At 38.3% G+C, this 1,127,498-nt stretch overlaps 8 protein-coding genes, 5 long non-coding RNA genes and 3 pseudogenes across 43 annotated transcripts; 8 read left to right on the top strand and 8 right to left on the bottom strand.

The window, feature by feature from the left end:
• Positions 1-52,635: 52,635 nt before the first annotated feature.
• Positions 52,636-66,509, top strand: LOC139045774 (uncharacterized). Its single transcript, XR_011504866.1, has 3 exons — positions 52,636-53,988; positions 57,766-57,887; positions 62,033-66,509. It is a non-coding gene; the product is annotated as an uncharacterized lncRNA (long non-coding RNA).
• A 64,246-nt stretch (positions 66,510-130,755) lies between these two features.
• LOC106843394 (Y-box-binding protein 1 pseudogene) lies at positions 130,756-132,037 on the bottom strand (annotated as a pseudogene).
• Positions 132,038-171,288: 39,251 nt separating this feature from the next.
• Positions 171,289-309,947, bottom strand: MIB1 (MIB E3 ubiquitin protein ligase 1). 2 transcript variants are annotated; one of them, XM_070513386.1, is made up of 21 exons: positions 309,567-309,947; positions 294,245-294,416; positions 292,350-292,479; positions 279,447-279,551; positions 276,397-276,463; positions 274,874-275,078; positions 268,948-269,131; positions 262,220-262,364; positions 260,512-260,645; positions 250,419-250,526; positions 227,612-227,809; positions 224,885-225,036; positions 203,169-203,301; positions 200,301-200,387; positions 198,699-198,860; positions 195,974-196,155; positions 193,883-194,075; positions 189,231-189,309; positions 184,865-184,978; positions 176,955-177,055; positions 171,289-173,645 (listed from the first exon to the last, which is right to left on the bottom strand). In XM_070513386.1, exons 1-21 carry the CDS (start codon positions 309,793-309,795, stop codon positions 173,505-173,507), a joined length of 3,021 nt encoding a protein of 1,006 aa, XP_070369487.1. In that variant the 5' UTR covers positions 309,796-309,947; the 3' UTR covers positions 171,289-173,504. The 2 variants fall into 2 exon arrangements, with proteins under 2 accessions (XP_070369487.1, XP_070369488.1); XM_070513387.1 differs by lacking the exon at positions 309,567-309,947 and adding an exon at positions 295,265-295,376.
• Positions 212,755-227,887, top strand: LOC106843396 (uncharacterized). Of its 3 annotated transcripts, none has more exons than XR_011504520.1 (4): positions 212,755-212,936; positions 213,465-213,596; positions 214,653-214,885; positions 227,605-227,887. It is a non-coding gene; the product is annotated as an uncharacterized lncRNA (long non-coding RNA). The 3 variants fall into 3 exon arrangements; XR_011504519.1 differs by having other exon boundaries at positions 212,800-212,936; positions 213,422-213,596; XR_001401192.3 differs by lacking the exon at positions 227,605-227,887 and adding an exon at positions 215,153-215,990 and having other exon boundaries at positions 212,800-212,936; positions 213,422-213,596.
• LOC139045674 (uncharacterized) lies at positions 269,008-272,994 on the top strand. Its single transcript, XR_011504521.1, has 3 exons — positions 269,008-269,163; positions 271,408-271,584; positions 272,825-272,994. It is a non-coding gene; the product is annotated as an uncharacterized lncRNA (long non-coding RNA).
• Positions 309,948-328,805: 18,858 nt separating the features above from the next.
• ABHD3 (abhydrolase domain containing 3, phospholipase) lies at positions 328,806-365,823 on the top strand. Of its 3 annotated transcripts, none has more exons than XM_044773547.2 (10): positions 328,806-329,123; positions 329,676-329,839; positions 330,858-331,040; positions 343,350-343,395; positions 355,585-355,697; positions 359,938-360,111; positions 361,465-361,513; positions 361,845-362,010; positions 363,804-363,905; positions 364,958-365,823. In XM_044773547.2, exons 1-10 carry the CDS (start codon positions 328,962-328,964, stop codon positions 365,134-365,136), a joined length of 1,338 nt encoding a protein of 445 aa, XP_044629482.1. In that variant the 5' UTR covers positions 328,806-328,961; the 3' UTR covers positions 365,137-365,823. The 3 variants fall into 3 exon arrangements, 2 of the variants coding, with proteins under 2 accessions (XP_044629482.1, XP_014715892.1); XR_011504518.1 differs by having other exon boundaries at positions 328,807-329,123; positions 363,393-363,905; XM_014860406.3 differs by lacking the exon at positions 363,804-363,905 and having other exon boundaries at positions 328,807-329,123.
• Positions 365,824-368,450: 2,627 nt separating this feature from the next.
• Positions 368,451-369,582, bottom strand: LOC106843398 (heterogeneous nuclear ribonucleoprotein A1-like; annotated as a pseudogene).
• A 9,447-nt stretch (positions 369,583-379,029) lies between these two features.
• On the bottom strand, positions 379,030-389,276 carry SNRPD1 (small nuclear ribonucleoprotein D1 polypeptide). Its single transcript, XM_014860409.3, has 4 exons — positions 388,964-389,276; positions 384,295-384,371; positions 380,702-380,893; positions 379,030-379,214 (listed from the first exon to the last, which is right to left on the bottom strand). Exons 1-4 carry the CDS (start codon positions 388,975-388,977, stop codon positions 379,138-379,140), a joined length of 360 nt encoding a protein of 119 aa, XP_014715895.2. The 5' UTR covers positions 388,978-389,276; the 3' UTR covers positions 379,030-379,137.
• A 2,773-nt stretch (positions 389,277-392,049) lies between these two features.
• On the top strand, positions 392,050-469,358 carry ESCO1 (establishment of sister chromatid cohesion N-acetyltransferase 1). 10 transcript variants are annotated; one of them, XM_070513378.1, is made up of 14 exons: positions 392,187-392,486; positions 395,325-395,514; positions 409,433-409,535; positions 414,502-414,604; positions 414,835-416,977; positions 422,120-422,234; positions 423,359-423,419; positions 424,564-424,678; positions 428,174-428,305; positions 447,297-447,386; positions 449,739-449,882; positions 452,290-452,477; positions 462,035-464,328; positions 468,976-469,358. In XM_070513378.1, the coding sequence occupies exons 5-13, from the start codon at positions 415,430-415,432 to the stop codon at positions 462,180-462,182; spliced, it is 2,541 nt and encodes an 846-aa protein (XP_070369479.1). In that variant the 5' UTR covers positions 392,187-392,486; positions 395,325-395,514; positions 409,433-409,535; positions 414,502-414,604; positions 414,835-415,429; the 3' UTR covers positions 462,183-464,328; positions 468,976-469,358. The 10 variants fall into 10 exon arrangements, with proteins under 10 accessions (XP_070369477.1, XP_070369486.1, XP_070369485.1 ...); XM_070513376.1 differs by lacking the exon at positions 395,325-395,514 and having other exon boundaries at positions 392,050-392,486; XM_070513385.1 differs by lacking the exons at positions 395,325-395,514; positions 468,976-469,358 and adding an exon at positions 446,634-446,757 and having other exon boundaries at positions 392,050-392,486; positions 462,035-463,201.
• GREB1L (GREB1 like retinoic acid receptor coactivator) lies at positions 469,010-709,776 on the bottom strand. 15 transcript variants are annotated; one of them, XM_044773549.2, is made up of 36 exons: positions 709,636-709,773; positions 611,384-611,487; positions 594,898-595,005; positions 582,671-582,990; positions 580,125-580,284; positions 579,716-579,913; positions 570,768-570,944; positions 565,795-565,971; positions 564,892-565,014; positions 542,628-542,756; positions 539,980-540,096; positions 538,960-539,079; positions 537,779-537,916; positions 535,938-536,123; positions 531,355-531,681; positions 530,179-530,307; positions 529,497-529,631; positions 526,482-526,679; positions 508,510-508,690; positions 506,529-506,721; positions 497,904-498,037; positions 494,703-495,042; positions 490,536-490,651; positions 489,631-489,875; positions 486,376-486,953; positions 486,065-486,167; positions 483,564-483,719; positions 483,135-483,274; positions 481,092-481,253; positions 480,760-480,967; positions 475,781-475,946; positions 474,580-474,807; positions 473,456-473,597; positions 472,345-472,545; positions 470,434-470,572; positions 469,010-469,173 (listed from the first exon to the last, which is right to left on the bottom strand). In XM_044773549.2, the coding sequence occupies exons 5-36, from the start codon at positions 580,279-580,281 to the stop codon at positions 469,010-469,012; spliced, it is 5,907 nt and encodes a 1,968-aa protein (XP_044629484.1). In that variant the 5' UTR covers positions 580,282-580,284; positions 582,671-582,990; positions 594,898-595,005; positions 611,384-611,487; positions 709,636-709,773. The 15 variants fall into 15 exon arrangements, with proteins under 15 accessions (XP_044629484.1, XP_044629486.1, XP_044629489.1 ...); XM_044773551.2 differs by lacking the exon at positions 582,671-582,990 and adding an exon at positions 686,624-686,712 and having other exon boundaries at positions 709,636-709,752; XM_044773554.2 differs by lacking the exon at positions 582,671-582,990 and having other exon boundaries at positions 480,760-480,964; positions 709,636-709,776.
• A 53,619-nt stretch (positions 709,777-763,395) lies between these two features.
• Positions 763,396-768,637, bottom strand: LOC139045773 (uncharacterized). The gene is made up of 3 exons (XR_011504865.1): positions 768,528-768,637; positions 768,342-768,427; positions 763,396-768,249 (listed from the first exon to the last, which is right to left on the bottom strand). It is a non-coding gene; the product is annotated as an uncharacterized lncRNA (long non-coding RNA).
• A 23,764-nt stretch (positions 768,638-792,401) lies between these two features.
• On the bottom strand, positions 792,402-822,579 carry LOC123287086 (uncharacterized). The gene is made up of 4 exons (XR_011504514.1): positions 822,450-822,579; positions 796,952-797,031; positions 794,753-794,867; positions 792,402-792,551 (listed from the first exon to the last, which is right to left on the bottom strand). It is a non-coding gene; the product is annotated as an uncharacterized lncRNA (long non-coding RNA).
• LOC106843403 (proteolipid protein 2 pseudogene) lies at positions 804,893-806,765 on the top strand (annotated as a pseudogene).
• Positions 821,664-981,865, top strand: ROCK1 (Rho associated coiled-coil containing protein kinase 1). 2 transcript variants are annotated; one of them, XM_014860419.3, is made up of 33 exons: positions 821,664-822,659; positions 856,685-856,766; positions 886,278-886,378; positions 886,926-887,063; positions 890,179-890,354; positions 891,454-891,538; positions 892,803-892,947; positions 893,281-893,419; positions 894,801-894,892; positions 904,683-904,842; positions 907,494-907,554; positions 910,960-911,048; positions 913,512-913,560; positions 920,474-920,609; positions 921,929-922,020; positions 922,116-922,362; positions 931,452-931,558; positions 933,249-933,399; positions 937,774-937,934; positions 939,517-939,701; positions 941,223-941,292; positions 943,871-943,965; positions 949,757-949,922; positions 951,009-951,102; positions 951,557-951,645; positions 960,165-960,353; positions 961,493-961,652; positions 967,650-967,720; positions 967,926-968,014; positions 977,487-977,565; positions 977,723-977,984; positions 978,642-978,849; positions 980,331-981,865. In XM_014860419.3, exons 1-33 carry the CDS (start codon positions 822,567-822,569, stop codon positions 980,332-980,334), a joined length of 4,065 nt encoding a protein of 1,354 aa, XP_014715905.1. In that variant the 5' UTR covers positions 821,664-822,566; the 3' UTR covers positions 980,335-981,865. The 2 variants fall into 2 exon arrangements, with proteins under 2 accessions (XP_014715905.1, XP_014715906.1); XM_014860420.3 differs by having other exon boundaries at positions 821,670-822,659; positions 910,963-911,048.
• A 56,758-nt stretch (positions 981,866-1,038,623) lies between these two features.
• On the top strand, positions 1,038,624-1,073,993 carry USP14 (ubiquitin specific peptidase 14). Its single transcript, XM_014862976.3, has 16 exons — positions 1,038,624-1,038,756; positions 1,043,347-1,043,492; positions 1,045,613-1,045,645; positions 1,054,010-1,054,114; positions 1,054,889-1,054,992; positions 1,056,114-1,056,172; positions 1,059,008-1,059,138; positions 1,060,369-1,060,449; positions 1,060,797-1,060,882; positions 1,061,590-1,061,704; positions 1,064,344-1,064,409; positions 1,064,564-1,064,656; positions 1,065,812-1,065,940; positions 1,069,680-1,069,740; positions 1,070,102-1,070,209; positions 1,070,865-1,073,993. Exons 1-16 carry the CDS (start codon positions 1,038,741-1,038,743, stop codon positions 1,071,014-1,071,016), a joined length of 1,485 nt encoding a protein of 494 aa, XP_014718462.1. The 5' UTR covers positions 1,038,624-1,038,740; the 3' UTR covers positions 1,071,017-1,073,993.
• On the bottom strand, positions 1,071,645-1,126,855 carry THOC1 (THO complex subunit 1). Of its 2 annotated transcripts, XM_014862972.3 has the most exons (21): positions 1,125,387-1,126,855; positions 1,123,179-1,123,252; positions 1,123,025-1,123,085; positions 1,121,717-1,121,783; positions 1,118,296-1,118,414; positions 1,117,784-1,117,832; positions 1,117,278-1,117,373; positions 1,110,852-1,110,934; positions 1,108,665-1,108,738; positions 1,103,623-1,103,731; positions 1,102,041-1,102,172; positions 1,087,749-1,087,849; positions 1,085,743-1,085,809; positions 1,085,494-1,085,544; positions 1,085,332-1,085,402; positions 1,084,820-1,084,915; positions 1,083,961-1,084,026; positions 1,078,590-1,078,673; positions 1,075,646-1,075,793; positions 1,074,789-1,074,864; positions 1,071,645-1,074,285 (listed from the first exon to the last, which is right to left on the bottom strand). In XM_014862972.3, exons 1-21 carry the CDS (start codon positions 1,125,669-1,125,671, stop codon positions 1,073,990-1,073,992), a joined length of 2,205 nt encoding a protein of 734 aa, XP_014718458.2. In that variant the 5' UTR covers positions 1,125,672-1,126,855; the 3' UTR covers positions 1,071,645-1,073,989. The 2 variants fall into 2 exon arrangements, with proteins under 2 accessions (XP_014718458.2, XP_014718459.2); XM_014862973.3 differs by lacking the exon at positions 1,102,041-1,102,172 and having other exon boundaries at positions 1,073,878-1,074,285.
• Between the last annotated feature and the right edge of the window lie 643 nt (positions 1,126,856-1,127,498).

Genomic DNA, 1,127,498 nt, shown 5'->3' with positions numbered 1-1,127,498 from the left:
TTCCTGCTGTGGCTGACCTCCTGGCTGCCTCACTGTCCCCTATTTGGCTGCATAGCCATTCCTTCACCATGTAACCAATTACTGGCACTGAAGTCCCTCTGGTGGAAATACTCAGAGTGGATCCTGTCTCCACTGGTTGGACACTCACCCTGGCAGGAACAGTGGATAACATCTCAGGGACCTTCTGTCCTGTGGGAAGAGACTTGTCTGCACTGGAAGGACCATTTGGACAAGGAGGCCTTCCAGTGAAAATCAGCCTGGTGGCTGGCCACATCTGCCTCATGACTGGAGCATTGAAAACCGCTGTCATGCTGAATCACCTCACACGTGAAGACATTTTATAACCTACCTGCAGGAACACGGTAGAATGTGGTGGCTAACGTTTTTTAAAGCCTGTTAAGATTTTTCTTCTGAGAAATCTAAGAAACCCTGGAAAAATCAGTTCTGTAGCTGACTCTAGGGAGACTGCCACCTGAATTCAGTACCACTCACAGCCACCCCTGAAGACTTTCCCCTCGGGGAATCAGCCTTGGCATCTCATGGGTCAGAGCTTGTTCAGCAAAGGTTCAGTGTGACCTCATGGAGGAGGAAGGAAGGCAAAGGAGTCAGGGAACCATTTAGGATGAGCAAGTACACTCCAGAGCCTCTGGAGAAGGAGCCAGGGATGGCCTCCACCACCTCTAGCCTTTGCAGCCCCAAGAACAGGACTTGAGGGAAGCAGGTGGCCCCTCGGCGGCCAGGACACCGAGTCTGGGTGGTGCACCTGGGAGACAAGAGGAGGCCTATTCTACCACTGCAGATCTCCTGGACTGGGAGGAACAGCAAGTGCAGGATCAAATGAGTTTCTCCTCCTCTAAAGTGCTCTGCTGACTGAAGATGTTTGACGCCAGGACCCAGAGGGCACATTTGTCAAGCTCTCAAAAAATAGAAACCAGGATCAAAGCAGAAGCACTTTCCAAATATAAACATTTGTCACCTACGTTCACTTTTGATGTGCCCCATTTTGAATACGTTTCTCCTTTATAAGAAGGACAGCTTAATCTTTCCGTACACAGACTTGGGTCCTTCAAACGGAGCCCGGGGACAATTTGGGGTGGGTGGGGGGAGGTGAGAAAGGAAGTTCCAGCCGGGCAAAATGAAAGAGAGGAGGAGAAAAATCCCTCCAGAAGAGCGAAACAGGAAGGAAAGACGGAAACTAGCATTTGTGGAGCCTCTGGCATTCTATACATTACCTCACATTTTCCTGCAGATTACCTCTGGAAAGAGGGCATCATTATTCCCATTCTGTAAAGAGTTTAAATCACATATCCAAAATAGCTCAAGCTTGTAAGAGTGGAGTCAGAATTTCTTCCTGTGTCTGACCCTGCAGTCCTTGCTGCCACCTGGAATGTGGCCTCAGCTGAAGAAAGGTAAGTGACCTCAGGTGGGCAGAATGTCCGTTGGACACTCAGTGTCCACTCACATCTATGTATCTGGAAGGCACCATGCGTTTTAGAGCTGGAAAGCACCTCAATGGCCCCCTAATCCAGCTCTGACCTGAGTGTTCTGCCCAATGTCGGCATCCTAGCGTTTCAGTTCTACCACCCAGCTCTGCCACATTTCTACAAAATGGCACAAAGGACCTACATCTATAAAATGAGCACATACCTGCCATCTACTGATAGCATGATATTTCCCTCATCTGGAACACTCCTTCCTTGCCTGTCCAAACCCTACTCACTCTTTTTTTTGTTTTTGTTTTTGTTTTTTTTGAGGAAGATTAGCCCTGAGCTAACATCCACCATCAATCCTCCTCTTTTTGCTGAGGAAGATTGGCCCTGAGCTAACATCTGTGCCCATCTTCCTCTATTTTGTATGTGGAATGCCTGCCACAGCATGGCTTGACAAGCGATGCATAGGTCCACACCCAGGATCCGAACCAGTGAACCCTGGGCCGCTAAAGTGGAATGTGTGTACTTAACCACTGCACCACTGGGCCAGCCCCAAAACGCTACTCACTCTGGAAAGCCTAGCTCAAGGATCATCCCTCTCCACAAAGTCTTTCAGATCATTTCGGCACCCATCCCCACCCACTCTCCTTTTAAATTCAGCTGTCCTATGTTTGTTCTCGACTGGTTTTCATGGATTAGCCCTTATCCTTTAACTGGCTTGTAAACATCCTGAAGCAAGTGGAGCAAAGGGAAAAAATTCAGCAAGGGATGTAGGCCGTTCCCTTCGCAGAACCAGGCTGTGTGGTTGGAAGCCACTGGGAGTTGCTGCTAAAAGGAACGGAACGAACAAGAGCAGAGGATGAGCGGTGAGCGCTCTGCCCGCCCTCGGAGTTAAATGGAGTCACTGCCAGGGGCTGGCTTCTCCTACTGGCCTAGGCAAAGGAAAAAGAGGAACTAATCTTCCCTCTCATAAGTCATGAACCTTGAGAGTCTCACTTCCAAAAGAAAAAGAGACAAGGAATTAGGATCTAGAATGGGCCAGAGGGTGGGAGGAAGTTTCCCCCATCTGTCTCTCTGACCAGCACCGGTTCTGGTCTCAGCCGTCCCAAATGAGAAACCTGCTTCTCTTTGCTTCCCCCGAACTGGGCAACAGCCTGCAGATTCATTTAAAGGCCAGCACAGAGAGACTTACACTCCCCTCGTTGTGAGCTACATAATTATAACAAGAGATCAGGCTTAATTTAGGAAATTTGGTAATTGTTGAGTGTGGTAAATCATCTTTAAAGCAAACACACTTACAGTCTTAGAGATAAAGTTCATTCCCCTGTGATGAGGTCGTTTCATGGAATGCTACTAGGTCCCGGGCAGGGTTTCAAAGCCGCTCGGTTCCCCTAGGTGACATAGAGCTGCTGGGATGGATGGGAATGTTGGCACCCAGGTGACGCGCTGGATAATCTTTAACAGAGGAAGTCTGTCTGGTGCCTGCTCTTTGTTCCAACTCCACTTTCATATTTGAGAACCCTTGTGATATACTTGCTATTCACAGCCACGTTTTGGACTGTCACGAGCATGGTCTGGCGTTGGATGCTGAGCAAATAAGGCGCCACCGGCCCGAGTCTCCCTCCCTCGAGGCCGACAAGGCAGGGGCGGAATTTGCTCTCTACCCAGTGACATTCTGCAGAGGCTGTGGGGTACCTTTGCTAAAACATATTTTATATAACTTGCTTATTTTCTTAGGTAAAATATGATACATTTAGGGCACAGAACATGTTTTGCAAGTTTGGCTGCGGGTGTCACACAAGGTATCTCTTGTAGAGGGCAGTTTCTCCACGAGCACATAAACTCTCATCCAGACAGTTTCTTGAAGATTGTTAATAGAAAGGAGGCAGGAGACAAGTCAGTGTCCTCGTAACCAATAGAAGACCTTGGAAGAGTGTTTGAGATGCCAAGCGATTTGATTTGAAAGCTTTGAGTCTTTCTCTCCCCTGCAGGGAGAAATTTTTTGAGATACACAGAAAGTGTAAATGGGGAAGGGGTGATTAAACCATAAAGGACTAGACCAGCCATTACTTTTCATCTACACATTACATAAAGCCAGCTGTACTTTTTCAATGGCAGCGACAATATCCAAGATGACTTTGAACCCAATGTCTCTCTCCCAGTGCCCGTCTGGTGAAGATGAAGCCACTGGTGAGCACATTTTGATTGAGTTACTCGATTCCATTTGTCCTATTAGTTAACTGGAAGTCCTTTGACAGCAGGGTCTGCATTTCCATCACTACTCTGGCACCCCCATAGGATGCGCTCGACCACTGCTTACTTAATAAATGATTGAAATGAAAGGCATGGATATTTTTCACAGACTGAAATGGTCAGTTAGCATCACTTCTTGCAACAAACATCAATTAAATGCCCACCCTGGGTTAAACACGGGGATGCAGAGATAAATGAGAAGCGATTACTGTCATCCGAGATCTCTGTGGGGGCAGGCAGATTGGGAAGCAGCTGTGAAAGAATTGCTACAGGAAGTCCAGGCGGGGAGTCGGGAAGATGGCCCCTCTCCCTGGAGGGAGAACATGGCCAAACTCACCAGTGGGTTCCTGGGCCTGCAGGGTATCACCCTTCTCACGGAGGAGACCCCCCTGCAGACAGCATTAACAGAGGCTGAGGCCTTGCAGCTGGCGCCAGTGGACAGAGCCAAACGCTGTCAGCAGCCACAGAGCCAAGTGGAGCAGGAGAAGCCAGACTGTCACACTGAGCACGTGAGCCCACACACTTGTGCCTTGAGTACCGGGAAAGCCAGCACCATCAACACTGCCCTCAGGGCCCCTGATGCTCCACCGCCCCCTCACTGCACACCAGATGCTCTCCTATGGGGTGAGACTTCGGGCAACTAGGGGACAGGGAACTAAACCTACAGGTACGGACACCTCTGAAGGGTCAACAGTAGAGCGAGACCCAGCACAGCCCCAGTTCACTGAACATTCAACTAGATGCCCCGGGGAATAACGACCTTCCCCAACAACAAACTTTTATCAGCAAATGACTTTGCTACCAAAGAAAATAGAGTCATTATGGAGGTAATTTAAGGGTTTGTTTCCTAAAGGGGTTTTCACTAGACCACCAGTTTGGTAGAAAAATAAGTGTATTGCTTACCTATCAGGCATAGGTGAGTCCTGAAGTTTCATAAGACAAGCCTTCGTGCTTCCTCAACTGTACACCTGCTGGGCTCAGCACCCTTGTGTGTGAGCTGAAGGATTGAACTGGGCGATCTCTGAGGTCTCACATCTAATCTATTAGCTTCTCTGCCCTAACAAATCGTTTCCCCAAAACCTTCTATCAGCAAAGCCCAATGTTGCCTTCTCATTCAACCACTATTTGTCTTCATCACTAAAGGCCTTTCTCAAAGACAAAGAAAACTTATAGGAAAGAAAAACTAAGGAAAAGGAAAAAAGACCGAATAATCTCCTCACCCAGCTATTTATCCATCAAGGTGCTTTATGTAGAGAGTGATTTCCCTGTTATATTTAGATTAGAATCAAACTGTAAAAGAACTGTTATCTCTCTCTTCCTGCTTTTTACTTTAAACTCTGAGACCTTTGTCCTCCTGTATTAGAGAAGCTGTAAATACTACAAGAGAATGTTTACATTTTTGAAATCCATTTTCCTTGATCATTTGTCGAAGGAAGAAAAAAATCTTTGTACTAACACACCCATTCATTTTGACTTTGTAAAAACTGTTTCCCACAGAAATTACACTGCGCACAAACGCACCAGAAGCCTGCCCTTCCGTTCAGCAGCATGTCCTTCCTCCCAGAGGCTGCTCTCCACACAGTAATCTCTCATTTCTCCCAGCTCCTGTCATAGTTTTGCTGTGTCTCTCTCCCAACCTTTCATCCTCTTGCCCTTGACGAGTGTCTGATGGAGCTGCACGCACCCTCCAAGTTGGGACGGAGAAAGGCAGAGGCTGCCCTTGGGAGCTTGATCACACCCGTGACTTCATGACACGTATGGGGACTGGGAGTTTGTTGTGTCCTAAATTTGTAAGTAGTGTTGGCATGGGATTTATTTCCAGCCTTTTTTAAAACAGCTTTGGTAATCCTTCCTAAGAATTAGAAAAATCCCAGTCTGGTTATCAAGAAACCAAATAGCAGCTCTCATTTGGTCGCTGGGAAAGCAAACACCTAAGAGAAGCCTCTGACGGCAGGGGAAATCGGAGGGGAAGACCAGCAGAAGAAGTCCAAGGAAGGGGTTTGACAAGAGCCTCCGCGTGACTTCCGGCCGTCTCAGGAGGAGACCTGTGAAGGTCTGTACTTACACTCCCCACATGCGCCCGCTCAAAGTGGCAACACTCCAGCAATTTCTATCAGAATATTCAGCAACACGTGTTCGCACAGAACGCTGACCCTGGCAGGAAATAGCCACGTGCAAGTCACATGAAGTGAGTGGAGGTGGAGGAGGCAGAATGGCAGTGAAGTCATCATAACTCCGTTGCCAAACTACTCAGATCCTCGCTGCCACGGAAGTGACTCTGGAAGGCGTTTCTTATCCAAACGCAGAAAGTGGCACTATGTGATGAGCCCTAACTGGAGGCTTCCCTGCATATTAAAGTTACTTTCCAACCTTCTGTAGATGGCATGCCTTGAAGAGTTTTGATAGGTCAAAATAGATATCTTTATCCACATCCAGGAGAACATTTGTGCCCCACTCACATTACTGAGACTACAGTCACATGCCACATAACAACGTCCCGGTCAGTGATGGGCCACATATGTGACAGCGGTCCCATAATATTAGCACCATAGAGCCTAGGTGTGTAGCAGGCTATATCATCTAGGTTTGTGTAAGTACACTCTATGACGTTCACACAACGACAAAATCCCCTAACAACACGTTTGTCAGGACATATCCCAGTCATTAATCGGCACATGACTACTGTTAAAAAGACCCAGTTCAGTCAACTACATTATTGCATGTGACCCTACGAAAAGCCCTGTTCTTAGAATGAAGGGCACAGGAGAGACAGGAAAAGGGACAAGACTCAGTCACTGTCCTCAAGAGAATAAAACAAAAATAATTATAATATAGAATGAGACCATGGATAAATGAATCTGGCACATATTTGGTGCTCAATAAACAATAACAGAATGAACGAGTGATTAAATAGTAAGAAAATAAGTATTTTAGAAGCACAGAAGAGAAAGAGACTATTTCTGGCTGAGGACATCCAGGGGCTGGCCTTGAAGTTTGACCTTGAGTAGTAGGTAAGATTTCCTCAGTGATAGTGTGAAATGCATCCCAGGTTAGGGAGGAGTGTGAGGACAGAGTAGGGACTAAGAATGTCATTCACAGCAGAGCAGTTGGTGATTTGTTAAAGAGGAGCCGTGGAAACTGGTTAAGGTAATGGTAGGCAGCTCTGAGTTTGAAAAAGGAGGCTTCAGAGGCCAAAGCAATTGGGACGTGGGAGGACTTTTTCTTTATTGAAGTACAGTTGACATGCAAATGTTATATTAGTTTCAGGTGTACATCATAGTGATTCGACACTTATATACACGGTGAAATGATCACCACCGTGAGTGTAGACACCACCTGTCACCATACGATGTTGTTACATTATTATTGACTATATTCCCTGTGCTGGACGTTCAGTTTTCCCTTCCCCTCCACAACCACCAGTTTGTTCTCTGTATCTATGAGTCGGTTTCTGTTTTGTTCTTTCTCTGTTAGGATAAAGTCTTTGAGGTTCATCAATTCATCAACTGATCAATTTATTTGTAAAACAGTGTTTAGTTCACTGCTGTAGTCTCCTCATATGTGTTGGCCTGCACCATTCTAAGGGCATTCCGAGGCCCTCAAAACAATCCTGTAATGAATGTTGGAGCCAAACTGGACTTACGGCAGTCAGTGTGTCATGAAGGGCGAATTATCAGGGCAAAATAGGAAAAGGTGCAGCCTCCTGGCCCAGCGTGGATGAGGAAATGGAGGGTCTAACTCCCTGACAACCCCGAAGCAGCTGAGGCTTCCACTGAATCCAACCTCATTCATAGTTATTAAAAACCCACAATACTCTGGGCATTCTGATCTATGCTACCAACGGCCCTCCAGAAGCCAATAGTCTAGCAGGGGACATCCATCACTAAGAACCAATAATGAGCCATCATGACAGTGGTCCAAATGGAGTGCCATCCAGGGTCACACGAGAGGACCATTTGGCTTTGGGTGCCTTGGGAAAGAAGTTATGAAGTAAGCAGCACCTTTTAGGCAGGAGCCTGGGACCTTCCGTTAGGAAGTCCAGCAAAGGCCAAGGGTGGTGGTCCTCAACACTGGCTGCACATTAGCATCACTCGGAAGCCGTCAAAATTACTCACGCCCAAGGCCACCCCAGAAATTCTTATTCAAATGATGTAGGGAAAGTCCTTGGCATCTGAATTTCTTAAAAGCCTGGTGATTCTCATACATAGCGTGGGTTGATAACTACTTCTGTAGAGCAGGAGCATGCTGGGGACTTTTGAGGACTGAGCTGCACTGTTTGGAGAACTTGGGCATAAGAGGTGAATGGGGAGGGCAGAATCTGCAGAGTTGGGGACACATTGGTGTTAGTGAGGCTTGGTGCCTGTGATCCCATCCTCAAGTATCGAAACCATTCTTCTCCTTGGACACATCTCTTCCCTGTTGTCTAGGACAGAAAACAGAAGAAGCAGCTGTTTTCCACATCTCAACCCTAGAGAGAGCCCTAAGTTGGTAATTGCATGGTGTATTCCACCACTTTTTCTAACCAGTCCTTCCAACCAGCACTCATAGATAGAAGGAGAGTAGAGAGAAAATGCAGAAAGATATTTTATTTTTTATTTATCTTAGCAAAAGGAGAAACAGCATGCATTTTGTGGAGAGCTAGAGAGATGAGTATCCTAAAAAGTACTCTTCCTCTCTCACTCCCACCCGCCACACACACCACCAAACAATGCATATCAGAGCATGTGTACCCTCTTTGGAGTGGCTCTTCCTCAGTATTCCAGAGGAACCAAGGCATTGATCTGATATTAAGAGGGCACCTGTAGGCTTCACACTACCTCACATTATATCAGGCTGAACTTATGAGCCACAGGCTCTACAAGTCAGGGAAGTCTTCATTCAGCAAAATTACTGAACAGTGCTGTGTGCCAGGCTCCGTGTTTTAGGGCCTTGAGAACACAGTGCTGTGTAAGTCTTGGCCCTGCCCTCAAGGAGCTTGTCATCCGGCGGAAGAGACAGACGTGTAGACAGACACAGAGTTTCTCCTGTGATTGGGGTAGCACAGGATTTTTACTGGGGCACATGGCTGCAACAGCTGGTCAGTGAAGAAGGCTGACAGGAAAACTGATTCATCTGAAACACAGTGGAGGAGAGCTCTACATTCCCTGGACCGTCGGAAAGATGAACAAGTGGGTCCTGGGGCAAATTAAGCCTGAACTATCGCTGGAGGCAAAAATGACAAAACTGAGGCTGTCCTACCTTGGGCACTTCACGAGTGGGCAGGGTTCTTCGGAAAAGACAATAATCACGGGGAAAGTAGAAGGCAGCGGGAAAGAGGAAGATCAAATCTGAGATGATTTGACTCCACAAAGGAAGCCACAGGCATGAGTCCACAGAGGCTGAGCAGGGCTAAGGACAGGACGCTGTGGACACCACTCATGAACAGGGTCGCTAGGAGTCGGAGCCGACTCGATGGCATGTAAACAGCAAGATGGGAGACACACCCCAGCCCGGCCAGGGACATCAAGTAGTCAGACAAGGAAGGGGAACTGTATTCATCTAGGCAGAGGAGACAGCAAGAGCTAAGGCATATGAAACGTGACAGAGGACACAGGGGTGACCACTTACAGGAAATAGAAACAGTTCTGTTAAATGCAACAGAACTTAGAATTCCAAAGGCGAGCTTATTTTTAAAAATGAGACTGGAGGGGTCAGCCCCACGGCCGAGTGGTTAAGATCGTGCACTTGGCTGCAGTGGCCCAAGGTTTCACCAGTTCGAATCCTGGGCTCGGACATGGCACCACTCATCAAGCCATGCTGAGGTGGTGTCCCACATGCCACAACTAGAAGGACCCACAACTAAAAACACACAACTGCGTCCAGGGGGCTTTGGGGAGAAAAAGGAAAAAAAAAATCTTTAAAAACGAGACTGGAGAGAGCAGCAGTGTGAGGTCTAAACTTCACTCTTGGGCAGTGGGGGGCCAACAAAGGTTTTTAAGTAGGGAAATGACATGACCAAGGTTTGTGTTTCGAAATATAACTCTGTGGTTTGGAGGATGGATCGAGACTGGAGGCAGAGAGAGCAACAGGCAGCCAGCCAGGGAGAAGAGAACCCGCAGGCGCCTCCCCACCACCCCACACACAGATCTCTTCATTTGACCAGCAGGGGTTGAGGGTAAGACCGGTGGGGACTACTTTCAGAGAGCCTATATTTTGGGGGGAATTATTAAAAATATTAAACAAATGATTACACAAATAACTAATTACGCTTATGATAAATGCTAGGAAGGAGAGGTGCAGCACGCAGAGAAAAACGTGCAAACAGGGTGCCCCAGCTTGGTGTGGGGTATCGGAAGAAGCTTCCTGAGGCAGTGACATTTAAACTAAGACTGAAAGCCGGTTTGGCAAAGGTGTGGAGGGGGGCAGATGAAAGCAGAAGGGCCTGGGGGGTGAGGTGTTATAGCAAAAGAAGGTACACGTGCAAAGGGCATAGGGAAGAGGGGACCGCCCCAGGCACCCAGTACAGCAGAACTGGGACCACAAGGGGCATGGGGGCAAGATGACTCCTGAAAGGTATTGGAGAGCCTGATGGGCAGGACCTCATGGCACGTTCAGTGAAGACTGTGGTCTTTATCCTAAGAAGGAGGGGTGGGTTTGGTGGAGTAAAGAACGACGCTCTCAGATCTGGAGCTCACTCCAGCTGCCGGGTGAAGAGAAACCAGCAGATTTGGAAATATCAAGGAGCTAGAAGTGGTCAGAGGAGAGCCTAGGACAAACACCAAGAAACAACAACGTGGAAAGGACTATAGAGGAAGAGAAGCCCATGCAGGAGACGGTCAAGCAGCGACTGGAGAGGCCGGAAGAAACCCAGAGAGAGCGCAACCTAGAAGCTAAGGGCAGAAGGCTCATTGCGAAGTCAGGGAAGATAGGGACTGAAAAGGATCTGCCCGATTTTGCCCCAGGCAGGCCAGAGGTGACCTTGGCCAGAGCAGTTCCAGCTGAGTGGTGGGTCCAAACCAGATTCCTGCCGCTTGAGGTGTAAATGGAATGGAGGAAGCAGGGACAAGAGTGTAAACAGGACTTGCCTGAAGCAAGGCGATTAAAGGGAGTCGGAGATAGTGTGATGGCCCCTTGTGAGGGTCAAACGGGATAATGCATGTGAAAGGGTCACGCAAATCTGCTCGTGACACTCTGGCTCTTTACTCTTAGAGCCTGAGCGCTAACCTAAGTGTATCTTCCTGCGCGCCCAGGGGGGCTCGGTGCCGGCACAGCCGAGCTCTCCATCACTCGGCGCAGCCCTGCGACCATGGCAGGATCGCTAATCCACCAGATAGATGATAACACTGAGGCTCAGAGAGGCACTGGCCCTCACGGTCCTCGAGTTAGTCAGGATTAAACCCAGGTTGGTGAGCCTATGAGGTCTGTGTTCTGTGCATTATACCCCACAAACCCCTGCCGCTCGATGGGCTTGCGACCCCGCACCTTGACTCCGCTCAGCCGCTCTCTACCAACGCAGGTCGGGAGGTGAGGCTCTGTGGTGGGGACATGCGTGAAATGGATCCAGCCAGACCTGGGTTCAAATCCTGCCTTTGTCACTTATTATTGGGGCTTTAATTTTCATGTTAGTGGGGGAAAAAAAGAGAATTAAAAAAAAAAAATCTGTCGGTTTTGTGAAGAAAATTTAAATCATGGGCTCGGGCAGGGGAATGTTTATAAAGCGTTTTGCTCGGTGCGGGCACAAGAAGGACGCAGTAAATGGCAGTTTTACTGTGTGTCGTGTTTCTCCGCAGCCACACCTGCGCATGAACCGGGACCCAGACCTCCCCAACAGCGTAAGTGACAAGGACAAAGCGCAGCTGCAGGGCCCGCCACACCTCAAACACGAGTTGTTTACACTCGGACCCACAATGGCCACCTCACAGGTCATTTCAGGGAAGTCCCCTGATCGAAAGAGTCTCTTTCTCCATCACCTTCCCCACGGGCAGGCTGTGACTCTAGTTCTTGGACAACCTTCCCCATCTTCCAGAATCCCCTATTTGAATACAGTGAAGGCAGGATGGTGACCTCTGACAGACAGAAAGCAGGCAGGAGGCACAGAGAAACCCCTGTGTCAGTGCCAATAATGTTAGAGCTTTAAGGTCATGCAGTCTGACCTTCACTACCCCATTGGACTGGGGGTAATTCAGCTCTCAAGCCGCTCCAAAAAATGTACAGCTGACGATTCCCCTCACTCTTCTCTGTGTCCCATTCCTGGGAGTGAACAGTCTACCACCTGATGTGTATCTCTCCAGACCTTGTCCTACACACGGAAAATTACATGCAGATATTTAAGGGTGATATTGTTCAAATTTTCCTCCAACTCGTTTCCTCACCCGATACCATGGACATCCCGCCATGTCAGAAATACAAATCTACCCCCTTCTTATTAATAGTTACATCATTTTCTGTGGTGTAAACTTCCTGGGTCTTTTAACCATCAGCTCCAATGTCTTGTTCTCAAAAATGGCATTTCCGTGAGATAGAATCCTGGACGTAGAATTCTTTGGTCAAACTCATTTTTAAAAGCTATTGGTTAGTGCAAGAGGGCCCTCTGAAAATGCTTTCTTTTCCTTTCCAGGTCTGGAGCCGAGGACGCCAGGCCCAGCTTCCACAACGTGGAGGTGCAGTCAGGACTGAGCGCACTCTCTTCTGGAAAACAATGCAGCCAATCAAAAGTAGTTGAATATTGTCCAGAACACTTTGTTTAAGAAGGCACATGACACGTACTGGGAAGATTTCTATTTAAAATGACTGAGCAAACAATTACTGAGCACCTGTATTTTGCCACCTCTGTTAGGTACTGGGGACAGAAAGACAAATAAGACAGCATGCCTGGGGCCGGCCAGGTGGTGTAGTGGTTAAGTTCGCACCCTCCGCTTCAGCAGCCTGGGGTTCACCAGTTCCAATCTTGGGCACGGACCCACACACTGCTCATCAAGCCACTCTGTGGAGGCGTCCCACATACAGAATAGAGGAAGATTGACACAGATGTTAGCTCAGGGCCAATCTTCCTCACCAAAAAAAAAAGACAGCATGCCCATCCTCATTTATTCGGTCTAGAAGAAAAAGCAGATCTGTTCGCTTTTTGTTGTGCGGGGCTGCAGGAGAGCATAAGACAGCCAGAGACATGTTGCAGAACAGACTTGAAGAAATTTGGTGTGTGAGGGACACTGGATAAGAAAAGAGAGAGGGAGGAACGTGCCAGATCCTTAAGAACTCTGAATGTCATATAAGGACATTTACCTTTTACCTTTCCCCCAAAACTACAGGAAGCTGTTAAAACCTTCTAAGCTGAGGAAGGACATGCAGATTTTCATTTTAGGAGACCCACTCTGGCTTCGGGCTGAGAATGGATTGTAGGGAGGCCCGACTAGACATGAGGAAGCGAGCTAGGATGTCACAGGTTCTGCATATAGGGACCCGCTGAGGGACCCTCCAGCCAAACTGGAGAGCTTTCTGGGCAGAAGAGTGGTGTGGATTTCATGCCTCATTGGATGGGTAGGTGGGGGCCAAGAGGGGGAGATGCAAGGGATAAAGAGCTTCTTGACAGGGTACGCTTTAGGTCTCTGGGAACTATGCTGACCTTACTCATGTATGTAGTGTATTGCCCTGGATGCAGCCGGACCAGGGAGGAGCTGCAGTAGGTCCTTAAAGACTGCTGAAAGAAAGTCTGGTGAGCATGGGGCGGCAGCACCTCTTAGGGCAGAGCCCCAGGGGGACGAGCGGGAGGGACAGTTCCTGGAAGACAGTGGAAGGAGATTCTGGCCCGGGGCGGGGGGAGGGTGGGGGTGACAGGGACGGGACTGGTCTCAGTCCCCTCTAACCCGGCTGACCTCGTGATCCAGCTGATGGCTTCCCTTTACTCACTTTGTAATCCCTTTAGCAGGACAAAGGGCCTGAAATGCCCACAACATTTCTGCAGGGGGGAAAACAAACCACAGCAAAACAGCTGCTGAAGTTTTCCCACGTAAGAGACCGTTGCTACGATTAAAGCGATTGTGGAGAAATGTGTGCTTTAGCCCCGCAGATTTCAGTGTCACGTACATTTTGGATGAACTCTTGGACCCCAGTTTTCCGGGGACCCAACTCTGAGAGACGCTGCCCTCAACTCACCACAAGGAGACAGTGGGCTTCTCATCGAAGCTGATGCCAGAAGTTTCCCTTCTGCCCCAAACCTAGTCAGAAACTTGTTTTCTGAGGCCTAGGAATGAGCTCACCCTCCAAGGGTGTAATTCAGTATCACACCAACCGAGAAGGATCACAGGGCACCCTCGAGCATTGGCCAAGCGCTGCCAACACACCCCAGAGACTAACAGAGGCCAGCATTGTAGTTCCCATGCCCCAAAAGATCAATAGGAGCCAGTCGGCGTAAACAGATCCTCCTCTGCTCCGATGAAGCCACACGGGAGCATCCAAAGGAGCGTTAACAAGGCTGCTTTGTGAGGCTGCTGGCGTGGCGCCATCTTGCTTCTCACTCCCAAGGGGCGGTGAACAGTGCAGGCTGCATATTTGTGTGTAAGCCTCACTACACATTTGGGAAATGTCCACAAGCTATTGGAGTAGTTCATTTGGGGCTGCAGGTTCCCCCCAGGCAGAGGCCAAAGCCCCACATGGTGGCACGAGTGTTATCTCTCCTCTCTACAGTGGCCACGTTTTTATGCAAGTGAACTGGTGTCTGGTCTCCTTTCAGTGAAGGAAAGCAAAAATACATGAGTTGAGGCAGGGGGCATATGGGGCGGCCTCCTGTGTCCTTTTCCACCCTACAAGCCTTGAGCCTCACACAAAGACCCTCCTTTAGGCAGCCAGTCTGTGCCAAGTTGGTTCTGTTTTCACACCTCTGTTTAGAGATAAGAGGTAATGCTTGGGAATCACATAACCAAGTTGCGAAATGAACTCAATCAGCTAAAATTGACCATTTTAGGTGCCAAAGTGGGAGCTAGTTTGGTAAGACCTCAATGGGGCCCCTGTTTTCCTTCCTTCTCACTGAAGAGCAGCGCATTTCTATGAGCCTCTGGTTGGCAGGCCCATTGGCTGAGGCTGACAGAATGCAGGCGCTTTGCTCAGTCAAGTGCACCAATGTTCATCCATGGCCTTTTGGAAAGCACTGGGGCTAGCTAACACCAGGAAGCTTGCCTCTGACACTCCCAGAAGTGCAGGCAACTTCCCCATTGGCAGGCAGCACCTGTTAGGAGCTCAATTAAGTTTAGGGGTTTTAGGGGACAAAGGCCAGATGTTGAAGAGTTTTTGGATTTCTGATGTCCTGAGTACTACTCTCTAGGACCTCCACAGCTCAGAAAAACATTATGTGTAAGAATCTTGCACTCAGGACCCACTCCTGATCTATACTTGGTGCACTGACTGTACCAGGATGGGAGGAGCTGATATCCAGGTGTGGAAGCAGAAGCTGTAGAGAGGTGCATCCCCAGGAGAGACAGGTGTTTCAGTCTGATGCTGCTCAGACCACTTCTTTAAATCTAATCCCAGTTAGAGACTTGCCTCCTCCTGGCAGCACAGCTGCCTGCCCACTCCCGCCCTGCTCCTCTCCTGGTCAGTCAGGCTTAGGGGCTTCCAACCCCGGGCTGAAACTGGCTAATTACAGTTCATCACTGAAGTTGTACTAGTATCAGAATCATCGTTCCCATTACTGTCATTGAGGCTGTATTGCAATGTTTAGGGCAGTCTCAACTTCGCAGACCTTGGACTCAGAGACGGAGGCCTCCACCATCCCTTGCACAAAGAACATTTGTTGAGTGAATTAAGGAATGAAGGAATGGGAAATGGGTGGATGAAGAGTCTTTCCTATCATTAAAACTGGATGAGATTAAATGTCATCACCTGCACAGAGCTCACCTGAATGTGGCTTCCCTGGGCTGGGAGTTGGATGGGGGCAGGCAAGGGAGGTGAGTTTCTGGCTGCTTAGCTTGTCCTTGCAAACACAGTACTGCTCATGCGTCAGTCAATGGGTAGGTACCGACTAATGCCAAATTTGGATAGGAAGCCTGATGGAGACTCAGAACGTCTTCCTAAGTTTGGTTGCAACTGGTGACTGCCACTCAAAGACCATCAGAAATGAGTAGCACAACACCTCTGCCTCATCTTCTTTTCTGCCAGATTCCATGGTCTTGACCACGGCCCTTCCTTGGGTAGAAGGTGACTCTGCCAGGTTTAGACCACTCTCCCACATCCTTATTCCGTCTTGCTTAGCAGAACTTGATTCTCCTCTGAATTATTCCACAAACCTTTTAGAACAGAAGATCCCAATCTTTGCTCAACCACTATCTTTTGTTACTATTATTATTCTTATTATTACTATTCCATGGACTCCATGTACTGAAGATCCTGTCTACCAAACAAACCACATTTATTAAGAAATACCTCTTTGCAATCAGCATAGGTGACCCGTGTCACCACGTTGGGTAAATACAATTCTAGCCAAAAGCAAAGGATCTGAGTTTCTTTAGCCTATGCCTCTTATTCCGGACCAATGCGTTAAATTTGTATGCAAATTTTGTGATGCAAAATTTTGGTAATTTTATCTTTTTACATTTTTCCATTTGTAATATTAAAATGACTTGGAGAACTCCTCTCCCCCGCCCAGCGACCCAATGCTGCCTAGAGATCACAAGGTAGAACTGAGGACAATCAGTTGAGCTCCTCTGTAGGGAGTGAGCTGTTTGAAACTTGTGGAATGGAAAGAATTCTTTTCTTCTGGTTTTCTGGGATAAGAAAAGCTAGTGGGCTTAGAGAGAGATCTTGTGGAAAACCGGCCTCCCAACTCCTCAGCCTTGAGGTGGACCTAAGCGAGTTCTTTATTTTTTTTAAAGATTGGCGCTTGGGCTAACATCCGTGGCCAATCGCCATCTTCCTCTTTTTTTTTCTTTCTTCTTCTTCTCCCCAAAGACCCCCAGTACATAGTTGTATGTTTTAGTTGTGGGTCCTTCTAGTTATGGCATGTGGGACACTGCCTTGGCGCAGCTTGACGAGCAACGCCATGTCTGCGCCCAGGATCCGAACCAGTGAAACCCTGGGCCGCCGAAGCAGAGCATGCAAACTTAACCACAGGGCCAGCCCCTAATCAAGTTCTTTTATATATCAGGCTACCTCCTCCCCATCCAACATGACCCAAGTGCCGGCTTGCAGAAGGGGGTCCCACAGAGATAGACTCACTTAGCTCCTGTCTGCCCTAAACGGCCCTCCTTCCCCCACCTCTTAAGAGGAGAATTTGTGCCTCAGGTGGCAGTAGTGACAGTAGCAGAGACATTAGCAGCATTTAAGGCCCTCTTATCTGGTCCTAACCTACTTTCTAGAGGAGCTTATCTCTCCCCACCCCCAACACCACTTACTTTGTAATCAATGGTCTAGGGGAAAGCAGGGCCCTGGCTGCGGGGGAGACAGTGGTGGGGAGGGGAAGGTTCAGAACTTCTGGGAAGGGGTGGGTGTAGCCTGAAAAACATAGTTAGTATGATAATTTTATATGTGGAAGATGAAAACAAACACCTATTGCTGCCCCAATATAAATTACAGAAAGAAAGCTCCATAAGACCTTGGCTAATGGAGATCTATAGAAGATAACTAGGGACCAGCCCAACTGAGAGGAGTAAATCAGTTTCTGCAGGAGATGTGTGGGAGTGGGGAGACCGTCCAAAGTGGGCAGGGTTGAACAAGACCTTTGTCTACTCCATGGGGTCTACTCCCAGTCCCGGGGCACACCTTGCATATTCCTCCCTCCAGCATTTACTCAGGATCTGGGCTTCTCTCCAGCCCTCCACCCCTTCTACCAGCCCCCAGGCTACCCTAGCTCCCCTCAGCTCTCTGAGACCTCAGCCCTCCTCTGAACCTTGTATCAGCTGATCTGGCTGGCCCTCAGAGCGCACTTGCTGCCTGGCGTCGTCATCACTCCCGCAGGCGTGGAGGGCATTGTGGAACACTTACGTAAGTGTTCGTGGTTGGTCTTCCCAATTTGACTTTTAATTTATTCAATATTTTAAACACCTCTAAAGTCCTAACAATAAGCCCCCAGAACAAGTTCAGAACCTTTTAAATGATCTCATAGCACCCTATACCTTTTCGTTTGTAGCACTGATTTTGATAATTAAACTTTTTTGTACACTTATTTGTCTAAGGTTATCTCTTTCACCAGACCACGAGGATTTTCTTTGTTCCCGTCACCAGTATAGCAAGTTAGTAGTTACCATTTACCACAGGCTCATTGTATATACTCTGGGTCAAGTACTGCACACAAGGAGCTTTGCACACATTATTCACATCAACCTATGAATTAGATATTATTTTCATTTTGCAGCCTAGGAAATTCAGTCTTTAGAGAGATTACTGAAGGCCACCCAGCAAACACGTGTGGAGCCAGGATGGGAGCTCCAGTCCACCTGATCCCAGGGCCTTGGCACTTTCCCCTGTGCCATCTGCCTCTTGTGCCCTTGGCCAGGCATACTGTATTTATTTATTTATTTATTTATTTATTTATTTATTTATTATTGAGTTCACGATAGTTTACATCGATGTGAAATTTCAGTTGTACATTATTTCTTGTCTGTCACCACTTGAGTGCTCCTCTTCACCTCCTGTGCCCACCCCCCCCATCTCCCTTTCCCTAGTAACCACTGAACTGTTTTCTTTGTCCATGTGCTTGTTCATATTCCACATGTGAGTGAAATCATCCAGTGTTTGTCTTTCTTACTCTGGTTTATTTCGCTTAGCATAATTCCTTCCAGGTCCTTCCATGTTGTTGCAATGGGATAAATTTTGTCTTTTTTATGGCTGAGTAGTATTCCATTGTGTATATATACCACATCTTCTTTATCCAATCATCAGTCGATGGGCACTTGGGTTGTTTCCATGTCTTGGCTATTGTGAATTGTGCTGCAATGAACATAGGGGTGCATATGTTACTTTGGATTGTTGATTTCAGGTTGTTTGGTTACATACCCAGTAATGGGATGGCTAGGTCATATGGTATTTCTATTATTCATTTTTTGAGGACCCTCCATACTGTTTTCCATAGTGGCTGCATCAATTTACATTCCCACCAACAGTGCACAAGGGTTCCCTTTTCTCCACATCCTTGCCAACAATTATTATTTGTTGTCTTTTCGATAATAGCCATTCTGACAGGTGTGAGGTGATATCTCATTATTGTTTTGATTTGCATTTCCCTGATGGTTAGTGATGTTGAGCATCTTTTCATGTGCCTGTTGGCCATCTGTATGTCTTCTTTGGAAAAATGTCTATTCAAGTCCTCTGCCCATTTTTTAATCGGGTTGTTCATTTTTTTTATATTAAGTTGTGTAAGTTCTTTACATAGTTTGGATATTAACCCCTTATCGGATGTATGGTTTGCAAATATCTTCTCCCATTCAGTAGGTTACCTTTTCATTTTGTTGATGGTTTCCTTCGCTGTGCGAAAGCTTTTTAGTTTGATGTAAACCCATTTGTTTATTTTTGCTTTTGTTGTCCTTGCCTGAGAAAACTGGTCTGAAAAAATATTGCTGAGATTGATGTTAAAGAGCTGACTGCTTGTGTTTTCTTCTAGGAGTATAGTTTCAAGTTTTACATTCAAGTCTTTAATCCATTTTGAACTTATATATTTTTTAAGATTTTATTTTTCCTTTTTCCCTCCAAAGCCCCCTGGTACATAGTTGCATATTTTTAGTTGTGGGTCCTTCCAGTTGTGGCATGTGGGATGCCACCTCAGCATGGCTTGATGAGCAGTGCCACGTCCGTGCCAAGGATCCAAACCAGTGAAACCCTGGGCTGCTGAAGAGGAGCGTGGGAATTTAACCACTCGGCCGTGGGGCTGGCCCCTGAATTTATTTTTTATATGGTGTAAGATGTGGTCCAGTTTCGTTCTTTTGCATGTGGCTGTCCAATCTTCCCAATACCATTTATTTATTGAAGAGACTGTCTTTTCTCTATTGTATAATCTTGCCTTCTTTGTCATAGATTAATTGACCATATATGTGTGGGTTTATTTCTGGGCTATCTATTGTATTCATATTTTCAATCTACCTTAATGATAGAGTGACTAGAGACTAGAGACCTTGTTCTGTTTCTTACTGTTGCAACCAACACTATGCTTTTTAAATACATTCTGGTGTATCTATATCAAATTTCTTACTTCTAAATGCTGAACAGAATTCCATAGTTTATATCCACCAAAGTTGATTTATCTCATCCCCTAGTGTTTGACACCTCAGTTACCATTATTCTCCACCACCATACATATTCCCCAGTGCCCTTTCAGTCCCGTTTGAGGCAGGCTGCATTTTCCCATGACCATGTCAGGCAGGGTGCATCTGGGGATGTGAGGCTGGGGGAGCAGGCTGCCCTCTGTCCTCTGACATCTGGGACTGTGACAGGCAGGATAAGGAGTTGTTTAGTAATCCTTTTAGTTTTGTGCCCTCAGAATCTGAGTCTCCAAGGAGAGCTTCAGAAAGAATTTCTATTGCATGGTGTGATTTTTCCTTTCTTGTGCATATGAACCTGTTCTCTGTATTACTAGAAGGCGCTGTATCTTAGTGGTTATGTGGTCAGACTCTGGAGGCTCACCACCTGGCTTCAAATTCGAACTTTACCACTTGCCAGCTGCACTCATTTCTCCCATCTGTAAAATGGGGATGCAATAATATAGTACCCACCACACAGGGTCGTTGCATTTAGAACAGAGCTGGGCAGTAGAAAACACTTAATAAATGTTGGCCCTCATTGTTTAAAACACATATAGAATCTGAACCCACAAAACCATATACATAATTTCTGTTACTATCAGAATAGAAAAGTTAGGACATTAAAAGGAAAATAAAGAGAAACAGAAGATGTGTCTGGCTACACCTACGTAATTCTCTTTGTAATCTCTAATGACAAGGCCTTTACAGGCCCATTTTGGTCTTCTAAGACCAAACACTTCAGTGTAAACAACAGAACCCCAGAGCAATCTGCTCCCCTCTCTCCGTCTGGTTCTGAGAGTTTTACAGCTAAGCAGTTCTGGTTGCAGGAGGACCTGTTCCCCCTGGTGTGTAAGATGTTCTTGGCTACCACCATTGGTTTTCTACTTCTTAGCCTCTTTCCCATGCTGGAACCTTGAGAGTTTAAGCTGGATTCAGAACAGACGGGATCAGCCCCCGGGGACTGGAGAGCTGACCCTGGCTGTAGAGAAGAGCTCCTCCTCTTTCATGTTGTGACTAGAGAGTGACTCAGTCCTGACAGCCTTGATTTGGACCGTATTTAGGAGGCAGCTCTGGTGGGGCTCAAGCCTGAAATTTATGGCTTGTTTGTCCTGGATCCATGCAATATTTTTTCTCGCCTTGAAGATGAAAGGGTGACTATTCCCCACACTTCCCCCACCCCCTGCATTTTGTAACATGTAGGCTTCTGCAGTGTCCCTCTTATAATCTGGAGAATTAACTTCTAAAGGGTACGCTTGTCTCCCTAACCAGCCATAGCTGAGGACCTTGAAATATAAGACCCTAAAGGGACAGTCGATGGCTTTCTGAAACACATCTTCACGTTTACTCCATCATGTTCTTTCTACCCCTACAATTATTATTTGTATTATAAAATTCATGGAAAGACCTTTAAGTGGACAAAGAAAAGCCAATCCTTCTACAAAGTTATAAATTCCTTGAGAAAAGGGCTCAGCTCACCTTTTGTATTTCTTTGATCCCCTCCTAGCACAGTGTCTTCTACATAGTAGATATTCAAATATTTGTTGACTGATAAGATTCTAAGACTTAGATCAGAGTGAATGGACGACATTTTTTCTAAGGAAAAATTAATGGTTTCATACACAAAACTTCTAATTCTCCTTATCAGGAGGAATCAAAATTCTAATTTACACTAAAATATTTAAATGTAAAATTGCGATTTTCATGAAACATTTTATAAGTTTTGGAATCTGCCTTGTGAGGTGAAATTTGTTTGTTTGTTTGTTGACAGACATTTATCAAGTTCCCGTACATGTCAGACACTATTCTGGACATTAGAGAAACAAAGATGGGGACAGCTCCTGCCCTAAGTTCTGAGTGGAGACTGGCAGGCCAGCAAGCAATTAAAATATTATGAGGGAAGCACTTTCATGAGGCGCCAGTAGATGTACAGGGGAGAGTGCAGTTGAGGTTCTGAGGCTCAGGAGCTGATCCAGAATTGACTTGCTATCGTGTGGAATCAGAACGCCTTGGTGTTGGCCCAGCAGAAGGATTGAAAGCTAGGGCCACAGTGGACTGACGCCAAGCAGCAGCAAACCTTGGGGAAGCCACTGAAACTTCAAACCGAAATTTGCTCATTTTAAAATGGGATGACAACTCCCAATTCCTAATTTCCTGAGAGAATTAAAATTGCAGTTTGAAAATTGTAAACCATACACAAATAAACTATCTGAAAAAGAAGTATGCCAACAGGACCTACCTTGGAGAATTGTTGCAAGGATGCACTTATTTCATGCGTGTGAGGGTGCTCAACACCTTGAATAACTACACAAGTGTCCGTACCATTCTAAAATGCATTAACTTCCTGCCGGCTCGCCTTCTCCAAGGTTAAAGCTACAAGTCAATGGTGAAAAGCTGAATGTTGTCCCTTTCAAAGTGCTTTATTTTTGTGCAAGACAACAGGATTCAGAGCTTGGCCAGATCTCAGGGAGGAGAGCTGGATGTGGCCGACACTGGATAAGCTGACAATGGCCCTGGTTAATATATGTAATCTACTCTCTCTGCTCGGCGAAGATAAAAGTCCAAAAGTCACACGAACTCATCTCAATACTAATCAGGTTGAGTGGAATTTCATTCGACACAGCCTGATTATTTGAAACGCACAGTAATCTACAAAAATAAAATGAAAGAACGAAGTAGAAAACGGCTTTAGATTCCAAGCCCACAGCTACAGCTGTGAGTCAAAGTGATATATATCCTTTTTCCGGATTGAGACTGAGTCCTTGCGTCTTTTCCTAACCCGCGTCTTTCTTGTTGCTCAGGTATCAAACACGGGCCACTCCCAAAGGGATTCTTCACTCACGTTCCTTCAGTATCCTGACTGAAGGGGTGAGCCCCTCAAAAGTAGGCCAGCCAGGAACAGCGAAAATTAAATGCAGGCGTTGAAGCTAGTGAATTGTTTGTGCTCTCCACCCTCTTCAAGTTAGAAAACAGTAAAGGATGAAGAGAAATGGGCTTAAATTAAATCAAATGGACTTGCTAACATGCCCCCATTTTCCCCATTTCCTAATCCTTTTATAAATAGCATGGAGATGGGATTTGCTTTTAGACTGATTATGTGGCTTAAAAATCAGCATAATTACAAGATATTTCTTGAAAGGAAATTCCTCATCTTGGCTGTTTGGTTTCCTTTCCAGTGTTGAGTGGTGAATGACCCGGCTGGAACCAGTTCCATCTGGGAGCTTCCGAAAGCATCCCAGAGGTAAGGAAGACTCACCATGATCTTGTAATTTTTAAATTAAGAAACCAGGACCCAAAAGAAGACAGATGATTTTCCCAGTAACTCAGTGGCAAAGCCAAAAATGGGGTTTCTTTTTTTTTTAATGAGTTCATTTATTAACATTAATTATTGTTCACGTGAAGCTGGAGAATGGGATCTTGAAAAAACTAAATTTAAATATAGTATCACAGAGCCAATATTTCAACAGTGATAGGAATCAGGTAATAAATAGCTCCCTTTGATCAAGAATGAGGCTCTCGACCAGAACTTTTTTGGATATGGAAAGCACAGCCTTCCTCCGTATCTCCACTTCCTTTTTGGCCTCAGAATGGATCTACCGGGATTTTTCTTGTTCTTTCTTTGGTCCTCCAAAAGGGTTCCAAAATTTCTAGCATCCATCATCATTGTATCATCAACAACTATCACTTGCTGATTGCCATAAATGACCTTTGTACGGGCCTGAAAGAGGGAGCAAGATAAAGTCTTTCACAGAGCTTCAGCTTGGATAACGTGACCTGGGATTAGGGGAGACATTTATAATAGTAAGAATAATAAATTTGATGGAGCCAAGTGTTATGTGCTTTATGTGTTTATCTCTTCTAATCCTCACATTAAACCCTACACCCATTTTACAGGTGAGGAAACTGAGACCTGCTCAGAGATCACAGAGCTTCCGCACTAAATGGTATGTCCCCCACGGGAGGATGGGCGTGGGCAAGGAGGAGGCCCCAGAAAAAGGAATAATGTGAGCTCTCTCCTCAAGGAGGGCCCTAAAATATGCTATGTCATACATGCTATTTTATAGTTATTATAGTAATTATACAGTCTCATCTTACACCCCAGAAAATAGGAGTTTTTCTCAGTAAGGATCCTCACTAGGAAACAAAGCCCCTCTTCACAACACCCCTTCACGTGGATTGGATATTTTAATCTATTGATGTTTCCTTTGTGTGCACAGATCCATCAAAGACGTTTTCAAAATTTTCCTCTGATCCCTGATTAATTTATTGAATACATATAACGTTTCTGAGTACCAAGCACACTTCTAATCATCTAATCCTCACAACAACAAAAAGAGGGAGATATTTTACCATCTCCACTTTGTAGATAAAGAAACTGAGACACAGAGAGGTTAGGCAACTTGCCCAGAGTTACACAGCTAGTAAGTCATGATACCAGATTCACACCCAGGCAGACAGGCTCCTGAGTCCAGACTCTAGCCACCACATCATGTTGCCCCCTACCTGTAATACAGCTGCCTGGGAAATGTCAGACGCTAACTCATGCCTCTGGGCAATCGAGTTGCTTTGCTTTACAGAGTTGTGTAGAGTTGGGAGATGGTCCGTAAAACTGGCACACAGAGCTGCTTTCTTTTTTTTTTTAAAGATTTTATTTTTTTTTCCTTTTTCTCCCCAAAGCCCCCCAGTACATAGTTGTATATTCTTCGTTGTGGGTCCTTCTAGTTGTAGTATGCGGGACGCTGCCTCAGCGTGGTTTGATGAGCAGTGCCATGTCCGCGCCCAGGATTCGAACCAACGAAACACTGGGCCGCCTGCAGCAGAGCGCACGAATTTATCCACTCGGCCACGGGGCCAGCCCCAGAGCTGCTTTCTAACCATCCTCACTCCTGCTGCCTCCTCCACAGCCCCTTATAGAGCTTGGATGTCCAGTCCGTTCTTACTAAAGAGAATCTGAAGTGAATGAGCCAAAATGTTTGTGAAGGTCAATGTTGAAAGAATGGCCCTTCAGTGTTTCCTTTTTTGCGTATTTCTTCTGCAAGTAAACAGATATTTGGATCACAAAAAGCAGCTGGGAATGTGGACCAAGGACAGTCAGGGTGCAATTCAACATTATTGAGAATGTTTTAGGTGGAAAGCGTTTTGGGTTTCTTTTCCTTTTTTTGGAAGAAAATTACCAAATAGCTTAATGCATAGTCAAACAGGAACAACTTTTTCATTCTTCTCTTGTAATGCTGAAAATTTGCCAATTGATTTCTGGTCACTTCTAAAGGTTTGAAATCATTTAATCTTTCTGGAAGATAACTTTCTTATAAATATCTCTAATCATCAGGACTAATTTGTTTTTACACCTTCAGAAAATGGCTTCACAGTGTAAACCAACTTTACTGACAATTGCTTGACTGAGTGACTTTGTTTCTTTTTCTTTCTTTCTTTCTTTCTTTTTTTTTCTAGGAAGATTAGCTCTGAGCTAACATCTGCTGCCAATCCTCCTCCTCTGTTTTTTTTTTTTTTCCTGAGGAAGATTGGCCCTGAGCTAACATCTGTGCCCATCTTGCTCTATTTTATATGTGGGACTCCTGCCTCAGCATGGCTTGATAAGTGGTTCATAAGTCTGCACCGAGGATCTGAACCGGCAAACCCTGGGCCACCGAGGTAGAGAGCATGAACTTAACCGCTGTGCCACTGGGCCAGCTCCTTGGCTGAGTGACTTTGTGATTATCAGAATATCCATGAAATGTTGAAACAACATTTGAAAACAACACTTTACTCACATTCTAACTCAAATAGGAGAGGCAATGAGGAATCAGGAATGGCTGGTTTTCTTTCTAACTCGGCGGTATGTCAGGGATAATAATTCTTACCTACTCCCAACTTTATTCCCAAGATGCTAGAAGTGACTAAGACATCAGACAGTAAAATATAATACTCAGGAAGTTAACCAGTGACTTGTGTGTGTAGACTCTTCGGTAAAATAGACAGGAGCACCTGAGAGAGAATTTCCTATGGCAAGGCCTCACCTTTTTGTTGGTTCTTCATGAGAAAGTGTGGAATGGGGAGAGAGACAGAGAGTTTGGGGTTTAAGCTGATGCCTGAACACTTATAGCCTAGGAACCAACAGGGAATTGAATACAGAGGCGGGGTGAAAGAAGCTCAGATAACTGTGTCCGGGTTAATAAATATGAGGAAGAATGATATTTTCTGTGATATGTAGAATTGTGAGGGGCAAGATGGGCTTTGAACATTATGTTCAAGACTACGGTTGTGGTAGATTGTTTGCAAAAAGGGCTGAGCGTTCATACACCCCTTGTAATGTGACTTTGCCACTTCTTCCATTAGAAGTGAAGTGCCTTTCCCTATCCTGGGAATCTGGGCCAAACTTGTGACTTGCTTTAACCAACAGAATGTAGCAGAAGTGACATTGTATTACTTCTGCGTCCAAGGCTTGAGATGCCTTATTGCTTCCACTCTTGTCCTTTGTGAAGCTGTCCCTCTGGAGAAGCTCAATATAGCCTCTCTGAGAGGCCGTGTGGAGAGGGAGGCCCAGCTGCTAGCCAACACCAACCGCAGGCACTCGAGTGAGGCCATAAGGGCAGCTGGTCGCAGCTTACCCACCCTCTGACTGCACTCACATGAGTGACCCCAGGTGAGACTAACAGAAGAACTGTCCAAGTGAGCCCTGCCCAAATTGCTGACCCACAGAATTCTGTGCAAATGGGTGGTTAACTTTTAAAGCCACTACATTTTCGGAAGGTTTGTCATGCAATAATAAACAACTGATATAGAAGTTGGGACAAGAAGTGGGGTGTTGCCATAAATAACCCAAAGCAAGAGGCATTGGTATTAGGACCAGGTAGAGGGTAGAAGCCAGAAAAGTGATAAGGAAATTGTTAGTGAACTAGCTGCACTAGGAATGCAGTGAGGAAACTGCTATAGGAGACTGGAGAAAAGACAATTTACTGTACGTAGTGACAAACAATTGGCAAAATGTCACTTGCAGTAACTTGGAAGATAGAAAAATGAACTGTGGATCTGAGTAAGGAGATTTTGTCTTGGAGAGAGAGTAGCTCAAGAAGGAACTACTCAGTTTGCGGGCAGAATTTAGAGGGAATATAGAAGGCCCCGTATGTGCTTGATTGAAAAATAAAATCATTTTTTATCTCCAAGTGTCTCCAGTTGTCGAAAGAGTCTCAGCGTAAGAAATGTCTTCAGGAAAAAATTAAACCAAAGGTATGGCTTAAAAACCCTATGTCAATAGCCTAGTAGACACTCTCAGCTGGACAAAAGAGTTCTACTAATCTTAAAGTCATTTTCCTACAGCTGTTTGACTCTCTGTCCAAAGTAAAGAGACGTCTATCTACTGGAGTGAACTACAATCTGATATACTGGAAATCCACACCGTTCTTAAGGGATTCATACTGTACTAGACTAAAAGAGACAGAGTCTATTCAAAATGAAAACAGATTTCTGAGTCCTCAACTTTCTATGGGCAGGAAGCAAGCTGAGAAAGCTATCCAGCTGAAAACCTGGGCAATTCTTAGAGCAAAGAAAATAACGTCTCAGAAGATGGAGCCCAGTGCCCAGTGTGGAGAACCATGAGTCAAGGAGAACAATGGACTAGGGGACTACTTCCAGGAAACAAAACTGGGTCTTAATCAGGAAAATTCCCTGCCCTTAGAGTAGAGGGACCTGAAAATATGTGTCAAGCTGGGTTTCAGAATTGTCACGGACCAGTGACCGCCACGTGTCCCTAGTTCTCCCCCTTTCTGAATGGGAGTGTCAGCAGTGGTTGTCTGACCTCTTTCTCATCATAGCATGTTTAGGGGCAGAATTGTGCAGATTTCTGTAAACTAAAAATACAAATTCTCTGCCCTATTCTGCTCCTAAACATACTATGGTGATTTTTATGATGTACCAGAGGAGGCTAATTCAGATCTGGACCTAATTTTAATGACTGTGTCCTGGGCTTCAAGCCTGATGCCCTAATGGAATGAATCTTTTGGGGATGAGTGTTTTTTATGGAGAAGGGACGTGACTGATTACGGCCAGAGGTGGACTTTGGTAGATTATTTGCAAAAATGGACAGAATAATTTCTTCCATCTCTGTACGTGCACTCTTTTGTGGTAGGACTTGGCTGTGTTTCTCATCAAGAGGCAGAGCCGATTTACCCACATTTTGAATCTGAAGAGGCCTTCAGTAGATTGTGGCAGAAGAGCAACATCCATGTCTATGCTTTCAAGAGGCCTGGCAGCCTCTGCTTCTGCCTTCTTGGAATGCTGCCACCTATGAAAAGCCCAGGCTAGCCTCCTTGAGGATGGGAGCACCTGAAGAGAAAGGCCCAGATGACAGCCAGCACCAACTGCCATACATGTGAGTGAAGCTGCCTGAGACCCTTCGTCCCAGCTGACCCACAGTGGACCCAGGCAAGACCAGCAGAACCATCTAACTGAGCCTAACCCATGTTACTGAGTTATGAGTAAATAAAAATGGTTATTGTTTTAGGCCATTTAGGGTTGATTTGTTACACCATAGTAGATAACTGATATAGGAGGGAAATGTCGATCACAATTGTAAGACTTTTTCTCACCTTCCTTCAGAACAGTTCCTGGCTCCTGGCCGGCCCCGTGGCCTAGTGGCCAAGTTCGCACACTCTGCTTCGGTGGCCCAGGGTTTCGCTGGTTCGGATCCTGGGCGTGGACATGGCATCGCTCAACAGGCCATGCTGAGGCGGCCTCCCACATGCCACAACTAGAAGGACCCACAACTAAAAATGCACAACTATATTCCAGGGGGCTTTGGGGAGAAAAAGGAAAAATAAAATCTTTAAGATAGTTCCTGGCTCGCCATGAAGTAGACAGTTCGGAGGGACTTGGGCCTGAGCAGCAGGGCGTGTGCCCATGTGTGGTTTGAGTTTCTCTGACTCTCCCTGGAGGAGCCCACGTACCTCTCCATTAACTCCTTTTGAGATTCAGGACTTCCTCAATAGCAGGTAATGATGATAATCATAACAACCTGAGCTCTTATTAGTGTCAGACGCAGTGCCAAGCATTTCCCCTGGATCCTCTGCTTTCACAATAGCTCCCATTGTACCTATTTTCAGCTGAAGTAACTGAGCCTTAGAGAGGTTATTTTGCTGGAATTCAAACCTAGTCTCACACGAGAGCCTTAATCCCCGCTTTGCTGGGGCACGGACACAAGTGTAGAGGCAGATAGGAAATGGTAATTCACGTACGGTCAGAGGTGCTGAAGGTTGAATATGGAAAAGACATTCAGAAGATTCTTAACTTAGGTCATCTCTTTTCTCTAGACTCCCAAACCTGGTTATTTCACCAGTCTTCTGCAGCTGTGACATCTTTCACAAATTCCTTCTAAAACTTCAGTTCAAATTTAGAAACTCTGGGGATTCCTACTGTAACCACCAGGTAAAGAAAATGCAAGTCAGGGGCAGGCTTGGTGGCGCAGCGGTTAAGTTCGCGCATTCTGCTTCTCGGCGGCCCAGGGCAGCCCGGGGTTCCCCGGTTCAGATCCCGGGTGCAGACATGGCGCCCCTTGTCAAGCCATGCTGTAGTAGGCGTCCCACATATAAAGTAGAGGGAGATGGGCATGGATGTTAGCTCAGGGCCAGCCTTCCTCAGCGAAAAGAGGAGGATTGGCAGTAGTTAGCTCAGGGTTAATCTTCCTCAAAAAAAAAAAAGAAAAAGAAAATTCAAGTCAGCCTGAATTGTAGAAGACAACTGTTCATTTATTTCTCCAACACAACCTTCTCACCAACTCCCTGTCACTCTTTTGGTTCTTTTGCTCCTTGTCAACTTACCCACGACTAGAAAGACAGCCACCTCTATTCGAGGAGCAACTATTAAAATCAAAGTGTGAACTCAGAATCCAGAACAAAAGCATGGACCTCAGAAAACTCCACAGTCTCTCGCGCTGGCAGGCTTTGTTTTAAAGCAACGTGATATAGAGTATAACCCAGGCTTCCGGCTGTGCTCTGGGTCAAGTTCAAGTTCTCTGACCTACGGCTCCCAGGGAGAATAGCAAGAGAGAAATGGATAGGAGGAGAGAAGTTTAGTAGTAGAATTAGGAAAAATAGGGAAAAAATAAAAATTAGGAAATAGATAAAAAGGAGATGATGGGAGAAAAGTTAAAGAAGATGAGAACAGAAAGGGTCCATTTAAAGAAAAACGTGAAATAAAGAAGTGAGAGAGGACCAGCCCCATAACCTAGTGGTTAAGTTCAACATGGTCTCCTTCGGTCGCCCGGAGTCAATTCCTGGGCATGGACCTATACCACTCGTTGACGACCGTGCTGTGGCAGTGACCCCGCATACAAAATAGAGGAAGATTGGCACAGGTGTTAGCTCAGGGCCAATCTTCCTCATGAACAAAAAGTGAGAGAGAGAGAGAAAATGTGGCACACTGGAAGGGGAGGGGAGGGAGCAGAAAGAAAAACAGGCTTCAGTAATGTGGCAATTAAAATACGTTTTCAAAAATAAGTCATGAGGACGTATTGTACAGCACGGTGACAATAATTAATAATACTGCATTGTACATTTGAAACTTGCTAAGAGAATACGTCTTAAAAGTTCTCATCCCAAGAAAAAAATTTTTGTAACTATGTGTGGTGATGAATGTTAACTAGACTTACCGTGGTGATCGTTTCACAGTAAACACAAATATCAAATCGTTATGTTGTACACTTGAAACTAATATAATGTTATGTCAATTATATCTCAATAAAAATATAGTTTTTAAAACTCTGTTCTCCACATTTCCCCCTCCCACCACAAGGTACAAGGCTAAATGGAAATATAGATCAGCATCTTCCGCTACCAACACACACCACACACACACACACACACACACACACACACACACACGGTGATGGGGAGGGGTCAGGGAGCCTGGATTCTGTGCAGATGTATTTTGTGGTCTAATTCCCTGATGTTCCCTTTCGTCTCCAAGAGACCCAGAGCCATCCAGGTCTCCTGAGCAAAGGGCAGACACGCTCGTCTCCGCTGAGCCCTCTCATGTTATCGTCTCCCAAACATTTTCGTAAGACAGCAAGTTAGGGACCATGTGTTCAAAGCGAGGATTTAGTCTATTTACAGATTCCTATCAGTGGGTGGTCAACTTAGTCTGAATCTTGGTAGAAGAAAGGAAATCAAGAAGGCTCGCTGGTTCAATCAAAGGTTGTCAAGTATCATTTGGAAAATACATGGAGTTTTGAGGAAAATCCCAAACATATTTTCAGAGTCTGCTCCTCCATTCTGAGTTCCACGTGACCCTCGGTTAGCACTGTGTGCACCTCAGATTTTACTTTTCTGAGGCTTAGAACAAATGACAGAAGATTCTGCAATAGCTACAAAGGACTTTTTAACAAACATTTTTGGCAGTTTAAGGAGCTATTTTTGTCTTTCCCTTAAAAAAATGTATTTCCCCAAAAGAATTGAAAACAAATACCAAGAGTCATATACTAAGTTAGAGCACTAAATCCTAGCACCTTCATCCTCCGACTTTCAACGTTGGCGAAGTTTGGGCACTTCCACTGAAGTACAGCTTGTAAGATACTGAAATTACATAATTTTTTTAAACTTTCCAAATGTCCAGAAAACACAGCAAGCAAAATAAGAAATCCCAACAAAAAGTGAAAACAGGGGTCGGCCCCATGGCCGAGCAGTTAAGTTCGCGTGCTCCGCTTCAGCGACGCAGGGTTTTGCGGGTTCGGATCCTGGGCGCAGACATGGCTCCACTCATCAGGCCATGTTGAGGTGGCGTCCCACATAGCAGAGCCAGAGGCACTCACAACTAAAATATATGAGTATGTACTGGAGGGCTTTGGGGAGAAGAGGAAGAAAAGAAAAAAGAAGATTGGCAACAGATGTTAGCTCACATGCCAATCTTAAAAAAGAAAAAAAAAAAAGGAAAAAATATCCTTGATGTCCTTGTTTCCTCTGTCACCCTCCATCCGCCCCCCTCCATCCCCAATCCTGGCTTCACGATAGTAGACGAAGAGAGGGATCTGGGTGTTGACCAAGATTCTGCCTTTATAATCAGAGCAAATAGAGAAACACCACCACCATCTGGGTTCCACCCAGAGTCATAACTGGAAGTGCTGGTGTGCTGTCTAGGTTCCCACTGGCCTTCAGCAAACACCGCCTTATTCATCCCCACGCTCATGTGAGCAAAGGGAGCAGAACCACTAGGATACTCTTTTCCACAGGAGGAAAAACAAAAACAGAGTGGCAAGGAGCTGTGTCAAAGGTCACACACACAGTGGGAAGCCCAAACTAGTGGCCGTGGTGCAGAGAGCTAAGGCAGGAGCCCAGGGCCCGGGCACTGAAATGAGCAGTCGCCAGCAGCATCAAGCGCTCCTGTTACCTTGCAAGTCCCCACCTTGGGCCGCGTTACCCGCTCCATTTCCTCAATGAGAAGACAGTACTACTTCAGAGTGCCCATTAACTCAAAAGTACAAAAAGAGGAGAAGAAGGGAAGGAGGGTGGGCACTGGCATTTTTGTGCAAGGCTTTTAAATTTTCCCGTCCTGTTTGAAACAAACGTTTTGTGTAATTTTCCATTGACCTTGATTAAAGATGTTATATAATTCAATGTAACTACAGCTTGAAGAAATTAAAGGCCATGCCAGGCTCAGCAAATGTTTGCATCTGGCTGGAGATCCAGAAACAGTAAGCACTCGAGACACGGCCAGCTTATTTCTGTGGAGTCTCTTCCTTCAGGGTCTCCCCTTCTTTGCCTGGTATTCAAGGCCTTTTATAATCTGTCCCTGCTCTACCTTTCTCACTGTCCCAGTCACTGCCTGCTGGTATATCTCATTCTCTCCAGCCAGCCTGCTGGCACAATCCTGCCCCATTTCCAGCTCTCTCTCACCTTCTCTGCTTATCTGAGTCTGGCTCCTTCAGAACCTAGTGGACATGCTCCTTCTTGAAGAAGCTTTCCTTTGCCACCCTAGTCCTCTGAACTCCAAACATTTGTCCTAGTCTAGATCAATCCCTGGCCAGCTGGTAACCTGGGTGTGTCCTTGGCTTCTCTGAGCCCCTTCCTCCTTAACATGACATCGCATACCCTCCTCAGTGGAGTCTTGTGAAGATAAAGTGAGGTAGTCCACGTAAACGGCCTAGCACGGTGTCTGGAATGTTGCTGGGCTCCCCATAAATGCATTTCCCATCCCTCTGTCAGGCCCAGCATGAGGCACAGGGAGAGGGCACGGTACGTGCCTGACATTGCATATGGGCAATGAGTGCACTCATTTGAGCACGTTTTCTCATTTCTCTGTGCCTTCTTTTCCTCATCTTGAGAATGGGGTTGTTGGTAGTATCACCGTTATAGCCTACCTTATGGGCTTAAAGGAGTTAATGCCTAGCGAGGGCTCAGCCCTTTGCCTGGGCCGTAGTAAATATTCACTGAGGCTCAGCTATGATGCAGATGGGGCCCGAGGGAAGATCATGGTGAGCAAGACAGATGGGGTTTCTGTCTTCGTGGAGTGAGTAGAAGATAAGACACAAATACTTTTGCTCTACAATACAACTCATTTGGCATTTGTCATATGTTATCTTGAGTTGTTAGTTATCTATTTGCATGTATGTCTTGTCCCCTATTGAGATGGTGAGTTTATTGAGGGGGGAGGGCCTGGACTCAATTCTCCCCTGTCCCCTGCACTGCCCAGAGTGTCGTACGTATGGCAGACATTCAATAATATTTATTACCTCAGAGATTGATCTTTCCTCCGCAACAAAACCTTTATTATGAAAATGCTATTCATCAACAAGGAACTCTGGCTCTCTCGGTGTGTTCAAAGCAATGCGTGAAAAATTAACACACAACCACTGTCCGTGGACACCAGCACCTGCAAGTCTCTCCCACCCATAAACCCATCACCATTTGGGTCACTCGCACGGAGCTCAGACACCATCACTCTACAGCTAAAGTTGACCACTGGTCCCCATGAATTGCATTTTCCATGAAATAGCAATAACGACACATTATCACATTTAACCCTGACACTTCCCTAAGAGGCAGGGACTGTTACCATCCAAATTTCCTAGGTGGGGAAACCGAGGCCAAGAGAGCTCAAAGCCACGAGTGAGTGGTGGAACGGAGATTTGACCCCAGGCAGTGTGGCACAAGGTGGGAGCATGCTACCCTCGGCCAGCCTACCTGATCTGGTGACAGAAAGACAGCCTGGCCTCCTCTAACAAGACACACAAGAACTAGTAACAGGGCAGAGGCCCCTCTGCAAGCCCCCATGGGAAGACCTTTATGGCAGAGACATCTTTGCTCTCAGCCGTGGTGAGAAAGACAGCCCATGTCGCAGTGGCCTTCTCATGGGGCTCACGGCAACTGGGCTTCTCCTGCTTGTCCGGGGAACCCCGGCTCAGCCTCTCACCCGAGGCCCCCACTCAGAGTCCCCACCACAGCCCGTCACCTAGGGCCCCTCCGACCCAAAGCCCTCACTCAAGGCCCTCATCAAGGGCTCCCCAGCCCCCCACCCCAGGACCCCCCACCCAGGGCCCTCTGAAGCAAGGACACTGACCCACTTCTTCTCTCCTTCCCCTTGGACTGTCTCTTGTTGGTTTTTTTTTAATTTATGATTTTCAGCCCAGCCGGTTGTTAGCCTGCTGTGTTTGGAAATGGTAGATGATTAAACCTCCTGGCCAAGTGTGAATGCAACCTTTGTCATCTGGAGGCTGGGAGAATTACCTTGCTGGGCTGCAGCCTCCCTCCAGCTCCGAACCTTCTGTTCCAGCAGATCCTCCTATAGGCCAAGGTCTGCAAGGTTTAGGCCTCCCAACTGATTCCCTGCTCTGAGCCGAGACCAGAAGCCAGAAATTTCAGATGTATCAACATGGCCGCAAGAACACTCAAGGGAACCTAAAATTCAGGGAAAACATCAGGTGTCCTTTTTCTCTTCTTTTTTTTGCCTAGGGAATTTTTACCAGGTAAATAATAAAAATATGTAATCATTGACTAGGCCTTTCAACCTGAACTGAAGACACGTTTACATTTCTGTTGCCAATGAATATTTCCTCTAGTCCCTTACTTTGCCTCAGTAGCCTCCTTGTGGCCCTCAGGGTCCACTTGTCCACTCCTCCACTCAGATGTGGCTTCTGGCTTGAGCCCCAGGGAGCTACAGCCAGGTAGAGAGGTGAACCAACCCCATAGCAGCAGCTGGAGGAGGCCACTTCTAGAAATGGGTCCACAAGCTCCCTCTCTCAAGGAAACCCCTACAGTGCGCATCAAACCCTGACCACAGGCCTGCGAGAGGGAGAGGCCGAGCCAGCGCTCTCCTGCTGTGAAATTGCTAAACCGAGGACAGGAAGTTCTGCACTGGCCTTAAGGGCATCAGCAGCCCAGTGCTCCTGAAGAATCAGCCAGAAGCCTTCTGTTGACTTTTTCAGGCTGAGTTCTCACCAACAGACATGTACTCAGGAAGGCTATTGCTGAACAAATAGCACGCAGCGAGCGGGCTTCCCGTGCACGTTCCCAGCACGCTGGGCTTGGCCAGGGCTCCAGGCGAGCTGGAGGCAGCGAAACCTGCTCCTGGGCTGCCCTGGTCTGTCAGAGGCCTGCTTTGGGCACTGGGCGGCTTCCACTGAACTTCCCTGTAGTTCGGGCAGAGAAGGAAGTCTTCTCTGTAGGCAGTACCTGAATGTTTGTCAAAGGCAGAATGAATAAATCAATTAATCAATTCATGTGTGTTTAGTGAACACCACCCTGAGCGACACTCTGTGGGAGACTCGAGGACCCTCCAGCCGTAGCGGACAGATGGGGAGACAAAACTGGCATTCACGCGATCATCTGGACCAACCCTATGCTAAACTATTACCCCTGCGCTTAGAAATTTGATTTAACTTCATTCCATTTTGGACTTGGCAATTTATGTTACAGATCACATGGCTCTGTGAATTTTGCAAAGGCTTTTGATTGAAAGCAACACAATTTTAACCGGCATTCTGCAGCAGTGGCGGGCACCTTTGATATTCAAGCAAAGAAAGGAGAAGTGAGAAGGGGTTGGAGTGGCTGGTTAATGGATGGCAGGAGGCAGATGGCGGAGAGGAGAAGGGAGGCCCTCAGGCAGTGCCGGGAGCTGCAGGGACAGGAGCCGGCTCCCGAAGGAAACTGCAGGGAGGGGCTTCTCTCAGGGTGGAGTAAGAAAGGAGGATGCAGGGTTGGGAGGAAGCGTACCCCTCAGGGCCTTGAGGTTGCTAAGGTTTCTTTAACGGGAGGGGCGTCATTAAAGCTGTGTTTGGAGGACAGGCCCATGGCCATATGCAGAACTGATTGCAGAGGACAGAGATCAGCCTCCAGATGTAAAGTGACAGCGTGGAAAAGAAATATCTCAGAGATATTTTGAAGAAGCAAAAGACATAATGGTGACAGAATGGGTGACAGAAAGGATGTAGGACAGAGTGGCAAGGGGAAGGGAATGTCACACTGACTCCTGAGAGACGGGGTGGTTGGGACGACAGGATCAGGGTAGATGGGAAGGGACGACAACAAGCAGGAGTGGGGACTTGCTCGGACGTCTGCTGAGATCTCGGCGCCTGGGGTCCTCTGAGCAGCCAGGACCCCCCAGCCTTGCTCTCCCCTACTTCTGGCCTCGGGACCTCCTTTATTCCTGGTTCTCAAATTAACCTCGTTTTACCCCAGATTTCTCTCCTATTCAGTCTTTCCTCCTCTTCAAATGACTGGTTATTCATTTTTGAGGAAGAGACGATATTGCTGAACAAAAGACACCAAGACTGTTCTCCACACGGAAACCACAGCCTCAGACGCCGTGGGGAGGATCATCTTCGAGAATGTCAATGATCTGTCTCCAAAAGACCATCCCGCAGAGCACACTAGACTTTTATACAGTGAAAACCCAAATGAAAAGATGGACAAGGGTGTTCCAAAGCAGGAAAGAGGCAGGAAGAAACACCCCGAGGAGCTGTTCAGGAAGGAAAGTAGGGGCTTGGATGGCAAGCAAGGGAGGGCTAAGACTTTAGGCGTGGCACAGCCCCCAGGAAGGATTTTCGTCTGTAAAGTCCCTGCACTGGGAGGGAGGGAGATGAGGAAAAACAGATCCCAGCCTGGCAGTGGGCGATTGAAGGAACGAAGGCAGTGAGGGGGAGTGGCGTTAACGTTAACATTAATATATCGATCCAGGCATCTTCAGTGCCAAGCACTGTGCTGGGGTAGAGGGCACCTATCTAGAAAAAGAAAACACAGCCCCTGTGCCATGGGGACGCACGGTTTACTTGAAGAGACACAAAGAGAATCCCAACAATGTGAACTGTCTTGTAAAAGAGAGACGTTTTAACAAGGGACCGTTTCTCCCTGGAGGAGCTGGGAGACTCCATGGATGAGGAGACGTCTGAGCAGGGTCAACGGGGTAAAAATATCCATGCACGCGTACACACGCGCACACACACACACAAACACACACAAACGCACATGGACATACATAGACATCCACATACACACATAAACACACAGACATATACACATACACGTATAAACACAAGCAAACACACACACACAACAAAGAAGCATGCAGAACCCACCGGGTCAAGGGTAGATGGAAGTACATTGCAGGCCATATGCTTGGCACATACAAAAGCAGGAAGGTATGACAGAGTCTGTGATGCTCACAGAGAACTCTGGAAAGTTCTGAGAGGCTGAAGCATTGGGTGTGAAGAGAGAAAGCCAGGGAGGAGACTGGCGGTCCTGGATGCTATTGACTGACAGTGGGTACACAGGGAAAGCAACCTGGATGGAGTGGGGAGATGGTGGCAAGAGAATGAATTCTGTTTAGGACAGGCTTGTCTATCACCACCTGTCTCTTCCTCCTCCACCCACAGCAGCCAGAAAGACCCCCAAAGACTTGTCCCTGATCTACCACATCTTCCAGAGCAGAATGGACAGTGGAGCAGGAGACAAGGTTATCCTTGGGGGGGGGGGGGGGCGGCGCCCAGTGTGGGCATCTTAATTTACAGCCATTCTTCACTTTAGAAAACAACTCCAAAGTGGTTGGTATTCAGCACTGTCCTAAAATGTGGCACTCCTAATCTTCAGTTTAAAGTTATTGAGAGACTCTGGCAAAGGGACAGCATGACACTCTCATACATGCTATAAATTCGACAAGTGAAGGTGGGCATTAAACAAATGTTTGTCAAATGAGTGCCTGCAGTGACTTCATGCCAGGCCCTGTACGAGATGTACAACAGCAAAACACAGTCCCTACCCTCAAGCACGTCGCAGTCTAGAGAGAAAGACAGGTGTGTAAACAAATTGTCACAGTGAGATTGCTGTCATATAGGAGAAAAAGCAGACATAATAAGAGCTCTTTATTGCTGAAGCCTAGGGGCAAGGGGACACGTGGCCCAAACCCACCGAGAACAGGCGCCAGGCTGAAGAGGCTGACGTCCATCAGGGAGGCAGCAGGGAGCCTGGCAGAGCCTTAAGCTGAGGAGTGACGTTGTCAAGACTGCGTTCTGGAAAGATCACTTTGGCGGCTCTTCAGGCAATAGCTTAATCAAAGAAGATTGGAGAGAAGCTAAGCCAGCTGGGAGGACGTTTCAAATGTCCAGATGATAGATGTTGACTTTCTGAACCAAGGGTGTCCCAGGAGGGGACAAAAAGGAGGGCACACACTTAAGAAATATTCAGAAGGTAGACATGACAGAGCTTAGGGACTCATCTGGTACAAGTGAAGGACAGGGGCCTGGCGAGGGGCTCCCAGGTTCCTCGTTTGGGTAGCTGGATGGTTGCTTAAACGTTACCAAGAGAGGAGTCCCAAGACAAAACACAGTTTTAGCAGGAAGGTGAAAGGCAGGAAGGAAAAGAAGGAATTCCAATTTGGACATGATGAATTTGAGGAGCTGAGAGTCACGTAAATGGAGGGGCTGAGAGGCAGCTGGATATTCGAGACAGCAGCAGACACCTGGGCCAGCAGGACTCACTTGCTGCATCACCTTGAGCAAGTGCCTCAGCCCCTCAGCCTCGGAGTCTTCCTCTGAACAACGAAGGAGCAGATTTGTGTGTGACTCTAGTGAGCGTGGAAGTACATCCCTGGGCTGCTGGTGGATGCCCACAAATGAGGTTTCCCTCACATCAGAGAGAGGGTCCCAGACCCACTAACCCCTTCTCACACTGTGCCACACACAATAGCATTTTCAACCATATCTTTCACCAGAAAGAGCCCTAAATTCCCGTCCCCAGGCCCCTGACGGGAGAGATGACATGTCACTCAGGATGCCAAACTATTTCTTACTCAGCCCTGACACCGTCACTGGATCCCACACTGGCCCCCAGAACCCCAAACGTTGCTGGCTCTCAGGTGCCTCTTCCGTGAGCCCCTGAAAGGTGCTCTGTGTGGGAGTCCTCCCTCTTGGCAGCCTGCAGGTAACCTGTTGAGTAAGAGGAATGCTGGTGAGCTCTGCAGACAACTGCGTGGAGCCGGAGCCCTCGCGCAGCCCCTCCCGGGCTCATCCCCTCCTGCCTCATCCCCTCCTGCCTCCAGCAGAGACAATTCCCAGTCTTTACTGATTCACTAAGTATTGGAACTCATAAGCTGCCTTTATGTTTTAACAAATAGAATAGAAACAATTGGATATCCACATGCAAAAAAATGACCCATACTTTGCACCATATACAAAAATTAACTTAAAAAGATCATAAATCTAAGTGAAAAACCTAAAACTACAAAACTTCTAAAGGAAAACATAGAGGAAAACCTTTGTGACCTTGGGTTAGTCAAAATATTCTTAGGTAGGATGCAAAAAGTACAAACCATTTCTTTAAAAAGTTCATAAGTTGGACTTTATTGAAATGTAAAATATCTTCTCTTCCAAAGAATGTGGTTAAGAAAATTAAAAGACAGGTCACAGACTGGGAGAAAATGTTTGCAATGACATAGCTGGTAAAGGATTGGTATACAAAAAACATAAAGAACTCTCACAATTCAGTAATAAGAAAACAAACAACCCAGTTAAGAAATGAGCAAAATATTTGAACAGACACTTCACCATAGAAAATATATAGATGGAAAACAAGCACATTAAAAGGTGTTCAGCATCAGTAGTCATTAGGGAAATGCAAATTAAAACCACAATGAGATACCACTGCACCCTTATTTGAATGGCCAAACCAAAGAAAGAATGAAAGAAGGGAGGGAGGGACAGAGAGAGAGAAACAGAGACAGAAAAACAAAGGAAGAGGAAGGAAGGAAGGAATTCACACAAAACCACGTACAGGAATGTTTCTAATGGCTTTTGTTCACGACAGTAAGAACCTGGAAATAATCCACTCAACTAGCGAATGGATGAAAACGCGGTGGTATGTCCATGCTCACTTCCATTCCACTTCCATCCACACTACTCAGTGTGGGTGCATGCACACTGTGGGTGCAGGCACACTGTGGATGCATGCAGCAAGATGATGGATCTCAGATGCATTACGCGAAGTGAAAGAAACTGAACTCAAAGGTCACAAACAGTAAGATTCTATTTATGAAACATCCTGGAAAAGGCAAAACTGTAGGACAGAACACAGATCAGTAGTTGCCTGGGGCTAGGGGTGGGGGTTTGATGACAAAGGGCACAAAAGAACTTGTAAGACTGATAGAAATGTCCTATATGTTGATTGTGGCGGTGGTTACACACTGTGTGTATGTATCGAAACTGATGGGACCATTTCCAAAATGGGTGAATTTTACTATATATAAAGTATATTTCCGTAAACCTGACTTATGGGAGAGAAAAATACACCAAAAAGCACTTTCAAGGGATTTCCCTTTTTCTTCCTTCTTCTCCCCAAAGTCCTCCAGTACATAGTTGTAGATCCTAGTTGTGGGTCCTTCTGGTTGTGGCATGTGGGACGCCGCCTCAGCATGGTCTGATGAGCCGTGCCACGTCCGCACCCAGGATCTGAACCAGCAAAACCCTGGGCTGCCCAAGCGGAGCACACGAACCCAACCACTCGGCCACGGGGCCGGCCCTGGGATTTCCCTTTTCACTTCCAAGATAGTGTGTTTATGCTCGTTGTCACCGAACTGCCCACATCAGTTGGGACAGTCAGAGTTTTATATTCTTCTTTGCACAATAGGATGGACACACAGAGGCTGGAAAGCTAAGCAATGAACTCCGAGCAAGCCTAATCTTAGCTCATTCTTCTGAGGCATGTGCCTCACCTCAGGAAGCCATGTTATGAAACCTCAGATATGTGTTAGCACACACTCACACACCACAGAGCTTTGGGTCCAACAACCAAGCAGTGTCTTCACAGCCCCTCTCCTGCACTGCTGTTAGAAACATATATGGGTACACCCTTGTTGTATTAAAAGCACTACAAATGCTCGAACACATTCACCCTGAAATTTTCCTTTATCCTAGAGAATTAATCAGTGTACAGGAAATAATAGTAAAAATGGTACCCTCAAAGAGTATCAAAATACCTAAAAGCATAGTCAAGCTAAACTGCTGGTTTGAACGTAACTCTACCACTTACTACCTGTGAGACCTTGAGGTAAGTTACTGAACCTCTCTGTGCCAGTTTCACTATTTGTGAAATGAGGGTAATAGTACCTACATCTTAGAGTTGTTAAGAGATTAAATGAGATGACATATATAAAGCAATCAGCACAGTTCCTGGCCCATGCCAAGCCTTCTAAAAATACTAGCTATTGTCACAAGCTGAATTGTGTCCCGCCAAATCCGCATATTGAAGTCCTATCCCCTAGTACCTCAGAATGTGACTGTATTTGGAGACACGGTCTTTAAAGAAATAGTTAAGTTAAAATTAGGTCATTAGGTAGGTCCTAACCCACTATGACTGGTGTCCTTAGAAGAAGAGGAAATTTGTACACCAGGAGATACAGAGAAGCCCACGTGAGGACACAGGGAAGAGGCGCCATCTAAGTGAAGGAAGAGGCCTCAGAAGAAACCAGCCCTGCTGACACCTTGATCTCGGACTTCCGGCCTCCAGCACTGCGAGGAAATAAACTCCTGTTGCTGAAGCCCCCCCCCGGTCTGTGTACTTGTCACAGCCACCCCTGCAAATGAACACAGCTATTCATTCACCAAATAGGGGAACTGGCTAAATACACTGTGGTGCAGTCATGCAATGATATGCTGTGTAGTCATTGAAAACAATGCTCTTGGCATATATTTACTGAATAAAATAATATAATAAAACATTGTTAAACTGAGGAAAACAAGCTATAAAATAATATGTATTGGATAACATTTTTTGTTTATATATGTGTGTACATGTAAATAAATAAAATATGGGAAGCATATTATCTTTGAGAGGGAGAATCACGTAGAACTTCTTTTCTTTTTGCTTGTTTGCAGTTTCTAATTTTTCTATCATGAACGAAGATTGCTCACACATTACAAAAATATAGAGAGAGAGATATACGTATACACATATATTATATATCTATATATACATATCATATATATATATGCTTTTGGAGCCAGTTACCCTGAGGTGGGCCAGAGCTGATATAAGTCAACAGGGATCCCCAGACATGAGCTGGAGGAAGACCAGAGTCAAGAGTCAGTGGGTTGGTGCCTGACTTCAGGGTAGAAGGATGCAAGCAGGTCAACTTCATTTGAAAAAAACTAATCAATCAATCTGGAGAATTCATTTGTGACCAAAGATTCCAGCACAGATTCTAAATAGAGCTGCTCCCCCTTCTCTCTGTCAGTGCCACCAGCCCCTCCCTCCCCACGTTCCTGGCTTTCTGGAAAGCCCACGGGTTATAAACACAGTGTGCCAGGCTCCAGGGGCCAGGAGCAGCCTGCAAGACATTTAGATTTGCCCCTAGGATTAATGGCTTCAAGAAGCCTTTGCCAGGAACTCTTCAAAGCTGGAAACAGAAGCCCTGGAGCATTAAATATAAATAAATACTTAGTCGATTGGTTTCTTCCTTGCTTTTCAAAGGGCAATTTACTTCCTGGATTATCATTACAGTAGTCTGCTCTCCGGAAACCAGGATTATTCAAGTGCCACAGCTCAGAGTTGGGGTAAAAGAAAAAAAATCTAAAGATCCCCTTGTTGTAGAGCGGCCATGTGCTGTATTTCCTTGTAGTGAGCCTGCATCAGGAAGGGCAGGAGCAAAAGCGTTATTGTAGTGCCAGCCGCCCCCGAAGGCGTGTTGTTTCCCACCACAGACTGTGTTTTCTTCCCTTTGAGGTATATTAATTTCATTTGAGAAAAAAAAGCCCAGTTTCTGTATGTTAACAAAAAAGCAGTTGTCCCTGTAGCTAAGGTGGGGATTCCATTCAACAAATATTTAGGGAGTTTCTAGAATGTGCCAGAAACTGTGTTGAGGCCAGGGAGAATACTGTGATTGAAGACCTGGTGCCCATTGTCAGAAAATTTGCAATCCATTGTGCAAACCCGAGCCACGCTACAAGGCAGAGGCAATAGTTGTCACGACATCACGGCTTTTAACAGAGGCCAGCAGATGGGCCCCTGGTCTGTGGCCTGCAGACGTTGCAAGAAAGCTTGCATGTGAGGGCCCAGAGATCCACCTGGAGGAGAGGCCACGCAGTCCTTGGTTCTCAAAGGGCAGTGGCACCCACAAGGTGCGAGACTACTGGAACAGAGATGGGGCGATGCATTCTGACATCCCTTGCCCCCTAAGCACGTTGGTGGTGAAGTGAAGAATCACGAGGCAGGAGCGTGGGGAGCGTGGCTGTTCAGTTCAGCTCAGGAAGAGTTCTTCCGTGTTCTGAGAGTCCTCACGGTGCCACCTCCGCACCGGCCGTCTGGGAGCTGGCAGCATTACATCTTGCCCTCCCAGCAAAGTGCCCTCGTCCGCGTTGAAAGACTTTGGGGTAGTTTTTAAAAGGTATTCTGGACTCCTGGCAATATCACTGCTGCTGTGAAAGGCCTCACTGCCTTCCTTGTGTTGGGTATTTCTTATGGAATTTTGACCCACAGGAAGAACATAGTCCCGGAACCACAGAAGCCTAGCCATCGTTTTAAGGTGGTTTTCCTTACCCCAAAGAGTATTCCTGAAACTCCAGGTGAACTTTGGAACGTGCCGCCAGAATTGCCCTGGCCGTCTCCACGGTCCTCTTTCCTAACCCTAAATGGCACGTGCTGGGGATGGATTCGTTTGGTGGTCTAATTGGCTAGGACAGGAGACAAATCACACCCACAGAAATGTTCATTTGGGGGCTTTAAGTACAAAAGAGAATTCTTGACCTCCAAGAGGTTAGAAAAACTGGTCTTCCCAGCTCGTCAACTGTATTTTTCATTCTCCATCCAGCAAATAAATACCCTTTTCTTGGAGATTTTCCACATGCTACTTCATTTACTTAGAATGCCTGTTCTCTTCTTTCTGCTGACCTGTAAACCATTTTTCCTTTGAAATCCGACTCATAATGTTCACTCAGCAAACACTTCAATCATACCTACCCACCTCTGATCACCCCTCATTGAAGGCTTACGCTCGTTGAAGGTTCAGCCGCTCCAAATCCACCAGAAGGAGTGGTTCCAGCACATCACTCATTCATACACCTTTATTAGCAGTCATTATGTGCCACACACTGAAACAAGGAATTTTATTTAAATTCAACATCAACATCAATCCTACAAGGTAGGGTTATTATTACTGTTTGACAGATGAGAAAACTGAAACTCACAGAGGGTAGAAAAATAACCTAAATCCAGACACCGAGGCCGGGATGCAAACCCACCCAAGTCTGGTGGTCAAAGTAACAACCTAGGCCAGTACTTAGTGTGGCCAGGCACAGCCGAAGTGCTTCACCCGTGCTTACAAGAGCTCTGTGAGAGAGAACCATTACTATCCCCATTTTACAGCTGAGTAAACTGAGGTAGAGAGGTTACATACTCAAGGCCACATAGATAAGACCAGGAGAGCTGCAGTGAAACCCAGGCTGTCTGGCTTCAGAGTTTATGCTCTTGACCACTGCACACTTTGGAGACACAGCTTCAAAGTTCGTCCTTCTTCCTCTAAACCACAATATTCATTTTTACTCCATCTGTTGTTTTGTGAGGGAATAAATTCCTTGTAACACACATTTGCTCTGTTTCGGTGACAAAATCACACATTCCTTCATGTATTCATTCCCTTCACAGGCCATATTAAAGGCCGGTGGTTGCCCAGGCTCTCTGGCAGGGGCTCATGCGCCAAGCCCACCATTTGCTGAAGGTTCCAGGACTCTATGTTGGGGCCTCCCACAGAATGCAGCAGGGGTGGAGCACAGCAGCCCTCCGGAACAGCTGTAAGGAGAGCTGGGCTGCTGCCTGCAAGGAAACGTCCTGGAGAAATAGGACCAGTCGGTGTAGCGGCTGGTCCAAGACCAGGGAAGAATGATCCAGTTGTCCTTGGAGAATTGCTTTCTTTTTCTTGATGGATTTCTCTTAAAACACAATTTTCATTTTGTCTTTCTAAGGAAAAAAGCAAAGAGGCTGCATATTTTGAATTGTATGAGTTCAAACTTCCATGCCAGCTTCCACACGTGGGCACTGCACTGGCACAGACTCATCCTGTACGACCCCTCGGTGTGAACCAGGAGTTTGCTCATTCATTTGTTTATTTATTCAGTCACTCAACAAATATTTACAGGGTGCTTACTTTGTGCCAGGCACAAGTCTAGGCACTAGAGATACAGTGAACAAAACAGATAAAGTCCTCGCCTCACTGAACTTACGTTCTAGTTCGGGGAGACAGACAATAATCACATAAATACGATGCTATGCAAGGTGATGGTAGGTGTTATGAAGACAAGTTAAACAGAGGGAAGAGGGAACACCGGTGCTGGGGATGAAGTTGCTATTTTATGTGGTATAGTCAGGGCTCTCTGTCTGAGAAAGTGATCTTTAAGCAGAGATCCAAAAAGGATGAGGGAGTAAGATGTGCAAATCTGTGGGAAGAGCATTCAGGCATCAGAAACAGCAGTTGCAAAGGCCCTATGGCAGGAGGGTGCTTGGCCTGCTTGAGGAACATCCAGGAAGAATGTGTGGCTGGCACAGGGTGGGCCACAGGGAACAGACCCAGTGGAGCCTGGCAGGCCACTGAAAGGTCCTCGGCTTCTACTTTGAGTTAGCGGGGTCCAAGCAGAGGTGTGGCCTGCCCCAGCCGGCCCCTGTCTTCCAGGCCTTCTCAGAGCCTTCATTAACCTGAACCATTTCTCCCACCCACTCCCAGCCCACAGATCTGGGGGACGAGCTCTTCATTACCATCCAGATGGAGTTATCGTTTTCTCTTTCTAGTTCACGCTAACCGTTTCTTTTTCTGAGCTCCTGGTAGACATGCAGTCCAACCAGCGATCATTTCACTTGTGGAATCACTGATCAGATTATGAGCTCCATGTGAGCAGGGACCACTCTTGTCATCTCTGGCCCACCTGGTGCCAAGCGGTTGTCAGCCATGGCCTGTAATAGGACTGTAACGGTCCCATTAGCAAGTTCTTCTACTATCGACCTGAGAGCCACGTCCCTGTGACTTCCACCCTCAGTTCCAGTTTTGGCCTCGGGAACTGCACTGGGTATGTGCAAGTTCTCTTCCACGTGGCAGCCCTTGAAAACTCCTCTGGTCTCCCTCTTTTATGCATGTAACCTTCCTGGTTGCCCCAGTAAGCTGATAACTTCCACCTCTAAGCCCCCAGGCCAGACCCCACTCCGGGGCCCAGCAGACAGCTTCATTTAGATCTGGTCCAGACCCCTCACCATCATCACGCCCAAAGTCAGGCTCATCAACTGCTTCTTAAAATGTGTTTCCCTGCATATTCTTTATTTTGGTAAAAGGCTTCATGCAGTCAGCCCCCAGGGGTGGGGGACAGCCTGGGCCACTCTACATCCGCTTCCTTCCATCCCGCACATATCCTCTCTCACCCACTTCTCTCCACCCTCCCTGCTGCTGCCTCAGCTGAGCCCTCACCCACTCTCCTCTCAAAAGAGAACCTGGTTACCCTCTCCGGTATCGTGCTTCCCTCCAATCAATCCCTCCCTTGCTCCTTGGGTGATGTTTCTAGAAGGCAAATCTGCCCTCGTTACTCGTCTGCTCAAAGCCCTTTAATGGCTCCCTATGACTCTCAGAGTAAAGACCAGACTCCTTAGTTTGGGGGGAAAAAAAAGGCCTCCAGGAGCCAACAACTCTGCTTACTCAGAATTGAGTTTCAGCATCTCAACAGAGTAGAAACATGGAATAAAACTGAAAAAGGAAACTAAAGGGGAAAAAGTCTCACACGTGTCCTGCATTAAGGTATAAACTCAAGCGGAACAGAATAAGGACAACTTGGCTTCATAGCTATTCCTGAAAAACAACTGCCCCAGGGCTCTCTGACACCCATAGATTCAAGGTGTGGCAACAGCATGACGTCACCATCCACAAGGCTGCAGCTGCCTCTCTGGGGTGACACTTTTTAAATGGGATGTTGGTATCCTGGAGTTTTCCCAGAGGAGGGTGGCTAAGATAGTGAGAGTCTGCAGACCTGGCCAGCTGGAGGATTTTTCACTCGTTTGAATTCCGTTCAAGCCAATTAAAGTGTGTCCTTGGCCATTAAGGGCTGTGCATTAAATCACAAAAGTACATTATGATACTTAGAGAGCTTCAAGGTCACCCGCCTGCCCCCCGCCCCCGCCCCCCAGGCCCCAGGACTCTAGCTCCCCCTTTCCCTGCTCCACCTTCCCCCATTCTCCACAGCGCTTATCTCTTTCTGACAGACTATGTGATTTCCTTATTTGTGGTGTTTGTTGCTGTCTGGCTTCCCCCGCTAGCTCATCACCTCCATGAAGGCAGGGATCTTGGTTGGCTTCATTTGCTGATGAATCCCAAGTGCCTGCAACAGTATCTGGCACAAAGTAGGTACTCAATATATAAAGCGTAGATATAACACACATATATATACATACACAACCACAGAAGTGAGAGTCCAGCGGACACGGACACGGAATTCTGCCCACCAACTGTACTAGCTCTTCCTCTCAGCAAAATTGAAAAATACACCTTTTATAGTTTCACCCAAGTCGCTAAATGTTGGAAAGTATAGGGCCACACGTATGCTCCAAGAAGTACGCACAGGGACATCCATGGCCACAAGATCAGATATAGCAAAAGATTCCATGCACCTGTCAAAAGGCCTGGTATGTTCACGTCATAGACTGTCACGCAGTAATTTTTTAAAAGCAACGAGGCAGATCTATAGGTACTGACTTAACATGAGCTCCTAGACGTATCATTCGATTAAAAAGTGGATTTCCTTCTTTTTTGTGGCTGATTAAATCCTGCCTTTTGCAACAACATGGATGGAACTTGAAGGCATTATGCGAAGTGAGGTAAGTGAGACAGAGAAAGATAAACACTGTGTGATCTCACCATATATGGAATCTGAGAAACTCAAACTCTAGAAACAGAGAGTGGAATGGTGGTTACCAGGGGCTAGGGGTGGGGAGAAGGGGAGATCGTTGGTCAAAGGGCACAAACTTCCAGTTATAAGTTGAATAACTTCTGGAGATCTAATGCACAGCCTGGTGACTAGAGTTAATAATACTGTATCATATATTTGAAAGTCGCTAAGTAGATCTTAAATGTTCTCATGACAAAAAAAGATATTTATGTGAGGTGATGGAGGTGTTAACTAACGTTATTGTGAAAATCATTTCACAATATAAACGTATATCAAATCACCACATTGTACACCTTAAACTCACACAGTGTTTCATGTCAATTAGATCTCAACACAGCTGGGAGGAAATGGAAAGTACATAAGAGCATTTATTACACTTCCATGTTCTTTAAAAACCTGAAGGAATTTCTCTATCGGCCTTGCCCCTGCTTTTCCCTTTGCTTTGGTTTCTCCGCTTTGGTTTTGATGGTCACATTGATATTTATTTAATGGATTTGTTTAGGGATAATTGAACAACCAAAAATTAATTGAGCACCATGATACGCCAAGCAGGTGCTAGAAACTTGAAATACCCTATTTCCTTAATCCTATGACATAGTGGTCACTATTCCTATTTCACAGTTGAAGAAATGGGGACTCGGTGACTTGCCCAGGATCACAGACTCCTGGGTTCTGCTGGACCTTAAAGCCCTTCCACCCTACTCTGTCTGTCAAGTGCAGAGTTTGCCCGTGCATATCTCTGCGTCTCCTCCCGCTACCCAGACTGTGCCGGGGGCCATCGCCCTGGAGCATCATGGCCTTCAAGGAGCTCTGGCTTCCTGGCTTGGAGGAGCCTGGCCAGCTCATCCGCTGTCCCCTGCAGAGGTGTGGAATGACGAGGTGTTGTCACAGCCCTGTCAGAAAGCAGGAGTCCACAAGTTTGTCTCTCACCTGCCCAGGACACAGAGCCTGGCAGACATGCACGTCCGCCCACCAGGTGGGAGAACAGCTACCAGCCCTGTGACACGCAGGAGGCCTGGGGTGGCTGTTCTACTGGCCTCCCCACCAGCAGTGGGGTTTCTTCTCCTCCTTCAGGGCTACAGGGAGGAGAGAAGCCTCATCCCATCGGGCAGCATCAATATCAAGGCAAGCTCTGTTATGTCTAAAGCAGAAGGCTGGAATTTAGTTAATTTTATCATTTTAGGTGATTCAACCCTTTTAATAAAAAGAGGGGACCTTGGGGCTGGTGGCGTCACAGATAACGAGTGTGGACAGCAGCAGCAGATGGGTGACCTTGTTCTGCTCGCTAACTCCTTTCCTTCCCCTCCGCCCTTCCACACCCCCTCCCTTGATTTCGTTTTCGAGTCCAAGGTTTTAACACCAGGAGGGGAAGGAACAATTAGACAGCCAAGCCTTGGGAAAATGCTGCTTCAGGGCAATCGGCCTCTGCTCATCCGGGTCTGCGGCCTTCAGACAGGGCCCGACTTCGGGCCTGGCATCCACAGGAGGAAGAGGGCAGCCAGCCCGGCCCCCCAGGGACGGAGGGTAAGGCGGGCTGCAGGGCCGGGCTGAGGCACGGCGGGAGGTATTAACCCAGGTGGCTGAGGAAGTGAAGGAGCACTGCTAATTCAATCGCAGTGGAGAAACATTTCTCGAGCGCCTGTTATGGATCAAATTCTATGCTAGGAGCTGAGGATTTGAAGAGGAGTGAGACCCATCCCCACCACCCACCAAAGAACCAACCCGTGATTGTCTGGGTCGACAGAGCCCAGCAGGTGACCTACCTAGGGACCAGAAGGGAACTATTGGAACAGACTAAGAGCAAGAAATGAGCCCAAGGACCCGAACTGGAGGGACCACTTGTCCTTCAGAAGCCAAGGTCTGCTCAGTTAGTGGGAAAGAGCCGCACCAGGCGAGGACGTGGAAAGGCTGGGAGGGTCCAGCAGTTCTTTGTACTGTAACTGTCCTACCCCGTTACCCTCTTAAGGACGTCTGTATTTCTCATCTGATAGGTCCTAATTTGTGACTTGAAAATATGTTTTCTTGAGATAAATGGCACATGAAAGGGTGTGTGTTTGCTTGAAATGTGCTTGAAAACTTACTGCGTCTAACCAGTTCCGTTTCCGACCTGCACCCTGAGAAGTTTATGCCCACACACCTTCATTAATTCCATCCATCTCACTGGAAACCCGCTGTGCAAAGTTTCGAGGGTTCTGCACCCAACATATTTAAAACATGAGACAACTCCATTGGCTTACATGTAAGCAGATTATTATATACTCTAAACGGACTTTTCCAAAAACAACCATATCCCGTATGTAAGCAATATTCCAAGTCATTGTTGGGGTAAATCCCTGGAAGTTTTCAAATAAGGGAGTTTCCTTTATTTGGCATTATTGGTTTACAGTCTGTTCCACACAAGTGCCTGCACAAAAACTTTGTTTTAGCTAAAATATGCTTTCTAAAATAGAGTGTGCTACGCGCTATCTCAATGACATGGGGTATTATTAATTACATAATGATTGCACTCAACGTTGTGCGACATGAGGCCTCCAAGTGCTACTGAAGGGCATCGAGCTGCTTTCCTTTACACTGACACTGAACTTATTATTTTTATTTTTTTGAGGAAGATTAGCCCTGAGCTAACATCTGCTGCCAATCCTCTTCCTTTTGCTGAGGAAGATTGGCCCTGAGCTAACATCCGTGCCCATCTTCCTCTACTTTATATGTGGGACGCCTACCACAGCATGGTTTGCCAAGTGGTGCCATGTCCACACCCGGGATCCAAACCGGTGAACCCCGGGGCTGCATAAGCAGAAAGTGCGAACTTAACTGCTGCACCACAGGGCCGGCCCAGGCTGTAACTTTTAAAAATTGCTTTTAGCATTCCAATTTATAGCACCTACTTTGCTGCTGATATTGATAATAGTAACAAAAATGCTACTATTAATAGCTATTTATTAGGAAGTTACATGTACATGTGCTAACCTCTTCAGGAATATTTCTTCATTTAATCCTTATAGGTAATATTATTACTTTCCATTTACAGATGAGAACACAGAGGTTTAGAGAGAGAAATTAACTTGCCCTTCTTCACACAGCTGGAGGCGAGAGGGGAAGTCCCGCTGCCTGAGCTCAGAGCTCATGGTGTTCATCACATTGTTCTGAGTTCTTCTGTGGCCTGGCTTACCAAACAACTAAAATCAGTTACAAATGCTTCTAAACTAAGAGTTCCTAGGCTCCAAGTGAGAATCTAGGAAGCTCTCCAATTCATAATGCCCCTGAGCTTTAGTGGATGTCCTTTCTTTGCTGACTTCTTCATCCTCAAGCATAGTTCAAATAGCTGAAAAAGCTTTTAATGGCTGAAAAAGTGAAGCTGGCTAACTAACGTGAGTTTTTTTTTTCTAGAATAATATCTTGCTTTTACATAGCACCAATTCTAGAATTTGTTCAGAAACGTACACATTGAGCACCCTGTTTATCTTTACAACATCTCTGTGATGTGCTCTTGTTAGTAGGTATGATTATGACAGCTTTACAACTTTTAAAATGAAGTTAGAGACACAAAATGCCAAAATAAGAATGCACAAGAATCACGGGTGTTCACGCTGACCCCAACATCTCCTTGACCCATTGTCCCAAACTATAAGACCACTTGGTCCTCGGAAGCCCAAGATCTGCTCAGATACCAGTAGGCAAATATTTGCTCTCCTTTTCTGTTCTTTTTCACTTTTTTCCATTGCTTGCTGACATCGTGTGCGGCCCCATGCCAGGTGCCAAAGGTGGCTTTCTTCCCTTCCATTCCTTTGTGGTGTCACTGGTGCATGAGATGATTTTATGTCTTCACCTTCTCAACAAATGGCTATTCCATTCTCCCAGTTGCTCAGGCCAAGCCCTTGAACTCATTCCTGACTCCCCCCTTTCTCTCATACACCACATCCAATCCACGAGAAAATCCTGTCAACTCAACCCCTCGAAATATATCCAGATCTGATCCCTTAGCATGCCCGTGGTCACCACCAGGTCCTAGCCATCCTCACCTTCCTACATTGTGGCGGTGGCCTCCCAGGTGACTCCTGCTCCTACCCATGCCGCCCAGTCTATTCTCCAACAATAGCCAGAGCAATTCTTTTAAAAGTTAAGTCAAATCATGTCACTACTCTGCTCAAAACTTTTCCATGGCCCCCAACTCATGTAGAACAAAAACCAAGGCCTTTCAAAGGCCTGCACCTCCCTCCCTCTGCCCTCCCCTCCCCTCCATGCCCGGCTCCTCTCCCACCACCTGCCTCCTCTAGGGCGCCCACTGGTGATGGCTGTATATGTGTCTTTCCAATGTTCAGGGTTTTGGTTTGTTTTTTTTTTAATACCAAGCTTTTGAAAAGGAACACGGGAACACTGTAAAGAGCTGCACAGGGGTCCTCAGAGGCCTCGGCCATGCCTGGCTTTCCTCACGTACCCAGCGAGGGCCCTGACAAGCCCCCACCCTGGGCGCCGGAGTCTTCCCTGCACCAAGCAGGCGTGCTCGCCGCTCCCCGGCAGGACACAGCAAACACTGGTGGCGACAGTAAGGGCACATTTTCTTTTTCTATTTGCTGTAGGTGGCAGAATGCCCAGGACCAGCCCAGCACTGGCATTTGGGGGAGAAATTCCAGACTGAGGAGACAGCTAGAGAAGAAGGGAGGCATGGAAATCCCTACAGGTTTCAACAGTTATCCTTCAAAGCAGACGCGAAACTGGGGATGTTAACAGGAGGGCGGGCTCAGACCGAAACCAAGCCAGAGCAGAAACAAACAGCCAGGCATCTTCGCTGGCCAGCCCCACCAGGTCAACATCTGGGTGCCCAGCTGCTTTCTGCCTGCCAAGGCCATGTTCCTTCTCCTCCGTCACCACTTCTCAGTGTCCTGGGTTAGGGAGGGGTCGGTCTGCCGGCAGACCAGGTCTTCTCCCGTTCTACATCTCAGCCCCATCACACTGCACATGGCACACAGGAAGGGCCCCCTGCATGCCTGCTTGTGGAAGGGGCCATTGAAAGCTGGCCCCGCCTCCCACCTCCGGCCTCCCTGCTCCCTGCTCCGACCCTCTTTGCTTTTGGTTAGGAACCCCGGGCCCCGCCTCTTCTGTGTTCTCAAGGCCTATTCCTCTAGCGACAAAAACCAACCACTTCCCCCTCTCGCCTTCCCGTCCTTTTGGAGGCACAAAGGGCCCTGCTCCCAGAAACACTGTCTCCTGGAGCCAGGAGAATTTCTGGAATGGGCAGGGACCTCGCCTGAAAAAGAGAAAGGAGAACTCTAGGGGAAGGCAGAGGGGAGCAAGGGCTAGATCAAAGAGAGCCTGGACAGGGTCAGGAGTGGGGAGTGCTGGCAGGGAGACAAATGAGGCTCCCAGAGGGGTCAGCCGAGGGACAGGCGTGCCTGCGCTCAGATGCACAGGGGCAGCGCAGGAGCACCACGGAAAAGACTGGCCATTGCAAAGAGACCATAGATGGAAAAGATAAGGTAAGGTGCAAATTAATGGAGAAAAGGACTGACCGGAGATAAGGGCATCTCCCTGTAATGGCAAACGCACAGCCTTGGTATCTCCAAGGTTGGTGGCGTCCCAGACTGTCCCATGTCTGAGCTGGAATGGGAGCTAAGGCCCAGGAGCGGCAGAAATCAGACCAGTTAATGATTAGCTCCCAGCTGAAGGTTTAGAAGCTGACTCATCCTCATCCCGGGCAGGAAGAGCGCCTGAGCCAGTTACCTGAGACAAGGTAAGTGCTCAACTCAGGAAGAAGCCCATAGGAACCTCAGGCTTCTGACCAGGACCCCATCATCTGAGGTGGGCCGGGGGAGGCCATTCTTCGATTTTTCAGCTTTCTGTTGTTGTTTGGTTAACGTGGTGGTGGTTGTTTTTAATTTTGGTTCTAAAATTCTAAGATTTGTCTCAAATATTGATTGTATTTGAACTTTTTTTTCCCTTCGTCTTCTTGCAAAGCCCCCTGGTACATAGTTGTACACTCTAGTTGCGAGTGCCTCTGGTTCTGCTCTGTGGGACGCCACCCCAGCAGGTCCTGATGAGCTGTGCCATGTCCGCACCCAGGATCCGAACCAGCGAAACCCTGGGCCACCAAAGCAGAGCATGTGAACCTACCACTCAGCCACGGGGCCAGCCCCTGTATTTGAACTTGATTTTGCTGGTTCCACACCCAAAAAGTGTGCTGAATGGCAATTACCAGCAAGATTGTCTGCCTACACTCAGAGCTAATCAAATAGCAGAATGGGAAAGACAATAGATTCTAGAACCAGGCCGCGTGGGTCACGTCCTGCCTTGTCCACTTGCTACCTGTGACTTAGGACAAGATACTCGACCTCTCATGGGTGCTCTGTGTGCCTGCTACATAGTAAGCACTCAACAAACGCTAGCTGTTATCATCACCGTCATCATTTTAATTATTACCATCTTTCCCCTACAACCTGGGAGTAAAGCCCTGAAATAAGTGCAGACCTCTTTTCAAAAATCTCATTGCCTGGGGCCAGCCTTGTGGCACAGCAGTTAAGTTCACACGTTCCACTTTGGTGGCCCGGGGTTCACTGGTTCAGATCCCGGGTGCGGACATATGCACTGCTCATCAAGCCATGCTGTGGCAGGCATCCCACATATAAAGTAGAGGAAGATGGGCACGGATGTTAGCTCGGGGCCAGTCTTCCACAGCAAAAAGAGGAGGATTGGCAGCAGATGTTAGCTCAGGGCTAATCTTCCTCAAAAACGAAAAATCCTATTTTGTGTGTAAGCATTTCAGAGCCCTCCTACTCCCCCAGCACAAATGCATGTGGACGCATCCTAGAACGATCCAGGAAACCAATATCTCACGTGTCAGTCGTGGGGCTGGGAGAGGTGACTACAGACTCCCATGCACACTGTCTATAAATTCCTGCATCCTTCTCCCTCACTCCTCACATCCAATCCTTCATAAGTCCTGTCCGGTCTACCTCCAAAATCAACCCTGACTCCGTCCCTTGTCTCACCCTCACTGCTGCCCTGCTCCAGTCCCAGCCACCATCATCTCACCTGCTGCCACAGCCCTCTGACCGCCCTCACCTCCACTCCTACCTGCGCCCCTAACGTGGTTTACGTGCAGCACGCACGGCGATGTTTAAAAGCTAGGACTATAGAAACCATGTCACTCTCCACTCAAACCTGCCCCCGCCAACGGCTTTCCCTTGCACTTCAGATAAAATCTCAAGTTCTCAGCTGGCTTAAAAGACCCTGTATCACTGCCCCTGCCCACCCGTCCAATCTCATCCGGAGCCGTGCTCCTCCTTGTCTGCCACACTCCAGCTTCACCGGCTTCCTTTCAGTTCTTCAAACACTCCTTCCTCCTCTTCAAAGGGCAACTCCTTTTCAAGTCTTAGCGTCAGTGGCATTTCTTCAAAGAAGCCTTCCCTGGCCACCCTCTCTAAATACTGCCCAACTCCCCTCTTTTACTCTTTCACAGCATTATATTCATTTTCTCCAGTGTATTTATTTCTGTAATTAGATAGTTATTTGTTTCTTAATTTGTTTTCTTCTTTTTTGTTTCTGTCACCACGCTGCACCAATGTGAAAAAAGAGGTCTTGTGTGAACAGTGAAGAAAAGCGAAATATGATTAATTGGATCTCCAGGATTTGAGATCCTGGCGGGAAGGAAGGGAAGGGAGGGAGGCAGGGAGAGAAAGTTATCAATTGCAAAAATTTGATTCCAGGTCCTGGCCTGTGGCCTAGGGGTTAAGTTCGGGGCACTCTGCTTTGGCAGCCTGGGTTCCATTTCCAGGTGTGGACCTGCACCACTCATCAGTGGCCATGCTGTGGTGGTGATCAACATACAAAATAGAGGAAGACTGGCACAGGTGTTAGCTCAGGGCAAATCTTCCTCAGCCAAAAAAAACAAAAAGAAATTTGACTCCAAAAAGGAAAAGTAAAGACGTTTTCATTCACTTCTCTTCTCAAAATATTTTTTTAATCTCGAAACAATGGAAAAAAACTAACATGTAATTAGAAATTCAATGAAATTACGTGATTTATAGCTTCAAATGAAAACGTAGGAAGAGCAAAAGTTGATGAAGAAATGGTGAGTAACTCAGCCCAAAGAAGAAAATTCAAATGTAAGTATTTTGCAGGGTTTGGTATATGGGATAGGCAGCAATCCTATTAATTTTGCCAAACACCAGAAATGCTCAAATACTAGAGATAGAAGTTAATACAGAAGATGGGCATGAGACTAGTGCTGAAAACGAGGCGATCACTTGAATGTCTGTGTAGGCAGTTCCCCACCTCTACACTGTGTAGTCAGGCACGTACTCCTCACTGTCACCATTCCTCTGTCCCATACTTCCCCATAATGACACTACAGAGTCATTCTCTGGTGAAGTCAAACAGAAGAGGTTTTTTTTTTAAAGGTTTGTTTTTTTTTTTTTTTTTTTAGATTTTTTTATTTTTTCCTTTTTCTCCCCAAAGCCCCCCGGTACATAGTTGCGTATTCTTCGTTGTGGGTTCCTCTAGTTGTGGCATGTGGGACGCTACCTCAGCGTGGTCCGATGAGCAGTGCCATGTCCGCGCCCAGGATTCGAACCAACGAAACACTGGGCCGCCTGCAGCGGAGCGCGCGAACTTAACCACTCGGCCACGGGGCCAGCCCCTCAAACAGAAGAGGTTTTATTTAGAAAGTTCTACTTCCCAGTACAAGGAAATATATAAAAAAGAAAGTGAAAGTGTTATGGGCTGAATTGCGTCCCCTCAAAATTCATATGTTGAAGTCCCAGTATTTCAGAATGTAACTGTGTTTGGAGATAAGATCTTTAAAGAGGTAATGAAGTTGAAATGAGGCCATTAGGGTGGGACCCTAATCTAATATGACTGGTGTCCTTATAAGAAAAGGAAGAGACAGCAGGGATACACAGGCACAGAGGAGAGGCCATGTGAGGACACAGCAAGAAAGCAGCCATCTACAAGTCAAAGAGAGAGGCCCCAGAAAAAACCAAACCCACTGATGCCTTGATCTTGAACTTCTAGCCCCCAGAACTGTGAGAAAATAAATTTCTATTGTTTAATCTATCCAGTCTTTGGTATATTGTTATGGCAGCCCTAGCAAACTAATACGGGAAGGGGGGAAATTATCAAAGAAATAGCATAAGAAAATTTGGAAGACAGGAGTCCCTAGATTGAAAAGTCTAATACCAAGCACAAAGAATGAAGAAAGACTCATATCAAGACACAGCATCACCAAATTTCACAAAGAAATGTATAGAAGATTCTAAAAGCCTCCAGAGAGGAATTGTAGGTCATACTTAAGGGATCACGTCTGAGGCTAGAATCAAACTTTTCAACACCATCATTTGATGTTAGAGGATAATGAGGTAATATACCCAAAATTCCGAGTATAAATTATTTTCTACTTGGCATTTTATACCCAGTCAAGCATCAATTAAGTGTGCGAGTAGAATAATGACATATTTTAGATGTTTAAAGAGATGGAAAAAAATGTACTCTCTACTCATCCTTTATCATGAAGGTACTGGAGAATATGTTCCACAAAAATGAAGAAGTAAATCAAAAGAGAATGAAAAATGGATCCAGCAATCCTGGAATTCAGCAGAGAAGAGAAGGAAGGAAATTCCTAGGATGAGAGTGAAGGTGAGTTACATGACACCAGCTGTATAGCCGCAGGCCAACCAACCAAGCAAAGATTTCAGATTGAAGCAGAAAGTCAAAAGCTTCAGTAGAAAATGTTATTGAGAGACATTTACACTTAAGAGTGAAGATGGGTAAGGGAAAACTTACACATTTAAAGAAAACTAATTAGATAAAATAAACCAACCATTATTAACTCCAAGAAAAACAAAACTTGAACAGGAAAGGAAATGTGATCAGAGTACACAATTTGGTTTGGCCATAAATAGGATTTACAAATCCAAAATAATGAAAATTTGAATACAAACAAAATCAGAATTAGGACATAATTATATTATGAGAATAAGGAGAGGAAGAGAGGAGTTTAAATGAGCTATTATTCCATAATAGGAAGCCAATAGTTAATGTCTAAAATTGATGAATTAAGTATATTCATATTGCTTAGAAATATGAACACAGAAGACAGACTTCCAGTTTGATCACAATTAAACAATAAGTTTTGGACTTACTCTATAACCTTAAACAACTACAAAACTAAACAAAATATGCAAAACAACTCCTTTTAGGCATCAGACAATGGCACAAGGATGTGGTCCTTGAGAGAAGGGAAATACACAAAGTTAGGTCCACATCCATCCCAGTTTTCTGCTGGAAATACCTTCCAAACCAAGGCAAAGAGAAGTAGAGCCAAATAGAAAGCAACAGTCTTTCTGGGTGAAAGAAAGACAGTGGAGTACAAGGCTGCTGAGGCAACTAGAATTTTCACGGAAGGGTAGCAGAGGGGAGGTAACTGCGCAGAGGAGAAGTTCCATAAATCTGCACAGGACTTCCTTGAACCTTCAGCTAAATATTGTCATATGTACACAGGGTGAGATTCTGTGAGACATAGCAGACAACAGTTCAGGGGGGATATGACCTGCACAGAGAGATCCTGGAGATTACATAGTGCTGGGAGAATTATCCCAAGCATTCAGTTCAGACTCCAGAAGATCACACTTGGAAAAATGGCAACTCTAGTCTAAGAATAAAGGCTTGGCTAGACCTACCCTAACAAAAACTTAACCTAAGCCTTAATATGATCCCACTGATCCACCAGGAAAGTAATTGCCTTCCAGAACAAAATTCAATGTATTTTAAAAGAAAACAACAAGTCTAGACTACCATAAATAGAGTTCACAATGTCCAGTAAACTGTCAAAAATTATTAGACATGTAAAGAAGCAGGAAAGTGTGACATATAACCTGGGGAAACAAAGTGTACGGAAACAAACTCAGAGATGACACTGATGTTGCAACTGGCAGACATGTACTTTAAAACAGCTATTGTAGGGGCCGGCCCTGTGGCCAAGTGGTTAAGTTGGCATGCTCTGCTGTGGTGGCCCAGGGTTTCACCGGTTCAAATCCTGGGTGTAGACATGGCACTGCTCATCAGGCCACACTGAGGCGGCATCCTACATGCCACAACTAGAAAGACTCGCAACTAAAAGTGCACAACCATGGACCAGGGGGCTTTGGGAGAAAAAGGAAAAATAAAATCTTTAAAAAAATAATAATAATTTTAAAAAATAATAAAACAGCTATTATAAATATGTTTAAACATTATAAATAAAAGATAATACAATGAGTGAACAGATGGGGGAATCACAGCAGAAAAATGAAAACTATAAAAAATAACCAATCAAAAATTCTAGGGGCCAGCCCCATAGCCAAGTGGTTAAGTTCGCGCGCTCCGCTTCGGTGGCCCAGTGTTTCACCAGTTCAGATGCTGGGAGTGGACATGGTACCACTTATTAGGTCATGTAGAGGTGGTCCCACATAGCACAACCAGAGGCACTCACAACTAAAATATATAACTATGTTCTGGGGGACTTTGAGGAGAGGAAAAAAAAAAAAAAGAATGGCAACAGATGTTAGCACAGGTGCCAATCTTTAAAAAAAAAAAATCTAGAACTGAAAAGAAATTAATACCAATTTTAAAATGGAGACTTCACTGGATGAGTTTAAATCATATTGGAAACTACAGAATAAAGCATTAGTGAACTTGAAGACAGGTCAATGGAAACTATCAATACAGAATAGAGAGGGGAAAAAGACTAAAAAACATGAACAAAGCTTCAGTGACCTCTGGGACACTATCAAGTGATCAAACATAGAGGTAATCAGAGCCTCAGCTATAGAAGAGAAAGAAGAGAAAAAAAATTCTAATGTGGAATGGCCAAAAATTTCCTAAATTTGATGACAAATTCAACCTACATATCCAAGAATGTCTACAAACCCCAACCAGGATAAAAACAAAGAAAATCATACCGAGGCACAGCATGATCAATTTGTTGTAAACTAAGGAATAAAGAGAAAATCTTAAAAGCAGCCAGAGGTTGGGGAAGTGGAGGGGAAAATGATACATGATAAACAAAGGAACAACAATTTATCATAACAAATAAAGTGAGCTAGGAGACAACAGAATAACATAAAGTGCTGAAAGACAAAACCTGACAACCCAGAATTTTCTACCCAGTGAAAATATCCTTTAAAAATACAGGCAAAACAAAGACATTTTCAGACAAACAAAAGCTGAGAAAATATAAAAACAAAAAGTTCTTCAGGTGAAGGGAAATGATACCAGATGGAAACAGATCGAGACTGGGGAATGAGGAGCTCTGAAAATAGTAAATAAAAAAGACTTTTATATAGATAAATATAAAATACTTTTTTCCTCAATTTTAAATTTCTTTAAAATACAATCAGCCATTTAGTGCAAAAATAACGACAATGCATTGTGAGTTTACAACATGCATAGAAGTAAAATACATGACATTATGTGTAGTAAATGTATAGTGAATAGCAAAGGATAGAAGGAGGATAAATAAGAGTTTAATACTATTCTAAGATTCTTAAATTATACATAAATGGTACAATAATAATTCAAGGTAGACATAAGTCAATGTTGCATAGCAACCACTAAAAATGAAACAATGACTTATAGCTAAAAATCCAATGGAGGCAACAAAATTGGATTTTAAAATAAACTTGATTATTCCAGAAGAAGTCAGGAAAGAAGGATAAGGATAATAAAGAATCAATGGGACAATTGAAAACAAATGGCAAAATGCTAGCCTTAAATCCAACCAAATCAGTAATTACATTAAATATAAATAGTCTAAACACTCCAATTAAAAGGCAGAGACTAACAAACCAGATAGAAAAAGTAAGACTAACAGTATGCTCTTTACAAGACAGACATAAAATATAGAAACAATGTAATTGCCAGAAGAAAGACCATGAAGAATAGAAAGTGCCTCTGAAGAGGGAGAGAGAAAAAGAGAAACTATTGTTCTTAATATAAACCTTTTTAACACTATTTGTACTCTTAAATAATTTGCTTGTAATACCTTTAAAAAGAGTTTTAGAAACTGAAGAAATTGTTCTGAGAGCGCTTCATAAGTTGACTCTTATCCTTTGTGATTTTTCGAGGCATTTAAAACTTGCAGTTGAGGTATAAAAACAGAAGAATAAAACCATTCTACCCTGAAAGGCAGATGGATCATAATTATAATATTATTTGCTCACAATTTCTAGGGAGAGAGGTTGAGGTACAGGCTAACATAATGACTTCATCAGAAGCACATAAACCCAAAAACAGAACCAAGAGTGTTTCTTCTTCAGTTCCTCATGCCAGTTGGAATCCAGTGAGGGTCAGGCCATAATCACAGGTGTTCTTACTTAAGCCCCAAGCTACTCCAGTGGTGGTCAAGTCTTACAGATGCTAGGGTAACCAATAGTTTTTGAATACCCATTATATGCAAGGCCCTGGGCTAGGCATTACCTGGGGGACACAAGCATAAGACACATAAGTTCAAAAGGATTTCCATCAGTTTTACTCACTTACCTTTTCCCCTAATTCACATATAGTATAATAAATTTTTTCGCCAGTCATTGGATGATGCAGTAGATTGTTACAGTAATGGCCCCCAAAGAATCATGCAGCCCTGTATCCATATCCTTTATGAGCTCCTTCAACATTGACTGTATGCTTGGACATGTGGTTTGCTTTGGCCAACGGGATGCTAGCAAACATAATACAAACAGAGGCTTGAAAGGTCCTTGTGCATTGAGACTTATACCCTCTCTCTTGCTGCTTTTGGAACACAGTAGCATACGAAGAAGCCCAGGATAACCTGCTGGTGATATGTGACCCAGCCAACAACCAGCACTAACCACCACACATCTGCTTGAGGCTATCTTCGACAATCTAGCTCCAGCCAAGCTGGTGAGTCCGCCTAGGTGATACCAGCAGAAGAACTGCCCTCCTGGGCCCAGCAAAAGTTCCTGGTGCACAGAACTGGGAGCAAATAAAATGGTGTCTGTTTTATGCCAATAAATTTGGTAGGTTGATTATGCCACAATGGTTAACTGATACAAGTGGGATGATCTGACTGGCACAGCAACAGGACTGCATGTGTCAAAGGCCCATCTTTTCTCTTAGAAGATTCTAACTTCATACAAACTGAGCTGTATGTGACTTCCCCTGGAGTTTTGGAGCAGCTTCAAACCTTCCCAACTTGAATCCAGGCTCTCTTCCTTCAACACCTAACATGACCTGAATAGTAGGACGCAGTCTCTGACTTTTAAATCTCTACTTTAAAATTTCATTTAATTTTTGAGTGGGTAATGCATAAGCATGTTGAAAAGTCTAACAATTCTGTGTTAGGGTTCAATCAGAGAAGCAGAACCATTAGGAGATACATACACACACACAATAAGGGATTTGTTATGTGCAATTGCAGGAGCTAGTTATGTAGTCTCTGTAGGGCTTTTGTCATCATATCTGTTGCTAGAGTTTGAAGTCCACAGGAAGATGGATGTAGAGTTGGGGAGAGCAAAGAGAAGCAGGAACCCACAAGTATGTGCTAGAACCCATGAGGATGAACAGAAATATGTCAATTCTCACTGCCTCTGATGTTAGTGTCCTGCCAGAGAAGCTGATGCCCTCATCATGAAGCTAAACACAGGATTCAGAGTTGGCCCAGAAGTCAGAAAAGCTGAAAAAGGATCCATTGAAGGCCTGGCTGCTGCCCCACACCAACAAGGGCAGCCACAGACAAGTGACAAAATATTGAGCTATAAAATAGCTTCTGTTTCACTTCCACCATCCAAAGCTTACTTGATAACCTTTTTTAGGGACTACTCTAACTGGAACATACAGGAAAGGGAATTCTTGGAAATATGGTTCAGCTTCGCCAAGTTGACACGTGACAAAGCTGCTACCCACATGGGGTTCACATTGAAAAATGTCTTCCTACCCCTCATTCTCTCAATTGTCCTCCCCCACAAACGACCAGTTATTAGTATCAGTTTCTTGTGTTTTCTTCCTGAAATATTCTACACACATATGAGTATACACAAATATCTAGTACTTGGAGCATTTTACACGAAAGATCACCTACTACACCTGTTGATCAACCTCTTGCTTTTTTTAAAACTAAACAACATATCTTGAAAATTTTTCCGTATCAATAGAGGAATTGCTGTCTTTTTTTCTTTAACAACTGCATAATATTCGGTGTGGATGTACCATGATCTGTTTAACTAGACCCTTATCAACGGACATCTAGATTTTATTGACATTTTGCTGCTTTAAATAATCCTACAAAGAGTGGTCTTGCACATGCACGAATGTACTTATAATTAATGCTCATTGTCAATGTGGTGTGGTATCAACCAAAACGGGCCGGAAGGAGCGACTGATGGTGCCAATCAGTGCACATGGGCTGCTGTTGCAATGAAATTTCTTTCGGATACTCAATCCACTTTAATGTCCACCATTTATAAATTTATTTTACACCTTTTGTGCATCTGCATCTTTTTCTGTCTCTCTCCTTGGTCATCAGCTGCATCTGAGACTGTTGTGTGAGGGCCTGATAAAATAATCTAACTAGTGAGTTAATATTTACAGGATCACCCTCTAAAATGCTCATGAGTAAAAATGTTCTTAATGAGAGAGCTGTAATCATCAAAAAAAAGTAACACGGAAATCTATTGACAGACAAAACAAGTGGTTGACAAAGCTGAAAATCATTCATTCTTCTGCCATCTTAATGTTACATTTTCCAGTGGCAGACTTTGCAACTATCAGATGGAAGACAAGCTATTTGAGCAAAATGTGAGACCCACAAAGAATGACAGCTTGGACAGGTTTTTACCTAAGAACGTTTTCATTGATTTTTCCATTATTGAGTGTTTGCTTAAAGGCCATTTCACCCTTCATCCGCAAGGGTTTTATAAACATCACATTTGCTTCATTCATACTTTAAAGATCTGGACTTCTCTGGAGAGGAAATATTTTTCTTTTAGGAAACATTGTTTTAAAATATAAGCATAGAGTGTCTTGACTCATAGCATAATGCTGGCGGCGGGAGGGCAGAATAAGACACGTACACAAAAGAAGAAAGTTACTCGCAATTCAAAGAAGAGTTACTCGCAATTGTATACCCCAAAGTGGTTTGTCGTGTTATCTTAAGGAAAACCCTCAAAGAGCAGTGAGAGATCTGAGGAGGGTGGGCTTCCTGTCCAAGAGCATTCCACCTGACTTCCTTGAGCCTTTTCTGATCCTCCAGGTTCCTTCTGTCTCCAACAGCCTGTGGCTCTAGAAGGCATTTACTGGACAGTATGTCAGAAGGTCCAGATTCCAGAGAGTCAAGATTTTGAGGCAGAAAGGAAAGCAGTCTCAAGAAATAGTATAAAGTCCCTTTCAGCCAGAACAGACTATAGAAGCATGGAAATAAGAGAACTGGTTTGGAGTTGGATTAGAGAGACCTTGAAATGCCAGATTTGTAAGAAGAGAGTGAAGTTACTCCACACAAGCATAGGCCCCAAAGAGTTCCTCAATAGGAAAACGCCTGACTAGGGACCTTGGGAAGGAGCTAATATTAATAACCATTTTATAAATGGATACACTCAAATCTGGATGAGGATTATGAGAATTAGTACTTGAGAGTGGCTGATTTCCAGGTCTGTGCTTAAGTGATCTAGTGAGTTGGGCTACTTACAGAGCTCAAAAGATTTACAAACACATTAGGAAGGCTCAGCAGAGTCAAAAGCCAGTGGTGCTCCCCAGTCTCAGCCTCGGGCTCCTTCATGGAAAGGCTGCAGCAAAACTGAACCATTGGCCCCTGGCCACGTAATGAATCAACTAGAGTAAGCATGCCTCATGAGCGGAGTCCAAACAAGCTCCCATCGGGGCCTACTGACAGCTCCTAATTAATAGACTTCTGGTTCACAAGTGAGAGTAAAAATGTTTGCAACAATAAAAGGAAGACCGTGATCACAATGGGGGAGGGGGCTATGAAGAAAGCAGAAGGGAAAATTATGATGGGAAAATGGACCCAGGTCTACAGTTAGCTGGCTGAGCAATAACTCATACCTTTATTTATTTGTTCAAGTCAGATGTGAGCACCTACATACATTTGATTCCTAGTTTTGAAATCAAGTCTACAAAACAGAATATGAGAAAACAACAATGTTGATAGGATTCAAAAATACTGACAAATCTCCATCAGTTCATATTTTGTGAGTGCCAGCTTGCTGCACTATTAGTGCAGAGGCTGGGAGAAGTCACAGAGAGGCTGGGGCTACCAGATAGATCAAGAAGTGAGAAGTTATGGAGGAAAGAATTAGCAATTTGGAAGATGGCAATATAGAATTGTTGCAGGCAGAGGAGGAGAGAGAAGCAAGACTTAAAAGAAATGAAGAAACTCTCCGAGAATTATCAGACACAATTAGGAGATGCAACGTAAGGATTATAGGTATACCAGAGGGAGAAGAGAAGGAGAAAGGGGCAGAAAACCTATTCAAAGAAATAATGGCTGAGAACTTCCCAAATCTGGTGAGGGAGATGGATCTGCAGGTGACAGAAGCCAATAGATCTCCAAACTTTATCAATGCAAGAAGACCAACTCCACGACATATAGTAGTGAAGCTAGCAAAAGTCAACGACAAGGAGAAAATATTAAGGACAGCCAGGCAAAAGAAACTAACCTACAAAGGAACCCCCATCAGGCTATCAGCAGATTTCTCGGCAGAAAGCTTACAGGCTAGAAGAGAGTGGAATGATATATTCAAAAATCTGAAGGACAAAAATCTACAGCCGAGAATTCTCTACCCAGCGAAAATATCCTTCAAATACGATGGAGAAATAAAAACTTTTCCAGATAAACAAAAATTAAGGGAGTTTATTGCCACAAAACCTCCTCTTCAGGAAATCCTCAGGAAAACCCTCACTCCTGAAAAATCCAAAAAAGGAAAGGGGCTACAAAACCAAGAGCAGAGGAGATAAGTAGAAGGACAACAACAGAGAGTAGCAGCTCTACATCTGAACAGATTAAACCATGGGACGAGAAACAAAGGAAACTGAAGAAAACCGGAAAACAAGACACAAAATGGGAGTGGAAGGCCCCCACGTCTCAATAATCACTCTAAATGTAAATGGATTGAACTCCCCAATCAAAAGACACAGAGTGGCAGGATGGATCAAAGAACAAGATCCAACAATATGCTGCCTCCAGGAAACACACCTCAGCCCCAAAGACAAACACAGACTCAGAGTGAAGGGATGGAGAACAATACTCCAAGCTAATAACGAACAAAAGAAAGCAGGTGTCGCTATACTAATATCAGACAAGGTAGATTTCAAAGCAAAACAGATAAAGAAAGATAAAGAGGGACAGTATATAATGATAAAAGGGACTCTCCACCAAGAAGACATAACACTTATAAATATATACGCACCCAACACAGGAGCACCAAAATTTGTAAAGCAACTCTTAATAGAACTAAAAGAAGACATCAACAACAATACAATAATAGTAGGGGACCTCAACACACCATTAACACCAATGGACAGAACATCCAGACAGAAAATCAACAGGGAAATAATAGAATTAAATGAAAAATTAGACCAGATGGACTTAATAGATATATATAGAACACTTCATCCAAAAACAGCAGGTTACACATTCTTCTCAAGTGCACATGGAACATTCTCAAGGATTGACCATATTTTGGGAACCAAAGCAAACATCAATAAATACAAGAGAGTTGAAATAATATCAAGCATCTTTTCTGATCATAATGCTATTAAACTAGAAATCAACTACAAGAAAAAAGCAGAGAAAGGTGCAAAAATGTGGAGACTAAACAACACGCTTCTCAACAAACAATGGATCATTGAAGAAATTAAAGAAGAAATCAAATATTATCTGGAGACAAATGAAAATGAGAACACGACATACCAAATCATTTGGGATGCAGCAAAAGCAGTCCTAAGAGGGAAATTCATTGCAATACAGGCTCACCTCACTAAACAAGAAAAAGCTCACGTAAGCAACCTCAAACGACACCTAACAGAACTAGAAAAAGAAGAACAAACAAAGCCCAGAGTCAGTAGAAGGAGGGAAATAATAAAAATAAGAGCAGAAATAAACGATATTGAAACAAAAAAGACAATAGAAAGGATCAATGAAACAAAGAGTTGGTTCTTCGAAAGAATTAACAAAATCGACAAACCCCTAGCCAGACTCACCAAGAAAAAAAGAGAGAAATCGCAAATTAATAAAATCAGGAATGACAGAGGAGAAATCACAACAGATACCAATGAAATACAAGAGATCATAAGAGAATACTATGAAAAACTATATGCCAACAAATTGAACAACCTGGAAGAAATGGACAAATTCCTAGACTCCTACAATCTCCCCAAACTGAATCAGGAAGAAATGGAGAATCTGAATAGACCTATCACAAGTAAGGAAATAGAAACGGTAATCAAAAACCTCCCCAAAAACAAGAGTCCAGGACCAGACGGCTTCTCTGGAGAATTCTACCAAACATTCAAAGAAGACTTAATACCCATTCTCCTCAAACTGTTCCAGAAAATTGAGAAAGATGGAGAACTCCCTAACACATTCTATGAAGCCAACATCACTCTGATCCCCAAACCTGACAAGGACAACACAAAGAAGGAGAACTACAGGCCGATATCACTGATGAACATAGATGCAAAAATCCTCAACAAAATTTTGGCAAACCGATTACAGCAATACATCAAAAAGATTATACACCATGATCAAGTGGGATTTATACCAGGGACACAGGGATGGTTCAACATCCGCAAGTCAATCAATGTGATACACTACATCAACAAAATGAAAAACAAAAACCACATGATCATCTCAATAGATGCAGAGAAAGCATTCGACAAGATCCAACACCCATTTATGATAAAGACCCTCAGTAAAATGGGTATAGAAGGAAAGTACCTCAACATAATAAAGGCCATATATGATAGACCCACAGCAAACATCATACTCAACGGACAAAAGCTGAAAGCCATCCCTCTGAGGACAGGAACAAGACAAGGGTGCCCACTTTCACCACTCCTATTCAACATAGTACTGGAGGTGCTGGCCAGAGCAATTCGGCAGGAAAAAGAAATAAAAGGAATCCAAATAGGTAACGAAGAAGTAAAACTCTCATTGTTTGCAGACGACATGATCTTATACATAGAAAACCCCAAAGAATCCACAGAAAAACTATTAGAAATAATCAACAACTACAGCAAAGTAGCAGGGTATAAAATTAACGTGCATAAATCAGTAGCATTTCTATACACTAGCAATAAACTAACAGAAAAAGAACTCAAGAACTCTATCCCATTCACAATCGAAACGAAAAGAATAAAATACCTTGGGATAAACTTAACCAAGGAAGTGAAGGATCTATACAATGAAAACTACAAGACTTTCTTGAAAGAAATTGACGATGACATAAAGAGATGGAAAGACATTCCTTGCACATGGATTGGAAGAATAAACATAGTTAAAATGTCCATACTACCTAAAGCAATATACAGATTCAATGCTATCCCAATCAGAATCCCAAGAACATTCTTCACAGAAATTGAACAAACAATCCTAAAATTCATATGGGGCAACAAAAGACTGCGAATTGCTAAAGCAATCCTGAGCAAGAAAAACAAAGCCGGCGGAATCACAATCCCCGATTTCAAAACATACTACAAAGCTACAGTGATCAAAACAGCATGGTACTGGTACAAAAACAGGTCCACAGATCAATGGAACAGAATTGAAAGCCCAGAGATAAAACCACACATCTATGGACAGCTAATCTTCGACAAAGGAGCAGAGGGCCTACAATGGAGAAAAGAAAGTCTCTTCAACAAATGGTGCTGGGAAAACTGGTCAGCCACATGCAAAAGATTGAAAATCGACCATTCTTTTTCACCACACACCAAAATAAACTCAAAATGGATCAAAGACCTAAAGATTAGGCCTGAGACAATAAGTCTTTTGGAAGAGAATATAGGCAGTACACTCTTTGACATCAGTTTCAAAAGAATCTTTTCGGACACTGTAACTCCTCAGTTGAGGGAAACAATAGAAAGAATAAACAAATGGGACTTCATCAGACTAAAGAGCTTCTTCAAGGCAAGGGAAAACAGAATTGAAACAAAAAAACAGCTCACTAATTGGGAAAAAATATTTACAAGCCACTTATCCGACAAAGGGTTAATCTCCATAATATACAAAGAACTCACACGGCTTAACAACAAAAAAACAAACAACCCGATCAAAAAATGGGCAGAGGACATGAACAGACATTTCTCAAAAGAAGATACGAATATGGCCAATAGACACATGAAAAGATGTTCATCATCGCTAATCATCAGGGAAATGCAAATCAAAACTACACTAAGATATCACCTTACCCCCGTTAGATTGGCAAAAACATCCAAAACCAAGAACGACAAATGTTGGAGAGGTTGTGGAGAAAGAGGAACCCTCATACACTGTTGGTGGGAATGCAAACTGGTACAGCCACTATGGAAAACAGTATGGAGATTTCTCAAAAAGTTAAAAATAGAAATACCCTATGACCCAGCCATCCCATTACTGGGTATCTATCCTAAGAACCTGATATCAGATATCTCAAGAGTCCGTTGCACCCCTATGTTCATCGCAGCATTATTTACAATAGCCAAGACGTGGAACCAGCCTACATGCCCAGAAACTGATGATTGGATAAAGAAGATGTGGTATATATACACAATGGAATACTACTCAGCCATAAAAAAAGACGAAATTGGCCCATTCACAACAACGTGGATGGACCTCGAGGGCATTATGTTAAGCGAAATAAGTCAGTCAGAGAAAGACGAACTCTATATGACTCCACTCATAGGTGGAAATTAGTATATTGAGAAGGAGATCTGATCGGTGGTTACCAGGGAAAAGGGGGGGTGGGGGGAGGGTACGGAGGGGGAAGTGGTGTACCCACAATATGACTAACAAAAATGTACAACTGAAATCTCAAAAGGTTGTAATCTATCATAACATTAATAAAAAAATAAATAAATATAAAAAAAAAAAAAAAAAAAAAAAAAGAAGTGAGAAGTTGTGGCCCAACAAGATGGATTCCGAGATTCTGGAACTCTAAGATTTCTCATGCACGAGGCTTCTCAGAATTCTTTTCTTCTTCTCTTCACTTTTAGAGGTGCAGGACCACAGACTAGAGAGGGCTTGGGGGTTGCTGTCTAAATCACTGATAGATTAGAAGAGATGATGCCAAGAGCACAGAAGACAAGAGAGTAATTTGGAATAATCAGGAACAAGACTTCAGAAAATTTGGAGTCTTCCATTTGTTTTGACATTTGATATATTGCCTGTTGCCCATTTTTAGCATAAATTTTAGCACACTCCAGCCTGATGATGCCGTTGTGTACCAGAGAAATTTGTGATAAGGAATGTTAATCTTCAGAGACAGCAGTACAGTCAGTACAGACAGCAGTCCAGACTTCCGTTGGCAATTTGTTGGTGTTCTTAAAACGTATAAGTTAGCTTTTTGGAACCTGTAACACCTCTTGTAATAGAAACAGTGTTATAATTGGAGATTATTTCCTTGAGCTAGCTCATAAAGACTATTTAATAAAGTTCCTAAATGTGTGTATTTGCAATGAAAATATATAATATTGGAAATGACTTTTTGGCAAATGATGGTATTTTAGTTACGGGTTACACTCAAAGTAAAATTACAAAGTCTACCCTGGGAACTTAACTTGTAAAAGTGTTTTCAAGGCAAAAGGTGTTCTGAATTCCACCTTAGAACTTGGAACTTCGGAGTTACACACACACACCCCTCCCGTGCGCTGCAGCAGAACACACCCACTGAGGGAATACTGCTTGCTCTGGCGACCTCCAGTGTGAGAATAAAGCTGGTGGTTCTCATGTATAGAATGTTTCCATGTCAGGGATTTTTAATGCGGAGAAAAGCCTATTTGATTTCTTAAATGGTAAAGGAAAATTTAAGTCTAATTCATATCTTTCCTACATTTCCTCTTAAATTTTATTTTATTACCATGCCAGCCAGGCTGGCCTTTCCATTAGGAAGGATGCTGGGAACTGCACCCCTCGGAGAGCTGAGTCCTGCTACCGGTTCAACTCTTTGCCAGCTGTGTGACTTCGGACGGGTACCCTCACTTCCTTGAGCCTTAATTTACTCAAATTAAAAATGAGGGGGTGCCAGCCCCACGATGTAGTGGCTAAGTCTGGAAGGCTCCACTTTGGCAGCCTGGATTCGCAGGTTTGCATCCCAGGCGTGGACCTGCACCACTCATCAAGCCATGCTGTGGTGGTGACCCACATACAAAACAGAGGAAGACTGACACAGATGTTAGCTCAGGGCTAATCTTCCTCCAGCAAGAAAAGAGGAAGATTGGCAACAGATGTTAACCCAGGGCCAATCGTCCTCACACACACACACCCACACACACACAAATTGAAGACAATAACATCTTCCTCACAGAGTTGTGGTGAGCACCAAATAAGATAATAATACTGCCTCCTTTTTGTGTAATACTATAGCTTTTTTGACGTGTTCACATATTTTACTCTATCGCCAACTCCAGAGCGAAATTCAAGTTTTAGACTTTAACATCCTTCATTGAGATGAAAACAGAAGAAAACATAAGAATCCCAGGGCAGTTGGCAACTCACACAGCCAACCACCACACCTGTCTCTGCCTGCTCCCATCCCTTATTGCCTTAATATCAGCTGGTACCAGGAAAAACACTATTTTTTGTTTCTTCCTCACTCCTAGTGAAAGTTCATAAAGGAGCCCAAAGTTTTGACTGTGGAGAGAATTAAGCAGGATATTATCTCCACTCAAACACTTTTACTGATTTTTCCCTACGTCTCCAGCAACACCCACAGGATATAACCCAGTTATGTCCATTCAAGTATTATGTGTTTAATGGGTCCCTGTCAAATCAAAGAGCCCTCTGCTTTCACCCAGCGACAACATGCAGGGCTGCCCTGATGCCCGTGATAAGGTAACTTCTTGCCTTACTTTCTCTGTGGTCACCCTCAACTCCCGCCTGGATGGAGACACACCAACCACACAAAGGAGCCGTGACTCAAACACCAGTCAGTGAGACCAAACTCAACAGTGTAGCCACTTAGTTAATCATAAATCACCTTTCTTTTCTCCTACTCTGTAAGACCAGAGTTCGCCCTTCCCAAAGCAAGTCCACGTCCTCCTTTTGAGTAATGGGTTTGACAACCCCAACTCAAACACAAGCCTGCCCTGGGCACAGACTTATCAGGGCTGCTTGGAATGGACAAGGGAAGGCGAAGAGGGAGAGAACAATGGCGCCCTGACTGGAGGGGCAGGCGTTATCCGCCGCCATCGGAACAGGGCCGGCACTTGTTTTCCTTTCTGCTGAGCGTGTGAGCTGGTTCCAGTGTACAGTACCAGGCGGTGTAAAAGGCCACTGCTGGGCCCCTCTGTTTGTGAGGGCTGTTGACACAAGGTGGAGTCCAGCTGATGGAGGCTGATTCCCACCCTATTTTTCCGATAGCCATAAATGAGAGGAACACACCCTGCGAGCCCTTTCACCCAGGGCTTGACTGTTCCATCTTTTTGGAGATGGAGGGTTTGTGCATCCTGGGAAGAACCGTGCTTTCCCTTCCAGTGGAATGACATGCAAGGTGACTGGAGAGAGCACGTTACGAAGAAAAGGTATTTACTGAAATATCACATACAACTGATACCAAAGGGAAAAGAAAGAAAGAACTGAAAAATTGCTACAGAACTTGAGACCTAAGGCTCTTCCACCAAACCCTCATCCTATCGTGAGACCTACCAGACAGACCAAGGAAGGGCCTGGCATCCACCCAAACTTGAGCTTTAAGGCCAGACTATACCTTGAAGTAGCCCCCATGTCCTGTAGCAATTCACACGACCCATGGATTTGTGAGGGATCCCACTGGAAGCTACTTGGATTTTTCTGCCTATGGTCCCTCTGGGAGAAATAAATATTCCAATTCAATTAAAGATTCCTTACAACCCACGTCAGCTGATTCAGGGCCCTTTGGCACTTATTTTAGCAACTAACCTTATGCCTAGTCTCAACTTCATCCTATTTCAATATCCCGTTCTCTTGTAGTTCAGTTGTGTATTTGTAAGCTACTTGAAATTCTTATTGGAATGAGGTAAGACATAAGTCAAAATAAAATACTTTTAGAAAGGAGCTTTATGTGCTCTTCCAGGATGGGATTTCAGACAGTTCTAGGGGGAGTTTCTTCAAACCGTTTGACGACTTTATGACGGAGGAGTTTGGAAGTGGAACCAGGTTTTAGGGACTTTGGGAAATTGAGAGGAGTGTAATTTTCCTTTAGGTAAAATACAAACCATGAATCCAGGTCATTTCTGAGCTAGCTTGCACTCTGGTCTCAGGCTGAAATCCCAGCTTCTTCACTTCCTACCTTGTAAAGTTGGACAAGAGGCTGAACTTCTCTGAACCTCAGTTGTGCCCCCTGTGAGTATGTAGGTCACATCCACAGAGAACCACGAGCATTAGTGGGTTCGTGCATGTGACTGCACCTGGCCCAGCATGCAGTGGATTAGCAGACGCTCGTCTCCCCTCTCTTCTGTCTTCAAGCTACTCTCTCTTCTTCATCCTGCAGCAGTGCATTTTCTTTAAATTATATCAGAGAATCAGTCCAGAAAACAAACAGCACATATGTTGCCAGTCAATGAAAAGAATAGGAGCTGGCCCAGTGGTGCAGCAGTTAAGGTCACATGTTCTGCTTCGGTGGCCCGGGGTTCGCTGGTTTGGATCCCGGGCGCAGACACAGCACTGCTTGGCAAGCCATGCTGTGGTAGGCGTCCCACATATAAAGTAGAGAAAGCTCAGGGCTGGTCTTCCTCAGCAAAAAGAGGAGAATTGGCAGCAGTTAGCTCAGGGCTAATCTTCCTCAAAAAAAAAAAAAAGAGTATTTTGTTCATTGTTTTTTTAGCATGGGAGTTAATGTAGTGGTCAAAAGAAAAATATATATGTGGAGCCAGTTGGTCTGAATTCAAATTCTAGCTCCATTTACAAGCTCTGGGCCTTGAGCCGATTACTAATCTCTCTGGGCCTCTGTTTCTTCATCTATAAACTGGGGATAGTACTGTACACATCGCATATGTTTGAAGAATTAAATCAGATAATCCAAGTGAAGTGCTTCACTTAGTGTGTAGCGTGTAATAAGCACCCAATTCATGTCAGCTATAGCTGGTATTTACTACATCATACTTATTGTTGTGGTTGTTGTTGATTTTATTGTTACTGTAATCATCACCATTATCCAGATTGGTATCAACAAGAAATTTATTCAACTCCTTGAATCTCAAATTTATTGTCTTCATATTTATTGATAGTAGTAGTGATATCTAGAATGGTTTTCCCTCTCTACCTCCTGTTGGTTATTAGCTGTGATAAAAGTACTCGTTATTATTTAATTGGGATCAGGCACGTTCTAGGTACTTTCCATGCATTTCCTCGGTGAATCCTCATAACAACCTAGGAACTCAGGCACTTTTATTTTCCCATTTCACAGCTGAGAGAAAAGATTTAGTGAGAGGAGATTATTTAACCTAGATCACACTATAAGTGGCAGATGTGAGAAGTCCTAAAACTAGCTGGGCTTCAGGGGCTAAAAGGATTAGCTCAATGATAATTCCTAAAATTCCCTTCCAGCTCCAATGCCCATTATTCTAAACTGATCATAATTCTGCTTTATTATCATCTGCCGAATATGCAAATATATTACATTGGAGCAAATGTACAAAACTACTGTGACTTTCATAAAAGTTTCTGTTCTAGCAGATTCTATGTAAATGGGCTCAGTTCTGTCTGTGTCTCACCTGCTTTTGCTCTAAAAGCATTTAAAGAACTTTTCCTCCATCTCAGGCACTCCACCCTTTCTCATACTCTTCCTGCCTTTCCAACTTCTCCCTTCTGCCAGCCTCCCCTCCTCCCTCTGCCATACCTGCTCCCAGACCCGCCTCACATTCCACCTGCCACCAAGTCCTAATGGCTACTTCTCTGAACATTATCAAGATCCAGTTCCAACAAGCACTCTGAGTCCAAAGTCACTTCAAAAATGCTGAAAAGCACTCCACAAATGCAAGGTGCTGCTCTTATCCTCTCCCCATAGATACATACGCTGATTACTCCTTCCTTGAGGACAAGGATTCTTAAACGTTAACATGCATGCAAATTATCTGGGAATCTCATTAAATGCAGATTCTGTTAAATGTAGATTCTGATTCCTGGCTCTAGGGTGGGGCCTGAGATTCTGCATTTCTACAAGCTCCCAGGGAGGTGCTGCTGGTCCCTGACCACACACACCTTATCTCAATTATACCTCTCAACATCCCTTAAAGGAAGGCATATTGCTCACATCTTATAGATGAGAAACAGGCTAAGAGAGGTTAAGGGACAGACGCAAGGGCCCAGAGCAAGTGAATAATGGAAGAGAGACCTGAAAACCGTCAGATCTTCCTGACTCCATATAACAAAAAAGAAAAAAGAAAAAGAAAAGAAAAAAATATATATATACACAATAGGTGTGTATATGTATATAATGATATTTAAAATATTTAATTATCCATTTTATTTCAATAGCATGAACACTGATAAATGACAGGAGAAAACTTTCCTGCACGTTGTCTGCACTTAATAAACACAGATATGTAGGTGTGAGTAGGAACGTATGGAGACCTGTTACATGGGAGACCTGTTCCTTTCATTATGAGCAGACCCCGTGGAGGCCTTTCCAGAAATTTTTCCTTGGAACTCCACACTTTACTTACATCACTGATTAACCTTATTGACTCTAACACCTTTCTTTCTCTAGCAAACCTGTCCCACAGAGAACCCCACAAAGGCATTTCATAACTAATTTGAATTATGAAAGTAAGAGTGTGAATAATAAGGATCATTAATGGTGAGTCACTGCCAACTCACAAAGTAGAAATAGGATGTTGTTAAACCAGCATAAAAGGGGATGTAGGTTTTGCTCCTCTAAGGGGGAAAGCTCTGCCGCAGCCATAAGCTGGCTCCATGCTGGTTGCCTCTTGGGGGCCCTATAATCTAGTTGGAATATGCGTGCAGGGTGAGAGAGAGCAACAGGAAGATACAAATTAAACAAACAGAAAACGCAGAGGATAAAGCAGCAAACGCACAAAAGATTACCAGTGAGCAGCACTCCTGTGATTGGAGACTAGACGTCATAAGAGCCAAAGGGAGCAGCTTGTGGGGGCGGAGGAGGACAGGAAGGGACAGCGAGCAGGCAGGACTTCAGCTGGGATTTGAAGAAACCATGAGGTTTGGAAGGAACAGCATTCCAGACAAAGGCCCAGGGAACTGGGGAGTGAACGAGGGAATCCTCAGGAAGGAGAGAAGAGCGAGGAGAGACCCCTGCCCAGCTGACAGAACAGAGAAATCTGGGTGGGGAGGCAACCCACCAAGTGGAGGGCTGAGTACCTGCGGGCCTTCACCAGCCAGGCCAAAGAGTGTGGCCGTCACAAAGTAGGAGCGTGCCTCAGGAGAGGCAGTGCGCAGGGTGATCAGTAGTAAACAGGACATCTGCAGGCAGGAACAGTCAGGAAGAGGCCCCCGGCTTCACCGTTTACCCGGTGAGACATGGGAAGAATCACGCCTGTTTGAGCCTCACACACTTTCATCTGTAACTTCGGCATAACAACTGTTCTCACGGTATTTGTCCTGCAGCCCTAGTCTAAAGTAATAACCATAAGTAACAGAACTCGGTGAAGGGGATGCGAGCTGTGCAGAGGAGGGGTGAAGCGATGGGCAGCTGCTAGGCTCTGACACACGGGTCATTTTCAATTTGGCGACTTACGTCCTGGTCCCAGAGCTGGTCAAGAGGGCACTGGGTCAGATGCCCCCTGTCTGGTAGATCCCCGAGGGGTAGGGGTGGGGAGAGCAGGTGAAATAGTCTAGGGCTTTCATCAGAGGGGCTAGCGCTCCAGTGACAAGCTCATCCTGGGGAAGGGGGAGGAGCCAAGTCTAAAGAGCCCCGAAGAGGCAGAGACGCAAGGCCCCTCTGCCCTGCCCCTGCTCCCTGCCTGGGGCCTTCCGAGGGGCCAGAGAGGAGCAAGCACAGGCAGAGCAACAGGCCACGACAGGCAGGACACTGCTCCTCTGTGGGACATGAGCCAGGCGTCCAAGTGAAGGATATAGAGTGTGCCCTTTTGCTAACAGATGAGATGAACAAATAGCACAAGGCCTCCCAGAACAATGGGCCTAAGAAAGGGCTGGGCCAGAACAGACAGGAGTGCAGGCTTTCTGCTCCTAAACCCAAGGACCGAAGGCCACCTGGGCGAAAGGTCTGCAACCGGGCAGGGAGTGACCCACAGCGGCTCAGGCCCGCTCCTTCTGGGGGGATTTCAAAGGCTGCTCCTGGCCTCCAGGCTCAGAGGACGGTGTGTCTTCAATGATTCACTGTTCAGTAAGAACTCAGATTCTATTCAGAAAACAAACGTTTCCTGCATATCCATCCAAGTGGGAGGTGTTTGCATAATTACACTACTTATCATCACAACAACACTCTCATTTAGTTATTTCTAATCCCCATTTTACAAATGAAGACATTAAGGCTCAGAGAATTTGCTCCAGGTCCCAGGATGCTATCCCCAGGGTCCCTCCTGCCTAGCCCACCATTTTTCCCATGATGCCCCAGTCAAAGCTTTCTCGCTTTCATTTTTTCACAGCCACAGGCAACTCTCAGGAACTTGTTCTAACATGTTTCCTCCTTCTGTGTTTGCCCATCAGGACACATCTACCATTATGTCTTGACTCCCTTGTGCTGTTCCCAAGGAGCAATATTACCACCATCGGCACTATGACAAATAAAAATGGCTGTCATTCATTGAGCATCTACTGTGTGCTCAGTACAGAGTTTATATATACGGCCTTATTTAATCCTTTAATCATACCTAGTCTACATTAGGATACTGAAACACAGAAAGGTAGACCCACTTGCCCAAGATTGCACAGGTAGTAAGTGGTGAAAGTGGGATTTGAACCCAAGAACTTTGAATCCACATCATTCCATTTTAAGCACTGAATCTGATGCACACACATACACACCCCAACCTGTTCTCCCTATTTCCTGTCTTGATCATTTTGGAAATGCTCATAAATGACAAGAGAATGACATTGTGGAAATGATCAAAACAGGGAATAAATACGTGACAAATAAACTTACGCCAGGGCCTTTCTGTGCGAAATGGCATCACCCTCTACCCAGTTGCTCCAGCCAGATATCTGAATCATCTTGATTCAGTATATTTTCAGATAATCATGAAACAAGCAGAGTCTTATTTAAACTAACCCGTGATTATTCTATGCAACAGAATTTGAACTGTTAAAATGGTGATTAGTCTTCCTGAGCTGTAGACATCAGTCTCTATTCCGTCTTTAGCCGCGAAATGCTTCATATGCGTCATGCTAAATCTAACGCTCTGTCAACAAGCACCGTCCGTCCTCCGAACAAGCGAGCTATCCAGCCTAAAATAAATAGAAACTTTTATGAATAGCCACATTGTTTTCACTTCTAAACAAACCTACAGGAAGAACGCCCATTACCGACGTATTTGTCAATTGTAAACTGCCATCATTAAAACCAACAAAGTTTAAATCTTTCAACCATTTGGAGTTTAGAATTTGGGGAGTTGGGATGGGGGTTAGAGAAGGAGGTGGCATCCAGAAAAAGAGTATGGAAGAAACCTCCATTTAATCTAAGAAAACTTTGTTAACCTTTAATGATCCGTGTATATCTTAGTGAGAACAGCAGAATACAAAAAAATACTATGATTCTAAAATGTATCCACTCAGGGAATTGAAGTGGAAACTGGCTCACCCATCACGGCTCAGCTCCCCAGCTTGGCCAATGGGTAGGGCATTCCTGCGTCCGTGTGGTCTCTGTGGCACAGATCAAGGCTCGCAGCATCCACCCAACAGCGGCTCTCAGTGCCCCAAGCCCTTATGTTCCCAAGACTCACCCTCCACATCCTCTACAAACTGCACAGATTGATACAAAGACACTGTCTGACTCTCCAGTGCTCTAACACCAGCCTTGCCGTGTTTACTTTCATCCATATTGCAAACATTCCCTTTACTGAGCTGAAACCTTTCATTTTAAAGTGTTTGGAGGCAGGCAGCCTTCCGGTGTCAAAGACCCGAAGTGCTAGAAGAAGCTACTGCTTCCACTGAAACAAGCGTGGTCATGGTCTGACTTTGAAAAGCTCTTTGGCTCATGACTTAAGAAGCCCTCAGAGGCTAGAGAATGGAGTTGCCAAATGGAATAAAAACAGCAACTGTTCTATGCTGTGACACCACTATTTGCTCTGTGGTTCACCGTGCCCGTGAATGATGCCCGCCACCTAGAGCGACAAAAGCAGCCGACCTTAAGGTGTGCACAAAGCCGAGCTGCTCAGAAAGTATATCAAGCCCTTTTCTCTGAAAGCAGTGTTTTAAAGTATTCATCAAACTACTCTTATGCATTTTCTAAACTTGGCAAAGATATTTTCACGTTACAGAGATGTTCATGTTAACAGTGAAAGAGCATTGGATTCTGCAAGGCATTGCTCCACTAAATCTGTTACAGAATACTTGACTATGATTTTAAGTATAAGAGGCAATCTCAAAAACCAAGAGCCATCTTAAAATGAAGATAAGTACTCTATCTACAAATAATCAGAAGATCAGTAGGTTTTACAGATATTAACACTTCTGTCCTTTCCTCAATGCTTGTTTATTTAGCTGAAGGCCTATATGTGTGACGTCCCATTAGCATGTCAAAAGAGGGTTGTTTGTTTTTTAACTGGCACAGTGATGAATTCTACATTTTCATTCTTTTGGGGAACGGGAGGTGGTTTAAGTATGGTGTAGTGGAAAGAGGAAGGGTTTTGAAAACAGAAGGCTCTTTATTCAAATTCAGATTTGACCATTTCACTCTCTGTGGTCTGGGCAAGTTAACTTCACCCCTCTGAGCCACAGTCCATCTTTCTACAAATCGGTGTCACAGGTTTGAAGCGGAGATAAAGTAACATGACCAGTGTCGGGGCCGCCGTGCAGTAGGAGCCCCGTACTTTCGCTAATCCTTTCTTGTGGAAAGCGTCCCTAATCAGCTTCACCCTTGGTTTTGGAGTCTCCCCATCACCCGCAATCCTCTGACCTGAGAACCCGGTTCACGTGAGGCCTGATCACTCAGGGCGGCGCTGGCCAGGCCCAGCATTGCAGAGATTCCTTCTATTATTCCCAAATTCTTCTCATTTTTTAACACTCTCTGTCCCTTTCCCCAGGTCAAAGGAAAGGGTATGATCTCCTCCATAAAAAACAGGCTTGCGTTTTCCATCCGGCCTGCTGAATACGCCCTCATTGCCCGCTGTGTCCCGAGGAATGCTGTGAGCACTCCTCAAGAATTCCTCCCCCGGCTTTCCTACCTTCCCTGGCTGAAACCCGGGTTGGTCGTTACAACTGTTTTTGTGGGATTTTAAAAAAGATGATCTGAAAACAAACAAACAAATAGCTATGTGTTTGTGCTGTCCTCGGATTGCTATGGTTAAAAAGAGACGACAGGTTTCAGTTGCACCTTCCTGCGTCCTCTCCCTCCCTCAGGCACTAGCTGTGATATTGTGTAGACTCCGTGGTCCAACCTATTGACCCAGGTCCTGAAGTGCCCACGGTCCAGCGGGAAGGGCCACCCTTCCCACTGGCTTTGCAATCAGGGGCTGACAACTAGCCAGACAGCCAACCGTCCAAGTCCCTGCTGGTGACTCTCTGCCCAGCAAGCTGCCTCCCTTCCCCCGCTTTCCCAAACATCTTGGGCGTCTCAAACAATCCCAATTACACTCAGGTTGTTTAAACAAACAGCAGCACAATTCTCCAGCCCAGAGCCCAGGGATTCCCTTGGGCCCACTCTCACCACCTCCACCCCCCACCCCAAGCACTTTCAGGCAAGAGCAGCCTGAGCAGAAACAATGGCTCTGCATTAACAGTGGGCAGTTTTACTCATCCCAGTGTTTGCAGACACTTGGTAAAGTGTCCCAGGCCAAGTTTCTAAGGGACAATACCTCCACGCTGCGTTTGTTTAAGCAGGCAATCCCAGATAAGAGGGGGGTTGCCTCCCCTCTTCAAAAGCCAAGAATGCAAGACAGAGGCTAGAGGCAATGCTGTGGGAGGTTGGGGCAAATTCCACTTGAACAGGGAATACCTGAGTTCCTCTCTCCACTCCCACCCTCCCTTCAAAGAACAGACTTCACCTACCAAGAATGTGAAATCAGGGAGCTGGTGGGATTTTTTAAGTTTTTCCCAACTAAGACAAGGGTGCAATTTTCAATTCCGCAGATCCAGGGGTCCCTGCGGAAGGACTGAGTGTACCTTCCCCATTGGGCAGCCCACACTATGTGAAACCCCAGTCAATGCCCAAGACTTTACATTTCCTGTTGGCACGTTGAAAGGGAAAAGAATCTATCGTTCTGACCTCCGAGCGTCCCCAAGTCATTTCTGCAAGGGCTGCCACCAAACCTGTAAGGACCAACTGACAGTTTCATGGGTACCATTTACAATTCATTTACTCACCCAACAAACATTTATAGATTTCCTACTTAGACCAAATCCATAATACTACAGGGGTCAGGAACAAAGGTAAAGTCTAGACTCTCACATATGATCGAAAGTGATAGGTATCTTAAGAGAGGAGCAAACAATGGCGCTGGGAGTTCAGAGAAGAGACAACTTCTGGCTGAGCGGAGGTGAGCTGACAGGAGAAAGCACTGGGGACAGAGGTGCTTGAGTCGGTGCTTGAATGGCTGGGCTCAGTGGAGCCAGCTCCGCCAGCTGCCTGTGCTCTTCCCCACTATTTCTAGTTTTTGCTACTTCTCCTTGATCCTTTATCCATTAAAACAGAAGTTCTTATATTTTCTGAATCACAGACTTAGAGAATCTCTTGGCCTTCTCTCTCTTCAGAAAAAATGTACATATACTAAAATACAGTGCACAGTTTCATAAGATGCCCAGATTTATGCAGGACCCCCGTGTCAAGAGTCCGTAGGATTGAATGTTGGTGTTGGCAGCCCCATTTTTGATAGGAGAATTGAGAGGAAAACAAAACATCATCTATCCACCTTTACATTTTCATCCATATTTTTTTCAGTTAAATAATATATGTGGTCTCTGAAACCATAAAGAAGAAAAAGGCGTCTTCACTCTTTCCGTGTCATAGGAAAAGCCCATTGATCTGAAGAGCAACGCCTTGGGAGAAACTGGAGAGCCACCCAGATACAAGGCGGTCATAGTTCACTTACAAGAGCCCGTCTGACCTTTTGTACCTTCTTTGGGTTGCAAATTCTGAAGCAGGTTTTTCAAAAGCCCAAAAACTGACACTCTGAAAATGTCTTTCACAAAGGAATTCAAATCAGACTTCAGCATTTCTCTTCTACCACATCTGAGAGCCGTGTGATCAGGGGTAGAGATTCTGACTGAATGGCAGTCCAACAACACGCGACAGTGTGTGGTTCCCAGCCTTGTTCAGGCCCGCACACCATACGTGTTGCATGATTGAAAAACAATCAATTATTGAGGGAGTGGCTGACAGGTTTTATGACAGAGCAAATGGGACAGCTATACACGGGATTTTAGTGAGAGCACTTTATACTATAATTCATTCCAGAACATTCTGTGTAAATAAAATAGATGCTTTAAAGGTTAATTTGATTAGCTACTTAAAATATATATACCAGGCAAGCTCATAATTTAAAGATGTTAGACTGTAAATCCTGATAACAGCGAAAAATATTTTCAATTAGACTTTTAAGATAAGTGTAGATTCACATGAAATTATAGGAAAGAATACAAAGGGATCCTGGCATACTCCCTACCCAGTTTCCCAGAATGGTAACATCTTGCAAAACTGTAGCCCAATATCATGACCAGAATATTGACCTCATTACCGTGAAGATACAGAACAGATCCGCAACCACGAGGATCACTCCTGTCGTTCTTTTAGAGCCCCGCCCTTTTCCCTTCCCCCCTACCACCCCCTTAACATTTCTATAATTCACTTCTATAATTTTGTCATTTCAAGAATGTTATCTAAATGGAATCATAAAGCCTTTTGATATTGGCTTTTTCTTTCCACTCAGCATAATTCCCTTGAGATCCATCTGAGTGTTGTTTACCAGCCACCTGTTGAGTAGTATGTCATTGTGTGGATGTAACACAGTTTGCTTCACCAGTCACCTGTTGAAGGACGTGTGGGCTGCCTCCAGTTTGGGGCTGTGAGGACTAGAGCCGCTGTAAACATTCACGTGCAGGTTTTGATGTGAACACAAGTTTTCGTCTCTGTGGGATAAATGCCCAGGAAGGTAATTGCAGGGCCACATCATATTTACTTCTTTAACAAACTGACAAACTGTTTTTCAGAGTGGGTGTACCATATTGCATTCCTACCAGTAACGTATGCACATCTTCACCAGCAGAAATAGTGTTGTCACTACTTTGTATTTAGCCATTCTGACAGGTGTCTAATGATAACTTGCTGTGGGCTTTTTTTTTTTTTGAGGAAGATTGGCCCTGAGCTAACGTCTGCTGCCAATCCTCCTCTTTTTGCTGAGGAAGGCTGGCCCTGAGCTAACATCCGTGCCCTTCTTCCTCTACTTTATATGTGGGATGCCTACCACAGCATGGCTTGCCAAGCAGTGCCATGTCTGCACCCAGGATCCGGACCGGCAAACCCCAGGCTGCCAAAGCGGAACGTGCGCACTTAACCGCTGCGCTACCCAGCTGGTCCTCATTGTGGTTTTAATTTGGATTTCCCTAATGGCTAATGACATTGAACATCTTTTCATGTGCTTATTCACCATCTATACATCCTCCTCTGTGAAATGTCTCTTCTTGTCTTTTGCTCATTTTCTAATTGGATTGTTTTGTGATTTTATTGTTGAGTTTTGAAGGTTCTTTATATATTCTGGATCCTAGTCCTTTGTTGAATTATGTGTTTGCACTATTTTGTCCCAATCTCTAACTTGTTTTTTCATCCTTTTCACATCATCTTTCACAGAGTAAAAGTTTTTAATTTTAATGAAGTACAATTTGTCATTTTTTAATAGATCATGCTTTTGATGTCAAGTGTAGAATTCTTTGCCTAGCCCTAGATCTTGATTATCTCTTATGTTTTTTCCTAAAATTTTTATTTTTTAAGTCTATGTCAATTTTGACTTAGTTTTTATATAAGATGTGAGACCTAAGACGAGGTTCTTTTTTTTTTTGCCCATGGATATCCAATAGCTCTAACACTATTTATTAAAAAGGCTGTCTTTCTTCAGTTGAATACTCTTGCACTTTTGTCAAATATGTGTTGGGTGCATTTGCCTGTCTATTTCTGGGTTCTCTATTCTGTTACATTGATGTATGTGCCTATCTCTCTGCCAGCACCACACAATCTTGATTACTATAGCTAATAAGTCTTGAAATCAGGTAGACTGGTTCTTCCCTCTTCTTTTTTTTCAAAATTATTTTAGCTATTCGAGTTCCTTTGTCTTTCCATGTAAATTTTAGAATAATTAAATCTTGCTGGAATTTTGATAGAAATTGTTTTGAACTTGTATTTCAATTTGGAGAGAATTGACATCTTTACTATGTTGAGTCTTGCAATCCGTGGGCATTGTATATCTCTCCATTTATTTAGATCTTGTCTGATTTCTTTCATCAACATTTTGTAGCTGTCAGTATACAAGTCTTGTGCATGTTTTGTCAGATTCACACCTAAGTATTTATTTTTTGAACAAATATAGTGTTGTATTTTTATGTGCATTTTCATTGTTAATATATGGAAATACAATTGATTTGTGTATGTTTGTCTTGTATCCTATAACCTTGCTGAATTATTATTTAGAGGAAGAGTTTTTAGATTCTCTGGGATTTCTCTGTAAACAATCATGTTATCTGCTAATAGGGACAGTTTTATTTTTGACTTTTTAATGTGTGCCTTTTATTTCCTTCTCTTGCCTTATTGCACTGGGTAGAATTCCCAACACTATGTTGAATGGAAGTGGTCGCAGTAAACATCCTTACCTTGTGCTCAATCTTATAGGGAAAATATTCAGTCTTTCCTTGTCAAATCTAATGTTAGCTGTAGGTATTTTATAAGTGTTCTTTACCAAGTTGAGAAAGTTCTCCTCTATTTCTATTTTTCTGAAAGTTTTTATCACAAATGAGTACAGAATTTTGTCAAATATGTCTCGATATAATCATGTTATTTTTCTTCTTCAGCGTATTAATTCAGTAGATTACAGTAGTTAATTTTGCAAATATTGAACTAGTATTGCATCCCTAAAATAAATACCACTTGGTCATGGTGTATAATTATTTTCATATATTGATGAATTCCATTTGCTAACTTTTTTTTTTTAAGATTCTATTTTTCCTTTTTCTCCCCAAAACCCGGGGTACATAGTTGCATATTTTAGTTGTGGGTCCTTCTAGTTGTGGCATGTGGGATGCCGCCTCAGCATGGCTTGATGAGCGGTGCCATGTCAGCACCCAGGATCCAAACCTGCAAAACCCTGGGCCACTGAAGTGGAGCACAAGGACCCAACCATTCCGCCATGGGGCCAATCCCTTATTAATTTTTTAATTTGTATTCATGAGGAATATTGGTCTGTAGTTTTCTTTTTTGTACTATCTTTCTTTGGTTTTGGCATTAGGGTGATACTAGCTTCAGAATATGAGTTGAGGGGGCCAGCCTGGTGGCGCAGCAGTTGGGTTTGCACCTTCCACTTCTCAGGGGCCCGGGGTTCACCGATTGGGATCCCGGGTGCAGACATGGCACCGCTTGGCAAAAGCCATGCTGTGGTGGGCGTCCCACGTATAGAGTAGAGGAGGATGGGCGTGGATGTTGGCTCAGGGCCGGTCTTCCTCAGCAGGGAGAGGAGGATTGGCAGTAGTTAGTTCAGGGCTAATCTTCCTCAAAAAAAAAAAAAATGAGTTGGGAAGGGTCCTCTCTTCTATTTTCTGGAAAAAATTGTTTAGAATTGGTGAGAATTCTTTTTTTTTTTTATTTTTTTTAACCTCCCCCCCCCCCCGCCCCCTGGTACATTGTTGTATATCTTAGTTGTAGGTCCTTCTAGTTGTGGGATGTGGGACGCCGCCTCAACGTGGCCCGACAAACGGTGCCATGTTGGTGCCCAGGATCCAAACCCTGGGCCACCGCAGTGGAGTGCGCGAACTCAACCACTCGGCCACGGAGCCAGCCCCAATAATTCTTGTTTAAACATTCAATAGGATTCTCCAATGAAACCATCTGGGCCTAAATATTCTTTTTTGTGGGAGGACTAATTATAAATTCAATCCTGTAATAATTACAGGGCCATTGAAATGATCTGTTCTGTGATGAGTTGTGGTAGTTTGTGTTTTTCTAAGAATTAGTCATTTCATCTAAGTTGTCACAGATGTAAATTTGTGGATGTAGAATTGCTTATAGTATTCTCTATGGTCTTTTTGATGTCTTCAGGGTGTAGTGATAGCCCCTATTTCACGCCTGATACTGAAAAATTGTGTCTTCTCTCTTCTTTTCCTTGTATCTTATGCTAGAGGTTTTTCAACTTTATTGATCTTTGTAAGGAAACAGCTTTTTGTTTCATTGATTTTCTCTATTGTTTTTCTGTTTTCAATTTCATTGTTTTCTGCTCTTATCCTTACTATTTCCTTCCTTCTGTTTGTCATGGGTTTATTTTCTCTTTTTTTCCTAGTTTCTTGAGGTGGGAGCTTAGAGTATTGATTTAAGACTTTTCCTCTTTTCTAATGTAAGCATTTAATGCTATAAATTTCCCTCTCAGCACTGCTTTAGCTGTATCCCACAAATCTTATTATATTGTATTTTCATTTTCATTCAGCTCAATATATTTTTTTATTTTCCTTGAGACTCCAAAAAAAGACTTAGCTCTTTTTTTTTGGTTTCCAAATGTTTAGAGATTCTCCTGCTACTTTTCTGGTCTTGATTCCTAGGTTGATTCCAATGTGGTCATAGACACTTTGTAGGATTTCAATTCTTTTAATTATATATATATATATATATATACTATAATATATATATATTTATCTCTACATGTATCTTTCAATGCATCTTTACACCTATCTTCAAATGCTTCTTTACTGTATTATATATTTTGTAAATTGTGTTTACTTAAAGTGGTCTGCCAATATCCCTAAGAGCTTATTTGTGAGCATTTACAGCTTCCTATTTATCTGAAGACACTAGCCCCTTCAGACTTTTTATAACATAAGGCTATTTTCCAGAGCAAGCAACAGAATCTTGGATGAAAAAGTCTTTTTAATCTGCTGTCTTGAAACAAAAAAAACCACCATCAACTCTAAATGTCCATCGTTTGATGTCACATCTTCTTCTTGTACCAGACTGCCCTCCAAATAAGAGAGAATTGGAAGGTGGCTAAGCAGAGGGATCCATGGGAAGGTTAGGGTCTTCACTTTGCTAACTATCAACCAAAGAGGGCCGTAACTCATACTCCGACTTTCACTTCTCTATCAATCTTAAAGAGCCAAGCACGAGAAAGAACATTTAGGATCATTCTCCAAAAAAAAGCCACTAGTTTGTATGGAATGTAAAACTGAGGAAATATTTTCCAAGAAAATTGGTTAGATCAAGGAGAGGGCTAGGGACAGGAAAAATTTCCCATTCCTTCAATTGGCTCTTCTAATTTTGGCTGCCACAATTCCATAACACAATCTGTTGAATCACTCTGGGCTCTGAAAATCCCTTGATTAAGTCTGAAGCCCCAGTAAGCCAGTCCTGCACCCCCTGTAATCTGTATTTCCAAAAGAACTTGTTTGTTAACTCCAATGAAAAACAGAAGCCTGTGCCCATACCCTTACTGGATTACTCAGAGAGAGAGGGGCACTGATTCACTTCCAAAGGCTCTGATGAGCAGGCCAGGGGTGTTTTCCCAGTAGAGACCCACCCCTCTGCCCACAGCCCCTCCCGCTTTTTCCCTCCCAGGATAAACACAAAGCAGAGACCAAGCTCCCAGTGGGATGACCTATAAGTGACCCTTGGACTGACCTAACACTCTGGTCACTCTCACCGACAGATTTGTTTATCTTGGAACCTCGGAGCCTGTGCACCCAAAAGCTTTGGCTATAGACTCCAAGTCCTCCCAAGCGAGCTGTCAGTCACAGCTTAAGTGCGCAGGACGCTTGCATGATAGCCTGAGTTTATTTACCAAAACCTGATGTTTATGCTGTCCGGCAATGAGTAGGGGCCTTGGGCTGCTGAGTTTAGTAATTGGGGAGCCAACTAAACATCTCCATCAGGCATTAGCCCTCGCTCTACAGAATTATCAGTGGATCCTGATAGCACGTCCCTCCCTTGGAGACTAAAGGTCCCAGAGTGATCCAAATTTGGCATCTCCAAAGGAGGGGTCTGGGGTGAGGCCATTCCCCTAGAGCTCACTTTAGTGAAACATAAGAGACACAGCCGCAGCTGAGGGAGAGAGGAGCTGGGGCTTCTAACCCCAGAGCATCACGCTGTGGCTTGTCTGATTGGACAACAAGCAAACTTCACTCATGATAATGATATGATATTTACCTAAAAAAAATATCGGTGTTGTTCCTAGTTTGGGCACTGGATGGAGTGATGATCAATAAATCCAAAAACAAAGGTGTGCGTAAAAATTTTACTAAATTAGCTTTTTAAATAGACTTTATTTTTCCGGATACAATCACTTAAGGAACCCCAACTGACAGGCAGAATCCTGTACTCCTGTTCACATTTCAGCGGTAATCCCAAAAGGATTAAGCCTATTCAGAGGACTGAATTCGTTCTTACTCAGGCCCATCCCTACGGTTTCTTTAAGGACGCCGTTTTCCAACGGTTAAGTAAGGCAAACACAGAGTTTAGATAAATGAAGCCAAACCAAGAAAGATGACTGGGTCGATTAGAGAAATGGGCTTTTTCTCCCTCCTGGCAGAAGATTTCAAATAGATCTGAATCTTCAAGGAATGCTTTTATTTGGTGGAGCAGACGAGGAGAGTGCGAACAGTCCCCTGAGAGGGCAGTGTAGAAAGAGGGCTCTCCTCCCCTCTCATCCCATTAAAGTCCCGCTGGTCAGTGACTGGTCAGGCCCCTCTATTATCAGCCTTGGCTTAAATAAACCTTCTGCCTCTGCACCCAGCCGCCTCCCTCCAAGCTGCAGGTCCTATCCATCACTGTCACCTTTGCAGAGTGGCTGCCATGACAGTTCATGATCATTAACCAGCCCTGGTGTGCTTTGTGTTAAAGTTAAGACACATCAAACGCGGAAACTCCGCAGTTCCCTAAAGTCACCCAAGACATGGATGCGCCAGGGCTGACTTCGGCCAACCTTGACACACAGCTTTGACAAAAGGTGAAAAGGAGCCCTGGGTAAGAATGCCTCAGTACCCCTTCTCACCAGCTCCCCAGCTCCACTCTCAGGAGCAGAAACCAGGCGCAACAGGAGCAGCGTGAGAACTGGGCTACAGAACCCGGAGGAAAAGAACGTGAGCAGAGGCGGCAGCCCCAGGGCTCCGTAAACCGCCCCCGGCCCCCCACCCCCACCCCGCGGAGAGGCTGCCCCTGCCTGCTCTCCCTACGCTCTCGTCGTCCGAACTGCTTCACAAACCTTCTCGCTCCTGGGCTCAGATCCCTGAAAGCCACCCAAGTGGAGCCGCATCTCTTTCCCTTTCACAAAGGTTTATCAGACACAAGTAAGCGTGCGGGGAAGGCTCTGGGGAATTCCGGGCATCTGCTGACTTTTCATGACTTCTCTCCAGGCCCACTGTTTAATTAAGACCTTTGCTTTTCTTATCGTGACTTCTCTGCAACAAGGCCCAGCTTGGGGAAATGACCTTGAGAGGCAGTTTGACAAGAAAGGGGGAGCTGACTCTGCCAATCAGTATTTAAAAATTAAATGACAAAAAGAGAGAGAAACAAACAAACCATAGCCGCCCTACCGTCAAAGCGGAGGAGTAAGCGTGCAGTTCCTGTCTCCCCTTATTCATTCGAATGGCATTTATTCAGTCCTTCCCAGGCGCCCAGCCCTGAGTTATGCCCCAGATCATAAAGAACAAAAAATGGGTTATAGCTTTTGAGGAGCTTAGTGTCTATAAAGATAGACAAATAAAATGGTTACAATGGGGACAGGCACTGGGGGAGCCAAAAATGGAGGGAGATCAGGACAGGATGCCTGAAGAAGGCCTTCCAGGGGATGTGGCTCATTGGCTGGGTCTTGAGGTATGAGCAGGAGTTCAACAGAAAAGGAGGAGGTGTGCCAGCATGTGCAAAGCACATTAATGATAGCTAGCACTGTTAAGCATGGGCTGAAATCCAGGCGGTATGCCCTGCGTGCTCCAGGCCTTGCGGCAGTCAGGGGCCACAGTACTTGTAATGAGGCTGTTCTGAATTGAGATGTGCTGTAAGAGTAAAATACACAGAGGATTTCAACTGCCTAGCATGAAGAAGAGTGTAGAGTGTCTCAGTAGTCATCTTTATGTTGACTACATGTTAAAATGATAATATGTTGGATGCAGTGGGTTAAATAAGATATCTTATTAAAATTAGTATTTCTTGTTCCTCTTGTTTTTTAAAGTGGTTACTGAAAAAATTTGAAATTACATACGTGGCTCCCCTTTTCTACCATCGAGGACCGACTCTCTTTAATCTTCCCAACAGCCATGTGAGTTGTGTCTCTTCATTTTTCGGATGGGAAAATGCAGCCCTGGTGAAGTTAACAGCACTTACAGCCGCAGCTGGAACAGAGCAGGGAAGAGGACGTGTCCAAGGCTTCAGTCCACATGGGCAGTTCCCAGGCTGCAGCGTGTGCTGTGGAGCTAGAAGGGCGGGGAAAGGAGCAAGAGCGAACACAGCAAAGCAGCCTCAGTGGATATATTTACATGTGTTTTTTGTTTAAAAATTCAAACAGTATCAAAGAATAGAGTGACATGTAAGGATCCTGCCACCCTGACTCATTTGCCACCATTTTCTTGGTTTCCCTGAGAGGGACTCAAGGCACAAGCATGTAGGTGGTACTTGTATTATGTATATGTATGTATTACACACATAACAAGTATATATACATGTTCTTTTTACTTGTATAAAATCTCCCATCTTGTGCAAATGGTCTGGCTCCTTTTGTAACTATTTTATGTATGGAACTAATAAGATTTTGCTGAAAAAAAAAGTTTCCTCTTCTTTAAAAACCCTTTTAGGGGTCAGCCTGGTGGTGTACTGGGTAAATTTGCAAGCTCCACTTTGGTGGCCTGGGGTTTGTGGGTTCGGATCCCGAGTGTGCACCTACACACCGCTCATCAAGCCATGCTGTAGAGAAAGATTGGCACAAATGTTAGCTCAGCAACAATCTTCCTCACTAAAAAAAAAGCTTTTAAAGCTACTTATTATATTGTCTCTGAGGCCCCTTTGTGCTCAAAACTCCTTTGACTTTGGAGTACAATTTTGTTGTTTGGTTCTGCTCTGCCAGCATATTGTTGGTCATCGGTTTGATTTATTTGATGTGAAATTCTCAGCCAAGAACAGGGCCCTTCACTCCAACATGGCCCCCGTGGGAAAGCACGATTCCCTCTGCAGTGGGTCACTTTAAGCTATGGAGCGGCTCCCTTGAGCATAAAATGCTCAGTTGCAGAGTTTTTCCCCTTTGTATTTATTAATACAATGGAAATCTAAACGAAATTATTTCTTTTTACTTAAAAAGAAGAATTAAGCTTCTTGCTGTTCAACCTCATGATGGCTTTTGCTTTACCCTGTGTGTTGATGCCTTTCAAATCCCAGCCCAGCCTCTTAATAGTTCAGGGGCCTTGGGTACATTCTTTAACTTTTCTCTTAGTTTCCTCACCTAGAACATGGGGATAATAATATCTGCCTCATGAGATGATGAGGAATAAGTGAAATAATAAGTGTAAAGATGCCTTGTTCAGCTCCCTGAGTAAAATAAACACCAAATAAATGTAATTTACTACAATTATTATTATTATTACTGTGCTTATATTTATTGACCTCTACTATGTGCATGACGTGTAAAATGGGTAAATTTTATTGCCTATCTCATAGGACTATTTTATGGATTAAAGGAAATCATACAAATTAGGCCCTTCTGGTACCAGGGGCATGTAAGCACTCAGTATTATATTATATTCTAGTAACTTGCATCTTATAAACTATAAAAGCGTGACGTTATGTCATCCTGTATACTTACAGTATGAAATGTAAAAATGATTCATATTATCAAGCTTACATTCTTAATGTTCTTCTAAATTGTTGCTACTCTGTGGGAGTACTCTAGCACCATGTTTGACTTTTATGCTCATAAAGGTGATAGTTATATCAAATCAATTCTTCGTATATCAAAGAATACACATTGCTTTCCCACGCCACTCAAAGTCCTCAAGCATAGCACCTCCTTAATTAAAACCGTCATCATAGCTGAGACCAGATCAACTCTAAACACTGTTTTACAGCAAGAGAAACCAAGGGTCTGGCTCATCTTGGGCATAATTTAGGAGTCCTTCAACAAGCCCCTCACCCCACACCTCCTTCACCACAGGCCTCTGGGCTTAGAAAAGTGGTTCTCAGACCCTGGTTCTAGTTTGTAATTGACTCTAAAACAGCCTGCTTGCGGCTGCAGTATGACAGGGCAGAAACTGGAGTAATTCAGGAAGCTTCGGTGGGCCACACCAGGTCCAAGCAGGTCCTGAGAAGCCGCTGCACAGCTCGGGGGCCTGTGTATCAACCTTGCCAAGGGTCGTGTGGTACAGAGTGGCGTCCATAACTACATCCAGAAAAAAAATAATGTTTTTATTTACCAACAGGAAAACACATTACTGTATCTTCCATTCACTCTATTTTTAAAGGACAAAACTAGAGCCAAGAATCAACTGCTCCAGGTTGGGGCCTCCCCAGAGAGGGGCAGCAAGGCAGCACCACGCCTGCTGTCAGAGCCACAGGGGCTCGTGCTGGGAGGGGCCCAGGAGGACTTAGGCCCTCACCAAGGTCCAGGTGGAGTCAGTCAGCTGGGGGCCACCGGACAGTGGTTAGACAGCATTGAGGATGCTTGCCCGAAAATCTTAATAACATATCACCCTAAGAGAGGCCTAGCTCCATGGTAAGTACGACAAATGGACCTTGATGAAACTGGTAAAAGGTGGGACAAGGGGAAAGATTCTTTTCTGTCCTCAGACTGCAGACACAGCCAAATGAATGAACGGAGCTTCCAGCCGCAAGTGGCCGTGGGCTTGAAACTACACCCTGGAAAGTCTGAATCCAAAAGGAGAGATACCAGGCTTCAGAATGAGTGACAAGTCTTTTACTGACATTGTGACATCCTATTGTGGTGTCTTACCCAGTGCCATTATTTACGGAGCTGTACGTTTAAGTGCGGACTTACGTATATTTGTACCTTTCGTCCCAAAGGGATTTTCACAAATCCTAAGAGCATCCCCCTGAGGCAGGAGAGCAGAAGTGCTCATGCAGTGTCCAGTGTTAAGGTGCTGTGGTCAACCGCAGGGGCAGGGGGAGGGCAAAGGGGAGACAGTGCCCCTACTGTTGCCAAAGGGAAGCTCTGAACCTCTGCCCTTAGCAACCAGGACACAGAGGGGAGAGGTGAAAGGTCAGGAGGTGAGCATTACCTCTCCCTGGCCCCTGGTCACAGAACCATTCCTCCTACTGGGCCAGCTCAGGGAAAATGAAAGAAGCCACAAAAACCCAGCCACACTCACCATGACACACTTTTGGTAGGTCTGGAAAGAGGTTTAACCATTTTGGAGGCAATTTGGCAAGGGGCTACCAGAATGTAAATATGCGTTTCTTTTGACTCAGCAGTTCTTCTGGAAATTCTCTCTACTGGCATGCTCACCTAAGTGTATAAGAATATTCCCTACGGGGCCCGCCTGGTGGTGTAGTGGTTAAGTTTGCATGCTCTGCTTTGGCGTCCCGGGGTTCCCGGGTTCACATCCCGGGCGTGGCCCTACACACCGCTCTTCAGGCCACGCTGTGGCACATATGAAATAGAGGAAGATTGCCACAGCGACAGTCTTCCTCAAAAAAACAATTTTCCCTACAGCATTTTATTTACTGTAGCATCTTTTTGTATGAGTAGAAACTAGAAACAGTCTAAACGCCTATCAATAAAAGAATAGAGTTAAATAAACTATAGTGCAGATAAATCTATGCAACTGTTACAAGGAATGGAAAAATCTGTATCGAGAGATAGGGGAAGATAATTGAGACTGTTCTAAAAACACATTCAAGACTAATAAGTCATACTCTACTACTCCTGCGGTTACACTATTTGCATGTTAATAGAAGGCAAGGGTGCCTGGAGCAAGAAGATGTGACCCTCGATGTGTGGAATTTGCAGATGTCCTCAGGCAACAGGCAACAGAGAGGCAAGAAGCTGAGTGGGGATAAGACACTCCCACAGGAGGCAGGAATCCACGCAGGGGAAGGAACCCTGCTCTGCTGACCCCTAAGTGAGGCTTCTTTGGCTTCTTTGGGGGTGTAGGACGCAAGGAGAAACTGCAGGAGCAGAGTACCCGATTAAGAATGAATTGTGATCCTGGTTCATAACACTTTCTCTTCATTGGCTCATGTACCTGCTGTTATTTGGTTAGTTATTTTTAACAATGTAATAAGCACCCTCAAACTCACCACCCAAAATAAAAGCAAGCAGCTGGACAACAACACTCATCTAACCACATGACCCCATCCTAGCCCCTTCCTGCCCAACTGACTTCCCAATTCATGATGCCCTCGCTCCCCTTTATAAATAGTTGTATTCACTCTATATGTATATTTTAGTTTATTTATTTATTTATTTATTTTTTGAGGAAGATCAGCCCTGAGTTAACATCTGCTGCCTATTCTCCTCTTTTTTTTGCTGAGGAAGACTGGCCCTGAGCTGACATCTGTGCCCATCTTCCTCTACTTTATATGTGGGGCGCCTGTCACAGCATGGCTTACCAAGCGGTGCCATGTCCGCACCTGGGATCCAAACTGGCAAACTCGGGCTGCCGAAGCGGAACGTGGGCACTTAACTGCTGCGCCACTGGGCCGGCCCCTATATGTATATTTAAAAGTATACGCTTTTATTTTAGTTGTTTTTAATTATAAAAAAGGGTATTATGCTGTTTGTAATCTTTTGATACTTATTTCTTCCCTTAATATATGCAGATTAATTCACATCGTTATATATTGTTTATTTCATACATCTGACTGCTGTGTAACATTTATTCCTCCACCCTCCCGGTGTTTCCGGGTTTTTGCTGTTGTGAACGGTACTGTTTGATCATTTTTGTGCATACCTTTTATTGTTATTATTGTTGTGGTAGTTATTATCATGATGATGGTGATGATGAAAATGACGACGACGACAACAACGATGATAATGATGATGCAAGAATTACTTTTTGGTCTATACCATAGAGTGGAACTGCTTGGTCATAAACTTTATAAATGTTCCCTCTTAGGAAGTAATGCCAATCAACTTTTCAAAGTGGTTGTACCAATTTACAGTCTCATAGTTATGTGTTACCGATCCTTTCTTTAGATCTGCATTCTCTCCAACATTTGGTACAGTCAGACATTTTCATTTTTGCCAGTTGAAAGGATGTAAAATGGTGTCACATTGATTTGCATTTCATTGACTGCTGAGAATATGGGCGATCTCTTTATATGTATATTGGTCACATGCATTTTCGTTTCTGTGAAATGCCTGTTTTTGTCTTTTGCATACTCTTTTCATGGGTTATTTGTGGTCTAAGTCAGTCTTGCTGGTACCTGAAATGGAAATTCCAGGGCAAACATTTTTATTTTTATTATTTTATTTATTAACATTTCTTTTTGTTGAAGTATAATTGATATAATATTATATTAGTTTCTGGTGTACAAATAGTGATTTGATATTTTTATACATTATGAAATGATCATCATACTAAGTCCAGTTCCCATCTGTCACCATACAAAGCTATTACAATATTGTTGACTATGTTCCCTGTGCTGTGCATTACATCCCCATGATTTATTTATTTTATAACTGGAGGTTTTTACCTCTTGATCCCCTTCACCTATTTTGCCCACATGCTTACCTCCTTCCCCTCTGGCCACCATTAGTTTGTTCTCTGTATCTATGAGTGTTTCTATTTTACAATGTTTGCTCATTTTTGGTTTTTATATTCCACATATAAGTGAAATCGTGTAGTATTTGTCTTTCTCTGTCTGACTTATTTCACTTAGCATAATACACTCTGGCTCCATCCATGTTGTTGCAAATGGCAGATTTTCATTCTTTTTCATGGCCGAGTAATATTCCATTGTGTGTGTGTGTGTGTGTGTGTGTGTGTGTATAAATACCACATTTTCCTTTTTTTTCAGATTGGCACCTGGGCTAACAACTGTTGCCAATCTTTTTTTGTTTTTTTTTTTTCTGCTTTATCTCCCCAAAACCCCCCTGTACACAGTTGTATATCTTAGTTGCAGGTCCTTCTAGTTGTGGGATGTGGGATGCCGCCTCAACGTAGCCTGACAAGCAGTGCCATGTCCACGCCCAGGATCCAAACCCTGGGCCGCTGCAGCGGAGCGTGCAAACTTAACCACTCGGCCATGGAGCCAGCCCCTAAATACCACATTTTCTTTATCCATTCGTCTATTGATGGATTCTTAGGTTGCTTCCATATCTTAGCTATTGTAAATAATGCTGAAATGAATATAGGGGTGCATATATCTCTTTGAATTACTGTTTTCATTTTCTTCAGACAAATGTCCAGAAATGGAATTGCTGGATTGTATGGTAGTTCTATTTTTAATTTTTTTAGGAACCTCCATACTGCTTTCACTAGTGGTTGTAACATTTTAAATTCCCACCAACAGTGCACAAAGCTTGCCTTTTCTCCACAGCCTTGCCAGCACTTGCTATTTCTTCTCTTTTTGATAATAGCCATTCTAACAGGTGAGAGGTGATCTTTCACTGTGGTTTTGATTTGCATTTCCCTGATGATTAGTGCTGTTGAGCATCTTTTCATGTGCCTGTTGGCCATCTGTATATCTCCTTCAGATAAATATCTATTCAGGTCCTCTGACCTTTTTTTAATTGGATTGGTTTGTTTGTTTGTTTATTGTTTTTGGTTTTGCTGAAGAAGATTCGCCCTGAGCTAACATTTGTGCCAATCTTCCTCTGTTTTTTATGTGGGCCACCAGCACAGCATGGCCGCTAACAGAGTGGTGTCCATGCCCAGGAACTGAACCCAAGCCACCGAAGTGGAGGTGCCAAACTTAACCACTAGGCCATGGGGCTGGCCCAGATTGTTTGTTTTTTTGATATTGAGTTGTATGAGTTCTTCATATATTTTGGATATCAACCCCTTATTGGAGCTATCCTTTGCAAATATCTTCTCCCATTCAGTAGATTGCCTTTTCATTTTGTTGAAGGTTTCCTTCACTGAGCAAAAAGTAATAAATTTAACCAAGAAGGTGAAAGAGCTATACTCTGAAAACTATAAGACACTAATGAAAGAAATTGAAGAAAGCACAAGCAAATGGAGAGATATACTATACTCATGGGCTGGAAGAATTAATATTATTAAAATGTCCATACTACCCAAAGCAATCTACAGATTCGATGCAATCCCTATCAAATTACCCATGGCATTTTTCACAGAACTAGAACAAATAATTCTAAAATTCGTATGGAACCGCAAAAGACTCTGAATAGCCAAAGCAATCTTGAGAAAAAAGAACAAAGATGGAGGTATCACACTCCCTGATTTCACACTATATTACAAAGCTATAATAATCAAAACAGCATGGTACTGACACATAAGCAGACACATAGATCAATGGAACAGAATAGAGAGCCCAGAACTAAACCCATGTTCATATGGGCAATTAATCTACGACAAAGGAGGCAACAATATACAATGGGGAAAAGACAGTCTGTTCAATAAATGGTGTTGGGAAAACTGGACAGCTACATGCAAAAGAATGAAACTGGACCACTTTCTTACACCATAAACAAAAACAAACTCAAAATGGATTAAAGACTTAAATCATAAAACTCCTAGAAGAAAGCAAAGGCAGTAAGCTTTGACATCAGTGTAGCAATATATTTTAGATGTGTCTCCTCAGGCAAGGGCAACGGAGCCAAAGTAAACAAATGGGACTAATTAGACCAAAAAGTTTTGGCCGGGGAAACATTTTTAAACACAGCTCATTTTCACCTGCCAGGCGATGGGGCTGCAGAGACACACAGAATCCTGAGAGGCTGATTTTGGTAGAGTTCGGCAAAACTCGGAGCGTGACATCCTAAGCAGCCAGAGACCCAGGAGGTGAGCAGGACCGGAGGGCAGGGACGGCCGGAAGGTTAGACCGGCTGTGTCAGATTCTTCCCCTTTCCTGCAAGTTCTTCCCCTTTCCTGCCTTGATACCTACAGCAGCAGCCAATCCCCGGCGCCCTGTGCCAGGTGCTTCCCTGCACTTTCCACAGCACCCTGCCAGGAGCCCTCAGCACCTATGTGTTTGGTGTCATTTCCGGTGAAAGCAGAACAGCGAGTTCAGATTTCTACCCAAGTCATTTGGCAACCGAAGCAATAACTTTAGTTGTGCTCTCCAGCCATTAGGAAATGAATTTCTAGAGGTTTCTGAGTAGTGAGAGAAGAACAACGTACGCAGACACAAATTTTTCAATTCATACATAGGAAACTGCAGGCCCAGTTCTTTCAAGAAAATAGATGGAAATTCAAGAGGAGGTAAATAAATTGGAGCACGGATTGCACCACTCCCAAGAATGACCGCTTCCATCTCTGCTCTAGACTAAAACTTTTTTTTTGAGGAAGATTAGCCCTGAGCTAACATCTGCTACCAATCCTCCTCTTTTTGCTGAGGAAGACTGGCCCTGAGCTAACATCCGTGCCCATCTTCCTCTACTTTATATGTGGGACGCCTACCACAGCATGCCTTGCCAAGCGGTGCCATGTCCGAACCCGGGATCCAAACCAGCAAACCCTGAGGCCCTCAAAACGGAACTGCACACTTAACCGCTGCGCCACCAGGCCGGCGCCTAGACTAAAACATTTTAAGCATCACAAATCACTCCCGCAGGCTCGTCTGCAGTTGCAGCTTATCCATGCTTCCAGGAGCCATGCAGAACCTCCCCAGAGCAGCCCTCTTTTGGATCTGAAGGGATCACTTCCTGTCCTTCCCAAGATCTCTCGTCGCAGTTGTGTCTACCAGCTGTGATCTTTCTTTAATCATCAACTAATTTCTTCCTGATGACCTTATAGGGCTTTCTCCCCATCCCAGTCCCACAGACTCCCATTCCCATTGCTCCCCGTTTTGCCAACACCTCACATAGCCCCGTCTTCTCTGGCCACAGGCAAGGTGAGGTCAGAGTGACCTGCCTTTGACTTAGCTCCTGCGCACTGGGTCACAGACAGCCTGGGAGGGACATGAACCACGACGGAAAGGCAAAGGGAAGGTGAGGCTGGAATTGACAAAGGAGTATTTGGTGTTCCTAACTTTAAATGGAAATCATAAAAGAAAGTGCTTTGAGTAGCAATGTGTGTGTGTGTATGTTTTTATTGTGGCAAAATATACATAACATATAATTTACAATTTTAATCATTTTTAAGTGTACAGTTCCGTGGCATTAAGTACATTTACAATGTTGTGCAACCATCATCCATCTCTAGAAATTTTTCATCATTCCAAACTGAAACTCTGTACCTATTAAACAACAACTACCCATTCTCCCGTCCCTTCAGCCCTGGCGGTCACCATTCCACTTTCTATCTCTATGAATTTGACCATTCTAGGTACCTCATATAAGTGGGATCATACAATGTCTGTCCCTCTGTGTCTGGCTTATTTCACTTAGCAAAATGTTTCCCAGAGTTACCAATGTTATAGCAGGTATGAGAACTTCATTCCCTTTTAAATCTGAATGATATCCCATTGTGCATCTATACCACATCTTGTTTTTCCATTCATCCATTGGTGGACATTTGGGGTGTTTCCACCTTTTGGCTATTGTGAACAATGCTGCTATGAACATGGGTGTACAACAATCTGTTTGATGAGTAGTATCTTTAAACATTTAAAATTATGTTTTTCTCCAATGCACAAACTACCTTGCGCCTATCTGAAAAGCTAGTAAAAACTGACCAGTGTCACCCTGTTACAATGAGATCAGTTTTAAGATAGGAGCCAAGAACTGTGCATTTTCTGGGTTCTGCATGGTTTCCATCGTGCTCAGCACCTGGTACATCCAGTTACTATGGTCTGCTGGGGACGCAGGCAACACACATATCACATGGGTCCCTGCCAAGGCTAGACCTCACAGAGGGCCCGTGAGGCCCAGGTTATCAGTTCTTGCCATGGCCCAGCCTTATCAACAGGTTATTTAGCCCTCATTTGGATTAGCCAAGTCCTTTATAATCATTTTTTAATGGATCTTTTCCATCATCAACAGCCATCCTCCAATATGTGGAAATGGAGCATTCGGATAAGGAAGGACCCAATACCACATGGGGTTTATATGGAAATATGGGTGCAACCAGAGAGACCAAATTTACTTTGCTCTTTAGAAATAATGTTTCAATTTAGCTAAGCATAAATATTAAATTTGCTGTACTGTTAATGAAGCCATAGTCCCGAGGCTGGCGTGTGGCCCACTCTACCTGGGCATGGAGTTCAGAACCCACCGTCCAAAAGGATGGCACAAAGATCCTGATGGCACAGGAGCCTGCACAGAGTCCTCTCTCCACCCTCCTGAAACCTCCTTAGAGCTTAGAGCTCATACTGGGAAAAGGACGATGCGGTGAGGAGTACGGCCCGTAACAGCTGATCCCCAAGAAGGTGAGCCCAGGTGACATAGCCGCTGCGCAACCTGCCATGATGACCTCATAAGACCATCCTGTCACTCAATAATGCCAACATGTGGGGCTTTCAAATTCCACTCCACACTGCAAACTCCCAGCCTTTTACTGATCTCTGGCGTGTGGGATCATACAGAGTGTTAAATTCCATTTTCTAAAATGAACATATGTTATATTTTAAGTGAAACAAATGTAATACTTTTTTTTAAATTTGAGTTCATAATGGTTTGCATCATTGTGAAATTTCAGTTGTACATTATTTCTTGTCTGTCACCACATAGGTGGTCCCCTTTACCCCGTGTGCCCACCCCTACCCCACTTCCCCTGGTAACCACTGAACTGTTTTATTTGTCCATGTGCTTGAAACAAATGCAATACTTTTTAAAAGATTTTTTTTCCCTTTTTCTCCCAAAGTCTCCCAGTACATAGCTGTGTATTTTTAGTTGTGGGTCCTTCTAGTTGTGGCATGTGGGATGCCACCTCAGCATGGCTTGATGAGTGGTGCCATGTCCAAGCCCAAGATTCAAACTGGTGAAACCCTGGGACGCCGAAGCAGAGTGCACGAACGCAACCACTCGGCCATGGGCCGGCCCCTGTAATACATTTTATTTGAATCATTTTTAACATATAAAAACCCCTTGCACTTGTGATCATATTAATTTTTACACCACGTATATTACTTATGCATTTTACATGTATAAACTATTTCACAAATTTAAGAATGAGTTTGCATGCATTAGCTGTACTGGTCCTCTTATTTTTTCCATTTTTTGGCCACAATATTCCCATTACACATTTCCATATCATACATTGAACTAGTGAATTTTCTCGTTAATTCTATTTACACATCTCTGCCCTAAGGAACAAGGCAACAGAAGTTAGTAAGCAGGTGACAAAAAGTTCACTTATACAAAAATTATAACACATTCTTAATTCACTATCTGAAACAGAAACTGAAAAGACAATATAAGATTGTTACTTCGTAATGGAGAATCTGCACTTTGCAGATTATGAGTGACCAAATTTCAATAACCTCATTTAGTACACTCATTTTTTCGTTAAGCATCTATTCAGTGTCTTTTATGCATGAGGTCCTGAAGCTGCCGAGATGAGTAAGGACCCTGCCCCAAGGAATCTCACTGTCAAGTGATCCTATACGCCAGCAGTTGGCAAACTTCAGCCCACAGGCCAAATCCAGCTCGCATCTTGGTTTTGTAAATACATTTTATTGGAACTTGGTCATGCTCATTAGTTTACATATTGTCTGTGATTCCTTTCCTGCTACAATGGCAGGGGAGAGTAGCTACAACAAAGACCATATGGCCCAGAAGCATAAAATATTTACTATCTAGCCCTTTACAAAAAATGTTTGCCAACCCTTGCTCTTGAGGAAGGAACCAACTATGGATACGCGAAATTTTAGAAAGTTCTGAGAAGACTTGGCCCCGCTCCCAAATGCTCTGAGAACTGAGAGAAGATGCTCTTTCTACTCAAAGTGTCATCCACAGACTCAACATCCTCTGGGAATTTAGAAATGCAGAATCTCAGGTGTCACTCCAGAACTACTGAATCAGAATCTGCAATTGAAAAAACTCCCATTTGGGATTCATCTATACATTAAACGATTCCTATATACATGAAAGTTTGATCAGCACTGTTTGTGTTAGTCAGGGTTCTCCAGAGAAACAAGATCAACAGGATGTATGTATTTATAGAGAGAGAGATTTATTTTAAGGAATTGGCTCATGTGATTTTGTGGGCTGGCAAGTCTGAAATCTGCAGGCAGGCATGCTGGCAGGCTGGAAATTCCAGCAAGAGCCAATGTTGCAGTGTTGAGTTGAAGGCAGTCTGCAGACAGGATTCCTTCTTTTTCTAGGGACCTCAATCATTTCTCCTTAGGTTTTCAACTGATTGGATGAGGCCCACCAACATTATGGAGGGAAATCTGCTTAATTCAAAGCCTACTGATTCTAATGTTAATCACATCTAAAGAAAGTCTTCATAGCAACATCTGGACTGGTGTTTGACCAAACAACTGGGCACCATACCCTAGCCGAGTTGACACATAAAATCAAGCAGCACACTTTTCTAGGTGGAAAACTTAAAGGTCAGAGAGAAACAGGGGTAGACTCGTGACCAACATGTGAAATTGGTGAAAGTGGGTCTCCTGTAATTGTCAAATATCCTGTCTTAGAATCTACCTCAGGCATGCAGGTCTCCTCCTTGGCCCCGTACCAAGTACCTCATGAGGTAGAAAGAGATTAACTCTGAATCTACACCGTCCAATACCATAGCCACCAACCACATGTGGCTATTGAGTGCTGGACATGTAGCTAGGCCAAAATGAGATGTGCTATAAGTATAAAATACACACCAAATTTAAAAGACAGTATTAAAAAAACTCAACAATTTTTATATCAATTATATGCTGAAATGATAATATTTTAGGTATATTGGGTTAAATAAAATAGATTATTAACATTAATTTCACCTATTTCTTTTTTACTCTTTTTTATTGTTGCTGTTTTATTTTATTTATTTATTTTTTGGAAGATTAGCCCTGAGCTAATATCTGCTGCCAATCCTCCTCTTTTTGCTGAGGGAGACTGGTCCTGAGCTAACATCGTGCCCATCTTCCTCTGCTTTCCATGTGGGACGCCTACCACAGCATGCCTTGCCAAGCGGTGCCATGTCCGCACCCGGGACTCGAACCGGCAAACCCCAGGCCACCGAAGTAGAATGTGCGAACTTAAGCACTGCGCCACCAGGCCAGCCCCTCTTTTTTACTTTTTTTAATGTGACTACTGGAAATGTTTAAAGTATATACGTGATTCACGTGATATTTCTATGGCCAGAACTGCTCTAGACCCTTGCTACTTGTTACGGACTGAGTCGTGCCCCCCAATTCGTGTGTTGAAGCCTTGACCCCAGCATGGCTGTATTTGGAGACAGTGGCTGAAAGAACTGATTACAGTTAAATGAGATCAGATGGATGGGGCCCTGATTCAATAGAACTAGTGTTCTTAGAAGAAGAGGAAGAGACCTCAGGGACGTGGGGGCACAGAGAAAAGTCCATGTGAGGACACTGTGAGAAGACAGCTACACACAAGCCGAGGAGAGAGTTCTTACCAGAAGCCAAACCCTGCCAACATGTTGATCTTGGACTTCCAGTGTCCAGAACCGTGAGAAAATACATTTCTGTTGTTTAAGCCACCCAGTCCGTGGTATTTTGTTACAGCAGCCCTAGCAGACTAATACACCCTCAAAGTGTGGTCCACGCACGGACCAGCAGCATCAACCTCACCTGGGAGTTTGTTAGAAATGTGGAATCCCAAACCCCACCCAGACCACTGGGACCAGAATCTGCATCTTCACAAGGTCCCTGGGTGCTTTGAGGAGCCCTGCTCTGGAACACAGGCCAGCTTTCGAGACGATGGAGGACATTTGTCAGGGATTTCTCAAAAGGAGGAAGAAAGGATATGGGAGAGGCGTGTGGTGGGCTGGAGAAGTGGGAAAGCTTTGTCTGGTGGCCTCTATCTCCTCATCGGTAGCTCACGCTGGGGAAGAGCCCTAGAATTCAAATACGCAGCCCAGGGAGCTTTTCTTTTCCTGATCCTAATGATTAGAATCACTGCTGTTTAGAGCTGGAGGTGAGCCTTCAGAATTACCTAGTTCACATCCTTGAGGGGGGCACTATGGCTGATCCAAGGCCATCAGTAGGGATGAGAATCAGGCCTCCTCACTCCCGATCTAAAGCACTTTGCTACTGTTTAATTTAAGGCAGCATGAAAATCCTAACAGTCACAATTCCAAGAGCCCCACGGGTTGAGATATTTTTTTTTTCAATTCAGAGAAGCCAGTCCTGAGCTGGCCTTGGGAAAGGAGAGAAAACAGTCCAAGTCCCGTGGACCTGAGGGGTGATCGCACAGTCTAATATCAACCACATGTTCTCTGCATGTCTGATAGGGTTCCGCACTTCTTGCTGCAAGTTTTCTACTAAAGGTTACCATATGCCGTAGGAATGTTTCACCACCACAAACTGGCCATATAAGCTGAGAGCTTTAAATTACTGCATAGGCGGAGCGAGTTAATCTATGCCTTGATTATCTGCGTGTCTGGCTATCTAAAGACATCCCTGGCATGGAGTTGTAACTCATGACTGACTTGCTAATTTGAAATATAGATGCGTGCATCCCTTCAAACCCCCTCCTTGTACACACACACACTCAGAGGTGCATTACCGTGGAGCTTGCAAATGGATTGAACATAGTCTCAACTCTGTCCTCCATTAATTCCTATAGATATATTGCTGCCCCAGATGGGGAATAACCACACAGTTGAAAGTCACAGAGGGGAAGCTTGTAGAAGGGGAAAGAGGGTAGAGAAGATGTTGGAAAGGGGCAAATGAGAAGTAGGTGAAAAGTAAATAGCTACGGCTTCGGTGGAAGACTATTGCTGCCTAGAAGCTGGGCTGAAAGGAGGTTTTAGAGTGGGCACAATTAGATTCAGATCTCAGCTTTGCCTCTTGGTGAGTGAGTGAACCTGGGCGAATCATTTAATCTCTGAGTCTCAGTTTACTCACCTGTAAGAATAGCAATAAGACTTTTCTTGTGGATGTTTTTCAAGAATTAAATGAGAAGATATATAGAAAATGCACATGTTAGGGTCTCAGTCAATGTTGATTTTCTTTCTTTCCTTTCATCCTTCCTTCTCTTATCAAAACTGAGATGTTTTCCACACACAATGCTGGCAAGATGAGGTTCTTTTCTCCCGCCCAGTAAAAGGAGAGATTATGGACAGACACATACAACAAGATGGTCTTCAGGGACATTGATTGCTTTGCTTTGATTGTTTATTGAGCTACTCAATATTTTTCGGTCATCAGAGAACACAATTACCACAAGTGGTAAACAATGGAGATCTGTTAATAAAAAATAAAAGTAGCAAAGAGAACAATAATAATGTAATCATTGCTTTGCACCAAAAATATAGCTAGTGATCTTTATAGCTGAAAGTTTCATGTACTTCGTACGGACATCTCAAGGTCTGGCTATTTCTGTTGACATAAATCTAGAAGGTAGCACTTGCAGAGACCTTTAGAACAGGCAGGAATTGTTGTTGTTGTTTTGTGAGGGAGATTGTCGCTGAGCTAACATCTGGGCCATTCTTCCTCCATTTTGTATGTGGGACGCTACCACACGTGGCTTGACGATGTGTAGGTCCATGCCAGGGATCCAAACCTGTGAACCCTGTGATGCTGAAGCGGAGTGCACAAACTTAACTGCTGTGCCACCAGACCAGCCCCAGCAGCAGGAGATTTTTTTGAAATCTTAATATATTTTTAGACTGTCCTTGACAAACATGCTCTGTCCAGGTATAGCATATTCAAATATTGCTCTATTATTTCAGGTGTCAAGGACACTTAGATGAGAAATACAGTCCCTCCCTGCATGACCATGCTGGTTCTTGGTCAGCTTTGTGGCTCTCTGAGTGGAGGATAGTCCAAGTGGACCAAGAGCCATGGCCAGGGCCAGAGGAGGAACGCTGGCCTGTCAGCCCATCCCTGGATTTTGGGGCCTGGGAATCCAGAGGCTTTCTCTGGGGAGCTGGAGACAATAAAGAACCCAACTGAAATCCACACATGCCTCTTTCCATCTGCTTCTGCCAATTTGTCTCTATATCATCAGAAAAGAAAAGTAATACTTACTATTTATTGGGCCCTAAACTATGTGCCAGAAATATGTTAATTAATTCAACGCTCAAAATAATCCTATAAGGTAGGAAATATGGTGTCCGTACATAGGTTAAAAATTGGGAGAGGTTAATTAACTTGCCCAAGTTCACCCAGGAGCAAATGGTGAGCTGGGAATTGAATTCAAGTTTGGCAAGATGCTGCTGCTTCCCAGATCAGAGGCATTTCCTCAGCTCCTTAGAGTTTTAGTTTATACCTGTTTTACAAACTTATTATACTTTCCTGTTATCTCCTTTTCCTTCAGATAAGAAAACATCCAGGATGCTTTTCAAAATAGTGTCAACACCTTCACCTAAATCATAAATGACTACTCTCTTTTAGCTAAGAAACTTTGGTGATCTCATTCCATTTTGTAAACATTCTTGCATTTTTTTAATAGCTACATTTCATCCTCTTTCTTTTACTTCTCTAGTCTCACAAAGCTGCTGCCTTGGCCACCATCTGCCATAAATTTATTCATTTATTTGAATGTCCATTGAGGGTCTGCTCTGAGTCAGGCACACTGTCCTTCTCTACAAAGACAAATGTTAATAAGATCCCACCCTCAAGGTGCTCCCAGTCTAGTGGGGACAACAGTCATGCAAGTGGCCACTATTATACACTTTTATGCACTTACAGTCAAAGCTGGAGAAACACAGAGGACCCAGCGATGGCATCAGCTTGGCAGCATTGGCGAGTGGCTAACATTTCAGTTGGTTCCTAATGGTTGAAAAGGTGATGGCCAGGTATACGGTAGGGAGCGTGCATTTCGGTAGGAGCAACAAGGAAAAGGCATGATCGGGCCTGGAGTATTTCAAGAATTGCCTGTGGTCTTTGGGATAGGGGAGCAGAGGTGCATAGGTGATGGGAGAGGAGTTAGGAGAAGAAGTCCGGGACAGGTATGGCAGGCCTCATGTCCTTCGCTCAGGAGTCTAGACTCTATACTGTGGGTGAGGAAGTACCACAGAGCTTTTACAAGGGGAGTAACTTGGTGAGATTCTTCTTTTAGGAAGATCCCCTGGCTGCAGGGAGAGCTCTTGCCAGGAAGAGAGAGACTCACGAGAGGGAAACTAATAACATGGCTAAGCAGCAGTCCAGATGCAAGAGGTGTTTGGTTAAAGGGAATGGAGATGGGGACCATGTTTGAACACATTTCTGAGTTAGCATTGACAGGATGGAGAGTAGCCTGAACGTGAGGGATTTGGGAGCTGAGCTCAGGCCGACTCTGACATGTCCTACTCGGGAGTCTGGTGGATGGTGACAATATTAAATGAAGTGAGGCATCCATAGGAAGAGAAAGTTTGAAGGATTGGGGAATAGGGTAAGGAGTGTAAAATATAAAAGAAAAAATTTAAGTATTGATGCCTGGGTCATACTCCCAGGATTCTGATTTAATTTGTCTCAGGTGTAGTGTAGACATTGGGATATGTTATTTAATCTCTCTAGGTAATTCTAATGAGAACCCAAGCTGAGACCCACTGTTATGAAGAGATAGGACTGAAAAAGAGAAGACAGAATTCTCAGAAACACCACAATTTAATTGGCAAGAAGGATAGCCCAAGTGTCTATTAATAGGGTATTGATCAAATGAACTGTGTGATTGAAAACTCAGCCCCAGGTTCCAGGTAGGAGGCAATGAGTACACTCCACCCTGTCTCTCCCACTGAACGCAGCTGTAAACCTGGGCAGAAGGCACGGGGCAGCAACCGGAGGAGTCTGCAAAGTAAATAGTGGCAGATGGATTGGGAAGGAAGACTAGAGTTCAAAGTAGCTCTGAACCAACAGTGAGCTCACCACATTGTTAGCTTCGGTGCAGCCCAGTCGAGACACAAAGTGGCCTGAAACTGGACGTGGACTCCAGGAGAAACCCTCGGGTTCTGGCTCAAAGGACAGGAAAGGGGTCTCCTATTGCTCAAAGAGAAAGGGAGAAATCTCCTGGGTTTTTTTGTTCGTTTGTTTTTCTTCTCGATGGAGGACTGAAAAGGGGACCCCAGGAACCAGAAAGTGCCAGGGACGTAGCAGCGAGGAAGGAGCTTGGGAAAGTGACCTGATAAAGGTGTCTATAAATCCCTAGGCTCACCCCTAAGTGGCACAGTGTGAATCTGACGCCAAACAGTATACCAAAAGCTCTGAGAGGGAACCACAAACTGTAGACCACCACCCACGTCCCACTCTGGCCACCAGGTGGCACACATGCAAGACAGATCTGAATAGTGTTGCAAAGACTTTGAAAGTAGAATGGGCCCTGAAACCACAACTCATAAAAGGCTGGTTGGAAGCTGCAGCCTGAACCCAACTGGGTCAACTGCTTACTAAAGCAAAAAATCAACATTTGCCATAGGATTTAAATAAGACCTAGAGACTCATGATCCAACAAGTAAGGACAAACTTTCTTTAAATGAATGGAAGATAGACACTCGTAGCAAAGAAATAGAAAATATAAAGAAAAGTAAAACAGAAGTTTTACAACTGAAAAATACAGTAACTGAAATTTTGAAACTCACTGATGGCTCAGTGGCAGGATAGAGATGTCAGAGGAAAGAATCACAGAACATGAAGATAGATCAATAGAATTCTCCAATCCAAACAACAGAAAGAATAAAGATTTGGGGAAAAAATAAATAAGCCTCAGGAACTTGAGGGACAATACCAAAAGACCTAACATTTGTGTCATCAGAGTTGCAGAAGCAGAGAAGAAAAGGTGCAGTGCAGAAAAAAATTGAAGAAATAATGACTAAAAACTTTCCAAATTTGACAAAACACATAAAACTTACAGAGTTGAGAAGCTCAGCAAATCATAAACAGGATGAGCTCCAAAAAAATCCAGGTCCAGAACGTTATCATCAAACTACTTAAAATTAAAGACAAAAATGAAATCTCACAGACAACCAGAGAGAAACATTCGACTTATAGGGAACAATGATCCAGACAACGGCAGGCATCTCATCAGGAATCGTGGAAGCCAGAAGGAAGCGGAACAGCATTTAAAGATACTGAAAGGACAGAATTGTCAACCCAGAATTCTATATCCAGCAAAAATATATTTGAGGAGTGCAGTGAAATAAAGTTCTTCTCAAAACAAAGAAAGTAAAATTTGTTGCCAGCAGACCTGTTCTAGAAGCAACTTCTTCAAACAGAAGGGCAATGTCTGCCAAGTTCCAGGCAGAAACTTGGAACACCAGGAATGAAAGAGGACTAACAGAGGTGCTGAATGGATGGGCACATATCACAGCCCTTCTTCTCTGAAGTTCTTTAAACTCTGCTTGATGGCTGAAAACTGAAAATATAACACTGTTTGATACAATGTATGTAGGTGTAATACATAAGACAATTACAAATGAAGGTGGGAGAGCAAAGGCCCTTTGTGGTAAGCTTTCTGCATTTTGCTTGAAGTGGTAAAATATCATGAAAAGGTAAAGATATATTTTGTAATTCCTAGAGCAACCACTGAAGAGATACAGTAAAATAAATAAGTAAGTAAATAAATAAATAAATAGAATAGAATACTGAGAAGATTCAAATAACCCAAAAGAAAGCGTGAGATGGGAAACAGAGGAATAAAAAACAGAAGAACAAATAGAAAATAAAATGATAGGCTTAAATCCAAACATATAAATAATTACATTAAATGCAAATAGTCTAAACAAGTCAATTGAGATTGGCAGAATGGATTTTTTTAAATGACCAAATTACATGCTGTTTTATAAGAAACTCACTTATAGCATACGAAGGTTGAATGTAAAAGGATGTAGCATCTATCCTGGAGAAATGAAAACTTATGTCCACGTGAAAACCTGTGAATGAATGGTGATAGCAGCATTATTCATAACAGGCCCGAACTGGAAACCCAAATGTCCTCCAAACAGTGAATGGTTAAACAAACTATGGTGCATCCATACTCGGCAAGTAAAAGGAATGAGCTATTGATACACGCAACAACTTGGATAGGTCTCAAGGGAAATGCGCTGAGTGAATAGAGCCAATCTCTAGAGGTTACATACTATACAATTTCATTTATATAGCACTCTCGAAATGACAAAATTATAGAGATAGAGACAGATTAGTAGTAACCAGGGGTTAGGGAGTGGGATGCGAGGGAGGTGGCTTTGGCTATAAAAGAGTAGCATAAAGCATCTTTGCGACGGAGCAGCTTTGTATCTTGACTGTGGTGGTCATTACATGAATCTGCATATGATAAAATTTCATGGAACATACACACACCCATATGAGTGCATTTTAAATGGTGAAATCTGAATAAGGTCAACAGATTATATCAATGTCAATTTTCCAGTTGTCATTGTACTATAGTAATGCAAGATTGCAGGATGTTACCATTGGGTGGAACTGGGTTAAGTTTATTAATTTGCTAGCTGCCATAACAAAGTGCCACAGACCAGGTGGCTTAAACAAAGGAAAATTAATGGCTCCTCATTCCGGAGGCTAGACATTGAAATCAAGATGCCAACAGAGTTGGTTCCTTCTGAGGGCTGTGAGGGAGAATCTGTCCCAGGTCTCTCTCCTTGGCTTATAGATGGCTGTCTTCTCTCTCTGTTGTTGCATCACCTTCCCTCTGTGTCCAGATTTCTCCCTTCTATAAGGACACCAGTCATGCTGGATGACCACTCTAATGATCTCACTTGAACTTGATTATTTCTGCAAAGATCCTATCTCTAGATCCTCACATTCTGTGGTACTGAGGGTTGGGACTTCAACATATGAATTTTGGAGGGGACACAATTCAACCCATAATAGGTATATGGATCTTTCTGTGCTATTTCTTACAACTGCATCTGAATCTACAATTATTTCAAAATAAAAAGGTTTTAAAAAGAGGAAAAAGATTGAAAGAACTGAATTCATACAAAGTGTTCTCTGACCATAATGGGCTTAGTCTAAAATCAATAACAGAAAAATAATAGAAAATCTACAAATACTTGGAAATTAAAGAGTATACTCCTATATAACCCTTTGATCAAGAGGAAGTCTCAGGGAAAATAAAAAAATATATTGAACTGCCTGATAATAAACCTACAGTATATCAAATTTTGTGGGAGGCAACCAAAGCAGTGCTTAGAGGGAAATTTATAGCATTCAAGGCTTATATTAAATAAACTATGTTACATCTAAACTGTGGAATATCATCTAGATGTTAAAATACTGAAGATATAGAAGGAACTCTAGGATGTATTATTAGATGTGAAACTGTAAAAAATTATATATAGCATGCTACTTTTGGTGGGAAAAGAGGGAGAAAATCAGAATAACTCAATCTGCTTGTTTCCGCATAAAGAAACACTGGCAGGCTACACGATGAACTAATTAAAGTCATTATCCACATGGGCGGAGGAAGATGAGGCAGATGGGGCAGAGGCAGGAGTAAGATTTCTCAATGTACACCTTGTTAATTGCTTTCCCTTTTTAAAAAAATTGTGGTAAAATTCACATAACATAAAATTAACCATTTCAAAGTGTACAACTCGGTAGCATTTAGTACATTCATAATGTTATGCAACCATCACTTTATCAAATTCCAAAACTTTTCATCACCCCAAAAGAAAACCCTGTACCCATTAAGCAGTCACTCCCCATACCCCCTTGCCTCCAGGCCCTGGTAACCACCAAACTGCTTCTATCTCAATGGATTTACCTATTCTGGATATTTAATGTAAGTGGAATCATACAATATTTGTTTTTTTTGTGTCTAGCTTCTTTCATTTAGCATAATGTTTTCAAGGTTCATCCACATTGTAGCATGTATCAATACTCCGTTTCTTTTTATGACCAAATGATATTCCGCTGTATGTATATATCACATTTTGTTTATCCATTCAGCTGTTAATGGCTCTTTTGGCTACCGGGAGTAACACTGCCATGAACATTCATGTACAAGTATCTGTGTGAGTCCCTGCTCTCAATTCTTTTGAGTATAGATCTAGGAGTGGCATTGCAGGGTTGTATGGCAATTCTATGTTTAACAATTTGAGGAACCACCAAACTGTTGTTTTCCACAGTGGCTGCACCATTTTACATTCCCACATCAATGTACTAGTCTTCCAATTTCTCCATATCTTTGTCAGCACTTGTTATTTTCTGTATTTTTCATTACAGCCATCCTAGTAGGTGTAAAGTGCTATCTCGTGTTTTGATTTGCATTTTGCTAATGACTAACAATGTTGAGCAGCTTCTCGTGTGCTCAGTGATCATCTGTATACCTCCTTAGGTATCTTTTTGTGTGTGTGTGAATCCTATGAATATGTTATCTATTTGAAACAAAAAATAAATCAATTTTACAAGGAAAAAGAGTCAAGATCAGAAAAGAAGGAGAAACTAGACCATTATGGTAGGTGGAATAATGGCCCCCAAAGATGTCCACATTCTAATTCCTGAAACCTGTGAATATGTTACCTTACGTGGCAGAAGGGACTTTGCAGACGTGATTAGGTTAAGGATCCTAAAATGGGGAGATTATCCTGGATTGTTGGTGGGCCTGATGTAACCACAAGGGACCTTACAAGAGTGAGGCAAGAGGTCAGAGTCAGAAAAGGAGATATGACGATGGAAGTAGAGATCAGAGAGAGACAGAGAGACTTGAAGATGCTATCCTGTGGGCCTTGAAGATGAAGGAAGGGATCCGTGAGCCAAGGAATGCAGGCAGCTTCGAGAAGCTGGAAAAGGCAAGGAAATAGATTCTCCCCTAGGGCCTGCAGAAGGAACACAGCCCTGCTGAGACCCTGATTTTAAGACTTCTAACTCCAGAATTATAAGATAATAAATCTGTGTCATTTCATGCCACTGAGTTTGTGGTAATTTGTTACAGCAGCAATAGGAAACTAACACAACCACAAAGGTCCTGTTCCCTCCAGAACAAAGTATTGCCTAATGACCTTCTCATCAGTGCTTCACTCTCAGGAAGCACAGCTGAGTCTCATATGTTTTCTAAATCCTAGAGGGGGAAAAGCGAACCACAGAGGGCAAAGTTGCTTTGTCCTGTGAGGTGTGAAAGATGTCGGTGGCAAAGCACCCCAAGATCTGTCTCCTACACATCCTCAGAGGGAATGCTGAGCTCTAACTCTTGTTGGATAAATGTACATGACAGCAAGGACCCCAAAAGTCTTGTAAAAGATGTAAGAGATCATTACCCTTCACAGAGATTGAGCAAGATCTGCAGGAACCAAAGCCAAGGGACTTCTTTTTATCCCCAGTGGCAGTGTTATCACCTTCAGGTGGGAGCTGCAAGACTAAGAAGTTTGAAAGCAGCCCTCCGTTTCATTCCACCTCCCTACCCCTCTCCCAGAGCTCAGCTGTAACTGGCAGCACCTGCCCATCCACAGGTCATTCATCAGCTGAAATGTCTGCATGTGGTTTTGCTTCACGTCTATCCTCTTTCAAAACCCTAAATATGCTTCGCATCTAATGCATCTAATATGTTGGCTTCGTGCAGTTGGCCCACAGAGGTGACTCCGTGTGATAAATGACCCAATAGTGGGCTGGGTGGCAAGTCCAAATAGCTGATGGCCTATAAATTTCTTCCACCTCTTTCTTCTTCAGATGGATGAGGATACCACCGTCACTATTACCACCTTCACAGAAAAGACAGCTCTGGATCAAGGCCAGCTATGACCTAAAATCCACTTAAAACTCATTGAAGAAGCACTTGAAGAATGTGGATCTATGACCAGGGGATAGGCCTGAATAAAACAACGTAATATTTCTTAGAACCCAAAAAACAATGGTTACTATTTAAAGAGGGGAACTACTCAGTATAGCCCTAAGGAAACTTACTCTCCAGAGTGTGGAATTTCGTTATTGATAAAAACAATAAGACTATCTATTGGGCACCTGCTGCAGTAAACCTGTGGTTGTCTTGCTAGCATGAATTACACCTCCTTCCAGGCACGAAGTTTGGGTAGGATTTACCCAAATCTACCAAATTTACACCCGTAGCTCAAAGTGTGAGCCCTGATTGGTCAGAGCCAATCTGTTATTTCACGCCCCTTGTCACGGTGACAAGCACCCAATGCAGACCTGAGCCAATGAGCACGTGGCATTTCACAGCCACTGGTTCAGGATGTGACAGCACATGACCAAATACAGATTCCTTAGAAGGGAGCCCAGGAGTTTTGATCCGTGGTTGGGGGAGAGACATCCTCTCTTTCTTTCTGACTACGACAAACAGCATGCAGTCTGGCACAGCGAGGGTACCCATCTTGCAGGAAGGAGGGAGGCAGTCTGGCATGAGGCCAACATCTTGAAGGACCTTTGTGACATGATTGGGCAACTGGATTAAAACAACCCTGAAGGCTGCCCTCTGGGTTTTCAATGACCCAAAGCAATAAACTCCCTTGTTATTTAGACCAGTGCATGTCAGGGGTTTTTCTGTTTACAACTGACCGCATCTTAGCTCACGCACCCACTGTATGTCAGGCGCTGTGTGGGGCGCTTTCACATGTTCTGTCTCAATTAATCTTCACCATGGCCCCGTGATGGAGGTTTTACTGTCCCCTTTTTACAGATGTTGGGTGTGCTATCCAACTTCAAAGGGCTGATGAGTGGTGGAGCCAGGTCTGCCCATCCCCCAGACTTCTGCATTCCACCCCGCTCTCTTGGCTCCAGCCAGAAGACCTGCAGGCACAGGGCTTGGGGGAGACTCCCCAGCACCGCCCTCTGCAATAATTCTACAGATGAGCTCCAGAAGAGATTGTTCCTATTTTCACACCAGCAGCTGTATTTCATATCTGGCATCTTGTTTCAGCAGTTGAATATTTCTGATGAGTGTTGATGAATTACTGCAAAAATGGTAGTTAATACATCCTTCCTTACAGAGGCGCCACAGAAAGATCTAAAAGAGCTCTCAATGGCATTTTAGGGAGCAGAACCTAACTCCAAGATTCCCAAAGTAACCCTCTGTCTAATATGAGTGTATCCAACCTTAAATCTAAATCTGCTACATAAGAAGTCACTTAAAATTGTTTTCCCATTTGAAAGTTGGGAGTTAATGACATGACTCTACTTCAAACTCAGGAAGGTTGGTGAGTAGGAGCAGACTTTGAGAAAAGTAACTTGAATAGAAGCTAAGGGCTCTGTTCTTTGCAACATCAGACTCTGAAATAACACTACGTGCATGATGAGATGAGCACTTCTTCCAATGGGGCTGATCCTGTCCCTGGGTTGTTTAGCCAGAGTTCCCAATGGAAACACAAATAAACAAAAAATTCCCTCTGCAAAATGCACACATGTATGTATAATTCCTTGAATAACATTCAAGGGGCTTTTCAGCCTGAATGGGAAGGAAAGGGCTTCAGAGGCTGTTGATCCAAACCTAACGTCCACTGCTAAGACAGCCCGGCTCCCACGTGGCCACCTCCAGTGATGGGAGACACGCCGTATTCATGATGACCAATACTTCTGTCAGACATTTTCATCTGGTCCCAAGTGCTCCGTATGATGAACCCAAATCCGTATCTCCATAAGAAACAGGCTTTGAAGTTAGTCAGACCGGAGTTCAAATGACTGTTCACCAGTTCCTCCCGGGTGACCTGGGGCAGTTGCTCAATCCCTCCGAGCCCCAGGCTCCTCAGCTATAAAAATGGAGCTGGTAACGCCTACTTCCGATCATTAATATAAGGTTCAAAAGAGAGATGGTGCATAAAGCGCATGGCAACTTTTCCTGGCACAGAGGCAGCCTCCACAAGCTATAGCTATTATTAACTAGCACGGAGAGCACCCTGAGGCTATTGAGTGGGGTTGCCAGATGTAACAAACAGAAATACAGGAAACCCAATGAAATTTGAATTTCAGATAAACAACCAATAATTTTTTTATTTTAAGTGTGTTCCATGTAATATTTGGCAAATACTTACACTAAAATATTATTGTTCATCTGAAATTCAAATTTCACTGGACATCTGTTTATCTGGCAACCCTACTACTGAGCCAGTGGGACCATCGAGGTTGAAGCAGGGATGGGACAACGAGGGAAAAAATCATGACGTCAGAGAGGGGAGGATACAAAAGAACCAGGGATGTGGCAGCAAACCCATAAACTATGTGCAGAGGCACTCACCTGAGGGTACCTGTTGCCTGATGTGGAACCAGCCCCAGTTGCTTAAATGCATGCTCAGCCATATGTGGAAGTCCATAATTCACAATGGTTCATTTCCTCTCCCTTTGAAAATTTTTATTCTTTTTTTGAAGAAGAAGATTAGCCCTGAGCTAACATCTGCCACCAATCCTCCTCTTTTTGCTGGGGAAGACTGGCCCTGAGCTAACATACGTGCCCATCTTCCTCCACTTTATATGTGGGACACCCACCACAGCATGGCTTGCCAAGTGGTGCCATGTCCACACCTGGGATCTGAACCAGCAGACCCCAGGCCACCAAAGAGGAATGTGCAAACTTAACCGCTGCACCCCCAGGCCAGTCCCTGAAGATTTTTATTCTTGTAAAAAATCAACCTTAATTATCACCACTTATGTTGGATCACTATATAACTTACTATTTATAACTCATATTAAGGAAACTCCAGCACAAAAACTTATCAAGTGTCTACTTTTTCCAGATCCTTTCATCAAACCTTTCAAATATTTATCAGGCACATAACTCATCTCACCTATAGTGGTCATGGTGGAGGATACAGACTGAGGCTAAAACAGGACCTCCATGTTCAAGGGCTCCACTCATTGTCTACTGCAATGGTCTCCAACATTTTTTTTTTTTTATCATTTTCCCCATCAGTTAAAAATAAATTGAGCAGATGGGAGCATACCTCCCCCTTTGCTCCAATCCCAGTCTGGAAGCCATTGGGCTAGCAGATAAGAAAGATCTGTAAGCAAATAATTTGCATACAATGTGGTAAGTCCTGTAACAGGATATAACTGGGATGTTAAAAGAACAGAGAAGAAGGAGTGGGGAGCTCTGCTGGAGGAGAAGGAGGAAGGCCCCATGAAGGAGGGGACCTCTGGGTGAGCCTTGAAGGGTGAGCAAGGCTTTGCCAGAAGACTTGGGGACAGGGGATGCTTTTCAGGCAAAGAAAACAGCCTTTTTGAAAACACATGAGTATGAAAAAGGATCATGTACTCAGAGGACCAGGAGCAGCTGGGTATGGTTTAAGCATAGAGTGTAGCTGGCAAAAGAAGAGTTAAATGCAGTGAGAAGAATGGGTTCCAGAGCATGCAGTGTAGACGAAGGCTAGGAAACAATGCAAACCTGGACTGTGAAACGATATGCTCACATCTACACATTAGAAGGATCGCTCTGATAGAGATGAGAAAATTCTAAATGAAATCTGAGAAAATGGAACTAAAACAGTATATTACATAATAGGTTATTATGTCCAAATAGCATGTATCCTAGGATTACTCAGATGGTTTAATATTCGAAAATCTATTAACATGGAAACAGATTACTTTTTAATAAAGAAATATTCACTGCAATAGATACTAAAAATCTGTTCAATAGATTTCCAACTTGGAAAACTAGGACACTCTTACACAATAAAGAGTATCTAGCATAAACACACAGCCAATATTATATTAAAAGTATTTCCATTAGGGGCCGGTCCGGTGGCGCAGTGGTTAAGTGTGCACTTTCCGCTTTGGTGGGCTGGGGTTCGCCGGTTCGGATCCCGTGTGTGGACATGGCCCTGCTTGGCACACCATGCTGTGGTGGGTGTCCCACGTATAAAGTAGAGGAAGATGGGCACAGATGTTAGCTTAGGGCCAGTCTTCCTCAGCAAAAAGAGGAGGATTGGCCGCAGATGTTAGCTCAGGGCTAATCTTCCTCAAAAAAAATAAAAAACAAATTAAAAAAAGTATTTCCATTAAAGTCAGAAATAAAACAAAAATACCAAATAGTAGCATTAACATGTCACATTCTGCTAAAAATTCTAGTCGATGCAAACGACATTAAACAAAAACAAGGGCTCATAGCTCGTAAGTGGAAAAGCTGGGCCTTAAACTCAGAGTCTTCCCACCTAACCACTCCAGCCTGCCTCATAAATAGACCCACCCTAGGAGCTGTGAGGATGCAGAGAAGCTTAAGGCCATGGCCTCGAAAACTTAAAATACAGGTTGGGCAAATATGGACACATCAAAGGGTAAGAAACAGTACAGTTCACTGAATGCCATTAGGCGCTTAGCCTCACACCTGGTACCTTGAGAGCGCACATCCATCCATTCATTCACTCACCAACAAAGATTTCCTGAGCACCTACGATGTGCCAGGCATGGCGCTGGGCACTGGTGGAGAGTCTGAACAACATGGTCTCCACCATGTCATTGAGTCTGGGAAGGAGAATCAGACAGAAAACCTACATAGATAGAAACTAATTACAAATTGAAGTAATAGAGAGGGAAAGAACAGGATGTGATGAGAGAATGCGAGAGGGGATGTATTTTGGGCCCAGGCGATACAGGGATGTCAGGGGACTCCTCTCCGAGGTAGCTCCATTTGAGAAGGGAGTCCTAAAGGATGTGTGAGAGCCAGCCAAGGGAGGAGCAGGAGAGAGCAGAGGGGCCTGAGAGAAGGGGAGGACCAGGAGAGTGCAGGGTCAAGGAAGGCAGGGAGAGAGGGGGTCAAAGGGCAAGAGACCAGCCTGCCAAATGTGCCACTCAGCTGGAGACTGGAGAGTGCCCCTAAATGTGGCCGCTCGGACGTCCCAGAGACTGGACTAGAGCAGTTTCAGAGGTGAAGCACGTCTGGAACTGGAGTTCCTGGCCTCATCAGAAAAGCTATTACAGGGGATACTGAAAGGAGGTGTGGAAACTCCAAAAAAGACAGCAGGAGCAGGGGGCACCCCTCGAGGAGGGGAGAGGGCGTCATGATTCAGATCAAGTAAGATGACACCAGCTCAGCCCCATTCAGTGAACCCCGGCCATCCACCCCTGTCTTGGTCGCCTAGAGACCAAGTCCCAGGCCAAGACCTTTGGCGTGGGGCCTTGAAATAGGCATCTGAGTCTACACAGACAGAAAACTCTTCACAAGTCTTAACACATCAGTCAGACGGTCAGAAACCTAGAGTCTGCACCCTGATGTCTCCTGGCGATGACAGCACAGCATCAGGTGTTGCACCCCCGCACTTTTTTCAACCAGCTGCAGCAGCTGGCACTATGCGAGAGGGCTCCAAACCCACCCCGTCCCCACCTCGGAGGCCCCGTCTGGGCTCCATCCCACTCACTCCTGGGTAATTCTGAGTCCGTATTCGAAATCAATGTGGACTTCGTTGCGGGCATGGTCTGGGGCTTCAGTAACAATCTCTGGCAACAATTTGTGTTCTCTGCTGGTCCTCAATCCTGGAGTTGTGGAGACCTTTGGATTTCAATACCTTAAAGAGACCCAGCCTGTGTGCCCTTGAGCAAGATTCCTGTGTGAGGGGCCGGCCCAGAGGCAGAGCAGTTAAGTGTGCACATTCCTCTTCGGTGGCCCGGGACTCGCCGGTTCGGATCCTGGGTGTGGACATGGCACCGCTTGGCAAGCCATGCTGTGGTAAGTGTCCCACATATAAAGTAGAGGAAGATGGGCACAGATGTTAGCTCAGGGCCAGTCTTCCTCAGCAAAAAGAGGAGGATTGGCAGCAGTTAGCTCAGGGCTAGTCTTCCTCAAAAAAAAAAAGATTCCTGTGTGAGAAACAGCCGCAGGATGTACCTTAAGAGAGGCAGTCACTACAGAAAAATACCCACCTCCTCCCCTCAGTAGCTGCACTTCACTGGGGCCAGAAGATCGCCTTGACATTTCAGGTGGAGGAAGTGGGATGACGGGAGGCAGAACGATGAGCGATGAGCAGGCAAAGGAGGCCAGAAGCCACTGGAGAATGGCACTTATCTGCGATTTTGCACAGGTGATTAGGTTTGGGCCGGCTCTGTCTGCGTGGGTGTCGGATCCCAGTGCCAGACTCTCTCCTCTCGCAGGTCAGTTGGAATAATGAATGAGCTGACACCTGGAGCCTTGGTGACAGCCCTTCAGAAGGAAGTAGGGGAAGCAGGCTGCCACCCGTAGAAAGGAGTCTGGGTGACAGACACCTTTTCAGAGAATTACCAGCACCAACGAGCTGTCAACCACCTTTCCCAGAGAAGGCCTCGAACCCTGGAACTGGGAGGCTGGGGAGAGGCAGGGAAACCCGAGGCCCCTCATGAATTACGAGCTGGAAAGGCTCGCCACTCCCCAGCCCTTTCCCCTTCAGACACTGGCCTCATTGTTAACCAGCCGTTTGGCAGTTACTCTAAAGTGGCTAAAATTTGGCACATCCTCCAAGGCCTTTCCTGGTCAGATCAGGTGACCGTTCCCCTCGACGTGCAGAGAAAGAAAGGATTACCTGCCACCTCCCCTCCCCCTCGGAGGCAGGTGAGAGTAAATCCAGTTAACTGACCAGGCTGTCAGTTAGTTTACAAATAAAACAGAAGCTATAAAAGCCACCTTTGTTCAACTGAGGCAGCCATCCTGGCGGGGAGGTCAGATTAGCAATTTGTCCTTTGTCAGAGGATCAGCAGAGCTTCATTGTTTTCATGTTTATTTATCAGTTTGCATCTTCTAGTAGTTTCAGCCTAACTCAAGGCCCAGCTCTGGTGTCCCGGCTCTTTTCATCTCCTCGGCCAAAGGGCTGACAAAGCTGGATTAGAACACACCCACCATGAAACGCATGCGGACCCCCTACCTTTCCTTCTGCCCAGGTTCAAACCCCTTGGCCTTCCCTGGGCTGCGAAGCAGAAATTACAGCCCTGGCAGGGGAGAGAAGAGGTGGTTCATCCAGACAAAGGGGCCCTTCTCCTCACCTGTAAACGTGCCATCTCCGACACAGACCTCCACACTCCATTGACGCTGCATCGACGCTGCGGGATACATGCAGTCCTACTTTTGATGCCAGTTGGTCCTGGGGTGGTTGCACAGATCTCACCACGCCTGGGGGTTTCCTTTTGATTTTGCTGTGGTTATGAAGGATTTGAGAGGGGTGAGGATGACCTCCACAAAGCTGACAGTGTGCTGGACACAGTTATCTGGAGGGGCTGACCAACTGTTATCGCATTCCTCCCAGAAGAAGATGATGTATTAAGACCCAACAGTACACGATGCTCTACAGGGAGAACTATGCATCTCAGTACCTGCTTACCTAGGATGCTTTGGCCTGAGACTTTAGCTCACTCCTTTGCTTTAAAAAATATAGTTTATTTATTTTAAAGATCTATTATTTTTTCAAAGGTGCAAAGTTATTTTTCCATATAAAAGCATATGTAGGGCCAAATTTCATGAAATAAAATAAGCAAACTGTTCTCCTACATTGACCCCCCCCCCCCAACCCAGGGTATCACAGAGGAGTGCTCTGGCTCTGCGGGACACAGTTTGAAACTTCTGGATTAAATAAGGGGGTCTCCATGCCTTCCTCCAGCTCTCACAGGTCAGGCTAGTCCTTCCTCTGTCCATTTTCCCCACCTGCCACGCATCCCACCAGATAGCAATCCTGGTCTTCCTAACTCCTTCTTTAGATTTTCTAAGCATCATCAGACATTCTGGAAAGACTTCTTTCAAAATTTTCATCATGTCACCTCTCCACCTTTGGTAAGACATTCAAAGGCCCTCACAACTTGGCCTCACCTTATTGTTTCAGTTTTGTCTTTCACTGACCCCTAAACAAAACTTTCGCCTCCTGCTGGTCTTAACCACTCACCTGCCTTAAGCGCACTTGCCGAGACCTACCTCCTTGTCTCTGTTCAGGGCCACTCTCACGCTGAGGACGTCGGCTTGTCCACTTGCCACCAGCCCCAGATCACTTCAGCATCTACAGCCCAGCCCACGGACTCCTCAGACTCTTGCTGCTCTGTGGCATTCCACAACCACTCTGTGTGCTGATGGTGGCTCACGGTGTAGCGCGTGTTTGGGGATCCGGGACTGTATATTCATATTCTGTGGGGCTTTATCTGTGGAATCCTGTGTTGATGGTATATCCCTCCAGATCCATTTTGCATTTGCTTCTCCCAAGTGCCCCACGGGTAATATCACTATTTTTGCATTAATCTGTTGGCTTGGTGGGGGAGGCTCCTGGGCCACATATTAATATCTGTTCAACCCCAAACCCTTGTGAAGGGCCTATTGTTATGGATTCTCACAAGACACAGCTGATTATACCCTGATTCAGGCCAAATTCCCCTGTCGTTTTACTTTGCTGGCAGGTTAATTCAATTCCTCTTCAATTCCCTCTTCAATTCCACCCTTTCACTGAGAGTGTGGCCCTTTGAGTGTCCCAGATCCATGTAGGTCTCAGATCCCCTCCAACCCTTGAGCATTAGAAGCCATGTTTTTAGGTTAGGGAGACCACCAGCCCCCTATCCCCAGGAGAGCCCAACATCAACTCAAATGTCCCCCACTTTGTCTTTCAGATTCCTCTTCTTTTTGGACCTTGGGAATTTCCTTTATGTTTTTATGAGCTCACTTATGCCATTTACAATATTTCTGTTATATTTTATCCAGAATTTTCAAGTGTTTTGTAGTGAGAGGGGGGCAGAATTCAGACTGTTAAATTTGCAATATTTGTGTGATTGTTTCTTCAAGTGGAGTGTAAATTCCCACATTATTTTCTGTATTATACACATAGCATCTAAAACTGTGCCAAATGCATATCAAATGATCAACAAACATTTGATGAATGAATGAATGAATGACACTCATGCTATCCCTTTATAGAAAGATGGCTCTGCTATAGAGTCATCAGGATCAACCCTGACTCTCCTACTAACCAGCTGTATGATCTTGGGCAAATTACTTCTCTGAACCTCAGTTTTGTCATGTGCAAAATGGAGACAGTCCCTATCTTACATGGGAGTCGGGAGGATTAATGTATTTCATGCAAGTGCCTGGCCAGCACTCAGTTATAATGTGGGCCTGGAGGACACACTCTGAATGTTTCCTACTTAGTGATAAGGGTTAAGTCTGATACATAAAAAAATCCTTCTGGTATTCGTTGTAAAAGTCTTGCCAACACTTGTGGCTCTAGACTGGAACCAAAGAAACAAACACTTATGGAGGGCCTACTAAGAGCCATCATACATATTTTTAAATTCCCTCCAAAACCTGATCAATCAAGTGTTATTCTTTTTCTTTTCAGAGAACTTCAGTGGGGTAAATGACTTTCTAGGCTTGCCCAGTAAGGCAGAAAGGAGCGTGGAAGCCCAGATCACCACCAAATCTCCTGTGCCATCCGAAATTTCCCCCAACCCCAGGCAACCTAGCCTTCACAAAGGCCAGGCTCCCTGAGGCATCCACGCATCCTGAAGATCTCGAAAGCTGTGGCTGAGGTGTTGAGATGGTTGTCTCAGCTTGCACTTCTCTCCAAGATGTTGGCAAGGTATTTTGCCATCCATGATAGGAGACGAGAGGTTGTGGAAGCAGAAAAAAAAATAGGGGTTTGAGTTTCCCTCCAAACCCAGATTAAAAAGAAAGTTAGCTACAAGAATTACTGTACCATATTTGTGATTAACCACATTAATATGAGAAGACGTATTAGCAATCTGGTTAAGAGCAAGTCTTCAGATGCAGGCGACCCTGAGTTTGAATCCTGGCTCTACCACTTATAAGCAGAATTATCTAAGTGAGTTACTGAACCTTAGTTTCCTTACCTATAAAATGAGTCTAAGGATATTCATCTCACAAGGTTGTTGTAAGGATTTAAATAAGATAACATATGTGAGATGCTCTTACTAGTACCCAACACTTAGTAAGCATTCAATAAATGGTAGCTATAATACTGATAATAATAATAGCTAACATAGGAAATTTAAAGAACTTTACATACACTAACTCATAAGTCACTATGAAACATCCCTATGAAATAAAGACTATTACCTCTGTTTTACAAATGAAATACTGAGGCACAGAGAGGTCAGGCAACTTTCCCAAGGTAACAAAACTAGTAAGCAGCAGAGATAGAATGTAAAGCCAGGTAGTCACCTGCAGAGTCCAGGCTATGCTGTGTTGCCTCTCAGTTCTCTTGTTGCTGTTATTATCATTGTCATTATCAGTGTTGATATCCTTCAATGGTGTTGAAACTGGGGAGGCAGAGACAGATATAAGCCAGCAAAGAAAACAAGAGCTCTAAGTCCATCCGCTGGGTGTCATCAGACTAAGCCAGGAGACCATAGTAATGGGATGAAAGTCTGGACACACCCAGCCAAGCCTCTCAGAGAGTTCAGAGCCTCTAAAGCTGGGAGGCCTCTACCCACCCATAAATTATATCTGTTCTCTAAAAAAGCTGAAACAGGCTCCAGACTTCAGGAAGACGGCAGAACAGTCCCCAAGTATTTGTGAGCAAATGTACGTGTTAGGTATTATGTTAAGTACCAAGTGAGGTTTCCAAAGGCATTTAACTAGAAGGAGAACCTTAGAGGGGAAACATGCCATCACCCGTGAAAAGTTAGTGCCTAGAGAGAACTTCTTGGCGAAGACAGGGTTAAGCTGGCATTCAGCACAGGGGGACAGCGGACCAGTAAGCATGTTCGGATGGGCGCTTGGTAGTTTCCTTTTGAGCTGCCATCTCATTGCTTCATTGGTTCACAGAATGGTCCACTCAAGGCAGCAGGAGAATTACCCAAGATCTGCCCTGGGTCAACAGAGTCACCTGGTCTGAGACACATCAAATTCCTCACTTCCTTAAGAACATCACTGGGAGACACTAAGGTGAAAGGTTGATTTGGAAATAACTAGGTTCCTGGCCCTGGAGTTTTTTGACAAGATGGATTCAGGAAAAATAAAGTAATCTGTGCAGCAGGGTCAGCTGTGGGACTACGAAAGAATGCTGGCCTTCATTGCAGGAAGGGAAAGTGCTCAAAAGCCACTCCAATGAGGGCTCAGGGCTTCAGGAAGCACTGTGTCTTGGCCTCTGCCCCTCCCCACCCCTGTCGTTAAACCGGGAGGGGCGGGAAGGTGGCCCCTTGGTTTTCTCTTCTGTACTGTGTTAGACAGTGAATATTCTTGTTTACTCGCATAAGGAAATCTTGGTCCTATTTTAGTGGAGAAAGAATTAAGATTGGAAATATTTTGTTTCAGTAGAACTGAATCCAAATACATCTTGGGAAATTCTAAAATTCAGCTTGGAGGAAATGGATTAAAATTATACTTGATTAAAGCAAGAAAGTAAAAAAAATAGTAATAATTTAAAGTCCAAGAACTAGCTCCTTTCCCTTTCCTCTGAACTGAGAAAGGTTCCAGGAAATGTGGGAAATGTTCATGTGCAACCAATGTATTTTTCTATGTTATAACTATGTTTTCACTCCTTTAGGACTGGGTTATTATCACCAGGTATTTTCAAACTCGACACTAGAAAACAGGAAGCATATTCAAGGAAAAAGCAAATCAACTGCTTCTCTGGAATCAAGATGTCCTCAGAACGCTTAGCCCTACAGCCAAAGGAACTGTGGGTAGGATGACCACGTTCTGTCGTCTGGCAGTGGGACAGAAGAGTGAAGCAATGTCATTGTCCTACCAGCTGCGTCTACACTTTTCCCTGGAATCTTCAGTAGAGACCAGAAACCCCAGAGAAAAGAAAGGAAACTCAGATGGAACAATTAAAAATGTTCTAAGCGAAGGGCTTGGAGAAGCTAACTTATTTTTTTTTTTTTTTTGGAAAAATCATTAGTACGCCAAGACAGAAAGTGTAATCCCTAAAATGCATCTGAATTATTAACTTAGTAGGATTAAAGAAAAAATATTTATTTTGTTTCTCATTCAAATTTAGTAAATTACCCGTCAGATTACAAAGCAGGCTCCCGAACCTGAAGGAGTTGAGTGGATAAAAAGCTAGATGGGAGTGTGTGGGCTGTGTTTGAAAGGTTCTCTCAGCTGGCTAAATGTGCTGCTCCCCAGGGAAGGAGAGGACTGGAAGCCACAGCAACCCCGTGGCCCAGGATTTTCCCAAGTGTACCACACAGCTCAACGCGAATGACAGAGCGGGGCCGACAAGAAGCTGCAATTGCACCGATATATCTCATTGGTTCTTTTTTTCATTGAGATATAATTTACATACATTAAATTTACTCTTTTTGTGTACAGTTCTGTGACTTTTGCCAAATCTATATAGTCATATGACCATTCCCATAATAAAAAATATAGTACAGTTCCATCAATCCAAAATACTTCCCCAGACCCCCTTGTAGTCAACCACTCTTTCCTCCTCCCCAGCCTCTGGCAACCACCAATCTGTATTCTGTCCATATGTTCTACCCTTTTCAGATTGTCGGATCAATGGAATCATACAGCACACAGATTTTTTTTTTTTTTTTTTGGTAATTGGCACCTGAGCTAACATCTGTTGTCAATCTTCTTTTTTTTCTTCTTTCTCCCCAAAGCCCCCCCAGGACCTAGTTGTATATTCTACTTGGAGGTCCTTCTAGTTGTGCTATGTGGGATGCCCCCTCAGCGTGGCTTGATGAGCAGTGCCATGTCCGCGCCCAAGATCTGAACCGGTGAAACCCTGGGCTGCTGAAGTGGAGCCCTCGAACTTAACCACTCAGCTGTCCGGCCAGCGCCAGGCACATAGCTTTTAAAGGCTGGCTTTTTTCACTTAGCATGAAGCTCTTGAAATTCATTGTGTTATTGAGTATATCAGGAGTTCATTTCTTTTTCTTGCTGAGGAGTATTCCATGGTATGGATGTACCACAGTCTGTATAACCATTCACCAGTTGAAGAACATTTGAGGTTTTTTTCAGTTCAGGGCAATCACGAATCAAGGTGTTATAAACATTTCCATAAAGATTTTGTGTGAACATAAGTTTTCACTTCACCTGGGTAAATACCTAGAAGTGTGATTGCTGGGTTGTATGGTAAACATAAGTTTCACTTTATGAGAAACTGCAAAACTGTTTCCCAAAGTGGCTGCATTGTTTTGCATTCCCCCCAGCGATGTATGAAAGTTCCAGTTGCCTTTGCATCCTCACCAGAGGTTGGTACTGTCAGGGTTTTTTGTTTTGTTTCCTTTTCTAATTTTAGCCATTATAATAGGCGTGATATCTCATTGTGGTTTTAATTTGCATTTCCCTAATAACTAATGATGATGAGCATCTTTTCATGTGCTCATTTGCCATTGTGTATCTTCTTTGGTAAAGTGTTAAAATCTTTTGCCCATTTTTTAATTGGTTTGTTTGCTTGTTTTCTTATAATTGAATTTTGAGGCTTTGGAATATTCTGGATACAAGTCCTTTATCAGACATGTGATTAACAATATTTTTTCCCAGCCTGTGGCTTTTCTTTTTATTCTCTAACCTGTTGAACAAAGATCTTTTTAATTCAAGTTACACTAACTTATGATACAATTCATATAAGGTGTGTGGTTTGGGCTTGCTCTACTATGTTCATGACAAAGACTGGAAGAGTTGGTCAGCACAAGTGGCAGTGGCAAGTTGTTCTCTTTTGGGAGCACTGTCTTGCTCCCATTACACCCTAAGAGGCAGCACACCCCCTGATACATAGTGGACACTCAACAAAGAGTTATTGAATGAATGATTGAACGAAGTATGGGGCCAACCTCGGGAGTGTAACGGGAGATAGAGGTGGAGAGGGAGGCAGGAGGCGGAACTTAATTACCAGGCTAAGAATTTTAAACCTTATCCTGTAGGCAGTTGGGAGACCCTGAAGGGTTTCAAACAAGGAAGTAATGAAATAGGATTTGCATGTTTTGAAATATCATACTGGAAGTAGCATAGAAAATGGATAAGAAGAAGAGTGACACTAGTAGTGAGACTAATGAGGAAATCACGGAAATTTTCCAAGTAAGAGATGATGAACAGCTGAAAACAGCAGAGACAGGCAGCAAGGGCAGACACAAGGGATATTGAATCAACAAGATTCATTTTGTCCCAACATGACATGAATTTGAAAACTTCTGACCAACTCATAGCATTATGAGAAAGAATGGAGGCCCGAATGTGCATCATATAATTCTTCCTCCCAGACCCCATGAAAACTTAGACACACCGCCTCCTAATTATCCCCCCATTAGTCTTCACAGCCAAGCTGCCTTTCTAAAAAAGTGTCAACTTGCTTTTTCCACTTCCTCATCTTCATTTTACGCCTCTTGAACTTGATGTGTAAATAAATCAAAATTTACCTTGACTCAGAAGCCCAAGTATGTTCTGCTAGGATAACAATATTATTGAAATTAAGTAGGTAATTTAATGATCCATGTAGGATAGATTGAACACGAATAGATGAAACAAGAAATCCCCTCTTTTTACGCTGCCCAATCAAATCCTATAATCACTTCTCCCTGCCCTTATCTGCTCGCTCAACGATTGTTTAAATGCACACAAACCTTGACATTTGAAGTGTCAGGGCTCAGGGCACATGCGGTTGGGATGTTGCCTTGCAGATGTCAGCTCTCAGTGGACTCTAAGAAAGCAACAGAAAGTGTCAGGAAGTGGATGTTGCTCATAAAATATCTTATGCTAGGACTGCAGGAAATCTTTAGGGGGACAATTATTGTATTTCCAATTTAAGTGTCTTTGAGCCAATGCCTTTGACACTAGTCTTTTTCTGCCAGCTGTTGAGACCTGGTTCACTATCAAGATAACAGCAAAGGAGTCTAGTCCTGGCTCTGCTATTCATAACTCTGAGAAGTTACTTAATCCCTCTGGCCCCAGTGTCCTCACCTACAGCTGGGATTAGAGTCGAACTAGATCATTGTTAAGGTTCCTGATTAAATGAGATTCTGGTTATAAACTTCGGAGGAAACACCCTAATTTATAACCATTGATCTTAGTGAATTGGGGCAATAAATGTCTCTCTAAAGATTTAAAAGAATGAATGCTCCTTTAATGTGCCAGTGGGGCAAATCAATACTTTTATTGATCCATTTACAACTAATCATCCAGAACAAAGAAAAAAAATCTGGTGTCTGTTAACAAAGTCACCATTTTAAATGTATATTTGTACATTTTAAATGTAAATGCATCCAAATGTATATTTGCCTGCCAGCCACAGCTAAACAGTTGCTACTTAAAAGCCAAACAAAAGAACACTATTTACTCTGAAATTCTCTCCAGCCATCATACCACCTCTATCACTTACTTAATAAAATTTCCAAAATCCCCTCTAAAAGAAACTTCAACACACACACACACACACACACACGCACACACATATACATACAACTGTTTCAGAACTTGGAGACATATAAACTATGTAACTTTTTTTCCTCACAATAATCTCCAATGAAGAATTGTTTTATAGGGTCTGTTAACTTTCCAGATTGTAGAGATATGATTTCTAGAGACATAATCATTAGAACAAAATCCCATTACAGCAACTCAGCTATAATTATGTAGCTATAGATATCTAGATAGGTATAGTATATACAGATACGTTTGCGTAGACTGAGTAATAATAAGATTTCACCAGTCCTCGGCAGACAAAATCCAGGACCTGAACATTTATTTGACCTTAAAATGACATGGAGAAAAAAATTTAGTGTTATCAATGTCATACAGAGACATAAAACATTAAAAATTGTTATACATTCAAATCTGTTCACTTTTTTCTCCTTTATTATTTCCAGGTTTCCAAATTTCCTTCAAAAATTTTTCCCAACTTTAAAATTATATGTATATTCTACAAAATTTTCTTCTAATACTTTAATTTTTTAACTTTTTTTTACAATTATTTAAGACCTTTATTAACAGGTGCTTGCAGTTTGTTGACTTTTTTGAAAAAATCAAGTTGTAAACTTTTATTGCAAATTAAAAATGAGGTTCTTAAAAATCTCAACTTGACTAGATATGAAACAATTTAAAAACCTTTGAAGGTGTATTGAGAAAAACCAGGCTTTTTAAAAAAAAAAAAACACGTTTGTCATTACCAAAAAGAGACATCTTTAGGTAAAAATAATAAAAACCCCATGCTGCACAGATAATGCAGATAGTTCTCGTTATCTGGTCAACAGGCAAAAAGCAAGCACTTAAGGTCTTCAGCTCCAATCTTTTGTTCATTTCTTATTGCTGTAATTTCATATTCATTTCTTCTTCTTGGATGACTAAACCGGACGATGGTAGAGATGGTAAGCCGGCATTTACTCAGCCCCGCCCTGCTCAGCCTGGGGAGCGGACGAATTCTCAACTGGTGGATCGGCTGCATTTGTCTCTTTGCCATCTTGTGGTTTAGGGTTTTCTGGGCGTCTGCGTCGGTAATTGAAGTTGCGGCGGTGCCGACGTTGAGGTGGCTGCTGACCTTGGGTCTCATCTCCTTGATTTTCCTTATCTTCATTGCCAGCCTCTCTGGGCTGTCTTTGGCCAGGAGGGCCCCTGCGGAATCGTGGTCTATAACCCCGATACATATTCTGCCTCACTGGTCTACCTTGTTCTCCTGCACCCTGGTTGTCAGCATCCTCCATCATCTCCTTGCACAGGAGGGTAGGAATACTGTGGTCGACGCCCATAGGGTCTCCTGTAGGGCCGGCGTTGTTGGGCCTGGCCTTCGGGAGCGCTCTCCGATCCCTCATTCTTTTCCCCACTCTCACTATTCTGGTAATTCTGCTGGTAATTGCGTGGAGGACCCCTGCGACGTGGATAGCGTCTATAATGGTTACGGTCTGCTGCATATTTACTGCCTTGCACTGGAACTCCACCAGGGCCTGTAACATTTGCTGCCTCCGCGCCCTTTTCTCCTTCAACAACATCAAACTCCACAGTCTCTCCGTCTCCTACACTGCGAAGGTACTTCCTGGGGTTATTCTTCTTTTCGGCAGTCTGGTGTACAAATACATCTTCCTTGGTGTCATTCCTGTTGATGAAACCATATCCGTTTCTTACATTGAACCATTTTACTGTTCCCAAAACCCTTGTTGCGATGACCTTCTTGTCCCCGGCGGCAGGCGCCGCCGATGTGAGGCCGCCCTGGCCGCCGCTCCCTGCGCCGCTGCTGGGGTGCCCGGCTTGGTGTCTGCAGCTCTGAGGGCGGGGGCGGCGGGCGGCCGCTGGGTCTCGGCCTCGCTGCTCATGGTTGCGGTGATGGCGACTGGGGCCGGCTGGGGCAGCTGCGGCTCCTCCCGGGGTGTGATGGTAACTAGGCCGGCGGCGGCAGTGGGGCTGCTCAGGGCTCTCTGGGGTCCGCTCTCCGCTCCCTCTACCGATCAAACTCGAACTTTTTTTTTTAAGATTGGCACCTGAGCTAACAATTGTTGCCCATCTTTTTTTTTTCTGCTTTTTCTCCCCAAATCCCCCCAGTACATAGTTGCATATTTTAGTTGTGGGCCCTTCTAGTTGTGGCATGTGGGATGCTGCCTCAGCATGGCCTGATGAGCAGTGCCACGTCCCCGCGCAGGATCAGAACAAGCGAAACCCTGGGCCACCAAGGCAGAGCACGCGAAATTAACCACTTGGTCACGGGGTCGGCCCCTAATTTCTTTTTTTACACTTAAATAATTGTATCTAGAGCTTATTTCTGTACATAATGTAAGAAAGAAGTATAACTTTTTTCCCATATGGAAATTGTTAGTATGCTAGCATTATTTATTAAGTAAATCACTGTTTCCCCACTGAATTGAAATATTACTTTTATGATGTATCAAGTTGCTGTATATTCTTTGGGCTATTTCTGAACTCTATCCATTGCAACTGAGCCAAGTATATTTTTTGCAGTATTGCTTATATTTATAAGAACTAGAAAAAATTGGTAGAAGAGTGGATAAATAAATTATGGAACATCCGTATCACAGAATGTTATTTACCTAGGAAAAAGGATGAGTTTATAAATATTGGTCTGGACAGATAGCCATGCATACTATGCTTTCTTTTAATAAGCAATTTCCAGAGTAATGATTTGAGAGCCAGACCCCGCTATAATTTAATATATTCGCCAGAAAAGTGTTTACATCAATCATTTCAGAGATTGATGATGGGGAAAGGAAAGAATATTAACTTTACAGATATCCGAATTGCTTAATTTGTTGAAATAAGCAAATGCGAACTTTTGTAATTTAAAAATCCAGTAACAAAATTTTAAAAAATCCTTGTTTGTCTATGTGTTACAGGCTTTCTTATTTATTTGCATCACTAAAATTAAGTAGAGGCACAAAACCCAGAGACAGCAGTTATTCTCAGGTGAACATGAGCCCACAGGAACAAATCACTAGACATCTGAGGTGAACTTCCTTAATTGACAAAGATTAAGCTAAATAGTATATACCATGCAAAGTAGAATTGAAGCAAGTGGATTGAGAATTTTAAATATGTGTTATACACAAGGAGATATTGAATTATGTTACAATCAAAAAGTAAGAATTAAAAGTCATAAGAAAACAAGCAGAAAAGTTAAATATGAAATACACAAAAACTGAAATAAGGAACATAATAGATAGAAAAAAATAACAGAAGAAGAAAATTAGATAGAGGAAATTTACCAGCAGGCAACAGGAAAGGATGCAGACACATTAAAAGAAAAGCTAAGCTATTTGAGGGATAGACAGTACATCAATGTCTAATAAGAGTCCCAGAAGGATGGAAGTTATTTTAATGAAAAGCAGGAAATATGTAGAGAAATGATGAAGATAAATACTAGAATTTTTTTAAAAATTAACTCTCACCAATCAAAAGACAGAGATTCTAAGATCATATTTTAAAAATAAGATCAAAAAATATGTTGGCTATAAAAGAAACATTTAAAACAAAAAGACACAGAAACATTGAAAAATAAAAATGTAGAGGCACGTATAAATTAAATATGAATCAAGAGAAAACTGAGGTAGCCATATTAATACTAAGAAAATACAATGTAAGGGAAAAAATATCAGAAGAGAAAAAGGAGAGTAATATATACTGAAAACAAGGAGAAGGAAAAGAAGATATAACCACTAAAAACATAAACACACCTGACAATACAATCTTAAAATACATAAAGCAATAACTGATAGTACTGTAAGGAAGAATAGACAAATCAACAATTATAGTTGGAAATTTTAGCAGAGAACTCTCAGGAATTAATAGATGAAGCAAAAAGAAAATAGGAAGACATTGAAGACTGGAATAGTAGAGTTACCAACTTCAAGCTATGAGATATATCAGAACTCTGCATTCAACAAACAATAAAACGCATCTTTTTCTTTTAAAAAAATTTTTTTTTATTTGAGGTAACATTGGTTTATAACATTATATAAATTTCAGGTGTCCACGATTATATTTTAATTTCTGTGTAGACTATGTCATGTTCACTACCCAAAGACTAATTACCATCCATCACAGTACCCATGTGCCCTTTTACTCCTTTTACCCTCCCCGCTTCCCCCTTCCCCTCTGGTAACCACTAATTTAATCTCTTTATCTATGTGTTTCATTGTTGTTGTTATTGTTGTTGTTGTTTTTATCCTGCACTTATGAGTGAAATCATATGGTATTTGGCTTTCTCCATCTGACTTATTTCACTTAGCATGATACCCTCAAGCTCCATCCATGTTGTCACAAATGGCACAATTTCATTGTTTTTACGTCTTTATCCATTCATCCATTGATGGGCACTTAGGTTGTTTCCAAGTCTTGGAGAGATGAACATAGGGATGCAAATATCTCTTTGAATTGGTGTTTTCTGTTCTTTGGATAAATATCCAAGAATGGAATAGCTGGATCACATGGTAGTTCTGTTTTTAATTTTCTGAGCAATCTCCATACTGGTTTCCATAGTGGCTGCACCAGTTTCCATTCCCACCAGCAGTGGATGAGTGTTCTCTTTTCTCCACATCCGCTCCAACATTTGTTATTTCTTGTCTTGTTAATTATAGCCATTCTGACAGGCAGGAGGTGATATCTCATTGCAGTTTTTATTTGCAGTTCCCTAATAATTAGTGATGTTGAATATCTTTTCATGTGCCTGTTGGCCATCTGTATATGTTGTTTTGAAAAATATCTGTTCAAATCCCTTGCCCATTTTTTAATTGGGTTGTCTGTTTTTTTGTTGTTGAGTTATATGAGTTCTTTATATATTTTGGATATTAACCCCTTATCAGATATATGATTTGCAAATATCTTTTCCCAATTGTTAGGTCATCTTTTCGTTTTGTTGATAGTTTCCTTTGCCTTGCAGCAGCTTTTTAGTTTGCTGTAGTCCTATTCATTTATTTTTTCTTTTGTTTCCCTTGCTTGGGGAGACATGGTATTCAAAAAGATACTGCTAGGGGGCTGGCCCCATGGTGTAGTGGTTAAAGTTCGGCACACTCTGCTTTGATGGCCCGGATTCACAGGTTTGGATCCCAGGCAGGGACCTAACCCACTCATCAGCCATGCTGTGGTGATAATTCACATATAAAGTGGAGTAAGATTATTAGCTCAGGGCTAATCTTCCTCAACCAAAACAAGAGGAAGATTACCAACAGATGTTGGCGCAGGGCTAATCTTCCTCAGCAAAAGTAAATTAAAAGAAAAAAAAAGATACTACTAAGACCAATGTCAAAGAGCACACTGCCTATGTTTCCTTCTAGGAGTTTTATGGTTTCAGGTCTTACATTCAAGTCTTTAATCCATTTTGAATTAATTTTTGTGCATGGTGTAAGATAATGGTCTACTTTCATTCTTTTGCATGTGGCTGCCCAGTTTTCCTAACACCATTTATTGGAGAAACTTTCTTTTCTCCATTGCATGTTCCTGTCTCCTGTGTCAAAAATTAGCTGTCCAAGGGGTTGGCCCCATAGCCTAGTGATTAAGTTCAGCATGCTCCCCTCCAGTGGCCTAGGTTCAGTTCCCTGGTGTGGACCTACACCACTCATTGGTGACCATGCTCTGGTAGCAACCCACATACAAAATAGAGGAAGATTGGCACAGATGTTAGCTCAGGGTGAATCTCCCTTGGCAAAAAATATATATATTAGCTGTCCATGGATGTATGGGTTTATTTCTGGGCTCTCAGTTCTGTTCCATTGATCTGTGAGTCTGTTTTCCTGCCAGTACCATGCTGTTTTGATTACTATAGCTTTGTAGTATATTTTGAAATCAGGGAATGTGATACCTCCAGCTTTGCTCTTTTTTCTCAGGATTGCTTTAGCAATTCGGAGTCTCGTGTTTTTCCACATAAATTTTAGAATTATTCATTCTATTTCTGTGAAAAATGTCACTGGGACTTTCATAGGAATTGCACTGAATCTGTATATTGCTTTAGGAAGTATAGACATTTTAACAATGTTAATTCTTCCAATCCTTGAGCATGGAATATCTTTTCATTTCTTTGTGTCTTCCTTGATTTCTTTCAACAATATTTTATAATTTGCAGTGCACAGGACTTTCACCTCCTTTGTTCAATTTATTTCTAGGTATTTTATTCTTTTTGTTGTGATTGTAAATGGCATTGTATTCTTTTTTTTTTTTTTTTTTGAGGAAGATTATCCCTGAGCTAACATCTGCTGCCAATCCTCCTCTTTTTGCTGAGGAAGACTGGCCCCGAGCTAACATCCGTGCCCATCTTCCTCCACTTTATATGTGGGATGCCTACTACAGCATGGCTTGCCAAGCGGTGCCATGTCTGCACCCCGGATCTGAAGCGGTGAACCCCAAGCTGCTGAAGAGGAACTCGAGAACTTAATTGCTGCGCCACCAGGCCGGCCCCAATGGGATTGTATTCTTAATTTATCTTTCTGCTATTTCACTGTTAGTGTTTAGAAATGAAACTGACTTTCGTGTGTTGATTTTGTGCCCTGAAACTTTACTGTATTCATTTACTATTTCTAATAGTTTTTGGCAGATTGTTTGGGATTTTCTATATATAGAAACATGTCATCTGCGGGCCAGCCCAGTGACTCAGAGGTTAAGTTTGATGGCCCGGGGTTTGCCGGTTCGGATCCCAGGTATGGACCTACACGCCACTTGTCAAGCCATGCTGTGGCAGGCATCCCACATATAAAGCAGAGGAAGATGAGCACAGATGTTAGATCAGGGCCAGTCTTCATCAGCAAAAAGAGGAAGATTGGCGGCAGATGTTAGCTCAGGGCTAATCTTCCTCAAAAAAAAATCACGACATCTGCAAACAGTGACAGTTTTAGTTTTTCCTTTCCAACTTGGATCCATTTTATTTCTTTTCCTTGACCAATTGCTGTAGCCAGGATTCCAATACTATGTTAAATAAGAGTGGCAAAAGTGGGCATCCTCGTCTTTTTCCTGTGCTTAGAGGGATAGATTTCAGTTTTTCACCATTGAGTATGATGTTAGCTGAAAACACGTCCTTTTCATGTCCATGTGGAATATTTACCAAAAAAGGCCATTTGTTAGACCATAAATATGGCCTCAATAATTCTGTCTACTGCCATAATAAAGTTAGAAATCAGAAACAATATAGTTTCTCAAAAATACTATTTGTAGTGAAACCAAAAAGCATATTATAATACTATGTTTTGTAACTAAATAGCATTTTAAATAACACAATTTTTAAAAAACTAAATATTTAAAATTTAATAACAAAGCACTATATGTCGAATTGTGGTGAATACAGCAAAAGAAGTGCTAGAGGGAAATCTATATTTTTAAACACATTTATAAGAAAATGAGAAAGATTATAGGAAAATGAGATAAGAATTCAACTCAAAATATTGGGGAAAGCATAGTAGAAAAAATTCAAAAGAGCAAAAAGGAAGGAAATTATACTAAAGATAAGGGCAGAAATCAATGAAATGGAGAACAAAAATAAGAGAAACTTAACAAAACTAAAGGTCATTTTCTTCTAAGATTAGTAACACAGCAAACCTCTTGCAGGATTGATGAAGGAAAAAGAATATTCAAATGAAGAAAATATTAGAACTGAAAAGGATAGTTAACTGTAAACATTATAGATTGGAAAATAATAATAAAAGAGTATTATGAACAACTATACACTAATAAATTTTAGACCAAAGTGAAATGGATAAATTCTGATGGAAAAAAATGACAAAACTGATCTAAGAAAAAATAGAAAATTTGAATAAGCCAATAAATAGTAAAGAAATTGATGAGATAATTAAAAACCTTCCCTCACAAAAAGAATGTGCCCTAAATTATTTACAGATGAAGTTTACCAAACTTAGTACAGTTGTTCCTACATTATATAAGTTGTAGCAGAAAATTGAAAAAAAAGTGACAGCTTCCTGGTTCATTTTATGAGACCAGTATAATCTTAATTTCAATATGAGATATAGACATGAAAAGAAAATTATAGGCCTCTTTCACTTATGAATGTAGTTGTAAAAATATTAAAACAATAGCTAATGGAATCCTAATCAAATATGGTTTATTCCAAGAATACTAGGATGGTTCATTATATGAAAATCTATCAAATTAATTCACCTCATTAATAGGCTACAAGAGGCAAATTGCATTATCTCAAATGATGCAAGGAGAAGCTTCTGATAAAATTCACCACTCATGCTTTTTTTAAGTCCTAGAAAACTAGGAATAGAAGGAAACTTTCTTAACTTTGTAAAGGTCATATACCAAAGCCTTCAGTAAACATTATATTTAAGAGAGAAATTTTAGATGCATTCCCTTCAAGACAAAAGCAAGATAAGGATGCCGACTATCACTATGTCTGTCGAAGATTACAGTGGAGATCCTGCCCAACTTTACAAGAACAAAAAAGAGGGGTACGAATGAAAAGAGAAGATATAAAAAATAGCATTATTTACAGATGATATAATCGTCTATGTAGAAAAACTAACAGAACAATCAACCGAACCATTAGAACTAATTAGAGAGCTCAGCAAAGTTATAGTATAAAAATGTAATTTATATACATTGATAGCATTGTTCTACACCAGGAATTCAAAAACTAAGACCCTGTGGGCCCAATGCCCCCAAGGCCTGTTTTTATAAGGCTCCATACGCTAAGAAGGATTTTTATAGTTTTAAAAGTTTGTGAAAAACTAAAGAGCATTCAACAGAGATCTTATGTGACTACAAAGCCTAAAATATTTACTATCTGACCCTTTACAGATAAAGTGTGCCTCTCTCTGGTCTAAACCAATGACAACCAACTAGAAGACCTCACTTTTAAAAATAGAGTACTATTCACATAGCAACAAAAATCATAAAATATCTAAGAAGAAACTAAATCAAGAATCCACAAGTCCTCTGCAGAAAAAATTTTTTAACTCTAATAAGGAGTGTATGCAATGATCTGAATTAATGGGAAGATATTCCATGTGCTTGGATGGATTGCCTGAATTTGCCCCAAATTAATCTACAAATTCAGTGCAATTCCAATGGGGCTTTTTAAGGAATTCAATAAACTTATTCAGAAATTTTTATGGAAGAAGTGTCCACAAAAATAGCTCAGTGGATTTATAAAAGATGGAAAGGGGGCTGCTCTAGTATGTATTAAGATATATTTAAATGTGATGATGAAAGCCGTGTGATAATGTACGCATGAACAGACAAACTGATCAATGGAACAGAATTAGAGACTTCAGAGATAGACTCACACATATATGGGAACTTAACATATGATAAAGGTGGCACCACAAATCAATGGGGGAAAAGTCTGATTGCTCAGTAGATGCCTAGGGAAAACTTGCTCACTCTAGGGAGAAAAAGCCCACCATACAGCACAAACGAAAGTGGACTCAAGATAATTACCAACCTAGGTATAAAAAGTAAAACTGTAAAGTCAACAGAGGAAAATATGGGAGAAAATCTTTGTGACCTAGAAGCAGAGGGCTTCTTAAAGAAAACTTCAAAAACATGAGCTATCAGGCAACAACAACAACAAAATCAACTTAATTACATCAAAATTAGGCATATCTGCTGAACAAAAGACACTACAGACAAAGCCAAAAGAAAGGTAAAATGGGAGAAGATACTTGCAATGTCTAAAACCAACAAAGGGTAAATATCTGTGTATGTGCGTGAGACGATACAAGAGGGGAATGTGGAAAAAAGGGAAGAATTAGATAATAAAACAAGAGCTAGGCCTACCACAAAACGCTGGTGAAAACGTGACGTGAACCGAGAGTTATAATTAACCTCACTCTCTGCATCTGAGGTCCATGGAGAAAAAATATATTTCACCAAATCTGAGACACTTTTTGATTGTAAGATGTCCCATTATTTTATGTCATTAAGAAAGGAAAACTACCAAATAAACCATAACACAATGCTTTCTTATCACGCAAAATTTTATTTTCTACCTTTGCAAGTGCTTTTCCACTAACTTGGAGAGTTGTTTTATTTATTTATTTATTTATTTATTTATTTATTTATTTTGAGAGACATTAGCCCTGAGCTAACTGCTGCCAATCCTCCTCTTTTTGCTGAGGAAGACTGGCCCTGAGCTAACATCCATGCCCATCTTCCTCTACTTTATACGTGGGACGCCTACCACAGCATGGCTTACCAAGCAGTGCCGTGTCCACACCTGGGATCTGAACCGGCGAACCCTGGGCCGCTGAAGTGGAACATGTGAACTTAACCGCTGCACCACCAGGCTGGCCATGGAAAGTTTTTTAATATTATCTTTGTCATATATAAAAAGAAAGAAATATTAGTAAAATAAGTTGGTTAAAGTAGTCCTAAAACATTGTTATATTCAGAATCCAACTCTTCTGGATTACTTTTTAATTCAGACTCATCAATGCTCAAGCCGTTGCATGCAGTTCCATCCTCATCAAGAATGTTAGTGATGCAAATTTTCTTCTAAGAGGAACCAAATGAAATTGCTGACATTTGACTGTGACCAAAAAATGGAAATTTCATATGTCTCAACCTAATAAATGAGTGCTCCTTTATCTCCAGCATTTTCTTCCAAGCATCTGATATCCATTCTGCAAATTTTGATGCTAGCACTCTCTCGTTGTCCCCAAAAGATACCAAAGGAAGGTTTTCGTTAGACAATGATCAGGATATTACTTTTTACAGTGGTTCTTAAATACCTTTTGGAATGGAAACATCAAGAGATTGTAGTTGTCCAGTCATGTCACCAAGAACAATATCCAAGGTCATTCATGCACAGGCAAGGAAAACTCTGTCACAACCACCAGCTGGCCAAGAATGATTGAAAGATGTCCTGTGGATTATGAGTGGGGTTCTAACTTTAGACATGTTGAAATGGAGGAGATCCATCTTAGAGTTGATGAATAGTAAAGTATTAATAATCAACAAATAGAAATAAATAGATAATATGGATGAATAATAATAAATTTTTAAAGCATTCAGTAGAAGTTTTAAGCATGGTGGATGCTGTCAGTGCCCACCCATTACCCCCTGCACTCCACTTTCCAGCACGTCTCTTGCTGTACCCTACACCCAGTCTGTGCCTGCTCACGGGGCAGGGCAAAGATTGTGGGGAGATAATAACCCTGGGAGCAGCTTTCAGCCAAAGATGGATGAGAGTTAGAGGACAAATACCTCAGCTTTCTTGCCCTTCAAGGCAGTGACTCTGAGGCTGGTTCTTTATCATCTCCCAGAGATCCCAGGGGGCTTGAGGTCCTGCTGCCCAAAGCAGTACCTGCTCAGACTCACCCTAGAGTGGCTTCCTCCTCTTCCCTCTATCCCTTCTGCACTCTCTAACTGATGCTTCCTGAGATGTCCCCCCAAATAAACTACTTGCACTCAAATCCTAGTTTTAGTGTCTGCTTCTAGGAAGGGGCAATCTAAGACAGTGAGCAAATCTCATTCAAGAACCTCGTAGGGTTCAGCCACCATCTGACACAAAATGTTCATGAGCATAGCCTCCCCTCCCCCCACAAAGAGATCTCTTTCCTGGGATTTGAACCTGAAAGTTGCCTCCTCCTGTGTTCTCCCTGCAGTCCACGCCCGTTCTCCCCTTTGACGTCTCAGCTTCCCCCCTCCCCTTCCCATTCCACCACTCCACCTTCCCATCCCTCCTCTTTATAAACACAACTCTGCTTCTTTTCCCTCTAGTAACTCCAAGAACTGCATTATGGGATGCAATGAGCAGAAAATTCTCTATACAGAGCCTGACCCCCTGTGGTGGAGAAGAAGTGTGTTCACAATATTAAATTAAATATTTAATATAATTAAATAATATTAAATGAACAAGTAATTTTACTCCTAAGACACTCATGTTTAATGGTCAACATACATCAGAGATGTTCAGAATGTCTCCAAAGGCAGGAAAAGTTTGCAAGTAACCTGCTAGCAAGCAAATCTCCTTAAGTGGTCAAGTAGAATTATCAGAAGGTATGGAGGTACAAAGACGTCGAAAAGCAGTGGAGAGATATAGCAATGGACAACAACCATATGTAAAGATGTTCAGCATCACTAAAAATTCAGGAAAGGCACATCAAACCTAATGAGGTGTGGTATTAGTCATCTCAGACTGCCATATCAAAATACCACTGACTGAGTGGCTTATCAGCAATATTTATTTCTCACAGTTCTGGAGGCTGGAAGTCCAAGATCAGGATGCCAGCATGGTCAGGCTCTGTGAGGGCCCTTTTCCAGGTTGTTGATGGCTGCCTTCTTTATCCTCACATGATGGAAACAGCAAGCTAGCTCTCTGGTCTCTTCCTATAAAGGACAGTAATCCCATTCATGAGGGATCCACCCTCATGACCCGATTACCTTCCAAAGCCCCATCTCCAAATACTAGCACATTGGGATTCGAATTTCAACATGTGCATTTGGGAGGAACAAAAACACTCAGTCCGTATCAGGTATCACCTCAAACCCCCTAGGGCAGCTACTATGAAAAAAACAGAAAATGGTAAATGTTGGCAAGGACATGGAGAAATTGGAACCTTCGTGCACTGTTGGTATGAGTCTAAGATGGTGTAGTTGCTATGGAAAACAGTATGATGGTTCCTCAAAAAAGTAAAAATAGAACTACCATATGTTCCAGCAATCCCACTTCTGGGTACCCAAAAGAACTGAAAACAGGAACTAGAAACAGATACTCGTATACTCATGTTCATAGCAGTATTATTCACAACAGCTAAAATGTGAAAGCAAGACAAATGTCCATCAAGGGAGGAATGGATAAATGAAATGTAGTGTATCCACACAGTGGAATATTATTCAGCCATAAAAAGGACAGAAATCCTATTACATGCTACAACGTGGATGAAGCTTGAGGACATTATACTAAGTGAAATAGCCAATACAGAGGGACAAATACTGCATGATCCCACTTACACGAGGCATCTAAAATAGCCAAACCCAGAGAAACAGAGAGCAGAATGGTTGCCAGGGGCTGAAAGGAGGGGGAAGCAGGGAGCTGCTATTTAATGGGTACAGAGCTTCAGGTTTGCAAGATGAAAACTTCTGAAGACTGCAGAACAGTGTGATGTACTTAACACTACTGAACCGTACCCTTAAAAACGGTTAAGATGGTAAATTTTATGTTATGTGTATTTTACCACAATTAAAAATAAAACTAAAAAATGCAATGACACCTTTTGAACTGAAAGAAGAGGACCTGAAAAGTTAAAATATTTCTTACCCTCTTTTCTGCAATTCTGCCTTAATATTGATAAACAGGAAATGTAGTCAGTGAGCCCCTGAGACACTCTGTGCAAGCTCTGCCCCAGCCCTGGGTCTCGGTCTAAAACAGTAAGAAAGCTCAGAGAGCACAGAAGCTCTTCCGAGCAGAGACTATTTCTTCTGCCTGCTTCGTGCTCCCTGCAGCCCTGATCATTTATACACACTTGGGGTTAATAAAGGTAACAGGGGCTATTTTGCTTTTTCTTCTACTAGAAGAGGAATAACTCACAGAAAGAGCGACTCTGGCAAACACATTTGGTTAGAAAGCTCTTATTAAAATACAAAACTAAAGCAAATATCTTTTTTGTTGTAATGATCCAGTAATATAAAAGGCCACAAAATTAAAAGCACACAATGGCTTATTGCTGCACCTAAACCAAGACCCGATGTTTATTGAATTATTAAATAAGCAATTATGATAACCTACGATATTAAAGACGGAGTTGTGTTGCTGAAGACTAAGGCATTGTTCTCAGGGGAACCGCCCCAGAGGAGGGCCCTCGCCAGCTTTGTGCCGGCACAAATGGATCCGGCCACACAGATGAGCTCGTCCACAAGTGCCATATTCAACAAAAGAACAACTTGTATTTATTCCCAAAACTTTGTTAAAAAAAAATAATAAACATCTTTGCATTTCCATCCCACCAGGGAATAGAGTTTTAATGAACATACGGACCAACTAGGTGACATCTTTATCAGCCCTCATAAACCTTGATTGAACACACAGCGATAAGGCCTGTTTAAACTGTCCTCCTCCTGATAACAGGCCTGGAGTCAGCGCGGCCTTAGCAACGGGCCAAAAGAGGCCTCTCCAAAACCCAGAGAGCAGCCCCGTGGGCACAGGGAGCCACAAGCCCCGAAAGCTCTGGGCGGCTGTTTTCCTTGGGGGTGAGGGTAGGGCGGTGGGTAGGTGGGTGCAGGCCCTTCCTCCTGGTTTTCTTGGAAAGAGATTTTCTTCAGAACCAGCTTTGGCCCCCGGGGGTGAGAAAGACCCTGGAGAGAAAGGGGTGCTTTAAGCCCTAGTGACCTTTAGCGTTTTCATCTGCAAACACAGAGAACTCCAGAGGAGTGGTTTTAGAGGCTTTGGGAACGGCCAGCTCTGGTTTTCTTTCCACGAGCATCATAAATGAGTGAAAGGTACAGACATCTGAAAAGAACAGGGAGCCATGGGATTTTTCTAACAAGCTTTCAGTCTGATTCCTGTAGCCTTTTCCTTTTAGGCTGTAGCACATCCAATCACTACTCGCTTCTTCAAAGCCCATCCCCTTGCCCTCCACCTTTCCCAATCCAGGGCCCACAGCGCCCCCCACAGGCTTCGGCAGCCAGCGCCGTCAGTGGGGGAGGCTATAATTCTGCGAAACACTGGAGGCTGGCGTCAGCAGCCACAGCCAGAGGAGAACATTCATCCTGGAGGCCCGCTGAAGATCCACCTCACGTGGGGTGGTGGAAAATGCTCCGAGCTGGGCTTCACAGCCCCTGGTTCCAGTCCCAGGCTTCTCCCACTATCTGGCAGTCCTTGGGTACATCTTCTAACTATTCTGGACCTCCCTGTCTTCAGTCGAAAAAAGAGACAGTTGGACTGAAAGATCTTTCAGGTCTATAATTAAATGATTCCATTAAAAAGCATTTTCCCATATTCCCCTAGGCATCCCTCTCCCCCAGCTTTTGATAAAATTTAGTGACCGCGGTGGGTTATCTTACAGGTCAGGACAAAGCATACACTCGGTTATTTCCTACATCTCTAAGATAGAGGTTTTTCACAATAACCTCCAATAAATTTCCCCTCTGCGCCCTCCATCCCCCACATGGGACATGCCTCCACTGAGGGCAAAGTCAGGCCCCTAAGATGCCTTCCTGAAGGCCAGTAACCTCGAGCTTTGGCAGAACAGTAGTGGAAGGAAGTTTTACAGCTGGGAAATTCCACTGTCCCACGGAAAACACCTGGCCTCTGCGATGTCCAGGGACTTACATCTTCAGATGAGTTTGCAAAAGAACTTAAGCTCTTTTGACCCAGGAAGTAAATAGGAAGCAAGGGCATCTCTAGGAAAACTGGGCTTTAAGATAATACCCTGTCTTGTGAGCTATACCCAGCACGTGCTCCATGCCAGCAATTTCCTTTGAACAACTTACAGGGAATTTTACGTTTGTAAAGCGGTTTCCCAACACTTTGCCGTAAGTCTACATCCCCACAAGACTATGGTTAATATTATTGACAATTTTTTATAAAGGAAAGATCTCATGTACACAAATAAAAAGCAAGCAAAGTGACAAAACTAATAAATACAGTCGTCCCCCCTCATCCATGATTTTGCTTTCCATGGTTTCATGGTAAACCATCGTCTGAAAATATTCAATGGAAAATTCCAGAAATAAACACTTCATAAGTTTTAAAGTGCATGATGAAATCTCACATCGTCCTGCTCCATCCAGCCAGGGACATGAATCACCCCTTTGTCCAGGGGATCCACGCTGTAAAAGCTACCCAACCATTAGTCACTTAGTAGCCCTCTCTGTTATCAGATGTACTGTACTGAGGCAAAGATTCTGGTTTTATTGGTGACAATTTTACATACATCAGTACACTGTATATTTTTCAAACCCAAAGCTAGCGCATGAGATGCGATGACCGTGGATGTGCTTTTGAGGGCAATGTAGCAGAATAACTGAAACGCCAGCTCCCTGGGGCAGTCTCAAGTAGTCACCAACCTACAGGAGTTCCTGGGAAGCTCCCAGAGGAGAGAGGACACCTGGGATCCGCTCTGCAGACCAGAGACACGGGGGCAGTCAGCAAACTCCAGTACAGAGCCATCATAATGTTCATGCATCAAAATGGAAAGAGGTGGACCCCGAGGGAGACCAGGTAATCTAATACTATTTCTTATGCTCCCCCTAGCACTCAGAAAGCATGGCTCTTTCCACACCATTTCTAGAGTTAGGGTGCTAATATAATTTATCATCCAAACAGGATATTTGAAAAGAGGACCCTATTAGTAATTACAACAGGCATCAGCTAGGATTGGCCCAGGCAAACAGGACATCCAGTCACCCTATCTACGCACCTGAAGGACCCTGGAACATTCATTCCTATCCCTTGGAAGCCATGCCTCACACAACTCAACCTAGATTATTTTTCCAGATTTTCCTCTTCTTTATGAAAATTCAATATGTCCAGCTCTGGACTATTATGATTTTTATTCCTTCCTTCCTTCAGCGAATATTTATTGATCCCCTACAACATGGCAGGCACGGTGGTATCTGCTGTGCCCTCGAGGAGCTTGTAGTATAGTGATGCATAGATTGGGATTAGGATCCTTGCTCCACCATGAACACAACGCCTAGCTTCCCTGAGCCTCAAGTTTCCTAATCCATCAAATGGGGATAATAAAGTAACTACCACTTACGCTTGTTGTGAGGATTAAATGAGTCTGTGCAGGTACAGTGCCCGGCAAAGAGGAAGTGGTATGTAAGTGTTACTGTACTCAACAGGAGCCACCCGTTTCTGACCTAACCACTTCGTTTATATTGCTCTTTCTCCCTATACACATAACACAGCCCACAAAACACTCCCTTCGTTCACTCAGCTCAGTCAGTGGCCACTGGATGCAGGACACTGGGGAAGACACAGGAAGCCTAAGAATGTAAATCTCACAGTGAATGGAGGAGGGAAGACATTCATGACTGGAAATGAAAACAACCACATGAGCATTAAAAAGTCAGTGCTTAAACACATGAAAAAAAAGAGAAAAGATCAGTGCTTAGTAATTCTGACTACACATGAGAATCATATGAAGAGGTTTTTTTAAGAAGCAAGGACTCTACCACTTACCAACTAAATGAGACTTTCTAGGGGTAAGCAAATAACTCGGAACACTGATAAAAGAAGCGCTTCAGCGGCCAATGAGTGGGGCATGGATAAGCTGTGAAGCCTTTGCAAGACTCAATAGGACAGTCTCAGGTAAGACCTTTTTTTTTTAAAGATTGGCACCTGAGCTAACAACTTGCCATTCTCTTTTTTTTTCCTGCTTTTTCTCCCCAAATCCCCCCAGTACATAGTTGCCTATTCTAGTTGTAGGTCCTTCTAGTTGTGGCACGTGGGACGCCGCCTCAGCGTGGCCTGACAAGAGGTCACATGTCTGCGCCCAGGATCCGAACCAGCGAAGCCCTGGGCCAGGGAAGCGGAGCGCCCAAACTTAACCACTCGGCCACAGGGCTGGCTCCCCAGTTAAGATTTTTTGAGAGTTCACTGTACCCCTGTTGTACCAAGAGCTCCATGGGTTGTTTGGGTTCACGATTCATGGAGGAAGGACTTGAGCTAGGACTGTGAAGGATGGTCGAATTCAGAAAGAGGAAAAGAAGCAGGGCTCTCCATGACGCAAAGGAGACAATTTTAGCAGTGGAGGTGGAGGGTGGTGAATTTTTGGACTGTGGACAAATCGAAGAACGAACAACTTTAAAAGTAAAGCAAAAAGTTTTATATGTAGTTCACATGTCCTCTGTAGCCTGTAAGTATTACTAAAAAGGAGCATTCATCCAAAAAAGGGAAAATTTTTATCTTAAACTACAAAATGTATGGCTTCCTAAACATAAACAAGCAGGCCAGCCTAAGCTCCCACTTCACGCGGCTTCGTGTGAGCGACCATATTCACAACACAAGCTACAGTGAAACCCCATGGAAAGTAAAGCAGGAGTAGAGCTGAGTCCATTTCTGCCACTTTGCCCTTCCTATCTCCTGACCTCTGCTGTGATCCCTACGACACCAGCAGCAAGTTCTCAGGGATCAGCCTGGAAGCAGCACTTTGGAATCTTAAATGTGACTTTTAGATAAACAAGAATAAAAGAAGAACAATCAGAGAGTGAGACAGAGAGATGGAGATTATTAGATTTTAAGTTACAAAAATAAAATAAAAACATGGCCTCATGCAATGCAGACTCTCTCTCTCTAAGAGAAGTTATATGAACTAGGGTGTTAGTTAGAAATGGAACAACTGAGAGAAAGCCAAGATTAAACAGGCAGGAAATAAACCCATCATGTCACACCATAGGATTTTTAAGATAAAAATTCTTCATTCAGCTTTATTCCAGGGAAACCCAAATCTCCCTCCTTGTCCCCCACGCGGGACTGAATTAGACAGGTAGGCATTTCCTGATTTGTTAGACAACTACTTTCTGGGCACCTACAACGTGTAAGACCGTATTCAAGGCAAGAGGTGGAGAGGAGCCCAGCATATGCCACCTATGAGACACTCTTTCAGTTAGAGATTGCATTTCTTCTACTATCTTCTGTTGCAGTCAACTTTTTCTTATCATCTCACTTTGATTAAAGTACTCAGGGTAACCCACCGGCAGTGCAATCACTCATGTACTGTGCAAAGTCTACGCCAATTCATAGATCACTTGAAGCCCCTATTCATAAATAACACTGGAATTTCACATCACAGACCAAGTGTCTCTACACGATCCTCACAGCAACCTTATGAATTAACCATCACCATCATCGCCACTGGACTATAGGAAGACAGGTTAAGTGGATGACTGAAGGCCACTGGTAAATTTGGCACAAAGTTCCAATTCTAAATCTCATTTCTTCCCACTAAATTATTGCATTCTGCCTCTTTGGGGGAGTACTTAAATTTCTCTCATGTTGAGGTGAGCAAGATAGAGAAAGAAGCCATATTTCAGAAAGTTCGTTTTGTTACCATTTGTTGGCTTCCACTGACGTCTCTCACACCAGTGCTAACAATGTGAGCTATCTGAAAACTTTATCTCTGCTTTCATGCACTCCTTCTCTCCTTGCTAATGTGGAGGATTGTGTCCGCTCTGCTGGCTAATCTCTAATACTCCCGCTGCCCGGGGGCGGACCCTGCAGAGGTGATCCGTCACCTCTCCCCACACAATGACGAATTGTCCCAGAAGTGTGATGGACCAATTTCAGGAGCCAAAAGAACAAAAACCCAGTGAATTTAGTAATCCTGCAACCACAACAAAAAAAAGCAAACTCCAAGTATTATCAAGGGTCAGGCCCAGGCGTGGAGACACTCCAGACTCTTTGGTGCGTTGGAATTCCCATCGAGACCTTCAGCCGTCCTCGCTGGGGTTTCAGTCTTTAATGTCTTACAGATTTCAGGGCTGGCCTCTGACAGCTCTGACATATCTGAACTAAGGCTAACCTCAGCTCGTTACTCGAAAGCCTGATAAGTTATACTATACCTGTCAAAGCCTTTCTCTGCTGAGATTCTCTCCCCTTCTCCAATGGGGCAGCAAAAAAGAAGAAGAAAATGTATCTTCTTCATTTGAGTGGCATTACCTCCTATGCATATTATAATTGCTGTTATATTATTCCAAATCCTAAATCGTAACAAAAAGAAAATGCAGACCGCTTAGTTGAGGGGAAAACATATCAACTCAATTTCCTCCAACTTTACAAGACTTGTTGGCCTCTCTTAGAATATAAATTCCAGATTTGAGCTGGGTGGGAGAGAAAAGAAGCAATGTACACATTGTCAAGAAATGAGACATATCAATTTGCCCTTCCAAAAATTTGACAGGTTCTCTCTAATATTCCCCACAGTGGAAGTCATTCCTGCAGATTGTCACCCTTCGTCACCCATGAGAGGTGACAGCAAATGCTCACCCCAAACACCATCCTCATGGCTCTGCACATTGGTGGCCTGAGACAATATCTAGTAAGGAGTCCAGAAGAGATCAGTACGAAGGCCCTGGAAGAAAGAAAGAACCCACTTCTCCACTCATCTCTCCCCAGTCCTGATTAGTGAAGAGATTTTACTTTAGACTATGGAACATTTAGGAAATTAAACACTCACCCACGCCCAGTCAGGCAGTTCAATAATCATTCATGAGTCAGATCAGTAAAGACTTTTGGAAAAGGAATACATCATGAAAAAACTAAAATCGTAAACAAATTTCTACCCTTTGCTAACTATCTGCCATTATAAGACCTTGAAAAGATATTTTTCATCTTTTTGTCACAATTCCTTACCTATAAAAAAGAGAGAAGCCCACACTTTCCTTTCAAGAGTACTGAAACAGGAAGTAATTTTAAAACACCATCACAAGAATTGCATAAGTGTCATATCACAATGATACCACAAATGGTTTATTTCTCAGCAAATAAAATTACCCCAGCTAGACAAATACAATCACAAAAAGAGACTTGTAAAGAGTGCTTTCAGGGGGGCTGACCCCGTGGCCGAGTGGTTAAGTTCGCGCGCTCCGCTGCAGGCGGCCCAGTGTTTCGTTGGTTCGAATCCTGGGCGCGGACATGGCACTGCTCATTAAACGACGCTGAGGCAGCGTCCCACATGCCACAACTAGAAGGACCCACAACAAAGAATATACAACTATGTACTGGGGGGCTTTGGGGAGAAAAAGGAAAAAATAAAATCTTTAAAAAAAAAATTAAAAAAAAAAAAAGAGTGCTTTCAGGTTAGGTCAGCGCAAATATACTGCTGTGCCAGGGACGTGGGGCTGCAGAAGACGTCCCTGCCCTCCAGAAGCTTCGTCCCAAGATACGTCACTTGCCTAAGAATTTTTGTTTCTTACGTGAATACATTCTCATTTTAAAATATAAACTAAAACTTTTTTATTTTTCTTCTTCTCCCCAAAGCCACCTAGTACATGGTTGTATATTCTAGTTGTGGGTCCTTCTAGTTCCGCTACGTGGGACACCACCTCAGCATGGCTTGATGAGCAGTGCTAGGTCCATGCCCAGGATCTGAACCGGCAAAACCCTGGGCACCCGAAGTGGAGCACGTGAACTTAACCACTGACTAGGGCTGGGCCCAACAAAAATGTTTTCTAAAGCACCCCTTTTGCCCCTCCCTCCTACTCCCGCCTCTATTCTTCCCAGCCTACCTGCCTTCCCAAATGGAGTCCCCTTAGCTATTTGCCGTGTGCCCTGCTGGGCCACGTCCGGGGCATTTATTTGCAAGAGTGTATATACTATCCAACTTATAAATATACAATTTCTTTCTCAAGGATGAAAGTATGTGACCTGAGGCACTTAAATATTAATGTGAACCGCTGGATAAGAATTTAATCTCTGCAGCTGGCTTGTACACAGTAGAACTTTACACAGTAGAACTAACTCCAGGTTAATTAGAAAAGAAATCGGAACTAGAGTTAACTCGCAATTATCCGGGGACTCCTTTTCCAGTCTGGGAACTCCTGAGCCCGCTCTGCTTTTCCAACTCGACTTTGGTACCCACGTTTTGGCTGTTTTACCTCTCACCAGACCTGACCCAGAAACTGTTATATACTGTGAGTATAACAGTTGTTACTTATTATCCCTTTCATCAGTGCATTCAAAAGCAGAGAATTTGGAAATTATTTTTTCTCTGATTGTCTAAAAAAAGTTTTGAATTGGCCTGCAAATTCTACTGACTCACACCCCGCGGCACCTTGCCTCCGCTGCCCACGAACACCACAGACAGTCAAGGTTTGGCTTTGGTTGAGATTTATAGGGGAACATGTCTGAATTTCCCTCTCTACCCGGGTCTGCTAATGTCCAGTTGGCTGACGTTCAGGGCAAGGTGCCAAGCCTATATTTTGGGGAAGGATCATCCAGAGAGATAGGGGCGGATGTGATTTGGCGGCCGTGTGAGATCTGGCGTGTGATTTTACGTGCTGAGGGGTTGTGTTTCTGAAACCCGGTACATGCACTTAGAAGGCTGCCCATCATCGTCGCAGAACAGCCAGATGGTGCCGACTTGGCACCAGAGGCATCCTGAATGTCTTTTCAAAATAATATTTTAGTGAGAGGCCCAGGAAGTGCTTAATGGAGTGGCACTGTGATACTAGTGTTAAGCTGATCCTGGCATTTCATAGGAAATTAGGATATTTTCCTGTTTCTGACAATCAGAAAGAATTCTGGTAAGACGTAAGCTACATTTTATAATTGTTTTCACTTATTCAGTGAAAACAATGGCAAGCACATATTTTGAAATAAAATGATATTTCTTGGGCAAATAAAAATGAAGAGGAGAAAAGAAATTCCTGTTAGAACTTTGTCTTCATGCTGCTTTTCTTCCTTTCTTATATGATTCACAAGTGGGGAAGAAGAACATTTTTTACCACTCCTCTGAACAAAGCTGTCTTGCCTGCTGCTTGAAAATCTTTTTAGGAATATTTTAAACCCCAGGTTTGGGATTTCTGACTTGTGATGATAGATTCTGGCAGCAGGTTTTTGGAAGATGTATCTCTGTACCGCCGGACAGTGAAAGCCCAGCGCTTCCTTTAGCCAAGTATGCTATTATTTTGCTGTCATCAGAACAGATGCCCGTGTATCACTCAAGAGAATAATGGGGTCCCACATATTTTTTAAAGGATCCAAGTAAAGCACCTGGGATCAGTTTTACAGGAAAAAGTCAGCAAATATGGAGCAAGTGTGGCCCTTTGTCCCTTAAAATCATCAAGTGCCTTACAAGTTCAAGAGGGGTTGATGAAGTGTGTGGTTTGTCTTCTGATTTTGGACGAGGAGTCTGGTTAGGAAAAGTAACGCCTTCCCATCGGGAGATCGCCTTCCTGAGGGCTGAATTTCCTCCTGTCAAAAGAAGGGGGCAAACTCACAACCTCAAAATCCTCTTCATATCCAGAATTCTCAGGCTGCCAGCGGGGTGTACCCTCGTTGGCCTTTATCCCAGCAGCAGAGTTATCAGAAGATCAGTGGGCGAAGGAGGAGTGAAACGAGACGGCAGCGTGTTTTCGGGGGCACCATTCACTTCACCCCGTGTCTCGTCCACACGGAGCCCAGCCTGGTTCAGAGAAGTTGGTTTGGGGAAACAGACACAAGGCTGACACCACAATGCCATGTTTTTTTAAACAATGACAAGTCATTCCAGGTGTATGTTTGTAGCATTTTAACCAACTGGTAACTATTTTCCCTCTTCTTCTTCAATACGTAAGTTACTAAAATAATTTCTTTGACTAAAAGTAATAAATAACAATAGGTATCTCTCACCCTGTTGTGGGGATTAAATGAGGTAATAATGTATGGAACCCCCTTAACATGGTGACTGGCCAGAGTAAACTACGAATAAACTAAACGTTAGCTATTGTTGGGCTGGTGACAACTCACTTTTGCATATTCCCTTTAACTCACGAAGCAATTTCACATCTTTGTTCCCTTAATCCAGTCTTTCAACACATATTTAATGAATGCCTCCTATGATGTGCCAGGCTCTGCTCTGAGCCCTGAGAATACAAGAGTGAACAGGGAGGCAAGGCCCTGCTCTCACAAAATTTATGCCTGATTGGAGGAGAAAAGTAGTAAACGAGAAAATACGGTAGGGTGAGGGGATCGGGGTAGGTCGGGCTGAGATTTGCTGTGGTATGTGGAGGCATTGGGGAAGGCCTCACTAGGAAGGAGGCATTTGAGCAGATGTCTGAAAGAAGTGAAGGGAGTGAGCTCTGTGGAATCCACGGGAAGGGCATTCCTGATGGAGGGAACAGCAAATGTAAAGGCTCTGAGGCAGGAAGCTGCTTGACATGTTCAAGAAAGAGACAGGAGGCCCTCGGGCTACAGTCAGGTGGGGGATAGTGAGAGACAGGGGAGAGAGGACGCGTGGGGCTGGAGAATGGAGTGTGGAAGGATTTTGTTTTTCTGAGCGAGATGCAGAGCCTTTGGAGGGTCCTAAGCACAGAAGACACTTGATCTAATTTCCATGTTAAACAGCTCATTCCAGCAGTAATGTGAAGAATGGACTGAAACGGAGCAGGGGCATAGGGCAGACAACTAGGGAGGACATTGTCAATCCGGGAGGGAGAGGCTGGCTGGGTCCAGGTTAGCAGTGGAAGCAAGGAGAAGCAGTCCAATTCTAGATGCATCTTCAAAGGAGAACCCACAGGATTGGCTGATGGGTCGGAGTTAAGGAAGGAGAAAAAGAGAGAAGTCAAGGATGACTGACACTGAGGTTTGGGTCTGCCAATGGGACGGTAAATTTGCCCTTTACCAAGATGGGTAAAACCCCCCTGTCAGGCAGGTATCACGAACATGCCCATTTTACAGATGAGGAAGCTGAGACACAGAGAGGTTACCTGACTAGCCCCAGACAAAGGGATCCTCAGTGACTTAAGACATAGACAAGGACCCAGCAAATGGCAGAGCCTCATAAGCTCAGACTTTAAATTAAATTAGCAAAACAAAATATTTTTTAAATTGTTTCATAAAAATCAGGTAATGCTATTTTATTTCTGAAGCCCGCTCATCGCTGTTAGATGCCCACCCCCATGCCAGGAGGGAAGATGACTTCCCGGAAGTCTTGGCACTTCCGGTTCTCCTCGCAGGACCACTCTTCCCTCGTGGAAAAGGAATTAACGGAGCTCCGCCTAAAAATACCAAACCAGCTCCTGGATCCCGGTACAAGCCACGGCTGCTGGAGCCCCAGCGTTAGGATAAGAGACGAAAAGTTAACAGCTCGGGAGCTTGCAGAGACTGCAGGGGCAAATGCAGAGACCGCAGGGGTGTGTCTGGGTGAAGAAACCCACAGGGACAGGAATTGGGAGACAGAGAAGAGAACCTGCGCGAACAGAGAACAAATTCATCAACTGAACGACTGAACGACTCATCAACCGAACCATGCGGTGAATTGTGTTACCATCCCCCATTTCCAGAGGAAGAAAGCAGGGCCGGGGGAGGTGAGGGGACTTGGCCAGGCCTCCCTTGGCCCATGAAGGCAGAGCCAGCACTAAAGCAAGGCCGGGCTGAGACTCAAGTCTGCTATTCCCACGTTTCTACGCTGCCTCCCAGGATGGAAACAGGACGAGTGAAGGAGGGAAGTCCCCAGACGCAGCATGACTGCTTGCATTAAGGGATACTGAGCTTTATCCAGCTCCAAGTGCCCCCAAACCTCGTAACCTCACAAAGTAAGAAATTTAGGGGGCGGGGTAGGAGATCAGTAACTAGATTTGAACTGCCATCTTGTCAAAAACCAAAGTTCCTAACCAGTTTACTGGAGAAGGAAAGTTGCTTCAAATACGGGCTGCAGAGTATCAAGAGCCCATTAGCAAGGTTGGAGGAACTCCATTAGAATTTCTTCAGGAGATAACTCTACCTTCTCCACCCAGTTAGGGAGTCTCCAGTCTACTTAGGAGGAAGTTGCCAAGAGGTTTGATCCTCAGAGAGGAGACAGAACCACATCAATCAAGTAAGTATTTATTCAGTGCTGACATGACCAGAACTGTGATAGGCCAGCAAGAAATCCTGGTCCCTGTCACCAATTTGTTTATAATCTGGCTAAACAGAGATGGACTCACATAAAATGCTTTGTAAGCAATCCGCTAAGATTTAACCAAAGGCTAGCCCAGAATGGGTACTTAACAAAGAGTTGTTTCGGGAATTGTTTGTTCAAACTTGTAGGAGCTCAGATAGAGGAGAGATCCGAGGGCCTTGGAGCTGCTGGGAAGGCTCCATGGCTTGGGGTTGGAATGTGAGATGTGTGCTGGATGGAGATGGTTTTAGGCAAGGGAAAAGTATGAGCAAAGCTTTTATCACTACTGAGTCCTGGGGAAAGTGGATCATTGACCCAAGATGGCTGTCCGTTCTTAGGTCTCAGTTGCACACTCACTTCTGTTGTGCGGTGGACATCCCCTGATCTTCCTTACTGATGCAATGACCCATGGCCAAAAAACTGGACTTTATCCACAGCAGAACCTGCCATATTTGGTGGGTATTGGGAAATCCTGTGACTTGTCTGCCTACAGTTAGAGAGGTCCTGTCACTAGATGGAGAAGCTGTCCTTGTTAGCAGCAGGATACGAGTGTTTCTTTGCTATAACCTGGCACATACCCTTTGAGCTGTGAGTAAGGCTGGGGTGTGAGTTAGTTCTCTCTAAGGATGTATACAGGGGCATTCACCCTAAAGCTAAAGTAACTTAAGCTACAGGGCTGTCACTAGACAGGTCCCTTTCAAGCCTGGGAAGGGTCCAGGAGTGTGTTCATATGGTCACATTATTTGTAAAATATGTAAAAGTGATACATTTTAACCACAGTCAGTTCTGACCACTTTGTTTCCACTCCCACTTTTCTTTTGCTTCTCTGTGCCAGGTGGCTATGGGGTAGCCCCCCGCTTTTGAGAAGAGGCAGGTGAGGCTACACTGAGGATGCATTTATTTGGGATTAGTTGGCTACATTGATGTGGCTTGCAGGTACTTTTGTGTATATCTAAGCTATTGCTAAGCCACCCTGGCATAGACATGGCTTCCAGAAACACTCTCTCTCTCTCTCCCCACCTGGTGGTGTGATGGGAAGAGGCAGGGCGACCGCGGGTATGGCAACATGCTTGTGTCCTATGGCGCCTGGCACCTGAAGTACATGGGTCACAGAAGAGAAAAGAGGTTTGAAATGAATGCAGCCAGAAGCTGGCCTGCGAAAACTCCTTCCAGACCTCAGACATGTAAATGATAAGCCAAAGATTCAGTTCTCATTAACACCTAGTCAAAATGGACATTCTCTCCTGTCAAGATAGGGGGGTGGGGGAGGAGCACTAGATGTGTCAGGGAGTTCCTCAATAAAAATATGCCTTTCTTCCTGGATTTGGAGCTGTTTGTAGTCTTTTTTCTAATTATTTTCTCATTCTAAATAAACATTTACTCAAATGTCTACATTTGTATTTGTGATTTTCTATTGTTTTTCTACAGAGGGTATAAGCTACAAGCCCCACAAAATCTCGATCCACCTCTCGAATGCCTGTAGTAGCTTCTATACCTGAAAATCACTCTTGCCGGGACCGTGGGAGACACTGATTCTGTCTCTGGTGGAGAGGCAGTGTGTCAACAATGGTTGGGGTCACGGACTCCAGGGCCAGACCGCCAGGGTTCAAATGCCAGGTACAGCATGAACCAGGGAGCCTTAGAAGGCACTTCATAGGTCTTAAATATATTATTATTGCTTTAGATACGTCAATTCCTGTTCTAAATACTTATTCAGATATAACGATTGCAAGATACAGAATTATAAGAAACAATTTGTAACCATATTTTACGTAGAGTAATTTTTAACTAAAACACTACATTAAAAGTAAAGAATGAACTGAGACTTTGTGCTCATTGCATTTGTTTCACACTACATGGTAGCATGAGGATAGAGTGCAGGTGTCAGGTGAATTCAGCCCGAAAAAAGCAGCGTGATAGAGAGAGAAGAGTCGATGTGAAGGTCAGAGGTCCGTTCAAGAATAGAATGATCCTCTTAGCTGCCGCGCTAAGCCGCAGAGGGGTTAAGGGCACCAACAGGTCTGCAGTTCACTGAGAGGGTTTTACTGACCCCTCGTGGGAGAGAGAGGTTGGTGCATCCAATGAAGATCCCAGTTTGGAGAACTTCTCTCCCTACAATCCTTTAGGGAAAAATTTAAGGAGGAGGGTGAGAGGTACGTTACTAACTGCCCCGGTTCTTTCCGTTCAACTTGAAACTCACTTACGACTACTTCTCACATCAGCTTTTTCCCTGACACCCTTCAGAGCTCTCATCAAAGGCAGGAGTCGTGTGATATCAAGAATATGGCCTTTGGTTGTTTAAAGAAAGGGATGGAGGAAGGAAAGGAGGAATTGGGGGGAGGAAAGATTAAAAAAAAAAAAAAGACCAATTTTGGATCCTAGCACAGCAACTAACTAAATGAAAAACTATGAGCTATTTGTTTAGCCTCTCTTAGCCTCTCCATCCTCATGGGAAAAATGAAACTCATAACCCTAGTGACTGAATCAGATGATACGTGTAAAGTGCCTGTGTGTAGCACACAGTAGGAGCTAAATAAGTGTTTATGTTGCTATCATTAAACATAATGATGTCATATTTATTCATTATCCTGATGTTCATTAGACAGTTACTTCACCTTCCTGTATAGAGCATCTTTTAAAGAGAGAAAAAATTAGAAGTTTCTCTTAAATGAAATTTCCTCATTTGAGACCAAGTTTGACACAGTCTCTGACAATACACACAGTTCTTGTCTAGGAAGCTTGGCTTCCCTTGTGCAAGCAGAATTCCAGAGGAGGGAGGGGATTGGAGGTGGGCACAGAGCACAGCACCTCCCTCCCTCCCCCCCCCCCCCACCAGGTGGAGCCAGCAGGACGATCTTGGGCTCTCCTGTGTGTCTTCCCATAGGAAATGCCTGAAATCCCACTCAGAAGTAAATGCTCTTTGCCATGACAGGAAGGAGACAATTCCTATTTTCCCAGCCTGAAGTTGTAGGTTCTTAATGTTTTGGAATAGGAAGCCCTCAGCATTCCTGGGAGGATGGGCTGTCCCAAGCAGGGAGGTAGTAAGACGGAGGAGGTGGGCATTGGATGAGCACATAAGCTAACTTACTTTTCCCCATGGAAGGTACCATGGGCTGGGGGATGCCTCCTCACTCTTCTTTCCCTTTATTCCCAGAGGAGGGGAGACTGGGGCTGAAGGATAACAGACACTGAATTAAACTGAAGAGACTGGGTTAGAAGAAACCAACCTGCCTGGCTTGGAATAACGTGGCCAGACCCCTGGAATTATTCTCACAACTGTCCAGGCAACCCTGACCTCCAATTCGTCCAGCCAGGGCAGCCCAGAACCATGACTTTCTAGGCCACTCTCCCAAGGTCCCTATGCCCCACAATCACAGCTTCTCTTACTTTTCCTTTCTTTGTCTCCCCCTACACATCAACAGAAAAAAAATATCTTCTTCTATATGGTAAGGTATTAAAAGTCATTATTATTAAAATGTGAGAGGTTAGGTGGAGACCTCATGCACAGTATGCATATTTATGTTTTAAAAAAGAAAGGGGGTACTGATTTATACATGTGTATATTTCCTAATATTAAAAAAAATGGAGGGTAAATAAACCAAATATTATTTATAGATGAATGGAGGGTGGAAGGGACAGGAATACAAGCCAGACCTCTTTGAATATATCTTATTTTGTAGAACTAACTTTGGAACAATGTACATATTTTATCTAATTTAAAATGAAATTAGATACATTAATGGATAAAGCAATTCCTAATATCCAAAAGTAAATCTGTGTACCCAGTTGGCAACATAACTACACAGAAAGAGCTGTTCTAAGGGACTTAAAAACAGTCATCTGACTAAATATCCACAGTGGAATACACCCTAATTAAAAAAAGAACTGCAAAAAAATTTTTTAACTGTTTTCAGAAAATCATATTGTTGGGGATAACATTAATATTGTTATTGTGCAATAAAGCAGATACATTTTTAAATGGTTGAAAAGAGATGTAGATATAAAATCAATGAAGCTAAATAAATAGCCAGTAGTCCTGAATTTGAATTGGAAGATTCAGTTTGAACTCATGGTATATTTTTTCTTAAAAGTATTCCTAGCTCTTTCCACTGTAAAGACCAAAAACAATGCCAACCCCAAAGCATTGACACCCCCAACACCCAAATTGTGGCCTATGTATGCCATTTCTCACTAAACAGATCAGGACTCCTTGGAGAAATGTTCCATTCCAAATCAGTGCCGAAAATGTACAAGACGAGACTGGAAATCTTGTCATTTCAGAAAGCGAGGAAGCTCTCAAAGATGAACAGGTCTGTGTCAACAGCACTCAGGATCCAATGTGAATAACTTCCCACTGTTCAAATATGGGACAATCAGAGTATCAATGAAGACAATAACTGTAAGATATTAAAACATATAAAATATATTTAAATCCATGAATTTATAATATTTATAAAAAACTTTTTGATCATCTTTGGAAAATGCTAAGGACTAACTCATTAATCAATTAAACCAGAAATAACTACTCCTTGACTTTCTTCAGCAGATCTTACAAGTAAATATACCAGGTTGAAGCAAAGCCTTGCTTCACTGTAACAACTTTGGAGGAGAGGTACCATCTGATGGCTGGGAAGAGAGGGGAACCGAATAAATCCTAGTTAACAGGTTGGGCAGGTTAAGATGATGCTTTGAGTCTCACAAACTTTCCATTTCCTTCTGAGGAGCCTTGGCAGGCAGGGACTCTGCATGATACTTGTGGGGGTCACTAATATTCTTTTCTTTTTTTAAAACTGAAATATAATTCACATACCATAAAATTCACCACTCTAAAGTGGACTGTTTGGTGGTTTTTAGTATACTCACAGAGTTGTGCAACCCTCATCACTATCTAATTCCACAAGTTTTCATCACCCCAAAAGGAAACACTGTACCTGTTCTCAGTTATTCCCCATTTGCCCCTCCCCCAAGTCACTGGCAATCACTGAAATCTATTCTCTGTCTCCTCGGATTTGCCTATTCTGGACACTTTATTTACAGTCATGTGTTGCTTAACACCAGGGATACCTTCTGAGAAATGCATCCTCAGGCAATCTCATCATTGTGTGAACATCGTAGAGTGTACTTACACAAACCTAGGTGGTATAGCCTACCACACACAGGTTATACGGTACTAATCTTATGCAACCACTGTTGTATATGCGGTCAGTCGTTGACCAAAACTGTTTGCAGCACACGACTGTAAATGGAATCAAACAATACATGGTTTTTTGTGTCTGGCAGTTTCTCAAAAGGTTAAAACATAGTTACCATATGACTCAGCAATTCCAACCTAGTTAGATACCCAAGACAATTGGAAACATATATGCTTGTTTGCCCTATGTATATCTTCTCTAGTGAGGTTTCTGTTGAGATCTTCTGCCCATTTTTAAATTGGGTTCTTTGTTTTCTTACTGTTGAGTTTTAGGAGTTCTTTGTGCATTTTGGATACAAACTCTTTATAAGATGTGTGTTTTCCAAATATTTTCTCCCAGTCTGTAGCTTATCTTTTCATTTTTTAAAGTGTCTTTCACAAAGTAGTTTTTAATTTCTAAAGATTTTATCTTTTTTCCTTTTTCTCCCCAAAGCCCCCCAGAACATAGTTGTATGTTCTTTGTTGTGGGTCCTTCTAGTTGTGGCATGTGGGACGCTGCCTCAGTGTGGTTTGATGAGCAGTGCCATGTCTGTGCCTAGGATTCGAACCAACGAAACACTGGGCCGCCTGCAGCTGAGCGCGCGAACTTAACCACTCGGCCACAGGGCCAGTCCCGTAGTTTTTAATTTTAATGAAGTCCAATTTGTCAATCGTTTCTTTCATGCATCATGCTTTTGGTGTTGTATCTAAAAATTCATAACTAAAACCAAGGCCACCTAGATTCTCTCCTGTGTTATCTACTAGAAGTTTTACAGTTTGGCATTTCATATTTAGGTCTATTAACCATTCTGAGTTAATTTTTGTGAAAAGTGTAAGGTCTGTGTCTAGAATTTTTTTTCCTGCATGTGTATGCCCAGTTGTTTCTGCACCATTTCTTACAAAACTGACCTTTCTGCTTTTCATTATTTTTGTTCCTTTGTCAAAGATCTGTTGACTATATCTGTGTGGGTCTATTTCTGGGCTCTCTATTCTGTTCCATTGATCTATTTGTCTATTCTTTTGCCAATATCACACTGCCTTGATTACTTTAGCTTTATTAATATGTCTTGAAGTCAGGTAGTGTTCATCCTGTAACTTTGTTCTTCTCCAGTATTGGGTTGGCTATTTTGGGTCTTTTGCCTTTCTGAATAAAACTTAGTATGAGTTTGTCGACATCCATAAAATAACCTGCTGGGATTTTGTTTGTAACTGCACTGAATCTATAAATGAAGTTGGGAAGAAGTGACATCCTAACAATGCTGAGCTCTTCTATCTATGGACATGGAATATCCTTGATTTATTTAGATCTTTTTTTATTTCTTTCATCAAAGTTTTATAGTCTTCCTCATATAGATCCTGTACATGTTTTGTTATATTTATACCAAAGTATTTCAATTTTTTTGGTGCTAATTCAAATGGTATTGTTTCTAATTTCAAACTCCACTTTTTCACTTTTGATACATAGAAAAGCAGTTAACTTTTGTATATTAACTTTATATCTTTCAACCTCGCTATAATCACTTACTAGTTCCAGGACTGTTCCTGTCAATTCTTTAGGAATTTCTACATAGACAACCATGTCATCTCCAAACAGTTTTATTTCTCCCTTCCCAATCTGTATACTTTTATTTTGTTTTCTTGTCTTATTGCATTAGCTAGGACTTTAGTAAAATGATGAATAGGAGTGGTGAAAGGGGACATCTTTGCTTCATTCCCAACTACAGGGGGAAAGCATCCAGTTTCTCACTATTGAGGGTGAAGTTAGCTGTCAGATTTTTGTAGATGTTCTTTATCAAGGGGAGGTTCCTGTCTCTTCCTAGTTTGCTGAGTTTTCATCATGACTAGGTTTATTAAAAAAATCCTAAGTGGAGACTTTGTCAAATGCTTTTTCTCAATCTCTTGATATGGTCATATAATTTTTCTTCTTTAGCATATTGATGTGATGGATTACATCAACAGATGTTCAAATGTTGAACCAGGCTGACATACCTGGAATAAACCCTACTTGCTCATATTTTTTTATACATTGTTGGATTCAATTTGCTAATGTTTTTTGTTTTTTTTACTTTTTATTGATATTATGATAGTTTACAACCTTGTGAAATTTCAGTTGTACATTATTATTTGTCAGTCATTGTAGGTGCACCACTTCACCCTATGTGCCCACCCCCTAATCCCGCTTTCCCCCGGTAACCACTAATCTGTTCTCTTTGTCCAACAATTTGCTAATGTTTTGTTGAGGATTTTTGCATCTGTGTTCATGAGAGATATTGGCTGAAATTCCCCTTTCTTGTAATATCTTTGTCTGGTTTTCATATTAGGATAATATTGGTTCTGCTTTTATTTTCTGGAAGAGATTGTAGAGAATTGGTGTACTTTCTCTCTTAAATGCTTGTTAGAATCACCAGTAAGTCCATCTGGGCCCATTGCTTTCTGTTTTGAAAGGTTATTGATTATTGATTCAATTTCTTTCATAGATATAGGCCTATTTAGATTATCTATTTCCTTTTTGTGTGAGTTTTGGTAGATTGTGTCTTTCAAGGAATTGGTCCATTTCATCCAAGTTATCAAGTTTGTGGGCATAGAGTTGTTTATTATCCTTTTAATGTCCCTGGGATCTGTAGTGATGGCACCTCTTTCATTTCTGATATTAGTAATATGTGTCTTTTTTCTTAATCTGGCTAGAGGTTTATCAATTTTATTGATCTTTTCAAAGAATCACCTACTGGTTTCCTTGATTTTTCTCTATTAACTTCCTCCTTTCAATTTCATTGATTTCTAATTTTTATTATTTTTCTTTTAATTACTTTGGATTTAATTTGTTCTTCTTTTTCTAGTTTCCTAAGATGGAAGCTTAGAGTAATCATTTTAGGTCTTCTTTTCTAATGTATACGTTCAATGCTATAAATTTCCCTCTAAGAGCTGCTTTCACTGTATCCCACAAATTTTGTTAAGTTGTGTTTTCATTTTCATTCAGTTTGAAATATCTTTTAACGTCGCTAGAGACTTCTTTGACCCATGTTACTTAGAAGCGTGTTGTTTAATCTCCAAGAACTTTGGGGTTTTCCAGCTATCTTTCTGTCCAGTCTATTGACGAGCCCATCAAAGGCATTCTTCATTTCTGATAGTGTTTTTTATTTCCAGCATTTACTTTTGATTCTTTTTTAGAGTTCCCATCTCTCTTCTTACATTGTTCACTTTTTCCATTAGAGCCCTTGGCTAGGAGTTAAGCTGTGTCACTGTGTGCTGTGGCTGTAGCAGAGGCTAAATTTTCTCTGGTGTCCTTATTTTTGTCTCCCCTATTGTCTTTGGGTTTCCCTAGAGACTTCTTATTAAATAAGGTCTGAGATGTGCCATTCTTTCAGTAGTAATCCTGTTAGTATACAGAAGCCCTATTGATGTGGTGGTAAGAAAGCCTTCTATAGTTCTATGGTTAGGTCCAAATCTTTAGGTGAGCTGTCACCTTCACAAGTCCTTCTCAGCATTTTTCCCCCCTAAGTGAGACAGGAAGGCTACAAGGGGGCTGGAGTTGGGTATCTGTCTTCCCTCAAGTAGAAGCCTAGAGTGTGCTGGAGTTGAGTATTTTGTCAGTCAAGCTCTGACAAAACAGTTTCCGCTAAAGGTAGGCCTTGTTAAGGTGAACAGAATGCTCTTCTCCAACAGAACGGCTACTTTTCCCTTTCTCCTGTTAGAAGCACAAGCAAATTTTTTTGTCTTCACTGTGAGAACCTCGTAGGTCTCCTGATAGTAAAACTTACAAAAGTATGCCCTGTGCACCCCCTCCCGCCCGGAGGTTTTAACCCTCACATTTGTCCTGAGCATCCAGCAATTCATCAAGTACAGTTTACGGTTTCCTACCCTTGTACTGGTTGTAGCATGGGTTTCAGTCCTGGGCTTCTGCTCCAGTAAGCTGTGATTCTCTGTATCTGCCTGTCACTGTCTACAACTTTTGGAGCAGTGGTTTGCCTGTGACCTCAGTTCTCTGATAGATCAAATAAGAGTTGTTAGTTTTCACCTTGTTCATCTTTTGTCTTATTGTGAGGACAGGGGTGTTAGCTTCCAATCTCCTTACATGCCAGACCAGAAACCAGAAGTCCAAACCTGTTTATAAAGGCTAATAACTATCAAGGTAAAATGGAGACAAGATTAAAGTGCAAAAGGGCAGGGCTGGCCCCATGGCCGAGTGGTTAAGTTCGCGTGCTCCGCTGCAGGCGGCCCAGTGTTTCATTGGTTCGAATCCTGGGTGCGGACATGGCACTGCTCATCAAACCACACTGAGGCAGCGTCCCACATGCCACAACTAGAAGGACTCACAATGAAGAATATACAACTATGTACCGGGGGGCTTTGGGGAGAAAAAGGAAAAAATAAAATCTTAAAAAAAAAAAAAAAGTGCAAAAGGGCTGTCACAGGGAGACCAGATAGACCGCTTCTGAAATTACCCAGTTGCTGGTAAGCCCCTGACAAAAGCAGTGGGAGTGGAGATGAGGAGTAGATTCAAGAGATATTTCCAAAGAAACAATAAGAGGATCCAGCAAATAACTAGAGGTGATAAAAGCAGTCAAATATGACTGAAGTTTCTAGTTTAAGAAACTGGGTAATAATACTATTAATTAACACAAGTACATTGGAAATAGTGAATTTAAGGTTGGGACATGTCAGGTTTGAGGTGCCTGGATATCTATTCAAATATGCCCAAAGGAAGTGGGAAATAAGAATCTGGTATCAAATCAGAAATCTTTCAAACATATAGACGATAATCTAGCCGTAGCAATGGTGAGATCATCAATATAGAATATGAAGGTGAATAAGGAACAGCATGTAACATACCAGCATTTTTATAGATTAAGGATATCATTACCTTCTTCTAAAAACAGTCAAAATTTTGAGCCAATTATTTCCTTTGAGATTTATCCCCACATTCATAAACTAGGAACTGCCTACATATACCACTTCCATTAATTTGGGTGGATTTAAGTTAACCTCTCAATGAAATCAAATCATTTCTCTAAATCTGTTGAGAACATTTTCTCTATATGTAGAATAGTTAGTAACACAAGCCCAAATTCCCATCTAAACCTGTAGTGGGCAGAATAATACCCCCTGCCCGCACAGATGACCATTTCCTAATCCCTGGAACGTACGAATATGTTATGTTACATGGCAAAGGGAACTAAGGTTGCAGGTGGAATTAAGGTTGCTTACTAACTAAAATTAAAGAGATCATCATGGATTATCCAGGTGGACCCAATGCTATAAGAAGCGTCCTTAAAAATGGAGAAGTGGGGGCCGGGCTGGCCCAGTGGTGGAGCAGTTAAGTGCACACATTCCGCTCCGGCAGCCTGGGGTTCGCTGGTTCAGATCCCGGGTGCGGACATGGCACCGCTTGGCAAGCCATGCTGTGGTAGGCGTCCCACACATTAGCTCAGGGCTAATCTTCCTCAAGTAAATAAATAAATAAAAAGTAAAAATTAAAAAAATGGAAAAGTGGAAGAGACAATGTCAGAATGATGCAATGTGAGACTCAACTGGCCAGTGCTGGCCCTGAAGATGCAAGGGGCCAAGGAACATAAGCTGCCTCTACAAACTAGAAAGAGCAAAGAAATGGATTCTCCCCAAGAACATCCACAAAGGAACACAGCCCTGACGACAACTTGATTTTAGCCCAGGGAGACTCACACCAGACTTCTGACCTCCAGAAACGCAGGCTCATAAATTTCTATTGTCTTAAGCTACTCTGTTCATGGTAACCTCAAGCAGCAATAGGAAACTAATACAGCACTCTTGTACCCTAACATACATATTAAGAGCATTTAATCTTTCTGAACTTCAGTCTTTCTTCAGTATGATTTGACCATGGTCAGTAGCCAACGGCTCTCTGGTTTTACTGTTTTTCTATGTTTCCAATTAAATCAGGGTTAACTTCACCTATAAAAGCTTTGCCCAAACTGTACGTCAATGCTCTACTCAAGATATTAATTAGTGTTCTGTGGAAATAAGGGAGAGGAAGGGTGGGTAACACTCTTAAATATGAGAGAAACAATTTATATTGACTTAAAAATCTGCCTTTCAGAAAGCTGCCGTATCTGAGAATGCAAGCGCCTGATATGAAGGGGCACCTAGAGCATGAACACATCATTTCTGATTAGGGCAGCACTGACTTGTCTCATGGATATGTCATCACTCATTCTATCTTACAAGCCTGTCGCTGCTCTGCAATGCACCGTGAAACGTTTTCATTCTAAGTTTGGGAAATGATACACTATAAGCCTAAGAAACAATTTTAACTTCTGTAAAAGATGAATAACAGCCAATGATAAGAAATGTAAATCAGATTTTCTAAAATGGCTTTATTTTAAAAACCTATACAGAGTTTTGATTTCTAAAAAATATTGCCATGAAATAGCTAATTATACAGTAACAGAAATAAACTCCCAAAATACAGCTAATTAGAAGTTATCCAAACATAAATTCACAATTTTGAAGCTGGAATACATATGCTTTTTTCAAATAACAATTAAAAAAGATTGTTTCAGATGATCTTCCTCTTAAACATCCGATACATATACTTAATCTTTTGAACTAAAACTAGACAACCTCTCAATAACTTCACAAATAAATGCTTTTATTAACTTGGAAAACAACCCCCAAAGCATTCAATTATTGATTTAGTCACAAAACTCTAATAAAGCCAAACAAATCATTGCTTTAAAATGTATACCTCTTGAAAATGAAATCTACATCTGAGTTGTGAAGAATAAACTTTTTATAGAAAAGTTGAGTCTTCCTGGCTAGTGGATTTATTTCCTAATAAACTTATCCTATTCAGACTCCTTTCTCAACATATCCTAATCCTGAAAGAGTGTGAGGTGTTAAAATATGAACAGCTTCTTTGGCCCTTTAGATGCAGGTGCCGTCACTGTAAACAAGTGCAATGAGAACCTTCTGCAGGCGGCATCTATGTCTTACACGGAGGGGGAGATGTATGTTCTTCTTTCTCAAAGACATGATAATTTCCTTCCCAATAATAAAAGATTTGATGTGCAGAGATTTGTCTCCAACCACCTTAAGAATCAAAATTCATGTATATGTTTATAACGAATAGTTTCAAAAGATCAGAGAAAAGCATTATACAATGCTACTACATCAAAGGTTTTATTAATGGTAAATGTTTGCATTTATTTTTAAAAGCTTAGCTCTTGCTGAACACTTTTTTTAACAAAAGCTAATAAGCAAGAATCATTTGCCCTACAAAAACTATATTGACAAACAAGACTTTAAATTTATTCAAACGAAAGGTAAAAACACTAGAATAATACAAAGCAAAACACTGCTATGAGTCGAACTGCTTTCTATCACTGAATATACTACATTTAGTAGACACAAGCATACTGAACTGAACAGAAAAACAATGTTGTGGATTCAGTCTAAGGAAGACTAGCATTAAGAATGACATGCAATTCGTGATTTCCTTAAAAAAAAATTTTATAACCAAATCATGAGAACAAAAGGTCATTTTTTATTAGAGGGGAAGATAATCTGTTTACCAAACAGCTCCTCCTTTCATACTAAAATGGCAAACTGGATGAACTCTATCTCCTCCTCCAGATGCTACTTATACATGACTTTGCACGAAGACTCAACATACGGTTCCTGTTCTGGTAACAGTGTCATGGCCACAAATAATCAGTTTTTTTAAAAAAAATATGACATGCAAATCTAGAGAATTTCTTTTAAAGAATTACCCAAACCCAGCTCATACGCAGTCCCATTATTACACAAGCTAAGCAATACAACTTGTAAAGGTGTGTGTGACAACATGCGCACTCAAGACCACCTTCTCCAAAGTCCTAGTGCTGCTGCCAAGTTAACAATTCTTTCAAGGCACTGAAGATTCATGTAGATGGATTTTCCAAAATATAACTAACAATTGCTAAACTCTTAAAAAGCCCTGAGTCAGAACTTTCAATAGCTTCCTGAAATTATAGATTTCAGACAAAACGGACATTTGTTTATTTTATAGAAATCACAAGACCATTTTGCTTTTTGGAGCAAAAAAGTTATGTTTATGAAACAAATCAACTATGACTGTGCAGGAAAAGTAAAACATTCAGCAATATTCTTTCTTACACATTTTGTACATGTCAATTATAACTTGTAGTTACGGATTTCGGCACCAAATTCATGTGGCAGGTCACCTTCCTGTACCTGCTGCTTCAAGTTCAACAAAATAAAAATCTCAATTTTAACCTCAGGTTTCCATCTCCTCCTTAGTCACAAAAATGAATAAATGCTGGAAAAGTAATACTCTGAAAGAAAAGGAGGTAGAAAACGCCAGTGTAGCCACTTACAATTTTAATTCATCAGCTCCACTATCTAGTTCATATTTTTATACTCTAGAGTCTCCCACTACTAACCATTTATCAGTAAACTGAGGCTCAATCTAAAGGATTTGCCCCCTCACTGTAGCAAAGCAATGTACACTTGAGACAGCATTAAATAGTTTTTCCTCAAATTTAATGTTTTAAGGGCATACAACTGTAGTTATTCATACTGTTATAGTTGTTTACATATATGTTAAAGTTCCAAGGCCATATATGATTATCAAGTAATATCAGTAAGCATTCCTATCATAATATTCAAGCAAATAAAACTAGGCTGTGTTTTTGAGAAAAAATATTTTGAAACAGTTACAAGTAGACTTAAAGATAACTGACATTTTCAACAACAAGGCACACATAATTTGTGAAAATCGATTACCTTCCCAATTTAGTACAAATTCAAAGCTAACCTAATTCTGTTATTTAAAATGTGTTTCTCCCTTCTGGCTCAAAAAACAACAAACCCTTCCAATTAACAGATATTTAAAACCTACTCAATTATGATCAACGATAATTGGGAAAGTGGGAAGAAACTCTGTCATCCTCCTGAATTTTAGGAACTTGATGTTTACCATGACTTTAGATCTTGCAAACACAAACTATTAAGATAATTTAGGTGTTTCTTGATTTATATTTAATCAAAATTCTATTCCATTGGGGGAAGCAGGAAAAGGGAGTAGTTGTTTAATGGGTATACAGTTATAAGTTTGCAAGATAAGAAACTTCTGGAGACCTGTTTTACAACAACGTGAATATACTTTAACACTACTGAAGTGGACACTTAAAAACGGTGGTTAAAATGGTAAAATTCATGTTATGTGTTTTTATCACAAGAAATTCTATTCCAAAATTCAACTTTTACACAAATTATTACTGTAAAATATTTCAGACACTCTGAGAAGATAAGTGCTTTTCTTTTTGGATTTTTTTTTAAGAAAGCCGCATTAAAAATCTGTAATTTAGAAAGCAACTGTCAATTAAAGTAGACTAAAAATGGGCTGAAAGAGCCTTTTTATTGTTCAATTAAATATAATCTCCACTTAATGCTCTGATGAAATCTACACAATCCCCTTTTTCCCTCTAAACTCAAACACTGACTTTTCTTTCCTACTTGCTGCAACCCCCCACTATTTTCCCTATCCTACTCCATCACTATTCTCTTAGTTCATAAGTTTAACTAATTCCCAGTCCAAAAGGGTCCAAAGTTCATAAACAAAGAACAGCAATTGGGCAACACATAAGTAGGCTGTGTATGTCTCCTACATAAAAATGGCGCAGCCTTGAGATCTGAATTGGACAAATCTTAAGCAGCATGCACTTCATATGCGAAAATGTTCTCACAAGCTAAAGCCACCAAAGATATAAATTTAAGAAAGTTATTTTCAACATTATCAATTAATTTTATGCCTCAGTAGCTAGCTGGTCAATTTGCAACGTTTAAATTTACAAATAACCAAGCATAATTCAGCCAGCTAAACTGAAGACTTGTCTAATATAATATTCCTATACTAATACCAAATGATCTTCTCTTAAAAAACTTTCTTGCTCCCAACAAAAACATGTATATAGTATAAGCAGTAAGAATGTTAAATTATGTGAAGAAAAACGATTAGAATAGCACCATCTGGTAAGTTGTGTATACGTTTTGGGTAACAAAACTAGCAATCTTAGAAGAATAAAGGAGAAAATGTGGTAGGAGTGAGAAGCACAGAGAGGGAATTCAAATACTACTTAATGACAACTATTCTGAAATAGTAGGAAGAAATGTATCAGTACCTTTGAATTCCTTCTTTTTGACTAGAAATTACGTCAAATATACAATGGCTGCATGATCAATTCTGTATGTGCTAAGATGCTGACCATTTTTTTCGATGTTGTGTATCTAGCCCCTGAAGCCCCATAAATAACGTTTTTGAACAAATACATGTTAGTTTTGTCTTCTTAAATGATTCTACAAAAAGTAAAAGCTCTTTTGAGGCATCATTAAAGAAATGGTAATGAGAAGGAAATATACCTAATTGGGAAAATACTGCTGAGAGACACAGAGGTAGCAGTTTCACAGAGTTAGAGGAGAGTTCCAAACAAGTACATTCTTAATCTTATTCTCTCTCACAAACCCAAAATAAATTCAAAATAATTTTTCAGGTGCTTGAAAATATCAATAGAGAAACATTTTTTATTCATTAAACAAATTTCAAAGTGGTACAAATACAGAAAATCCACAAGTACATAGCACTATAATTATAGTGACTTTATGACGTTTTCATAGTTTATAAGTTAGTATATTTTTAATATGGAGGAAACAAACTAGTCTGGAAGGTGAAACTGCCTATTAGGGACATAAGTTTTAGCACTACAGCTCAGAAGACAAATAAAAAGGATTTAAGTACAGTAGAGCTCTAGACCATATAATTCTCTGGTTGCCCAGATGACACATGAGTCAGCCAGGTGCTCCTTCCTTACCAGGTGATCTAGTGGAAAAGAGATGGGTGGCCTACAGCCTGGAAGAAAAGGAAAATCCTGACTTACACTGTTTTCAAATCTGAAAGAAGAGTGTGTTTGTCTTTTTATGTGAACATCATCAGTCAGATGTTCTTTCTTTTTATAACTTCAAAATATGGCTTAAAAAATAGCCTCAGTGACTCTTTATTAGACAACTGAGTAAAGTCAATATAAATTTTCAAATTTAAAATTTGTAAAAATTTTACTGTTCTAAATGACGTTACTCAGCTGAACATAGACATGAAATTACTGAGACTACAAAGTCAGCCAGCAAAATTCACCACTGTTTTCATCAGGACTTGCAAGGGCAGCAGCCAGTAAACAGTGAACAGCCAGAAACTCCTGTTAGGAGAGTAGAGACTTTGTACTTTCAAATTTAGTTGTTGTAGCAGAAAAACTGAAACAAGAACCAGATTCAAAGGGGGAAAAAAACTACAAAAAAGATAACTATCCTTAGGAGTAAGCTTATACACAGTATATAGTAGACACTATTGTAAACAGCTGATTATTTTTATAATCTAGCAGCAATGAACCCCAAAACATTTCTTTACGTGTATATTGATCCTAGACACTGTAAGATTACCCATTCAAAGGAGACAGAATGATTAGATGCTCTAGAGTCCAACTGTGAGTAAGAAGAAAAAAGAATCTACAGGTAACCAGACATATTTCTGTAAATGTCCTGGTCACTCTTTCTAAAGTAAGCATTTATTACTGGCTTATTTACTATGTCTTAGATACTGTTGGCAGTTTAAATAATATCCTCATCTGTAGGTATAGAGACTCTTCTTTACAGTTAAGCCTTACTATTTGAGAGAGTGGAAGCAAGGCTACGAGGAAGGTAGAATCAGTAACACTGTCAGAATTAACAGGTGTGGAGAAGAAAGGATTGCTGCCTTTGGACCATACACTATCCTTCTCAGATCATGGGGTACTATTCAGTACATGAGAAAAGCTAAGTGGAACCTCAGAGGCCCAAATAGGGCAATATCATTTCACCGGTCAGATTAGACCTGGATAAGCAACCACAGTGAAAACTGAGGTACACTTTCACAGATGTTGTCTTAAAGGCTGGCTGAACAAAACAGTGTATGAATTAATATTAGAAAGGGAACTGTTAATGGTCAGTTAATAGGTACTCTTTTATTGGATACTTTCCCCTCCTTCAGTTCCCCACTATGATTGTTTATTTTTCCTTGTCATGTCTATCAGTTATTTTGAAACTGGCAATTTGATTTAAGTTAAGTAATCTTCCTTTTAAATCTAGAAAATGGGCTAAATGTAAAGTCATCCTATGCTTCTATTTACTCTAAGAATTCAGAAACAATCATTTAAATAACTTCATGTTATCTTAAAAAGGGAACCCTCTCTTTAATACTCCCTTAATGATGTAGAACTTGTATTATAATTTAATTACTGAATATATGTGACATGATGGTTTGACCTGCCCCTTCCAGGTGAAGCACGACTTTTCTGAGGACCTGCGTCAGCGCACTGCAAAATCATGATAGACTAAAGGAGAGCTGATCCTAAGGAAGTGTATCTTTGGAGGTCTAACAAATTTAAAACTATAATAAAGACAAAAATAACAGGAGATCCTTAAAGGATTTTTCCCTCTTAGAAGATAAAAGTAAATCACCGATGAATTACATAGATTTGATGTCTCACATTAAAGAAGAAAAAAAGAAAAATCCACAGCTTCAAATGCTGTTTTGTAGAGTTTTTCAATTCTGGTACATTTACAGTCTAATTATACTCTAGCAAAGAAACTATGATATTAAAAATTCATTAGAACCTCCGACTAGCTTCAAAGCTTACTAAGATCTCATGACCAAACGCTTTAGCTAACAAAACACACTGAGTTTCTTAGTTAATACAAAAGAATCCTTCGTTCAATGGCCTTGCGACAAATAGGACATTCGCTCATTCGGTCACCGCAGAGCTGGCACGTTCCATGGCCACAGAGGAATATCATATTCTTCAGACGATCCAAACACACAGGGCACATTGTCTGGAATGTGATAACAAATAAAGTTATACATGCTGAGACATTTTATACTTTGAAAGCGTAACATGACAACTCTAACGTCATCAATTTTCTTTTGTCGTAGTCAAATAATCTTTTGCTGCTTTAAAAAAATTTCTTAAATTTTTAAATAGTTAAAATGTCATCCCTATAAAATAGAAATATTGGTTGTACTGTCATGACAATATAAAAAGGCACTACATAAAATAAATACCATATAGAACAAAATGCAAATACAAAAGCTAACAGGAAATGGGTGAAAAAAGCTCCATTCAGTCTGATTCAGATTCTTCAAATCTAGGTACTACGTTCTTGTGTGAAAATAACACAATGTATCAGGTCCATGGGCAGGGGGAAGCACAGAGATGTTGCTCAGAACATGCCAAACACTAGCTAGATGTGACACAAGCTCTGTCCTATGATCAGCCCTACTTTTAAGAAAAAGAGGAAACTGAGGCAGAGTGGGGTTAAAAACTTGCCCACAGTAAGCCATAATGCAAACTCAGGTCATGTGGCCCCAGAGCTCTCGCTTTTAAACATTATGCTGCACTGCATTACTATCAACGTAGATCCCCTTAGTGAAAAACAATCAGCCTTAGTTACATATTAATAAATGTCACTTCATGAACTCAGAAGAATTTTAAAGTTATGTCAGGTACACTTCTGTGAAAACACTCTAGGAAATCATGTGTTTATTCACAAAATACATTTTATATTTATAAAAACATTTTATCTTAATATATCATAATAGTTCACTCTGAATTATACTTTTCCCAAATAACTCAGAAATGAAATAATTAAACAAAAATGTCTCAGTTAATAAACTAGGCCTAAAATCTATATGAAAATGTAGTTACCAACTTTGACAATACCAGAGATCATTGTGAAAAAGAAACAAAAAAAGGAATTGTAGTCTAACTTGTTAACCCTACTCTTTCAAGGTAAATTGAAGGTAATTTTCAAATTTATTTATCTAAAAGTTTTGAGAAGAAAAGCTGAAAAGAAATATTTGTTTAATTTTAACAAGCCAAATCAGCTTTTTACTGTCATTAAAATAGTTCGTTTTCCATTAAATTTTTCAAAGTTCTACGTAGTTAATTAATAACTCTGATTTCCAAAAGTAAACAAATCTGTGCAGTCTGGGTTGTTTTTTTGAGATTAATATATCTTCAATAGCACACAAGATTAATTTTTGTCTGTTAAAGAGACATTGGGGTAATAGATTGGAGATTTAGAATAAAAAAAAAAGAGAGTTATTCAGATGCTTTCTCTTGGTAACCTTGAAGGAGTCCCTGCAAGAAATCCTATCATTCCCCAGAAAATGAGTTTTGTTATAACTGTTTAAATACTTTACAGCGATAAAACGCGGTAACAAAGATTATTTAAGGAAGAAGAAATTTCTTTAGAATGGTAAACTTTGGATACAAGTAGGCTGAATTATTCTTTTAGGATCCAAAATAGGACTCAATAAGTGTCATTATTCATTATAAGAAAAATTTTAATTGACAATTAGGAGATAAATGCTTTTCACAGAAGCTGTGTTCAAAAATCAGTTTTACCTTTCTATGAGTGTTTTATGGGAAAGGAACTGAGATTCTAAAGAGCTTCAAAATTTTAAAAATGTTTTATTTTACATCAGAATGAGCTAAATATGTTCCTATTTTAATATTCCTACATTAAGAACTTGTAAATCCAAATTTATCTTAACTTATTCACTATATAACAAGTATTACTAGCTGCTGGATTTCAAAAGAAAAACTGGCCCAATCATAGAGTTTTCTTCTTTTCAGATAGGTTTGTTTAAATTCCTAATGAATATACACATTTAATTCGAAATTAGTTATCACAAGGGTCATTAGTTATCCTGGGTTGCTATCTATTGACTATATTGCCTTCTTATAAATTCAGATAGAAAAGACAAGAGTGATGACTCTGACAACTGCATGGCAACATCGACGTGACTGCCAAACGCGAGAAATAACACCCTTTGCTGCTCAATCCTGTAAATTAAGCCAGATTTCATTGCTGGGTGAAATGACAAGGTAAAGAAAAAAAAAAGACTTTCCTACCATATATCTCCAAGTTTTAGCTAACTTCTTTATTTTATTGTTACTTTTATTAGATATTGAGTAGATATAAAAGAGTACTTGTGTTGGTATGTATAAGATATAAAGAACAATATAAGCACCATTCAGTTTAAAGTGTGGAATGCTACCCTTTCTTTTGAAGCTCCTCTACACTATACTCCTTCCCAATCCCTTCCATCCACCCCTCCCTGATAACCCCTATTCTGAATTTTGCATTTCTCTTTCTGTTCCTTTTCTTTGTGGTGTGCATGTATATATACTTACACTGTTGACCACAGGTAACTGAAACCAAGGTATGGCTTTTCTCCTTTTTATTGAATTAGCACATCTATACAGAAATGTGCACAAATCATAAGTATACAGTTTAATAAAAGTCCAGAAACTGATCAAATGCATGTAATTGACACGTGGATCAAGAAATGGAGTATCAGTACTCTAGAAATTTCCCTCATGTCCCTTCTCAGCCATCCCAGCCAAGAAAAACATTACCCTTGATTTTAAACAGCATCTGTATGATTTTTTCCCCCAAGAGTTTGTCCTCAAACAATATCCTATTTAGTTTTACTAGATAATGACAAACTTTTCCAAAGTGTTTTTACTAATGTATATTCTCGCCAGCATTGCATGAGTTATGGGTTGCTATGTATTCTGCCTGAACACTCAATACTGATAGTTTTAAACAGTGAGTTTTTCCCTCAATCTGGCAAGGGGTAAAAAGGCATCTCATTGTGGTTTCAATTTTCATTTCCTTTTTTCCCCTGCTTTTTCTCCCCCAAGTCCACCCAGTACATAGTTGTATATTTTAGCTGTGGGTTCTTCTAGTTGTAGCATGTGAGACGCATCCCCAACATGGCCCAATGAGTAGTCCCATGTCTGTGCCCAGGATCCGAACCAGCGAAACCCCAGGCTGCTGAAGTGGAGTGTGCGAACTCAATCACTTGGGCACGGGGTCCGCCCCTAATTTTCATTTCTTGATACTAATGTGGTTAAGCATTTTCTCATGTTTATTGGTCACTTCTGTGTTTCCTATTTTAGCAAGTGTCTGATTAAATCTTTTGATCCGATTTTACCTATTGCAAATATTAAAATCCTGCAGGTGATACACTAATATGAACCACAGTCACACCAGAAAACACTCATAGTTTTACAGAAAAATATGAAATGCCATTCTTAGAATCATTGTCTATCATAAAGAAATTGTGATTACCTGCTCCTTAATGTCCTGTAACTGCTGCTGCAACTTTTGTACATCTGCATTGACATTGGTATTATCCTTGTCTTTTTGTAACACTGGAATATTTCCACTTGCTATAATATAGATAAAAATTTTTAATGTTATGACAATGATTATTTCTAAAATTATTACTTTTTTAATTTAAAAAACACAATACTATTATTAGAATCCCCCTAAAAAAATTTTCCTGTGTAGACAGACGACAGATATGGTAGTGACACTCAAGTTTACTCCTTCATTTATAATCTTCAAAAGGAAACAGGTTTGCAATTAATTTCTAAATATATTTAGCTCAGCTAGATAGCTATCTACACACAGACTTTTGGGTTTCCAAGGCTCTACTTGCTTTCTCTGGCAACTTCATGAATACATTTTATGCTTGTTTTCTCTGTTCCTAAATTGTACAAACCCAGGAAGGTAAACAGCCCAGCATTTTAGCCAGTTTTGGCAGCAAGTCTCTCAGATGATGACCACGAGAACACACAAAAACCTAGCCTCCTTCCTTTATGCCTGGCTCTCTTTGTTGTTACTGCTCTGAGATGAGAATCTCCATGAAAGAAAGGCCAGACCAGTCCTCTGCTAAATGGAGGGATGCTATTTATTTCACTTTTTCTACTCTCTAGATTCTTGGTCTTTAACTCTAGTTAATCTGTCCCTGGGAATTTTATTCTGCTCTATTGGTAACAAAGACAAAAGGGCCTGGGCAGAAGTGGCTATGCTAATTTTCTTGCCCATCTGTGCACACAACAAACAAATCAAAGATACCATCCAGCTTATGTCTAGTGCAAAGACGAAAAATTCTTTTACACAGCTGTACTATGCAAAAGGTTGAACATAAACAATTCACCTTTCACCTTTCCATTTGTTCACTAGGTCACACTGCAGTTTACAGTTACTCTGTCCCAAATAATTACTATTCCATAAAATATTTAAAAACACTAGGTAAACCTGCTACATAGAGGAATGGGTAAATGCTTGTGTAAACCAAAAAGATAATTTGTAATATGATGTTCCCCCAAGATACACTAAATTTTATCTTAAAAACAGACAGCAGGAGAGTGACATCTGCATCATGGTGGAGTGAGCTGTTTCCTTAGTCTCTCCCCACTAAGATACAATGAAAAGGACATTCATTAACCAACAGAGGACATCCACACAGCACAATGCACGTCTGAGAGATCCACAAAGCCATGCATCTGAAAGTGGAGGTACTGGAGCCCCCAGGAAGCAGTGGAGGGAGGTAAGCAGATCTCCTTCTCCTCCCCAGCAGCAGCAATCTATGGTATGAGACTTCACGCAGCAGCCAAGATGTGATGGGGAGAAAGGCAGCCCTCTGTGGGAACACTCTCACTCTTGGAGTTGCTTCCTAGCCTGCGGGAATGCTCCACACTGAGGTGGCTCAGTTATCATGGGGGTACCTCCACCAAGTTGAGCAGCCCAGGCGAACCACCAGTGAGTGCAAAGCAGGAACACAGGAGGGAAAGAAAGCGTGCCCTCCCCTAATCTTGGTGCACCAGACTGGCCAGTCAGTCAGGGCAGGGGATCCGCGCCAGAGACCCTGAGTTTGCGTATCTGTGCAAACACAGAAAGCCCTATCACTACAACTTCCAACAGACGGGGACAGCTACCAGGAGACACGGCAGGCTCAGAAAATACAGCTCCTGCCCCACCCCCCAGTGGTGGCAGGTGGAATCTGTGACCAGATACTACCACTATGCAGCAGCAAAGGTCCACCCCATCAAACACCATGAAGAAATACATTAACACTCCACAGCAGAAGGAAAATGACAAGTGTCCAGAAACCAATCCTGAAGTCACAGAATTTTACAATCTAAATGACAGAGAATTCAAAATAGTCATCATAAAGAAACTCAACAAGTTACAGGAAAACTCACACAGACAGTTCAATGAGCTCAGGAATAAAATTGATGAGCAGAGGGAATTCCTCACAAAAGAGATTGAAACTAAAAAAAAAAACAGAAATGCTGGAGATGAAGAACACAATGAATGAGAAAAGAAGAATCTGGAATCCTTAAAAAACAGAGCTGACAGGGGCTGGCCCCGTATCTGAGTGGTTAAGTTCGCACGCTCTGCTGCAGGAGGCCCAGTGTTTCGTTGGTTCGAATCCTGGGTGCGGACATGGCACTGCTCATCAAACCAGGCTGAGGCAGCGTCCCACATGCCACAACTAGAAGGACCCACAACGAAGAATATACAACTATGTACCGGGGGGCTTTGGGGAGAAAAAGGAAAAAAATTAAAAAAAAATCTTTAAAAAAAAAATAGAGCTGACATTATGGAGGACAGAACTAGTAATTTAGAGGACAGAAATAGAGAACTGCTTCAGGTGGAGGAGAGAGAACTAAGACTAAAAAGAAATGAAGAAATTCTCTGAGAAATATCTTACTCAACTAGGGAATGCAACATAAGGATTATATGTATTCCAGAGGAAGAACAGAGGGAAAAAGCAGCAGAGAGCTTGTTCAAAGAAATAATAGCTGAGAATTACATGTAAATGAAGTATATAGAACTCTTAATTACATCAATGTAAAATGACCTTCTCCAAGGCATATATTAGTAAAACGAGCAAAATTCAATAACAAAGAAAAAATATTAAGGGCAGCAAAGCAGAAGAAAATAACCTACAAAGGAATCCCTGTCAGGTTGTTAGCTGATTTCTCATCAGAAACCTTACAGGCAAGGAGAGAGTGGAATGATAATTCAAAATACTGAAAGACAAAAACTTTCAGCCAAGAACAATCTATCCAGTGAAACTATCCTTCAGATATGATTGGAGAAACAAAAACTTTCCCAGATAAACAAAAACTGAGGGAGTTCATTACCACAAGACCTGCCCCTGACAAGAAATGATCAAGAAGGCCTTCATAACTGAAAAAGAAGAAAACATTTACAAAGTCTTGAGCAAGGAGATAAACAGACAAAATCAGAAAATTGCAGCTCTCTATAAGAACAGGTTAGCAAATAATTATAACATTAAAGATAAAGGGAAGGAAAACAACAAAAATAACTATCATGACTTCATTTTAATCACAAACTCACAACACAAAACAGAGTAAGATGCGACAACAACTTAGATGGGGAAGAGGAAAGTGATGGAAACTACTTAGTCTAAGGAGATAAGAAGCTATCAGAAAATGGACTATCTCATCTATGAGATCTTTTATACAAAGCTTACAGTAACCACTAAACAAAAAATCAGAATAGAGACACAAATGATAAATAAAGAGAAAAGTGAGAAAACCATCATAGAAAATCACCAAACTGAAATGGCAGTCAGAAATACACGGGAAGAGAAACAAGGGAAATACAGAACAACAGGAAGAGAAGAGATAAAATGGCAGTATCCAGCCCTCATCTATCAGTAATCACTCTAAATGTAAATGGATTGAATTCTCCAATCAAAAGACACAGACTGGCAGGATGGACTAAAGAACACAACTTAACAATATGCTGCCTCCAGGAAACATATCTCAGCTCTAAAGACAAACACAGGCTCAGAGTGAGGGGGCGGAAGACAATACTCCAAGCAAACGGCAAACAAAAGAAAGCAGGTGTTACCATGCTTATATCACATAAACTAGACTTCAAGATAAAAAAGGCAGTGAGAGACAAAGAGGGGCAGTATATAATGATAAAAGGGACAGTCCACCAAGAGGACATAACAGTTAGGAATATCTATGCACATAACACAGGAGCACCAAAGTACATAAAGCAACTATTAACAGACCTAAAGGGAGAAATTAACAGCAACGCAATAATAGTAGAGGGCCTCAAAATCCCACTTACATTAATGGATAGATCATCCAGACAGAAAGTCAACAAGGAAACAGTGGAATTAAACAAAAAACTAGACCAGAGGGACTTAATAGATATATAAAGAGCACTCCATTCAAAATCACAGAATACACATTTTTCTCAAGTGCACATGGAACAGTCTCAAAGATAGACCATGTGTTGGGAAACAAGGCAAGTTTCAATCAATTTAAGATGACACCTTTATCATTATCAAGCATCTTTTCCAACCATAATGTTATGAAACTAGAAACCAACTACAAGAAAAAAGCTGGGAAAGTGACAAATACATGGAGACTAAACAACATGCTACTGAACAACCAATGGATCAGGGAAGAAATTAAAGGAGAAATAAAAAAATATCTGGAGACAAACGAAAAAGAAAATACACATACCAACTCATATGTGATGCAGCAGAAGCAGTCCTAAGAGGGAAATTCATTGCAATACAAGCCTACTTTAACAAACAAGAAAAATCTCAAGCTAGCAATCTTAAACTACACCTAACACAACCAGAAAAAGAAGAACAAACAAAGCCCAAAGTCAGCAGAAGGGGGAACATAATAAACATTAGAGCAGAAATAAATGAAATTGAACCAAAATACAGAAGAAAGGGTCAATGAAACTAAGAGCTGGTTCTTTAAGAAGATAAAATTGACAAACCCTTAGCCAGACTCACTAAGAAAAAAAGAGAGAAGGCTCAAATAAATAAAAATTAGAAATGAAAGAGGAGAAATTACAATGGATACCACAGAAATACAAAGTATTATAATAGAATACTATGAAAAACTACATGCCAACAAATTGGACAATCTATAAGAAATGGATAAATTCTTAGACTCATACAACCTCCCAAAACTGAATGAAGAAGAAATAAAAGAATCTGTATAGACCAATCACAAGAAAAGAGACTGAAACAGTAATCAGGGGCCAGTCAGGTGGCGCAGCGGTTAAGTGCGCACGTTCCACTTTGGCAGCCGGGGGTTCACTGGTTTGGATCCTGGGTGCGGACATGGCACCACTTGGCAAGCCATGTTGTGGCAGGCATCCCACATATAAAGTAGAGGAAGATGGGCATGGATGTTAGCTCAGGGCCAGTCTTCCTCAGCAAAAAGAGGAGGATAGGCAGAAGGCTAATCTTCCTCAAAAAAAAAAAAAAGAAACAGTAATCAAAACCTCCCCCCCAAAAAAGTCCAGGACCAGTTGGCTTCTCTGGAGAATTCTATCAAATATTCAAAGAAGATTTAATACCTATCCTTCTTAAACTGTTACAAAAAATTGAGGAAAATGGAACACTTTCTAACTTACTCTATGAGGCGAAGATCACCCTGATACCAAAGCCAGACAAGGACAACACAAAGAAGGAAAATTACAGGCCAATACTGCTAATGAACATAGATGCAAAAGTCCTCAACAAAATATGGGCAAACTGAATACAGCAATACATTAAAAGGATCATACACTATGATCAAATGGGATTTATACCAGGGATGCAGGGATGGTTCAACATCTGTGAATCAATCAATATGATACACCACATTAACAAATGAGGAATAAAAATCACGTGATCATCTCAATAGACACAGATAAGGCATTTGACAGGATTCAACATCCATTTATGATAAAAACTCTCAATACAACGGGGATAGAAGGAAAGTACCTCAACACAATAAAGGCCATATATGACGAACCCCCAGCTAACATCATACTCAACAGGGAAAAACTGAAAGCCATCCTTCAGAGAACAGGCACAAAACAAGCATGCCCACTCTCACCACTCTTATTCAACACAGTACTGAAGGTTTTGGCCAGAGCAATTAGGAAAGAAAAAGAAATAAAAGGTATCCAAATTGGCAAGGAAGAAGTGAAACTCTTGCTGTTTGCAGGCAACATGATTCTACATATAGCAAACCCTAAAGAATCCACTGGAAAACTATTAGAAATAATCAACTACAGCTAAGTTGCAGGGTACAAAATCAACTTAAAAACTCAGTTGCATTTCAATACTCTAATAATGAGCTAACAGAAAGAGAACTAAAGAATACAATCCCATTTACAATCACAACAAAAAGAATAAAATATCCGGGAATAAATTTAACCAAGCCGAGGTGACAGACCTACACAATAAAAATGAAAAGACATTATTGAAAGAAATTGATGATGACATAAAGAAATGGAAAGATATTCCATGCACATGGATTGGAAGAATAAACATAGTTAAAATGTCCATACTACCTAAAGCAACCTACAGATTCAATGCAATCCAAATCAGAATCCCAATGACATTCTTCACGGAAATAGAACAAAGAATCCTAAATTCATATGGAACAACAAAAGACCCCAAATAGCTGAAGTACTCCTGAGAAAAAAGAACAAAGCTGGAGGCATCACAATCCCTGAATTCAAAATATACTACAAAGCTATAGCAATCAAAACAGCATGGTACTGGTACAAAAACAGACACATAGATCAATGGAACATAGAACCGAAAGCCCAGAAATAAAACCACACATCTACAGACAGCTAATCTTTGACAAAGGTGCCAAAAACATCCAGTGGAGAAAGGAAAGTCTCTTCAATAAATGGTGTTGGGAAAACTGGACAGTCATATGCAAAAGAATGAAAGCAGACCATTATATTACACCATACACAAAAAATTAATCCAAAATGGATAAAGACTTGAAGGTAAGATGTGAAACCATAAAACTCCTAGAAGAAAATACAGGCAGCACACTCTTTGACGCTGGTCTTAGAAGCATCTTTTCGCATACCACGTCTATTCAGGCAAGGGAAACAAAAGAAAAAATAAACAAATGGGACTACATCAGAATAAAGAGCTTTTGTGAGGCAAAGGAAACCAGGAACAAAACGAAAAGACAACCCACCAACTGGGAGAAAACATTTGCAAACCATATATCTAACAAGGGGTTAACCTCCAAAATACATAAAGAATTCACACAACTCAATGACAACAAAACAAACAATCTGATCAAAAAATTGGCAGAGGACATGAACAGACATTTTTCTAAAGCAGATACAAAGATGGCTAAAAGGCAGATGAAAAGAGGTTCAACATTACTAACCATTAGGAAAATGCAAACCACAATGAGATATCACCTTACACCTGTTAAGAGTGACTACAATTACCAAGACAAAAAATAACAAATGTTGGAGAGGATGTGGAGAAAAGGGAAGCCTCATACACTGCTGGTGGGAATGCAAACTGGTGCAGCCATTATGGAAAACAGTATGAAGATTTCTCAAAAAACTAAAAATAGAAATACCATACCCAGCTATCCCACTACTGGGTATTTATCCAAAGAATTTGAAATCAATAATTCAAAGAGACTTATGCACCCCTATGTTCACTGCAGCATTACTCACAATAGCCAAGATGCGGAAGCAACCCAAGTGCCCATCGACTGATGAATGGATAAAGAAGATGTAGTGTGTGTACATACATACAATGGAATACTACTCAGTCATAGAATAAGACTAAATCACCCCATTTGCAACAACCTGGATGGACCTTGAGGGTATTATGTTAAGTGAAATAAGCCAGAGAAAGACAAACACTGTTATCATTTCACATGTGAAAGACAGATAAACACATGAACAAAGAGAACAGATTGGTGGTTACCAGAGGGGAAGGGGTTAGGGGTGGACAAAAAGGGTAAAAAGGCATATATATATGGTGACTGATAAATAATAATGTACATCTGAAATTTCAGAATGTTATAAACTTTTTAATACCTCAATAAAATATTCTAAAAATAAAGAAAAAAACAGCAAATTTTCTTTAAGCAAGAATATAACAATATTCTTTATATCATGCATGCAAGTTTCTTAAAAGACCAATGTTTAAGGTTCTATAATCCTATTGAAAACTAAAAAAAATACAATTTCAGGTTTCTTGTACATAACAAGAGCAAAACCATACCTGTTTCTCTGTAGATTCAAGTCACATACCTTATGTTACAAGGCAATAGTGTACTACACTTAAGAAGAGATGTTCCTGAAAGTCCCAAGAAGAAAGCAAAGTGTGAAAATGCCTAAGAAAATCTACTTACAGATATCATCAGTGGCATCTTCTGAACTTTTCCCTCCACAGCACATAATGAAAGGCACTCTTCGTTCAACTACTGCCCGACACTGCACACACTTTTTCATCAGATTAGCACAGTCTGGAAAATAGCAACAAGGACACTTCTTACGAGAGAAAACATGAATAAGAGGGTCGCCTCTCTCTGCTCATTTTTACAACTTAAATTTAACACTGAGATAAACATTAAGTTATATCAATAAACAATTCTACCTTCTTCAAATGTTATCAAACAAAGAATTCTCCATTGGTAGTCTCTAGAATAAAGAGCCCATCATTATGAAAATAATGACATTTTCTAATACATTGGAATAAATTGTGAAAGGGGGCTTCTCTGTTTTTTTTTTTTATAAGTAACATCATAAATATTTCAAGATGTTAAGGCTTGACAATAAAGGAGGGAGATACCTTTCATAAATTTTAACTAACACTAGAACTATAAGGTTGCTCACATGATAATTTTCTAAAAATACTTCCTATTGTAAATAGCTTATCTCTAAAATTCCTAAAATATGTTGAACAATTGTCTTCCTTCTCTATCAAATTGATGTAATCTAACAAGCAAATTGCTTAGTGACTACTTTTTTAATGTAGTGATCAGGAAAATATCATAATTTTATCATAACAGACTCTTTTCTAATACCTGTATATCAGTAGAATGCTCTCCCATTCCAAGAAGAAAAATCTAGGCACAATTATAGATTATTGATTGTTAATACATTCATGCATCACTTAACAACAGGGATATGTTCTGAGAAATGCATCATCAGGCGATTTCACCACTGTACCAACATCATAGCGAGCACTGAAGGGGAACAAAATTGGCCACCCCAAAATGCGTCTCTTTAACATGAGGATTATTTTAGGCTGATTATTTTTAAGAAACAAAACACTCAATGTTTTCTTGTTATGCTCTCTTAACTGCCTGAAAGAATTCAGATATAAAAACCTACCTTAGGAAGTGAGTTATCACCTTAGCATAACATGAACTAGGTGGTAGACAGGGAGGAACATAGAAAAGCCCGTTTGTTGGGCTCCCTTCTGTGTTCTTCTGTTGCGTGTGGCCAAACAAACTTGTTTACCAAACCTTTGCTCCTTTTCACCTACCTGTGAATTGCCTTCCTTCCTTTTGAAGTCCCTGACTCTCCCGATCCCCAATATCTTCCTTTGTCTTTAGATGAGGATGGTATTTAAGATGAGGGCTTTGGCCAATTAGCCCAGTTACTCGGTTTTCCTGGGTTTTCCCACATGTATATGTTATTAAACTTTTGTTTGTTTTTCTCCTGTTAATCTGACTCATGTCAATTTAATTCTTAGATCAGCCAGAAGAACTTAGAAGGGTAGAGGAAAATTTCTTCCTCCTCTACAGTGCTTACACAAACTGAGATGACACCTAGGCTAATGTTATGGTACTAATCTTATGGGACCACTGTCATATATACAGTCCATCACTGATCTAAATGCCGTTATGTGGTACATGACTATACTACATCTAAAGTTGTTAATTAATTATAAAACAACACATGGTATACGTCAACATACTCTTTCCAATCAGCATTTATTAGGAAAGTATACTCCACATCTTAGGCTATGTACCAAGTGTCTGTCATTTCAAAAACAGAAAAAATAACAAAAACTGTGGCAGGATATCCAGGGATAACTTATAACAAGAAAGTAAACTTTAACAAAGCACAAAACCACTGGTGTGGACAAGGTGGGGCACATGGTTAAAAGTGCTTATGCTGGTGGATAGAGAATGGTTATCAAGGTTGATCTCATGCCAAGGCCTAAAGAGAGATGGGTTTGATGCTGGCCTATGAACGGTGTACTAGGTAGGAGATAATGCTAGTAGAAACCTGGTTTGGGATTTGCCTTCGATCTAGGGGCAGATTTTTTTCCTTAAATTTAAAGGATTAATTTAATTGCCTCAATACATAACCACAATTACCTCAAATTCTTATCACTAAGTTAGGTTGTTGTATACTTTCTATAAAATCTTTCTTCAGTCCCTCCAAAAAGGATACAGACTCTCCTCCTTCAACCTGTCAAGGCACTCTATACTCTTCGAGGCTCCAACACTCCGTTTAACATTGCTGGGACGTGGGCACTAATTGCTTTACTGCATACTCCTGAAGGGAGGGACATTTTCCACCTCAGTTTCATCTTCCCTAGCAAGTAAATATTTAACAACATGTCTGTGAAATGGAGAAAACAATCGACTTCTTAGGGTTGTTGTGAAGATAAATGAGGAAAGACGCAAACAGAGATTAAAATGCCTGGTACGAGTTAAGAGCTCAGTAAAAGTTAGCTGTTGCTCTTGCTACATTTTAAAGCAAAGACAATGTAAAAACTTTGGAAAACTCCTGGGGAAAATACTACCTTAAGGCTCTAGAATCTGTGTTATCAACAACTAATTATAATTAGCTTTCACGTCTCTTTAGGTGTCACTTTGGTCTATAACAGGGGTCAGCAAACTACAGCCTGCAGGCCAAACCAAACCGAAGCAGTCGCCTGTTTTTGTAAACAAAGGTAATGGAAAACAGTCTGGCCCATCTGTTTACATATTGTCTATGGTTGTTTTTGCACTACAATGGCAGAGTTGAGTAGTTACTACAGAAACCGCAGGACGCACATAGCCAAAAATATTTATTATTTGACCCGTTATAAAAAAGTTTGCTAGGGGGTGGCCCTGTGGCCAAGTTCCTGCACTCCACCTCAGCGGCCCAGGGCTCTGTCAGTTTGGATCCAGGGCACAGACCTAGCACCACTCATCAAGCCATGCTGAGGTGGTGTCCCACGCAGCAGAACTAGAAGGACCTACAAATAGAATATACAACTATGTACTGGGGGAACTTTGGGGAGAAGAAGAAAAAAAAAACTTGCTAAGTCCTGGTCTATGAAAACTCAAATAATCAAGCTCTTTTTACTTAAGATAGATTTCTCTCTCTCCGTGCCCTCTGACAGTTGATAACAGCCATTATACCAGTCTTTGGTAAACAGAAACAGTGAACTAATGACAGAATGTTACAGCAGAAAACCTTGATCCTTTCTTTAGTTGATGAACGCCTGTCAGAATGAAAAAAAACACCAAGGCTTAAAGCAAATCTATGCCAATAAGAGTCATCTGTCATACAATTTGTATCTTACATTAGTCAGATAAATATCAACACCTACTGACTGGACTTTGCTACAGTAGGAAACACCATGCTTTACCTTGTGCCCATTGAATAAGTAAGGTGTAAGTTGTTTAAAATTCTTTACTGACAAATGTAGAAAGCAAAGGGGGGGCTGGCCCCATGGCCGAGTGGTTAAGTTCATGCACTCTGCTGCAGGCGGCCCAGTGTTTCGTTGGTTCAAATCCTGGGCGCGGACATGGCACTGCTCATCAAATCACTCTGAGGCAGCCCACATGCCACAACTACAAGGACCCACAACAAAGAATATATGACTATGTACTGGGGGGCTTTGGGGAGAAAAAGGAAAGAATAAAATCTTTAAAAAAAAAAAAAAAGCAAAGGGAAGAGGAGAATATTAATATTGAACAGTGTATAAACTTAAAAAGAACAAGGGGGATATATACAAGCAAAGTTTAAAACATCTCAAACTTCAATATTATCCTCACAAAGAAAAGATTTCTATAAACTCTTTTTTTAAAGATTTTTTTCTTTTTTTCCTTTTTCTCCCCAAAGTCCCCTGGTACATAGTTGTATATTCTTCGTTGTGGGTCCTTCTAGTTGTGGCATGTGGGACGCTGCCTTGGCGCGGCTTGATGCCACATCTGTGCCCAGGATTCGAACCGACGAAACACTGGGCTGCCTGCAGCAGAGCGCATGAACTAACCACTCGACCACAGGGCCAGCCCCTATAAGCTTTCTTGACATAGAGGTTAAGAAAGGTTAAGGTGGCCAGAAATTATAGCCCCAAATGGTTGCTGTGGGTGCCTTAGCAGTGGGGAAAGTATGCGAGAGAGGAATATTAAGGTGAAGACAAACAAAACGTGCTAATTTTATACGTGAAAAAAAAGCTAGACTAAATGTCTCAACATTTGTTTTTGGAAATAAATTTCTACTGTGTGTGAGAAGAGATCTTTTGTGCTAACACAAACGAAATAAAAATTCGAGCTGGTAGAACACAGCATATTCCATCTTCTCTAATGCTCAGTGGCAAGGAGGAAAACAGGTGACATTCTAGCACAGAGAAAGAAATGGAAGGCACTAGAGACCCATCAACTTTTTTGTTTATGAGTTATCAAACACAAAAAAATTCAAAGGTATAATTTGTTTCACTTCCTATTTTTACCATAATACTGAGGAAGTTTTATATAGGCTACTTACTCTCACAAGCACACATGTGTCCACATGGTTGAAAAAGAACAGCTGCTTTCTTGTCAGAGCATACCACACATTCTTCAATCTACAAAAAAGAGGTTACAGCACACGCATGAACTTCTACCGATAAATCTAGTAACTTCCACAGTTCCTTTTGTTTCCAAATATATTTCCTCTGTAAGGAAACTCTCCCAGGCACGGAGGAACGTGCCTAGGCACACACAGTGCTCCATCCTTTACTCTCTCAGTTCCTCATTTTCACATCTTTATAGACCCTAGTTTAACAGGTTCGATTTCCACTTTACTCTCGCTATCTGTCCTAAAGAACAACAGAGAAAAACTCCATTTCCTCTGAGGTCAGGAAGACCAAACTAGACTTCAATTTTCTTTTTTTTTCCCCGAAAATACCTTTGAGAAAAAAATAAAAAGAACAAACAACTAAGATAGATTTCTAATGTTAATAAAAATCTAGCCAGATTAGTCAGATTGCTAAAGCCCAAAGGGGATTTTTCTGTTTACCCACATTTAAGGAACTCTACCTAACACATCCTTTTCAGGACTTGGTCAGTTCTCCCACGCCGAGTGGAGCCCAAAGCTTTGGACTATTCTTTCTCCCTGATCTCTAAAGCCACAAGTCTTCCACAACCTATTCATAATTTCCCTCAATTTTACCTCCTCTTCATCTCCAATTAATCTGAGTTTTGAGTGTGTAACTATTTCTTAGCCTTGGCTCTGGCTCCTTTCACCCCCACTCCACCACACTGCCCTTGGTTTCACATGCATCTTTCGCCTATTCTTCTCTCTGTTAACACACATTCACATTTACCCATATCTGGTGTCACTTAATATTCCTGTTCAGAAATGATGACTACCACTCACCCATAACTTCACCTAAACAACCAAATACTGCACCCGCTTTCTCTCCATGGACTTTCCCAACTTATACCTTGTTACCCACACAGAATTTACATAGTTGTTGTAACAGTGGAAAGCAGTTAAGACATAGTTGGTCAGAATCTTTACATTCCTGGATTCAAATTCTAGCTCCAATACTAACAACTTACCTAACGTTGTTCGGCCACAGCTTTTTTTTAATCTGAGCATTAAAGAACAATCCCTCTTCACAGGATAGTAATAAGTAAATTAAAAGATAGAGAAGTTAGGTGGCCCTAATTCAGGTATACCCTTGAACAATTCTAAATATGAGATAGTAAGGGCATAACTCAACTAAGACATAGTAATACGGAGGAGGAGAAAGAGTTTTGAGAAATATTTAAGACGACTTGGTAACTAATAAAATGTGGGAAACGGTGAAAAAAATCTAATAAGATATCTGCTAAGTTTCTAACTTGACTGTTGATTCAAAACAGTTGAAAGAAACAAATTTCAGTTTCCTACAGCTTCCAGGACTCACAACCAGGGTGTTCTTTCCAACTCTACGATGACACATGCAGGCTTCAGTCCTATTCAAGGTCAGACGACAAGGAAGGGAGTGGTTCCCTTCAGTACACCAATCTACCCCCAGACTGCAAACACGAAGAAGTACACCACCAGAATGGCGCGTGGGGAACAGAAAGAGGAAGACCTTGGAAATGGGCAGCTAAGGGATCTGAGGTAGGTACCCTAATTTTTCATAGCTCCCAACAAACACTTTCCTCTCTCATAAAGGAGATTGGGTAGGGCTGAGGACCACGGCTAAGTTGCAAAGGTATGTCAGTCAGCTATGCGGCTGGTTAAGTAAGCTAAAGAAAAAAGGAGGCACAATCTGGGTGAAAAAAGAAATGAAAATGCCAAATGTTAGCAACTAGAGAGATGGACAAAAGTCTCAAGAGCAATGACGGCAGGGAGGTGAAACTCTGACTGATGTAGCTACTTGTATGTAAGAAGCATTTCCATATAAATATTTTAGGAACTGTATGTGCTAAGTACTGGTCAAAGATTAAAATGTGACAATGAAAAAAATGTAAATTAGATATTATATGTAAAGTGTTTAGCTCAATGTGTAATATAAAATTAGTGTCAAATACATTATAATTTTCTTCTCTCTATATAATGGTGTGCTGGTTTTTAAAATGATTCCCAATTCAATTGTCTATGTATCTGAATTGTTTATAAAGAGTTCAAAATAACCTAGCAAATCAATCTAATAATCATTTACTTACCCATTCCCTTATTTTATATATATATGAAATAGTACATATATATATATAAAATCTTCCTAACCAGAACATTTTCCCCCTTTTGGGTTTGTTCCTTAGGTTATAGTCCCAGAAGTGGAATTACTATATCAAAGCATGTTTATTGTAAAGGTTTGTATATATATTATCAGGATAGTCTCTCAAAAACATGAACCCATTTACTGAACTCACTATCCAACAGTGTTAAGAGAGTACCCATTTCCCACTTTCCTGGCTAGTATTTTTTAAAATTTGTTTTTGCTGATTCGACAAGAATGGTTAATAATAATTCATAGTTTTCTTATTTGTATTTCTTTATTTGCTAAAGAGACCAAGCTTGTTTATTATTCTCCCTCCCTCCAAATACTAATTCTTTAAATAGTTTTATCTTCAGTGAAGATGTTCATTATCTTTTAACCACTTGGGGTCGCTATTTCTTTATATTCAAAGGCTCTGCAACCAAGCTGGCCAATCTGTTTGGTGGATATGTTAGTTTTTGTACTTTCCTACAGGTTTGAAAATCCCATAATTTAAAAAAACAAGTGAAAGCTTACTAATTCTTGGAATTCAGAACTTGTCCAAAAAGGAATGACAGCATATTCCTTCCCCTCTACCTCCCTGTTCCATCAACCCTCTCTTGTAGATATTGCTTTTAATTTTCTCTGTGTATCATAACACAGGGGAAAGAACAGGGACTAAAGAGTCACGAGAACTGCACTGAAGACTCAACTATCAGTGTACTTCTTTGAGTTTCACTTTTTCCAATTGTAAATACCTACAGCTGGACTAGATGATCAATAACGGCTATCTCATATCTGAGACTCCGCTTGTGAAAACCTAGGGCTCTGAACTCACTTTACATCTCTCTGAAAGGACCAAAAACATTCTATATGGCAGAGCAGCTTTTAATCTAAATCATAGTTGTCAAGAGATTGCAAACTTTTAGCACGGAATTATCATATACATCTCTGTCTTGACTACAAAACAAGTGCTCAATAAAGGTTTGTTGAAATAGGGCTTAATCTAACAAAAAGTTTCAAGCACAACAGCAGAATACACAGTCCAATCCAAAAACAAGAGAAGGCTTAAATTTTTTTCTTTCAGATTCTCTCCCAAACTGTTAAACTTTGTAAGCAGGGAACTAAAGCAAATTATGAATACCAAGTAGAATGATCCAAATTAATTTATTAAGTGGGACTGAGACAGATATAATGCATATAAAATACCAACACAGTGCCTGGCATACAGTAAGTGCTGTTAGTCCATCCTCTTCAGCTTCACAAATAGACTAAACAGCTACACACACACTACTACTCCAGTAGCTCTCATCTAAAAATAACTTCCTTGTACTTTTTCCTGCACCAATACTTTTACCAAAGATATATTCATTTGGATCATAAAAAGCATCCAATCTTAGAAGATTCCCTACGAAAATGTAAGACGCACTGGCAAGATAACACCTTTTAAGTCACTGCCAGCTAATTCACTACAAGAATTAGTGCCAGCTCCTTTCTGATTAAGGAAGGCTAATGAACAGCTTAGGCAACATCAAGAGAAAAATGAAAAGAATAAAAAGAAGGGAATGAAAAAAACAGTATAAACTTGATAAATGAAACCAAACAAAAGCAACATATCTTTTGGTTTCAGCTAGTCATCTTGAGAGAGAGCATTTGTAAAAGACTTAATCTCCCTCCACACATACACGTGTGTGCACGTTAAACAACTGAAAAAGGAAACCAACTACTTCAGTGAACCAAAATGAGTCAGACGGTATAGTTATGATAAAGCACCCAGTTACATGGAAAAAGAATGAAACCAGAAGCCCAGAAAAGAGTAACACTTCTCAAAAAGCAAAAGGAGTCAGATGAAGTAAGATCAGAGTGGATTCAGAACTCAGCCATCACTGAGTGCAAGACGATTAGACTTTCTTTGCCTCCTGGTGGGACTTAACATAAAATGAGTAGCATCATCTGTGAAGTTTTTTGGCCAAAAACGTGTAAGCTGACCCTAATCAAGCCATCAGATCTAACTTCCAGTTTATAGGAAATGGAGGATAGAGAATCAAATAAAACAATGCCACGATAAAAACAATCAAATAAATCCAGAACGTGTGACATTCTACAAGAAAAAATCAGCTGGTCTTTTACAAAAATCAGTGCAGTACAACACAGTCCATGCACTCAAAAAAGGTGAAATATACAAGCAACTACATTACAAAATGGAATTAAATACATCTTTCGGTTATAAGAGGCTTTGATAGCAAAATAGCAGACTGCGTTTATTTTTAACTACTATAGTTTACATATAAGAAGTAAACTCATAATTGGTCTCTTGATAAATGTATAAATTATACATTCCTATATTTAATCATTCTTAAGAAGAACAAAATTAAACAGATACATGGCATCATATAATCTTATCATTAACTGTAGTCTCAAAGAACATCATAAAATGACAAAATATTATATAAAAATATATTACCTTTGTCCTGGACTGAACTTGTTCTTTACAGATGAGACATTTCTTGACTCGTGGAGAACATAAAGAACAGGTGGCAATATGTCCACATGGGCCAAAAAGAGTATCTCTCTTCATATCTGAGCACACCATACACTCTTCCAAGGTCTCAGAATCATTACTAATCATAGAAGGACTTCGAGAACCTACCTGACCACTAGTAAAAGAAAATAATTCTAATCAAGCCTTCAGAATATTTGTTACAAATTCATTAATTAAAATATTTTTAAAAACACATAGAACATCAATATTATATGCAAAAACAGCTTTAGTTAGGTCAAAATATTAAGATTTGGCACCAGCCCCATGGCATGATGGTTAAGTTCAGCACACTCTGCTTCAGCGGACTGAGCTCACAGGTTCAGATCCTAGGTGTGGACCTACACCACTCATCAGCCATGCTGTGGCAGCAACCCACATATAAAGTGGAGGAAGACTGGCTAATCTTCCTCAAGCAAGAAAAGAGGAAAACTGGTAACAGATGTTGGCTCAGCAGTAATCTTCCTCACAAAAAAAAAATTAATAAAATAAAATAAAAATTAATCTTTAACATCTGTATATGAAACACTGTATACTATTTTTTTTATTTATAAACATTTCTGCTTCTTTAGGTACTTCTAATACTATTCAAATTTCAAACTGAACAAATCCTCACCCAGTGGAAAAGGGTGGATCTTCTTCTGACAAAGAAATCAAAAACACTAGGTGAAAAAAATTTAACATAAACACAGTTTCACTCTATATAGAACCAGCTGAGGAAGGCACAGGAATCAAACAAAATCCTAATCAGAGTCCACGTTAGTTATCCTAACTACAGACAGAATGAAGCATCATCAGAGTTCACAACTGACAAATAGGGCACTTTGGAAAATATGTCACTGCAGCTGCTGTTCTGACATTTCTTTAAGTGTATCCTTAAAGAGCATAAAATTCTATTATAGAAAGACAGAATGCATCTATAAATATATAGATACAAGACAAAGAAATACATATAAATGACCAACTACTGTTAGAGAAAAGGAATACTCCATTTCTACTACGATCTTTAGAAATTCATGAACACGTGCGTGCACACACACACACACAAAGCAGTTTCATCTTAGAGGCCAGTGCTAAAGTTATTACTACAGTAATTATAGTGCCTTGTATCCATCTATTTTTAGATGCATTCTGTCTTTTTGTAGTAGAACTTTATTCTCCTTGAGAATAAACTTAAAGAAATGTATATACCTCATTGTATTAATTTCTCTATAATATAGCTCTATGCATGGATTCCAAAGAAATGTCATTTCATCACTATCCATAAACTATAAGAGAGGCAAAGGGCACAAAGGTCAAGGGACAACTACTGAAATGTTCAATGACTAGAACCAGGTATATAGAGCAATAATAGTTGTACAGTACCATCTGGGTGAAATAGAAATGAGACTTACCTTTTTGTATGTCTATAATATCTCATAATAAGAAATTTAGTTGTATTATAAATAATAATTAAAGTCAATGACACATTTTACTTTTAGAAAAGAAGACAAGTGTGAAATGATCATTTTTAGAGAAAACATCAGGAATTGGTTCATTCATTTGTTCATTCTTTCAGTCCTTCATAGATATTTATGAAGTGTCTGTCAGGCACTGTGCAAGGTGCTAGAATTATTACACAGTTTGTGTGAGATATACCCTGTTGGTGAGCATGTAGACTGCCACTCTTTGAAAGAGTCTATTAAAATTTTAAATATATATATAATCACAGCAATTTCACTGGTGAGACTTTTCTTACAGATAAATTTCTCTAACATATACAAGTACTGGAAGATAGACTAGTTTAGAAAAGTTTCTTAGAATTTATTATGCATAAAGCGTGATATTTAATAATGTAAAGAATACAACACGAAATAAGAGACATGCTGCCTGTAGGGAAATTTTTAAGAAAGAAAGAGTCAACACAAAGATAGAAGAGGAAAGACAAAGACATTTTCAAGTAATTAAGTTCTCCATTATGAAACCACACGATATTTTACACATAGACTATTAAGTTTTATGATAAATAATACAAACCTGACTTTTTCTTTATGACACTTTGCCAGTGCTTTGCAGAGACTTGGATCAGGACAGAGATCAAGTGGAGATTGACCCTTCTTATTTCGAATGCTAAGGTCAGCACCATTAGCAGCCAAGAAACACGCAATAGATGCTGCACTCTTCTTCTCCGCTCCCTGGGTACCAAGTCCCATTATTAACTGAAATCAAATGAAGTCAGTCATTATTTTCCCCTTAGGACTCTGTTGTCAATTCTTACCACCAAATATACATGTATGTGTCTGTGTGTTTGTATAGAGACAGTCACGTGCTGCTTAAAGACAGGGAAATGCATCGTCGTGAGAAATGTGGTGTTAAGCAATTTCCTCGTTCTGTGAACATCACAGAGTGCACTTACACAAATCTAGGTGGTATAGCCTATTACCACATTGGCTATATGGTACTAATCTTATAGGACCACAATACATGCAGTCTGGTCCGTCGTTGACCAAAACATCATTATGCAGTACATGACTATAAATATATGAGCGTGTGTGTATTATATATAAAAACACATGTCTGGGAAGAACTTACAGACTATATAGATGTGGTGGACATTTGAGTTGCAGTCCTAATAGCCATTGCCCCTTCTCTTCCCTCCCTCTAATCTTCTCAGGCACGTAGTTTGAGGACTGACCGGTTCTCCAGTTTTAGAGGTGGACCAAAGATGACTCAAATCAGTCAGACATCCACCTCATCTATGTGATTAGTTCAGGGATGACACATAACCCAAATCAGGTCAATTTAAGGCCAATAAAACTCAGGAACAGGACTTCTGATTGAGATATTGAGGAAACACTCCCTTTTCTAGCCAATTTGGCTCTGGAGCTGCTAGCAACCAACTTGGAGCAATAAGGGGAGAGACACCGAGGAAAGAACCATACCTAAGAATTAACCAAGAGATGGTGAATGAGACAAACCAGGCTCTGATAGCATCCAAGCTACTGATTTAAATATCTTACTTGAAAATAGTCATAATAATTGTTAACATTTATGGAGCACCTACAATGGACTGAGAACTGTTTTAAGCACTTTCCATGAATTAACTGATTTAATCTTTACAACCTTATGGAGGTAGTTACTCCCCCTCTGTCATTTTAAAATGAGAAAAATGAGACACACATGAGTTAGAGAATTTATCCACGGTCATAGAGAAAGGCAGCAATTCTCAAATACTTGGGTCTTAGAACCCCTTTACATTCTTAAAAATGATTCTAAAACTCATATGGAGAGGTGAAGGACTTACAATAGTCAAACAACTTGGAAAAAGAAGAAAATTAGAGGACTTTACTAATTCACCTCAACATTTATCATAAAGCTACAGTGATCACAACAGTGGGCTGGCGTTACATAGCTAAAGACATAGCCCAATAGAAGAGAATATGGAATCCGGAAAGACACACATGGTTAACTGATTTTGGATAAAAGTGCAACAGGCAATTCAGTAGAAAAAGACAGTCTTTTCAACAAACTGTGCTGGAATAACTGGATATCCACAAGCAAAAGAAAAAAAAGAACTTGATCCGTACCTCATACTATATATACAAAAATTAACTCAAAATGAATCATTGACCTAAACGTAACAACTAACAACTTTACAAACTTCTAGTACAAAACAGGAGAAAACCTTAGCAACCTTGGGTTTGGCAAAGATTTCTCAGATAGGACAAAGAAAGCACAAACAATGAAAGAAAAAAACTGATAAATTAGATCATCAAAATTAAGAACTTCTGCACTTCCAAAAACACTGTTAAAAGAATGAAAAGACAAGCTATAGACTGGGAGAAAATACATGCATATCACATTTCTGATAAAGAATTTGTATTAAGATTATATAAAGAACTCTCAAAACTCAATGGTAAGAAAACAGCTCAACAAAATAATGAACAAAAGATTTGAACAGGTCCAGCCCAATTGCATAGTGGTTAAGTTCACGCACTCCGTTTCAGCGGCCCAAGGTTCACCAGTTGAGATTCTGGGCACCGACCTACACACCACTCATCAAGACGTGCTGTGGTGGCATCCCACATACAAAATAGAGCACGACTGGCACAGGTGTTAGCTCAGGGGCCAATCCTCCTCAAAGAAAAAGATTTGAACAGACACTTCATCAAATACGTGTGAGTGGCAAACAAGCAAATGAAAAGATGTTCAATATCAGTAATCATAAGGGAAATGCAAATTAAAACCACAATAAGATACCACAACATCTATGTGAATGGCTAAAGTTAAAAGAACCATGAAACAACTTTTGGTAAGAATGTAAAGCAATACGTGACTAGTATTTAGTTCATAAACTAAATTTCTACCTATGTAGCTCTGATAAAATATTTTATCAGGTGCCGGCCCACGGCCAAGTGGTTAAGTTCCCGCGCTCCACCTCAGTGGCCCAGGGTTTCGCTGGTTTGGATCCTGGGCGTGGACATGGCACCACTCATCAGGCCAAGTTGAGGCAGCGTCCCAGGTGCCACAACTAGAAGGACCCACACCTAAGAATATACAACTATATACGGGGGGGGAGGATTTGGGGAGAAGACGGAGGAACGAAAAAAAAAGGAAGACTGGCCACAGTTGTTAGCTCAGGTGCCAATCTTTATTAAAAAACTATATATTTTATCAGACGCAGGTTAAATTAGCATAAATATAAGATCTTGCATTAAAAGATGCTTCTGCTAGTACTGAATCAAAGATTATCTTTACTCACTGTGTTTTTGGATGGCTCCCAGGCAGCATCAACCTTCCCGACATCTTGCATATCTTGAAGTTGACGTAGCTGAGACAAGGTGTGATGCCTCAGAGCTTCATGCAAAGGAGTATCCCCATCCTTATCCTGAATATCTAATTTGGCACCTGCACGGACCAAAAGCTAAAAGAGAAACACATCTCATTTTGCTAAAGTATTTACGTCCACAAGAAATTACAATGTATCTACAGTAACAGTGAGAGAGTCCTGGACCTAGCTGAAGGAGCTGCCACTAAAGTTAATTATTTTTATAAATTTGCTTCCCACTACTCTATACCCCTGTGGTTCCTTACAAATAGTGATAAGCCCTGGGTTATTCAAATATTGAGAGAACAGAAAGAAATGAGAACCAATATGTTGCTTAATTTACCTACTCTAAGATCAAGATAACTGGGGGAAATTTAGGACAATTTATTTCACCCTTTAATTTTAGATACGTGAGTTGGGATATTTTAAGTACTTCCAACAGGACCAAACCATAATGTTCAAAATTATTCTATTATGTAAACAAACAAGCAAAAATTATTTATTCTATTCTCTTTGGTCAACTTTATACAAATATGGTCACATAAGGAAAGTCCAAAAACCAGAGAGAAATGAAGAGTTTTTAACGAGAGGAATTTTAAATACAATAAATGTGGAGTGTCTGGTAAACTACAACCTCTTACATAAAATGCATAACTTATATGTTTCAATAGCTATTTTAAGTAGTAAATATAACTTTATTTAAGACTTTGCTAATGGTGCTTTAACAATTTCCCTAATCCTTTCTACAAATGCTATCAGAGTTTTAGAAAAACATCGTACAAAGAAACCAATCTCAAGCATATGGTCTTACGTGTCTTGGCAAATTACCTTCCCTTTTTTTTTTCACTTTGTTCTAAAAAGTTTACATAAACTGCACTCTAGGGCAGTGTTTCTCAAATTAGAACGTGCATCAGAATTACCTGGGGGTCTTGTTAAACCACAGATTGCTAATTCCCACCCTGGAGGTTCTGACTTGGCTGGTCTGAGGTAGGGCCCAAGAATTTATTTTCTATCAACGGCCCAGGTGATGCTGATGCTGCTGGTTTGGCCTCCAAACTTTAAGAATCTCTATACTACAAAAAAATTTTAAACAGATAATCTTTCAAATATTTTGTCTGGAGAAACCAGATTAGTAAAATAAAAATATCTATTTCAGCTTTGCTGGAATCTGCAGCAAATGTCCAGCCAAACCTTTTAATTATAGCTCACTCTCCCTTATACAAATTAAAGAGGGAATGTACTTTTTAAAAACTATTTTACATGTTACTTTGAAATTTTCTGATTTAATATTCCAGGATTTCACAAGTCTGGAAACAAAATTATAAAGACTGAATATCAGAGTTTTAAGATGTTCCCTATTTTAATTAAAAATCTTTGCCAAATTGATACAAAATATTAGCCCAAAATCATAACTTTTACATCTAACTATGCCTTGTGAGAAATCTAACAATGCATCACTTAAATTTTCAAGACATTCTAGAACCTGTCTGCTTAAAATACAACTGCAAGCTAAGAGCCCTGTTAGTGAACATTTACCCTCACGATCTGGGTGTGCTGTCGTTCCACAGCAAGGTGGAGGGCAGTTTGTTGGTTCACATTCTGGATATCCAGGTTTGCATTACCCTGAAGAAGAAGTTGTTTACATAGTTAAAATTTGACAACAGTGAAAAACATTAAAACTGTAACTATTTGTGAAGAATAAATAATATTGGACACTGCTGACCACTTTCCTCTCCTCTGGCTGCTGGGACATTGTTCTCACATGGTCACAGTGGAGGGCAATACAGGAAGAACTGGAGGGGCAGCAAACTTTCTGAAGTAGAACAGCAAGTTTAAAACAATGATTTTTATTGTGGAGACTCCATCCAAGAACAGTTAAAGGACAAAGTGCCGCACGGAGTCAGAGTTTCCTTTCAATCTACTACAGAGCAATGGAGATAATTAGTTCCTTTTAACCATAAAGATTTCCTGAGAAGTTATATTAATGAGTCTCCAAATTGGATTTAGATTTATATTAGTAACCTAATAAGGTCACTTCCTCTTGTTGCATAATTGAGCTCTTCCTCATTCTGTGAAAAGGAACTTTGCTTGAGGGTGACAAGAAGTCAATGCTTAATTAGTATGTAAAGATACTTACTAAAGGAAGAGAAGAAAATCCCATTAGGGTCCTGGGATAGCCAAAGGACTACATGGGAACATGATGCCAAGGACAGAGAAAAGGACTGAGAGGCAAAAGCACTGAGCTTAGCATCTTGGGACCTGGCTTCAAGTGCTGTCACTTAACGAGCTTTGTCAACTTAAGCAAGCACTATACCATTTTATGCCTATTTCTTCAGCTCCAAAATGGTAATAGTACAACCTATTTTACAGGATCAATGTGAGGATTAAGAAAAGTAACATGTAAGACTGCCTAGCACAATGTCAAGTATAATTAAAAAAAAGTGAAATTAAGAAAAGGGCTACAGATTCAGAAGATAAACTTCATCATTCTGTTTCCGTCTTAGACCATTCATGCCCTGTGATTACAGTCTAACACTCACCCACCTGTGCCAGGGCACAGGTAGGGCTGAAGTTCTGGTAACGCCACAACATATTCTGGAAGATGGGAGTGTCAGGTTTCTGTTTACTATTTATGTTTCTTTGAGTGAGATCATGAGGTACTTAGCTTGTTTTCTTATCATGTTTGTTCTCATTTAAATGCAGAAAGCGAGGGATTTCCTTTTTAAGCTTGCTGAACTTTTCCATCATTAACATTTTTCAAAGGAGCATTCATGGTATGGACGTACATAATTTGTTTATCCAGGCACTGGTTGATGAGCATTTGGCTTGCTTCCAGTTTGGAGCTATTATAAATAAAGCTAACTATAAATATTTAGTTTTTGTGTGGAAATTTGTCCTCAGTTCTCTTAGGTACATACCTAGAAGTGGGATTGCTAGGTCGCATAGTGAATACATGTTTAACTTTAAAAGAAAACTTTATAAGAAACTGCCAAATTGTTTTTCAAAGTGTCTGCTTTAAAAAACACCAGCAATGTCTGTGAATTCTAATTGCTCCACCTCCTCATCAACACTTGGTTTTCAGGCCCTGTAGTTGATGATCAGTAGTGTTTCATTGTAGCTGTAATTTACATTTCCCTAATGACATATGGAAATTTAAGCAAGGTCACAGGATACATGGTCAATATACCCAAAAAAACTGTATTTCCATATAGTAGTAATATACAATTAGAAATTGAAATTTAAAACAATTTACAATATCATCATAAAAATTAAAGATAAATCTAATATGTGCAAAAACAAACTACCAAAAGACTTTTTAATAGAAACTAATAATCTGATTCTAAAATATGGAAATTCGAAAGATCCAGAATATTAAAGTAATTCTGAGAAAGAACAATCAAGTTGGAAGACTTCCTCTAACTGATCTGGAGACTTACCACAAAGCAACAATCACCCAGACAGCGTGGTATTGGCTTAAGGTTAGTTATTTGGATTTTGGATGAAAAGGAATTTATCATAATTAATAATACATCTAATAAAAATAATTTTAATAATAAAGGCTTAAAACGGCAGGTGAAATGTGGTTTTAACTTTTGAACAATTCCTTTAAATTTCTGTAGTTTATGGAGTGTCTATCTTATGATCCAGGACTTAGTTACAAATAATGTACTATCTACTAAATTTTTCTGCTGTTTCATCTTCTTAACTAGACTGTAAGTTCCTTGGAGTCAGGGATCACGGATAATTCTTTGGTACCTTCAGTGCTTCTACGTGGCATATGCTTGACTGAAGCATTTTAAAAGTTTTCTGAATATACTAAAACATCATCATAAAACTGCAATAAATAGGTTCCCCAAAAACCCAACTGCATAAAAATGCAGTCATCTTATTTCTGAGATGAATAAAATGACTAAAGTGAGCCTGTGCTGCTTTCCAACCACAGATTCCAGAGGTCCATCAGTAGTCATGAACTGAATCCCCAGATCCTGGCTACAGCCTGGTGTTACCTGATGGCAACAGGCCACACCAGCTTAGATATCAACATGACGGTTCTTAGTCCTGTGGCTGACTGATACTTCCACAACAGTGACAACGATTTGGGGAATCCCTTTTAGTTGATGCCAATTTCATTGCACCAATCCAGGAAGACTGTGCAGAGGCAATTCTGAGCTGACATATTCACCCTCACACACACACACACACACACACACACACACACACACACACACTCCCCCGCCTCCCTTTATTTAAGAGCCAGTGTTAGGGAGAAGACTGAATATGTACTATATCTGAATTTGCATCATCATGGGATTTTACTGTAACCTACTAATAGGTAGTTGATGAAGTAATAAATGAATGGCAATGGTCCAAAATTGTTAAAAATTATTGAACTGCTTTTCCTACCTGATGTACCAACAGTTCAGCCACTTCTACATGATTATTAAGGGCAGCCAGATGCAAGGCAGTATAACCATCATCTTTCTTCTCATCCACAATCCATGGTCTTGGTAATTTAGACAGTAAAACACGCATTGCACTGAAAATCAAATTTACATTATTTTGATATTTACATAATTTGATATTTAATTTAATATTTTATTTTCCTTGGAAAAAATATTCAAAAGGAACTTCTGAAATCAAATGAAAATATACTTCTTTAAAGAAAAGTATGCCCTTAGAGACAAACAGAAATTCAATTTTTCTAAATCTCAAATGCACAACTTTTTGATATTTTAAGACGTAAACAAAATATCACTATTTGGAGAATAGCAGCAAAACAGAATGAGAGTGCTATAAAGGGGAAATATTATGAGAGGGGGAAAAAAACCAAAGGAGAAAAAAAATACCCTAAAAAGGACATAATTTTAGCTTTGTAGAATCTCTCAGGTTCAATTTGAATAGTATATATTAATAAAAGAGTTAATGAAGAACAACCAGGTAACAACAATAACGTAGGAGGAAAAACAGTGATAAGACAAATTTTATGTAGCTGGGAAATTATCACGAATTCTGCAGAATTAAAAATCTGATATATGTAATTTAGTAGTGCCAAATCCAGTTGATAGCAAAACACACAAAACAATCATTATAATCTAATATTTAAGAATTGGTAATGAAGTATTTTCAAAGCCAAAAAGACAAAGTAATCCTAAAGAGCACTAAAGATTAAACCATAAAGGAAGAGGGGAACTAATTATCAAGAAATGATGCTTCTTAAAGAAAAAGCTACCCCATCCCACAAAAAGAAAACAGAAATTAGAAGCAACTTTTCTTAACAGAAAGGTTCTATGTGGAAAACCCATAATACAATTTGGAAAAAAGCTCCCTTAATATATTCCACCAGTTGTTTTTTTTAAGACTGAGACCTAAGGTAATTGCTCTTATAAAGAATGTCGGACTTGGCAAGGACAGCGCTGATAAATATATCAGACACTGAATCTTCCCCCATACCTAAAGAAGGGAAGTAAACACAGAAAAGCTTTTAAAATTGTTCCAACAGTAAAAAAGGTAAGTAAAAAAAGGGCAAGAAATAATAGTAAGATACATATTGAGATAGTTTTTCCTAAGGTGATATATACGAGAGAGAAAAATTTGAATAAAGAAATGTTATAAATGTACGGAGAAACAGCCTGAAGATGCAGAATGTGTGTAAAGGAAACCATTTAAGTCTCTAAAATATTATTGACACTATGGCCCAACATGACACAGAATATGTTTCCTTAATGGAAGTGGTCTATGAATCCCATGTAGAAAGTCCAAAAAGCCTGAGAAAAGGCTTTGGAGTATCCAAGAACCTCTAAAATTGTACTCAAATTTGGGAGTTTATAGTTTTTTGGGGTTTTTTTTTCCCCAAGGAAGATTAGCCCTGAGCTAACATCTGCTGCCAATCCTCCTCTGTTTAGCTGAGGAAGACTGGCCCTGAGCTAACATTCTATGTGGGACACCTACCACAGCATGGCTTGCCAAATGGTGCCATGTCCGCACCTGGGATCCAAACCGGCGAACCCCGGGCTGCCGAAGCAAAATGTGCACACTTAACTGCTGTGCCACCGGGCCGGCCCCAAGGGAGTTTATAGTTTTTATCAGGTTTTTAAACAGGTTTGTGATCCAAAGTATACTGAAAATCTCAGCCTAAAGACACCTTTCAGTGATTGTTACTAAAGTTACAATCATTGTTTAGGGGTGACAGACTTCTTTGGAAATCAATGGAAAGCTATGGGCTCTTCCCCAGAGAAACGCATGCAAAAATCTTTACCTACAATTCTGAGGATGTCTACAAACCCCTAAATCCCATTCATGAACCTCATACAAAGCTAAGGTTTCCTGCTTTAGTTCGTTTTCAGTAATTCTAAGGATTCTAATCCTCCTCATTCAGTAGATTAAAATAAAATACTAGACCTTATGTAGACTTTGTTTCAGATTTTTTTTTTTAAAGATTGGCACCTGAGCTAACAACTGTTGGCAATCTTCTTTTTTTTTCTTCTTCTCCCCAAAGCCCCCCACTACATAGTTGTATATTCTAGTTGTGAGTCCTCTGGCTGTGCTACGTGGGACGCCGCCTCAGCATGGCCTGATGAGCGGTGCCACGTCTGTGCCCAGGATCCAAACCAGCAAAACCCTGGACCGCTGAAGCGGAGCGCCCAAACTTAACCAGTGGGCCTCGGGGCCGGTCTCTATTTCAGATTCTTAAAGGGGAAACGTGCTGGCCCAAGATTATACTAGTGAATGTTTGGCTAGGACATAATCATGACGCTAATGCCATACATTATCGATTATCCTACACATTTGGCCACGTGAAAAACAATATATAGGAGTTTTACAATTCTTTTGGAGAGTTTTGAAGATGTAAGCACTAAATCATGTGAAAAAAGTTTTATTAAAAACAAAATGTAATCATTAAAAATAATGTAAACATAGGTTATTGATTTAAAGAAAAATTGTGATATAACTTTGTTGACAGAAATGGTGGTAACAGAGGATGTTAATAATTTTAAATCTTCACTTTCTGTGACATGAAATCAGTAGATAATGCCTACAACTGATAAATTAAGAAACTGTTGGAGAAGCTGCAAGTTATTTGGTGGGTGGAGGAGGACAGAGATGAAGAGGGATAAAGCAGAAGACAGCTCTCTTTCATTACAAGCTTTGTGGGACTATTTGACTCAGCTACGTATGTGTATTAGTTTCATAAAAAAAATTTAAGTTAAAACACTAAGATAATATTTGAGCTTACTATTTAAATCTTTTTAATTTGCAACTTTACTTCTTGTAGCCAACATATATAAATGTTACACTAAGTTTTAAATTAGAAAGTGGGTCCATGCTAATTTCATCGTTGTTTTTTTTTTTAAGTCACATTACTGAATAGATATTCCTTAGAAGTTGGGTCTTATGGAACCATGTTTCCCACTGTCTTCTATTCCAGTTTCAGAAGTACATTCCCACATTACACTGCCAACACCTCAAAGGAAGGACAGAGACAGAGGAGCGATTCCTCCTCTGAGTATAAGCTGTCTGTTGAGATGGAGCCATCACTTACTTGTTCTTCTGGTCTTGCACTTCACAAGTGAACAGGGGAAAAGCTAGGGAAAGCTGAGGTCCCTCAAAAAGAAGAGCCAATGGATCAGAAAGTTACTAATGCATTTAAATAGAAACAGATATGTATTCTTGAAAGCTTGTTGCCTCTCTGTTCTCTCATTACTTCATGTCTTTGCTTTTTCTTCTCAGTACAATAACTGAACTGTCAGAACAAGGGAAAGGTAGTAATTTCAGGCTACTGTTGGAAGTGACAAAATAATCCTAATTCACTTCTAGATCACAATCTACAAAGTAAATCAAATCCTAATATTAAACTACAAAATTCAGATTTACGGAGAGCAAGTTTTCATTTCAGCACAAATTTATTCTGTTAATTAGTCCTACTTACAGAAATGTGGTAAATTATACAATAGAATAACCATATTAAAATCTTTGTTCTTCTTGAAATCCTGAGAGATTAAGATATCATAAAAATAAGAATTAAAAGATATGTGGCATTAGTTAATCCAAATGCCTCATTTTAAACTAATTAAGTAAATTATATTACTAGCAAAGTGTTTTAAAGACAAATGGTAATTTCTGATTTCTCACAGAAACAGTGTTATTTTGGCAGATGAGGTGAATACATCAGACAACAGTTAATTAGTAAGTAAAAGATAGAGATACCAACTAGAGAAAAAGAGATTTATAGAAGAGGAGACTCAGAAGTCCAATTAGGATAAAAATTAAAAATAACAGAAATCACCAGGATGAAATTACAATAAAAAAATGAAAATTGTCTTTTTCTGGAAAACAATGACTAGTTAAAAAAAAAATGAGTGAAGAAATAGTTTGTATGAAGCCTGGAGAAAGAATGAGAAAAAGAATTTATCAGTGTATCAGCAGCATCATCCACAGAGAAAGTTCTCTGAGAAGCACTCCCAGTATTCTGATCTGCCCCCTAGTAAAATCAGTAAAATGCTATCAGCTTTCAGTACATCATCATATGGAAAGTCACCACAGGGTGATGACATTGTCTATTAAGATCATCCAACCAGGCATCTTGCTCACCAATCATTTTCCAATTTTAATTTAGCTTTTCACAGATTTCTTTTTTCTCCCAGTAGGGGGAAAAAACCCCTGCTGATCAGCTGGTATGAGTACTATAATCCATTTCACATAGTATTTCTTTCTGTAAATAGCAACTTGGCATTCTGATTTATACATCAATCTCCTACAAGTCAATTAATGTTAGTCATCTCAAGTCTAATTACTTCTGGACCTACAAAGCTGAAGTCCATATCCTGGCCCTGTAAAGCCCCAATTACACAATCATAACATTTCTATCTCATATCTCTAACTGCAACAAATGGTCGTGATTCATATCTAGTATCAAAACTTCCATAGAAGTCTCTATAAAATATAAGGTTGCTGTAAGAATTAAATGATATAACGTAGGTAAAACATTTTATTACAGAGTCTAAAACTCTTCAATATAAAGTGTTAGGACAACTCTAAGATTATAACCTACATAGTACAAATCCCCATTTTTTCCTTTCCTCTTCCTATATTCTCGATTTTGGTTATTCTTATTACCATTTAACCGGTCACCCAAGTCAGAAACCTGGGAATCATTTAGACCCTTTCCTCCCTTTTTACTCCCACATTCAATTTGTCCTGTTGATTTTCCCTGTTAAGACTAAAACTACTCTTTTCCATGGACCCCAATATACTCTGCAGATAGGCTTTCATTACCTTTCCTCTGGACATTTGTAACAGCCCCTTCCACATCTATCCTCTATACCCTCCTCCACACAAATCTAACCACTTCACAATTTCCACAAACTCAAAATTATCAGCATTCAAATAAAAAAGGCTTCCCTTTAAATAACTAAATCCTTTTAAGACTGGTCTTGATAAAAATTATTCTAAAATATACTCTCTTGCCTTAATATACTTATAAAAGAACATAAGACTAAACAACATTTTATTGATAACTCAATTTCAGCAAAATCAACTCCTGATTAATTGGTATAAATTGTGGAGAAACACTTCAGATAGACCCAAATCAAAATGAATGCAAAAGTCAACTGTCGATAGCCAGGAGTGAGCTGATTAATTTTTGTTGTTGCTGTTTGTAAAGAAACTTTTTATTTTAGAACTGTTTTAGATTTGCAGAAAATTGTGAAGGTAGTAGAGAGTTCTTCACTCGTATTGTTACCATTTTAACATGAGGACGGTACGTTTGTTACAATTAATGAACCAGCACTGACTGTGATTAACTATAATCCATACTTCACTCCTATTTCCTTAGTTTTTATTTAACGTTCTTTTTCCACTCCAGAATACCACATTACGTTTAGTTGTCAAGTCTCCTTAGGCTCCCCCTAGCTGTGACAGTTTCTCAGACTCTCCTCGTTTTTGATGACTTTGACAACAGTGAGAAGTACTAATCAGGGATTTTGTAGAATGTTCCTCAGGTGGAATCTGTCTGATGTTTTTCCCATGATTACTCTGGGATTATGAGTTTTGGGGAAGAAGGTCATAAAGGTAAAGTGCCATGTCATCACATCACATCAAGGGTGCACACTATCAATGTGACTTATCGCTCTCGATGTTGACCTTGATCACCTGGCTGAGGTAGTGTTTGTCAGGCTTCTCCACTGTGAAGTTACTCTTTTACCCCCTTTCTATACTACGGAACCAGCCTATATACTCTTTGGAAGGAAGTCACTATGCACAGCCTACACTTAAGGAGTGGAAAGTTATGCTCCATTTCCTTGAGGGTGGAGTACCTACATAAACTATTTAGAATTCTTCTATACTGGAGATTTGGGGTAGATTAATTTCAACAGAGGACTACAATGCTCTCATCTTAATTAGAAAGCCACTAATTAATGTTCATTCCTGACCCCCTCCCCCTCCCACAGAAACCAACCAAACAGAAACAAATAATACAAGGCCTCAAAAAAAGAGCCAGTCTTTGAGCCCAGCCCGCAAGGTGAGCTAAGGACAAGTTAAAAAGAACAGTCCCTAGGCCCCTCACCCTCATGTCAAGAGCAGCTCTGAGTGGCTTGTCTCCTTTCTTCCCATGGGATAGACATGATAGAACCACGAAGGCCAGTTGCAGGCTGTTCCCCACAGCACCTCAGTTAATTAAGAGGAATCTGTTGTTATCCTGCAAGCACAGAGGCTCACAGAGTTGCTGGGATGAGGGTATTACCAGTTCAATAAATCAATCATTGTATTAAGCCAACAGACTCTCACCTATGGAACACAGTATATGACATTCGGAGATATTTTCCCTAATGCTCAAACACGCTTCTTTATTTCTCAATCTGGTTGTTTTCCAAGAGGGTAAGGACATGGATGGTTTAAAGATAAGATCTTACTACCAGTTAAGCAGGCATTTGTGAATAGTGCCAAAGAAGCATTAAGTTCCGGAACAACTAATAGTGGTGCCTAGTATAATCCCTGGCACATGGTAACACTCAAACGTTTGCTGAATGATGAACAAATGAGTTCTGAGAAGTAGAGGGGACAAGCAGCTGTCTGCATTGGTATGTAATAGTCAAATGGCACTGGGTCCATTTTTAGGGCCTGCAATGCTTTGCAACTTTTCTTCAGAGACAGGCAACATTTTTCCAAACAAACCATACTGTAGAGGCCTTACATATTACTATTACTTAATGGAAAAAAAAAACAAATAGAATAGCACTATAGCACATATTAGGTGTTCAATAAATGCTTATTAAGTTAATGAACAATCCCTCAAATAACAGTTAAAACATGCTGGTTCAGAATCCAGAAAGGAACTTATAAACAAAGTCGACCAATCCCAAGTAGAAGTTCTTTTGGGCGTGCTAAAAGCAGGTTAGTACGTAACAGGTCTGAACACGTTTTTCTTCAATACACACCCCTATCTGAATGGATGCAGACAAGAAGTCTACGAGGGTATATACCAAAACGCTATCCATGGTAATCACTTTCATAAATTAATACGGATGCTTTTTTCTCTCAATGAAAAAGCTACAGTGAATAGACATTACTTATGTTCTTTTAATTCTTTTTTGTTGTGCTTTTCTTTTTTTCCCCAAAAACTCTTTTTTTGACAGATATCATAATTAAAAGGTCCATTAGTTTAGCCTAAATTCATTTAACAGAACTTTGGTAATGTAGTTGAACTTAGCTCAAAATGACAATACAGGGTGCAGAAGAGTTGCACAGGTGAATACTCGATCATTTTTAAACCAAAGACAATTAAAATTATCTCTTAAATGACCAGCCAGTCCTTATTTTTCCTTCTATGCTCTAGGCTAGGGAAACCCATTTTGCTTATCTTTATATCCCCTTTGTATACCTAGTATAAGAAGCTCAGGTTTTGTTGCATGGAACAAACGAAGCACAATCAAATGAACAATCATCTTTCCGAATATACCCAGGCAAGGATATTAGCAACATAACTGTATTTTTTTTTTTTAAGATTTTATTTTTTCCTTTTTCTCCCCAAAGCCCCCCGTACATAGTTGTTTTGTATATTCTTCGTTGTGGGTCCTTCTAGTTGTGGCATGTGGGACGCTGCCTCAGCGTGGTCTGATGAGCAGTGCCATGTCCGCGCCCAGGATTCGAACCAACGAAACACTGGGCCGCCTGCAGCGGAGCGCGCGAACTTAACCACTCGGCCACGGGGCCAGCCCCAACATAACTGTATTTTTGATGTCTGCTCCAGTCCCCAAGAGTGGTAACTCCCTAACTGAGTTCATCATTACAAACTAGAGCAGCAGCATGGCACGGTGGTGAACAGCTAGGAAGCTGAAGGCAAACTACGTGGGTTCAGACTCTGGCAACAGCAAACTGAATGGCTAGGGACTTAAGCAGGTTACTTAACTTCTACGCCTCAGTTTTCTCATCTATGAAATGCGAGAAGAATGACAAATCTTAGCTCATAGGGTTGTTATAAAAATTCAAAAGGGCTAGAAGAGTGCATGGCACTTAATATATTATATAAGTGCTGGGGGGAAAAACAAAAAAAACCTCTCACTGCTACAAAATGGTCAGTAAATATGGGGCAATTTAGAAACCTGAAAATTAACCTATCTATACTCTGAGACGTGTCATCTTCTCACAATATGCGTAAAATTATTTCAATATCTAGGAAAGTTGGTTCTTTAAAACTGCCAAATATCTAAAGCATTCTTTGTGTCACCGTTTTAAAATAGCTAGCCAAAATAATTAAACTGCTATGTATTAAAGGCTGAAGACAAAAAGGACGTCAAAGACAAATTTCCCTTGTAGGAGAATGAGCTTAGAAAGCTGATAATGGTTTTTCTTGATTCTTAACTGAATGAATACTTAAGAGAACATATTTGCATTAAGAACGAGGCATACAGTTGGTTTCTCTTGGGCACTTTCTAGCTTTGTAAGATCTTAAATTGTATCTCCACAAGTCTGTTGGATTTGATGTGATATTTTTTCTCCTTGGTTAAAAAAATTTCAATATTAAAATTTATTGTAAATACGCTATTAAAATTTAGAGCAAAAGTATTCTTCCTTTGAGACATACACTGTGGCAAAGTTATAGATAGGTTAATGACAATTTTAGTCTGTGGTAAAGTGTGAAATGATCATGCCTAAATAATGTTTCAGAAAATTAAAGAATAATGACACGTAGAAGAGGGGGAAAAACCACTTCACATTTGAAAATGAAATACAATAATAAAACGCATTTTAATAGTTATATATAAAGTTTCAATATAAAAGTACACAATTTCTCAAAAGTCTCCAGACTGTTTTTCACCTAAGCACTAAAAAAAATTAACTAAAATTGACACCAAATTACAAGTTTTAAGTAGCATTTCAACATTTCATTTACATGCTACTGTCTTCGTCCTTAATGATTTCTACCTTTAATATACAGGTTCTACTTACCATTTCTACATATTTTTCAATCAAATATTATTCACTGAACTTAAAAAGCGTGTACAGCAACAACTAGCTCTAAAGATAACACTACAAAAATCCCTTCAGGCCTTTATCTATGTAAAATAGCATTATCCATAATATTTTTTACCAAGAAAGAATCAGCTTATGAAATATATTTTGGCAATGGAGGGATTTTACTTGTTCCTATCTGTGTAAAGACTGTCTTGCTACTAGCCAGGATGATTTTTCCCTCTTTCCTTTTTTCTCTGCAGTGCTTCTAACTATAGTGACAGCCGCATCAGGCTTTCCTAGTCTCGGCGCAAGCTCAGTGAAAATCTGGGAAATGTAAGTGGAAACATGAGAGACCGCTTTATTTGGCAGTGCTTTAAAAAAAAAAAAAAAAAAAAGGGCAGGACAAATGGCAAAGCAGTGTTTGGACCGCAGGATGAACAATCAATAGGCAGAAAGCAAGATAGAGGCTTCCTCAGCTTTTGGATCGACAATCGACAGCTGAGAGACTATTTTTTGCTATGGTTGACTAAATATGGTCAGGGAAGAGAGAGGCACAAGAGAGCCTGTTTGCCTGGGAGTGCATGTTTCAAATGCTTAGCTGCCTATAAAGCTGTAACAGTTTAGCCTGTGGCCACTGAGGGAAGAATATAAGTTAAGCTCTGTAGTGACCATGTGGAAGTCCTGACCTTGCTTGCAGACTTGACCTCTGGATATGACAAGGTAGCTTCAATATAGATCTACCATTTAATCCTGGAAATTAAAAACCAAAACAATCTCAGAGCAAGAAAGATGCAGACTATTTCCTGAGAAGTCAGAAGAACCCAATGTGCTCTGGTGGGCGAAGGGAAACAGGGTGAATGTTGAGTTACTTGGGGGAGTGAGGTGCGTTTTGTTCTTTGGTTTGTCTTTTTTAGATTATAAAATTAACTTCCTCTGAAACTTTTCCCCTCTTCTGAAGCATTTCATCTGAAAAATAAGTGAGGTTCATTTTCTTGGTCATTGTAGCAACCTTCCTTGGTTGCTTAACTTTCTATACAGCAGATACAAGGTACTCATACCTGTGCAATTAATATGACATTCCAAATCAAATGGCCAAGGTTGATTCAATTCTATTGTAGCGTTTTTTTTAAAGTAAGGGAAGGGAGAGGGAAAGATGGCTGATTTATTTTTGTCTGCTCATTTGTTTTTCAAATCTATCTTAAAAGGTAAGGTTCTGTGATCATGATACTTCCCCCTCACTTCCCCCAGCTCATGAAAAGAAGTGCTGAATCAGCGAACAGAGTGAAGAAACAATCAAGATGAGATGGCTGCTGCTGATGTGACTCTCTGGGTCACTCTCTCTCTCCCTGCTGCAAATGCTGCATGACACTAAGCTTACAGGTAACAGAGCAGAAGGCCTGTACTTTTAAGGATGCTTACGACTTCCTGCATGCTTATCTATTATTGACTCGATATGTGTTTTTATTGTTAAATTAAATTCTATCTGGGCATAGCCTAATTTCACAGTTCAAGCAGAGAGCTTACGTAGCGTAAAAAGGAATGTTGTTCAAGTATCACAGCTGATAACTCTGCATCTCAAAAATGCACAAATCCCTTACTGTCATTTACGTTATTAAAGATTTAGCCTTTATTGTTTCAGATTAAATGGTGATTTTGCATCCCTCATAAATCACATCCTGCTTCCAAAGCATGCCATCTTTTAAAAACTATTAACTGTCTATTTCAAGCTTTAGTCAACCAAGAAACTTGGCAGATCTCAAAATACTTTTTAATGCTTACTCTTAGTTGGCCACAAAAATAAATCAGAATGTACATGGTGAAACTCTAACGCTGCACTGCTGGAACTGCTCTAGTCCTGGGCTGTCCACTGCTACGTTCTGATTTGCTCTCTATGAGCTGCACTAGCTTTTTACCACAGGCTGCAGAAATTTCCCTGCCTTTTTTCCCCTCCTTTCCCAAATCTGAACATTTCTTACAGTATCCTTTTAAATTAACCTTTTAATATCACAATAATTAAAGGCGATATACCAACTATAATTTCTTTTCATGCTGAACAATCAAGCTAAAATCCAAGTACTCATAGGCTAACACTTTTCAGTTCTTTTAAGTGAGATTTTGGAAAAGTTCTCTGTCCTGGTAGTTACCCTTTATATTAAAAAAATTAAAGAACTAAACTTACCAAAATTAGATATTTATACATTTATTTGAATTTACAATTAACCTAAACAGAAGCACCAAAGTGCAAAATTCAGGTTAAGTAACTAATAAAGACAAAGGAAACAACAAAGAAGTTTTCAAATGATCATGAATTCTTATCTGTGACCTTAAAAAAACTAACAAAAAATTCATCATCTTTAAAAATTCACTTCACTCACACTCTAAGATATCTAGTTTGTAAAAAGAATTTTCACTGAATTAATTACTATCTATTTGTAGGTTTCAGAAGCAAATTACAAAATATGAAGAAATTCGCTCTGACGACTATCAAGATACACTACACCAGTCTTACCAATTTCTGAAACACACTGCAAAACTCCACCGATTCTACGAATCTCTTGCAAAAAGAACCAAACCAGGACAAAGTTCAACAGATAACTGGTCACTGTTTAGAAGTATATGTCCACCAAGAACAAGGAACCATAAATGGCACTAATAATGTCATGCTTCAGGTAAATCTGTCATCAAGTTTAGTCTTTGACAGTCTCTGCAAATGATCTACCATTGTTCTACATCTGTAAGCTGAATGTTTTACTAACAAATGGGAAAATAAAACATTTCATGTTTTTACAGCTAAGAACTTAGTAATACCTACTCAGAGTACATACTTCTTTATGTACCCATATGAACATACAATGCTATGGAATGTAAAGAAGTATGTATTTTTGGTAGGCAATAAACTGCCAGGAGGGAACTAAACTGCCCCTGCTTCTTTCTAGGTGAATGACCTTCATACGAGAAATTAACCTAGCATCAAAGAGACGACCTTTGGTAATACTAACACCATTAAATGTACCTACTACTTACAGATGGAAACTAAATGTCACTAAGATTTACATTTTGTGAAGAAAGAGAGTTCTACTGACATAGATTTAAAATCATCACGAAACTCCTTTTAAATCTTTTAAGTTTAAAACATACTACATTTTACATTTTTAAATTAAGCACTCATGATTAAAAATTTGAACACAAAGGAGAAAACAGTATTACTAGCACAAAAGAATGAGGGATACACATGACCTATCTTCTGTTTCCACAATTTGACCTTTATTTAATTATGTCATATTAGTAGGGTCGACTGATCTGTTAAGAAAAACAAGATATAACAAAAGCTGACCTCATTTACATTTTTACAGCTATTGACATTTTGATAAATTTATCATTTAATAATATTAGAGGGATTTCTGAAGCAAGTTTTGTAAAACGGTTTTCTTTTTCGAAAGCTATATGTCATAATTCTAAGACTATCTTTTAAGTAAAATTCCACTCCCAAAGAAAAAAGAAAAGTGGTCCTTGTCCTCTTCAAGTTTATCAGATCCTTAACCCAGTCTCCACTTTAAATGCTAAGTTAGTACTTAGAATAAATTAAAACATAAGATTGACGCATGAAAAATGAAAAAATTTGGGCCACAGCTATAAGTCAACAGGGCATGTTGGTAACAGACTGGCAAATATTTTTTTAAAATTTAATTTATTATCTATATTATCCTTGAATTTACTTTCTCCAAAGGGGACACACAAAATGAAAACACTATAGTCAAGAAATCAATTTACACAGATAAAATAACCATCTTTTATTGGTATTATGCAACTACAATTCAATTTTTATAAATGTGATAGATCCACTATTTATAGTATGTTAGAAATATCAAAATACTTTTTATACAAAATTTATTTTGTATAACATTTATATATTAATAAAATTATACATAATAGATACTAGCAACAACTTATAAGCAGTATCTGTTTTAAGCTATGATAGACTTAGAAAATACAAATTCTAATACTAATATTCATATATCCTAATCATTTCTTACTACAAGTATTATTTCAACTGGAATATTTAAATGTGTGTAAAAAGCATAATCATTTTTAAAATTTTTTGTGTCACAAGTTGAATAGAAATGGCTAGAAGGTTAACTATAGTTACTTTTCTCTCTGTTTAATAAGATAACTAGATAGTTAACTGTCAAAAGATGATTTTCATTTTATCAGCAAATTATAAAGAATGAGAGAATGACTATTAGATACGGTAGCATATAAATTATTGTATGTTTACAGAAATTATAAAAAGCTCATTATTTAAAAATTGTATATTTTCAAAGAAAAAAATAGTTCAAAGCTTAACTCACTGAAGCATAGCCGTTTTCTTTTTGGTCATCCACAAACAGAATGGGAATGCTTCATATTCCATTCAAGTTTAACTGTACATGCCCTAAATACCAAAATCTGAAAATACATATCTCAAAAGTAGAGATTCCTCTATAAAACTACTCAAAGGGTATTACTATACCCATGTTTTATAATGAACAACTATATTCGTTATTCTATAGGTATAAAGGTTTTTAATAATTACTTTAAAATACCTCAGCGCCTAAGAATCCTGTGGCTATAATATTAAGAGTATATAATCCTTAGAAAAACAAAATGACAGCATCTGTTATTCATTTAAAAAAAAATAAAATTCTCTACTGACTCTAGTGTTTACAAGTTTAATTTAACACATCTAAGAGTACTTTCAATCACTCCAAAATGTCACACCCATCACTTAGATCAGCTGTTCATTTTTAACTGAGTACATATTAAACCCTGGGCATCTGCTGACACTGGTGTAACTCAAACATTTCAATGTCTCTCTGACAGGGATAACAGATGCTGACATTATCAAATGCTGTACTATTTTTTTTTTCCATGGCCTCTCCTTGCCCCGATATGGCCAGTATACGAAACTGAAGTGCTATCCAAAAGGACACTTGAGCAACTGGATCTGCTAAACAGCTCCCCTGTAACTAGTAAAAATAGAAGCCAGTTTTACTGCTATCTTCAGCACTTAAGTCCAGGCAATTTAACACCTGCTTCACTTCTATTAGAATAAATGATGGAAAGAACTGTAGTTACATTAATTTCACCAATAGCAAGATACTTACCAACCAACAGATGCAGAATATACTTAATATGAGAATTGTTTGAATACTGCCTGAATTAGTGTTGACCTTCTCCCAGTTTAGTTCCAAACAGTAACTATTTCTTTACTCTTTACATTTCACTGGGAGCATTTACCTTATAGGCAAACTATAATTTCTCAAACTTTTATTTTAAGCAAGTATATTTCAGAAGAAATCCCTTCTCAATATTGAAATGCAACACTGAAATCACATTATAACAAAAACCTGCTATACTGAGTTTTAATGGCAGATTTTAACATTCAAATTCATGGATTGTAGCTAACCACCACAAGTCCATGTATTATTAAGCTGAGAATGAGAAGTAACTAAGCAATCTGTACCCAAAATGACAGAGAATTCAGTCAATGAAATAGATCTTTAAAGGGTTAAATTACTAACCGATGATTAGTAACACTACATAAGCAAAAACAAAGAAAAATAAGCTGGCACACATCGTAGTTCCTTTCAACACAAGTCCAAGGAATACACTGACTACACGTGTGATCTATTTATAAACCAAAGGGCAGAGGTACTTTCTTAAGGCCACTCATATTCCTCCACCCCGTCAGCAACTTGCTATTAGTCCTCAAGTAAAACACCAAAAAAAGCAGCAGCGGTAGAAAAGTATGACTAGCAGTACTCTTCCCTAACCTATTAGCTTATTTACTTGGTTTACTGCCTTGAGATAAATGGAAAACATCACTCTGAAACACATCAAGGTCTATTTGTTCCTTTAAATGTTGTTGGTTTTGAAATAGGTTTACTGTCTACATTTAAGAATTAAGCAAAGGTGTCCAAAAAAAGGATGTACATTGATAATTCTTTAATGCATTAACAATGTATTAAATGGTAAAGACTTCTGCACTATTAGAGTAGGAAACAGTAGGAAAAGTGTGTTTAAAATAGAAAATTTTACATTCAATGACTGAAGTACCAATACGAGAATCTCTAACATTAGTAGATGGTCCATAATCATAATTTTACAAATAAAATGCATTTTAACTGTTCTGGATCCCAAAGTGGCAGCACTGCAATGCTTTGCTAGAGCTGGTAAAATGGAACCAAATCGCCTCTTCAATGGATTTGGTCCCCTTCAACCAGCTGTAGCTATGCATTGATTACTACAGGACAACCAAGCGTTTGCATTTCCGAATATCAATCGGACATCAACTAATTTCAACTTATTTAAATTATTCAGACTGTGGTTTAAATCAAATAATTTGTTCCTGTTAATTCTACTTGGAAAAGTCATTATGGTCAACAATGTTTATAAAAAGCTTTATGAAAAATATGTGGATAACTTAAGGATTTCAAATAAAACAATTATACTTATATATGGTCTCTTGGTATTAAATTTCTTATCCTTTAGAAAAGAAATGGTAATGAAATCTAGACTATGCCACATAATAATAATAATAAAAAACTTCCTCGAAAGGAAGAAAATATCTGGGAAGATCACCTGAAACCATAACGGGAATGCCACAGTGTGGTTCACATGGACATGTGCATATTTTAAATTTAAAGAAAAATATAACATTATATAAAATAATACCCTAGAAACGTTGGGTCACTATCTTTCATAGGATTGGCTTTAATTTTACTGCTATTTACCTGAATATTGATGGGTAAAGTGAAAAAGGAGATGATAACGCAGAATATCTTGTAAAGAGACAAACAGTAACTATCTAATTTTTCTAAACCTGAACCAAAAGTTTTTAATCCTCAAAAAACAAAGAAAATGCTAAGCACTGCTACGTTTTACTCGTGTAGATATTTTAGCTCTCCATCCTTGTTTCCATCAGTTGTAAAATGATGACCTCTTCTTTTTTTTTTTAAAGATTGGCCCTGAGCTAACATCAGCTGTCAATCTTCTTCTTCTTCTCCTTCTCCCCAAAGTCCCGCAATACATACTTGTATATTCTAGTTGTAGGTGCTTCTAGTTGTGGCATGTGGGACGCCGCCTCAGCATGGCTTGATGAACAGTGCTAGGTCTGTGCCCAGGATCCAAACTGCCAAAACCCTGGGCCGCCAAAGCAGAGCACACAAACTTAACCAGTCGGCCACGGGGCTGGCCCCTGAAGATCTCTTCTAATAATAACATTCTACAACTCTCCTCACTCTGTCTTCTTTGTCCTTCACAAAAAAATATATACACACAAGCCTCTCTCTGAGTGGAGAGAAATGAAGGAAGAGGAAAAAGAAAAGTGATCCAACATCCCCCTAATTTTCTTACTGACTGCAATAAAACTACAGATATGTAATGTTCTTTAACAGAGACAAACATTCAGAATTAACGAAGGGTTACTGATGGCAAGTAGTATTAGAAACCCGGATGTTCACACAATCCTCAACTTCTGACCACTCTTCTATTTTAAAGCAAAAACCATCCCCTAAAAGAATGTGGGCAAAAGAAGGTATATGTAAAAAAAATCTTACCACTTCATTCAAGTTAATAGGCCACTTTGCTCATATTAATTACATCTCAGTCACATTCAATATATTTATATATTACAGGGTACATAGTGTTTGAGAGTAGATGTATGTATGTATGAACACATATGAGAGAAAACGGACATACTACAAGTATTCTATCATTTAATAGACTCTGAGCTACTTTTTACAGACAGTCACAGACTGCATAACAACATTTTGGTCAACAATGGACTGCACATATGACAGTGGTCCCATAAGATTAGTATCAAATAACCTAGGGGTATGAGGCTACCTCATCTAGGTTTGTGTTAAGTACACTCTTATGATGTTCACACAATGAAATCACTGAATGACACCCCCTTCATTAAACAACACACATGACCATAAAGCACTCAGCATGTTCAGAGTTTATAAGAAAAGGGAAACATTAAACACCAAGATATGGTCCAGATTATCAAATCTTCCTATATTCAACACTGTCTCATTTACCAGACTATATTTCAGAATTTAAAAAGTTAAAGGTATCATAACATTCTAGAGGGAAAATATGAGTTGCTCACATATTCAGCAAGATTTAGTAGGTGTCTTTTGGGAACAGACAGATAAGAAAGAAAGAAATGCCTGTGAAGTTATCCTAGCACTAACCTGAAATCATAACACGTATATCACATCATGTGGTTGACTCATATTTTACTGTTACTTTTCACATTTAATTTATATTAAAGAAAAATTTGTAAATAACATTATATAAAGTAACTTTATAATATTATCAGCACCTCCAAAATACCTATCAATTGTTTTTTGCCAGCTCTGCAGAGAACAATGCTAATTTGTTTTCATTTTAGAGCTTAGAGGGAGCTCTAAAAACTAAAAGGCAGCTAAAAGTGCAACATCCTCACAAAAAGTATCTGCGTAATGTGCTGATTAATGCTAATCCAAAGATATTTAGTTTTCATTTTTAACAATAGAAATGATTTCTGCTATTCATTTAAATCTGAAATTTTAACCATATACAAAAAGAAAAAATAATATGGCTAAACTCTAGGGAAAACATCCCTATAAATATCAACTATCAGAATACGCAAACAGCATTGTTCTTAGTTAAGATTTCTTAAAATAAAAAAAAAAAGCTACTATATTAAAACATTGTAACTGCATTCTAAAATGCTCCAAACTTTATAAAGCATGACCAAAGCACTCAGTGTCTCATAGCAAAAACATAATTCTCTTCCACAATTCTGAAAGAAAAGAAATGGCTTATAACTTCTTTTCTCTTAATGTTTTTATTTCACTTACTGTCATATTACGAGGAAATATCAAGATTAGCTTTGAAATCTGGAATCCATATTCACCTGCAGCTTTGAAATCTAGATCTCAAAGTATATTCTTGAAAAATATAGGCTATCTAGAAATATTTTTGATGACCAGGAAAACTACATTTTCTTTTAGAAAAGCATATTCAATAATTATTAACTCTACTGTGTTATTGACTTATTGCTGAAGAATTATTATTAACTAAAAGAAAAGCTAGGGAATAGAATAATACTTAAATTCCACATGTGTACACATGCACATACAAATTTTGGAAATTTCTCCAAATTACTAACCATAATAAATCAAAACAATTACACATAAATATTTGTGCTGGTATTAAATTATACTCACAATAATGTAAATAATTTATTGTAGAAAAAATATACACATTCTAATTAAAAAAACCCTCAAAAATAGCTAAGAATCATACTAACTAAAGTGCCATCAACTGCAATTAAAATTGACTATACATAAAGTCAACTAAGCCAAGAATCCTGAAGAAGTATAACTGCCACACAAAACAAAGCTCACAAACAACAAATTAAAATGCTACAAGGTCATAGGCTAAGTTACATAAATTATAAAATTTTTATAACAAAGGAGAAAATGTTAGCACATCTGTTAATTATATTCAATATTTTATCTAAAAATGCTAAGTTCATCAGGTTCTGGAAATAATAATGTACTATATCTGGTTTTCTCAAATAAGTGTTAAGGGCAAACACTTTTTTTAAAATTCTGAGTACACCAAAAACGGTTCCTTCTGTCTTATGACATTACTAGTCAGCACAAGGAAAGAAGAGCCAATTTTAAGAATAAGAAATTTGATAAGCAAAAAAGAACTCAAAACAACCCAACTTGTAATTACAAATGATATAAAAGTTGTGTCATCTTCTGATACTCTTTAGTGTCCAATTAAAATCACATTCTCTATCTGGCAAGCTACATAAAATGTCTTAAGGAAATAGGAACAAAGAAGTCATGTAGCTTCAAACTAAAGCACCACTTTGTTGTAGAATGAATTTTTTTTTTAAATATCACACGACACCAATTACCTGGTTGGAGGAGTCACTGTTATAAATTTTCAGAGGAATTCTCAAGAAGTGAAGAAACCGAGGTAGTGTATTTTCTCCTCCTTGTATACACTTAGCATTATTAAATATACTGTGCCTACTCCCAAAAAAGTGAAACAATCCAAAATATTTGAAAGTTACTCATTTCCTAAACATTCCAATTTTCAGCATATCTTAAACTTTATAATTTAATACCGTAACCTAAATAAATTCCCTCAATAAAATCTCTCTCTGACCATTCTAATCTGAAGTAATCGCTCTGTTTGAACTAAGAGTTTTTCTACAGAACTTATTTTGTAATTTATCATAAATATTCTTGTGATAACTAACACTGTGCTATCAAATTAAGACTAACACTTACTCAGTCCCTACTGGAGTGAAAGCATTGTGGGAAATATACAGATGAATACGAGGGCCCACAATTTTAAAAGAAACATAAAAAGGCACATACTAAGGTACAGCACAAAGTAGATTATAAGTGCAATAAAACAAGAACACAGACAAGGAAGTACAGGGCAGAAAGAAAATAATTTCAGTGATGAGATCTAGGAGTTGTGGAAGAAAGACGGTTAAGATAAAGGGGATAAGGACATCCTGATGAAAGAAAATGCTCAAATAAATGAGAGAAGAAAGCTGACAGACTATTTTAGGAAAAGAGTGTAGTGTAATGTAGCTAAAGGGCAAGGTGGGCAGAGAGCTTTTAATTAGTGGGAGATAAAGTTAGGAAGACAGGCACAGAACACACCAGAAGTGGGTCTGAATGCGAAGTCAAGGTGCACAGATTTTATTCCACGTACAATAGGAAGCGACTGAAGATTTTGAAACAGGAGAGGGGAGCTATTAGATCTGCGCTTTTAGAATGACAATTTGGGAATTGCATGAAAGTTAAATCAGAGATAAGACTGAAATCAGGGAGAACAATTAGAAAGACACTGTAATGGTCCGGGTAAAAGTGGTGAGTGCTTAGGTCAGCAACAATGGAAATAGAAACGGAATGGGTTGAAAAGACTTGTAGAATAAATGGAATTTTAGAACTAACTGGAAGTTCAGAATTAGTGACAGAGTAGTCCAAGATAACCCTAAACAAAGAAGCAGCAAGGGGAGTGATGTATTAATACATTCTTACTTAAATCATTCACTGTCATGTGTTTCAGTCTTGCCTCACATATAGACCATAATACAGGAAAGGCAATATAAAGTGGTTAAGAACCACGATTCTAAAGTCAGATAGGCCTAGCTCAAGTTCCAGCTACTCTGCTAGTCAACTGTGTGATCTTGTCTAAGTCAAGCCATCTCTTTGTAAGCCTCACATTGTCATCTATAAAATGAGGATATTAACACCTACCTCAAAAAGCTGTTCAAAGGATTAAATGAGATAATGCATGTTAACCACTTAGTAGAGGCCTGGCATGTGTTAAGCGCTATCGCCATCATCATCATCAACTTCTATTTGAAAAGCAGGGCACATATAATACTGTTTTCTCTCCTTCATAATGTCAGTACGAAGTGTTCAAATATTTGTAATTTGAAAAACAAATCAAGACATAATCTAAAATATGGTCATTTATTTCATCCTACATTATATACCCATTTTTATGGGTACCAACAAGCAATAGCAATAAAATCCTTTTGTTCTCTGTGCCCACCCTCTAGTGGTGATCCTAAGAAGTTAAAAAGTAGCAAAAAGTCAGAAGGAAACATGATAGAAAAACGCAATATAGGAGCAAAGAATAAGATTCATGGTGACTATAGTTAATAATACTGTATTGTCTATTGCACGTTTGAAAGTTGCGAAGAGAACAGATCTTAAAAGTTCTCAACACACACAGAAGATCTCTATGTGCGGTGATGGACTTATTGTGGTGATCATTTTGCAATATATACATATATCAAATCATTATGTTGTATATCTGAAACTAATATAATGTTATATCTCAACTATAAAAAATTCAAGATAAACTATCAAAACAAACTTCAAAGTGAACAATTCCTTCATTCGAGATATGTAGGATTGATTGAACAGAAGACATCTAATGCAGAATTTTCTAAAATGCTTCTCAAGATAGTTATTCTAAAACATTCATTCACAGAAAGTTCTAGCTTAAGCAAAGCTAAGCATTTTCCTTTTCTGTGGGACTTTGCAGATATTTTATGAATTCTGTGACTTCCCAAAAGTCTTTCTCAAACTTCAACCATCAAATACTTTTTTCCGTACACCACCTATTATTATATCAACAGTTGGAGAACATCTACACTAAAGTATAGATAACTAATTATATTAATAAAGAATTAGATAATTTAATAGTTACTTAGCAGCAAGTTAAAAAAAATAATTACTATGCAAATGGATAACATGATTAGAGTGCACCGAGAATGATTTTGAAGAAACATAAAACTGAAGTTTAATTAAATCTTTAGAATATAAGCGAGTATTTCTGATACTTTATATCCATATTTAACATATATTTAAATAGCCATTTCATAATACTTGATTACTTTAACAGTGAGAAATATCATCATATAAAACTAATCTATTTAATGAAGACACAATTTTCACAGACCTTAAAATGACTTAAAATACCTAAGATAGCCAAAATTATTTCCTCATCAGTATCAGAAAAAGAGAACCAGCAAGAGGAAAATATTTTTAAATTGCATATAAAATAGTAAAAGGTGACATCTTTACCTGGGATTTCCTCTTAGTGCAGCGTGGTGTAGAGCATTAAATCCATTGTTGTTTGTAATGGTAACATCTGCTCCAGCTTCCAGAAGAACTGCCAGGATGTCATCACGTTTCTTACTTATTGCATCATGAAGAGGGGTATCACCTTCAGAATCCTTTTTGGGTTTTTTTAAGTTTAAAGAGACTTTCATTAGTTCTTCTTCAATCAATCATCACATATAACATTAATACTTATACTGAATTACTAAACAAAGAAACAAAAACAGAAGCTGTATCCAAAACCATGAATAAAACATGCTGTGTGTCAAATTAAAAAAATGCAGGTGGGCCAGCCCCGAGGCCGAGTGGTTAAGTTCATGTGCTCTACTTTAGTGGCCCAGGATTTCATCGGTTCAGATCCTGGGCGTGGACCTAGCACCACTCATCAAGCCATGCTGAGGTGGCATCCCACACAGCACAACCAGAGGCACTCACAACTAGGACATACAACTATGTAGTGGGGGGCTTTGCGGAGAAGGAAAAAAAAAAAGATTGGCAATAGTCGTCAGCTCAGGTGCCAATCTTTAAAAAAAAATTTTAAATAAAAACATGCAGGCAAGAAACAGCCTCATTATAGTAAATAAACTCATACTCAATCTAGATGGAGATCACAATAAACAAAGAAATATCAAAAAAGCACTCTCAAACATAATTCAGCAAATAACAAAACTTAATGATACGGAAAAGCTGTCCCCAAAAGTTCGTTAGTTTAAAATGGTCTGCTATACCATATTCCTACCATTAATTTCTGTACCCTGAAGTTCCAGACCAAACTACACCAGTCTCAGGGCCCCACAGCAATGAGTCAGTGGTTCTCAACCTCGGCTGTGCTGTAGAATCTGCTGGGGAGCTCTTAAAAACCCTGATACCCAGGCTGTTCTTCAGACTAACTAAACCAGAATCTCTAGGGGTGAGACCCACGCATCAGTATTTTTCAGAGCTCCCCAGCTGAATATATCGTGTAGCCATGGCCGAGAATCATTAATCTAAATGTTTTCAAAGGGCAGGAAAGTAGCTAGTTACCTCAAAGTAAAACCAAATGTAGAAGAAAATTTGGCAGTCTCAGTCTGCCTTTTTTTCAAGATGACTACTTTTTTTTCATTAATCAACTAATTTAGCAATAAGCTGTTAATCATTATCAGTCATCTACACAAATGGATAATTGAGATCTCATTTTTCATAGTTTCATAAATACTATTTTCAAGCCATATATAGCCTAACCTTTGGTGTATACCACGGTGGCCAAATCCAACCTGACATCTATCTTTGCAAATAGTTTTATTGGAATACAGCCACACTTATTCATTTATGTATAATCAATGGCTGCTTTCATGCTACAATGGCAATAATGCATAGCTGTGATAGAAATCATATGAAAACCTAAAATATTATCTGGCCCTTTACAGAAAAAGTTTGCCAACTTTGCAAACTTTTGCAAAAGATTTTGCAAAAAAAAAAGTTTGCATATATTCATCCACCCACGTAAGAAATTCCTAATGCATGTTCAACCCAACAATCCACCTACTTTCCTACTATCTGGTGGCACTAACAATTTCACAGACTCCAATTTGAGACGGACTCTTAACATGGTTGGAATAAACTTCTACAAGCTCTGATCTGTCCTGCCTTTTGGTCCCCACAGTAGCTATTCAAAACCTTTATCACTCTTCTCAATTACCCTTTCTATATCTACCACTCTCCATTCAATCTCAACAGATGACTATGCCTCCCATTTCAGACCAAAAAAAAGTCAGCAGGTATAAATTCCCTCCCTCTCAACAGATTAGCACCCCCAAGTTCCTCCTCCGTCCTCCAACTCTGCCATCCACTTAGAAGCTGGCAGTTCCAAAATGGCTGAACCTCAGAAATTCTAGTCTGTAATAACCATCTAGCTGAACAAAATCTCCAATTCTTTCAGCTCTTCTCAAACCCTCAGTCCTCAGTTGTTCTTCTTCATTACTTTTCTAAGAACTATCCAGTTTAATTCACCTGGTTGCTAAAACTTTGGATGGAAAGAATCACTTCTTAGAGGACTCTTGCTTTAAAAAGTAGACCCTAGGGGCTGGCCCCGTGGCCGAGTGGTTAAGTTCGTGCGCTCCGCTGCAGGCGGCCCAGTGTTTCGTTGGTTCGAATCCTGGGTGCGGACATGGCACTGCTCATCAAACCACGCTGAGGCAGCGTCCCGCATGCCACAACTAGAAGGACCCACAACAAAGAATATACAACTATGTACCGGGGGGCTTTGGGGAGAAAAAGGAAAAAATAAAATCTTAAAAAAAAAAAGAAAGTAGACCCTAGTGTAAATCAACCGTAAAACACTACATATTTTCCAAACAGGAAATCTTCCAAGACTAGACTAATGACTAGATCAAGACTCTAAGATAAATTAAGCTACAATTAAAATAATTTAGACAGTTATGAAGTAACTATCATGAAATGCAGCCAATTACACTTCAAGGCCCCATCCCCATTCCCCAAAATAAAACTATCTACTGACACTTTCTTAAAAAAGGCTTTTCTAAGAAGGAATAGCTGCCAATTTTATTACGTTCTACACCTTTCGTATCATTTACGATGGCTGTACGAAAAAGAACTGATAACAAAGAAATGCTTCCCACAGAACCTAGTACTTCCCTTTAATAGGACTCTAGCAATACCTGCGGAACATATTTTTTTTTTTAAAGGTTTTACCTGAAGACTGGGATGACAGCCAAAATCCAATAAAGTCTTCACAACTTGAAGATGGCCTTTATTGACAGCAATATGAAGCGGTGTCTGTCGGCGCTTGTTGCGAGCATTCAAGTCAGCGCTGCCTCGGTGTAGGACCTCTATCACAGCACCTTCATCTCCAAAGGCTGCATGATGCACGGCTCTATCTCCATCTTTATCCTAAACATCAGCATTTAAACCTGACTTAGTGAATATTTTAGAAAGAAAAATAAACTTGAAGCTATAATTCACCAAGAATCAGAGTAATGTGAGAAAAGGAAACAAAATGGAACCAAGAAAATAATTAGAAATTCACTTGAATAGCAATTAACTCCAAAGATAAATGATGAACCTGGATCAATATATCACATCACACCTATATTGGACCAATAGTTTTATCAGAAGTAGTTCAATTCCTCATTACTCCTAATTTATCAGCCATGACAGTAAGTTAACGTTAGGAAAATGTTAAATTATGATACAACTGTATAAACTTTTTTCCATTTAAAAAAATTTCACGAAGAATTTTTACATTATATACCCTTTTTTATATTCTTCCATACTCCATTTCCAATTTTAACATCCAGAAGTAAGCCTGCTCTAAGATTCTCTCCAGAGCCGTGGTTCTGAACCCACGGTCCCAGGCCCTGGTGGACTCTAGTTCTTGCAAGTGGTCTGAAAATCCACATGGTACTTGGAATTATTTGAACTACTTTTCAAAGATAACACAGATAACCACTGCTGTGATTAAATACATTTAATGTGTTTAAATACATTAAAACAAACAGTTGCTGATTTCAAAATAGTTTTTGGTCTTGGCATATTTTCTCAAACAGATATTAAAAGTAAAGCCACTCATACAGGAGTCCACAACGATTTGACAACCATTCTTGAAAAGGTAGGAAACCACGATTTGGCAGTACTTCCACCTTATGAATATTTCAGCTAAACCAAGTTAGGAGTTTTCTTACCTGTCAACCTTGAGCATAAAGAAACTGGCAAACTATCACATGAAAGATTTAAGATTCAACTCGTGTGCCTCCGAGCAGCAAAAGATTTTGCAAAAAAAAAGTTTGCATATATTCACCCACCCAATATCCCAGAAAAACAAACTTTTCACACACACAAAAAAATTTGTTTTTTTCTTTGTGTGTGTGTGTATCTTAACCTCTTTAGTAACACATTGCAATATTTCAGAACCTTAGATTTAAGAAGATCTTCCTAATCTCCAAACCAGATTTATTTTCTGTTTCACTTTTTTTTTTTTGGTGAAGAAGAATGACCTTGAGCTAACATGTGTGCCAATCTTCCTCTATTTTATATGTGGGACGCCACCACAGCACGACTTGATGAGCAGTGTGTAGGTCCGTGCTCAGGATCTGAACCCAAAAACCCTAGGCCATGGAAGCAGAGCTGCAAACTTAACCACTATGCGACTTGGCTGGCCCTTCTGTTACAATTTTTAAGCCTAACTAGAGTACTCCTTCTGTTAAGAAAGGGATCCTCGGGCCTGGCGCCGTGACCGAGTGGTTAAGTTTGCGTGCTCCGCTTCGGTGGCCCAGGTTTTCACTGGTTGGATCCTGGACACGGACATGGCACCGCTCATCAGGCCACGCTGAGGCAGCGTCCCACATGCCATAACTAGAAGCACCCACAACTAAAAATACACAACTATGTACCAGGGGGCTTTGGGGAGAAAAAGGAAAAATAAAATCTTTAAAAAAAAAAAAAAAGGGATCCTCAATCCACTAGCACTCACTGAATACAAACAGGAATGATGTATGAAGTGTATCATGCATTTACTGTTATTAGAAAACTGCTACTGAAACACTTTTATGCAGGTCCTGCAACAATTTACTTATGTTTAAAAAACCCTGCAAAATTTAAAACCCTAATATATATGTCAAAAGTAAATACACAAGAAAAACTTAAAGATTCTGGAAAATACATACACACACTAAAAAACAAATTTATTTCCAGGTTTTCCTTCTAAATTAGAAAACCTCAGTTGCACAAAGCCTTTAACTGACAGGTTTTGTTGTTTTCTTTTGAATTCATCTTAAGTATTCCAAATAAACCTAAAACATATAGCTCATGATTCTGTCTGATACTGGCACCAGATGAGATGTTGAGGGACAACGTTATAGCTGACCTCCAAAAGGTTACCTAAAGGAGATTTGTGAAGAGGCCTCAAACTAAATCTAAAACGGATCTCCAAAACCTGCTCTTGTTCCAGTCTTCCCCATCTTAGCTGACAGAACCACAGACCACGTGGTCAACAAGACCAGTTTCCGCAAGTCAAGCTCACCTGCTTCCTTTCCCTGCGCCCCTCTATGCAAGCACCAAATTCTGTGGCTTTTACTCCTCAATTTATGCTCATCTCTCTTCTCTTCACCAGTTCCACCACTAATTCCTTCAGGCCTTCATTCTCACCCACCTGACCTATTGAGCTCACCCTAACTCCAGCTTATTGTTTTTTTTCTGCTTTTTCCTCCCCTAGTATATAGCTGTATATTTTTTTTAGTTGTGGCACATGGGATGCCACTTCAACATGACCTGATGAGTGGTGCCATGTCCACGCCCAGGATCCAAACCGGGAAAACCTCGGGCCGCCGGAGCTGAGCGCACGAACTTAACCACTCGGCCACAGGGCCGGCCCCGTCCGCCAGTTTATTTTTATCTCAATCTATTCTTCACACAAAACACAGAATTCTCTCTATAAAACACAAAATTTATGTTTAAAACTCTTTGATGTAACTCTACTATATAGAACAAACATATTTTAAAGCCTACTTCTGTGGACCATTCCAGACTCATCTGCTGCCATGGTTCCTTCACATAAAAAACTCTAACTTATCAACTGATTTTACCCTGTATGTTCATATGCTGCTCTCCAGACTTCAATGCTCTTATTTTTTATCTTGTTGGCTTGAAAATACACATCCTTAAAAACTCAGCTGAAGAAATCCCTCTCCTATGAAATGCGAAGCAAGTTGACAAGAGTGACTCCATTTTGTACCCTGGACTCCATCTTGTTAAAAACATGAAATTGTGCTGACCCTGCTCACTTGGCAAAAGGGAGTTATTTGCTGAGAAAGGGCTTTCTGAAGGACTGTCCAAAAATATACCTTTTCTGGTGGCAACAAAATGTCCTTGAGTAAGCCAATGACCTGTAACATAAATCTACCCTCCCTAAAACAACTGAGGCGACTGGTCTGGGCTCTCCTTTTTGCTAATAAAGACTCCAGACTTTTACTCCTCAACGGGATACTTTTCTGGCTGCTGAAGGAACCTGCGTTCCCCAAATTGCAATTCTAAGACCCCGAATAAATGCTCTCCTTTTGTTCTGCAGTTGCTGCATTTTTCTAAGCTGATAGAAACTTCCCTGACTCTCACAAAATTAATTTCTCTCTCCTTCTATTATCCACTTCTCACATTACAGAATAATTTACTTCCAAGTCTGCCATTTTTTATTGTGACCTTCTTGGCATGTACAACTGTGACTTAATCATCTTTATTCTCAGGACACACCACAGTGCCTACTAACTAGTAAGAACCAAAATGGGTATTGAATTAGATCCTTAATATGCCTTAACAACAAGCATGTTTCTTTTTAATGAGTTTTTTATTGTGGTAAAATACAAATAATATGAAATTTATCATCTTAACCATTTTTAAGTGTACAGTTAAGTGGTATTAATTAAGCACATTCATATTGTTGTGCACCTATCATCACCATCCATCTCCAGAACTCTTTTCATCTTGAAAAACTAAAACTCTATACACATTACACTGTAACTCCCCATTCTCCCGATCCTCAGCCCCTAGAAACCATCATTCTACTTTCTGTCTCTATGATTTTTGACTACTCTAGGTACTTCACGTAAGTGGAATCATACAGTACTTATCTCTTTTTTTTTTCTTTGGAGGAAGATTAGCCCTGAGCTAACATCTGTGCCCATCTTTCTCTACTTTATATGTGGGACGCCTACCACAGCATGGCGTGCCAAGCCCGCACCCAGGATCTGAACTTACGAAACCCGGGCCACTGAGAAGCAGAACGTGCGAACTTAACCGCTGCGCCACCGGGCCAGTCCGAGTACTTGTATTTTTGCGATTGGCTTATTTCACTTAGCACTAAGTCCTCAAGGTTCATCCACACTCTAGCATGAGTCAGAACGTCCTCCTTTTTTAAGGTTGAGTAATATGCTATTGTACGTATATATCACATTTTGCTTAGCCATTCATGCACTGATGGACACTGGGGTTGTTTCCAAGTTTTAGCTACTGTGAATAATGCTGCTATGAATATGGGTGTACAAATATTTCTTCAACACCCCACTTTCAATTATTTTGGGTATATACCCAGAAATGGAACTGTTGCATCTATTTTTAATTTTTTTGACAAACCACCATACTCTTCTCCACAGCAGCTGTACATTTTACATTCCCACCAACAGCACAAAACGTTCCAATTTCTCCACATCCTAGCCAACACATATTTTCTGTTTTTTTGATATAGCCATCCTAAAGGGGATGAGACGGTATCTCATTGTGGGTTTTTTCTTTTTTTTTTTACTTTTTGTTGAGATTATAATAGCTTACAACCTGGTGAAATTTCACTTGTACATTATTATTTGTCAGTCGTGTTATAGGTGCACCACTTCACCCTTTGTGCCCACTCCCCACCCTCCCTTTCCCCTGGTAACCACTAATCTGTTCTCTTTGTCTACTTAAATTCCACTTATGAATGGAGTCATGCAGAGATTGTCTTACTCTATCTGGCTTATTTCACTTAACATAACACCTTCAAGATCCAGCCATGTGGTTGTGAATGGGATGCTTTTATCCTTTTTCATGGCTGAGTAATATTCCACTGTGTGTGTGTGTGTGTGTGTGTGTGTGTGTGTATATATATATATATATATATATATATATATACCATTTCTTCTTTATCCAATCATCTATTGATAGGCACTTAGGTTGCTTCCACGTCTTGGCTACTGTAACTAATACTGCAATGAACATAGGGGTGCATGGGACATTTGGAATTGCTGACTTCAAGCTCTTTGGATAGATACCCAATAGTGGGATGGCTGGGTCATATGGTATTTCTATTTTTAATTTTTTGAGAAATCTCCATACTGATTTCCATAGTGACTACACCAGTTTGCATTCCCAGCAGCAGTATATGAGGGTTCCTTTTTCTCCACAACCTCTCCTACATTTGTTACTTTTTGTTTTGGTTATTTTTTCCGTTCTAACAGGTGTAAAGTGATATCTTAGTGTAGGTTTGATTTGCGTTTCCCTGATGGTCAGTGATGATGAACATCTTTTCACGTGTCTACTGGCCATCCGTATATCTTCTTTGGAGAAACGTCTGTTCACGTCCCCTGCCCATTTTTTGATCAGGTTGTTTTTCTGTTGAGTTGTGTGAGTTCTTTATATATTATGGAGATTAACCCTTTGTCAGATATATGACTTGCAAATATTTTTTCCCAATTGGTGGATTGTTTTTTTGTTTCAATCCTGTTTTCTCTTGCCTTGAAGAAGCTCCTTAGTCTGATGAAGTCCCATTTGTTTATTCTTTCTATTGTTTCCCTTGTCTGAGAAGACGTGGTGTCCGAAAAGATCCTTTTGATACTGACATCAAAGAGTGTACTGCCTATATTTTCTTCTAGAAGCCTTATGGTTTCATGTCTTATCTTTAGGTCTTTGATCCATTTTGAGTTTATTTTTGTGAATGGTGCAAAAGGTCAATTTTCATTCTTTTACATGTGGCTGTCCAGTTTTCCCAGCACCATTTGTTGAAGAGACTTTCTTTTCTCCATTGTAGGCCCTCAGCTCTTCTGTCGAAGATAACCTGTCCATAGGTGTGTAGTTTTATTTCTGGGCTTTCAATTCTGTTCCATTGATCTGTGCACCTGTTTTTGAACCAGTACCATGCTGTTTTGATTATTGTAGCTTTGTAGTATGTTTTGAAGTCAGGGATTGTGATGCCTCCAGATTTGTTCTTTTTTCTCAGGATTGTTTCAGCAATTCGGGGTCTTTTGTTGCCCCATATGAATTTTAGGATTCTTTGTTTTATTTCTGTAAAGAATGTCATTGGGATTCTGATTGAGATAGCATTGAATCTGTAGATTGCTTTAGTTGTTATGGACATTTTAACTTTGATTATTCTTCCAATCCATGTGCATGGAATGTCTTTTCATCTCTTTATGTCATCCATCAATTTCTTTCAGGAAACTCTTATAGTTTTCGTTGTATAGCTCTTTCACCTCCTTGGTTAAATTTACCCCAAGGTATTTTATTCTTTTTGTTGCCATTGTGAATGAGATTGTGTTCTTGAGTTTTTTTTCTTAGTTCGTTGTTAGAATATAGAAATGCTACTGATTTACGTAAGTTGATTTTATACCCTGCAACTTTGCTGTAGCTGTTGATTATTTCTCATAGTTTTCCAATGGATTCTTTGGGGTTTTCTATATATAAGATCATGTCATCTGCGAACAGCGAGAGTTTCACTTCCTCATTGCCTATTTGGATTCCTTTTATTTCTTTTTCCTGCCTAACTGCTCTGGCCAAAACCTCCAGTACTATGTTGAATAAGAGTGGTGAGAGTGGACACCCTTCTCTTGTTCCTGTTCTCAGAGGGATGGCTTTCAGTTTTTCCCCATTGAGTATGATGTTGGCTGTGGGTTTGTCATATATGGCCTTTATTACGTTGAGGTACTTTCCTTCTATACCCATTCTGTTGAGAGCTTTTATCATAAATGGATGTTGGATCTTGTCAAAAGCTTTTGCATCTATTGTGATGATCATGTGGTTTTTGTTTCTTATTTTGTTAATGTACTGTATCACGTTGATTGACTTGCAGATGTTGAACCACCCCTGTGTCCCTGGTATAAATCCCACTTGATCATGGTGTATGATCTTTTTAACCTATTGCTGTACTCATTTTGCCAGAATTTCGTCGAGGATTTTTGCATATATGTTCATCAGTGATATTGGCCTGTAGTTCTCCTTCTTTGTGTTGTCCTTGTCTGGTTTTGGGGTCAGCCATAGAATGTATTAGGAAGTGCTCCATCTTCCTCAATTTTCTGGAATAGTTTGAGAAGGATAGGTATTAAATCTTCTTTGAATGTTTGGTAGAATTCTCCAGAGAAGCCATCTGGTCCTGGACTTTCATTTTGGGGGAGGTTTTTGATTACTGTTTCAATTTCTTTACTTGTGATTGGTCTATTCAGATTCTCTAGTTCTTCCTGCTTCAGTTTTGGGAGGTTGTAAGAGTCTAAGAATTTATCCATTTCTTCTAGGTTGTCCAATTTGTTGGCATATAGTTTTTCATAGTATTCTCTTATAATCTTTTGTATCTCTGTAGTATCCACTGTGATTTCTCCTCTTTCATTTCTAATTTTATTTGTCTTCTCTCTTTTTTTCTTAGTGAGCCCAGCTAGGGGTTTCTCAATTTTGTTTATTTTCTCAAAGAACAAACCCTTTGTTTCATTTATCCTTTCTACTGTCTTTTTTTTGTTTCAATTTCATTTATTTCTGCTCTAATTTTTATTATTTCCCTCCTTCTACTGACTTTGGGCTTTGTTTGTTCTTCTTTTTCTAATTATGCCAGGTGCCGTTTGAGATTGCATAACTGACATTTTTCTTGTTTATTGAGGTGATCCTGTATTCCAATGAATTTCCCTCTTAGGAGTGCTTTTGCTGTGTCCCAAATTAGTTGGTATGGCGTGTTTTCGTTTTCATTTGTCTCCAGATAATACTTGATCTCTTCTTTAATTTCTTCAATGATCCATTGGTTGTTCAGTAGCATGTTGTTTAATCTCCACATTTTTGGCCCTTTCCCAGCTTTATTCTTGTAGTTGACTTCTAGTTTCATAGCACTATGGTCAGAAAACAGCTTGATATTATTTCAACCCTCTGAAACTTGTTGAGGCTTCCTTTGTTTCCCAAGATATGGTCTATCCTTGAAGAATGTTCCATGTGCACTTGAGAAGAATGTGTAACCTGCTGTTTTGGGATGGAGTGTTCTATGTATATCCGTTAAGTCCATCTGGTCTAGTTTTTCATTTAATTCTGCAGTTTCCTTGTTGACTTTCTGTCTGGACGATGTATCCATTGGGGTTAGTGGGGTGTTGAGGTCCCCTACTCTTATTGTATTGTTGTTGATGTCTCCTTTTAGTTTTATTAACAGTTGCTTTACATACTTTGGTGCTCCTGTGTTGGATGCATATATATTCATAAGTGTTATGTCTTCTTGGTGAGGAATCCCTTTTATCACTAGAAACTAACCCTCTTTGTCTCTCTATCTGTTTTGCCTTGAAGTCTGCTTTGTCTGATGTAAGTATGCCAACACCTGCTTTCTTATGTTCATTATTAGCTTGGAGCATCGTCTTCCATCCCTTCACTCTGAGTCTGTGTTTTTCTTTGGGGCTGAGGTGTGTTTCCTGGAGGCAGCATATCGTTGGATCTTGATTTTAATCCATCCTGCCACTCAGTGTCTTTTGATTGGAGAGTTCAATCCATTTACATTTAGAGTAATTATTGAAATGTGGGGGCCTAATGCTGCCATTTTATCGCTTGTTTTCTGGTTCTCTTACATTTCCTTTGTTTCTCATCCCATGATTTTTGGACTACCAATTCAGGTAGGTAGTTTTCTATACTGGCTTTCTTCTTATTTGTAATTTGTGTCTTTATTCTTGTTATTTGTTTAGTGCTTACTATGTGGTTTGTATAAAACATCTCATAGATGAGATAGTCCATTTTCTGATAGTCTCTTATTTCCTTAGATTAAGCTGTTCCATCCCTTTCCTCTTCCCCTTCTAGGTTGTTCTTGTCAGATATTTTTTTTTCTTCCTTCTTGTGTTGTGAGTTTGTGGTTAAAATGACAAGATTATATTTATTCTTGGTATTTCCCTTCCTTTTATCTTTAATGTTATAATTAGTCTTTGCTAACCTGTTCTGATGGAGAGCTGCAAGTTTCTGCTTTTCTCTTTCTACTTACCTCCTTTGCTTTAGGTTTTGTAACCCCTTTCCTTTTGTTGTTTTTTCAGGTATGAGGGTCTTGTTGAGCATTTCTTGTAGGGGATGTCTTGTGGTGATGAATTCCCTTAACTTTTGTTTATCTGGGCAGGTTTTTATTTCTCCATCATGTCTGAAAGATATTTTCACTGGATAGAGTATTCTTGGCTGCAAGTTTTTGTCCTTCAGAGTTTTGAAGATATCATTCCACTCTCTTCTAGCCTGGAAGGTATCTGCTGAGAAATCTGCTGACAGCCTTATGGGGGTTCCTTTGTAGGTTATTTTCTTCTGCCTTGCTGCCCTTAGTATTTTCTCTTTGTCATTGACTTTTGCAAGCTTCACTACTATATGCCTTGGGGTTGGTCTTTATACATTGATAAAAGTTTGGAGATCTGTTAGCTTCTGTCACATGGAATTCCATCTCTCTCCCCAGGTTTGGGAAGTTCTCAGCCATTATTTCTTTGAACGGCTTTCTGCCCCCTTCTCCTTCTCTTCTCCTTCTGGGATACATATAATCCTTATGTTGCCTTTCCTAATTGAGTCGGATATTTCTTGGAGAGTTTCTTCATTTCTTTTTAGTCTTAGTTCTCTCTCCTCCTCTATTTGCAGCATTTCTATATTCCTATCCTCAAAATTGCTAATTCCGTCTTCTATATTATCGACTCTACTGTTTAGAGAATCCAGATTTTTCTTAATCTCCTCCATTGTGTTCTTCATCTCCAACATTTCTGACTGGTTCTTCTTTATAGTATCAAGCTCTTTTGCGACATAGCTCCTGAACTCGTAGAGTTGTCTATCTGTATTCTCTTTTAACTCATTGAGTTTTTTAATGATGGCTATTTTGAATTCATTGTCATTTAGTTTACAGACTTCAGTGTCTTTGGGATTGTTTTCTGGGTACTTGTCATTTTCCTTCTGTTCTGGAGATTTAGTATATTTTTTCATACTGCTTGATGGCATGGATTTGTGCCTCCGCATAGAGACAGAGTTTGGTTACTGCTTCCCCTTGCTCCTACTTGGGGCGGGGTGGGGGGCAGCAGCTATGTAATCTGCACCAACCAGGATCCCTGTCAGCTGTTCCTCACCGAGGCTGGGCCCCTCCTCGTGATCACAGTGGCCCTGTGGGGTCTCTCACCAGCTGTGGGGACAATCGCAAGGGGGCCTCCGGTTGCTGGTGCCTACTCTCACAGACTGCCTAAACACACTCCCTCCTTAGGGTCTGCAGCGGTGTTATGGGCTTTCACAGCAGCCAGGCGCAGGTTCACCTAGACTCGCAGCTCTGCCACCATCAGGGCCCACAAGATCTCACTTGTCCACTATGGGCCGCAGCAGAGCTATGGGTACCTACTGAAGTCTGTGGTTAGCTCACCCAGCTGTGCCACTTCTGCCCCAGGGCCTTCTAGCCTTATGAGTGCCGGGCTGGGCCTCTCCACTGCCAGTGAGCAGAGGTTTTCCCCGTGGCTGCTGTGGGACTGCAGATTTTCTCCCTGGACCAAGGAGCAGTCAGGCTGGGGCTCCAAATTGTCACTGCCCACTCGTGCAGTCCCTCTGGGTGTCCCTTGCCCCCTCCGGGCTGCAGCAGGGCTGTGAGTGTTAAATGCAGCCAAGGGTTGCTCAGCTGGCAACACCCCTTTTTGCCCCAGGGCTTCTCAGCCTTCTGATTGCTGGGCAGGACCTCTCCACTAATGTGTGGCAGAGGCTTTCCCTGCAGCTGCTGTGGGACCATGGATTTTCCCCTTGGAACAGGAAGCAGTCAGGCTGGGGTTCCAGATTGTCACCGCCCACTTACGCCGTCCCAGTGCGTCCCCCTTGCCTCCTTGGGGCCGCAGCAGGGCTTTGTTTGTTAGATGCCCCTTGCCTCCTTGGGGCCGCAGCAGGGCTTTGTTTGTTAGATGCAGCCAGCAGGTTGCTCAGCTGGCCAGGGCTCTTTCGCCCCAGAGCCTCACAGCGGTCTGATGCTGGGCACAGCCTCTCTGCTCCGGTCGAGTAGAGGCTTTCCCTGAGACTGCTGTGGGACTTTGGATTTTGCCCCTGGAGCGAGGAGCAGTCTCACTGGGGCTCCAACTTGTCACCGCCCACTCACATGGTCCCTCTGGGTCGCCCCTGCCCCCTCCTGGTCGCAACAGGGCTTTGTTTGTTAGATGCAGCAGGCACGTTGCTCAGCCAGCCAGGCCCCTTTTGCCCCAGGGCCTCCCAGCTGTCTGATTGCTGGGCGGGGCCTCTCAGCTAAGGCCAAGTAGAGGCTTTCCCTGCAGCTGCCGTGGGACCGTGGATTTTCCCACTGGGCTAAGGAGCAGTTGCAGGGGGCTTAGCGCTACAGTCACCTGTTTCCAGAGTCACCCCACCAATGCATGCACATGCTCCCCCGTGGTGCCGTGGCAATGCTATGGATGTGTCAGCCAGTAGAAAGTCACTTGCAGGTACTAGGCTGTCTGGGGGTCAGAGATTTTTCACCTATCTCCACCTCCTCCTGGGGGGAAGTCCGTACACCTTCCAATGTATAGCAGCACGGGTCTCTCAGGCATCCTGAGATGCTGTGTGGATATCCTTTGTTGACTGATGAATGTCCAATTAGCTGTAATTTGAAGGGGGAGAGACAGAGAAAACTGCTCACACTGCCATGTTGCTGATGTCTCCTCTGTGTCTCATTGTGGTTCTGATTTGCATTTCCCTAATGATTTGTGATGTTTAGCATCTTTTCAGCTTATGGTCCATCCCTATATCTTCTTTGGAGAAATAACTATTCAAATCCTTTGCCTATTTTTGAATTGGGTTGGTTTGTTGTTGTTGAGTTTTAAGAGTTCTCTATAGATTTTGAATATCAATCCACTATTAGATATCGGACTTGCCAATGTTTTCTCCCATTCTGTAGGTTGCCTTTTCATGATGGATAGTATCCTTTGGTGCAAAGAAGTTTTTAATTTTCATAAAGTTCAATTTGTCTATTTCTTCTTTTGTTGCCTGTGCCTTCACTGTCATACCCAACAAATCATTGCCAAATCGAATGTCAGGAGCTTTCCCCTATGTTTTCTTGTAAGAGTTTTATACTTGTAGCTCTTAAATTTAGGCCCCTTAATCTATTTTGTGTTAATTTTTGCATACAATGTTAGGGAAGGGTCTAACTTCATTCTTTTCTACCTGAATATCCAGTTTTGCCAGCATCATTTGTTGAAGAGACTGTTCAACAGTTCAACATTTGTTCAACTGTCCAACTCTTCAACATTTGACAAGTCCCCATCAAATGGTCTTGGGGCTCTTGCCAAAAATCATTTGACTGCATATGCAAAGGTTTATTTCCAGACTCTAGTCTACTCCACTCAGGTTTGTGTGTCTATCTTTATGCCAGTACAACAATGCTTTGATTACAGTAGCTTTGTAGTAAGTTTTGAAATCTACGAAACTACTGAAGAAGAGTTAGTCTTCTAAATTTGTTGTTTTCCAAGATGGTTTTGACTATTAGGTACCTTGAGATGACATACTGAAACCTAAGAGGGATTTTTCTATTTCTGCAAAAAATATTGCTGGAATTTTGATAGGAAATTGCAGTGAATATGGAGATCACTTTGGCTAGTACTGACATCTTAATATAAATTCTTCCAAACCATGCACATGGGATATGTTTCCATTTACTTATGTCTTCTTTAATTTCTTTCAGTAATGATTGGTAGTATTCATTGTACAAATCTTTCACCTTCTTGGTTAAATCAATTCCTGAGTATTATATTCTTCTTGATGCTATTGTAAATGAAGTTATTTTCTTAACATCCTCTACAGATTGCTGTCAGTGTAGAGAAATGCAACTGACTTTTTTGTGTTGACTTTGTATCCTGCTATTTTGCTGAATTTAATTAGTTTTAAAAGTTTTTCATGTAATCTTGCTTTTCTACTTAGAGATCATTTTACTTCTTCCTTTCCAATGTAGATGATTTTATTTCTTTTCCTTGCCTAATTGCTCTGGCTAGGACTTCCAATACTACGTTGAATATAAGCAGAAAAACAGGCATTCTTGCCTTGTTTCTGATCGCAGAGAAAAAGCTTTCAGTCTTTCACCATTAAATATAATGTTCACTGTTGGTTTTCCATATATAGCTTTCATTATGTTGAGGTAGTTTCCTTCTATTCCTAGTTTGCTGGGTTGTTTTTTGTTTACTTGGGTTTTTTTTTTCTTTTGGCTGAAGATGATTTGCCAAAAGCTAACATCTGTTACCAATCTTCCTCTTTTTGCTTAAGGAAGATGCGCCCTGAGCTAACATCCATGTCAATCTTCCTCCATTTTGTATGTGGGTCACTGCCACAGCATGGCCGCCACCAAGTATGTAAATTCAGGCCTGGGAACCGAACCCAGGCCGCCAAGGGGGAGTGCGCTGAACTTAACTGCTAGGCCATGGGGCCAGCCCCTGCTGAGTATTTCTGTCATAAAAGGGTGTTGAAGTTTATCAAATGCTTTTTCTCCATCAATTGAGATGGTCATGTGGTTTTTTCCCCTTCGTTCTGTTAACGTGGTGTATCACACTATTGACTTTTGTATGTTGAATCTTTGCATTCCAGGAATCAATCCCACTTGGTTATGGTGAATAATATTTTTTGATACGCTGCTGAATTTGGTATGTTAGTATTTTGTTCATAAAGGATATTGATCTGTAGTTTTCTTAGAGTGTCTTTGTCTGGCTGTGATATCAGGATGATACTGGCCTCATAGAATGAGTTAGGAAGTGTTCTCTCCTCTTCAATATTTTGGAACAGTTTGTGAAGGATTGGTGTTAGTTCTTTAAATGGTAGAATTCACCATTGAACTCATCAGGTCTAGGGCTTTTCTTCATGAGGAGATTTTTTTTTATTACTGATTCAATCTTCTTACTAGTTATAGGTCTGTTCATATTTCCTTTATTTTCATGATTCAGTCTTAGATGGTTTTGTGTTTCTAGGTATTTGTCCATTTCATCTCTGTTATCCAATCTGTTGACATACAACTGTTTACAGTACTATCTCATAACCCTTTTCATTTCTGTAGAATTGGTAGTAATGTCTTCACTTTCATTTCTGATTTTAGTAACCTGAATTTTCTTTTTTCTCAGTCCATCTAGTTAAACATTTGTCAATTATTTGATCAAAGAACTAATATTTTCTCTATTGCTTTTCATAGTCTTGACTTTGTTTATCCCTGATTGAATGTTTATTATCTCGTTCATTATGCTTTCTATGTGTTTAGAAACTTTTTTCTACTTCCTTAATTTGTAAAGTTAGGTTGTTGATTTGAGAACTTTTTATTAAATATAAGCATTTATAGCTACAAACTTCCCCCTTAACACTGATTTCACTGCATCCCATGGGTTTTAGAATGTTGTGCTTGTTTTGATTCATCTCTAAGTATTGTCTAATTTCCCTTGTGACTTCTTTAATTCACTGGTTGACTAAGAGTCTGTTATTTAATTTCCACAAATTTGTGAATTTCCAGTTTTCCTTATATTATTGATTTCTAACTTCATCACACTGCAGTCAGAGAAGATACTGTGCATGATAGCCACCTTTTTATATCCATTGAGATGTAATTTGTCACCTATCATATAGTCTATCCTGAAGAATGTCCCAGGTGCACTTGAGAAGAATGTGTTTTCTGTTGAGTAGAACATTCTATATGTCCGTTACCTCTAGGTGGCTTATTGCATTGTTCGAGTCCTCTATGTCTTTACTTCTCTTCTGTCTGGTTGTTCCATCCATTAACAAGAGCAGGATGTTGAAATCTTCAACAACCATTATTGCAGAAGCTATTTCTCCCTTCAATTCTGTCAATTTTTGTTTCATATATTTTTATGGTCTATTATTATGTATGTAAATGTTTATAATTATTATACCTTTTGGCTGGATTGAACCTTCTATTAATAACGCCCTTCCTTGTCTCTTATAACCTTTCTGATTTACAGTTTATTTTGTGTAAAATTAGTATAGCTGCCCCTGCTCTCTTTTGGTTACTACTTGCATAGAATACTTTTTTCCATCCTTTCACTTTAAATCTATTGGGGTCTTTGCATCTAAAGTGAATCTCCTATAAACAGTATATATTTAGGACATTTTTTTAAAAATCCATTCTGTCATTCTCTATCTTTTGTAGAGTTTAATCCATTTACATGTAATTACTGATAAGGAAGAACTTCTATCATTTAGCTATTGTTTTCTATATGCCATACAGTTTTTTTGTCTTTCATTTCCTACATTACTGTCTCTTGTATTTAGTTGATTTTTTGTAGTGAAATATTTTAATTCCCTTCTCATTTCCTTTTGTGTATATTCTCTAACTATTTTCTTTGTGGTCACCATAGGGATTACATTTAACTTCCTAAAGTTATAGCACTCTAATTTGAATTTATGCCAGCTTAACTTCAACAACATACAAAAACTCTACTCATTTACAGCTCCATCCCACTACCCCTTTCAGTTACTAATGTCACAAAACTACATCTTTGTACACTGTGTCCCCAAAAACACAAACTAATCCATCAGTCTCTTAAATTACGTAGAAACAAAATGTGGAGTTACAAACCAAAGTTAAAATAAAACTAGATTTTAGACTAATAATTTTTTAAGGCATTAGTCTCTTAGATCATGTAGGAAACAAAAGTAGAATTATATACCATTGTTAAAATAATGCTATCTTTTATAATTGCCCAAGTAATTTACCTTTGCTGAGATTTCTTCAAATGGTTTCGAGATACTGTCTAATATCCTTTCATTTCAACCTGCAGCACTCTCTCTAAGATTTCTTGCAAGGAAGGTCTAGTGGTAACAAACTCCCTCAGCTTTTGTCTAGGAATGTCTTAATTTCTCCCTCACTTTTGAAGGACAGTTTTGCTAGATATAGGATTCTTGGTTGATAGGTTTTTTTCCTTTTAGCACTTTGATTATATCAGTCCACCATCTTCCGGCCCCCAAAGTTTCTGATAAGAAATTGGTTGAAAATCTTAAGAGGATCCCTTGTAAGTGATAGGTTACCTTTCTCTTGCCACTTTCAAGATTCTCTCTGTCTTTTGGAAGTCTGATTATAATGTATCCCAGTATGGGTCTCTTTGAGTTCATCTTATATGGAATTCACTGCACTTTTCAGGTGCTTATATTCATGTCTTTCATCAAATTTGGGGAGTTTTGGGCCATAGTTTCTTCAAATAATCTCTCTGCCTCTTCCTCTCTTTCTCTTTTATGCTTCTAGGACTCCTCGAACATGTATGGTAGTCTGCTTGACAGTTTCCCACAGGTCCCGTAGGCTCTCACCATTTTTCTTCAATCTTTTTTCCCTTCTGTTCCTCTGACTGAATAATTTTCACTGTCCTATCTTCCAGTTCACCGGTTCTTTCTTCTGCCTGGTTAAATGTATCTTTGAATTCCACCATGAATGTTTCATTTAAGTTCTTGTACTTTTCAGCTTTAGAATTTGTTTTTCATTTCTTTCTACATGTTGTATGTCTTCATTGATATTCCCATTTTGTTCACACATCATTTTCTTGACTTTCTACACATCTTCATTTAGCTCTTTGAGCATCTTTCAGACAACTGTTTTAGTGTCTTTGTCTAGTAGCTCTGCCATCTGGTTTTTCTCAGGTACAGTTTCTTTAGGTTTATTTTTTTTCTTTGAATAAGCCATATTTTCCTGGAATTTTTGCATGCTTTGTGATTTTTTTGTTGAAAATGGGACATCTGAATCTAATAACATGGTAACTCTGGAAATCAGATTCTTTCCTTCCCACAGGGTTTGCTGTTTTTTGTTTTGTTTTTGACAGATTTGGGCTGTCTTCGTGCTTACAGCCTGAGGTGTAAACTTAATGTCTTCTCGGGTCTTTTCTGAGCCTGTACTCTTCCTTGGGCACATGCAGTGACTTTCTAATTTCTCTCATACATGCAGTTGCTTTTGAATGTCCTAGTTTTTAATGCCAGGCTCCCAAAAGGAGAAAAACAGAAAAATGGGAGGGCAAAGGGAAAAGGGCACAGACCCTTAAATCCTCTGGAAGTCACTTCAGCTGATGAGGAAGGGCTTGCAACAATGGGAGGGTGGAACTATGGTTGCCCATCTCTGTGTCTGCACCTCCATGATCAGAAGCAGCAATAAGCGATCAGAAAGTAGATCTCAATATTTGTAGAACAGGGTTCTTATTGCCCAACCTGCCTCCTGCAAGCTGGTCCAGGAACACATACTTAGTTGCCTGCCACTGGGCTGGAGGGTGATATGGGTAGCATCTGCTGAGCTAAGAGGTGAAACTGACCAAAAGTAACCATAATCAACCTCCAAACCTTCCCATGAAAGTAGCAATTCTTCAATAGAATTCAAAGTTCTAAAACAGTTATATCAGAATGATTCTGCCAGAGCAGTTGTTGTCTAGATGGGGAGACAAATTCCTAGTACCTCCTACTTCACCATCTTCCCAGAACCCTCTCAGTAACCATCACGATTTTTAACATCAATGCAATTAAACATTTCCTGAACCTACTGACATTTTCAATAAATTAGTACAACTATTTTATTATTTCCAAATATAATATGTAATACTGTACTCCATCTTATTTTCCTTAAAATTTGTTCAATTAATCAAGATGCTGGTATTTTGATCATATTAAAACCTCAACAGGATTGTCTGAAAATGGTATATTCTAGTTCATCCATTCATTCATTCCTTCAGTGAGTATTTATTAGATGCCTACTATGAGCTCAGACTGTTCTAGATACTAGGAGTACAACAATGGACAAAATAAAGTTCATGCCCTCATAGTTTACATTGTAGTGGGGGAGACAGAATATTATAAGCAAAATAAGTAAATAAATAGTAAATGTAACGCAGTAAAAAGTGCCAAGGAAAAAATACAGCAAGGAAGGATTAGGTAAGACAGCCAAGCATGGCCTCCCAGGGAAGGTTTGAGTAAATATCTGAAAGAAGTGAGAAAGCCATGAGTATATCTGGGGTAAGAGAAGTGTGAAGACCAGGGTGGTGGCAGCAGGAAGGGTGAAAACTGTTTAAATTTTAGATATATTGTAAAGAGACAACTTGATTTAATGATGGATTCGAGGAAGAATGTGAAAAGAAAAAAGGAATCAATGATGATTCTTAAGACCCAACCTGAGCAACTAGAAGAATTTATTGATAATGAAAGACTGTAAAACTATCACGTTATCTTTTAAAACTTGACCTTTTTTGTTTGGGCAATCTCAGATTTTAGTCTGCCTTCCTTTTGTAAAAGGCAACTTAAAGACTGTTTTGTGGATCTTATAAATAGAATCTTTCTTTGACATGCCATGTTTTTAATAGTTCCAGTTTTGGGGGGAAGGGGAGTATGGGGTTAAGGAAGTGGGGAAATCTCTAGTCACAACCTGAATTAATAACCCTAGAAACTATGTATACCAATTCCTGGAGCCATTTTATTATTCTGAGTCCTTGCTTGTTGTTTGGTTTTTTTTGTTTGTTTTTCAGATTGGCACCTAAGCTAACATCTGTTGCAGATCTTTTTTTTTTCCTGCTGCTGCTTCTCCCCAAAGCCCCCCAGTACATAGTTGTATATTCTAGTTGTAGGTCCTTCTGGTTGTGCTATGTGGGATGCCACCTCAGCATGGCCTGATGAGTGGTGCCATGTCGGTGTCCAGGAAGAAAACCGGCACAACCCTGGACCACCGAAGCAGAGCATGCAAACTTAACCACTTGGCCATGGGGCTGGCCCCTACTTGCTTGTTTTTAAGAAAATAATTTCCTTAAACTGACCAGTCCTGAAGGCTACTTGCCCTCTCCTTCTCGGTTTTACAATTAAATAAAATGTTCCTAGCTTTGTTTTCACTAACTAGATAAGCAGAATCACACAGAAATAGCATCTGTTTCTTGAGAAACTGTACTAACTTCCACCAGCTGGAAAGAAATGTTTAATAAGAAACGTCAACCAAAAGTAGTAACACCACCTTAAATTCCCATGGTGGTGTATACTATAAATGGTATCTTAATTATTGCCCTTACTCCACATCCTAGCCATTTAAGTTATTATCATAGATGAGGAAACTAAGGCTTATATTAAACTTTTCATGCAATATCATTTTAGACAGCAACAATACCATTAAAACTTGATTTTCTGGCAAAGTCTAGTATTGTTCCCTACTATTAATCCTCTCCATTTGAAACAGTTTTCATTGAGGCCAGCCTGGTGGCGCAGCAGTTAACTGCGCACATTCTGCTTCAGCGGCCTGGGGTTCGCTGGTTCAGATCCCAACTGCAGACATGGCACTGCTTGTCAAGCCATGCTGTGGTAGGCGTCCCACATATAAAGTAGAGGAAGATGGGCACAGATGTTAGCTCAGGGCCAGTCTTCCTCAGCAAAAAGAGGAGGATTGGCAGCAGATGTTAGCTCAGGGCTAATCTTCCTCAAAAAAAACAAAACAAAACAGTTTTCATTAACCTTAAAAGATCAAACCACCCATGGGGCTGGCCCCGTGGCCAAGTGGTTAAGGTCATGCGCTCGGCTGCAGGCGGCCCACTGTTTCGTTGGTTCGAATCCTGGGCGCGGACATGGCACTGCTCATCAAACCATGCTGAGGCAGCGTCCCACATGCCACAACAAGAAGGACCCACAATGAAGAATATACAACTATGTACCTGGGGGCTTTGGGGAGAAAAGGTTGGGGGGAGATCAAACCACCCCAAGTTTCCTACCACCTTCAGTATATATCTGTACTGTATAGGAAAACTTATTGTAAAGGACACACTCTTTAAAACTGGTCTTGCACTCAATCCTCCACACCCTTACTATTATACTTTATTAGTAAGAAAAAGATACTAAGTCCCTGGAGGATCTAAAATTAGCTCATCTATAGCAATATGACTAAGTCCTCATAGTCCTATACATTAAGGAGTAAACAGAAAGTAATCCTGTTGTACTCATTAGGTCATACATGGAGACAACCAACATTCCAAAATAGCTGAGTTTTCCCTAAGAAATAGGAAAAAAGTGTAACCTTATCACATAGTCAAAAGGTATGATATATACTAAATAATTTAGTTTGATAACAGCGTAAGTCAAGTGAAAAAAATCTGCAGCAGTCATCTATACTAGGGGCCAATAAACTTTTCTGTGAAGGGCTGGAAAGTAAATATTTTAAGCTTTACAAGCCATACAGACTCTTATCATAACCACACAACTACTCAATTCTGCAGTTGTAGCATGAAAGCAGCCATACGCAATAAACGAATGAATAGGTGTGTTGTGTTCCAATAATACTTAACAATACAAACGGAGAGCTGGATTTGGCCTGCGGGCTATAATTTGCAAACCATGATCCATACTATCTTGAGCCCACTTCCTAATGCAGATGAAAGCAATGAAAGGTTACAGAATGAGATAACTAAAGAACAAAATATACTATTCTCTTTATTCTTCAGCTAACCTCAAAAATTTTAATAAAATTAGAATTTTAAAAATCACTGTTAATCATTGTTTTTAGGTGTGTTAAAGATATAACAAAGTTTTTAAAAGGAGCATTTAGCGTTTTGGGATACATACTTAAATATTTACAGATGAAATAATATCACATCTGGATCTGCTTCAAAATAGTGCAGTGGAGGGAGTGGGAGGTATGGAGGTACACATAAGACAAAACTGGTCATGAAAGATAATTGAAGTGGGTTAATGAGTACATAGGATTCATTATACTATTCTACTTTTATAAATATTTAAAATGTCCAATAAAAAATTAATAACAAACTGGCTAATGATGAATCACAAATTTAAGTGCATCTTAAAATTAACCATTTTCTCCATCTTTTAAACTGAGGTTTCTTGACTTTGGCATTATTGACATTTGGAGCCAGATAATGCTTTGTTGTGGGAGCTGTGCTGTGCACTGTAGGATGCTTAGTATCATCCTTAGTTTCTACCCCCTAGATGCCAGTAGTACTCTCCCTGCCCCTCCCTGACCAGTTGGGACAGTCAAAAATGTCTCCAGACATCCTACAAATTAAATCTGCCTCCAATGGTTTTTAAAACAGAAAATGCATGAAATGGAAATCCAAATAAGGACGTATGGTAGAGGTCCACATGTATCTCACTGCTCTAGTAACAGACATAGCTTTGGAACTGAAAGATAAATTATTTACAAACGCCTAGCCACCTCAGTCTTACTATGTTTATAGAATCAACTAATCATTTGTTTTGTATTTGAGTTCAAGTAAGGAAAAAGGAAACCTACTCTTAAAAAAGAGGGCCAACTTCGTTCCCATCCCGAAGCTGCATCCCTATTCTGCAGAGCTTCTCATGTGAACAAGAAGTCTTTAGAAACACAAATTTATGGATACTCTCATAGTGCCAGGTTTACTAATTAAATTCTGAATCAGAAAGCATACTTTTTTAAAAAAATTAGGCAAAAAGAAATTTAGTTTTTCAGCCTCTTGCCTTATTAGCTACAATCAGCAGCACTGTGATATTTTAGCAGTTGTTGCTATTGCAGTTTCTGGATTCATTAAATTAAAAATTAGATATTCAACTCAGGGAATTTCACTCCATTTCTCCAGACAAGACTAAAACAATAGCAAAATAAACTAATTGGCTGCCATTTACAAAATACCAAATTTAAGTTATCTTTCTTGCATTACCAAAAAACTTTATAACACATGCTGGGTTCCCAAATTCACAACCAAGAAAGATGTCACTTAAAAATTACTACTGTAAAAGCAAAATCAAATTACATAATCTCATTCATAAAGACATCAAAGTAATAAAACTGTCACACAGTTTATAGATGTCTAATGTGCTAATTTAAAACTTAGGCCAAATTTCTAGAATTTCAACATCAAAGATGACTTATTTACACCTACATCACCAATGACTCTGTACTAGCTATCCAACAGCTCAAAATACAATTAGAGAAGAAAAAAGCAAAAATAAGATACGACTTCTCTTTTCAAATAGGTGTCTTTAAAATTTTTTAATTAGTAAAAACAGGCTGGCCCACCAGTTTTCTCTCAGAAATTCAAGTCCTTATATTAAGCTTCCTCAGATAGGAGCGTCATTTGGACAAAATTACAACATTCTGCCTAGTCTAAATTTGATCAAATTTGACTTATTCTTAAGTAATCTTGCACTAGACTAAAACAAATGTAATTCTAATACATATTTTAGGTAACGCGGTTACAGTTAACTACAACAAAGGAAGCCATCCTTCACACCACTCACAGATTCTCCACTGAAATTCCCGTGATAGTAAAAAGCAGTTATTTCCCTTTAATAAGAATATACTCTAAATTAAATTAAGCTTATATACACATATAGAGCAATAAACATGCAGTGTAAAATCTTCACATTAAGGTCAAGAAACAATAAGACTAAACAAATTCTTATTTACTAGTTCCCTTATGAGAAAAAAAAACAAAACAAAACAAAGACAGGCCTCTGAGTGTTACAGATGAGGAAACATTCTGACTCACATGATCTATATTCCCCTTCCCTCAACTTCCCCAGTACAAATGTCAGATGAACCCAACTGGGCTCCCAACAGCATGGTGGTCCACCAACAGTAATGGAAAACTCAACTCCTCTCTTCACTTAGGGTTATACCTAGAATACTGAAGGATCACAGAAAAATAAGAAATGCTTCAAGTTGTCTTTTGTCAAATTTTTCTTTTCAATCAGAAGAGGCTTAGGTGAGCATTAAATTTTAAGAATGAAAAAATCCATCCCATGATACAGAAGTATCATTTCTAGGACATTAATTTTTACTAAAAATATTTTTCAAGCTTAGTTTAATTACCTCTGCTTCTACATCCACATTTTGCTTCAAAAGTAACTTCAAAATGTCAACATGTCCATTCTGACTAGCAGCTTGCATTGCTGTGTGGCCAGCACACTGTCCATTTACCTAAATGAAAAAAAGGAAGGATGAAAGAATGTCACAAATTAGAAAGAGCCAATATATACACGTAGTGTGGGTTTAAATCTAGCACACTGTAAAATTCTAAGAAAATAATTTCGGCTGGGGTTCCATATAGCCTAATACAGATCACCAGAAATTGTTCTAATCTAGAGAAGGGATGTAGGCTTTTTTTTAAACAGATGTAAGTTCCATTGTTCAAAGAGCTGTGAAAGAACTCTTTAGGCAATCTGCAAAGTTGAAAAAAGAAAGAAAGGAAGGGAAAGACGGAGGGATGGACAAAGCGAAATAAGTCACATTAGTTTTATATATTTACTTCTATTTGGATTATTAAATCTCAGAGCTTACGTTTCAATGAAAAAAAGCAATGAGGTGAATGGAAAACTTTCAGAAAACATATTACCTACTGCCGTATAAATAAATTCAATTTGACAAGTATATCGAATACCAGCTGTAAGCAAAGTACCATGAAGGATCTATTAATGAGGTGTATACCTTATATACATTATATATATAAATGAGCTATATAAAATTATTCTATTTATAATAGAATTTATAAAGCAGTAAATTCCAACCTTTTCTTCACCTTGGATGTTATGTAAATGCATAACTTACTCATGGACATACCCAAGGCTAAGTGCAATTTCTTAATCTCACCACATTCACTCCTATCCATAAAACCATAAAAGACGGTTAAAGATGACAGCCTGACCACACGTTTACATCCCATCCTTCCCGAGACTACCTTAAGAAGATGGTAAAATAATTTAAAACATAAAAAGCCATAAAAACAACAAGAAAAGGAGAGCTAACATTGGAAAACAAGAAAAATAACACATTTTTGAAAGAACACAAGCAAAGAAGTTTTGACTTTATAGAGACAGGGAAGACAAAGGCTGGGAACCCCAGACAAATTCAAAGCGTGCAAACACAAGCACATCAAAGGGCTGACAACAGAGGCCACAGATATAAATCTGATGTGCAATGGGCACACTCCAAGCCCACTTCTCAAATTCAAGCACAGAGTATTAGCTGCCAGGAATCAAGTCCCAAGGCAAGGAAAAGGAGGTTTCTTCCCTCACACAAGTGAATAGCCATAGAGAACAGACCCCTAACTTAATGGCATTTAGGGATCTCCAAAAGCTCTAAGACAAACACCACAACGCAAAGAAAGTCACCAAGTCCGTCCAGGAACAGAAAGCTACCAATGAGCCTTTCATTGTCTTATTCAGATAGGAACGGACAAGCAGAGAGGAGGGATGTGAGGAGGACCTCCAACACAGAAAAAGACAAAGTAAGACAAAGAATTCCAAAACAGAAAGAGAAATGACTCTGGAAGAAACAAATGGAAAGAAGAAAAGAAAACTTATGGGAGAAAAACTTCAATTAGACATATTCAAGAATTCTTTACATCTAAAAATCAAGAGAAAGATGCTGCAAAAAAAACCAGGAAAGCTAAACTGAAAAAAAGTTCCATTAGAAGAGCTGGAAGATGGGTAGATATGAGGCAAGAGACCATCGTTTTTCACCATTATTATGAGACTTCTTAAAAGTATAGCCTTATATTTATTTGTGGTACAATTATATCTCAAAAGAAAAAGCAAGTATACCCTTGGTAAGAGTGTTTTTAAATTAAAGGATGCATTGTATTTGTTTTCATTACCTCCTGACATCTTAGTAAAACAAGGGTACAGTTTTATTTTCTTTTAAGCCTCAAACCTCAAAGATAATCAGAACTAGCAAAACAGAAAACTCACATACACATGCACACATGCTCACCCATACACAGCAAGCTAGAAAGCAGACCTAAGACTGCTGAGAAAAGCCCAAAATGACCCATTCGTCAAGGAAACTCATAAGGCTCAGAATTGATGACTGGATGTCTCTGGATATGGGAACAATGTGGCAGTGGTGCTAAACACAAAAGCACTGGCTGACAGTCTGTTTAAAAGCATTTAGATCCCTGAATTCCCCAACCTTGCAAAGCTGAGCTACTGCTCCACCCTCACACTAACGGAAACGTGAAAGTTCATTCTCTGGAAAGAGCAAAGAGTCCGTAGACTCTAGAAACCAGGCACTGTAAAGGGTGGGGCGAAGCACTAAAAACATAAGTTTTGTGTAAATATGACATGCTGAATGCTAAGAACCTGGACTCTCTTCCCTTAATCTGTATTCATAAGGTTGGCAGCCAGGTTTAGCAGGAGAATCAAGAGACCTTTCCAGGGAGTCAGACCAGCTCAAGAGAAAAACACTCGACGACCAACAGCCAGGAGTAACCCAAGGAAACAGTCAACTGGACCACCCTAAAGTGAAGTCCAGAGTTGACAAATACGCACACACGCATGCCTCCAAACAAGCCTTTTATTACCGCTTTTATAGATGAATGAACAATCAAGGATCACTAGACATCTGATGAATGGCCTCCAACAAAAGAGACCAAAACAAACAGAAGAAAGTAAGTTAAAGAAGACAAAAACTAAGCAGGGACAGGGGGCTGGCCCCGTGGCCGAGTGGTTGGGTTCGCTGCAGGCGGCCCAGTGTTTCGTTGGTTCGAATCCTGGGCGCGGACATGGCACTGCTCATCAAGCCACGCTGAGGCAGCGTCCCACATGCCACAACTAGGACCCACAACGAAGAATATACAACTATGTACCGGGGGGCTTTGGGAAGAAAAAGGAAAAATAAAATCTTTAAAAAAAAAAAAAAAAAAAAACTAAGCAGGGACAATAAAACTTTAAAAAAAACCAAGCCTACCATTAATATACTCAGTGAGTAAAGCATGACATTGCATCCTTTGAATGTGAACATGATACCATAAAAAGGAAAGTGAAAAGAACAACCAAAAAAAGTTTGAAAATTCAAATTCATAACTGATAGAATAATGAAAACCTCAAAAGAAGGGTTAGAAGCTTAAGTTAAGGAGTATCCCAGAAAGGAAAAACAAAGAAAACTATTAGACCATTAGAGGAACAGTCCAAGATCAGAGAAAATAAAAGGAAGGAAAACTACCTGTGAAATAATTATAGTAACCTTCTCTCCGAATGGACAGACCCAACAGGCAGAAGAATAAGTACATTGTTGAACTCAACAGCACCATCAATTAACTGGATATAATTGACATCTACAGACTACTTCATCCAAAAACAACAGAATATACATTTTTCTCAAGCTCACATGGAACACTCACCTAGAAATACCATATTCTGGGCCAAAAAATATACCTAAACAAATTTAAAAGAATAAAACTTATATTATGTCTGCTGTCAGATCACAATGGAATTAAACTAGAAATAAATAACAGAAAGATAACCAGAAAATTCCAACATAAGTGGAGATTAAATAACACACTTCTAAACAATACATGGGTCACAGAAGAAATCTCAAGAGAAATTTAAAAATATTTTTAGGTAAATGAAAATGAAAACACAACTTATCAGAATTTGTGGGACACAATGAAAATAGTGCTTACAGGAAAATTTACAGCATTAAATACATATATTAGAAAAGAAGAAAGATCTAAAATCAATAATCTAAATCTCCACCTTGGAAAACTACAAAAAGACAACCAAATTAAATCCAAAGCAAGCAGATGAAAAGAAATAATTAGATCAGAAATAAATGAAATTGAAAATAGGAAATCAACAGAGAAAAATCAACAAAACCAAAAGCTGGTTCTTTGAAAAGATCAATAAAACCAATAAGCCTCTAGCCAGGGTAACTAAGAAAGAAGACAGAGAAAGGACACCAATTACTAATATCAGAAATGAAAGAGGGGACACCATTACAGATCCCATGGACATTAAAAGAATAACAAGGAAGACTTTGAACAACTCTATGCCCACAAATTTGATAACCTACATGAAATGGACCAACTCCTTGAAAGACAAAATCCACCAAAACTCACACAAGAAGAAACAGACCACCTGAAAAGGCCTGTATCTATTAAAGAAATTGAATCAATAATTAATTACCTTCCAAAACAGAAAGCACCAGGCCCAGAAGGGTTCACTGGTGAATTCTACCAGATATTTAAGGAAGAATTATACCAATTCTCTAAAATCTCTTTCAGAGGACAGAAGCTGAGGGAATATTTCCTAACTTATTCTATGAGGGCAGCATTACCCTAATACCAAAGCCAGACAAAGCCATTACAAGAAAGGAAAACTATAGACCAATACGCCTCATGAACACAGACGCAAAAGTCCTCAACAAAATGTTAGCAAACTGAATCCAAAAATATATATAAAGACTTACACATCATGACCAAGTGGAATTTATCCCAGGTATGCAAGGCTGGTTTAATATTCAAAAATTAGTTAATGTAATCCATCACATCAAAAGACTAAAAAAGAAAAATCACATGATCATATAAATAGATGTGGAAAAAGTATTTTACAAAATTCAACACCCATTCATGATAAAAATTGTCAGTAAACTAGGAATAAAGGGGAACTTCCTCAACTTGATAAAGACTGTACAAAAAAGTTACAGCTAACATCATACTTAATGGTGAGAAACTTGAAGTCTTCTCACAAGAATTAGGGATAAGGCAAGCATGTCCCCTATCGCCACTCCTTTTCAACATTGTACTAGAACTCCTTGCTAATGCAGTAAGGCAAGAAAAGAAAACAAAAGTACACAGATTGGAAAGGAAGACATAAAACTGTCTTTGTGCACAGAGGACATAATCATTTATGTCAAAGATCCAAAAGAATGAACAAAAACACTCCTGGAACTAACACACAATTATAACAAGGTTATAAGGATACAAGACTCATACACAAGTGTCTAACGCTTTCGTATATACTAACAGTAAACAAGTGGAATTTAAAAATAAAAACACAATACCACAACACACCAAAAGAAACCATCAAGAAAACAAAAAGGCAATCTACTAAATGGGAGAAAATATTTGCAAATCATCTATCTAATAAGGGGTTAATATCCAAAATACATAAAGAACTCATATAACTCAACAGCAAAAAACGATTTGATCTAAAAATGGGCAGAGGATCTGAATAGACATTTTTCCAAAGAAGACATATGGATGGTGAGCATGTACATGAAAACATGCTCAACATCACTAATTATAAAATTAAATGCAAATAAAAACACAATACCATTTACATTATCACGCCAAAAAATTAAATACTTAGGTATAAATCTAACACAATATGTACAAGATCTACATGAGGAAAACTAAAAAAGTGATGAACAAAATCAAAGAACTAAATAAATGGAGAGAGACTCCATGTTCATGGACAGGAAGACTCAATATTGTCACATGTCAGTTCTTCCCAACTAGATCTATAGATTCAATGCAATCTCTACTATTCCTGGTGAGTTATTTTATGGATATCAACAAACTGATTCTAAAGACTATAGGGAAAGGCAAAAGACCTAGAGTAGCCAACCCAACAGTGAAAGAGAAGAACAAAGCTGGAGGACTGACACTACCTGACTCATCAAGACAGTGTGGTATTGGCCAAAGACTAGACAAACAGATCAATGAAACAGAATAGAGAACCCAAAAATAGACTCAAAATATAGCCAAATGATCTCTGACAAAGAAGCAAAGACAATACAATGGAGAAAAGACAGTCTCTTCAACAAATGATGCTGGAACAACTGGACATTCACATGCAAAAAAATGACTCTAAATACAGACCTTACCTCTTTCACAAAAATTAACTCAAAATGGATCATAGACTCAATGTAAAACACAAAACTATAAACCTCCTAGAAGATAAAAGAGAAAACTTAGATGATGTTGGGTATAATATGACTTTTTAGATACAATATCACAATCACGATGTATTAAAGAAATATAAGCCGGACTTCATTAAAATTGAACTTCTGCTCTGCAAAACAAAATAGCAAGGTAATAAGACAAGCCATGGACTAGGAAAAAATATTTGCAAAATACGTATCTGATGAAGTACTCTTATTCAAAATATACAAACAATTTTTAAAACTCAACAATAAGAAAACAATCCAATTAAAAACTGGGCCAAAGACGCGGGGGGGGGGGGGGGTGCAGCCCCATGGCCAAGTGGTTAAGTCCATGCACTCCACTTCGGCAGCCCAGGGTTTCACCAGTTCAGATCCTGGGCATGGACCTAGCACCACTCATCAAGCCATGATGAGGCAGCATCCCATGTAGCAGAACTAGAAAGACCTACAAGTAGAATATACAACTATGTACTGGGAGGCTTTGGGGAGAAGCAGAAAAAAAAAATGGGCCACTAAGACCCAAACAGACACCTTACCAAAGAAGACATATAGATGGCATATAAGCATATGAAAAGATGCTCCACACATCATATGTCATGAAGGAAATGCAAATTAAAACAACAATGAGATACTACTACCACCTATTAGAATGGCCAAAATCCAGAACACTGATAACATCAAATGCTGGCGAAGATATGGAGCAATAGGAACTCATATATTGCTGGTAGGAATATACAATGGTACACTTGCTTTGGAAGACAGTTTGGCAGTTTCCTAAAATACTAAATATATTCTTACTATATGATCCAGCAATCACACTCCTTGGTATTTATCCAAAGGAACTGAAAACTTAGGTCCACACAAAAACCTACATGTGGATGTTTATAGCAGCTTTATTCATAATTGTCTAAACTTGGAAGCAACCAATATGTCCTTCAGTAGGTGAATGGATAAACTGTGGTACATCCAGACAATGGAATATTAACCAACATTAAGAAGAAATGAGCTACAAAGATATGGAAGAAACTTAAATGCATACTACTAAGTGAAAGAAGCCAATCTGAAGAGGCCACATACTGTATGATTCCAACAAGGGACATTCTGGAAAAGGCAAAACTATGGATACAATAAAAAGATCAGTGGTTGCCAGGGGTGGGGTGGAGGGAAAAGACGAATACGCAAAGCACAGAGAATTTTTAGGGCTGTGAAAATACTCTGTGTGACATTACAATGATGAATATATCTCATTACACTTTTGTCCAAACCCAAAGAATGTACAAGACCAAGAGAAAACCTTAAGGTAAACTATAATCACTTTGGGTGATTATAATGTGTTAAAGTAGGTTTATCTTTGGTAAAAAAAAAAAAAAATTCCATTCTGGTGAGTGATGCTGATAATGGCGGAGGCTATGCATATGTGGGCAGGGGGTACATGGGAAATCTCTGTAACTCTCTCAATTTTAGTTTGTAAACCTAAAACTGCTCTAAAAAAATAAAAGCTTATATATATATATATATATATAGAAAATTCCCAGATGTGAAAAACACAACTTCCAGAATAAAAAGATAAAACATCTAAAGCAATGGATGAAAACAGATCCACACCAAGGCACATCATTGTGCAAGTTGAGAATATTGGCAAAAAAAAAAGATCTTCATGCTTGAGAGAGAAAAAATTGCTCATATGTAGGATCAGGAATCAGAATGGCTTAAATCTTTCCAACAGCAATTCTGAATGCTGGCAGAAAATGGAATTATTCAGAAGGAAAACGATACCCAACCCAAAATTCTATTCCCATCTAAAATTTAATTGTAAGGTTAAAAAAAAATTAGATATTAAAGGTCTATTTCCCATGAACACTTTCTCAAAAAGCTACTAAAGACTGTACCTCACAAAAGAGAGTAAACACGGATACAAAGAGAGAATACAGAAAACAAGAAATCCAACACATGAGAGAGGGGAAGGGAACCCTCAGGATGACGGGTAAGAAGACATTCCAAATGGACATCAGGTGTAGAGGGCAACCTGCCGCGATAAATCACATCAGAAGGCAGTGAAAGCAATCTCTCTCAGACAATAAAATCAATATGCACCTGACGTGCCTGAATGTCTTGAGAGATTAGACAATTAGAAGTTTGGAGAAAAATTAATTATAACAATACAGATTACTAAGAAATGAAAAAAAACTGGGGGCCAGCCCTGGTAGTTTAGTGGTTAAGTTCGACACACTCTACTTCAGTAGCCCAGGTTCAGCTCCCAGGCACAGACTTACACCACCCATGTGTCAGTGGCCATGCTGTGGCAGCAGCTCACACACAAAAATAGAAAGACTGGCAACAGATGTTAGCTCAGGGTGAAACTTCCTCAGCAAAAAAAAAAGGAGAAAGAAAAATTAATTATGGGGCCAGCCCGGTGGCGCAGAGATTAAGTTCACACGTTCCGCTTCCGCGGCCTGGGGTTTCAGGGTTCAGATCCCAGGTGCAGATATGGCACCATTTGGTAAGTCATGCTGTGGCAGGCGTCCTACACAAAAAGAAGAGGAAGATGGGCACAGATGTTAGCTCAGGGCCAGTCTTCCTCAGCAATAAGAGGAAGACTGGTGGCAGATGTTAGCTCAGGGCTAATCTTCCTCAAAGACAAAAATAAAAAATAAATTTAAAAATAAATAAATAAATTTAATTTTGTCTGGAGTTAAAAGGGACTGCTTGGGAAAAACTACAAGTGAACTTTTCGGAATGAAGGAAATGTTCTACATCTTAATAGGAGTGTGCATTACATAGGTATATGCATTTGTCAAAACTGATGCATGTATTTCACTATATGCAAACTACATATAGTGAATTATTGTTTAAAAAAGAACAATTATGAACAGCAAGGAAAACAAAAAGTTGTGTGGGAAAATACAATATAGTATCCTCCACAGCTCAGATATAGAACATGCACAACTAATTCTAATCTTAACAAAATTACAACACAATATAACCACGTTAAGAAGCTGGGAGGAGTGTGTATGTGTGAAAGTGGGCTGCAGGTGGTGAAATAAAGTTGAATCCTCACTTTCACAGGGAGATATCAAAAGATAACTCCTAAAACATAAAAATCAAGAAATAACAACAGAAGTATGTTATTGGAAGATGTGGAGGTAAACATATCAAGAAAATCAGCTGAAAGAGGTGAAAATAGTTGGCTCTGAAGAATGGGAAAATAAGGTTGAGGAGGAGATGTTGTTTTCCATAAAAAATCTAGTAAAACTATTTTTCCCTTATAATTTTTGCAATGTATGACACTGTTAAAAAATAACTAAAATAAATTAGTAGTCAAATGAAAAAAATTAAGTATAATAAAACGTAAATCTGCTTCACTGAATAAATAAGAAGTCGGACTCTATCTTTCAAACACAAAAAACATTTGGTACTCTAGTATCCGAGAAAAATTACTTGCAATCAATCAAGAAATCACTGTGCTGTGCTGCTGCAACTGCTCTCTCTCTAAGAAACCTAAAATGCCACATGAGGAATAAGATGCTTATACTTTACAATCATAGATCTGATCTTCTTCAAACTGGCTAGCATACTTACATGCAAAGGTGTGGCAACAAAAGCCCTCACAACACAGTGACAATGGCTCAAACTGCCACTCCACCCACAACCTCCTGGTGGGCACTGAACATCACATCAGTGCCAGCACGGCGGCAAAGACAACAGATGACTAAGCAAGAACCAAAATAGCCTATTCAAAATATGGCTTATGTGAATGGTAAAATTACATCAACCATTAACATTTACAAAATGCATAATCTTTAATTCATCTGCATTATAAACTATGAAATAGTCAACCTTCACAGGGAGGGGAGGGGAAAAGTTTAAATGTTTTGAAAAGAGGGATAAAAAATTGCTCATAAAAGTTTCTAAAATACATTTAAAAGACATGACAAGATGGCATTTACATCTTTTTCACTGAATTTCCCAAAGGGACACTAGCCACTTAAAAACCTAAATGTAAGTTTTGTCAATCATAAAATAAAAAAGGTCACAGTGTTAAAATACAAAAACATCAATATCTTTTAGAAATGCACACTGAAAAATGATGTCTGGTGTCTTCTTTAAAACATCTCAGAAAAACAAGGAAGAATGAATAGATGAGGCACCTGTGGTAAAATCCTAATAATTCTTCAAGTATAAGGTTCATTATACTATTTTATTTTTGTGTATGCTTCAAAATAATTTTTAAAATGCTCACATCCACATCTGGTCTTTTTAGCAAATCTTCCACTTTAGCAACATCTCCATTGGCAGCAGCCTTAACTAATTCTTCATTGAGGTCACCAGATTCTTGGGTTTCAAATAATTTCTTCAAGAGTTGGGAGAGTCTTTCTGTAAAGCATCAAATAAAGCTGCTAATAGAGGAGGATCTCAAACCTTAACTACTAACAGACAAGCATTACCCACATGTCTATAACATATACTTTTTCTTCTTTATTATTTCTATCATTAATGTTACTTCTGTATTATGCTACAGAGATCACCCATACAAATTATAACTACTACCATATAAAGCTGCATTAAATTCAAGCTGATAAGTATTCTCAGTTTTATCCAATTCATGTATTTCACGGTAAAATATCAGAAAAAGTAGTTACACAGAAAGAATAATTCAAGAGTTAGAAGTCATACCAAGGGTATTACAAATGAACATACTGCAATGGGAGTATCATAATGATACAAACTTCCTTTCAGGTCTTAAGCATACCACACCAACTCTCGGAGCTCAAAGCTACAGAGCTTAGAATAAATCAACAGATCATTGATTATGATGAATAAGCTATGTAATCTCTATGATATCCAGGGAACTATTTTAGGGACAAACCCAAATTTTCAGTTGAAAAAGGGACATCCAAGTGTTAAGAACAGACTTCAAAGGTGCTAATTGATTGGTTTTGACTAAAACAAGAAAGAACCAGGGATGTATTTACATAGACCCTTTTATAACGTATTTTTTCCTAAACAGCATTAATCAGTAGAGAACCTACTCAGTTCAACTCCTTAATTCTTGGGTCTACTTATTGGAGAGCAAAGAAATCACAAAGTGGGGCAGAGGACCAACACTAAGTCCACATTATTTGAGAGAAGGATATTAATCATCTTTCACTCTTTTAATTTGCATGTAGTGTTATGATGCCATCTAAACTCAAGGTAAAAATCAACACCCCCCGATTTAAACTTCAAGCATACTAGCAAATTACAGCAGGAAAGAAGAGACAAAAGCAAAGGAAGTATCAAGTAGTACAAAATAAAACTGGAGGTCACTTAATATTTTCCTTTTTTTTTTTATTGTTTACAATTATCGTTCTATCTTCTTTTCTGGACAACAACAATATACGTACAGTAATTTGGAATTTGTTGCAAAATGAATTGAGTCTGTGTATATAAAGCTTGAGCATAGAGAGGAAAGACTTTGGGCATAAGCCCACCCAAGCATCCAGCATATTCACATCTCAACATGGTTTTCTACTCATTGCGGCATGTATAACAAAGGGAAAAAATATGGCTGATATGTAAAAATATCCAGAAAGAAAGCCATCTGCTATCAATAATGTTGGAAATATGGAGAAAATAAAGCAGTCTAAGAAAGTGATGGTTCTTTGGCAGAAAACAAAAGCTCTAATTAAAGAGTAGAATGGTGAATTTCAGATATCTCAGATTTGATGTGGAGAAGCCCTTGAACTTTTCCAGGGCATACCTCAGCCAGAAGAAGGGTTGTTGATTGTATGAAAAAGGAAAAAAAACTTCAGTGAAATTTGAAAAGGTAGTTAACATTCAAGTGAGGTTATGTGATCTAGGAGAAAACCAAGAACACATATGACGTTACCTGTATACGAGAACCCGGAATTAGCAGGGGTTCTACTGTAAACCATATCACTTTTAAAGAAACACGACACAAAACATACCACCAGATGCATTGCTAATGGCTGATCCTGCAGATGCCACCTTGGAAACCGCTGCTGGATTATACGTCCAAGATGTTCCACAAACTTCTACCTTTAAATCACTGTCTGAATAAATCTGTTGTACTCGGCCAACTTTACCTAAAGTCTTTAAAAAAAAAAATTAGATTCATGTTTCTAAGTCTAAAGTATATACCATAAAAATCAATCACTAGTTTTTACATGTTTAAAGAATTAATTTTACTTCGTTCCTAATGAAAAAACTTTTAAAGGATAACCATATACAAATGGGTTATTTATTAGTTACAAACTTTAAAGAGTATCTTTAAAAAATATTTTAATAAAACTACTATACTTCCACAAGAATATACAAACAAAAATAGATCATGACAGCCTATCTTCTTCATAAAAGTTCACAAAATTTTGCTTTTTGATATTCAACCCTTCTTTTTTAACACCATAAGATCTATCTCGAGAACTCGTAACTCAAGTAGTCCAAAATCCATCATCAATCCAGCCTAAAAAAAGAAAATCAGATTTCTAAAAATACCTATTTAAACCACAAAGGGCTCAAAGCCTACATCTACGTTTAAATCCTTTTTGGAGGCACGCCTGATTCCATAACAGAAGTGTGCAGAAACAAGATGCTTATTAAATAAACAGAATAAGCAGGGCAATCAGGTGCAGAACACAATCAGCAGGAGCAGCTCTCATCATGTGGCAGAAACTGTTCTAAGAGCTTTATATGCACTGACTCACCTGATATGTACAATCCTGAAAGTTAAGTGCTATTATTAGCCCCATTTCAAACTCAGGTTGCAAACCCATTCTCTTAAGCACAATAGAATAGCAAATAATACTAGAAAATTGGTGAAGAATAGTGATAAAATCTGACTACTTCCTAACACAGAGGAGTGATTGTCCTTGACTTGTTTTTCTCTTTTGACCTCTCCATAGCATGAGACCCAAACTTCTTGAAACTATTCCCTTGATTTCTGGATGACAGTCTAATCCTTCTGCCTGGTCCTTCCTTTTCTCCACTCACTGACCTCCTTTTCTTCTTCAGATCTCTAAATCTGTTCATTCTTCCAAAATTTTATTCCTTAATTTTTTATTCTTCTTTCTTAAAAATTTAATCCACTTTGATAACTATCATCTTATTTTCAAAGACTCCAAAACTATACTTCTCTAGTCCTGTTTATCCCCCTGCTCACCCCCAACACACCCCAATTTTAACTTCTCATTAAGCATTTTCACTTGGAATTTCCTGCCACCGTCTCAAATTCTATGAGGATGCATTCTTTGTTTTTTCCTCCTTAACGATCCATTATGGAAGATCTCAAACACACAAAAGTAGACAATATATATTGAATCTTCACGTACCCATCAACCAGTTTCAATAATTATCAGCTCATGGCCAATCTTATTTTCCCCTACACATTCTCCCTACATTATTTCGTCATATAAACTCTTTTTTTTAAGACATAATACTTATTACCAACCCACCCCAAATTATCAATAACTCTACAATAACATAAAATACCAGTGAGTGTTCAAATTTCCAATTGCCTCATAACTGATACATTTTTTTAGTTTAAATCAAGCTCCAAATAAAGTCTACATATATTTTTTTCTTTGCAAATTATTTGTTGAAGAAACAGGGTTATTTGTTCTATATAGTTTCTTACAATCTGAATTTTGCCAATTCACAGAGTTTAATAGGTTCATTTGTCTCTGAATTGCTAAGAAACCCTTCAAGTGTGGCTGCTAGATCCTTTTGACATGACCTAAAAATCTTTGATAGCTTCCTTGCTATCTAGCATAAGGCTCATCTTCCTGCCAAAGAGCTAGAATTAGCCATTTCTGAGGTCCACTTTCTGAGGTTCACTTCATTTCTGAGGTTCTCTTCCTGAGGCTCACTTCCTGCCAAAGAGCTAGAATTAGCTGTTTCTCCAAAGAGACTTGGTTCTTTACGGAGGGAAATTTCAAAACCATAATCTGGGCACTAAGGTTGGTTATTGTGACTGGAATGGTCATTGTTTCTAGGCCTTTTCATGAACAGAGCTAGGAAAAAGGGAGGATCTGTTTTATTTTGTTTTAAAAGGATGAAATTCTAAGTTAAAATACTTTCAATTCAAATTCAAGAGTACAGGGTTTTTACTTAACCTCTCATATTACATCTGTATCTTTTTTTCCCACTCTGATCATTCTGGTTCTCAAGGTCACTGAAGATAACAGAATTAGAATTACTATATAACAGTCTTTTTTGTCATATTACATACACAATAATCTCAGAATAACAATTGAACCCTATTACAAACAATAAGATTCCTGAAAATCGTTAAATATTTCCTTTTCTATGCAGTTCTGTAGGGTATAGTCCTCCTCTGAGGACATAAAAACAAATGACTATGTTTAAAAGTCACTCTCTGTACAGTTATGACAACAGGAAACACATTTAGGTTCACTCTTTCACTTTACTTTCCACTTTAGGAGTTTCTTTTTTAAATTTAATTTTGTTATATAATTGTATAAAATATATATGTGGTTTCAAATTAAATCATAAAACAACACATATTCAAAGACATCTCCCTTCTACCTTTGTCCCCTATATCATATTGTTTTTATACACATTTTTTTAACTTTATGGTTAATCTTTCCATTGTTTGCTTTTATTAATATAAAGTTTATATTAAAACTTCATATTAAATTATATTGTCCTGATAGTTATATTTATACTTATATATTATATACTCTTATTCCCTCTTTTAAAAAAAAATATATATATATATATATATCATCTATTGGTTCCCTGGTACATATATTGAAATTAGTCATTCATATGTTCTTCCCCTTACCCTCTTTCTCCCCCGATATTGTGATTTAAATAACAGTATTTAGTCCCAATTAATAATTAAAAAGCAATCAAACAGCTTATTAGGGGCCAGTCCCATGGCCGAGTGGTTAAGTTCACACGCTCAGCTGCAGCAGCCCAGGGTTTCGCTGGTTCGGATCCTGGGCATGGATGTGGCACTGCTCATCTCGCCATGTTGAGGCGGTGTCCCACATGCCACAACTAGAAGGACCCACAACTAAAAATACACAACTATGTACGGGGGGGGATTTGGGGAGAAAAAGCAGAAAAAAAAAGATTGGCAACAGTTGTTAGCTCAGGTGCCAATCTTTAAAACCAAAACAAAACACAACAAAAAAAACGCAGCTTATTCAACTTTCCCTATACTCTCCATTCCCAGCCCATTTTTTGACAGTTGTACTTTATCTACATTGTGCGAGGTTATAACCATTATAGACTCTACCCTTTCCTTTCTAACCATTATTTAATCTTGGTTCAACAAAAAAATACACACTCAACAACCACCACCAGTCCTAAGCTGACGTCTCTGCCGTCACTTTGGTTCTCTGAAGCTAACTCTCCAGACTGCTCAGCAGAGGCTCATGGGAACAAGACTCTGACTTTTCACCCCTCACAGCAGCTTGTAGCCTTTACACTTGAAAGTCAGTTTGCTTATATATAAAATTCCTAGCTTACACTTTGTTTCCTTGAGAACCTTAATGAATGTTATTTCATTGTTTCCTGGCATAAAACACTGAGATTAGATTTTTTCTTAACAGCAATCTGATTTTCTTTCCTTTATAAATAACTTGATCTTTTTTACGAGACACCCAAGTAATTTTTTCTTTTCTTGAAGGTTCAGTTATCTTACCAGAATAGGGCTCAGTGTTTGGTGTTCTGGGTCAGTCTTCCCAGATATGCAATGTGTCCTTTTAATATTTAGTTTCAAATCTTAATTTCATGAAAATTTTTCTAGAATTACAAATTTTAGTATTCGTTATATTCCATTGCTTTAGTTTCTGTTACTCCTTTTTGCAAGGCCTCCTAATACACGTATATTAGATATTCTATACCTGCCACTTTCTCTCAAATACATATCTTTTTTATTTTAAAAATGTTCCTTCTTTTTATCTATTTCTCTTAAGACATTATACGTTGTATTTATTTGCTCTGTGTTGCTTCTAGATTACCCTTCATTTCTAAAATGATCTTTTCAATTCTCTCCTAAGTTCTATCACCTCACTTCTTATTATGATTTATTTCATTCTCTCACATCTTTTATCATTTTCTTAATTTCTTTTAGCTTATTTTGAATTATTAGATTTTAGTTTTCTGTGCATATTTTTCCGGTGTACTTTCATTTGTCTGTAGAGAAGTTATTCTATTCCTTATCCTTTTTTTTCAGTAAGAATTATGCATGGGGATTGAACCATGATCCCTTCCAACTTTTATTTGGACCTACTCTTTCCTTTGTCCCTATCGTCTCTATCCTATTCAATTTGGTTTCTATTCCCAGCACTTTCTCTTCAATGGAGAGCTCTGCCCTGGAAGGGAGCTTTGGCTGGTTAGTTTTGACAGTTTACAGACCCAGGCTGCTCCAGTCCCTTCAAACTTTAGCATGGACCTATTGCTCTTACCCCAGACTGGAGTCTGCAAGAGTCCTCTCAGGTTCAGCTGTTGTGAACACACTAGCCAATGAACACTTGTTAGCTATTTTGGAGTCCTCCCATTCTCAGGTCCATCTGATGCCCCACTAATTCTCTGCTGCCATATGGACAGATGCAGACCCAGTAGCTGTCAGTGGTTTATCTCTCCTCATTCATATTTTAGGGTTTTAGGCTACTCTGTCACCTGGCTTTGTTATAGTTGCTTGTGGCTTTTTTTGGTTATGCTAACCTAGTTGTTGACTGTTTCTATCAAGAGGATTTGAGGGGCTGGCCCTGTGGCCAAGTGGTTAAGTTCACATGCTCCGCTCGGCAGCCCAGGGTTTTGCTGGTTCGGATCCTGAGCGCAGACATGGCACACCTTGTCAGGCCACGCTGAGGCGGCATCCTACATGCCATAACTAGAAGGATCCACAACCAAAATATACCACTGTGTACTGAGGGTATTTGGGGAGAAAAAGCAGAGGGAAAAAAAAAAAAAAAAGATTGGCAACAGCTGTTAGCTCAGGTGCCAATCTTTAAAACAAAAAAGGATTTGAGAAGATTCAAATCTACCCTACCACTACTGGAATCCCAGAATTTCTCTCTAGAAATTATTCAGAGGTTTTGCTTATACAATAGCGTAATATGGGAGACAGAGTACTTAGGTTTTTGAGTTCAAATTCCAGTTCAGAATCTTAGCACTGATTTCCTCATCTTTAAAATAAGGATGCCGTTCCACCACCTACTTACAATATTCCTAAGACAAATAAAGTCTGTATATATATGTAGTTTGGGTACACATATACGTATGCATGTGTGCACATGTGTAAGTATATAGCATCTAGCACAGAACTGAGGATAACTGGACATTCAACAGATGGAAGCTGCTAAGTGGAAAAACAAAAACATCTTGTGTATGAAAAATCTTAAAATAGGATATATAGCTCCTATAAAACATATTGAAAGATTACACTTTAAGTAAAACCACACTATAGTGAGGCTTGAAGTATACTGAAACATTTTTTAACTAACTTTAATATCAAAAGTAAACAAAGAGGGATTATACAGAACTTAATTTTTTGACAAAAATAAAGATTCCAAAATACAGTCCTGAAAAACATACACAACTATCATTTATTCAATATTTAACTAAAGCAATAAAAAATAACATCAGCAGTACCTGTAAACTATGGAATGTGTTTGAACGAAAGCACCATAACAACAGAGGGGGTTTTTTTTTGTTTTGTTCACTATTGCATCTCCAAAGCCTAAAATGCATATTGTTTGTGCTAAAATATCTGCTGAGGAAGGAAGGATGGACTGATGGAGGAACAGAACAACAGGAAGGACAGGGAGGGCGGACTGGACAGGATGGGAGGGGGCAGAGGGCTAAACGGGGCATGAGCTGGGGCTGGACAGGAAGAGAAGGAGGTGTTGGCCAGGACGGGGGATGAGACCACACAGCACGGGGGGGATGGGATACGAAGCGGGATGGGAGGGGAGGCACACGGGACAGGAAGGAGGCACTGAACGGGATGGGACTTGGGGGACAGGATTTGGGACTGGATGAGATGGGAGTGGGCAAAGTGGAAGGCTGAATAGGACACAGCAAGGTGGAAGGAAATGGGATACAGAGTAAGGCAACGAGGGGAGTAACAGGATGAGACAAAAGGACAGAGGGACAGACGAAGAAAGAAAAGGATGGATGAAAAGAGGGCAAACAAATTTTTTCATTGTTGCTTAACATTTGATTAAAAATGTATTGAATGAATAAATAATTAAACTGTAGGTCTTTGGGAACAAAGCCACCTTAGAAGGCACACATTCTGAATTTCCCTTCCACATTCTGAGGTTTACAGGGGCAGGGCCCCAACTGAGGAAAGCAGCAGTGGGCCGGCACTGTTAGTGGCATATAAGCATGTGGCTCCCATTCTGGGGTCAAGTACCAGGAAAGTGCCTGTACATTACATTACCTACGTTACCTTCATTACCTTCCCCCATTACCTTTTCCACTAACAGCTCTATCAGAAAATATTAACTATATCTCTTTTTGAACTTTCCCAGACTAATTTAACTGAAATAAATTAGAAAATAAAAGGCATAAGTATGCCTAGCTGCCAAGAGTACAATTCTCAAGAGTATGTTAACTTACTTTCTAAAATTAAAGTACTTTTTAAAACTATATAAGCATGGTGTAATTCTTAGTCCAAAACTATTTGATATATACTCACTGGGAGCATAGCTTCAGCCCATTCTCCATGTCCTCGCTGTAGAAGTTTAATTCTTTCCAGATCGTAACACACTTGTACGAGATCACCCACTTGAAACTGGGAGGTGCCTCCCTCTGCACCCTGAGCAGCATCCCCACTTCGGACAATGTTTGCTTTTGTGAGAACGGCAGGATTGAAGGTCCACCTGAAGATCAAAGCCAAAACTCAAAATGTACGGTAAGTTTACTGAATTTCAACACAACATTCTTAGTTAAACACTGCACGGGCGAAAGCCTTATAACACATCAAAAGAGCAAAGCATTCCTTTGCAACTACATCCTCGATGATCTGTATTTCTTTTTATAATTTTATTATACAAATTTGGGAAAAGAGTGATCCACAATCTCGCCACCCTAGTATGATATGCTTCTGTCTAGTTTTATTCTCTTACATGTTTTAAAAAATTGTTATAAAATACACACTGATTGTATCACTCTTCCTTAATTCAAATGGTCATTAACATTTAAAAGACTTTGAGAGGTCCCAACATACAAAAATCTGCTTATTAAATTCCTGTAATCATGTAAGTAAATTTTTCTTTCTAAAGGAACCACAAAGAGAAAGAAATACTTCTGACCAGTTAAGAATAAAAATCAGACACAAAAAGTTTTCTTTTCAGCCTTATTGATCACAGTGCCCTTCACCTTACTCCCAATATTCCAAAAACTAACTAGACCTATTATAGTGCCTGAATACAGCAGTATTTACTCAAGTTGTTTCCTCTGCCTCCTTCCCTGCCCTGGTAAAAACTGAGTCAATCTTTCAAACTTACTTCAAATGTAATTTTCTCTCTGAAGTTCTCTCTGATTTGCCCAGCTGAAATGACCACTCTTCTTTTGTACCTTCAGAATACCCTGAATACTTACCTATCACAATTACGTACAACATTTTAATACAGTTTTTTCTGGTTTTATCTATCTAAACTAAAAGAGAAACCCCTTCAAAGCAGGGGACCATGTCTTAATTCTCTTTGTAATCCTAGCTCTAATCATAGGGCCTAATACTGGATAAGTACTTAATAAATTTTTGTTGGATAAATAAAGAAAAAAATATTATTATTTTTTTTAAGATTTCATTTCTCCTTTTTCTCCCAAAGCCCCCCGGTACATAGTTGTACATTTTTAGTTGTGGTTCCTTCTAGCTGTGGCATGTGGGGTGCCGCCTCAGCATGACCTGCTGAGCGGTGCCATGTCCACGCCAAGGATCCGAAGCGGTGAAACCCTGGGCTGCCGCAGCAGAGCACACAAACTTAACCACTCAGCCACAGGGCCGGCCCCAAAATATTATTTTCTATAACTCAAACGTCACATTACTGTTAAAACTATTGCCCAAGGAAGAATTTTGGTCAAAAAACATTTCTGCAAGTAATAATCCTAATTTGTGTTAACCTAACATTTCCAAACAACAAACAAGATAATATTTAATACAAAATATGTTAGTACATGCTAACCTGAACTTGTTATGTAAAGATCTGTCCCTTAGCATTAACAGCTTTATTGAGATGTAATTCACATTCCATACAATTCACTCATTTAAAATGTATAATTCAGTGGGTTTTAGTATATTCAGAGTTAACAACCAAGCACCACTATCTAATTTCATTTTCATCACTAAAGAAAGATAGCCCATAGCAATTAGCAGTCATTCCACATTCACCCCGCTCCTCAGCCCCTAACAACCAGTAATATACTTTCTGTTTCTATGGATTTGCTTATTCTGGACATTTTATATAAATAGGATCACATAATACGTGACCTTTTGTGACTGGCTTCTTTCACTCAGGATAATGTTTTGAAGATTTATCTATGTTGCAGCATATGTCAGTATATGCCATTCCTATTTATGGTCAAAAAGTATGGATCCATCATATGGATATATCCATTTTGTTTACCCATTCATGAGTTGATAGACATTTGGGTTATTTCCATGTTTTGGCTGATGCATGAATAATGCTTCTACAAACATTCACGTACAGGTTTTTTGGGTGGACACATTTTCAATTCTCTTGGGTATAAACCTATGAGTGAACACGCTGGGTCATATGGTAATTATATATTTAACATTTCGAAGAACTACCAAATGGTTTTCTAAAGCATCTAGACCACTTCACATTCCTACCCTTAATGTACAAGGGTTTGGTTCTAATTTCTCTACACTTTCAACAACACTTGTAATAATCTGACTTTTTTATTCTAGCCATTCTAGTACGTGAAATGGAATCTCATTATCGTTTTGAATTGCATTTCCCTAATAAGTAATAATGTCAAGCATCTTTTCATGACTGTTATAGAATGAACTGTCTCCCTCCAAAATTTACATATTGAAGCTCTAACTCCTAATGTGACTGTATTTGGAGACAGGGCCTTTAAGGAGGTAATTAAGGTTAAATGAGGTTGTAAAGATGGGGCACTAATCTGACAGGACTGGTGACCTCATAAGAAGAGGATGAGACATCAGAGATGTCTCTTTCTGAGCATGCACAGAGAAAAGGTCATGCGAGGACACAGTGAGAAGGCAGCCGTCTACAAGCCAGGAAGAGATGTCACCAGAAACCAACCCTGACGGCACCTTGGTGTTGGACTTCCAGCCTCCAGAACTGTGAGAAAATAAATCTCTGTTGTTTAACACCCCCAGTCTGTGGTATTTTGTTATGGCTGCCCTAGCTTATTGGGGATCTTAGATCTTCTTTAGGAAAAATGTCTATGCTAATCCTTTGCCCATTTTTCAGTTGGGTTGTCTTTTACTTATGAATTTTAAGAGTTCTTTATATATATTCTAGATACAAGTCCTTACTCAGACATATGATTTGCAAATATTTTCTCCCAATCCATCGGCTGTCTTTTCACTTTCTTAACAGTTTCCTTTGAAACACAAAATTTTTTACTTTTGATGAAGTCCAATTTATTCACTTTTTCTTTAGTTGCTTCTGCTTTGGGGGGTCATATCTAAGAAATCACTGTCTAGTCCAAGGTCACAAAGATTTATGTCTACACTTTGTTCTAAGAATTTTGTAGGTTTAACTTGCACATTTTGGTCTGTGATTCATTTTGTCTTAATATTTGTATATGGTGCATAGCAGGGACCCAATTTCATTCTTTTGCATGTTAATAATCAGTTGACTCAGCACCATCAATTGTAGCTTTATTTTTTTAATTGAGGTGTAATTGACATATAACATTATATTAGTTTCAGGTATACAACATAATGATTCGATATTTGTATATACTGTCTGCACAATTTGTTGAAAAAACTATTCTTTCTCCACTGAACTGTGTTGGACCCTTGTCAAAAACCAACTGACCTTAAATGCAAGAGCTTATTTCTGGACTCTCAACTCTATTCCAGCAACTACATGTCTATTCTTCCATCAGTAATACACTGTCTTGATTGTGGTAAATCTTGAAAACAGGAACTCTGAGTCCCCCAACTTTGTTCTTCTTTTTCAAATTATTTTGGCTATTCTGGGTCCCTTGAATTTTCGTATGAATTTTCGGATCAGTCTGCCAAGTTCTGTAAAAAAGGTACTACATTTTGATAGGGACTGCAATGAATCTGTTGATTAGTTTGGGGAATACTGTCATCTGCTATAGGTTAAATTACTCAAAAATATATTTTGAAATCCTAATCCCCACTACCTCTGAATGTGACCATATTTAGAAATAGGGTCTTTGCAGATGTAATCAAGTTAAAAAGAGATCATAATGGATTAGGGTGGGCCCTAAATTCAAGGACTGGTATCTTTATAAGAAGGTCATGTGAAATCAGCTTTTGATCATTTTCTAGTAAAAGATTTTAGAATTTCCATGAGCTCAATTAACTTCCTTATATGTCTCCTCAGGGTTCCTTCCTCATGGATGGTTAAGCTACAAATGTTGGGTTGATGAAAATAAACTAATGAGCTAGGAGATTGTTTATGTGGCTCCCAGTCTCAAATGATCTCCCTATGACTGTCTGAACTTGACTAATCAGAGACTGATTTGAATGCATCTGAAACTAAAATCTGTACCCAGAAAAAAACAAAGAAGAAAGTCCTGTGAAGACACAGGGACACACAGAGGAGAAGGCCATGTGAAAGACAGAGGCAAAGAAATGAGTGATGCATCTACAAGCCAAGGAACACCAAAGACTGCCAGCAACCCCCAGAAGTGAGGAGAGAGGCACAGAGTGGACTCTCCCTCAGAGCCTCCCGAAGGAACCAACCTTGCCGACACCCTAACTTTTCTTGCCTCCAGAATTGCGGAACAATGAATTTCTGTTGTTTCAAGCCACCTTGTTCGTGATCATTTGTCATGGCAACCTAGGAACTAACACACCATCTAAAGAACATTAAATCATCTGATCCATAAACACGAACTATCTTTCCATTTATTTTGGTCTTCTTTAATTTCCTTCAACAATGTTTTACAGTTTTGAGTGCATAAGTCCTGCACTTCTTGGGCAAAATTTATTCTTAAGTATTTTATTCTTTGTGATACTACTGTAACAAAATTGTTTTAATTTCCTTTACAGACTGTTCATTGCTAGTGTACAGAAATACAAGTCATTTTTCTGTACTGATCTTGTATCCTGCAACTTTCCTGAATTTATTAGTTCTAATAGTTTTTCTGTGAACTCCCCGGGTTTTTCTACACACAAGATCATGTCACCTGTGACTGAGATGGTTTAACTTCTTCCTTTCATTTCTTTTTCTTGTCTAATTGCCCTGGCTAGACCCTCTAGGGCAGTGTTGCAAAGAAGTGGGGAGAACAGACATTCTTGCCTTGTTCCTGATCTTAGGGGAAAAGCACTGTCTTTCACCACTGAGTATGACAGTAGCAGTTGGTTTTTGGTAGATGTCCTTTATCAGGCTGAAAAGTTCCATTCTGTTTCTAGTTTATTTAGTGTTTTCATCACGAAAGGGTGTTGGATTTTGTCAAATGCTTTTTCTTTGTCTCTTGATATGTCATGTGTCTCCTTAAGATTTGAACACGATTAGAGCCAATTCTATACTTTGGTAAGCAACTTAATGTTAATTTTTCTTATTCTACATATAATCCCTCCCCTAAAGAACCTCAGAGAGTTAGTTTCTTTATGTACGTGTCAGTAACAAAGTTTTGACAATTATTCAATTTAACTACTGCTTTTTCTTTAAAATATTGCAAACATACTAGTAAACTGGATATATTTTGGCCCTGAAGTGCAAATAAATAAAAGGCACCAACTCAGTCTCAAAGAAACTCACAACCTAGAGAGTAAATAATCATTTTAATAAATAGGAAACCTAAACAGAAGAACAGCAGAGGGAGGATGAGAGAAGAGGTTCCCAAGAATATAAGCTCAATATAAGATGCAGAGAAGTTAAACTAGAGAAAGAGGGAGAAAAGGAGGAAAGGGTATTTCGCATGGAGAAAGTGGTATGTGCAAAGGTATAGAAGTGAGGAGACGCAAGCAATTCTATGTTAGTGATAAGGATTACTGGGTGCATACATGTCTGTGACAAGGGAGAGCTGTGTTACCAAGAGATAACCCTGGAGAAAGGGACCACAGGAGTTTTAATTTTATCCTTCTCATTCAGGGTAGATTGATATGGTCCATTATGAACACACAATTTTTAGTTATACTTGAATGTAATACTAATACAACGTATTCTGCTCCCTGAAGGAAAAAAAAGTGCACAGAAAATTGTATCATAAATATATTCATATAAATTCACATACATACAACACACACACACACTCTTCTTATCATTTGCTCCACTCCACCTCACTAACATATTCTGGATTTTTATCTACTAAGAGCTAGCTTTAAGGAGACTTTGGTCATATCACATTATTTGCTTTCTTTAAGGCTCTAGTGTCTATCTACTAACTTTATTTGCCATTACTGAAAATTAAGAAATACCACCAACCTATTGCCACTTGGATACTGTACTACAATGTCATGGTCTTCATCAATGCCACAAACAGTTCCAGTTGTAGTTAAAGTCTCAAACATGCCGTCAGTCCATCCTCCATGACCATGCTGCAAAGACTGTACAATTTCTAGGTCAAGATCTATATTTACCAGGTCACCAATCTGCAATCCACCAGGATTCCTGTTGCCATTCTGCTCACCTGTAATTGCAGAGAGAGTTGACAAAGAAAAAGGAAAATCAGAGCAACAACATGCAATTGCATTATTTTTAAACAAGAACGAGCTCTAGATATTTTAGTTACCACCTACCTAATCTTAAAATGTTTTGAGAATACACTGTAAGTATCAGATTCTAGAACTAGAGAGCTTTAAAAAAACAAAACAGACCAAAACAAACATCAGACTCAAAAATTGAAATAACGTGATGATTTATAACAACAAATGAACAGGAGTAGAACCTTTAAAAGATTATGTAACGCTTTATCAGAACACACAGTTCTGGGTGGTGGAAACATTTACTTTTCTGCCTGGATGACTTGTTGACTATCACTGCATCAGAGCCATGATAACTAACTAGAGAATACAAAACAGAACCCTAGAATTATTTTTGTCTTTGAAGCACTTAGTACTATTTTTTACCAAATGGTTCTTCGGATTTTTGCCTAAAGAGCATTTTTAAATATTTCAAAGCCCATTCCCTAGATTATTTTCAAAGCTGGTTCTGGGAAAAAGGATTCCTCATCATAAAACACTACACTGAGGGATCCAGAATGTGTATGTTAACTCTACACTTTTCTTGTGAAGGCAAGACGCGAAAAGGAAATTTTCTGAAAGCAAGAGAAATGGAAGAGCTCATCAAAACCTAAGTATTTCTTCCATGCTCTCCTTTAAAAAAAGAAAACTAAGGTATGTTGCAAGAAAACAGCACTTTTTAGCAAAAAGACAAATCAAGTGATTTGGAAAGAAGAACAGAGAGTTCACATGAGATAGGAAAGCATTCAGAGACTAAAGGCTTGAGCAGAAGAATGTGGTAAATGTTCACCATGGCAACAACAAAGAATCTATAAAATAAAGGTAGTTTTGGTTTTCTTGTTCTTTTTTTTAATGATACATGAAATTATATTTATTATATTACCTTAATCTTGTATTAAGAAGGCAATTTTACAAAAATTCTAAGGAATTCATAAGCATTAAATTCTCGGATCCTATTCTCAGTAGTGTAAGATATATAATATTGATAGTTTAAATTTTTCAACAATATAAATTTATGAAAGACAAACGTTTCAAATATATGACATATAAATGGCCTATCAATTCTCAAGACACGACAATTCTTTCAGAATCTAAATAAATCATTGAAAAAGAAGAAATGCTTTAAAACCAAAATAAAACCAGAAAATTATCTCTTTAAACAGCTTTAATGGTAACTAATTTTTTTTTAAGTCCAATTTAAACATTTTTCTGAGTCCATGAACTCTGAGCTATTACTTAGTAATTTTCTCTAGTCTGCTAACTCACCTAGCACAGGGCAGTGATCTCTGTAGAAAGAACCTCCTTTGGCATCCTGGACACACTTCAGATCAGACTAAGAAAAAGAAAAGAAACCAGAAAAATCACTCTTGAAAACTTCAAGAATGGGTCAATACCTTAAATAAGCAAATGTTCAATCAGAACATACCCTCAGCAGAAGTCAAGAGTAGTTCTGGGTTAAGAGTCAGACTAAACATTGCTTGGAAAAGCACCCATGAAAAACTATATACTTAGGGCCAGCCCTGTGGCCGAGCAGTTAAGTTCACATGATCCACTTCAGCGGCCCAGGGTTTCACCAAACTGGATCCTGGGCACGGACATGGCATCGCTCATCAAGCCATGCTGAGGTGGTGTCCCACATAGCAGAACTAGACAGACCTACAACTAGAATACACAACTATGTACTGGGGGCACTTTGGGGAGAAGAAGAAGGGGAATAAAAAAAAAAGGAAGATTGGCAACAGATGTTAGCTCAGGTGCCAAGTTTTAAAAAAAAAAAAACAAACTATATACTTGATCTTCAGACAGGTCATACTTTACCTTTAGCTTTCTTTTAAAGTTCAAAATTAAAATGCCTAGGGATCAGCCCAGTGGCGTCGTGGTTAAGTTCAGCGCGCTCCACTTTGGCAGCCCAGGCTTGCAGGTTCAGATCCTGAGCACAGACCTACACCACTCATCAAGCCCTGCCACGGCACAGATGTTAGGTGAGGGCCAATCTTCCTCAAGCAAAAAGAGGACAATTGACAACAGATGTTAGCTCAGAGCCAATCTTCCTCATCAAAAAAAATGAAAGACAAAAAATTAAAATGCTTATGGGCCAGCCTGGTGGCATAGCATTAAGTTCACATGCTCCGATTCGGCAGCCTGGGGTTCGTCAGCTTGGATCCTGGGAGTGAATTTACACACTACTTATCAAGCTACACTGTGGCAGGTGTCCCACATATAGAGCAGAGGAAGATGGGCACAGATGTTAGCTCAGGGCCGCTCTTCCTCAGCAAAAAAGAGGAAGATTGGCAGTGGATGTTAGCTCAGGGCTAATCTTCCTCAAAAAAAAAAGAAAAAGAAAAAATTAAAATGCCTAGATCTTTACCATTATAATATTTTCAGAAACACATGTTAAAAATAAAAGGACTGTAACAAATACCTGGTATTTAACATGTACATAAAACATCCCATTTTAAAGATACTTTTAACAAAAAAGAGTTCAACTTATCTGATCTTTCGAATCTATGAAATATACAAGGCAGGTATTAACTCATTTTATGAAGGAAATTATCCAAAACTAAACCACTATAAAGTAGAAAAGGATAGAAACAAATCCGTTATTTGATTCCTTGTCAATTTTCTTATATACATCAACTTGAATCCTTACTTCACCATAACTTGGTTAACTCAAGTTCCTTCCCACTTAGCTTTTATAAGGAAACCAATTATTATTTAAGTATCTGAATGGGGAGGCAGTTGTGGTATAATGCAAAGTACAAAGAATATGAACTTAGAAGAGCAACCATGAGGTTTACTGTGAAAATTTAGAAGTACATTTACTTAAAAGTGCCTAGTAGTACCTGACACACACACACACACACACACACATATATAGTAGGCAATTAAGGAAAGGAGCTCCTTTACACACACACACACACACAGAACCCAACTCTTCTACAGCATTCTTCGCCACCAGAGCACTACATTTAGTTCACTCCTAGCCAAAGAGACACATGGGTCAAACTGTTTTAATGTGATACGTTAACCCAGAAATTCCACTTCTAGGAATCTGTCCTAAGGAAACACACCTGTAAATGTGTAGACACATGCAGAAAAATGCTTACTGAAACAGTGCTTGCAACAACTGAAAAAATAAAAAACCCAACCCAGATACCCATCAACAGAAATCTCATTAAATAAATAATGGCATAACCATATAGAGGAGTACTACTCAGCCATCAAAAAACAAAAAGAAAAGAACGGGATCAATTTCTATATATACTAGTCAGTAAGCACCTGGGCACATAAAGCACTAAGGCACTTGAACGAAGTTAATAATCAGTTGGAACCCTCAAGAATCCACAATTTAAAAACAGGGAGAGGCACAAAGATAATAACGAAAAACTGATAACCAACGCTATATACAATTATAAAAGTTGGCAAGTAAAGTATTTGTTTAGATTAACATGCCTGGCTTTACATATAAATGGAAGAAATTAAAGCAAAGGGACAGTGGGGTATTTTTTCCCTCTCCTAATGAGGGGCATAAAATAGCTGAAAAAAGTTAAATTTAAAGAATTCTTTGAATGAGGAATATATTCAAGATGGAAAGGATGTAAAACACATTAACATTCTGGCATTGATATAATATTTAATTATATTCTATAAATTAAATAGCTGAGGTCAACATTTGAACAATGATCCATGAAGTGCAGAAACAGGGCAATCCATTGAATAAAGCACCATTATTTTCCTAAACACTTAAGTAACTCAAAGTGTTTCTAGGATAATCCTTTTCAATTATCAACTCTACACTTTAAAAATACAGGGGAAAAAAATCTCCTTAAAAAGTAATTTCAACACTTATTGTAATTTATACTTTTATCAGCTACCAGAGCCTAGAATACAAACATACCATAAAAAATCTCATTATAATACCATTCTCAATGTCCATGCCAAGCAGCAGCCTTAGAGATGATTCTAAATCTTTTTGATAGATTTTGGTAAATAAACTCCCGACTTCCATTTATAGGGGATCAGCTCTACACAATCAATGTAGTAATCAATGTATAGTAAGTTACTCAAACATTAACTGAGGGCAAAATCATATTTACCATTAAATAAGTTTAAAGAAACGTAGTAAAAATGTAAAGTTTATTCAGTTTGCACTTTACAGATTTTCCCTCCTATTGCATATCCATGATTCAGATAGCTGTACCCTGAGACAAAAGGAGATGACAAAAGAAAAAAAATTAAAAAAGATTAAGATCTACTGTTATTTCTCTTTTTTCATCCATCCAATATTTTCACCTTTTGTGGTTCTTACTACTTACCATGCCCTCAAAGCCAACTCTGTAAAGATTCTTAGCACCATTATCCCAGAGAACATACGCTGCACTATGCGGGCTTGATGCACTCCAGTCCTGGATTTCTGTTACCTGAGGGAATTTTTGGAGAAAATAATTTTTTAGAAGAGAGAGAGGAGAGGTTAGTTCTATTATATTTAAATCTTAAAAATCATTTCAGCTACTATCATGTGTAATACGATGATTAAAAATACTTATTTGCCAAATATGTCACTTCTAACATATAATGACTTACAGAGACATTTCTCCAGAATTATAAGGTAATTTCTAAAACCACTGTAGAAATTTTAAATTGGGAGCCTTAGTAATTACATTAATAGACTATCATAAAATACACACTTCAATATGAAACTTTAAATCTTTACTCTCAAAGGGTTCCTTTAAAGAAAAGTGTATTCTTTTAAACCCATTACGCGATACAAAATCTTAAATCTTTAACCAAATACCCAAAATGATTCAAGATAAATCTGCTCTCTGATAGCTAAAAGCTGAGAAGCACAAACCTCAACAGCAGTGTTCAAAGAAGACTTGAGTGACTTTGCTCCTCTAGCAGTATCCCTTAGCTGCCCCAAAAGAGCAGACCATCCTAAGCTAAAACACTACACTTACAACAGAAACCCAAACACAATCTGTAGGCCCTATGTGCCTCCAGACTTATTCGTAAGCTCATTTGATATTTAAGGAAAAAAAAAAAAAACACCAGGGTTGCTATTGCTTAAAGGCCAAGAATAAACTTCACAAAAATAACACACAACAAGCACTAAACCTGGGTATTCTCAAGTAAACTAGTTTACGGCTACAAAGGGAAAGTGGCACATATGGAACTCATTACTATTCCCCATCATGACACGTATAATCAGCCACCCTTCATAGTTACTTAGAATGCCAGACTGATGCTAAACATAATTTTTAAGGCATGACCTTAAAAACAGACAATTATTTCAAATAAGATATAACGAACCTTCCATCTTTACCTTGTAATAAAGAAAGTTTTGTAAGCTACGTACTTTATGGTGCTTTTGTAGAGATAAAAATGTTTTATATTTAAGATTTAATCAAACATTTGAGAAATATTTCAAGTTGTTAGTAAATGAGTCCATTTATTCTTCTTAATTTTGAAATAAATTATACATTATAAAAATATAACATACGTAAACCTTAAAGAATAAAAAATGAAAGGAAACCAGCGTAAGAAAAAAAATATTACCAGTATTTTTCAAGACCCCTGTGTGCCCCTTATCAATTCCATCCTCCTGCCTCCCAACATAGGTCACTACCAAACTGAATGTAGAGTCCAGCACGCCTTGCTTTGCTTCATGATTTCTACAAGTAACCACTGTATAACCTGACAAAGCAACAGTTTCTAACACTCTAAAGTGAAACATGCAATCTTGAGCAAAAAATTCCTTCTAATTCTAATACAGTCAGATCCTACTTCACTTGTTTTAAAAAATACAATGCTTGGGGCTGACCCAGAGGCACAGCAGTTAAGTTTACACATCCCGCTTCAGCAGCCTGGGGTTCGCCAGTTCAGATCCCAGGTGTGGACCTACACATGGCTTGGCAAGCCATGCTATAGCAGGCATCCCACATATAAAGTAGAGGAAGATGGGCATGGATGTTAGCTCTGGGCCAGACTTCCTCAGCAAAAAGAGGGGAGGACTGGCAGTAGATGTTAGCTCAGGGCTAATCTTCCTCAAAAAAAAATTTTTTTAATTAAAAAAATATTTAAAAAAAAGCAATGCTAGATTAAATAAGTCTGTATTTTTATAAGAGGGACAAAAAAACATTTGACTAACTAAAAAACAAAGACCACGCATTTTATTTAAATCAATTTCACCCTAAATTTCAAATTACTTTGGATAAAAGCAAGTTCATTAGTCAAGCTTTGAATCACTAAATGAAATTCCTTCATTTGTTAATATAATTTGACTTCTTAGTGAAGGGGAAACAAAGTGGAAGACATAAGAAAATAACTACATTAATTTTATACTTTCAATTCTGATTAAGAAATATATGCAGAATGGCTGCTAAAACCATTAGGTAAAAGGTTGCTGAGAAACTCCATAAAGGATCAAATTGACAATACCTGCATCTACTGATCAATTTTCACATCACTAATAGTAGGCTAATCAAATCAGATTTTATGTGGCTCTTGATGTGTGTGATGCAATAAAAAGTACGCAGCACCACTTACGTACGCTTGCCAAAACAAAACTGAACCTCAATCTAATCAAGTCTCTACATTTAACAACTAGTGTATAAGAAATACAAGGGCTAGAGGCCCAAGTTCAGGAATACCATAAAGAATCAACGGGCCAGGGGCCAGCCCCGTGGCATAGTGGTTAAGTTTGGCGTGCTCTGCTTCGGCAGCCTGAGTTCATGGGTTGGGATCCCTGGCACGGACTGATAGCAATCCTCAGCCGTGCTGTGGAGGCATCCCACATATAAAGTGGAGGAAGACTGGCACAGATGTTAGCTCAGGGCTAATCCTCCTCAGCAAAAATATCAACTGGCCAAATCAAAAGAACCTGGTTTCTTCAACAAATAAATGACTTTTTTTATTTTGAGGAAGATTAGCCCTGAGTTAACATCTGCCGCCAATCCTCCTCTTCTTGCTGAGGAAGACTGAGGAAGACATCCAGGCCCATATTCCTCTACTTTATATGTGGGACACCTACCACAGCATGGCTTGCCAAGCAGTGCCATGTCCGCACCCGGGCCGATGAAGCAGAACACGCACACTTAAGCACTGGGCCATGGAAGTGGAATGTGTGCACTTAACCGCTGTGCCACCGGGCCAGCCCCAAATGACATTTTCTTAAAATGCTGATAATTTTTTAAGTTGGGTGGGTGCATGGGAATTTGTTACAGTAATCTTTCTACTCTGGTGTTCCTAGAAAACATATCTAATGTACCTACACGAAACACTTAACTGAGATACATTCAAAAGCATTTGTAAAATCAAAAACAGTCTTAAAATACTAACATAGGTAATGGTACTTAAGAAACCCTGTAGGAATACACTACACACTTCCACGATGTCTTTACGTCATGTTGGCCAGAGTCTACAGCTGACACGTTTATTTTTGTCTCTGAACACTGTTATCACCATGCAAATCATGGTTCATGTTGGCATGTGGTGGGCCACAGACTGCATCAGTACTGCAACATTAGCCTGGGTTGGTACATATCGCATAATACAGCTCATACTAGCCACACAGTTCAACACATGTAGTAATGGGGGTTGGGTAGGGATCCTAAACCTCAGAAAAAAAAAAAAGAAAAGAATACACTACACATTATTCATGTGGGTTATACCAGGGGATTGGGACAGAGCAGCCAGCACTGAAGGAAAAACGGGGACTTACAAACTCTCCGTTCACACACACGACAAACACAGACGATCAAACTTACATTTGATCTTAAATATGTGCTTAAACAATGATACCCTAAAGATTTATTATCATGTTAAGTTCCCTCACTCACAGACACATGTGCAAGAGGGTTTCATGTATTTTCTCGTTTTGTTCTTAAAATGTAACGTGTATTAAATCGTAACAAACCAAAAATGTAATACTGATCAACCAAAGCCTCAAGAACACCTTTTTATCCCCTAAAAGTGCCAATATAACAAAATCCCAGAAAGTTCCATTTACATGGCTTCAGAACTTAACAGCAACTGCCTTCAAAAGCTGATGAAAATAATAATTTCCAACCCTCCAGCCATATAATTAACTGTGGGGAAGAAGACAAAGTTACAAAGATTTTTAGAACGAAAGTATTAAAAATTTACTTCTCGTGCACTCTTTCAAAAGAAGTTACTAGAATGTGTACTCTACCAAAGGAAAGAGCAAGCTAAGTAAGACAACGTAAGGAAACACAGAAAATATGAGATCTAGCCAGGAAAGAGGCAAAGGCATCCATCAAAGGGAGCTCCCAGGGTGACAGCAGGGCACAAAGGGTGATCAAGGGTGATCTGTCCAAATAGCAGCCACGTGATTCACAGGCCAGACTTGGTTGAAGGCTATCTTCTCACCAAGATCCATACTGTCATTGTACCATTTGATTGACCTGAGGACACAATGCCTAAGTGAGTGTGACCCAAATTCTCAAGTGTACTTGGCTTACGGACTAGGTGATGATGAAGGTCCCGTTCTTGCCTCCATCCCCCATTCTCTGCCATCTAGATGAGCCTGAGGTCTCTCATCTCACTCCACAGAATATTCTGCTTCAACCTACTCCTGAAATTTTGAGGTGGACCATGGTAAGCCCAGAAGCAAAAAATCCATAGCAGAGATCTCATCAAGATGGCAGCGTAGGCAGACACTGAGCTCATCTCCTCCCATGAACACAACCAGGTTACGACTACTTTTGGAAAAATTACCCTGGATAGAAAACTGAAAACTGGATAAAAAGAACCCCCACAACAAGGGACAGTCCTGACTAAGGCGGAAGAGGCAGTAATTCCTGCTGGAGAGGAAAAAAGCCACCTTTGGGAGCAGCAGAGATTCTCAGCTGGCCAGGCAGGAGCCAGCCTAAGGTACACAGCCCTCCCTGGAGGAGTGAGGTCCAGAGCGGGGGCCGATACTGCTATAAGCATCCTTCAGACTCAGCCCAACTGAGATGAGGGTCTTACTGTGTGGCTTCCCTGGCTATTAACTACAGCAAGGAAACCCCCAGAAAAGCTATTGGATGAAAGCTGAAAAGACCCTGGTCTTAAAGGGCTCACACACAAACTCACTCACCGCAGCAACCTAAAATCACCAGAGAGAAGGCTGACAGTCCTTTGGTGCAAAGAGACTCACCTGGTGGGCTCTGGGGGCACCTTGGTGAGAGGAGGGACCTCTCCAGAGACTGAGACATTGGTGGGGGCCATTGTTCTGACCTGGTCAAGGAGTGCTGACACAGACCCCGGTGGATGCCACTGAGATTCTGCCCTTGGCCTGTTAGCCTGGGGTCTGCCACACCCACAAGAGCACAAATTTAATCCACTTCAGCCAGGGCAGGCAGCCTGCCCTAGGGACCAGCGCCACCCAACAGCAAGGACTCAGGCTACTTTTCCGGCCTGCATTGACTGGGTGCCTTGATCCTCTACAGGTAGGTGAGTGTGTCGCCTCTGTGGGGCAGGGCCTGTGTGAGGACCAGGTGAAGTGAGGGGGGCATTGGTGGAGAGGTGGGGGCCTCTGCAGTGTGGTGTCAGGGTATGCTCCAGGGGGTTGGGAAGTGTGCACAGACCAGGACTGTGTTGACGGTGTGTGTGGCCCTGTGGGGGGATGAGGCTTATTAGCGGCAGAAGACCTGAGCTTCATAAACAGCCATAAAAAGGATCAGCCCCACCTTCCAAAGCCTAAAATAATTGAGTGCTCCCTGCCTAGGACTAGCCCCACTCCGCTGCACTCCTGAGAGAACTGACAACAGCCTTGTAGGCCTGAGGCCTATACCAACTGTAAGCCCCAGAGTCTAGCAACCCGCTACACTGGGTACGAACCCAATTAAGAGGAAAACTGCAACGGGAGCATGCTGATAGACTTTGTAGCCAACAGTGCTGAGGCTCCCCAAACCAGATTTACAAACAGCCGACCAGGGAAGGAAAGACTAGACTCCCTGGGTACCAGCAGTAAGAGTAACCCTGCCACAGCAGAAAGACACAAGTAGCCCATGAAAGGGTCACTCCTGCATCATTTGGACTGGCGACAAGAGGGAAGAACACTGCTGGGCCTCATAAGGCGTCTCATACATAAGGCCACTTCTCCAAGATCAGGAGACATAGCTGACTCACCTAATACATGGAAATAAGCACAAAGAAAGAGGCATGATGAGGAGACAAAGGAATACTTTCCAAGCAAGGCAACAGGACAAAACTCCAGAAAAAGGACTAAATGAAACAGAAATAAGCGACCACTCGACAAAGAGTTCAAACAAAATCTCATAAGGATGCTCACAGATATTGGGAGAAGACTGGATGAACACAGTGAGCTCATCAGCAAAGAACTAGAAAATATAAAAAAGAACAAATCAGAAATGAAGAATACAATACTGGAAATGAAAAATTCACTAGAGGGACTCAATAACAGTAGAGGATGCAGAAGAATGGATCAGCGAGCTAGATGAAAGACTAGAGGAAATCACCCAAGCAGAACAGAAAAAAAGAATTAGACAGAATGAGAACAGTCTAAGGGAACTCTGGGACAATATCAAGCATGCTAACATTCAGATTATAGGTGTCCCAGAAGGAGAAGAAAAAGAGAAAGGGACAGAAAATTTATTTGAAGAAATAATAGCTGAAAATTTTCCTAACCTAAGGAAGGAAACAGACCTCCAAGTTCATGAAGCACAGAGAGCTCCAAACAAGATAAGCCCAAAGAGGCCCACACCAAGACACATTATAATTAAAATGTCCGAAATTGAAGATGAAGAGAGAATTCTAAAAGCAGCAAGAGAAAGGCCACAAGTGACATATAAAGGGAAGCCTATAAGGCTATCAGAAGACTTCTCAGATGAGACCCTACAGGCAAGAACAGAATGGCATGAGGTATTTAAAGTACTAAAAGGAAAAAACCTACAGCCAATAATACTCTATCCATCAAGGATATCATTCAGAATGGCAAGAGAGATAAAGAGCTTCCCAGACAAGCAAAAATTAAAGGAGTTTATCTCCAAGAAACCAGTTCTACAAAAAATGCTGAAGGGACTTATTTAAGTGGGAAAGCGATGACCACAAATAGAGATTAAAAAAATTGGCAAAAAAAAAAAAAAAACCCAGGCAATAAAATCATTTGTAAAGGTAAAAATATAGTAAAGGTAGCAGATCAACTACCTGTGAAGATAAGATGAAGGTTAAAAGACAAATGTACCAAAATCACCTATTTGATTGATAAGTGGGGAATAGATAGACACACACTAAACAAGAGACTATGATTTCAAAAACATAAAATGTGGGAAGGGAGTGAAAAAGTAGAGCTTTTAGAAAGAGGTCAAGCTAAAGAGTCTATCAACTCGATACACACTGTTATATACATAGAATTTATATAGGATCCTCATGGTAATCACAAATCAGAAACATATAATAAGTAAGCAAAAAAGTAAGACAAAAGAAATCAAACATACTACTAAAGAAAACCATCAAACCACAAGGGAAGAGAACAAGAGAAAAAGAAAGGAACAGAGACGAGCTACTAAAACACCCAGAAAAAAAAAAGTAACAAAATGGCAATAAATATATATTTATCAATAGCTACTTTAAATGTCAATGGACTAAATGCTCCAATCAAAGGCCACAGGGTGGCCAACTGGATAACAAAACAGGACCCATGTATACGCTGCATACAAGAGACACACTTCAGACCTAAAGACACTCACACAGTGAAAGTGAAAGGATGGAAAAAGATATTCCATGCAAATGGCAAAGAAAAGAAAGAGGGGGTAGCAATACTTGTATCAGACAAAACAGACTTTAAAACAAAAACGGCAATAATTATTGAGACAAAGATGGCACTACATAATGATAAAGGGAACAATCCAACAAGAAAATATAACACCTATAAATATCTATGCACCCAACATAGAAGCACCTATATAAAGCAATTATTAACAGACATAAGAGGAGAAATAGACAGTAACACAATAATAGTGGGGGACTTTAACACTCCACTTACACCAATGGATAGATCATCCAAACAGAAGATCAATAAGGAAACACTGGCCTTAAAGGACACATTAGACCAGATGGACTTAGCAGATATATACACAGAACATTCCATCCAAAAACCACAGAATACACATTCTTTTCAAATGCACATGGAACATTCTCCAGAATTGATTACATATTACTCCACAAAACAAGTCTCAATAAATTTAAGAAGATCAAAATAACACCATGCATCTTTTCTGACCACAAAGGTATGAAACTAGAAATCAACTACAGGAGGAAAACCAGAAAAGCCACAAAAATGTGCAGATTAAATAAAACGCTACTGAATAATGATTAGGTCAATGAAGAAATCAAAGGAGAAATCAAAAAATTCCTAGAAACAAATGAAAATGAAAATACGACATGCCAAAATCTGTAGGATACAGCAAAAGCGGTTCTAAGAGGGAAGTTTATAGCAATTAAGGCCTACCTCGACAAAGAAGAAAAATCCCAAATAAACATTCTAAAAGGGCATCTAAAGGTACTGGAAAAAGAAGAACAAACAAAGCCCAAAATCAGCAGAAGGAAGGAAATAATAAAAATCAGAGCAGAAATAAATGAAATAGAGACTAAAAAAAAAACAATAGAAAAAAATCAGTGAAACCAGAGGTGGTTCTTTGAAAAGATAAACAAAATTGACAAACCCTTAGCTAGACTCACCCCCCCAAAAAAAAGAGAGAAGCTTCAAATAAATAAAATCAGAAATGAAAGAGGAGAGATTACAATGGATACCTCAGAAATACAAAAGATAATAAGAAATACTATGAAAAGCTATACGCCAACAAATTGGATCATCTAGAAGAACTGGATAGATAAATTCTTAGAAACACACAACCTTCCAAAACTGGACAAAGAAGAAGTAGAGAATTTGAACAGATCAATCACCAGTAAGGACATCGAAATAGCAATCAAAAACCTCCCAAAAAATAAAAGTCCAGGACCAGATGGCTTCCTTGGTGAATTCTACCAAACATTCAAAGAAGACTTAATACCTATCCTTCTCAAACTCTTCTAAAAACTTGAAGAGGAGGGGAGGCTTCCTAACTCCTACAAAGCCAACATTATCCTGATAACAAAACTAGACAAGGACAACACACAAAAAAAATTACAGGCTATATCACTGAAGAACATCGATACAAAAATCCTCAACAAAATGCTAGCAAATCGAATACAATACATTACAAAGATCATACATCATGATCAAGCGGGTTTCCTTCCAGAGATGCAGGGATGGTTCAACATCCACAAATCTATCAATGTGATACACCACATTAACAAAATGAAGAATAAAAATCACATGATCATGTCAATAGATGCAGAGAAAGCATTTGACAAGATACAGCATCCATTTATGATAAAAACTCTAAATAAAATGGGTATAGAAGAAAAATACTTCCACACAATAAAGGCCATTTATGACAAACCCACAGCAAATATCATTCTCAACAAAGAAAAACTGAAAGCTATCCCTCTAAGAACAGGAACCAGACAAGGATGCCCACTGTCACCACTCTTATTTAACACAGTACTGGAGGTCCTAGCCAGAGCAATCAGGCAAGAAAAAGAAATAAAAGGAATCCACATTGGAAAAGAAGAAGCGAAACTGTCATTCTTTGCAGACATGATTTTATATATAGAAAACCCTAAAGAATCCACTAAAAAACTTTTAGAAACAATAAATGAATACAGTCAAGTTGTGGGATATAAAAATCAATGTACAAAAATTGTGTGTCTATACACTAACAACAAAGTAGCAGAAATTAAGAACACAATCCCATCTACAATTGCAACAAAAAGAATAAAATACCTAGGAATAAACTTAACCAAAGAGGTGAAAGATCTGCACACTGAAAACTATAAAACATTGTTGAAAGCAATAGAAAACACAAAGAAATGGAAAGATATTCCATGCTCTTGGATTGGAAGAATTAACATAGTTAACATGTCCAGATTTCCTAAGGCAAGCTATAGATTCAATGCAATCTCTATCAAAGTTCCAACAACACTTTTCACAGAAATAGAACAAAGAATCCTAAAATGTATATGGAACAACAAAAGACCCCAAATAGCCAAAGGATTCCTGAGAAAAAAGAACAAAGCTAGAGGTACCACACTCCCTGATTTCAAAATATACACAAAGCCACAGTAACCAAAACAGCATGGTACTCGCACAAAAAGAGAAACACAAATCAATGGAACAGAATCGAGAGCCCAGAAATAAGCCCACACTTTTATGGACAGCTAATATTTGACAAGGGAGCCAAGAGCATATGATGGAGAAAGGAGAGTCTCTTCAATAAATGGTGCTGGGAAAACTGGACAGCCACATGCAAAAGAATGAAAGTAGACCATTATCTGACACCATGCACAAAAATCAACTCAAAATGGATTAACAACTTGAATGCAAGATCTGAAACCATGAAACTTCTGGAAGAAAACATACGCAGGATGCTCTTTGACATCAGTCTTAGCAGCATATTTTCAAGTACCATGTCTGACGGAGCAAGGGAAACGAAAGAATGAACAAATGGGACTACATCAAACTAAAAAGCTTCTGCACAGCAAAGGAAACCATCAACAAAATGAAAAGACAACCTAACAATTGGGAGAAGATATTTGCAAACCATATATTAAAGGGTTAATATCCAAAATATACAAAGAACTCATACAGCTCAACAACAAAAAATCCAACAACGCAATTAAAAAATGGGCAAAAGATCTGAACAGAGATTTCTCCAAAGAAGATATACAGATGGCCAACAGGCATATGCAATGATGCTCAACATCATTAGCTATTGGGGAAATGCAAATCAAAACTACAATGAGGTATCACCTCACTCTGGTCAGAATGGCTGTAACTAAGAAGACAGGAAACAACAAATGTTGGAGAGGATGTGGAGAGATGCAAACCCTCATACACGGCTGGTGGGAGTGCAAACTGGTGCAGCCACTATGGAAAGCAGTATGGAGTATCCTCAGAAAATTAAGGATAGATCTACCATATGACCCACCTATCCCACTGCTGGGTATTTATCCAAACAACTTGATAATGCAAATGCATAAAGATACTTGCACCCCTATGTTCATCACGGCATTATACACAATAGCCAAGACTTGGAAGCAACCTAGGTGCCCATCAAGGGACGAATGGATAAAGAAGATGTGGTATTTATACATGATGGAATACTACTCAGCCATAAGAAATGATGAAATCCAGCCATTTGCGACAACATGGATGGTCCGTGAGGGTATTATGCTGAGTGAAATTAGTCAGAGGGAAAAAGTCAAATACCGTATGATCTCACTCATAAGCAGAAGATAAAAACAACAAACACATAGCAATGGAGACTGGAATGGTGGTTACCATAGGGGAAGGGAGGAGTGGGGAGAGCAAAAGGAGTGATTAGGCTCACATGTGAGGGGATGGACTATAATTAGTTTTTGGGTGGTGAACATGATGCAATCTACACAGAATTCGCAATATATTACGATGTACACCTGAAAGCTACATAGTGCTATAATCTAATGTTACTGCAATTAAAAAAATTAAAAATTAAAAAAAAAATCCATAGTAACCCATCACCTCGGACCATACTCCTGCCTACTGCCCAGAACTTGGCTCATACTTCTGCCCTGCCTGATATCCAGACTGTGCTGCACCCTCAGCACACTAATGACCTTGCCCACTGACTACCCCTTTGGGGAGAAGAAATTAAAAAAAAAAAAAAAGACAACTGACAACAGATGTTAGCTCAGGCAGTAATCTTTGGGGAAAAAAAAAAAAAGAATATAGGTTTCAGGAGAATAAGAACTTCATCTCTTTTGTTATTGCTACATCCCTGATGATTGAAACAAACCTGCACACAGTAAGTGTTTGACAAATATTTACTGAATTTTAAAAAAAGCAAAGGGGCCGGCCCCATGGCATAGTAGTTAAGTCTGGTGTGCTCTGCTTCAGCAGCCTGGGTTCGCAGGTTTGGATCCCAGGCACAGACCTACACCACTCGTCAAGCCATGCTGTGGCAGCGACCCACACACAAAATAGAGGAAGACTGGCACAGATGTTAGCTCAAGGCTAATCTTCCTCAAGCAAAAAAAAAAAAAGAAAAGAAAAGAAAGAGGAAGATAGGCAACATATGTTAGCTCAGGGCAAATGTTCCTCATTGAAAAAAAAAAAGCAAGTTTGCTTCCTTAATAAAAATTAAAGTACTTAAAATATAATAACTAAAATATATCTGACTTTCAAACAATAAAACTAGATATTATTTAAAATGAGATCAATATAATAACAATACTCTGAATTTAGAAAACATCTATTTGAAAAAACAGTTAAAAATCTTAAATTCAAAAGAATCTATACAGCACCAAGTTGTACAAAAAAGGTTTTCAAGTTCCTGTGAAGAGTCCTTCAGACGACAGACTTGAAAATCATCATTCCTCAATGCTAAAAAACAATTTTTTCAAGAAGGTAACAGTGACACTGATAGTGATTGACATCTAAGTCTCAAATGTGAAATGTTACTCACTACATTTAGCATCTAGCATAACAGAGTATACACATTCAATATTTGTTGACTGAATCAATGAATGAATAATCAGCAAAGGCAACATAAAATCCAACACAAATAAAACCAACAACCCACTTACCCTAATACCTCTGGCTATCCCACCCCAGTTAAACAGGCTATACAAAATTCCCCTCGGAACGACCACTATAATTGACCCCTGGACAGCTCTACACACTGCCTGAGGAGGGTCACAGAGTTAAGTGGACTGGAAACAAAGTAGCTGCCTATTACCCTTCAGAAACAGGCCTTTGAGGGAATGCAATATAAAACAAATTCAAATTAAATTTTAATATCAAGAAAGTTGAGAGCATGAGACTGCTTAGAGAGGACTGGTCCAAACAGGATGTTCACCAACGCATTCTGGGCAACCAACAGGACTATGAAGCCTAAAGGTAAAATCTACCCAACAACCTTCTCGAGGAACGCTAATATTTAAAACAGAGCAAGAACAATCTCTTTTCTTTCATGAAAAAAAAGAAACGAAGACTTTAAAAAAATTTTTTGGCAAAGGAAGAAAATGGGCCAAGAAATTCAATTATAGTAGTAATAAAAATCTCCTGAACATACAATATTCTAGAATAACATGAGGAATCAAGAAAAAAATTTTACCTTTCCTCTACGGCCATTTCCTCCGTCCTGATCTTCCCACTGCCAGTCCACTCCTCGTACCACTCTGGCACCTGCAAAGATCCCTCTAGCTGTAATCTTCTTGGATTTTCTACGAGACTCTAACAGAACCCTAAAAATAAAATTATTTATTTTCAAATTTATATAAAATAGGTAACTAATTTACTTTTTAAAACAAGAGTATATAAAAGGTTATTTTGAAAATATAATATTTTCTTTGTTCTGGTTAACACTGTAGCAGTAATGTGACAGGATATAACTTTCCATATTTCCTAGGTGATGATGATGATGACAGCAGTAGTCTGAAATAATAACAGTTAATATTCACTGAGCTTCTACTATACATAAAAGCACTTACAGACGTATAAAATCTGTTACACTCCTTAAGAGGAAGGTATTGTTATATTATTCATTTTACAAATGAGGAAACTGAGTCTCAAACAGGTAAATAATTTGCCCAAGGTCACAAAAGTTACATAGTAATGGAACCAACATATGAGCCCATTCTAACCACTTCAGAATCTCACTAAACTCCTCACTACTTTAGAGATGGCAAACCCAAATCCCTACAACTGTCGGGCAAGTAATATAAATGAGGGCCTTGACAGCACCACAGCAATGACAAACGGCAAATGGCACCTGACCTCAGGTTTAGGAAGACAAGAAGGAGTGGTAGGGACCTCAGTGAACTGCAGAGCACGATCCGTCTAAGGGTGCGGTGCTCCTCTGCTTCAGCCAACTGCTGCCGTGAACAAATGCAGGCCCAATGTTCACAGTCTGCTGAGGTGTGGGCATGTGGGTTCAGAATTCGGAAACTTAGATTTTTGTGTGAAATCACCTGATTTTAAAAGCTTAGCAATGGTTCAAAAATTTAGAGCACTGTATAGGTCGAGTAAAATATATCTGTAGCCTGGATTTGACCTAACTGTCTCCAAAGTATTACACAGCTACAGAAGACTATGGACCTTGAGAAAGACTTCTACACTCAACTATCTGGACCAGCTTGGATCTCCAATGCCATCTAACCTTTATTCTTCTATATCCTTCTCATTCATAAAGTCAGAAAGATATCTCATTATTCCATTCATTTTTAGAATGTCTTTATTATACCCTAACTTTAAAAATTGTTAGCAAAAGACAAAAATAAATAACTTGTTCAAAATTACTTAGTTAATAAATGGCAGGACCAGGATTTGAACCGGGACAGTCTGATATCAAAACCCATTTTTCTATTACTCCTGCTGCCCCCTTACAACTGGCTAGATTCCTGGTTCTATGCATTATCCATAGCTACATGAGAAGACTCAATCACCTGAAACTCTACACCCATACTCCTCTCTCTTTGCTCCTAAGACACTTAACACATATCTCTAGATACCGTCCAAAACATCACATGACAATCACTGTTGATCAAACAATCCCGTAACCTGTAAACTCCTTAAGAATACTGTCTTATTTATCCTCAAATTTGCAGAGGTATAGTAGCTACACTATAGTCTTAATAAATGTGTCCTGATTCAATCAATGGGCCCTAGTGTTCATCTGGTAGCAATTAATAGAATAGAAGGCATAGTGAGAAGCAAATAATCAGCCTCTCTTGGGCTGCCCTTGCATTTCCAAACGTTGAGTAGTACCAAGTCTCTATATTAGAGAAAGAACAGCCCAGATTATCTTGGAATAATTCATACAGTTCCATCTTCACAGAGCTCATTTCTTGCTATATAGCAGGCCTGGTCCACATCTAGCCTGCTATCTGCTAACTCCCGACTAAACTAGCTGTCAAAAACTATTTCCTAATCCTATTATTAAGGCTGGAGAGCATAAAAAATCTAACACACAAAAGGAATTGCAACTGAAGAAAAACTTGTTTCCCATACCGCTCACTTCCTGGTGTAGTAATTCTATAAAAGCGATGCCTTAAATGATGTTTATCTCCATGATAACAAACTGTACACAAATCATAATTTGTACACTCTGCACATTTCCATCGAATGCCAATGATTGGTTGCTGGCGGCAGGTATCACACATGGTTCCATCATGCTTGATGCCTATTAAAACAAGGATACACGCTTAGGTTAATTACAAGTATTATTTGCTTGAATATTACTTCCTAAGGGGAAAAATAAGAACACAGCATTGTATTTCAATAAAGTAGGAAATAATATTTCAAATGTACCATATATAGTTTAGAAACCTAGAAGTCACACGCATGCCCACATGAGCACACATGTACACAGCGTATAAATAGAGAAAACCTGAAAACCCACTCCTAACTGCCAACTGTGGTTGGAGCTGCACAGATGAGGAAGGGGAGGGTGCTTTCACCTTTTGTTCCATATACTTTTGAATTATTTAGTTTTATTATATGCATATTACTAATTTCATAATTTTAATAAGAAAAGACAAGAGATAGCACCTTTATCCTCTCAGATTGGCACAGTTGAAAAATAATATGTCAGTGCATGTGTAGATGGTGTCAAGAGAGCCAGAAAGATACCGCTGAGAGGGAAATATAAACTGATGGAACCTCTACGGAAGGTACAACAAACTGTTTCAAATGCCTTAAAAGACTCTGTACTTCCTTCAAATTTTTTAAAAGGTACATCCAAAGATACTAAATTGTGTGTAGTAAAAATAAAAACTTAACCTAACTGATGTCAAAAATATGGGGCTATTTATGTATAAACTATGATAATCCATAGAGGAAAAATCTATGCAGTTATTAAATTATGTTGTAGAAGAAATGTTACTGACATGGTGAACTACATTCTTCTTTTATAAAGTAGCTTACAAAGAATTACAGTATGCCATTTTGGTAAATACATACACAATACACAGAATATATGTGCACAGAAAAACTGGAAAGATAATCCCCAAAATGTGCTGATGGGCTTACCCGTAGTGGTTTTCCAAGTTTTCTACACTGACTGTGGATTAATTCTAGGAAGCAGCTGGGTGAGCTGGGGCACTTAATATGCAGTATAAGCATCGGAGATGCTGGTATGTGTCACATAACTAAAATAAAAGCTAAAATAACAAAAACATGAGAGACTCTAAGCAAATAGTTATAGAAACCAACTTTCAACTAGTTACTTCAGCAATAGGGTATGTAACCGCTACTTAGAAGTCTTTATTTCTTTTAACCCTTACACTAAAAGCTATTCCATGCTTATAAAAAGAAAATACATACCTTATCTATGTACACTACTCACTGCCACATGCCTGAAGTGAGAGTCTAATCTGTTTTCCCACGGGAAAGCACCATGACCAAAAACATCACAATTAATATCAAATAGCAGTAACAGTGAATGTCCACACAATGGTTAAGTTTCTGAACAAGGTCTAAAATAGGTCTCCTATGTCATCACAAAAGGTAAAACACTCTAAGCGAATCGGTATCCGCTGTGCACTGGGAGGTTCATCCTCAGTGATCTGCGCAGCTCTTCAAATGAGAGCTGGTGAAAGGGGAAGGGAAACGCACCCCAGACTCGCCCGCGGACCAAAGCGAGAGAAAGGCCAGTTTTCAGCTATTCCTCTTTTTATATATTTTTCATCTCTAAGTTCATTCTCCACAAAGTGCAATGATAGCAACATTCATGAGTTCATAATCTGAGCACAGGCTTTCTTTAAAAGGAAGCTTTTAAACACACAATGATAACTGTTAAAAAAAAAAAAAAGAAAAAAAAACAAAAAACCTTTTATGATTCATGGTTTTAAAAGAATACTTCAGGAAAACCATTAATGCACACAAAAGCACATCCAAATCCTTTCTCGGTTCTCATAGTTCCAATGCCAACTAAGCTACTGAACAGCTGTGAAACAGACTAATACCGAGAAGTGGAGAAAGTAAACAAAGCAGCCCATGCCACGACCCAGATGAGCACGGCGGCATGGGGGCATCTTTAATGAGAAGGCAATTAACTTTAAAACAAAAAGTTTTAAACTTTAAAACAAAAGTTGATATTTAAAGAAAACAAAGCAGGAGAAAGGGCATTAAATAAACAAGGCCAACATTTTACTGATCTCTTACATTGGTAGCATTTTAGTTTCCCCTACTACGTCCACCAATTCTTTCTCATCTAAAACATTCCCTCCCAGTCTAAACTTCCTTAGCAACGGCAAGAGTTACTTGGTAAAATTTTCATTTCATAAAATTTAATTCCCTAACTAAACCCATTAGTGCTTTTTCTCCTTCCTATAGAATACCATATCACCCTAGAGAGTTAAGGCTCTTTCCCTTCACTAAGCTTGATCAAGACATCTGCCACCATTAAATGAACCACCTGATGATAGCTTTTGACTCACTCTACTAACACTCAAATGACCATCTGCTCCTCGTTTTAATGGCATCTCGCCTAAATTCTATAACGTAGAGAATTTACATAGCTTAAGTCTTTTTGTTGGAAAATTTAATGAGAACAGTAAAACATGCTAGTCAAGATCAATAACCACAAATTCTTAAGAAAGCCATTAAAACAGCTCCAACTCACAAGGCACTGATTTATTTAAGTAAAACGTTAAATTTCTAGATAGAAAAGAGGACTGAAAGACAGAACTAAAGCTCTCACTACAAGCAGTTCACTCTATGAAGCACTTCAACACAGAACAAGAACATCTAAATTATCACTTTGTGTAACAGCAAAAGAAAAAGTAAACAATATAACTGTTTATTAACAGGAGAACGGAAACATGTATTAGGTATACAATGGAATACCTAAAAGGAATGTTCAACAGCCACATAACTGAACCATCATGCTGAATTTTTTAATTATAGAAGGATACACAATGTTGCAAAGTACCATATATTGTTTTCAGATATATAAAAACAACATAAATGTAAAAAAAAAACCATAGTAATAATAATTTCTAGATAGTGGTTACTTTAGGAGAGGAAGGAAGGGAATGAAATTGGGAAGAAGTACACAGAGTATTTCAAATATATTAGTAATGCTTTATTTCTAGATGGGTTCACAGGTATTTATTAATCAAGGATCTACTTGGGAATCTCAAATACTATGTAATAAATTTTTAAACATTTTTAAAATAAAAAATAAACATCCCTAGTAGACTAGCATGGTGCCCCAATTAAAAGATTTCACCTAACATTAAAAAATAATTCACAAGTCATTAACCAGTATTTAAACTAAATTACTTATTATGGCCTGTTTGTTGGTATCACTCAACCAACCAAGAAATCCTATTTCTGATTTATGGATTCATTCAACTTTAACCCTAAATCAGTGTGACAAAAAGTTTATAGAGATTAAAGAGGACTAACCAACTAAAGTATGCATCTTATTCTCCTGGAACCATCAGACTACATACTGGTTTAGCAATGGTCTCAAGTGTAATTAAAATTCCTAATGAGGGTGAAGCCTTTGTGACCTGCCAGCTGGTTGGTATTCCACATTCCCTACTCTTGAGAAATACTAAATTAATGAAAATATGTTCGTTATTATTAATAATCCTAGCCACTACTCATTAATATCAAGCTTGGTACTAATACATTTTATTTACATTCACATACACTTTATTTAACCTTCCTAACAATACTTTTAAAAAGTAGGCATTATTATCTCGATTAAGGATGAAGAAACTGAGGCTCAGAGAAGTAACTTGCCTACAGTCACACGACATGAGTAAGTGGCAGGCCAAACTTCAAACCCAGGTGGGGCTGATGACAAAGCTTGGCTTCTCATGCTCTTCACTTTACCAGGGTTTTCTTCCTACTTAACTCTGATCTTATTTGAAAAATAACTGCATATCCAGGGCATCATATTCCCCATTCAACCTACTGAACTCAAAATATAAGTGATTAAACTCTATTCAAATATTCAAATAAGTCTCAAAGAGATATATTTTAAAAATTGAAAAGATTATCTATTTTTAATTAATTTCAATAGTGCAGTAGAGTGGAACACCATCTACTGCCAACCAACTCTTGTTATGATTAAGAAAATGTGTTGAAGGCATCTCACCCAAAATCTACAACTCGCATCATACCTTTTCTGTTGGACAAGTTTATTCTCTTCTCTATTTTTGCAGCCTCTGCTATTCTACTGTATTACAAGCTTGCTTAATAAAATTGCAATCACACCCCACACAGTCCAAACAAAAGAAACAAATCGTCAAATTAGGCATACAATGGGCAATTTTAGTATCATTTGTTATTTTCAGCACTTGTTACATAGGGGTAGAAAATCAATGAAGTCAAACAAAATTAAGAATTTTATCCACTTTAACTTTTTTCCTGATAACTGAACTCATTTCATTTTAGAAGCAAAACATCTGTCTACGTACCTTGACCTAATCCAACTTCATTTTACAGGTAAAGAATTAAGGCTCAAAGAAACTAATGTTATAAAAAGGGGGGGTTGGAGAGTGCTGACAAACCGGGATTTGAACCTCCACCATCAACTTGTGAAATCTTGGGCAATTAGTCCACTTCTCAAGGCCCATTTTCTGATCAGTAAAATGAAGGCTATTGAATAACTTGTGTGTGTGTGTGAGGAAGACTGGCCCTGATCTAACATCTGTGCCAATCTTCCTCTATTTTACGTAGGATGCCATCTCAGCATGGCTTGATGAGTAGTGCTAGGTCCGTGCCCAGGACCTGAACCTGCGAACCCCAGGCCACCAAAGCAGAGTGCACGGACTTAACCACTCGGCCACGGGGCTGGTCCCTCAAATAACATTTTTATGAGGATTAAATGAGATAAAGTATCTAAAACATTTATTGTCGTGCCTGACACACGACTGGAGCTCAATAAACGTTAATCCATCCTCCTAGTTAACAGGCCCACTTGATATAATCTAGAATGAACAAATACCTGGATTTCCCTAGTAAACTAGTGCATTGTCCACTACTCCATGAAAAGAGACTGGGGGAGAGGGATGAGCAAGGCACCATAACGTAAAATATTACAACCACCAGCTTTTATGATTTATATCACTAGCCTGCAAAACTCCCAAAATTCAAATAATGATTTTAATATCAAAAAGTTTCCAGTCTATTTCTTGCTTTTTTAGGAACAAAATTATCATCAAGAAGATAAATCCACCCCTGGAGAAAACCAAATACTCATATCACGGGTGTGCTTAGAGAATGTAAACTAATTCTAACCAAAGCAAGTATCTACAAAAGCAAATATCCTTGGGCCAGCCCAGTGGCATAGTGGTTAAGTTCACGCACTCTGCTTCAGCAGCCTGGGGTTCGCAGGTTCCTATCCCAGGTGCGGACCCACACAATACTCATCAAGCCATGCTGTGGTGGCATCCCACATACAAAATAGAGGAAGACTGGCACAGATGTTAGCTCAGCAACAATCTTCTTCAAGCAAAAAGAGGAAGATAGACAACAGATGTTAGCTCAGGGCCAATCTTCCTCACCAAAAAAAGAAGGAAAAAAAAAAAGTAAATGTGCTTAAAAAAAAGTATTCCAAAAATAAAGGTCTGGACTATCTGCTGTGTTCCATTATCTCCTCCACTAATTTAAACCCCACCTTACCTTAGTTGAGTTCTACAAGTTCATTTATAAGCCAGTTGTTTAGAATTCAGAACCCATTATCCCTCAGGAACAAAGTTTTAAAGATAACTAGTACCAGACTATTTCACAAGAACCTATTTACTCTTCATAGAGCTAATCTATGAGCATATAAAGATAAAAATTGTTGCTGTGTTCCTAGTTTCACCTGAGGAGATGGTTCAATTGTAATCCAGATATGATGGTAAAAGAGGCAAGCTACAGAGCGTGGGGACATATGAAAATATGCGAGTAAAGAAATGAGTTAAGGAGAATAAGGAGAATAATCTTAAAAAGTCATTTTCCTACAGGTACTTAAAATGCATAAGCTCCTGCTTGGTAACTTAGAGTAATGGTTTCCAAAGTGAGGTACACGACGGGGATACAGAAGATGATCCTTTGAAATACAAGAGAAAATAACATAAGTCCACAATCTCTCATCTATAATTCCAAGATCCTAAAATTCTGGTTTTTTGTAAATTAGCAGCAAACTCACTTAGTGGTACAGACTATATGCAGTACGTAATCTTTATTTATCTCCTTATTATAATTATTGCTATGCTTCGCTGCAGAAACATTAATGTATTTGATTACAAAGTGCTGCTGTGAGCCTGAAAGTGGGTATTATATACTATGTGGCAAACATACAATATTGGAGTTTTAAACCCAAAAGTTTATAAACTCAGTCCCAAGCATTCTGAATAAAGAGCTGTGGACTTCCATTAAAACATTTGCTTTTATATTTACTTTTTTCTAAAAATCTAAGAATGAAATTAGATTTCACTCATTATAAATGAGTCAGTTGACACTAGCACCCTCAGTAGGTCCCTATAACAAATCACACGTCACACATGGAGCACAAGGTGTACAGAGGGTGAGTGGAATTGACAGCATGAGGGCCTAACACCACTGCTCACCTCTGGCACATTAACACATGCTACAGCTTTTCTGTGCCTGGTTAATCAGATTTGCGGGGTGTATCCTAATGATACAAAACCACATGTTGTTATAATCTTAAGACAAAGTGCTTAAGAGTCAAAATTAAGAATGAGTTCCAGCGCCAGCCTGGTGGCCCAGTGCTTAAGTGCTCACGTTCCACTTTGGCGGCCCAGAGTTCACCGGTTCAGATCCCGGCTGTGGACATGGCACCACTTGGTAAGCCATGCTGTGGTAGGCGCCCCACATATAAAGTGGAGGAAGATGGGCACGGATGTTAGCTCAGGGCCAGTCTTCCTCAGCAAAAAGAGGAGGATTGGCAGCACATGTTAGCTCAGGGATAATCTTCCTCAAAAAAAAAAAGAATGAGTTCCATATTTTTCTTTTACAAAATAATAATGTTCCAAAATTGCACACATTTTCTGCGATGAAAAGTAGTTGTTCGTGGCATGCTGTTTATAAGATTTTTTTTAATTATACCCATTTAATCTGTCCCCAGGTAAAGATGATGCTTGACAATAAATGAGAAAATAAAATGCTGTCCAAAAGAAACTAGAGTGAGCAACGTGAAAATCGAAGCTTGGAGATGTTTCCATCATTATACAGTCTTTAGTGCTGAAGTGAAGGGTATCACCAATAAACTCGCACATCTGCACCCTTAAAAGAAAATACTTCCTACTTCACTTTAAATTCAGAGGATTTTGAATTTATTTATTCAAAACATAAAAATGAAACACCTTCCAATTCATTTGTAAGAAATGATTAGCATCAGAAAAAATGAAAAATTATCAGCTAAATTTCAGTGAAAATTTTTACTTAACTGGCAAATGGGATAGAAAAACAAGATTGAGATTTGGTAAAAACATTGCATTAGTTAAGGGTTCAGTCAGGAGACAGAAACCACACCAATCCACCACCTCTAGAAATAGAGAAACAATGAAAAAAATGAGATTGTTACAATGTAAGAGGCTTAAAGGAACGATCCCACAGGGTTGGGATCCAGATCTGTAAGGCAGGGTTGTGACTGGCTGGTGCTGGTGTTGCTGTAGGGAGGAGAAGCCCGTGGCACATGGATGCTGCTTCTGGTAGTGTTGGAAATAAGCAAACTGGAATCAAATACTGACACTGAAATCCTGCTGAGTGAGATGATACTGACAGGAAGAGCAAACAAAACAGGAAAGAACAAGTCCTTTCTCCCCTCCAGCCTTCCAGTCTCCTTCTAGCCTCCCCTATTGGCAGAGCCTACAGGGCTCCAGCTAGCAAATGAGAAATATCCTGTGCAGAGTCGCAACCCAGCCTCACAGGGCAGAGTACTGAGGGCGGGTTTGAAGCCAAGAGACAACAGCTTAAGTAACCAGCATACATACACCAGAAACACACCTCTTCCCTTTGGATCTACTATCTATCTTTGTTAGGTCTCCTAAAAGGTATAGCATCCAAGAAAATCAAGAATGGAAACAAACTGAAATCAGAATTAGACTTGATTTACTAACATATTAAGCCAAGATTTTCAAAAACAATGAAGAAAAGTCACATTGCTCTCATTTTTTAAAAAAGAATATTTTGATGAGAAGCAAAATACCAAAATACCTCCCTGAAGGTTAGATCCTTTCAGTCCTAGTGTTTATTCTTTTTCTACATATATTTGTCCATAAATAATTTTTAGTCTTCTTTAAAATTTACACAAAAAACATAGCATTATCTACAGTGTCCTGGTGAAACCTATTTTTTCACTCAACATATATTTGGTAAATATAAGCTAATTCTTTCACTTTAACTGCTAATATTTTATCATGAGACCCATGTAACATAATATCCTCATTACATATAAAGTTTGAGTAGTTACCAAATTATTGCTTTTATAAAAATACTGTAATGAATTTCTGTATACATATCTATGGATGTGTGACTGAGAGCTTATGGAACACGTAGAATTTTCTCAGTTGCAGGATATGTGCATTTCCAAAGTTTACAAGACGTTGCCAAACTGCTTCTCAAAGTGGTTATACCAATTTACAATCCCACCAATAACTTGAGAGCTCTGATTTCCCCATATTCTTTGTCAATACATACTATTTTTAGATGTCTAATTTTTGTCAATCTGATTGGAGTGAAAGATATCTTTTTTTAATTTGTTTTTCCCAGATTAGCTGTGGGTTAGCTGTGTGAATAGTTATTAGCTCTTTGCTATTAACATCAAATCAAATTTTCAAAGCTAGAGGAAAATTTATATTTAAATTGATCTAATCCATTTATTTTACAGTTAAAGCAAAAAGCCATCTAGCTGGCTTCTAAGTTCTAATTGAAAGTTTTCTCCCACATCAAGTAATGTAATTATCTATGTTGCCCCTGACCACACACATACAAACATAGATATTTAATAGGCCAATTTTTCTCATAAAACAAAAGAAGCTTGATAAAAGAGGTAAGATTTCAGTGATTTGAATATTGGGTAAGATCTGATAGTTTGGTATAAGATAAGATAAGACAATGTCATATCTTCTGCCAAGGGCAGAGCCTGGCTCCCAGAGTGTGGGACGACTGGGACTTTGAGCCACTGTTTGGAACAAAGAAAACATAAAAGATTAAGAACCCCAACAAAATAAAAAAACAATACCACGATAGTAAAGGCTGACCAGCTGGAGCTGGAGAATCTCACAGCCTCATGTGCAGTCCAATTACTTGCTTTGATAGCAAAAACTCTTTCACAAGACTGATATGTTCTCTAAAGGAGGCTAAATATAATTATATATAATAAACTACCTATCACATATTGTATACACAAACAGAAAAACCACTTATGTCCAACAACAGTGTTACATTAAATTAATCAAATAACAATACTACAGACTAGCATAAGTTACTTAAATTGCTTAAATTGGTGAGGCTTCTGAACTATCCTATACCATACCACAAATGGAGACAGAATGAGAGAGAGGGAAAAGCATCCCTACATCTGCCATTCACCACTTTTATAACTGGACAAGTTTCTTGATCTTGCAGTTTTCTTTTATCTGTTTTAAGATAATACTATCTAACCTCAAATCAAATGAACCAAAAGCTCTTTGAAAAGAGCATTTTATTCAGAAAATATTCATTCAGAGCCATGACTTTGCTAGAAAATGGAGATATAAGGATCACTCACTCATACACATACACGCCTTCCTCAAACTAACAACGTAGTGTAAAAGATAATCACAACACAGCATACCGGTGGTAACAGACAGAAGCACAGAGTGCAATGGGATCACACTGTCTAGCAATTAAAGAAAGTAGAGGAAAGACTCTGGTGGGTAGCCATATGGAAAGACATCTGAAAAAATATATGTCTAATCCAACCAGAGGGATAAAGCAGCATAGAACCAGAAATATATATTAAGATAGTATTTTATTTGCAAACAAATACATACATTAGAAAGCTACTTCATCTTCCTTTATTTCAGATGTACACACTCTTCTCTTCTCCCTGCCTAATAATGTCAATCTCGATAATGGAAGACAGGTATTACTGACAAACAATGAAGGCTTGGAATCAGCTGAAGGGAAAAGGAGACAGCAGAGAGCCTGGGCATCTCACGTGACAAGCAGTCAGCATCCTCCTATGAAGTATGTCCATGCGCCAGCAACATCTGCATCACCTAGGAGCTTGTTAGAACTAATCTCACTGAATCCCATACCGACTGAATCAGCATCTGCATTTCTAAAGGTCCCCAGGAAACCTGTGTGCTTACTAAAGTTTGAGAAGTACTGATATAGGGGTTACTAGTTGACTTCTTGAGGTCCTCAGTTCAACCAAGCTGCAATCTACAGGAAGTATTAAAACTAGATGGACTTTCATGATTTAAAACATTGTTTTAGCGGATGGTGATAAAAAGGGAAAGACATTTTAAATAAGTCTTTAAAATAGGTAGAATCTGTAGGAAAACCAAATTTTCTCCACAAGTGCCATTAGTAAGAAAAATCTCACAATATTTCATCCTTTCCAGGTCTGGCATCCTATTCCCCAAACATTGTTCCCACAAGTCCTGTTTTTCCCTAAGGCTCTGTCCCCTAATAATATTCTTTTCTCCTGTAGCTCTAGAAATAAACCAGAAAAGAAGCAGAAGGCCCCAGTAAGCAAAAGCTAAGGGTTATTAAGTCATTTCATTTTGTATCCAGGGTGAGCACTTTTAGGCCTTCAGTTGAGCACTGACATCTGAGCAGTCTGTCTACATGTGAGCTAAGCAGCACTCTTGGCTAGGGGGTAGAAGAAAAGGACGAAGAGCTGCCCGCAAAATAGCCTGGACCAACAATCCTGAAAGCTGGTTTTGAATAAACCTAATCACCTATACCTCTAACTTTTTGTTATCCATACCCAGGAGTGTAGAAAGCACCTCAATTAGAAACCCAAATTCATTTTCTCCACTTTCTCTGGGAACAATACAACACGGTAGTCAAGTGACCACAAAACAAACATTAAAGTAAAAACCCATTTCTCCCCAAATCCTATAAAATCAATACCTAAAAGATAAAAGGTCAACTATACCTAATTGATAACAAACTTCAGAAAATTAACTCCAAACTAATTCAACAATAACATATATTTCCACAATCTTCTTGCTCACTACAAATTGGCCAAATGCATCTGCATACAAAACAGAAGTTGTACCATTCAAATATATACTAAATGCTCCTCCTCTCAAGGTTTGACTATTCGAGACCATAAACTCAAACTTATCATGTGTCACCTGAAGAAAAAAATAAAGCTTACACGCCAAAATATCACACCCTCATATACAACCCTCAGACAAAATCTCCAACATGCAGTAAGGGAAAGACTCACAATGGCCCAACCACTCCAGAATCCTTAACTTGCAGAAAAGTTTCACAGAATTTATTTTAAAGGTCACCTATTTCTTAATTCCCAAACATACTGCAATAAATTTTCTGTTCATATAATGCGGGTATAAGTAAGGAACAAAGAATGAATAGTCAAAGACAATCTCAGTTGCCCTTCTGGTAAATACCATAAGACTTTTTCAAATTAAATATAAATATGTCAAGCACATAAAAAGGCATAAAAATATAACACACCTATGCACCCACCACCCAGTTTAAAACATAAAACACTACCAAAATAGTTATAGCCCCTGGGGTACTTCCACCAACTGCACTCCACCTCATTCAACATAAAGATATCCACTCCCTTGAATTTGGCATTTATCGCTACTTTTTTGGTATACTTTAACCACACATGTACATATCCCTAAACCAATGAGCATCAATTGGGGGCAATTTTGTCCACACAGAGGATATCTGGCAATGTCTGGAAATATTCTGACTTATCATAACTGCAACTAGTGGGTAGAGGCCAGGGACACGAGCCTACAAAGCACAGAACAGCCCCTACACCAAAGAATTATTAAATCAGCCCAAAATAACAAGAATGCCAAAGCTGACAAACCCTGCCCCCAAAAATAAGCAGTAGTGTTCTGCACTTTAACACACCATAGGTTTTCTTTTTCAAGAAACGTTATTTTCCTGCTTTATTTGCTTATCATTAATTTTCTCTTCTGTACAGAACTCTATTGTATAAATGCACACAGCTCGTTTATCCATTCTCCTGTCATATACATTTAAGTTTTTTCCAATTTTTTGCTTTTGCATACAACACTGCTGTGAATATTCTTATCCAAGCCTCTAATGCTCAATGAGAGATTCTCTCTAGGGCAGTAGTTTTCAAAATGTGCTTCTTGAACCCCTAGGGTTGTCGCCAAGACCCCTTCAGGGGCTTTATGAGGTTAAAGTATTTTCATAATAATACCAAGATACTGTTTGCCTTTTTCACGTTGGCATAGCACTGACGGTACAAAGCAATAGTAAATGAAATGCTAATGATTTAGTCAAGTTAACATTCTCATTAATGAGACATGAGTAGCCTGTACCTCCTGATATAATGCACTAAGAAGGGCAAAACATTACATCTATGATATTCTTGCCCAAAATACATAATCCGAATTCAATTACAAGGAAACATTACACAATTCCAATTTGAGGAATATTCTATAAAATTATTGGTCAGTGTCAAGGTCATGAAAGACTGAGAAACTGGCCCAGATTAGAGGAGACTAAGTGAACCTAAATGCAATGTGTGATCCTAGATTGGATCCTGGATCAGAAAAAGGACATCAGTGGAACAACTGGTGAAATGTGAATAAGGTACGTAGATTAGTTAATAATATTATATTAGTGTTATTTTTCTAGTTTTAATAACTGTATTTTTTAACGTGTTAACATTTAAAGAAAGTGGGTGAAGAGAAAAAGGGAACTCTTTTTAGAAGTTTTGTAATTTTCGTAAGCCTGAAATTATTTCCAAATGAAAGGTTAAATTTTTTATTCTACCTATTAGGTAAATAAATTCAAGTATTGTATATAATAAAAATGTTTACTAAATATTGAGAATGTAATAAAATACCATGGACATTAACTATTAAATATTTTGAAGAAAAAAGGTAAGAAAAGGAAAACACTGCAAGTAGTAGTATAGTTCTAGGGCAAAATCAGAGCCAGGAGCTTGTGATTTGTTCAATACTTTAAAAAAAAAAAACAACACTGAAGAAATTAAGCCACAGAAATTAAAATATATGTCAACAAGCATTTCATAAGAAAGCTAGCTATCCTCCATCTAGAAATGCTTTTAATATGTTTGTTAAAAGAAGTTGATGAAAGAAGATGAACAAGACTAACTGCTACACACAAATTAAATAATCTGAAAAATTATCTTGTAAACTAAGATTTTAAAACAGTTGCCTGTGAAAAACACCTGCTTTTATATAAGATAAAGAAACTATTTATATGACAGATAAACTCCATGCTACAAAACATATAAACATTAATATCCGTTCAAAAATCCCTGTGCTACAGGATATGTTACACTTTACCTTTACCCTGGAAAGATATTTAAATTTCCCCATAAACCTACAATTACTGATCCCAAGATGCCTCCAAATTATTGAGCTGTCGTCAAACCTTAGCTTGAGCTAACATGATGAAATTTTAAGTGTGCAGAAAAAGGTATATGCCTCATACATTGTTGCTAGGAATGTAAATCGGTAAAAAAAAGTCTTCCAGGGCAATGAGTCAACATCTATCAAAATGTTAAATATGTGTACCCTTTCATGCAACAATTGCATGTCAGAAGTACTCAGCATATCCGCACAAGGATGTATGTACAAAGATTTATTCTCTGCATCATTATGAATAAGAAGACCTGAAACAATATAAACGACCATCAACAAAGCACTGGTTAAATAAATTACTGCATCCAGTCACTGGAATACTATGCAGCTATGAAAGAATAAGAGCTAACATGGAACAATCACCAATATGTATTGTTAAGAAACAAAACTGCAGAAGAGAATATAATTTATTACCATTTGTGCTTTAAAAGGGTAGTAGATTTCCAGTATGTTAATATATATGCTTGCAATGAACAGAGTATTCTGTAAGAATACCCAAGAAACTGTAAACAACAGCTGCCCCCTTTTTGCACCGTTCAATCTTTTCTTTTGGTCCTGCTCATACATCCTTCTCAGTGTTTAAAAAGCCAAGTAAGAAACACAATCCTATCAATTGTCTACCCAAAAGGTGACTTGGCTTGTGTTAACTTCCTTTTTATTGTTAACAATAACTACGTACCAACTTCAGGATTTGCCTCAGAAGTAGCTTACTTATGCATTCTGAAAAGTATCACATTTTAAATTTGAACTATTTTCCAGTGAACAGAGTATCAAGGATAAATCTATGTGAAAATGAATTCGATTAAAATAAACGAGATCTTTATTTTGTGAGAGTAAGCCTTCAGGTTATCATATTATATAAAAATTCCGGAGTCAATAATAAACACCCTTGAAATTTTGTGAATCAAGGACAGTGACTCACTGCTGTGTTAATGGATAAGTCTCTGACAATCTTACAAATGAAATGAGACGTTAACAACAACAACAAAAAAATATCAGGCGTCCCCATGCCTATCTTCCACTTGGAAAAAGTATTTAACACAAAGAAATGGTTCAACAGCTTAGACTGTGTTTCCCTCTATTGGTAATAAAGATAGAAAAATGATACAACTCAGATGAAAACTCATTCCACAGGGTCCCAAGTAGCATTCGGCTACTGAACTTCAAGTCTTTCCACGTGTTAGAGGAGGAGGGGGAAAAAAGGTATCTCAACAAACCGAGGGGTAGGAAAGGCCCCTTGGCAATTGTAACCGGTCAACTAAACACCATATGGCAAGGCAAGCCTCCCTTCAGAAGTTATCACTTAGGGGCTGATTAATTTCAATAGCCTATTAGACAGGCCTCTCCAGACCCCTTCCCTGGGGGGAAGGATGGGGGGGGGAGGAAGGGGGGAGGAGGGGAGGAGGAGGGAGGGGAGGAGTGGGGAGGAGAGGAGGAGGGGAACCTTCTGTTGTCTACCCGCCGCTTTGTGCCTTCCAGGCTTGAAAGCATCCTGATGATGGTACTGCCGTCGTTTCCCTTGAGGAGGGGGAGGGGGAGGGGGGTGGTCCTTTTAGGCAAGCTTTTGTGTACCAGACATTGAACCTAAAATTCCCTTTGGCTCGTTCCCTCTCCGCTTACTCCAGCCGGGTGCTGCGGGCGAGGCGTTCCACCGCAGGGTTCTCCTCGGCTGCCCGACGCCCACCCCGGCCTCGCCCCTCCCCCCACGCGCGCAGGCCCCGGGCCAGGTCGCCGCGGCTTACCGGTGGGCGCGCTGTCCAGGATGCGCAGGTCGTAGGCCCCGGAGCAGCGGTAGTTGGCGGCGGTGCCGTTGTCCCACACCACCACCACCTCCTCGGGGCTCTCGAAGCTCCGCACCGTGCCCACATGGCCCTCGCCGCCGTCCTGCTTCCCCCACTTCCAGTCCGGGCCGCGCACTACCCGGGCCCCGACCCCTTCCACCATCACCCGGTTATTCCGGGAATTACTCATTGGGGCCCGAGCGGAGGGCGCCGCCGCCGCCGCCGCCGCCGCCGCCGCTGGGGGGCCCGTGAGGGAGTTGGGCCCGGGCCGGACTCTCGGCGCCGGCGGGGGCGGCAGCGAGCCCCGGGGGACGTGGGAATAACTCACGGGGGCGGCGGCGCGGTCCCCGCCGAGCCCGCAGCCGCTCCCCAGCCGCCGCCGCCGCCGCCGCCGCGCCCCCTGCTCGCACTGGAGGCCGGACCGCAGCGCCGCGGAGGCGGCGGAGGCGGCGGCGACGGCGGGCTGGCAGGGGGGAGGGGGCCGTGGGCGGGGACTCCCCCGCTTCCTCCGGGCTCCCCGGCCGGGCTACAGCGACGGCCGCCAGGAAACCACGCTCTCCCCCGGCCGGGAGCGCGGGGAGCGCAGGGGGCCCGGGGAGGCTAGCCCGGGGGGGACGGCGAGGGCCGCGGGGAGCAAGCTTAACTGCCGGCCTTTTCTCTCCCGGGGCTCGTCGCTCCGGGGTGGGCGCCCGAGCGCCGGCGCCGCCGCCTCCCCCGTGGGCAGCGGTGGTACCTCCCGGCGTCCGACCAGCGCCCGGGCCCAGGGGCCCCCTTCTCTCTGCCCCCGCGCACGCCGCCGCGCTCCGCCCCGCCACAGAGTCCCCGCCGGGCGAGAGCGGCTCCACATCCGGGTACTGCCGCACCCAAGGCCGGAGCAGCACCTTCTCTGAGTGCCTAGCAGAGAGATCCTCAGCAACAGTAGGGTGGGAATGGTTTTGCAGAGCCGCGCGACCCGGGAAAGAAAGGAGAGGAAAAGCGATGCCTAAGCGTCTCTCCAGGGCCCAGGAACAGTGCGCCTGCGCGCGGGCCGGAAAAAAGCGGGTAGACGCCCATCCCCAGTCTCCGGCGATGGAGGGGCGGCTCCAGGAGCTGCCGCCTACCGTTGGTGCGGCGCACCCCATTGGCTGTAAGGAAAGGGGTGGGGCAAGGAATTCCGTCAGGCCAGCCTGGAGGTGGAGCTGGAGGAAGTGAGGATGAGGATGCGACCCAGGCTGCTGAAACTGGGGAGCTATGATGAGGTCAGTCTTTCATTAAGTTCTAGTGTACTTGGGTGTACTAAGGTGAATTTGGGATTCCTTGTTGTTTTAGTCTTCTATTTTAATGGGGCTGGGAATAGGACACATGACTGCATAGATTAAAGGCAACCTGTATTTTTGTATGCATAAATTAAAAACATTTCAAATCAGAGTGGATGATTAGTGATGTTTTTAAGCTGAGCAGAATGGTACTGAATGATATATGTCTTGCCTTCTTGCGGAATCAGGATGGTAAGTAGACTCCAAATAACGCCAGCTCCTAAGAAAGAGTTTACAAGTATCTTGCCTGTTGATAAGTCCCTCACCCACGACAAAATTCTGTCCCAATCGCAAAATACAACCTTGAAAGAAAAATAAGAGGACTGTAAGAGTGGTTTCTGGCTGTTATTATTTAAATGACATTATGGTATGTACGATTTAAGACCGTTGTGTCAAAGCCCAGCATGGATGCGTTGTTAGCACAATGTTGCTTTTCCTGAGTCAAGGTAGGGAGAAGACTCCAATAGAATCGAATAATCAAGAGGAAAGAAAGGAGGTATAAAAGGAAACCAATGAATTATTATGTAGTGAAATAAATAAAATGTCCTTAATTTTTTTTGTAAATAAAAGTAACAGGAAAGTACCAATATGGAGTCCCAAAGGCCAAAGAGAGCTAATTTTAGAAATTAAATGGTTAAAATATTTGCTCAAAATAGACCAACCAAATTTCCAGTCTGTTTCAGACATTTTCGTCCTGGAAATTTTAAATGTGCTATTGCCAGAGCTACTCAACTGCAACTGTTCAGTTAAGGGCACTGTTAAGTATTCCTGCTCTGCCAACTGTTTCTTCTCTCTCTGGGATTTTTTCTGGTTTTCTTCTTTCATTGTTAACCAGTTAAACTGATCACATGAATTAATAAGCTAATAAAAAGATTTTAGAAAAAAATACAGCCACTTCGCAAGTTATACTTGTGGTTGGTTTTGTGAAGTAAGTTAACTCAAGTAAAGGCCAACTGAAATGTTAAACTCCATAGTGTGACCTTGCATTTTACATCAAACACAGTGTATTAATAATGGCTTTCCATTATTTTAGTTGTGTTTAATTGTTTTTATCCTACCCAGGAAGTTTTATACTTACTCAGATATAGCCTAATATATAATATATATAGACTTATTCTTAATACCAGCGATTAGTTGTGACTTTGAATTTTATTTACCCTTAAAAAGGAAAAGGCTCTTAAGAGGTGATCTAGCCCAGTGGTTTTCTTTTCTTTTCTCCCCCACTCCAAACCCTCTATTCTTGCCCTGTACATATGATCTATAAAGGGAGATAGGTGCATGAAGCAATATAGCAAGGCAGGAGCCTGCCTGTAGTCTTTCCTTCCTCCTACCTTTGCAGGGGCTCTACAGAAACTCATCAAAACCTTTAGAGTACCACTGGGCACAAGCATGAAAACCTCAAATTATCCCAATCCCCATATTTGATAAGAAAATGAGGTCAGGACTGATTACGTAACTTGTCCAGGATTACAGAGGAAGTTAAGACATAGAGCTAAAAATGATAACCCACCTAATTCTGGATGTATTTCTCTATATTAAACACTCTCTTATCCATCCATCCCCTTACTAAATACATTGTGAATTTTTTTTTTTTTTGAGGAAGATTAGCCCTGAGCTAACATCTGCTGCCAATCCTCTTTTTGCTGAGGAAGACCGGCCCTGAGCTCACATCCGTGCCCATCTTCCTCTACTTTATATGTGGGACACCTACCACAGCATGGCTTCCCAAGCAGTGCCATGTCTGCATCCGGGATCCAAACTGACGAACCCCCAGCCGCCAAAGTGGAATGTGCGAACTTAACTGCTGCGCCACGGGGCAGGCCCCTTACGTTGTGAATTTATAACACTATCATGTTGCTAAGACTGTTTCAAGGCCGTTAAATCACTACAGTTTGCCAATGGTCTCTAAATGTTTTTGATCGTACATCCTTTCAGTACATAATTTTTGAACACCTAATATGTGTACTTATTAATGTATCAATTATATATGTGTGCTACCATATTATATATGTAATAAAACATACTCAAAAATAGAAATTATAAGAGGATAAGATAAAAAATATATAGAAAACTTTCATACCTTCATCACTCCAATAGATCATCTGCATCCCTACATGTTTAAATTGGTATTCTCCAAAGTAGACACACCCCACTTTGGAGACCACTGTGTCATACATGTGTCTGTCATGTTTAGAACTCAGTCATTTTGCACAGGTGTTTGCTTATCTGCCCATTTGTTCAGAAAAATTTAGAATCATTCAAAACTCGTAAGATTTTTATTCCAACCATAAGGAAGATAAAATAAATCCTTGTTCCATAAATGAAGTAATGTTTCTATTCACCTACTATTCTACCACTGTGAATGAATTTGTGGCTCCTTTACAGTCTACAAAATATAATATTTGGAGAGTAACTTTATTAGAGTAACACTATTTGCTATAACAGATAGACCCCCAAACACATAAAGGCTTAGATACAATTTTTGTTTCCCATTCATATAATAGCCTAACGCTTTCCTCCACATGGTGATTCAGAGACTCATGCTGTTGTTCCACCATCCCCTAAAGTTATCCAAGTCTAACTTAAGAAAGAAGGACAAAGTGTAGAGGAGAGCATACTCACTTCTCAAAAGTCTTGGCCCCCAAAATAGCATATATCACTCAGTCGCATTTCATCATCTAGAATTCAGCCCCATCTAACTGAAAGGGAGGAAAATGTAGCTTCACTGGGTGCCCAAGAAGAAAAGTGTATCATCAGCTAGTGTCCACTGAGGAAAACAGAGATCACTCTAACTATTCAAACAGAAGGAATTTAATACAGCAAATTGTTTGCATAAGTGTTAGAAGGGCTGCAGAAGCAAAAAGAGATTAATGACTACTGGAAAACACTATCCCCCAGGGCTAAAGGAGCAAAAGAGGAAATGATGTTACCCAGGACCCATGATCACTGTGCCACTGAGGCTGCTGATGTTGGAACTGCTGCTGTTTTGCAGTATGCCAGGAGCCCACACTCACACTGAAGCTGCAGTGGACCAGGAGCCTAAAGTTGCCTACCATTGTCACTACCACTGCCAAAGTCAGGGCTCCATGAGTGCAGGGCACACTCTGCCATTGCAGCCCCTGTAACTGCCCTGCCTGATTAGGAACCCAGAAGCTGCTAAAAGCTCCATCAGAAGCAGGAAACAAAAAATGGCTCCTCCTCTCATCAGTTGGTCTCCCATTAGTCTCTAATAACAGGAATAGTCTACGCTTTGGGGCACTCAACACTATTCTCACCATTCTACCATATGTAAACTTCCACATAACAAACAACATCATGCATCTGCCTAACAGGATACAACTATTCCTCTTAAAATGAAGATACCTTCACACCTCCGCAAAAAGAGAAGGCACAAAGTCCCAACCGTTACCATATCCATATCTGGGAGATAATTCCACTTCTAGTTCACCCACAATCCCTCCTGGATACTCTGTAACTTACATTATAAAATTAACAACCACCAACAAAGTTAACAGACATTTTGCTAGACTGACCAAGAAAAAAGAGAGAAGACTCAACCACCCACCCACACTCCTTATGTAAAATAGTAGGGTCCATCGACTGATGAATGGATAAAGAGAATGTGGTGTATATATATACAATGGAATATTATTCAGCCATTAAAAAAGAATTAAATCTTGCTATTTGCAACAACATGGATGGACCTTGAAGGCATTATGCTAAGTGAAATAAGTCAAAGAAAAACAACACTTTATGATCTCACTTATATATAGAAGCTTAAAAAAAAAGCTCATAGATACAGAAAATAGATTGGGTGTTTGCCAGAAGTGGGGATTATTGCTGGGGCAGGGAGGGGGAATGGGTGAAGGGAGTCAAAAGGTACAAACTTCCAGTTATAAATAAGTCATGGAGATTCTTAAAAGTTCTCATCATAAGAATAAAAAAGTTTATAACTATGTATGGTGACAGATGTTAACTAGACTTACTATGGTAATCATTTTGCAATATATACAAATATCAAATCATTATATCGTACAACTGAAACTAATATAATATCAATTATACCTCAACAAGAAAAATAGGGAAATAAGAAAAATAATTGGTTTTATACATAACAAGTGTTGCATGTTGAATTATGGCCTCCAAAAATCTATGTTGAAGTCCTAACCACTCCACCCGTACCCATGAATATGACCTTATTTGAAAAAAGAGTTTTTGTAGATGCAATCAAGTTAAGATGAGGTCATACTGGCATAGAGTGGGCCCTAAATCCAATAGCTGGTGTCCTTACAAGGAGATTTGGACACTCAGAGATATGGTAAAGAAGGCCATTTGACAATGGAGGCAGAGATTGGAGTGATGCCCCTATAAGAATGCCAAGAATTGCCAGCAACCATCAGAAACTAGAAAGAAGCTAGGAAGGATTCTTCCCTGGAGCCTTCAAAGAGCACGGCCCTGCCAACACCTTGATTTTGAATTTCTAGCCTCCAGAACTGTGAAAGAATAAATTTCTGTTGTTTTAATCCACCAAATTTGTGGTAATTTCTTACAGAAGCCCTAGGAAACTAATACCAGAAAGGAACAAAATCAGCATAGCCAAGTGTCAGTCTCCACTTCCAATTGAGTGGAAATATTTCAGTGTCCCCTGGTGGAACCATTCCTCATTTAGGAAATAAGTTCTTTAAACCAGTAAAAAACAAAGTTGTAGAAATAAGAATCAAAAATTTTTTCCAAGGTGGTTATTAATGTAATAGTGAAAAGAGCCATGTCGACCCCTTGATTCCTGAACCTATTAATTCTGACTATGGGAGCACCATATATTGGTCACATGTTCAAAGCAGTTATCTCAGTTGGTATTCTAATGGTCAGCCATTTAGTTTCAACCACAACTCAGGAGCAAACAGGAGCTATTTCACAAAGGCAAAATATTTATTGACAGAAGAGAGCATAATTGTGCACTAAAACCCTAGAGTTTTACACTGGGATTCTATTATCAACATTTGACAGAGGATCCATATAGTATCTCCATCTGTCACAGATACTTAACAACATTGGCTCTGCTGGGTCATATGGCCCACACAGCAGCGAAACTTGCCCTGCAGCTTGGGCCTGCTGCAGAGTTTTCTCTTGCTTTGAGACTGACTCAAAACTGGCTTATAGAACAGATCAGTACAAATGTGATATATCTTGCCTCTAAAATCCAAAGATGCCCAAGTGTTTTACCTTTTTCTTAGCAGTTAAAGGGGCAACTTGCCTTTTATTTTAGAGAAGGTATTCTGATATGCCCCATACCGCTAGACTCCTGGCAACTTCACCAAAGGGATAAGACTTAAATTTTCTTGGAGATTATCTCCCACTCGCTGGCATGCATATATCTTACTAAGGCTCTAGAGTTCTTAACACTTCTGGCCCACCAAGTCAAATCAATATAAGGTCATCACTATAATGGACAAGCATGATGCCCGGTAGGATGGTAAGACAATCAAGGTCTCTATAAATTGAATTATGACAGCAGTAGACTTTACATAGTCCTGAGGAAAGACCTTGAAGTTATTCTGCTGCTCCTGCTAGGTGAAAGCAATGTTTGTGACGATACTTGTCAAGTGACACTGAGAAAAAAGCACTTGCCAGAATAATAGCCACAGTAGGTGGAGCTGCATATTGATATGCTCCATTAAATAAGTACCACATCTAAAACAGTAGCTGCAATTGAGTCACTACCTGATTAAGTTTACAATGATACGCAAGAGCCAGCTTCCTTTGCAGGCTAAACAGAAGTTAAACAGGGAGGTGATAGAAATCACCATCTCTGCATGTTCAAGTCTTTGGTGGTGGCACTAATCCCTGCAGTTCCCCCATGGATGTGGTTTTGCTTTGGGTTTATTGTTTCGGTAAGAAGGGCAGTTATAGGACTTCCATTTGGACTTTCTTACTACTATGTCTTACTCCATACATCAGGGAGCCAATATGCATATTCTTCCAGTTGCTAAGAATGTCTATTCCAACTATGCATTCAGAAACTAGGGAACTAACTGTGGTTATCATTATAGAATGTACTAGAGCCAAAACTGGATTAACCATGTGGCCTCCGTAAGGTACCGTTCTGACCAATGGATTCCAGTGGCTTCTTGGGTGCCCACAAGGATTGGCGTACTCACAGCCGGTATATAGGAATTCCTAAAAAAGAAATGTCCCTTTCCCTAGTGCCCATTCACTCTGGAAAATGGCTACTGGTACCTTTTGGGGAGAAAAAAAGGGGGAGGGAGAGTTATTGGATAAATTTTTGACTGTGTCACAGGGTCCTTTCTCATGAAGACCCAGCCTCCTCTTCATTCAAGGACCTGTGAAATGGCTTACATCCATACACTGGATGAAAAGCCACGGCACTTCACTGTGGTGACCTAAAAGGTCTCTGATGACCAGAGCTAGAGTTTTTCTGATTGTATAGATCAAAAATTTCTTAAGATGCCCATCTATTTAATTCACTGTGGTTAATAGCCACCACCAAAGATCTGTGTGAGTTAAAACAACTGCCTGCCACTCTGGTTTTACTGCCCATGTTAGCAACTGTATTCATCTAGTCTCTGGTGGTTAAGCACTGACACCTGGCCTCTGTTACTCTGGCTTGAAATCAAGGAACCTGTTTCAATGATGAAATCGCCCACCATCATCTCTGACCTGTAGATGGCAGCCGTCAGTGAGATTTTTAAAGACACTGGCTATCCTCTCATCACTGCATTTCTCAATATCTTAGTGAAGAGTGTGTCCTTTGGGACAATTTTTCCTGCTCCCGAAGCTTTTGGGTTCCTTCCTTGAAATTATATCAGGGAAGTTTTGGCATCTCAACCTACTGAAAGTAACCCACCATTAAGTCCAGTTTTCAGTCAACTGACCTGCTGCTTGAGCTACACATTGTATAGAAAAACTCTGCTAAGTGCTCCCATGTTGATAAATTCAACCCAGTCCAATGTTAAGTTCTGTTCTTTCTTGTCTGGCACTTGTAGAATCCATTCCCACACATATTCTCAGGTCTCTGACAAGACAAATTTGCAAAACCTTGAAATTTGGGGGTCCATAATCTATCTTCTCCCAGGTCAGACAAGGAACCACTTTAGATTAATTCACTACAGGATCGTCAATCAAGGGAAGCCTAGTCTCCTCAGACATGGGGAACAGGAGTGTTTTGGTTGGCAAAAAAAGCTCAGGGGAATGAAATACTACTTTTCAATAAAAGTGAACAAAGTTAATGCACACAAGAATTTGGATGGATCTCAAGGGCATTATCTCAAAGAGTTACATACTGTATAGTTCTATATATATAAACATTCTTGAAGTGACAAAATTATAGTGATAGAGAACCATTGGTTGCCAGGGGTTAGAAGTGAGGAAAGGGTGTGACTATTAAAGGGTAACACAAGAGTTTCTTTGTGGTGATGGAACAGTTCTGAATCCTGGTTGTGGAGATAGTTACTTGAATCCACACGTACGATAGAATTTCATAGAATTCTGCACCCCCAGCCCCCAAAAAAGAGTGCATATAAAGACTAGTGAAATCTGAATAAGGTCTGTACCTGAGTTAGTAATATTGTACCAATGTTAGTTTCCTACTTCTTACAAGGTACTATGGTTATGTTAAGTATTATCATTGGAGAAAACTGGGCAAAGTGTACACTGGAACTCTATATTATTTTTGCAACTTACTATGAGTCAAACTATTTTAAACTAAGAAGTTAGTGAAAAAAAAAAGAAAGAAAAGAAGAATCTAAGGGAGATACCGGGGGTTCAAGTTTCTCAGATTTGTCTGAATCTACCTAAATATCTTCATTCTAAGTCTCAGGGTCCCACTTTTTCCCAATCTATGCCCCAACTTTTACAGAGAAGAGATTCTAGGTCCTCACTGATATCATTGCACTGATGAGTTAACCAACCCTGGTACTTCCTTGCTTCTCTGCTTCTAGATTTCTTTTTTCTTTTCTTTTTTTTTTTTAAATATTTTTTATTTTTTTCCTCCCCAAAGCCCCCCAGCACATAGTTGCACATTCTTGGTTGTGGGTCCCTCTAGTTGTGGCATGCAGGATGCCGCCTCAGCATTGCCGGATGAGCGGTGCCATGTCCATGCCCAGGATCCAAACCTGCGAAACCCTGGGCCTCAGCAGTGGAGGGCGCGAACTTAACCACTCGGCCACTGGGCCAGCCCCTAGATTTCTTTTATGTGAGATAATAAATATCCTTCTTTAGTTGTTTTTGTAACTTGAAGCTGAAAGCAATCCTAACATTCAAATTCTTGACTCATAATTAAATACATTACTTAAATTTACTCGAGTGACTTCCATCCCCTTCCTTTCTAAAATCAGTTTTTCTAAACAATTAAAATAACATTATATTGAAGCCAGTCTGGTGGCGTAGCAGTTAAGTTGGCACACTCTGCTTCGGCAGCCTGGGGTTCACAGCTTCAGATCCCAGGCGTGGACCTAGCACTTCTCGTCAAGCCACACTGTGGTGGCGGCCCACATAAAGTAGAGGAAAATTGGCACAGATGTTGGCTCAGCAACAATCTTCCTCAAGGCAAAAAGGGGAAGATTGGCAACAGATGATAGCTCAGGGCCAATGTTCCTCACAAACAAACAAACAATGTTATATTAGTTGGGACCTTTTTATGTCAAAGGAGAGAAAACTCAACTCAAATTGGCTTAACCAAAAGAAGAAATCTATTGGATTATATAACTGAAAAAAACAGAAGTTCTAGATTAATGTGTGTATTAACTTAGGAGCTCAAACAACATCTTTCGGATTCAGTTTTTTCCAATTCACATTTCTCCCTTTCCTTTTCTTGGCCTCCTCTGTAGTCATCAAGTGGCCTCAAGCTCCTGGCTTCAATCACCCTTACTGCTAGAAGTTCCAGCAAAAAGAGTCCCCCTCCCTCAAGAGTCCCAGCAAAAGTCTCCTTGTGACACAATGACTCTGAATGGATCGTATACCATCCTTGAATCAAACTCTAGGTTTCATTCATTTCAAAGGCCTGGGTTCCATGTCACTCTTAAGTTGGGTGTGGTGTCAGCTTTACCCAAAGCACTTAGTCCAAGAAGAGAAGCAAGGACAGCAGCGCAAAGAAAGTGGAATAAATGCTCAAGAAAGAAATGCTTGGGAAAAAGAACACTAATGATTATGCTGGAACGTATCTTGCAGAGTTTAAACAGAAATTGTTTGAATTCTGAGATTCAAACACATTTAGTGGAAATCATCTGACGTTTTAGATGGTGTCAGCCTCTGAAATAGAAAAAACATGGTGGAATGAAATGAGCACTGAAGGCAGAAGACTTTGGTTCTAGCTTAACACTGAGGCTTGGTAGCTCTGTGGGTTTTAGTAAACCCCCTAACTTCTCTGGTCCCAGCTGCCTCACATGTATGACAAAGGAGTTAATAATATTTGTACATATAATGGTTCTTGGTTCATTTTTTAATATATACTAACATGCTTAGGTCTGAGAATTGCCAAGGGTTGCTGTCTGAGAAAACATTTGTGTGACCCAACTTGTCAGAAATGAAAGCATATTAGGGGTCATAATCTTTGACCTGTGTGGCACGCTGGCTCTTGAAGGCACTCTGCCCATAAGTAGGAATAATATCAGCCTCTCCCCACTCGCGACCTGTCAGAACCTGTCTGTGGGAGCTGAGGCAAGTTCACATCATCCTCACAGATTTGTAGCAGCACCTCAAATCCCAACCAACAAATAGCACTTCTTGTCCTTTGTCCCCCCAATACCAACAGTGAGAACTTGAGAGATACAACAAGACTCTTGTGAAATCTGAGACTTGCTTGGTTTTTCCCCAGGAAGACTTTACACAGCAATTTTCACCTTCCTATTGGCATGGAGTCATACACTCAACATAAATTCCAGCAACTCCTCATGTTACCATGGACTCTTTTGAGTGTTTTCAGGCATTCCATCACAGAAAAAGATGCAAACTGGCAGGGAGTACAAAAATAATTCCTAGTGCTGAAGTGTATAAACTTTCTTCTCTGTTACTTCTCTATCTACAGTATCTACCACAATTATAACATTTCAGTGGAATATTCTATTGGGAAGATGAAAAAGTTCTAGAGATGGATAGTGGTGATGGTTGCATACCAATCTGAAGGTAGTTAATGCCACTGAACTGTACACTTAAAAATGGTTAAAATGATAAACTTTATGTTCTGTATGTTATGCCACAATAAAAAAAAGGAACAAGAATTACAATATGATCCAGCAATTCAACTCCTAGGTATATACTCAAAGGAATTGAAAGCAGGCACTCAAACAAATATTTGTATGACAGTGTTCATTGTGGCATTATTCACAATAGCCAAAATGTGAAAACATCCCAAGTGTTTATCAACACATGAATGGATAAACAAAATGTGGTATATACATATAATGGAATATTTAGCCACAAAAAGAAGTGAAGTTCTGATGCTACAACATGGATGAACTTTGAAGACATTATAGTAAGTGAAATATGCCAGACAGAAAAGGATAAATATTGTATGATTCCACTTATATGAGGTATCTATAATAGAAATTCATGGAGACAACAAGTAGATTAGAGGCTACAAGAGGGGTTGGTGGAGGGGGAATGAGTTATTGCTCAATGGTTAGAGAGTTTCTGTTTGGGGTGGTGAAAAAGTTTTGAAAATAGACGTGGTGATGGTTGCACAACACTGTGATTGTAATTAATGTCACTGAATTTTACACTTAAAAATAGTTAAAGTGACATTTTGTTATGTGTATTTTACCACAATTTAAAAAAATGTATAGCATAATATACTAAAAACAATTGAATTCTACACTTCAAACAGGTGCATTGTACAGTATGTTAATTATGCCTCAGTAAAGCTGTTTTTAAAAACAAGACAGTGATTGTCTGAATGAATAAAAAGTAAGTAAAAAACATGATCCAACTATATGCTGTCTACAAGAGATTTACTTTTGAATCAAAGATACAGATAGGTTGAAAAGTGAACGGATAGAAAAATATATTCCATGTGTATTAGTTCCCTATGACAAATTACCACAAACTGAGTGGCTGGAAACAATGGAATTTATTCTCTTGCAGTTCTGGAGATCAGAATTCCAAAATAAAGGTGTCAGCCAGGTTAGTTCCTTCTGGAGACTGAGGGAGAATCCATCCCATGCCTCTCCTAGCTTCTGGTTCTTACTGGCATCCTCAGCATTCCATGGCTTGTGGATGCATCACTCCAATCTCTGCATCCATCTTCATATTGCCTTCTTCTCTGTGTCTCTGAAATATCCATTTCCTTTCTCTTATAAGGACACCTGTCAGTGGATTTAAGGCCCACCATAAAACTAAGATTATCTCATCTCAAGACCCTTAATTATATCTGCAACAAAGACCCTATTCCAAATAAGGTCACATTCACGTGTATCAGGGGTTAAGACTTAGACATATCTATGTGTAGTTACAATTCAACCCACTACAACATGCAAACAGTAACCAAAAGAGAGCTGGGATAGCTAAACTAATAGCAGACAAAATAAACTTTAAATAAAAAGTTGTTACAAAAGACAAAGAAAGACATTATATATTGATAAGAAGGTCAATCCATCAAGAAGATACAACAATTATAAACATACATCTACCTAACATCAGAACCCCCAAAATATATGAAGCAAAAACTGGCAGAATTGAAGGATAACTAGTTCTACAATATGCCAGTTCAGTAATGGATAGAACCACCACACAGAAGATCAATAAGGAAACAGAAGACTCAGACAACACTATAAGCCAACTAGACCTAACACACATATATAAAACACTCCAGTCAACCACAACAGAATAGACATTCTTCTCAACTGCACATGGAAATTTCTCCAGAACAGACCGTACATTAGGCCACAAAACAAGTCTCAATAAATGTAAAAAGACTGAAATCATACAAAGTATCTTATCTGGCCACAATAGAATGAAACCAGAAATCAATAACAGAAGGAGGGCCAGCCTGATAGCACAGCAGTTAAGCGCGCATGTTCTGCTTCGGTGGCCCGGGGTTCGCTGGTTCAGATCCCGGGTGCAGACATGGCACCACGTGGCAAGCCATGCTGTGGCAGGCGTCCCACATATAAAGTAGAGGAAGATGGGCACAGATGTTAGCTCAGGGCTAATCTTCCTCAAAAAAAAATAAAAATAACAGAAGGAAACTTGGAAAATTCACAAATATGTGGAAATTAAACATACTCTTAAACAAGCTGTGGATCAAAGAAAATTCAAGAGATTAGAAAATAATATAAGATGAATGAAAATGAAAACACAACATATCAAAACTCATGGATTATAGCAAAAGCAGTGCTCAGAGAGAAATTTATAGCTGAAAATTCTTACATCAAAAAAGAAGGAAGAGGAGCCGGCCCCATGGCTGAGGGGTTACAGGTCCAAGTGCTCTGCTTTGGTGGCCCAGGGTTCATGGGTTCAGATCCTGGGCGCAGACCTACTCCTCTCATCAGCCATGCTGTGGAGGCATCCCATGTACACAGCAGGGGAAGATGGCACAGTTGTTAGCTCAGGGCTAATCTTCCTCAAGCAAAAAAAAAAAAAAGAGGAAGACTGGCAACGGATATTAGCTTAGGGCAAATCTTCCTCACAAAAAAAGAAGAAGAAAGACAGGCCAGCCCCATGGTGTAGTTGTTAAAGTTCCAAGTGCTCTGCTTTGGCAGCCCAGGGTTTGTGAGTTCAGGTCCCTGGTGCAGACCTACTCCACTCATCAGCCATGCTGTGGAGGCATCCCACATAAAAAATCGGGGAAGACTGGCACAGATGTTAGCTCAGAGCTAATCTTCCTCAAAAAAAAAAGAAGAGGGCCTGGCCCTGTGGCATAGTGGTTGAGTTCAGTCTGCTTCGCTTTGGCAGCCCGGGTTTGTAGGTTCAGATTCAGGATGCAGACCTACACCAATCATCAGCCATACTGTGGCAGCAACCCACATACAAAGTAGAGGAAGACTGGCACAGATGTTAGCTCAGGGCTAATCTTCCTCAAGCAAAAAAAGAGGAAGATTGGCAATAGATGTTAGTTCAGGGTGAATCTTCCTCAGGAAAACAAATAAGGTAGAAGAAGAAAGATTCCCAAATCAATAACCTAATTGTATACCTAAAGGAACTAGAAAAAGAAGAGCAAGTTAAACTCAAAGCTGGCAGAAGGAAGGAACTAATAAAGATTAGAGCAGAGATAAATGAAATAGAGAATAGAAAAACAATAGAATCAATGAAACCAAAAGTTGATTCTTTGAAAACATCAACAAAATGGATAAACTTTTAGCTAGACTGACTAAGAAAAACAGAGAGAAGATGCAAATGCTAAAATCAGATTGAAAGTAAGGTCATTACTGCAGACCTTACAGAAATAAAAAGGATTATAAGAGAATACTGTGAACAACTGTATGCCAACAAATTAGATAACCTAAATGAAATGGACACACTCCTAGACAAACACATACTACCAAAACCAACTCAAGAAGAAATAGGAAAATTTGAACAGACCTGTAACAAGAGATTGAATCAGTAATCAAAAACCTTCCCCCTAAAAAAAGCCTAGGACCAGAAGCCTTCACTGGTGAATTCTACCAAACATTTAAAGAAGAATTAACACCAATGCTTCTCAAACTCCTCCAAAAACTGAAAGAGGAGGAAGCACTTCCTAACTCATTCTATGACACTGGCATTACCCTGATACCAAAGCCAGACAAAACCAACCCAAGAAAGAGAAACTTGAGATCCATATCCCTTATGAACATAGATGAAAAAAATCCTCAACAAAATACTAGCAAACCTAACCCAGCAGCACAGTGAGAGGACTATACATCATGAGCAAATGGGATTTAAAAACCAGGCTGCAAGGGTGGTTCTGCACATGAAAATCAGTGAATGCACTATACCATGTTACCAGAATGAAAGGGAAAAATATATGACTTGTCTACTATGGGTACATTTACTTGTAAACAAGCTATTTGGGGATTAACAGGGCAGGGTGTTTTCACAGATGTCAAGGTGGCCCAAAATATTTCTCTTTTCAACTAAATATGATCAGAAAAGCTGTATTTTGCATGAAGGGGAATTATATTGAAGTTCTATTAAGACAATTTTGACCTCAGCCTTTTCAGTTGAAACCCATATGATAGTTTCCCTCCTTCCCTCCCTCTCTCCCTTTCTTCCTTTCTTCCTGTATATCGTTCTGTCTTAAACAGAGTATGTATTTGGCTTTCTCCTGGGGAAGGAAGAGAGGAAGCATCAACTTTATGTTCCTCCAATTGGGTTATAGTCTGTAAATTAATCCTTTCCACAGGAAGGTGTTCCCAAATGACTCCAGTTACCTTGGAGGAAGCAGGCTAATTTATCTCCCTATTATGGATACTACCTGGCTGCCATACCCTGAATCTAATAAACAGAAATTAACCTTGAGGGAAGCTGTAAGCAGATTTTTGCTCAAGACTCCAATGATAAGTCTAAACAGTACAGATGGGAAGTAGGGGCTGGGGACCACACTCATCTCTCCCCTTGACCACTTCTTAAGCCTTCAAGGAATTCATCTTGCTTCTTCCCTCGGCCTCCAAAGGGGTCCCACACGTACATTCCTCTTCCCAAAATGATTTTTTGCCTGTACTTGATCCCTTCCTTATTTTAACTCCTTTTCTCATTCTGAAGTCTCTGGCCTCAGTTCCTAGGGTACAGTGCTCCTCCCAAAGAAATCAATCAGTTGGAAGTCAGATTGTTAGTGCTAACATTGGGCTTTGTTAGTATTTGGGATTGTTAGTGCTAAACATAGGGCTACAATTAGCACAATGATAAGTATTAGACCTGAGGAGTTTGGGGTCATAGTTTTATTACATAGATTTATTAATAAATAATTTGGTGACATCTGCAATTTTTTATAACAATCCATATAGAACTATAATATATATTTTTTAATTGAATGTAACCTAAATTTTTTTGTTTCTTTAAGTATATTTCTTGTGATTTTCAGTCCTGGCATTCTCTGTAAGTATAAATCTTTCTATCCTCTGCCTGACTTCTGTTGCTGATTTGCCATAGAATTGAGGAGGTTAAGGATATAAGGTGTTTTCTATTACAGAAAGGATTTTGCTTTATCTAAAAATGAAAGACAAAACCCCAGAAACATTGCTAATTAAGAGGTTTAATTCCTCCTAAAAACTCTCAGGGAGTCTACATAAAAGCGTTATACTCTGAACTCATCTTTAAGTTGATGTAAATACAGATAGATACAGAAACAACTATAGGTATGTGTATATGCATGGGTTAGTACATGTAGAAGTGTTACCTAGCTCTGTCAGCTGAGAGGGTGATAACACAATGACACCCCAGTGGCAAGAACCACACCTAGCACCCAGGTCTTGGTTTCTAAATACCATTTCTCAATACAAGGAACCAGGGGACATTACGCAAAATTTGTGAAGAAGTCTTCCTCTTTAAAACTTGTCTTTCATTACATCTTAGAATGTTTTGTCCTTTCTTACTTTTAGCTATATGTTTTTCATGTGATTTACTCCTTTACAATCAGCTTTGTAATTTTTTTAAAAAAATTACTTTGTACTGTTTGAAAAGTAATACATTTTCATTCTGACCATTAAAAAAAGAAATATAAAGAAAAAAACCCAAAAGTCTCTCAATGGGTTTCTTAATTTTGAATATTGATCAAAAGACCTGAAATCTTTAACTTATTTAAAACATTCCTATGATAAATACATTGGTAGGCAAAACTGAGTCATTGATATTTATTAATCTTTGAACGTTTTTGTAGGACCTTTTTATATTCTCTATTAGTTTTCTAATGCTGCATAACAAATTACCACAAATTTAGTAGCTTAAAACAACACATCTATTATCTAACATTTTCTGTGGGTCTGGGGTCCAGGGACAACTCAGCTGGGTCTTCTATTCAGGGTCTCACAAAGCTGCAGCCAAGATGTTGGCCAGGCTATATTTTCATGTGGAGGCTTGATTGGGGACATCTGCTTCCAAACTCATTATTGGCAGATTCATTTCCTTGCAGTTGCAGGACTGAGGGCCCCGTGTTTTTGCTCATTGTTAGCTAATGGCCGCCCACAAGTCCTAGAGGCCATCACTGGTTCCCTGCTATGTGACCCTCTCCATGGGCAGTTTGTATGGCCATCTGCTTCCTCAAGGCAGGCAGGAGAGCTCCAGTGTGCTAAGCTGGACTCAGATAAGGTAATGTAATCACAGGAGTGGTGACATCTCATCACTTTTACTATATTCTTCTGGTTAGAAGTAAGTCACAAGTCCTACCTGCACTAAGGGGAAGGGATTATACAAAGGCATGAACACCCCAATAGTTCACTGGGCGTCATGTTAGGGTCTGAGCTCTCATTTCCCCATCTAAATTGGAAGTAATAGTTTTTGTCTTAAGGAACATTGTGAATGTTCTTCTAACAGAAAAGAAACTTGGACATCTTCCATCTCAACCACCTTATTTTATAGAAAGGAATTGAAACTAAGAAAGAGTAAATGATTTCTCTAAGTTTGGCAGATGGAGTTCAGAGTTGTATACTCCCAGGTTAGCCCACTTTCTACACACCGTGATGCCTATGAGGTAACTGATTTTATTTTATGGTATTTTCACTTTAAATTTAAGCAAAATGAAATATACATTTATTGGTAGGCAGGGCAGAAGGCAGGGCCAGGCATTATAAAGAAAGTCGCATGTAAATTGTCAAGGATGGCAACCCCCATGTGCATTTGTGTTCTGAGTGTGCTCAAGTACAAGAGCCAGTGACTGAAAGAGAATTACTCACCTTGAGGGGAGGCTAGCACATACATTATTTCAGTTAGTCACTACCAACAACTCTATAAAGTCAAAATTATTCTACAGATGAAAAAAACAGGTTCAGTGAAGGTAACAGTTATTCTGGGTACTGGCAACCATCAAGTTGCAGTGAACAAATCAAAGCCTTGCTCACTTCCAGCCCATCCCATTTCCCTATCACTAATTTACATCATTAATTTACAGTCTTGTGAAATTTTTCATAGTCTATACAGCCCTTACCTTTTTCCTTTCGACTAAGTCTTGCTACTCTTGGGGCTTCTTGGTGGGAGGAGCTCATGATAACACTGTTAAATCTTCTAACCCTTTTAGATGCCTATAAGTATCTCCTGGCTTTAGTCATGTTGCCATAAATAAGCCTAGGAGAACCTACTTCATAAATGGTTTCTTGGCCGTATATTAGGTGACTGTGAATTTCCGTGAGTCTGTTAAGTTCAAGACATTAGTGAACCAAAAACAGGTTTTTAAAATTTTTGAATCCCAGTTCCTACTCTTGATCTTCTCATTTATTTTCGGGATCCACTTCTCATTTAAGGCATACTTAGCTACTAAAAAGATTTACAGAGATTTAAAGTACGAATGTCTTCACTATTGAATGTTTATAGAATACATTTTCTCTTCTGATAGTCTTTGGGGCAACACATCTTCCTGGGTGAATGTAGGATTTTTCACTAGGTAGTGCATTCTCCTAACATATCTTGGGCATTAACTCCTCAAATGTTTAAAACCCAAACTGCTAGTTTACAGGAAGGATTAACTGAGACCCGCCGCTGTGCGGAATCGTTCAAGGTCACTGGGGCAGGTGCCCACCCCAGGACCTGAAGGTGGGCTGCCAGGCCCATTTCCTTCTCCGAAGTCGACGCCGGCTCTCTCCCCACTCTCGGGGTTCACTCGGACTGGCTGTGACCTGGCTTGGAGACCCCCGTCCGCCCTCCCGGCGGCCGGCCTTGGAACGGCGCCTCTGGAACGTTCCTGAGCGGCGGGAGGTAGGAGCGGCTCGGGGGAAGCGGGGCGGAGCCGGCGACGACCGGCGGCCGAGCCACGCCTCCCCGGGCCGCTCGGGGGCGCCCGTCGGCGGAAGCCACGCTCTGCGGGCCGGGAGGGGCTCTGAGCTGTGGCGGCCGCGACGCCGCGCCCGCTTGCGCTTGCTTTCTCCCGCTAGCCGGCTGGCTGGCCCCGCGCCGCAGGACCTGCGCTTCGCTTCCCCTGGCCATGCAGCGCCTGGCCATGGACCTGCGGGTGCTCTCCCGGGAGCTCTTCTTCTACCTGGAGCATCAAGTCCGGGTTGGGTTCTTCGGCTCGAGAGTGGGCTTATCCCTGATTCTGGGCTTCAGCGCCGCTTATGCCTGCTACTACCTGAGCAGCATTGCCAAGGTGAGCTAGGGGTGGCGCGAGCGCCAGGCAACGGGCCGCGGGCGGTTTTGCCGGGAGTGACAGCATCGGGCGAAGCCGGAGGCTGCCTCTGGTGGGGGCAGGTAGCTGGGGCCGTCCTGGGACGAGCACGCTGCTCCCTAGTTGTTGCCCTTTCCCCGGCTTCTGGCGGACGCCCCTGGAGCGCTCGCGGGAAAGCCGGCCAGCCCCCGCCGCCTGCCTGCGCATCCGGCCCCGCTCCTCGGACCGCAGCCCGGACCCGCTGACCTCGGCGCGGGCGGCGCTGCCCGCCGCCGTTCGCTAGCCCGGCAGAACGGCTCGGCAGTGCTGTAGCACTTTTGAGAATTATTGCCTTATTCCAACTCGCGCCTTTCCCTGGAGGTTTGATAAACCACTTTTTAAGTCCGTTGTGACTGTGAATTATTTGCGCCGGGCTTCCAGAAGGAGATGTAATCGGAGGGCTCGCGCGCGCGAGGGACGAGGCTGCTCATTTCTAGTTTACGGTTGGCAGAAACTTTGTTCTTGATCCTTCACTGATGCTGGCTTTCCCCACAGAAGCCCCAATTAGTGACGGGGGGTGAGAGTTTCAGCCGCTTCCTTCAGGACCACTGCCCCGTGGTGACAGAAACGTACTACCCGACGGTCTGGTGCTGGGAGAGTCGAGGACAGACGCTGCTGAGACCCTTCATCACGTCCAAGCCCCTGGTGCAGTACAGGAAGTAAGTAAATTTCCGTTTTCGGGCATTTCTTCAAAAACATAGTTTTTTGCATACTCTCAGTTCTTTGTTAATAGAACCTCTGGTTTAGTAAGTATGTGGAAAACAAAGGGAGTGTGAAAATGGAACGTATGTCCCTCACCCTCAGCTGCAGGAAAATATTCAGGTATGGCCTTTCACCATTTTTGCGGGGGGGGGGGGCACTGTGATGTAAATGGTTTATTTCTAGGATGAGAGAAGTGTTTGGGGGTTACTCTTTTCCAATTTGTCCTGCGTCTATCCCTGAGGACCTAGATCCTTCAATGATATGCACCAATTCATTGATGCTGGGATTAGGGCTGGAGGAGAGAAGGCTAATTAATTTGGATTTTGTGTGATGGACTCGTGTAAAGCGCTTCATTTTGATGAGCAAATGGGTTTTTGATGATAATGTCCTTGAGGTGTTAGAGATAGGGTCCAGAATATGTCAGTAGCCAGGAGATTTAAATGGTGCCTGTTATTAATTTCCCTGAGTCATCTAGTCCTTCTGGAGTTCCTTTTCTTGACTGAGACTTCAGTTCAGAGATACTATGTGAGAAGTACTTTGAGATATTCAAGAAGCAAATTTTGTAATATACTCTGTCAAAAGACGGCCTCATTGAGTCAGAGATCTGGAGCAATGATCGGATCAGCATTTTACTTGTTCGTAATTCCCTATTGAATTATTTGGGTGACCTCAATCAAATAGAGGTTAAATGCTGGATATTTTGGAATAATGAGGAAATGATTAAGATAAATATTTGAAGTACTTTGAAGTTCATTTTTATATACTGACTTTTACTGATGTTGCTGGGGATACTTTATGGTACTAATTTCATAACATTCTTGTAATGAAAGAAAATGATATAGGTGTATGTGTTAGTGAATGCTGAAAAAAGTTATTTTGAGATGACCAAATAATGTCATTTATTTATAGAATTAAGACACTAGTATTAAGACAACTTGAAACACTTAATGATATGTCTTGAATTATTTATTTCAGTGAACTTATTAAAACTGCAGATGGAGGACAGATTTTGCTGGACTGGTTTGATAATGATAACAGTAAGTGTTTTATGGATGCCAGCATCAGACCGACTATCTTATTGTTGCCCGGCCTCACTGGAACAAGCAAAGAATCATATATCCTTCATATGATCCATCTTAGTGAAGAATTGGGATACAGGTACCCGTCAAAGATTCTTTCCGTTTTTTCACTTAATTTGTTCTAAGTGAAGCACAAATATATCTCCATGTGTGTGTCAGAAATACTTATTTCTTGCCTGAATTAAGCCATCCTCTAAATTATTATGTTTTCTGCTTTCTCTCTTTTTTCAGGGAAATGCATAACTGAATCATCTCACAGAAAATAGCACTTAGCGTAGTAGGCACTCAACAGATTTTGGTTGAATGAATGAATGGAATTGGAATCACCTAGGAATTGACATAGGAACCAAGTGTGAGAAGCGCTAGGCCCTACTGAAGGGAGTGCTATGGAAAATAGCAATTACAAACCCCTGAGACAGTGGCCCTCATGTCACATTCCTTGTTTGGGCCCTGGATCCACTAATCTTGTCTCATTGACTCAGATCCCAAGTGTAAAAAATATTCAGAATCAGCTTGTAGGTCATGCTTATTTTTCCAAGGTGACTCATGCCTGTTTTGTCCCCCTGAGTTTGCAGGTGCACATGGTTAGTGTCCCGTTGATGATGCCACAGCATTTTTGAGTAACCGTTATTCAACTCGGTCACCAGGTACAACTTAATGTTTTGCAAGTGACTTAGCAACTTTAAGTTTCAGGTTCAGCTCTAAAATCTTAAAGCAGTGTCATTGTTACTGCTTTTCTGTGCCTCAGTTTTTTTAGCTGATAGTAATTATAATGGAACACTCTGAGTTGCATTTGAAGTGAGCTGTATTTTTGTTAAACTGGAAACACTTGTTTGTGTGAAAAATTAATGTTGAGTTTATATTAATAAAAACATTTTGATATAAAGGGGAAAATGCCATAATAGCTCATTCAATTTTAAGAAGTAAGCTCTGATCTTTTACAGAAAAAGCTTATTTTGTCCATGAAGTGACAGGCTCTCAGAAGCTTTGATATGGCGTCCCAGAATTATGATTCCAATGAAATTTACGCTAAGCAATAGCAGGAATTCATTGTTATTCCATGTTTAACTACCATCCTGTTAGATATGAGGCTTGATTCCTATTTTTTGCTAAAACTTAGTCATGCTCAAAAAGTACAGATCATAAAGCCTTTTGTACCTATCTAAATTGCTGATTCTGTGGTTGGCCTGAGCTGTCTCCCAAGACTTAGAAAGTGCTTTTTAAAAACAATGAAGTTGAAACACAAGGACTAAATCTTATAAGCCTTGGATTTGCTAGCACATATGACTTCCTTTCATGACTTGTGTAAGTTGCCGAACTGTATTACCATGGCTATCAATACAATGTGCTTCAAAGCTACTGGAAAGTTCTAGCTTCCCTAAGAATTAAAATCTATTGATTCCAAAATTTTATTGAGAATGTATGATATAAGGAAGGCTTTGTGATAGGTACTATGAAGACGTACAAAGAGTCATGGGCATTTGTCCGTGCCTCAAGGAGTCTATGAGAGGGGAAGGCTGGACAAGTCACTGGTAGCTGCTTGAAGACCCAGCTTATTTGGGTTTAGGGAACTCTAACACTAAATCAGATTGGGCTTGAAGGTAACAGAATGCATGAATAAGCAATGGTCAGTAAACTTCTCAATGGTCTTTGGGCCTATCAGCATTTATTTTTAACGGCAAGGAATCTCTGAATCTAGGTAAGAGAGGGTGTATCAGTTAGCTTTTGCTGTATAACAAACTATCCCAAAACTTAGTGGCTAAAAACAACCATTTTGTTCATGATTCCATAGGTCAGCAATTTGGGCTGAGCTCAGCTGGGTGGTCCTTCTGATCTGGTCGGGGATCATTCATGCATTTGTGATCAGCAGCCAGAACAACTCCATGCTTTAGGGGCCCTCAGCAGGGATGACTCATCTCAGCTCCACGTGGTCTCTCATCCACCATCGGGCTCGCCCCAAGCGTGTTCGTTTGGTGGCAGAGAGTTCTAAGAGTTCTAAGAGTGCACAAGAAAGCTGCAAGGCTTCTTGAGGCCCAAGCTGAGAACTGTCACAGTGTTGTTTCTGCTGCATTCCAATCAGAGCGAGTCACATTCTAGTGAAAACAAGTTACGTGGTCAGCCCAGGAGCAAAAGGTTGGGAAATAGACTCTACTTCTTGATGGGAAGAGATATAAAATAATTTTTTGCAATCTGCTACAGACAGCCGGGTACTTTCACAGGCCACTGAGGTAAAAAATGGATCTGGAATTTTGGCACAAGGCTGGTTTGAGTCCTTAGGTCACAAAACAGATCAAGTTGCTGATACTGTAGTATGGGATCTAGGAGGTAGTAGAGCTTGTGGAAGGCTATGTAATATGGGGAATGTGCGTGGGCTTTGGAGCCAGGCCTGGGTTCACATGTTGGAACTGCCACTTACCGAGTGACCCTGGGAAATTAATTTTTAACTTCCCCAATCACAGTTTCTTATTCACTGCAGACAGTTTAAATGAATTAGAATGGATAAAGTGCTTGGTTTAGTGCCCTGAACGAAGTGGGTCTTTAGAAATGTTTATGTCTTCCTTCCCAGATTTTCTGTTCCCTGATCAAACAGAACATTTTTTATAGTTTAAAGAGCAGGTACAAGCAAAGCTACCTCTTGGGGACTGTAAACATCTAGCTTCCTTCCAGGAGCGCTCGGATACTTTTATGATGTCTCTTGTACAATAGCTTCACAGTCAGCATGAACACCCCAGTATCATGGGCGCACTTGCCTGCAGGCCCCACCTCCTATCTTATGTAAAGGTTGAGTGTTGAGGGAGAGTCATGCATTCTGTCAGGTCATCAGGGAGCTGTTGATGCTTGTGACAAATGATTTGGACATTAGAGAGAACCTAACTTCTGGCATGTGGACAAATGAAACACAAGGGTCTACCATTGTTGCTATTAAATTTTTTTTCCTGTACCTGAATACTAACAAAGAGACAAAACTTTTCTGTTAAGGGTTATTAATTCAAAATTAATAATAGAAGAGATGGAAACTAAGCTAAAGGTCGTATAAGGTAATTATGAGCAAAGGTTTTACTGAGAAGTCAAAGGTAAATAGAATTGAATGGGCAGTACTTGGCCCGCCTGTATGTTGTTCGCCTGCATTGGCAGAGCGCCAGTGTGTACTCCCTGGATAAACTTCCTCCTGAGAGAAGAGAATTGCTAAGCCAGGCAGTCCCAGTCATTCTTCCAGATTTTAGCGTTCTTCCAAATTTTATCAATCAGATAAGTTCTCCATCTTCTGGAGAGCGAGTAAAATGAGAAAGGCCAGGAGTGTGTTTAAAGAGAAGCCTTTGTAGAAACCAGAGGACTAGAGAAATAGTCGTTTCCTCTAATAAGTTACACCCATATGACTGATACATCAGTTAGAAATCTTACCCATTCATTCAAGATTTCTTTTTAAAAAAAATCTCTATTCAGTAACACAACCTAATAGATATTATCTTCCGCACCTGAATAATATCCTGTTTTCTTAAATATTTTCCCCAGTCTCTGAATTAATTTCCAGCACTACAACTAAAAGCAAGGAGAAAAGCAGTGACTCTGAGACCATCCAAATCATCTTTTACTTTGACGTCTTTTGTTGAAAGCCTTCATCTACCATTTTATTCTACCCTCAATTAATACGAAAAAGAGTGACCCATCCAGAAATATGTAATAAGTTCATTGAAATTTAGGTCCGTCATTAAGTATTTTGGTACTGTGCAGTATCAGAACCTATACTCCCAAAGAGCGTATGGTCTAGTTGAAGTGACAGAGTATGCAGTAGTAGTGAAGAAATGCATTAGAAGACCAAGATTGGCTGCAAGTGACAGAAAATTCAAAATAACAGTGACTTAAACAAGATACAAGTTTCTTTCTCCTGTAACAATGCAAGAAGGTGGACAGGGGCTTGTGTAGTGTTCTGTAGCGTCAGGAAACTAAGTTTCTGTTATCATGTTACTTCATAATCCGTGGCTGCTTCAGCTTCAGTCATCACGTCTGCATTCCAACACCCAAGAAGGGGAAAAACGGAGACTAGAGAACACATCAACTTTCATTAAGGATGCTTTCCAGCACTTGTGCACACCACTTTTACTTGTATCACTTTGGCCTGCTGTTTCTTAGCTGCAAAGGAGGCTTGAAAGTGAATTCTTTATTTTGGGCAGCCATGTACCCAATTGAAATTGGAGGCTTCTGTTACCAAGAAAGAAGAGGAGAAAGGATACTGGGAGATAGGGGGCTGGCCCTGTGGTGTAGAGGTTAAATCCAACATGCTCTGCTTTGGTGGCCTGGGTTTGCAAGTTCGAATCCCGGGCACAGACTTAGACCACTGTCAAGCCATGCTTTGGTGGCAACCCACGTAGAAAATAGAGGAATATTGACACAGATGTTAGCTCAGGGCTAATCTTCCTCAAGCAAAAAAAGAGGAAGATTGGCAATAGATGTTAGCTCAGAGTGAATTTTCCTCACCCAAAACAAAAAAGATACTGGGAGATAACTGGCTGCCTCTGACGTTGAGTGGTCAGAGTGTTACAAGTGCCAGGATTCTGGAATATCAGAAAAACCAAATAAGACATTTTATGGAGGGAAGGAATAGGTCACCAGTGTCAGATGACACTGAAAGGGCAAGGAGAACAGGACAGATAAAGCAAAATTTGAGAAGAGTCAGTGTAGCAATGAGGGATGCTGGGGGTTAAGACGACCTCAGGAGACAAGAGCAGGAGGGGATCACACATTTGACTACTTTTAAATGTTCCTTTGCTTTCCAGTTTGGAGATTGTGCCTTCACGTTTTTGATTTAGGGGAAGTGGCACCAGCAGATACTAAGCTTTAGGTGACTTTCAGCTTTTCCTGCACCATTAGAAGTGCTTTGGCAGGTCCTCAACAGACCCTTCCTGAGGGAGGAAGGAAGGAGAGGCTGCTCTAGGGAAAATGAGGCAGTGAAACAAAAAGGCACTTCTGCCTACTCCCCAATCTAAAAACAGTAGCTTAGGTAAGAAGTCATTTTAAATTAACACCAGAATATTTTTATCTAAAAGTATTTTTATCATTTTTTTGTTGTTAAAATAATTTGCTTTTTAAAATTTTGAGAATGAGTCAGTTAGCTGATTATTCATGAGATTGGCTAGATGAAATAAAGCATATTAGAAAGCACTGAATGAAGATATTTCTGGAAAAAGTTATGGTGGATACTGACAAGTGGTCTCCTTCTCTAAGGAACTAATTGTTAGATGTTCCACTATGAAATAATACTTCAATTAACAAACTTTCTGGGACAAAGCTCTTTTTATCACAGTTGGCATGTACTCAAAGGGTGCTTTGTGTTCAGAGCACCCATCTTCTTTGGAAAAAGAGACTTTAATGTTACCAGCTTAAATAGCTTGAGGCAGCATAGGGAGGTAGTTAAGTGGATCCTTGAGTCATTTCTGCCTGGATTCAGATCCCAGCTCTGTCACACGCTACCTGTGTGTCCATGGACAAATTATGTAATCGCTCTGTCCCTGAGTTTTCTCATCTGTAAAGATAACAGTGCCTCATAGGGTTTCGAGAATTGCATGTAACGTATATGAAGAATGTTGGCCCATAATGAACATTTTAAAAAGTATTAGCTATGAAACTTAAAGGAGTGAATGAGGCCATTGTCTGGCTTAGGGAAAAGCCTCATGCTTTTAGTCTGGTCAGATGAAGATGAGATACTTCCTGCCTGAGTCCCACGGGGAGAAAGGGAATGCCCTGCTTGGGGGAAGTGGTCGTTGGGGTCTACATCCGGAACACATATGTGTGTCTGACTCGGTTTTAGGTAATCAAGTTGCCAACAGTGACCTGTGACACTGGAATAATTCCTGTTAGTTCAGAACACTTTTGTTATTAATTAATAACAAATGTTGTTATTAACGTAGAACACTTTTGTTATTAAATAGAGTTTTCTGCAGGCTAGTTCAACTGTGTCTCTAGTTGACAGATTCCACAAAAATACCAAAGAGATCCAGCTAGAATTCAAATGAGTCAGATAAAATATGAGAAAATCAGAGAGCAACTAAGTAAATGTTAGAGAAAACAGGAGAGCTAATGAGAAAAATATTAGAGCTAATGGGAAAAAAAGATTCCAATAAAATGTTGTAAGAGATCACTGAAAGAGAGCTCTTGCTGCTAGTTGTAAAATAAGGTTTTCAGCTTCCTCACATTAAGGATCACTTTGACTCTTTTGTCCCCTTGTGGCCACTGATTTTGAAATATTATGCCTAAAAAATAAACTGCAATAATTAAATATTGAATTGTTGGTCAATTAAAAAGACTTGTTGGTCTTCTTTTAATTTTAATTCCTAGGGCCACTTAGAACTAATGAACAGTAAGAGATAACCAGAATTGCAATTTTGCTTTACTATAATTAAATATAGCTTTGCTAGGGCAGGCCCGGTGGTACACCAGTTAAGTTCACATGTTCTACCTCGGCGGCCTGGGGTTTGCCAGTTCAGATCCCAGGTATGGACCTAGCACTGCTTGGGAAGCCATGCTGTGGCAGGTGTCCCACATATAAAGTAGGGGACGATGGGCACGGATGTTAGCTCAGGGCCAGTCTTCCTCAGCAAAAAGAGGAGGATTGGTGGCAGATGTTAGCTCAGGGCTAATCTTCCTCAAAAAAAAAAAAAATTAGCTTTGTTGAGTGCCTGCCGCATGATAGGGCCCATACTAGGTGCTATAAATAAGTTATCTTATTTAATATGTACCCAATTCTAAGATATATGTTATTATCCCTATTTTACAAACCAAAACAAAACTACAGTGTTAGTAATTTCACCAAAATTAGCGTGAGACAGGGTTAAGATTCAAGTGTACAGCTTTGCTACAAATAAATGTATGATTTCTGTTGGGCTCTTTGAAATGATGATCATTTTTGAAAATTCTTCTTTACTACTTTTTACACCCTTGGATGTCTCAGGCTCTTAGAAACAACCAGCTCCTCAAATCCCATGATTGTTGCCTTTCAGGATAATGTATACCCATAATATCATAGGGCTCAGTTTTATCAGGGAAATTGAAGACATGATAGGCAAACAAGTCATGTTTCCTACTCAGAGAATAGATTTTGTAGGCGAAGAGTTGAAACAAGTGAATGAGATTCTTAAATTATGAATTAACCTTTACTGTTCTTCATTACCATGTGATAATCAGGAGTTGGGTATGTAATATAGTCAGTAATATATTCTTGTTAATTGTGTTTTATTTCTGACACTTAATATTCTAGAAAAAGGTACATGAATTATGTTAATCTGTTTTAATATCTTTATGGCCTTAATGAGGTTGGAAATATTCAGGTACTATCATTTTTTTTTAAAAGAATGTGTATTATGTCGTTGGATGTCATGTTATGTAAATGTAAATTAGGTTAAGATAGTTGATAATGTCATTCAGACTGTTTACGTCTTTACTAATTTTTTTGTCTCTCAACAGAAGGATGTTGTGGATTTTCTGTCTCCATTTAATTCTGTCAATTTTTGCTTCATGTATTGGAGGCTTTGTTATTAGTCACATATACGTTTATGATTGTTAGTCTTCCTTTGCCTTAACTCTTTTACCTTTATGAAATGTACTTCTTTGTCTCTGGTCGTGATGTTTCTCTGATATTACTGTAGCCACTTGAGAATTCCTATGCTTACTGTTTACATGATATATCTTTTTTCATACTTTAATTTTCAAAGTATCTGTGTTTTCATACTTAAAGTGTATTGCTTGGGTCTTGCTTTTTTATCCAGTCTGACAATCTGCCTTTTAATTGGGGTTTTTAGTCCATTTACATTTAATATAATTATTGATATGGTGGATGTAAGGTTTACTATTTTATTATTTGTTTTCTGGTTTTTTGTTCCTTTAGTCCCACCACCAGTTTTCTTTGTCTTTTGTGTCGTGTGTCGATGACTTTTTGTCTTTTCATTCACATTTCAATAATTAGGGATCATTATTTCTTCAAATATTTTTCTGCCCCATTCTTTATCTCCTCTTCTTCTGGGACTGAAATTACATGTATGTTAGATATTTTGATATTGTTCCACAGATCACTGAGATTCTATTCTTTTTTTAAATCTTTTTTTTCTCTCTCTCATCTTTAGACTGGAACTGCATTGTGCAAATCCAGTGACTTTTTTATTTCAGATATTGTATTTTTCTGTTCTAGAATTTACATATTTTTAATGGATTTTATTCCTCTGCTGAGATTTTCTATTTTTGAAATTCATTACAAGCTTGAGCATAGTTATAATAGCTGCTTTAAATCCTCCTCATCTATTAATTAACATCTGGACCATCTCAGAGTCAGTTACCCTGATTATGTTATCTCATCTCATAGGTCATGTTTTTCTGTTTCTTCATGGTCTAGTAATTTTGGATTGTGTTCTGGACATTTTGAATGATCCATTGTAGAGGCTCTGGATTCTGTTATATTTTCTCAGAGTACTGATTTTTGTTTATTTGTTTTATCAGGCAGATAACTGGGCTAAACTCAAGTTCAAACTTTGTCTCCTCTGTAGTAGACAGCAGCTAAAATCTCTGTTCAGGTGGGTTTTTTTGTTTTTTTTGGGTTTTTTTGAGGAATATTGGCTCTGAGCTAATATCCATGCCCATCTTCCTCTACTTTATATGTGGGACGCCCGCCACAGCATGGCTTGATAAGCGGTGTGTAGGTCTGCACCAGGATCCGAACTGGCAAACCCTGGGCTGCCGAAGTGGAGTGTGCAAACTTGACCACTATGTCACCGGGCTGGTCCTCTGTTTAGTTTTTTATCTTTAATTGGGCTGCTTGGAGTCTGCCTCACATATGTATAGATGAAGGGTCAGCCAGAGCTTTGGGCCCAGTTTTTATCCAGAATTTAGGACTTTCCCCTTGTGTCTCTCTCTCTTTTCTGAGATTTTCCCCTGATTTTCTAACTGCTGTAGTTGCACCAAACTCTGTTTTCTGGTTTTTCAAGCCCATTGGACTTCAATCTGACTTTTATCCATCATTGAGTAATACCACCCTGTGCTTCCCCTCAGACGGAAACCTGTAAGAACAGAAAACTTACCCGATGCCATTTTCTTCTCCTAAGTGTCAACTCTCATTCAGTTTCTGCCTGCTTTGGTTGTTCTCCATTGACTTTATAATTTAAGAGTTTATAGTTTTTATTCCAGGAATGGTTGGCCCAATAGAATCTACTCTGACATTTCCAAAAGCAGAACCTCCTTGTCATCTTTTCTTAATCTGGCGTTGAGAACTCTATGTCTATTTTGGTCCTAACCTATGTTTCTATCTTACTTTCTTTCATTACCCTCTGTTTTACAGTGTTTTAGCTAAGATAATCTATTTTCTCATACCTTAGAAAATTTTATATGTGTCTGCCTTGTAGCTTTGCTCACATTGCTCCCTTCAACTCATAATATATCCCACACTTTCCTTCTGCTGAAATCTTTACTAGTTTTCAAGTCGCAGCATAAAATCTATCTGCCTTCTCCAATAATGTTTTCCTAATCAATTTTGCCCATCCTGACTTCATATGGCTTTACTGTCTATACCACTCATTGGACATTGAATCATATACTGCCTTGTACTATCACTTTTGTTGTAGTCACTCAACTGAAAATATGGTGCATCTTTTCAACCTAACTAGATTGTACTCTCCTTGAGGCCAGGAACCTTAAATTTTTATTTTGTTTTATTCCTGCAAGCTCTAACTCAATCTTCAGTTCAGTAAATATTCTGTATAATAAATTTTTGAATGAATGAATCATCCAATATTAATATTCATGTAAAGTGCTTAGAACATGATCAGGCACATAGAAAAGACTAATAAGTGTTATCTGTTATTGTTATTTGAAATCTGTGTAGCAATCTCTGAATGTTCCTCTCACTCCACCCTTTGACTCTTATATCTGTTCTTAGCTCAAAGACTTGTGGAGTCTTAGAACTGGAAAATATTTACGGTCGTCTGATAAAGTCACTTTGTTCTAGTGAATCACTGGGCTTGAGCAGATTCAAGGCTATCTGGTCTATCTCCCTATAACAGTGGTTCTCAACCTAGGGGACTGTAGACAGCCCCCAATCCCAAAGAATTATTTGTTTCAAATTGTCCATAGTGCTAAAGGTTGGGAAATCCTGTGCTGTAGGTAACCCTCAGCTTTTTATTCAACTTTCATTAAAAGGGACTCACCTGCTTCCCTGGTTAACATGTTCTGTTGTCACAGAAAGTTCTTAGTACTAGATCTATTCTTTATTTGGTATTTTTTTCTCTTTATTTATATTTTCCCTGTTTTGAGAAGAAAATTTAAGTAGTTAAAATACGTGGGAAAAATAAGTTTTGGAGAACAACTTTCCTCACATACGTACGCTTTGAAATTGTTTGAGAGAAATTGTAAACATTAATTTGGAGAGCACTTATTACAAAGGTAGCAGAGGCTTATCAATGTCTTAGGAATAGTAGTTGTTTCACAGCAGCTCTTTTAGTTTTATGTGTAGTGCTCCCTGATGACTCTCAGGGCAGAGAAGGGGTTAAATGAAAGAAGAAGTTGGTTGCTTGTCACCAACTGGAGTGGAGAAAGGGACAGAACACAGCTCTCATTCTGCCTTCTTCTCTGGCTGCTTTGCTCCCTCATTCTTCCTTATCTCCCTGCCCTGTTTCCAAGGCTGGAAGTATATGCAGTGATGACTGCTGCTGGTTGAACATTGTCAGGAACAAAGGCCTAGGGAGAGGTCAGTGCAGTTCTTCCTCCAGCAAGAGATACCAGAGCTGTGATCCACTTTTCAAAGTTGCCTAAAAGAAAGTGCAAATATCCCAGTCTGCAGTTTGGAAGAAAATCCCAGGTGTAGAGGCTGCTTTTTCATGAATTTGTAGATGATCTTTTTTTTTCCCCCCACCAGTTCTGTTCCTGTCTCTCAGCGGCAGTCACATGATGATGTCTTGCCCCAGAAGCCATTTTTATTCTTGGGTAGCGTTTGCACTCTAAAAGTGGTTCTTTTCTGAAAGACTAAGATCTTCAAGGTTCAAGGTCACAATTAACTTTATTCCCGATTCCTGTGTTATACGAGTAAATACAAGTGTCTGACTTAAATTTTACTTACGTCTAGCCTGTCTTGCCATTCTTTTTAGCAAGAAAAGATTAAGGACTAACTGACTCTAACTTTTCTGCTTGTTTTTACAGTATATTTAAGATCTTTCTTTGACTAGTCAATAAATTGTAATATTTCTAGCTTTTTCTCAAATCACGTTTCTGAGCTTCTTAAACATTTCTCTTCTTTCTGTTGGACCTAATAAAATTCTCTCTACGACCTTTCAGATGCAAAAAAGAATTCCATTGCAGAAACATATCCTGAATACCACGTTGAGTTCTAAACCCCCGACAGGAGGGTCAGAGTTGTGAATGTTCCGTAGGGCAATCGGTGCATCAGTGTGTGAACCTATGGGGTGATGAGCAGCACCATGAAAGCAGAGAGTGAGAACCTTTAGTGGCCTTGATTGATTGGATAAGTAAACAGAGAAAAACAGAATGGATTTGAATCAACATGAATATAGATTGAGTAAATCAAAGAGAACCTGTGCAGACACAAGTTGGGATTTTGTTTGAGGATGGGAACAAATACAAATCTGGGGTTATGGCTGACTGAAAGTTAAATGAGAGTGAAATATTTTAAATGCAGAATGACTTTTTAGAGCTAGCACGGTGCTACAATTACCGTTGCTACTAACAGCTAACAGTTGTGTACTTACTATGAGCCAACACTGCCCTAGCCCTTTACATGTGATGGTTGACCCGGGAGTGGCAAACAGGATCACACAGGGAGTGTTCCTCCTCTAGGTCACCTGAACACCAAGCAGTAGCCTAGAGGGGCCCATCCTGCCAGCGCGGGTGCCAGGCTCCTTGCAGCTCTGCCTGTGGCAGTGTTTTCACGTCAGGTAAAATTCCAGTCTCCATGTTTGCTGAGCCTTGAGAGAACAAGAGCTATTTCTTAGGATAGGAATAGATATTTATTAATGTTACAAATAGAATAGGTAGAGGACATTTTTTTTTATTTGAGGCAAAACATTTAAGTTTGACTTGTATTTAGAATTGTTTTAATAACACTTATTGGAGGCCTATACGTATGCATAGAAGTTGTAAAAATTCTGCACTTGGCAGGAAAATTTAATATCATGTCAACATGTGGTTTTCTGATTTGAACCCACATGTTGAATTTAGAGAACTGTAAAGGTATTTTTAGTGCATTTAGATGAAATTGTCAGACTTTCTCATGTCTTTGGAACAGATTTTTAAAAAATCTTTTAGTGCTCTAAAAGAGCGCTACTAAGATGATTTTAATATTATATTGTGAGCAAGAATCGTGTGTAAAAATAACAAAAATTCCTTTCCTGGTTTTTAGATGTGTGGTTTTTAACAACAGAGGAATGGCGGGGGAGAATCTCTTGGTAAGTAAACTTAATGACAATAGCTTAATTTTTTAAAAAATTGTTTCTAGTTTTATAACGAAAAGTACATTTTTTTATTTAAAATAACTCTTATTATGTAAACAACACAAATTCATTGTTGAAAAATACAGATGAGGGAAAAAAAGGAAATGTACAAGACCCATAATTACACAACCAGGGAAATCCCCTTAGTCCATGTTCATCTGATCTTATATGCAAATAAAATATATGTAATATATTTATATTTTTATAAAAATTGAGGTTAACATCAATAGATATTTATCTGTATCCCTTCTAATGCAAAGCACCTTTTCTTTAAAAATTAACTAGTAGAAAACAAATTAACCAGTGTATTGATACTTTTTTTTCACTTAAGAAATTTAGTTTTGCCGTGAAACAGATTGACTATGTCTTCTATACCTATTTGCCAGCCAAAGTTTACATAGAGGAAATATTATTTAAATCAGCTTTTCTCTCTCTCTCTAGCCGCTAAAGTTTTTGCTAGGATAGAAATTCGTCCACCTCTTAGAAAATCATTACTCTATCTGATGGTAAACTTATGAGTTGGAATGAGAACTATTATTACACTCGCTGAAATTTTGTTGAAGCTTTTAAACTTTTAGTTCCTCACCATTTCAACAAGTCAAAGGCAATTCCACTAGAATTGCAAGAAACTTTATTTTTGAGTCATTGATGGAGACTATTAAGACTATGACTAAATCATGCTGGAAATAAAAATTTACAATCCTGTCACCAATGTTGGTACTTTATGAGAACTTCGTAATAAAAAGGGCGCTTGCGTTTTGCTTTACAGTGACTTAGGCCCTGCAGGGAATCGAGATCACTATGATTTTAAAAGCTAAAGTTATAAGGTGTTGACAGTCTCATTCAAGTGCCTCATAATAATAGTTTGATGTGGAGGGTCCCATTCCCTTATTTAGTCCAGCCTTTAGGAATCTTATGGACAGAGGGGAGGTACTCTAAAGGGGAAGCTTGAATTTGTCACCAAACAAATTGTTTTTGAGCAGCTCTTGTCTGCTGTCTATCCTTCTACGTGCTTCCAGAACCCAAAGATGGGGAAGACATGGTCTGAGGCTCTCAGGAAAAATAACAGCTGCAAAGTACATTCTGTTAGGTCCCATAAAGTGAGGGACAAAGATCTGTTCATTCAGCAAAGCCGTGTTCTATGCTCTCAACAGGGTAGCTTGCCTTGTACTCCTGTACCAGAGAGTAGGGTGAGGGGTGTACACGTTGTTAGACACAACCCTAACCCTTAGGAGCTTTAACTTAAGTTGTAGGAGAGCGTCAGATACATAAAAATACGTGCAATACAGTGCTACGTATAACCGTAGGAAGACTTTTTAAGGCTCCAGAGCATAAAGGGAAGGAGTAACTAACTGCCTTGGGGAGGTGGGAGAACACTGTAGTGGAGGCGAATCTGAGTTGGATCTTGAAGGCAGTGGTATTGGACCAGGAGGGGGCATAGAGAAGCTTTCTCAGCAGAAAGAGCAAGGTATTAAAGAGCATGGAATAGCAAGTACCTACTTGTGGAGGGATAATGATGATGATAATTCTACTTAATATCTGTTGAGTCCTTAGAAACTATCAGTTATATCTTTTCATACTTAACATTTCAGCAGTAGAAACAACCCCGTGATTTAGTTAAGCATAGCTACCATCATCCCCATTTTGCAAAAGAAGAAAATGAGGCACAAATAGGTTAAGAACTTGCTCTAGCCAAGAAATTCGGAGCCAAGATTCAGACCCAGGTAGTCTGACTATGTGCTTATGTTCTTGTACCCTCTCATGATTCAGGAAGTGACAGAAATTCTTCTAGAAGGGGTAGGACCAGATTGTGAAGAATCGTGTAGAATCCCCAGGACCTAGTATTGAACCAGTGACATTTTTCTTTAATTTCAGCTTTATTGAGGTATAATTGACATATAAAATAATTTGATCCTGGTCATGTTTTAGAAAGAGGACCATGACAGCGGTGTATAGAAAAGAGCTGGAGGGGAAGGAGGCTGGAGGCTGGAGACCTGTTAGAAGGCAGTTACTGTAGACCTACCCAAAGTTTGAAAGCAGATGCAGGGGGGCTGAGGAGGAGAGAACAAAGATGAGGGGTATTCATGGGGCAGAAAGAATAGTATTAATTGTATTGTGGGAAGCGAAGAGAAGGGAGTCGAGGTTAACATTTCTAACTTTGCTAACTTGTAGAAGGCTAATATGGTAAAAGGTGATACTTGCTGAAATAGGAAATTTAGAAGAATTTACAATATTTTGGTGTAATAAAAATAGCAAATTCAGTTTTAGATCTTTAGGGTGCTTTTAGATCATCCAGGTGGAAATTTCTAGTAAACAGGTGGATCTGCTAGACTGGCCCTCAGGAGAGATGTGCAGGCTAGAGAAAGAAATGGATTGTCAGTGCTCAAGTGGTACTTGGAGCTCAGGAATGGTTGAGATTGCTTAGAGAGAGTTAGAGGTAAGGGGAGAGGTCAGTAGATAGAATCTTAGAAAACAACAAATAGGAAGGACAGAAAAAGAGGAAGAGGAAGCTTGAACAACCTTCTACCCTTACCATTTAAAGTTGATCAGAAATTTACTTTGAAAGAATGCAGCAACCCAGTAATTTTAGCCATAAACTTTTTTTTTTTTTAAAGATGGCACCTGAGCTAACAACTGTTGCCAATCTTCTTTTTTTGTATATTGCTTTTTCTTCCCAAATCCCCGCAGTACTTAGTTGTATATCTTAGTTGTGGGTCCTTCTAGTTGTGGCATGCGGGATGCTGCCTCAGCATGGCCTGACGAGCAGTGCCATGTCCACGCCCAGGATCCGAATCGGTGAAACCCTGGGCCACTGAAGCAGAACCTGCAAGCTTAACCACTCAGCCACGGGGCAGCCCCTAGCCATAACCTTTAATTGGATTTTTGAAAAATCTCCAAGCACTCTTTGAGTTCTTACAAAGGGATAGCATATAGATACACTTTTTTATTATTATTATTTTAAAGAATTCACTGAGTTCTAAGGGCATGAGAGTAGCTTGGTCTCTGGAGCCTTTCCAGTGCCCTGCATTGAATTCTGATGAACTAGTACTTCCAGAAAATATCTGTATCATAAAGACTAATGTGATCTAATTTAACAAAGAATAAGAATGTAAAATGGCCAAAATGTAATTATAATTATATCCTTTTAGAACAACTGCTTTAAAAAATAAATTTAAGGGAGCAAATTAATTATAATTTAATATATGCTTCTCAAAAATGAGATGCCAATGTTGATTATTAAAGTTACCTGTGATGTTTAGATCCCTTGATAACCCTTCTTTCTGCCCTAGAGCTATGAACAATTATCGTATTGGACTAGAGGAACTCTCTGTTTATTTAAACCTCACTTTGTTCCAGGATTTAATGTAGTTCAGAACCAGAGTAAGTAAAACCTTAGGTAGGCATAAAAAAGAACAAAAGATGGATCAGCAAAGATCATATAGGAAGGAACTGCCTCTAACTGAAATGAACCTAAAAGAGCTAGCAAACGTGAAATGGGATTTAGGGTGAGCAGTTCTCCTAGGAGTGGAAGAAATGCAAAAGTAAAAGGTTTGCTGAAATATGTTGGTGATAGACTTAGAATTTATACAGATTACTATGGCTCCTGCGAAGCAGAATAAGAAAGTAGAGATTTCCCACCACTATGTTGTCCTCATTTCCACTTAGTCATTGCAGGATTGAAAGCCAAAAACCCTTGCTCACCAAGAAATGAGAAGCCTGCAGTTGCACCCCCTGGGGCTGTCAGCTGTAGGAGACAGATAGTCCTGGTCTCAGCAGACTGATCCTCAGGGTTCTTGGAGCCCTCAGAGTAGGTGGTACCTTTTTTTCTCTCTGCAGATTGGTTTCAAGGATAGGAATCCAGGAATGCAAGTTACCCACAAACTCCCTAATATTAATGATTACTTTGTGAACTGTCGTGTTTCCAGCTTAGTTTAGGAATGATGATTTATAAAGAACTCAGCCAAAATTGAGTTTATTGAAATTTACATGGAGGTCCCTTTCCTTTTGGTTATAGAGTCTTACACACTTCTGTGTCCATGGGCCCAAAAAGAAAACCCTCCTAGCCATTTTGGAAAATGGTCTGGCAGTTTCTCAATACATTAAGCATTGAGTTACCAGTAATCCAGTAATTCTGTTCCTAGGTATATACCCAAGAGCAATGAAAATATACGTTCACACAATAACTTATACACAAATATTTATAGCAGCATTATTGGTAATAACCAAAAAATAGAAAGAATCCAGACATGCATGAATGGACAAATGGATAAATAGAATGTGGTATATCCATATCATGGAATATTATTCAGCATTAAAAAAGAAAGGGAAGGGCTGGCCCAGTGGCTTAGTGGTTAAGTTCATGCCCTCAGTTTGGTGGCCCAGGTTTGCAGGTTCAGATCCCAGGCATGGACCTACACATCGCTCATCAAGCCATGCTGTGGTGGCATCCCACATATGAAATAGAGGAAGATTGGCACAAATGTTAGCTCAAAGCCAATCTTCCTCACCAAAAATAAATAAATATAAATAAATAAAAAAGAAATGGAGTACTGATACGTGCTACAACATGGATAAACCTTGAAAACGTTATGCTAAGTGAAAAAAAGCCAGTCACAAAATATTACATGTTGTATGATTCCATTTGTATGAAATATTCAAAATAGGCAAATCTATGGAGACAGAAAGAAAGAAGATTCGTGGTTGCCTAGGGCTGGCGGAGGGAGGATGACTGCTGATGGTAGGCAGTTTCTTTGTGGGGTGATGAAAATGTCCCAAAATTGTGGTGGTGGTTGCACAACTCTGAATATACCTAAAATCATTGAACTGTACGTTTTAAATGGGTGAATGGTATGGTATGCGAATCACGTCTCATAAAGCTGTTAAAAAGAAAAACCTCCTTCAGGAACTTTCCAGTTCAAGTTAGAGCCGGTTCAGCAGGTAAAGGAGGGCCCACAGGGTGAGTGAAGCAGAAGTTACTTTAAAGCAGTGTTGCTCCAAGTGTGGTTTGTGGACCAGCTTCCACATCTCCAAATCTTCGATAGCGGTCGCTGACAAGATGCAGGGGTGTGACAGAATGTGAACCAGCTTCAGTTCCAAGCACCCTGTTGAGGTGAGCAGATCTATTTTTTTTCTCGTAGCAATACTCTCTTGGTGAGAGAAGCAGCATGCTGATTCGTATTTCGACACCAGCCCCTTATCTCTCCCTGGACTCGCACTTTGATTAGCTCTGCCTCCGAGATCCTCTAATCCTAAAACCCTCATTCGGTAGTTGAGGATTCCTCTGGAGGAGTAGGGTGCCTGGCCTGAGGTCATAAAGCTGATTAGTGGTCTCAGGGCAGACACTCCGACTCTCCAGCCGAATGTCTTAACCTTTCAGCACTGGCTTTAAGTCAAGTCAGCCTGAAAATCGGGGGGTAGAGATAAGGAGTGGTTTCAAAGAGAGGGTTCTTGCCTCAACCTCAGATTCTTTGGTGCTTAATTAAGGACATAGATCTAGAGAAATCTGCTCTTGTTTCCTACTGAGCTTTTTCACCTTAGCTTTTCCATGGAAGCTAGTGGAGTAGGAGGGATGTAGGGCTCTTTCCCTTCAGGGGCCCTGTTTCCTTCAGGAGGCGTTCAGAAGGGATTAAGGACCTCCCTTATGGTCTGAGAGAGGACGAGCATCTAGGGCAGGCTCAGCCTGGCCACAATTCCGCTGTCAAACTTGTGCCTTCAGGCCTCCCCTTTTCCACACCCAATACCTTCCTATTCAACAACCCGTGTCTCCCACCCAGGTGACCCTTTCCTACTTGCTCCAAAAAATAACCTCTCCCACCTCCATGTCCGCCCATCAGAACAACCCAGGAAGGTTGATCTCAGCCAGATGTTAATTTGAATGTGCTGAATCCTTTAGAATTTTCTCCTAACGTTGATAGGTCCAGTTCAGTAATATCAACTGCTATAAGTGGTGAGTACACTGAGGATTGTACAGTTCTCTATATTTAAACAATTTTCAAATAAAAGGAAAAGTATGTTTAAATAATTAAAGAATTTTAGGATGATAATAACAATGATTTAATAGCTAGCTACCATTTATTGAATATCTCGTATGTACCAGGCAATCCTATAAGGAATGAGTTGCTTGGCAGTACTTCCCCCTGCAGTGCAAGGAATCCCCAAAGAACTAGATTTCTCTGGCCCCAAGTCACTCTAGATAGGTTTTATCATTCTTGTCACTGCAGCCTCCTCCTGTCTTGGCTCAGCTCTCACCCTGTTTCTTTATTCTCTTTAAGCAGTTGGTTCTCAACCCTGGCTGCACATTAGAATCCTCTAGGAAGCTTTAAAAAATGCTGATCCCTGGACCCAATCCCCCAAAGATTCTGATTCATTTGGTTTTGAGTGGAGTCCAGGGTCTGTAATCTGTCTTAACACACTCTGGTGAGTCTAATGTGCAGGTGGGGCTGAAAACCACGTGAGGTGATGAGTAGTGCTGGATGTGGCAGCTCCCTTAGGACCCTGGCCCAGGTGAGCTATCTCTGGCCTCAAACCCAGGCAGAGGAGAGCATGAGACTTGCTTCTTAGGAGCCTAGCTGAGGATAACTCCTGTCTGCCTGGCTGACCTGCTCTAAGCCACTAACAAAACTGTGCTCATTTATTGGCGTAGCTTGTGTAACATGACTGCATGAGCATGTCCCATCACCATCTAAAATACTAGTGCGAGCATGGCACATAGGCCATCTTGGCCTCAGCATTGGCCAGGATATTTCCTGGGACCCTTTGCTTTGTGATTGGTTACTTTAAATAATTAACAAAATTCCAGAATTAGAGACTTGGTCATTTTATATGTCTATCAATGACTGGGTGAAATGATTATTCATTAAAGTGCTGGTTTTATTTATGTACACATACTTTCGTTTTCTCTGGCTCCTTATTTCACAGACTCTTCTTCCGAAAATAGATCGATTTCCCTAAGAATTATTTGAGGAGCTTACTAGGTACTGGACTGGGGGTGGCTAGAATGAGACAAAACAGCAATAACAGCAAAAACACACTGTAGGGATCAGTGAAAAAGCATAATTAGTCCTCTTATAAAAGGATTATTTCTTTCGGGGGGCCTACATCCACACAAGAATCACAGAGTACATTTAAGCAGCATCTCATCAAGTATTTAAGTACAGATCATTAAATATTTGAGAGAGGAAGACTATAAGATGAAATATTCTAAACTCTTGCTGATTATCAGGTATTACAATAAAGTAGATGTGAAATTTAAATAATTCTTTTTTTCTTGATAGAAAACTAAAATCTTTTTACTAGATAGCCCAGTTCAGTATCAGATATGTGGTAGGCAGTCCTAGCACTGAGACAAGGGTCCTGGGTTATGGCTTCTACTGCAGATTGGCAAATTAATTTGCTCCCAGAATAGCTAGGGAGTCAGGCTACCTGATCAACAGGGAGAATTTTAATTTGTTTATAGACAAAAAAAATTTTTTAATGAAATTTGCATTTTCAAACAAATAACTTATAAACGAGGACAAGAAAATTCTCTTTCAGGTTGGGGAGAAATCAGTTTGTCTACTTTTTGGAAGCTGACTAAGAAGGGTAAATTAGATGCAGTCCATAGATAAATATAAAATATATGCTTTATTCTTTTCCCATCTATTATGTATGAATAATTAAGAATTATTTTTACTTCATTATTCTCTGTAATGATTTTTTAAAAACTAACCCTAACAGCCATTAAACAAATTACTGTTGTTTCTGTCTCATCATAGTTACAGTTGAGCAATTTAAACAATCTTGGTTTGTAATTATTATCAAATTATTCTATCTAACTTATAAAATATTTATGCCCAAACATCTGCTGGAAGGTTATCTATCTTTTAGATTTTCTGCATTTTTCCAAAATACCTTTCCCATCTTCGTCTCCCTCTAAAAGGCGTTTTCACTGGCCCGCGGAATCCCGTCAGATCCTCCTTCACCTGTTTTCTCTTTATGTGTGGCTTACTCCACCTCTGTTCTGGAAGCGTGGAAAAAGACAGGAATTACTGCAATACGATAGTTGCTGGTTGCATTAGTAGCCCTAGCAACTGAGAATTAATCAACATTTTTTGTCTGAAAAGCTGCTAGTTATACCTTTAGATCTGAAGAAAGTTTCTGCCAGGCCAACAGATTCAGTGTATTGCTCCCTTAGGTGTCTTTGCTGTGTGTCCTAGGTGAATCCTTTCTCTAATGGGACTCAAGTCCTGTGAAGAAAGAAGGCCTATAATGTTTCCTGTTGGAGCCCATCAGGTTGCCAGAGGTTGTGTGATAGAACCACATAGCTTTGCACATCACAAGTTACTAATCAGGTCTTCTCATTTTCAGTCTTGTGTGTTTCAGTTCAATTTGATAAGTATTTATTGACAGTCAGAGATGAGTAAGATAGTAACAGAGATTCACCTAGAGAGTAAAGTCAGGCAGCAGGCTGGCCAGGACAATTAGGCGTAGAGGTCCTGGAGAACAGAGACCAAGGCTTACCTTTTTTTTTTTTTTTTTTCCTGAGGAAGATTAGCCCTGAGCTAACATCTGCCACCAATCCTCCTCCTTTTGCTGAGGAAGACTGGCCCTGAGTGAACATCTGTACCCGTCTTCCTCTACTTTTGTATGTGGGAAGCCTACCACAGCATGGTTTGACAAGCAGTACCATGTTCACACCCGGGATCCGAACCGGCGATCCCTGGGCCACTGAACTAACTACTAAGCCACCAGGCTGGCCCGAAGTCTTACCTTTCGTCTGACATTTTTTGAAGGCCTGATTTTGACAGGCAGAGTTGACAGTGAAGGACATTTGACAGATGATGTTCCCCAGTGGCAAGGATATTAAGAGGCAAGAAGACAAGAGAAGAGCAGTGTCCCATTGGCCTGAATCTATACACGTGGAGAAATAATAAAATACAGAACTGGAAAGCTTGCTTGGCATATTGTGGAGGGCTTTGAACACTTGGCAGAGGAATTTGTACTTAATTCAGTCAGCAATGGAAAGCTAATGAAGCCTTTTAAGCAGAAAGACTGTCGTGATTAGAGCTGGAAGTGTTCTTTAGGAAGATTAATCTGACAGTGAATGGGAGGTATGACTATGAATGGTTATAAGGAAAGGCTAGGAGTTAACCAGATTAACAGGTTATTGTGGCTGTCCATGTGAGAGGTAAAAAGGCCTGGTTGTGAGGGAGTTGATACCTTACCTCTTGGCACTTCCTGTTCCCACACACGCCTACCTGATGATGTCTAGTGGCAAGCACCTGCATCTGTTTGCCGGGGGCCTTCTCTAGCCACTGGAACCTGCTGGACCTGTGCTCAGGGCAGACCAGAAATGCCAGGGAGTAATGTCCTTCAGGAACAGCCTTCAGTCAATGGCTGAAGGGAACTCATGGATCAATAACCCAGCTCCCTTGCCACTTGGCTGGGATAATTTTGAGTCACGTTCAGCACAGTCTCCCAAAGTGGCCCAACGCAATTGATTCCCAGTCGCCCACAGCCGCAAACTGCTTGATAAGATGCACTTTGTTGACTTCCTACCCTTCCTGACTCACTTCACCACTCTCATACTGGCGCTTCTTGGTATCACCTTCCAAATGAACTCCTTGCAGTCACATCCTTGCCCTTCCAATCTAAGGTACCAGGCCTTTACTACAATGGAAAGAAGGCGTTTCCTGGGTTTCTTGCACGAGATACTGAGGAGGAAGAAGCTACAGGACTTGGCAGTGGATTGGCTATGAGGTTAAGGGAGAGAGAGAAGGCACTATCACCTACACCTACTAGGGAAATATAGGTGTCATTTATAGAAAAATGGGAAGTTCGGAGCAGCGTTAGGAGTTTTCATGAAGAGAAAATGATTTACTTTGGGGCATTTTGAGTTTGAAGTACTGACAGAATGTTACAGTGGCAGATTACATTAACGGTACAGTGAAGCTGCCTGCTAGAACTTGGAAATTTGGATCTGGAGCTCAAGGTGAAGGTAACAGTGGAGATGTTATTTAGTGTGTGCATAGAGGTTGTTGATGAAGCTGTGGAAGTGGATAAGACCTTCAGGAATTGGATATTGACCAGAGAAGCAGATGCAGGCCTAAGACAAAACTTCTGGTAATGAATACCCACATTTGGGGTTGTGGGCAGAGTGACAGGAGCTGGGCAGGAAACGGAAAGCCAGAAGCAGGAGGAGAACAGGCTGAAAAGACTCTAGATTTTCTGAGTTTCAGCATTCTGGCAACTTTGATCCACACCAGTATTTACAGTTTTGATCGTAATGTAATCCATTTAGATAAAAACGTTTAAGGAAAAATCAGTTCCTATATCTTAAGGTACCAGATATTGATTTATTTGCTGAATCCCTCATGGAATCCCAGTGCTTTTCAAGAAATAGTTTACATGTAACCCGGGCTCTGCTTTTTTGTGGTCTTTGACAAATTACTCAGCTTTGCTAAGCCTCAGTTTTCTCATGTGTAAATAAGGAACCAGGTGCTGTTATGGTCCTTCCTCGCACTAGGATTCTCTGATCCTAATAATTTTCCATGGGCCGTTTTTCTTGTACCCTAACTCTGTGTGTATGTGTGTGTGTTTATGCATACATACTTCACTTTAAGCATGCCTAACAAGAGTACGTGTTGGTGACTATTCATAAATAATTGAGAAATTTTAGAGCTAGGTAGTGTGAATAGACTCACATGTAATAAAAATGCTGAGTAAGGATGATTTCTTCACCTGAATTCTTGTGACAAATTCTGCAGTCACTATGGATGAGCTTGGTAGTAGATATTGTTCTATTTAGATTTTATATTGAATTTGTGCCCCTTAATCATGAAATATTTTTAAGTGTATCTTAGCGTAGTCACCTACTAGCTGTTATGGTGTTGCAGGAGTCATTTAACCTCTCTATACTCAGTTTCCCATTTATAAAATAGATATAATAATAGGATCTTCTTCAGAGTTTTGTGAACACAAATTTAATTATTCGATAAACATTAGCCATTGTGAATGTCGTCAGGTTAACATTTGTCTTTTGAAGAGCTTCATATTTGCAGATCTCAAAAAGATGACTGTAGGCAATAGGTAGTGTTTTAGGCTTGAGTTTTATTGGAGGGATCCTTGAAAATTGTTATTTTCTCAAGCTACTCATTAGTGATTCAATGGTGGGTGACAGATAACCTTCCTATTGTAATCATGATTTATTGGAATATTAAAATTAGGGTAGTGCAGGTAACTAGTTTCAGTGTTTTTATTAAAGGGACCAGACTCCTCTCCTTGTTATTAAATTTCTGGTTATTTTTCCCGCATGTGCTTTATTCATGCCCACACTCACATATATCTGCAGAGGGCATTGCCTCTCCTCCCAGCTCTCAGATGCAGCATCTGTGAAGCTCTTCTGCTAGGAACAGAGCCCTTATTGAAGAAGTTCACGTGAAAATCACTTGTTTTAATGTATTATGTATTGAGGCATAATCAGCTGTGCATATTTTAGCATTTTAAGAGTCTGTTGCAGTATAGCACAGCTAGAACTATATGGATATATTATTGTAAAAGAAAATATCTAATTAATAAATAAGACTGGATATTGCTGTATCAAAAATGAAGGCGGTGCCAGAAAACCACAGCCCTTCGTTGGTAGATAGCACTCAGGGGAGAGAAAACAGTTCCCCGGGTAGAAAGGAGCCACAATTTAAATTTTTTGTGGCATTATTGGAAAGCCTTTTTTGTTTGCTTGCTTGCTTTTTTTTTTAAAATAAAGAATCACTTTAGCTTTGTCTAGCATAACCTTTTTTTTCTATAAAAAAGTGTAATTCTCCACGTTTTCTTCTTAAATTGACTCTGTTTTGTTAAGTCAGAGAAACATTTGTGTATGGTACTACATGTCTCTTTAATTTAAGGTGTTTGTGTTGGTCTTGCCCCATTTCCATCAAGCCTTCCTTGCATGATTTTGTTAGCGCCAACTCGAATAGTGTTGACTTTAAATGGTGTATATGTGTACTGCAGGATATGAAAATGATAAATTATTATTACTAACAGTATGTGCAGACAAAGGTTATTTCCTCATATTTATGACCTCTTGCTCTTTTTTACATTTGCACATTATACCAATTGTTAACCTCATAACTTGAATATTTGTGCTTTACCTGTTACTGCTTACAGACGCCAAGGACGTACTGCTGTGCTAACACTGAAGACTTGGAGACGGTGATTCACCACGTCCACACTCTGTTCCCTTCTGCTCCTTTTCTGGCAGCAGGGGTTTCAATGGGAGGGTAAGGTTTTTTCTTTCTAAAATGTCTGAGAGGGAAGTGACCTTATTGACTGACTCTTTCAGAAGACTATAAGCAACAAAGACATTTTAAAATAGACATTTGATTATTTGTATCATATTTCACCATATGTGGTTGAATGAATTAATTAATTAATTCAGGTGAATTTTAATAGTTTCCCTGACTACTGGTTTTGTGGTGAAAAGGATACAGGTACCTCCTTGGGGTTCTCAGGATTTTGTGAACCTGAAGGCTTGTCTCAACACCATGAAGTTGATTTCTATCACTCAGAGGCTGCCATGTTGACCTTCAGATTCCCTGATGTACTCCTCCCAGCCATCCCTGTAACTGCTCTCCTGGACCACTCAGGAAGCGGAGCTTGTAGCCTGTCTTCCATCACTCCGATCCTAGAAATAATCACTTACTGCTCTTTCTAACTGAAGAGGCCTTCAGGTGGTGTTCCCCAGGTGGTGTTTTTTTTTGTTTGTTTCCTTTTGTTTTGTTGCTGGGCAAATGGACTTGCTCTGGAATGCTCTTCTAGAAGCAGTGAAATTTTGTTGTTAACTACCCACTCTGGCTGCTATTTTAAGCATATGAATATTATTATAATTTATGCTGCTTGCAGTTACATTGGGCCTCATTTGGAACTTTTATGCCATGTATATATTTAGGCTCATTTCTACTAATAATTGTTTATATTTTTTATTCTAATAATAATGAGGTTAACAAAATCCAAATTTTTATTATCTGGCATTTTACTGTTCAAAGCTTTTTTTTTTGTTTTTAAGATTTTATTTTTCCTTTTTCTCTCCAAAGCCCCCCAGTACATAGTTGTATATTTTAGTTGTGGGTCCTTCCAGTTGTGGCATGTGGGATGCCACCTCAGCATGGCCTGATGAGTGGTGTGATATGCGTGCCCAGGAGCCGAACCTGCGACACCCTGGGCCACTGAAGCAGAGCGCACAAACTTAACCACTCGGCCACAGGGCTGGCCCTCCAAAACTTTTTAAAAATCAGCAAACATGTGAGATAGAAAATGATAATTTTTCTTAATTTTATAATTTATTATCTGTCTTTTCAATTTCCAAAACATCTTAGGAGCATATTAACTTGAAAATGAATAGCTTTTTGCAAATGATAGACTCTGAAAAATAAGCTTTAACCACAGGTTTTTAGATTCTGATAAACATAGAACTAAGAAAAGAATACGTATCTCACATTAGCATGGAAGGTCTGACTTGACCTACTAAAGGAAGAAATCTGAATTAGTGCAGAAAACCCAGGCAGAATCTCTGAATTGTACTTAATGGACAGTAGTTCACTTCTCTTTCCTTTGCCCCTTGATGTGAATCTTAAAGGACAGGCTGCCAGCTGAAGTGTTTTCCCTTAATCATATAAATTCGTGACTTTTTTAAGGCCAGACCTTACATAAACAGGCCCAGATTCTCTATTCAGAAGCTCATGGAAATGCCTATTCATGTCGCATTGAAGCCTCAGTGCCTGAAGGCAGAACTTGACCATTGTGCTTTGCAGCTGGTTGAATATTAATGTCTTGTAAATTGTTTGAAGGAAGCACCCTTTCTAGTTGCCTAGCACTGTGACACGTTCCCAAGTAGGTTTCCCTCTTGGGGATGTGTCCAGCTTGACACGTTTTTTTCTTTTGAAGATGCAACAGACAGAAGCATAGTCTGTCTCCTTATGTCCAGTGCCCCCTGTAGACTGGGGTTATCCTCAAACCTGTGACGCCTGGGGCCAAGTAGGGGCTTTGAGCCAGAACTGAGTCCAGCCAAGGAACTCACACTGCTCTAGATCCAGCCAGATTCCAGTCTCCCGGTGGGTTGGTAAACAAGTTTAAAAAATGTATAGAAAATTCCAAGTATATATAAAAGTACAGAGAGGAGTATAATGATCCCCCGTATATGCTGATCACCTAGCTTCAATAGTGACTCTTATCACGCAGCTTCAATAGTTACCAACTCATGGATAATCTTGTTTATCAGTGTCAGCCCCCATTCCCTCCCAATTCCAATTATTTTTAAATATATCTCAGATACCATAAATATTTGAGTAGTCGTCACTAAAAGGTTGTCTCTTAAAAAAACAAACAAAGAGAGGCCGGCCCAGTGGCATAGTAGTTAAATTCCTGCGCTCCACTTCAGTGGCCTGGGGTTCGCAGGTTCGGATTCCTGGCGTGGACTTAGCACTGCTCATCAAACCACACTGTGGCAGCATCCCACATAAAATAGAGGAAGATTGTCACAGATGTTAGCTCAGGGCCGGTCTTCTTCACAAAAAGAAATACCACAACACTGTATCACTCACACATATCACAATACCATATCACACACACTCAGAAAAATTCCTAAATATCATCAAATATTCACTCAGTGTCACATTTTGCCAAGTGATGATTGGTTGGTTGAATTTGACAGGAGGATTGGATTGTTGGTTGGATTGTTGGAGTCAGGGGCCAGATAAGGACCATACATTGGGATATTCCTCTTAAGTCTCTTAATCCATGAGTTCTTTCTCCATCTACCCCACTCTTTTTTTTGTAATTTTTTTCTTTTGGTGAAAAAATAGAGTCCTTTTCCTTTCAAAATAAAACCACCTTTTTTGGCGTAACGTCTTGACATGATTTTGCTTCAAGAAGTATCACCACCTACTTGGTCATGGCTGCTCCTGGTCCTTCCTACTCCTGAGAGCTTCCCTTGCAACCCTTCCAATTTTCCCATTATATCAGACCTCCAGCCAAAGAATAGGACCACCAAAACTAGGACCCTAGAATGAACTCTTTGCAGGAGAGTAAGCATTCTCCTTTTTTTCCCCCCACAAAGCTCCAGTATATAGTTGTATATAGTACTACCCTTTAAATGGCTTAGTGAACCACAGTACTGTGTACAAGGAGTAGAGTCATTATGAAGAGTCATTTTGAAAAATGAAATCTCTACTTTTGATCTAAAACGTTATTATATTCACCCTGCAAATCATTTGGTTTGGTAAAAAGAATGAGAGAGAATTTTTACCCATTTCTCCTATTTCAGAAGCTGGGCAGGTGGCGAAGTGAAGAACGGAAAATATAATGAGGAGCAGAACTTAGGATAGCATCCTTTCTCTCAGTTGGCAGTGTTAAACTTGAATTTCTAACAATGGGATTAGATATATTCCATTCTTGTCACTCTTACCAAAATAGAACTAGATTAGAATCAGGAAAATTGATAGAACAATAGGAAAAGAGGAAAATATATGATAGAAGATAAGGACAAATAACAGGAAAGAGTAGAAGAGAAAACTAGTGACTTTAGGGGAAACTTGCTCTGCCACAACTCAGAGAGTCTAACTTCAGACTACAAAGCCCTTTAGAGACTTGCTGTAGATGTAGAGAGGCTAGGCAACTGGAAAAGCCCCTCAGGCCGGTTATCCAGAATCTCTGGGTGTGAGACCCAGATATCCGTGATAGTTTTTGAAACTCCCCAGGTGATTCCAGTGCACAGCCAAGTTTGAAAACCGCTCGTCCTGTGCTCTTTCATCTATGCCAAGGCTTGGCAAACCACAGCCCGCAGGCCAGATCTGGCCAGCTGTTTGTTTTTGTACAGTCCAAGAGCCAAGAATGGTTATTATATTGTTAAATACTTGAAAAAAATAAAAAAGAGAATAATATTTCATGACGTGAAAATTATGTGAAATTCAAATTTCAATATCCATATATAATGTCTTTATTGGAACATAGTGATGTCCATTCGTTTGCGTGTTGTCTACAGCTGCTTTCACACTACAGTCATAGGGTTGAGTAGTTGCAACAGAAATTATATGGCCAGCAAAGCCGAAAACATTTACTGTGTGGCCCTTTGCAGAAAAACACTCCTCACGTACTAAACATTCAGCTGTAGGCTGGTGCCCAAGGATATGCGAATTTTTAATAAAGCCCCAGTATGATTTTGAAAAAAAGAAAAAGAAAACCACTCTTACAGTGGATTTCTTTCATGTTTTATTTCATAGAAGGGTACACATATAGTTATGTGTATGCTTTGTCCCATTCACAATAGTCAACTGTAAGATAAATGAGTATATGAATGTAAGTAAAAAATGAAAATACCTGTGTGCTTTCCTGGGGTAAAGGACATAAACTTGCTTTATATTTTTCTTCTCCATAGTTAATGTGAAGTCCATAGTAAAAAATGGGATATCTTGAGAGAGATAACAAATTCATCACTGAGTTTCCTGTTTCTTCTTCTCATTTTAGAATGCTGCTTTTAAATTACCTGGGGAAAATTGGGCCAAAAACTCCTTTGAAGGCAGCTGCAACTTTTTCAGTTGGCTGGAACACTTTTGCTTGCTCGGAGTCGTTGGAGAAACCACTCAACTGGCTTCTTTTTAATTATTATCTGACAACATGCCTGCAGTCTTCAGTGAATAAGTGAGTCATCTCTGAAACCCGATGTTGCCAAAGTTTTTGGATTACATGCCCCAACAGCAAAAAATGTGAAAGCATAACACTGCTAGTATGTGTCTATTTATGTTTACATTATATGCATTTACTACTGCACCAAAATATTCTTTATATTGTAAATATATACAAAAATAAAAAGATTTTAAGTATAAGCTAAAAATATAAATGAAAGTTGTAATGTTTTCTTTCTGTACCCCAGTGATTTATCTTGAACAACCCCTAGAGTATGTGCCCCCACTTTGATGATCACTCTTCTGTTGCTGTTCTAAATTACTCTAAAAGACTGAAAATGTTAGTATTGAATGTGTTGAGTAATATTATGGGCTATTTGCCTGGATTTCCTACTTGTTGCTAATCTTATCAATACCTAATTCTCTCCTAAGTAGTACGTGTTAAGTATTTTCAGTGCTGAATAATATGGTTCCTTAAGCATGGGCTTATGAGCTTAGTATGTTTTAGAGGCTTAGGAGAATGCAGTTCACTTGGGTATTCTCAGCCCCAGCAATTCTTAGTGTTACCAAAATATTGTCTTGGCATTAGTTTTTCAGGACTTGTTTGTGTATTTTCTAACAGTTCCGTGGTGTGGTAGCAAAGAACATAGAGTTGTTTCTGTTTATTTTTTGATGATTGTTACTGTGCATTTTTAAGTGAATTGATAAATTTAAATAGAAACTAAATTAAAAGTGCAGTTAATTTGTGCATCACTTATTGAAATTTGTAGCTATCCTGAAAGTTGACATTAAACCTTGGATTAAACTTAACCTATTTGTTAAATTATAGGTGGTGATTATACAATATTGCTAAAAATACTAAAGAATCATCGTATCATCAATTACTTGTGGTCACTGAAGTGGGGGACAAAAGCAAGAAAAGTAAAGAGAATGATTAGAATTAAAATGCGAGAAAAATTGTCAACATTTGGAAAATAAGTATATAAAAGTCTAAGTTCTAATTTTCAGTATAGCAATTTAAAAAATAATGTGTTCAGATGATTTATCCAATTGTAAGCTTCTGACTTAAGTAAGGCCTTTTAGCCAAATTGGTTTAATAGCAACAGTGCGTAGGTACGATTTGTTATGAAACAACATTTATGTTTATTATTACAGAACTGGTTCATTATTTCTCAATTAAGAAAAAACTAATTAAAAAAAGTCATAAGGATGAATATCAATGTACTCCTGCTATGTCTGATTAAGTAAATATTTACTGAGTACCAACTTTGTGCCCTGTGCTGGGCAAAGTTATTTATTATTATGTATTTTAGGTGTCTTTGAGTGGAAATGGCTTTGATTTTTAACTTTTGAAATCTTTTTCTTCCAGGCACCGGCATATGTTTGTAAAGCAGATTGACATGGATCATGTCATGAAGGTAGGAGGGAAAATTTATGTAATACTTTTATTTCCTCTTTTTTTTTTTTTTTTGAGGAAGACTGGCTCTGAGCTAACTATTGCCAATCCTCCTCTTTTTGCTGAGGAAGACTGGCCCTGAACTAACGTCCGTGTCCATCTTCCTCTGCTTTATACGTGGGATGCCTACCACAGCGTGGCTTTTGCCAAATGGTGCCATGTCCACACCCGGGATCCGAACCCGCAAATTCTGGGATGCTGAGAAGCGGAATGTGCGAACTTAACCGCTGCAGGCCAGCCCCTATTTCCTCTTTTGATTCCAAGAATAGGTACAATCTGCTTTCCTTTTCCAGGCTAAATCCATCAGAGAGTTTGATAAGCGATTCACTTCAGTCATGTTTGGATACCGAACAATCGACGATTACTACACTGATGCCAGTCCAAATCGTAGGCTGAAATCAGTGGGGATTCCAGTGCTGTGTCTGAATTCTGAGGATGATGTTTTTTCACCCAGTCATGGTAAAATTACCATCTTTGCATACATTTGACATGAATTAACTGTTTTAAAATCTTGTCCTTTTTAAGAAAATAGAATAATAATAAATGAAATGTCAGTCATATAATGTTATCCATGGTAATAAACAGAAAAAAATAGCTAGATACTCATAATCTAGTATCTAAATGTCTCAGATTGTTTACATAGACCCTTATCTAATCAACTGTGAGAGCCTCAGAACAAATTATGACTCTCAATATTTTGCTTGTTCTCATTTTTATAACTTTCCTTCTTGTCAAATACACCAAATGACGTTCTTTGGACAGATTCTGTTACAGTATCTTTGCCTCAGCAGCATTGTCTTCACTGGCCTTTTCTTCCTGAGCTTTCTATACAGAAGGCTTTGGAATTTTTCTCCCTTTTTAACCTAGAAGAGAACTTGAGACTTTGTGAACATGAGATCCTTGAATATCTCAATGAGTTTGGCGCAGTCAGACTATAAGGTCATATTTGAAGGGAGACAGTCTTTGTTTTACCCCTGGATAGTGCATGAAGGAAAATTATGCCCAAATTAACTTCCTTTCTCTCTTAATTCAAGAAATATGGAATTTGGTAGCAAAAATACTTATGCATGTGTTTGTACCTTGAAGCAATATAAGGTGATTAGACGTAGTTGTGCTATCTTAAGGATCAGTAGATTTCACCTCTAATTTTTTTCTATTGAAGTTTCACAAAGCTTTTTATAAATCTGTTCTCTTTATTTCCCTTCTAACTACTTTTGAAACATTTTCCCCCAAGTACTTTATTAAAAAAAAAATTATTGTAACTACAAACACAATACACATGGATTGTCAAAATTTCAGAAAATCCCCAAAGTATGTAAAAAAAAAAAATCACGTAGGGGCTGGCACCGTGGCCAAGTGGTTAAGTTCACACGCTCCGCTGCAGGTGGCCCAGTGTTTCGCTAGTTTGAATCCTGGGCGCAGACATGGCACTGCTCATCAAGCCACACTGAGGCAGCGTCCCACATGCCACAACTAGAAGGACCCACAATGAAGGACATACAACTATGTACCGGGGGGCTTTGGGGGGAAAAAGGAAAAAAAAAAATCACCTATCATCTCCCTAGGGGTTATCATTTTATTGTGTGATTTATGATTAATCCCGGGTAATTGTGGTGGCTGGAACTTTTTGCCTTTGACCACAAGTCAGAAAATGAAACTGTGAACTTTACTATCAGTTGAATTACACAGTTTAGCCTATGTTCATTGATTAAGGAAGTCTAGTATTCGTTCACGTATTTTTACATTTCACTGACCCTTGTCCTACCAACAAAAATTGCTCAGCATTTAACCAGACCCGCTTGATGGAAGTTTAAATTCCTTATTTCCTTTTCTCTCTCAAGCCCTTAAGACAGTCTCACTACACTGAAATAGGGGGCGATCGTCTGCGTTGAGAGCACGGGCAGCCGGCGTCCTCCACGTGGCTCGAATGTGGCGCAGCCGTTTGTTCTTCTGATGTGACTCTATCTATCAGTGTTAGAAGTTCCTGAGTGTATCCAGAGTGTGAAACCGGGGCTCTCCATAATTACATTAGAGGAAAATGAAGCACTCTAAATCTAAGCCCTTAAAGTAAGGTGAAAAAGGAAAAGCAAAAATAGCATCAGTCATTTCGCCTGCCCACTCCCCCCAAACCCCCTTAAGCTCTCACACCTGATCCCAAGATAGGAGATGTTTATTTTTAGGTGTGGCTGGCTAAGGAGGTGAGTTCAGGACTCCTTTTAGACAAGGACTAGACTTGCTGGGCCTTTCTTTAGGATCTCTAAGTTTATTCTTCAAGGAGCGTTGTGAAGGATCAGATGAAGAGCATCATCTCAACGGACGGTTTGGGCACGGCAGCCGCTTTGCCTTGGAAGGAGGTCAGTTCTCCAATAGCATGTCAGCCTCCTTTCCTTCCTTAGAAGGGCTTAGGGTAGGGAGATCTTACCTTTAAATAGTTCATTCATCCCTAAGACTTTACCCAAGATATCGGGCAAAGATATTACATCAAGCGTGTTGTCTGAACCAGGGAGATAAGATTTAGTCATATCTGAAATCAAAACACTTCACATGGCAGTTGTGATCCATTATAGGTCTTAAATGAAAACATTTTCACTGTTTGAACTCTAAGCATGGGAGAAAAAACAACTGTAATTCATATCCTTTAGAGTAAAGTTTTTACTCCGGATAAATTTTGAAGAGCAAATGAAAAGACTGTCATTACTGGTGAATTATTTAAATACAGCAACTATATTTTCGAAATAAAGTTTTTCTTTCTCCTGACTATAAATAGAAACAGAGAAGCAAGAAAAAGAAAAAGTAATCAATGTTTCACCACCCAAAGATAAACACTGTTATCACTTGGGAGTATTTTAGTTCATCCTTTTTCGCTATGTATGTTTTTACTGTGTAAATCATATTTATAATTCTGAATCCTTAATATAGCCACCAGTTGGCCCCAGAAATCTAACTTCATGTAAAGTTAACCAGTCTTACATAATGAATTTATGACTCTCACAAAGGTAATAATATTAATTGTATTTTTTTCCCTGCTGTAACACCTAAGTGGGAATCTTGTAGCAAAATGTAAATATTCACCATTTCTTGAATTATCTTGCTTTAATTTCTCAAAATAAGACTGGGCCTATACTTCTATGTTATGATTAAACACTTGGGTTGATTTTTTCCAAAAACGGTGGTCCAGTACGTAACGGGAGACATAAACTATTATAAGACTAAGATGGTTGACATAAATTAGTCAGACTTATTCTATTAGCCATACTCATTAAAAATATTTATTTGTTTAGTGGTGTTTTGGTTTATAATGATTGGAAATGATAAAGGCATACACTTTTCCTAACAAAAACTGGTAGTAATTATGTTTTTTCTCTCTCCTACCTCTCTGTTACCCCTCCCCCCTTTTTTCCCCAAGCTATTCCAATAGAAACTGCTAAGCAAAATCCTAACGTTGCTTTGGTCCTTACTTCTTATGGAGGCCATATTGGTTTTCTGGAGGGAATCTGGCCAAGGCAGTCCACTTACATGGATCGAGTCTTCAAGCAATTCATGCAGGCCATGGTTGAGCACGGACACGAACTCTCTAGCATGTAGTTCTGCAGGTGCATTTTGTCTGAACCACCGTGTAAAGGCAGCTCAGCGGAGTGCACAGATTTCAACTACTGTGTATAAAGCCAATAAACCAGCAAGTGGTGAAGAGGTCCAGAATGACATGCAAAAACTACTTTTTGAGGAATCAAAACAACTTTGTAGCAAGAAATGAAATATAGATTTAGAATTGTAACTTATGTAGATTTTATTTTTACTATGCCTTACCAAGTATGACCTTAAATAAAGTAGTATGAACATGGAATTGCACTTAACCAAAACTATTGTGTAAAAAGATTTTAATTCCTCAGGGTTTTAATTTAGGCTAGTATTTTTTTAGATTACTCATTTTAGGTGAGTTAATGGTACTTTAATAACTGTTAAGAGATTTTGGGTATTTGAATATAAGTTATAAGTTGGCACCTTCCTAAGGGTATTTATACCTAATGATGATAATATGAAAACTGAAACAAGATGAAATACAATATGCTAAATATTTTATGTATTCTAACTTTAAAAGGCAAATGCAGCAATGTTAGAATGACTTCTATACATACTCTTTTACTGTGATAATATTAAATTAAGGCTAATTTATGTTCTATAATGATTATAGTTTACAAGCTTATTTTTAAAATAATATATGTGTGTACATGTATATCATTATATTAAAATAAATTCTACCATTTTAAATTGTTTATGAGTTTTTATCTAAAAAAAAGTAATCCCTAGAAAGTAGTTTCTGATAATTTTATGAAGGCATTATTAGTAAGAAACATTAAAACTCTTTTGTTTCACTATTTCCAGAATATTGGGCTCACACCATTGGTACCAATTAAAAATGCTTTCAGCTGCAGGAAACTTGTCTAACAATGACTTAAGAATAACAATATTTAGGGGCTGGCCCCGTGGCCGAGTGGTTAAGTCTGTGCGCTCCGCTGCAGGCGGCCCAGTGTTTCGTTGGTTCGAATCCTGGGCACGGACATGGCACTGCTCATCAAACATAGATAATAACTTGGATCAAATAGGAAAGACTTCATTGTCAGTTAAGACTGTGACTCAGTGTTAATTTATTACTGAACTATCGTGTATTTGTGTCTTTTATAGATGGTTGTCTTCTCCCCAGAGTTAGACATGCACTGGTACCCAAATTTTGCAAGCAGTATAATAATCATATCTACTCCATATGTTTATTGTTGATCATATTACTCAAGAATCAATACCAGCTGGCTATGAATAGACAGGCTAGCAGTATATTTATTAACAGATCTGAATGACCACAAAAGAGCATTATTCTGTTTTAAACTGTCAACCTACTAATTGGTGTCTGTAAATTTTAAATATACCATTTATCAGCTTTACTTTACCTATGGGAAGACACAAGCATTTCAGATTCTTTTCTCTATTTTTCCAAGCTCAAAATGAAGCATGTGTCATACTTGGACCTGGACCCTGAATACAGTTTATTTCTCTTAATGCCAAAGAAGTGTTCCAGTATGGCCTTTGAAACCATGGCTTTTGAAACTATGGTTTTTTTTACCAGAGTTAAAGGGACCCTTTCAGAAACATGATGTAGAATAAACTATTATATATATTTTCATGATATAGATTCTGGAATATATAAATATATATTATATATAAAAATATATAAAGTAAGAAATGCCTGGTATTCTCTATATTCACCTAGAGCTCTTTATAATCGTTAATTATAGTTCTTAGTAATTTTTTTTTAAGATTTTTAAAAATTTTTTCCTTTTTCTCCCCAAAGCCCCCCCGGTACATAGTTGTGCATTTTTGAGAAAACTGGCTCTTTTTTTTTTAAGATTGGCACCTGAGCTAACATTAGTTGCTAATCTTTTTTTTTTCCTTTCTCCCCAAATCCCCCCAGTACATAGTTGTATATTTTTAGTAGTGGGTCCTTCTAGCTATGACATGTGGAACGCCACCTCAGCATGGCCTGATGAGTCGTGCCATGTCTGCATCCAGGATCTGAGCCTGTGAAACCCTGGGCCACCAAAGTGGAGCGCACAAACTTAACCACTCGGCCACGGGCTGGCCCCTTACTTGTTGAAGAGTACAAACAAAGTAGTTGCAGAATTCCCAACCTCCACCCCTGTGAGAAAAATTTACTAACTAAAATTACAAACTCCTTCCAGTGTGGTTATATGACTCATTTGTAAAACAGTCTTTTGTCACTACCTGCTTTCCATTCTGCTCTCCACATCCTGGTAGATTTTTAAAATTTATGTTAAATTTACTCTTTGTGGCAAACAGTTCTACGGGTTTTAAAAAATGCATAAAGTTGTGTGTCCACTACCACAGTTCTGTATGCAATCTTTCTGTCACTCACCTGATTCCTTCATGATACGTATGTATAGAAAACTATTCCCTCCACTCCCAGACCTTGGCAACCAATGATCTGTTTTCCTCCCTATAACTTTGCCTTTTCCAGAGTGTTCTATAAATGAACTCATCATTGTGTAAGCCTTTTGGGGCTGGTTCTTTCTCTTAGCAAAATCCATTTAAGATTCACATATACTGTGTGGTTCAATCGTTCATTCCTTTTTATTTCTGAGTAGTATTCCACTGTATGGATGTACCACACTTTGTTTACCCATTCACTGGTTGAAGGACATCTGGGTTGTTTTCACTTCTTGGTGACCATGAATAAAGCTACTACAAACATTTGCACACAGGTCTTTGTGTGAGTAATAGTTTTCATTTCTTTTCAGCAGATACCAAGAGTGAGACTGTGGGGTTACATGGTAGGTGTACGTGTAACTCTATAAGAAACTGACCAACCATGTTCCAAAGTGGCTGTACCATGTGCGTTCCCACCAGGAATTTATGAGAGTTCCAGTTGCTCTGCATCCTCACAGCCTTTAGCATTCTGCTTTTCTTTTTTTATTTTAGTCATTCTAATAGGTGTTAAACAGGTAGCTGTTAAAATGAAATGGCAGCTCAAGATAGTCAAATTATGAAGATGTGTAAATTTTGCCATTACCGAAAAATGTGAAAATATTAAAAATAGAAACTGAGAGACAGAGGAAGGTATGGGAATAGTTAATTTAAGATAGTTATTTTTATATTGTTTCATTTTCTTTTTCTTTCATTTTCCTTGTTCAAACTGCTGGAAGGATAAATGGTATCTTTGTAATAAATAATAGGCAACAGTCACTCTGCATAAAAATATAAGAAAATTGAACCAATTGCCCAAATATCTGATACATTCAGCAACAGCAGGAGGGCTAGATTTAACCTAATTTCTCACCACACCAATCACTGGACTCTTTCCACTCATGAAAGGTAAGCAATAAGTGATAGCAGCTAGGCCCTGCCACCACTGTGCTTGGCTGAGTTCACAAATCTGTTGGAACCTGTAGCTTCCCTGTCACTTCTCTGGCTCTCCTCTCCTGCTAAGCTTTGTTTCCTGGCAGTAATTAAAACCTTCTGCCACTGCCATAGCTACTGCTGCTGCTGGAACCGCCATAGCCACCTTGGTTTTGTGGTTTGGAAAAGTATTGGCCTCCACCACCATAGGGGCCAGAGCTTCTGCCTCCAAAATTTCCTCCTTTCATGGGTCCAAAATTTGAAGATTGATTGTTGTAATTTCCAAAATCATTGTAGCTTCCGCCACCTCCAAAATTGCTTCCATCATTACCAAATCCATTATAGCCATCCCCACGCCACCATATCCACCACCACCACGGCTGCCACCAAAGCCACCTCGACCACGGAAGTTTCCTCCACGACCAAAATTGTCATTCCCACCAAAGCCACCTCCATGACCACCGCCAAAATTTCCAGAACCACTTCGACCTCTTTGGCTGGATGAAGCACTAGCCATCTCTTGCTTAGATAGGGCTTTCCTTACTTCACAGTTGTGGCCATTCACAGTATGGTATTTCTGAATGACAATCTTGTCTACGGAGCCATGGTCATCAAAAGTTACAAAAGCAAATCCTCTCTTCTTGCCACTGCCTCTGTCAGTCATGATTTCAATCACTTCAATTTTCCCATATTGTTCAAAATAATCTCTTAGGTGATGTTCTTCAGTGTCTTCTTTAATGCCACCAACAAAAATCTTTTTCACAGTTAAGTGGGCCCCAGGTCTTTGAGAATCTTCTCTTGAGACGGCCCTCTTTGGTTCCACAACTCGTCCATCCACCTTGTGTGGCCTTGCATTCATAGCTGCATCCACCTCCTCCACAGTGGCTTACGTGACAAAGCCAAAGCCTCTGGAGCGCTTGGTGTTTGGATCTCTCATTACCCCACAGTCCGTGAGCGTTCCCCATTGCTCAAAATGGCTCCTGAGACTCTCATCGGTTGTTTCAAAGCTCAAACCTCCGATGAAGAGCTTCCGCAGCTGTTCGGGCTCTTTGGGAGACTCTGACTTAGACATGACTGCAGTGGGAGGGGAGACTAACGATGCTTACTTGGCGGCGTCCAAGGGCAGAAAGCTAAATTCTCTTATGTTTTAAGAAATTATTTATAGGTCTTCAGCTATGCTAAGAAAATAAATGTTAAATGGAATGATTTTGTGATGAAAATTATAAAACTTTCTAAGATCTAGAAAGAAAGACTTGAATAAACCAAAAAACATGTTTCAGCATGGCAAAAAAAATGAATGTTGTCAATTATTTCCAAATTAATTTACAGGTTTAATGAAATCCCAGTGAAAATCCAAGTAGAATTTCTTTAGAAATCAATAAAGCAATTCTAAAAGTCATCTATAAGAAGAAACAATAGGCAAAAATATTTTTAAAAGAATGAGTACCTGTACTACCAGATATTGAAAGGTGAATTAGGTCACAATATCTTTAAACAAGTATTGGTGCAAACCTTGTCAGATCACTGAAACAGAATAAAGAATTAGAAAAAGACCCTATATATATTAGAATTTTAGAAACCAAAAGCACAGTGAGAAAAATGGGCAAAGACATGGACAAACAGTTTACACACATGTGTACAACAATACAATTAGCTCTTACAATAACAGTGATTTTTTTGTTGTTGTTTTTTTGAGGAAGACTGGCCCTGAGCTAACATCTACCAATCCTCCTCTTTTTGCTGAGGAAGATTGGCCCTGAGCTAACATCTGTGCCCATCTTCCTCTACTTTATATGTGGCATGCCTACCACAGCATGGCTTGCAAAGTGGTGCCATGTCTGCACCCGGGATCTGAACTGGTGAACCTCAGGCCGCCAAGCAGAACTTTTGAACTTAACCACTGAGCCACTGGGTGGGCCTGAGAATTATTATGAGCATCAAATTATATCAAGTACTTGAAAATCTCTATTAACCAGAAGAGTGCTATTAAAAATGTTACTTATTAATTAATACTTTTTCAAAATTTATTTTTTATTTTTTTTAAAGATTGGCATCTGAGCTAACATCTGTTGCCAATCTTTTTTTCTTCTTTTTCTTTTCCCCAAAGCCCCCCAGTACATAGCTGTATATTCTAGTTGTCAGTCCTTCTGGTTGTGCTGTGTGGGACGCCGTCTCAGCATGACCTGATGAGTGGTGCCATGTCTGCGCTCAGGATCCAAACCAGTGAAACCCTGAGCCGCCAAAGTGGAGCATGTGAACTTAACCACTCGGCCAGGGGGCTGGCCCCGTAATACTCTTACTGAAGTATTAATACTCCAAAAATTAATATTTATTACCCTTGCTTTCTGAAGGTCAGTTAAAAAAAAGGGAATTTATAATAATTTCTATGGACCTCTCACTTCATGCCAAATACTATGTTAAGTGTTTCACATGTATTTGTTATTTTAATCCTCCCTTTCATGTTTGATAGATGAGGAAACTGAGAAAGTTTAGGTAACTTTTCCAAGGTCACTCAAAAAGTGAGGGCAGTCAGGACCAGACCGGCGGTATAGTGGTTAAGTTTGGCATGCTCTGCTTTGGTGGCCCAGGATCATGGGTTTGGAGCCCGGGCGTGGACCTACACCACTCATCAAGCCATGCTATAGTGGCGACCCATATACAAAATGGAGGAACATTGGCACAGATATTAGCTCAGGATCAATCTTCCTCAAACAGAAAAAAGAGGAAGATTGGCAATGGGTGTGCGCTCAGGGCAAATCTTCCTCACCAAAAAAAAAAAAAAAGGGAAGGGAAGAGCCAGTATTCAAACTCAGAGTCTGGCTCCAGGACTCCCCTTTTTAATCACTATGTTACACACAAGAAGCTGTAAAGAACACAAGAATGAAAAAGAATATGAATGCCGCCTATGAAATATTTTTGACAAAACATTAAACTTGAAGCAGATCAGTCCAACTTGATGGAACTTTCAGTTTACAGGAAATTCAGGGGACAAAGAACATGTTAAAAGATCACATGTGGGTACAATCAACAAAATGAAGTCAGGAAACTATAAATTGTGAGGAAAAAACCAAAACAGAGTAAGAAAACAAAACTGCAAAAATATCATTTATAAGGCAATTGGAGAAATATGAACACTGCCTGGATATTTGATAGCATTTTTGTGCATGAGAATATTGTGATTATATCTTAAAAACAGCTCTTATCTTTCAGAAATACATACCGAAATATTTATAGATGAAATATCTCAGATTTGCTTCAAAATAATCCAGTGGTTCATGGTTGGGGGGTAAGGGTGGGGAGATGGGTGACAGTATAGATGAAATAAGTTTGGCTGTAAGTTGATAACCACTGAAGGTGGGTAATAGCTATATGGGTGTTCAATGTACCATTCTACTTCGCATACGTTTGAAAGATATAGCAATAATAAAACCGGCATATAATTCCCCTAGGGGATACCTATTGTAAGGCAAATGTAATTAATCACCATCTACCGAAATACTTCAAAATCCTGCTGAGAGCAGTCCTTGCGGCAGGACAATGAAACTATTCATCCAGTAGATACAAGCACACTGCCGGTGTTCACAGGCGCCTCACTCCTTAAAGTCCTGGGGATGCACTGTCGCAACCAACTTGCTCTGCTATAATCTCACGTGCTCTTTGACACATATACAAAAGCTTGCGAAACCTTGCTTATTTCTCCAGCAAAAATGGGTTCATTTGGCATAAGCAAAGAACCGCAATTGGGGACGTGCTAAGGCGAACCACAGGCAAATCAGGAGAGACAAAGGAAGGGTTTTGCCTTTATACAGCTAAAGGGGAGCAGGGAGGGGCTGTTCTAAACGAAAGTCCATTGGAGGAAAGTAGCACTTCAGGGTGGCGCCAGCTTCTCCTTAGCTCAGCTGTGGCGCTTTTCATTGACTGTGCTGTTGCAGGGAGGGGAGAGAAATCTTCCTTCCGTAGTCAAGTAGTTGCGCTTCCTGCTGGAGATGCAAGCTTCTATCTCTTCCTGTTTGGAGTAATTGACAAAATATGATTGAGCGTGAGAGCTCTTCCTACAGGCCTCCTCAACTCCAGTTTAGTCAAGGTTTTTTTTATTAATTGCCACAGGATCATTACCTTGATTCATCCTGTCTCTATCAAGTTAGTTGAACAAACAAGATTTGCAGAAAAAAAATTATAGCACAGAGCACAGCTTTGAAAATTATATTTTATATTAAAAAGTACACAGAAATAGTAAGCTACACCACATGAAACTGATGTTTTTATAGATCAAGACAATCAAATGTCAGCAATTTCATATGGATTAATTTACGCACACCCATCACCCAGCTTAAGAAACAGAACACTACCCAGTTAAAACTCATGTGTCCCCATCTACCACACTCCCCTTCTTCCTTCCACCCTCAGGAGTGACCACTCTCCTGAATTTACCAACCATTCTTGTGCACATCTCTAACCACACATGTCAGCATCCTTAAACAACAGTTTTATACGCTCCCTATTTATATAATATTTTTATATAATACTATATGTATTCTGCTACTTGCATTATTTGCCCACTATTGTTTGAAACTCATCCATGTTGAGGCATGAAGCTCTAGTTCATTTTCATTGATGTATTTTACTATATATATAAACAATTTACTTAACTTTTACTGTTGGACATTTAGATAGCAATTTTTTTTACTAATATAAAGAATACCGCAACATCCTTGAATATACCCCCTTGAGTAAATGTGCAGCAAATTTTTAATTTTTGCATTCACTGATTCTAAGGATGCTAGATATCTTTTTTCCCCTTTCATTGGGCTTTCCTATTGTGGGAATGGCCTGTCTATATTGTTTAGTCACTTTTCTATTGGATTGTCTCTCACTGACTTTATTTTGGATACTAATTCTTTATTGGTCATATGCTTTGCAAGTACCTTTTTTCAGTCAGTGAATTGCTGAAACACTTTTTTTTTTTTTCCACAATTGCATTAGTGTATGTCAGCAGCTGGCAAAATAGGTCTGCAAGCCAAACCCAGGCCTGTTTATTTTTTTCTTCCTGAGGAAGATTAGCCCTGAGCTAACATCTGCTGCCAATCCTCCACTTTTTGCTGAGGAAGAGTGGCCTTGAGCTAACATCCACACCCATCTTCCTCCACTTTATATGTGGGACGCCTTCCACAGCATGGCTTGCCAAGTGGTGCATGTCCTCACCCAAGATCCAAAGTGGTGAACCCCGGGCCACCAAAGCAGAACGTGAGCACTTAACCGCTTCGCCACCAGACCTGCCCCTGTTTTTGTAAACAAAGTTTTGCTGGAACACAGGCATACCCATTCATTCACCTATGGTCTATGGTTGCTTTGAGCAGAGTTGAATAGTTGAGAGACCATATGAGCTACAAAGCCTAAAATATTACTATCTGGCCCTTTACAGAAAAAATTTGGTGACTGTTGGTCTATTCTGTAAGTAATTTACTTACCCATTCCTCTAATTTTGGACATACAGAGTTGCTTTCCTTTTTAATTAAGAAATGTGATGAGCATCTTTATGACTAAACTTTTGTCAATTTTTTCACTTGGACTCAAATGGAATCTTGGATCAAAGTAGAGAAAAAAATTTTAAGACTTTTGAGCCATCTTGACAAACTGCTTAGTTTTTCAAATTTACCTTCCCATTAACCTACTTCAAATGGTCTTGCCTTCAAAAGCAGTAATTACTATTAAAAAGTTACTTGATAAATCAAAAATGAAATCTGGCTGAAATTGCATGACTATCAAGATAATTTCCTCTGATTTTAATATTTTACAATGTTTGCTATGTCATAAAGTTAAGTTCCCCCACTCCTGTCTAAGTCTTTGCTAGAAAAATGATGAATCTCCTACAGCCTCTTCATTCTTCAGAATGAACGTCGGAGCCAATTTACCAGTAAGAACATAGGGTTCTTGGACACAGACTTGTTATCCAATTCCCAGCGTTGCTGCTTAGAAACTGTGGAACTTTAGGAAGTTTCCTAACCTCTCTGGGCTTAAGTTTTCTTTCTGAAAACAGAAAACACCGTCTGCTACAGTCTTCTTCTGAGGGTTTAAAGAAATAACATGTGAAGGATTTAGTATAGGACCCAGCAGAGAGAAAGCATTCCAAATGACAGGCATGGTTAATATTGTCCACTAAAAAATATTTTTTTGGCAATTGTACTAAATTATAATCAGAAAAACCTGGCACAGAACGAGCATTAAATACCTATTAGTTGACATACGATCAATAAAAAAGTTACTTAAAAATTCACCAATTGCATTAAACCTATAAATTGGGAGAATTTTTATCTTTACACTGTTCAGTCTTCCCACCCTGGAATATGGCATTATTCTTGGTTTTATGACTCAGGAATTAAAAAGCTGGAAGCTGGAATTGATTCTTGCCACTTTTCCACAAGTGCTTAAAGAGGGGGAAATCACAAAGTTCTGGAAACCACGAAAAATCTTTACTCCTTGCAGATTCACAATGCATGTCGTCCTTCAAAATGGTTGTAACATGGCTCTACTTAAGAGCCATATGAATCACACTACAATTTCCGTAGTTCATCAAATCAATTTTTAGATGCACTTGTTATTTTATCTACTACTAACAAAGAAAAATGCTTCCTGACTTAAGTTTGATACTACAGCTAAATTTATAGCATTTAAGATGCATCTCAATTTCACAGATATTAAAATATATTTTAAAAATCCATCTTAGGTGAAATAGAATTCAATTAGAGTGGGATAAAATATCCTTTCACTACAGTAACAAGATACATAAAATACTTTGGTATAATCTTACCAAAATATGTTAAGTATGGTCAATCTTCTTTAATCTCGGATTCTGTACTTGGGAAGTCACTTTCTTGCTAAAATTTATTTGTAACTCCAAAATCAATACTCATGCTGCTTTCATGGTCATGCATGGACATGCAGAGAGTTACAAAAAATGTCACCTGATGTGCATGTTCCCAGCAGAGGTTGAACAAAGCGTCACTCTGTCTCCTTTCAGCTCTCTTACTGCAAACAAATGTCCTTTTCATGGTCTATTTAGTGCCATAATTTATGTTTTTCTACTTTTGTTGCTAACTTTGTGGTTTAAAATGGTCACCGAGTGTTGTGCTGTTTAGTGTTCCTAGGCACAAGAAGGCTGTCACGCGCCTTTTGAAGAAAATACATGTTAGAAAAACTTCATTCGGGCACGAGTTACAGAGCTGTTGGTTGTTGAGTTCAAGGTAAATGAAACAAAATGTATTAAACAAGGTGTTTTTAAACAGAAACGCATAAAACAAGGTTACGTTATTGATTAGTTGATGAAAAGGTTGCGACCAGAGGCTGAGAAGAATCTAACCCTGGATTTTACCTAGGAGTGGTTCAGCATTCCCTAATTCAGGGTTGACAGCAATTTTATAGAACACGACTACCACAAATAACAAGAATCAATTGCACTTGATATCTAAAGCCTTTGCTAGCATTCTTTTGTAAAACGAATTTCCTATTATATACTAACCCTACCCAAAACATATGAAATACATAAACAAAACTTGAAAACTTCACTGAGAGGAAACGCTGCTGCAGATAAATGAAACATTATGCTCCTACACAGAAAATAGCAAATATTTTAAAATTTCTTTCAAAAGTATCTCTTATTTTGAGGATCCACAAGAATTTTTACATTAAATAACGAAGACCAATATCAGACATACTTTTATGTTGCTGTTTTAATTGGAATGTCTCTACAAAATGTCTTGCTATTGGTTTAAGATGGACTTTCTTCACCATGTTAAGGAAGTATCTTTTTTTTTTTAAAGACTTTACTTTTCGTTTTTCTCCCCAAAGGCCCCTGGGACATAGTTGTATATTTTCAGTCGCAGATCGTTCTAGTTGTGGCATGTGGCATGTGGGATGCCGCCTCAGCATGGCCTGACAAGCAGTGCCATGTCCACGGCCAGGATCCGAACAGGTGAAACCCTGGGTCACTGAAGGAGAGCGTGTAAACTTAACCGCTCGGCCACCGGGCCAGCCCCAAGGCAGTATCTTCTAGTTTAGGTTTTCAGGAAAGAGTGCTGTATGTTATTAAATGTCATTCTGACATCTATTATAGAGGATCATGTCAGTTGTTTGCTAATACATTTCAAAATTCTAAGCTATCCTTGCATAACTAACAGAATTATAATAGATTAAAACATGCTGTGAAATTTGATTTGCTATTATCTTTCTTACTATTTTCTACTTAAACTCATAATAAATTTCTTAAAAAAAAACTGGGGACAGAGGGGAAAGGGGCACATTTGTATGGTGACGGATGGCAACTAGACTTGGTGAACACAATGTAGTCTTAAACAGAAGTTGAAATATGATGATGTACACTAGAAATTTTTAATAAACCAACATTACCTCAATAAAAAACAATATCAGGGGCTGGCCTGGTAGCGCAGTGTTTAAGTTTGCACACTCTGCTTTGGCGGCCTGGGCTTTGCAGGTTCGAATCCCGGGCACAGACCTATGCACTGCTCATCAAGCCATGCTGTGGTGGTATCCCACATAGAAAACAGAGGAAGACAGGTACAAATGTTAGCTCAGTGACGATATTCCTCAAGCAAAAAGAGGAAGACTGGCAACAGATATTAGCTCAGGGCCAATCTTCCTCATCAAAAAAACCCCCCAAAAAACCACAAATAAAATCTTCAGCTTTAAAAGATATCAGATGTGTGTGATATGCAGCAGCACTAAGATCCAATCTATATACCTTTTTTTGGGGAAAGGGGGCAAGAGTAGCATATTATAATCTAGTCTGTTTTCTATTCATACTGTGGTACTTCCTTTATAGCTAGTAATGGCAACCAGCTCAAAGAGCTCTTTCTTCGTACAACTTCTTTTCATGTAGAAATGAAATAATGACCTCTAGTGGAATACACTCAATCTAGTACCCACTGAGGTTTGGTCTTACATTTAAACTGTGTTACTGGGGCTGGCCCCGTGGCCGAGTGGTTAAGTTCGCGTGTTCCGCTGCAGGCGGCCCAGTGTTTCATTGGTTCGAATCCTGGGCGCGGACATGGCACCGCTCATCAAACCACGCTGAGGCAGCGTCCCACATGCCACAACTAGAAGGACCCACAACGAAGAATATACAACTATGTACCGGGGGGCTTTGGGGAGAAAAATGAAAAAAAAAAAAAATCCAAAAAAAAAAAACCACAAAAAAATAAACAAACTGTGTTACTAGACTGTTTCCATACTGCAAACATCTAGACGTTAAAACTCACAAAATAGTTAAAATCTCTTATGTTACACTGGCATTTGACTTAAAATCAAAATGAGCTTAAAATCACAGTGCTTTTTAAAGCAAACAAAATACTAAGTACTCTTTACAACGAGAGTATTTAATTTGCAATCATATGTCAATATTTAACTCTGCTTCCCTTTTAGCCTCTAAGCTCCATGAGGGCAGGAATTAACCTAAGGTGTATCACTCCTTGTGCCAGGTCTTTTCTGTTTGTCCCCTTCAAATCTCTTCAAATCTCCTCTCCACCTTGCTGCATCATGCGGCTGGCTCCCTGGCTCCAATTAATAGGAGCACCAACAGATCAGAGGACAGAAAAGAATGAGACAAACATGCACAACACATACACCCACCCAGACGCACACAAACGCTCTTTCAATTTACATAAGCCTTCTTATAAGAGCCTAAACCTTCTTTTCAGATAACAATCTTTGCATAAAATTTCCTTTTCACTTTAAAAAACAAAACTCCACATGCATGATTAAAGGAAAAAACAGATTTAGTTCTTCCCCATGCTCAAAGTTACGTTTTTTTGTTAGCATATAAATAAATGGTAATAGGCTTTAGAAGGACTGAACACTGAGAAGTATTTTTCTCTAACCTTAATCAATTTAAATGACATTTTAAAAATCCTTATTAATGATCGCAAAGAATCCAGTTTTGCTGTCAAATAAAGTACTTCTTTTTCCTTTTGTTCTTAAAGGACTCATAAAAATATTTGATGAAGGAGACAATGAGAGGTATATTCCACATTAACAGGTTTCAACACTGCTCACAACTGATAATCTAGTGAACATTATCTGCAGTTTCAACTTGGGAAAATGTAAAACTGTATTCTATTGAGAGCCTCTTAAAAAAATTAAACAAAATCAAAAAAACATCAATGATGACAACAAAATCAATGATTCCTGAATTAGAAGATGACTATTACCTTTTACTAAGTACCTAAGTCTCCATGGAGCAAAACTCAGGAAAGGAGAATCAATTTTACAGCCCATTCCATAGGACTTTAGTTTCTGAGGCACCAAAAAGAACTTATTTCACTTATATGTAGATTCCACAGAGTCGAGTCAAAGGAAAGGAAAATGCATTCTTAGTGTACGTGAAGTAAAAAGGTGTATATTTTCTATATATTCATAAAGGACATATTTTAGTTCAAAAAACTAAGTCTGATCTAACAATGGAGTCATTCCGGGACTGCCTAGTACTAATGCTTATTAGCTCTTACTGTGCTAATATCATGAATATATATGATTAAAACTTAATTTGATACAGTCAGTAGACAACTGTCAAACACTTATGTTTATTAAAAACTGACATAAAACGAACAAAACCTGTACAAAAAAGATCCCAAATCACACATCACTTTGAAACAGTAATCTTGAGAGACATTATCGCCGAGGACCCCCTCTTCCTCTGCCTCGGCCGCGTCCTCTTCCTCTGCCTCGGCCTCGGCCTCTTCCTGCAACTGACGGAAGAGGAAAACAAAAAAAGGTAAATTTTCTTCTGCACTGATGTTACCTGGCGACCACAAAACAGCATCTAGTCAAGAAAACTTTAACTCAGCTTCTCTTAAATGTGACCTCAGAGACACCCCTCCCAACACATTATCATGCGGAACCAAGAACTGTTGGCCTACAAGGATACTGTTTCATTTTAATTTATTTACTGTGAAATTCATCAAGTTTAAAAATATTTTTTCCTTGTATCATGTCTCAAATTCACCACAAAATGAAGAGCAAATGATTTGAACCTCTCACAAAGTGGAAGAGAGAGCACATAAATGGAACAGAACATGAATGCCATGTACCAGACTTTTTTGGTCACTGAATAGAATCAAACCAAGTTAACTCAGAGCCAAGAAAGTTTAAAATATATTACATCAAGTAACAACCTCATGACTCTTTAGAACCTTAAATCATTTGATCCCTTCCCAGACTTCTCTTTCAGGGCCCTTGTTAAATAATAGATGGCCAAAGTGCAAGATATTTTAGTAAATTATAATTAATATCCTATACAATATTTTTCAGATAAAAATTACATCCATAAAAGAAGAACAGGATTCTATGAAAAATTATCAGAGAACAAGAAAGCCTGAAGATTAAGTATATGCTAGATAAACAGATAAGGTTAGGGAAATTTCTCAGAAAACAAAACGAAAAGACAAAGAAAAAAAGAGAGAAAAGATAAAGACTTAGAAAATTGGTCAGAAGACCTAATTATTACAAATTCCAGAAAGAAACAACAGAACAAGCAAAAGAGAAGAAATTTATCAGAGATATACAAGTAAATTTCTTAGCCCTAAAAGGCAATATTCATGGGGCCAGCCCAGTGGCGTAGCAGTTAAGTGCACACATTCTGCTTTGGCAGCCTGGAGTTCACCGGTTCAGATCCTGGGTGTGGAAATGGCACCGCTTGGCATGCCATGCTGTGGTAGGTGTCCCACATATAAAGTGGAGGAAGATGGGCATGGATGTTAGCTCAGGGTCAGTCTTTCTCAGCAAAAAGAGGAGGATTGGCAACAGATGTTAGCTCAGGGCTGATCTTCATCCATCCATCCGTCAATCAATAAATGGCAATATCCATACTAAAGGGTCCACCACGTACCCAGAACAACAAAATGGAGGGAAAAGAAGGAAGGACGAGCAAAGTCCATATGCCAAGACATTCAGAGATTTCAGAAAACCAAGAATAAAGAGTCAATCGCCACATCTTCCAAAGTGTGTAGGGGGTAAGGGACCAGGCCAAGCACAAAGGGACAGGAAGTAAGAACAGCATCAGTCTTTTTAAGAGCAACACCAGGAACTGTAATAAATACTATATGCACTTATGGCAAGTATAGGAAATTTTTAAAAAGAAAAAAACTCGTGATGTTTGCAAAGGTTTATATTTTGAATAGTGGATTAGGGTATAAATACACCATTCATAAAAATGTTTATAATCCTTCAAACTCACCAGCTTCTCTTTTCTTAGATTTCACCTTTGGTTCAACATCCACGAGTAGTGTATCCAGAGGTAAGCTGTCTGGCAGAATAAAATAGCGAATGTTATTTCCTCGAATACTCAGTGTTTCCAGCTGTACAGGTTCTCTGTTCTTCAGGATCATTTTCACAGCTTTAAGATGTGTATTCATGCTGACATCTACACCTAAAGGGAAAAAATAGGGCAATTATTAGCATGTAAGGAAGGTAACCAATTAATCTGTCAAAATATAGTAAATACCATATTACAAGAGTACTATCTGTTCTGCTACGCTGCAAGTTTCTATGATATAATTTCATGCAACTGGTAAATGTGGGAATAACGTCAGTTAAAAATCAGAAATCTTGGGGCTGGCCCCGTGGGCCTTCGCATGCTCTGCTTCAGCAGCCCAGGGTTTCGCCAGTTCGGATGCTGGGCACGGACGTGGCACCACTCATCAAGCCATGCTGAGGCAGCATCCCACATGCCACAACTAGAAGCACCCACAACTAAAAATATACAACTATGTACCGGGGGGGCTTTGGGTAGAAAAAGGAAAAATAAAATCTTAAAAAAAAAAATCAGAAATCTTTGGGGCTGGCCTGTGGCGAGTGGTTAAGTTTGCACGCTCTGCTTCGGCAGCCCATGGTTTCGCTGGTTTAGATCTTGGGTGCAGACCCAGTACTGTTTATCAGGCCATGCTGAAGTGGCATCCCACATAGCAGAGCCAGAAGGACCTACAACTACAACATACAACTATGTACTGGGGGGAGGGGCAGGGGAGGGGGAGGAGGAAGAGGAAGGAGGAGTGGAGAGGGGTAAGGGGGGGAAGAAGAAGAGGAGGAAGAAGAGGGGGAAGAAGAGGAAGAAGAGGAAGAAAAAAGATTGGCAACAGATGTTAGCTCAGGGCCAATCTTAAAAAAGAAATCAGACATCTTTCCCTCACAGAGATTTTCCCTAGCACGTTAATGTTTCGCACAATTAACTATGCTTACAGAAGTATACAGCAAGCCATGGAGGAACCCTGACTGGTACATGTCTTACTCCCACTGTCCCCACATATCTTCCTTGTACCTCAGGGTTGGCAATGCTTATCGCATGGTTCCCCCACTGTCTCCGTAACTTTCTTACACCCCATTCCACGAAGCTATCGTCATACAAAGTCCTGTATATACTGCAGTATTTTTCCTTATTACTAGAAGTTTAAAGTCTTTTTTTGGGGGAGGATGATTAGTCCGGAGCTAACTGCTACCAATCCTTCCAGTTGTGGAATGTGGGATGCCGCCTCAGCATGGCTTGACAAGCGGTGCCATGTTCACGCCCAGTATTTAAACCAGTGAAACACTGGGCTGCCAAAGCAGAGCGTGCAAACTTAACCACTTGGTCACGGGGCAGCCTCCTCCTCTTTTTCCTGAGGAAGACTGGCCCTGAGCTAACATCCATGCCCACCTTCCTCTACTTTATATGTGGGATGCCTGTCACAGCACGGCTTGATGAGTGGTGCCACGTCCACACCTGGGATCCGAACCGGTGAACCCTAGGCCACCAAAGCGGGACATGTGCACTTAACTGCTGCACCACCGGGATGGCCCCTGTTAATACTTTTGGTTACCAAGTTGCACAGGTTTTTTTTTTTTTTAAAGATTGGCAGCTGAGCTAACAACTGTTGCCAATTGTTTCTTCTTTTCTTTCTTTCTGCTTTTTCTCCCCAAATCCCCACAGTATATAGTTGTACATATTTTAGTTGTGGGTCCTTCTAGTTGTAGTACGTGGGATGCCGCCTCAACGTGGCCTGATGAGTGGTGCCATGTCCGTGCTCAGGATCCGAACCGGTGAAACCTTGGGCCACTGCAGCGGAGCGTGAGAACTTAACCACTCAGCCAGAGGGCCGGCCCTGTTGCACAGGTTTTGAGAGATCTGCTTCAAATTATTTTCCCCACTAAGCCACGATTTTTAGTATGAGATTTTGCAAAATAAAAGGTTTTCTAGGAAGAATATGGCATTATAGTAGAAACATCTGATTACTGGAACCTGTACCAAGCTATCAGAACAAATGGGAAACTAAAGATCTAGTTAATTCTATCCTTAGAAAGTTAAGGCTGGAAAACGTGAATTCTCTCAACTTTACCAACATTCATCTCAAAACTTTCAGTATTATTAATTTTTTTCTCTTTCCTCCCAGTCAGAGGAAGAAGAGGCTCTCTTCTTTCCCCAAATTAATGTTTTCGATACATTCCATCTCTTTGGGGACCTTGATCCATCAGGACGGGAAAAAAGCTATGATTTATGAGCTCTTTCTATGTTCTAGGAACTGGACACTAAGGCATTTTAATTTAATCCTCCACATCCCTATGTTAGACAGTATGATGTCCCTACTGCGAAGACTAAAATAGTCATATAGTACCCAAGACACTTGTAACAGTCGGGGAGGGAACTGGATTTTTACTGGATTTTGCTCCCCCAATTTACTAAAATGTTTCCCCTGGAGTGTCATTTATTAAGTGCCTACTGTATGTTAGGCAAACCGTGAATTACATTATTTGTGTGTGTGTGTGCCTTCCATCACTACATTTTGAACTCCTAGGAGGCAAGAACACTCTGCTTCCTCCACAATATCTAACACATGGCTTAGGGGAGAGCAGACTAAACCACTGTTTACACTATGTTAACAGGACAACAATTACACTTTCTCAGTTATGGTCACAGACTGTATCAAAACCTTATACTGATACTGACTTCCTTTCACAGTAACCGGTATCGCAAAATTCTAGGGTACTCACACATAATACCAACTTAATACTGTATATTTCTCTTGGTTTATTCAGAGTGGGACCATACGCTTAGACAGAATTTTCCTTCATTTAGCTCATCAATCCTTTTGAAATTTTGCAATTTTTTGGGATAGCCTTAAATATAAAACTAAAGATACAATATACTCATTACACCACAACTAGAAGGACCTACAATTAAAATATAAAACTACATACTGGGGAGATCTGGGGAGAAAAAGGAGAAAAAAAAAGATTGGCAACAGTTGTTAGCTCAGGTGCCAATCTTTAAAAAAAAACAAAAAAAGCCCCAATATACTCATTACAGCAAAGAGTTAGACACATAAGAAAACCAACAAATAAAATAGTCCACAATGTTATGCTAACAGTGATTGTCTCAGTGAGGTAAAAGGATGGTTCCTCACCACTCCCTCCCCATGGCCTACATATGTTTTACCCAAGATAACCAGACATAGAAACCCCATCCTCAATCTTCAAGGAGATTACAATCTAACAGAGAACACAAAATTCTAAACAGTAAAATGTATTTTCAACGAAGCAACATTCCAGGTAGAAGGGCACACACATAGGTGAAGGCAAAAAAGGCAACAAAAGCAGGAAAACAGGGGCCACATATAGTCTGGTTGTAACACAAGTACTTAAAGTAAAGCTCAAGTAAGAAGGTCAATGAAATAATTCAGACAAAAAGGATGAGATCTATACCACAGTATGTTTAATAAGCAAACAAAAAAGAACTCTGGCCTGCAGGGGGAAGAGGAAAAAAAAAAAAAGTGTTATAAAGCAGTCCAACCTCCATACCTGTGATTGTTCCATGGACCTGTGTTCCATTCTTTAATTCAATGGTTACAGTTTCGTGACTCAATTTCATCAAAAATCTATAAAGACAGTAGGAATAAAATGATAAATTTTCACTTTTAACACTTTAAAATCATGTTTAAGTCAAAAGGATGAAAATTCTAGATGTTGAAAATCTGCTAGAGATGATATCTGCAACAATTCTTATTAACAATCTGCAAAACAATTTCAGCTTTTCCTGAATTATACCCTCACTATCTATGAAGAAGCATAATGATGACAGAAACTGTCATCTGTATACCTCTGATTCTCTAAACCATTACATTGGTAGTTTAGTGGTTAAGTTTCAGTGCCCTCACCCCTGTAGCCTGCGTTAGATTCCTGGTCAGGAAACCACACCACCTATCTGTCGGTTGTCACACTGTGGCAGCTGTGTGGCTGAAAGCTATGCACTGGTATTTCAAATACCAGCAGGGTCACCCATGGTGGACAGGTTTCACTGGTGTTTTCAGACTAAGACAGAATAGGGAGAAGGACCTGGCCACTCACTCCTGAAAAAATTGGCCATGAAAACCCTATGAATAGCAGCGGAGCATCATCTGATATAGCACCAGAAGGGAAGAGGAAGGCACAAAAAGACTGACCAAGGTTCCCCTTTGCTAGACACAGGATCGCTAGGAGTCAGAATCTACTTGACAGCACTAACAATAAACCATTATATAGGGGCTGGCCTGGTGGCATAGTGGTTAATAAGTTTCCATGCTCAGTTTCAGTGGCCCAGGGTTTCAGTGGTTTGGATCTCTTGCGCGGACTTACATATTGCTTACCAAGCCATGCTGTGGCAGGCGTCCCACATACAAAATAGAGGAAGATGGGCACAGACATTAGCTTGGGGCCAGTCTTCCTCACCAAAAAGAGGAGGATTGGAGGTGGATGTTAGCTCAAAGCTAATCTTCCTCAAAAAAATTAATTAATTAAAAAACCCCCCACATATTATATATCTTAATCTTCAATCCAGACATACAGATTCTAAAGTCATGATAAGCCACAAAACTGAAATCAGGAAATTAAAATTGGTAGTAAAAGATTACACAACTTATTGTGTGTGTATATATATATATATATATATATATAAATAGAGTACAGTAGTCTCCCGTTCTAAATCCCTCCACGTATGAGAGGATACTGTTCTACATTTTTTTTTTTGAGGAAGATTAGCCCTGAACTAACATCTGCTGTCAATCCTCTTCTTTTTGTTGAGGAAGACTGGCCCTGAGCTCACATCCGTGCCCATCTCCCTCTATTTTATATGTGGGATGCCTACCACAGCATGGCATGCCAAGCAGTGCCATGTCCACACCTGGGATCTGAACCGGCGAACCCCCAGCTGTGGAAGCAGAATGTGTGCACTGAACCGCTACGCCACCAGGCCGGCCCCTCTACTATATTTTTATATGCATTCATAAGCATACACATAAAATTTGTTTTTACATAAATTGGGTCACACTTTAATGACTTCTATAACCTGTATTTCTCATTTGGCAGTTTATATTGAAGACATTTCCATGTCCATATACATATATTTTGCTATTAGAAATCCATTATGCAAATCCTGGTCAATACTAACGTGACCAATCTCCTAAATTTTTACCAATTTGATGGGGGGGGGAAAAGGGCAATTTGCTTTTCCCTATTAATTGTGAAGCTGAATATCTTTTCATGTATATGGGAAATTTGTACTTTTTCTGTGATTACCTATTCACATCATTCACATATTTTCAATTAGGTCGGGTTTTTCTTTTATTTTCTACTAGCTTGCCATAGCCATTCAAGTTTGTTAGTGGTCTTCTTTAGTCATACAAGACTTTTTTAAAATTTTTATGTGGTTAAATTTGTCGATCCTTCTTGGGTATGTAATTTGTTTAGAAAGATGTTTACCATCCCAAGATTGCTAAACGTCTTATTTTCTTCTAGTTTTATATTTAAAGTTTTAATCCACCTGGACCTCATCTCTTTTCTGTGCAGAGTGAGATAGGAAACTGCCTTTATTATTTTCCCCAATTGGATAAGCAGGTGCCTCAATAACGTTTACTGAATAATCCATCCATTCCCCACTCCATCTAGTCATTTGTTCTCTCCTAACTTTTTATTATGAAATATTGCAGAGGAAGAAATGCTGAAGGGTTTAATAATTCACAAATTATTAAAATGTTGCCATTTATATGCCTCCCCTCTTCCACACACACACACACACAACCACATAACGTAGTACACTCTCACCATATCATGTGAAAATAAGTGGCAGGCACTTTAGCACGCATTTTCTAATGAGGACATTCTCCCACACAACCATGACACCACAATCACAACTACGAAAAGGAACAATCACCCCCTCATATGATCTGATATGCAGTTCATACCCCAAATTTCTAGTCTATAACACGTACTTCGTATACCTTATCATACGGAGAAACTATAGATACTACCGATTATTAAGTCAAGAAAACAAGTAGGGAAGAGTTAGGCAGCTTCCTTTCAAGGAGAGCCCCAAGGAGAATTCTCTGTTAAAGAATTCTAGGAGAGCTACTGAAGGGTTTTCATCAATGAAGTGGAGTGCCAGGGTCACATCATATTCACATGTTAAAGAGAACCTGAGGCAGATGTTCAGAAAGACATATTTTTGATGGACAAAAGACAATCTCTGGGGAGACAAATCAGGTGGCTAGAATAGTACATAGGTTAAAGTTACAGTAACCAAGACCCAGGAGCAACAGAGCAATGAAACAGAACAGAGTCCAGAAACAAACCTACAGCTATATAGTTGATTTTCTACAAAGGTGCCAAAGTAGTCCAACAGGCAAAGGAAAGCCTTTTCAAAAAGTGATGAAATTCATAACAACATGGAATAATTAAAAATTCACATAGAAAAAATGAACCTGGACCTCTAACTCACACCACTTACCAAAATTAATTCAAGACAGATCACACCTAAACTTAAAAGCTCAAATTATAAAGCTTTTAGAAGAAAACAGAGAATTATCTTCATAGTTTGAGGGTAGGCAAAGGTTTCTTTGACAGTATGTAGAAAGCAATAACCATAAAAGAAAAAGCTGGCAAATCAAGACTTCCTCAAAATAAACTTTTACTTACCAAAAGACATTACCCATTAAGGAAATGAGCAAGCAAACCACAAGCCGGGAGAAATTATATCTGACAAAGGACTAGTATCCAGGATATATAAAGAATTCCTATAACTCACTAATAAAAACACTATGAAAATAGGACACTTCACAAAGATATATGAATGGCCAACAAGCAGGTGAAAAAGTGCTCAGTGCCATTTGTTATTAGAAAAACGTAAATTAAAACCATGGGACACCACTACACAAGCGCTAAATGAAACAGACCGACAGCAAATGCTCGTAATGGTGCAGACCAAGTTGAATTCTAGTATACTGTTGGTGGAAGTATAAAATGGTACCACTTTGGAAAACGGTCTGGTAGTTTCTTATCAAACTAAACGTACACCTATGCTACAATCCAGCAACTCCACTCCTAAATATTTACCCAAGACAAATGAAAAAGAAAAAAAAAAAGACTTGCACAAGAATGTTCAAAACAGTTTTAAACAAAATACATAACTTTTAAACATACAATGGATTACTTTTCACTAATAAAAAGGAACAAATTACTGATACACGCCACAATGTGGATGAATCTCAAAAATATGCCGAGTAAAAGAAACTTCACACAAGAATGCATACTGCATGATTCCAAATGGAAAAAATTATAAATATATGAAACTATAAATAAATTCAGACTGGCAGGTATTGGGAAAATGTACTTTACACTTTTTCTCCAAAAGTTTTAGCTCAAATAAAAACGGACTAAAAATTAACCTTAAATGCTTTCTCCACAAAGTACACCCTGAATACAATATTCAGGGTTTTATATGTTATTTCAAACATACTGCAAACTAATTGTCTTCACCACAAAACATAAAGTTCCAACAAGGCAGGGACTCTGCTTTCTAAAAAATTCCACTATATCTCAATAAAGCTGGGAAAAAAATCAACTTATTAAGTCAGAAGTCCATCTCCGATTTGACACATTTCGGAAACGGCTTTTGGTATTTCCAGATCAACCTCTGCATCTTCTAAGTACTCTTTTTACGTGGGAGGTTAGTTTCATCACCCAAAGCGGATCAACTTAAACTACTTTGGCAGGGGCATTCAATTTTTCTTTTTTTCGTCTCCCACGTTCCCAAGGAGCGTGGACCTAGTTACATTTGCCGGTTCCGCGAGCCGAAATGAGCCAGAAAAGCAACCTAACCAGAGCACGAGTTCTACTCGACAGGAAAATCGGTAGCTAACCGAGTCTGTAAGCCTGGCGCTGCACCTTTAAGGCCTCTAAGCTACGAGGAGGGGAGAAACGGCTCGGCCTCAAGTCCCCTGTTGGAAGACACGCGGTATCCCCGCGCGATCCAGTCCGAAGCCCACGCCCGAGCGCCCGCGGCCAAGATGGGGCGGGAGCGGCGGGCGCCGGAGGCCTAACGTTAGCAGGCCGCGCGCGCACGCGGCTTTCGCGCCTCCTGGAACTAGCGCAGCCCAGCTCCGGGTCCCGGTCCAAACCGGCCCTTCAGGGCCCCCACCCCACTTGGTCACCTCCTCACCTCACGAGCTTCATCCTAGCGGTGCAGTCGCCCTTTCCGTCCGAGAGTGCAGAGACCCCGACAACGGAGCGCCGAAGGCCGGGAAGTATGAATGGCCGGAAGCGCCTCCTGCCGGGGCTCCGACGCAAAGGGCGCGCGGCGCACTGCGGCGACGGCGGAAACGCCGAGGCGGGCCGGGCCGCACTCCCTTCCGGCGCGAGGAGCGCCGCAGCGCACCCTGGCGGCCGGAGGTGTGCCCTGCGACGGCTGAGGGCCTTAGAGCTAGTCTCGGAGGAAATGTCATGCAAGAGGGAGCTTTGAGGAGATTAAATCCAACTAGCAGGCCTGTCGCCGTCGCCCTTCGGCACGACAGGGCGTCATGTGTTATGTAGCACTAAATATATCACTGAACGAAGGGAAGTTCTGAGAGAAGCCCCAAGGATTATGCTAATTCTGCTCCAACACCAGGAACTTTAGCATTGCTCAATGTACCTGAAGAAAATCACACGATTAAGCTGATTATTTTTACTTTAAATCCCAACCACAAACCTCAAATAGCTACTGCCTCCAGACTGCTATGCTTCTGTAATAAGCTCACAGACTTTTTCACATCTTACTTCTTTCCTCCTTCTGAAACCTTTTACAGGCCCTCTCCCAAATCACTCTCTGCTAATGTTTTCTACTTCTTTCAGAAAACAGAAGCCATCCTTCTGCTTTCTTTCCTATTACAAGGGTGGAAGTATTGTTGCTTCTTTCAAGGGTAAATTCCTTTTCCTTGTAGTCTGGATCCCATCTCTCATTTTCTCAAGAATTTCACTCCTTCAGTTACCCCCTTCTAACTTGAATCATCAATTTCTCCTTCTCTGTTGGATTTTTTCCATCAGCAAACAGATTTATCCTAGAAACAAAACAAAGTTCTCTGCTGCAGCTCCAGCTACCGCCAGATTTCTAGCACAGAGAAACTTCATGAATGAGCTGTCTATAATTGTTTTATCACCTCCAATTCACTCTTCAAACTACACTGCAATTGCTTTTCTAAAGGTCATCAAAACCTCCAAGGCAAACTTCTGTCCTCATCTTACTCTGCATCTCAGAAACATTCAACAGAAACACTCCCCTTTTGAAACACCCTCCTCTCTTGGCTTCCAGGTTGCCAAGCACACCTGGTTTTATTCCTATCCCACTAGTTACTCTTTCTAAGTCTCCTTGGCTGCCTCATCCTCCACTGAGCCATTACATGTTGGAATGCTCTGGGACTTTCCCGGGTATAGTCTCCTTATAGATACTTTTGCCTGTAGCCTAGGTGATATCCAAAACCATGGCTTTAATTTTTATCTCCAGCCAAGACTTCACCTCTGATCAAAATAACTCTTGAGTGTTGTAAGGCAATGCTCATCAAACTTTAATATGCATAGGACTCACCTGGAGGAAACTTTAGAATGAAAATTCTTATTCAGTTGGTGTGGGGTCTGAAATTCTGCATTTCTAATAAGGCTTTAGTTGATAAAGATGCCCCTAGTCCATGGACCACAATTTGAGTAGAGAGACTGTAATGGACATTTGTGTGTTGTCTTCTCATATCTATCCCCCTCTCTTCCCAACAGTTCCTAACAGTCTTCTGGTGATCCCTGTGGTCCTAAGGAAGCTAACTCTACTCTTAACTGTCAATCATCACATTCCATTACTCATCCACAGTGGGCCTGGGATGTAAACTGATTCGATCATTCCTTTGCAGGGAATACTCTTCCCCTTTGGATGTGAAGGGAGGGTGGTAGCCTCTGGAGTTATTGGGAACTCCCTTAGAATCAAGAACCAGTCTTAGGAGAGAATTTAAAAAAAACAAAATCCACGATGATATTAATGAGCCCCTGGATTAAAAACAATGTCTAAATGTGGCTATTAAAATTAATTATATTTATATTTTATATCTATATTTATTATACATATTTAATATATTTAATATGGTGCAACATTTGTAAGGATTACTATGCTCCTGATTGTGGCCAATACAACTATAATGGAATACATCACTCAGAAGCAGAGGCCTATTTTGTGGGAATGGAAACTTGTAAATATGGTTTGTGTGCGTGTATACCAGAATTTAAGTAACTAAAGATAAAGTGGTTTACACACCAAAAGAAATCCCATCAGTTGTCTGACAATCTAAAGGTGAAGGAAAATATAGGTCAAATACTCTTGTAGATAACCAGCTTTAACCAGGTCAGCAGTGTACTCCTGACTTTTTTCCGAACTAAGCCATTTGGCATTATGTCATTAAAATATATACCTAAATCAGGGACTGGGGGTCGGGGTGGGGGCGGTAGACAGGCTTTTGCTAAGTAACATAATGCATGGTGACGTGGGCAACGGCCTCACCCATTTTGTTTTTTGAACCATAGAATCTCTCCAGACTAAAGTGACAAAGCAGCTCAATAAAGTTTTGTGGAAGGCAGAAAAATATCAGGCTTAACAAACTGTATATTTTGGTTGTGCTTGACTTCAAAAAACGAGGTTAGGAAGGGGAGAACCTACCTATGATCACCTCTCTTCAGATTCTCAAAAGTAGGAGCAGCGATTTATCCATCCTCACAGTTGCACAACTAAGAGTAGCATAGAAAGCTTTCAAAAGCAGTGTGGGGGCCACGAATCCTGGTGATATAACACTGGATTCCATCTTTAGAGGCTTCGAAGAGCCAAAGCTTCGTCTGAATACCGCCATGACAAAATCTAGTGGAACAATCTATGATTTCTTGCTGACTCTTGTGGTCTGGTGTACAAGAAGGAAAGCATGCATGGAGAAGGTGAAGTCCTGCATTTTTTGGAGGCCCTGGAGTGCAGTGCAGGGGAAGGAGAGAGAAGGGCCAATTGCCTCCATTTTTCTTTACATTGGCCCATGTCGAAGACTAAAGGGATTTGAACTAGAGGTCGCAGAGAGCGGTACCCGCAACCAACCGAGGAAGCCGGGGCGACCAGTTGCCACGACAAACCACCACCGCTGGGGGCGTGGGTGGCGTTACTCCAAGAGACGACCCCTGGAAGAGCAAGAGGCCGCCGCTAGGGGGCGCCGCTGCTTCCCCGCTAGGCGCCCACCCGCGGGGCGCGCACGCGAGGCTTTCCACCGCGCCTGCGCCGAGGATGGACGCAGGCTCTCTTTTCCCCGACGCCAGCCGTCCCGACCCGGATGAAACACTGCGTGACAGGCAGCGAGCGTGGCGGCCATCTTCGTCTTCTGGGCACGTCAGCTGAGCCGGTTAGGGCCGAAGAGGAGCGTTGCGCAAGCGCGCCCAAGACGGCCACAGGTAACTCCCATCTGACGGGCGAGGCGTCGCCGTCCTCGCCGGAAGTTTGGCGTTTCTGCGCCGCGGGAGAGGGGGCGGTCGCGGCAGAAGCAGCTGAGTGTCTCCTGATACCCGGATGTGAGGCGTTCTGCTGGCCCGCGTTGGATCCTCCGCCAGGAGTGAGGAAGGTACGCGAGAGTCCCGAGCGCCCCCGCCGCCTGCCGTCGCGCCGCCTGCGTCCTCGCCTCCCTTTGGCAGCCTCTCCGGTGAGCAGGACGCCTCTACCCCTTCCTGTCCCACCCTCAGTGTCGTTGCCTCGCGCGCCTCTTCCTCCTTCTGTGGCCCGGGTTCCTGGCGCCCCTGGGAGGGGTGGGAGGTAGCCAGCCTGCGCGTCTCAGCTGCCCAGTCGCCGCATCACCTGCCGCTGCTTGCCAGGCGGTCAGAGGTAATGCCGGGGCCACGATCGGGGACCGGGTCAGGCCGGGGCTTCCGGGGCGGCCGCGAGGGCTTGCAGAGCCCGGAGGGAGTTTGCAGCCATTGCGGCTCCTGGACCTCTGTCGGCGCCGGCCGGCAGGTCGCCCCGACCCTGTCCCCGCCCCCGACGTCTCTCCGCGCCAGCGTTTCCCCGGAGCAGCCCCAGCAGCCGGCGCGGAGCTGCGGGCCTGCGGCTGGCTGCCCTGTCCCCGCCGCCGCTCGCTGACCCGGCCCGAACCCTGAGGCCTCTGCGGTCTGCAGGCCGGAGATGGGCATCCTGGTTTCACGGTCTTTAGACTGGGAGGGCAGCAGTGGCCCGGGTGCAAGTTCGTAGAGCAATTCGGGTTGGACAGGGGTGTCTGGGCACGGGTAGGGCTGCTCTGGAGTAGAAGTGGGTGCATGTAGGGCCATAGTGAAGTTTGTAGAGACAGAGATGCGAGCAGAAGGAAATTGGGTCCTCGATGTTTATCAATATTCATTCTACTACAGGGGTTTGTTTTACTCAGGCAGAAGGGGATAGCAGGTCCAAAAATTAGAGAACTCCCCCATCCCCACACCCCCAACCCCCCCATCCCTCCTCCACCTCTGAATGTTGAGTTCTGAAAACCGAGCATGTACAGTATTTTCCGAGAGGGGGGTGCAGCTGGGAAGGGGAAGGAGTTAAATCGTTGAGATTTGAGAAGTACTGTGAACCTTCCTTTCTGTAGTCTTTGGATAGCTGAAATGGAATTCTTTCAGCAGGAAGTAATTGCAGCACAAAGTATTTAAATAGTGTTATCAAATGATATTTTAGTAAATAGCCTTTGCGGAAATCAATAAATGAATGCTACTTAGTGGAATAGTAGCGTGTGGGTGGGTTTTGTTTTTCCTCCTAAACATTAATTTTTTAAAAACTGGGTAAAACACGGATTTCAGTTTAAAACATTCTGGTTGCACTAAACTATGCTGTGTTCAGGCTCTCTTCTGATTAGGTCCTTAGTTTCTGCTTTACACAGGGCACCAGAACCGATGGAACTTTTTTAAATTGAGAAAGTTAAAAAATTCTCACCGTGGAATTAGGTATGAGGGTAGGATGAAAGTGCTTAAAAAGTGCTTAATTTGGAATCTGCAGATTCAGCCTGGGGCATGTGAGGAAATGAGAAAACTATCAGAGACACGTTCCGCTTTTAGGCAGAATGCAGTGTATGTCCCTTAGGTCAGATGTGTGACTCGGGAAGTACCCTTCTTAGAACAAAACTTGCGCTGGCTTATGAGCTTCTGTCTACCTTATACTTTCCTGGCTGAGGAAAATATGCTATCATTTCTCATGGATCAGTATTATAATTCTGTAGTGAACAAGTAATTTTTTTAACATCAGCCCCATACAAGGTTTTGTGCTAGGCATGTAAAGTGATAAATTATGCTTCCAGAAGAACTGAAAAAGGACCCTAATTAGTGAATGCCATTGACCCCCTTTGCTGGATGGCCCTTTTCAGCTTGGTAATTCATTACAGCACAAAGCTGATTGTGTTTATTCTAATAATGAGGGTGACTAGTATTGTACAGTTCAAAGTAATGGATTTTTTTTAAGACTAAACTTTGTTTTTTTAAAAGATTGTCACCTGAGCTAATGCCTGTTGCCAGTCTTTTTTTTCCTTCTTCTCCCCAAAGCCTTCCAGTCCATAGTTGTATATTCTACTTGTAGGTCTGTCTAGTTCTGCTGTGTGAAACGCTGCCTCAGCATGGCTTGATGAGTGGTGTTAGGTCCGTGCCGGGAATCCAAACCAGCGAAACCCTGGGCGGCTAAAGCGGAGCACACGAACTTAACCACTCAGCCATGGGGCCAGCTGTTGAAGTAATGGATTTTTTTAATAGTTAAATATTTTTTCATGACTTTTATTAACAAATTTATATTACACATAGAGTTCTTTGAATAACCTCTACTGAAGGTGATCAGAAGTTTACATGGTAGTTGTGTAACTCCAGTAAAATTGTTACCATAGATAATTCACTTAAGGACAGTTAAGTCTTCAGAAGCCCAGACTTTTATGTTTTTCTGTGCATCTTTTTTCTTGGCACAGTGAAAGTTCTTTGGCTCTATTTCTGCACAGGTTTTGCATTACAGCTATATTATACTACTGTAGTTACTTTTGGTAAATAGATCATTCTAACTTGAAAATCCTGTCGTTTCTTTCTTGAGGGGGCTATATCTTACACCTGATTGCATTACAGTACATCTGAAGAAAGCAAGATTCGTGTCGTCAGCTCTGTTCATCTTACTTTAAACATTTATGGTTGCGTATGTGAGATTCACAGAGATAACAACTCTGAATATAAATAAAAATGGGGTATTATTACTTTAATGTAGTGGTTCTCAAACTTTTTGGCTAGGATCACTTTACACACTTAATGTGGGACTCTAGATAGCTTTTGTTTATATTGATTATATCTGTTGATAGTTATTGTATTTGAAATAAATTTGAACACTTATTAATTCGTTAAAAAATAGCTAATAAACTAATTATAGGTTAATACAAGTATTTATTTCATTTTTTTTATGAAAAACAACTATTTTCCAAAAGATAAAAAATTAGTGAAAGAAGGGTGGCTGTTTTACGTTTTGTAAATCTCTTTAATGTTTGGTCTGATAGGAGACAGCTGGATTCTTCTCTCAGCTTCTGCATTCAGTCTGTTGTTATATGTTGTTCTGGTTGAAGTATATGAAGAAAATCCAGCTTCACACCTATATGTTGGGAGGAGTACTTTAATAACCTTTTGAGATAATTGTGATATTCTTCTTTGATGCTACAACAAAACTCAACAAGTGGTAATTTCTTAAAGGTTAGTTGCAGTGTGGAATCTCAAGCCATGTCTGTATACTTTTTGTACAGTGTTGCACTAAAGGTTGTCCAGTGTGTTTGTACTTTGAATTCATCTTTTACTTCGCTTATAATTTGGATCTCACACCCTCCCCGAAAGGGTCTCTGGCATCCCCATGCTGCCCATACCACACTTTGAGAACTACTGCTTTAATGTAAATAATTCAGTAATTTAGAATTAATGTAGGTATTGAAGCTGACAGTGATAATTGTAATATGGAAATGGAGTTGTCAAGTAGTTAAGTGAAACCAGGATAACTGAGGTAAATATTTTCTTTTTTATGCTCTTTTCATCAAAAATGTTATTGTATCAGTGATATTATGGCTAATTATTATGGCTAATAGTTAATAAGTGCTTATATGTTCCAGGAGCTGTTCTAAGGACTTTATATTAGGAAATGTTTATGTTGTGTCTATTTTTTTTGGGGGGGTAAGGAAGATTGGCCCTGAGCTAACGTCTGTTGCCAATCTCCCTCTTTTTGCTTGTGGAGGCTTGTTGCTGAGCTAACATCTGTAGCAGTCTTCCTCTATTTTTTTTTTGTATGTGGGACACCACCACAGCATAGTTTGATAAGCAGTGCCTACGTCAGTGCCTGGGATCCAAACCCAAGAACCCCGGGCCACTGGGTTGAGTGTGGGAACTTAACCACACCACCCGGCGGGCCCCCATATTGTTCTATCCTTAGTGACGGTTAAGCGAAAGACTAATATAACAACTTTTTCCCCTACAGATAGTACAGCCTTTCTGACATATATTATTGTTTATAAAGCAGATATACTTCCATTTTAGAGAATACATACTGCTTAGATAATTTCTCTATAAGATATTTGAGAATAAGGACTATATCTATCCTCAGCATCTGTCTCTATATATTTAACATATATACTTTTAGACTATTTTAGACCATCAGAAAATCGAGTTATTAAATAAAACAAATACTAGTAGTTTTTAAGAAGATAATCTTGTTAACTTGAAAATCTGAAACTTACTGTTTTATTTTGTTAAATCATTTCAACTAGTATTTTAAAGTTTGTTGTGACCACACACACTAAGTGAAATTTTTCTTCAAAAACAGAAATAGGTAATAATTTTCAGAAGACAAGTTTAGGCTTATTTTAAAAATCTGATGCATGTTAAAATATGCATTGTTTCAGATTCACTCTTTCGGTAATAGCTTTATGGAGATACAGTCTACCCTTAAAGAATACAACTTAGTGGTTTTTAGTATATTCACAGAATTGTACAACCATTACCACTGTCTAATGTTAACATATTTTCATCAACCCAGAAAGAAGCCCCATACCTATATTAATATGTCACTCTTCATTTCCTTTCCTCCCTAGTCCCTTACTACCTCTGGTCTACTCTCTGTTTTTATAGATTTATCTGTTCTGGACATTTCATGGAATCATACAACTTGGGGCCTTTTGTGACTGTCGTCTTTTACTTAGCATAATATTTTTAAGGTTCATCCCTTGAGGAAGGTATCAGTGTTCCAGTCCTGTCTATAGCTAAATATATTGCAAAGGGTTCTTGGACCCAGTTCCAGTGTGTGTATATGGAGGCTTCCCAATACCAACAGGCAGTTCTTGGATGCCAGCAAGGTGTCTGAGAATTCAACTCAATTCTGCTACTATTTATCTGGAGATAGGATCAGATTCCACAGGTAAAGGGCTCAGTCCCGCAAGTCTGCCCTCCACTTCAGAGGCCAGTCAGAAGCCCAGGTGCTTGTGACCTACCAGCTACAAAGTGGAGGTTCCCTTGACCCTGTCCTTTGGTTTGATTAATTTGCTAGAATGGCTCACAGGACTGAAAATCCATTTACTCACTAGATTACTGATTTATTACAAAGGATATTAAAGGAAAGAATCAACAGCCAGATGAAGAGATGCATAGGGCGAGGTCCTGAACAAAGGAACTTCTCTCTTCATGCAGCTTGGGGCTTGGCATAGTAGCCCGCCGAAGTGTTCTGGTTCCGCAAGGTGGAAGCTCTCTGAAAAAAAGGGCTGATATGCTGTCCTTTGGGTTTTTATGGAGGCTTCATTCGTAGTCATGGTTGACTAAGTCATTGACTGTTGTCTATTGATTCAACTTAAAGCTCCCCTCCTCTCTCTGGAAATCAGGGGGCGGAACTGAAAGTTCCAATCCTCTGATCACATGGCTGGTTCTCCTGGTAACCAGCCCCAACCCTTGGGAGGGGTCCAGAAGTCACATTATTATCAGAGTAGAAGGCATCTTTATGGCTCTCATCCCTTAGGAAATTGAAATTCCAACAGTTTGGGGGAGCTGTGAGCCAGGAACAGAGACCAAATATATATATATATATATTTTTTTTTACTATTTGCTCCTGAGCTAACATCTGTTGCCAGTCTTCCCTTTTTTCCTCCTTCTTCTCCCCGAAGTCCCCCAGTACCTAGTTGTATATTCTAGTTGTAGGCTCTTCTAGTTGTGCTATTTGGGACACCACCTCAGCATGGCCTAATGAGCGGTGCCATATCCATCCCCAGCATCCGAACCAGCAAACCCTGGGCTGCCAAAGCAGAGTGCGTGAACTTAACCACTTGACCGCAGGGCTGGCCCCGTGACCAGATATTTTTGAGAAATATATTTTGGTCATCTGAATGACCAAATATATATTTTTTATACATCACAATATTGCGTCTGTTATATGTATATGCCACATTTTGTTTATCCATTCATCAATTGATGGACATTTGGATTGTGTCCATTTTTTGGCTATTATGAATAATGCTGCTATGAACATTTGTGTTAGTTATTGAGATTCACTTTTGAGCTTTTTTAGTGTGTTTTACATAGATAGAAACAGTCACAACTGATAAGTATATTCATTTTTGATATGAAAGATTCAAACAGTACATAAACATATATGTAAAATGTGAAGGTATTCCTTCATTCTTTGTATACCCTTTCATCCCCATCTTTTACCACTCTGGAGGTAACCACTGTTTACATTTTAGTGTTTATTCTTTTAGTGTGTTTATTAATATGTGTTAGCACACTTATGTATGATACATTAATTTATCTCTTTCTTACAAAACTATATTTATGCAGTTTATGTACCTCATTTCTAATGACTATCAAAATTCTATCTTGGTATTTTATTTTTTCTCTTTTGGGCATTTGGGCTGTTTTGGATATTTTTGCTAATATAAGTGCTGCTGTTATCATTGCTGTCATTATATAAATTATCTTTTTTGTGGTGGGGGCTTTATTTTTTTGATGTGGGTGGATGGTAATTGTGGAGGACGGATATAGTGGAATGAGTTGAGTGTTTGACAGTTGCATTTAAGTTGCCTTTAAGACATCAGACTGGAGATGTCCAGTAGGCTGTTGGGTATCTGAGTAGCACTAGGGATGGAGATTCGTGTTGGGGATATTCATTTGCATGTTACCAGTTTACCGGTAATAATTAAAAGTATGAATATAGATGAAATTATCTGGTCAGTGGCTTTTCTGATGAGAAGACAAAACCTTGTGGAATGTTAATTTATAAAAGCTTGGTGGAGGAAGAGAATTTAAAAAATTAAAGAAATTGTCCATGTCTAGCTTTTTTAGAGTTTTAACTACTGTTGAGTTTTACTGAATACCTGTTGTCAGTCTACTGAGAAAATTATAGAAATTTTGCAATTTGTTTTTCCTATCAAGATAATTAATTATGAAACCACTTTTTACCGTGGTATTTCTCCTTTTCTTAGAATAAACTTTTCTTGGTGATAGTGGGTATCTTGTTGCTAAAATGTTGTTAACTTAGGGCTTATAGTTTTCTTTTTAGCTTTGTTCTTAAGTTTTTGATCCCCAGCCATATTTGCCACTTAAAATGAGTTGATGCGCCTGTAACCCACTTATATTTTGGAGCCATTTGTAGTGGAGAGATTTAATCTTTGGTGAACAAGTTTGGCCCTGAGTTAACATCTGTTGCCAGTCTTCCTCCTCTTTTTTTTCTTTTCTCCCCAAAGCCTCAGTACATAGTTGTATATCCTAGTTATAGACCATTGTCGTTCTTCTCTGTGGGATGCTGCCACAGCACGGCTTGATGAACGGTGGCAGGTCTGTGCCCAGGATCTGAACCAGTGAAACCCGGGCTGCCGAAGCAGAGTGCACGAACCTAATCACTTGGCCATGGGGCCGGCCCTGAGATTTAATTTTTGAAAGTTTAGAAAAATTTATTAGGGGCAATACCTTGTGTTATTGTGTGTGTTTTCTGTTGCATTCTCTGTTAATGGTCTATTGTTGCTTCAGTTGTGACATTTTGTTTTTAGTTAGTATTTATTAGTTTAAACTTTATGATTCATTAAAATATTTTTTAATCTCTCAGTATTTGTTGGGTATTTTGAATGTGAGAAACACTTGGATTAGCTTAAATAGTAAGTAAATGAATTGGTAGGATACACAGAAAAGTAAGGAAGAGAAGACTCTGTTTTTATAAAGGGCCAGATCTTGTGGAAGAAAAGAATAGGAAATCACCAAACACTAGGCCTTGCTGAAGAGCAACAAACCAGACCTTATAGAAACTTGAACATAGTTCAGGACTTAGAAGTTGCTGCTCTAGCATTTGGTTTACCTTCTTGTGATTTTCCTTGCTAGGGGAGTTAAAACAAGGAAGGCCGAATGCTCAACCAATGGTAATTTTGCCTCCCAGGGGACATTTGGCACTGTCTGAAGATTGTCAGAGCTGACGGCAGGGTGCTACTGGTATCTAGTGGGTAGAGGTCAGGAATGCTACTGCTAAACGTCCTCCATACACAAGGCAGCACTCCCACAACGAAGAATTTATCTGGTCCAACGCGTTAATAGTGTGAGGTTGGAAAACTTTGTTATAGTCACTATATGTTGGCTACTCTTGTGTCAGGAACCCACCCTTGATCTAATCAGCTATGTGGAGCATAGCAGGGTTAGGAGGTTCAGAGTGTAACTATTTATGAACTCCCTGAGGCTTTTTTGTTTTTTTTTTTTAAGCACCCGTGGACATGGTAAAATTTTCAGAAAGGGTTTATGAACTTGACGAGTGACTAGACTCAGATTTTCAGTAAATATTTCTCTTATCTCTTGTACGTGGCAAAAGGATTGTGCAGTTGAAGTGGAATAACAATTGGTAGGTTGGGGCTGGCCCCATGGCATAGTGGTTAAGTTTGGCATGCACTGCTTTGGCAGCCTGGATTTGCTGGTTTGGATCCTGGGCATGGACCTACGCCACTTGTCAGCCATGCTGTGGCGGCAACCTACATACAAAATAGAGGAGAATTGGCGCAGATGTTAGCTCAGGGCGAGTTTTTCTCAGCAAAAAAAAAGTAAAGAATTGGTCAATTATTGGAGTTAAGGAGATTAAGGGCCTATGGTCATTCATGTGAACTTTATAGCCCATAATGATGGTAATAGTTTGGTTTGAGAAGAAAACTATGGTTGAAAAGTTTTTGGTGGTCAGTAGATTACTACACTGAAGAATGATAGAACATAAGAGCAGAATGGCATAAACCTTAAAAGAAAAGTGGAAAGAATTTTGCAAAGGGTTGAAAAATGGCTGTGGCTGGGAACACTGCAGGTCCCTTGATGTGATATAACCTGCTTAGGAGGTGTATCGGTTCCTTTGTCTGCCATAACAAATTACCACAAACTTGATGGCTTTACAACAAAAATTTATTTTCTTATAGTTATGGAGGCCAAAAGTCAGAAATCAGGGTGTATGCATGGCCATGGTCCCTCCATAGCCTCTAGAGGAGAATTCATTCCTTACCTCTTCCAGGCTACCTTTTCATTCTGGAGCTTGTGACCACGTTACTCCAATCTCTGCTTCTGTTTTCACATCTCTCTGTCTGTTTCCATATGTGTGTCTCTTATAAGGATACTTGTTACTGGATTTCGGGCCCACCTGGATAATCCAAGATGATCTCATCTCAAGATCCTTGATGTAATTGCTGCAGATAACTTTTTTCCACATAAGATCACATTCACAAGTTCCAGGAATTAAGATGAGAACATATTTTTGGGGGGCTACTATATAGCTGGAGAGTTTTGGAGAAAAAGGAATAGTTTGGAGAGAACCATTTTTTGCTTAAAGCTAGGAAGTAGAATTTGCATTATGTGAAGAAATTGAAGGTAGAAAGCTTATTTTAACTGGGAAAAGGTTCATGTGGGCCCTTTTGGGAAGAGTTAAGAAAGAGGGAGATAAATAGTGAAAGGAGAGTCAGGAGAAAGATAGTAAGAGAAGAGATAACCGACATGAGAAACTTTTAAGACTGTGGATCTGTGCAGATTGAAGGTCTTCATGTGAGAAGTCTGATGCTATTGGTAGACCTTGTGGTCTTTGTTTTGTGCCAAGTTCAAGCTGAGTTTTGCTGAAAAGTTACTCTGTTGTCTTAGAAGTGAAATCTTTCCCAGCTGGTTAGATGGCTTTCTGAATTTGCACCAGTGTTTTATGGAACTGAAGAGGCTTTTGTAATAGCTTGGGGAAACAGTCCTTTAATAAATTATTTTGAAATTGAAAGGTGTGCTGAGCTGAAATCTTCTGGGGGAATTACTGCACCTTGAAATGACTAGAAGTTTTCCAGTGATGTTTGATATACCAAGAGCAGATTGGGTGTAATAGTCTAGGGTTGTGAAGAGGAAAGGGTGTTTAATTTTAAGAAGTGTTTTTTTGGTGGTGGGGGTGGTTACACTGAGGTGATAGGGTAATTGTTTTTGTCTGACTGGTTGATGTCATATATTAATAAAATTCCTAAAATTCAATCTATCTTTGTGTTCCTTTTATCAGTTTTACTTGGTAGTGGTAGACCATTTGGCTATGCTTATGTTCTGTTAAGAATGCTAATTTGTTTTAATTTAGACTTTTCATATCTCTTTTTGTATATGAGGTTAGAAGTGTGTGTGTGTGTGTGTGCTTGTGCACGTTGTACACATGTGCACACTAATTTTGACATCAAAACAGATTTTCTATTATTTTGGGTAACTTTCACTGCATTCTGAAACAAAAGAATTATCAGTTCTTTGAAAGCAGAGCTTTCTCTCAATCTGGAACACTTTTTGGCCTGTGGTGGGAATATGCTTAATGCATTCAAGGAATAGCAAGGGGGCCAACATAACTGGATCACAGTGAGCGGGGCAAAACTAGGAAGTAGTTAATAGTTAACATCGAGCCTTTGCTTTCACTCTGATTGAGATGGGAAGTCACTGGAGGGTTTTGAGCAAAGAAATAACAGAGCCTGACTTAAATTTTAAAAGGATCACCTTGCATGTTGTGTTGAGAAGAAGCTGAAGGGGAGAGGTAGTGGAGGGACAAGGCTGAAGGCAGAGTTAACCAATTAGGAAGCTGTTACAAAAGTCCAGATGAGGGATAATGGTGGCTTGGACCAGGGTAGGTAGTGGTAGAGATGTCAGGCGGTCAGATTTGGATGTGTTTTGAAGGTAGACAGGATTTGTTAATGATGGCTTGATTGGATATGAATTTTAAGAGAAGAGTTGGGGATGACTCCAAGGTTTTGCACCAAATGATTAAAGGATGAACTTGCTGTTTACTGAGATGGGGAAAATCCTTTGGAAGCTTTAGGTTTAGGAGGTGAGATTAGGAGTCCGAATATTGATATGTTAAAATTGCAGGTATTTAGTAGCCCAATAAAAATCTCTCTCTGGATAGTATTCCTACGAATTAAAATTTTTTAAATCTTGAGTTGTAGTCTCTTGCATTTCCAGAGTCTTGTATCTGTTTTCGTTTTCTTTGACCTGTTGAGTCAATAGGGTAATGAATTTTCAGAACTTTCATTTTGGTGAGATTTTAAAATGTGTTTTATGTGTACTCTAAGTTTAAAAAATGGCTAAAACCTTTATATGCTAATAAAGCAGACCTCTTGAATGCCAGGAGAAATTGACAGAAATGCAGTAAGAATGGAGAACTTTTTAAAAATTTTCAAAGTAATACATGTATATTGTTGTTAAAGTCAAATTGCACTAAAAGCCCTATAATGACAAATATTGCACTCCTCACCATTCCCCTTCTCCAAGTACCTTTTTCCAGAAGCTACTGCTTTCACTTTTCTAATTGTTTCTCTTAGTATCTAGCTCCATATTTTTGGTGGTATGCAATAACTGCTGTATTTTGATTTATCAGTTTCAGGTGTTACTGACTTTCGGCCTCTGTAGTTAGAATTTAGTTCTCCTACTCTCTTTCCTGTATCCCCGTAGCAGAGTTATATTTCAGTTATTGGTTAAGCCAATAATAATGAGTGGTGTTATAAGTGTGTAAATATTGTTTATTGCTGAGCTAACTATTCTTCTGAAGCTATATTCTCCGCCCCCCCCCCCCTTTTCCCCTGGAGTTAATAATTGCTTCACTTTTCTTTTACCTGATTTTCTAAGATGCTAGGGCGTTTTTTTTCCCCCCAAATGTCGCATGCTTGGCAGTAATACCCATACTCAAACATCAGGTCCAGTTCCTTCCCCATCCTACCCCTACTAGCCTCAGGGTTACTTTTGGGATCCATCTATTTCACTGTGGGTTGGTTGCTCTTCTGGCCTGTTCTCCAAAGTGTTTTAGCAGTTAATGCTGCCAGCAGCAGCAACATTACCCCACATTCTCACCAACACTTTGTGTTCTCAAACTTTTAAATTTTAGCTATTGTGGTGGTTGTCCATTGCCTTTTCCTTCTTCGTTGTCATTGCCTTTGCCATCGTCTTTGTCCATTTTTTTCTTCGATTGGCTGTTTCATTGATTTGTAGGATTTTTTTTTTTTTGGTGAGGAAGATTCACCTGAGCTAACATCTCTGCCAGCCCTCCTCTATCTTGTATGTGGGATGTCTCCACGGCATGGTTGACAAGGGGAGTAGGTCTGCGTGTGGGATCCAAACCTGTGAACCCATGCCGCTGAGGTGGAGCACATGGAACTTGAATCACTCTGCCATAGGGCTGGCCCCTAGGATTTGTTTTTACATAATCTTTGGATACTCATCTTTTGTAGTGCGTTTCACCTTTCACATTTTATGTCTTTGGTTAGTCCATTTGGCATTGACTTTAGTATATGATATGAGGTAGGGATTTGGTTTCCCTTTTTTCCCCATATGATAACCAGTTGTCCCAGCACTATTTCTTTAAAAATCTATTTTCCAAGCTGTGGTACTATCTATGATAAACCAATTGACTATATATATATATGTATATATATATATATATGAATATGATTTCCTGGCACTCTTATTTTGTGTCATTAGTCTATTTCTTTGGTCTATTTGTCTATCCCTAAATGAGTATCACAGATTACTGTGGTCTTACAGTTAAGTGTTGATATCTGGTAGGACAAGTTCACCCACTGTGTGTTTTTTTTTAACTGAGATTTCTTACGGTTTGTGTAGGATAGGTTTTCTTAATTTCCAAACATTGGGCATTTTCTACGTAGAGTTTTGGGGGTTATTCCTTTCTAGAAATAACACGTGTTAGCAAGGTTTCGGAGAAATGGGAACCCTGTGCACAGCTGGTGGGAATGTAAATTGGTGCAGCCATTGTGAAAAACAGTGTGGAGCTTCCTCAAAAAATTAAAAATAGAACTACCATACAATCCAGCAATTCCACTTCTGGCTGTTTATCTGGAAAAAATTAAAAACTAACTTGAAAAGATAATATGCACTGCTATGTTCATTGCAGCGTTATTTACAATAGCCGAGATATGGAAACAACCTAAGTGCCCATTGATGGATGAATGGATAAAGATGTGTGTGTGTGTATACACACACACTATGGAGTATTACTCAGCCATAAAAAGAATGAAATTTTGCTATTTGCAAGAACATGGATGGACTTGGAGAGTGTTATGCTAAGTGAAATAATACAAAGACAAATACTGCATAAATTAGGTTCCTGGACCCAGTTTCCATGAGTATGTGTGGAGGGGGGAGGCTGGCTTCCCACACAACACCAAACAGTTCTGACACCAGCAAGGTGTCCTACAGTTCGAGTCAGTTCTAACGCTATCCACTTGGAGATAACTTCAGATCCCACAGGTTAAGAGTTCAGTCTGCAAGACTAACCTCCCACCCCCCACCCTCCGCCCACATAACACCCTTCAAACACCAGCCAGTTGCAAGCCCAGGTTGTTACCTGTGCTTCTGAGCAACAGGCTACAGACTGGAGATTCCAGTGACCCCCCTTCAACTCAGAATGCCAGTCTCAAGCCCAAGTTGTTACCTGTACTTCTAACTGACTGCCTCTAAATCCGAGGTTCCCACAACCCCCTCCTCTGGTTTGATTAATTTGCTAGAGTGTCTCACAGAACTCAGAGGAACATTTTACTCACTAGATCACCTGTTTATTATAGAAGGATGTAACTCAGAAACAGCTAGATGGAAGATATGTGTAGGGCAGGGTATGTGGAAAGGGCTCGGAGCTTCCGTGCTTTCTCTGAACATGCCACACCCTCCAAATCTCCATGTGTTCACCAACTCAGAAGCTCTCCGAACCCTGCCTTTTTGGGTTTTTATGGAGGCTTCATTACATAGGTGTGATTGATTAAATTGGTGATTCATGCAACCTCCAGCCCTTCTCTTTTAACCTAACAAAAGACACCTTCATCACTCTCAACACTTAGGAAATTCTAAGGGTTTTGGGAGCTGTGAGCCAGAAACCATGAATGAACACCAAATGTATATGAGAAATATATTTTGGTCATCTGAATGGCCAAATATATATTTTTCTTGCAAATCACATCATCACACCGTATGATGTCACTTATCTGTGGAATAAAAAAAAGACCCAAGCTTCATAGATACAGAGAACAGATTGGTGGTTCCAGAGGTGGGGGATGATGAAAGATACAAACTTCCAGTTAGAAAATAAGTCATGGTGATATAATGTACAACATGGTGACTATAGTTAATAATACAATATTGCTTATTTGAAAGTTGCTAAGAGAATAGATCTTAAAGGTTCTGATCACAAGAAAAAAATTTTTTAACTGTGTAAGTGATGGGTATTAACTAGACCTATTGTGATGATCATTTCACAGTGTATACAAATATCAAATCATTATGTTGTACACCTGAGACTAATATAGTATGTCAGTTATACCTCAATAAGATAAAAAATACTTACTACAAAGCTGCAGTAATTGAGACTGTGTAGTACTGGCATAAGATCATATGGATCAGTGGAACAGAATTGAGAGTCCAGAAATAAATGCGTATATTTATGGGCAATTGATTTCGACAAGAGTGTCAAGACAATTTAGTGGGTAAAGAATAGTCTTTTAACAAGCGGTGCCGGGACAATTGGATATCCACATGCAGAAGAATGAAAGTTTTACCCCTGCATCACAGCATATACAAAATGAACTCAAGATGGGTCAGAGATTTAAGCGTAAGCTAAAACTTTCAGACTCATGGAAGAGAACATAGATGTAGATCTTCCTGGTGTTGGATTAGGTAATAGTTTCTTAGATATGACACCTGAATCACAAGCAACCAAAGAAAATATATGTAATTGGACTTCATCAAATTAAAACTTTTGTGTATCAAAGGATTCTATCAAGAAAGTGAAAAGGCAACCAACAGGATTGGAGGAAATACTTGTAAACCATACATCTGACAAGAGTCTAATATCCAGGTAAAGGAACTGTTACAGCTCAGTAATAAAAAGAAAAGAACCAATTTAAAAAATGAGGACAGCATTAGAATAGACATTTCTCCAAAGGAAAGATGCTCAATGTAGTCATTAGTAAAATACAAATCAAAATTATGAGATACCACTTTGCACCCAAAAAGATGACTAAAATTTAAAAAGATAATAATGTTGACAGGGATGTAGAGAAATTGGAACGCTTGTACGTAGCTGGTGGGAATGTAGAAAGAGTGATGCAGCTGGTTTGGAAAACAATCTCTCAAAAGTTAAACTTAGAGTTACGATATGGTCCAGCAGTTATGCTTCTAGGTATATCCAAGAGACTTGAAAACGTGTTCACATAAAAACTAATTCACGATTGTTCATAGCAGCATTATTCATGATAGCTAAAAAGTAGAAGCAACCCATTAAACAATTGATAGATAAACAAAATGTTATATATTCATACACTGGACTATATAGTATTCAGCCATTAAAAACAAGGTGTTACTGATACATGCTACAATGTTATTTGAACCTTCAAAGAACATTATGCTAAGTGAAGTAAACCAGTCACAAAAGGCCACATGTATGATTCCATTTATGTGAAACGTCCAGAATAGCCAAATCCATAAGGACAAAGTAGATTTGTAGTTGCTGGGGCCTGGAGGGAAGGGAGAATGGGGAAGGACTGCTAATGGGTATGGGGTGATGAAAATATTCTGGAATTAGATAGTGGTAATTGTTGTAGAACTCTGAATATGCTAAAAGCCACTAAATTGTACACTATCAAGAGGTGAATTTTATGATCTAGGAATTATATAGGAATTATAAAATTGTTTTTAAAAAATCACTTTAATCTTAAAATATGTTGAGTGATGTACAATCTAAATATTTTAATGATTAAAATTTGCATTTTATTATAAAGCACTGCAGGCAACTGAGTGTAGCCTTAAATTCTCAGGTACTTTCTAGCATGTATCTTGTAATCTATAGTAAAATATAATTGTTATTGTGGGTTTCTCTCTGAAGTGGTCATTTTAAGTAAAGTTTGATTATTATTTTTTGGCCCCAACGTTGATTTCATTACTATCATATTAATAAGCCAGCTTTGGATTGTCATGGGGGGTCTTGTCAACTTGTTAACAGGTTAGAGAATGCATTTTGGTCCTTGCTTGCAAGATTATATTTAATAGAGTGAGGGTTATTAAGTTGTGTAATGCTAGATTAGTGATGATTTAATATGTAGGGCAAACTAAAGTGAAGTGATACCTAGCATACCTCAACAGGTGATTGGCAATTTCTGCAGAATTGTGTATCAGTCTACCTCTTTCCTAAGGTGGCTCCCAACTGCCAAGTATTGTATTAAAATATTTAGAAATTGGGAGAAAAAGAAGTAAAGTAAGGTAATTCATTATTTTTAAAATTAGAATTCTTAGTGTTAATAAAGGAAATTAAATGAGCTTTCTCTGTTTTTTCAAGTTTTTATCCCTCTTGAGACTTAATCTTTGGTAAGTTTTGAGCTTCCCAGAAAATAAAATTAAGTGCAATATGTATTAGTCGGTTGTCACTGTGTGAGAAACTCCCCTAGAACTCAATGGCTTAAAACAGCAATGAATTATTCTTGCTTATACATCTCTAGAGCAGCTGTGGATTAGGTTTAGCTAGGCGGCTGTGGGTGCAGGTGGGCTTTCCTTCTCCCTGGGGGTTGTGCTTAGCACATCATTTGGGGTTTGGCTCATTTCTACTCTTTGTGTTTATTCTGGGGCCTAGACTGAAGGGGCAGCATCTACCTGGTGAAACTTCTCATGGTGATGGCAAAGCTATAAGAGGACAAGCCCAGCTGCACAAAGACATTTCAAACCTCTGTGTGCATCCTTTCTGCTAATGTCCTGTTGGCCAAAGCAAGTCAGATGGCCAAGGCTATGGGGGCAGGGAAGTTGACTCTGCCCACCATGAGGCCAAAGTAAGGCATATGGCCAAGCTCAGCATCAGATGGGAAGGAAAATATACTCCTTCCATGGAGGTCGGGATTGGAGTAGGAGGTAGTGGTTATTTTTGAAGAAAAACAAAATCTGCTATATGGTGCAAAAATGAGATAGTGATCATATTGCAGTTGTGTTATATTTTGCATGAAATAGTGAAAAATTGGAGCAAGGCCATTTACTTAGTCTAGCTTAGTCTCAGTTGTTTTAATATATCAGTTAATAAGACCATACTATTTTTGTATTCTCTTGTTTTTTTAATAGATTGTTTTACTTTAGCTATAGATTTTTTTTTTTAAAGATTAGTTCCCAAACACACAGGACGTTATTAGAAGCATCGTTCATTGGGAGCATCATCAATCAACTTAAAGAAAAAAGTGATATGTGCTTTCCATTTTAGTAAGGTAAGTGGCTTATACTTTCATCATTTAGCGCCTTCCAAGATGATAGTCAGTGTGACAAACATACTTCGTATTTTCAGAGAAATTTAACATATTTAAATTTCTTGGCAAGGTTATATGTCTACTTAATAAAACATTTAAGTGGGTATCTAGTGAAGAGTAAGCTTTTTTCACACTGTCACTTGGTCCTGTAGTTCTGTTTCCCAGAAATCTCACTATTACTAGTTTCTTTTGTATCCTTCCATACCTATTGTGTGCATCAGCAAGCATATATTTCTATACATGTTCCTCCTCCCACTCTCTCTCCTTTCTCTCTTCACACAAAGGGAAGTACACCCTGTTCTGCACCTTGCTTTTTTTGGTTTAACAGTGTTTCTTGGTTGTAGGTCCATATCGGTTACTTATAGGTCTGTTTTATGGATGGCTTTATTAAAGTGTAATTTATATACAGTAAATTGCACCCTCTTAAAATGTACAATTTGGTGGAGTTTGACAGATTTACAGACTCTTAGAGCCACCATAACAATCAAGATACAGAACATTTTCATCACCTCCAAAAGTCTCTCTCTCCCTCCACTCCTGACCCCAGGCAATGACTCATCTGCTTTCTTTTTATGTAGATTAGGTTGCCTTTTTTAGAATTTCAGAAAAAATGGAATTATGCATTATGTACACTGTGTCTAGCTTTTTTCACTCAGCATAATGACTGAGTTTCATTCATATTGTTCCAAGTAGTTGTTCCTTTTGATTGCTGAGTAGTTTTCTATTATACTGATAGACCACATTTTGTTTATCCAGTTCCCCTGACTTTTGGGTTGTTTTGAGATTTTGGTTATTGTGCATAAAGCTGCACTGAAGATTTTTTTCCTCCCTTTTTGTCCCCAAAGTCCCCCAGTGCACGGTTGTATATATATTATAGTTGTAGGTCCTTCTAGTTGTGGTACATGGGACGCCACTTCAGTGTGGCCTGATGAGCGATACCATGTCCGTGCCCAGCATTTGAACCAGTGAAACCCTGGGCCGCTAAAGTGGAGCGCACAAACTTAACCACTCGGCCACTGGGCCAGCCCCTGCATTGAAGATTTTTGAACAAGTTTTTATGTGGACATAGGTAGAATGGGTGTGATTCTTGGCTAAAAAAATCTTTGTCTACCTCAGAGTCTCAAAAATTTTCACCTTTGTTTTCTTCTGGAGTTTTATAGTTTTACATTAATGTCTGTGATCAATCTCAGATTATTTTTGTGAGTTGTATGTAAAGGACTGATGTTCTTTTTTTTTTTCCCAGTTGGATATCTAGTAATTCCAGCACCATTTTTTTCATTCTTTCTTTTCCCCATGGACTTGCTTTGGCACTTTTGCCAAAAATTAATTGACCATAAATGTATGCATCTATTTCTGGATTCTCTGTTCCGTTGATCTCTGTTCCGTTGATCTCTGTGTCTGTCCTACTGTCCAGATTATACTGTCTTGATTACTGTAACTTTATAGTAAATCTTGAAATTGGTTAGTGTCAGTATTGGAAATTTGTTCTTTTTTTAAAAAAAGTCTTTGACTATTGTACACGGTTTTTGCCTTTCCACATAAGTTTTAAAATCAGGTTGTCAATTTCTATATAAAAAGCCTGGGGGAATTATGCCTGGAATTGAGTGGAATCTCAACTCTACTTTGATGTGATTGTGTGGTATTCTATTGCATAAATGTATCAATTATGTAACCAGCTTATAGTGATGGTTGTTTGTTGGGGATTCAATCTATTCATGCAGTGTTGCAGAGAATTTTGTATTTGCTGTATTTGTGTCTTTGTGCACTTGTGCAAGTATATCCATAATATTAAGTCCTGGAAATGGAATTGTTTGAAATTTAGCATTTATAATTTTGATAGATGTTGCTAAGTCGTCCTGCATAGACCTTGAATGGGAGAGTACCTATTACAAACCTTTGCCAAGACTGTGTTGTTAAACTTCTTGATCTTTGGCCAGTCTGATAGGTGGGAAAAATGGTGTTTTGTTTTCGTTTTAACTTATTTTATTCTTTATTATCACACCAGCCATCTGTGGTTTCTTTCTTGTGCACATGTAATGGTGATTAGCTCTTGCTATTTCTTGCCAGTATTTTTCCTTTAGTTTTTTCTCTCAAACTTAGCTTCTGAATTTTCTGACAGGGCTTGAAACCTTTTCCCACTCTGAAAATAAATATTAAAATTCTCCCACATTTTAATGTGTTCTTTTATGTTTCAATTTTTAATGGTTAAATTTTTCCTGGACATTAATTGCCTCACTCTTAAACCAAAATTACTCAGATGGTTACCCAGTTGTACTAACACCAATTGTTGAACAATCTTTTCTTCATTAATTTGAAATTAATGAAATTAATACTGTCTTTATCTTTACTAAATTCCCTCACGCTTTTGGGCCTATTTTTGGAGTCTCTGTGCTGTTCCATTAATCTGTGGTCTATCGATATGTTGGAGCTAAATTGTTAATTATTACAATGAAGTGTATTTTAATATCAGCAAGCACAAATCTACACCCCATTACTTTTTAAGTTGATTTGTGTATATGTGTGTTCTTGTAACTGGTATGTGATATTTTCTTCTATTATATATTACAGCTGATTATCCTTTATTTAAAGTTTTTGAATTTTTAATATTTTTACCTATCACCTTACTGAACTCATGTACACAATAATTTTCCTGTTGTCTTGAATTTTTTCCTGCAAATAATAATTTTCTGTCTTTCAATTTTTTGTTTATTATTTCTTTTGCTTGCTTAATTGTATCACCTCTGCAATGCTGTTAAAAAAAATACTTGCCGAATTTAATGGGAGTCTTCTTGTGTTACCACATGTAGCATGATGCTTTTTTGGTTTGTACACTCCAAAAGTTGACGATACTAAAAGAAAGATATATTTGAAAATATTCTCAGTCCTTCAGCTGCCAAGTCATTCCTTTTATTAAATAGACAGGAGTAAAGAATTGAGCGGCTATATATCTGTATTATCAATAGAAGTTCTTTTTAAAAATTCTTTTTAATTGTCTAATTTATTCATATGAACTTCAGTAAAGACACACATTATCTTTTCTTGTTTTCTTTTTTTTGCTTCTGACCTCCCTCTTTTCTCTCCTTCCTTTGTTTAACACATTCATTTTGTGGTGCATTTCTATAGAAGATATGTGGAAGGTAAATTTTTTGAAACTCTACCTGTCTGAAATATCCTCATTGTAGACTCACACTGAATTAGGCATTGAATTCTACTTTGGACATAATTTTCTTTCAGCATCTTGAAGGATTTTCCCATTATCTCTCTTCTGCTATTGCTATTGAGAGGTCTAATGTGATTCTGAGTCTTAATCTTCTGTATGTGTTCGAGAATTTTTCCCCCTCTAAAAGTTTGAGGGTCATCTTTTTGTTCTCATGATATGCTTCTTAAAATCTTTTTTTTCATCCATTGTGTTAGATGCTCTTGGCCCTTTTAATCTGGAAACTCAAGTCTGTTAGTTCTAGGAAAATTTCTTGAATTCTTGATTTTTTTCGGTGTTTTTTCTCTGTTTTCTAAAACTCGAATTACTGGACTGTTGGTCCTTCCTGGATGATCCTTTAGTTTTCTTACCCTTCGTCTCCTATTTGCCAGTTCAGTCTTTTTGTTCTAGCAGATCTTACCTTTATCTTCTAATGCTTCTATTGACTTTTTAATTTCTTTTATGTATTTTTAATTTTCATAAGTTCTTTTTTGTACTGTGAATGTTCTTGCATATTTGTTTCATGGATGAATTAGCTTATTTTTAATTTTTGTCTCCGCATAGTTTTTGTTCCAAACTATTTGTTTCCTGTTTTTTTCATTTTAAGGTTTTCCTCATGTATGTGGTGATGCTTGTTTATCTACTCATGGTTACCAGTGAGACATTAAAACTGATTGAAGCTAGGTGTGTTTGGATGGTGGGTGGGCTGGTAAGTCTTCTGATTGTAGGATGTGAATGAGTGTGAGCACGTGTGTGTGTGTGTGTGTAATTCATTAGTTTCCTTCCTAGAAGGCATAGGTTTAGCTGCTGTCCTCTAGGAATCTCTCAGTAGGCAAAGAGGACTTTGGGTGGAGGGAGTGGGTTTCAGCAGTCAGTATGTGTACTCCTATTTATTCGCTCTGTTGTCAGTATGATATTTCTTCCCTCACCTATGACTGTTGAACCCCCACACACCAAAGACCTTTTGTTTTACTCCTTCCAGAGATTTATACCTCCAGTCTTCGGGAATGATGCAGGGGCAGACTTCTGGGTCCTAGTAGTTGGAGTGGCAATTTGGGAGTCTCTGTTTTTTTGAGTCCCATTTTCTTCCCCCTGTCCTATGGAGCCTGGTACTGCCAATTCCTGAGTCTTGGAGGATTCTGTGGTTTAAACAGAATTGCTTCTCAGCTTTCCTCATTTCTTGTTTAGGGTTCAGGTTTCTTGTGTCTGGAGGTTAGTTATTTTTTGTCCTTCTTTGTGGCTTCCATACGTTTTATCATCTACTCTTTTGTTCTTTGTCTGTTGTATTTATGGTTTTGTCTTAATCTGTTGTTTTTTTTAAGTAGGTTTTACATGAGAGAAGAGGTAAATGTGTGTTTAAATCTGCCTTTTTAACTGTGTCAGTGGTTTTCTATTTATATAGTTATTTTATGTCCACTGTTTTTCCTCAAAATGGGATTTCACTTTATCAGTTTAATCCGTTATATGTGCATATTATGGATTGTTTTTGTATTTTAAAAGTTGTTTCTACAACATAAAATGGATGCATACAATTCCATTGGATGCATGTATCATAGTTTACTTCACATTAGAAATGCTAAAATTAAAATGCTATGTATAAAGTGGGCTCTGAAGACTAATGATAGGACAGGGTAAAATTATAGAATGTTATATATGATATATGAGAGGTGAGTCAATGATTACATCTTTCCTTTGTACATTTTAAACATTTTAAAATGCTTTTTCTTTTAGGTGCTGTGTAATGTGTTAAGAGGATATTATAAGGAATGGTTTTGTCAAATTTTTATGAGTTATGGTGGCTGAAAGATCAATTCTCTCACGTGGGAAAAGAATTGTAAGTAACCTTGAAGAATAAACTGATTTTCAACTATTCCATGCTTATATAAGACAAGTTATTGGTTATTTATAAGACTGTACTTGGGATACTTTATTCTGTTAGCCTTAAGTTTGCAGACTAAATAACTCAAAAGCTAGTTTTTATATAAATCACAGTTATTTCTGTATAGTGTTAGCATTGCTATATTTCTTGAATTGTACAAAATTTCATTTTCTTTTTTTTTTCAGAAATGGCAGCACAAAAGAAAATCTATATTAATAGAGTATTTTATTAAACGAAAGAGGTTAGATAAGAACTTTAAACCAACAGGCTCAGCAAACAAAGGAAAAAACATTTTAGCTGTAAGACATGTTTCAAATGAATCAAAGTTCAGTAACTGTAGACTTCAGAAGAAAAAAGTTTTCAAAAACTTTGTCAAAACAGATAGATCAGTGATAACTCCTTTAATAATAGGGCTACGTCCGAAAACCAATATTAATTGAAAAATTAACAAAACAGATTGAATCTGTATTAAATTTTTTTAATGAAAAGTTCTAAAAACATCGAATTGGAGTTAAATTTTCCTTAAATTTGTATTACCTTGTCCAAAGTAAAACAAATATCTTTCAGCCTTCGTACCAGCTTTTCTCATGTCCTAGGGATGACAGAAACCTTACTTGAAGCAAACTAGTATTTTTGTTGAAAATGTATATCAGCATCAATGAAAGTTGATTTTTAAGATCTGCTCTTCAGTAATAATACTAGACATTCAGCATTTGTACCCGCCAGGACACAAAAAGCCTCTCAAAAACACTACTCGGAAAAAGAGGACCCTACTCAGGAATGATGTCCATTCAGGAGAAATCAAAAGAAAATTCCTCCACTGTTATTAAAAAAAGTGAAGATAAGAATTTAGGAATACAAATTCAAGGTTCTCAAAGGAATCTAGCAAAAAAATCAGTTCCAAAGGAAGCTATAAAATCAGTGGTTAAATCTTCTAGTGGAAATAAAATAAATGAGCCTGAATTAGGAACATGCATGAGTACAAGGTCAGCAAAGGCAGCATCCTGTGATAAAAAAGGTGGTAAATCCATTAATAAAAATATGGTGACTGCAAAGGGACATTCACAACAAGAACCTACAAAACAGAAAAAATTGTCTCAGAAAAAGTCAGTGCATGAACCCCCTAAAGCAAATGAACAGCTTAACCGGAGATCACAAAGACTACAACAGTTAACAGAGGTTTCAACAATGTCTCTGCGTAGTAGAGAAATTCAGGGTCAAGTTCAAGTGGTTAAACAGAGTTTGCCACCAATAAGAAAAGAGCATTGTAGCAATACTCAAAGTAAATCTAATAAAGTTAAAACAAGTCAAAAACATGTGAAAAGAAAAATACTGGAAATGAAGTCTGACTCTAAAGAGGATGAAAATCCATTAATTAATGAGGTAATAAATTCCCCAAAAGGAAAAAAACGCAAGATAGAGCCTCAGACAGTTTATGCTTGTAGTTCTGAGTGCATAAAAGGATCTGGAAAGTGTCTTCAGAAGAATATTAGAAAAGAGGGGAAAAAATCTCTGACTGTAACTTCTTCTGAGATAAAAAGATCAAAATTGTCTCCTTCAGTGGTCTCCAAAAGGAATGAGAAGTCAATTCACACACAAGTGAATAGTAGTGCAAAATCCCAAAAAAGTCCACAGCCATTAGTGCCTGAACAAAGTGTCGATAATGAGCTGGAGCAAGCAGGAAAGAGCAAACGAGGTAGCATTCTTCAGCTCTGTGAAGAAATTGCTGGTGAAATTGAGTCAGATACTGTAGAGGTAAAAAAGGAATCCTCACAAATGGAAAGTGTAAAGGAGGAGAAGCCGGCAGAAATAAAATTGGAAGAGACTGATATTGCGAGACAAATACTTCATCAGAAGGAAACAAATCAGGACGTTCAATGTAATCGTTTCTTCCCCAGTAGAAAAACAAAGCCTGTGAAATGTATACTAAATGGAATGAACAGCTCAACTAAAAAGAACTCCAACTGGACTAAAATTAAACTCTCAAAATTTAACTCTGTGCAGCAAAATAAGTTGGACTCTCAAGTTTCCCCTAAATTGGGCTCATTACGAACCAGTTTTTCACTACCAGCATTAGAAATGCATCATCCTGTGACTCACAGTACATTTATAGGGACAAAACCACATGATAAAAATACAGCTTGCCAGCAGGAAGAAATGAGAGAAATTAATTCTAGAGAAGTTAAAATTAATGATACTACAATTCAAAGTAATAAAACCACAAAAAGGGCTCCTGAAAATTGTCATTTGGATAATCAGATAAAACCATGTCCCAACCCACCATTGGATAACCAGAGGAAAGATTCTTTTCAGTCAACACCAGATAAGGTAATCTATTTTCATTATGCACAGTAGAGATGTCTGAGTACTTTCTAATAAGAAGTAAATGTTTTACAACATATTTCAGCTTAAGAATTAAGTCATAAAATACTAGAGTCATTTGTTAGGGTATCCTATTCAGTTGTTAGCAAGGGCTTTATTAGCCCTATCTTGTAGTGGGTGTTAGAACTTGCTGACTCCTTTAAATGTCTCACATTTACATGAATACTTCTCATTGTTTCCTCATTTTCACTCTTCATTTTTATTTTATTTTAATTTTTTTGAGGAAGATTAGCCCTCAGCTAACATCTGCTGCCAATCCTCCTCTTTTTGCTGAGGAAGATTGGCCCTGAGCCAACATCCATGCCCATCTTCCTCTACTTTATATGTGGGACGCCTGCCACAGCATGGCTTGCCAAACGGTGCCGTGTCCACACCCGGAATCCAAACTGGTAAACCCAGGGCCGCCGAAGCGGAACGTGGGAACTTAACTGCTGTGCCACTGGGCTGGCCCCTTCATTTTTATCTTATGTGAAGCATAAACCTGTTGAATTCTAGCTTTTCTTTTTCATTTAGCACATTAATTTGTTTCCTTTTTCTATTAATTGTAAGCATAGAAACTATGTTTCATAGTGACTAAAATGTAGAACTTAAAGTTGGCCCCAGTTCTGATCAAGTTGTTAAAATTAGTTTCAGCTAGTACAGATCAGCCCTTTTTTCCCGTCTGATAAAATTTAAACATTAAACATTTCCAGTAGTGGAGATACCTTTTGGTTTGACTTGTGTGGCCAATTTGGATAGTTGACAAACGAAATGTCTGAAAGATGTAAATAATCCAGTCTTCAGTCTAAGAATAAAATTGTAGTGGCCAAGAATTTTTAAGATGGAAAAATAAAGCGGAAAACAGAATCTAATAGCTGGTAGAAACTTGAGTGATTATCTGAAGAAGTAGTTTTGAAACTGTAAGAGCAGCTTGAGCCCATTTCTCTCCAAATTAAATCATAGGTAAAATACCAATTTATAAAACCAAAATGCAGAAATTTTATATGTGTAGAACTCTGGAGCTGTATAATACAGATTTCAAAAACTCCACTAATTTGTTTCAGTTATTTAATTTTATAATCAGAAAACTGAGAGCAACAGAGGAATGTGATATAGGTCACATGTTTGGTGGCACAAATAGGATTAGAAGCCAGGTGTTCTGATTTTCAGCCATCATCCTTTCTACAGCAACATACTCTGAAGATTAGAAGATCATTTGAGAAAAAAATCATAAGTATAGAAAAAAGTCAAGTTACCCTAATGTTTTGGGAGTGATTTAAAGTTCTCTTTAGAGGCATTTTGGTCTGGGAGCAAATATGAGTGTGTGAGGAGTCTGTACTTTATTCCAGAAACCACAAAAATACATCATCATTGCCTATTCTCGTGGACTAAAAAATCAAAGTGAACTTAAAAGGAACAGATATCATATGGTACTCTTAAATTTTATTTTCTGTACAAACAGGAATGAAAGCATCAATCAGAAGATAATTATTCAAATAGTGATAGTTGGGGCCAGCCCATGGCCCAGTGGTTAAGTTTGCATGCTCTGCTTTGGCAGCCCAGGGTTCGCTGGTTCAGACCCCGGGCGTGGACTTACGCACCACTCATTAAGCCATGCTGTGGTGGCATCCCATATAGAAGAGCTAGAATGACTTGCAGCTAGGATATACAACTATGTGCTGGGGCTTTGGGACGAGGAAAAAAAAAAAAGATTGGCAACAGATGTTGGCTCAGGGCCAATCTTTCTCCCTCCCCAAATTAGTGATAGTAATTTGAAGTTAGTAGAGTGGTGGTATGAGTAGTAAGTGTGGCTGCTTGCAGAGGTGGGGTGGCTTTCTATTCAGGGTGTGTCTTTGTCAGCAAATTGATAGCTACATACCAGGTGTAGCAGGAGAGTGTATCTTTTAACTGCTTGATGCATAAATACTCGTCAGAACACAAAAGACCGTTTATGCAGAATATATTGCCGAGTAAGAAATGTAATGTATTCCTTTGGAATATACTCCACTACCATAGAAATGCTTACTTAGACCACATTATTTTGACCTTCCCTAGTGCTTTTACTGAAATGTGCTTTGGATTCATGCAGTCCCTCTGTCTTGAGGAACATTATGGGAATGGTCCTATGAAACTTGTGTTAAAAAGTTTAGGGGCCAGCCTGGTGGCACAGCGGTTAAGTTCGCACATTCCACTTCGGTGGCCCAGGGTTTGCCGGTTTGGATCCCGGGTGCAGATGTGGCACCGCTTGGCAAGCCATGGTGTGGTTGGCCTCGCACATATAAAGTAGAGGAACATGGTCATGGATGTTAGTATAGGGCCAGTCTTCCTCAGCAAAAAGAGGAGGATTCGCAGCAGATGTTAGTTCAGGGCTAATCTTCCAAAAAAAAAAAAAAAAATTTATTGGGCCAGCCCCATGACCTAGTTGTTAAGTTTGATGCGCTTGCTTCACTGGCCTAGGTTTGGTTCCCAGGCTCAGGCCTACACCACTCATCAGCAGCCATGCCGTGGCTGTGACCCAGGTACAAAGTAGAGAAAGATTGGCATAGATGTTAAGCTCAGGGTAATCTTCCTCAGGCAAAAAAAAAAAAAAATTTATTGACATTTGACAATTCTTGAATATTTCAGTCATTCAGAATACTACAGAGACCAACATTACACTCATGTCTGTCACCCAAATTTAACAAAAATCAACGTTTTATTGAATTCTGGTCTTTTAAAAGAAGAAAAGTACCTTACAGAGATAAAGACCATACCTCCCTCTTCTTTCCATTTGCTCTTTCCCCAGAATTAAATGTGCTCCTGAAGTTCGTGTGGATCTTTTCTGTTCATATTTTTATGATTTCACTGTTTATGTGTGTGTATATATCCATAAAGAATACTTAGCACTGTTTGTTTTAAATGTTTACATAAATGCTGACATTGTGTGTGTGTGTATGTATTTTTGTTTCGTTTTTTGCAACTTGGTTTTGTGCAGTCAACATATTCCATACTTACTGATACATGGATATTTTAATAGCTGTAGAGGAATATACCACAATTTATGTTTACCTGTGTTAAAGCACTTTTAGGTTGTTTCCAGCCTTTTCTCCAATATCAACAATGTGATCATCATCAAAGAGTGATCAGGAAATGTGGGGATGACCATGTCAGTTCAAGACATTTGAGTGCCTGCTGCATCCCAGACACTGTGCTAAGGCTACAGAACATAATGTTTCCTGCCTTTAAGGAATTTACATTGCAGTAGTCCTTTAGAGATTTCTCTTCATCCCATAAACACTAAGAAGTGAGGTAGCTTAGTTCAATCATCATAATAGCTTTTGTTTAAATGAACACTGCCTCTTTGTTAGACAAAGGAGAGCTTCATATGTCACCGCATTCTGCACTGTGAGTTCTGTTATTATCCACATATTACAGGTGAGGAGAGTGAGGCTTAGAGATTAAGTAACTGACCTGAGTGAAATTTAACTGATGGAGTCAGGATTTAAACTGAGATTGGCTGGCTTCAGAGTTTAGCTGTATTTATACTTGGGGAGGTAGGCGAATGTAAAAACAAACTTTACATCATTTGAAAACTTTCTGTGGCTGCCTGTGACTTTGCTCTTTTAATTATGATGAGCAGTACTGAGAAATGGTGATGCTTGATAAGGCTAAGCATCTTATAGGCTTTCTGTGAATTCTTTGGGCTGAATTTAAATTATTTCGACTTCATGAATTTTAAAGCTCAATTATTCTGTAATTTATTTTTAAACCAGTAACTAACTTCTTTCCTATTAGTGGGGATTAGTTAGTAACATCATTATTTTTAATTTTTCTGCTTTTTAGTGACAATGTTCATTTAAAAAAAAATGTTCAAAAATAATGTTACATGTTTGTTATAATAGTCACAATACAGATAGATATATACACACACACACACACACAGAAAGTTAATTGTTTCCCTCTTCATTTCCGTTTCTCTGAGATAGCCAATGTTGACCGAGTTTGGAATCTTTTCTTTTGGTAGTTATTATGTGCTTTGACAAGGGTTCTGTTTTAGGGGCTCTTGGCAATACAGAGATAAATACGATATGGTCTTTGCTCTTGAGAGTTATAGAAGATGAGTCAAAAACGACGTTTAAAATAGGAAATGATAAGGGCATGAAAGAAATAGAGATGAACTATAGTCATGTGTTGCTTAGTGACGGGGACACATTCTGAGAAAGGTGTTGTTAGGTGATTTTGTAGTTTTGTAAACATCATGCAGTGTACTTAACAAACCTAGATGGTGTAGCCTACTACACGCCTAGGCTATGTGGTACTAATCTTATGGGACCACCGTCATATATGCAGTCCATCGTCATATATTGGTCCATCTCTGTGTATATGATCCATCGTTGACCAAAACTTTACGTGGGGCATGACTGTAGGTGGAGAATTATTCCAAATTTGGGGAGAGGGGATGGGAAAGCTTGTGGAAGACTTCATGGAAGAGGCTCGATATTTAAGTAATGAATTGTGTTTATGTAGGGGTATGGTGTTTTTTAGATCATCACTATGCAGTGGAAGTGTAATATGAGCCACATATTCAAATTTTCTGGTAGCCACATTAAAAAAGAAACTGATAAGATTAGTACATTTTATTAAACCTGTCATATAAAAATACTGTTGTTTCAACATGTAATCAGTTTTTAAAATTGAGATATTTTACTTTTTTTGTACTGACTCTTCAAAATGCAGTATGTGTTATACATTTAGAACATAAATCAGTTAACTAGCCACATTTTAAGTCCTCAGTAGTCAGATGTGGCAGTGGCTACTCTGTTGGATGATGCAGGTTTCGATAGATGAAACTCAGAAAAATTATAGAGCCAAGTAAATATGGAATATATCTGTGGGAGACGTAAATTTTCCCATCTACCCTGAAGGGGAATAATAGGAGTTGATGCTGGGAGGGCAGCTTCTGGGGAGATCATGAAGAGGCTTTTATGGCATATCTATGTGAATTACTCCAAATATAAAGTATCTTAAATTTTCTTAGTATAATGCTAAAATTCACTGAAAGTGTATTGGGATAAGATCCAAAAGTGGATATAGAAACAAATATTAAAATTTTGAATTTAATATGTTCAGAATTACAGCCTGTGTTTGGAATCCAAGCTTGAAAACAATCCAGTGGAAAATACCACTACTGTATCAGCTCTGCTTAGTCAAGGAAAAATTGATTCTGGGGAGAGTAAATTTTCAGGTAATACTTTGAAAATATTATTTGGATTTCACCGTGTTCAGATATTTTTTTCAGAATGACAGGAAAATATATTGACTACCATATAGGCCTGTTAAATTCTTCTTAACCATTGTTTATGTTTTTCAAATGTGTGATTATCATCATTCTTTGAGGGTGACTTGCTTATGTTGATTGTCTTGTTTAACGTAATTAAGTATGATTCTTTGACTTCCTAACCCAAGTTCTTTTGTTTTAAATCTTTTGTTTGTGACTTAGTCTCCATAGAAGTGTTACTTAATGAATTGCTCACTTTAGTGGTTGCAGCTTATTTCTCAAGTATAAATGACTATTTGTGCTTTACCACTCCAAGTTCTTGTCTTTAACCCTCCGTTACCCAATTTTCCATCTTAGTGATTGTATCTTTGTCTTAAGGATTTTAATAAGTGCTGCAATTTCTCGTCTTACACCATACAAAATTTTTGTAACCTTGTGAAAAATTTTTGACAGTATATTATTTGAACTGTTAAATGGGGATTTGCTCACTTATATCAGATGAAGCACCAGGAGATATAGAAAAGAAATTCCTAATTCCTATTTTTCTCTCTGCTAAAGGAGAGGTATACTTGGAGCACAATATCGGGGTCAGATAATTGCTTTAATTGCATATCGTTTAACCTTTTCTCTTAGTGAGAGATAGGGAAGTATAATATGAATATGAGAAATGCATTGATTTATTAGAAAATAAAATGAGTTGATTATTGCATTATTTGATTATTAATGTGATTAAAACTCCAGAGACTACAATTTTTTTAAAACAAAGAAATGTCTTCCGTTATTTCTGTTTAGCGATTGTATAATTATGCAGGCATTTAACGATTTCCTTTATTGTTAGTGCTAGTAATTATTGGTGAAACCAGAGGCAAACTTAATATACCATTAGATCTCTTTGTGGCTCTGTAGAGCCTTTCTGCCGCTTTTCTGAATAATAATATTTAGGAAGGGGCTCTAATTTTATCAAGTGATCTTTATTAAAAATAAAGCATTTAGTGTATTGTTTTTTTCCCTCTGTATAATAATTTTCTACGATTAGGTGGAGAGCTAGTACAAAGCTTAGTACCTAACCCATCTTCTTGATTAAATTACAGGTCCAGCTCCCCAACAGCATAGTATACTCAATAACCAAACATTAAAGACCAGTGATAACAGGTAAGGTATTAGTTTAAGTGTAAGTATGAGACCTTAAGGATTTTATACCTGTAAGTTTTGAGTTTGGGGGATTTTTCCCTGAAAAGTTGTGCTAGTAATCTTCAAGTTTTTCATGTAGAGAGACGGTGATATTCGGAAATTCTTTTTTCTTTATACTTTTTTCTGCCATGCATACTATTTTATAGCTTTTTTTTTTTAACTTAGTGTATTATGTGTATTATGGGCATCTTTTCTACCTTCTTTTCCTCATTCTTTTAAATTTTACATTAGAGTTCATTGTGTGAATATTCCAATGTTTATTGAACAGTTCTCCACTTTGTAGACATTTTGGTTGTTTCTAGTTTATTTCTACCAAAAAAAACGTCCTGCAGTACACGTATCTTTGCTCATCTGTGTGACTGTATCTAGGATAAATTCATAGCTATGTGACTTAACCTACATTGCCAAATTTCCCTCCAAAGTGGTTGTATCTTTTTATACTCCCAGCAACAGTGTTTGAGAATGCTCCTTTCGCCAAACCTCTCGAAATACTGGGTATTATCAACATGGAAAAAGTCTTTTCAGTAGATTAAAAGCTTTTTGTTCTGTCTTTAACGTCAAATGAAATTAAATATGATTTATTTTGCTTCACTGATTACCAAAAACAGTATTTAGGACAAACTGTAGTGATTCAGGTGCTAAAACTTAAAATTTTCTCAAACTATAGTAGATGCTGCAGTTTCTTATTGGTTGAAAATTGCTTTTCTTGGGTTCCCCCCTTGGATTTTTTTTTTTAAGATTTTATTTTTCCTTTTTCTCCCCAAAGCCCCCGCAGTACATAGTTGTATATTTTTAGTTGTGGGTCCTTCCAGTTGTGGCATGTGGGATGCCGCCCCAGCATGGCCCGATGAGCGGCGCCATGTCTGCGCCCAGGATCTGAACCGGCAAAACCCTGGGCCACCCAAGCAGAGTGCGAGAACCCAACCACTCGGCCACAGGGCCGGCCCCCACCCCCAGCGCCTTGGATTTTTAAAAGGTGGTTTTTCCCCCCTTGGAGTTGAAATTTGTCAGTGTTGTATAAAAAATAAAGTATTTTTTTTTTCCTTCCAGTGATTTGAAGTGATGTGGATCTATAACATTCAATCATTTGTTCTCATTTTTAAAGGGAGACACCACCAAATCACTCTTGGCCTAAGTGTAATTCCCGTTTGGAGATAACAATTCCAAAGGACTTGAAACTAAAAGAAGCAGAGAAAGCTGATGAAAAACAGTTGATCATAGTAAGTATACAACTTGACCTTTTTGGTGAAGTGTTATATGCACCTTATTTATGCATTTTGTTAAAGGATAAATTCATTCCTTTCTTCCAAAGAGCCTTTTTTTGTCACCATAAATCTTTATTATAGAAATAATCTTGGTATCATTACAAATCCTGCCTCCCCCCCAAGTAGTGAGTCCTTCCTGTAACAAATAATAAAAATTCAAATTTCCATACTTCTAGTTTTATTTACAGCAGATTTATACTTTATTTCACATTTGTTACTTTCTTAAATATGTCATTTGATTACTACCTTCTTTTAGTAGTTGTTTTAACTATTAACATGACATAGACCTTAATAGATAAAATAATTTTAAATACATATATTTCAGTATATGTTAATTTGAAACTACATTTTACTGAGAGATAAATGATAGTTAATTTGAAATAGAACATAAGTACTCTACAGTTTGGTGGCAAGGTGGGAAAGAGATTCGTTTTGCCGGTTGCATGAAAAGCCAATCATTGAGGGGTGGGGCTGACCCCGTGGTGCAGCAGTTAAGTTCGCATGTTCCGCTTCAGCGGCCCAGGGTCCACCGGTTTGGATTCTGGGTGCAGGCATGGCACTGCTTGGCATGCCATGCTGTGGCAAGCATTCCACATATAAAGTAGAGGAAGATGGACACGGATGTTAGCTCAGAGCCAGTCCTCCTCAGCAAAAAGAGGAGGATTTGTGGCAGATGTTAGCTCAGGGCTAATCTTCCAAAAAAAAAGCCAATCCTTGAGGTGATGAGTTTGCAGCAGAGAAAGGGTTTATTCACAAGACAGCCAGGTGAGGAGATGGGAGAAAAAAATCTCATATCCATCTTCCCAAAAATGGGGACAAGGGATATTTATGGGGTAGGGGGGCAAAGTGGTCTGAAGTGTGGGGATAGGTGGTTGGAGGTAAAGGAGGAATGAAGTAATTGGTGATCTGTGCAAGCATAGTCAGGCTTCACAGCTCTTCATAGGACACATGTTCTCAAAATGGAGGCTGTGACATGATCTGAGGGTGGAGTTTTTGGCTCCCTGACATCAGGAGCTCACCTATCAGACACCTGCACGGGTACACAGTTGGTGAATTGGTGTTCTTGAACCAGCCTGAACTGGACAGGGGGTCAACTCCTAGTTCCCGACAAACAACTCAAGCATCTGTTACCATGATGACTAGGGGCCAGGGAAATGTTATCAGTAGGGTGGGTTTTAGTAATGCATTTTATAACTACTTTTGCAAACAGACAACTAACTGAGTATAGGTAAAGCAAGTTGGTCCCTGGTTTCAAAGAGAGGGAGATATTTTGTTTGATTAGAAATCTAGTTTGAATGAGTGAGCACAGTATAAAAAAAAAAAAGGAAATAATAGAGATGTTTAATGTACTTCCAGTTGACATAATCAGTAGGAGTTTTTGAGACTGGGTGATTGATTCTAACTTTAATATGGGAGAATAGCTTTGTAAGAATTGTCTAGAAAGTTTTGAGAAGGTTTATAGTGAGGGAAAAATTTCTTTCATTAAATTTAATAATATTTTTGTTGTCAAATCAGTATGATAGTGAAACAGGATTTGACTAATAGAGTCCAGAACTGCAGTGTCCAATATGGTTGCCACACTTGGCTGTTGGGCACCTGACATGTAGGTTGTCAGAATTGAGAGATGCTGTCAGTGTAAATATATATACTGCATTTCAAAGACTAGTACAAACAAAGAATACAAAGTATGTCAGTAATAGTTTTTTTTATATTTAATGCATGTTGAAATTATAATATTTGGGATATGTTTTGTTAAATACATTATTGAAGTTAATCTCACCTGTTTGAGCATTCTTTAACATGGTACTAGGAAATTTAAAATTAGATTTGTGGATCACATTTCTATTGGATTGTGCTGATCAAGAATTGATGATGATGATGTTAATGATCATGACAGTAGCTAATACTTTTTGAATGCATTGTCTCATGTACGCCATTCATATTAACTAAGTTAAGCCTTATAGAAAAAGTATGAGATAGTACTACTATTATTTCCCATTTACCAATGAGGAAACTGAGGTAGAAATGTTTACTCATTACTAGGAAAGCTTTCTGTTTGAAGAGAGATTTGTACACCTATGTTCATTATTCACAATAGCTAAAATGTGGAAGCAACCAAAATGTCTGTTGATGGATGAATGGATAAACAAACTGTGGTGTATATATACAATGGAATATTATTCACCCTTAAAAAAGGAAGGAAATTCTGACACATGCTACAACATGGTTGACCCTTGATGACATTATGCTAAGTGAAATAAACCAGTTACAAAAAGACAAATATTGTATGATTCCACTTATATGAGATACCTAAGTGGTCCAATTCATAGAGACAGAAAATGGAATGGTGATTTCCAGGAGCTGGGAATGTATTGGGGAGATAGGGAACTGTTGTTTAATGGGTATATAGTTTCAGTTTTGCAAAATGAAAAGAATTTTGGAGATTGGTTGCGCAATGGTGTGAATGTACTTAACACTACTGAACTGTACACTTAAAAATGGTTAAGATGGTAAATATTATGTTGCATCTTGCCACAATTACAAATTACTTTTTAAACTCCCTGAAATAAATTTTAGGTAACATTTTGTCAATACTTTGAAACTTTTAGAATTAACTTCCCTTTAGTTTTATATGTAATCTTTTATTTACCATTTGATTTCTCTTTGCTATGTTTAACTCTGGTTCTAAGGCACTAGAGATATTATTATCTTAGATCCTATTTTTTCCAGTAAGTAGTTGAAACTGCACAGTTTTAGAGCAGAAAGAGTAAAGGGATTATGCTTTTTTAGTTTATTATTCTTAAAGTTAGATCATATTGCTGTAATTTTCTTGTGAAATAAGGACAAGAATAGAAAATATTTTGTAAACCAATATTATTCTATAGCACGAGTATGATTTACTGGAGTATAGGTGATTGTAGCCAGTCTTTTGTACTTATTTGATATAAAGATAATAGAAAAAATTAACTTTATCTTTTCTCAAGAGTTTAGTGACATCAAAATATTTTTAATATCTATACTAGAACAAAACCATTTAAAGAGAACAGACTTTTAAGGCATTAAAAAAAGCATGTAAAACACTATTTCCTCTAAACTTTAGAAGTATAAATATTATAGATATAAAATATGTATTAGTTTTCGTTTATAGAATATTTGCTGTTTGGGGCTTTAGGACTAAGATTGTAATGTTAAAGATATTTCTCAGTTCCTTTCAGTCGTTATTAAATGCTATGAAGCGAGTGATCAGATTACTAAAACGGAAATAGTGCTTAATAAAATTACACACAGATTTCAGTGATTAATATCTTAGTTTTGGTGATCAACCTTGAATGTTATTTATTATAGATTAAACCCTTCTCACTTTATGTTCACATTATAGCTTTAGAGGCTGATATTTTGGAATTACTTCTTTGAGAGGGAAAAAACGCTTTTGTTGTTTTTTATAAATAGGATGCAGGACAGAAAAGATTTGGAGCAGTTTCCTGTAACGTTTGTGGCATGCTTTACACAGCTTCAAATCCAGAAGATGAAACACAGCATCTGCTCTTCCACAACCAGTTTATAAGCGCTGTAAAATATGTGGTAAGTGGAATTCATGGCTTCTAAAATGTAGAATCAGATACTTAGGTCAGGATCTTAAAGAGATGAATTGCCAAATTTGTCATTGAAAAATTTTTGTTTTTAGAAAATGAATATATACAAAGTCCTTGTAGTATATATACTGGCTTATTTTAGAACAAAGCCAAACATAAAAACCAGCTAATTTATTCTGACTGGTTCATGTTGTGGGATTTTTTAAGTTATATTTTTAAAATAGTTATTGTATCTCTCCTTTTCTAACAAGTAATGCTATTCAACTTGACTATTTTTAAAATTTCCTTTGATTTTAATAATTATTAATTGTTGACAAGCCTGTTCAATATTCATATAGTTTGGCACAACTTTTTATTTGGGGATTGATAGTGATAGGTATATTATACCAAATAGATGGTTTTGGGATTTCCTTTACTTTCTCTTTGCTTTCGTGAGAGTTTTCTTTATAAAATTAAAAAAGAAAGATTCTTGAAGCTTAAGACCTGGGAAATTATAGTATGCTAAAAAAAAAAATCCCACAAAGTAAATATGTTTTAGTATATATTTTTTAACGTCTGTGCATTTGAGACAATGAGTATATATTTAATATTTGTTTCTGCAAATAGCAAAATTTTAAATAATTCTGAGCCATTTCAGATATCTTGTGAAAATAGTAATTTAATGTAATTACTGTTTACCCATATCTGAAATGGAATCTATTTTTATTCTATACATGTTACCTTCAGTACTGTACACTCACATTAATAAGACCTCCAGGATATCTGAACTGAGATCACCAATTCATTTCATATAGGCTTTTACCTAGGCATCAGATGTTGGATTATTTAAAGATCTTTATTGGCTTCAGTTAAATTGGTATCCTTCCCTTTGATTGAAGGTGTTGTGTTCCTTATTTCATTTATCCAGTTACTTCTACTCAAGATAGGTGGGGTTGCCTTTTTTTGGTTCCCTACTGTGATGATCCTTTATATTCCTTATTTCATCTGGCTTTTCTACACACACTCCCTCCTTCCACTTAACTAAATAAAATGTAAGATATGTGGACATAAAATATCTATAGCTTTGTATTTATCGTTTGAAATTTGTACTTTTCCAATTTGACTATATTAATATCCTTACAACTTGAGAAGAAAAGTAGTTCTATCAGGTAGCTAAATTATAGAATACTTTTGGGGCAGAAATATTTCAGGTTATTTTATATACATGAATCCGGAAGATGTTAGTTTAAGTGAGTTTTTGCTCAGATTCCATCATTTGATTTTTGGGATCAGTTTCCTAAAATTATAAGGAGATTAGGTTTAAAAGGCTTAATTCTTTATCTTAAGGGAAGTTCTTAGTTTCTGAGAGAAACAGTAACAATTAGGAAATATGTATTCTGCTCTTCCACAGTACCAAGGGAAGTTGGTTTATGTAACAAGGTGGGGACATCACCTTCTAAACAAATTCTGACTCTTGCAAAACTTTAAAGCAATGTAGCAATTTAGGAAAGATTGATTCCTGCCCCAGCTCCTCCACCCTACCCCACCCTTGATGGGACAGAGCTATGGGTTTTTTATTTATGTCTGAAATAAGCCTAAGAGAAGGAATTGAGTTTAGCAGTTGGCCATCCTTTGCTAACATCAAGGTCAATAGTCTCATCTTTTGCTGTTTTCAAATGTAGGTATATATAGAATCTAGGGTAGAAACTCCTCCAAAACCTTGTAGTATTCTTTCTTAGCGTTTGGAGAGAGGATAAAAACATACCTATATTAAAGATGTTCTGCTGTGATCACAGCTCTGGACTTTGGGTTGTGACATTAAACATTTATTGGGCACCTAGTATTGTGCTTTGTATTAAGTACTCTTAAGTGCTCTACAAAAATCTAACTTTTAATGCCAGTTTTATCTGTCGTGTATGTTTCTTGGAGAGACACACATAGAAAACAAGTCATTTGGTGCTCTGGCTTTAATTCATTTTAAATGGACAATGTTCAGGACTGGAAATAAAGTTTTGTTCTACTTAAAGACTATTTAAAAATAGAATAAACTAGAACAGTGAGTTTTACTTTTTAAATTTTAATCAAGCATTCTGTAGAAAATAAGCAGCTTTTCCTTACGGTAAAAATTTTCCCTTAGACATGATAATAATCTGTGACAGTCAAAAATGGCTAAAGTCCTGTTTTCAAAAGATTAATATTTAAATTATATAGTGGAAATTGATGCTCACAGGGTCTATTTGTGGTTGACTGAAGTATTTTCTTTTTCTTTTCCTTATCCTCTTTGCTTTGGGGTCGGGGAGAGACTGATGGTGCTCTCCTTCTCTAGTCATTTGTTGTACCCCGTCTGCCTCATTGACAGCCTTTTGAGGAAATGTATTTTTTCTGACTCATTATTAGGAAGGAGTCTGTTAATGCTTTAGGGGAAGCCTAGACTCTAGTTTAGACCTAGGAACACTTCAGTTTCCCTTTGTGAACTAAGGTACTGTTTCCTATAGGTGTGAAGAGAAAGTAGGAAAAATCACCTAGAGCTCTGAGCCGTGTTGCCAATCACGAACCTATCCAGAACTTAGCTGTACTTTGAGCTTTTAGTAATGCAGAAGAGGAATAATATTTGGGAACTTTGCAGAGAAACTCCTAACTTAATCCTTTTTTCCTCTATCCTTCCTTATCTACTTTGAATTAATTAACATCTGACTGAATGCTCTTTGCAGGTCCTTCCTCTCAGGGTATATGATATGCCCTTGCCTTCAAGTTTAGGAACAAAGCCTGAAAGAAACAAAAAGTTAACAATAAAAGATTTAAGTAATTATTAAAGCAACAAATCACCATTAACTATTTAGATTAAATTATAAATTAGCTTTGCAATTTAGAAGTGATAGTTACTTTGGTAGAGCAGTGATCAGAAGAGGGGTTTGTTTTCACAAGTGAGGAAGAGTTAAGGTTTGATTTTTGAAAGTGGACATATGGAGGTGACCTGTGATTGATAGCATAGTATAACTAAAGCATAAAAAAGCTTAACGTCTTTGTGGGGAATAATGAGGAGATCTTTTTTACTGAATCAGAGACTTTTTAGGTAATAAGACTAAAAAATATGTCAAGTCAGCTTGTGATATTTCAGTTTTGAATGCCGTTTGGACTTTAGTCTCTCTGTTCTTTTAGATGTTGAAGAATTTTGAGCATCGTGAATGATACAGTTAAGTTTAAATAGTGTGGAAATAATATTTTGGTGTGGAGTGTAGGGAAAGAAATAATATTTCAGTGGCATATAGGAACAGAGTAGTTACATGTATGATATATGTGTAGTGCTGAATTACTATGACATTGGTGGAAATTGGGAAAAAATTGATGACAAGAAAAACTTCGAAGAAAGATTTGAAAAAAAAAAAAAGAAAGATTTGGCGGATTCCTGATTGGCCACAGAGTTGCGCTGTCTAGTATGGTAACACTAAGCTACATGAAACTAAAAATGCTGAACCTCAGTGATGCCAGCCAGTACTCAGTAGTCACATGTTGCTTGAGGCAACTGTGTTAATGTAGATGTATAACATTGGTATTGTCACAGGGAGTTCTGTTGGGCAGTGCTGCTACAGAAAGCTGAGTCAAGGAAACCATGCTTAACCTTTATGTGAAATTTGAATACATATGAATTTACTTTTGTCTATTTTTTCTGTATTCCTTTTGAAGATGCTTAGGAAAAAGAGGCAACAGAGTATTATTAAAGAGAAGTAAATAGTAGAACAGGAATAGAGATTTTAAAGTCTTGGGAATGGGAAAGGACTCTGAAGTGTCGATGAAAGTAACCAATAACCATTCTATAGATAGGAGAAATGAGGTGAATTTTACTTGAGCCAAGCTGAGGACCATAACCTGGGAAGGAAGTCTCCACAAAGGAAGAAAGGGTTCTGGAGAAGCATGGTTTTCAGTACTGTTTTATACCTGTTTAGAACAGAGAATGTACATCAAACAGGCCCGGGATGCATATTCATCAAAGTTTTAAAGAGATACTCAGTTGCAGATTAGCAAGTCGACATGCCCCTCGTGTCTGGGAAAGGAAACTTATCTTCAGGAGTACTAATACTGGCATCATGGATACTGGTGCCCTAGAAAAGGAAGTATGTGTCCTTATCTTCAAAGAGTGCATTCTTTTACGTTGAGATAATGTTTAATGCATTCTTTAATTATTAGAGCAGATGTACAATGTATGTTTGATAGGCAGTAAGTCAGGCTTCTTTAGTTCAGGCCAAATCAGATTTAAACCAGAATAGCTACCCCATATACCTCAATATGTGAAAATTTCTTATCAGAAGCAAAGTACCTTTGAGCCTTAGAACTGTACTCTGGCATCACTGGGTAATAGGGAGCAGGTATATTTGTAGGAGGGACTCAGCACCAGGTTAGAGAATTTGGTCTGAGTTTCATTGAGTTTCTCTGCTTAAAGGTAAGGCTGTAATATACCCTGTGTTAGGAAATAGTCTTTAGAAACAGGTAGGAATTTATTACATAAAAATTACCTAAAATTTTAAATCTTAAGCATCCAGGTTTTTGTTTCTCTGCTCCCTGACCCTGATTTTTAATTTTTCTACTTCATTGTGTCTTTAAGACTTACAGTATTGTAGTATATAAATATAGGATGGGAGCAGTGCTTCCGAACTTATTCAGAGGGTAATTTTGCTTTGGCATGGGGGGAGCCATATAGTGGAGGAAAAATGCCTTATGAATGAATGTTACATGCAACAAATTTTTACTTTTTTTTAAAAAAAGTTCATAGACTCTGAGGAGGGAGAACCTGTAACATATCTAATGGCAGATAAAACTTCTCCAATCTGTTCTTTCTCTCCTTTTCCCTATTCTAGAAATGGTACCACCATCTACTCATTTCCCCCAAACCAAAAACTTCAGAATAATCCTTCAGCTTTCTTTTACGTGCATTCCTTATACTCAATCCATTAGTAAGTTTCACCTTCAAAATAGATTCCAAATTCTCCCACTTTGGTCGTGTCCACTGCTACCACTCTGGACAGAGCTGCTGTCATTTTTTGCCTGGACCACTTGTGTGATGCTTTCATAACTGGTCTCCCAGCTCCCATTTTTGTTTCCCTATAGTGCTTCTCCACAATGTCCATAGCAGTCTTTTAAAAACTTGAGATTATGTCCTTTCTTTATTTAAAATTCTCCATTGAATTCTCTTCATACACAGGATAAAATCTAGGGCGTTTTGGCATCAACTCCAGTTTCTTTGAACTCTAGTTTCAGATCAACTCTCATCTTCTGACACTTCCCCTTCATATAGCTTTTTCTTCTGTTCCTGAACCACTCAGACCACATTCCACTCTTAGTTTATTTGTACTTACTTTACCTTTTCCTGGAGTGTTTTTCTCTTGGATCTTCATGCACTGGCTTTCTTCATTCAGAGATGCCCTCCATGACCACCCAGTATAAAATAGCTCCCCCGTCCCTACTTTATCTGTTAGTTTTATTTTCCTTAGCTAATATATCGCACTCTGAAAGTTTGTTGTGTGTATCCTCCACTAGAGTAGAAACTTTATCAAAGCAGAGCTCTTGATAGTCTGTTTATCACGCTAAAGAACACCTGCCAATGAGCAGTAGGGGTTCTACCTATACACTGAATTAAAGAACAAATTTTGATCTGAAATCACAGAACAAGAGTGAATAGTCTCAGTTATCTCGTGTAAGACTGCGATGAAATGTGAAGATTTCTCCAGGCTTTGGTAATACTGATAGATGTTGATTTTTAAATTGTTGGGAATTGATAGTATAAATATCTTTGGGACCTGAAACATATTAGGCAAAATAAAATTATTAGTAATGTACTTGGAAATATGTAAAGCAGCCCAAATTAGAATTCATTGTGGCAATTAGAGGTTTATTAATTAGGTTTGCATATAGAATTATATACCTGACTGAATTTAGGTACTGTTAAAAAAACAAAATTTCAGCCAGTTAAATTTGAAGATCTAATTGGCTTTATTCAACAATTCATGAATTGGACAGCATCCAATCTAGTATAGAGAAAGGTGCTCCAAGGGGTTGTGCAAAATGGAAGGTTTTTATAGACAGAAACTAGGTGGGACAAGAAAGTTATTAGGAAACAGAAGAAAGAATTGTTTCAGGCAGGGTTACTTCCCTTAAGGGGAAAGTAAGGGGGTCTTATCAGGCAGATTACCTCACCAGGGCTGACCAGGAAATTCCACACTGATTGGTTTAAAATTCCACTGCTGGGAGAGACTGCAACTGCAATTAGGTTAGGTAATTAAGTCTTGGTTGGCTTTAACGTAAGTGACTCCATTTTGGGTTTGTTTGTTTGTTTCTTTCTTTTAAAGATTGGCAGCTGAGCTAACATCTGCTGCCAGTCTTTTTGTTGTTGTTGTTCTCCTCAGAGCCCCCCCCAGTACATAATTGTATATTCTAGTTGTAGGTCCTTCTGGCTGGGCTCTGTGGGACACCACCTCAGCATGGCCTGTTGAGTGGTGCCTTCTCCATGCCCAGGACCCGAACCTGCGAAACCCTGAACCACCAAAAGCGAGTGTGAAGTCAACCACTCGGCCATGGGGCTAGCCCCTGGGGTTGTTTCTAGTGCTAAAGTGGTTTGTTCATCACTTAGAGAAATAATCAAAGTAATTTAACCCTCTTTCTTACTAAGATGTGTAAAAGATTATTATAGATCATCTTATACCAATGGTTTTTCTTCAGTTTGTATTTAAAATTTTCTGTAAAATATCTTTTCCTTTATATATGAAAATATGCTTCAGATTCTTCTGTCACAGGATACGCATCTTTGAGAGTTTCTCTGCTGAAATGCTTCTTTTCACATGGTTTGTCCATCTTGTCCTTTAAAATCGTTAACATATTTATAATAGCAATTTTAAAGTTCTTTTCTGCTAATTCAAACATTTGGGTCATCACTGGGCCTGTTTCTGTTGACTTTTTCCCTCTTGATCTTGGATCATAATTTCTTATTTCTGTCTTTGGTCTCATTAAGTTGCTTGTTTTTTTTAAAGACTTCATTTTTTAGAGGAGTTTTAGGTTCATAGCAAAATTCAGCAGAAAGTACAGAGAGTTCGCCTGTATCCCTTGCCCTCACATACGCTCAACTTACTGCACCAGAGTCGTACATTGGTTACAATTGATGAAGCTGACACATCATTATGACCATAAGTCTGTAGTTTATATTAGGGTTCGCTCTTGGTGTTGTACAGTCCATGGGTTTTGAAAAATGTATAATGATGTGTATTCACCATTATTAAACAGAATAGTTTCACTGCGCTAAAAATCCTCTGTTTTCCACCTGTTCATCCCTGTCTCCCTGCTAACCCCTGGCAACCACTGATCTTTTTTATTGTTTCCATAGTTTTGCTTTTTCCAGAGTGTCATATAGTGGAGTCATACAGCCTTTTCAGATTGACTTCTTTCACTTAGTAATATGCGTTTAAAGTTACTCCTTATCTTTTCATGGCTTGATAACTTATTTCTTTTTAGTGCTGAATAATATTCTGTTGTCTGGATATGCCATAGTTTATTTATCCATTCACCTACTGAAGAGCAACTTGGTTGCTTTTAAGTTTTGGCAATTATGAATAAAGCTACTGTAGACACATTCATGTGCAGGTTTTTGTGTGGACACACATTTTCAACTCCTTTTGTAAATACCAAGGAGTGTGATTGCTAGATCGTATGGTAAGAGTATGTTTAGTTTTGTAAGAAACTGCCACACTCTTTTCCCAAGTGGCTGTGCCATTTTTCATTCCTACCAACAGTGAATGAGATTTCCTGTTAGTCCACATCCTTGCTAGCATTTGGTGTTGTCAGTGTTCTGGGTTTTGGCCATTTTAATAGGTGTATAGTCTATCTTATTGTTGTTTTAATTTGTGTTTCCCTGATGACATGGTATGGAGCATCTTTTCATATGCTTGTTTGCTATCTGAATATCTTCTTTGTCAAGAGCATGAGAAGACAAGCTTCAGACTGGGAGAAAATATTTACAAGACATATCTGATAAGGGGCTGTTATCCAAGATTGTATACAAAGAATTCTTAAAACTCAACCATAAGAAAACAAACAACCTGATTAAAAAATGGGCCAAAGAAGTGAACAGAGGCCTCACCATTATTTTTTGCAGATGAGAAGTTTTTATTTATTTATTTAATTTTTTCCTTTTTCTCCCCAAAGCCCCCCGGTACATAGTTGTATGTTTTTAGTTGTGGGTCCTTCTAGTTGTGGCATGTGGGATGCCGCCTCAGCGTGGCTCGACGAGCAGTGCCATGTCCACGCCCAGGATTCGAACCAACGAAACACTGGGCCACCTGCAGCGGAGCGCGCGAACTTAACCACTCGGCCATGGGGCCAGCCCGGAAGACGAGAAGTTTTTAATTTTAATGAAGTACAGCTTATCAGTTCTTTTTTTCATGAATTGTGCTTTGATGTTGTATCTGAAAAGTCATTGCCATACCCAGGGTCATCTGGTTTTTCTCCTTTATCTTCTAGGAGTGTTTTATAGTTTTTCATTTTGCGTTTAGGCCTATGATCCATTTGTGTTAATTTTCATGAAGGGTGTAAGGTCTGTGTATGGATCCGTTTTTTTTGCACACAGATCTCTGGTTGTTCCAGCACCATTTGTTGAAAAGACTGTCTTTTCTCCATTGTATTGCTGTTGCTCCTTTATCAAAGATCAGTTGACTATATTTATGGGGTCTATTTATGGGCTTTCTGTTCTGTTCCATTGACCTATCTGTTTCTTCTCTCACCAGTATCACACTGTCTTGATTACTGGAGCTTTGTAGTAAGTCTTGATGTTGGGTAATGTCAGTCTTCTGACTTTGTTTTTCTCCTTCAATATTATGTTGGCTAGTTTGGCTCTTTTGTGTCTCCATGTAAACTTAAGACAGTTTTGTCAATATCCACTTGCTAGGATTGCACAACTTGCTAGGATTTTGATTGGGATTGCCATAGATCAAGTTGGGAAGAACTGACCTCTTGAAGCTATTGAGTCTTCCTATCTGGTCTCGTTGAGTCTTTATTGGGCATTGGACATGGTGTGTAAAAGAACAGTAGAGACTGGGGTAGATAATATTCTCCCTGCTCTCCCTCCAAGAGCTTTCCCTTTCTTCCTTGAGGCAATTATGGTAAGGGGCTGATCTCTTAGATCTAATTAGGGATTGGTTGGATTGAAATTTTAGTCAGTTTTCCCTCTGTTTTGGTTTTTAGTGTCTTGAGGTTGGGATAGATGCCTCTGTCCAGCAGAGATTGAGGATCTAAACTTTACTGGACACAAACCTCTCTATCCTTTCCAACCCGACTCGGCAGATATCCTGTATAAGAGAAATGGTGGAGAATTAGCTCTGTGGAGCTCGTCCAGATTTCAGGCTGCCATGTGAGCTCCCTTATGGCCATTAAGAATTTGATTGGTTTTTCCTTGTCCAAGCAGGAGACTCTTCTCCTTGTTCTCTGCCTATGGCAGTCCTACATTTTTGCTCATGCTCTCAGACTTGTTCAGTGTCTTAGGGATAAAAATAGCTGTTAGTCTCTGCTCATCTACGAAGGGCTCGTTCGTCTCTGGAAATCAGTCCACAACTCTTCAATACCTTTAAAGCAAACATGCTTTTTAGTTTATTGGGTGTTTTCCTACTACAACAAGAACACTGATCTTTTGTGACCGTCTTTATCCTCACTCTGAGTGGAACTCTTTTGTCTGTTTCAGTGTTTCCAACATAACTAAATAAATCAAGCTTTGTATGTATAGCTTATATGTATTCAAGCTATATATAAATGTCTGTGTAAAATCTTTTCTCCTCTCAGTTTTCATTAGTTATATTTGTATATTTAGTTCTATTGGTTGCCTTTAATTTTAGTATTTATAAATGACATTTGACTCCTCTATGCTTGCATTCTTCCCCCCTCTACTTTCCAGTTTCTATCAGATGAAAGTAAGTGTTATAAGTATTCCATAAGTGTTAACTTATTTAATTCACCTTAACCCAGTGAAGTGATTTTCATTTCTCGATTATAGGTTGCAAAACTAAGGCACAGAGAGGCTAAGTTTTTGGTTTCGTAAACAGAGGCTTTAGTCCTTCGAGCACAGTCCAGCCTTTCAAAAATAAATACTTATTGGATACTTAATTTACTGTGCTATGAGCTTGGGATATAGTGATGTGTCAAATGATGTCTTAGTCTTTTTGGAACTTATGGTCTATATATTATGTCTTGTTGTAGCCCTTGAGAGCCTAGTTATTCTAAAACTCCAGATCCCTGTAGCTTCATTGTCCTGAATCAAAGAGAATTGGTCTTAGGATACAGGTTTTACTGAAACAAGTAGTTTTACTGGAGGAATTAGAAATTTCTAGGGGTTCTAGCTTCTGTTCATTCAGTTTAAATATTGCAGAGAACCAAAAAGTATACTGGAGGAGATCTTGCTATCATAGCATACCTAAAAGATGAGAAGTCAGTAAAGTGCCTTTAGAGATGAGCCAGATTTTCCTAAAGTAAGATTTAAATTCCTGTTTATATTCTTTGATTCCTGATTCACTTACTTACTGAGTGAAAAAACACTATGCCATGGGACTTTTGTTTTTCTGAATACTTTGTTTCAAACTGTGAAAAATTAGTTTTGAACAAGTTGGTTTACTTTTAGTTAAGTCATCCAAATGGAAAGCTATGATCTGGAAATACTCTAATGATAGTATATCTAACAGATTTGAAGGTTAACTTTAGGTAGCATTGTGCTTAATTATGCTTAGATTGATTGATTATATCATTCATGCCTTGTTAACTGAACTGAATCAACATAGATGATATTTTCTTTTTTCTTTTTTGAGGAAGATTAGTCCTGAGCTAACATCTGCTGTCAATCCTCCTCTTTTTGCTGAGGAAGACTGGCCCTGAGCTAACAACTGTGCCTGTCTTCCTCTACTTTATATGTGGGATGCCTACCACAGCATGGCGTGCCAAGCGGTGCCATGTCTGCATCCGGGATCTGAACTGGCAAACCCTGGGCCGCTGAAGCGGAACATGCAAACTTAACTGCTGCATCACTGGGCCGGCCCCTAGATGATATTTTCATAGTTTTTATTTTTTATTTTTATTATTTTATTTTTTTAAAGATTGGCGCCTGATCTAACATCTGTTGCACATCTTCTTCCTTTTTTTTTCTTCTTCTCCCCAAAGCCCCCCAGTACATATTTGTATATTCTAGTTGTAGGTCCTTCTGGCTCTTCTATGTGGGTCTCCGCCTCAGCATGGCCTGATGAGCAGTGCTAGGTCCACGCCCTGGCTCTGAACCGGTGAAACCCTGGGCTGCCGAAGCAGAGGGTGCAAACTTAACCTCTGGGCCACAGGGCTGGCCCCTTTTCATAGTTTCTAAATTTCCTGAGGAAATTTTTTGGGAGTAAATAAATTGATACAAATTAATTTAATAATTTTACATCTAGGAGAAATAATAATAAAATAATAAATGTTAAGTGCTTCCTGTGTACCAGGGACTGATCTAAGTAAGCATTTTACCTCTATTAAACTCCTTAATTCTTTTAGCAAATCACGAAGTAGTAACAATTAATTTATAAATGAGGAGACAGACAGAAAAAAGGATATGTGTTTTGCCTAAAGACATATAGCCAGTAAGCGAGTAATGGAGTTGACTCTAGGGTCCTTGAGTAATAGACTAGGTTTTTACTCTTTTATTTGAATTTCAACAAAATATATTATGTGTACAGTATAATTTAGTACATAGAAATAAATTGACCCCATTCACTTTTAAACTAAAGTCCTCTCAGATAATCTTTGGTGCTTGCAATATTGTGATTTATAAAAATATATATATATATTTGGTCATTCAGATTTCTTAGATATATTTGATTTTCCTCTATGTTTCCTGGTTTACAGCTCCTAAAACCCTTGGAATTTCTGAAGTGAGAGAGCAACAAAGGTGTCTTTTGTTATGTTAATGAGGTCTTTTGGTACTCACTTAGGGCTGGGGCCTGGCTGCCAGTGGAGCCCCCCATGTAGATTAGAGGGTTGGAACTTTCGGTCCCCACCCTCTGACCCCCAGGGAGGGGAGAGGGCAGAGGGGCTGGAGATGGCGTTCAATCATGAATGGCCAATGATTTAATCAGGCTATGGGAGGAAGCCTCCATAAAAATGCAAAAGGACGAGGTTTGGAGAGCTTCTAGGTTGTTGAACATGTTGGGGTACAGGGAGAGTGGTACACCTGGTGCACCTAGAGAGGGCGTGGAAGCCCCGGGCCCTCTCCTCATACCTTGCCCCATGCATCTCTTCCATCTCTCTGGTCCTGAGTTGCATCCTTTTATAATAAATTGGTAAACTAGCAAGTAAAAGGTTTTCCTGAGTTCTGTGAGCTGCTCTAGCAAATTAATCAAACCTGAGGAAGAGGTGGTGGGAACCTCTGATTTATAGCCAGTCAGAAGTACAGGTAACAGCTTGGGTTTGGGATTAGTGTCTGAAGTGGAGGGCAACCTTATAGGACTGAACCTTTAACCTGTGGAATCCAGCCCTATGGTCTAGGAGATAGTGTCAGAATTGAGTCGAATTCTCAGACACCCAGCTGGTGTCCAACAGTTGCTTGGTGCTTTGTGGGAAGCCGACACCCCCTCCCCACACACATGTTGGAATTGGGTTCAGGAACCTAAAAGTGCTCTTTTGAATTTTTAACAATACAAGGTTTTGACTAGCGCTTGACCCATTTTAGAATATTATTATGTATAATTGGAAATTAAAACCCATGTTATGACATCATTCTTTTGCCCTTGTCTTTCTGGCTTAAATACAGCTGCCAAATTCATCTTTGTTATGTTCAACTATAGTCATGAAATTTGCTTGTCTAAAACCTTCCTTGATTTCTCCCTGTTTCATCCAGGCATTCATGGCCCTCTGCATTATGGTTCTTGTCTGCCCTTTTAAATGTATTTCTTGTAATTTCCTTGTAAATTCTCTTCTAAGCAAAATTGATCCAGAATTGTCTTGTGCATGGCTCATAATTTTCTGCCTCTGGTTTTTAGTTCATAGCATTCCACTACCAGGAGTGCATTCTCGTTCTCATCAGTACCCTTCAAGCCCAGGGGCAATGCCATCTCTTCTGTGAAACTTTCTGTGAAACTCCTCTTTAATCCCAGTAAGAATTTTCTCTCTCCTTTTCTTAAAACCATTGTAATACTTTGCTTATATTATTTTGCCTTCTCTTGGAGGTACCCACTTCAATTTGATAATTGCTTTTTTGAGAATTAAGAAATACATTAAATATACACATTGATTGTAAGACTAATTCTGGATTCAGAAACATTGACGTATAGAAAAAGCTTAGTTTGAATCGAGGAAAACTTCAAGTGTAGAGGTATATGGATCGAACCATTTATTACAGACATTTGAGTACTATTTATTTCTCCTATTAGATTTTAAGATTCTTGAGGTCAGTGTGGCATAATAGAAAAGAATATGAGCTTAAACTAGAAAAATGTGGTTTTCTAGTGAGCCACTCACTAGTTCTATCACCATAGCAAGTTATCCAACGTTTTTACTTCAGTCTTTTTTTTAATCTGTGGAAAATGAAAAAAAATGTCATGGGGTAATTTTTTTGTAGGCTCATTTATTTCTTATTCAAACATTTATTAACTCCTTACTATGTTCCGTGACTACAGGGTTTTAAAAAAATTATTATTAAAAAGATAAATTCTTCCCTTCATGTAAGATCACAGTTCAGTGCAAAGGACAGATAAGTAAACATATTAAAATCATACGGAAAATGCTAGAGTAGTAATATATATAGGATACTGTCTGAACATAGAGCAGGGATATCTGACAAAGGTAGGAAAAGTGAGGTTATCACCTGAGAAGAGTCAGAAAGGACAAGGAGAAGTTCCTTGTGCTCAGGAGGTGAGCAAAGGCAGATTAGGCCAGGGGAACAGAATGTGCAGAGGTGGGAAATTTTAAGTGTTTCATTATGGCCTGTGACTGTGTCACGTGTTCAGGAGAGGAAGCTTCAAGATGTAGGTGGAGGGCCAGGTTCTGACTGACCCCATAAAGAATGGAAGGTATCGAAGATTATAAAACCTACAAGAAAATGCTTAGTTACCATAATGATAATGATAGGAGCTGTTATTTATGGATGCATATTATTGTGCTAGGCACTGTGCTTAATATTTTATAGTGTTTTCTCAGCTTCTCAATAGTTTTGTGTTGTAGTTGTTTTTATATCTATTTTATAAGTGAGGAAACCAAGGTTTACAGAGGTTAAGTAATTGGCCCAGGGCAACACAGCTAATAAGTAGCAGAGTCTGGATTTGAATCTAGGTCTTTCTGATTTTTAAAGTCCTCTTTACCATTATACTATACTGCCTAGATCAGTGGTGTGCACACGTGGTAGGTGGTCAGCACATATTTCTTGAATTGATTGAATTTTTCCAGCTAATTAACTGACTTTTTTAACATTTGAAAGTTCAGTAAAGGCCACACTAACTAGAAACACATCTTTATCAGTATTGTTAACTAGATTATTTTTGCAAAGAAATGTCCAAACATGCATTTAATACCAGCTGCTTGGGGGTAGTTATGTATATTAATGTTTTCATTATACCATTTTATTAAATAGGAAAAATAGAGAATATAGATAAGCCGAAAGGAAAAAAATTTTCATCACTCAGATAACTTCTGTTTATATTTTGGTGTTATATCCTTGCTGACTTTTAAAATATTCATAAATATTTACCTTTAAAATCCATTTCAACACACTATCTTTATATATTTGAAGAGTCTATAATTTTTTTCTTATGTAGGTTTTCTGCAGCTTTTTGCTTTCTGCCTTGGGTACTGTCAAAAAGCATGTGACTGAATTTTGAATGAGCTAATTTGTGTTTTTTTGTTTTTTTTTCCTTTTTCTTTTTCCTTTCTTTCTTTTTTTTTTGAGGAAGACTGGCCCTAAGCTAACATCCGTGCCCATCTTCCTCTGCTTTATATGTGGGACGCCTACCACAGCATGGCTTGCCAAGCAGTGGCATGTCCGCACCCGGGATCTGAACCCGTGAACCCTGGGCTGCCAAAGCGCAACGTGCGCACTTAACCGCTGTGCCACCAGGCTGTCCCCTAAATGAGCTAATTTTAATTTGCCTTCATTTCTGAAGACTTAAGGTTTTAAAAAGAGATACTGGTTAAAATATATTTATTTCGACATAACTGTTAGGCTTGCTCTTGAACTAAAATGTCTGTTTTTTAAATTCCTTTAGTAATTATTTTTAAGTAAAATTTTTATTGAAATACAACACGTAAGTAAAAGTACACAAATAATGAGTGCATAGCTTAATGGTGTCTTTTCACAAAGTGAACACCCATTACTAGCATCTCAGAAGACCCCTGTATCCCCACTGCATTCACTCCTTTTCCCTACCTCAGGTCTAACTGCTCTGCTGACGAGATTCATTGGCATTTATTTTTAACTTCTAAATGAGTGGTACTTGAGCAAGTCTTGGGCCATAGGTGCAGTTTTGACAACAAGTGATTTGAATTTTCCAAAATAAAGAGTTTAATACAACATACACCCCCCCCCCACACACACACACTCACTCTAATGAATCCCCATGTACTCATCATCCAGCTTCAACAATTAACAATTCATGGACAGTCTTCTTTCATCCAACCTTCCCATTATTTTTATCTCTCTTTTTTTGTTTTTGAGGAAGATTAGCCCTGAGCTAACTACTGCCAATCCTCCTCTTTTTTGCTGAGGAAGACTGACCCTGAGCTAACATCCATGCCCATCTTCCTCTACTTTCTACGTAGGATGCCTACCACAGCATGGCTTTTGCCAAGTAGTGCCGTGTCTGCACTTGGGATCCGAACCGGTGAACCCCGAGCCACCGAGAAGCGGAATGTGTGAACTTAACTGCTGTGCCACCGGGCTGGCCCCCCCATTATTTTTAAGTGAACCCTAGGTATCACATTACCATTTTAGTAGCTATTTTAAAATATATATTTCTAAAAGATGAAAAGATTACCCTTTTTTAACCATAAAAATTAAAGAATATAATAAACACACCTTTAAAAAAACTAATTCCTTACTATCAGATCTTCCCTCAGGTTTCAAAAGTCCCTGAATATCTCATAATTTTTGATAGTTTGAAGTAGGGTCCACATACTACATTGGTTGGTATGTCTCATATGTACATCTCTTTTAGTCTAAAGATTCTCTATGCCTTTTTTCTTGCAATATTTGTTGATAATTTTTTTTTAAAGCTGGTTTGTTGGCTTTTTTGTTTTCAGGGTATTCTTTCATGGATATTTTCATTCATCTTTTATGAAAGTGATTATCATGAACTTTTAAAATTTGGCATGTAATTCACAGACAAATGTACAGATTTTAAATGTTTGGTTGATGAATTTTGACAGTTGTATACGTCAGTGTATCTACCCCCTGGTGTATTTTGTTTTCAGTTGTTTCTTTTAAATGGAAAAAGAGGAGAAATCCCTTCCATTCTTTAGACTCATTACTGTTAGGAATATAAAGCTCTCTGCTTTTCGGCAGCTGGATGGGTAAATTAAGAAAATCTGGGGTTTGGAAAACACTGCTTGCTAGTAGAGGGATATGTGTAACATGTTAGAGCTAAAGTGAGAAGTGTAAATGCACTGCATTGGAATTTGTATCTTTGCAAAAAAGCTATGGCTATTTGGTTATCCCTGTAAGTTGCATGCACTTTTCCCTGTTACCTCCACCTATGCCTCAATTTCAAGCAGCCGACAGACTTGATTTCCTCCAAATTCTGTAAAGTCAGGAGGATCTTGTGGTTATTGACTCCAGGAAAGAGTTAACTGCAGTTGAGGCATATAAATGTCTAGTATGTTTTTTGACAGGTGTTAGCCAACTTGGTTCTTTCATCTTTGCTTTCTCCACGATTTGAATTTGTTGTTGTATTTAACTTTGGGGACTTTATTAATTGACTTGTGTTTTCTTAGAGAAGTGCGTTGATCTTAGTTGGATACCAATTGGAAGGTAGGAGAGAAGTTACTAAGAGTTACTGAGTAGCTACTCTGTGTGAGGAATCATTTTAAATACAGCCCTCTTAACTACTAAGTGTTGGAGGTGAGGACAGCCATTCTGTGCATAGCCCAGATCAGGAAACAGAATGAGACTTCCAGTGATTTGCTTAAGGCCATATAGCTAGTAACTACAAAGAATAGGGATTTAAACCCTGAACTTTTACTCCAGAACTCTTCAACCGTTTTCACTAAAATATACTGTTTTCATAAATATTAGAAACTCAAGCAATAATGTGTCTGCCCTTTGCAATTCCTTCTTCTTATATGTACATGAAAAAACAGAATCATATTTAAAACAAAATTATGTCAGATCCAATTGTGATAAAATTTTCTGCATGAACATGCAGTTCTCAAGTTGTAAGAGAAAGTTTTGTACTAAAAAAGTCAGTAAAGCAAAATAATTTTTCTAGGGCCTGTAGTGCAATATGGTGACATTAGACCAGCATTATTGTTTTTGAAGACAATAGGAAAATAGCTTATCAAATTATCTTTAGATAGTTCAGGAAGTAGAATTTTCTCATAAGTTGAGGTTACTTAAATTTCTAGTTCTTCACTGAATTTGTAGTTTAGTTTTTAAAATGAAATCTCCATTTTCATTTTATGAAAAATAGATTTATTTTAAAAACTTTTCCCCAGAGAACACATAAATTTGTTTTTAAAGAAGTAATATCTTTTATGCGTTTTAAAAATTGTTTACCTACATTCAGATCTGGATGCGATTCAGATTTCGTTTCTAATTTGAAAAAAATGACTTCTGTGACTGTTGTTTCTGTTGCGTTCTTCTTTCCAAATCTTGAGAACCCTTTACCTGTTGTAATTATAGCCACCTGAATTTTACTTTACCTTTGGGTGCTCTATTTTTTAAACAAATTCTTATTTTACATACTTTAATCCAAATTGTTACACATACCAAGCTTGTTACTAGATGTATTGTCCCCAACTAAGATCCTACCCTTCTCCCCAAAAACCCATTCTGGATTAAGAAAATCCTCATTTCAGACTTGCCATAGTATTAAAAAATGCATATAGTTGCCCTTTTTTGGTTTCATTGAGCTTTCATATTCTTAAAAGACAGATCTCAGAACCAAGGTGATAATTTTCTCTAATAGAAGTATATATTCTTAAAAGGCCTTTTTATGTAAAGTTGGTGGGTAAGACAAATGGAACAACCAGTTAAACTCATTCCTTCTGTACTTATTTTTAACTTCAAAGCTCCTAGTTTTAACCTCTGGTTCAGTCCCATCTTACTAGATTTAAGTGGCTTTTGTTTTGTTTTTTTTTTCATGCAGGTTCTGCTCATTAATCACCACGAGTGTGGATCTGAAGAAGAGTTTATTACCTCTCTTTTTTTGAGTATGTTTAACTTCAGATACACACAACGTAGCCTCTCCTTCCCTATTAGATTCTTAGAAGGTAGTTATATTTTTATAGTCTCCTTCTTGTGACTTTGATAGTTGTGATCAATAAGAATAAAAACTATTCCTTACATATTGGGCTACTGCATGCAAATCAGTTCATTTAAAACCTCCTGGAGGTCTTTGGCATGCCAGACATAAAACCATGAGTGTTTGTTTGTGGAGGTAACCATGTTCTAAAGAAATTTAAGAGTTTAATTCCTTTATCAAGAAACTGGGAGAGTTATCCTTTATGTTCTGGGAATCACTGACTTTAAGGGGCTTGCTTTTGGTCTGTGATTTTCAACATTAATTTAAAATGGGAATGATAAATTAGAAATACTCTTGTGGTATTAGATCTCTGAATGAGTAGTAGAGAGAAATTAGCTTGCGTTGTACCTATTGTATGCATAACAAAATAGCTAATTTATCATGTCTTATTTGTTAATGAGCATATATTTTTCCATGTTTGCAATTTTTAGACACATTGATGTATTTTTCTTCCTGTAGATGAATATGATGAATTTTTAAAATTCATTCTTTTTTTTCCCTGTCTAGGGCTGGAAAAAAGAAAGAATTCTGGCTGAATATCCTGATGGCAGAATAATAATGGTTCTTCCTGAAGACCCAAAGTATGCCCTGAAAAAGGTAAATTTCCAGTGAAATTTCATGTAGAATGGATAATACAATTTTGCAGGTAATTTTAAGAGGATAACACATTGCTGGCATAGCACATTTAAACACCAATTCTGAAAATAAGAAATAAGCATTTAAAGAATACAACCCACCTGAAAAATTATGCTTAAACTTTGTAGTGTGTCTAGCATATGTGAAGTCAATTTTTAGTGAATTAATTACTTTCTTGTATTATCAATAATTTGAGTGATGGTATAGAAGGCATTCTAGATAAGTTAATGAATAATACCACACAAGTGATTTCAAGAATCAGAATTAAAAATTTGAATCATGATAATTTTGAAAATTTATATTAATAAATGTAAAAGTTTCATTTTGAGATAGATTTCTAAATAAAAGCTTATTACAGAAGAGTATCTAGTAGTGGGTCATAGTAATCCTGAAACTATGCGTGAGGTAATCATATAATGTTAAGAGAAAAAAGAAGATATATTCTGATTTATAAGTATAATGTAGAAAACTTAAAGAAAATCCTCTTATCTAGTGTGGGCCAAGTTTTAGCCCAACTTAGAGTTTCATACCCTGAGGGTTCAGAAAAATGTACCAGAGAAATAATGAAATCTGGAACCATTTTATTATATAGAGTATTTTTAAAGTCAAGAAACCTTAGGATAAACTTACTTTTAAACAATATGTTAATTACATTTTCAAATAATATCCTCAAAATGTTTTTCTTTGACCTCCAAATGCATTTTCAAATTTACCTCATAATGCATTTACTTCATAATGTAAAGCAATGAGTTTAGTTGTTTATCTGAAAAACTTAATTATACTAGAGTGTGTCCAAAATGTCTAGAAACATAAGGAAAGTAATTTATTTGTTGTACTTTTTTTAGATTAATAGTTAGACCTCTTTAAATTTAGAAACATTTCACCTGAACGGAAACACTTAGAACTTATTTAAAAATATAGCTCACATTCTACTTCAAGTATAAGTTTATCCTGTGGTTCCTGACTTTTCAGATACCTTATATATGACTGAACAATCCCAGATACCCAAACAAGCCCTCATCCTACCACTGCCTGACAGTGTAGACAGTAGCATTTAGAATGACATGTGAACGTGCCACCTGTCTTGTGTTTGAAACATTGATCCTTGCACAAAAACAAATACTTGTTGAATTAGTGTTCAATTAATGAATGACTAAATGAAAATTAAATTACGGAATTCCAGACTTTGCTACATCACCATATATGGCATCCAGACTTTTCTTACTGAGACTCCTCAGTAAATGCTAAAATTTCCTGATTTCAGTTTCTCAGGGCAAAATCTTAGTAACCTACAATTAAGTGTGTTACTAGTTAGTAATCCGTAATAGGTTAAAAATTAAAATCTGGGGAATTCTGAGTCATTTTCTTTAGGAACTGAATCAGGAGTTGTATTATAGGATACTGTTCCAGGATTAGGAGGACTTGAGTTTTCATCACTGAATAAAGGATGTATTACATGGTATACTGCATGTCAGAGGTATGAGTACTTAACCCTTATAGGGGTTATTTGCATTTTAAATTTAGTAGCACAAGTTAATGTTTATTGGATCAGATATTTGCTGATTATTTTTAACTAGGGAAGGGACTGATGTTTGAGTGCCTACAAAAATCGTGACTTTGAGTGCCTACAAAGTTGGAGCTTATCATATTTGTCCATGACCGCAGTTCTAGGAGGTAAACTAGAAGCAGCACAGTTTGATGCCATGTTAAGATTATGGGTTCAAATCCCTACTCTAGATATCCAGTATCTGGCATGGGAAAGGTACTTAACCTTTGAATTTTATTTCTTCCATATGTAAAGTGAATAACCATAGACCTTCAAGAGATGTTGGATTTAAATGAGATAATATTCTTAAAGTGCTTTATGTAGTGTCTGGCTTATACATGGTTGATAAGGAGTAAACATGTGTTTCTTTCCTTTGCCCACTTCCATTTTATTAATGAGAGTATTAATTAAGGCTTAGGAAGGAAAGTGGCTTGCCTGGCTAAGATTCCAGTGAAGTTCTTTCCAATTCTCAAACCCATGATGCTTTTAATGGGAAGCCTTTCATGTTCTTATTACCGATTATAGCAGCTCTCACTCTTGTTCCCTAGACTGATGGGCTTGGCATTACTCTTCAGTTCTTCCCTCATTTTGCAAATTGGCCCACAGGGCTTGAAAAACTGTTATTGAACAGCACAGTCATTCAGAAGGACTCTAGAGGATATCCTCCTTGGAATAATAGACTCAATTTATTGAACTGAAATAGTATATTTTTACCTATATGCAATGCTTTCATTGTTAAAAAAACAGTATTGTTTTTTATTTGGCAGGTTGACGAGATTAGAGAGATGGTTGATAATGATTTAGGTTTCCAACAGGCTCCACTAATGTGCTATTCCAGAACTAAAACACTTCTCTTTATTTCTAATGACAAAAAAGTAGTTGGCTGCCTAATTGCGGAACATATCCAATGGGTAAGTGATTTTTAAAGGGTGTTCATATGTAGTTTGGTGTTTAAAGATTTTACTAGGTGTTCTTGAATCACATAATCCTGGTAATTTTATCAACATTTTGTGTAAGGAAGAGTAAGACTGCAAGAATTCCTGTGTATAACTCTTTACTACTTTGGAGTTGTAACATGCATAGGTAATAGTTTCTCAAATCAGTATGTAAGATAAAAATTCTATAAATCAAAAGTACTGTTAAATTTTAAGAAGTTTCTTTGTTGGATACTAATGCAACGTCTCAGTCCCTTCAGCCCTGGTATAAATCAAGGGTTGGCAAACTATAGTCTCAGGGCAAAATCCAGCCTGTTTTTGTAAATAAAGTTTTATTGTAACACAGCCATGCCCATTTGCCTACCTGTTGTCTGTGGCTGCTTTCACACTACAAAGACTGAGTAGAGTAGTTGCAGGAGAGGCCAGGAGGGCTGCAAAGCCTAAAATACTTAGTATTCTACCTCTTTATAAAAAGTTGCCTGCCCTTGGAATAGATCACCACTTTTTTGGTTGAGCTATAGATGAGGAGTTGGCTTGTATTTAGGAGCCAAATTGTACAAAAAAAGAAATAATAAAATCACAGTAAAAGGGATATGTTCACATTGTGAGAGTTACGTAGTAACAGACCAACTTGAGAGAACAAACATTCTGGACTTTCTAATCATGCTCACCTTGAGGCATACCTCATTTGAATTCGATCTTTTTTCTGCTCAGGTCTTGCTTATGAATTCAGTGCACATTGGATTTGACTTCTGTTGAGTTGCTATCTTTTGGTATATTAATAGTGCCTGCAAATGTATGCTTCATCATTAACATTTTATAATAGTGTAAAAGGTCAAAACAAGTCTGCATGAGTTAGTTTCTGTATGTTAAGCTACATTTAAAGAAATTCAGCCTGAAATTGTGTAGTTTTATGAATCTTGCTATTTATAATAACATTAAATAAGTAGTTGATAAGGTAGTTTGGGGATATAAATTTGATATAAAATGACTTACTCATAGAAGTTTGCCATACTGAAATTGAGTTAATTTTACACAGTGCAAACCCTTACATTTTTGTTTTTTTTTGTTTTCTTTGCAATGGATTTATTCTTTGCTTTATCATTTATCCATTTGACACATCTCTGAACCATGATTGTCCCACTTTTAAGAAATATTAACAGTGCTGCGCTTGATTTACCTTAATGCCCAAGTTCTTTCATCGTGTATTGGATAATTGCAGTGTGTGTTTAAGGATTATTCTTAGCAACTCACCCCCCTCCCCCTTAATTTCACTCCCAACTAGCATGATTTATTACTCCTGAGGATGGCTGATAAATAGGATACCCACTTGAGGGAACTCTCACCTTTTATGTGGGACATACTTAAGATAAAATTGATGATGGAAACAAATGAAGTTAATAGGTGAGGGAAATTAAATAGATAAATATTTAAAGTCAGATTTGCAAAGAGGAGCAAAGATATTTTCAGATTTTATGATAGTGCCATCCTAAATCTGTTGAGCAGGTGACTTAAGCATTAAAAAAATTGCAGATATATCTTGTTTTTGACTCTTTCTTGTAGTCTTTCTTTTGTTTTTTTAATTGTTGTTTACAAAGAATGTTCTTTGGCAAACCTTTGTGTTTTTAAAATTTCTATTCTACCTAGTTCTGGAAATGAACTGTAGCAGTGTTTAGACTAGAAGATAGCTATCATGTTTGCTTGTTTATTTTTTGTTAACTCTCAATTGTATTGTCTGATTGTTTTAAGTTTTGTACTATGTCCTGTCAGAAGGCTGACTGTGTCCCTTTTTTGACAACTAGACTGGCAGAGGACATGTATGTGTTTTAATGCATTTCATAGTTTTAAAGGGATGGGAGTGTGGGGAAAGGACCTGTCTAAATTCTTTATTCCTCTACCATCCTTAGTCGTAGTTCCCACACAGCTGTGAACCCTAGAACTATGGCAGTAATCACAGAAACAATTGTTATGACTCCTAAGTTCTTAACATGTAATGTTGCTGGTCCTTAGAATATAGGGGGTAGAGAAAACTAACATTCAGTTCCTATTATGGGCCAGCCATGATGGCAGGGTGCTTTGTATGTATTACCTTATTTAATCTCTGAACAGTTCTCTGAAAGATGGTAGATATCTCTGATTTATAGGTAAGGAACACAAAGCTTAATTAAGGATCTTCCTGTCGTGGTCACATAACTAGTAAGTGAATTAGGAAGGAACATAGATCCAGGTCTGTTTCCTAAAAGGAGAGTGAAAGCATAGTGGTCTCCATCATTTGTTAAGAAGACAGGCAGATGTAGTGACCTCCTCACTAAGGTCAGTACTAGATGATTGCTAATTAGTATTCTCACTTAAAAGTTTTTCCCTCCAACTTTGATACCTGTAGGGCTACAGAGTTATAGAAGAGAAACTTCCAGCTATCAGGTCAGAAGAAGAAAAAGTCAGATTTGAAAGGCAAAAAGCCTGGTGCTGCTCAACATTGCCAGAGCCTGCAATCTGTGGGATCAGTCGAATATGGGTTTTCAGCATGATGCGTCGGAAGAAAATTGCTTCTCGCATGATTGAATGCCTAAGGTAACTTGAACGTAATTCTTAAAATCATTTTCAGTGGTTTAGGATTTAAGCAGAGTTTTAGTATAAAGGTTAGCATTTAATTAATCTTAAATGTATAACCTTAAATTTAAAATTTACATAAGATTGTCATTGTATTGGATCTGTAAGTACTTTTTATGTGAAGTTAATCTGATGGGGAAGAAAGCACTATTGGTTAAATATTATTAAGCCATTTTAAACTTACTTATTTGTAACTGTGATATTAGGTCAAAATAACCACTTCTTTCAAATTGTTTCGTATTGGGGAGTTTTTGTTTGTTTGTTTTTTATTGAGTTAATGGTAGGTTACAGTCTTGTGAAATTTCAGTTGCACATTAATGTTTGTCATTCGTGTTGTAGGTGCACCACTTCACCCTTTGTGCCCACCCCCACCCCACCCTTCCCCTGGTAGCCACTAATCTGTTCTCTGTGTCCACATTTTTAAATTCCTCATATGAGTGGAGTCATACAGAGATTATCCTTCTCTAACTGGCTTATTTCACTTAACATAATTCCCTCAAGATCCTTCCGTGTTATTGCAAATGGAATGATTTTGTTCTGTTTTGCAGCTGAGTAGTAGTCCATTGTATATATATACCACATCTTCTTTATCCATTCATCTGTTGATGGGCACTTAGGTTGCTTCCATGTCTTGGCTATTGTAAATAATGCTGCAGTGAACATTGGGGTACATAGGACTTTTGGAATTGATTGCTGACTTCAGGCTCTTTGGTTAGATACTCAGTAGTGGAATGGCTGGATCATATGGTAGGTCTATTTTTAATTTTTTGAGGAATCTCCATACTGTTTTCCATAGTGGCTGCACCAGTTTGCATTCCCACCAGCAGTGTATGAGGGTTCCTTTTTCTCCACAACCTCTCCAACATTTATTACTATTAGTTTTAGATATTGTTGTCATTCTAATGGGTGTAAGGTGATATCTTAGTGTAGTTTTGATTTGCATTTCCCTGATGATCAGCGATGATGAGCATCTTTTCATGTGCTGATTGGCCATCGTATATCTTCTTTGGAGAAATGTCTGTTCATGTCTCCAGCCCATTTTTTGATCGGGTTGTTTGATTTTTTGTTGTTGAGTTGTGAGAGTTCTTCATATATTATGGATATTAAGCCTTTGTCAGATATATGACTTGCAAATATTTTTTCTCAGTTAGTGGGTTGTTTTTTTGTTTCAGTCCTGTTTTCATTTGCCTTGAAGATGCTCTTTAGTCTGATGAAGTCCCATTTGTTTATTCTTTCTGTTGTTTCCCTTGTCTGAGAAGACATGGTGTCTGAAAAGATCCTTTTAATACTGATGTCAAAGAGTGTACTGCCTACGTTTTCTTCTAGAAGCCTTATGGTTTCAGGTCTCACTGTTAGGTCTTTCATTCATTTTGAGTTTATTTTGGTGAATGGTGAAAAAGAATGGTCAATTTTCATTCTTTGACATATGGCTTTCCAGTTTTCCCAGCACCATTTGTTGAAAAGGCTTTCTTTTCTCCATTGTGTGCTCTCAGCTCCTTTGTCGAAGATGAGCTGTCCATAGATGTGTGGTTTTATTTCTGGGCTTTCAATTCTGTTCCATTGATCTGTGCACCTGTTTTTGTACCAGTACCATGCTGTTTTGATTACTGTAGCTTTGTAGTATGTTTTGAAGTCATGGATTGTGATGCCTCCCGTTTTGTTCTTTTTTCTCAGGATTGCTGTAGCAATTTGGGGTCTTTTGTTGCCCCATATAAATTTTAGGATTCTTTGTTCTAATTCTGTAAAGAATATCATTGGGATTCTGATTGGGATAGCGTTGAATCTGTAGATTGCTTTAGGTAGAATGGACATTTTAACATTTCCAATCCATGTACATGGAATGTCTTTCCATCTCCTTATGTCGTCATCCAATTCTCTCAGAAAGGCCTTGTAATTTTCAATATATAGGTCCTTCACTTCCTTAGTTAAATTTACCCCAAGGTATTTTATTTTTGTTGCGATTGTGAATGGTATTGTGTTCTTGAGTTCTTTTTCTGTTAGTTCGTTATTAGAATATAGAAATGCTACTGATTTATGCAAATTGATTTTATACCCTGCAACTTTGCTGTAGTTGTTGATTACTTCTAAGAGTTTTCCAATGGATTCTTTGGGGTTTTCTATATATAAGATCATGTCGTCTGCAAACAGCGAGAGTTTCACTTCTTCCCTCCCTATTTGGATTCCTTTTATTCCTTTTTCTTGCCTGATTGCTCTGGCCAGGACCTCCAGTACTATGTTAAATAAGAGTGGTGATAGAGGGCATCCTTGTCTCGTTCCTGTTTTCAGGGGGATGGCGCTCAGTTTTTGCCCATTGAGTATGATGTTGGCTGTGGTTTGTCATATATGGCCTTTATTATGTTGAGGTAGTTCCCTTCTGTGCCCATTTTGTTCAGAGTTTTTGTCATAAATGGCTGTTGGATCTTGTCAAATGCTTTCTCTGCATCTATTGAGATGATCATGTGGTTTTTATTCCTCAGTTTGTTGATGTGGTGTATCACGTTGATTGATTTGCGGATGTTGAACCATCCCTGTGTCCCTGGTATGAATCCCACCTGATCATGATGTATGATCCCTTTGATGAATTGCTGAATTCTGGTTGCCAAAATTTTGTTTAGAATTTTTGCATCTATGTTCATCAGTGATATTGGCCTGTAGTTCTCTCTTTTCATGGTGTCCTTGTCAGGCTTTGGTATCAGCGTGATATTGGTCTCATAGAATGTGTTAGGAAGTGTTCCATCCTCCCTAATTTTTTGGAATAGCTTGAAAAGGATAGGTATTAAATCCTCTCTGAAAGTTTGGTAGAATTCCCCAGGGAAGCCATCTGTTCCTGGGGTTTTATTCTTTGGGATGTTTTTGATTGCTGTTTCAATCTCTTTCCTTGTGATTGGTCTGTTCAAATTGTCTGCCTCTTCTTGAGTGACCTTTGGGAGATTGTAGGAGTCCAAGAATTTATCCATTTCCTCTAGGTTATCCATTCTGTTGGCATATAGTTTTTCGTAGTATTCTCTTACAATCCGTTGTATTTCTGCAGAGTCTGTTGTTATTTCTCCTCTTTCGTTTCTGATTTTGTTAATTGGAGCTTTCTGCCTTTTTTTCTTTGTAAGTCTGGCTAGTGGTTTGTCAATTTTATTTATCTTCTCAAAGAACCAGGTCCTTGTTTCATTGATCCTTTCTACTGCCTTTTTCGTTTCAATAGCATTTATTTCTGCTCTGATTTTTATTATTTCTCTCCTTCTGCTGACTTCAGGCTTTATTTGTTCTTCCTTCTCTGGTTCAGTTCGGTGTACTTTAAGATTGCTTATTTGGGATTTTTCTTGTTTGTTAAGATGTGCCTGTATTGTGATGAATTTTCCTCGTAATACAGCTTTTGTTGTATCCCATGTGAGTTGGTATGGCATGTTATCATTTTCATTTGTTTCCAGGTATTTTTTGATTTCTTCTTTAATTTCTTCAATGATCCATTGCTTGTTCAGTAGTGTATCGTTTAGTCTCCACATCTTTGTGCCTTTCTCAGCTTTTTTCTTGTAATTAATTTCTAGCCTTATAGCATTATGATCGGAGAAGATGCTTGTTATTATTTCAATTTTTTTAAATTTGTAGAGGCTTGCCTTGTTTCCCACCATATGGTCTATCCTAGAGAATGTTCCATGTGCACTTGAGAAGAATGTGTATTCTGCTTTTTTAGGATGAAGTGATCTATATATGTCTATTAAGTCCAATTGTTTTAGTTTTTCGTTTGGCTCCACTATTTCCTTGTTGATTTTCTGTCCGGAGGAACTGTCCATTGATGTGAGTGGGGTGTTGAGGTCCCCTACTATTATTATGTTATTTTTAACATCTTCCTTTATGTCTGTTAATAGTTGCTTTATGAACCTTGGTGATCCTATATTGGGTGCATAGATATTTATAAGCATTATTTCTTCTTGATGAAGTGTCCCTTTGATCATTATATATTGTCCCTCTGTGTGTCTCTTTACCTGTCTTATTTTGAAATCTGCTTTGTCTGATATAAGAATTGCAACACCTGCTTTCTTTTGCTTGCTATTACCTTGAAGTATTGTCCTCCACTCCTTCACTCTGAGCCTGTGTTTGTCATTGGGGCTGAGGTGTGTTTCCTGGAGGCAACAAATTGTTGGATCTTGTTCTTTAATCCATTTTACCACTCTGTGTCTTTTTATTGGAGAGTTCAGTCCGTTTACATAGAGAGTGATTATTGATGGGTGTGGACTTAATGCTGTCAATCTGTTGCTCGTTATCTGGTTTTCCTGCTTTTCTCTTCCTGTGTGCTTTAGACTACCCATTTAATACTGCAATTTCTTATGCTGGGTTCCTTAGATTTTTCCTTATTTATGTTTTGTGGCTCTGTTCTGTTTTCTAGTTTAGTGGCTACCCTGAAGTTTGTATTTAGAATCTCGTGTACAACATAGTCTCTTCTCTGGTGGTCTCTTACTTACTTGGCCTAGACTGATTTAGTCCCTTTGCTCTTCCCCTCCTAAATTATTATTTTCATTTCTTATTCCAACTCGTGTTATGAGTTTGTAGTTAGAGTGATAAGATCGTCTTTGCTTTGGTAGTTTCCTTACCTTTGTCCTAATGCTATAGTTGAATATTTGCTATCCTATTCTGGTTCTGTTTATCTGACTCCCTACTCTGTGGTTTGTGACCCCTTTCTCGCTTTTTTTTGTTTTTTCAGGTATGAGAACCTTCTTGAGGATTTCTTGTACTGGAGGACTTTTTGTTACAAATTCCCTTAACTTTTGTTTGTCTGGAAAAGATTTAATTTCTCCCTCATATCTGAAGGATATTCTTGCGGGATAGAGTATTCTTGGCTGAAGATTTTTATCTTTTAAGGTTTTGAACATGTCACTCCATTCTCTCCTAGCTTGTAAGGTTTCTGTGGAGAAAGCTGCTGAAAGTCTGATAGGAGTTCCTTTGTAGGTTATGTTCTTCTGTGTTGCTGCCCTGAGTATTCTTTCTTTGTCATTCATTTTTGCCATTTGTAATACTATATGCCTTGCAGTAGGTCTTTTTACATTGACAAGTCTAGGAGATCTGAAAGCTTCCTCTACACACATTTCTCCCTCAATCTCTAGATTTGGGAAGTTCTCTTCTATAATTTCATTAAGCACACTTTCTGCTCCATTTTCCTTTTCCACGTTCTCGGGAATTCCTATGATCCTTAAATTCTTTCTCCTCATTGAATCCGCGCTCTCTCAGAGATTTTCCTCATTTTTTTTAACTCTTAGTTCTCTTTCTTCCTCTGTCTGGCGCCATTCAGCCTGTCTATCTTCGATTATGCTAATTTGCTCCTCTATGGAGTCTCCTCTGGCATTTGGGGAATCTGGATTCTGTTTTATTTGCTCCATTGTGTTTTTCATCTCTAGTAATTCTGTTTGATTCTTCTTTACAATTTCAGTCTCTTTTGTGAAGTAACTCTAGAACTCGGCTTGTTTCTCTATCTTTCTCTCTACCTCATTGAGTTTTTTTATTATAGCTACTCTGAACTCATTTTTACGTAGTTTACCTATTTCCAAGACCTCAGGACTTAATTCTGTGTTTTTATTGTTTTCCTTCTGGTTTGGGGCTTTTATAAATTGCTGGATGGTAGAGGAAAGGTTTTTTTCCCACGGTGGTAGAATTTGGTTGCAGTTACAGCCTGTCGCCACTAGATGGGGGTCGAGAGCCGTACCTTCTGAGCTCTCTGCCTTCAGGCAAGATGGCGCGCCCAGTGCCATTTGCCGGGGGTAGCGGCTGTTTATCTCGCGTGCCCATCTGGATTCGGATCAGTTTTGTTCTCTGGTCTCCCGGTGCCCTGGGTTTATGGGGTCTTCACACACGGAAGCTTTCCCCATCAGCAGGTCTCCACTGAACCAGCGGCAGGAGTCCTGGATGATCCCCTGGTGGCGCAGCCCCTCCCCCACTCCTTCTCGCACCCCTGGCAGCGATCCCAGACTCTAGGGGAGGGAGCGAAGTTCTCTCCTCCCCTGTTCCAGCTCCTCCGAGGTCGGCAGCAGGGTCTCCGTCCTCCGTCTTTTTGATACTGTAGGTCTCTGATGTCCTGGCATTAGGTTTATTAGCTGAAATTCAGTCTTTTCCCAGTCCTTTGTTGTAGTTTGGAGGGGAGAGAGTCCCGGGTCAGCTCACCCCGCCATTTTGCTCCGCCCCCTCTCCTTGGAGAGTTAGAAAGATAACCAAATAAATGTGGGAAATTTCTTGTGAGTTTAGCTTTTAAGAAAATATGTCTTAATTTAAGAATATTATTTGTAAATTATCTAAGTTTCTTGTTAGTTTTTCTTTTCTGATTTTTAATCAAAGGGATAGAGGAAAAGACTCAGACAAATTGCCTGTTCTGTTTTTTGTTCTTTAAAACGTCTTTGCTGAAGGATTAATGGAGGAGGTTAAAATTAATGATGCAAATGAGGTTTTTAGGTCAGTCTCTTGTTTTTGTTTATTCATAGAAGCCCTGTCTACTATTATCTGTAGGTAGAGCTTTCAAAATAATCCATCATTTTTGTAAGATCCTAAGGCTCTAGAAATCTTAGAGCCTTGATGTGTTTCTGGTCTCTCCCCCTTACTTTATCAATGACTAGTGACCCAGAAAGGCTTGGATCTACCCACCCTTTCCATGGCAAGAGGCAGGTCTGTTTTTACCTCTTTCAGAGCTAAACCTGGAAAATGCAGCTGATTAAGTAATAGTCCTAAATGAGAATAATTCTCCTCTTTTAAATCTTGTAAATTTACGTCTTGTGACAACCATAAGAAGGTTCTAGTTTATAAAAACATGTAACAATTGTATTTGCAGCTGTTGTATTTGTTGTGTGTGATCGTGAGATTGCCGCATAAGCTTCCTGTTAAAACACATAGTTTCTACTTTTTTCATTTATTCCTTTTTATGTACCTAGCTTACCTTGTTAAGATTATAATATGAAAATTGTACTAATAGTCTGTATCCTGGCTAAATTAAAAAATCATTTAATACCAGCTTTATCAAGATGTAATTAGGTAGCATAAAATTCATTTTTAAAGTGTACAATTCAGTGGGTTTTAGTATAATTCAGAAGGCTGTGCAGCCATCACAACTATCTAATTCTAGGACATTTCCATCACTCCCCCAAAAAACCCTATACCCATTAGCATTCACTCCCCATTTCCCTCTCCCCCATCTTCTGGCAACCCCTAATTTACTTTTTGTCTCAATGGATTTGGCTAGTCTGAACATTTCGTATAAATGGATTCCTCTAATATGTGACCTTTAGTGACTGATTTCTTTCACTTAGCATGTTTCCAAGGATCATCCATGTTGTAGCTGTATCAGTGTTTCATTCTTTTTTTAAAAAATTACCAAATATTCCACTGTATGGCTATACCACCTTTTATTTATTCATTTATCAGTTGATGAACATTTGGGTTGTTTCCACTTTTTGTTTTTTTTTTTAAAGATTTTTAAAAATTTTTTTCCTTTTTTCTCCCCAAAGCCCCCCAGTACCTAGTTGTATATTCTTCATTGTGGGTCCTTCTAGTTGTGGCATGTGGGACACCGCCTCAGCGTGGTTTGATGAGCAGTGCCATGTCCGCGCCCATGATCCGAACCAACGAAACACTGGGCTGCCTGCAGCGGAGTGCGTGAACTTAACCACTCAGCCACGTGGCCAGCCCGTTTCCACTTTTTGACTGTTAAGAATAATAATGCTGTAAACATTCTTATACAAATTTTGAGTATTTTAATTTCTCTTTGTATATACAGAAATATTTTCATGTCTTTATTTCTCTTGGTATATACCTAGAAGTAGAATTGTTGGGCCATATGGTAATTGTACATAGAACATTTTGAGGAACTGCCAGACTGTTTTCCAAAGTGGTTGCACTATTTTACAGTCCCACGAGCAATGTATGAGGGTTCTAATTTCTCCATATTTTCACCAACATTTTTTCCTGTCTGTCTTTCTAATTTTATCCATCTGAATGGGAGTGAAGTGGTATTTCATTATGGTTTTAATTTACATTTTCCTGTGGCCAATGATGTTGGGCATCTTTTCATTTGCATTTTGGCCATTTATATATCATCTTTAGAGAAAAGTCTATTCAAATCCTATGTCTATTTTTAAATTAGTTTATCTTTTTCTTGTTGAGTTTTAATAATTCTTTATATATTCTTGAGACAAGTCTTATATCTGCAGATATTTTCTACCATTTTATGGTTGTCTTTTCATCTTCTTAGTGTCCTTTGAAGTACAGAGTTTTTAAATTGGAACTCCAAATTGTATATCTTTTTCTTTTGTCACTTGTGTTATTAGCATTGTATCCAAGAAGCCATTTCCTAATCCAGACCACAAAGATTTATGCCTATATTTTCTTCCAAGAGTTGATAATTTTAGTTCTTGCATTTAGGTCTTTGATCCATTTTAAGTTAATTTTTGTGTATGATGTGAGGTAGGATCCTAACCTCATTCTTTTGCATGTGGATAGCCAATTGTCCCAGCACCATTTATTAAAAAGTCTGTTCTTTCCCATTGAATAGTCTTGGCCTCCTTGTTAAAATCATTAACCATAAATGTGAGGGTTTATATCTGGACTCTCAGTTCTGTTCCACTGGTCTATTCTTATGCCAGTAGCACACTGTCTTAGATACTGTAGTTTTGTAGTATGTTTTAAAGTAAGGAAGTGTGAGTTCTCCAAATTTGTTCTTTTTCAAGATTCTTTTGATTATTGAGTGGCTCTTGCATTTCCATATGAATTTTAAGACCAGCTTGTCAATTTTTGCAAAGAAGCCAGCTGTAGATCAATGTAGGGAGTAATGCCATTTTAAGTGTTCAATCATCTGATTCATAAGCACGAGAAGTCTTTCTGCTTAAGTCTCCTTTAATTTCTTTCAACAATGCTTTGTAGTTTTCATTTTATGGGTCTTGCACATTTTAATATTAATCTTATATCCTGCAACCTTGCTGAACTCATTTTTTATTAGATCTCTAATAATTTTTTTGTGAATTCCTTAGGATTTTTGTGAATACAAGATCTTGTCATCTGCAAAAAGAGATAGTTTTAGTTCTTCCTTTCCAATGTGGTTGCTTTTTATTTCTTTTCCTTGTCTAATTGCCCTGGCTAGAGCCTGCAGTACATTGTTAAATGGAAGAATTGTGAGCAGAAGAGATACCCTTACTTTATTCCTGACCTCTTGGCAACAGTTTTCAGTCTTTCACCATTAACTTTGATGTTCCTTGATGCTTTTTATCAGGTTGAAGAAGTTCCTTCTACTCAGAGTTGTTGAGAATAATTTTTTATCATGAAAAGGTGTTGGGTAGATATTTTTATGACCATTTTATGAAAAAATTACTAATTTTTCATTATTAATAATATTTTAGATGAACAATTATTTTAAACAAGTTTTAGAATATGCAACATTATCTAAAAGTTTCTAGTCAAATTGTATTTGACAGGTTTTTCAATTTTAATGATTAAAAATAATATTAATTTTTTTTACCCTTCCACGTTCTCGCCCCCTCCCTTTTGTTTTTAAATAGGAGTAACTTTATATATGGCTCATATTTGAGTAAAGAAGAAATTGCTTTCTCAGATCCCACTCCTGATGGAAAACTGTTTGCGACACAGTACTGTGGCACTGGTCAGTTTCTGGTATATAATTTTATTAATGGACAAAATAGCACCTAAAACAGATTCTTGCCTACAGTACTAGAAGACATCTGCTGAAGAGAATGGATTGGTTGCTGACTTTAACCAGGAACTAGGGCCATTTTTATTACAATGAACTCAGGACTGGCAACAACCGTAAGGTTGTTCCATTTTCGTAAAATTGGAAACAATGCAGTAATAGCTTATTATTGTTTTGTTTTTTAAAGAAGATATTTTATTATCTTTTACAGAAATTTATGATTGATGTATTTTATCTATAGTTATTTAGACATGTTTACATGCAGCAGATAATTGTTCATAGTGGACTGAAAACTAATGCAAGGACTATGGTCTCAGTGATAAGTATATTTTGAAGTTCTTAATGTGGAAATATACCAGTGTAGCTTGGTACTGTATTTTTTTATATTGATCTGCTGATACCAGTTGTAATTTTAAAGATTGTATTTTCACAGAGCAGAAACCAATGTTTTTGAGCTGTTATTCAAGGAGGGTGCAATATTACATGGTTAGGAATTCAAAGCTAATTCTTAAAGGGCCTGAAATACATTGAAGGAACCCCCACAAAAAAGCAAAGCTCCAAATAAGCAGGAAGAATTTGGAATATTGAGGTTTTTCTTCCATTTCTCTCTTTGTCGTTCTTCATGTGAGGAAGAGGGTAAAGAATTGAGGCTTTCCTTCTTGGAGAGCTGTAAATGACTAGACCTAGTAAGGTACCCTCTAAAGTTTATTCTTCTTTCATTCGGCTTTCACTTTTTAAAATAAATGGCAACTTGGTACACTTAGGCTATTAACAAATCCCAAAGAGGTTTATAAAAACCTGTGGAATAGTTGCAAGCTAAATATGGATGACTTGGTATCTGCTTTGTTACTCCTCAGAAATACTACACTGAGTATATGCCCTCATTACTGGACTTCATTTTGATACTTGTCTATCCTTCATAGTGCCCTCTACTTTTAAAGGGTTTATATGTTGAAAAACTGCTGTGGCCTTTTATGACCTGTATATAATGTAGAATAAAATAATAAAATACTTGATAGCTTTTTCTAAGTGATAAATTTGATAATGGTGTGCTGTCATTGTCCATTTTCAGGGAGTTTCTTAGGTTTGACACCTTGAAGTATGATTAAAACACTTGCTTCTTAAAACATAGTTTTCACCAGTTTGCCAAAGGATCAGTGTGTCAGGAACAATTCCTGAACTTTATCTTCAGAAGGCAGAATCCTAACATGAGAATTTTCTGGTCTTTCAAAGAAATAGAGCCACAACCCAAGAATGAAGCACCACTGTGGTTTAACATAGTTTTGTTTATCAGCTGAAATAATCATATCCCCATTAAAAACTGGCTAAAATTTAGGATTTTAAATTAAGAGTGACAGAGAGGTGTACTTTTTATCCCTCTATAGATGTATGCTTTAAAAATTTATTCTGTGGTGTAAGGCTTTCTACTCTTTGTATGGTGGAACAGTGAGGCAGTATGAATATTTCCCTCTGACTCATCATGATGGTCTGACTTTTGACACTCCCTTTGCCTTTGGGTTTGAGACTGTTCTAGCCATCCCTGGTTTCATTGTTTGCCTGACAGGCACTATAGTTTTTTAAAAACGGTGAAATTTTTGGGTATAGTATAGATGCTCTAATAACTATTAATCTCATAATACAGGTCCAGTTTCCATATAAGCCGTAGTATGCTTCTTTGGGGAGCCAAATTTGGTGGTTTCAAGGGGACCTGGGGTAGAGAGGATATACTGATTGGTTGGTTTAAATGTTATCATTACTAGGAAAACAGTTTTATTTTCATCTTTATTTTGAAGACACAGCCCCTGAAATAACTTTTACAGTCTAGCTATTTCTCTAAGAATGGTTTTATTAATACTGTCTAACATTTGAGTGTTTTCTATGTGTCACACCTTGTATTTAGTGCTGCATTATTTTATTTGATTATCATGACAACCCCGTGAGTTAGAGTTTACAGGTGGAGAATCTGGAACTGAGAAGATAATTAAGAGACTACTGGAGGAGTCTACGTGAAAAATGTTGAAACACTGAACTGAAGCTATGATGTGTGGATGAAGATGAAGAGACAGATAAACTTTGGAAGATACAACTGAAGAATTGATAGGAGTTGATAACTGACCAGAGAAGGATCATGGCAAAGAATCTAGGGTAATTGAAAATTTTGATTTGGGTAATTGAGTAGATGGATTGACTGAGAATGGAATACTGGAAAAGTATGTTGAGAGGATTGGCTGGGGAAGGATGAGCTCACTTTTGGTCAAGATTTTAAGATGGTTGCAGAATCTCCAAGTGGAGGTACCTAGTTGGTATATATTTTGCTCTGTGGATCTAGAGTTTGGGAGAAGTTAGAACTAAGGTAGTTTATGAATTTAGTTATTTGAAGGTATTTAGAAGAGATCACCACTCTGGGGGGTGTAAAATGAGAGGGTAGGAGAGAGTTGTGAGGAACAGCATCATTTGAGAGTCTTGTAAGAGAACAAGAACAGAGTGGTAGAAACCAGGGTAAGAGTTTCAAGAATCAAAGAATGGTTAGCACTGTCACACCACAACTGAAGGCTGAAGAGTGATGTTAGAAAAAGAAGAGTGGTCTCTATGGAGTGGTGCAGGCAGTGGACACAATGAGTGTACATTGACGGCCACAATCAGACTTCAAAAGAGGTTGATTTTATAATTGCTGGTTATATAAAGGTGCCTATACGTTTTTGTCAGCTGCCCTTGAATTGGTCCATTATAAAAATGTCTAGTTCATAGACATTATAGGAATCACAAGATTTTATGGGTTATGCCCTTGTCTGCATAGACATACAATAGTTTTATTTTGTAAAAATTATAAAAATCAATATTTTATCAGATCATACTATGCAAGAGTGAACTTGGTGTATCTACCAAAAGCATGAATATCATAGAGACAGTAAGTCCAAGAGACATGCAGTGATATTTTAATTCTTCTTGCTTTTACTTTGCATGGCTGCCCAGCTAGGGCATCTGGGTAGGAACACAGCCATATTCCTGCTTAGTGATATTTCACTGTGGGTTAAGATTGCTGAGTGGATTTCTGGGGTAGTAACTGCAGGCATGCATATGTCTTCTACCTATTCTCATGGCTCTTGGGCCTTCTGGCAAATAAAGGGAAGATTCGGTCTTATAACAACAAAGAGGTGGTCAGAAAACAAATTGTTTCTTTTTCTTATAACTTATTTCATCTGTTGTCATAGTCACTGAAGTAGGTGCTTTTCTCAGCTCAGTACTTGACAGTAAAGAGCACAGGGAATTTATGTGAATGGCTTTTTCCTTGGCCTCAGAGGCCTTTCCTGAAATCATCTTTAGTGATGCTTTTTTCAGTGAAGCCAGGGTTTCAGTGTTACAGCAATATTCTCCTAGATCTGAGGAAGCTTCAGGGCCAGTTTCCATGACTACAGAGAGGCCTGAGGAATATTTGTTCCTTGGATGTTGTTCCACCTCTAGGTAGTTGAATATGAAGGTACAGCAGCCAGAGTTTAACAGCTTTTAGTCTTTCCACAGCAGCTCCTTTGGAATATGGCACTTTCTACTTGCTCCTGAATCTGCCATCATACTTACAAATATTTATTGCTCCTCCTGAGGAAATGGCCAGGGGCCTCTGGCCTAGGAAGGTGTTTTCATGGTCTGTATCAAAGTCTGTTATTTTAGTACTCTCTACATAATAAAACTAAAAGCCATTTTTCTGGAATAACAAAGTTATTCTCAAAAGTTAGTAAAATTAGGTAGAGTTTAGAAATAAATTGGAGATTAACACCTTATGTCATACTACATAGTTCTAGCAATCCAAAGTTCTGCTTCTAAGAAGGACACCGAAGTTGCCATCTATAAAAGATTAGAGATGTACTATGACTATTCCTGACATCTCTTTAATAATCATTTCTATGTCTGTTCCATAATTATGTGGAACTCTGCACATGGGCATGGTGTGTAGATACTTTATATGTGTGTGTATCTTTGTTGTATAAGCTACAGATTTTCATTCAACAAATGTTTATTTACCACTTTCTTGGACTATTATGCTAGAAGAGTAGAATCTTAGTGTCATCCAACCTATGATATGTGAACTTCTAGCCTTTTTTGGACGTTACCAGAGTCAGGGAGCCCATTCCATTTTTGAACATGCCAAAAAATTAGCTTAAAGAAAACAAACTTTTTTTTGGTGTGGGAGAGAATTTTAATACATTCACCAAATTCAATGAAAGGACAAGAACATACTGTAGACACAACTTAAGACAATTTAGAATCATAAACAAAATGTGAGGTAGACTAGTGAAATTCACCAAATTTTGTTTGAGAAAATTTTACAGTAATAAAGTAACACAGGTGCCTCCTTTTCTAAAAATCACAAAAAGCAATTGCATAAATTACAGCCAAAAAAACTGAATACAACAATTCTCACTCTAATTTTAGTTTACATTCAGTATTAACCTGTGTGAACTGTCATACATGGCAAGGTTCAACAGGTCTATCGGTCAATTCTTATGCAGGCCTAGGGAACACATTCACATCACAGTATTCTAAGGGGTGGCAAGGCTCGAAGCTGAACACACCAGGGTATGGATTAACAAATCATAGTGTCCTGTGCTTGTGCAATTTTATCCTTAAAGAAGGCCCTAACATTCTCTAAAGAATCATACTGATAAAATGATTTTAAAAGATCCAAACTTTAGTAAGATAGGCATTGAAGAGAATAGGCAGGTCAATTTGAGTTCTCCATCATTGGGGTGATGATCTTTTGGCTTTATTCTGGCATTTTTCTTCCACAGAGTTAAAAAGTATTTAAGAGATCATAATCATTTGATTTTTCAGAGTGCAGCCCTAACTAATATGAAGTACCTGCATCTAAAGTAACTACTTTAAAAATTTTTCCTTAGACTATGAAACCATAAAGCCAGAAGAAACCCTGAGAGGCCATCTGCCCCAGATACAACTGTTTTAGAATTATTTCAAGTATTTGATTTTCCCTATATAGTAAATATTATTGGAATATTGCACAAACAGTAGGTTTCTTGATATCATCTGCATTAGGCCCTTTCAATAAAACAGGAACAACTGAAATACATTCATATCTAAATCAACCTAGTTCAGAACATACCTCTTTGTCAGAAATTCTGCTGTACTAAAATTGAGTTTTTTTAAAGCATAAGGCAGATCCTCTTTGAAGGACAATTAAAAATGGAGTTTAAAGGAAGTGTTCATTTCAAAATACACTTAAAGCATCATAAGTGGCTATATTAAAACCAGGAGATCTGCAAACCATTTTCAGATTAGTACGTTCCATCTTTTCACTAGCTGTAAACTCCCTGTTATCAACGCTAATAAAGCTGGTCAATTAACACTTTGTTCTGAGTAAATGCAGGCTTAGTAGGCCCCTCTCAGTAGTTTCAGGCAACATCGATTCAAGTAAAAATGGCCATCATTTTAAGTGGGAGAAAAAGTGGTACGTATGTGCTAATGAGAAAAATGTCAAGAATTTGTTTAATGATGAGAACTGGAGTAATTTAAGAGTAAACTTCCAGTAGTCTTAGTTTGTTCTGGAACATTTCCTATAGTTTGTTCTGGAACATTGCCTAAAAATCTGTTTTTGATTAAAATATATGGTGAGGAATCTGTAGAAACATATGCCCCGTACTGTTGATACTGAACAAACACCCCCGGCTGATACTAGTGAGAGAAAGGGACTTTTAATGGAATCTTCCTTACTGCTCACGGAAGACTGACTGGTAGGATTAAGTAAAACAGTTCTCTTTCTCTATGACTCTGTTTCCCATTTCAGCAATTTCTGTGGTGTTATCCGTATAAGGCAGCTAATAATATTCATTCTGTGTATCTTTTAAAGGGCTCTTTCCTTCAGCCTCTGAAAGGAAACAGACTAGTTCCACTCCGCACAGAACTTTAGCCTGACATTTAGCTTTGCTGGTGCCAACTGCTTAATCCCAACTAAACAAGGTGGCTGTGGGTGATTGCTGAAAGCTTCTTAATTGGCTCAACTGTTGAATCAGATTCTCCTTGTACAAGATTAATCACTCTTCCATATTCTCATAGACATGGTGTGCTTATGGAAACCATGAGACTGGAAACATTTTTAAAGAATGGATAAAGCAAAAGAATTTAAGCAAGGAGAAGCTGCATAAATGCACATAATGCCTGTTCTGTACTTACTGAATTGTTTGTTCAGTTTAAATAGTAAACTTTTAACTCTTGTGGAAATTTTGCCAAAAGTTTCAATACATATAAGATTATAAATCTTAAACTAACACTGCACAGAGAAAGACAAAGCTACTTCTTTTTTTTAAATACAAATATCTTCTACATTCTATCATTTCAGACCCCTGAGTAATACTGTACCAAAGTACAGATCTGAAGAGAAACTGAGGGTTCAGGCCTCAAACGTTAATCTTCAATTAATTCCACACCAACGGTGTGAGTCTCATATAAGACATTCAGGCTAGCTAATGCTGAGAGTCAGTTTTCCCCCTAACATAGTTTAGTAGAAAAAACAATGCAAACTCCATGTTCATTCTCCAAAGCAGATTCTTCTCAGGCTCCTGAGGGCAGATTGAGTCTCAATTGCATAACTGCCTAGGGTGGAGTTAACTGAATTTAAGGTCTCAAAATTAGAACTGAAGGAGAGTGATGCCCCCAAAGACCTGGGCTAGATTTGTGGGGGGGTTCTTTGGGGAAGAAACAAATATGTTGCACTTTGCTCCACAGTGATTGTACGTTAAAGGAAAAAAAAATCCCAAATAATTGTTTCTGCCCCACCCCATCTAGGCAGCCCGTTGCTACTTTTGGTCTCTTCAAAAGCTCATACATGTCGTCCAGTAAGAAAGTAGAGGGGCTTGTCATCACTGCTGTTAGCAGTTTGAAACTCGTCCCGGAGGCGGAACTGCCACTCATCCTCTAGCTCTAAGCGGACAATTGTTTGGCGTAAGGAGCTTCTGTCTTGGCAGATGACACACAGGGTAGCACCTTCAGGTAAAAGGCAGAAATGATAAAGGGGTTGAAATGATAAAGAACCTAACACTTCTCTGATTATATCCCCTAAGCTAACATATCTGAGAACCAAAATATAGGTAAGTAACCTATCAGAATTATTCATTTTAATTTTATTATTTATTTTGAATACGTGGTATTACAAGTTCAAAAGTTTAAAAGAGTAAAGTGAAAAATCTCCCAACCACGTCCCCCCTTGGTAACCAATGTTACGACGTTTCCTCTCTGTCCCTCTAGAGCAGGGTTTCTCAACCTCAGCACCACTGGACTGGATAATTTCCTGTTATGGGCGGCTGTTCAGTTCTTATAGGATGTTTAGCAGCATCCTTGGCTTCTACCCACTATATGCCAGCAGCAACCCCCAGTGTGACAACCTAAAATGTCTCCAGATATTGCCAGATGTCCCCTGGGAGGCACCTTCCCCCCTCCAACACCACTGCTCCAGATGTATTTTATACATGTATAAGTAAATACACAGTATCGCCTGTTCTCATAAAAATGGTAGCATGCTCTATACAATATTCTGAACCTTAATTTTTTCAGTGACCTCAGAGTCATCTTGTCAGGATTATTTGTCATGCTTAATCTGCAGTGTGTTCTTAGGCAAGTCTCTTTGTATGGTGCATACCTATTGAAGCAACTTTAGCTTCTGTAGCAAAATCAAAGCTCATTAACCTGACTTTATTAAAGTTAAATTATAAAGAAGTACTGCTTCTCTTCTTGCATTGCATCATTACTTCCTAAAATTGTGGCAAAAACATTTAATGTGGGGGCTGGCCTGGTGGCGTAGTGGTTAAGTTCACAAGCTCCACTTTGGGGGTCCAGGGTTTGCAGATTTGGATCTCGGGCATGGACCTAGCAGCACTTGTCAAGCCACGCTGTGGCAGCATCCCACATAAAATAGAGGAAGATTGACACAGATGTTAGCTCAGTGACAATCTTCCTTAAGCAAGAGAGGAAGAGTGGCAACAGATGTTAGCTCAGGGCCAGTCTTCCTTACCAAAAAAAGAAATTTAATGTGGTCACAAATCTGGCTATTCATCTGCATTTAGTCTTAGTACAAGAATGACTTTATCTCCGCCCCCCCCCCCCATTAGAATCATTGGCCCTCTTCTAAAAGCAAGGTACTCAATTTACTGGCAAAAATTATTGTTAAAGTATTTTTTTATATCTTTCATCTCTGTATTTTGTCCAGTGGGAGCTAACAGCATTCAAAAGATACTAAATTTGATTTACCTTTTAGAAACTTAAATTTCTTAAGAAGATCAGCACCTACAAAAGAGTCACAGAGGTACAAGAGGAGTCCACTGAAAAACACCCCTTCACAGTTGACATTGCTGGAGTGGGGTCTGGAGCTGACATAGCATATGGCCACCTGGAATCATCAAGCAGAAATAGCATGGGCATTTCAAAAGCAAGCAAAACGTCTGCAACTTTAGCACCTTCCTTTTTAGCTATTTCAGGATAAGGTGAAAGAGAGAAATTTTTTATTGAAATAAGTTGGTTATTCTTTAGTGTGCCAAGTTTTAACCCATTTAAAGCTTCTCTTGTTTATTTCTAATAAAGGACAGTTATGAGAGAAATTAGTAGTAAGAAGCAAAACAAGCCCCTTCATCTAAGAGTCTTTATAAAAATTTTTTAAAAAATTACCTTCCACAAAAAGGCATACTTAGGAAAGATTAAATGTTTAGTTACCTGTTGATGAGAATAAGAATTTTTAATCAGCTTTTCATTTAGATACACTTAAATTTTCAATTGGGTAGAAGCTTCAAACACTGCATGAATTTAAATTTTTAGCTCTGCATGGCTTCCGTGTACAGAAGATAACTTCACAAAAATTACAAGGAAGTGTGAATAAGCTAATTGGGAGGCCTTGAGAATGGCGGAATGGCTTAATGTGTGGGCCGGACCACTTGGGTTCAGGTGCTGGTTCCTCTCTTTAGTAGCTGTGTGACACTGAGCACTTGCCTTGTCTGTAGAGATAATAGTAGCACCTGTTTCATAAGACTGTTTTGTGAATTAAATAATTAATGTAAACCACTTAGTAAGTATTCACTGAGTGTTTGCTGCTGTTAGTGGTCTTGAGGTTTTGTTGTCTAACACATCGAGCCCTGGATCCTGGAGGAGAGGGATTGGGAGACCTGGGTTAGAGACGTGACTCACAGATGCCACAAAAAGCATTATTGTTTCTCATGGTTTTTGAGGTTCTTCTACAACTCACAGTCCAGCCCACAGTGTAGATTATTGAAATATCGTAATGAAAATGTAAAATGTTTACACTGTTAAATGTTAATGTCATTTTCCAAAATTGAATACAGTTGGATTTCAGTCTTAAGAGATTGTTTGTCAATACATACAAAGAAAAAAGCCTGGAAGGAAATAATGGTACACCACAATGTTATCTTTCCATTACAAGTGATTTTATTTTCTTCTTTTTTACTTTTACTTTATTTTTAAAAATTCTTTACAAGAAGGATATGTTAATGAACAAAAATCTTAAAAACAAAACTAATAATTCTAAGGGAAAGTTTAGTGGCAGAAGCCCTTAAAAGTCCTGAAGGCCACCAGTGGTTAGAAGCCTAAAGGTCCAAGTGGCAAATTTTTTAACAAACTAAAACTGATGAGACAGAGAGTAGAAAGAATGAAAAATAAGGAAACAATGGAAAAGAAAGAAGTCCAGGAGTGGAAAGTGTAGAAACAACAGTTATAAAGGTCTCCTGTGATACCCCAAACTGTTCAGCAATCACTGAGCCCCTCTTATATGCCTAAACCAGTGGCTAAGGCATTGTGTGCCCCTGAAGAACTCACAGTCTTGGTGAGAAACATCATCTCGTGATTACAATATCGTCTGTTACACGCTGTGACAGGGAGGAGCAAGCAACTGCTTCTGCCCAAGGTCACTGAGGCAGGCTTCTCAATGGAGCTGACCTCTGAGCTCAGCTTTGAGCGTTCATTGGCTCATTGTGGAGGGATGAAATGTAGGTATGGGGAGGGAGAGTTGCCATCATATCTTGTGTGAGCCTTTGCATAAGTGTGTCACAGGCTCGCTCCTTTTTTGTCTTCATTTAAGCTTTCAAATGAGAGCTAAAATGGGAAAGAAATGGATGGAAGTGGGTAAAGCAGAGTACTAGCCCCCTTCCCCTTTACCTCTGGTCCAATGTTAAGGTAGCAGTCAATGGCCAACACAGGACTCTTGAAGTTATGGATAGCTTTGGGGAAGAGTTTGTATGAGGCATGCTGAAGGAACTTCTCCAGGAGAAACTGCGCAGGGGCTGCCAGTAGTGTGTGTTCACTGTCGGGAGCACAGACATACTGAAGGGGCAAGATGGGTGCTAAGCTCTCTGACACCTGAAATCAGAGCCGAGATCATCATGGGAAATGTTGTGTCTGTCAGTCACTGGATGAAACTGGCAAGGAAATGCTGCATTGCATCCTAGCAGTCCCCAAATAATAGCAGTAGCACAGTGCAGACAGGCTCAAATGTAAGTCTGTCATTCTTGGGTTCTGAACTCTTTTTTCACTTGGGAACAGTACACTTGGGGCTAATAGAACTTATACACAGCAAGGGCAGGAGAAGTTGGAAAAGTAGCCTTCTTTGAAAGTTACTGCATTTAGCAAGTACATTGTGAGGACCAACAGGAAGCCTTTTATATGGCTGCTGGATATGTATGGTTAAATTCCGTCCCATCACAATCAAAAGTAAAAAAAGCAAAGAAGTTTCTAAGCTCCACTGGGGTATCCACATGTTATAAATGATTAGATACTAGTGAATCTCTTAAACAGAAAAGGCTGGTAGGCCCGTGGAATTCACCCTTAATAGGTTTTGATCTACGTTACTCTTTTTGCCAGATTTTTAAAAAAAGACCAGATAAGCATCTTGATTTACGTTTCTCTCATGTTATCATATAGAATGTAAAAATGTTAACTCTGCCATCTTACATTACATAAAGAATGTAAAGATACTAACTTTGCCAGTTTAAGACAGAATGTTATGTTTGATACTGAAGCTTTGATGGAGTTGTTCAGCTTTAAATCTGAAGAAAGGTAATTTTTTTAAATTTCAAAACTTATGTTTGGTTCTAGATGAGTCCTCAAGGAAGGAGAATGAGACTGCAAATTTGACACTAAGAATTGACTCCCTGTGTTACCTCACTTTGCAATCAAGTGGCAAGTGCTTAATGCAAGTACCTAATAACAAAGATACTAAGAAGAAATCATTCTCTTATTTTCAAGAGTAGGATCAAGCTTGTAAACTTACCATGATCTTTGGTTTAATGATAAAATCCCTTTGCCCTCCAACCTGAACATGTTTCTTCATGAGACTGAAGTTATTAAAGCGGCAGATGAGCAGTCCACTACTATTTGTTCTCAGGTTAAAGTCAACATCTTCACAGAAATACCTAAATCACAACCACAACGATAGATTTGACTACCTGCCACATCTCAACCACGATAATTACACATAGAGAAAGGTGTGGCAGATGTCAGGAGACAGACACAATCAGAATCGACCTTCCGCCTTCATGGAGCTGGTCCTCTTAACACTGGTCTGTGAACTTCTTGATTTGGGCATTACAGCCATTAAAGGAAAAAGGAGGAAGGAAGTGAGGTGACTTCAGTTCCAGACATTCCACAGGGCCTTAGGCATTCCTGAACTGAAATAGGACTGCACATTCTATATGCTCTTGCGAGACAGGAGTGCAGATGTGCTTCTAGTTTTAAAATCCTGGCTGTAAACAGGATGAATTATCTGCTAAACTGAAAACACAGAATTGAAATAGCTACAGAATAGTCTAATAGCTACAGAATATTCTAATAGCTACAGGTTTGGGTGTTGACATAAAGGGACATTTGGTCCCTGACATTCTTCCTTGGCCATCTCAGATTTTCTAGGATATGGACATAATTTATTCAGGAGGTAAGGCCAGGGCTAGCCTGCTCATTCCCATCTGCTGGCTTTTCCTACAGGATCCAGATCTCTGGGTTTTACTAACATTTGGAGAAAGTGGTTACCTTTTGAGTTCTGAGGGTGAATTTAGGGTTAATCTTGAATGGGTTTATGGATCCACACACTGATTTGTGTTGATTCAACAGCTTTTGTCCCTGGTTTAGTTCTTATTGAATAATGAGATGGTTAAAATGTTTTCTAAGCATTTCATGTTACAACATCTATTACTAAGGGTCTGGGTCAGTTTGAGGGGTGATGAAGGGGCTCTTTGGGGTTTGTGATTCCCCTCTTTCTCCTTGTCCATATAAAGAGATTCTCAGTTTCTCAATTGTAAAGACACAGAGAGGGAGGAAAAAAAACATTACAGAGGCTAGAGCTGGGTAGAAACAATCAGGATATGCTAGGATTACTTGCATCCAGGAGGCCTGACTTACCTGTTGAAGTCATACTGCACATTCTGAGTCAAGTCTATGTTGAGGAGAATGAAATCGTGCACATGGCACCTAGAGAATGGGGCCTTCAGGCTCTGAGAAGTTAGTTTGTTGCTCCATTTCTGTATGCCCAGGATGGCGTAGTGGACGATTTTTGGTGTTGCTTCAATATGCTGCAAGACACTCTTCAAGGACACATTCTTACTGGAAACTCCTGCTTCCATAGGCTGGCTATGAAATGTAAAGTTAGTTTTATATAAGATATCAATTAATATTACTGAAGAGAGGGTCATTTATGAAGGGCCAACACTGCTATACAGTATTAATATCTGTAACATGTAATTAGCTGATTTACTTTATATTAGTCTGGAATGGAGATGGATGTCAAGCCCAGTTTTCATGCTGCCTGTCACTGCTAACTTAAGGAAACTGCCTTATGGGTGTGGCCCTTATCACTTTAAGGCAGAAAATGACATCCAGCCCCTGTTTCAAAGTGAATAATGAACAGGGAGTTACCAAAGAGAGGTAGCCAGAGGTCAGAAGCACACAAGCATGCTTCCCAATTCTGGTAATCATAGTATAATACGGAAAATTTGAGAACTTAACAGGCTTCCACTCCGCCTTGGAAAGAACGACACAAAATCAGTGTTTGAGCTGGAAGGGCCTAGAGATCATCTGGTACAGAGTTTCAGTGAGGATGCTATTGATATTTTGGGACCATTTATTTCATCACGCTTTTCCAGGTTTAGCATTTCCTGGTCCTCATGGACCCCCTCACCACTGCCCCAGGAAGAGAACCACTGATTTCTGGCCTGCCCTTAATTTTACAGGTGATGGAATTGAGACAGAAAGGAAGTAACTTTCCCTTTTCATCCAGATAGTTAAAAAGCAGAGCTGGGGCTAAAAAGCAGGTCTCTTGATTCAAAGCCAGTGGGCTTTCTAAATCATAGTGTCTCTTGACAGACTTGAGCTAACCAAAGCCGTGATGCAAAAATAGTCTGGGAATTTAATGGCTTACTGAATGTCTAAATTCAAAAATTCCTAAGTCATCACAAAATGTGTTAGGGTAGTCTCATGGATGATTGTTTTGTTCTGGAAACCTGCCCCTCTCTTTCTTACTTCCGTGCATAACTACAGACAGGGAAAGTACCTTTTCTATGGCATTGTGCCATACTCCTCTAGAACTGTTTGGGAAGTACACTACCTGCTCTGCTCCTGAACACTGTGAATGTTCCACAGGACACATGAGTCATCCATCACAACAATGAAAGGCCAGACACACTGGCGTTTAACTCCCAGCTCTTCCAGGCGGTTCCTCTCCAGTTCTAGGTTGTGATATGACAGCTCCTTAATGAGAAACCTGGCAGCACCTGGAAGGCAACATAACCACAGCTTGCACATCCAGCACTCAGGCTTGGCTGAAGCCCCATATACAGCTCATCTTCTCTCCACAGGCATGCCAGTTCACATGGTGACCATGCAGGCAGGGGTCTCTCATATGTTCTGAGCAGTGGTTCTCAAACTTCAGTGTAGATAAGAATCACTGAGGAAGTCTGTTTGAAATGGAGATTCCTGGAGCCCATCACCACAGATTCACAGACCTGATGAGGGGCCAGAAACCAGAGATGTCTTTGGTGATGCAGGTGATTCATGCACTACACTTTGAAGAGTACCGCAAGAATCCAGTTCCCCTGATACAACAAAGGATACCACATAGAGGAAATGCTTCTTACTGGTTAGATCCTTAAAGCCATGATAAAAGGCTCTCTCAGTTTCAAAAGCAGCCACTCATATACCCTACTCTAGGGCATAGCCAGGGATACAGTAAATCAGTATGCTGCTTACGATAATGTGTCCCCTGTTTTAGATATTTTTTAGGAAATTGGCAGCAGGGTCTTTGAAGATGATTCTGGAAACTGGCATTCTTTCCCTAAGTCTACTTTTTTGTGAGAGGCAATATGGTATAGTGAGTAAGAGAAGACTGGAGCCAAGCTGCTTAGATTTGAATCCTGATTCCACCACTTCTAGCTGTGTGACACTGAACAAGTTAACTCCCCTGTGCCTCAGTTTCCCCGCCTGTAAGAAGGTGATGATAATGTCTACTTCATAGGATTGTTATATGGTGCTCAGGATAGTGCCTAGCACATGGTAAGTATTCAGTTAGTGTTAGCGATTATTAAAATGATGACCATCAGGAATTAGCCAAATTTATGAGTAGGCTACCCTAAAATGAAACAAAATGTAGGTGATAATGAAATGAAGAGGCTAAAAAAGCTATTAAGTCTATGAAGGAACCAAGAAAACAGTTTGAATAGCTCAAGGGTAATAGTAAGAGTTAGGAAAATCTACTTTCCAAGAGCATGTGTGTAACAGTTTGCATTCTCAACATAAGGGCCATATATGAAAAGCCCACAGCTATCATAATGGTGAAAAACTGAAGACTTTTCCTCTAAGATCAAGAACAAGACAAGGATGCCTACCTTTACCCCTTCTATTTAACATAGGACTGGAAATCCTAGCCAGAGCAATTAGACAAGAAAAAGAAAAGGCACCCAAGTTGGAAAGTAAAATTATCTCTGTTTGCAGACATGATCTTATATGGAGAAAATGCTAAATATTCTACACACAAACTGTTAGAAGTAATAAGTAAATTCTGCACACAAACTGTTAGAATAAGCAAATTCAGTAAAGTTACAGATTAAAAAACCACTCAAAAATCAGTTGTGTTTCTATACACTAACAGTGAACAATGAGAGGCCAGCATGGTGGCATAGTGGTTAAGTTTGCGTGCTCCACATGAGTCTGGATCCTGGACACAGGCCTACACACCACTCGTCAAGCCATGCTATGGTGGTGTCCCGCATACAAAACAGAGGAAGGTTGGCACAAATGTTAGCTCAGAGCCAATCTTCCTCATCAAATAAATAAATAGGAAATTAAGAAAACAATTCCATTTACAATAGCTTCAAAAAGAATACTTAAGAATAAACATTTAACCAAGGAGGCTAAAGACTGTAAAAAGTACAGAACATTGCTGAAAGAAATTAAAGAAGACACAAATAAATGGAACAACATCCTGGGTTCATGGATTGGAAGACATAATATTGTTGAGATGTCAGTGTTACCCAAAGTGATCTACAGTAATGCAGTCCCTATCAGAATTTTTTTTTGAGAAGTAGAAAAATCAATCCATAAGTTCATATGAAATCTCAAGGACCGTGAATAGCCAAAACAGTCTTGAAAAAGAACAAAGTTGGAGGTCTCACACTTGGCTGATTTCAAAACTTACTACGAAACAAATCAAAACTGTGTTAGTGGCATAAAGACGGACATATAGACCAATGGAATAAGAATATAGAGCCCAGAAATATACTCTTGCCTGTATGGTCAAATGATTTTCAACAGAGGTGTCAAGACCATTCAATGGAGAAAGGACCATCTCTTCAACAAATGGTGTTGGGAAAACTGTATATCTACATGCAAAAGGATGAAGTTGGACCCTTACCTTACACTACGTAAAAAATTAAAATGGACCAAAGATCTAAATGCAAGAGTGAAAACTATAAAAACTACTGAAACAGGGAGAACGCTTGATGACACTGGATTTGGCACTGATTTCTTGGATATGACACCAAAAGCACAGGCAACAAAAGAAAAATTGGACTACATCAAGATTTAAAACTTCTGTGCAAAGGACACAATCTTCAGTGAAAAGGCAGCATACGGAATGGGAGAAAATATTTACATATTTTCTGATAAGGGGTTAATATCCAGAATATATAGAGAACTCCTACAAATCATCAGCCAAAAATCCTGATTAAAAAGTAGGCAAATGACCTGAATAGATTCTCCAAAGAAGATATACAAATGGCTAACCAGCACATGAAAAGATGTTCAGTATCACTAGTCATTGGGGAAATGTAAATCAAATCCCAATAGGATACCACCGCACACCCATTAGGATGGGTGCTATCAAAATCTCAGGAAGTAACAGGTGTTGGTGAGGATGTGGAGAAACTGGAACCATTTTGCATTGTTGGTAGGAATGTAAAATGGAACAGCCATTATGGAAATCAGTATGTCAGTTCCTCAAAAAATTAAGAATTATCATGATTCAGCAATTCCACTTCTGGGTATATACCCCCCAAAATTGAAAGCTGGGTCTTGAAGAGAGATTTGTACACCCATGTTCATAGCAGCATTATTCGCAATAGCCTAAAGGTGGGGAGTGGCCCAAGTGTCCATCAGTGGGTGAATGAATAAAGAAAATGTGGTTTTATGTATACAGTAGAATATTATTCAGCTTTAAAAAGGAAGGAAATTCTGACACATGCACATAGAGAACCTTGAGGACATTATGCTAAGTCAAATAAACCAATTACAACAGGACAAATACTGCATGATTCCATTTACATGAGGTACCTTAGGGTAGTCAAATTCACAAAGTAGAATGGTGGTTGCCAGGGGAAGGGTGAAATGGGGGAGTTAGTTACTAATGATACTGAGTTTCACTTTTGCAAAATGAAGAGAGTTCTGGAGATTGGTTGCACAACAGTGTGAATATACTGAACTGTCCACTTAAAAATGGCTAAGATTGGGCCAGCCTGGTGGCGCAGTGGCTAAGTGTGCACATTCTGCTTCGGTGGCCCGGGGTCCGCTGGTTCGGATCCTGGGTGCAGACATAGCACCACGTGGCACGCCATGCTGTGGCAGGCGTCCCACATATAAAGTGGAGGAAGATGGGCACGGCTCTTAGCTCAGGGCCAGTCTTCCTCAGCAAAAAGAGGAGGATTGGCAGCAGTTAGCTGAGGGCTAATCTTCCTTAAAAAAAAAAAAATGGCTAAGATGGTAAATTTTATATGTTTTTTTACAAGTAAAACATTAAATAATTTGCGTTTAATTCATTGGCATATAGTCTTCTCTCTTCCCAAATTATTGCAAAAATGGCTAAACTGGCACTAAATTTCAGTCAGATCTGGAATGAGAAAACTTTCTTCTCAAGGCGAGTAAGGCACAGAAGGGTGTAATTGAGGGTCATATTCATATGGAAAAATATCTTAGTTCCTTTGGGGATACGTGGTTTGGGGGAGGATAAAGGACCAGATACATAAAAGTCTTAATTCACTTGATATAAAGTGATAAACATGGAAAATAAAACTACATTCAAAAACAATAAACCAGTTTTTGAAAATACTTTAATCCCATATTGAGGCTAAGGTTTAAGAACATGAAAAGGAGTGGAAGGGAGAAAAAGAAAGGAAGAGACCCAAAAAGGAAAGGAGAGCGATGAACAGAATGGAGGACAGAGAGACAAAAGCTAAGTGAGGCAAGTGAGAGACCCTGGAGACAAAGACTCGATTTCAGGGAAACTACTCAGGTCTCATCTGTTCAGCTCTGGGCTGGAAGGTCTTCCCTCAAAAGTGTCAATTAGCAGTTCTTGATCCTCAGCCCTTCTGAGACTCTGCGCTGAGTCAGACACCCACAGAAGCTGATGAGAACAATGATTTAGAAGTACGATGAAAGAAGTAGCCAACTGTACAGCTCTAAAACACGGGATGCTGTTCGAGGTTTCCTGCCTGAGTAAGGTAAATGAAGGCGTTCTAGAGCTCTCCAGTGCCTCCCACAGCTCTGTCAACACGCTCAATGCCCATGTGCCCCCTTTGAGAAATCAGCCCATTGCTCTTAAACGCCCTGGGGAAAGGCAGGAAAGACCTCTTTCAGGCCCTTCTAAGGTGACTGCCATAGGCAGTAATGATGTTTCCAATTCCCGGTTGTACAGAACCCCCTAGAATTTGCCGCATGCCTTTAAGATTAGCAAAGACTTGGGGACCCCTCCAGTCGGAGTGAACTACCAACTCCCCTCCTCAGACCATCCTTGTCACTGTCACACTTTTGCTGCCAGCTTGCCCAGTCTAGGAACATTTTTGGTCTATACTGGGACAAGTCCCAAGCCTTTCCCAGGATGCTCAATAAACCAGTGACTTCTTTAGTTACTAGTGTCAGGAGTTAAAAATTCTGCAAAACTGGATAAAAGAAAAAGAAAACTCAAAGAGGAGTCAAAAGTCCTTTGGTCCAGAGGAAAGGACACTTTGCAAAGGCAGGGGGACCTTTGCAAGTTTCATGCCTGGGGAATGGAGCTCGGTTTGTCTTTCAGCCCTTCTCCCGTCCTGGGGGCCGCCTTACCCACGCCTGCATTATTGAACATGCCGGGAAGCACCAGCATGATGTGGTTGGGCCAGTACTTGCGGTACAGCGGCATCTCATATTCTTTGACTACCAGAAGGTGCAGATGGCTGATGCCCTCCATGGCGTGAAAAAGGTTTAAGAGTCCATGCTCATGGCGACCACTGGAAGGAGTGAAAATAGGGCTCTTGACTGCATTCAAATTCTGCTGAAAGGGAAAAAAAAGAAACAGACCAAAAAGAGAAGTTTAAATCCTTAGATACAAGAAACTTAGAGAACCTGATTTAGTACCTGAGGTCTGTCAGTCCTTGTGTCCAGACACTACCACCCACCTTGTCTGAAACCAGGGGCAGCCGCATGCTCTCCAGGTGTTTGCCCTGTTTGCTGAAGACAAAATGACTCTCTTTGGATTTGGGAATGATGAAATAGAGCTGCACTTCTTCTCCCAGCATAGAGGAAGAGAACGTGAATGCATGAAGGGTGGAGTCGGACATCTACATTTGCAAAAAAGAAAGGGAGGGAATGTAAGCCCAACGTTTGCAAACTTCCAGGCCACTTGTTAAGTCTGTTAAGAGAAGCAAACTAACCTGAACTTACACGTGCCACCATACCTGGTTGTACGTGCAGTGTCAAACAGGTCGGAAAGGCAAACACTTCATGTTTTAGTAGATGCCGCTGACATGACAGCCAAGCATCTTGCCGCACCAAAGCCTCTCCATGAGTGGAGAAGCACCTGTTGCTCAGCACTGCCTTTGCATTCCTCATGTTCTTCGAGCCACTACTGCCTGGTCTTACAGAGGTTAAATATACATATGGATGTGCTGCTGTGTACACGTTCCCAAAAGTGCTTAGTTACAGGGGGAAAACGCTCCTGTTCTATGTGGGTCAAGTCAAATGAATTGAATATGATTTTTCTAAGTAAAATATTAGGACTGACATCAGTAAGATGCCTCTTTGGCCCCATCTTTCCTGGCAACAGTGGAAGCTGAAAAGTTTTGAACAGTCATTTAGCCTAGAATTTTGGCTTCCAGGAGAGACCATTCAACTCACTGAAGCCAAATATAAATCTAACATCTTTTAAATTGCTGGGAAGTTCACATGCTCTCTCAGTAACCCATCTCAGTGAACAGTTACATAAAGGTCTTTACATGCTTTACAATGCAAACAATATTTGACCTAATAAAAGGAGAGCATAAGTTTCCAGCAGCAGCTAGAATCCAGGTAGGCTTCCCAAAGGCTTTAACCTAAATGTTACATTTCATAGAAAAGTAATGTAATTCTTCCACTAAATTCTGGTTCGTTCTGCTTCCTAAGACTGGAAATATACTTAGTGTACTGTAACCACATGGCAACTATATAAATAGAGGATTTTTAATAAAGAAATTTTCTAAAAACCTATGATTGATGAATTGGGGAACTTGAATCCTCTATATTCTGTAAAGCATTGTGAGCTGATTTCAGACTAGCCCACTAAAAGTTTTCAATAACACCAAGAAAACAAATGGGATATAAAAGGAAACTTCTATTAGAAGGGCAGAATGATCAATCCAGGTTTTCAGTCTATCCCTTCCAGTACCCTGGGGAAAAGGATGAAGACCTGGTTCTCAGGAGCAGACGCAAGTTTGGGGCAAGTCAAATCAGCTTATCCTACGGGAAGGAAGAGTTGTTCTGGGTATTCAGAGCTAAGTCAAGAGGATAAAGTGAGGGAAAGTGACATGGAACTTATCCAAAAATAAGCACTGGGTATCATTTGCTGTTGTTCCCATCTTTTGTGCTTAAAGATGCTCAGACCAAAAAGAAGCCAAATTCTTGGAGGTACTGGCTCACCTGTGTTCCTACCTCTCAGTTCTCTATAAGTAAAAGAGCAAACACTGACTCCTCTCTGTGCCCAGTGGTCAAAACCATTGCACGCTGGAGTAAGAATATGACTAGGTCGGTGAAGATCAACAGAGTTGCTCACAGCTCAGAGGGCACACCCTACGGATTTGTTAGATCACAGCACTATTTTCGACAACAACCCAAACGAGGGAAAGACCCTTTTGCCAAGTAAACCATAATAAGCAGTTTTTTCAGGATCACAGATAAACATCTGAGCTACTCTCTAACCTAAACATGATACATGTAACCATTTTATGAAGTGACTTAAGACACTAAAACTCGAGTTTTTTCCCCTGTCTTCCCCTCCCCCTGCCCATAATCCTCATAAACCCAAAGTAATTTTAATTGCTTCATGCATTTTGCTCACAAATGAGTGGCTCCATCTCATCCTAGACAAAGCTATCCTTTGTCTAGGGCCTGGACCTGGGAGCCTTACTTTTCATTCCTTACATACAAAATCCATGTCGGGTAAGAAGCAAGGGCAAAGGGGGCTGTACCTGAGAGGTAGCAGTGAAGTCCATGTACTGGTGGCACTGCTCACAGTGGTGGAAGGTGTTGTAGGCCGCATATTTGGTCAGCATCATGGACACAGTTTCTCGTTTCCTGGGCTCCTCAACTTTGGATTCCTTTATTGCTTCTGTGTATAAAGGGGCAAAAAACCTTCCTATGATATGCATGAAGCCTCTACATCTGGGAAGAAAGTCCCCTACTTCCCGACAGGGCTTTTCCAAGGATTCTATGGTTTAATCCCTGAGAAGTAGGTAAGAGAATTTACAAGGTGACATGTATGTGTGTAAGAGAAGAGGAAAGTAAAAAGGAGAATTACTGAAGCTGCTCTCAAAGACTAAACCTCCCCAGGCCTCCTGCCCTGATTTAGGTTCCCCTTGACCTTCAGAGGAGGTAAACCTGGTTCCACTTGCACTGACCTTGTTTGACCCCTGCCAGCTTCTCAGTATATACCAGGCTCATCAAACTGTACTTGGGGTCGTGCACACTGACGTCAAAGGGCATTTTACTGAAGCTCTCGATGTCAGGCCAGGGCTCTCCCTCTGACTGGCTCACTTCACTGCTTTCACAGTGATCTAGGACAAGAGGAAAGAAAGTGTGCAGAGCAGGCTGATTGACCAGTCTCCCAGCCTCCCTCCCAAGTGTCAGGGATGAAAGGTTTTATGAAATAAAGCCCAGACGGGTGGACAAAGGCATTTCTGAAAAATGTCCTCCCATGTCCTAGGGTAGAGGGACCCAGAATTGTCCCTCAGACCCATACTGAGAGGGATGCCTGCCCTCACTGGCCCCCAGCAGTAGCCTCCACAGATCCAGTCCACAGACTCCCACATACACAAGGATCAACTGGTCTCCCACTCCAGCTGCCCAAATTGCCTTAAAAGTTTAATTTTAGATTATCTCAATTCTAAGAGTTTTAGTTGTGGGGTTTTTAAGACATTGACAGCCTGGAAGATTTTAGACATGCATTGAGCAAGATTCCCAATGCCTGTTGCATATCCGAATCACCTGGGAGCTTGTAAGACTCCCCGTGCTTAGGCCACACTCCCCAGAATCTCCTTTTTCACCCAGGCACTTGTGATGTTTAAAGCTCCTGAGGTGGCTTGAATATGTAGTCAAGGTTGAGTGCTAGTAGCCTTGGGTTGGAATCTGCCCCTTACTGCTTCACGCCTGCAGGCCCCTTAACCCTTCAAAGTCCCTTGATTGTTGTAAGGACTCCAGATGGTATATTGAAAGTGCTAAGAGTAGCCGGCACATGGTGAGTGTCCAATTGATGATATTTGTTATTAATAATAAAAATTATAAGATCAGAAAGCTTAAGACAACTTTTGAAGGGAGAAAGGAAAAAAAAAGTCAAAAGACTAGAAGTACAGCTATTACCTTTTTAACATAATACTGTTTATTTTTATATCCTTGAGCTGAAGTTTGCATTTTATTTAAAACTTAAAGCTTATTCTAGATTTTTTAGAAGGTGTCGTGGTGCCTCTCCAGAGCACCATCTCATTCACCTGCATTAAAATAAGGGCGAAGGAAGAAAGCCTGTTAGTGCTGCTCACTACAAGGCCATGTTCACCTGTCCCACCAGCTCATCGCACAGATTAAGACCCAAGAGCACTGTAGCGGGGTCTGAAGAGAAAATGAAAGGCATCCTCCTATGGTGCCAATGAGCCCGGTGGGAAAGTTGGCAGGATGACAGGTCCCTCACTCCTTGTCTGCTGGGCTCTCTGCCTTTGCCCTCTTGGTCCCAGCCCCCTCTAGGCAGCCACCTTGGAGCTCTGGGTCCCCTCTGTGGTGGGCCTTGGGTCTGGTACAGCTCACCTGGGGACACAAACAAGGATATGTGGAGGGAAGATGGGAGTGAGTGTGTGTATGTATGGAATTTTGGATATGAACTAGTAAGGAATGGAAATAGGGCTGAAAGCCACAATAACATGATTAAATATGGCTGATCTTACCTAGTCGTGCTCTGGACTAAACTAATCCCTTGAGCTGGTCACAGAACAGGTCCAAGTATTTAGAAAAAGCAGATGAGGTGAGATCTCCAAGGGCCAATCTGATAGAAGATGCCAAGGCCTTTCCCTTTTCTGGACTCATTTTTGAGATACTTAGGAAGAACTTCTACCTGCTTATCTCTACTGTTCCCCACTCCGTTCCCCTCTAGCACAGACAAATTGTTCTGAGATGTGAAGTCACAGTTTGAGGCCACACTGTCCTTGGCCACAGAGCTAATGCTAGCTGACCGCTGCTCATGCCCACTTTCTGGCCCTGCTGGATGGGTGGTAGAGTGGAGCTGCCTCACTGGTGACAGCTAGGGAGAAAGGGCTGAGAAACAGGGAACAGGAGGAGGAGAGCTGAGATGATCTTGGTTTGAAAACCAGCCCCCACACAGTGTCAAGCACTAGCCCCTGCGTGTTACTGGAAACGTGAAGGGGTTTGTTTATGGCACCAGGGTTCTGTTCTGCACAGAGAAGTTTCCATTTCATTATAGGAATCCATAGACCTTCACTCAGAGCCTGCAGTTAAAATATAAGGTGTACTCTGAGTAACCAACAAAGGCCTAGTATCCAGAATATAAAACACGCCCTGGACGCTTAAGCAGTAGAACGCCACAATCGAATTTTAAACCTGAATAACTGCACCATCTGAGCAATCCATCCTTCTAACAGGGCCTTATAAAATGCCTTTTTGCCCAGTGTCTTGCAGGACATTGTGAGGGGTAGGCCAAAAGAGTGGAGGACTCCACCCCCGGCCTCCAGGAGCTGAATCATGGTCACAGTTTACTTACAACTCTGCCGGCACGTTACCTTTAACCTCACAATAACGCTGCACATTAGGGATTGTAGAAATCCAGAGGGTGAAGGAAAAACACTTGGTGTTAATGTCCTTGTATCTTGCCCCTCGCATGCCCGGGTTCAGAACTCACCGGTGTTGATCTCTCCCTCATCATACACATCCACCTCCAGAAGCCTGATGAGCATGCGGAAGAGAATCCTAAGGAACTGTAAATAGGAGCCAGTCTTTCCCACCTAATGGAAACATTTTTAATTGGGGAGAGGGAAGGAAAAGAGAAAAGAGATTTCACACCTGGGCTCTTCGGTGTCTCCTGCCTCTGCGAGGCCTGAGTGAGGTCCTCATTGCTCTGATCATACCCACCCCGCCCCTGAGAGGTTCCCTGACTTCTTTCCTTCTGGGGACCCCAGTCTAGGACAGAGCCTGGCCTGGCCCCTGCCTTACCTGGGGGGGCCCAGTCAGCAGCAGCCGCCGGGGGTGGCAGGTCCGGGTGCCGGAGGTGGAGTCTGGCTGGTTGTTGTAGTCGGCGTGGTGCTGCCGAGCCGAGGTCCACTGCCGGTAGTAGAGGGACTGCTCCTCGCTGCTCATGTCCTTGTGCAGAAATGGCCGCAGGGAGCTTACCCAGGCCACATCGGCATGCGGCAGCAGGGATGAGGAGGATGGCAGCTTGCCTCCCCTCTGGGAGCCCAGAAGGCTGTAGGCTGCTTTGGATAAGATCACTATTGGAGGCAGGGCGGTGTGCAGACCCCTGCAGCCTTGGATAGGCTGTCCCGGCCACAGGAGGGCCCGGGGTCCCGAAGAGGAGGAGGATGACGAAGGCTTGGAGGTGGTGCTGCTCGCCATGTGGGCGCCCAGAGAATCACACTCCTGCTTCAGAGTCTCTCCAGCCCCCGCCATGCCTGCGGAGACCCCTTCATCCAGCCCCACGCTGTTGGCTGGGCTCTGGAAGCTGGGGGTCAGGGACTGCTTCTGGGACTTGTCTGCTGTGCTGGAAGAGCTCACCCCATTCTCCATGATGGAGCCTGAAAGGACAGACAGAGCCCACCCCAGACCCCTGTTACCGATGCTAAAGTGTGCTCCCCCAAGTTCCTGGCACCTCTGGGGAGGAGGGAAAGGCCAAGAAACCAGCTCGAATATGGCTCTGCATACCAGCTGCAGAAACTGTGCTAGAAATCTTCCCTTTGCCCTCCTTCTCCATGCTCCTTTACCCTGCTCCCCTGCCCTGGCTTTTGGGTGGGATTGGTCAATGGGAGACACCAGCAGGAAATCAGTTACTTATTTCCTGGCTCCCTGGCCACCCAGGGTGGGCTGCCTTTCTCCATGAGGGCTGTGGCACGTGTCGTGCCAGCTTCTCTGGGTCCCCGTAACTGCTCCCTCTGCTGGCTTCTTCAGGCCCACTGGTGGTCAGGGCACCTTGGGGTTAACTATGCCACCTCTTGCCCCTTTTCTAAATCCTGCCCACATCTTTGTAAATAGTCCTGTTGATAAACTCTCCTCAAATTACCTCATTCGGATATGTCATCTGATTCATTCCAGGACCCTGACCAATACAGGCTCCACGTTTAAGTTCTACTCCAGTGGCACTCGCCTCCTTCTGGGGTCCAAGGACCTCACACTTCTGGCTGTGATAAGCTCCCCAGGGTGTAGCCACTTCCATGGATGCCCAAACCAGTGTGGGAAATGTCTCCATGTGAAGGGGGAAGGAAGGTATATAATCTAATGAGGTGTGGTTCTTGCCCAGAGATCCCAGTGCATTTGGCCAATTCGCATTGAATATGTTTTTCTCCCTAATAGATAGCCACTCTTTGGTTTGAGGACAAACCAGAAGCTCATTATGTTCAGGACTGAAGGCCCTCTCTGGGCACAGATTGGTGCCTTCCAGGCATATAGGTCAAATCCCAACCAGGGAGATCCTAGATGAATGGCTAGTAACTGGAGGTTACTGAAACCAAGTCACTCCACTTGCTCGTTTGACTTTCCATCTTGTATGAGAGCGTGCCTTTCTCTTCACAGCTCTGACCATCAGTCCACATGCCTCTGCACTCTGGGCAGTGAGCTCCCTGAGGCCCCTCAGAGTCAGCCCAAGGCTGGGGGATGTGTGCTCAGTGGTGTGAGCACAGCTCCTAGGCCAGGTTGTCCTTGAAGGAAGGGAAGCTCTAAACAGCAGACGGCAAACCATTACCTTAGTATGAGTTAATCAGAATGAGGCCAAGAATGCATGAGCCTTGTGGGGCAGCTCTAGAAATGCAGGGAAAGGAGCGAATACAATTAAAGAGCCACAGGAACAAAGACGAACCTCAGGGTGGTATGGAAAAGCTCCTAGATGTGCTATTTCCTCCTCCCTTCTGTTACCCTCTACTACTCGCTGTTATTCTGAACTGGTCTGAGACCCTGTAGAGGTGGGGGTGAAGGGAGGTACAGCCCTGACCCCTGTCTGAGGGGGCTGGCTCGGCAAACCCCAAGAAGGACAGTCCTCATGCTCTTCCAGACTGAGGGTCACTATTTGTTAGTGTCACGATTCCAGCTCCTAGTGAGCCTGTGTACAGCAGGTCAGAACCCTGCCCGCCATCCTCTCACCTCCCAGCGCTATATTAGACAATGCTCTGCTGCTGTTCATAGGGTTTTCATGGCCAATTTTTTCAAAAGTAGTATTTGGAATACTGGTGGCATAGCTTTCCACATCACAGCAACGTGCAGCTGCCACAGTACGACAACAGACAGACGGGTGGTGTGGTTCCCTGACTGGGAAACAAACCCAGGCCACGGGGGAGAGAGTGGCGCTCTCCGCCCAATCTTAACCACTAGCCGAGCTATTGAGGGTCACTATGGAAAGACAGAAAACCCCACAGATAATGGCCTCTTCAGTTCCCACAGGGCGCCATCCCACAGTAGCTGACAGAATGAACAGAAAGACCAGTGCTGCTTTCAGATACGAAATTGTGTGTGCTTTTGCATGTATGTGTCATAGTGACAAAAGAAGGGAACTATGGGAGAGAAGGAATGTTAATGGTGGTTATCTTGGGTCATGGAGTTTTCACTTTCAATCTCTTCTCTATACTTCATTACGTTCTCTGAGTTTTCTGCATTAAGCTTTATTACTTTCATAATCAGAAAAGAATTTTAATAGTGCTGCATTTGCTGTAATACAACTTATCAGAAGAAAATTCATCAGGCACTACCATAGGCCATATTGTAACACTACAGGAGGGGCTAGCAGGCTGCATATGGATCATCACAGTCAACCAGTGGCCCCACGGCAGCCGTCAGTATTCAAATACTTGCCTTTAAGTACTTAGAAAAATCATTCATTCATTCAAACACTTTGTGCCAGGTACTAAGCCATTTAGCACAACTTACAGCTTCAGGATCTGGAAGGAAAAGAGGGCCTTTGTGCAAATATCAGATGTATAATATCCATGAGATGATTAGGGTTGGAAAGACGAGTGAAAGTGCTGCAGGCTGGGGTTGATAAAATTTTTTATATTTGGCCTTTTACCAAGCTCTCAGTAAATGTTTCCCCAGAGAGGTATTTTGTGCTGTTCAACAGTTATGTTTTCCCAGTATCTCTCCCAAGGAACTGAGGTCTGGACAGGATGCCTCAGTCACCAAAGGCTGCTCTGAAAGCCTTGAGGGGCCTTGCGTCTGCCTACTCCCCTCCTGATCCCTGTCTCTCACCCCTTGAGAAGAGAGAGTACTGACCTGAGGTTCCAGTGACAGCACTGCTGTTGCTCTGGGGCCTCTCCAGATCGATCAGCAGCTCGTCAGAGTCATTCTCACTGACCGTGGCTCTCTCCTGCTCCTTCCCACTAAGGTCCAGGGCAACAGCGGGCCCCCGGATGACCTCTTTTGAGACATAGCAGCACGCCAGACCCACCTCCTGCTCCAAGGCCGTGCGAGTTAAATAGCTCGAATCAATTAACCTGAGGTCGCAGTACTTCAAAGACCTGCACAAAAGTAATGATGGTTCTGGTGAGCCCATCTGGCCATGCAGGCAGGGTTTATGCATGCCTGGATAGCTGGGTGCATCGCGGCAGGTAAAATCATGGCTTTCAGTGCTGGGTAATCCTTGATTTAACCCTCAGCTCTGCCACCTCCTAGCTGTTATGACCTTGGGCTAGTCGCTTCATTTTCTCCACATAGAGAATAACAGTGGCTCATATGGTTATTGTAAGGAATGGATGGCATGACACATGTAAGGCATTTATACAGTAAGCCTTCAATTACAGCTTTTACTGTTGTTGCCTTCCAATCTACAGGCCCTAGCCCCTTGAGGGGGTGAGAACAGCACATTAACAGAGACACTTTCTCCAAAAAAATCCTTGTTTGGGGCAGGTGCTTCTCCTCTCTGCCTCTCTGGCTACCCTGCTTTGATGCATAGTCACTTCTTAGCTGTGGCCTTCTTCCATTCCCCAGATTGCTAGGTGATCTCTGGAAAGTCAAAAGAAAGAATCAAGGAAGGCGAAATGTCTTATATCTCTGAATGAAACAATGCTCTTCTCACTTGCCAAATGTATGAAATGGCTAAGTTAAGTGTCAGCCAAGTTTTAACCATCAGCTCAGCTGGGCAACTAAGGAAAAATGAGAACTAAGGATTCAAACTGTACCTGGGAAAGCTTTCTCCAAGCGGATCTTTGCCAGTTAATATCACAATACAAGGCAGACCTTCTAAATCTTGGTATGTCCGAGGGATCCACTCTTCTGGTTCATTTCCTCTCCAAGTCTGTAGAAAGGGACCCATATGGTAAAATTAAAACCACTTATTTAAGTTTCCCCCTTTTTAAAGCTTTCTAGGTCCAGACTTTATAAACTTGTGCTTCCAAATGACTTCCAGTGTGTGTCTACATATATTTTAACTGCTACTAAAAAGCATACACAAAGCACCGCTAGAAGAATGTGGCCTTTATCCTTTATCCTTTAGTAGGAAGTCTTGGTATAGATCATGTATTAGCCACACAGGCCAGAGACATAGAATATGAAATATCCCACCAGTCAAGCAGACCTTACAGAAGTCCTGGATAAACTACCTGACTCAAGGCTCTTAAACATACTTTCTTCATATAATGCACAGACTCTTGGGACTGACTGAAAATGACAGTTTTGGTTGTAAATGTCTAGTGAAAGAATCTCAACAACACTCCATGAAAACAGACATCTTGACAAAAAGAACCATGAAGTTAGACACTCCTGGTGGTTATTTTTCCTCTTTTTTCCTTTATTGATGTCTAAATTAATTGACAAGTAATTATTGGCTGAGGGCCTCAAACAGTCTCTCATGAGAAGGCTAAAAATATAATGAAACCTGGAGCAAGAAAAAACCCAGCCCCTTATTTAGGAAGAGTAATGCAGTTAGCTCATGGTTTTATAAGAATCTATTAAACATCAACCTCTTATAGATATCAACACATATATACATATACACACATAGGGATAGCTTTAATAAATGGAACATCAGTCTTGAAAACTTGAATATATGAATGAAAAGGGGAAAATCCCACCAACTTGAAAGATGTTCAAAAGTGAAAAGATCTTACAGATTTTTCTATTTTAGAGCTGAGAGAAAATAGACTTTTTAAGTAAATAAGGTGGTTTCCACTACTTTTTATAAAGTGTGTAGCATCTAACTATGCTTTATATCAGCTTTCTAGCAGGAGTTATTATAAGAAACGAGCTGACATTTCTGATAATGCTTTAGGGAACAAGGACCAAGAAGTGAGGTGTTAAGTAATGCATATAAATTTATTTTAAAATAGAATTGTACTTCCTTTGCTAAACACGAAATGGCATAAAAAGAAATCTATCAGGCAAGAAATAATATAATAGAGTTTGATTAATGATTTGTTTTTGTCCAGAAAAACCAGTCTTTAGAAATAAATATACCCACAATTACTTCAAATAAAATGTATATAATTTGTAAAAATGGAAGAACCTTAACCTTGTTGCCCAATCTTTTATGATAATTTGTGTACCAACGGGAAATCAGTGGATCTACATTACGGCTTACAAGTTTGAGAGACTCCCATGTCTTAGAAAATCAACCTGTCAAAAAGCTTTTTTAAAATGTTAGAAGAAAGATTCTCTACAAAACTTCAGTTTTCCATATGCTTTCATGTCAAAAGAAACCAGAACATTAACTGATTTAAAGCAAAGAATTCTGGAAATAGGAAGCATTTTACTTATAGCCTTCACATTGGACTCACGATATCCCTGACACGGGTTCTCCCTGAATATATTTTATCTCCCAGAAACCATCCATAGGTCATGGTTCCACCACAAATAATGAGGCCAGCTTATAACGATGGGATAAGAGAGATTATGTTATTCTCCACAAGATTTCTTTTCATAAGATTATTAAACAAATCTCTCTTTCACTCATGACCCATCCGAGCTAGCCAATCCCACTATAAAATACTCTTCTGTCACATTGCTACCTCTGATGCATGATGGCTGCAGTTCTTCTGTGGATCACCCTGCCCTCAGGATGACTACTGCACAAGCATTTAAGACAGCACAAAAGACTGGGTGAGCATTGAGTTCAAGAATAATATGGGGCTCAAGGCCAGGGAACTCTAATGAAAGCTTCACAGGCCTTCTGGAGGAACTGATTTATTTAGATTTAAATCTTGTATCTGTCCAAAGTATTTGTCATCACTTCTAAGTTAACCACGATACATAACAGGATAATTAGAGGTAAGCACAAAAATAAGACCATCTAATGGAAGAAAAGGCACTGGATTTTACCCCAGACCACAGATAAAAGGCACACCAATGCCAGAATGTCAGTGGTAAAGGAAGTTGGTAACTTGGAAATAAACAGGTGAAGTAGAGACCACCTGGCAAGCGGCAGTCTTGCTTAGGATGTGAACATTTCAACGGGATTTCATAGTTTCACTTCCACACACATAGAGTATAAACAGGACAGACTGATGGGATGCAGGGGTTTTGAGAATATGGAAATCTCTTTTGTGTGGTTGGTGCCTGGCAGCTACTCATATAAATTAAGTGAGATATAACTGCTTTGAGAAGCAATTACTTGAGACCCACTTTGTGTATGGCAGGCTCTCAGAACAGCAGGTGCAGAGCAATCACCCTCTAAAAGCCCTGAGTGTGGTTCTGATGTGCTAGCAGCTAGGTTAAGAACCTAAGGTCTTGACTGCGGTTTTCAAACTATGGCCCAGATGAGTAAATTATTTAGGACCTGCCGATTTATACTGACTTAGTGATCGGCACTTCTGAAGGGTCTGAACAAATAACCTAAGACTCTGTAAGTAGCTACACTTGACCAGTGTCAATGGAGACCCAGAGAAGACCTGGCAGCTTCACATCCTTTAGAAACAACTCCCTGCAGTAGGTGTGTGAGACTTCACAGTGATGCTGCTTATTTGCTTCTCCAGATTCTTCATTATTAGCATTATTCCAAGTTGTCTCGACCTACGTCTCAATGAGTTACACTTTAAGAAGTTTCAGGACTCTGATGTGTTATTCATCCTAGGAATTCTGCTGTAATGTGGTCTATGACTATAATTTAAAATTATGAACATTATATCTACATATTAAATATAAATGTTACAGGTTCCATTAAATATAGTTTATTTTTAGGCAGATTTATTTGTCCAAGTTGCTTATCAAGCTAATACAAGATTTATTTTTTTTTCATTCTGGATTATTCAATTTAGGCTAGGTAATAGAATACAATAAAAATATCTGCATTTGCAAAATGCTTCATGAACACTAAATAATAATCCCCAAATTTAGAACTCTTAGAGATCATACAGTCCTACTCTGATTTTGCAGATGGGAAACTGCAGCCCAGGGTGGAAATGCAAATCCCCCAAGACTACGTGCTTTCTTTTCATAAAGTTTGTGTCAGACTGGATTTTCTTGACCCAATTTAGCTCAGTATTTAGTGTGTGGGGTGCAGTCACCATGTGGGTCTAACTCAGACACACAGTACCCTACCTATATGTACGCAGGTATTTTATTGAATGCTTTCTAATGGCTAGGATGTATTGGATTATAAAAGTCCCCAGAAAAACCTGAGCAGAGCATAAGGTAGTGAGTTGGGTTAGTTGATTTAGGAATTCTCCCCTACCCATGCCTAACAGGAGTGGTTTAGGAGAAGCAATCAGTCCCTGGCCATGCAGAGGGGCAGGGGGTTGGCTCATGCCCTAAATCCCTCTGTAGGATGCTTTGATAAGTCTCAGACCAGCCCAAGCCTTGGGGCTGAGGGTCAAAGCAAATACAGAGAAACAAACTGTTGAAGAATCCACATGCAAGAGGGCAGGAAATAGTTCTATATGAGTCCTGAGGATAAAACGGAATACTCCATCCACTCTAGACATGAGCTGACAGGCTAGATGGACAGAAAAGAATTAGTGAATTGGTAATACTTAAAGGAGTACCCCACAGAGATCTGACAGAACAACTTACCTTTTGTTTCTGAGAAAACAGGTGGCTGTGGGCTAGATGCATCTTGAACAAGGTCAATAAACATGGGTGGAATTGGGTCATCTCAATTTTGCACCTGCAGTTGGAGAGCATGGAAGACCAACTGCATGCACCTACTAAGAAGGGGGCTTGACAGAATCTTAATAGACTGGTTCCAATTAGCAAAGTGAACATGTCCCTTAGTTTAGCCTTAACATTGTCATGTAGATCAGATTGACCCATGTGCAAAACTCTCTTAAACTCAGGCCTCTGGGCCACCTATGTGGGATTCCTAGAAAACAGAAACAAATGGCATTTTGAAGGAGAAATGTCTGTCCATTGCTAACCTTTAATCGCGCCACAAAGTGAGTTGCAACACTGAGTTCAGAGGCAGGGTTCCCAAGGATGATCTCAAAGCGGTACTGCAGCCCCAGCTTGTCGCGCACCTCCTGCAGCCGCTCCTTGGCTAACATTGCCAGCTGCACGGAGGGCACCCTGATAATGAGCATGTGTCCCCTCCCACTTTTGGTTTTTCCTGGGGAGCTGATGAGGTCATCCATAATGCTGAGTGTTTCTGGTGTGCTGTGGTCTCGGAGTGACGCCATGGTGGTGAGAGCCATCAGAGCCTCCGAGTACTGCTGGATGAGAAGGTAGCAGCGGACGACCATGCTGTGCAGCCTGGGGTACCTTCAACAGAACACAGGGAGCTAGCATTCGGGCAGCAGGACCAGCTGGGACAGCAGGGTCTGTGCGGTAGGAATGCACACTACAGATGGGGGGAGAGGCTACTGCTCAATGCTGGGCTTGGCTCTAGAATGATGCTGGAGCCCACAGCGCTAGAAGGAAAAGTTGAGCTTCCAACACGTGTCAGTAAGAACCTGCTGAGACAGGTACAGCAAGTTAGGGAGGCGGAGGGATGCTCTAGCAACCCTCGTTTCTCTAAGTGTGGTCTATGGCCCAGCAGCAGCGCCACCTGGGAGCTTGGTACAAATGTCAAATCCCCCCACCCCAGAGGGACCGAATCAGAATCCTCAGCTTGACAAGCTCCCAGATCTGTGTGCACATTAAATTTTGAGAAGCACTGGTCTAGTCAGGTTATTTGTCTCCAGAGTCATAACGGACCATCCCTGGATCCTAACCTCTTGCTGGTGGCATTGGATTAGAATCGTGCCCTTGTTGGTGTATTTCTCTGATACTTACAATTACAGTAAAGGAAATTGAGACGTTAATGTCATATGTGTGGATTATCAGACATAAGGAGAGTAATTATGATTATTAATTTGAGGTCAGTCCCACAGATAGCAATAATACTATTTTCCCATAAGATGTGTCTTGGTGCTGAGAAAACTTGGAGCTGAATGGAGAAATAGCACCCCCTAGTGGTGTGGCCTCCTATCACCAGAGCCCCTGCTCAGTAAAGGGAGCAGAGGTGTCTTTGCCTCATCCCAACACGTCCCCGCCCCCAACCTGGACTGCCAGGTAAGGGAATCACTTTGCTCAAATTGGAAGTTTTTACAATTGCAGAGCAGGTGAAAATAAATCTCTCATTTATGTGCTATTCCTCAGAAAGCCAGGCCTGCTGATAAAATGAGAACAAATGGGTAGAGGACCCACTTGCAGACATGAAGAGCTGCTGGTCAAGAAAGTAGGTGCTGGGAATTCAAGGTCCCAGGCCCAAGCTCAGTCAAGCCTCTCGTGGAGCCAGCAAAATGAGGGTGAGTCTGAGAATTTCTTTCTGGTTGCCAGCCAGCAGCATGTCCTGATGCCTAGCAGCTGGGTAGGCTAATGGGGGATTTCACCTTTGTTCCACTTTATAATTCTATTTAAAGTGAAGTAAGTGGCCCACTGGCCTTACTCATTAAAGCCTACAAATACCAATTAAGGTCATCAAATGAATAGTGTGGTTTTGAAGTACTTTAGAGCTGGGAAGGCCCATGGATGCCCTGGATTCTGACCACTCCATCTTTTCATAGAAGGAGAAGGAGTTAGGGGGTTGAGAGAAATTCAGCTAGGTGCCCAAGATCAACCAACTGGTCAGAGACAGAGCTGGGTCTAGATTTCATTCAGCTCTCTGACAATGTCTTCTTATGTTGCAAGGATTTAGTAGATTGGGGAAAAGTGAAGAAATCCTTCAGTTCAATCAATCCTGGATCAGTCCCTTCGAGTGTTGGAGGAAGTAAGCATAGATGATCCATGTTTAAAGCTTAATGTTTTTTGCTGGGCCATGTAGGAAAGCCAAAGTTAGAACAAATGGTAACTTTGATACACAGGCATTTACATTTCACACTCTGAAAGAAATATGAATTTAGAAGTCCAATATATTATATTTGCTTAAACTGTAATTATAGTTTTGTATTACAAAAGTTGTATGGAAGTTGATGGGATCATTCATTAAAATATGAGTTATGAAACTCTGAATGATGTTACTAGAAGCAAAGATACATTCCAGGCTGACGAGTGGAACAGGTGGGTGGGAAACACTTAAAGGGGAGATTCATGGGAGGATTTTGGAAATCTAAGCTCACACGTGCTGTGAAAGGATTAATTCCCAGTGTCAGTTAAGTCTTCTCAAATCCAACAGCTGCAAAAACATAAAATCCTACTCCAAGCCTGCTCCTTTTCCCAATGTGGAACTGTAACTGCTGGATCAGATGCATCCACCTGTCCTCATTTTGATTTTTTTTCTTAGCAAAATTACAGGGCAGGTTGTTAAATAGGTAGCTTTTACAAATTGGAGCTAATTTTAAGAACTAGAGCTACTAAAAAGTGGAATGTGCCTCATCAAACTGAGCCCAACTGCCCCCAAATCACTGGATGATCAAACAGAATTCCGTAGTAGAGGGCAAGGAGGACCCTCTCTTAGGTCAGTAAATTCTAATGCCCCTACCTACTCTTGGAGTCTATAATTCAAGGTCAGAGAGAGGAAAATAGGAAAAACATTTGCTCCTCCAGAGTTTGATCTGGAACTGGGGAATAGAAAGAAGGCAGAGGAAACGAGATAGAAGAATCATGATCCTTAACTCCCAAGGTCAAGGCCTGGAAGAGGAGCACTCACTGAAATGATCTAATTGTTCCTTAATTTTCTCCAGTCTTTCCTCCAAATCTCTCATAGTAAATTTAATTTTTACCCAGTCATCTAAGGGTACCTGCCTGTGGTGGACAGAGGAGAAAGGAAGAAACATGTAAAGGTGTAGGGTGGCCGGTGGGGGAGGCTAGATCTCAGAGGAATGGCCTTTAATAAGCAAATCACTCTCTGCCGTGTAATCTCCTGGTGGTAGCAATGCAGCATGCTTGGAGACGATTCAAGGCATGGAAAGTGGTTCTGCGTCCCACTCTGGGTCGCTAGTTTCCTTTGCTGGTCTTGGAGGATCACAGAAAACCCATCTGAGAAAAAGGTCATCTTAGGAAAGGCTATTTTTATTCTGCCTTTGCATGTCATCTGCACAGCCTGGGCTCCACCCAACTCCCTGTGACACTGATACAAAAGGCTTCTGGCTATTCTAGATATGCACGTACAGCTAAAGAAAAGGCTGAAGGTCTTTATTTACCTCTCCAAGAGCGTGTTCACCATTTTTTCAAAAGTCTCGTCACACCTCAGAAGTGGGCTTGTGATTCCCCACTGTAGAGACTTACTGTACTCATTCAAGCCGAAGTACAGCTTCTCCTCGCAGCTCATGTCCTCCTGATGCAAAATACAGAGCAAAACCCAGTGAGGACAGGATACAATGTGTCTTGTTTTCTAGGGGGAAAGATCCAGGTTATTTCCTGGAAGGTTAAAAAAAAGATTGTGAATAAACAAGTAGGAGTACGTCAAACTAAAAAGCTTCTGTACGGCAAAAGAAACTACCAACAAAATGAAAAGGCAAACTATAGAATGAGAGAAAATACTTGCAAATCATATATCTGTTAAGGGGTTAATATCCAAAATATATAAATAACTCACACAACTCAATAGCAAAAAAACCAAACAATCCGATTAAAAACTGGGCCAAGGAACTTGAATAGACATTTTTCTAAAGAAGACATACAAATGGCCAACAGGTATATGAAAAGATGTTCAACATCACTAATCATCAGGGAAATGCAAATCAAACCCACAAGACATCACCTCATACCTGTTAGAATGGCTGTCATCAAAAATACAAGAGTATAAACCAATATGACCTCAATAAAATAATTTTTAAAAAAGACAAGAGATAGGTGTTGGTGAGGATATGGAGAAAAGGGAACCCTTGTGCACTGCTAGTGGAATGTAAATTGGTGCAGCCACTATGGAAACAGTATGGAGGCTCCTCAAGAAATTAAAAATAGAACTACCATATCATCCAGCTATTCCACTTCTGAGTATATATGCAAAGGAGATGAAAACAGTCTATCGAAGTGATCTCTGCATTCCCATGTTTATTGTAGCATTATTCACAGTATCCAAGGTATGGAAACAACGTAAATGTCCATCGATGGATGAATGGATAAAAACGGTGTGTATATAAATATATTCAATGGAATATTATTCAGCCATAAGGAAGAAGGAAATCCTGCCACTTGTGACAACATGAGTGGATTTTGAGGACATTATGCTCAGTGAAATAAGCCAGATAGAGAAAGACAAATACTACATGCTATCACTTCTATGTGGAATCTAAAAAAAAGGTCAGAGTCACAGAAACAGAGTAGAAAAGTGGTTACCAAGGGCTAGGGGTTGGGGGAAATAGGGAGAGGTTGGTAAAGGGTACCAACTTTCAGCTATAAGACGAATAAGGTCTGAGGATCTAATGTACAACCTGGTGACTACAGTTGATAACATAGTATTATATAAATGAAATTTGCTAAGACAGCAGAACTTAAATGTTCTCAACAAAAACAACAACAACACAACAAAAATGTATATAAATATGTGAGGTGATGGATGTGTTAGTTAACTAGATGGGAAGAATCCTTTCACAATGTCTACATGGATCAGATCATCACGAAGTACACTTTAAATACCTTGCAATCTTGTCAATGATATCTCATAAAGCTGAAAAAATATTGTGTTTCATTATATAGCCTGATACCAGCTCTACAATCATCTCTGAGGCACTAGCTGAAATTTCTTTTCACTTCAAATGAACTTAATATGTGGTCAGTGGCATGTTGACGTGCTTCCTTAAGGCAGATGGTAACTACATAGATGGTTTGTCTTCTCTTTCTTTTCTTCAGACATTTTCTGAGGAATAGCACTTGTTAGGCCAGCACAGTCACAAGGTCGGATTTTTTCTCTCTGGAAGCAGGCTCTCTATACTGGTGCACATGCTATCCATAAAACTCTATGGAGATGGGCAAACTCAAAAACTCCTCTATTATAGAAAACTTAACTTCTCAGACAGCATAATTCATATAAAATTCATAAAAAGTGATCCTTTGACAAACAAAAGTTATTTTTAAACTGCAATAGATATTCCTCTGCTTTTTAAAACAGAATACACAGTCTTTAATCTATCCCCCATCTTGATGACTCAGTCCTCACTGTGAAAATGAATAACTATTTTGGGATGTGACACAAAGATTCCCTCAGAGGATCCTGAGATGTGTGACAAGCTGCTTGCTTGTCCTTAAACTAAGCCTCAGAATATTAAATAAGCTGTTCAGTTCAAGTATCTGCTTTTTGAAATAGTTTCTTCTCCTCTTTTCTAGATTAATTTTTCACAGTCATTTCTTCTTGCTGTCATGTTGCCTATGCATTTTAGTCTCTTGTTATTTATTATGTATTGACATTTTTCTTTAAAAACTCTCCAATTCATTTCATAAAGGTAATACAGCTGCTTAAAATGTATAATATGATAAAAATAAATTAGGCAATCAGAGGAAGAAGCAGCTAGGGTAAGAGAAATAAGATTGGGCCAGGGATAAAGTTAGTACTCTCAAAAAGGCATACCAGAATTTTCAGCACATCTTGTTAGAGGTGGGGTACAAATCTGTTTCTGAGCTTTTTAGCAACCCATCCAAAGAGATGAGCAATTATGTGATTTATAAGGTCCATATGATAAAAATAAGGTGTTATTTAATCGACAGCTTTTAATTTTTTGAGACCCCCCCCCCCAAAACCAGTTAATCCTGCTCTTTGGAAAAGGGTCTTATTTAAGAGTAAATATGTTTTACAAGAGGACCAGAATATGTTCTTATGAATACTGGAGCCTGAGAGCATACACTGAGAGCTATGTATTGTTTATTGGTTTGCTTGTTTCCTTCTGGGTTCTTGGCTGTTCTCGATAGTTGTATCAAATAAGTCATTTCAGGATGAAAAAAGTCATTCAGCTGAGTTTCCCTCTGTATCTGGACAGCAGGCACTGAGTCAGAGGAAAAGTTTTATCTTAAATGTACTTGGTCTTCACATTCCTTCTCATCCTTGGTCCTGCTTCTTTGGGAAAGTATAAAATCCTCCTCCAAGCCTATTCCTTTTCCTGATGCAGCATTGTAACTTGCTGGATAGGATGCATCCACCTGTCCTCATTTTGATTTCTCTTTTTTCCTTAGCAAAATTATAGAGCAGGTTGTTAAATAGATGGCTTGTGATCAATTTGAGCCAGTATGGGTTTCAAGAACTAGAATGACTAAAAATAAGAATTAGAAGTGAATAATTTCCTCAGTCTGTTATGTTTGCATTAAGTTGTAACTGTGGTTTTGTATTTAAAAAGTTGTAACAGAAGTTAATGGGACCATCCTTTAAAATATGAGTTATGAAACTCTGAATGATGTTACTCTAAAGAAAGATATGTTCCAAGTATCAGAAATCACATGATTTATCAAATCCCTGTGTCTTTGAGGAAAATGTCCCTTCTCTTAAAAAAAAGTCTTTGCTGAAATGCAAATTGGTACAGCCACTATGAAAAAGAGTTCCTCAAAAAATTAAAAATAGAACTATCATATGATCCAGCAATTCCACTTCTGGGTATTTATCCAAAGAAAATGAAAACACTAACTTGAAAAGATATATGCACCCCATGTTCATTGCAGCATTATTTACAATAGCCAAGATATGGAAACAACATAAATGTCCAGTGACAGATGAATGGATAAAGATGTGGTATATATATACAATGGAAAATTATTTGACCATGAAATCTTGCCGGTTGCGACAACATGGATGAACCTTGAGGGCATTATGCTAAGTGAAATAAGTCAGACAGAGAAAGACAAATACCATATGATCTCACTTATATGTAGAATCTAAGAAACAAAACAAAAAGAAAACACCAAGCTCCTAGATACAGAGAACAGGCTGATAGTTGCCAGAAGCGGGGGAAGGGGGTGAGCAAAATGGGTGAAGGTGGCGGGGCTGGCCCCGTGGCTGAGTGGTTAAGTTCACACCCTCTGCTGCAGGTGGCCCAGTGTTTCATTGGTTTGAATCCTGGGCGTGGACATGGCAATGCTCATCAAACCACGCTGAGGCGGCGTCCCACATGCCACAACTAGAAGGACCCACAATGAAGAATATACAACTATGTACCGGGGGGCTTTGGGGAGAAAAAGGAAAAAAATAAAATCTTAAAAAAAAAATGGGTGAAGGTGGTCAAAAGGTACAAACTCCAGTTATAAATTATAACTAAGTCATGGGGATGTAACGTACAGCATGGTGATCATAGTTAATAATACTGTATTGTATATTTGACAGTTGCTAAAAGAGTACATCTTAAAAGTTCTTATCACAAGAAAAAAAATTCTGGGGCTGGCCCAGTGGCCGAGTGTTTGAGTTCACGCGCTCTGCTATGGCGGCCCAGGGTTTCGCTGGTTCGGATCCTGGGCGCAGACATGGCACTGCTCGTCAAGTTGAGGCAGTGTCCCACGTCCCACAACTAAAATATTTACAACTATGCACTGGGGGGATTTGGGGAGGGAAAAAAAAAGGCAGAAAGAAATAAAAAAAGAAGATGGGCAACAGTTGTTAGCTCAGGTGCCAATCTTTAAAAAAAAAAAAAATTCTGTAACTATGTGAGGTGATGGATGTTAGTTAGACTTACTATGGTGATCATTCCTCAGTATATACAAATATGAAATCATTATGTTGTACACCTGAAACTAATATAACGTGTGTCAATTATATCTCAATAAAAAAAAATCTCCCCCCACCCAAAGTCCTGCCCTCTCAGTGACCCCAGCCTGCAGCTCTCCCTGTCCTTTCGCTGCCGTCTCTGCTTCTCCTCCAGCCAAATGCTCTGCTCTATGGATGCTGTTCCCTGGAAGGTGACCAAGGACTCCTGAGGCCAAATCCAGAGGCCTTTATCTGTCGATCCTCGGCCTCGCTGCCCTCTCGGCAGTTGTTTTCATTATTTTTTTCCATCATTTTTTTCTACACCAGCTGCTTCAGTGACCATTGTTTTTGAAAAAATATTCCAAAACTACATCATAAAGCCCAATCCAAACTCCAACTTTGCAGTTGTGATGGTGTACTCACCTCAGTCTTAACTCACTCAAAATCCATCTCTTCTGCCATTTGCAGATAAATCTTCCTCTTGGCCTCTTTTTCTAACTGAAGGCATCACCTCAAAGGGATCTCTGACTCTTCCCTCTTCCCCAATAAACAAATCCTAAAAAATTTACCATTTCTCCCATCCTTTTTATTTCCAGGACCACTATTCTGATTCAGGTATTTGTTAATTCCAATCTGAATTATCAGAAAAGCCAGATGACCTGTCTCCCCGTTACTAATCATTTTGACTTAACCTCTGTAGTTAATGAACTGCCTTAGTTCAGCCTGTTGGTATCTCCTGAAGCTGAACATACGCAGATTCTATGACCCAGCAACTTCACAACCAGAGGTACAGCCAACAGAAATGCATACATATGTCTACTAAAAGGCATGTGCTAGAATGCTTATTGCAGCACTCTTGGAAATAAGTGAATAGGATGGATAAGTGAATTGTGGTGGAGTCACCCAGAGTAATCTATATACAGCAGTAAGAATGAATGTTTTGTGACTCATCCAAAATATACAAGAATCTCACAATGTTGAGCAAAAGAAGCCACATACAAAAGAATGCAAACTGCATGGTTCCATTTACATAAAGTTCAAAACTAGGCAAACAAAATCTATGGTGTAAGAGGCCAGAATAGTGTTACCCTTTGGTGGGGGCATGCCTAGCTTCTGGGGTGGTGGTAGGGTTCTAGTTCTTCATCTAGGTGCTGGTCCCATGGGTGTGTTCAGTTTGTGAAAATTCATCGAGCTGCACGTTTACAATGTTAATATAAAAAATTTAAAAATGTGTATACCGGGGCTGGCCCCGTGGCCGAGTGGTTGGGTTCGCGCGCTCCGCTGCAGGTGGCCCATTGTTTCCTTGGTTCGAGTCCTGGGTGTGGACATGGCACTGCTCATCAGGCCACGCTGAGGCAGCGTCCCACATGCCACAACTAGGGGGACCCACAGTGAAGAATGTGCAACTATGTACTGGGGGGCTTTGGGGAGAAAGAATGAAGTCTTTGAAAAAAGGAGGAAAAAAAAGAAAAAAAAAAGAAAAAAACCTTAAAAAAATAAAAATGTGTATATTTTCATAATATTTCTAATAGTACTATGCCCTTGCTAAAAAATTGTTAATGCCTGTGTAATAAGTAAGTGTAAGCTTTGCCAGCCTGGCACTCAAAGCCTCTCTATGTATATGTCCAGGTTCCTTTTGCATCCTGCTAAGTATTCTCTGGAAAATGCCCAATGCTTCCTCCTTTGTGGCCCTGCCCAAGCTGTCTGCTGCCAGGAGTGCCTGCTCCCCATCTGTCTGCTCCATCCTTCCTCTTCTTCAAGGCCCATCCTTGTGCTCTCTCCACCATGTCGCCTTTCCTGGTGCTCTCAAATGGATGAGACTTCTCCCTCATTTCAACCCCCAGAGCGTTTTGATTTTTTGAAATTGTCTTATTCTACTTTCTTTTGTTTTTGACAAAAATTGTATATATTTAAGGTATACAACTTGATGTGTGTTTTTCAATTGAGATATAAATGACATATAACATTATATTAGTTTCAGGTAATATACATAATTATTTGATATTTGTATATATTGTGAAATGATCACCACAATAAGTCTAGTTAACATCCATCATCACATGTAAACAATTCTTTTTCTTATAATGATAATTTTTACGATCTACTCTCTTAGCAACTTTCAAATATACAATACAGTATTGTTAACTACAGTCACTACGCTGTACATTACATCCCCAGGACTTATTAACTTTATAACTGTAAGTTTATACCTTTTGACCCCCTAGACAAATTTCACCCACTCCCTCACCCCCCACCACTGGTAACTATCCATCTGTTTTCTCTCTGTTTTATTCTGCTCTGGATAATAGTGACTTTGATATATACTTTGCTTTCTCCTGTAAACCATCAGTCCTCTGTGTGTTCTTGGAAAGCTCTAACACAAGCCCACAAATGTTCAGCAATATGTTTTGAATTAGTTACTTTGCTTTTCTCAATTATTCCTCCCTTAGGACATTGGCTTCCGGAGGCTGATCATTAGGAGCTTCTCCCCTAAGTGTGTGAAGTTGTTGTAAATTAGATTCAACATTTTTACCTTTTCTCTATGTTGATCTCAATTTCATAGGGATGATTTTTTTAAAACTTTAATTAGAATATAATGACTAAAATATAATTATTTTGAATAAATCCTGGGTATATCTTTAATTCATAAATATGTCACAAGATATCTCTATGATAAGAATCCTTTTAAAAAATATAACCATTAACCACTATTATGCCTAAAAATTAATCAATCATAGGAGTGATTTTTAAGGAAAATTATTTTAAGCTTGTTTGTCTATTACTCATGTCAGGAGAAGATAAAGGGCAGAAGCTATGAGCCTTCTTCCTATCACTAGTATCAGTAGTCTTCTGGAAGAGACTGAATGAACAAGGTAAATTAGGATGGTTCTCTTTTTTCCCCCCCAACAATGTATTAAAACTTAACATTTAATAGGAGAACTATCTGCTGGATTAAAAAACCATTTTTCCATTCATCGGTTCTATTGGCAATCACACTCTGGGTCAGTGCAACTGCTTGGGTAGCCCACAGGCATGCCTCACATTTTAGAGGCAAAGGAACCATGGTGGCCTCTTATCTCACCCATAACTTCACCACCCCATATATGGAGGGAGTCAGTGTGGAGAAGATACCAACAAAGCGAAAGTTCAAAGCAACCTCTGTGTGACAGTGAACACGTTGAGATAGTCCTCCTAAGGGAGAGACTACTGATGCCAACATGATTTAGTGACCTGAGTTTGCCTGACTGCAAAGAACAGACCAACACTCAGAGCTCAAGTCAGGGAAAATTTACCTCCTTCATAATAGAATGAAATGCACTGGGTTGATAAATAGTTAGTCTTATGTAAGATATTTCTGGCATCTTTTACTTAAACATGTTTATTTTAAAATATCCGATTTGTTCAGTATTTTTAAATGAAGGATCCATTGCTTAATGGCTAATCATTAATGACTAATCTTTATTTTTTTAATGAAACATTTCTTTGATAGTATATTTAACATCCAATTTTATAGGTCATAGAAATTATTTTTCAGATATTAGGGACTGGAACCAAAAAATATAATGCCTTGAATAATGTTGAGATGACTATTCTAACACATTAAATACCACTCCTGAGTAATTTAGAGTAACAGTATCGTCATCCTCTGTTTCAACCATTAGTCTGTGAGAACTGATTAAATGGAAAAATCCAGTTGCTGGGGGAGCGTGAGAGTAATTAACAGTGATACAGATCAGTAAGACTAAAACATGACAGAGAAGCCATCCAACAGGACAATACAATTTCCAGGTCTCAGATTGAAATTAATCATTTAAAGGCACAAAGATAATCAAACATATTGATGGTGTCAGATAACTTCACACTTTTTTGGGGACAAACTGTATAGGATGGATAATTTTGTGTCTGCATGATAACCTAAAAAAGAACCACGTAGTCACATTTATATAAGACACTATTCACTGGTTTTTAGTCTTATAAAAATTGTAATTATATGGACTTTCAGAAGATAAAGCATGTTAGTTAGATTTTCAAACTAGCATATGGGTTGTTAGATTTTCAACCTCTTGTGCTATATTTTACAAAGCCACGACAATATTTTATTCAAGGTTATGCCCTGGGGAACTGAGAACACGACTATGTATCAGAGAATAGAACAGAGACTCACCATGCTGTCCAGCTGTATCCAGTGAACCTCATTACTGGAGCTGATTCGGGACTGTTGGGTCTGCAGAGTGTATGGAAAGGAGCTAACCTGAAGCACCAGGAGGTTGAAAGCTTCCAGAACTTCTCTGCAATTAATGACTCTATCAGCCAATCCATGACTGGGTTCACCAAGTGACAAAGAGCCCGAAATAACACTGTAGAAATATTGAAAGTCACATTAAAACCTCCTAATTTAACTGATTAGATGCAGAATTGGCATCAAAATGGAGAAAATGTCTTAGCTCGTATTTTTCTAGTTGTTCTTAATTGGGAGCAGGAGCAGAAACAACCAACACTTGATTTGGAAGAGCAAAAATTACACACTCCTTCTTACCCCTTTCAGACAGATTTCAGTGATATTTTTTTTCCTTTTTCAGTTTGCCCCTGATATACCTCAAAGTGTAACTCAGTTATCCTGGCCAAGGATGTCTAAATCTGTAGTTGAGATGGATCACTTCAGTTTGAAAGCTCACCTGAATGAGGGAGCTTCTCTATCAAAACGTGATGCTTATAACTGTGCAATGATCTGTACCCTAAAGAGACACCAAAGCTGCAAGGGATCCCTGTTGTGTTAATACCACTCTCCTTCCTCCCTTGAGGCTGCTAGACTGTGGGGAGGGCTCCTCCTACTGCCTCCCCGTGACCAACATTTTCATATCTCTGAAGCATCTTCAGTTCTGTTCAATTTGGATGTACCAGGTTGCCATGCAGCCTCAAAACCAATTTTTTTTTTTCCTCAAAGAAATAATCTCGATGCCCTGGGGAACTAAACAGAGAGAGATACAATCAGGAATCCTCCGAGCTACTACCCCAGACTTTCAAAGATGAGGTATTCAAGGTCGGTGAGCTCTTTCTGCCCATAGAACACTAGCAGTAACTGAACAGGATGTGGGCAAAATTCTTCCCTTCTTTCCTTCCTTCCTTCTTTCTGTCCTTCCTTCCTTCTTTCTTTCTTTCCTTCGTTCCTTCCCTCCTTCCTTCTTTCTTTCCTTACTTCCTTCCTTCCCTTCCTCCCTTCTTCCCTCCTTCCTTCTAAATCTAATAAGTTACGCAAGGTCTTCTTTATACCTACGTACGGCTCAGATTGTGGAATACCAAACACATTCTCGCTTCTGAATAAGCACTTTTGCAATTCTGACATTTCGACCACAGATCAAAAAAATTCCAGATTCCTAAGCTCAGTGTGTCCTTAAGAAAAGGAAATCTATAAATGCTTGATGATGCCTGAAATTTCCCTCCCCCTTCATGGTGAGGAGAAACCAGGATATGTAATATGCGATGAGAATTTGCCCCCTTTAAAAAAAATTATTTGCCTTTTTAATCCATAAGAGCAAAGATACCCACTACCAGATAATTACTATCATTGGTCTGGCTCCATCATGCCACATTTACTTTCTTTCATTAATAAGCCCACCAAGAGATAGGATATTCTTTTGCTTAAACTGGTAAATTGTGGAAGGTTTCAGAGCTACTGTCAGGTCATTAAAGTGGCATCTCCACTGCTGTTAAAGGTAAGAGGGAGCAGAGAAAGGCAAGAAAGATGGGAACTAGCAGAAGAGGAAGGAAGAAAAGAGAAAAAGAAAAAAGGAAAAGAATGGGGAGGAGGAAGAGTAGTAAGAAGGAAAGCATGTGGCCCTTCTGGGAGCTCAGTAACGTCCACCTCCTACTACCACTCTTTCTCTGAAGCTGTTGAGTTCCACAATGCTCTTAAGACCGTATTTTTAACAGGAATTTGTAATGTCACCTCAGTAAGGTTAAAATAAGAGCAACATTAAATTGGTAAAAGTTGAAGAGGAAGGAAAGAGTAGGAGTAAGTTACCAAGAAGAAGATACCAAATGTTAAGGGTCCTTGGGCTTTCAAATCATCACCTTTGAAATGATTTATTACGTAACAATTACTGCTGCAGAAGAAATATTGTATTTGCTCACTCTGAAGCAATCACCTCGTTAGTTCCACATGGGAGTTGTCATGAACCAGCACAAACAGTGTGTATGGGTTCTGTTTCACCCTCCGCATAAAAACTTCAAACTTGGTTTGAATCTCATTATCTAGACGAACAACATATTTCTCTGCTCTCTGATAAGCTGTCCCATTTTCCTCCAGACCCAAGTCTACAAGGACACCTGCCAAGAAGAAAAAAGAGTTTGTCTTTTACATACATATATATAAACGAGATAAACTTAAGTTCAGTGTCAACTGATATACTGGGTACTAACCATATATAGAGATTTACAAAGCAGCTATTTTTACTTTTTCATGTTCCCCACCAGAATTTCGAGGAGGAAATATCCGATTTCCTGTTCTTTAGAACACCCCCCCCACCTCCCCCACCTCCCCCAAATGACAACAGGGAACAGTCTGAGAAGCAGTTAAATGTATGAGACCTCTGTTTAATTAAGTTCTATTTATGTGAAGTGCTGCTAACTGCTACTGCAGGCCACTCGGAAAAAAATGAAAGTTTGGGCTACAGCTTTCGGCCAAATTAATATAATCACATAAGCCTTCCTTACCGCAAATTTAGCAACAAAACATGTAAGAAAAAGGAAAATAAAATGTGATGTCCAAAGATACTAAAGCTAGAGCTTTTTTAGGTAGTATTTTACTCATTTTTATACAGTGACAGTTTTGCACAGTATCTAGAGTGTGGGAAGCCCTCAACGAATGTTGGATTATGTACCAAATTAATAAAATGAACTGAATTACCCAAGATTATTCTCTCTATATTCTCAAAATGTTAGAAACTATGAAACTTTAGTACTGTATCATTATCTGTCTACAATAAAGTTGTTTCTACATAAAAACATCTAAAATAGTTCTAGGCACACGAAGCTGTTGTTGGGATAATTAATTAAAATACCAAATACATCTTTAAAATGAAGAGACAAAATGGTAATTATGTGAGGCGAAGGATGTGTTAATTAACTTTATGTTGTAAACATTTTGCAATGTATACACATATTAAATCATCACACTGCACACCTTAAACTTATGCAATGTTATATGTCAATTATATCTCAATAAAGCTGGAAAAAATCCAAAACACAAGGGCACAGGAGCGTGCCCCCCTCCCCCCCCGCCCCGACTCCAGACACTTAGCTGCACAGAGGGAGGGCTAAGGCCCCTGAGAAGAGAGCCTTGTGACTCAAGCCCGTGGACCTCCAAGCAGAAGGAACTAGAAGACTGATTTGGGGGTTAGATATGTTACAGAGTCCTTGAGGACCAGCCTGGACTCCAAAGGCTGAAGGATATCTATTTAGCATCCATTACCAGCCCAACTCACTGGCCCCAACTATGTGGAAAAAAAAGTAAAATTAAAAAATAAATTAATAAAAAGTAAAATGAAGAGAGCTTTATGAATCATGTTGATTTAGTTTTATCTAGCTTTTCTTTTCACATAAAATCAACTCAATTAACAACTACACGCAATTAGCATCTAGATGCTGTAATAGTAATAGCTCTAAATGGTATAAAAGAAAAAGGAAAAATGTTTTGCCATCGGAAAAATTCACTATACCAGAAAAGGTAAACAGAAAAGTAATTTTGCTTTTAAACATTTTTCATTAGGGGCCTTTACTCAGAGACTTTTTTCAATTTCCACCCAAATGTAATCAAATGTTGTGAATATTTCGAAAGGCAATCAATCAAACATTTAACTTGGCAGGTATTCTGATTTTTTTGGAAAGTGAATTGCTTGTAAAATTCATTCAACATTCGACAGTGATGGATTGAGCATCTGCTGTGTAGCAGGTACTATGTCAGGTATTGTGCTAGGCCTGGGGACACACAGGAGAACAGGACAAAGATCTTAATCTCCTGAGGCTCATGATGAGGAAGATGGATAATTCTGACGAGTGTCATGATGGGAGAAAAGTACTATGGGGTAGAGAGGGTGAGCAGAGGCATAGAGGGAGGACCCACTTAATCTCTGGGGTTTCTGTTTCCTTATCTGTACAATGGGGAGAGTAGAACCAGTTGAAATTTAGTCTATATTTCCTAAGTTTATCCTTAGGAAATATGCAGTGTAAGTTAAGGGCATCCTAATATAAAAAGACTATAAATAATTCATAAAGAAGAAAAAGATATATCTTATGGAAAATTAAGAGTTGACCACATTTCAAAACAAATGAAATAAAGACTGATTGTATGCGTTGGACAGGTTAATTCCATATATGCCCTTAATGGGAAGACAAAGTTCCATGAATCTAAGAGGTGGTTCTCTTAGATATAACATGGTATATTAGTCCATAACTATGCAGCCAGCTGCCTCTGCAGTGGTGAATTTGGGTGGGGAGCTGGCACATCAGAGGTACTTGATTGTTTTATTTCTAACTGGGCATTTATAGTAGGTCATCCTTACCTTTAAATTTTGTTTTAGACTTGCTTTTATTTTTAAGTTTTGTTTCTTTCCTGGTTATGAAAGTGATAGATACTCATCTTGGAAAAACTGGAAAGTATAGAGATATATTAAAAAAGAAAAATTGTCCGTAGTTCTTTAACTCAAAATAAGCCACTGCAAACATTTTTGTGCATTCCTTCCTGTCTTTTTTCTATGCATGTTGTGCTACCTAGCTCACATTTTATAATTGTATATGCTGATTTTTTCACTTATAATTGTAAAGTAAGAAACAAAACTATCATTATTTACTAATAACTTGTCTGTGTAGAAAACACAAAATAATCCACAGATAAATCAATTAAATTAATAAGAATTTAGTTAAGTTGATGGGTTCAAAATCAATTTATAAAAATTAGCTGCATTTCTATATACCAGCTGAAAACAATTAAGAAGTGTGTTTTTAAAAAAATTTACAATAACATTAAAAAAAATTAAGCACCTAGGAGTAAGTCTTATAAAAAGTATATAAGACCTTCATGGAGAAAATGATGAAACTGTTAATGACATTAAATAGAGCTATATTATAAAATATAGTTAAAACTAAATTCTTTTCAAATTTATTTAGAGATTCAATGTAATTCCAATAAAAATTCTAATAGTTGTTTTTTTAGCTTGAAAAATTGTTTAAAAAATTTATATGTCAGAGCAAAGGACCAAGAATAGTCAAGACAGTCCTGAAGAAGAAAAGGTGGTAGGGATTTGCCTTGCCAGAGACTAAGAATTATAGAGGTGTATTAATAAGATGGAGCAGTTTTGGCACATGGGTAGACCCTAGAAACAGACCCCCACGCATATAGAAACTTGATTTATTATGATAAAGCTCACATGGCAGATCAGTGGCAAAAGTATGGGCTCTTCAGTAATTGGTGCTGAAGAACCAAGAAATTATATTGGACTTACCTGATACACAAGAAATTCAGGTGGAGTAAAACTTTAATGCAAAAGACAGACTAAGACTTTTAGAAGACAATATAGGAGAATAATTGTATGACCTCATAGAGGACTTCTTATGTACAAAAAGCCGAAGGATAAATTAAGCTTAAAACTTATATTCATCAAAGACATTATAAATAAAAAGACAAGCCTCCCAAATCTGTAAAAAATATTACTAATGAAGGACAAGTATTCATAATACATTAATTACTCCTACAAATCCAAGAGAAAATGGGCAAAAAACTTTAATAGGCATGTCCCAGAAGAAGAAACCCAAATGGCCAAGAAACATTGGAAAAGATGTTCGACCTCATTAATAATAAGGAAAATACAAATTAAAACCACAACAGAATGGAATCATAGCAAATTAATAAAAATTAAACAAGATAATTGTAAGAAAGAAGTGGATGGGAAAAAACCCTATGTATCTCCTCATTTCTGCAAAACAAATTCAAGAAGCATAAACCAGAAACTAAAGAGACTGGTTGCCAATGGCAGGGGTGGGGTGAGTGGAAAAAAGGTGGAAAGAAGGGGAGAATGGGAACAGGGTAAGTATGAGGAGGGAGAGACAAGTCTCTGAATATACCATTTTGTATAGCCTTTGCTCTTAGAACCACAGCAACAAACAAAATCAACCAAGAATGGAGTGGGGGGCGGGGGAGGAACGCAAAATAGAGTCCAAACAGTAACAGATGAAACCTAACATAACCACACTGATGGGGATGAGGATGAAAAGAACAAACCCAAGTAAAATCAGTGTCTTGGCTGGATACTATAAGGCTAAAGACAAAAAGAACTGTACACAAAAATATGAGTTAGCAAATCAGCTTCTCACAGGGGAATGGGTTAGTAATTGCATAATTTCTAGAAAAAAATAAAAGAAGTGAATAGAGCATAAATAATGAGAACCAAGTTTCTCCTTATCAGAGAAAGAAGTTACGAAAAAAGAAAGGAGAAAGACTAAAATGAACCTTGTGGTGTACATACGGAATTGGAGGTATCAATGTGAACTCATTTTTTTTTTGAGGAAGATTAGCCCTGAGCTAACATCTGCTGCCAATCCTCCTCTTTTTGCTGAGGAAGATTGGCCCTGAGCTAACATCTGTGCCCATCTTCCTTTACTTTTTATTTGGAATGCCTGCCACAGCGCGGCTTGATAAGCAGTGCGTAGGTCCACGCCTGGAATCTGAACTGGCAAACCACAGGGCTACTGAAGCGGAGTATATGAACTTAACTGCTATGCCACCAGGCTGGCCCCTGAACTCATATTTTTAAGAATAGATAGATATATAAATAAACAGGTGTGTGTGTACATGTGTGCATGGGTTAATATACATACATATATTTCTTATGTCTGTCTGCTGAGTAAGTCTAGGAGCAATGACACCCAGTAACAATAAGCACACTTAGCACCCAGATTTTGGTTTCTAAATACCATTCTTGGGGCCGGCCCTGTGCCCAAGTGGTTAAGTTTGTTTGCTCTGCTTTGCCGGCCCAGCGTTTTGCTGGTTCAGATCCTGAAGGTGGCGTTCCACATGCCACAACTAGAAGGACCCACAACTAAAAGATACAACTATGTACTGGGGGGATTTGGGGAGAAAAAGCAGAAAAAAAAAAAACACAGTTGTTAGCTCAGGTGCCAATCTTTAAAAAAAAAAAGAATCATTAAAAAATAAAATAAATAAATACCATTCTTCAATAAAAGGACTAAGGGTTCACTGGAGAAGAGGTTAATTCAAAGTTTGGGGTGGAGAAATTAAAAATAACTCTGGAATGTCTTGTGGTTCTAGAAAATAAGGAAATACATGAAAAGGGATGGTGACATGTTAAAAGAACATAAGCAATGTAGGTTCATCAATTGTAACAAATGTGCTACTCCTGTGGGGGATGTTGGTAACAGAGGAGGCTGTGAATGTGGGGTCAGATATGAGATGTCTCTGTACTCTCCTCTCAATTTTTTCTGTGCACCTAAAACTGCTCTAAAAAAAGTCTTTTAAAAAAAGAACAACACCAGAGCTTACCTGAAAGAGTTCCCAATGACCAAAGCTAGAAAACTTGAGCACCAGAATAAATAATAATAGTGCTGGGAATGACCCATAGCATAAAATAAACATTCATGAATCCATGCTGATATAAATAAACAAATAAATAAATAAGGAGGAGGAGGAGGAGGAACAGCTCTTCCTTACAGAAAGATTAAATTAATGAATTCCTACTAATACATGTAGGCAAAATGATGGAAATGTAAATTCACCATTATGCAAACACCACAATAACTTGCAGGCAAGATCCACTGATGGATGCTAACAGCATAGTCTCAAAGTATTCCCCCAGGACTTTATATAAACTACAAAGAGGAAAATAGTAATTTTACAGTGGAGAAACCTGTCAGACACCACCTTAATCAACTGATTGGGGTTAACATCACCAATAATAAAACATATCAAAATCATGTATTCCCTGATATGATGCACTAAGAAGGACATCATATCACTTTTGTGGTATTCTTGCCAAAAACACGTAACCTGAATTAATCATGAGAAAACATAGGACAGTCCCAAATTGAAAGACCTTATACAAAACAACTGACTAGTATTTCCCCCAAATGTTAAGGTCATGAAAAGCAAGGAAAGACTGAAGACATGCTACATATTGGAGGAGACCAAGAGGACACAACAACTGAATGTGATCCTGGAACAGAAAAACAACAATAAGAAAAAGACTAATGAAGTCTTTAGTTAGTTGATAGTATTGTTTCATGATTGATTTCCTGTTTTGATAGCTGTACTATGGTTATATAAGTTAACTTTAAGGGAAGGTGGTGAAAGGTATACATGAACTTTCTATTGTACAGCTTTATTGACATATAGTTCACATAAAATTCACCCATTTATAATGTGCAATGCAATGTCTTTTACGATAGTCAGAGTTGTACAACAATCACCATAATCAATTTTAGAACATTTTCATGACCTGAAAATGAAACCGCATACTCTTTAACCCTCACCCCTCAATTCTCCCCTCAGTCCCTCAGCCTTGGGCAGTCACCAGTCTATTCTCTTTCTCTACAGATTTGCTTATTCTGGAAATTTAATATAAATGAAATCATAACGATATGTGATCTTCTGTGATTGGCTTCTTGAACTTGGAATAATGTTTTCAAGTCTCATCCATGTTGTAGCATGCATAAAACTTCATTTCTTTTTATTGCTGAATAACATGTCATAGTATGGATGTACCACATTTTATATATCCATTCATCAGTTGATGGACATTTGGACTGTTTCCACTTTTTGGCTACTATGAATAGTGCTGTATGCACATTTTGTGTACAGATTTTTGTGTGGACATATGTTTCCACTTCTCTTTCATTTCATACTTAGGGGTGGAATTGCTGGATCATATGGTAACTCTACGTTTAACCAACTGAGGAACTGCAAGACTGTTTTCTAAAAGGCCTGTGCCATTTACATTCCCATCAGCAGGGTATTAGGATCCAGTTTCTCCACATATTCGACAACACTTGTTATTGTCAGTCTTTTTGATTATAGCCATTGTAGTGGGTGGGAAGTAGTATCATTGTGGTTTTGATTTTCATTTCTCCACTTAGCTAATGATGTTGAACATCTTTTCATGTGCTCATTGGCCATCTGTATATCATCTTTGGGTAAATGCCTATTCAGATCCTTTACCCATATCTTAGGCTGTCTTTTTATTATTGAATTGTCATAGGTCTTTAAATATTATAGATATAAGTCCCCTATCAGATGTATCATTTGCAAATAATTTCCCCGATTCTGAGTTCTCTTTTCATTTTCTTGAAAGTGTTCAAAAAGCACAAATGTTTTAATTTTGATGGTATCTAGTTTATTTTTTTATTGTTTGTGCTTTTGGAGTTATTTCTAAGAAATCACTGCTAAATCCAAAGTCATGAAGATTTACACTTTTATTTTCTTCTAAGAATTTTATAGTTTTAGCTGTTAACATTTAGATCTTTGATCTATTTTTAGTTACTTTTTGTTTGTGAGGTAAGGGTTCAACTTCATTCTTTTGCATGTGGCTATCCAGTTACCCCACCATCATGTATTGAAAAGATTATTCTTTCCTCATTGAATGGTCTTGGTATCCTGGTCAAAATTCAGTTGACCATAAATAGGAGGGTTTGTTTCTGGACTCTCAGTTCTATCCCATTGATCTATATGTCTATTCTTATGCCAGTACCACACTGCCTTGATTACTGTAGCTTTGTATCGAGTTTTAAAATGGAGAAGTAACAGTCTTCTAACTTTGTTCTTTTCTTAATAGTGTTTTGGATATTCCAGGTCCCCTACATTTCCATATGAATTTTAGGATCAGCTTGTCAATTTCTGCAAAGAAGCCAGCTAGGCTTTTGATAGGGGGTGCAATGAATCTGTAGATTTGAGGAATACTGCCATCTTTGAAATATTAAGTCTCCCAATTCATGACTATAAGATGTCTCCATTTATTTAGGTCTTTTTTAATTTCTTTCAACAATGTTCTAGTTTTTAGAATATAAGTTCTACACTTCTTTTGTGAAATATATTCCTAAGTATTTTGTTCTTGTTCATACTATTATAAATGGAATTGTTTTCTTAATTTCATTTTTGAATGTCTTGTACTGTTTTGTGACTTTTCTGTAGACCTAAAATTATTTTAAAATTAAAAAATTTAAAATAAGCATGACCATATCAAATATTTGCCACTGAAACACATACACAGCTAGTGGGAGTGTAAATATAACCATTTTGAAAATAATTTATCACTATTTAGTAAAGTTGAAAATATATGTAACCTATGCACTAACAATTCTACTCCCAGAGAAACTCTTGTATATGTGTACCAGCACTGTTTGTAAAAAACTAGAGACAAAACAAATGTCCATCAGTAGTGGAAATCATTTTTTAAGATGTGTGGTACATTCACAGAATAGAATAATAAAAAGCAGTAAAATGAATAAATTACAGCTACACACAACAACAGGGTCAATCTCAGGAATGTAATGTTGAGTGTAAAAAGTAAATTATTAACGAATGCATAGAGTGTGGTTCCACTTACAAAAAGGTTTAAAGTATATGACATTAAACAATATATTGTTTAGGAGTTATGCATTATGGCAAAACTATAAGCAAAATAAGGGAATAATAAAAACAAAATTCAGGATAATGGTTACCTTTGAAAGAAGAAGGAGGTTAGATCCGGAAAGAGAACAAAAGTCTTCAGTGTTCTTTATTTTGGTGGGTACATGGGTGTTCACTATGCTGTGATTTTTAATACCCTTTATAAATTTTATCTATTCAATATTTAAGATTTCTTAAAAAGAGGGAATGTGAATGTCTATCCACATTTTAGAAAATATTTGAAGACATTAATAGCTATACTAGATTCTATCTGATGGATATATTATCAATAAACAGCAACTATGTTTTCTCCTCACTTTCTATTTTGAATAGTATAGAAAAGTTGGTGCAATAAAACACTTGTATACCCTTCCATTAGTTTCATCAATTGTTAATATTTTGCTACGTTTTCTTTTTCTCTTTATTACTTCTTATTTATTGTTGTTGTTGCTATTATTGCTGAATAATTTGGAAGTAAGTAACTCATCATAATATTCACCCCTAAATATTTCATAGGAGCAAAGGCATACACTTACATAACTACAATATCATTATTATATCCAAGGAATTGAACAACGTCGATATAATATTCTCTAATACATGGCCCACATTTGAGTTTCACCAATTGTCCCAGAGCTGTTTTTATTTTTAATAAAATAAAAAAGCTTTTTATTTTACTTTTAGGTCCAGGATCCAATCAAGAATCAAGCATTGCACTTGGTCGTCATGTCTCTTTATTCTCCATAATTGAAACAGCCCCCTGCCTTTTTTTCTTTTTTGGTCTTTTCACTGATATTTTTTAAAATGCAGGCTAATTGTTTTGTAGAATGCCACATCATCTGGATTTTTCCGGGAGTGTCCTTGTGATTAGACTCAGGTTAAACAGTTTTGGCAATTATACCACACAGGTGACATTATTTATTTCCCTTTGCTCCTAATGTCAATCTGTCCCATGATTGGAGATGGCAAAGCTTGATTACTTGGTGATGACAGTGTCCACTGCTGGATTTCTCCATCGTAAGGATACCTTTTACTTTTGTAATTTTCAATGTGTGATGATGCTTTGAGACTGTGCAGCTATTTGTTCCTGAATGACATTGTACCTAATGATTTAGTATACACTGACGATGCTTCTCAGAGTCAATAACTACGTTGGTAGTGCAAAATAGGGGTTTTTATAATTCTATCATTTTCCTCTATTTATTACTAGTATTTTTTTGTAAAGAAGGGCTTGCCCCCCACCTCTCACTCCTCTTGTCTCTTTTATTTTTTAGTATTACCATGGACTCATGGGTTTTTAAAAAAATTCAATAGGTTGTAATCCATTGCCATAATCCTTTTTGACACTTAAGATTACCAAATTTGATCAGTAAAATCCCGTTCAAGGAAGCTGCTATGTCCTTTTGACACATCCCCATCAATCTCTGAGTCCCTACCAAGCTTTCTCGCTTTCTGGCACAGCAAGTATTCCAGACTGTCGCACCTCTGAGCTGGGACACTGGAGAGTACATTTATAAGCCAGATCTAGAGGGAGGCCAGATGTGCACATTGATACTGAGATGTCGCTGTTTTTAAGACTTTTCAGTGGACAGAGCAAGGAAACATTTAATTTTTTTCAAATTATGTGTTCATACTTATATCTCCAATTTAAATCTAAAAAGGATATTCCTTACTTTTCCCTATTCCATACCTGAGGCTCCCTTGTTTCATTTGAGAACTCTGGTGTTCAACAATATTAAAATATTTACCTATTTGCTGTATCCTATGATATACACAAAATACGTAGTTTTAAAATTATCCTTGCCACTCCCAGCAACAAACATAAGAAGTAAAATTCAAGATTTATTTGCAATTCTTTTTGCCCTTGAGATATATCATATTGAGAGTGCATAATAAGAAAACTGCGTTCAAAAAATACTTGAATTAATTCTTTTTGGCGTGTGGTTATGTTATCAACTTGTGCAGTTAGGTTCATTTATTTCTGTTTGTATTCAATATTAAGTTTTTTCCCATCATTTTAATTCATGTTTTGAATATGTAACTCATTTATAAGGATCAAAAGTCAAAACTATATAAAAACTTATAGTCATCCCATCCCTGTCTCTTTCACCCCATATGGATAAACTTTTTCATTTATTTCTGGCTTAGCCTTCATGTTTTGTTTTTCAAAAATATGCACAAAGGCGTGGAATCTGAAAATGATCTGAAGTGTTGAGAAATGGCTGGTCTGAGAAAGGTCACTTTCTGTCTTCTTATTTATCACAGTTCTATAGGATTAAAGTTTATCTTCTAAGTCAGGAGCAAATCTGTCACATTTTTCCAACTCCACAATAAAAAAATGGACATCAGGAGGGTCCCCTGGGGTACCAACGGTAGCACAGAGAGATTCAGGGCCATGTCTACCTAAATACTAAATCTTACTTTTGACATGAGTGGGAATTTAGGAGGCATCAGTAATCCTTCTTTTATGACATTTTGCAACTCACTGAGTTCTTGAATGGAGCCAGTGGTGGCTGGGAATTGCTGTGATCCTTAAAGGTGGTCAGTCTGAACCTTGGGGAGCAGCCACAGGTGGTGCCAGTCGTGGACATCTTTCACAGAAATAACCACCTCGAAAGGCCCTGGAGAGAACCTTCTAGGATGCCAAGGACTCCAAGCAGCTAGCTTGTAGTTGCTTATGCCCCTTTTTTCTTTATTGAAGGCTACAGGAAGCCAGGTGTGTTTAAGGAAAACTTGAGCATTGGCCTATATTCCCCTTTATGGGATTAAAAACATCATCATGTCCTCTGAGGCCGTTCCTCTAAAAACTCTAAAGGAGAAGCAGCAATTTTTCGACCACCCAAGGGCCTGGAAGGGGAATAATCCAAGAACATATGCACCAAACCCACAACACCTCTGAGCACCAGCGTCAAAGGCCACAAAGGTGGAAAGTGAATGAGCCGCCAGAACCATCAGTGGAGGAGCTAATCAGTCTGAATATCAAGTAAAACCGATACTTGATCTAAATGTCCAGGAATCTAAAATGTCCAGGTGTCATTAAAGATGACCCACTATTCATCTCAATGCCCCGTTATACTGCCTATTTATTTGGAGAGAACAATGTATTCTGGCTCAAATGTTCTTATCCCTCGATGTTTTTTAACAAAGAATTTATTTCTAAATTTTTTATCTCATTTTTGTTTCTTGCTCTTTCTCATCAAAAACATATCCCAAAGAAAAAATAAAACTACTCTCAGTTTTAGCTGTTCATCTTCTCTGTTGCTAGAATTAGTATCTTCAAAGTTTTGGTATGTAAAAACATTCTAATGCTTAAAAGGATATGAAAATCAAGAAAATATTGAATCATTAGAGCACACCGGGTTTTTAAGTATTATGAGAACAATGTGCATTCTTTCACCCTGTCAATCTCTTTTCAGCCAATAAATTACCTGGGAATTGAAATCGCTGGTTAAAATCCCTGCTAATCGCTTTCAGGGCCCATTGTATCAGCAGTCCCTTTGTCTTCTGGTGGCCCAGCTGGCTCCCTCTGTCCTCCCGCTGGCAGAGAATTCTCTGATCTGGGTTTGGTAGGACTTGTCTATGTGGGTGTACACTGCTGTGCTGTTTGCTTGGGTAGGGAGGGAGGCAGCACCAGAACTGCACAAGAACAGCACTCTGACACAGAGGCAGCTTCAGAGCCCTGTGTGACCGACAGATGCACCTGATCAGACACACTGGAGGCCTCTACTCTTGGCCAAAGTAGATTTCTGAAATATGGGTTTTTTTTTTTTTAAAGGTTGGCCCTGAGCTAACGTGGTGCCAATCATTTTTTTTCCCTTCTTCTCCTCAAAGCCCCTCCAGTACACAGTAGCATATTCTAGTTGTAGGTCCTTCTGGCTCTGCTATGTGGGAGCGTGCAAACTTAACCACTCCACCATGGGGCTGGCCCCTAAAACATGGTTTTAATGACTACATTTGTTTTTGCCAGAGGACTACAAATATTACTCCTATGTCTTCCTTTTAAAATAGATGTTAACTTAAAATTCAGTTCAAAAAAGTGTTACAAAAATTAATTTCAGCAAATATTAAGTGTCTGCTGTGCCACAGACAAGACAGACACGTTCCCTGACTATGCAGCTGAAGAGAAAGAACATTAATAAACACACAGGCACAACATGGTGCAGCGTGCCATGGCTGGAGCACTGCAGGGCGCAGATGAGCACCAGTGCATGAGTTGTAGAAGAAAACCTAGGAAAGAGCATGCCTTGGAAGCTAAAGGAACTGCAGTGTTTAAAGGAATGGAAGTCACCTGTGCAGTCAAGAGTTTACGTAAGATAAGGACTGAGAAGGTCACTGGTAACATTGGGGAGAGTCCCATAAGGGTGGGAGTTGGAAGTCCAGGCCAGTTTGTAGGGTGTTGAAAGCACCTGGGAGCTGAGGAAATGGAGATAACAGACTACTCTGCTTGGCAGTTAGCTAGAGGAGGATGCAGAGGAGGGTTAGGTAAGATTAACAGAGGCTTATTTTGTCTTTGAGAGAGTGAGGCAGGTTTAAATGGATGGAATGAGCCCCAGGAGAGAAAGAAGTTGAAAGTGGCAATGAGAGAAGAGATAATCAATAGTGTGAGGTCCAGGAGAATGAGGAGAGGATGGCACCTGGAGCAAGGGGGGAGAATGGGCTTAAATAGAGGAGGGCAGCTCTGTCACTGATCAGGAGGGAAGGCGAAGAGAGAGGTGTGCGTACACTTAGGTTTCTAGATTTGGAATCAAGATGTTTTTATCTGAAGTTTTCTTCTTTTGGGGGCAGAGGAAGGGAGAAGTAGGTGGCACGGTCATTTGCTAAGAGAGAAAGATGAGGTCAGAAATTTGAGTGAAATAGAGTCTGTAGTAGTCAGCCACTATGGAGAATGGGAGAGAGGTCCAACTAAAGAACCAAAAAAGAATATATGATTGCATCAATTGGAAAGATTGATTTTTTTCCCCACAGTGTCCAACACTGTGAGTATATAGGAGAGGAAACTATGGTCTGACACTGGGGATATCTGGAGATGATTCCAGGATCCAGCAGAGTCTGGGATATGACTGGGGAGCAGGTGGTTGTGAAGGAGCAGGGGTAAAGGTGTTTGACGATGAGCAGCTTAAGGTACTGAGAAACTAGGATATTGGCTGGGTCCTCCACCTGGATACGAAGTACCTCTGGATGATGGCGTGTTGGGAGGCAAAGACTGTGAGCCAGGTGCCAACGTTTATAAACCAGGGGTGGGCACTGGGCAGCTAACTCCTTAGTTGGAAATTGACTTTAAGAATGCTAACTTTAGGTATTTGTTATATTTGTACAAAGGAATCTCTGGCGTTTCCCTATTCTACCTCAGGACAGAATGGTTTCCTAGAACTACTTTCTTCCCTGGAACCCCATTCCTTGTTGCCTTTGTCACTGCCCAATAAATAGTTTTTTCTGCTTAAGTTTTAGGTGACTGACAAGGAGGTATAAGGTTGATGAGACCAAGAAAATATATTTTAGAAAGTGAAAATGGCTTCCTCCGCTCTTCACTTCCCCTCCTAATCTCTACCACCTCCTTAAAATTTCCTTATGTCCATTTAAACAGAATAACCTATCTACATATCAGCAGATGAAAACTTCTGTTTCTTTTATAATCAGGCATGTGTGGAGGCATCACATTTGTGTCATTCCACTGAGCATGATAAAATTTCCTTGACTGGATACTGCCAGATCTGCTCCCGTTCACTGGGGCTCCCACAGACACCATTTGAAAAGCAGGAAAATATGAGCAGTCACAAATACTTCTTGTTTTCATCCCACCTACCTTGAATTGAAAGTAGCTTGCATTTTGATTACACCGATACTCTAGGATTCTAATTTACAGAATTTGAGGTCTCCTGAATTGGAACAATTATGCCACAACGTCACATTTTTTTAAATGACGCTAAAACAAAAGTATTTCCTGTGGTCTAAAAATTCTTTATGCTGCTTCTCCACTGATCAAGTTACAAGCCCATCTGGGGCAAACTTAAAACTGTTTAACCCATTTCATTTCTTTTTTCACCTTCAAATTCTTTCCATGATGTTTTCTTTTCCTCCCTGCCTCTCTTCCTTAATTAGAATGTGAGTTGAGGTATCAAATGCTTTGCCTTTGTGCTGGGTCTGCAACAACACGATGGTTTCTATTTTCACTTTTTTCTTTCAGCCACGTGTGGGCTGCCAAGGATGTGCCCTTTCTGCATGCCCTGGCTGCGTCTCCCTGCCTGGGGCTTTTCCTGGCAGGCTGGCTCCTGAAATGCTTCCTTTAGGGAAAGGCAAATGGCACCAGAAAGCAGAGCACTTGGACACTGTTTCTCCCTCTGTCTGTCCCTTCCCTCCCTCCAGCCCTCTGTTCAAACAGTAGTTGAGCACTTACTGGTGCCAGGCCTGAGAAGGGCACCAAATGAGGCGCTAGGCACACAGAGAGGAAAAAATGGCCCTCGTCCACAAGGTACTACCCTCTGTGACCTTAGGCCAATGAAGCTCTCCTCGATTCACATGGTGAAATATGAGGAAATTGAATCAGATGATTTCTTGAGAATCCTTTCTGTTTTCAAAGCTATGATCATTAAGACTTCTTTTAGTGGATAATCTCCTGCTATTTACTCTGCTCTGGACACTTTCTCTTTACACTTTAACATGGTCTTTCCTGTTCTATTATCAATTGTTATGTGTTCCAAGAATATGAAGTATTTAAATGTCAAAACAAGTAAATTTTGGTGTCGTTATGATGTGGAATACTATACATTCATTAAGAATGATGCTTACAGGCTTTAATGACTTGGAAAAATGTGCACACTATAATTTCAAGTGAAAAAAACAGGCACAGGGAGAGAAGAGAGACCGGAACACTAGGTATTAAGTCATTTGTTAACACCCAGATTTTAACAGTGGTTATCCTTGAAGGGTGGGATTATAAATGTTTAAATTTTCCTACTTTCTTTTATTTTTTAAAATAAAGAATACCATAACTATGCTTTTTCTATAATGAAAATGAATACAATTATTTTTAAATATACAGAAGTGATTGTTTTTGCCGCAAAACTTCAATGTGTATGCCAAAGCCAGATGTGAATAATGTTTAAAATATGCTTTACCTTGAATTTCCAAATCTGCTCATAACATTGATTTTTTTGGATTCCAACCTTATGTCAAATTCTGGTACCTTTCTGAGGAGTGATAATCTTAAGATACTCCCTGTGGAAAAATCTGAGGCTGTTGAGATGGGAAAATGAAGGACCTATACAAATTTTTTCATTTATCAAAAATGCAAGGTTTTATTTAGGGTCTTATATTTATTAAGAAAGGTGAAAGAAGAGGTCATCAAGAGGTTATTTCAGGAAAAGGCTCTGCATAACCGCTGACCATGGATGATTTCACCACTTGAAACAGGTGCTATGATGTGTTTGCTCAAGCTCGATTTGGGATATCAGATCACAGACTCAGGAAGGCCACGAATGCCAATTGGTACAAGTAAAACACCTATAACAGAAGGCACTCCCTCCACGGTATGAAAGTGGAAAACCCATAAGAAATAAAAAATCTTGTTAATACTCGTGGCAACTAAAGCCCATCCATTTCCCACAATGGAGAGGGGCAGAAAGAAAATGCAGAAATGGCCAGCAGCTGAGGGAGCCTAGAACTCACTCTGGTTTCTGGGAAAGCTAAGAGAGAAGGCATTTGACCCTCTCTAGCTAATCACCTATAACTCAGTATTTCCAACAGGTCATTTTGTAACTTGTCACTCAGAATTTTAGAGGCCGAAAAGACGATTGCACTGTTAACCAGGCGCTTGCGCCCCCAGAAGGCTTTACAAGTGTCAGTCACAGCCACTAAGAGATGTTAAAGGGGGGAAAAATCTATTGTTAGATCATTTGGCTCACGGAACTAACAGTGAAAGATTTCCCAGATAGCTGAGCTACTCAAAGTATGGTCCTCCGACCAGCAGCACTAGCATGCCCTGGGAGCTTGTTAGAAATGCAGAATCTGAAATAAGTCAGACAGAGAAAGACAACTACTGTATTATCTCACTTATACAGGGAATCTAAGAAACAAAACCAACCAACCAACCAACCAACCAACCAAACTCACAGATACAGAGAACAGATTGGTGGTGGGTGGTGGGTGGTTGGTGAAGGGGGTCAAAAGGTACAAACTTCCAGCTATAAAATAACCCATGAGGATGTCCTGTACAGCATGGTGACTATAGTTAATAATACTGCACTGCATATTCAAAAGTTACTAAGAGAGTAGGTCTTAAAAGTCCTCATCACAAGAAAAAAAATTCTGTAACTGTGTGTGGTGATGGGTGTTAACTAGACTTATTGTGGTGATCATTTTGCAATACATACAGATATTGAATCATTATGTTGTACACCTGAAACCACTATAATGTTGTATGTCAATTATACCTCAATTAAAAAAAAAAGAAACGCAGAATGTGGAGCTCACCGAGACCCACTAAAGAGGAATTTGCATTTTAACAAGATCTCCAGGTGATCTGTATGTATGCTAAAGTTGAAGGAGCACTGTATGATAGGCATGGAACATATAAACTGCATTTAAAGCTCTTTTGAATTTTTCTGCTTTCTATTTGTTTTTAAATATATTGAAAATAAAAATTTTTACTGTGGCAAAAGGATTCATCCTCCAGCTAAAATCTGTGTGTATACGTGTGTTTGCATGTGTGTTTCTCCCAGCTAAGGTACTCAGAAACAACTTGACATTTACAATTTCCTGTTCAAATCTAGTTTACAAAAGGCAAGCAATTTTCAGCAGTCCCAATTTTCTAAATTCCTTACTGCTTCTAATTTTAAGAAAATTTTATGTTTGAAGGGATTATTTACCACAGACTTCTAAAATTTTTGCTCCCAACCTTTTTATATTTTCTCAGAAAATTATTTTTTCCTCCATATTCATTCTCTTAAAGCCATTAGGAGAAGTTCTAACTTTGTATTTTTTAATGAGGCATTATCATTATTGACTTGGAGGATCTCGTTCTGATTTCTAGGGTGAAAATGTGCTGGTGGTGTGCTAAATGTCTAAGAAGCCACCCACAAGAATGTGACACATCCGAGCCATGGAAGGAGTTCAGGTGGCATAGACCCCATCACCCCATGCAAGGCTATCCTTGCCGTGAGAAAATTTCTCTTCATAAATGAGTGACCAGCTTCTAGTCCACCGATTATGTCATAGACTTAACAGTATAAGGCAAGCATGCATATGAACTGACTCTTGACCCAGGAGGGAAAAAGGTCAGAGTACTTTGAGGGAAAACTTACACATATTTGAAGTAACATTTAAAATGCTCTTATGATTTTTATTACTGCAAAAAAGTGTCCTATAAACATTTGGATTAAGAAAAAGAAAGAGGCAGAAGGAATCTAAGGCTGGATCTAGGTAGGGTCTTCTTTGAAAGTTCAATCTTACCCGATTGTCGAATCCGTTGCAGAGTTTGCTGGACCAGAACCTCTGATCTTGGGACTATGATGATGAAGTCCACTTTGCTGAAGTGGCCAAGGTCCAGGCTCTGGCTGCCGCTGTCTGCTATAGCACACACCTGGGATAAGAGTTTTCTGGCAACTGTTAGCTGTGGTTGATAAATTTGGAAGGTTTCATTATCTAAATCTAAAATAAAAAAAGTCATAAGAACAAGATTAATTCACTTCCGTGATGGCCACTATGAATCCATGAGGGGACATATAACGCACACGGTAAAATAATGCTCTGGCCTCAAGAATTTTCACTTCCTATTTTCACTCTCTTTTGAGTTTTAATAGGTTGGCCTGTTTTCCTGAACTCTTGGCTGAAAGGATGTGCTCAAGAGTGGATGTGGTAATTTTACAAATGTATTATTTTAAATCAATTGATTGTTTCACAAATCACAAATTCCACACCCCTCGCCTGCCCAGAAATGGCAGGGACAGACCACACCCTTGCAGCTGAAGCCAGGACTCATCTCTGGAAAGGGGAAGAAAGAGTTTCCAGTTTTCTTTAGGACTATCAGCACAGGTCGAGTGCCCGAGCCCAGACCCAGTTCAGGGAAGGAGGCGATGCTGTAAACATAATAATGCTGAGTTCCTTTGAACCTTTCTAGATGGCACCACAATAAACATTTCCTCTCCAGCAAGTCAGTTGCAACATGACTTTAAATTCCCTTCCCTTTGACTGCATAATGGAGGTCACAGAGACACTGCCTTCACCTTTCTTCCCACTTGACTTTGCCAGTGCTTGTGACCTGGCAGGTCTAGGTGGTTGTGGTCAACTCCAGTGCTGACGCCTGTACTATCTCAAGAGACCTGGCTCATGACATGGCCAGCTGGCCACTCAATAGGTGACGTATTAGAGAAACATTGCCCAGTACTTACTCTAAGCATGCCAGTAGCTTTTTATTACAAGTTATAACCAAGCAATCAATCTCTCTTATACGTGCAAGCGCACACACACACAAACAACGGAAGAGACAGGATTAGCTAGCTAAATACCTGAGCAGGCAACATTTAATACTTCTTTAAAGGGCTGCTTTTTATCAGGAACACGTGTAGAAGTTTGACTAGAACACATGAGGACCCCATTAACATGTGCTAATTAATGTTTTCTAAAATCAAACTGCAATGCAGTCAAGGCAAAGACATAGTCATGATAAGCCAGCCACCATGGAACCCTGACAGTGAGTGGGGATTTATACAGGTGGGTCTCCCTATTGGCTGAGAGAACCCACGAGAAAAGCCCAAAGCTGCTACTGTAACCAAGGAGCCAGGCAAAGAAAGGGGTACTCATGATATGATGAAAACTAACATCATCTGTTGAGTGTTTTGCAGACAAAGTTTCAGGAAGAGCCTAACCACAGAAGGTTCCCACAAGCAAGCCAGCTGAAGCCGGATCTAGCTGCCTCAAACTGCTCTAAAATAAAGTGAATTGTTTCCATTATAATTTCATTAACATCTTGAATTCTCCTCCTGTGGGAGGGGCAAAGCAGCCATTTTTAGATCATGTCACATATGTAGTAGCATGTGTGCGTGCAACACATGCGTCTTAAAAGAACATGGCTGTTAGGCAATAAACCCCAGTCTGTCACCTTTTCCTTAACTGAATATTCATGAACTCTACTCTGAACTAATAATAAAAGGACCTTTCAAACTCTTATTTGGGGAAGCACTGCATTGGAAGCTATCTCCAGTATTCTCCACTGCTTGTGCACGTAATAAACCTTTCTTCACCTACTTCTGCTTTTTGGGTCTGCACTCACCAAGAGACGAAGCCACTGCGTTCAGTTACACAACTTTTAATAGTAGCCCAAATAATTTGACCCACAAAGATTACCAATCAAAATAAATCTGTCTTCTGATAGGTTGTTATTTCATTTCACAGATTACACAGGTGGAGACTGACATAGATGATGGAATAACTTTGTAGAATTTAGCAAATTTTGAAGTTTGAGAAAACCTAAAAATATCTTTAAGTAATGTTTCATAAACAGGGAATCAAGGATATGTATATGGGATCTGTAAGTACTCTGAATATTTTTAAATTCTAACTTTGTTCATAATTCAAAATAGTATAAACACATTTTAGGTCATCTAGATAATCACTTTCTTATCAAATAACATCTAGAAGTCAAAAAATTTTATTGCTCGTATTTGAATTTGTTTTATAACTGAGCTGGTGCCAAGCCATGCCACTTTTATTGCTGAGGCAATATTTATATATAAATGATACATTCCTACCAAGCAGAGGCCAAAAGGCTTTCAGCAGCAGCTTACACGGATCTGTTTCATATCTATCTTTCTCCTGTTCTTTTTTCTGTCCTTTCCTATGTTGTCCCTATCAAATAGGGAATTGAGGAAGAAACCTGAACCCAAAGGAATCCAATCTAATGATTGAACTCCTCACCCCTCGTCCCACCATCCCCCTTCGTGTCTTGAAAGCTTGTTTTAGGGCAGATAATGTATGGGTATCGTTACTCTATCTGCCAGGAAGGCCTCGCTATCCCTGAGATGAGGTGTGTTTTACACATCAGAGAGCAAATGAAGGGAGTGGAGAGCCAGGAGCCCTGCACAGCTGCAGTCTAGACTCTTCTAAGCAACTCTCTGAAGCCCTCAGCAAGCACTGACAGCTCTCTGGGCACAGCTGGTGGAGCTAAGGAAAGCACACCAAGGACCCTAGAATCTTTCAAGGAAAAAAAAAAACGAGAGAGAGACTGCTTAAAATAAAGTCTTTGACTTTGATTTTAATTCTAGGAGACATTACTAAGAACAAGGCCTTTGATCCAGGCCAGATGGTACGACATTTTTAATCTGAGCCAGATTTATCATGTAGATAATGAGGGAAAGCCTGTCATAGTCTGTAACTTGAAGAAGAGCCCTCAAAACCTCAGGATGACTTAGCTTCTATAATGTCTGTCCTAAGGGCTGAGTTCCAATTTGTGGTCTGAGGCGACATTACCCAGGTTTTGCGTGGGAATCATGGCGGCAGCCTCCTGAACTGACACGCATTCATTAAGGTCTCCATCGAAAGGGGTAACGACACTGTCTCCTCTTCTTTGTTGCATTTTTTCCAGCAGCTTGTCCAGGTCATCGCCTATTACCAATAAAGCAGAGATGAGAAGGAATGAAATGTTTGTATCAGTCTCCAAGTTGGGCAGTTGAGCTGGCTTTTCATCACGATTTCTTGGTCAACCAGCTTTTCATGTCCAAGTTTACACTTGGCCATCCCTATAGCAGTGTCTCCATAGCCAGACTACCCTCGTTTGTATAGTGCTTATAACTGACATGCTTTCACATCCGTGTCTCTTTTGGCCTCCATAATACTCACAGTTGGCAGAATGGGACTGTCTTATCTCCATTTGACATATTATAAAACTGAGATCTGGAGAGACAGAGTCTCACCCAAGAGGACAGAACAAAGTAGTGGCTGAGCTGTGGTCTCCCACCCTAGTGCCTGTGCACCGTCCTCTGGACCCCCCTGCTGTGTCAGTAACAAAATACTCAGGATAAATCATTCCAAATGAAGGAACGTCGCCAGCAAGCTTAAGCGTCACTCTCATCTCCTTGACAGGCTAAGATTTAAATTCAGAAAATCACGTAGCTTGGGGCTGGCAGTGTGGCTGAATCCCACAACCACTCACCTAATGATGTGGTTTTGAAATGCGACGCCAGGAAACTGACCTTTCCTGTAATGAGCTCATAACTGATTTCTTTCAGAAACTCACTTGTGGTGAGCATGCTCTCCGCCAGAGCCCTGGACTGATGCTGACCTGCAGAACAGAGGAAGAGATGATGTACCAGAGAACAAATGTCCACCGGTATCTGATTTATCATCACAAACACTGGACACAACTGAAGTATCTAACTATAGTGACTTGGTTAAGAGAATTATGGCACATCAAAAGGTGGACAATTACACAGAATTTGAAATGACAATTTTAAACAGAAAATGTTTATAATATAATGTTAGGTAATCAAGGGAAAAAATGACATAGCTTCTTGTTTGTAACTGTAAAAACACACCATGCACGTGCTTAAAGACTAGAGAAGAATGTGAAAAACCTTTAAAAATTGTGTTTTCATGGTTATTATGAATATCTATCTTAAAAATATAAACATATTGTTGTTTTTACAAACTAAAATGAAAAAAATTGATTATTACACTTTCTGATGAAGCTTTCTGAAAGAGATACTTATCACAGAGAGATGGACAGGCAGGTTTTGCTAATGTGAGAGGATCTGGCCTCTTTGCTAGGAAGAGGTGAGAGCTATTTACTAGAGAGAAGAAAAGCAAAACGTAGTCCCAATGGCTACTCAGGATGGTGCCCGATAGAAAATCAGCACCAGAAACAAAAATAAATTTTGTAATGTACCAGCTTTCTAAACCTTTTCTTTAGAGTCAATGTTGTAACATTAAATATCCTCTTCAGTGAGGAGGTGAATACATGAGTGATGTTCCTGGCAAGTTTGATTAACTGGCTTAGGCCACCTGTGGCAATGGCTTTATCACATGTTAATGTGGCAACATTTCCAAAACCTTTTAAGGACAGAAGTTACGTGAGACAAGGGTATCTGTTACTAGGGTATGCTTTGAAATAATGCTCCCACAACCAGCTGACAGGGACACCAGCCAAACTAAGGGGTACAAAATTCTGATCTGAGGAGGAAAGGTAAAGTTAAAATTAGGAGGAAAAATCCAAGTTGGAGCACTTACCAGAGATTAACTACATGGACACCTGAAACACTCAAATAGTTTTCAAATGGACAGATGATTGGAGGAATGGATTAAAAAGAACACAACAGAAAGCATTACTCACCTAATACTACCACACAAAATTCATTTCCTCTGATTTTTGATGCACAAATTGCCACAACATAATCTGGTAGCCTTTGATAGTGTCTCATTTCACTGAGAGTCCTCAATGTCTCCGAAATGCCCTCTGCCAAAGAGTTCTGGGTCACAATCACGTGAACCAAGTCTTGGGATACGCTGGCAATTAATCTAGCAAGCCAGGGGAGTTGTCCTGGTGACACAGGTGTGCACTGAGCGCCCATCTGTAGGGCTCGCTCTCTCAGAGTAAATTCCTGCATAGCTTTCAGCATAATTCGCTCAAATTCTTCTCTGAGAGGTATCTGATCAGGACCTAAATTGAAGAGAATTACAGCTAGAGTTTTAAAAAAATCACAGCTAGAAAGGAGACATACACACACATCAGTGTGCCGTCCTTCTAAGCCCACTATCCCCCAAGTGGCAAATAATAAGCTCTTTTGTTCTGTAGGGGCCCCAATTATAGAGCCCCTACTAACCATTTCCCACTGTGAAGTGACCTTCTCTCTTCCCTCTCTGCCTCAATGTTTTTTTTTAAATGCAGGCTTCTGTTTCCCTTCATTCTAACCTTGATATGCTTAAAAGAGGAAGTCCTGAGAGACAGTATCAATTCCACTGTCTGCCTTGGGAGGTGGTCACTGAAGGTGCCATATTTCCTGACCTATAAACTTGGCATCATGGAAACGGTTAACGACTAATGAAGTAAGAAGCTAACCTGTTGGTGTACGATCAACTTAAGGTTTCACTCATTTCTCATTTTATTCATTGGTACTTTGAAACACATTTTAATTTATTGCGTCTATACCTAATTTTGAGAATACCGTCCACAGGAAAATTAGGTTTAATTGTTTTTCACTCCCAATTTATATTCAGGCAGCCTCAAACCTTCCCAGACAGGGAATGCTCTCATGACCTAGTTATTCTCCAGCATTCTGGGTTGTTAAGTGTGGCATTCAGTCATCTCCACCAGCTGTGGTTATGGCTAAGTTTATACAGGTGACCTGCGGCCCTGGGAATTAGGGGGATTTTGTTTCTCTTATTCTCTTTAGAAACTTAACCAGCCTTTAGGACAAAATAAGTAAGTCGATGTGTGGTATCTAAGTGACGGAAATGGATTCTTACGTTTCATTTAAATAGAAACCAGGGAGACTATGTTCACTCCCATCATTCAGTCATTTCTTTTGCTGTGTGGGCTTGAGATTTGAAACTCAGCCTCCCGTAAACAGATGCAGGCCCCTCAGTGTCTGTGATCTGAGGTCAAGCAATAGCCTCAGAACCCAGGGCTAACAGCCCCTTGCAGAAGAACACAGGGATGAGGGACTCTGCTTGTGTATGAGAAGGAGGCACCTCGACTGAGTCAGAAATCTTTCCTTCCTCCAACAGGGATCGAAGTGGCCTCCCTGACCCCTGCCCATCTTCTCTGGGAAAGTAAGAAAATGAAAGATTAGTAATGTTTTAGGATAAGGAATATCGGATAAAATATTATACATTTCAAAAATAAACTATTGTATTTGGAGAAAACAGTTTTTCCCGGATTGGTTATAGGTCAGAGGGACGTAGGAGAGTGAAATCCTCACAGACAGTTTTCTCTTTTGTACATGGAAAGAGGGCAAGGAAAAGGCCATGCTTACATTGTGTTTATGTCTCACGTGTCCTCCTCAATTATCTGCCAGGGGGAGGTGGGTGCCTTCCTATCACCCGGGAGCTGTCAAAGCTTCTGATTTTCATTCAGCTTTCTCAAATTAGCATCATGCTTAGTGGTCACTAGGTACACACTTAGAAGCAATGTCAAAGTGCATAGATTTGTACTGACTGTCTGAGGTGAAGGGAAGGTGGTCATCTATTTAACACTTTCTTCCATCAGAACAAACGACAGCTCAAAAGCGTGTGGCTCTGACTGTCTGCAGTTCCCTCCTGCCTCTCACAGACGACCTAAGGCTCAGAGGCCTGGTTAATAGGTGTGTCCGTAAGACCCACTCCAATCCACGACCACGTAACACGTTCTATTAGGCAGCATTAATTCCAAATATAAAGGCATTCTGGGAAAATAAAATGATCAAACACATTCATTCTCCATTGCCTTAAAACTTAGTTTTATAGAGTTTTAACTGAATTACTGTTGGAAATTGAGAGGTGAAGGAAAATGGATCAAAGTTTAAATGAGGATAGAGACTTCTCAGAGTAAAACGCCTTGCTTTAAATCACCTCCCATCATTTCTTCATCCTCAGCCTTTATAGCTAAATTGCAGGAGCCTTTTCTCCATTTTTCGCAAGCTTGATGATAGTAATTTTTGTTCCTTCAAGTGCTGATCTCCAGTAACTCAGTTTAGCCCAGGCAGCAGTTCTGATGGCTTTTCAGATAGAGCTCCCTTAATAGGAAAAGACAAGGTTTCAACAAACTCAGAGCCCTCCAAGAATCTCTGGATTTGCTGATTTCATTATCTACTTCAAAAGATTTTCAGATTGTGAAATAACAGAAATTTATTTTTTTAAAAAAGTGACTGTAGTGGAAAGGCCTGTTTCTTCTGACGAATCTTGCTCTTCTCCTTCTCTGTTACCTCCAGGAGACTGAGCCAGCCAAGTATTAGACCTGTCTTTCTGGAAGTGTGGATTTATTTTTTTCAATGTTTATCTATAATCTATGGCATATGTGAAAATATTCTCGCTGGCCTTCTTCAAAACCTCTGAAGGCAAAAAAAAAATTTAACGGACTCCAAAAGAGCTAGTTGTTGAAGAAAAGAGATGTCACAACATACAAAATTTAGATTAAAACATTGTACATTGAGAGACATAATTAATTGGTTGCAAGTAAAACTCTGGAGGGAACTGGTCCAGTAAAGCAGAGAAGAGTTTTGTCTAATTAGAGATTTTTCTTTCTTTTTTGTGTGAGTAAGATTGGCCCTGAGCTAAAATCTATTGCCAATCTTCCTCTCTTTCGCTTGAGGAGGATCGTTGCTAACATCGGTGCCAATATGCCTCTATTTTATGTGGGACGCCGCCACAGCATGGCTTGATGAGCAGTGCTAGGTCTGCGCCCGGGATCTGAACCTGTGAACTCTGGGCCGCCAAAGCAGAGTGCATGAACTTAACCACTGTGCCACCAGGCTGGCCCCCTATTTTTTAAAATAAGAGCTTTTAGTAATTTAAGGGAAGACATTTTGTTTTGACCATTTAATCAGTTCACTTAGTTAACTTGGACTTTAATATTTTAAATTGTTATTAAGATTGAAAAAAAATGCTACACTGATTGGTTTGGTTTGCTATAATAGTATTACTCTATGTTTTACTGATTCTGGATGCCTCTAGAAGCTGATTTTAGATCTTAGAACACAGTCAAGTCAGCATGTAGCAATTAAAATTACGACATCAAACGAGCTGCAGACACAGGTGGTTTTATAAGTTTATTACCCACTAATAAGCATAAACAGCAAGCCCTAGGTTTATCATAAAAGTGGCTCATGAGATATCTGAAGCCTTGCAAGTTTCAAAAGCCCGTGTCAAAGCAGGACTTTCGGGCTCCCAGGGCACCGAGAGTCACAGCCACCATTGCTAGCTGATGTTCCAAAGACTAGATCTGGCCTGCTGAATGAAACTTTTAGTTTTTTCGAATGTTGTTTAGCCCCGTGTTTTTACTATTTAACACCAAAGTATTTTCAAACGTTAAAAATATTCACAAGAGTGCAAATAATATTTTTGACATGTAATTTTACATCTTGAACATTTTCCTAATAAGCGGCTTGAAGTCCTAGAGTGAATGTATAATTAGGTTGCACAGCCTACTGCAGTTTGCAAAATAAAGGACATTGCAATGTAAATGCTGCTGAACCATTACAGTATTGTCAAGGGACCTGCATACACCCACTGTGGGCTCAGGAGGATAGTCAAATAGAGGAAGTCAAGAGTTCATGACCTATGTGTCCCCCTTACCCAACAGCCTAGAGAGCCTTCCAGGGAATCCACAGTTACTACCTCAGTGAGGGAAAGCATGATGGGACTACATCAAAGAGCTGTAGCTGGAGAAGAAAAAGATTGGTGTGGGGACAATGGATAACTCAGATAAAAAGGCTAAGTGGAAAACTGGAAATAACTGTCTAAGGCAATGTCTACATTCACATTCCAGATGGTCATTGCACTTTCGGAAAAGTGGCTTGGCGAGACTCCCCTGGGGAGGGTGCCCATGGCACAGCCCTTTAAGCTTTTGCCTACATCAACTACTTTGGAGACCTTAGGACCATCATGAGACTGGACACTAGGTGGGGCAATTTATCTCTTCTAGGACCCAAAGAAGCAATGTGAGGAGCAAGGGAGGCTGGATCTGAGAGAAACTGGGGTGGGGGTGGGGGGCGGGGTGGGGGGGGGAAGAAATAAGCAAGTGGCAGAAAGGAATAGAAAAGAAATGGAGGAGAGGAAAAGGAAAAGTCGTAGAGAGTGGGTTGAAGGCAAAGAATGTTAGAAGTGGAAGAGGGAAAGTAAGAGATGGTAGATAAATGTGAGAGGTGAGGAAAGCAAGGAAAAATGTTACAAAAAAGAATAAAAATCATCACCATCAAATGATTATTGAAAATAGCTTACCCAGCCGCACAAGATACTGTATCGTCAGAAGAATCATGTTTTCCACGCTCAGGAGTTGGCTGCCAGTCAACCCTAATTGTTCCAAATCTTTGTTTTCCAACTGTGGAATCTTGTAGCAGTTCACCAGCAGAGGACTCACAACAATGTCACCAACATTTCCATAGAAATAGGGTAAAGTGCCATAGCCTGCCCCAATAGAAGCAGGTCAATAAAGTTCAATATTTCTTTTTGAGGTGCAACCAGGTACACTTCTCAACTAGGATCAAAGATGCTTAGCAAAGTTTCCTGTGCTCTGAGATGGCTACCAAACAAGTCACTCAAATATATCAATCCTAGGGAATTCACTCGGATGCTCCAAATTCTACCCCTAAATTAAACCAGATGAACAGAAAGCAAAATACTCAAATTATTTTGTCCCCGTTTCCCACGGACAGGACATGTTAACATTACATTTCTGCCATAGAGGATTGATGAGAGTTTGCAAAACATCTCGGTATCCTCTGTAAAACTGCAATGATAAAATATTTTCTGATAAAATTCCTGATCAAGTCTCTTTTCAGATGGGAAATCAGAAAACAAACTACAATAACATGTTTTAGTTCCTGAGATTTTCTTTAAAATTTCTTTAAGCTAAACTCATTGATCAACAGCAACATTCTGCCAGTAACAGGTCCTTGGAGGTTCCTACACTTTTTGCTATCTTAGTTATTTTTGTTATATTCTCTTCCTAAACGTCAGTAAACAGCCTCAAATTATCTTACAAGTAGATAGGACAAAAATATGTTGAAAATATACCCTGTTTTGGTGGGGTGGTGAAGAGACAGTCCCTCTGTGAGTTTCTTAAAGGCCCCACGTTCTACGTATCTTTCCAAGGCTCAGTTGCACTAAGCATGCGACTCAAATGCTCAAGAAGAACTTCCTGACTGTATGGAATTTAAATAACTGATATTCTCCCAGTGCCTACAGGTACAGGAACAGTGGATAGGGCAGCCTGATAAAGGACAGGGCTTGAAGCAAAACTATCCGTGTCAGGAGGCTCAAGCCAACCAGAAGAAGCAGATAACACCTCACATAGACATACTGTAAAGACCTAGTGGGGCTACAACATCCTATCTGTTTAGTCCCAAAGGTGAAGTATGCAGTCTCCTTCTGGCCCAGGCTAGCTCCCAAAGGAGGGGACTCTAGATGTGTGTATGAAAGGCATTAAGTTAGTCCCGGAATCTAGGGACCCCTAAATTTCTACACCTCCACTAACAGCTTGGAAAGATTCCAACTCCTTAAAGATACTGATTCACAGACGCTTCCCCATGGTTTAGATCTGCAACTGCGGGACCTCTTGGTTCTCCTGAGTGGGACTGTGGCTGGCTCAGCTTGTTTCTTTTCTCTATGGTTTGGCTCCCTTCGACTGATATGTCCTCTCCCCTACCTTGTCCACTCCTGCCTACCCTGCAGAACCCAGCTGAAACATCACCTCTGAGAAGTCTTCTCATACCCCTTTCAGGCAGAGTTAAGCTCCCTCTCTTGTGAGTTCTTATAGTTCTTGGCTGTGAACCTCTACAGCTAAGAGGTTCACAGTATCACAGAGTGTTGTGATTGTTATTTACGCGACAGACTCCCCTACTAAACAGTGCTCCTTGTGGGAACAAAGACTTTGCCTTATCCCCAACTTCTAGTCACACGTTTAGTATAGCACGAAGGAGCTGACCAATAAAAGCTGAAAGAATCAATAGAGGAATAAATGAATACATTCATGAACACATGAGTAAATACACACACAAGGAAATGGAGAAACACTTCTAGATTCCAGTGGACACAGGCAACTTGGAATTCCTTTGCCTTACCTATCAGAATTACTGGTCTAACTCCTGAGTTACTCAGCAGGTTTTCAGGAACAATTACAGTTTCCCCCGCAGGAATGGGTCGAGGTTGTAAAATTCCAGTTAATGGGGTCTGTGGAACTGGGGCAGATAAAAGAGACTCTGGAAAAAAAGTTGTTTGACAAGAAGGATTAGACCTGAAAGCTAAATGAAATACAATTGAAATCAATGCAGCGTTAACACTTTTAATACAGAACTTTTAGAAGTCTAATGATTTATTTTTTTATTGACGTAATTCATGTTTATTATATAAAATTAGAAGTGAAAAAAACAAAAGAAAAAAAATCAACCATTATCACATCATTTAGAGATAAGCACTATTTAGCACTGTGGTAGTTCTTCCTTCAAATTGTTTTTCTACATGCAATCTTTTGGATTCTGTTTTGTATTTTATCTTTCCCCTCCAGATTATCAAAGCATATCTGCTCATTGTAGAAAATTTGAAAAGTACAGAAAAGTGTGAAGAAGGATAAACTCTTCTTTAGTGAGTACTACCTAGAGGTGACCACAGTAACATATTGGCATAATTCTTTGTGTAGATATCATCTCCATGTAGTCTTTAAAATTTAAATAAACAAATTTTTAAAGAACCCCATCTATGTCTTAGAATTAATATATTTATGTTTGTCTGTGCTTGGTACAGAAAGATAGATGAGCATTTGAACATTTAACTGTAGGCACCAAATGGCCACAGCTTGGGTATTATAAAGGAGAACCAGTTGGTTTTTCAGGATTCTAGTCACAGACTAAATCATCTAGGCCAGAAATAATAAGTATGGGTCACACAGGGGACCAGATCACAGGAGGACACATCTAACACCACTACTGGTGAAGCAAGTTCATTTGTGGTCTATGGTGGTGAGTTGGTAGCATAATACCCTATGTAAAGAATGTCTTATCAATACTATGGGCTAAAACAAAGCCGGATGGAGAGTTAAGACTTATTGTGTTGACGTATGTGCTTTTAGGGAAGGCAGACTTGATGGGGACAAATATTAGCTACTATCAATATCCTTACATAATACTGGACACAATGGTTGGTTAAGGAAATTTATCTTCAAATGTTCAGGGAAAGAACAAGAGTAGGAGGAGATACTGATGCTAATTAAAGGAAACTTAAAACTCATCTTCTGTTGAAATCTTACCAGTTCTTGAAAGAGGGCGAACTGTAGGAACAGGTACAACTAAACCAGGTTGGGGGACAGGTGACCCAGGATACCACCCCCGGTGTCGTTTCTTTGGTGGCCCAGAAATGAACATGGTAGCTGAAGGCAAAAAGAAAGATGAGCCTCGTTCAGCAGTGGAAGAAAGGAAAGAAGCCAAAGTAACAGAGGATCTTTAATTTGATTATACTCAGAAAGTCTAAGTCACTGTTCTAGAGGTAAAGATAAAATTAGAAAAAGCCACACTAACACTACCACTTAACATTTGTATGCTGTTTTACAATTTACAATTTTACCCAGATTATGTTATTTGATTTTTATCAACAACCCTGTGAAGCCGCAGGACAAGTATATTGTAATCCCTATTTTGTAGATGGTGAAAGGAAGGCTCAGATTTGCCCAGGGTCTCACAACAGAAAGGACTTTGAACCCTGTACTTTGGTCAGCGAAGCCTATGGTTTTTTTCTTTTTTTAAAGATTGGAACCTGAGCTAACAACTGTTGCCAATCGTTGTCTTTTCTTTTTTTTTTTCCCTGCTTTATCTCCCCCACTGCGCACCCCCACCGCACTCCCCCACCCCCACACCGGACATAGTTGTATATCTTAGTTGCAGGTCCTTCTAGTTGTGGCATGTGGGGTGCCGCCTCAACGTGGCCTGAAAAGCAGTGCCATGTCCGCACCCAGGATCCAAACCCTGGGCCACCGCAGCGGAGCGTGCTAACTTAACCACTTGGCCACGCAGCCGGCCCCGAGCCTATGGTTTTTTGAGACACTTTCCTATACATTTGTTTGAACATTAATTTCTACATAGGTTCATCCTTGTGGAATCACCAAGATATTTAATCACTACTGTTCACACCAATCATAAACTTTCAAAACATTGTATAAGAGGCTAAGGAAAAATTCAGAGTGTGCTGTCAGATAATTCATCATTCCAAACTCTGCAGCATTTCTTCCATAATTAAGTTGCATTATTTCAAAACTCTAAGATGGGTATTGTACCTTGGTCTCCTGAGGCATAGCTAGGTCTTGGTGACAAAGAGTAATTCCCTGGGCGGGTTGGAGTGGAGCTAGATGTACTGCTCTTCCCTCCATGGCTACTGTTTCCATTAGCAGCATCTGTAGAACACAAGAGAAGCCACTTAGAACAGAGGTTGAGCAGGACACCGCTTTCTGTGATGCTGTAACCATACGATAAACCTGACCCTCATCACTGACAGGACAGCCCAGTAGTATAAAGCCAACTACAACCAACAGAGTAGCACCTTCAATAAAATGAAACGTCACCTAAAAATAACTTTCTAGGACCCAAGAGATCTTCTAGAATCATTTTCAGTGAAGTCTTTGGAGATGGTGGGTGGAAGGAAGAGAAAACTTTTTTTAAGCTTTGAATTATGGAAATTTTCAAACCTATATAAAAGTAGACAGAATAGTATAATAAACTACATATCCACCACCCAGCTTCAACATTTATTTACACATGGCCAATCTTGCTTTATCTATCCTCTCTCTCTCTTCCCCTCATCCCACATAAACACAGAGGTTATTTTGAAGAAAACTCATTTATCATATCATTTCATTCATAAATCAATCTGTTTTTAAAATAAAAGGACTCTTAAAAAAACATAACATCGTCATTATACTTAAAATTAACAATGATTAATAATTTCTTAATAAAAATATCTTAGTATTCAAATTTCCCCCAACTATCTCAGAAATGATTATTACAGTCGGCTTGCTCAAATTGGGATTCAAAAAAGATCCATACATCGAATTTAGTTGCTATGTCCCTTAAACCTCTTTTAATCTATAGGATTCTTTTTCTTCTTTGTTACAATTAATTTCTGGAAACCTGGCAGAATTTCTCATTTTCTGGATTTTGCTGATTGGATATCCATGGTGCCATTTAACGTCTCCTCTAATTCTCATAAGCTAACTGTTAGATATAGAGGCTTGCTCAGATTCAGTTTGATTTTTCTTGGCAAGAGTATCTCATAAAGACTGTCGTCTACTTCCATCAGGGGGCACATAATGGCTGTTTTTCTCTCTTCTTGTGAGGTTAATATTGATCAGTGGGTTCAAGAGTTGTTAGCCTAGTCCTCTAATTATAAAGTTGTTCATCATCCATTCATCTCATGGTTTTAGCAACCAGGATGATTACTGCCAACACCCATAATTTCACTAATTTTTTTAATGCTGTAAAAATTTGGATTCAGTTTGTCCAGGTCTGTAATCTAATCAGAAGGTAGATCCTGCAAGAATTGCTGGACCAGGGTAAAAACAAAAGTGGTCTGGATAAATTATGAGGCCTAACTGTTGGAAAGTTTCCAAGAATGATAGGCTCCCTTTCTCCTTATTTTTCTTCTACCTCTCTATTTCTTTTCCTTAAACACTGGAATTTCCTAAGATTCTATCCATAGTTCACAGCTTGCCTTACCCTACATTTCTCCTTGGCTGATACTATTTACCTTGGTGATTTTAACCACATGTTGGTGGCTCAACTCTATACCATCAGTCCTGACTTCCCCCTGTGATAAATTAAATGACTGTTGAGCAGCTTCACTTGGTTGTCTTATGTGTATCTCAAACTTGACATGTTCAAAATCGAACTCACAATCTCCTCCTGGGGAAGCTGCTCCTCCTTCTATATTCTCTGTCTGAAGTAGTGGCACCACCATTAGCCCAGAAAGATGGATGTAAACCAAGACTCCTTCTTCTGCTTCATGCTCACGTTAATCAGTCAAGTTCTGCTACTTTTACTTCCTAAGTAGTTCTCCAATCTGTCTCTCCCCCTCCAACCTATTATTACCCTGGCCAAGGACCTCGTCATTTCCCACCTAGACTACTGAAATGACCTCCAACTAGTTTTCTTACCTCTTATTTATTTATTTATTTATTTTTGCTGCCAAAATGATCTAGCTCAAGTTCAAATCAGACCATGTCACTCCTCTGTTCCACAGGTTATAGAGTAAAATCCATGCTTCTTAGCCTGGTCTCCCATGACATTTCCCTTGTCCAACACTTGCTCCCCTTCTGCCACTCCCTGAGTTTTACCTTGTATGGTTCTAACGAGTCCAAACTGCTGGAAGTTCCTGCACATATCACACTCCTTCTTTCCTTCCCTTTTCCTTTCAAGCTTAGCCCCTGCTTTTCTTTCAATTTGAAATATCTTCCCCCACTCCTTTGTATGATGAATATGTCCTCACAGTTCAAGACCAAGCTCCTCCAAGAACTCATTCTTGTTAGTCATATTAGTCATATGGCTGTATTTACTGTAGTACACTGAAAATATCTTCTTACAGGTCTATCTCCTCTACTAGGTTACAAGTACATTAGAGGTCAGGGGTTGAGCCATATTTGTCTTTGCTTCCCCAGTTCCTCATCGTAACAGGTATCCAAAAAATGTTTGTTGAATGGACTCAACGTGCTGTCTCCTGTGTGTGCCAAATGACATTCTTTGACTCTTCTGGTTGGAACATAGGGAAAACAAAGCTTTATATAATAATACATTATTATAAAAGCCCCACTTCTGTCTTCAATTGGCGAAGAAGCAGCTTTTCTTTTCTTCTGCCAACTTATCACTTAAATTTCACACAAATCTTCTATAGACTATGTATTTACCAAAGAAAGATAAGTGAGGAAAACATCACCTGCAGCAAAAGTCTTCCCTACAACCTGCAAAGATAAAGCCAGTGGCTTCACAACATTCTTATTCCGGGTCAGGTCCTGAGCTCCACTTAAATTGATCGCAGAATTAGCTGGACTGAGAATCGGTGAATCTTTAAAATGAAAGAGGTTGTTCAAATTAGCAACTATTTATATATGTAGGAAGGACATTAATTCAACAAGAGTGAGGTGAGAAAAAGTAGATTGTAGAATTTCAGTTTTTTCCTTGTTCAGGAAACTCAGTTTCTTTGTATTCAGGTTTTATTTTCTTTTATGTATTTAACAATCACTCACTATAAGTTTCATGTGCTGGGTGCTATTTTAAGCACTTTAAACATATTAATTCACTTAATCCCTATAAGAACTCAATGAAGTAGCAGTCACTTAACTTGGTGATAGTCAGATGACCTGGCATCAAGGGTATCATTACGCACCATATTAAAACTGTCTCCACAGTTCCCCTCAAAGCCATATTTTAACAAGATATATTTATCTTTATCCAGATTGGTTTGTCATTTAAAAAGTATCGTACAAACTAAGTCACTGTGATCTAGGAGAAAGCACTTTTCTCTGAAGGAAAGTTGCTTTAATTTTCTGAATAAACTAGAATTAATTTACCTATGTAATACCAGGTACATCCAAAAGAAAGTCCCTATTTGGATTCAGAAAATAATTGAGTCCGGAAAAACTACAGGTCATTTCAGACCCAGGCTAAGGGGATAAAGACTCAAGCCAACTAGAGTTTTTGAAAATGCGTATAGACTCTAAATCCCTGACTCTACTCCAAGAGAAGAGCTTAATCAATTAACACAGGAAAGCATCCAAAGGGACTGTTAGGGGACGGCCCCGTGGCCAAGCAGTGAAGTTCGCACGCTCTGCTCTGCTGGCCCAGGGTTTCGCCGGTTTGAATCCTGGGCGCAGACATGGCACCACTCATCAGGCCATGCTGAGGCGGCATCCCACATGCCACAACTGGAAGGACCCACAACTAAAAGTACACAACTATGTACTGGGGGGCTTTAGGAGAAAAAGGAAAAAATTAAAAATTTAAAAAACCCCCCAAAAACTCCAAAGGGACTGTTAAAACTCTCTGACAATTTGAAAAACAAAGTGCTCTAAAGAGCAGGACACTGATGGTGCCACATGAAAAATTATTTAAAAAATTAGCATTCATACTACAACTTGATTCCTGATACATCTGATCAGTGCTACTCATAAGAACTCAAAAGACTAAAATGGTCCCCTACTAGCTTAGAAGGGTTAATGTGCCTTTATGGGGGCCTGGTTTACCACCAGGGAGTGATTTTAAGGTCTACAGGAAGAAGAGAAGCTGGCAAGTGCACATACAACATTATAAAGTTGCAGGACACTGAAGTCAGCCCAAGTTTTTCAGGTTTTAAAAGACAGCCTTATAGGATAGGAGTCCCAGGTAAGCTATGTTTCAGGCCACAAGCATATGATTTGGAACAAGACTAATAGCTTACTACTCTAATTTATACCTACAGTTTTAGCATATTTCTAACAGTTCAGCTAAACATATAGATGAAATGTGGTTGATGAATTATGAAGGGTTGTGGTTCGCCTTATTTTTTCAAATCAATGAATTCCAACAGCACAGACCAATATTTTTAAAATAATGAAAGGGTACAAAATTAATGTACAGAAATAAATTTTCATAAATATGAACAACAACCATTAGCTAGATCAGATGCCTAGGAATAACCTTAATAAGAAATGTACACACCTATATCAAGAAAACTTTACAATATTTCTTTAATATAATGTTTGGGATTTGTTTTAAAATATTGAAGGAGGGAAAGAGAGAAGTGGTAAGACTAAATATTAGCCCTGTGTTCATAATTACTGAGGTTGGGTGATAGGTCCATGGTAGTGGTTTATTACATTATATTCTCTTTCTTTTTATATGTATTTAAAATTTTCATATTAAAGATTTTTAAAAATTAAAAAAATACTTCTGAAAATCATGAAAATAGATCTGAACAAATGTCAAGACATGCCACGTTTCTGACTAGGAATATTTCTTGCCAAAAAAATGCCAATCTAAGTTAATTTATAAATTTAATATGATCCTAGGAAAATATCAACAGGTGTAGATATTATTAGAACTACTATTAGAATTATTTGAATGTTTTAAGTAGGCAAATTGATGTAATGTTGATAGGAAAAAAATAAACACACAAGAATAGCTGGAAACATTCTGAAAAATAAGAGAAATGAGGGGAGGCTAGCCTGATGATATAAGACATTACAAAACCTCAGTCAACAAAATACTATGGTCTTGGTGTATTAGTAGAAAAACAGAACAATGGAACAAAAAAGACAGTAAGAAGTAAATGCAAATACACATGAGAACTTAGTATAAGATAAAGGTAGCAGTTCAAAGCAGCAATGAAGATGAACTATTTAATAAAGTGTGTTGAGGCAATTGGATGTATAAGAAAAAAATTAAGCTGGACCCATATCTTACACCAAGTATAAAATAAAATCAAATGGATAAAAAATATAAACATAAAAACTAAAGTTATAGAAATAATAGAAGAAACCATGGGAGAGTTAATTATCACCTTGAAATGGAAAAGATCAAACTATTGTTCAAAATGTGGAAGCCATAAAAAAAGACTGATATATTCAGTTACATAAAAATTTAAAAATTCTGTATGGCAAAACACACTATAACCATGCAAACCATACCCAGAAGAGAGGTGAAATGGCCATACTAACATCATAAAAAATAGACTTTAAGACAAAAACTATTGCTAGAGATAAAGGACGACATTTTTTAATGATAAAAGGGTTGATCCACCAGGAAAACATAACAATTATAAACATATATGCACCTAGCAACAGAGCCCCAAATTAATGAAGCAAGAACAAAATTGAAGGGAGAAATATGCAATTCAACAATAATTGTTGGAAGCTTCAATGCTCTGCTTTCAATAATGGATAGAATAACTAGTGAGATGATCAACAGAGAAACAGAAGACATGAACAACACTATAAACAAACTAGACCTACTTGATATCAATAGAACATTCCCCAATGAAAGCAGAATATACATTCTTTTCAAGTGCACAGGGAACATTTTCCAGGATAGGTGATAAGACAAGCTTCAATAAACTTAAAGAATTGAAATCATGCAAAATACATTCTCTGACCTTAGTGGAATCAAATAACAACCAATAACAGAAGAAATCTGAGAAATCCACAAATCTGTGGAAATGAAACAACACACTCCTAAATAAGCAATGGATCAAAGAAGAAATCACAAGGGAAATTAGATATCACTTTAAGACAAATAAAAATGAAAATCAACATATGAAAACTTATGAGATGCCATTAAAGAAGTGCTTAGAGAGAAATTTATGGCTGTAAATATCTATATTAAAAAAGAAGAAAGATCTCAAATAAATTACCTAACCTTCCACCTTAAGAAAGTAGAAAAAAAAAAAAGCACACTAAACCCAAAGTAAGAAGAAAGGAAATAATAAAAACTAAAACAGAAATGAATGAAGTAGGGAATAGAGAAACAATAGTGAAAAATCAACAAACCAAAAGCTTGTTCTTTGAGTAAATCAACAAAATTGACAAACTGTTATCTAGATTGACCAAGAAAAAAAGAGAAAAGATGCAAATTACTAATTCAAAAATGAAAAAGAGGGCATCACTATCAACCTTACAGAAATCAAAAGAATTATAAAGGAATATTATGAACAACTGTATCCCTGCTATGGACTGAATTGTGTGTCCCCCCTCCCACACAAAATTCATATGTTGAAGCCCTAAAACCTAGTACCTTAGAAATGTGACAGTATTTGGAGATAGGATCTTTAAAGAGGTAATTAAGGTTAAATGGGGTCATAAGGGTGGGGCCTTAATTTCATATGACTGATTTCCATATAAGAAGAGAAAGAGACACTAGGGATGCACATGCAGAGAGGAAAGGCCATGTGAGGGTATAAAGAAGGCTGCTATCTGCAACCCAGGGAAGAAGGACTCAGGGAAAACCAACTCTACTGCACTTTGATCTTGGACTTGCAGCCTTCAGAACTGTGAGAAAATTAATTTCTGCTGTTTAAGCCACTTAGTCTATGGTATTTGGTTAGAGCAGCCCTAGCAAACTCATATAGACATCAAATTAGATGACTCAAATGAAATGAACAAAAAGGAAATCCTAAGGAATACACTACAAAACTATGAGAGTTAGTAAACGTTAGGGGCTTGCCCAGTGGCGTAGTGGTTAAGTTCAAGCACTCGGCTTCAGTGGCCCGGGGTTCACAGGTTGGGATCCCAGGTGTGGACCTACCCACCGCTCATCAAGCCATTCTGTAGCAGTGTCCCACATACAAAATGGAGGAAGATTGGCATGGATGTTAGCTCAGGGAAAATCTTTCTCAAGCAAAAAGAAGAAAATTGGCAACAGATATCATGGCCAATCTTCCTCACCAAAAATAAATAAATAAATAAATGAGTTCACCAAGGTGGCAGGATACCAGATTAATACACAAAACTCAATTGTATTTCTATGCACTTGTAATGAACATAGAAAAATAAAATTAAGGAAAAATTTCCATTTACAATAGCATCAGATAGAATAAACACTTAGGAATAAATTTAATAAGAGAAGTGCATAACATACTATGAAAACTACAAAACATTGTTAAAAGGAATTTAAAAAGATCTAAATAAATGGGGAAACATCCCATGCTCATAGATCAGACTTGATATTGTTGAGATGGCTATACTCCTCAAATTGTTCTAAAGATTTAGTGCAACCCCTATCAAAATTCCAGCTGGTTTTTTTTGCAGAAATTGACAAGGTAATCCTAAAATTCATATAGAAATGCAAGGGACCCAGAATAACCAAAATAATCTTGGGAAAAAAAATAAACAAAGCTGGAGGATTTACACTTCCACATTTGAGAACTTCATATAAAGCTATGATAATCAAGCAGTGTGGCTTTGGCATAAGGATAGACATACAGGTCAACAGAATAGCACCGAGTCCAGAAACAAACCCTTACATTTTATGGGCAATTGAATTATGACAAGAGCGCAAAGAAAATTCAATGGGTAAAAAACTAGTCTTTTCAACAAATGGTTATGGGACGACTCAATATCCACATGCAAAAGAATGAAGATGGACTTCTTCCTCACACCACCTACAAAAATTAACCAAAAATGGACTATAGATCTAAATGTAAGAGCTAAAACTATAACAATCTTAGAAGAAAACACAGGAGTAAATCTCCATGGCCTTGGGTTAGGCAATGTTTTCTTAGATGTGACACCAAAAACACAAGCCACAAAAGGAAAAAATAGATGAACTGGACATCATCAAAATAAAAATACTTAAGTGCTTCAAAGGACACCATCAAGAGACTGAAAAAACAACCCCGAGAGTGGGAGAAATATTTGCAAATAATATATCTGATAATGGACTTGTACCAAGAATGTATAAACAACCCTTACAACTCAATAAAACATAGACAGATAACCCAACTGAAAAATGGGCAGATGATTTGTATAGATATTTCCCCAAAGAAGATATACAAATGGACAATGAGCACGTGAAAGAAAATGCTTAACATCATTAACCATTGGAGAAAGGCAAATCAAAACCACAACGAAATACTATTTCACACATACTAGGATGGCTAAAATAAAAAAGAGAGACAGTAGCAATTGTTGGTGAGGATATGGAGAAACCGGAACTCTCACACATTGCTGGTGGGAATGTAAAATGGTGCAGCCACTTTGGAAAACAGTTCCTCAAAAGGTTATACATAGATTTACCATATGACCCAGCAATTCCAGTTCTTGGTACGAAATGAGAAAGAAGAGAAAACATACGTCCACACAATAATCTGTACACAGATATCCATTATTCATAACAGTCCCAAAGTGGAAACAACCCAAATGTCCATCAACTGATAAGTGGATAAATAAAATGCAGTATATCCGTAAGATGGGATATTATTCGGTAGTACAGAGGAATGAAGTACTGATACATGCTACAACATGGATGAACTCTGGAAACATTATGCCAAATGAAAGCAGCCAGTTACAAAAGACCATACATTGTATGATTCCATTTATATGAAATGTCCAGAATAGACAAATCCACAGAAATAGCAGATTTGTGGTTGCCAGGGGCTGGGGAGAGGGGTGAAATGGGGAGTGACTGCTAATGGGTACAGGGTTTCTCTTGGAGTGATGAAAATGTTCTGAAATTTATTGTGGTGACGGTTGCACAATTTGGTGAATACACTAAAAACCATTAATTGTACACTTTTAACAGGTGAATTGTATGGTATAGGAAAGGTAGCTCAATAGAGCTGTTATTTCTTAAAACACTATAAGCAAAAGTATGAACTAGGGAAAATATTTATAACTCACAGACAATTACACTATGTGTTCCTGTCAGCAGAAGTCAGTAAGAAAAAAGACTACTGTTGTAGACACTTCGTTGCCCCACATCACATCCCTTTGGCCCATCTTTGATTTCTGCAGAAGCTATGGTGGACAGTTTTGTGTGAATATAGATTCCCGGAGACAGCATCTTAACGTCAAACTCACATCTAGCTTCTTTTAGTTTTTTGTCTCACGGCCTTCTCCAAGGCCAGCAAGCTCTCAGTCCTGTGTGTGGGCCAGAAGTGTGAGAGAGTATAACACTTCTGGGGCAGCCCTCAACTAATGGGTGACATGAGAATAAATGTCCCAGCCTTCCATTCTTTGAAGAGATAATTCTGGGAGGCCTTCTGCATGCTTCTCAGAGGGCCTGGTAGACTCAGGCCCTCTTGGTTTCCTGCAGCTACACAGAGAACACACACATGTTGGCTTACTCCTGCTTACAGAGATCACTTCCCCCCAAAATTACTTGCACCCAAGTCCTTTCTTTAGGGTCTGACTCTAGCAAAACCCAAACTATGACAAAAAACAACTCAATAATTAAAAAAATAAAGGACATAAACTTAGGATTCATAGAAAAAAGTGCAAATAGCTTCTAAACAAATACAAAGATGCTCAATGTCAATGATAAGGGAAATTGAAATTAAAAACACAGTCAGGTATTATTTTTCACCCATCAGATTGACAAAAATCCAAAAGTTCAGTAATAAACTTTGTCAGTGAGCCTCTGTGGAAATAGACACCACCACACATGCACTAGTACTCCCTCTTTGGAGAGTAATTTGACATCATCTATGGAAATTACAAATGAGGACATTTGACCCAGCAATTCCTGGGCAGCTATGTACAAGCATACAAAAGAAAAAACGTTGTGAGAAATGGCATATGTTGAAGTGATTCATTGCTGCATCATTTGGAAACAATATCAATGCCCATCAATAGGGGACAGGGTAAATAAATTATGACACATCCAGATAGTATAGCACTATGTAGCAGCAAAAAATATAATGAGAAAGATCTCTATGGATTTGGAAAGATCTCAAGAAACAGGAATATTAAAAAGTAAGGTGCAGGACAGTATGGACAAAATGCTGCCTTTGGAGTAACAAAGGTCTAAAAATAAGAATGTATATTTGTGCTTACTTGAATAGATATAAAGAAAATCTAGAAAGCAACTAATAACAGTGGTTAACTGTTTGGTGGGGGGATGTACATGAGAGTTGGGATGGAAGAGGAACTTTTCACTGTATATATGTGAATATATTATATACCTAGGTATACACACATGCACATGTATATTTTTAAAAATGTAAATGTTTCAGAACAGTGGAATTAATGAATTTTTAAAAAATAAAGATATAAAATAGTTCTGCATAGACTGACAACTGGCATCAGAAGTACTTCTTAAATATACGAAGTGAGTGTTTACTTCAGCATTAAATTGTACCTAGTGATTTTAAAGACTAATTCCATTCCAATAAACTGCTTTTGCAAAGTTGTCAATGATCTAACTCCCAAATCCAGGAGACCTTTCAGTTCCTATCATACTGGATCCCACTGCTGCATTTATTTATTTATTCAACAATTATTTATCGACCACTTACCATGTGTCAAGAACCTTGCTAGGATCTATGGGTAAAATGGTGCACAAGACAAGCACTGTCCTTGTGTAAGTTTTCCTTTGTCTACTAAAGAATCAGTGTTCTCCAACCCTTTTGCTTATCTCAAGACAATCTGATCAGACTCCATGGTTTCATTTTTAATTTTTGAAAATTTATTTCATTTATATTGTTTGTCCTATTTTACTTCATTAACATATACATTTCAGAACATATCAATTATATAATAATCAGAAAGCACAGATAAGCATTAGATAAGGTCAGAGTGAACTTTCCAAAATGTAAATCCTATTATGTTATGCCCTAATATTTACTGCCTTGTACATGCTTCTATTCTTGAATTTATCATGGACGGTAGCATGGCATATTTAGCACTTAACACTAGTGGTTTTGGTTATTTGGGAGCAGCCCCACATGTCCAAAATGTGATAGCCTGTGATCTTGCTCAGACATGACTTTGAACTGTGGGCTGTTGTGCAGAATCTGGTGCTCTGATAGTGAGTATGCAGCTGATCGCCCAGCATCTGTATCTCACCAAGGCCTGATTCTCCCTACTGGTGATTTCATTTAAAACAGGAACCTGTATGCGCTCGAGGGTTTACAGAATTGAAAGGTTCCTTGAGCAAGTCACAGCTCTGCTCCCTATGTTGTAGTAGTTTGTAACTTCTTGTCTCTCCCACTAGGTCATGAGCTCCCTGAGGACATTCCCAGCTCCTGGCACAATGTCTGTCACATCGTGGCTAAAGAAATAAAATTTTTTAAAAAAAGCCAAAACAATCTCCTTATCGTCTTTATGCAATGGTTCAGTAACTCTCTGTTAGCCCAAAATCCCTGGGAGGAAAAATAAACTTTCTAAAAAATGGGAGTCATTTGAGTAGTAAGTAAAAAGAGTTTGAATTCTGATTTTGCCATTTACTAGCTCTTTTTTTGCCAAATGCTAACCCTTTCCGAGATTCAGTTTCATGATCTGAAAAATGGTACTAAAACCTACCTCACAGTCACAATTAACATGTTTAGCACAGTGCCTGGAACACAGTAGACAGTCAATAAATATTTGTTTTGCTAAATCTTGTTAAGGGTTTTCCAGATGATCAGGAGCTTAAATCTTTACGAGCTCTCTTTTTGCCCTTGACACCTACATAAAATGTAGACTACAAAACTGGCTCCTTTCCCCAGTGAAGTACACTAGACCTATTTTCACAATCAGACTGCAGTTAGGACAATGTCCTTCCAATAAGACACCATATTTCTATTAATGCACTCTTGCTCTGCATTAGTTAATGTCAGCCATGTTTTACTGTTGACTCGATTGAATTAGCATTTAATGAAAACATGACTATATTTTCCCCCTAAAATTAACATGAAATCAGATATCTTCCTAACCTGTTCTTAAGCTATTGACTTTTTAAACAACTTTATTGAGCTATAAATGACAATAAGTGGCACATACTCAAAGTATACACTTTGATAAATTTTGACATATGTATATACTTGTGAAACCATCACCACAGTCAAAATAATGACATATTCATTACTCTCAACTCTCCTCATGCTCCCTTGTCATCCCTCCCTCCTGTGTCTCCCTTGTTCCCTCATCTCCAAGCAATCAACTGATCTGCTTTCTGTCACTATAGATTAGTTTGCATTTTCTAGAGTTTTATATAAACAGAATCATACAGGATTACCTTTTCTTTTGTCTGGCTTCTTTCACTTGCCATAATTATTTTGAGATTCATCCATGTTGTTATGAGTGTCAATAGTTCATTACTGTTTATTGAGTCATATTACATTGTATGGACATACAACAATTTGTTTATCCATTCACCTGGACAAACATTCACCTGGATGGACATTTGGGTTGTTTCCAGTTTTGGGCTATTACAAATAAAGCTGCTACAAACATTTGCACGTTTGTATGAACATATATTCCTTTTCTCTTGGGTAAATATCTCGGAATGGAATGGCTAGACCATATGGTAGGTGTATGTTTAACTTTTCAAGAAACTGCCAAACTGTTTCCCAAACTAGTTTTACTATTTTATGTTCTCAGGAGTCTATCAGAGTTCCAATTCCTTCAAATCCTTGCCATTGCTTGGATAGTCAGTCGTTTAATTTTAGCCATTCTACTAAGTGTGTAGTGATATCTCATTGTTGTTTTAATTTGCATTTCCCTAAGGACTAATGGTGTTAATCATCTTTTCATGGGCTTAATTGCCATCCATACTCTTTCTGCCATTTTAAAAACTGGATTGTTTATTTTCTTATTATTGAGTTTCTAAATGTCTCTCTTCTTGATACAATCCCTGTGTATGCTTTGCAAAGATTTTCGCTTAGGCTGTGGCTATCTTTTCATTCTCTTAATAGTGTCTTTTGAGGAGCAGAAGTTTTTAATTTTAATGAAGTTCAGTTTGTTCTTTTATGAATTGTGCTTTTGGAGTTATATCTAAGAAATATTTGCCTAACCCAGGTCACAGATTTTTTTTCCCATGTTTTCTTTTACAAGTTTTATAGTTTCAAGTTTTACACTTAGGTCTACGGCCCATTTGAGTAATTTTTTATGTGGTGTGACATATGGATTGAACTTCATGTTTTTGCATATGGATATTCAATTGTTCCAGCACCATTTGTTGAAAATGTTATCCTTTCTTCACTGTAATGTCTCTGTGCCTTTGTTAAAAAGTCAGTTGTCCATACATGTGTGAATTTATTTCTAGACTTTCTGTTCTGTTCCACTGATCTATTCATATATCTTTATACCAGTACAATGCTGTTTTGATTATTGTAGCTTTATAATAATTCTTGGAATCAGGTAATGTTAGCCTTCTAACTTCTTTTTTTCTTTTTCAGAGTTATTTTGGCTATTTTATTCTATTTCCATAGAATTTTAGAAATAGCTTATTAATGTCTACCAAAAAAAGAGCCTCTGGGATTTTGGTTTGGATTGTGTTGAACCTACAGGTCAATTGGGAGAGAACTGAGATCTTAACAATAATCGTCTTCCAACCCATGAACAAGAGATATCTCTCTAATTTATCTGGGCCTTCTTTATTTTCTCTGAGCATTGCTTTCTAGTTTTCAGGGTACAGTTGTTTTTAACACCTTTTGTCAGATTTATTCCTGAATATTTCATATTTTTATGCTATTATAAATGGTATTATAATTTTTAAATTTTAAATTTCTGATAGTTCATTGCTGGCACATAGAAATCCAATTGACATATGTATATTGCTTTTGTATCCTGCAATGTTGCTAAAGTCAATAGTTTATTAGTTCTGGTAGTGTTTTTTAAGATTTCATTGGATTTTCTACATAGATAATCATGTGGTCTGTGAATAAGGACAGTTTTACTTCTTCCTTTCCAATCTGGATGCCTCTTTATTTCTTTTACCTGCCTGATTGCACTGGCTAGAACCTGTACAGCCCTGAATAGAAATGGCAAGGGCAGACATGCCTGTCTTGTTTCTGATCTTAGGCAGAAAGCATTCAGTTTTTCATCACTCAGTATGCTAGCTGTGGGTTTTTGGTAGATCCCCATTATCAGATTAAGGAAGTTCTCTTCTTTTACTAGTTTGATAAGAGCTTTTATCAGGAATAAATATCGGATTTTGTCAACGTTTTCTGCATCAATTGACATAATTATATGGCTTTACTTTTTTAAAGTAAATAACATTGATCGATATTCACATGTTAAAACAACCATGTATTCCTGTGATAGACCCCACTTGATCATGACATACTTTTTTTCAACATATTATTGAATTCAATATGCTAAAATGTTATTATTAATTCCATGAGGGATACTGGTTTGAACTTTTCTTATAATGTCTTTGATTTCGGTATCAAGGTAATGGTAGTCTCACAGAATAAATGAGGAAGGAGTCCATTCTCTTCAATTTTTGGAAGAGTTTGTGTAGAATTAGTATTACTTCTTCCTTAGATGTTTGCTGGAATCTACCAGTGAAGCCATCTGGGCCTGGAGTTTTCCCTGAGATTTTTAATGACAGTTTCAACGTATTAAATACATAAAAGGTTATTCAGGGTATCTATTTCTTCTTGTGTAAGCTTTGTAATTTGTACCTTTCAAGGAATTTGTTGATTTCATCTAAGTTGCCAACTTATTGGCATAAAATCATTCTTAACATTCCCTTATTATTCTTTTAATATCATTCAAATCTTTAGCGATCTTGCCTTTCTCATTTCCAATATTGGTAATTTGAATCTTTTCTCTTTTTTTCCATAGTATTCTGGCTAGAGGTTTATCAATTTTATTGATTTTCTCAAAGAATTAGTTTCTGGTTTTATTAATCTCTTTCTATTGTTTTTCTGTTTTCTATTTCACTGATTGCCTCTTTGATCTTTAGTATTTTCTTTCTTCTGCTTACTTTGTTTAATTTTCTCTTCTTTATCCTAGTTGCTTAAGGCAGAAGCTGAGTTCATTGATTCAAGATCTTTCTTCTTTTCTAATATATGTTTGGTGCTATAAATTTCCTTCTAAACAGTGCTTTAGTGACACCCTACGAATTCTGATATGTTGTTTATTCATTTCCATTCAATTAAAAATATTAACTTCTGAGGCTGTCCCGGTGGTGTAGTGGTTAAGTTCACACACTCCACTTTGGCAGCCTGGGGTTTGCAGGTTCAGATCCCAGGCACAGACCTAGTCTCACTCGTCAAGCCATGCTATGATGGCATCCCACATAAAATAGAGGAAGATTGGCACAGATGTTAGCTCAGTGACAATCTTCCTCAAGCAAAAAGAAAAAGATTGGCAACAGATGTTAGGTCAGGGCCAATCTTCCTCACACACACACAAAACATTAATTTCCCTTCTGATCCATATATTATATAGAAGAGTGTTATTCAGTTTCAAAATATTTGGGGATTTGCCAGAGATTCTTCTGTTATTGACTTCTAATATAATTCCATTTGGGGCAAAGAACATACTTTGTATGATCTGAATCCTTCAAAATGTATTGACTTGTTTTATGGCCCATAAGCATGGTATCATGCTTATTTTTGTTTCTCTGTAGGTAACATGTCTGTTTTCTTTGGCTTGGTAAAGGTTCTATGTGAACTTGAAGAGAATGTGTATTTTGCCGTTGCTGGGTGGAGTGTTCTTTTAACGTCCATTAGGTCAAGTTAGCTGATAGTGTTTTTCAAATATTCTGTATTTGTGCTGATTCTGTCCATCTGTTCTATCAATTATTGAGAGAGACATATGGAAATATCTGGCCATAATTGTGGATTTATGTATTTCCTAAAATAATTCTATCAGCTTTTGCTCATGCATTTTGAAACTCTGTTATTAGGTGCACAAATCTTTAGGATTATTCTGTCCTCATTACTTGACCGCTTTATTATTAGGAAATTACTTTTTTAATCTCTCATAATATTCTTTGCTCTGAAATCGATTTTGCTTCATATTAATATAGCTACACAAGCTTTCTTTTGACTACTGTTAGCATGGTACTTTTTAAAATACTTTTACCTTTAACCTGTGTGTGTCTCTAAAGATTAATTGTATTTCAGGTAGGCAGCATAGAGTTGGGTCTTACTTTTTATCCAATCCGATAATCTTTGCCTTTGAATTGGGGAGTTCAGATCATTCACATTTAATAAGATTCTTGATGTGGTTAGGTCCGAGTCTATCATCTTACCATTTGCTTTTTACTTGTCCTGTCTATTCTTTGTCCCCTTTTTCTTCTTTTCAGTCTTCTTTTGGATAAAGTATTTTTTATGATTCCATTTTATCTCCTTTGTTTCTTATTAACTATAACTGATTTTTTTAGTGGTTACTTTAGGGTTTATAATATATATCTTAACTTATCACAGTCTAACTTCAAGTAACATTGTACAACTTCAATGTATAGTACAAGAACCTTACAATACAGTCAGTCTTCCATATCCACAGGTTCCACAGCTGCAGATTCAACCAATCACAGATTGAAAGGGCTACTATGGTTGCATCTGTACTGAACGTGTACACAATTTTTTTTCTTGTCATTATTCCCTAAACAATATAGAATAATAACTATTTATATAGCATTTACATTGTATTAGGTATTATAAGTAATCTAGAGATGATTTAAAATAAATGGGAGGATGTGCATAGGTTATAGGCAAATACTATACCATTTTATATAAGGCACTTATATTCACATCTGTGGATTTTGGTATCCAGGTGGGAGGGAGGTCCTGGAAACAATCCCCCGCAGATACTGAGAGATGACTGTAGAATACTTCCATATAGCCCCTCCTAGCCTTTATGCTATTGTCATGCATTTTACTTTTCCATACATTATAAACCTTACAATATATTGTTATATTTGTATAAGTCAATTATCTTTTAAATAGATTTAAATAATAGGAAAAAATTGCATATATTTACCCATGTAGTTATCATTTCCAGTGGTTTTCATTCCTTTGTAAAGACTCAGATTTTCTTTTGTCTGATATCATTGTCCATCTACCTGAATGACTTCCTTTAGCATTTCTTGTAAGGTGAATCTGCTGGTGGTGAATTCTTTTATATTTTGTATGTCTGAAAATGTCTTTATTTCACCTTGATTTTTGAAAGATATTTTTGCTGAGTATAGAATTTTAGGTTGAGAGTTCTTAGCTTTCAGCATTTCAGGGATGTTGCTCCACTGTCTTCTTATTTATATGATTTCCCATTAGAAATATGATATCATGCTTATTTTTGTTCTTCTGTATATAACATGTCTTTTATCTCTGGCTGTTTTTTTTTTTTTTTAAAGATTTTATTTTTTCCTTTTTCTTCCCAAAGCCCCCCGGTACATAGTTGTATATTCTTCATTGTGGGTCCTTCTAGTTGTGGCATGTGGGACACTGCCTCAGCATGGTTTGATGAGCAGTGCCATGTCCGCGCCCAGGATTTGAACCAATGAAACACTGGGCCACCTGCAGCAGATCATGAGAACTTAACCACTCGGCCACGGGGCCAGCCCCACCTCTGGCTGTTTTTAAGATTTTCTCTTTATTGTTGGTTTTAAGCAATTTTACTATGACGTGCTTTGGTGTTTTCGTCATGTTTCTTGTGCTTGGGGTTCATCAAACTTCTTGGATGTGTAAGTTTATAGTTTTCATCAAGTTTGGCAAGTTTTTAGTCACTATTTCTTCAAATATTTTTTGTCTCCTCTACCCCCATCCTTTCAGATACTGCTTGTAGTTGTCCCACAGCTCACTGATGCTCTTTTCATTTTATTTTTTTCCTTTCTGTGTTTCATTGTGAATAGTTTCTATTACTACGTCTTCAAGTTATTAATCTTTTCTTCTGCAATGACTAATTTGTTGTTAATCCTATTCAGTGTATTTTTCATTTCAAACATTGTAGTTGGCATCTCTAGAAGTTCAATTTGGGTTTTTTTAATATCTTCAATGTCTACTTAACTTTTTAAACATACGACATATAGTTATAACTGTTTGATGTCCTTCTCTGCTAATTCTAATATCTGTGTCAGTTCTGGGTTGGTTCTGATTGATTGATTAGTCTCCTTAATATTAGCTGTGTTTTTTGTCTCTTTGTATGCCTAGTAATCTTTGATTGGATGTTTGGCATTGCTAATTTTATTTTGTAGGATGCTGGATATTTTTGTATTTCTATAAATACTCTTGAGCTTTGTTCTAGAATGCAGTTAAATTACTTGAAAGAATTTGATTCTTTTGTGTTTTGTTTTTTGATATTTTTAGGCAGCTCTGAAGCAGTGCTCAATCTAGTGCTAAGTATTCTCCTTTACTGAGACAAGACCCTCCTAAGTACATTATTCAATGCCTGATGAATTATGTTTTCCCATCTAGCTGGTTGGAACAGTCCCTGTACCTGGCCATGCATGAACGCTGGGCACTGTTTATGTTCATCCTTTTGGATAGTACTTTTTACCAGCCTTGAGTAGTTTCCCCACATGCATGCATCAATTAGTATTATGTTGAACATTTGAGGGGACCCTCTGCACATCTCGGGGGTTCTCTTCCTTTCTGTAGTGCTCTCCCTTCTGGTACTTAGTCCTTTTGAACTCTAGCTCTTTTGGTTTCCCCACACTCTCAGTTCCCTCTACTCTGTTTAGGGAAACTACGAGGTTCTAGCACAGTTCCCCCTTCCTGTATCATGGTCACGTATTTATTGGCCACTTCGATTTCCTCTTTCATGAATGCTTGTTGAAGTTTTTGCTCATTTTTCCTATTAATGTGTCTTTTTCTTATTCATAGCCATTCTTTATATGTTCTTCATACTAGCCCTCTGTTAGTTTTGTACATTATAAATATCTTCTTCCAATTTATGGCTTATTTTTTCACTTTCTTTATGGTGTCTTCTAATAATTAGAAGTTGTAATTTTAATGTAGCAAACTATCAGTCTTTTCCTTTATGATCAGCTCTTTTTGCCTCTACTTTTAAGATATCTACAATATGTAAGAGATTCTGCAATATCTTCTAAAAGCTTGATAATTTTGCATTTCACATTTAGATTTTCCAGCTACCTGGAACTGATTTTTGTGAGAGTGTGAACTAGGACTCCAGTTTCATTTTTTCCACATAGGATATCCAATTTCTGAGCACCATTCCTTGAAAGAAAAGGTCCCACTGATTTGCAAGTCACCTCTGTTAAGTATGAAATACTCATATGTTATGTGAATCTTTTTCTGGACTTTCTACTCTGTTCTACTGCTCCGTGTCTACTCTTGTGCCAACTCCACCCTGTCTTTATTAGTAAAGCTTCATGAGCTTGATATATGATATGGAAAGTCCTTTCACTGGTTATTGTTCTTACTTCTTCAATACACAAGAGCAACACAGTAACTGGTTTACATAACTTTGAACCTACAGTAGCCCACAGAGAAAAAAGTCTCATTTCATGGACAATACCTCTGTCTCCAATAACAGGGCTAACTTCTCAATTAGGAACAGAAGACACAGTGCCTCAGGTCCATAACACTTTTAGAGGCTCATGAGAATGTTTCAATTTATTTTAAAATCAGAAGAAAAAAGTGAACTTTTGTTTGAAGGAAGTATTTTAATATACAATATTAATATACTCATCTTTCTACCAACTCAGTCACAAAATATAATCTTAAATACTTTTCTAGGGAGAAAGGGCCCACAGAGGCAAAAGGTGCCCAGGGTCTAAGAAAGTCATAAAGTGGCCCTGCCTGAGAGAGTCTTCTTAAACTTATCCTGTAAGTCAGAGCCACAGAGCTTAGGTGGCTTATCTCTACCTGCCCTATAAGCCAGGGCACAAAGACACGTTTCCTCCTAATGTTAGATGAGCATATCATCTTCTTTTGGAAAAATAGTACACACCAGTACTTTAATAATCCCCCCAATGCTAACTTCAAATTTAAATAAAAATAGAATTCAAATAGCATTTAGTTCCAGGCATTTCCCAGGTACCAGGATGTACAACAATAGGCAAAATGAACATAAAGCTTCTAGCCTATAAGAGAATATCGATGGTTAACACGTAATTATAATTAGGAGGAATGCCATACAAGCAGAAGTATGATAGAAAGACTGAGTTAATCCTTAATTGAAAAACAGGTGTTGTTATTTTCAGCTTTACAAATGAGAAAACTAAGGCACAGAACAATTGAGTGGCATATCCCAAGCCTCAGCCAATCTATGTCAGGAGCAGTATTTAAATATCAGGACTCCGACTCCAAGCTCTGTGCTGTTAACTCTCTGGTCTGAAACAGTGCTCATCCCGCAGTAGATATTCAATAAATTAGACCGTAATAAACTGAAAGAGAAACAGTGGCATTTCAAAGGAGTTCATCTTTCTCTCAGACCAGCTTTTTAATCTATTTTTTCAACAGCTTTATTAAGGTATATTTTATACATCGTAAAATTTACTCGTTTCAAATGTACAATTCAATGAGTTTTAGTAACTTTACCAAGTGGTGCAACCATCACCATAAATCAGTTTTAGAACATTTTCATCCCCCCAATAAGAACCCTTATGCCCATTTTCAGTTAATTTCCATTCCCATCTCTCGCCCCAGACAACTACTAATCTATTTCCTATCTCTACAAATTTGCCTTTTCTGGACATTTCATATAAATGAAATCACATAATATATAATCTCTTTTGTCTGTTTTTTTTCACTTAGCATAATGTTTTTGAAGTTCATCCATGACGTAGCCTGTGTCAGTAGTTTGTTCCTTAATATTGCTGAATGGTATGCCATTGTATGGATCCACCACATTTTTGTCTATTGATTCACGAGTTGATTGACATTTAGGTTGCTTCCAGTTTTCAACTATAATGAATAATGCTTCTGCAAACATTTGTGCACAAGCTTTTGTGAGGACATATGTCTTCACTTCTCTTGAGTAGACACTTAGAAGTGGAATTGCTAAGTTGTGCTGCAGTTTATGTTTAACTTTTTGAGAATCTGCCAAACTATATTCCAAAGTGGCTGCTACATTTTACATTCTTACCAGCAATGTATGAGGGTTCCAATTTCTCCACATCCACAGACTCTTATTATTGTCATCTGTTTTTTTGATTATCATTCTAGCAACGGGTGTGAAGTAGTATCTCATTATGGTTTTGATTTGCATTTCCCTAATGACTAATGATGTTGAGCATCTTTTCACATGCTCATTAGCCATTTGTATATATTCCTTGAAGAAAGGTCTAATCCAAATCCTTTGCTCATATTTTGATGAGATTGTCATCTTATTACTCAGCTGTAAAAGTTCTTTGTAAATTCTGAATACAAATCCTTTTTTTTTTTTTTGGATGATATATATATTTTTTTTCCTGAGGAAGATTAGCCCTGAGCTAACATCTGCTGCCAATCCTTTTCTTTTTTGCTGAGAAAGACTGGCCCTGAGCTCACATCCATGCCCATCTTCCTCTACTTTATATGTGGGACGCCTACCACAACATGGCGTGCCAAGCGGTGCCATGTCTGCATCGAGGATGTGAACCGTCGAACTCCGGGCCGTCGAAGTGGAACGTGCAAACTTAACCGCTGCACCACCGGGCCGGCCCCAAAACCAAGCATGTAAAATCCTTTCTTAAATATGTGTTTTGCAAATATTTTTTCCCAGTCTGTCACTTGTCTTTTCATTTTCTTTTGTGTGTGTGTGTAAGGAAAATTGGCCCTGACCTAACATCTGTTGCCAATCTTGCTCTTTTTGCTTGAGAAAGATTGTCACTGAGCTAACATCTGTGCCAATCTTCCTCTATTTTACGTGGAATACCACCACAGCATGGCTTGACAAGTGGTGCTAGGTCCGTGCCTGGGATCTGAACCTGCGAACCCCAGGCCACTGAAGCAGAGCACATGAACTCAACCACGATGATACCGGGCTGGCCCCTGTCTTTTCATTTTCTTAATGTTGATTTTCGAAGTATAAAAGTTTTGAATTTTGATGAGGTCCATTTTATCAATTTTACAGAAATAAATCCTAATATTTGTAGTCAATTGATTTTTGACAAATGCAATTCACTGATAAGAAGATAGTCTGTCCAAGAGGTGATGCTGGAGAACTGGATATCCACATGCAAAAAGATGAACTTAGATGCTCATCTCACACCATACACAGAAGCAAACCCAAAATGGCTCATGAACTTTAATGCAAGAGATAAAACGGTAAGACTTTTAGAAGAAAACACGAAAGAGAGACTTTCAAGAACTTGGGTTACGCAAAGTTTTTTTTATCATATTCTTTAATTCTTGTCCTGATTAAACACAATATATGTACGTGTGTGTAGGTGTATGTATGTGTGTGTTTGTATGTGGTTTGTGTATATAATGAAGCTAGATAGCAAATAGCCAACCTGAGTCAAATGATAAAATGTTTTACTGGGATTGTTGACTAAAATTTGAATTAACAATGACATAAATATGTTGAAAGAAAATATGCAAGGGATAAGTGGCAAGCCTGCCAGAACAGAACATCCAGAGGTTGGCAGGGAAACATAAGACAAAGCTGTGTAAATAGTAAGTTAATTCCCTTTTCAAATACTATGCAATGTGTGTACCTAATTTTCAGGCTAAGAAATGCTGATTTCAGGCAGTCATTGATTGCAGATTAAGAAGGCAATCTTCTATAGAAGGATGAATCTCTATCCGCTAAGGAGATGCTACATACTCTCATGTTTGCAATGACATCATAATGCCAACATGAAATTCTTATACTCTATTACTTTCAACATGCGTAGGAAGAAAGAAATTATTGCTGAAGAATCTATAAACATAATTCGTCAAGAAGAAAGTTTTAGACACAAAGCCTCACTTTAAAGGCACCTTCTTCTATTAAATTCTCTAGACTGCACTTAAAATTGTTAATAGCTAACTTCATGCTCAAATTACCACTTTCACCTCCACAAGGGAAACACAAGAATATTGGCATAACACTTGGCCACTGTGCCAATCAGTGCCTTGCCTCTTCACAGCACCTGAGGGAGCCTTTGCTGAAGCCTGAATCTTAATTTTCTCTATTCAGAGCAACATTTTATTTTCAAAATATATTTCCTGGTATAATTAAAACTGCATTACTGCTTATTAATATTTCAATATCTTTTCATTATTTTCAAGTACAACTGGTTATTTATATGTCCACCTCACCCTCTTAGGAAAGGTCGTCTGTTTTTTGTTCTCTTATCCCTTACATGAGTGGTTTTTTAAATCACTGGAGCCAACAGTCAAGGAGTGGAGCCCTGCCTTACAGCATCAGACAATGGTCTTAGAACGCAATAGACACTTGCTAAGTTTTTGTTGAAATGAAGTAAATATTCATTTTTAATACTGCAGTTTTAAAATTATATTTCCTTAGCCCCAAGGTCTACTGGCAGAAAATATATCACAGAATTGATCAAATTACTAAAATAAATTCTAGGAGAGATATGTAGGTTTATAATGATTGTGATGAAGGCTAATCTGTCAAGGCTAAGAGCCAAATACCAGTGTTTTTCTTTCTTGAATACCTAGTGACATGATGTTCTCTCGTTTATTCTAAAGAGAATGCTCTTTCCTCCTAGATCACAGCCTTTATCTAAATCTCTTGGATAGTTTAAAAGTCAGACTTTTTAAGTCCAGGATGAGGTGTGGACACATAGCAAGAAGTGCCCAAAACAAAATCAGCCTTATTATCATTGCTGTTGTTGCTAACATATCTAATAATCACTTCCATCTTGAAAATAAGTAGAAAGATTTACCAGCTCATCAGAATTTCACATAAATTTGAAAGAGGAATGCTACATAGTGAAATAAATGAACACAGCCTTCTTTTCAATCTATTGTGGTTGAGTAGACACTGGCAAAGCACATATGCTATAAAGTTTGCATATCAAATGAGTAAAATGGTACTTCACAAAAAAACAAGTGAATTGAAAAAAACTTTCAAAAATTCTTGTAAAATAGTTTTCTCTTGACTAAGATATAACTTAGACTGGTTCTCAATAATTTCCTCCAATACTATCTGCAGCAATCTTTTCGGTTATACCTCTCTAGCCCTTCAGCCACCTGGAAACATTAAGTCCCACCTGGAGCCTTATACTGACCTCAGGGCCTGGGCCAGTGCAGTCCTCTATAATGGAGGAATTTTTAGAAGCCTTAGACTAGTCACTTATCTGCTCAGTATCTGATTAGCCATTCTGCTGATCCTGCTCTGATATTGTAACCTAGTTTCAGGCACTAAAATTTTCTCTGGTTATTTGTAGCAAAGCCTCTATCTTGAACCTCTAAAAATTAGATCTGGATTTTTCCATTGTGATCTTCAGTCCTACCATGGGTCCTTACTTTGTATCCCAGTTGGTGCAATACTCCCTATAATGTTCTGTGGGCTTAGTTACAGCTCTACCCTGGGAGTCCAGTCTTCATGAGCATGTCCCCAGTACATGCCAGCTGAGAGCTATGACATAGAATTCCCTCACGTCTGGATTTCCCTTATGGCCTACCATGAAACTCCTCTAGTTATAGGTCCTATGCTTGAGCTAAGTTTCCTACCAACTGTCAGTTCCTCTCTCCATCCCTTGCCTAGCACTGGCAGGACTGTTGAGATTTTGGGTTCTGGACACCCACAGACTGACCCATCTCAAATCTAATTCCAATAGTAACTCAAGTAATACCTCTATTTTAAGATTTCTCTATTCAAACCAGCCAGCCGTAAGTTTTAAATGCCTCAATAAATATACATCTGCTACTTGAAATTATAAAAGAAAATGCCCCATACCTGTCTGAATGAATCCTGATTTGTATCCATTAGTTGTGCCATTTTCTGGGGTCACAGTTGATGACACTGAAGAGTTTGGTTTAATAGAGTGGCAAGTAGCAGAGGATTGTCGGCTTCTACATTCTGGAAAGGAGAAAGAATCACATTATGAGAGGAGATCGATATTCTGTTAAAACTAGTGATGGGGATACAATGCATAAAATCTCTAAAATAAATTGCTGCTTCTTAAGTGGCAGCCACTTTCCTTATTGAGAAAAAAAAATCTGAGCATCTAAGAAACTGCTGAAAAGAATAAGGATTAGATATTCCACTGCATTAGAATAATGAATAGAATTTGTGTTAAATCTTATCAAACACATGAAGATGTGAAGTTTCAACTGGATTCATTTCTATAAATAAGTTAGTTAAGTTCTTCCTAACTGAAAAGAAACAAAATTTTGTCAACTGAATAGTATATTTTCCCAGGTATTACAAAGAGAGCATTATTTATTCTAAAGTATATTTAGTTCTAATTAAAATAGAAGAACATGGATGCTTAAAAGTTACCAAAGAACCTAAATAAAGTAGAAACAGCAACTGACCAGGGAACTGACAATTTGAGGCCCTCTTTAAATGACAGAAGAGCTAGAAAGAGTCCCTTTTTTTCCCTGAGAGCTGCACTCCACCCTCCCAAAGATAGATTCAAAGAGACAGGCACTTTCCTAAACTTGAATGGTCTCTATTAAAAATAGAAAGAGCAAGTCAAATAACCTGTCAGAGGGCTTTATATCTTTGGATAGCCTTCTGAACTTGGGGTATTTATCTATATCACACGTGAATTCTGAAACCTGTATGGGCCACTTGTCATTATCATAACATCCTCATTCCCTTCTCTTCCCTCTCCGGTCTGGAAGCTGACACTACCTTTCCAGCAGATAAGAGGTCCCTTTGACAGGACACCCTGGGAGCTTCTGACTAGGTAGTACTTTAAGTGCTTCTGCTTCTTTGGCTGGGTGGTGAGCTTCAAGTTAATGTGGTTGGAAAATTCTGTGAAATACCGAAATCCTCTTTCTCCACAGCCGATACAGTTTCCAGAAAACCCTGAAAGGAGGAAAACCAAAGTTACTGGTGACCTTGTAAGTTGATACAATACTTTTACATATAAAAAGCATAGAAATAGTCACAGTCTTTGACCCAATAACTTCCTAATTTCGAGAAAATTATTCAGGGGCTGGCCCCGTGGCTGAGTGGTTAAGTTCGCGCGCTCTGCTTCGGCAGCCCGGGGTTTCGCTGGTTCGGATCCTGGGTGCGGACTTGGCACCACTCATCAGGCCATGTTCAGGCGGCGTCCCACATGCCACAACTAGAAGGACCCACAACTAAAATATACAACTATATACTGGGGGGATTCGGGGAGAAAAAAGCAGAAAAAAAAAAATGATTGGCAACTGTTGTTAGCTCAGGTGCCAATCTTTAAAAAAAAAAAAAGAAAATTATTCAAAGGAAAAAAGCAGGTACAAAATTTTGTTAGCCATTATTTTCTAACAGTGAAAGACAGAAAATAATTTAAATTTTAAGAAATGCTCTAAAAGGATAATGGTTAAGGAAACAGAGTGGACAGTATCATTTGATAAACTTACATAGGTGACATAAAAATATGAAAAAGTTTGGTCCCAGAGATATCCACTATTTCTTCTCCACATACTCCCTTCATAGAGAACCTGCCGGCCCTGGTTCTCTGCTCTACCCACCATGTGACCTTGCCTCCATGGCCACAGCTGATTAGACTGTGGACCAATATCTGATCCAATCTGGGACAGTCAGAATCTCTCTCTTGGAATTTTGAAATATATACAAAAAGTGTCAGTCAGATGGTACTAGCCCTTGGATTCATAAGGTTTTCTAAAACTGGAACCCCAAGTTGAGGCTACATCAACCACGTGTCAGCCAAGGTATGGGAGAGAACAAACTAAGAACTGTGAAGAGAAGCTGCTCTGCAGATAGGAGAGCATGGACAGTGATGTGTAAACTCAGGGCACTGTCAACTTGCCAGTTTCTATCAGATCCAGCTGCACTTTCTGAAATGAGTTCCCTGAGATTCCTATTTCCTTTTTATTCAATCCCCCTTTACTCAAGCTAGCTTATTATTCCTTTAGATCTAACAGCCAAATAATTCCTCAGATTAATCAAACAAAATAAAACTTTCAGTGCCCTGCTTGGAGCAGGTGACATAGAAAGAAGAGATGGAGAAGGCTGGGAGGATGACAGGCCATGCTTTAGTTTATTGGAAATCAACTTTTCAGTCTCCTGTAACACACAGAGGAAAAGGCGAACAGGAAGAGGATGAGTTATTTTGGTTGTGAACTTACGAGGACATAACACTGTTATATAGCCAACAGACGTATAAGAGAAAGGCCATGAGGATTAAAAACAGAATATCTCACAATGACCCAATCTCAGACTGTTGACAATCAGTTCAGAGCATTTAGAAATGGTAGTCCAATTTATTATTATTTATTCAACAATTATTTATTGAGCACCTACCTATATGCCAGGCATTGTGCTAAATAAACACCGGGAAAACGGTGGTGTACGAGAGATAGGCAAAAACTCTAATCAGTTACATAAAATTAGTAATTCTATGTAATTAGTTTATTAATGTCACTTTATAGAAATATAAACATCAATATAATTTCATAAATTATTTAAAATATATTCAGAGACAGATTGCATTTGAGAGCATTTGGCTATTTGTCCAATACCTTGGAGCTATAGGTAAAAAAAAAAAAAAGTCAATGACTGCTTATTTCACCAAGTTACTAAAGCCATCCATCCATCCATCCATCCATCTATCTATCCATCCATGTATCTATCCACCCATCCATCCATCCGTCCATCCATCCAACAAATACTTGTATTCTACTATGTGCTAGGCACTGTTTCAGGTACCAGGTTTTCAGCAAAGAACAAAGCAGACAAAACCACTGCCTCTGTGTAACTTACATTGCAATGTGATGGAAAATTGTCTGGCTTGTGAGGCACATGTACCATACCCAAAACACAGTAAAAAGCTATAAGAACAGTTCAGCAAAAATAATTAAAAACAGTTCCAAAAAAATGAGGCTTATCTGATAATCCCAAGTAGTTTATAGAAGATTACGGTGAGAATTAGAATTAACAAATTACTGAGTTTAAGTTTTACCTTTTATCTTTTCCTCTGCCTATTCTCTGAGGTTTTTGAAAAGGAAGAGAGTGTGAGAAGCAAGAAAAGCAATGAATCTGGATAATTTTCAAAGAACAGAAACTTCACATTAATGATGAGAATTAACAATATTAAAGAGTTAAATCCTACAGTCCACTTTTAACATTCTGTATGGTTTCAATATTATTCTTGGTTCAAGAGAGATTTTTATCTGCTCAAAGTTCTCGCTGTCATTATCACAAAAAAATAACACCTCTTACAGCCAAATTACCTTTCTAGTTTTTCTGTCAATCAAGTCTTCCAGTTGCATAGTAGATTTGGGACACATGAACTGCCAAGTGGATCAATATATTTTTAAATCAATTCCCCCATAGCCTTTGGAATCTGCGTAATTTATATAAAAATTTAGACAAATTGATATTGGAGTCGACAGGGATTCTAGAATATTGGAAGTTTAAAATTTTTCCCACTATATTTTAATGCATTCTAAAATCGTCCATCCTAAGTAAGAAATGTTGGATGAATACTAACTTTTGAACAATAGAGTACTGAATACGTAAAAATCTCAATAAGATCCTCTTTTTCCTCAAAGTATGCTTTTTGGTGAGGAAGACTGACCCTGAGCTAACATCTGTTGCCAATCTTCCTCTTTTTTTTTTCCCTCCCCAAAGTCCCAGTACATAGTTGTATGTCCTAGTTGAAGGTCATTCTAGTTCTTCTATGTGGATGCCACCACAGCATGGCTTGATGAGTGGTGGATAGGTCTGTGCCCAGGATCTGAACCAGTGAACCCCGGGCCACCGAAGCAGAGCGCGTGAACTTAACCACTCGGCCACAGGGCCGGCCCCTCAATAAGATGTTGTCTAAGAAAAAACCTCTACCATTTTTTGCACTTCATGTTCACTTAGAAAAATTAGTTTAAAAAAATTACATCTATTTACAGGGCTAGAAAAGTAAAAAATGTTCCAAGTCTACATGGTATTTAATGAATATGACGGACTGGCAGAATAACTACCATAACTTACTCTTTAGAGCAAGTACTATGTGCCAGGCACTGTGCTGGATGGGTGCCTGATAAACATCATCTCATCTGATTTTACAGCCCTGCATGGTAGGCATTATTGGCCCTTTTATAAAGATGAGGAATCTGAGACTTCAAGAGGATAAGTAGCTTGCCCAAGTGCTTAAAGTACTAAGTGTCAAATCTGGGATTTAAACCCAGCTCCAATTCCAAAGCTCATATTCCTGATTACACAGGACTATGACATCTATTATTCTGATGGTGCTTTGAGTCCTTTCCATGATGTATCCTAGAAGGATTCTTCTAGTCATGAGGAATCACTGAGCAAAAAGGATTCTGAGAGATTCTTCTATGTCTGTAGTCAGAGCCACATACGAACTGTTCCACTGGATGAAACTATGATGCTTTAAAATGCTAAGCAGCAGCTTCCCAAAGTCATTCTACCACAGTCGCCTAGGTTCTTGGCTCTGTGAGGGAAAGGACTGTGTCATATCATTTTTGTGCCCCCATATCACAGCCTAGTGTGATTTCTGTCACATAGCACGTTTTGAACAAATGCTGCTGAATGAATGAATGAACAAATACTTGGACCTTCTTTGCTAGTTTGGTCCAATTATAAACTTTACCATTAGGCTTCTATATTAAAACATCTGCTCAACTTCACTAAAAGAAATATAAAATGAACATTTTTTCATGAGAGTCTTATGAAAAGTGAAAATTATCACTTCTTTTCCCATGAACCAAGAGAAGGCTTTGAATTATAATTTTAGGAAAATTTACAAAGCATGTGAAGGGTCACTTTCTGAGTCAAGATATTGATCTATGTATTTCTAAACTTTCTGATGACACCATATAATTAGGAAGAATACTAAACAAACAAAAATACACTTCACAATCAATACAATGCTTGAACTCTGTGCCCTCTTCTCTCTTTTTCCTTTTTACTGATATTTGTACCGAAAACACCTATCTGTCCATCTCCAGTAGGAGATATTTCTGAAAAACAAAAATAACTCCAAAGAAACACAGCAGCAAAAAAGCAACAAATCTCACATGCCTCTTATTTGTCCTTTGAATTATTAAAAATAATTTAAAAAACAAATCTCCTCTTCGTTATTTACCATGATGTAGGGAAGCCATGTTGTGAAAAAAGCCCAGACTCAAAATAATACCAGAAAGTAAAACAATTCTGAGATAAAGTTATACATGTTACATCACATGTATATTCCTAGTTATTTTGGTTGAACTAATGATAAATATAATATGAGAATCACATCAATCAATGTAGTTAGGAATAATGCGTGGTATGGAACAACTACCAATAACTTACAAAGTGGACATTCCACAGCCGAATAATTGAGAGTTGACTTGACATCAGGTCCAGATCAATGACTCTACAGAGAGTGAATCCCACTTTGTTTTACAAAATATTAATTTTTGATAAATCACATGCTGTCCTTTAATGCCTGGTTAAAAAAAGTCTCTTCATTAAGGCGAGTGTTTTGAGAACGAATAAAAAATGAAAGCTAATTTTTAAGAAGTTACTAAAAGAAAAAATGTTTCATACTTAAACCAAACTATATAATCCCAATTTTGTGATTTTTTAAAAACTTTAAAATAAAGTTGTATTTTTAACTGCATCTTGGAAGGAATTTTATAGATATGAATACTCACCTAAAAGTGCATTTTTTCCATGATCATCTGGTAGAAATCTCTTGTCTACAGCACACACTAGGATGTGTTCAGGAAGATTGGGAGACTTGGCTCCCACCAGGAGGAATCCTGCTGGGATGTCGATTTGTTCCATACACAGAGATACCAAACGCAAATCCTTTCCCGCTTGACAAAAACCTAAAAACCCGGAAAAAGGACACAGTGAAATGTTTAGAGAAGTTATATCTCCTTATCACCCATTTGGAGAGTAGATTTACCTGTGGGAATCACTATTAAGGACTAAATTTAAAGTCCACGTACTCCAACTACAAGATAAATCTATCTCATGTGCCCTCTGAGCAGAGCAGAAAAGACACTAAAAGGAGGTGTTTCTGACTTATTCAGCCAACACTGATGACTTTATATTTTCTGATCCACAAGTAAGCAAATGATAAATACAAGAAAACTTTGAAAAACATATGTAATTTTTATATGCACATAATATAGTATTTTTACTTTTAATGCAAATTCACTTCTCTAAATGGGGACAATCATAGAAAAGAGATGCTCTCCATTTCACATAGGAAGAGACTGAAGCTCAGAGTTTGGTAACTCATAAATGAATGGGCTAGAACTAGAAATCAGAACTGTTACATTATTTTCACTAGATATGACATGACAAGACATGATAAAACCTTACATAACCACTTTGTATATCATAATATGATACACCAATTCATTAGTTCATTATTTATTAAAAATCAATTGTAACAGATGCTGTGCTAGGCCCGGGGATAGAGTTGAACAAAATATATCTTCCTCTAAGAACTCACATAGTCATCAATTGGAAGAATGTATAAGGAACCGATAATCACAAAACAATATTACAGAGCACAGCTATTTTCTGTTGCAAAGCACCAATCTCCACTTCTTCTGGGAGATGATTAGAGTTTTTCTTGTTCTCTAATCATGTGATTCCCCTGGAGAGTTGTGATATCCCAGACTGACCTGGAGCTGGCACCTGATCCAAGTTGGGGCACTCTCATATCCCACCTTTCTGGCCATGGTTGATCCATCCAGGGGTGGGCACTTGACATAAACCAGGCCAATGAAAGCCTTTTCCCTAGGAATTCTGAACATGGAGCCAGGGAAAGCTTGGCTCACATGGCTCTGTGCCAGCTCTTCCTTGCCCCGTGAGGGAAGTCTGTCAGCAGACACGAGAGGCTCAGGAGGAATGTTCTCACACTGTTTGGATCCTTGAAGCCCAGCTGTATCTGCCTTTCCCATGGTTTGGTCATGAAACTTTTTGATGGGAACTCTTCCAATAACTTCTTCATTCTACCTAAGCTAGTCTGAGTTGGGTTTCTATGACTTGAAACTCAAAGAGGCTGAATAAAAGTATAATAAATGCTATTTCAGAGAGTTGTGGAAGATGGATGCAAACATCTAACCCACCACATCGTAGAACAAACCTGAGACCACCATCAATATTGCCCAATAAAAAGTGCAGAAGAACCATACTAGATTCTTTCAGTATCAATTCATATTATGATGGTAACCAAATGCCAACAAACAATTGGATGTTATCAGTTAGAATATGAGAAATAAAAAGAAAACAACATCCAAACATTGTATGAAGCTGTGGTGCATGGTTTGGATCATCAAATCTCAAAAGTAGATATAATGGAACTGGAAAAATTCAGTTAAAAAACACTAAAAGGTTCGAGACAATGGAGTTCAACCATTTCAAGCTTGTAGTTTCCCTTTTAACATTAAAAAATTCAAATTTAACTTTTAGTGTTTGTGAATTGAGAAAAACATCAAAATGTTACTGTGAATTCTTTAACAATTTTAAATGAACTTGTATTTTATTATTCACAATATCATCTATATTTATTTGAAAAATAGTCATTTATACATGTGAGTCATATTATTTATTCAGTTAACAAACACTTTTTGGAGCCTATCGATACATAGAACCTCTTAAAAAAATTCTGCTGCGCCCAAGCCCATTAAGGAACAGGACTCACAGGTTTGAAAGTTGGAAACTGATGATGATGATGATGATATTGATGGCAACTAAAATTTATGGAGGCATTAACATAAACCAGGCACAGTGCTAAACGCTGTATAGATTATCTTATTTAATCCTCTCAACAACTCTAGGTAGGTACTACTATCTCTTTCTCATAGATGGAGAAATTGAGGCTCCAAAAGGTTAAAGAACTTGTGCAAGGTTACATAATGAGTCCAGTAATGTTCAGAGACATAAGACATGGGAAGTTTGCTATATAAAAACAGACAAAAAGCATTATCATTCAACTTGGCAAAAGAAAAGCTAAGAACAGTTATAATTCAGAGCTAAAACCATGAGTGGTGAACACAGACTTTTTCACCCAATTCTAAAATATTAAAGCTAGGAGGCATTTTAAGGTCCTGAAAGGAGCACTGATTTTTTTAATCAAAGGAATTATTAATTCGTGTATAGACAGTAAACCTAGAAGCATATTTCCCCTAAGAAGAAGCAACTTTATTGTGACTTGCTCCAAAAGGCAGAACATGTAAAATATCTTCCCAAAAGGTGTAGAAAATCCAGTGATGAGAGGTTCATGATTGTCTATTCATGGCAAGCAGGATGCTTGAGAAGCTATCTCTATCACTAAGAAGTTGTAATACAATCTTTCTACAACTTTGACTCATGGTATATTAGAGTGGGCTAGATGGAGATACAAGTCTGTACCAATTTGTACCAATTTGCAAATTATTAAAAGCTTTTTATTATATCAGAGCTATATTAACCTCAAGATCATCTGACATAGAATTTCCCAAGAAGTAGTTATCAAGCTCCCAGAAATTCATAAAGATATTCCACGATACTTAGGAATTATATGGGAAACACAACCAGACATCATTCCCAATTTCTAAAAACTAATAACTAATTATTCTAACATCCTACTTTTGAATGTTCTAAGGGCCTTCCATGCTACACATGTAGGAAGAGTGGAAACCAGTTGACTGAACTCAGGAGTCACTTGGTTGAACCCCATATCAGTGTGTGGTTTGATTATTACACAATTTTAAATTGTTTTTATTATCAGTCATATGTATTGATATGTTGCTTAATTTATACCCATAATGGGCTGTTGTTAATGATGGGAAGCTTGGGGAGCACTGATTGACTGATTGTGTTAATGAACACAACCATTTTACAAATGTGCCTTTGCTAGATATGAAAGTTAGATTCAATCTCAACCCCACTCATCAAATTATAAAATTATATTAAATACACCAATATGTTTCCAGGACACCAAAAAAAAAAGCAACGTTAAGGAAGAATTTTGGTGATTATAATCCAATTTGGCTCTTCATGTAAGAGGGAAAAGCCTACCTCTTTCAGCAGCATGTTATTTGCAGAGAAATTCTACCAACAGCAGCCTGAAATGTTTTCATCACATAGAGCAAAAATGCAAAAATTATAAAAAGTAAACTAGTACATCCTTTTAATCCTAAATATAGAAATTCCAAAACTTGAGTATTAGAAGTAGATTTTGACTTTTTTTGATGCTAGAAAACATTTAAATACATTTGAGTCCCCTCTTTCCCTCAAAAAAAGTATAACATTTTATTTTTGAATTTATCAACAAAACACGCTTTTTTAACACAATCAATTTAAAGTAAATTTAACAGTAATTACTGAGTGATAAAATGTAGGCATTTTTTCTCATATGCATGAATAATATCAGAGTATATTAATATACTGATCTAAAATAAATACTTTCTACTTAAATTCTTTATCATATGCCATGTAGTAACAGAATTAGTTTTTAAATTCCTAAGGGGTTCAAAAGATTATATATTACTATAAGAGAGGTTTGTGAGTCAAAGATTGGGTAACATTAATCTACTCCAATCTCTTTAGTATGTAAATGAGGAAACTAGGGCTAATAAAGTTAAGAAAATGTTCCAAGGTCAAAAATGTTCCTAGCAACCAAAAAAGGTGGAACTAGAACCCAGGTCTCTTGACTCCAAGATAGATGCTCCTTCATCCTCATTAACATCTCTCTAACACATAATGTTTTACCTTCCCTCAGTCTGATGTAGGACACTCTCTTATCACTTCTTCCTTGCCTATTTTTTCTGAGTCCTATCACCCAACTTTCCAGGCTGGATCCTGAGGGGGACTTGACACACCAGCCCTTGCCAGCAATGGGCTATGTCAGCATCCACCCATCTCATACTTGCTGATGAATCCTTAAAATTCATGGTTAAGCCACAAAGGTGATCTATGATTAGAGAGTGATATTTCTGATGAGCTTACTGAAAGCAATACATTGCAGCAAAAGGGAGATTAAGGGGGAAAAGTACAATTTTGGTTCTGGACTAAATAGGGATAGAGTAAAGAAGACACAGTCATTGTGGAGAGTATCTGAAGAAAGCAAGCATTTCTATGGAAGAAAGATGATTTCCGAGTGATTTCTGTGGTATATGGAAAGCTATACAGTCCATTCAAATTAAGAAGCACAAACAGTTTTTAGTACTACAGCCTTTCAGGGTTCTCTCACTTATGATATGAGGACACCTACAGGTCAACAGTAATAATTATTCAACAATGACTGGATTCTATGAGAAGCATGTTTCCTCAAAGAAGGAAGAAGCAAGACTTCTCCTCCTAAAATTTTTTTCAATAAGTGTTTGTGACAATGAAAAGAGAAAATGTCCTATTTTATACTAAAAAACCTACAATGATTGGAGTATTAAAGGGGCACAGGAACCAACTGAAATTGCTCCCCATGACCAAAATGGGGAAAATTTGAGCAACAAAATAGTGTTGGATTATATCCAAAACATAAAGTAAATATCCAAGAATTCATAATGATATAAATAAATGACTGAACAAATTAATAAATGGCGGGGGGAGGGAGACAAATTGCCATGCAGAAGAATTCCAAGTTATTTAAGTAGATACTCCACCCTCAAGGAGGTGGAGCAAACTCCCAGTTCCTTCAGCGTGGGCTGCGTGTAGTGACTTCCTTCCACAGCATGGAAAGGGGTGGGGGTGAGGGGACAGTGGAGATAACACTGCCTCAGCCAGGTGATTTAGGTCAACATCAACAGTCATAAATCATGGATAGTATGCACCCTTGATATAATATGATGAAAATGTCACTTTACCTCTGTGATCTTCCTCCCCCAAACCCATAACTCCAGCCTAATCAGGAGAAAAACATCAGACTAATTCCACTACAGGGTCTCCTACCTGACCAATAATTTCTAAAACTGTCAGGCTCATCAAAAACAAGGGAAGTCTGAGAAACTCACAGCCAAAAGTGTAAGGAAACATGACAACTAAATCTAATATGGTATCTTGGATAGGATTCTGGAGCAGAAAAAGGGCATTAGGTAAAAACTAAGGAACCCAAATAAACCATAGACTTTAATTATTATTAAAATTAATAATAATATAAGATGTTAATAGGGGAAACTGTGGGGATATATAACACTCTGTACTATTTTCTCGCTTTTTATGTAAATTTAAAACTGTTCTTATAAAAATAAAACTTATTTTTTAAATGTTCTATTTTATCTTCCTGTTTTCTCGTTACTCACTAACACAAGCCACATAGGCAATTTAATTAACAGGAAAGAACAGGAGAGAAAGAGAAGGCAAGGCTGAGTCCTACACCAGGGTCAGGAAGAAATCAATTCAAGGCCAGAAATGGTTGCAAAATCAAGGAAAAGTTCCTAAGTTCAATTTGTAGTTATTCTGAGAATACACTCACCTGCCAAGGGTCTGGTCTTTTGCTGTGATATCTAGTAACTGACTGTTTTTTTCCAAACTCTCATTGTTGGGATTCAGATCAGCTAATTATATACAAAACATATCCTCAGGGATCCCCAACTCAGAAAAAAACATCATGCAAGGCGCAATATTTAGTTTTTTGGTTTTTTTTGAAAACTATTGAAAGTAAGCTCCGTTGTTTGTAAAGAAGAATGGGTAGCTAAAGAATCTATGAAATGTGATTACATTTCAAGACCTATAGGATCCAAATATCTGGTGTATCAGATAGTTCTATTTTCCCACGACTAGAAATACGTCAGATTATTAATATGATAAAGATCAAATATTAAATCTCAATTAAAACCTCAAACAAAATAAAAAGAAGCCCTGCTAACCCCCTCTAGGGTAATTTTTAATTACATCTGAACTAATCCTAGAGAAAAGATAGGATCTTTCTTTGAGAGGCTACGGAAGATCTGGGAAAGAGTACCCTAAAGGAAGGATCTAAGCCTGTTTACTGTACGCAAGGCAAGATAGGTTATCGATGTGGGCATACAAATAACAATTGGACTAACATGCCCCTAAATAGTTTCATTTTCTGAGAGTAATACTGAAACGCCGCCTTAAAACCAAGACTCTTGCAGCAAGTGATTTTAATTTTAAAAAGTAATAATAGGAGAGGGCGCTTCTTTGTAAATTTCATCAGCATTTCCTTAAGAAAATAGCCAAGGTTTTCACTTCAGAGAACCAGGTTTGCATTTTCCAATTATCTCTAACTTGAAGGTTACACAGCAATCTAAATGGGGGGAGGGGAAAGTTTACTGACACAGCTGTAAACACAAACTAAAGTAATCCAAGCAGTATTGGGAAGCCTGAGATTCTGTTGCCCTTCACCCCTTTGGACAATCAACTGCCTCCCAGCAGGGTAGGAACCTACACGATTCCAATAATTTACATAAGAAATTAGCAGCCAAAATTTACATCTGAATGGCAACCCCCAGAAGCCCATCAGGTGTTAAGTATCTGCTTATCTAAATTGCCTCTAAAAATAGCTTTACCTTCCTTTAAGTCTTGGGTAAATAGAGGATTTCCCATGAAGAGAAGGTGGTATGCTGAAGCCAGTCCAGGCAGTAATTATATCGCCCTATTTCACTGTCATTTTTATAAGGAAAATTTCAGGGCTGTTCTGTTTTTGAGTGAGAGGACTCTTAGAACTACCTTAGAATGAGCCAAATGGAAAGAGCTATGGACAAACTATAAACTATCAAATTAGAAAATATGCTTTTAGTTTTTGATGGCCACCCTCAGGTGAATTAACAAGGGAAAACAAATAATGGACATGTAATTAACTATAATAAACCAAACTGGCTGATGTAGGAATCTAAGTGGAGGACTAGTGTTTTCAGGTTGTCTTGAAGTTTGAATCTTGTGCTTGGGTGGGATAGTTCTTTTTTCTCAGAAAAACTATATGTTCAAGTTTTTTCCTTTATTTCTAAAATAACTATTACCCTTTCCTTATACTTTACAGAACCGCTGCAGCGTAAGAGTCACGTCCTCATGTTTTAAAGTTCAAGACATATTCACTATCTGCTAGATCACTGAGTGTCCATCTTGGTGAGTGTTCAACAGCTTTCCATACCTGGTTATAAACAATGCCAGGGCCAGATACCAAACTAAAAACATACCTAGAGCACAGGAAAAACAGGGGAACCACTTCTCTACTTTTTGGTATAAAAATTGATATTTCAAAATTCTCCTCTAAAGCTTTTACTCTGGTTCTATTTAATTCTTAACATATAACAAGATTCTCAGTAACAATCCGACAATATTTTAAGCACTATTTCAACATCCAGTTGTTATTTGATAAATATGAATTGACTGATTAATTATATAAAAAGTATGAAAATGGATACAAAACAGCTAAGTAAACCTAATGCCAGTTACCTTCCACACCTCTACAGGTATAAAGGTCTGTATTACGTCAATAATAAGTAAATTGATATATATTATATAAAGTCTGGGCAAAAGAAACCAGTGACAAGCGGAAGCAGATTCATAAGGAGTGATGAGCTAGAAGCAAGTCTAACTCAAAGAGCAGTAGTACTTAATTGCTAGAGACTGGCAGTGAATCAGGTGCAGATAAGCTACTAGGAGGATTATTCGAGTCTCCTCATCCCCTACGTAGGGGATTTTGAGGCCTTTACAGTTTATCAAAGTCTCAAAAGAGAGACAGAGAGAGAGAAAGAAAAGAAAAAAAAAAAAGTCAAGAGAAAATAAAACTTTCAAACAGTGCAAACTCATTTATCTGGCTTTGCATATTTGAATCTCTAGTTTATCACCAAATTATTTGCACTTCAAGCTTTGTAGGGGAAATGTCTTGAAATTTTACCATTCTCCCCACTGCCCCCAAGATTTTCATGCATTGAAATCACCCCAGGTCCAAGTTAGTCTGGGTATAAAAGTTGCACTCTGCCTAATATGGATAAAGAAGAATCCATATACTAATTAGGTCAAGATGGTCAGCAAACTGTGCTGTATATCACTAAATGGAGGGAAGACAGTATAATGTGTGACATTATCAAAACCCTGAAATACTAAAAATGTTTTATATTAGGATTTTCTTTTTAAAAGTGCGCTTAAAGCCTTGGTAGAAGAGGAGGTTGACAAAATAAATAAAATGAGATTATCAAAATACGTACATTTTTATCTTCTATAGATAACAATATACTAGATGGAAATATACTAAATATACAATATAAATATACAATATACTAAATGGAAAAGGTAAATATAAAGCATTTGTTATCTCTACTGTTTTGAGGTTGGAACAAAAAGAAGTAGGAAAAGAGAACACTGAAAAAGTTCCTAAAATAGTAGCATTCCTGCAGGAAGTACCTGGAGCACTGGAAAAGCCCTGCCCTGGGTCTAGGCTTGCCTTTGCCACATACCATCTCAAGAAGTTGTTCCAGTGCTGTGAATTTCAGTTTCTTCATCTATAAGATGGGGTGATAATATTTGTCTTTCTTACAGACACCTGCTATGAAGTCATAGGAGATAACGTGTGTGAGAGCATAATTATTTCTCATTCCTTTCTGTAATTACTGGTTTCCAGCCTTGAGTACCACATGTAATGATTGGAAACTAGTGAGGCAATACTACAGGGATTTAAAAAAACAGAACTGAAACCCACCATCTGTAGTGCAAGACCCTTCTGGGGCAGGTTTTTGTGAATAGGGAATTGGTGGGCTATTCGAATCAGACATTTCTTCATCATCTTCGTCATCTTCCATTTCATTAACTGTTAGATTGCTAGAAAAATCCAGGCTTCCATTTTGAGTGTAGCGGTGTACCAAATCTTTATCCAGATCTTCCACCTTGGGTTTTACATCTGGGTAAACAAATAAATCATAGCTAATTTAATTTAAAAAATGCTTGTGGAAAAATAACCAAAAGAAAAATTCATAGTTCTGAAAGAATATCTGAGGACAGGGAGACTAGCATTTTCTAACACTTACTCAATTTATTTCAGAGGTCCCCAGATTTGGAATTCCCACTTCTTTGAAAAGAAGTCTAGAAATGTGGGGGATTAAGAAACTTACCTGCAGATGAGAAAGGATGCTGGTCAGGGTCCAAGTACAGCTGGGAAAAAATTGGTCGTGGTACCACACTACTACATCTGAGAGAGGCTTCTATGGAGTTGTGGAGAGCTTCTTCAAATCGAGCAGATTTCAGTTGCCCAGCATATGAATTCCCCATGGTCTACACCACCCCCCCCCCAAAAGAAAAAGAGGAAGAGAGGAGAAAAGTGAGATAGTTAGAGGGCTATATGTCTGCAAAGAATACGTATAGCTGATATCAACTACACCCATATATCTTGTTAGGATAAGAACTATATGAACTCTACTATATTTCTTTTTTTTTTTTTTAAAGATTGGCACCTGGGCTAACAACTGTTGCCAATCTTTTTTTTTTTTTTTTTCTGCTTTATCTCCCCAACCCTGCCCCTGTACACAGTTGTATATCTTAGTTGCAGGTCCTTCTAGTTGTGGGATGTGGGAGGCCGCCTCAACGTGACCTGAGGAGCAGTGCCATGTCCGCGCCCAGGATCCGAACCCTAGGCCGCCGTAGCGGAGCCCACGAACTTAACCACTTGGCCACGGAGCCGGCCCCTCTACTATATTTCTTAAGACAGTTTGTATAAGTCATCTGTTATATCACTTTTGCTGACATCACAAAAGTCTTTACAGTCCAAAACTATTTTTAAAAGCCTCTTTAAAGGATGTTGTATCTGAGAAACAAAGAGTAATAAATGCTTTAAGTCAAGGTTCTCCAAACAGTAGATCAAGACTGATTTGTCAATCATGAAACCCAACATGGTGACATAGGGCCTTTCTTCCTCCTTAAAACTGGCGGGCTACCATAACCCCATACCAACTCTATCAGTGGTTTCAGAGTAAATATTTAATTACTTCTTTCTCTACTAAGATCCTATTACCCTAAGGGAGAAAAAAGATTCTTCTCTGGAAAAAGAATGAAAGCTTTATAATAATATATTTAATTGACAAACTCCTGAAAGCAAGATTTGAGCCTTTTAAACTCAAAGAACTCATTTATGTATTGCTTGTATTTATTTAAAAGAACATTGTTGTTTCTTTTGTTTCATCTGAATCACAATCTTATTTAGGATCCTTCAGGAAAATATAAAGAAGTTTTGAAACCATAGCCTTTACTTCTCATAGCTAATATTTGTATAGTACTTGCTAGTTACAAACATTTCCATGTGTGTCAATAATAACTACAATTCATTGGATGCTAACTATTGGCTATACCAACAATTCTCAAAGTATGGTCTGAGATCCCTGAGACCCTTTCTGGGGTCCAAGAGGTCAAAATTCTTCTCAAACTATTACTAAGATAATATTTGCCTTTTTCACTCTCATTCTCTCATATGTGTACAGTGGAATTTTCCAGAGGCTGCATGATGTATGACAATACTGAATGCAGAAGCAGACAGACTACTCTTCTCACTAACTTATTTTTAGAAAATAGCTATTTTTCACAAAATATGTTATTTATGTTGATATATAATGGGTTTCTTATTGTTAATTTTTAAAATTAATATTTCTTAAAATTCTTAGTTTTAATTTCTAATACATATAATCCACATAAACAAAACTCAGTAATTTTTAAGAGTATAAAAGGATTCTGACATTATGTAACCTACACAGAATTCGAAATATATTACGATGTAAATCTGAAAGCTATATAAGGTTATAATCCAATGTTTCTGTAATAAAAAATAAAAATAGATAAATAAATAAATAAGCCATACAATTCTTATGCTCATGCTCTGTGAGCATAAGAAGAAAGCAAATGCAATAAGCAAAGTTTTAATGACATTGCCCCGTTCTTACTTTTGCATAGGAATTACACTGCTCTATTTGAGACAGTCAGTATTTTAAAATGTTAAAACGTGTTTCCTAAAATAAAAGTTTATTTTCTACTACCAAAAAATAAAAAAAAAAATTTTTAAGTGTTCTGAGATTAAAAGTCTGAGAACTGTTGGGCTAGACAATATACTAAGTACTTTATAAAAATTATTTTACTTAATCCTCAGTATTCTTTTTCTTTTAAAGATTGGCACCTGAGCTAGCAACTGTTGCCAATCTTTTTTTTCCCTGCTTTTTCTCCTCAAATCCCCTCAGTACATAGCTGTATATATTTTTTTTTAGTTGTGGGTCCTTCTAGTTGTGGCATGTCAGACGCCACCTCAACGTGACCTGCTGAGCGGTGCCACTCCGCGCCCAGGATCCAAACTGGTGAAACCCTGGGCTGCAGAAGTGGAGCGTACGAACTTAACCTCTCTGCCATGGGGCTGGCCCCAGTCCTCAGTATTCTGAAGTAGGTATGACCTCTTCCCACTTCATAGATGAAAAAACTGAGGCTTGGGGAAGCCAAGCGACTTGCCCACTGTCACTCAGCTGATAAAGGGTCAGAACCAGGACACAATATTTAGCTGTGTGACGACAAATCCCACACTCCTAGAATACAGTCTCAACTTGGGTAAATCTCATTTCAAGAAAGGCAGTTTCAAGAATATCTCAGTCCCACTTATCCTATCAAGGAGAGGGATATTAAATTTCACCTGCAACTCCACCTCTGACTGACCCCCTGGAGCGAGTCGGTGGAGGACTGGTTGAGAAGAACCCTGAGTATGTATCTGGGCTCAGGGGGAAAAGGAAGCCAAGATCCACTAGTGACGACTCCTGAGCAGAGACGAGGCACATCACAGCTCTGCTCTCAGGTTTCCCAGAATCAGATGCATGAGCTCTGTAGGAGATTTTGATGACCCTGAGCTGCCATATATAGCAAAGAAGGCTTCTTACACGATTCCCGGCAGCAGTGAGTAGGATGCAGAGATTTCCACGAGAGTGGCTGAGCTTATCAAAGCTTTGTTAGCGATTCCTATGATTTGGAGGAAATGCAGGAATAATATTTTGGCATCTTTCTCATAATAGGTAATAAGAAACTAAATGCTATGGATTTAAATTACTAGCTTCCTTTCCAAAAGAAAAAAAATTTGTAATTATCTGAGGTAATGGATGTTAACTAAACTTACTGTAGTAATCGTTTTGCAATATATCAAATGATTATGTTGTACACCTAAAACTAATACAATGTTATATGTCAATTACATCTCAATAAAACCAGAAAAAATAAATTACTAGGTTCCTTTTTTACAAAAAGTACATACCCAAAAGTATGTGTCCAATATCTAATTAAAAGTTGTAAGCAGAAGGAAATCAACAAAGAGTGTCAAATAAAATTTTCCTGAAATACCAAGTTTTTATCCAAGCTCCTAAAATTCCCCACCAATACAACTATAAATATTAAAATTTTCTAAAGCTCAAAAGCAATTTATTTTTCAACAGAACCCACACATGATCAAAACAGGGTACAGGTTAGAGGAGAAATATGCTGTGTCACTAGTTTGTGTATCTAAGTCAAAATTCAACAGCCATTTCACCTTTTTTCTTTGCTGAAGGGAGAAAACTACTAGGAATTAGCACAGTCATCCATGAGATTTCTTATCCACGGAGAACAATGGAATAACTTCAAAGGTGGACCTTTAGCCTTTCTCCACATCACCAAATGCCTGGAAATCTTGCCTCTTCTATGTGCTCAACAAGTTTTATCTTCCTTTCATCACTGAAAACCTATATTCTCCAAGAGATCTCTTTAGTTTAATATAGAACTGCCCAGTTACACATGGAGGATTGCATAATCTCAATCCCTTCGATTTATAGTTTAACGAGTAATACGACAGATATATATATATTTAATATATACATGTCAAACAAATTGTGCTGAATAAAAATATTAAGTCAACATAAAAATGGACAGTCGAGTTTCACCATCATAGAAGACATACATAATCCTACAAGAGCACTAGCAATACTCAGATGAAGACAAAGGAAGGAACTATGAACAGATTTAGGAGAGTAAAAGAAAGTGGCTGACTATTCCAGATGAAAACATAACTCGGCATTTTTTTTTTTGTAATAAGATTGGCACCTGCACTAACATCTGTTGCCAATCCTTTTTGTTTGTTTGTTTCCCCTTCTTCTTCTCCCAAAAGCCCCCTGGTACATAGTTGTATAATCTAGTTCTGATTGCCTCTGGTTGTGCTATGTGGGACGCTGCCTCAGCGTGGCCTGATGAGCAGTGCCATGTCTGCGCCCAGGATCCGAACCAGCGAAACCCCGGGCTGTGGAAGCAGAGCACGCAAACTTAACCACTCAGCCACGGGGCGGCTCCTGGGCATGTTTTTTTTAAAGATTTTATTTTTTTCCTTTTTCTCCCCAAAGCCCCCCGGTACATAGTTGTATATTCTTCGTTGTGGGTCCTTCTAGTTGTGGCATGTGGGACACTGCCTCAGCGTGGTTTGATAAGCAGTGCCATGTCTGCGCCCAGGATTCGAACCAACGAAACACTGGGTTTCCTGCAGCGGAGCAGACGAACTTAACCACTCGGCCACGGGGCCAGCCCCCCTGGGCATGCTTTTTTAATAATGATAATAATAATAATAATAATGTGAAGAACTACAGAACTGACTGCAGACCTCTTTACTGCTGAGTATGGAGTTCTTCCCTTGACAGTTCAATGCCACCCAAACAAGGGCAGAGTTCAAAGGTTGAAGCCTTTTAGTGCAATATATTCTTAATATAATTTGTTGTTACTCGATTCTGACTCCTACCGACCCTGTGTACACCAGAGTGGAATCCTGCTCGGTCTTTTCATGCCATCCACTCACCTTGTAGCGATGTATCAGACAACGCTCCATTGCTATTTATAGAGTTTTCAAGGCCAATTTTTTGGAAGTGGGTGGCCAGGTCCTTCTTCCTAGTCTGTCTTAGCCTGGAAGCTCCACCGAAACCTGTCCACCATGGATGACCCTGCAGGTATTGGAAATACTAGGGCCACAGCTTTCAGGATCACAGCAACATGCAGCTGCCACAGTATGACAACCAACAGACAGGTGGTGTAGTTTTCTGACTGGGAAACAAACCTGGGCTGTCGCGGTGAGAGTGCCGAATCTTAACCACTAGACCACCAGAGCTAGCTTCTCAACATCATATGCCATCATATTTAGGGTAACTGAAATTATTGGCACTATCCACCTTGACTATTGGCCTTCCTTTCCTCTGAATCTCAAATAGCCCGCAGTGCCTGAGATAACATACCACACCCCTGAAAGTAAGTATGAACAAATCTAACTTCAGGTCAGAAAATGGAGAAATACTTTCCAGAATCAGTTGCTAAATAAAATACAACAAGAAAGAAGACTTGTGATTTCCATATATACATACATATTTTATGCATCTGGCTGACATTAAGTTTATGAGACTGCATTATATTGCTTTTCCATGTTTTCTTTTATTATTGCGAAATTGCAAAAGGACAAACTATATTAAATGTTTTGTTATAGCAATACAGACACTCGTGATATTGAGGAAATCTCTAAGAAAGGGATGGTACATGGTATGGGCTCTTTCTGCACTACTAACGAACTGCTCAGAATGCAAGAGGGATCAAGTACAAACCACCATGACACTGTGGTTTGGTGCCTTTCTGCACCAGCTTTTTCCCTTTTCTACAGAAAGATAACAGAAGAAGGGCAGGAGTGAAACAGGAAGCTTCTACCACTGGAGGCTTTAGGAATAGGGACTGGAGAAGTCACGAAAGGAGCAGCTGGGGAAGTAGGTGCCTGCTAATGCCTCCACGGCCTCTCCTTGATTCTCCTTTTTCTGCTGAAACGGAAAGGAGAAGCAATACACTTTAGGGAGATTCCTCCTTTATCTGTAATGCTTTTATTCCTTTTTTGTCAAATGGATCATGGTTAACAATTACTGTATTGTTAATTCAGTAATTACTTTTACAGTAATTAAGTACACAGGACACAGAGAAAATTTTCCTTTAACTTACTCCCCAAGGATTTTTTACAGTTAAAGCATCAGATCAGATTTCAGAATACATATGCTTATTTTTCAAATGTTAATTTTAAGTTAAATGTGAAGCACATATCACACCAGTAGGCATCTAACAGGCGGATGACGTAACAGTACGGCTGCTATTATTATTACTGGTGGTGGTGATGGTAGTTGTCGTCGTCATTGTCAAGAAATTTGAAAGGAAACATTCTTCTTTGGACAATTATAAGTAACACGGAGAGTTTACTAACTGCCAGCTCACTATTACTGCCCCCGTTTTCAAGAGAACTGAAGCCCAGAGAAGTTAAGGAACGTGCCCCAGTCTCACTAGCGAACAGCAAAGCCAGGAGTGGAATCTAATCAATTTGGCTACAGCAGCAGCTCTCTTAGGCTATCTGACTCACCTACGCCATTCAGCTGTTAAAACACCTACCATAATGACCTAATTGGGTAAATGGATACTCTGTAAAGTATTACTAAATTATCAAGCCAAAAAAAAAAAAAAAAAACAAGGAAGAAGATTATTGTTTGCTGATTCGTCCTTGTCACAGCTGCCAGACAAGGCCAAAAAGGGAGTTTTAACTTAGGATATGGGGCTAACAGGCACAAAACCAAGCAACAATTTAAAAAATCAAAACAAAATAAAACTACTACCCCCCTAAGTAAAGAAAAAAACCCCAAACCTCACTGTAAGTGTTAGACGACAGGGAAGATGAACAGAGGATAAATTACTTAACAAAGAATAAGTAAACACACACTTACACACACACACATACACCAGGGGAGGAGGCTGCCCTTAGACTCCACAGCATCAGATCAGTTGGTGCATGTTCCCTGATTCGAGGAATTCTCTCCCCTGCACCCTTTTTCTCCCCTTTGCTTCCCATGTTAGAAGACAGTCATGTTTCATTAATTTATGTGGCAAATCTAGAAATCAAAAACATTCTTATCAACTCCCTAAAATATTAGGAATGTTTATACAACTCTTCTTAATTTCCTCCTATCTTTCACATTTCTAAAAGAAGTTTTTAGTAAGGACAAGAGAAAGTTTTCTAAAGCTCCAATGATAAAAAGAAATGCATTTGAGAATGTCTCTTCCTCGTCTTTCTTCTCACACCAGTTTAAAAAGAAATACTAGATTTCAGATATTGCCCAATCTCTTACCTTAAAAAAGTTAGCACAATTTAATTTAAACTTTCCTCCTCTGTCCATGGCAGAACACTTAATTTAGGTAGGTAGAAGTCACAAGTAAAAGATTATGATATTGATAATTTGATATGAATTTACCAGAAATTAAAAAACCCCTTTTTAACTTGTAAAGACAATATCAATGCAAGCATAAAAAAAGCTGGGAAGTACATACAATAAACTGTTAATAACATTTATCTATTGATGGTGGGATTGTTTTTAAATTATCTTTCTTTTTCCTTATTGGTATCTTCTAATTTTTAAAGTAATGAACGCTAATTACAACACAATACAATAAAGGAAAAGGAAAATATCATATAGTAACTGAGCTAATCCCAACTCTATGACTATCCTTGAACAAGTAGTTTTAAAAAATAGACTTATCACTCAAAAAGATGGTAAGAACAAGTGAATTTGCAAAGTGAGCGCCCCTCCACCCCTTGCTGGTACTTCAAGATTCCAAGGAAAATAAAATTCATCCCAGTGCTTAGACTGAGAATCTTCCATTAAGAGTTGGAGTTTCTACAATTGCCTTCTAGTATAATACTCCAAACTCTTTTCCCCCAGTTATGATACACTTGTACTGACCCAAACATCTCCCTCAACAAGTTCCTCTTTTGACTAAGTATAAACATTTTCAGAGTACTGCACTTGAGCTATTAATAAAAGCTGACTTTTAATACCAAGTATCGGGAGAAGATCAACATCAATTTTTAAAAAGTATAAAAAAAGGATTGCCACAGTTAGTGACAAGAAAGAACAAGAAAAACAATGGTTTTTAAAAAAATCACGTGCATGCTAAAAGAAAAAGAATTTATCTATGACACTACTTTAGGGTTGCCTGGTCTTAACAGCAAGTAAGGTAGATGGGGATATATATTTTTTAAGTAGTAATTCATTTTTTAAAAGGTTTCAAATTTGTATTTCCAAGCTCTGTCTACTGAAAATTCCAAAAAGCAATGATAATTCAATAACAATATACACTTCCTAGTACCATGATTGTGGTTTCCTAACAGCATCAGCACTGAAAAGAATCAAGGCTCCTTGAAGGTATGGCCAATTCCAAGTCTGGGGCAGGAAATACACACAATAAGCCTTGAACATCCTGTGCCCCAAAGCAAAGAAGCTATCAAAGACTAATGGGTCATGTCAAAAGACACAGGAGTCAACATGAAGGGTTCCCATGGGCCAAGAACTAGAGAAATTGAACACAAAAGAGAATAAATGCAATGGACTGAAGAATATTTAAAATAGAAAAACTCATGAATTAATTTTGCTACTCAAGAAGAAAAAGACAGCTCTTCTTGAAAAAAAAACAAAACCAAAGTACCTAATTGAACACTACTAAAAGGAAAAGGAAAGAGTGAAGCATTTATCCTGCTCTTCCCATACTTCAAAGAAACCAAATAGTCCTAGTTATTCAGAGTTTTTATTTTTTTAATGAAGAATTCCACCTAATAAATATGGAAAGAATGACGGAATTTTAAAATTACCACTCTGTCACCCTTAATGCAAAATTCATTTAGGCAATGATAATAAGTGAAACCATTAGATAAAAGGTTGATGGGGAATTTTATAATGAAGGGATCAGACTGTCACCTCCTGGACCTACCGATCAACTTTAGCATCACTAAAAGTGTGCCTCCCCATGGGAGACGATATGAAGCACACGCACTACTTAGGAAGTATTCCTGCCAGATGCGCAATGACTGTGGTCAAACCTATAGAGCTAACTGCCACTTACAGGATCAAGAAACAAGTTAAATGACACCACAAGAAAAGCAGACTCAGAAAGAGGGACAGGTAGACAGAACAACTGATCTTGTTTCTGCACAAGCCAAGATTACCTAGTGTGCCAAAGATGGAACTAGGATTCAAATTTAGACTCAAAAGCCTAGGGTTTTTCTTCCCACTAACACACGCTATTTGAAATTTTAAGAAGATGAGAGTGAAGATGATATATTCTGTTTGTGGTATATGTCTGTAGTTATTTTTGGTTGGAGTTAAAGATTTTATTTTTTCCTTTTTCTCCCCAAAGCCCCCCCGGCACATAGTTGTGTATTCTTCATTGTGGGTTCTTCTAGTTGTGGCATGTGGGACGCTGCCTCAGCGTGGTCTGATGAGCAGTGCCATGTCCGCGCCCAGGATTCGAACTAACGAAACACTGGGCCGCCTGCAGCGGAGCGCGCGAACTTAACCACTCGGCCACGGGGCCAGCCCCATGGTTGGAGTTTTTTTTAAGGCATAATGTGTGCCAGGCACAGTACTAAAAAGACAACTTTGTATAACTTGTCAGTTTTTTGTTACCTTTTTCTCTACAGATGATGTCACTCACTTTCTAAACTTTAACAATCATCCACCCAACAAGGCAGCATCTATACGAATCCTACTATTGAAGTGGTTAAGCACATAAGCTCTGGAGTCAGATGATCTTAATTCAAATCCTGCATCCACTACCCTGTGTGATGCTGGGTAAGTTACTTAGTCTCTCATCCATAAAATGGGGTAATATAACCAATATCATAGGTTTCTGGAGAATACACAAGATTTTATACACATATTAAGTTTTTAGAATAGTGCCTGGAACAAAATAAATGTGCATAAAATGTTAGAAGTAACAGTAGAGTTTTGCTTTTTTTTTAAGCATTGTGCTACACTGAGTATACTAAGAAAAGTAAGATGCACTCCCTCCCTTGTATGTGTTGGGCACTACAGTAGACTCTGGGACATTGGTCTAGGAACAAATGACCACCGATGTAAAAGTTCCAAAAGCTGCTATTTGGTAAGATATACAATTAATTTATTAAGAAATCTTAAAATCACATACACAAATCATTATTGTTCCTTACTGCTATCAGATTCTTCAACTTCATATAAGAAAATTATTTGTTACAGGCATCACTGCATACATGTTCTTTCTCTATTAAAAATATTCACTGATAAGAGTGATAATGTGTGACTACTAGACAGAGAAATCAAACATAGTTCTTGCCAGTTCTTGTGGAGTCTATAATCCGAAATTTAAAACAAACACATGGGGCCAGCCCGGTGGCGTAGTGGTTAAGTTTGCACACTCCGCTTCAGTGGACTGGGTTCACAGGTTCGGATCCCAGACGTGGACCTAGCACCACTCGTCAAGCCATACTGTGGCGGCATCCCACATAAAATAGAGGAAGACCGGCACAGATGTTAGCTCAGCAACTATCTGCCTCACAAAACAAAAAAACAAAACAGATATTCATGGTTCTCTCTTTTGTGCTCTTTTTGCATTTCATTTATTCTTTTAAATTGATACTTGTCATTCTCAATTATAATTAATTGGGTCTGGTATTTGTCTGACTCCTCTAATAGATTGTAAGCTCTTGGGGGCAAATATTTTGTTTACAACTGGAATTGAGTTAAAAAAAAAAGGAATACATTGAGCTTTTTTGTGTGTCTTATCCAATTATACATTAAACTGGCCTGAATAGCTCTCACTTCCCAAGAACATTCCACAAAAGCACAAAACTAACGATGCATTCAAAACAAGTGTTTTATTTCATTTTTACTCATCCTCCTTGCTGAAAATCTTTAGGAAATGCAAACAGATTAAAAGACAAAATTTCCAGCCTCTTTTTATAGTTTTGTTCATCTAAATCTGGATGAATCTTTTGACAGTTTCTGAAGTCAAAAGTATTTTAGATACTGAAATAAAAACCTACCCCTAGTAAGTCTTTATTCTAAAATTAACCATTTTTACCAATATATGTACAGATACGTAACATGTCTTATGTTGTTATAGAAATAATTACTGTAATATGCCAACTAATTTCACAGTAATTGTTAAAAACTGTCATGATTAAAAGATAAAGTACAATGGTATTTTTCCTTTGTAACAAAGAGTTACATGTTACTACTGGAAATCTTTACTTTCTCTCTTGAAATACCAGAAATTCTTCTGTAAAATAAACACATCTCGTCAAGACTCTCTGGAACTAGTATAATTACCAGAGGCAATCCCTGTGTAAGATCAAAGAGGCAAAACAATAACAGGCAACGTGTGACCTCTACCATGTCACCAGAGACCAATTTTTCAACAGGGAGAAGAGTCAATAATCCAGAACAGAAAACATTAAATAACGAGAAATGCTCCCAAAGTGTGGTTTACCACATCCATCAAGGCTGCCATAGTCGGAGAGTTCAGAGTCTCTATGGTCTCAGAGAACAAACTTCTGGGGATATATCACAACAATCATTAAATCTGCATAAAACACTGGCAAAAACCAATTTCCCAAATGCACAGAAAATATTAAATTTCACAAATTTCAAAAGATATTACAATTTTCCAAACTTCATTGGATGCTTCAAAAAATAAAAGGGGAAATGCACAATAGACTAAGTATTTTTCACATAACATTCACCTAATTTCTCTTATTTACCTATCCCCATTTAATTTTCCTAAGAAGTTGTTTGCAAAGTGGGCTATGAACATTAACTAGATAAATATAATTAACAATAACCCAGACTTTTGCAGGTTTTAGTTTAATTTAGTTTTGTTTTGGTAATACTGGGTCACCAAATCCAGAAACAGGGTTTTGGTCTCCTTTGTCACGTATCTGGAATTGTAAGTGTGCAAAGAGGGGTAAAGAAATTCCCATTCATGGTAATTACAGTAAAATAGAAGTACATTTAAAATCGACTTTTAAAAGGCAACACAGATAAAGTTGTGCCTGATTGTTTTTCTTAGCTACTACTGCCAAACAGCTGTCTTCTTTCAAAATCAGATGTGAGTTAGGGACTGAACAAATGTATCTGAATTATTTAACTTGCAAACACCCATTCCACTGGTAATTCAGAAAGTAGTCAAAGAGGGACTTAGCTTAAAAGAAAAAGTGCTGGAAATTCAAAGCAACTGCGAACATTCTGTTCTTATATGGATTTGTTACTCCCGCCGCCTTCATCTTTCCACTCTATCATCTGCCCCTGTCTTTCCATCTTCTTATCTTATTAACATTGCTAATTGTATTTGTCAGTTTTGCCACAATTTCAATGCTACTTAACCAGCTGTGGGTTTTCTCTAGGCAATTATCAGTCACTACACTTAGGTTTCTAAATTAGTTGTTGAAAGGCACTTTAACCTTGAGGAAATAAAGCACACTGTACACTAAGCCTTACATTTATGTGTATGTTGCTTTAAAATGAGTAATTATTAAAAAGGATTGAAAAAATCACACACAGAGGTAATTCACAAATATTGTAAATTTATAAATTAATAAGAAAATGCTTATACTAGTCATAATTTTATCTTTTTCCCTTTACTATACATATTGTAGTAAACGTTCTCTAACTATGTATATGTACATGGATATAGTGTATAAACTGGAACATCAAAATACTGCCAAATTCCTCTAACAGTCCCCTTTTGGTACCTATCAGCCAGGTGGAGAACACCTTTCAAAGGTATCCACAATCATAGAAGTGGTATCTTGAGGTCATGGGCTGAGATAAAGAGAGCTCTTACAACATGTGGATTTCCCCCCTTCTCCATTTCCTTTCAAAGAGAAAATTCTTTATTATATTTGCTTTTCTTATTCTCTATTCTTGACTCTGACATTGATTTTCTTCTTACTACTACAAAATATACAAGAAACACATTCAGGGAAAAACACAAGGTTTAAGGTTATTCATCAGGGTATACCCACTTCTATGAAACACAACTAAATTTTTAAAAAATCTTCTGTAATACAGAAACATTACACTTCAGCCTACATGCCCAGAAACTGATGACTGGATAAAGAAGATGTGGTATATATACACAATGGAATACTACTCAGCCATAAAAAAAGACAAAATTGGCCCATTCACAACAACGTGGATGGACCTTGAGGGTATTATGTTAAGCGAAATAAGCCAGTCAGAGAAAGACGAACTCTATATGACTCCACTCATAGGTGGAAATTAGTATATTGATAAGGAGATCTGATCGGTGGTTACCAGGGAAAAGGGGGGGTGGGGGGAGGGCACAGAGGGGGAAGTGGTGTACCCACAACATGACTAACAAAAATGTACAACTGAAATCTCACAAGGTTGTAATCTATCATAACATTAATAAAATAAAAAAAATAAAAAAATAAAAAAATAAAAAAAACAGAAAAAAAAATCTTCTGTAATACAGAAACATTACACTTCATGTGCCATTTATTCACTTTATATGTAAAAATAAATTCAAAAATAACTTTTTAGAGTTAACAAGTTTTGGTGTTTCTAAAGGTTTATAATATCCTGTTTGTGGGTCAGTCAAAAGCTTGTAAGAATAATTTTTAAATTAATGTAGGCTTATTCCATACCCCTCTCTCTCTCCCCCACTTTCTGCTCCAAGGAAAGAAAAGGTGATATTTCAAGAGCGCAAAATTCTTCACTGAGAGACAAACATTAAAATGATAAACATTTTGGAAAGCAAAATACACTTCAAACCCTAACTGTTTTTCAGACCTATATTGACCCTTATAGTAGTTGCCAACATTTGGGAAGGATTATCCCGCCATTAGACAAAAGCAAGCATTCCCTAGATAAATCAGGAGTTTTTGCCATGAGACTCATAAAACCTTTTCACAACACAGATTTTCAAGAGAATCCTTTAAGGTTTTAGAAGGCTGCTCCTTTTACTAAGTAACAAAATACACCCCATGGTGTCTCAGTGACCCCACTCAGCTGTCCTTTGACCTCTTCAATTGTTGAAGCCTAACTCCAGGGTCCACAGAATTTGCCTCCCATATCAAAAAGGCGAATGCTGCTTCCTCCTAGCACCTGGTGTAACAAAACGCAACAGTTCTCCCTCTTCTCTCTCCTCCACTCCCTCTCTGACCATTTTCCAGATGTTCCAGGCCCAAATGTTAAGCCAATACTAGGTTTCAGGAACCGTGTGGTCACTATGAAGGAACAAACAGGGACCAGGCTGAAGTGGCAATGACCCTCTTGTTCTTTTTGGCCTCAAAAGGATACGACGGGTCATAAAAGAGGAAAAGATCTTTGGCCTCCCTTGGAAATGCCAGGCTATTTAAGCACATTGTAACTTCCAAAAGGAGAGAGATGGTCTTCGGTTATTCCCTGAGAGACAGGAGGTGCCTAAAACAGTATCCCTAAATTTGTAATTCTAAGCAAACTTTTAATTTTCTTTGACATAGGGGAAAACATTTTTTTCCTTTTCTAAATTAAAAGCCTTCAAAACATAGGAAAAAAAAACCTTTTATAGAGATTTTAAAAATACATGTCAGGATAGTGCTATATGATGAAAATTTCAAATATATGCAGTGACTAGATGCGGTTTGGGTTTTTCTGCAGAGGCCATAATCTAATGTCTCCGTTATTAGAAAATTTGAAAGATAAAACCACAATCAACAAAGGGGAAGCAAGAACTGAATTCTTATTATCTTAATTTAGGTATATAAGAAATCTAACACAGAGGCTGGTGTAGGAAAAAAAACTTACTGCTGAATAAGTTGTTTGTTGGGTTTTTTTTTTTGGTGGAGAGGATGGGGGAGGGGAGTGGAAAGCGAGGAGGGGAGGAAAGGAAGGAGAGGAGCTCATAGAAATAGTTGCTTAATCAGGTTAAGGACCCAATATAGTTCTCTTTATTTAAATTCCTAATATAACTTCCTAAAACAAATTTGATCTTGAAAAATTGGGGAGGGGACATATTGCAATTGTACAATACCTTAGTTTATTTATTAACATTTTTGAATCACGTTCATGATTAAGTTGGGCTGTCAACACTTCAGGGAGCCTGCTGCCTAGATTTTACTTGTTTAAAGCTTTTGTGCACCTGCAAAAACATAAAAAATAAAAAATATATACGTAAAGCCATGAATTAATTTCCAAATGCATTATATTCTACAATACAATAATCTGAATATTTACAATTCTACAAAAATTACAATTAGAAATAAATTATCAAAGTCTTACACAACTCCATCCTAACTGGCAGATATAGATATTCCTCCTTCTTAAATACTCCTAAACAATCACTGCTAATTATATATTCTCAAAAACAAATTCTGTTGTTCTTAGGATTTCCCCCTCTAATTGTAAGCTGAATAAATCTGTCAAGTCTGCATTTTTGACAGGTGTCACTATAATGCTAAAAGCCCACAGATTATTTTCATTTTTAGGAATGAAATCAGCGAAAGGTAACTTTCTTACTCTAAGGGGTTTGAGTTTGATAATCTCTGTTGCTTGGCTAAAATTTATCTCATCAAAAAATTATCAAAAATTTAAGACATAACTAATATTGATTGAAATTATTTTTCTATTTTTTGAAACTAATGCTTTAATAATTTCCAAGAAGAAAAAGAGCTACTGTCTCTTACTCTTTTGAGTAGTGTATTTCTAGAAGAAATGAGATAATATTTATATTATTATATATAAAATATATAAATATATAAATAAAAATATATAAATATGTATAATTATGTAATAATTATTATAATTACATATAACTGGCTGGAAATTACAGTGTGCATAGTATTCTTTTCTCTAAGTAGATTATGGTCAATATAAATATTACACGGAAAAATATGAAATATAGTCATAAAGCAGCGACTGAAATAAAAACTATTTGTCATTGATTTTTATACATAATTTAGAAGTGTTTCTATTCCTTTGTTACCGTGTCTAAAACAGAAAACAAAACCTCTTTTGTTTCCTAAGAATGTACTAACTTCAAAACGCATATTTATAGCATTAAAATATTTAAAGTAATATTAACTTGAGTTTTCTAACAACAGTTTTTATTTTACTCTCCTTTTATGCCAACTTGAAAGAGAGAAAGAACCATTTTAGATTTTGAAATAAAAATCTTTATCTTACCTCTCTTGCTGTCAGAAGAATGTCTTCAGGCACAAGAACAGTTAAAAATGCAAGACCTAGATTTTCAAACTCACGTATTTCCAACCCACCTACACACAAATAGACATCTTTTTGTAAGTCAGGAGTCTTGCTCCCTACGTCCAAACCCAAGATTACCCCATATGGTCAACAAGGTCAAACTGCATTACTGCCAATGAAACTATATGACTCCACAAGGACCTTAACGATTTTTAAAAAAGGTCAGTAATCCAATTCCAATAGCTTCAGAGTCTAAAATTGCTAATTTTTGGCCACGTGCTGCACACTTCACCTGCTAGTAATGACATTTTTGTATTTTCTTCTAATTACACTCAAAGCTAAGACCTTTGGCCCTGGGCCATAGACCCCTATTCAGGCTGCACACATTCTCTTAAACGACCTGATCCTTTGTTGTCACTCTTACTCTTTCATCTATTATTTACACCCATAGAAAAGGAAGATACTCTACCATTTGTATAGCTTAAAGCTTCTAATCATCTTAATTTCTTTGCCTTTCACTAGGTTTTTTCATAGACGAATGCCAAAAACTTTGACAAAATCATTTTTTCAACCACATCGCCCCCCGACCCCCAACCCCTTCTCCTTTCTTACTCCCTGGTCAAGCTCCTGCCTAGTCCTTCCCTTCCACAGGAGGGACTTTCTATCTGCTGGGATTTACAAATTCTAACTTTCACCAATAAAATGAATTTCTAAATATAATACAAAATCTCCACCTTGTTCTGACAGATCAATAACAATTATATTTCTTTCATGAAAGAGCCCATCAAATTAAGTGGAAAGTTACTTAAAATATCTTAAAATCTGCCCCCAGCCTCCCTAAGGCATAAGCATAGAATTTTCAGAATTCTCCTGTAAAAATGCCAAAGAAGCTTCATAAGCAAGGGATGTTATTTATTATGTGGTTAAAACTTTTCAAACATTTTAATATCTACAGTTGCTCAAATGTTTACAAGAACAGGAAAAAAAAGGAAAGGAGATAAAAAAGAAAATAAAATATAAATTTAAAGATTAAAATTTTTTAAAATCTTTACAACATTTAAAAGACTAATTCTCCAAACAGCAAAATCCTCACACAAAACATCCTATACCATTGTAATTTCCCAACACTTTTTTCAGACGTCTTTTAATGTCCAAGCACATTTTGCAAATCCAAAGCACAGAACTGTTTACCATGATGCAGATGTCCCCCTCAGATCACGGTAGCCACCAAAAGACTTTGATTTCCAAGATGTTTATAAAATGACATATGATCCATCTTTGCTCTCTCTTTCTCTATTGCTCAGCTTACTCTTGATTTCTAACAGTACTTCCTTGTTGTCTGTCCGCTCTGCAGACCCTGAAACCCCTTGTCTTTTCTTATTTTCACCATTTGCTTCAACCAGCAGTTCACTGGAGACCCATCCATCTTGTAATGCCTAAAGTGACAGATGCTCTCAGGAGCCACCACACTGCTGAGTGAACAAAAGATAACATCACCTCTAGGAACTGCAGAGAGAAATACAACTGCAACCTTAAGACAAGGGCTGACTTGACAGACATTAGACCATAAACCTCTTCTAAGCGAAAAAGAAAACAATTGCCACACACACAAAAAACTCTGACACAATCAAAGGCAGAAAAGAGTGATTATTTGTGGATTGCCTTTTCAGTCTGTGGCTCACTTTTCTCCCCCAACGCTTTTATATTGGGGCAATTCACTTGCCAAGAGGCAAGAGAAGTTCTTGGGAAAAAAGTCTTTCTCAATTATCTTCTTTTCCTCAACAATATTCAAAGGGAAATTCATTCACATGTGTGTTTCAGTAAATCTAAGTCTTATGATGCAGCATTCTTAAGCCTGACCCGGCTTGTTTGCATAATACAATATCTGGACTCAGAAATGCTGACTCTTCTACTGCTGTGAAAGGCATATGCATGCTTTGAAAATTAAAAACACATTAGAAATTAAAAAGCAACCTCTGACACCATGTCAACAATATGTGTAGCTCATAAAAAAAGCTCACAATTCACTGTTGAGATCACCTCAAACTTGGGTTAAAAAGACAGTTAACAAGAGGATTCTGGGAAGGACTACAGATCTCTTTTTTAACAAAGGAAAGGTCATATTAACATCTCCCAGCAACAAACTAATGAGAGGGACACTGTAGAGGCAGGCGACTCTGCTTGATGCCATCTAGGGATTTTTGTTTTTATTTTTTTAATCATCTTATTTAAAATCTTCATGCAGCAATAGGTAGATTTAAACTCTACATTTAATTTTAACTTTAACCTTCAGATAAATACAGTAAAGGGAAATTTTTGAAGAACAAAAAAACAATGATTTGGATGTCAATTAAGAACATTGTATGATCAATGTCAATTATGGAGATTAACAACCCATTTTATAACAGATATCAAGCAAGACTGAAGAAAATCTCTGCTGCAGTGAAATACATTAGCATTTTCACAAGGGTAAATGATACAATATCTGTGTTAAATCCAAAACAAAGAGCTCAAACTCAAAAAAAGTCTGTCAACCATATTTCTAAGAAAGAAACATAAGCATTTACAATGACATTTCTTTAATTCAAATGTTTTCATTTTTATTTAAAATTTTTGCACAAAAAGCCTTTAAGATACAATTATTTTTCTTTGGGGTCACTAAGGACTCCTCTCATCCTCATTCTACTAAAAAAACATAAATTTAAAAAGATATTTTATCTCCTGTGTAAATAAGATAGCATAGATATTTCACAATTTCAGAATTTTCTGGGTTTTATTTTAATGCTGGCAAAACGAATGCATACAAAATAATTAAATGAATATATACAATTATATAACTCAATGGAAAAAAGATTAAATAATTATAGTTATCAATATATAAAGGGTTTGTTCTAATATGGGTTTGATCTCTAACTAAACAACTTTGTTTAACACACACTGACCTTAAGTAATCCTCCCAAACTATAAATCCAAAAGTACCACATCATTCAACACTCTCAAACTTTGGCATTAATACCAAGAGAAAGATGTGACCTTGAAATGACAGCTCCATTGCAGAAGGCTCAAAAAAAGACCCAATTAAACGACCTGCTTTTAAACACAATAGGATCGATAGGCATGCAGGAAAAGTACACCCCTGTGGAAAGTTCTTACTGCCTGATTGATCAAAAACAAAACAAAACTTTTCTTTTTTTAAGGGCCTCTTCCAGATCACAGTCAGTGCCAGAAATCCACACAGGAAAAAAATCCATCAAAATGAAACCCTAAAAGGGTTTACCCTTCACCATCCTATTTGCACTTCAAAACCCTGTAAGTCCTTCAGTTAAACCCCAGGGCTGAACCATTTCAATAATAAGAGAGGTGGCCAGCAGTGATTTATCTCCCATTTGGCCTCTGGACAGAGCTGTAATGTCTAGGAAACTTCCCCTCCCTCACTCGCACCCTCCCCCAAGTCCCCACCTTCATTTCGGCAGCTTCGCATCTGCAATACCTTCCAAACAACTCATATGCCCCTTCCAGTCACAAGCAAGAACGGTCTGTAACTCAAGATTTGGGTACATTTTCTTGGCAATGCTTTCACAAACTGGAATGCCGCTGAGTAATCAGACATTGAAAATACCAGGTTAAATTTCAGGTTATCTTTGCTATAAATTGGAGGAAAAAAAGAAACTTCCTTAACTTTAGCCTCTCTCTTCTCACATGTGTTAATTGTTGTCAGAAAAACTTTTTCCAGTTTATACCTTGATATTTTTACATTTTGGGCCTTATCAGCCAACTTCCTGCAGTAGTGTTCATCTATATTTAAATCCTTGCATTGTAAAATATCCTAACAAATCTAAAAAAGTGGAAATTTCACAGGTCACAGACTCCTGGGTCAAAAAGACCTTAAAAACGGATATCAGACCATTATGACCCAACTGATTTATTTGACCCTTGTTATCAAATATGTATTATAACTGTCATCACACACACTCAACACAATTTTCCTCTAGTAAAATAACAAACAATGTCAACAATTATTCAAATAGAAATTTAGGGCCCAGACGTTATCAAATGTGAAACACAGTGGAGTTATTCCTTAAAAATGGAGGATATTTTGTCACTAGGCATGAATTCTCTATTTCAAAATTATGTTCACGTTTCCTAGTGTAGAAAGAGGATGAAAAATATATGCACCCTTTCCCCTACTTGCTCATTGTTTTCTGTTTTTGTTTAAATGAGGGTTTGTTTTTCTAATTGAGTCTGCTAAATTCCATCTGAATGCCACACTAACAATTTGCACTAAATGATTCCACTATAGTGATTCCAGTTTTACATGTTGAAAACTTTCAAGCTATTTTGCTGACTTCTTGAATTTAGAGACTCCACAGGCAAATATAAGCATATTTCATTTAAACCTATTATCAGTTAAGAAAAGTTTAAAAGAATAAAATTAAATATATGACAGCTAAAAATACAAGAAATACAATTTTTTGTCAATTAAAAGGAAAGAATTATTTATGTTTTGGGAGATACTTATGAATAAAAATTCTATTTCTTCAATTAAAGAATGCACCACTAAGGGGCTGGCCCAGTGGCATGGTGGTTAAGTTCACATGCTCTGCTTCAGCAGCCCGGGGTTTGCAGGTTCAGATCCCGGGCAAAGACCTACACACCACTCATTAAGCCATGCTGTGGTGGCATCCCACATACAAAATAGAGGAAGACTGACACAGATGTTAGCTCAGGGCCAATCTTCCTCACACCCCCCTCCAAAAAAAAAGAGCACCACTAATATCCTTACACCTCATTAGCAAATATTTTTCACTTTCAGAGCTCAAATATCCTAAATTCTAGAAAAACCAAACCTCATAGCAAATGACTTTATTGCATCCTACCAGGTCAATGAATCCCAGATTTGTACTTGAGATAACCTAAAAATTCAAACTGCACATATAAACCAGGAAAAATAGACAACTGAAAAAATCTAAGACATAAATTTTTATATCACTGAAACAAACTTTGGTACTAGTAACAATATTCAGGAAAACAAATTTCTTAACTTACTACATGGATTTTTTTTTAAAAAGCTTTCCTCAGAGAATCAACAAGAGTAATTGACCCACCACAGAGGAAATATTCAATCTTCATTAAATATTTATTCAGTGCAATAGGTTGTTAGGTCTATGTGGACCTCAAAGAAGAAATAGTTCCTATCTGGTAGGAAGTGGGTCTTGGGAGAATTGAATAGAGATGAGAAGCAGTTTCTCAAGTCATGACAATATATTTCAAAATGACAAAGCTAAAAACTAGAGATGTGCTACAAAATACATGTGACTACTTTGAAATCTGATACAAAGAAAGGGATACTTAAGGAAGTATTAATTTTAACAAGATTTGACTGGGTAAGCAACTTGATTTCCTATTAATGTAGCACAATAACATTTGGATGTGCAAGATCTGCAGTTCCCAACCCTCCTACACTGTATCCTAGCCAGGTCACTTGTCTTCTCTGGGCCTGTTTCCTTATCCATAAAATAGGGGATGAAGGTAATACATTTCCAGATTAAAAACAGTATGGTGGTAATGGGGGCAGAGAAGAAATTCTATTCACAATAGGAACAACAAAAATAATACCTAGGAATCACCTTAATGACGAATATGTGATAACATCATTTTTTAATTGCAAATAACAGTAGAATTTTGGGGGAACATTATGAAAACATCCATAAATTCATAAGGAAGACTATCAAAGAAAAGATGGAAGAAAATTTCTTCAAAAAAGGTTGTAAGAGGAGTTGAGTCAAAATAAATGTTAAATTATGAAGACAGAGCTTTTGGCCTTTAAATTCGTGTCACCAAATCCAATGAACATTTTTCAGTTCTCATCTAACATTGTCCTGGTAGATTTTTTTTTTTTTTGGCTGAGGAAGATTAGCCCTGAGCTAACGTCTGTTGCCAATCTTCCTCCACTTTATATGTGAGTCACCAGCACAGCATGGCTGATGATTGGTGTAAGTCCGTGACCAGGATCTGAACCCATGAACCCCGGCTGCTGAAGCAGAACATGCCGAACGAACTTAACCACTGTGCCACAGGGCCAGCCCCTTGGTAGATTTCTTGAAACTTTCTTTCCTTCTGCTGATTTCATCTCACGACTTTTCTAGTTTTCCTCCTTCCCTAAGCTGCTTCTCAATTTCCTTTGCACTCCCATAATACACTACCCAGCACTGTAATGTTGCAGTTCCACAGGGTTTAGTCTGTGGTAGCCATCTTTCAAGACGGCTCCACTGATTCTCACCTTCTGTGTAATCCCTTCCCACATTGAATCAGGGCTGACTTGTGGGATAAAAATATTGAGGGACTGGCCCCACGGTCAAGTGGTTAAAGTTCTGCACAGTCCGCTTTGGTGGCCCAGGTTCATGGGTTTGGATCCTGAGTGCAGACCTACTCCACTCATCACCCATGCTGTGGAGGCATCCCACATACAAAGTGGAGGAAGACTGGCACAGATGTTAGCTCAGGGACAATCTTTCTCAAGCAAAAAAAAAAAACAACAAAAAAAAGAGGAGGATTGGCAAAGGATGTTAGCTCCTTTGAATCTTCCCCACAAAATACATAAATAAATAAATAATAAAATAACATATTGAACAAGTGACAATGTGTGACTTCCAAAGTCATAAAAGATATTGCAGTTTGTGTCTCAACCTCTTGGATCTCTTGCTCTAAGGGAAAGCAGCCACCATGCTGTAAGGACACTCAAGCAGCTCTGCGGAGAGGCCCTCACGAGTAGGAACCAAGGCCTCCTGCCGAGAGCCAGCACCAACTTGCCTAATTGCTCTCCTTGCCTCCTCTCTGGCAATCCCTCCAATCACTTCTCTGCAGTACAGTGAAAATATAATCATGTCAACTCTTTGCTAAAGCCCTTCGTGGTTTCATATTGCTCTGAGGATAAAAATCAACATTGTAAATATCCCTACTCATCTCTCCAGCTTTATCTTGCACTGTTCTCTTCCTAAACAGTGTGCTCCAGCAACACTGACCAACTTTTAAACATGTATGTTCCCTCTGCCTGTAATACCACCTATCCTGTCTTTTACTTTGTCTTAGTGAAATCCCATTCATCCTTTAGATCTCAACTCAAGCACTGCTTCCCTGACACCTCAACACTTTGCTAAAGCTCCCACAAAACCTATTCATCTCCTTCCTATTACCTCATTTTTGATTAATGTGTGTCTTCCCTGTTAAATTCTAAGCTACACGAAGGTAGGGACTACGTTTTTCTGCTTTGGCCTATTATTGAAATCACAGCACCTACTGTGGTACCCTCCTACATAGTAGGTCCTCAAAAACATTGTTTGAATAATTTAATAATTTAAAATATAGGGCTGGCACAAGAATGAGAAGCTCATTGGCTACAGTCCCAAAAGACTTTATAATCTATAAGAATTATTATATGACAGTTGAGGCATTGTAAAACAATAAAGGGAAGGAGAAATTATTCATTTAATGATACTGAAATAATGATCAACAATTTAAATAGTGATAAATTCTAGAGAGAAGAAAAGATTAAATTTAAATATCTATACCTAATACATTTACATGCCTGCCCCCATCAAACCATATAAAAACTAAGAGGAAACAGAATTAAATATTTATTATGCTGATATTTATCATGTATCAAGATTTATTATGGTATCATAGTGAGAATTTAGCTTTCTAGGCCTAGAAATTACAAAGGATAAGACTGACAGATTTGACTAGTAAAAATACAAAACTTCCGCACATTTAACATGTAAAACAAATAAAAAGAAAGAACAATCAGCTGAGAAAAATGTTTCTAGCTGATGAAAATAGTTAATGCCTACTATGAAATAATAAAGTAAAACATTAACACCCCAACCCCTGGGAATAACCTAATACTCATTCCCTCAACAGGGAAAGAGGTAAGCACATTATAGTAACAGAAATAACCACCACCATTTATTGAGCACCTACTGTGTACCTCACATGCACTATCTCATTTAACCCTCACAAAACCACCCATAAGTGGAACATTATGAAGACGTAAGAAGTATATTTTTGACACAGAAATTTATTCATAATATATGAAGTGGAAAATATATTATAAAACAATACAGTCCCACTTCTATAAGGAAAAAATACATAAATAACCTCGTAAGATAGAGAGAAATCCAAACAGTGTGATATAAATCACAAAATAGTGGGTGACATGATGATAGGATGTACTTTTTTTCCTTTATGCTTACCTTTATTTTCCAGTTTTCTACAATAAAGAAGTTACTTTAAAATTTTACGCATGCTGCCAACAAGTAAGCCCTATATGCTTTTATCATCATCATTACCACTATCGTTATGGACGTTGACATTTGACAGCTGCAAAACACTGACTTTCTTAATTGACAGGCAATACTTCTTAAGGTAACACTTTTGTAGGTTTGTTATAGGAAAATGTACAGTGACAAATACAGTTTATGAACATGTGCATAGTAAAGATTATAAATAAATATAATTTGTTTTTAATATCCCTTCAGATATTTTTACTATCATGAGATAATGAACTTGTTGAGTTTATTTATAGTAGTTGCTCATGTGGAACTTTGAAAGAAATTTTCCATGATGATATAGGAAGTAGTCCCAAATTGATAACCCCTAAGATGAAAAACAAATTTCACAACTTAGTGTTAAAAAAAACCCTTTCATTAATTATCCTTCTGTGTCTATTCAAACTTACCTCTCATCATACTCCAATATGAAACACCTGCTTCTATCAATTTAATTTTATTGCTGTTCCCCACAAATAAGCCCATATCTGTCTCTGTGCCTTTGTTCAAGTTCTCCATCCCATTCCCTCACTTGACTTTTCAGCCTTAATCCTTTTTTCTTTTTGTTTAAAGATTGGCACCTGAGCTACCATCTGTTGCCAATCTTTTTTTTTTTTTTCTTCTTCTTCTTCTCCCGTAAGCCCCCCACCGATACATAGTTGTATATTGCACTTGTGAGTGCCTCTGGCTATGCTATGTTGGACACCGCCTCAGCATGGCCTGATGAGCAGTGCCATGTCAGCAGCCAGGATCTTAACCGGTGAAACCCTGGGCCGCCAAAGCGGAGCGTGGGAACTTAAGCACTCGGCCACGGGGCCGGCTCCACAGCCTTAATCCTTTTCTTGCTTTGCTCACGTTTATCTTTCTCTTTATAACTCCCACATCACCTAACAGAGTTATAGGCATACATCTGGCACTTAAGAAACAATGATATCACAAACATTTTCAATGGTATCACAAGCTATATTGAATCAATAGGGAAACTGTGCCTCTGTAGGTGTTTAAAATAGAAGATTTCTATTTTAAGGATGAAAAAAAATTCTTCCTTTTAATTTGAGTAGATAGTATGTTTACCTGATTAAAAATCTAGCAGTAGAAAACAATGTATAGTAAAAAGTATTTATTCCACAGTCTCCTCACACAGGGAACCACTTTCATTATTTTTTTTTTAGAAAGAGATACTTTAGATTTTTAAAATACATATATAAATAAAGATAAGTTAAACACATTCACTCTTTTGGACCTTGCTTTTTTAAGTTAAAAAATATCTTAGAGATCTTTCTATTTAGGCACATACTTCCTCATTCTTTTTTGTGGCTTCGGAGAATTCCCTGGCATGTATATACCATGATTATTTTAAACTAGTCCCTTAATGATGGACACTTAGTTTCCAATCTTTGTCATTACTAAAGATAGTGGAATAACCAACCCTGCAGTAACTAATACACACTAATTTTAGCACTTGGATAAATTCCTAGAAGTGAAATTACTGGGTCAAAGGATATATGCATTAATTTTGTTAAATATTGCCAACTGCCTTGCTTTTGTTTTGTTTTGTTTTAGCAGACACAAAGCAGATTTCATTTCTTCCACACATCAGAAATATTTTCAATCATAGTTCAGTTTCTCTAAAGTCTGTCTACATCAAGTAGTTAAAACGCCAAGAGCACAGAAAAGCTGAGTTGGAGGGAATCCCTGATAGTGAGGCACTAAGTGAGGGTTGAACTAAGAGTTGAACCAATTCACACTCCCATTAGCAATGTATGTATCCCCATACCTTCAACCACGTAGGATATTATCTATTTTTGGATCTTCATCAATCTGACAGATTAAAAATGATATCTTAACGTAGTTTTAATCTGCACTTCTCTTATTATGAATGAAAATGACTATCTTTTCAAATGTTTAAAAGTCCTTGAATTTTCTTCTGTGAAATTTCCAAACTTTATCCATTTTTATATTTGGTTGTTGGTTTTATTTTTGATTTCTAGGAGCTTTTTATGTATTAAGGAATTTTGTCCTTTATGTATGATAAGAGTTGCAACATTTCCCCCAGTTGCCACTTTGCTTTTTGACTTTGCTTATAGTGTTTGTTGTTATTTTTCAATGCAGACAGTCTTAACTTTTATATAATTAAATTTATCAATTTTTAAAATGTTAAGTAGTTATCTGGAAACACAGAACTCACTTTATTTGTTTAATTAAATAATCTACATTAGCCAGTGTTATATTTCCTAGAGGCACTAAGAAAGCAAAGGAGTAGAATACAAGGGGAGAGGTAGGGAAAAAAATTCTATCTAAATGCATTGAATCTGCAAAGATATTATTTTTCCATTTTAAAAAGAAATTCTTAAGCTTTTTCAGTTTATTGATGATTTTGTAAGGGGAACAAAACAGATATTTCCACCCTACCCACTCTCTTACTTTTGCAAAAGGGGCAGAAACACACACACATACCCTACAAAAACAGGAAAGGAGGAGGAAGAGAATGAACAAGGTGGGTGTGAAGTAGCCAGGAGAATGAAAATTTTAATTCAGTAGCTTCTGATTCTAGAAGAAAAAGAAGGAATATCTTTTGAGCCATTCTTTTTCTGGATTTTGGACTCCAAATTAGTGGAAGGGCTGCATACTTTTGTTAGAGGGGAGAAGACCCCAGGCAGAAGTGTCAAATATGGGTTTTTTTCCAATAAGGATGTTTATGGATTTTCTCCCTTTGTACCCCAAATTCCCATTATCAACCCTTCCCCTACTTCCTACAGATGTTCTACATTTCTTTAGCCCATGCTTGAAATAAATGGGGTCCAATCAGTTGTTTATTATTATCTTTGTTGGTGATTCCTACATCTACATCTTTGGCTGTAAAGTCTTTTCTGAGTTGCTGCTCACCACTTAGCCTCAATATGTCAACTCAATATGTCAACTCAATATGTCCAAAATTAATATGTCCAAAACAAAATTTATTATTATTAGAGTAAAAGCTATTCCTATTTCCTAATTTAATTATTTTTATTTATTCCCCTATAAGGTACTATGAACTGTGCTAGAAAGGACGGTAAAGGCAGTCTCTAATCTCAAAGAGATCCCAATTTAGAGGTGAAGACAGATCTGCACATGTGTAAATGTTCACTAGAAGTAGGAACAAAGTACTATAAAAGCACAGAGAATGTAGCAATACTGTGTGGAGAAAAGAAGAAAATATCAGAGAAGAGATGACATTTAGGGGACTTTAAAGGATAAAGTAGGGATTTATCAAATAGAGTTGGGATGATCTCACAGGCCAATAGGTCAGAATGTCAAAGGCATGGTTTATTTTAGAAATACTGAAAGTTCATTGTTGGGGGGCATTGAGTGGAAGAGAAGAGAATACGAAAGTAGGTTGGGTCCACTCTGTAAGGAACTTTATATGCCAGATTAGGAATTTGAATTTAATCCCAGAAACACGGGATAGCCAATAGAAGTTTTCAAAAAAGGAATTAACAATCAAATTTTTAAAAAATAGAAGGAAACTCTGGTGACAGTGTGAAAGTTGGATTAGAGATCAGATAAAAGGTTTCTGCAAGAGTGTAGGAAGAGGTGATAGGAACTGCACATAACCAAGGATGGAAGGAACAGACATGAGAAGCCCTCTCAGTAGGCAGTTAGAAATTCAGGACTCGAGCTCAGGAGTGGGGACTGAACAAACAGACCCTGGAGACAGACAGCTGCCACAGAGAGAGTTGATATCAATACTGGTGAGATTACCCAGGGATTGCCTTAGTGGAGAAAGTGTGGAGTAAGAGGGTCAAGGAGGGAAGTCTGAGAAACACTATCACTTGAGAGTCAAGCAAAGGAAGAGGAAAACCCAGCAAAGCAGATGGAGAAGGAGCCATAGAAGAAGTAGGAAGGAAACCAGGAACCAACAGGGTTGTGAAAGCCAAGGGACAAGAGAGCTAGGAGAAATGGGAGGTAGTCAACAGTTTCAACAGATAAGAGAGGTCAGTAGGATTAAGAATGAAAATGTGCCATGGCATGTAGCAATTATTTTTTCAAGAAGTGTGGTTAACGAGGATGGAAGTAAGTTGGTAGATGTAAGAAAGGTAAAATGGCAGGAAAGAGTAATTAGAGGGAAGGATGTTGTAGGATGAGGTTCTTCCCTCAAAGAAAAGGGAGAGGTGATAATAGAAGAAAGGAGATGATTAATGCAATAAAGCCCTAGAGAAGGTACTGAAGGGAGAGAGGAACAAATGGAAGACATCCATGGCAGAACCACAAGGCAACAGCCTGGGTCTCTGATGACAGCAGAGATGCTTTATCAGCCTCAGACAATTCTCTCCAACCTTTGTTTATATGGGAAAGAAAGAAACTTCTAATTTGCTGTTTAGTGTTTTCTGCTATTTGCAAACAAATGTAATCCTAACTGGTACAGGAGAGAAGGGTGTTGAAAGAATAAGCAAGGACCTCTCAAAAGCATGAAAACGTGAAATAGCACAGTATGTTCAGAAGACAAGACCAATCCAGCATTATTAGACTACCAAATGTGAGAGAGGGAGTGGTAGGAAAGGAAGATGAAAATGTATCCTCAGGTGTGAGGAGTTGAGACTGGATCCTGTACACAAAAAATAGCCATGCGGAAGGGCATTAAGCAAAGGAATGACATGTTCCCATTTCAGCTTTGAGTAGATTCATCTAGTGGCAGTCTGGAAGGGACTCATGAGGAGGCAAAACAGGATGCAGGGAGAGTGTTTAGAAAGTTCTACTATAGTCCTGGTGAGAGATCATGATGTCTGGATGGGTGCAGCTATGGTAGGGTTACACAGGACGGGCAGATCTGAGAAGTATTCAGGATCAGCAGGAATTGGTGACTAATGACACAGGCAAGTGACTCAGGATGAAGCCTTGGTCTCTACCTTACATTGCTTTTCTCCATCTCCACTGTTAGTACATTCAGGCATGACACTATCTCATTTATTCATTCAACAAATATTTATTGAGTGCCTTCTCTTTGTCAGGTCCTGCAGATGCAATGGAGAACAAGCTAGAAATGGTCTCTGCCCTCATAGATCTTAGTTAGGAATGTTAGTGCTGAAAGCTTCATACGTGATATCTCATTTAATCCTCAGAACAACCTTTGATATAGTAAGTACTATTATTCTCCCCATTGGTCAGGGGAGGTAACCCAGTCTTAGAAAGTTTAATAATTTGCTCAAGGTCAACAGGCTAGCTGATAAGTGGTGGTGCCAGGAATCAGACATAGAACCATCTTACTTCAAAGCCATATTGTTAATCACTTGACTGTGTTGTGTCTTACACAATTACATATAAGGTACTAAATACCATGACAAGGAGTGCAGTGGTTTGGATTATTGCAGCCTCCTAACTGGACATTCTTTCTGCACTTGGCATGTTCCAGCCAGAATAATTTTTCTAAAATGCAAATTGGGGAGAATGGTGGTACCTTCTTTGATTGGGGAACTCTGAGGGGGAAGATGAGGTTTTGAAGCAAAGGTCTTAGACATATTGATTTTGAGATGTCTGTGAAATACCCAAATGGAGATATCCAGCAGTAGTTTGATAGACAAATCTCAAATTTAAGGGGAAGCAGGGCTGGAGAGAAAGTCCTTGATATCACTAGTTTTTAGAGGTCAGCTAAAGTCAAGGCCAATACTGGGACTCTTCAGGGGCTCCTGGAAGTGAGAGGAGCAGCCTGCTGAGGAAAGGGTAGTTGGGTACAGGGGTGAAGAGAGTGGCATAGATTTGGAATAATTGATTAGAGGAAAAGGAGAGGGACTTAGCTAACAACAGTCAAAGATATAACTAAGTCGTATTTACGGTCAGGGACAATGAATTTATAGTGATATCAATCTGCATGGTTGAGGGATTTTCTCCAGTAGCAATCACTAACTCAAGAACAGGAAAACTTGCCAAAATTTCATTATTTTACTAGGTCCTTTCTTTTCTCCCAGTCTGATTTAAGACCTTGCCTGTGAGTTCCCAGAGCACCCTGAATTTCCCTTTGACTGGCTAATGAACACTTGACCTATCAGGTTCTGTGTAAGTCCATCTCTCCTTTGGACTTTGAAATCCTCAAAAACTCCTTTGAGACTTTGAAAACTTGCATTTTTTATTGTTTTTTATTCCCAGCAACTTGCACAGTGCTATTTGTGGACTTGTTTTATCTCCAGGTTGGACTGTAAAGTCTCTGAGGCAGCAACTGTGACATTGCACAGTTTTGCAGGGGCAGCACCTCAGTTCAAAGCCTCACACCCAGTATGTCCTCATTAAACATTTGTGGGATCAGACTGACTTTAATCTGGAGCCACAATGTAGAAACTAATGAACTATCTAATACTGTGAAAAGTGACTTATAAGTTTTCAGATTTGGAATAAACGGTCCCTCCTCTCAAGCTTTCACTCTCTGTTTTTCATTCGGACACCTCTACCCTGGTATGTGCCATTTTGTCATTGGAGTTTGGGCCGTACTGGCAGCTCTACTGGCTCTGTGACCATGGATGATCTACTAAGCATTTCTGGGCTGTCTGAGTCCTTGTTAGTAAAATTTAAAGGATTGGACCCAATGATTGCGGATGTCCTTTCTCATTCTAAAACCCAAGGAATCCATGATCCATGGAAGACCTTTAAACCATACCTGAGAACCATTGTCTTATAAAGCATGACTAAAACATGGGCTCCATGTTTCACTTTTGGAAAAGGCAAATAAATCCTTTCTCTATAAAACTGGGTTATAATCTGAAAAGCACATTGCTTCTAAAATGAAGACCCTGACACTTTAATTATTGCTTTGACTACTGGTTAAAGCATTTGATCAGATGCAAGTTTGTTTCTCAATGGTAGGTTTACCCAAAAATCAAAGAAAGGCCATGGTAGTTCACTTTGGTAGTAAAAAGAGAAGAAAGCTAGAAGAATGTGAAACTTCATCTTGGATCTCATATGTACCTTGGTAACACTTTCCTTTTTTTTTTCAGATGAGAAACCAAAAGAGTGTAAGTGACTTACTCAAGATTAGAGAAGCACTAAATGGCAAGGATGGTGCTAGAATCCAAGGTTCCCAGTCATATACTTTCCTTTTTTTTTAATCGGCCAAATTGTTCAAAAATCTCCTGAAAGACAAAAACAGATGAAGGTGAAATGTCAGTTGGTTGAATTTAAACAGAGACGACACTGTGTTCTTTCCAGGTTCAACAATAAACAATTCCAGGGATTAGCATGAAGTGCTGGCAGATGAAAACATTCTGACTCCTAAACAAAAATATTTGTATTTTTGCACCACAGTTAGTAAATCAATTGTAAAAATTAAAGTAATGGAAAAAAAGGAGATTGCAACCCCAGAACACAATTTTCCTTTACTCTTGGAAGACAGATTGAAGAAAACAAAACAAAATCCCCATGGCTCCCTTCATTAGCAGCCAGGGTGGTGAGTCCCTCGTAAATCCCACTTATAAAGGCTCCTGGCTACCTGCAGAGCCCAGGAGGACCAATCACATTAGTGAAGACGCCAGATGACCAAAGGAAGCAGTGAGAGTCTGGGAAAGCGAGTAAACAAAAGGCAGCATTCCAAATGAATGCCCCTGCTAGAGCCTGCCTTGTAAAATGCCTGGATGTGAGAAGCCCAAAGCAGATTAGCTTAAGGCAACAAAAGTTCAAATAAGATACAAAGAACTCATTTTGACACATTAAGAAATCATCTTCATTAGATCATCAGGTGCTTAAGTGTAATTATTAAGAAAATATTCCACTTAAGTTGTGTTTGAAGCAGCAAGTCCTAGAAGCACAGGGACATAAAAATGGTTCTTGAATACAACATGTTCATGACCAAAATTCATGAACCAGACACACCGGCCTTTTTCCATTTTAATCTCCCTGACATTTTAAAGGCCTGTCATGACTTTAAAACTTGTTGTACATATCATTCCAATTTTACCACGCAGCTCGTGAGTGCTACTTTAAATATCAACTAGAATATTCGAATCTTTCCCACTGTAAGTGATTTTTCTTCCACATTGTTGCCTCATTTACAAAGAAAATAAGTAACCCTTTCGGGTGTGAATGGCCAAAATGAGAAGCAGCAAAACATTAGGCCATGGTATAATTTCCTGAACATTCTCCATCACTTTACATGCTTGTTTTGCTTTCGTTGCAAAGTTTAAAGTCAAATACAATTTAGATGTTTAAATTTGAAAATGTGGAAGGAAAACCTTCTTTACTTCCATGTGGAGAAGACTGAGATTTGTTTTCTTTTGTTTTGAGGGGAGAGTTAGGGACTTATGTTAAATAAATTTAATAACTTCCAATATTGTTTGCCAGTCTTATTCACGAAAGTATCCACATTGCTAAGCCTAATAACACTTACGTAAAATAGAAATAATTACTTATTGAAAGTCCTGTAAGAAGACCTGGTCTCTGACAATGTGCAATACTAGATCCAGTCAACATTTTAAGGTGTACAAACCATCAAGCAGTCTGAAATTTTACAAATGTATTTAGAGGCCCCCTTATCAACAACAGATAAGCAGATAGGCAAAAATGGTTCTGATAATTTAAATAGTCCTAAAAGCCTAAAGCCAACGCTGAGGTATAATAATGAGAATCTTTCTCTGTAATTTCTATTTCTTAAAAATTAATTTCTCATCGTACCTCCTCAGTTTTGCTTGATTATAATAATCACCCCTCACCAAGAACAGAAGTAGCTCGGCTTCCACTTTCCCATTGAGAGGTACTCCCACTGTTTTGACAAACCCGAATAGGGCCCTATGGAAGACTGCACTGACACAGAAGGAAAGAGCTTCACCTGACTGGCTGACGTCACCTGGGGCCTTAGGCCAGGTGAAAACTTTGACTTCGTTTGTGCTCAAGGGGAAAAACACTGCTAAAGTTCAGTGAGTCTAAACTCCATTAAACTTTTTGACTCCATAAACCTTTAGGTTTTATCACTTTTCTAGGTTTAAAAATTACATAATCATCCTAATAACATAATAAAGCTTAAAATTTTTATAATACTCATTTAAAAAATGTAATAAATCAATCACTCCTGTTTGACAGAGGGAAAAATAATTACAGCGATAAAGGGATGGTGGGTGGCAGACGAAGGGCCCAGCCCTGCCCTCGTGAAGAAACTCTCGTTGGTGCCATGGCTTCTCTGGCCTTTTCAGTTTTGTCACACAGCCAGTGGCAGAAATATGTCCTAACAAGTCAGTAACAGCCTATTTTCTCAGATAGCTCCTTATTTGCTGACTGCAAACACAGAGCGTCTCCTTCCATTGTCTCCTCTACTCCTTCCCTCTCCCCTTGGTAGCTAAGAGGCAGGACCAAGAATGGCCTGACCTGTGCTGTTCCTAAAGCAATGAGGACAGCGGTGTGGTGAGTGACAAATCTGATTTAAATCATGCTCTACTACTTTACAATCATGTGGCTTGAGGCTAGTTATCTGTAAAATGGGAATAGTATCTCCTACCTTATAGGGTTATAGTAGAGAAGACAACGTACGTGAAGTGCCTGGCATATATTAGGCCATACAATAAATGTTAATACTCTTACTTACATAAATCCCTAATCATAGGGAGATTTACGCTTTTATACTTCATGTAGAGTTCTTTCATGTATATTATCTCAGCTAATCTTTGTAAGATTACCACACTCAGAAGTAGCAAATTAGTCAAATGCATGTCCTCTGACTCCAGAATCAATGTTCTTTTCCTATTGTGCTGCCATGTAACAGGTTGTGATGGTGGAGACCACACTGTATGCCTATATCATAAGCTCCTGTGGGTGGGGATGGGGAGCAAGGACTGAACTGGGAGGGATCTTAGAAGAAAGAAAAGCAAGGAAAAAACAGACACACAATCAAAGAAACCCATACTACTTAGCAGGGTAATTGCCAGAGGGATAATTTGCCCTTGGGGTTCATCAATACAGTATCTTTTATTGGTAAAAAAAGGCAATGAGAAAAACAGTGAAACACAATTATAACGTCCTAAGTTCTAGATCTTTATAAGAATGTGATTATTTTAGATTGCTCAAAGAAAAATTTACAAAAACAACAGACTTTCAAAATATTATCTTAGTCTAAGGTTGAGAAAGGTTTCCTAATTGTCATTAGATGCAACCAACATCTAAATTAACCAAAATTTTCTAAACACCTCAGAACTATACCAGGAGCTGTAATATACTTCATTTAATCCTCACAATAACATCCTGAGATACATATTGTATTCATTACATGAGAATACAGACTCCAAAAGACTGAGTCAGACTAAAAGAAAATGGGATTCCTACCTCACTATATGATTCTATACAATTAAACTTTGAATTTACTATTTGAATTTTTTAAACTTCAAATTTTCTAATAAGATAAATTTAAAACTTAACCCAGGAGGATAATTTTTCACCCAGGAATACAATCTTCACTCTCCCTTACAAGCTTTCATTCTCTTACCTATCCTGGGAAAATCTTTGTTAAGAAGCGAAATGTAAGGAACCTCCTAATGAAATTGAGGTATGTGGACCAATGGCATAAGTTGGAAGACAAATTGCTCTTTCTTTTTGGGTAAAAAGTGAAGAAACAAAGGAGACTCCTAGGAAGAAACAGCATGAAGAAACAAGTAATCATAGCTATGAATGGAGACAATCAACAGTCCAGAGAGGTGCAGTGGATCACTGCTGTTGACCTGGGTGCTCACTCAGGCTCTTAAAGTCACTCTGCTGGTCAGATAGTGATGACGGTAGTGGTGGTAGAAAGTGCTGAATGATACATCAGGAGTCATAGTGAGCAAGACTAGAATTAACGTTCCCATTTGTTTCAGCAACTGAAACAGCACAGGCTATATTTGACCTGAATGTAACAAAGTAGAAAATCTGGTTGGAATTACTACTGATTTTTCCTGATGAAAGCAATGTGGCCACTTAAAGCTCAGAATCATTCAGATCAGTATTTCTCACAAAGTCTAATTCAAGGATGGCATTAGAATCCCCTGAAGAACACGTTTACCACATAGATTCCTTATCCTCTCTCTCAGAGATTTACCAGTCACTGGTTCTAGGAAATGACTCAGGAATCTGCATTTTGAATATCACGGAAACGGATGCCAGATTTAGCAAACAGGCAACCCTAATCCCAGATGGTTCCATGACATTAGAGTTTGGGAAAAAAAGAAAAAAGAAAGAGGAAGAGATCAAAATTGTGTATGATAGTTAAACAGGACGCTTATTTGTAACAATTAGCCAAACACATTAAAAAGAAAGGGAGAAAACCTCACTGTCTGATCTTAGGACTGGATCCTTGATTGCTTTGTTTCAATCCCCTCCTTTGGAAAATGGAAACAAACCAACGATGATGCCTACCAAGCCCCTTGCCATTCTGTGGTTATGCTCAAAGGAGGTACCTGAGAGCATAAGAGAGTTAGAAAGGGCATTTTGTGGGCCGGCCCGGTGGCGCAGCTGTTAAGTGAGCATGTTCCACTTCTGGCAGCCCGGGGTTCGCTGGCTCGGATCCCGGGTGCGGACATGGCACCGCTTGGCACACCATACTGTGGTAGGCGTCCCACATATAAAGTAGAGGAAGATAGGCATGGATGTTAGCTCAGGGCCAGTCTTCCTCTGCCAAAAGAGGAGGATTGGCAGCAGTTAGCTCAGGGCTAATCTTCCTCAAAAAAAAAAAAAAAAAAGAAAGGCCATTTTGCTATGACAACAGCAACTTGCTCTGGATGAGCATCATATCCACCTCCCACCACTTTTTGGATGCCTATGCCACTTGACCTTTACCTTCTCCTCTCAGGCTGGCCTTAGCAGGGAATAAGAGCATTGAAAAAAATTAAACATTGTTTATCGACTAGGTTTTTAACCGCAAAAACTAAAAAGAAAATCAATCAATTGAAACACTAAAAACAAAAGCATCCCAACAATGTCCTGGCAAATACTGTTCTCACAAAACCTCACAAAAGGCATTGGGATGAAACACTATGCTTAGTATGCAAAGGAAAAAACTCAACTCCTCTAGCTTTTGTACTGTACTTTTCCCCCCAAAGTGACTTCTTAACCAAGCTTTAAGTAGTGATAATTGCATTCTGTGTGACATGAAGGGTGTGTTTCTAAAGAACATTGTGGAATGTTCAACTATGTAATTAGAAGCACCAAGTCTGTAAGGTTCTGAGGTAAAAGAGGATGCAAATGATACTCCTGTTTCATGGAGAAGTTAGAAAAAATTGCAATAATATTAAATACCAATTATTGAAGTATTTCATTAGAGAAGGGATGCCAGAAGGGAGGGGAGTTCTTAGAAAGTGGTCCAGGAGCATAGGAGGGTGGAGGTGGGGGTAGAAAGACATATGGGGAGTCCATAAAAATAAATTTTGATGGCTAGCAGTAATCTGGTGGTTAATAAATGCCAGTGTACCTCAGAAATCATGGTATTGCTGCCTGTGACATCCTGTTCTGGGTTGCCAAAGTCAGTATATGCCATACAGGGAAATAAATTGAAAAATTAATCACATTAAGTAGAGCTCATGCACACAAAGAAGTATAATCTTAACCTATGTAAGGGACCGAGCAGAATTTGCTTATTCAAGTTTTTTGGGTGTATCACTGTCATAGGGCCTCACTGCTTTACCACTAACAGATGGGGGGCGGGGCTGGGTTGCACGTCATCTGATGTCATTCCCAATGCCGAGGGCTTTATTTTGTTTGTTTCTGGATAATGACGTTCTTGGACTGTTAAAGCAGTCAGGGTTTGTCTTTATTGTAGCTTTAAAGTGACACAAGTCACTTTACAGAAAAAGAGGAAGACACCTGATTCACATGACCAGGCACAGCCAAGGGAGCATGTGAACTTTCAACAAGAGAGGAAGCCTCGTACCAGATGTGAAGAAGTAAAGTTTATTTTTCCATTTAGCTTGTTTATTTAAGTAAGAAGGAAGGAGACAGTGACTGCTTCCCACTCCAAACTGCTCAGGGAATGCCTTTCCTTTCTTTCTTTATAAATGAGCAAAGTTGGCTATTGCAGTTTCCAGAGGGATCTGGAAAGGAACCAAGTCACTAATGATTACAGTTCACCTGTAGCTAGTTAAACTTTGAAACCTGCCAATCAACACAGAAAACCAAGAGGGAAGGTCAATGCAGCCTTGCGCATCTAGCATTCTCTCACTCTTTAGATTGAAAATGATTTATTAAGGAAATTATTTTATGAAATGCAAAGCATATTATAGAGACTATAATCAAGGTCTTCATAAGATTCATTTAAACATCTAACAGCTGAGAAACTCTCAAGTCTTAGTTTATTTATTTTCCCTTTCAATTACTGTGTGTAAGAGACAGAGTGATAGAGCTTTTACATTTAAAACAAAATAACCAAAGAAAAACATCTTTTGTCCTTGATACATCTATCTTTTCACATTATTTTGGTCTGACATACCATTTATTTCTAGACTGAAGATATTTTGGTACACATCCAAAGACACACATACTCTTTTTTCACAAATTGTTGAAACATTCCTCTTAATGCTGAAGGCATTACAGGCTACTAACAAATAATACAAAATACACCACAAAACAATCATTGATATTTCATGTATTCATCATCAAAAAGACCAGGCTACAAAATATTAAGTGACTTTTATCTATTATTCATTTACACATCTATTTTTTAAAAAGTTTACCTCTTCTTTACCCATAATATCTCCTCATCCCACTTCTTGCAGGAAAAGAGAGAACACCATCACTAAGATTAATGGAGCATTGGTAAAGTATTTTAGGTACAAATGACCCACTTTTACATACATACAGCCAGAACAACTCAGCAAGGGTTTAGGAAGGAGAAAACGCGAAGTTTTTTCTATTGAATTCATGCAGCTGGTGGTGATAGATTGATTGTTCTCCTTTAATGGCAGGGTCAGAAAGACAGAGAGAAAGGCTTTCCATAACTGGCTATATTTTCTATTAATTAATTAATTTATTTGGTTTTTCCTCAAATGTTCTAAGTCAGTGAGATAAATTACTTCCAGTTTTAATTAAAGCCCTCTCAAAGGTTAACTCATACTGCTAAAAGAGAGTGCAAGAGTGGCATAATGGGATGCCTTTTCTTTCCACAAAACAAAATGCAAAATGTTCCCTCTTTATAAAGAAGGAGAAAATGGATCGTATTTATCTCTGAAGTTTTATTTCCTGGAATTGTTTCTTAAACACTGTGTGTTTCATGAAAACGAGAACTTTAGTTTATCATCTTCAAAAACTCAAACTGAAAAGAGAATTGGTAATATATCAAATTTTAGATCCTGCTTGAAACTCAAGAACTAAATTTTGAACTTAAATCTATTCATCTAAGTATCACTATCAAGTGTAAATTAAAATAAGACTCACTCACTTGGTCTTGGCTATGAACTCTCACAAAGATCTGAATCTGGCCCTACAATTACTACAGTTACTGCAAACTTACAATTACTAATATCAGCTAATATTTAATGCTAATTTCAAAGATTTTTTTTCCATGCAACCTAATGGTTGACTTTTATTTGAAACCAAGGTATAGCTACTATTTCACAGCAGTAGCGTTGGAGCCCCAGGAAAGGCAGGGAAGAAGTGTCTAGAGTGGGATGATCACTGTAAATCTATTCTTAAGGCTCAGATATAAAAGCATGCCACTTGTGATAGATATTCACAGAGCCACTAAAATAACATATGATATGTAGTATTAATATTTGATACAATCAGTAAATGAACACATTTATAAGTACATTTGTGTGCATGCACACGTGTACAGAGTAATGCCTCCTTCCAGACATCAGACTCTGGGACACCTCAACCACCTAGCCTAGAACCAGTCAAGTACCAGGAAATAAGAGAAAGATACATTTTTATAGTGAAGTAATGAAGAAGTGTAACTGACTTGTATCATAGGTACAGGCTCACTGTCAGGCATAAAGCAAAAATAGCAGTGAACCAGCAACATGACACACAGATTCCAGGAAGAAATGCTAACTCATCTGAAGGGAAGAGACTCCATATCTACAAAAAGTAGATGGTAAAAATAAAAATACGGCTGCTTGGGGCATTTACTGTAGAGGAAATAACCCCAGAGTAACTACTTCAACAGTCACTGAGGACATCATTGTATCTCAGTGCAGCACAACAGCAGATCTTTATAATTAGGACAGTGAGTCGGTTAAGGCACATTATTCAAAAGACAGAGTATTAACTAAGGTATTTTAGAAAGATCTTTCACTGAAATATGAATTTTTTTTTTAAGTTTTGAGGCTTCCGTTATCTGGAAAATAAAGTTATCTGAAACAACCTTACTATTGTTATGTTTTATGCAAAGTATTTTGTCTCCAACTTTCAAAGGTTTTCCTGAATACTGACTCGTTATGCTGAGGGAGGTTGTGTGGAATGTAAATATCTTAAATATTACCACTATTTACAACTAGCTTAAATTATACAATTAAGAGATGAATTTTTTTAAGATACCTTTTCAGATTATAGGATTATTTGCCTTTTTAAAAACTGTGTTTACTGATCCTGTACAAGTTTTTGGTTGTACTGCATGTCTCTTCTTCCACATTACTATAACAAGACACCATTCCTGACTTGTAAGAAGTTATCACCTGTACTCTTATTACGTTATTTTCAAATCTGATGTACAAACTCGGGTATTTAGGCCTCTGAAGAGATGTACAGGAGGAGGAGTTGCTTGGAACAAAAATTCCCGATTCATTAATTACTCGTTGAACGTCACCATGTCATGGATGTGATCCAATGCTCTTGGAGATGCTTCGATGACAATAGAATAAGAAGATTTCAGAGTAGCTGAAATCTTTAACTCTCTTTCTTTGAAAATCTTCTGTCACAAGTCAGAAGGATAATGTCTCTTTTCACCCAATGAGAAAGCTGTTCTCACACGAGCATAATTAATTAATCTTCTGACACCATGACAAAGAAATTCCTTAAAAGGATTTCTCCGATTTCCTCTCAAGACAGAAGATTGTCTTTATCCATCATCTGTTCTTCCTGATCCCTTCTTTTTGAATATCCACATCAGCAGAATTGTCCATCAGAAAAGACAGCAGGAGGGAAATCTCGGCATGATTGATAGGGCCCCGATGCTCTGCAGGCCTATTTAAGTGCAAGCATCTATTGTTGCAAACTTACTTTACAGCAGTTAAACAAATATAATAGTCACCAATTCAACCATTGTGCAGCTTAGATTTGACTAAAACTAGTAAGTGAGGTTTGCTAATGACAAGGCACTGATTTTGAAGCCAGATAAAAATTTTGCAGATAAGTTAGCCTGATGTCCACTTAGAAAAAAGAAAATTCTCAAAGCCATGCAACAGTATACATATATTACAAGTGTTATATACCATAGTGTATGTAGATGAACATTCCCATTAAAAAGCAAGAAAAATCTGATACTTTTTATCCTAATAGCCATCCAATACTTCTTACCTCCACCATGGCTATCTGGAAAAAACCCCAAAAAACCGCATATGTTACTAGCCAAAAAAATCAGGGGGGTCAAAGAAGAAAGTGCTACCAATACTCCCTTAAAAGTTTTTTTTCAGATTCATCATAGTAAAGTTTTCCTTTAAAGAGAGGTTTAGGTATGTCTATGTGTTCTTACCCACATCTGTGAAAGAAAAGCAAAGGCCATTTGAGACTCCCTGTGTGAACCCGCCACTTCTTGGGTAGAACTAATGGACCAGAGCGTTATAGATCAGCTTCAAGTGAGGAGCAGAGCATTCTGGTCAAAGGTCTAATCACAGGAAAGGCAAGCATGGCCCTACTTTGAAAGCAATCTACATGAAATGGAAACAGATCTAGAAATCTCACTAAGCCGTGGTAAGAGCACGCCCAGTATCAACAGCAGAGGTTACAGCATGCTCTGTGCTTTTTACAGATCCTGCCAAGAAAGGCCACTTGAGCCCAGACACCAGGACACACTGACACCATGTGTTCTGTTTGCACCACAATGACCTTGACTACTCAGTTCTGGATGCACCCTGTGAAAATATTTGTTGATCCTTCCACTCCCCAGAGAGGCCAGCCCTCACAGGCCAGGGCCCCAGCTCATTGGTGCTTCCCTCGGCACAGTTAGAAAGCTAGACTGCCACTGCCTCACCCACTGTGAAGCTGCTTCTCCAGCTGACCTGCTTCCTCCAGCTAAGGAGAGAAACTGATGGCTGGCCCACAGCCAGGACCCATGTGTCCTGCAATGAGCAGCTTAGTTTTGGTTTTTCTTAAATCACAGAGTTACATTCAGGATCGATTACCCCTTTGAAGACCAAGGAAAAAAAAGTTATATCCAGGACAAAGACCTAGGAAAATCCTTGTGGATAAAGAGGGATGCTAGCAGTTTGAATAGAGAGTATACCACAGAGTTTGAATGCAGAGAAGCTGGAAACCAACTGAGAATGAGCTGGTAGTGAAGTAACCAGGAGAGAGGGCCCAATGGGAACGCAGGCGTACAGCCCAGAGGGGACTCTGAAATGTCCCCTCACTAGCCAAGGACCCAGAAATCTCTCAAGGGCTCCCATCACCAACAGCTCCACCTTGTTGGTTAACAGTCCTTTTGTGAAAGGCTTGTCTTCCCAACAGGACTGTGTGTGTTTGGGGGTGGAGGGTGGGCAAGAACGAATCCTCATCATTTTTTTTTTTTTTTTGGCCTATTATGCATTGTATAGCATCTTGTCAGGATCAGTAAGCACATACTAACCGGTTAGAATGGAACTCGAGGAAAAGGCTGTTAGTGTTGCCCAAGGCCAGGTATGTAAGACCCATTGAGAGGACAGGCAAATCCTCCTCTTTTCCACCCAGGACACTCTGGACACTCACTCTCTGGGTGGAAAAGCAGTGATGTCCGTGAGATTTAAGTCCAAGTTCAATAGGAATATCCTCTTGCTTATAATGGTCCTTGGAGTTAAATCCTTGGTAAGAAAAACCCACCAGTGTGTACAGGAAATCGCTGCACCTTCCTCTTAATTTTGCTGTGAACCTAAAACTGCTCTAAAAAAATAAAGTCTTAAAAAAAAAGGCCAAAATCAAGACAAAACAAAATCCACTAGTGCTCACAAAAACTCAGGGAAAAACAAACATTTCATTCTTTTGCCCCTCAGACATATCTTTGTAAGACAAGGATCAGTTGTAATATGGTCCATTACAAATATTTAAGACTAACTGCGTTCACAGAACTGACTTTGGATTCAGACTTGCATTGACTGGGTCCCAATCCCTCACTTCCAAGGGGGCCCGTGATTCAGTCTCTTTGCCTCAGTCACATCATCTGTAAAGCAGGGCCTACACCTTCCAGGGGGTTGTGAGGACTAAATGGAAATCCTGGCATCTGGCAAACACTCAGTACATAATGATGGATTATTATTCATTCTCTGTTTCCCCTTTCGCCCTCCTTCACACAACTCTCTAAGTGGGCACATCCAGCTCTATTTCTGGGAGTTTATATGGAGACACAAACACAACACACACACACACCAAACAGCAGCCTTTAGTGCTGAGAAGGGAGCAGGCCCAATAGATCAAGCTAGACACTTCTGAGCAGTTGAGAGAAAAGAATGAGGAAATCAGACAGAACAAGCAAAGGAGAATGGGGCAGGCCAGGGTGACACGGGGGCTGGAAACAGAGAATTTCTCAGGGCTCTATTTGAACTACCGCAGCTCTGTGTGTGTCTCATTCTGCCTCAGCCAGCTCAGCTTCAGCACTTGGTTTCCTGGTTATCTTGGCATTGTTTTCAGGTGGGGGTCTTACTGGGCAACATAAAGCACGTTCTGTGCTTGTTTTCATTTCCACTCAATTCAACGAATACTTATTTTGTTCCTGTAGGTGCCAAGCATTGCGACACATGCTGAGGATACATTCATGAATAAGACCAGACCATACAGGAGTTCACAGCTCAGCAGGACCGACGTGATAACTCCATACAGTGTAATAGAGAGCATACAAGAAGCCTGGGAGTGAGGGTGGGAGAAGCACTTAGTGAGGACTTCAAAGGTGAGCAGGAGTTTGCATGAAGAGAAAGGGTGGGGTTGAAGATATTGCACGCAAAGGAATTGTGGGGTGAAAGAAGTAGGTGTCACTTCGTATGTCTGAGGCACAGAATGCGTGAAGGCAGAATGGCAGGAATTAGGCTAGCAAGAGAAGCTAGGTTATGAAAGGCAATTAGACACTTTTTTTTTTTTTTTTTTTTGCTGAGGAAGATTAGCCCTGAGCTAACATCTGTGCCCATCTTCCTCTATTTTATATGTGGAATGTTGCCATAGCATGGCTTGATGAGTGGTACATAGGTCCATGCCCAGGATCCGAACTGGGAACCCCAGGCCACCAAAGTGGAGTGTGCCAACTTAACCACTTGGCAACCGGGCTGGCCCCAAGCAATTAACCTTTTAAACAAAATTTTTTTTAACAAAGGGGGCTACTCCTTAAAGATTGTAGGCCAACGAGTGACACAATCAAATTTGTTTTTCAAAAACATAATTCATGGACCAAATGGAAGACAATGGAATGGGAAGAGGAAAAGGAACAGTCAAAAATTAGCTTGGGAAGGAGATGATTAAAATGGTCTGGCAAGAGACAATAGGGGACTAACAAGGACGTGAAGATGAGATGCATTTATTCAAGACTTACGCAGGATGCTGAATTGATGGGGTTTAGTGTCCCACTGGACACAGGATATGAGGAGGGGAGGAGAAGCCTAGGGTAACTGGGAAGTTTCTAGCTGGAGCACTTGAGTAAATGTCACACTATTAATCTGGATGGAGCAGTAAAGGAAGTGTTGCCCTGTTTCCGTGTGTGAATTTGTACAATCACGTGCCTGAAGGCCTTTTGTTTACCCTAAGTCACTAACACCTGGACCTCCTAGGAGGGAATAACTGAAACCTTAGGAAAATAACCTTTTTCAAGCTGTTTTTCATAAAGGAATCCTATGACACCCACTATAAATTCTAATTTTTAACAGTTGTCCTAGAAATTCAAAGTTTCATGGTTTATTTCATGAACCGAATGGCTCAATGGATCCTGTGGCTAGACTGGCCTTTAAGTATGAGACGGCTAGGTGAAGAAAAGAAAAAAAGAAGAGCAGACATCTGCCAAAAGGCTACGTGTGCCAAATGGGAAGTGAGAGCACGTTTAGAGAAAGAGGAAGGAGGGACAACAAGCTGCTTAATACCTCTATTTACTGCTAGGGACGTCTCTAAACGGGAAGAACTACTTTAATGATCAGTTTCATATATTAGAGGTCCAGGGCAAAGAGAACACAAATCCTTAGGAAGTAGCAGCAGTCTTGTTCTCATATTATTGTTTTGCTGGCATCTATATCAGATTAAAAGATGATTTGTATTAACAAGTAACTAAAGTGTTAGAAGTGTAAACAAAATTAATCCAACATTTTAAGGAAAAGAAACTTGGTTTATTCACTAAACTGCACGATTACCCCACATACTCACTTTTATTAAAAGAACAAAAATATTGCTGCTGAGAGTGGGGAAGGGTTTTAGATAAGATGGTTGGAGCTGGAGCAGTCAGCTATCCTGGACCATGAGGTGTCTTCAGGAATAGAAGCCACGCACAGTGAAGCAAAGACGCAAAGGGCCTGGGTCCCTGACACCATGCGTCACCATCTCAGGCCTAGACTGCCTCCCCTGGGATTTCCTAAAAGTGGGAGAGAAATAAATTCTATCTTATGGAAGCCACTATTTCTTACCTCTTTGTTACTCGCTGCCAAACAATTCTAACAAAAACAACTCTTTTAACATTTTTCCTACATTATCTTAGTTTTTCTGTTTAGTTTTTTTTTGTGTGTGTGTGTGTAATCTCTCACAAGAATAGGTATTATATTGTACTCACTGCTCTTTTTTTATTCAACAATTTGTGATATTTTCTTATGCTAAAAAAACTATGACAATCTTTGAAGATTACCATAGAATTCCACCATATGAATGCATCATTATTTATATAACCAATTCCCCGTTTGGGGGACATTCAGTAAGTAGTTTTACTTACCAATGGACTCCCTCAATTTATTATAATTTACAACTCACAGTGGACCAAAAATTATGTAGCTACACCTTCACAACAAGCCAGCATGATGAATATTCTCCGCCATACAGTGTTGAGCAGTGTGGCCATTATTTCACTCAATTACATTTGTAAGTTGGATTCGAGCATAAAAGAGAGGCACAAGGAAGAATCTAGCAGATATTTGGTTATTTGCCCTCTAAAGATGAAGAACAATGAAGAGGAAGCACAATGCTGCCCATCTGTATAAGCTTATTATAACTAATATCTCACCAAAATGCTTCAGCCTAGAAGGTTCACCCCCACAAAAACGCCATCCTTTATAAGCTCTATGGCAACTTCTCTAGCTGAATTGGGTAGAAATAGTTAAGACTTAGATAGGATTTCTCTACTAAAGAGACTTTGGTGACATTAGAAAGCTCAAAAACTATAAAATTATGTCTAAACGACACAAAATAAAGACAACAAAACAAATTCTTACCAATAATTTTATTTAAAATCATTCTCAAATTCCAGTGAGTGTACTAAGAGTGATGAAAAGTTAGTCTGTGTATTGAATCATCAGAATTTACAACTATACTATAATGTGGTGAGAACTGTCTGTTGAGAATTATAACCCTAAGACGAGGAGGAGTCCTTATATGCAGCAATTAGCTTATGCCAGATATGGTCACCTCCCAAAGCAGGAAAGTGGAGGATTCCTCTTAGACACATTTTCAGTAATACGGGTTAAAACAAAAATTGCTTTCTGGTTGATTTTTAGAGAGATAAAAATTGCCAGTTACCTGGAATTTCTAGTTACCTGTTATTTTTATCTTATGAATTGTGCTTTTCATATTTAATCAAGACTTAACTTCCCCTAAGAGCTAAATGACACCAAAGAAATAGGGATACATCTGCACTCAACCTCCCACAAACGAAGCTCTCTAAGGCAGTCTTTCTCTTGTCCAGAATACAGGATATTACAGTGCTTCTTCTGTGAGGCTCAGTAAACGTGAAATGAACATGTCTGTGCTGAGTGTACAGTCATTTCACTAAATAGTATTTGTAAGAAGCATAAGTGTGTACATGCCCAAATTTTCCAATGATTCAAGTACAGTAACAACTTCTCTCTCTAGGGGTCACTGACCCAGAATTCTCAATTATTGGAAACACAGTCCAGTGTCTAAAACTGAGCAAATAAAAGTACAAACAGACACAACAGACAGCACAAGGTTCATGTTCTAAAAGTATTTGCCCTTCACTCAAGGGAAGGAACTCACTCAAACGTGTTTCCTCTCAATTTAGACCCAGTTTGAAGAAATTTGCTTACATGATTCCTAGCTTTTGTCAGATTAAAAGGAGTGGGATGCCAGGGGCAAGGAGAACAACAGGAGAAAAAAAAAAAAAAGGGAAGCTTTTAATCTGACACTGACAGTGAAAATAGAAAAATAATTTTAAAAAGGAGACAGAAGAACTTAAAATATACAATAATCTGGAGAAATTTAGTTTAAGAGTACGTGGTTCTAGTCTGTAGCTTGCCCCTAAACTAAAATAAAATGTTGAAAATAACCTAAATAATCAATAAAAAGGTATACTTATTACACAATTAATAATTTATAATAACCTTTCAAAATATTTCTATAAAATTGTTACCTTTTAAAATTTGAGCATCTCAGAGACTAAATTCTAAAGGTCCTTTACAACTAAAAAATTCTATACATTTCATGGAAAAATTAGGAACTCTTTATTCCTCAATGATGTGGCTTATATATACATTTCTCTCAAAATTTTTTAAAAATTAATATTTTAGTAGGATACATACATACTTATCATGAAAAGTAACTTCTCTTCCTTTCAATACACTACCTCTCCCTAGGGACAACCACTATCACCAGTTTCTTGTCTATTCTAAGGGAAGCTGGAATATAATTGCTATACAAATATTCACATGTATGTATGTATTGACACAAATGGTAGCATACTATAAACACTCTTCTGTATCTTACACTTTTCACTTCACAGTAAATCTTGGAGATCTTTACATATCAGAATATAAAGAGCTTATGCATTCTTCCTTTACGGCTATATAGTATTCCATGATTGATTTAACCAGCTCACTAGTGAGTACCCAATCTTTGACTATTACTAAGAATGCTGCAATGATTAATTATATACACAACCATTTCAAATGTGTACCTCAGTAGGATAAATTCCTACAAGTGGGATTGTTGTGTACGTGCTTTTAAAATTTTGATAGATATTGTCAAATTGTTCTTCATAGAAATTAGATTAATTTCCACCAACAATGTATGAGAGAGCCTGATTCACCATACCTTTCCCCAAATAATCATAACTTTCAGATCTTTGATTATTTAATTGGAAATTGAATTGAAAAAACAATATTATTTAATTGGAAATTGAAACAAAAAAGCAAATCCGATAAAACAGTAGCTCACTGCAGTTTTAACTGGTATTCCTCTTACTATGAGAGGTTAAGCATCTTCTCAAGTTTAAGAGCCATCTAAGCTCCTTTCTATGAAATATCTGTTCATATTCTTCACCCATTTTCCCATCTTTTGTTGGTTGATGTAGATGCACCCTTCACAAATTAAGGGAATTAGCCCTCTTCTCTGTGATATGAGTTACAAATATTTTTTCCACTTTATCATTTGTCTTCTGACTTTAAGCTATATTGTTGTACAATTTTTACTTCTATGTAGCTGAATTCATCAATCTTGTCTTTTCAAACTTAAAAAGCCCTTCGTAACTTAAGATTAAGAAAAAACATCCCATATTTACTACTATAATTTTTATGTTTAGACATTTAATTCATTTGTAATTTATTTTGGTATAAGATATGAAACTTGGATGATTTTCTTTTTTTCCAGATTGCATTCAATTAACTTAATTGCATTCAATTCATTTACTGAATAATGAATCTTTCTCCCTCTGATCTGAAAGGTCTTCTTTATTATATCCTAAATTCCAGTATGTATTTGGGTCTATTATAATTAGTCCAATGTTACATTTGTCAAAGCTTCATAGACGTGTTTTAACATCTGACAGAGATTGCCCTCCACACCATGACTGCTCTTATTCATAATTTTTCTTAAATTCCTTGCTTAATTTCACATATGGACTTTAGAATCAGCTTTCCTGGTTCAAAAAAAATCATTTTATTATTTTTTTGCTATCTCATTAAACTATATATTAATTTAGGGGAAATTTATATATTTTACCATTTTGGAGCTTCTTATCCAAGAACATGAATTAGCCTTCTTTTGCAATCTCAGGCAGCATTTTAAAGTCTTCTTCACCTAGATCAGGCCTTCTCAACCTCAGCACTATTGACTGTGGATAATCGAAAATGTCTCTAGATATCGTCAGATGTCCCCCGTCGGGGCAAAATGGTCCTCAGTTGAGAACCACTAATCTAGATCAAGCATACTTCTCTTTAAGTTTAATACCGGGTGTTTTTGACTTTTCCCTTTTCTTCTAATCTAAATGGTACCTCTTCTAAACACTACTTTCACACATAAATTATATATCCAGACGCTTTCTGAACTTTTTAATTGTTTATAATAGCTTTTCGGTTGATTCTCATGAATTTATGAGGTAGATAATCACATCTGCAAAATGATAATTTCACCTCTTTTTCTATTTTTAAACTTTTTTTAATCTCTTTCTCTTTTCTAACTGCACTGTCTAGTAGCCCACAATGGTCATAAGTCAAGGTGGTAATAGTGAATATGCTTATTTTAAACGCCTCTAATATTTAAGCATGACGCTGGTCTGGGGTTGGATACATAGTGTATCATGCAAAGGAACAGTGGATTATGCAAAGGAAGTATCCATCTCATTATTTTTTAACAAAAGGAAGATGCTGAATTTACAAAGTGCTTTTTCAACATCTATGGAGATAACTGTATGCTATTTCACTGATGCAGAAAATTATCTGAACAATCCTAGAATCCCTAGAATAAGCCCCACTTGGACAGCAGCATATCATTCTTTTAGAATGCCGTTGAATTATCTGTAGTTGTTCATTTTGTGCTATCTTTGTTGGGTTTTGAAACCACTGTCATGAAAGCATCATAAAAAGAACTTGAAAGCTTTCTTTCTTTCAAATAGTTTAAGTAGAACTGAAATTTTTATTTCTTAGAAGTTTAATAGAATTGCCCCATGAAAACACGTGGGATTGGTCCTCTTTTGGAGAGTGGCTCTTCAATAATTTTCTCTACTTTATTTATTGTGACTAGTGAGTTTCCATTCTCTCTGTCTTCTGAGGTCAGTTCTGATAATTATATTTGCCTAGAGAGTTATCCATTCCATTCATATTCTAAAATTTATTTGTATAGTAGATCGATATCGTCTCTTACGAGTCTTCTATTTTGTGTGCAGTTGTTTCCTCATTAGCATTCCTTATTTTGTGATTTATGTTTTCTTCTTTTTTAATATGCTATTATCTAAAGTTTTACCATTTCCCCACCAAAGATCAAGTTCTTGCATTACTTTATTAGTGTTGCCTTTTTGGGTTTGTTTTATAGTTTATTTATTTCCACCTTTATTCTGCTTTACTATGCTTTCCTTGGATTTATTTTGTTGTTCTGACTTCAGTCGTTGCTCAACTGTTGCTCAATTCATTTTTATTCTGTTTACTAATATATGCATTTTAGATAATAAACGCTCCTCTGAATGCTGCTTTAACTGTGTCTAGGGCTGTACTGTATAGTGTGGTTAAGAACCCAAGCACTGGGGTAGACTCTTTGGATGAAAATCCTCTTTACTTCACTTACCAGTTGTGAGATCTGGAAGCAAGTCACTATTCCTTGCTGTAACTCTATTTTCTCATCTATAAAATGTGGATAATAGTTTTTTTACTGAACAATTATCATGAGGATTAAATGGGTCAATAGTTAGACCCATTTAATGCCTGACACTTAGTAAGAACTTAAACGGTTCTTGAATGAATTAACTACATGATAGATATGTTTAATTTCCACCTTAAATCATATTTTACAATTTGCTTTCTGTTTTTATTACTTCTTTCTTTTAAAAATAATCTTTCATGATATGAGCTGTACTTGCTTTCTCTACGTGTGTATGTTTCTTCTGGTAATTTCAAAGTTTTTTTATGTTTAGTAATTTATAACTTTATAGATTACATATCGTCTTCTATTTCTTTATACATTATCTACCGACTCCATACTGTGAATAATGACAAGTTTAGCATATTTTTACTTTTTTCTTTCTTCCACTCTTTACTCTTCCACCTGATTTTATCGCATTTTTCTGAGTTTTATCTTCATAGTTTTAATTACATTTATCCCTTTATTCTCGATTTATCAGCTTCAAATTATCTTTTGACCATTAGCTATCAAAGATGAGGAAATCAGTGTTCTTCAATCATCTACAACATTCCTACCTTGTTTCCTCCCAATATTTTTATATCATTATTAGGTTTTTAAATTATATTTCTCTTCCAAGATATTAAAGTCTTATTTCCACAGTTAAATGGATTCAGTGTGCTCCTCCAGTTGATCCTGTGACAGTTGATTCAATATTCACAAAAGACTCATAAGAGCTATATTTCTTAGTTCTTACCTGTTTAAAAAATGGTTGTCTATTACCTTTAAGTTAAATGATAGTTTGCCTAAGTATAAATTTGGGGGTAGACAGTCAAGCTTTTCCCCTGCAGATTTAAATATACTATCTACCTCACAGAACTGAATACTCCTCTTCAGAAGTCTCAGACTGGCCTGATTTTCCCCTTTACAGATGACTTAATCCTTTTACCTTTCTTTGTCTTTGAAATCTATTCAGTTTATTAGGATATCTTTATGTTGATTATTGCACTTCAATTTTTTAAAAGCTAGGAAATAACATTTTCCATCTGTTGATTGAAGATTTCTCTAGTTTCCAATAAGGTTTCTTAAATTATATCTATAAATATAATTTTTCATCCTTTTAAAAAATCTTTGTGGGGCTGGCCCAGAGGCATAGCAATCAAGTTTGCACACTCCACTTTGGTGGCCTGGGGTCCGTGGATTCAGATGCCTGGCCCAGACCTATGCACTGCTCATCAAGCCATGCTGCGGCAGCATCCCACATACAAAATAGAAGAAGACTGGCACAGATGCTAGCTCAGGGCCAACCTTCCTCACACACACACAAACCTTCGTTAGGGACTGTAGTTATAAAGATATCAGATTTCTTTTGCCTGTTATCCATATGTATTATTTGTCCTGTAACTCTTTTAAACTCTTCATTGTTATTTCATTTTGCTTCCTCTTTTCAATCCTCCTTCCTGTCCTTTACTGTGCTTTCAAAATCTCTCTTTTTTTGTTTTGCTTCCAAGGAGGCCTTTGCTGCTAAAACAGTTTTATTTTTCTCCTCTGTGTTTTCTTTTTGGAGTTTTACTATATTTATCCTTTTGCTGACTTGTCATATATTCCCTGAGCTCTTGTATCTTTGCTTTAAGCACTTGTTTTTTAGCAGTGATTACAATATTAAATATATATATATATTTAATGTATGGGTTATTTGGTGACAATTTCTATATGTTCATCTGAGGTAACATTTTCTTCTTGTCAGTGTTCTTCATCTACCATTTTCCTCCTTTTTCCTAGTTGTAACTTTGTACATATTCTGTGCAGTTTCCTTTTTGATTATTATTCATTCTTAAATGAGGTAAGTTCTTCTAGGACCCAATTTACAGCAGATTCATGTGGGAAAAGGACTGGGACCATATTCTGAGCTAGCAGGAATTTACTGTTTGACACAAGGTTGTATGTGTGAGTTATTTTAGCTTTAACTTCTCCTCAATCAGAAGAGAGCAGTAGTTAAAGGTCTATTTAACTCTCTTATTCTGCTTCACTCATAGACTGCTTGGTACAAACATTACTCCTCTGGGCATTCCTTATTCAGCCTCAACTACCTTCTCTTTTAGGCCAAACCAGCTCCAGGGAAGCTGCTGCATTAGCCTGAACACCATTTTCATTGTTTCAAACAAAGAATTACCAGTTTTGCTCCCTAAGGGTGTCCTATTTACTTAACTATTCTGCCAGCTTTGTTTCAGATGTGCAGCTACAGGGTCTTACTCTTTAAGCATCTACCCATGCCCTAGTTTTATCTTCACTGTACTTAGCAATGCCTTCTCCTGAACTATAGTTTGGGGTTTCAGGTGTCTTCCAGGTGTGTTAAAGTTGGAATTTTTATATCTATTTCTTTTTCCTTTTTATCATTGTAGGATTTCCAAGAGAAAAAGGAAAAAATACTAAGTTTTCTCTGTTACTAAAACTAGAGATTCTACTCAATAAATCACCCTAACTCTAAAACTATCTAAAAGAAGTCAACTTTTGTCTGTTAATTCTAAAGATACAGGATAAGATTATAGGGCCTGAAGGCATAATTTCCTAACCTCATTTATCAACATACTTTTAAATGTGCATAGTAGAGTAAATAACAGTAAAATCTCTCTTAATTTGGCACGATTGGGATCCATGACTGCTTGGTTAACTGGAAGAATCAGTTAAAGTGAGTGTGCAGAATTGGACTTTGTCAACTTGGTTAACCTAGGAAATATGCTTCCCAGAATCCCCTTCTCTGTATGGTTCTGGATTTGAGTTGACAAATGGGGAGGAGGTTGGCGTGAGATTTGAGAGGTGGAGGTGAGGACACAACCACTGCCCTTAGAATGTCACTGCAGTCAGAAACGGTGACAGACTGACACCGGTGCCAAAGTGGATCCCCACTTGTTCTTGTTCTCCTCTGGTCCACATCTAGCTTTTCATCCTGACTGCTGGCCAAGAGTGACTCCAGGCCTGCCACCGGGTGCTGGCTATGGCTCCACAGAGGCAGCTACACTGAGGCAACAGTTTCCCACAGACGTGAAGTCCCAATGCAAGAGCAGGCCATGCTCGGCCTCCACAAGCTCCTATTTGCCCACCCACACCAGCGTTTCAGGACAACTGGCTAGTGAATCCATGCGTCTCCAACTCTCCCTTTCAAATGTCATTTTCCCAGCTCCTCCTACATTTGGGTAATTTCTTTTCTTTTTTTTTTTTAATTTTTTTTTTCAGATGTACATCATATTTCGAATTCTGTATACATTACATCATGTTCACCACCCGAACACTAATTATAGTGCATCCCCTCACATGTGACCCTAATCACCCCTTTTGCCCTCCCCCCTTCCTCCTTCCCCAATGGTAACCACCAGTCCAATCTCCAGTGCTATGTGTTTTTTTTTTTTGTCGTTTTTATCTTCTACTTATGAGTGAGATCATATGGTATTTGACTTTCTCCCTCTGACTTATTTCACTCAGCATAATACCCTCAAGCTCCATCATGTTGTCACAAATGGCCGGATTTCGTCATTTCTTACGGCTGAGTAGTAGTCCATCATGTATAAATACCACATCTTCTTTATCCATTCGTCCCTTGATGGGTACCTAGGTTGCTTCCAAGTCTTGGCTATTGTGTATAATGCTGCAATGAACATAGGGGTGCAGGTATCTTTATGCCTTTGTGTTTTCAAGTTTTTTGGATAAATCATTTGGGTAATTTCTAATTCCTAAAGTAAATTCTTTATTCCTATTACATTCATAGTGGCTCTATTTCCCTCATTGAACCATGACTGACAGAGTGGGGACTAACACACACACACAAATCCATTTATACATTTAACTTGAAACATATACATGTGAATTCATTTGCCAATTTTTGAATGAAGGACAAGGACTTTTTCTTTGGGTAGGAGTCAACTGTTTGGAGGTCCCTTTGACGAACCAACCCCTAATGCATTATCTATAATGCTGTTTCCATCTGTATAGAGTGAAATAAGAATTCAATACACCTATGAAACAAAATGAATCCAGAATACTTCTAGGTTTTTATGATTCTCCCTATCAATACCTTTTACAGTACTTTCAACAGACTTATTTCAACAGGAATTATTTTTGGCAACTCACCTTTATGAAGTCTTTCCAAGTTTTCACAGAAACAATAACTATCTTTGTTTTTTAAATTTATATTTCATGAGGTAAGTTCTTCTAGGACCCAATTTACAGCAGATTCATGTGGGAAAAGGACTGGGACCATATTCTGAGCTAGCAGGAATTTACTGTTTGACACAAGGTTGTATGTGTGAGTTATTTTAGCTTTAACTTCTCCTCAATCAGAAGAGAGCAGTAGTTAAAGGTCTATTTAAATGTCTAATTAAATTGTGCATTATAGTAACAACTTGCAAATACATGTTTAGGAACAACATAAATAACTCTTGGCAGCAGAAATGCCTGGGCTACTAGATAATGGCCATGATCATTCAACTATCAGCGTGCTGTCCATGGACATCTGGTGAGCATGTTTTATATGTGGAATGGAGATCCCTGATTACCCCTACAAGGGTAAAAGAGTTATCACTATAATCTGAATCTGACACATCCCACAAACTGTTTTTGGAATAAATCTCTGACATTGGCATGTTACTTAACGTTTATTCCCTCTTCATGAAGGTAGAGAACAGAATATCCAGAAAAAAGTATCTGAGTTTCATATTTATTAGATTTATATTATTTTGAGTTTCCTAAATTTTAGGCATTAAAAGTTAGAGACTGATTATGACTGCGTTTTAACCCGTAGATGTAAGTCTTGTTGTCAAGGTCACACTAGTTCTTTAGAAGAATCTGGACCAGTTTTTAAGAGGCACATAATTCAAAGAATCTAGAAAGGATAAAATAGAGCCTTTAAGGTCAGTATACTGTCTATATCTGGGGAAAAAAACCAAATGCATAAAACCCTATAGGACACCTTATGGACCATGGAGTCTTCATCTGAATTTAATGACTAGTCCACTATTCCTTGCTGCTTTTAGCCTTAACTTCCTCCTTTTGCGGTGGACTGGTCAAACAGATTTAGATTCTCCAGACATTTGTTGAATGCTTACTACATACTAAGTTCTGAAATGGCTATTTTCACAGGTATCGTCTCATTTAACCCTTATGACAGTCCTGGGGGTTATGATTTATCCCTATTTTCTATATGAAGAAACAGATCAGCAGGGTTGGAGACTTAACCACAGTGACACAGATATAAGCAGCAGAGCCAAAATTGACTCCAGGTCAGCTCAATGGCTTCTCACTTCAAAGCTGGAAGGAATATGAGTAGGAGATCATACTTGTTAGTCCCATGAAAGACACTTGATAAACTGATATTTGTTTTACAATTACAAAATTATTGTATAATGAGTTTGCAATTATTTTTTTAAACATTATATAACTTGGGATAGGGGAATTTTTTAAATGTATTAGGAAAGAAGGTGCCTACCCTAATAAACTTACATCTAGCTGCTAAGAAAGAGTAATAACAAGATTGTTTTTTAATAAGTCATAGTAATAAGTGATGGTGACAATAATGGCAGTATACGTTGTATCTCTATACTCTCTTTTCAACAAGTTAAAACAACTTCTGGAAACACCACATCCTATTTTTTACAAGAGCCCAGTAGCAAGAGGTGGTTGTTACTGCCAGTTGACATGGGAGAAAGCAAGCTCAGAAAGTCCCAAGAACACAAAAGCATGTGGGTAAGGCAGGTATAATAGTCTCTGTGCCTGGTGTTCTGTCCACTAATCCTGGCTTCGTTTCTTCAGCCACCATCAAAATGAGTCATCGCCATTTGGCAGAGACAAAAAGATCTGGGAGACAAATTTCAGCTATAATCCTAAGAGTATTCTAAACACAATTTGCACTTTTTCTGATTTTCTATAATTTGAGCCAGATCTCTCTCTTCCATCACTTAGATGCAGACTGGAACAAAAGGAAATTGCTCATGCCCTAGTTTTGCTGAAGCCTTCAATAACACAAGTGCTGAAAGGTGGCAGATTTGCTTTTTGCTTGTCACAAACACATTTTTTCCCCTGGTTTAATTCAAAACCAGATTATAGCTAGGAACTCACTCTGCAGTAAAATTAATAGCTACATCCTCCACCTAGCCTTTAAGTGAATTTTGAAGAGATACGTCTATTGCACATGCCTTTCTATCCAGTTAACAAATGTAACCAACATCACGGAAACTCCAGTCATAGTCTCTAGGGAGTTCTGGGTTTAAATCTTCTGGTTTGAGTTATCTTAACATACATGCATAAACATCATTCATTTGGGTGAAATTCTCACTAGAACCAGAAAAACTGAATCGCCAATGGTCCCCACCACCACCAATCATGTCCACCTTAGTTACACTCTTTGTACTTACCTACATTTTGTTTGAATACTGTTCTTTAGCTGGCCATTACATGCTTTCTGTGTTATCTTTCCCATTAATTTGCAAACATCCTGAGAGACTGCACAGTTCTATCTCTGTTCTACTCTAAGCTCACAAGTCACAGAATAGAGGAGGGTCTGGAACAGATAGGAACTTGACACCGAGGCCTACTGCACACCAAGTCCTCTTCACATGCTGTTTCCATGACTCCCCACAAACATCTTATGACGTAGCTATTATTATCCCAATTTTCCAAAAAAGGAACTTGAGATTCAGAGAAATGGAAAGATTTCCCCAACGTTACACAGCGAGTAAACAGTCAGAATGAGATCCAAACTAAGATCTGCCCTTTCTTCTCACTGTCCCATACTGCCTTACTCTACATATTTTTAAAACACCCTTCATTGTAAGACTTTCATAATAAGAAAGGCAATAAATGCTGTTTAAAGATCAAAAGGAGAGTAAAAAAGAATCTTTTCTAGCCTCCTGGGAACTAGGATAAAGAAAACCAATTACTGCAGTACCATGTTGCATTTATTAACACTTTTGGTCACAAGTTTAGAAACTGTTTTATAAGTTATTTTTCTCCTGATTATAGGAAATATAGAAATATAACACAATGCACACTCATAGGAAATTCAGTGAGTAGAGAAAAAGTTCAAGTATTTAAAAAAAAATCACCCTAATCTCAGCACTCAGGGATGACTCATTTAACATTTCACCATGTTTCCTTCTAGTTCTGCTTTTTCTCTTCTAGTTCTTTTGTATATGGCTTCTTTACATGATTGAGATTAATCTGCATATTTACTATTAAACTTCTTTCACATAAACTCATTCTGAAAACATTTCTCATGTTATTAAAGCCTTTTATTAGACATTATAACGGGCAATACTGCCCTTAAACCCAGGCACAGCTTCCTTGCCCAGGACCCAGTGTTTTACAGCAGCCCTGCTCTGCCCCTCTTCTTACTATACCCCTCTCCACAAGATGAGAGATCCAAAGGGAAAGGAGGATGTATCCACACAGAGTCTGTGTCATCCTTCTAGACCATGCTCGAGGTACTTGGAATCCTAACTTTCCATGACCAAAAGGCCCTGCTTAGATCTCTTCCCCAGGCCCATCCTTGAGGGCCAACTGCACAGCACTGTACACTCCAGGCCCAAGGTGGCCAAGTGGTCCAAGAGGGTTGGCAGACTTTTCAAGTGAGGGTTGGGTGTCCTCATAAGTTTGTGGAAGGCTCCTCTTGGTGTAGGACTGAAGCAGAGCTGGGAGGAATAGGGGTTCAGTTCTCCCCATGCCATCACATTCCAGCATTGAATTCCAAAGAGACTGAGAATTCTAAATCTAAACTTGGCCTTCTCAGCCATTTAGAAAGTATATTTGTAAAAGTAGGAGGATGAAACATACTCTAACAGTCCAGTAGCTTGATTTATAACTTTTAAATATTTAGACATGTTATATGGGCCTCCAATTTGTCCTCTTGTCCTGGGCTCTGAAAATGTTGTGGTGGGAGGCTGGTGATGGATACAGGTACTTTGTTTTATTGTGCTTCACTTTGTTGCACTTTGCAAATTGAAGGTTTGTGGCAACCCTGCACTGTGCAAGTCTATCGGCGCCATTTTTTCAACAGTATTTGCTCACTTTGCATTTCTCTGCCACATTTTAGTAATTCTCGCAATATTTCAAACTTTTTCATTATTATTACATTTGTTATGGTGATCTATCTGTGATCAGTGATCTCTGACGTCACTATTGTAATTGTTTGGGGTGCTACAAACGGTGCCCATATAAGACGCTGAATTTAATTGATAAATGTTGTGTGTGTTCTGACTGCTCTACTGACCGGCTGTTTGCCTGTCTCTCTCCCTCTCCTTGGGCCTCTCTTTTCCCTGAGACACAACAATATTGAAATTAGGCCAATTAATGACCCTACAGTAGCCTCTAAATGTTCAGGTGAAAGAAAGACTCACACATCTCTCATTTTTAAATCCAAAGCTAGAAATGAATAAGCTTAGTGAGGAAAGCATGTCAAAAGCTGAGACAGGCTGAAAGCTAGGCCTCTTGCACCAAACAGCTAGCCAAGCTGTGACTACAAAGGAAAAGTTCTTGAAGGAAATTAAAAGTGCTACTCCAGTGAACACATGAATGATAAGAAATTGAAACAGCTTTATTGCTGATATGGAGAAAGGTTTAGTGGTCTGGATAGAAGATCAAACCAGCCACAGCATTCCCTGAAGCCAAAGCCTAATCCAAAGCAAGGCTCTAACTCTGTTCAATTGTATGAAGACTGAGAGAGGTGAGGAAGCTGCAGAAGAAAAGTTTGAAGCTAACAGAGATTGGTTCATGAGGTTTAAGGAAAGAAGCCGTCTCCATAACATAGAACTGCAAGGTTGAAGCAGCAAGTGCTGATATAGAAGCTGCAGCAAATTATCCAGAAGACCTTGCTAATTAATGAAGGTGGCCACACTCAACAACAGATTTTCAATGTAGATGAAACAGCCTTACACTGGAAGAAGATTCATCTAGGACTTTCATAGCTAGAGAGGAGAAGTCAATGCCTGGCTTCAAAGCTTCAAAGGACAGGCTGACTCTCTTGTTAGGGGCTAATAAACTTACATAAGTTCAAGCCAAAGCTCTTTTACCTTTCCAAAAATCCTAGGGCCCTCAAGAATTATGCCAAATCTACTCTGCCTACACTCTATAAATAGAACAACAAAGCCTGCATGACAGTATATCTATTTACAACATGATTTACTGAATATTTTAAGCTCACTGTTGAGGTCTACTGCTCAGGAAAAAAGATTCCTTTCATAATATTACTGCTCATTGACAGTGCACCTGGTCACCCAAGAGCTCTGACAGAGATGTACGATGAGATTAACATTGTTTCCATGCCTACTAACACAACATCCATTCTGCAGCCCATGGATCAAGGAGTAACTTCTACTTTCAAGTCTTATTATCTAAGAAATACATTTCATAAGGCTATAGCTGCCATAGATAGTGAATCCTCTGATGGATCCTGGCAAAGTAAATCGAAAACCTTCTGGAAGGGATTCACCATTTTTTTTTTTTAAAGATTTTAGTTTTTCCTTTTTCTCCCCAAAGCCCCCGGTACATAGTTGTATATTCTTCGTTGTGGTCCTTCTAGTTGTAGCATGTGGGACGCTGCCTCAGCGTGGCTTGATGAGCAGCGCCATGTCCGCGCCCAGGATTCGAACCAACGAAACACTGGGCCGCCTGCAGCGGAGTGCGCGAACTTAACCACTCGGCCATGGGGTCAGCCCCAGGGATTCACCATTTTAAGATGCCACTAAGAACATCTGTGATTCATGGGAAGAGGTCAAAATTAACATTAACAGGAGTTTTGAAGAAGCTGATTCCAACCCTCATGGATGACTTTGAGCAGTTCAAGACTTCAGTGGAGAGAGTAACTACAGATGTGGTAGAAATAGCAAGAGAACTAGAATTAGAAGTGGAGCCTGAAGATGTGACCAAATTGCTCCAATCTCATGATAAAATTTTAATGGATGAGGAGTTGCTTCTTGTGGATGAGCAAAGAAAGTGGTTTCTTGAGATGGAATCTACTCCTGGTGAATATGCTGTGAAGATTGTTGAAGTGACAACAAAGGATTCAGAATATTATACAAACTTAGTGGATAAAGCAGTGGCAGGGTCTGAGAGGACTGACTCCAATTTTGAAAGAAGTTCTACTGTGTGTAAAATGCTATCAAACAGCATCACATGCTACAGAGAAATTGTTCATAAAAGGAAGAGACAATTGATGCGGCAAACTTCACTGTCTTCTTTTAAGAAATTGCTACAGCCACTCCATCCTTCAGCAACCACTACCCTGATCAATCAGGGTACATCTGCTTTCACACTACAATGGCAGAGTAGTAATTGCAACAGAGACCGTATATGGCTGGCCTACAATGCCTAAAATATTTACTATCTGGCCCTTTAGAGAAAAAGTTTGCCAGCCCCAGACCTAAAATGATCATAGAATACAAACTCTAAGACAGGAAATCAGAGAATACTGAGTAATCATAAATCTACAGTAGGTTTTTCCCCATTGCACAAATCAAGATGCCCTGGCCTCAGTAGCCTTGGTGTTTTTGTTTTGGTGTTCCTGCTGGCATCTTGATCAACCTGCTGATATTTCCTTTGTTTAATAAACATTTATCAAGTGCCTACTATGTGTCAAGCAGACTTTGTATCAGGTGCTGAGGGCTCATGGAAGAATAATTCACTGTTTTTGGCCTCAAGGAGTTGAAATGTGCCTACTATGTGTCAAGCAGTTTTTGTGCCAAGTTCACAGGAGAATAACTCATTTTTGGCCTCAAGGAGTTTACTGGTTTTCCAAGTGTGTGTGTCCAAGCTTTCACAAAGCCAACGGATCATTCCAATCTCCCATCACCTCTGAGACTCTAAAAATGGGTTGTGTAAAGGACAAATGTTGTAAAGAAATTGTGGTAGAAGCACCTTTACCATAGCAACTTGGAGTTTGAACCACAATAATTAGGCCACCTTGATGAAAAATCACTGACAGCAGATGTGGGAAGAGCAGGCAAACAGACAAAATGAACAATTCCTATGTATCAAGTAATCCCTCCTGCAGAAATTCCCTTGATATTTCTGCTTTAGCTTTCAGAGAGAAGAACTGCCCACTTTTTGACCCCAAGATGGGAAAGGGACTGGTAAACTGTTATTTTGTTTACTTAAAAAACTAAAATTCCAGGGCCAGCCCAGTGGTAGTGGTTAAGTTCACGTGCTCCATTTCAGCAGCCCGGGGTTTGCAAGTTCGGATCCCTGGTGTGGACCTACACACTGCTTGTCAAGCCATGCTGTGGCGGTGTCCCACATACAAAGTAGAGGAAGACTGGCACAGATATTAGCTCAAGGAAAATCTTCCTCAAACAATAAGAGGAAGATTGGTAACAGATGTTAGCTCAGGGCCAATCTTCCTCACAAACAAACAAAAAAATTTAAATTCCTATTTATGAGGAAAAGCACATATGCATATAGTGAGGAAAGAGAGAAATGAAAGAATCCATCGCTATTGCTTCACTCTCCACAAAGATGCAGCAATAACAGAGTAATGTGGCTTTGGGAGAGAATATAAACCTCAGCCAAGCGTTTCAGAGGATTCTAAGAAATGTGGTTTGGATCCAAGTATGAGGGAAATTTTTTTTAAGTTTTAGTAGAAAGATAAAACGGAGAAATTATTGACAACCCAGATACTTTCTAATGTTTTGTTGGCACAATTGATCTGTTATAAAATTACATTAGAAAACTACAAACCAAAACCAAAGGTCTTGAGTGCTCTGTTGTCTTGGCTCGTCGCTGGTACAGCTACCCTATAGGACTGGTGTAAACGAGAGAAGATCTGTGCCTGTGGATTTGCATTCCTCCTCTGCTTCTTATTAGCTGGACAACCTCATGTAAACTTCCTCACTTCTCAGAGCCCCATCCTCTGCAAAATGTTGATAATACCACTTACCTGGCTGGGTCCTCTCACAGACTAAGTAAGGTAACATGAGTCAGCAGATAACACAGCAAATGGCATTTAGTTGGTACTGAATAAAATACATTTTGTTGTTGTCATCATAATTTATGATACATGTTAAAGCGCCCAAAACAGACTTTTTAGAGTTGGTAGTGTAGACACTTGCCTCCATGGTTTGGCTTGGCAATTACCTGCCTGGCTCCTATTTTTCTTTCGAAGTCACTAAAATTCTACTAACGGAGATGTCTTCATTTGGCTATTGAAATCTCTCATTGAGAGTGGCCAGCAAAAATGCATACACCTCCACATGCTTGATGTCTTAACATGTTCTCAGCTGAGCCCTCTCTGGGGATTAGACGGGATCTAGCTAAGCATGATGCCTTTAGAACCAAGTTCCCATGCTGAGCAGCACATGTGCCTGAAGGAGGAAAAGAAATATTGAGCAGGCAGGTGGGTGGCTGCCACTTTGGACTTAATTTATCATTTTGCCAAGGATTATCTCCAAGGGCTTATTTGTGGAAATACGTACGCTGCTTTTCAAAGAGGAGTACCCATCTGCAAAAGCGGAAGCCAGTCCTGCGTGTTCAAGCCAATTCTAAACCATTAGAATGACTTGTTCTGACCTACTTAGATTAAACAAACCTCGATGCAACTATTAACTATTGGTATTGCCTGACTCTGTTATAAACACAGTTCTCAGACTATCTCCAAAGAATCTGCCAATGACTTCATTGTTTTGTTTATTTTGCTCTTGTGAGAGAAGTTGAAAATAACTAATGCTTGCATTGCTAATTGGCTTCTTTAAAGTGTCTTGATTATTACATTCTTTTTCTTCTTTTTTTTTTTGTGAGGAAGATTATTCCTGAGCTAACATCTGTGCACATCTTCCTCTATATTTTGTATGTGGGATGCTGCCACAGCATGGCTTGATGAGTGTGTATAGGTCCGTGCCAGGGATCCGAACCCATGAACCCCAGGCCACCAAACTGGAGCACATGAACTTAACCACTACACAACCAGGCCAGCCCTTACATTCTTTTTCAGAAGCCTCCAATGCCCCTTCTACCTAGTCCTTGTTGCCTAGTCAAGAAAATCAGTTATTGTCCTTCTATCCCTCACCAAGCATTAGAGCAGGTTGTCTTGACTTCCTCACCCTCCATCACTCCCTTCACTCTGTGAATGTTACTCACACATTCACCACTTTATGGATATTGCTTTCTCAATGTTTGACAACACAGCCCTTTACTCACCAACCCAAAGACCTTACGTACATCTTCATCCTCTGCAACAGTGGGTCTCTATCAAGATGTGTGCTACGCAAGACAAGACTTGGGGTGCAGGAAGAAAAAATGTTTAACTTTTATTAATGTTTTTAATTTCAACCTTAACTTTTTTATTTTGTGTATTTTTCACAATGCATATAACATACCAATACAGTAGGGAATTGATTAGTCCAACTCTTACTAATAGTATACGTAATCAATAAAATTTGGGGGCTCACTCCTGTATAGCAGCAATTCTCAAAGTATGGTATGGGAATCCCTAGGGGGTATCTGAGATTCTTTGGTATTTGCAAGGTCAAAACTGCTTTCATAGGGGCCAGCCCGGTGGTGCAGTAGTTAAGTTTGCACGTTCCACTTTGGCGGCCCGGGGTTTGCAGGTTCGGATCCTGGGTGCGGACACAGCACTGCTTGGCACACCATGCTGTGGTAGGCATCCCACATATAAAGTAGAGGAAGATGGGCATGGATGTTAGCTCAGGGCCAGTCTTCCTCAGCAAAAAGAGGAGTATTGGCAGCAGTTAGCTCAGGGCTAATCTTCCTCAAAAAAAAAAAAAAACTGTTTTCATAATAATACTAAGATAGAATTTATCTTTTTCACTCATTTTTTCATGAGTGAAATGGAGTTTCCAGAAGCTATACGACATGCGATACTGCAACAGATTGAATGCAGAGGCAGATATGAGAACCCAGTTGTTTTCTATTAAGCCAGACATTAAAAGAACTTGTAAAAAATGTAAAACGATGATGTTCTTGTTACTACATTTCTTCTTGTTTTAGAAAAGTCGTTTTTCATAAAAATACTTTATATTAACATGTAATGAATGACTATTATTTTAAAATTAAGTAGACATTTTTAAATCTTAGTTTTAAATACCACTACGGTAAATATCAATAGACGTACAGTGATGTGTTGGAGCTGGCTCCTATCAGTTTGCAACAGAGCTGTTCATAGCTTGAAATAGTCCATGATAGCAATTTACACCATAGAAATGGGCAAATGCCACAAATCAAGGCTGTTGTTTTGGAGAACTAGTTTATCAGCATGCCACTGGACATAACTCAAACAAAAATTCTTTGGGATCCTCAACAATTTTTAAGAATGTAAAGAGTTCCTAATGCCAAAAGAAATTGGGAACCTCTGCTCTGCAGTATTTAACACTGTTAATTGCTACATTCTTGATACTCCTTCCATGTCCCACCTACCTCTTTCCCTTCTAACTCTGCCTACCCTTGGCTTGGCTAACATGGCACAACATAGAATCCCCTTCTACTTATCTCATCCTTATTCTTCATTCCTCCCATTTTCCCTCTAACCTGATAGAGCACCAATCATTCTCCTAATTTAGCCTCTGAAACTTCTCTCTGCTAAAATATAGTGCTTCTCAAAGAGCATTGGAATCACTCAGAGCACTTATTAAAAATGAAAATTCCTGGGGCTGGCCCAGTGGTGTAGTGGTTAAGTTCCTGTGCTCCACTTTGGTGGCCCAGGGTTCATGGGTTCAGACCTCAGGTGTGGACCTACACACCTTTCATCAAGCCATGCTGTGGTGGCATCTCACAGACAAAATAGAGGAAGATTGGCACAGATGTTAGCTCAGGGCCAATCTTCTTCACCAAAAAAAAAAAAAAAAAAAAAATTAATGTTGTCACAAATCTGGCTACTCATCTGCATTTAGTCTTACTATAAGAATGACTTTATCTTTTTTTCCCCCCAGTTAGAATCAGTGGCCCTAGTTTAAAAGCAAGGTACTCAATTTACTGGCAAAAATTATTGTTAAAGTATTTTTTTATATCTTTCACCTCTGTATTTTGTCCATTGGGAACCAATAGCATCCAAAAGATACCAAATTTGATTTACCTTTTAGAAACTTAAATTTCTTAAGAAGATCAGCACTTACAAAAGAATCACAAGTCTCTGGAAGGAGGAGAGTAGTCGACTTTTTAATATTCAGGTGTGATTCTTATGATGATCCTAAGTTTGAAAAGCCTCTAATCCTCTCTCCTTTAGGGATCTCACCCATTTCCATATCCCAAACACCTCTTCTTTGTTTCTTTAGCTTCAGCCACTCCCTTGAGCTCCACACATACATCTTTAAATGCTCCTACGACATCTCCATAGACTGTCTGCCACTGCTGCAAGCTCAACATGCCCTAGACATAACTCCTCAACTTTCCAAGCAAATCTGCTACTCGTTCTGTTGTCTTTCCTTAATGACACACAGTTATCTCAATTACTCAGATTTGAGCTACTGAAATGATCTTTACCTTTTACTTCTCCATTGCTCCCGTGTCTAACTAGGTGCCCAGGTCTATACATTCCATCTCTGAAATATCATTTGTATCTCTTCTGTCCATTTTCAACCTAGTTTTGCCATTTTTACTTCTGCCCTAGGTGGTTAAATCACTTTTCTCTTCTGTTAAGAAGTTCAAGATCTCAGTGATTTGAAAACCAACACCATTTAATGCCCCTATGTCTTCTAATGCCACCTGCTGGTAGGTAAGTATTATATAATACTCTTGGAGATTCTTTTGGAGACTGTTGTCTGGTCATTTGTCATTTACTCTATCACTGGGTACAAGTTCAGGGCTGCTTCTAGCACAGAAAACTGACATCAGGACAGGCAGAAGAAGCAAGGCCGTAGTATGTGAGAGAGACTAAGTCTCTGCTGCTAGGCAGGCAGAGCAGAGATACTGAAAAATCATCCCAAAGAATTATAATACCAATACTACACACACACTTGCTGGAGTTAAAACAGTCTTAGCTGAAGAGGACAGACTGGAGTTTACAAGAGAAGGCTGAGTAACAGTGGGAGACAAAAGTTACATGTAGGGCCAGTGAGAAGGGAAGAAGGTTGAAGGAAAAAAGAGTAGGCAAGGTACACTGAATATCTCCTCTTCATCTCTTTGATCCTGTCCATACCCATCTCCGTCCTGCTCTGTGCTGGGAGGCTAACCTGTAGGCACCACACACAGGTGAACCACCGAGGTTACCTGTGCTCTGGCTTCTGGCTGGAGTTAGCCTAGGGGAGCCCTGGAGAGAGGGAGACTGTAAGGAAAGAGAGTGAAGTCAGAGTATTTTCCTACTAATCAGATCTCTATGGCTGCCTGAATCCTCCACTGAAGCTTACAGCTCCTGCCAGGCAGCCCTGTCCTCAGTCTTCCATGGTGCTGGGTCCCAGTAGTGGCCTCTCTCCTAGCACTTGGGCCTAGAGGTGGTAAGCACATCCCATGTTACCAGTCCTGGGGGCAGGGCCTGCACTACCCCTTGTGCTGCTCTACCTCCTGCCTACACCATCGTACACAGCCAGTTTATGAACTCCTCAAACCCAATTCAAATCCAACTCCTCAAACTCAAATGGCAATTTGAATATATCATGTGTTTCTTGCTGGACCTGACTGATACACATGGGTACAGAAAAAAGACAAATTCAGTGAAATTAAATAGAGGGAAGGAGGAGAAAAAAGAAAAGAGTTGATAACTAATTTTCCTCCGTGAAACATGCCCTTCACCTGTCTTGGCCACATTCTTTCTCCATCCCCTCTCCCGTCTTAAGTTATCCTTTTCTCCTTCCACATTTCTTTACCCACTTTCCTCAGCACTTGACTTTATCTACCGTTATGTCTTCCCTCCCTATCCATTCCTTTTAATTCGCTAACTTAAGCTTCTGTTTTCTCCTGGACAGTTTATCCAGCTCCCTGTCCATTACGAAATAAACATGAGGCTTCACCTTTCAGCACAAGGCACCACATCACTTTCTGGGCCCTGTCTTATATAAACTTCCGATGAAGGGGCCCCTAAATCTTCTGTCTTCTCCACAGGAGATTAACCCTGCCTTCAGTCTCCTGGCTTCTTTGAAGGCACCCCCCTTGCACCTTCCTCTAAATTCCTTCACTCACCCTCCTCCTCTCACGTACAACATTTTCTATCCATCTTTTGGGGGTTTTTGGTGAGGAAAATTGGCCCTGAGCTAACATCTGTTACCAGTCTTCCTCTTTTTGCTTGAGGAAGATTGTCCCTGAGCTAACACCTGTGCCAATCTTCCTCTATTTTGTATGTGGGATACCGCCACAGCATGGCTTAATGAGCAGTGTGTAGGTCCACGCCCAGAATCCAAACCCATGAACCCCAGGCCACTGAAGCAGAGCATGCAGACTTAACTACTATGCCACCAGGCTGGCCCACCTATCCATCATTTCTAAGCCAAGGTATTCAGAGAGGGGACCCATGGTCTAGATTTGCACTGTCTGGTATGGTAACATCTAGCTATAGTGCAGCTATTCAAATTAAAATTAAGTTAAAAATTCAGTTCCTCAGTTGCACTAGCCCCATTTCAAGTACTCAATGGCCACACAGAGTAATAAGTCCTGTATACACATTTCCATCAGTCACAGAAAGTTCTGTTGGACAGATTAGGGTCTAGATTAGGGTTTCTCAACCTTAGAACTATTAAGATTTCATGCCAGAGGAGTCTTCATCATGGGGGGGCTGTCCTGTGCATTGTAGGACGTTTAGTGGCTTCCCTGTCCTCCATCCACTGCTGCCAGTAGCACTCTCCCAGTTGTGACAATAAAAAATGTTTCCAGACGTCCCCAGATTCTGGTTTTGACGAAACCATTCAGCTGTAGATGTTTTCCTCACCCACAGAGAAGAGGCAAGTTAAGTCAAGGGGAAAAAAAAGAGTTGAGAGAGCAGGAGTTGAGATATACTTGGAGCGGAAACAGTAAGGAAAGGAGGCCAGAGAGTAAAAGGTTTCCACAAAACTCCTGTGCAGTTTATTACAACTCTCTAGTAACAAGTCCTGTCTTTCAGTAACGTGCAGTGAATTTTCCTCTGGTTGCCCCCATGGTACTTGGAACACTCAAATAGGGTCATCATAAGGTACAATGCCCCTGTCCTACCCCCAAAAAGTATCAGGGAGAGTTTTGGCTATCATGTAGATTGAAGCATGAGAGCAGCATGAAGTGCAGGGCTGCCCAAACATCATCACATAATGACGTGAAAGACAACCACAAGGCCTTACTAACTGGACAGGGTCACACACACACAATCCTTCCCCAGCACAGGATATGAGTGTCACATCTTTCTTGACCTGACTAATTCTAACAGCTCTTCTGGGGTAGCAGGCATTGAAAGTGATGTAGGGAAAAGTTACTACAGCCTGAGGTTCTGGTGGATACAACTATGCAAAGCAGGTTTTCCTAAAACGCAGTCACCAGTCCTAAGAGATGTCTGACAGTGAAGAAACTTTTTAAAGACAATTGCCCAAATCTATTTAACTATAGCCCTCTTATTCTGAAATATGCCTACTGAATATGTTTTACCCAATGCTAACATAAAGAAAAGAAGACTTGTGCTCAACTGATATCTTCCATCTGCCCAGAAGGGTTTCCTTGACACTCTACAAGATTCCCACCCAGAGAGATGAAGGCACAAAAGACATCCTGTTATGGGCTCAGGAAGTGGTCACACTTGAGAATCACAGAGGTCACTGACAGAACTAGGAGTTGGGAACTAAGAACAGAGCAGGCCAGGACCAGGGATCAGGCACAACCAGACAGGCTGGTGATTTTCTGCTTTTTTATCAAGCTCTCAAGGCAGGAGATTATCAAGGACTAATAAGGATCGACAGCACTACGGGCTGCAGGAAGAAGAAATCATGCTGACATCTCCCTACTCAGTCCAGGGCCACAAAGAGCAGTGACAGAGGTTCAGGAACTGGACATTAAAGCGGTTTACAGAACTATAACTCAACAAAACAAATTACAGAGTGAAAATCTCCTGCAGACTCAAGCAAGGCACCCTGTTTTGCTCATACTCTAAAAGTGAATAAGGCAAAGCCCACACCCTCCATGTGCTCACAATCAGCTCCTTATCGATGAAAGTGGTGGTGGTGCTGGTAGTGGTACTCTTAACCCATTGCTGAATCCTGGCAAATGTGTGAGGCTGGGATGGAGGGAATTCATCTCTGCCTGGTCCAGGATTGTGAATTATAATTATCTGAACACCTGGAATGTTCTTTAAAAACACAGTTAAAGTAGAGATATATAATGGCAGGGAACAAATACTGTTCACATTGGTATTCGTCTCAGATCCATACATCACGTCTGGTTCACAGCAGTCATTCAATAAACGTTGACTGAATACTGAATAAGGTAAAGGAGAAGTTTGTCTATCCCACAGGATAGATCCCCCAGAAGGCAGTGACTTTTTCTGTTATTCCGTGTCTGCTCCACAGACCATTCAGGGATATCTGTATAGTAGGTACTTTGTCAAAATTAGTTGATTTGTCCAAAATCCAGTAAATGATAACATTTGCATCAGACAGGAGGCCAACAGGAAACAAATGGTACATTCAAATTAGGATAATTCGTAGAGGTTTATTTGAAAGGGACTATTTGCAAAGATATAGACACACTATAGGAGAACTATAAGGGATACTGCTGTAATTCAGTACTATTACCACTCCTGGGGGGAAAAGGATGAGAGGAAGGATTGATTACAGGAATCCAAAAGGAGAAAGCCTTATAGTGAAGGACCACAACCTTAGGTCGAGGGGCACAGGCAGCCCAAGGCAACCCCACAAGGAGGGAGCCAGGAGAATAATTAGCCTGACCTCACTCCTACGGGGACTCTGCCATTGGTGGAAGACAGAGGGCACAGGAGCCTTGCACAGTCCTCACAGGCAGCCTCCTGACAGAGAGAGGGAGGGTAGAAGAGGGTAGAGAGTAGATCAGAAGGGGCAAAAGGAAGATATCCTTAACAATAGGTGATCGCTATCCCTGAACTGATGATGTTTGGAAATCTTTAAGATGCCAGGTCACGATCAATTTATCCATGATCTAATGAGAAAGAATCACTTTTAAACTCTTATTCTGTATCGATGGTTAAAATCTGAGTGTTAGGAATATCACTCTAATTTAAAAACAGGATTTCTTCCAGACCAAAAATCAAATCCAATTAAAAGGAAAGTTAAGTTCCAACAGCAGAGAAATTGTGAACCTTAATTCTGCCAGATCTGAGGATCAGCCACAAATACACCAACTCTGCACTCCCGGCTAGAGGTGAACGTGTGGTTCTTCCCATCAGGGGAACTGATCAAAGGATTAACGTACTGCTGCAGACAACTAAAGCTTCTATGTTAGAGAATACAGCAGAACTCAATATTGTGGATTTGCCAATGGAAGAGAGGGAAGGAGAAGTGCCCCAAACTCCTAAGGGAATAATTACTCCCATGCAGTAGAACACAGACAGTTGAGGACTGAGAAATTTATTAAGAAATTCAGTGAGAAAGCTGTTAGCTTTGAAGGCTGTTACTTTTCCTAAGAAAGTGGAAAGGAAAACATTATCCACCAAATCACAGAAAACAACACAATGGAATACTGGAAAGAAGAGGCTAAGAAGAATTCTGATGCGGCTTAGAAATAAAAGAAACAAAGACAAAACATCTTTATCATCTTTTAATTTTGACGAGTCTATGGCCTGTGGCCTATTGACACTTATTAGCAAACCACGGCAAGAGAAAGAAAAAGATCTTTCAATTTTCTCCTCTCTTCTGTCTTAATCATAGGCATCCATACAACTTATTATACTTGATTCACAGAGATTTACAGTCACAAAATAAATACATATTCATGATCTATATATTCATCAATTCCTGGAAAATCATTATATATTCAGAATCTTTACAGTTAAACTAATTGCTGTTTACCACACAGTCTGGAATTTGATGTTTTCTTTCTTCAGAGACCTATGTGTGGCTACTGCCTGTTCCGTGCAAGCTGTTCTCATCATAATGAGTACTTACCACAGTTTCAGACTCTTACCTGGGAGGAGGACACTTTGTACTGTTGTTCAAGCATATAATACTCACATCAAGTTGCAAATAAAAGATATGCACAACTGATAAGTGATGACCAGTTTATATGCACAGATACTGCAAGAGCAAAAGCCAACTGACCACAATTGAGAACCTCTCTGCCTTGTCACAAATTAATAGAATAACCAGAAGAGAAAGGTCTACTCCCCTGCCTTTGGGCCACTTAATTATCATGAAAATTTGGCAGGAATATTCTCATTAAAATATAATCTATACTGATTGAGTAGTTTACATTATTCATGGGCCTAAATATTCTCATTCACTAATTCAGCCATGAACATTTGAGCACACACTGCACAGACCAGACGATGCCACAGGCAGTGGGGACACATCAGAGAACAAGATAGAAAGGTCTTTGCCCTCATGGAGCTTCAGTCTAGGGGAGATGGTGAATTAAAATAAATAAGTAAATAAATCAATAAGAACTTTAGATAATGATCTCTGCCAGGAATAAAATAATATAGGTAATGGGATGAAGAGTAATGGGAGGGCAGGACATAATTTAGATGAGATCTTCAGGGAGGCCTCTCTGAGGAGCTGACATTTTAGGCAAGGCTTGAATAAGAGGAAGAAGTCAGCCAGGTGAAGATCTGGGGAATGAGCATTCCAGGCCAGAGAAGAACCAAGGTAAAAGCCCTCAGGTGAGAATGAGCTGGGAGTGCTTGAAGAATGGTAATAAGGTCAGTAAGTGAGAGGAAAATGATTGGAGATAAGACAGCAGAGGTAGCCAGATAGCAGACCATGCAGGGCCTCATAAGGCAAGGAATTTGGATTCTGTTTCTAGAGTGATGGGAAGTTGCCGTAGGGTTTTGAGATGGAGAGGATCTGATCTCTGCTTTAAAAAGATCACTCTGGCTCTGAATAAGGAGACTACAGGAGGGACATGGCCACTGCAGTCATGCAAGTAAGAGAAGATGATGACTGGAACTATGGCAGAAACATGGACGTGGGAAGAAGGGGATAGACTGGGGACCTATTCTGGAGATAGGCCTGCTGGCAGATTGAACGGGGGATATGTTCAGGGAAAGAGAAAAATAAGAATAACTCCTACGTTTTTGATCGAATCAACTAGGTATTGTCATTAACTGAAAGGGGGAAGAAATAGAGAAAAGCAGGTATGAGGTAGATGGAGCAGTTATGTAGGGGAATCAAGAGTTGTATTTTGCACGTTTTATACTTGAGACACCATTAGATATCCACATGGAGATGTAAAGCAGACAGTTGTACGTATGCATCTGGAGTTCTGAGGAGAGGCGAGACACACGGGTTTTTTTTAATGCAAATGAAAACTACTATCAGAAAAATACACTCAAGAGAGGTGGGGACTGTGTCTTTCAATTTACTCGGTAAGCTATTAGGCCTCACACACTGACGTGCTGAAAAAACACAGGATGATGTGAAGCAGTAATCATAAAACCGAAAATTGAAATATCACCTTTGATTAGTTTGCTTGATGTTCCCACCAACTTAGCTCAAGTATTCCTCCACCAAAAACCATATGACTGACAATTACTTGTAGGAGAGAATTACCACAATCACGAAAACAATTCTATGGGCTTAGCTAATGAAGATTTGAAATATTCTACTGATCCAGAACCAGATGCACTGGTTTGAAGCACAAGCCTGAGCACAACAGTCCCTCAGAGATGATATCTGCAAGGAGGCACAGCAACTGCAGGAAAGGTCTATCAGTCCTGCCACATCAAAAGAAGAGCACAGTCTATGAGGGGCAACTGACTAAAAGGTGTTAATAATGCCCTTTTGGGGGGTGGGGGTTGTAGGTCAACAGGATTTCATAGAAATCTAAACACTTTCTGACTGGTTGTTCCCCAACACAGCCTCGGCTCCTGGTTGATTGGCCCTTTTACTCAATTACACGATTCATCGATTTATTGTGAAAGAAAAGGGAGGCAAACGGCATTTCAGCTCTCATAAGAGCAACTCTGAAGTCCCAGTAAGTATTACCTTATAAATTATACAATTAAACAAGTTCAATTGAAAAGCAAACTTGTTGAATTTAATAGACATGCAAATATCAAGAATTTTTACTTGGGCTGATTTCTTTACAGTAAGGTCTAAACCCACAAAACCCCTTTGTAAGGACAATAGGGCAGGAAGTGGCAAAGTCATAATCAGTGACCTTAGATCTTTTTGAAGTGCAAAGAAGCCAAGTAACAGCCTACAGGGTAAAACTAACATCACACCTCTGAATCAGTAAGTGAAGAGAGAAAATCATCGACAGCTAACCTATTCTGTAGGGAGAATTTCAAAACCAATTAGGAAGTCCCTGAAAATGTTATATTTATGCTTAAGAGTTTCTTCCTTATAAGAAGTTACTTCCAACAGTTTTCAGAATAAAAAACTCCCAAAGAACAGTAATTTTCCATTTAGGAACTTCTTTTCCTACTTTTAGTTTAATTCTGAGGGATTATTTAGTGGTTCTGTGCAAGTCTAATAGATGACAGTAACCACTCCAGGGGTGAGAATGCACTGCAGAAACTCTTCAAGTTTTACCTCAAAGGCATCCACGTGAATACCGAGGCTTCAAGAACATGTTGCATTCAAAAGGCTTGGCAATGTAGATTAAAAGTGATCATTAAAACCCTCTCAATACAGAACCCCCACCTCTTTCAAAAAAGGATAATAGTACAATTCATTCCTAAGACAGTCCTTGGGTGGTAAAGTGTATTTCTTCCAATCTTCCACCCTTCTATCCCAGAAAAATTTGTGCATCTTAGGTCTTAGTCTGCTTTTCTTTAGTTTCAACATATTTACACCCACATATGGAATAGAGGGGGTTAAAAGAAGAAGGAAAAGAAAAAGGAAGGAAGAAAGTAAAAGGCCATCAATGTTCACTTTAATATGCCAGAGTTAAGAAGTGGTAAATGCCGTCAGCAGTTTATGGTCTACCAGGGTATCCGTCCTCTCAGCCTATCTTCCTTCAGCTTCCTCCTCTTATCTCTCCCTTCCTCTGTTCTCCTCCCTTTAGCAACCTCCTCTCAGCTCCAGCCTTTACGCCACCAATGGCCACACCATGCAAAAGCAGGCCAAACATTAAATTATGGACATGTTTCAACAGTCTTGATAGATTAGCGTAGCATATTGGAATTGGCCGCTTTAAACACTTGGTAATAGGTTTAAGCCAAGCTGAATAAGTATTCAAGATTAATGATTCCTCATGCAACAAAGTTGAAAAAAAAAAGGATGTTTTGTTCTTTCCAATCAGATATCACAATAAAAGACACAATAAAATCCTATCAAGGATTTATCTAAGACTATGTAATCAAATAAAGTCCCATTGCTATTTCTAGGCTTTCAAAAGGAAAAATAGCAATACGAGACCTAATTAACATTTCAGTTCCACCACTTCTAGGCTTTCTCCCAAAATTTCACCAGTGTTTGGGGTTCTAGAGCATGAAAAGAATTCAGATCCATCAAATGCTTTCAATTCATTGGCCTAAAGTTCTTTGCAAACAAGATACCATTTGCGAAGAGGGAGGGGCAGTTGGGCTCCCAGGAGAATCTGCTAGGAACTGAAACGTTCAGAGTTGCGCAGGCTTCCCTTCCAGGATACCAGCACATCAAGTACAGCCAAGGATGCTTCCTCCTGTTAAGTTCCACAAAGCAAACAAAACAACCTGTTGTCACCCTCACTCCAACAATGCACATAGATAAGGGAGGTCAAAATTCCTTTAAGAAGCAATGAAATAAATGGCAAATTATCTCAATTACACTAAGTGATTCTAAGACAATCTGCAAGAACATGTGCATTTTCTTTTCCAAATAGCATTCTGCCAGATATTGTACACTCTCCAAATGCCAGCAATATGGAGAACATCATGCATGCTGAATTAAACACAAACATGCAGACAACACAAGAAAGACTCAACCTTCCTTTAGCCATATGTTAGGCATGACTAGATTGTGGGTAACCCTTACAGTGCCAACAAGGCTCCTTGAAAATAAACTGGAGAATAATTTTCTAAGAGCAAAAAGCCTAATTGTAGGATAATGTGACCTTATTCAAACAGGCAGCCTTTTCCTCCCTACTCAGGGATTGTGTGTGTTGGGGGGGGGGGGGGGGAGCGGGTCACAGCATAATAGCAAGACCATAGCAGTGAAAGTTTTCCATACTAGTTTTGTATAATGCCTGGCATGTAGGTGGATGTACCAGTTGAAAACATGTTCCACTCTTTCTGCTTATTTTCAGCTGATTTTATAGAACAAAATAAGGTAATTACAACAAAGCATCTGTAAAGATAAAATCTAGGGAGCTTTCAAAACTGGAGACTGTTTGAGGAGGGGGAGGGGAAGGGAAAGAGGCAACAGAAGTTAGAGCAGGATAAAATGGAGTTACAAAACTGGCTTTTGAACAAAAGAAAATAGGAGCGTAAAACATTTATGAGTGTTTTCATTCATACTATTTCTTCCCAAATCAATTAAAACATTGCCTTATGATGGATTTACACCACAGTGAAACTCTTGACAACTTCAAAATCAACTTCATGTTTGTGCTCCATTCTTTCAGGTGATGAATAGTGGGAAATCAGTGAAGGAATGTCACTTGAAGTCAGTCATTTATCATGAGCCAAAATGGCCAAGTGCCCCATAAACTGCAATGATCCATTTCCTATTAGCATCACACAACAGAAGGCAGCCTCATCTGCATTAACAAGTTTTATGACCTCCGTAGGCAGAGAGGCTAATGTTAGGAAATGGGTTATTTTTGTTCTGTTATAAATGTTCATTATTATACCATATAAAATTCTTTAAGGATATAAACTACTGATTGATTCATTAAGGAATTCTTTAAAAATGTTCTCTCCATCATGGACTTTTTGCTTTTAATTTAATCTTAGTAAAGCAGTTTCAGTCTTTTTGGTCAAGCTCTAGCTGTTTTTTTCTATGTAAATGCACATTTCTTTTACCATAATGTCAAATATCACGACAGACTACAATTAAAATAATTCCCTCCTCCCCTCAAAATTTAGGTGACACTGACAACTTTTCAGTGTCCCAAGTTTTAAGATATAAATATGCCTTTTGAATTTGGGCAAACTCTAGATATCTTAATTCCAAGAAAAGGCATGAAAATAGCATGTCATTATTTAAAACTAAGTAAAATTGTTAAAGCGTTTAAGTTCAATACATTTCCCATAAAATACAATCTAACAGTTTAAATATGTTAGTGGGTCACATCCAGATGACTAGTGACATGCCTGACTACAAACATGGCCAGGGGCTACTTTCCTCAAACAAATGGTATCACTTCCAAACAGAAAGAAAAAAGAAAAAGAAACCCAAATGGCAAGATGAGAAGAGCAACTAAGGAAAATGGGTACCATATAAAAAAGATGAGGAAAATGGGGACATTGACTAAGATACTACTATAATTTTCTTAAAAACCTCTTCTTTAGAAATGAATAACTGAAAAAAGCACAAAAAGATTCCAATATTTATCTGATAGAACTATTCTGGCTTAACTTTTAACTGCAGAAGGTAGTTTAAAATGCATACTGTATCTTACTGCATTTTTGATGACTATTCAGCCTTCCCTCCACCTCTCCCCCTTTTTTTTCAGAAGAAACATCAACAAACTTGGAAAACAAAAAAAGTATATGGCAAATCATTTTTAATTGTTTAAATTCAATTATGAGCACCCCTGAAAACAGCTATTTCATAAAGTCATAAATTCCCAGGGGAGACAAGAATTAGTCATGGTCCACGTCCTCAAGGAGCTTATATTCTATTTAGGGAGAAGGATACGTTCAAGTAAGAAGAATAAAATAAACCCTAAGTGAGTCATTAGAAAATAGGTACATACCATAGTATTTTTCAAATATCAACACTAAAAAAATACTTGTTAATTCATTAAAGAGAATTTTAGGAAATCAGAGACAGAGAGAAACTATGAACTGGGGTGACGAGGGAAGAATTCACAGAGGAGACAACTTAAGCTCGGCCTTGAAGAATAAGCAATTTAGCGTATTGATAATTTCAACATTTTTTTTCCAAACAAAATAACCTCCTGGAATATGCAGGTTCCCCTATAAGCATCGTCCCAACTAGAATGTGTCCTTCTGAGTCCCCAGAAAAGTGAGCCTTTCATACTTAGACTTTTAACCTCTCCATTTCCTGAAATTCTCCCTTGCTGCCTATTCACCAAATGATGACTATCATTGTTTTCCTTTCTCCTTTGAAATCACTAATAACCCTCAAGTCAGATGATCCCACCCACCAAGAACTAGGGGATCCTGCCGAGTGAAGGCTGAATGTTTATGACCTTATTTATGCCAAATAGATTTTCATCATCAGAAACTTTCCTGAACTCTGAGAGAATGCACACACGGATAAACTAAAATAAAACAAAAAGTTACAAGGTGTCTCCAAAAAGGTACAAAGGAATCTGCTGTAATTCCTTCCACGCTTCACCTTGAAGATTTGGGGATGGGTATTTAAGAGTTATTCTGATTCCTAAGCATAACCACGCTCTCTACTCCTGGCCTCTCTCACCTTCCGTGTGAATTATTGCAACTGTCCTCTAACATGTCTCCCAGACGCTAGAACACCCCCTACTGGTCCAATCTATATGCCTCCATCAGGAAAATCCTCCTATACTGCAACAGAGCACACGAAACAACCTCTGATCAAACATCCTCACGGGATCTCCAGCTCTGACAGAGAGCAGTCTAACTCCAGCAGCACTTCTCTGCCTTTTTTCCCTCAAGGCACCCAAAGAAAATGCGAGAATATCTCTGGAACACATACAGATAGGAGACTTCTTACCAACAAGAAGTGTAAGCATCCCTAATGGCCTTAGGGAAAAGCAGTATCACTGCCCACCTGTAATTCATCCCTAGTCCAGCAGGAGGGCTGGAAGAATCTGGTCAGGTAATCTGGCCCTCTTCAACAGTATTTCTTATTTTTTATCTACAGCAGTTCTTCTCAAACTTTATTGTGCAAACAGATCATGTGGGATCTTGTGAAGATGGAAATTCTGATTCCCTGATTCTGGGATGGGACCTGAGATTGAGCATTTCTAACAAGCTTCAGCATTTCTAACGAGGTGGGGCCTGCTCTGGAGTAAGGCCTAAGGAGACTATAGCAACGGTCCTCAACCTCAGCTGTACACTGGACCGTACTCGTGAAACTTAAAAAATCCAGATGCCCAGGCTACACCTCAGATCAATGAGAATCTTTAGAGGGGTTGTTTTTAAAGCTCCCCAGGTGATTTTAATGTGCAGCCAAAGTTGCATTTTCTACTTTAGCCAAACCAATCTCTCATTATTCTTCCTACTTTGTACCTTTGCCCAGGCAAGTTCCACAAATGGACTGCCCCTTCTCTGCTCAGCTACCTCCTGCCTTCCTTGTAAGACTTGATGCCAGTCTTCCCTCTGTAGAGATGTCTCCAACCCTGAGAATTGGCTCCATCCTCTCAGCGCCTCAGTACTACCTGTCCCGTTCCTCACTCTGTGCTGCACTAGCAGAGGACTGTGTGCTCCTTGAAGCAGGAGCTGTTCATCACACTTCTGCATACTCTCAGGTCCCGGCAAGTACAAATGTTAGATGTACCTTGCCATGACTTTGAGATGGACTTTTAGTGAATTCAGCAGATAACAGCAAGTGAGTTCTTTCGAGTCTGAAAAGAAAAAAACAAAGCAAAAACGTCCTCAACGAGCACAAATACTTTCTTAGCCAGAAAGCAGTATTTTCAGGACTTGACCATGCCTGTGAGACAGGCGCACAGATCTAGCTCCTCTTAAGAAAAGCAAAGCCTCTAGCCAGTCAACTAAAATTTGCTCCTAGGAAAAGGCAAAAAAGGAAGAAAGAAGTCACCAGGGTCACGACCTTTAGGGTAAGATGTGGAGAGGCTCAAATAACAAGGCATTCCCCATTACGCGGAAGCAAGAATTCTCTGGGCATGACGGTCACAGGAGCCCATTCAAATCTGGCAGTGAATGGACTGGGGCCTCCAATTTAACTGATTAATTCCCTAACCACTCCATTTTAGGATATAAAAGGCTCCTAGTGGCATAAATAAACAAGAAAAAGAAGTGAAATTGTCAATATAGCTATTTTCAAAACCTGAGTTCATGAAATGCTTAATTAACAGAATAAGACTATCTTATCAGTCTCTTAGCCAGAAAACATTTTCAGTAGGAAATCAGAAGATCTAAAAAAAAGTAATAGAAGACTTGTAGTGGTCAGAACGAATCATGGAAGACATACCTAGGGAAATCCATCACAATTCCAAATTGAGAAAAATTTAAATTGGGAGTCTGCAGTCAAATAGGCTTGGATTCAAATCCTAGCTCCTTTTACTCACTCTGTGTCCTCAGGAAAATTCCTTTATCTTTTTAGGCCTCAGTTTTCTCTCTGCAAAATGGGGATCATATAGACAATCTACGTATATATTTTAAATGATAAATGTGGCAGTTCCTCAAACAATGTATACCGCTAAATAAGTTAAATTTGTTTTTAATCTATTCAATTAGGCCTTTATCATAAGAGCCATGTCATATAGTGGTAATATTTCAGCAACTGACACTTTTACCCTATCAAGCCATATATCTTTTCCTGAACCTGAATACATGTTTTTAATGCCTCACTGCTTCTGTACACTATGCCTTTCACCTGGAATAAACCCTTTCAACTTCCTCCTCTCCTCCTCTGCCAAAACAATAACAATAATAATAAAAATTAATATTGTTAGTATTTTGTTTTTAAGTCTCACTTCTATGCTACCTCCTCTCCTCCAGGTGTTATCTCTGTCACCTCAGGACTGTCTCCTGAGCTTCTAGAGCACTTTATAGGGACCTGTATTGAAGCACACAGCACACCCTGAATTGTGAGCAGCTGTGTTTCTTTCTCTTACTTGTGAATTTCTAGAGCAGTGCTGTCCCACATGATAGCCATTAGCCTCATGTGCCACTATTACTATTTAAATTAATTAAAAGTAAATAAAAACTCAGTTCCTCAGTCCCATGAGCCACATTTTAAGTGCTCAAGAGGCACATGTAGCTATGACTACTATATTGGACCATAAAGAATATTGCCATAATCGCAGAATATACTATTGAGCAGCACTGTTCTAATCTCTTGGGCAGGGACCATGTCTTGTTCATTCCTAGAGCCTAGCACTTACTATAGTGAGACTGTAAATGAACAACGATATGGACAAATACAAGCATGTTTACACATACTCTTTTGGCTGAATGAGAAAGGATTAATTCTTCATTAATGTTGAGATCTACAAGAGAAAATATATACAAAATACCTAGCATGAAGGCCATCACAAGCAGGCAACAAATAAAGGGTCCTTAATCATATGGAAGAGTTGGTTGAAAAGCCGTACTCCTTGCCTTCTGATAATTCACGAAGTTATTCTGCCAGAAGACCACTAAGATATTCTATTAAGTGATATCACTACAATTGGAGAAGGGTCAGTCCTGTTTGGTAGTTTGGTTGTGTCTTACTCGCCTAGTCTCACCACATCTACTTGCTCTTTAATCTCAGAACCAAAGTGTATTCTTCTCATGTGACAGTGTGAAAATCAGCTCTGTGGTGTCTCTAACAGACTCAGACAAGGCCAGCAGCGAGGCCAAGAGAAAACAACCCTTCTCCCAAAGCCAAACCAGAACTGCAAAACTACTCCTCTTGTGAATCCTGCTTTCCTTCCAGTGACTTTCCCAGCCTCTCTGTGTGCCTCCCCCATCAGGATCAGATCACTGAGACACCCAATTACTAAACTGCCCCTGCTTCATGATGCCACCCAGTCCAGTGTCGGTCATCCCTTCCCCAGTCCCTCCTTAGAATCATTCAGCACAAGTCCAAACCCTACAAAAAGACCTTTATCTTGCTGGATGCCTCACAATCTCCCTGCTGTGCTCTCTCTTTGCTGCAACCTAACCATGACTGCAGTAGCATTCCTGGGGTCTTTCCCTGTGACTAAACTTGTCCTGTAATGGCATTCATTTCACTCCATAAAATTTCCCATAGCAGAAAGTAACAGAATGTCTTTTGCTTATCTGATTTTTGATGAAGAACCATGTATCTCAATTCAGCCATAAAAAGGAATGAGGTACTGATACATGCTCCAACATGGAGGAACCTTGAAAACATTATGCTTAGTGAAAGAAGCCAGATACAAAAGTCTACATACTTTATAATTCCATTTATGTGAAGTGTCCAGAATAGGCAAATCCATAGAGAGAAAAGGTATTAGTGGTTGCCAGAGGCTGGTGGGAGATGAGTGTGGGGAGAGACTATTAATAGGTGTAGGTTTTCTTTTTGGGGTGATGAAAATGTTCTGGAACTGTATAGTGGTGATGGTTGCACAACCTTGTGAATATATAAAAGACCACTGAACTGTACACTTTAAGAGGGTGAATTTTATGGTATGTAAACTACATGTCGGTTAAAAAACAGTTTCTGCCTTCGACTGAGAATACAGTTTTCTGTACAAGTGACAAAGCCATCAAGGGAAAATAGCCTCTTAAAGCAAGCTCTTCAAACAACTTTGGATGGGGTGACTTAACTGATCCCAGTAGCACCTGACACAGTTTCCCAAGTAAGTCCTTCTACCTTGTCTTTATTCATATACATCACTAGTTTGTCTCCTTCTCATTCTGTTGCTTCCACCTATTTTTCTAAAGCCCACCAGTTCTGTGTCTTTTGAAATTTTACCATAAAACTGCCCTGGCAGGGGGCTGGCCCCGTGGCCGAGTGGTTAAGTTCGCACACTCCACTGCAGGCAGCCCAGTGTTTCGTTGGTTCGAATCCTGGGCACAGACATGGCATTGCTCATCAAACTACCCTGAGGCAGCGTCCCACATGCCACAACTAGAAGGACCCACAGCGAAGAATATACAACTATGTATTGGGGGGCTTTGGGGAGAAAAAGGAAAAAAAGAAAATCTTAAAAAAAAAAAAAACTGCCCTGGCAGATAATTTACCTCTTCAAATGTTGTTCTATCACTAAAACCAATGTACAAATATAGCTTCTCTGGTCTGCTGGTCTCTACCTTACCAAAAATTACAGATCCCAAGATGGTGTTGGGCATAGAAGAGTGAAACAGGAGTGCCCAGGAGCTGCAGGTATTGGAGCAGATCTGATGGTACCAAACAGAACATACTAAGATTCTGTGCAATGGGGGATCCACTCCCAACTAGAATTACAAATAGGAAGTGGCACTTCCCACAGAAATGGCTTAAAACACCCCTCCCATTGCCACACTGAACAAGGCACATTCATCTCACAGAGAAAAAAGGCATCTAACCAAGAGACCATTGAACAGAAAGAGGCAGAGAACGCCGGCAGCATTAACTGATAATGTGGACAACTAACACTGGGCAAAGCATTTTCATGGGAAGGACAAACTCCTATAGAAATCTAGTGTGGGGAAATGGTATTTGAGCCTGCTCTGAGCAAGTGCATTAGTGAAAAATAAGGACTTTTCTATGATTTGTAATTAAGGCTCTCAAGCAAGGGGCAGACAACCCCACACGAAGATATGCAAGTTGGGGTGTGGGATGCAAAGAGTGTTCAACCCGGATCATGAGAGAATGTTCCCTGGCTCTCCATAAGTGCTATCACCAGCTTCTCAGAGGGCAAGAAACTCAAAATAACATCAAAATCCACCCCATATACTTTACCATTCATATTACAGAAATATTCAGAGTAAACTATGTAGACCAGTGATTCTTACTTCACAGGGTGAGTTCTGCTAGTCTTAAAAATCTTTTGGCCTTTTGGTGTCATTACATAGAGAGACACACACACATGGGGTGTGGTAGTGGTTTCAGGGTCCCCAGAAATTCCACAATCCACCTCTCATCCCTACAAGTAATCTGTACTTTATTCTTGTTCTTTAAGGTTTTAGACTCCAGTGAAACGCATGAAGTCAGCCTTACAAGGGAAGTCTAGGGGACCAACTGCTTCCCCTGCTTCATAGTTTTGTCCAAGGTTGGCTGACTCGCATTTCAGTATGCTGTTTAATACAAAGCCATCATGTTCACGGTATCTTCAAGTAACATGAGTTCTTCCCTTCCTCTCTCCCTTAGCAGTATAAAGGAATAAAAAAGAATAAAAACGATATGGGCTCTCTCTCACCCTGCATTCATTCACCTAACATACACTGAGTACTAGGTACTGCACCAGGTGTTGGGAATACATAACAGAAAAAGCCCTTACTCTGTAGTGGTAAGAGACATGTGCCCAACAGGGAAATGCCCAGATGGCCCTAACATGGGGGTGACAGTGAGTCAGAGAAGGCTTCCCCACAGAGGTAACACTGCGGCTGAACTGAGCCAGGCTTTCCTCAGGCAAACAGGTCTGCAAGAAGAGAGACAGGGAGTGCTTCCAGGCCAGCAGAGGGGACAGTGTGTGCGAAGTCATTGAGATATGAGAATGCTTGGGTTTCAGGGACAATGGGGCAAGTCCTCAGTGTAGCTTGGGCACAGCCTTGCCGGGGGAAGGGAATGAAACAGGGCCAGATTATGATGTGTGATCACCTGGCTGAAAAATATGATAGAATATTGGCCTAGAAATCATTTTTAGTTTACGACACCAGTGGAATAATATAGAGAACTCGTTTAGAGAATAAACGGCTAGAAAAAAATCCTAGAACAGGACAAATATTGCTCGTTATAAAGCACTTTCAAAAGGGAAAGTCTCTAGATAAATGACAGCTGATAACGTCACTTGTACAGGTCTGCTAAGCATTACATGCCTTGAGCCTACAGTAAAGCTTCACCACAAACTTAAGATATTCTATTTTAAATGAACTTTTTTTTTTGAAAAAAAAATCCAAATCACAATTTAGAAAAGAGAAATGGATCCATCTGCCCAGTAGTTAGGGATTAGATAAGCACTTATATAAGCTGTAATATTTTTTTTAAGTAACATTTATATTAGAGTGTTGTAATATCAAAATAAAACAAACTTAGTGGTTTAAATACCAAAAGATGACTCACCCATTTCATACAAAACACAAGCAAATTATCTGAAAAATAAAGGCTAAAAAACTTACTTTATCCTTGAAAGGAATATGTTACTAAATTAGCATTTATAAAAGCCTCCTCACTCTCTTCTTTGGCTACATCTGGAAGGTAATTAAAATGACTCATCTAGTAGTTGAATGAAGAAGTAGCAGAGTAAACCAGGGGTTCATGCTTTTATATTTTCCACAGAAACACTCCAAGGCCGAAGCCCATTTTACCTTTTCCGTTTCCCAAAAGCCAGGCAGCAGCAGAGCATTTGTCAGCAATCACAAAGGCAGGGCAGTAAGTCACTAGTAAACTCTTACAACTCATCTGTTTCAGTCACAGGAGCCAGAGAGCTGTTGGTTCTGTATAAAGTAGAGTAGCTCTGATAGAGCACTATTTGCATTTTCTACAAACACTATGCATTGTCAACAGAAAAACCTCCGTGCCCTCACAATTCTGGAGGCCACTGGTAGCAACCAAGAATGTAGCTTGTTGCAACAGTAATGACATACCACCGTCAACTATCACCCACAGACAAATATATACAATTCTGATTTAACTGTCTAGATAAAGCACAAAATGATCCAGGTTATCACAGTGACTGTACTTTTATCGTCCAGATAAACATGGACTGTTCCCCTTTCTATACTAAATCAACGGAAAGTCTGAATGCAAACCAAATCTGGCTTAATTATTTAAGCCAGGATCAGAAAAATGATAATTAACATTCTATCAAAATAAGTACATTTATTAAGGACAAGACTCAAAAGCATATTTTACTGAAGCTCCCATCTGGGAAATCTCTACCATCATAGTTCAGAGAAACAGAAGGAAAGAGAGATGGCTGTTAGTAGTTTCCTTCCAATAAATCAGAGTCCCCTCAATGTACAGTTGGGTAGCTTAATCTCTGCCTGAAGGGTGTTATGTGCAATTTTTACCTTCTTGTCCTCAGTTTGGGAGAGTGAACAAGAAAGGGAAAGAATGCATAGTGGCCTTACAAAATTCCATGCCACTTGTTTCAATTCCTCAGACCACAAGTCACCATAGCTAGGTCTACACAGATCAATTATGGTGACTCACATACTAAGTGATAAAATGAGTAATTTTTAAAACCAAGGCAAGCCTCTTAAATCATAGGCTGTCCCCAAACTCCCTGCCAGCCATGGACTTGCAAATGGGAGGAAGAAGTCTAGGAAGAAAGGTACTCACATCCATTGCCCTCTGAAAGAAGGAAGAATGACAAGAGAGGTGGGAGCGAGTGCCTTCTATTTGAGAAGCATGTCTGTCTTCTGGCATATCTCAGACTTGCTGTTCTCAGGCTACCCACATGGCCCTCACCATCCTCATCATTCCAGTCTTGGGACACACACAATATATAGGTATGTGTGTATGTTTTAATTAAAGGGCCTGCCTGACATGGCTATCATTGCTCTGTTACAGATAAGCTGAGTCTGACTTGCAGTTTCCTCATTTGAAAATGGGGATAGTAATATCTACCACACATGGGTTGCTATGAGGAATAACTCAATGGAAATCACCTTAAGTTGTAAAGCATTGCTTCAAATATTACTTATGAGTATAACAATGCCTTGCAGCAGACATTTCATAATTACCTCATTGGCATTACACTTTATTAATCTCCCAAAGTATGTGTTACAAAGTTAAACAGAACATTTCTGTATCCCTCTGCTATTCTTGACCATTAAAAAACAACTGTATAGTGTTTATTATTGTTCATTTCCATAAGTGCTATAATATCTACTGGCCAAAAAGCAGTCTCTTAAATACTACCCAAAGTTCTATTTTACGATGAAGTTCTCTCTGCTGAAGTCAAGACAGGTAAAACATCACCCAGAGAATGCCAGAAAAGGAGAGGAGAGCTGCTTTTCTTAAATATAACTTACTACATATCCTCAGAGTTTACTTAAAAAGTGAACCTGTGCAAAAGTTCTTAGGCTTAGATAAAAGGGATACTTTTAGCTTAGCTCTCAAAAATCTTCTACATGAATGTTCAGAAACAAACTATGAAAACAATAACATTTAATTAATATGAAAAGCAGCATTTTCGTTTTTCTTTAATATTGAAAAGGAAGAAATAACCCCATTCGCATTTTTCAAAGCTGAGCTGGCCGTCATTCATCAATGCGCAACGCCAACTGGTCAGCTCAGAGGAGAGGTACTTGGTTCAAAGGCTGCAGTCTGGACTCAGCCCTGCAGCAGCACAAACATGTTCACTGCAGAAATGAAGGACCCGTGGAACATTCCTTCCACAGACAGACACACGCCCATTTTCCCCAAATGGAAGAAAGACCACAGCTCTTTTTTTCCTGGATAGTCTTCTTGTTCATCTGGGGAAAATGTCCTTATGGACTATTTTCAGCTAAAACAACCCAAAATGTCATACGCATAAAAAAAGGAGGCAATAATATTAAGCTGACTGTTAATAAGTTAAAGTAACTTTTAAATTATTTCATGCAGATAAATTTACGTTAATTTTGGTATTCTTTTCCTCTTATCACAAGGCTGCTAAAACATATTTAGACTGTTCCTCCACTTCACTAGACCAACAACTCTACTCAAATGAAAAGATGGTAGTTTTTAACTCTCATGCTTAGTATAGAAATATATTCAAGGGCAGTGTATCTCTTGTCCAAGGTAGGAGTGAGACAAAAGCTTTAAATTAAAACTCATTTTTAGTAACATGTAAGAAAATAGATAATTTCAATGAAGAACAGATGACAGGGCTTAATCTGAATGTATGATAATAGACAATTACAAAGATTTGGGTCATTCATTAGGGAATATTATTTCAAGTGGCAATGAACATTGTACTCCATTTTAAAAAAAGACTACCCTTCCTCCCCGAGGGCTTACTATTTAATATTTACACAGTGCCAACAGTGCAGTGGAGGGTGCAGTTCTTTAGAAGAATGTGTACAAGTTTTTGTTCTAAGTTCTAATGTGGGGGGAAAATAGCATGTATGATTAATTTACATGCTCTATTCTATTTCTGTTAAAACAAATAAAAAACTCACACCAAAAAAAGTTTCATATAATTAATCTTTTAGAAGGTCAACTTATTTGGAAAACCATGGCACCAGCAAGACTTCAAGCAGCCTAGAGGAGATAATTTATCATATGCAATGAAGACATTACAGAACTACATGATTAGAATTAGACTCATAAAATGTCACTTAAAAATTGGAATTGAGAATCTCTGGTCCAGTGTTAGCATCCACCTTAGGTTTAATCTACTTCACAAGATTATATTGCTCTAGCCGTGACTATAATCTTCAGAATTGTCTCCTGCTAAACCATTTCACCTCTTCTATTCAAGGCCAAATCTCTAAAACATATAGACATCAAGCAGTTGCAGGGACAAGAAAAACGATTAACGGGCTATTTGGTAACCAAGGACAGTGATAATTCTCAAGTCCATGGCCCAAAATGCTAAGCAAGATTTGCCCAAACCGCTGTGCTTAGACACTCATTTAAGAACCTAATAAATCTAGGTTCTGGGTTATACACTCCACTCATGTGAAAATCATGTGACCCTGGGGCAAGTTACTCAATTCCTTGGAGGCTGTTTCCTCATCTGAAAAATGAGGTTAATAATACTATCACACAGGACTGTTGTAAAGATTAACTGAGATAGCATTTGTAAAGTGCTTGGTACTATATTTAGTACATAATAGAGGCTCAGTAAATATTTCTGCTGCTGTTCCATTTTCACTTTCACAGCCTCAGATCTGACTAGTTATTTATTGTGCGTCTTTTGCCTGAACTCTCATGACTCATCTCTAGAAAGTCTCACCGTGTTTCGTTTTACCCCCACAATCTTAAACATGAAAATTATTTCCAAAGAACTATTTTAATTACATTACAGCCTCTTCCTTCCGGCTCAAATCTTTTCATCCTGGAGAATGAAGAATAAGCTCTATTTTTGGCCTGGTCTCACCTCAAGACACAAGCATCTTCTCCCATTACCCCTGAGCATTCGTTCTAATTAAACAGATCTCCTAACCAACTCCAGGGACAGGTGATCCAAGCCCACGTGGGCATATCAGGACAGTCCACCCTCTAAACCAGTGCTACTCAAAGTGTGGTCAATAGACCAGAGACGGTCCCTGATCAGATAAGTAAAGAAGAGCAATTTGATAAAGTAATTTTAATCTGTTGAATCTAACAGTAAAAAACTGGGCATTGTATTTTGTAGGTCTTTCTAAATTTCATTTTTCTAGTTATTTATGCTTATTGGATGTTACAAAATTATTAGTCCACCCGAATTGGAAAGAAAATAAACTAGTTCTTTACCACAGACAGTTTGAGAAGCACTGCTCTAACATACTGTCCTGCTCTATTAAATGCTATCTTCCTAGGCTCCTAGGGCACAGCTGATTTTCCCTACCAAATATGGAGGGTTCCAGGTAGTGTGACCACTGAAGGCAACACTAAGCTGTAAAGAACCCAGTCTACCTCAGGAGCCAACACAGTCATCTATCACATACATGGGTTAGTTGTAATTTTGCCCACTGGAATTTTGCTAGATGACAACTATTATAGCAAGGAATTTACTATAGCGTTAGTCCATTTGGGGCCCCTTCCAGGCATCCTCTAAGTTTTGATTCATTATTCTTTTAATGAGATGCTTTAGTTGGAAATTAACTTCAGGCAGGTGTGCTAAACGTATCAAAAGAAAAATATTTAAATAAGTGCTCCTATTACATGAACCCTGAGGATAATAGTATGAGGAAGTCGTAGTTGACTTGTCCTTTCATCAGGAGTGCAGATTCATTAACATTATCTCCTTATCTGTAAGGGGACTTTTACCAGTGCCTTCTACATGAATTATCAACTCCAGCGCCAAGGTACAGGGCCAGGGACAGTAAGCTTCTGTTGGAGGTTCTTGACAACCTACCCCAGTCAAACACACAAAGATGGATGCCTATTTAAGTGGGTGGCTGGCCGAGTTCCCTCTATCTTCAGCCAGAAATTTAATTTAACAACTATATTTAAACATCCACTATGTTCAAAGAATTATATGAGGAGGTGAGGGTATTCCAAGATTAACAATATCGTGCCTGGACTCAAGGAGCTTACAACCTAGTTGGGGAACAATATAAGTACGCAAATAACTATTAAACAAAGTAACATCTAGTAGGTGTTGTTAGAAATTTATAAACCTTTGTTTCTATAGAGGTTCAAGAAAGATCACCTTAAATCTAGCTGGGAGGGGCTGGATAGCTTTTATGGAATAGTGTGCAGTTGAGGGAAGCTTAAGAGGATGGACAAGACATCTACAGCTAAAAGGATGAGGTGGAGAATGAAGAAATGAGCCTGAGATTAGTCACACACACACACACACACACACACACACACACACACTCTCTCTCTCTCTCTCATTAGTTTATTCCCCATAAAAATCCTCTTCAAAGTCTGAGGCAATTGTATCAAAAACTATTATACCATTTGTAAAAGTTATAAACTACTGAGGAAATCCATTCCCTCACCACTGGATTGTAGTGTCTTTTGTGGTTGTCAACTCAAAAAGTGAACGTAAGAAATCAGATTTCCAACGTTAGGAAAAGGACAGTCCACTCAAAGAAATTTTCAGTCTGCATTTAGAATATTAACAAAGCTCTTTAGTTATAAAATATTAACATCAACTTCTTCAGGCTGATCAGAGGTGCAGAAGCCCAGAGCTATATTCCAGAGTGAGAGGTGACAAGCCAGAAGAGAACATGGAATTCTAGGAATTCTCAGGCACTTGGGGAGGGACCTGGACTGACGCACAGAATTAGGTATTAAAGGAAGGGGACTTTTCTTGCAAGTGGAGAACATGTGGACATTTGGGTCACAATAAAACCTACACACGCAATCTCTACCTGAAACTTCATCTCAGCAGACCTCCCAGGTTCTCCTGTATCTGTTGACCCCTGACTGGCTTTAAGTCGTAAACATTCCAGTCTACCAAGATTAGGAAACTGAATTCTTAAGGACTTAAAGAAATATATATTCCAACAGCTTTTTCTTCACCCTCCACTCCCTTGCTGAAATACACTTTTTCCATTAAAGCTTTCTTAATGGAAAATGTCCTTTTTGCTGTATATCATAAACACATCTTTTATTTTCTCTGTTTGAACTTATTAAACATCTGTCAATGTAGTTGGAAGAACATAGGCTTTTGGGAATCAGATAGATGCAGTGCAGATCACCCCTGAGAGAGCAGTAGGAGATAAGGCCAACACATGAAGGACTTGGAGAATCAAACTAGATGCAAAGATGCCTGGCAGTGTAATTATTACTATTATGGATAACATTTATTGAGTGCTTGCTGAGTGCTTCACATGGATTCTCTCATTTAATCTTCCCAACATCTTTATGACCAAAAAACCCCCACTTATTAACCCCATTTTACATAAGAGGAAGCTGAGGAAGAGAAAAACACACTTAATTGCCAATATTTATACGAATATGTTTCTCTTTTTCTCTCAAGACTAAGGGCAATGGCAACTCCATCTTCTGGGAGAAGAATAAGAAAGGCAGATTCATAAGATGTCATTTTAGTGCCCAAAGCAACCACACGAAACAAAGCCTTAAAATCAAATTCAATGCAATCCCTATCAAAATCTCAGCTGGCTTTTTAGCAAAAATTGACACATTGATCTTAAAATTCATATAGATATCCAAGGGAACAAAAATAGCCAAAACAATCTTCAAAAAGAACAAAATTGGAGGACTCAGACGTCCAATTTCAAAACTCAATCCAAAGCTATAGTAATCAAGACTGTGTGCTATTGGCACAGAAATACACACATAAGTCAATGGAATACAATTGAGGGCCCAGGAAAAAATCCTTACCCTTATAGTCAATTGATTTTTGAATTTTGAAAATTCAACTGGGAAAGAAGAATCTTTTCAACAAATGGTGCTAAAACAACTAGATATCCACATGTAAAGGATGAAGTTGGATCCCTGCCTTATACTATACATAAAAACCAACTCAAAACAGATCACAGACCTAAATTTAAGAGCTGAAAACTATAAAACTCTTAGAGCAAAACACAGACGTAAATCTCTGTGACTTGGATTAGGCAATGATTTCTTAATTATGACACAAAAAGCACAAGTGACAAAATAAAAAACACATAAACTGGACATCCTGAAAATGAAAAACTTTTATGCTTCAAAGGACACCATCAAGAAAATGAAATAGCCCACAGAATGGGAGAGAACATTTGTAAATCATCTACGTGATAAAATTCTTGTATCTAGAATATGTAAAGAATTCTTACAACTCAACAATAAAAAGATAGGACCGAATCAAAAAATGGGCAAAGAATTTGAACAGATATTTCTCGAAAGAAGGCATACAAATAGTAAATAAGCATATGAAAAAGTGCTCAACTTCATTAGCCATTAGCAAATCACAACCACAATGAGGTACTACTTCACACTCAGTGGGATGGCTAAAATCTAAAAGACAGACAATAACAAGTGCTAGAGAAACTGTAACCCTCATACATTGTTGGTGAAAACATAAAATGGCGCAGCCAGTTGGAAAACTAGTTTGGCAGCTCCTTAAAATATTAAACACAGAGTTATCATACGACCCAGCAAATCCAGCCCTAAGTATATATCCAAGAGAAATGAAAACATTCATCCACACAAAAACTTGTACATGAATGTTCACAGTAGCATTAAGCATTATTTATAACAGCCAAGAAAAGGAAACAATCCAAATGTCCATCAACTGATGAATGGATAAGGAAAATGTGGTATAACCATACAAAATAATAGTATTTGGCAACAAAAAGGAATGAAGTACTGATGTATACTACTACATGGATGAACCTTGAAAACATGAAATGTCTAGAATAGGCAAATCTGTAGTGACAGGAAGTAGATTAGTGACTTTCTAGCGCTGGGGGATTTGGGAGGAAATAGGGGTAACTGCCAAGGGATATGGGTTTATTTTCTTGAGTGAAGAAAATGTTCTAAAACTGATTGTGGTGACAGGTGCACAACTCTGTGGATATACTAAATACCACTGGATTGTACACTTTGAATAAATGAATTTTATGGTATATGAATTATATCTCAATAAAGCTGTTTAAAAAAAAACCAGGCCCTTGAATCAACTGGGGGATGAAAGGCTGATGGGCACCACACACATGAAGGGGTAGGAAATGGAGTGCTCCCTGCTCATAATATTGGGTTTTCCTGGCTACCCAGGGACTGAAGAGGGGAGAGAAAGAGAAGTCGTTGCCAGGATGGGAGCGAACTTTAAAATTTGGACAATCTTTAAAAATTATCTTTTCAAGTTTTGGTGACAAGGTCCTGGTTGTTATGCTCTGGGTATAGCACAGAGGGAAGTGCAGGAAGGTTGCAAAAGCACACACTGTTTCTCAGGAACCAACTTGACCTGGGCTTCCTAAGACCCTACCATCTAAGTTGTCTATTGAGCACAGTGTCCTAAATAAAGTTAATTCAGGGGCCGGCATGGTGGCATAGTGGTTAAGTTCGTGTGCTCTGCTTCCGTGGCCCAGGGTTCCCAGCTTCGGATCCTGGGGACGGACCTACACACCGCTCGTCAAGCCATGCTGACTTCCCCACTTGGCCACGTGGTAATCCATTAATGTTAACTTAAAAGATTTTTAACTAAGTTTTTGGTTTAAAGGAAGGCTTCTCAGCATGCATCCAGTGAAGAAGAGCTGCAAATCAGTGATAAGATATCCCAATACAGACAACTATTCAGGATGAACAGGTATTAGAAATCTGAGGTTGTCCAACCTAAGGTGGATACTGTACCCTTCCATTTGGAAAATTTAAGTAGATTAAAAATGCTGTGAGATTGCTGCTGTCTTTCTGTAAGATCTAGGGTTTTTTATTTTCCACAAAATTCCTGCTTTTCTTCCCTTCTTCAAATCAATATATCTGATTTTAAAAAAGTATGTTCAGCAAAATATCAGAAGCCATAATGCAGAATGACTTAAAAGGTAATAGTAACAAATGATAGGTTCTCCATATATGGAATCTTCTGAATACATTAAAAGGGAATTATATAAAAGCCAATTTGTTTTGCTCTGAAATTTTTATGTTTGTTTAAGTTCAAGAGCAGCAGAGGCTTTCTAGGAATTTATCCTAAGTAAATAACACAAAAAGGAAAAAACTAGATGCATAACATCATTTTGTGTGTGTGTGTGAGAAAGATTGGCTCTGAGCTAACATCTGTTGCCACTCTTCCTCTTTTTGCTTGAGGAAGACTGCCACTATGCTAACACCTATGCCAATCCTCCTTGACTTTATGTAGGATGCTGTGACAGCATGGCTGGGATCCGAACCTGGGAACCCTGGGCTGCTAAAGCGGAGTATGCGAACTTAACCACTATCCCACTGGGCCAGCCCCATAACATCATTATTTTTAACAGTATAAATTTTGAAACAATCTAAATGTTCTATCATAAGAATACGTAATTAGTGTATGACACATGTACCCTATGGAGTATTAGGTAACTGTCAACAATAAATATGTAGCATATGGAAAAATAGGATGCTATTTTATAATCAGTGCTAAACTGTATGCAATAATTACAACTAGGCATCAATATATAAGTACATGAAGAAGACTGGACAAAGACAAAAAAATGTACTATGAAAGTGGGATCTTATATAATATTTTGGAAGACGAAGAGAAAAGATCTGGGAGAAACACAATGTTAATTACACACTTACAATTCCATTTTATAGGTCCAAACTTATTGACATGGAAAGCATTCACAATAAATTTTTAAGTGAACAGGATGTTTGATATATATGGTATAATAAAATCATTTTTTTGTCTTCTTTGCTGGTCAGTAGGGAATTTTTAAAGCAAATTTATTGTTATAATTTATATACCATAAAATATACCCATCAACAGTTTTTAGTAAAGTTGTAGCTATGCAACCATCACCACAATCCAGTTTTAAGACATTTCCATCACCCCAAAAGTTCTCTCATGCCTGTTTCCAGCCCATCCCCACTGATCTGCTTTCTATCTCTACAGACATAATTGTATTTTTGACACAAACAAAAACAATAATAAAAATAAATCACATGTTTATGTATTCATATAGAAAAGTCAGAGTAAACATGCACCAAAATTTTATGCAGTGGTCCATTTATAGATAATATTAATTAAATTAAAATTTTTTTCTGAAGTTATTAACCAATTAGCATCTATTGCCATAAAGAAGAGTTTGGGTTCTGACTTCCTTTTAAACAGGATATATGAGAATTTCACATAAAAATGGAAGATTATGCAAATATATTTACTTTCACTTCCTACCAAAACACAAATAAAAGCATAAGTAAGGGGTTTTTTTAAAAGCATGAAATTGTAAGGACAAAAGAGAACAGAAGCAAAGGAAACAGCAACAAAACTTTTAAACCAGAAAGCAGATGAATAAGCAGATAACCTCACAGAACTGAGAAAGTTGAATCCCAAGTGGAGCTTAGAAACAACCAGTTTACCTAGTAAACCACACACCTGTCCCAAAGGCACCAATTAGGTTCCAGGTATGAGGATAAAGGTGAGGCTAGAAACAGGAGGATTAACTGAAATTCTCTTTTAAGAATCAGAGAAACCCCCAGAGCCCTTCCCCAAGTCCAAGTAGGTAACCATATCTCCATTCTGGACAAAGCTGGATGAGCACAGTTGAGAGTGGGGTACCATACTGCAAACGGGGAGACGAGGTGAACATTTTATATACTGAAAGTTGAGTCCATGCACCTCTTCTCCAGCTCAGCTTCCAGAAAGATAGTAACCAGTCCTATACCATGGAGGCAGGAGGTCAGAAAATTTTTCTCTAGAGAATCTAACCAGTCCAAGAGGAAGGACTTAACATATCAACAGTGAGCACTTCTTAGTAAATGGCCCACATGTGGCAGGCCTTACCATGGGATCAGAGCTTCTTATCAACTTTATGGGGCACTGCTCTTAAATAAGAGCAGACAACCAGGATCACCAGACAACTGAGGAACACCTCAGACAAAGAAGACAGAAACCAAAACAAACGAATGAAAAGCAACCTGGAGAAAATAGAGACTCTGTAGGGAGAAAAAGGTGTTTAAACATGCATTTTATTAATATATTCAGGGGCAAAAGAGAATACATGCATAAAACCATAACAGACAGACATAAAAACAAATACTTTGGGGTCAGCCCCCTGGCTGAGTAGTTAAGTTCTCATGCTCCACTTTGGCGGCCCAGGGTTAACCGGTTCAGATCCTGGGTGTAGACCTACGTACTGCTCATCAAGCCATGCTGTGGTGGCGTCCCACAGAGAGGAACTACAGTGACCTACAATTAGGATACACAACTATGTACTGGGACTTTGGGGAGAAAAAAAAGAGAATGATTGGCAACAAAAGTTATCTCAGGGCCAATCTTTAAAAAGAAAAAACAAATGCTTTACTCAAATGAGTTGAAACCTTATGTCCACACAAAAAACCAACACACAAATGTTTATGGCAGCTTTATTCATATTTGCCAAAACTAGAAGGCACCAAGATGTTCTTCAAAAGGTGAATGGATAAATTGTGGTACATTCATACAATGGAATATAATTCAATGATAAAAAGAAACAAGCAATTGAATCATGGAGGAAATGTAAATGCATATTGCTAAGTGAAAGAAGCCAGTCTGAAAAGGCTACCCACTGTATGATTCCAACTATATAACATTCTGGAGAAGGCAAAACCACAGAGATAGTAAAAAAGACCAGTGGTTGCCAGGGGCTTGTGGGAAGGAAAGGTGAATAGGTGAAGCAAAGGCAATTTTTAGGACAGTGAAACTATTTTGTAAGATGCAGTGGTAGATACATGATGTTAAACATTTGTTAAAATCCATAGAACTGTACAACACAAAGAGTGAATCCTAATGTAAACTATGAACTTTAGTTAATAATAAAGTATCAATATTCATTCATCACTTGTAACAAATGTACTACACTAACGCAAGATGTTAATAATAGGGGAAACTGTGGGGAAAGGGATACAAGAGGGGAGTCTGGGAATCCTCCGTAGTTTCTGCTCCATTTTTCTGTAAACCTAAAACTGCGCTAAAAAATAAAGTCTATTAACTAAGACAAAACAAAAAAACAACCAATGAAGCACTTTTTTAAAAACACTTGCTAAATTAGCAATGAAACTGGTATCTCCAGGGGAAACTAAAAATTGGAAGAATCCTTCAGGAAATCATTACGCTATCACGTCTCTAACAGGATAACTTTCAACTGGGCAATTTTACTTTTGGAAATCTACCATAAGAAAGAAGTACAGGGGCCAGCTCGTGGCCTAGTGGTTAAGTTTGGCACACTCTGCTTTGGTGGCCTGGGTTGAGTTCCCAGGCGTGGACCTATACCACTCGTCAGTGCCAATGCTATGGTGGCAACCCACATACAAAACAGAGGAAGACTGGCAGAGATGTTAGCTCAGGGCGAATCTTCCTCAAGCAAAAAAAAGAAAGAAAAAAATAGAAAGGATGGTGTGGAACTAACACTATTCTAATGAGACTGTTAGGATATTCTACTGGTCATTAATTTCATATTTCCAAAAGTCTTGAGTTGACATTTTTTAAAATAAAACATTATTATTGGCATTAAGACTATCTGAGTTTTAAAATATATAACTGATTGATTTCTGGTGTGAGTATGGCATACATATCTTTTCCTTATGACTTCTGATTCACACTTCATGAATTCAAATCTGGGCTCTGAAGACCAAAACTCCTGTACTTTATAATACAATGTGACTGGTGTTTTCTCTCTTGAATAGTTTTATAGTTGGTGTTATAAATTGCTCAAGGATTAGTATTCTGAAAAACATTCTAAGAACACTTAATACCAGAACATTTTACACTAAGTGTTCTCAGTGCCGCCAAGTACCAAGAATTCAGGTACTCAGTGAAACTGTGCTAAGTGCTAAAAGTAAAAATTTCAATGTTTACTACTAAATTCTTGTTTTGAGGAGAATGCTGTTGTAGCCTCAGTATCCTACAATCTACAAGCCTAAATGGCTTCAATACTAAATAAAAAGTCATCTATCATAGCTATTTTATCAGTTTCAACAGGCCTCAAGAGTTTTTGTTGTGTTTTATCAACAGGCCCTAGAGTAAGAAGAATGTTCCTGGCATTTCATCATCCAGCCAATTTCCCAAACTCAGTTCGTTTCAGAGGACAATCTATTGGTTGATTATTTATGATTTCTGCTGGGAACAGTGGAATCCAAAATAAGTTCATCCTTTCTTGTTTTTACTCATCGTTCTTACTTCCATTCTCTTACACATTTATTGAGCAAACTCAATGCACCGAACACTGAAGATATAGAGATGAAACACGTGGTCCCTGCTCTCATGAAGCTCAAAATGGAACTGGGCAGAGAGACAAGTCACAGAGTACTGTGGTTCAGTGGTTCATGCAGTATGACAGGGTACAGTACGGTGTGGTATGCAATGGCATGACAGGGGAGGAAGGGAGCTGAATTTTGCTGTGTTCAGTTTGAGATGACCTTAGGACATCCAGGCATGTGGATACCTTAGTAGGCACTTGACTGAGGAGTCTGCAAAAAGGTCTAGGCTGGGGACAGAAATGTGTGAATCATTAGTATAGAGATAATGAGATTGCCTAGGAGGAGTATGTAATGGAAGAGAACAGGGGACTAAGGATGGACTTTTATTTATGAGGTGGGAAGATGAATCACAGCATGCAAAGCACCTGAGGAAAAAGAAGAAAACCAGAAGAGAGTTGTACCAACAAAGAAAGTAAAGCAAGTTTCAAGAATGAGTTAACAGTCACTGTATCACAAGCTCAAATGAGTCCAACAAGACAGGTAGAAAGGATACACTTAATGTGGCAACTTGGCCAAAGCATCTTCACAAGCCTCACAGGAGGCTAACTCACATGACACTGTGTAAGGAAATGGTGACAAGTGGACAGTGTGTGTTCAAAGAGCTGGGCTGTCAAGGGAAAAGGAGATGTGCAAGGACAGTTAATGAAGAGTATAGGATCCAAAGAAATATCAAAGAGCTTCCTTTCTTCCTTTTCTTTCTTTCTTCCCTTCTTTCTCCCTCCCTCCATCTCCCCTCTCTGTCTTTCTCTTCTTTCTTTCTCTCTCTTTTCTTTTAATCTCTTCTTTCTCTCTTCCTCCCTCCCTCTCTCCCTTCCTTCTTTCATTTTCTATAAAAGAATAGACATGAACTAGTTTTTAAGCTACAGGAAAGAAAATAGGTTAGAGGCAAAATGTTGAAAATAAAGTAGGAAAAGGTAGCACAAATGGATTCCTCATTCTGAATCAGAAGAGACTTGGATCCAATATTTACAACATGAAGGCTTCCTTTTTCTCTATGAAGTAGAAGGCAAGTTTATTTTCAGAAAGGGAACGAGGCTGCTGAAATAAGAGAAGAAAGTTTAGGTGGGCCAGCCAGGAGACATAATGGGGGAGGAAGCCGATTGGGGATCAGGTAGGATTTCAGGACTGCGTTCTTAGCAGAGGTAATATACCATGAATTCACTTGAATCACCAATTGCCTAACTGTGTGAATTTCTTCAGCAAAAGTCAACAACCTGGATGCAAGAGCAGAGAAAAGTAGATGGTTGGAAAGTCAGATATTGATGAAGGCCAGAGAATGTGTCTTGAAAACACTGAGGATTCTAGAGTTTCTTTACCATGGAAGAGGTGGTGCTGCAGAGGAAGGTGAGGGTAGAAAGACAGGTCAATAGGAGGACTGACCCAACTGGAATAAGTACATAATAGAGGACAGACGCCTACAGGCATTCATGTGAAATAACTTGACCCAAGATGAGTTCAAGATAAAACAGGAGGGAGGTGAGGGAGGGACCTCAAGAGGTCAACTGGTCCATTCTTCTGCTACCAAGCAGGACCACCCAAAGCCATTCCAAAGAGAAGAGACTGTATATTGTCTTTCAAGACCACCAAAAGTGGATATTCTCCACATCAGTGGTCAGGGAACTTTTTCTGTAAAGGACCAGAGAGAAAACACTGCAGGCTTTGATGTCACAATTATTCAACTCTGCTGTTGTAGCTCAAAAGCCGCCATAGACAATATGCAAAAGAATAAACACGGCCATACTCCAATAAAACTTTATTTTCAAAAACAGACGGTGGACTAGATTTAGTCCAGGACAAGTCTGTTGATCTCTGCAGACCTTTTTCTTCTAGGGGATTTGCTCTTTTTTACTGATTGTAAGAATGCTTTATACACAAAGAATATTAACACTTTGCCTATTACATACACTGCCAATATTTTCTTCTTCTTCTTTATATTTTTTGTTTTGGCTATTTGGGGAAAATGTAGAAGTTTAAATAAGTATATGTTCATGCAGTCAAATCTTATCAATCTTTTCCCTTGTTTTGGCTTTATAATTATGGTTCGAATGATCTTCACTATACAAATATTATATAAATATCTACCTTTTTAATTCTTTTCCTAGAACCTTTAGAAGCAGTATGTGTGTGACAGATAAGAACACAGACTGTGGAGCCAGACTGCTGAGGTTTATATTGCCTATAGCAGTACTCATTATCTCTCTAAGTGTCCATTGCCCTAAAATAGGGGAAAATAGCTCCTAATTTATAGGTCCACCCCAAGGATGAATGAGTAAAATATGTACCATATAATAAAAAGTACTTAATTCAGGGCTTGACACACAGTACAAGCTAAATAAATATTAGCTATTATTATTTTTTGTATCTTTAATTCATCCGGAAATTATTTTGATTAAAAAAGTGAGACTGAGACCGAACTCTATTTTCCCCACTTCTTTAAATCCACCTCTCACCACATTTCTCTCAACTTTAGTTTCTTTCTTTCCTTTACAAAATGCAGAAAACATTTTCAGGGTTTTTTTTTTTCATTTTTGTTACAAGCGTGGCACTTTTTAAAATTTAAAAATAAAAATTTATGTACTTGGTGTGTATGTATTTTATTCCAAAATGATTTACAGTAGCTCTATGTTGCAATCTAAAACAGTAAGTTCCTTTCTTTCCTGTTTTTGAATCACACGAGCTAATGGATTAAAGCAAAGGTCCAACAACTTACAGGGCCTCTGAGGCCCTGGAGGCCTGACCACGCCTACTTCTCAGCCTCTCCAAGTCCCTCCAACATGATGGCCCTGCCTTCTTTCTCAGCTCCTCCCACACATCAAGCACTTCCCCTTGGAGCTTTCACACATTCTGAAGTGCTCCCTCCCCAACTCTCCTCTAGCCTTATCTCACTCTTCCTTTTCATCTCAACACAGACAGTGCCTCCTCAAAAACTTCCTCAAATCTCCAATATAAATTATAAATTACTCCCTCCTACTCTTTGCCTTTCTAGCCCTCATTCCAATTGTAAAATCACACAGTTACATAATTACAGACTAGCGTGCTTATTAGTGTCTACTGTTTAAGTAGGATTTCATTGGATATTCGTTGAAGTAATGAATAGAAAATTAAAATAGTAAGTATTACAAATATTACTAGTGAAATAAAAATCTCACTAACTTATTCTCCACAGATGTGAAATTTAAGGCCACTCAAATTGAACTGTATGTTTAATCTATTTATGAAGCAATTTGAAGATCTTTGCCTCATAATAACTTGTATACGACTAGATGCTATTACTACATATGTCAATTATTTTGAGCAGCTAGTCAAATGACCATTTATGCTGCAGAGAAAAACATATTTTTATGAAAATTCCATAAGTCAAAATGACCATTTATGCTGCAGAGAAAAACATATTTTTATGAAAATTCCATAAGTCAAAATTTTTGTGAATTCAAAACTAGCCTTTTCTCCTTTAAGTCTGAATTGAAGTTTTACTAATGTCAATACATTCATTCACGCATTTATCCATTTAATGATTCATTCAATTTCATATTTCTTGATTACCTCCTAGGCATTAAGCCCTAGTGATTGAAAGATGAATTGTACATGGCCTGCGCCCTCTAAGAGCTTACAGCCAAGTGAGATATATGCTACCTGGCAAGTGAGACTACAGCCAAACAGCAGCACACACAAGGTAAACACAGCAGGCTGCCTGTTGTCTGGAGAGGTGAGGGAAGGCTTTTTAGAAGTGACGTGCTTGAGACTTTATTATCCATATTTTAAATGTCCATAAAGAGGCAAAATACTTTTAAGAAATATCAAAAGATAATAAATCTCATTTACTTATAACTTCTTGTGAAACTCACTTTTCACATTTGTAAAGCAAGCCTTTATACATTTTGTCAACTGTCTTCAACGACAACTAGATTTCACTCAACCACAGAGTGGTAGACGCTGAATAGATGCTCAACAAATCTACTTCTCCCTGGAGACACGGCCAAACAACATTTCCTAGTCCTCACAATGGAATGTGCCTGATGTGATTGCCAAGACAGTTAAGCATTGCGTGCCCTCCCTACACTCTCTCCTCCTTCCAGAGCAATCTTGAAAGCTGGAATTTGAAGATGGCAATTGAACAAGATAAAAGGAGGCTGGATCCTTGAGCAACTGCAAGGACAAGCACCTTACCATGATGGACTGCCATGTGAGCGAGTCACTAATTAAGCCAGTGAAATTTTGAGGATGTTTGTTAAACAGTTAGCTTATCCTGACGATTCATTCCACTGTGAAGATAGTATGCAGTCAATCAGAATTTTAAAGAACATGAAGATGACAGATATTCTTAGTCCCTTTTCTAATACCCATCCCCCTTTGTTCTTTGCTATTAACACCCCAATTTTGTTTTGGGTGCTAGTGCACACAGCTCCAGGTGAAGGATTCTGATTGGTCTAAGCTCACCCTGAAAATCCTGTTCTCCACCTTTCTAGCCTTCCCCGCAGTGAGGGATGGCCATGCAGCCCAGTTCAGCTAAGAGACCTAAGGGAAGTGTATTTCAGGGGTTTCTGGGAAAGGAGTTCCTTCCCTGATAAAAGGGGACCTGCATGGCTGGCATCCTCCCTTCTTCCCTCTCCTTGACTCACACAGGGACCTGCATGACTGGGGCTGCATTCTGAACTAACATAACAAACGCATTCTGAATATAACATATTGACCAATGCCATAAATTTATGGGCTGATATGGGATATGCAAGAAATGAAGAGTGCATGCTCCATCTAAAGGCATTCAAAGATCATTTTTTATTTAAACATTGACATGACAAAATAAAGGCCTCAAGGGGCCCACGGCCACTCAGTTCATGAAATTTGAAATATAAAGGCCTAATAATTTAACACTAACCCTTAATTTTTTGTCCTCGTCTATTGAAGACAGAACATGTTTCTCTCTCACACTTTCCTGGTGTGCTTCTTCAAATCAGTATAATGTACCAGCTAATAGCTCAGGCTTTGGAGTCACACTGCCTGGATTCAGATCCCAGCTCTGGCACTTGCTGTGTGAACTTAAACAATAGTAAAGTTCTGTCCATCTTTTTCATTACTAAAATGGAGAAAATAATAGCATGTGCTTCTAAGGATGGTGATAAGAATTAAATGACACGATCATAATACAGTACTTAGCAGAGTGTTTGGCACATAACACAATAAATATAAGCTTTTATTTGTATTATCTCCAAATTGCAGGCACTCAGCTTCAAGTAAGGAAATAATCTGCTGTCTGTAGGGGACGGGGGAGGGTTCTTTGCTTCCTATGGGTGTAAGTGTGCTTTATGTTCAGGGCCTCCTGCTGAGTAAACTAAAGAATAATTAGGATTGCCCGACAGCCTTTGGACTGCTTGAGTTTTAAGCAGGGTTAAAATAACATCACAGCTAAGTTGTTTTAAGTAAAGGATTAGAGTCAATGACTAAGAGTCAAGGGCGAGATGAGAGGGGACACTGGAAGAGTGGGCTGTGTGTTGACTTCCTGTCCCTGTGGACTCTGGAGCCTCACTCCACACAAGATGATAAAGAGAAGAGAGCAAGTAATAGCCACAGATGATAATTCCAACAGCCGTGGTAGGCCAGGCTGCCCTCCCAGCACTCCATTCACGTCCCCCAGCCTTCTCCAAAATGGATTACTCACCATTACAAGAGAACAGCCCACGTTTTTCTGCCTCCACATCTCTGCTCACGTGATTCCCTCTCTTTCCTGAAAAACCTACCAACCTGTCTCTGCCTGTCAAAACTCTATTCATTTCTCAGTCTAGCGTAAATACCTCCTCTTTCAAGATAACATCTCTAATTTTCCCTCTCAAATTAGTCTCCCTGACTTATCTGAACTCTTACTGAGCTTCATTCATTAGAAAAACATTTTTCAAGTACTTACTATGACCTTGGAGTTATCCCACATGCTAAGGGGACATGGTCTTGAACCTTTGGGAATAGTTTAATGGTCATAATAAATAGAATTTATTTGTACCTTCTCTCTTCCCCAACAAGATGTGCACTGGCTTAAAATAAGAGACATACACTGTGTAACAGAATAGGAAAAGAAAATTTAGGTCTAGAAGAGAGAAGAAATCAAATATACTAACCAGTAAATATATAGTTCAGCATCTAATGTAGCTCCTGGGCAATCAGGGTAAACAAAAAGAGGAACACATGATCTTTTATCACAATATTCTCTTATCAACAGAGAAGAAGATGCATACCAGTTCCTCAGGGTAAATAAAATTTATCCCTCACCCTAAAGTATCATCTACTTTCTCCCTTCCAATGTTACAGAAGTTTCAAATAATTGTATTTCAATGTCAAAACTGCTAAAAAGAGGCATGTACAATATGCCAGAGGATACAAACTAGTTCACTAGATTTCAAACTCCTTAAATGTGAGTACTACATTATTAATAACAATAAAGACAATAATACTAGTATATTGAAGGGTAACTCACCAGAACACCATCCTAGATCTCTTTTTCAGACTTAAGCCTAAATAGTATGCAAGGATTTAAATGAATATGTCACAATACAAAAAAAATACACATCCCATGGAGATGAAACATAATGTTGAGTCAAATAATAAAAGTCTATTTATTTTTATATCTCCCTACAGTGGACATTACATTGCTACTAGTAAATAATTCCCTCCCACTTAAATTGAGTCTGATGTGAGTTTGGCTAAAGGAAAATAGCCCACACTCTCTGGTTGGAAGATGCTGCACTCAGGGAGCAGCCTGAGCCTAAAGATACAGTGTTGGGGATGTTGCCATCCACAGCTCTAATTTCTTTCAAGAGCTTATTTATTCCCACTCTTTCAACTACACACTTCTCTCTGGATCTCCCCCATCATGTCAACCTTAATCTAAAATCAAATTCATCACCTCCCTCCCCAAAACACAGATTTCTATCTTCCCTATATCTGTTAATGGCACCATTTTTCTCCCAGGCAATTGGGCTTGAAAATGTGAAGTCATCAGTCTCTCATTCCTTTCCCTTTACTCCAAAATTCAATCAGCAATCACACATCTCTTTTCATTTTATTTTTTGAGTCTCTCTCTCTTCTATTGCCATCTCTAATATTCAGGTCCATTTTACCCTGAGCCCATACTTATACAATAGCTTAGATTCACCTTTCTAAATACAACACTGTCACATTTCTGTTCAGAAATTTTCAGCGGGCCCTTGTTACTCACTAAAAGTAGGCTGCACTTCAGGGCCTGGAATCCGCCTAGTCCACAACGTAGTCTTAACCCAATAGCTTTATTCCCTATCGACATCTTATTTCCACCACTTTCATACTGTTCTACCCACTGTCGCTGTATTCACTTTCACTGTTCCTCACTGCCAAACTGCTCTCCTTAACTCTTCCCCAGTAACACAAATTCAATTCTTCAAGGCTTAGGTGCAGTCCCACCTCCCAAGCAAAGTTTCCTTAGACTTCTCTACACTTTGCTTAACTCATAAGCAAATTTATGAGTTGGTAACTCACACTTACTGTCATCTACCTGGCTAATTCAATAACTATTTGTATATAGCTCTGCATTATCATTAATTTTGTCTTAAGGGATTTTTCGCATTTCACACTTATGGTATATATGTGAGCTATATCTTGTCTTCCCAAGTAAAATGTAAGTTCCTTATACTTCTTTTTTTGCCCCACAGTGCTTAGCACCTAGTAGGCACTTAAATATAACATAGAATTTGAGAGGGGGAGCCCTGGAGGTCATCTTTTGCCAACTCCCACCCAGGATGGGAATCCCTTCAACATTCCTCAGAGCCAATCTTCCAGCTTTTATTGAACACTCAAGTGATACTTCTCAGCTACATCACAAGACAGTCTGTTCCACTGCTGAAGAGCACTGTCAATAGAAAAGTTTTCATCAATCTCCCAAATACAGCTGAATGAGTAAAAATGCAAAGGACCAAACAGTATGTTTAGTATGCTTCCCTATACGCATGTACATGCCCAGAACATCTCAGGAAGTGTATCCAAGAAACTGGGGTTATCTCTGGACAGGAGATGTGGGTGCCTGGGAGACAGAGGTGGAAGAAGACCTAAATGTTCACTGTTAGACTCTTTCATATATTTAATAATTAACAAGTAAAATATGTTTTAAGTTCTTTCTTGTTATATACTTAGATCTTCCTCTGTGAAACTTTTATCTTGATCCTATTTCTGATCTTTGGAGCCACCCAGCATACTCAACTATATTGATTAATTGATTGACATTTTAATGAACTATTGCTAAGAATCATGTAAATACGCACATTCAACTGAAGTTCATTAAAGTCCTAAAAAGTAACATATTCTCTGAAATGAGTAAAAATTGGCTCCAATATGTTTTAATATGTCTCAAGAATACTTTTTTATATACACAATTTCCAAATCAGTTGTCTTAATTGTCTTAAATTTTTTACATAGCCATTCTCTTCTATTTTCATCTATATTAGCATAAGACACTTGTTGCCTAAGGCATTATAATGTTATCTTCTATATTACATGAGCAGCTTTGTGATGTTCTTGACACCTGCAGTGCCCTCTTATTACCTAAAAACCTACGACACGTTTAGCAGTTTAAAGGATATATTAACAGTTTTCAGAATTATGCATAATCCTCAAATTTGAAAACAGACTTGAGAAGATAGATCATTCCTAAATATTATGCAAAATTTATAGAATGAATAAAGATATTCTCTCACCATTATGAATAAGCATTTATCTCGGGAATCAAATAACCTATGTTCTAGTCCTGGCTCTTTAAGTATCTCTGGGCCTCCAATTCCTTCTCCATCAGTGACACAGGCATGGGTATTAGGCCACTCTTGAAACCCCTTCCCAATCTAGCTTTCTGTCTGTTTAGGACATCCTCACTCAAGCAGGTACTCAGATACTATAGCACACATAGTTAAGATTTATAACTACTCACCAAACAAAAGCATCTCTCTTCCTAGGGTATGGCAAGGCTTCCTTAATGTTGGAATCATTACTGGCTCCAGGCCTTCCCCTTGTTATTCACTAAAAATGAACAATTTGGACAGAGATGTTTCACAAGCCTCCTTGTATTTTCAGATGTGACTAATTTGAACTTTAAGACATTGACATCATCAAACTTGTCATCCCTAAACTGCCCTGAGTTTGTTGAGGTATAGTGAAGACTTCAAGCAATGATGACTACTATCACCAGATACAGTATGTATTGTAATTGGAAATTGGTTCTGAAAGTCCCATTAATAAAATTCAGCTCAATTAAATAAGCACTTCTTGAGCCTCTACTAGGCACAAGGCAATGTGCCGGGAGGTGGGGGAAACATTTTGCCCTTTTCCACCCATCACAAAGAGAAGAAATACAAAAGGCCTCCTTTGAGTAAAAGGGCTGCTTGAGATTACACTGTGCTCATCAAGCATCTGTGTGCCCCTGTCAGTTCTATCATGAGTACTAGATTATAATCTTGCATCTGGAAAAATTTTCTGTAATTCATACCCTTTAGTTCTAGTTCTCAATAACGTCAGAACCAACTGACTCATGAGACAAAAAAACTACTTCAGTCCAGGCTGGCGATGTGACTCTCTTAGAATGCATTCCCCTATCTGCCCTTGGGACACCTGGAAATCTCGCTTTGCCCTCTTATTGTGTCTCAGTTTGTATAGAGAATCAGGATTTTCACATTCAAAGTTTCACCTGTTAGGCACCCCCGGGGGAGTGGGGAGGAATGAGAGAGGGGAGAGGTCATGTTCAGTTTTTCAGATGCATTAGTATTCTAGTCTCCTGGCCAAAAAAAAAAAAAAAAGGAAAAAGCTATCTTAAATCTCCTTTGTCATTTCTACTGTTCCTGGAGGGCAGAAAGCAATAGTGGAGAAAAATTCCTGCAAATACTTTCCCTTATCACCCTTTATAATTGGAAGAGGTCATAAGGCAATCAAGCATGTGCTTCTTCAGTTATTTCTTGTAACAACAGGTATTTACGAAGCCCCTACATCTATGTTGGGATCTGAAGAATCCAAAAACGGTGAAGACACTGCTCTCTGGAGCCTCATGATTTAATGGAGAAGTGGGGTTTACTTAAAAACCCAATTGAGAACAGCTAAGTGCCAAATCACCTGAAACTGACAATAAAAGAAGGAATCAACTACACAATCTTGGACCTGTAGGAAACCTAGGAGGGATCCAACCCAATGTCTTCCCATAAGCAGAAATCTTCCAACATCCTTGTTAGGGTCATTAAGCTTCTGATTCAACACAGAACTCACATTTCACAAGCACTCCATTTAATCTTTTGAAGCCTCTTATTGCTAAAATGTATCCTATGTTGAACCAAAACTCTCACCTATTTATTATGCTATACAGAATGATTTTCAAAATAATTTTTTATGCAGTGCAATGTGTCCATAAAAGAAATATTGGGCACAAGCCCAACATATAAAGCAGTTAAAAGAGGAAGTCCTCTGTTGGCAGCTGCAGGGGGCTCTCAGGGTGTCCCCTAGTGCCCCCTTTTCCTCCACCCCGCTGCAGCCTTAGGCACACCACAGAATGCCTGAAGCTCTGCAAAGGAAAATTGGAAAACCACTGCTTTAAAAGTAACTAGAGTAAATCTAATTCCAGCTGTACATGTCAGCTCTTAAAGACAGCTATCTTCTCTCTAAATCTTGGATTAAACTTGCCCCTTTTAAATTGTCCATTCTCTTTATGTCATTTTTCCCCATATCTCCCCCATTCTGATCACTTTCCTCCTAAAAATGTAGAAACCATCTCTAAACACAATTATTTACAAACTGTGATCAGCTAAGGATACTGTCTCTCTTACTCTCTGGACAGCAATAGAAGTCGAAGAGGGCTTAGTGAATGAAGAAGGACCTGAACTGGACCTTGAGAAACACAGGATTTAGATAGGTAGACAGAAAAGAAGATAAAATTCCAAGCTGGGAAGCCAGCATGAACAAAGACACAGAAATTAAAATGAGCGCCTCCTAACACACTTTGAACACTTCTCTCCCAGACCCTTACTTGTTCTTTTCCACTCAGCCAGCTGCTCACTCTCTTATATTTCTTAGAAGAAAATTAAGCCAGATCTTATCTCCATAAATACAGAGTTCTATTGTGTTGATACCAAATGAGGGACATGATCTGATCAGTACTAAAATTAGATTATTTCAATATTATAATTATTGCCACAGGGCAAAAAAGTACTTGATGAAGATGTTTGATAAGTCTGTGAAAAAAAACTGTCATCTTTCAATGAGTCAACATCTTGACAAGAAGATTCATAAAGGTTATAACACTACTGAGGAGCATCCCTGGGGATTCTCAAATCTAAGCATACCCAAAGGACACCTTGCTTCTAAAAAATTATCTTTTGTTTATCATTTATCAAACCACAGGTAATATCTGCCCCAAATGATTCCTGACTGTAAAAACGACAGCATTTTCAAATATATAAGAATGCTAATCCACCAAGGCAAAACAGCCTTTAAAAACAAATATTAAAAGACATTTTGGGGATAAATAGGTTCATCAAAGTCCATCTTCTTACATTGCTTAATTTTCCCACTTACAGATAAGAATTCAAGCACATCAGTGTTTCACATAATTATTCAAGAAGGAAGATCTTAAAGACCGGGTATTTCTATATATCTTTTTCCCATAAAATGTATTTGTTAATGATTATATGAATATTTCCTATTTTACATTACAGGAGTGGGATTTTCATACACACAGCACTCACAAACCTGGGAAACTGATCTTGTTCTAAATGTTAATATGTTATCAATCTAAGAATTTTAAGGCATTGAGAAAAAAAACTTATCTTACTAGTGTCCAGGGTAATTGATTCAGACATTTTATTTCCATTATTTTCTTTTTCCCTTCATCTCAAAAGGAGATAATCTGAATTGCTCTAATCTGAAAAACAACAATAAGTGTAGCAAATACTTGACAATGAAGATGGAAAGCTTCTAAAAATCTGTTACCTTAGTAACAGCAAGAATGTGGAAGAATAAGAATACACTGTCAGGACATCATTTCAGATTCCACAGATTTGAGGCCTAAATACAGTCAGCTTTCATTAGCTTTTTGTTTTTCCCAGCAGGTCCTTGGACTTTGAAACAAAACCTGAATGACAGCTATGAGCAATTCCAGCCTGGCTCCTGATTAGCTATGCCAAACAAAACAACTCTCTGCAGTGTAAACTTCCCAGGCATCTGCAGCCAAGCCTCTGCAGAGACGATAATTCCTCAGTGAGATTTGAAGGAGAGTCAGAGGTTGGGGGGTAAAGGGTGAACAGGAGGGGGGAGGGGGAGAAAAGAATAAGACCTTCCCCTCTCCTCGAACTAGTTCCCTGAACTAGTCTCTGATTAAAGTGGGGAAGAAAATTAAGTAGAACTTGTCCTGGTGCTGTTGCGTTTGTAGCTCTTTAACTCTGCCTGTTCTATGATTTAACTAACCAGTTCTCAAAATCTGAATATTCTATTCCAATTCACATCCATAAAACGTCCTCGTATTCCAAACCACCCACACATTTAAACCAAACAAGTAATTCCAAAACCTTATTATCATCAAATAGAGCAAGCAGTTGATTAAAGAGACCTAAAAGAGAAGGGGAGCAACATATATGAATAGCCAGTGCCCCATATGGATGCAAACTAAGATCTTGTGCCATTTGTTGTCATTCAGTTTCTCTGCACGCAGACCTAAAATTAATTACATCAAATGACAGTGCCCTATGCTGTGTGGTCCCATCTGCTACATAATTAGATCCTGGTGGAACTGACTATTAAGAAGCTTTTTTCTTATGATCAGTCTCCTTGATTCTACATAAAGAACATTCCCTTATCTACACAAAAGAACTAGAGAATAGATCTCAAAGCAGTCCGTTTTGATCAGATGCTTGATTTTAAAGTTATAAGTGTTTTCAAAAAAAGGTGTCCGGAGAAAATTCTGTATCAGAGTGTTAGAGGGCAATTCAGCAGTAAAGAGAGGAGTTAAACTAAAAGGTTGACAACCTCTGCCAACAATCCTAAAACTTCAGGAGTAACAATGATTATTTTTATATTTCTTGGCCAAAGAGCAAGATGGTAGCATTGAAATATGCTCTTGTGTTCTGGAAAAGCCACATTCTGATCTCTACTGTTTCTGAGATAACCTGCAAAAATTGATGGTTGGCTTACTTAGAATGCTGGGCAACAAAGGTCCTTGCTTTGAGTCAACAACCTTTTTTTTTTTAACAGTCTCATGACGATTATGTAGCATTTAAAGTAAGGAAAATAGCTCTAACACCCTAAGATGTAATTTGCAGATATATGGCAACAGATGTCACAGAAAACTTATCATTTACATAACCACACCATAAAAGCCTGGCTTAGATTTAGGACAACATTAAATTTAAGTCTTCAAAAGTTCAAGTGAAAAACTCATGTTCAGACAAAGAGAAGAGTCTACGTAAAGATTCATCAAAAATCACAATAAGGGAGATATTAATTTCGGAAACTAAGAACAAGGAAAATTCCAATGTTTGAGACAGGTAATACCAAACCAGAAAGCCACATTCCCAATTATTTTATTTGACCTCAGCACTCTATTAAACCATAGAAAAGAACCTAAGAATATTTTTATAACAGATGAAGACAGGATAGTGATATCAGTACAACAGAAAACCCCTCAATGTGAGTCAGTGCTTGAAATCCCAAACCAAACCTGCTGATTCAGCACAAAGTCATCAACAGACTTCTTATCTGTAAAAGGAACAATCCATTGTCTGGCTGAAACAAAGGGCGTGCACAGGAAATCAGCCAAATCTAGGCCAGATGGTCACTGATTCAAGTTTCATTCTCCCCATCCCCCCCATCCTCCCTCGCACTGCAAAAATAGATTCACACAGCATTTTCAGTTACCAGGTAACCCTGACTGTAGGCATAAACCTTTTACAATTACCTACATACCACCACCCACCTCAACACCATCTAATTTACTAAAACAGAATGTCCTTATAAAAAAAATGAGGAAGTTGCTATGCAGCAGTTACTGAAAGAAAAACACCTCTGAAAACCCAATGTCAGTATGGAGTTTTACCAGGTGGAATGACTAAAAATATTCATACCAATTTGTTCTCATCTTTTGTTTTTTCTCAAACCACAACACAAAATAGAAAGAACCCAGAGAAAACTGATTTATCACACTCATTTTCTACAGGTTGACCAGTGGGCCATCACCTTGCAAGAGTCTTGTGGTTTGTAACCCAGAAACACATTTTGCCAATGACAAGCTACCAACGAAAGTAATCACTGATTTTGATTATAAACCAATGTGTCTGACCTTGTATCAGAGAATTTGTAAATTATGATACTGCTGTATATACACATTTCACACTCCTACTGGGTACTGTAAAGCTCAGTTTTAAATTCTAAACAGCAACTATTAATTAAAGCAAAATATGCAGAATTATGTCTTAAAATCTGCAAGCACTCTATGAAAACATACATATTAAAGAATGACATAAATAAAAACTCAGGATCTCTTAATAAAAATATTCAGAAAACACCCCTTTACTTCTCCTAACTGTATGAAAGAAAGATATTTAGGTTAAACAAAGGTCTTTTCTCTGATGAGAACTTTTGACTTTATAGCAGTTGCGGGGAAATATTTACAATTATGTGACCTAAGTAAATTTTATCAACCAACAAATAGCAATTCCTTTAGTAAACTTTATAATCCTTTTTATAATTACTTTGAAAATGTCAACACAGGAGTACATTTTATTGGCATGCTACAGTGCCACTTTTCCAAAATTTACATATAGAAAGGTTAGGGTAGATCAAAGAGCTTTTGTCTGTTTGTTTTTTTTACACAAGATAATCACAGGCTGGCAATGCAATGGTTAAAGACAAAAATGACTTCAAAATATGCAATCAACAGCAACTCACACAAATGGCCTGTTTTATTGTAGGGAAGCAGAAAAAGCTGCTAAAGTCAACACAAGGTAAGCTTCCTTAAAAGAACATTCATGGTGGCTTACACAGTGCCAGCAACTGAGTATAAAATGAAGGCAAATTACAGACCTTCAAATCTTGACCATCTGTCTTAAAGGGAATAGTGATAAGTGAAAACTTTTTCAAAAACTTGTCCTCAGAAATTGTTCCTGGAAGTTGATTTATAATGACAATATCAGACTGAGTTTTAAGCAGTGGTTAAAAATATACTCTAAATATATACACAGTATATAGATATGTGCATGTGTGAGATACATATGTCAGTGTGCTTCCGCTAACTTCAAAAGTTTTTTTAACATCTCAGATTTAACTGAAATGTATTTCTACAACCTGACCTCTTTTTAAAACACTACTGTTTTCCTTTACATAGTTCTACAAAATAATACTCAGCATCATACTGGAAATTGTTGAAATGTTGGTATATGTGCTTTTACAGCACATAATTAATTTTCTTTTAATATAAATACACAATCTTAGAAAAATTGCTAATGAGAGAAAATTGATAATCCATTAAGAACCTTTTAAAAAGGGAGCTGTGTACTGGCTGCTTAAGTTTTTTTCTTTAGTGTAAAATAAGGATTTTAGTATTCATGAAAAAAGAAGAAAATAATTATTCACAGTAAAATCTGCTACCTTCTGAGCTCATCTTTAGAGTCTCTAAGATAAATTTACATTTAAATGAAATACACACAAAGGCAGCTGGACTATCATAACCATCCCACAAACATTAGTGTTTTCAGAGATTTAAGTCTCTAATTCTTAGGAGAGAGAAAATTGTGACTACATAATTATTTTTATCAGTCGGTTTTATTTATACATCATTACAATAGGATTTATATGCTAATGCTTTAACTTAATATAAGAACTAAGGGAAAAGTATCTCTAAAGAGATCAAAATAGAATTCTACTAATAAAGTCAACTTAGAACAGATTTCTCATGCTCAGAAGTTTCTGGAAAACCAGATTTTAAATAAGATACAAACAAAAAGGATATCAACAATAATAAATGACAACATGAATGTAAGGGGTTACAATTTAGCAGACTAAATTATGATCTTGTTCTTTAATAAGCTCTAATATAAAGGAGTAAGAGAGTTTAAAGCTAAAATATTATTGCATAAGTAGTGAGTTCTAGCTATCCTTTAAGTTTTTTCTTTTTCTTTCACTAACATGTATCTTTCTTTCTCTGGTGATCCACAAATCAGGTAGAAAATTTAATTCCATTCAATTCAAAGAAAATTTGTAAAAAGACAACATATTTATGATCAATATGGAAATGATTAGTCTTACTATTTTTTACTACCATGCATAATGAGAAACATATATCAAGGGCCAAATTAGAGTATGCATAATTTTCACTGATGAAAAATTGATGAGAATCCAAATTGCTAAAGAGTGAATTGTATTTATGAGAAATTGCTTAACGATTTATGTTTTAAATGTTTATTATTTCCAACATAATCTATGTGCACTAGTAAAATAGTAAGGTATTAAGTAATCTCATATGACTGTAAATGTACTTTAAATATAGACTGAAGGTCAAAATAAGTTTTCATTCATTTTCTCTCTAAATAATTTCTCATATCTTAAATTTACCAAAGAACATCTCAAAAGGAGCTTATTTACTAAAATTAGCTTCTACTCTATAAGACAAAAAAAAGATATGAATTGAATAGTGATCAAATTCATATGCCCCTCTCAAAATACACATGCCACAGTTTTGATGTTATTTATAGATAGCTTAATGTCCATGAAGTGTCACTAACAAACTCAAGGCTCATACCGTGATTTCCTTAACATCACCAGCACTGTTTCAAATTTTACATTCAATGATTCACGAACAAAGTCAAAAACGACTTCTAGTTTAAAAAATGAAATGGACATTAAATCTCCATTAGATAACAGTTCAAGTAAATTCTTTTATAATTTTGGTATTTAGTAACAGAACAAATGATACCCTTACATACCATGTTATATACATCTTTTACTATGTTAGTAACAATTTGAGGAACATGGTTTAAATAAAACTAGATCTGAATTTACAAAACCACAAGCCACATAACTGTGTTTTAACTAGACCGTAAGCTTCCCCAAGGTCACGGATAGTTCTTTATTTTCCTTTCTCCTTCTCCACGGCACCACTCCAATTATAGGTACTTGATAAGAACTTACTAAGTTGTTACTCTTAATTTCCTGCCCAACGGAGAATTCTATTATCCCCACTGGATAGAAACTTCTTGCCCAGTAGGAAAACTATGAAGAGAACAATTATTTTTAAGGAAGTGACAAATGTATTTGATGCATTTAATCCAAATGAAAACTGAGAGGATGCTTGATATTATAATTGCTGTTGCCAATTATTACTTCAAAGCCTTAAAAAAAAGTCAGTACAGGTTAAACACAAACTTTACTCTAAGATAGAATTATGGTGTCTGTTTGCAATGTGTGAACTTTAGCTTCCCAAGGGTAAACACCATACAGATGTCTGGTAACCTCCCACTTAACAGGATCTAAAGTAAGCCCACACTGTTTTGGTTTTGGAAGTCTCGTCAATTTAAAATCGAATAAGCAAAATGAATTGTAACATTTATACAAGATATTTGTCACATTTTTCAGAACACTTTTTCCAGACTATCAATTCCATGGTTTTATTCCACTATGCAGTATTATCCTGAAAATATATGGCTTTCAAGTATTTTTTATTAACTAGGATATTTACTGGCAAATTTAAAGCCCGTATCACCTACATTATGTAAGTAAATTGGTAAGTAAGTAAATTTGATGATAAACTGAACATGCACGAAGGATTACAAAGGCATCATCATTTTGTAAAACTCAAAAAGAAGAGAAAATGACATGCATTTCCTTTCATCTCTGCCACAGAATCGTTACGGATTTATTTTTCTTTGTTAGCAACCTTTATGCAAAAGATAACGCTACTGACCTAGCTTCCGAAAGGCCTGGGCCTCATCTTGGTATTTCTAGTGGAGGTGATAAGCTCATGTTGTTCCATCTACCCTCCCTTTTCTCAGCTCCTTTGGAGTCAGAGGCTTAGATCTGATAGAAGTTTGGCTCAGGTTAAGGATGGGTTCCACAACCATGGAATAAAGCTAACAGGACCATATAGGGGTCATTCATTCATTCATCCACAAATAATTATTGAGGGGCAACTATATGCTTTTCTAGGTGTGGAGATAGAGTTGTGAGCAAGAGAGACAAAGCACTTCCAGTCATGGAGCTCATTCAAGTCTGGGGAGTAAACCTAAGACTTAATCCCCACTACATTCCTTACCAATCAAGATATGGTCTCTGTACAGTCTGTTTCCCAAAAATAAGGTACCAAATGGCCCCCTGGTGGTCTGAAAGAGTTAATATGCCCCTTAGCACCTATCTACACCACCTTCAGCAAGAGCAGCAACATTTGCCTCAAATTACCTTTCTGGATAATAAAAAACATAAGATAAATTCCTGACATCCAGATCTTACAATCTATTTGAGTCACAAGACATGTACCTAAGAGTATGACAGAGGAAAGAACAAAGGCTTTGAAAGCAGATAGCCCTAGGTTTGAACTCTGACTTTTCCACTTATTACCTGTGGCTCTGAAATTTACTTAAAACTTTCTGAGCCTTAGTTTTTTTAGTTTTAAAAATGAGAATCATGATGCCTACTTACAAGCCTGTTGTGAGGATTAGAAATGATGTGTACAATGCCTGTAGTACTGTACATTAATTTTTATTAAGTGATTGGATTAAATTATTAATTCCTGCTATAAATTAAATTATTAAATAGCAGGAAAGGACTAGGCAGAGAAGCATATATGAGTCAGGACTAAGCAGAGAAGCATATATGAGTCATAAAGGCCTTTATGGTTGTTCTTTATTAAAGGCTATGTTTTGTGCAGACACACATTCTCTGACATATAAACACACTCTCTGAAATTCCAGATATGCAACTATGCCATGTATTACACTGCTCCATCACAGTTGCTGCTCTGGAGGCAGAAGTTGAGATAAGGCATACCACTGACTCAGGATTCTTTATGACGGCAAAAAACCTCAAACATTTAGAATATCTGAAATACCATAACCCAGACACTACACTTCCAGACTCCAATAGAGCTTCAGTAGATTGTACAGACAGTCCGTTTAATACCTACTAATATCAAACAACTCCTATACATCTTTTGACCAAGAATACTATGCAAATATCATACTAGTATTAGCTTGTTCCATTTATATGAATAAGGAGGAGAAAGGTGATTTTTACATGGTCTAACTTTTCTAGAAAAGGAAGAACTTGGTAATATTAGATGGGAAGCAAAATATTTAACACTAATTGCTGCTCTCTGATAAAGTCTGAGGCCTGTCATTCAGCAAGTCTGACGAGGAAAAAGAACCAACTTTTCCTGGAGGTCTATTTGTACCGGCTACATACTTGGTGCATTGATCCATTATCTCAAAAATGTGACTGTTTTGGAATCAAACGATGAATCAACTGTCTTAGAGTCAAAAATATACCAAGAGTCTCAGAGGAAAGAGTTATCTGTTCAATGGAGATTTTATTTTTTAAATAATATATTAGATTGATTTTGTATTATAAGGTAATGAGCCTGCCAGAGAATGAAGTTATCGTCACATCAACCCATGAAATGATACAATCTGTGAAATTATGCATAAGAGAATGTAAAAGAAACATTCCTTACACTAGTCCTAAGTGAGATGCTGCTGCTCATAGCTACAATTACTAGCAATATTACCATTACTAGAATTAATAATATTATTAATCTACCATGGCCCCTTCACTGTGCTCCAACTTGTGAAGATACAGGTCTACCCATTTTCTATTATGCCAAGACCTTAACCTCCTGCTCCAACAATTCTCAGGTGATTATTAAATCACCAAAGTAGAGTAGAACAGCTACCTGGGATTCTCTATTTATTAGATGAACCCTGACTCATGTGGAGAGTTCAGTTCCAAGAGGTTTCTCTATCAGCTATGGCTCCAGAGCTTTGATTAGTTTATGTTTCACAAGAGAATCAAGAGATCAGAGCATTTAAAAAATAACCATTTAAAAAAAAAGTGCTGCAAATCTAAACCTTATAGGGAAGATCTTCATATAATATTTGTTAGAACTCAAACCAAAATTTTCAGGTTTATTTCCAACAAATGAAATTGAGGAAAAGTATTGTGGAAATAACCTTACCATCATCCATCTCCATCTCCAATATTACAGACAGTAGCATGATTTTTCAAAGAATTGCGAACCAAATACAGACTGTAGATTGTCAGTTCTGTAGAATGTAACTAATCAGTCAATACTTTATATTTACTATGTACCCAACACTGTCCTAGGCATTTTAGAACATACAGATATAAAACGCCATAGTACCTCCTCTCGAGGGGCTTACATGCCCATATTCAGAAAAAATGCTTTTTGAAGCAATTAGCGAATACATATGTCTATAATGAAAATCTAAAACTGTGATATATAAACTATGAATGCTATAGAAGTTTAGAGTAAGAGAAAATTAATGAAAACTCCAGGATTTAGTATATTTCAGTAAAGGAAATAAACTAAACTAGACCTCAAAGCAGTGGTTCTTCAACTTTACTGGGCACGAAAGTGGCCTGGGCCTACTCCTAGGACTCAGAATCTGCATTTAAACAGCATCTCCAGTTGATTCTGATAAAAGTGGCTCATAGTTTGGCTAACTCTCTGTTAAATAATAGATATGATTTGAAAGAATCTCTAGAGTAGTGCTGTCCAACAGAACTTTCTGCAATGGTGGAAATATTCTATACCTGTGCTGTCCAATATAGTAGCCATTAGCCATATGTGGCCATTAAGCTCTTGAAATGCAATTAGTGTGCCCAAGGAACTGAATTTTTTATTTTATTTAACTTTAATTAATTTTATTTTAAATAGCCACAGCCAGCTCTAAAGAATAAGAGACTGCTAAGAGAAACATGAGCCAAGCCACAGGTAGGAATGCACATAAGCAGGATACATAGGCAGGAGAGAAAATTGATTGGCCTGTCCAGGACAGAGGTTTTGTATTAGATTCCCATAAGGTCAGATTATGAAGGGCCTTGAAGGGAACTGAGGAAACTGGATTTTGTGGCACACATTGCTAGTTGTCTAATTGAGCCTTTTCCTGATCTTCTTCAATATTAACAACCCTAGAGCTTTTGCACTCAGAGAGTGGACCTTTCCCCAGGATCTGGGGTAAATCTTGATTATTCTCTACCTATCATGGTATTTCCATTTTCCTTGTCAACGACTGGTTTACACATGAGCATGTGGTAAATTCTGGTCAATAGGATTTGGAACATCTATGTACGTGGGTCAACTCTTTAAAAAGTGTTTAGCCTGAAGAAAAAGAAGCTTTTCCTGACTCCAGTCAAAGCCATGTGAGGCTTGAGTATGCTGCTGATACCTTGGGATAATGAAGAGACAAGATTGAAGACAAACACCAACAAGCTGAGGATGGCAGAGAATGACCAGAAGAAGTTGGGTCCTTGATGACACCATCAAGCACCTGAATTAACCCAGGAATTGCCCTCCCCCTCTTCCCCTCAAACATTTTGGGTATATGATGAATTCGTTACTATTTAACATCTTTAACTTTTTGTTGTGTTCCATGCAGCTGACAGCATTAGACCAGGATACTAATGTTTAGGGTGACACCCTCTGAGAAACTCTGAGGTAGGCAATTGGTAGCCATTGAAGGCATTTGATCAAGGATGGAGGCTGATATGAAACAATGTTCAAGGCTTAAAAACAACATGCATGAAAAACAGGTCAGAAGAAAGGAAAGGTAGAGTCAAACAGACCAGCTTATAGGCCTGAAAACCACAGTCACGAAAACATTTTGGAAACATCAGAAAAATATTATTAGTATGTAAAGTCATTAATGCACATAAATTAGTACTTAAAGCAAAATTAAGGAAACAGTTTATTTTGTAAAGGTAGTAGGATTGTAAGTGATGTTTCTTTTCTGATTTTTTATATTGTTCTCATGTTGTTATTTCTACTTAAAATTGAAACAAATTAAAGAAAGCATAATTTCTCTAAACGTATATTCAATATTTTTTTGAAAATGGAAAAATTCTTGAAATATGATTTCTCTGTATTAGTGTAATTAAAGATATGAGAAGACACTGAGGAACAATATGGTAAACCAGCAAGAATACAGGACGAGCTGGGTGACCTTGGGAAGTCAAGCAAACCCTGTGGCATTGTTTTCCTCTCAGGGTGGATTGATCTACGACTCTAAAATTCAACAGCTTCTGTTTTCAAAGAAAATCCTTTTGAATTAAAAAAGTTATATAACTGATATCAAAATTTAATTTTCTAACCTCTGTTCTCACCCTGTGTCATATTAGCCAAGTCTGAAAGAGAATAAAAGTCAATCTCCCTCAAACTCTCTGAGCAAACCAGAAACTCTGGGAAATGTTTTATAGCTTTAATATAAGTTTTTTAAAAAGTTTCTGCATAGATTTTCAGTGAATAAACAAACTAGGTCTGGAAATTTTAATGTGGATTGAAGTTCTATATTAATATCAAATAGGTGTCAAGTGATAGCTTGTTATTATTTTTAACTTCCCTTTCCAAACAACAAATAAAGCCAAGCATTTTTCATATTTATTGGCCATTTGGGATTGTGCTTCTGTGACTAACCTAGTTATATCATTTGCAAAATATTTAAAAATTATGTTTTATGAAATATTTTTATTATCATTTTGTTGAGTTCCCTATATTATCAGAGGGGGTAATCTTTTATCTGCATATGTAGAGATGTTTTTCCAATCTATCAATCATCTATGGTATTTGTTTATGGTTCTTTTTTCTTCACAAAAAATGTTTTTAAATTATGCAACCAGATATGTCTGTCTTTTAATATAGCTCTGGTTTCTTGTTTAGTTAAAATAAATGCCCTTCAATAGAGTAACGGTTGTTGAACTGTGGAATATGTATACTGCAGAATATTATGTAGTCATTAAAGTGAATAAATATGAGTTATACCAGTTGGCTCCTTTGTGTTTTAGTAAGTACTAAATGAAAAAAGAACGATGATTTTATATATATATATATATATATATATTTTGATAGCATATATAAGATGCTAAAAATATACAATATATATAAGGTTACAGGATCATGGAAAAAGTTCTAACAAAATAAGTAGCAGATTGGCCACATTGTTAGGGTGAAAGGGAGGATAAAGAAGGAATTTAGCTTCTCCGAACTTTTTTAAAAGACATGACTATAGTTTTTTAAAAGCATAATATGATCTTATTATGTAAAATTATTTGTGTTGGTGAGTATATGTAAACATGCATAGAGATACATAAAAGAATTACCACCAAAATGTTAATGGTGTTTACCTTAGTATGGTTAGATTTCAAGAAGAAGGGAAGAGGAAAAAGAAAAGAAACAAGAGGTTAAAATGAGACAGAGAGAGAAAAAGAAAAAACAAAACATAATTTTTAAAAAATCAAATCAGGGGCTGGCCCCGTGGCCGAGTGGTTAAGTTTGCGCGCTCCACTGCAGGCGGCCCAGTGTTTCATTGGTTCGAATCCTGGGCGGGGACATGGCACTGCTCATCAAACCACGCTGAGGCAGCGTCCCACATGCCACAGCTAGAAGGACCCATAACGAAGAATGTACAACTATGTACTGGGGGGCTTTGGGGAGAAAAAGGAAAAAAATGAAATCTTAAAAAAAAATCAAATCAATTTAAATTCACCCTTTCCAGAAAAACAAGAGGGGGAGACAGGACCCTCAAGTGAAAAGGTTCCCCCATCCTCTGATGTGGGTAAGAACTACTGTAATAGTCTTACAGTTCCCTGAATACTCCAACAGAAATATATACATAAACTTACTTGAAGTAGTGTCGATTTAATCAGTTTTAAAGTGCAGGAAATAAATGTGACATTATACTAATTACATGTTGTCTTCACACTGTGACCTCCACAGGCAGTGGTGACAATTTTAGGCACACCTGCTCTATAAGAGCCAAGTTTATAGAATGGCAAATGTGAGGAGTGGTTCTAAGACTTTTGTGTCCATAAAAACCACCTAGGAAGATTGTTAAAATGCACATTCCAGGGTCCCACCCCAGAAACTCCTATTCAGCAGGTCAAGAGAGCAATAATCCGCATTTAACAAGCACCCCAGGCGAAGAAGGCAGGTGTTGACAGATCACACTGAAAAACAGTGAATTTAAGGAGGTCTGATCTCTTTACAAACTGCTTAACCAAGAATTCAAGGAGTGTGGTACACTAGAGAGAACAAAGAATTCTGAAGTCAAAAGATCTAGATTACCTCTCTGACCTAATCCCCTACTCACTCCCTCACCTGCCTCTCCCCTCAGCACACCGGCCTCGGTTGTCCCTCTCACAACAGCCAAGAAAGCTCTGACTCTCAACTGCCAATGGTGCAGACTCTCACGGCCCTCAGGTCCTCACTCAGGTGTCACTTCTCAGTGACACCTTGTAGAGAATCGCAACTCCCTTCTCACTTTCTAATTCCCCTTTCTGCTTCATTTTCCTCTCTAGCACTTCTCACTCTCTAAAATACATACTTTACTCATTCTCCTTTGCTTACTGTTTGATTCCCATAAGGACAAGGATATTTGTTAGTTTTCTTCGCTGCGGCCTCCAAAGCACCTGGAAGGAACAGTGCCTGGACAGAGTTCAAGGAAATTTCATTCGGCTTGAGAGATTCAGTGATAGGAGGCAGATAGAGCCAGTAAGTGGAGAGCTTGTTAACACAGATTCCTGTGCCCTGCCAGAGATTCTGATTCAGTAGGCTTGGAGGGGGCCCGAGATTCTGAATTTCTATCAGGAACTCAGGTGATACTGATGCAGCTTGGAGAGTTGTCATGTGCCTCTGCTCATTTTGTAGAGAAAGTCAACCCATTCTACTATGTGAGCAGAGCTGCAGACTAAAAAGGGAAAGCTTTGTTATACTCGTGTGCATTTGTCGGAAAAGTTGTTCCTATGTACCTCTATTCTCAATGTGCCTAAACTTTCTACCCAAATAAATAAATGATTCTACAATAAGTATATTTTCAAGCAATATATCATGAATATTTACCGCAACCTAATTTTTAATTAAAACATGACTTGTTTCCAATTTTTTACTCTTATATACAATGTTTCAGGTGATTTTTAAAATATACTTTTCTGCATTAGTGTGATTATTTCTTTCTAACAAATTCCTAGAAGTGTAATTTCTGAGTCAAAGAGTTTAGACCAGCACTGTCCAATAGAACTTTCTCCAATGATAGAAATGTTCTATATCTTCACAGTCCAATACGATAGCCATCGGCCACATGCAGCTATTGAGCACTTGAAATGTGACTACTGTAACTGAGAAACTGAATCTTTAGTTGTATATAATTTTAATTAATTTAAATTTAATAGCCACATGTGGCAAGGGAGTACTATATTGGGCAGGGCAGGTATAGACATTTAAAGTCTTGATACATGATGCCAAATTGTTCTCCAGAAAAGCTGTAATTATTTGCCTTCTCTCTTAGTGTATAACAATAACTATTTCTTTAGCCCATTGTCAACACTAGATATTATCGATCTATTGAATCTTTACAATCTGAAAGTTGAAAAACATCTGTGTGGTTTTCACATGCATTTCTTTATTAATAGTGTTGAACAGGGTTGTTTCTTCTGTCATCATACTCATTCAAATGTCAATATTTTCACCCTTGTTAATTAACTGAGAGGTTGGAAATTATCTGGCTTCCAGAGTTGTTTTGTTGCGTCCATATGTTTTCTCTAAAAATTATTGCCAACATTTAAATTCATATAAAACATGAATTTCCAGCTCCACTTTAAAAATCAAATGATCTGGTAACAGTGACCCACACTGCCACAGGACAAAAATCAGTGAAGCCTTAGAAATTCTGCCACTTCAGACTTTCTTGCCCACCAGAATGCACCATCCCCTATTATTTTACAAGTGTCCTGCTTCTCTCACTCAGATTACCTGCTTGGCCCCTACAGGTACTTGAGTTTACAATTCCAGCTCTCAGTTAAATTTTGAGAGCTTAAAAGGCAAGCAGCAGCTAATAATAATAGTAAACTCTCATTTCACACTTAGCATGCAACAGTTATGATACTTCTGGATTATTTTATAACAAATATTTAACTAATAGAAGACCACTTTTCTAGTGGTTGTTGACATTTCCTACTCCCCAGAGCAGTGGTTCAGTATCAGAAGGGTTGGCAAAATGCAGATTGGTAGGCTCCACTCCCAGAGTTTCTGATTGAATAGGTTGGGTTGGGCCCCAATAATTTTCATCTAACCCCAAGCTCGAAGTGCAGCTCTACAGTGAGATGAGGTTTTCTCAAAGGTATGGACACTCCTAGAAGTGTAGTGATAATGTGTAGTTTTGATAACACAATATGAATTTTTACACTTTTTTCCAAAACATATCCACATTTATTATTTTATTTTATCTTCACAACAATCCTGTACAGAAGGTTGATAATTAAACAGTAATTGTCAATCACATTTTACAGAAGAAAAGTAAGGCATTAAGCATCTCTCCATAAACAAACACACAAGAAGAGCCAGAACAAGCAGGTTTCCTAACTCCTAACCTGGGTAATATAGGCAAACACAGCAATCCAGGACACAACTGGAGCTTGCTTCTCCAGACTGGTACCAAAAACCAGAACCATGCCCAGGAACAGAAAAGACCTATACAAGATACGGCTCACAGCAACCAAACATTTATCAAGTGCTGATCATGTGTTAACCTATGCTAATCATGCCTGTAGTCTCGACTGTTGGGACTGTTGAAGACACTCATAGAGCATAGAGAAAAATTAAAAATAAAATCTGAAAACACAACCTTGCACAGACAGTGAATTCTCTATTTTATAGACGTGACAAAAGCAAAGACCCTGAAGGGGTGGGTGGTAGAGGTAAAGAGAGAGTTGGGTAGAAGAGAGGAGTCGCTGTGGGAGCTTCACATCTGGACTTGGAGGAGCCGCTATCACCAGTCAGTCAAGAATGGGAGGGAAGGAAGAGTACACAATAGGGAGCCCTCCTGGGGCTCAACAGCACAAAGAGCTGCTGTTATCCACACTGGGTGTGTGTTTGCCAGAAATATCAGGGCTGCTGGAACTCCAGAACTTACAAGGGCATGCTTTTGTGTCATCTAAATTACCTTGACTACATAAGAACTCAAGTCAGAGGGCATAACTTCATTATCCATTTGTAGCCGAAAGATAACATGATCAGGGATCATGAAACTTTCTCTGATTTTTTCCTCCAAGTTTTGATAAGCTTTCCTAGTAAAAATCCACCAAATTGTGATCATAATGACGTTAATTATAAATCAGCCCTTCAAGTGGAAAAAAGAAAGGACTGCATTTTCAGTTAAGTAGAATTGACAGATATTACTAACTTTAACAACTACTTTTCTAAGATTTAAAATAATAATAACTAATAAAAACTACCACAGGCTGAGAATACAAGAAAACTACAATTAATTTGAAAGAGCCTAGAGGAAAATTTGATTCAGTCCTCATTAGTGTTGTAACTGACCTGCCCTAAATGCCCATCTTTTAGTCTAGTTCAATATGACTGAAGCAATGCAACTTCCACCACTATGTAGAAAATTGTAGCAACAGGACTGAAAAAACTCTCTCTCACTTTATATAAGACCAAAGAAATATAAATCAAAACAAAGAGATACAATTTTACACTGATCAAATTAGTCACAAGAATATAAATGTTTAAAAATAACATAAGCACACATATAGATTGTTAATGACAGTATAAATCTATATAATTCTTTCGGAAATTACCAGAAATCTGGAAATGTCCTAACAAAAACTAACAGCTAACATTTACTTGTGGTTTTATGTGTTATTGCTTTTTATCTTGTAGAGAGCTATTACTATACCCATTTTAAAGATTGGGAAGCTATGGTTCTAAGAAAATAAGCTACTTGCCCAATGTTGCTAATAAGTGATGGAACTAGGTTTTGAACCCTGAATCTTTTTTTTTTTTTTTTTAAGATAGGCACCTGAGCTAACAACTATTGCCAATTTTCTTCTTCTTTTTTTTCTTTTTCTCCCCAAATCCCCCCAATATATAGTTGTATATTTTAGTTGTGGGTCCTTCTAATTGTGTCATGTGGGATGCCGCCTCAACATGGCCTGATGAGCGGTGCCATGTCTGCACCCAGGATCCAAACTGACAAAACCCTGGGCCGCAGAAGCGGAGCTCAGGAACTTAAGCACTGGCCACACAGCCGCCCCCAAACCGTGAATCTTAATTTTAGAGCCCATTAATAGCTACACTAGACTGCCTCTCTAAGGAAACAATTCTAAGGAAGCTAAAAAGAATGAATAAAGTTACATTCATGAGGACAGACATCATATTTTTTAAAATTACTGGAAAATCCCAAAATAGAGGAAGAGCTAACTAAGTTATGGTACCTTAACCAAATAAACTACTATAAAATGATTACAAATAATAATAAGTAAACTACAGAAAAATGTTTATGAAAAAAGTCAGAGTAAAAATGTATCTGCAATGTGACAAGACATCTGTAAAAATATATACTCACAGTACAATTGGGAAGGGAGCTATAAAAAATAAAAACAATTACCATTTTAGAAGAATTTCACTGCTAGTACTTAATTTTCTTTTGTTTTTGTCATTTTTGTCAATCAAGATTAAACAATAAGAAATTACCATCCCAAACAATTCCTAAAACTTCACTATAATTTATTTATATTACAAACATTAAAAATAATTACACAGTTTTTATTACAGACCTATTCAAAATAATTACATAGTATTCTTTATTGGTAATTCTGAAGCTTTAAAGTATGAGATCGCCTTCTTAACAGCAATGATTTTTGCAATCACCACTTAGAGTACTTTTGAAATCCCTTAATTGAGTTCACATATAATGACTAAAATCAGCCAATTCTCTTTACTTTCATAACCTTGCAGTCACTCCTCAGCTGCCTGAACCCATCCAGGAATCCCTAGCCCAGAGGTTGCAGGTGTTTTAGAGATTAGAAAAGTTTCCTACTAAGAACATGATATCTAAGCGAATGCTTATAAAGTAACTAAAATATCTTAGCTGTAGGGATATTCATATTCCAAATAGTTTTGAAAATTACTAATCAAATTATGTCGTCTCTTTGAAATAGGTAAATGAATTGTATTTCCACTTACCAAAAAGAAGAGTTTAAGAGTTATTTCCCTAAAAATGGCACCATGAGCTATAAAGAAAATTCACTCTCCTTAGCCATACAAGGTGATGCACAAAGGCCCATTCAGCACAGGATTGGTCTCCACCAGTAACATAAACAGTCATTTTGTAGGAAAGTGAAGTAGCTGTTCTCCAATGATACCAACCTCATAAGAGCAGGAACGTAAACATCTCTAACTTCCTCTTTATGAGTCTACCATTCAGGAATTTTTTCTGTCACTCCACTGTCTAATATCCACAGGTCCAATTGGGTGTTCCTTAGCCAGTCTTGGGACACCTATAGATTTACTATTTTTTTTGTTAAGATTTTATTTTTTTCCTTTTTTCTCCCCAAAGCCCCCTGGTACATAGTTGTATATTCTTCGTTGTGGGTCCTTCTAGTTGTGGCATGTGGGACGCCGCCTCAGCGAGGCTCGATGAGTGGTGCCATGTCCGCGCCCAGGATTCGAACCGACGAAACACTGGGCCGCCTGCAGCAGAGCGCGCGAACTTAACCACTCGGCCACAGGGCCGGCCCCTATAGATCTACTATTTTAATCACAGAATTTTGGAGTTAGAAGGACCCTTAGAAACCGTGTAGTTCAATTCCTTAATTTATCTGAGGTGGAAACAAAATAATTTCTAAGAAAGTTACTTCATTTAGCTAGTTTATAGCAAATTCAGGCCTGGAACTAAGAGATGTAACTAAATGTCTTAAACTTGGCCTTCATATTTCTCCCTTACCACTAAAATTTTTATACTATGTCATGTCAACGGGAGTACACATATGTCCTTTCATGTCTCCAGATATACGCTGCACTGGACAGAGTAAACTATAGTTCTCATCCTCTGCTTCTTAAAGAGTTCCAAAATGGAAGAAAAATTCAACAACGATTATAAAAACCAAGTGTAGAAAGACCGGCGATGGGGAGGGGGCGGATAATACTTTAATAGTTCTGCTTTCCACTGAATACTTGTTCTAAGATTTTTAGCACTTGATCTTCAACTGTAATAAGTGTCTGCTTTAAGCCAAAGAAAAGGTTCAAACGTCATCATGAGTGGATATCAAACTAATAGACATCACCATGGATATACAGTTGTCTTATATTTAGTTTCTTTCATTCTTTATTTCCATAGCATAATTCCATTTTAACAGGAGGTCTATGGCAGGTTGTACAAGAAACTGACAACAGTGGCTGCCCCTGGAGAGGGGGACTAGGGCATTGGGAGCACCCGGGTGAGAGAGAGGGCCTACTTTTGTTTGAAACTTTTACCCTATGCATATTACTTTTCAATATTCATTAATTTAAAAATTCCCTTTAAATCCACGCCTATATCCACACAATCCTATTACTAAATATTTTCAATGAAACATTTTTAATTTCTTCCTTTTTAAAATAAGCTTCCAGTATTGCAAGCTGTAAAACCACATAGAAATTTTCAGAAAGAAAAAGAACCAACACAGTCGCAAAACTCAAAGGAGAATTCCAGGATTTAAAACATAAGAAAACGCACAGAAGAATGAGAGTTTTTTAAAGGGACATTTAACTCAAAACCCTTTCGCGGAAAAGCTCTTCCCCGTATTTAAATTGCTAGGTTTTAACATGAGATTTAAGTGGGATTTTCCGTCTCAAGGGGGAAAAAAATTCTAATGGCGTGAAAAGTAGAAATTAAAATTTGGTTTCTATCTTCTCAGCAGGGGCCAGGGGGCCAGGGCGGGGCGGCGAAGGACCTCGTAACAGGTCGCCCGCGGAGGACCGGCGCGGGGTGGAGGCGCCTCTGCAGACCCACCGCCGCGGCCAGGCAGCAGCCGTCCCCGAGCAGACGCGCGCGCTCTGGCCCGCCGGGGCTCGGCTCACCGAGCAGCCCCACGCACCGAATCCGCAGAGCGTTTCTTTGACCGGAGCTCGGAAGAGGGACTGAAAGAATGGCTTTAACAAACCGCCTCATCACCCGCCTCGTCCAGCCAGGGCACACGCCTCACCTCGCCGTGTACTTGTGTCAGGGTCAGCTGTCAGCACAACCCTTTGTGTCTCATTCCGAATAAGAGTGGTCCTCAGGCACTCACAGAAAATGGAAACGATGGTCGAAAGACGCGCGCGCGCGCTCGTGACGAAGTGACATTTGGTGTGGAGACAAGAGCCCCGTGGACATCGAGCAAACGCCCGGCCGCCGCGGGCCGCTGCCAACTTTCCCAAGCCGCGCTCTCTCCATCCTCCCGGGTCCCCCGCGCGCCTCCCTACCTGCCGTCCACGCGCCCGCGAGCCCCTCACAGCCGCCGGGCTCGGAGGGACCGGTCCCGGGCGCCCCCCGCCGCCGCCGCCCTCATCCCACGCTCCGGCTTCCCAGCTCCCGCCACAAAGGCAGCGAGGAGAGCCCCCAGGTGACAGGCCTCTGGCCTCCGGGCGCGGACCGCACGGGCTGGGTCCCCTCGGGGAGCTGGCGCGAGGCGGTGGGGAGGAGAACAGGCTCGGCTGCGGGGTGGTACAGGCGCCCGCCCTCACCACACGAGCCCTCTCGCGCTCCCAGCCCCGCTCCGCCTGCCTGCTCCTCCAGAAGAAGTGAGCCGCGGCTTCCCCGCGCAGGCAGGGTGTCCCCAGCCCGCCACAGGGCAGCTCCGGCCGGGCAGAGGCGTGCGCTCGCGCCGGCTCGCGACCTCTCACCTCCCCGCCTCCCGCGCCCGCGCCCCGGAGTCCCCGCAGCCGCTCACCTGGCCCTGGCGGGGCGCGAGGGCAGAGGACCAGGGGGTGGCCCTCGCCTGGGCCGGGGCTCGTCTCCCCACCCCCAGTCCGGGTCCCCGCGCTGCGCTCGCTCCGGCTGTCCTCCTCCGAGGTGCTAGCGCCGCCGGTGGCTGGCGTCTCTCTGGCAGGCGCGCTCGCCTCGCGCTCAGGTCCCCGGGGCGGAGCGAGGCGGCGGCCGCAGCGGCCGGAGGCGGATTCCTCAGGTGCTGCCCCTCCCGCTTCCCCAGAGCCTCCGCGGAGGAGACCCTCGCGCCCCCTCCCCTGGCCGCCTCTCCGCCTCCTGCCGCCTCCGCGCCCGCGAGTGGCCTTGGGGGCTCCCTCGCACCCCTGGGTGCAGCGCGCGCACATTTCTCCGCCCGCCCCCTCCAAGGACGCCCCCACGCGTACCGTGGAGCCCTCAGTCAGCTGTGTTCACGCCTCCGTGTCCACACTTCACGGCGCAAATGATGCGTGTGGCCACTGTGGGGTGTGGAGGGGGTCTTCTGGGAAGGAGAATTGCCTCCCAGCGCGGCTGACGCGCGAAGCCAGGAGGAAAACTTATTTTCTCGCCGATTGCGCTTTCATTCACGGAGGGCTCTCGCCTCTTTGCACGATTGCTTTCCCCGTCACTGGACGGCGGTCCAAGGGCCCTAAGCGTGAACTCGGCCTGGGCGATGGTGGGTCAAAAACCCTTGGCCTTTTGTATTGACGGGGGATAGCGCGGGGGCAGGACGCAGCCAAAACCAAACAAACCCGGGAGCTCCGGGCCAGAGCCAACTTTTGCACGTCCTGGATGAGCACGGCCTCCCGCCCCCGGACCCCGGCCCGGCGCTCAGGGAGGCTGCCTGCTTGCCAGGGCTGGTCCCGAGTCTCCAGGACCAAAAGGGATCCTCCGTCCCAAGGGCAGCCACTTCCAGCGGGCCGTGGGCCTCGACGGGGGCTGCAGGGACAAACATTCTCGAGAAGTATTGTGGCCCGGTAGTGACAGATTTCGCTCCACTTTTCACAGCCGGTGGTTTTTGTTATTAGAGATGCAACTCTATTTTTTAAACTGTCATTGATGCCAGAGATAGGCGACTAGACTCCTTTACTGGATCGCCCGCAATGGAAGAAGCAGCTCCACGCTGGATGTGGTGGAAGAGTCTGGGTAAAGAAAAGTTGATCTGTTTTTAGTGCCTTTGGGGCAAGTACAGCCCCAAGAAGCTCAGCGTGTTCGTAGAAGTGGGGAAGCTACCTCGGCTCCCACTCCCGGGGTGGGGGTGGGTGGTTATTATTCTATTGTTGATATCATTGTCAATTATGGTTTAAGGACAGCTTCAGTTAAGGTAGATCTCATAGGATCTCTAAGTCAGTACGTTTTGTTTGTCTTGCCTTTTTTCTAAGAACCGAAATGCATTTTTTTCCCTTCTCTTTTGGTCGATACAGACAGAATTGACTGGAAGCCTGGAATCACCAGAAAATAACTCAAGGCACAGCTCAGTTGTGACTAGCAAAAGTAAGCGATTTGTTTGTGGTTTGGATTGTCTTCTCTCCCTCCTCCCCTGGACAGACGTGCTCAACAGCGATTTTTTAAAAAAAAAAAATCATTTTGTTCGTTGTGGGGATAAAAGCATAAATATTTTTCTTTTTGTTTTACAACTGAATCCTTTTTGTCTTTAAAAATACACAGAAACAGTTTAATGTGCCATGAGGGCAGGAAACATGGCTTTCTCAGTCACTGCTGTGTTCCCACAGTTCTGGATCTTGCACACAAAGCAAGCTTAGTGAATGAAATCAATATTTTTTAAATAACTACAACATAGAGAGGTGTAACTGATTAGCAGTATAGCTCAACATATCGAAAAGGAATCCGATATCAGCTAGTAAATGCATCTTGAGAACTGGCCATATATGTGGAAAAGACAGTAAGCAGAAACCGGAGCTTTCAAGTTCACCTCCTGCATATAAACTGAGCTCACAAGAGGTTAAAGCAGTTGAGACTCTTTTGAAAAGCCCAATCTTTCACAAGCTCTGTTGAGTTGGGGAGGGAGATACCCTCCATTTTAAAGATAAGGAAACTGGGAACAATGAGCAGCCTTAAAGTAAAACTACAGTGCAGTTTTCTCTGTTGAGTTCAAGGACCATTGTTGAGTGCCAACACACTAGACTCTGGAGATGTGAAGGCAAATTTGGCACAGTTGCTCAAGGACCTTAGACTAATATTACAGGACCCTGGTATTCATTCTTCATTCATTCAATAAATATTTATTGAACACCTACTGTGAGCCAGATGGTGTAGTGGGAACTGGTGATTCATCGGTAAACAAGACAAGTCCCTAACAAGGTTAAAAGTTAGTGATGGTAATCTATCTGTATTCTGGTAGATTGAAAACGTTTTAGTGTCTCCTTTATTAGATAACACACTCCCTTGCCCTGAATTTATTTGTGTATATGCCTTGTCTTCCCTTCAGGGTTTATATATCCCTCATTATGCCCAATAAACTCCTGTGATTATAAAATATGATGGAGTTAAAAGTGAATGCCCTCGAGTTAGGCCCCATAGTTTTCAATCCTGGCTCCAAGATTCACCTATTTTGTAAGCTTGACCAAGTTACTTGACTCCATCTTAGTGTCCCCATCTGTAGAATAACATCATAATGGCACATACCTCAGGGAATAACTATGCAGACTGAGACAATGCTTAGTGCCTAGCACACTATAAAATGTTATCGCTATCATTGTCTGTGAGTCCTTCCACTTAACAACGATTTCCAAATGCTTCTCCATAGATACCTCACATTAGAACTCAAGTTCGATGAAAAATGTGAGACTCACGGCAGTCATGGTCTTTATAAATAATAGAATCCTTCTGAGTAGTTATTGTGAAGATCCTCTGTGTCAGCAATGGGGCAAGTTCTGTGATTACAGCGTGGTTTTGCTCTCAAGGATGAACGTCCTTTGCATTAATTTCTGTGGCCCTTGGCTCCACACTCTGGAATGCTCTTCCTGGTTCATCATCCTCCATGGCCACATCTGAAGTGGGCATTGGGAAGTAAGCCCTCCTTGGAGACTTCATAGTAGTCACAACCCATTTCCTGTGGGTATAAGTTTGGGGTCCTGAGAGTTCTTTAACGCTTAAAAGTTTTTTAAGGGGCCGTCCCATGGCCAAGTGGTTGAGTTCACACACTCCACTTTGGTGGTCCCGGGTTTCACAGGTTCCGATCCCGGGCGCAGACATGGCCCCTAGCATCAGTCCATGCTGAGGTGGCGTCCTGCATGGCACAGCCAGAAGGACCTACAGCTAGAGTATACAACTATGTACTGGGGAGCTTTGGGGAGAAGAAGAAGAAAAAAAGATTGGCAGCAGATGTTAGCTCAGGTGCCAATCTTTAAAAAAAAAAAAAAGTTTTCAAAGGCCAGTCTTGTGGCTGATCTGGCCATTCAATTCCCTCAGACACTTAGTAGACTTCATATTTATTTGCTTCCATTGAGTTCCATGAGCCGATAGTCTCACCAAAGTTCTTTCCTGGGCATAGTTTCAAATACGTTATTTCTTTGCCCCCTCACTCTGTTCCTTTTTCTCTCAACTTAAGGTTTGAGGCTTGGTGGCTCAGCATCCTGTGCACCATAACCGTTACCTCCTATGAGGAAGGGGAGGTACTACTTTCCCACTCAGAGCCAATTCCCTGGAGGGGAAGACCAACTTCCAACCTACCACCCCCAACCTCAGAGGGTAAGACTCGCTGTGGGGAACTGAAGAGTGGTCTCCCTAATTCCGGATGAGAGGCCTGTTGCGAATGGTGAATGATCTAGATCTCCACTTATAAATATGAGCAGATAAAAAATATCACTACATAAAGAGAGAATCCACCATTTGAAAGAAGAGGACCAAATTAGAGCAGATATCACTTAATAAAATGGAGTTAATGAAGGAAATAGGAGAAAACTTTTTAAAAACTTCTTGTTCATGTTCTAAGTGAAATTTAAAGAGTGATAAGGGCAAGTTGCCGTGAAAATGGAGGCATCTGAGAACCAGAATGTCCTTGGAAATTAGAAGATACATGAATACTTAAGCTGAAAAGACAGTTAATAGAAAAATAGATACTGCTAAAAACTGAATTAATGAATTATAAGACCATCTCAAAGAGTGCTTCCAGAGCAAAAAGATAAATAAATAGCAACTATGAAAGAAAAGATAAAAGATATTTAAAAATAGGTCCAGGAGATCCCATGTTTGTATTTTGGAAGTTTTAGAAGCAAAATGGAGTAGGTATTGTATATTAATATAATTGTAATATACAGTTTCTATTTTGTAGTATACATGTTTTTTGTATTATACAAAAAAAGATATTTGTTTACTACAATGCATCATTAAAAGAAAGTAAAGAAGACCTAATTAAATGGAAACACATCCTATGTTGTTGGAGTTGAAGACTTAACATTGTTCAGATGGCAATACTCCCCAAATTGATCTATAGATTCAATATAATCGCTATCAAAATTCTAGCTTCTTTTTTTCCCCAGAAATTGACAATCTGAACCTATAATTCTATGGAAATGCAAGAGACTCAGAATAGCCAAAGCAACCTTTAAAAAAAAAAGAAGAAAGTCAGAAGACTACACTTCCCAATGTCAAATCTCATTACAAAGCTACAGTAATCAAGGCAGTGCAGTATTGGCATAAGGATAGACATATAGATAATGGAATAGAATTAAGAGTCCAGAAATAAACCCATGCATCTATGGTCAGTTAATTTTCAGCAAGAATGTCAAAATAATACAGTGGGGAAAGAATAATCTTTTCAACAAATGGCATCGAGATAACTGGATATCCACATGCAAAAGAATGAATTTGGACATCCACCTTACAGCAGATACAAAACTTAACTCAAAATAGATCTTAGCTATAAGGTAAGAGTTGAAACTATAAAAATTCTTTTTATAGAGTTCTTTGACATTGGGTTAAGCAATGGTTTCTTAACATGACACCAAAAGCAACAAAGGAGAAACTAGATAAATTGATTCACAAAGTTAAAAACTTTTGTTCATCAAAGGACAATATCAAGAAAGTGAAAAGACAAACCACAGTATGGGAGAGAATATTTGTAAATCATATATCTGATAAGGATCTATTATCCAGAATACACAAAGAACTCTTAGAATACACCAATAAAAAGACAAATAATCCAAATGAAAAAATGAACAAAAGAATTTAAATAGACATTTCTGCAGAGAAGATATATAAATGGCCAATAAGCACATGAAAAGATGTTCAACATGATTAGCCCCTAGGGAAATGTAAATCAAAACCAGGAGGAGATACCACTTATCCCCATTAGGATGGCTATTAGCAAAATAAAAATAAAAATAAACAAACAAAAAACCCCAGAAAATAACAGGATACATACAATGGAATATTATTCAGCTTTAAAAAGGGAAGGAAATACTGACACATGCAACAGCATGGGTGAAACTTGAAGACATACTAAGTGAAATAAATCAGCCACAAAAGGACAAATACTGTATGATTTCACTTATATGAAGTACGTAGATTAGTTAAATTCATAGAGACAGAAAGTAGAATGGTGGTGGGCCGAAGTGGATGGGGGAGACGGGGAGTTATTGTTTAATGGGTACACTCAGGGTTAGGCTTAGGGCTAGAGTTTCAGTTTGGGAGTGAAAAAAGTTCTGGAGACAGATGTTGCTGATGGATGCACAGCAATGTGAATGTACCTAATGCCACAGAACATACCTGTAAAATGATTAAAATGGTAAATTTTATGTTATGTATAGTTCAACATAAAAAAAAAACCTCTAAAATTTTTTTAAAAGATATAATAACAAACGTTAACAAAGATGTGGAGAAACTGGAACCCTTTTACATTGTTGGCAGAAATGTAAAATGGTGTCAGTCACTGTTTGGCAGTTCGTTAAAAGTTAAACAGAGAGTGACATCAGCATCATGGTGGAGTGAACTTGCCTGAGACTCTCTCCCCTCCAACATACAAAGAAAAAGGGCATCCATACTCCAACAGAGGACATCCTAACACAACACATCCTAACACAACAAAAATGTCAGAAAGACACACAGCCACACGACAGAGGGTGGAGAGGCTGGAGCCCCCTTCAGAGGAGCTGGAATGGGGTAAGAGAGAACTTCGCTTCCTTTTCTAAAGACTGCAGTCTGCAACCGTGGGAGGTTCCATGAGGGGAGGAACTGGAGAGGGGACTTTCGTTCATGGGAACATCAAGGACTCCCTAGGGTCCTTGCAGCCTAGAGGGAAGCCCTCTACTGGGGCAAAAGCTTTCACGGCGGGGGGCGGGGGGGGGGGGCGACCTCATCAAGCCAACACCCCTGGAGACCAGAGGTGAGAACAGAGCAAGAAAGCCCAGAGAGCATGCAGGAGAAAGTGCCCCTCCCTCCACCTGCCCCACACTGCTCCAGTACCTGGGATCTCTGCTGAAGGCAGAGGGCTCAGATGACCCGGCTCTTGACCCCCACCCAGTGGTGATGGGCAGTAACTGAAACCAAATAATATCAGGATGCATAAGATCCAACCCACCTCTAACAACATCAAACACTATATCAAATCTCCAGACTAGAGACAAAATGACAAGTGCCCAGAATTCAGTCCTGAGGACACAGATATATCTACTCTAAATGACAAAGAATTCAAAATAACTATCATCAAAAAACTCAACAAGTTAAAAGAGAATGTAGAGAAACAATTCAGTGAGTTCAGGAGCCTCTTCACAAAAGAGCTTGAAACTATAAAGAAGACTCAATCAGAAATATTAGAGATGAAAGACACAATGGAAGAGATAAAACAAAATATGGATTCCCTGAATGCTCAAGTGAACATTATTGATGGGGCTGGCCTCATGGCCGAGTAGTTAAGTTTGAGCACTCCGCTTTGGCGGCCTGGGTTTCACCAGTTCGGATCCTGGGTGCGGACATGGGCACTGGTCATCAGGCCATGCTGAGTGGCATCCCGCATAACACAGCCAGAGACACTCACAACTATAATCTACTACTATGTACTGGAGGGTTTTGGGGAGAAGAAAAAACAAGGAAGATTGGCCACAATTGTTAGCTCAGGTGCCAATCTTTAAAAAAAAATAAATAAACCCTACATAATTCAATGGGTAGACCAAAACACACAGGACAGGAAACAAAGGAAATGCAGGAGAACAGGAAAATGAGTGATAAAATGACAGCATTAAGCCCTTATACATCAATAATCACCCTAAATATAAATGGATTGAGTTCTGCAATAAAAAGACACAGAGTGGTGAGATGGATTAAAGAACAAGACCCAAAAATATGCTGCCTCCAGGAAACAGATCTCAGCTCCAATGACAAACACAGGCTCAGCGTGAAGGGGTGGAAGACAATACTCTAAACTAACGGCAAACAAAAGAAAGCAGGTGTTGCAAGACTTCTATCAAAGTAGACTTCAAGATAAGACAGCTAAAGAGAGACAAAGAGGGGCAGTATATAGTGATCAAAGGGACACTCCATTAAGAAGAAATAACACATAAATATCTGTGCACACAACACAGGAGCACCAAAGTTCATAAAGCAACTATTGACAAGCCTAAAAGAAGATATTAATAATAACACAATAATAGTAAGGGACCTCAACACTCCACTCACATCAATGGATAGATCATCCAGACAAAAAATCAACAAGGAAAAAGTGGAATTAAATGAAAAGCTAAACCTGTTGGAGTTAATAAACATATATAGAACACTCCAACCAAAAACAGAATACACATTCTTCTCAAGTGTACATGGAACGTTCTGAAGGCTAGACCATATTTTGGGAACAAGGCAAGCCTCTATAAATTTAAGAAAATTGAAATAATAACAAACATCTTTTCTGATCACAATGCTGTAAAGCTACAAAATAATTACAAGGAAAAAGATAAGAAAGGGACAAAGATGTGGAGACTAAACAACATGTTATTGAACAAACAATGGATCACTGAAGAAATTAAAGGAGAAATAAAAAAAATCTGTAGACAAATGAAAATGATAACATACCATATCAAGTCATATGGGATGCAGCAAAAGCTGTATTAAGAGGCAAATTCATCACAATACAGGCACTCCTTAACAAACAAGAAAAATCCCAATAAGCAATCTCAAATTGCACCTAACTGAATTAGAAAAAGAAGAACAAACAAAATATTGGCAACCTGAATACAGCAATACTTCAAAAAGATCATACATCATGATCAAATGGGATTCATACCAGGGACACAGGGATGGTTCAACATCTGCAAATCAATCAACGTGATACACCACATCAACAAATTGAGGAATAAAAACCATATGATCATCTCAATAGATGCAGAGAAAGCATTTGACAAGATCCAACAGCCATTTATGATGAAACTCTTAACAAAATGGGGATAGAAGGAAATTACCTCAACATAATAAAGGCCATATATGACACACCCACAGCCAACATCATACTCAATGGGCAAAAACTGAATGCCATCTCCCTGAGAACAAGAACAAGACAAGGATACCCAGTATCACCACTCATATTCAACATAGTACTGGAAGTTTTGGCCACAGCAATTAGGCAAGAGAAAGGAAAAAAAGGAATCCAAATAGGGAGTGAAGAAGTGAAACTCTTGCTGTTTGCAGATGACATGATCTTATATATAGAAAACCTCAAAGAATCCATTGGAAAACTAATAGAAATAATTAACAACTACAGTAAAGTTGCAGGGTACAAAATCAACTTACAAAAATTAGTTGCTTTTCTATACTCTAATAACGAATTTACAGAAAGAGAACTCAAGAATACAATTCCATTTGCAATCACAACTAAAAGAATAAAGTATCTAAGAATAAATGTAACCAAGGAGGTAAAAGACTTATACAATGAAAACCACAAGACATTACTGAAAGAACTTGATAATGACATAAAGAGATGGAAAGAGATTCCATGCACATGGATTGGAAGAATAAACATAGTTAAAATGTCCATACTACACAAAGCAATCTACAGATGCAGTGCAATCCCAATCAGAATCCCAATGACATTCTTCATGAAAATAGACCAAAGAATCCTAAAATTCATATGGGGCAACAAAAGACCCTGAATTGCTAAGGTAATCCTGAGAAAAAAGAACAAAGCTGAATGCATCACAATTCCTGACTTCAAAATGTACTACAAAGCCGTAGTGATCAAGACAGCATGGTACTGGTATAAAAACAGGCACACAGGTCAATGGAACAGAACTGAAAGCCCAGAAGTAAAACTGCATATCTACTCACAGCGAATCTTCGACAAAGGTGCCAAGAAGATACAATGGAGAAAAGACAGTTTCTTCAATAAATGGTGTTGGGAAAACAAGGCAGCCACATGCAAAAGAATGAAGGTAGACAATTATCTCACACCATACTCAAAAATAAAATGGATTAAAGACTTGAAGATAACTCCTGAAACCATAAAACTCCTGGAAGATAAGATAAGTAGTACACTCTTTGACATTGAACTAAAAAGGATCTTTTCGAATACCATGTCTTCTCAGACAAGCAAAACAAAAGAAAAAATAAACAAGTGGGAGTTCATCAGATCAAAGAGCTTCTGCAAGGCAAAAGAAACTAGGATCAAGACAAAGAGACAACCTATCACTTGGAGAAAATATTTACAAACATTTATCTGACAAGGGGTTAATCTCCACAATATAAGGAACTCACACAACTGAACAATAAAAAAACAAACAGCCCGATCAAAACATGGGCAGAAGATATGAACAGACATTTTTCCTAAGAAGATATACAGATGGCCGTTAAGCGCATGAAAAGATATTCAACGTTATGAATCATCAGGGAAATGCAAATCAAAGCTACACTAAGATAACACCTTATGATGGTTAAAGTGGCTATAATCACTGACTAAAAATAGCAAATGTTGGAGAGGGTGTGGAAGGAAGGGAACCCCCACACACTGCTGGTGGGAATGCAAACAGGTGCATCCACTATGGAAAACAGTATGGAGATTCCTCAAAAAACTAAAACTAGAACTACCATATGACCCAGCTATCCCACTACTGGGTATTACCCATACAAGTTGAAATCAACAATCCAAAGTAACATATGCACCCCTATGTTCATTGCAGCACTATTCACAATAGCCAAGACATGGAAACAATCCAAGTGCCCATTGACTGATGATTGGATAAAGAAGATGTGGAATATATATATATATACAATGGAATACTACTCAGCCATAAAAAGACAAATTCATCCGATTTGCAACAACATAGAAGGACTTGGAGGGAATTATGCTAAGCAAAATAAGCCAGACTGAGAAAGACAAACACCAGATGATTTCACTCATATGTGGAATATGAACAAACACATGGACAAAGAAAACAGTTCAGTGGTTACCAGGGGAAGGGGGCTCAGGGCATGTGCACAGAGGGTGAAGGAGAGCACTTATGTGGTGATAGTCAAGAAACAATGTACAACTGAAATCTCACATTGATGTAAACTATTATGAACTCAAAAAAAAATTCCATATGGCAAAAAAAATTTTAACACAAAATTAGCACATGACCTACAATTCCAATACTAGATACCTACTAGGGAAATAAAAATACATTCATATAAAAATTTGTATGTGAATATTTATAGCAACACTAGCCATAACATCCAAAAAGTGGAAACAATTCAAATGTCCATCAGCTGGCAAATGGTATGAACTGAATGTGGTCTATATAATGGAACATTCAGCCATAAAAAGAAATGAGGTACTGATAAATGCTGGTGTGTGGATAAACCTCATAAATATTATGCTAAGTCAAAGAAGTCAGACAAAAATGTCACATATTATATCATTCTCTTTATATGAAGTATCCAGAATAGATAAATCCATAGAGACAGAAGGCAGGTTAGCTACTGCCAGGGGCTGGAGAGGGGAGAACGGAATGATTACTTAATGGGTACTACAGTTCCTTTCAGGGTGATGGAAAGGTCTTGAAGTTAGATAGAAGTGATGGTTGCACAATACCGTGAATGTACTAAATGCCACTGAACTGTACATTTTAAAATGGTTAACGGTCAATTTTATGTTATATGAATTTTACCTCTATTTTTTCAAAAAATGCATGAAGTACTGATACATACTACTATGTGAAGATGAACCTCAAAAACAGTATGCTAAGTGAAAAAAGCCAGTCATAAAAGACCACATATTGTATGATCCCATTTATATGAAATGTTCAGAACAGGCATATCTATAGAAACAGAAAGGAAGCCGGTGGTTACCAAGGGCTGGGGGAGTGACTGCTGAAGGGTACAGAGTTTCTTTCTGGGGTGCTTAAAATGTTCTAAAATTGATTTTGGTGATGGTTGCACAACTCTGTGCAGGTACTAAAAACCATTGAATTGTACACTTTAAATGCATGAACTATATATATGTGATTCATATATCAATAAAGCTATTACCCACTCCAAAAAAAAAAAGTTAAACAGAGTTATAATATGACACAATAATTCCAACCCTAGATTTATATGCAAGAGAATTTAAAATATATATTCACACAAAATTTGTACATGAATGTGGGTAGCAGCATTATCCATAGTAGCCAAAAAATGGACAAAATCCAAATGTCCATCAACCAATGAATAGATAAACAAAATGTGGTATATCCATTCAGTGGGATATTATTTAATCATTTCTTTAAATTTAGTCATTTTTAAAATTTTTGAAAATGAAGTACTGATACATGCTCCAAAATGAATCTTGAAATGATTAATGAATTGAAATGATGAATCTTGAAAACATTATGCTAAGTGACATACGCCAGAAGTCAAGGGCCGCATATTGTATGATTCCATTTATACGAATTGTCTAGAATAGGCAAATTCATAGAGATGGGAAGTAGATTAATCATGACCTAAGGCTAGGAGGTTTGGGGAGAAATGGAGAGTAAGTGCTAATGGGTACAGGCTTCTTTTTTGGGGTGATGGAAATGTTCTAAAATTGCTTGTGGTGATGGTTGCACAACTCTGTGAATATACTAATAAAAACCACTGGGTTGTACACTTTAAAAGGGTGAATTTTATTGTATGTGAATTATATCTGAATTTTAAAATGGGATAGATAAAGGAGAAGCAATATTCATACAAATAATAAAAGAAAATTTTCCTGAGATAAATGTAAAGTTGTGTATTCAGTTGGAAAGGGTGAGCTTATTTGAAAAAGAAACCACACTTACACACATCCTTGTGAAATTTATGATTTTGAGGATAAAGGATAAAATTCTATGAGATTTCAGACCTCCCATAAAAGGTTATATAAAAGAAAAGGAATTAGATCATCATCTGATATCTCAGATGTTCTGAAGCAGAGCCACATCAATCTGATTTCCAAACAAGGCTGTTGTACAGTTGCCTCTCAGGCAACTCTTCTCCCATTGGTAACAGTTGATGAACACTATAATTTCCTTCCCCTTGACTTGATATTTGGATCAGGGATGGACAACAATGTTGGCCTAAATCAATGAGTACATGTATTTCCTTGCTACAAGGTTTGGTCTGAGTTACTCTAGTAAAAGTGAGGGGCAAAGGTTTACTCAGTGATTGAAGAAACACAATTCTCCCCTTACAGTTGTGTGATGTGCTTTTGTGAAGTCAGAATTGTTGCAATCATCCTGAGACCATGAGGGAAGCTAACACAAGGAAGAAAGCAGATTTGAGAAAAATCAAAACTAGAGTTGGAACCCTCATCAAACTGTGTGTGAAACTTGCCTCAGAATTCAGTTAAATGAGCCAAAATTCTATTTATTGTTAAGCTTCTTTGTGATGTATTTGATGTTGCTTGCAATTAAATAAAAACTCAATAAAAAGGAAACTAGAATATACCAAAAATACTGGAGCAGAAAGACCCAGTGAAATATGAATAATTATTGATAAGTTTTATAAAATATAATGTAAGTGTTAAGACAGGATTCATAACATAGGAAAGCAAAAGTTAAAATATTCAAAAATAATCTGGAATTAAAATTCCAGTTTATTTCAGGAAATGTGGGAGGTTGGGTCCCTCAGGAGAGAATTATAACTGCTAAAATCTCAACATGTTTGGAGAAGAGAACAGGGTATAAAGAATAGACATCATTTTTTTCTTGATATTTGTAAACATATGTTGGTTCAATTTTTTAAAATTTAAAGATAATGACCACAATTGATTGTAGAACTTTCAAATAATTTGAGGGAAAAAATATACATATAAAATTTCACCAAAACCAAAAAAGTCAGGAAAAGAAGAAAAACCAGCAAAGCATAATAAAGAGAAAACAAGATGTCTGAATACACGCTTAGTGTTAATAACAATAAATTGAGCTGAGTTTCCCTGTTGAAAGACAAAAATCTATGAGGAAATAAATGAAAGAAAATTTAACTATCTTCTCCTTGTGAATAATACTGGAAATAAAATGACACAGAAAGATTGAAAATAAATGGATGGCCAATAAAGTTATAAGCAAATGCAGTCAAAAAGAAGCAAAAAAGTAGCAATATAAAATCAAAGTGAAATTCATGATTAAAAAGTAAGCATCAAAGAAGACCAATTTACTTTGCTAAAAGGTACAATAAGAAGAATAGTGAATATTTAGTGTACACTCACTACATATAGGCATGTCACTGAGGATTTTCTCAAGTAATCCTTACAACACTGTGGAGTGACTGTGGTTAACACTTCCGTTTTGCAGATGAGGAACTAGACGTTAGAGAGATTAGGTGTTCTCAATATCGCACGGTGATAGATGGGCGTGGAACTCAAGCCCTGATCTGCTAATTCCAAAATATAAACGTGTAGCACCAAAATATTTAAGTAAATAACTAATGGGAATAAAAGGAGGATTTATTTAAAAAATTTTAACCCATTTCTTTAAGACAGATCACATAGACCAAAAATAAACAGAAAATTTGCTTCCACGGCCCAGGGTTTCGCTGGTTCAGATCCTGGGCATGGACATGGCATCACTCATCAGGCCACACTGAGGCGGCGTCCCAGATGCCACTACTAGAAGGACCCACAACTAAAATATACAACTATGTACTGGGGGGTTTGGGGGAGAATAAGCAGAAAAAAAAAAGATTGGCAACAGTTGTTAGCTCAGGTGCCAGTCTTTAAAAAATAAAATTAAATAAATAAACAGAAAAGACACGATTTGTATAATGCAACAAAACACATATATAGTACATACAGATAACTTCGAACTCTAAAACCATAGTATATGCACTCTTTTCTAAAGTCCAAGAATATTTACAAATACTGAAATATTCTAAGCTACAAAGAACATCTTATCAAATTCTGAAGAATGGAAATCTAGGGCATGGGCCATAGTTTTTTACCCTAAAATGGGAAAGCTATAAATTAATTGTAAAAAGGTAACTAAGATAAATCTACTTGACGATTGAAAAATCTTTCTAAATAAAAATAAATCTAATCTGCAATTACAATTTGGTTAGAAATTATGAACAGTAAGAACATGCATTAAAAACCTAGGGGTTCATGACACTGGATTTGGCAATAATTTCTTGACTATAGCACCAAAAGCACAGGCAACAAAAGTAAAAATAGATAAAATGGAGTACATCAAATTTAAAAGTTTTGTGCATCAAGACACAACCAACAGAGTGAAAAGTCCGTGTACAACATAAAGGAAAATATTTAGATATCATATATCTGATAAAGGGTTCATATATAAAATAAATAGACTATACAGAATAAAGAACTACAACTCAACAACAGCAACAACAACAACAAAAACCCAACCTGATCAAAAAATGGGTAGAGGACTTTAATAGACATTTCTACAAAGAAGATATACAGATGGCCAACACGCACATGAGAAGATGTTCCACGTTGCAAATCTTCAGAGAAATGCAAGTCAAAACTACAATGAGGGGCCAGCCAGCAGGTGCAGCGGTTAAGTTCATATGTTCTACTTGGGCAGCCTGAAGTCCCCGGTTCGCATGCTGGGTGCAGACATGGCACTGCTTGGCAAGCCATGCTGTGGTAGGCATCCTACATATTTAAAAAAGTGGAGGAAGATGGGCATGGATGTGAGCTCAGGGCCAGTCTTCCTCAGCAAAAAGAGGAGGATTGGCAGCAGATGTTAGCTCAGAGCTAGTCTTCCTCAAAAAAAAAAAAAAACCTAAAAAAACTACAATGAGATATCACTTCACACCCATTTAGGATGACTGTGATCAAAAAAACAGAAAATAACAAGCATTGGTGAGGATGTGGAGAAATTGGAACACTTGTGCATTGTTGGTGGGAATAGAAAATGGTGAAGCTGCTATGGAAAACAATATGGCAGTTGCTCAACAAATTAAAAATAGAATTAGCATATGATCTAGAAATTCTGCTTCTGGATATATGCCCCAAAGAATTGAAAGTAGGATCTCAAAGAGATATTTGTACACCCATTGTTCACCACTACGTTATTCACAATTGTCAAAAGATGGAAGTAACCTAAGTGTCCATCAACTGATAAATAGATAAACAAAATATGGTATATCCATACAATAGAATATTATTCAATCTTAAAAAGGAAGAGAATTCTGACACATGCTACATCATGGATGAAACTTGAGGACATTATGCAAACTTATTTTTAAACTCTTCAGCTTATCATATAAGGTCCTCTTTAAATGCTTGCATCTCTTTTTTGATACTTTATTAGAAAGATCATTACATCTGTGATTTCTTTGAGACTATACAGAACTAGTTGTTGGAATTTTTTATCTGTTTCCCTCCAGGTTCTTCCATGTTGTTGAAAATGGGATGAATTTGTCTTTTTTTATGGCTGAGTAGTATTCCATTGTATATACACACCACATCTTCTTTTTCCAATCATCAGTCAATGGGCACTTGGATTGTTTCCACGTGTTAGCTATTGTGAATAGTGCTGCGATGAACATGGGGGTGTATATGTTATTTTGGATTGTTTACTTTGAGTTGTTTGGGTAGATACCCAGTAGTGGGATAGCTGGGTCGTATAGTATTTCTATTTTTAGTTTTTTGAGGAATCTCCATTCTGTTTTCCAAAGTGGATGCACCAGTTCACATTCCCACCAACAGTGAATGAGGGTTCCCTTTTCTCCACACCCTCTCCAACATTTGTCATTTTTAGTCTTAGTGATTATAGCCACTTTAACCATCATAAGGTGGTAGCTTAGTATAGTTTTGATTTGCATTTCCCTGATGATTCATAATGTTGAATTTTCCTCTTAATACAGCTTTTGCTGTATCCCATGTGAGTTGGTATGGCATGCTATCATTTTCATTTGTTTCCAGGTATTTTTTTATTTCTTCTTTGATTTCTTCAATGATCCATTGCTTGTTCAGTAGTGTGTCGTTTAGTCTCCACATCTTTGTGCCTTTCTCAGCTTTTTTCTTGTAATTAATTTCTAGCCTTATAGCACTATGATTGGAGAAGATGCTTGTTATTATTTCAATTTTTTTAAATTTGTAGAGGCTTGCCTTGTTTCCCAACATATGGTCTATCCTTGAGAATGTTCCATGTGCACTTGAGAAGAATGTGTATTCAGCTCTTTTAGGGTGAAGTGATCTATATATGTCTATTAAGTCCAATTGTTTTAGTTTTTCATTTAGCTCCACTATTTCCTTGTTGATTTTCTGTCTGTATGATCTGTCAATTGATGTGAGTGGGGTGTTGAGGTCCCCTCCTATTATTGTGTTGTTTTTAACATCTTCCTTTAGGTCTGTTAATAGTTGCTTTATGAATCTTGGTGCTCCTGTGCTGGGTGCATAGATATTTATAAGCGTTATTTCTTCTTGATGAAGTGTCCCTTTGATCATTATATATTGTCCCTGTGTGTCTCTCTTTACCTGTCTTATTTTGAAATCCACTTGGTCTGATATAAGAATTGCAACCCCTGCCTTTTTTCCCTTGCTATTAGCTTGAAGTATTGTCCTCCACCCCTTCACTCTGAGCCTGTCTTTGTCCTTGGGGCTGAGGTGTGTTTCCTGGAGGCAACAAATTGTTGGATCTTGTTCTTTAATCCATTTTGCCACTCTGTGTCTTTTTATTGGAGAGTTCAATCCGTTCACATTGAGAGTGATTATTGATGCATGTGGACTTAATGCTGTCAATCTGTCGCTCATTATCTTGTTTTCCTGTGTTTCTTTTCCTGTGTGCTTTAGACTACCCATTTAATACTGCAATTTCTTATGCTGGGTTTCTTAGTTTTTTCCTTATTTATGATTTGTGACTCTGTTCTGTATTTTATTTAGTGTCTACCTTGAAGTTTGTATTTAGAATCTCGTGTATAATATAGTCTATTCTCTTGCGGTCTCTTACTTACTTGACCAATACTGATTTAGACCCTTTGCTCTTCCCCTCCTAAATAATTATTTTCATTTCTTATTCCAACTCGTGTTATGAATTTGTAGTTAGAGTGCTAAGATCGTCCGTGCTTTGGTAGTTTCCTTACCTTTACCCTAATGCTATAGTTGAATATTTGCTATCCTGTTCTGGTTCTATCCATCGGTCTCCCTAGTCTGTGGTTTGTGACCCCTTTCTCCCTTTTTTCTTTTTTCAGGTATGAGAGCCTTCTTGAGGATTTCTTGTAGTGGAGGGCTTTGAGTTACAAATTCCCTTAACTTTTGTTTGTCTGGAAAAGATTTAATTTCTCCCTCATATCTGAAGGAAATTCTTGCTGGATAGAGTATTCTTGGCTGAAGATTTTTATCTCTTAAAGCTTTGAATATGTCACTCCATTCTCTCCTAGCTTGTAAGGTTTCTGCAGAGAAATCCGCTGAAAGTCTGATAGGGGCTCCTTTATAGGTTATTCTCTTCTTTTTTCTTACTTCCCTGAGTATTCTTTCCTTATCTTTCCTTCTTGCCAATTGTACTACTATGTGCCTTGCAGTAGGTCTTTTCACATTGACAAATCTAGGAGATCTGAAATCTTCCTCTACACACATTTCTCCGTCAATTCCTAGATTTGGGAAGTTCTCTTCAATAATTTCGTTAAGCACACTTTCTGCTCCATTTTCCTTTTCCATGTTCTCGGGAATTCCTATGATCCCTATGTTCTTACTCCTCATTGAATCCACTATCTCTCGGAGATTTTCCTCATTTTTTTAAATTCTTAGTTCTCTTTCTTCCTCTGTCTGGAGCCATTCAGCCTGTCTATCTTCAATTATGTTAATTTGCTCTTCTATGGTGTCTACACGAGCATTCAGGGAATCTGTATTCTGTTTTATCTCGTCCATTGTGTTTTTCATCTCTAGTAATTCTGTTTGATTCTTCTTTATGATTTCAATCTCTTTTGTGAAGTAACTCCAGAACTCGGTTTGTTTCTCTCTTTCTCTCTACCTCATTGAGTTTTTTGATTATAGCTGCTCTGAACTCATTATTACTTAGTTTACCTAATTCCAAGTCCTCAGGACTTAATTCTATGTTTTTATTGTTTTCCTTCTGGTCTGGGGCTTTTATAAATTGCTGGATGGTAGAGGAGCGTTTTTTTCCCACGGTGGTAGAATTCGGTTGCAGTTACAGTCTGTCGCCACTAGATGGGGATCGAGAGCCACGTGTTATGAGCGCTCCACCTTCGGACAAGATCAGCGCGCCCAGTGGCTTTGCCGGGAGGGAGGGGCTGCTAGTCTGGCACGCCCATCTGGATTCAGATCAGTTCTGTTCTCTGGTCTCCCGAGGCCCTGGGTTTATGGGGTCCCTGCAGACGGAAGCTTTCCCCCATCAGCGGGTCTCCACTGAACCAGCGGCAGGAGTCCTGGATGATCCCCGGTTGCGCGGCCCCTCCCCTGCTCCTTCCTGACCCGCACAGCAGCGATCACACACTCTAGGGGAGGGAGCGATGTTCTCTCCTACTGTTCCAGCGCCTCCGAGGCCGTCTGCAAGGTTTATGATCTCCGCCTTCTTGGTATTGTAGGTCTCTAACGTGTTGGCATTAGATTTATTCTCTGAAATTCAGTTTTTCCAATCCTTTGTTGTATTTTGGAGGGAAGAGAATCCCAGGTCAGCTCACCCTGCCATTTTGCTCCCTATCTTGTAATCAGAATGTTCTTTAAAAATAAAAATCTGATCATATCTCTGCCCTGTTTAAAAAAATATATATGGCAATTTTTTGTTTTTTGAGGAAGATTAGCCCTGAGCTAACATCTGTGCCCATCTTGCTCCACTTTACATGTGGGATGCCTACCACAGCATGGCTTGCCCAGCAGTGCCATGTCTGCACCCAGCATCCAAACTAGTGAACCCCGGGCTGCTGAAGCAGAATGTGCAAACTTAACCACTGCACCACTGGGCTGGCCCCTATATCACAAATTTTATATAGTTCTCATGATATTCCAGGTGATGTTCGAAACTCTTTATGTATTTTAACTAACTTGATTCTTATAATCTTATGTGGTAAGTACTATTATTATTCCCATTTTACATAAATGGTAACTGAGGAGAGGACAGATTAAGTGATTTGTTCCTCATCCCACTGCTAATATGTGGTGCAGCCAAGATATGTGAACCCAAGGAAGTCTGTCTCCAGAGTCTACCCTGCCTGTAAGAACATTTCAATGGCTTCTCTTTGTCCTTAAGAAAAAGTGCAAAATTAGCCTGATGGGATCTTAAGGCTTATATATTAAAGGAGAGATGTGATGATCTACCTTCAGGAATGAAAAATTGCAGAGGGAAGTTGTTATGAGATGAATTGTATCCTCCTAAAATTCAGGTGTTAAAGTCCTGACCCCTAGTACATCAGAATGTGACCTTATTTGGAAATAAGGCCATTGCAGATTTAACTAAAGTTAGGATGAGGTCAGACTAGAGCAGGGTGGGCCCTTAATTCAATAAGACTGAAATCTGTATAAAAAGAGAAATTTAGGTGCATAGCTGCACACTGGGAGCACACCATGTGAAGAGAAAAGCAGAAATTGGGGAATATATCTACAAGCCAAAGAACATCAAAAACTGCCAGCAAACCACCGGAAGCTAGGAGAAAAGCATGGACCAGATTTTCTCTAACAGCCCTCAGAAGGAACCCAATCTGGTTGACACCTTGATCTTGGACTTCCAACCTCCAGAACTGTGAGACAACAAATTTCTGTTGTTTATGCAACCTAATTTGTGGTATTTTGTTACAGCAGCCTGAGCAAGCTAATACAGAGGTTTCTCAAGAGGCTTCATATCTATGACCATCTTAGGCAAGAAGTCATAATAATTAAGACTATTAAAAACTTTAAGGATTTCTTCCTTCCTTCCTTTCTTTCTTTCTTTTTGCCAGTACAATTTTTTTTTAACTGAGGTATAATTGACATAGATCATATTAGTTTCAGGTATATAACATAATGATTTGACATTTGTATATATTGCAAAATGATCACCACAATACGTGTGGTTAACATCCATTACCACACATAGTTACAGAAATTTTTTTCTTGTGATGAGAACTTTTAAGATATACTCTCTTAGCAACTTTCAAATTGCAATACAGTATTATTAACACCATGCTGTATATTACATCCCTATGCCATTTATTTTATAACTGGATGTTTGTACCTTTTTGCCTAACCCTCACCCCCTGCTTCTGGCAAACACCAATCTGGTGTTTATCTACAAGCTTGGGCTTTTTTTTGGTTTCACATATAAATGAGAGCATATGGTATTTGTCCTTCTCTATCTGACTTATTTTACTTAGCATAATGCCTTCAAGGTCTATCCATGTTGTCACAAATGGCAAGATTTCATTCTTTTTATGGCTGAATAATATTCCATTGTGTATGTGTATATATATATATATGCTACATATATATGCTACATTTTCTTTATCCATTCATCTGTCACTGGACACTTAGGTTGCTTCCAAGTCTTGGCTATTGTAAATAATGCTGCAGTGAACATGGGGGTGTATATATCTTTTCGAGTTAGCATTTTTGTTTCCTATGGATAAATAACCAGAAGTGGAATTGCTGGATCATATGGTAGTTGTATTTTTAATTTTTTGAGGTACCCTCATACTGTTCTCCATGGTGGCTGCACAAATTTACATTCCCACCAAGAGTGCACAAGGGTTCCCTCTTCTCTACGTCCACACCAGCATTTGTTATCTCTTGTCTTTTTGACAATAGTCATTCAATAGTCATAGGTGTGAGGCGATATCTCATTGTGGTTTTGATTTGTATGTCCCTGATGATTAGGGATGTTGAGCATCTTTTTATGTACTTGTTGGCCATCTGTCTGTCTTTGAAAAAAATGTCTACTCAGATCCTCTGCCCATTTTTTAATTGGATTGTTTGGTTTTTTGCTATTAAGTTGTATGAGTACTTTATAATTTTGGATAGTAAGAATTTCTTAACTTTGTAGCTTCTCTATGTTTTTTAGATCCTTTAGTGATTAATAGTAAATTCTATAATACATAAGGACCAGCTTGTTTGCCTTTGGACATCTGAAGAAGAAGGAATTTATGGAAACCATGCTTCTCTCTGCAGACAGTCTTGTGAAAGAAAATGACAAAAAGATGCAGAGTCATTGGCAACATAAAACGGAAAGACAAGGAGGCTGACCCTGAGGTCTGCCAAACAAAAAGGAGAGGACAGGGAGCTGCTTGGGTATAAGAGCCTAGAAGTTTCTCTGGTTTCCCAACACCTTTAACTTCTCTTGTCCAGAGAACTGCAGGGATCCTTTAGCGGGTCTCATATCTCTGTCTTTGCTCCTGCCATTTCTTCAGCCTAAGTGCTCATTTACCTCTTCTTCAAGCACCAGAGCTGGGACTAGGGGTGAGGTAAACAAGGCCCCTAGGGTGCAAAATGTAAGGAAACACCCACTCTCGGGTGGCAATCTTGCTCTTCCACCACCCTGAGAGTGAGAGCTTCCCTAAATTTTGTACCCTAGGTGCCTATTGAGTACAACAAGGCTATTGACTCTTCAGTGCTCATCTACTCTCTCTCAACAACCCCGGTCAAAAGCAATTGCTTGTATGTGCTGCCACAACACTTGGTTCATGTTTCTATTAACTAAAGCACTCATATCACTCCAGGTCAAAATCTGGAGTCATCCTTGACTCCTCTCATTCTTTCACACCTCACATTCAATCCATCAAGAAATCTTCTTGACTCTGCCTTAATAATATGCCCAAGTCCGACCACTTCTCACTCCTCACACTGTTACCACCTTGCTCTGAAACTCCTGAACAATTACAACAGCCTCCCGCTTTCCACTCACATTCCCCCTAACCAGTCTATACTCCACAAAGCAGTCAAGGGGATCATCTTTTAAAATTTGAGACAGATCACATCACTCCCCTAGCAAAACCCCCAATTGGTTCCTTGTGTTACATAGAATAAAAGCCAGTCTCCTTATCAGGGCCTATATGGTCCTACCCGAGCCCTGCCTATCTCTCCAACCTGATTTCTACCACGTTTTCTTTCTCCCTCAGCTCCAGTCGCATTCATTACCCTCCCTGGTATTCCTTTGAGCCCACTCCTGCATCAGGCTCTTTGCCAGTTCAGTTGACTCTACCTGGAAATCTGTGCACTCAGAAAGTAATACATTTTACTTCTTAGTCTTTTTCAGTTCTCTGCTTAAACAGCACTTTCTCAGAAAGCCTGTCTAAAATAGCACTCTTACCATTGCTTTATACTCCTTTATTCCTTTACTTTTACTTTATTCCTTTAGATTTTTGCTTTATTTTTCTTCAAGGTACTTATTACTATCTGTATTTCATTATTCATTTATTTGTATATTATCTGTCTTCTCCACTGGAATGCGTTCTACTTGAGGGCAAAGACTTTTATCTGTTTTTTTCCTGCTTTATCTTCAGCACCTAGAACCGTGACTAGCACAGGGCAGGAACAAAATAAATATTCATTCGATGGATGATGGATGGATGGATGAATTCCCTCAGTTTTATAGCTCTTTTACACCAATGTTTTACCCATCACAAGTCTAACTGTCAAAGTCTCACTCTGCTCTGTATTCCCAAGTCACCTAGTGTAGTGCTTTGCATTTCACACATATTCAGTAAATGTTTATTAAATTGGATCAAATCTACTTCCTTATAACTTTTTCTCCTTCAATCTTCTCCACCACATATAATCCTATAAGATTAAGCCACTTAAAATGCAGATCTGATCATGTCTCTCCTCTATTCTAAATCCTCCAAAGGATTTTTTCCCTGAATTTTGTCATTAAACTATTGTTTTGGAAAATCTTCTGTTTATGAAATATAGACAGATTGCACACCATGTTAGTTAATCTTCACAATTACCCTATAAAACAAGTAATACTCTCTTCACTTGACAGGTGAAGAAATAAAGCCTCAGGGAGGTTTAACACTTTTTCCATACGTATTAATAAATATAAGTCTATCTGATTCCAAGAATGCAGCCACTTACACTATATTTTGCTATAATTTCCTTGGAATTCAAAGCCTTCCACAATATTGCCCCTATCTATCTTTTCAGCATTACTCCTCTACTATAGCCAGAAACTACTATTAAATCTTAGAAGTGTATCCTTCCTTTGAAGTCTTGTATAAATGGGAAGTGAGCAATGAGTCAACAATAGGAAAATAATTTAAGAGAAAATTATATTTCACTCCACAGACTATCCATATATGCTAACTTTGAGATGCATCAAAAGTAAGATGGATTGATGGATGGATAGATAAATAGATATATGATAGAGATGTATAGTAAATGTTAACTATAAGAATATAAGCAATGAGAATATGGATATTCATAGTAAAATATTTTCAACTCTATGCTTCAAAATTATTATAATAAAACCTTAGGAAAATGTATTGAATAATAAGCAAAATTCTTATACTAATTCTTCAACTAATATATTTTAAAACCATGAGAAAACTGTATATAAAAATTATTACAAATATATAAAAAGATACTCTGCCCCCTACAAAAAAACTTAAAGAAAATTTACTAAATTATTAAAATTAAAAGTAGCTATGTTTGGATAGCATCATCTGGGTAATTTTTACTTTTACCTTTTTGTACCCTTTAGCATTTTACAAATGTTTAATGAGCATATTATCCAATTCAAATGAGAAAACAAAGTTTTTAAAAAATATAATATAAATGCATAGTCGATTGTGCTTTACAATCCTATGGTAAAATTAGTAGGATTCATGAGAGAGAATGGGAATCAATTGATAGAAGCAGACAGATCAGAAGGAGGCCCTAAGACTGCCTCTCTGTTTTGATAAATATTGCTTGAGGTATTTATAGGACTGCCCCTTCTCTTTTTTACCAAAATGTCTCTGCTATGAAAATATGCCTATTTTCATTTTTTCCTTGATGGTCAAAAAGGCCTTTTGTAGCTGAACTTTCACACCCCTCTAGGTCCTGTTGCTTAGAGCTGACCCATATTCATGGAGCCCTTGACAGCAACCATCTACTATTATTCACTTGGTGTATTAATGGATGCCTCCCAGTCCTGTGGACTTGAAGATTTAGCAAATACATCTTGGGGCTTTTTGTAAGAATATTCTTGGAATCTGCCTCCCTACTGTTAAAATAAATAAATTCTCTACACCAGCATGCCAGAATGAAGTTGGGCTTTGGAACTAAGGTCAAGGGTAGGGTCAATCAGCAGGGGTCTTACAAAACCCCAGAGGCTGTGACATCTCAGTGCAGGGTAAGTTTTTTCTAATGTAAAAGTGAGTGTTTGCAGTTTCTTGAAACAGACAAACAAATGTGACTTTACATCCCTTTTTTTTTTTTTTTGGTCTCTGTTAAAAAAAACCTCTCCAGTAGTTATCAGATGGTAAAATCGCAATTAAATAAAGTTTCAGGCCTTATTTAATAAAAAGGTAACTTATTGTAGACTTAACTGTTCTTTCAATCAGGTAATTTTCCACCATATTTCAGACAGAGCCCATTTAATGGACAGATTTAAGCACAAAGTCTCTAAGGCAGTATCTTTGGAGAAAACACTAGAGAATCAAGAGACTGTAAAATTAATGCCTCCCAAAAAATTGTCGAGCTTCAGTTATGTACTTGGCAACATTTCACTGTTTTAGTATAAAAGAGATTTACTCATAACTGCAATTTGGTTTGGGTTACCTGAGGAAAAAAATGAAAATGTTCTTAAGTTTGCAATGTATAAAAGTCATACAGTTCTTATAAATTCTAGTGAAATTAGCACTAGCAGAATGATCAGGTTTCACATGACCTGAAATATACATTTAATGTACAAATGCAGAATCATAGCATTTTTTAAATCCATAAGAGGCATTCTTATTGCCCAAATTTAGTTTTCAGAACACAGCCCTGTATGATATTTCATGAAAAAGGTATTCAACAGTCAAATAAGTTTGGGAAATGGCATATCCTCTACCCTTATCATGAAAACTCACAATTCAAATAATTATATAAAGGTTGCAAGAAATTCTATAAGAACCCAGTATAGCTTTGTTTAACCCAATGTTTCTGAAACTTATATGACTATGGAGCCCTTTTTTTGCATAATACCTATTAACGTTTTGCAGAATCTCTTTGGGAAACACTGCCGTAGACCAATGCCCTCATTTTTATAAGAAGTGAGGGCCCAGAGATAAACTTTGCTTAAGGGAACAGTTCTTTATTTACCTAGAGAGACTCATATGTAAGTAAGCTACACAGTATTTTCATTTTACAATCAACAGCAATTATTTCTTTCTATTGAAACTTTGCTTTGATCTATCAGTGATCACAGGCAAAAACAATCTAGGATTGCCTTGGTTTCTGCAGCTAGATTCTTGGTGAAAAAGTACTAAACACTCCAGTCTTCCCTGACTCTTCCATTAGCTTATGTAAATCAAGTAACTAGGCAATTAAATTATTTGGGAGGGTAAGTTACCTGTTAATGATCTAGCTATGAAAATATCACTGTAAACAGCCCTTTCGAGGTTCAGTAGGGTTTCCACTACTTTACAAAGTCTTCCCTGACAACTCCCATTCACAGTGATTTTGCCTTCCTCTGATCCATATGAAATCAAATTCTGTCTTCTATTGTTACTTACCTGCCCCATACGTATATCTTATCTCCCTAAACAGACTGCAAGCTCCTAGAAGGCTAAAACTAACTCTTACTTTTCTTTTGAGTCACCTGAGACACAGGATAGATTCTCAAGAAATTCTTTTGAATGGCTCAGAAATGACCAGTTGAATGGAAACGGGGAAATGGTCAGCCTGAAAGATTAGGAAAGGAGCACAGCGTTCCACCTTTATTCTACCTTTAGTGCAGAACTCCTCTTCCCTCTCAGCTTGTATGGCTGGCAATACCCTCTTTTCAGTCTTCTCTAGAGGTCCGTGGTAAGCTGGGCTGCCCATGCTCAAGAGACCCTGCCTGAACCTGCAAACATTTCAGTGAGAAGCTCATCAAGTCAGCAGGACAAGTATATGTCAGGCCCCAAATCTGTTTGGAGATCAAATGGGCCTTACTCAATAATAAAATTGAAGTCTGCTTTTATTTTACTTGTTTGGCCTCAGATTAATTAGGTACACTCTCCAAAAGTACAAAGTATTAAATCGTCTTTCTTAAAGAGAAGCTGATCCCAGAGTAAGGACAGTTCTAATTATGTTTTAGTTTGTTTTATGGCAAGACCCTAGAGACATAGAAGAGGAAGAAAGGAAACACCCCATTCCTCCCTGTCACCATGATCCAGGCCAACTTTGGTTAGAGGACAAGTTCTGTACTGAAAAGGTGTAGACAAACCCAGTAACCACAATGGGAACCTCCACTGTTCCAAGGAAATACAACACTTGCTATATATACTTCTATTTTTTTTTAATTTACCATTTTAACTATCCTTTTTTTTTTTTTTTTTTTTTTTGGTGAGGAAGCTTGGTCCTGAGCTAACATCTGTTGCCAATCTTCCTCTTTTCTTTCTCCTTTCTCCCAAAGGCCCAGTACATAGTTGTATATCCTAGTTGTAAGTCCTTCTAGGTCCTCTATGTGAGCTGCCGCCACAGCATGACTTGACAAGCAGTGTGTGGGCCCGTGCCCAGGATCTGAACCGGTGAACCCCAGAAGCAGAGTGCACGAACTTAACCACCACACCACCAGGGCAGCTCCTATATATACATCTTTGACTGATTTGGACCAATATTGCCCAATTAACTCAACGTTTTTGCCTATAAACAAATGAATGCATGTTGACTGTGTAGGTACCGTGTTCTCAACACTGCTGTAGGCACTGTGGAGGTATAGAAGACATATAAAGGTAGGGTTCCTCCCTTCAAGGGATTTACAGTCTAATAAGATGAGATAAAACTAACATTGAAAACAACTGTGAACAATACAAGGTGGTATGTATGATCCAGTGCTGACCTGGGGGCCTTGGACTTTAATTGCAATAGAAACTCGGTGAAAGGGGAGAAAGTCACTGGAAGTTTCAGTCATAAAAGAAGATTTCATGAAGAAAATGGGACAGGAGGTGAACATTGAAGGAGGGACAGGATTTGAGGTAAAGGAGGTAGGCCGTCCATTCCAATTTTGAGCAATATCATTTTGTTAATTCTTTGCGATGTTCCAATTCTTGATTGCTGTAAGGCAGAATATATATTAAAAAACACACTTTCAATCACTGGGCTATTACCTTTTTAAAAATTTACCTTTAATATACAGTTGTTTTAGTGGTCTATAAATAAGTTTGCTCAATTTTCCACTTCCTATTTGGCAGAATCAGGCCAATAATTTGGCTTTTTAAAGTTGTTAATTATATGCATACAGCTTTTTAACAAATAAAAACAAAGTGGTCACTATTTGCTAAGCCCTTTGTTGGGTGTTGGGGATAAAATGGTGCATAGGTAATCAAGATGCCTGTTGAGTTTAAATGGTGGTAAAGACAGACATACAAAGAACAACATGGTTACAATTGTACCATGCATCATCAAATAAAAATATAGAGAGCTATGAAAGCATATATCAGGGAAGTCTAATTTAGATTGGAGAAGCAGTAACAAATTTCTTAAGAAATTGATAAGTTAAGCTGAGACCTGAAGTATGTAGGAGTTAGAGGTCAGGGTGACAGGGACATAGTATTCTAGGAGCAGAGAAGGTAATTCATGTGGTTGGAGGGTAGAGGGAGATGAGGCTGGACAAACAGGTAGAGCTGGGTCATGCTTATATATCTCTATTCCACATAAGTTATAAATTACAGAAGGTGAAATATTCAGTTGTGGTGGCATTTAATTTTACACTTTTATCACAACCTATGATGAAAATTAAATTGCTATTATAGTAAAAAACAATTTGAGAAGATAAACTTAAAACACGAATGCCTTATTATTTCATCCATGTTGCCTTTCACACAGTAGATATCTACAAGATATAAATGGAACTTTAGAATTCCAGCAAAAGTGGTTACCGCTAAAATTATGAAATACATTGAGAGACGTCAGACGGCCAAGAGGCAACATAGTGAAGCAGTTAGTTCCGTGGAAGTTTGGAACCAGACTTCCTAGGTTTGAATCCCAGCTCTTCTACTTACTAGTTCTATGACATGAGACAAATTTGAGCTTATTTTCCCATCTTTAAAGTGGGGATGGATTACACCAGCAACAGAAGCAACAAAAGAAAAAATAGATAAATTAAAATTCGTCAAAATTAAAATGTTTGTGCTTCAAAGGACAAAATCAAGAAAGTGAAAAGACAACCCAGATAATGGGAGAAAATATGTGTAAATCATATATCTGATAGGGGACTTGTATCTAGAATATATAAAGAATTCTTACAACTCAACAATAAAAAGATAAATAACTCATTGAAAAATGGGCTAATGATCTGAAGGGACATTTCTCCAAAGAAGATATACAAATGGCCAATAAGCAAATTAAAAGATGTTTAACATCCTTAGCCATCAGGGAAATGCAAATCTACAATAAGATACTATTTCACATCCACTAACATGGCTATAATAAAAAAGATGGGCAACAACAAATGTTGGTGAGGATTTGGAGAAATTGTAACCCTCATATACTGCTGATGGGAAGGTAAAATGGTGCAGCCATTTTGCAAAACAGACTAATAGTTCTTCAGACAGTTAAATATAGAGTTACCATATGACCCGGCCATTCTATTCCTGGCTATATACCAAGAGAAATGAAAATATACATCTATATAAAAACTTGCACATAAATGTTCACAGCAGCATTATTCACAGTAGCCAAAAAGTTGAAACAATTCAAATGTCCATCAACTGATGAATGGATAAGCAAAATGAGGTATACCCATACAATAGAATATTATTTGGCAATAAAAAGAAATGAAGTACTGATATATGCTATAACATGAATGAACCTTGAAAGCATTAGGCTAAGTGAAAGAGGTCAGACACAAAGGACCATACATCATATGATTCCATTTATACAAAAATGTCCAGAACAAGCAAATCTATAGAGGCGGAAAGTATATGAGTGATTGCCTAGGATCGGGGGTATAGGAAGAGAGTTTCTTATTGAGTGATGAAATTTTTCTAAAATTGATTGTGGTGATCGCTGCACAACTCTGTAAATATATTAAAAGCCATTGAATTGTACGCTTTAAGTATATGAATTGCATGGCATGTGAATTATATCTCAGTAAAGCTGTTTTTAAAATGGGGACAGATTAAATAAAGTACTACGTTTAAAGGGCTGGAATCATGCCTGACTCATATTAGTGCTACATAATTGTTTGTTATCCACTAGAATCTAAGCTCCTCAAGGAAATGAGATTTGGTCTATTTTGTTCCTAAGTTCCTGGCATATGATGGCCTTCAAAAATATTTGTGAATAGAGGCCAGCCCTGTGGCTGAGTAGATAAGTTCACACGCTCTGCTTTTGTGGCCCAGGGTTTCGCCTGTTCAGATCCCGGGTGCAGACATGGCACTGTTCATCAAGCTATGCTGAGGTGGTGTACCACATAGCACAAACAGAAGGGCCTACAACTAGAATATACAACTATGTACTGGGGGACTTTGGAGAGAAGAAGAAAAAGACAAAAAAAAAGATTGGCAGCAGATATTAGTTCAGGTGCCAATCTTTAAAAAAAAATTGTGAATGAATAAATGATCTGGAGAAAGCGAAATTTATTTTCATAAATACAATATATACTCATAGAAAAAAATAAAATAGTGTGAAATGCCAAATAAATGTCCTCTTATTCCCTAATCCCACTCTGCAGCTATAACCAGTAATCAATGAGATTTTAACCAGAGCAAAACTAGTTTACGAAGTCCAGACAACCGGTTTCTTAAATGCAACAGCCAGAGCCACACTTGAACAGATTACTTTGTTTTCAGAGGCATCCTGGAGTTTGGAGGACAAGTAATGGCCAGGGCCAGGGCCAGATGTGTGTTCCCCTCAATGTTGTGGTTTGCTCCCCAAATTTCTGACTAAACAAAAACTAAAGGCATAGTGGTAGATAAATGGCTTATCTTGTACCACAAACTGAAGCAGGGTCATTTCTGGAAAATAATTCCAAATTCAGCTTTTCACTGTGGTGCAAAAACAAAACAAAACAATATAGTTTTAGGGAGAAAAGAACATTTCAAACAAAGTTAACTTATGGGTGGCAATGACAAATTCAATTTATTAATTTATTTTTGCATCCTATTGAAACTGTATTGAAAGAAAAATGAGATTTTTCTAGAAAAAGATGGAAATCCATAGGGACGTAAAGGACCAGAGAGGAGACAACAGGAATAAAACTTCAGAAGGTGGAAAGAAATAGATGTAAGTCAGCTGACCTAGCAGATCTGAGGAAGCTAATTCCTAAACTGGCAGTGGGGAAAGCCTAGCAGCAACTCAGTTTACAAGGACCTTCCAAGAGACTTGGGAATCAGTGGCATTAGGTATGGCTGGAAGTTGGGACTCAAAATAGGAGGCTAAGTTGAAACTCTGTAAAGCAGTTAAATTCCTGTATCTCCTCCTCAATTGCACATTGCTGGCTTACTGTCTTCTCTCACCTGGCAAAATAATGAAGGTTTATTCTTTGAAGAGGGTGAAACAGAGAGTCCCAGGCCTTGGACACACCAGGCACAGCTATAGGTAGGGGCATTATTCTAAAGACAGAGGTATTAAGAGAACATATGTAAATTGTATACTGAATCCTACAAGCCCTCTTTCCCCAGTGAGCTCACAGAACACAAGCATCTGGACATTACCCTCTAGGAAGATGACTGGATGTTTTTATCCGAGGAAAGCTAACCGCTCCAAGAGCAAAGACCTAAAGGTATTGATGGAGACCTTCCTCAAATAACTGATCTAGTCAGATCATCCTATACTGAAACCCTACATATGTGCTCAGAGATTCCTATTGGCTTCTTAGTGCTCATCTCCTAAACGTGAACTCACAACTAAGGATCACCAGATATTGTAGAAAATTCTCTGACATGAAAGATCAAGACCAAAACAAATAAACTGGAAAAGAAACTTGGAGAAAACAGAGCTATGCATGGAGATAAAAATGTGAGGAATTAATATTCTCAGAGAGAGAAGAGAAGATATTGAATATGCAAAAGAATAGGATGATATAAAGAGAGCTCTTGGAAATTAAAAATGTGATGTATAAATAAAAATCTAAATAGAAAACCTGGAAAATAAAATTTAGAAAAATCTTTCAGGAAGTGGAGTAAAATGACAGAAACGAAATATTGGAAAGAAAAGTTAGAAAAATTAGAGGACCAGTTCCTAGAGATCCAACATACATTTAATAGAAGTTCCAGAAAGAGAACAGAGAAAATAGAAGGAAAGAAATTATCAAAGAAACAATTCAAGAAAATTTTCTGTAAGCGAAGGATACCAATGTTTGAGCTGAAAGGGCCCAACACTGTAAAATAAATTGAATCACCCCAAAGCATAGCATTGTGAAATTTATTAAAATTAGGGATAAAGAGAGGATTCTACAAGCTATTGGAGAGAAAAAACGGGTCATATGCAAAGGATCAAGAACCAGAATAGATTTAAACTTCTCAACAGCAATATTTATGAAAGCCAGAATACAATGGAGAAATGCCTTCAATTTTTTTCCTTCAAATTTTTAAAGGAAAATTATTTCCAAGAGATAATTCTAGACCCAGCTAAACTATTGATCAAATGGGAAGGTCAAATAAAGACATTTTCACTCATGCAAGGTCTCAAAGATTTACCTTCCATGCATTCTTTCTTAAGAACTACTAGAGAATGTACTTTATCAAAACAAAGGGGTAAGTCACAAACAAGCAAGATATAGGACATGGGAAACAAAGGATCCAACACAAGAGAGAAGGCAAGAGAATTTCAGAATGATGGTGAAGAAATAGCCCAAGATAACGCCTATATACCCAGGATAGAGGGCAGTTGGTCCGGATGGGAACAAGCCATAAAGCCCAGGGAGGCCTTCTTAAGAAGATTAAATTGATGGAATACCTCATGCGTGTGAATGTGTTAAGAGATTTAGACAATTAGCAAAGACTTTGGGGTTGACTTAGTGAAAATATATAGAAAACAAAGCAAACGAGAAACTATACAAAGATTAATCATAAAGAAACTAAAGGGTAATACAGAAAAAGAAAAATTAATCATAATTTCCTATATGGCTTGACTGTGAATAGTACTTGCATAGTCATTATACATACATATGAAACATGGATCTAACAAAAATTACAACATAATTGTATTGAGAGAATTGGGGGATGTGAAGAATGCAGGCATCTTTGGGGAACATTGGGAGCAGGGTGAAAGAAAGCTAAATCTTTGCCTTCCATAATGAAGTTCCATTCATAATGTCTAAAACTGAAAAATCATAAAATAACAGTATAAGTGTATTACTTAGGTTAATAGAAGTAAATAACAAAATTATTAGACAAGAGGGAAAGTAATGAGAGAGAACTATTTTGCCTAATAAGCCTTATAGAACTATTTGGCTCTTTCAACTATATGCACGTATAATTTTGACAAAAGTGAAAAAATTTAGACTGGTGCTGTGGAGGATAAAAAAATGAACAAGATTTGGTCCTTCAAATTGCTTATGGTCAAGTTGGGGGAAGAGAGACACTCAGCTATTGTGTATGAGACAGAATGTAACATACTCTAAGAGGTTAAAACAGAAAGCTATGGGAACCCTGAAGAGAGAGAAGCTACAGAGATAACCAATTTGGAGATAATTTTTCATAAAGCTTTTATCGTAAAGGTTTTGTTTTAGGCCTGGAAGGAAATGGGGGCATTTTAGCAGGTAGAGCTTGGTGCGGTGGGTTTCCCAGGTAAAGGAACCGTGTGAGTAGGGCAGATAGGCAGAAAAGCTGTGCTCTTGTGCAGGGAAGAAAGCTCCATCTGATGTGATGGAGTCTGCAGAGCAAGCAGGATGTGCTGAGAAATAAGACTGGGGAGGGAAGTTGAGGACAGACCTTCGGCTGACCTTGAATACTCCATTAAAGCTTTTGGAAGGCAATGGGAAATTAAGTTTTTTGAGCAGAGAATTGATATGATCTGGGCTGTAATTTAGGAAGATTATCTGGCAGCAATACATGAGTTGGATTGGAAAGAGAAAAAAAGAAGACAAGGAAATAAGAGGAAATCCAACTCAATAACGCAGAGCAGAGATAAGAGGGTCTGAACTTGAACAGGGTTGGTGGAAACTGAAAGGCAAGGATGAATAGAAAATATTTCAGAGACAACTGTTAAACCTGATTTTAAAAACTTATTAATTTGCTTTTGCTTTTCTTCTGTTGGAAATTCTTGATGGGGACTGTGGCTTTAACTGGCTGATGTACACAGACTGGGAGCCAAGTAAATCACATTGATTTGTAGCTTATACTTTTTAAAAAGCCAACTAGTTAATAAGCCTTAGAACATTCTGATCTTGGTACAAATGCTTGATATGCTCATGTTTTCTAACATTATATTTTATTTCAGTTGGTTTTTTAATGTGTAGTTGCCATACCATTGACTAAGAACTTCAAAAAGAACTTAATTATGCTTTACTTTTCATCTCAGCATTCTCTTGAGCCAAAATTATTTTAAAATAAATTAATACATAATAAATTGGCAAATCTATTATATTTAACCATTACAGAGGCTACATAGTCACACTGACTTCAATCTCTCCCATATTCCTAATCTAGCCATCATTCACAATTTTGCCAGATAAATGTTCCTGTTTAATATTTAATCACCCATTCAAATTTATATAGTGGTTCCCTAATGCCTGCCCCCCAAAACTACACATTTTCTGCTTTACATTCAGGCCTTCAAGACCTGGTCCCATTCATCTGTGCACCTTTACTTAAAGTGACCTCTAACACTACCCCTCCACTCCAGTCTAGCTAATCTCTTTATTACTCCCTACTCTCAACATGCAGGTTCGCACCTCAGTGTTTTGGGTTTTCCTACCTGGAATTTTTTCCTTTGACCTTTTCCCTTATTCAAATTTCTACCTGTCCTTTAAGGCCAACTCACATTCTACCTTCCCTATTATCCCGTGTCCCAGGTACTTCAGAGAAAGGTGGTCGCTGCGTTTTGCTCAAGTTATATGGCAGTTAGAGTCTGCATCACATAATTTGGCACTTAATTATCTGCTTTATTTTTATATGTGCTTGCTGTGTCTCCTTTCCAAGCATACTATCATTTCCTTGAGAACAGGTTAACTCCATCAGGTACTTCTCCTGAGTCCCTCTACCTTTACTCTCTGCGTTAGAATTACTTTGGTTGCAAGTGACAGAACCCCAATTCAAATTAGCTTAAACAAAAAAGGGATTATTTTACCCAATATAAACAAAGAGTCAATGGGTAGAACAAGGTTTAGAAGCATATGTGAATCCAGACGCTTAAACAACGTCATCAGAAACATCATCCTCTCTCCATCTGTCGGCCCTGCTTTCCTATGAAAAAACGAGCTCAGGGAGATTCTTCCCAAGCATTAGCAAACGTGGCCAATAGCAACTCGGAAACTTACATCTGAACAGCTTAGTAAACTCAGAAGAAAGATGGCACATTTGCTGACTCTCATTGGCCTGGAGAGGGTCACAGACTTATCCCTGAACCAATCACAGTAACTCTTATTAATTAGGTCTAGGTCACATGATCAAGCCTTCAACTGGGAGGTGGGGTCCATCTTATGAGCTCACGTGGATGCAGACCACGCAGACTGAGAATGGCTCAGGGATGCTTTTCCAAAGAAAAATCTGAACGCTGTTACGTAAGACAGGGAAGTGATTCTGGGCAGGCAAAAACAGGCACTGTCTGCCATACACGCCCCATCTCCCATGTCATTTGGAACAGTATAAAATCTCTTTCAAATACCCAAATAACAAACTTTCTTGAACTATTAAATTTGTTTTTGACGCACTATGGTAAAGACGTGGATAGGCAAAATGTGGGGGCTAGAAGAGTAAGAAGTCACCTTTTTATTCTCCTTACGTGAACGTTGAAAGTCATGGCAAGCATAACTTGCGGTAAAATAATATCACGAAATGAATCTTTGTTCCAGGTAGATGTGAAGGGGCAGATTAACATGGTATAAAGCATCTTCTTAAATAAATTGAGATTTTGTTCTTGTTTCTTGTGCTGTTAGACACTGGTGAAATTCAAGAATAAAGACATTCACGTTGTGGAGAGTTCGAAAAAGAATAGTTTAGCGACGTCATAATGACCTAGTTATAAAAACTAACAATAACTTAGCTTTAATGTTTACTCACCATCGTAGAAGCAAACAATATTTTCTGTTCTCTTCAAATGTCATCAGAATCCCTGTCCCCATTCCCGCGTTAGGAATTTAGACACAAATTAGAACTGGCTTTGGTGGCTGTCACCATAGGAAAAGTGAGGACATTGATGGTGGAGGAGAACCTGGCAGCCGTGAATGGTAAAATGAACGCAGCTGTACAAATAAGTCAGTAACAGATGTCTGTTGAGAACTGCCTTATGAACGAGAGAGAACCTAGAATCAAAAATTCTCTTTGGATAAATTCATCATTTACCTTAAGAGGAAAATATAGGAAAAAAATTATCAAGTTGTATTTCACTGGAAGATAGAAGCCAGATGATATGATAGGTGGTGACCAAAAGGTGACTCAAAACGCTTGCAGCACATTAATTGAGAGAATAAACAACTGAAGGTATTTATTAAAACCAATCAACAAATTTGGTCAATTTGGCATGGGATAGGGCTGGAGATGGAAGTGATAACCCTCAGGAGTTTTTTTTTAAAAAATCCCAGACTAACGGATTTTGTTCATTGTTCACATGCTGGGAAAAAGCATCTGTGTTTATTTTCAATTAAATTAAAGTAGAAAGGAGAGGAGAGAATAGGAAAAGAAAGAGAAAAATTGAAACTTTGAAGTCAGATAGATCCAAGTTCAATCTTCCACCACTTATTAGGCACAAGCTTTACAAAGTTTTGCATACTCTCCAAGCCTCAGTTTCCCTATATGTAAAATAAAGAATAATATTAACAAGTATATACTTCATATAGATTGTTCTAAGGATTAAATTAAAAAATTGCATGTGAGATGTTTAGCACAATCCCTGGAATATAGTAAGTGCTGATTAATTATCAGTTACTATTATTATAGTCTCATTATTATTATTACTAATTCTTAAGGTGAGTACTTTGAAGGAAAGGATGAACCATCAAAATGACTTTGTTTGGTGGAAGCAACCTTGGAAACAAGCTGAATGGGTTCAAAATCTTGATATTACATTTGCAAGCATAAATCAAGATGGTTCGGGCTGGACTCTCCAGCAGAGAAGGAGCGGGGTTGCTTGTGGATGTCAAGTGGGTGAGGGTCAGCAATGAATTCTTTTGTAAAATCAAGGGTTGTGATGTCCTGTTCACATGCATATCATGTGTGCCTGTGCCCCAGGACACGCTAGTGGAATGAATAGAAGAATGACTCTAGGACACACTAATGGGGACATGTGTCCACTTAGAAATCATAAAGTGATTCTATTTGTATCAGAATTTTGTAAACAATCTGTAGTTCCTAGAAAAGGACAGATCATGGTAACAATACCTACCTATGTCCTTAAGGGTTTGTTGTACCTGAATGAAACGTCTTGGCAGCACAAGGAACCCTAGGAATTGTCAGTCAGTACTGTAGTCTCAGCTTTTATACTGCTGTTGCTTCCAGAATACTTGAGCTCTGTACAAGGATGAAGCAGAACAGGCTGAGGCTGGGGTCAGGTTCAAAGTAAGATGCATTTTCACATTCAAATCAACTGAGTGTATACTCGATCTTCACAAATCAAAGTCTCTTTCAGGTGGCTTTAAGTACTTAGATTTATTTCCCCGTTGCTTTTTTTTTTTTTAACTGTCACTGTCGTGTATCTTCCCTACATGTTCAGAGCTCCTACTGGTTGCCATTTGGGGAAATTACTTAAATGTTCATTGAGATTGTTTTCAAATAAAACAGTGATGACAACAAATTTTAATCAATAAGCCTTAACATTAAAAAAGATCATATACATTGGGAAAGCAATATATAAAAACATAAGAAAAAAGCAAAATAGCTTTAAACAAACAGCTAAAGGCTGTCCAAATAAGGTTGAAAAGTGATTAGTGATTGAAACTGAACTGTAAAGTTCAGTAAGTTTCAATGACAAAGCTATTACAAAAGTAATATGCATGAGAAATGACTTACTCTCTTTTAAATGCAAGACGTATTCTATAACTATCAAACAATCAAATGTTGACTAAAAATTATTGGGAAATGGATAAAAGAGAACATGGTAAAGGAGACCAATATAATAAAAGAATAAAAACAGATTTCAAGTAAAAAAATAGGAAATTGGAAGAAATAAGATTGATTAAAGGAGAGAATAAATGAGAAGTTTAATGGGTTTTTGCTGAAGCTGACTTTTGGAAGAGGAATGGTGAGATGGAGAGTTTGGGGAAGGAGAGGAGGATTCTCCAGCCGTCCATATCAAAGAGAAACAAGATTTTAAGCCCAGAGCCTGGAAATCTCTGGGGTCTCGGTACCGAGCAGCATCTGCCACCTCAGTTACAAAAGGTGTCATCTGACCGACCTCATGCTCTAATGTTAGGCTAGAGGTGTGAAACAAAACAAAATTTTACTTTCTTAACATCCTTTAAATAGGTGTTACTTCCCTTAATAGCACTGCTGTGCCTGGTCAGGGGAGGAGGGAAAACCTAAATCCTCGTTCAACAGCTTTAATAATGTTCCAACTATTATTTTTAAGCCCATACATTTTCCCCTCTTAAATCTTCTAACTTAAAGGCCTATAGTTTTACAGGGTTTTTTTTTCTTCTTACTTAGATGGTTTTGCAGTATTTTTAATTTGCACTCATTAGAAACACCAAATAGTTATTAGAAGTCCTTTAGATCTTGCCTTTGGAATGCATAATTTAAAATTCTAAATTTAAGTTGTCTTAGGACAAAATTAATTTTCCTTTAATCTGTGTGGCACCAAGTTTCCAAGCTGTTGTTTTGTTTTGTTTCATTTGTTTGTTTTTGTTTTTTGATTATGACTGGATATCACAACTAATATAGTGAGGAAGAAAAGATGTATTTGGTAGTCAAACCTAAATTTAATCTTAACATTTTCCCTAGGAGTAAAATAAGAGATGAAAAATTGTTATTATTATTATTGCTAGTTACATTTATGTGTGTATATATATTTTTTAAGATAATAGCTGCAGTCATAAATTGACCTGATCATCGATCAGTATAGTGCCTCTTCGGGCCTTCATATATGGTCCACTTACTTCACCTGTGCTCATGTGTCCTTTAGTGTTTAGTCTACGTTGGGCCTTGAGGTGCTGCTCCTAGAGCGTATCAATCAGCCTGAGCTCTCACGGTTTTCCCTGATAGTCTGAGCAGAGGACTTACAGCACCGGAGGCTTGTTAGGCTAAAAGATGTACAGAATTCTTCCCTACCTCACGGCAAACATCGAATGCTCTGCCAGATTGCAGCTTTTATTTCAACTCTCATGGGCACTGAATGTAGATAATGAATAAGGACTTTTTACTACTAGAAAGGATACCTAAGTTCCCTGGTTAATTTTGAGAAGTGTTTTGTATGACTTGTTTGTTTTTGTGTTTTAAAGGACAATCTAGTGAGTGCTTTCTAAAACTGTCTGCTTGACTCAGATAAGTCCTCCATGTTTCCTTGCATTTTAGACTGGCTCATTGAAAGTGACAGAAAATGCCAAAGATTCAAAATCTCCAAAACACTTGAAGCTTATAAGTTTTTTGCGTAATTATCTGCTTGAAAATACTTTGAGGATGGCTAAAAACAAACAAACGTGTTTTGAGTCCAGGAAGAACCGGGTTGGGGTATCACATACCGTCTGTGTGACTTTAGCTGGTGACATCACTGATCTCAGTTTTCTCAACTGTAAAACAGGACAGTAATACCTGCTTCACGAGGGTGACGTGAAGACTGAATAAGTTAAAAGAGGAAACACAGAAAGTGCTCAGCACAGCAACTGGCACATAGAATATGTTCAACAAATGGTAACCAATATTATTAAAAACATATTAAGATAGAGAAGGAATATCTAAGGTAGGACTCCTATTTATAATGTAGGCTACCATAATCTGGACAGTTCCTCCCTATCTCCTTTATTCAATCTTGGAAAAAATATTTTTGGAATAGGGATAAAAGGGTTTTTTTTGTAGTTTTACACAAATGTTAGAATACAAATTAATTTTACTTTGGAAACAAAACCCTCTGTGCATTAAAAGTGGTGCTTAAATATTGTTTTCAGATAGTTATATGTGTTTAATATTCCTTCCCTGTGCTAAACTGAGGACAAAGGAAGATATTGAATCAAAGAACATGGTGAAAAATAGAGTCAGAAGACCCTGAGAGACAAAGGAAAATTAAAAGTATCAGGGACACTTCATTCCAAGCCCTTAAAATATGAGTCTCAGTTTCTCTGTTAGATCAGGCAACACAATACAAATGTTATGTTTCAGGCTCAAGGCTGATCTGCTAAATGAAGCTAAAAATAAATTTCCAGGAAAATTTAATAGATTGGCCTACCTTATATTGTAACCAGTAAATTTATGGGAGAAGTTACCCCTCTTTAAGGAAAAGAATAAAATGTTGCTCTAACTCAATCACTATAAATCACCTGGAAGCAGAGGCTTGTGAAATAGGTGTTCTCCAAGGAAATGAATTTCAAAGAGGCTGAACTGTTTGATTAAAATAAAAAGATGAAATTTTCAATTATTTGCAGAAGCTGCATTCACGGTGTAACAAAAAGTGTTATTGCCACAAGAGGAAGACTTTCAAGACTCAGTGTTCCTTCACTAATGTAAATAACACCATTTTGGCAGTTCAGGTCATTTAGAATCCAACAAAGAAAAGAACATTGTCAGTAACATCTGCTGTAATAGAAAGACAGCGGCGTTGAACCCTCTTTTCTTGAAGCACTGACTTAGATGGGGACGTGATGTTCCTAGGATTAGTCACCTAAAGTGTTTCATAGTTCTTTTCAGTGTGTTAACTGTCTTAGATTTGTTCAAATTTGCAGGGAATTTCTACCTGAGGTTGTTCCTTAAGGACTCTCTGTAGATTAGATTTAGAATGGATTTGATCTTTTCTCCCCCCACAGTTTGAGGCTTCCTAGTGACTTGGGCAGTGAGACCAGTAAGAAGGCTGTTGTGGTCGGGGACAGGCAGTGGCTTGGACTAGGGTGGTGGCAGAGGAGATAGAGTACTAGCTGGACTAGAGAGATATTTTGGAGGCAGAATCAATAGATAGTGATTTGTGTATAAAAGGTGAGAGAAAAGGAAAAATCAAGAACGACCACCAAATTTTAGGTTAGAATAGTTAGGAGTGGAGCCATTTACAAAACTGGTAAACAGAGAGATTTGAGAAGAAAAATAAAAGTTAATATAATATGAGTCTTCTTGTGTATAAGAAATACAAAAAAGTGCTTTTTTGTTTTCTGATGAAAGCACTAACAAGTCTTTGCTTTTGAAAGCATGTTCTAAATTTTTTTCCTTGCTACAGTACTGTTTTGATGTGTTCTTCAGACCTCTTAAATTATTTGTACTCTGAAAATTCTACAGATAATCATAATAAATGTTAAAATATTTGCTACTCATTGAAAAGGTGAAGTTTATCTTTTGTGAAGATTAGAAAACTATTTTAAGACAATTTTTAAGCCATTTTCCCAAGTTCCATAATTTTTCAAAGAAATGCAATTAATTACATGCTTGTTAAAAATCAACATTTTTTTCTGATAGTTAGCAAATGCTGATTGGGCTAGTGATGCTAAGCTAATTCATACAACATTGCTCAATAAATTTTAAAAAACAAATTAGAGTAGCTTTTGTTTTGAGATTTAACCATTGTTGAACCTGCTCAAGTCTAAAAAGTTGGTTTCTTTTTGAAAAAAGCTTCAAGATGAGAGCATTACTTTTTTTTAACACCAAGGTTTAACCAGAAAAAGAGACAGTTTTTTAAAATTGAGTTTAGAGGTAGGATCAGTGGCTATTTTGTTCAAACAAGAGATGAGTGCCATCTAGTGTTCATTAGAAGTGTCTGTAACTTTGACTACTATTTTCATCAATTTACCGACCTACAAGCTATTGAATGCAGCAGAAAAACAAATGAGAGGGAGACAAATGAAAAAGGTCACTGTGGTAGCTATGATAGTAATCAAAAATGGTGTGTAATTTCTGAGAGCTCAGAGTCCCTAATCTGTTTCAGAGTCAGGAGTGGCATCCTGTAGTACCTACTTCCTGACCTGATAGTAAAGAAAGGGGAGGAGTCACAGGTGACAAGAGTGGGAAGAGCAGTGCTGTCAAAAGAGACGGCAGTGTGAGTCAAGGTAGAAAATCAAGGAAGAGCATGGCACTGGGGGACAAGCTCAACCGCTCCAGCGTGAAACGGGGCAGTGAGCGTCTGGTAAGGAGGCAGGAGAGGGAGGCAAAGCTGAGATCAAGCAGAGTTTGTACTTTCTCCATAATGGGAAGCCACCTAGAGACAGCCTTGCAATTCCCATAGACCCACAGCAGCATGTATGGGATGTTTGGGGGCTTGGCGGGGGGAGTTGACACTAAAATTAGGATGTTATTGTGTTAGATGATGGTGGTCATAAAGAGAAGAGAAGATGGATGTAATAAATAATTGGGAGACAAAATCAATAATTAGGATTTATGGCTTGATTGCATACAGAAGATGAAGGACAAAGAAAGAGTCAAGGATGTCACCTTCTTTTGGAGGTCAGGTAGATTGTATGTTCATCAATTAATTTTTTTATTGAGGTCATATTGGCTTATAACATTGTGTTGATTTCAGGCTACGTTATTATATTTCAATTTCTTTACAGACTGCATCATGTTCACCACTAATAGTCTAGTTTTTATCCATCACCGTACATATGTGCCCCCTTATCCCTTTCACCCTACTCCTTAGCCCCTTCCCCTCTGACAACCACTAATCTGTTTTCCTTATCTATGTGTTTGTTTATCTTCCACATATGAGTGAAATCAATGGTATTTGTCTTTCTCTGTGTGACTTATTTCACTTAACATCATTCCCTGAAAGTCCATCCATGTTGTCACAAATGGCATGATTTTGTCTTTTTTATGGCTGAGTAATATTCCATTGTATATGTGTATACCACATCTTCTCTAACCATTCATCCATTGACAGACGCTTGGGTTGCTGCCACATCTTGGCTGTTGTGAATAATGCTGCGATGAACATAGGGGTGCATAAGTCTCTTTGAATTGTTGATTTCAAGTTCTTTGCATAAATACCTAGTAGCAGGATAGCTAGGTCATATGGTATTTCTATTTTTAATTTTTTGAGAAATCTTCCTACTGTTTTCCATTGTGGCCGTGATTTTGTTTATCTTCTCAAAGAACCAGCTCTTAGTTTCATTGATCCTTTCTACTGTTCTTTTTAGTCTCTGTTTCATTTATTTCTGCTTTAAGTTTTATTATTTCCCTCCTTCTGCTGACTTTGGTCTTTGTTCTTTTTCTAGTTCTGTTAGGTGTAGTTTAAGATTACTTATTTGAGATTTTTGTTGTTGTTGAAGTGAGCCTGTATTGATATGAATTTCTCTCTTAGGATTGCTTTTGCTGCACCTCATACGAGTTGGTATGGGGTATTTTCATTTTCCTTTGTCTCCAGCTATTTTTTTATTCCTCATTGATCGAGTGGTTGTTCAGTATCATGTCGTTCAATCTCCACATATTTGTTGCTTTCCCAGCTTTTTTCTTGTAGCTGATTTCTAGTTTCATAGTGTTGTGGTCAGAAAAGATGCTTGATATGATTTCAGTCTTCTTAAACTTACTGAGGCTTGCCTCATTTCCCAGCATATAGTCTATCTTTGAGAATGTTCCATGTGCACTCAAGAAGAATATGTATTCTGCTGATTTGGGGTGGAATGTTTTATAAATGTTTAATAAGTCCATCTGATCTACTGTTTCATTTAAGGCCATTATTTCCTTGTTGACTTTCTGTCTGGATGATTTATGCATTGATGTTTGTAGGGTGTTGAGGTCCCCTACTATCATTGTGTTGCTGTCAGTTTCTTCCTTTAGGTCTGTTAATAGTTGCTTTATATACTTTGGCACTCCTGTGTTAGGTGCATATATTTTCATAAATGTTATTTCCTCTTGTTGGACTGTCCCTTTTATCATTATATACCACCCCTCTTTGGCGCATTGTCTTTTTTTATGTGCTTTGTCTGATATAAATATGGCAATACCTGCTTTCTTTTGTTTGCGGTTTCCTTGGAGTATCATCTTCCATCCCTTCACTCTGAGCCTATGTTTATCTTCAGAGCCGAGATGTGTTTCCTGGAGGCAGCATATTGTTGGATCTTGTTTTTTAATCCATCCTGCCACTCTGTGTCTTTTGATTGGAGAATACAATCCATTTACATTTATAGTGATTATTGATATATGAGGGCTTAATACTGCCATTTTGTCTCTTGTTTTCTGGTTTTTCTGTAATTCTGCTGTTTCTCTTCCCTTGTATTTCTGACTGCCATTTCAGTTTGGTGATTTTCTGTGATGGTTTTCTCAGTTTTATCTTTATTTATGATTTGCAGCTCTGTTCTGATTCTTTACTTAGTGGTTACCATGAGGTTTGTATAAAGACCTCATAGATGAATAGTCCATTTTCTGATGGCCTCTTATCTCTACTAGCCTAAGCAGGTTCCCTCCTTTTCCTCTTCCTCTTATGAGTTATTGTTGTCACAAAATATTCTTTTTTGTGTTGTGAGTTTGTGACTAAATTGAAATGTTTATAGTTATTTTTGATACTTTCTTTCCCTTTATCTTTAATGTTATAATTGTTTGCTAACCTGTGCTGATAGAGAGCTGCAGTTTTCGAATTCTGTATGTCTATTTATGTCCTTGCTGAAAGCTTTGTAAACTTTTATCTTTTTGTTTCAGGTAGGAGGGCTCCCTTCATCATTTCTTGTAAGGGGGCTCTAGTGGCAATGAACTCCCTCAGCTTATGCTTGTCTGGCAAAGCTTTTATTTCTCCATCATATCTGAGAGATGGTTTTGCTGGATAGAGTATTCTTGGCTGAAAGTTTTTGTCTTTCAATGTTTTGAATATATTATTCTATTCTCTTCTAGCCTGGAAGGTTTCCACTGAGAAATCCACTGAAAGCTTGATAGGAGTTCTTTTGTAAGTTATTTTCTTCTGCCTTGCTGCCCTTAATATTTTTTCTTTGTCATTGACTTTTGCCAGTTTTAATTATACTTTGGAGAAGGTAATTTTTCATTGATGTAATTAGGAGTTCTATTGGCTTCATGTACTTGTAAGTCCAGTTCTTTTCCCAGTTTTGGGAAGTTCTTGGCTATTATTTCTTCAAACAAGCTTTCTGCTCCTTTATCCCTCTGGAATATCTATAATCATTATATTGCATTTCCTAATTGAGTCAGATATTTCTTGAAGAATTTCTTCATTTTTAAAAAAATCTTAGCTCTCTTTCCTCCACCTGTAGTATTTCTGTATTTCTGTCCTCTAATTTACTAATTATCTCCTCCAGAACAGAGGCTCTGTTTTATATGGTTTCTACATTATTTTTATCTCATTAATTGTGTTCTTCATATCAAGAATTTCTGTTTGATTTTCTTTTATTTTTTTCTTAAATTGCAGTAACATTGGGTTATAACATTATATAACTTTCAGATGTGCATTATGTAGTGCCCTTCTTTGTCTCTTGTTACAGTTTTTGTTTTAAAGTCTATTTTGTCTAAGTATTGCTACCCCCATTTCTTTTCCTTGCCACTTGCATGGAGTATCTTTTTCCATCCTTTCACTTTCCGTTTGTGCATGTCTTTAGGTCTGAAGCGTATCTCTTGTATGCAACATATATATATATATATGGGTCTTGTTTTTTTATCCAGTCGGCCACCCTATGTCTTTTGATTGGAGCTTTTAGTAATATATTTTGAATTCTGTGTAGATTAAATCATGTTCACCACTCAAAGACTAATTATAATCCATCATCACACATGTACGCCTAATCTCCCCTTTTGCCCTCCCCCCTTCTTCTCTGTTAACCACAAATCCAATCTCTGCTTCCATGTGTTTTTTTTTGTCCTTGTTTTTATCTTCTATTATGAGTGAGATCATATGGTATTTGACTTTCTCCCTTTGACTTATTTTACTTAGCATAATACCCTCAAGATCCATCCATGTTGTCAGAAATGGCTGGATTTCATCATTTCTTATGGCTGAGTAGTATTCCATTGTGTATAAATACCACATCTTCTTTATCCATTCATCCCTTGATGGGCACCTAGGTTGTTTCCTAGTCTTGTCTATTGTGAATAAGGCTGCAATGAACATAGGGGTGCATCTATCTTTATGTACTTGTGTTTTCAAGTTCTTGGGATAAATACCCAGCAGTGGAATAGCTAGATCATATGGTAGATCTGTTCTTAATTTTCTGAAGGAACTCCATACCGTTTTCCATAGTGGCTGCACCAATTTGAACTCCCGCCATCAGTGTATGAGGGTTCCCTTCTCTCCACATCCTCTCCAACACTTGTTGTTTCCTGTCTTGTTAATTATAGCCATTCTGACCAGAGTGAGGTGGTATTTCATTGTAGTTTTGATTTGCATTTCCCTGATCATAGTGATGTTGAACGTCTACTTTTTTCTTCTGGGTATTTTAGTAGTGCTTCTCTGTTCCTTTCTTCTTCTCTTGCTTTCTTCCCTTGTGGTTTGATGGCTTTCTTTAGTAATTTGTTTGATTTCTTTCCTCTTACTTATTTGTTTACTTATTACAGGTTTCTGGTTTGTGATTACCATGAGGTCCCTATATAATATGCCATGTATATAGCAATCTATATCTAGTTGATAGTCCCTTTAGCTTGACCTCTTTCAAAAAGCTCTACTCTTTTACTCCCTTCCTCCCACATTTTGTAATTTTGAAATCATATCTAATTTCTTGTTTTGTGTCTATTACCCTCTTATCATTGAAATAGGTAATTTTAGTACTTTTGTATTTAACCTACATATTATCTTCATAGGTGGTTGATCTGCTACCTTTAACTGTATTTTTGCCTTTACCAGTGATTTTATTGCTTGGATTTTTTTGGTTCTCTTTTTGGTAATTTTCTTATCCTTATTTGTGGTCTTCTTTTTCCTGCTTAAATAAGTCCCTTCAACATTTCTGGTAGAACTGGTTTCTTGGTGATAAACTCCTTTAATTTTTGCTTGTCTGGGAAACTCTTTATCTCTCCTTTCATTCTGAATGATACCTTGCTGGATAGAGATTTCTGGGCTGTAGGTTTTTTCCTTTCAGCACTTTAAATATGTCATGCCACTCTCTTCTAGGCTTTAGAGTTTCAGCTGAGAAGTCCATCAATAGACTTATGGGCTTTCCTTTGTATGTCACTTGCTGCTTTTAGGATTCTCTCTTTATCTTTAATTTTGGATATATTAATTATAATGTGTCTTGGTGTGGGCCTCTTTGGGTTTATCTTGTTTGATGCTGTCTGTGCTTCCTGTAGTTGGAAGTCTGTTTCCTTCCTTAAGTTAGGAAAGTTTTCAGCTGTTATTTCTTCAGATATATTCTCTGCCCCTTTGTCTCTCTCTTCTCCTTCTGGGACACCTTTAATATGAATGTTAGTCTTCTTTATATTGTCCCAGAGTTCCCTCAGACTGTTCTCATTCTGTCTGATTATTTTTTCTTTTATCTGTTCAGCTTGGGTGATTTCCTCTAGTATTTCTTCCAGCTCACTGATCAGTTCTTCTGTATAATCTACTCTGCTATTGAGTCCCTCTAGTGAATTTTTCATTTCCAGTATTGTATTCTTCATTTCTGATTAGTTCTTTTTTTATATTTTCTAATTCTTTGTTGACGTTCTCACTGTGTTCATTCAGTCTTCTCCCAATATCAGTGAGCATTCTTATGAGTTTTTGTTTGAACTCTTTGTCAGGTAGATTGCTTATTTCTGTTTCACTTAGTTCTTTTTCTGGGGTTTTGTCCTGTTCCCTTGTTCTGAATGTCTTCCTTTGCCTCCTAATTGTGGCTCTTTCTCTGTGCTTATATCTATGTATTAGGTAAGTCAGCTATGTCTCCTGATCTTGGAGAAGTGGCCTTATGTAAGAGATGCTTTTTGAGGCCTAGCAGTTGCTTCCTTCTTGTCACCAGTCCAAATGATCCAGGAGTGACCCTGTGTGGGCTGCTTGTGTCTTCTGCTGTGGCAGGGTCGCTCTTACTGCAGGTACCCAGAGAGTCTAATCTTTCCCTTCCTGGCTGGTGGTTTGTAAATCAGGTTTGGGAAGCCCCAGCACCAAAGGCTACAAGGTCTAATAGCACACTCTTGTTGCAGTTTTCCTATTAAGTGAGTAGGTACCCAGTGTAGCTGGTTGCTAGGCTCAAGGGCTTACAGTTGCTTAGGCCTCAGGCCTACAAGGCTGTTGTCAGCTCTCTTAGGATTAGAGCTGAGTGGGACTGGCCCCAGGCATGGGAGCACCCAATTGTTTCAGGCTTTGGAAGGTGGGGCTGATCCTCTTTGTGGCTGTTTGTGAAGCACAGGTCTTCTGCCACTAAGCTCCACTCCCCACAGGTCCACACACACCATCAACACAGCCCTGGTCCATACACACTTCCTGACCCGCTGGAGCATATCCAGTCACCCCACTGCAGAGGCCCCCACCTCTCCACCTGGTCCCCACACAGGCCCTGCCCTACAGAGGTGGACACACTCGCCTGCCTGTAGAGGATCAAGGCACCCAGTCTATGCAGGCTGACAAGTAGCCTGAGGGCTTGCTGTTGGATGGGCCCGCTCCCTAGGGCAGGCTGCCTGCCCAGCTGAACTGGATTAAATCTTTGCTCTAGTGGGTGTGACAGACCCCTGGGCTATCAGGCCAGGGGAACAATTTCAGTGGCATCTGCCAGGATCTGTGACCGCATGCCTGTACCAGGTCACAACAATGGCTGCCACCAATATCCCAGTCTCTGGAGAGGTCCCACCCCTCACTAAGATGCACCCAGAGCCTACCAGGTGAGTCTCTTTTCACCAAAGGACTGTGCAGCCTTCTTTTTAGTGATTTTAGGTTGCTCTCTAAGGTGGGTGAATTTGTGCATGGGCCCTTTAAGAGCTGGATTTTCAGCTTTCATCTAATAGCTTTTCTGGGGGTATGCCCCTTTGCAGTTAATAGCCTGTGAGCCAGATAGGAGGATAGTTATCTCAGTTTTCCTGACTCTGAAGGATGCTTATAGTGGTAATGTGCCCTTGCTAAGGGCCCCACTTCTTCAGGGAAGAATGCGTACCTTAGGGTGGCTCCAACCCAGCTGGCTGTGAAGCTCTGCCACTCACGAAGCTGGGTTTTTTTCTCTCCAAAAAAAATTTCTGCCTCTTCTGCCTCAGTTAGGACTGTCCCTTGTTGCAGAGGTTCTTTTTATACAGTTTTCAGTTTTCTCTCCAGGGTAATTTTTCCAAGAATAGTTGTAGCCTGGTTGTGTTTGTGAGAGGAGGTGAGTTCAGAATCTGCCTATGCCTCCATCTTGATGAGATCTCCCCTATTTGGTTTTCTTTTAGAGGTTAATACCTTGGGTGAAGTATTCTTCTGCTTGTTAATTTTATTCCTGAGCTCATTGAACTGTCTTTCTGAGTTTTCTCATAACTCATTGAGTTTCTTTATGACAACTATTTTGAATTCTCTGTCATTTAGTGTATAAATTTCTGTGATTTCCAGATTGGTTTCTGGAGACTTGTCATTTTCCTTCTGCTCTGAAGTGTTACTGCAGTTCATGGTGTTTGATGAATTGATCCTTCCCCTGCACATTTGTGGTAGTATCAGTTTGCAGATTCCACCTGCCACCACTAGAGGGGAGCAGGAGCTGTATTTTCTGATCCTGCCCCGTCTGCTGGAAGTTGTGTAGGGAAGGGCTACTCTGCATTTGCGCAGGTTAGCCACAGCTGCTCTGCAGGTCATGCTCATATGGGCACAGCCTCTGCACTGGGAGGGCAAGTAGGGCACCATAGGAATGGGTCCTGTGCTCAGGAGGGAACTGACTGAGCTGCTGCATGCCAGGCAGGATGGGCATCTATGCAGGGGCTGAACCACCACTCAGTGGATGCCACTAGCTGCTGTGCTCTGTGGGAAGGGATGCCTTCTGAGTGAGCAGGGGGACTTTTGGTTTGCACTGTACTAAGGACAAGGGGCACCCACTTGGGGGCTGAGCCACCACTTGGTGGATACAATGGGCTGCTGTGCTCTATGGGCAGGGGCACCTTCTTAGCTGTGCCATGCTCAGCGAGAGGGTGCATTTGCTGGGGCTGAGCCACCACCACTTGGTGTAGAGCATTCCCACTGGTGGGGCTGCCACCACATGGTGACACTCCCACAGGCTGGGCTGCAACTCCAAAAGCATTTGTGCAGGCCAGGCTGTCCCCGCCTCCTCCTACAGTCATGCCAGCTGCTGTGTGAGGATCCAGGACCTGGCTCACTGCTGCTGGGGAGAGGGACGAGTGTGATCCCCTCATTCCACTGCCTCCTGGGGACCCAGTCCATCCACCTGCAGATGTGTGGCTGCTTGGATCTCTCAGTGTTTTGTGCTGTGCAGGGAATCCCACGCTGGTTAATAAATATCCATTTAGTTGTAACTTAGAAGGGGAGAGACTAAGGGAATAACTCACTCCACCATGATGCTGACATCACTCTCTGAATACATGTTCTATTTATTAACTATATAACCAGGACTCCTTTACCAAGAAATAGGAAGTTTACCTAAACCAGCATGAGTAAAAGACTTCATTGCCATGTAATCTGAAGTCTCAGTGGATGGGCCAGCTCCAGGCACAGCTGGATCCAAGTGCCATGTCTTCAGTGGGCTCTCTGCATGTCTAGTCAGTACTTTATTCTGTGTTGACTTCATTTTCATGCAGAGGCAAAAAAAGATTGTAGGATTGATTTGAATATGAAACTAATGAGAACTGAGAACAGAATAAACCCCTCCTTCCCTCCATTGTCTCCTATTGACCTCCCCAAAAAGAACTCTGATTGGCTTGACTTTGATCATGTGCCTATCACTTGAACCAATCACAGTGTCCAGAGGGACAGCATATTCTGATTGGTCACCCTGGGTTAAGGCACCCCCCCCCACCCATAGTAGTAAATACAAAGCCATATATGATTAGACACCCTCTCAGAATTACATGGGAAGATTGTTTCCTCCAGGGACTCATACTTTATACTCATAAAATAAATAGTTTGGATATGAGGAAGAATGAGCAAAGATTATAAAAGTTCAGTGGAAGTAACATCTTCTCACTGGAGAAAGCTTCTTGAAAGTCACATTATTTCAAGGTGTCCTGCCTGAAGAAGCTGGCCTCCTTCATCCCAAAGCTAAACACACCTCCACCCAGGAGTCAGAGAGGTGAAGGAGCATTCAGGGGGAGGTGGAGCAGGCCTGGCTGCTGCCCCGTGCTAATGGGGCGAGTCAGCAGATAGACAACTGCATGTGAGCTACAGAAGTGCCTGCCCCAGACTGCTGAGCATAAAAGCACAAAGCAGCTGCTGCTTCACCTCCACCCTCCAAATATCATGTGAAGACATCTCTTGTGGCCTCTAACTGGAAACCTTTAGGGAGTGAATTCTGGGAAGTGTAGCCCCACCTAGCCAAGCTGGTGTGGCACAAAGCTGCCACTCTCCTCCATCAGCCTTGAACCACTCAGATGGAGGGATAATGTCCAGTTCAGCACATTTCATTTATTCCACAAGTTATTGCTGGGTACCTACTGTGTGCCAGGCCCTGTGCCAGGTGCTGGCAACACAGACATGATGCCAACTCAGTTTCTGCCCTGAGGACTGCCAGAGAGAGCACTGTTGTAGTGTCAGGGCTGGATTCCCGTCCTTGGTCTTTCTCTGCATCTTAGAGCATGTGTGTGCCTGCGCCAGTCACTTCCCTTCACTCACTGTGCAGGGTCTCTGTGAGGATTAAGTGAGGTCTGAGTTTGAGCTGTCCTGGCACAGTGTCTGCGTGTGGAAGATGCTCTGACTTATTATAGACTGATTTCTTCAGCATCAGACTGACCTGTGATCTTGTCACCTTCAAGGTGACTTCAGGGAGCCTGAGGAACTGTTGTTGTTTTTAACCAATTTTTTTTTATTTTGGTAAATTACACATAACATAAAACTTACTATATTAACCATTTTTAAGTGTATAGTTCGGTGGCATTAAGTACATTCACATTGTTGTGAAACCATCACCAGCACCCATCTCCAGAACTATTTTCATCTTGTAAAACTAAAACTCTCCCCCCACAAAACAACAACTGCACATTCTTTCCTCCTCAAACTCCTAGCAACCACCATTCTACTTTCTGCCTTTATGAATTGACCTATTCTAGTACCCTGTTTAAGTGGAATCATGCGGTGTTCACTTTTTTTGTGGCTGGTTTTATTTGCTTGCCATAGTGTCCTCAAGTTCCGTCCGTGTTGTAGCATGTTCAGAATTTCTTTCCTTTCTAGGGCTGAATGGTATTCCATTGTATGTATAGACCACATTTTGTTTATCCATTCATTCGTTGATGGACACTTGGGTGGTTTACACCTTTTGGCTATTGTGAGTAATGCTGTGAACATAGGTGCACAAAAAAAAGAATCACATGGAGTTGGGGAAGGCCAATTCCCAAAAGGAGGGATTACAGGGCAGACAAAAAAGCAATAGATGTCCACTGCTTTAATTTTCTGGTTCACTAAACAAATAGAATACACTAAACCAAATTTCTATGTAGTTTTGAAACAGATTTGCACTTTTATGTCTTAATTTCTAACATATTAGTTTTTTTTTTTTGAGGAAGATTAGCCCTGAACTAACTACTGCCAGTCCTCCTCTTTTTGCTGAGGAAGACTGGCCCTGAGCTAACATCCGTGCCCATCTTCCTCTATTTTATATGTGGGATGCCTACCACAGCATGGTGTGCCAAGCAGTGCCATGTCCACACCCAGGACCCGAACCGGCGAATCCTGGGCAGCTGAGAAGCGGAGCGTGTGAACTTAACTGCTGCACCACCGGGCCGGCCCCTAACATATTAGTTTTTAAAGTTACAAAAATAGTTCAGAGAATACCCATATATCCTTCACCCAGCTTCCCCTAATATTAACTAACATCTTACATGACGTCAATACTATCACTTGACAGTTTTTTGTTCCAGAAAAGATGGCATCTTTTCTAAAACATTGTGACATGCATTCCTAGTCAATTAAAATGAGCTGTGTTATATTTAATAATATTCCTTAGAATTAAAGAAAAACTTTTTTTTCAAAGATTTTATTTTTTCTTTTTCTCCCCAAATCTCCCTGGTACATAGTTGTATATTTTTAGTTGTGGGTCCTTCCAGTTGTGGCATGTCCAATGAGCAGTGCCATGTCCACACCCAAGACCCAAACCTGTGAAACCCTGGGCCACCGAAGCAGAGTGTGCGAACTTTACCACTCAGCCACGGGGCCGACCCCTAAAGAAAAACTTTTAAATCTTTTTCTTGTCTTCAGAAACAAGTTTATTTCTTGATTCTCATTTCTTTTTTCCCCAGTTTTATTGAGATATAATTGACATACAACATTGTATACATGTAAGGTGTATAATATAATGATTTGATATAGGTATATATTGTAAAATGATTTCCACAATAAGTTTAGTTAACATCCATCACCTCATATAGTTACAATTTATTTTCTTATGATGAGAATTTTTAAGGTCTATTCTTAGAAACTTTCAAATATATAACACGGTACTGTAAACTAGCATCACCATGCTGTACATTACATCCTCAGAACTTATTTTCTTATAACTGGAAGTTAGTACCTTCTGATGACCTTCACCCATTTCCCCCACCTTCTAACCCCCACCTCTGGCAACCACCAATCTGTTCTGTTTCTATGACTTCAGTTCTTTTAGATTCCCACATATAAGTGAGATCATATAGTATTTATCTTTCTCTGTCTGACTTGTTTCACTTAGCCTAATGCCAATTTTCATCCATTTTGTCACAAATGGAAGGATTTCCTTTTTTCATGACAATAATATTTCACTAAATATGTATATATATCATTATATATATATATCTCATTTTATATATATATATATATATATAAAACATCTTCTTTATGCATTCACCTATCAATGGACACTTAGCTTGTTTCCATGTCTTGGCTATTGTGAATAATGCTGCAGTGAACATGGGGGCACAGATATCTCTTTGAGATAGTGATTTCATTATCTTCAGATACATACCCACAAGTGGAATTGCTGGATTAAAATCTTGAACTTCTCAAAGTCAAAGACATTTGACATATTTGCCCCTTTCCAATTATATTTTAGACGAAAATCTTGCTTGTCTACTATCGTAAATTTGGCTTTTTGCCTCCGTTAAGGAACTGATGAAAAATACTGGAATAATGACTGAATAATAGATGGGGAATGTCAACAGAGAAATGGGGATTATAAAAAAGAGCCAAACATATATTCAGTAACTGAAAAGTTGTTGTTAGTGCCATTGAGTCAATTCTGACTTGTAGTGACCCTGTGGGCAGCAGAGTGGAACCCTGCCTGGTTCTTTTGCACCATCCTCTCACCTTGTGGCACTATATCAGACATGCTCTGTTGTTATTCATAGGGTTTTTGTGGCCAATTCCTTCTTCTTAGAAGCAGACACTAGACTTAGACTAGTGTCAAAGCAAACACTAACAATGGATCAAACGTAAAAGGCTTTTATTCAGGGAAATGCTTTTAATAGAAAGTGAGGAGGGGACTGGGAAAGGCTGTGATAGCTATTAGATCACACTGCAAGTCTGACCTGGAGTGAAGGAGAGGAGAAGGGAAGGATAAGTGTCTTGCACTCTAAGGAAAGTGCAGGAAGGCCAATAGGGAGTCCTCAAGCCAAAGTCAGCCATCACAGAAGTCCTTAGAACCTCTGCCACTCTCAGTGTTTGACTGGCAGCAGCCCGTGGGAAGTGTGGCCTCAGCACAAACACAGTGATGAATTTCAGAATGTTGCAGCTCCTACATCAGTTATGCTCCTAGTAGCTAATGACCTGCAAGGCAATTCTCACAACCACCACAATAAGTGAACTTGAGGAAAGACCACTAGGAATTACAGGTTATGAAAAAGGAAGAGATATAAGATTTCAAATAATGAACAGAGCCTCAACAAATTGTGGGACCTTTTAAGTGGTGTAACATGAGTATAATTTGAGTCCCAGAATGAAAAGAGACAGACAATGGAACCAAAAAAGACCAGGAGAAAAAATAGTTGAAACTTCCCCAAATTTATTGGAAATAATCTATTTGCATATTCAAGAAGCTCAACAAATTCCAAACAAGATAAATACAAGAAAATCACAACAATCACAGTGCAGCAACAAAAACTCAAATAAAGAGACAATGATCTATCAGGGAAATGATATTTCACAAGAAACAATGGATGCCAGAAGACAATGGAAAAACGTCTTTAAAATGTGTCTGGAACAATCACCAACCTGGCCACATGCTAAGCCATAAAACAAGACTCATGAAATATTAAAATTTTACAAAGTATGTTCCCTGGCCACAATGGAATTAAAGAATAGAAAGGAAGAAGTAAAATTGTCTTTATTCACAGATGATATGATTATTTATATAGAAACATCAAAATGAATGTATGAAAAAACTAATAGTTCTAATAAATGAATTTAACAAGGTCATAGGTTATAAGGTCAACATACAAAAATCAATTATATTTCTGTTTACTGACAAATCATTGGAAAATGAAATTTTAAAATACCATTTACAATAGCATCAAAAATATAAAATACTTAAGAGTAAACTTACAAAAATTGTGCAAGACTTCTACACTGAGAAATGCAAAACCTTGATAGGCGATATTAAAGAAAATCTAAGTAAATGGAGAGTTATATCATAATCATGGATTAGAAGACACAATATTGTTAAGATTAGTAGTCTTCCAAAGTGATCTGTAACTTCAACACAATTCCAATCAAAATTCTAAAAAACTTTTTCTAGAAATTGACAAGCTGATTCTAAAAAGTTTGTGGAAATGCAAAAGACCTAGAATAGCCAAAACAATCTTGAAAAAGAACAAAGCTGAAAGACATACACCACCTTATAACAAGGCTTTGTTTAAGGCTATAGGAACCAAGTGTGGTCATGATGTAATGAGTGATAAATAGATAAAGGGAACTGAAACTGAAAGTCGAGAAATAGATCCACACACACAGTCAGTTGACTTGTGACACAGGAACCTGGGTAATTCAACATGGAAAATAAAGTCTTTTCAAAAAAGGATGCTCCACAAATTCTAGCTGCCTTGGCCTCCCCAAACTCTGATCTCTACCTCTTCAGTTCAGAAAGCCCTCTGTGATTTGTTTGGATCCCTGCAGCTTCCGCAAAGCCTGAACACAGCCTCAGCTGCCCCGGGCAATCCCAGTGCCCTCCTCGCTGTTTCCCTTCTCTCAGGATAACAGTCCTGTGCCTCCAGTTATCTGATGTCTGAAAACAGTTGTTAGCTATATTTTGTCCAGTTTTCTAGTTATGGAGGAAGGTAAATCCAGACCCTGTTACTCCGTTATGGATGAAACAGGAGCTGATGTGCACTTTTAAAACAAAAAGCTCTCTGAATGCTCTGTGAATAGATCGTCATGGAGCAAAAATGGAAGCAATGGAAGCAGAGTCCACTCAGGAAGTACTGTCATCGTCCAAGGAAGAAATGACAGTGCTTAGAGTAGTGAGGCTGCCGTCAAAGGGGCTGGCTGCTAGTGCATTCTGCACGGCATGCTGACAGGACCTACTGACAGACTGGATTGGGGCAAAGAGGAGGGGCAGATGTGGACATCAATGGCACAAGTTTTTGGCCTAAAAAACTGCAGCCAGAATGCCATTTACAGAGAGGAGAAGGCAGGGGTATGTGAAGATCCAGGTTTTTTATTTGAGGCAGGGGAACCGAGGAGTCTGAAACCTCTATTCTTTGTCTGAAAGTATAAGAGAAAAAATTCATATTCTTCTCTCCAGAGGAATGGATTAAAAAAAACATTTTTCTTGTATATCGTATTATAGTGTTTATGTTTCTCTTCTCTAGACCATGAGCTCCTTAAAGAGAGGGTCATTGTCTTATTCATTTTTATATCACACAAAAGGCGCATAGTAGTCCTTTAATAAGTGTGTGTGTGTGTGTGTGTGTGTCTGTGTGTGAGAGAGAGAGAAAGAGAAACTGCGGGTGCTGACCAACTTGGTGTCAGAGGGGAAGAGCTGAGTGTTGAGCGTTACAGGAGAGAGAATACTGAATCCTGGAGAAGAGCAAGAATCCTCTGCTATTCTTTCTTGGAAACCAACTTAGCCCAGTAAGGATAAAAAATGTGTATTAAATCATAAATACTGTGTGTTTATATAACCTTAGATGGAAATAATCAGAGAAGATGCCTCGTGATTTTGATATCACTTGTTTCCATGAAGAATAAAAATCCTTCTTTGAAATGAAAAACACGGAGTGAAACAGAGAATGGACCCAAGTGTCTAATAACACTTCAGAGTATCTAAATACACTGCTTAAAAGGTAGTCTTTCTTGGCTGAGTGCTGTGGTTTGTAACGTAGCTCCTGCAGAGTTTTTCACGGTCATAGATGGCTTTATTTTTATAATCTTGAACTACAATGTTAAAAATGCCAAATTGACGCTGCATTCCACAGGGGTGGATGGGAGGAAAAGGTAGCCCTAAATGGCCATGAGAGGCCCCACTGCCTAAAACTTCTGCTGTATCAAAAATTTCACTATTAGACTCACTATTTAGGTCAAAGTATTATTGTCTTAAAAACAGCCATTAAAACTTTTTCAATATCCTATTGTGAGAGAGAGCACAGTAAGTATTTCTAGTGTAGGGAGACTGTGTGCAGAGCTTAGAAGCTGTGGTATGGCAGATCTTCTTTGACTTACTGGCCTTCTGACCTTAGACAAGAGAGGCTTAACTTCTCCACACCTCAATTTACTCATCTATGAAATGGGACTAATAATATCTGTCACAGCAGTAAGGATTAAATCAATACCGAATGTAAAGTTCCTCTAAAACAGTTCTTGGTACTTTCTGTTAGCCGAGACAGAGCAGAGTATAATGGAATAAGACCCTGGACAGGGTTTTGATGTGATGGAAGGGATTAGGAAAGGCCTGAAGCAGAGAGAGCTACCATGAAGGGAAGAAGAGACTGCGGCTGAGAATGTTAGTGAACAGATGGCATCGCGGGGATTCTGAAAGTCACTGGGGACATTCCAGAAGGAGGGATAAGACATTGTCACCAACAGAGGATTGAGAGCTGGTGCCAAAAAAAACCCCATGGCTACTTGGAAATTTTACCTAGGACAGATCTAAGTAAATGTTTACCTAATCTTAATGTAGGAAAAAGACTTCTTACGTTTGGAAAAAATGAAAGAAATCATACACACAAAGTTAATTATGTTTGACTACAGAAAAAAATACATCTGAAATGTGCTTCAAAACTCTTTAAAGAATTTTACAATGAATAGAAACTTCATAAACAGAAATTATTTCTAAAGATCCCCCAGAAGGCCTTCCAGGTGAAGACCATGGATTACACAGGGGCATCTATTTTTGCTCCTTCTCACAACCCCACTAAAACAACAGTGAAGCAATTGTCATAAAGGATGGACAGAAAAAGGAAGGGAGGCAATAGTAGCAAGATTTTGGAGATAGAAAACAGGGAGATGAAGGGCTTAGCAACCCCCCCAAACTAGAATCTCAAGTCTGCAGCAGGGAAAGTTGACGCTCACTCGCATTTACACCGCAGGATGCCCAGCTGGCGCAGGTAGGAGCAGCACCTGGCGCCTGTGGAAGCAGGGAAGTGGAGAGGAGAGAGGCTGAAAATAGGTCTATCGGTTGAGAGTAAGTAATTGGACCTCAGCTCTCCTCCGCACTCTGCAGCTGCTCTCTGTTCCTCGTCAGCCTGGTGAGAGCCGGGGGGTTTATTCTCAGGAGAGATTAAAACAGAGGACACCAGGGGCTGGCCCCGTGGCCGAGTGGTTAAGTTCGTGCGCTCCGCTGCAGGCAGCCCAGTGTTTCATTAGTTCGAATCCTGGGCACGGACATGGCACTGCTCATCAGACCACGCTGAGGCAGCGTCCCACATGCCACAACTAGAAGGATCCACAAAGAAGAATATACAACTATGTACTGGGGGGCTTTGGGGAGAAAAAGGAAAAAATAAAATCTTTAAAAAAAAAAAAAAAAAACAGAGGACACCAAGCACGACTGAAAGTGGAGGATATAGTACCGAAAATGGAGATTCAGGAAGCATCCACGTCTGGATCCTGAGACACCTTGGCCTCTTCTCCCAGTCAGCAACCAGAGACCCTGGCCCTAAGAAAGGAGATGAGAAGAGTTTACTTTGAAGATTGACCAGCCCAGTAAAACAGATCTAAAATAGTGACAGTGGAGGCTCGCAACTCTAGAGTCTCACCAGATCACCCCGATATGAAGTTCCGTTCAACACATGCCGCCCTCCCTTTGAGCCTGCAAGCAGCTTTTAGTTCCCCACTCTTGAGCACAGGAAAACACCAGACATCTGAGGGAGTTCCCAGTATGAAACAGAAACCAAAGAAATAAACAAAGAAAAGTAACTTGAAGGAAATGAACCTTGCAAGAGAAAACACTTTTTAAAAGAAATGCTGCTATTAATATCCTGAGAGAGATAAAAAAAAAAAAGATATTGCCACATGAAACAACAACAAGATACCGTTTTGAAAGAGGGGAGAGTTCTCTCAAAGGAGAAAAAAAAACCCTTGAAGCTAAAAATGTGGTAACAAAAATTAAAACTCAATAAAAGTGTTGAAAGAAAAAATTAAGGAAATCTTCCAGAAAATAAGGTAAAGACAAGCAGATGAAAAATAGGGAAAGCAGACAGAAACATTGGCGGTCCAGCTAGACCTAATGTCCTAATAACAGGAGTTCCAGAAATACAAAATAAAGAAAATGTATGAGAGCGTTCAAAGAAAAGATTCAATAAAATTTCTCAGAACAGAAACACGTGAGTCTACAGATTAAAAGAGTCCATTGAGAGCACAACACAACGAGTAAAAATAAGTCCACACCAAGGTACATGTGATGGTTAATTTTATGTCTCAACTTGGCTGGGTTGCAGGACACCCAAACAGGATATTTGATCAAACGTTATTCTAGATGTTTCTGTGAGGGTATTTTGGATGAGATTAACACTTAAATTGGTGGACTTTAAGTAATAAAGTCCATAATTTCGTGGGCCTTGTCCCATCAGTTGAAAGTCTGAGTAGATTGATGCACAGCCTGGCCCACCCTCCAGACTTCTTCAAGACTCATGAGGATTCCTCTAAGGGCTTTTATATTCTTCATGCTCTGGCTCCTGTGATATTCCCCACCCCCAACCCCGGAGCCCATCAGAATGTCGAATTGTGAAGAGAGTTCAACTTCTTTTCCATTCAAATGTGGAAATATGCCTGAGCACATGTTTGACAGTCCACAAACATACCATGGAAAGCAAACATAAGGTCCTTGAGGGAGGTGTTTCCCTACATCTTAGGCTGGCCTGTTTCAATCTCAACTCCCTTCAGCCAAGATAACTTTATTATAGGATACAATTCATTATTACATGGAGTCCTTAGTTTATACTCCTGGTTTCCTAAACTTTGCAATCATTTTATTTTATTTTTACATAATTATATACTGAGATAGATGGTTTTTACCAGTTAAGATGTTAGAGCTTGTACAGAAAACAAAAACTATGTTCTTTAAAGAGAGTCATCATTGAAACTGAAGTACGGAAACAATAAAATTATCATGTTTTCTCTTAAAAATAGCTGGGAGGCAAGCCGGTGGTGCAGCAGTTAAGTTCACCCACTCTGCATTGGCAGTCTGGGGTTTGCTGGTTCGGATCCCGGGTGCAGACCTATGCACTGCTTGTCAAGCCATGCTGTGGCAGGCATCCCACATATAGAATAGAGGAAGATGGGCACAGATCTTGACTCAGAGCCAGTCTTCCTCAGCAAAAGGAGAAGGATTGATTGCAGATGTTAGCTCAGGGTTAATCTTCCTCGAAAAAAGAAAATAGCTGGTTATCGCATTTTTTAAAAAGCCATGGGCCCAGTGACTGTCTCAAAATACACGCAGACCTTTGGCGTTTATCGTACCTAGAGGACCTACCCCACCACATGGTGCCTGAACTAGTGACATCTGTTTATACAATCCTGCATATGTTCTCTGTACGTGTATTTTAAAAAGGTGAAATGAGGAGAGGCAATCATAAGCAGCTGGAAGCAGAAAAAGAATTGTGATATTCACTGCCATTTTGCATTCAAGCTTGTTTTTGTACAAGTACTTTTCCTACACGTGGGTTATGCCAACACTAGATGGCAGCACAGGGGCGTTCTTGTGTTTTTAAACTGCAGGTCAAGTCAGAACCAGGAAACTGGCTTGAGCACCACCATCAGCCTGGCTGAAACTGAAAACTGAGACTCACTCACTTTGCCTTCTTCCATCCATCCATCCATCCATCCATTCATTCAATGACTATTCTTTCCCTTTAAAAAGAACTCTCGATAATGATACAGTTAAGTTTAAATCGATAGTACCCAAACCCTATTTAAAAATAACTGCAGGAGAAGAGACAGAAAAGAAATGGATTGAAATACATTGTTCCTGCACAACTGGTATAGATAGAGAAGCCCCAAAATAGGCACTGGCATGTTTTTAAGCACAAAGTTTCAAGGATTAGGTATGATTCGATGAGGGAGCCTGCAGAGCCATTTCATGGGATCAGGAACCCCAAATAATTCCAGGTCAAAGCTTGGAAACCAGAAGAAGTGAATGGGCATCAAAGTCAAGAGGAAGGTGGTGTTGATGAATTTTGGCTGCTATTCTTTGTGGATCCAGGCAATTTTATAGAGCTGTTGCATAGATAGCTGCTGACAGAGGCAATTTGGTTTCCAGCTTCCAATTTTTAACTGCTATTATTTTCCTTGTATGCTGTCAAAGAGGAGCATTGGGTTCCTTCGTTTGCATGTTTGCTGCTTGTATACCTTCTTCCTGCTCTGTTGTCTCTAGTCTAAATTTCACCTGCATCTGCTAGGAGTTCTGTCTTCTTTACTAAGAGAACTTTGTATGACTACTCCAAGACTAACGAGGGAAGGGGCTTAGTCTCCCAATCTGACTTTTTTAAGTTCAAAACTGCCTTTTTCAAACACATCAAAAAGGGCAAAATTTGGCATCCTCTAATGGTCAAAAGTATGATTTTATTCTTTCTGTATATAGAGAACATGGCATAAAATAGAGAATAGCTTTGCCCTCCAAAGCAATGGCTTTTAAACCTTTTAGAATCTGACCCTCAGTTCGAACTATGTTTTGCTTCGCAGCTGTGCCAGACTTGGGCTGTTTGCTCGCAACTGTATTCCTTGCTCTTCTTCTGCTGTGTCACAGGGATGCTGATCCCAACAAGCTGTATTTCTGACCTTCCCAGGCATCTTAACTGACTTCTGGCTAGGCCCCACCAGTGCGTGGCCCACCATGATGTTGGAGGGTGGGAGGAATGGAAAAGCTAGGATGATTCTCCCCGTCTTTATTTGCCTCTACTGTATCTTTGACAGTGGCCGTCTCCTCTCTGGCTCCAGCTTCAGCCAAAAAGGCCCCCCTATGATTTCAGTTTCTGCTGGAGGACCCCAGCTCTGGGACCAGCAACACTGTTACCTTGTCTGACCCTCCAATCTAAAGGCATCAGTGGTCTCTGCCATTGCCGACTCTGGGTTGCCTCACCTTCCCCTTTGGCTTCTCAGCTTTTTCATTATTTGTGTAACCAGTTTCCTGTATTAAAGCCCCTCTGTTAAAAACACAGAGACAGTGGTTTCTGTTTCCTGATATATTAATATAATACAGACGTGTATACAAAACTGCAGCAAGTGTTTCATTAAGAATACTCCTTTTACTGTGTGCAATGACTCTCATATTTTCTATTCTATTCTATTTCACATTAAAAAAATTCGTCTTTACTTTTTTATTTCTCTTGTTTATGTATATTTTTTGGGCGGGTGGGGTGAGCAAGAGTGTCCCTGAGCCAACATCCATGCCAATCCTCCTCCACTCCAGATGAGGGATGCTGCCAAAGCATGGCCTGACGAGCAGTGTGTGTGTTGGCGCCCAGGATCCAAACCGGCGAACCCCGGACCACCAGAGTGGAGCACGTGAACCCAACCACCGACCGACCAGGCCGGCCCCCAATTGCACTTTTTAAAAATTCCAGACACAACGCACTAAATTGAGTTCACAACTCACTGATGCTTAAAGCCCACTAATGGAGATTTGACAAGCACTGCTTTAGAGACTCTATTTATCCACTGTTTTTTTTAGAGTCAGGTTTACTGAATTATAATTTATGCACAGTAAATTTACCCCTTCAGGTGCACATCATAAGAATTTTGACAAATATATGCAGAATATTTTCATCCTCTCCAAAAGTTCCCTTGTTCTCTTTTGTAGTTAACCCCTCCCTCCATCTCCAGCTCCTAGTAACCACTGATGTATTTTTGGTCCCTATCGTTTTATCTTTTTCAGAATGCCATATAAATAAAATCATACAGGGCCAGCCCGGTGGTGTAGTGGTTAGGTTCATGACCTCCACTGTGGTGGCCCAGTGTTCAAAGGTTTGGATCCCAGGCAAGGACATACGCACCATTCATCAAGCCATGCTAGGGTGGCATCCTACATTCAAAAGAAAGGAAGATTGGAACAGATGTTAGCTCAGGGCCAATCTTCCTCACCAAAAGTAAATAAATAAATAAAATCATGCAGTATGAAGTCTTCTGAATCTGATTTCTTTCACTTGGCATAATGCTTTTTAGATTCATTTGTGTTGTTGCATGTAAGTAGTCCATTCCTTTTCATTGCTATGTGATAGTCTATTATCACATTAAATCTTAGAGAACTTTTCTTAGCCCAAAATATGTCTTACTTCTACTATTTGTTTTGTAACCAATTAGTCTGAACTACACAAAACCTTTATGAAGGTCTTAACTGCTGGGCCCAATAATAGAAGGTGTGAGTGTAGCAGTTTGAACAGCCTCAACAATTTTCAAGTTCAAATGGACTGGCTAATAGACTGGCTCTGCAGTCTTACTCTCTGGGATTAAATTCTGCATCCAACTCTTGCTGCCTCATGATCTTGAGCAAATTACTTACTCTCCCTTAAGTTGTAGTTTCCTCCTCTGTAAAATTAGATGGAAGAATGGTACACGTTTCACTCAATTATTGTGGGGATAAACCAAAATGAGATAAAATGTGTAAAACACTTAGTGCAATGACGGGTCACAGTAAATACTCAATAAATTAGTACGTGTCCTATGAAAGCTGGTATGGATCTAGCCAGTGTCAAGTCCGGAGGAACAACTTTTTAAAGACCGGCTCACTCCCTTTAAGCCCCTGTTGCTCACTTCTGAGTGTCTGGGAGCAGTGTCATGGCCAACCCAGGAGCAAAGGGCCTACTTCAGTCCATGAGGTCAGGGAGAAATGTCTGTGAAATCCAAATTTGGGGACGACCCATTTACTCTGGCATCTCACATCATTAAGTTAGATGGTCATTGGACTCTAAATCAACAGACATGAGCTGGCGGTGGGGAGTACACATATCCTTCTTTATAATCTCTCAATTCAAATAACTTTAGATTCCCAACACAAGTCTTGAAAAGATGCAGGCAGCATGGTACAGCGGGAAGAACACTGGATTTAAAGCCAGAACACTTTGGTACCAGCTTGGACTTTGCCACTTTTTATTGATGTGACTTTTAGCAAGTCATTTAGCATTTCAGTGCCCTGGTTTCCTCATCTGTAAGTGGGTATATAATATGATTATTTCCCATAAATCTTCCAGAACCAACTGTCATTTGCAATGCTTTCAAAATTAACATTTTATGGGGCCAGCCCGGGTGGCATAGTGGTTAAGTTCATGTGCTCCACTTAAGTGGCCTGGGGTTCCTGGATTCAGACCCTGGGTGCTGACCTACACACTGTTCATCAAGCCATGCTGTGGCAGGATCCCACATACAAAGTAGAGGAAGATTGCCACAGATGTTAGCTCAGTGACAATCTTCCTCACCAAAAAAAGTTAACATTTTATTATCTTATATAGAAAATACATTTGATCAATCAAATGTGGCCATTAAGATTTGAACTATATGAACCATCTGTGATATGATGAGCATAGAGATTATTTCTGTAAAAGTATTTTCTGTTGCTTCTGTAATAAAGACTGATTGAGTTTATAAATACTGTTCCACCCGACCCCTGAATGTCGGTGCTTAATACTTACCAGGCATGCACATTCTAACTGCCTTTGTGTTAGTATAATGGACAAGTGAATTCTATTTGCTGCTGGGGATTTCAATCATATCCTACAAACAAAGACAGATTGTTTAGAATTACTGTCTGTTGGGGAAAGATGGTCAATTGTTAAATTACTTTAACCATGTGTGAGTTTTAATCAACTTGAGCCGATTACTTTACAAATTATATTTCTCTATAGAATGAAATATTTCTTTATGAATTAAACTAAATTATTGATATATTTCTATATATTTAAATCACACTTGCAGTGTATGCTTCCATTTAAAAAAAACCCATTTGGGGCTTTCAGAAAGCCATTAAAATGTCAGTGTCCTAAAAAAATGCAGTAACCAAGGCTTAACTGTTTTCTGGGTAGTCGCAAACAATAAATTTGTTAAGAGGCCTAAAAGTGACTATGTATAACATCCATCCATCCATTCTATTGTAGAACATCTGTTATTTTCTTGCAATTGTATTGTCTGAGGAATACAAAGATAAAGAAGAGTGAGAAGCTCACAATCTGTTTAAGAGATAAGGATACAAACAATTTGTAATACAATACAGGGGCTACTATAATTGAGATATTAATTCCTTAGCAAATATTTTTGAATGAATTTAGTACCAGCATGTGCCAGCTCCTATACTAGCTATTAAGAATGACATAAGACTTCAAGGGTTCATAGTCTAATAAAGGAAACAGACAAATACAGAAGAAATTACCAAAGGGTACCTAACCTAACCTTATGGGATGGTGCAGGAAAAGCTTCTCATAGGTGCAATTTAAACTGAGTTCTGAAAAACTAACAGGAAGAAGAGGGAGAAGGGTGTTCTAGGCAGAAAAGCAGCTTTTGCAGTGGTACAAAGATGAAGAAAACTGCGAATTATTTTCTGTGTCTGGATCCTGGTGTACATATTGGAAAATGGCAAGAGATGCAACTGGGATGAAGAGAGGCCAGATAATGAAGTGTGTGTGTGTGTGGGTGTGTGTGTGTGTACTGTTCTAAGGGTTTGCATTTTGTCCAGACCATCGAAGTTTCTGCAGCAGAGAATGCATGCACACTTGTATGTATATATATTCATACATGTATATGTGTGTATATATACTTTCTTGAGATATAGTTTACATACCATACGGTTTTTAGCATATTCACTGAGTTGTGCTACCATACCACATACAATTTTAGATTATTTCATCTCTCAAAAGAAACTTTATACTCATTAACAGTCACTTCCTCACCCTGCCCCCAGCCATAGGCAACCATTAGTCTTTCTGTGTCTACAGATTTGCCTCTTCTGGACACGTCATATAAAAGGAATCATGCAATATGTGGGCTTCTGTGACTAGATTCATTCACTTAGCTTCATGTTTTCAAGGTTTCTCCATGTTGTAGCATGAATCAGTATTCATTGCTTTTTATTGTCAAATAATATTCCATTTGTTTTAGTTTTCTGTCGCTGCTGTTAACTGTTTAACACAAACTTAGTGGCTTACAACAATGCAAATTTATTCTCTCACAGTTCCGTAGGTCACAAGTCTGGCAGTGATGTCACTGGGCTAAAATCAAGGTGCTGTCAGGGGTGCATTCATTTCTGGAAGCTCTAGAGGAGAATCAGTCTCCTGCCTTTTCGGCTTCTAGAGGCTGCCCGCATTCCTTAACTCATGGCCCCCTTCCTCCAGCTGCAAAGCCAACAACAGCAGGCTGAGTCCTTCTCACATTGCATGACTCCAATTTTCACTCCTGCCTCCCTCTTCCACTTTAAGGACCCTTATGATTACAGCGGGGCCACGTGGATAATCCAAGACAATTTCCCTATTTTAAGGTCAGCCGATGAGCAATCTTTATTCCATTTGTTACTTTAATTCCCCTTTGCATGTAATATTACATATTCACAGGTTCTGGACATTAGGATGTAGACATATAATGGTTTGCTCACCACCCGTTATAAAGATATACCACATTTTATTTATCCATTCATCAGTTGATGGATATTTGGGTTATGAGCAGGTTTTGGCTATTATGAATAACGCTGCTATGAACGTTTATATACAAGTTTTTGAATGAACGTGTGTTTTCATTTCTCTTGGGTACATACCTAGGAGTAGAATTGCTGGGTCAAAGGATTTACTTTTTAGGAAGGTCGTTCTGGCTCAGAGTGGAGAATGGTTAGGGATGATATGTACTAAGTGTTATGTGAACATGGAGGGGGAACAAATAACACCTGTTGGTGAAGGCCTCAGACAGGAAACATTTGAGTTGGATCTTTAAAAGTTATAATATCATTTATTGGCTTTCTTTTTAATTGTGAAAGTGAAAAAAATGTATTGTAGAGAATTTTAAAAATATAGAAAAGTTTCTAAAAGAAAATAAAAATTTTGGCGGCCGGGTGGCACAGTGGTTAAGTGCACATGTTCTGCTTCAGCGGCCCGGGGTTTGCCGGTTCAGATCCCGGGTGTGGACACGGCACCGTTTGGCAAGCCATGCTGTGGTAGGTGTTCCACATATGAAGTAGAGGAAGATGGGCATGGATGTTAGCTCAAGGCCAGTTTTCCTCAGTAAAAACAGGAGGATTGGCAGCAGCAGAAAAGAAAAATCACTTAACACTGTATTACCCAGTGAAAACCACTGTTAACATTCTGTAGTACTTTCTTCGTGTGCATGTATATGAATTGAGTTCATATTTCTATACACAGCTTTGTTTTCCATTCTTTTCAATCAACATTACGTCATGGGCATGTTCCCATATCGTTAACTAACCAAAACGATAAAGATGGCTACACTGTATTCCAGAATAAGAAAGTACCATCTCTCATTTAATTAGTCCTCTACTGTAGGATATTTAGGTTGATTCTAACTTCTGATTATGGTGGGTAATACTGTGAGGAGTATTCTTGTACTTCTATCTTTTCTTTGAGTTGGATCTTGAAGAATGAGTAAACTGGATATCTTGGAGTCTAGCAAGATAGTGGTCTCCCAAGAACATGCCAACAGAGGCTTTTGTGCACAAATCCTGAAGGATATAGAAATTAAAGTGTTCAAACCAAGACTCATAAAAGTTGAAGTTTGCCTTCCTATATGTAAAATAAAATTCTTGATAATGCAAAATTTTGTTCCAGCCATAATAATAATAGTGGTAATGTGAAACTATCAATCTAACATTGGACTGACCCAACTTTACTTTTCCTCTCCTCTTTTACTTTCTTCTTTGGGTTTTTTTAAACCAGATACTGCAAGGTTAAAAAAACAACAAACTTTATCATTGATAAAGCCATGTCATTTAAGAGATAATACTCTACATTTCCAAACTATAGGCTTAAGTCCTTATTTTAAAATGGCTCTAATTGTTCACGAAATTATTCGATATACAAGTTTTGGTGTAATAGCAGATTTGGCACTTGAATACTAGCTTCCCCGACCTCAAACAATGTCTGCCCCAATAAGGATGTGACTTCTGTGTCAGGTACAAGCAATACATTCACATACAGTTATTGTTTACTGCGTTTGTTATTTATTACTCACACCTGTCAAATAGGCAGTTGCTGCAATGCTGGTATTTCACAATGTTCTCTTGGACCCTCAAACACTGTTATTACCACCAATGGGATATGCACAAGATGCAGCCAGGGTTAAGAAAGGCAATGGAAAGAAAACAAGGAGGTGATGACTGTGATCCTGCGTACAGAGTGCAGCTAGCCATGATAGGTTTCAAAGGTAGAAGTGGTTTTAAGTCCAGCGTGCTGAACTGGAGGGTTCTGGATCTTCTCCAGTTATGTGGAAGAAAATCTTAATGTAGCCACATGCCTTTTATTTCAGATTTTAAAAGTGGGTCTCTTTAGTAAAATTACGTGCGGTTTTTAATTGTGAGTCGAGTATAAAGAGTAAAGTAACTGTTTCTTTAGAGGTTGAGAAGCAGGTTTCCACCATGTATCACTGACAGTAGCCCCTAAGTTATAGTTTCTAAGTCTGATCAGTGAGTAATATTTAGAAGCATGATTTCTAAAACTATGTTTAAATATTGTTTTAATATGAAGTAACCAGTCACTTTTATTGTCGCAAAGTTTATGGATCAAATATTTCAAGTTAGGAATCTTTTGTGGAGAGGACTCCTGATCATAGTGACTCCATTTATTTTGAATTCGTCTCAATTGCCATCTGATCTTCCCTAACATTCAGTCTCTGAACCTTTTTCTAAATTCTATTTATTTAATCTTTACCTTTTTATCCATGCTTTCAAGTCTCTCCCTATTCCCACTAAATTGTAAAATCCCAAACCGAAGAAATTAAAATGGTATTCCTGATAATATAATCCAGTGTTATCTTAATACTTTTACTGCATACTCTGTGCACCTAAAGTTCTGTGGGAAAGTGTCTTCTCTCCTTCTGACACATGCCCACACACTTTGTTTACTAATGCTTGAGCCACCTCTTCCCAGTGATAACATAGCTCAGATCCTTTTCTAGTGTGTTGATGTGGCTGTCACGTGCAATGGAATCAAAGCCTCAAAGAGCAAATTATATTGACTTGCCCCCCATACAAGACCCAGAAGGAAGTTAAACTGCTCTCATGTGGCTTGCATTCAGAAGCATTATGGCATAATATGCTGTGTTGCCAACATATTTCTCCCTTTCTCATTTGAATGCATCTAAAAATCTTACTGGGAAAGATAAACAAGCTTTTAAAAACATAAACAGATCTTGGAATTTTTAAGCAGTAAATAAAACTTGCGGAATTTTTATAAGGCCAGAAATAATCTGGCCAAATCTTATTTAGGACATGGAGAGAGCAGTGTAGGCGAGAGCTGTCTGCGTGGGCTCTCACAGACAAGTGGTTTCACCTCTCCTTGAGGGAAGAAACTCTGTTCCTCGCAAAAACAGCTCCAGGCAGATTTGTGAAGCAGACATTTTAATTTACATTTGACATCAAGAATCTCTCCTTCCCTTAGTCCTCGTTTCCCTCCTGTTCAGTTGTTAATTCCAACCATCTCTTCCTTTCTGTTCTCATAAACATATCAGATATATTTCCAACAAAATACAAATGGCTAATATGGCTTCATATGTTCCTTCCCAGAGGTAATTATGGGGATCAAAGCCGAAACCTAAAGCAGTGGTAATCGAATCACATGTCCCAGGGGCTGGGCAGGTGGTGTAAGTGAGCAAAGCAGGTGGCATTTAAGGAAAGCAGGGGGATGATGGAGACCAGGACAAAGGAGATCCCTGGCCTCTCTCAAAGAGAGCGCCCGGCTCCCTCAGACTGTTGCCAAGGGGGTGTGGGCTCCAGTATTCCTAGATCTTCTGACATTTCATTCGCAATTCAGATTTTTGTGAGAAATCTCTCAGTTAAAAAATTTCAGACTTATACTGTTTGAGGGCTAAACTGAACACACCTGCAAGTTGGGTTAATCAGTGGGCTACATGCTTGTATCCTTGAACTATGGGAAGACATGCTAACCATTGAAAGGCTCTCTGGGCCAGTGGAGAGAGCTTTGGAGTGACCCACACCTGTCGAAATCCCTGTTTTGTCCATCATAGGTTGAGTAAGCTTGAACAAGTTATTTAATATCTCTGAGTTTAACTTCCTTTGTCTGTAAATAGGAGGTAAATACTCACTCCCTTGAAAAATTCCTAGGTTAACTTGTATAACATATAGAAAGCATACATCACAGTCTAGCACACAGTAGTTGCTTAATATATGGTCACTACTACTACTGCTAGTACTACTACTGCTACCACTACTTACTACTAATGTAGTGGGATTTCAAGCGTCAACTGACACAAGGGGAAGGTACTCAAAAAGGGCTGAATTCCTGGATCTCCTGAAATACACCATGAAGAGGGGTCACCTACCTGTAGGATCATTCCTAACTGTATGGTCCGATGTGGATATAATCAGATTGTGGGGATGTCGAAGAATTCTGTGGTTTTAGTTTATTGGACAGGTGACACAAGACATCAGAATATGCAATTATAATTGAGCAAAGAGGCTAAGCTACTACATACATTAGAATCAGCAAAACAACACTAAAATAGTTCTATTTGGGGTTTTGTGGTGGGGAAGACTGGCCTTGAGCTAACATCTGTTGCCAGTCTTCCTCTATTTTTTGTATGTGCGGTGTCGCCACAGTGTGGTTCGATGAGTAGTATGTAGGTCTTCGCCTGGGATCTGAACCTGCAAACTGCAGGCCGCCAAAGTGGAGCATACAAACATAACCACTACACACCAGGCGAGCCCCAAAACAGTTTATATTTTAAACCTAGGTTCTAGTTTTTCTTTTTTAACTGATACCTTTTAGCTTTGTTTTTTTCAATTTTTTGATATGTACACCATGCAAAATTTATAGCAAAACTTCATTTACTTAATAATTCTATGGAGCAAGAGAGATGACAAAAAAGGTGACATAAAGTCAATTGATGTGAAAATGAATTATATTTCTTATCTCATTATTTTAAGTCACAGTGCATAGCATAATTAACGCCTTGTAAATAAATAGGAAAGCTGAGTAAATCCTAAGAAGTAAAATGCCATTCAAACTAACTTTACTAAGATAGGCTAGAATAATCCCAATTATCCCATTTTTTTCCTAATTTCAATCTAGATCCTGCCAAAACTTTAGCAACTTTGCCATGGATTCTCCCCCTTAAAAAATGTAAGAGAGAAAAAGACCAGAAAACCAACAGGATGAGATAAGGCAAAGGAGTCTGATGTCAGCCTTGTTTATTCTGCTAGAAGGTAAGGGATTGGTAATAAACGTGTGCTGAGTCTAAATACTGAGGATGCCAGTACAGAGGTATTGGGAGTAAGATTTCCGGCACACAGGGGTCCAATAGGTAACACTGCTAAGGGTTAATGCATTTGGGTCAACTTCCATGAAATGGATTTTCCAAATTTCTTTTATCAAGCTTCCTTTCAGTTCTTCTCTCAAGCTTTATTAGGTGACAACATTCTTAAAGTTCTGACAATTCTTTTTAATAAAGTGAGTTTGTTTATCCCTGGATAGGGGGAAGGAAAAAGGGGAGAGGAGAGAAAATGGTGTATCAGAAGTTTTCCTCAATTAAAACAAAAGAGAAAGAGGAGTGTCACATAATTCATGGCAAAGATAGGTGACTGGTATTCTGTGTAAATTTCAGACAATGTTAGCATATGCAATTCATCTATTTACTACTTCAGGACAAGATTTGTTTGTTTTTGGTGGCAGAACTACTTCCCTCTGTTTCAAAGGACTTTGTCCACAGTTATGCCCTATTTTTTACTTAGCTTACATAGAACAGTCATATTTTCTTGGTTTTGTTTTTTCTCCAAGAGTTTTGAGTCAGAGCAATGCTATATTTGAAGTGGTTTTTATGAATTTTTCTCTGTTTGTTTTGATATCTGATTGGGACAAGGTGTGTCCTTTTGTAGACTTTCTGGTTTCTGGAAAGAATTTAATTTTTTTCCTTTTCTATGCTATAAAGCAGATGTTTAAATAGGTCCCCTTACATTTTTTTCCTTTCAGAGTGAAAATATCCTGTGGAAAAGGGAAGGAATAGTCTGAATAAATATAACAACATGTTTTAAAAATGCCACCATCTTCTTCTCTCCTCCCCTCTTTTGCACTACATTCATTACTTTTGGTGCAATAAGAAACACAAGTCGATCCTTATCTCTTGCTCAGTTTGTCTGCCCCTTCAGACCCTGCTGCTTGATGACCCCTAACAAGCCTTTATACAGGAACAGTGTAAAAAAAATATATTCATTGGCAAATAATAACATGCTGCGTAATTCTAGTATTTGTGGTGGTAGAACACGGGATGCAGTAAAGTTGGGCTAGCAAGGAAGAGCTGAAGCTAGAAATTTAGGAAGCAAGAAATATGTCATGAAACACTCAACAAATATTTATTGAACATTTTTTATATGCGGGGAAACCAGCTGACCAGGGGAGACATTACAAAGCTATGAAAATGCAGTCCTTACCTTCGATGAACTTAACAGTCAAATGGAAGAGACAAAGTCACAAACCCAAATCATGGCACAAGTTATAAAAGATATTTGAAGATGAGGTCAGTGCTGTGGGGTGTCCACAGAGTGTGTGTGTGTGTTTGGTTGTTTGTTAACAGCTTTATTGTGATATAATTTATGTGTGATAAAATACACCCACTGGGCATGCACGTTTGAAAGATTTTTAGTAAATTTGTGCAATTGTGCAATCATTACCACAATCAAGTTTTGGAATAGCCTTGTCAGTTTGTCACAACAGCCTTGAGTCTAGGGCTAATTTGACGTCACTACTGAGACAGTGCCCTTCTGAGAACTTTACCCAGCGCTGGTGGGAACAAGAACTATTGGTCAGTCCTTTGCAAATAATCCTCTAGGGGTTTTTCCTCCTGCCCCTTCCCTGTGGTTCTTTCCTCAGCCTTGGCAGTTTCCTCACACAGCCTAAAATTCAAGAGGGCTCTCTGCAAATCTCTGAGAGCAACAACTCTCTCTCTGTACAGCTCTCTCTTCTCTGCTGCTTTTCTTGCCACAAATTTTAGTTGCTTTGGCCTCCTCAAACTCTTGGCTCTGGCTCCTCAACCCAGTGAGATTATTGGGCTTGACTTGGGTTCCTCTTCCCTGCGTTGTGGTCTATGAGCTGGGGTGCGAGCTGGGCTCTCTCCTCATTTGTTCCCTGATCTCAGGGACTGCTGTCCTGTGCTGCCTGTTGTCCAATGACTGAAAACCATTGTTGTCTATATTTTATTCAGTTTTCTAACTATTTAAGGTGGGAGGGTAAATCTAGTCTGTTATTCCATTATAACAAGAAGAACAAGTTCTAGTTATAAGGGTCTTTTTCTATTATTCCTGTGTACCACTTAGACAATACAATTAATTCTCAATAAGTCATCAGTGGATTTAACCAGTTTTGAGATCAAACATGGTAAATATAGATGTACATATACATCCACATTTATACAAGTATATTTATACTTGAAAGGCATAAAAATTATGTCAGTGAAAACCTCTATATATTGTTACGCGCTACAATACTTGCCACATTATGTCAACCTAGTAACAACTCATTGCTTTCTAATTACATGTAGATAAATGTTATCTTGAATTTCATATGGAATGAGGGTCAAATGATTCATTTGTTTTTAATTTTTAAAAAAATCTTATTTTGTAACCTCTTGCCTGACATTGCGAGGTTGCTTAGCAGAGATGAGAATGGCAAGAATAGAACAGTGGAAGCACTGAGCACCACAGCTAACATCCTGCGTGATGTACTCACAGTGTGCTCTCATCCAGACCACCATGTTTGTGCTACTGTCATACTTTTTTTTTTAAAGATTTTTTTATTTTTCTCCCCAAAGCCCCCCAGTACATAGTTGTATGTTCTTTGTTGTGGGTCCTTCTAGTTGTGACATGTGGGACGCCGCCTCAGTGTGGCTTGATGAATGGTACCATGTCCGCACCCAGGATTCGAACCAAGGAAATACTGGGCCACCTGCAGCGGAGGGTGTGAACTTAACCACTTGGCCACGGGGCGGCCCCACTGTCATACTTTTTAATGACACTTACAGAATGATAAATATATTCTTTTATCAGGATTTTATGGTTCTTGAGACAGAAACCCCCACCCAAAGTAGTTAATCCAAAAAGGGAACTAAATGGCCAGCTAAACATGAGGTCCATAGTTAGGACTAGTTTCAGATGTGGCTGGATATAAAGGACCAAAAGATGTTATCAGCTTTCATTTTTTCTCTCTCCAATTCTGCCTCTGCTTCCTTTACTCTGACTCCATTCTCAGACAGTTTCCCTCATCCTGGTTGCAAGACGATTGCCTGGAGCTGCATATTTCCACGTCATATTTCCAAGTATTCCAAGCAAAGTTCCCAAGATTCCCTCTGGACCAGCCTAGGTCATGTGTCCACCCTAACCAGTTTGGCAAAGGAAATGTAATGCCCAGATTGGCTTAAGCCAACATCGTGTACTTCATCTTATACTGAAGGTAGAGCTCCTCTCAGATCATGTGGCCTGAAAATGGAAATCAGACCGTGGTTAGAAGATGGGTGAATGGATGCTGGAAAGGCAAGTAATAAATGTGCTTTCTGCATACTAGATGTAATTGTAGTCAAATAAATTTACATTAAATCCACTTCAGACCATGCTTTGACTGTGACAGCTTGCATTATCTCCTCCTCCATTCTTGCCTCCAACACACATATAGTCTTGTTACCTTAATTAGCTGAGGACTGATGATACTTAAGGTACATAGTGCAGTCGGAGAACAGATGAGAATATACAATCTGACAGCGGAAATCTTGGAAGACCTCATAGAAATGCAAGGATTTTAGTATCAAGAGATGAGAGGGGAAAGACATTTCAGGGGAAGAGAACGGCACAAAGAAAACAGGCAGGAAAATGTAGAATAATAAATGTCAGTGAAAGTACAGGTTTGGATCACGGGTGAGACTCTAAAGAGGGTGAGGAAGGTCATACAGGTTCCCGATCTTCAAGCTAAAGGACTTGGATTTCCTCTGAATGTGCCTAGACAGAGTTCAGCAAACTTTTTCTATAAATGTCCAGATAGTAAATATTTCAGGCTTTGCAGGCCAAGGGGCAAAATCAAGGATATTATGCAAGTATTTATACAACAAGAGAGAAAACAAACTTCCATAATGAAACTCAAAATATAATAATAATAATAACTGAGTATTTTTTTTGTAATATAGGTCTACTGTACGAAATTCTTTTGGCAGGTCACATTTTTACTTAATTGGGGTTCAAAGTCTGTGTGCCCTATAAACAAATGCATTACAAATGTTTACCTGTAAAAATCATTCTTAGTTCACAAGCCATATGAAAAGGAAGCTGGGTTTGATACACAGGCTGTAGTTTGTCAACCTCTGCACTAGGAAACCGTTTCATGTTTTTGAGAAGGGGAGGTGATCTGAGCATAATGTTGATTACATCAGAAAGAGACAAACCAGAGGCAGTACGGTATAGGCAAGAGAGAATAAGAACCTAAATTAGAATGTCATGAGCTTGAGTGGTCATGCTCGGGAGAGCAGCTGAAGTCAAGCAAGTAAGAATCTTGGGTCAAGGCAAAGTCGAATGGAGCAGCCTTAACTACTCAGATGGATAAACTTTTATAGTAAGGAGAGTGTTTGCTCCCTTTTCTATACCCCCTTGACATGTACGGGGCCTGTTACTTGTATTGGGAAAGGAGTCCAGATACCGTTAGGTGAGTCTTGCCACTGATTGAAAGAGAGTAAGAAAAGCTAAGAGAACCTCCAGAACAGAACATTTGAAAGATGAACTGACTGGACAGGAAGGGAAGCTCTTTGAGCTCTGGTTTCAGGCACTGCAGAGACCCTTGGAAAGGAGGAGAATAACTTCTCTCTGAAGTAGTTTTGTAGCTCCAGGGAGTCATCATATCTTTGCAGTCCATTCTGTTTGGTTTTATAATCTTGTCTACTGGGTCAATCTCTCAGTTATCTAATAGATATCCTAACAATCAATAGCTTTTAATGCCACATTACATAAATACTGTATCACGTGAAGCTTCTTTCCAAAAAGTGGAAATTATGTGCTGTTGAGGTTTCGTCTTGAACCTGAACCTTGTTTACCTAAGATCCAAGTGAATATGTGGCACTTTTCAAGGAACAGTGTCCAGGCTATAGAAGTTTGTTTACATGGAGGGCCAAGGATCCTGCTTGGACAGTCAGTGTTGGGGGAGAGGGATGGTTTTGAATAGGCAGTGCCTGTCGATTAAATTGTTCCCAGCCAAGTTCCCACAGATTTATGCTTGAGTCTTAGGGTCCTTGGGAGACAATGAAGGAAGAGCTAAAGCTGAGTTGAGAGATTTAAGAACCCTAGAAATTAGTGATTTCATCAGTAACAGGAGACTTGCTCTTGACACAGATCTTGATACCCTTGGCTCAGGTATTTACCACCTTTGGGTAGATGTTGGCAGTGGGACACTTGCATGACCCTGAAAGTGAGTGCCTCCTGAAATTTTACACCTAGGCACCCTACTCCCAGCCCTGGTTAGCAGTCATGGACAGCAGTGATGGCAATTTTGGTGACAACTTGATGCTAGTAGGAGAAAAAAAAATAGTGAGTTTCATAGGAAGCCATCATGTGTAGTCTTTGAAACACTCATAAAAAGACAGTTACTCCATGACCACATCTAGGACAAATCTTGGGGTGCCCTCAGAACAATATGCGCTGTTATCTCACATCATTTGTGGCACATGGTGGGCTAAAAATATAACAATGACTCAAACAATCATATACATTTTATTACATATGAAGACTTAGGTGTTGTATGGATATATAAATTCCCCTTCCACAAATCACAGTGTGTTTGGTATATTATAGTCCTCCTGGAAAGCTACAGAGAAGTTGTGGCCATGCAGTTATGTTATTTCCCAATAATAATGAAAGAAACAAGTATATTTCTTAAGGAAGGGGTATAGTGCTAGTAGTCAGGAGAAGAGCAAATAGCAGTGGCCTGCTGCCCTGGAAACAGCCTGGTGTCCTAGCAACAAGAACATTCATTTGTCTGGCCTGTCCTGGAGTTCTGTCAACACAGGTGAAGGGCTTACCTACAGAGCTTAAGTAATAGCCTTTCTGTTCCAGAGTAAAGCTAGGTCCGTATATGTAAACTTGGAAGTGGAGGAGAAAACAAATCATTCTGCCGAGCGGTCAGTGGTTTGGAAGCTAAAAGGACAGCAATGTAAGAGCTAAGTTTATTCACATCTACTCTTCATCTAGATGGGTTAAAGATAAGTTTCTTTCTTTAATTGTTGGCTCTCCTAAACGAAGGATAAAAAATGTGGTGGAAGTGGCCAATGCCATGACCGATGGCTCTGCTCCCCCTGCCGCCTTTGGGTTAATAAGTGCAGTATTTTCCCCTAACTTCACTTGACATATGTCTCTGTTTTAAGACACAAAGACTAGGGGAAAAGGAAAGGCATATCTTGGTAGTGATTTGAAAGTGGTAGCTTCCCTTTTTCCTCATATTTTAGTTGTAATCCATAAAATCTGTGAGAACAGTTGAGATTTTTGCTCTGGAAAATGTTCAGAATATCTCATGAGACCCATAGGAAATCTCAAATGATTGGAACTGGCTATTACATAGCATACAGGGCATATTTTCTGAGGCCAGAGCAGAAACTTGATAGGATTTATACCCTGCCCTCTACCCTCTTTTTTAAAAAAAACCCTTCCTTTCTCTATTTCTCCGTTTTTCCATTTTTTCACATTTATTTAATATGTGCCAGGAATTATTCTAAGCCTCCTGAATCATCATTGCTTTCCCTACAATTCCAGAGATTTACGAAAATAGTAGGTACCACACAAGCAAATACTGACTTTCAACAGTGATGAGTTCAATATTAGATCAGATATGTCCTCAGAGAGCTAGATGAATTGGGAACCTCAGTGTTGCTGTTTGGGGGAACTAGTTTTTCAATGCTTAGTCAGTATTTTAAAAAAACTAACAGGGAGGTGCCGGCCCCATGGCATAGTGGTCAAGTTTGCATGCTTTGCTTCAGTGGCCCAGGGTTTGCAGAATTGGATCCTGGGTGCAGACCCAGCACCACTCATTGAGCCATGCTGCGGCAGCATCCCACATAAAATAGAGGAAGATTGGCACGGATGTTAGCTCAGCAACAGTCCTCCTCAAGCAAAGAGAGGAAAATTAGCAACAGATTTTAGCTCAGAGCCGATTTTCCTCACCAAAACAAACAAACAAACAGAAAACTAACAAGGAGCATTTACGTCAGCATCGTGGTAGAGTGAACTCTTCCCTTAGTCTCCCCCACCCCGCCCAAGATACAATGAAAAGGACATTCATAAACCAACAGAGAACATTCACACAGCACAATAGATGTCTGAGAGATCCACACAGCCATATGTCTGAAGGTGGGGGTGTTGGAACCCGAGGGGAGGCAGTGGAAGGAGGTAAGGAGATCTCCTCTCGTTCCCTGAGCAACAGTGATCTAGGGCACAGGACCTTGTGCAGTGGCCAGAGTGTGACTCTCAGAGGAGAACGTTCCTCCATGGGAACATTCTTCCTCTCAGAGTTGACTCCCAACCTGCGGGAACACTCCACACCAAGGCAGCTAAGCAATTGGTGGGCATCCACACCAAGCTAAGCAGCCCAAGTCGGCAGACAGCAAGTGCAGAGCAGGGCCCCAAGGGATTGTGCACATGAAAGAAATCTCCCCTCTCCCCCTCCTACCTTGTACACCAACTTGGCCAGTCAGCCAGAACAGGGATCCCTGCCAGAGCACCTGCACATACATGTGTAAAGCAGCATAGGCCAGCAGGCAAAGGTAGACAGTCCCTATAGGCACAGCTCCCCAAGGACAGGTATGTCAGCCAGGGATCACAGAGGGCTCAGAAGACACAGCTCCTGCCCCGTCACCCAGTGGTGGCAGGTGGAATCTGCGACCAGATACTACCACTATGCAACAGCAAAAGTCTACCCCATCAAATAGCATGAGAAGGTATATTAATGCTCCAGACCAGAAGGAAAATGATAAGTGCCCAGAAATCAATCCCGAAGTCACAGGAATTTAGAATCTAAATGACAGAGAATTCAAAATAGCTATTATAAAGAAACTCAATGAGTTGCAAGAAAACTGACAGTTTAATGATCTCAGGAATAAAATTAATGAACACAGGGAATTCTTCACAAAAGATTGAAACTATTAAAAAAAATCGGAAATGTTGGAGATGAAAAACATAATGAATGAGATAAAGGATAACCTGGAATCCTTAGAAAATAGAGCTGATATTATAAAGGACAGAATCAGTAATTTAGAGGAGAGAAATATAGAAATGCTGCAGATGGAGGAAAGAGAACTAAGACTAAAAAGAAATGAAGAAATTCTCTGAGAAATATTCAACTCAGGTAATGCAACATAAAGATAATAGGTATTCCAGAGGGAGGAGAGATGGAAAAAGGAACAGAGAGCTTGTTCAAAGAAATAATACCTGAGAATTCCCTAAACCTGCAGAAGGAGCTGGAATTACATGTAAATGAAGCTAGCAGAACTCCTAATTACATCAAGGTAAAAAGACCTTCTTCAAGGCATATAGTAGTAGAACTGGCAAAAGTCAATGACAAAGAAAAAATATTAAGGGCAACAAGGCAGAAGAAAATAACCTGCAAAAGGAATCCCTATCAGGCTTTCAATGGATTTATCAACAGAAACCTTACGGGCTAGGAGAGAGTGGAATGACATATTCAAAATTCTGAAAGACAAAAACTTTCAGCCAAGAATTCTCTATCCAGTAAAACTATCCTTCAGATATGATGGAGAAATAAAACTTTCCCAGATAAACAAAAGCTGAGGGAATTCATCACCACAAGAGCCCCCTCTACAAGAAATGATCAAGAAGGACCTCATACCTGAGGAGAAAAAAAAGGGTTTACAAAGTCTTAAGCAAGGAGACAAATAGAGAAAATCAGAAAATTTCAGCTCTCTATCAGAACAGATTAGCAAACAATTATAACAGCAAAGATAAAGGGAAGGAAAGCATCAAAAATAACAACAATCACAAGGGAAATACAGAACAACCAGAAAATGAATGATAAAAAGGCAGCATTAAGCCCTCATATATCAATAAAAACTCTAAGTGTAAGTGGACTGAATTCTTTAATCAAAAGACACAGAATGACTGGATGGATTAAAAAACAAGACCCAACAACATGCTGCCTCCAGGAAACATATCTCAACTCTAAAGACAAACACAGGCTCAGAGTGAAGGGAGAGAAGACAATACTCCAAGCTAATGGCAAACAAAAGAAAGCAGGTGTTGCCATACTTAAATATTTAAGACAAAGTAGACTTCAAGATAAAACAGGCAGTGAGAGACAAAGAGGGGCAGTATATAATGATAAAAGGGACACTCCACCAAAAGGACATAACACTTATAAATATATATGCACCTAAAACAGGAACACCAAAGTACATAAAGCAACTATTAACAGACCTAAAAGGAGATATTAACAGCAACACAATAACAGTAGGGGACCTCAACACCCCACTTACATCAATGGATAGATCATCCAGACAGAAAGTCAACAAGGAAATAGTGGAATTAAATAAAAAGCTACACCAGATGGACTTAATAGATACATATAGAACATTCTGTCCAAAAACCAGAATACACATTCTTCTCAAGTGCACATGGAACATTCTCAAGGGTAGACCATATGTTGGGAAACAAGGCGAGGCTCAATAAATATAAGAAGATTGAAATCATATCAAGCATCTTTTTTGACCGTAATGCTATGAAACTAGAAATCAACTATAAGAAAAAAAGCTGGGAAACTGACAAATATGTGGAGACTAAACAACATGGTACTGAACAACTAACGAATCACTAAATAAATTAAAGGAGAAATAAAAAATATCTGGAGTCAAATGAAAATGAAAATACACCATACCAACTCATATGAGATGCAGCAAAAGCAGTCCTAAGAGGGAAATGCATAGCAATACAGGCCCACCTTAACAAACGAGAAAAATCTCAAGTAAGCAATCTTAAACTACATCCAACAGAATTAGAAAAAGAAGAACAAACAAAGCCCAAAGTCAGCAGAAGGAGAGAAATCATAAAAAGTAGAACAGAAATAAATGAAAGTGAAACCAAAATACAGTAGAAAGGATCAATGAAACTAACAGTTGGTTCTTTGAGAAGGTAAATAAAATTGACAAACCCTTAGCCAGACTCACTAATAAAAAGAGAAGTCTCAATAAATAAAATTAGAAATGAAAGAGGAGAAATTACAACAGATACCAAAAAAATACAAAGGACTATAATAGAATTCTATGAAAAGGCATATGACAACAAATTGGACAATCTAAAAGAAATGGATAAATTCTTAGACTCATACAACCTCCCAAAACTGAAGCAAGAAGAAATAGAGAATCTAAATAGACCAATCACAAATAAAGAGGTTGAAACAGTAATCAAAAACCTCCCAAATAATAAAGGTCCAGGACCAGTGGCTTCTCTGGAGAATTCTACCAAACATTCAAAGAAGATTTAATACCTATCCTTCTCAAACTACTCCAAAAAATTGAAGAAGATGGAACACTTCTTAACTCATTCTATGAGGCAAACATCACACTGATCCCAAAGCCAGACAAGGACAACACAAAGAAGGAAAATTACAGACCATTATCACTGATGAACATAGATGCGAGAATCCACAGCAAAATATTGGCAAACCGAATACAGCAATATATTACAATCAAGTGGGATTTATACCAGGGATTTAGAGGTGGTTCAACATCCACAAATCAATCAATGAGATACACCACATTAACAAAATGAGGAATAAAAACCACAAGATCATCTCAACAGATGCAGGGAAAGCATTTGACATGATACAACATCCATTTATGATAAAAACTCTCAATTAAATGGGTACAGAAGGAAAGTACCTCAACATAATAAAGGCCATATGTGACAAATCCACAGCCAACATCATACTCAATGGGGAAAGACTGAAAGTAATCCCTCTGAGAACAGGAACAAAACTAGTGTGCCCACTCTTGCCACTCTTATTCAGTATAGTACTGGAGTTTTTGGCCAGAACAATTAGGCAAGAAAAAGAAATAAAAGGAATCCAAATTGGCAAGGAAGAAGTAAAACTCTCACTGTTAGCAGACAGCATGATTTTATATATAGAAAACTGTAAAGAATGAATTGTATTATGTTTCAGCTGATTACATTTAATTAACCAGTAAAAGGAAAGCGCAAACAGATGAGAGAACTTTTTGGAGTATGATTGACAAGCAAAAAACAAATGATGCTGAGTTGATGGTATGAGGCAAGTTTCAGCAGAGCATAAGCAGAAAAAAGGAAACAGTCACAGATAAAGCCAATAAATGTAAAGGCAGAGAGTCTTGAAGAAGATAATGAAAGAAAATTTTTGTTAGAAGTGCATGTAGAGAAAGTTATATGTGTGTATGTTGTTGATAGCTTAAATAAACACCCAAATATATTTTATTTTAAGCAATGCCTTTAATTAAATGTAAACAGTAAATTCAGTAATGTCAACTTCTATTTTAGTAACATGTTTAAAGCAGATTACAAATCTCCTAGTAACGATGTAGCCACAGTTCTTCTTGAAAAAAAAATTGTTTCTCCTCAGCAGTTGGTTCTGAAAGACAATGTATTTGTAGAAAAAAATTTAACACCAAAGAGGTATTATTTTATTAGCAAAGTATGTGGATTTTTCTTACAGTATGCTCATTGAAATGCGTTTAATTTTTCAAAGGAGAGTTCTACACAGGGTTCAACAAAAAGTTTAACAAAAGTTTTAAAGCCTTGTTAAAGATTTCCTAAGAGTTCTCATCTCACTTGCTTTCATTTAACTTCTGCTTCTCTGTGGTCACTACTCCTGCGCAAGAAGCAATTTTGCAAGCATTTATATGGCTGTGAGCCATGTATGAGTCAATTAGATTGCCTATTTTTTAAAATCTCTCTAACAGTTTATAAAACAGACTAACCCCTTCTCTCACACTGCATCAGGCCTGGATTCTTCCCTTTTGAGGAAGAATACGTTAGACCAAAAAAAAAAAAAGCATCTCAGTGAGATCATGGCAGAAAGTTACTACCAAACTCTTCTCCCTCTCCTCCTGAGAATGATAGACAAACTCCTCCTGAGATCTATTTGAAACACACCTGCAATGCTCAGAAAACAGCAATTCTTTAGTGGCAAGATCCAACAGATTCTTTCATCCGTAACACCCCCTCCCCCAGCCCCTTATTCTTCCAGATTTGCGTGTGTTAGATTGACTAAGCCATGTTGCTTATCGAAATTGCAAATAACTTCCTATGAGAAAACCACTTTCCATGAATACAGGTCACTATAGATAGAAGAGGAAGTCAGCAATATGAAACATAATTTTTTCAAAATCACTCTAGGCCAAGATTTAATAAGCTAAATATAATGGACTAATAAAAAGAGTAGCATGGATAATACAAAAACAGGAGGTAGAAAAAATGTTTTTAATTGCCTTTGGGGGCAGCAGACTTGCCTTCCTTCCTCTTTTCTTCCTTCCTTCCTTCTGTCCTTCATTCCTATGTGCTGATGAAGCTAATATTAGCATTAGTTCATATTCCCTGAGCACAGGGCAGTTGCCAAGGGCACTAGGGATGAGAAGTGGCCTAACAGAGTGTTGAAAAAATTCAACCTGGAATTTCTGCTTCATGTCTTTGCGTCATAAGAACTACTTGGCCTGCCTTTATAAGATAATTAGATGCTATTTTATTCTACATACACTTTATGTATTTAGTAATACAGCAATTGATGTTGGCCCTTAGCTGTCTAGGAGCAGGGATTGGACTGCTTTTTGCTTATTGCTACAGCCCAAGAATCTACCAGAGCATAACATAGAATAGGCACTCAATAAATATTGAGGGATAAAGTGACTTTGGTTTACTTTTTCTCAATATTTACAAATGCAAATAAATAAATAAAACAGCATTGAAATAGCCATGCTAAAACTATTTGCACTCACCCAAACACATCACGTTCTCTACATCTCCCTGTTTTTTGACCCATTGTTTACTCAGTGTAGAATTTCTTTTAACCAGCCTTTTGCCTTATAGATTCCTACTTAGGCTTCAAGTTTCAGATGAAGGAATAACACTCCTGTGATGCTTGGGCAGACTTCTCTGTTTTGTGATGTTTCTTCCTACACACAGTACACAGCATCTTGTACATACTGCTCTCTTATGGCACTGTGATTGCTTATTTGCCTAAAAGGATGCCCCCTCCCTAGGCTATGAATTCATTAATGGTAGGAAACATATCTTTTCACCATTGTAGCCCCAATCCTAGCATAGGTCTAATTTTTTTTGGGATTTAGGCGATGTCAATTGAATGAAAACCATTTCCTTTCACATCCCAACAGGAAAGTCAGACACCTAATCAAGCAATTGGGATATAACATGATGCATCTTAGGGTAGAAATATGATACAATAAGACTCATAGGAGCACAAAGGAGTGAATAGTTATTTCTCCCTGGATGTTGTGATTAGGCTGTATAGAGGAGATAACGTTTGACATGTCATTGGGATGATAAAAAGGAGTCCACCAAGTGGATAATCTAGAAGAGAGAACTCTATAAGCAAAGATATTAATATATAAAAGTACACAGTGTGGCACTGGAATTTTGCTTTTAGCCAAGATGGAGTAACAGGAACTGAATTTATTCTCTCACCTGATCCAACTGGAAAACCGGACAAAATATATGAAATGATGGTTTCAAGATATTATGCAGAAGTAGCAAAGGACAGGGATGGATGCAAGATGGGAAACAAGTAAGATGGGCCCCGTGATTGTCCCAACTTACCTAGAGAGAGCTTCCTGGCCGTGGTTCAGGGAGAAGGAACCCAGGCAGGGCCCACTGGTGTCCCTGAGTTGAGGAGATGGAATTGGGAGTCTCAGCAGGCCCGGGTGCCTATTGTCTACAAAGAAAAGTACTAGATCTACAAAGAGAAAGAACTCCAGAGACCTTAAAAGATCACCTGGAGTCTTCAGCTGAATATTGATTAACACGTACCCATAAAGAAACTACCTGAGGCTGGGGAAAGAATAACCAAAAGGATTAAAAGGAATAATTCCTGGAGTTAATCCATGGATGGAAATGGTTTTTGTTCCCATAGCTAGAGTGGAAAACCTCATCATTTACAGAATATAGGACAGAAAGTTTTGCCTCAGTAGTGGGACGAAGTTAGCCCTAGACTCAAAGCTGCTCTAGTTCCACCTAACGAAGCACAAAAGCAAGAATGTGCATTAGTTTTCTATTGCTGTGTAACAAACTGGTACAAATTTAGGAGTTTAAAGCAACACCGAACTTATCTCACAGTTTCTGTGGGTTAGGAGTCCAGGTACAGTTTAGCTGGTTCCTCTGCTCAGGGCCTCACCAGGCTGAAATGAGGTGGGGTGTTGGCTGGGGCTATGATTCTCATCTGAGGCCGGGGGGTCCTCTTCTAAGACCATTCAGGTTGTTGGCAGAATTCACTTCCTTGCAGTTATATGACAGAGATCCCTGTTTTCTTGCTAGCTGTTGATCTGGGACCACTTTTAGGTCCCAGAGGGCCCTATAGGCAATAGACCAGTGGGAGTATGGTCTCTAATGCTTCATCTTGTTTTAAACGTTCCTCTGATTTGGTCAGGCCCACTCAGGATGATGTCTCACTCCCTGATGTGGTTCTAAATGTATGTAGAGGAAATATTTAAGACAATTATATTAAAAACAGGGATGGGTAAAGGGATATGAGACAAACATGGTTTCTACACTTTATTTAGACTAATAATTGTCAACACCAGTAAACTGTGATAAGTTGAACATATATAAAATGTAATACTTAGAGCAATCACTAAAAAAGCTATACAAAGAGAGCTATGCAAACATACAACAGATCATAACAATGGAATTGTAAAAAATGCTCACATAACCCATTGGAAAGCAGGAAAAAGAACACAGAGAAGCAAAAAAGGGAGAGAATAAACACAAAGCAAAAAATAAAATGGCACATTTAAGTCCTAAAATAACAATAATTACATTAAATGTAAATGGTCTAAAGCCCATGAAAACTTACTATAAAGCTGAAATAATTAAGACAGTTTGGTATTGGTGGAAGAATAGACAAATAGATCAATGGAACAAAATAGAGAGCCCAGAAATAGACTCCCATAAATACAGTCAACTGATCTTTGACAAAGGAGCAAAAGCAATATAATGGAGCAATAGTTTTTTCAACAAATGATACTGGAATAAGTGTATGTCCACATGCAAAAAAATGAATCTGGGGGGCTGGCCCCGTGGCTGAGTGGTTAAGTTCGCGCGCTCCAGTGCAGGCGGCCCAGTGTTTCGTTGGTTCGAATCCTGGGCGCAGACATGGCACTGCTCATCAAACCACGCTGAGGCAGCGTCCCACATGCCACAACTAGAAGGACCCACAACGAAATATACAACTATGTACCGGGGGGCTTTGGGGAGAACAAGGAGAAAAATAAAATCTTTAAAAAAAAAAAAATGAATCCGGACACAGACCTTACACTCTTCACAAAAATTAAGTCAAAATGGATCACAGACCTCAATGTAAAATGCAAACTAGAAAACTGCTGGAAGATAACAAGGAGAAAACCCATGATCATGGATATGGTGATGACTTTTTAGATTTGACACCAAAGACATGATCCATGAAATGAATAATTGATAAGTTGGACTTCATTAAGATTAAAAATTTCTACCCTGAGAGAGACAATGTCAACAGAATGAGCAGACGTGTCACAGAACAGTTGAAATATTTGCACATATTTTGCAAAATATCTGATAAAAGACTGTTATTCAAAATATACAAAGAACACTTAAAACTAAACAATAAGAAAATGGACAATCAGATTAAAAAATGGGCAAAAGACCTTAACAGACACCTCACCAAAAAAGATATACAGATGGCAAATAAGCGTATGAAAAGATGCTCAATATCATATGTCCTTAGGGAATTGAAAATTAAAGAAACAATGAGATACCACTACATACCTGTTAGAAAGGCCAAAATCTGGAACACTGACAACACCAAATGCTGGTGAGGATGTGGAGCAACAGGAACTCATTCATTGCTGGTGGGAATGTAAAATGATCAGCCACTTTGGAAGACAGTTTGGAAGTTTCTTACAAAACTAAACATACTCTTAACATATAATCCAGCAATCACACTCCTTGGTATTTACCCAAAGGAGTTGAACACTTATGTCCACATGAAAACCTTCACGTAGATGTTTATGGCAGCTTTATTCATAATTTCCAAAACTTGGAAGCAACCAATATGTCCTTCAGTGGGTGAGTAGATAAACTGTGGTATACTCAGACAATGGAATATTATTTAGCACTAAAAAGAAATGAGCTCTCAAGCCACGGAAAGACATGAAGGATACTGAAGTGCATATTACTAGATGAAAGGAGCCAATTTGAAAAGGCTACATCCTGTATGATTCCAACTCTATGACATTTAGGAAAAGGCAAAACAATGGAGACAGTAAAATATCAGTGGTTGTCAAGAGTTATGGGGGAGAGAGGGATGAATCGGCAAAGCACAGAGGATTGTTAGGGCAGTGAAGCTATTCTGTATGACACTGTAATGGTGGATACATATAATTATACATTTGTCCAAACCCATAGAATGTACAACAGCAAGAGTGAACCTTAAGGTAAACTATGGACTTTAGGTGATAATGGTGTGTCAATGTTGGTTCACCGATTGTAACAAACATATCACTTAGGTGCAGGATGTTGACAGTGGGGAAGTCTCTGAGTATCAGGGGCAGGGATGTATGGCCGCTTCCTGTACTTTCCACTCAACTTTGCTGTGAACCTAAAACTGTCCTGAAAAATAAAGTCTATTAATTTTTTTTCAAAAACGTATTTAAAACTGCTATTTGTGAGTTATTTAGTATGTTTTACAGCATGTTGAAACTTAATTTCTTAGCCACTCAGAGATGGTTTGGAATTTCACTTTTTTTTTCATACTTTTATAATGTTAGATGATAACACAGTACTATCAAAAGATCAGATAACAATATTCCTTCAAGGAGACAAAAGAACTGTAAGAACATAAGTATACTTAGGAGATGCACAATGTGACTATACACACCATATGTTTTATATAAATCTTTGATCTCTTATACTAGATACTAGAGAAAGGAAAGTTTTCCCAGCTTCCTCCTGGAATACAAGTGAAAATAGTACAGGGTCTTTACTTGTGTATTAAGACAGATACACACAAATACATATAAACACATGCAAATTCACAGACTATGAAGTCAGAGACCTTGTTTGAAATTATGTTTCTGTAGTATACTAGCTTCCTGACATGTATTAATTAATTTATATTCTGAGGCTCAATGTCTTTATCTGTAAAACAGAGATATGTCAGAGATTTATGATAAATTATAATGAGATAATCAGATAAAATTCTAGAACATGCAAGGCACATAGTAAGGGTTTAATAAGCACTGATAAATATAAATATTCATTAAAATTATAAATATTAGCTTTAATTATTACATTCATCCAACACCTTTCTCTGACATTTTATTCCATATAATTTATAGAATTTAAAATAAATATCTTAGTGAAATATGTATATTTGTCTCAACTATGAAAAACTACAAAAAGTGTGTTTAATTAAAAGTTTTAATCTTTTGGAATGCTTTGATTTAAAAATCTGGTCATTAGATTTTAATAGTGAGAAACTGAATATGAAGTGAACAATACACTTATAAATGATTGTCTTTTTCTCTTTCACGAATGCCAGTTCTTAGTCATCATGAATGCATTCTCCCTCTCCCACTTCCCTGTTCAGTGAAAAATGCATAAAACTCAAGTTTATTTAGAGTACAAGCAATTGAGATAATCAAATAATTGAAAATTTTCTATACTTTATATTTGCAAAGGAAATCTCAATCAAAACAAATTCCAAAAAGGCAAGTGATTTGGAGAAATTGAGTTTTTTTCAATTGTCCAGGTTATGCTTTCCACAGTCTTTCCTATAGCTTCCATGAACAGTCATGTTCATGTCAATACATGATGTTCAAAAAGATGATGTGGAAAAACACTAAAATCTTTAAATTATTCTGAATAATGTAAAAACATTCAGTATAATTTGTGCTAAATAAATTATGTAAAGTATAATTTATTGTACTTTATTTTTGTCAACCTACATATTTCAAAAAATACATATACTATATGTGCAGAGATTCTGAAACTATTCTTTGCATAGACTAAAGAGCTGGATTACACGGTAAGACTATATTCCAACTAGCCTTATCTGAAACAGAAGATATATATCTTGAGCTGTAGTGATGATTGAATATGAATTCTGAGAACTTGAATACTGGTATTGAGGGGCAATATATTTTAGAAACATCTGAGGAAAGATTTTTAGCTTTTCAAATTTAGTCTTTAAAAACTAAGATGTACCATGTATATTCATGGAAATATTTTGTATTCTTAAAATACCTTTAAATGCACATGACTTCATTGAAAATAATGTGGGTAGATTGAATCATCTTGCTGAAAATAGAAAGCAGAGGAATTTATATAAAGGATAAAGGACTTTTAAAAAATAATTTGCTCGCAATATATATAAGTCAAATCATTATGCCGTACACCTTAAACTTATACAGTGCTGTATGTCAATTATATCTTAATGAAACTGAAAGAAAAAATTTTTGCTGAAATGCCAACTGCTTCTCTTCATAAAGTAAAGAAGGAATCTGAAAGAAATATAAGCTAAATGAAAGTATCTTTTCCAATTAAGACTAAATTAATAAGGAGATAAATCTTATTGGTGCATATAAAAAGCAATATTAATAACTAACGTTTACTTAGAGTTTTACAGCTTACTAAATTATTTCTTATCAATTGTATATCTTACTTACTTCTCACAACAACCATCTGAGGGAGGCATTATCATAATCATCATATTCCAGATGAGAAATTTGAGACTCAGAAAGGATATTCCCCATTTTCATCATTTAACTTTTCTGCCAAATCACAACAAAAATAATTTTCCATTTCTTTAGGCAGTAAGAGCTGTTTTCTGGTTTGTAGTTTTTTTGGGTTTTTTTAAGTCTCATGGGAAAAAGCAGTCATGAATAGGTGGCAAGGGATACTGTTTCCTCCACCATTGACACAGCAAGCTATGATGGCTCATACTGTCTTGTTAGGACTAAAAACAACCTAACAAAATTCTCCACTATTCTGAGATCCAGAAATAGATATCAAGTCGATCCTGTCTCCCTCAGGAATTTAGGCTGGCATTTAGGGAGTGGGAGTGTGTGTACTGTGGTATTAGGGGTCACTCTGATGCTCAGCCCCACTGATGTTTACTAGAATATTAGTTTTGGGGAAGTATGGGACAAGAAAACAGGCTAGAGGTCCCAAAATGTAAGAAAAAGCACAACAGAGGGGTCCACACAGGATTTCAAATTTCATTCAATCTACTATTTCAACTAACCACCATAGAAGGCTTTCTCTTTTGCTAATGTGAGATTGCCTTGTATTTGAAGGGCATACGTTTCAGTCACTACCCAGCTCTCAACTTGTTCTGTAAGCCAAATAATTCTGTTTTTAGAAACATGTCAACTACTTTAGTTTTCTGACAAAATTAGATTAAGATATGTGACTGGGGAGTGTGAGATGAAATACTTCCAGTTCATGAATCCAGAGAACTTATATTGAAGAAGATTTGGAAAAAGAAGTATTAGCATGGATAAAGAGAGGCATTACATAATTAAAAATGGGTAACTCACGAAAAGATGTAACAACCCTAAATGTATGGGCACCTAACAATACGGCTTCAAAATATATGATGCACAAACTAATAAAACTAAAGGGAAAATCCACAGTTATATATGGACACATCAACACTTGTTTCTCAGAAATCGATAGAATGATTTAATAAAAAATCAATAGGGTATAAGAGAACAATACTATCAACCAACTTGACCATATTTACATTTATAGAATATTCCACCATCAGCAGAATACATAAGTTTTTCAAACGTACGTGGAACATTTACCAAGATAGATCACAGTCTGGACCATAAAACAAGTCTTAACAAATTTAAAGAATTAAAAACATACATAGAATAGCGAATTCACAGAGACAGGAAGTAGAATAGAACTTACAAGAGACCGAGGGGAAGGGAGAGTTATTATTTAATGGATGCAGAGTTTCTATTTGGGATGATGAAAAGCTTCTAGAAATATATAGTGGTGATAGTTACACAACATTGTGAATGTACTTAACACCGAATTGCACACTTAAAAACGTTTAAAAATGCAGGGGAAGGGGAGTAAGGCATGGGCACAGGGAGTGAAGGGGAGCACTTATGTGGTGACGGACAAGAAATAGGTACAAGTGAAATCTCACATTGATGTAAACTATTATGAACTCAATTTAAAAAAAAGTGGATGAAATGAGAAAGAGTTGTCAAGTTATTAAGTTAAGCAACAGAAGAAGTAAAATTAATAATACAACTATCAAACATTGGAAAAGAACGAGATGATTGTAGCGTAAGAAGGCTAAATACTCATTTTTAAAAGTGGAAAGTCAATAGATATTATCTAAAGTTGATAAATCAAGAAATAGAGGTAAAAGTCTATTATTTAGAGCAGCGGTCCCAAATCTTTTTGATCATACAACCCTCTCAGGAAAATATTTCAGAACACAAATCCCTAACATTTATACTTTTACTTATTTATATTCTATGTAAACTTACGACTATACTAATCTATTATATGTATATGGTAACTTACACAAAAATACAAAATAAAAGTATACAAGAATTTAAAAAAATGTTTAAAATGTAGGGGCAGGCTTGTGATTGGTGATTAAGTGTGGTGCACTCTGCTTTGGTGGCCCAGGTTTGCAGGTTCAGATCCCAGGCACAGACCTGTGCCACTCATCAACCATGCTGTTGCAGCGACCCACATATAAAGTGGAGGAACATTGGCACTAATGTTAGCTCAGGGCTAATCTTCGTCAGGAAAAAAAAATGTTTAAAATGTAAATTTTATGTTATATATATTTTAAAACAATAGAAGAAACCAGTTGGTACACCCCCCCCCCCACACACACACATAGTATATTATCTGACCAGGACAGAATTAAACAAGAAAACAATAGAAAGATATCAGGAAAAGTCTCAAATATTTAGAAATTAAACAACACACTTCTAAGTAAACCATATGCCAAAGAGGCAATTTCAAGGGAAATTACAAAATATTTTGAACTGAATGAAAACACAACATATAAAAATTTGTGGAACGTAGTCAGTACTTAGAGGAAAATTTACAAAACTGAATGCTTAGATTAGAAAAGAACAAAGATTTAAAATCAATAACCTAAGCTTTCAGCTTAAGAATCTAGAAAAAGAGGAGCAAATTAAATGCAAAGCAAATAAAGGAAGGAAATAATAAAGATAAGAATGAAAATCAATAAATTTGAGAACAGAAAAATAATAGAGAAAACAACGAAACCAAAAGCTGATTCCTTGAAAAGACGAGTAGTATTTATAAATCTCTAGCCAAACTAACCAAGAAAAAAGACTATGCAAACTACTAACATTAGGAATGAAAGGGGTCCATTGCTAGAGACACCACAAACATAACAAGGACAATAGGGGCATATGATGAAAAAATTGATTCCCAGAGATACAATAACTTAGATAAAATAGAACAATTCTTGTGATGAAAGACACAAATTAACAAAGCTCCCCCAAGAAGAAATGGATAATCTGAATATCTTCTAAAGAAACTGAACTTATGGCTTAAAACTTCTGACAAAGAAAACTCTAGGATTCACTAATGAATTATATCAAACACTTAAAGATATTATAACAATTCTACACAAACTCTACCAGAAAATGGTAGAAGGAACTCATTGTGTGAGTCTAGTGTTACCATGAGAGTGAAACAAACAAAAAAGAGAAAGAAAAAGAAGAGAGAAAAAAGAAAGAAAGAGAATGTAAATATAGACACAGAAAAACCTTTAAAATTTTTATTAAGTTGAAACCAACAATATAGAGAAAGGGTAATATTTTATGGTAAGTTGAGTGTTTATCCAAGGAATGGAATGTTGGTTTAACATTTAACAATCTATGTAATTTACCATAGTATCAGAATAAAAAAGAAAAACCACACAATCATTTCAACAGATGCAGGAAAAACATCCATATTTGAATTTTTTAAAAGTTTATCAAACAAAGAATAGAAAGAAACTTCCCCATTTTAATAGAGGGCACCTGTAACTAACATAATGGTGAAAGACTGAATGTTTTCCCCTATGATCAGATACAAGGAAAGGATGTCCACTCTCATTGCTTCTATCCAACACGGTACTGGAGGGCCAAACCAGTGCGATAAGACAAGAAAAAAAAATAAGATAAATACAGATTGAAAAGAAAGAAGTCTGTCTCTATTGGTTGACAATAAGTGGAAAACCCCAAAGAATACATAAAACAGCTATTGGGACTAATAATTTAAGAAAGTCACAGGATTCAAGATCAGTATACAAACATCAATTGTCCTTCTATAAACTAGAAAAAACTGTTAGAAACTAAAATATGAAAAGAATAGCATAAAACAATAGCATAAAAATGAAATAATTAGGTATAATCTAACAACATAAGTGATAAAAATTATAAATTATTGATGTAAGAAGTAAAAGACCCAAATAAATGGAGAGTATACTGTGTTTATGCATTGGAAAGCTTAATATTATTAGGATGTCAGTTCTCCCCAAGTTGATCAATAGATTGAATGTAATCTCAATCAAAATCTCAGCAAAGTGTTTTGTAGAAATTAGCAAGATGATTCTAAAATTTACATGGATAAACAAAGGCCAAAACAACCTTGAAATATACTACTTACACTACTTGATTAAAACTTATTATAAAGCTACAGTTATCAAGATAGTGTAGTACCAGTAAAAAAACAAACATATAGATCAATTGAATAGAATACTGAGTCCAGAAATAAACTCATACAAAATTAGTCAATTGATTTTTGACAAAAATGCCAAAGACATTCAATGGTGAAAGGATAGTTTTTCAGCAACTGATCAAACAATTTGACATCCATATGCAAAACTAAAAAAGAACTATCTTTCTATTGTTGACTTATAATATAATTTTATTATGGTCCATTAACATACTTTGTATGATTTGTGTGTGTGTGAGGAAGATTGTCCCTGAGCTAACATCTGTGCCAATCTTCCTCTATTTTGTATGTGGGTTGCTGCCACAGCATGGCTTGATGAGCAATGTGTAGGTGCACGTCCGGGATCTGAACCTGGGAACCCAGGGCCACCAAAGCAGAGAACACTGAATTTAACCACTACAGCACTGGGCCAGCCCCAACTTTGTATGATTTGAATTTAAATTAGTCAAGGTTTGCTTTTGCTTCATGTATTTTATTTAAAGCCTTGTTATTAGGTGCATACCCATTTAGGATTGTTGTGTCTTCTTGGTAAAGTGACCATTTTATAAATCTGTAATGTCCTTTTTTATCCTGAATAATATTGCTTGTTCAGAAGTCTATTTTCTCTGATATTAAAATAGCCACTCCAGGTTCTTTTTGATTGTTGTTTGCATGGTACATCTTTTTCCATCCTTTTACTTTTAACCTATCTAAGTCTTTATATTTAAACTAGGTTTCTTAAGACCAGTATGTAGAATTTTTTTTTAATCCAATATGACTACTTTGGTCTTTTAATTGGTGTGTTTAGACAATTCACATTTAATGTAATTATTGGTGGTGTTGGATTTAGGTCTATTATTTTACTATGTGTTTTCTGTTTATTCTGTCTGCTTTTTTGTTCCCCTGTCCCCCTTTTCTTGTCTTCTTTTGGACAGTTTGAATAGTTTTCGTATTCTACTCTATTTTTTCTGTTGCTTTACCTCATGGAGCTTATTATAGTATCTGCTTTAAAGTCTTTGTCTTATAATGTCTATTCAACATCTGTGTCATCTCGGGGTTGGCATCGGTCGTCTTTTCCCTTGAGAATTGGTCGCATTTTCCTGGTCCTTTGCTTATCAAGTAATTTTGGATTGTATTCTGGACTTTTTGAATATTAAATTATGCAGATATGAATCTGTTAAAATTCTCTAAGGGATGTTATTCTTTATTATTATTATTAATATCATTATTACTGTTTTAGCAGGTGATCAACCTGCTTCAGACTGCAAGTTTGTAAAATCGCTTTCTAGACGTCAGGCAAGACAGCTGGGTGTGCAGTGTCCTGGGACCCTTGAGCAAGCCAGCAGATCCTCTGTGTCCCCAGGGACTCCAGCCCACACCATGGCGGATTCCGAGCTTCGCTCGGCCCCCGGCTGCTGCGTCCACTACACCAACTTCTTGCGCAGCCAAAAGGGAATTCTCCTGTTTGCTGAGATTATATTTTGCCTGATGATTGTGATCTGCTTCAGTGTCTCAGCACCAAAATACTCCAGCCTGTCGGTGGTGGAGCTGATCCTTGCTGTTTTCTTTTTTGTCATCTACACGTGTGACCTGCACCCCAAGATACGATTCATCAACTGGCCTTGGAGTGATTTCCTCCGAACCTTCATAGCAGCGATCCTCTATCTGACCACCTCCATTATTGTCCTTGTTCAGAGAGGACACCGCTCCAAAATCACCGCAGGGGCACTGGGCTTAGTTGCCACGTGCCTCTTTGGCTATGATGCCTATGTCACCTTACCCTGGGAGAAATAAAGACATATAGTAGCCTCTACTGAACTGCAGATGGCCCGGTGTAGGTGAACTCTCTTCATTTCTCTCTGCAACCTGTAAATAACTCCTCCATCGAATTAATCCCTCTCGGGCCCTACAACACTCCCAGCCAACTCCCAGCCCCTTTTGAGGTAAATCTGCCTTTCTCGGGAGAATTTGTCTTCCAGCCGGCCATTCAACCCTCCTGGGTGTGGCCACGTTTGTGGGTGTGCCTAGGTCCCCCTTCCTTCTGCAGCATCCAAAAGGAGACGCCAGTTTCGCCTGGACTATGCCCCTACTTAAGCCACAAACTGAAGGAGGAAAGTGCGTCAGATTTCAGACTTCAGGTCCCGGGTTATGACCCACTCCCAATCACCTCCCCAGTGTAGGGGCTGGGTCTGTGGAGGGATAAATACGTAATCGACAGGTATTAGAAAGGCAAAAAAAATCATTTTCTGTGGGCAGTGGTTCCAATCTTAGTTCAGTTTCCAAACCTTGTTGATACTGCTTTAGGTCTGTTCAACACATGCTTCTCCAAGAGGTTAGTCTGAGCCCTGGTTGGTCATTTAAATCATAGTTCTAGGCTCGAAACGTTTGCTGTGCTGCCTTGAGTCTGTCCCTTGCGTCTGCAGCTCAGGGGGAAACTGGGGGCTTGAACAGTTTCTTACACAGTATTGAGGCATCCTCTTCTCTAGCTTACTTCTCTCCAGGATTCCTCCTACACTCTCTGCCCCACAGAGTCCCCTTTTCTCAGTTCTGTGCAGAAAGATTAGGTTTATTCTACAGTTTTAACTGCCCATATCACTGCTGCTGAGCAGCTCTGCACTTGAGATCTGCCCTTGGGGCAAAGCCACAGGAGAAAATAGGGTGAAAAGTGGAAAACTCATTCTCAAATGTGTTCATCCTTCAAGTTTTGACCCACTCCACAATCTGCCTGATTCTGTTTAATTTTAAGAGTCCTCAGGGGGCTGGCCCCATGGCATAGTGGTTAAGTTCAGTGCACTCCACCTCGGTGGCCAAGGGTTCACAGGTTCGGATCCCAGGTGTGGACCTAGACCACTCATCAGCCATGCTGTGGTGGTGACCCACATATAAAGTGGAGGAAGATTGGCACAGATGGTAGCTCAGGGCTACTCTTCCTCAAGCAAAAAAAGAGGAGGATTGGCATCAGATGTTAGCTCAGAGCTAATCTTCCTCAGCAAAAAAAAAAAAAAAAAAAGTCCTCAGGTAATTGTTTTTGCATATTTTGTCCAGAGTTTTTAGTTGTAATCAGCAGGAGAGATAGGCTGCAGTGGATGTACTCTATCTAGGTCAGAATTGGAATCCATATCCTGATGTTTGATGTAAGAAAAAAATTTTCTAAGGATTTTGGTACAGATCTATAAAATTAATATAGTGGAAGAGTGAGGCCTTGGAGATTACACAGTCCAATGGAACTCCCTCAGTAGTTTCCTGGGATAGGAATGGCGTAAGAGTGCTAAGTATAGACAGTACCAATCAAGTGTATTCTTAAAATAACTGACCCAAGTCAGAACTCAAGCATGCTAGTTATGCTGTGATGTCTTGATGCCCCTTCTCATACTCTTCTTCAGTGGGTAGCCTTGTACAAACATCCTTTATTGATGTCTAGGATGGTGATTTAGAAATTATGCTACCCTGAGCTCTAGGCATTCCTAGGAGCCCTTTCAGGGTCAAAAGTAGTGGGGAGTGTGTGGACTCTCTGTTCCTACTTCCTCCTTCAATTAGAGCAGCCTACTTTTATCTGCTTTTCACATTGGACTGTGTCATAAGATGTCACAACAATTAAGATTTAAAAAACAAACAAACAAAAAATCATAGAAAGCCACCAGTTTACAGTAAAGAGCCTGGGATTCCTCAGCAGTAACCATGTGTGATGGTGCTTTCCCACTCTTCTCCTTTGATGCTTATAAAATAGCTGAGACACTCTAGATAGGAAGTACTGAGGACTTTTCAAGGATTGCCTAGGGCACTAGGGAAGATTGAGAGCGGTAACCATGTTTCTGTGCCCCTAATTTAAAGTGTTTGTCTAAATACTGGAAAATGCAACATTAGCTGTCATCAGTTTCTGTGCTTTATTCCCTCACTGTCAGAGCAAACCAGCTTCGGCTGATGACTTAAAGTTATCAGACCAAGATGATACTGACTTGTTTTACCCCTTTGGAGAATATTTGCTTTTTATGAGGCTCCTGAGAACGGCAAGTACTTAACACAAAGAAGGTGTTTTTATACTTGCATTTAAGGTATCAGGCTAACAGGGGAAGAGACTCTTCCTTGTGTGTCTCATAACACTTAGCTTATATAGAATAAGTTAAACAATCTTGGACCCACACTTTAGGGTTAGGATGATGTTGAGTAATAATAGCACTTAATAGTTCTTCTCTCAATCTTCTGTTAAATATTCATGAAGCAGTAAAAAAAAAGATGAAAATACACAACGACCTCCAAAATAAAAGAAGATGACTCAATCATCAAGGAGATTTCTGAAAGTATTTCTACTATTAAATTTTTCAATAGTGGCAGATTAAGAAACAGAATTGATATCTGAGGCATACAGCATCTTTTGAATCAGGAAAGCATGGCTGGAAATCAGGTAGAAAGAACTCTGTGTCCTACCTCCCCTTGATTCCGCTCACTGACTGCACATAGTTTGGGAACACAGAGCTTCACTAATGAGAAAGCTAGGCAGCTGTGGCCTTCACTGTGTGGAAAACAGATTTCTGAACAGTCAGAGTGCCCCTCCCGTCATTAACAGCCTTTCTTAACCAGTTTAGTGTCTACAATCCCCCATACACAATAAGGCTGGGATAAAGAGAATGGAGACCTTGGGATATGGAGTCCTCACAAAGGCAAAGAAGTTCAGGTGAGGTAGAGGGAGAGGAACCCTAAAAGTCGTGAAAGCTTGGAGAGTGTTAAGTTGTCGTGCACTAAATGTCATTAAAGAAGGTGAATACAGTTAAATTCTCTAGCTTAAACATCTTCTTTCTAATAGAGAATCAAGAAGTTATTCTATTTCATTTCAAAGGAACTACACAAGATAAATGCCTGTTAAGCAATAAAAACTGGAAGGCCTGTGCGTGTCAAATCAGAGTATCAGAGAAGGAGAATCCACCAACACCTAAGTTAGAGGGTGAGGGAACTAATCGCAAAACTCTGCACCTTCGATAGTTTTCAAACTCTGGGCCTAGATATTTTTCTCCCAACTTAAAGTTGAGAAAATAGGGGAAGAAAAGTGAGACGTATGGAATAAATTTCTGCAGTATAAGATAAGAAAAATAATCTCCCTAAGAACTTAAAAGTCTTCATCGAATATTGACTATAGGGAGAAATTTTAGACAGACTGTTTTTAAAAAATTTATACGTCCATTGATGGATGAATAAGTGAACAGAATGTGGTATATACATACAATGGAATATTATTTAGCCTTAAAAAAAGAATGAAAATCTTAACGTGCTACAGTATGGATGAACTTGCAGACATTATGCTAAGTGAAATAAGCCAGACACAAAAGGACAAATATTGTATGATTCCACTTATATGAGGTACCTAAAATAGCCAAATTCATAAAGACAAAAAGTAGAGTAGTGGTTGCCAGGGGCTAGGGGGAGGGGGAATGGGAAGTTGATGTCTAGTGGGTACAGAATTTCAGTTTGGGAAGATGGAAAGTTCTAGAGATGAATGGCGGTGATGCACAGCAATGTAAGTATACTTAATGCAACTGAACTGTACACTTAAAAATGGTTAAAATGGTGAATTTTATGCTATATGTATTTCACCACAATAAAAAATGCAAAAAAAGTCTATAAAAACCAAAGAAGTCAGTCGCAAAAAAGAGCATACTATATGATTCCATTTCTATGAAATTCTAAAACAGGTAGAACTAATCTATGGTGATAGAAATCAGAATATTGATTAACTTTGGTGAAGGATTTACAGGGAGAGGGAATGAGGAGGTATTTGATAGTGTTGAAAGTGTTCTATGGTTGATTTGGGAAGTGTTCATATGGGTGTATACATATGTAAAATTCCATTGAGTTGTACACTTAAGATTTGTGCATTTTACTAGATATGTTATATCTTTAAAAAAATCCTTGCCTATGAAACACAAATAGGCTATTAAAAAGAGAGAGCAAGCTGAGCCAGCCCTGAAGGCCTAGCAGTTAAAGTTCAGTGCTCTCACCACTTCAATGGCCCAGGCTCAGTTCTTGGTGTGAAATCACACCATTTGTCTGTCAGTTGCCATGTTGTGGTGGCAGCTCACATAGAAGAACTAGAATATATAACTGTGTACTGGGGCTTTGGGGAGGGAAAAAAAAAAAGATAACTAAAACTCATCCTGGAAAGTCTAAGAAAAAAAAGAGCAGGCTAATTTGTAGTAACTCAAATAGTAACTCCATTTTGGAGGCAGAATATAGCAGACTTCTCAGTGCAGAAAATTAAATCTGTATTTCAGAAGACAAACTTGAGAAGCTTTCTCAGAATGTAGAAGAAAAGAACAAAGAGAATTAAAGAGAGACGAGAAGGACAAAGATGAGGTCCTAAGTATTGCTAATAGATGCTCCAAAAGAAGAAAATAAGATAAATGGGGCATATGCAATAAACTAAATATGAAAAGAAAATTTTACTGAGGTGAAAAAAGACCTGAGTCTTTGAAAGAGTTCCTTCTTCCTGAAAAAAGTTATGATAAGAGATCCACCCCTAGGATTATCTCAGTGAAGTTTTTGATTTTCAGAAATACCAAAGAATCCTATGAGGGTTAAGGAAGAAAATGTTGCCCATAAAGTAGCAAAACACAGGTTGATCTTTTGCTTTCCTCAGAAGTGTTAAGTCTAAAAAAGAAAATGGAGTAAGTTTAATGAATTTCTAGGGCAAAAATTTGTGAACCAAAAAACCATCTATCCATGTTGTCATTGATGTGTGATGATAACAGATATTCTTAGAGATATGCTAGATCTCACCTAAGTATTCTTCATTTTAAAATTAGTTTTACTTTAGACCACTCAAAAATGAGTCAAAATTAAAACTCAAGAAAACTGGTTCTCTACAAGGACTAGAGGTGAATGTATAAATTAAAACATGCAGAAATAAATCTAAATGTTAGTTATAATTTAGTTACAAACCTAAAAATATTGTAAACTTTGAAGAAAAAGATTATAGTGTTTTTAAAAAAAGAAAGATAAAATTGGAAATGGCAAATGTGCTCAGTTTCTCATCCAAAGAGAAAATTTGAAAAGTTATATTTTTAAATTTATAATCATAAAAATGTATTCAATATTCTTTACGTTTAAAGGAAACTATTGGTAGAGTAAAAACAAGAAGGCTTTATTTCAAAATCCAAATCATTGAAGAGATAAAAAGAAAAATAAGCTCAAGATTATATAGCAAAATATAGAAAGCAAAGACAATGACTAAGTAGAAATTTTTAAAAAGAAAGAACAAAAACCATGGTACCTATGAGCCCTTCCTGAAAAAAAATTATTGAATGAAGAAATCATTTAAAAAAAAGAAGAATTAAAATAAATAACTCAGAGGGACTTATGCACAAAAGTATTCACTGCAGTGTTCTTTTTAGTAATAGCAAAAGATTGTAATTAACTTGAATGTCCATTGATAGGGTACTGGTTAAATAAATTGTTGTGCATGCAAAAAAGTGAACTACTCTGTGGCTGTTAAAAAGATTGAGACAGTTCTGTATTTACTGATATGGAAGAATTTTTAAGATGTATTTTATAACAGGGAAAAAAAGCATGGTTGAGAAAAATTTATATACAAAATATGAATGATTGTTCACCTATGGAAAGAATGCAAGAAACTGAACAAACTTTGCCTTTTACGTAAGGAACTAAGTGGCTTGTAGACAGAGGCGGGAGGAATAATTACTTTGCATTGTATACCATATTATATCTTTTGGATTTATGTGTCATATGCACATATTAACTGTTCAAAAAATAATGATGTTAAACTTACAGAATATAGATTGAAACGAGATACTTCTCGACTTCTGTCAGTACATAAATTCACTGTATGCATATGATGCTGAAGTTGCTATATTTGGTTTATGTGCAGGGAGAAGTAGAAAATGTCAATTTATGGACACAGGAAAAAGAGTAAAGTAGACCCACAAGAAGCAGAGATGAGACCCATTGAGGCCTGGAAACACTGAGAGAGTACCCTTGGTTCATCAGAGCTTCTCAACTCCTGGTTTCAGTCCCTCTTGATGCCCAGTTATAGTTTCTGCTCTTGCTTCAATTGGCTTCAAATGGTTTCTATTTCCTGTAGCAACCTCAACAAAATCTCTAAAACTTTTGCAATACAGTTATAAATACAGATAGAAAAATCCTAAATAAACTATTAGAAAATAGAATTCATTGCATGTTAGCATGAGTGTGTGTGTGTGTGTGTGTGTGTATCTCTGGGACTACAAGTGTAACAATATTTATTTATTTATATTATTTTTATTTATTTTAAAATTTATTTATGAACTTTATTTATAGGATACATATATCAACCATTAGCTTAAGTAAAATAAAAGCTATAAAATAACCTCAACATACACCAAAGAAAGCACCTGATAAAATATGAAACGCATTCCCAAGAAAGTTTCAAAAACAGATTGGATAAGTGATTCTAGATGTGACTCTGACATAGTTTTAACTACAGCGAGAACATTACGCTATTTCAGTTCTGTTTGCAATCTGATTACTTCAGGAGAAAGTTTCAGTTTGGTGCACTAGTATCTATCTTTAACACTTCTCTAGCACTTGATAATGTCCTTTTTTTTTTAATAAGAAAGAATTGGCATTATGCTTAGAGCCTTAAGCAAGCAACAGTAAGTAAACAAAAGTTTATAACATTGTTTTATATTATTTTATTTATTTTTATGGTTACCTTCCATTTATGGGAAGTAATTCTGTCTTCCATCTCCTACAGTGATATAAGGTTTCCTTTTAAACTAAATTTACATTTAAAAAGTGACACAATTTAAGAAAAATGTTAATTAAATAAAAGCATATGTTATAGAAGATAATGAAGTTAGTATTTGATTGACATCAATATATCGGTGAATACAATGATACTGTCTTAACATGATACAGGGTGTTTATGTTAATCAAAAGTTAACATTATGCTTAAAGATGAATTATCTCTGTGGAAAACTGGCAAAGGATAAGTATGCCTGTTATCTACCTCTATTGCTCTGGCTAAGACACTGAGACCTGAAAGAGATGGGAGGAGTGATTACCAGTGAGAAAGGAACCAAATCATCATTATTTAGAAATGAGTGATATCTTATCAAATTTAAGATTTGCCCTTTAACATATTTAACCTCTCCAAAATTGAGATACATCTCAGAATCAATGATTTGTCATAGTTTGTTTCTCCCCTTTTGTTGTTATGTAAAATAATTATGTAATTTATAATTGCTGATGTCTTACTCACAATGACATACGACAGTTATCAATATATATTTAAGAATTTCAAAACACGTAAGAAAATTTTATAGACCCAATAGCAGTTCAGCAAAATGGCTGGGTAAAAGATGCTAAATACATCATAATCAACAATACTTGTTTATATCAGTAATCCTAAAATAATCAAAATAAAGATCCTATTCAGGAGAGCAATGAAAATTTTAGAATACCCGGAAATAATCTCAGTGAACAGTATGTGTGGCTTAGGTGAAAAAAATCTATAAAATTTCGTCAAGAAATATTTTTAAATTTTTGAATAAAAGTTACTGAATTTTTATTGGGAAGATGGAATATCATAAAGATTTTCTTTCCAAATTGTTATAAATTTAAAATATTTTCAGTTAAAATGGCAATAGAATGGAGAGTAGAGTGAGGAGGTACTTGAAAAGTTATTCTAAAAATCGTATGTAAGAATAACTAGTTAAAACAGCTTAGGAATTTCTTTTAAAAGAAAAGTAACAGCGGAGGACTAGCTTTTCTGGGCTATTAAAACACACCACAGGGGCTGGCTCTGTGCCCTAGTGGTTAAGTTCAGCGTGCTCCACTTCAACAGCCCGGGTTCAGTCCCTGGGTGTGGACCTATTCCACTGGTCAGCAGCCGTAGTGTGGCAGCGACCCTTACGCAAAACAGAGGAAGATTGGCACAGATGTTAGCTCAGGGTGAATCTTCCCCCACTAAACAAAACAAAACAAAAACAACAATAGAAACCACATAACTATAGTTATATTATTATGCAAGTAGAATAAATAGATCTACAAGGGAACACAATGGTTCAAGAATAAATATAATTACATATATAATTAACACATGATAATGAACGTAACAATCCATAAGGCAAGACAAGCTTATTTAACAAATGGTGTTAATAGAATTGTTTAGCAATTTGAGATTCTAACTTTCTTTGATATATCCAAATATATTTCAATTGGAAGTAAAAACAAAATATTAAAAAACCAAGCTGTAGCAGAGGAGGGGAGGAAGAAATAGAAGTATATATGACAAGGTTTTGGAAGGTGGAAGGACTTTTAAATATAAAAATAGTAAAAGAAATTCTTTAAAAAGTCACAGATTTGACAGAATTTTTAAAAAGTAAAGATTTTGGTTGTCAAAAATACATTCAAATTTAAAATAAACAAAAAATTGGTAAAAATTTTCAATTATAAAACAAAGTTTAGTATCCTTACAACAGATTTATATATATAAATATATATATATATGTTCATGCAAATCAATAAGAAAAATTCTAAGACCCAACTGATGAATAGGCACAGATCATAAATTAATTCATAGCAAAAAAAAGCAACTAGTTAACAAACATACGGCGAAATATTCAACCTCATAGTATAACCAAAGATATGCAAATTAATACAACAAAGAGCTAAGATATTAATAACAACATATCCAGTGCCAAGGAGAGAACCATAAAAAGGCACGTAAACATTAACAGTGGGAATGTAAACTTGTGTTACTATTGAAACCGGTGAACGAGTTAGCCATTAATGATTAGGGAGCTAGTAACTAAAGTGGTTTTTTTTTTATAACTATTAATTACAGCTTTTAGTTGTTTGCCCACCATTGTTAACTGTGCTGCTTAGGCAATATATTATCCAACTCCCACCAGGTTCCTATAGATTACATCTCCCTGGCACCTGGGTCACCATGGTAATGCATGTTTGAACTATTTTTCAGGAATTAGGACCCCCTGTTTGATTCAGGCGGGTTAAGACCACCAACCCATCAACTGGGCCTGCATGAGTGACCAATTGGTGAACTCCTGACGTCAGGGAGCTAAAAACTCCCTCCTTAGATCATGCCTATGCCACCATTTTGTAAACATGAGTCCTGTGAGGAGCCATGAAGCTTGACTATGCCTGCGCAGATCATCAAAATACCTCACTCCTTGCCTGCAATCATCTATGCCCACACTTCAGAACACCTTGTCCCCTTACCCCATACTATCCTTAAGTCTCCATTTTTGGGGAGGCAGAGCTGAGATGTGTTCTCCTGTCTTCTTGCTTGGCTGCCTTGCGATTAACCCTTTCTCTTTGCAAACTCATCATTTTGGTGATTGGTTTTCTGTGCAATGGGCAAAATAAACCTCGTTTGGTTACACTATTTTGAAAAACAATTTGGGAAAATATATCAAAAGTGTTTACAATACTTCGACCCACTTCTGAGAATCATTTCTAAGGAAACAATTCTAAATTAAGAAAAACTTTATGTACGAAGATGTTTATAGTAGCACTATTTATAGGATGAACAGAGTAATGGTTAAATAAACTATGGTAAATTTCTGGAATGGAATATTATGCAGGTATTAAAAGTTATGTTTAAGGTAAATATGCTTACAAGATTTTGTATAAGCTGAAAAAAGTATACAAGAATTGAATATACAGCATGTAAAAGAAACAAACTTTTGCAGGGCGTAAAAAGATTAAAAGAAAAACTCCAGAAATATCAATAGAGATTGTAATCTAGTGGTGGGAATATGGGTGATTTTTGTTCTCTGTCTTACTTTTCCATATTTTCCAAAAATTTTACAATAAGCATGTACTATTTTTATAATGAAAAGAAAAACATGAATATTGCTTTTAAAGTCCTAGTGTATGCCCTAGGGAATGAAGTAGCAATGACAAGAACACATAAACAAAACAAATGTATGAATTCAACTAGCAGAGTATTTACACTGTATGCGAATAAAAAGGGGTCAAGTGCACAAAGTGTCATGGATATGAAGAAAGAGTACATAGATCGTGTATGAGTAATATTTCTATGTTGATGGGTAGGTATGAGGAATCAGTGCCTCTCTTCCAGTTAAAGTCTAGAGATTTTAGGGAAGTTGTGATGTTTCGGGAGGTATTTAAATGATGGAAGGGAGGGAAACACGGTAAAATGTCAGAAACAGACATTTTTCTGTTTCCAGGTGTTTTGGAATGGAAGTCTTAAAGTTGGGACTGAGATAAGTGATAAAAGTTGTGAAGAATAAAAAAGGGAAGCAGATATTGGATGAAGAGCAGGTCACTGCCAAAAAAGGCAATTCACTAATGTAAAGGCCCTAAAGAGGAAGACGTAAGAACCTAAAAAGCAATGCGTCAGAAAGTACACTTAGCCTTGGGACTCAGTGGAGTGGTGCTGGGTAGGAGGGGGAAATCTGGACAGAAGGCTGTTGCAAAAAACGAGAAAGAGTATGTGACCAACTATGTGTATCTGTTCGTATCTTCTTGATCTGGGTTTCCCTCTCTTACTATGGTCACAAACCCCCTATCTCAGGGTGTTCACAAACATAACAGTCCCACCCTTGGAATAAATTGCAATATCAGTCATTTGCATGCTTGGGCATGTGAGTGTGGTAACAGATGCCCAAGATGCCCAAGCTGGCAACGGCATAAATCAAGAAGTCAGTAATTGTTTTTTTTTTTGAGGAAGATTAGCCCTGAGCTAACATCTGCTGCTAATCTTCCTCTTTTTGCTGAGGAAGACTGGCCCTGAGCTAACATTCATGCCCATCTTCCTCTACTTTACATATGGGACGCCTGCCACAGCGTGGCTTCACAAGCAGTGCACATGTCCACAACTGGGATCCGAACCGGCGAACTCCAGGCCACCGAAGCAGAATGTGCGAACTTAACTGCTGTGCCAGCAGACCAGCCCAGTAATTGTTTTATAGGAATCTGTTTCCCTCTATTTCTCCATTCTGTTTCTAGGGTCAATGCAAGTATTTTTGCAGTTGAATGGAATAGCAGCTTCTAAGAAATAAAAAACAGATGTTAAAGGAAAGCATTCCAGGGTGAGTCAGGAGAAGGCCTCTGTGCTCACAGCCTGCCTTACACTTTTCCTTGCCGTAATCTTGATAGATGCCCACACTCCCAACTCTGCCTAGGCAGACCTAGAAAAATATGTACATATTAACTACTTTAGGGTAAGAATTAATTATATAAAACCAACCTCTTAAAACAGAACTGAACCTAAATTTTCACAACTTTCTGTTTACTAAAGTTGTTCAGAATCAAGTGAAGTTGTCCTATGTTAAAAAAAAATTTAATGCCCTTTTGGAAAGTTATATTGAACATAATAAGTATAACATTTTCTTGGAAATATTAGCTAAAGTTTCTATAGGAACTTATCCACATCACATTCTTAACACATTTGTGATATGCATTTTTTTTTCCTTCTTCTCCCCAAAGCCCCCCAGTACAGAGTTGTATATTTTAGTTATGGGTCCTTCTAGTTGTGGCACACAGGATACCGCCTCAGTGTGGCTTGATGAGCAGTGCTAGGTCTGTGCCCAGGATCTGAACTGGTGAAACCCTGGGCCACTGAAGTGAAGCACGCGAACTTCACCACTCAGCCATGCGGCCAGCCCCTGTGATATGCATTCTTGAAATTACATGCAATTTGTGGCACTGAAGTATAATTGATATGCAATTTACAGTATGTACCTGAATTTTTGGTATATTTTTTAGGCAGAATAGACATGATTATACACTAACTCGAGAAAATATAAAAATACAGGCAAAAATATGTTTATATGGGAATATGATAACTTCATAATAATTTTTAAAATCTGGAAGCATTTCTTCACTTGTTTAAAAAGATCTTACATTTACTTTGCAAAAAGGTTTTGTTGAAGTAAAGACTATAAACAGCAGTTAATTTGTCATTCCTTTACAATGCTCCATGTGGACAGTTTCCCTGTATAGTAGGCAATATTAAAAAATATAAAAATTATTCCCAATATATATCTATATACATATTTAACTATGACTAATTCCTTTCCTGAAATCTAACTGTTTTGGTTACTTATTGCTGAGAAACTACCCCAAAACTTAGTGGCTCAAAGGAATAACCATTTTATTATTTGTTCATGATTCTGCTGTGTGGGCCGTGCTTGGAGGGATTAGCTTGTCTGTTCCATGTGGTATCATCTGGGGCATTTCAAATGGCTAGGGGCTGCTTGAGTGGCTCAGCCTGGCGGCCTGGGTCCTAAGTCTGGTGGCTCCATTCTCAAGGTTTGCTGAATTCCTCAGTTGTTCTCCATGTGATGTCTTCCTGCCATTAGCTAGCTTGGGTTTCCTCACACCATGGTGATCTCAGTTTAGTTGGACTTCCCAGAGCACTAAACTGTTAGTTGCCAGGCAAACTCTCCAAGTTTAGGCCTCATCCTGGCGCAGAGCCATTTTGCTGCATTCTCTTGGTTAGAGCAGGTCAAGGCCCCAGCCTAGATTCAGTGTGGGAGGCACTCCATCAGGGCATGAATACTGGGAGACATGGTTCACTGGGGGCCATCTTTGGAGGCTAGCTACCACATCACTGTTTATGAAAGAAATTCCATAAACATTAAACTGAGTCTATTTCCAACCAAATAACCAAAAGGAATGCTAACTTAATTGCCTTTCACTATACACAAGTCTACACCCAAATCTTTCTGATTTTTCCATGATCTCTCCCAAATATGCCTCATTCAAATTCTTTCAGCACTGCAGTCTCTTCATTAGGTCCTAGCATGGGTCTCATCTTAATTAAATGTTTCCAGATGTTTGAATTTAAAAAACCAGAAAAATTGGGGCCGTCCCCCTGGCCCAGTGGTTAAGTTCACACGCTCCGCTTTGGCGGCCTGGGGTTTGCTGGTTCAGATCCTGGGTGCAGACTTATGTACCACTCATCAAGCCATGCTGAGGGCATCATCCCACATAGAAGAACTAGAGTGACCTACAACTAGGATACACAACTATGTACTGTGGCTTTGGGGAGAAAAGGGAAAAAAAAGGAAGATTGGCAATAGATGTTAGCTCAGGGCCAATCTTCCTCACCAAAAAAAAAAAAAAGAAGAAGAAGAAGAAGACCTAAAAAAAACCCAGAAAAATTAAGATATAACTAACCAAACTATATATTTGCATAGAGCTTCCAACTTTGTAACTTTTTACTTTCCAAGTAATAACACTAAAACCTGTACCATTTACTATTCCTCTTGTTTCTTGAAGGAAAGTATATTTAATCTTTTAAAAAAGTAGTAAAGAGAATTTCAGACTGAAGGACAGTCTTAAATTAGACCTGCTTACTTTATGAAAACATATAGTAAGGTTTTTATCTTTCTCATTTTGCTCTAGGTCAGGAAAACTCCACGAAGAACTGCCACTGGTTCTTGGACCCAGTGTTTGGGAACCTATAGCCAAGCCACTGTTATTGAATATTGTCAAGGTCTTTTTATTTTGAACCTTGCTAAAATCATTTCACATCTTTCCCTAGGGACTGTAATCATACTGATCACATTGCAAATTTTATAATTCCCTCTTTTACATAGAATCATTTAAATCTGTGCTAATGTAAATAATACAATCGTAAAGTACTTGTTATTGTATTAGCATCGGATAGCGTTAGCATACTCAGCAGTTAAAAGTGGGGACTCTGGAGTCAGACTGCCTCTGTTCCAATCTGGATCTGTCATGACCTTGAGCAAATAAAGTATCTTTCTGTACCTCAGTTTCCCTATCTATTATGTAGGTATAATCATAGCAGAGTTCTTTTGAAGTTTTAATGAGATACTAATTATAAAGTGCATAGAATATTTCTTTAGCATACAGTAAGCACCAAGTATGTATAATTAATATTATATTGTTATACTTATACATGATATCAATATTTTGCAATTTCACTTAGGATCTTAATATATACTTTAAAGGGTGATCTCAAATATCCACAATGCTTTTGAAGAGATTAGTCACAATTAGATAACAGAATTTTAAAGTTGGAAAGGAAATTTAATGTCATAGGATTCTATCCTATTAGAAGTGAGGAATCTTTTATTTTTTTAAAAAAGACATCAATGCAGAGTCCACCTAGCTTATGGTAAAAGACAACTAGTAGGGGGTTACAATCATCAGATTAGCCTTGTAGATAAGTAAAATATATAGGCCCCACTTATATTTCTAGTAGATTTGCCAGATTGGTTTTCAGTCCCACTTACATTTATCAGTGCCACTCGTATTATCTTAGCTACCTGCACTTTTTCATGTGTCCAAATGGAAAGCAACATAATGCTCACAGTTCTCTGAGAAACAACAAAATTCCTAAGAATACCTAAAAATGGTAATAAAAATGGACAAGCATGGTTTACGAAATTTATTTTAAGGCAACTGCCAGATTTATTTTAAGCCCTTTGCTTAAAAATAAATTCAATTCACATGACTGGCTTAAAATACTGGCGCCAAGAAAAGTCACTGTAAAAGCATTTAATGAAATACCTGAATTTCGACTAGTTGTCATCTTTGATATGATTTTTGTGAAGACTTACTTCCTATCTTGATTTGTTCAGTGAATTTTATCTCTAAATATTGTCTAATAAAATGAAAACAGAATAGACATTTTTCAAACAATGTAACATTTTCCTAAACTCCGACTGGCAACGGAAAGTTGGTGGACGGTTCAGATACTCTACAATGCTTTTTATGTAGAAAGACAATTGGTTTGGTTCACCTGTAGCAGTTTCCAGTGTGCGGGAAGACACTCAAGTTTTCTATTTCTACCGATGCTTAATTTGACGTATGAGCAAAACTGAAGATTGATTAGAAATGAATTAAGGTAGACTTCCTGCTGAAAGCAGCGAAGAACATTACTCTATCAGCAGATTGAGCAGCAAGCCGTTCACTCTCTATCACACCACAGTCAAGGAAGCAACTGAATTAGGAGGAGATGCCCATTATTTTCACGTTCTACATTAGTTCTGGTAAAATTAGTTCTAAGTTTCAATGAACGATTTGAAATTGAAACGGCAGGATTATTCATCAAGAAGAGAACTACAGTGGGAATATTAATGGTGTGGGAGAACTAGTATGAATAACTTAAAAATATTGATTTTTTTTTCCCTGTGAGGTTCCTTTCTTTTCTTTTTTTTTTTTTAAACTAAATTGAGCTTGACTTCTATTGACGATATCTTCCGGAGTCAGTATTTTAATGCTCCCCTGACACACACGCTCGGTTTAGGAGGGCTGAGTACTGCATTACTTCCTAATTTTCCCATGGAATCGTAGACGGGCTAAACGTTGGGGGGTTCACGGATGGCCACCGATGAAGTACTACTGAAATCCAAACCCCGCTGATGCTAAAATGCTGGTGCCTGCCGGCGAAAAGGCATCTTGCCTAAACAAGAACCTATCTCCGACACAACAACAACAAGCACCCTCTTTTTCGTTCGAGTTCTCTGGCCGGCTGCAGCCCACAAGAAGCGGATAGGGCGAGCGCTCCAGCGCCGGCCGGACCCTCCCGGCAGCTCTGCGTGGCTGCTCAGAGCCGGCCGGGGCGAGCGCCGGGCCACCCGCCGCGCACCGCCGGTTCCTCTCCGCTGCCGGCCTTCGCTGCCGGCCTTCTCCGCCCGCCCGCGGGGCCCCGGCGCGCCACGCCTTCCGCCCCGCCCGGCCCGGCCCTGCGGAGGCGCCGGCGTGCGCGCTCTCGGCGCCGGGCCGGTTCCCCTTCCGAACGTCCGCGCCCCGCATGCGCAGTCCGCGCCGGCGGTCTCCGTTTGTTTGAACAGGAAGGCGGACATATTAGTCCCTCAAGGCCCCCCTCGCCCCACCCCCCCAGGCATTTGCCGTCGCGACTCGCCCTTTCCCCAGCCGGGGCCGCAGCGTCTCCCAGGAGCTCCCCCGTCAGCAGCTGCCGGGACCGGACTCGCGTCCTCCTCCCCGCCCGCTCTCCAGCCTTTCCTCTCCTCAGTCTGCAGCGGGCACAGACCTCGCCCTGCCCCGCCGGACACCGCGACAGCAGCCCCAGCAGCCACGGGACAAAATGGGAGAGTGAGGCTATTCCGCGGGGACCAGTTCTCGGCCGAGAAGGATCGGGGCGTCGGGCCGGGCCGAGTGGCGCCGGGATGCGCGGCTAGCCAGCCTACAGCGCCTCAGAGCGGAGCGGGCCGGCCCGTGGCCCAGGCGGCGGCGGCGGCAGCTGGCACGGCTCCGCGCCCGCCCTTCGCTTTCGCCTTTCCTCTTCTCCCTCCCCTGCTGCCCGGAGGAGTCTCCACCCTGCTTGTCTTTCTCTCCCCCTCCTGCCCCTCTCGGGACGGGGAACCCTCCGTGGGCGAGGCGGCTGGGGCCCGCTAGGCTGAAGCACCTCGCCGGAGCGACGAGGCTGGTGGCGACGGCGCTGTGGGCTGTCGTGAGGGGCTGCCGGGTGGGATGCGACTTTGGGCGTCCGAGCGACTGTGGGTCGCTGTTGCCCCCGGCCCGGGGTCCGGAGAGCGGAGATCCCCTCAGTGAGGGGGAGGGGGGGGACCGGGCGCACCTGGTGACCCTGAGGTTCCGGCTCCTCTGCCCCGCGGCGGAGAACCCACCGCCGGAGGAAGTTGGTTGAAACTGCTTTCCGCTGCTGGTACGAGGGTATTGTCACAGTAGCAGCAACATGTCGACTGGGGACAGTTTTGAGACTCGGTTTGAAAAAATAGACAACCTGCTGCGGGATCCCAAATCGGAAGTGAATTCGGATTGTTTGCTGGTGAGTAGCACTGTTCTCTTCTGCTTGTCTGAAGTTCTGTATGTTTTTGCCTTCCTGTTGCTTTCAGTCTAGTTATCTGCAAAAGAAAGTTTCAGGTGTGCATGATCTTGGACGGTGTTTTTCCCGAAGAATCTGGGAGGACCACTGAAATCTCATGCCGTGGCCGTCTTTATCATTGGACTGGCTCTGTCCTCGCTACTCTCTGAGCTCTTAGCGCTGACTCAGTTCATCATTACACAAAAGATACTTATAAACGTCTGTTGCAGGCTGCATGTAAAAACGTACCGCGTCCAAGGTATTACTACGTATATAGTTTGTTGAATGGAGATCTTAGTGATATTAATCTTTCTGATCGGTTTGACAGTAATATTGGAAAGATTAATTACTTCCCATTTACAGCGATTTAGCTCCTAAGGGTTTAGTTTTTAAACTTGGAAGTGACAATGAAGGATCAGTATTGAAGAAGTGGCTTTTGAGCCAAAATGTCATAGGTAACTGGAGTCTGAAATAGGTAACTTTTGCTGGACTAATAAGTGTAAAAACCCGAGATAACTGATGATGGGTCATCACAATATTAATGCCTATTACAATATTGTTGATGACAAAAGTACTGCACAGATATTTTATCTCAACTGCCCTTTTTTGGTTGTAGTGTGCTTTGCTTTGTCACCTTTAAAACATTCTAAATAAGTTTTTATGATATGAAAGGCCAAAATCCTATTTTAAAAAATCTTTCAGTGATGGATAGCATAGACAGTTATCTGTAAATAATTGGAGTTCTTAAATTTTGTCAATTTCCCCTAATAATAATAACAATTGCAAACTCTGTTTGTGAGAGCTTCTCTTTTTACTTTGCTGAACAACTAAAAATTATATAATAATTCTATTTTAGTCCAAACAAAACCACGTGATCTCTAAAGTTGCAGGGAGTATGTATATAGATAGTAATTTATAGCCTCCTTAGAGAATTAATGTTTGATGTACACAGTATTTGGGATTAAGATTAAGTGAACAAAATAATGCCATTCAGAGAAATAATTTATTTAAAAATCTCATCTTGAGTAAGGAAAGTCATGTAGATTGTTTAAAATTAGCATGAATTTCAGTGACTCTAAATACTGTGTATGGTTTTAAATGTGTATAGTTTTACAAGAAAGTTTCTCCCCAAAGCTTTCAAAATTACTGCAGACATCCTTGACTAGGAAATTTGAGCCTTGTGAGTTGTATCTTTGAAATGTCTCGCTGACGTTATGGATGCTCTTCATGTTGGGAAACAGAAAGGAAGGTTGATGTTTAATACAATTTAAAACATTATATTGAATGAGCAAAGTGGAAGGAATTAGAACACATCTTTCTAGTGAGGATTTCTGTAACTTTTAAGAAGTCTAATTTTAATATTTATTCAATTATCATATATCTTTGTTTTACTTTGCTTTTTTGGTCTCCTTATTCCATGAAGCAGCATTACAAGGAGGATGTAGGTAGCTTTTTTTTAGTTGTCTTCTAGCCTCTTGCCATAACTTCGTTTGGTGGGAACCTCACAGATTTATTGAAATGTGGAGGATACAAGCAAGTGTAAGTCATGTACTCTTTCCTTGAAAGTCCGGTCTATTTAGGAAAACAAGACCTAATCTCACATACATACTCAGAAACAAAGCAAAAGACTTCACAGGTTGAGAAAATATGTGATAAATTAAAAATAATTGGTATAGGTAATATATACTCTTGGATATTGAAAGAAAGAAATCACTGTCAGTTGAGAGAGCTGGAGTATGCTTTATGATGGATGGATAGGATTTAAATAGAAGGTATTCAGAGGAGGAGTGGAGGATAACATGAATAGAGGGTGGAGACATGACTGGCTGTGACATGTTTAGGGAAACAGAAGATAGAGTTGGAAAGATAGAGGGTTACAGCGTGGAAGATTTGATTGCTAGGCTAAGGAGTTTAGATTTTCTTTAGAGTATTGTGGCTATTAAATATTTACGAAGAAGATGATTCTGGTACTGGTGTGCAGAATGGGTTGTGAGGAAAGAGACTGGAGATGGGTGAGATGGGGGAGTTTAAAAAAAATTTTTGTGACAGTCCAGAAATGATTGAATCCCAAAATTGGGGCATTAGAATGGGGAAGGAAGAACTGATGGAACTTGATTGGCAGGATTGGGGAAGACAAGGGGGAATCAAAGAGAGAGAAAATAGTTAGATGATCTAAAAATTTTGAGCCTGGGTTATAGGGAGACTGATGAAAACAGCAAAGTTGGGTTTGGAAAGTCGCTTGTGAAGAATAGGCAACAGATAAATTCAATTTTAGATTTGTTGTGTTTGAGGGGATGGTGGGACAACCACAAAGAAATGACCTGTAGACAGTCGCAGATATGAAACTTGAGCTCATAGTTAAAGATAACAGTTTGGAAATCATTTGCAGAGAGTTGCAAGTTGAAACTGATAGAATGATAAAAGGGTAAAAGATGAAAGTTGAACAAAGAGGAAGTGTCAAGAAAGGCAAATCAAGGCCTTTCAGAGTTAGGACAGCGAGGTATCTTGGAGCCCAAGACTTCTAAAAGAACATTTTGAAAAAGAAAATAGTCAACCGATTTTTTCCCTCTTGTAATCTTATAAACTTGGCCCTTTTTTCTGTTTAGTTCCATAATTGTTTACTGATATTTGTTGAAATTTTATTACTATACTAATCTGAAGTTGGTAAAAATTGAATTTTTCTTTGGAGACAAAATCTTTTTTCCAGTTTCGTAGTGTTTAGCAGGAATTTTCTTTGCATGATATTTTATGTTTGCTATTAAGTATTCATTCCATTCATTCTTCCCTTCAGAATGACCTATCAGGTAATTTCACCTTTTTCAGTGAGTCTGTTCTTACTCTTCCCTGTCTTGATTTTGGACATCTCTCATATTGTAGGGACAATACTTCTTTTAAATTGATTGCCTTTCTCTACTGTTTTGGCCGTTGTTGATTTATTTAACTGATGCTTATTGAGTGCATCTTATCTGTCATGTGCAGCACTCAACTTCTAGGGGTTGTTTTGTAATCCCCAAAAATAAAGTTGTCAAGTTATGTTTATTCGCAACTTCCTTGACTAGATCCACTCTTCAGAAATGAAAGTTCCCAAACCTTTTGGTTTCAGAAGAGTTGGCTGGCAAATGTCTTTTAAACCACCTTACCCACAAAACAGCTTTTTCTTTTTGAGATACTAATGATGAGTATTAGTAGTTATAAAATAATGTAGCTGGACAAAGCCCTGATAAGTGGCTATCACACCTTTTCTTGAACACATATAATTTAAGAACTGCATAAGTCCATTTTTCATATTGCAAATAAAATGCTAAAATAGTCTGCAGATACTAAGATAAGATAGTATTATGGTAACTATTTACTTGTTTTCTAGATCATCCAAATTACTCAACCTTGGTTTTCTGTAAGTCAGATTCTTTCCAGTGTCCTAATGGTTTTCTTATTGTCCATGTTATGGTTTAAAATGATTATTAAGAGCTGTTTTCCTTTTCCCAGCTTTTTTTTTTTTAACCTTAGCATCATTTGCTCTAGGGTTTGTTAATTTCTCGATAGTTTTGAGTCCTTCTGAAAACAGTAAATTAAAAAGAAAGAACAAAGGTGGGTGAGAGGGAAGATTAGGTATATATTTGTCTTGAAGTTTGACATGCATTTCTTGAAAATGCAGTTATCTTGCCTGTAGCATGATTAGCACACTGCTTCAGGATGCCAGTTAAGAGCATGACTTTTTTCTGGTTTTTTGTAGCTGGTGGAAGTGTAGCAAAGGGTGGGTAGAATGGAGAGAAGGGAACCAGCAGTAGTTCAACAGTGCACACTGTGTTCTAATACTGCTGTCCCCTTTGTACATATTTGTTACTACCATTTTTTATTAGTCAGTTTTTCAGAATGTAGAAGGCAAATGTAAATGAAGCTGTTTGTTTTGTTAGTTTTTCTTCCTTTAAATTCTTTTTTCCTTGGCTTCCTTGCCCCAGCACTTTCCCATCTTTTCCTTGTGAACTTCTTTTTCTCTCAGCCTTAATGTTGGCCTGTAATACTTATCTTTCTCTTCACTCTCTTGGAGAATTCATCCATTCTTATAGCTTCAACTATTGTCATCTCTATGTCTATGATATCCAAATCTTTATTTTTCAGTCTTTTTTCCTGGTTTTAAATCCTAAATATCTGCCTGCCTGCTAGACATCTCTATTTGGATGTCATCTTATCACTCAAATTCCTCATATTCCAAAATAAGCTTTCTCCTGTTTTGTCCTGATTTCTTCTGTTTTACTTATCTATTTTGTCATTTACACAGCTACTGTCCCTGTCACTCAACTGGAATTTTTGTTGTGAACATTAACTTTGACAATCCTCTGCCACACATTGGATTATTTCAGCAGATTCTGGCTAGCATTCCAGAGATTTTGCTGTATAAGCCCTCTGTGTATCTTGCCAGTTGAATTGATCACACTTGGGGTTATATTACTGTTGATGGAATGAAAAGACCTGAGGTCATTAAATCTTGGGCCTTGAAGCTATGTGCCTGCCAGTGTTGTTAATTTATGAGTTAATGGGTATTACCAGTATTAATTCTGTATCTGGTTAGTTTGGACCAGACTGTTTTGATGTTAATATGTTGCAAGAATTTTTTAAAAAAACAAATTACTCCATTGATTCATTCATTTAGTAAATCTTTATGTAGGGTCGAAACTTGGACTCAGACATAGTCTCTGCCATGTATTTACTAGATGATTTTAGGTGAGTTATTTTAACCTCTTAAAGCTTGTTTCATCTTCAGGAAAGTGGGGGGGATAATAGTACTAGGTTGTCATAAGGATTAAATAATATAGACAAAGCAGTTATCACAGCATATGGCATTTAGTAAGCATTTGTTAATTGGTAACTTATTTTTGTCATTTATAATATTCCTGTTATATGTGAGTCACTGTGCTTAGGTTGGAAGTTGATACTTATCGTCTTCTCTAAGTACACTGTAATTTATCTGGTACCTCAGGCCATGCCCGTAAATTCATAATCCAGCTGTACTTTATTGAAGTGTCCAAGCCAATTGTAACTGAAAATGAAGACGTTTAGAATGGATTCAGTAGAATGGGGAGGGGCTTTGGGAGACTGTTTATTCGTTTAGTCATGATTTATAACATACCTACTTTGTGCCAAGGGTTTAGATTGATAAGAAAGGCAGTTGGAAGCTGGTTTGCAGAGATTTTAGTTGTTATCTTGCTTTCTTCCTGTGTGTATCTTTTATACTTTCAGTCTGTGTTCTGTAAATAGGCCCTCTTGCACTACAAGTACCCTGTGGGTGTATAGAGAGGTGGCTCAGAGTAACAGCTGAGACATGAATTGGGCCATTCATTAATCTCTTGAGTCAGAAATGTTTTTAATCCAGAAGAAGGAACCACATATAAAATTTTGTAATGAACAAAGAGTAAATTCTCAGTTTTAGATTAGATTTTGCATAACTGTACACTTTAGTTTTATTTCATGATTATAAGTTTTGATATTGTGTGTATATGATAAAAACTAGCGATTCCATTATATATGTAGAAAAGCCCACATATCAGGAAATATTGCATATGGCATTCTGTTGCTGGAAATAGTCCAGTACCTCTACTTCCTCATTCTCATCTCACTAAAAAAGAGGTACATTCATTTAGTTTAAGTCTAGAGCATAGCTGATGGATACCACACATGTGTATGTTCAAAAGGATGAACAGATAGTACTGCATTTCACAGTGGAAAATATTGATTTTTTAAAATATGCTATTAGCATGGTTGTAGTGAGAAGAACACTGGACTGGAAATTCAGAGCATTGGCGTATCCTTGTTTTGCTATTAACTGTGTATAACTAATAAATCTTTTTATTTATCTGGACTTCAGGTGCCCCATTTGCAGAATGAAGAGTTGGTGATGTCAACTGTATCTCTAAAAATTCTCTGGGTCTTTGTTTGTTATACTTCCATATAAACCTAAAAAGTTGTGTCATTGATTTATTACTTGAGAAATAAAATTAAAAAGTTGAATGGTTTTGGAGAGAAATATAAGAAAAGGAACTATCTTTAATAAGTGCTGTTTTTGAAACTCATTCTATATGGCCTTGAAGGTCATCCTAAGCTGATTTTTAATTCTTATATTTGGCACTTATTCTTTTTTGCATTCATAATTGTAGGGGTTTGTATTTTTTGAACAGAGAAAGTAGTAATTGAATTACTAATTTGTATATCCATTAAAATGTATATACGTAGTTTACTTCTCTAATATACCTGCCCTTCTTGTTTGGGATTGCAAAATATGAGTACATTTTCATTATAGTTTCTAAACAGTTTTCATTATAGTTTCTAAACAATTAGTAGGAAGTTAGATGCTCACATTAATGTCCAAAGTTTGGTGTCTCAGAGAGGTGAGAGGTTGTCTCATACCTGTGTTGTATTTTAAAAGGTAAGCTAACCAGTGTCCCCTCTTTATTCCTAAGTTTATTTATTTTTACTATTTTATTTTAATTTTAGTATTATTCCCATACTTTACCTATATAATCTTTATTCTGTACTTCCTATACTGACTTCTGGCACAAAATTGAAATTTTATCTCAGATTGATCCCTGGAACTAATTTTGAAATAGTTGACCACAGTTAACTTTTCTTTTTGCTGTTATTCATTTTTTCATTCAGCAAATGTTTATTTGGTGTGTACTGTGTGCTAGGCACTCTGATTGGCAGTGAGGACACCATGGTAAGTAAAAACAAACATAGCCTGCTTTCATGGAATTTATAGTCTCAGGAAAAGGATAAATTATGAGCCGATAGGAGTGGGGTAGGCTTGAAGGGGAGGTCAGAGATAGGATCATGCCTTTCCTCTAAGGTTTGGGATATATTTAAAGACTTGTGGTAAAGTAGTCTAAGTGTATAATTTTCACATATGAGTCTGTAGATTGTCTGTATCAGGTTCACTTGAAGACTTGTTAAAAATGGAATCTGGGCCTATGCCCAGACAAATAAAATCAGAATTCTTGTGGATGAGTCCTAGGATTCTGCATGAAATGTGGATTCTTAGACCCACTCAAGTTTGAAAACTATGGTTATAGTGAAAAGAACATGGATTTTTGTTTTGTTTGGTAATTTTATAAATGAAAAATTTTGAACATACACAGAAGTAGGGAAAATAGTATAGTGAACTCCCATTACCCAGATTCTACAATTTTCAAAATTTTGTCACACTGGCTTCATCATTGACCCTTTTCTTGCCAAAATGTTTTATTCTAAATATTGTCATTTCACCCTTACATACTTCAGTGAGCATCTCTAAAAAAAACAAAGAACATTTTCTTGCAGTATCACAATGGCCATTATCATTAACAAAATTAAAAGCCCCCTTGTATCATTAATTCTTAGTTTATATTCACATTTCTCTGGTTGTCTAAAACAGTGTCTTTTTTACAGTTGCTTAATTAGAATCTGGATCCAAACAAAGTTCACGTGTTACTTTTGTTTGTTAGGTCTTTTGAGTCTCTTTTTAATGTAGAACCGTCTTTTCCCTTATCTTTTGTACCCCCCATCCCCACCCCACCTCATTGTCTTGTTGAAAAAACTAGGTCATTGGTATTGTAGAATGTTTCACATTCTGGGTTTTTCTTTTTGTTTCCTTGTGATGTCATTTACCTTTCTCCTGTATCTTCCATATTTCCAGTAATTAGTTTGATATAAAGCTTGGTTTAATTATTTCAAGTTTTTTTTTTTTTTGAGGAAGATTAGCCCTGAGCCAACATCTGCAGCTAATTCTCCTCTTTTTGCTGAGGAAGACTGGCCCTGAGCCAACATCCATGCCCATCTTCCTCTATTTTACATGCAGAACGCCTGCCACAGAATGACTTGACAAGTGGTGTGTGGGTCGGCACCTGGGAACTGAACCAGCGATTCCCCAGGCCACCGAAGCGGAACACGCCAACTTAACTGCTCTGCCACCAGGACAGCCCCTAATTATTTCAAGTTTTTAGTCAACAGTATTTCATAGATTGTGTTTTCTTTTGCATCACATCAGGAGGCACATAACGTCTGGCTGGCCCACCCTTAGTGATGCTAAGGTTGACTAGTGTGTTCATGTGATGACAACCTGTTAATAACTTCCTTTGTAAAATCACTCATCATCCTTTCATCTGATTTCATCTATCCATTTATGATCTTTAGCTGAATCAGTTATTTTATTAAGGATAGCAAAATAATGATTTTCTAAATCTGTCATTCCTTTCACATTTATTAACTGTAATTCCTTTTTTTTTTTGAGGAAGATTAGCCCTGAGCTAACATCTGCTGCCAATCCTCCTCTTTTTGCTGAGGAAGACTGGCCCTGAGCTCACCTCTCTGCCCATCTTCCTCTACTTTATATGTGGGACACCTACCACAGCATGGCTTGCCAAGCGGTCCCATGTCTGCACCTGGCATGGGAACTGGCAAACCCCAGGCCGCTGAAGGGGAACGTGTGAACTTAACCACTGCACCACTGGGCCAGCCCCTATTAACTGTAATTCTTGAGTTGAGAACTTAAGAATTTAAGAACATTCACTCATAATCTGTAGGGCTGTTTGCTTACTGTGAAATACAGTTCATAAAATACAGGATGAATGCTTCAGTGTTTCTCTTTAATAGCCACTTTTCAGAGTAAAGTATTTTGGAACCTTAGTGTGGTAGACATGGCACAAACAGGGTATTTGAAGGAAGTTTCAGAAAGGGACTGTTTCCAAAGGTATAGAAAATATTAAGGAAATCACTAGGCATAGTGCAGTACCCTGGGGCTAGTAACAGTAGGAAAGAGAGCTGCTATCACCTCTAGGCCTGAAGGGACACGGAAAGAGCAATTGGGGAGGGTAGCTCTATGGAGAGGGCTGTCTGACAGGGGCTGTGGTTTTAATTAGAGAAAAGCATGTTGATCTGGCAGTAAGGGAATCGGGAATATACCCCCTCCCCTTTATTGGTCACCCACCCTACTGTCTCCTATTGTGGTCTCCCATTGCCTGAAAAGCTAGTATGCAAAAGAACTCATTGATCCAGTCCATGTGGATCAGCAAGCAAGATATACCCAGCATTTATTTATGTAGTTCTCTGTTTTTGTTTTGTTTTTTATTTTTGGCATCATTATGGAAACCATTTTAAAAATATATTTTATGTATTTCTTTTTTTTTTATTTTTTTAATTTTTTTTAATTTTTTTTGTTAAATTTTATTTTTCCTTTTTCTCCCCAAAGCGCCCCGGTACATAGTTGTATATTCTTCGTTGTGGGTCCTTCCAGTTGTGGCACGTGGGACGCTGCCCCAGCGTGGCCCGATGAGCAGTGCCATGTCCGCGCCCAGGACTCGAACCAACGAAACACTGGGCCGCCTGCAGCGGAGTGCGCAAACCCAACCACTCGGCCACGGGGCCAGCCCCTATTTTATGTATTTCAGTCAATTTTTGTCATCTTTGCTGACTTTGACTGGTTTAGGAAGCTCTTTTAAAGATTTTATTTTTCCTTTTTCTCCCAAAGCCCCCCGGTACATAGTTGTGTATTTTTCAGTTGTGGGTCCTTCCAGTTGCGGCATGTGGGATGCCACCTCAGCGTGGCTTGATGAACAGTGCCATGTCCGTGCCCAGGATTTGAACAGGTGAAACACTGGACCACCAAAGTGGAGCTCGTGAACTTAACCACTCGGCCACAGGGCCAGCCCCTGAGGAACCTCTTTACATTGGCTCCCATTTTATTTGTATATGACCCTAATAGTCTTTGATAGAGCTTCTTGTTTTTTGGTGTAATAAGATGGCTAGGGTCATATTGTACATTCCTTACCCCAGACTTGGAAATCAGCCATTGTTTTCCTTTTAGTGAGGAATGATGTTCTGAGACCACAGTCTGCTACTGGGTTGAGTTTGCTTCTTGTCCTTGTTTAATGAATAGAGCTATGAAATTTTATTTTTGAAAAGAAGAATAAATAGTTTATACTGATAATTCCAGTTTCTGTTTATTATCTCTTCGAGTTTGTATTTTTTTCTTTTACATGAAAAAATCTTAGTTCTAACAACACTAACAGAATTGCACATTTGATTTCCAAGAATGTGGGTATGATATAGTAAAAGAAAAACTGAACAGGATCAGGAAAGGGTCTGAAGCACTGAATCTACTCTCTAATTGACTCTAAATTGTAAATTGAAAAATTGTGTGGCCTTGGACAGATCATATCCACCTCTGAACTTGCTTTTCTTTAGGAGTATAGTACAAAATTCACTAATTGAAACCATCTTCAAATTAATTTGTCTTTAGATGAGTTTATTTAAATTCCCAACCTTATCAGGAAATTCTGTTTTAGATATACATCTTCTATTTGTTCTCTCATTGATTGCTTAAATTTTACTGCTTCTTTGATAGGAGGACAAAGAAAATATTTCTTTGATTTTTATCATCCACCTTAAAAGTGTTTACTCATCTCATCCTCGTTGTAGTTCCTCTGCTTATTTCTAGTAATCTCTGGTCATGGAGGCAGTTTAGCGAAGTGGTTAGGAGCGTGGGCTCTGAAGTCAGACTGATTTTTTTTTTTTTTTAAAGATTTTATTTTTTCCTTTTTCTCTCCAAAGCCCCCCGGTACATAGTTGTATATTCTTCGTTGTGGGTCCTTCTAGTTGTGGGATGTGGGACGCTGCCTCAGCGTGGTTTGATGAGCAGTGCCATGTCCGTGCCCAGGATTCGAACCAACGAAACACTGGGCCGCCTGCAGCGGAGCGCGCGAACTTAACCACTCAGCCACAGGGCCAGCCCCTGAAGTCAGACTGATTTTGAATCCCACCCGGGTTAGCCATTTATTAGCTTTGTGATGTTGGACAAAGTTCTTAACTTTTTTAGGACGGAAACACATCATCCTCAAATAAGATTAATCATAGACTCTTAATAGGGCTGTTAGGAATATTAAATGTGATAACACATGTAGCATGCTTTGCATAGTTTCCAGCATTTAGTAAATGTTAGCTACCATTATTATCATCATTGTCATCATTATGTATCTTCATAATTTATCCTGGGAAAAAGGACTTTTGTGCTGACCAAGTGGATTATTATCCACCTCCCCACTCTGCAAGCCAGCTTTTTATTGTGTGTTCTTGGACAAGTTATCTAACTTCTTTGAGCCTGAATATATTTAATCTGCAAATGAGAATCATGATATACTTACTTCATTGTTTTTAATTATGAGGATTAAATGAAATAATTTATATGTAGTTTCATCCTGCTGTTACAAGTTACTCCTTTTCTTACTTTACCTTTGTATTATAGATTTGATGAAGGCTCCACTGTAGTTAGAAATACTACTTGGAATCTTGGGAGAAGAGTAGAATGGGATTATTTGAAATGTTTCTTGAATCTGATCTTTGCTTTTTGTTATTGGTACCCTACCCAGGTGTGAATTTTCAGCCCAATATTCTTGCATTGGTGCAACACCCTAGCAGTTTGCTAGTATAATCTATACTATGTCTTTCTTACTCTTAACTTTAGTGCTTTTTGTCATGTGGTCTTGGCTTGCCTATTTACTTAGTCTTAATTCCTACCATTCTCCAAAACAGACTGTCTGCTCCAGGTGGATTTTCTCACTTTCTGTAGCATGTTACCTGCTCTTTCCTTTCCTCTCACAGTTCCAGGCTCTGTCTTTCTCTTCCTTTGAGTTCTCTCCTTCTTTATAGTTTAACATAAGTCACAACTGTTTTGTACTGTTATTTTCTTTTTTGAACTCCTATGGTGTTTGTAATCTGTCTCATGTTGTTTAGAACTTGATCAGAGCTATCTTGTATGAGTCTGTCTTGAGTGTTGTCTTACCTCTCTAATGAGAATTCCTTGAGGGCTTAGCATAATTCTGGACATTATTGTTCAGTTAATAGTTGTCAATTGTTGTGTATGATTATTTCCCCCACCCTCATTCTCCTGTTCCTTCTGTATGAATTAGTTAGGACTCTGTCAGTTATATGTGGTAGAACTCAACTTGAATTTTCCTGGGCAAAAAGAATTTATAGACTCAGGAAAACCTGATCTCGTTAAAAGTAAAGATTTGGTTGAGCTTCAGTAAGAACTAGAATTTGGGCCTCAAATGCAAGCAAGGCTCTCTCTTTATTCTCTTATTCTTTTTCATTCTCTCTGATTGTAGACTGGTATTAGTCGCTTGTGGAAAATACGACTATCCAGAGCACTGGAGCTTTATATCTTAGACTGTCAGCTTCAATCACTGACTTCAGATCTTTGAGTCTCGAATCCAGAGCTCTGGAGCAAAAGATTCATTGGTTCAGCTTGGGTCAGGTGCCTACCCCTCAACTAATCACTTATGATAAGGAGGGTAGGGTCACATGAGAACTATGAGAATGAGGCGGCAATTCCCAGGGAAATGTGGGCAGTGGGACATAGATGTTCATTATACCACCCCTTCTCCCTTCCCTCTTTTCTATTACCTTGGATAAGTCACTTAAACTCTCTTCAGCAGTGGTCTTCTCAGTCTGTAAAATGGAGTTAATAATAATTTATTTCCTAGGGTGGTGGTGAACATCAAATGTGATAATTTATAAAGCAGGGTTTGAAACCTCACAAAAACAATAGTAGAAGGTGGTGATAAATGGCTGCCCCTTGCTCCCTGTTGCCCTCATGCCCTGTGCTCATCTGGCCTGTCTCCTAAAGCCTTTTTGCCTGTAGGAGCTTATCCTGCCGCTCTAGGTTGCCTTTTGGCATTACCCTACTCAACCCCATCCCCCATAGCTTCTACCCTCTTTTCGAGTAGAAGAGGAAGGAGAAGTTACTAACCTCACATAGATTTTCTCGGATAGTTTTAGAGTAAAAATTTATTATAATTAAATGAATTATGGTCTAAGTGAAAACAATGGGCTTATTTTGTAATTGTAGCATTCAAGCTCAGTCCCTGCTCCTTTCTTCCTTCTTATAGTAGTTGCAGAGTAGCCACTGAATTTAGTGAATTGAAGACTAAGGACCTATAGAGGTTTCTACTCCTTTTTACCTATATTAATTAGGGATCTTTTGATTATAAAGGACTGGAAAATCCAACACAAATTAGCTTTTAAACAATAAAGAACATCTTTTGCTTCTGAATACTTAATAGGTAGGTTGTAGCTTCAGGAATGTCTTTTTTCAGGGCTCAAATGATGTGACTGGGAGCTGGTCTTCTAGATCTGTTTCTTTAATATTGTCTCCCTTCTCGGATAGACAGCTGCTTGTGGTTGTAAGATAATTGCCAGTAGCTTCCAAGACTGCTTGTTCAGGCACAGTGGGAAGAAAAAGTCTTTTCTTTTAACCTTCAAGTAGAGTTTCTAACTGATCTGGTCAACTCAGGTCCTGTGCCCATGTCCGAACCAATCACAGTGGTCAGAAGAATGGTGTGCTGATAAGCTTAGGCTTTCATCATGTGCTCCAGTCTCAGAGGGTGAGTCAGCTTATACCAAGATATTCAGAAGTGCATGAGGGAGGGGTGGAAATTGGAGTTCAGTTACCAAGAGAAAGGGAAATGACATGTTGGGCAGCCCCAAACAACAAATATCTACTATGTTAGGTGGGGACTCCTCATCAAGAGAACCCCAAGTAATGATAATTTATTCTTTATACTTTTTTGGAAGTGACTTTTTTACTAAATTAAGTTATCTGACGTTAGAATTAGAATAAGTATTGCCAGCTAGTTGCAGACACTGCCAACTTAAGACCACAGCTGGGATCACATTTGGTCCTTTAATGAAAGGATGCCTGTCTGCTGCTATGTTTTAATAGTAAGTCTTTAGGTGACGTAGTGAAAGATTTCCAAATGCTTGTTCGTGGATCAATCACGTGAAAATACAGATTCTTGTAGGCCTCCCCACAGCCCTACCATATGAGAGTTGGAGTTGGGAGATATAGTATGCTGAAATTTGTATTCTTGTTTTTTTCTGAGGAAGAGTCACCCTGAGTTAACATCTGTTGTCAGTCTTCCTCTCTTTCCTTGAGGAAGGTTTGCCCTGAGCTAACATGTGTGCCAGTCTTCCTCTGTTTTTACATGAGTTGCTGCCACAGCATGGCCACTGATGAGTGGTGTGGGTCCACGCCTGGCAACCAAAACCAGGCTGCCAAAGTGGAGTGTGCCAAACTTTACTACTAGGCCATGGAGCCAGCCCCTGAAATTTGTATTCTTAATGGGGCCTAGGTGATTACATAGCCAGGTTTGGGAAGGACTGAATAGTTGCCAAGTAGCTAGACTTTATACCTCATTTGGGAAGCTGCTGTGAGGAAAACAAAATAAAGTAGGATTGGATGGAAAAAACTTGCCTTCTATTTAAGAAGTTCTTTTCTCTTTTTTAAAATACGGTTTAAGAAAAATCAGATTATATGAAAGAGAATGAGCATTTTGTGAAAAAGCTGGTTTTGTATTATTTCGTTTGGTTGATCTGACTTTTTGGGGTGAGGGAGAGGAAATCAAATTTGATTAGAATCCAAATAAAATGTTACCCTCGATCATCATTGTAGCTTCCCAGTACCTTGTTCCTTTGTCCGCTGGAAGGAAAAGACCTGCTCTTTTCTTAGGAACTTGTAGAGAAATTGTTTAAATGAGAACAGGCTATAAAAGAATAGTTTGCTATATTAAAAAACAGATTTTTTTTACAAATTCGAAAGAGATTGGAAATTTACTTTTCCTGTGAGATTAATTATTTTTCCTAACTGAAAACACATTTTGATTACTTAAATAGCTGTTGGGTTTCTGAGCTATTATAGTTTGAGGTATTGATGCTCAATGTGTAGGTGCTGTGAGAGGAGATAGGTGATCCTCATGTTCACTGAAGTACCACTAGTTCCTGGAGCAGTGCCTTGCATATTTTAAGTTTTCGATAAGTATTTGTTTGTTGTTGAATTACTAGAAAATGTCTTGTTTCTGTCACAAAAGCCAAGAATGGCTGACATGATGTTAGGAGATACAATATAATTGGTAATTTATTTAAACTAAGCTGTATATATTCTAGGGAGATAACATATTTTAAAACTATAAGTGGTCTGTATAAAGATATAAGGATTTTTTTTCCTCCTGATATCTCTGAATTTTGGATGAGGGACCAAAAGCCAATAATACTCATTTTTATAAGACTTTGCACATTTATTATTTTATTTAATCTTTACAACAATCCCGTGGGCTGAGTGAGGCAGGTGTTATTCCCACTTTGTAAATGAAAGTAAACCTTAGAAAAGGTAAATGAATTGCCTAACAACATATAGCAGGTAAGTGGCAGACTTTCTGATCCATCATCTGTAGTATAGTGGAAAGATCACTGTAGTTGTAGATGATATGCCACACAGAGAAGTGTTTCCATGGCAGCGAGGAGAGTGATTTGTACACAGAATACACTAAATAAGAAGTATTTAAGTTGACTGAAAAGTATGAGGATTGGTAAAGAATGGAGTGGGGAAAATGAAATACGAAGTAGTAGGGAAAAGATCTTAGTAAGTGTTTATTGACTGGGTTGGAGCGGGGAAGGTAAGTCCTGTAATATTTTATGTTAGAAGCAGTGGTCTAGAACTTGACTGGATGAGGGATGGGAGCCAGTTCCTTGACTGAACCTGCAGTGTATTGCGAGGTTCAAATAGCTGCCTGCCCAGACTTATCTTTGTTGGATTTGACATGTCTGGAAAGTGAATGTTGGTAGGCAATCTAAGCTATGGAGCATGGTGATCTGAAGTAGAAGAAAATGAATAGTTATGATGGTGATGATTAATGACACCGTCATGCACATAATTTAACAGGAGACACTAGTAACATTTTACTGAATTGGTATGAAGTAGGATATGGGATGACTTTGGGAAAACATTAAAAAATATTAGTATCTCTGTATTTGGTGAAGGGACTAGTGTCCTATAGTAGAACTGAACACTTGTCAGGGGCTGGGGATGAGATAGGGGATTGCCTACAGAGAGGTACGAGGGAACATTTAAGGTGAAGGCAGTGTTCCGTATCTTGATTGTGGTGGTGGTTACACAACTGTATGTTTGTCACTTCATAGAACTTTTAACCTAAAAAGAATGAATTTTACTTTATGAAAATTATACCTCAATAAACCTGACTTTTAAAAAAGGAAAAGATACTTAGTTGGTGAAGAGATTCATGGTCCCATGACAGAACTGAACATTTATTTGCTGTTGTCAGTAATATGGCCTTTGAATATGAAGAATGTGTCTATGGATGGCTTTCTTATGTGTGTGTGTCACTTGGCAAGGACCTATGCTGACTAGGTTTTGAAGTATGGTAGTTGGAAAACAACTGATAGTATTTGTGGCCAGTGATAAAACTAGAGCTTTTAGGTCAAAATAGGAATTTTGGAGAACTTGTATCTGCCACCCTGAGCTCAACAGCTTCCCAATGCCTAAAGACTTTTTCTCATGAGGTTGGTGGTGACATTAATAAATGTGATTTTTCAATATTGTATGATGAAATGTGTTAACATTTTCAAGAGCTCATAATTCAATCAGCCAGTATTTTCTAAATGACCAATGCGTGACGTTATAAAATCATCCATGAGTAAAAGAGCCACTCAAAGTACAAGTAGACCAATACATTTTAATGTTGCAAAGTGAGTGCAAAAAGCTCATTGATACAGTTTCAGATTCCATGTCGCAACTAACCTTTAAGAAACACCACTTGTCAAATTTGGTGTAATAGCAAAGAATTTCCACAATTATCTGAAAATGGTGTTAAATACTGTTTCCTTTTCCAACGATGTATTTATGTGAAGTCAGGTTTTCATACTTCAACCAAGACAATGTATTGCAGCACATTCAATGCAGAAGTAGATATGAGAGACCAGCTGTCTACTATTAAGCCAGATAAAAGAGATTTGTAAAAATGTAAAATAATGCCATTCTTCTTATCAATTAAAAAATAATTTTCATAAAAATATGTTATTTATATTAACATGTAATGGGTTTATTTGTAAAAATCCATTTTGATGATCTGCCCTTTAATCAGTGTGTTAAGACTATTCACATTTAATGTAAGTATTAATATGTTAGGGTTTAAGTCTCCCATTTTATTATTTGTTCGATGTTTCTTCAGTTTGTTTTTGTTCTTATTTTCTCTTTCTTGCCTTCTTTTGGGTTATTTATACATTTTTTAGTATTCCATTTTAATTTATCTATTGTGGCTTTTACTATATCTTTTGTGAAGTTTTTTTAGTGGCTACTGTTTTAGGGATTTCAATATACATACTTAATTTTTCACAGTCTACCTAGAATCAATATGCTACCACTTGATGTGGAATTTACCTTACCAACCATATAGGCCTCTTTACCCTCCTCTTTATGTTGTAGTTGCCTTATATAGTACAGCTATATACGTTGAAAACCCCATCAGAAAATGTTATAATACTTGCTTTCAACTGTCTAATATATTTTAAATAATTCAATAGAAGAACAGATATATTTCCTTTCTGTTGTTCTTCTTCCTTACCTCATGCTCCTTCTCCTATTATTTCCCTTCTGTCTGAAGAACTTCCTTTAGGTTTTTTTTTTTCTTAAGGAAGATTAGCCCTGAGCTAACATCTGCTGCCAGTCCTCCTCTTTTTGCTGAGGAAGACTGGCCCTGGGCTAACATCCGTTCCCATCTTCCTCCACTTTATATGTGGGATGCCTACCACAGCATGGCTTGCCAAACGATGCCATGTCCGCACCTGGGATCTGAACTGGTGAACCCCGGGCTGCCGAAGCGGAACGTGTGAACTTAATCACTGTGCCACCGGGCCTGCCCTGGGTTTTTGTTTTTTAAGTAGTTCTTTTACAGCAGGTCAGCTAGCTATGAAGTCCCATAGTTTTCCTTCCTGTCAGAATGTTTTTATTTCATTTTCATTCCTAAAGGATGTTTTCAATGACTGTAGAATTCTGAATTGACAATTGTTTCCTTTCAACATTTTAAAAATGGTGTTCCACTTCATTCAGAGGTTTGATGTAGTTTCTGGTGAGGAATCTGCAGTTATCCAATTTGGTCTTCCCTTTGATGTAGTGTGTTATTTTTCTCTGGTTGTCCTTAAGGTATTTTCTTTGTCTTTGGTTTTTAGCAGTTTGATTATGATGTGTCTGGAAGTGGATTCCTTTGGTTTTATCCTGTTGGGATTTGCTGAGCTTTTTGAATCAGTAGGTTTATGTCTTTCAGCAAATATGGGAAGTTTTCAACCTTTGTTTCTTCAGGTATTTGTTCTGCACCATATTCTTTCTCCTGTTGTTCTGGAACTCTCACAACACAAATATTTCACCTTTTGGTCTCATTCCCACAAGGCCCTGTGGCTCTGTTCATTTAAAAACAAATTTTTTTTTCTCTTTCTGTTTAGATTGAATAATTTCTACTGATATATCTTCAAATGCATTGAGTCTTTTGTTTGTCTTCATGGTGCTGTTGAGCTTATTGAGTGTATGTTTTTTATTTTGGTTATTGTATTTTTCCATTCTGTTCTTTTTTTATTGCCTGCACTGTCATCTTTCCATTAATTCCAAGTGTGTTTGCTCTTATTTGTTTGGAGCATTTTAATAATAGCTGCTTTAAAAATCCTTATCAGATAATTCCAATCTATGTGTCATTTTGGCATTGGCATCTATTGTTTGTCTTTCTTTTTAACTTTTTGTTTTAAAATAATTATAAATTCAGAGGAAGTTGCAAATACAGTGCAGAGAGGTCCAGTGCATCCTTCATGCAGTTTCCCCCAATGGTTACATTTTACATAACTATAATATCATATTGAAACCAGGATATTGCAGTTTATTCAATGTGTGTGTATAGTTCTGTGCCATTTTTTCAGATGTGTAGATTTCTATAGCCACTACTCCAATCAAGATACAGAATTATTTCATTACCACAAAGATCTCCTTTGTGTTATTCCTGTATAGTCATATCCCCCACCCCTCACATCCCTAACCCCGGCAACCACTAATCTGTTCTTTGTCTCTATAATTTTATCTGAAGAATGTTATTAGAATGAAATCATACAGAATGTGATCTTTTGAAATTGTTTTTTTCATCATCATAATGCCCCGAGATATAACCAAGTTATTGCATGTATCAGTAGTTCATTACTTTTTATAGCAGCATATTATTCCATTGAATGGATATACCACAGTTGGTTTAGCCATTCACCTATTGAAGATAATTTTGTTTCCATTTTTTGGCTATTTGAGATAAAGCTGCTGTGAGCATTCATGTATAGATGTTTGCATGGACACTCTTTTCATTTTTCTGGGATAAATGCCCATGAGTGCAACTGCTAGGTCATGTGATGCTTGCTGTAGAACTATTTTCTAGAGTGGCCCTACCATTTTATATACCCATCTGCGATGTGTGAGAAATCCAGTTTCTCTGCATCCTCATTAGCAGTGGTATTGTAACTATTTTTCATATTATTAGTCTATTGGGTGTATAGTGATATTTTATAATGACTTTAATTTACATTCATCTATGGCTAATGATGTTGAATGTCTTTTCATTTGCTTATTTGTCATCAGTACAGTGAAATAGCTTTCATATTTTTTGCCCATTTTCTAATCAGGTTTTTTTTTTGGTGAGGAATATTGGCCCTGAGCTAACATCTGTTGCCAGCTTCACCTTCTTCCGGAGGATCCACCCTCACCACCACCTTCAGGCATATGGCCACATGGGTCTCCCAGATGTCTCCTGTGTTGTGTGTATGTCTTCTGTTGGTGTTTGAATGTCCCTCTAGTTGTATTTTAGAAGGGAGAGTCCGAGGGAAGAGCTCACTCCACCATGATGCTGACGTCACTCCCCTATTTCTGGTTTCTTTATCCTGTTGCATTGATCTGTATGTCTGTCCTTCCAGAATAGCACACTGTCCTGATTATTGTAGCTCTAAGTTTTAAACTAGGCTACAGATATACCTCTACATTATTCTTTCTCCAAATTGTTTTTCTAGTTCCTTTGCTTTTCCATATAAATTTTAGAAAAATCCTGCCTATATCTACAGAAACTCTTGCTGGAATTTGATAAGAATTGCATTAAACCTGTGTGTCAGTTTTGAGAGAACTGACATCTTTACTATTTTGAGTCTTTCCATGAATACCAAATGTCTCTCCAATTATTTAGATCTTTTTTGATTTCTTTTATCAGTGTTTTGTGGTTTTCAGCATAAGTCCTGTACTTGTTTTGTTAGATTCATACCTAAATATTCCTTTTTCATTTGAGTAAATGTAAATGGCATTGTATTTTAAGTTTTGGTTTCTTTATGTTCATTGCTAATATATAGAAATACAGTTGATTTTTGCATATTGATCTTATGTCTTATGACCTTGTGAAACTCACTCATTATTAGTTCTAGGTGTTTTTTGTTTGTTTTTGTTTTGTACCTTCCTTGGGATTTGTTACATAGACAATCATATCACCAGTAAAGAGGGGCAGATTTATTTCTCCCTTTCTGATCTGTATGCCTTTTATTTCCCTTTCTTGCTTTATTGAGCTGGCTATGAGTTCCAGTGGTATATTGAATAAGAGTGGTAAGAGAGGACATCCTTGCCTTGTTCTTGATTTTTGAGGGAAAACAGTCTTTCGTTATTAAGTATGATGCTAGTTTTAGGGTTTTTTAAATATATATTCTTTATAAGTTGAGAAAGTTCACCTCTATTCCTAGTTTTCTGAGAGTTTTCCTCATGAATGGATTTTGGATTTTGTCAAATACTTTTTCTTCATCTGTGGGTACTGTGATTTTTATTTTAGCCTGTTCATATAGTGGGTTACATTGGTTGATTTTTTCATTTTTTAAATTGAGACATAATTTGACATATTACGTTATATTGGTTTCAGTTAAACAACATAATGATTTGATATTTGTATGTATTGTGAAATAGTCACCATAATAAGTCTAGTTAACGTCCATCACATACATAGTTAGAATTTTTTTCTTGTGATGAAGACTTTTAAGTTTATTCTCTTAGCAACTTTTAAATATATAATACAGTATTATTAACTACAGTCACCATGCTGTACATTACATCCCTGTAAGTTACTTATTTTATAACTGGAAGTTTGCCTTGGCAGCCACTGGTCTATTCTCTGTATCTGTGAGTGTCTGTGAGTTCGGTTTATCTGTGTTGTTGCAATGACAAGATTTCCTTCTTTTCTTTCTTTCTTTCATTTATTTATTTATTTATTTATTTGAGGAAGATTAGCCCTGAGCTAACATCTGCTGCCAATCCTCCTCTTTTTGCTGAGGAAGATTGGCCCTGAGCTAGCGTCCATGCCCATCCTCCTCAACTTTATGTATGGGATGCCTGCCACAGGATGGCTTGATAAGTGGTGTGTAGGTCTTCTGCACCCGGGATCTGAACTGGTGAACCCTGGGCCACTGAAGCAGAACATGCAAACTTAACTGCTGCACCACTGGATTGGCCCTAAGATTTCCTTCTTTTTTATAGCTAAATAATATTCCGTCATACACGCGCGCACGTGCGCGCGCACACACACACACACACACATACACATACATACATGTTTTCTTTATCCATTCATCATTGATGGACACTTAGGTTGCTTTCATGCCTTGGCTATTAGAAATAATGCTGGTTGATTTTTGAATATTGAATAAGTCTTACATCTTTGGAATAAACCTTTGTTGTTGGTAGTATGTAATTGCTTTTATATATTGCTGAATTCTGTTGCTAATATTTTGTTAAGAACTTCTGCATCTATATTCATGAAAGATATTGATCCATGGTTTTCTTCTTTTGTACTGACTTTCATTTTGGTGTTACGGTACTATTGGCTGTGTAAAATGAGATTGAAAGTGTTCCCTCCTTTTCTGTTTTCTGGAAGAGATTGCATAGAATTGGTGTTAATTCTTCTTTAAACATTTGGTAGAATTTTCCAATGAAACCATCTGGCCCTGGAGATTTCTTTTTTGGTGGGCTTTACATTATTAATTAATAGTACTATTTAAATTATCTTATTCATATTGGTATAGTTATTTTAGTTTGTACTTCTTAAGGAATTGTCCATTTCATTGAAGTTGTCAAATTTATGTGTAGAGTTGTTCATTGTAGTTCCTTATTACCCTTTGTAGCTGCAGGATCCGTATGTTAGTGCCTGTTTCATTTTTGATAGTGGTAATTTGTATCTTCTCTTTGTCAGTCTTGCTAGGGGGTTGTCAGTTTGATTCATCTTGTCAAAGAACCAGCTTTTTGATTTTTGTTTTTATCTTTATTGCTTCCTTTCTTATGTTTGCTTTAGGTTTATTTTGCTCTTCTAGTTTTTTGAGAAAGGAATTTAGATTATTGATTCAAAATTATGACTCTTTTCTAATAGGAGTATTTAGCGCTATGCATTTCCCTTTCAGTTGTGGTTCAGCTGTGTTCCACAAATTTTTATATGTTGTATATTCATTTTTGTTCAGTTCAATGTGTATTTTTATTTCCCTTGAGACTTTCTCTTTGACCATGGATTTCTTTTAGAAATATTTTATTTAGTTTCCAAGTGTTTGGAGATTTCCCTGCTATCTTTCAGTTATTTATTTTAGTTTGATTACATTTTGGTCAGAGAACACACTCTGTATGATTTTAATTCTTACAAATTTGAGGATTGAGCTATGGTACAAAATACGGTCTATCTTGGTAAGTATTCCATGAGCACGCTTATAAAGAATGTGTATTTTGCTGTTGTTGATGGAATGTTCCATAAATGTCAGTTAGATCTTGTTGGTTCTTGGTATTGTTGAGTTCTTCTTGCTGATTTTCTGTCTAGTTCCATCAGTTGTTGAGAGGAGTGTATAAGTTGGCAACTAAAACTGGATTTGTATATTTCTCTTTTGATTTCTATCCATTTTTGCTTCATGTGATTTGCAGCTCTGTTGTTCAGAACATATACATTTTAGATTGTTATGCTTTCTTGATGGATTGACTCTTTTATCATTATGTAATTTTCCACTCTGACCCTAGTAATTTTCTTTGTTCTGAAGTCCACTTTATTTCGTAATAATATAGCCATTTTAGCTTTCTTTTGATTACTATTTGTCTGGTATATCCTTTCTTATCCTTTTTGTTTCAGCCTACTTATATTATTACATTTAAAGTGAATTTCTTGTCTGTAGGTTGATCATGTTTTGTTTAATTTGAGTTGTTGCTTCAAACCATTTACATTTAATGTAATTGTTATGTTAGGGCTTATAAGTCTGCTGTTTTATTTTTTGTTTGACCTCCCTTGTCCCATTTTTGCCTTGTTATGGACTACTTGAACATTCATTATTATTATTCTATTTTGATTTACCTTTGGTGCTTTTGTGTTTATTTGTTCGTGTAGCTTTTTTATTGGTTACTCTGGGTATTAAATTAGACATACGTTATTTATACATTTAATTTTCGACGTTTTCTAGTTGAAGTGAAGGATTGAAGTCTTACTTCCTTTATGTTCCTTTACCCTCCTTGTTTATAATATATTCATCTTTAATATCTCCTTATATACATTGAGAAGCTATCAGATAATGTTACAGTTTTTGCTTCAACTTTCAAGAGAATGAAAGTGTATTGTATATTCCCATATTTTTACTGTTTTCATTTATTCTTCCTTCCTGATATTCCAAAATTCTTTTTTTTAGTCTCTTTCTTTCAAGTTAGAGAATTTTCTTCAACCATTATTTTAGGACAGGTCTGCTGGTAGCAAATCTCTTAGTTTTCTGTCATCTGAGGAAATAAAAAAAAATCTTGATAAATTTGTTTTGATTTGTTTTTTTCTTTTGCTGGATATAGAATTCTATTTTGACAGGTGTTTTGTTGGTGTGGATTTCTTTGGATATGGCCTGTTAATTTTTTTAATCTATAAGTTTATGTGTTTTGCCAAATTTAGGAAATTTTTAGCTTTTATTTGTATTAATCCTTTTTATTCTCTTTCTGTCTTCTCTCCTTCTGGACCTCCAGTGATACAAATGTTAAATCTTTTGTTATCGTTCCACAGGTCTATATATCTGTTCATTGCTCCCCCCCATGATCAAAGCCTGGTCTTATGGAAATTTGTATAGGAACTTTAGGAAGATAACAATTATCTGGTTTTTAAAAAAATATTCTTATAGCGCTACTAACTAAAGAACATATGATATCTATTTATTTTTCCCCAAAGACACGAGTCAGACACTTGAAAGAATAATTTGAAAAACAACAAACTCTCTCCCCCGAAGCAAAATCAGGCCATCTGAATTTTTTTAATTATTCATGCCTAGAGAAAGTCTAGCTTGTATACACCCATACCTATAAACTTTAAAGTGATAGAGATGAAAATCCTCTTTGAAATTACCCATGAATGTGTTTCTCTGACTTATTAGGATATATCAGTTTCTTACAGCAGCCCTATATGGTAGTTACTGTTATTATCCTTATTTTACCTATGAGAACACTGAGGCTGCGAGGGGTTAAATAACTTGTTCAAGATCTTGTTACTATTAAGTGTTCTAGATTGGAATATGACTCCATGTCTTTTTGACAGCATACTGTTTACGTAGAAGTATTTTCCTACTTTACAAGGTTAATGTCTTGACTTTGTATCTTGATTCTGTCCACCCTTACATTTTTTGGAACCTCATTTAATCATGTATCTTCTATAAAATATGTTTCCTCTACCTAAAAGTCTTCCGTCAAGTTTAGGTTCTAAATCATGTAAGCTTCTATTCTTTCTCATTTCTTTCGGCCATTATATCATTTGTTCATGTTCCATTAACTTTTCTACCCACTATAAGCTGGTTTCTGCCCCTTCTCTGATGAAGCGTTCTATTTAAGGTTGATAGTGACCTCTTAAAAAAATTTCCTGAAGAGTGTCACCACCTCTTCTCCTCTGGGCCTAGATAGTCTATTGTATGTCTCCACTGTAATGTCTTGCCTCAGGAATCTGTGGGTTTTGTAGTTGTCTTGTGGCTTTTATTGAGCAGCGCCCACTGCTTTTTCTGCCTGTGTTCCCAGTTATGCGAAACAGAGACAACGTTCTTGCCTTAGTCCTTCAGGCATCTTCCAGACAGGTTAGAACAGACATATACAATAATTTACAAATACAGTGTTACTCTGCTCCATCCAGTTCTGGGTGGCAGAAGTGGGAATCAGTGTGCCATCTGTTCAAGACCAAGACTACTTTGGGAGGGAGTGGGATAAGAGTAAGTAAAAATGTTACAAAATTTTCCTACCATTTAAAGATGGCTTTTACTGGACTGGACATTTGCTTAATTGCTCTAAAACCTTTGATTGTTTTTCTGAGTTCCTACAAAGTTCAAAGAACTTTTGTGTTTTGTGTTTTTGTTTTTTGTTTTTTTTTTTAAACGTCTGGGAGAATGAGTTGTTTCTGTTGGGTTGTTGCATCTGTTTTTGTAGATTTAAGTGTGTTCTCATGACTTACAAACATATATCACAGTTCAATGCTTCTGTTGAATTCAAGCTCATATTTTCAGCTGCCATCTAGTTATCCATAAAATAGTATCCTACAGTGACTTCAAATTTAGTATGTCTAAAATTTGTGTTCTCTCTTCAAATTGTATTCTTTCCCTGGTTAATGAAGTCATTATCTACTCACCTAAACTGGAGGATATAGAGTCATTTTTACAATCATATAATCATTCTTAACCCTTCCTGCCATCTTTCAGTCATTCAGCAGGTTCTTTTGCTTCTAATGCTCCATTCCTGTAGCCCTAGTTTAGTTCAGACTTTTTTTTTTTTTAAGATTGGCACCTGAGCTGGCAACTGTTGGCAATATTCTTTTTTTTTTTTCCCCTTCTTTCCCCCCAAAGCCTCCAGAACATAGTTATATATTCTAGTTGCAGGTCCTTCTGGTTGTTCTATGTGGGATGCTGCCTCAGCATGGTCTGATGAGCAGTGCCATGTCTGCCCCCAGGATCCGAACTAGAGAAACCCTGAGCCACCAAAGCGGAGCATGTGACCTTAACCACTTGGCCACGGACCAGCCGCTAGTTCAGGTTTTTATCTTCTTGTGCTTGTATTACCACAGTGTCCTCCTCATTGCTCCCTTTTCCACCTTTTTTTCCTTGTTCTAATTCATCATCTTTGTCATTGTCAGACTTTAATAAACTAAAAACCAGTCATGTCACTCTCCTTCCCCCCAAAATTTTTGTGGTTCCAAATGGATATCAGAAGATAAATACCCAAATTCTTAGCCTGGTATGTTATACCTTTAATGCACATTCTGTAACCCATCTTCACAGCTTTGTCTCCTGCACCTCCTTCTCTCATCCTTCCACAACCAGACCATCCTGTTCTCTTTCTCCAAATTGTCCTTGCCTTTCCTCTCTCGAGATTGCCTTGCCTCACCTCTGTCTTATTCTTTCTAAATTCTATTCTGTAGGGATCAGCTCAAATTTCATCTGCTTTATGAAACTCCAGTTGATTAAACTGTCCTTTCTCTGTCATGTAGTACCTATTTATAAGACTGAGGATCCTGTTATTTACTTTTTCTACCTACTAACCAATGAACTTTCAGAGACAGGAAGTATTTGTTATTATTGTTATTACTATTAATATTTCTGTCTTCCTACTGAATAGGAGGCAGACTTATAAATAAATAATTATGATATAACAATTAAATGCAATGATTCCTATAATAGGAAGCACATGGGAGGTCATTATTAACATTTTCTCAGGGTGTTGGGGAAGGCAGCATAAAGTAAGTGACATTTGAGGCAGTCTGAACATAAGTAATGTTCACATTCCAGCTGGAGAAAAGAGCAGGTGCAAAGACATTGGGTGGATTAAGCAGGGCCTGTTTGGGAGATGGCTGGTAGCATATTGTGGCTTAAGCCTAGATACATGCGTGCAGAGAAAATGAGGCTGGAAAGGCATAGTTGGAGACTGATCTGGAAGAGCCATTGTATGTTTTGCTAAATAGTTGCAATACTTAATTTTTTTGCACTATATTTGTCCTAGGGAGCATTAATATATGTAGTAATGTCACACTGGTTAAACAGATTTTAACTGTATTTAATATCAGAAGTTAAAACCCTCTGAGGAAATTCTGTTTTTGTTTTCATATCAGTGCTTAATTTTGAGAAATTCCTTCTTTCTTTACCTAGTGAAGAGATTTACATGTATCAAAAATGTTTTCTTTAGTACATTCTCTGTCATCAAAAGTTTTTTTTTTGAGGAAGATTAGCCCCGAGCTAACATCTGCCGCCCATCCTCCTCTTTTTTGCTGAGGAAGACTGGCCCTGAGCTCACATTTGTGCCCATCTTCCTTTGCTTTCTGTGTGGGACGCCTACCACAGCATGGCTTGCCAAGCCAGTGCCATGTCCACACCTGGGATCCGAACTGGTGAACCCCGGGCTGCCGAAGTGGAACATGCACACTTAACCACTGCACCTCCAGGTTGGCCCCTGTCATCAAAAGTTTGACAGGAGTCTTTTAGTGCCAAATGTCAGCCTATTTTGGAAATAGTTTGGTTTTCAGAAGCCCTGATTTTACTGCCCTAGTTTTAATGGATTTTTTCTGTAGTTTCTCAAAAAGTATTCTCAAGTTTAGAATAGTAACATGTAGATTTTTGAAATTTTACTTAAAAATGAATGTTTTTATACATAGTGTATCTTTCTTTCCTAGTGCAATTATATTTTCATACCTTATAACAAATGTATTATTCCTAATGGATCTAATCATAAATGATATTTTATACATGAGTCTTTTTTTTTTTTTGTAATTTAAAACTATCCAGAGAACTAAAGTTTGCAGCAGTGTTCCGTTGAGTAATTTTCTTCTACTTCTTCTCTTGCTTAAGCTCTGTTGTGAGATAACACAACTGGTGCTTTTCTCCCTCTTATTACCAGTCCTTAAGAAATTTGAAATGTTCATTCTTTAGAGATTCTTATAAAATGTTATACTTGCAATTAATTTTACCTTCCTTTGTGTGTCTGTGAAAGTACTTCTCCATTGTAACTAGCTTCTTTCGAAATATACTGCTATAACTGGTCTACTGTCATTGTTGAACTATGGATAGCAAAGAATTTAATTATTGTAATTCTTTGACATTGTTTGGCTTCTCTCTTGTGTATCTTCTCTACATTTCTTAAATTCATGATTAAGCTGTATGATGAACATGTTGTGAAAGTAGAACGTAGCTTCCCTTCATGCCCAAGTCATAAAATTAAGTGAAGAAGCAATCAGACTGCATACTTTGGCTGTTATTTCTTGTGAATTGTTTTTGCACTTGGAGGAATGTTAGTTTCTGTTAAGGTCCTGAGTTCTGGTGATATAGAATATAGACTTTAGGAAGTGGGAAAGTCTTATCCTTCATTATTTTACAGAACTTTGGAGTGTTGAATTAAAGTCAGGATTCCTGGTCCCAGTTCATGGTTGGATATAGATATTCCTTATGTTCTGTAGCTTCTCCACTGCATTAAAGTAGAAGCCTGCATCCCTCTTCCCCCACCCCAGTGTCTTGACTCCCTTTAGCCTCTGTTGGTCTATGCTTTAGATTATGCTAGAAGAATACTTTCTTTCTCTTTACTTTTATTTCTCTGATAGAAGGCACATAATTTTTACTTACGGATGATACTGAAAAGACATATACTATCTAATACTACTATAAAATTAAAGTGTATGGGGCCAGCCTCCTGGCCTAGTGGTTAAGTTTGGCGTGCTCTGCTTCCGTGGCCTGGGTTTGGTTCCTGGGTATGGATCTACACCACTTATCATCGGCCATGCTCTGGCAACAACCCACACACAAAATAGAGTAAGATTGGCACAGATGTTAGCTCAGGGCAAATCTGCCTTAGCAAAGAAAGAATTTAAAGTGTATGATGATAGGTCCAAACACGTAGTGAACCATATACAATTAGTTGAGGCAGTTCATCTTCCGTTAACAAATGCATGATCACATTCTCTGGTCAAGCAAAAGTCAGATGCCCCTATGTAAAAAAAAAAGGAAAAAATCATAGGTGAGATTACTACATTGTGAAAGGATTTAACATTGTGACCTAATATTTACTCTTAAGGTTTTATGACGACATGACTAAAATGTCTATTTTCTCTTTAAGTCCTTTCTATCACTAGTGATACTGACTTGTAGAACTTTCAAATGTCAACTAGAGAAATAAAGAGAGGGAAGTGGGACTCTTAAGGGCCAAATACTTCACGTACTTTACTCATTTAATTTTCGTAAATCCCTTATGAGTTGTAGGTAATTATCCCCATTTTACAAAAGAGAAAACTGTGGCAAAGAAAGGTTATATGACTTGTCCTCCCAACAGTAACATGCAAATAGATTTTTTTCTTTAAAATGGTTTTGCCTTATTTTTTCATGGTAGAATTTTTTTGACCCATCTGGAATTCATTATTATTAAGTATAACTCAAAAATCTTCTCCATAGTGCTGTCCAATTACACAAACAACATTTACCTTAGAGTGACACTTTTTGTCAGCCCCATCTTGCCCCTTGGCTCACTATTGGACAGTTCTCTTGCCTTTTCAGTGCAACAAGTCCTGTAGCTTATGCATTGATTAATGCTGTTTCAACTCATTGGTGTTAATTATTGAGCTCTTACAGTGTAATTCACTTAGGATGCTTTTAGTCACAAGAAATAGAAAACCCAATGCAAATTGAGTTAAACCATAAGGAAAATTTATTATCTCAAGAAAGTATCAGTAAAGTGGCTGCAGAGTAGGTTAATTCAGTGGTTCAACAAACATCAGGACCCACGTTCCTTCTGTCCTTTAGCTCTGTCATCCTCATTGTGTTTGGCTTTTTCCTCTGCCAACTTCCCTTGAGGCTGCAAGATGGTTGCTGTTGTTTAAGGTGTCACATACAGACATGACAATTTTTCATGAAAGGAGAGGCTGGGTCTTAGTTGTCTCTCTTTCAAGAGAGAAGAAGCTTTTCTCAGAAACCTTTCAGTAGGTTTTCCCTCATGTCTCATGTGCCAGATTATTGCCATTTTCCTGTACTTAAGCTGAACACTGGCAGAAGTAATGGGCCTCCATGTTTTACTTAAATTAGACTAATCAGAACCAATCTTCTGGAGCTGGGTAAGGTCTCTCCCTCATTGGAAGCTCATAGTCTCATGGAAGAGGGTAGGTGCCCTGAAAAGAAACAAGGTTAAATTAGGAAGGTAGAAGGGGGTAATAATTGTTGGGGTAAGAAAGCCCACAGTGTCTGCCATGCTATGAGTAAAACATGAGGTATAATAGAGAAAACATAGGATTTTGAGTGAGAACACTAGGTTTGAGTCCTTGCCAGTAATTAGAAGAATGACTTATGATTTTCTATTAATTTCTGTTAGTTTTTTAAAGATTTTTTTTTTTTTTCCTTTTTCTCCCCAAAGCCCCCCGGTACATAGTTGTATATTCTTCGTTGTGGGTCCTTCTAGTTGTGGCATGTGGGACGCTGCCTCAGCGTGGTTTGACGAGCAGTGCCATGTGTGTGCCCAGGATTCGAACCAACAAAACACTGGGCTGCCTGCAGCAGAGCGCGCGAACTTAACCACTCGGTCACGGGGCCAGCCCCTTCTTTTTTTTTTTTTTTTTGAGGAAGACTAGCCCTGAGCTAACATCTGCCAATCTTCCTCTTTTTTTCTGAGGAAGCCTGGCCCTGAGCTAACATCCGGGCCCATCTTCCTCTCCTTTATGCGTGGGACGCCTACCACAGCATGGCTTGCCAAGCTGTGCCATGTCCACACCCGGGATCCGAACCAGTGAACCCTGGGGCCACCAAAGCAGAATGTGCGCACTTAACTGCTGTGCCACCGGGCGGCCCCAATTGCTGTTACTTTTTGAACAATATATCTTGGTTTAAATATACATTTTTATTCTTAATTCCTAATTTCATTTTTAAGAGAGTCAGGATATTTTAAATTATATTTTCGTCGTGGTCATGTTATGTCTATAACTACTAGAAAGAGTATTTTGATTTGGACACAGCTGACTAGCTAGCTCTGTGGCGTTGGACAAGCCAGTTAATATTTCTCATTATTTGCCTTGGCTATAAAATGAGTTGGTTAAACAAGGTAATTTTTGAGGTTCTTTTTTGTCCAACATTTTGTAAAACATATTTGGAGTAAGATTGGAGGCAGTTGTTTTCAGTATATTTACCAAAGAGAGCATGTGAGTAAAATTTAATATACTTTTCCCTCACTTTTTAGTGTTTTATTTGATATCAGGAAATAATTTAAGCTATTATAAATTTAGATGTTCTGAGCCTTTTAAAACTGGAAAGTGTCTTTTGAAGTAGATGTTTACTAGGAGCTCTTAAAATAATAGTTACAAAGTATAATAATATATTGAGGTTATTCCATTATACCTACTTGCATTTCCTAGACAAATTTAAGGTATCAAAATTTGGTGTAAAATTTTTCTTGTGTAGGTAATAGTACTTGCACTCCTCTATGGTCTGTATAATTTTTTGGAGTGACACGGTGCACTGAAGCTTAGTATCCAATCTAAGAAGAATATTGCTTCTTGAATAATGTAATGCTTTTGCTGTTGAGCGTAAAAATCATTGGTTTAACATACATACTTTTTCTCTTTTTCTTTTGAGGACGATTAGCCCTGAGCTAACATCCATCACCAATCCTCCTCTTTTTTGCTAAGGAAGAGTGTCCCTGAGCTAACATCTATCCCCATCTTCCTCTACTTTATATGTGGGATGCCTACCTCAGCATGGCTTGATAAGTGGTGCATAGGTCCGCGCTGGGGATCTGAACCAACAAACTTAACTGCTATGCCACCAGACTGGCCTTGGTTTACTGTACATTTTGTGTCAACTTGTTCAGATCATTCTATAAGACGCTGTGGGAGAAAACGAGATGTTGATTGTGGTTTCTGCCTTAAAGAACTTAAAAATCTGGTCAAAGGTGTTTTTTTCCTCCTAAGGAAGATTGGCCCTGAGCTAACATATGTTGGCAATCTAACTCTTTTTTTGTTTTCGGCTTGAGGAAGATTAGCCTTGAGCTAATATCTGTGCCAGTCTTCCTCCACTTTGCATGTGGGTCACCACCACAGCATGGCTGACAAGTGGTGTAGGTCCCCACCCAGAAACTGAACCCACGAACCTGGGCTGCCAAAGCAGAGCATGCTGAACTTAACCACTATGCCATGGGGCCAGCCCCCCCCTTTTTAAATATTCATATTTAATTTGCCTTTTCCTAGAAAATAGTGAATTCCAATACTTATTGGTTTGGTTTTTCAATTTAAAATAGACCAAGCATTAGCTGGTCTTCCTAAAAATCAAGTTCTCATGTGAAAGTTCTCATCTCTTTTCTTTAAAAAGAATTACTGTGCAAAATAAATATTCAGTTGGCTTATAGAACTCTAAGAAATGTATCTCAGGGATAGATGAACTTGCTTTGAACTCTAAGAAATGTATCTCAGGGATAGATGAACTTGCTTTAGAGGAGGAGCTTTTTCTTCAGATCTGTACAAACTTCTGAATTTTGAAAAGCCAGTATAGGGTGGGTTGGTCTCTTAAAGCAGTGAATAACGTTGGTATTACTAGCCATCTTCTCCATGGTCAGTTTCCAACTTATGCAGTGATATATTTTAAGGCCTGTTTAAATTTGACTCTACTTTTTGTTTTCCTAGGGGGACTATTTTAAGTCTTGTAAAAGCTGAGTAATTCACGCGCGTGGCTTAATACAAAGTGTAAAGTCTGTATATCCTCTGGCTTTAATTTTTCATTCGATCTTTTATGAACATGACTGTCCAGGGTTGAGTCTTTCTTTGCTGCTTCTGTTCTTTTCTTTTTTTTTTTTGGTAGGAATATTGACCCTGAGCTAGTATTTGTTGTCAACCTTCCTCTTTTTGCTTGAGGAAGATTGTCACTGAGCTAACATCTGTGCCAATCTTCCTCTATTTTTTATGTGAGTCGCTGCCACAGCCTGGCTTTATGAGCAGTGTGTAGATGCAGGCCCAGGATCTGAACCCGCAAACCCTGGACCGCCAAAGCAGAGTGCGTGGACTTTTCTACTACACCACCGGGCTGGCCCTTGCTGCTTGTTTTTATTCTTGGGCTCTGTTGGAACAAACTTAATTTCGCCAGCTAAATAAAATAAAAATTACTTGGGATTATTTGCATGTTCCTCCTGCTGCATGACAGGATATAATCTGAATAGATGCATTTCCACTTCAACACTGATTAGTACACCTTCACATTGCCCTGTACTTGCTTAGATAATATTTAAACATCCACCGAACAGTAAAAACTAAAGTTTGTCCTTTACTAATGATTGCCCTAGAAAGTGCTTCAAAGAAAGAAAGAGAACCCTTAGGAAAACCCAATATGTTTTTGTAATTAAAAAATTATCTAGGGACCGGCTTGGTGGTGCAGCAGTTAAGTTCACACACTCCACTTTGGTGGCCAGGGGTTGCTGGCTCTGATCCCCGGTGCAGACCTGTGCACCTGCTCATCAAACCATGCTGTGGCAGGCATCCCACATATAAAGTAGAGGAAGATGGGCATGGATGTTACCTCAGGGCCAATCTTCCTCATCAAAAAAAAGAGGAGGATTGGTGGCAGATGTTAGATCAGGGTTAATCTCCCTCAAAAAAAAAAAATAGAAAAAAGAAAAAATGTATCTAAGAATTTATTTTATACTAAACTTCACATTTTAGGAACTGCTACTTAGCTACTACCTTGTGAAATACTTGTAGTCACAAATATAGGCCATTTGTTTTTGTTGAGTGTCTGTGAAACAAAGATATGTGCACTAAGTAGAAGGGGAAGTGAAAAATAAAATTTCATGCCCTTATGAGGGGAAAAGGGCATAAGCTGAAGTCACTTGTAGCCAGTTTTTGGTGATTTTGCTGCTCCCTGGCCTGGGAGAGAGTTAGAAGGTGAAAATTTATTTCATCCCTATATGAAATAAAAACAAATATTTTCTTGTCCTGGTACTCATGTAACCTTGTAGAAGGTGTTAAATGAATGCAAGATGTATGAGAGAGGGCAAATTAAATGTCAAAGCATATGTTTTATTCTTTACTCATAAGAAAGGAAAGTGTTCATGGTGTGATCCAAAAAACTAACTGTCTGTTTGTTTATTTGTTTAGGATGGATTGGATGCTTTGGTATATGATTTGGATTTTCCTGCCTTAAGAAAAAACAAAAATATTGACAACTTTTTAAGCAGATGTAAGTAATTTTTTTGTGGAGGTTAATGACAGATTGTATGTAACACAATCTTGACTTAGATAATTTAAAAAAATTTCTTTTTTTCCTTCTGTCTACTCTTTGGTTATTTCATCAATAATTCGTACCTAAACTGAGTAGAAATGCGAAAGAAACTTTATTAGTCAGTTTGTGTACCAATCAGGAGAATCTATAAAATATTTTGCAGGGAAGGGACTCAAAACAAAGTGGCTCAAATAAGTGTTAAAATAAGCATATATGTACCTGCAGATTGAATTTCAATAATGTTATATTTATCTTCTATTTTTCTTCTGTAATGAATTAGCTGTATTTTAAAACTGCAGTTAAGATTAGATTATATATGAAAAGCTCTGCTACCATAGACTTATAAGAATTTTCTCCATGAAAGCTGGCTTATATTTAAGTTTTACAGATGTTGTTTTCTGAAAACTTTTTTGGATTTTGATATTAGATACTATCCTTTAAAAATTTGATTAAAGAACTTAATTAAAATAGTTTTAAAATTTTAATCTTAAAGAATTGGGAATAAGATGTACATCATAAAGTCATCCCCACTCTGTTTCTTTATTTCTGTTCCTAAACCATACATATTGATAGATTTAGGTTGGGTTGGTTTTTGCATTATCTTTCTATTTTGGTTACATATATTTTGTCAGAAAAGTTTTATTTTCTAAATAGTTAAATCTTTTTACTTTGTTGTAATTTCTTTTACACTTTGAAATCTTGCCTAAGAATTTTACTTAACAATTCTATGTTTTCTTAGTTTTTCTGTTTTTAATGAAAATATTTATTCAGCCTTAATTTTACTTTGGGATATGGTGCTAGATTCTGAATTGGGAACTTTTTAAGTATGAAAGTTTTCTTGATTTCTCACATCTTACTGAAATGCCAGGAAAATTTTATTACTGTTTATGGTTTTGTTTTTTTTTTTTTCTTTTTGGTGAGGAAAATTGGCCCTGAGCTAGTATCTGTTGCCAATCTTCCTCTTTTTGCTTGAGGAAGATTGCTCTGAGGTAACATCTGTGCCACTTTCCTCTCTTTTGTATGTGGGATGCTGCCACAACATGGCTTGATGAATGCTGTGTATGTCCACTCCCAGGATCCAAACCTGTGAACCCTGGGCCACCAAAGCAGAGTGGGCTAACTTAACCACTATGCCACCGGGCCAGTCCCTTTTAAAAAAATATTTGTTTTCTTTCCTGAGGAAGATTTGCCCTGAGCTAACATCCATGCCAATCTTTCTCTATTTTTTAATATGTGGGCTGCTGGAACAGCATGGCTGCTAACAGAGTGGTATAGTCCATGCCTGGGAACTGAACCCGGGCCGCTGAAGCAGAGCAGGCTGAACTTTACCACTAGACCACTGAGACTGGCCCTACTGTTTACATTTGCTTACCTCTCTGCTTAACACTATAGCAAAAGATGGAGAAACTTGGCCATTTCTTATTTGATGGGAGGCAAAGGATAAATGCTTACTAGTACGAAGGAGGGTGTGTAATTTTGTAAAGTTGGGGAGCAAGAATTGAAACACATGCTTTCTTAATCTATTACTCCTTTTGCTGTGCAAATTGCTGCTTTCGTAATATTAAGTATACCTTTATATTATGTTTTATAAATAGACATATCAATAACCACAGTAGAGATAAGTAAAATAAAATGGAAGTATAAAGCTAAAGTAAACTGTTTTAACTGATAAACTTGTGTAGTTTAGTCTGGTTTTTAAATTGGAGAAAAGTATGGAGAATAATATAGCAATTTTTTTTATTGTGGTCATAATAGTTTATAACACTGCGAAATTTCAGTTGTACATTAATGTTTGTCAGACAACATATAAATCTGCCCCTTCACCCCTTGTACCCACACTCCACCCCTCATCCCCCTGGTAACCACTAAATTGTTCTCTTTGTCCTTAAGTTTGTTTATATTCCACATATGAGTGAAATCATATGGTGTTTGTCTTTCTCTGTCTGGCTTAGTTTGCTTAACATAATGCCCTCAAGGTCATCCATGTGGTTGTGAATGGGATGATTTTGTCTTTTTTTATGGCTGAGTGGTATTCCATTGTGTGTGTGTGTGTGTGTGTGCGTGTGTGTGTGTGTATGCACCACGTCTTCTTTATCTGATCATCAGTCAATGGGCGTTTGGGTTGCTTCCACATCTTAGCTATTGTGATTAATGCTGCAATGAACATAGGGGTGAATAAGTCTCTTTGAATTGTTGATTTCAAGTTCTTTGGGTAAATATCCAGTAGTGGGATAGCTGGGTCATATGGTATTTCTATTTTTAATTTTTTGAGAAATCTCCATACTATTTTCCATAGTGGCTGCACCAGTTTGCATTCCCACCAGCAGTGTATGAGGGTTCTCTTTTCACCACAACCTCTCCAACATTTGTTGTTTTTTGTCTTGGTGATTATAGCCATTCTAACGGGCATAAGATGATATCTAAGTGTAGTTTTGATTTGCATTTCCCTGACGATTAATGATATTGAGCATCTTTTTATGTGCCTATTAGCCCCCTTTATATTTTCTTTGGAAAAATGTCTGTTCATATCCTCTGCCCAGTTTTTGATTGGGTTGTTTGTTTATTTGTAGTTCATTTGTGTAAGTCTTTATATATTAGGGTGATTAACCCGTATCAGATATATCATTTGCAAATGTTTTCTCCCATTTGGTGGGATGTTTTTCATTTTGATCTTGATTTCCTTTGCCTTGCAGAAGCTCTTTAGTCTGATGAAGTCCCACTTGTTTATTTTTTCTTTTGTTTCCTTTGTCTGAGTAGACATGGTATTTGAAAAGATCCTTTTAAGTAGGATGTCAAAGAGTGTACTACCTATATTATCTTCCAGAAGTTTTATGGTTTCAGGTCTTACCTTCAAGTCTTTGGTTCATTTTGAGTCTATTTTTGTGTATGGAGAAAGCTGGTGGTCTACTTCCACTTTTTGCTTGTGGCTGTCACGTTTTCCCGGCACCAATTATTAAAGAGGCTTTCCTTACTCTGGTGTATGTTCTTGGCTCCTTTGTCTAAGATTAGCTGCCCGTAGATGTGTGGTTTTGTTTCTAGGCTTTCAGTTCTGTTCATTGATCTGTATGCCTGTTCTTGTACCATGATATAACAAAATTTTAATAGGTCATATCTAGCATCAGGTAAAAATTGTGACCAAGGAACGTTTATACCAGGATTGCAAAGTTAGTTTGAGGTTCAAAAATCAATTAGTGTAATTTACCATATTAACATATTTAAAAATATCTGTAATATCATCTCAAAAGATACAGAAAAAGGACTGATAAGACTCAGTATCCATTCTTGATTAAAAAATCTCTCTCAAACTAGGAATTGAAGGAAACTTTCTTACCCTGATAAAGAGAATCTACAAAAAACCTACAATTCAGATTATATTTAATTGTGTATGACTAAATGTTCTACCAAGCTTGGGAAAAGGCAAGTGTGTCTTCTCTCATCACTTTCATTCAACATTGTTCTGGAAGTTTTTGACAGTGCAATAATGTAAAATAAAGAAAAATCATATAGATTAAAAAAGAAGAGGTAAAATTTTACGTATTCAGACAAATGCTTTTCTGTATACTAAATCCTCAGGATTCTACAAAAAAAGCTAGAAGAACTAATTAAGTTCAACAAGCTTGCAAGTTAGAAGATTAGTATACAAAAAGCAATTGTATTTCTCTATATTTAGCAACAAGCAATTTGAAATTGACATTATAATATATAGCACCATTTACAGTAGAAGCAAAAACATGAAAAATTTAGGGATAAATTTGGCAAAATATATATAAGACCTGTATACTGAAAACTACATAATATTCTTGAGAGAAATTAAAGAAGACCTTACAAAAAAACAAGCAGATAGTCAATGTTTATGCATTAGACGATTTGATATTAAAATGTCAAGAATGCCCAAATTAATTGATCTGTAGAATCTGTGTCTTCTCAGAACCTAAGCAGACTTTTTTGTATAAAGTGACAAGCAATTTTAAAATTGTATGGAAATCTGAAGGATCTGACGTAGTCCAAACAATTTTGGAAAGTAAGAGCAGATTTGGATGATTAACATTACTGGATTTCAAGATCAAGACAGTATAATGTTAATGAAAGAATAAGCACATAAATAAATGAAACAGAATAGAGAGTGCAGACATAGACCCATACATATATGATCAATTGATTTTTCAACAAAGATGATATGGTAATTCAATATTCAAGCCTTACTTCGCACCATATACAAAAATTAACTCAATATGGTTCATAGACCTAAATGTAATAGCTAAAATTATAACATTTCCAGAAGAAAACAGAAACTATTTGAGACTTTGTTAGGGAAGAATTTCGTAGATGGGACACAAATAGCACCAACCTTTTTTTGTTTTTTTTTCCTGAGGAAGATTCACCCTGAGCTAACATCTGTACTGATCTTCCTCTATTTTGTCTGTGGGTTGCCACCACAGCATGGTGGCTGGCAAGTAGTGTAGGTCTGTGCCCAGGAACCAAACCTGGGCCCCCAAAGTGGAGCACCCCAAACTTAACCACTAGGCCCCGGGGCTGGTGCCCTGCACAAGCCATTTAAAAAAAAAAAAAAAAAGATAGATTAGACTTCGTCAGAATTCAAAAGTTTTCTCTTCAGAAGACACTGCTAAGAAAAAGCTACAGACTGGGAGAAAATAGTTGTAAAATATGTGAAAGGGCAAAGAATAGTCTTTCAACAAATGGTGTTCAGACAGCTGTATATCCATAGCAAAAGAATGAAGTTGGACTCCTGACTCATACCATATACAAAATCAATTCAGAATGTAAAAACTAACACTATAAAACTCTTAGAAGAAAACACAGGCGTAAATCTTCATGACCTTGGATTAGGCCATTGTTTCTTAGATAATCTAAAGTACAAGCAGCAAAAGAAAAATAAGTTGGACATCATCAAAATTAAAAACATCTGTGCTTCCAAGGACACTATCAAGAAAATGAAAAGACAACCCATAGAATGGGAGAAAATATTAGCAAATCATAACACTGAAAAAGGATTGGTGTCTAGGATATGTAAAGAAGTCTTACAGCTCAATGATAAAAAGACAACCCAATTTAAAAATGGTCACAGTGAGGCTTGCCCGGTGGTGTAGTGGTTAAGTTAATGTGCTCTGCTTCACGGGCCCGGGTTTGATGGTTCGGATCTGAGGTACAGACCTACACACTGCTCATCAAGCCATGCTGTGGTGGCATCCCACATGTGAAATAGAGGAAGATTGGCACAGATGTTCGCTCAGGGCCACTCTTCTCAAGCAAAAAGAGGAAGATTGGCTATGGATGTTAGCTCAGGGCCAGTCTCCCTCACCAAAAAAAAAGAGGTCAAAGGAATTGAACAGACATTTCTCCAAAGAAGATACACAGTGCCCATAAGCACATGAAAAGCTGTTCAACGTGATTAGTCATTAGAAAGTTGCATATTATCACCACAGTGAGATACCAATACTTAACTATTAGGGGCTGGCCCCGTGGCCAAGTACTTGGGTTGGCACACTCTGCTTTGGCAGTCTGGGATTTCGCCAGTTTGGATCCTGGCGCCACTCATCAGGCCATGCTGAGGTGGCATCCCACATGTCATAGTGAGAAGGACCCACAATTAAAAATATGCAACTATGTTCTGGAGGGCTTTGGGAAGAAGAAGGAGGAAAAAAAGAAAAGAATAAAATTTTAAAAACTGACATTGTAAGTGTATATGAAAATGTGGAGCAACTGAACTCTGACACTTTGCTGGTTGGTTTGTAAAATGGTAAGGCACTTTGGAAAACAATTTGGCATTTTTTCTTGTAAAGTTATACATGCATTTACCATATGACCCAGGAATCTCACTCCTGGGTATTTATCCAAGAGAAGTGAAAGCATGAATTCACACAAAGACCTATATGAAAATGTTTAAGAAGGCTTTATTTATAATTGCTGTAAAGTGGAAGCAACCCAGCTGCCCATTAGCTGGTAAGTGGATAAGCAAATTGTGGTACATCCCCCCATGTGGAACATTCAACAGTTAAAAAGGAGTAAACTACTGATAGGTGCAACATCATCAGTAAATCTCAAAAGGATTGTGGTAAGTGAAAAAAGCTAGGCACAAAAGGTACTTACTGTATGATTCCATTTACATGACATTATAACATTCTCCTTCTGAAATTGTGTTTATGTAATATTTCACATAGAGTAATATATTTTCATAGGATAGTATTTTACATACTGCTGAAATTCATTTATGTGGATATTTATAGCTTTCATTAGTGTGTACATTAAAATTATTTTACTAAAGGTAAATGTTTTGTTTTGAATTTCTTTTTGCTGACATACCAGATGTAGTGATCTAAGAATAAACCTAGAGTATGGGATAAAATCTTTCGGCTTAATAATAATTCGGCTTAAGTCTCAGTAAAATATAGCAGCTTTAAAGTATAGCAAGCAGCTTGAAATATTTTGAACTCCAGGCTTAACTGTATTACAAGCTGTTAATTTTCATCTCTTTGTGTTGAAGAATGTATGGAGACTGAAAGGAAAAAGAGAATCTGTGACCATTTAACTGAATAATTAGTTAAAAATAGAAAGATTTTCTTTTCTGGACTCTGGTGTATGATACCTAAATGATGAGGACTATAAAGAAAATGTTTATCAGCCTTACATAACTGATAAAGATTTTAAAGTGAACTTTAAGTAGGAGTTAGAGAGATATCTAGATAAAGTGAACTATCTTGCTGGGAGTTAGTCACATTTTTAAAGAAACATGTTGGGGAGGGGGGCTTTGGGAGGAGGGAGGTGGAATTTGGGAACAGTAATTATGACTGTATATGCTTGTAAACCATTATGAATGTCACTGAGACTTTGGGGTACAAGATTCGTAATTATGATATGTTAGTAGAAAAGCATACTTATTAAGCAAATCTTACCAGTCTAAAAGAAGGTAATGGAGGAGGGAAGAGCATTGTATGAAGAAAATCCATGAACCTGAGTAAAAATGTGGTAGAGAGTGTTTGTTTGGATAAAGAAAATAAACCCAGAGATGATGTTTTATGGTTACATACTATAGCTTTCCTAATACAAATTACAAAAGTGGCATAATAGCTATGGTAGTGATGGTATAGTAGTTATCCACTTATAAAAGCATACAGAACAGTTAATGAACTTTTTATTTGCTTTGCTGATAATTTAATTATTGAGGAAGTAATAAGAGTAATTGCTATTCTAAGTTTGTGACCAAAAAAGAGGAATTGGTTAGCATTTGGGATGTGACAGAGACCTTGAGACAAAGCATTCAGTTTACTCTAAGACCAGGGTTTCTCAATAGTGGCACTGTTGACATTTTGGGTCAGATAACTCTTTGTTGTGGGATACTCCTTCGCGTTGTTGGATGTTTAGCAGCATTCCTGGCCTCTACCTTCTAGATGCCAGTAGCATACTCTCTTCCTTCCCCAGTTGTGACAACTAAAAATGTCTCAAGACTTAGCCATATGTCCCCTAGGAGTCAAAATTGCCCTCAGTTGAGAACCACTTCTGAAGACCTTATATTAATGAAGGAAAGAAATGCTGGGCACAGTCAGGCATATGCCCCAAGCTTAGGAAATTTAATCCAATTTATTGAAAAGATAAATTCTATTAATAGTGATTCCAAGTGAAGGATTAAATTTCAAGAAGGTGTAAATAAAAGAATGTTGCAGCCAAAGAAACCAGAGTTATTCCATACGGAGTTCTCAGTTCCAATTGGAAACATATGAATGAGCATGTCAAGTATGAGTACACATCCAGGAATAAATGCAAAAGAGTAGTATAAATCTATAGAAATTATGTTAGGCCAAAAGCCTTTGATAAACCAAGACGTACGAAAAGTTTCTAAGACAACAAAAGTAACTTCCCCGCTCTAACCTTTCCTCATTTAGAGTTATGAGTTCAAGAAGTATGAGAAAATGGTAAATTCACTACATGAGACCATTTATTCTTGAAATACTTTTTGAATGTCCAGTCGCTAAAGACATGAAAAATAAGACAGTGTTTTTTGTTTTTTTAAACTGTAGATCTTCCCATCTTGTGGAGGGAAATACACACAGAAGTGAATAATAATGTATATATCCATCTTTATAATAGTGGAAGTTTGTAGACAAAGTAATGATACACATCTTGAGGGAGTAAAGAAAACTTCAGAAAGAATGTTATATTTGAGTTGAGTCTTAAAGGATGGGCTAGATTTCTCAATTGAGGAAGAACAATTCAGGCAGAGAGGAAACAGCATTTGTTAAGTCAGAGAGCCATCCAGAAGTATGTTATCTTTGAGTTTGGTATAAATTGAACTTGGTTTATGAGCGGGAAGGGGTAAGGAGGACAAATGGAAGAACAGACTGAAACAGATTGGAACTTTTGGGTTAATGGATTGGATGAAGAATTACTTAGTGTATCATTTTTTGTTTTCATTATTCTCATGATTTTTAAACTTAAAGGAATTGAAGTTCAGGGAAAGAGAAAACATTTGAGTACTTTAAATTAGTTTACATCCCCAGATCGAGGCAGACGACACCCTAGAATATTGAATTAACATGCTGATGTGATTGAGGATCCTTAGGAAAAACTTTGGAGAAATGTGGAGCTGCCAGAATATTAAAGATAAGTAAATGTTCTGATTGTGAACCAAAGAAAAGGCCGCTAAATGTAGATTTCTGATTAGTGGCAGTCTTCAGACAGAGGCCTAACCTTTTCTTTGTCTTCTACTACGACTACTCTTGTTCAGGCTTCATCATCTCCGCTTGAATGATTGCAGTAAGTCTTCTGTCTAGTCTCAGTGCATCTACTTTTGCCCATTTACAGTTGCTTTGCTACATTGCTGTCAAAGGATTCATTTTTAATTGCACATTTAAGTCAAACCTCATTCCCAGCCTTTTGGTAGATTTTCTTCTCTTTTTCTGGAGTTCATAATAGTTTATAACATTGTGAAATTTCAGCTGTACATTATTATTTGTCTGTCACTATATAAATGTGCCACTTTAGCCCTTATGCCCACCCCCTTGCCCCCACCAACACCCTTCCCTTCTGGTAACCACTAATCTGTTCTCTCTGTCCACGTGTTAGTTTATCTTTCACGTGTGAGCGAAATCATGCGGTGTTCGTCTTTCTCTGTCTGGCTTATTTTGCTTAACTTAATACCCTCAAAGGTCCATCCATATGGTTGCAAATGGGATGATTTTGTCCTTTTTTATGGCTGAGTAGTATTCCATTGTATATGTATATCACATCTTCTTTATCCAATCATCAGTTGATGGGCTTCTACGTCTTGGCTATTGTGAATAATGCTGCAATGACCCTAGGGGTGCATAAGTCTCTTTGAATTGTTGATTTCAAGTTCTTTGGATAATATCCATCAGTGGGACAGCTGGGTCATATGGTATTTCTATTTTTAATTTTTTAAGAATTCTCCATACTGTTTTCCATAGTGGCCGCACTGGTTTGCATTCCCACTAGCAGTCTAGGAGGGTTCCCTCTTCTCCACATCCTCACCAACATTTGTCATTTTTTGTTTTGGTGATTGTAACCATTCTAATGGGTGTAAGGTGATATCTTAGTGTCAGAGTGTACTGCCTATATTTTCTTCTAGGAATTTTATGGTTTCACATCTTACTTTCAAGTCTTCGATCCATTTTGAGTTAGTTTTTGTGTATGGCAAAAGATCATGGTCTACTTTCATTCTTTTGCATGTGACTGTCCAGTTTTCCCAGCACCATTTATTGAAGCGACTTTCCTTTCTCCATTGTATGTTCTTAGCTCCTTTGTCGAAGATTAGTTGTCCGTAGATGTGTGGTCTTTTCAGTTCTGTTCCATTGATCTATGTGTCCGTTTTTGTGCCAATACGATGCTGTTGTGATTACTATCGCTTTGTAGTATATTTTGAAGTGAGGGATTGTGATCCCTCCAGCGTTGTTCCTTTTTCTCAGGATTGCTTTAGCTATTCAGGGTCTTTTGTTGCCCCATATGAATTTTAGGATTTTTTGTTATATTTCCGTGAAGAATGTCTTTGGGATTTTGATTGGGATTGCATTGAATCTGTAGATTGTTTTAGGAAGTATGGACATTTGAACTATATTTATTCTTCCAATCCATGTGCATGGAATATCTTTCCATTTCTTTATGTCATCATCGATTTCTTTCAGTAATGTCTTATGGTTTTCATTGTGTAGATCTTTCACCTCCTTGGTTAAATTTATTCCTAGGTATTTTATTCTTTTTGTTGAAATTGTAAATGGGATTGTATTCTTGAGTGCTCTTTCTGTTAGTTCCTTATTAAAATGTAGAAATGCAACTGATTTTTGTAAGTTGATTTTGTACCCTGCAACTTTGCTTTAGTTGTTGATTATTTGTAATACTTTTCTGATGGATTCTTGAGGGTTTTCTATACATAAAATCACGTCTGCAAACAGTGAGTTTCACTTCTTCCTTGACTATTTGGATTCCTTTTATTTCTTTTTCTTGCCTAATTGCTCTGGCCAAAACCTCCAGTACTATGTTGAATAAGAGTTGCTGGAGCAACAGATGGGCAGTTTCTTTTGTGTGTGTGATCCCAGGGCATTCTCCCTCTGCCCTTGCTGTCTGCTGTTCTGGGGTGCTGGCTTGGTGATGACACCCCGGTAGTAGCTCTGCCCCCTCTGTGTGGAGCTTTCTCACAGGCTATGAGGGAATTTGGAGAGCGAAGGTGTTTCTTCAAAGAGCTGCCCCTCCCCCTTCTTTTCTCAGAGCCGCTGTGGTCCCTTGCCATAGATCACTGCCGGGGAGGGAAAAGAGATCCCCTTACCGGCTTCCACTTCCTCCTGGGGGTCTAGCACCTCCTCCTTCAGATGTATGGCTGCCTGGGTCTCTCAGACATCTTTTGTGTTGTGTGAATGTCCTCTGTTGGTTTGTGAATGTCCTTTTCCTTGTGTGTTGTGGGGAAAGTCTGGGAGAAGAGCACACTCCACCATGATGCTGACATCACTGTCTGTAGATTTTCTTAATGAAGCTCTGCGTGATCATTCAAGATTCATTTTTTTTTAACTTTATTTTTATTTTATTTATCTTTTCGGATGTGCATCATATTTCGAATTCTGTATACATTACATCATGTTCACCACCCGAACACTAATTATAGTGCATCCCCTCGCATGTGACCCTAATCACCCCTTCTGCCCCCCCCCCCCAAAGGTAACCACCAGTCCAATCTCCAATGCTATGTGGTTTTTTTTTTTTTGTCGTTTTTATCTTCTACTTATGAGTGAGATCATATGGTGTTTGACTTTCTCCCTCTGACTTATTTCACTCAGCATAATACCCTCAAGCTCCATCATGTTGTCACAAATGGCCGGATTTCGTGACTTTTTATGGCTGAGTAGTAGTCCATCATGTATAAATACCACATCTTCTTTATCCATTCGTCCCTTGATGGGCACCTAGGTTGTTTCCAAGTCTTGGCTATTGTGTATAATGCTGCAATGAACATAGGGGTGCAAGTATCCTTATGCCTTTGTGTTTTCAAGTTCTTTGGATAAATACCCAGCAGTGGAATAGCTGGATCATATGGGAGATCTGTCCTTAATTTTCTGAGGATACTCCAAACTGCTTTCCGTAGTGGCTGCACCAGTGTGCACTGCCATCAGCAGTGAACAAGGGTTCCCTTCTCTTCACACCCTCTCCAACATTTGTCGTTTCCTATCTTGTAAATTATAGCCATTCTGACCAGAGTGAGGTGATACCTCATTGTAGTTTTGATTTGCATTTCCCTGATAGCTAATGATGTTGAGCATCTTTTCATATGCCTGTTGGCCATCTGTATATCTTCTTTGGAGAAATCTCTATTCAGATCTTTTGCCCATTTTCTAATTGGATTGTTGGTTTTTTTGTTGTTGAGCTGTATGAGTTCTTTGTATATTTTGGATATTAACCCCTTATCTGATAGGTGCTTTGCAAATATCTTCTCCCAGTTGTTATGTTGTCTTTTCATTTTGTTGATGGTTTCCTTTGCTGTGCAGAAGCTTTTTAGTTTGATGTAGTCCCATTTGTTCATTTTTTCTTTTGTTTCCCTTGCCCGGTCAGACATGGGACTTGAAAATATGCTGCTCAGACCAATGTCATAGAGCGTACTGCCTATGTTTTCTTCTAGAAGTCTCATGGTTTCGGGTCTTACATTCAAGTCTTTAATCCATTTTGAGTTGATTTTTGTGCGTGGTGTAAGGGAATGGTCTACTTTCATTCTTTTGCATGTGGCTGTCCAGTTTTCCCAACACCATTTATTGGAGAGACTCCTTTCTCCATCTTATGCTCTTGGCTCCCTTGTCGAATATTAGCTGTCCATAAACGTGTGGGTTTACTTCTGGGTTCTCAATTTTGTTCCATTGATCTGTGTGTCTGTTTTTTTGCCAGTACCATGCTGTTTTGGTTACTATGGCTTTGTAGTATAATTTGAAATCGGGGAGTGTGATACCTCCAGTTTTGTTCTTTTTTCTCAGGAATCCTTTGGCTATTCGGGGTCTTTTGTTGTTACGTATAAATTTTAGGATTCTTTGTTCTGTTTCTGTAAAAAATGTTGTTGGAACTTTGATAGGGATTGCGTTGAATCTATAGATTGCTTTAAGAAGTATGGACATTTTAACAATGTTAATTCTTCCAATCCAAGAGCACGGAATATCTTTCCATTTCTTTGTGTCTTCTTCGATTTCTTTCAACAATGTTTTATAGTTTTTGGTGTACAGATCTTTCACCTCTTTGGTTAAGTTTATTCCTAGGTATTTTATTCTTTTTGTTGCAATTGTAAATGGGATTGTATTCTTAATTTCTCTTTCTGCTACATCGTTGTTAGTGTATAGAAACGCAACCGATTTTTGTACATTGATTTTGTATCCCACAAGATTCATTTTTATCTGTACTACTCTCCTCATTTCCTTACATCTCAACCACACTGTTTAGGTTTATTTCCTGGAAAGTACCTTGATACTTTCTCTGCAAGACTTTTTAGATGTTTTTCTCTTCCTAGAATTCCTTCCAACCCCATCCAACTTAAAGGAGTCATCCTTTAAATTGTAAATAAGCCTTCATTTTAGTTTCCTAACCCCTTGGCCTGGGTCAGATATCCTGCTGCTGGGTGTGTGTTTTCATGGCATCTTGTGCATTTATCACAGGTTATACTTATTTGTATGGTTATTTGATTGGTATCCATTCCTCTTTTCCTCCTTCCCTCATCACTAGATTGTTAAGTGCCTTGAAAGCCAGGGCGCTTGTATTTTTACTACTAGACCTGACTAAATATTAGGTACTCATTACATATTTGTTAAATGCGTTAGAGGTTAAGTGCTGACTTGTTAGAGATGATCTAGAAAATATTCCTTTGGTAGAGCTTGAACATTGATTTTTTAAAAATTATTTTTTATTACCACATATTTCATATGTATTCTGTGTACCCATCATCTGATTAAACGAACAGTTAATATTTTGCCCTATTTGCTTCTGGGTTTTTGTTTAAAATAAAATATTAAATTACAGGGGGCTGGCCCCATGGCCAAGTAGTTAAGTTCACGTGCTCTTCTTCAGTGGCCCAGGGTTTCACAGGTTTGGATCCTGAGTGCAGGCCTAGCACCGCTCATCAAGCCAGACTGAGACAACGTCCCACATAGCAGCACTGAAAGGACCTTTAACTAGAATATACGACTGTGGATTGGGGGGCTTTGGGAAGAAGAAGAAAAGGAAAAAAAAAGTTAAATTACAACCTAAGCCATGGGCCTCATGTCTTTCTCTTCCACAGGAAACCACTAACCTAAAGATGATATATTTAGCAATTGTTTCTTAAACTTTTGCAAAATAGTGATTTCTAAAAAGGCAGCCCCACACACAGAATCATCAAATCAAAAACAAGCATACGAATAAGTCAACAAACCACACATGAACAAATAATTTCAGTTAAGATGTAGAAAATAAAGTTCCGTCAAACATTTCTATGTTAATCTTTGTAAAGGGTAAATCATTGTATCATTGTATTAAGTCACTGTATTAAAGGGTTTTATTTTACATGTATTGTAAAGGGTTGTATCTAAAGTTTTTGTTTGCTTTTCCAAGTAATTATATTTGGTAACCAAGTACACAATATTTTAGTGTTCTATAAAATGGAATTTAACCTTTTCTTTAGTGATTACTTAAATTCCTTCCAAAAACAAGATTTTATGGATTACACACATTTAATTAGATAGATATGTATTTGTATGTCAACAGACAGTAAGGGTAATGATTGTTAGAATTAGATTTGTTCTCCTTTACTCCATGTTGAAGTGTTAATATGTCATTACTCTGGCATACTTCAGACCATAAAATACTTCTTTTTTCATACTTTTTAAATTTGTAAAACCATGATACCTTTCTACTTATTAAATGATTGTTATGATAGTCAAATGTTAGTGTTATCTTTAAATTAGCTGTTCACTCATTGGTTGGTGAGTAAAATTAACAATTATCTTTTATTTAAAATAGTGATGGAGAAATGAATTATTTTCAGTTTAGCATGTTCTCTGCTAATATCATCAGTGAATCTGTTGTTTATCCAAGGAAGTAAAAACAATGACTGTTTTTGCCTTAGCTCCTTGTATAATTACACAAAAGGTACATATGGCTCAATAAAAAAGGGAAAATTTTTTTCCTCATTTTAAATTAAGCTATAGTAGTAATGCGAAGAAACTTCAGAAGTTTTTATGACTTGTAGAAGAACCCTCATTTTAATGTTTGTGGCTAGGTTCTCCTAAGAGTGTATTGTTACACTTATAAAATCATGTACTGTGATATTGAGGATGTGTACTACATTATCTGTAGTAAAATTAAAGATGGTTTTCATGTACTTTGAATATAAAGTTAGATATCGTTAGAAGTCTACACTTTTTCGGGAACTCTAAAAAGCAAAATTTCTAAAAACAACAAAATTTATATACTATCTTTAGATACTATTCTACATTTAAAAATGATAAATTTCTTGAGAGGAAGAGATATAAATAGATTATATCTGATCATGTATTGTGATTAGTATACAATTCCTATTTCAGATTCCTCAACTAATGAAAAAAATGTGAAACTACTGTTTAGTAGTGACATTAAAAAGTTCCTTCTCCACAACTAAGATTAAAGTACATGCAAGAGTCTGCATGAATGTGGGACATTTCCAGCCATAAAGTATTGAAATGTCGTCGGGTTTTGGCATCTTTGATTTGTTGCCCATTAAGTGTATAAATAGCTTGCATAGTTCAGAAACTCTAGCACTTGAGTGGTGAAGGAGTCTCCATTTCTTGGAGACAGGGGCAGGACGGTAGTCATAATATTTTGGGATTAGTTTTTCAAACTTGATACTGAAGTATAAGAAAAATAGTACTTTGTTGAAAGACATAAGACCAATAGATCATCATAGAGAGTCTAGAAGCATACTTTTTTATTATATGAAAATTTAATAAAAGCTTAATATGGCACTTAGATCATTGGGAAAAAGGTAGATTATTCCATAATTTGTATTGAGACAGTTAGAAATCCATATGAGGAGAAAATGAAATTCAGTCTCCAATTAATAACATATACAAATATAAAGACATAAGGTACTAGGTAAAATTATAGGTATTATGTTTATAGTCTTCACGTAGGGAATGCCTTTTGTTTGAAAAGCACGATACCAGGGCTGGAAACTGTAAAGGAAACGTTGACAGATTTTGCCATATCAAAACTTTATATATATATATATATATATATATTTACATTTAAACAAATATATATATAAGTGTAAAGAACACTGACAAACTGGAAAAAATTACAACATATTTAATAGAATTATATTTCTAATATATGAAGAGATTCTTCCACTCAGTAAGAAAAACACAAACAATAAAAACTGGACAAAGTAACTGAATATATAGTATAAAGGAGAAAAAATATAAATGACCAATGAGCAGTTGACAGTTGAACAAATGCATTAGTATTTCAAGAAATATGAGTTAAAATAAGAAAAAAGCCCCCCCCCATCTGAATAGGAAAGATAAAAAAGAATAATATCTGGGTTTGGTGAGGATTAAGTGAGAGTAAAAATTGATAGTCATTTTGGAGGGCAGTTGGACAGTATATTTTAAAACTAATAATGTTCACGAGCAGAACATAATACTTAAGAAATGTATCCTGTAAAGAACACCTCTCCAAATACAAGAATGTTCATCATAGCAAATGTATATTGTTTTAGAGCAAAAAGTTAGAACAACCCAAATCTATATCAGTAGAATTCTCTCAGTTATCCTTAGTGGGTTTAGTGAAAAGCAAGTTGCGAAATATCTTTTTTTGTAGATAACACATTTTAAAAAAAATGAATATGTATATTCCACTGAATGAATGTACTATAATTTTAAAAACTGTTTCTATAGAAGTGGACACTTAGGTTCCTTCCAGCTTTTCACTATTATAAATAAGGCTGTGATGAACATTCTTGTACATACAACTTGGTATTCTTGGTTTTTCTTTCTTTGGAGTGAATTCCTGGAATTGCTGAGTCAAAGGTTGTGTCCAGTTTACATTTTGATGTATATTGCCAAAATGTGGTTTTATACCACAAGGTGGTATAAAAATCAGAATTTTTAAATGGAGCCATAAAATTGAATATATTATGCAGTATGGCCTAGGATGTTACAAAATCTTGTTTAAAGTTATTACAAATAAAAATCTATCTGATTTAGTGATATTTTAAAAAGAAATATTAAATATCCTCTTCGTAAATTATTTATTTACTTTGTGATAAATTTACAGAAAATTTACAAAAATAGTGCAGAGATTCCTGTATGCCTTTTACCCCTGCTTTCCCTATTGTTAACATCTTGTATATCCATAGTTTAAAACTAGGAAATGAAAATCGGTATGTTACTATTAACTAACTATATACTTTATCCAGATACTAGTTTTTCGACTGATCTCCTTTTTTTGCTTCCAGAATCCAATCTAGAATATCATGTTGAGTTTAGGTGTCACTTGTTAGTTTCTTCCAGTCTGTGAGAGTTTCTCCATCTTTCCTCCTTTTTTTTGACCTTGATGTTTTAGAAGATTACTGATCAGGTGTTTTGTAGAATGTTACTCAATTTGGATTTGTCTGATGTTTTCTCATAATTAGACTGGGGATTGGGTTTTGGGGACGAGTACCACAGAGATGAAGTATGCTTCTCATCACATTGTATCTGGGATATTTGATATCATCATAATTTATCAATGGTAGTGTTAAGCTTTATCACTTGGTTTAAGATAGTGTCTGCCAGGCTTCTCTGCTGGAAAGTTATTATTTTCCCTTTCCGTACCCTATTCTTTGGAATCTGGTCACTAGTTCAGCCCACACTCACAGGGAGATAATCAATAAGTTCCACCTGCAGACTCAAAAGTCTACATATTGTCTTTCACAGAGCAAAAGTTTCTGATTTTGATAAAGTCTATCAATTATTTCTGTTATGGATTGTGCTTTTGGTGTTAAAACTAAAAATATGTAAAAATCATTGCCAAACCCAAGATTGATTTTTTTTTAAACAGCTTTTTTGAGGTGTGATTTATATGCTATGAAATTTGCTCATTTAAAGTGTACAATCCATTGTTTTTTATGTATATTTATAGAGTTGTGCAACCATTACCTGAGTCACTTTTAGAACATTTCATCACCTCATAAAGAATCCCCATACCCATGAACAGTCAGTCCCCATTTCTCCCCAAGCTCCTGGCCCTAAGCAATGGCTAATGTATTTTATGTCTGTATGGTTTGGGCAGTGTGGACATTTCCTGTTATATGGAGTTGTACAATATGTGGTCTTTTGTGACTAGCTTTTTGGACTTAGCATGATGTGTTCAAGGTTCATCTATGTTGTAGCATGTATTTCATTCTTTTTAATTGCCAAATAGTGTTCCATTGTATGGATATACCACATTTTTTTTTTATCCACACTCATTTGATGAACATTTGGATTGTTTTTACTTTTTGGCTGTTAGGAATAATGCTGCTGTGAACATTTGTCTAAGTTCTTCGTGTGGACCTATGTTTTCATTTCTCTTGGGTAGTTACCTAGAAGTGGAATTGCTGGGTCATATGGTAATTCTGTGTTTAACATTTGGAGAAACCCAAGATTGATTTTTAAATATATGTTTTTATTTTGGAGTAAATATATGTGGTTTTTCTGTTGTTCCTAAATAGATAAGAGCTGCATGTAATTGATTGTTTCCATTTGTAAATAACATCATTAAATGTTTTTAATGTTTCAGTAAGTATCATTGAGCACATACATAGATCAGCAACGTATCCATGAATGAAGTATGGTCTCCAGCCTTAAGGAAATGGAAATGTAGCATCTAATAGAAGAAACATAGCTATATAAACAATTCCAGTCCAGATTGTTAGATGAAATAATAGGGAAATATTGGTGTCCCAGAGAAGGGATCCGTCCCGTCTACTTGAGGGGCTCAGGAATGGCTGAGGAGGAGATACAGAAGTAGATCTCGTTTGATAGTAACCTGGTCAAATAAAGTGGGGCAAGTCATTTTAGGCTGGTGGTCACCATCTACAAAGGTGTGGAGATATGAAGCAGTATGACTGTGTGGGCAATTGCAAATAACTGGGCATTGCTAGAGCATTATTGGGGAAAGTATCTAGAAGTATAAGACTGGCGAATCAGGTAGTAACAAGATCTAAAAGCTATTGTATTCTATGTTGAGGAGTTTGGATTTTTTTTTGCTGATCTATTTCTCAGACTGGATTGTGTCTCTGTGTGTGTGTGTGTGTGTGTACACACTGGCAAAACATAGCACATCTTCTTGGAGCTTGAATTTTATTTGAAGATTTAGGCATAAAATAATTTTTTCATTAAAACAATCAGATTTTTTTATGGAATTGAATTTCATATTGTAAGTTTTCCAGATAAGTGTTAGGTAATTTTAGAGCTTGCTAGGGCTGCTCTGGCCACTCTAAAAGTAGGCAAGGTATACTGGGTTTCTTTAGGCACAGAGTAGCGGTATTTTGGTCAAATAGTGTATTGTGCATAGCTTTTATTACCATATTTATCTATTCTGACATTTTAAAAAATATGCAATTGGGATGTATCTTACAATCTGTAGTGGTACATAAAATGATGGTGCATTTTATAATCTAGAATCTTAAGCTAGGCAAAATATATCTTTTTCTCATTAGAAAGCAACAGAATCATTATAGAAAACTTGAAATATATAGAAAATGTGAGGAATAAAATACTCTGTCATCCCACCACATTCAGAGATGACTACAGTTATTATTTTGGTATATTTCCTTTTGTCCTTTTTTCTATCTCTATTTAGTGATGTATATTTGTGTTTTTAGAAAATTGAGTTTGTATACCACATGCAATTTATTCTGGTTTTTTGCTCAACATTGTATTTTGAACATCATTCTATGTGATATTCTTTTTCTACTGAGTAAATTTAACGTGTAATATTGTGCAAGTTTAAGGTGTACAACATGGTATTTTGATACATTTATATATTGTAATACGATTGCCAATGTAGCAATATTCATCACATTGCATAATTATAGTACAGTATTGTCTGTATTTATTGTACTGTGCATTAGATCTCTGTGGATTACTTACTACTCGTTACAAGTTTCTACCTTAAACACCATCATCCTTATCCTCCTCCCCCCCCATCTCCTGGTAACTGTCACTTTACTGGGTTTTTTTTTACAGGTTTAACATTTTTAGATTCTACATATAAGTGATATCATACAGTCCCTGTCTTTCTCTGTCTGATTTATCTCACTTAGCATAATGTGCTCAAGGTCCATCCATCTTGTCACAAGTGGGAAGATACCTTCTTTTCTCATGGCTGAATAATATTCTATTCTGTATGTCTACTATGTCTTTTTTATCCGTTCATCTGTTGATGGGCCTTTGGGTTGTTTCTGTATCTTGGCTATTGTGACTAATGCTGCAATAAACATGGGAGTACATATATCTTGTTGAAATCCTGTTTTCATTTCCTTTGGTATATACCCGGAAGTAGAATTGCTGGGTCATATGGTGTGTCTTTTTAGAATTTTTTGAGGGACCTCCATATTGTTTTCCACAGTGGTTGGACCAATTTGCATTCCCACCAACAGTATAAAGGGTTCCCTTTCCACCAAATCCTCACCAGCACTTGTTGTCTCTTGTCTTCTTGATGAAAGCCGTTTTAACAGGTGATAGCTCATTGTGGTTTGCTTTTTTTTTTTTTTGCCGAGGAAGATTCACCCTGAGCTAGCATCTGTGCCAGTCTTCCTCTGTTTTGTATGTGGGTCACTGCTACATCATGACCACTGACGAGTGGTGTACGTCTACACCTGGGAGCTGAACCTGGGCCACTAAAGCAGAACATGCCAAACTTAACCACTAGGCCACAGGGCTGGCCCTATCTCATTGTGGTTTTGATTTGTATTTCCCTGATGATAAGTGATATTGAGTATCTTTTCATGTGTGTGTTGGCCATTTTGTTGTCCTTTTTTGGAGAAATGTCTATTTAGTTCTTCTGCTCATTTTTGAATTGGGTTGTTTGTTTTTTTGTGATTGAGTTCTATGAGTTCCTTATATATTTTGGACATTAACCCATTATCTGATATATGATTTGCAAAAATTTTCTCCTATTCTATGGATTGTCTTTTGATTCTGTTAATTGTTTCTTTTGCTGTGCAGGAGCTTTTGAGTTTGATATAGTCCCATTTGTTGATTTTTTTTCTTTTGTTTTTTTGTGCTTTTGGTGTCATGCTCAAACAATTACTGCCAAGACCAACATTGATGAACTTCTTCCCTACTTTTTCTTCTAGGAGTTTTATGGTATCAGGTCTTATGTTTGTGTCTTAGATCCATTTCAGGTTAATTTTTGTGAGTAGTGTGGGATAGGGGTCCAAATTCATTGTTCTGCATGTGTTTCTCCAGTTTTCCCAGCACCATTTATTGAAGAGACTGTCCTTTCCCCATTGGGTGTTGTTGGCTCCCTTGTTGAATATTAGTTGACCATATGTGCCAGGGTTTAATTCCGGGCTCTCTATTCTGTCCCATTGGTCGATGGGTCTATTTTTCTGCCAGTACCATACTGTTTTTATTACTATAGCTTTGTAGTGTAGTCTTGAAATCTGGAAGCTTGTTAGCTCCAGCTTGGTTCTTTTTTCTCAGGATTGCTTTGGCTGTTAGGGGTCTTTTGTGGTTCCACACAAGTTTTAGGATTGTTTCTTCTGTTTCTATGAAGAATGCCTTTGGTATTTTGATGGGGATCTATGTAATTATTCTTCAACAACACAGTTTTAAATGTTGCCTAATATTCTATTATGTGTGTATGAAATTATTTAATCTATATTTTTAAAACATTTTATTATAGAAATCTTGGTTCCACGCCATATCTAATTTCCTTAGAATAGATTCCTAGAAGTAGAATTTACTGGGTATAGTGTGATTTTTTTTGTTAAAGACTCTTAAGAAAAATCATCCATTTGCTTTCCAGAAAGTTAGATTGAAGAGTCCATTTGTGATTAAGGTCTTTTTGAATTTTTGCTAGCCCCGAAACTGTAAATTCTCAACATTTCTGCACTACCTCTTTGGCTAAGTTGTGACTATTTAGACACCAGTTAGCTAGTTAGGGGCCTGTCAAGACTTATGGTGTGTACTTGTGACCCAATTTGTTCATTTTATTCCTTACTTACTGTGCTGTGTAGTAATATGTCACTTCTCTAAATCTTAACTTTCTGCCAGCATCACCTCGCTCAACACAGTTGACAATCAGAAATTGGTAAAGAGTCTTATTGTCACACAGTCCTATTTATTGGTTTTAATATTAGTGAGGGCTTACCAAATGTATACTTTTGCAAGTATTGTTTTGCATGAAACAAATTCTGTAAAAGGCAAGGAGGTTGATATTTATTATGGGAAAAAATAGAACACTATAAGAAGAATCAGAAGTTCTGAGAAGTTTGCAGTTTTAGATAGGATGACTAGGATAAGGCTCACTAAAAGGCAACATTTGAGAAAAGAGTTGAAGTAGTTGAGAGAGTTAAGCATGTGGATGTTTGAAGGAAGAGAATAGCATACAGAAGAATAGCCAGAGCAAAGGCCTTAAGAAGTGAGTGTACCTGGCATGTTTGAGGAGCAGCAGGGAAGCCGTTGTGACTGGAGAGGATTAAGCAAAGGAGAGAATAGTAGGATGTTGTCAGAGAAGTAAGGAAATAGGGACACTAGGTCATGTAGAGTCTTGTAGGCCATTGTAATCTCTGACTTGTGCTCTGGGTGAGATGGCAAGACATTAGAGAGTTTTGAGCAGAGGAGTTACATGATCTGACTTATGTTTTAAGAATATCACCCTGTGTTAAGAATAGACTATGGAGATGCAAGGACACAGAGAAATCAGTTAAGCGTTGCAATAATCCAAGGAAGAGAAAATGGTGGTTTGGTCTAGCATGTTAGCAGTGTAGAGGGTGAGAAGTCATTAGGTTCCAGATATATTTTAAAGGTAGAGCCAGCATGTTTTCCTGAAAGATAGGATGTGGAGTGTGAGAAGAAAAAGGAGTCAAGAATGCCCCCTACATTTTTGCCCCGGGCAAAATGGAGCCATCAACTGAAATGTGGAGATCACAGGTAGAGGTTTTAAGTGAGAACATCTCTTCTGTTTCAGATACGTTAAATCTGAGATGTCCCTTACCCACGTAGATATATTTTGTAAGCAATTGAATATATAAATTTGAAGTTTGAGAGAGGTCTGGACTCGAGATAAAAATTTGGGAGTTGTTGACATGTAGATGGTTTTAAAATCCCACCAAAGAAAAGAGTGTAGATAGAGACGAAAACACTATGAAAAACCTAGCCTTGAGATGCCTCAGTGTTAAGAAATCTAGGAGAAGAGGAGGAAACAGCAAAGGTGACTGAGAAGTAACCATTGAGGTTGAAAAAACACCCTTAGTATTGTTGGAAGAATGTGGTATCTTGGAAGTCAAGTATTAAGAAAGTTTACCAGGAGAGAGTGATCAAACTGTGTCAAAAACTGCTGATATGTCAAAATGAGGACTGAGAGTTGGTTTTGGATTAGCAACGTAGTGATCATCTGTGACTCTGACAAGCAATTTTGATAGCAGGGTAATGGCCAAATCCCACTTGGAGTGGATTTAAGAGCAAATATGAAGAAAGATTTAGAAACAGAGAGTATAGACAACTTTTGAGGAATTTTGAAGAGGAGTTGGGTAATGGGGCAGTAGCTGGTGAGAGAAGTGGGATCAAGAGATTTGTTTGTTTAAGATAGAAATAAAAATAGCATGATAGGATCCAGTTAGGAAGGGGAAAGCTTAATGAAACAGGAGAAAGAGGGGAGAATTGCTGGAGCAGTGTCCTTGAATTAGTGAAAAAGGATGAGATCACTGGTGAAGAGACTGATCTAAGATAGCGGTATGCTCCTATAGTAGAAGGTGAGAGATCAAGTGTATGAGTGCACATGCTGGTAGTTGAAAATATATATGGTGGTACATCTGTAGCAGTTTCCTGATTGTTTCATTTGTTTCAGGGTATTGGCCAACAAGGTCATTAGCTGTGAATAAGGATCAGTGGGAGAGCTGTGGGAGGTTTGAGAAGAGAGAAGAAAATGTGAAATACAGTCTCTAGCAGAGTAGGAGAAATAGACTAGGGAAGTACATGATTGCCGAGCAGAATTAAGGACCAGCTTTATGTTTATGATTATGAATTTAAAATGGGATGAGTCAATATGATTTTGTGTATTTATCCAGACATATTCAACTGCATGGGTGCTGACGTAAGAGTTAGTTGGAGAATTGATTTAACTAGGATTATGGTTTTGCCAAACTAAGTATAATGAAGCAGAAGAGAGCCGAGGCGTTGAAGGTGTATGCAAACGAGTGATTATAATAATTGACCATGTAATTTAAGCTGGGTAGGTAAGAAAGAGAAGCTGTCAGTGTAATGTGGTACAGTAAAAATGGGATAGATCAGTGGACTGGTGGTCAGTGGACTTGAAGATTATTGAGTTGAGTTATTGGAGGGAGTGAGCAGGAACGCTAAGAGAGTGCTTAGAGAATGTGAGATTTGAAATTGAAATTATGGGGGGATTATAATTACTGATAATGACAAGGTCTAGTATGTGACCATGGAAATGAGTGGCTGAGATAAGGTGGAGGACAAGATCATTGAAGGAGAGAAGTTAAAAGGTTGTGAGAGGCTGGATTATTACAAGTATCATCTATGGATATATTAAAATCCTTAAGAATTAAAACAGGAGAATATTGTCAATATAGTCAGTAAACGAGGAACTAAAATGGTCTAGCAGAGATATGATGACCTGAAGGTCAATAGATTCAGCAACAATGAGAAGTGATGGGAGATAGAACCTAATAACATGAAAATCAAAGTTGCAGATTTAGAGTGGATGTATAGAGACAGCTGTGAGTTCACCTATCCCACTTTCAGGTGCAGCTTTCAGGGGCATTGGTATAAGGCGTGTGGGAGGGTAAAGGTCACCACGTGAGAGCTGCAGGGGAAGCAGTGACCTCGGAGGAGAGCTGGATTTTCATTAGAGCATGGGTTGGCAAACTACAGCCCATAGGCCAAAGCTAGGCCACCACTTGTTTTTGTATGGCTCATGAGCTAAGGATGGTTTTTATATTTTTGAATGATAAAATGTCAAAAGAAGAGTAATATTTTGTGACATGAAAATTATATGAAATTCAAGATTTCAGTGTCCTTAAATATTTTGGGACATAGCCTCGCTCATTCTTTTATGTATTGTCGGTGACTACTTTTGTGCAACAGCTGAGTTGAGTAGTTGTGATAGAAATCATACATGGCATTGTCATTGCTTCACACAGCACACCATAAATCACAGTGATGCAGTTACAACTCAGGTGTTCCATGTGTATCACCATACCACAACATTTTATTTATTTTTTATTCCTAGTGTATACCCATCATGTCAAAAAAAAAAAGAGAGAAAGAGAAACATGAACTTTGAATGTTGTCATTTTGAGGCACAGTGGAGTGTGGATTTTTAATTGTTAGTTGGCAAAGCATTGTGTTTATTATGCAGTGACACTGTGCTAAAAGATTACGATATACATTGACATTACCAGATTAAGCAGTTATCATAGTATTCCCAACTCACAGGAAAGCAACAGTCAGAAAAAATAGAAAATTTGAAAGGGAATATCTCGTCACAGCAGAATTTTCTTCTCAAAAATAAGAAAGGAAAATGAGGCTGCGACCTTACATAAGTTTACAAGTGGCTTGTTTGCTAACCAAGTAGGGAAAGCCATTCACTGATGATGAGTGTTGCAATAGCAAAACAAATGTGTACAGAGAGAAAACCTTGTTTATTAGCTTTTGGCAAGAACAGTTGCTCAAAGAATTAAGGCCATTGGGAGCAACATCAATAGTCAATTAAGAAACAAGACAAATCATTTGAATGATTTTCCTTGACACTGGTTATTTATTTGAGGAGTTGGTGCAGGCTTTGAAGTGATTGAAGAATTATCCTCCATGTGTAGTCTGCATGGAACAAGTACAGGCAAGAATATTTTTAAAGAAATTGAGAAAACATTAAACTTGAAGTGGAGTCTGCTAAGATGTGTTATAAGTGATGGTAGTTAAAATTACGTATGGTGCAGAAAAAGGCTTAGTTAGACAAACTAAGAAAGCTTGTGCAGACACAAGGTGTTTAAAGCCTATAGTTAGTTATTGTATTATACATCAGCAAGTACTTTGTGGACAATATTTGAGTGTATCATGTGTTATTGAACCACAGTGTTAATGGTAAGCATCATTCATACTCATGGACTTAGCCGTCATCAATTCTGTAAATTTTTCTCAGAAATTGAAGCTGAACATCCCAATGTCTTAGCATATGGAACTGATGGCTTAGCAGTAGTAACATTTTATTGTGATTTTTTTTTTTTAGTTAAGGACTGCTATGGACTAAATTATATTTCCCTCTCCCCTATGCACATGTTGAAGCCCTAACCCCCAATATGACTGTATTTGGAGGCAGGGCCAATAAGCAGGCAGTTAAGGTTAAATGAGGTCATAAGGCTGGGGCTCTGATAAGATAGCATTAGTGTCTTACCTGTGCATGCGCATGCAAGGAAGAGGTCACGTGAGCACACAGAGAGACTGTCTGCCAACAAACGAAAAAGAGAGGGCTTACCAGAAACCAAACATTTTGGCTCACTGATCATGAAATTCTTATCTAGAACCGTGAGAAAATGAAGGTTGTTTAAGCCACCAGTCTATGGTATCTTGTATGGCAGTGAGCTAAAACAAGGACCAAGATGAAGGTTTTTCTGAATGAGAAAAACCATTCTCAGCTGTCATTAAATTTTTATTGACCACTGGTTGACTTTGGAAATTAGTTTTTGCTCCAGACTTCATAATGTCTCTTAATGAGTTCAGCCTAAAATTAAAAGGCAAAACAGCACTTTCATGCAAAACTTAAATGTAATAGTCATTTCGACAGCTAATATTGTTAGAATCACAAGTAATGTCAAGCTGCTTTATACACTTCATGTGCTGTCATAAATTAAAACAGGAGGCAAGATCTCCATTTCCACACAAATTTACAGCAGATATATTTTCTGAACTCAAACTACAGATTTTATAGTCTATGTATGGCTCTAAACCGCATATAACAAGAGCCAGGGATCCTTTCTCAACCCCACAGCCTGTTCTATAACATACCATCCTTGTTCAGAACTTTCTTATCTCTCATCTGGAGTATTACAGTACTCTTAAAATTCTCCCCACCTCCAGTCTTGCCCTTACTGAATTCATCTTTTACGTACTCCCCAGAGTGGTCTAGCTGAAATGTAAATTTGACTGTGTTGTTTATCTGGCTTACTTCTTTTCATGGCTTCTGACCAATAGTAGTAGTTTTCAAATTATGCTTCTCAGTTCCCAGCAGATCCCACAGGACTCTCTGGGGCTGCATTCTGGAAGAGTATAAATTAGAAGAGCCTGCAGCCCCTCTCTGACACCCCTCCCCCCACTACCCTCCTGAAGCAGAGCACTTTATCTATTTTATATATTGAGCTGCTTTAAACTTTATTGTGAAAAAGATTTTTGATGATTAACTATATAATTTTATAACTACTGACCTACAGGTAAAGTTTAAGCTCCTTAACCAGTTTTGTGCTCTCCAGCCTCTTCCGCCAATCCTTACCGCAAACTTGATACTCCAGCAACAAAGAGCTTGTTATATTCTTTGCCCATTTGCCTCTAGTTTTCTCTTTTCTTCTCCCTACCTGGCTAACTGCTACTCTTCTTTTTAGACTCATTTCAGGTGTTATCATCTCTAGAAAGCCTTTTCTAGCCACCTTCCCAGGGAGGCTTGGGTTAGGTGTCTTCCTTAGTATTCCTCAGGCTCTGTGCTTATCTCCCTTATTGCTTTTGTGTGTGTAGTATTGTTTTTTCATTGTTTGTTTCTGTTTCATTTGCTGGAGTTTGAACTCCTTAAGAGCAGGAATTGCAAGTAGTCTCCCTTTATCCACGGGGGATACCTTCCAAGACCCTCAGTGGATGCTTGAAATCGTGAATAGTACCGAGTGCTATATATGCTATGTTTTTTCCTATATATACATATTTCAGGTGCCACAGCAAAACTAGCACAAATTTCTTTTTCCTTCTACACACTTTGATAGAAGAGTCATTCTTACCATAGGTCTTAGCAACCTTAGCATATGATTTTCCTCAGCATATGCTTTTTTTTTAAGTGAAGAACTTTCACCTTTTCACATAAAAGAAGCACTTTACAGCCTCTCTTTGGCATATCTGAATTGTCAGCATCACTACTCTTGTGCTTTAGGGCTGTTGTTAAGGGTTACTTGAACACAAGCAGTGTAATATCACGACAGTCAATCTGATAACCGAGAGGGCTACTAAGTGACTAACGGGTGGGTAGTGTATACAATATCGATAAGCTGGACAAAGGGATGATTCAAGTCCCTGGCAAGAAGGAGCTGGACTGTGCAAGATTTCATCTTGCTGCTTAGAAGAGCGTGAAATGTAAAACTTATGAATTGTTTATTTCTGGAATTTTCCACTTAGTATTTTCAGACATCAGTTGACCATAGGTAATGGAAACCACAGAAAGAGAAACCATGGATAAGGGGGAACTACTGTATGTTTTAAAATTATCTTTATCTACAGTGATTATAATACAGCCTGTATGGTAGACAGAAATATTTGTGCAGTAAATTAATTGATTATCATCTATACCTTCTGGTGCATCTTGCAGTTGATATGTAACCTAAAATACGATGTCCTTACGTTATCTTTATGTGAAAATTGTGTTCGTTTGTGTTACCCTTGTGTTTCTTCTCTGTTGCATGTGTTTGTTGGTCATAATATACACAAACGCTTGAGTTCAAATGTGCGTTTAAAAAGAAAGACAAGAATATTATATGCAGCTTTTATTAGAAACTAGAACTTAAGTTTAATAGCTGTTCTGTATTTTGTACAACTCTGAAATGTGAAGCTTTTCCATGTAATCTCATGCCAATGTTGACCCATGTGGATTAAAATAGCCCTATTTTAATCTATGACCAAATTAGGAATCAGAATATCTATCCAGTGGGGATTTGTAAATTATTGTAGTTTGTAGCATGACAGGTTTATATAAATAATTGCAGTGATTCCCACTGTGTGTTTTAAGTTAAAATCTAGGTTCAAATAGAGAAATGTAATGATATAATTATGTGATTCTTTAGCATGCTGGCCTTTGATATCTTAAATTATTTATCTCTTTTTTAAAGGCTTATTAAAACTGACTTGATAAAAGAAAATGTTATTTCATTAATCTAAAATGTCTACCCATGGTCTCTCAATTCAAATTTGATATGTACTTAAAATACCAGGAATTAATTAACTAATTATTCTCAGTGTGTGTTTATAGTATAATATTTGTTTTCTAGAACATCCTATTAAGGCAGATTTTAATGAAACATTTTAATAGCTAGAGTGAAGTCATTCCGTAATTTACTTAAAACAGTTCTTAGTACATTGAACATTTCTCTGTTTTATAACTTTACATGTTACTATATATTTAGTAATTCCTTTTTTTTTTAGATTGGCACCTGAGCTAATAACTGTTGCCAATCTTCTTTTTTTTTTTCCTGCTTTTTTTCTCCCCAAATCCTCCAAGTACATAGTTATATATTTTAGTTGTGGGTCCTTCTAGTTGTGGTAAGTGGGACGTCACCTCAACGTGGCCTGATGAGGCGCCATGTCCACGCCCAGGATCCGAACCGGTGAAACCCTGGGCCGCTGAAGCAGAGCGCACAAACTTAACCACTCGGCCATGGGACCAGCCCCTCAGTAATTCTTAATGAATGTTTTTTCATTGTGTTTCTCAAGAACTTGAATGTAAAATAAGCAGTGTTGGTTGTAATGCTTCAGTGATTTAAAGTCATAAACTTTTCTTTTCATACAGATAAAGACACAATAAATAAAATTAGAGATCTGCGAATGAAAGCTGAAGATTATGAAGTAGTGAAGGTGATTGGTAGAGGTGCATTTGGAGAAGTTCAATTGGTAGGTTATTTTAATGAGATTAAAAAACAGTAACTTTTTAAAATTAAAAAATCCACTTGTATGTTTAACATATATTATTTGGGAAAGTATTGTTTTCATAAAATTGTTCCTTTAAATTGCTCTACACATTTCTGCCTAAAGATATGAAAGCCTAGTGTCAGGTTCAGCAGTGGTGTGAAATATTTTCCCCAAGCATTCATGGGTAGAGAAGAGGTTTCAAGCATCAGAAGAGAAATCTCTACTCTTAATACTAGACTATCTAAAATCCTATGGAAAAGTAAGTTTTATAAATGGGAAGCAACGTACATAGCAGGGTGGAAGAGAAGGATTGTCCCATGGGGAATAAAGATTTTTTCTAACATTACTTGTGTCTGGTAATTAAAGTCTTGACATTATCCAATTGGGATAATTCAGCAGAAGAGAAGAAATAAAAATAGCTAACAATGTTAAATTATTTAACAAGGTGTTAAAATCATACAGTAAATTGTTCTGGGAAATGCTGAGCTGATAATGAAAGGTTCATTATTTTCCATTTTCAATTTTAAAGGTAAGGCATAAATCCACCAGGAAGGTATATGCTATGAAGCTTCTCAGCAAATTTGAAATGATTAAGAGATCCGATTCTGCTTTTTTCTGGGAAGAAAGGGACATCATGGCTTTTGCTAATAGTCCTTGGGTCGTTCAGGTATGATTTTTGCTATTGTTTGATTATTGCTGTACTAGTTTGTAACTAAACATATTTGAGAAGGTTAGTTTGCTTTTTCAAACAGTAATAGAGAATTTGTTGGCGATTACAAAATTATCTAACATACTGTTATTTTTAAAATAATAAGATTTAATTTTACTGAATCCTCTCTACGACAAAAGTAAGAACAAAGCTAAATAATTTTGTTTCTGTAGAATTTAAATATTAGACAATGTAAATAATCTGCTTTGATTTGGGGAAAGTCATATATATTATACTCTAAGTAGATACTTTAATATTGAAATTTAAGTTTTTTCCCAAATATGAGATTCTTATATTTTATTAATTACTCTCTGTCTCTATCATTTTGTGTAGAGGAATAAGTGGGAAAAATGAAGGGAAAAGTGAGTTAAGCTAGGCCTCCAAATAATATTCTATTGCCCTTAGGGTTTTTCAGTGGAAAGAAAAATACACTAAAAGTCAGTAGTTGTAGGTCCTAGTCTTGACTGCCACAGGCATATCTATGAAGCCTTGGCCAAGTTATTTACATCTCTGGCCCTCAATTGCCTTGCTCAGAAATGTGGAAGTTGGCTTAGATTATTTTTAACTGTAGAGATACCTCAGATGAAGTAATGGAGGGAAGCAGGAATTTGAGTAGATTGTAATTCTGGATTTTCTATTTCTGCCTCAATTAGAACAGCTCCATGTTTTATCTGTCTTGTATATGGGGGAAGTAAACTTTTCTTCTGGTTTGAAAAAAAACAAAAACAAACTACTGGGTTAGACCATTTCTAAATTCCTAACGTGTATTTTGTGATTTATTTATTTACAGTTTATAGTGAAAAGTATCATCAGTAAGCATACTAGTAATTGGTATAAAAAGGACATGGAAAATGTTTGATTTACATAATGAGACTTTTTTTTTGGTGAGGAAGATTGGCCCTGAGCTCATATCCATTGCCAATCCTCCTCTTTTTTTGGGGGGGCGGGGGGGGAAGATTAGCCCTGAGCTAACTACTGCCAATCCTCCTCTTTTTGCTGAGGAAGACTGGCCCTGAGCTAACGTCCATGCCCATCTTCCTCTACTTTATACGTGGGATGCCTACCACAGCATGGCTTTTGCTAAGCAGTGCCATGTCTGCACCTGGGATCCAAACCAGCGAACCCTGGGCTGCCAAGAAGCAGAATGTGCAAACTTAACTGCTGCGCCACCGGCCTGGCTCCCATCTTCCTCTCATTTATGTGGGATGCCTGCCACAGCGTGGCTTGGCAAGTGGTGTATAGGTCCACACCTGGGATTTGAACTGGCGAACTCCGGGCCGCCGAAGCGGAACAATCAAACTTAACTGCTGTGCCACCAGGCCAGCCCCAATCCTCCTCTTTTTTTGAGGAAGGTTAGCTCTGAGCTAACATCTGTGCCAGTCCTCCTCTGTTTTTTGTATGTGGGATGCCTTCACAGTGTGGCTGATGAGTGGAGTATATCCGCACCTGGGATCTCAACCCATGAACCCGGGCTGCCGAAGTGGAGCATGTGGAACTTTAATCACTGGGTGACCACGGGGCAGGCCCCATAATGAGACTTTTTATACTTGAAATACTCTGCTCTGTTTTTATCAACTAAGTAGGTCAGGGTTTCTCAGGCTCAGTATTATTGATATTTTGGGCCAAATAGTTCTTTGTTGTTGGGGGCTATCCTGTGCGTTATAGGATTTTTAGCAGCATACTTGGCTTCTACCCAGGTAATACCATTAGCAGCATCCCATACATCACATCAGTTGTAACAACCAAAAATGTGTTCAGACATTTTTAAACGTCTCCTTGGGTTGTGGGGCTTGGGGGGAGAAAATTATCACCTCTGTTTGAGAATCACTGATAGAGAAAACCCTCAGTGTTCTGTAGTGTACTCAAAGCTTTGTTTTTCTTGATACATTGTCTATAAATGGGATAAACTGCCACTAAATCAACGATGTTTCTTTAACTATGATGCCCAAATGATAAATTGTATACTTTAATCTGAGATAGTTACGAGGGGACACTTAGTTTCTTGTCTTTCCCCAAAATGTTTTTTTAATTAAAATAACTAAATCTGTAACTAAAATCATTAAACATTATTAAAAAACTGAAACATAAAAAGAAAGATTTTAAGATATAAATGTCTAGGTAAATCATTTTCTCTAGGGCTTATTTTACTTTTATTTTAGTTCACTTCTAATCTTGTATTTCCTAAAATGTTCTTTTGTAAATTTGCTCTTTTAACTTCAACTCTGGTCACATAATAAATACATTTTGCCTGATATTCTTGGCAATTTTATATCAATCGACTTTATTCTTCCTGCTTTGACTCTGGCTGCTGCCTGCTTCCTGCTGCTTTGCTAGTTGCTTCTGCTCCTCCTCCTATTGACTGCTATCATTAATTGAGCAGCTCTTCTACTAAGTGCTTTCTATATTCACTAATCTTTTCAACAACTCCGAAAGGCAGTTAATCCCTATTAGGTACACCCCTAATTTATGCTTTTATTCATTAGACATTTATTAAGCACTTGCTAACTACCAGGCATCCAAATGCTGACTGAGCAACAAGTATACAGTCAAACAAGGTGTATGGTCCCTTATATTCTTCTAGAAGGGATTATAGTGACAGAGACTCAGGGAGGTTAAGTGAATGGCCCAGTCACACAACTAGTAAGGGACAGCTGAGACTGTAGCCCAGTGTATCAGACTTCTTGAGAATTGTGGTGTTGATATGTAACAGTAGATACCACTAAAGCACAAATTAAATTAGAACCACAATGTTTCTTTGCTTAGGAGACTTAGATATTCTTCACTGAAGCTATTTTAATTATTTAAAAATTCTCAGTATAAAAACAATTAGTATAGAAATGTATGGAGAAAAAAAGTCCCTATCTAACTCCTCAGAAATAACCACAATTAGTAGTTCCTTTGCATATGAAGGGTCTTTGTGGTATTTATGTTTGTGTTTGTTTCTTTTTTTTTTAAGAGTACTACAGCTACTATAATTTGATTATTTTAATTAAATCTTATATTAGTATTTTTGCCAGTTTTTAAAAATGAAAAATTTTGCTTAATCTTAATGTATTTTTTCATATTTGTGTAGCTTTTTTATGCATTCCAAGATGATCGTTATCTCTACATGGTGATGGAATACATGCCTGGTGGAGATCTTGTAAACCTAATGAGCAACTATGATGTGCCTGAGAAGTGGGCACGATTCTATACTGCAGAAGTAGTTCTTGCTTTGGATGCAATCCATTCCATGGGTTTTATTCATAGGTAAAGATAAAAATGCTTTGAATTTTCTCATTTGTTTAAGAAAAAAGCTGAAAAATACTTAAACTTTATTTGATTGATATTTCCCACTCTAAATCTACCTATTCTCTTCTCAAATGACATGTGTTATTTCAGAATGTAAAACTTTGAAATTCATAGTTTTAACATTTCAGTTTAATGTTGATATCACTGTATTCTTTAATATCTTTTAATTTGATTATATAGTTTTTATGTGGTGATCTGAAAGGTAAAAATTATAAGCTGGTTGTCTGAGGTATGTGCCAGAGTGTTAAACACTTCTTTTTTGTATATACAAATTAATTTGCTTTTGATTAGATTTTTTTTTTTTTAAAGATTTTATTTTTCCTTTTTCTCCCCAAAGCCCCTCAGTACATAGTTGTATATTCTTCGTTGTGGGTCCCTCCAGTTGTGGCATGTGGGACGCTGCCTCAGCGTGGCTTGATGAGCAGTGCCATGTCCGCGCCCAGGATTCGAACCAACGAAACACTGGGCCGCCTGCAGCGGAGCGCGCAAACTTAACCACTCGGCCACGGGGCCAGCCCCTGATTAGATTTTTACATACAATTTTTTAATATACAAATTAACTTGCTTTTACTTAGTGAATAGATCATATTTATTCATTAGGAGAATAATTTCTTTTGTTCTGCAATCACCACTTGAATCCAGTGTGCAATTGCTATGCTAAGTGCCAGGGATACAAAAAAGAAAGTGACTTAGACCCTGTCGTGGGGTTATTTATATGCTTATGTTGTAAAGTGTGTTTCAGTTACTTTTTATGTCTGAGTGTTACATTTTTTATTGTAATTCTCTATCAAATGATTTGATTTTTCCCTGGAAGAATCAAACTCTACTTAAAAGAAAAAGAAATATATATATGTCTTCTTTTGAGGTATGAACATATAAAGGAGTTTCCCTGCTGAAGATCAATTTATAGATATAGATAGAAAGTACATTTGAATAGATCAAAAGTGACCTTATCTACATTGAGTGAGGATACATGACCTAAAATAACTGCCTCACATAATTTTTATCAGTGTCTGATCTGTTTCGGAAATACTCTACTGTGTTTTTTCCCCCTCAGGGATGTGAAGCCTGATAACATGCTGCTGGATAAATCTGGACATTTGAAGTTAGCAGATTTTGGTACTTGTATGAAGATGAATAAGGTTAAATAATTAGATTTTAATTTAGCTTTTGCTAATTCAAGATAGCTGCTTTTTAGAAAATACTATAAGAATTTACCATCCATAGCTGGACTTGTACTGAATTGATGTGACCTGTCTTATTTGTTGAAATAGATGCCATGGTTTCAATGTTACGTTAGTAACTAGTGAGTGATTTATTTTTTCCTTTCTACTTAGGGTAAGTGTGGATTGCCATATTTACTAAATCCTTTATAAGAACTCTGTAATATACACTACTGGTAACTAGAAATGGAATTAGTCGCTAATGACAGTGTTAAAATTAGACTTTCATAAAAATTGGATTTCAGTAATGTGTGTATTTTTTTAGCGTTTTACTTAGCCTTCTACTAATATGTTAATGATCTTACCATTTATTTTGGGAGTCAGCCTTATAAAGATATCAATCCTCACTATTTATATAATAAATAACTTACATACATAGCTGAAGTAGCAAGTATGCTGCTTTATTTTCAGTTGAAACGGTTTATGTTCTTTGAAACTTACCACAGAACAATAACTAGAAAGTTGTATTTATTATTTTGAAAAGGTCAATTATTGGTTAGAAGGAAACACTACATAAGAACTGTTTTGTGAACGTTTAATTATAATTTTCTTGCATTCATACCAGCTAAATTAACTAATGGGTATGTATAGTTTTTTGTTTCTGTTTTTTGTTTTTGGAGAAAGTTAAAATGCATTATCAGATAGATATTTAGTGTGCTTAACACTGTTATGCCCTTTTCCCATACGCAAGCTTCTCCATTCTAAAGTCAGTTCTTGAATGTTTTCTTCACAGTTTCAAGCACAGTTAAATTGAATGTCTATTTTAGTAAAAAAGTAATTAATTCAGCATTTATATATTATTGTTAGCAAATGATTCATCTTAGCCCCTCAGTCTATTTGCATTGGCTTATATACTTGTTTCTGCAATTAAGATGAGAGCATTATATTGGCACAACTAAGGAAATAATAAATGGTGATAATGTGTCTTTCTAGTGAGCATTATGAAATAAAAATCACTGATGTATCCATACACATACATACATGCACAATGAATATATTGTGTATATAATATGTATATATGATTAAGCTATTTGTCCATTTTAGTCGTTTACGTTAGGTTTTGGTATATTTATAGCCCAAAGATTTAGAGTTCTATAAGTTATATTAAGGAAGCTATTTTAAATATTCGAGACTCTATATTTAAAATATCCTAATTCAAGATTTGACCTGCCGCTCTTTTTAGGAAGGTATGGTACGATGTGATACAGCAGTTGGAACACCTGATTATATTTCCCCTGAAGTATTGAAATCTCAAGGTGGTGATGGTTATTATGGACGAGAGTGTGACTGGTGGTCAGTTGGGGTATTTTTATATGAAATGCTTGTAGGTGAGTAAAGTAGTATTTTGTGTACCTCTAGCATAGTTGTTCACCCCAAAACTTACCACTTGGCTTCTTCTAATAAAATATTTATTACATTAAGCAGTGTTGATTTTGTTTGTAGGAAACAAACTGATCCAAACCTGCTTTGTGTGTGTTTTTAAAAGCTGTTGAGAAGCTTAAAGCAACTTCGTAATGTGTTATTTCTTTTTATATATTGAGTGTATGTTTTTACCCTAATGCAGATTTAGTAATCTTTCAACAGGTAACACTGACTCTTCCTTTGAATTGATTTTTTTAAGTGTGTTGTATTTGCTTTTGTTTTCTCTATCAATTTTTCAGGTGATACACCTTTTTATGCAGATTCTCTGGTTGGAACTTACAGTAAGATTATGAACCATAAAAATTCACTTACCTTCCCTGATGATAATGACATATCAAAAGAAGCAAAAAATCTTATTTGTGCCTTCCTTACTGACCGGTAAATAATCTTAACATTGAACTTACTTCTATTTATTCTAAGGGAATTCTCATTTTGCTGCTCAGTTTTTTAAGGTCTATATCTGAGTTCCTATATCTGAACTATTGGAATAAAAATGTTACCATTCCCAAAATCAGTCATGACAGTGAAACCTAACATAATTTTATAGTTTTCTGGAGGCTTTTCTGGATCTCAACTCACTTGCCTTACCTAAGAAATTGGGATAATAGTATATTCTTTTCTGATGGCTAGATGAGATGATTTTTTTGAAAATTTCATTGTTAAATTTTTAACTTGGCCAACTATAAAAATGATAGTATATTTTATTGAGTCTGAGATTTTTTTAAACATGTTAACATTTCTGAAATTAGAGTGCATCTTACAATCAATGATTAAGATTATGTTTAATATTTATGGTCGTATATTGTTAATTTAAGTAGTAGAGAGGCCTAGTACTTTTAAATATATTTCAATTTCAGATTTACTTTAATTAAAAGTAACTTATTCTCCTTCTCTATGTCTTTTAAGAGCGTGAAATGTATAGTTTTTCAAATTCTTACATTTTAATATATGTTCCATATAAATATAAATGCAATGCTGTGTGTTAGATGCTGGGGATATAGAAATGAATAAGTCACACAGCCACTACTCTCCACCACCTTATAGTCCTTTGGGGAAAATAGACAAGCAAATTAGACATTTATACAGAAAGATAAGTACTCTGAGTTAAGTACTATGTGCCATAGAACCTGAGTGCGCAAACTTAACCACTTGGCCACGGGGCCAGCCCCTAAAGGCACACATTTTTAGACACTCTCTACTATGCTCACTGAAGAGGCCAAGAATCAGTGACTTGTCCTGTTAAAACTCTCAGTTTTGTAGTAATGTCAAGAACTAGTTGTCATTAGTTTTTGATTGCTACAAAATATTTGAGTATAAAATGGCGATTTTAAATTTAAACTGTATTTCTGGGTTTTGTTAGTTTCTGATGTGAGGGAAGGTTGTCGGTTGCAAAGAACGATTTACTACCACTATTTAAAAAAAGCTATTAAGAAGATTCACTGTGTTTTATTCATTGTGCTAATGAAGCAAAGTGAGCCATTAGTTTAGATTTTTGTTGTCAATAGAAAAGTCACAGAGTATCAGCAAGTCGGTGCTTTTTATTTATTTTTTTCTTCAGAAGATTCTTTATTATTCTCAGTCTTCAACTTATTTTTTACTTAAGCTGAAAATTATTCTGACAAGCAGTATAATTTCAAGGTGATATAGAACTATATTTATCATCCTTCACAGATTTAGCATTGTGCCCAAAAATAAATCTGGACACGTTATAATAATATCTTAAATGCTTAATAATTTTTCTCCTTCTTTCTCTGTTTAGAGAGGTGAGATTAGGGCGAAATGGCGTAGAAGAAATCAAACGACATCTCTTCTTTAAAAATGATCAGTGGGCTTGGGAAACACTCCGAGACAGTAAGTTATTTTTTCTTGCACATTGCAGTGAATATTTGAGAGTATTTGTGGTAAATAGTCTGTTGAAACTGTGTTACTAATATATGTGTTTGTCTGATGGAAATCCAAAGTACACAAATGTAGTGTGGGTATTGTCCTAACCTAGTTAAAAGGAGACTATTTGATAATATTGGGGAAATTGTACTGCTACTTCTCTTATATCCCACTCAAGACACCAAGATAAATTATTATACGTGTGTAATGGAGTTGGGCTCAACAGTCATAATTTGATATTTGATCTTTGTTGAATTGCCTTTTGTTTTAGACTTTAGTATCTCACTGTGGAAGAAGTCAATAAATAAGGGGTAAAGAAATTAAAATATATTTCTTGTGAAAAGATAAGTTATCTCTTGTTTTTACTAAAACCTAAAATATAAGGTTCTGTTAATAATAACAAATAATTAATAAATATCAGAATTTAATTTGTATAAAGATATAGGAAATTCTGGTATACTTGATTCCATCAGGCTTGCAGCTTGCAATTTAGAAATAAAAATATTTAGTGTGCAAGAAGTTCATTTTCAGTCAGTTTAGAACATTTCCCTATTTTACAAAAAAGTTAAAATTATAAGATGAGTCACTGAAAATCTTGTTCAACATAGCTGAATCAAAATTACAATGGCACCATCATTTTAGTGAATTTGGGAGGCCAGGAATTCATTTTTCCCCTGTTGAAGTCTCAGGGATTTTTTTCCCTTTTACTTATCAAAGAAAGGATAGTGTATACCAGCCCGTAACTTTCTGCTGTAGCAACGACAATGAACAATAATAATAGTAGTTTTAGAAAGAGTTACAAATTAGGTATTTGTCTTAAGGCCTGCCTATCTAGTTGAGACTGAGGGATAGTTCTTTCAGGGGAGAAAAATCTTAATTTTGAAGAAACAGATCATATAGGTTTGCCAATATTAATTAAGTATCCTAGTTATCAAATATTTTAAAAGAAACAGTTATATTGCCTTCAAGTACAGTACATACATTGTACTAAGCTTATAAAATTGAGAAGGGAAAGAGGAGAAATAAGAAATTCTTGCGGAAATTAAGAAATTACACTGCTACAAAGAATGACATTGAATGACATATCTGGAGGAGCTCCAGGAGCAGCTTAACCTTGGGAGAACTTATTAACAGTTATACACTGGGAAATGAGGAACTTACTCCTCCTCATAAGTAAGTGAGAAGTGATTGTTGTCTTCTCGCTGCATGAGAAACTGTTGCAAGACAAAGAAGAGAGAAGAGAGTAAGAGGATGAAGGATTGCATTGAAAAGCTTTGTGTTTTTATTCAAGTTATGCTTTTAGTAGAGTTTAAGAAGGCTGAAAACGTACGATTTATATGATTATAAATCTGAAGAAAATTTAAAAAGGGACCGAAGAAAATAGAAAGTATTTTTTGTATTACTTTAAATTCTTTTTCAAAGTGAAGCAATGCATAAATAACTATAAAATAACCACACAATAAATCTCTCTAAAAAGTAGAGAGGACAAATTTCCTTTTTTGTATTGAAAGCTGCTATTAATTAGGAGAGGAGGTAACCTAGTCAACAAATATTGAACACCTAGTATATGCTGAGCATATATTGTTATACTTCAATAGAACTGTTTATATTTATGAAAAAAAGCAGGTAAAGTAATTACTTCATTGCTTTAAATCAAATGAACTATTTAAGGAATTTCTATAATTAGATAATTTTATTAGTCTTTTTTGTCAATTCTATATCTTTTTAAGATCTATTTTATCTATTGTTTTGCTATGGTGTATTTAGATTTAACATACTTATAAACATTTTGACAGCTCTTCTTAATTCTAATAGCTCCTATTTTGTGGCCATTGTAAAAAAAGAAAGAGAAATTGAAGTCTGTAGAACTTATTGTTCTCTTCTTCCCTTTCCCTCTTCCTACCCCTTCTTTACTTCCCACCCCTAAAATACCAAGAATACTTGTATTCTGAACTGACCTCTCTGACCTGCTAAGTTTTAAAAAATTATGTGACAGTTATAATTCTTTATCTTTTGGACTCTCCAATTTTCTTTGGCAAATTGCTTACCTTTTACAAATAATAGTTCTTTTGGTAGTTTTACCACTTACATGTCTCCAAGTTACAATGGCAGTTAATCTTCACCATCTGTTCCTTGGTGGTGTGGGAGCAGGGTACAAAATAGCTTGATTTTTGGCAGATTTCCTTGAACTTCTTGATCTTATTCACTTGCAATTGAGAGTCACAAAGTGTTGAGATTATAAAATTACTTTTTCCACTCATTTGAGATAGAACTGAAAAAATGACAGGAGTGAGATTAAAGATAGAAGACAGAAGAAATGACAAGACCTAAATAACTTGCTACAGGTCATTCTGCTAGCAGGTGACAGACAATGTCAGGATTAAAATCTAAATCTGTTTGACTTCAAAGCTTTTGATCATGTGAAATAACATGCACCATTTAAAGATTTCCAGTATTCAGTATTATACAGACTAGAAATCAATATTTGTTGGCAGGTAAATTTGGGGGGAAAGAAAATGATAACATTTATTACATATAATAATACATTATTAATAACACGATGTTAAATATAATATGTGGTAACTTGCAAAACACTTTTCCATTCATGATCTCATTTGAGATAAGGTATTCCCATTACTTAGTCCACCTATAGCTGGTGGGAAATACACAAGATGGCAACAATAGTTAACTGTCAGTTCATGCAATAAATTTTCACTTTACTAGTTAAAAATAAACAAAAGTCATTGTCTGTAAGCACATTTATACTATTCTAGGTTCTGTGGATTAATGAAGTCTAGTGTCCTCTCTTTTAATTTTATATTCTCAAGGGAGAGATTATCAGTGTAGGCTTCATGGATAAAGAATTTAGGGTCTAGCAAATTTCAGGGGTTTAGGAGTTTAGACTTTCTCAGCATTATATTGGGTTCTTTTTATTTTTGAAATAAACTTCAGGAAAAATATCTTTTTATTGTGGTAAAGTATATATAACATAAAATTTACCATTTTAACCATTTTTAAGCATGCAGCTTAGTGGCATTAAGCACTTTCACATTGTTGTGCAACCATGACCACCATCCATCTATAGACCTTTTTCATCATCCCAAATGAAATCTCTGTACACATTAAACAATAAATTTCCATTCTCCTCTAACCCCACTCCCCAGTAGCCACTATTCTGCTTTCTGTCTCTCTGCTTTTGACTATTCTGGGGTACCTGAAATAAGTGAAATCATACAATATTTATCTTTTTTGAGATTGACTTATTTCACTTGTCTTCAGGGTTCATCCATGTTATAGCATGTATCAGGATTTCATTCCCTTTTAAGGATGAATAATACCCACTGTGTGTATTTACCCTGTTTTTTAATCCATTCATCTGTTGATAGATACTTAGAATGCTTGTATCTTTTAGCTATTGAGTGATGCTTCTCTGAACATTGGTGTACAAATATATGTCAGAGTCATTGCTTTCCATTCTTTTAAGTTAATTTTCATATATGGTATAAGGTAAGGGTTCAGCTTCATTCCTTTGCATGTGGATATACAGTTTTCCCAACACAATTTGCTGAAAAAACTGTCTTTTTTCCTTTAAATGTCTTGGCACCCTTGTTCAAAAATCATTTGACCGCATATGTGAGGGTTTATTTCTGGTTTCTCTATTCTATTCCATTGATCTATATGTCTTTTTTTATGCTAGTACCACACCATTTTGATTGCACTAGTTTTGTTTTAGGCTTTGAAATCAACAAGCATGAATCTCCCAACTTTGTGCTTCTTTTGCAAGATTGTTTTGGCTATTTGTGACCCCTTGAAATTCCATTTGAATTTTAGAATGGGTTTTCCGTTTCCGTTTTCCATGCAAGAAAGGACATTGAGATTTTGGTAACAGTTGCATTGAATATGTTTTCAGTTTGGATGCCTTTTATTTCATTTTCTTGCCTAATTGCTCTGACTAGAACTTCTAGTACAATGTTGAATAGGAGTGTGAAAGTGGGCCTCTTTGTCTTATTCCTGATCATAGCTTTCATTCTTTCACCATGGGTATGATGTTGGCTGTGGGTTTTTGATTAATGCCCTTTATCATATTCTCCTCTATTTCTTGTTGACTGAGTGTTTTTATCATGAACGGGTGTTGGATTTTTGTCAAATGCTTTTCTGTGTTAGCTGAAATGACCACATGGAATTTTTCTTCATTCTGTTAATGTGGTGTATCACACTGATTTACTTTCATATTGTGAACCATCCTGGAGTAAATCTCACTTGATCATAGCGCATAACCCTTTTAACATAGTGTTACATTCAGTTTGCTCGTATTTTGTTGAAGATGTTTGCATCTGGGTTATTGATACGTGGTTTTCTTTTCTTGTGGTGTCTCTGGCTTTGATGTCAGGATGATTCTGGCCTCATGGAATGAATTAGGAAGTGTTCCCTCTTCTGTTTTTTGGAAGAGTTTGAGGAGGATTGATTTTAATTTTTCTTTGTTTAGTAGAATTCAACTGTGAAATGATCTTGTCTTTTTTTCTTTGTTGGGACTTTTCAATTATTGATTAAATCTCTACTCACATTTTCTTTTTCAAGTAGGTTTTGGTAGTTTGTCTATTTCTAGGGATTTGTCATTTCATCTAGGTTATCTAATATGTTAGTATACAATTGTTCATAGTTTTTTCTTTTATCCCTTTTTATTTGTAGAAGGTCAGTAGTTATGTCCCTACTTTCATTTCTGATTTTAGTTATTTGTGTCTAATTTTTTCCCCTTAATCTAGTAAAAGATTTGTCAATTTTATTGATCTTTTTAAAGAACTAATTATTGATTTTGTTAGTTTTCACTGTTAATTTTCTCTTCTATAATTTGTTTATCTGCACTCTAATATTTATTGTTTCTTTCCTTACTCTGGCTCTGGGCTTAGTTTGCTTTTCCTTTTCTAGTTCCTTAGGGTGTCTGTTGAGTTACTGATTTGAGATCTTTCTTTTTGTTTAATGTAGGCGTTTACAGCTAAAATTTCCCCCTGAGTATTGCTTTTGCTGAATCCCATAAGTTTTGGTATGTTATTTTCATTTTCATTCATCTCGAAGCATTTTCTTTATCTCCCTTGTGATTTCTTCGACACATTGCTTGTTTAAGAGTGTGTTGTTTAATTTCCACATATTTGTGAAACTTCCAGTGTTCCCTTTATTGTTGATTTCTTGTTTTATTTCAGTGTGGTTGGAGAAGATGCTTTATATGATTTCAGTCTCTTTGAATTTATTAAGTTGTTTTTGAGCTAACATGGTCTATCCTGGAGAATGTCCCATGTGCAGTTGTGAAAAATGTGTGTTCTGCTGTTGGTGGTGGAGTGAGCTTTATATGTCTATTACATCTAGTTAGTTTATGGTGTTGTGCAAGCCCTCCATTTTCTTATTCATCTTCTCTTTAGATGTTCTGTCCTTTTTTGAAAGTGAGTTATTGAAGACTCTGTTATTTTAGAACCATCTATTTGGAACTATTTCCCTTGTTTTGTGTCATTTTTTGCTACATTTATTTTATTTTATTTTGGGAGGAGGAGAGTGAAGAAGGTTGGCCCTGAGCCAACATCTGGTGCCAATCTTCCTCTTTTTGCTTGAGGAAGATTGTCCCTGAGTTAACATCTGTGCCAATCTTCCTTTTTTTTTTGTATGTGAGATACCACCACAGTGTGGCTTGATGAATGGTGTGCCAGTCTGTGCCTGGGATACAAACCCATGAATCCCAGGCTCCTAAAGCGGAGTGTGCAAACTTAACCACTATGCCATCAGGCTGGCCCCCGCTATATATATTTTAAAACTGTGCTGTTGGATGTATATATATTTATAATTGTCAGATCTTCGTGATGAATGGATTTTTTTTATCAATATGATCAATATGTAATATCTTTCCTTGTCTGTTTTAACCATTTTTGACTTAAAGTCTATGTTTTAATCCATTCTTCTAATCTCTACATTTTAACTGGTGAGTTTTAAATTTAAAGTGAATACTATATGGAAAGGCTTCTACCATTGTCCTATTTGCTTTCTATGTGTCTTATTTTTTTGTTCCTCAGTTCCTGCATTAGTGCCTTCTTTTGTATTTAGTGGATTTTTTTCTAGTGCACTGTTTTGATTCCTTCTTTATTCTTTATTCTATTACTTCTTTGTTCTTTTCCTTTTCTGTATGTTAGTCATTTTCTTATAGTAATTACCCTGAGGATTACACTTAACATCCCCAAATGATAACAATCTAGGTTGAATTGATACAATTTACTGTTAGTAGCAAACAAAAACTGCTCCTATACAGATCCATTTCCTCCCTTTGTGTTGTTGTCACAGATTACATCTTTATGTATTGTGTGCTCAATAACATAAGTTTATAACTATTCTTTTATGTGTTTGTCTTTTAAATCATATTGGGGGGAAAGTGAACTTACAAAACAAAAATACAATAAGGCTGGCTTTTACATCTACCTGTATTTACCTTTACTGGTGTTCTTTATTTCTTCATAAGGCTTCAAGTTAGTGCCTAGTGTCCTTTCATTTCAACCTGAAAAACTTCCTGTAGCATTTCTTGTAGGACAGGTTTACTAGCAATGAACTCTCAGCTTTTCTTTACCTGGGGATATCCTAATTTCTCCTTCATTTTTAAAGAATAATTTGGTTGGATATAGACTTCTTGTTTGACAGCTGTTTTCTTTCAGCACTTTATGTCATTCCACTACCTTTGACCTCCAAGGTTTCTGCTTAGAAATTGGCTGTTAATCTTACTGAGGATCCCTTCTATGTGACAAATTGCTTCTCTGTTGTTGCTTTCAAGATTCTTTGTCTTTGTCTTTTGAAAATTTATTATACTGTGTCTTGATGTGGATCTGAGTTTTTCTTGCTTGAAGTTCATTGAGCTTCTTGGATGTGTAGATTCATATATTTCATCAAATTGCGATAGTTTTCAGCCATTATTTCTTTAAATATTCTTTCTTCCCCTTTCTCTACTTTCCTGGGACTTTCAATAATATGTGTGTTGGTCGGCGTTATGGTGTCCCCAAAATTCATCTTTTCATTCTTTTTTCTTTCTGTTCCTCACATTTGATAATTTTAGTTGTCCTATCTTTAAGTTTAGTGGTTCCTTTTCCTGCTCAAATCTCTGTTGAACCCCTCAAGTACATTTTAGTTCCAGCTGCTGTACATTTCAGTGCTGGAATTCCTATTTGGTACCTCTTTCCATCTCTTTATTGATCTTTTATATTTGTTAAGGTGTCATACTCCTGGTTTCCTTTAGTTCTTTTTCCATGGATTCCTTTAGTCTTTGAGCACATTTAAGACAGTTTATTTAAAGTCTTTGTTTAATAAAACCAATTTCTGAGTCTCCTCAATGATGGTTTTTGTCATTTTCTTTATTCCCTGTAAATGGGCCACACTTTTCCTGTTCCTTTACATGCTTTGTAATTTTTTGTTGAAAAGTGGGTATTTTGAACATTATAACATTTAACTCTGGAAATCCAATTTCCACCTCCCAAGGTTTGCTGTTGTTGCTTGTTCTGGGCTTTAGTCATCTGTTTGTTTAGCAGTTTTTTCAAACTGTTTTTACTAAGTCTGTAATTCTTTATCATGTGTGGTAACTGAAGTCCCCTTTCCATTATCTCAGCTGGCAGCCAGTGACAAACATTTCCTTAAATGCCAAAATTTCGCGGCCTCTTTCATTAAACATTCCCCTGTTTGTTTTAAGTTTTTCTTAGATTTCAGACTTCTGAAAAAAGTTGATTCTGATAGTTTTTGCTAGCTTAATGATACTTCAATGGAGGAGTGGCTTCTTAGAGCTACCTACTCTGCCATTTTCAGTGACATCAGCTGGATTCTTTTTTATGGAACATGATTGCTATATTACCAATTGTTTATTGAAAGAATGGAATACCCTATGAATCAATGGTGATTCAGTAATGCTATCTTTATTCTTATCTTAGTTACTAGTTGTGATGTCATTATATGGTATTACGTAAAGCTTAAATATCTTAATTTGGAAGCAGAAATAATTACTTTTATAATTCTCCCAAGATTTCCCCTACTTGTATCTCAGAATTTAGTCAGAATTTTTTTTATTTTAAAACTATTCTGAAATGCTATGTCATGAGACTAGGTCCATCTGAAACAGCAAGAGAAAATGCACCAAAGTTGCTCTGCTTCCTTTTAAAATCTTTTTTATATGCTAATTTTAATAAAGTTTCTTGGCCTTGGAACTACACCTTATAAATCTTTTTTGTGTGGATTGTTCTTAACATTGTAGGATGTTTAGCCATATCCCTGGTCTCCACCCACTAGATGCCAGTAGCACTCCTCCCCAGTTATAACAACCAAAATGTACTTAGACATTGCCAGATGTCCCCCATGGGACAAAATTGGTTTAAAATTGAAAACCACTGTTTTAAAGTAAAATTTATGCCAAAATTTGTATACTTCAGTAGGAGAGACAACTTCTTTCCTCCTCATTTTACAAATGAGGCAGTTTTTATTATTAGGAAGGTAGAATTGTCTAGTCAGGCAGTTTTCTTGGCCATTAAGGAAAGAAAATGGTGGAAAAGACCTTTTCTCATTCATTGTTAGCTAGTACTATAGCTTCTTTGGATTAAATGTGTTGTTTCATTCCTGTATTTATCAGATAGTTCAGTGCATCTAAGATGCATAATAATAGTTATTTCTTGCCTGGAATACCCAGATAATTCAATAGAAAAATGATTCTTTTATTTGAGAGATTAAGGCCATGAAACTAGGTCACTTTCTTGTTGTTTGTTTGTTCATCTTCATATTTTTCTCTAAGGAAACATGATATGATTGTATTTAAAATAATTATTCAATATTTTGATGATAATATTTCAGTGATGTTTTATCCTGTATCTTTAAACTAAAAAACATTTTTCCAAAATTTTGTTTTTAGATATATTCTCTGTATTATATTCAAACTCCAAAAGAAGATAGTAGTAGTAGTAGGTTCATATGGTATTTTCTCCTATGTTATGAAGATTTAAGCATTACCATGTGTGGTTTTATATTTTTAAGTATATATGACTCTTGCTCCTCAACAAGCTTATAACTCTTGAAGATTCTGTGTCCATGTTTTATATCCCTGCCCTCTTTACCTCACTAAGTTGTTTCTTAATCACTTGATCCAAGGAAGGTACCTAGTCTGATAATATAATTCAAAATACTCTGCTCCTTGTGACTTAATCTTATAGAGATATACTGAGGGGGTATGTGGGATACTTATCATCTAGATTCTAGATGAGTAAAAATATTTCAGTACCAAATTATTTATTATATTCAGGACTACTAAGAAGCAACCTTGATTTGTAGTTTGCTATGGAGCAGAGTAATAAACAGAATATTGTATTTGAAACTAATCAACTTTGAGTACAGTTTGTTATGCTAGTTTCTGAAAAGTCTTTTTTGTAGTCCTGACTGCTTTTGCATATTTTATACTATGATGAATTCTAAAACAAACCTTAATAATACTTGACTTGTAATATTCAAATTAAACTTGAGGTATAGATGATAACTGAAGGTGATTTTGGAGATAATTGTTTCACAAAAGTACATAATGATCAATATCAATTGATTAATAATCCTAATAAAGTTTACTATAATGAGATTCAATACATTTGGAATTTGTGGTTTGCAAGTTATTTGTATGTGGGAAACTATTAGTAATTGGTATGAAATCTTTACTTCATTTTATTTTTATATTAAATTTGAAGTGAACTACTAATTTTGTGTCTGTTTTTAGCTGTAGCGCCAGTTGTACCTGATTTAAGTAGTGACATTGATACAAGTAACTTTGATGACCTGGAAGAAGATAAAGGAGATGAAGAAACATTCCCTATACCTAAAGCTTTTGTTGGCAATCAACTACCTTTTGTAGGATTTACATATTATAGCAATCGTAGGTAAGTATGCTAAACATTGATTTTAGGAGTAGGTACTAATTTTGTTGTAGTCATATTATTTTCTTAGAAGTATCTAAAAATCATTTTTAAAACGTTTAAAGTAGATTTAATGGTATATGAAGAGAGATCTTAATGTGCCATTTTTCAGCGATCTATGATGTTTCTATTGTTTCATATTTAATTTCTTTCAGACTCATCTGTGTTCAGGATATTGTTTTCCAGAAATTTTTTTGCTGAATGATGTACTTTATATTTTCAAGTTAATTATTTATTATTTCAAGTTAATTAATAGGTTAAAAGATTCTAGTAGTACTGATATTTTGGTTAATCTTGTTATTCAGAAAGTTCTGATTTCATAGTACAATTTGGAACCATATATAGTTTTCTAGTATTATCATTACTATATTGATGTTACCAAAGGCCTGTAATTTTTAGTTTTTGAAAAATTAAGTGATTCCTCCCAAAAACCACTAAATGAACTCACCATGTCTTATAGCATGTAAGACGTTGTGATGTTGGACAACTAACTTTAATCTTTTATGCCTCCATTCCCTCAAAAATAGGGATGATGATGATGATGATGATCATACTTCTCTCTTAGAGTTGTTGTAAGGGTTAAGGATATCAAAACACAGTAAAACACTTAGAGCAATGCTTTGCATGGATTAAGCACCCACTGTTAGCTATTACTATCATTAGTTTGAGCTAATGTTAGCTTTAGTCTTTTCAAATGGACTTGAGATATAAGTTAAACATTTAACAGTATTTCAGTATGCTGAGCATTCATTCATTGAACAGACACATTTAACAGCTTAGTTTTTGTCAGGTGTATGCTAAGCACCAAGGTGCAGGGAGATGGGTAAATAACATACAGTACCTTTTCTTGAGATGCTCATATCCTAGTAAGGAAATGGATAAATTGTACAATATAGGTTGGTAAGTGGCACACAATAGAAATCTGAAAGTGCTAAAACCAAATGTAATACAGTGAACCATATGATGACATTTACTGAGTGTATTAAATCTACTTATTAAATTTATTAAAAAATATGTACTTCTACAAATTATACTCCATTTGCATATTAGATATTTGAATTACTTGGAGTAATTATTACATTTAAAGTTTTATTTTATTTTATTATTTTTTTCAAAGATTTTATTTTTCCTTTTTTTCCCAAAGCCCCCCAGTACATAGTTGTATATTTTTAGTTGTGCGTCCTTCTAGTTGTGGCATGTGGGATGCCGCTTCAGCATGGCTTGATGAGCGGTGCCATGTCCCCACCCGGGATCCAAACTGGCAAAACTCTGGGCCACCAAAGCAGAGCACGCGAACCTAACCACTTGGCCATGGGGCGGCCCCTGAAGTTTTATTTTAGCAAACCTTATTTGAAAGTGAAGCATCTTGTTATTTTAGCCAGAACTTTTTGTAATAGCCAATTCAGGTCAAGTTTAGAAAACAAGAAGGCAGTTTAGTCCTGCTTTATGAACTTTCTCCGACAATTCAACTGTAAGATAATACTAAATACTTTTGGTTGCATCACTAACCAGGTAGGTAGTACTTGACCCTTAGAAAAGTCCAATATTTTAATCCTTTTCCCTTGACACTCCATGAGTGTAATATTATGGCTGTTTTATATTGAAATACACACAGAGAGAAACTTCAAAGTGGTTTTTTCTGAGACCACTTCAGGAAGAAATGAAACGAAATCCTTTCTTTTTTTGTATTTTTATCAATTAGTCTCTGGCTTGGTTTTGGAAACACTTGAGATGTTGATATAAACAACCCCCAATGTTTTTGGATTTTCTATAGTTAATAGCAGGTAATTTATTGAGGTTTATCTATACAAAGGTAATCCTGAATTAAATAAACGTTATATGTACTGTTTGTACTATATTGTCATGCACTTGATTATGTTTTCTGGTTTTTCCTTGTATTCAACAGTTTCTTATATCCAAGCCTTAAATCCAAAGAGCTCTAACAACTGAAAGTTTTTTAGTGATTTCTCTGGTGACAAAACCTGCCATATCCTGGGGATCAGCCCTGTGGCCAAGTGGTTAAGTTCACGTGCTCCCCTTCAGCAGCCTGGGGGTTGCCGTTTTGAAGCCTGGGCATGGACCTATACACCACTCATCAAGCCATGCTGTGGCAGCATCCCACATAGAAGAACTAGAATGACGTACAACTAGGATATACAACTATTTACTGGGGCTTTGGGGAGAAAAAAAAGGAGGAAGATTGGCAACAGATATTAGCTCAGGGCCAATCTTCTTCACCAAAAAAGCATTAAAGAAAAAACACCCTGCCGTATGTTGCTCTCATGGCCAAAAACCCAGTCTGAACTAACTTGAGGCTATTTATGGTTTTTATTTATCCTACTTGGTATGAATATTCATATGCTTTGCTGTAGAAATAGTAAGATGATATATGATTACAGAGTGCTGCTTCAGACCTACTTAGGGATTTTATTGAATGTATGTATCATTTCTATATTTTCTTTCTAAAATAAAGAACTATGAACCTGTACTGAATTTTTAAAAAGCAAAGCAAGTACAATACTGAACAAAAAATAGGCATGTAGTGTTTGTTATTAGTTATTATTTGATATTGAAGAGTTTGTTTTGTTTACCTTTAAAAACTTTTTTCCTCTCAGATACTTATCTTCAACAAATCCTAATGATAACAGAACTAGCTCCAATGTGGATAAAAGCTTGGTAGGTATTTTCTTATTGTTATTTTTTTTAAGTTAGTTTTTGGATAATGTATTTTGTGTGCATGATATTAAGCGAACATTTATTGCTTCTGAATGTGTGGTTAGTGAACTTAAATTTTTATAGCACTTTTTACCTATTGTCTCCTCTCTAGTTTGATTTCTTGCCTAGCTACCAAATGGGGTATTATATGTGGAGGTAGTTAGTAAACCGTAAATTGCTACACAGATTGACAGTGGTGATCCTTCGAATCTTTGGAATTAGAAATTTATAATAAATCACTAAGGATCTTGACAGGAAAAACAGATGGCACATTCAAAAGAGTTAAATGAAAGTGCTTTTGTGTATAATAAGATATACATAACGTAAAATTTACCATTTTAACCATTCTTAAGTGTACAGTTCAGTGGCATTAAGTACCTTCACACTATTGTGCAACTATTGCCTCTATCCATCTCTAGAACTTTTTTCATCCTTGATTAAAACTTTGTACCCATTAAACTCTCCATTCCACTCTCTTGTGAGCCCCTAGTAACCAGTCTCCTACTTTCTGTCTCTATGAATTTGACTAATCTAGGTACCTCGTCTAAGTGGAATCATACAATATTTGACTTTTTGTGATTGGCTTATTTCACTTAGCCTAATGTCCTCAAGGTTCTTCTATGTTGTAGCATGTGTCAAAATTTCATCCCTTTTTAAGGCTGAATATATTATATTGTATGTATCTACCACATTTTGTTTATTCGTTCATTGAATGAAGAGAATTTAATGAAGGGACTGTTAACAGTGCTGTGAGCAGGGTCAAAGGGAGCAATAAATAAAGAGTGCTAAAGTACCCATTGATGAACAACAGTGGGGAAGCCATTTCCCCTAGTCTGAAGAGACAAGTCTTGTTACCACAGCTCAGAGAAAGCCTAGAATCATGAAAGAAGAGCACAGAAGATAGAAAACACTGCCAGAACCACAGTAAGGCAAGAAGAGTGTGGGGAGAATGAATACTTCATTTCTCCCACTTCTGATTTCCTGCTGGTGTCTCCCATAGGCTGAAACCAACCTTAAAATCATAGGGCAATGGAATGTAGGTAATGCAGTCTGTAGATTTCAAGGCAAAGAAGGGCAGAGGATGGATCTTCAAGGCTAGAAGGGAGGGGGGCAAATAGAGAATAACCAGTATAGTCATCATCGTCTAATTTGTCTACCGAAAATTAATTTTGGAAGTAAACATTAGAGACATGAGTCCTTTCTTTTGTGCATATAGCTCATATTCATGAGACAGAGGTTTAAAAAAAAACTTACTTGCTTACATTTTGAGGTCATTTTTGGGTTAGCCAGGACTTTTCTAAAAATATCAGAAATAATTATCTAGACATCCTTAGAGTATTCTTTGAACTCTGTGTACTGTAGGCTACATATTTTTAACTGAGGAGGGGAGCAGGTAGCAATCATCTTTTAAAAGCTGATATAATTCTTTCTCCTTGATACATTACTCTTAAATGTAAGAAAACATGTGATGGGAAGGGAAAGTGAGAAAAGGGAGAGTAAACTACGTGAGTACCTGTTAGCTCTTTTGGCCATCTTTCTTTTTTAAGTTCTCATCCCAATAGAGATATTTGCCAAGTTATATAGCTAACAAGGGCTTATAAATCTTTAAAATTAAAGCACCTTTGACCTAGAGAAGGTGACAGTGAGGAGCTGCTGTGACCCAGCTCTCGCTCTGTTAAATTTCTGTCGGATTAGTGGTACATTAGGACTTCAAAAAATATTCAATGGAATTGTTTTCTTTGGGCTGATCTTATTCAGGGGTGACTGTCATAAGTTTCCGTTAGTGGCTGCTACCTTGTATCTTTGCTCCGGTAAGATCACAGGGCAAGAAGAAAACATTGGCATGCCTACTATTTCTTTTAACCCGGAACTAAGTACAAAAGTCAACTAATTTAATTTTCAACTCTTCCTTGAAAGCCTTCTAGCAGAGATGCTAATGAACAACTTTGCAACTGCCAAATACAATGAATAATTGTCATTCCATATCTTATTTTTCTTTTTAACTGCATTTGACACTGACTAATCCCTCCTCCTTGGAACTTCTGGCTTTTTAACTCTTTCATGTTCCCATTGTTTCTTTCTTTTGTTCTTCCTGCCTCTTTGGGTTTATTTTCAGTCCTCTTTTTGCAGGATCTCCTCGCTCCCCCCTCTCTCTTCTTTTCCCTCCCTCCCCCTTTAATTATTAAATGTGTTTAAGGAGGTTCTGATCTTGGCTGTCGGTCGGCTCATTTTCTATGGGTAATCTCATGAGTGTACAGCTTGCTCCTCTGAGCTCTGGACCTGAATCTGTCTTCTCTCTCTCTGACTGGACTTCTCTTCCTGTATATCTCTGGCACCTCAACCTAGGCCAAAGCTAAACTCATGATTCTCCTCTCTCCATCCTGTCCCTAGCAGTTCTTGTTATGTTACCTATTTTTATTAGTAATAGTACTCTGTTATTTCTAATCAGTTGTTAGGTCATAAATTCTGCCTTTTAATTGACACAGTTATCCGTTTCCTCCTCTTCATTCCTACAGCCTCTCTGCCTTATGTCAGACCTATATATTCTTTTGCCTGAACTGTCTGAGTAGCCTATTAACTGGTTGCTTTATGTAGAATTTCTCTACCTTCTAATCTGTTCACCTTATTATTACCGAAGTGATGTTTCTAAAATGCCAGTACTATGTTATTTCCCTTTTTAAACTGCTTATAGGCCAAAGTCCCCAACTCCTACTTTTGCATACAAGGATTATGGGCCCACTCACCTTTTCAGATTTTATGTGTCTTCTTCTCCCTCTTGTAGTCTGTGCTTTGCCTATACTTGATTTCTTCTCATTTCCAAAATATATTTTCTTTTGCCTTTATGCTTTTGGACTCGGTCTTTCTGGATAAAATACCTTCCTTCTGCCACCTTCTCTGCTTGATAAATATCTCTTATCTTGTAGGTCTCAAACATTACATCTTCTTGGCAGAATTAAATGTGACCTCTTCTCTCCTTCAGAACACCTTGTATATAATATTATTATCACTTACCACTTTATATTGTAATATTTGTGTGTATGTCCTTGAGTTGTTGTAGGTTCTTTTCAGCTTCCGATTACCCTATGCCTCACTATTTAACTATTAGCTTCATGAGAACCGGGACCAAATCTTTTTAATTTTTATCTTATTAATGCCTACCACAATGCCTGACATATTTTTAGATGTTGGAAAAAAAAGCTTGTTAAATTAATAATAAAAATTTCAAATAGAAAGGGAAAGAATAAAATTGAACCAAATAATTCCCTCCCAAATAGGTATAAAATGGTAACATAAACTTGCTATTTTTAAATTTTCTAGGAATATTCTTAGTAAAATGAGTTTTAATTTTTTTGTTTTTAATTAAAGCAGGAAAATTTGCAAAAAACAATTTATAAGCTAGAAGAACAGCTGCATAATGAAATGCAATTAAAAGATGAAATGGAGCAGAAGTGCAGGTGAGAATATAATTATATGTTTTTCGCATTAAAAGTTGTATAGCAAATGCTTATTTTAAATAAAGCTTGCACTCTTTAAACATTTAAAGTAGACAGAAGTAAGGTAGAGATATAAACATTGCTACTGACAATGCATTCAATGAAGAATGTCTTGGCTAGAATTCGAAAGTCACATTTATGTTGGCTTTAGTTATGGATGTATTTTCCTCGGAATATTTAAAGTGCCTTTGCTCCCAGTAGTCTTTATTGAAAAACTATAGTGCTGATTCACTTAGTGCCTAATTTATTGCTTTTCTCTCCCATTTTAGTTAGCTGTGAAAGACCAAATTAGTTTACATTCAGTAAGGTGCTTTCTAAAATGTAAATGTCGTTGAAGATTAGAATTCACAAAATTTTTAATGCAGACATTCTAATTTCTTTACACTGTGATTCTCTAGAGCAATAACTCAGAATTTTTTTCCTATGAGTCTAAATCTAATAAGAGCTTCTATATTTATGAAAATATGGAATGATCAAGATTATTTTAAATAACTCAGCACAGTGAGTTACTCATTAATTATAAACAGTAACTTTTGTAATTATTTATAGTTTTAGTGGATAGTATTGAATAAATGAAATACAGAGGTCATGCAAAGATTAAGTATTCAACAAATGGAATTGGGAATACTGGTAGTTTTGTGAGTGGAGGGGAGGGGGAACAAGTAAAATTCTCACTGCATGCCTTTCCTGATAGATCAGATAGTTAAGCATATATTACAAACTTTTTAGAGAAGCACTTGAATGTAAACAATTAATTGATCCCAGGATTTGGGAGGAATTTTTAAGTATAAAATATGGAAATAAGGGGAGGAAGTGGATAAATATTATTGCATAAATGTTGAGAAGTTTCTCCATCCAAAAAATAGCAATGAGAAACTAGTGGGTAGTGGTGGTGGTTGGGAGCAATTTGGGAAAGAAATAAGAATGACCAGAGTGGCCAATAAACATGCAAATGTGGGAGAAAAAAGTCTGAGATGAGGCTGGGGAGATCAACAGAGTTTAGATGTTGAAGGACTTTGGATTTTTGTGGCTTTTTTGAGGAAGATTAGCCTTGAGCTAACATCTGCTGCCAATCCTCCTCTTTTTGCTGAGGAAGACTGGTCCTGAGCTAACATCCGTGCCCATCTTCCTCTACTTTATATGTGGGATGCCTACCACAGCATGGTTTGCCAAGCAGTGCCATGTCTGTACTGGGGATCCGAAGCAGTGAACCCCGGCCGCTGAAGCGGAATGCGCGAACTTAACCACTATGCCACCGGGCCAGCCCCTTGAAGGACTTTGTTTTTGATAAGCTAATAAATTTGGAATTTATCCTAAGGGTGATGGAAAAACATTGAAAGTTATGAAACTAAGAAATAAAAAAAGGGATCAAATTTGCTTTTTAAAAAGAAGTGTCTGGTTAGTTGGCAGCACTTGATATTAATTCAACTAAATGGGACTGAAGGAGGAAGATGAGTCAAGGGTGATTCCAAGGTCGTGCCCTTTGCTTAGGGACACTTGGAGGAGAAACAGATTGCTATTATGGGTAGGGGTGTGGAGCAGAGGGAATAAGTTTAGTTTTGGGCATGCTGAATGAGATGTTTGATAAGACATCCATGTGAGATGTGAGATGTTGCATATACAGATTTGAAGCTCAGAATTATGTTTAGAGCCAAAGAAAACAAATTGTGATGGAGATAATACGTCTTCATTTTATCTCAGATTTTTGCCCAAGTTGTCAAGTGGTGCATTTACTGATTTATATATGCCACCTCTCCCTACATTTACTTAATCTTGTATTAAAGGTTAGATGGCTAATTTTTGTTTAGTAGCAAGTATTGCATGAGGGAGTCCAGGGGTCCTTAATCTGCAATCCATAAACCTCCCCCAAAGGGACCGTGGATGGAATTTGAGGTCCTTAAACTTGGGTGAGAAAAAGTGAATATTTTATCTAATTTATAACTGAAATTCAGCATTTCTTTCAATTAGTAACATAGGCAGTAATCCACAATTATTAGCAGTACCTGTGAATTTTTTTTACCAATAAAAATCACAAATATTTTCTTCTATTCAATGATTACAATTGGTAGTTATCTCTAAATATCATTTATGCTCATCACTACTTTGAAATTATTGCCACTAGATCTTGTGATTTAATATATTAATAAAGTAGCACATTATTACCGAATCATACATTTTTTAAAGTTTGACTGTATTTCAATATAATTTTGGCTTCTTTTAATCTTACGTATTTTATTTTATGCTTTTAAAATATTATTTTGATAAAAAGCCATAGGTTCACCACACTAGACTGCCAAAGGAATCCGCAGCACAAAAAAAGGTTAAAAAATCTTAGGTAAATGGAAAAGTAAAGTATGTGGTGTTCCAACCTTGGGCAATAAAAAATAAAGATATTTCTAATCTATATTGCTTTTGTTTTTACAGAACTTCAAACATAAAATTAGACAAGATAATGAAAGAATTGGATGAAGAGGTACTTTTTGTTTTCTAATCAGAAGTTTTCCTTTTTGAGAGTTTTTTCCTCTTTCGGTTGATTTTGTTTTCTGAGAAAATTGCATTTGAACTCTATAGGTTGAAATATAGAACAGAACCAGAGAGTTATGATGAAAGCCTCACTTTGGAGCTGCAGATTCAAGTGATGCAGATTAGATTATACTTTTGTTTCCTTTATGTAGTTTTATTTTAGAACCATGTTAAATTTTAGTACGTGAATTTCATTTCAGTGGTTCTTAATATTTGAAAAGTGAGAAAGGAGCAAGAGAATCAAGAGATCAGAAACTGAATCTGGAACTATAGCAAAAAGAAACAGACAAATAGGAAAGAGGAAAGAATACAATTTTAAAAGGATTTACGTTACCATAATTTCATGCGATCAAATAGGAAATGTATTGATTTTAGAATTTTCCCCATGTTTTCCTTGGTCACCTAGCAAGAAGTTTTTATTATCAGGAAAACACAGCAAAAACATTTCATGATTCAGATATTTGTTTGCAAATATGTAATATATTTTCATTCCTTTTGGTCAACTTGTAAATATCTTTTTACTGTGTATATGAAGAGTTCTCTGAAAAGAAATATGCTCTCTATGGTCTTCTTCTTGTTGATGACTTCCTTTGTTCATTTTAGGTTTAATCTTTCTGACGATTTTTGTGCCATCTTAATTTTCTCTTTTCAGAATAGTATCTGTCAGTGGTGGGTTTTTTTGTATGTTTGTTTTTCATTTGTAGCTTTGGATATATATATATATGTAGTTATCTAGGAAGATTTAGATAATATTTTACCAACTTGCCATTGGTCAGTATACTTAGCCTAGCACTATTTATTTGACTCTAAGTATTTAAGAAATCTTTTTTGCATATCCTCCACTTTTTATTTCATTTCTAAAACACAGTTAAAATTCAAGTATGCTAAATTTAAATTATTCAGCTTTCTAAATTCAAAGTAGCGAGGGAGATCTTAATTATAAAATTAGAGTAGTCCTGCTTCTGGAAAGATGGAGTAAAAGTATTTGCCCCTATTCTTCCCAATAAGTACAGCTAAAAACCCTAGACATTAAATATAAACCAAATGTAAAAAGATTCTGAAAGGTGGAGAGAAGAAAGCAGACCAGCTAGCTAGAGTACTTGGGTCCCAAGAAATGACAGAGGAACAAATACTGTGGGTTTTCTTTTTGTGGCATATACCCCAGACCAGGTGTTGGAGAAGCTAGCAATCTGGAAACACCAGCAAGCACAGACAAGCAAAGCGACTCTCTCTAGCTAACGGACCAGGAAAGGGGCAGGCTAGCAAGTCAGAAAACTTTTATACAATCACTGCTCTGCTCAGCCAAACAGAATGTAAAAAAATATAACCTCACTCCCACCAGCAAAGGCTGAGTGGGAAGCCTAGACTTCCAGCCCCCTGATAGAGTGGTGTCAGAGAAGGTCCAATAGAAGGACTTTCATCTCTCCTGGGCAGTGACAAGCCTTCCCCTCTCCTCAGACAGTGTCATTGGAGACATGTTGGGAGTCAGTTTTCCACTTCTACCCAACACAGGGTACCCCTCAGACTCCCTGCTGGGGTTGTATCAGAAGAGGCCTAGTAGAGAGTCTGAACTTTTAATACTGAAATAATGAGCCCTCCTCCCCACAGCAATGTCTCTGGAGGTCACGTAGGCAGCAGTAACAAAATGCCTTCCCCATCAGCCATGTTATCAGTGGAGGCCTAGGGGGGGTGCCAGAACTCCCATTTTCATCCAGCAATAATGAGAATCCACTTCCCCCAACCTGTGTATCAGTAATGATCAAGTAGAAAACCCAGATTTCTGCCTCCATCTGGCAGAAATGAGGCAGAACTTCCTTAATCCCACCAGAACAGTGACAGAATAGACCTGCTAAAAGAGAAGACTTAAATAAGATCCAGAGTATCATAAGATAATATTCAAAATGTGAAGTTTTCAATAGAAAATCACTTGTCATAACTAGAACTAGGAAAATCTCAACTAGAATGAGCGAAGATAAAAACAGATACCAATACTGAGATAACACAGATGTTAAAATGATCTCACACAGATTTAAAGGAATCATCATAAATATATTTCAGTGAGCAACTAGACATACTTGAAACAAAAAATTAGAATTAGAAAGTCTCAGTAAAGAAATAGAAAGTCTTAGCAAAGACATAAGAATAACTGAAATAAAAATCTCAGTGGATGGGCTCAGCAGCAGAGTGAAGGATACAAAGGAAAGATTCAGAGAATTTGAAGATAGAACAATAGAAATTACCTAGTCTGAATATCAGTAAAAAAAGTGACAGAGCCTCAGGGACCTGTGGAACTATAGTAATGAAGTTCTAACATTTGTGTCACTGAAATTGCTGAAGGAGTGGAGATAAAGGGGACAGGAAGAAATAATGACAAAGTTCCACAAATTTGGCAAGACATGAACCTGCAAACAAAAGACGTAAGCCTACAAGAAGCTGAATGAATCACAAAAAGGGTAAACCCAAAGATATTCACACCAAGACACACAGTAGTCAGAATTCTGAAAACTAATGACAAAGAAGAAATCTTAAATACAGCAAAAGACACATACCTGTAGGGGAGGAACAATGCAAATGACAGCAGATTTCTTATTAGAAACCATGGAGGACGGAAGGAAGTTGCACAGCATTTTACAAGGGCTGGAAAAGAGATCAATCCAGAATTCTATGTCCAATGGAAAGTCCTTTCCAATTGAAAATCACAGTGTTCTCACATGAAGGAAAACTAAGAGAATTTGTCACCAGCATACCTTCTCTAAAAGAATTGCAAAGGAAATTCTCTAAATAGAAAGTAAATGATAAAAGAAGGAATCTTGACTTATCAGGAAAGAAGAAAAAACAGAGTAAAAATAGGGGTAAATACAATACACTTACTTTCTCCTGTTGTGTTTTTTTGTATTATATTTGACAGTTGAAGCAGAATTACAATATTGCCTAATGTGGTTCTCCATGTATGTAGGAGAAATATTTAAGACGATTATATTATAAACAGGAAGATAAAGGGATACATAAAGGGAGGTGACTTAATTCATACTGGTAAAATGCCAACACCAGTAGATTGTGATAAAGTATGCATATATAATGTAATATCTACAGCAACCACTGAAGAACCTATATAAAGATATGCTCAATAACACTGTAGATAAATCAAAATGGAATGCTAAAAAATATTCAGGTAATCCACAGAGAGAGAAGAAAGGGAAAATGGAGAAACAACAGAGAGAGATTAAACAAAAAACAAAAATGACAGACTTTAACCTATCAATAGTTATATTAAAGGTAAATTAAATATAGCATCAATTAAAAGAGATTGTCAGAGTAGATTTTTTAGCATGACCTACCTATATGCTATCCACCAGAAACTCTCTTCAAATGAAATAATATAGGTAAACTGAAAGTAAGAGGATGGAAAAATATGTCATACAAACATTAGCAAAAAGAAAGCAGCAATGGCAATATTAATACCAGATAAAGTAGACTTCAGGGGAAAGAAAATTACCAGGGGCAGAGAGGCACATTGCATGATGATAAAAAGGTTAGTCCAAAAGAGAACTATGTAGTGGGTACCAGGGGGAGGGGGGCTGTGGGATGAGCAGAAGGTATGAAGGGATGTTCCTGTAAGATGACAATAGTGTACAACTGAAATTTCATGATGTTGTAAACTATCATGACCTCAATTTAAAAAAAAAGGGTCAATCCACTAAGACATAGCATTCCTAAATTTATATTTACCAAACAACAGAGCTACAAAATATGTAAAACAAAAGCTGATAAAACTGAAAGGAGAAATAGTCCACGATTATTATTGGCGACTTTGTCAACTTAAAAGCAGATTTGCCTGTTATTTTATCCTCAGAATGAGTTTTTTGGGGATAGCCAAAGGAATTGTGATTCAGAAAGTGCATGCTGTGGCGAACTATAGGCAAATCTGGAAAACAAGGGAGGGGAGCTACTTTTATAGGGAAAAGAGGAGAGTAGAGAGGGGCTGTTCTAAATGAAAGTCCTTGGGGGAAAGTAACAGTTCATGGTGGTAACAGCTTCTCATTGGCTGAGCTGCAGCGTTTCTCAGTGGCTGGGCTGTTCCTGGTTTAGGAGAAAAGTCTTCCCTTACTAGTAAAGTAGTTTTACTTCCTGTGGAAGATGCAAGCATACCTCTTTTCCTGTTTGGTGTAATTGATGATGTGTGATAGGGCATGAGAGCTCCCCCTACAGACCTTCCCAACTCCAATTTAGTTAAGGTCTCGTTTATTAATTTCCACAACTTCAATACCACTCTCTAGACATATTCAACAAACATATAGGAGAACTCAGCCACACCATCGACCAACAGGACTTATTCTACATTTATAGAACCCTCCACCTAACGACAGCAAAATATACTTCCTTGGGGCTGGACCGTGGCCAAGTGATTAGGTTCATGTGCTCTGCTTCAGCAGCCCAGGGTTTCACCGGTTTGGATCCTGGGTGCAGACCATGCTGAGGCGGCATCTCACATAGCTCAACTAGAAGGACCTACAACTAGAATATACAACTATGTACGGGGGGGCTTTGGGGAGAAGAAAGAAAGAAAAAAGTTTGGCCCTGAGCTAGCATCTGTTGCCAATCTAGAAAAAAAATACACATTCTTTTCAAGCACTCAAGGAACACATACCAAGATATAACACATCCTGAGCAAATGTCTACAAATTTAGAAGAACTGAAATCACACAGAGTGTGGTCTCTGACCAAAATGTAATCAAACTAGAATGAATAACAGATATCAGGCAAATCTGCAAACACATGGAAACTAAACAACACCGTTCTAAATAATCCATAGATCAAAGAGGAAAGTCTTGGAGGCAATGAAAAAATACATTGGAGTGTTAATTATATCTCATAAAGTTATGTTAAAACATTATGGCTCTTCATCTTTTAAAAAAATATTTGGACAATGAAAGTGAAAATAAAACTTAATTTGTGGGATACAGCTAACAGTATTCTAAGGGAAATTTATGCACTAAATGCTTACATTAGAAAAGATGAAAGGTCTCAAATCAGTCATCTAAGCTTCTACCTCAAGAACCTAGAAAAAGAAGAGCAGAATAAACCCAAAGCAAGGAGGAGGAAGGAAAAATAAAGGTAAGAGAGAGATCAGTGGAATTGAAAACAGAAAAAAGAGAAAATCAATGAAAACCAAAAACTAGCTGTTTGGAAAGATCAGCAAAATCAACAAATCTCTATCAAGATTAAAAAGGAAAAAGAACACAGATTATCAGTATCAGGAATAAAACAGGACATATCACTACAGACTCTGCAGATATCAAAAGGATCATAAGAGAATACTACAAACAATTCTAAATACGTTAAGTGTGAAATTTAGATGAAATGGACTAATTCCTCCAAAAATACAAACTACCACAACTCACACAGTGTGGAATAGATTATTTGAATAGTGCTCTATAACTATTGAAGTGAATTCATAATTTAAAAGCTACCTCAAAATAGTACTCTCCAGGACCAGATGGTTACTAAGTGTTTTAAGAAGAATTAACACCAACTTTACACTCTCTCTTCCGGAAAATATAAGAGGAGGGAACACTCCCAATGAATTTTAGGAGGCTAGAACTACCCAGATACCAAAATCTAACAAAGACAGTACTACAAAAAAAACTATGGATCAGTATCTCTGCATTACAGCCAAGTGATATTTGAGAAAGGTGCAAAAGGAATTCAATGGAGGAAGGATATATAGTGCTAGAGCAGCTATATATCTATGGGCCAAAACACGAACCTCAACCTGTCTCACACCTTATGCAAAAATTAATTAATTACCTACAGCTTGGTAAACAGTTCTTAAACATGACACCACAAACATTATCCATATAAGGAAAAAAATTCACTAAATTGAACTTCAACAAAATTAACAAATGTTTGCTCTGTGAAAGACCATGATAAGAGGATGAAACAACAAGCTATAGACTGGAAAAAATATTTGCAAGCTATGTATTTCCCAAAAGACTCATCTGGAATATTTAAAGAACTCTAAAGCTCAACAGTAAATAATCTGGTTGGAAGATTGGCAGACAGCATGAACATACATTTAATCAAGGTGGGTAAGAAACGTATGAAAAGATGCTCAAAATCATTAGCCATTGAGGAAATGCAAATTAAAACCACCATGAAATATCACCATATAACTGTTAGAACAAGTAAAATTTAAAAATGATGTTCATACCAGAATTGGTAAGGACGTGGAGAAACTGGATACTCATACATTGCAGATAAGAAAGTAAAATGGTACACCCATTCTGGATAGTTTGCAGTTTACTAAAATACTAAACGTGCAACTACTAGGCACCCCAGCAATTGCACTATTGGGCATTTATCCCAGAAAAATGAAAACTTATATTCTCATAAAACATATACACTGCTCTTCATAGTAGCTTTATTTGTAATAGCCAATAACTAGAAACAACCAAAATGTTCTACAGTATGTGAATAGTTGAACAAACTTTGATATATCTGTCCCATGGAATATTATTAGCAACAAAAGAGAATGAACCATTGATACACGCAGCTTGGATGGATCTCATGGGCAGCATGTTGAGTGTAAAAACCCAATCTCAGAGGATCCATGCTATACGATTCCGTTAATATAGCATTCCCAAAATGACAAAATTATACAGATAGAGGACCTCTATTTGGTTGCCAGGGATATAGGTGGTGGGAGAAGGGGGATATGTGTGGCTTTAAGTAATGGCTGGAAGGAGATTGTTGTGCTGATGGAACAGTTCTGTTTCTAAATTGTGATTTTAAAGAACAGAGTATTCTCTCAAATAAATGAGGAGCATTAATTACAATGGTAACTTTTGTCATTATAATCTCAGGGGAATCAAAGAAGAAATCTAGAATCTACAGTGTCTCAGATTGAGAAAGAGAAAATGTTACTACAACATAGAATTAATGAGTACCAAAGAAAAGCAGAACAGGAAAATGAGAAGAGGAGAAATGTAGAAAATGAAGGTAAATTGTTACTTCTTTGGAAAAACAGTGGAATTTCTGTCTAACACTATCCTTGAGGTCTTTGTCATGAGCTTGTCTTAAATATAGTGCCTATATGATATATTTTTGAAGCAATAATCCTAAAATATCTCATGAGCTAAATATCCATATCCCAAGATAAGTTTATAACATATTAAAGTCAGTAATAGTGTTTTAGCTGAAGTAGTGATTTTCATCCTTGTGTGCATATTGGAATCTCCTGGGAAGCTTTAACGTATACTGATGCTTAAATTCTAGAGGTTCTAATTTAATTGATCTAGATATGTGGCCTAGGCATCGGTATTTTTAATAAGCTTTTTAGGCACTTCTAACAAGCAGCCACATTTGAGAACTACTAACCTAGAATTTCATATGTTTTAATGTTAGTAGTTATAAGTACATTTAAAATAGCCTTCTGTACCCTTTGATCTAGTGATTTCACTTCCAGGAATTTATTTTACATATACAATTATGCACATGCACACTGATGTATAAACAAGGCTATTCATTGTAGCATTATTTACAGTGGCAAAAATTATGAACAAGATAAATATAATCAATGATATAATAAATTTTGGTATATCTACATGATAGAATACTACGATCTTAGAATAAAGCATCTCCTTATATACTGTTATAAGAAGAGAATCTCTAAGATGCATCTTTTAGCGGAAAAAACAATACAGATCATTTGTTTAAAATAAGAGTGTCTTATATACTTAAGTATGTGTGTGTGTATATAGATCTGCATGTGAAAATATACATATATATTATGTATGTGTTTTTATTTATTAAGGGATGAATACAATGACTATCTTAGGAAGGATATGCAAGACGTTAGTAATAGTTGTTGCTGGTGAGGAGAGTCAAAGGGACTGGGAGATAATGTGGAGCCACAGAGGAACGCTCATTCTACTGTGTATACCATTTGGTATCTTTTGAATTTTGAACCATTTTAAAAATAATGAACTATTCACAGATTTGTACTAGTATTCAAAAATAAATATTAAAACTAGCTTTATACATTTTATTAATAGATTGACCTTATTAGAGAATAAAATAATTTGAAATATTAGAACAGTTGAAATAAATGTGTTTTGCATTCTATATTATGAAACGAGACTCCACTTTTGGATGAATTTAAAATGTAAATACGTCCAAAATGGAATTTGGCTTTGGAAGTGGGCCTAATGTAACTCGACTCTTATGGCCTATGACTAAATTTCATTTTTTAAAAGGGATTTATATGTTTCCTCTGTGAAAACTTTGTAATATCTACATTGTATTCCTTCATTTTCTAGTTTCTACATTAAAGGATCAGTTGGAAGACTTAAAGAAAGTCAGTCAGAATTCGCAGCTTGCTAATGAGAAGGTGGCACAATTACAAAAGCAGGTAAGTTTTTGGAATGATTTTTTTTTTAGTTATAATCAATAAGTTTGATTGTATTTTGGTCAAAAAACTATTTTCTTGCTCTCTTTTTTAAATAGCTAGAAGAAGCCAATGACTTACTTAGGACAGAATCAGACACAGCTGTAAGATTAAGGAAGAGTCATACTGAGATGAGCAAGTCAGTCAGTCAGCTAGAGTCCCTGAACAGAGAATTGCAGGAGAGAAATAGAATTTTAGAGAATTCCAAGTCACAAATGGACAAGGATTATTACCAGCTGCAAGCTGCATTGGAAGCTGAACGAAGAGACAGAGGTCATGATTCTGAGATGATTGGAGACCTTCAAGGTAATATTTTTTTCTTATCATGGTAAAATATACATAACATAATTTTTACCATTTTAGCCCTATACAGTTCAGTGGCATAAAGTACATTCACATTGTTGTGCAACCATCACTACTGTCCTTCTCCAGAACTTTTATTTTCATCCCAAACTAAAACTCTATACCCGTTAAACAATAACTCCCCATTCCCCACTCCTCCCAGCCCCTGATAACCCCTTTCTACTTTATGTCTCTGTGAATTTGACTGTCTCATAAAAGTGGAATCATTCAATGTTTGTCCTTTTGTATCTTAGTCCACTTAGCATAATGTCTTCAGGATTCATCCACGTTGTAGCATATGTCAGAATTTCCTTCCTTTTTAAGAGTGAATAAGATTCCATTGTATGTATATACCACATTTGTTTATCTGTTAATGGAAGGTAATTTTTTTAAATTAATTTTTTATTTTTAATTGTGTTTAAAAACATAGAATTTATCATCTTGATCATTTTTAAGTGTAAGGCAATGTATTTTTGATCATATTGGCCTTCATAAGTAAAATGACTGGTAAAACCAGAAATGATTGGCGTTCTCCCTCTTTCAGGATAATGCCTATATTTATATCACATTGTAATTTCTTTACTCTCGAAGGCACCCCTGTGAAGTAGGTGATGTGGATATTTCCAATTTTACAGCTAGATTACTGAAAACTCAATTTTAAATCATGCCTAATTCACAGAAGTCTTACTCAAAGTGGAACTAATCCAGGCAGAGAGGATTATCACCTTTAAAACCCGGGAATTCCTGGGGCTGGCCTGGTGGCATAGTGGTTAAGTTTGTGCACTCCCCTTCCAGGGTCCGGGGTTTGCAGGTTTGGATCCCAGGCGTGGACCTAGTACTGTTCGTCAAGCCACACTGTGGCAGCATCCCACATAAAATAGAGGAAGACTGCTACAGATGTTAGCTCAGCAACAATCTTCCTCAGGTGGAAAGAGCAGAATTGGCAACAGATGTTAACTCAGGGCTAATCTTCCTCACAAAAACAAAACAAAACAAACCTGGAAATTGCTCATGCATTATTGGTAGAAGTAGGAACTTAATTGCAGAAATAAACTCCTATTACAAATAAAGAATTAGGTACTTGAGAAGTTTAGGACTAGAGAGATGGGCAGTCTTGTGAGTCTACCAGGAAAAATATTGAGTATAACTGAATAAAGGACCGCTTTTGATAATGGTAATAAAATTCAGTTTGTTTTCAAAAAGATGCCTGGCTCTACCCATGTATATCTTTTTCTATTTTTTATTCCTTTTAGCAACAGCATCCATACTACCAATCAAAACAGATATGCAGAGAAGTTGCCAGATCTCTCAGGGAAAAGTTGGGGGTGGGGTAGTACATTTTAACCTTAGTCACAGGATGGGAACATAGTTTGGGGTCTCATGGGGCTTGATGATTAGCTATAATTCTGTGGAGAGAGGTCAAGGTCAGTTTTTGTGACTATGGAAACGGCCGTTAGGATCTCTCATTGGTTCTTAGCTGAGGAGTATTGTGCAATCTTATTTCTCAGGGACTAGGCTTAAAATAGATCTAAATATACCCAAGAAAGTAACCTTGTTATATGTTTTAGAAAAGCCTCATACTTTACTTCCTTAAATTGCTTTTCTTGGCCTTTTTATATACTGCTTGTTAACTGTGTGAAAGTCACTTCCATCTGCCTTCTTTATCTATAAACCCAAGGAGATTAATATAGGTGACCCCTTAAAATCCTTCCAATTCTAAAATTGAGTTTGTGATCTTCCAGATAGGACTAAGCTTTCAAAGAAGAGACTGTCATCCATGTGTTCATCAACAGTGCTTTTAATTGAATCTGTTTTTTAGGTATCAGTGAAGTTAAGGAAAATTCATAGCATGATATATTGTTGACGTTTTTCCTTTTTAAATGCTTCCTGTAAAGTTTAGTTTTTAACTTAAATGTGAATCAAAGCTGACATGCATTAAAGAATGCACTCAACTTACATGAGCCTCAGCACACATATAAAGATACATTGTGGTTAAAAAAAAAGCAAACACTTTTTACATTAATCTTTTATGGTCCTTAAGAAATTTCAGGTCCCTCAGGTATAAATTTCTCATAGTTTGGGATGCTGGGCTTCTGGCAGAGTCATGATTATTTCCTAATTGAATGTCCTCCCTGTACACTAATGAGCAGAAACTGCTTTGTACCTATGGGAAGTGACTTCCCAAACATAATTGGATAGTTAAGTATTTTAGGCTTTGTGAGCCACATACAATCTCTGTTACAAATTCTTCTTTTTTACTTTTTACAATTCTTTAAGAATGAAAAAAAACATTGTTAGCTTCATGTCTGTAGAAATACATGCTGCAAGCCTGAAATTTACCAACACCTGGACTAGTGTATAGATAAGGCTGCTGTTATAGACAAAAGTAAGCTCCCATAAGTCCAGGCCATAGAGGCTTAAAGGAATGAAGGGACAAAGATCAAAATGTCATAGTGGAATGAAAATTTTAACTGAAATGATAAGTTCTTTATCTAGTAAGTTTCTTTGTGAGTCTTCAGATTGAAATGCAAAAAGACAAATTTTTTAAATTAACCATGTTGAAGTCTTTTTTAAAAAAAATCTATTGTTGATTTTTCCTTCACTTTTTGTTTTAGAAAATTTCAGTCATATACCGCAGTAGAATACTATAATGACCCCTTGTGTACCCATCATCTAGCTTCAATAATGTTCATCTAGCAGCCAGTCTGTTTCATTTACCCACCTGTTCTTCCCAATCCTCTGACACTGAATTATTTTGAAGCAAATCTCAGGCATCACATTGTTTAATTTGTAAATATTTCAATATCTCTTGAAGATAAGGACTCTTTTTTTTAGAAAATATAACCACAATATTATCATCAAACCTGAAAAAAAGTTGAGAATTATTTAATACTGTGATGTCTAGTATTGTCATGTCTAGTCAGTGCTCAAATTCTTCCAGTAGCCCCATAATTTGTTGTTGTTGTTGTATTTATTTTGCTTGAATTAGGGTTCAGTCAAGGCCCACACATTGCATGTCGTTAATAGGTCCCTTAAGTTTCTTTTAACCTATAGTTTTCCCCTCCCTTTTTTGTTCTTTGTAGTTTGTTGTTGCTCTTGGTTGAAGAAATCAGGGTTTTTTTGTCCTATTGAATATCTCCCATCCTGAATTTTGCTAATCCATCTACTGGTGTCAGTTAACATAATGTTCTGTCCCTTGTAGTGCTTTAAATTGGTAGTTCTACCAGCTTGATCTGTTTCATGTAGGACTTTGGCAAGAATACTTGTAAGCAATGTTATTTAGGCACATAAAGTCTAGCTGTCCCTTTTTGTGATGTTAGCCCCCATTGATGATCGCTGCCTCGATTCTGTGTTTCTTTAGGAGTTTGCAATGGTGATGATCTGTTTTTATCTTTCCTCATTCATTCATTAACTGGAATACTACTATATAGATAAACATTTTCTCATCAATTATATAGTTACCTTGAGGTATAGCTTATGAAAAAAAGGTTAAATACTTGATTCTTTTCCTTTATCATTTTTAAGAACAGTAAGTTATTTCTCCAGCATTCTCTGAAGGAAACCAGTGACTTTTTAAATGTATTTATGAACTTATGAATTTTAATATATTTAATGTAAGCCCACTGCAGTATTTTTATTGATGTTCATTTGAGGCTAGTGAGAATCTCTTCAAGTTTAGACAATGCCCTAGTAGTCTTGGATGGCATCTTTTCTTTCTAGTATACAAAATATATCTTCTAGGATCATTTTCTATCCTAGATGTGAAATCACTCATTTTCCGAGGAACCATAGTCCTTTTTGTGGCATATGGCATTCAGAGACTGTAACCTAGGTGGTATGGGTACACACTGCTATTGGATTGGTAGTTATAGGACTTTTTAATGGACAAAAGTAGGAAATACTTATTTTCCATTGTAATTGCTAATTAATTCATTTTATTGTAGTCAGTAACTATTACTTATCAGATTTCTCCTTTTTTGAACTTTTTAAAGATTTTTTTCTGGATTAATTCATAATGCATTTTTGTTTTGTTTTTAACTGTTACAGGGGCGTTTGAAAATGGTGTAGGTTTTTACTTTATATGTTTTTGGGTTTGTCTTTTGGAAGAAAAGCAATAGATCAATTTTGTAATCTAATCTTGTCTCTTTAATCTCTTTAAACCACTATGTTTGTGATTTCTTTCCCTCATAGCCTCCTTGTATTTCTAACAGCTTTTTGTGTGTTTTTTATTGAGGTGAAATTCATATAACAAAAAATTAATCATTTCAAAGTGTACAGTTCAGTGGCGTTTCGTACATTCACAATGTTCTGCAGTCACCTCCTCTATTTAGTTCCAGAACATTTTCATTATCCCAAAAGAAAACGTTATACCCATTAAGCTGTCCTTTCCCGTATCCCCCTCCACCTAACCCCTGGCAACCACCAATATGCTTTCTATCTCTGAATTTATGTATTTTGGATATTTCATGTAAGTGACCTCATACAATATGTGACCTTTTATGTCAGCCTTCTTTTACTTAGTGTATTTTTTAAGATTCATCTGTGTTATAGCATGTATCAGTACTTCATTCATTTATGGCTGAGTAATATTCTCTTGTATGTACAATACCATATGTTGTTTAGCCATTTGTCTATTAAGGGACATTTAAGTTGTTTTCCCCTGTTAGCTACTGGAAGTAAAGCTACTGTGAACATTTGTGTACAAGTGTTTGTTGGAGTACCTGTTTTCAGATCTTTTGGGTGTATATCTAGGAGTGGAATTGTTGGGTCATATTGTAAATCTTTGTTTAACTTTTGAGGAACTTCTAAACTGTTTTCCACAATGACTGCACCATTTTACATTCCTACCAACAATGTACATGGGTTCCACTTTCTCCACATCCTTGCCCATACTTGGTATTTAACTTTTTTTGGTTATAGTCACCCTAGTGGGTGTGAAGTGGTATCTCATTGTGGTTTTGATTTTCGTTTTCCTAATGACTAATGATGTTGAGCATCTTTTCATGTGCTTATTGACCATTTGTATATCCTCTTTGGAAGAATGTCTATTCATGTCCTTTGTCCATTTTTAAATTGGACTGTTTATCTTTTTGTTGTTGACTTTTAAGAGTCTGGATACTAGACCTTTTCAGATATATGATTTGCTAATGTTTTCTTCATTCTGTAGGTTGTCTTTTTACTTTCTTGATAATGTCCTCTGATGTGCAAAAGCTAATTTGGATGAAGTCCAGTTTATCTATTATATGTTGCTTATGTTTTTGGTGTCATATCTTAGAAGACATTGCCAAATCCGAGATCAGGAAGATTTACCCCTATGTCTTCTTCTAAAAGTATTATGGTTTTAGTGCTTATATTTAGGTCTTTGACCTATCTTCAGTTAATTTTTGTATATGGTATGATGTAGGGGTCCAACTTTATTCTTTTGTATGTAGATATCCAATTGTCCCAGCACTATTTGTTGAAGAGACTATTCTTTCCTCTATTGAATGGTCTTGGCATCCTTGTGGAACATCAGTTGGCCGTAGATACATGAGTTTGTTTCTGGATTCTCACTTCTGTTCCATTGGTCCATTATATCTGTCCTTATACCAGTATCACACTGTTTTGATCACCGTAGCTTTATAGCAACTTTTGAATTGGGAAGTTTGAGTCCTACAATTTTGTTATTTTTTTTCAATATTGTTTTAGCTGTTCAAGGCTCCTTGTAATCCCATATAATTTGAGGATCTACTTTTTCATTTCTGCCTAAAGGATCTTTGGAATTTTTAGAGAATTGCGTTAAATCCATAGAATGCTTTGGGTAGTATTGCCATCTTAATGTATTAAGTCTTCCAATCTATGAACACAGGATATAGTTCCATTTATTTAGGTCTTTTAAAAATTCATTTCAGCAGTGCTGTTTAGTTGTGTACAAATCTTAGACCTCCTTGGTTAGATTATTACTAGGGATTTTATTCTTTTTTTTTTTTTTTAAAGATTTTCTTTTTCCTTTTTCTCCCCAAAGCCCCCCAGGACATAGTTGTATATTCTTTGTTGTGGGTCCTTCTAGTTGTGGCATGTGGGACGCCGCCTCAGCATGGTTTGATGAGCAGTGCCATGTCCGCGCCCAGGATTCGAACCAACGAAACACTGGGCCGCCTGCAGCGGAGCGCGCGAACTTAACCACTCGGCCACGGGGCCAGCCCCAGGGATTTTATTCTTTTAAATGTTCTTATAAATAGAATTGTCTTAATTTTCTTTTCATATTGTTTGTTGAGTATATTAGCTGTGGGTATTTCATAAATACCCTGCTGTTGTATATTTTTAATGCAGTGTTGTTTGGTGTGTTAAGGTTTTATGACTTCTGTGTCTTCTTCCTGGATTAGAATTGTGTTATAAATGATATTAAACTCATCTGACCTTGAGAATGTTTTCACTTAATTTGTGTTTTCCTGTTATATCTTTCCCATTCATTTATTTTTAATTTTTGTATATAGTTGATGGGCCTCAAATTTAGATTGTAGATTTCATATTTGGGGATTTTAACATATTTAGATTTTTTTGAGTGACTTTTTTTGTTGTTGAAACTTAACATGTATGCGCATGTTAAAATAAATAAAAAATATACATCTGGAGAAATTTTCACAACATGAACGCGCCCACATAACAAGAATCCAGATCATGAAACTAAACATTACCAACAACCCGGAAGTCCCCTTGTGCTTCCTCTTAGTCACTAACTCCCTTCCCCCCAAGTAATGACTGTTCTGACTTCTAACACCATAAATTCATTTTGCTTATTCTTAAACTTTTCATAAATGGAATCATGCAGTAAATACTCCTTTGTGTCTGGTTTATTTTGTTCAGTTTCAAATTTGTGAGGTTCATCCGTACTGTTGTATATGGTAATAGTTTGTTATTTCTCTTTGCTGTATAATATGTACGACATATTAAGTACGACAACTGCAGTTTATCATTCTATGGCAAATGGATATTCGATTATTTGCACTTGGGGGCAGTTATGAATAGTGCTGATAGAAGCTTTCTTGTAAGTATTTTGGTAATGATACATATGCTTCCTATTGGTGTACACCTAAGAGTGGCAGAGCCATAGAGTATATATTTATTTAGATTTAGTAAATACTTCCAAGTATTTCAAAATAGCCACACCAGTTTACATTCACCAGCAGTGTATAAGAGTTTCAGTTGCTCCAGGTTCTCATCAAGGACGATACTCATCTCCACTGAGTTTTGTCAGTCTTGATGTTTTAGTCATTCTGGTGATGTGTGATTTGCATTTCCCTCGTGTCTCTGATTGAGCAACGTTTCATATGTTTATTGGCAATTTGTGATGTGCTCTTCAAGTCTTTTGCCCTTTTTGTAATTGGATTGTTTGCTTTTTCCTATTGGTTTGTATGAGTCCTAGATATTAGTCCCTTATCAAATATATGTATCATAATTGTCCCACTCTGTGGTTTGCCTTTTTACTCTTTAATGCTGTCTGCCAATGAAAAGGAGGTGTTAACTTTCTTATTGTTAATATAATCCATTTTATTGTTTCTTCTTTTTTGGTTAGTGCTGTGTTTAGTGTGGGCTGTTGAATTCTTTGATTAGATCCTGAAGGTATTATTCTCTGTTTTCTGCTAGAAGCTTTATTGTTTTAATCCATTTATGTTATGATACCTGATATTCTGCTTCTATTCCTTCCATTGTATTTTTATATTTTTTATATGAAGCTTCTTTGCCTTCATGTATTACACAGACAAGTTACAGTTTCTTCCTAGCATGTTTTTTAAAATAAGATAAGTGAGGAAAATAAATTATATTTTATTTTAACATGTCTTACATAGAGTTATTATGAATCAGTAAAAGATTCAACTTATATATTTTCATTACTTTGTCTTCTTAGGATTTAGTGTATATAAACTTGTTCTACAGAAAAAGTTCAGTTTAATCTGAATTTATCTCTTTGTACAGATTTTTAAAACCTATTTATTATAATATAGGAGGAAGCATTTTTTTAAGAGCACTTTAACATTTCGCCACATTTACTTTATCTCTCTCCATACAAATACACACATACTTTGTATTTTTGCCCAATCATTTGAAAGAAACTGTCAGGTGTTTCTTTCTCCTATATGAACATACTCCTACATGAATGTAATACTTATTGTGTGTGTGTGTAAATAAATTGTTTCATTGCTCTTTGGTTCCTAAAACTAGCCTAGCAGACAAGCATTATCTAATGCCAAAGATTTAAAATTCATTTGTTCATTAAAGAACTACTTTAGAAACACTAAAATATGGGAAGCAGGTAGAGTGCATTGAAGACTTTGGCAAGTAGAGCAAGTTAAACACTGAACTTTAACAAGTATAAAATTTTTCAAGGTACTTTATCCATTTCCCTGTCAAACCCTAGGCCACTTTGAATCACAGAATAGGAAAACAGATTCTTACCTTTGAACTAAACCATATATTATATTTATTTATGGTACATTCTACATGTATCAAATTTGCATGTTTGTTAAATACTTATGCATTAAAAACATATAAGGCCTAAAGCATGTTTTAATGTGGAGAGTTGCTAAATATGAGTTTCTACCATTGCATGATGTAAGCCTCAGGTGGGTTAAAACTAAGTTTTGTTAGAGCACTTGAATTCCTTAAAACCTAGTTTTCTATTAAAATGGAGTTTGGCTTCATTAAGTTTAAGAGTAATTAAACACTTTTCAGAACGTCTGGCACATAAAAAGCACTTAAATACTTGCCTTAATTAACTAAAAGTTCTTCCTCTTAACATGGTATAGAAGAGCACTCACTTAGGTCTCGGATCTGGTTTCTGGACCAAGTTCAGTCTCCATCTCTTTGAACACTTGTGAAATGAGGAATGTATATTAGGTGATCTCCAGTTAGCATTTTTATTATTATATACTGTAGTTATTGTATATATTAATAAGAAAACACTTCATAAATTCTATCTGATCAGGAAATTTAAAACTTTTTTTTATCTTAATGGTCACACAAAAAAAGACTTTTGATGACTTTGCGACATGAACTTTCTTCTCACTTGATAGCTCGGATTACATCTTTACAAGAGGAGGTGAAACATCTCAAACATAATCTTGAAAGAGTGGAAGGAGAAAGAAAAGAGGCTCAAGACATGCTTACTCATTCAGAAAAGGTACATGATTTAACATGCATTAATTATAAGATAGCATTCACTGGTTATCAAATATTATAAAGTGGTTTATAAGATAATGTTCATTCCTAATGTTTATATATTTATATTTATAAAAGTTTTTATTTTTTTAAATTTTATTTTTTATTTTATTATGTTTATTTTTGATTTTTATTTTTGATTGGTTGAGTGGATGTATGTGTGTCATATTTAGGGCTTTTTATTGTGTGATTTTTGTTTGTTTTTACCTTTGAAAGGTATTAGATGTTTCATATTATCTGATCATCGCAAATTGCTTTGGTTTGGAAATACCTTTTCATATAGAATTTTTTTACCATTTTTTTGTGCATCGGTAAGATGAAGGTTTGAACCTTACTAGCCTTATGAAGAAGGAAAACAATGGATTGGTATATAGTAGACCAGGTTTTTCCATTTTGTTGGTAAAAGTTAGCAAAATAAAAAATGCATAAAGTGATTGGCCTTGGCATGTAGAATTTTCTTAATCAAAAATGTCATTGGTGGGCTGGCCTGGTGGCATAGTGGTTAAGTTCAGACAGTCTGCTCCTGGGGCCCAGGGTTCATGGGTTCGGATGTCAGGCACAGACCTACACACTGCTCATCAACCCATGCTGTGGTGGTGTCCCACATGCAAAATAGAGGAAGATTGGCACAGATGTTGGCTCAGCTACAATCTTCCGCACCAAGAAAAAAAAAGAACATCACTGGTTATCCTCTGTCCCTACTTTGCTAAAACAAAAAGGGATTAAACAGATAATATGCAGATCCAGTGCTCTCTTTTTTGATGCCTCCCTGAAATGTAGGTTTACTAGATCCTCAGATAAATGATTCAGAAGACCCTCCAGTTATTTTGTGCTTTGGACATGTTTTGTGACAATCAGGATAATTTTTTGATGTCTAAGCCTGGTGTAAATGTAGAAATAGGATGAAAGACAGAAAAGTAGAAGCAGCACCCAAACAGAAATGGAATACATTTTGACTTGTTCTTTTGTCAAAGCAATGTAAATCTAAGTATAGATGCAAATGTAGATAGAAATAAGTTAATTTTTTAAAAATTGGTAGCAAAAATTTTTAAATGAACTGAAGAATTACCCTATTAATTTCTGATCCCGTCAATGAACACTCCTGAATGTAATCACCACAACCCTATCTTGCCATCAGCCATGGCTAATGATTCAAATGGACAGGGGCGGGGGATAAAGAAAAGCTGATGTTTTGCTTTTAATTATATGTGCTTATTGTAACTTTAAAAGTAAGATGGAGGGAGCCGGCCTCGTGGCCGAGTGGTTAAGTTTGCACGCTCTGCTTCACTGGCCCGGGGTTTCGCCGGTTCGGATCCTGGGCTTGGACATGGCACCACTCATCAGGCCATGCTGAGGCAGCATCCCACATGCTACAACTAGAAGGACCCACAACTAAAAATATACTACTATGTACTGGAGGGCCTTGGGAAGAAAAAGAAAAAATAAAATCATAAAAAAAAAGAAAGTAAGACAGAGATAATGTGGAATATACAAGAAAGTATAAAAAATAAAATTACATCCTGAATAAAAATATTTAAGTAAATATGGTATCACGTTTCAGGCCAGTGTGATTCATATATTATCTCTTGTGGGACATTAAATAATGTCTTGTTTGCACAGTGTATTACATGACTCTCATTCTCATTTTACAGGAAAAGAATAATTTAGAAATAGATTTAAACTACAAACTTAAATCATTACAACAACGATTAGAACAGGAGATAAATGAACATAAAGTAACCAAAGCTCGTTTAACTGACAAACATCAGTCTATTGAAGAGGCAAAGTCTGTTGCAATGTGTGGTAAGTGTCAGTTTTAATATTTTCTACATGATTAGTTTTTAATAATGCCTACAAAAGTTTTGATTTTGATCAAAATTTCATTTTATAGTAGTATAAACTCTTAAAATTATAAATTAAGATCTAGGAAAAGATACCTTCCTTTTTTTCTTTCTTATACCTTCTGTTTTTAAAATCACAATTTTACTTTCCAGTTTCCTCTCTCTACTCCCCTCTACTCCCTATAAAAGTCAGTGGAATCTCTCTTTTCTCCCAGTTTTCCAGCCCTTTCCTTTATTTTCTTCTTGATCCATTCTGGAACTTATTGTCTGTTAATTCATCTGCTTTCTTGTCTTGTACCCTCAATTTTTCCATTCTTTTATATTTCCACTGTATTATGCCTCTAAACACAACCCTAGATCAGATGAACCAGCCACTTTCTTTACTTCAAATACTTCTTCAGATGGATGTTGTTAGCCCAATGCATTATCTCAAACCTCAGTTGAGCTGTCAGTTTTTTAATATATCACTTTTCAGTTCCTTCTCCCAGGCTTTTATTTCTTCTCAAGCTTCCTATGCCATTTCTTCATCAGTACACTTTTAGGTGAACTTTTCTTCTCTTTAAAAAAGAAATCTTGAAAGTACAGGTATGAACTCCTCAAAATCTAGTTCTCTTACTTAATCAACCTATCCACTTCTTTATCTATCTTCAATATCTTCCCTCTCATCTTACAGGAGAGTGATCCTCTTCCTGTCCTGGCGACTATATTCTAACTGTACTCAGATACAGTCTCTTTTTATCTCAACTTATTATCTCTTTTTCTTTTCTTTATCGTCAACTTTTTCTCCTCCACTGAATCCTTTCTTGTTCTAAACATGTACACATCTCTCGCCTCTCAGAGAAAATAGACAAACCCTTGCAACACCTGTGATCCTTACTAATTTCTCCTGTTTTTTTTTTTTAAAAGATTTTTATTTTTCCTTTTTCTCCCCAAAGCCCCCCAGTACATAGGTGTGTATTTTTAGTTGTGGGTCCTTCTAGTTGTGGCATGTGGGATGCCGCCTCAGCATGGCCTGATGAGTGGTGTCATGTCTGCGCTCAGGATTCAAACTGGCAAAACCCTGGGCCGCTGAAGCGGAGCACTCGAACTTAACCACTTGGCCACGGGGCTGGCCCCTAATTTCCACTGTTTTATTCCATCCCTTTATAGCCAAACTTCTAAAAAGAGGAGTCTTCCTTTTCTTCACCTTCTCCTCACTTCCTAACCTACTACGATCTGGAAGTGTCACTTGGCACCTTAAATTCAGTTTGTTCAAGGGAAAACTTAAGGATCTTATCGGTCAAACCTGTTCTTACCCTTATTCTCACTATTCTTCGTGATAGCTGTGTAGTTTTTATGAGCCCAAGATTAGAATCAGACAAATCTATTTTGCCTCTTAATGACTCTGTGACTATTAAGAAAACAAAACTAGATGAGAAAATGCATGTAAAGTGCCTGTATATAGAAAGCTTTCAATAAATAGAAGAGATTGTCATAGTTAAGGAGGGTGATGATGTTTAACATCCAGGAGTCCAAGCCAGAAATCTGAGAATCATTCAGGAATTCTACTTCCAAATAATATATGCAATGTAATCTTCCTTTCCTGTTCCCTTTTAGTTCATGATGACATCATCACTTTGCTTGATCTATTGCAGTAGACTCTTAATTTTCACTCTGCCAAGAGTTGTTCCAGTCATCAATCCGTTGTTCTTACTTAAGTCACAATGATTTTTTTTAAATTCAGATCTTACTGTGCTGGTCCTTTTTAAAATCCTTTGTGGCTTTCCATTGTTTGCAAGGTATATGTGAAACTCCTCATGAGGTACAGAATCTTTGAATTGGTACTTACCTGTTGTTATAGTCTTACCACTCTGCACTTTCTTATGTGTACCTCATGCTTCAGCCATATTGAACTACTGTTACTCCTTTCACATATGTTCATTATTGACTGCCTACTGTCAGCCAGGCACAACTGGGAGAGAATAAGACTTAGAAGAACTTTTCCTCGTAGAGATTATATTCTGATGGTGGAGATAGACAAAAAAGCAAAAAAATGAAAATAAGTGCAGGTTGTAATCATTAATCTGAAGAAAATACACAAAAATGTGATAGTTTCTAGGTGCTACCACCTTAGATGGGCTTCTGAGGAAAGGCCTCTCTGAGCGAATAATGTTTGAGGTAAGAACTGAAAGTCAAAATAGACTAGCCGTTTAAAGAACAGGAGGAAGTATATTATAGGCAGAAGACATGATAAGTTTAATACTCTTATTCTAGGAATATTGGGAAGCATTGTAGTGTTTTAAGCTGTGCTGGGATGTGTAATATATGTTTTTAAAATGCCAGTCCTGCTGCTGTGTGGCAAATGCTTTTGAGAGAAATAACAGTTTAAAAAGGGAGATCAGCTGGAAGGCTATAGGCTGTAGGCATTGCTGGTAGAGGAACTAGAAAGAAGTGGAAATACAGAGAATAAGATTTGGTGATTAATTGGATTGAAAGAGAGAAAAGAAGGAATCAAGAAAGACTTAGGCTTTTAATTTTAACAACTGGATGGATGTTAATATATTTTGATGTTGAGATGACTGGGATAAGAGTGGTTTGGTATAGGAAGGAAGTAGACGTCTATTTTAGGGATATTAACTTTGAAAGCATATTAGATATGTAGGTGGAGAGATCAGATAGTCACTTGGTATATAAATGTGGAGCTCAGGGAAGAGGTATCAGTTCAGGAGTCATACACATAGAGCCATAAGCAGAATCTGATGAGATCAGCTAAGGGAAGAATAAGGGCAAAAGAGAAGAGAAATTGTAATGGAGCCCTTAGGCAGTCTAACATTTGGCAGTCAGGTAAAAGAGGAGAAACCAACAAAGGAAACCAAGAAAGAGCAGCCAAAGGGGTAGCAGGAAAACCAAAAGAATATGGTATTAGAAGCTCAAAGAGTAAAGTACTGAAAAAAATGAGTGAGTGGTTCAATATATTGAATTCTGTTAAGGTCAGTGAAGATTGCAGATATGGAAATTGTGTGTCCTCTGAATTTTGCAAGATGGATGTCATTGGTTACCATACAAAGAGCAGTTTCAGTGGAGTGGTAGAAAATAGAAGCCAAATTGGAAAGAGATAAATGTATAGTAGGTAAGACACTGAGGACAGTAAGTAGAGACAACTCTTTGAGAATTTTGGCTGTGACCAGAGATGGGATGGTGCCTAGAGATGTGAGATCATGGAGGAGATGTGAGATCACTGGAGGATATTTCAGGAAAGGGGATAATAAATTAGATGATTATGTTGATGGGAGTGATTCAGTTGGGAGGAAGTAACTGTTGAGGTGAGAAAGAGTTGAAATAATTGAAGGAACGTAGTCCAGAACAGAAGTGGATGGATTTGTGTTTGATTAGAGAGATGGGAATTAAAAGATGATGATTGTATTGGTGCAGCTAGGGTTGTAAGTTTGGTTGGGGGAAGATGAGGAAGTTCCATTCTAATGATTTCTATTCTGTCACCTAGAGGGGCAATCTCTGAGAGGGAGAGAGCAGACTTAATAAGTTTGAATCCTCTTGGTACAATTTACTAGTTGCAGGACCATGGAAAAGTTAACCTCTCAGAGCCTTAGTTACCATATCTCAAAAATGGAGTCTCACAGTAGACTAATATCTCCTGGTAATAATTAAAATAGGTATCAGGGGCCAGCCCTGTGGCATAGCGGTTAAGTTTGTGCACTCGGCTTCAGTGACCCAGGGTTCGATCCCAGGTGCAGACCTACACACCACTCATCAAACCATGCTGTGGCAGCATGCCACATGCAAAATAGAGGAAGATTGGCACAGATGTTAGCTCAGGGCCAATCTTCCTCACCTAAAAAAGAACAGGCATCATACTACCATGGAATCTTGTTTATCTGAGTTGCATAAATTAGAATTCTTATCATAGCTTTAGGTGTCTTGAAACTTTTCTGGAACAATGCAAAGTATAGATTAATAACCACAACCTTATTTTTCTGCTTTTATCTGAATTACCTCTGTTTTTCTCCTTAGTTACTCCACTTTTTTTCCGGCTATACTTTCACCTTCTGGTCTGAAAATAACACTGAATAATCTCCTATATCATTGGACGAGGGCTGGATTTAGAAGGCTTTATTTTATTACTTTATTATATTTTATAATTCCCTTCCTTTAGAGATCCCACTAAACAAATAATTCAAATAACGTTAGCAATTCTATAATGAATAGCTCTATTAGAGTCCCAGGATAAAAACAGTAGGGATTTTTGGCACTGATTTGTTTTATACAGTCCCTGAAAGTGAAGAGTATTAAAGTAGTCTCTTTCTTTAAATGTATGTTTTTAACTTTTCTTCTTTCACAGAGATGGAAAAAAAGCTGAAGGAAGAGAGAGAAGCTCGAGAGAAGGCTGAAAATAGGGTTGTTCAGATTGAGAAACAGTGTTCCATGCTAGACGTTGATCTGAAACAATCTCAGCAGAAGCTCGAGCATTTGACTGAAAATAAAGAAAGGATGGAGGATGAAGTAAGAAAAATAGTACTGATTTTGTTCATCTTATAAAAGAGAAACAATCAAGTTATGCCTGAAAAGTCATTATCTGTAATTTAAAAAACATGAGAGAGATTGAAATAACCTATATGTATCTGTGTTCACTGCTATATGGTCACCACTATATCCCTAGCTCCTAAAATTTTCATCTTCGACTCGTTATTAAACATTCACACCACAGAGTCTGTACCGTTTTGCACTGTGACAGTACAACTGTGTAGAAGTGTTTTAGCTCCTCCCCTAAAGGAACTGTCTTCTTTTTCAAAAAACAAACAAAAAACCTCTTTATTGTAAAGTATCCTGTAATCCCAAAGAGAAGCATTGCCTTTAGATTTCAAAAAATCTTAAACTGCAGAGTCTTGACTGGCTTAGATCGATAGAAAGAAAGCACAGGCTACACATTTACAAAGCAGTAAATAAAAAGATAAAATGACATTGTAACCTTGTGGTTACTATATATATTTTAAAAATTATTTGTAAGACTGGAAGTAATTAGTCCACATACATTAGAGAAGGGACAAAGGGAAGACCGGAATAATCAGGAAAGACTTCACAAAGGAAAGATGGGATGTTACTACTATTTTAAAGATTGAGTAAGACCTCAGAAGTTATTAGTTTGAGAGTCAGAAGCCTGAATTGTTGAGGTAACGTTATCAGTGAAGATAACAATAACAGGGTGATTCCTGAGTGCTTAAGAAGATAGGCAAGTGAGACAAAAAGGGACTTGATCTGAGCAGAGAAGAGACGTGTTCAGTGGTCATGGGAGAAACTTGGGGACCAAATTATTGATAGTCTTTTAAACTTAAAAAGGGAGCTATCAGTGAAAACACTCTTTTAGGAAAGTTAATCTGGTAGCAGTATTTAGAATGGACTAGAAAGAAGAGAGATTGGAGATACTTATCAGAGCTAGCACGCAGGAAGCATGTATGTTGAAAATTTGAAAGATAATATTCACTCATTTAAAAAACATAGTTTTTGACCACCTATTACCTACCTGTTTCTGTGCAAAAGTTGGGTAGTGAATAAGGTAGATGTGGTTTTGACTTTTGTGGCACTTACAGCCCAGAAGGAAAGACAGATATTAAAATAGTGATTACAAGCATAACATACATTTAAAAAGGAAGTACCAAATGCTGTATGAGTGTTAGGACTAGTCACATCTGGGAGTTAAAGAAGTCCTCACTAAACGTTGAAGGGTTGTAGACTAGAGCAAAAACATTTATGAGTGAACAGGTAAATTTAAATGCCCCTTGGGAATGTCCCCCTAAAAGTGGCTTTTGTACTTACCTTCTAGTCCATAGTTCCCATACAGGTTGTGGTAGAAAGAAATCAGATTTTTTCCCCCAAGATCTCATACCTGAAATTTGGGAATTAATTTCACTTCACAGTGAATTCTGCAGTAATAAACACATAGAACAATGAAGACTGTTTAGAATACTAATATTCTGTATTTGTATAAGGCATTATGATGTAATTGAGATTGATTAATATTCTTTCAAATCAAGTCTAATAAATTATTAAAGAGATTTAAGATCTCAATTATTTTTCTCATTTATAGGTTAAGAATCTAACTCTGCAATTGGAGCAGGAATCAAATAAGCGACTGTTGTTACAAAATGAATTGAAGACTCAAGCATTTGAGGCAGACAATTTAAAAGGTTTAGAAAAGCAGATGAAACAGGAAATAAATACTTTATTGGAAGCAAAGAGATTATTAGAGTTTGAGTTAGGTCAGCTTACAAAGTAAGTCTCAAAAATAACATTCTTGATTTCTTTTTTGTGTTCAGCATTTGTGTGTTTGATATTTTATGTGTGTCTAGATTATGTACTTAGAGTTTGTGAAAGGAAGACTTAGAAAAAAACACTTAGAAATAAAAGAATTTACTTGCAAAGAAGTTGGAAGGACAGGCTTACTAAACAATAAGTACAGGTATTTAAAGGGAGAAACAAGGAGATTATCAAGGCTACTGACTTTAAAGTAAGTCTGTTTACACTGGAAAAACCACAGTTTTCTCATGATTTTCATATCCACAAACATCATCATGTTTCTTCACACTAGAATTACAAAAATCAGGGATAAAACTTGTTTTTATTAAGGGTTCAGTACCTTACAGGAAATATTTAAGGTTTCCTTATTTTAGAGAATAGAATTAGACATGATGTTTTTTATTTTGTTCCTGTGGTTCATCTCGGAATGCAAAGTATCTTTTTTCTTCTTCTTCCACTCTGAGATGCAATGTGCCCACTTACTTGAAATGGAGAGAAGGTGTCGGTATTGCTTTCAGAATTTGTATAAGGACATGCTCAAAAATTTATTATTGAAAATAGGTATATCTTATGCCAAGTCATATGTTTTTATTTTCTCCAAATTTGTTATAATGTCTTCATCTGCCAGCATCGTTTACAACACAGTAATTCTCAGATAAAATTGTCGGTTTTTATTTTGTTGGATTTATATTGGTGAAATTCTTTTAGAGCCACCATTTTCACCAGGTAATGTTTTATAGTTTTCTTCTCCCAAAATAACTTTCACTCGGCATTCAGTGAACATTTATTACGTCCTTTTATCAACCATATGCTTGTTAGATGATGAAAATACAAAGCTATTACTATCTAATATCAAACCTAGCAGCCACAGGTGGAATTGTTAATCCTTGAAAATCTGTCTCTGAGTTGCGTTGTTCCTCTCTATGTGAGTTCCGTTTCTGTGTGTAGTATATGTAAGTGTCTCTATCTGTCTTCCTTCTCCTTTATCAGTTACTGTACTTGCTGCTTGCCTTCCTTCTTTTTGATTCCTTATCTGATTATTCATTTCTGCCACTCCCTGTGTGCTTAATGGGCCATAATATATAGTATGAATTGGTATTATTCATGTTGCCTGTTTTTAATTGCTTACTTAATACAGAAGACATTTCAAATATATCCCTAAGAATGCTTTTTTCTATAAAAATGTACAAAAAACAATATCATTTTTACTTTTGCAATTTGGATTAGTCCATAATTAGTATTTTCCTGAAGGTGACCTTCAGTAGAAAAGGGGTCCCTCAACTTTGCATAGTATCATTTTATAAGGAGCAAAATGGAACCAGACAGTGTGGCCTGACCAAATATAATTATTAAAGTAATACTGTATAATGAAGTATGATTTTTAAAAACAGAGGTCATTTTAGTAAACATTTTTATTTTAGCAACCTTAATAAATAAAGAATAATACAACATCTAGCTATTTATGCATTTGTGTACTATTTTCTCTTTTATCTGAAGACAGTATAGAGGAAATGAAGGACAGATGCGGGAGCTACAAGATCAGCTTGAAGCTGAGCAATACTTCTCGGTGAGAATCATTTTTAATATTATAGACTCTTTCAAAACCTGACTTAAAACAGGGTAGATTTTTAATGTGAACTGTGATTCTTTTTCAAATGACTATGAAGCGATTTTCCTCCCCCTTTTCATATCTATGTCTCTACATTTTATTTTTGGATCTGAGTTCATGGTCTGTTTACTTTGTAAAGAAATGACCTTTTTTGTGCACACATTTCTAGAATTGCCATCAAACTAGAACTATTATAAGACTTTTAAGGATTCTGTTTGCCTGGTAGCAAGTTTGGGTGGTTTAGGGTGTCAATGTTATCATGTGTGGTTCTTGTATGCTTATCATATTTGTAGGTAGAACTACATACTGTTGTAGGTGTAACTAATTTCAAGAGCTTTTTCCAAATGTTTTAGCTCTGTATGCACTTTATATGTTTGTTTTGCTTTTCCTCCATAGAAATCATTCTCTTATTTGCTGCAGGCCCAAGTATTTTCACTACTTCTGTTGATTAGCATTTACAGCTAATGCTTTGAGGCTTTAATGAAGCCTCTGCATTTTTTGTTTGTTTCTTTTGGTTGCCAAGCTTATGCTCTACCATTTCAAAACATTTATCTAGCTGCTCCATTACTATTACACTGGCAGCCACTTTTCTACAGCCTTATTCAGTGCAATTAAATGTGTGGAATTTGGGTTGCCCTGGTGAACATGCCCTAGAAACCAAGTGTGAACAATATTGGAAGTAATGATTTCTGAGAAAATCTGAAAATTTTCCGAGAAAAATCTGAGAGCTCTGCAGAATTTTCATATGATTTAGAGCCTTGTGCTCTACTGTGCTCATCTTCTGATAAACATGGTGACTTTCTATTTTTTGTGTATTTCTTTCTTAGCTTATTAGACCATCACTAGAATATGTTTTTAAATTTTGTAAGAAAATCAGTATTGTCCAAAAACCTTTCCCTGAGTGTAGATTAACATTAATTTTTTTCAAAGTGAGTCGTACTGACGTCTGCAAAGTGCTCTATAATATCGTGCACTCTTTCTTGTCCATATGCTTCCACCAAGGCTTCTAGTACCTCCTCTTTGGGATGAATGTCAAATGACTTGTGGTATAGATTCTGATTTTGCCTCTATAAAAATAACACAAAACCTTATCCTGTCTCTTAGTTCTGATTTATTCTATTGCTTGTGAGGATTGGGTTAGATATCATTAAATTTGATAAGATATTATGAACCAAATTTAATATTTTCTTTAATTGGGGCTTTCAAATCAGATTATTTTTCTTTTTATCCCTTCACTCATTATACGTATAAATTTCAGTATCTGAAGTTGGAGAAAAGAGATAAGAATCTGACTCCTAATGGCAAAATGAATTATTTCATTTTAGAAATTGTAAACACTTAAACTAGAGCACTCTTCCTTTACTTGCATTCCCATAGAAATGTATGTATTTTTCCCCTAGAGAAATGCTACTTCTTAGAGGGATAATTAAGTATACAGTATAAAAGTAGTTCTCCACAACTATTTGCTGGTCCTGACTATTTTTTTCCTTATCTTATCTTTTAAACTAAAGAGGATAGTTAAAAAAAAAAAAAAGGAAATAAACTTGAGAACTGGAAGTATACTCTGTAACCCCTGAACCCAACACAATATGGATCTAATACTTATTCATACCTGTTAAATATTTGTTGATGGAGTTGGCAAAAGCCTATTGAATTTTGTAAGAACCATTGTTCTTTAAGAAGTGTATATTATTCATATGTTAACAGGCTGTTTGATAAATCTTGTTCATGGATATTTCTTCTGCCTCTCAACCACCCGCCCCATCCTACCCACACAGAAGAGAAGTAGTTTCTCTAACAGTATTCTCTTCAAGAATTGATCTAACATTTAAATGAGTACTAGTGCTGGCTAAATTTCTTTATAATGTTTTTCCCAAATCAATATTTTTCATATATTTTTGAGTATAATTTCCATGTAATTAATTGTACCCATTTTAAGTGCATAGGTCAGTAAGTTTTGACAAATGTGTATACTGTGTGACCACCAGCACAATCAACATATAATAGTTTTCTTCACCATGAAAAATTCCCTTGTGAACCTTTGCAGTCAATCTTCTCTACCCATCTCTATCTACAGGCAGCCACTGATTTGCATTCTGTCAACAGGCAACCACTGGTTTGCATTCTGTCACTATTGATTATTTTCCCCTGTTCTGGAATTTCATATACATGGAATCATGCCGTATATACCCTTTAGCACCTCATTTCTTTCACCCAGCAAAATATTTTTTAGATTTATCATGTTGTATGTATCAGTAGTTCATTCCTTTTTATTACTGAGTAATATGGATACACCACATTTTTTTAAATTCATCTGTTAATGGACATCTGTGTTATTTCCAGTTTGGAGGTACTATGAATAAAGCTGCAGTGAGAATTCATGTACAAGATTCTGTGTGGACATATACTTGCATTTGTCTTGGGTAAATACTTGGGAGTAGAACTGTTGGATCATATGTGATTTCACTTTATAACAAACAACCAAACTGTTTTTTAACCCACCATAAATACTTATTTCTTCATCACTGTTTTGCAGACACTTTATAAAACCCAGGTAAAGGAACTTAAGGAAGAAATTGAAGAAAAAAACAGAGAAAATTTAAAGAAAATACAGGAACTACAAAATGAAAAGTATGTCCATTTTACTTTAGAACATGAATCACTACTACAACAAAGCATTCTTAACTTAAATTTAAGTTTAAAGACAGAGGGTAGTTGTGCCATTATTCTGATGGGAATGGCAGGGCAAATCTTATTAGGCTAATTCAGAACAAGTCAAACTAGATTTAGGCTAAAATGTATGTCTATGGTGAAAAAATAATTTAATACATTAACAGTACAGCAGTTTTACAGAGATTCACTAAACTGTGGCAATAAATTGTTTTCAAGAGTCTCAATCTTTAAACATCTCTTTCTATATAAACAGTTTGTGCTATATTTTCAAGTCACTATTTTATGGTAGGTTAAGGTATTTAAGGTCTTCCTCTTAGTATTATTAGACAGGTTAATTTCCATTGCGTGTGTGTTAGGGCCGTAGAAGGAGAAGATCTTATAAAGCTGTTTAAGTGTAACAACTTCTCATAGCTAGATAGCGTCAGAACAGACACCGAAACTAGTTTTCTGACATTGTTATATTCTCTTTCCATATAACCATGTTTGAAAGAAATTAAAGATTTTAACTGTCTTATTGTTGAAGCAAACAAACACATAAAGTAGCAAAACATGTACAATTTTATGAATTATATCACGAATATCATTATAACCAGCTCCCATGAAAGAGACAGGACCTTGCTGTCCACTATATCCCCCCTCCTAATTATGCCTTCTTCCTTCCCCACCACAAGAGTAATCACTATCCTGACACTTACTATTGAAGGAACTGGATTTGTCCTGTATAGTTTTCCTCAGTTGTGATTTTACTATTTCTGTTTCTGTAGTTAGTTGAACATTTTCCTCATCCTTCTGTGTTTCTTGCAAATCAGTGGTTAAATCTAGAGCTGTACTGTCCACTATGGTAGCCACTGGTCACATGTAACCATTTAAATTTAAACTCTAATTTATTTAAATAAAAGTAAAGCTTTGCTTCCTCAGATGTACTAGCCACATTTCAGGTGCTCAGTAGTCAAATGTGGAAGTGTCTACCATATTGGACAGCACAGGTTTAGAATATTTCTATGATCATAGAAAGTTTTGTTGGACATCCCTAATCTGGAGTCTTAATGAGATTCAAGTCTGATTTTTAGAGAGAAGATTACCTCAGATGTAACCTTGTAATATCTGGTTGCCTCTTTGTGTTATTAGCAACCCTTGACACTCAGTGGTCCTTAATACACTAAGTGGAGTCTAAGGTACGAACAAAGGTACATTTCCTGGTTATTCTCTCTGACAGTAGTAGACTCCTATTGTAGAGTATAGTGTGTTACCTGTCATTTGTATGGTATCTACGATGTAATATGCAATCCCAGATTGTCTGCATTCACTGTGAAGGGGGCACCCAATCCACTCCATACTAAGTTGTTTCATAGGGTTAATACGTTTGCCATTGTTTGATCTATTCAAGATAAATGTATTGGTCACCACTATTGTGCAAAGTACTGTGCTTCATTCCAGTGATATACTTATTATTAAGTTATGGTTCTTACCTTCAGATGTTTCAGAATCTAGTCAGGAGACAGATATAATTAAGGTAGGCTGCTATGACAAAGTGGTATCGGAATACATTAAAGATATACCTTATCTTACCATGTGGGATTCAGAGAACATTTCTCAGGTGACAACTAAGGAAAAGTAAAATTTGCCAGGGAATGGGATATGGGGAAGGGGACAATATAGGCAAAAGCCAGCCTGTGATTTGGGAAACAGCAAATGGTTTAGTTTGCAGGTGGAGAGACAGTTGGTGACAGATAAGGCTGGAGAGAGAAACTTGGGTCAGATTACAACAAAGGGCCTTGTGTGGCATGCTGAAGAGTTTGGAATTATCAAACATTGAAGAATGAGAAATTTCGTTTTTGTTATTGTTCTCTGTTGCATGTCCATCACACCTACATCACACACATCACCTGGATCAGGGCCTTGCATTGAATAAGTATTCAATAAATAATGAATGAATGGTTGAAAATTCTCAGCTAGGGATTGACAAGCTGGTGTTTTAGAAAGCTCTGCTCTTTAGAGTGGAGAATGGATTGGAGTGAGGCAAAGCTGGGTGGATGCAGGGAGTCCAATTATAATAATTGGAATAATCTAGATGTAAAATTACAGTGTAAGTTGGCAGTAAAAAGAGAGGCAAGTGCATGGAAAAATAGGAAGTAGAAGCAGTAGGACTTGTAGATTTGGGGGTGTGGGGATAAAGGTTAGGGAAAATTTCAGGTGGACTCTTGAGTTTCTGACCAGGGCAGTTGGGTTGATGGTAGTGCTAGTCCCTAAGTTAAGGAATATCAAGTTTGTGAGATGAGGGGAGACAAGATTATTTCCGTTTCAGACCTGTTGAGTTTGAGATGTTTATGGGATGTTCAAAGAGAAATGATACTAGGTACTTGGGTTTATTGCTTCAGAACTCAGAGAAAAGATAAGGACTTGTAGCTGATTTGACAATCATTGCATACTGAAACCACTCAGATAGATGAGGTTTGTTAAGATGAATGTGTATATCAAAGTTTACATACTTATGAGCCCCTGATACCATATATGTGACTGGGTTGAAGTTAGTTGGATCTAAATGTCAGTACATTCATTGTGTGAGTTGTAAGGATTACAACAAACTGAAGAGTTCGTGTCCTCAGTTCTAACCACTTGCTGGCACATGGTAACACTGATCCAGTATTTCAGGATCTTCTGGTTTTTCAAGAAAAACCAGGAATCTGAATTTTTATGTAAAATGTTTTGTAATGTTCTCTAAAATTATGTTTTAACATAAAATGTTATGTAATGTTTTAAAATGTTATGTAAAATGTAAAAAACGGCCCAAATTTATTTTGAGTGTGTGTCGGGAGGGAGGGAGGGGGACACTTATGTGGACTCATTTGACCCTCCCAGACAACAAGTTGTAACCACTAATATAGGATGAGAAGACATAAAGGCTGAGGGCAGACTAGCTCCTATACTTTTAAGGAATGGGCAGAGGAAGGAAAAGTAATAAGTCACCAGTAATACAAGGAGAAAAGCAGAGTAGGGTATCACAAAAGCTAGGGGAATAGAATATTTCAAATAAGAGAAAGTAATTTAAAGTGCCAAATACTCAGAAAGGTCAACTGAAAAATAAATTGTCCATTATATTTAAGGTTTGTTATCTTTTTGAGAACAGTTCCTAAATAGTGATGAGAACAGATACGAGATTAAAGTGGATTAAGACATGAATGGGAAGGGTAGGGGTAGTGGAGACAGAGTGTAGACAACAGCCACATTGAGCTCCTTACTATTCAACACACCAGTCACTCTCCTGCCTCGAGGCTTTTGGACTTGCTCTTCTCTCTGCCTGGAACATTTTCCCCTGAACATCCACATGACCTCCTCCTTTACCCTTTTCAGGTCTAGGTCTAAAGGGCATCTGAGAGACGCCTTCCCTGAACACCCTTTGTAAGATTGCGAACATCCTCCGCCTCATACTACTACCTTGCTACTTAGTTCAATATGCCTTCCCTGTTTTATTTTTCTCTGTAGCACTTACCCGTAACCTCCTAAGATATTGTAGAATTTGTAAACCCTCTTGTAACTACATATCCTCTTCCAGCCACTGTCCCATTTTTCTGTTTCCTTTTGTAGCAAACTTCCTTGAGAAGTGACGTACCATTTATCCTCAGGTCCTCTTCTCCCATTCTCTCTCACTCCCACTCCAGTGAGACTTGTACTCATCACTCTACAAAAATAACCCTTCTCAAGGTCACTGGTGACTTCCTCGTAGTTAAAGACAATAGTCAATTATCAGTCCTTATCTCGTTTAACAACAGCAGTTGACGTAGTCAATTATTCTCTCTTGACAAAATTTCTTGACTTCAGTGACACCACACTCTATTTTCCTCTTATTGAACAAGCTACTCTTTCTCAGCCTCCCTTGCTCCTTTGTCCCTTCCCATCTCCAAGACCTTTAAAGTTTGAAGGGCCCAAGGGATCACTCCCTGCTTGTTCTCATCCAGCCTCATAGCTTTAAATAGAATCAGTGTACAAGTACATTCTCCCCTGAATTCCAGACTTGTATATCCGGCTGTCTATTTGACATCTCCACTTAAGTGTTTAATAAGCATCTCATATGTAACATATCCAGAAAAACTTCCCTATTCCCTCACTTTGCCAACCTGCTCCTTCCGGTTTTCCCCCATTTTGGTATTAGTAATTCTGTTCTTTCCCAGTAAGTCAAAAACTTGAAGTTATCCTAAACTCTTCCTTTTTTTCTTATACTCTACACTCAATCCATCAATAAATCTTTCTAACTATACTAAAAAATATGTCCAGAATCTGATCAGTTCTCACCATTTACCAACCTGATCCAAAATATCATCTCCAATCTTGATTATTTCAGTAGCCTCCTAATTGATACTCCTGCTTCTGCCGTTGTCCTCCTACTGTCTGATCTTAATACAGCAGCCAGAATGATCTTTTTAAAAGAATACTCAGAGTAAAAGCCAAAGTACCTGTGTTGTCTTGGAAAGCCTTACAATGTCTGTTCTCCTCTCTCCTCTCTTCTTCTACTACGTCTCTCACAACGTTCTCCCATCTCTCACTCTGCTCACGTTAACTTCCTTCAGACCAACTGTAGGGGATTTATTATTAGATGCTTCCGCTGCTTAAACAGTGTATTCCCAAATACATTCATGGCTCACTCCCTTACTTCTTTGATATCTCTTCTCACATATCATCTTAGCAGAGAGGCCTCCTTGATCACCCTATATAAAATAGTGACCAGATTCACAGCCTCCTCCACCTTTCTTCTTTTATTGTTTTCTGTGGCACACTATGTATTACTTGTTCATTTTTTTAAATTGTCTGTTTCACCCTACTAATATATACTTGCTGAGAGCAGAGACTTTGTTACTAATGTATGCCTTAATTCCTAGAATACTGTTTGGCACATAGTAAGCAACCAAATATTTTGAGGGGAAATGAATGAATATTCTTTTTTTTTGTAGTTAGTATGTGTCTCCCTCTTTAGGCTTGAGACAGAATATTTTATTTGTATTTTTCCCTTAGTAGAAAATAGGTAGTAGTCATTCACTCATTCATTTAGCAAACATTTATTGAGCACATACTGTATACGGGGGGTACAGTCATAACCAAGATAACTTATCTAAGAAGTGCTCTTTAGGAAGAGCAGGCAAACTGGAGTGATCTGGTCCTGGTTTGAATGTCAATTCTGAAAAGCTGTAAAGTGTAATTCCCAAGAAACATTCCTAGAATAGTTAATAGTGCTTTGCAAATCTACGTATAAGTCTTCATAATCCCAATAAATTTCAGAGCTGGAAGGGACTTCAGAAATAGTTTAACCCTCTCATTTTCCAGATTTGATTAAATGGAGCTTCAGGAAGTGTAAGGAACTTGCCCAATGTCCCTACTCAGTTAGTTAGTAGTGATACAATGGGGATAAGGATCCAAGTCTGGCCTCCTGAGTTACAAGCCAATGACTTTTCCCCTGTGCCGTACTATCTTCCATTCCAGACCACAGCAAATTCCTTTTGAAAAGTAGACTGCCAATCCCTTTTCTTACTTAAGCACAATAGCAGGTATAAGATTTAAGAGTTCTTTACTTTTATAGTTTTTTAAAGTGTGAGAGGTTAAATTTCTTTTATAGAAAGTTTCTAGTGAGTTCAAAGTTTATTTTAACAATAACTTAATTCTTTTTATCATTTAAATATAATTGTTTTTTTAAGCATATGATTGTTGGAAGAATGAACTGAATTTGTTTACATCCATTTCTTTTATAAATCTATTGCAGAGAAACTCTTGCTACTCAGTTGGATCTAGCAGAAACAAAAGCTGAGTCTGAGCAGTTGGCGCGAGGGCTTCTAGAAGAGCAGTATTTTGAATTGACCCAAGAAAGCAAGAAAGCTGCTTCAAGAAATAGACAAGAGATTACAGATAAAGATCACACTGTTAGTCGGGTAAGTGTGATAGTCAGGTAAGTTATATGACTAAAATTAATTTAAATCACATCTTGAAGTGTTAGAGTGAGTGTGTGTGCATGTATATTTACTTATACTTTACTTGCAGTGGTCAGTCTGCACTCATGTATAAAATAACTTATATAATCCAAAGCAGTTGTTAATTGAAACTCTTGTTCAATCTGTTGGGTTTTTTTCTCTTTCTGTTTATAGATCTTAATGTATTTTATGTGAAGAAATGATTTGCTTAAATTTGTTTGTTGTGTTATCTTAGTACATTACAACTGACTTTATGGCCAGAATTTTGTAAAATTCAGAGAAACTGTTTTGAGATGAGAAATTCTTTATGGATATCCATAAAACCATCATAGAAAAACCACCGCTACAACTAATTACCTATTCCTGAAATTTATACTATCGTCTGTATGGAATCACAGGGCTAGAAAGTTGAGTTAGAGAGACTTCTTTTGAAGCCACCATCAAGTGCTCTGGTGTGAGCAGGCCTGGGTGCAAATCCCAGCTTTGCCTCTAAGAAGTTGCATTGTCTTGGCAGTTTGCTTTAACTTCTCCAAGCCTCAGATTCTTCATCTATAAAATAGAAATAATAATACCTATTCCACAGCATTCTTATGAAGATTAAATGAAATAATATACATAGAATGGTGAATAAGTACATTACTAACAGTAATCAAACGTTTTTGTCATTTTTAACATCTTCGTTCCGATGAAGAAACTAAGGCCTAGAAAGATTGTGATTTGTTAAGGGTCACAGAGCTAGAAAACTAAATGCAAATTTCCTATTTTCCAGTCTAGTTCTCTTTCCATTACAGTTTTATTCCTTTTGTTCATATATATGTATGTATACGCACACACTGAAATAATTTTTGGAAGCTAACATTGTTTTAAAATATTTTAAATTTAATTATATCTACATATTTTAAACCAAACGCCAGGAATTTTTATAGTTAGGCAACTTCTGACCTGTCCTCATCTATGGAAAATGCAAAGTATTTTTTTACAGGTTATTGCTTTAAATATGAGACTGGCAAAGAGACTATAGCTTAAAACTTTGTGTGCTTTGTTTAGCTCGAAGAAACGAATAGCATGCTAACCAAAGATATTGAATTATTAAGAAAAGAAAATGAAGAGTTAACTGATAAAATGAGGAAGACAGAGGAAGGTATGTACGTTTTTAAAAAAAATCTTAATGTTGAAATCAAGTTCAGAAGTAAATCTTTAGCTGTTTATGTTGTGTGTTAGGTTTTGGAAATATTTGTTTTCATATGTTAAACAACTTCTGAAGTCTTAAGAAGTACCTTAGTAGAATTTAAATGTTCTCACCAAAAAAAAGAAGTAAATATGTGAGGTGATGGATGTGTTCATTAACTCCCTGGGGTGGGGAGAATCTTTTCACAACGTATACCTATATCCGTTCATCACATTGTTCACTTTAAATATCTTACAATTTTATTTGTCAATTATACACCAATAAAGCTGGAAAAGAATATCTAAATGAAGGTACTGAAAGTTACTACGTAGTGTATACTAATTTGAATAATTAAGGACATTGTTGATTTGGAATGCAGAAATGTAATTAATGCCATGCAGTAACATTTTATATAATTTCTTGACAGAATATAAATTGAAGAAGGAGGAGGAGATCAGTAATCTTAAGGCTGCCTATGAAAAGAATATCAATACAGAACGAACCCTTAAAACACAGGTATACATGCTCTCAGCCTTTTCCATGTGTTTGTATCTGAGTATCATGTACTCAGAAGTTAATATTTGCTCTTTATGAGCTTTTTCTTAAAACTGAGGTTATAAGATTTAAGCTTTTCATTGGAACAAATAATGTAAATTCTACATTAAATATAGAAGACTTATTCAGGAAATAGGAATTCAATTGAGTTAAAAAATCTAGCTCATCTAGTCATTTGACTAGTAAGAACGTATTTTAGATTGTATAGAAGACCTATAATTGACAGTAGGAAAACTTAATGAAGAGAAGATACACCTGACTGAAACCAAGAGAAGAAGTAAGAAACTATAGAGGTGGATGTATCATTTTGCTTTGTATTTAATGATGTAGCTAGATCAGACTTTTTACACTAAAACTTGATATCTTGTCATTTTATTAAGTTATCCAGTCATTTAAATTCTTCATAAGGTACTATGTACCTCACTCAATTCTTATGGTAAAATAAGTATTTTCTACTTTTTAGTAAATGATTATAATACCTTTCTTACCACTAATCTCCTCTCCCTCTCAGCAGTCCTTCATGTTGCAACTAGAGTAATCTTTCAAAAATGCACTTAATACCTGTTGAAAATCCTTCAGTGGAGGTTTTACTTACCCTTATACCAAAACAGAGACCTTGAAGAAAAAGGTTGACATTTATTATATGAAATTTCAAGTCTGTGGAGCCCAAAACAACATAAGTTGAAAAAAAACAAACTTGGAAGAATATTTACAGCATATATAAATAAATATAAATATCGTTTGCAAATAAGAAAAAGACAATCCAACAGAAAAAAAAAGAGACACTTGAGAGAAAAACAGATAGTAAACATTTTTAAAAAGCTCAACCACAATAGTAGTAAACCAAGAAATAGAAATTAAAACAATAATGAGGTATCTTTTTGACAGTCAAATGAGTGGATTTAAATGAGATATAATACTCAGCTTTGGCAAGAACATGGGGGGACTTCATTCATATAAGAACAATTTAACAGAATAAAGCATTTGAATGTACATATTCTTTGACCCAGTAACTGCACATTTTGGAATTTATCCTGTATAAATACTTCCATAAATGCTCAAAAGAAATATATATGAATGTAATTATAGCAACTTTTTGTTGTTGTTGTTGTTGTTAAGGAAGGTTCACCCTGAACTAACATCCATTGCCAGTCTTCCTCTTTTTTGTTTGAGGAAGATGAGCCCTGAGCTAACATCCATGCCAGTCTTCCTCCATTTTTTGTAAGTGGGATGCCTGCACAGCATGGCCAATGAGTGGAGTAGGTCCACACTCGGGATCCAGACTGGCAAACCCGGGCCACCAAAAGCAGAGCACACCAAACCTTAACCACTCGGCCACAGGGCTGGCCCCCTGCAACATTATTTTTAATAGTGAAAAAATAAAAACACAACCACCCATCAATGTAGTATTGATAAATCATGATACATCCACACAATGGAATGCAAAGGTGCCATTAAAAATAAATGAAGTAGATTTACATGTAATAACATGGGGAAATATTATTTCCCATGATATATGATATAAAAAATGATATATGATATATTATTTAAAAAAGTAAGTTGCAGCATAGAATGTTAGCATGATTCTATTTTTAAATTTAAATATATATGTAATATACTTCTATACATAGGGAAAAGTCTAGACAGATATACACCCAGCAGATTGAAAGAAAAGAGAAAGCTTTGGCAGAGGTGGTCTTTGAGGGGTAATATTACAAGGACTTTTTGCTTTCTTCATAATATATCTCTATATTTGATTTTTCTTGTAATAAATGTTAGATTTACTATTAGAAAAAAAATCAAATATACATTTATGAGTTCAGTGAAGTAAGCTTTTACTGCATAAAAATATTTAAGGGCTCCTCATCCTAGATAGAACCTAATCTGCATGGAAATGATTGTGGTTAGGGCTTTTTTCTGTCTGAATGGAAAATCTATGACTTTTTTTTTTTAACATTACTACAGAACAGGTATGTCATTACTTATGTTTTGCAGTTTATGTAGCTAATTTCACGTGCTTTTCACAGTTCTGTCTCCTTTTCAATATATTTTTTCATTCTGGCAACAAGAGTTAGCCTCAACTATATTTACATTCCTTTTCACATTCAGAAGGGCCTCAGTATGGCATAGTCAGGTGCTCCCATAGCACTGTTGCCTCTTTCTTCTTAACTTACTGCTCTGTTCTGTAATGCTTGCTTGTCTGGCTCCTCCACCACACTAGGATGCCTTTGGGCCATAAGTGTATTTTCTATTTTCGTATCTAGTCCCTATCACAGTACCTACCTACAGTATAATTAGTGCTGAATGATTGTTGAACAATAAATGGATTTTTACAGACCTGTCTAGTTCTTACATGTGAACAATGAGATAAGTCAACAGTAGTTACTTGTGTTACCAATTATCATGTTCCAACCTTCATTAAGTTCTCCTAATTTTCACATACACAGAAAGTCCTGCTTCCTGATTTTCAAGAAAGAAATGCATTTTTTTAATTGAGTTAATGATAGGTTACAATCTTGTGTGATTTCAGTTGTGCATTAATGTTTGTCATTCGTGTTGTAAGTGCACCACTTCACCCTTTGTGCCCCCACCCCACCTTTCTCCTGGTAGCCACTAATCTGTTCTCTTTGTCCACATTTTTAAATTCCTCATATGAGTGGAGTCATACAGAGATTATCCTTCTCTAACTGGCTTATTTCACTTAACATAATTCCCTCAAGGTCCATCCATGCTGGTGCAAATGAGATGATTTTCTTCTGTTTTGCAGCTGAATAGTATTCCATTGTATATATATACCACAACTTCTTTATCCATTCATCTGTTGATGGGCACTTAGGTTGCTTCCATGTCTTGGCTATTGTAAATAATGCTGCAATGAACATTGGGGTGCATAGGACTTTTGGGATTGCTGACTTCAAGCTCTTTGGATAGATACCCAGTAGTGGGATAGCTGGCTGGTATGGTAGTTCTATTTTTAATTTTTTGAGGAATCTCCATACTGTTTTCCATAGTGGCTGCATTAGTTTGCGTTCCCACCAGCAGTGTATGAGGGTTCCCTTCTCTCCACAACCTCTCCAACATTTGTTACTATTAGATTTAGATATTTTTGTCATTCTAATGGGTGTAAGGTGATATCTTAGTGTAGTTTTGATTTGCATTTCCCTGATGATCAGCGATGATGAGCATCTTTTCATGTGCCTATTGGCCATCTGTATATCTTCTTTGGAGAAATGTCTGTTCATGTCTCCAGCCCATTTTTTGATCGGGTTGTTTGATTTTTTTTGTTGTTGAGTTGTGAGAGTTCTTTATATATTATGGATATTAAGCCTTTGTCAGATATATGACTTGCAAATATTTTTTCCCAGTTAGTGGGGTTTTTTTTGTTTCAATCCTGTTTTCATTTGCCTTGAAGAAGCTCTTTAGTCTGATGAAGTCCCATTTGTTTATTTTTTCTATTGTTTCCCTTCTCTGAGAAGGCATGATGTCTGAAAAGGTCCTTTTAATACTGATGTCAAAGAGTGTACTGCCTACGTTTTCTTCCAGAAGGCTTATGGTTTCAGGTCTCACCTTTAGGTCTTTGATCCATTTTGAGTTTATTTTGGTGAATGGTGCAAAAGAATGGTCAATTTTCATTCTTTTACATGTGGCTTTCCAGTTTTCCCAGCACCATTTGTTGAAAAGACTTTCTTTTCTCCATTGTATGCTCTCAGCTCCTTTGTCAAATATAAGCTGTCTATAGATGTGTGGTTTTATTTCTGGGCTTTCAATTCTGTCCCATTGATCTGTGCACCTGTTTTTGTACCAGTACCATGCTGTTTTGATTACTGTAGCTTTGTAGTAAGTTTTGAAGTCAGGGATTGTGATGCCTCCCGTTTTGTTCTTTTTTCTCAGGATTGCTTTAGCAATTCGAGGTCTTTTGTTGCCCCATATAAATTTTAGGATTCTTTGTTCTAATTCTGTAAAGAATGTCATTGGGATTGTGATTGGGATGGCATTGAATCTGTAGATTGCTTTAGGTAGAACGGACATTTTAACTGTTTATTCCTCCAATCCATGTACATGGAATGTCTTTCCATCTCCTTATGTCGTCATCCAATTCTCTCAGAAAGGCCTTGTAATTTTCATTATATAGGTCCTTCACTTCCTTAGTTAAATTCACCCCAAGGTATTTTATTCTTTTTGTTGCGATTGTGAATGGTATTGTGTTCTTGAGTTCTTTTTCTGTTAGTTCGTTATTAGAATAGAGAAATGCTACTGATTTATGCAAATTGATTTTATACCCTGCAACTTTGCTGTAGTTGATTATTTCTAAGAGTTTTCCAATGGATTCTTTGGGGTTTTCTATATATAAGATCATGTCGTCTGCAAACACCGAGTTTCACTTCTTCCCTCCCTATTTGGATTCCTTTTATTCCTTTTTCTTGCCTGATTGCTCTGGCCAGGACCTCCAGTACTGTGTTAAAGAAGAGTGGTGATAGAGGGCATCCTTGTCTTGTTCCTGTTTTCAGGGGGATGGCGTTCAGTTTTTGCCCATTGAGTATGATGTTGGCATTGGGTTTGTCATATATGGCCTTTATTATGTTGAGGTAATTTCCTTCTATGCCCATTTTGGTCAGAGTTTTTATCATAAATGGCTGTTGGATCTTGTCAAATGTCTTCTCTGCATCTATTGAGATGATCATGTGGTTTTTATTTCTCAGTTTGTTCATGTGGTGTATCATGTTGATTGATTTGCAGATGTTGAACCATCCCTGTGTCCCTGGTATGAATCCCACTTGATCATGATGTATGATCCTTTTGATGAATTGCTGAATTCTAGTGGCCAAAATTTTGTTTAGAATTTTTGCATCTATGTTCATCAGTGATATTGGCCTGTAGTTCTCTTTTTTCGTGGTGTCCTTGTCAGGCTTTGGTATCAGCGTGATGTTAGCCTCGTAGAATGTTTTAGGAAGTGTTCCATCCTCCCTAGTTTTTTGGAATAGCTTGAAAAGGATAGGTATTGAATCCTCTCTGAAAGTTTGGTAGAATTCCCCAGGGAAGCCATCTGGTGCTGGGGTTTTATTCTTTGGGATGTTTTTGATTGCTGTTTCATTCTCTTTCCTTGTGATTGGTCTGTTCAAATTGTTTGCTTCTTCTTGAGTGAGCTTTGGGAGATTGTAGGAGTCCAAGAATTTATCCATTTCCTCTAGGTTATCCGTTCTGTCAGCATAGAGCTTTTTGTAGTATTCTCTTATAATCTGTTGTATTTCTTCAGAGTCTGTTGTTATTTCTCCTCTTTCATTTCTGATTTTGTTTATTTGAGCTTTCTCCTTTTTTTCTTTGTAAGTCTGGCTAGGGGTTTGTCAATTTTATTTATCTTCTCAAAGAACCAGCTCTTTGTTTCATTGATCCTTTCTACCACCCTTTTCGTTTCAATAGTATTTATTTCTGCTCTGATTTTTATTATTTCTCTCCTTCTGCTGACTTTGGGTTTTATTCGTTCTTCTTTCTCTAGTTCAATTAGGTGTAGTTTAAGATTGCTTATTTGGGATTTTTCTTGTTTGTTAAGGTGTGCCTGTATTGCAATGAATTTTCCTCTTAATACAGCTTTTGCTGTATCCCATATGAGTTGGTATGGCATGTTATCATTTTCATTTGTTTCCAGGTATTTTTTGATTTCTTCTTTGATTTCTTCAATGATCCATTGCTTGTTCAGTAGTGTGTTGTTTAGTCTCCACATCTTTCTGCCTTTCTCAGCTTTTTTCTTGTAATTAATCTCTAGCCGTATAGCATTATGATCAGAGAAGATATTTGTTAGTATTTCAATTTTTTTTAATTTGTAGAGGCTTGCCTTGTTTCCCAACATATGGTCTATCCTTGAGAATGTTCCATGTGCACTTGAGAAGAATGTGTATTCAGCTCTTTTAGGGTGAAGTGATCTATATATGTCTATTAAGTCCAATTGTTTTAGTTTTTCATTTAGCTCCACTATTTCCATGTTGATTTTCTGTCTGGATGATCTGTCCATTGATGTGAGTGGGGTGTTGAGGTCCCCTACTATTATTGTGTTGTTTTTAACATCTTCCTTTAGGTCTGTTAATAGTTGCTTTATGAATCTTGGTGCTCCTGTGCTGGGTGCATAGATATTTATAAGCGTTATTTCTTCTTGATGAAGTGTCCCTTTGATCATTATATATTGTCCCTGTGTGTCTCTCTTTACCTGTCTTATTTTGAAATCCACTTGGTCTGATATAAGAATTGCAACCCCTGCCTTTTTTCCCTTGCTATTAGCTTGAAGTATTGTCCTCCACCCCTTCACTCTGAGCCTGTCTTTGTCCTTGGGGCTGAGGTGTGTTTCCTGGAGGCAACAAATTGTTGGATCTTGTTCTTTAATCCATTTTGCCACTCTGTGTCTTTTTATTGGAGAGTTCAATCTGTTTACATTGAGAGTGATTATTGATGCATGTGGACTTAAAGCTGTCAATCTGTTGCTCATTATCTGGCTTTCCTGCTTTTCTCTTCCTGTGTGCTTTATCCTACCCATTTGATACTGCAATTTCTTATGTTGGGTTTCTTAGATTTTTTCCTTATTTATGTTTTGTGGCTCTCTTCTACTTTTTAGTTTAGTGGCTACCCTGAAGTTTGTATTTAGAATCTCATGTATAATATAGTCTTTTCTCTGGTGGTCTCTTACTTACTTGGCCTAGACTAATTTAGTCCCTTTGCTCTTCCGCTCCTAAATTATTATTTTCATTTCTTGTTCCAACTTGTGTTATGAGTTTATAGTAAGAGTGATAAGATCGTCTTTGCTTTGGTAGTTTCCTTACCTTTATCCTAATGCTATAGTTGAATATTTGCTATCCTATTCTGGTTCTATTTATCTGTCTACCTACTCTGTGGTTTGTGACCCCTTTCTCCCTTTTTTCTTTTTTCAGGTATGAGAGCCTTCTTGAGGATTTCTTGTAGTGGAGGACTTTTGGTTACAAATTCACTTTTCTTTGTCTGGAAAAGATTTAATTTCTCCCTCATATCTGAACGATATTCTTGCTGGATAGAGTATTCTTCGCTGAAGATTTTTATCTTTTAAAACTTTGAATATGTCACTCCATTCTCTCCTAGCTTGTAAGGTTTCTGCAGAGAAATCCGCTGAAAGTCTGACAGGAGCTCCTTTGTAGGCTATTCTCTTTTGTCTTGCAGCCTTGAGTATTCTTTCTTTGTCATTCGTTTTTGCCATTTGTACTACTATGTGCCTTGCAGTAGGTCTTTTTACATTGACAAATGTAGGAGATCTGAAAGCTTCCTCTACACACATTTCTCCCTCAATCCCTAGATTTGGGAAGTTCTCTTCTATAATTTCATTAAGCACACTTTCTGCTCCATTTTCATTTTCCACGTTCTCAGGAATTCCTATGATCCTTAAATTCTTTCTCCTCATTGAATCTGCTATCTCTCTAATACTTTCTTCATTCCTTTTAATCCTTAGTCCTCTTTCTTCCTCTGTCTGGCGCCATTCAGCCTGTGTATCTTCGATTATGCTAATTTGCTCTTCTATGGTGTCTACTCGGGCATTCAGGGAAGCTGTATTCTCTTTTATCTGGTCCATTGTGTTTTTCATCTCTGGTAATTCTGTTTGATTCTTCTTTATAATTTCTGTCTGTTTTATGAGGTAACCCCAGAACTCGGCTTGTTTCTCTATCTTTCTCTCTACCTCATTGAGTTTTTTGATTACAGCTGCTCTGAACTCATTTTCACTTAGTTTACCTATTTCCAATTCCTCAGGACTTAATTCTGTGTTTTTATTGTTTTCCTTCTGGTCTGGGGCTTTTATAAATTGCTGGATGGTAGAGGAGCGGTTTTTTCACATGGTAGTAGAATTCAGTTGCAGTTACAGCCTGTCGCCACTAGATGGGGGTCGAGTGCCGCACATTCTGAGCTCTCTGCCTTCAGGCAAGATGGCAGTTCCCAGTGCGGTTTGCAGGGGGCTGGGGAGGGGTAGCGGTTTCTCTTGCGCACCGATCTGGATTCGATCAGTTCTGTTCTCTGGTCTCCCGGGGCCCTCGGTTTATGGGGTCCCTGCAGACGGAAGCTTTCCCCCGTCAGCGGGTTTCCACCGTACCAGCGGCGGGAGTCCTAGACGATCCCCTGGTTGCACGGCCCCTCCCCCGCTCCTTCCCGGACCTGCGCAGCTATCCTGGTTTCTAGGGGAGGGAGCGATGTTCTCCTACCCCGTTCCAGCTCCTCCGAGGCAGGCTGCAGGGGCTCCATCCTCTGTCTTTTGATACTGTAGGTCTCTGAGTCCTGGCATTAGGTTTATTAGCTGAAATTCAGGGGTTTTTTTCAGTCCTTTGTTGTACTTTGGAGGGGAGAGAGTCCCGGGTCAGCTCACCTCGCCATTTTGCTCCGCCTCCCACCAAAATGTCAAAAAATGCATTTTTAGTGGAGATTTAAATTGGATGGCTACAATATAGATCCTTTTTAATAATATTTTAATATTTAAATAGGCTGTCAACAAGTTGGCAGAAATAATGAATCGGAAAGATTTTAAAATTGATAGAAAGAAAGCTAATACACAGGATTTGAGAAAGAAAGAAAAGGAAAATCGAAAGCTACAACTGGAACTCAACCAAGAAAGAGAGAAATTCAACCAGATGGTGGTGAAACATCAGAAGGAACTGAACGACATGCAAGCGGTAAGGTTTGTGTGTGTGTGTACTTGTAGGATTATTAAATTGCTGTTACTATATGTACCTATTATCTATTGATCTTGTTTAGATTTTTTTAGTATAAAAATGCATATTTAGGTGTATACACTCCACAATTTTATCATTATTACTCTAATAAGAACCATGATCTTGAAAACCTAAAAAGATGCTTTATGATGACTTGAGTAATTTTCACTCATTAGCATCTGCTTGATTAGAGACACTACTTTAAGAGAAAGAGCCAAGGGTTTTGCCTCTTTGGTTTCAAACTGAAATTGAGATATGGCTGATATAATATTGACTATAGTTGGGATAAAGGATCAGACTTTGTTTCAAATTTGGAGAAAGAGATAAAAGGGTTTGGGAAGTGCAGTGAGGAGACAGGGAATCAAGTAAAGGCAAAAATGAGAAGCATGGATTTCAGGCTTTTTTTCTGTGTCTTTGTTTTTCCACTGGAGAATCAATTAAAAAATAAATACAGCCTCATTCTTGGGCTCATTGTAGTGTAAGTGGTAGTATGTTTCTTTTTAACAGAGATAACAAATACACATAATACAGGTTCTATTTATAAATGAATAGGTTATAAAACATACGTTACAAAGTATTGTAGTTTTTTTGTTTTCTCTAATGACGACTCACTTTTTTGAAATCAAAATATCAAACTTAATTTTCTGATACTTCCTGGCTTGTTAATAGCACAAAATTGAGAACATGGTTTCTGGTCCTAGACAGACTTAGATCCAAGCACTGACTCCATTTGTGGTTTTACCATCCTGAGAAGTGTCCTATCTACCTTTTAAACTACTTCATTTGAAGCCATACAAACATTTTCTATTGTTTTAACAGGTTTTTTTGTTTTTGTTTTTTGATGCTTGGTATTTAAAAAAAAAACAAAACTTGTTTAAAGCAAGTAGAGAAGGAGCTTATCCAAGTAATGTATTACTGAGGAAGAGAAATTGCATTTTTATGGTTATATCTCTGGTAGTAAACGTTCATGAAGTTTACATAATTTTTAGTATTAGCAACTTTAAATTACTTATCATTTATAGTTCCATTAATTCTTAATTTCTTAATGTTGGAAGTTTGATCTTGATTCTTTATATTGTCTTGGTATTTTTCAAAAATAGCAATTGTTAGAAGAATGTACACACAGGAATGAGCTTCAGATGCAGTTGGCTAGCAAAGAAAGTGACATTGAGCAACTGCGTGCTAAACTCTTGGACCTTTCGGATTCTACAAGTGTTGCAAGTTTTCCTAGTGCTGATGAAACTGATGGAAACCTTCCAGGTAGGAATATTCCTATTACTTCATTCAAGTTTGCTTAAATGTCATGGAATATACAGTATGTTTCTTTCATTTGGTTTTCTATCTCTTTGTCATTTTTTCCATGGATCCTTAAGAAGAGATTTGTGTTTTTGATAGCCAAAGTCTGGTGATGTTTGTATACTTAGTGCATTTTATAGAATAAAAGCAGTCATAAGCAATCTTAGACTATTAAAATAGATCTGAGCGGCTCTGCCTGAATAGAAACCTGAAGAAGATTATGAACCTACATCGACCGGCCTAATTCCATGGTGAAAGTTGAAGCTGCTGCTAGGCCTCTCAGTTTAAAGAAAATTTTACATGTTTTCATGAGTAGCAGCTCTTTAATATATTATGTGTGTTTGTGCTAAAACTAAGAACTGTACTTAATAATCAGAACCCCAGCAGCTCTATAGAAGCCTACCTAATGTAGTGGTAATAAACTTTAATCAGACTTTGTTTCAAATTTGGAGAAAGAGATAAAAGGGGTTGGGAAGTGCAGTGAGGAGACAGGGAATCAAGTAAAGGCAAAAATGAGAAGCATGGATTTCAGGCTTTTTTTCTGTGTCTTTTTTTTTCCACTGGAGAATCAATTAAAAAATAAATACAGCCTCATTCTTGGGCTCATTGTAGTGTAAGTGGTAGTATGTTTCTTTTTAACAGAGATAACAAATACACATATTACAGGTTCTATTTATAAATGAATAGGTTATAAAACATGCATTACAAATTTTAAAGAGATATATATATGCACACACTCATTTGACGTAGTCCATATTCTTAGTTCAAGGTTTTAAAAGTTTTATTTACATGGTTGTAAACTTGAAAATGTATTTTCACTAGTATATTTCCTGAATAATACATAAATAGAAAGATATTTATAAAGCAGCACATTTGATATTATAGGGATTCTGTTTTAACAGATATTACGTGTTTTTTGAGAATTTGATATAAGAAACTTGATGGATTACTTAGAAAATTTTATTATTGTTCTTCGTCAAGAAAGTGGGACTCAAAGTGGGAAGTGAATTCAACTCTTATTTGTATACCATGTAATCCTTGCCTTCATTCTTTTCTGGCTTCAATAGCTCAAAATCAGCTATCTGGAAAGGGAAGGGCAGGGAAGGAATATTTCTTATTCTAATGGTCAAGCAGTTCCTTCTGTTTTCCCATTTTTAGCTGTCTGAAACCTCCTGCCTCTTAAGAATCTTGTAGGTTCACATCCTGATCGGAGGATCACTTGGGATTTAACAAGAATCTCTAGCTTCAGCTGTTGCTTGAACAACTTTCTAAAGTTAGACTTAATCATCAGTAAAGAATATGACTTTTAGGAGTGTTTGGCTACATTCTTTCAGTTGTTCAACTGAAATTGTAACTTAGATTCCCCCTTCATTAACTCCAAGATTATTCTATAGTTATTTAGTAAAGGAAATCTTACTCCATTTAGCGTAGGTTAAATATCCTGACCAGGTTTTTTGTGTTTATCCACCCATTTCCCTTTAACTTGGTTTATAATGTCTTACTATGTCTGCCTTGGTTTTCTTTGTATTAAATTAAACATTTCAGAGATTGGTCTATTATTGATGAATGCTATTTAGAAGATTTGAATTGAAAGATGAGTTCGGGGGACTTCTAAAGAGGAGGAAGGTGATGAGTTTTATCTTCCATCCTGGTTTATGTGTGAAGGCTAATCTCAAAGGATCGGATGGTTAGATTGGCAGACTTAGGTTAGGAATCTATGTAGATTTCAGAATCCAGGACTAATAAATCCACTTAAGAGTCAGTCGACAAAGAGATTTTTAAATGTTTCTACTGGCTCCATTCTGAGTATATTACTTAGAATAGCTGTGTATTTTCAGAGATTTTATTTTTAAGGTTTTCAAAGTGCAAACTCTGTGAGGAAAAAAAAGTATTGGTGGCCATTCTCCATTGCTATAAAAGCAGACCAGTGAGGTGTCTCTTTCTCTATTACCGTGTTCTTGATCTTCAAATTTTACATACAAAGATCTCTACAGTACTGAACCCTTGACTTTCATAATGGAGATAGAAATTAATGGGTAATCTTTATCAATGTTATTTTATCTCTCTCTGTGTCAAATACTTTGCTAGTAATTGAAAATTTGTATTAAATCTGCCATTTACTAGATGCTTGAAAATGGGCCCTGGCAAATAAAGTTAAGGTTTTGCAATCATATCTAGGAAGAATTGTTAAAGAATTTTGATATTCATTCTTAATTTGAGAGAGTTATATATCATTTGAGTATCTGAAAGATTTTTGAAGGTAATAACTAATGATTAACTTTACTTAGTTTAGAAAATTAATAAGTGAATTTAAACTACAGACTAAAAAAGGGAGGACTCTGAATAGAATACGTTTACTCAACAGTTAAAATAAAGGCCTTTTGAAATAAGGATCATGTCTTTAGTTCAGTGAGGTTTTTTTAAGTAGTTGAGTGGGTGAATTGATAATATGACTTTCATTATTTCTCTTAGATTTCATCATTCAGTATAAAGATTCTCATTTAGTCACCTTGTACCTCTAGAGCTCAGCCTCTATAATCTTCTCAGTGGGCATCTCATCACTAACTAGATTCAATCTCTACTCTTAAGTTTCCCAATTCTAAAAAGCTTAGAAAAAAATGTTCTCCTCTGACTTCTAACCCTTTGAAGTTCTTCAAATCACTTTCCTTCTCTTATGTCTTCATCCTCCTTTTGGCTGTGTGGCAGGCTGTGGCCTAGCACACTGTGTAAAAATAAATGTTACCCTTTGGGTTACGATTTGCCTGTTGCCTAGATAACGAACAGACTGCATAACTGTCTTTCCTTCCATGTTCTATTTCCTCCTTTTGCAATGACTGACCTAAGAATCTGAAAAGAATGTAAAAGTAGATGAAGCATTAAGAAAAACATGTGGTATCAAACCTCTATTAATATTCATTATCTCTTATGAATTATCTGCATCATTCTCTTTCCATCCAACTTGATCTCAGACTATGTAACTTAAACCTGTAAATAGTGGATTTCTTGTATGTTTCCCAGCATTTGAGTATATGAGAGTTTCTAACTTTGCCCAAATCTAATCCATGGTTTGGAGATAATAAGTACATCAGAATTCTTGAGCATTTTCTTTTTTATATCACTTCTGAATATAATTAAAATATTTTGGGATGGTTCTCTAGCTCTGTTTCTTAAATATGTGATTTATTCAGGTAAACTTTGATGGTCTTCAGAGTTTAGCTTTGATGTTTAAATTGGCTATATTGGATATTGATTTATATATTGTTAGCTTCTCCATCTCTTATTTGGGTAAAGGAGTCAGTTGCTGATACTGCAGTAATACACATCTAAATTTTTTTTAAGTTAAAATTGCTCTACAAATATATAAAACCTAGAGCCAAGTTGTTTTTGTACTTCTGTAGCATATTAGCAATGATAATCTACACTTAGAAGTCCTCAAAGTTTCTTCAGTTTATCTCGAGAAGCAGAATTCTGTGTTTGTGATGTAAAAGATGGAATTTAGAGCATTATACTTTCAAATTACCACTTAGATCACAAGTGGTCATGGTTTTAAAGGAGGTATTTATATTTATCACTGAGTTTAGTTCACCTGCCTTCCTGAAGGGAATTCACCAGAAGGAAAAACCTAAAATTCTCTCCCATAACATCATTGCTTTAAGTTGGCAAAAACTTTCACATATCCTCAACATCTTTTTTTGAGTTCCAAATTTCTTCATTTAATTTAAATTAGAGCAAATATAAAATTGGGTTTATTGGTTAATAAAATGCCTTTGATACATAAAATTTCTGTAGGAACACTGAAATGACAGATAAAGTCATAGCATACAACAACTCATTGAAAATATATTAATGAAAACACTGGCAGGTTAATCCAAACCTAGAGCCAGGAAGCATAAATATTTTTAGCATTTATTCTCATAGAGAAATAAGTAAGGCAGAAGGGTATTTTGGCATACACAATTTTGTGTAAATGACAAGATTTCAATGGCTTTCCCATCTTTTATTTTCAGTGAAGAATTACTGGTATTGAATAGACTTAGGAGTAAGAGTTGCAATTTTTGGCACACTAAAGGGAAATTTTTCTAGCAATAACTTTTTTGCTTTGTAAGATAGAATATTTGTGAACGATCAGCAGCCTTCTGCATGTTATTTAATATAAAACTGCCCTGTGGTTTTTAAATTATAACCATCATTTACAGAGGATGACTTTAATTGGCTAATACAGAAAAAAGAATTGCAAAACAATCAACATATTTATCAAGTACCAACTCTGTGTGTCAGATGCCTTGAGGTTTATTAAAAGAAAAAAAAAGTGTTAGGATATGGCCCCCACTCTCACAAAACTTACCAAGGAACTACCTAAGGAAACAAAATAATTATTGCTGAACTAAATAACAGCAACTAAGAAAAAAGTTGGGAGAAGAGGGGGATCACTTTGAACTGAAGTTTCTCATTATTTCCTTTGACAACAACTACAGTTTAAATAAAGGAGAATAACAAAAGCAAAGGACATTAGGTACATGGAAGAAGTTGGAAGAAGAACATTTCTCCTGATTCACTTAACTGCCAAGCTTGTTAAAGGATAGAATAGCTGTACTCTAGGAAGATAAACTCAGAAATTAGACTGCCTGGTCACCCGAGAGCTTTGACAGTTACTGATAGAGTACACTTGGGCGAGTCAGTTCACCCCGCCCAGCCTTAGTCTCTTCATTTGTTGATGGCAGATGATCGTAGAACCTATCCCAGGACTATAAAATCCTGTATTCATGGGATTATACATAGATTATATATGAGATATTACTTGTAAAGCACTTGGCAAATAATAAATGATCCCTCTTACTGTTACTATTACCGTAAGACTGAGCTGTTTTACTTCCTTACTGAGCTTTCAAGTTATGTGGAGAAGGGCAATATATATTCCCATTAGGGTCATGATTTGAGCCATCATATAATGTCACAGTATAGCATTGTACTTTAAAGTTGGTTAATTTTCCTTTTTTGTTGTTGTTTCAAATATAATGAGATATACGTAGAAAACACTTAATTAAATGCTCTTATTCTAACCTGATTTAAAAATACAATTTGGCTAGAAATTGTTATTTTATAACTCAGATATTTCTAATAAACATTAATTATATTTAAACAGTAATAATAATTATATAAAATGCCTTGATCGAATTAGTCAAGGAATTTCTAATATGCACAGACTGGTAAAATATTAGCAGTTGACCAGCTGAATTCTGTGTTCTTTTACTATTTATTAAATTCTGGTGCCGTAAACTTGAAAGGCTTTATTTATACCTCTTTAGTTTGATAAGAATTATAATTGGACAGAGCACTTTAAATTAAGTTCCCCCCAGCCAAATTTGGACAGTTTTATTGAAATTTTTATGAGTGTTTTATCAAAATTTTTTTCAGAATATTGAGAAAACAAATAAAATGCTTGTCTCTTATTCTTTATATCTAGTTGATTCTGCCTGCATTCCTTATTTATTTATCTTCTATTATCTTCTGTGAGTAATAGGACACTTCTGTACTTTTGCTTGCTCTTTCTTGTGTAAATCATGGCTCTGATTTGTTCCACTTGCTGCATAATTTTTTTTTTGCTAAGTATTTTTATATGAGTGTTAAGTAATACTTAAATTCTTTTGTATCATATCTCATTTAAGCTGCAATCCATTCCAGTCTTGCCTGGCTCTTAAGGGTATTTTTGTTACTTCATACTTTCATAATTGAGTACTAAATGTTAATCTTATGGGGAAAGTGGCTTGGGATTTTTTTCTGCAGTTATTTGTATGGCCATTAAAGTTGATTTGTGTGATTGAAGCATGGAAGAGCAAATTATATTACTTATTTATTTAGCTGTGTTTAAATGCCTGTTGCTGCATGCTGTCAGACAGCTCGTAATAGCTTTTCCTTTTGGTACAATTTAAGATTGAATTCCATATATTCTTTTTATCCTAGAGTCAAGAATCGAAGGTTGGCTCTCAATACCAAATAGAGGAAATATCAAACGATATGGCTGGAAGAAACAGGTACCATATGCCTCATTTTTTCTAATTCATATTTTGTTCTATATTTTACTTTTAAAGCATAGAACTTACATTAACTGCTCTATTATTAGCATTGATTTTAGATTAATACAATATAATCTAGACATAAATGGCAAATATTGTGCTTATCACTTTAAACCAAGTTAATGTTGCTCTTATACCTCTTCCCCCTTTTTTCTCATTTCAGTATGTTGTGGTGAGCAGCAAAAAAATTTTGTTCTATAACGATGAGCAAGATAAGGAGCAATCCAATCCATCTATGGTATTGGACATAGAGTAAGTTGCCTTTGGTTGAATTATAAGCCAGTTGAGTGTTAACTTATGATAGTTATTTTTAGATGTACAATTTAGTTTATATTTTGTTATTTAAACAATGTTATCTACTTTTCTCTTTTTCTTAACAAATTTAAATAACCTTTTTTTTTTCTGCTGAGGAAGATTAGCCCTGAGCTAACATCTATTGCCAATCTTCCTCTGTTTTTCTTTTTACTTGTGGAAAATTAGCCCTGAGCTAACATCTGTGCCAGACTTCCTCCACTTTCTGTGTGTGTCACTGCCACATTATGGCTGATAAGTGTGTAGGTCCGTGCATAGCATCTGAACCCATGAACCCAGGCTACTGAAGCGGAACACACCAAACTTAACCACTAACACCATGGGGCCAGCCCCAATAGTAACTTTATATTAAATCTTACTTTAGCAAAATGTGAGAGGGAAAATTTTGCACATCTGACTCATGTTTTCTAAAGACAAACTTTTGATATCAAGTGTTTATTGGTTTTAAATTCAGAGAGAATCTCGAAAAGTATGTGATTATGTGGTTATTGTTAAGAAGGAAAGGTAAATATATCTGTCCTTTTTTAATAATAAGTCAAAGAGGCCTGTAATAAGCTTAGGTTTTTCCCTTGTATTCATTCTAAAAGCATTTCTTAAGCACTACTGCCTGTGTTATCATAGGTGCTGTAGATTTGTGCAAAGATGAGTAAGACAGTTCCAAATTTAAGGAGTTTAAAGACTAGTAGTAGGAAAGGTAAAACATATGCAACAAAGTATGACTTCAAAGTGAAGTTTGGTGGGTGCTATTCAAGAGAAATATAAACTTAAAGTATTGCCATTCCTTTGGAATTAAACATTTGTGGAGCCAGTTATAGTTACAATGTAAAAAAGAATTGAGCAAGTACAAGAGAGTACTGATATTTTATTTCCCAGTTTTTTTTTAACTTTTTATTGAGATTATGATAGTTTACAACCTTGTGAAATTTCACTTGTACATTATTGTTTGTCAGTGTGTTATAGGTGCACCACTTCACACTTTGTGCCAATTCCCCACACCCCCTTTCCCCTGGTAGCCACTAATCTGTTGTCTTTGTCTACATGTTTAAATTCCACATATGGGTGGAGTCATACAGAGCTTGTCTTTCTCTATCTGGCTTATTTCACTTAACATAATACCCTCAAGGTCCATCCATGTTGTTGTGAATAGGACAATTTTATCCTTTTTTATGGCTGAGTAGTAGTCCATTGTATATATACCATATCTTCTTTGTCCAATCATCAGTTGATGGGCATTTAGATTGCTTCCACGTCTTGGCTATTGTAAATAATGCTGCAATGAACATAGGGGTGCATGGGACTTTTGGAATTGCTGATTTCAAGTTCTTTGGATAGATACCCAGTAGTGGGATAGCTGGCTGGTATGGTAGTTCTATTTTTAATTTTTTGAGGAATCTCCATACTGTTTTCCATAGTGGCTGCACACCAGTTTGCATTCCCACCAACAGTGTATGAGAGTTCCTTTTTCTCCACAACCTCTCCAATATTTGTTACTTTTTGTTTTGGTTATTTTTGCCATTCTAAATGCTGTAAGGTGATACCTTAGTGTAGTTTTGATTTGCCTTTCCCTGATGGTCAGTGATGATGAACATCTTTTCATGTGCCTATTGGCCATCTGTATATCTTCTTTGGAGAAATGTCTGTTCATGTCCCCTGCCCATTTTTTGATCGAGTCATTTGATTTTTTGTTGTTGAGTTGTGTGAGTTCTTTATATATTATGGAGATTAACCCTTTGTTGGATATATGACTTGCACATATTTTTTCCCAATTGCTGGGTTGTTTTTTTGTTTCAATCCTGTTTTCCCTTGCCTTGAAGAAGCTCTTTAGTCTGATGAAGTCCAATTTGTTTATTTTTTCTTTTGTTTCCCTTGTCTGAGAAGACATGGTGTCTGAAAAGATCCTTTTAATACTGATGTCAAAGAGTGTACTGCCTATATTTTCTTCTAGAAGCCTTATTGTTTTAGGTCTTTGATCCATTTTGAGTTTATTTTTGTGAATGGTGAAAAAAGAATGGTCGATTTTCATTCTTTTACATGTGGCTGTCCAGTTTTCCCAGCACCATTTGTTCAAGTCTCTTGACTTTCTTTTCTCCACTGCATGCCCTCAGCTCCTTTGTCCAAGATTAGCTGTCGATAGATGTCTGGTTTTATTTCTAGGCTTTCAGTTATGTTCTATTGATCTGTGCACCTGTTTTTGTACCAGTACCATGCTGTTTTGATTACTGTAGCTTTGTAGTATGTTTTGAAGTCAGGGATTGTGATGCCTCCAGCTTTGTTCTTTTTTCTCAGGATTGCTTTAGCAATTCGGGGTCTTTTGTTGCCCCATATGAAGTTTAGGATTCTTTGTTCTATTTCTGTAAAGAATGTCATTAGGATTCTGATTGGGATTGCATTGAATCTGTACATTGCTTTAGGTAGTATGGACATTTTCACTATGTTTGTTCTTCCAATCCATGTGCATGGAATGTCTTTCCATCTATGTCATCATCAACTTCTTTCAGGAAAGTCTTGTAGTTTTCGTTGTTTAGGTCTTTCACTTCCTTAGTTAAATTCACCCCAAGGTATTTTATTCTTTTTGTTGCAGTTGTGAATGGTATTGTATTCTTGAGTTCTTTTTCTGTTAGTTCGTTATTAGAGTATAGAAATGCTACTGATTTACGTAAGTTGATTTTATACCCTGCAACTTTGCTGTAGTTAGTGATTATTTCTAATCGTTTTCCAACGGATTCTTTGGGGTTTTCTATATATAAGATCATGTCATCTGCAAACAGCGAGAGTTTCACTTCTTCCCTCCCTATTTGGATTCCTTTTATTCCTTTCTCTCGCCTAATTGCTCTGGGCAAAACCTTCAGTACTATGTTGAATAGACTGGTGATAGAGGGCACCCTTGTCTCATTCCTGTTCTCAGGGGCATGGTGCTCAGTTTTTGCCCAAAGAGTATGATGTTGGCTGTGGGTTTGTCATATATGGCCTTTATTATGTTGAGGTAATTTCCTTCTATCCCCATTTGGTAGGAGTTTTTATCATAAATGGCTGTTGGATCTTGTCAGATGCTTTCTCTGCATCTATTGAGATGATCATGTGGTTTTTATTCCTCAGTTTGTTGATGTGGTGTATCACGTTGATTGATTTGCGGATGTTGAACCATCCCTGTGTCCCTGGTATGAATCCCACTTGATCGTGATGTATGATCCTTTTGATGTATTGCTGAATTCTGGTTGCCAAAATTTTGTTTAGAATTTTTGCATCTATGTTCATCAGTGATATTGGTCTGTAGTTTTTTTTCATGCTGTGTTTGTCACGCTTTGGTATCCGCATGATGTTGGCCTCGTAGAATGTGTTAGGAAGTGTTGCATCTTCCCTAATTTTTTGGAATAGCTTCAGAAATATAGGTGTTAAATCCTCTGTGAAAGTTTGGTAGAATCCCCAGGAAACCCGTCTGGTCCTGGGGTTTTATTTTTGGGGTGCTTTTGATTGCTGTTTCAATCTCTTTCCTTGTGATTCATCTGTTCAGTTTCTCTGTTTCTTCTTGACTTAGCTTTGGGAGGTTGTAAGAATCTAAGAATTTATCCATTTCCTATAGGTTATCCATTTTGTTGGCATATAGTTTTTCATAGTATTCTCTTATAATCCATTCTATTTCTGTGGAGTCAGTTGTTATTTCTCCTCTTTTTCATTTCTGATTTTATTTGAGCTTTCACTCTTTTTTTCCATTGTAAGTCTGCCTAGGAGTTTGTCAATTTTATTTATCTTCTCAAAGAACCAGTTCTTTGTTGCATTGATCTTTCTACTGCCTTTTTTGTTTCAATAGCAGTTATTTCTGCTCTGATCTTTATTATTTCTCTTCTTCTGCTGACTTTGGGCTTTGTTTGTTCTTTTTTTAATTTGGTTAGGTGTAATGTGACATTGCTTATTTGGGATTTTTCTTGTTTGTTAAGGTGTGCCTGTATTGCAATGATTTTCCCTCTTAATACAGCTTTTGCTGTATCCCATATGAGTTGGTATGGCATGTTATCATTTTCATTTGTCTCCAGATATTTTTTGATTTCATCTTTAATTTCTTCGGTGATCCATTGCTTGTTCAATAGCATATTGTTTAGTCTCCACATCTTTGTCCCTTTCTCAGCTTTTTTCTTGTAATTAATTTCTAGCTTTATAGCATTATGATCGGAAAAGCTGCCTGTTATTATTTCAGTTTTTTTAAATTTAGAGGGTTGCCGTGTTTCCCAACATATGGTCTACCCTTGAGAATGTTCCATGCACACTTGAGAAGAATGTGTATTCTGTTGTTTTTGGATGGAGTGTTCTATATATGTCCATTAAGTCCAACTATTTTAGCTTTTCGTTTAATTCCACTGGTTCCTTGTTGGTTTTCTGTCTGGGTGATCTGTCCAATGATGTGAGTGGGATGTTGAGGTCCCCTACTATTGTTGTGTTATTATTAATGTCTTCTTTTAGGTTTCTTAATAGTTGGCTTATGAACTTTGGTGCTCCTGTGTTGGTTGCATAGATATTTATAAGCATTATTTCTTCTTGTTGGAGTGTCCCTTTCGTCATTATGTATTGGCCCTCTTTGTCTCTCTTTACCTGCCTTATCTTGAAATCTACTTTGTCTGATATAATTATTACGAGACTTGCTTTCTTTTGTTTCCTATTACCTTGGAGTATCGCCTTCCACCCCTTCACTCTGAGCCTGTCTTTATCATTGAAGCTGAGATATGTTTCCTGGAGGCAACAAATTGTTGGATCTTGTTCTTTAATCCATCTTGCCACTCTGTGTCTTTTTATTGGAGAGTTCAATCCGTTTACATTGAGAGTGATTATTGATGCATGAGGGCTTAATGCTGACATTCTGTCGCTCGTTTTCTGATTTTCCTGCATTTCCTTTGTTTCTCGTCCTCTGTGTTTTGGTCTACCCATTGACTTCTGCAGTTTCTTATGCTGTGTTTCTTTGTTTTTTCCTTATTTATTTTTCGTGTCTCTGTTCCGCTTTTTAGTTTAGTGGCTACCCTGACGTTTGTATTCAAAATCTCCTGCATAACATGGTCCATTTTATGATCGTCTCTTATTTCCTTAGTCTAAACTGATTCAGTCCCTTTCCTCCTCCCCTCCTAAGTTATTCTCATATCTTATTCCAACTTGTGTTGTGAGTTTGTGGTTAAAGTGACAAGATTGTCTTTGTTTTTGGTGTTTTCCTTCCCTTTAGCCTAATGCTATAGTTGAATATTTGCTATCCTGTTCTGATTCTATCTGTTTGTCTCCTTACTCTGTGTTTTGTGACCCCTTTCTCCCTCTCTTTCTTTTTTCAGGTATGAGGGCCTTCTTGAGGATTTCTTTCTTTGGGGGAGGGGGTGGTGTCTCGTGGCTACGAAGTCCCTTACCTTTTGTTTGTCTGGGAAAGATTTAATTTCTCCCTCATATCTGAAGGATATTTTTGCTGGATAGAGTATTCTTGGCTGAAGATTTTTATCTTTTAATGTTTTGAATATGTCATTCCATTCTCTCCTAGCTTGTAAGGTTTCTGCAGAGAAATCTGCTGAAAGTCTGATAGAGGTTCCTTTGTAGGTTATTTTCTTCTGCCTTGCTGCCCTGAGTATTCTTTCTTTGTCATTCATTTTTACCAGTTTTACTACTATATGCTTTGCAGTAGGTCTTTTTACATTGACAAATCTAGAAGATCTGAAAGCTTCTTCCACACACATTTCCCTTTCACTCCCTAGATCTGGGAAGTTCTCTACTATTATTTCTTTGAGCATGCTTTCTGCTCCATTCTCCTCTTCACCTTCAGGGATACCTATAGTTCTTAAGTTGCATTTTCCCATTGAGTTGGATATTTCTCAGAGACTTTCTTCATTTCTTTTTAGTCTTATTTCTCTCTCCTCCTCGTTCTGGAGCAATTCACCATGTCTATCTTCGATCATGCTGATTCGCTTCTCTATGGTGTCCACATGAGCATTCAGGGAATCCATATTTTGTTTTATCTCTTCCATTGTGTCTTTCATCTCTAGTATTTCTGATTGATTCTTCTTTATAGTTTCAGTCTCTTTTGTGAACTAGCTCCTGAACTCATTGAATTGTTTCTCTGTATTCTCCTTTACCTCACTAAGTTTTTTGATGATAGATATTCTGAATTCATTGTTGTTTAGTTTACTCATTTCTGAGTCCTCAGGACAGAATTCTGGGTATTTGTTTTCTCTCTGGTCTGGTGTTTTGATGAACTGCTTGATGCTGGAAGAACAGGTTTTTCCCATTGTGCTATTATTTGGTTGCAGTCACAGCCTATTGCCACTGGATGGGGGTCGAGAGCCTCATATTCTGAGCCCTCCACCTTCAGCCAAGATGGCACGGCACAGCATGGGTTGTGGGGGAGGCGCTTTGTCTTGGATGCTGTGCTCGGTTTCCTGATCAGCTCTTGCTATCATGTCTCCTGGCATCTTGGCTTGATGAGGTCACCCCACGCGAAAGCTTTCACCCTGTTAGAGGGCTTTCCTCTAGGCTGCAAGGTCTCTAGGGAGTCCTGCGTGATCCTGCAGATGCACGAGCCCTCCCCCGCTCCTTCCCTGACGGAGCCTCCCTCGGCATTGACCACAGTCTTTAGGAGAGGGAGTGAAGTTCTCTCTTATCCCGTTCCAGCTCCTCCGAGGGGGACTCCAGCCTCTCCACCCTCCATCATTTGGCTGCCGTTACTCTCCATGGATTCCTATGCTATTAGGATATTTTCTGTTGGAATATGATTGCTCCTTTTTGTTGTATGTTGGAGGGGAGAGGGTCCCAAGCAAGCTCACTCCTCCATGACGCCTACATCCCTCTCTCCTTTATTTCCCAATTTTTTAAAAAAGCATTAATTGTAATCATTTAAATAGTCACTTAAGTGTAATAATACATAAACACTAATATGAAAGGCAGCATCTTTTAACTAAGTTAAATACTTTTTAGATTGATGAGAGCTTGTTTTTGTTGTTTTGCCTTTTATTGAGATGTAATTGTCCTACAATAAAATTCATCCATCTTAAGTTTCTGTTCAATGACTTTTGAGAATTGTAAACACCCATGTAATCACCACCCAACACAAGATCAAGAACATTTCCCTGACCCATAAAACTCCCTTGTTCCCTTTCTCAGAAAAAAAAAAGAGATAATCTGAATAATTCTATCACTGAGATTAGTTTTGCCTAGTCAAGAACCTCATATGAATGGTATTATACAGTGTGTACTCTTCTGTGCCTGGCTTTTTTCATTCAGCATAGTGTTTGTACGTATAAATCGTCTGTGCTTTTTATTGCTGAGTAATATTCCATTGAATGAATATATCTCAATTTGTTCATCCATTCTTCTGTTGATGGACATTTGAGTGGCCTCTGGTTTGGGGCTATTATAAATAAGAATACTATGAACATTCTTTTTGTGGATTTAAGTTTTTATTTCTTACACGTAAATATCTAGGAGGGGAAACCTGGGTCACAGAGTAAATCTGTGTTTAAAAAATCTACCAGTTTTCAGAAATGCTTAGACTGTTTTATACTCCCTAGTAATATGAGTTTCAGTTGCTGCACATCTTTACCAGCATTTTGTTTTGTCAGTCAAGTGTCTCTGAGTTTTTACCCATTTTTTAATTAGGTTGCTTTTTAAGATTGATTTGTAAAAGTTGCATATGTCTTCTGCTTATAAATCTTATCTCAGAAATATGTAGTACAAATCTTTCTCAATTTATGGCTTGCCTATTCATTTTTTTACAGTGTCTTTTAATGGGGACCAATTTATCAATTTTTTAAAAGAATTATTGGGGCCGGCTGGTGGCGCAGTGGTTAAGTGCACACATTCCGCTTTTGCGGTCTGGGGTTCACCAGTTCAGATCCCGGATGCAGACATGGCACCGCTTGGCACGCCATGCTGTGGTAGGCGTCCCACATGTGGAGTGGAGGAGGATGGGCATGGATGTTGGCTCAGGGCCAGTCTTCCTCAGCCAAAGGAGGGCTAATCTTCCTCAAGAAAAAAAAAAAAGGAAAGAAGAAAAGGATTATTGCCTTTTGTAGTCTGTCGAAAAAGTTTTTGCCTGCCCAAAAGCTTGTTGAAGGTATTCTCTGTTTTCTTCTAGGGACTTTATTTTTTTAGGTCTTACAATTAAGTTATGGTTGATCTCAAATTTATTTTTGTGTTTGGTAAGAGGCAGCAGTTGAGGTTATTTTTTTATTTTCCCTGTCAATTTCTGGTTGTTCCAACACTATTTATTTTTGTATATTGATCTTAAATCCACTAATCTTGCCATTCACTTACTAGTTTCATGGGGTTTTTTGGGTGGATTCTACAAGGCTTTTCTACATATATAATCATGTCATCTCCAAATGATGACAATTTTACTTCTTTTCTTCCAATCTGTATGCCTTTATCACATGTGTAGATTTGTATCCACCACCACAGTCAAAATACAGAACAGTTCCAGGGCCGGCCCAGTGGCCCAGCTGCTACTTTTGTGCACTCCACTTCGGCAGCCCAGGGTTCGCTGGTTCAGATCCCGGGTGTGGACCTACCCATGCTCATCAAGCCATGCTGTGGCAGGCATCCCACATATAAAGTAGAGGAAGATGGGCATGGTTGTTATCTCAGGGTCAGTCTTCCTCAGCAAAAAGAGGAGGATTGGTGGCAGATGTTAGCTCAGGGCTAATCTTCCTCAAAAAAAAAAAAAAAAAATTCCATCACAGGGATCCCTCATGCTATCTTTTTACAGCTACAGGAAATGCCCTTTCTCCACCCTTCCCTAATTCTTGGTAACCACTAATCTGTTCTTCATCTCTTTAATTTTGTCATTTCAAGGTTATTAGATAAATGGAATTAAATAATATGTAACCTTGGGGATCAGCTTTTTTCACTCAGTGTAATTCCTCTGAGATCCATCCAACTTGTAGTTTGTTTCTTTTATTTGTTGAGTAGTATTGTAAGGTGTGGATGTACCACAGTTTATTTAACCATTCATTCGGGTTGTTTGCAGTTTGCCGCTATCATGAGTAAAGCTGCTATGTACGAGTTTTTGTATAGATAGAAATTTTCATTTCTCTGGAATAAAGGCCCAGGAGTGTAACTGCTGGGTCATATGGTAAGCATATGTTTAGTTTTTTGTAAGAAACTGCCACAGTGTTTTCCAGAGTGGCTCTTCAATTTTTATTTCTGCCATAATTATATGAGTGATCTACTTTCTCTGCATCTTCACCAGCAATTGGTGTTATTACTATTTTTATTTCTAAAATTCTGATAAATGTATATTGATACTGTGATTTTAATTTTTCATTTAATGACTAATGATGTTGAACATGTTTTCAGATGCTTATTTGCCACCTGTGTGTCTTCTTCAGTGATATATCTGTTTGTCTTTTGCTGTAAACAAGTTTTTATAATGTCCTATATCATATTTTCATTTTAGTAAATTGTTTCACGTTCGACCTGTAACACAAGGAGATGTGTACAGAGCTGAAACTGAAGAAATTCCTAAAATATTCCAGGTAAAAATCTGAAATTATAATTTCAGAAGCTCTTTTACCTAAGTATTAAGTGTCTTTTGTGAAGTCAGTGTAAATACACCAATGCTTTTATACATTTAAAGTTTGTATGTACAGACTAAGATGTTTTTTTTCTTCCTTGTACCATTCCTGAATGTAGATACTATATGCAAATGAAGGTGAATGTAGAAAAGATGTAGATATGGAACCAGTACAACAAGCTGAAAAAACTAATTTTCAAAATCACAAAGGCCACGAGTTCATTCCTACACTCTACCACTTTCCCGCCAACTGTGAGGCCTGTGCCAAACCTCTCTGGCATGTTTTTAAGCCACCCCCTGCCCTAGAATGTCGAAGATGCCATGTTAAGTGCCACAGAGATCACTTAGATAAGAAAGAAGACTTAATTTCTCCATGTAAAGGTAAGGGTGACAATTATTTTTACATCTTATAACAAATTAGAGAATTAAGTCCCGATGAAATAACTTCTTCAAGTGTAACGTTTTTCTATATGGAGCAACATGTAACTGTCATTTCACAGTTACAGGTTTAGCTTTGAACATAATGTTTTCCAAGAGAATTATCCCCTTGTATAAAAAAAAAAAGTTCACCCCTGAGAAACTATTCTAAATTGTCGAGAATAGCTGTAGATAAGTTCCACTATATTCCCCCTTGAGTTTTTATCTCCTGCTTATTTTCTGTCTGGTTTTCACTTACGTGGACTGGCATGCTGTATCATAGACAAAATGCCTCTAGTTTACCAGAGGCAGCTTGAGGCAAAGAATACAGGCTACAGCTATTTTAAGATAAGAAATTTGTGTTCTAAAAATATATTTATCTGTTTTACTTCTGCATTTTTTTTGTATTCTGATTTTACTTTAATTTTCTTATTAGTTTATGACTAATGTTTTCTTTTTAAATTTTCAGCCATAATTAGATTAAGGAGAGAGGGATATTGTCCAAGCTTAATTAGGCATAATAAATCTTTAAGACTTTTAAGAACTTATAAAATTATGCATTCAGTAGGGCTTCAGTAGATATTATATGACTTTAATTGTACTCTTTTCTTCTTAACATAGTAAGTTATGATGTAACATCAGCAAGAGATATGCTGCTGTTAGCATGTTCTCAGGATGAACAAAAAAAATGGGTAACTCATTTAGTAAAGAAGATCCCTAAGAATCCACCATCTGGTTTTGTTCGTGCATCCCCTCGAACGCTTTCTACAAGATCCACTGCAAATCAATCTTTCCGGAAAGTGGTCAAAAATACGTCAGGAAAAGCTAGGTAAGGATTGATATGTTAACCTTTTTAACAATGTGAACGTGATTGGATAATACCTATTAAAACCAGAATCTAACTGTTCTTTTCCCCATGGAGGGCATCATTTGTAGCTAGGTATTTATATATGACTTGAAATGACTTTACAAATTAGTTTAACTGATTCCTGTTAGAAGTTAAGATTTATAAATGTCATATTTATTTAGTTCCATGTCAAATTTTAATGTCATTGGTTGGTATACATGGCACGTATTTAGCTCTTAATGTTTTGAAGAACTTGTGGTTTACACCTTTTTTAATGTAAATAGATTCATAGAAAACTTTGCTCATCTTTTGTTTTTAACTATGTTGGCATAGATTTGTTTTAATCAAAAATTATTTGGTTTTATCAGTTATTTATTAGTGTTACAACAAACTTCCCAGTGAAATACCCTTTTTTTTCATCTTTTTTGGTTTAACTGGTTTTGATAGAAGTTTTTCAAGAATATATCCTATAATAAATAATTACTTTCTTGAAGAGAGGTTATGATATCATTAAATTCTCATTTTACACATGAATAAATGAGTCTCAAAGGAATTAAGCACCTTACACAAGATCACACAGACAGGCTAGTGGCATTAGTCAGTATTGGAACCCATTTTCATCCAATTCTAAACCCTATGTTTTTCCTCCTGAAGCAAATACCATCTTTTCTAGAGCATACTCCCATATTGAGGGGTATTTGAATCTAGAAGCTGAGACCTAAAACTGATTTCCCTCTCTGCTGATGTCACCCAGGTCTTCCAAGCAGGCCTAGAACCATCTTTAACACATCCTATTTCTTCACGCTCTGTTATCAGTAACCAAGTCTGACTCTTTGAAATTACTTACATCCATTCCACCTTCTGTATTCTTCAGCCACCATGCTACTCCAGGGTATTATTGCCTCACTCCCAACTTTTTTCTGTAGAATCCTATATCAGCCCTTTCTTGTGTAGAATAAAAGATAGATCTAACATTATTTAGGGGCCAGCTCACTGGCGTAGTGGTTAAGTTCACGCACTCTGCTTCAGTGGCCCAGGGTTCGCAAGTTCAGATCCCGAGTACAGACTGAGCACCACTCGTCAAGCTATGCTGTGGCGGTATCCCACATAAAATAGAGAAGATTGCCACAGATGTTAGTTCAGTGACGATCTTCCTTAAGCAGAAAGAGGCACATTGGCAACAGCTGTTAGCTCAGGACCAATCTTCCTCACCAAAATAAATAAATAAAAATAAAATAATTTTTCTTTTTACAAAACTATAATCTAAAGTATTTGAAATAGAGTAGAAGCAAAATGAAGATATTAAGTGTATTTTTCCTTTTTCCTATTTTCCAAACTTTGTGTATTAATTATTAATTATAAAAATAATGTATATTCATCTTTTCTCCCAATTTTTGTTTCCTCTATTTTTAAACTGAATACATTTATTAAATTACAATTTTTTCTTTTATTTCTGCCAACAGTTAACCACGTGACCTAGTGCCTTGTGGAGTCGTGTGGGATGCTACCTGATAAACCAGGCTTCTTTAACCATGCAGAGCAGACAGGCTGTTTCTTTGACACAAATATCACAGGCTTCAGGGTTAAGATTGCTGTTATTCTGTCCTTGCTTTGGCACAAAAGTACACTGAGGGTTTTTTTTTATTGCGGGTTTGCCTACAGGTAGATTTAGATTAATTATTACTATGTAATGCGAGTACAATTGGGGGAAAGCTTAGCTAGATGTATTTTTTTAAAAAGGTGCTGCCTTTTTGAATTTCTAAGAAAGTGCCTGTCAATCATGATAGAACACAGTTTTCCTCACATGAGTGAGAGGAAGGGACTTTCACTTTCAGTGGAATGGCCGTCACTATCAAGACCAGCTCATGGAAGGAGTAAAGAAAATATCTCAAAATGAGACAACTAAAAATTTTTTAATGACTTCAGTTTTTGTGCTCTTGCGAGACTATACAAAACTATTTTAGGAAAGCAGTGACATCACTTGACATCAGTGCCCTCACTGTAGAATTTAAAAGCCTTACTGTTGATTGCCCGTGGTGGACTTGTTGGAGAATAAATATCTTACATTATGCTTTACAAAATACTGTATGTGTTTCAGCAAGTTTGTAGATTGGGGAAGGGGAGAAGGCAAAAAAAAAAAAATTTACATTTAATCTATGCATTTTTGCCAAGCCATATTGAGTTATTTTACTACTAAAGACATTAGGAACTAACTGTACAAAAGAACCAAGTTTAAAAGCGTTTTGTGGGGTACATCATTTCTGTAATTGTATAATGTATTTCTTTGTGGTTTTAAGTGATAAAGACATTAAGTTAACAAACATATAAGAAATGTATGCACTGTTTGAAATGTAAATTATTCTTAGAACACTTTCAGTGGGAGTTGCATTGCCCTTTTAGTGCCTTAATTTGAGAGAATTATTTTACTGCCATGACTAAATATAGAAATTTCAAAAAACATATTTTCAAAAAATTATGTGTGTCAGTGGGTTTTTCATTGATAATTGGTTTAATTTAAAGTATTTAGAGGTTTTTTGGACTTTCATAAATTGAGTACAATCTTTGCATCAAGCTACCTGCTAAAAATAATGAATGACTTTATAAAACTCTGAAAAATATGTAGAAAGTTGCACCAGTATAAAAGAAAATTATGGCAATACATCTATGATGTTTTCCAGTTAACATAGGAATTACCAGATAAATACTGTTGCACTCTTGTCCATTAACAAGAGTTATCCATGTGGGCAGTATGATTTATTGTTTATTTTTTTAACCAAATACCTCCTCAGTAATTTATAATGGCTTTGCAGTAATGTGTATCAAATAAGAAGCACTGGAAAACTGATTCGTCTCTAGGATGATAATGCATGTTTCAAGTGGTATTGAAAGCCGCACTGATGGATATGTAATAATAAACATATCTGTTATTAATATGCTAATGACTCTGTGCTCATTTAATGAGAAATAAAAGTAATTTATGGATGGATACCTTTAATAATGACTATGGTGTTTTCTCATGGCTGAAATGAATAGAAACCATGCTATAAATTAGTCCCTGACTGTAAACAAATGTAAATTGTGTGACTAGATTAAAGTGAATTTTTAAAAGATAAAACCTGGTTTTGGCTGTAAAACAAGTGTGGTTATAGTCAAAATGAAAGGTTGGATGATGTCTGCTGGGAAACAATTCTCATGAATCTCTTGTGTTTCTCACATCTTGTGAGCAAAGGCTCTGACAGCTTTTGCTCTGGATGTCTTTTCCAAGGAGATGTGCATAGTGAACTTCCTTGAAAAATATTGTCTTCCTTGAGAGGAAGGCAGGTTTGTTTACTGTTCAGTATAATAAAGATAGTGTCTCCCTCCAGGGCAAAGCTTGGGGAGATTTGATTGAGCTCAAAAGAGTCAAGTACCCTCAGTTTGGGGTTCCTTGGCTGTGATGCAAACCCACTGTGTGCTCAGCACCCACCTGAGTCACTCTGCATCGCCCCCTTGGGACTTGGGGGGCAAGGAGAACTGAAACAGACATGAAGCTCACTCTCCTTGCTGTACTGTTAGTAGAAAGTCACTTGGCTGTAATCCAGGAGTCTCATGTCTGTGGCCAGGATCCATGAAACTGGCAGGCTAAGTTGGCAGGCTGGCTTACAGGTAGGGTAAAACCTCAGACCCTTCACAGTTCTGGACAGTGTCCCTACCACCTTCTCCGAACCATCACCATTCCCTAATGTATTAAGGTCTAATGAATTGATGTATTAAGGTCCAGTAAAGTGCAGAGAACAGAGTTAATTCTAAATCGCTTAAGCGAGAGAGGACTTTTTTTAAACAAAATGTTAACCTGAGCACAGAATTGTTGAGAACTGACAGAGCCTTGAGGAATGACTCCAAAAGCCATACTGCAGAACCAGTTAAACCAAGAGAGCCGCTTCTCTTTCAAGTTCAGGAAACCACTCAATCCCGAAGTATACCAATCTGGTGAGGATCAGGAGAGTGCTGTGATGAGGAAGCCACGCTACTGCTGGTTCTCTACAATATTTTGCCATCCCGCTACAGTCCATACCATGTTAGATGCTCTGTACCATTCCTGCTGGCATTTATGAACCTCATGTCTGGACACTGGGATCTCTGTCAACACTGCCTCAGAAAAATCACTTTCATGACACCCTTTATCTCACTTCTGCCTTCTATGGCTGCATCTGTTTGGCCAAAACTAAATAGCATCCAGAAGGCTAGCTGCAAGAAGGTCTGAGAAATGTAACATTTTAGCTTTCTATCCACTTTATTACAGGAAGACACACTAGGTGTGGAGTGGAGTGGAGGTTCAGCATCAAGCCTGCCCATCCACCACTCCTGCAAGCCTGAGCTGAGACCTGGGACTCTGGGCTGGAAAGAAAACAGCCTCTGTCATTATTCACAGGCTCAAAGCAATTGTAGATCACTTGTCATTTTGAGGTTTCAGCTTAAACAAAATAACCTATTCATCCTTCCTTTAAAGTGAAGAAATATCAGGAAGTGAAATGAGAATTTAAACATGGCAATCAAATTACTTGATAAAATACATTCTTATTTTCTTTTCGTATCACTAGAAATTTTTTAATAACCAAATTCGGTAAGCACATAAATTAGTTTGTTGGTTCTTACTGGCTTGCTAGTTTGAGTTTCCAGTTTTTATTTTTCAGTATTTTAACACTTTTACAATTCTTTCTGCTCAAGAATAAAACACAACTACTAGCAGCTATTAGGATGAATAAAGACAATGTCTTCAAAGAAAGTAGTTAATTATAAATGGCAATAATATGCTATGTCTACTACACTTGCTTTTTTACTCTATAGTATCATATAATAAAAATTCTTAACTTTATAGAAGTCTAATTTATTGACTTTTCCTTTGTAGTTCTGCTTTTTGTGTTCTATTTAAGAAATCTCTGCCTGTTCCCCAGGGTTGTGAAGACAATTCTCCTTTGTTAGCCTCTTGAAGCTTTATTGTTTTAACTTTCACATTTGGTTCTACAGTCCATCTGGAATTCATTTTTGTGTATGTGTGAAATAGGGGTCCAGGGTATTTGTTTCTTGTTTTTTCTCCATATGGATATCTAACTGATCCTGCAGTACTTATGAAAAGACTATCTGTTCCTGCGTCATGAAACAGGTAACCAACCCATTGGTATATTTTTCTATCCTTGTCAATATCAGAGTTTTAATTACTGTAGCTGTATGATAGGATTTTATGTCTGTAGTGCAAGTCCTCCAACTTTTTAGTTCTTCCAGATTGACTTGGCTATTCTTGGCCCTTTGCATTCCCATATAAATTTTAAAAACATGTTAATTTCCACCACCTCCCTCCCCCCCAAAAAAGACCCTGCTGGATTTTGATTGGCACTGCATTCAACCTATAGATCAATTTGGGGAGAATTAACATCTTTACACTTTTGTCTTCCAATCTATGAACGTGATAAGCCACTGTACAGAAATAAAACTGATGTATTTGCAAATGCCATAACTGTGTATATAGAAGTCTGAAAGCTTCTACAGAAAAAGTGTGGGAATTAAGTGAATTTTCAAAGGTCATTGGATACAAGATCAATGTACAAAAATAAATTGTTTTTCTCTATACTAGTGACAATTAGAAAGTGAAAAATTTTTAATATTATCATTTGCAGTAAACAAAATCCACTGAAAAATATGTAAAGTATCCGCCAAGAAAATTACAAAACATTCAGAAAAATTAAAGAAACCTACGTAAGTGTAAATTTTTAAAGTTGAGAATTTTCATGTAAGATTACTAAAATAAATGGTCATATCTGAGGACCTAATAAGATTTTTAGCCTGTTTTTTAAAATTTGCACTTGGAAATCTTAATCACAGTTCCTTATTTTTATTGCACAGATCAATTTCTAGTTGAATGATGTGTGTATATAAAGCCACACTCAATGCTGTAGGTATATTTTATTCCAAATCTTTTATGCTTTTAGTATTTCTTTTTTTGAGCAAGATCTGTACTCATTGCAGTAAAGAAGTGCAGATGGTAATGTGAAATCTGCCCGTCCTAAACCCCACCCCCATCCCGTCAAGTCCTTAGTAATCAGTATTAACAGTTCAGTGTGTGTGCTAATGGATTTCCTCCAGAGTCTACATAACTTGGATTTTTGTGAGGGAGGGAAAGACTAATATTAATTCTACTTCACATATAGAAATCCTGAAGTACAAAGAGATTAAATATTTCCTGTCTTTTGTCAAATGTTAATGAATTGTCACATGAGACCTAAAATATGACATTACTTCCTGAGCTATCTTGATTCCCATAAAGCATTTTGAGGTGTTAGAGATACAAGGGGAAAAAATGAAAATGTTTAGAAATAGATTTATAATTTAAAGGTCTTCAATAGAGTAATATTTATATGTTGTGTAATTCTATACATGTGGTTCATTTTAGGTTTACAAAAGTTACTATATAGGATGATTTGGGCATGAAATTGAATACAGTGGTTCATTTGCCTGCGTCACTGTCAGTGTGGCATCTAATATTTACGTAGAGCGATTGTTTAAGAATGACTTACATAGCAAAAATATAATACTGGTCCAGCTGAGTAGAAGGATATATTTTGGATGTTCCTTCTTTGGCTGAATAGATGTTTCTTAGATCTCCTCCTCATTATACCTAGTCAAAAAGGCATCATTGATTTTATGTAATGTTAAGTCCTGCTATATGTGCAACACATTTGCTAACTCTACTCACACCCAATTCTCATTCAAAATATGTCAATCACAAAAAGAATACTCTAAGATTAGGGACAAATGAGGTCAAATGTATGGAACTACCAGAATAAAAGAAAACTCAAAAATATTTCATTATTATTATTCATTATTCATTATTACCATGAGATAACTCAAGATCTTGAAGCTATCAAACAAGTGTTTCAAAGTCAAAACATGACTTTGAGCTTTATAAAAAGAATCATTGAATTTTCCTAACAGCTCTATGAAGTAGGAATTGACATCCCTAATTTGTAGATGAGGAAATAATTTTAAATATTTGATACTCTATTCTGGGGCGCACAGCTACACATCTCAATTTTCCATCTGGGATATGAAAGTTTACTCACAGCTTTGAAGGACATCAGTCATGAATTAAATTCTGATTCTTCCCTTACCAGACTTTAGTATATTTCACATACTGTAACCTTTTATTTAGGGGGAAAACCTATTAGATTTCACTATCGTGGTATAGAAAAAAAGAATGTCCATTGGTTTCCTAAGCTTATTAGTATGAAATCACATATTTATAGTAGGCCAAGATATAAAGGAACATTTCATCGAATGCAAAATAACACATAGAATAATGTGTCATTTTTTTTTACTGGACCAAAAGCCTCTAGTTGATTGAATACACTTCATGAAGGAAATATTAAATGAATTGTCACTCTTATGAGCACTAGAGATTATTTTTCCTTTATGATATGTCATTTAATAGGAACTTTATTTGCTAAAACTCATCTCTAGACATTGTTCAATTGGATATATATTCTATATTTTCATGATTTCATAATACTAACCCTATTTGCTTTTTTACATCATATATACATTACATTCTATGTCAACTACAGCTAACTTATATGTTGCTATTTCTTTATAAGAATTCCTACGTCTGTCCTATATGCCACATTGTTATTCTAATTATCCATGTAATTATACTGCATTAAACTCTGCTATCTCATAGTATTGGTATTTTTTGATTCTGCAAAAAAATAAAAATAGAAAATATATTTTTATTGCTACCACCCAGATTAAGGATATGTTATCTTTATATTTGCTTCAAATTGCTCTTTAAAAGAAATTAGAAATATGATCAAAGATCTCTTTGTACCTCCTCCATTCCTATTCTCTTCCTCCCCAAAGGCAATAATTGCCATTAATTTGATGTATATTCTTCTCATGCTTATTCTAGCCCTTTACTGAATATATGCATATAAAGTTGTTTTATGTGGCCTTTACATTTATATGTGGCATTATACTTTTCACATGTAACCTTCTGTAACTTGTTTATTTCATCATTACTATTTATGGTATTTATAATCTAAGAAATATTTACTTCATTATGAGAAATAATGAGAAATTTCTATAACAGTTGACTCCAAAGTTTAAACATTTTGTTTCTGTAAAGCTTAATGGAGAAACTCCTTGTAAGTGGTCTTAAGTCAGCATCACTGTTTTTTATTTTTTAAGCAGAATATATTTATGTTAAAATAAGACTGTCAAACAAACTGTATGTTAAAATCTTTTATATCTTAATGGCATATCCATTCCAACCAAGATTTCAAGAAAGTGCATTTTCTATCATAGAAAAATTGGAACCTCTTAATAATAATATACTTAAAATTGTATTTCTCATTAGCTCACTTGTTTCATGAATTAGTCTATTAAATTAATCCACACTTGCACCACAAATGCTTAAAAAGTTAAAACAGTATGCTATCATAATAATCATCTTAATCACATCATTCTTTAAAATTATTTACATAATAACTTTATAAAAGTGGTAAGTCAAACCAGAAAACAGAAACATCAGACTCAGAAACAAGAATAGGATTCCTACTGTTCACCCTTACTCTGAGGATCTTAACAAATGCAACAAGATAAGAAAAATAAGTATACCTATTGAAGTAAACCTCATTATTTGCTAATTATATGATTGTTTACCAAAAATGTTCAAAAAAATCAACTGAAAAATTACAAGAAGTAACAAGAGACCTTAGTAATATTCAGCCTTTGTAACTGTTTTGTTAGAGTCATACAATGTTTTTAAACTTTGTTTACTTGCTAATTTAAAAATTGGTCTATTTCCACTAAAACCTGATTTCCAATAACTGTTTCTCAAGGGTGAGTTTGGTAACACTGGGCCTGAACCATGCACAGCAGCAATTACCTATAGCAGTTTTTTGATAGGGCGTATGCTTTCTAGTTCACTCAGTCCTCACCTGGACAACTTTACTTGTTTGTGTTATCTTTCTGGTGTTTAAAACCATCTGAATTTTCCATGCTGCCAAAAAGGTAATGTTTAGCAGCTTTGATACATAAAAATGTGAAAGTCCTATATGGTAAATAACTCAAAAAACAGAGTTAAACTTTAAATGACACTGGAAAACATTTTGATTAATGTAAGATAAAAGGCATTCTAAAAAGGTTGCCAAAGTAAAAGAAAGTAAGAAAATATAGAAAATATTCGGATAATCTGTAAATATAAACATTAATATTTATATTAATATTAAACTTAGGAGTTTATAATATCCAGTACTTTCAAGAAATGGGAAAATGGTTATTTATTATTGCAAGGAATTAATTTTGGTATTCTTTATCAATATTTTAAAGCTATATATGCTTAGGATGACATCATCAAGATGGCATAATAGGAGATCGCAGCCTTCATACCTTGACAAACACTGATTTAACAACCATCCATGGACAAAACTACCTTTATGAGACCACCAGACTCCTGTTGGGAGTTTCCAGCATCCAGTGGAGCAAAAGATCCAAAAGCAGCTGCATTGAAGAGTAAGAACAGTTTCACTTTATCTGTGTCAACCCTGCCCCAAGCTGGCATAGCTCAGCACTGAGAGAGACATTCTTGGCCCATGATTTCCCCCACAGGGGTAACAGAGTGAAGTGAGCATTCAGCTTCCCCAGCCTTTTGGGGCACTGCCCAAGAAGCTCTCTTCTGTCTTGCCCCACTCAGGATGTTAAGGGAATAGGTATGGCAACTAAGAACAGATAAAAAGAGTGAGGGCTCACAGCAACCAGTGAGTGGACACCCACCAGCCAGCAAGCTGGGCCCACAGACTCCAGTGGCTGATGCCCAGTGCCTCTGTGAATTGACTCTTGGGAAAGATGCACAACCCTGAGACTTCTCCTTCAGGAGGGAGAGAGAGTAGTGGAGCTTGAGCCCATTGTCCCAGCATCTTGGTGCATGCACTGCCCTAGGGAAAAGGGGCAAGTGACTCAGCACTTGGCACAGGTCTGTGGGGTAGTGAGAAAGTACAGAGCAGCAGCTGAGAGCAAGAAAGCTGGGGTTGTGGCGGGCTCAGAATACACAGCTGTTGACCCCCATGCAAGGGCAGCAGGTGGAATCTGAAACTAGATAACTGCAGAGGCATAAATCCACACCATCAAATAGTATGAAAAAATATATTAATATTCCAGACCAGAAAGAAAATGATAAGCACCTAGAAATCAATCCTAAAGGCATAGAAATTTATAATCTAAATGACAGAGAATTCAAAATATCTATCATAAAAAACTCAATGCATTACAAGAAAATACAGATAGACAATTCAATGAAATTGAATTGTCACAAAAGAGATTGAAACTATAAAGAAAAAAACAATCAGAAATGTTGGAGATGAAAAATACAATGGATGAGATAAAGAAAATCTGACCTCCCTGAGTAGCAGAGCTGATACTCTGGAGAAGAGAATCAGCAGTCTAGAGGACAGAAATATAGAAATGTTTCAGATGGAGGAGGAGCGAGAACTAAGACTAAAAAGAAATGAAGAAATTCTCCGAGAAATACCTGACTCAATTAGGAAATGCAACATAAGGATTATGGGTCTTCCAGAGGGAAAAGAGGAGAATGGAGCCGAAAGCTTGTTCAAAGTAGTGGCTGAGAACTTCCCAAACCTGGGGAAGGAGCTGGAAATACAAGTGAATGAAACAAATAGAACTCCTAATTATATCAATATAAAAAGACTTTCTCCAAGGTATACAGTAGTAAAATTGACAAAACACAATGACAAAGAAAAACTATGAAGGGCAGCAAGGCAGAAGAAAATCACTTAGAAAGGAACCCCTATCAGATTTTCAGCAGATTTCTCAGCAGAAACCTTACAGCCTAGGAGAGAGTGGAATGATATATTCAAAATTCTGAAAGACAAAAACTTTCAGCCAAGAATACTCTATTCAGCAAAAATATCCTTCAGACATGACAGAGAAATAAAAACTTTCCCAGATAAACAAAAGCTAAGGGAGTTCATTGCCACAAGACCCCACCCCCCCTACAAGAAATGCTCAAGAAGGCCCTTGTACCTGAAAAAAAAGGTTTACAAAGCCTTGAGCAAGGAGATAAGTAGGTAGGTAAAATCAGGAAACTGCAGCTATCAGAACAGATTAGCAAACACTTAATTATAACATTAAAAGTAAAGGGAAGGAAGGGTGACGTCAGCATCATGGCAGAGTGAACTTACCCAGGACTCTCTCCGCTCCAACATACAACAAAAAGGGGCATCCAAACTCCAATAGAAGACATCCTAACAACCGAAAAACCTCAGACAGACACGCAGCCACATGACGGAGGGCAGAGAGGCTGGAGCCCCCCTCAGAGGAGCTGGAACAGGGTAAGAGAGAACTTCACTCCCTCCCCTAAAGACTGCTGTTGCTGCTGCAGGAGGCTCCATCAGGGAAGGAGTGGGGAAGGGGTCACGCATCCACGGGATCACCCAGGACTCCCTAGGGCCCTTGCAGCCTAAGAGGGAAGCCCTCTAATGGGGCAAGAGCTTTCGTAGGGAGTGACTACATCAAGCCAAGACCCCAGGAGACCAGATAGCGAGAGCTGATCAAGAAACCCCAGACTGCACGCAGGAGAAAGCGCCCCTCCCCCGACCTGTGCCACGCCATCTCAGCTGAAGATTGAGGGCTCAGAATATGCGGCTCTTGACCCCTACCCAGTGGTGATATGCTGTAACAGCAACTGAAAAATATTAGAATGAGAAAGAGCCAACATTCCAACATCAGACACTACATCAAATCTCCAGACAAGAGAGAAAACGACAAGCACTCAGAACTCAGTCCTGAGGACACACAAATATGTAAGCTAAACGACAATGAATTCAAAATAGTTATCATCAAAAAACTCAGTGAGGTAAAAGAGAATATAGAGAAACAATTCAACGAATTCAGGAGCTACTTCACAAAAGAGATTGAAACTATAAAGAAGAATCAATCAGAAATACTAGAGATGAAAGACACAACGGAAGAGATAAAACAAAATATGGATTCCCTGAATGCTCGAATGGACATCACAGAGGAGCGCATCAGCATAACTGAAGATAGACATGTCAAAATGCTCCAGACAGAGGAGGAGAGAGAAATAAGACTAAAAAGAAATGAAGAAAGTCTCTGAGAAATATCCAACTCAATGAGGAACTGCAACATAAGAATTATAGATATTCAAGAAGGTGAAGAGAAGGAGAATGGAGCAGAAAGCATGTTCAAAGAAAATAGCAGAGAACTTCCCAGATCTAGGGAGTGAAAGGGAAATGTGTGTGGAAGAAGCTTTCAGATCTTCTAGATTTGTCAATTTAAAAAGACCTACTGCAAAGCATATAGTAGTAAAGCTGGTAAAAATTAATGACAAAGAAAGAATACTCAGGGCAGCAAGGCAGAAGAAAATAACCTACAAAGGAACCTCTATCAGACTTTCAGCAGATTTCTCTGCAGAAACCTTACAAGCTAGGAGAGAATGGAATGACATATTCAAAACTTTAAAAGACAAGAATCTTCAGCCAAGAATACTCTATCCAGCAAAAATATCCTTTAGATATGAGGGAGAAATTAAAATTTTCCCAGACAAACAAAAGGTAAGGGACTTTGTAGCCACGAGACACCCCCCCCCCAAGAAAGAAATCCTCAAGAAGGCCCTCATACCTGAAAAAAGAAAGAAAGGGAGAGAGGAGTCAGAAAACACAGAGTAAGGAGATAAATAGATAGAATCAGAACAGGATAGCAAATATTCAACTATAGCATTAGGCTAAAGGGAAGGAAAACACCAAAAACAAAGACAATCTTGTCACTTTAACCACAAACTCACAACACAAGTTGGAATAAGATATGAGAATAACTTAGGAGGGGAGGAGGAAAGGGACTGAATCAGTTTAGACTAAGGAAACAAGAGACCATCATAAAATGGACCATGTTATGCAGGAGATTCTGAATACAAACGTCAGGGTAGCCACTAAACTAAAAAGCAGAACAGAGACACGAAAAATAAATAAGGAAAAAACAAAGAAACACAGCATAAGAAACTGCAGAAGTCAATGGGTAGACCAAAGCACACAGGACGAGAAACAAAGGAAATGCAGGAAAACCGGAAAATGAGTGATATAATGACAGCATTAAGCCTTCATACATCAATAATCATCCTAAATGTAAATAGATTGTATTCTCCAATAAAAAGACACAGAGTGGCAAGGTGGATCAAAGAACAAGATCCAACAATTTGCTGCCTCCAGGAAACACACCTCATCTCTGATGACAAACACAGGCTCAGAGTGAAGGGGTGGAAGACAATACTCCAAGCTAATGGCAAACAAAAGAAAGCAGGTGTCACAATACTTATATCAGACAAAGTAGACTTCCAGATAAATCACTTAAAGAAAGACAAAGAGGGGTAGTATATAATGATCAAAGGGACACTCCATCGAGAAGAAATAACACTGATAAATATCTATGCACCCAATACAGGAGCACCAAAGTTCATAAAGCAACTATTAAAAGAAGATATTAAAAATAACACAAGGAGTCTTTTGATTAGAGAATTCCAGCCATTTATAGTTAGAGTGATTATTGCTATATGAGGGCCTCATGCTGCCACTTTATCACTCATTTTCCGCTTCTTCGGCTTTCCCTTGTTTCTCATCCCATGTATTTCAGACTGCCAATTCCATTTGGTAGTTCTCTGTGATGGTTTTCTTAGTTTTCTGTTTATCATTTTTGTCTCTGTTCTGATTATTTGTTTAGTGGTTACAATGAGGTTTGTATAAAAAATCTTGTAGATGAGATAGTCCATTTTCTGACAGCCTCTTATTTCCTTATACTAAAGCAATTCCATCCCTTCCCTCTTTCCCTTAAAGTTATTATTGTCACAACTTATTCCATCTTGTGTTGTGAGTTTGTGGTTAAAATGATGAGATTATATTTATTTTTGATGTTTTCCTTCCTTTTACTTTTGTAACTAATTTCTAGCTTTATAACATTATGATCAGAAAAGATGCTTGTTATTATTTCGATTTTTCTAAATTTATAGAGGCTTGCCTTGTTTCCCAGCATATGGTCTATCCTTGAGAATGTTCCATGCACACTTGAGAAAGATATGTATTCTTCCAGAGAGTGGCAGGATGGATTAAAAAACAAGATGCAGTAATATTCTGACTCTAAGAAACACATCTCAGCTCTAAAGACAAACACAGGCTCAGAGTGAAGCGATGGAAGACAATACTCCAAGCTAATGGCAAGAAAAAGCAGGTGTTGCCATATTTATGTCAGACAAAGTAGACTTCAAGATAAAAAAGACAATGAGAGACAAAGAGGGGAAATATATAATGATAAAAGCGACACTCCACCAAGAAGACATAACACTTATAAATATATATGCACCCAAAACAGGAGCACCAAAGTACCTAAAGCAACCATTAACAGACCTAAAAAGAGATATTAACAAAAACACAATAACAGTAGGGGACCTCAACACCCCACTCATCAATGGATAGATCATCCAGACAGAAAGTCAACAAGAAAATAGTGGATTTAAACAAAAAACTAGACCAGATGGACTTAACAGATATATATAGAACATTCCATCCCACAACAGCAGAATACACATTCTTCTCAAGTGCACATGGAACATTCTCAAGGATAGACCATATGTTGGGAAACAAGGCAAGCCTCAATAAATTTAAGAAGACTAAAATCACATTGAGCACCTTCTCCAACCATAATGCTGTGAAACTGGAAATCAACTACAAGAAAAAAGCTGGGAAAGTGACAAATATGTGAAGACTAAACAACATACTACTAGACAACCAATGGATCATTGAAGAAATTAAAGGACAAACCAAAAAATATCTGGAGACAAATTAGAATGAAAATACACCATACCAACTCATATGGGATGCAGCAAAATGGGTCCTAACAGTGAAATTCATAGCAGTACAAGCCCACCTTAACAAACAAGAAAAATCTCAAATGAACAATTTTAAACTACCCCTAACAGAACTAGAAAAAGAACAAAGAAAAAACCAAATAAACAAAAATATCACCACTCTTACTCAAGATAGTACTGGAGGTTTTGGCCAGAGCAATTAGGCAAGAGAAAGGAGTAAAAGGAGTCAAAATAGGCAATGAAGAAGTGAAACTCTTGCTGTGAGCAGATGACATGATTTTACATATAGAAAATCCTAAAGAATCTATCAGAAAACTATTAGAAATAATCAACAATTATAACAAAGTGCAGGGTACAAAATCAACTTACAAAACTCAGTTGCATTTCTATACTCCAATAATGACCTAACAGAAAAAGAACTCAAGAATACAATCTCATTTACAATCACAACAGAAAGAATAAAATATCTAGGAATAAATTTAACCAAGGAGGTGAATGAACTATACAATGAAAACTATACAATATTATTGAAAAAAATTGACGATGACATAAAGAAATGGAAAGATATTCCATGCACATGGATTGGAAGAATACATATAGTTAAAATGTCCATACTACCTAAAGCAATCTACAGATTCAACACAATCCCAATCAGAATCCCAATGATGTTCTTCATGGAAATAGAACAAAGAATCCTAAAGTTCATATGGTGCAACAAAAGACCCTGAACAGCTAAAGCAATCCTGAGAAAAAGGAACAAAGCTGGAGGCATCACAATCCCTGACTTCAAAATATGCTACAAAGCTATAGTAATCAAAACAGCATGGTACTGGTACAAAAATAGACACTCCGATCAGTGAAACAGAACTGAAAGCCCAGAAATAAAACCACACATCTACGGACAACTAATCTTCAACAAAGGAGCTAAGAACATACAATGGAGAAAGGAAAGTCTCTTCAACAAATGGTGATGGGAAAACTGGACAGCCACATGCAAAAGAATGAAAGTAGACCATTATCTTTCACCATACACAAAAAATAACTCAAAATTATCAAAGGCTTGAAGGCAAGACCTGACACTGTAAAACTCCTAGAAGAAAATATAGGCAGTACACTCTTTGACATCGGTCTTGGAAGGATATTTTTGAATACAATGTCTACTCGGACAAGTGAAACAAAAGAAAAAATAAACAAGTGGGACTTCATCAGATTAAAGAGCTTCTGCAAGGCAAAGAAAACTAGGAACAAAACAGAGAGACAACCCACCAGCTGGGAGAAAATATTTTCAAATCATATATCTGAAGAAAGGTTAATCTCCATAATATATAAAGAACTCACACAACTGAACAACAAAAAACCAAACAACCCTTTCAAAAACTGGGCAGGGGATATGAACAGACATTTTTCCAAAGAAGATATATGGATGGCCAATAGACACATGAAAAGATGTTCAACATCGTTAATGATCAGAGAAATGCAAATCAAAACTACACCAAGATATCACCTTACACCCAATAGAATGGCTATAATCACCAAGACAAAAATTACAAATACTGGAGAGGAGGTAGAGAAAAGGGCATCTTCATACACTGTTGGTGGAATGCAAAGTGGTGCAGGCACTATGGAAAACAGTATGGAGATTCCTCAAAAAACTAAAACTAGAACTACCATACGACCCAGCTATCCCACTACTGGGTATCTACCCAAACAACTTGGAATCAACAATTCAAAGAGATTCATGCACCCCTATGTTCATTGCAGCATTATTCACTATAGCCAAGAAGTGGAAGCAAGCAAAGTGCCCATCAATTGATGATTGCATAAAACAGATGTGGTATATATACACAATGGAATACTACACAGCCATAAAAGAACACAATATTGTCCCATTCACAACAACATGGATGGACCTTGAGAGTATTGTGTTAAGTGAAATAACCCAGATATAGAAAGACAAACACTGTATGATTTCACTCACATGTGGAAAATAAACTAACACATGGACAAAGGGAACAGTTTAGTGATTACCAGAGCGGATAGGGGTTGGGGGTGGGGACAAGCGGTGAAGGGGCACATTTATATGGTTACTGACAAATAATAATGTACAACTGAAATTTCACAATGTTATAAAGTATTATGGCCTCAATAAAATTTTTTTTTTAAGTTTACTGTTGGGGCTAGCCCAATAGCCTAATGGTTAAGTTTGTGCACTCCACTTTGGCCACCTAGGGTTTGTGGGTTAGGATCAAGGGCGTAGACCTACACACTGCTCATCAAGCCATGGTGTGACAGCGTCCCACATACAAAACAGAGGAGGATTGGCACAGATGTTAGCTTGGTGACAATCTCCCTCAAGCAAAAAGAGGAAGATTAACAACAGATGTTAACTCAATGCCAATCTTCCTCGCCAAAAGGAAAGTTTGTTAAATAGTATGCCATGTTACACCAGCAATAGACTCACACCTCTTGCATTTACTGTGTCTCTTGATTGCATCATTTTCTCTTGTGCTTGATCTAATCTCATGTAGTTTTATCTATCACGGCCCCTAAGTGTACAAAATCCACTGCTAATGTTACCAGTAAGAGGCATCATCAAGTGATTGTCCCGAAAGTAAAATGAAAAGTATTTAAGACTATGAAGGTGGAAAATCAGTGATGGTTATTGTTCACCAGTCAGGTGTGTCCCATTCCACCATAGCTACAATCTTACAGAACAAGAAAAAGTGGCAGAAGCTGTTAAGGTGTCTGCCTCATTGAAAGCAATGAGACTAACAAAAATTTGAGAAGGGCCTATATCACACATGGAGAAACTTCTAATGACCTGGAGTGAAGACCAGACACAGGAGCATATCTCTCTCAGCACCACGACAATCACAGCCAAAGCAAAAAGTTTGGGATGTTGAGAGAAAATGTTGGACCCAACTATGATGTTGAATTTACTGATAGCTGTGGGTAGTTCAAATTCAACAGTCATTATTCATTACTTAATGCCAAAGTGAGTGGTGAGTCTGTGAGTGCTGATGTGAAAGCAGCTGAAGAATTTTTGGAAACTCTAGATAAGCTGATTGTGGAGGAAAATTAGTTGCCAGAGTAAATATTCAATATGGATGAAAACTTCCTATTCTGGAAACAGATGCCTGAAAGGACTTTCATCCATAAAGAGGCCAAGTCAATGCCAGGTTTCAAGGCTTTTAAGGACAAGATGACAGTCTTGCTTGGGGACAATGTTGCAGGCTACAAATTGAAACTCTCTGTGATCTGACACAGTGAGAACCCCAGGGCCTTCAAGTATATCAATAAACACACACTGCCAGTGGACTACAGGAGCCATATAAGTCATGGATGACCCAGTTGCTATTCCAACATGCCCTCCTGTATTGATATGCCAGTGAAATGGAGAAGTACTGTTTGGAGAATAACATGCCTTTCAAGATTTTGCTTATCATTGATAATGCTTCTGGACATCCTCCTTTCATTGGTGATCTTCATCCCAATGTCAAAATGGTGTTTCTCCTTCCAAACACCACCTCTTTGATCCAACCATCAAGGACTTACAGCAGCTTGTAAGGCCTACTACCTGAGGAGGATCTTTGCCTAGGCTATTGCTGCAAATGAGGAAGACACCGAGAAGATACTAAGACAATTCTGAAAGGATTACAACATCTATGACTACATCAAGAACCTTGCTTGTGTTTGGGATGATGTCACCAATGAGTGTATGAATGGCATCTGGAAGAAGACACTTGAGAGGTTCATCCATGACTTCAAAGGATTTGCCAAAGATGAGGAGGTTGCAAAAATCAACAAGGCTGTGGTTGAGACGGCAGACAACTTAACCTGGGTGTGCACAAGGGTGGCATTGAGGAGCGCCTAGAGGTGGTTCCTGAGAAATTGACTAATGAGGAGTTATTGGAACTGGGACAGGAATGTGTAGCTGAAGAAAGGAAAGAGAAACTGCAGGAAAAGAAAAAAAAGAACTCCCAAGAAAATTCAGTGAAAGGTTTAGCAGAATCTTTTGCAGACCTCAACAAGCTCCTTAAAAACTTTGACAGGGCTAGCCCTGTGACCAAGTGGTTAAGTTTGTGTGCTCTGCTTCGGCAGCCCAGGGTTTCACTGGTTTGGATCCTGGGTGCAGACATGGCACCGCTCATCAGGCCATGTTGAGGTGGCATCCCACATGCCACAACTAGAAGGACCCACAACTAAAAATACACAACTATGTACCGGGGGGCTTTGGGGAGAAAAAGGAAAAATAAAATCTTAAAAAAACACTTTGACAACATGGACCCAACACTGAAAAGTTTTCATTAATAGAGAGGAATGTTCAGGGAGCATTATCTGCTTACAAGCAAACCTATGATTGAAAAAAAGAAACAAGCCAAGCAAACCACCATGGATATATTTCTAAAATGAGTGACACCTCCTCAAGAAGAGTCTCAGGCAGGTCCTTCAGGAGGTATTCCAGAAGAAGGCATTGTTATCATAGGACATGACAGTTCCATGCCTGTTATTGTCCCCTGAAGACCTTTCAGTGGGCCAAGGTGTGGAGGTGAAAGAGTAATTCTGACCCTGTGTGGGCCTAGGCTAGTGTGCGTGTTTGTGTATTAGTTTTTAATAAAATTTTAAAAAGTAAAGAGTAACTTTAAATAGAAAAATCTTATAGAATAAGGATATAAAAAAAGAAAATATTTTTGTACAGCTGTACAATGTGTTTGTGTTTTAAGCTGTTATTACAAAAGAGTCAAAACATTGAAAAATTAAAAATTTTATGAAGTAAAAACGGTTTGGTAAGCTAAGGTTAATTTATTATTGAAGAAAGAATCTTTTTATAAATTTAGTGTAGCCTAAGTGTACAGTGTGTATAAACTCTACAGTAGTGTCCAGTAATGTCCTAGTTCTTCACATTCATGCACCACTTACTCACTGACTCACTCACAAGTTCCAGTCCTGTAAGTTCCATTCACAGTAAGTGCCCTATACAGGTGTACCATTTTTTAATCTTTTATACTGTATTTTACTGTACTTTTTCTATGTTTAGGTATGTTTAGACACACAAATACTTACCATGGTGTTACAATTGCCCACAGTATTCAGTATAGTAACATGGTGTACAGGTTGTAGCCTAAGAGCAATAGGCTATTGTATAGACAAGGTGTGTAGTGGGCTATACCATCTAGGTTTGTGTAAGTATGCTCTGTGATGTTTGCACATTGACAAAATGACAACACGTTTCTCATAACGCATCCCTATCATAATGTGATGCATGACTTACATGTGATGCATGTGCTTACAAAAACAAAAATGAAAACAAAAATACCTGTCAACCAAGAATACTTTACGCAGCAAAACTGTTCTTTCAAAAACAAGAGATAAATATTTTCCCAGACAAACAGCATTGAGGAAGTTTGTTACCACTAGACAAGCCTTACAAGAAGTGCTAAAGGGGGACCAGCCTGGTGGCGTGGTGGTTGGTTTCATGTGCTCTGCTTTGGTGGCCCAGGGTTCATGGGTTCAGATCCTGGGCACAGACCAGTGCACTGGGCATCAGGCCATACTGTAGCAGCGTCCCAGGTACAAAATAAAGGAAGATTGGCATGGGTGTTAGCTCAGGGTCAATCTTCCTTACCAAGAAGAAGAAGAAGAAGAAGAAGAAGAAGAGGAGGAGGAGCTAAAGAGAGTTCTTCAAGTTGAAATGAAAGGAGGCTAAACAGCAATATGAAAGCATATGAAGTATAAATCTCACTGGTAAAGGTAAATTGAAGACAAATACAGAATAATGTAATACTGTAGTAGGGGTCTATAAATTATTTTTAACTCTAGTATAAAAATTAATAGACAAAAGTATTAGGAATAACTATAGCTACAAAAATATTTATATATATAACATAAATTATAAAATCAATAATATAAAGTGTAATCCCTATTAAAATTCCAATGGTATTTTTCATAGACATAGAACAAACAATCCTAAAATTTGTATGGAATCATAAAACATCTTGAATAGCCAAAACAAACTTGAAAAAGAAAAACAAAGCTAAGGGCATTATGGTCCCTGATTTGAAACCATGTTACAAAGCTATAGTAATCAAACAGTATGGTATTGGCATAAAAACAGACACATAGATCAATAAAACACAATAGAGAGCCCAGAAATAAACCTGTGCGTATATGCTCGATTAATTTATGACAAAGGAGGCAAGAATATACAATGGGGAAAGGATAGTCTCTTCAATAAATTGGGCTGGGAAAACTGGACATCCATATGCAAAAGAATGAAACTGGACAACTACCATACACTGTACACATAAATTAATTCAAAATGATCAAAGACTTGAATATAAGACCTGAAACCACAAAACCCTAGAAGAAAACATATCAGTAAGCTCCTTGACATTGGTCTTGGTGATGGTTTTTTGGATTTGACAACAAAAGCAAAGGCAAGAAAAGCAAACAAGTGGGACTACATCAAACTAAAAAGCTTCTGCACAGCAAAGTAAACCATAAACAAAACGAAAATGCCACCTATAGAGTGGGAGAAAATATTTGCAAATTATATATCTGATACGGGGTTAATATCAAAAATATAAAGAACTCATAGAACTCAATAGCAAAAACACCCAAACAACCCAATTCAAAAATGGACAGATGATCTGAGTAGACATTTTCCCAAAGAAGACATACAGATGGCCAACAGGCACATGAAAAGATGATCAACATTGCTAGTCATCAGGGAAATGCAAATGAAAACCACAATGTGGAATCACCTCACACCTATTAGAAAGAATATTATTAAAAAGGCAAGAAATAACAAGTGTTGGCAAGGATATGTTGTGTACTGTTGGTGGGAATGTAAATTGGTGCAGCCACTATGGAAAATAGTATAGTGGTTCCTCAAAAAATTAAAAATAGAACTACCATATGATCCAGAAATTCCACTTCTGGGTATTTACCTGAAGAAAATAAAAACACTAACTCAAAAAGATATATGCACTGCCATGTTCACTGCAGCATTAGTTACAATAGCCAAGATATGGAAACAACCTAAGTGTCCATCGACAGGTGAATGGATAAACAAAATATGGTGTATATATACAATGGAATATCATTCAGGCATAAAATGAGAGAAATGTTTCCATTTGCAACAACATGAATGGACCTTGAGGACATTATGCTGAGTAAAATAAGTGAGAGAAAGACAAATACTGTATGATTTCACTTATATGTGGAATCTAAAAACAACAATAACAAAAAACCAAGCTCACAGATACAGAGAACAGACTGCCAGAGGTGAAGGGTGGGGCAAAATGGATGAAAAAAGTCAAAAGGTACAAGAAAAGAAGAATAATTATAACTAGAAAAACATGTTAATATATACATAATATAAAGCATAAATTATGACATCAATAACATAAAGTGTGTGTACGTGTAAAGTAAAAGTGTAGAGTTTTTGTATACAATTGAGGTTATCAACTTAAAGTATACTGTTATAACTATAAGATGCTTTATGTAAGACTCAGGGAAACCACAAAGGAAATACCTAAACGAGATGCACAAAGGAAAAAGAGAAAGGAATCAAAGCATGTCATTACCAAAAAATCAGTAAGTCACAAAGGAAGACAGCAAGAGAGGAGGAAAGAAACAAAATAACTACATAACAGGAAGAAAACAATTAACAAAATGGCAAAATTAAGTTCTTGCCTATCAATATTACCTTGAGTGTAAATGGATTAAATTCCCCAATCAAAAGACATACAGTGGCTGAAAGGACAAAATCAACTACATGCAACTAGATGCTGTCTAAAAGAGGTTCACTTTATATTTAAGGATACACATAGGCTGAAAGAGAAGGATGGAAAAAGATATTCCATGGAAATGGTAACCAAAAGAGAGCAGAGATGCTATACTTATATTGGACAAAATAGAAATCAAAGACTGTAACAAGTGACAAAGAAGGTCATTTTATAATGACAAAAGGTCAATTTGACAGAAAGATATAACAATTATACACGCACCCAACATCAGAACACCTAAGTATGTAAAGCAAACACTGACAAATATGAAGGGAGAATAGAGAACAATATAATAATAGGAGGAGATTAAATACCCCCACTTTCACTCATGGATATAACCCCCAGACCAAAAAAAATCAATAAGGAAACAGCAGACTTGAATAACACTATAGACCAAATGGACCTAACAGACATATATAAAACACTCCATCCAACAGCAGCAGAGTACACATTCTTCTCAAGTGCACACAGAACATTCTCCAGGATAGAACATATGTTAGGACACAAAACAAGTCTTGACAAATTTAGCAAGATTGAAATCATCCCAAATATCTTTTCCAACTATAATGGAATACAACTACAAGGTAATAATGTAAAAAAAAATAGGAAAAATCACAAATACATGGAAATTAAATAGCACACTCTTGAATAACCATTGGGTCTTAGAAGAAATCAAAGAGAAATTAGAAAATATCACAAGACAATGAGAACACAACATACCAAAACTTATGGGATGTAGCAAAAGCAGTAGTAAGAGGGAAGTTTATAGTGACAAACGCCTACATTAAAAAAGAAGAAAGATCTCAAATAACAAACCAACTTTACACTTCAACGAACTAGGGAAAAAGGAACAAACCAAGCCCAATTAGCAGAAGGAAGGAAATACTAAAGATTACTGTAGAAATAAATGAAATAGAAACTAGAAAAACAACAGAAAATTTGACAAAAATGCGAGTTGGTTTTCCAAAAAGGTAAAGACAACAAACCATTAGCTAGACTAAGAAAAAAGAGAGAAGACTCAAGTAAATAAAATCAGAAATGTAAGAGGAACAATTACAGATGCACAGAAATAAAAAAGATCATAAGAGACTATTGTGAACAATTATATGCAACAAATTGGATGACCTAGAAGAAATCAATAAATTCCTAGTAACATACAATCTACCAAGACCGAATAAAGAAGAAATAGAAAACTTGAACAGACAAATAACAAATAAGAAGATTGAATCAGTAATCAAAAACCTCCTAATAAAGAAAATGTCAGGACCAGATGGCTTCACAGTTGAATTTTACCAAACACTTAAAGAAGAATTAATACTAGATCATTTTAAACTATTCCAAAAAATTGAAGAGAAAAGAACACTTCCAAACTCATGAAGCTAGCATTACCCCAATACCAAAGCCAAACAAGGACCCCAACAAAAAAAGAAAACTACAGGCCAATATCCCTGATGAATATAGATCCAAAAATCCTTAACAAAATATAAGCAAATCAAATTCAGTGGTACATTAAAGGATATACATCATGACCAAGTGGGATTTATTCCTGGGCTGCAAGTACAGTTAAACACACACAAATAAATCAATGTGAGACACCACATTAACAGAAGGAAGGATAAAAATCACATGATCATCTCAATAGATGCAGAAAATGCATTTCACAAAATTCAACACACTTTTATAATAAAAACACTCAAGAAAATTGGTACAGAAGGAACTTAACTCAACACGCAAAAGGCCATATATGAAAAGCCCACTGTTAACACCATACTCAGTCGTGAAAAACTGAAAGCTTTTCTGCTAAGATCAAGACAAGACAAGGATGCTACTCTTGCCACTTCTATTCAACGTAGTACTGGAAGTCCTAACTGGAGCAATTAAGCAAGAAAAAGAAATAAAAGGCATAGAAATCAAAACAATTCCATTTACAACAGCATCAAAAAGAATAAAATACTTAGGAATAAATTTAACCAAGGAAGTGAAAGATTTGTGTACTGAAAATTATAAAACACTGATGAAAGAAATTTTAAAAGGCCAAATGACTGAAAAGACAGCCTATGTTCATGGACTATAAGAATTAATATTGTTAAAATTTCCATACTACTCAAAGCAATCTACAGATTCAATGCAATTACTATCAAAATCCCAATAGTATTTTTTACAGAAATAGAAAAAAACAAATGGAATCACAAAAGATCTCTCATAGCCAAATAAATTTTTAGCAAGAAGATAAAGCTAGAGGCAGTACACTTTCCAATTTTAAAGTATATTACAAAACTATATGAATCAAAACAGTAGCATTAAAAAAAGACAGATAAACCAACTGAACAGAATAGAGAGCCTGGAAATAAATCCACACATATATAGTCAACTGATCTTCAACAAGGGTGCCAAGAATACCCAATGGGGAAAGGACTGTCTTGTCAAGAAATGTCATTGGGAAAACTGGATATCCACATGCAAAAGAATGAAATTGGACCCTTAACTTACACCATATACAAGCCAACTCAAATTGGATTAAAGTCTTAACTGTAAGAATTGAAACTGACAAACTCCCAAATGAAAACATAGGGGAAAACCTTTTTGACATTGGCCCTGATAATGATTTCTTGGATATAACACCAAAAGCACAGGCAACAAAAGCAAAAATTTATACAAATGGGCTTACATCGAACTAAAGCTTCTGCACAGAAAAGGAAACACTCAACAAAGTGAAAGGCAACCCATGGAATGTAAGAAATATTCTTAAACCATCTATCTGGTAAAGAGTTGACATTCAAAAAAACATAAGGAACTCACACAACTCAATAGCAAAAAAACAACCTGATTTAAAAATGGGTGAAGGACCTGAATCTTGAATAGACATTTCTCCAAAGAAGATATACAAATGGCCAACAGGTATATAAAAAGGTACTCTACATCACTAATCATCAGAGAAATTCCAATTAAAACCACCAAAATATCACCTCACACCTGTTAGGATGACCACATCAGGAAAATATGAGATAGGGGCCAGCCCTGTAACCAAGTGGTCAAGTTCACACACTCCACTTCAGTGGCCCAAGGTTCCCCAGGTTCGGATCCTGGGCACTGCTCATCAAGCCATGCTGAGGCGGCATCTCACATAGCACAACCAGAGGCACTCACAACTAAAATATACAACTATGTTCCAGGGCGGCTTTTGGGAGAAGGGGAAGGGGGAGGGGAGGAGGAGGAGGAGGAGGAGGAGGAGGAGGAGAAGAAGAAGAACAAGAAGAAGAAGAAGAAGAAGAAGAGGAGGAGGAGGAAGAAGAAGAAGACGAAGAAGATTGGCAACAGATGTTAGCTCAGGTGCCAATCTTTAAACAAAAAAAACAACACATAAGATAACATGTGTTGGCAAGGATATGGAAAAAAGGGAACCATTGTCTATTGTTGGTGGAAATGTAAATTAGTGAAGCCACTATGCAAAATGGTGTGGAGGTTCCTCAAAAAATTAAAAATAGAACTACCGTTTGATCTAGCAATCCCACTTCTGGGTATACATCCAAAGGAACTGAAATCAGGATCTCAAAAAAATATCTGCATTCCCATGTCCACTGTAGCATCATTCACAATAGCCAGGACATGGAAACAACCTGAATGTCCATCAATGGATGAATGGATAAAGAAAATGTGATATTCACATATAACAAAATATTATTCAGCCATGAGAAAGAAGGAAATTCTGCCATTTGTGGCATGAATGAACCTGGAGGACATTATGGTAGGGGAAATAAGCCAGACATTGAAAAACAAATACTACATGATCCCACTTACATGAGGAATCTAAAATAGTCAAACTTATAGAAGCAGAGAGTAGAATGGTGGTTACCAGGGCCTGAGGAAAGGAGGAAATGGGGAGGTGTTGGTCAAAGGGTACAAAGTTTCAGTTATGCAAGATGAATAAGTTCTAGAGATCTACTGTACAGCATACTGCTTAAAGTTAATAATACTCTATTGCATACTTAAAGTCTTGCTAAGACAGTAGATCTTATGTTAAATCTTCTTATGACACACAATTAATTACTAAGGTGGGAGGAATCTTTTGGAGGTGATAGACATGCTTATGGCATTAAGGCATTGATTGCAGTGATGGTTTCATGTGTGTACACTTATCTCCAAACTCATCAAGTTGTATACATTAAAAATGTACAGATTTTTCTATGTCAATCATACCTGAGTAAAGTGGTTTAAAATATATACATGCCTTTTGATAGGGAATTTCACTTTTAGGAACTGATCCCATGGAAATGCTCACACATACGCACCAAGATACACATGCATAAGGAAATTTATTGCAGTGTAAGAGTACATTACTGAGGCATTAGTCCCTCCATCATTATATTTGTGTTGCAGGACCCTCTTAAATGCAACTCCAACCCAGCCTTTATTCTGAGTGATCCGTGTCACCAAAGGAGAATTCAGTTGGATGGTACTAAAGGGGAGAGCAAAGAAGTTAGTGCTGTAAATTAAGGGAGTTTGAGGGTGGTCTAAACTAATCCAAGATTGAGAAGAAAGGTGGAAAGGGTGGGAAGGAGCCTGTGGAGGGTCCAGGAGTCCACGTGGAGCTTGTAAGAGGATTGTATAGGGATGGACATGTGAGTACCTGGGAGAACTGGCCACTGAGAGCCCAGGCTCTGAGGACAGTTTCAACGGTAGCACCCAAACTAAGTAACAGAAGGATTAGTGGCAACCACTATGGATTAAATTCCAGATCCCTCCCATTTTCCTGGATCAAGATAAGCTCCTGGGTTCCAGTACAATCTAGTGGAGATGGGGAAAGACCCCCAAATAATGACTGATAGGAAAGTGACATATATATTGTCCAAACTGGGATGCTTTTGAAAGAGAAAGGGGGTTAATTATACCAAGACAACCAGCAGAAACTGGGACATATTGTCACCCTACTGATAATAAATATCTTACCTACTTTGGAAAACAGGAGAAATAGGAGTATATATAAGGATGTTATTGTATATAGAAAAACAAATGATAGATTTCTTGTATTTTGAGTGTCATGGAACAATTTATATTATTACCTTTGTAATATAAAATTATGATAAAATATCTTAATTAATAACAGTTAATAACAACTGAATCACAAAATTCTCTTTACCCATGACAAAAACTGAAAAAGACTTATATGTACAGACATGGAAAGATAACTACAATATGATAAAATTATAAAAGGGTTCCCAGTGGTTTTGTGCTGTGTCAACTTGTTTATGCTAGAACTATGTTTTTCATAATTCCATGCCCTGTATGATACTGAATTAGAGTTGGCCAAAAGAAATTTATTTGAGATTTGGGAAGTGTAAGTAACACATCAGACATTACTCTCTAAGGTTTTCAGAGTCAGATAGGGTGTCTTATCTGCATTATCACTACTTTTAGGACTCTAATTTAGAAATCCTAGCCAACTGCTAATTATATTTCAATATTCATGTGACACTTTTTCAAGGAGATTATTTTTCAAGATTACCAGACACTACTGGTACAAAACTTGATTATAGTATAGTCTCCATTATTGTCTTCAAAGCACTTTTCTTTGCAAATTCCCTCAGAGCCTTTTTTTCAGAGCAGGCTAGTCTCTACTTCAGAACATGGCATATAAAACTGCCCACAATCAATAATTCATCCTTTATAATGCCCCTTGAAATAGTAATCTCTATTTTTATTGGCCTCACGTGTATTAATTACGTGTTCAATATATTCTTTTAGCGTCAAAAAGGAAGTTACAATTAGATTTTAACCAATTACAAGCAATTTATAATGATTGCTTCAGGTGTTACTATACTTCCGTGTAGAGGGCACGTTCAACCTCTTTTCCAATTTATGATGGAATTTATAAATCCACTTATTTTTAAGCTTCAGGATTTCACAGCTTCCAACTAACTATCAGCCTCACTTTTGAAATCATTATTTCTTATTTCAACGATAACTTTTTTTACATAAAGTCACTTTAGGCTTGAAGTAGCTTCCTGTTACTGAATTTTTATAGATGTGGCTCCTTTATGATTCTGGCACTAATGCAGGCTCTATTTTTCTAATATTAAATAATACAATTGACATCTAGTCAGTTAATTTTAGAAAAATTGGAAAAAAATAATCGCTGTATGAATTTTCTGTCTTAGTTAATACAGTGCTAGGCTCAGTCTTAGTCATTATTACATTACCATTACCTCGACTTAAATCAGGCCTTCATGAATGTGCTTTGAATATTCAGAGTCTGCATGGCCGCCTCAATACAGTTTTCCTCAGTCACTACTACAGCATCAGTCAGGAGAGGTTAGATTATGTATCAAACCGTCCTCCAAATCTCAGCGGCTCATAAATAAAAGGTCTGTTCCTCCCTCACACTACATGTCCGTTATGGCTCAGCTGTAGCTTTGTTCCATGTCTTACTCACTCTGGGACCCAGGCTGCTGGCGCAGCCTCTCCCTGGAATATCGCTGATCATCACGGCAAAGGAAAAGAGGACATGGTGACCCATGATTTAACTCTTAACCCTTCTGCCTAGACATGACACATATCACCTCCATTCACATCTCATGGCAAAAGCAAGTCATAAGGTCAAGCCTCCCAGTAAGGGGGTGAAGATATGTAATATTGCAATAGGGAAGGACAGGTAATAGTGGGGAACAAGAATTTACTGGGGCCGGCCGGTGGCGCAGCACTTAAGTTTGCACCTTCCGCTTCGGTGGCCTGGAGTTCTTGGGTTCAGATCCCAGGTGTGGACGTGGCACTGTTTGACAAGCCATGCTGTGGTAGGCATCCCACATGTAAAGTGGAGGAAGATGGGCATGGATGTTAGCTCAGGGCCAGTCTTCCTCAGCAAAAAGAGGAGGATTGGTAGCAGATGTTAGCTCAGGGCTAATCTTCCTCAAAAAAAAAAAAAAATTCACCCTACCACAATCATTTTCTTTTCCTTCACCCAACAGATCAAAGCTTTTATACATGAGCACCTCAAATAAATACCCAGGTTTTATTGAAAGAAAACTGGTTTGATCTTTCTTCTCTATTTTCTCCTATGTAGTGTAATCTTTTACATTTTTTCCTCTCCAAGTTATACTTCTTAGCGTCACAGAATTTTAATGTTGGAAATGACTTTAGAGATAATCCAACTCAAACTACTTATTGTATCAATACTCAAGGAGGAAATTGTAACATGTCCACACCCTAAATTGCAATTAGACACAAAACAAAATAGAACCCAGGTCTCCCAACTCATAATCGAATGCTGCTTCTATCACACATAGCTTTGTTTTCAAAATTGAATTTTTAAAATGATGTTTTTTAATAAATCAGAATACATGTTATCATTTAATACATAAAATGTGATTACAGAAAATATTTAAACGTGTGGGAAAAAATATAAAGATGGTGCTCATCTTAGAATATGATTTTCACAACATATGCTTTTGTATAAGGAATCATTTGATTGCAAATAGAAAACTCAACTCAAACTGACTAAAGAAGAGGAAATTTATTGACTCAAGTAATTAAAAAGTTTAGGGAAAAAGTCAGTTTTGAGCTTGAATCCAGGGGCTCAAATCATGTCAGGATCCTTGTACCTTCAGATGCCTTCTCCTCTGGGTTGGCCCTTTCTCACAGTCTTCTCGTGGCCCTAAAGCACCAGGTTACTTTCTAGAAGGGTAGCAATCTCAGCGAGAAGCCTAATCATTCCAGGCTCCTGGGGACATCCTCTCATTGCTTGAGTCTTTTATCTATCCTTGAGCCCATCACTATGGGCAGAGAGAAGCAGTGTTCTGATTGTTTACACCAGGAACACATGAGGTCAGCCCCACACAAACCAGCACTGAGAGAGGAGGAAGGGCTGGTTTGCAAAAGGAAAATCAGGTTGCTCTTTCCCAAAAAAGACAAGAGGCAAAAGCAAAAAATGTTCCTCATACAAGATAATGAGCGACAGATTGACAGCATTAAGTCCACATGCATCAATAATCACTCTCAATGTAAACGGATTGAACTCTCCAATAAAAAGACACAGAGTGGCAAAATGGATTAAAGAACAAGATCCAACAATTTGTTGCCTCCAAGAAACACACCTCAGCCCCAAGGACAAACACAGGCTCAGGGCAAAGGAGTGGAGGACAATACTTCAAGCTAATAGCAAGGAAAAAAAGGCAGGGGTTGCAATTCTTATATCAGACCAAGTGGATTTCAAAATAAGACAGGTAAAGAGAGACACACAGGGACAATATATAATGATCAAAGGGACACTTCATCAAGAAGAAATAATGCTCATAAATATATATGCACCCAACACAGGAGCACCAAGATTCATAAAGCAACTATTAACAGACCTAAAGGAAGATGTTAAAAACAACACAATAATAGGAGGGGACCTCAACACCCCACTCACATCAATTGACAGATCATACAGACAGAAAATCAACAAGGAAATAGTGGAGCTAAATGAAAAACTAAAGCAATTGGACTTAATAGACATATATAGATCACTTCACCCTAAAAGAGCTGAATACACATTCTTCTCAAGTGCACATGGAACATTCTCAAGGATAGACCATATGTTGGGAAACAAGGCAAGCCTCTACAAATTTAAAAAAAATGAAATAATAACAAGCATCTTCTCCAATCATAGTGCTATAAGGCTAGAAATTAATTACAAGAAAAAAGCTGAGAAAGGCACAAAGATGTGGAGACTAAACAATACACTACTGAACAAGCAATGGATCATTGAAGAAATCAAAGAAGAAATCAAAAAATACCTGGAAACAAATGAAAATGATAGCATGCCATACCAACTCACATGGGATACAGCAAAAGCTGTATTAAGAGGAAAATTCATTGCAATACAGGCACATCTTAACAAACAAGAAAAATCCCAAATAAGCAATCTTAAACTACACCTAACTGAACTAGAGAAAAAAGCACAAATAAAGCCCAAAGTCAGCAGGAGGAGAGAAATAATAAAAATCAGAGCAGAAATAAATACTATTGAAACGAAAAAGGTGGTAGAAAGGATCAATGAAACAAAGAGCTGTTTTTTTGAGAAGATAAATAAAATTGACAAACCACTAGCCAGACTTACAAAGAAAAAAAGGCAGAAAGCTCAAATAAACAAAATCAGAAATGAAAGAGGAGAAATAACAACAGACTCTGAAGAAATACAACAGATTATAAGAGAATACCACGAAAAACTATATGCCAACAGAATGGATAACCTAGAGGAAATGGATAAATTCTTGGACTCCTACAATCTCCCAAAGCTCACTCAAGAAGAGGCAGACAATTTGAACAGACCAATCACAAGAAAAGAGATTGAAACAGCAATCAAAAACATCACAAAGAATAAAACCCCAGCACCAGATGGCTTTCCTGGGGAATTCTACCAAACTTTCAGAGAGGATTTAATACCTATCCTTTTCAAGCTATTCCAAAAAATTAGGGAGGATGGAACACTTCCTAACACATTCTATGACGCCAACATCACGCTGATACCAAAACCTGACAAGGACACCACGAAAAAAGAGAACTACAGGCCAATATCACTGATGAACATAGATGCAAAAATTCTAAACAAAATTTTGGCAACCAGAATTCAGCAATTCATCAAAAGGATCATACATCATGATCAGGTGGGATTCATACCAGGGACACAGGGATGGTTCAACATCTGCAAATCAATCAACATGATACACCACCTCAACAAACTGAGGAATAAAAACCACATGATCATCTCAATAGATGCAGAGAAGACATTTGACAAGATCCAACAGCCATTTATGATAAAAACTCTGAACAAAATGGGCATAGAAGGGAACTACCTCAACATAATAAGGGCCATATATGACAAACCCATAGCCAACATCATACTCAATGGGCAAAAACTGAACGCCATCCCCCTGAAAACAGGAACAAGACAAGGATGCCCTCTATCACCACTCTTCTTTAACATAGTACTGGAGGTCCTGGCCAGAGCAATCAGGCAAGAAAAAGGAATAAAAGGAATCCAAATAGGGAGGGAAGTAGTGAAACTCTCGCTGTTTGCAGACGACATGATCTTATATATAGAAAACCCCAAAGAATCCATTGGAAAACTCTTAGAAGTAATCAACAACTACAGCAAAGTTGCAGGGTACAAAATCAGTTTGCATAAATCAGTAGCATTTCTATATTCTAATAACGAACTAACAGAAAAAGAACTCAAGAACACAATACCATTCACAATCGCAACAAAAAGAATAAAATACCTCGGGGTAAATTTAACTAAGGAAGTGAAGGACCTATATAATGAAAATTACAAGGTTTTTCTGAGAGAAGTGGATGATGACATAAGGAGATGGAAAGACATTGCATGTACATGGATTGGAAGAATAAACATAGTTAAAATGTCCGTTCTACCTAAAGCACTCTACAGATTCAACGCCATCCCAATCAGAATCCCAATGACATTCTTTACAGAATTAGAACAAAGAATCCTAAAATTCATATGGGGCAACAAAAGACCTCGAATTGCTAAAGCAATCCTGAGAAAAAAGAACAAAACGGGAGGCATCACAATCCCTGACTTCAAAACATACTACAAAGCTACAGTAATCAAAACAGCATGGTACTGGTACAAAAACAGGTGCACAGATCAATGGAACCGAATTGAAAGCCCAGAGATAAAACCACACATCTATGGACAGCTTATCTTTGACAAAGGAGCTGAGGGCATACAATGGAGAAAAGAAAGTCTTTTCAACAAATGGTGCTGGGAAAACTGGAAAGCCACATGTAAAAGAATGAAAATTGACCATTCTTTTGCACCATTCACCAAAATAAACTCAAAATGGATCAAAGACCTAAAGGTGAGACCTGAAACCATAAGCCTTCTGGAAGAAAACGTAGGCAGTACACTCTTTGACATCAGTATTAAAAGGACCTTTTCAGACACCATGCCTTCTCAGAGAAGGGAAACAATAGAAAAAATAAACAAATGGGACTTCATCAGACTAAAGAGCTTCTTCAAGGCAAATGAAAACAGGATTGAAACAAAAAAACAACCCACTAACTGGGAAAAAATATTTGCAAGTCATATATCTGACAAAGGCTTAATATCCATAATATATAAAGAACTCTCACAACTCAACAACAAAAAATCAAACAACCCAATCAAAAAATGGGCTGGAGACATGAACAGACATTTCTCCAAAAAAGATATACGGATGGCCAATAGGCATATGAAAAGATGCTCATCATCACTGATCATCAGGGAAATGCAAATCAAAACTACACTAAGATATCACCTTACACCCATTAGAATGACAAAAATATCTAAAACTAATAATAACAAATGTTGGAGAGGTGTGGAGAAAAAGGAACCCTCATACACTGCTGGTGGGAATGCAAACTGGTGCAGCCACTATGGAAAACAGTATGGAGATTCCTCAAAAAATTAAAAATAGAACTACCATACGATCCAGCCGTTCCACTACTGGGTATTTATCCAAAGAGCTTGAAGTCAGCAATCCCAAAAGTCCTATGCACCCCAATGTTCATTGCAGCATTATTTACAATAGCCAAGACATGGAAGCAACCTAAGTGCCCATCAACAGATGAATGGATAAAGAAGATGTGGTATATATATACAATGGAATACTACTAAGCTGCAAAACAGAACAAAATCATCCCATTTGCAATAACATGGATGGACCTTGAGGGAATTATGTAAAGTGAAATAAGCCAACTAGAGAAGGATAATCTGTGTATGACCCCACTCATACGAGGAATTTAAAATTATGGACTAAGAACAGTTTAGTGGATACCAGGGGAAAGGTGGGGTGGGGGGTGGGCACAAAGGGTGAAGTGGTGCACCTACAACACGAATGACAAACATTAATGTACAACTGAAATTTCACAAGATTGTAACCTATCATTAACTCAATAAAAAAAATTTATGGTCAAAAAAAGAAATGTTCCTCATAGCTGCTGGTTGCTCTTGGAATAAATGAAAAGCAATAAGGAAAGATAATATATTGAGGTATACGAGGAAGCCATTTTGGCTTAAAATTGATTTGGCCTGAACTTGTTTTCCCAGACTGGCCTGTCGTGGTCTGTTAAGCAAGCATTGTACATCTGCTTTAAATGTTAAACAATATGCCAAAGCACAGAATGCTGCCTTTAAAGATAGGGGTGTACGCCTCCCTCCCCATATCAGCATTTCTTCAAAGATAAGCATTCCTTCCCAGAAAGCAGGGTCATATTATCCTGCCTACCATGTAGCAAACATCTTGTAACTGTAGTAAAAAGAAAAAAAAGTATTCCTGTCATATTTGATGGATGTTTCTTGTTCCAAAATAGTACATAACCCTGCTGTACACCTTGCTTCTCTGGAGCGCTTCCTTCACCTGGTGGGGGTTGCTCTCCTGGGCTATGGTTCTCAGACTCAATCATATACTAAACTCACTTCATTTTGATCTACAGATTTATTATTGGCTGTTTGAGTCAACACTCTAATTCTCTGTGGAGAAAAACCAGGGAATTTTGGCAAATTTTACTGTATATTTACATAACTATCTGGGGGCTGGCCCCATGGCTGAGTGGTTAAGTCCATGTGCTCTGCTTCGGCGGCCCAGGGTTTTGCCAGTTCAGATCCTGGGCACAGACATGGCACCACTCATGAGGCCATGCTGAGGCAGCATCCCACATAGCACAACCAGAGGCACTCACAACTACAATATACAACTATGTACTGGGGGGCTTTGGGAGAAGAATAAAGAGAAAAAAAAAAGAAGATTGGCAACATTTGTTAGTTCAGGAGCCAATCTTTAAAAAACTGAGTGAAAACCATAAAATGGATTTGATAAATAGGTGTGCAGTGGAAAATAAGATACAGGCATGATTACTATAAGAAACTTTAGCAAAAACATGGTGAACTTTTCTGTGGAATCAAAGGAATCTGAATGTGAGATCAAAAGTAATTTGGGAATGAAAATATATGTGATTAAAAGAGTCTGTTTTTCTTTGGGAAGTGTTTACATATTTTCCTCCTGTTTCCCTCCCAAACACACTGCCCAGCACTAGTCTTTGTTAAAATGTGTGTAGGTTTCTAGGAGGAGAGAAATGTCTAGTTTTGTTGCTATGGTTCCCAGGTGAGTTGCTAGTAGAAAAACAAGAACACCACTGTTATTTTTGACAGACATCCTGTCACACTAAGAAATCACTTGAGAGCACATGAGCAGATTTTAAACCAATATTTCTGTTACCACCACCCAGTTCTCCACTTTAATTTTCTGCTTCTGGGTTCCAAAATCTTGCTCCAAATTATGCAAATTATCATTTATCTCGTTGTAGATTTGTTAGAGAGAGCAAAGTGAAAATTTATATTCAGATGCACTACTCAATCAATAAAATGAACTTCAGGACCTACGTTGATATTTAAAGCAGAAAAAAAAAGAATGAAATAAAAGTAGCTTATGTCTTGCTTCCTGAGGACACTGGCACCTTGGAAGTTTACAAGAATCTCATCCTTTAATTTCAAACTAGTTTAGAGGATGCATGGACATTTCTGTACTGGGATTATGAAATATTTCCTCCATAGTCTCCTGAATTATTTTCCAGAGCCAAATAAATGGTCCCCATTTCAACATAAGAGTTGTGAAAGCAGAGGAGGATCCAAGATGGCGCCGTGAGTAGTCCTCTTTGTCTCCCCCCCTTCGAGTCTACAATTATTTGGACACTCATCGCTTGACAAAGGATATCCAGATAGCATCTCAGGATGTCTGAGAGACCCATGCGACTATACATCAGAAGGCGGACGGACTTCCCTCCGGGAGGATGTGGAGATAGGTGAAAACTCTCTGACCCCGACCGAACAGCCTAGTACCTGCAAGTGGCTTTCTTCCAACGGACGCCACCAGAAGATCAACACTCACCTAGGGCAGGAGCGAGCACACACCAGAGGAGTGACAGTGGAAACAGGTGACCAGAACCCTACCTAAACCCCCCACAATTACTCCTAAACGCAGAGGGAAACTCTAGAGTTACACACCTGAGCCCGCAGGGAGAGTCTCACCCCGCCATTGACGGGGAGATCCTGCCTAGTGTTCACGGCACCCGGAGGGTCCCAGAGACAATCACAGAGGGTACGGCAGCCCCCCAGCTGCCACTGCCTGCACAGTGGGGAAAGGGATTGCCGGAGATCTCAGAGAGGACTGGGGCTGGGTGAAGCTCCAGAGGCCGGCTCCGTGGCCCGGAGGGGAAGCTCCAGAGTTCCGCCTGGGCAGCAGACAAAACTCTCTGTCTGCCATTAGTGGAGGGGCTACGCCCAGCATTCACAACTCCGGGAAAGTCCTGGAGAGAGTCCCAGAGGACAAGGTGACCCCCAGCTGCCGTTGCCCACCCCATGGGGCTAGGCATTGCCGGAGATCTTGGAGAGGACTGGGGCTGGGTGAAGCTCCAGAGGCTGGCTCCGCACCCCAGAGGGGAAGCTCCAGAGTTCTGCCCAGGCAGCAGACAAAACTCTCTGTCTGCCATTAGCGGAGGGGCTACGCCCAGCATCCACAACACTGGGAGGGTCCCAGAGAGGAGAATATCAGGCAGGGCAGCAGCTGACCACCTACCACTGAAATCAGGATCTCCGGCTATCCCCCAGACAGGACAAAGGGCTCCCCGAGTTCCCGGGGAACAGGACTGGGGCTGGGTGGAGTTCCAGCAACCCAGCTCCGTAGCCCAGGGGGAAACCCTACAGGCTCACAGCAGCCTCAGTGAAAGCCTCTGCACAGCACTAGCAGAGAGCACCCATCCGGGAGCCACAAGGCTGGAAGACCCTGGGACAAAAGTAGCATAGCTAGGTGAGCTAACCACAGACTGTAGAAGATGCCAATAGCTCTGCTGCAACCCATAGTGGACAAGTGAGATTTTGTGGGTGCCGACAGTGACGGAGCGGCAAATATAAGTGATCCTACCCCTGGCCGCTGGAAAAACCCATAATACCGTTGCAGACCCCAAGGAGGGAGCACGTCTAGGTGGGCTGCAACAGTAGGCACCAGCAGCCTGAAGCCCCTCCGTGACGGCCCCCACGGCAGAAGAGGGAATCCAAAGGACCACTGTGACTATGAGGAGGGGCCCAGGCCCAGTTAGCAACTGCGGATAGGGTTCCTGGTTGGCGCAGTATAAACAGCTGCTCCCCAACCACACCAGCAGAAACAAGTGGAAGGAGCAACTAAACTCTATCTCTATGCAGAGGCACAAATCTACAACATCAAGCAATATGAAAAAAATACATTAAATCTCCAGAACAGAAGGAAAATAACAAATACACAGAAAACAATCCCAAAGAAAATGAGATATATAACCTAAATGACGATGACTTCAAAACAGCCATCATTAAAATACTCAATGAGTTAAGAGAGAATTCAGATAGACAACTCAACGAGTTCAGGAGCTATGTCACAAAAGAGTTTGATACGATAAAGAAGAACCAAACAGAAATACTGGAAATGAAGAACACAATAGAGGAGATTAAGAAAAATCTAGATGCACTGAACAGTAGGGCCGATAATATGGAGGAAAGAATTAGCAATTTGGAAGATGGGAATATAGAAATGCTGCAGGCAGAGGAGGAGACAGAAGTAAGACTAAAAAGAAATGAAGAAACTCTCCGAGAATTATCAGACACAATTAGGAGATGCAACGTAAGGATTATAGGTATACCAGAGGGAGAAGACAAGGAGAAAGGGGCAGAAAGCCTATTCAAAGAAATAATGGCTGAGAACTTCCCAAATCTGGTGAGAGAGATGGATCTTCAGGTGACAGAAGCCAATAGATCTCCAAACTTTATCAATGCAAGAAGACCAACCCCACGGCATATAGTAGTGAAGCTAGCAAAAGTCAACGACAAGGAGAAAATACTAAGGACAGCCAGGCAAAAGAAACTAACCTACAAAGGAACCCCCATCAGGCTATCAGCAGATTTCTCAGCAGAAACTTTACAGGCTAGAAGAGAGTGGAATGATATATTCAAAAATCTGAAGGACAAAAACCTACAGCTGAGAATTCTCTACCCAGCGAAAATATCCTTCAAATACGACGGAGAAATAAAAACTTTCCCAGATAAACAAAAATTAAGGGAGTTCATTGCCACAAAACCTCCTCTTCAGGAAATCCTCAGGAAAACTCTCATTCCTGAAAAATCAAAAAAAGGAAAGGGCCTACAAAACCAAGAGCAGAGGAGATAAGTAGAAGGACAACAACAGAGAGTAGCAGCTCTTCATCAGAACAGATTAAACCATGGGACAAGAAACAAAGGAAATTGAAGAAAACCAGAAAACAAGACATAAAATGGTAGTGGTAGGCCCCCACATCTCAATAATCACTCTAAATGTAAATGGATTGAACTCCCCAATGAAAACACACAGAATGGCAGGATGGATCAAAGAACAAGACCCAACAATATGCTGCCTCCAGGAAACACACCTCAGCCCCAAAGACAAACACAGACTCAGAGTGAAGGGATGGAGAACAATACTCCAAGCTAATAATGAACAAAAGAAAGCAGGTGTCGCTATACTAATATCAGACAAGGTAGACTTCAAAGCAAAACAGATAAAGAAAGACAAAGAGGGACAGTATATAATGATAAAAGGGACTCTCCACCAAGAAGACATAACACTTATAAATATATATGCACCCAACACAGGAGCACCAAAATTTGTAAAGCAACTCTTAATAGAACTAAAAGAAGACATCAACAACAATACAATAATAGTAGGGGACCTCAACACACCATTAACACCAATGGACAGTACATCCAGACAGAAAATCAACAAGGAAATAATAGAATTAAATGAAAAATTAGACCAGATGGACTTAATAGATATATATAGAACACTTCATCCAAAAACAGCAGGTTACACATTCTTCTCAAGTGCACATGGGACATTCTCAAGGATTGACCATATTTTGGGAAACAAAGAAAACATCAATAAATACAAGAGAGTTGAAATAATATCAAGCATCTTTTCTGATCATAATGCTATGAAACTAGAAATCAACTACAAGAAAAAAGCAGAGAAAGGTGCAAAAATGTGGAGATTAAACAACACGCTTCTGAAAAAACAATGGATCATTGAAGAAATTAAAGAAGAAATTAAATATTATCTGGAGACAAATGAAAATGAGAACACGACATACCAAATCATCTGGGATGCAGCAAAAGCAGTCCTAAGAGGGAAATTCATCGCAATACAGGCTCACCTCACTAAACAAGAAAAAGCTCACATAAGCAACCTCAAACAACACCTAACAGAACTAGAAAAAGAAGAACAAACAAAGCCCAGAGTCAGTAGAAGGAGGGAAATAATAAAAAATAAGAGCAGAAATAAACGATATTGAAACAAAAAAGACAATAGAAAGGATCAATGAAACAAAGAGTTGGTTCTTCAAAAAAATTAACAAAATCGACAAACCTTTAGCCAGACTCACCAAGAAAAGAAGAGAGAAATCGCAAATAAATAAAATTAGGAATGAGAGAGGAGAAATCACAACAGATACCAATAAAATACAAGGGATCATAAGAGAATACTATGAAAAACTATATGCCAACAAATTGAACAACCTGGAAGAAATGGACAACTTCCTAGACTCCTACAACCTCCCCAAACTGAATCAGGAAGAAATGGAGAATCTGAATAGGCCAATCACAAGTAAGGAAATAGAAACGGTAATCAAAAACCTCCCCAAAAATAAGAGTCCAGGACCAGACGGCTACTCTGGAGAATTCTACCAAACATTCAAAGATGACTTAATACCTATTCTTCTCAAACTATTCCAGAAAATTGAGAAAGATGGAGTACTCCCTAACACATTCTATGAAGCCAACATCACTCTGATCCCCAAACCTGACAAGGACAACACAAAGAAGGAGAACTACAGGCCGATATCGCTGATGAACATAGATGCAAAAATCCTCAACAAAATTCTGGCAAACCGAATACAGCAATACATCAAAAAGATTATACACCATGATCAAGTGGGATTTATACCAGGGACACAGGGATGGTTCAACATCCGCAAGTCAATCAACGTGATACACTACATCAACAAAATGAAAAACAAAAACCACATGATCATCTCAATAGATGCAGAGAAAGCATTCGACAAGATCCAACACCCATTTATGATAAAAACCCTCAATAAAATGGGTATAGAAGGAAATTACCTCAACATAATAAAGGCCATATATGACAGATCCACAGCCAACATCATACTCAATGGACAAAAACTGAAAACCATCCCTCTGAGGACAGGAACAAGACAAGGGTGCCCACTTTCACCACTCCTATTCAACATAGTACTGGAGGTGTTGGCCAGAGCAATTCAGCAGGAAAAAGAAATAAAAGGAATCCAAATAGGTAATGAAGAAGTAAAACTCTCACTGTTTGCAGATGACATGATCTTATATATAGAAAACCCCAAAGAATCCATAGAAAAACTATTAGAAATAATCAACAACTACAGCAAAGTAGCAGGGTATAAAATCAACATACATAAATCAGTAGCATTTCTATACACTAACAATGAACTAACAGAAAAAGAACTCAAGAACTCAATCCCATTCACAATCACAACGAAAAGAATAAAATACCTTGGGATAAACTTAACCAAGGAAGTGAAGGATCTATACAATGAAAACTACAAGACTTTCTTGAAAGAAATTGATGACGACATAAAGAGATGGAAAGACATTCCATGCACATGGATTGGAAGAATAAACATAATTAAAATGTCCATACTACCTAAAGCAATCTACAGATTCAATGTTATCCCAATCAGAATCCCAAGAACATTTTTCACAGAAATTGAACAAAGAATCCTAAAATTCATATGGGGCAACAAAAGACCGCGAATTGCTAAAGCAATCTTGAGCAAGAAAAACAAAGCCAGCAGAATCACAATCCCCCATTTCAAAACATGCTACAAAGCTACAGTGATCAAAACAGCATGGTACTGGTACAAAAACAGGTCCACAGATCAATGGAACAGAATTGAAAGCCCAGAGATAAAACCACACATCTATGGACAGCTAATCTTCGACAAAGGAGCAGAGGGCCTACAATGGAGAAAAGAAAGTCTCTTCAACAAATGGTGCTGGGAAAACTGGACAGCTACATGCAAAAGATTGAAAATTGACCATTCTTTTTCACCACACACCAAAATAAACTCAAAATGGATCAAAGACCTAAATATTAGGCCTGAAACAATAAGTCTTCTGGAAGAGAATATAGGCAGTACACTCTTTGATATCAGTTTCAAAAGAATCTTTTCGGACACTATAACTCCTCAGTTGAGAGAAACAATAGAAAGAATAAACAAATGGGACTTCATCAGACTAAAGAGCTTCTTTAAGGCAAGGGAAAACAGGATTGAAACAAAAAAACAGCTCACTAATTGGGAAAAAATATTTACAAGCCACTTATCTGACAAAGGGTTAATCTCCATAATATACAAAGAACTCACACGGCTTAACAACAAAAAAACAAACAACCCGATCAAAAAATGGGCAGAGGACATGAACAGACATTTCTCAAAAGAAGATATGAATATGGCCAATAGACACATGAAAAGATGTTCATCATCGCTAATCATCAGGGAAATGCAAATCAAAACTACACTAAGATATCACCTTACACCCGTTAGATTGGCAAAAACATCCCAAACCAAGAATGACAAATGTTGGAGAGGTTGTGGAGAAAAAGGAACCCTCATACACTGTTGGTGGGAATGCAAACTGGTACAGCCACTATGGAAAACAGTATGGAGATTTCTCAAAAAGTTAAAAATAGAAATACCCTATGACCCAGCCATCCCATTACTGGGTATCTATCCTAAGAACCTGAAATCAGAAATCCCAAGAGTCCCTTGCACCCCTATGTTCATCGCAGCATTATTTACAATAGCCAAGACGTGGAACCAACCTACATGCCCAGAAACTGATGATTGGATAAAGAAGATATGGTATATATACACAATGGAATACTTCTCAGCCATAAAAAAAGACAAAATTGGCCCATTTGCAGCAACGTGGATGGACCTCGAGGGTATTATGTTAAGCAAAATAAGCCAGTCAGAGAAAGACGAACTCTGTATGACTCCACTCACAGGTGGAAGTTAATATATTGACAAGGAGATCTGATCGGTTGTTACCAGGGAAAAGGGGGGGTGGGGGGAGGGCACAAAGGGGGAAGTGGTGTACCCACAACATGACTAACAATAATGTACAACTGAAATCTCACAAGGTTGTAATCTATCATAACATTAATAAAAAAAAAAAGAGTTGTGAAAGCAAGTATCAATTTCAGAAATTTAGTAGATAAATTTTGACATTTAAAAATCAAGTTGTAGGGGCCCGCCCAGTGGCACAGTGGTTAGGTGTGCACGTTCCACTTCTCTGAGGCCCAGGGTTCGCTCGTTCGGATCCCAGGTGTGGACATGGCACTGCTTGGGAAGCCATGCTGTGGTAGGCATCACACGTATAAAGTAGAGGAAGATGGGGATGGATGTTACCTCAGGGCCAGTCTTCCTCAGCAAAAAGAGGAGGATTGGCAGTAGTTAGCTGAGGGCTAATCTTCCTCAAAAAAAAAAGTCAAGTTGTACTAGATAGCCTAAAACTTAAATATGTTAACATAAGTAAATATGCATAGGCAGCAGTTTTAAATAATTTGAAGGGATACCTGAATAACTTGTTGAGTTAAACCTTATCAAAATAGTTTGCTTATCACTATAGTACCAGGAGTATCATAATTAAAAATTGTTCACATAATTAAAGGTGAGTAATGAGGGAGCAGGAGCTAGGGTTGTAGTGAGAAAGTAATTGAAGGATGTTTTGCTCATTCCACAGTAATGGTACCACTAGACTTGTCTAATATCAATATCCTTGAATGCAGCATGTTTTTGACCAATTTTACACGCTTTTGTACGTAGTGTTGGTGAAGCTTTGAGGTCATTTTAGTCTCTTCTGATGGCAAGGCCAAAGACTCACGATAGGGATCATTTGTGGTTTTGCCATTCAACATCCGTTTTCCTTCTTGTTTCAGTATCCCAATTTTTGGGGGCGTAGGAGGAACTTCCATTCTGCTATTGTGTTCTGTTTTGACTGTCAATCAAGGTGACTCTTCCAAGTAGGTGGTGTCACGAGTTTTGAAATAGCAGTTGTGATGGTCAATGTTATGTGTCAACTTGACTGGGCCATGGGGTGCCCAGACATTTGGCCAAACATTATTCTGTGAGGATGGTTCTGCATGAGGTCAGCGTTTGAATTGGTGGACTCAGTAAAGCAAATCACCTTCTCTAACGTGGGTGGGCCTCATTCAATCAGTTGAAAACCTGAATAGAACAAAAAGGCTGAGAAAGAGGGAACTCTTTCTGCCTGACTTCATGAGCTGTGACACTGGTCTTTTCTGGCCTTCAAACCAAGAGTGACATATCGGCTCTTCTTGGGTTGTAAGCCTGCGAGCTTTGGGACTGGAAACAGGCCACAAGCTCTCCTGGGTCTCCAATTTGCTGACTGCAGATCTTGGGACTTCTCAGCCTCCACAATCGCATGAGCGAATTTCTTACAATAAATCTGTTTATATATATGTGTGTGTGTATACACACACTCATAAATACACACACACACACATCCTACAGGTGCTATTTCTCTGGAGAACCCTAACACACGAGGGCGCCAGGACGTACCTGTTGAATCTTTGCTTTCTATCTTTTCTCTACCTCACAAAGAGAAGGATTGGCTTGCTGTGATCTTTAATGGAACCCCGTTCCCTTCACACATTCTTTTAGTTACAGCTTTGCATTAGTCGGCTTTTGCTGCGGGAACAAACCGCAATGTCTCAGTGGCTGACATTTATTTCTTTTTTAAAAAAATTTTATTTCTTGTTCCCATTAACAGGGGCTGCAAGTCTCCTGCAGCTGTGTTAGATTTTGCTGGCCTCTACTGCTCCCAGGCTTTCTCATTCCACAACCCAGGCCGAAAGAGTAGCTACTCTTTAGAAGACGCTGTTCTCTAAAAGATCAGGAGCGAGAGAAACAATCAAACCACATAAGCACACGTAAAGCTTCTGCTCTGAAGTGGTGTACATCATACGGACTTATTTCTATTGGCCAAGACAAGGTTCATGGCCAAGCCCAAAGCTGACAAGGCAGGAAAGGACACTGTACCTACAAGGAAGCATTGCAAAGACGGAAATGGAACAAACAATTGTGAGCAAGTAATAATTTATCACAAACTTTTCTGTTAATGTCCTATTTCCTCAGTATAAATTCGAATTCCTGAAAACAACTGATTGGCTGCCCTCATCTGTTTGAGTCTAGCCATCTCATACGTCACTAGCCAGCCCAAAGAATGGTTGCCCTTTGATTCAGTGCTCACTCTTGTCCAATTAGCCGTACTCAGGGGGCAAATTCATGTGGTCCATGTGAGGCATCCTTCGGCAGGATTAAGAAGATAGGATATTTTTCTTAGAATCTTAAACTGTGATTCAAATCTCTAGTATATGAGCTCGGACAATCTGCACCATTGCTGAATAAGTCTTCCCTCATTCATATCCTTCCCCTTAATAACAATAATTCCGCATCCATCCACAGACAGAAGTGCCTTTGTGGGACCTGTGGGAGCTAGCACCATATGCCAAGGGACCTGGTAGGAGTCTTGCCCACCTGTGCATCAGGTAACAAGCATACAGACCTCGGTTTCAGCTGTGGACCTTATGGTGGCCTGTGAACTGGCTCCAAACCCTCTTGTCCATGGTCCAAGAGCCCCTGAAAAATACTGTCTTAGATAATCTCTCATGGATGAGAGAGCCTTTGTGGAAGCTCAGGTTTCTAGCAGAGATATTTCTGCACACCATTGGAGCAAAAAAAAAACATGAGTTTGGACACATTGGAGAGGGTAAGAGGAACAGTTTGGCTATACCCCCATCACCCCTCCCCCCCACCTACCCAAGGCAGCACAGCTTAGGGCCAAGAAAGATCTTCCTCAGCCCATGAATTCTCCCATAGGGTAAAGTGAGAGTGTGTGAGGATGCTGCCAAAGAGGCTCATTTCTCTCTCACCTCATCCAGAGTACTGAATCATGGGCTGTGTAACTGCGAGAGGTGGGGGAAGGGTGGGGGGAGGGGGGTGGGAGGGGTAGGGGAGGACCTTGAGGGGGTGGGAAGAAGCTGGAAGAGCAGCCAGATAAGGACACTACAAAAAAAGAAAACTACAAGCCAATATTCCTGATGAATATAGATGAAAAAATCCTCAACTAAATATTCCCAGACAGAATTCAATAGCACATTTAAAAGGATCATATAGGGGCCAGCCCCATGCTGGAGTGGTTAAGTTTGGTGTGCTCCGCTTCAGTGGCCCTGGTTCGCAGGTTCAGATACTGGGCGTGGACCTACACCACTTGTCAGTCATGCTGCCGTGGCAACCCACATATAAAGTGGAAGAAGATTGGCTCAGGGCTAATCTTGCTCAGCAACAAACAAACAAGAAGATTACATACCATGACAAAGTGGTATTTATCCCTTGGATGCAAGGATGGGTTAACATATGCAAATCAATAAATGTGATACTCACATTAATAAATGAAAGATAAAAATCATACCATTATCTCAATATATGCAGAAAAAGTATTTGACAAAATACAATAAGCTTTCATGATAAAAACTCTCAACAAATCGGCTATAGAAAGAACATAATTCAACGTAATAGAGGCCATGTGTGACAAGCCACATACTCAATAGTGAAAGGTTAAAAGCTTTTCTTCTAAGAATAGGAACAAGACAAGGGTGCCCATTCTCATCACTCCCATTCAACATGGTCCTGGAAGTCTTAGCCAGAGTAATCAGGCATTGAAAGAACTAAAAGGCATCCAAATCAGAAAGGAAGAAGTAAAATTGTCTTTGTCTGTAGATGATATAATTTATATACAGAAAATCCTGAAGACTCTATCAAAAAACTGTAATAACTAATCAACAAATTCAGTAAAGTTGCAGGATGAAAAATCAACATACAGAAATACATACAGTTGTGTTCTTATATACTAAAAACAAAACATCTGAAGGAGAAATAAACGAACAATCCCATTTGAAGTAGCATCAAAAGAAGTAAAATACTTAGGAATAAATGTAGCCAAGGAGATGAAGTCTCTGTACAATGAAACTATAAGACATTGATGAAAGAAATTGAAGATGACACAAATAAATGAAAAAATACCTATGTTCATGGTTTGGAAGAATTAATATTGTTAAAATAGCCACACTACCCAAAGTCATCTATAGATTCGATGCAATCTCTATCAAAATTCCAATGGCATTTTTCACAGAAATAGGAAAACAATCCTAAAATTTGTATAGCACTACAAAACACCCTGAATAGCCAAGGCAATCTTGAGCAAGAAGAACATAGCTGGAGGCACCACACTTCCTGATCTCAAACTATACTACAAAGCAACAGTAGTCCAAACAATATAGTACTAGCATAAAAATAGACACATAGACCAATGGAACAGAATTGAGAGTCCAGAAATAAACCGTCACATATATGGTCAACTATTATTTGATAAGGGAGCCAGGAATAGTCAGTGTGGAAAGGATAGTCTCTTCAATAAGTGGTGCTGAGAAAACTGGATAGTAACATGCAGAAGAATGAAATTGGACTCCTATCTTACACCACTCACAAAAATTAACACAAAATGAGTTAAGGACTTACATATAAAACCTAAAACCATAAAATGCCTAGAAGAAAATAGGGAAAAAATTATTTGACATTGATCTTGGCAACAATTTTTTGGATATGGCACCAAAAGCACAAACAACAAAATCAAAAATAAATAAGTGGGACTACATCAAACTAAAAAGCTTCTGCACAGCAAAAGAAATGATCAACAAAATGAAAATACAACCTAGGGAGTGGGAGAAAATTTTTGCAAATCATATATCTAATAAAGGGTTAATATGCAAAATGCATAAGGAACTCAGACAACTCAATAGCAAAAACCCTCAAATAACCCAATTGAAAAATGGGTACAGGAATTGAACAGATGTTTTTCCAAAGAAGACATACAAATTGCCAACAGGCACACAAAAAGATGTTCAACATTAATAATAATCAGGGAAATTCAAATCTAAACCACAATGAGATATCACCTCACACCTGTTCGAATGCCTATCATCAAAAAGACAAGAGATCAAAAAGGAAAAAAAAAAACAAGAGACAAGTGTTGGCAAAGATGTGGAGAAAAGGGAATCCTTGTGCACTGATGGTAGTAATATAAATTGGTACAGATGCTATGGAAAACAGCATGGAGTTTCCTCAAAAAATTAAAAATAGAACTACCATATGATCCAGCAGTCCCACTTCTGGGTATAGATCCAAAGAAACGAAGTCAGGTTCTTGAAAAGATATCTGCACACCCATGTTCATTGCAGCAGTAATCACAATAGCCAAGATATGGAAAGAATCTAAAGGTCCAGCTATAGATGAATACGGTATATATACACAATGGAATATTATTCAGCTGTGAGAAAGAAGGAAATCCTGCCATTTGCAACAACATGGATGAATCTTGAGTGCATTATGCTAAGTGAAATAAATCAGACAGAGAAAGGCAAATACTGTATATTATCACTTCTATGTGGAATCTGAAAAAGCCAAACTCATAGAAACAGAGAGTAGAATAGTCGTTGCCAGGGCCTGAGGGGTGGGAGAAATGGGGAGAGGTTGGTCAGAAGATACAAACTTCCAATTATAAGATGAATAAGCCTGGGGATCAAATATACAGCATGGTGATTAGAGTTAACAATACTATATTATATACTTGAAAGTTGCTAAGAGAGTAGATCTTAATTGTTCTCAACACAGAAAGTAATGGCTATTACGTGAGATGATGGAGGTGTTAACTAACCCTATTGTGGTAATAATGTCACAATATATAACTGTATCAAATCAACACATTGTACACCCTAAACCTACCCCATGTTATATGTCAATTATATTTCAATAAAGCTAGAAAAAATAGAAGATAGTCAGTAAATGATTGTTGAATGAATGGAATGAACAGAGATTACCAGGAAACTCCACAATACCTCAGATACAAAAAACGTGTAGAAAAACACCCACAAAGGAACATTTACAATGTAATTTTCACATACTTCTTTCATTTACACACAATTTTTTGTAATATTTGTTTTTTTTATTTATTTTTGACAAGCTTTGGCATTTTTATTGAATAAAATGGATCCTCCCTCCCAAAAAAACACATGAATCTCTAGTAAATGGACCTTATAAACTAAGAAAAAGGAGCAGGATTAAGCTTGAGTTTTGGAAATTTATAAGCAATTTGCAACAAGAATCAGCTACAAAGTAAATTTCTTGATGAATAAATAAACTACCAGAGAAAGAATGACAAAGCAACTGTATATATATGTATACACTACTTCACTTGGAGTGATGCTTAACAGAATCTAACCAAGCCTCTAGAGCTAATATCTTTTACGTCTAAGACATATGGGGGATAGAGGAAAACAAGTTAAAGGATGCCACAAAGAAGTGAACCAATAATTCCAGAATATGGTACTTTTATAGTATGGAACAATTTACCTGGTTTTTCTAAAAGTCAATGGCATGAAAATAAAGGGAGGGAGGAAAAGGGGGAGCTGCTTTATTTTAAAAGAAACTTAGGAGGCATAACAACCCAAAGTAATAACTGGATCTCATTTGGATCCTGATTCCAGAAAAAAACCCAACAAAATAGACAAACAAAAAAACCCAACAGCAACAAAAAACATTTTAAAGACAGTTGTGGAAGTTTGATTATGATCTCCACATTAGATGACTCCAAGAAATGTGTTACTTTGTTAGGTGTGATAATGACATTGTGGTTATATAAGAAAATAATCCATATATTTTTAGAGATACTTAACTAAGGCTCTTAAGCAAAGAAAGAAGGAAAAAGGTAGATGAGGCAATTAGGTAAAATTTGAATTTTTGTTAAGTCTGGATACTGATAACACAGAGGTTCATTGTACAATGTTGTGTATCCTCTACACAACTGGCATTATGATTTTATTCTAGATGAATTTACTTTTATGTAAAAGTCTTTAAAAGACTTTACAATTAGTCAGGGGAATTGTTTGATATTAAAGATTAAAAAGCATAACACTAAATACTATACATGACCCTGGACTGGATGGTAGACTAGAAAAAAATTGTTATAAAGGACATTTTGCACAATTTGAGAAAGGTCTGTAGATTAGGTAATAGTATCATTGTATTAATGTTGAATATTCTGATTTTGATAATTGTCCTATGATTATGTAATTGAATGTCCTTGTTCTTAGGGAATGCACACTGAAGTATTTAGGGCCAAGGGACATTATACCTGCAACTTACTCTCAAATGATTCAGAAAAAATCATGAGAGTGTATTTGATAGATAGGTAGGTAGATAGATGATAGATAGATAGATGATAGATAGATGACAGATAGATAAATAGATAGAGCAATGTGGCAAAATGTTAACAATCGGTGAAGGGTAAACAGGAGTTCTTTGTATTATTCAAAGTATTTCAAAATAATAAGTTAAAAAATAGTAATGACAACAAAAAAATTAGTATGAACGAAGCAATCATATCTTCTTTAAAAAGACAAATAAATTATGAAAACAAAATAGGCAAATATTATACACATCAAGATAGAAAAATTATGAAAAAGAACCAATACGCAATCTTGGAAATGCAAAATATAATCATTAAAATATAAAGAAATAGATGGGAAAAACGGTAGATTGGACACAACTGAAGAGAGAATAAATGATTCAGAAGATATACTAAGAATTAAAATGTAATTTCACAGAGAGATAAAGGATTAAAAAAAGATGAAAGACCAGATAAGAAAAATGAAGGATAAAGAATTTTCAACAAAAACCTAATTGTAATTCCAAAAGAGAGAATAGGCTATATTCAAAAATGTAAGTCCTTAGTTCAAAAGTTTACCCAAATACTGAGAAGGATGAATTAAAAGAAATAGACACCCAGACATATAATAATGAAACTCATAAGATTAAGAACATGAGAAAATTTTGAGTTACCAGAGAGAAAAGACATAAGCTACAAAGTAATAACAATTAAACAAAAAAATAAGGTCTCCTCACTAATGTTAGATGATAGAGGATAACGAAAGAATATCTTCAAAGTGTTGAGGGAAAATTCCTATTAATTTAGTAATCCCAACTCAGCTAAATTATCATCAAGAATAAGATTGAAATAAAGATATTTTCAGTAAAATATAGAATAAGGGATTTCACTATTCTCAGAAACTTCCTGAAAAAATCTATTAAAGTTGTACAGTACTTAAGTAAGAGAGCTCATCACCTAAACAGTGATAGTGCAGACAATATGGCTTAGTGGAGATTAAAAGGATTATTAATATAGTTGATACTAATAAACTAATAATATGATGAAAGAATTCATTTCTCTTGAGCAAACTGTCATTGCTGTCACATCTTTCTTGTTCCCCAGCCCTCTGGAGCTAACCTAATTTTTGTCCGTTTCTCATTGATGCTATAATATTCTCAGTTTCTGTGATTGACAATATTTCACTGTCTAAGTGTTGGTCTAGCTGGAAGATATTGGAATGTGAAAGGGGAGATAGAAAGGGGAAGAGACAGCTAGAAGTTCTACCTTCCTTATCTAATATATTTGCAGTCAAGAAATGGTCTAAGGTCTCCTGGAAAAAGAAATGGAGGTTTAAGTATGTTAAAAATTTTAAAGTAATCAATAAAAGAACTAAAATTTATAATTAGAAAAATTGGGAGAAGGAAAAAGATTGGGAAGGAGAGGTTGATATGCATGATAAGCCACATCCTTGTATTTTACAAGAGGGATTCAATAGATAATACTTAAACTTGATAAATTAACAAATAGGCTTATAAGCCCATTGTTTAGAATCATGGAGGTGACCACCAGGAGACCTAAAATCACAAAGGACTAAAGTCAGTTGCCTGTGAGAAGTGGGATTGGGGGTGGGGCAGGAGAGATAAGAGTTTTATTTTTCTTTATATATTGTCTTGTTATTGTTTGAATTTTAAACCTTGTACATGTATTACTTTACTAATTTTAAAAGTAGAGAACAGGGGCCAGCCCAGTGACATAGTGGTTAAGTTCGCATACTCTACTTTGGTTGCCTGGGGTTTGCAGGTCTGGATCCCAGGCACGGACCTATACACAGTTCATTAAGCTATGATGTGGTGGTGTCCCACATACAAAATAGAGGAAGATAGGCACAGATGTTAGCTCAGGGACAACCTTCCTCACCAAAAAAAAAAAAAAAAAAAAGAGGAAGAAGAAGTAGAGAACATTAAAGTGGCCTTCCTGCCTTGACTCACAGGGATCCCTATATAAAAATTCTTGGGGCTGGCCCTGTGGCCAAGCGGTTAAGATCCCATGCTCCACTTCACAGCCCAGGGTTTCGCCAGTTCAGATCCTGAGCGCAGACATGGCACTGCTCATCAGGCCACGCTGAGGCAGTCTCTCACATACCACAGCCAGAAGGACCTACAACTAGAATATACAACTATGTACTGGGGGGCTTTGGGGAAAAGAAGAAGAAGAAAAAAAAGATTAACAACGGATGTTAGCACAGGTGCTAATCTTAAAAAAAAAGAAGTCTTGACTTAGGTTAGATCTTGGCTTTGGAATGAGGGATCATGTGGAAAGGTCTAGCACACGGAAACTCCAATATTACTTTTCTTATTTGTGATGACCAGTGACTTTAAGAAAATAGAAAACTCTACTTAATTGAGACTAAACATTTTATCCTGGCACTCAGGCTCTCTATAATCATGTCCATATTACCCACCCTACATTGTCTATTGCCACAGCCCTGCACGTATGTCTTCTGCTCTATTCTAGATAATCTTCTCATCCTCTATAGGCACAGTCATTACTTATTTTAATAATTTTTTCTACATTTTCTGATAGACTATTAGCTCCTGCAATCCATGAGTAGACAATCAATAAATAATTCTTGAATTAATGAATTTGATTACTTTGAGGTTTTGCTTTTACTGTCTCTCCAGAACCCTCCTGTCCCCCACTGCCTCAATTTCTTTCTTTTCGTAATTCCTATCACCAACATCCATAATGCATTATTCAGCAAATATAGGATGCCTACTCCTTGATGGGTCTGTGCCAGGCCTAGAGGATACAGAGAGAAACAAGATAGATGTAGTTGCTGTCCAGACATGAAGCAGATAATATACAGATGGTGATAGAATTAAAATTATTAAAATGCTTCAGAGCATGATATGATCCTGAATTCTCTAATTGAATTAACTGTCAAACATTTATGAAGGAGAGGCAAAGAAGTATTCATAGTCTAGGTGGAAAGATAAAACATATTTGCTCTATACACATGTAAAAAAGACAGTAAATATTAAATGTTAAGTGAATGATGCAAAAAGCAATTGCTTAAAGAGACAGAGAAAACTTTGCAGTTTGTAGGGTTTAGAAATGTATCATGGAGGTGAGATGCAAGTAAGTGGAGAGGAAGTGGGGAGAACTTGATTCCAAGGTAGGGGTGGGGAAGAAAAAATGGGAGGTAAGAAAGTGAAGTATATTCAAGTATCATTGAATTCAACTGAAGCAAAAAGTAGTATAGGTAGGGAAATATTGGGCCAGAACAGTTTATTTATGTCCAGTTCTGGAGATATTTGTTTCTCAAAGAAACTTTTTGAGGTTAAGGATGACAAATCATTTACTTCTTGTTTTGGGTTCATTAATTAAATCTTCTGGAATTGAACTCAGCCTAGAAGGTAGATGCACAAAAATATGAGTGCACCTGGCATGTGTTCTCTTCTGGATCAGCTCTATTTGGACATCATTCCTGACATATATGCTCTTCAAATCTTACAACATTGAGAGCATCTAGGGAAAGATATTATTTAATTTTCATTTTACAGGTGAGAAGACTAAACAACCAGGAGTTTCGTCACTTGTTTCAGGAAAACTTTATCAGCTTGAAGATTCCTTACAAAAGAATCCAACATTTGCATGTCAGAGACTGCTGGTTTTCCACCAAAATCCATTGTCTCCTTCTTGTATAACAATAACAGTCTAAGCTTGGATACCTCCGTCCTGCTAGAGACCACATTTCCCAGACTTCCATGCAGCAAGGCCATGTACCTGTTTCACCAATGACATGTGAATGGAAGTGATTTGTGCACATCCCTCCTATTCCTCTTGCTTAAAAGGAAATTAGGGCCCTGTGCCTCTTCCCCTGTTTTTCTTCCTGTGGGCTGAAACCCAGATGTGCCTGCAACTCATCTTCAAATAAGTAGAAAAGGACAAGTCCCTTAATGTCTTCCTGCTCAAAACGGTGATTTCCTGAGAGGTCAGTAGTATCTCACACTTCATCCAAGATCTACTGAATCAGAATCTGAATTTAACAAGATCTCAGGTGATTCACATTCACATTAAACTTTGAGAAGCGCTACTTTAGGAGATAGCAAAGGAAATTTATGGATGGAATGTTGGTCTTTGAACAACCTCATGAAGAAGAGACATTTCTTTCACCCCACTCTTCCAAAATCAGCTACCTTCTTTAAGCAATTGAATTTTGAGGCCTCTTTGTTATAGCAGCAAAGCATTCACACTAATATAATTTGCCTCATCTGTTGACCCAAAACTAGCTTATGCATTCATTTTGGAAATATGTATTGAACACATTTTATAGGCAATGAACTGTTCTGGTATATATATATATATATATATATATATATATGTATATATATATAAAATTTGGGGGAATATATGTTATATATAAAATATTATATATTTATGCATACCATATATATGAATAATTTGGATATTATATATATATACACACACACACACACACACAAATAATTTGGGTTATACAAATAACTCTTTTTTCTCTCCAAGAGTTTGTAATTTAGTAGATGGGAAAAAGACATAGGAATATTAAATTTATAGGTGCTATAAGAAACTGTATTGGATATTTGTTGTGTTTTTGGAAGCTTGTGGTAGACAACATAATGCGCCCCCAAAGATGTCCAAGTGATAATCTCCTGAACCTGTGAATATTGGACTTTGCAGATATGGTTAAGCTAAGGATTTTAAGATGAGAAGATTATCCTGGATTATCCAGGTGGGGTCAATGTAATTGTGACCAGGGAACCAGGCAAAGAAAGGGTTACCGAGGATCTGATCAACATCTAACATGGTATGTCAAATGTTTTTCAGACAAGAAGTGACCGTGTGTTCTGTTTTGCAGAAACTGATGTCTCTGTTTTGCAGATGTTGCTATCTCACAGAGAAACTTACATGTTTGCAGCAAGACCCCTGGCAAACGTTCCAGCACTAAGGATCCTAAAGCTACCTTAAAGTAATTAGCATCTTAAATTCTGCTCCTCTGGGAGAGTCCAAGCAGCCATTTTCAGATCATGCCATGTACGAAGTAGCATGTTTACCTGCTACGCGCCCTAAATGAACACAGTTGTTACAAATAAACCTGTTATCCTCAGCTCTCGTGTACAGTTTCCACTGGCACTGAGCTCAGGGATACACTGCATTGGGAGCTAGCCCCAGCATTCTCCATTACTCTTGCAGACAATAAACCTTTTTTCACCTAATTCTGCCTTGGTTGTGCTTTTTGGCTCTGCACTCGCCAAGAGACGAACCCACTGAGTTCAGTTACACAATCACAAGGGTCCTTATAAAGAGGAAGGCATAGGATCAGAGTCCGAGGAGGTGCTGTGAGAATGGAAGCAGAGGTTCGAGTGATGCCATTGCTGGAATGGGGCCAGGAGACAATGAATGTTAGCAGTCTCTAGAATGTGGAAAAGGTAAGGAATGGATTCTTCCCAAGAGCCTCCAGAAAGACTGCCAACACCTTAAGGTTAAGACTTCTTGGGGCCGGCCCCGTGACCTAGTGGTTAAGTTTGGTGCACTCTGCTTCAGCAGCCTGGGTTTGGTTCCCAGGCACAGATCTACACCACTTCTTGGCGGCCATGCTGTGGTGGCAACCCACATCCAAAATAGAGGAAGAGGCCAGCCTGGTGGCATAGTGGTTAAGTTTGTGTGCTCTGTTTTGGCAGCCTGGGGTTTGCTGGTTTGGATCCCAGGCACAGACCTATAAACCACTTATCAAGCCATGCAGGCGTCCCAGATACAAAATAGAGGAGATGGGCATGGCTGTTAGCTCAGGGCCAATCTTCCTCAGCACAAAGAGGAAGATTGGTGGCTGATGTTACCTCAGGGCTAATCTTCCAGAAACCACCCCACCCCCCAAAATAGAGTAAGACTGGCACAGATGTTAGCTCAGGGTGAATCTTCCTCAAGCAAAAAGTGGAAGATTGGGGGTCAGCCTGCTGGCATAGTGGTTAAGTTCTTGCACTCCGCTTCAGTGGTCCAGGGTTCGCAGGTTCGGATTCCAGGTGTGGACCTAGCACCACTCCATCAAGCCACACTGTGGTGGCATCCCACATAAGATAGAGGAATATTGACACAGATGTTAGCTCAGTGACAATCTTCCTCAAGCAAAAAGAGGAAGATTGGCAACAGATGTTAGCTCAGGGCCAATCTTCTTCAGCAAAAAAACACAAAGGCTTCTTGGATTTCTGTCTACCAGAACTGTAAGATGATAAATTTGTGTTGTTTTAAGTCACTAAATTTGCAGTAATTTGTTACAGCAGCAATAGGAAATCAGTACACAGCTCTTCTATTTTGGACAGCCCATACCTTGAAGTGTCTATTTTGGATAGCCCATACCTCAAAGTGTCTGAGTGGGAGGCAGAGTCACGCATTCCTTTCCTCATCATGGACCAATTATATATTCTTGCTCAAGACATGGAATTGGAAATTACTTGTGGAAGTGGTGGCAGGAGTGGCCAGACTGTTTTTGTGACATAACCTCGCCTCTGTCCCCTGTTGCCCCTACCCCTTGGTTCCTACCCATTATCTGTGCCTGGTTCGTTGTTTTTCCTATTGATTCTGTTAGCTTACCCTATATTCTACCAATCAATTCCTTCTCTGGTTTCTGTTGTTCACAGCCAAGAGCTCCGACTAGTTCGGAGAGCCATGTAGTTAATGTGGGCATATTCCAATATTCCGAGTAGATCCTCAGTCTTAGCAGAGCAGAAGCTTTGTTGAGCCATCTTTGTATCCACAGCTTCTACACTGAGTGTCTTGCACTCAATCTGTATTTGTTGAACAAGGGGAGCAAACAACCACAATGTAATGAAACTTTACAGAAAAAGATAATTACAGGAGTAGGCTTTAAGTGTATATAAAAGAGTTAGCACTAAACGGAGACTGTAAAGCTGGACAGAATTTCTGTTGGCCAGATGAGGAGGGGGCGTCCTAAGCAATATACCTGTAGGTAGTTCCCCAACTAAAAACCTTTCTGATATTTGGCCATATATTAGAGACCTTATTTATTTATTTATAAACATGCAGGTTAAGATATTATCAATATATTCATTATTTAAAGAATTCAACCTTATGCAGAAGATTCTATCCATTAGACACATGTAGACCAGGGCTTGGCAATGTATGGTTTGTGGGACAAGGTTGCTATCTTCTACAACCCTCGCTGATTTTGAGGAAGGCCTGCTATGCAAATTTCCTTTTATATTCGCTTTCAGTTGCTAGCACCATCCCATATCCTTACTCCACCCCATTTGTCTTAAATCCAGATCCCCATAGCTCCTGACATGAGGCTAGACATTAGTGGCACCAAAGGGTGTGTGTGGCTGAAATGAACCTTGGTCCAGAATGTATAGAATGAGTGAGCTTAAAACAGGTTGCTCTCGGGCCAGCCTGGTGGCCTAGTGGTTAAGTTCAGCCCACTCTGGATCGGTGGCCTGGGTTTGGTTCCCAGGTGTGGACCTGTACAGCTATGTTAGCAGCCATGCTGTGCTGGCGGCCCACATACTAAAAATAGAGCAAGATTGGCATGGCTGTTAGCTCAGGGCAAATCTTCCTCAGCAAAAAACCAAAAATAAAACAGGTTTCTCCCAAATGCAGTTCTCACACCATCAAACAATTCCAGAGTGCCTACCAGACAGTCACGATTCCTGTTTATAGTCTGGTGGGAGAATAGAGACATTAAAGAAAGAGAAGCATGATGAAAGTTACTGGAGGGAAAACACAGGGTACAAGGATGGTGCAGTACAGAGGATGACTGGCACTGGCATCCTTCCATCTTTAGGCCTCCCTTAAATCAAATCCCAAAAATCAAAGATTTTCCCACAGAGGACCTATCCAATATACATATATTAAAGATTTTATTTTTCCTTTTTCTCCCCAAAGCCCCCTGGTACATAGTCGTATATTTTTAGTTGTGGGTCCTTCTAGTTGTGGCATGTGGGATGCCACCTCAGCATGGCTTGATGAGCTGTGCCATGTCTGTGCCCAGGATCCCAACCAGCAAAACCCCGGGCCGCCGAAGCGGAGCTCACGAACTTAACCACTTGGCCACCAGCCTAACCCCTCCAATATATTTTTAAAGGTATATTTTATAGAAATATACTACGTTTGGGAAATAGAGAATAAAGCTACCGGTAGCCCACTACTATAACCACACCACCCAAAATCCCTCTTAAGTTTTTATTGTGTAATTTGTGATAGCTATCATTTATTGTGTCCTATGTACAATGCACTGTGTTTAGCATCTTCTATACATGATCTCATTTACTCCTGACAACAATTCTATAAAGTAGATACTATTTTCTCTATTTCGTAGATAAGAAAACTGAGGCTCAGAGAGGTCACACAGATAGTAAGTAACAAGTCTGAATCTAGGGTCATTAATTTTATGTACTTACAATCATAATGCTCAATAAATCTGATATACGCTTTCCACTTAATATTACATACATTACCTTAAATAATGTTCTACAGCATTTTGGTCATATTTCGGATCACAGTCTTACGATGCGTCTTGAAGTAGGAAAACAGTAGAGGGTTAAAAAGACTCCTGATGCACATTGATGAAATCGCTCTCCAAATGGCTTGTATCGTTTTGAAACACGGACATTTTGTGCTTTGAAATACGGACAATTTCAATACATCTTTTGCAGCATTTGGGATCTTTATAAAACCTCTTTATTAGGCAAGAAAGTACCTCAATTTTAATTTGCATTTCTTCGAAATTCCTCCGTTCGTTTACAGGTTCTATTTCCACTCTAATTCATTTAGAATGCTTCAATTTGTCTCTGCCATGACGATTTAGAGTTTGAAGAGGCCTCAGAAACCTCCCAGACTGATTCCGTCACTTTCCAGACCGGGGAAACCTGTCCGAGACAATGAGGTGCAAAGCTACAGGGAACTTGCACCGCGGGGCTGGGGCCGGACTCGTAGGGCGTTTTTCCTACTACCTGACCACATCCAACCTACAGACCCAACCGGTTGTTAGAAACAACAGTCTATTACCATCAAGGCAGACCTATCTCTGAAGCATTCAAAGCGCTTCGACATTTATTTTTGTCACAAAACCCCGACAGGGAAGGCTAGACATTTTCATTAATAAGTAGAAAGACGGAGTTGAGGGGCGGAGCAAGGCCTCTCTCAGCTCTTCTACTGGCTACACTAACAAAAAAAAAATCCCGGGCTCGTACTGACCCACGGTTTCGAAACAGGGGAAAATGACTTTTTAAAAACGACAACCGCAGGGACACCGCGTTCCCACCCCACCTGCGGCCAGTCGAGGCGGGGCCGGACCAGCGAGGCCAGCGGGCGGGGGGCGCGCGCAGTGCGCAGGCGCGCACCAGTCCAGGCGCAGGGGCCTCGTGCCCGCGCGCCGCGCCCGCCGCCCGCGCGCCCGCGCCTCTCCCGGCTTCCCCCTCACCTCGCTGCTCTCTCCGCCCTCCAGGCCCCGCCTCGCCGCTCCCGGTCTCCTCCCTGCAGTCGCCCGTGGCTCCGCGGGCGAACTGCGTGTTGCTGCGTCATCGCCAGTGGCCGGTTTGAATGAGCCTCTTGTCGCAGCCCCGCTGCCGCCACCGCCGCGCCTCTGCCTCGGCCGCCGCCGCAGCTTCTTCTTGTCCCTTTGCCTTCGACGCTCCTGCCAGGCCCAGCCTTCCTGCGCCGCCGCCGCTCCTCGCGCCTCGCCATGCCGCTCTACTCCGGTGAGCTCCCTCCTCGCCTCCTGCCCAGCCCGGCGCTAGGCCTCGGAGTAGGCCTGGCCTGCGGGGCGGGCGCCCGGCCGAGCCCTGGGCGGGGGAGGAGACAGGGGAGGCGTGTGTGTCGGGAGGTGACTGCGGCATGGGGATGACCCCGGCCCCTTTCTCCCTGCCAGTTCCGAGCCCTGCAGCTCGAGGGAGCGCTCTCCCTCCTGGGCCGCCAGGTGGGTGGGGTGGGAGCGGGAGTGGAGATGGAAGCAGCGAGCGTTGGCCTCTCCGAGTGGTGACTCTGCAGAATAGTTTCTGCCGCTGTCCTCGTGGGCCAGGAAAGGCGAGGGTGTGTCCCGGGGACCAGGCTGGAGGGGTGCTGGGGTTTCCCTGGGCTCCTCGGTGGTAGCTGCGGAAGGGAGCGGCCAGGAGGGGCAGTCTGAGGCCAGGGAGGGATCGAGGGACCGGGGAGGTGAGGTTGGCCGTCAGCGTTCTGGGGGTTTCCTTCTATAGCATCCTTGCCTTTGGCTCAACCGCCCTTTTTGTACCAATTTCGGTTTTATCCCGAGGCAGATTGCGAATTTATCTTTTTGCTTCGTTTTCATTTTATCACACATTGTGCTTTGGGCTTCTCTGTCCCGAGCATAATGTTAGCTTTGAGAGGTAGGTGAAATACAAATATCCATGGGCGTCATTTCCTTTTGATTGGCGTTTGACAGCGTTATTTTGCATAACGGCAGTCCGAGGTACTGGCCAGGGGTCACATTTTTTCTTAGTTAAATGGACCTTGCTAGTTTTAGTCAAAATGGCACCTAAAATGTATGTGGTGGCTCCGGTTGGTTATGGATCTGTGATTCATTGGCCATCCTTGACTCTCAGTCATAATTCGTTTATTGAAGATTCAGTACTTTCAAAGAATAATATGAAACAAAAGAGTAATGTTTAATCTCGAGGTGGATTCTTGACTTTCTAGAATCTTGAATCGAATGCCTTCATAGTGATTGCTTAACCTCTTTCTGAGGCCACAATGATTAACAGTAGAATGGTATATTCTGTTTATGCAATATAAAATTGAGGGGCATTAATTAACTAATGGCGGTAAATACCCAGAGTATACTAATACTACTAAAACACACTGGTAGACTCACATACAGCAAAACCAGTCCCTCTCTTTGTTCCCCTCAAAAATGCATGTACTCACCAAACTATCTTAAAAATTGAGTTCTGGGCCAGCCGGGCTGAGTGGTTGAGTTCGTTCGCTGAGCTTTGGCGGCCTGTACCTAGATCCCGCTCATCGGGCGGTCCTGAGGCAGTGTCCCACATAGAGGAGCTGGAATGACCTACAACTAGGATATGCAACCATGCACTGGGGCTTTGGGGAGGGAAAAAAGAGGAAGATTGGCAACAGATGTTAGCTCAGGGCCAATCTTCCTCACCAAGAAGCATATCTTAAAAAAAAAAAAGATTCTTTTAAAAAAAGAGAAAATTGAGTTCCATCTTAAATATTTAATCAGATCTTTTCCTCATTTCCAACATGAGGGAATTGTAGATTTTTAAGGTTTCTTCCTTTGACATCTCCATATTGAGAATCTGTATTTTCAGGTTCTGCAAAAATGAGAACATTTTAAGTACCTTTTCTTAAGTTTTAGTAGCACATAAAATATTCAGATTCTTGTATGGTTAGGGATAAGTGCTAGAAAAATTAATGAACACCTGTGTGCCTGGCACAGGGCTATTGTTTTTATACATGGTACTTTGTTTTAATCTTCAACGTAATCCTGTGATACTGATCTGATTCTCCTTTATGAGTAAGCAAAGAGTTTAAGTAACTTGCTGGTGGTGACACAGCTAAATAAATTGCAGGTGGGTTTCTCTTCATTATTTCTAATACTGTTTTGGTTTAGTCTCATCGCTTGCTTATATTATTGTAATATATTTCTAGCTTATCTCAGTGATTACAGTTGTGCTCCCTTCAAACCTCTTTTCCCTGATGCTGCTAAAGGGATCTAATGTTCAAACCAGACCAACATGGCCTGTATAAAAACCTTTCAGGGGTTGCTCACGTCCTACAGCATAAAGCCCCGTACATTTTAGCGTGACTTATGTTATCTTCCTTGACTTGATCCTTGGCCAGCTTCCAGTTTCAGCTGCTTGCTCTTCACTCTGGGGATTACCTACATCTCGGAACACGCTATGCTGCTTTATACTTTTGAATGTTTTTCTTGTCTTTTCCAGGAATGCTTTTATTCGCTCTTGTTTTCTGGCTAATTTTTTCTTTGATGCTCAACTCAAAGTTGATAGTGATAATTCAAAGTTATCACTTCCTCCAGGGAATCCTTCCTCACTCATGAAGCTTTACTCTGTACTCCTGTAGCATTTATAATATTTATATTGTTAATTATCTTAAGCTTTTTCCCTGTCTCTCCTTGAGTAAACTATAAGTTTGTTCATAGTTTCCCTAATGCTTGTTACTGGGCTTATTGAATGAGTGCTAACCACATTAATTGAACTGGTGAAAGAATTGAGATTTGGAGTCAGAGTCAGTTTTTCATATTCTGATTTTAGTAGTTGGAAATCAGACCATTGTTAGTTTTGAGATTCTCATTTTGAGTAGGTATTAATTTTTCAGTGGAAACAAACACTGTTTATCCTTGAGTTTATTTATTTTTACATATTTTAAAAGTTAGCTATTTTATGAGGCTGATTGAAATTTTTTTATTGTGGTACAGTATATGTAACATAAAATGTACTGTTTTAACCATTTTTTTCTTTTTTGTGTGTGTGAGGAAAATTTGCCTTGAGCTAACATCCATTGCCAATCCTCCTTTTTTTTTTGCTTGAGGAAGATTAGCCCTGAGCTAACATCTGTGCCAGTCTTCCTCTACTTTGTATGTGGGATGCCTCCACAGCATGGCTGATGAGTGGAGTAGTTCCACACCTGGGATCTGAACCTGCGAACCCTGGGCTGCGGAAGTGGAGTGTGTGAAACCCTAACCACTTGGCCAAGGGGTGGCCCCCTATTTTAACCTTTTTTTTTTTTTTTTAAGATTGGCCCTTAGCTAACATCTGTTGTCAATCTTTTTTTATTTTCTTCTTCTCCCCACCCAAAGGCCTTGCAGTACATAGTTGTATGTTCTAGATGTGGGTCCTTCTAGTTCTGCTATGTGGCACACTGCTTCGGCATGGCTTGATGAGCAATGCTAGGTCCGCGCCCATGATCTGAACCAGCAAAACCCTGGGTCACCTAAGTGCAGCACATGAACTTAACCACTCGGGCATGGGGCTGGCTATTTTGAAGTGTACAGTTTTTGGCATTAAGTACATTCTTGTAGTTGTACAACCATCATCACAATCTACCCCTAGAACTTTTTCATGTTGCTAAACTGAAACTCTGTACCCATTAAACAGTAACTCCCTATTTCTGCTTCCCCCTAGCCTCCTGGCAACCACTACTCTACTTTCTCTCTATGAATTTGACTACTTTATTAGGTACCTTACATAAGTGGAATCATACAATATTTGTCCTTTTGTATCTGGCTTATTTCACTTAGCATAATGTCTCCAAGGTTCATCCACATTGTAGCACATGGAAGAATTTCATTACTTTTTAAAGCTAAATAATATCCATTGTATGTATATATCATGTACTGTTCATTCATTCATCTGTTGATAGACACTTGGGTTGCTCCCATCTTAGGCTGTTGTGAATAATGCTGCTGTCAACGTGGGTATACACATATCAGTTTGAGTTGCTGCTTTCCATACTTTTGGGTATATACTTAGAAGTGGAATTACTGGATCATGTGGTAATTCAGTGTTTAATTTTTTGAGGAACCATCATACCTTTTTCCCCAGTGGCTGCACCATTTTATATTCCTGTCATCAGTGCACAGGGGTTCCAGTTTCTCCACATCCTCACCAACACTTGTTATTTTCTGTGTTGTATTGTTTTTGGGTTTTTTCCTAATAGCCATTGGAATGTCTATGAAGTAGGATTTCTGTCTTTTCTAATGATTTAGTTATATCTTTGGATTCTTCTTAATATTTGACCACCTCTTGCTCAGGAACCATACCTTTCATTTCTCTCACACGTTTCTTCTTATAATTTAGCATCTTTATTCCTTAACCTGTTTTAAATATGCTTTATTCTCCCAAGAATTTTTTTCTTCTTTCAAATTATCTTTCTAACGTTTCTTTCCTCTCTTTATTCCAACAGTATATACTGATTTTAGTGATTGTTTAATTAAACACATTTTGAAGTCTGTGAACCTTATTTTCAAAACTATTTCCGTGTTGTTCACGTTTTGCAGAGATTATTGGTGTAGGATTCAGAAGACTTGAATATTTACTAACTAGTTTTGTGAGGTTAGTAAATCAATCAACTTCTCTTAAGTCTCTTTCCTTATTTATCAGATGAGAAGTTGGATTAGATCTAAAGTTTATTGAGAATTTACTGCATTCAAGTCACTCCTGATTAGCATAATGGGCATGAAAAAGATGAATGACATAGTTTAGTTTTCAAGAACTAGCCTTATAGTCCCTAAGGATCTTCTAAATCTGTCTTATTGTTTTGTAAATGAAAAAAATAAATTATGGTTTTATTAACAGTTACTGTGAAATGGGGAAAGGAGAAATTTGAAGGTGTGGAATTGAATACTGATGAACCTCCAATGGTGTTCAAGGCTCAGCTTTTTGCACTGACTGGAGTCCAGCCAGCGAGACAGAAAGTTATGGTGAAAGGAGGAACATTGAAGGTAAAATTTAGTCCAAATCTTCATTACTATTTATTATATAATTAGTGAAAATAACACCAGAAATGTAGCATATGCAGTATTTTTTATTTAGTCAAAGTATGTAATCTCTGGGATTAAAACTCTTGTTCATGTTAGTGTAAGAGAGGAACGTTGTAGCCATTTCAAAACACTATGTTATAAAAGCATCATTAAAATTTTCATTTTAAAGTGCATTATATCAATGAATACCTCTAGGGATCAGGGGAGTGGGGCACTTCCTATGAGGATGTGTTAGAAGTATTTTATTTTATTTAGACTAATATAAAATCTATTTATTTCCTTAAGTAATTTTCTGTTATAGAGGTGCAAAATTTTATGTTTTGTTAAAAATATGGAACAATATGGTAAATTTGTTTTTTTAAAAAATGACTACTACAGAATGTATTTTTGTATATGCATTCAAATGTTGAAATTCAAAGTATTTTAACATCTTTACCAAAGCCCCATTTCTGGAATGCTGGAAAACTTCATTTTTTCCTTTGGCTTTTCTTGCATCCTACCCATTAAAAGAGAGCCCTTTTCTCTTGAATTATTGCTATCTAACACCTATCTGGAGATGGGAGAAAAAATTTTTGTTTAAAAAGAGAGGGAACTTAATTTTTTCTTTAGTTCCTTTGGAATGATCTCATTGACTGCAGTTAAGAGTCCAAGCTTATTAGCATCATTGATGAAGGGCCACAAAGCAAAACTATTTTCATTATTATTGTTTGTAATACCATTTAAGTGTAGTATATTAAAAACTGCTTTCTTCAAGAGTCAGATATGAAATGCTAAAGAGCTGTAGTTAACTTTAGAGATAAGGGCTGGCTCCCCTTGTCAGCGGGCACTAAAAGATGTTGGTGAAGAAACATTGTTTCCCCTCCAAATTGCAGTATGAGCTTTTGGCCATTAGTGAACTTGATAAGCCAGTTTGTACTGAGCTGTGTACTAGTGGTGTATTGTGGAGAATTATAGAAAAATGCTGCTTAAGTGAAACTATGACTACTAACAGCTACCACTTAGTGAATACCTATTGTGTGCCAGGCTCTTCCTTTGTTTTAATTCTCAACTGTATGTATTTTAAAAGTGAGGAAAGTAAATCTGTTTTATGTATTTTATAAGTGAGGAAATTGAGCATCGGAGAGGTTTAAGTAACATAGTGAGGTACCAAAAGAGCTTGAGATTTACAAGCTGAGCAGATATGGGTTCATTTCCCAACTTTGTGTGAGCTGGAATAAGTAAGTGATCCGAGGAGGCAAATATAGTTATCATTCCTTCTGATTAGCATTAATAGCCCTTGAACTGAGAAGGGCCTTTAGGAAGTTCCTGTTCCACTTTGAAGCAGGGTGTCCAAAGAGATAATTAGTGACATCACCAAAGGGAAGCATATGAGTGCCTGGCACTTTCTGTAAAAAAAAAAAAGAGTAATGTGGAACTGACTTTATTCTGTGAAGGGAAGGGCTTAGCTGCAGTAGGCCAGAATATCTATGGACCAATCGTGGCATTAAAAAAAAATCATTTTAACTGAACCTATGGAAGTGAAAGTATTTAATTGCTTCCTAGGTGTAAAATTTAGGACTTGAGAAACATTTGTGGACATGGCAAATATTATTAAGTGTTGGTTTGCCTCTGGTAGTCTTGTTTACTCTCCTGATATAATTTTTAATACTACTTTCATTCTCAAGAGTCTCCTGATTTGGGTGATAAATTATATATTCACTTAATTATGGAGTCCTTGTAAGTTATTCTTCATTCTTGTCACATAAGCTAGTTATTAGCTCTGCTGGTTCTATACATTCAATAAACATGCAAGAAGTTAGTATCTGTCATTTGTCATCAATCAAGTGTTTTTTAGTACTTTTGGTGCTGCCAAGTTTACTGTCTTTTAGATTGTGTCTTACACAGTTTAAGCAATTGTTAGGCTTACTAGGACTGCATGGGTTTTTTGTTTTTGTAAAATACTTTTGATTACAGTAATTTTAAATAAAATCTGCATACAGAAAAAAGTTCTATTTTGAAGTAGTTTAAAATTAGTTGTTTATTAGATTATGTTCAGATTGTACAGAGTGGTTAAATGTTTTTTTAATTTGTCTTTGAAACAGGATGATGATTGGGGAAACATCAAAATAAAAAATGTAAGTATTATCTTAAGAAAACTTATTATAATGCAATTTCCTAATTATTACACCAAAATATATTCTAAAAGCCTTTTTTTCCATTTGTATATCCAGTTATTCCAGCACCATCTATTGAAAATACTCTCCTTTTCCCATTGACTTGTGTCTTGCTTGAAAATCAGTTGTAGTTCTATTTTTTGGACTCTTGTTTCATTGATAGATTTGATTAAATTTATACTAGTTCCACATGGACTTGATTAAAAGCTTTATAATACAAGTCTTGAAATAAGATAGTATGTTCACGATGACTTCTTCAAGAATATTTTAGCTCCTTTGCATTTCCTTATAATTTTAGAGTAAGTTTGTTAGTTTCTACAAATGGACTCCTGGAATTTTGTTTGAGATTGCATTGAATCTGTAGTTCAGTTTGGGGAGAATGAACATCTTAGCTGTATGGAGTATTAAAATCCTTAAATATGGTGTATTTTTCCATTTATTTAGGTCTTTATATTTTCTTAGCAAAGTTTTGTAGCGTTTCAGTGTGGAGATCTTACATGGTTTTTGCTAGATTCTTGGAAGTTGATGTTTCTTGGTTGTTGAAAATGGTATTTTTAAAAAATTTCATTTTCCATTGTTTATGGCTAGGTTATGAAAAGACAGTTTATTTTCATCCTTTGGCCTTGCTAAATTCACTTATTAGTTCCAGTAGTTTTTTTCTGTATATTCCAGTGGATTTTCTATGTACATAAGCATATAATCTATAAATAGAGGCAGCTTTACTTCTCCCTTTCCAATCTTTGTAACTTTTATGTTTTTACTGTCTTATTCCATTGGCCAGGACTTCTAATACAGTTTTGAATAGAAAGTGGTAAGAGTGGACATCCTTGTCTATTCCTAGTTCACTAAGACCTTTTAGATTAGGCATGGCTGTTGAATTTTAAGTGCTTTTTCTGCTGCTTATTGAAATGATCATATGAGTTTTCTCTGTTATTCTGGTAATCTAGTTAGTCTCACTAATTTTTAACTGTTACACCTTGCGTTCCTGCTATGTGTAGTTCTCAGATTTCTTGGTCTTTGTGACCCCTTTACCCTCTTAAAAATTATTGGTTTTAAATCCCAAAGAGTTTCATATTTATGGGTTATATCTATTGATTGAGAAATTTAAAAAAATACTATTCATTTAAAAATAACAATACCAAACCCATTACAAGTTAATCTAATGTTTTTCAAAACAAAAAAAAATAGTGAAATGACTGGCATTGTTCTACAGTTTTGCAAATCTCTTGACAGTCTAGGTTAGTAGAAGATAACTGAATTCTCATATTTGCCTCTGCATTCAATCTGTTGTGATATGTTGTTTTGATTAAAGTATATGTAAGAAATCTGGCCTCACATAGTTAAATAGTTGGAAGAGGGAGGTGTCTTTTCAGATAAAATGGTGAACATTTTTCTTTCATAGTATACCAAAACTCAACACATGATAATTTATTGTTGGTTAGTTTGATGTGGTAGAAACCACATCATTGACCTTTGTACGTTAAAATCTATTTGTCTGTTTTGCACTTAGGATGGGTCTTATACCCATGCATGATTTTGAACATCATATATTGGTCATTTGGTAAATAATGGTTTTCTGAGTTTTTTAGATCTTATGTATGTTGATGCATTTCATTATACAATGTCAAAAAATTGCATTAGTTAATGTCATTACCAACCTCAACAAAAAAATCTTTAAATAGTTGAAAGCTGCCAGGTGCATAGTGACAGATACAAAATTCTTATTTTCACTTGAAAGCTCTAATTTTTTTTTCACTGTAAAAAATCAGACTCCACCTTTTATTGGGGGTGTGGCAAGATCACTTTGTAGGAGAGCATTTAGGATAGGAGATATTGGTGCAGCTATCTTTGGAAAATATAATCTGCCACATTTGACCTCTGGCCACAGCAATTTACATTCCTCCCGAATACAAATCCACCCTGCCCTTCCAGACCCCCAGAGTCTAATTCGATTTCGGCATCAACTCAAACTCCAGGATCTTGTCATATCAACCAAGTTCAAGTCCAGATGAAGTTCTTCAAGTGCAATTTCTTGGGTATAGCTCCTCAAGTATGGTTCCTCATTCTGAACACTTGTAAACTAGAGACACGTTATATGCTCCCACACACCCAGTGTGTACAGTGGTGATACAAGGATAGGATAACCACAATAGAATTCCATTCAGAAAGAGGGAGAATGGGAAGCAATATAGAATCATTGATCCATTGCAATTCTGGAATCCACCCAGGCACATGTCTTATTTCCTTGATTTGGTCCCAGTATCTCTCCCTGGGAATGATTTTCCATGATTGTGACACTCTACTCTGGGCTTTGGTTCCATCTTCTGAATCAAACTTTGATTTCTATAAAACATAGCCTCTGTTTGCAGCTGAGTAGCTCTCTCAGCCTTGAAAGCTCTAATTTTGTCATTGGCAACTATGAATATTGTCAGTTGTTTTCCCTGAAGCAACAAGCTCACTTCATTCATTTTTGAGAAAATGTTGGCTAAATACCCAAGTCTAAAAACGCATAATTTGTCAGTTGTTTTAAGTAAAAATACTACATGTAAAAAAAACAACTAGTCCAGTTTGCAACTTAAACATTTACGCAAGCGTATCCCAAAGATAGCTATCATACTTTGGTACACAGAAGTGGTGTTTTCTTTTTTAATTGATTGGCACTGTGTAATTATTTCTTTAATAGACTTTAGTTTTTAGACTAGTTTTAGGTTCACAGCAAAACTGAGCGGGAGATGCAGAACTTCCCCTGTGCCCTCCTCCCTCCGTATGTATGCGCGTAGCCTTCTCCAGCAGCAGCCTCCCCACCAGCATGGCACATCTTTTGCAGTTGATGAACTGGCATTGACACATTGTTATCATCCAGAGTCCGTGGTTTATCTTAGGGTTCACTCCTGGTGTTGTGCATTGTATGGGTTTGGACAAATGTGTAATGATATATATCCAGTATTATAGGCTCATATAGAGTAATTTCATTGCCCTAAAAGTCCTCTGTGCTCTGCCTATTCATCCCCTCCTCTCCCCAACCCCTGGCAGCCGTTGATATTTTTACCCTCTCCGTAGTTTTGCCTTTTTCAGAACGTCATATAGTTGGAATTTTACAGCATGCAGCCTTTTCAGATTGCTGCTTTCACTTAGTAATATGCATTTAAGTTTCCTCCATGTCTTTTCATGGCTCGATAACTCAGTTCTTTTTTTTTTTAAAGATTTTATTTTTTTATTTTTTCCTTTTTCTCCCCAAAGCCCCCCGGTACATAGTTGTATATTCTTCGTTGTGGGTCCTTCTAGTTGTGGCATGTGGGACGCTGCCTCAGCGTGGTTTGATGAGCAGTGCCATGTCTGCGCCCAGGATTCGAACCAACGAAACACTGGGCCGCCTGCAGCGGAGCACGGGAACTTAACCACTTGGCCACGGGGCCAGCCCCGATAACTCAGTTCTTTTTAGTGCTGAATAATATTCCATTGTCTGGATGTGCCAGTTTGTTTATTCATTCACCTACTGTAGGACGTCTTGGTTGCCAGGAGAAGTAAGTTTTTTATGGGTACTTCCCATTCCATAATATAGAATATCGAAAAGAAATGTATTCAAGGGTTGAGATTTAATAAAATTAATCACTTTTACTGGTTCATTTTGATGTCACTGCTTTGATATATGCTAAACTGTTAAACTGCCACTGTTGATTTACCACCATCAGTGCAGATGTCAACACAGTGAAAAAGGGAAATAAATAGCATCTTGGTATTATTAAGAAAATAGTTTTGACCTTGCTGGCTCTGTGACAGAAGCTCAGAGACCCCATAGGGGTTCACGGACAACACTTGAGAACTGCAGCCTGGGACAAATTCACTAAGTCATTATGTATTTGTCTCTTTTATGTATTGCTGGATTTAATTTTCTCATATTTTTAAGGATATTTGCATATATGTTTATGAGGGATATTAGTATTTTTATTTTGTATCATCTTTCATTTTGTTATCAGGGTTATATTGGACTCATTAATAGAATTGGGGACGTATTCCCTTCTCTTTTCTGAATGAGTTTGTGTAAGATCGGTATTATTTCTATAAATATTTGAAGTAGTTTACCAGTGAATTCTCTTTGGACTTAGCTTTTCTTTGTGGGAATTTATTTGGTTGATGTGCAATTTCTTTAATAGATAAAGGGCTATTTAGATTTTCTACTTTTTCTTATGTGAGTTTTCGTGGATTTTCTCTTTTGAGGAATTTATTTTAAATATGTTGAATTTATCAGCATAAAGTTCGTCATATCGAATATTCATTAATTGTCCTTTTGTATCTGTTATTATTTATTGATGTTCCCTCTTTCATTCCTGATATTAGTAATATAAGTAGTTCTTCTTATTTTTTTTGGTTGGTGTTGCTAAGGATTTATCAGTAAATCTTTTCATTTTTGACTTTGTTGATTTTATATATTACCCATGTTCTGTTTTATTGATATCTAAGTTACTTCCTTTTTTTTTCTACTTTGGGTTTAAATTGCTTCATTTTCTTGCTTTTTAAAGTGTATGCTTAGATCATTGATTTTTATACCTTATTTTCTTATATAAACAGAAGTAATACTAATTTCTCTTTAAGAACTGTTAGCTGTATTCACAAATTTTAATATGCTGTGTTTTTATTATGCAGTTAAAATATTTTCTAATTTACCTTGTGATTTCTTTTTTGTCCCATGGATTTTTTAAAACTATGTTGTTTCATTTCCAATTATTTGGGGCTTTTTCTAATATATTTGTATTATTTATTTCTAATTTGATTCTGTTATGGTCATGTAACATACCCTAGATTATTTCAGTCCCCTGAAATTTATTGGTACTTGTTTTATGGCCCATCCATTTGGTGATTATTTCATGTGCACTTGAAAACAATTTGTATTCTGCTGTTTTTGGGTAAAATGTTCTATAGCTGTCAGATCAAGTTGGTTTATAGTGTTCAGGTCCTCTGTATCCTAACTGATTTTTTGTCTACTTCTTTTATTAAGTGTGTTGAAATCTCCAACTGTTAGTGTAGATTCGATTGTATCTCCTTTCAGTTATATCAGTTTTTGCTTCATGTTTGTTTTTTTTTTCTTTTTTCCTGAGGAATATTTGCCCTGAGCTAACATCTGTGCCAGTCTTCCTCTGTTTTGTACGTGAGTGGCTGTCACAGCATGGCTGCTGACAACTAGTGTAGGACTGTGCCCAGGAACCAAACCCTGGCTGCCAAAGTGGAGTATGCCAAACTTAACCACCAGGCCACAGGGCTCGTCCCTGCTTCATGCATTTTGAAGTTCTGTTTTTGGGTGCATACATCTATAAGATTGTTATATCTTCATGAATTGACCTTTCATCACAATGAACCGTCCCTCTTTATCCTTGATAATATTCCTTGTTCTGAGGTCTGCTTAATAGAGCTATTCCATATTTCTTTTAATTATTGATTGCATTTCATATATTTTTTTCATCCTTTTGCTTTTAATCCATCTATGTCTTTATATTTAAAATGGGTTTTTTTTTAAAAGAGCATATACTTGAGTCCTGCTTTTTTATCCGATCTTAAAATCTCTACCTTTTAATTGGAACATTTAGACCATTTATGTTCAATGTAATTATCAATATATTTGAGTTTAAGTTTACCATCTTGCTATTTGTTTTCTGTCTCATTTGTTCCTTTCTTCTTTTTCTTCCCTTTTTTTGATTTTTAAAATTTTGTGTTTATCTCTACCTTTGCATACTCTTTGTTTTGCTATTTGTGTTTTTATAACAGCTTTATTCAGATATAATTCACAGACCATAAAATCCAACCCTTTAAGGTGTTCATTTGTGTTTTCTACTATATTCATAGAGTTGTGCAACCATCAACACTAGATAGTTTTAAAAAAATGTAATCCCAAAAAGAAACCTTGTACTCATTAACATTTTTAAAATTCTCCCCTACACCTCCAGAGTTTTAATGATTCCTATAGGATGCCAGTTCTCCAACTGTATCCTGGGAAGCCTAGGCAGTACCCAAGACTCTTTCAAGGGGTCCTTGAGATCAAAACTATTTTCATATTGATACTAGGATTTTATTTGCCTTTTTATTATTTGTTTATGAGTATGCAGTAGAGTTTTCCATAGGCTCCGTGACACACGATATTGTAGCAGATTGAATGAAGAAGGAAATATGAAAATCTACTGTCTTCTCTTAAGCTAGACATTAAATTTGAGAAAATGTACAAAAGAGTCACTCTTCACTAATTTTCTTTGTTTTGAGAAATACCATTATCTTTTACAGAAAATGTTTTTTATCTTAACATTAAATGGGTATATTATTATTTTTAAAATGAATAATAATTCATTAATAGTTCATTACTTAAAGTATTATTAAAATTTTTCAGCTTTAATTTCTAATATGGTAAATATTCATAGATAAAACTTAAATAACAGAAGTGCTTTGGAGTTCTCAGTTTTTAAAAATGTAAAACCATAGTCATCAAACTGAACTGTGGGCCAAATCTGGCCTGCATCCTGTTTTTGTAAGGCCTGCAAATTAAGAATGTTTTTAAAATTTTTAAAGGGTTGAGGTTGAAAACAACAAACAATATGCAACAGAGACTATGTGTGGCCCAGATAGCCTAAGATATTGATTATATGCCCCTCAATAGGAAAAGTTTGCTGACTCTTGGTATAAAGGGTCCTAAGATGATATGTTTTTGAACTGCTGCTGTAGGGTTTATATTACGTATCTAAATTATTATCTACTTCACCTCAGCATTTTTCATTGTATAATCTATTTTCTTAATTTTAAATGCCATTGTTTTAGTCTTTGTTTATTCTTTTTCAGAAATTTCTAACTGTTTTCATGGTTATGAATTTGCTACCATGAATTTGTTTTCATGGTGAATGAATTATTTTGTAAAGTTTCAAAAAGGAATTTCATTAAATTTATGTAATGATTTAGAATCACATCTTTACAATAATTTTTCCAGTTCAGAAATGTGTTATGTCCTTCAGTTTATTTTGGTGTTCTTTTAATAAATAAAGCAAAGTTTTCTTATTGAAGTATTACGTATTTCTGGTTAGGTTTACTCCTAGATATTTCTTGGTATTCTTTCTTATCTATTGTATTTTCTAACTGGCTATTGCTAGTATGTTCTATAAATATTTGATTTTCCTGAGACAGTTGTCTTTGGAAAAAGATTCTTTAGTGGTAGCTGACTACTGCTTTGCTGTTATCTTATAGAAAACTTAGTAAAAATAACAGTTGATAGGATAAAGGTTATTGGATTTCAACATAGGTACTTTAAGACTGAGTTTATTGACCTTATTTGTTTCCTAATTTTAATTCTCATTATTTTTCTCTTCTCTTACTGTCTTTTTTTTTAGACTTCCACTTCTGGCTTTTTTTTGCTTTTTGTTTTTTTATACCCCTCCACCCTTTTCTTTGTCTCATGTGTTCATGTCTTCCAATTAAGATATTAAGTAAGATGTCATTCACATTTCAGGATTGTGAGATTTAGGGCGACAGTAGCCTCATTGTTCTTCTATTGTATGGAGTGTTACGTATATATTGAGTGTAAGTATTCCCTTAGGTTAATAATGTGTAGAATTATAAAATTGGACATTTTGAACTAATTTATGTGTTTGTTTTGATGTTTTCCAATAATGGAGATTTCAGTGCTCTCAAAATATTTCTATTCAAATGTAAATAATTGTTACAGTTATACAATAGACACTCACAGAAAGAATTTTCTTAGGGCTTAAGTATTTTTTCTGGGGAGAAGTGATCATTTGAAGATGTGCCTCCCCTCCAATATTGTAATCATTCTCGACTTTCTTTATGACAATATTTATTTTTTCATTCTTAAGGTATAATTTATAGAGAGTAAAATTCACCTATTTTTTAGTGTACAGTTCGATGAATTTGGTTAATTTTATACAGTTGTGTAACTAACAACACAATCAAGATATAGACGTTTCACCACTATAAAAAGTTTCTTTGTGCTTCTTTGATGGTAAGCAGGTGACCTCTGGCCTGAAGCAGCTGTCCTAGTACTTTTTTTTTTTTAACAATTCGATAAGCTTTAGTATATTTACAAAGTTGTGTAACCTTCACTACAATCTAATTTTAGAATATTTCGACCACCCCAGAAAGACAGGCGTACCTGTTTAAAGTGACTCTCTCTTTCCACCTTTAGCCATAGCAACCACTCATCTACTTTGTGTCTCTATAGGTTTACCTTTTTGGCACATGGAAGCAGTATATGTTTTTCTGTGTCTGGCTTCTTTGATTGGATAAAAACATGATCAACTTTTGAGCATTTTCATAAAATTAATTTTTTTTAAACAGGGAATGACTCTGCTAATGATGGGGTCAGCAGATGCTCTTCCTGAGGAACCTTCAGCTAAAACTGTCTTTGTAGAAGACATGACAGAAGAACAGTTAGCATCTGCTGTAAGACGTACCACATTTTCAATATTTGATCTCACTACGTTTAAGAAGTACAGTTACTAAGATGCCTTTCAGAAAGTAGCATCTAAATGTTTTGAAGATTTAATTTTTAACAGTAAGATGTATGTTTTTAGCAGTAAATAAAAATTTTATTTTTGAAATTGGCTTAAGGGGTCCTTCCATAATTGGATAATTCATGATAAAGTCAATATCTGTAATAAATTTGTGTCTGGCAGATAGTTCTATTTAAGTGTTTACTTTTATGGGAAAACAAGCTCAAAGAGGTTAAGTAGTTTAAATGCTGGGATATTTAAATTCTTCAAACCTTCTGTGTTGAAAATACACACAGTTTATCCTTAATTTAAATGTAGTGTTGGTTTAGAAACTGGTCAAAACATACTTGCCAAATGTTGTTATTACTATTTTTTTTCCCACTCAACATTTATATAAACTGTTACATAAACCATTCGGGGGTTTTTTTGAAGTGTTAAGTATATATTTTGTTACCTTGTTCTAATGGTAAGCCTGCAAAGGAGGCAGGAATGATATGATTGCTGTTTTATTATTTTCAAGAAGGGAATTAAAATACAGAATGAGGGTCAGCATGATGCAAGTAAAAGTTTTTGTTGGGGAAATGAAACGTTGTTACTTTAGAGTGAAGGTGGAATGTAAATTGGTATGAGCTGGTAAATTGTATTTGTTTCAGAGTGTGAAGTTAGTGATTTATATATGCTATGTCATTTTATAAAAATCATTTAATCCTTTTCCTTAAATTAGATGGAATTACCATGTGGATTGACAAACCTTGGTAACACTTGTTACATGAACGCTACAGTTCAGTGCATTCGTTCTGTGCCTGAACTCAAAGATGCCCTTAAAAGGTACGACAGAAGAGAAATATTTTAAGTCTTCTTGGGTAAGGGAGGTCACATTTGGGTGAGTAGTGTTGTTTTGTGTATATATATATATTTTAGCAGCTTTATTGAGATATAATTCATTCATTGTATAATTCACCCTTTTAAAGTATTCAATTAAATGGTCTTTATTGTATTCACAAGGTTGTTCAACCATTGCCACAATCTAATTTTAGAATATTTTCTTCCCCAACTCCTTGAGGAGCTACTGATCTCATATGAGTTTTGTGCATTCTGTAACTTAAAATAAATGTACAGGATGTCCTTTTTCTTTGGTTTGGGTTAGTTCACTCAGCATAGTTTTTGAGATTCGTCCATGTTCTTGACTGTATCAGTAGTTCTGGTTGTTCTGCATTCTTGCCAATCTTGGGTAGTGTCAGTCTTTTCCATTTTAGTCACTCATGGTTTTATCACGCTGAGTAAGCAATCTCTCCCACCCCCAATGTTTGAGATTATCTGAATGATGATTTCTGATCTTTTGCCATATGACATTGCATTAATAAATACTATGGTTTAAATATTTCCTTTGAATGGCAAGTCCTTTGTACTGTTGTAAATTAACTGAAAATTACAAAGCTGAAAATGAATTTAGAAATTACTTTAATAGAAGCCCCTCATTTTATAGGTGAGCAAACTGATTTGAAATTTAAGTGACTTATTTAATGTTACATAGCAAGTTAGTGCTGAATCTAGGTGTCTTGATTTGGATTTTGGATTGTTTTTGATCTAATGCTTTTTTCTTCATTATTTCTGAAATTGTATTATTTTCTTTGTAATAATGGACGTAAATGTGTCCCCTTTTTTTACACTATTTTCAGAAAATGTTTGTTTTAGATGAGTTAGACAAAGGGAAAGAATTTAAAGTAGGCTTCATTTATCTAAATTTCCTTTTTTCTTAGCACTCCTTTTTTGCCCATATAATGCTTAAAGGAACAAGACCAGAAGAGAAGAAAAATAGAAAGGTGGGAACAACTCTGAGAAACTTGCAGTTGAGGGTGTCATGATAAGTCCTTTTGCCTGGTTTCTTCCCATAAGAGTTTCAGAATGAACTGAATCCCTCTTATTTAATTCTGCCTTCATGTTCCTAGGTATGCAGGTGCCTTGAGAGCATCAGGGGAAATGGCTTCAGCACAGTATATTACTGCAGGTCAGTATCTGAAATATCCTACTTTTCAAGAGGGCATATGGTAGTCAATAAATGTTATTTTTCACTCACAATTTGTTTACTATCTTTCAGTTTACAAAATGTGTTTTGTAAAACATCACATCATTAAAATTGGAGTGCTTACACTTGTGGTAAACAACTTGGGACTTATTTTATCTAAATTATAGACCAGTGATGTCTGTCCTTTTTGAAAAACAATCTTTGGATTTTTTTGGATTAAATTATACTTTGGGCTTTAGATTCTATTAATAAAGTATATCTTTGGGGATATCCAGAGATGGATTTTATTATAGTTGTCATGATCATTATAAAAGAGAGTCTTAGTGAGTACTAGTGTAAGGAAGTGGTGTATGAGGTATGAGGAGAAATAGACATTTTTAAAGGCTAGAAATAACTTATTTCTTCCTTACATGAGACTGTATCCCCCTATCCCATTTTGGGACAATTTTACAAATGAGTACTCTCTTAAACCATTGCGCTAGATTATTAGGGTTTTTTATAGCTGTGCTTATTTTGTTTGTAACAGCTTTATTGAAGTATAATTCATATATCATACAATTCACCCATTTGAAGTGTACAATTCATTGTTTTTAGTGTATTCTCACAGTTGTCCAACCATAAGCATAGTCAATTTTAGAACATTTTCCTCACTCCAAAAAGAAACTGTGTAACATTTAGCATTCACCCTGTTTTCCCCTCACCACTCCCAGCCCCATGCAACCACTGTCAGTCTTACAGATTTGCCTGTTCTGTACTTCTGTTGTAAATGGAATTATACATACAATATGTGGTCTTTTGACTGGTTTCTTTCATTTAGAATGTTTTCAGCATTCATCCACATTGTACATGTATCAGTGTACTTCATTCCTCTTTATTGCTGAATAAGAGTCCATTGTATGGATATACCATGTTTCCTTCATCCTTTCATTATTGAAAGACGTTTGGATAGTTTGCACTTTCTGACTATTATAAATATTCCTAAACATTTGTGTACAAATCTTTATGTGGACATATGTTCTTATTTCTCTTGGATAAATATCTAGGAGTGGAATTGCAGGGTCCTATGGTAATTATATTTAACCTTTTGAGGAACTGCCAGACTGTCTTCCAAAGCAGCTGCATCATTTTACATTCCTCCCAGCATGCATGAGTGTTCCTATTTCTCCGTATCCTCGCCAACACTTGGTATTATCTGTCTTTGATTATAGCCATCCTAGGGGTGTGAGGTGGTGTCTCGTTATGGTCAACCATTAATTTTTAATACTAAAAACAGTAGGTTTCTTTTCATCATTTGAAGTTAGATTTCTCTCTAACCTTTTTTCCTGAAAGTAGATTTGTTGAAATGAAATTTTTAATAAGAAAGCGTGATCACTTGCATCTAGTTCATTTGATTGTTTGTGTATCTGAGAGTAACTCAGTTATTCTCTGGTGTCACGTAGGAGACTTGTAGTATTGATGGGATGAAAAATACTGTTCTTTACTTTTTGCTTCTTGACTTTTTAACTTTTTTATTTTGAACAAATTTAAATTTACAGAAAAGTTGCAAAAATTAACTACTTTTTGTCACATCTGATTTATCGTTCTCTGTAAATGCATGTTCTTTTTCTCAGAACCATTTGAGAGTAAGCTGCAGACATCATGTCTTTTATTCCTGAATACTTCAATGTGTATTTCCTAAGAATAAGGACATTCTTAACCACAAGACAATTGTTAGTTTTCAAAATCTGGGAGTTTAATGCTGATATAATACTCTAAAATACAGACTTATTTAAATTTTTCTGGTTGACCCAATATTGCCCATTATAAAGTTGTTTTTCTTTTTTGCTTCAGGAGCCAATTTGGGACCACATACTGCAGTTAGTTCTCGTCATGTCTCGTTAGTGCATTGAGATGCTCTGTTCATGATATATATTAAATCTTAAATCATCTTTTTGTTTTTTGAGTAGTGTGTACTTTAAAGTGTTATTATAATTTAGGCTTTTTTATTTTAAAAATAATTAGCTTTGTAATGATGTGAAAATTTCAGCCCTCCCTCCAAAAATATTTTTTAAACATTGTGTTTAGTTGTTTTTTCAGGAACGTTTCATTGAGCGCTTGCTTTGTGCTGAGATGTTGTAGTATTGGCTGGGCTTGAGTATGTTTAATAATGATAGACAACATTTCACATCTTAGTTAAAAAAACAAGTCAAGATAAGCTAGATTAGAGTTTTGCTGTATATGAAGTAAGGGGTAGATATGGATAGCTAGAAAGTCAGCAGAGGAAAAGTGTTCTGAACTCCGAGAGCAAGGCTGAGTCTGTGACCATGGGATTTGTGATAGTGAGAGGGGATAAGCAGAGGGAAGATTTTGAAGAACACAAATTAGATTTGATTTTTAGCTGTTCAGTAGAGTCAGGAAGTATGTTTAAGGAGCCAGATTTCAATATTCAGGAGTTCAGTAGATGGGAACCAAGTATGGGCTTAGAGGGAGGTGCCTGATAACGGCATAGGGGCGGAACAGTGACATTATGCCTGTTTGATCCTTAGACGGGTTGGATTGATATACCCTGCTTTGTTTGGGAGGACAAGGCTGGCAAGGAGAGAGAGGGAGGGGCAGGGCTCAGAAGTTGTTTATAGCCAGTGATGCATTATAGTGTCTTCTGGTGAGTTCTTTAAGATTTAAAAACAAATCTTTTTCTTATTAGGAATCCAACAGTAGCAAAAGGAATAGATATACTTAAAAATAGTTATTAAGCAGTTTTTTTTGTATTGAGAATTAATTTACAGTAGCATGTATTAAATATGTCACTATTTTATTGAAGCAGTGTTTGTTTTTAAGCCCTTAGAGATTTGTTTGATTCCATGGATAAAACTTCTTCCAGTATTCCACCTATTATTCTGCTGCAGTTTTTGCACATGGCTTTTCCACAGTTTGCAGAGAAGGGCGAACAAGGACAATATCTTCAACAGGTAATGAGGACAAGGTTCTATGGTTTTCATTTTGTAAATGTAAACTTTAGATTTCCTAGACCTACCATACTTATGGCGTGTATTTGGCAATACAGATGTTAGTCCTCTCTAGGTCACTCCGCTATCGTCTCTTGCTCGGGGTGGTGCCGTAGTCTGTTAACGGAGCATTTGCTTCTGGTTTTGTCCCTCTGCAGAGTTTCCCCCACATCCCCTAGGGTCCTTTTTAAAATCTAAATAAGATTATGTTGGTCCAAGGCTGGCCCCGTGGCCAAGTGCTTAAGTTGGCATTCTCTGCTTCAGCGGCTCAAGGTTTTACTGGTTTGGATCCTGGGCGCAGACCTAGCACTGCTTATCAAGCCATGCTGAGGTGGCGTCCCACATGGCACAGCTAGAGGCACTCACAACTAGAATATGCAACTATGTACTGGGGGGCTTTAGGGAGAAGAAGAAAAAGAAGAAAAAAAAGATTGGCAACAGATGTTAGCTCAGGGCCACTCTTTAAAGAAAACAAACAAAAAAAGATTATATTGGTCCATTCTTCAATACCACATAGTGATTTTCTGGCCTAGTCCTAAATAATCTATCCACTGGCTACCTCTGAGCTCATGATGGGCCACTCTGCCCTTTGCTCACTTCTCTCCACATACCCTGGCTGCCTTGCTGTTTTTAAACCCTCCAAGTATCCTCTTTCTGGAGGGCCTTTGCTCTTGTTCCTTTGGCTCTCAGAACTGAGTATGTAGCTGGCTTCCTCACCTTGTTCAGGTCTCATGGCTCAAATGTCAAGGCATCAGAGGCTTTCCTTGACTATCCCCTTGAAATAGTGCATTTTCCTTCCCCTTATCACGTTCTGCTCCTGTATTGCTTTTTTTTCCCTTGTAACTCTTCTCTTCACTTGAATTGATATTTTGTTTATATGTGTCCCCCTTAGATAAACTTTTTCTGTTTTTGGACTTTATCTGTTTTGCTCACTGCTATGTATTTCTAGTGTTTAGAACAGTGTTTAGCATAATTAGGAGCTCAGTAAAAATCTCTTGAATGAATGAATGAACTATTCTGGAATTCTTCATTGTTTTGAAGATCATATAATATCTAATTTGCCTTACTATTTTTAAAGAAAAAAACAGCTTTCTTCCCCTTCCCTAAGGAAATAGTAATTATTTTAGAAGAATTGTATAGACCAAACACTGTCACAGCCGTGGTTACTTACTGTGTCATTTTTTTAAATTACAGGATGCTAATGAGTGTTGGATACAAATGATGCGAGTATTGCAACAGAAATTGGAAGCCATAGAGGATGATTCGGTTAAAGAAGTAATTGAAATATATTTGTGATTATAGTCAGTATAGACTGAAAAGGCTTGAAATAAATTTATCTTAATAGATAGACGTGTCCTTGAATACTTTAGATGTTCAATTGGAATTTGAAAGCTTGCATTTAACACTTGAATTGAATGTATTATTTATTAATCTTAATCATTTGATATTGTTGAGCATCTGTGGTCTTTGGTAATGTTTTTTGAATAGTAGAAATATTTTACAGAAAGATTACATTTTAAAAAGCTTAAATATATTACTAAACTGGATTGTGTGGGAGGAGATAGACATTAATATCTATATAAAGTAAAATTGGAATTTTTATTTCATTTTAATTTTTGCAGACAGATTCTTCATCTGCATCAGCAGTGACACCTTCTAAAAAGAAAAGTTTAATTGATCAGTTCTTCGGGGTGGAATTTGAAACTACGTATCCTTATGAGCCAAGATTTGTGTAGACCGTACTCATTAGCAGTGAATTGGTATAAAAAGCATTGCTGACTGGTTGGAGTGGTGGGTAGGGTATGAGGAAAAAAAATCTTCAGAGGTTCTTAAGCATGAAAAATATCATGGACATTAGGAATTTGGAAAAATACACCCATTGGCGAAATCTTGTACTTTAAATAAATGTACATTTAGAAGATATTCATTATTTTTGCCTAAGAGCATCTTTAGCAGAGTCTACCTCATTAATTCATCTCATAGAGAATTAATTTTTAATTGTGTGAATTGGAGTGTATCAACTAAATTGTATATGTGAGATTGAACCAATTCATAAAACATAAATTTAGGGAAGTACTATTTTATAGGTCATGGGTAGAAACTTAGAAAAGATTTCTGTTTCTGTATCTTTGGGTTATGGAAGACCATTTTAAGACTATATACATTGGTGACCATATAAATGCCAGTTTCTGTTTGTTTAGAGTTTATCCTTTTACACACATTCATTTCTTAGTATTGTTGGTAAGCGAATGAGCATTTTCAAGTATGTTGAAATGAATCTCTGTTGGGAAACCAAAATGTTTTAAATGCTAATGAATGATACTATTAATTTTAATAGTATTAGGGCAGTTTATATTCAAGATTATTTAACAAATTGGATGCCCGTTGGCATACTCCTTATCTTATTTCTCAAAGCATGAAATGTACAGAATCTGAAGAAGAAGAAGTCACTAAAGGAAGGGAAAATCAGCTTCAGCTTAGCTGTTTCATCAATCAAGAAGTCAAGTATCTTTTTACGGGACTTAAATTGGTAAGGATAATTACAGTTGATCCTCGTTATTCACGGATTCCATATTTGCAAATACACCTGCTTGCTAAAATTTATTTGTAACCCCAACATCAGTACTTGTGGTGCTTTCATGGTCATTTGTAGAGATGCTCAGATAGGCAAAAATTTTGACTCTCCTGACACTGTCCCACCTGAGGTCCAAAAAGGTGATCTCTGCCTTCTTGTTTCAGCTATGATACAATAAACAAGTGTCCTTTCTGCCGTAATTTTAGTGCCACATTTTTTGCATTTTTGCACGTTTGGTGATTTTGCTGTTTAAAATGGCCTGCAGGCTTCGTGCTGAAGTGCCATCTAGTGTTTAAGCGCAAGAAGGCTGTGATATGCCTTAAGAAGAAAATAACGTTTGTTGGATAAGCATCGTTCAGGGGTGAGTTATAGTGTGGTTGGCTGAGTTCAATGTTAATGAATCAACAGTATATGTTAGGTAAGGTGTCATTAAACAGAAACACACTTAAAACAAGGTGGTATACTGATTGGTTGACAAAAATGTTGTGGCCAGAGGCTCACAGGAGGCCTCTGAGGGTTTTATAATAAGGTGTTTTAATAATTATGAGATATAAACTGTGCAGATCAGGCCATATAGTCATTCTGCCATTGCGCTGGTATTGCAGTTGAGGCCCTATAAATTTAAGTGACATAGTTTGTGACAGAGCCAGATCTAGAACTTGCTCTGTTCAGTTAGTACTCTTTCTCCACTGCCATACTAAAGAATGCACTTCAGTGAGCAGTTTGATAAAATATAACAGTTTTGCTTGCTACCTGATTAATTTGATATGGTTTGGGGAATATGTACATCTCTTGAAAGATAGGCAGTGAGTTGGGACGGGGATTACATTGATAAACAAGATAATTTCTCATCAAGGAGCTCCCATCTACAGTTTGGGGTAGGATTGGTTAGGGGAAAAGTTGATAAATGTAGACATAAGAAGCAGATAGATAAATAGTGATGTTCTTTGTCATGTGATACTGAGGGGAGAGTTGTGGTGAAGCATAATGGCTTTTAAGAGAAGTTCATTTTAAAAGCATACAAATCCTAGCTCACCACCTAGAGTCCCATGAGAAATCATGATGTGCAAGTTTCAGGGCATCAAAACATGAAATTAAAAGTGTTAATTGGAAAGTGTGGAATGAAGTCTTTTGGCAGACTCTCCAGGATGATATTTTCTTCATAATTTTTAAATCCAGGAGACTAAATATACTTGGAACTTCCAGATCATAGTGGATTGGTGATAATATGTATAGCTTACCTGATGAATAACATCACACCAGATGTGCTTTCTTGAAAAACATGTATTCATGAGATGTTGTATTTATTGTCTTGGTAATTTTTTAGATGCTTTATCATCATTTGTTCAGATTATTCTTGAGTAATTTGGCTCCACATTTCTTTACCTCTTTGCTACTGAGTAAACTTGATTAAATGTTAAAATGCTACTCCAGGGCTGGCCCTGTGGCCGAGTGGTTAAGTTTGCGTGCTCTGCTTTGGCGGCCCAGGGTTTCGCCAGTTTGGATCCTGGGCCCCGACCGAGCACCGCTCATCAAGCCATGCTGAGGCGGTGTCCCACCTGCTACAACTAGAAGGACCCGCAACTAAAGTATACAACTGTGTACTGGGGGGCTGTGAGGAGAAGAAGGAAAAATAAAAATTAAAAAAATAAAAATAAAAAAAGCTGCTCCATGGTGATTTCCTTTTATAATGTGATTAGTAATTTTTAAAAAACAAACTTTAAGAAATTTTTTACACATGTGTAACGTGCTTAGAATAATTAACAGTAGATTGTTTTAACTCTGATTTCTTAAATGTTTATATTCTTAATGCAGAGTGCATTAGCACTGCTGATTTTTTTGATATTAGAAATATTAGCTAATGTTTATTGAGCATGGAATATCTGCCAAACAGTTTTCCCAGTTTTCTGCATGTACTAACTCGCGTGACTCTGACAGCAGCACTGTCAACGTAGGTGCTGTCACTGCCACGTCCCAGTGGCGCCCAGAGGGTGTAACTGTCCTGTCCCACATCCCATAGGCTGTGAAGAGTGGAAAGGCAGACGTGATGGTTAGGATACGTGTAGTGGCTAAAGGCTTTCCCACGTTCGTTAGAATAACAGAGGTTTTCTCTGTTACGACTTTTCTCAAATTTAACAATAATTGGTTGGTTCTGGAAGGCTTTTATGCATAAAGCATGAAGAACAAGAACAGAGGTTTCCTACGTTCTCTTAATTTTCCTCTAATAGGAATTTTTTGATAATCCATAAGTAGGGGAATGCCATAAAAGGTTTTCTTACACCTATAAAATACAGTATGATCTCTCAGAATGTGAGCAACATTTGAGTCATAATTAAAAAAGTTCAAACATTATTTACATTCTGAGGAGTTCACACCAGTATAAATTGTTTGTTGCCTTTGAAGAACTGAACCATATCTAAAAGCCTTCTCACATTGTCTTCATTCAAATTATTTCTCGGTGTTATGAATCCATCCACATACTGTACATTGTCTATTAAGTAGTACTAATTTTTAAAAGAATTAAAGGTTTGATTCCATATTGCAGAAAAAGTTGTTTAAAACAATGTTTGGTCTACTGTTATGTTCTTTTTTAGAGACTTCAGGAAGAAATCACCAAACAGTCTCCTACACTGCAAAGAAACGCTTTGTACATCAAATCTGTAAGTTGTGCATTCCTTTTGAAATTGAACTCCATTTTCCAAACTGAAAAGTTTCCAGTTAATTAATGTTACCCAGTCTTTGTTTTTATCAAACCAAGGAATTAAAAACGTGGTATTGCGTGTAGTAGGAATTTTTTCCATTTTCTCTCCGCAGTCCAAGATCAGCCGGCTACCTGCTTATTTAACTATTCAGATGGTTCGATTTTTTTATAAAGAGAAGGAATCTGTGAATGCTAAAGTTCTTAAGGTTAGTAATGAACTTTTGTATAATATATTATAATTCTTTGAAGGCAGTCCTTAGAATAGGTTTCTTTATTCTTTCAGGGATAAACTTTCTTTGAAATACTGTACATAGGAAAGTTATTAACATTAGATGAGTGGTTCTTAACCAGGAATGTGTATTGGAATTATCTATTGTCCTTTTTTGTTTTAAATCATACATGTGCCTGGCTTCTCCTCCCACCCTCCCTCCCCCCAGCCCTAGCATCTGATTAACTGGGGTCTGAATTCTTAAATTTTTCAAAACATTCCCACATAATTCTGATGGATGCCCTCCACTCCCCAGAAACACTGCTCTAGACCAGATCCTCAACTTCAGAGATACTGAACCAAGAGGTTTGGGGATGGGAGAGGGGTAGGGCGCAGTATAACACAGCTCTCTGTTCTAGGTGGTTCCTTTCTTCCAGGTTAAAGGAGAGTGTTAAATTACTGGTGTCCAAAGAGTACTTAAATTGCAATCTTTTGATGTAGGAGCCAGCCTAATGATTTAGCTGTTTGGTTGAACAGAGTCCCTTATCCTTGGGAGAGGTATATATAATTCTAGCCTCTTGAGCGGAAATTCATAGTACATTTTCAAATATTTCAAATGTCAACATTTCAAATAGTGTTAGATGAGAAAGTTAAATGTAGTTGAAGAATCTACTAGCGTTAACTTTAAACATATATTAATATTAGTTACTGAACTATATCACTATTGTTTCTATGTGAAATTGTGTTTCAAATTTAAAAAAGTCGTAAGTGGCCCCATTTGTACATTGACTCCACTGCTGGTTTTAGGTACCCATTATTTTCGCAGCAACTAGTCTAATATTTCTGAAATGCTTCTTTTGTCCTATAAATTTTGGTAACTCGTCTCTGGTCAGTTTCATGGGTTAAAATGTTTAATGGGAAAAAAGTTTAAAAAATTTAAAGTTAAAAATAAAAGTTTTAAAAATTTAAAGTTAGGACTAGATTGAAATAAACACTATGATATTTTCAACTGTATAGATTTCCAAGTGACTTTTACAGATTTTATTTTTAACTTTGAATTATGAAGGCACTGCTTTAAACGTGTGATAGATATTTTAAATAACTAGCTTTGTAAGTCTGTTTATACATCTGTTTTTTGTTTTGGTTTATTTAGGATGTTAAATTTCCTCTTATGTTGGATGTGTATGAACTATGTACACCAGAACTACAAGAGAAAATGATCTCTTTTCGATCAAAGTTCAAGGACCTAGAAGATAAAAAAGTGAATCAGCAGACACAGACAGTAGGTTCTTTTGCTGATTTTGTAGTCTTAATATTTTAATCTTAATATTTTAATCTTCATTGTTCAAAAATTACTTTGTATTGTTAATCTATTAGTAAAAATGGACGAACTTGTATTTTATTTAGCAGACATACAAATCCTACATATATTGGTGCAAGCCTTTAAAGTTTTAGGTGTATTTTAGCATAAGTAAAAGAACTCTTATGTTATGGTAAATGAGTCCTTTATGGGAGAATAAACTTAATATTTTCTTTTCCCCTCTAGTCCGCAGCTTACATTCCTTTTATGTTTATCTCCTGAAAGCATTTCACACAAAATCTTGCCTACAAGTATTTTCTGCATATTTTATTTTCCTTGTAAAGCGTGGAGTCATCTCCATTTTTAGATGGAATTGGTGGTACAGCATATTGGTTCATTTATGCCCCCTGTGACGACAAAATTATGTCTTTTAATAAGTGCTGCAGGTGTGCCTGTAACTGCTAAAATTAGAACCTTACCAACTTTAATAAATTGTATTATTTTCAGTTCAGATAAGGTAAAGCAGAATTATATGTTGGATTTTTTTTCTTCAGAATGAAAAAGATATTTCTGGGTAACTAGGAACATTTTCAGCGTGATGTTGTATCAAATTTTAAAATTAAATCCTTCTGCAAGTTACCTTTTGTCTGTATGTGTGTATGTGTGTGTTAAAAGCCATTTGTAAAAAATTAAAAAAATTAAACTTTATTTTGAGATAATTATAGAATCACTTGCAGTTACACGAAGTACTGCAGTGAGATTCCAAGTACCTTTTACCTACTTTCCTCTCTTGGTAACATATTGCAAAAACTATAATACAAAATTACAACCAGGATTTTGACGTTGATGCAGTCTAGATATAGTACATTTCCATCACCACAGAGATCCCACATATTGTTCCTTTGTAGCCAAACCCACTTTCCTTTTGCCCCTACCGCCTCCATAATTCCTAGCAACCACTAACCTGTTTTCCATTTCTATAATTTTGTCATTTTAAAAAAGTTATATAAATGGAATCATACAGTATGTAACTTGAGATTGACTTTTCTCACTCAGCCTAATTCTCTGGAGATTAATCCAGGTTGTTTCATGTAATAGTAGTTCCTTTTTTATTGCTGAATAGTATTCCATGGTATGGATATATCACAGTTTGCTTAACCATTTACCCATTGAAGAATAGTTGGATTGTTTCCATTTTTGTCTATTCTGAATAAGGCTGCTATAAGCATTTATGTACCAGTTTTAGAGTAAACATAAATTTTGATTTCTCTGGAATAAATACCCAGTAATGTAATGCTAGATTGCATGGTAGTTGTATATTTAGTTTTTAAAGAAACTGTCAAATGTTTTCCATAGTGGCTGTACCGTTTTAGATTCTCATCAGCAGTTTATGACTAATCTACTTTCTCTGCATCCTTACCAGAGTTTAGTGGTGTCACTATTTTTTATTTTAGCCATTTGGATAGGTCTGCAGTTATAGCTCATGTTTTTAATTTGTGTTTCCCTAATGATGTTGAACATGTCTTCATGTGTTTATTTGCCGTCTCTGTATCCTCTTTGGTGAAATATCTCTTTATGTCTTCTACCCAGTTTCTAATTGTGCTGTTTGTTTCTTTACTCTTGAATTTTGAGAGGTCTTTACCTTCTAGATGCTACTCCTTTGTCAGATATATGGTTTCCAAATATTTTCTCCCAGCCTGTGCTTTTGTGTTTTCATCCTCTTAACAGGGTCTTTTGCAGAGGGAAAGTTTTAAATTTTGATATAGTCCAATTTGTTTTTTCTTTGGTGGTTCTTCCTTTTGTTGTCGTATCTAAGAAACCGTTGTCTAGTCACAGGTCATGAAGATTTATGCCTATGTTTTCTTCTAAGAGTTTTATAGTTTTAGCTGTTTCATTTAGGTTTTTGATCCCTTTTGGGTTAATTTTTGTATGGGGGATGAGGTACTGGTCCAAATTCATTCTACTGAATGTGAACGTCCAGTTATCCCGGCACCATTTGTTGAGAACACTGTTATTTGCCTATTCGTTGAATGGTCTTGGCACCCTTGGAGAGAATCAGTTGACCATAGATGTGTAAGAATATTTCCGGACTTTGAGATTTATTCCATTGGTCTATATATCTGCCCTTAATGCCAGTACAGTCTTGATTACTGTGTTTTGTAGTAAGGATTGTAGGAAAATAATGAGCCTTCCAGCTTTGTTGTTCTTTTCAAGATTGTTTTGGCTCTTCTGAGTCCCTTGTATTTCCATATTTATTTTGGGATCACCTTGTCTATTCTTTCAAGAAAAAGCAATTGGACTTTTGATAGGCTTGCATTGAATCTGTGGATCAGTGTGGGGAGTATTGCCATTATAATAGTATTAAGTCTTGCAATCTATGAACTTAATATGTCTTTGTTTTCTTTAATTTATAGTTTTTAGTGTGCAGGTCTTATACTTCTTAGGTTAAATTTATTCCTAAGTATTTTATTCTTAAACTAAAGAATAAAAAAATTATTTATTATTATGCATTGTCCTTTGTTCCTGTTAATTTTCTTTGATCTGAAGTCTACTTTGATATTAATGTCAGCTTTATTAACCTTATTTATTAACATGCTTTTTCTGTTAATGTTTGCATGATATCTTTCTCCATCCTTTTACTTTAAATTTGCCCATATTGTTATGTTTGGAGACAGTTTCTTATAGACAGCATGTAAGAAATGGGTCATATTTTTAAATTTACTGTTAATCTCTGTCTCTTTATTGGTATATTTAGACTGTTTACACTCAATGTAATTACTGATACGTTAGTGTTTAAGTGTATCTTATATTTTGCTATTTGTTCTGTTTTTCATTTATCTTTTTTGTCTTATTGTAGGTTACTTGAACATTTTTCAGAATTCTTATTTGATTTATCTGTATCGTTTTCAAATGTATTTCTTTGGATAGCTTGTTTTTGTGGTTGCTCTAGGTATTACACTATATATATAAAAACGATTGGTTGACCTAGTTGCTATTTTTTGTTGTAGCATCCTTTGTCATCTTGTCACTCCAGCTATCTTTAAACTGCTTGCATTGTCTTCATTGCCATTATAGTTTTCAAGAACTTTGTCCCCACGTGCCTAGATAAGTTGCTTAATTTTTTTGTATTACACACTGAAATTGGTTGAGGCAGGGAGTTCTCCCTAAAAATCCTTGTCTAAAGTATTAAATCACGCTTGTTTCAATATAGGTAAATATTTACTGAATTAAAGACTTCGGTTCATTTGGGCTGAAATGGCAGGTGGCCATGGCTTAGTAGATTTAATATTAATTGTACTAATTCGCCTTCCCTTTTTTTTAATTTTTTAATTTTTTTGAGGCATCTTTTTTTTTCACCTATGTGTTTTGATAGTACTTTGGTAAAATTATAGAATTGGGTTTTCCTTTTCTACCCTAGAGCATTATTCATCTATACTGCTATATTTGCTGGTATACTCTAGCTTTAGTGATTTAAAATTGGTTCTTACAATCAGAGGGTCTGTTACTATATACTTTGTATATTATTAAAGGGTAGCACCTTTGGGTTTACAGTTTTATGTTAATTTGTAGCTATATCATTTTATTAAATTATAAGATAGACCATATTTTGTCTTGGTGCTTTGCACTGTAGACAGTAAATAATTGTGGAAATGAATGCAGATTGAGCATACAAATTTTATTCCAATACCATGATTTAAAGTTAAATATGTTTTCCCCTCAGAGCGACAAAAAGAGTAGTCCCCAGAAAGAAGTTAAGTATGAACCGTTTTCTTTTGCTGATGGTAAGTGAAATCTTCATTTCAGTTGAGTTATTGTTTTTTTTTAAAGGTAAAATTGCTGTCTTTCCATGTTTGTTCAGATATCACGCTTAAAAAAAAGTTGTGTTTCTTGAAGTATAATTAACTTAATATGACATACAGTAAAAATCACTTTTTAGCGTGTAGTTCTGTGAATGTTATCATCCTTCTTAAAACTTCTTTCTTGAAGCCTTAACTTTGATTGGACGGTAGTATCTTACTGGATTCTGATAATAGAATAGCACTTCTCTGGGCTAAACTTCAGAATTGTTCTTGCTTGTACCTAGCTTGAGCAAGCAAATGTCTGTACATTGTCTAATATAACTAGATTTATGTCTTTCTATAGACATTGGCTCCAATAATTGTGGATACTATGACTTACAAGCAGTGCTAACGCATCAGGGAAGGTCTAGCTCTTCAGGTCATTATGTATCATGGGTGAAGAGGAAACAAGGTAAAGTTTGTTTACTGTATATTTTATAGCACAGTAGTTCTCAGACATTCTCGTCTCAGAACCCCCTTACATTCTTAATTATTGTGAACCCCAAAAACCTTTTGTTTATGAGGATTGTCTCTCTTAATATTTGTAATGGAAATTATTTAAAGAACAACAAAGAACAACAACAAAAGAACAACAAAGCTGAGAAATAAATTCATTTTAAACTGATAGGAATAAACCCATTACATATTAACATAAATAACATTTTAAAAATAAAAACATTTTCCAAAACAAAAAAAATTAGCAAGAAATGGTATTTACATTTTTAGTCTTTGTATGGTGTAACAGGAGACAGCTGAATTCTCCTGTTTCTGCATTCAGCCTGTTGCTTTATCACATTGTGTAGCCTCTGAAAAATTCCAAAGCACACTTGAGAGAATGAGGGGGAAAAGGCAGATAATGCTTTACTACTGATATGAAAATAGCTGTGACCTTCATGGAACCCCTGAAATGGTCTTGAACCTTAGTAGTCTCTGGACCACAATTTGAGAACTGTTGGTGTGACAGATAAAATATTGCCATGCCTAAAATTATGCAGTACCTTTTTTGAAATGGAACTCTGAAAAATTGCATATGGTTATTAATTTCATTTTCCTTTCTCGTTCTTCAGATGAATGGATTAAGTTTGACGACGATAAGGTCAGCATTGTGACACCAGAGGATATCTTGCGGCTTTCTGGTGGTGGAGACTGGCATATAGCTTATGTTCTACTCTATGGGCCTCGCAGAGTTGAAATAATGGAAGAGGAAAGTGAACAGTAATCTTCATTTTAGCTATTTATGCTTAGGTGTGAAATAAATGTTATTTGTTGATCACTTCTATAATCCACAGCTATAGAGGAAGATATTTAGGTGGTTTTGTGTGTTTCCTCTCATGTGGAACAAGAGGGCAAAAGCAGACCACTCTGTATCAACCTAAAAAATTACAGAAAAGAAAAAATTGCCTTTGGACGGTGTTACCCTGTATAAAGGTAGCAGGAAGACATTTTTAAAAAGCTTATTTCTTGTATTAATTTTTAAAAATTCTGAGTTGAAATGCCTTTCAACCATTACCTTTTGTGATGATAACTTTTCTCCCTTTTTCAGCCCAAGATTCAGCAATCAGATGTTTATTGCACACCTATTTCTCTATTATTTGTTGTTGTTCTTGCATGGTTCAAACTACCGGTAATTCAGTAGCTGCCTATCCTTTGCCTTATCTAACAAAAATTTTGCCAGGAAGGTGGAAAGGAAGTAAGTGTTGCTCTCATTTTGTAACTCTGTGCTGCTGTCCGCATCCCATGGAAACATGGGTACAATCAAGTGTTTGTCCAGCCTGACTGTTGCTGGCTTTCATGACTTTAAAATAAATTGTGATCAATAATAGTACATTTGATTATACATTTATTACTGTGTCTCTGATGTACTATTGTTTGTACATTTAACCTGGCAATGGTTTTGTAGTAATCAACTTTAAAAAAAAATGTTGACAAGCTCTGGTTGCTAATTTTTAGAAAATGAGGATATTTAATAAAAAAAAAAAAACAACAAAAGGGATTAACAGCTTTTGACCTCAAGTCTTTTGTCTGTTGAGGGTTGGAGCTTGGCTGAAGTTCAGATGTTTTTAATATTATACAGTTTCTGCAGATAGTTTTACTCTGCTGTTAAGCATCCATTTAAAAATGTTATCTTCTTTGCCTGCTAGCATTATATTGTTTAAAAAGAAACACAGAATTGTAAAAGTAATTGAGTTCTTTGGATGCTGAATCCAACAATGTTATCAGTCAGATCTGTTCCTTCTCTCCCTTGGTGTTTGGTTTTACTCTCCTGTCAGTTCCAAAAATCTTAATATCTATCTCAGAATTTAATATCAATGATTTTTAAAAGTGATGGTAGAAATACCCAGAATATGAGGTATTTTAATACGGTGGGTTGCTTACATTTTAACACATTCTAATTCGTCAGTTCCTTATCTTTGTTTCAGGAGGCTTGTTAGAGCAAGGATAGAATGTTAGCTAATTTGTCTCTGATTTTTGAGTTAGATATTTATGATATAGTTTTGGGGATTATCATGAAATCTCATATCTTTGCTTATGCTGTTTTAATGCTCTTTAGAGCATAGCACTGATAACTATTGGATTCCTAGAGAATAATGGCCATTTTCCTCAAGTTTGAACAATGTGATATAATCTGAGAACGATAGCGGATAAAACAAGCATTTCAGGGAAATTTATTTGTTAATATCTTCTTCAGCTAAACTTTAATTATTGGCAATCAGTACTCCCTTTGCCTTGGGGAAGGATGAGACCATAAGAATTGTAATGATTCTTTTTTATATATTCGTATGATGCTTGTAAGTTTGCAGAGTTTTTTTTTATTCACTGTCTTATTTGGTCTGAACAATTCTGAGGACATAAATTTAGTAATCAGAATTCAGATTTTCTGATTTGTAGGATGCTGTAAATACTGGATCAGGTGAGGTAGGTTTAGAACAAAGTATGTAAACCTTGTATGTAATTAGAATTAAAATTGTAATTCTTTGTCATTATAAAAAAAACCTTGATCCAAAAAAGCATTATTCCAAAGATTTTTTAAGTATAAGAAATTGGACTTATACCAGTGTTGTTTTAAACTAATAAGGCTATTTTAGAATTTAACCTTGCATATAAGGTCTGAGAAGGGCAAGTAGGCAAGAAGACGACTTGATTCCTGAGTGTGTCTTATATGCTGTGCCACTAGCACTGAGGCCCTTTCTGTATTAGAGCTGAGCTGTATCACTGTTGGACCAGCTGGTGAAGTTAAGCCCAAGCAAGAACATTTATAGCGTGACATGCAACTGGTAGCCCTTCTTCAGGATTCAAAACAATGACAGCCTAATTTTAGAGCCCTAAAGGGTAATGCTTATGTGGGAAGAGAAAAAGACAGAGGATACTGTCTCCAGCCATTACTACATAGTGCTTTGCTGTTTATAGGGTGCTTTCACATACATCTCATTTGACCTTCACAACAATCCCTGTGGTATGCATCCCTATTTTAACGACTTGAGAGGTTGAATAATTTTTGTAAGGCTAGAAGAACTAGGTCCCATTTCTTTTAAAGTTGGGGCTCAGCAAACCTTTTTCTGTAATGGGCCAGATAGTAAGTATTTTAACCTTTGCAGGCCATAAAGTCTTTTTGCTTTATGCTACTTAACTTTGCTGTTGTAGCATGAAAGGAGCCATAGACAATACTTAAGAGAATCAGCATGGCTGTGTGCTGATAAAATTGTACTTACAAAAACAGGTGGTGATCGGACCACTGTTTGCTGATCCTCTGCTTTTAAAGTATAAATAAGTGAGACTAGAGCACTCATATGGTTTCAGAAAGTCCCATTCTGGGATTTTCCGAATAGCAAGTTAGAAGTACTAACAGCATGTAGGAAACTAATTTGGCGTGGTGTACCTTAGGAAATATCATGCTCCTGAATATTGCTTCTTGACTTCATTATAAATACATTTAATTTATTTAACAAAAATATATTATGTGACCTTCAGGTCACTTTATTTAGGCCATTCTCCCAACCTACTCCCTCCTCCCTCCAAACCCTGAGGTCAGTTATCAAGAGCCAATATGCATTCTGTTGTTATTGGAGCACCAGCCAACTGTACAATTGTTATAAAAATGTTTATTGTTTACCAAAACCAGTGGACCTCTTATCAAATGCTGCTTGGTAACAAAATCTTATCACAGTTTTAATAAAAAAAAAAAAGAAAGAAGCTAACTATTTGTCTCATTGTCATTAGTTAGACTTTCTGCAAGGTCACTTAATCCAGACTTATTCAGTGCATTAATCAGATTCTCGGGTGTTGCATGTACTCCCTCTTGATCTTGCCAGGCAACCAGTAGCTGCTTAGCTCTCATCTTCATGTCTTCGCTGTCACACTCAATCTGTCTGATTTCTGAGTCTTTCATTTCCAAGTAGGGAGCCAGAATCTTCCATTGTTCACCCAGTTTGTTGGCAAATACTTCTATTTGTTCACCTGTTACAGGTTTGTCTCGCCGAACATCAGGACCTAGAAAACACACAGGAAATGTCACTTATGTACAAAGTACCAGGACATGTACAATTCAAGGTATACAACAACTGGGAAGATATGGGGCCACTGAGATATTAAAGTAGAACAATTCCTTTTTATATTTTTCATGGGTTGAATACTGTTCTTACAATCATGATCATTAGGAAATCAATAATCAAAGCTAAAGCTGTTGCCTCCATTATAATTATGAAGGCTTCCCCTGAAACCAGCTGCTCCCCTCAACTCCCTCCCCAAGAATTAACAGAGGTATGAGTCCCCTTCAAATATAAGTACTTTCCTTCCTAATGCTTCCAAATTTTATTGTATAAAATGTAATATTTCAAAAGTTATTGTCAAGCAATGTTTTGAATTCCTCACTATAAGAAACAGAGCTGAGATAAACGGTAGAAGTTGAGAAGTAGATCAAATAACGTACCTCTCAACCAAGAACCCCCATCTTTTCCAATTTTGTAAAATAGCCAAGAAAATTCAATTCTTACTTTCGTTTTCCTTCAGTAAAGCATCATTATCTTCCTCATCTTCATCCTCACCTGTTTTAATTTCTTCAGAAGGAGGCTAAAATGAATAAGAGGAAGGTTTAAAAGAATGCCAACTTCTAAAATAAGATAACTGGAGCTACTTTTTGTTTAGATAAGAGTGGTTGTGAGAGTCCAAGAACAGGGCCCAGAACTTTACCCCTGAGAGTGTTCATGTGAATGTCAGGTCTGGATCAAAAATGTGACAGTGTTAACCTGGAGAAGGAATGGACGGGGAAGACCTGAGTTGGAAAGACTCCCCTTGCCCCGGACCTGAGAAGAAGGGAGCCAGTAAAAAGTATGGCAAGGTGATTGGCAAATACCTAGCATAGAGTAACAATGGTCTAGGCAAGACTGGGGGAGCACAACTGTGTCTTTAAAAAATTCTGAGTAATTTTATGCACACAGTATAGTTATTATCACATTGTAGTAATATAATGAGAAAGTTGTACTAGAAAAGAGAACAGTAGAAAGATAGGCCAAGTTGCCTACTGTTACCCCTTAGACCCTGTTTTTGATAAAAGACGATATAATGCATTGGCAAACAGGAAAAATGATAATAGTTTATCGAAAGTATTGTGGACTTATATTAAATTGTATGCTGTATAAGAAATTATTAAAGTTACTTTATGAACTTATGTACTTCCTATAAATGTATACTCAGATGCATTTTTTCCTCATTCTAAAACAGGGAGGTCTGTGGAGCATTACTTTTTTTCACGTGATAAACTAAATTCAGCTCTTTGTTCAAACAGTGATAGCAGTTTTAAAGAAGACAATGTCAACTAAAGGATATGAAAAATTTGATTTATATTACTTACTGGTAATTCCTTGGCTAGCTTTATTACCATGTTTTCGAGATATTCTGGCAAACTTTTAAATTGCTGGTTGGTTGGCTGGAAGAAATGAGGGCTTCTCCGTGCTAACAGTCTCAGGGCTCTCCAGCCATAATTTGAATTGTTCACAGCCCTATAAAAAAAGAGGTCAGTCTTGTAATTTATAGTCTTTATTTCTATATTCTATTCTAGTTAATGTAATTCACTGTGAAATTCTTTACTCTAAGGTAAGTAGCTGAAGGCACCATTCTTTTCATTCTGATCCTAGTCCTAAAGAACCTCTCAGTATATAGTTCACTTATAAATAATAAGAAACCAACAGAATCTGAAGAGGCAGATTCATAGGCAGGAAACACATTTTACAAGTTTACATACATTTTACTTAACTTTTAAAAAGTCCATTAGAATGTGTCTAGTACTGCCTAGATGCTGTATATTCAGGACAGAAATCATCCACTTAGTTATTTAGGGAAAAAACCCTTTATAATAGATTCACTATGTCTAGTAAGTTAATACCCATGCTGGCAATGTCACCTGCAGGTGTGTTTCATAATATTTTATAAATTCAACCCTGAGTTTCAATCATGTTAATTCAATCAATATTTGGTTTTCGGTTTATGTAACACCTAAACTTTAATTTGCTCGATACCAACCTCGATGAATGAAAATGGCTCCAAAACTAAAAGGGAAACATCCAGTAGCCAACACGGTAAGCAGTGCCAAGAACAGAATTCATGAACTGTTCCTTAAGGAAGCACAGCAATAACAGGCGGTACACAGTAAGGTGAGAAACGGAAACCTCAGAGAAATTCTAAAGCTGATGTTCTGGAAAATGGCAAGCTGCAGAAGAATCCAGAACACACATTTATTTCATTTATGAGTCTTTGCAAGTCATTTGGAAGTCCATGCCAAGTTCTCAGAGTAGGAACCTGATTTACTTAGTCATCTCTTATAAATGAGCCTCATTACCTTTGAGCAGTGCTGGTACAGGTGAAACGACCCCTAGACAGTGGAGATTCTAAGTTAACATTATGCTATGAGGCTTTGCTAAACAGTTACGAGTCTTCCTCTCTGACACATTTCTCTTTAAACAATTTGAATCTTGTAAGCATTTTTAGAATTCCCTGTCAATTGTACATAAAAACTTCCTTATTCTCCAGAGATCCACACCATTCAAGTTCTTAAAGCAATTTTAGAGAACTGTTACTTTTAAGAATGAATCCACCTTGTCTTATCTAACAATGATAAATCAACCATTTATTTGACAAACACTTGCCGAGCTGGGCACTCAGGCGTCGTGTCTTGGAGACCGTGAGTGCACCCTGAACACCTGAGGCATACAATGTAGTTAAGAGCAGGGCCCCTGACGCCACAGTTTGTTTCCTGGCTCGCCATTTACTAGCTGAGAAGTAAAGTGAATTATTTATCCTCTGCCTCAATTTCCTTAACTGTAAAATGGAGATAAGAACAGTTTCTACCTTAGAGGTAGGAAGTATCTGACACAATAAATGTGGAATGTGTTGGCAAGCATCATTATTGATAAACACAAGATCTAAGACCATTTCAGAGAGTGGTAAGGAAGAGAAAAACACAAGGAATGAGAATTTCAGATGGCGATACATGCTGTGAAATACAACAGGACTGCAGTACAGGGGGAGAGAGGAAGAGCTGCTTGGTCAGGGAAAACTGCTCTGAGGCAACATCCGAGATGAGAGCTGAAGTGAGAGAGCAAGCCACGGGAACACATTGGGGGCAGCGTCAAGCAAACCCAACAGCAAGAGCAAAGGTCCTGAAGTGGAAAAACCTTCGTGTTGAAGAACAGAAACAGGGCTGGTATGGTTAGAGTGGAAAGAAAATGAGCCAAAGACAAGACATGGTTGGAGAGGTAGGTATGAGGCAGATCAGGGAGGTCTTTTAGGCCCCAGTAAGGAGTTTGGGTTTCCTCCTAATTTTAATAGGCAGTCACTGGAAGATTTCAAGCAGAAGATCTGACTTGTGAATTTAAAGAGCACTGGCTGAGGCATGGAGACTGACCAGAAAGTCCCAAGTTAAGAGGTCACAGAAACTGTAACTCGTAATTCTAGTCACAGCACTGTTTTCACTGAGTGCTAATTACATGCAATGCATGTTCAAAGTGAACCATCTTAATCCTCAGAATAACCCTGTGAAATGGGTACCTTTACTATTTAACAGATGAGGAAACAAGCAGAGAGGGGTTAAATTAGCTCTAGTAGCCTAGCCAGTAAGTGGTAAAGAATCCCAGGATTGGACCCTCAAATCACTACACCATGATGCCTATTGAAAACCATGGGGCTGTGTGGGGTCACCTAGAAGATTTAGATGAAGCAGCAGCTAAGACTGAGTCCTGAAGTTACTCCAAAATTTGAGTCACGCAAAGGATGGGGAGCCAGCAATGGAGACTGAAACACAGTGAGGCAAAAGGAAAAACAGGAGAGTATAGTGAGAAGAAAACATTACCTAAGGAGGGAGAGATCAACTGGCGAATGCTGCTGAAAGTCAAAAAATGAAGTGACCTCAACGGGCTGTTTGAGTGGAGTGATGGGGAGACAGCCCAGCAGGAATGGGCTGATGAGATAATGGGAGGTGAGGAAATGAAGGCAGTAATTAAGGACTGTTGGGAGATACTGTGATTTTATGGGGAACAGAGAAAAGAGGTGATACCTGGAGGGAGATGTGGGCTCAAGGGGGATTTTTCTTATTTTTTTGAAACAAGTATGATTCTAAGTCTTGCTTGTTAGTCAATGGGAATGGTCACTGAAATCAGGATGTGTAGTAATGTGAACTTGGTATATAAACTCACCTAGGAGGAAAAGTACTATGTACTGTCTCCCTTAATAAGCATTCTAGTATACATACAATTCCTAAGAAAAATACTGGAGAAAATTAGCTCATGAGAAACATTACTTACTTATATTCATTTTCAACCATGTTTTCAGGGTCTGCCTGTTCAATGGCTTCTTCAAAGAATTCCTCTAAAGTTGGCATGTATTCCCTGGGCAGTAAAAAATAACTAATGAGGCTCATGCATGGTCTTAATAATAAATACTCATAAAATTGTAGCAGTAAAAGATTCTGTTACCCACACTTGAGTTACAGTTAGATTACTTAGGAACTCAGATTTTTAAGTAGGTAAATGGCTCAAAACTAAACTTCTCAAAGGGGGCAATAAAGAGGGGGAAGTATGGTACTACACCATATTATATATTATACTTTATGTAATGTAACATGCACTGTACTATTACACTGTAATGTGTGATGATTGTTACTGGTCAGAGGGCAGCCAGAGGTTTCATAGCATAGAATTTCATCAGCAAGCAGGAAATTTTCACATCATGTCCAGATCCATAGATTTTTTTTCTTTAAACCAGAATTAAACCAAAACTAATAACCAGACCATACTGAATTTCAAGAGTTTAACTTTGAGCTTATTTTAGATTGTTCCATGGTAGCACAGCAGGTTTTTAGTTGCATCTGTCTTGAATTTGTTTTTAGAAATAAAATTTTGATACAGTCAAGCAAATAATTAAGATCCAAGGATCTGAAGACATCTTTGACTAAAATGAGAAAAATGGGCTCTCTAAAGAAAAATCAAGCATCAAATCTTATGACTTTCATTACAATAACATGCTCTAATCAGTAAACATTACAGGCCTGCCTGTAAGTTTCTTGAGTTTAGCACCACTCTTTTCTTCTATCTATCACACTAGACAAAACAGGGCTCACACTAAAATCCCAACCAGACTATCATTCACAAATGTGTGGAACCGTTTGCTAGTTTTAAAATGACTATATATTGCCAGCAATCAGGACTAATGTAATGAACATCCCAGGCGTTTCCAAAGACTACAAATACAACTGAGAGTGCCCCTGCACCTCTCCTTAATCCCGTTCTCCCCTCTCCCCAGAGGTAGCCTCTGTTCAGAATTTGGCATTTATCATTCCTGTTTTTTTTTTTTAATTAAATACATTATTGTTTTGAACTTTTTCAAACTCTATCCTGCTTGTACTCTTCTACAACCCGAATTTTTCCAAAGTAGGCCTCTGATGATACAGTAGTCCTCATCCTTATTCTAGTGTGCTAACATAAGAGTAGTCCATTCCAAGAACATGCTACACGTTATCCATTCTCTTGATAAAAGGTGGTTTTCCCAATTTTTGCTATGACAATGCTAAACAAACTCTTGTACCTGTCTCCTTGTGCAGATGAACTAGTGTTTCTTTAGACACTACTGCCTTCAAACTTCCACTGCAACCCACAGTAGGAAATTCACTTTATATTGCAACGCAATACACTTACATATATGCAAGTATGTGTATGACATAAGTAAAGCTAATGTTTCACAAAAGTATATTTCACTTAAAAAAAAAAAAAGAATGCTGGCTGCAATTACTAAATTCACTTCACAAACCACCATTCTCAACTGAGTTTTAAAAGAACTACTTTAGAATCAGTATACCCAGGAACGGAAATGCTAGGACTTATAATGTGCACATCTCTACCCAGTTACTGCCAAATTGCCTTCCAAAGTGGCTGGACCAATTCTAGGCTCTAACCTGCAGCACTGGCAAATTATTTTTATCCCCAATTCTTACAAAATCTTGGTATTTCTAAATTACTAAATTTCTTGGCTGTGAAACTGCCTGCTGTGGGTTTTTCTTTTTTGAGGAAGATTAGCCCTGAGCTAAGTACTGCCAATCCTCCTCTTTTTGCTGAGGAAGACTGGCACTGAGCGCACATCCGTGCCCATCTTCCTCACTTTATACGTGGGACACCTACCACAGCATGGCGTGCCACTCGGTGCCATGTCCGCACTCAGGATCCAAACTGGTGAACCCCGGGCCACCGAGAAGCAGAACGTGCACACTGAACTGCTGCGCCATTGGGCCGGCCCCTGTGGTTTTTTGGTTTTTTTTTGCTTTTTTTTTTAAAGATTTTATTTTTTTCCTTTTTCTCCCCAAAGCCCCCCGGTACATAGTTGTATATTCTTCATTGTGGGTCCTTCTAGTTGTGGCATGTGGGACGCTGCCTCAGGGTGGTTTGATGAGCAGTGCCATGTCTGCGCCCAGGATTCGAACCAACGAAACACTGGGCCGCCTGCAGCGGAGTGCACAAACTTAACCACTCGGCCACAGGGCCAGCCCCCGGCCCCTGTGGTTTTTATCTGTACTTCTGGTTACAACAAAGTTGAGCATCTTTTCATAGGTTTATTAAGGTTTTCACTTCTGAAATTATCTATTCGTTTGTCCAGTTTTCTACTGGGTTGACTTTTCCTCATAGATTTGGCAGAAATCTAATTTTATTTATCTATCTTGCTAGCAATTTATTTTCCTACTCTTTAAAAAAATCTTTTGGGTTTTGTTGATGGTATTATTTGTTTGCTATTTTATTGACTTCTAATTTTATTTTACTTGCTATGATTTTACTCTGTTATTCTCCCAGTGCTGGACTCTTAATTTTCAGATTTTTTAAAATCTATAAACACATAAGGTCATAAGTTTCCTTCTGTGTTCTACTGAAGTTAGATCCCACCAGTTTAAATATACAGTACTTTTATTATCATTTAGTTCTATGTTTTCTAATTTACATTATGATTTTTTTCTTTGATTCAGGAGTTATTACGAAGTGCTTTAAAGCTTTTAAAGTATTTTATTGTTTGTTATTCATGTATAATTTAAATGAATTTGTGTTTTCTGTATAACTAAGCCTGTTAACTGTCTTGTTAAATCCTAAATATACTAAGTTTTTCCTACCTGATTTCTTAAATACTGAGAAATTATTTGGTATCAAAATTCTAGTAAACATTTAGTATAAGTGTCAAAATTCTTCTGCTCGTGAGTGGATTGGTCAATTTCTGATTGTAATGCTGCCAGTTGAGACTACATTCTTAGGAAATAGAGTTTAGAACATCTATATATTTCTGATGCATTTTTCCCTTTGTTTATGCATTGACTGTCTTTATTTTTCTAATTTTTTTATTTTGTTGAGGAAGATTGGCCCTGAGCTAACATCTCTGCCTGTCTTCTTCTATCTTTTTCTGTGTGGTACGCCTGCCACAGCATAGCTTGATAAGCAGTGTGTAGGTCTGCACCTGGGATCCGAATTGGTGAACCCTGGGCCATCAAAGTGGAGCACGCAAACTTAACTGCTGTGCCACCAGGCCGGCCCTGACTGTCTTTATTTTTAATAATGCCTTCTAGAAGCCTTTAACACTCTTCTGTCTGATATCAATATAACTACGCCTCTTACATCTTATTTTATTCTTTTAGTTTCAACTGTTCCCCATCTTTATTTTTTAAGGTGCTTCTTGTAAATAACATATAGATGAACTTTTAAAATATAACACCAACTTCTGTCTTTGAACCAGAAAGTCTATTTACATTTATTGTTATTATATATTTGAATTTATTTTCACTATATTGTTTTATGCTATTACTTGTTTTTTATGTGCTGCCTTCTGTATTTTATTTGACTGCTTGAATCTTCTGTATTTCCCTTTTTCCTCAATTCGTTTATTCTCTTTCACACACTTAGTTAGCAAGCATGCTTTACTTCAAGTCTAGTTATTCAGGATCTCCATCTTCATCTGGAACATTCTTTAATTCTGATCACTCCTTCTTGTATTACATGTCACTTTTATTAAGTATGTTAGTTCCATCTTTTTAAATAACTCCCAATTAGTAATTATTACTGTTTCATACAGCGAGTTCTTGATCAGATTTATTCATGTTTACCAGCGTCTTTGCATAGCAGTCCTTCTTGCAGCTTACTCATCATTTCTGGGTTCAGTTTCTCTCTGACAGCTTTTTTGGTAAGGACCGATGATGGTAGATTTTCAGTTTTAGTTTGAAAGTAACTTTATTTCTCAATCACTCTTGACTGACCCACTGTTTAATTTATTATAGAATTCTGGGTTGAGGCTTTCAACACTTTGAAGCTGTCATTCCACTGTCTTCTGGTTTTTTTTGTTCTTGAGGTCTGCTTCTCAATCTGCTCTTCTGCAGGTGGTCTGGTTTTTCTCTCTGGTGACTTTATTACAATGTGTACAGATATGGATTTATTCTGTTTATCCTACTTAAGACTTGTACTTCTTGAGCTTAAGAATTTATGCCTATTCTCAGTTCTAAACAATTCTCAGTCCTTATCTCCTGGATTACTGCCTCTTTCCCATTCTCTATTATTTCCTTCTTTATTAGATATTTCTTCAACCTCCTCATTCTGCGGTTCTTCACTCTTACTTTCATATTTTCTAACTCTTGATCCTTCTGTAGTGCTTTCTGGGTAGATTTCTTAATCATTTATTATTATTTCACCTGTGCCTTGTCTGCTATTTAACCTGCCTACTACATTTTGTAATTTCAATGACTATATTTTCTTATTGCTAGAAATATATTTTTCAGATTCACTTGGTCCTTTCTGAGTGTCATGTTCCTTTCTCTTATTTTCAGTTCCTTCTTGTATGTCTTTAATTATCTTAAATGTAGTTATTTTAAGCCTTTATCGGATGGTTTTATTATCCGAAGAGGCTGTCTAACTTCTGTTGCTTGTTCTATCTGTTGATTCTTACTCATGGTAGATTATTTTCTTGAATGTTTTAAGTTTGGATGGTGAATTTATCTTTGGACTTTTATTTGTAGGATCCTTGTGTGGCTTAGGTTGAACGTATGACCTGCAGAAGGCTTTCTAACACCAGCCTGTGACTTCTTTAGCTCACCCCCTTAGCTTGGGGGTTCCTTTATACTGCTGCTACCATAAATTTAAACTGCAAGACTGCATTACAGCAGACTTGTGGTTATACTTTCTCAGGGAATATTTTTCCTTTTCACTCACACTGCAGGTAGAAATGGACAAGCTTCCTTGTTTCCTGTGCCAGCGAGCAAGTCCCTCCATTTCCCACTCTGCCCTTCTTTTACAGATAGTGTAGTATGTCAAGGGCCTCACCTTTATTCAGGGGAAACTCAGTTACAAATTCGTGCAGGCCTAAGGCCTTATGTTTTGTCCTTTTGTGGCTGTTAAAACTCAGTTCCCTGGTTCCCAAAAGTGAGAATCATTCATACTTCAATTTTTAGTTCCCTCTTTTTTGGCGAATCCTTATTTTCTACAATTATTTATCACCACTTCTAGGTGTTTTATGGTAGGAAGTCATATTCTGCTGTGCCAAAGGCAACCACAATAAACTTAAATTTCTTTTGAGCTCTGCTTATAGCTGACAAAAGGCTCCATTCCACTCTACTTAACATTTGAGAAAAGCAACACGTCATGTGAAACATTTTAAACTTGCCTTGTCTCTGATTTACAGGCTTCCATATTATCAGGGCAGAGATTCCAAAGCCTTGTTAATTCCTCACTACAAAATAGACAGACACGTAAATAAATACATTTTTTTATGGACATCATCCTCAAATGCCTTAAAACTGTAAAAATACTTAAAATAAATAGTGGATTTTTGGGTGGTGACAGAATGAGTTTTCATTTTCTTCTACATTTATTTTTGGTATTTAGCAAATTTTTTATATCAGCATATATTTAGTGATAATCAATAATCATTAATTTTTTTTTTTGGTGAGGAAGATTAACCCTGAGCTAACATCTGTGCCAGTCTTCCTCTATTTTGTATGTGGGTCATTGCCACGGCATATCTTGATGAGTGGTCTAGGTCCACGCTTGGGATCCAAACCTGTGAACCTGGGCCACCAAAGCGGAGCATACTGGACTTAACCACTATACCATCATCATTACTTTTTCCTAAAAATATTCAAACCCAGTCTAGAGCAATGAATAGTTAGCTGGCAGGCAATAGAAATTCAAGGATTATAGTACCTTGCAACAACTAGAAGTGAGCTGGATCAATCTAACAGCAATTGTTTTTGTCTGTAACATGGAAAAATGGCACAGCCTAGAGCCATGGATTTTGGAAGCAGGAGACAAAACGGAAGTTTGCCTAGTTGCATGAACCCATATAATGGGCCCTATAGATAGATAGGGTGTGGTCTGCTTTGGTACATACTGCTTTAGTACCAGTATGTACCAAACACACAAAAAAGCTGGAAAAACACAAAAACTGGAGAGTGCTTATTGTAACGTCTTCAAAGTATAAAAATAACTAATAGCATCCCACATATGGAGATGGTTTAACTTACTTTCCCATCAGAATCTTTTTGTTGGGTCCTTTCCCTAGGAAGTCCTCTGGTGCCGTTCTCTTCCGTACTACTCTTGTCGGCTTGGTATCTGATGTTCTGTGGTGAAAACATAATAGAATTACAGCTGGACAGCAGAGATGGAAGAGTGTTTAATTGTAAGAGAAAATTTAGTTATTTTCTTCCTAAGAAAAGATGAAAGCTTCATATTACTATAGAACACTCATGAGAGAGACCAGACAAATGCCACACCAGGGGCAAATTACGGAGTGAGTATACAGCATTTTTTTCAATAATTAATAATAGATCAGTTTGCTCTGGGAACTTAATAACAAGAAATTTGAAGTAAAAAATTCAAACAGAAGTAAATCAAAGTGGTTTTATTCTTATAGAGTTCAACTTACTTTTTTTAATGAAATACATATACACATATCTGTACATAATGTAAAAATAATCATGTCAAACTATATTTTGAAATGCCTTTTTCATATTTCTTGAGATGGGTATATATTTACCTTTCTTTCACAAAACTTGGGCAACCTTCATTTTTCCATGAGTTCCAGTTTTCTTCAGTGTTTAATATATGCTGGGAAAAACAAAGAAATTACATTTGCACAATGGAAGCCTTTGAAATTCTATTTGGTGCTAAGAAGACTATGTAAATATAGAACACATACCTCTACCATCTTTGAAAATCTTTCTCCATCAGGAGGGTTTTCAGATAGTAGCTGTGATTAGAAAGAATATACTAAGCTTTCAACAACGTTCTGCATCATAGGAGTGGTTTGTAGGCAGAGAACCAAGAAGTGTTTGTGGTCTTGTACCTGAGCTTAACTTTATCCTTATTTTCCTATTTGGGGCTGAAACAAAGAAAATTCTAAATTTCCATTTTGTTCAATCATAGGTTTGTTGCAGGTTGAACTTACTTGATAAACTGATTTTGTAGTATCTTCAATCCAGAGTGATTGCTCATCAGTTAAAACATAGTTTGAACTGGGGAACAAAGCAATAAAAGCATGCTTGAGTTACAGCACTATATATTCAATTCTAAGGTTTATGTACTGTCTTGAAAAAAACACAAGGTATGTAACAGTAAGTCAGCCATAGTGTAAACAGTGTCAAAAATTACCAAGAATAATTGCAAATGAGAGGATAATAAGATAAAGTTTTTGCACTTCATCCTCAAGATAAGATGGTTAGAATTGAAGACATGAAGGTGTATAAAGGAGAAAAACATTCCATTAATCATTCTGATTAACTATGAACACAGCAATAAACGTTTCTTTTTTTTTTTTTTTTGAGGAAGATCAGTCCTGAGCTAACTACTGCCAATCTTCCTCTTTTTGCTGAGGAAGCCCAGCCCTGAGCTAACGTCCATGCCCATCTTCCTCTGCTTTATACATGGGATGCCTACCACAGCATGGCTTTTGCCAAGTGGTGCCATGTCTGCACCTGGGATTCGAACGGCAAACCCCACGCTGCCGAGAAGCGGAACATGTGAACTTAACCGCTGTGCCATCGGGCCGGCCCCCCAGAGCAATAATGTTTCTTAAAATAAGAAGTTTAATGTGAGATGTGAGCCTGAGACAATATTAATATTCCTCTACACGATGCACATTCAGATAAGGCATGCTATATTTCTTTAAAACACATTCAAAATACAAAGAATAAAAAACCCAAAACCTTAGAGAAGGCTGAAGGGAGACCCAAACTGTTAATAGCTGCCATTAATTCAGCTCTCACTATGGACTAGGTGCTTTGTACCCATCCAATCACTTTTTTTTTAAAGACTGGGACCTTTTTTTTAAAGATTGGGCAACATCTGTTCCCAATCTTCTTTTTTTTTCTTCTTCTTCTTCTCCCCAAAGCCCCCCAGTACATAGTTGTGTATTCTAGCTGTGAGTGCCTCTGGTTGTGCTATGTGGGATGCCGCCTCAGCATGGCCTGATGAGCGGTGCCATGTCTGCATCCAGGATCCAAACCTGCGAAACCCCGGGCCGCCGAAGCGGAGCGCATGAACTCAATCACTCAGCCATGGGACCGGCCCCCCCTCCAATAAATATTTATGGACTATCATGCGCTAGGATCTGGGCACTTTACATGCGTTATTTGTTTACTTCTGAGAACAAGGACGTGTGCATATTCAACAGACTCCAGAGGCTCCATGATTTGACCAAGGTCATAAAGCTTGAATTCAAACCTAGGGCTGGCCCCAAAGTCCTTGATCTTTCTACTAAAACTTCCACAATAATTGGAGGATAAGAAATAACATTTTTGAGTGCTTGCTACATGTTATCTTAAAATTACAAGTCTGAAAGGGCTGAATTACAGCTAGTGAGTGATAAAAGAGGGATTCAAAACCAGCAGGTAGTAAAGCCACATTCTTTATACAACTAATACAACATGAATACTGCATAAACTGTCTTGCATTCTTAAAATACCATCAAGTAACAGTGAACTCTACTTCAATTATGGACGGGACAGGAGGAATGGTCTCTGCTAAAGGTGGAGCTATTCAGATAGAAAGCAGCACCAAAGAAACTGGAACTCCTCCGTACTTCAAAGATTTACTTTAGTTTTTTCAGTTCTAATGTCCTAGACAGCTCCACACCTTGGGAGAGAAGTGTTATTGGCTTAGTTTGCAAATCAGGTTTGGAGAAGGTCTGAGCAAGATGAGAAGAGAATGAGGGAATCCCGGAGCAGAGACCTGCCACTGACAGCAGAGATATCCAACATCTTTTCTCTAAAACAAGTATCTTAACATCTGGTATCTCTAACAAAAGCTCCTGATTATCTAGTATTGCTGCAAAAGAAATGTTTCAGAGATATGGCTCTTACACATAAAATGAGCCCAATATATAAGAAAAATATGTCAATAAGCAAGTCCTTTTTGCTGCTGTTTATACATCATTTACTACCCATATGAACTTACCTTTTGAATTTGACCTGCCCCTTGAGATACTGGAATAAAATGAGATACTGCAACAGGATGTGTCGACGAAAGTTACTGTCGCTCAGTTGTAAATCCATCAACTACTCAAAAAACAAGCACACACATACACACACACAAAACAACACATTAAATTCAAGTTCTGCCTAAAGGTACAGGTTATGCTATTATAGAAATGGAAGATTTCAATTAAAAAAAATTTGCTGAGAGCTCACTGCATGTGAGGCATTACTGCACAAGCCCCAGGATCGCGTAGCAAAAGCTTCATTTAATTCACACATGATTCTTAACCTCTAATTCCTTCTCATTTATTTACCATGAACACCAACTCTGTTGCAGGGACTTTGCAGGGCTACAAAAATGAGCAATGTTCCTTGTTGTTATGTTGTTTATCTGTGTGGACCCCTCCTTTTGCCATTATTTCTTTACGTGGGGGAAAGTGGGCAGCCTTTTACTTTTTCATACTTCTGCCTTACTTTATTCAGACTTCAGGACCACAGATAAAACACTGCTATCCACTGACATAAATATTTCATAGCATAAATTTTTTTTTTTTATATTTCAGAGAAAATTGTATCATAGTTGTATTATCACAGAATCTGGATTAGAAAGGAAGTGAAGGTCATTTATGAGGAAGTTAATTAACAGCCCTACCACCTAGTTCTTCCTGTAAGAATGACCTCCAGTGATGAAGGCAGTCATTCTGATTATGTCCCTAAAGCACTGAAGGAAAGCTGAAGTCTACTTCCACAAATTTTTGCTGGTTCTGCCCTCCAGACCTAGAGCAACAATAGGAAGCTGCCTTCTTCTAAATGAATAACCAGTAAGACAACTGAAAGCCCTAGGAACTTGTTTCCAGTTCACGGTCTCAGGTTCCTTTGGTTATGCTTCCATTTACTAACGCAGCCTAACATTCAACGAGCCATTTTATTCACTAGCCACTTCTTCCACACAGCTGGCTCCTGTTTAAGCAAATGCCATGGCTTTTTTTCTTTAACATATGAGTGGCCTTCCATTTGGGTTTCCCTCACCTTCAGGGGCTGAATACTTGATTCTGTTATTTATCATATCCCATCCCAAACTGGCAAACTGAATGGCATGCTCCCAGTCTTCCTTTCCTCCACCTCCTGGGTAACTTTACTATCCCCACCTGGACTCTCAGTTCCTTGACCTCAACTCCACTGACAGTCACAGCCCCTCTACTTTGGAGCCCACTACCGCAACCACAAGCTGGACCTGGTTATCACTCACAGCTGCCCCAACTCTGAAATCTTTAATTCACAATCCTCTCACTACAATCTCCTATTTTTCCGGGTCTCTCACTCAGTTGTCCCAATGTACCTAATATGTGGACCTTATTGAGACCTTCAGTCTCTTGAATCCTCTATTTCCTGCCTATCTGTTAGTCCCATTGTGTTTTTACTATAATCCTATTTTAGTCTAAATAAGGGGTTGGCAAACTTTTTCTTAGAGGGCCAGTCAATAAATTTTTTAGGCTATGTAAGCCAAGAGGCATATTATGGATATTATGTAGGTACTTATGTAAACACTTAAAATGTAAAAAACCAAAAAACAGACAGTGGGCCAGATCTGTAAGTGGCTGAACCCTGGTCTAGACTTCTTGGTTTATCTCTTCAACCATTTTCTTGCCAACTTCCTCAACACCCTTGTCCCATGCTTCTGTCATATCTACTGAGCAAAATGGCAACCTTGGACCAATCCAACTGTTACTCACCTTCTCTATACCAACACTAAGGCTTCCAATCTAGGCTGCGGGTGGAGCTGCTTGAAAGGAAATACAAATCACACGCTATGCAGATGGTACCACCGCTAAGTTCCTGTCTCCAATGTAAAACTCTTTCCTGTCTCTAATCAGGAATCTTTCTTTATTCTCCAAGGCTATTCTCTCTCCTCTTCTCCACAGCAACTTTTTCAAACCTTTTCCACTTATCAAAACACTACTTACTACCCCTCTTGCTGTCGGTAGATAGCTACCTCCACCTTCAATGAGGAGAAAAGTTCACTAAATTGGAAGTTTCAGCTGCATCCACATCCTTGTTTTCTTCATTTCTTCTGTCACAACACCTTCATTGCTAAAAGTAATCCTTCCATGTGGACATGCCAACTCCCTAAGTTGAGTTCCAGCAGTTAACTGCCCTGGTGCCTGTATCTTCAGCCCTTCCTTCTTTCCAAGCTCCTTTCCATTAGTATTAAACAACTTCTCTCAAAGAGACCTTACAGCCTCACTTTATCCTCCCCGAAGAGCAAAGCTGCTTGAAAGAACTGGCTACAGTCACTGTTTCCAACTTACTCCTCATCTTGCTACAATCTGTGGCTTTCTGGTTCATCAACCCACTCAAAGTGTTTTTGCCAAGATCACCAATGACTTTGTTGTTGAATCCAGTGAACACTCGTTTCACAGTCCTCATCCTCCTTGATCTGCTTGGCTTCCAGGAGGTCACACTTTTCTGGTTTTTCTCCATTTTCACTGGCTACTCTTCAATCTTCTTCTCTCCTCCTCCCTTCCTTCTACCTTGTTGGTTTTCTTCAGGATTCAGTTCCACACTAAGAATTCTTCTCTTTCCAGTCTACTTTCTCCTCCTTTAATTACCACATATAAGCCAATAACTCCAAAATCTATACTCTCAACCTAGATCTTGTTCCTAATTTCCAGATTTATATATTCAAGAACCGACTACATATTTCTACCTGAATGTTTAACTGACACTTGATGGGACTGCAAGTCCACAATAAAACACACCAAGTTTCCCCACAAAGCCTGGTCTTCTCCAGTGTTGGCAAATTCAGTAAGAGGCTCCACCACCCACCTGTTTGCCTAAGCAACTCCAGGAAGCCTTCCTGGAAAAAACAATAAGTATAAACCACAGGAGCAAACCTAAAGTTGGAGAGTATGCGGGAACAAAGAAACAGCAGGTACAAAGACTCTGAGCCAAGTAAGAGACTGGCCTGTTTGAAGCCCCTACATAGTTCAGTCTGGATTGGAGACAGGACTTCCTGGCCTGAAGAGATGAACTAAAGTGGCTAGGTGCTGTTTAGGAACTCTTCAACTACCTTGAGCTTTAAGCCCCCTTTACCACATTTATTTTTTATGTTGGAAGATAATTTTTTTTGATAGAAACAATGGATTGAAAACAGGAGTCAACAAGACATTGAATCAGAGGTGGGAAAGGCCTACTGTGAGCATTCAAGCTAACTGCTTCAACATTATACTTAAGAAAACTAGGCCCCGAGGAGTTAAAATGACTCTGCAAGGTTACACAGCTAGTTAGTGACAGAGCTGAGACTAAAACTGGCATACTCAGTTGTATTTTCTTCCTTAATATATATTTTCTAGTTCTTCTTTTCTTCGGTTATTTTTAAACTACACGATTAACAATCATGCAATGGGTCAAATATTTCTTTGTTTCTTGAACAAAGGGTCTTTTACTGTCCTTAGCTTATACTGCACATCCTAGCTCAGGCCTCAGCCTTCCTGATTATTATTCTAAACCTAAAAAATCTCATGCCATTCTTCTTAGTTATCCTTATGTGCCTTTCTGTCAATAAATTGTACATGTAAACAATATTCCTGGTAAAATTAAACTGAAGTTTGAAATCTTCCATTTCTATCACTTTAACACAAAGTACTTTAAAAATCTGTGCTAGAAAACAAAATATTTAGAGCATTCTCAGCAATTAAAATCTTACTAATTCGTCATTATTAACACATCACCTGAGATCAAATTATCCAATTTTCAAATTATGAAATATTTTAAATGTTCAAAAAGGTATAGTTAAGTAATACACATTCATGTCCTACTATCCAGTTACATATTAAATCATAACATTTTACTTGTTCCACATTTGCCAAATAGAATCTTATCGAAACTGCTGAAGCCCCCACTATAATCTCCCTTCTCCTCTCCCCCTCCCTCCCTCGGCTATGTAAGCACTGCATATTTTATACTATCACTACACATGTAGGTGTCTATAAATAATATATCGAGGTATTCTGCGTTTTCAAACTCTATACATATTATTCTGCAATAAGCTATTTTCACACGACATTATGTTTGAAATTTGCACAACTTAATACACGTAGCTCCAGTTCAGGGGCTGGCAAGTTTCTGTGAAGGGCCAGACAGTAACTCATCTTAGGCTCTGCGGATCGCACAGTTTCCGTCACAACTGCTTCTCTGTGCTGTTGCAGTGCAAAAGCAGCTGTAAACAATACGTAAAGGAATGAACGTGGCTATGCGCCAATAAAACTGACTCACAAAAAGAGGCAGTAAGCCAGATTTGCCTATCCCTGCTCTAGCTCATCCACGTCAGTGCTTTATAGTACTCTACCATATAAATTTACCACCCAGTCTCCTGCTTATGAACACTCAGGTTGTTTCCAAACTTTCATTTACAAACACATAACCTACGTCTTCTTATACATTTCCTTGTGCATGTGTGTGATTCTCTAGGGGCCACATCTAGGAACAAAAGTTTTAACTTTGCTAGTTATTATAAAATTGCTTTACAAAATGGTTGCATCAATTTCTAATTGAACCAGGAGTGTATGAAAATTCTCCTTTTCCCTTACCTTTGCCAATACCATTTATTGTTAGGCTTTTTTATTTTTGTCAATTCGATAAGTGTGAAATTATCATCTCATCATTTTAATTTCTTCAGCTACTAGAGATGTTCAGCATCTTTTATAAGCTTAGCAGCCATTCGGGTTTCTACATCTGTAAATTACCTGTTTGCACCATCTTCCCCGTTTTCCACTGGGCTGTCTTTTTATCAATGGAAGGTTCAGAATACTAATCTTTTTCAGTTACACAGGTGGTGAATATCTTCTCCTAGCTTGTGGCTTGTCTTTTCACTTTGTATATGGTATCTTATACTATTCAAGACTTTTACATTTTAATATTAAATATATTGATCTTTCCCTCATGATTTGTGCTTTTTGTGACTCAAGAAACTTTTCCCTACTCCAAATAAAACATGTTACATTTTCTTCTAAATGTTTAAAAGTTTTGCTTTTCTCTAATTAGACTTTTAATTAACCTGGAATTGAGCCTTGTGCATGTACTAAATTATGGATTGAATTTTATTTTTTCCATATGGATAATGAATTGTCTAAGCAACATTTATTAAGAAGAATCCATCTTTTCCTTACTAATTTGTAATGTAACCTCTTTTGTATATCAATCTTTCCTATAGTTTGTGTTTTCTATTGCTCCAGGTTTTTTTTTCTTCTATATACCTGTACTAATAATTTCCTCACTGTTTTAATTATTAGAGCTTTATAGGACTTAATATCTGATAGGGCAATTTTTCCTACCTTTTTCAAATTCTTCTTACTCTTGCCTTTTCGTTTTTCCATAAAACTTTAAGACCAACTTTTCAAGTTCTCTCAAAAAACCCGTTTGGATTTGATTCAAAATACACTGAATTTATGGATACATTTGGGGAGAAGTGGCACTGGGTCTTCCTGTCTATAAATGTAGTCATCTCTCTCCATTTTTGTAATTTTCTCCATGAAGATTACTCCTAGGTATTAGTTTTCATTGGTTTCTTATAAGAGCACTACTGCTGTTTTTCTTGTAATCTTGCTAAAGTCGCCTTAATTCTAAGTTTGTTGGTTCTCTTGGATTTCTCTGTAGATGGTTATATTACCTTCAAATAGGGACAGTACACTCTTCTCTCTCCCATACTTATAACTCCTATTTCTTTTTTGTTTTCTCTTAATGACATGGCTAGGTCCTCCATTATAGCACTGAACAAAAATACGCTAGTAGACATTTAAATGTGCCTTGTTCTTGAATTTACTGGGAATACTTCTGAAAGTTTGATCACATGTATGATGCTTGCCATAGGGTTTTTATCAATCCCCTTAATCAGACTTTGTAATGCAAAAGTAGGATGGCTGTAGGCGTGGCATATTTCTCAAAAAATGAAATGAGTATATGAGTATATTGTACAAAACTCTGATCAACTGTGTACCTTGAGAGATTCATAGAAAAGTATAAAATCTCTCAAGTGTACTAGAGTACTTATTAAATTATTTAAAGGGACCACTAAGTTCTTATATAATCCTGGGAGAGCTGTTAAAACTCTCCTCAGACAATTAAGAAATCAAGCCAAAACTCCAAATGCTTTGAATATTTCCATTTTCTTCCCAGACTGGGAGAAAATACAGGTTCCAGAGTCATTATGTTTACTAAGATAGCCTGATTTAGACTTTTAATTTTCACAAATGAATTAGACGCTAAATTAGGGTTTAGAGGACTAAACTGTAAAATGGTTTTCCACCTAGAATAGGTACCTTCCATATATCTGTTTCAACTGAATTATAAAACTTTGGTTTTTGAGAATATATAAATAACTGTATAAAGACTAAATTATAAATTTAAATAGTATTCCTATTTACAGTAATAATTTTTTTAAAACTTTCTTTCAAAAAACAAGTTCTTAAAAAAATGGAAATCTAATTTTAGTTTAAGGATCTCAGTTTCCCTGACGAATTACAAGATAAAGAAAGATACATCCACTGCCAGGGAGATATCTTTTGTCAGCCTTTTTCTTTAGTAAAAAGGTAACTTAAAGGTACAGTCACCAATTGAAAGGTTTTAAGAAAGCCTTCTGTACTAATACTTTTGAGAAGATTTAGAGGGTTGTAATATTCCTCAGTAAAATAAATACCAAAAATTTGAGTTTTGATCTCTTTCCCTAATACTCCCAATTAACATAAAACATAAACTATTTTAGCAAATGCAAAACTTCTTTTGTGCCTTCGAAAGCCTAAATTAAATGGAACTTCTCAAACAACATCGGTTCTGTTGTTACCTCTACTAATACTTAGGATTATTTAAACACAAACATGGGTGAACAATACACCAAATTGTGCTTAAATTGCCAATGTCTATATATTGGTTTCATAAACCTCAGACAATACTGCAAATTATGTGACTCTACAGAATACTCCTACACTATCTGATAAAGTTTCAATAATCTGTGTTTTCCTTAAGAAATTTTAAAGAAATTAAAATTCAGATATGGAAAAAAACAAAAAGTACCTAACCACTATTCAATTCCTACATGTTTTTAGCCTAAGTTTCTCTGACTATAAATACATTTGTTCTTCATAATACTCAAATTAAGATTGTGAAATCAATTAATGTACACTTTTCAACATACCTAATAAAATTGTTTTAAAAACCAGAGTTTTTAAACTTAAAGTTTTATTGTCACTACATATATTGTTTGATATAATAAAACACATATAGTAAAGTATATTTAAAGTTAATAAACACATATATCATAGAAGAGGGAATCTGATTAACTCAGAGAAACAAAATTAAGTCTCTGGGTATGCAGTCTGTTCTCAAAGGTAGTAAAATGTTCTGTGACCGCTATATGTTCTGTCCAGGTGGCAGTAATTATTGCCCTCATCAGGGAACATTTTCTTTTCAAAGGTCTGTTAAACATTTACAAATATACTGACTTCTTTATGCCTTTGTGCAAATCATTAGTACGTAGTGCTATAAAAATGATGAGAGCTCTCACTTCTAGAGGAGTCAACATTTTTAATGGTTCTTCTGCTATACCTATTATTAATTTTGATTACTCTGGCTAATAACATAGCAATGTTGGGCCATTTCTTATTCTATCTTTGCTCTTATATCAATTAACTAGTCTCCTCTGCCAATTCTTTTAGACTTTGTCCTTCTTCAGAATTAGGCTCCAAACCAGAGCCTACATTGGCAGGGTATCTTTTGTACCCTGACTGTCTTTAGTCTTTCCTAGATGGCTGCGTGGTAGCACCAAAGAATTTGCTCTCTTATCTTGCTTGCTTCTGTGACCATGGCTTCACTCACACACACAGAGGACTTGAAAACTAATAAAGAATGATGAGTATGCTCTAAATTTCCCAATATGCTGAATGATATTTAAAGAGCTGTCCCATTTGTCAGGCCCACTGAGTACAAAAGTGTCACAATAAAGAGGGTAGCTCATGCCTCCTACTTTGAGGACCATTTTAGGTTGATTTTATTCCTATAAAAAATGTCAATCATACAAAAAGGTTTTAGTAATTGCATTTACCTTTTCAGATGGGTGGAAGCCTACCCATACGCTAAAACGGACACGAGTGTCAGCAAAAGACTTCAAACGAATTGCAAAGTTTGTAAAGACCTCAAGATTCATCAATGCCTTCACTACCCACACAACTTAGACTCAGCAGAGATAGTCAAACATCAAAATAGAATTCTGAAAAATAAAGTAACTCAAGAGTCTGTATGTAATTCAACTAAAGTGGCTAGACATGTTGCCTATAGCTCATATGACAATGATATCTATAGTAAACAGAAGATTTGGTTTCTCTCCTCATGAAATATTAATGGCAGGCCAACAAAGTTTCTGTTACTTCCTCAGTGGCCACCCAAAGGCCCAACAATGATGTGTTAGATAGTGTTGTGTTAGGTGATTTCAAAGCCCAAATCAAGTCTATCAATCATTCTAATCACAGCTGTGTGAAGCCCTATGCGTTGACTCAGACGGACGGTGTCAAGACATAAAGCCTGAAGACTGATTTACATCAAGGTTCATCAGTGGAAAACAGTGCCACAATCTTGCTGAGAACTGCTGAGTGCCTATATGATTTTTAAAGTGTAAGGCCTTCCATCTTGGATCTAAGAAAATGTCAGCCCTACCCATTTAACAGCTTTTTGCTATTAACTTCTTTTTCTCTGGGGGCGCGGGGACCAATGATTGAGTTTCTACTTAAATTTCAGACCATGGTGACAACGTATAGGAACCTCATGGTAGGTCCTGGAAACACCTGGTGGGCTGGCTCTTTCTCTGGCCTGCAGAGAAGGAAAACTCAAACTGTGTTCCTGAGTTGTCCAAAAACCTCTCACACCTGTTTAAAGGGTGTCCCATATAAAACAACCAATGAAATTAAAGAAATTATACGATAGTGATTAGCCGCCTGCTTGTTAACAGGTGGGGTCTTACTACTACCATTCATTTGTTCCTAACGAGACTGTAATGTTTCATAAAGAAACAGACCTGTCTTTGCCTTCACTAAATAAAAATTCAGCCCTGGCTACCTCTTAAATGTATACAAAAAGTATGAAAAATTTAAGGCAGAATCACTATTTCGATAGTTTCTTTCTGCCAGGAACTTTTTTTTTAAATGACCAAAAGTCTTTATTTGAGAGCTCTTCACACAATGCAGACTGGGCAGAACTGTTAATTTTCTTTTCTCCCTGAACAAGAATAGCCCAATGAGCACACTGGGATCAACAGTGCGTGACTGTGGGTAACCACCCTGGTAAGTACTGGCTACTGAGTATTCCACCTGATCTTTTTCCTTTGGTCATTGAGTCTCAATTGTAAACGGAAGAGGGAGTTAGTATTCTGAAGGACTGGGTAATCCTGAAGCCTACACCTAGTTAGTGGTACCATACTTTTTTCTATGAGAACTCAAAGATAGAAAAATACATTCCTTTAACCATCATCTTAATACTCAGGGTACTTAAATGCTTTAAAATGTTGGTTCTGCTTTTACATGCTACATAGTGCTAAGGGAAGAATTCCTATAATACATTTCACATGGTACAACAAATTGGATAATTAGACGTGAAAGCCTTTAGTAAAATTTCTGAGTATGACTCTGGACTAAACTTGAAGAATAGGTACTTCTTGGGGGCTGGCCCGGTGGCCGAGTGGTTAAGTTCGCACGCTCCGCTGCAGGCGGCCCAGTGTTTCGTTGGTTCGAATCCTGGGCGTGGACATGGCACCACTCATCAAACCACACTGAGGCAGTGTCCCACATGCCACAACTAGGACCCACAACAAAGAATATACAACTATGTACCGGGGGGCTTTTGGGAGAAAAAGGAAAAAAATAAAATCTTAAAAAAAAAAAAGAATAGGTACTTCTCTACTAAAAAATAAAATACAGATGTCTCAGTACCATGTTTAGCAACTGAGAGCCCTAGATTATTTTGATATGCTAACAAGGGAACCATATTATTAGAAATTAGTGTTTACAATCATACCCTAGGCAGCACAAAAAAGTGGCCCTTGAAAATTACAATGCCACTTTGTTTCTGAGGGCAACTTCTATCTTTAAGAAAGAAGGTATGATAATTTAGAAAGAAACCTATTTTATTTGTAGAACCTGTGCCTAACTATAGCTGCCATATGACTGGCCTGTCTCTAACTCTAAAGGTTATATCATCCTTGCCATGCATCATCTCCTGAGTCTCCTAGGAAAAGTGTGACCACATTCACGTAAGCAAAGCACAACGCTTCTGAGTTATAAGATTCTCATCAGATGAAGTTATATGCTCTATTTGAGTGGTGAAAGACCTAACCTTATAATGACAAGACTGCTTCTCTAAACCTGCTCCCCACTAAAATGACAGGCTATAGACTTATGCTTTAGATAATTCTATGGCTTTAGATTTCACTTTAGCTGGTTCTCACTGGCAAGGAATAAGGCACCTATATCCTTGAAAAATCAGAGCATTTTTTGTGCAGATCTAGAACCAGAAGAAAGTTGTAGAGAAGTAGCATCAGATTAGCATGTATTTAGGTATGATGGCCTTTTCAGAAATCCTGGGATTTAAAACATTACATAAGGTATTATAGAGATGCTGGAAGGCTTCTTTCAGTGGAGCGGTAAAACTTATCAAATAGGGCATACTTTTAAGGCTACAGATAACGCATTACAAATAGTTTCACTTGGATATTGAGTAGTAAACACTGGAAATACACAGGAAAAACATGAAGAATGTAAAAGAAGGGTTCTTCTATAGATCTAAATTTAAGATCAAGTTGTTGCTTAAGAGGCAATAAAGAACAGAACTGAAGATGTGAAACATCACGCCTCACCTTCTCTTTGTTACAGTTCTCTGCGCCTTTTTCTTTCCAATATTGTAAAGTTTTAAGCTTCTCAAAGCTGCTTTTACTTCTCTCAAAATATTAACTAATGGAATTCCAGTGCTTAACCCTGAAAGCTCATGCTCTCCACACTGCTGGTCAAAGAAAGTTCACAGAGAATCCAGAAAGGAGACTATTCAAAAAGCCAGTTCTGATAAAGTGGTGAACGGAGATTGATACCAAAGCAGCAATCTTATACTCCACTATGGAGATTTCTCTGAAAATGTAAAATCCTGCTTCTGTTATTAAAATGTCCTTGGAAACGTCATTTGTACAAAAAAAGTCTTTGAAGACATCCAGAGGTTTGAAATAGCTGTCATGTCCTGAGAAATGTAACTTATAACTCCTAAAAGTATATAACTGTTACTGGTTGTAGTATTTTGTAACTTTTTTGCCCTGATCATACTATTATTTTTTTTCCCCTAAAGATTGGCACCTGAGCTAACAACTGTTGCCAATCTTCTTCTTTTTTTTTTTTCTGCTTTTTCTCCCCCAAAGTCCCCCAGTACATAGTTGTATATTTTTTAGTTGTGGGTCCTTCTAGCTGTGGCATGTGGGATGCCGCCTCAGCGTGGCCTGATGAGCGGTGCCATGTCCATACCCAGGATCTGAACCTGCAAAACCCTGGGCCGCCAAAGCGGAGTGCCTGAACTTAATCACTCGGCTACGGGGCCAGCCCCCTGATATTATTATTTAAATTGATATTTCAGTTTTTTGAAAGGTATCTATCTTTCGGAAAGTTCTTTGTTAAGCTAGAAGAGCTTTGGGATTTTCTTCCCTTCTTCTACATAGAGTAAAATAAAAATTATGAATTCTTTATTCAATCAAAGAGGTTTATATGTTTCTTTCATTTAAATTAATATACTGATAATGCCTTATTAGGTAAATTAAATCAGCTTACATGGTTATTACTGATATATTTGGACTTATTTCTACCCTCCCTTTTGCTTTTTTTCTCCCTTCTTGCCACCTGTTGGATTTATAAAGTAGTCTACATTCCTTCCTATCCCCTTTTTACCTCTTTGCCGTTTGAGAGCTACAGGTTTTCTTTCTTTTGGTGGTTTCTCTTTTAATATATTTAATAAAATCTAAAGCTATTCAATATTCTTTTCTTCCTCCTGAAGATTATAAGGACTGCAGTATATGCTTAAATTACTCATTAAACAGCTGTTTTCCTCTCTCATATTGTTCTCATCTAGTTTAAATTCCACATTAAAAAAATTTTTAAATCAGTTATTAGGACTTTTTTGTTTTTAGTCAGTAGTAAATTTTCTGTTGTATTTTTCAATTTTTGTGCTCACCATTGCTTTCTGTATCCCACGCCTTTCTTAGGGATTCAATTTCCTTCCTCTTGAAGACCATCCTTTGGTAGTTTTTCAAAATGAGGGTCTTAAAATGGTATATTTTCCTGGTCTTTGAATGAAAATGTCTTTATTTTCTCTGTCACAGTCTTGAGTGCATATAGCTGGGTATAGAATTCTAGAGTGATAGTTATTTTTTTTCCTTAGCACTTAAGTATTTCACCACTATCTTCTGCTATGTATTGTTGATACCTGTTAGAAATCTGCTAAAAGTTAAATAGCTGTTTCTTTCCAGTATATTTGTCTTTTTTTCCTCTTTGGTGTCTTTTAAGGTTTTCTCTTTATCCCTGCAGTTACATCATGATGCACTGAAGTCTGGATTTATCTTTCTTTACCTTGCTTGGCAGTTGTAGCACACTTTCAATCTGAGAACTTGGGAGTTCCTTTAAATATTTTCAATATAGCTTCTCCACCATTCCCTCCATTTTGTTCTTTGGAAATCCTATTAGATATATGCTGGAACTTCTCAATCTATCCTCCATGGCTCTTAATTGCACTTTTATGTTAACAAAAAAATCTGTTTCTTTGTGCTGTGTTCTGGGTGAACTTCTCATCACTATCTTCCATTCACTAGTTCTCCTATCACCTGTGTACAACCTATAGTTTAATTCTGTGTGCTGTTCTTTGGTTTCAATGATTATATTTTTTATTTCCAAGACTCCCAAGTAGTTGTCATATTCAACTGTCCTATTTCATTGCTGCTGAAAAGTTTGTTTCACAATATCTTATTCTCAATGGATGCTCTATCAACAATCATCTCTTGGATTATCCAAAACATAAATATTTTCAAGTCATGGTCAGGTGGTGGATCTGAAATAAATACATGTATATCCAAATAGTTGATTTGGTTGGTGATCTTTCTTAGCAATGGATTTCTTCATGAGTTTTGGAATTTTAATTTATCAGAGAGTTTTGCATGGGAGGCTTCTGTTTTGGGATGTCTGTTTACTTCCCCTTCTTTCTCTCTGTATACAGCCTTTCCTGTCTAATAGTTTTGCATTTGCTTCCATAGGGCTCCTGGGCCCACGTCTGGAAAAGTCTTATGATGACTTTTTGGAGTAGTTATTTCAGGAGTATATTGGGGATAGCACATATCTGGTCAGAGAAAGCAGATGGACACAAAGCTGTGTTTTTGTTATCCCAAGACCCACAACTTCCTATGAAACCATAGGACTTGGCAGAAGATTGGTAATATTTTTCTTAGCTTCTTTTCAAAAGTGGGTAAAGTTCCACCCCAGTCCCCGGCTTCAAGCAGTGAATTTGCCTCTGGTCACTGATCCCACATGAAACACATCTGATCTCTGTCACTTGGAGCCAAACTGCTGGGTGCCACCTGCGTGATACAGAGTCCAGCAGGCTCGAGGCTTCAGTTTTGCTCACTACTTGGCATTTCTGGTCCATGAAGATATTTATCTTGTTTCTGGAAGTCCAGCTTTGTCTTTTTGGTTTTCTTTTTTAATATTTTACCTGTCATTGCTATGTGTTTGGAGCAAAGGGAGTAAGTCAAAATATAAACTCAACCTGCTATCTTGACTAGAAACTTACATATCCATTAGCATTATATTTGAACAATATTGAGTTATTAAATTCTATGAATAAGATTAACAGGAAATTTTTAAACCCCTCATTTGTACCTAAATGGTAAAGTAATTATAAAATATTTTCATAAATGCACATTAAATCCTAGCTTGAGGTTCAAAATATATACACTTGAAAGTAATTACACTGCATTAATTCTAAAGTGAGTCCATAAAAGAGACAATGCAGAACTTCTTTCACCTTTGAAATCAAATTAGTCTTATTTGTGCAAGGAATAAATAGGCCTCTCAAACTAACATTTATCAGCTCTAACCAAAAGTAAAGCAAGAAATACTTCTGTTGAACTTGACTTAAAAAGGATATTGGCTAAATAGAAAAAAAAAAAAAAGACCATTTCTTATTAAGCTTAGTGAAAAAGAAAGATCAATACCTTTTCACTTGTTAAAAATTTTGCAAAATATACATGCTCTCCTCCTGTTTTCAATTCTTCCATCTTCTTCCTTGAGGCCTGAGTATCATCTAATTTATAACTCTTAAAAACAGCTAGAACTTCTTCAGAATACTGCAAAGTAAAAATCTCCATTAGTTTTATTTGGCATTTTTGTCCACTAATTTGTTGAGTACTTTTCTGCATCAAAGTACCTAGAATTTATTCCCCATTAACCATATATGCATATTGTAAGGCACATTAAATAAGAAAAATTATGATAGAAGGGGCCGGCCTGGTGGTGCAGCGGTTAAGTGCACACATTCAGCTTCGGTGGCCCAAGGTTCGCCAGTTCTGATCCCAGGTGTGGACACGGCACCGCTCATCAAGCCATGCTGTGGCAGGCATCCCACATATAAAGTAGAGGAAGATGGGCATGGATGTTAGCTCAGGGCCAGTCTTCCTCAGCAAAAAGAGGAGGATTGCTAGCAGTTAGCTCAGGGCTAATCTTCCTCAAAAAAAATAAAATAAAAAATTAAAAAAGAAAAATTATGATAGGAAAATGAAGGTAAAACTATTCTGCATGAGATTTCATGGTATTATAAAAGTAGGAATAAACTCTCTACTCCTGAAGAAATGTGACTTTTTTATGCAGTCTGTTGAAGGGGTAAACAGAGAAAGGAAGGCTTTGAGAGTAAACAGAAATTTACCAGCTGTGGAAACTTAAACATTTCTTGTGCTAAACACTGTGACCAAATAAAACAATGATGTTAAGTCCTATCCAGTTGAGGGACAGTTCTAGATGATTTCTCACTCACCACTTAATATGAATTTAGATGGTGCCCCAAAACCCAAAAACATTGCATATAAAGTAAAAATTATAAAAAATAACACAGAACACACACCATGCTACTTTTAAGAGCTACCTATTAACCTTGGGTTTTGATTACAGTGAAAAAGATGACTGATCTTTAAGTAGCCAAGGAAAAGAAATACAGATAATTCCTATAAAACAGAGGTTAGCAAACTTTTTCTGTAAAGGGTCAGATAGTAAATATTTTAAGCCGTATGGCTCATATGGTCTCAATTGCAACTACTCAAGTCTGCCATTACAGCACAAAAACAGCCACAGATAACAAGTAAATGACTGGGCATGGTTGTGTGCCAAAACAACTTTGCTTACAAAAACAGGCAACAGGCTGTTTTTGGATTTGGTCCAAGGCCATAGTGTGCAGACACCTTTTCTAAGAGGAAAGCTGAGATAATTTTGTGCAGAAACAATGCATTCTGTAAAAATTCATCAATTCATGTTGATAGTACTCACTACATTAAAAAAAAAAATGGCTGCAATGACTAACTTTTCAATCCTCAAGTCATTTATAAAGTACTCCAAAAAATTAGTTTATATCAATCAGTTAACTGTAAATATTAATTTAAAATTTAGCCTCTGTATATTATGAAAAAGGTAAAAAATTGTAAGAGGTAGAATCATATAGTGAAAAGTATGCTGGAGAAGAGCCAAGTTTTGGCTCTGCCATTAGCTGTAAAATATTGGGCTTGTGGTTGTCTGTGATTGGCAACTCACCTTGAGAAAAGTCTTCCATGAAATCTTCTCATAGCATTGCACAGGGTTCCTAAAGTAATCCTGAAGTGACCAGAATTTTCGGTACAGGTTGTAATCAATTGGAATAGAGCTAATAAAATAAACGTTACATTAAATAAATCATTTAAGCTATTTTAAAATATCTAAAATGCTCTTAACTTTTCTTGGGTCACAAACCCTTTTAAGAAGCTGATAAAAGCTATGGCCTCTTTCCCGAGAAAAGTGCATATTCATGTATACTTATACAAACAACTTCAGGGGATTCACAGACCACAACAGACCCTCCTTATCTAAAGATGTGGAACCTCTGAATTTTGGCTAGATATGATTATTCAGCATTAAAGACTATGTTTCCTAACCTTTCTTGCAGCTAGCTGTGGCCGCGTGATTAAATTCTGGCCAATCAATTGGGAGTGGAAGTCATATGTGACTTATTTGGGCCATATTTCACCATTTTCCTTTTTCCCTTTTTGCTGGCTAGAATGCAGATGTGAGGATGAGCCATCCTGGACTATAAGAAAAAGAATACCAAAAGGGATGGTGGAACAAGAAGGTAGAAGGAACTTGGGTCTCTAGACAATCTCCCTGAGGAATGCTACCGTATCAGCCCCGGACTGCCTGTCTCCAAACTTTCAGATGAGAAAGAAATCAATATCTTTGTTGTTCAAGCTAATGTTAATTTGAGTCTATGTTAAAAGCCATAGGCATTATATCCTAACCAACATGTACTAAGTTAAGAAGTCTTAGTATGAGACAAACATATTAGGTACATATCAAAATAGTATTACAAAAATAAGCCCTTTCTTTAGTGTCTTTATTACGGCATTATTAATTCAACTTCTAATTTGGCTATGTTAGAAATCTATAGTCTCAATATACATTCTTTTAATTTTTAAATTTACAAGCAATCATTATACTATAAAATGTTTTAATTTTTAACGTTAAAACAAACATTTCAGACTTTAATCTAAGAGATGGTTTTCTTAACAAAATCATCTATATCATTCAAAACAGCCAGTGAAGTCTTTTAGTATTACTCATATGTCAAAAATGATTGTTTTGACTATTTCATATCCTCAAATATCCACAAAAGTTTTCAACATCACCTCTGTAAAACTAATTTTGTCTGTAAACATGACTGTGTACTACCTTACTCCATTCTTTCTAAATAAACCTTAATAATAAATAATATAATAATGATTACAGTTAGGATTTTTTTCAAGCTTCCTGCCCATACAAATATTTCAAGTAAGACTATAATTTTCTATGGGAAACAAGAAGTCAGTTTAGTGATCTAAAATAGCACCATGATCTTAGAGTTTTATCTTTTCTATTCTAGCCAATAATAGGAAGTAAGTTAATCCCCCATTCTTCATCTTTGGGATGCGTATATTTATTTTCTGATAACTAGGGAGTATCAAGGACAATATTATAATGCTTTTTAAAGGGTTATAATAAAATAAAGTGAGTATAATTTTTTACCACATACTTTGTAAAAAAATTTTTTAGGGGGAGTTAATGTTTAAAAGAGTGAAAAATACCTTTTTTCTTTGTATATAAAATAAGGAGGTTAGAGTAGAAAAGTATAAAAAAATTTGGTAGTGTAAAATTCAGTTTTCTACAAAAAAATCTGAAAAGGTCTGTTAGTGATGTAAGAAAGAACAAAGGGAAAAATATTTTAGTAAAACATATAGAAGCACATTTGATAAAGAATCTCACCACAGGAATTTAATTCATATGGTTAAGATTACAAACTATAAGTCAATATCATGAAATATCCATTTAAAGAATAGTTTAAATTTATATCAATTGGCACATCAATTCAAGAAAAGCACACACATCTAAAAACATACACACTATATATACACATAGCAACACATCACCTATCTTACATTCACACTTTTGACAACTTTAACTGCCTGGAACAGGGCTGTGAACTTGGACATAATTGAAAAAGCCCTTGGTCTGCAAGGAAACAGCAGCCACAAAATCCATGAACTTTATTTTACAAAAGAGGCTTGAAATTATGCTTACGTATACACCCAGATTACAATGGCTTTGATTTATGTGTAAAGTCAGGTAAATAATTTAACAAACTTAGCTAATTTTGATAAAAGAATGCTAACTTTGCTACATCAACCACTAGTATCTGAAGCATGTGGATCCTGCTTCAAATCAATAATGAAGAATATTGGCAACTTTTAATTGGCCAAAATCTAGCTCCTGTCGAAAGTTTTATCAAGAACCAGCAGAATTTGAAAGAATCTAGGAAGCATGTTAACTTTCATTCTTTTTACACTCTCCCCTAGAAACAAACAACCTTGAAAACAGGAAAACAATTATCTGAACATCAATCTTTCTATAATTAAAAGCAATTTCATTGATTTACAACAATAAGATTATAAGGCTGGGTTTTCTATGGATCAGGTTTAAAAAAAAAAAAGAAAAAAAAGCCACAGAAAGAACATTTTCCAAAATGTGAAAATAAATTGGAAAAAGAAAAAGCCACATAGAAATTATTTATATCCATGAAATAACACTATAACCAATTATTTGTACAGTTCCATACACTTAATAAAACAATGTTTTTGAAAAACTGCTTTTGAAGATTTCATATATATGTATACTTACATGCACATACACACATTACACACACACACACACGTTACTCAGTTACCACATCTAAGAATACAGTAAATATCTCTCAAAATGTAGTACCAGCAAAGTTTGTCTCTTAAGAAAAATGGAAGGCTACATCTAATCACAGAATGAGGATTATGGAACCATTATATATCCCTTTTTGTCTCAGTTGCCAGGAAGCTCACATTTAATTTAATGTTTGATACCAACAACAATCTTATTCTAAGTTGCTAATTATCATCTCCTACCTGTAAAGCCTTCTGATCTTTCTCTTTTTACCTTTAGTTCGCCTGGTATGTGTTTGAGGTGCCTCAGAGAATAGATTTTAAACTAGCATTAATATAATACTGCTAGGAAATTTTTATAGTTGAGGCACTAATATATTTAAAAAGAAATCCTTCCCCTCGATGGTTCTTTTCCTCTCCACTACATGCTGTCCCTCTCTTTTCCTTCATGGCTAAACTTGAAAGGGTTGTCTACATTTAACGTTACTACTTCCTTACCTTCCTTTCATGTTTCAACTCACTGCAATTTGCCTTCCACCTTCACCATTCCACAGATACTTTTGGATTTTATATTTATCCACACAAAACAAATGTAACTACTTATTGTTTACCCAAACAGTAACAAGTTAGGGTGAGAGTTTCTATCTAAAATAGAATGTTTTGTAACTATTTATTTTGGTGAGGAAGATTGGCCCTGAGCTAACATCTGTGCCAATCTTCCTCTATTTTCTATGTGGGACACTGCCACAGTATGGCTTGATGAGCAGTGTGCAGGTCTATGCCCAGGATCTGAACCTGTGAACCCTGGGCTGCCAAAGTGGAGTGTGAGAACTTAACCACTACACCACTGGGCCAGCCCCAATGTTTTAACCAAGATTCTCTGTAAAATGGCATTTTTTAAATGTTGAGCTGACGATTTTATAGGACTTTACACACTGGAATTTTTTTAATACAATAATTTTTATTGATGTATTTGAGCCAAATCTAAAATGGACTTCATATGGTAGATAATACATGAGTAATGTGTTCTTTGTAAATTATAGTGCCTAAGACAGTTTGGTGGTATGGTCTGGTCACAAAATAATTCCTCATACAATTTCTTCCTCTACTCAAAAAATAGTGATTGTGACAGACTGAGCAGCAGCTGAGTGCTGAGTCCTGTTTAAGTGATTTTCCTGCAGCTGTGACTAGTTTATGAACATAATCAATGGGCCTATGCAGACTTAGGCAGAGTTTAAAAAAAACTGCATTGGGCAGAGTTTGTCTGTGGGGCTCTGTTTACATCTCAGGTGACTTGTCATCTTGGAGCCTAATATCTTGGCCCAGCACCCTCATGTTGTCCAGGCCCGACCACAAAAGTCTATTTTATGCATAACACACATGAGCAAATAGGTCTCTGGAAAAAAATACTCAAAAAACCATAGCTGATAATAATAGCTACTGGACACTGAACAGACACTGTTCTAAGCACTTTCCATATATCATTGTACATAACATCAATAACTACAGTGATGATAAGGATAACTACCGAGTGCCTTAACAGACCATTTCTGATTAGCATCTCATTTATTCGTCTCACAACTATAGCAAGTAGGGGCATTACTATATTTTAAAGACTCTAAAACTGAGTTGCAGGGAGGGTAAGTAGTTTGCTCAATGTTATATGACTAGGAAATACTGGAATTTAGCCTGGAGCCACACTACTTGGAATGTTTCTTTGGGGATATGTGTTTGAATTTGAAATTTGGGATGTCAGGAATACATCTCCCTGTGCAGATAGAGGAACCTCTTTTCGATCTTCTGGAAATTCTTTCAGTTGCAACTGAGGATGATAACTTGAGTCACCTGGGACACCTGGAAGAGTGCTACTGTAAGTTTTCCTTTACCCCTTCCCTTTTCTCGTCCTCATTGCTTCTAACCAGCATTAGGAAGAAATTATTTGGAAAGAAAGCACAGGGTCAGAGAGGATGGGATGAGAAACAGTGATGGTAGGGGACAGGAAGAGATAAAAGAGAAAGGAAGTTTCTTATCCCTCCCACTTCATTTAAAAGTCAGCCCAATATCCATAGATAGCACGTCTACAAAGTTAAATGGAAGGAAGAAGGGAGGAGTGCCTAGGTTGGCTTTTCAAATGTTAGAAATATATACAAAGTAGGCTATGCAAACAACGAAGTGTCTGAACGTAATTCAGAAACCAACTGACACAGTCCATCAATGACTTAGGATTTACAATTTTAAGTCATATACATGAAAGTTACACGTAAAATAAATGGAGAAGATGATTTCCTTCCTCCTTGTCTACATTCTCTATCTAGTACTTGATAAGTCATTGAGAAATTATCTTTGTAAATCAAGAAATCTGAACTTCTAAAAACTCACCAAGTTGTTGGAGCTTCATCATCTCCCATTTCACCTTCTTCTACATCCATTCCTTCTTCTCTATCCTCAGTGTGCTAAATTTAAAAATATTTACAGCCTGTCATGAAGCAGCTGTCACGCAGAAAGTAAACACTGGAATAATGTTATTCACATACTGCTAGACAACCATTACTAGAGAAGTTTAGTCACAGTAACTATCTAGACCTACAGTTAATCTTTAAGGCAATGGGAATTCTATATGACAGGGATACAAGAATTTAAGAGCAGTATGACAATAAGATAGTCATGAAGACATAGTGGAAAGTTTTAAACTGGTATTTCTCAAAATATGGTCAGTAGATTCTCTCTGGAAATAAAGGGTCTATGGCAAAATACATTTTGGAAATACATACAATGATCTTTTACAGAACTGAGAGGATCATAAGTACATTAAGGACTCTAAGAACTAAAGTAGATAATGCTTAAAGTGAATTTAAGTTGTTTTTGTCCCTAACTTTGACCATGGAGATTCTCCCCTACCCCTGCAGAGAACACTTATTAACTGGGAACACTTTAGGATATGCTGGGTATCCAGCTCTATATTGAAAATTTCAAAATAGCAAGTTTACATGGAACAGTCCAAGAAGTATCTAAATACATAAAGATGAAAGACAAGATTTTGAAAACTCTTAAGCAAAGTCAGCATCATTTCCAAATTGATAATGATTTCACTTTAAGGAATAAAATACATAAAGTAGTCTGATTAATTTACAGAGAGATATCAGATACATCTAATTAATAATTTCTTAAATTTTATCACTTGCTACTAAATGACAAGTAGGTACGGAATCTCCAGAAACTTGTCAACTCGGGACTGTCTTCAGGATGTATCATAAATAGTTTCTAAAAATAAAGTTGATTATAACTGATGGCCTTTAAAAAATCAGTGGGCAAATGGAGTATTTAACAAGTGGTTCTGAAATAACTGGCTTGCCATTTGGAAAAAAATAAAATTATAATGCAATTTATTCAAAACTCCAACATTCCTGCTGGGTTAAAGATTTAAAAGAAAAAATAAAATCATAAAAGCAGAAGAAAACAAAGGGAATTATATAATCTTGTGAAGTGGAAGCTTTTAGCATGCTACAAGGTTAGGAACAATAAAACAAAAGACCAACAAATGTTAATATTATATCCAATTTAAAAGTTCTACATAGGAAAGGCACCATAAATAAAAATTATAAGGAAAATTATAAACTGAAAAAAAAAATATCAACATATGGTTGGTAATGAGTTAATAATATTCTATATAATGAGTTTCTACACATCAATAAGAAAAAGACATTTCAACAGTAAAATGGGCAAACAGCATTAACAGGCAATTCTCTTCCTCACTGCTTCTAACAGCACAGAAGAAAAACACATCCCAGTAAACATACAGTAAGTCCCTTGATTTCATTAATAACCAAGAAAATGTTAGTTAAAACAAAGACTCACTTTTGAAGTATATACCAAATAAGCAAAGATTTTTAAACACTGATAATTCTTGATGTGGGAAAATGGGCAGGCATTCTCCATGTGCCACTGGGGGTAGAATAAATAAATGGGTACAATCTTTTTGAGAAGTAACTAGGCAATAGCTATAAAAATTTGATATATGTATATATTTTGACACAGCAATTTCACTTATTGGAATTTATCGTAAGGAGACACCTGCATAATTTAGCAATGATATACACAATACTATTCCCTGTTAATGCTGTTAACAATTTTTCACTATTAGAGATTATCTAAATGACCTCTGACAAGGGATTGTAATATATCTACAGACTCATCATGAGTCATTAAGACACTGAGACAGATCTAAATGTACTGATGCAGAAATGCATCCATTTTATACTGTTAAAAGAAGAAAGTGAGTTTGAGAACAGTATGTATTGTATGACTTCATATACACAAAAAATCCTGAAAGGATAGACAGAGAATGATAACAGTGGCTATCTTTGGAGCCTTGGATTATGGGGTAGCTCTACTTTCTATTTTAAATGTTTCTGTTTTCTTTGTACTTTTTTACACAGCATAAATATTATTTCTATAAACCAGAAATAAAAGTTTAAAAATTTTTGATGACCTGAAAGACCCATTCATATCATTTATCTCAATAACAAACTTACAAATATGTTCTGTTAGATTTAATATCAGTCTCACCTTCTGACCCAAGGTGCTTTCCTGCTCATTGGTATTGAAAACAGTGACATTTTCCAGATTAAATTGACTCTGCAAGTTAAGACCTATTAAAAAAAAAAAAAAGCCTTAAAAGCAAATCTACCAAATGCCTAAACTTCTTTAAGAATATTACTTTGCTTTCACATAACCAAGACACATAAAATGATAAATCCATAAGTAAGCAGATCAAGTCAGAAGTAACATCACACGATTTTCAAATCTTTTCTAAAAATCATTTCTTAAAGGTGTCTTTCAAGTACACAGGATTCTAAATATATTAGAATAAACATAGTCGATCCTTGTTATTTATGAATATTCAAGAACAATTTTACAAAACGCAATACATAATAATTTATAATTTTGCTGAAGCACAAATAAAAATTGTATTAACCAAAGAGACTATATAGCAATATTTATAATAAATATATTGTAGTTAACGAGAAAGCCAAGTTTCTCAATGTCAGAAAAGAAGTTACAAACAAGAAGGTCTATTGGTGCTGAAATAGACACAGAAGTACCAGTAAGATCTCATGGTTTTTGTTGTTGGCCATTAAAAAAAATACAGACAGACAGATTCAGAAATAAATATAGATGCTCATGTATTCATGGGTTAGTACACATAAGTAACTTTCCTGGTTCTGTCCACTGAGAGGGTCTAGAAGCAGTGATACTCCAGTAGCAATCAGCATATCTAGGGCCCAGATCTTGGCTTCTAAATACTACTCTTAAATAAAATGAATCAGGCCTTTTGGAGAGCTGGCTGATTCCAGGGCTCCAGGGAAACTTGAAAGAGCTCTCAATGGGCAAAATAAAACAGTTTGAACAACAATAATGATACTATGGGACTATAACCCAGAAAATAAACCAAATATCCATGAGTTCATATTGAAAAAGATGATTGAATTAATAAGTAAATAAGGGAGAAGAGACAACTCTTCCTTATAGAAGATTCTCAATTAATAAATGCAGAAGGAATGAGAGAAACAGAAAATCACTACCAGGGCAACCTAATAATAATCACTGCAGACAAGATCCAGAGGACCACTACCAAAATCAGTGGGCCAAGGCCTAGGGAAGAAAGAATATTTGCATAGCCCCAAAGTATCTCCTTCCAAATACTGATTAATCACAAAGGGAAAAGCAGTAACTTGGCAGCAGAGAAATATGCTGATCAAGGATAATATCTTAACCAAGTTATCAAGGATAACATCACCCGGAATAAGACATAGAACACCAGTAGAAATGATGCACTGAGAAGGGCGTATCACCTCTGTAGTCTTCTTCCCCCAAATCCATAACCTTAATCTAATTAGGAAAAAGCACCAGACAAACCTAAACTGAAGGGCATTCTACAAAATATTTGACTAGTATTCTTCAAAAGAGTCAAGGTCATGACAAAAACAAGCAAAGATTGAGGAATTGTCACTGACTAGGGAGATTAAAGCAACACGACAACTAAATGCAACGTGGGATCCTGGATTGAATCCTTAACCAGAAAAAAGAAAGTAGTGATAAAATTGGTAAAATCCAAATAAAGTCTGTAGTTAGGGCTGTATCAATGTTGATTTCTTAGTTTTGATAACTGTACTGTGGTTATGTAAGAGGTCAGCACTAGGTGAAGGTTATTCAGGTACTCTCTATACCTTTGTAACTCTTCTTTAAGTCTAAAGTTATTTCAAAACAAAAAGTCAAAAAAAAATCTAGCATGCTAGATCAAATCATTAAGCTGGTGAATGAACCTGGCTGACCATTCAGCATTGTCTACTTAAAATACCTTTGTTCTCTAACTATTACTCAATATAGCACATGACATAATTCTCATAAGTTAAAAATTTCAGTCATGTGTCACAACATTTAATTGGTAAATTACATGCTAAAAGGGTTTTCTGAAGGTCTTGGAATACACCCTAATGAATCACAAGCATCTATAAATGTTAAAAGAAAGAAAAGAGACATCTCAAAATGTCAACCTAGCTTATGTTAGGGTGGTAGGATTGATTACAGTTTTTTCCTTCATTTTCCAAATTTTCGGAAATAAGGTTGTGTTACTTTTATAATTTAAAAAACAATTAAAAATGTAATTTACTAAACAATATATATAAAATTACTTTTAGCCATATATTGTTAGTCTTTTAACTAGTTAATAAGAGAAAGAAAGAGTGGTTTCTCTATGTCTTGTCAGTTTAGAAATGCAGTACATTGAAAAAGAAGTCTAAAATGTTAAAAAAAAAAAAAAAATGAGCTTGGAGGCTGCAGATAACCAGGAAGGACAAAAGAATGGCTGGGAATTGAAACCTTGTTCTTACATCTATAAATTCCAGAAAAAGAAATCACAAATTAGTACTTGTGAAGGGGCATATTTCATTTCACAAAGAGATAGAGCCTTCATTCATCACACATTTAAATGGCGACTAGGTGTTTAGCACTGTTCTAGGCACACAGAATACAGAGGTGAACAACATAAACACACTGAAAATGCCAGACAGTGTTAAATGCTAAGAAGAGATTTGAAATCAGGTGATGATAATGAGTGACTGGTGGCAGGTTTAGATTAGATGCTCAAAGAGAGCCTCACTGAGGAAGTGAAATTTAAACTGAGATTGAGTGACAGCAAAAGTCAGTAATACGACAATAACAACAAAATGATTACAAACAGAGGAAAGAGTTAGTGCCAAGGCCCTAAAGTTCAATTGATCTTGTATTTTGAAGGCATAAAGAAGGTGAGATGCCAATTCAATGGGGGAAAGAATAGTTTTTTCAACAAATGGTGCTGGGACAACTGAGTATCCACACACAAAAGAATGAAATTGGACCCCTACCTCACACCATATACAAAAATTAACTCAAAATGGATCAGAGACCTAAATGTAAGAGCTAAAACCCTTAGAAGAAAACAGAGTAAATCTTTGTGACCTTGTGTTAGGCAATGGTTTTTTAGAAATGACACCAAGAGCACAAGCAACAAAAGAAATATATTAAATTTCATAAAAATTTAAAACTTTTGTGCTGTAAACGATACTATCAAGAAAGTGAAAAGGCAATCCACAGAATGAGAGAAAATGTTTGTAAATTATATATCTGATAAAACACTAGTTATCTAGAATATAAAAAGAACTCATATAACTATTTTAATAAAAGGACAACCCAATTTTAAAAATAGGCAAAGAATCTGAATTGACACGTCTTTAAGGAAGACATACAAGTGACTAGTAAGCACATGAAAAGATGCTTACAATCTTCAGTCATTCAGAAAATGCAAATCAAAATCACAATCAGATACCACTTTATACCCACCAGGATGGCTATAATAAAAAAGATGGACAATAATAAGTGTTAACAAGGATATGGAGAAATTGGAACCTACATGTGTTGATGATGTAGGATTGTAAAATGGCACAGTCTCTTTGAAAAACAGTTTGGTAGTTCCTCAAGAATTTAAATAGAGAGTTATCATATGATCCAGTAATTCTATTCTTAGATATATACCCAGGAGAAATTAAAACAGAGTTATCATATGACCCAGCGATTCTACTCTAGGTATATGCCCAAGAGAGGTGAAAACATACATCCACACAAAAACTTGTACACAAATATTCACAGCAGCATTATTCACAGTAGCCAAAAAGTAGAAACAACCCAACTGTTCATCAACTGATGAATGGATAAACAAAATGTAGTGTATTCATATAGACAATATTATTTGGTCATAAAAAGGAATGACCTACTGATACATGCTACCACACAGATGAACCCTGAAAATATTATGTGAAATTAAAAAAGGCCAGTCACAAAAGACCACACATTGTATTCCATTTTTCAAATGTCCAGAATAGGAAAGTCTACAGAGATCAATAAGTACATTAATGGTTGTTTAGGGTTTGGGGGAGAGGGTAAGGATGGAGGGAGGTGGGGAGTGACAGTTAACGAATATGGAGTTCCTTTTAGAAGGAAAAATGTTCTAACATTAACTGTAATGATGGTTGTACAACTCTGTGAATACACCAAAAAACAATGAATTGTACACTTTAAATGGTGAATCCTATGGTATATGAATTCACATCTCAAAAAAGCTGTTAAAAAAAGTAATAAAAAAAGGTGAGTTTCTGGTAATTGAAGTCTAGTTAATTAATTCAGATTAACCCTCCCACTAAGGATAACTAAAAACTTGCATAAATTCCATTAATCTATAAATATTTATAGAGCACAAACCACATTCATAGCACTGTTCTGGTCAATGAAACAGAAAAACGTTTTCACAAAAATGGTAAAGAGCTGACAAGATAGTAAGGAATATATGGCAAAAATCCAGAAGGCAAGAAAGATAAGCAATGCATCATCAGCACTCAAAGCCACTTCTTTCCTGAGGACACCTGCCAAACAGGAGGAATCAGCTGCAAAACTGAGCTACTCTTTTAGCAGCTTCCTGAAGCTAGGATGATAAAAGTAAATTTCTGAGCCCAAGGAAGGTGGGGAATCTAAATCCCACCCCAACCATCTTCAAGGCTGGGAGCGCAGAGGGCTGCAGTCTCAGGTAAGGCTATACCAAATTGCAGTCCAGTGCCAAGTCTTCTCGATGATCTAAGGAATCACAGGCCTTGAGCTGGGCTGGATTAAAGTAATCTTGGACTTGTGGTAGCCCCTTTCCAAAGACACCTAGCAGAAGTAATGAAAATTATCTGGAGAAAGGTATCTTTCCTAGGCCTCAGAATTTTTCCTTCAAATATCTTCACAAATATAACATCCAAAATTAACCAGGCACATAAAAAGATAAGACATCATGAGTGAGAAACAGTAGAAGCAGACACTAGAGGCAGACCCATGGAGACTTAAGATACTGAAAGTATCAGACACAGAAGATAAAAATAACAATGCTTAGCCTGGTTAAAAAACAAACTTGAAAATATCAGTAGGGAATAAGAAACTAAAAAGTGACATACCAGACTTAAAAGACAACTTCTAGAAATGACAAATCAATAATGGAAGTTTAGAACTCATTTAGCAGCTGATTATTCATAGCTGAAGAGAGAAGTAGTGAACTATAAAACATACCTGAAGAAATTATTCAGAAAGTGAGGGAAAGAGACAAAGATGAAAGTATAGAAAGTGTAAGAGACAGAGGATATAGTGTGAAGGTATAAGGATGTTTACTGGAGTTCCAGAAAGAGAACAAGAGGCATACACAATATTTGAAGAGATAATGGCTAAAATTTTTACAAACTAAATTAAGGACATCAATCCACAGATTCAAGATACTCACAAATCTGAGCATGATAAATAAAAAGAAATCTATGCTTGGATACATCGTAGCAAAACTGAAAAAAAAAACACCAAAAAAACCTCAAGAACAAATAGAGGAAAAAATCTAGATTGTCTTCAAAGGAGTTAGACTGACATTTGACTTGTCTACAGAACAATGGGAGATAGAAGACAAAGTACGATTATGATTATCTCCTAAAAAATGAAATTCTGTATCTAGTGCCAACCTAGACTCTTATATCCACTGAAAACATTCTTCAAGAATAAAGAAATAAAGATTTTCAGACCAAAACACAGATCTGCACTAAGGAAAAATCTAAAGGGGAAATGATCATAGATAGAGGTCAGAAATACAAGTGGTAAATACCTTTGTAAATCTAAATCCTGACCACATTAAATAGGTAGGAAAAAACAAAAACAACATAGATCTAGCATGACAAAAAGAAAGCACATAAAAACCACTGCTAATATATAGTATAGGTCTTACCACATGTAGGCATTGTCATAAGCTCTTCACATATTTTAATTCATTTAACCTTTACAACATATGAAGTAGGTAGAGTGTATCACGCTAAAATTAAGAAGGAAAGACTGAAGCAAAGAGATATTAAAATCTGGCATATTTGAACAGATTGCGGGGGGGAGGACTCTGGAGTACAGGCAATGTTACATTTCTGACCTGGATAAGTACTTGCTTCATAATTAGTATACTATACATTTACTTTATGCACTTTTCTATATGACTGTTATATTTCACAGTAAAAAATGGTAAAAGAAATGAAAGGAAGTAAAATGTGGCTAAACAGTGGTGATTGAGGGAGAAAATGGAAGCAGAAAAATAAGCATACATTATGAAATAAAATGAAAACACTGGTTCATATCTACATATTTCAGTGTGACTCAACTACACATCATTATTAGTAAGCTCTGAATTTAAAGACAAAATCAACGACTTTATTTAAGGATTACCTGTATTATACAGCAGAACCAGTATAGCTATTTACAAGTAAAAGAAAATAAAGTGACAATTTTCTATGCTATCCTTCGAATTTTTAGAACCATTTTTCTTGTTAGCATCATGGCAGATCCTAATCCATTAAAAATTGGGAAAGATTTTCTTACAAAACATTTGTTTAATGTATAAAAGCTTACCTGATTTCTCAGATAAAGGGAAAAGCCTGGCCAAAAAGAGTTGAATTCGGCCACAGAAGACTGTATTCTGGGATTTTGATAATCTTCTTAGGAGATCTAACAATACATAGAAATGAAGGTTACACAGAAGAGATCATTCTTTGTTTATTACAACCACACCCGGGTTTCTTAACCAGTTTGTCAAGAGTATTTTCCTAAAGCAGTAGTTCCCAAAATGGGGGTAGAAATTATTGCCACAGAAAAGCACTACAAAATTAGGAGTAAAACAAGTTTAGCAGAGTCAAGAAGAGCTTTATCAAAAATTTTTTGGTTTTCATTAAGTTTACAGGCAGAACAGGAACATTTTAATTTAAAGTGAATGAGTAGTTTTAATAAATCAGACTGTTATTTAAAAATGAAGATATTAATCTATTTAAAAATTTTTATCACTGTGTTTAATTCAACTACCGGTTTTTCTGGCCACATTTACATTTTATAAAACAATCATTTACCACAGAAGAACTTACCATTGCACATACGTAGTAAGTAATTTTTCCCAGCAGAATAAAACGTATTCTGAAATTAAGACAGATATGACTGTTGTTCAGAAGTCGTTACACATCCTTCAATAGTAAGCCACAGGAAGTAAAAATATTAAAGAACACTATCATGCACTGAGACTCTACTATGCCACTTTCACTTATTTTCAAGCAAATAACACTTTCAATGAAATAAAAATATTTTTAAATATGTAAGGTAACAAAACAAGAAACTAAGCAACTGCTTTAAATATGTAAGTGTGTATTTCCAAGTTAGTTGTTACTACTTAGTCAAATTTTGCACTTCAGCTTTCCTTCCATACATCACTTACATGGCTCCCCCAAGAGACCGCAACATATATTAATTCCTTCATAAGGACAGATACACTTTTTAGCAATCAGCAATATTAGAAATAGAAGCAAAAAATCTACTCTTAGGACTCTGGATCCATAGAAACACAATGTTACCAAGAAAAAAAACCCAAAAGTAAGGCACTTACTGATTTCCAAGTAGCAACATTTTTTTCCACAAAAGTGAATATTGTGTCACACTGATCCAAAGGAAGACAATCCAAAACATCTCCCAACAATACAAAAGGTGTAGATGCAGTACAAATACCTTCAAGTGGAGCACAAGTCAATTTAAAAGTTTAAAAAATTGTAGTGTAAAACAGCCCACGCAAAATAATTCTGAAGAATATCTTAAAGGTATACTTAGTCAGTCCTAACGAAGTTTTAAAAGTCAAGAAATGGAAGCAACCAAAAAGTCCTTAAACGGGACATACTTATGTAATTTCTGGTATGTGCACTCAACAATAACGATGAGGAAGATAATTCTCGATAACACTTTTATAGCATTTACTATATGTCAGGCACACTAAGTACTTTACATATACTAACACATTTAATCCTTATAACCCTATGAGGTAGATAATATTATCTCCAGTTCATAGAATGGGAAAATTGAGACACAGAGAAGTTAAATAAATGGCAGAGCTGGGATATGAACCCAGGCAGTCTAGCTCCAGTCTGCTTGCACCACCACTACGAATGTAATACAGCCAATTAAAAGCAATGATTATGATGACTATAATAACTTGGAAAATGCTTATGATACTAGGTGAAAACAGCAGGATTCAAAACTGTATGTATATTATGGTTACAACAACAACATGTTTTTTTAATTTTAAATTTTAGTTATAGAAAAACTAAAAACATATACCAAAACAAATGTAGTTTTAAAAAGAATTATGACTAGTATTTTCCCATTTTTTCATTTCTAAATGTTCTATAATGTTGCTAAGTGTTTTGAAAAGAATTATCTTTAAATAAGATAACAAAAAGGCTTGATACTGATTTCAACTATTAATAAACATTTAAAATAACAGTATTGTTTCAGGGAAAGAACAGTAAAGTAAAATGTTTATTTCTAAATTCAATGTTATTAAAGTAAAGCAATAAATTAAAAGCTTTTTAAAGAAAAGGTCATTTAGACTAACAATACTTTTATCTTCCTGCTCATTCTTCCTTCTATTTTAAGGTAATACTTACTAACACTTGTTAAGTGTTTAAGAAAAGTAGCCACTTATGCATAATATGTAAAAAAGTATCTAGGGGGCACTGCAAGCCCCAAACACTGCATTTAATATATGTTCAGAAAAAGGAAGTAGTATTTCTAGCTCTGATAAGATCACATCTGGAATGTGATGTGAGGGATACTGTCTAGAACCACTGGGTGGCATAAGGCAGCAGATTTCAACTCCAGTTGATAATCAAAACTATCTAACAGAAATCAAATAGTGAGCTCCATCAATGGGCACAGAGGCTGGTTGACTACCTGCCAGGGTCGTTACAGAGGGGAGCAGGATAGGCCAGATATGAGACTGGACTAGATGATCTCTAACGTCCCTTAACACTTAGATTCCATGATACCATATGCCCTGTATATCCAAGAGATTTGAGAAGTATACTCTGCTCTTAGTTGCAGCATAGCCTGGCATAAGTTAACTCACATTTAATAATTATAGAACTTAACAAAATTACCTAGATCTCATTACCAAAGACTCTGATTCAGTAAAACTAAGCTAGGCCCTGGCAATCTCACTTAAATATAGAGATTCACCGGTGATTCTGATGAGTTGGGTTATAACACGACCCCCTGGAACTTTTGCAACTCATATCCCAGCCTCTGCAATTGCCCTCTTTGCTTGCCTTTAACCTTGGCGACAGATAGGCACTTCCTCAGCTCCCAAACACCTTGTTATGTTCATACTTCCATGGTTTTGTTGATAATGCTGTTTTCTGCCTAGTCTTCCTTCTATCACATGGTAAATTGATAAGGCCACCTCATCTTTGTTTCTGAAGCACACTGTATGTAACTTATAGCACTCCCCAAATCCTGTTTATCTTTATATAAACTATGAGCTTTTTAAATGGTAGGCATTTTTATATGCTTTAACCAGTAAAGTATCTGACACTGAACAGAAGCTCAATAAATATCTGCTGGGTTGAATTTAACAAAACATATTTATGGACAATTCAAAAACATGGTACACAAATAATACAATAATAATCTCTCTCAAGAAGGGACTTTTCCTATCAAATTAAAATAAAAAAGCACTTAAGCTTTTATTTATGGTTTAAGTTCTTAAGTCCTCATCTTTCTCAAAGAAAGTAAAAGTTCTAAACATAGACTTTGTACAACTTCAAGTGTTAAAGACATTAACAGTCTACAACAGTAACATATCAAAGAACTAAGCAGATGCCGCAAACTGAGAGAAAGTGGGCAAAGAACACTCCACTGTGGAACTCATTTAAGTATGCCTAATGATGGAATGAAGAAGCATCTCATATAAAACACATAAGGTCAGAATTTATGAACTATGCTTAAGTTCACAAAACAGCTTGCTGCTACACTGGAAGACTACTTTTACCTTGCATTTTCCAGTTTTTGCAGGAATAAGCATCAAAATGATAAATATATGAATAATGCTTTACAGAGTAAAAGCATTTTTCACATAAATTATCTGAATTAATCAAATGAGTATTTTAACCAAATTGGTCAAAGAATACTGATAAAATATTTTTTCATTACTTCTTTCTGCAAATATTTAATGAGCTCCTCCAATGTGTTAGGCACTGTGTATCTACTATGTGCCTTTTTTAAAGTCTCTCAAAACTGCTGCCCACTGCCCCCGCCCGATTTTAACAGTCTCCTACCTAGTTTTCCTGCCAGCAGTCTCTCCCAACCCAGTTCTTCCTCCATAGCTCCTCTTTAGCACGGCATACAAAGTCCTTTACAAATGACCCTAACTACTGCTCCTGCATCTTTCCTCACCATTCTCATTATTCTCTCACCCCTCTGCTCCACGCAGTTCTTTAGCCATGCTGAACGTGGCTTTTACACAGCTATTCCCTTCTGTTTCTGCCTTACAAATTCATCATCCCTCCCATCTTGGCTCTTGTGTTATAGCTTCCTTTCTAAGACCTTCCTGATTCCTTTAGACTCTGAAGTTTAGAGAATCACTTCAATCACAGTAATTACAGCATGGTATGACATTTACACATCTCTTTCCTCCATTAGCTACTAGATTCCTTCCGGGTAGGGAATATGTTTTATTTACTACTGAATCTCCAAGTCCTAGCTCAGTACCAGGCACACAGCAGATGCTCAATAAATATTTACTGAATGAACAAAACAACTGGAGAACAAAGAAAGTGTCAAAATGTGTGCTGCATAATAGAGATGAAAAATACGTGTGAGCTAATTTCATTGGGACAACTTCTTGGCAAAGGTGGTAGGCAGAAACTGAAGAAAGAACAAAATCAGGCACAGAGGTATAGGGAGAAACAAAATCAGGTAAGTTTTAAATAAAGCATGTTATGTCCAAAATTACTTTAAAAAAAGAAAGCCATACTTACCTTCAGTTACTCCCCCAATAGCAAGAGAAATAATAGCTAAAACGTTTTCACATGATGAATGATTTATCTACCAACAGAGGAGAAAACAATTTAGGGGCAAGAGTTGAGACTAATTTGGTAACAATAAAAACATACCATCTGACATTAAATTGATTATGACAAATATGGGATAAAAATGTCTCTTACAGAAGATAAAACTACTTTCTAAGATGGAAATACAAAACTGAACAGTAATAGAGTCACTAATTGTTGAAGTATATCAAGTAAGTAATAAGTACATGACTCACTTAAAATCCAATGGCCTTAGGAAAATGTTTACAGTAGCATGATTAAGGCTCTAAGTTACTCAACCACAGAAGTACTGAGGTCAAAACTCAATCAATGGCATAGGCAAAGGCAGGGCCAAGGAAATTAATTGTACTGGGGCATCAATATGTCTGAGGGAGGGCTTTAATGGAAGGGAGGTAGTGCTTAGGTTCTATAACATCATAAAACCCAGCATTTATTGAGTGTTCCTTAAATGTTGTTTTATACAGGAACCCTGAAAGAATGGTATTTCCCCTCTTACAAATGAAATTGAGTTCAGAAAAGCAAAGCAACTTGCCCAATGGTTCACAACAGGTAGTTAGGTCTGAAGAGGAGTAAAAATGAATTTTGATCCAGAATTGTCCGAAAGAAAGGGACATTGTATTCCAACTGTTAGAAAAGGATCTAGCTTCTCAGCACCCATCCTTTCGCTTAACCAAGAATAAACTGCTAAAACTTTCCCTTTCATTTGAGCGTCCCATTAATGGTAAATAAATTCGGATTGTTCATGTTTAGATTAAGTTTCTCTGAACTCTAAACTTATACTGAAGTTGGACAGGTTGTAGTTATTTTTGCATGCAAACTGATGAGGAGAATGCCAGAAGAAAATGAGCGCATGAATCCCAGCTTCCATGCTGAACAACCTTCAACTAGAGCTTTCACGCCACTACAGGATGTGTCACTGTTTATACAGCAACATGAGAGGGCTCACTTCCAACTTCTAGTTCTTGCTAAGTAAGACCTCACGTCAACTTTTCTTATATTCACTTGGAGAGGGCTCTCTTCATTTATTAAACCAAACCATTAAACTGCACCTGTGCTGTCAAATGCCTTAATTACTACATAACTCCTGTACTATGATCAAGTTAGCTTTCACAAAGCAGCAGGCTCACTCTAAAAAAAATGCTTAAATACCCATTCTAAGAACAAAAGCAATTTAAAAAAAAACTGGTTTATTAATTTGCCAGCAAAATTTTAACAATAAAGGATAAGCATACTTACAATTTCTTCTTCTAGAACACCTCTGAAAGCTTGGTCAAGGGTACATTTTTTTTCATTTTCACTATTAAAAAACAAAAGACACTTGCATTTTTTAAACAGCTCAGGTGAGTATAAAGATCCAGGCAAGCATATTTCATGGATATCAATGCCTTACCTGCCAGGTAACTGGCTGAAGGTATTCAACAGTGGCTTAATATTTTTGTTGTTCAGGGCCTCTCTGGTAGACTTCTAAAAAAATAAAAATAGCAAATAAGTGGAAAGATTTTGCTTTTTACTGAAAATCATATCAATAGCATGTCTAACTAAAAAATGTTTTTACCTGGAAAAAATTACCTATCAGTCATTCTATCAGTAATTCTTATTCAAATGCCACTTACTGATACAGACTCTCATCACTTTAAACCTGGCAAGAGCTTCCTAGCTAGACTTTCTTATTCCAGGTTTTTCCTCCTACCATCTCTTTCAATATCACATTCATGAGAGTATTCTGCTTTTTTCAAAAAGAAAAAACCAAAACCATCCAAATGGCTCCTTATTTACAGGTTTCGGTTTTGAAGTTTCATAGCTCACTCTCAAGGTCCCTGATAATGTTATCCCATTCATATCCAATCTTATTTCCCACTATCCCCTCACACATACTCTCCACTAAGGTCTAGCTATTTTTTCATCAGTTTCTATCAACCTTACTCTAGTGTATTCATACATTCATGTTGTTCTTTCTGCCTGCTCATCCAAATTCTATCCATTCTTCAAGACCCGTCTCAAGTCCTACCTCCTCTAAGTGGCTTGCTCGGCACAGTCCCTGCTGATTGTCTTAAAGTAGTCATAAGTGACAGACAAAAATATTGCAAAGTCATTCGTCCTGTGAAAATTCACATACACTTGCAAAGTCATCTTATTGCCTCATAGGAGTTAGATTTATACTGGAAATGTCCATTCCTGACTCTGCCACAATAGGCTGTGTAATCTTGGGCCTATCCTTTTATCTCTTTGTGCTTCATTTTCCTCTCCAGTTGAATAAGAGGGTTGTTGTAGATCCTTACTACCAGCAGCAGCAGTGGCATCACCTGTGAACTTGACAGAAATGCAGAATCTCAGGCCGGATTCCAGAACTACTGAACCAGAATCTACATTTAACAAGATCTCTAGGTGATCCCACTACACACTGAAGCTTCAGAAGCATTAGATTGGATGATCTCCAATTAAATGGTCCCCTTCAGGACTAACATGATCTTGGATATTCCTAACAGTTACTCTTAACAGAACATCAGAACACCAGGGATTACAGCAAAATGCACAGAAAGAAAACGATTTTGATGACATAAACAAGATATAATCTGGTAGGAAAAAAAAAAGAAACCCCACGCTGTATGGAAAAAAAAAACAAACCCTGAACACAAGAAAACTACTGACTACAAAGAAACAATTTTCTTTCACAGAATCTTTAATCTGCCATCACTATAATTACATAAACATAGTTGAATGAGTAGTTTCATGACTTGAAATACTGGCACACATGCTAAAGACAAAATACAGTCAAACAACTTTGCACAGAGTTTTTCATGCTGGAGGCTATGATGGACCATATAAAAAGAATACTGGGTCTGAAGTCAGAAACATCAGTGAAGTAAATCACAACATTGCCGGGAGACGAGTGTCTCAGTTTCTATCTCACACATAAGAGTTAATAAAACTTAGCCTACTTCACAACGCTATTCTAAGAGTTAAATAAGGCAACATGAAGACGCTCTGTAAGGTGTTTCCCAAATGCTCAAACTGCTCTTCCCCAAAGCGTAAGAATAAAATAACATTTGGCAACCTTTCCAAAGCTAATCTCTGTTTGTCTTTTCCCATTTAGGATCTCCTCCTCGATCTCTTAGGAGTGAGATACGGAGGGTTAAAGGAGTAAGGAATAGGCGACCGGAAAAACGACCTGGCAGCTTAGGAGGCGGGGCGGGAACCGGTTCTCTGGGCTGAAACCAACTCCCGCCCCCCACGCCCCCAGAGTAACTCCCCTTCCAGTTCTGGAGACACCTGACCCGCTAAGCGAGCACCGCAGAGGAGCTGGACCGCATCGGAGGCGGTCTTCGGGTAAGCCCTCCACGCAGGGCTCAAAGACGCCCAGAAATCGAGGCCGCGGGAGCCACTGGCGGGAGGGCGGAGACGGACAGCAGAGGACGCGCGAAAGAGACAGCTAATGCGCCTTTCTCACCTCCCAGCCCCCGAAGGGGCCAGGAGCCCACCCCGAAGCGTGCACACCTCGGTCCCCGCTTTACCCCAGGGCAAAATTCGAGTAATTTTAGGGAAAGAAGGGCAAAGAGTAGCGCTGAGTTACGCCCGCCCCCTCCGGCCTCCTGCTCACCGTGAACCGCGTCCGCGCTTCGGGCAAACTGAAAAGCTGCGGCGTCGGAGACATCTTCCCGGCTGCGCTTGCCCGCCACCGCGCTGTGGCGCTCGCTGATGACGTCAAGCAGGGAGCAACGAGATTGCCGGCTCTGTGCATGGCTAGAGCGGCCTGTGAACCCAGGGGCGGGCCAACTGGCTGTTGGGAGCTTTCTTGGGGACCGAGTTCAGGTGGGCGTTGGAACCCTGAGTCAGCCGCACAGTACTTAGTCGGGTTTGTGGGGAACCCTCGAGGTGACGGCATATGGGCGGCCTCATCCTGTAAGCTTTGCGCTGCCGGGCGGGGACTAGGCCGGGATGGGCACCGGCTGTGTTCTTTGTGCTTTAGGGAAGCCGGGAGAATGGCGGCTAGTTACGGCTCAATGGGCCGCGGGGGAAGGTACCGGCTGCCTGAGAGCCCGAGCCTGGCGGGTTATCTGGGGAAGCGTTCGCAGTGGCCTTGGGCCTCCGGACCGCAGTCATTCTCCCTGAAGGAGTGGTCTCAGCTCCGGATTTACGCATTAGCCTTGTGGTTCAAGTGCCCTGTGGCTCAGGAGCAGTTCACTCTCCTGTGAAATACCAGTAATGCCTGTATCACAGGGCTGTTGAAAAGCGCGAACGGAATAATGAAGGCAAGTGTGGCTTGTAAAGCAATCTAAGTATTAGTGTTAATATCTTGGAATCAGTTAACTTTGCTGGCACGTAGAGGTCTCTGCTAAAGAGAAAGACCGAGGAGGAATGCAGTACTCGGCTCCGATTGGAAAATGGGTGGGGCCGCGTCCAGGTGGAGGCACCCGTTGCGAAACCCTGTCTCCTCAGCGATTTCCTCCCTTGTCTCCTCTCACTTGAGAGCCTTGGCTAATGAGAAGCCAAGTGCCAGTAACTTTCTCAGTTGGGATTATGCTGTGAGGAAACAAGCAGTGACCCAAGTGCGAGGAACTTCCTACCGGCTCTAATTCCCTTCTGTGGGTACCTAAATGAAGAAAGCTAGGCGCCCTTTACCTTGTTCCCCTCATTGACATCCAACGAGGATGTAGGAAGTTAACGAAAGACAACTTTAGGGTCTTGCCCCTAAGTGGGAATTGAGAACAGTGATGGCTACCTGGAACACTACAGTCTTTTTTAGAATCAACAGAATCATTCAGGTTTGATTGTATAACTTAAATGTCCAAATAGGCAAAATAAACTGGTATTAACTAATTTAATAGGTAGCTAGTGTAATAGGATTATTATTATTATATTACAGATGATTACTAACTACCTGGAGCACAACTAAGACCTGAGAGGTAGATAAAATTAGTTTTTACAAAATCCCAAACATAAGAAGAGCTGGTGTTTATTGACTCATCCATGAAAGCCCAGTGACTTAGAATGTTATTTGTTTATTCAGCAATTATTTTGGGGGCATTTTTGTACACAGTGGACAGTATTTGTTGAATGAATAATAAATATATGAACAAATGATTGAATGAACAAAATAATACAGCTTAATTCCTGTTTTGAGGAGCTATGGTTAACATGAAACAACTACAGTGTACAATTTCTATCATTAGTAATTTAGATAATAACTACTGTAAGAGGTCAAAGGAGAAAGAGAGATCACTACCATATGAGGTGGTCAAGGAATCTTCATGGAGAAGATAGAGCATGACCTGGACCTTGAAGGATTCTGGTAGGCATAGGTAGAGTGGGAAGGGCTGAACAGGAAAGACATTCCACATGGAGAGAAGGTATGAGGAGAGGTGTGAAGCGAGGAAGCACAGCGAAAGACAGCTGTTTACTTTAACGTTAGGTTCTGAACAGAAATAGGGCTGAAAACTGAAGTTGGAACCAGGTGGTATTAACGTTTGAAGCCAAAGAATGTTGTGGGTTTAAAAATGGCTTTTATAGTTCCTGCCAAGTTATAGCCAGCAGTGTATTTTGAGGGAAGGAGAAAATGAGCTGTTTTGCTGCTAACAAGGGAAGCAACACCAGGTAAAGAAACAGGGAAAACAGCAGCAATCATCAGGTGATAATGAGGAGTTGTTGTTTAATAGGTACAGATTTCAGCTTGGGGTAATGAAAAAGTTCTGGAGCTGGATAGTGGTGATGG

This window comes from Equus asinus, chromosome 7 (genome assembly GCF_041296235.1).
Source record: "Equus asinus isolate D_3611 breed Donkey chromosome 7, EquAss-T2T_v2, whole genome shotgun sequence".
NCBI classification, from domain to species: domain Eukaryota; kingdom Metazoa; phylum Chordata; class Mammalia; order Perissodactyla; family Equidae; genus Equus; species Equus asinus.
The sequence above is the reverse complement of the archived record's forward strand: the minus strand, read 5'-3'. Positions and strand labels throughout refer to the sequence as shown.

Excerpts from the sequence above, each read along its gene's own strand:
- MIB1 (XM_070513386.1), bottom strand. The coding sequence starts at position 309,795 with ATGAGTAATTCCCGGAATAACCGGGTGATGGTGGAAGGGGTCGGGGCC. Across the intron at positions 294,417-309,566 it reads CCTGGACAGCGCGCCCACCG|GCATCAAGCATGATGGAACC; the intron begins GTAAGCCGCGGC and ends TTGTTTTAATAG. Across the intron at positions 198,861-200,300 it reads AGCACACCCAGATCGTGAGG|CTTTTGGTCCGTGCAGGTGC; the intron begins GTAAATGTTCAC and ends TTTCTCTTTTAG.
- ABHD3 (XM_044773547.2), top strand. The coding sequence starts at position 328,962 with ATGCAGCGCCTGGCCATGGACCTGCGGGTGCTCTCCCGGGAGCTCTTC. Across the intron at positions 329,124-329,675 it reads ACCTGAGCAGCATTGCCAAG|AAGCCCCAATTAGTGACGGG; the intron begins GTGAGCTAGGGG and ends CTTTCCCCACAG. Across the intron at positions 362,011-363,803 it reads TGTTTTTTCACCCAGTCATG|GATCTCTAAGTTTATTCTTC; the intron begins GTAAAATTACCA and ends GCCTTTCTTTAG.
- SNRPD1 (XM_014860409.3), bottom strand. Across the intron at positions 380,894-384,294 it reads GGTCCATGGAACAATCACAG|GTGTAGATGTCAGCATGAAT; the intron begins GTATGGAGGTTG and ends TTTTCCCTTTAG. Across the intron at positions 379,215-380,701 it reads ATCTAAGAAAAGAGAAGCTG|TTGCAGGAAGAGGCCGAGGC; the intron begins GTGAGTTTGAAG and ends CTCTTCCGTCAG.
- ESCO1 (XM_070513384.1), top strand. The coding sequence starts at position 415,430 with ATGATGTCCATTCAGGAGAAATCAAAAGAAAATTCCTCCACTGTTATT. Across the intron at positions 423,420-424,563 it reads TTAAAGACCAGTGATAACAG|GGAGACACCACCAAATCACT; the intron begins GTAAGGTATTAG and ends TCATTTTTAAAG. Across the intron at positions 449,883-452,289 it reads TTGCGGAACATATCCAATGG|GGCTACAGAGTTATAGAAGA; the intron begins GTAAGTGATTTT and ends TGATACCTGTAG.
- GREB1L (XM_044773549.2), bottom strand. The coding sequence starts at position 580,281 with ATGGGGAATTCATATGCTGGGCAACTGAAATCTGCTCGATTTGAAGAA. Across the intron at positions 490,652-494,702 it reads ACTTTGTGGCGCGATTAAAG|ACTTGGAGAGGAAATGAACC; the intron begins GTTAGCAATGGA and ends CCCTTTCTACAG. Across the intron at positions 473,598-474,579 it reads GTGCAGTATGACTTCAACAG|GTATTTCTGTGAAGATGTTG; the intron begins GTAAGTCAGGCC and ends GTTGTGATTTAG.
- ROCK1 (XM_014860419.3), top strand. The coding sequence starts at position 822,567 with ATGTCGACTGGGGACAGTTTTGAGACTCGGTTTGAAAAAATAGACAAC. Across the intron at positions 911,049-913,511 it reads GAAATGGAGCAGAAGTGCAG|AACTTCAAACATAAAATTAG; the intron begins GTGAGAATATAA and ends TTGTTTTTACAG. Across the intron at positions 951,103-951,556 it reads AATGAGGAAGACAGAGGAAG|AATATAAATTGAAGAAGGAG; the intron begins GTATGTACGTTT and ends ATTTCTTGACAG.
- USP14 (XM_014862976.3), top strand. Across the intron at positions 1,065,941-1,069,679 it reads TGAATCAGCAGACACAGACA|AGCGACAAAAAGAGTAGTCC; the intron begins GTAGGTTCTTTT and ends TTTTCCCCTCAG. Across the intron at positions 1,069,741-1,070,101 it reads ACCGTTTTCTTTTGCTGATG|ACATTGGCTCCAATAATTGT; the intron begins GTAAGTGAAATC and ends GTCTTTCTATAG.
- THOC1 (XM_014862972.3), bottom strand. The coding sequence starts at position 1,125,671 with ATGCCGTCACCTCGAGGGTTCCCCACAAACCCGACTAAGTACTGTGCG. Across the intron at positions 1,085,810-1,087,748 it reads GGGCAGGTCAAATTCAAAAG|TTCAAACTATGTTTTAACTG; the intron begins GTAAGTTCATAT and ends TTTGTTCCCCAG. Across the intron at positions 1,078,674-1,083,960 it reads GCCTGTAAATCAGAGACAAG|GGAATACATGCCAACTTTAG; the intron begins GCAAGTTTAAAA and ends TTTACTGCCCAG.